Here is a 1,153,433-nt window from a genome sequence, read left to right as displayed (position 1 = left end):
TAAAAGCCAGTTTTATCAGAGAATGAATGAATTAATGAATATATGTATATGTATATATATATATATATATATATATATATATATATACATATATATGCAATTATTTCATTTGGTAACCATCATAACATTGTTAGGGTTTCTCTGACATCTTTAAATTTTTACTGCATATAATAAACATTTATTTATAAAAAGTACACTACTCACAGAGGTGTAGAGTTGTTAAATTTAATACAATTAATTTTTTATGTGTCCTATAAGAAATATATTAAAATTTACACAATTTTTTGTGAGCTAATTTTTTGTAGCCTAATGTGGTGTTTGGGTAAAGGGAGATAAGTCATAAAAATACGTTCGAAGACAAATGAAAATTAAACTTGGATCCCTTATTACAAATAATTTACTACACAAATAAAACACATCAACTGCTAGTTTTCTTTGATTTTTGCACACCCACTTGTATAATTTAACTTTTGTGTTCATTTGGAGAACAAAATTCCACCTGGACAAAAAAATGACATACCCGTTTACCCGAACATCACAGATTATTCTACTGCTGCAGACGCCACCGCAGCCGCCGCCGCCGCCGCCCCCACCACCACCACCACCGCCACCACCGCCATCACCACCACCACCGCCACCACCGCCGCCACCCCCGCCACCACCACCACCACCACCACCACCACCACCACCACCACCACCACCACCACCACCACCACTGCTACTGTATGCTTGAAGGTTACATTTATTTAAAAGTAGTGTTTTGAATAGTCACATTTAATGGAAGGTTCTTATCTTTTACGTCACTATAGTAGTAGTAATATAGCTTTAATATAATAGTAGCAGTATTTAGTTAAAAGACGTTTTCAACTGCAAAGATTTCACCGTCAAAATTCAACGCGGATGAGAATTTGCCGATAAATGTATCTAGAGTCCACTACTTGGAACTGGATTCTTTTTCGTACATAAAATCTGAGACAGGAATCTAAAGCCCCAGGAGAAATCTCTGCTAAAGATTTTATAGCTTTTGAGGGGAGTCTGTACATCGAATTTTGACAACAACAAAAAAACAAGGAAATTTTGGTTTTTATTTTTTTTCGGTAGTTTAATGTGTGTAAAATGATAATATGATTCTATTTCTTCTAATTTTCAGCTTTTAGCCCTATCTTCAGCAAAAATATTGTAATAATTCTTAAGGAAAAAAATGTTATCAATGAATTTTTTTTTTTTTTTTTTGGCCAACCGTTCAGTGGAATTTTAAATTTATTTATCCGGTTCTATACATAAAAATGTGTTACATAATTCCCTATTTTTTCTACATTTATATCTTTTATCGCTTCTGAGAAAAGTGCACCCAAAATTGAGGAATTTAACATTGCAAATATGGGACCTTTGACACCATTTTTCTACACTTTCTTATTTTTGTGACGTTTTCACAGAACGTATTGAATCCAGAAAGCTGAAATTAATGTACAATATCAATGTGATGGCATTTTACACAGTAGGTTTAAAAAATAAAGATTATTTCTATCTTCAACAAAAATTAAAAAAATAATTTGCAGTAATTCTTAATGCAAAAAATGTTATCGATGATTTTTTTTTTTTGCTAACCGCTCAGTGGAGTATATTCTTTTACACAAAAACATATTTTTTATTATGCACAGGCGAGTCAGTAAGCTACAAATTGAAGTAATAACTTATTTTTTTAATGAGACGCCTGAAACTATCACCACTAGATGACAGTAGGCTATTATCCAGGTTTCAAGTTGATCGATGTGCACGCAATCGAAATAGAGAAGCAGCAGTTGCAAGTTGGCGGCACTCTGCACTGGTTTACCATTGACGATCAGAGTTTCGTTGTGCGATTTTTCTGTACAAAGATTTGGCAGCAAAGGATATCATAAAGAAATTCTGCCCGTAGTTTATATGGTGAGCATTGCTACCTACAATTGGGTGCAAATGTTCTCTGAATGGTGATGGACAAGTATCGAACACTGAGTAGGTCGACCGGTGGAGATTGCCACGGAAACAAATGTGACACAGTTTGGGAACTTGATCCGAGCAGACAGGATTAATTGGACGATATGCCGGCCTGGATAGACACAGGTGATGAGCCAAGGTGCATCATTACCAGACCGAGACAAATAAGCGCCAATGCTCGGATCAAGTCACCAACAGTGCATTCCTGTAGACGTGCCCCCATTTTTCAACTGCTGCTTCTTTGTTTCGCTTTGCGCCCATCGATAATAACGCCATCTAGTTATGATAGCTTCAGGAGTCTCATTAAAAATGTAGATGATTACTTCTATTAGTAACTTAACGAATTTTCCTCAATTTTACGCTTTTAGCAACAATTTATTCATTTCTTTGGAGATAATTGTTTGTAAGCATATTCTATGCACAATCATATGCCAGGTGGAAGGGCAGTATGTAAAAATACGGACTGAGTCAAAATGCTGAAAACGTGTATATCCGTCCAATTTCTCGAGGTCTAACGTAGTTACTGCAAATCACAGCAGTTTCTCTTAAAGTTTTAAACCAACGTAAGATTTATCTTTCTTCCCCATTTCTTGGAGGTTCTGATATGTTATTCTTGTGTCACTATAGAAAATTTTCCGATTCATATTCAGCTTTAAGGAGTTAGGTACAGTTTACAGCCGTAAATTTTTGGAAATATTCAACTTTTTTTTTCCTCCATTACTGTATCTTGTACAAAAATTAAAATTGGTACGTGTAAAACACTGTCCTTCTGCTATATGAGAAAATATTTTTACGATTTAAAAAAATTATTTATATATCTTTTTCAAAATTCAAAATAGTGGTACTTTACTGTGCAGTCATGAAGCATTTTCCTCATAACTCATAAACTTGTTAACGGTTTCATGTCCTCTCTCTTTTATTTTATTGCTGAAACTCATGTTTACATTATCAAGCTCTTTCAATTACATTCCTTAATAAATAATATTTTTTTCATTTTGTGTTAGAAGAAAATATTGATATTTGACCACTTTTTAAAATGAATTTATTTTTTATCGGACAATCTATCAAAGGTAGAGAAATGATCTTGCATCATATTGAAGATATGACATGCATAAATATATACAAAACATTTCATCAAAGAATGTTGGATAGGTTTTGAGTTATGTGGGAAACGCTTCATCACTGCAGAATGAAATGAATTTTGAAAAAAAAATGTAAATAGCTTTTGTTAAATCGTAAAAATATTTCTTTCATATAGCAGAAGGATAGTGTTTTACACATACTAATTTTCATTATTGTACAAGATACAGTAATGGAGGAAAAAAAATGTTGAATATTTCCAAAATTTCACTTACTGTAAACTGTATCTAACCTCTTAAAAACTAGGTATTCAATTCCATTTTTCGGCATTGAAAGATATGATTACCTCAAATCTTCTTTAAATAATTCATGTTGTATTTATTATGTAATTCAATTGTACGCATTTATGACTATAACAGCAAACAGTACTCAGATCTTGCAATGTTCAAAGATTTTTTGGCAAATGAAGTACAATATAGCCCATTGAAAGCTTAGAATAAAGATTCGGACCGTACCATTCGTTCAGTGTTCATCTCCGGAAAGATCGTAAAAGCAAATATAAGACACTCCTCCATGACATCATCGTATGCTCGTACGACCGTGAAATCCTGCTGTCCTTTTTATGATAACTGTTTTCAAACTTTCCGATTTCATATTTCAGAAGCATATTGTCAAAAGTCTCTATATGCAAAACTCTATTTCTGAGATCTAATTCAATAATTCTTAAGTAAATGCTTTCAGATTATATTCTGAGTTTTGAATTCAGTTCAGCAACTAGATCCCTTTTCCTATTTGTAATCCTTATGTAGCGATGTTTCTGATTCATCTTTATTTCACTCCAATATAATTACTTTGTGCAGTTCTTGTAGCTGCATTTCGAAAGAGAATTCTGACATCTCACTTCTTATCAATACTTATACGAACAAAATCTAACTTATATTTTGCCGTATTCAAAAAGATAACATGCCAAACATATTTTTTATCAGCGGAGATTTGATCATGTGTAGACCTGCTGTAAAATTCTAAACCTCATTTTGTACCAGGGTACTGCTTCTCCACTTCATTCAACAAGTTAAATATATATATATATATATATATATATATATATATATATATATATATACTCCATATACTACAGCATAAAATAAGTTCCGTTATTCTATCAGGAATCGAGAACATTCACTCTCACTATATTTTACTAATAATATTTAATGTTGCTTCAATTTATTTATTTGAATATACAATTTCTTTAACCCTATTTTACCCGAAAGTACATTAGGGTTATAGTTATAGACTGATAGTTTATATTATTACAAGGAGAATTCATTTGACGTGGGTAACCCAGTCTTGCTGCTTGAAATTAACACATATCTGATACATTAATTTGAATTAATTAGAAATTCTTAAATATATTACATATAAAATTACAAAACTGTTTATAACAGCATGTTTTTCTGAACACATTGAATAACGGTTTGTCATATACTACATTACAAAAATGTAAATGGCCGACCAAAATAACTCTTCCGTTTTCGAATACTGGAAAATGAAACAAAACATGATACACAGTTTGCTGTTCCTCACAGATACGTAAGTAGCCATTTTCCTTACATAATTTAAATCGTTCTAAATAAGACCCAAATTTCCCATGACCCGATAAAAATTGCGTTAGTATAAAATCCGGTATAATTTTGTTGCTATTTAACCACCTCCCTGATTAACCCGGGTTAACTCGGGTTGCTAACTTGTGTCAAAATTTATTAACCCGAGTTAACTCGTTTGAGTGCCATTTTCGCTGCTAAGGATTATTATCCCTAATATATGTTTCCATTCTTTCATTAACCTTTTCCTCACTAGATGGCTACAGAAGTTAGTGATATTGCTATATCTGGTGGTGTTTTTTGTACTTCTTCCTTGCGAGTGGAATTCTATGCTCAAATAGCATTCACACACAGTAGTGAGTAAGTAGATGCTAGTTAGTTTTGGCGGTTTTTGTTTGTGTTTAGTGTTTTTTGTGCTGTTTTGTGTACAGATGGATCAAGTTAGTGATTCCGAAACTTTTGATCAGGAATTTATTCCTGTAGAAGATTAGGAAATGAAACATCGGTATCAGAAGACGAAGTGTTAGACCAACAAACAAATTCAGATCAGTTGATGTCGCGTCTTTTCGACAGTGGTTTGAATAGATGACATCTGGCTCCATTTCTACTGCACCTCCGAGGTCCCCATTCCCTGAAATTTTAACATTGTTTCTGATAACGATAATTCTCAATTTTTTAAATTATTCTTTGATAATGACCTCATCAACATTATAACTTATTCGAGGAGACGATTCGGCATGCTAATAAGTGTTCACAGAATGCTGAAAATAATTCGTGGCGGCCTACTACAGACTCTGAAATACGTGTACTTTCGGGCATAGTGATACTGCAGAACATTATTCACAAACCTGAAGAACAGATGTACTGGTACAAATATTCAATGACTGCTACACCATTCTTCCCAAAACGCTCTCATATACGTAGGAGATTTGTCGAATTGAAAAATTCCTGCACTTCGCCAACAATGAGGACTGTGACCCGGAAACCCACCCATATCTGAAATTGAATGAAGTCTGGTTTATTTTTCGGAATCTTGAAGACAAATACACTCCCGACAGAGATGTCACCATCGAAGAGAGCCTATTGATTTATAAGGGGCGACTAGGGTGGGTACAGTATAGTATATAATTAAAACGAGCCAGGTTTGGGATAAAGACACATATATGCTCTGCGAATCTAAGAGCGGGTACGTTTAGTCCAGTATAATTTACACTGGAAAAGGAACCATTCTTGATAACGACTACAAGGATATTCCAATGTCTAGCCAAGTAGTCATGACACTCATAAAGTCTTTACTTACTATTGTCTTACAACTGACAATTTTACACATCACCCAAGTTATCCAACATGCATTTCACACACTACAGACACTTACGGGGCTGTGAGAATGAGTAGGAAAGAGATGTCGCCAGGAATGAAGAGAACAAAGCTGAAGAAGGGTGAAATTGCAGCCTTCCCTTCCAGAGGGACAAGAACATTACCCTCAGGTTGACGGATAAAAAAGATGTGGTGCTTCTTAGCACAATACACAGCGCTGAGATGATCGTCATCAAGGATGATTTGAAGCCGAACAACTCAATGGGAGGAGTCGACAAGGTAGACCAGCACTAGCAGCTTATCCTGTCCCGCGAAATAGTGGAAAGCGATATTATAAAAATATCTTCTTTCATCTTCTCGAGTTGGCCCTGTGGAATTCCTACGTTTTGTATACGATATCTGAACGCAGAAAGACATCCTTGGACTATCGAATGGTGGTAATTCGTAAGATTTTCGAAAAATACACCCCGAATGTCCTATCACTCAAGGCAGGATGGCCAGGAAAATCGCCCAACCCACTTCGGCTTACAGGTAGACATTCTCCAGAAGTTATTCCACGAAATCTGAAGAAGAACAACCAATCAGACAGTGTTTCATGTGTAGTATTGCGAGAGACTCAAGATACAATCAAATTCGACACAAGAGCAGACACTACTGTCCGGAATGCAATGTGCCACTTTGAGTAATACCCTGCTTTCGAGTCTATCACACGACAAGCAACATTTAACTGGTATTGTACCTCATAAATTAATCCATAAAGAACATAAGTTGGTAAATAGTTCAGGAGAAAATCAAAGTGGGACAACTACCAGAGCTGGAATCAAGGTGCACGAGATAACTCGGGATAATAATTCAGGTATGAATGTATGTCTATTCCATAATGATTTTTAGGTATGTAAGAAAATTAGTGATGTACAGTGATTCTGCAATATTAAATGACCTCTATACGAAAATAAAAAAATATGACACTTTTTTCACAAAACTGGTAAAATATATAGTAAGGGAAGAGGTTAAGCGGGAGTCGACCCTAGGAAAAAAAGATTTCTCTCGTAACTGAACCCTTTGTACTGCATAGCCACTTATTGTTCCACCTATTCATTATGTGCTCATTTATGTTTCTTTTCACTAATGTTGCTTCAAAGTGAAATATCGATTTTTATAGATTCAGAAAAATTTTCGACGAAAAATGCTCGAATATCTATTTTCTTAACAGTTTTGGTACTGCTAGTTGAATATATCTTATGTCTATAACTTTAGTGTCATTGCAAATCGGAGGAAATGAAAAAATGTCGACAGACATGTGTATTTTCAGCAAGATTTCGTCTCTCTCAAACTGCCTTAAGATCGAACCCATGACTCTCGCAGCCTTCCGATTTGGCACCGCTGTCTATGTTGCCGTGTCATAATATTAAACATTGGCTTTTACTAAACCGAAGGTGAAGAAGTTACAAGACGTAGTCGTCCCTGAAAGCATCTGTTGAATGACATCATCGGCGACAGGTACTGGAACTGCATGTTTCGCTCGAGTGTCGTATGGATTGTTTGCTTTTCATCAGGACGAGTTTATTTTTGTGGACCGTTTCATTACTCGAAGTTACTGACCCGTTTCTTGTAGGCCTAACTAGGAAAACCATTACGTCAGAAATGGACGAAGGAGACAATATCCGATTACTTCGATAGAACCCTTTCGCAAATTAAAATTTAATCGTAGGCCTATGTTACGATTTGGTTCAATTTTTTCTTTCAACACGTAGGCTATTCGAGGAGAAAAATATATAGTATGTCCCCTTGAACTAAAATCTGGAAATTAAAAATGACTGTAATTTTAATGTAACCATAAAGTTATGTTATCCACTCTTTATTGGTTATGATTTTAATGAAGATGTAGTCACGTCAGATTACATAAAATTACATTCTGTAGTATAACATAAAAAAGAAGAAAAAGAGTGTAGACCCTTACTTACTTACTTACAAATGGCTTTTAAGGAACTCGCAGGTTCATTGCCGTCCTCACATAAGACCGCCATCGGTCCCTATCCTGTCTAAGATTAATCCAGTCTCTATCATCATATCCCACCTCCCTCAAATCCATTTTAATATTATCCTCCCATCTACGTCTCGGCCTCCGCAAAGGTCTTTTTGCCTCCGGCCTCCCAACTAACACTCTATATGCATTTCTGGATTCGCTCATACATGCTACTATTCCTTTGCAGTGATCGTGCCAGAGAATCAGTCCCATTCCGAGGCTTATTGTAAGGTTTCGTAACAGGCTGTTTTTTACGGTGATGGGTTGTTAGCCCTTCGTCCAACACCCAACCTGGAGGACCACCCCTTATCGGCTATCCACGACTGCTTATTCAATATATTCGCAGCTACCCTCCATATCTGGAGGTCGTCTCCTCTATCCGCAACCTGAGGACGCCATGCCGTGGTAATAGGGACCCACAATACATGGGAGTGTGGAAGACCCTATATACAAAAAATCCTGTATACGCTCGTAGAATATAATACAGAGTGCCCCCAAATTTGGTGCCCCATATAAAACCGGTATGCCTCACTGTCTCACTGCGCCTGGCTACTGCAGTCCGTTCATAAATAAAGTTGGCCTCACTGCGCTCCGTTTACGTACTGTTAGAGTTCGACAGTTGAGTTTTAACAATATTTGAGTTTGAAAGTATTGTGAATATCGTGGAAATGTTGTGGGAGAAATGGTGCTGTTTTCAATCGAACATCTAATTGATATTGTGGAATTTTACATAAAGACAGGCTCCATTAAGGAGACTAAAGAAATGTTTGAGGCGAAATATCCTGTCAAGATACCCAAACCAGTACAATTCAAGATCTGTATAAGAAATGAAGGACTACAGGATCCGTTGTGAATGTGAAGAAGAAAAAGCGTCCGACAGTGGAGCCCGGCTGTAGTCCACAGAATTTGTACGGATATAAGGAGAAGCCCCAAAAATCGATAAGGAGATTATCTCAGCAAATTGATCCCGCACAACATGCCATCCTGTGCTAAAAAGAGCTCAAATGGCAGTGAGACGCACCGGTTTTATGTGGGACACTCAGTATATAGCCAACAAGGTTTAAACTTTTTTTTTTTTTTTTAGGCAACCCAAATATCAGTCGAGACATGTGGGAGGTATTTAATGATTTTGCAGGTTGTGTAGCCTATAACAATTGATTCGAACAGAATTATCTAGAGTTGCACCTGGTGTTTTGTCATTTACCAGAAAGAGACAACTTAAAAAAAAGCTCTTAGACGGGAGCGTAGGAGAGATCTATTACCTGAACAAAAAACATTGAGTGATTTAAAATACAAGGAAACATTGACCGGTTCTTATATTATATGATTCCTATGAAGATGAAGATTTTGAAACTAGCGATGAGCGAGTTTTGGTGTTTGGAACAAGAAGAAATGTGGAGATTTTACTGAAATCAGGGACTTAGTATGTTGATGGTATCTTCAAAACCGCCCCAAACATATTTACACAAATTCTCATTATTTTAGGAGTGGTACCCACAAGGAATGAGGACCATAAAATTCCTTTCCCGTTTATTTACTCTAGAATATTTAAGGACGTTGGGTTCCTCGCCCTCCTTGGATCTCCCTCGTTCTTCCTGTATCTTCCTCGTTCTCCTCATATTTCCCTCATTCTCTTTGTATTTCCCTCGTTCTCCTTGTATTTCATTCATTCTCCTTGCATTTCCCTCGTTCTCCTTGTATTTCCCGTTTTCCTTTATCTACCTCATTATCCTCATATTTCCCTCGTTCTCCATGTATCTCCCTCGTTCTCCTTGTATCTCCCTCATTCTCCTTGTATCTCCCTCTTTCTCCTTGTATCTCCCTCTTTCTCCTTGTATCTCCCTCATTCTCCTCGTATTTCCCTCGTTCTTCTTGTATCTCCCTCGTTTTCCTTGTACCTCCCTCCTTCCACTTGTATTTTCTTCGTTCTTCTTTTACTTCCTTCGTTCTCTTGTATTTCCCTCGTTCTTCTTGTATTTCCCTCGTTCTTCTTGTATTTCCCTCGTTCTTCTTGTGTTTCTCTCGTTCTCCTTGCATTTCCCTCATTCTCCTTGTATTTCCCTCATTCTCCTTGTGTTTCTCTCGTTCTCCTTGTATTTCCCTCATTCTCCTTGTATTTCCCTCGTTCTTTTTGTATTTCCCTCGTTCTTCTTGTATTTCCCTCGTTCTTCTTGTGTTTCTCTCGTTCTCCTTGTATTTCCCTCATTCTCCTTGTATTTCCCTCATTCTCCTTGTATTTCCCTCGTTCTTCTTGTATTTCCCTCGTTCTTCTTGTATTTCCCTCGTTCTTCTAGTTCTCTTTGTATTTGCCTTGTCCTCTTTGTTGATTTACCTGTTGGTTTAGCGTTGATAGTTAATTTAAGTTTCACTCTCTACTAAGTGTTGTATTATTTCAGCCTGTTCTCTATTGCCATTGAAAATACTAGGCCTACATAAAGCACTCTGTACAATGTAGGTTCTGTCCGACTTCTCCTTCATTCTGGAAGTACTAAGAGCCTGCAGTTCACAAGTGTATACACACTTACAGCACACTTAACTTTCGACTTATTACGTCGTAAACCAGTCAATGCTAATTAGTAGCACTGTTACAATGAAACTCTCCATTGCAAGAGCTGAAGTTTCCTTTCACTGCAGAAAGTCGCTGGTGATTACAGTATATTCTTTAGCCTATCTCTTACAGCAACTCTTCCTTCTTATTTACGAATATTCCGTCAGGAGACATCTTGTAAAATTTATAATCACAAATTTTATTTAACGATTGTTCATTACAATGGCAATGTTTTTGATGAAATATGAATAGTAATTTCTGTCAAAATATTTAAAATTAAGCTAAAATTGAAGCTGGATTAGAAAGAAGGAATTTTGCAGAACACTTGGTATTGTGTAAATTATTATTTTTCTCGATAAGGTCATGGTAAGCTTTCACCCCCCTTTTCTTTTATGTCAAACATCTAAAAGGCATTATCTGACACAGTGAAGAAAAAGTTCAAGGCACAATTTAACACGGGAAGAAATCACAAACGCTTTTAAGATAGTTGCATTCACAAATCATAAATATGAAACAATATAATAATATATTTGTTACAACTCTTTACTGCTCAAAATAGTTGTAGGAAAGCAGAATATGCACTCTTTTGATGAGGAGGATAAGCCAAGATTGTTTGAAAAATACTTCAATACTGCTCTTTTTGCATATTTATCATTGTTGCATGCCATGTAAGATGCAGCACGTTCAATGGTTACTACGGAAACGCTACAACCAAAGAAATGTCTTTGTAGGATAATTCAAATAAGGCTGTAAACTGAGCATGAGTGTTATAATAACTGGTGTCAATGGTAATTTGGACATATGTGTATGTAATATATAAAACTAGTGGCTTGTGCAGAAATTGCTGCAAACTAAGTCCATAAAAAGTTCAAATAAAAATTGTTGAGATTTATTTTCAATGAAGAATACCAGACATTTTGATAGTTATTTGCTTCCATAATAGTGAAACATACTACCTCTGAATGTTTTTTTTTTTTTTTTTGCCAAATACTTTTCTTTGAACCTATCCGCCTTCAGTTCTTGAGTTTCAATGCGAAATCGCTAGTAACAATGTCAAGATGATCAGTGGGTTTTTCATGTGGGAGTAATGCATTAGCTATTTCGGGTCATTGCGGATTGCACGTGAAAGTTAAGAAAATGTAAGGTTTGTCACGCTTGAACAAAAGACTTAGCATCTTGGTATAGCTGCTGCATGTTTCGTGAACTACCCTGAAATGTAGAGGGCAGAATCACTTTTTCCACACTAAGAGATCTTGCTGAGGTGATCAAGAGACTACAAAATCTTGTAGGCCTCTTATTTTATCAATAAGTAATACCTTTTGGTCTTTTCTTATGAATTGTAATTTTTTGCGCTTCTTCCAGACAATACTGATCTATCAAATACTGCTGGATTAATTTGTGTAGTCCAGACCTGTGGAGTAACGGTCAGCGCGTCTGGCTGTGAAACCAGGTGGCCCGGGTTCGATTCCCGGTCGGGGCAAGTTACCTGGTTGAGGTTTTTTCCGGGGTTTTCCCTCAACCCAATACGAGCAAATGCTGGGTAACTTTCGGTGCTGGACCCCGGACTCATTTCACCGGCATTATCACCTTCATTTCATTCAGACGCTAAATAACCTAGATGTTGATACAGCGTCGTAAAATAACCCAATGAAATAAAATAAATTAATTTGTGTAACAATGAATGCTATTTCGTATATTTTCTGTAATATAGGCTGTTGTGAGGAATTTATTGCTGAGATGTGGAAAATGAGGCGAATGATATGTCAGAGTTGTAGAATCTTATATGCGCCCTAAATAAAATTGTCCATCGTAAATCGTTAACAGCTTCAGTGTTTCATTTATTGCTGGTTGCGGGAAATAAACTTACTCATCACGGTAGCAAGAAGTGAAATGGCATGCTATTTTCCCTACAACAAAATATGCTTGGCAGCGATCACAAATCTAATCAATTAAACCAAAGAAATATGAAATTAATTTTGATGCAGTTTAAAGACGCAGCTAAAATAGGAAGCATGACTCAATTACTACCAAGGAAAGTTAGAGAATCAGACATATAAATATCTATATCACACTGCCATTACATATATTAAAAGGACCCACGCCACTTGATTAATAATTGTAAAAGTATTTCATTTTTAATAACTATTGTTACCTTACGTAGGGGAGAGTCGGGTAGTATCGGACATCGGGTAGTATCGGACAGTGCGTTTCTTTCATCTACCACCATATTGTAGTACCTGAATGACATGGTTACGTTTCTCTATGCGACATCACAGAAACGTAACCATGTCAATCAGGTACTATCATCGTGTGGTAGATGGAAGGAACTCACTATCCGATATTACCCGATGTCCGATACTAACCGACTCTCCCCTAAGTTTTATAGTTTTCAGTAACATAAGTTTATATAGGCCTATAGCCGTTACTCAGTAAATTATAGAAATGAAGATCTAATATAAAATATTCTTTCTCTGTGTCTACTTACATAAAGCCCCAAAAGGTTTCACTTTCATATATCAGTATAGCATTATGTGTTGCATTAACTATAATAATATTTCATTTTAATGGTAATAATGTCATCAAACATTCTTAAGTTTTGTAGTTCTTAATATCCAATACACAGCTGTACTCGGAAAACTACAGATCAGAGAATCAGACCTGTAAATTATTTTTATACGTTATCAAAAGATTGCACAAATGAAGATCGACATATTGGCATTGTGATGAGAAAGAATCTGAGCCGTCTGAACTCTATGTCAGCAATCCTGTAGGTCATGGCCTTCGTGTAATAGCCTATTGTTTATTGTAGTGTGTGTTTTGTTTTATTCTGAAATGCAACACGGCCGACTTGATGCTCGCTTCGCTTAAGGAAGCGAACATCAAGTCGGCCGGGAATGCAATTAATTAGTTCTCAAAACTGACGAAATATGGATTATGGGAAAAAGGAAAATGATGTAGGAAAATTGACATTTCATTGAAAACTACTATTTTTCCGAAAAACTTTGTGTTCCAAGCTTCAAAATGAGGGGTCATTTATTAAAATCCGTTCAGCCGTTTTCCCGTAATTTTCATTACCAGTTCAAATTATATATATAGATAGGTATTTTAATTACAATTTGTGTTGCTTATCTGATATTTTGTTATCAATTGGTGTTCCCTTATTACAAAATGATTTATATGGAATACGATGTTTTTGGAAATCGTACAGATCAAGAAGTTCTGAGGGATCGTATATTAAGACTTTCTACAGAAAAAATATTATACTTAATTTTTATGAGTGAATCTTCAATTTCATTTAATTAGAGATAAGATATCAACGTTAAAGATTTAAATTGTTAGAAATTGTGGTTTGGGTTGTCACAAAAGTGTACGATTATGCAATTTTCATTGTTGTTGGATTTATTTTATTTTCAATCTCAGCTATATAATTTGATTTAATATTCAAATTAAATTTATTATAATTTTGAATTTTTAGTCCAACTGATCTGCTTACATTTTTAAAAGTAAACTTAAGTGTTCAGTTGCCATTTCACTGTGGTAATCGATACGCAATATTTGCATTTGGCTGACTTCTTGTTGATGGTTATTATATCGTACAGTTCTGACTTAGAACGCATTCTGAAAACTTTTGCTTGAACACTGAGAGAGAACAAATGTTCATACTCAGGATGACAATCGAATCAGGGATCACATGATTTGTAGTCACGAAGCCGTATGTTAAAGAATCTGTTTATTACACGAGGATTGTCACTTTTAATAGCATTGATAGATAACATCGTCTGTTGTTTATGCAACTAGCACAGCCTTAGTGTACCTAAGGTTGCATTGTAGCCTATTTTACGAATCAGAGCGCTGCAAAATAGCGCTTACAACCGGTTTAGATTCGACCGGTTAGAGAACATCCGTCAAGATCGGGCAACCATATGAATATTCGATTTTCAACTGATTACCCCTCACGTTTTGTAGGTAGGCAGAACACCAGGCGCACTTCATCATACATGAAACCGACATTTTCTGAGTACACAAACGGAGTAACAATTAAAGGAAAAATTTACTTTGTCTTATTAAAAAATATGTTTGCTTGATATACGTCTACAATTATTGATTGGACACTTTAATACACTTATCTTCATAACTAATACATAAATGAATAAAAATGGACACTAGTAACAACACAGGAAATAAGTGTAATGCAGAATATGAAATCTGGTGCGTAAAGAAACGCAAGCATAAAATAAATTACAATTACTTACTAAAGAGAAGAGAAAATAAGTATATAGGCCTACATTGTAGTGTAGGCCCTAATATTTACATTCGAAACTCAAAATGCATACCTTTAAAATTGTAGTTGTTAATATATAATGCCTTTTAATTACTCTAAAGAGTTGCATTATTATTTCATTAATAAATCATTTTTTAAGAAGATAGATTGTTATTAAGAAAAAGAAAAGTACTCTGACGCTCAAATGCTTGTACTTTTACGAAGCATGTTGTTGTCCTTGAAGGTACCCAACTGTAATAGGCCTACCTAGACTAGATGAATGAACCAATCAATGAATCTAGGAATGAATCAACTAATGAATCAATGAATTAATCAATCAATCAGTGAATCAATGAATTAATCAATCAATCCATACATGAATGAATCATAAATTGATGTACGAATGAATCAATGTGTCGATGAATTGATGAGTGGATGATTGATTGAATGTACTAAGAGAGGAAGAATTATCAATTGAATGGTAGGCCAACACGATGATAAACGCGTTCTTGTAAGGGCTCGTGTAACTCCTGCATGGTGAAATGTGGTCTGCCCTTGCCGTCCACCCACAAAGTATGAGAAACAACTGGAATATTCGATAAACCGACCCTGACTTGTAAGACACTCCGCGAGATGGGAGAGCTTTGCATACTGACTATAGCGCCAGGCGTTCAATAGCAATATATAATTTCTATTTCTCGAAACCGGTTGTGCACGACATTATAAATGCTACTAGAAAATGTACCTTATTCCATACTTCCATTTCGTATGCTATTGTAGACTGCAGCTTCACAGTTCTATAGGCTATAGCCTACCAGTATCCACTTTGTGTTGCAATTACCCTTTCACAACGATATTCTGCATTATTCATATGTTGGTAGTACTGGAGCATATTGCATAAATATTTTAATTGCTTTAGCGATTAATATTGTGATTGAAGTATTGAACTTACCCTCTTAACAACCGCCTTGTTGACCGGTTTCTTCACTTGCTGACCGCTAAGCTGGCGTTGGCAGCGACCCACGGCCCGCTTGCTGCCAGCGGCCTTCCTGTTCATGTTCTCGCACATCTTCGACATTCACACCTACCAACACAAGCACACAGAATCACAGTTGCGAATAATAGAAAGCAGTTCAGCATATTACAAAGGAATTCTGTTCGAAATTGTACTAGATATACAGATTTTCAGTTTTACTGATAAAGAAAATATACCGGTATAGTCTATCAGTCTTACTAATAAAAACTCTATATACAGACGTTTAACTGTCTTATACTTATACAATGAGTAGTTCATTTATAAGTCGTATGTAAATTCCTTACTAATAATCACTACATACGTCGTGTATAACAGTATAACTGTTACACAGCTACGTCATAGTTTCGTCATTACTTCGTTACGAAAGGTGATAGAATATCTGAGGTTCTCTACTGGATCCGGTAGAGAGCTCTAGTGTGGCGTGTTAAATATCGAAAGTACAACTGGCTTTAATCGATTACCACACTGCATTTTGGTCAAAGAGTACAAGCTACAGCAATATTATTCTAACAATTCCATGATCTTAGGTTTGTTCTTCTGTGGTTACAGGGTAAACATCATCATAAAATGACAGTCGATACGAACAGCTGTTGAAGGGGCGGCCATTTTTTTTCCCTATATACAACGCTTAAACAAGGGGTTTCGTGTATATAACTACTGCAAAGCAATTCCCATTGTATAGTTACAGCCTGTTTATACGTCCATAGCTTATTCACGGTTTATTAGTAACGTTTTCTGTCTCAACTCTGCATAAGTCTCGTATAAAAACTATACACGGTTTATTAGTAAGACTGTATATATATATATATATATATATATATATATATATATATATATCCCCCTCTTCGTAATTGAGCCATCATATAGCCAAATGGCTGGTCTCAAAATTGAGACGATTCAACAAGGCTCATGACAACAATCACCTCCTACATAATAGCCAAATTGGCTAGTCTCTTATATATGAGACAACTCATCCTGCCTAAGGTATTCCGTGGTTTTCCTAAGGCGTAAGAAAATGTCGGGATGAGCCCTATAAGAAATGGGCCACGGACCTATATGCCCTTCCCCATATATATCCCCCTTTATTATAAACGACGTATGCCCTAGTTCAGAACCTAAATTGTCTATTAAATATACGAGGTCACTCAATTAGTCGCAATTTGAAAGGACAGGGACCTCTCAAATTGCAGATTTAGATTTCACGGCGCTTCTTCCGACGGCCTTCACATGCTTTGTCATCGAACAACAGATGACAGCGTCTCGCCATCCTAACGGCAAACACCAGCCATCTCCTCCTCGCCCCGTTCCGTGATCACTTGATCAAATCTCAGTCCCCCTCGCGTATGTAGTACCTAAGAGGTTACGTCCAATTTCGGCTTCCCCTTAAAAATTTTCTAGAGCTCCTTCAGTGGAGCAGCGTAACCCGGAGTGAGACTAGTGGCCAACAGGCTTGGAGCTCACATACTTAGTTTTGTACAGCCCCCAACCCCTTGCAAGGACGCGTTTTGCGTACCTTTTAAATTTGTCCTCCCAATTCTCTTTCGATTTTTCGATATATATATATATATATATATATATATATATATATATATATATATATATATACACACACACACACATATAAATCAGTATTTTATTTTCACCAGTCTATGTGTAGTAGTGGCAAAAAAACCAGACCGACCCTTGTAGCTGATTTCAGAGCCTTGTTCACTCCAGAGCGCGATAGACTGGTATCCAAGAATTTCGTGGTTCGAATCCTGCCTGAGAAGAAACTTTTTTTTTTTTCCTTATTCAAATTTATTCCCAATACTTTTCGATGGCTGGTAAAATTCATGTTCTGGGAATAATAAGTTAATTAAATAGTAAAATATCACTGCAATCGAATAAATCTGAATAAGGAAAAAGTTTCCTTCCCAGGCAGGATTCGAACCACGAAAGTCTTGGTTACCAGTCTATCGTGTTCTGAGTGAACAAGGCTCTGAAATCAGCTAAAAGGGTCGGTTCGGTTTTTCTTTGCCACTACTGTACAACATTTCCTCCAGATTTAATACAAATTGGTTACGTATTTGCAATGGCAACACAATTACTTTTATTTTGGAGAAGCATCAGCATGAACAGAACTTAATGAAGATGCTGTGCTCCGTGAGGGTAGATTATTACTGATTAAGAAACATATTTCTCTTATTAAATATTTACAGACTAGTACGGCACATATGTTCCATTTTACGCACTTAAACGTGAGTTAAAATAAATAAACTGGAAAGGGTTATTAATTTTGGTATAAAATTGAATAGGGAAACAAATATGAAAGATTTATTATACGCTGACGATGTGGTAATATTGCAAAAACTGAAGAGGACCTGCAACTCTCCCTGTACCATTTAAATAATGTAAGTAAATTGTAAGATTTTAATATATAAACACAGAAGACGAAAATGAAAAAACTCAACATTAAGACACACATTTTCCTCCTGAAAATATACCTAAATATTTTATAATATTCTTACTCACGTTGGTCACATGTGAATATTTCATAGGTGCCATTTTCCACTCATGTCTCTTGAAACAATTTTTTTCATTCTCCAACACACTGAAACCAAAGTTCTGTAGCATTGTCATCGTAGAAATACTCACTATACGCGACACTATAATTATTGTCCAGATTGTTTGATGAAGTAGTTTTCTCCTCATACACGTCGAGCATTAGATGGCTTTCATCTGTGGGAAAGCCTAACTTCTTTGGTGTTTAATCTCCTTCAAGCTATTTCCTATAGTTTTCAGACGTTATTACGTTTGAGTCTTGTAGTTCTCGTACTCTTTTGCCACCAGATGAAGTGTTAGCAGCGGAACTGGCGACAATTTCTCAAAGAAAGTATCAGTAGGTGAGGAATTAGACAAGCCTAAATGTGCTTGCGCAGATGGTGTCTGTGGTGTTCTTGGTAAGTGGTAATGTCTTCTTCAACCCTAATTTCACATCAATTTTCGGCTAGAACGAGATCGTACTCAAATATGTTCTCCTGCAGAACGTCAGGATGTCAATTCTCTTACGTCATTAATTGTTAATCCATATAGATAGCCTTTAGAAACAATGCGAAGGATATGTCGAACTAATTGATCTTTCATGTTTTTATCGAGAGTTGTGACTTGTCATATTTTTTATTTTAGTATGTTATTTTACGACGCTTTATCAACACTTAGGTTAATTAGCGTCTGAATGAGATGGTGATAATGCCGGTGAAATGAGTCCGGGGTCCAGCACCGATAGTTATCCAGCATTTTCTCATATTGGGTTGAGGGAAAACCCCGGAAAAAACCTCAACTAGGTAACTTGCCCCAAACGGGAATCGAACCCGGGCCACCTGGCTTCGCGGTCAGGCTCGCTAACCGTTACTCCACAGGTGTGGACTGACTTGTCATATTTGTTCGATATCAATGAAAATTAAATTTCATTAATTTCATTCATTCAGTGCTCTGGCCAAGGGCAGGTCTTTCACTGCAAACTCAGCATTCTCCAATCGTTCCTATTTGCTGCATTCCTCTTTGTCTCCTCATATGATCCATATACCTTAATGTCGTCTATCATCTGTTACCTTCTTCTGCATCGAACTCTTTTCCCGTTCACCATTCCTTCCAGTACATCCTTAAGTAGGCAGTTTCTTCTCAGCCAGTGACCCAACCAATTTCTTTTCCTCCTCCTGATTTGTTTCAGCATCGTTCTTTCTTCACCCACTCTTTTCAACACAGCTTCATTTCTTATTCTGTCTATCCATTTCACACATTCCATTCTTTTCCATATCCACAAAAAAATTAAAATACAAAGTTTAATTAAGATTGGTTCAATGGAAGATGAGCAGTTTCATACATGCAGGCAGACACACGGAAAGAAAAACAGATAGACGGACAAAGTGGCAATAAAAATCTCTTAGAAAGATTGCGAACTCCCCTAAGACAAAAAAAAACGCAAATATTTTGATAGAGACAACCCCACAGGTCATCTAAGAAGGACCACAAGTGAAATCCACACTGTCGAGATCTCCCCCCCCCCCAAAAAAAAAAGTGTTAAAATCTCCCCGTGTTATGCCTTCATTCAGAGACGAAAGCAAACCCGAAACAAAGATAATTTTAGGCGTCTTTACTAACCTATAAAGTGTATATATGCCTACAGTAATTTGTACATCTACTAATATCACGCATTTCCAATCAAAGTACAATAAGCTGAAGATGGCATCTTATATTTCATGACCGAACAGAAAACTGTAACTCACATGTATTGTGTTGATGCCTTCTGTGAACGTAAAATATAAGTTGGAGCCACGAGATTCACTTACACAGAGATTACAAACACAGTCAAGTCAGATCTCATATAGTTCGAACTAGTAATAGTGATCGCAATTACTACTTTTCTTAAAGGTGTCGAGATCTCCCAGAATGACCCTACAGTTTGTTACGCCACACTGTCACACAATGTTACATGTTACAGCTTACCTACTGTAAGATAATATTATTCTAAAAAAAATTCTCAGACGCAGTACATTGTTAATTTAAGAGCAATATCTAGGTTGTTGTCCTTCATCTACCACGGAAGTCAACTTCTGTAAAATAGCACACGCCCATTAGTAAGTACTATAGCAGAGGGCAATTAACAAGTGTTTACATGCCACCACCCAACTCAGTGCAGGCTACAAGGGGTAAGCTGCTGACTTCCCTTAGGTAGCTACGGAATAACTTTCATGAAGTAACCTAACAGAAGATGAAAGATTACTGTAATCAACTAAGAGATATACTGTAAGTTAAATCAGAGTTAATACCACAGGCTAGTAAATACAATCACGAAGCTTTAGTTTGTGAGGGTACTAGAAACAATACACTGTGCAGGTACTATTTCGCATTGTCTATATTGAGGCGACAGTAGCGATCCTAGTGTTTAGTAACTATCTATGGATGCATATTTACTATGTATTGAGCTTCGTGACTGTATATACTAGACTGTGGTTAATACTCTGAAAAACACAGAAAAACGAGCGCGATACATCAACCGAATATAGGCGTACGCACAGAGATTAATCATATACAAACAATCTGGCGTCTTGAAGATGACCCGTATTATTTATCATACTTTTATGCATTTCGCAACAATTAATTTCTATTATTACATTGTGAATGATATATTCTCATTCTTTTTCTTCCAAGGCAATATTACAGCTCAGGATGGACGTTAGCCTCCATTCATCTTTAGAGCTTCCTCCACAACCTAGCAACCTTCATTCTTTTCCGCATTTCCCTACGAATTATAGTCTAACCTATTCTTGAAATAAATCTTTCCCTTCACTAAATACGAGGGGTGGGGGGTATTTTGGGAATTTGCCGTCACATAAAAATACAATCTGCTTTGTTCTCTTTGTATTCCCTTGTTATCCTTGCATTCCCACTATTCTCCTTGCATTCTCATTAAGTACGAATCGTACTTTGTCCCAGGAGGTTACAAGATTTAAGTGTTACTGGCGTTTTTACTGTAACGGATGAGTGCGTGCATGTAGCAAACTAAGTACTTCCGTCTGCTCACGAGAATCCTGTTTTCTCAAGTTGGGCAGAACAAAACATAGACCACTTTAACAATTACATTAATATTTACAATTCATATTATTTAAACCAGTGGTATTCAATCTATGACTAGGCATGTAAAAATGTTGACACATTCGTTTTATTATATTTGTTGATAATTATTGAATTTACATATTTTCTTTTACAATACTAACTCTTGTTTTTCCACGCTTAAATAACATTTTACACGATTTATTACTAATCATTACTATTACATCAATAACCACTGTAAGCATAATAATAATAATAATAATAATAATAATAATAATAATACTAATTTTACATAAAACATCAATCGTTAAAAAATTGTATTCTGGGAATACGCTAGCAAAAAGGTTTGAATATTTGATTTAAACTGATTTAAACTATGTACACTAGAATACGTTATTTTTAATATTTACACCATGATAAAGAAGGTAGGCCTACATTGATCAAACATTATGTACACTATTAAGTACTGTGCTGTGTATTGTAATAAAAGGTATTTTATTTCATTATACTATAGCCTACTTATTTGTAAATAGTGTATATAGTGTATAAAGGGGCTTTAGACATTGATTACTTTCAAAAGCCGATTGCCAGAAAAGCTGTTTTTCGTCTCTAGAATATATTTCTTCAAATATAACTTTTGTGGAATATGATTTTTATTTTTCATATAGGTATAAATTGTATTGTCCATTATGAAATACCATTTCTTTGATACAAATTGTCTTATTTAAAAATAAATTGTAATTGTTTAACTATTTGAATTACATGTAACTAAACAAATCTACATTTTGCTATTATCAGTATTGTTATTATTATTATTATTATTATTATTATTATTATTATTATTATTATTATTATTATTATTATTATTGTTTTTTGTGTTGCTGTTATTTATATTTCCTGTGCATTTTTATACTGGTTGAGTGGAAGAGAAGACCTTATGATCTTGACTCTGCCAGTGAAAATAAATGAAGAAATAATTTAAATTGTGGGAAACATCAGTTTTTAGCTAACTGACTCGGATAATATTCTTCTAATGTATGAAAACCACTGGATCGCATCCTATGGCTGCGTAAACTGCTCAATCAATATAGTCATCGACCGCCGGAATCAAAGAAGCCTCATTCTTGACCCCACTGTCCGTTTTGAGACGGATGACCAACAAGCCAATAACGTTAACGATGAAAAGAAGTCTATTTACAATCCATATATTCCTCACTTCAGTGAGAGATACAAAATGAATATTAATACATGGGAAGTGAAAGGACTTCTTTTTGGCGCCGGGGGAACTTCATTTAAGTTAACCAAAACCATTCTCCTTTCTCTTAAATTTTCTAATTTTGTCTAATGGTATTGAGAGATTCATTATCCATTTTACACAATCACTTGTATAATACTACGTAATTTTTTTTTTACTTCATTTCATTACTCTTCAATGTATTTTCATCTCAAATTGTACTTTATTTTAAAATTTATCATTGTTCCGTATTCTCTCCGCAATCATATTGTATTTTTCATTTAACCTCTGCTTTGTATTCTGGATCCTAGTGGTCAGCCGTAGATGTCCCAAATTGTGGAATTTGTGCCGCCAGGTGTCAGATAGTGCACACAGCTATTATCCCTAAAATACACGCATATACTGATAATTAGAGCCCAACTTTTGGTTACTGACCCACTGGAATCGGATTAGCTGTGTACAGAGTATACCAGGCTTCAGAATCAGTACATTCACCTTCTCATTAATATAATGAAGTATGAGATTATCTTGATAGCAGAGCTGCGCTTTCAGTGCGTTTCTTTATGCTAACTCTAACTGTTTCTCAGGTTGATTGAAACTATCACCTCTACGACAAATTGAATCGTATTATTATTTCATAAACAAGTCTCCACCCACCCTATCTCGCAATCAATTCATGTCTGCATATCAGAAAATAAGGTACTGGTGACTATTCAGAAAGAAATAAATTATTCCTAAGCGTTTGGAAGTTACTCGTAACTTACTGATAGAAAAGTTTGGAGTGAATGCTTCAGTTCTAATGGGGTAAATACCAGTTAGGATGTCATTCTGAAATGACAGTAGAAAAAGATATTTCATACACAAGCACTGGAAAACCCACGCAAAATGTAGTATTTCCTAAAGGAGACTCAAAACAGACCTTTTTTCTCTTCGAATTTATTTGCTGCTACACTGTTACTGTTCCATAAGGACTTGTGTAACATGATACTCTTAGCTAATATTTCGTTTCAAAAGGTAAAATAAAACCGTCATTTTTAGATATTTATAGGAGAGTATACTAAAAGAAAACTTCCTTGTGCAATAATATTGCGTAAATATCATTTACACCCTGCTATGAAAATGTTTTAACTTTCATAAGGGACATTATAGCAGATAAGGAAATAAGGGTTTCGCCATATGGAACAACAGATGTAACTGGGACATTCATAGGTCATATTTTCGCAGAACATTGCCGTATAATAATATGACGATCTAGACCTCTCTGATATTTCACATTTTCAGTTTGTACCAGTTTTTTTTTTAGGTTGAATGGAGTTTTCTGTATAGGCCTACAATCATTGTGCAATAAATGGGAAAAATTTTATTTAGAAACACTTTATAACATGATCGTCAAATGTAAATTACATAAAAACCAAAAATATACGGGTCTACTGCAATTTTATAGAGTTTCGTGTTTGTTTTAAATTTTAAGTTTTGGTTTTGTCATATAAATTTTTGGAGTTTTTTTGTTACAATAATACTCTATTGTATAGGCTTAGACAATATGTATGTCAAACATTTACTGAAATAATTGTTTGCAGTTATAAACAATTTAATTTATTGTGCCAACCGACTGTATCTCCATGTAAGACACACGAGAGAAACGTAAATATCTAGCACCACAGTCTAGTATATATAGTCACGAAGCTCAATATGTAGTAAATATGCATCCATAGTTAGTTGCTAACCACTAGGATCGCTATTATCGCCTCATTACAGACAATGCGGAATAGTACTGGCACAGTCTATTGTTCCTAGCACCCCCACAACTCAAGCTTCGTGACTGTATATACTAGACTGTGCTAGCACTCCTTTCCATAGCCTTTAGCGTGTAATAGTCACTGCATCCTAGCGGCTACACGCACATACGCAGTGATTGAGCAGGCATTGTCAGCCATAGGATACAATCCAACAGGCAGTGATGAAAACATTCATTGAACTACGTATTTTTCTCAATTGTAGTAGGTTGGTAGTCTCTATCTTGCTGTCACAGTGAGACGCCATCTCAGAAATACACTATTTAATTGGGCAAGCGGGATTAACGCACTATAGTAACAAATGGGTTACTCAAGGCCAGAGTTGTCATTTCAGTTTTTGCTTGGAGGGGGGGGAATATTTTTTAGGGAAGATCATATAGTGTAAATACATAGAGTCGAGTACTCCTTCCCTATTTTCTCTATTTCTCATATAGTAAACTGGGGTAAACTTGACTGCTGAGATAAACTTGACCATAAAAGAAAATTTTAAATCATGTTACCACATATATATTATTTTCATGTGTCGAAGTACATATGATATTTCCATGCAGATATTCTGCGTCATCATACGATGAAAGAGTAATGGAACAGAGAGAAATTCTCTCCGGCACCGGGATTTGAACCCGGGTTTTCAGCTCTACGTGCTGATGCTTTATCTACTAACGATGTACTTCGGTACATTAAAATAATAATATACTGTATATTTATCCACTAAGCCACACCGGATACCCATCCCGGTGTCGGACAGAATCGTCTCAGTTTAAGTTCCAACTCTTGGGTTCCCTCTAGTGGCCGCCCTCTGCACTACGTCATAGATGTATATGAACGTAGGACTGAAGTCCACACATGTGCTGAGGTGCACTCGTTATGAGTGACTAGTTGGCCGGGATAACGAGTGCACCTCAGCACATGTGTGGACTTCAGTCCTACGTTCATATACATCTATGACGTAGTGCAGAGGGCGGCCACTAGAGGGAACCCAAGAGTTGGAACTTAAACTGAGACGATTCTGTCCGACACCGGGATGGGTATCCGGTGTGGCTTAGTGGATAAAGCATCAGCACGTAGAGCTGAAAACCCGGGTTAAAATCCCGGTGCCGGAGACAATTTTTCTCTGTTCCATTACCCTTTCATCGTATGTTACCACATGCACTGAACATATTTTTAAAATCCATTATTTTTTCTCCATTCTTCAAGTATTTTTATTATCATTTTAAGTTACAAATAGGGCTGATGTAATGGTTTAATTTTTTAAGGTCAAGTTTACCCCACTTTACAGTTCATCTCGTTTCCACAAATAGGACTAGTTTTTAACTTCTTATCCTAATTATATGATAAGTAATTTAGCCTACATGCACTTGCTGTTAATATGACGTAGGTGGGAACAATTGAGCGCACACAATTTTATTGTTGAAGAAATTTTAATTTTATTAAAAAATATTGTACTTTTATTTACAATAGTTAAAAACTATTACTATATCTAAGGGTAACGCCTTGGTTTCGAGCATAGTCATTAAATAGCTCGCCTTTTATTTTTTAAACGATTATAAAAGTGGAATATTTTAATATTAAAAATAGTTTTTAATAGTAGTACTCAGTTATTATTATTATTATTTTTTTTTAATTTTTAACTCGAGGAATGGGCAATTGTCCCCACCGCCTCCCTGAATGACGCCTCTGCTATAAGGTAAGAATATTCAGGGTTGACTGAGGGATATGTACCTTCCACGTGAACGACCACAAATATCAGAAAATGCAGGCTCTAAATTTCTAAAATTTTATAAGGAAATGAACTCACAATTAGTAAAAAATTACAAGGTACCACAACAAGACTTATTAGAACTTAAATATCTGATAAAAGTATAAAAAAGGTTACTAATAATATTTTTTAGAATTTACTTTTTAATTTAAGTTAAATTTTCCATAATTTGAAAATTTTCACACATTATTTCATAACTCCACAACCATTAGAGATAGAATTCTGAAATTTTGTACACTTATTTAACATACATTTATGCAAAAGATTGACTACAATGATGCCCATTTCTTTGAAAACAGAAAAATTAGGTCACAAAACATTATGTAAATTTTAATATATTTTATATAGGACAAATAAAAAATTAATTGTATTAAAATAAACAACTCTACATGTCTGAGAGTAATCTACTTTTCAGAAATAAGTGTTTATTACATGCAGGAAAAATATTAAAGCTGTGCGGGAGACAATAACAATGTTATGGTTACCAAATGATGTAACTGCAGAAGTTTTTTGTTTTTTCATACTTTGATAAAACTGGTTTGAAAAATATTATTAGTAACCCTTTTTATACTTTTATCAGATATTTAAGTTCTAATAAGTCTTGAAGTATTTTGTAATTTTTGTCCAATTGTGAGTTCATTTTCTTAAAAAAAAAAATTTAGAAATTTAGAGCCTGCATTTTCTGATATTTGTGGTCGTTCATGTGCATATACCCAATATAAGGATCAATGTAGAGTATCCACCGCCCACTGAACGAATATTGGTTAAACGAGCGTTGAGCGACTTCCGCCGATTTTGGAATAGACACCGACGCACTTAGGTTAGGTTAGGTTAGGTTAGTTTAGGCTTTTATTATCCCGTCAAGATGAAGGTGAAAGCGACTGAGTGTGATTTTTTGTTTTCTATGTTGGCAGTTCTAAGTGCGGCAGAAGTCGCTCAACGCTCGTTTCACCCGAATATTTCACACTTTTATCACTGCCAATGTTGCGCTATAAACCAATTTTCGCAAATCTGATGTAAAAGACTGCCTACACAAGCAACAAGTTATACTAAGTGTTTAGGATTAGTGTAAAACTGGCCTATGTCTCATATAGTGGGCGGGACATAAGTACCTTATTTTTTAATCTTAAACTCGGGAAGAAGCAATTGTTCCCACCGCCTTCCTGAATAACGCCTCTGATAGAGAATATCAGGAGAATATTCAGGGGGACTGAGGGGTATATACTGTATCTTCCTTAATAAAAGAAATCGAAATAAAAAAAAGGAAAGAACGCTATAGGCTGTATATGTTCTTTCTGTCAAAGGTTCAAACTTACGAAGAACAAATTGAAATACAAGATCTAGAGGGGAAGGTGGAACCAATTTCTTAAAAAAGGAAGGGGCGGGAGGAGGGTAAAGGGTTCAACGAAATCTCCAACATCTCCCCCGCCCACGATATTTGGATACGCAACTGATGAAGGCTGCAATAATATTGGGAGTTCCAGTATTTAAATCCCTATTCCACTAAAGTTTTTCGTTGTTTTTTACATCCTTACTACGCAAATGCCGTTTGCAAACCCAGCTTTAAATGGCGGCTTGTCGCGAGGAATGATTTGTTTGAACAATTATACTCATCGCTATGTGTTGGAATGCGATGTAAACGAACCCTGCTGGCTTACCTGCTCGTTGGGCGCAGAGCACAGCTGTCGCGCGCGTCGCGTCGTCTCCCTCCCGCGCAACGCGTTACGCTGATGGGAAGTCATCCGTCATGTCTAGCGATCACCGGCCGGCCACAGACTGAACTCAGAACCGCTTCCACCTCGTTCACGTGGTCGTGTGCGTGGGGTTAGAGTGGACTGGGGGCGTCGCTCGAACCCAGACACGTGCATGTTGCCAAGCAACTCATTCTTTACACGAAATATACAGAAAGTATTGCGATTCCACGAAGACAATATTTTGATTGAAATACACTTTGCGAAATTCCTTAATACAGAAAGTAATTTTTGTCATGTCATATTCGTTTTCACTTACGGATTTTGTTAACATAGTAGGCAAACTAGATGCCAAAATTTTTGCTCCAAAAAGACATTTTTATCTTAATCTCTTATGAAGATACAGTAAGTTTGCAATGACGATTTATTCGACACTGGCTGTAAACATTGTACAGAAGTTAGCAACGAAACAGCATATCCAATTTTTCTCAAAATATACTAACTTTTCATAAGCCTATTATATATATATATATATATATATATATATATATATATATATATATATATTGCTTTGCCAGATCTTCTAATCGAAGACAAATATTAGTTATCTGTCCAATTTTCTAAACATAGGCCCTAATAACGTAGTTAATTTAAGTAATAATGTAGTTAAATTGTTACTTATGTCCCGCCCACTATAGGAGACATAGGCCAGTTTTACACTAATCCTAAACATTTAGTATAACTTGTTGCTTGTGTAGGCAGTCTTTTACATCAGATTTGGGAAAATTGGTTTATAGCGCAACATTGGCAGTGATAAAAGTGTGAAATATTCGGGTGAAACGAGCGTTGAGCGACTTCCGCACTTGAACTGCCAACATAGAAAACAAAAATCACACTCAATCGCTTTCACCTTCATCTTGACGGGAAAATAAAAGCCTAAACTAACCTAACCTAAGTGCATCGGTGTCTATTCCAAAATCGGCGGAAGTCGCTCAACGCTCGTTTAACCGTTTATTCGTTCAGTGGGCGGTGGATACTCTACATTGACCGTTAAATTACCCATAAGTGACCATTTTTGTAGATACGAGGTATCACTTCTTAGCCATCGATATGTGGCATATTTGCAAAATGTGTTTCTTTCAGAGCTACTATTTTTTAACTCAGGAAAATCTAAATACTCGTCGATGGCATGTATAATCTCGAGGCAGACTACTTTCGGTCCTTTCGAGTCCATTTGTAATACCAAAGTCTAGTATATACAGTCACGAAGCTCAATATGTAGTAAATATGCATCCATAGATAGTTGCTAACCACTAGGATCGCTAATATCGCCTCATTACAGACAATGCGAAATAGTACCGGCACAGTCTATTGTCCCTATATACTAGACTGTGGTAATACAGTGTTAATACCCGTTACTTCACAGCGGTGAATTTTATTAATGTCGTCCACCACTGGGGAGTAACGTTTAGCATGTCTGACCGTGAAACGAGCGGGTGTGGGTTCAAATTCTGATTGGGACAAGTTATCTGGTTGAGGTTTTTGCAGGGCTTTCCCTCAACCAAGCAAATGCTGGATAACGTTCGGCGCTGGACCCTGGACTTAATTCGCTGGCATTATCACCTTCATTTCACTCAGACGCTAGATAAGCTAACCATTGCAGTTGATAATCGTAAAATAAATCAATGTATTTTAATTCATTATGCACATTTATTAATATACATCTTGATTACACAACTTTTAACACTAGATCACTTTGGAAAATGTATTATATGTCTTTCACGTGTTAAATTTAATGTTATCTTGTTAACATGTTTCGACCTGCCATTGGCCATCATCAGAACTCGTTATTGCTGGTCTTGGTGCCTTTTGTTTTGTTTCCCGTGGGGGTGTGTTTGTGTAGTATAATGTGGAGTCAAAGAGCGTGTGTGTTCTGAAATTGACTTGTGTGTTGAGAATTTAATTTGGATGTGTTTTTGTGTGTTTGTATATTGCAATAGAACAATACGAAATATACAAACACACATCCAAATGAAATTTTCAACACACAACTCAATTTTTAGAACACACACACTCTTTGACTCCACATTACACTACACAAACACACCCCCACAGGAAAGAAAACAAAAGGCGCCAAGACCAGCAACAACCAGTTCTGATGATGGCCGATAGCAGGCCGAAACATGTTAACAAGATAACATAAAATTTAACACGTGAAAGACATATAATACGTTTTTCAAAATTTATTAATAATTTATTTCATCAAATAGTAATCTAAATTTTATATAGATACTTGTTGGACCTAAAATAAAAGTAAATCTGTGGAGGGAGAACTAATGGAGAGCCAAGAACTATCAGCCTACTGCTGGCCTCATGTACATATGCCTCAGAAGAGGTGACCGATCATCCAACCAGTAAGGGGATAGCGTATAGTTAGAAGGTCAACACAATTTATTGTCTCCCCTGTCCAGCCGTTTTAGCTGGCTTTCAATATACATAGGTTTTCGCTGCTATTTTTATGGTATCAGGCAGTCATCATCATCATTGCCATATTATTATTATTATTATTATTATTATTATTATTACAGTACCATACTTTATAGAGCCTAGTTGTCTCTGGAAGAGATGTGACTCATGTAGGCAAGAACCGGTTTATTTACCATCGTCTGTGCAGCGTCTGAGCGAGTGCCAACTGCCAAGCTTAGCAATTGTCATTCTACATAATCAAACTGTAGTTCTTCAAAATCTCCGAGAATAATGCCGTAGAATGTACAAGCGAAACAGGACGTAATAAAGCTTCTTTGTTTGTCCATGTGCCAAATAGCGAATGCGACAGGAAACGACGATTGCTGAAGTCAGCTGTAAGAGTTCTTTCTTCTTGCTAGCTACGCGAATTAAAGGGAGTTCAATTTGATCTTAGTGTCGGCTTCTACATTTATCTTAAAGTTATTATTAGATTACCTTTCGATTATACAGGTTTTTTTTATTAGTAACTGCAATTAAAATTGAATGAAAGGATTTTGTATAAAAAGTTCAGACGCGTCAAAACTTGTATGTACAGTAGTGGCAAAAAAAAAAAACCGGACCGAACCTTGTAGCTGATTTCAGACCTTTGTTCACTCCAGAGCACGATAGACTGATAACTAAGACTTTCGTGGTTCGAATCCTGCCTGGGAAGGAAACTTTTTTTTTGTTCCTTATTCAAATTTATTCCCAATACTTTTCGATTGCAGCGATATTTTACTACTTAATTAATTTATTCTTCCCAGAACATGATTTTACCAGCAATCGAAAAGTATTGGGAATAAATCTGAATAAGGAACAAAAAAAGTTTCCTTCCCTGGCAGGATCCGAACCATGAAAGTCTTAGTTACCAGTCTATCGTGCTCTGGAGTGAACAAGGCTCCGAAATCAGCTACAAGGGTCGGACCGGTTCTTCTTGCCACTACAGTACAATACAAAGGAATATTTTCATGAAAACGAAATATGTTTGTGACCATTGTTGGGCGAGATAGACGCCATTGAAGACATTTTCAAATGACGCACTACAGTTTTATAATGCTATTTGAAATAGCTTAATATTTTAATGCAATATTTCATTTGTTTCACATAGAAACACTAAGGTTATGATTACTAAAGTAACAAATTTATTGTTGATACAATTTGTTAATCCTAGTCTTATGAAAGCAGTACTATTGATGAAATCCACATACTGTATAAGACAAGATATTCTTAACAGAAAATTAGAAAATTGAGATTCTCATAATGATGATGATGATGATGATGATGTTGATGATGGTGATGGTGGTGGTGATGGAATTTGGTGGACGAAGACGTACACAATGTACTAAACAAGAGATATGCACATTTTTTAAATGAAAACAAGACAAAGGCCATGATCGTCGGAAGAAAAATAAAGAAAATGTGCAAATACTAAATGAGGCAGTAGAGCAAGTGGACAGCTTCAAATAGGTCTACTTGGGGTGTACTATAAACAGTAACATAAGCTGCTGCCAGGAAGTCAAAAGGTGGATAGCAATGGCAAAGGAAGCTTTTAATAGAAAAAGGAGTATCTTCTGCACACCTCTGGAAAAAGAACTAAGAAAGAGAGTAGTGAAGTGCTTTGTGTGAAGTGTGGCATTGTATGGGGCAGAAACATGGACATTACGACGAAGTGAAGAGAAGCGACTAGAAGCATTTCAAATGTGGATGTGGAGAAGTGTGGAACGTCCGTAATGGACAGACAAAATAAGCAATGAAAGTGTGCTAGAAAGAGTGTGCGAAGGAAGAATGATGCTGGAACTGATCAGGAAGAGAGAAAGGAATTGGTTTGGTCACTGACGGAAGGAACTGCCTACTGAAGGATGTAGTGGAAGGAATGGTGAACGGGAGAAGAGTTCTGGGCAGAAGATATGAGATGATAAACTACACTAAGATATATGCATCACATGCGGAGACAAAGAGGAAAGCAGAAAATAGGAAAGATTGGAGAATGCTGTTTTGCAGTGAAGAACCTGCCGTTTGTCAGAACACAGTATGTATGTATGTATGTATGTATGTATGTATGTATGTATGTATGTATGTATGTATGTAATGTATGTATATAGGCCTTTGTATCTTTTTTACTTTATGTCTCTCATATTAGGTCCATGTTCTCTGTTTGTATTACGACTGTAAACTCGAGGTGACTTTTCTGATGCCCATGACTCTTGAAAGCAGTGTCCTTGTACAAAATAGACACACTTCACTAAACAGCAGTTGAAGATGATATAAACATTTTCACTGCTATTAGCAATGTCACCCATCCGAAAGCAATCCATATGATGGATACAGAGTGTAAGATCCACTGTAAAGGCAATGATGGTTTCTACTACAGGGACATCATTTTATTTTTACTAACATTTCTAATATTAACCTGGATATACCTTTGGATCAACGGTTGAGAACCAGAAACACCGTTTGCTACCCCCTTCTACGACTGGAGTTCGATGATACTGGCGTGAAATACAAACAAATCACTTTACTAGATATAGGAGGGCAGAAAAGTAGTTTATCCATTTACGTAAACTAGGAAATATCGTGATATTGAGTCTGATAATTTTCATTAGGTTTTTCTTTATTCAAAATACAGTACAGTATTAACAATTAAGTGTTTTTACTCACGAATTGAGCTATCCATGAGGACGTATTCATTATGCAGTGTATATTATACTGTCTACAGCACACTAGCGTACAATATAGAGAATGAAGTAAAATTTAAGAATAATCATAATATGATATTTAAAAAAAATTTTTTAAATGTGTGGCCATTCATTTCGCTATACGCTTCAGTTTTTTTTTTGTGCATATTATCGCACTATAAACTATTGTACCTAATTCCAATTATCAGTTTCGTCCTTCGTACTAGTAACTCATGTTGAAATAATTCTGTACCTACTCTATAAAAAGTACCTTACGTATTATAAATTCAATCTTCACTTCTGCCCGATCCGAAAAGATAAAATTACTCAGAGATTGGATATTTGCCAACAATAATTGCTTCTGTGCTACAAACGGGAAGGTGAAATACATTAAAGGTGATATGTTTCAGTTGTATAAACACTAATAAATACAATAAGATTGTTAAAGACATGTTTCGGAGATGCTTCTCCTCTTCAGTGACTATTTACCACGACTGCAAAACGAAAACAATTGTAATTAATCTCATGTTTAATTATATTTAAAAAATTAATGACAAATGGAAAAATATAAGATATCTGAATTGTGATATTTTATAAAAGTCTTTCAATAACTAGAAAAGTTAAAAAATAATGGCATAATAAAATGAAAGACTCATCCAAGTCGCAATTTTGTCCATTCTTTTTTTATTAATTTATTTTTTAAATATGATCTGTGTAAACTTTTTATCATAAGAATGTACATACATCATAAGATGTTAACGCTTTTAAATGTTAGTTCTACTATCACATTTTTATTTAATTTCATTATACTTTTTTATAATCTCTTATATTATTTTTAATTACCATATGCATATATAGAAGACATAATAATATTGGTTATAAATTATTACACCATTATTTTTTAACTTTTCTAGTTATTGAAAGATTTTAAAAAAATATCACAATTCAGATATCTTATATTTTTCCATTTGTTATTAATTTTTGAAATATAATTTAACATGAGATTAATTACAATTGTTTTCGTTTTGCAGCCGTGGTAAATAGTCACTGAAAATGAAGAAGCATCTCCGAAACATGTCTGACTATAACTAATATCTTTAATAATCTTATTGTATTTATTAGTGTTCATACAACTGAAACATATCACCTTTAATGTATTTTATCAAATCTATGAACACTGTATTATTCACCTAACATGTGTGTTTTATCTTTAAATATAAACAGGAAGGTGATGAATTCTTAAAGAACATTGTCACAGGTGACGAAAGCTGGGTACACCACTTCGGTCCCGAAAACAAGAGGTCATCAATGCAGTTCCGCTACAAAGGATCACCTGCACCCAAAATGTTCAAGGCTGTGCCATCAGCAGGCAATCTCATGTTTACAGTCTTTTGGGATGTTCTAGGTGTGGTGCATATGGAATTCATGCCTAAAGGCACTACCATTAATTCTGTAAGGTATTGTGAAAAAACTGAAAACACGAATTCAAAGGATTCATCCAGATACAGAGCAGCCCTTCCTACAGCATAACAACGCTTGTCTGCACACCACTGCAATGACAACAGAACACATTCAGCATCTTGGTTTCACTGTTGTTGATCATCCTCCATTACTGGCGCCATCAGATTTTCATCCATTCCCAAAACTTAAAAAAACACCTGAAAGGACATCTCTGATTCTGACGATACAGTGCAGATAGAAGTGAGGCTGTGATTTCGTCATCAGAGTGAAACATTCTACAGTGACGGTATCAAGAAACTGGTCACCTGTTGGGAGAAGTGTATTCATCACCAGGGCGATTATGTGGAAAATATAACTACAGCTATGAACAGTAAGGTTGTAGCAAGTTACCAGTTTTGTTTCACTGAAATAACTATAGAACTTTTCACATAAAAAATTAGGAGGGTCATTTCATACAAAAAAAAAGTATGTTTTTGAACCATGATTTCTCAAAAGTTAAACATATTGAAGTAAGTTATTCTGTATATTCTAAATATGAATTTCACGCAATATTATACTTATATTTTTCATAGTTTGGCAGCAATCAGCATTTAAAATATTGGTTTAGCAAGGAACATGGCTTCATTCATTGAAGTTTTCTTACTATGTAAAAGAAGATGGAAAAGTGATTTCAATGCAATTCGGAAAAGGAGAGCCTAGTTATAAATGCCCTCAAAATGAAAAATATATTTTATTTTTTAAATAGTTACCCACAGTAAAACAATTTAAAAAAATATAGAACACAAAATGCAATTCATTTTTACAGACGAAAAAACATGTGTTTAATTCTTTAGGGTATATTGATTCCACTGTGAAAATTTTAGAATGTAGACTTAAATACCATGCTAGTTTTTAATAAAAATAACTCACCGGAACAAAGGAGCTCAGCAGGTAGGCTATCCCGTCGTACAGAATGTCGTCATTGCCGCGTGATGCTGTTTACAATGTTTCTCCTCTCTTGCCGCGACTTCTCCGTGCACTTACAGTAACTTCTTTGGGTACTTCACATGACGAAGAAAATGTTTTAATAGTTATTTTGTTCTCGCAAACTGGAACTACATAGTGAATGCTAGCCTACGTGTTCCCGGCACTGTCTTCAGCTTGAGTAACCAATCATTATTTAATATGTCAGCCTCATTTCCATGTTGTTCTTTCCCCGTAAACGAAATTTCAATACCAGGGATATTAGTTTTCGCCCATTCATACAGTTCTTTCGGGGTCGTAATTTGAGTACCCCGTAGGCTAGCGTGTGCAGCAAACCTCTTTACTGTTCCACCAACACCATGTCGCAGGGGCTCTTGCCGTGACTTGTTGCAAAAAATAAATGCCACTTACCTGTGACATGAAAGTCCGTCATGTGATAAGATATACTGACAAAATTCTTCCTGTTCTTATATTGCCCTGCTGCACCATCGCTGAAATTATATATATTTGTTCACATCCGATAGAACACACTGTTTTGATCTAAGGGCCGCAAATCTAGAAAACCCTATCTTTGAGCCTGGATGCCTGTTCTTAAATTCTTTGTAGAGTTCTTTTAGGTTAGCCAAAAGGAGCCGTTTTTGTTTTTTCACTCTTCTGTCACTCTCTTTCACAGGCTTTGTATCTTTAATTCCTGCTAAAATCGTCCTCTAAGTAGAAGTTGTGGACAAGTGTGACAGTTTCTTCAGGGATATGGCGTCGATATTTTCTGTAAGTACAGACATTATTCCTTTATGGTTTTATGTCAGTTTAGAGGTGCTAACTACATAAAGCGAAATGTCGAATTCTGACATTATTTTGTTTACGCTCCAGCTTTTGGGGAAACAGGTTAAAACCATATATTTTTCGTTCATTGAGTGCACATTAGAAAATTTCTCCTTAAATTGTGTGATCATTTCTTCGCCATCGTTACTTTTATTCCCTATATTAAATATTTTACTGTTTCGTTCATGGCACTGGCTTTTCTTGCTGTGTACGATTTGACGCATGACAACTTATATTTAGAAACAGGAAATTGTCCAAGGGGCGTTAATAATTGATTTAAATTGCTTATTGTGGCCTCCTCTTTAATTTCTGGTGAAACATACTCTTCACTAGATTTCGACGCAATATCAGTCCCCGGCATACATTCTTCTCTGCTCGATTTCCTCACATCACTTTGTTCACTACAGCCCGCAGATGCCATCTTTGATAATTTGATACAATACGAACTGCATATTGCATCACCTATCACTAAATTCGGTATTTTTTCTCTCATCCATTTGGTAACTTTTCTATTACCTGTCTTTCTCGTATGTCCTTGAATTCCGAAAGGATTACAACACCACAAATACCGAAAACGACTTTCAGATTTTGGCATTTTCAATCTACTGTGCACTGTTAAAGATTCACAGCTTTAAACAAAAGCTTCCAGACGTATATTGTCAGCTCCAGCTACGCGATCAAGGTCAGGGAGAGGACACGGGTTTGAGATTACTCATCGAGTTATGACGTCTCGTGACCGCCACACATATCAAGCGATTTTCAACCGCCAGAACAAAAATTAATAATTTTATTAATTTAATTACTCACACGTTTTTTGTGATTAGGTCATAAAACTTGGGAGATGGATTAAAAATAAGATTTTCTTCAATACGAATTAAATTCGCATGAATTTAAAATGTTGCATTCAAATATAAAACTATTTATTTTTTTCAATGAAGCATTTTTATGAGCATCCCTTAATATTATTCGAATTAGTCTTTAAGGGTGCTATTCATAGACATTTCGCAGCACGCGCTATAAGCGTACTAAGCTAGCCCCGGCTAACCACTGGTTACTTGTACAGAATTCAAATCATACCCTATCGCTAACACTTGTTTATGAATACAGCCCTAAGATATTAAAATATGGTTGTTCAGTTTACAATGACGTCTCTTTAGTTTCGATAACACTTCGTATAGTGTCTAGAATATTTCAAATTATGTATAACATGTAACTGCCACCCATTTGTCAGTTATCCGTATGACTAAAATATTAATGATATGGAGGTCATAGTTGGCAGTTTAATTTATTTTTATAATAACATTATTATATTAAAAGGACAAAAAAATTCATGACATCACTGGTATATTCTTAAAATTTTCTATGGAATGACCCAGGAGGCAGTGGCGTATACTGGTTAAAGGGTTTGGGCTACCGCTGACCCTATTATTACACAAAATATATGTAACAATTACTTTAATTTTAATTACTATGGTAAAACTAATAATACAAAATTATTACATTATGTCATATTATAAACTTTTTCTTTTGTAATTTCCTTGGGCTACCGCCGGTAGTCCCGGTAGCCCGCAAAATACGCCCTCCCAGGAGGCATTGCTTTTCAGCATGCCCTCGTATAAATCACGCAACTTCAAACATTATGAGTGTTAAGTTAAAAAAAATTCACAAATTGAAGACATTAGTAACTATCAAATGAACTCGAGTGTGCACAGACATTAATTAAGTGACTTCATTATTAATTATACTGCTGATATGTTTCTATACGTATTTTATAATTTTGAAATTTTTATTTTTCATTTTATTTAACATCCTTGGGACAAGTGCGCTTTAAAGGGCAAATATCGTACAATGTGGCATTACTAACAAGGTGAAGTCACTGTCATGTATTGCAATTAGTTTTTTGACAAGAATTTATTGTTAACAATTCATCAGCTTGTTTTTCACACAAAAGTAACAAAAAAACATTTTTAATCTCAATCTGAAGTGCATGTGACTTAACCTAAGCCAAATTTCCCTGGAAGTACAATCCAGATGTATTTTATTGCTAAAAGGTGTGCAGCATGTTTACTCGGTTGAGGAAAGATCTCCACTGCTCTGCAACCTGCTTAGGCTGTTTCAGTTTTCTGAATTTGTGCTTATTTCGGCCCTATTACTATTTAGAGCCTCTCAGGACGAATTTAAAGGGACCAGCGCATGCGTGGAGCTGCAGCCCTTTAAACTGACACTCAGCTGTCACTCTGACAGACTTTGTTCTTCATTCTACCTAATTTTACTTTTCATTCAGTTAATATTTCGCGCTGTTATGTAGGAGAAAAATGTATGTGGTAGACTGTAAAGGAAGAAAGGCTATCGATAATATATATTATATGTATGCTGTACTTTGATATTCGTTTTCTTGATTTTGAAATTTCCAACATTTTGTAACATTCAAAATGCTCTAATGAATGCAGTTTTTCTCCAATCTCAGTGAAATTTTACACAGAAGTCCACAAAAACATGTGAAGTAAACTGACACATATATTTTCTTCTGCTATTGAAAGTATTCAAATCACCATGTGTTGAGGCTGTGATAAGTTTTAAAGAATTGAAAAATTAAAACTAAACAGCTAAACATTTTTTTCTCAAAAAGCAATTGGAAAGAATATGAAAAGCATGTGTCATATTTTACATACTTGTATCAGGAATAAATTAAATACATATAAATTTAAAGAAAAATTATGTAAACTCTGAAAATTGGGACAATTATAATTCAGTATTTAAAAAAATAACAAAAATTAATTATAAGTAAACTAACTGAAATATCAAAGTGAAAATTTGTATATTTTATGACCACATTGTAAGAAATATGTGGTAACAGGTTCAGATTAGTTGGTGTAAAAATGTAGAAGTTAAAAATTTCATAGATCCATAGCCTTGAAAATGGCACTGTATAAACACAATAAATCACAGAATAAAATATAAACAATGTACATATTTCTTTCAAGTTATTTTATTGTTTCCCACTGGGTCACCTACAAAACGGGGGGAAGATATTCATAATACAACTGACCATGTGCAAAAAACATGAATATTTACTCTCTTGTTACTTGGCCTTGATGCTAAAAGCATGACATTTTTTTCAGGAGTAAAAATACTCCACTAGATTGAAAGGCCTCCATACACAACCAATACTACCTATAACCTAACCTTACCACAGAGAAGGAAATGGTGCCTCAGTAGGAAGAAAGACCATTACTTGTTGTTGGTGTTGTAATCATAAAGATAATGATGGTACACAACACACTCAAGTGCAGTGCAGTATCATAACTTGTTCTGTGTTAATAATATAGTACATTACAGTACAAAGATCATTCAAAGGTGTAATCACATAGACTAATTTTTGCATCATATTGCTCTGTAAATGGCAACAGATTCAAAAGTAATGCAGTGAACTGAGGTATCTTATCCAGCAGTGTAACCATAACCTATTTTTGACAAGATAAACATTATATCATTTCCGCCAAATTCTGAGTGTTGAACATGATATGCTTTTCATATAGACTATCAAGATGTGATGCTTGATCAAATAGGCCGTGCACTACACACATCTCTCCACACTCTGAAGCAAAAGTCAGAGTGGAGTGATGTAAAGGCACAATTCTGACGATGCAACAGACACAGGTAAGGCCGTATTAAAAATATCATCTTCTTGTGCTGACATCTGAAGATTATAGTGTAGTTCCATATGCAGAACTTTCATTTCAAAACTTCCCAGTCTAAATAACTACTATTTCAATTAAAGTAAATTTAAACAAAAAACACGTCAATTTAGATATTGAAGGGGAAATTTAAAATCTGTATTACCCTCTCAATTACTCACTTTCCCTTACAAATTTTAAACCACACCCCTACATTATGTTACTTCAATTTGAAAGAGTATTCAATTGTTTATACATCTCACTCATTTGCTCTCACATGTTTTGTTTTCTATCATCGCTTGGCAACCTGGATTGTTGTTATAGTTGATTACAGCTGAAGAGAATAAAACTACAAAAACTATTGAGCATTTGATGAAATAGTTGTGTTTGGGTATAAAATTATTTACAAATGGTGTATACCCTTCAAGAGAGAACAGATATCTTTATTAATTCAATTTAGGAAATTATCAAAATAAACTGTGTTTTCATCATACAACATAAGTGACAATAAAAACAATCCAGGTTGCCAGGCAACAATACAAAACAAAAGATTTGAGAAGAAATGAATGAGATGTAGGTATAAACAATTGAATAGTCTTTCAAATTTAAGTATCACATAATATAGGGGTGCCATTTGAAATTTCAAAGAGAGATGGAGGGTGAAAACTAAAATGCAGTTAACATGGTTTAAACTTCCCCCTCAATATCTAAATTGGCGTATTTTTTTTTTTTATAAATTAAATTTCTGGGAAGTTTTGAAATGAAAATCCACTATGATTGTAGTGAAGGAAGCATGTACAAACCTCAGCATTGCAATTTTTGCTCTTATTAAGCAGTGACCATCACATATGAACAGACAATTGCCGCCCTACCATATTATCTTGTCATGTCTATAGGTTAAGATCTCACCGTTTCGATATTTCCTTGGCATAACTTACTGTTGTCCAGTTAGTATGGCAATATTCTCCAGACTGGAAACTGTGTCTATTGCTGTGGTCACACCATAAAACAGTAAGTTTGTCAAAGTATATCTAACTAATAATACTAAAGTCTTTAAATATAAAGGTAAACAAATTAATAAAGGGGTAGGAAAAATAGGAAAAATGTATCTTCTATTACAGGAGAGAGATGATGGATTTCACTTCCTCTCATTATGTTCAACAAATTGGATTTCAATTATTTATTAATTCCAGCACCGAATTTGTGGCTCAAGCACTAGTGCACTGGTATTTCATCCACGCAATCTGGGTTCGATTCCCAGCCAAGTGATAGAATTTGTGGTGGACAAAACATACGTTGTAGAGTTTCTCTCGGGATACTCCCGTTTTCCTCTATCGCACTTTCATTTCATTTACTATCAATAATAGTCCAAAACAGGCTGAGGTGAAATCTCGGAAGTAATATCGGTTTTCAATGTTAATATAGGAAGGACTTGGGGTTCCGGATCCTGGGACAGGGCTGAGGCAGGAGAATCACTGCGTGTATAGAGCGCACAACGGGCCAAAGCAAGCCCAACTGTAAGGAACCATCCTGGGTCCAGTTTTTGAAAAGTCAAGTCAATATTAATTCCAGCAAATAAATGAAGATTTATTTCACTCTGTTAGATATTGAAGTACGTCTTGTCATGTTTTCATCTGAAGTAGTAGCATTGCACTATGTTTACTAAATTATCAGGGCTTGCCACATCTTGTACAAGCTTAAATGTTGGTTCATAAAGCAAGCACAAATTCAGACGAAATGGGTCATAGATCTCAATCTTTGAATGATAATGATGATGTCATATGTAAGCCTGATAATATAATTTTTGTGTAAAGTTATAATTTATTTTCTTCACTTCGAATTGTGTCAATGAAAAGAGAGTTCCTATGCATGATGCATTTCGAATACAAGTTTATTTTCTTTTTTGATTAATATGCCCACTAGAATAATAGAAAGCAATATTCCATGAATCTAAGGGATGTCGAGTAAAGGCTCCATGCTCAACTTTAAAACAGACCAGAACTTGTAAACCACTTAAAGACCAATTGAACTCTAAATAGAGAAAACATATTTACTTGACTGATACTGAAATTCAAGCAATTCTTTAAATTATCACTGTAGCAATTTTGGATGACTCATCCTCCACACCAACACCATTTTCATTGTGTACCTTATGTCGTATTTTCAGTTCAACCAAACGCAAAACATTAATTGGATTGATTGCTACTTCTCGAACCATTGTGCTTCGTCTCACTATATACACAGAAAACAAGACATGAGGCAACGGAACCTTCCAGTGTGTAACTGCGGAGTTTTACAAACAACTGTCACCACTGAAAGCAGAGGCATGTACGTGACCAACTGCATTCTGGTGCAATTCTGTTTGTTCAAACCCAGGGGTGTTCTTTGTTAGAGGTAAAGATGGCAAGCATAAAATATTGACATCGCTACTGCTACTAAAGCCAACTGTCTGGAAAGGTGAGAACCCTAACCTCCCACTACCCTGTGGGTCTCCAAGGCCTATAATAGTGATAACTTTATCTTTACCTTTACTATTATCATCTTCCCACCAAAAAGTTTTGTTCAATTATAGTATCAATATTCTCTGTTTTTATCTTTCGCACCACTACATACTCCCACCAATGTTAACTTGCAATGGAATGTCACTATAGACTATTGAGGTCTGCGAGTGCCAAAATTTTTAAGCTTGGCCTAGCCTGGTCCATTCACCTCTGAATTCAAATCCAACCTGAGCCCTAGATTGTTTTCAAGAGTATTACCCGAGCCAGACTGAAACTTCAAAGCACCCAAAGAGTCAGCTGAAGGCTAAAATTAAGAGATTAATATTCAGAAATAGGCTTTTGGCTATTCCACTATGTCTTGGAACTTAACATTTCCAATATTTCGGAACTACATACGGGTTTCATCATCAGGGTAAAAAGTCGCCTACTCTGCTGAACTTGCCACGTCTGGCTACTCCAAACAAATGAGTAACGATATCCTTAAGCAGAGAAACAAATACATCAACAAAATAATAAGTAAATCAATTTACTGTAATGTGAAAATGAGTACTCCTGGCCATTGCTGACCTATGTTGTCACTTATTATTAGGTTTGTTCCAGTTCGGTTTGGAATCGATTCTGAACTGCTTGCCCATGCGCAGTAGGTCATTGTGCATTCCAACAAGACTTGAACTGATACTGAACTTCCAGTCTCCTGTTCCAATGTGCTTTGAAGCTCATTTGGAATGAGTGAAATTGGTTCTCGAGTAAGAGCAGAATCTGGAAATTCTGCACTGCTGACGCACGTGTAGATGGCTTAATGTGAGATTGAGGTTAAAATGCTTCGAGACTGGGCAGGTTAAAATTAACAAATGGTCGATCATGAGTGAGTTAGAAGGTTCTAGTGATATATTTTATGAAGAATCAAGTTCGGAAGATGAATATAATTTTAATATGAGAAGAAGCTACGGAGGTTGTGAAAGAACAATTCAAGAAACTTTCCGACAACAAAAAATCCCGAACTAGTTCTGAGAACATACTCAATTGCGTCGAAAGATGTTCGGTAATAGTTCGTGACATGTTTTGAATTGCTTGCTGGAACAAATCTATGGTGTACTAATCAACTTAGATTTAGTGTAATGTATCATTAAATTAAACATGAAATATGAAGTTTGTATAATATATTATTTACTACATGGAGACATAGAACGAAGATTACCCAGTTCTTCTTTATTGGGGTGAAAAATTATTAATAAATTGTCTATTAAAAAGAAAATAAATGCTAATATGGCCCGAGAAAGACTGTGAAAATATTCAGTTCTTGTTCTACATCTTTTCCAGTTGTATTTCAGAAAATATCAATTTTATTTCAGATTTGTCATTTGTATTTCAGATTAGTCAATTCAATTTCAGATAGTACCAATTATATTTCAGAAAACATCAATTGTATTTCAGATTTGCCAATTCAATTTCAGATAGTATCATTTGTATTTCAGATTTGTCAATTTAATTTCAGATAGTATCATTTGTATTTCAGATTAGTCAATTCAATTTCAGATAGTATTAATTGTTTTTCAGAAAACATCAATTGTATTTCAGATAGTATCATTTGTATTTCAGATTAGTCAATTCAATTTCAGATAGTATCAATTGTATTTCAGAAAACATCAATTATTGTGTTTCAGATTTGTCAATTGTATTTCAGAAACTATCATTTGTATTTCAGAAGTTACGGTTGGCACCTTATTTTCCAATGTTAAATCCAATCGAGATCATTTGGTGTAAAGTGAAGACGTACATAAAAACCCATCTTGGAATTCCTGACGTCATAGCTCCTGGTGTTGTAGGCTAATTTACCTACTGTAGAGAGTAAAATTGATGAAGCAACACACAATATTGTTGGTGGTGATTGTGCTCGTGCAATACAACACAGTACAATTCATCAAGCTGCAGCTTTAGCTATGGTGAATATGCCTGTCGGAGGCTAAAATGCAATAAAATTTAGGATTTCTCAAGTAGGCCTACATTTGTTATTTTGTGAAATAAAAGTGACTGTAATCTTAAATGCATTGCTTATTTTCTGAAATACATCTGACAAATCTGAAATACATTTGATACCATCTGAAATACAACTGACAAATCTGAAATACATTTGATACCATCTGAAATACAATTGGCAAATCTGAAATACATTTGATACCATCTGAAATACAATTGATACTATCTGAAATTGAATTGACAAATCTGAAATACAATTGATAATTTCTGAAATTAAATTTACTAATCTGAAATACATTTGATAATTTCTGAAATATAACTGGAAAAGGTGTAATTGCCAGAGTCCAACTCAAATCCTTAAAAGATTCGAGCCTGAATATTACTCCAAAGGTTCTGCCCAAACTTTGGGCTTACACCCATAAGCTTGGCTGTGCCTGCCTGTGAAGACCTCTGCTATACACCAACTACTATATTGAATAAATAATCTCGTCAGTAATTTCTCAACACTTTATGCTGCAACTAGTCCACTTATATGACAATGGTATCTCTGGGTTCAATCCATTCTACAAATTAATGTTTGAGCTCATGATTTTCGCAGTCAGTATATTTGCCATATATAAGAAAATTCATTAAACTGTACTATTGTAGACACATCCCCCTGAACAGTATAAACACTTAATGTGCAAACCATATTTAATCACCATCGTCACCATTTCCATCTCTAATCCTCTCCCCTCATCATCATTGAGACCAGCTCGCACTATTAAAAATCCTAACAAAACTTGAGTTACTCAATAATTGACTGTAAATCGGCCCTAGAATTTATAACAAATTAAATACGCACATCTATGATATATACATTTTTTTCATACTGAAGCCCATATAGTAAAACTTGTTTAAATTAATCTACCTTTAATGTGATTACAATTTTACGAATCTTTAGGAAAACGAAGAATTCTCTGTCAAATATCATATACCAAGACTGCTTCCCTCCCCAGTCCCAATTTTAAATGGTCCACTCAGATATTAAAAATAAACATTTCATTTTCATTTAAATCACAAATGCCAATGTCCGTAACAGTGAGCTTATTCATAGAAAATAATATATGCTACTCAAAGACACAAAACTTAAGTAATATCATATTACATCTCACTAATTAAGGCAAAGATCTTGTAATAATTCAGAATGTGCAATGTGTAGTCATGATGATTTCATAGACGTCACTTATATAGTGACTAAGTCAAGCACACACAAGTAAAATCTGCTTCAAGAAGCTATACATATCCAAAAGAAGTCTGTTGCAAGATTAAAACTGATCTGAAGTATGTTAATTAAGAAGCTTTGTAATGTTTTAATCAATATATAATTTATAAATGAATACTCCACTTAAGATGAGTTGTGTATAGTTTACGCAGTTCTTTCTTCCTACTAGCACACAAAACATTAAGATTTTGTTGTGCCATACTTTGGATGTGTGCACAATAATTATGAGGTATTGAAAAAGACACCAGCCTGAGGTATCATCTAGTATTTCTAGCTTGTACACATTACAATTCATTTTTGGAACCACAACCAAGTGTTCTAACCACACTGGAATCTTCTGGTGTTAAAATGTTGGCATTTTTATTATTGTTATTATTATTTTGGAGGACTAAAAATGTTCAACTTGACCATCATTCAAACCAAGCAAAGTCGGAGAACAAGGCTTGCAACTGTGGCGGAGTGGGGAGGTTCTATTTCATGCTTATGTTAGTGCCTTTTGTTCCCTCCAAACAATTACAGGGATGTGACCACCTCTGGACGGCTTATATCATTCTTCTTCACGATATAAAGTTTTGATTTTAACGCGGATTTCAATAATCTTATAATTTCACGAACTGTAATATAGAACAATAATTTTTATAAATTATGCACAACTGTAATGTTTGTTTGGTGCTCAGTAATTATATAAAAATATACAAGCGACCCCGGCCACAGTTCAGGCATGCTCTCGCCAGATACCAAACAAAATTGATATATAATATATATATATACATAATTGTACATTTTAAATCATGTGAAAGTGCTTAATAATAGTTATTACTTGGATGCATAGCAATGTTTCTATTTTCATTCATGTTGCGGTACACAACACAGTTAATGGAAGCAGTGAATTTAAATTACCTATTTTGATTCCTCGATCAATCACATATGAAATATCATGTGCCATTCAACGTAGGTTTATCAGAAAATATGACCGTGCCTGACACAAACGCTGCCACAGGAAGGAATGTTAACAGTAACCAATCATATTGGTGAGTACCGGCTGCCAAAACACTAAATTACTCATTTTCTGATACACCCACCGACTTGCTGCTGAATGTCTTTCTCTGCTTTGTAAGCCAACAACATAAATGTCACACCGACGTCCTGCTTGTCTTATGAAACACACAACACAATAATTGGTCTTGGCCCTTTATTCAATTTCATTAATTTGCTTCCCTCTGCAAACCTTCTACTGCAATAATAGCATATAGCAATATCGTTTTTAAATCTAGAATATTAAAAAATAGTATTTTTCAAGAACCAACCCAAGTACACACAATAAATAGAATACATTACTACCTAGTTGGGATGATTCTTGAGACCGAAATACAAAAACCCTCACCATACAGTATACACACATACTGACTATATTACAATATGTACAAGGAGGAGGGCAGGAAACAGGTTCATGCTGTTTGCTACCTGAGCACTCAGAGCTGTGAACACCACGATCTGATGACTGAGATGAGCAAAATGGTGTCTGTACCATGGCGTATCAAGCCACAATGAGCAACACAACTTTTATTTACATTTTATCGCGCATGTGGAGGTAATCTGCTTTTAGGTATTACACCCAGTCATAGAACTTACATCAAGATTTCATTTCCTGGCAACTAACAGTCATTTCAATTAAAATAACTTCAAATTTACAATATTTATTTGGCAATATCAATGTAGATTCTCATAGTTCTTCGATAGTTGTAATGATGGAAGTGCCATTCTCTGCATATTTTATTATTAAAAATGCTCAATATACAATATTTAAATTTTGCAGATATTTGACACTCCTAAGTTACAAAAGAAAATGGAACATTTTGTGTTTAACAACACAAAGAGAGAACACGTAATATTAATTTTTAATATTAATACTGCACACAGTTTTTCTGAGCAAAATGATAACTCTATAAGTAAAAAATATAATCTGTATACCTGCAGCATTATGATACGCCAAGGTCAAACACTACAGTACCTACTTAAGAATGTTCACCAATTTCGAAAATGCAACAATTTTAATGCTCTCGATATAACCAACTGACTTAAAATACACAACATGCAGTATAAATAACTATACTAGCTCATTCCCGTCATAAGAGATAAAATTTAAGATGCCCAAAATCTGACTAAGTTATCACTTTTACTATTGTCAATGCCAAAATTGTATCAATCTATACATGGTGACATCAAATCCACAATAGCGCACAGTGTATAATAAAGGAATGCATTTCCTTCATGCAGGGACAGCACACATTCCTGCAGAAAGGTGAGTTTGATCCAGAGACCAGATACAAATGGCAGTGATTGGTGGCAAATTAAACAACTACTCAATATATTGACATGATGAAGAAATATGTAACTATCCTACACTTTACTGGGGAATGAAAACAGCCTGAATAGTTCATCCTTTGGCAACAACGGAGACATTAATTTCAAATTACCTGGCAATGCTCCTTCTCCAATATTAGCAATCAAGACAAGAGACGATTATATAAAAACACCCACGACACATCCACACTCGATTCTACACATCACAAGGAATTAACTTATGTTGACATATCGGACACCGTGTCTGTTAAGGCCTCTGTAAGTGAGATGAACAAAACAAGATTCAGTAACTAGTGTTTTCTATCCTACACCTAACCTAATCTAAAACTAAATCTAACCTAACCTATCTGGAGAACTCAAAGGCAACAGTATGTAGGAAATCTAAGATAATGATTTTTTATAAGCCAATTACATTAATAATTGAAGTTTCTCTAGAAATAAGATCTCATTTCATAGATGTAAAAATACACCACAGTGCTGTAACTGTTAGAAAGAGACTTTCACTTCTAGAGAAACAATGCAACATATTGACTTGATTGCTTTGCATTGCACTTGAATGAGTTAAGTTCCCAAAATGAGCTACCACGAGTGAGGGCACTGAAACATGAAGATGATGGACAGGGGAAAACATAGAAAAGGTGTACAACGCTTATGCATCACACACACGCGCACACAACATACACGCGCACACATGTGCTGCCTACAAACTTCTGCATTCATCATTGTACACATCTGTTACTAAAATAGGTGAAAGGATGGAAAACTAACGTATTATTGTGTAGGGAGACTCAGTCACAACAATGCCCATTTCTTCTTAAATATATCTATATATGTATACATATACATACATGTGACCAGTGCATCACACAGTAAGATGCAAATGTATAAAAAAAACTAATGTAATAGGAAACATTTACTTAAATTAACAATAATTAAAAAAAAAATATTTTGACATAGATGACTAAGTTGTTGAATATGAGATCGATGGAAGTCCTTCAAGAGCCACATCCTTTTAATTCATTCTAAAACTATTTTCCATAGTTACCGTCTTTACTCACATACAAATCCATCAGACAGGGGCATAGCAGGGCCAGACCACGGGTTCTTATCGTTATATAAAAGTATAGTTCATTGTATTTGCTAATTGTAGCATTGCTTTAAGTGTAGTAAAGATATAAAACGCAGCATGTACTTGTTTTACTGTAACACAAGAGACAAAATATATATACACATCACCATCACTATTACACACAGTTCTACAACATATTTCGAAATAAGCACAATTACATACAACAAAGTGGAATTCATTTTAAAAATATCCTAATATGATCCATCAGTCTATAAAGAATAAAATAAGCCTGAGATATATTTACACATTCCGAATCATTTCAACGTAATAGAAATAACTACATCACTATTATTCCTAAATTCCAGGTGTTCCGAATAGATCACAGATTTTACAGTACAATTATGTTCAAATTGCAAAAATAATATATTCAGAACAGGGCTCTCCATCCAAGCCTTGCTATGCCCTCGGTTCGTGCTCAGATGAGGCAAAGCTTAAAACTGTAAACCAATTTACTGATATATCAGTCCGAAATAATTCCATATTATCACAAAACGAAATAAAATAAAATACATTTCTGCTAGGTGACAGGAGGCAACTCGGAATCTCAGCATCACAGAACATACAGGTTTCAGTTCTTAATACCGCCTCTGCAACGCATGTAATTTGCTCCACAACTCATAAAACGACTAATACATAGTATTAGTAGTACGTTTTCTGATGCTATCCACGTCATCAGACTTAAAGACCAAGCGCCAATTGCTAGAAACCCAGCACCAATAGGATAAGTCCAGCTTGTCCAGTCATTTTCTGCATCCAGGCAGAAAATAGTTGTACACAGATCATGCAAATTTCACATTCCTTCTGATAATCACAGTGGGCTTGTATGTGTTAAAATGTTAATTCCACACATTGACCCTAGCTTCTATTTTCCCTTCTGACGTAATTTCAGTGAGCACTTTTCATTCTTTTTCCGTTATGTTTGTCCACTGAACCAGCAGCACTCAAAAGATTCTTACGTGAGAGCACTTTTCATTTATTGCTCTGTCTTTCCTATGCTGCTTGCACGCGCACGCACACACACATACACACACACCGTTATTCTTATAATTACTATGTACAAATGAAGAGAGAGAGGAGGCCAATGCGAGTTAGTATCTGTCTTTGCGATGGTAACCTAATAGGGAACATCTGCATTGTTTTCGATACATTTCCTTTGAAGAATCCACATTCCCCATGCTCCTATGGGACTAAATCGTTAGTGCGGTTAATTAGTTTGGAATCCCAAAACATGATGTTTTTTTGTGAGGTGGTAGACTCGGGTGAAATAGAAGCAACCCAACCATCGGACGAGAGTGACGACTGTACACTATAGCGTTTCACAATTGCAAACTAGGGTGAGGATAGCGTCACTCCCACTGGTGGGGCGAGGGAGGTAGTTCAGACGGGTGGGCAACTGTAGAGCTAAAAAAGAAACAAATCACAACATTACTTGCAATTCTCGTTTGTCAAACTCAAATTTCCATTTGTGAAATTAAAACCTGTTGTCAATACTGCCAAAAAAGCACCTCGATAATTTGCTAAAGCCAATAATCTTTATTAAACTTACTACTTAATATGAAATAGCAAAATCTTACAATTTCCTACTCTTGCACATTTAGCAGAGCACTTAGTAAAAGCACATACACGTAACTCATCATTTATTGAAAACAGGTTTATAACATTTCAGGTTCAGTGCAGTCAGCTCTCAATTTGACTCCAGTAACATCCCCCTTACTAATAATAGAGGAAGAAATTCTAATTTTCAATTACAAAAAAAGATTTTTAAAATATTAGAAATAGTCTCACTGAGGTAAGGAAATTAATTCATATTATTTTGAAATAAATGTACACGGAATGCTGAGAATTGAATGCACTTGAGTAAGCTATGAAAGTAGAGGAAGGTGTGGACTGTACCCTCAGCATTTCCGGAAGTCGCAACATGGTTTATAGCTTTATAGTAAGAGTAGTGGAGGTCTTCAGAGAGCCGAACCGCAGCCTGCGTCGTGGCTCTCCTGAGCCTGCAGCAGCCTTACCTGGCAAAGCTCTTGAATGCTGCGGACTGAGGGTTAATGCACAACGGGACTCTACTGGTATTCAGTTGTTCCGCAATGAACTTGTGCATTTCCTCTGCAAACACAACGACATCAGCACATTAGAATTGTACAAAAGCAATCTTCAGTCTGTTCTATTGCAGCAATCAATCTTCCTTTTTGTGTTGACAGTGGATGTGGGCAAGAATAAGAGAAATGAAGACTGATGCTGCATCATATAACCACATAATGGAAAAGATAAAAAATTATGGATATGCACAAAACAGGCAATTAACATTTAAACCCAGTAGCATTTAAATTGTCAAGAACCAGGTGGTGGTACTAGTATTCCCACTTGGATGTTTAAATTTGCGATTTTTTATCGACTGTAATATCGATATGAATTCTTAACCATTTGAAACTCCATTCCATCTAACATTCATATTTAAATACTTCCGGGCTTAAAGTGTTAAACTATTTATTTCATAGAGGAATATCTTCATGTTCAACCTATAAAAAAATACAAGTACTATCAATAAAATAGAAATTATAACTTCCATATTACGAATTTTATAAATCCAGCTTGAAAACAATACAAAAAAACATGAGCAAAGAATAAAATATAATTTCGATGTTGTTCGGGTAAAAGGGGGTTAAGTTTTTTTTTTTTTTTTTTTTTTTTTTTTTTTTTTTTTTTTTTTTTTTTTTTGTGAAACTGAGTTTCTTTCCCCCCAGTGAATTCACAAGATAAATTCTACAGTGGGTAAAAAGGGTTCAAAACGAAAATTGTAATACTGGGTTGGGTAAAAGAATCTATGTCACTTAACTCCTTTCACATGTTACGTTTTACTGAAGAAAGGGAAGTAAGTCAGATTATTTCTTTTCACTCACTGTATTTAAATTGACTTAAATCGTGTGATGTAGTAACAACCTTATCAAATAAGATTTTTTTTTTCCACAATTATATTTTATATTTCTTGTAGAAGAATTTCAAATATAAAGAAAAATTGTTTTGAGAGTGTGGGGATTTCAATTGAAAAACAGAAAATTTCCAATTTTTCCCTGTGAATGTTCACAACATTCCATTAATATATTCAGATACATGCAGATGACAAAAAAGAAACAAAGAAATAATAAGAACATGGTGGCAAAGTGCATGTCGGCATTAAAAATGATTTCCATTGATATATACCATAAGTTCTTGGTCCTAAGTATACACGCCTACATAGAATGTAATACTGGCCATGCTTTAATAGAGAGGAAAAAAGAAATTACATTCTAGTTTACCATCCACACGATTAGATTTATCTTGCTTGCTCTTATGGAAAAACCCATCCTTCCAAAATATTCCTGATGACTCAGGCACACTTCTTGGAGTAGGCTAATCTGATTTGTTATACAAAATGCATTACGAATGAAGAAAACAATGACGATAGAGACCGGAGTTAAAGGGCTGAGATATGTGAAGGGGTCAACTGCACTAGTCTACAAAAACATCTTGCATGCCTCTGCAGAATTAAAAAAAAAATCCTTTGCCTATACTTCGTTCCATAATGTCTGACAGGAGAAATAAATATTGTCGACAGAGGAGGGGAGAAGTATAATTGCTATTCAACCAATGACAGAGGTCACTCCACACCTGACTTGAAGTTGAAGCGTTCTATCTCTGACCAACTTTAAGACAAAAGTGGAATAAGACCTCTGCCATTGGTTGAACAGCAATTATACTTCTCTCCTCCTCTGCCGACAATGTTTACTTCTCCTGTCAGACATTATGGAATGAAGTATTGACAAGGTCAAGGTCATAATCGACGATAACCTCATAGGTCTTGCAATTGACCAGTTTTGATTCCAGTGCAATGCAAGACTCAGCAAATATTTAAAAATGACCTTGTTTATACAGCTTTCATAACTACATGTAACATTAAGAGTAGTCTATTGGCTTTCTTTCTTGGTTACAAATTTTTAAACTTGTATATTACTAATGATAATGTTAAATGAACAACTTAATAACTTCACTGTGTTAAATAATGAAACTATATGGTACTTTAATTAGTGATAAGTTTCAGCAGAACTTTACGCAGTTTTCAAACTTCTAGTGAAGTCGTTATGCTTTCTTCCTGTTTCTTCTTTCTAGGTATTTTGTTGGGAGAATTTGTGGTTAGACACATTACCAATTGCAAATACATCCCCACCTCTGGCCACACACTTTCCCACCAAGACACCAAGAAAAAGAAACTGGAAGAAAACACAAAACCTCATTAGAAGTTTAAAAATAGTGTAAAGTCCCGCCAAAACTAATCACTAAGTAAAATATCATAATAGTTTCATTATTTAACACAGTGAAGTAATAAAATTTGTTTATTTAACAAGCTTAACATTATCATTAATATTGATATGTTTATTAGTTTTTATCTCCGTCACTTATTCAGACTGCCTTGTGTAGTGAGAGGTCCATTTTTGTTATTTTTTAAATAAATAAATTAGAGATCATTAATACATGTCATAATATGGTTATTTCATTCTCCTACACCTACATTATTTCACTATAAATAATTATTTAAAGGTGCAAATGGATATAAATCATCAGTTTTATTGGTGGGGAGGAGGGGAAAGGGTTATGCTGCTAGTTTTTATAGGTTTTCGCCTAAAAATATATTCTTTCACAAATTACTTGTCAATTTCATGTTTTGTGTGTAAAAATTAAAGTTATACTATCATTTAGCGTGTTTTAATTTTTGTAAAAAATATTCTCTGATTTGCAGTAAGGATTCGAAGTTTGATTTTCATTTATCTCAAAACTCATTTTTATGACTTAACCCCCTTTACCCAAACACCATCGATTTATTCTTAATATATGTTCCTGCCACATTATGAAAACAGTTACTTTGAATTCCCGGATGCTCAATATTGTCCAGTCTATTTTTGTGCAATAACCTTCTTATGGGAATAGTACTCAAAGAACACTGAAATAGAAGCCGAATCATTGATCACACCTATGGTAAGCTAATCACCTAGCCAACCAGAAATAAATAGGATTCACAAATTACCAATGTTATTTAATGAAGAATGAAAGCATGAAATTATATGTTATGTGTGCAATGTATGGTATTTATAAAAGAATGTGCATGGCAAAATAGATTGGAGTTACCTTATGCAAAATGGAGCATATGATCCAGAGTGAGGTTAAGATTTCTCAAGTGGAACTATAAATGGAATTATTCAAATAGAGCACGTCAACCATAGAGAAGCGAGCCTTTTCAACTAGAATTATTTAATGGTATGGTAACTTACAAAAAGTGATGGACAATAATTATTTCATTATAATATCCGGAAATTTAAACATCATAATCGGAAGTCAATCAACAGAAAACATAACTGAAATTTGTGGAAAAACCAATAATCAAGTTAACACATGGTGAAATACTAAGATTTTCTAAAATGCAATATTCTAAGAATAATATGATTCTTTCTATCGACACTTTAAACATTCATGTAATATACGTGGATGTCATGAGAATATATATATTTTTTTCTGGGTGGTGGAAGCAGTTCTATTTGAAGACAGATTTTTTTGAGTACACAACATCTGATAACTATTTACTTGAATTCAAAGTAATCTTAAAATCAGGATCAGCGACATATAAAAACGTTTTATGGTCCTTCTTCTGAACAAAATTCTACAAGAAATTATATAACATTCGAAAATACGAAAAATAATATTGTTGTTGTTTTCTAATGCCAGGCGTTTGACAATAAAGTCATTTGACCTCTTGCACTCCAATATTTTTCAAAGATATTATCACGACCAGCCACTGAAGCACAGATTTTGAGGTGAAAAATAATATTGAAACCCAAAGTGCAGCAATTTAAGGAGAAGGTTCCAACATTAAATCTATAACAGAAAAAAGCAGTAAAGGAAGCACTTGGTTATAAATGTCAAAATCTCTATTAAAAGAGAAATGCACATGAACAAAGGATATTATAAGATGCAGCACATATAACAGTTAAAATCTACTTGAATTATTTAAACAAAATTCCGGAGGGGGAGGGAAAGGGAGGAGATCTGTCATAATATAAAACCAAAATTACTATAATTTCAGAAATTAAGAGTGGTAGCTATACATTGTATGAAATATTATGAACTGGTCCATTCAAAAAGGGGAAATAATGCAAGTTGGAACAGATGCTACACTCACTATATAGGAAATAGAACTACAGACTGTGTTAAAACACGTAACAAACAAAAAGTAGTAGCTCGAGATGGACTTTAAAATAGGTGGCCAGAAGAACCTAATATAAATGGAAGGAACATTATGCTTCTGACAAATTTAACCAAGACAATCTCTTTTTTTTATACAACGCTCTCTGAGAGACAGAAACTGGGTTCATAGAGGAAGATTATGTATAAATAATATTCGTGCAATATTAAAACTATTAGAGAAACACAAGGATTACAAGCAAGAGACTCGCAAAGCATTTATAGATTAGACCTACATATAAGCTTTCAACGAGAAGTGAATAACAACCTCTGAAAATATTTGTTTTATGGAGGAGGAGCCCAAAGGCTTGCACCTCAGCCTCAGGCTTATTGTGCTTACCACTCCTGTTGTGTGAATGATATTTGTCACTGAACAGCTGTGGTCTTGTACAAATGCAGTACATTGCATCGTGAACTTAATCTGGATTCTATGGTAATGATGATTATGACATGTGAAGAAATGATGGCGAAATAAGTCCGAGGTCCAACGCCGAAAGTTACCCAGCAATTCTGCTTCGATTGGTTTAGGGAAAAACCTCGGAAAACCCCTAACCAGGTAACTGTTCCAACCAAGATTGGAACTCAAGCCCACTCGTTTCACAATCAGACATCCTAACCAGTGGTGCCAAACGGGCCCGAGCCCACCCAATAATTATCATTATTATTTATGAAATTTATTTAGGCTAACTTAAAACTCAAGTGTTTGAGCCCACTCGATATATTCCACAGCAGTGAACTGAAAAAAATTATTACAAAAACGATGAATTCCAATACATTTGATTCAGGTAATACAGAATGTTTACTAGAAGTGTTCAAACTTATGCAGCAGAAAACCAGACTACAATACTGTATGTCACTGAACTACATATAGTATAAAACAATGGATTAAAGATAAAGAACTTTATTCTATAAAAATGTGCATATGTAATGGTCACCAAGTCGTAATATATAGTAATGAGATAATTTATATAAGAATTTATTTCAATTAAATAAGATACCAGTAGTACAAAACATGAAAATAAATATCTCTAAAGATGAAACAGTGCAAGATTCTAATACTAATTTATGTACTGCAGTACAGGTTCCATTCCAGGTTCTTGTAGGATGTCTTCATTTCTTTTACAATCCCATTTAGTGTAGCCTGTTGTTCGGCACATAAACTTTATTTCAGTGACCATAATATTCTATTTCTGTCACTTTTTCCTAAAGCAGCCGTGGCGAAAATGTGACTCACGAGCACATTGTGGCTCGCAATGATAGCTATGCCTTTCTCTTGCTTTATATCTCTCCCAACCCTACCCTCTCACTCACTGGAGTCAAACTCCATTCCATTTGTATTTGTCTCTGACCTGCGAGTGGCATATCGTCGCAATGTCTCTCTTGAAACCATGTACCTCTGCAAAATCGAAAGTTTCAAGTAGGATGGAAGGACGCATTTTTTTGCTGCCAATATGATGAGAATATTAAATGTATGATTTGTTTACAAGTATTGCGAGGAAAACGGTTGTATAACAGAAAAGGGCATTATACTACATGTTACTGATGAAACATTAAAAGGTTAAGTGTTGTTGTTGTTATTATTATTATTATTATTATTATTATTATTATTATTATTATTATCTCTGTAGTCGAGCCTGTAGATCTTCAATTTAAACTCACAGATTTACAATGTGATGTTAAGTGAAAGCTAGATATAAGGACTTAACAAATGTTGAACTTTTCAAATCTCTGCCAAAAAATAAATATCCGAAGCTTCGTTCTTTCGCTTGCTGTTTTGAAGCCATGTTCACTACAACTTACGTTCGTGAAAAATTATTTTCAACAATAAAAATAGTAAAAACCAAATTTAGATCACGACTGACAGAGAAATACCTTCGTGATCAACTACAACTGGCAGTAAGTGACATAATTCCTGATTTTGAAACTCTGTCACAGACACATTCTGAAGAAGTTAATTTTAGGTTGTGATAATGTGTCCTATGTTTTCTTGTTCATTTCTTTCTTCGTTACACGTACTAAACATTAGTTTGTAACCTTATACTGTATAAAATTATATTTAAGTGCTTGACGTAAGGAAAATGAAAATCCATTAATAGGTCAGACAATTGCTTCACTTCCCCTTCAGGTGTCCGCCTCCCTTCATAGGTGCTATGCACGTTGCAGATTGCACAGTGGCTTGGCACATGATCACATTTTCGCCACGGCTGTCCTAGAGTCCAAGCTTCACTGTCAAAGCAAAGGATGTTAATGTGGGCAAGAAAACTATTCGTCGATGCCTTGGAGAACAAGGTTTTCATTCATGACGACCTGATACAGAACCAGATCTGATCACACAGCACCGAACTGACCATGTTCAGTTTGCTCATCAGCACATCCAAGAGACAGTGTAGAAGTTGAGCAGTGTGTTGTTCTCTGACAAGTCCAGGTTCTTCCTGTAATCTTCAGATGATAAGGAAAAAGTCTCGAGACGATCTGAAGAGTGTTATGCATAGTGCACATTATCCACAAGGATGTCATTTGGCAGAGACTCTGTGATGGTGTGGGGCAACATCTCTGTAGATGCCCAAAAGGAATGTGTTTGTCGAGAATGACAGCCTCAACGTTTACTGCTATATCAATGAGATCAGCGAGAATCTCGTATATATTTATAATCAGCTGTAGCTCTAAGAAACGCCGTGCCCTTGCTTGTAATTGTGTTATGTAATAATGTTCAATAACTCAAATGCCACAGATGATGTTTTATAATATTTTTTAATGATTCTTTTTACATTTTGTTCTCACACATCTATTTCTTATAACAAAATTTTACAAGAACTGAAACTAATCCCCATTAAAAAAAAAAAAAAAAAGCAACACACAAAATGAATTGGATGTCCAGATCAAGATTATCAATATTAATGAAAAATATTCGAAATGGACGAAGAGAACAATGAAGACAAAGAAGAAACTGATGAATGAATTTTAAGACAAGAAAGGTCAACACTGGCCTATGTTCTTGAAAGCTTGATGATAATGATGAAGAAGACATAAGATTTAAAATTCTTGCCTATACTTGCTAAACTTACATTAAACATATCCTTCATTTTGCAATATTTTGTTAATGTGAGCGTGCACCTCTCACCTTTAACTTGTTGTACAGATGTAAGCTTCTTCTCCCAGAGGTCATCAAAGCTGTGGGGAGCAACAGGCTCGAAGTCAGCAGTGTACTGTCTCATGCCTCCTGTTGTGGTGTAGCAGCATTTGCACATGCATGAGTGATACCTCAACCTCCCTTCATCAAGGTATGGATGTGCCAAGGCATCCACCACTGTTATTCTCTTGTCCTACAACAAAAGTCAAGTATTACTTAATTTCTCCAATAACTTTAACCCACAAACACGTAAGATATTATATAAAAATAAAAAAATCCCTCAAATTCCATGAGGATTACGTGTCTCCTGCATGTGTAACATTTCATTTTATGAGTGTAGTCTGTAGTATTTACTGTAAATGCCTAATTAATTACAACCCTGATCTGGCAATCTACAAGAACAAAGAAAATGGGAATTAGGTGTTCTACAGCCAGATATTTCTAAATAATTGATTAAATGGCGATCTTACTCGTGTTAATTATGTAAGCATGTGTGGCTTACAGCTGTTTCGGTGTTACTTGATACCATCGTAAGAGCCTACTAGATCTCGGTACTATCTCAACTTCGCTGCCTGTTGTGTGGGTGCGTTCGTGTGATGAAGAGTTGTGTCAAATAGTGTGTGATTTCTGTTTATTGTTGCTTTTATACCAGATGTTCCTGATCAACATTAAAAGAAAAGCTAGAACTCATTCAAACGCTCCTCCACTTCTGTTATACAATATGAAATTTCCGAAATACAAGATGGAGAAGTGCTTTAGGATTACCAGAAAGAAATACACTGCTGCATACTGTGAATCGAGCTCAAAATAAATACAAATATCCAGTGCCAATGAACCTTCATGAATGTCGAATAATTCTACCGTATGACAGCACGCTTACAGGAAAAAGATTTTTGCAAGAAGATTGTGGTGTGGATGATCTCAACAGGTATTTAATATTTTACACTGAAGATGATGCCCTACACAACCTGGTAAGAAGCAGGACGATACATTCAAGAGCATTCCATCAACTTTTTATCAATTGTACACCATATAGGCCTATGGGGCAGTCATGGATTTTGTCTTCCCATTAATGTATGTCTTACGCAACAAAAAAGTTGAGGAAACGTACGTGTTTATATTTCAACATATAAAACAAATGGTTTTAGATATAGGCCTACAGTTGACTCCCTGGTATGTTTCAATAGATTTTCAACTAAGGGCCATTGAACACTGTTCGAAATGTGTTCCCCCAAACCACAGTAAAGGGGTGCTCGTTTCATTTCGGCCAAGCTATATGGCAACACTAGGGATGCCAGATGTATGGTTTTACCCGGAACAATACGGTTTTAGCTAGTTTTATTCTGCTTATGGTGCGAGTTTTGAACTGTACGCTAAATGTTCCATTTTCAAATTCCAAATCCCGTGCGTAGTACTTACATCACATTTGCAGTGTGGTTGGTGGTGGCGTAGTAGTATGTATGACAGTATTAAAAAAATTGGTCGTTTTATAGATTAAACTGGTGCACAAAAACCGAAAAATATTGTATTTGTAATGAAGTTCTTGCTAAGTTTTTCCCCAATTACGGCGATTGTTTTCAGTAATGGCTACAAAATGGAAGGATGAAAAAGAATAAAATAGGTCCTACTGCAAATGTTATAAAAAATGAACTTTTTGTATAATTCAACAACGATGAAAACTGAAGTGAATTTTACAAGAAGACTTTGTTATATAAATAAATAGTTAAATACGGCAGATTCAAGAAATATAGGTTAAATATAGGAATACATAAAATGAAAGAGTAGTTCACAATATAATTATATGACATAATAAATAATTACAATATATAATGTATAAATCATAATAAGATTGACTGTATTAATTAATATGTAATACATTGGTTGAGTAACTGACTGAGAAGAAACTGCCTACTGAAGGATGTACTGGAAGGAATGGTGAAAGAAACTATCAGATGATAGGCAACATTAAGATATATGGATCATATGCGGAGACTAAGTGGAAGGCAGAAAATAGGAAAGATTGGAGAATGCATTTGGGGAGGAAACTATGAATGAATGAATTCCCTTCTTATATACTCAATGTTTTTTCTAAGAAACCGAATGTGGAAGAAAGATGTGCTTTATTTCCCATCTCAAAATCTGGCAACCCTAGGCGACATGTAGTCAATCTGGTGTTTAGAGATTGATTTTATAAACGACGTAATAAAAACAGACATACGTAGATTGTTGAGTTTGCCTTTCATTCATTTATATAACTTACAAGATGCATTGGAAGATGTAGAAGAACGAAGTCACGAGAGTGCCCAGGACTTTATGACATACATGGAAATTACATAATATATATTAGAGGAAGCAGACCTCCAAGGTTCCACCAAACGTTCGGAATGTCTATGATCTTGTGCTGGACAGATCACAAAGGACAAACAACTTGGTTGAGGGTTGACATTCAAAATTTCACAAATTAATAGTGACACATCATGCATCTATTTGTAAATTTTTAAAACATTATTCAAAAAGACCAAAGAGATAATGAATTTTGCTGATCCAGCTGAATGGGGGCATACAAACATAAAATATCCTGTAAAGAAACGATATCTTATGAATCAAAGGCAAATTAAGAATATTGCTGATTAATATGAAGATTATTATGAAAACAATAATGTCGATATGCACCGTCAGGCAATGTTATAAAATTAAATTGTACAATGAAAAAGTCAAGGAGATGAACAAAGAACAAGTATAAGAGGACATGGTATCAGAAAGCTATTTAAAAAACGGATTTGTGTAGAATTTTTATTGTACAATAAATTAACCTCAAATCTTCTTTCAATATGTTTTATTTTATTTAAAATACAAGCCTGATGTTATTGCATGTGGACGGAAATGTGGCATACTGTATGTGTGAGAAAATAAAGTGGACAGATTTATCGCGAATGAGAAATAAAACAGCACATAAATAACAAGTGAACCAAATCTACGAGTGAACAAAACTAACTGAACCAATACGTTTTTGGACGGTATAAAGTGGACAAAACCATAGTGGACATAAACATTACGTGGACGATAGAAAACAGTGGACGAAATGTCAATGGATCTAGGGTCGGGACACCCTCTTGATTTTACCTCTAAACAACCATAAACAATGTGATCGAGTATCAGGGCACAATATCAAAGCATCCAAAGTGTGATCACATTAGCCACTATTGTAACATAATCGAAAAAAAGAAAAAATGCTGCAGTATTCAACAAGCATTGATTAGTGCATTCAAACTATAAGAGCCGTGTTTACTTTCTTTCACGAAAATCATTTCTGTGCTATGTAGATACCGTGTTTGGAAACACACAGCATTGTGTTAACAGGAAAATTATGTACGTTGAGTTATAATGGCTTTCACTACAGTAGTGTTTACTGAAAGGAAAAGTAAATCATTGCGTTATGAATGTAGCAGAAATACAAAGGTAAAGCCTATTACAAATGTTAATATGTACTAAGCAAATTTCATTAATTTATCATGGTATATAGAAGGCAGAAAGAAATTTCATTCATATAACTGATATGAAATCAAAACTCGGAAACGTTATAATAAGATAAAACTAATGTTAAACTATGATCCTATGCAACAAAAATATTTCCAGGACATGAAAGAAAACAGATTCATCATCAATATCAAAAGACTTTTCTTGGTGCATTGAATTAGTGAGTAACAAAGTCAAGTTGACTCAAAGATATCATATTAGTTAAGTACTTAATTTTATCTTCTAACAAATCAGCATCAGAAATATTGTCAATGTCGAGCAAAAACAGTAACAGTAAAACAAATTACATTGGAGAACAAAAATAGAAAATTTGGATTTCACAATCCAAGAACCATGCTATTTGATTCTAGTCGATGATGGTATAATATATGAATGTGCTATTTGGAAATAGTGATAGTAAAATGAAATACTGTATAGATGTTCTGTTCCATCTTTCGTAAAGAGAGAAAATCATTTCATAAATAACGTTGACGCTAATTCTATGCCAGAGTTACAGACACGGATTACAAGACCAGCTTGCTATCACCTAAGCTACAACAGTGGCTTAAATACTGTTGTTACATGTAATAAATACATTTACAAATCTGCATTTAGTATTTAGTGAATCTGTTGATTGTATTGTACAGCATTGTGTTGTACAGGCTTTCCAAATATATTCATACCAAATATAGGTTATTCGTCATCTCATGAAACCAAATGCATGAGTGCACCATAGCTCATAGTAAGAATCTTATGGTGGGGGTACGTGAGCTCACTAGCTACAAGTGGAAGCATAGCAAGGGAGGGAAGCTTCTCAGTCCGTTTTTCCTTCCCCTCACGAGTAAGTAAGTTTCACGAGATAACGAATGGCCTATATTAAGGTTTGGATTACTCCACAGGTTTGTTTTTAAGTAATGTCATCGATCTACATGCATTTTTTAAATTTGAAATAAACATAGCTATACAGTATATATATATCTTATCTAAAATACCAAATATGAGAGTAATGTCTAAAACATAATGACTTTTAAAGAATATCTTAATTTCTTGGGAAGGGTCATGATGCTTTTACGAACTACTCAACGATTTTGATTACTTCACTGTACCCAAATATTTTAAATAATAACAACGAGAAAGTTAAGGTTTGGTGTGTTTACACATATTTTATCTTGGAATCGTATATTTTTTTTAAGAAATTGCAGATGGGTAAACCTAATTTCTTGTGAATAAAATGTTTATTTTTCTGTAAGTCTCACTTTAAAGGAAAGAAAGTTTCAGTGATTTCAGACGAGTTCTAACTTTTGAATAAACCCATATACATTACATCTGGATAGCTCAGTTGGTAGAGCAATTGGTTACGGATTGGAAGGTCCTGGATTCAATCCCTGATGATGACAGGATTTTCCTGGCAGCCAAAACTTCCAAAATGATCCTGGAGTCCACTCAACCTTCTGTCATATTGAATACTAGGTTTCCCAGGGGTAAAAGACAGTTGGAGCATGGTACCAACCACACCACCTCATTCTAATTTCGAGGTCATGTAAATATGTATCTTTACTTCCATGTCTTTATGGTATATAAAGGGGATTGTTTTAGATATATTTTTTGATAACATAGGCGAATCCATGTATCTTGTTACTTACCGGATCGAAGACTAGCATCTGACACAGAAGATGCACGGCTTCGTGTGTTGCTTGTGATGACAATGTGTAGAGTGCAGTAAGAGAAGGAGGTTTAGGTGCCCGCCGTAGCATATGAGTTCGTGCTCCATCACATGCATAGCGCATGTCTTCCAGTGATGGTGTTCCCAGCAATTCTGTTATAAGTTCAAGCTGCAAAACAACAGATTCACAATTGTATTATCAATTTTTTAATTGGTTACGGCATTTAGCAACACTGTAACAACTATGGTATTATGTACTGAAATGAGACAACAACAATAATAATAATAATAATAATAATAATAATAATAATAATAATAATAATAATAATCATCATCATCCTTTCAAGTAATAGGCATAGTGGCTTGTTATGCTCTCCAACCATCTCTTGTGAGGTCTTACAATAAGTCTTTTCCCTCATGGTGTATAGTGCAGCAACTGTCTAGATATAATAATAATAATAATAATAATAATAATAATAATAATAATAATAATAATAATAATAATAATCACCATCATCATCATAGTGGTGATGAATAACAAAACACAAGACTTTACAATAATTCAAGTTGAGCTAAATTTGGGATGTGAAAACTGAGATTATGTAAATAATAATAATTTTTATTGGGTTATTTTACGACGCTATATCAACATCTAGGTTATATAATAATAATAATGATAATAATAATAATAATAATAATAATAATAATAATAATAATAATAATAATAATTTGATTACTTGGAGGTTGACACAAAGTCTATCAAAACTATTAGCTACTATCAACTATTAGGAGCTGTAAATAATGTAGAAATTGCAGATATGAAAAATATATTATCTGTAAAAACTTTTTGTAATTAAGTACTTGAAAGTTAAAACCTACAAAGCAAGAAACAGCAAGGTATGTTCTAGGTTCACAGAAATAACACCGCACATGCTATAAGTAAAATAAAATTTTTCAGTATAACTCGAAATCACTGAAATAATATCAATCACAAACTCGATAAGAAAATAGTCATTGCATCTTCCGGAGAAAAGTGACCTGCTTAGGTAGTATTGCTACTTTTATTGCACTATAGATTTGTGACAACGCAAGAAAAATCTTAAAATACAGGAGATGTGATAAGTACTTCTTTTTTATAATGCACTAGGTGGCATACAATATATTCTGTATTAATAGGCTACAAAATTAAATGCAATAAACAATAACACCTCTATACCACAGAGAACATCCGTATTTGAGGAGTCAGGCTATCATGAGGAAAGCATGGTTGATAAGAGAAGAGGCAATGCATCTTGGGAAAAGTAATTTTACACAAGTTATGTATGTGCAAGAACATACAGTATGTTATGCTGTACAAGTGATGATACCAGAAAAATCTATGCACTAACAAGCTTGAATAAAGAAAGCAGTGGCAAAGATAAGGTGTAAATACAAGGTAGGCTGAAAAGAAAATCTGCTTAGCTTATATATTTTTATACAGGAGGTTTCTCGACTTTTTTTATCAAAATTTTTTGTGACACAGACCCCACAAGAAGATGATGGCCACTCAATTTCACCCCCAAACACAATACAGGTATAACAATATAACTTATTTGTCTCAGAGCACCTTGTTAGCCAAGGATATTTCATATATCATAAAAATTGAAATTTTCTATTTTATCTTCCTCCATCCGCTATTTTAATATGCAAATGTAGTGTCGATCTCCTATATTTGTAAGCTCATTTTGTTTCACACACCCAAATTGAAAACGATTTCTCTTTTAATTCTGCAAATAATGACCTCAATGTTCTCTCAGTATGAGCAATTTTGCACAAAATTAGTATTAACACACACACATGCGCTTTTGATTAAAGTAAAACTCAACAATGCAGCGCATTCACAGAAGACGAACACAGTGCGGCGTATTATATCGCAGTTGAGGCTAGCCCAGCGTCCTGCTACTGAATCGAAGTGAATCGATACCCCCTTCTCCCCGGCCTTCCCTCAAGCTTGCAAGTGCTGCTGCCTGTGAGCGCAGTCGTTACACGTCGCTACGAGGCTTCTGACATGGGTAGGCTAAGCCTCAAAAGTCTGTTAAAGAGCTTCGCCACTAGAAAGGAAGATAGAAAGGAGAATGAAGTAAAGAGAGCTAAGAAATGAAAGAAAGAAAGAAAGAAAGAAATAGGAAGAAAGAATGAAATAGTGAAGTAAAAGGAAGGAAGGAAGAAATGAAAGAGAGGAAGAGAAAAATAATGAGAAATAATGAGAGAAAGAAAAGAAGAGAGAAATAAGAGGAAGAAAGAGAAAAATAAGAGAAAGAGAAAGAAAGGAAGAGAGAACTGAAGAGAAAAGTGACAGAAAGAGAAATGAAGAAAGGAAAGAAAGAAAAAAAGAAAGAAAGGAAGAAAGAAAGACTGATAGAAAGAAAAATAATGAAAGAAAGAAAGGGTTCAAGGATGAAAAATAGAAAAATAATGAAAGAAAGAAAGAGTTAAAGAATGTAAGATAGAAAAATAATGAAAGAAAGGAAAAAAGAAAGAGTTCAAGGATGAAAAATAGAAAAATAATGAAAGAAAGAAAGAGTTAAAGAATGAGAGATAGAGAAATAATGAAAGAAAGAGTTAAAGAATGAAAGACAGAAAAATAAATAAATAAATACATCTTGATTAAATAAATAAATAAATAAATAAAGAAGCAACGAGAAGTAAAACATTTAATAATTTCAAGATAGTATCGTGGGATGGTCTAAGCAACACAAAAGAGAACTACAGAAAAAACCTGCCAGTTATTTCTGAAACAATGAGGAAACTAGAATAATATGAAAAACTGGATGATTATGTTGTAAACTTCTTTCGGTTAATGCTAAATAAGTATTAAGCAGGACTTTAATAGAGATAACTTGAAAAGGACATACCACAAGAATGACAATAATTTTTACTTAAAATTACAAGAAGTTACGAATAACAAAAGGAAGTGATAACTTAATATTGAATGTTAAAGAAGACAAAGATGAACAACAAGAATGATAGATAAAATATTAACAACCGTTTCATCATTCAATACGTCAGAAGTTCTCAGTATCTTCTCAGAAACAAATATAACCAAGAGATCAATTAGAGTTAAATAGGGCACTGTACTGTACGAGATGACGCTAAAGGTTTCAAGGTCTATATTAAGTATTTCTTATTTATGAGGTGGAGGAACAATGTAGAGTCAATCCCTAACAGAAGCAAGAAGAAACTTCATGATAATTATAAGCATGCAAGTAAAGCCTGGTTCACAATAAACCGGGAACGAAAACGACAACGAGAACGTGAACGGAAATATTGTTAAAATAAATATATTTAATTATGAGCATTCGCAATTATTGTGAATGCTCATATTTAAATGCAATTATTTTAACAATATTTCCGTTCACGTTCCCGTTGTCGTTTCCGTTCCCGGTTTATTGTGAACCAGCCTTAACGATGGGCAGACCAAAATGCTACAGATGCTACATATGGAATTAACAACAATGAGAAGGAAGAAATCAGAGCATTCCTAGTAAGAGAGAGGGATTGAGAGTGGACTAAGCACATTCTCTGGAAATGATAATTAACTGCACAAGAAAGAAATAGACTTACTTGCTGAACTGGACTCTGCGCCTGGAAAAGGATTCGTCTTCCTAGCAACTCCCCAAATATACATCCTACGCTCCAGACGTCGACTGCAGCTGAGTAGTGCCGTGCTCCCATCAAGATCTCCGGTGCTCTGTAGTATTGTGTCACCACTTCCTGTGTCATGTGTTTCGTCTGATCCGGCTCCTCCACTCGTGCCAGGCCAAAGTCACAGATCTTCAAAACAGTTCAAACAAAACTACTTTTTCACAAGGGAATTGCAGTGTCAAATTTGGGGAAGGGGAAGAAATTGCATTTTCAAAAAAATACAAATTAAATACATATTCGTTATGTTAAGTGAAATTTCATTTTTTTCCCTCCTAATTGACAGTTCTCTCACGCAAACCTTCATGTAATATAGTCTACATATTTGCAGTTAGCAGGTATCAGGTATCCATCTGTTAGGTTGATCGAAAACTGCCAAAAACTGTCCCGGAGTAGACAGAAGTAGATGATAATCCGTTTCTTAAGCACTTGAATTGAGTGTGATGCTAGTATGACACGTTTATTAGTATGTGACGGTTCATTGGGTAATACAGCGAGAATTCAATATCATTTAGAATTAAAATATAGGGTTATCCGTTTGAGTATGGATAAAATAAAAACACCGTAAAACATTTACTACTCAACTTTATTTGTTGAAACTTTGTGCATACAACACTGAACGATGGGAAATTCCTCAGACCTCAACATGACCCCCATTGCGCACTCTGCACAACTAATAACGGTAATGCAATTCAGCCCAGGTCCGTTGTAACATAAGAGGGGTGATTTGTTGAAAAGCTTGAGTAATTTTTACTCTCAGATAATCAATATTCCTGGGTTTCTGTGAATAGACAATGTCTTTAAGAAAACCCCACGCGAAGAAGTCTGGAGGTGTTAGATCTGGGGAGTTTGGAGGCCAAGCCAAGAGATAGCTGCTTCTCGTACTGGGTTTCGCCTGAGACCTTCTGCATGTTTTTTTTAACACAGAATCTGTTTCTACGAATGTTCCAGATCCTAAAACATACTCACGTCGAAATTTCCTTTGAACTCTTTTAACACTCTCAAATTTGGCATACCAAAGAACATATTGTGCCCGCTGTTGATTTGTAGTAGCCATTTTAATCATCTACAATTTTCATTTTCAAGATTATGCATTGTTGATTGTCATATATGGAAATTCCCATCTTTTAATCATAATATAATCAGCAAGAAATTTGTTCTACTATCTTAATAGCTTTATAATAATAAATTAATATTATCCATACTCAAACGGATCAGACTATATTGATCTACGAAAGTTATGTAAAAGAAAACATTTTTAAAAATCTTGCAAGAGAAAATTTCATCGTATATTATCCTAGGGTGATCGTTCCATCATAACAAAAAATGCTTAAGTTAGACAAAATATATACAAGGCATGTGTTCTATATTTTTTTAACAGAGAAAAAAACTAATGACACAGAGCAATGACTAGAAAACTCTCCAAGGAAATCTTTGTAAGATTATCACAGCAAGCAAATGTTTCTAAATCAAATGCACGGAAGCAACAGGATAATAAAATTATTACGTTCCATTCTTCTAAAGTTGCGGTTGTTCACAAACTTACAAATATTCGTCAAGCGATTTTTGCAATACAGCAAACTGAAACGTCATGCAGTTTCCCACAATCCTTTCAAGAAGATTGACTGACATCTGCTTAAGACCGGGAGATTAACACTTCGATCGTCTCATGTAATGGTATTATTTGATTAATTAGAATAAATAATTAAAGTAAATACGTCAGAAAAGTAAGTTTTTAAAATTATAACTAACTACCAAGTGGTGCAGCGCTTTCCGGAAACACTGTTGAATCAACCTAACTGGTGGACAGCCGTTACATTAAATCTTAACCCATCCCAAACAGTCCAAAAGTATGCGAAAGTGTAGTGCTGTGGACAATAAAACTATCTTCCTTCTTGCGTCCCAATATCTGGAGTCCCTATCAGTCTAAATACAAAACACAAGAATCAAAACATTTCACTTCACCTCACTTAGGTTACGTCAGTGACCAATATTTTGTTTGTCTCAATTTTAATCTTTTTCGTCAAAGATCTCCATACGTATGCCTATATTTAGTTGCTTTTAAACTAATGCGAACTGAATTCTTGAAGATAAAGTGTATTAGGAAGATGATGTGTTTGTTTAACCCTTTCTGAACTGACAAAGCTTTCTTCCACATTACCCATACATTATAGGAAGATTTTTAAAATTAGTGTGAAAAAAAAAAACATTTATAAAACAACTGAATTTACTGATAACTTGAAAACAGCTCTACCTCTTTATTGAGATTTCACTACATTATACTACACTGTAATATGAAAAAGCACTGCTCAATTCTTTCCTACTTCCAAATTCGTAAAAATTCTGTGAGGTAAGGATAGTGAGTTAATTATGTTTTTCTCTTGTACTGCATCTGTTACAGCTGTGGAAACCATACAGGAAAGCCTTGGAAATGCACACGTTCTTGGAAAGTGTCCAAGTTTTGCTGCCACTGATGATATCCCTTTCCCAACATCGAAGTCTGGAAACTAAGATTTCACTCTGAACAGCAAAGTCTTAATATACAGGATGTATTTATTTTTAAATACATTCGGTACTACTAAATTACTACTGCATTGTACTCGCTTCTCAGTTTCAATACACTTGCAATGACGGTATTGAAGCGCATTCGCTACATACACGTTCAAATATTCATAATTAATTGTATATATATTGTATTAATCACACCAAAATTAATAATCCGTAAATTAGTACACAGTATTGATTAAGGACCGGTTAAACTTCAATTCTCCAGTTATAATTATACCGTATTTTAAGAATGTAAAATTATATAGCTGTAATAATAATAATAATAATTATTATTATTATTATTATTATTATTATTATTATTTCCATCACTTATATTAGGACTCAGATTCCTATGACAAGTTATATATTTATTTGGTCTCCTTTACAAACTTAAATTAAACACACTTCTAGCTTTTCTGAGCACAATGACACGGTTTTTTTTTTTTGGTCATATAAATTCATATTTTAGCATAGTCATATTTGACTAAAAATGGTAGAAAAGCCATACTTTTATTGAGATTATATTAGTTTTAACAGTATTTAGAGCAGAATTAAGATGGTTTGTGTCAATAATGGCAAGAGATTTTGTTTGCGTTTGGTTGTTTGAATTTTCTTCCCTTAGAAATATTTTGTGGTTAAATGAAATTAGAAGGTAACTGGATTCGCCAGCAGTATGTTGTCAAAACATAAAGACAAAATCTTTGTAAGAGGCTTCGTAAAACAATTTATAAATTCGTTAATCTTCGATGCTACGTAACCCATTAGTTTTTTTTACGAAATGTTTATTTGACCATTTTTCAGTATATTATAAATTATTCAATATGGTATTATTGTTTGGGGTGGAAGTACAAAAATTCTTCTTAGTCCGTTATATTTACTACAAAAACGAATAATTAACATTTGTTTGAAGAAACGTTTTGATTATTCAACTAAATTAATTTATTCTGAATTTAATGTATTTAATATTGAACAAATTTAGAAATATACCCTGTTAAAATTTTATCATAAAAATCGTAATAAGTTTAATATATTACAGGCACATAGTCATGACACAAGATGAAATAATAATTCAACATTAGTAAAAAATGTTTCACATCTGCTGGTCTAAAGCATAGCATTAATTTTGGCCCTCGGTTGTATAATTCTTTAGTTAAATTACGCCCAGAACTTCTAACATGTAACCCACTAACATATAACAAGAAAATTAGAAACGTGTTAATGTCTTCAATATGATTAAATCAATTTATAGCCTACGTGTATGAATTAATCAGCCTATATTATATTTGTATTCTATAATTTCGGAATATATATTTTTCATGAATTTTTCTACTTTATTCACGTACGATATTATTCTTCTCTATGTTAATATTATATTATATAATTTCATTGTAGCGGTAATTTTAATTTTAGTTCCTATTTTATTTTATTTTCTATATTCCTCTTATATTAATAATATATCTGAACTGCGACCGAACACGAGCGCTGCTCATTCAGTCCTCAAATTTTGTTAATATTATTGCATCCTCTTTTTATATTGATTGTATTATTTTATTTCTATTTCTATTGTTGTAATTATATTCTGTAGTCTGATGTATTATTCTGTATTATATGTTCTGTTCTATATTATTATACAAATTTGTACTTGACCATGTTAAAGCATCTTCCGATGCATTTTAAATTTGAAATAAACATTTGAGTACTCCTTTCCGTAAAAAATAAAGAATAGGAATATGTTGCTGGTTGATCTCACCTCCACCCTTCCAAACATGTGACACTAAAGAGATTCCAGTTACTCTGATGCCATGTAATAATTCATAAACCCCCAGTGACCTGTTAACATGGCTGTAAAATTGGTCACGCAGAGGTCAGACGTAGGACATTTTCCATCCCTCTTTTCCCCTTCCAAGTTTTATAGGCTGAACAGTCCGCTATGGCCAATACAACACTAGTTTCAAATACTTAGGATGTGAAGTCACTTACAAACACACAAGTGAAAGTAGAAAGAAACTTCCAATGTTCCAGCACATACAGTATGTGATACAATAAAATATAGAACACTGAAGGGTAAAAGACACTCAAATAAAGTTTTATAATGTAACAGCAGTACCAGTTCTGTTATACGGATCAGAGACCTGGACTTTCACAAGCAATGACAGAAAGAAATGGCAAACATCTGAAATGAAGTTTCTGAGATCGGTCAAGGGCTGCCTAGGCTAGATAGAAATAAGAATGACGACATAAGAAGCGAATTAAACGTGGTATCACTGAAAGAAAAGATTCGTAGTTTTAGAAAGCAGTGGATTGAACATCAAGAGAGAATGGATAGTAACTGAATTCCAAGACGAATATTAACATATAGACCAAAAGGAAAAAGTGTCCAAGGAAGACCAAGGAAACGATGGAAGGAGTCACTGTGAAGCAGGAATAGGCTTGAAGCCGGAATAGGCTTTAAGCCTAATCCCTGAAGTGAAGAATAAGAAGAAGAAGAAGAAGAAGAATACGAAGAAGAACATATAATGGCTAATAAAAAAATTCTTAAAGTAATTTTTGAGCAATATTTAATTTGTTTTGCGTTATATTTATAGGTACGGATCGTACTTTGTCTCAGGAGGCTACGAGGTTAATTATTACTGGAGTTTTTACTGTAACGGATGAGTGCATGCATGTAGCAAGCGAAGGAGGTACTTCTAGGTACTTCTGTCTGCTCACGCGAATCCTGTTTTCTCAAGTTGGGCAGAATACATTAATATTTACTATTTATATTATTTAAACCAGTGGTATTCAATCTATGGTACGCGTACACCCAGGGTATGAGGTGTTGTCTCAAGGAGTACGCATCCCACTCTAGACATGTAAAAATGCTGACACACTCGTTTTATTATAACTGTTGATAATTACTACAGTTTACACATTTTCTTTTACAATAGCAACTCTTCTTTTTCAATGCTTCAACAACATTTTACATTATTTATTACTACGCATAATTATTACTACTGCATCAATAACTACTATACCTATAATAATAATAATAATAATAATAATAATAATAATAATAATAATAATAATAATAATAGCAACAGTAGTAGTAATAATAATAATAATTATTTTTGCATATAACATCAATTTGTTATTTCTTATATAATTACAATGCAGTTTAGGAGGTAAAAAAAAATGTATTTTTGGGGTACGTTAGCAAACAAGTTTGAATACCACTGATTTACACTATGTACACTAGAATACGCTATTTTTTCAAATATTTACACTATGATAAAGAAAGTAGGCCTACATTGATGAAACATTATTTACACTATTTAACTAGGTACAGTGTAGTGTATTGTCATGAAAGGTATTTTATTTCATTATACTATAGCCTATTTATTTTGTAAATAGTGCATAATAGTGTAAAAAGGGGCTGAGACATTGACTACTTTCAAAAACCGATTGTCAAAAAGACTGTTTTTCGTCTCTAAAATACGATCTTTCTTCAAATATAACTCTTGTGGAATATGATTTTTATTTTTCATGTTATATCAATTGTCCTTCATTACGAAATATAATTTCTTTGATACAAATTGTCTTATTTAACACTAAATTACAATTGTTTAGCTCTTCGAATTACATGTAACTAAATACATCCATATTTTGATATTATTATTATTATTATTATTCCATATTTTGCTATTATTATTATTATTATTATTATTATTATTCCATTGTTTTTGTGTTGCAGTTATTCATATTTGCTGTGCATTTTTATACTGGTTAAGTGGAAAAGAAAGCCTTATGATCTTGACTCTGCCAGTGAAAATAAATGAATTAAATAAAGAAATAATTTAAATTGTAGGAAACATCATCGTAGTATCAATTTTTATCACTATAATGCATTGCAAACAGTCCAAGATGTTTAGTTCTGAATCATGAATAGAGAGCCAATTTCAGCACAAACAAGATGCTATGGCACGCGTCAAATATGACGTCACGTCAATATAGTCTATGAACAGCTAACCTAATCTTCGTACGCACTGGGACAAAATATGATCCCTACTTATAAGTTTTATATTATGTTTTGATATTTGTTAGACGTAATTCATGCATATTTCCAGAGTTTTTAGGTCATAGAAATCTGAGACCTACTTATTATTCTACATTAAATTCCTGGAATCACGAATTCAGTTTTACCGTACCTTAAGAACACAATTGCTGTTTACAAGCAAGTTGCCAGGCTTGATATCTCGATGTAGAATACGAGCAGAGTGCAGATATTTCAGACCTGTAAGAAAAAGATATTTAATAGATCAACATACATCTTAAATTTAAAAATGGCTTACAAAATGCATTACAACATAAAGGAGAGCATCAACAATAAAAGGTTATGCATACTATTAAATTTTGTATCATTACATTTTATTACTTCGAACCTTATTTATTTTATAATAGAAAATGCTTCAGTTGACAGTATAGGAGGCAAGACCTGTACTGTGACCTTATCATGTGCTGAGGCTATATCACAAATGGGTATGGAGGGGGAAGATAAGTTTTAGTCTGAGATGAATTTCCGTGTAGGTAAATATATAATATTAACCATCATGAAAAATTATCAACAGTAATCTCACTAGAGGTTTTGATTTATCTACAGAAAATCAAAACACGATTAGAAGAAAGTATATAAAGATTAAAAGAAATAAAGTACTCTAGCACAATCAAATATTGACTTACTAAAATTTTATTTCACTAATGTTAGTTTCACCAAAACGTTCGAACGAAGACGCCATTTTCAGTTGACTATCTATGTAATTTTGTTTAATGGCTGCTCTCTCTATTAAATATGCGATAAACAAATGACGGTCGCAAAGCATATGTTATAGTACCATAAAGAATTTGCAGTTTGAAATGTTGGCAAACAAAGAAACAAATGGTAAGGAGGTGATAAAAACAGAAGAAACTATATAAAGATTAGAAGAAATAAAGTACTCTAATACAATAAAATAGATATTAACTGACTTACTAAAATTCTGTTTCACTAATGTTACCTTCACCAAAACGTTTGAACGGAGCCGACATTTTCAGTCGACTATCTATGCGGGAAACAAATTACGATCGAAAAGCATGTTTTACAGTAGGCCTACCGTAAAGAATTTACAGTTTGAAATGTTGGCAAACAAAGAAACAAATGCTAGGGAACTGATAAAATTGTAGAGATAAACAACCATGATGGTTGAAACACGTCCTTTCGTTCCGTTTTATTGGTCAAAATTAGTATGACGTAGTAAAAGTGTAATAGTCTTCCTAAAAGCTTATTCTTTTTCCTTCCGCACAGCTCACATGCCAGATCTCGCTTCTTCATCTATACTTGCTGACATAATAGAAGCTGTCTGTGAAGCGAAAGCCAACACAATGTAGTCACGATAAGTTGGATGGTACAGAAATAAGTTTTTCTTTTTACTGGTTCGTGAGACTCTCATTACGTGGAGTCAGCATGATATCAGACACACAAATTAAAACAATGTCCATGTAATGTAGAAAAATAAACCAGTCAAAACAGAGAACTATAAGTTTTTAAGGGGAGAGGATGATATTTTCTAAAACTTTTTTCCTATTTGGTATAAAATATTAATTTTTTGTATGTAGAGAGCTCATAGCTGTGGCAACTCAACCAAATAAAAATATTTTGAAAAAATAAATAAATAAATATTTGGAGGCCCAAATTTGAATATATATATATATATATATATATATATATATATATATATATATATATATATATATATACCCAATGCAGGATTGTACTAAAACCGATATATGTAAACCATTTTTAAAGATAGATTCAAACAGTTTTTTGCAATGTATTTGCAAAAGCATGTTCTACAAACTGTCTGTAACAGAATTTTGATATTAGTCTCTACCTTTGTAAAATAAACAATACAAATTTAATAACAATTTTCTGATTTCCTTTCTTGCAAACAAACGCACGTATTTTTAAAATGAAATCAATTAACAAAATTCTGGTACAGAGAAAAGTTTCCTAATAGTCTAAAGAATGTGTGTTCTAAATTTCATGCATGTATCTTTAATAGTTCAGAAATTATATCCATTTTTGTCTGGCAATGTAGCCAAAAAAAAAAAAAAAAAGTTACTGGAAACCGATAAAAGCGGGCGTGTGATTTAAAAATCCATAGCGCAGGAAGTTTAAAAATGATGTCTCAACATCCTATAAGGGCACAAATACTCGCAAAATGTTATGCAATGCATTCCACACGTATCAAAGAGTATTTTAAAGAAAAATGTTTTTTTTAATTTAATTTACCGGAAACAACAATAAAAGGCCGAGTGATTTAAAAATCCATAACGCAGGAAGTTTAAAAATGGCGACTCAAGATACGATAAGGGCACAAATGCCCACAAAATGTTATGCTATGCATTCCACATATATCACAGAGTATTTTAAATATTTTTTTATTTTGAAATTTTACTCATTTTTCACCAAAAAATACCATCCTCTCCCCTTAAACAAGAAGCGGAAACTGATCTTAATATAACGCTACGCTGGATCTATAGATCAGAAGTTACGCTAGTTATTGCTAGAATGATAATACAGGTCAGTGATTCCCAATTAGTGTCAGCGAATCCTCGGGGGCTCAACTAACTCACCCAGGGGGTCCGTGGCTCTATACACAAGGAAAAATCTCATTAGTAATGTACAAACTTTTCTTATTTAATAAAAATGTTCATGTAGTCAGCTCAAATTTTACGTGGCTTTGCACAGTCGCCTACATGGCAGATATTTGGCCTACTTGAACACACTGAAAACTTTCTTCAATGTAATGGTGTGAATATACTTTTACGTTAAGTTTGAGGCAGAAATTAAAAAAATACAGTTCAGTAAGCCGAGGTGAAAGTAGTTTCCTCACTAATATCCCAACTCTAGCTCTGTAAACATTTCTGGAGCCCATGTCGAAGAAATGCTACCAGAAGCTAAACACGTCGCTCAACGCTTGCTTAATTTAGCGACTAACTTAAGAGATTATTCCCGTGACTTGTGTTAGTGTAATGAAAACATTTTTTAAAGATTGCACCAATCTGAGTAGAAGTTTTCCTGATAAAATGGTGTATATACTCGTATAAATAACGAACACAGAAATCGGCACGATGTTGATTCAGATGAGACTAAAAATAGGAATCTCGAGTTCAAAAACTTAACTTTTTCCACTACATACAATGATGTAAAAGTATATTCAACAGTTAAGTTCTCTTCTCCCCCCTTCCCTATTTTCCTTTTCAACCCTGCCACTCCTTACATTCAAGTTAAATAATTGTCACATAGCCTAATTTTCAACACGCACACACAGACGACAACAATAACGAGACTATCATTTTATACAGATTTTGTTTTTTAGTTGCAAATGTGTTTTAGATTTATACATGTTTAAGAACATAACACTTGTGAATTTGGGGGAAATTGATTTAACCGAAATTTTTCTTTGCACTTTCTCACTTTTTTTTTTAATTTAAAAGTCATATTGAGTTCAGATAAGTTTGTGAAATAATATCATATAAATCAGTTTTTATTTTCAGTCAATCACTTATCATGTTAAGATGGCAGAAATGAATTCTGTTACATCAGGATACAATATTAATATACGTCACTGTACACCTTTCATATTATGCCTCTCACCACGGCGAATAGACGGAGATTTCTTTTACATCCACTTCGCTATAGTCTTCCAATATATTGAACTTTGTAAAGAACAAGCCTTAGCCTTCAGTTTTACATAATAATTTTACAACTCAGGCACACTGCCTGCCTTTTTAATATATTGTGTAAATTATAATTATATCCACTGGAAGGTTTTCTATCTGAATGTTAATTTAATACCATGTACGCCATTTAACCACTTTAAGAAAAAGTATGCATGGTTAGACTATTTATTAGTGTTTTATAGATGTGTTTAAATAATATTTTTCACCATGTTAAAATGTTTGTTTGTTAGTAAACTATCACCTGAAGATGACTTGAAAGTAAGTCGAAAATATTCGTGACGTATATTAATATTGTATCCTGATGTAACAGAATTCATTTCTGCCATCTTAACATGATAAGTGATTAACTGAAAATAAAAACTGATTTAGATGATATTACTTTCTCACTTGTCTGTTTCCTCACCTGACGGATAGTGCGCAAGATAAAACAATGCAAATTGAAATACATACATTACATACATACATAATACATAGTGTTCTGCCCAAGGGCAGGTCTTTCACTGCAAATCCAGCATTCTCTATTTCCTGCCTTCCTCTTAGTCTCCGCATATCATCAATATATCTTAATGTTGTCTATCAACTGATATCTTCTTCTGCCACGAACTCTTCTCCCGTTCACCATTCCTTCCAGTGCATTCTTCAGTAGACAATTTCTTCTCAGGCAGTGACCCAACCAATTTCTTTTTCTCTTCCTGATCAGTTTCAGCATCATTCTTTCTTCATCCACTCTTTCTAGCACAGCTTCATTTCTTATTCCATTCTTCTCCATATCCACATTTCAAATCCTTCTAATCGTTTCTCTTCACTTCGTCGTAATGTCAAAGTTTCTGCTTCATACAATGCCACACTCCACACTTCATTAGTCTCTCTCCCTTAGTTATTTTTCCAGAGGTCCGCAGAAGATGCTCTTTTTTTCTATTAAAAGCTTCCTTTGCCATTTCTAACCTCCTTTTGACTTCCTGGCAGCAGCTCACGTTACTGCTTATAGTACACCCCACGTATTTGAAGCTGTCCACTTGCTCTCCTGCCTCATTTAGTATTCGCACGTTTACCTTCTTTGTTTTTATTCCGACAACATGATATGGGAGAATACGTGTAATAATAATAATAACAATAATAATAATAATAATAATAATAATAATAATAATAATAATAAAAGACCAAATAATTTAATAATTAAAATTCTCGGTATTTCGTTAAGTTTCAGTACTTGAAATGCAATGTGGCTCTCGGCAAATTACTATTTCTGACTTTCGGCTATCCTCTAATTTCTAGTACTACTGATCTAGAACGAATGGACAGTGACAGATTCCGGAAACGAATCTTCTACTAAGGAGCTGAGGGGAAGAGAGAGAGAGAGAGAGAGAGAGACTGCCCACAGAAAATATGAAGAGAGCAGTTTTAAATCCTTGAAGAAGGAGCAGTTTAATCTAACAAGACTGATGATGATGCCATCTTAGTTTTCCCACATCCACTAATATCTTCCATTCATAACGTGACATTCACTACACAGATGCGGAAACTTATACACATCAACTGCTGCTGTTTATTTTGAACTGCTTACACTCCGCAGAGGGAGGCCAAGAACTTTTCTTCTGGGAGCTGAGAGTTTATTGCTGTTGCACAGTATACTCTAACAAAGAGCTTAATATTAGCTACAGCCAGCGGCGTATCGGAAAATTTGGGTTCCCCGCAGTTACAAGGTCCCCAGTGCTTCTTTTCTGACGGAACGCGTTCCGGCACCTTTTTATAGTATTTTTCATCATGGAACAGAAATGTGTTAATAATTAAGGTTTTAACCTAATTTATCTTTGAACTCCGCTTAGGTTTTGGAAGTCTTTCAGTTCGACGACATGTAGGTTAAAAACGACAAAATTTCCGTGCATTGGACAGTAATCATCTCCCAGTCAGCTATAGACCTATGGTCTTACTAATAAAAACTCTATATAGCTACAGACGTTTAACTGTCTTATACAATGAGTAGCTCGTTTATAACTCGTGTGTAAATTCCTTACTAATAATCACTACATACGTCGTGTATAACAGTATAACTGTTACACAGCTACGTCATAGTTTCATCATTACTTCATTACGCGTGGGTTAGTTTATTACGAAAGGTAATAGAATATCTGAGGTTCTCTATTGCATCCGGTAGAGTGATCTAGTGTGCCGTGTTAAGTATCGATAGTACAAATGGCTCTGATCGATTACCACACTATCTTTTGATCAAATAATACAAGCTACAGCCATATTATTCTAATTATTCTGTGCTCTTTGGTTTGTTCTTCTGTGGTTACAAGACAACCATCATTATAAAATGACAGTTGATACGAACAGCTGTTAGAGGGGCGGCCATTTTTTCTCTATATACAACTCTTAAACAAGGGGTTTCGTGTATATAACTACTGCAAAGCCCCATTGTATAGTTACAGACTATTTATACATCAATAGCTTATGCATGGTTTATTAGTAACGTTTTCTGTTTCAACTCTACATAAGTCTCGTATAAAAACTATACACGGTTTATTAGTAAGACTGCTACAGTATATTCTACACAGAGTTCCATCACCTTCTTTTCCGGGAGGGGGGGGGGAAGCACTGGTCCTCCCTAAAAACAGCTTCTCCCGTACATTATGTAGACTAGTAACAATTTTAGAATAAAAAAGAGTAAGAAACGACAAAAATGGATCAAGTTAATAAATGCTAGAGCTCTGGCTTTCTAATGAAGAACCCTTACTCCTCCCGATTTACGGGGAGCTATTGCGACGCCATTGATTGCAGTTTCTTGCTCACGTGCGCTGCAGTTCCAGGGAGAAGAATGATGAACTAAACGATGGAATTCTGTCAAAATCTTGAAACCGACTGCTCAGTCAATAGTTTTTAACGGAAGTAAAAATTAAACACAAATTCTAAATACATTAATGGAAAGAATCAATCATCAAAGCCTGTAAAAGCATGCGTCAGGAAATCGCAACAACAAAGTTTCAGTGGCGTGTATCATTATAACAACAAACTTTATTAAAACACGAATGTGTACAACTTTCAGTCATTTTTATTTATTCTGGAGGTCTGACTCGGGTCCTCTTACAGTGAAGGTGGTTGTGAAGTACTGATGGAATGATAATGCTGAGAGGAAAGGGAGAAAAATTCCTCGCGCTCGCTTTGTCAGTCATAAATTCCTTCATAATCCAAACGGGAATCGAACTCGGGTCGGCATGGAGGAAAGAGCAGAGAGGCTACCCATTTCTTGTTGTTTATTTGTCCTCTTTTTACCTCCTCTTTCTGGTACCGACTTACACGCCAATACGGTGCATGGGAGGGTATATACTTGGACCAACAGTAGACAAGCACATATTGCAGGCTCATGTGGTCAGCATGGCAAAGAGCAATCGCTAACAGAACGAACAGCCACCCATCCTGTGAACGGAAGATAAATCTCTTTCACTGCCCATATCGTGAATTGAACTGCGGACTGTTTGGATGCAAAGTGAGCAGGCTATCCTCTAAGCGAAGGCAGTGTACGTATTATTATTATTATTATTATTATTATTATTACTATTATTATTATTATTATTATTATTATCATCATCATTATTACTACATTGGAGAAAAACGCAACAACAAATTTAGGACGGTAGAAGAATTAGACTATTATTGGTATGATAAACTCAGTTTCATGAAGTAGAAATCTTTTACACAGAACTAAAAAAAAAAAAAATAATAATATTTCAGGCACTGCTACTCAGTGCTTTGTTATATGGGACCGAAATGGACAGTGAAGATAGAGCAAGCCGTTAGTAGAAATGGACTTTTGGAAGAGGTCAGCGCAAATACTCACAGAAGATAAAATTCGAAATACTAGGATAATCTCTCAGATGATATAGCCTATATGGACGTTTAAAACGAATACCAGAGGACAGAATACCAAGCAAGATATTGAATTGGGTGGCGGTAGGGAAAACAGGAAAAAGTAGATCACGAGAATGCTGAATGGAGGGAAAGGGTCTATGTGAGGAAAATGCCATGGACAGAGGCCTCTTGCGGCAGAAATCGTTTTGTACTGAAGCACCATTGTAGGCCTATAGTAAAATATTCCTTTCTAAAATTTATGTTATTATTATTACTATTATTATTATTATTATTATTATTATTATTATTATCATTATTTACTACTACTACTACTACTACTACTACTACTACTACTACTACTACTACTACTACTACTACTATTTTATCATTATTATTTATTATTATTATTATTATTATTATTATTATTATTATTATTATTATTATTACTATATGCACGTATTGGCGCATTGTGGATTTTAACTAATCATGTGCTTCCGGCCTTACAAAATGTACGCTTGGCATGAAAATATCGTTGTAGGCTAAAATTTTCGTGACTATATGAGCGTAATTCAGTATATTTGCTAACCAGTATAGGCTATAATCCTAGCGCGCTGGTCTTCCATCCAGGTGATCCCCGGTCAGGTTTGGGTGGAATTTGTGATGGAAAAAACAGACGTTGCAGAGTTTTTCTCGGGGTATTCCCGCTTTCCTCTGTCATCCCAACAACACTCTCCACTTCCCTCTCATTTCATCTATCACCTGCAGGCCTAATAGTAAAAATGATGTTTAGGGGTAGTACGGGTTTCCGATACTGATTTAGATTCGAAGGCCTTGGGGCTCTGGGCTCGACAGTAGATGATGGGACCTTACCTGCAAGGTCATGGAAGGATGGCCCGCCTGTCAGAGTCAGATACACCAATACCACCCTGGGCCATCGATCGGACTTAGAAAATCATCGCATACAGGTCGTACAATATGCCTAAACGGCCCAAGTGCAAGGATTCATCCTGGATCCTGCTCTCGTGAAATTAACCAATAGCCTTCTCTTTCTTGGTGACGTACTTAGCCACGATACCGACATATTATGTAAGATGTCTTAGAAACATTCAAACGATCGACAAATGGTAGCCTAGAACTAGGTCTATAGGCTATAAGTTTAAAATTTCCAGTCGGGGACATTTTGTTTTATCAATAATTAATATTAGTTATTATTACGGCTCGGAAGTTGATGACCTAAAAATCGCAGAAAAATATTTCTTCTATTTCTGAAAATATGACATTAAAATATAAAAAAATGATCAAGATAATAATAATAATAATAATAATAATAATAATATATAATTTATTTCAAGAAATAGTCTGCCCAGGCATCCTGGGTTGCCAAAAACACAGAATAACACACATATAAGAATAGTAATGATTACAGTAAGATAGATGAGCGTCAGCAGTATCTGCCAATGAAAATGTTGTCCAGTGTTCTAAAGAAAAATCCTGGATAGGCCTATTCTGTAACTTGTGACAGTAGCCTATAAGGAATATTTTATAGATTACGGCAGTCGGAAAAGTTATGACGATGATATTTCACATAGGCCTATTCATTTTCCACCACTTATATGCGAAGACTAAGAGGACGGCGGATGATTGGAGAATGCTGAGTTTGCAGTGAAAGACCTGCCCTTGAGCAGAAAACTATGAATGAACTTGTGAAGTTCAAAGAAGTTTTTCTAGATATAAATATTGTCTAATAGGAGGAATTTTTCGTTTGAAACACTAAAAATGTGCATGTTATTTCATTTCAAAACTGTATTTAGTCAGTTACTTAGATTTAGAATTAAACGTTTAGCTACTTACTTAAGCATTAAATACGTGTAAATTAGGCAATCAATACTTGTGCCTTTGCGTTTGTGCTTAGTGTTTCTGTACCTATATATTTTATTTTTGCATTCGTATTACATTTGTGCTTCCATTTCCACTTCTTATTTATTTAATTTCTAAGCTTGTGTTTTTCATACCTGTATTTATTTTCTATTCCTGGTGATGTTGAAGAGAAGGCCTGATGGCCTTAACTTTAACTTCACTGGAATAAGTAAATAAAGAAGTTTTAGATTTGTTATATAATTTTCTTAGAGCGTTTTATTCGTTATAATAATCTATTATATGTAATATAATTATACAGTATAATATTATAAAGAATGAAAGCATCGTTTATTGAAGAGTCCACTGCAAGAATGATGGATGTCATTTGGAATACATTTTGCAGGAGAAGCAATTGAAAGTTTGAAATGCTTAGCGCTCAAAGCTTAACTGTGATTTTCCGATCATTACTGGACAATGACTATCAGTGTTAATCCCATATAACTCTCTATGTACATTTTATATGTCTTAAGCTATGCATTGACAATCTTGGTTCATTTTCGACAAGAAAGTGACATCCATCATTCTTGCAGTGGACTCTTCAATTGTATACAATTTATTGTGTCAATGGACTGTACAGATAAGGAATTAAAAAATGGGCCGAGTCTTGATAGAGTCCTCTCTATGTAGGCAACAAGCTTCGCAAGACTGTCCACAAGTAGCATACATTTGGGCGCTCTTGTTTACTGCATATGCGCAATGCATTGTATTAGGTGGCCCAAATTTTGTTTCTGGGTCTGTATCCGCATATATGATACACAATAGACACGAAGGTACGTCCCTTCCTGTCCATACCTTTGAGCAACAATCACTGTGATTATTACTATAACCAAGCTTTATTTATTACCAACACAATCCTACAGAGACCAGTCTGAGCGCCTCGTGATCCTATGCAAGGCGCTATTTTACAATCGATTTCTTGCAACCTTGCAAAGCTGACAAAGAGAACCGCACGCCGCTGCTTCACGGTCTGCCGGCAGAAGGTCGCATTTTGGAGTGTGCTCTGACGTCACGAGGGAGGCGCGGTGCACTGAACTCCCAGTCGTCAGTCATCGACCAAGACGTGCGCACTTATAAAGAAGCGCCTCGTTCGGACTGTCGCTCGTCAATAAGGTCGGAGTTCGATCTCCGGTAGAATCTGTGGAATTTTCTTATTCTGTCATTTAACTGCTTGCATACGATTGTTAGCTGTACTGCGTTTATCCTTGGGTGTAAATACGAGGCGTGGTCTGTGCCACAAGGGAACTGTCTGTTTGGTGTTGCACAATCCGTCCACGGATAGAACGGTTGATAAGTCCCAACCACGAGGAAAATATCACCATCAGTACAGTATTGATTTCTTTCCAGTTCCACTTAGGATTGCCACCTGTCACGGATTCGGTGGGATTAACCCGGAAAGACCTCGCTTGTTCCGTGTAGCACCGTAGTTACCCCCGGGATGTTATTTTGCTCGCGAGAATATATTTTTTTTTTACTCAACTGTAGAATACAGGTAAGCAAACTGTCCCAGCATTAGTAAACTTGCCGTGACAAGCCTCAAACCAAAGCAGAGGAGAAACAAGTGAAAATGAATAAAGGTGGCTATAGTTTACTTCGTACTTCGCTTTTACACCTTGCATATCTGTGACAGGTTGGGTTTGGTTAGTTTAGGCTTTTGTTATGCCTTGCATATACAATCAACTCCATATCTAGAGAAAGAGGGAAGTATTTTCCGTGGGAAAATTACTTCATAAACTTATCTGTACAGTTGGCCTTGATTTCTCTAAACGTTACGTTACGGTTTTTAGTTACCTGTATTCTAGAGCCCTTCCATTTTTTAAATGGACAGAAACAAGGAACTGTGAAACAGAACGTTCTTTGTTATAGAACTACAGTAAAACTCGTTAATCCGGACTAATTGGGGGGGGGGGGATAAGTTGACCCGTTTAACGAAAGTCCGGATAATCTAAAAGAACAGTACAAAGTGCATTAAAACACCGTTTATAGCAAAAAAACACGTTTATTATGGAGTATTTAAAAGGCATAGGGCTAAATACACTATACACTAATTAATGTATATAGTAAAATGTAAAATATTGTATAGATTAACAAAATTCCAGTAGGCTACTTTAATGCAAACTTGATAGATTTTATTTATTTTTAATATTACAGGTATATTATTGTAATTCCATAGTTCTAATGTACAAAAGTAAGTCTTAAAATAAGGTTCTTTAATTTTTCCGAACTTCTCTCTTTTTTTGCCTGTCCAGATTAAGCGTAGTCCGGATTAACGAGGTTCTACTGTATTAAAATCTTTCATTAAGCAAAACATTTGGCTTAACAACATAGACTCGCCATATATGCATTTGTGCAGAGGCACAGCAAAGACATGAGCCGGAGGGGATTTTTTAAAGAAATTTTTATTACTGCACAAACCACCACCGACATTACCGGGATGATGATGATGATGATGATTATTATTATTATTATTATTATTATTATTATTATTATTATTTCAAATATTAGATGGGACTAAATACCAGACTTCGGAAATAATAATAATAATAATAATAATAATAATAATAAACCGAGCGAATTGGCTCAGACGATAGCGTTTGACTTGCATTCGAGAGGTCCCCGGTTCAAACCCCATGGCCGGAAAATCTGACTGGAGTTTTTCATGGTTTCCCTCAGTTACAAAGACAAATGCCGGATTGGAAATTTACATACCACCTTGGTGGGTTAGTATACAGAATGAACCGTAAGTAATGCCATTAATTTCAAGGCGTTATTCTTTGAGTTACTTAAAACAAAAAAGTTTAATACAATTTTGCTCCTTTGTGCATCTTTTTCGAGAAAAAATTATTTTATATGAAACATTTCATAGCCTATTTTGGAAAGGCTATTGAATTAATTCCCAATATGCTCAGTCTTTTTAAGAGAGGAGTGTGTTATGATAATAAATGATTGAAAGCATTTTAGGTTTGTCGTTTAAATGTGCAGAAATGTGATCCAAACCAATGGAAATTTTCGTTCCGGAAAGGAATTTTAAAGTCTGCTTTGCTGTACAACACTGTAAAGCTGCCTGGACAGATGGAGCTCGCGTATGTAAGGAATGGGCGAGGCAACGAGACCGATTAGCACTTTAAAAAATTACAGTGGGAGGTAACTATTTCTAGCTGGCTGAAGTAAATATTTATAGTACGACAAAAGATATTTTTTAAATCATTAATTACATTTATATAATGTAAAGTAAGCTTTTCTTATTGGCTGTGTTCACCGAATATGTAACTAATGAAAATTAAGTAGAAGAGTTTGAAAATAAAATTGTTTGTGCATCAGCATTATAAACAGTCTTATCGTTAGTGGAAATCGTGCTTAATATGCCACATTATCGTACTAGTGTCGTAAAATATTACCATGACAACTAAAACGTCATGAATTCTATTAAGAAATCACAACTTGTATCGTAAAGTTAACATTATGAAACGATTTGCCAGTGCTGTAATATTTAATATATCAAATTTGTCATAGCAATCTCATGTTTCATAGTACATGATATCACACTACACATCATTACAAATCTAATATTATTTCTTTATTAACATTCTTTTATAATACTGTCGTACAAAAATTTGCGTATGAAACTCGTTTATAATATTATACAATTAGCCTATTGCATTCATTAAAGGTATGACATTCACTACGTTTATTTCATAACATTTACTCATGTAATAAAATACCGGTATTATACACTTGTTTCATAATATTACTATGTTAATTTTATTCATTACTTCAACGTGAAATAAACATATCGTATTTTTATTTTTTCCTTTTAAAGTTTTAAAATTTTGTTTTTATAACATGAAATATCATAATTACTGTTCACGATCTCTAGAATATTCCACTGAAATGGGAGCGTAGAAATATTTCTTAATCTTATCCATTTAGTCTGAAAGAAGTGTCTTATTTCCTCTGTTCTCTCAACGTTTAATTAAAATCAGGTTATAGAGCTTATTTTAAATTGTCCACGATTTTCTTTAACTTGAAACAAGCGGTGTTCATTCTCCGTTATCTAACACAGTTTAAACACAAAAATTAAACGATATAGCATGTGCTTTTTCTTACGAGTTTAAATGCAATATACTTGGCATGATGACCTTCAACAACCGAGGTGGAGGGGTTTGTTCAGAGCAACACAACTCCCAGCTGGTTGTAGGGCGCAACGTTGCAAGTTCTCTTAATTCGTGTATTTTAAAATGCACGTTTTTCTAACTATTCAAAATATAGCAAAATGGTATTTGACTTTTTGTTGCTCTTTACTCAAGGAATCATCCACCAGAATTATTGACATTACATACGGTTCACTCTCTATATACTGAGGAGGGATTAATTTTTAAAGTCTAGCGATACTGAGTACTTCACTGGCATATTTGGCCATGCCAAGAAATGTCAAGAAAACAGCTCGCAGGAGAACTCCCAACAATAACAACAACAAAGAAAAAGAAGTTCTAAGATACTGATGACGCTTAGAAGACAATTTTTCACATACTTTTACATTTCGCTGTAATTTATATATATATATATATATATATATATATATATATATATATATATATATATATATATATATATATATATATTTTAAATAACCATAGTCCAAAAGATGCCGGCCAATAGGCGTTCGGAGAATGCTACGGAATGATGATAGAATGGAACGATGTTAACGGAATTATGTTGATATGTAACATGGGGAAACGGGAGAACCCGAAAAAAACCCCAACTGCGATCTTGTCTGCCACGAGTGTCACTCTGGATATTTCAACACGAGGTCTAACCGGGAATGGAACCCAGACCGCCTGGGTGACAAGCTGAAGGTCTGGCCATTCAGCCACCGCAGGGTCTACAGTACGAATATTTATTGTAGACCTACATGTATATTCTGAACTTATTAGTATAGTATAGTATAGTATAGTATAGTGGTTGGTGGTTTATTGACTTTACTGGCTTTGAGCCAGAGGCCGTTTTAGGGTCTTATACGAGCAGGATGCCCTCTCCAACCAATGTACATAAATAATCATAAATATACTGTCATATCATACTGTATATGACACTATTTCTGGCATAAGTGCTAGTAGGTGAAGTTAGATTGGCTTTAATTTTGTTGTCTTTTGTATTTTTAGTAGGTAGTTATAATTTAATGATATTTTATGATTTTCAGATTTACATTTGAATATTTTTTTTTACATTTCCTTTATCAATAATTTGGTTTACTTCATGTTTGGCTGAAACCAATCGCACTCCTTTTGATTTTGCTTGTGAGTGCAGTGGTTGGTTTATTTATTTATTTTTTTATTTATTTTATATATTTTTTTTGTGTAGGCCTAATTTGTTAATTTGCGATGCTTAAGGAATGGTGAACGGGACAAGAGTTCGGGGTAAAAGATATCAGTTGATAGACAGCATGAAGGTATTATATGGGGAGATTAAGAGGGAAGCAAGAAATTGGGAAGAATGGGAAATGCTGGATTTGCAGTTAAAGACCTGCTCTTGGGCAGAACACTGTACATACATACATACATATACATACATGCATACTTTTTTTTTTTTAGATTTTTAAGTGTCCCCTTCCGGTGGCAGTAGCGTCTGAATGGTTATGGAGACTTTCATGGTGTAGTGTTATTTTATTGATCTGCCTCTCTGTTGCTGTCGTGTGTCCTCTCAGACAGTATTCAAATTTCCAACACGTGTTTGCGGTTTTGTTTGTGTGTATTAGTTTGGTGGTTGGGGCTGGTGGTAGTTGTAGAGGAGTTTCTCCAGTGTTGTTCTGTTGTTTGTGTTCGGTGGATTTGCGAAGATGTGTTGTGTATATACGCGATTTACTGCCGAATGTGTGTATTTCCTGTTTAGGTATATAGTATAGTATAGTATAGTATAGTATAAACACAGTTTTAGTAGTAATTAAGTTAACTAAACTCTTCGCATAGTCTAGCGATGAATTCTGGTGGTGACCAGAAAGAAAAATTTTCCACTCCCCAGGGGATACAAGGTGCCTCAATTATACAATATAGATTAGCTCATTTTAAGTTATTAGTGATAACATCAACTAAAAAATACTTTCTTACGAATTACGTGTCCCCTGTTTAAGTCACACCCGACTTAGATAAACCTAAACAATAGTGTCTATCGTCCATAGATAAGAGATCTCTATACCTTGAAAACTGCGTACCAACAAATTATACATACTAACTGGTATTTTACTTTTTAACTTAAAATGCTAAAGACCCATTACCGAGCCACGGAATTCATACAACATACCTAGGGCTCACGTTACGGAATGAGTACGGTTCGAGACCTCGTGGGGGAAGAAATGTTCTCATGACATTTCGGTCAGTGTATCGGACCGGACCGGTGGGAGATCAATATTTTAATATTCATACTGTTACTCCGATAAGTGACATTTACAATTCTTATTATTCGCATATGTGTATGTTGCATTTTCGCCAAATTCATCATTAATATATAACGTTTAATTAACAAATGTTTTCGCGGTATAAGTCTAGTCTATATTACGATACAAGGTTAAATCGAGGAAAAGTTTGAAAAACGAGCAGAGCGAGTTTTTAATTTCCGAGATTTTGTAATTCACTTCACAAACGTGTATTTTCTTGCACGATCATATTTTTTAAAATTGCAAATACAATAATTATATTTTGCATTAAAAATTTAGAGCAATATTATTCCAAAGCCTTCGCAAAACTATACTGTAATGGTAACTAAGTAAAAATAAGTGCACTGTAATGGGTCTATTTCAGTATAGTTTTATGTTATGAAGGATGGTTTACTTAGCAACAAGTTTCTGTGTGGAAATTCTAGCTTACAAACCTAACAACAATAACTGTAAATACAACAAAAAATACGAGTGTGCAAAAACGTTTAATTAAACATTACATATTAATGATCAATTTGATGGAAATGCAACATGCACGTAAGTGAATAATAAAAATGGGAGATAAAGCAGAGGAAAAAGAAGAAGCTTCTGGCTAATGAGATGGATTTTCTGAGAAGTAGAAGAAAGTGAATGGTTAGAATACCAAATATTACAGATGAAGTACAGAAACGACAGTTAATTTGGTATGCAAGCATACTTAAGATGAATGTATCAAGATGTCCTAAGAAGATTCTAGAGTGGTTAGAGAGAGAGACGGGAACGAAACAAGACATAATTGGAACGACATTAAGGAAGCCATGCAGCAAAGAGGACTTAAAGGAAGAAGGTTGCTTGGATAAAATGTATTGGCAATTGTGGGCGAAGATTGAATGATAGTTACAGCACTTCCACATTATTATTATTATTATTATTATTATTATTATTATTATTATTATTATTATTATTGTTGTTATATCGATCCACATTCTTATCTGGAAATAGTATATTATCGATTGTTATTCTAATATAGCGAACTTAATAAAATTAATTAAATTTTTATATATATTTCAATAATACGTAATGTCACTGCCTTCTTCAAACTTTTTTAGTATTCATTATAGTTTTTTACGCAATTTTTTCCCCTGGACCTTGTAGTGTTTAAATACCCGCCTGATGACATCTAAACAAACTTTGGTTCTCAATTATTATTCAAACAATTGCCATTGATAATTTCATTTATCGAACTGCTACTCAGAAGATTCATTAACTGGCGATACGTATAATGCATCTGTTCTATTATTATTATTATTATTATTATTATTATTATTATTATTATTATTATTATTATGTACCTAAATGAAAGTGTTAATCATTGCCACAAAAAATCGGTGCCCTGCAAATAGCATATCATTAATTCCTCATATTACATACTTTACATTCTTAGTAACTTTTACGCTTCTATTTACATAATCTTGCGTCAAATGAATCAATGTTCGTAACCACAGTCTACAGCAGAGGGACAACACTTCCAGCATCTTCCGAAAGAAGCGAGCATATTTAACATTAGGGACTATGCATTCTTTCCCGTCGGTTTATTGACCTGAAACTATTGAAAGATTATAGATGAAGTTGAATTTAATGAAGCGAAATGAGTCCGAGGTCCAATGCTGCATCAACCGTTACTCTAAAGCAGTGGTCGTCACTCGCTGAAATGGGGTAACGGGTAAGGAATGCATCGGAATATGCACCGTCATGCAGAAAGGAGAAGGAGAAAGCATACCCGCCAGCAACTACGGTTGCACGCTAGTGCATCTCTTATCCGCGGCTAAGAGAGACGCTAGCCCGAGGGTGCACTGTGCTGATGACCGCTGCTCTAAAGCAGTGGACTTATTGTGTCTTATCTCTCGTTTACTTAAGAATGAGTGTTAAAGTCCGAACGGCCACTTTCTTTGTAGATATCGTGACTCAGCTATGTGGTGCCATCTGTCGAATCAGCCATGTAGGCTCAACGACCGGATGAAATTCCGTTAGAGAATTACTTTGTTCTTGTACTACATAATTGACAAAATACTAATCTACTCTCACTGTTAGCTGAACCGTTCCGCAACCACTCTGAAAATTCTGAACTGATATTATACATCCTCAAACAGTGAAGTCCCTAACGGGTTTAGCAGCGAGCAATGCCACCGCTGTACAACAACATAGGCCCAACACAATCTTAACCTCGAAAGAAGATAAATTTCCAGTTCCTTACCGAATGAGGTGCCGCTAGATTTGTACAGTAAACAAGAAATGCTATCACTTGCGTCAAAGCGGAAAACTTATCACCGCAAATTAATCGAACTTTTTATCATATTCCGGCAACTCCTTGGCATTTGATCTACACAAGTTGGTGCAATGTTTTCCTTTACCTACAGTTATTCAACTAATCCATGATCACACTGTTCAAATCTTGACATACTCAGACTCCATTATATTGCAACGCTTTCGTTACATCCTATATACAAATTAGGAAAGCAACACTGGACGAAATAGGAACATGAATATATTATCGCTCACGATTAGATGACTAATCTCCCATGACGAACTGCGCAAACTTCCTAATAAGAGGTAAAAAAAAAAAAAAAAACAATTCACACACACACACACACTTTCAAATCATTTACAAAGTAGTAGCAGCTCTCTTGTTCCCGTTAAACAATTTATCACTTGAATATTAATGAAAAAAATATATAGAAAAGAAAGACAAGAATAAAAAATGAGGAAATACAGAAAGAAAGAAATTAGTGGTTATATCAAACAATAGTAATTAAGGTTCGGATAAAGTAGCTGTATCAGGATAGGCTGTATAGCTGTATAGAATAGGACCTTGACTTGCTTCAGAATAAGTAAACACTATCCCCTTCCACTAGCTAAAACCCTAGATCATATATACCCCAGATAGGTCGGCATTATAGGCTTTGGCGTTAACAACTTTTGTCAGGTTTACTACGCTGCCATCTAGTTGTTACATAAGAAGTCACGTCATAATTCACATTTGAATTGCATTAGCGACTGTACTGCCATCTCGTGTTCGTTTACGGCGGACGGGTGGCGATCCTGGCGGTTGTTCTCTTCAAAGTGCTGCCGATTTTAACATAGCGATGACCTGTTACATATATGATCTAGGCTAAAACTCTACCTGTTGGAAAGAGCGCTTCCCACTCCCTAGCTAAACCATCAGTGAATGAACAGTACAGCCGATAGGAACTGAATATACATCGTCACTACTGTCGGCTGTGGGACACGTGACAACTAATTAATGTTTGTAAACAAAACACAAGGACCAAGAATGCCTATCCTGATCCAGCTACTTTATCCAAACCTAATAATAATAATAATAATAATAATAATAATAATAATAATAATAATAGGTTTATTTTACGATGCTTTATCAACTGCGATGGTTATCTAGCGTCTGAGTGAAATGAGGGTGATAATGCCAACGTATGAGTCCAGGGTCCAGAGCCGAAAGTTACCCAGCATTTGATCTTAATGGGTTGAGGGGAAATCCAGGAAAAAACCTCAAACCAAGTAACTTGTACCAACCAGGGTTTGAATTCGGGCCAGCTTGTTTCACGGTCAGGCATGCTGTCCATTACTTTACAGCTGTGGATCAATAATAATAATAATAATAATAATAATAATAATAATAATAATAATAATAATATAAAATTTTATAAAATTGGTTACGTGATTTTAAAGAAATCAGTTTAATAATTAATTTGTAATTCAGTATTAAATTAGTAGTTGGACCAATGGATTAACCTTATTAAATCTGTCATAGGTAAAATGTGAAGAAGAAGAAGAAGAAGAAGACGAAAAGTAGGACTGAAAGCATAATGAGAAACAGCTGCTCATGTCAAAAATGCAGCATAGCAGAACAAGTGAGAACATAATTTATCCATTATATGTATACTTTAATTTTAATGTTAGTTCCCATTTTAGTGTCTATTTTAAGTGCCTATTTTGGATGTTTTAGTGCCTTTTCGCCTGCCTGTTTTTCACGTTTTAAGTCCGAGCTCTACTGAAGAACGCACATGTTGCATGTACAATAACGTGCTATTAAGAAGTGAATTTATTTGCATAAATAATACGTTGTAACTTCACTGTTATTGTTCTAACAGTTATTTTAAGATTCTGAGTAAGTTACTATGAAGCATCAACTCGCTTCACGGCAGTTTCTGTGAACAGTGTGAACTGGCAATGAGTCAAGCTATTTATTAGTAGCTGTCCATTATCAGCTGGCTCTAGTTTTCATATTATAATACGATTGCGTTACGCTACGCAACGACAATAGTGAAGGGCATGTGGAACAAAGAACGACGAGAACCTTAGGCCTTTAACACTTCAGAAGGTCGAGCGCATATTTGTAATGAAACCGGCCTTCATTTCAATACCGAGTGCTCGCACGAAGCACTCGAGCAGGGAAACACGCAGACCGTCTGTGTACTATCCCGGCAACCCTCCAGTACGCGACCTGAATTTATATAGCATTCGTCTAACAAATATTCCATCTTATCTTTCTTAAAATACATACTTGATAAAATTAACTCGCTAAACTTAATTATATCAGAGGAAAACACCCCTTCCAATTTATTCACTCATTTATTCATTTAGTGTTCTGCCCAAGGGCAGGTCTTTCACTGCAAACCCAGCTTTCTCCAGTCTTTCCTATTTTCTGCCTTCCTCTTTGTCCCCTCATATGATCCATATATCTTACTGTCGTCTATTATCTGATATCTTTTGCCCCGAACTCTTCTCCCGTTCACCATTCCTTCTAGTGCATCCTTCAGTAGGCAGTTTCTTCTCAGTCAGTGACCCAACCAATTCCTTTTCTTCTTCCTGATCAGTTTCAGCATCAATTGTTACTGCTAAATTTAAAGAAAGAGTTTTTAATTCCTCCCATAGTAGATTTTTTAGTTAAAGTGTGATCAGAGGTCAAATTTTGGAGAAAAAAAAAAGAATAAAAATTTACTTTATCCTAAACAATTATTTGGACTGGTCTGGGTAATTTCGTATAGGCTTATAATTTATTGGAATATTCTAATTATTGTAACTGTTTTTAATTATGCAACACGTTTCATATGTCAAACTACTTTTTCCTCATCCTCAATATTGCATAAAATATTAATATCAGGCATAAAAGGTTGTGATTTGGCGAGTTTTGTAGCTGAACGTTTGTTTCGTAAGTTAGCTGTACTTTCTATGACTTCAATGGCTGATTTTGTTGTGAATATTGAAAAATAACTTTAGTGTTGTGTGTTTTCGAAAATATTTACTTTGTCGCTCATTTTCTCGGAAGTTAAATATTCACAACATATGTACCGTTTTCTCAGGAACTAGGATAGCTAGAAGCATGAAATGTTTATAACTTACCTACAGTATCGTGTTGATTGATTGGCTCTAGTTTCAGGTCATATGGATAAAAACATTCCTGTGCATGAATAATAATGTAATTTTATTTTTCTTAAAAAAGTCGGTTACAAAAAAAATCAAAACTTATATTCACAAAGTACGTTTCCTAAACAGGAGCTCAGCAGTTTTCAGATAATAAAAAATAAGCAACAAAATATTCATAGAGATATCTATAAGCTTAATACTTTTTGTGATGAAGATGAAGGTAATGGCATTTAAACGTACCCATCACCTGCTGTCGAAACTTTTTATCGATGATACAGTTATTGGACATGTAAATCATTTTAACTACTTTCGATAAAACATGTCTTACACAAATCACGAGGATGTTACAGGAAAGTTACAAAAATATAAATACCTGTGTGGCATAATCAAAAGATATTTAAAAATGTGAATTGTAAAAAACTTTTAAAATTGTATAAGCTAATGGCAGTACCAAATATAAAAATTGGAGATTTATCCTTCGAAGGGGTGGAAAAATTCAAATATCTTGGAGCAACAGTAACAAATATAAAAGACACTCGGGAGGAAATTAAACTCAGAATAAATATGGGAAATGCGTGTTATTATTCGGTTGAGAGGCTTTTATCATCTAGTCTGCTGTCAAAAAATCTGAAAGTTAGAATTTATAAAACCGTTATATTACCGGTTGTTCTGTATGGTTGTGAAACTTGGACTCTCACTCTGAGAGAGGAAAATAGGTTAAGGGTGTTGAGAATAAGGTGCTTAGGAAAATATTTGGGGCTAAGCGGGATGAAGTTACAGGAGAATGGAGAAAGTTACACAACGCAGAACTGCACGCATTGTATTCTTCACCTGACATAATTAGGAACATTAAATCCAGACGTTTGAGATGGGCAGGGCATGTAGCACGTATGGGCGAAACCAGAAATGCATATAGAGTGTTAGTTGGGAAACCTGAGGGAAAAATACCTTTGGGGAGGCCTAGACGTAGATTTTTTTATTTTACTGGGTTATTTTACGACGCTGTATCAACATCTAGGTTATTTAGCGTCTGAATGAAATGAAGGTGATAATGCCGGTGAAATGAGTCCGGGGTCCAGAACCGAAAGTTACCCAGCATTTGCTCGTATTGGGTTGAGGGAAAACCCCGGAAAAAACCTCAACCAGGTAACTTGCCCCGACCGGGATTCGAACCCGGGCCACCTGGTTTCGCGGCCAGACGCCTGACTGTTACTCCACAGGTGTGGACGAGACGTAGATGAGAGGATAATATTAAAATGGATTTGAGGGAGGTGGGATATGATGATAGAGACTGGATTAATCTTGCACAGGATAGGGACCGATGGCGGACTTAAGTGAGGGGGCAGTGAACCTTCGGGTTCCTTAAAAGCCATTTGTAAGTAAGTAAGTAAGTAATGACAGTACCTGTAATATGACAGTGAAATTGAACGCTCGCTATCTGCAACACAGATGAAGAAGACTGAAAGCTCAGAGACAAGATTTTTGAAATCAATTAAGTTTAAGAGACCATATGAAGAATGAAGAAATTCGAGTTGAACTGGACATTTTTAATTTAAACGAACAAATACAGAGAAACATAGAGACAACAGTTAATATAAATGGTAGATACTCGCATGAAAATTACTTTTGAACTACAGAACTGCAGGAATAAACGTGTGACGACCGAAAAAACGTTGGAAATACCAAAATGCATGAAGGCGGAACAAAGAGGACTGGTTTAAACCTCGAAGTTAATGACGGTGATGACAGTACAGAACAAAGATTACAGTGCAAAATCAGAATATGCAATGAACAGAGTGTTTCTGTCATACTACTGTAGTTCTGAACACCTCATTCAGTATGTATGTATGTATGTATGTATGTATGTATGTATGTATGTATGTATGTATGTATGTATGTATGTATGTATGTATGTACTCTTCGTTCACTGATGTTTTAGCCAGTGGGAAGGGGTAGTAGCTGTCCAGGTTAAGCCGGTAAAGCGTATCGGCATACAACACGACACTTAGAAGAAAGCAAGCGAGGTTCCAACACGATATTTGAATAAGAGGCTACCTAGTTATATTAGTAGCAATATTCTTCCCTTATGAGCTGAAGCCAAGTTTCGTGTTAGGATTAGTTAAGTACCAGCTGTTATCACGTGGCGTTCTTGGGATTGTCATGAAATATTGATAATGATGATGAAAATTAACACTGTGTGTCATCAATTGGACGCGGTAAACCCACACATACACAGTAAGCTAAAATACATAAGTCAAAATGTATATAAATATTTGAAGGAGAGAGGAGGACAATGCCATGGCCTACTTACGAAAATCATAAAAAATAACTAAGTCAGAGATGCGACAACCCATAAAGGGATCTGAACAACCAGCCGGCTGCTGGCCTCACGTACACATGCCTCAGCAGAGGTGAACGATCATCCAAGCAGAACGGAGGTATCATGTGGTTAGCCATTGTAGCTGGCTCGCGGAACCGCATTTCGCCACTTCCCCACATTCATAATAATAAGACACAATATGATCAAAATATTAGGCCAACGATAGTGGAATAAAACTAGATATTATCACGTGGGGGGGGGGGGAGGGAATCAAAGGAATATGCTGAGACCGAACACCGTAACTTTTCGTAATCAAGCATTTTACCAATGAGCTATTGCACACTACAGCTATAACTGCTAGAAGCCTTTGCCGATGTCCTTTCCACATGTATGTGCAGTGAAAATAGTGGGCACCTGAAAACTTATTTGTTGCTAAATTCGTGTATTTTAAAGTTTCGTAAGTTATATCATTATCTAAATTAGAGATAGATAACGGCAAAACAGGGTTAGATTCGTTCTAAAGGCGTGGCAGGGGAAACAGGAGTGAAATAATGAAGGTAGTATGATGTAATATTTCTGTAAGTTACAGCTGTACTGCATGGCCGCTATGAAGACGGTTCTCAACAGATCAGTTTTTCTTTCAATGAGTGCACTTAAGGATTTATCGCGTCCAATTTGGTGACACAGAATGTTCATTTTCAACATCAGTATCAATATTAGTGATGGGCAAAATCGAATAATTTTAAGGATCGAATAATCTGTTCTCGAATAATATTAAAGAATCGAATAATTCATTCAAATAAAAGTTCTCGAATACTTTTATCATTCTAATAATAATGATTTGATTACCCACCGGCAGGTTCTCGTTTCTCGGTTCTCTTATCCAACATACAGGATGACAGCAATAACGATAGCAGTGACAGCAAGGTATTGTGCAACCACAGGAGTTTATATTTTGTTATTATTTTAATCATATGCTGTAGCTATGTGCAATCTCCGATAAAGATGTAGTATTCCTGCGTTGCGTAATTAAACGAAAGAAAGAAAGAGGAGAGAGAGAGAGAGAGAGAGAGAGAGAGAGAGAGAGAGAGGATCTGGAACAAGTCTTTATTGCACGCAACTACTCATGTTTGTAGGCGAGGTTAGCCGAATGTATACGATTGATGAGCAATCGGTGTTCTCCAGAACTTCCTTCTCTATACTGTTTCTTTCTGTTACTGTATCATTCTTCACTTATGCCTGGTTTCTGGGAAGACAGTTTCCTGTACAAACAGAGTTATCTATGATGTAACATGCTTATATGTTTAAAATGAGTTTCCGAAACAACAGTTATCGTTATCTTTAGAGTTATCTGTGTTTCAACTGGTAACTATACCTCGGCCTGTAGTTACCTGGCTGTTAGTACTGATTCGAACAAATACCGACATGCGGCGCTACTGCATTACTGTTTCGTGAACTATAATAACTGATATTAAATAATAATACAGACTGCAATAAATTAATTTACTATATTACTCGTATCTGTATAGTTTTAAAATTTGGCGTTTTATTTACGTAACTTACGGTAAATGTTTTACTTTCTATGACATATTGCGATAATAATGTGTGTTTATAAAGACAATTTCGAACATCTCAAGCTTAATTTTCGTCATCAACTTCAGATTTTATGTCGTCAGTCAAGGAATATTTTATTTTTGGGTGTTCAACCAATGCCAATGGCATTTCGGGCTCTGAAAAGTTCATTTGAATACATGAAAGCATTCATATGGGCGAATGTAAAATATTTTAACATGTTTATCAATATGGCTGCCATAGCCACCACAGCTGAATACGATTGCAGTTTTGGAGCTGAAGTTACATCTAGCTCTCTCTCCACTAGCATTATTTACCTCGATAATCACGCCAATACCAACAATCATTGTTTTTTTAATCATATTACGATTGAGTTGGAAGTGTACATGTGCGCTATCGTTTATCACACGGTTCTTTAATTTAAAAGTCTTGCACCTACTAGTACAGAGCTCACTGTATACCTATCAGCCATATTACTGCTGAAAACTTCTGCAAACAAAAGTAACTATAAATAACTACAAAATCACTAACAAAATACTAGTGGAGACATCTATGGACGACAATAGATACTGAACTTGAAGTTATCTCAACTGTTAGTACAAGCGCTGATAAATCTACATTTAACTTTCCGAAAACTCATTAAAGTTATCAGTGCAGTTACATTTATAAGAGCAGGTAAGTAACTAGAGTTAACTGACGTGTACCAGAAACCAGCCATTATAGTTGTTCACGATTCGAGATACCTATATCTCGAGAACTTACGAATAAGAATCGAATAATTCGTATTTTTTTATTCGAATACTCCTATCACTAATCAATATATTGATACACAGACTCCATGCATAGTAACTTACACTGTAACTACAGTAATCCCAGTACATAACTTATTGTTAGTAGCCTATTAGTTAAGAGAAGCGAGCCCTCAGACAAAGTGATTGAAGGCTGAATTTAGCGGAACTCCCTTGACGTGAAGTAAACATGAGAGGAAGACAACTCAAGCTATCACAACAACATCCCCATGTCCTAGGCAAGATCAGAAACCACGACCGCCAATTCTACTCGAAGTTAAAACCGGCGTTGCGTACGTCATTATACTCATGTAAGTGGGTTATATTCCCATAATAAATGTTACGCAATATCACATATATTACCCACAATTACTTTCAAAGACATTCTTTCTTGTTAAAAAAAATTCACAACCACCTCGTAATTGTGCAAAATTTTACGTAATCACTGCGGAAAAAAATAGACCAAATTAGAATTCTCTGCTTGCTTCATTTCCTATTGCACCAGAAAGTGAGACAAAGCAAGTCCGAATATAAAAGTGCAAAGTAGCAGTTCGCATTCTGGAACAGTACCTTAAACGAAAGAATGTCTGGAGAGAAATGAGAGTCAAATTTCATTTTTGTCCATTAGTCTATAGCGACGCATCCAAGTGAAGATGAAGTAAACGAAGTTCTTGAATGAATATGAAACGGAGTAGGTTCGCAAATGACTCTAGACAAGTAAACACTAAACAAATGTTGATCACAAGGATAACTATTACGAAAAGTAGATAGTCTCATTACAGTCATTCTTTTGTTTTTTGTAAGCAGATTACTTGACGAGGCTGTATGAACTAGTGGGTTATTTAGCGTCGATGGATTGATGATTGTGAGATGGTATTTGCCGAGATGATGCCGAGTATTCGCAGGGTGCGAATTAAGATTTCTGATGAGGAGGGGATAGAATCCTAGATATAGAATACCATATATAAAATTATTATTATCCTCATTCGATACAGCTCAACGCTTGGTCGCACTGAGTTGCTTGTCTTGCATCTTGACCATAATAATAATTATATCCATGAGCAGGCTGAAGATACGATGTGTAATTTCTAAGTTATTGATTGTTGTCAGCTTGCCGCTGATGACAATACAGTAGCCTACATAAATATTATTTTCTTTGCTTACTTTATAACATATACTCATATTAAAATAATTATATTTTGTGAGGGGGGGGGGTAAAGGTTATCCCTGGCAGGGATGTTAATATAAATTTATGAGGAAGATAACTTTCTAACGGGGGGGGGGGAATCTCCTCGATCCTCCCCGTTAATTCGCACCCTGAGTATTCGCCATGGGATTATCTGACATTCAGTTACAGAAAAAGTCGAAACAGGTTATCAACCCAAGTGGGAATCAAACCCATGCCTATGCGTAGCTCCGGATCAGCGATTTCTTTGGAACAGATGCAACAGTTACGTCTTTTTCATACCACTGTTATAAATAATGTAGGCATATATACGTTTAAAGAATTATTTACACAGGCAAACATTTAAATTTAAGGATTTATTTACACTCTAATCAATTTTCATTATAAAATATTCATACAATATATAATATACGTATAATTATGTCAGTATCATCATACATTTCATTATTACGTGTAATACGCCAATTGCATTTATCATAAATTGGGCCATAAATGTTCCGTAATGTTACGTTTACTTACAATGCCAAAAATGAAGGTGAAGCAAAATTCTTTCTCAACTTTGTAGACTCTTACAAAACATTCGTTCACAACTAAGCAGTTAGGCCTACTCCTATTTGGCGCCAAACTGCTTTGTAGGTTAGCCAACATGTTAATTTAAATATTCCCCGAATTAAAATTTTTATATTGACAGTTTTGTATTTCTCACGGCATTTGTTCACAATTACCCCCTGTTTACAATTACCCTCGTCTACCCTATTATTGTAGGCTACGTCATATCGATCCTTGGGTCTTCTCTATGCGCCTATTCTATTAAGTCCATTGTTCATAGACAAATATTGTTTACGGAGTGGTGCTCACACTTTCACAGACAACACCCCCCAGCATGGAGGACTAGGTATCAAAATTCACAAACGACGTGAGTAGGTGGCTTCAACATACACCTTATCACTGGGCAGGCCTACACAATTTGGTCGCCCCTTACAGATAGTATTAGTTCTTTTTCCCCGACTATGTACGGGAAATTTTATGATTATTAGTTCCTGTGTACAGTATGAGGTGCGTCATGAACAATGGTATCGTGGCAGTAACTTTTAAAAATAAAACTAGGTCAAACGAAGCATGCAGGATGAAAAGTAGGCTACACACAACTCTTACTGTATTTAGCGATAAATTGTAAGCCTACAGGTGTTTCAAATTTTTTAAAGCAATATCTTTCTACTTCTCATTTACGTATAAAATTTCCTTTTTCCTGAAATGCTATAACGCACATTCTATTCACACAAGGTGACTACACATTCTATATAATGAGCAGACAATTATTTCGATATAAGACTTGCTTAATACTTTCCCATAATTACCGTTACTTCACAACAGATGTGTAAAATGTCAACAATTCATGAGTAGGGAGTGGTCAGACCTTCGACCTGACACGCAGACAGTCCGGATTCGAGTTCCGGTCAGGTCTCGGATTCTTTACTCACACTTGTGATAGACAAGGTCGCAGTTGGGGTTTTTCTCGGGTTTTTCCCGTTTCCCCACGTTAGGCATCATCATTCCATGCGCTCTCCATTTCGTTACCATTCAATAGTATTCCCATAATACCGTCTGGCGACGTACGGAAGGGGATGGTCTAGAGATAAGTGGTGTTGCTCGCTCGAAACCTGGATACTCAGCGAACCTTAGCACAGTGAGCCGGTGTGGGTTGGGAATGAGCCTGACTGCAGTGCAGGCCTAAGCGTAATAGATATTCTAGGTCGTAGTGACCTCCCATACATACAATACAATATAATACAATGCATTTATATATAGGCCTATTACTATCTATTCTATAACACGGCTTTGTTTTTCTCAAGTTCGAAAGTCGATGCAATATTCCAACTCAGTTTCCTTGTTTATAAATCTCGTATTCTTTTATAAATGAGCAAGGTATAAAAATTTCAATCACTCTAAATAGCTACGCAGATGATACGTCGTTAAATAACCCAATAATAATAATAATAATAATAATAATAATAATAATAATAATAATAACTATTATTATTATTATTATTATTATTATTATTATTATTATTGTACAAAATGGAAACTTAAAAATTGGAGATTTATCCTTCGAAAAGGTGGAAAAATTCAAATATCTTGGAGAAACAGTAACAAATATAAATGACACTCGGGAGGAAATTAAACGCAGAATAAATATGGGAAATGCCTGTTATTATTTGGTTGAGAAGCTTTTGTTATCTAGTCTGCTGTCAAAAAATCTGAAAGTTAGAATTTATAAAATAGTTATATTACCGGTTGATCTGTGTGGTTATGAAACTTGGACTCTTACTTTGAGAGAGGAACAGAGATTAAGGGTGTTTGAGAATAAGGTTCATAGGAAAATATATGAGGCTAAGAGGGATGAAGTTACAGGAGAATGGAGAAAGTTACACAACGCAGAACTGCATGCATTGTATTCTTCACCTGACATATTTAGAACCATTAAATCCAGACGTTTGAGGTGGGCAGGGCATGTAGCACGTATGGGTGAGTCCAGAAATGCATATAGAGTGTTAGTTGGGAGACCAGAGGGAAAAAGGCCTTTGGGGAGGATAACATCAAAATGGATCTAGGGAGGTGGGATATGGTGATAAAAACTGGATTAATCTTGCACAGAATAGGGACTGATGGCGGGCTTATGTGAGGGCGACAATGAACCTACAGGTTCCTTAGAATTCATTTGTAAGTAATTATTATTATTATTATTATTATTATTATTATTTGGAACATGCGAAATTGGAAGTAAAGACACTTTCTTTCCTGATTTATGGTACAATTCAACAAATATGTGTAAATGAAAAGCCTAACTATATTAATAAAAGGCACAGAAGTTCATCAAGTTTATTAAATAGCAGTGACTTTACATTTATCCAACTCTGGATATGAAGTGACTGAACTTTCTCTTGAGGTGACTGAACTGCGAAAAAGTCGTATTACTGAAATTTGTGAAGTTTTTGGGCATGTTCCCAGACAGAAGACTGTGATCTTGCGTGTGGGGGTAAAAGCTGTCAACTTTTCCGAGGTCTCTGTGCAGTCTGGTACTTCTGGTGTTAACACTGAATTTTTCTATTTCGTGTTTTGTTAAGCTATGCCAAAACAAGTGAAATCACATTTCTTACGACAGTGGATTGTAAGTGATCCCAACTATATCACTGAGGGAAAAGTTATGTTATTTAAAACTGACTGTAAGCGTAGTCTATATTTTTAACAATCAGGCAATTTTTGCAACCCATTTCACAATTTAGGCAAAAAAAACTAAAAAAAAAACCTATTTCACCTATTCCAATAACCTAAAATAGACTTTTTAAAAACTTAAAAATCCGGTCCCTTCCATAACATAGCACAAGAACTGGGCCTAGTGTTGAACGATTTACTGAACTTTGTCTATGAGTATCATTTCGAACATTTGTTCTAATTTAAGGTAAGATTATACACTGTGATAGTATTTAATTACACGCTTAATCCCATAGTTCAATCATAAGATTGAAGAGTAGACCAGTTTGGGTATTTCACTGTGAAAACGGATCCCATTACGGCGGTTGAAGGACTCGTAGCAGGCCAGGAAATGGCCGGTACGTGCTGGCACTCGAGATTGGATACCTTATACTGCTATGATAAGATAACGTAACAAAATTGGACCCTTCGCTGCTTTTAACATGGAACGTATAAGTGAGCACCTACTCGGCATTTTGTTCTTTAATAAGGACGCACCGATGCAACTCACATCTTTTACTTCTTAGCGGCAGCAGGCCGATGTAACCCGCAACACAGCATTAAGAATACAAATAAAGTAACCGTTAATAAAGAAACATGCATAATGATATTTAATTTATTTCATACATATCATAGCCTAACCCATAAACATACAAACCCACACAATGACACTCTATCGCTGTAGAATAACAATTAGCATACCTGACCATGAAACGAGCGGGCCCGGACTCAAATCCTGGTTGAGACAAGTTAACTGACTGAGGTTTTTCTGGGTTTTCCCTCAACCCATTTAGAGCAAATGCTGGGTAACTTTCGGCGATGGACCCTGGACTCACTTCGCTGGTCACCTTAATTTCACTCACGTTACATAACCAGTGCAGTTGATAAAGCATCGTAAAATAAAATTAAAAACTATACAATCACACAACCACGAACCACATAAATGTTCCACGCAATTACAGAGATTCTACAAATTCCCAGCCACGTTTCAAGTATAAAATTTTACGTTACTTCTTGCGGGTAGTTTAATTTTACCGGAATTCTATAGTCTATATCTGCATTTTGAATGAAAAATCTGTAGTTAAGGCGATGCGCTACTGGAATTTCTAAAATCCACAAGGCCTAATCGGAGACTGAAAATGGGAAACTATTTTGCTTGACTTCCTCAAGGGCTGTGGTTACTAAGCAATTTTGAACACATTTCGAACGGTTATTTTTCTGAAGTGTTCGTTTTTTTATAATTTCGTAAAGAATAATTAGGCTATAAATATTTCTGACTATAAGCAGTAACATGAGCTGCTGCCAGGAAGTGAAAAGGAGGATAGCAATGGCAAAGAAAGCTTTTAATAGAAAAAAGAGCATCTTCTGCGGACCTCTGGAAAAGGAACAAAGAAAGAGACTAGTGAAGTGCTTTGTATGGAGTGTGGCATTGTATGGGGCAGAAATATGGACATTACGACGAAGTGAAGAGAAGCGAATAGAAGGATTTCAAATGTGGATATGGAGAAGAATGGAACGTGTGAAGTGGACAGATATAATAAGAAATGGAGCTGTGTTGGAAAGAGTGGGTGAAGAAAGAATGATGCTGAAACTGATCAGGAAGAGGAAAAGGAATTGGTTGGGTCACCGACTGAGGGAACTGCATACTGAAGGATGCACTGGAAGGAATGGTGAACGGGAGAAGAGTTCGGGGCACAAGAAGATATCAGATGATAGACGACATTAAGATATATGGATCATAAGAGGAGACAAAGAAGAAAGCAGAACACTAAATGAAAGAATGAAATATTTCTGACACAAACGTTTTGGAGACATAACAGTATCAAGATGGTTTCTGCTGTTGATTGTAACTTATTATAATAAATAGTATAATAATGGCGATCGTTATGTTAGGGGTGGCGATTAAGGATAGCAGCATAATCAGAAAACTCTAATGTACTTTTACAAATAAAATAAATCGCTTCTTTCACTACCATACGATGACGTAGAGATACATATGAGGTTATTAGATTTACTATATACGCCTTGTTACACGTTACGAACTTTGTATATACAGTAGGTCCTACTGTATTCTAGCTAGTGTTAAATTTAAATACCTATAATGTATATATAACTTTATTTAATATTTATATAAATGAAATTATTTTAAAATGGAACCAAATCTACACATCAGTAATCAAAATAACCAGTGCTCTAACATTAAATACCTTACTCTATGCCGATGATCAAGTCATAATTTCCAATTCAGAGGATAATTTACAAAGAGGATTGTATACATTAAATGAAATATTAAAAGATTTTGGGATGGAAATTTCAGCACAAAAATCAAAAGTAATGGCATTTTTAGGACAAGACCCAGTGAGAAGTAAGATAATACACAATAACCAATGCCTCGAACAAGTGCAAAATTTCAATTATCTGGGTTGTGAAATATCTTATCAAAATGAAAAAGATGTGAACAAGAAAATTACCAAATTTACACAAATTCTAGGAATAATAAACAATACATTAAAAGCTAAATTAGTACAAAAATCTACAAGAATAAAAATATATAATACACTAGCATTACCCACCCTTCTATACGGAAGCGAGATTTGGACATTAAAGAAAAAAGACATGAACAGAATCAAAGCAACGGAAATGAAATTTTTCAGGAGAACAGCAGGATATACTCTTTTAGACCGAAAAAGGAATGAAGAAATTTTAGAACAATTAGAAGTAGAGTCAGTAGAAGAAAAAATCACCAGATACAAATTCAATTGGCTAGATCATGTAAGAAGAATGGAAAATTCAAGAATCCCAAAAATTATGATGCAATATAAACCTAGAGGACATCGTCGACCAGGAAGACCGTTAAGAAGACTGCTAGATGGGGCCGAAACAGGTCTACAGAGGCCTAATTCGTGAAGGATGATGATGATGATGATGATGATAATGTATAGTAGTGGCAAAAAAACCGGACCGACACTTGTAGCTGATTTCAGAGCCTTGTTCACTCCAGAGCACGATAGACTGGTAACTAAGACTTTCGTGGTTCGAATCCTGCCTGGGAAGGAAACTATTTTTTGTTCCTTATTCAAATTTATTCCCAATACTTTTCGATTGCAGCGATATTTTACTACTTAATTAACTTATTATTCCCAGAACATGAATTTTACCAGCAATCGAAAAATATTGGGGATAAATTTGAATAAGGAACAAAAAAAGTTTCCTTCCCAGGCAGCATTCGAACCACGAAAGTCTGTTACCAGTCTATCGTGCTCTGGAGTGAACAAAGCTCTGAAATCAGCTACAAGGGTCGGTCCGGTTTTTTTGCCACTACTGTATACTGGCCTTCTATGCTCAAAATTGTGGGTTCGATCCCGGCCCAGCTCGATGGCATTTAAGTGTGTTTAAATGCGACAGGCTCATGTCAGCAGATTTACTGGCATGTAAAAGAACTCCTGCGGTACAAAATTCCGGCACACGGCGACGCTGATATAACCTCTGCACTTGCGAGCGTCGTTAAATAAATAATAATAATAATAATAATAATAATAATAATAATAATAATAATAATAATAATAATAAAATGTACACTGCCTTTCTTCGGAGAAGTTTACATCGTTGTTCGAGATCTCGTGGCAATATGGGGAAATTAGCCGAAATAAGATAGACATGAGCGAGCGAGTTGGCTTAGATAGACGGTAGCGTTTGAAACTCGTATTCAGGAGGTCCCGAGTTCAAACCTCGTGGCCGACCAATCTGACTGGGATTTCTCATGGTTTCCCCTCTGCTACAAAGGCAAATGCCGGATTGGAATTTACATGCCGTGATTGATTTACCTGAATCAACAATATCATAAGCATTAATCAAAATCTATAATCAGTCACATGAACACAAGCCATCTACAACACAGAATAGACACAGAAACTCAACAATAATGATAACGGCCCACTGATATACGCATAGATAGTAAATACGCGATATGACCACAGATGTTAAAGCGTGTATAAATAAACTTAAAAAAAATGACATTGAACTACTATTTTTTTAATTATTGTTTCCCGTTTCTGTACTTAATAGTTACGTAATTCGTATTATAATAAATGTTTATTTTACAACACCAATTTAAAATCATATTCTTGATTATTATTAACGTGGTTGAAGGCTTCGTGCATAATAAGAGAGGAACTAATGATCAGAAAAATATGACGTCACTGACTGATCTGCGATTGGTTGAAAGCCAGAGCCAATAGTACGCTATTAAATATAGTCCCGTAAATATTTCATCATAACTAACATTTTCACACATATTGGGTAAATTCAAATCAGTGCAATGCAATTAACCAGTTTTGCTAGATTAAAAGAAATCTAATGTATCTATACATTAATATGCATTTACTTGATTTTTTCCTGTTTACCACGCCCTGCGGCGTAGTGATACATTAGTATGGTTATTCGCTTGGATAGATATAATAAATCATTGCCTACGTTATTATATAAAAGCAATACAACACTAAAAAAAATAAGTGTGACTTTCGATTATTATACTATTACTGACACATGAACTTAATTTGGAAAGTAAACGTTAGCACAGACTAAATCAAGTAGCACAGTCTTGTCTGAATATACGAGTACATGGTAGCTACACGTTTACATTCAATATAGCTGCTTCTTCCTCTGGTGTAGTTTTCTTCGGCTGCGTTTTAAAGGACTCTTCCCCATGACCTTAAAAACGCTTGATTCTATAGTTTATAGTCTTCACATTTCGCTGGAGGGCATTTTACGATCGCATTTAATGGAAGGCCTGCCTTCCACATTCCAACGATTCGTCCGCGCGTTACTTCAGAAGAACAGGCATTGTATTTTATATAATTAATTTTCAATAATAATTAAACATGCTGAATGTTGTTACAATCACAGATCAACAAAGTCCTATCTATAATCTCTTTACATTTTGTTTCTCTCCATCTCGCCGGAGAATTCTAATAGACGACAGTATGCAGTACCAACAAATACGTACATCTGAAGACAAAACTAAGACACCAATTTTATTACATTATTTTAAATCTGCATGCCAATACTTACCTCGGAGAATCTGATAGAGGAAGACTTTGATATGGTCAGCAGAGAGATGCTGTGGTGACACGATGATCTTGTGGAGGTCACTCTGCAGGAGTTCCGTGATGACGTAACTGGAAGTTTCAGTTAAGGGCAAACATACAAGGAAATTGTTTGCATATTAGTTCAATGCTTGTTGAGTATTTTCATACGTTTTTAATAAATCGATTAAGATATGATTACTAATTCATGTCTGTTATCATTTTACTTCCATTTACCGCACTCCATTTTGGTAATTTGAAAAATTGCATTAATTAGCCTACATCGTTGTTGTTGCTATTTAGTCAACTGTCCGAAGACCAGGTCTGAACCTCACAAGTGATACCAACAAGTCACCACTTGTGTGTTAACTAAGTCAGGAGGTAATGGGGTAGAGTGGCCAGTTTCTTTCCCCCTCCATTGCATACATCGCCGACTAGCTACATATTACAATAATCAGACTTCACACGTATACAAACAATTATTCTTTCTTTGATACATATCGTCAAGTGAGATGTGCTACCTGATAACAGACGTACAAGCTTTGACAAAAAGTGACCGGCTGCCATTCGCTAAGTCCCCTTTGGAAGACTTAGGTTTACACTGAAGAAATTTCTTATGCACGACTCCGCTCTGGTTTTCCTTTGTTTTGTTTGTTTGTTGCTTTTTCTGTCTGTTTATAAGTCAAGTGTTATAAAGAGGGGGCGGATGTTGCTGGAAAGTAACATTCTTATTTTTCACATTAGGACGATGCCTATTAATATAGAAATCCTATGTTAATATCAACGTAAAAGAGTAATTTCTTATATTGCATTTTTTTTACATTTTTTAACTAACCGGTCATTTTTATTTTTCTTCGGCATTTTTTGGTCATTTTTAATACTTTGAAGAACTTTTAGATCATTTGGAATGCATTTTACTTTCTTCTTTACCGAATCAGTAGTAATTAACCAAATAGGTCAGTAGTAATTACCTACTGAATAAGTGAATAACAGTGAAGTTTGAGTTTAATAGTTTGGAACAGACTCTAAAATCCATTCCTCATTCCACTGAAGACTTCACTTCACATAACGGAAGTAATATAAAATGCTTGACAACAGCTTAGTTTAAGTGAGGACTTTGGCCGCTACTGTTCTTTTGTCGGTGTCTTTAGAATTTATGTTTGGAAGAGAGGAAACTTTCACCATGTCCTGGACAGGACGTTGTGTCCTCAACATGGTTCGGAAGGGATGTCTACTGTAGTAGACAGTATTTTTAACACAAAGATTGCAAGAATGCACGCTGCGCCCACAATTTCTTTTGTCATTCACACTCCCTCATCTGGAATATCTGGTAACAAAAGTGAAGCGCGGAATGAAGAGGAGGTGGAGAATGAAGGCACTGACATGGACCACCCCTGATTGAAATACATTGCAAACTCTCATTAAAATCTACAGTTTTCCCTTAAAACCTTCATTTTGTTGCATGCTCTTTTCTTTTATCTTAGCCAAATTCTAGGAAGTTGTCTCCTGTGTCCGAGATTTGGGCAGTCATTGAAACAAGGTGACTAATTTTTAAGAAGTTGTGGTGCGAGTACGGTGAATAATATTTAAATGTCATTTTCTTTTAATTATGTCATTTTTCCATTAGTTTAAGGGCATTTTAATTATCATTTTAAGCAGATTTTTAGGTAATCAACATCTGCCCCCCAGTTATGAATAATCTATAACGAAGATATATTAAAAGAGTAAATTAGGTGCAAAATAAATATCTTTTCCCCAGTCGTGAGAACCAGGCGCTGCCCGAAGTGAACTTGGACAAATTCACGCTATAGGAAAGCGGTCATTTTTTGTGTATAAAGCTGTACTTATCAGCCAGAACCTGAATCAGAAGTAAAATTACATTATTTTTTTCAAACTAAAAAAATATCTCATTCACAGACTAGCACAGGCAAATGATTCTAGTTGCCAAAATTAAATGATGTCTGCAGGCTGCGTAAAAAATTAAATTCTTCCACAAGTTTATGAGAAAAATTGAATTGGCACATACATCTCAGTGTTTTCAGTTTTCTTTCCACATTTTCTTTTTCAAAAATATTTCACTACAATTTCTATATATACATTAGAATACTAAAATTTACAAGGTACATTCATCAAATTTTTCCTGATATGTCTTAAAAATTGTGAATGGACAGCTTTAAAAGTTTATTAGATACAGAGCAAAATGTGTACTGCTGCATTTGTATGAGTTACACTTCTTGGTTACCTTAACACTGCCATTAGTCTGTAATCATTAATTTGTATTACTGCAAACTGTATAGGCCTAAACTTTTTTTGTTTCTGGCTAAGTGGAAGGGAAGGCCTGATGGCCTTAACTTCGCCAGAATAAATAAATAAATAAATAAATAAATAAATAAATAAATAAATATTATTACCAAACGCTTGCTTAAAATCAATATGCAACTCAAGTGAAGGCAAATTAAATTCATAAAACCTCTCTAAAATTAAACGTGGTGTAAAAGCGTGACGGGGGATTTTTAAATCCCGTTGATTGTGCGACTACGTCTTTATTTTCTGCGGTTATTACTTTATTAATTTTATATTATATGTAATTTTAATGAGGATGATGAATATTAAATTAAAGTACAGTTGTAGATTATTTATTGATACTATAATGGTCCCAGTTTCGATTTTTTAAAAGTCTATTAAGTTTCTATTATAACTCGCTCTATATACAACGGAACTTAAAGCATATTTATGATTACGACACTGTATTCATCCGTAACATTGTATTACATAATATTATATTCCACGGCTGGGTCGCAAAGTCTTTGTTTCTTTGTGGCAAATGAAGGATTTTGAAGTTTGTATGATTAAGCAGTTGAGTGGATCGAGCGGAGCAGAGCAGAGGCCGGGCACATGGTCATCGCCCGTGCGTCCGCCAAGGCCAGCCGCCGGCCTCTAGCCACCAGCAGGTTGGCGGCCGAGCCGAGCGCAGCACACTGCAGATGGCCTTGCATCGCATTCATTGTCTGCTCTTCTTCCACACGCGCGCGCACAAAGAACCCACAAAAATAGCGCGACAGCCGAGGGGAAGATCCAGACTTAGTGTTTGGACGAAAGGAGGTTCAACTCACACTGGAGAATTACATACATGTATACATTACTCTACATGACACAGTTAGCAAAAATTATAACTTACTAGTGAAAATCCGTCAAACATAATATTTATTTACACATATTTAAATGAAAGAGTAATCATCGATATTGTTTGAAGACTCTACCTAACGACAACTATTTTTTTTTCCTGAATGCGACCAGTTGAAAGTCAGCTGAGAAATGTTGTAAGCAGGTATGGTATGAGTATTATAGTAGGCAATGACAAAAACTACTGCTCATGTGTTTGAAACAACATTATAAGAGAATAGCGTAACGTTAAAAAAAAAAACATTTTAAACATATAATTGATTAAAGAAATCATAAAATTAATTAGAGCTGGCAATTACACACCGTACAACCTTTATCTTAAAGAATCATACAAATCGGCCCAGTAGGATTCTCAAACGAAGCATAACAAAATATGCCTCGTGTTTTTAAATTATGATTTTTAAATATGATAGCGAGGTGCTACACTATTACTACATCAGCTAATTGATTTATGAATAAAATGAACTTTATAGAACATGGAAGTGAATTATTAGAACGAATAAAAATGTCATTGCAACATAAAATGCAAAAATTAAAACATATTATGTAAATCTGATATATAAAAAAAAACGAAAGAAGATCCGAAGACATTTTTGTCCACATCCGAATTTAGAATAGAAGCATTCTGACTAAAAAAAAAGAAATGTTTATTCATCGATTAATACTTACATTTTCAAGGCAGATTTAGTAAAGTGGCGCACCCTACCCCCAAATCAAATTTTATCTGGAAATTAACTACACAAGACAATCACAGTTCACTTTCAATAAAACGCAAAAGAAAGAATAAAGCTTTTAATGCCTTGATGTATCTTTATCTATTGTTGTGGAAAGGCGTGGTTGGAGCTACTAGACTCGCTTCGAATAAAGTTACTGGACTTCGAACATTATCGAACATTACAACAGATTTGGGAAAAATATGTAAAGATGTAATTATCTTCAAATTTTAATTGTATATTTATTGTTCTATGTACTGCTATAGTCCCTTTAAAAAGATGCGCGTGAGAATACAGCTTTAAATGTAACTCTAGTCTATGCTATGACACTGATTATAAATAGTCCCCTCTCCAAACCATAATCCTGGGTGCGCCACTGATTTAATGTGACCGTAGTCGCCACATTTTCAGCAGATGGAATTATTGTGAACGGAAATACAGAATCGAATTCCATGAATAGTGCTCAGTATTGATATTATATCTTCATAAGTATAATGAGAGCGTGCCAAAAATTTGTTATTGGTTACAAGAATTCTCGTCCACTCTTGTGGAGTAACGGTTAGCATGTCTGGCCGTAAAACGAGAGGGCTCGAATTCGAATCCTGGTTGGAACAAGTTACCTGGTTGAGATTTTCCTCAACACACACTAAACTGTCATGGAGTATTCAAAACGATCTGAATATGCTTACCGTATTGAATATGATCCTCACGATCCCTGTTTTCACGCAATTTTCGAAACGTATTGAAAACGATTAGAATAAGGAAGCTGAAGTTCGGAAAGTAGTTATGGTGGTTAACATGTCCATTGACATGTTGGCATGTTGGTCATCCTGTAGACCTTGGCTATGAATTACTTGCGTTTTCTAAATGAGGCGTGTGAAAAGTTAATATTCTGGTTGTTAATATAAAGTTTGTTTCTGCAGCGAATTTGTGATGGTTTGACATCTGAAAACTGTTACAACCTCAACTATTGTGCATGATCAGCGATGATCGGCTTGAAATTAACCAATATAGATGAGCATGGAAATATAAAATATTAACACAGTCTAGTATATACAGTCACGAAGCTCAATACGTAGTAAATATGCATACATTAGATAGTTGCTCACCACTAGGTCGCTAATATCGCCTCATTACAGGCAATGCAAAATATTGCCGGCACAGTCTATTGTTTCTAGCATCCTCAAAACTCAAGCTTCGTGACTGTATATAGTAGACTGTGATATTAATGCAAAAAGTACGTGTGTGCCAATCGAGTGGATACAAGTAAAGCACAACTACGAATATCTTAATGCGCATAAGTGACTGTGGTTTGAGATTGGTATGCACATGATCCGCAGATTTTTCTGATCGTCAGGAAATGGTTCGATGACGATTTGATTTGCTGCAAGAACGCCCGACTTTAATCAGCAAGTAGTCAGAGAATTGAAGGTTTCGTTGCACGAACGGTAAAGTCAATGTGCGCATGCTCACGACTTGAAAACTGCTGCAAAAATAAATCTATAGAATAGTAATAATGGTTTGTAGGAAAATTCAAAATATTATTTGTATTGCTAACACGACTTCTAGATAAAATTGTGTTCGTTGTTTTTAAAACAGACTACAGTTCAAACTTAAAATAATGGTTCATGCACTTAGCGTATTGAAATCGTTTTAAATACGTTACGCGTTTTCATGAAACTCATTCCGAATTGAATACGATCCGATCCCATTGTTCAAGTGTATCCACCTTGAGACTCAGATCGTTTTGGATCCCCGTTTTCAGGAAGGTTTCAATGCAGTAAGCGTATTCAAATCGATTTGAATACTCCATGAAAACCTAGTAGTTGAGAGCAAATGCTGTGTAATAACTTTCGGCGCCAGACACTGGATTTATTTCACTGGCATTGTCACCTTCATCTCACTCATACTCTAGATAACCATGACAATTGATAATGTATCGTAAAACAAACAAAAAATCCGAAAATATGCATTCCTGTTGAAATACCAAATTCTAAGTTTTAGCGTCACAATATTTTTAAAGATACGGCAAACAGAGATTTACGGAGAACTAAAACTAATTTTGGGTGAACGAAAACCATTATTTACGGAAAATTGCTGTTAAAATGTTTTATCCGTAATTTGTACAACTGAAATTAAATACACAAAGCAAGTTTAATTTAAGACGTGTCATATATAAGGTTATTCAAAAGTAAATTTCAATTTTGAAATGGTAATAAGTTTGCCTCATTTTTAGATTCCACAAAAATAAAAACATCAATTTGTTCGTAAAGAAATGGGATTTTATTAAAACACGAATAAATTAAATATGACTACCACCGTGTTGTTCAAAAAGAAATAGTCTTTCTTCTATGCTATAAACGGCATTAGTAAGCACATTCCTAGGGATGTTTTCAATGACATTCGATATTCACTGTTTCATTTCCTCACGTGTAGTAGGTCTACTAAGAAATACTTTTTCTTTTAGATAACCCCATAACCAGTAGTCAGCTGAATTTATGTCTGGTGATCTAGAAGGCCAACTGTTCGGAATATACCTACTAATTATACGATCATCAAAAGTGTTGCGCAATAGTGTTTTTACATTATTGTGTATGTGAGATGGAGCACCGTCTTGCATGAAAACAACGTTTTTGATCTCATGATTCTGTGACGCTGGTATCGCAAAGTCTTGCAACATTTGAAAATATCGCTGCCCGGTTACCGTCACGTTTTTGTTTGTCCATTTTAAATTTCTTCATAGAAATACGGTCCTATTATGAAATGTGACATAGGCCTAAAACGACACCAGACAGTAACCTTGATACCATGTAATCTTTGCTGTATAACTGTGTTCGGATTACCGTCTGCCCATATCCTGCAATTATGAGTTCAATTCGAAATGTATATCATGTGTCCATTTCTCAATCCATGTAACGTTCGATATCTTCTCAATGCATATGCATATTGTCTACTGCATTTGTAATAGCACTAGCCAATTCGAATTCGTAAAGGTAAAACCATTGTAAAAATTATTAAAATAAATTACTCTCCTACAACTGCAGTCTGTATTCTGAACAATAATTATTGTTTATACAAGCGTTACAGCCTACAATAGCAACGAAACACTCATCGATAATAAAAAAAAGCCAAACTTTCTAAATAGTAATGGTACCTATATGAAACAAAACTGCTGATATGTACAGAAGTTACAGCAGTTTCAAAACGCGAACTTATTTTTGAGTAACCTTATATATTTATGCATCAAGAGCTGAACAAGTGTTTAAAAAGTCTACATCAACCTAACTGAGGATGACATTAACATATTCAACTGAAGTTCACACTCAGAACTAACGCTTTGTTAGTGACGTCACTTTTTGATAATATTCAGTATAATCCCACAATTGGCGTCGGACAACTTTACAGCTAGTACTTTTTAAGAAATGGGAATGTCATTAAATCGACCGATTTTTCTATTTTCATATATATTTTTTAATTTGTCATAACATTCACTGCCCAATGATACTGCACAAACTTTCATCTGTAGGCCTATATAACATTGCTTCATACAAAGAATGTCGGGATTTAGCCTCTGAATCGAGTAATTATGTTGAGACAAATTCCACCTTGTTGTCAGTCCACGACCGCTTTTCCAAAATAGCTTTTGCTTCATGCATTTATAATGTTCTAATGACCTTCGAATCGCTAAAAAAACATGCGGAGAAAATTCTGAATCTTTAATAATGACGACGCGAAACGTTGTGGCACATTCATCACAAGACAAGATATCTATAATTAACACACTCTGAACACATTCCTCCCACGTGTTAACACTGGTCTGTTACAAAGGCGATTGGATCTGATGTCGCTAAACTGACAGCTGCAGCTACATTGGAGAGCGGAGTGTGTAGTTGATGAGTGCGGTTTTTGCATGTATTACAAGAGAGTGTGACGTTAAAAGAATAGCAATCCTTTGTCGATAACTAAACTTAATCAACCTATGAGTATATCGATTTCTTTACCTAGTCTTCCAATCGGTCGATGATGGAGGTCTCCGCTCACGAATTTAATCTCTCCCTCACTCTCTATCCTTGTCGCAACCATAAACACCATCGTTTATTTCTAAGTTCCTTACACTTGTACACTTCTTGTCTAGCTATCCAAATGGGTGCCAAGTAAGCTGGGAAAGAAGTTTTCATACCAACATACTGCATGATTTATGCTCATTACTGCAAACTTACTAAAGGCTTTACAAATAACCAAAAATGTATTTAAAATAGACTTAAGGACTTTACTAATAGACGGTAGTATATTATACACACTATTTAAAGGATGTAATTGATATTTTGTTATTGAAGTGTGTTGTGTAAGTGAAGTGTGTTTCTGTCAGTGAAGCTTTGTAGTTTATAGTGGCAGTGCAAAGTATTTGAACAGTGAAATGTTTTTGAAGTGTTAGTGAAATCAGGATAGAATCAGTGAAATGTGTCGTAGTTCCAGTGCAGTGAGTGAGTTGTCAGTGAAATGAGTGTAGTGCTGAAAGGTATTTGTGCAGGTATGAACATATCATATTCCTGGGTTTCAGTTCGAACTTAGGTTAAGATACAAATTAGATTTACTTTAAATGTTGTTTTAAGTGATCGTTCTTCATTTAATTTAGAATGCTCCCTGTTATTGTTGTTATTATTATTATTATTATTATTATTATTATTATTATTATTAATTATTAGTATTATTATTATTAATTTATTATTAATTGCATTTTTTAATTGTGTTTATTATCAATTGTCATTATTGAGTGTAATTAGTTACCACTGCCACCGGGTATATACCCATTTGCAATGTGAATACATACATACATAAGCTTACATACATACATTTAATTGCACATCATACGAAGTTTAAAGTAAAGCATTGACCGACTGCAGAAAACGGATTAAGAAATAGTCACATTTATTAAATCGATTTTGGTGTGCCATTGTGCTCATCTGCACACATATTTTTTTTTTTATTTCTCCAAATATACTGTAAATATCCCGTTCATCCTCAATACTCGTAAAAACAAGCATAGGCGAAGTACGCATATGAAATGTTGGATCTTTTAATTAGAAAAAGAATATTCTTTTGAAGGCCTTAAATCGAAGGCAGGCCTAAAGCTTAAACGTGCGCATTCGAATGAGGCAGTAGAACAAGTGGACAGCTTCAAGTAGTTGGAGTATACAGTAGAGGAGACAAGACCTGTCCTGTGACCTAATCTTGTGCCATGGTTCTATTACCAATGGGTGTGGAGGGGAAAGATAGGTTTTAGTCTGAGACGATCTTCGGTGTCAATAGATTCGTTCAATATTAACAAACTCTGTTTCTGATAGCGCATTCTTTCCCTCTCGCACAGCTCACAAGCCAGGTTTCGCCTCCTAATATGTACTATAAGCAGTAATATGAGCTGCTGTCAGAAATCCAAAAGGAGCATCTTCTGCGGACCTCTAGAAAAAAGAACAATGGAATAGACTAGTGAAGTGCTTTGCAATATTTTAAACTAACTGTAGCTAAACAAGTACGAGGGGTAGTCATAACGTTTTAATTATCACCTCGAAAAAATGAAACTGCGACCATGAAACTTGGTGATGGTGTTAGTCCTTTTCTACATATTCACCCTTCAACGCGACACATTTTTCCCAACAATGGATGACTTGACGGAGGCCTTGGTTGTAGAAGTCTGTATTTTGGCTGTTCAGGAAACGTTCCACCTCAAAAATCACCTCGTCGTCATTCTGGAAATGCCTGCCACGCAATGGTTTCTTCATCCGAGGAAAGAGGAAGAAGTCACTGGGTGCCATATCAGGAGAATACGGGGGGTGAGGCAAAATTTGATAGCCTAAAGAAGCAGCATGTGTGACTGTGTCCTGTGCAGAATGAGCTGGGGCGTTGTCATGAAGCAAAAGGACCCCTTTGGACAGCTTCCCGCGACGCTTCGTCTTGATAGCCTCCCGTAACCTCGTCACGAGATTTCGGTAGTATGCTTCTGTGATGGTTTGCCCCTTCTGAGCATAATCTGTCAGCACCACACCTTGGATGTTCCAAAAACACTCAGCATCACCTTGCCCAATGATGGTTGGGTCTTCGCCTTTTGCCTCACCCCCCGTATTCTCCTGATATAGTATAGTACTGTTCTTCATTGATTCTTATATATCTATGTTCAAAAATGTTTTACTGTACTTTATTTTTCTATAAATAGAGGCTGATGGTTCATGTTCCTAAATTTTAGGTTATCTTTGATAAAAAAATTACATGGAATAATAATAGGCCTATAATCACTCCAAGTCCTAGATTATATCACATATTTTTGATAAAATATGTTATCATATTCTTTGATAGTGTAATACCCGCCTAAGACTCGCATGCGTCCCAGTCCGGCAGAGGAGAACGCACGTGTTGCAGGATACAGACAGGTGGCAGGTGTTTGGGCGACCCATGAAAACATATGTTGTGTGTCAGTGGGCCTACCAGACGAAGCACAGTTCCATCGGATTCTCATTTCTCTATTTCAAACAGCACGTGTAACAATTTACGTTACATAAGACGAGGTAATTCCGACCACAGTCTATGCAACGGCTACGGCACGCAAACTGTACGTTGCATCCCTGATCACATATTAGGCGTTCAGAGCCAAAGTGGATCAAGTCCATGAGATGTAGTTTTGAGATAATAGGACTTAAAGTTAACTTGCTCTAGTAGATTATCTAATTTCACTATTTTTATAGCAATAATTTTATTGCTCCATTCTGAAATTCTAGATTTATAAAATATAAACAATTGTGATGTTAACTGATGCAACGCTTTGGTGACTTGATCCACTATGGCTCAGAACATCGTGAACAAATAATCTGAGCGAAAAGTGGGTGTCACCTATCGGCGAATGCTTGGAATTAAGATTTGATCCATTACTGCTCGGGCAAGATCTAACTTCAGATATAATAAGAAAATAAATTAAACTCAATTTAAGAAAATCTGTGACTTGATACACTTTAGCTCTGAACGCCTCAAATATGAAATTAGCCATTCCCATGTTATGAAATGGCAACATATAAAAGAGAACAACCACTAGGATCACCACTGTCGAAAATGAATTTTTTTGGTAACGACAGCTAGATGAAAGTACTGCTGCAAGCTATTACTCCATGCAATTCCATTAGGGTTATAAAGTGACTTCTTTTGAGTAGCTAGATGGCAGCATAGTGATTGATAAAAGTTATGCATTAGACTGATCAATCTGTTATACAGAGTGTTCGGGTGAAAGTGTGACAAACTTTGAGATGTGATAGGTGGTGTCAAATGGAATAACCTTCGTTTATAAACCCATATCCGACGACGCTCCAGTACAAAGCTACATATCGTTGAAAGCAGCTAGTTTTTCCCACGACAGTTCCCATGACTCATCCCTTTTCTGTATTAAATGTCTGGAATTATAGCAACCTGTTGAACGTATCTCCATCTTTGGTTGCGTAATACTAAGGGGATTCAGTACTTTATTTAAATATTACTTATTATAGTTAGTTCTTACACATAGGCCTATCATTAGACTACGCTATAGTAAGTCCACACCTGTGGAGCAACGGTTAGCGCATCTGGCCGCGAAACCAGGTGGCCCGGGTTCGATTTCAGGTCGGAGCAAGTTACCTGGTTGAGGTTTTTTCCGGGTTTTCCCTCAACCCAATATGAGCAAATGCTGGGTAACTTTCGGTGCTAGAGTCAGGAACCATTTCACCGGCATCATCACCTGCATCTCATTCAGACGCTAAATAACATAAGATGTTAATAAAGCGTCGTAAAAAACCTACTAAAACGCTAAAGGAACGCAATAAGTATGTATCTTGGTGTAAACATTCATTCATTTGTCTACTGTACTACGTAGCTGTTAAACTATACGTTAGTTTTAAATGTTCCTTTTCTTTAGAAGTTGCAATGGGTCGTTTCAGAACTGCAGAACTTGCAATGTATGCAACGAGCTGGGTGGGCGCCATGTTGAGAACCGCCTTTAAACCACCACTGTGTCCACCGCTGTGGAGTAACGATTAGCATGTCTGGCCGGGAAACATACGAACTCGGGTTCAAATCCTGGTTGGGGTATTCTCCGGGGTTTCCCCTCAACCAATTAAAGCAGAAATGCTAGGTAACTTTCGATGTTGTACCACGGACTCATTTCGCTATAATTAATTCCCATATCACCATCATCCATACCATAGCCCGGGTTAAGCTCACGGTGCGGCATGTTGTACTGATTTACTTACTTACTTACTGGCTTTTAAGGAACCGGAGGTTCATTGCCGCCCTATCCTGAGCAAGACCAATCCAGTCTCTATCATCATATCCCACCTCTCTCAAATCCATTTTAATATTATCCTCCCATCTACGTCTCGGCCTCCCCAAAGGCCTTTTTCTCCTCCGGCCTTCCAACTAACACTCTATAGGCATTTCTGGATTCGCCCATTCGTGCTACATGCCCTGCCCATCTCAAACGTCTAGATTTAATGTTCCTAATTATGTCTGGTGAAGAATTACTTGTACTGATATAGAATTAAAAAATGGACCGAGTCTTGGCAGAGTCATCTATGTAGGCAACAAGCTTCGCAAGACTGTCCACAAGTAGCATACATTTAGGCGTTCTTGTTTACTGCACATGCGCAATGCGTTGTATGTGGAACTTAGTAAAATTAGGTGGCCTAAATTTTGTTTCTGTCTGTATAAGAGCGCGCCCGTTCGGCTCCTCAATCATTCAGAGAATAGGAGTGGTAAGCACAATAAGCCTCAGGCTGCAGTGTAAGCCTTCGGGTCCCTCCTTCGTACAAGAGAAAAACCACCACTGTACGTACATTAATTTTGTAAAGATGTACTAACATATAACCATTTGTAATTTGTGTAGTACATTTGTTACGTGAAAACATGTACGCACTTGAGCTGTAAATAAAGGAGAGATGAAAGTCACCTCAGCAAAACAGTACAGTGGAAGCTCTGAAGTTCGACAGAAATCAAGTTCTACATTCCTATAGTTCGACTGCTTACGTAGGAGAATTAGACACGCCCCTATACGGGCACTAAGAACTGGGTTTGCCATTTGAATGGGAATTGGTTCTGTGTCTTGTAGTAATACTTTTGTTAAGGGAAAACAGAATATATTATTGATTAGGGCACCCATATTTAATCACTGATTTTAAATTAATGAACTCTTCTTTTTATATTTGAGAATTGTGCCGTTTGTGAGACGGAACTGTCGAAATCCACTGTGGTACTAGAAGCGTTTACACAAGTCTCGGGGCGGGCAGGAAATGCAAGTACAGTATTGTATTCGTTGATGGATAACCAATAAGAATTTGTATTCATTTCACCTGCCACACCCACTACCCTCATTGGACTGAACTTTCAATTCTGCTTTGTCGAATTTAGGAGAGTCCACTGTACTTATTTCCTCGTTCCACGCATCTCACCCTGCAAACGAGAAAAAAAAACTAATTGAATAATAGTCATGGGTGAAACTGTTTTGAAGGTTGTGTAGCTTTGTACTGGAGTATCGGAAGATATGAGTTTATAAGTAAAAGTTGTTCCATTTGACACCACCTATCACACTTCAAAGTTTGTCACACACTTACCTGAACATTCTGTATGTGATCAGGGTTGTATGAAAGTAACGAAAGTGGGTTTGAATCTCGCAAAGCGCATGGAGTTTTGTTCATTATCATGTTCAGGTAACGAGTCACCATCGTGATGACTCACCATCGAGGAAATTCATAACGTATTCAAGTCTGAAGGAAAAAACAAATACATATGAATATATCTCCATAGGATTGTGTGAAATCTTCGATAACAATTATGAATACTGTACCATTCCTGCTTATCAATTAATCATTACATTAGAATATGATATATTAAATCTGAATACGTTTAGTTATCGCTGCCAAACAATTAAAAACGAGGTTATCATTATTTCAAGTCTACCTTTCAAATACACAAATAATTATAGCGCTAACGAAGTCCCATACAGACGCGTGAGGTATCACAAATTTCTCTCATTTTCGTGTATTCATGCTTCCTCCTTTCACGAGCAGCCAAGCATTGTGACAATACGAAAATATATTCCAACTGAAATATGACTTTTCAGCATTCCTAATGCCGAGAATGAAAGTCACTTGATTGTTAGGCACAAGACAATGGAAGAGGAAACAAAGCAAACAATTTTACACGTTACAAAAACAATTATTTACACTATGTTATGGCTAAGTGCAGACGTAAGCGCAGAAATGGATGTCTAAGATGAAGGTGAGAAAGGGCTACTGGACTTTGGAACAAACCATTGGCTAAAAACCTGAAATTATTCTCTTCTAAAACATCTGAACACGCGAGGAGCACGGAAGGCTACAACACAGAGATTGTCCATTACACTGGTCAACGAAAAAAAATATTTTTGTCTGGTATTGAAATTCATTCCTTCTTTCAATGTTCCATATTAACATGGGTTGGCCACCGGCGTAGCTCAGTCGGCTAAGGCGCTTGCCTGCCGATCCGGAGTTGCGTTCGGACGCGGGTTCGATTCCGGCTTGGGCTGATTACCTGGTTGGGTTTTTTCCTAGGTTTTTCCCAACCATAAGGCAAATGTCAGGTAATCTATGGCGAATCCTAGGCCTCATCTCGCTATCACCAATCCCATCGACGCTAAATAAACTCGTAGTTGATACAGCGTCGTTAAATAACCAACTAAAATAAAAAAACATGGGTTTTAACAGTCTGTTAGTACTAACAGTAGTTGAAGAAATGCTTCAACTTTTAAGTTTACAGTTAAAATGGAATAATATACTGTTATAATTTAACAAAGGTTGAAGAAACCGGACCTTAGCAAAATAAAATAAATTCGTGGCTTTTAAAAATCCTAAACATTAAATCTGTAACTATACTAAATTTATTCATAACGGAATGGCTAGTAGCTTACTCTTATCGACAACAAACAATGACAGTGCGTTGACTTACCTCGAGGACACTTCACTTTTCCTCTGACGACTGATTGTAATACGTAACTGGTTTTTACGGCATGAAGAGAGCATAAAAGTTTACAAACATCGGTTAATAGAAGACGAAGGAACTGAGTTACTAAATTCATCCATTACAATGGACTTCGACAGTTTCTCCTCTTTCCACGGAAGCCGATTGAAGGTGTTACAATACAGAAATAAATTCAATGCTGTAGAATGAAATAGGTTAAATCTAGTAACACCATAAAATAATTATGTAATTATGAAGAAAAAAGGGAATCCCTAAGATTGCGTGTAACATCTATACAAGAATTAGGGTAATGGAATTAAGATAAATAAATACAATTTGCTTTTAGATTTTTAGGTGTGTCGAATGAACGGAATGAAAAAAAGATAATATGTCAGTTCTCCAGTTGTATTAATACGAGTAATAAACTTAATATTACAGTAAAATGAAATGTATGCTTAGTATTAAGAAAACAATTAACTAATATACTGTGCATAAGTACATTAGAAAACCCCTTAATGTTAGTGTTATTTATTCATCTATATGTAATTAATGTCAACCTTGTATTAGTTTTCTATAGTTACACATGTATTCTGCAGGCGTATGTTTCACGTCCATGTCAAAGTACAACTGAATAACATACTGCAAACCTCCTCCCCCCTCACGGATTATAATAAACTCCTCCAAGTAGGTTATGTATAGGCCTATAGCTGAGCGTTCTCCCCTTGTATATAGGAACCGTCTCGTTCACATTGTTCAGTTTATCAGATATGACGTAAGAAGCTTTTCCATGGCAACCGAAATCGAATTTCCGTTCCACAAAATCCTTTCATTTTTTTCTATTAGTGTAAGTCGAATATAGAAGTTACGCATGAAAACAGTAGCATTTTTTTAAAATCTGGAATATTGTTAGCAAAACTACCATAACGCAGACAAAACTGACGCTTACAAAATTATTAATTACGATGAAAATACTGAAGAAATAATTTCGAAATCAGCATTACTCGTATTATGAACAATTTTGTGTACAGCAGTGGCAAAAAAAAACCAGATCTACGGAATAATCAAAGTCCCCGAAATGAGCCACTGCGCATGCCAAGCCCGCATTCACTAGATAGCGAGTAATCTATTGAAATTGTTGTAGTTTCGACTCCTGACATAGCCCATTTCGAAAGCCATTAGAAAATAAGCTGGTAAAATTCATGTTCTGGGAATAAATTTGAATAAGGAACAAAAAAAAAAAAAGTTTCCTTCCCAGGCAGGACCACGGAAGTCTTAGTTACCAGTCTATCGTGCTCTGGAGTGAACAAGGCTCTGAAATCAGCTACAAGAGTCGGTCCGGTTTTTTTTTTTTTTTTTGCCGCTACTGTACATACCCAATTGCTTTTAAAATGTTTTGAGAAACCCGTCGATTGTAATGTTTCTGTTTCTGTATTAGAAACCAAGACTGTGAAGTGGTAAGAGTCCCACAAGACTGGATAGATTGTATTGTAAACATATAAACGCAAATTACTTTCCACAATCAATTAAATTTATAACTTTTGGAACAATCTAAGGTTAGAAATTATTGTGTAACTATGGTTGGATGACAAGAAATGTTTTACAAGAGAAAAAAAAAATACTTCAATAAAAATATAATGCAATATTTTTACAAGATAACTGCAACGACATTGTAATACAGCAAATACAATTACACAAGAATTGTGTTATAGTAACGGACGTGCTCAGATTCTAAGCTACATATTCAGTACGCAAAATAATACTGAAGTGTAGGCCTATTACTGCATTATTTTAAAAATGTACGTTTATTTTGTACTACGTTGTACGGAAAACGCATATAAATAGCATCTCCACATTTTAACAAAGTTTTAAAGTCACTTTTTAAAGGATCCACAATATTACATCTGACAAAGCAACAGTTAGTTCCCGAGAAAACGTAATATATTATGTCATCGTCTCGCTATACACGCAACTGTGCAAGAGTTTCAAGTCAAAAAATGCCTTGAAATACATCAGAGATGGTCAGGCTATTTTCGGGGGGAGGGGAGTCGAATGTGAATGACCCATTAGTTCGTAATAAATTTTACAGTCATCATCATCATAATCATAAACTTTAATGTAGTAGGCCTAGTGCCCTGCTACGGTCTCCAACCATCGCTTGTGAGGTCCTCCAACGGATCTTTCTTCTCGTGGTATGTAGCAAAATATTCGTCTATGCGTTCCATTCTTTTCATATGTTGAAGTTAATATTCCCTGTACTCTTGAGTCTTCTGTGTTTTTGACTTTCGTAACCGGAAAAACTTGGTTAAGTATATCAATGCTTTATTATGATTTATTTTATTTGATATCATCACACTCTTCTAGGTAAGCCGGGCTATAGACTAAATATTTAGAGGAATTAACCTGTTCCAGTATGAAATTACTAATGAAAATCTTACTTTTTCTTTGGTAATTTATCCTTAAAGGCCACAATTTCAATTTTATATGGTAATATTTCCAAATTATAATTTTTTGCTATTAGATTAACCATACTGATTCTGTATAAAATCGCATACCGAATGTTGAAAAGGTGCCCTGAATTCCATCCCTGCAATTAAGACCAGTGTTGTCAGGTTCAGTAAAGGAATTTTTCCTCCAAATATTTAAAGAACATCCCCGATTTTGAAAACAAACTTCCCCTCTTAAAATGTAAAAAAAACTTTTATCACTACTCTTAAATTCTTTAAAAATGTTTTCGAAGGCAGAATTCTAAACCAAACAACTTCTGATGCCTAAACATGTAGGCCTACTGTTTAATAATAATAATATATTTTATTCCCCATATATAACAATATAATAGGTTTCTTTAAAGATAATGGCCTACCATAGCATTACATTCTTGAAAAATCATCAGTAGCATAAACATTATCATCTTCTAAAATATTCTTCACAAGGCGTCTAAAATTACGGACATTAGTACAATTTTTTATTCTTTACACAATTTATTCTAAAGTTTCACATCTAAGGAAATATTTCTTTTTTAAAGATTTCGATAACTTAAAGTTTTATATAATTTTAAAATAGTTTCTCTCCTCACTTTTCTCAATATAATTCGTTTAAAATATTTGGTTTTGTTGGGTTGGACCATATCAGAACAAAAATCATTATAGAAACTGAAATATTAGAACAAGTTCACCAGTTTAATGATCTGGGCTGCAATATTTCATATCAATCATCAAATGATTTAGAATCCAAATTAGCAAAGCTTTTTTTTTAACAATTTGTTACTATTTTTTTTATATATTGTCACTATCGATCAAAATTGCTACCGGCTCTGGAAGTAGCGCGTTTGCTTACTGATCCGGAGCTGTGCTCGGGCGTAGGTTCGATTCCCGCTTGGGCTGATTACCTGGTTGAGTTTTTCCGAGTTTTTCCCCAACCATAATGCGAATGTCAGACAATCTATGGCGAATTCTCGACCTCATCTCGCCATCACTAACTTTATCGACGCTAAATAACCTAAACGACATTTCATACAAGTTGAGAGGATGTGAAGGCATTTCTTTCCCCTTCTATTTGCCCTGAGTCCGTCAGTAACAGACCGGTAGCTGTTACATCTTATACCTGCATCCCCCCCCCCCAAGTTGTACACACAAGAAAATGAAATATTAAATAAAGTACATAAGTGGATATAAAATACAGTGACACAGATATTTGACAATTACATGTTTCAGTATATTTTAGTGTCGTTCTTACAATATTTTCAACTAATAATTAATTAAATTAAAGGATGTCAGTTTGTATTATTTATTTATTTATTTATGATGTCAGAGGAGAGTGACACAGTGCAGATTGCCCCATTGTGTATACTTAAGAGTAGCAACTAGCGGTGAAGAAAACATCTTCTGCTGTCAGTAGCTTTTTAAAGTGCCAGTTGATATAAACAGCAATAAAATTGCAATACAAACGCTTAGTATAGTTAATTGATGAACTAGTGGACTTACTCGTGTTAAATATTTAACACGATTAAGTCCACTAGTTCATCAATTAATTATATTCAAGTGTTAAAAGTGGTGTACGCAAGATTCAAAATGGCTTAGTATAGATTTTCGTATTATAGATTACCGGTAAACATTTTCGATAATAAGAATTTTCACTATGTTCAAAGTTTATTAGTCGAACGTTAGTAAGATAGTAGCATCTTCCCCTTCACGGATGGTGAGTAGAGGGGTAAGCCTATCAACCAAACTGAAATGAGGTTTAGTAGTTAATACAGCGTCGTTAAATAACTGAAAAAAATCAGTCTCATCGACCGCCACTACTCAGGAATAACATCTTCTGCGAGACTTAAGATCTTGTTTGAAATTCTACTAAATATTGTGCATAAGTTTGCTAGTCACACCCTGTTATTTGTTAACGAAAGCAAGACACTGCTGCCACTTGTTCGGCTACAGTAACAGACATCACAGGAAGGCGAAAGGAAATATGATAGAAATAAGATACAATTTTCTGTAAACGTTGCACATGAATGATACATAACAAACATTTCCAACCATCCACAAAAGCTCCCATTCCGGACAAGGTCCAGACAAGTAGGTCAGTGCAGTGTAGTGCGAAAATATCCGACCTCCAGAATACGAAACCTGCAGCGCTGTGCTGACTGTACTCTTCTGCAATACGATAACTGAGACAATGTCCATCAGCCGAACGACTCTGCACTCCAGGCACGTGCATGTATTGAACATTAATTCCCGCATCCGGGCACGTGACGTGATTAGGCAGTTCAGTAGCTCTTCGCTGACCCCGCCTCGACCAGGGACGGCTCCTCCCCCACTGCTCCGCCAGAACAATATGCCGGTCTTTCCCACGGCTCTCCACGGACATCCGAACAAAGAAAGTGAGAGGAGGTGATTAGATGATCGCGGCTAATATTCTGAGAGGCAGCAAGAGCAAATCACAAATCACAGTGGGCATATAACAGATTGGGCCAATGTGAACTGGCTACTAGCTAATAATGATGATGATGATGATGATGATGAAGACGAAAACAATAGATTTCCTTAGAGAAATGACGTTCTATAACCCGTTTCTTTCGTTCCCAAGCATCATCTGTACCTTCCTGGAGAGGTGAGGTCTCTTTAAATAAATTTTTTAAAGGGTGGGGACACAATGGGTTCTCTCTGATGCCTAAGTGCAACGGGCTCCCTCAAGGGGGCATATATACATTCATTCCATTTCCAAGCAGCGGAATACCTCAATGAAGGGTTCTGCCTGGGACAAAGCGATTGTAAAGCGTTCTGAGTGAAATATCCTCAACATGGCTGGATTCTATGGAGGATTTCGATCACAGAGCAATAACTACAGAAGTCTCGTTTTTAAACGAATTGACCTTTTTTTTTTTTTTCGGTCTCTTGTTCCACATCCCGAGAGAAGTGTAACAGGGACGCCAATGTCCTTTTTTTTTTTTTTAATTGTTGTCACAAAATATTCATTAATTTTATTAACCACAACAATAGAAAATTGTAAGTGTCAATATTGTTCTTGTATTGTGTGTATTATTTAAAAATTTTAACCTTAAGTAATATGAATTGTCCATCTATGCTATGCTATAAAAGGATGTGTGTAAATTATAAATTTACTTGTGTATGAAATATTTGTTTGTATGATTATGTCTGTATATTCCACATTGCTCTAGTATGTATCATAATATTTGTTGACTTATGGACGCTATATGTATTATTTCATGCCAAATTCTATGTTATTGTTATGTTCTGTATTTACAGATATCATTTTTTAATGTATTTCGTATAATTAAGCGCTTTCTTTATGATTGATGTAGACTTCTCATGTGTTTGTGTTGATAGTTGTAACTGTCGTAAAATTAAGTTTACATTTCTCATATTCATAACATCACAGAAAAAAAAATGTTAAAAATGTATTTATATTATATTATCTCAAATAAATAGAAAACTTTAACCCTAATATACTCATGTAAAATAGTGTTTTTATGTGGAAAAAAAAAAGTCCTGTTTTTATCAAATGGTGTCCACTTTCCTATTTGTCTTAAGAATAATGCGTCGGAATTTCTTTATCCCGAAACTTCTTAAAAACATTCGAATTCATTGGAAAAATATTATCGGTAGCGAGTTTTTCGATACCTCGGGCAGAGAGATAAAGTTTTTTATATTTTCTTCCAGGTGACAACGTAGGCTACTTCACACTTTCTTTCCCAAGATAGAAGTTCCAAAATTTTGAAAAACTTTTTCAACAATCCACATTTTGTTCTTTATTTCAAGTTCATTCATAGCCAACTTAAACTGTACACTAATGCCATTAAACAGATTAAAGAATATAGCCTACAATATTTATGGCAGTGAAGCAGCAGAATAACTGAGACTATTAAAAGAACAGATTTTCAACGAAACATCTGCTGTCCTGGAAATAAATAGGTAACCAACTGTTCGAAAATGGTGCCCTCAAAGAAACTGATTTTACCGAGGTCGTGAACATTTTTATGATACCTTCCTGGAATACCTGGGAATATGGACCAAATCGTTTGAAGAACTACAGAATTTTAAGCGGGCACTGTTAAATTATAGCTCTGCATCTTGGTGTAATGTTCAAAACTGTCCCCAAGTATTGTGAACATATACTTGAAGTGATAGAAGGATAGATGAGTTTCTGTTAAATGAAGTGAATTATGTAAGGAATATATAGGATTATTCAAAAGTAAGTTCCCATTTTGAAAATCTTTATTTTCTATACATAATATCAGCAGTTTGGTTTCATATAAGTAGTCTACCATTACTGTTTAGAAGGGTGTTTTCATTCATGATTTTTGTTTGAACTGATGAGTTGAATCAATTCTCTGGTCAAACTGTAAAAACCATGCTAATTGAAGAGTCCATTGCAAGAATGATGGATGTCATTTGGTATACATTTTTGTAGGAGAAGCAATTGAAAGTTTGACATGCTTAGCGCTCAAAGCTTAACTGTGATTTTCTGATCATTACTGGACAATGACTATTAGTGTTAATGCCATATAACTCTGTATGTACATTCTATATGTCTTAAGCTATGCGTTGACAGTCTTGGTTCATTTTCGACAAGAAAGTGACATCCATCATTCTTGCAGTGGACTCTTCAATTATTGGTTTTAATTTCAAAGACGTTTTTGCAAGAATTTCTCTACTTTATGCCAAAACTGTCGGAGGAAATTCAGTCTTTAAAAAGTATGACACGATTCTGATTATTATTTTAATCCTGAAGAATGTTAAAAGGTACTGTAAATAATCTAAGTTAAGCTTAATAGAACTAATATCGGTGTTTACTGTAGACTGATGTGAAATACAGGCATTATTACGAATATGTCTAAAATGTCAGCTTGCAGTAAGTGTCCAGTTTTTTAATTTTGTAAATGTGGCCACCTGGCCATCCTAAATTACTGCTCTCTGATTCACGCCTTTAACTGCGCACATTTCCACCTATCCAGAAAAAGGAAACGATAGAAATAAATATATCATCGTTTCCTTAGTGATAAAAAGTAAAACTACATGTCACATCAAACTTATTCTCTGTTTACAGTTTAGTGTTGTAGTTCATATAACTGGTACAATCACCCATTGCCATTTAACCTGCAATATAGCGAAGGCTGAATCATGTCTCTAAACCAATAACATACTTCTTTATTGTCGGCTGCACTGTCTTGACATACACCGAATTTTCTCTGTGCTAACGGTAGGTAGCAATCAATTATGACTTTTATACAAGCGTCTACTAATGACATGGACCACCAGCGTAGCTCAGAAGGTAGATATATTTTCCTACTGATCCGGGGCTGCGCTAGGGCGTGGATTCGATTCCCCCCTTTGACTGATGGCCCTGTTGAGTTTTTTCCGAGGTTTTCAAAACTGCAAGGAGAATATCAGCTAATCATATGACGAATCATCGGCCTCATTTCTCCAAATACCATTTCACTGTCACCAATTCTATCGACGCTCAGTAATGTAGTAAGTAACTGATACAGCGTCGTTAAATAAATGGCTAAAAAAACTTACGACGTGTACTCAGATGTCCTACGACAGTGATTCGCAACAGGGGGCCGCGGTACTCTAAGGGGCCAAACAAAACTGAACTGGAGGAGGGGTCACGAACAACAACAATAATAATTCAATCATTTAGTGTTCTCCCCAAGGGCAGGTCTTTCACTGCAAACCCAGCTTTCTCCAGTCTTTCCTATTTTCTGCCTTCCTCTTTGTTTCCTCATATCATCCATATATAATGTTTTCTATCCTATGATATCTTCTTCTATTTCGAACTCCTCTCCCGATCACCATTCCTTCCAGTGCATCCTTCAGTAGGCAGTTTCTTCTCAGCCAGTGATATATAACTACAATATTTTTGGACCCAACCAATTCCTCTTCCTCTTCCTGATCAGTTTCAGCATCGTTCTTTCTTCACCCACTTTTTCCAACACCCCTTCATTTCTTATTCTGTCTGTCCACTTCACCCGTTCCATTCTTCTCCATATCCACATTTCAAAATGCTTCTACTCGCTTCTCTTCACTTCGTCGTAATGTCAATGTTTCTGCCCCATGCAATGCCACACTCTATACAAAGCACTTCACTAGTCTCTTCCTTACTTCTTTTTCTAGAGGTCCGCAGAAGATGCTCCTTTTTTCTATTAATGCTTCCTTGGCCATTGCTATCCTCGTTTCGACTTCCTACCAGCAGCTCATGTTACTGCTTATAGTATAATAATAATAATAATAATAATAATAATAATAATAATAATAATAATATTTAAATTATGATTTATTTAACGACGCTCGTAACCGCAGACGTTACATCAGTGTCGCCGGTGTGCCGGAATTTTGTCCCGCAGGAGTTCTTTTACACGACAGTAAATCTACTGACATGAGCCTGTCGCATTTAAACACACTTAAATGCCATTGACCTGGGCCGGGATCGAACCCGCAACCTCGAGCATAGAAGGCCAGCTCAGTACAAAGTACGCTACCGAGGCCGATTAATAATAATAATAATAATAATAATAATAATAATAATAATAATAATAATAATAATAATAATATGTTGTTATTTCATTAAAACTTAAACATCCGACTATTTTGCGTTAAATAAAAACAGAATTGAATTAAATTAAGGGAAACGTCACACACATTAATGCTGTTAATTATCAGAATAATCCGTTTCTGAAGTTACTAAGCATCTAAGAATGCAGGATATTAACTTGAAAATTCGCTAATAAAGTTTCCTGTTACGCATTGTTCTTGTTGGCTGATTACGACAGCTGGGTTGAATGTGGGCATTCTGACTCACATGTTTGGGGTGGCATTATTTATACACAAGCTTACTATCACGCTTCCAGGATTACTGAACAATGAGCGAGTAACGAACACGACGCCTCACTTCATCTTTATTACGGGTTCATAGGCCTACTGCCTGCATTCCATCGCTATGTGGTTACGTGGTGTGCTGCGAAAATGAAGGCCAGTTAGTCATAGGATACTATGGTCTAAGCAAGTCATCATTAGGAAGGTTCGCAAATCAGGCCACGGAGGTACGTAGGCACGTGAATGTGTGGCTGGTTACTACCGAGATGTCAGCCATGTCGGAATCGTATAATGTCTCACTTCCGTCGCCCTCATCAGTCAAGTGCTGAAGACTCGGGCATTAACTCCGTGGTCATGGATGTACAACACACTCCTTGTTATACACCTAAAAATCAGCCACCATAGCGGTTACCATGCGAGAAGTCCGATAATCGATGTGTGGTTTTCCTTGAGCACTTTTGCTATCAGGTTACAGAGGGTCGCACTGAAAGTCATGAGCAACACATTGCTATAATTTCAATTGCAACAATGTAACAAAAACGATTATAAGATCATAATCTAAAGACTTTACACTATGTATTGACATATCGTAACGTCACATGTGACCACAGGCAATGTTTGCAAACTGGTCGACAACGATGGTTCGTTTCGACAGAGTGCTGTCATTAAATTCCTTGTTAAAGAAGAAAATTTGCTGCTGAAATTCACCTCAGACTTCAGCGTGCATACGGATGTGTGCGTGGGCGCCAGCAGTGTTTAGGAGATAGGTGAAACATTTCGAAGATGGGAACAAGATGAGCCTCGTAGCGGTCGCCCTCGAACTGCCTCCACGGAACGCAACAAGGAAAGAGTTGATGAGTTCTGGGATGCATTTTCGTTGAATTTCTTGAACCTGGACAGACCATAAATGCTGTCCGCTATATTCAGACAATTTTGAAGCTCCGTCGTGCAATGCGCGAGAAACGCCCTGGAAAGATCATCCTGTAAAACGATAACGCGTGGCCTCACACTGATCGTGTCACAGAGAAGAAAATCAGAACATTTGGGTGGGAAATTCTTCCGCAATCTCCCTACAGTCCCGATTTGGCACCCTCCGACTACCATCTTTTCGGTTCTGTAAAGGAGCAGCTGCGAGATTCAACGCTACGAGACGCTGGAGGCCATCCGGAAAGCAGTGCGTCAGTGTCTTCGGGAAGATGAAACGGACTTCTACAGCAAGGGAATTTTCAAACTTAGCGATCGGCGGGAAAAATGTGTGCAAAGAAATGGAGACTATGTTGAAAAGTGACAGAAAATTCTGTAGATTAAGATATTGTACCTGATTTTCTAAAAAAATTAAAATTAAAATTTACAACAATGGGTTGTTCATGACTTTCAGTATGACCCTAGTATTAGTAACATTATTTATTTTTTAATTTTACAGCATTAAGGTCACAGGGACTTCTCTTCTATCATACCACGTAGCCATAACACATACAAATACAAACTTACTTACAAATGGCTTTTAGAGAACCTGCAGGTTCATTGTCGCCTTCACATCAGCCCGCCATCGGTCTCTATCCTGAGCAAGATTAATTCAGTCACTATCATCATATCCACCTCCCTCAAACCAATTTTAATATTATACTCCCATCTACGTCTCGGCTTCCCCAAAGGTCTTTTCCCTCAGGTCTCCCAACTAACACTCCATATGCAATTCTGAATTCACTCATACGTGCTACTTGTCCTGCCCATCTCAAACGTCTGAATTTAATGTTCCTAATTATGTTAAGTGGAAAAAAACAATGTGTGCAGTTCTGCGTTGTGTAACTTTATCCATTCCCCTGTAATTTCATTCCTCTTATTGTTAGCCCCAAATATTTTCCTAAGCACCTTATTCTCGAACATCCTTAACCTCTGTTCCTCTCTCAAAGTGATAGTCCAAGTTTTACAACTATACAGAACAACCGGAAATATAAACTGTTTTATGAATTCTTCCAGTTTTTTTTGAAAGCAGACTAGATGCCAAAAGCTTCTCAACCGAATAATAGCAGGTACACAAATACAAACAGTAACAGTAAAAAGACATAATGTGAATAACATGAAAGTACAATGATCAACAGAATCAAAAGTGAATGCTATAAAGAGCACTTACAACACTAATACAAGGAAAAGAACCATTGGCAGATCTCAAAAGAAATGGACAGAAAACAAGACCGTAACAGACCACTCTAGCTATAATAATACAATAATAATAATTATACGTTAAGAGTAAAACTGACAACATGACTGTTATTAAACGTATTATGGCTTAAACATCTTAAGTTGTGCAACTCGGCAGGTGTTCAGCAAGCAATTCTATAAAGAAGAACGCGATTATTTCTTTAATGTACCTGAATTTTGATATTGTCCAACAGTCTCTGACATGGTGACATGGGCAGGGAAAAAATCCAGAGCCGTGGAAGCAGTATACTGAAGTACAACTGTAAGTACAAGTACTGGAGTACAAGACACGGAAAAAATAGAAGATGAACAAACAGTAGCTTATACAACAATTGAGATTTAACATTAAATTTACAGAAAACAAAATGTTTATCAATTTTAATCCTAAAAAATTTAATAAAAAAATTGAGGCATATATTATGTATTAAATAAAATTGAAATTACGAAGAAGAAGATAAAAGGAAAGGATGCTATGCAATACAAAGCTTAAATGCAGAGGTGCCAACCTTTCAAAAGGATTAATTATATCAGTAATCCCATAGTATAGTCATGTACAAACAACTAAAACTATAGATTGAAAAATGTTTTAAACTGGTACTCGAATGGAAGAACGAAAAAAGAAAAACCAAGAAAATCGTGTAAAATAGGAATCATTGAAGCAATTCAGGAAAGAGAACAAGAGGGTCAATGGATGGACGAGGTGACTTGGTTCTTAGGAATCGCAATAAGCAATGACGATAAAACCGACATATACGAGGGAGAGTCAAAAAGTAACCTTAATAATTGTTTTATTAATAACATAAAATTACAAAGGCAAAAAAGGTCTATTATCTTTCATTGGTCAAACAAATTGGAATGGAAAGAATAAATGAAATAGCTAGAATTGAATGAGAAAAAAAATGGATAAGAAAAAATGGTTTAGTTTTTTGAATAGTACTATCAATAAATAAAATAAAACATATATATTCAAAAGTTTTAAATACACTAGAATAATGGAAGATTTATATATGCTAGCTGCACATTGCAGATTGAAACGTGAAGTACATCTTAGCCAAGTGAGCAAAGACTAATTGTAACAACATACTAAAATGAGTTGAGTCTTGCACAAAACTAAACGCAAGTGCAAGATAAAACATCTTATAGTAAATAGTTAAGTTTAGAAACTATATTACAAATTGTATACCTATACGTAAATTATAAATTATGTAATGTAAGGCTTCAATGATTATATGTATGTATATTTTTCTTTCTTTTGTCTGTGAACTATAATAAATAGCCTATATATCATAATTGTTTTATTAATTGAATATGTACAACAGACTACAAACACTTCGTCACTTTTCAACATAGTCCCCAGTACGTTCAATGCAAGTGATCCTGTTATACTATGTTGAAAAATGATGAAGTGTTTGTAGTCTTATTGTACATATTCAATTAATAAAACAATTATTAAGGTTACTTTTTGATTCTCCCTCATACATATTATTATAAAGACAAAGAACGAACAAAAGGAAGAAATGGAACAAAGAATAGGAAGGAAAAGAAGAAATGAACGAAGAAATGAAAAGAAAAGGGACAGAACAAAAGAAACAATAAGGGTTGTGTGTTATTACGTGTAGGTATACTTCTGGGAATGTTGGATGGTTTTCAGACCACAAAAGTAAATTATAGATTATTGGCGTGCCGAGGTATGTATTACGGTGAAGGAGGAGGTCCTCAGATGTGAACCATCTTTCACAGAAAATACGACTGGCGAGAAAGTACTCTTTATAGGTGGGGCAGACTGACTTCAGGGGATTTCTCACTTAGAAATCTGAGAAAAGCCATGACACAATCTAGCCAGGAAAATCGAACAAACCTATCATGTGGTACCCGTTCTTGAACGATGTACGGGGCTTGAACCTACACTTTTTTACGCAAGAGAAAACTGACAAGGCTTTATATACGCCCTGACAGCCTTGGAAAACTCAGAAGGTTACCAGATAATTATACGTAGTTATAGTGATTCGTCGGATTCAACACGAAGTGTTATTTTGTAGTTCATTGTTATGAACTATGGCACACTACAACTATACAATGGAAAGGCTTCCTGTACCAGTGGGAGACATCAGGTTTTGTAATAGAGAGTAACGGTTCCGATATGATCCAACACATAAGTGCAAAGATTTGTATCTAGCACACAAACTGGAGAAATCCAATTAAAATACAATCGTTATCTTAAAATTTGTTCCTGCTAATATCATGCAACACAATAACTTTAATGGGTATATTGACAGGGTATTGTGGCATCAGAAAACACTTCACAGAATGAGACCCTATGGTGGAAAATCCCAAGTGGACTGGAAGAAGAGACCGTCCGACACGTCATTTATTGATGGGATTCAAACTAAAAAAAAAAATGCATAAATATCTCATTTATTTAAGTAGGTGGACACAGGAAAAATTAAAACCACAGGCATTAAATAGATTCGATATGTCATGAGATTTACACCAGGCAGAATGATTTTAACAGTGACCGAAGAAATGCTACCAGAAAGAAAACCATTAGGGCATCCAAAATCAAGATTCTTTAATAATATTGGCAGTGGTTTAAATTTTTTTAATTGCACAATTGGAAGACTTATAGTTCAAATAAATTTTAAAAAATGACATAACACTGTGAAGTCAGCAGCAAGAAACGCGTAGCTTGGAATGTTAGGGTGCTATTCATAGACATTTCGCAGCACGCGCTACGAGCGTACTAAGCTAGCCCCGGCTATCCACTGGTTACTAGTACAGAATTCAAATCATATCCTATCGCTAACACTGGTTTATGAATACGAAAAACGCTGATCATCCACCGGAAGCCCGCGCTAAAAATGTCTATGAATACGGCCCTTACCGTTTTATAATAATAATAATAATAACAATAATAATAATAATAATAATAATAATAATAATAGGAAAATATTTGGGGCTAAGAGGGATAAGGTTACAGGGGAATGGAGAAAGTTACACAACGCAGAGCTGCACGCATTGTATTCTTCACCTGACATAATTAGGAACATTAAATCCAGACGTTTGAGATGGACAGGGCATGTAGCATGTAAGTTATGGGCGAATCCAGAAATGCATATACAGTGTTAGTTGGTAGGCAGGAGGGAAAAGACCTTTGGGGAGGCCGAGACGTAGATGGGAAGATAATATTAAAATGGATTTGAGGGAGGTGGGATATGATGATAGAGACTGGATTAATCTTGCTCAGGATAGGGACCAATGGCGGGCTTATGTGAGGGCGGCAATGAACCTCCGGGTTCCTTAAAAGCCAGTAAGTAAGTAAAAGTAGTAATAATAATAATAATAATAATAATAATAATAATAATAATAATAATAATAATAAAAACCAAAACCAAGGACTACATTTTTAGGAAAACCCACCAGGTAATCATCTCCGGCGGGGATCGAAGCCACGCCCAAGCGCAGTTCCGGATCAGGAAGCAACCAACCCTCCCACCTGAGCTACGCCGGTGGTACAAGGACTACATGGTTTAGAAGTACAGTACTTAAATTTGGGAAAGGTACAGCAAAGCACATGAAGTTCAGGGGAGCAAGAGTTTCTATGCTAACGCTCCAAAAATTCAATGTGTGAAAGATGAATGAACAGTGTTTAGATTTCGAGAGCAAATCCTGCGCTGCATGTCCGTCTCGTCTGAATTATGCACGGGGTGCAGGAGGTGGGTCCCGGTACTCATTTAGTCTGAGCTGTTCTTGGAGTTATCACCACGCTCGCTTGCACGTTGTCTGTGCTGGCAACGCTAGTCGCACATCGACCCGTCACGTTGCCATGGCGACAGCATCTCTCCCTCTCCTTTTTTATTTCGTGGTCCGACCGGTCGCCTCACCCCCTCAATACTATAATTGTAGTATAGGGGGGCAAGCTGAGTAATTAGACGGGCCACGTGCAGTGAACTACACGCGTGTACCTATATACAACTGGAACTAACGTATCGGAATGCCGTTCAGAACACTTTCTCGCCCAAGAACAGCGCTCGCCGTACTTAAAAAATACAGCTATACTGCAAGCTTTAAACGTAGAATTACGAATGGGGCTTCATAGCACCGGTACAGTTATTTTATTACTAAGGACCGGATGTTGATGAAAAGTCATCATCTTATTTTTCAAATTAGAACGATGCCTATTAATATAGAAATTCCTCCTATGTTAACATCAACGTTTATTTTATTTTAGTTGGTTATTTAACGACGCTGTATCAACTGCTAGGTTATTTAGCGTCGATGAAATTGGTGATAGCGAGATGATATTTGGCGAGATGAGGCCGAGGATTCGCCTTAGATTACCTTGCATTCACATTTCTTATACTGCATTTTTTGACGTTAATATCAACTTAAAAAAGTAATTCCTTATACTGCATTTTTTACGCTTTTGAACTAATAGATCATTTTTATATTTTTTCGGCATTTTTGGTCATTTTTAATGCTTTGAAGAACTTTTCCATCATTTGGAATGCATTTTACTTTCTTCTTTACCGATAGGTCTATTAAATCATTTTCTAAGAAAATAGGTCAGTAGTAATTACCTACTGAATAAGTGAATAATGGTGAATTCCATCCCTCATTCCGCTGAAGGCTTCATTTCACACAACAGAAGTAATAGAAAATGCTTGACAGTAGCTTAGTTTAAGTGAGGACTTTGATCGCTACTGTTCTTTTGTCGGTACGAGGATGTCTTTAGAATTTATGTTTGGAAGGGGGAAAACTTTCACCATGTCCTGGATAGGAGGTTGTGTCCTTAACATGGTTCGGAAGAGATGTCTACTGTAGTAGAAAGTATTTTTTAACACAATGATTGCAAGAATGCACGCTGCGCCCACAATTTGTTTTGTCATTCACACTCCCTCATCTGGAAGATCTGGTAACAAAAGTGAAGCACGAGAAGAGGAGGAGACGAAGAATGAAAACACTGACATGGACCACCCTGATTGAAACACATTTTAGACCCTCATTAAAATCTATAGTTTTCCCTTAAAACTTTTATTTTGTTGCATATTCTTTTTCTTTATCTTAGCCAAATTCCAGGAAGTTTCCTCCTCTCTCCGAGATTTGCAGGGGGTCATTGAAACAAGGTGACTAATTTTTAAGACGTTCTGGTGCGAATACGGTGAATAACATTTAAATGTAATTTTCTATTAATTTTATGTCATTTTTCCATTAGTTTAAGGGCATTTTAATGATCATTTTAAGTAGATTTTTAGGTCATCAACATCCGCCCCCTATTTATTACTCATATCTCTGCCTCTGTGCAACGTCATAGTTCGCGGTGAGCGGAAAGAGAGAGTGAGAGAACAGAAGTTTGCAATGTTCTTTAATATTCTGACGCCCACGATCAAGATAAGCAACTTCAAATTTTCCGGTCACTCACCGGTACAGATATAACAAAAGAACTGTAAACGAAAGTCGAAAGTATTTTAGATTATACATTTATTTTGTTTCGTTATTCTTAATTACACTTTTTGCAGGTATCAGAATTGCTACTCGTCCCGATTTCGACTTTGTTGTTCCGCGTCCCGTCATGATGTCAATCGGACCTCCAATTGTACCGGTTTTCGGGACTTTTATAATTTAATTCACAAATTTACTATGGAAATAAGTTTATTGTTTCTGTGTTATTCTGACTGCTTCTACTTCGCTACCAAAGACAGATCTGTATTGGCCGGCTGCTGCATAGAAAGAGAAGAGTTACAGAAGATACCTGCCATTCAAGCAATGGCAAAAAATATGGAATTTCCAATGTCATCAGTAGACCTGGAATTTTAGAGTAATTGCCCGTTTTGTTCGTTAAACATTAATTTTTAAAAATTTAAATATGTCCACGTTTTGTAGAAAACCACGGAAGTTAGTGAAGTTTTATAGTAGGCTATTCTAAAACGCCTATATTTGTGTATTTAGTGCCTAAAGTGCCTATTTCCACATATTTAAATACATTTTAAAAATCTATACTAGAATTTACAAGAATAAAAGATACAACTCAACTATGCACATCCCTTGACATCTGTATTATGTTCATAGTTAAAAATGAACAATCAACATTTGAAATTATAAACATATGTTCTAAAGCTTCTCAATCTGTGAAATACAATAAACATAAAATTGTCAGGATTCAGAATTTCAGATAGTACGTTCTTTCTTTCTTAAGGCGTGTTTAAGTGAAGTTGAAAACATATGGAAATGCCTAATCAGAAACTATTAAAGAGTTTGCTTATACGACAGTGGCTCCCAGAACTCCAGGAAATGATTTTTGGCGGAAGTATCATATTCTGCCAACAAGGAAATAAGAAATTTAAGTTTAACTACGCCATTCTAACCTTTGGTTGTGTGAAGCGTTCCTTCTTCTGTCACAAACTGATATTGATTAACAAAAGACACAGCTTGACAATGGACAATTTGTAAAATATGACTGATATGTATTGCAAAGAAAGTTATGAATGAAAGTTGTAATTTTTCTAACGCTTAACTTTTATTCATAAAAAAAAATTGAGGGGCTATTATACCTACTATTTTAAGTGCCTATTTTATTATTTTACAAAGCTTTTTTTAGGTGCCTAAACATATATATTTTAATGGCTTAAATCCCAGGTCTTAGTCATCGGATACTGAAGAATGCAAGGTCCTCTACCAACAACTTAAGACCAAGAAAAATTAATTACATTTCCGTGGATCCCTGGACACTGTGGGATAGAAGGAAATAAGATCGCTGATTTTGTTGTCGAGAAAGGCTTCAAAATTGTACAGCTGAACAATAAACCAATATAATTTCAATAGTAAAGAGATTCATTTACAAGATCGTCACGAAGATCTCTGAATAACGACTCCTAGAAAGGACTTCAGGTAAAGATTGGAGGGAAGCCACTAGAAATACCCCGGATTCTTCGGGAAGTGGTTGGCATATATATATATATATATATATATATATATATATATATATATATATATATGCGCTCTGAACTATTTTCACATGACAGGAACTGTGTGCATTTGACGTTCAAGTTCGCCGAAGGGTTACAGAAGACCTAATCTGTTACTCGAAGACCAAAAACCCACCATTCTTCATGACAACGCATAATGCCATATTGTCCTTCATGTGGCCGTGTTACTTCAGCATTGACAGTGTTATATCATTTTCCATACTTTCCTGATAAGATTTTAAGTCACTTCAACTTTTTTATAGCCTAAGCTTTTACAAGACCTACTACCCTGCATTAGATTCAACTCAAAAGAAGATCTACTTTCAAGAAATGAGGCGGTCTGTGAACACTACTGATGGAACACTGACGAGGAAATTAGACTTATCTCTAAATTCTGGCGACGCATTGTTCAAATGGATGGGGACTATGCCATGGGGTTATAGAACTAAAATTACCCTATGTTTTTAAAACACAGTAATTATGTCAATTGTCAATAACTATCTCGTCACTCTAGTATTAGCCGCCCAAGTAAATCCTAATTTTTTTTTTTTAATTTACTATAGACCTATAAATAACGAATGAATTATCATTTGCAAAATTGACGACGATTCCTATGTTCAGAGCCGTGATTCTTTTTCATTAACGATAAGCGTAAGAAGTTGTTTACAAATTACGCAAGAAGCATCTGTACGTTTCTCATGGGGAAAGAAATTTTCTCATGAAATTTCGGCCAGTGTATGGAACCGGTGCCCACCCAGCAGCGTGATTAACTTGGGGAGCTACGATAGGTAGCGAAATCCGGTTGCGAATGCCAGCTATAACGGCTGGGGGGATCATTGTGCTAACCATACGATACCTCCATTCTGGTTGGATGATCGTCCACCTCTGCTTCGAAATGTGGGCGTGGGGCCAGTAGCCGGCTGCTCAGTCTAGGCCCTTCACGGGCTGTAGCGCCACGGATTATTATATCTGTACGTTTCATGCGAATTATAAACTATTTATGATTACATTTTAAATCAATATCTCGTGAATTTCAGCTAATTGTAAAATTTTTTAACCTCTTGAAAAAATAAATAAAAAAAAAACATTACAAATAGAATTTCTGTCGTCTGTGTCACTGAAGAATGTTGAATCTTTAGCGCTTCCCTGATTCAAACAGGAAGAAGATTTGATGCTATCATTACATCATAATTTCAGATCCAGCTTCCTTGTGGGGGGGGGGGGGGGGAATTATAATGGCACAGACTGAGTTTTTACTCTGCATTCCTATGGAGATAATTTCGCTAACCATGCTAATTTTTGTTGTAGCAAAGCAGTAGCTTATCGTCGCTTTATGAGAAGGAACGACCATATGAAGATAACAGGTCTAACCTACTCCTCGTACGACGTATTATCGCCGTCGCGTCGTGAGCAAAAGTGCGAGATTTAGGGCCTATGCCAAAATCGCGAGCAATAACTCATTGCTAAGATGATATGCTTATTTTTAATTGGTTTATTTTATGACAGTTTATCAACTGCTATGATTATCTAGCGTCTATGTGAGATGGTGATAATGTCAACGAAATAAGTCCAGGGTCCAGTGGAGAAAATGTACCCGTACTCCAGAGCGGTTATTCTTTCTATTTTCTACAAATTTACGCAAAATACAAACACAATAAATTATCACCAATAAACAAGGCCCTACCTGGTGATGTCAGAAAGACAAATAAGGGAAATTACGTATTGCATGACCTGTATCAAGTAAGTGATATCTTAAACTTAAAAGGAAAAGGAAAGGAAGCAGATGTCAGCAATGCGGTTAAAATGCATCTCAATGATGCTTGCAAGTCACGTTCACGGGTTGGAATTCTATCTAGTAGTTTGTTCGTCATTTTAGGTGTAGTATCTTTATTTCCGGAGTCCTACCATGTGCATTAATTCCAAAGCTGTACTTCCAGTAAACACTACTAGGGATATGAAAACTTTCAACTGACAGACATAGATGAATATGTATACACATACATATACGTATACAGATGGATCGATAGGTAGATGGACATGCGGCAGAAGCGATGTACGGACAAACGGCTATTGACAGAAACAGGTAGATGTATTGGTACATATGGCAGGATACGATAGATCAGAGAGACAGGCAGGCAGGGATGGACAGACAGACAGACAGACAGGATAGATAGATAGATAGATAGATAGATAGATAGATAGATAGATAGATAGATAGATAGACAGACAGACAGACAGACAGACAGACAGACAGACAGATAGATAGACAGATAGACAGACAGATAGACAGATAGATAGACAGACAGACAGATATAGATAGATAGATAGATAGATAGATAGATAGATAGATAGATAGATAGATAGATAGATAGATAGATAGATAGACAGATTAGGATAGATAGACAGACAGATTAGGATAGATAGACAGACAGATTAGGATAGATAGACAGATTAGATTAGATTAGATTAGGATAGATAGATAGATAGATAGATAGATAGATAGATAGATAGATAGATAGATAGATAGATAGATAGATAGATAGATAGATAGATAGATACCCATCGCCATAATCATCATCATCATGGATTAATTAGTCTTCTTAGACTTTTAACGTCTTCAAGGCTTTAAAAACTGGTCTCTCCTTTTCTGCCAGCGCCCTCCGTCTCTGTTCCCTACGTCTGTATTCGTATATTCGTTTTGGAATTATGTTATTGTCCAGCTCTTACCATGTTTACAAATATCCTCACCATGTCATTCTGAGCCTTTCCCTCTTTTTTTCTCGTTGGGGATTCCAATTCAACATAGTCATCTCATCAACTTCTGGTTTCCTTAACGTACGACGTTCATTTCCACTATTCTGTGCTTGATTTGTTGTCCTGTTTGAAGTTGGTTCTTCCCCTCATTTTCTCAATTGATAAGATTTCTGGCTATCTTTGTTAAATATTAGCCTCGGTTATCTATTTATGAAAGTCTGTGACTATCTACATATTACTTCGTATAATACGTCATTCCCCGCACCGAGAATGGGCTCCGGGATCCTTTGTGAAACAAAAAAAAAAATATATATATATATATATATATATATATATATATATATATATATATAAATTTGAATGCTTAGGCTACTATAACACTGTGAGGCATAACCAAATGCTAATGTTATTAGTAGTTAGACAATGAACAATGTAACGTGTATATCCACGCTGAATGACGCGATCTATTCCCGCTACGTGCATGAGGGCGCAGAATTTTCGTATGAAATTAGTTGTGCCGCGTGGCCTCTCTCAGTGATATCTCGGCATCGAGAGCAGCTACAGACCTGTGCATCCATTCGGTTTCATTTTGTAATTGCGAGTTCTGCAATAGTTATAATAGACGTACTATTACACTTTGAATGAACCACAGTGAAAAATTTGTTACGTGCTGGAACTAATTTCGGATTGTCGCTTCATAAAAAGAGAAAATACAATGCATGCCCTTAATTACTTTTCTTATTACAGCCACATGTTTTCCGTTTGTAAACTGGAACAAAAATAAAACATTGAAACCAACACAACTGTAGTTTAATTCGCAAAACTTCTTACTATGTTCCATTCAGTTCCATTTTCATCTTAAAATTTGTTTTGTGATCTGGATTTCGTTTGTCCTTTCCCATAATTCTTCGTTTGAGATTGTATCAGACCATTTGATATTTAGGACTTTCGGTATAGCGCTGGCCTTCTATGCCCGAGGTTGCGGGTTCGATCCCGGGCCAGGTCGATGGCATTTAAGTGTGCTTAAATGCGACAGACTCATGTCTGTAGATTTACTGGCCTGTATAAGAACTCCTGCGGGACAAAATTCCGACACACCGGCGACGCTGATATAACCTCGACAGTTGCGAGCGTCGTTGAGTAAAACATAACATTTTTAGGACTTTCCGGGAACATCTTTTTATAAAATATTGTAATTTGTTGTTTATTTCCAGAACTACTTTCCAGGTCTCACATCCATGCAGAAGAATACATTTTTAAATGCTATTGAAGGTTTTTAGCTTTGTTTTTAAGGAAGTGTTCTTTGTTTTCCATATTTTGTATTATTGGCCGAAGCAGGTTTTACTTCTTTATAGGTGTTTTATCATTCACATCCTCTAATGGTCGCCCATATTTATTTTGTTACCCAAATACATAAAGCTTTTTACATCCTGAAGTTTTTCTTTTTATTTTCTAGCTTAAATTGGATGCTGTTAGATTTTGTTGCTGATTTTGTTTTGTTTGTGTTTGTTACCATTCCCATTACTTCTTCTTAACTCAAATTATTTAATGATAACGTAATAATAATAATAATAATAATAATAATAATAATAATAATAATTGTTTAGGATTTTTGTATACAATACAGTAGTTATCCTTCATCCAAAGAAATTTTGCTCCTCTATAAATCTGTAACTTGGTGTAGCTATATTTCTTTTGACACCATCCATCCATCCATCCATTGTTCTCTTGGTTATCCTCTTTTCTTCTCCTCTCCGCAGCCCATCCGAGCGTCATCTTCGGCATTCTGCCATTTGTGGTCCTCTTCACGTGTCCAAACCATTTTAATCTTTTTTCAATATAACGTTCTTTTCTAGTTCCATAATAATTTCTCTTTTAATTTCTAATATTTTCCCTTCCTTGATTTATATTATTATTATTATTATTATTATTATTATTATTATTATTATTAACCTCTCAGTACGCTACGCTGGTTCCTTGATTGGTTGTAAAGTAAGTTTTGATTCACGAAATACAAGATCAATTTATCGTAACATATGGCTCTAAAATACTTACATATTATGAATATAAAAAATAATGCAGTTTTCGCCACTCACCAGGAACAGTTGATCACGCAACAACTGGATATAAATATTTGACGAAGGCTTGGTACTCGTTTTAATATATTTGAAGTACAAAATGTCGTAAAGTTAATTTTATATCACAGAGTGCAGTTTCACAAAAAGGACTTTGTCGACAGACTTTTTACTGTCCCCTGCTAATTGGTTGTCATAAGTAAATGTTTTCCTTACTATGACGGAAGTCTTGTATTCGCCTGTTAATAACCAATCACAACCCTCGATTAGAAAAATTGACAGGCTCCCTTAATGTACACGTAGATGGAGAGTTGCCACATCTTTCCCGACTTTCAAGAATCCCATTAGTTAGCACGAGAATATCATTGAATGTGGCAACTGTGAGCATGTGAATGGGAGGGACGGAATGGGATGGTCAGAGGTGTTGTGTAGAAAGTCGTAAATCTGTTAAGTGGGCGTTCAGAGGAGCCTCCGAACTGCACACTATGGTGTGAATATACTTTGCATCAGACACAGGGAATGCGATTTGGACTTCTGAATGAAGAAGAAAGTAGGTCTTGTTATGAGTATAAGGAATATCCATATTAGAAAGTCGGTTTTACAGGTCGTAATATGAAGTAATCAATAGGTGAAACGATTCTAATAATTAAACCTGACATAGTTATACAAAGTTTGTAACAAAGAACTGTCATCATCCTTATTACATCACATAATCATCATAGCAGAAGATGAAAATACAGAGTGAACCGTAAGTAGTGTCGTTAATTTCAGGAGAGTTGTTAATTGAGATATTTCAAACAAAATTTTCAATAAAATTTTGCTCGTTTTTACTTCCTTTCCGAGATAAAAATTGTTTTAGTCTGTATGAAATATTTCATAGCGTGTTCTGGGAAGGTCATTGATTTAATTCCCAAACTGGTCAGTCAATTTAAGAGAACAGTGTATTATGATAATAAATTATGGAAAGAATTTTAGTTTTGTCCTTTAAATGTGCAGAAATTTGAGCCAAATGTAACTTTTCGTTCTGCAAAGGAATTTTACAATGTTACATTTGTTGGCATCAAATTTCTGCACATTACTTACGGTTCATTCCGTCCGTCCGTCCGTCCGTCCATCCATCCATCCATCCATCCATCCATCCATCCATCCATCCATCCATCCATCCATCCATCCATCCATCCATCCATCCATCCATCCATCCATCCATCCATCCATCCATCCATCCATCCATCCATCCATCCATCCATCCATCCATCCATCCATCCATCCATCCATCCATCTATCTATCTATCTATCTATCTATCTATCTATCTATCTATCTATCTATCTATCTATCTATCTATCTATCAGGATGTATGGAAGTTTCTTTTAAGTACTCGTAAGGTTGAAGGGTCCATGCAAAATTTCTCTCTGTTCTGAATTGTCACCATAAAGCCAGATCACTTTGCCTTTCTCTTCGAGTCAGGTCGAGCAGTATCACTATACTGCTGAGGAAACACAAAACTGACCTCCCGAAGGAATGAGAGCCAAGCACGTTGCCTATAAATCTACCCACCGCTGTTCTGTAATATTCACACGTTATATCCGACTTCAAATTACGCATTTTATTTCCTGTATCAGTGAATAGTGTAATACTCTGCATTAAGATGCTGTGAGCGGGTCGTTCCTCGTGCATTCAACCTCATTTCACTTGAAATGTAAGCTGCTAAATTGAATTTCCCCTTCTGTTTTAGCATTGCTACTGCGGGGGAAGGACAGGAAGGAGCCCGTATAAAAACAGGAATGAGGTGAGCGTGGACATGCATGCGTTCAGCAGTGCGGGAACTGGTGCGGCAGTCATCTCACTTCACGCACCGAAAGACAGCGGGAATCTATCCAATAATAATAATAATAATAATAATAATAATAATAATAATAATAATAATATGCAAATCTAGTTTTCAGGTAAAGCTCTCTGTGAAGCAGACTTGAATAATTTCAAGGGAAAAGTTGCTCCGGGGCCGGGTATCGATCCCGGTACCTTTGTCTAAGCGCACCAATACTCTACCGACTGAGCTACCCAGGAACTTCACCCAACATTGTCTCAATTTTTCCCTTTATATTCACATACCTCCAATGGGCTGACAAGACGCCAGAAATCCACATCGAGTGCACGCAAACGCTGTGTGACTTGAAATTGTGGTTTTCTGTTAACGTACCTACAGTAACGTATATATTATGCAAATCTAGCTTTCAGGTAAAGCTCCCTGTGAAACAGACTTGAATAACTGAGACGGTGTCGTGTGAAGTTCCTGGGTAGCTCAGTCGGTAGAGCGTTGGTGCACTCAACCAAAGGTCCCGTATACAAATAGTAGACGTTACGTTCAACTTTACTTGTAATTTAAGGTTCTTTTTAAAAAATATAATGTAATTTCTAATTCTTGTAAAATTTCTTAATTTCTTTTACGGTCTAACAAGTGCATTCATCTATTTTTCCTAAAAAAATAAAAAAGTTAAGTATTTAACCTGGATAAGAATCAAACTTTAGCTATCACACAGAAAAGTGGAAATTGCTAAGGCATTGTACACTTTAAGTTTTGTTCTTTTTTCTGACTATGTTTCAAATTTTATTCAATACGCCAATTATTTGTTGGTAGCCTATTTAATTAGGTCTGTATGGAAATCTTTTCCGACTTAATATGTGACATCCTAAATAGTTTAATCGCCGTACTTGTTCTAATATTTTTATCCTTTAGTACTTTTTATTTCTTACAGGTTGTTGATCTGAAAAGGCTCAACTTTTGTTGTGCTTTATTTTATTCCTTCCTTTATGCCTTCGATGTAACAGTAAGAAACATTAAAACGTGATTGAAGTTTGACAACTGTTCTATTATTTCATTATTTATTACTATTTTATATCTCATTATGATTTTTACAACAAAAAGTCATTGTTTTGGTCTTCCTAATATATATTAGTAGTAATTAATAAGTTAATTTTTATACGAATATTTTACGCATTATGTAAAACGCGATGATCAGAGATTAGTTAGTGTCAGCGATCGCCATTAGTACTGACACACAGCAGTAAAGAGGAAAGCAATAAAACTTACCATAATAACTTATGTATTGTACTCGCCAAACTCAGACGACCCCAGCTCAGAGGAAAGAAGTCAAAGAAGTCACATCAACATGCTCTCGATGTTTATGTTATGCAGTTGGTCTCGTCCGATAACTGAACTGTTTTATAACAGCGTTGCCAAACATAGACGGCCTCAGTCCGAGTAGAGGGGTCAGCTTATCTTGCCTCAAGAGATAACTACTAACTTCTCTGTTAAAAAAAAAAACACCATACTTGTCTCAGCCCAGCGGCTGGGCTAATTCAGAGTCATAATGTGACAACGCTGCATAACTAACAGGCATGCACCGTATGATTTTGTTATGTTTTGGGTAAAGCACGAGTCAGCAGAGTGGTGTGAATGAGGTCGTCTAAGCTTGCGAGAACAATAAACTCCTAATAATGTATGTGTAAAGTTAGCATTAAACATTCATTTGATTAGTACATGAATTGCTTGATATTATTTATTAGCAGTTAATTCCCGATATTTCGTGGTCATCGCGTAGTTTATTCCCAGTCTTGACAGCGGAAATCTCACCATTAAAAAAAAAACGAGGGAATTATGCGAATAAATACTGCATTTTCTTTATGTGCTTATTAAACAGGGTAGGCGACAGTGAAAAATCAAGTTTGACTCGTCTATTGATTTGTTTCAAATCTGAAAGTTCATCATTTTAAGTTAAATAATTTTCAACCTTCCAAACAATTTCAATAATTATTACTCTTCCATTTTTTATGTCCTTCAAAGTCTAGTCTTGTTTATTATTGCGTACATATCGCTCCAAATAACAATTTTGGTACTACCATTCAGATATAGTGCGAACAATACCAACGTAACTACAGTATTTATAACACGTTAATCTCAAGAATGAAACTGATCAGAAAGAAAAAAAGGAATTGGTTGGATCACTGGTTGAAATGAAATTGCCTACTGAAGGATGCACTGGAAGGAATGGTGAACGGGAGAAGAGATCGGGGCAGAAGATGATATCAGATGACAGACAACATTAAGCTATATGGATCATATGAGGAGACTAAGAGGAAGGCAGAAAATAGGAAAGATTGGAAAATATTAGGTTTTGCAGTGAAAGACATGTCCTAAGGCAGAACACGTATGTATGTATGTATGTATGTATGTATGTATGTATGTATGTATGTATGTATGTAATCTCAACAAAGTAACTGTAACCGTTTATGTACTTAAGACTTAAGAGACACTCTACACTTTATGATACTAATACCTAATGCAGCTGAAGAAAATAAATTAACAAAAATAGCATTCTGTTAAAGCATCAAACACAGTACTATATTTATTTTCCTAGTAATATTCTGTATTTCACGTGCATCTGCTTCCACCATAAACACACACGTAATTTAATAATTAATATTAATTCGATAGTTAGGCGAAAACTTGTCACAAGCAGATACACATATGAGCAGGCGACAGGAACAAAAAATTTAGATCTCATTCATGACGCAAGCTTTCTAATTATATATTTTTACCCCTTTGGAAACAATAGATTATCTTATCGTGTTGCTATTTTTTTATAATAACCTCATTTGTAGTTTATTTTTAACTATACTTAAACTACAAACAGATATTTTTAATAAATCGTACGTCAATTCAAATATCAGATAAGTAATTTTAAATTTCATTGTTTATTTATTATTTTTTTTATCATTTCTTTACTCAACATCTCTAGAAACATGACGTGTTCCGCATTCCTAGAAATGTCTTTCGTGCGCAATCCAGAAGCAAAAGTTTTGTCGACTTATTTGAGTGCACATTTTAATTATTTCACTGTGCACTCAAATAAGTTGACAAAACTTTTGCTCCTGGATTGCGCACGAAATACATTTCTAAGAATGCGGAACACGTCATGTTTCTAGAGATGTTGAGTAAAGAAATGATAAAAAAAATAATAAATAAACAATGAAATTTAAAATTACTTATCTGATATTTGAATTGATGTACGATTTATTAAAAATATAATTTTAGTACCTAAAATACTAATAATAATAATAATAATAATAATAATAATAATAATAATAATAATAATAATAATAATACAAACCATAAGCATTCTGAACCTACAGAAAATGCCGAGTGTTTTAAGGCCAGAAACAGACAATGTGATTTTGTTTACCTACGCTAACCTCTTCCGTTACAATTATGCAGTGAATGTAAACAAAATCCGTCTAATAGTTCTTCAGAAATCCCTATATATAGTCGGCATATTACACACTACATTGTCGTGACCAGGTATTCTGTAAGATGTGTTATTTCCCGTGAAAATTTCGAATTGTTTAATTTTTTTTTTACATTATAATACTTTATCGTTATACGACATGTAACATGAGGAAGCAAATAGTACGAGATAAGCTGAAAACATGAACATTAGTTCAAGTACGGAACCTAATTCGATTTTATTACAGCATTAGGAACTCCACTTCATGTATAATGAGATATTAAGTGGACTGAGGAGTGCCAGTTAAAAAATGTGTGACGTCTAGACACATTGGACCGAGTCCACGGGGACTCCTCATGAATGCATAATTTTTGCGTCTTATATCAGTACGATTCGTGAACATATAGCAATGATGGTATGCAGGGCCTAATTTCCGGGAAAAGCGGGAAAACGGTGTTCCCTCATATACTTACGGTATTCCCTCATCTACTTATCTACTTACGGTGTACTAAGGTGTTCCCTCATCTACTTATCTACTTACGGTGTACTAAGGTGTTCCCTCATCTACTTATCTACTTACGGTGTACTAAGGTGTTCCCTCATCTACTTACGGTGTTCCCTCATCTACTTATCTACTTACGGTGTACTAAGGTGTTCCCTCATCTACTTATCTACTTACGGTGTACTAAGGTGTTCCCTCATCTACTTACGGTGTTCCCTCATCTATTAAGATTTTTCCCTGCTTATACATAAGCCTACTGGACAATAATATGTGCGGAATGAGCTCAGAGAAAGTTTCCACATTTTTATGGCTGCAAATTAAGCTTAGGATTTCATCAACTGTGTTAAAGAGTGGCCCATAAGACAGTTAACAAAAATGCATTATTATTGTAAAGACGTTTCATGTACAAACGTAAATCCACACAGATAACATTTATTACAAAAAAATTGTAATAATATGTTACTTACCAAGCTAGTACCTTAGAGAAAGTGTCCTTCTTTCCTTTCAATGCAAAGATGATATCTATTCAACGAAGAAACACAAATCGTGTCACAAATATTATGGGAGAGTGAGTTTTCGAATTCAGAGTGAATGCGTTGCTTCAAATGTCCACATCACAAATTGTCACTGAATCAACTCTATATTTTAGCATTCCCCACACTGAGAAGTCAATCGGAGTAAGATATGGCGAATGAGGAGGCTAATTAATAAAACCGTGATCATGTTTCCATCAATTGTGAAGTACAAAAACATGCTCTTCCGTAGATAACTTACTATTCACTTGTAAACTTGTTCACTAATCCAATTCCACAAGTTTTTTAATAGCTGCTAGACCTATTCACTAATAAGAACTTTACCGCAAATAGCTAGTGCTATAGTGAAGTAGCTAAATACATATTTTCATTAATTCTTTTAATTTTTCCATGTGGTATAACTGTCATCTCTACATGTAAACAAGGTGGAAAAAGCAGGACCTTCTAGGCAACGTGGTTTCCACATTTGAAGAGAAAAAAACAAATATCCATACTCTCGATGTGAAGTTCCTATTTGCTTCGAGTGTTTCAGGAAAATTTGAGTGAGGTGTTTGCACGAAGATGCTCTTTAATTAAAAGAAAAACAAACTGGAGTGTGAAAAGTATGTTATTTACACTGAACAGTAAACATTTTCCGTTACAGAAAATTGAACAATAATTGAAAAAATAATTCACTGACGTGTTGAAATATAAATATTAGCATTATATTCTGAATTCTTATTATTTTGACAATATAGGCTAAAAACATGATAATCGTTTAGTAAGTTTAAAAATGAAAACGTTGGGAAAAGCAGCAAGTCATTCATCTTTTTGTTATGTCTGTTGTTTGTAACTGTTTTAGACTATTTAAATTTCCAAACGACTTAAATTTACATATTATAATATTCTGTAGTAATGTATCAATAGTCGATATGCTGTAGATGTGTACATAATAAATTCTTAATTTATAAATAAATAAAATAAACAGAGTTCTCATAGACCCCTCCAAAGTAGTTACGTTACAATAACTGTCCAAAATACTTAGGGGTTAAGAATATAAACCCGACAAAATCAAAACTTAAATATACACACAGTATACTCTTCTGAAATATAGTTCATAAATTAGTATATTTTGGGGCATGTATGACAAACAAAAATGATACAATCGCAGAAGTGGAGAATAGGATATCGGTGACAAACACAATATATTACGCACTAATTTCCATATTAAAGAGTTAATAAGTATACAGACAGTCTAAAATGAAAATCTAAGTCGTTAAATAATAAGGCCTATCATATTAAACAGAGACGTGCAGGAATTATTATACGGCTGGCCGTTTTTGAAAGGAAGACAATGAGAAAAATATTGAGAGACATAAGAGTTGAAGGAGAAGAAACAAAGAGGAATTAATACAGATAGGCCTATAGGACATTAAGATGTTGTATCGTTTATAAAATTTAATGGCCTAAAACATGCTATAAGAACAGTATATCAAATCTGTTAACTGGGATCAAGAGAGGATTGGAAGAGGTCTGTAGAGGAGGCGAAGTTCCACACCGAAGAAGAAGAAGAAGAAGACGATAATTTATGGATGACAGTGAATGGAAAACATATTGAATTTTAGGGAAAATGTGAGTACACATAGGAAACTGCCCTAACATTGAATTCCAATAGGGCTGCAGGATCTTTCAACTGTGGAAAATCGGTGCTAGAGATACGCCAAAATAAACTATGAACTACAGCAACGTTTTTCAGCCGCCGGCGCGGCCCAATATCAATTATACCGGGCCGCGAGATATTATTCTGGAACTTGTTATTTTACGTTTGTAAGCATTTTCCAAGAATAGGCCTAAATATTTTTAGTGTAAATATTCTTTGGAGGAAAATATTCGTAGTTTTCCTGAAAATGAAATCGCAGATCCAGATCGTCTATGACAGGGATGTCAAGGAGCCTGTATTACGTGCTCATACTACAAGCTCAGTTATCAGCAAGATAAAGTACAATCATCGCTCTTATGGAAATGTTGTGCGGGTTCTTGAGAGCACGCAATGCAGGCGCTTTGACATTCCTAGTCCATGAACTATAAATTCTAAAATCTAACTAAATAACAACTGTATAGCAAATATCAGTAACTAAGTCACATATTTTTTAATGATCGGAATATATTTCTGAAATATTTTAACATTCAGGAAATGGAATAGCGCTGTTTATGACCGGTCATAAAAATTGCCTACAAGCCGATTACAGCAATGGACGGCGAATCCTCTATTCTCAAAACTGGACGAAATAACATCTGTGTTGCATATGTCAGTAACATTAACTAGGAAGTATAAACAAAATCTTTTCACTTATATTGAAGATTAAGGCAGTCTGTATCCGGTTCTCGATACTGAATAGTCATAGTGAATACTGTTTCTTCGCAATTTTCCATTATAGTGTGTGAGTGCTTGTTTCAAAACCCGAGTATCGTAACTGTAAAGGTATTTACGAGAAAATTTGTTGGGACAGGGCCCTCATATTATAGTAGAAGAATTTACCGGGCCGCCGTCTCTCAATTGTTGAGAACCACTGAACTATAGGGCAAGAGGGTTTCTAATTGTTCACTAATTGCCTAGCGGTATATTCGTAAAATGGAAGATTTAAGTTACACTGTAATGCTGTAGTTGTGTGCTGGAAGCCTTCGAGGGGGGAGAGTATTTCTGGACAAAGTCGAGGAGGTCCGCCACAGAGCGAGCAGCGGCGCAATCACGAGAATTAGCGTTTCGTTCGTATTGGTTTTCCCACCCGGTGAACTGAACTTTCACGGCCAGTGCAGACTGTGTATACAGAGCAGAACGATGATCACGGTGACTCGAGATGAAACAATGTCAATGGTTCCAAGTACTTAGTTCACGAATCTTGAAAGGAGCGTGAATAGATATTAGTTTATTGTGAATAAGCAATGGCAACGAGATGTTTGTGGCAATACTACAAGCATTTTATTCCAACGACGCTTTCAACTACAGAGGTTATTCGGCAATGAAATTCAACATGGGTGACAGATAAACCGCGAAAAATTCTTCCGGAGCTCTGTAGCGGAGGCAGGGTTCTAAAGAAGTATAATAAAATAGAAAAAAAGTAATTCTTGAAAAAAAAATTGATGGTTGGGCCCTCTTTTGAGTAACCGCTTCAAATGAACAATAGGCTATACATTTTAAAGTGGTAGGCTAGTGGGTTTTCGGAGTTCGTACTAATCATTTCATATGGTGAAATAAATTCATAGGCTAGGTCTCATGAATCGTAAACTGAAGGGTTCGGAGCCATAATGGGCCAAGCGCCATTTATTAAAAACTGGGAAAGTCAAGTGAATACCATAGTTTAATGGAGGTTGAAATACCATTTAGATGCTCTAAATTCTCTTTGGTGGAACAAACATATAACAAGAAACAGGAAACTGCAAATTTATAAAACAGTAATTCAAAGTATTCTTACCTATGGCGCAGAAGTATGGCTAATTTCTACAAGGGAACAAAATAAAATGTTGGCTACAGAAATTAATGTTTTAAGAAGATCAGCAGGGAAATCAAGAAAAGAAAGAGATAGATAAAAGAAATTATGAAAGTAGAGCAAGAACCAGACATTACTGACGTTATAGAGAAGAAAAGACTAGAATGGTATGGACATGTAAAGAGAATGACAGAGGAACGATACCATGACAAATTATGGAATGGATACCAACAGAAAGAAGGAAAAGAGGTCGTTCAGCAAAGACATGGATAGAAGGGGTACAGACTGCCATTACCAGGCTTCGAGACTTTGGACCCGATACAATAAGTTTACTGTGCATGCACTATAGGTTGTTAACTCGCTGCAAGTAGGTAGAGATGTGTTGAGGTAACAAAATTGCTATTTAGAGTAGAGTACGGTAGTATGGGGAAACACACACATATGTACATTCTGAAACTAAATATGCATTACACAATGATAATGTCAAAAGAATGTGAAAAGCATTTATTCTCCTGTCTTTCATAAGCATTTGTGTTTAATTATACACAGTGTTAATGGTGGAAATAAGCATGTAGCAATTTTAATTTTTTCATTTATCCTATTGGTCGTCTTTAGGAAGTGCAGTTACAGTACCGAATTGCAATGTACCTACTACAAGATACATTCTCAATGTCTCAAACGTAAATCTTTTTCGCTTATCTGCCAAAGTTTGTACTGTGGAAAGCTGCGCTCTACGTCGCATGACGTGATAGGACCAAAACGAGAAAACCTATGTAACATCATTGCAGTCTCTAAGAGACAGTCCTTTATTTTCGGGTGACTCTATGCCCACTAATTACTGTTTATGTTACACAATGTTCCATATCCGTCATTTTTACATAACATTGATTTCCACTTCTGTTTTACACGTTCAGTAACTGGTGTATTTGGTGTCTCATTAATTCTCTGCGTCATTTTCTAAATTAATTTGAGGGCTTCCGGTATCTCGTGCTCTGACTTTTCTAACCGTGTAATAGTTTCAGACACAGTTTGAAAATGGATTTGTATGAAAACCAAATTATTTGTCAGAACCTTCAAATCCAGAGCGTTTTTCTTTGCGTATTTGTTGTCATTCATTCTACAGTACCCCCACCTACTGTACGCTTTACCACTATATTCAGTACGCCGTTATGCGGATTTCCCGCTGAACTGCTCTATTGGGTCCGAAGTCTCGAAGCCTGGCCATTACTTCCAGGAATTTGACACCAGAGCAGTGAATGGATTGGGAGGATTGACGTTTGGTTTCCGGAAGACGGCGTCAGCAGTCATGAAACCGGAAGAAGAAGAAGAAGAAGAAGACGAAGAAGAAGAAGAAATACCATTTAGTTTTAATATGCCTACTTTATATTACTTGCTATATGTTTCATTGAATTATTGTAATCAATAATTTTAACTCTTATTTTCTCAGTTTTTAATATAATATATTATGGCGCTTGGCCCACTATGGCTCTGAACCCTTCAGTTATTTAGCCAAGCCAATGAATTTCGTTTTCTCAGAGAAAATACATTTTAATATTAAATGAACATAAATAAAATAAATGAATGAATTGATAAATAAAATAAACAAATGAATAGATAAATAAAATAAAGATAATGAATTAATTAAATAAATACATGTTTTATTTCCTGTCTCATTGAATAGCATTGTGATTTTATCTGTTTTGGTGGTATCTGAAAAGACGGCCACATTTGCATTTTTGGGGATATTTTTACGTGAACCCCACTCTACTTCCCTCCCGGAGAAGCCATGCTGAAGATCTTATAATAGTTCAAATTACATCGTTCTTGTCCGAGTCTGAACCTGCGAACCACAGATCCAAAGGGTAGTAGTATACCTGCTAGACCGCCGAGGAATTACTAGACAGACGTTTGTCTACTATATATTATTTTGATGTACCAAAGTACATATGATATTTACATGCAGATATTCTGCGTCATCATACGATGAAAGAGTAATGGAACGGAGAAAAATTCTCTCCGGCGCCGGGATTTCAACCCGGGTTTTCAGCTCTACGTGCTGATGCTTTATCCACTAAGCCACACCGGATACAACTCCGACGCCGGTTAGAATCGTCTCAGATTAAGCTCCAACTCTTGGGTTCCCTCTAGTGGCCGCCCTCTGCACTGACTGCGTCATAGATATCTATGAACGCAGGACCGAAGTCCACACGTGCTGAGGTGCACTCGATATGAGTGACTAGTTGGCCGGGATCCGACGAATAAGCGCCGTCTTAAATCACGAAGTGATTTACGCATATCATATATATTATTTTGATGTACCGAAGTACATATGATATTTCCATGCAGATATTCTGCGTCATCATACGAGTTGTATCCGGTGTGGCTTAGTGGATAAAGCATCAGCACGTAGAGCTGAAAACCCGGGTTCAAATCCCGGCGCCGGAGAGAATTTTTCTCCGTTCCATTACTCTTTCATCGTTTGTCTACTAGTTAATTAGCACGACTAACAGGATAAGTACAGAGCGACCAGGATATGAATACCGATTAAAGAAGTGCATTTCCCGCGCTCGACCTGCTGGCTACTGTCTACAAACTTTCTCTTACTATTACACATCCCGCAATCCTACATATAAGCAACTTTCAATATGCGACGTTAGTTCCAATCCGTAATTCATAGGTGATCGTCATGAAGCCGTTGTGTTACTGATTTTCCAATTCGTTTTAAAGATGCAAAACAAGGGTGTAATTTTTTTCTAATCGTATGAACGATTATATCGAATTACTAAATAGACTGAAGCTTGGGCTTCATGAAGCACTAAAGCAATATTCTAACATCCAGCGGCAGCCAAGATTTAATGAAGCCTTCGTGTACCACTGGCACGCATGGGTCATGAGGACACTCAAACTATTTCACTTCGGGCAACAGAACAGATTGCTGTGTTGTTTCATTCAGGATGATGTCTAGGAAGGTATTCAAGACTCTTTCAGCTTTAGTTCTGGTACGAATGAACGTCAGCGAGATATAACCAGAACAGCACTAACAAATATAAATCCTGTTCATTGGCGTTTACATTTACAAAACGAACGCAGAGATGAACTTATACTAGCATTGTAGTATAATAATAATAATAATAATAATAATAATAATAATAATAATAATAATAATAATAATAATAGCCTAATGTGTCCCTTCAAGGGCAAAGGCCTCCTGCTAGAGGGTAGCTCTGTTTCACTAACGCGGTGAGCAACTCCGCGCTAGGTTGTGTCTAGTGTTTCTTTGTCTGGTTGGAGTTGATCCACACATAAATGTGTCGTAGGATGGAATGAATGTACATGAAAAACACGTGTGGAGGAATGAACACACACAAAAGTGATGTGCATAAGAATTAAAGTACACTAACATAACACGCACGAGATGAACGTACACGAAAGTAACGAGTATGAGCATGAACGTACACGAAAGTAACGCGCGCGAGCATGAACTACACGAAAGTAATGCATGCTAGCATTAGCGTATATGAAAGTAACGCGCGCAAGCATGAACTACACGAAAGTAATGCATGCTAGCATTAGCGTATATGAAAGTAACGCGCGCAAGCATGAACTACACGAAAGTAATGCATGCTAGCATTAGCGTATATGAAAGTAACGCGCACGAGCATGAACGCACACGAAAGTCAAATGCGCGAGCATTAGCGTACACGAAAGTAACGCGCACAAGCATGAACGCACACGAAAGTCAAATGCGCGAGCATTAGCGTACACGAAAGTAACGTGCACAAGCATGAACGCACACGAAAGTCATATGCGCGAGCATTAGCGAACACGAAAGTAACGCGCACGAGCATGAACGCACACGAAAGTCAAATGCGCGAGCATTAGCGAACACGAAAGTAACGCGCACAAGCATGAACGCACACGAAAGTCAAATGCGCGAGCATTAGCGTACACGAAAGTAACGTGCACAAGCATGAACGCACACGAAAGTCAAATGCGCGAGCATTAGCGTACACGAAAGTAACGTGCACAAGCATGAACGCACACGAAAGTCAAATGCGCGAGCATTAGCGTACACGAAAGTAACGTGCACAAGCATGAACGCACACGAAAGTCAAATGCGCGAGCATTAGCGTACACGAAAGTAACGTGCACAAGCATCAACGCACACGAAAGTAAAGTGCACGAGCATGGACATACACGAAAGTAACGCGTATGGATGAATATATGTACGAACACTGCGCGCCCAAAGATGAACGTACACGAATATTACACTTACGACGATGTAAGTACACAACGTAACGCGCATGAGGATGAATGCACAGGAACATAGTACAAGCCACCCGCGTGGCTCAGTTGGTTAAGGCGCTTGCCTGCCGATCTGAAGTTGCGCTCGGGCGCGGATTCGATCCCCGCTTGGGCTGATTACCTGGTCGGGTTTTTTCCTAGGTTTTCCCCAACCGTGAGGTGAATGCCAGGTAATCTATGGCGAATCCTCGGCCTCACCTCGCCAAATACCATCTCGCTATCACCAATCTCATCGACGCTAAATAACCTCGTAGTTGATACAACCAACTTAAAAAACGTAGAATATACAGTAATGAACGCATGCGAACATAATATACATGGGAATGAACGAACACCAATGTAACGTACCGGTGATGAATGCAAACTACAGCTAACTTGTGCCTCTGTTGCTTACACCTAAGAATAAAGCATTTTAGTGTAGTCATATTTCGTTTTGTAACAAAGGCCGGCAACATTTTATATCCACTTCTCAGAATTCACAGTAACCTCTATTAACCGAACCTCTGTCAATTAAAAACCGGTTTAACCGAAAAGTGTAAGTCGTGTATCTGGGTTTTTACAAAGAAATTTAAAACTGAAACTATGCGCTGTATTTATTACGTACAAAATTTAGGCTACGTACAAACCCAGAAACAAAATTTGGGCCACCTAATTTTACTAAGTTCCATATATAACGCATTGCGCATGTGCAGTAAACAAGGGCGCCTAAATGTATGCTACTTGGGGACAGTGTGTGAAGCTTGTTGCCTACAAAGAGGAGGACTGCTACCGAGACTGTCCATTTTTTAATTCCGTACCTGTACAGCGATATTACATTCATGTTTAATTTCAACACTTTATGGGCAAGCTACTATAAGGGCAAAGTATTAGTGGAAGCAGTTCCGAAGACAAGTAGTGATCACTAAGAAGGCTAGAGGAATGCGTGTGAGCGCAACAAAACGTAGGTACTACTGTTTAAGTGACCTGGCTAAACTCGCTCCTAGCACTAAGCCTGAGTGACATTGCTGCCAGAAGATACGAACAGGAAACCCAAAAGAAAATGCCGCAATTTTGCTTAAAGGAATAGTGAAGAATCAACCGTCTATTTCGATTTGGTAATACTGTATCTATTGTACACATTGTATAAACTTTTTTAATGGTCTACACGTAAAGCTCTCATGTACGCAACTTATCGGTAAGTTTCTAACCTTTTAACTCTAAAATGGGACCGTAATACACAACGACAGTCATTTCCAACTGGCCAACCTGTGACGTCGGAGCGTGTTTCCCCTCTCGGAGCAGAGCTAGTAGAGCACATGAGGGAGGGTAATGTTGTGTCTCCGCTATTTATAAACATTTCCATCCCTTTCACTGCCACTTCCCCTACTTTGCTCTTTTACTTCTGCTTCCCCTCTGAGTTCGAGAGCTGAGATTGTGACGTCACATAGCTAGCAATTAGAAATGCCTGCACTATGCCGAGAACTATGAGCTATGTAATATGTTTAGAGACAGCTAGCAATGATTTGATTTTCACACTACAGCGGGAAATATGTTGCTACACAGTGGAGCCATCTCAGTATAGATGATTAAAACACAAATTTTATTATGCGATACGGAAGGCAGTTTGATATGAGCTGGTAGAAATAAAGTTATATAAATTTGAACAGTTGACCTTCTATAGGCTACAATTCGGATAGATTACCTGTGGGAACAGAAAATACAGGTGGTGGGGATAACTTTCGTTTATTTTATTTTAGGTTATTTTACGACGCTTTACCAACATCTTAGGTTATTTAGCGTCTGAATGAGATGGAGGTGATAATGCCGGTGAAATGAGTCCGGGGTTCAGCACCGAAAATTACCCAGCATTTGCTCATATTGGGTTGAGGGAAAACCGACAGGGAATTGAACCCGGGCCATCTGGTTTCGCGGCCAGACGCGCTAACCGTTACTACACAAGTGTGGACGATAACTTTCGTAACTATTAAAAAATCACTAGCCGATCGATGTCAGCTATGCTTTATTTCGAGCGTTACTCCATGCTAAAGGAAAGTATTTTCCATAGCTCGACAAAGCATTAGGCCTACATATTTCACGGGTCTTATTCGAAATTTTGCTTATCCGAAATGGGATCAGCTCCTTTTATTTCGGTTAACAGAGATTTCACTGTAGATCTATAGCCACTAACATTTTTTTTTTTTTCCACTTTTTTAAACCGTACGATCTGCCGAGGATAGGCCTACCTATTGCACAGCTTACTGAAATTCGGCTGAGTTCACGATTAAAGTCAATGCGTTCGTATTTCGAAGTATTCTTACAATGCTGCAGTAGCTACTCTTCACGTGAATGTTAATAAGTCCTGAAAAGTGCAGGGTGAATAGGGAGCCGTCTATTCCATATCCCCCGCCCTCAATCATGAGAACACCATATGTACATCCTGCACGTGGCTATTACGTCATCAAGACGGGCAGATGTCCTATCGACAACAAAACAGTTGGATTACTATTCATGGCCAACGCGATAGAAGGGGCGAAGTCCGCTAGAGTGCCGCGCGCAGTTTTAAATCCTTTCTTCCCTTTTAACTCCTCCCCCGCTCTACATCAGCTGACAGCGTCCATCAAACCAGGTCGCCAGCCCACGATAAACGCCGGGGACCTACTCAAATGGTGAGTTTCTTTCACAAAGCATTGTTTCTAAAAAAAAATATTCCAATCAAATTTCCCCGCTGCTGGGAACATATTTCGTCCCACTCCGTATTCAATTACATTATAACTTCGCTTGTGGTAATAATAATAGTAGCATGAAAATAGTAACATAAGAAAGGCAGGCCTTTGTTTAACACGGTGTTACTGAACTACCAGGAGCCGAACCCCTGTCCCCTTGGAAAGTTGTTTACCACTGAATGAACTTTTGAGCCCCACTCTTTGTGAAGCAACGATACGCTCAACATCCCTTTATTTTTCTATTTCGTTTAAACAGACTGTACAGTATAAACACATAGGTACTGGATTAACGAACTATTCAATCGTTGATATTTCCACTTACGCAACACTGACTGGCCTGCAAACGCTTCGATTTGTGATGAATTTTGTCGCAACACTGTTAATCCAAATATTAATAATTTAAGGTCGAGTTGTGTAAATAATCAATCCGACATCAGGCAATGAAATTAACCTACAGTTAAGCTGAATTTAGGCGTTTAGTTGCAGAATCATTTCGTTTTGATCTAAGATCAAATCTAACGTGTGATTTTTCTCAGTACAAAATATTTGAACGTAGTTCTGCAGAACAATATAATTCTTTATCAAAATAAACAGGAATAAATACTGTTCCTGCAAGTGATGTGGTGAGCAAAGATTATTTTAACTGTATATCGTCGTTGTTCCTGCAATAACTCCTATGTGCAAAATATAAAATTTTTCAGTAGGAAGAAAAAACACATTTATTCATCCTATGGAATCCGTACATAGGAGACTGTGAATGTTCACATTTTCGAAACAAAGAAATATAATTACATATAGGAAATTTCATTATTTGCTGTATCACTATTTAAGTTATTTAATAGAGTAAAAATCTGAAAATCGATAAATATGTCACGTAAGAGTTATTAACGACGATATTTAGAGAAAGATCTATAGTATATTAATATTTCACGTGTAAATTTATGCGAATTTATACGTTAAATTGTACACAGGTAATATTATTTCCAGATTTCACGTTTCTTTGTCTTTTCACAACACAACTTCAGACTTTCCCAACCTTGGAATCACATTCGTGGAAGTACAATCTACAGCAATTATTTGTTTCCTACTTTGTTTGGTGGCAAATTAATCTAATGTATTTCTTTATACGCTATAACTTATTTATGTTTGAGAACAATTTTAAACAACAGTTATCTCTCTTTATTACTACAATTTTTAAGTTGGTTTATTTTACGACGCTTTATAAACTATATACTATGGGTATTCAGCGTCTGAATGAAATGAAGGTGATAATGATAGCTAAATGAGTCTAGGGTCCAGAGCTGAAAGCTACCCAGCATATGCTATTAATGGGTTGAGGGAAAACCCTGGAAAAAACCTCAGCCAGGTAATTTGTCCCAACCAGGATTTGAACTCGGGTCCACTCGTTTCACAGTGAGACATGCTAACCGTTACTCCACAGCGGTAGATTTTTACAATTTGCTAAACGTATTCTCTCCTTACTGTATTCTTCTATAACTACATTTGGTTACGCGTGTTATTAGGCAGACAAATATGGAATATGTATTGCAAACCACTCGGTATAAACACGAGTTTTCCTCATATTTCGCGCTGTCATATGTATTTCTGTAATCTTAGAACAGCAATAAACCAAGTTCACGTAATTCAAGATCACTGTTATACAGCATAAATGGAGATAATCTAAGTTCATTTTCTGAAGATCAGAAGTGAACTCCAGTTTGCGACGTTAATGCAATAGGACCTATTAGTCCCGCTTCAGGAGAGGGCACGGACTGGGACTGTCCTCGCACGCAGGCTGCTCGGGTGGACCCATTGTACTACCCCAGATGGGAAGTGTGCATGCCCAAAGGCCCCCGCGCTGAAGATCATCCTGAGCGCCGCCCCCGAACTCCCCTACGATCTACATCAGGGATGTCAAAGCGCCTGTATTGTGTGCTCATACTACAAGCAATACAAATCTAATAAAGTTCAGTTAACAGCAAGATAAAGTGCAATCATCGTTCTTCAGAGCACGCAGTGCAGGCGTTTTGACATTCCTAATTTATACGATCCCTTTATCTTTCCATGTAGGCCTCACCGCGATCTCTCAGATCCCGGTCCCACGAGTTACCACGAGCCCAGTGGAGAGTCCACGGCTCATAGCACTACCACCAGCAACGAATGACCACATATCCATAGGGTCCAAGTTTAGCGGCGGGCCACAGCCGACTCTACATCGAAGCAAGAACCGGCCCTAAACCTACTGTATGCTTTTATTAAAAAATGTTTTTTACGCCAAGTTGTCTTACGTAATTTTTGCTGTAATGGCTTTTCATACAAAAGTTGTCTTATGTAATTTTTGCTGTAATGGCTTTTCATACAAACGATTGCGGCGGGCATTTAATAAAAGCTATGTAAAATAATCTACAAATTCGTCGTGCAGTTATAAACTTAAACGAGAAAGGGAAAAGTGCGTGGAATAACTGAATCATTCAGCCGAACAACATTGTAATAATCAACATATATGTTGAATATGAGTTAAAGACGGAACTGCGTTATGTCTGTCCTCCTGCGTGCCATGGGAAACTTTTTTTTTTTGCCTAAATAAAAAATTGGCACAATTAGTCTACCAGATATTTGAAATTATGTTTAGTAGAACAACGTTATAATTTTTACCATTTCTTTTTTGTTCGGGGGAATTATTCAGTTTAATTAGTCGCATATTCATGTAACAAAAATGGTTCATTCGCTGCTTTTTTTCTGCCTACTACTTATTTCTTGTTGCAAATATCGAATGCCCATCATTCTTTCATCTCATATATACAGAAAAATTGACGTCTCAAAACATATAACAGTCTACTTTGTTATTAGTTACTCGTTTTACGCGCTTCGTAACAATTCATGTTGTCAAAAGTCATTAGAAATTTTACGAGCTTTGTAAGAATTCATGTTGCCAGATGTCATTATACATTTTATGCGCTTCGTAACAATTCATGTTGCCAAATGTCACAAGTTTTACGCGCTTAATAGCAATTCGTGTTGCAAAATCTCATTATACACTTTACGCGCTTTGTAACAATTCATGTTGCCAAATGTCATACATTTTATGCACTTCGTAATAATTCATGTTGACAAATGTCACAAGTTTTACGCGCTTAATAGCAATTCGCGTTGCCAAATGTCATTATACACTTTACGCGCTTTGTAACAATTCATGTTGTCAAATGTCATTAGACATTCTACGCGCTTCATAACAATTCATGTTGCCAAATGTCATTATACATTTTATGCGCTACGTAACAATTCATGTTGGCAAATGTCACAAATTTTACGCGCTCAATAGCAATTCGTGTTGTCAAATGTCATTATACATTTTATGCGCTTCGTAACAATTCATGTTGCCAAATGTCACAAGTTTTACGCGCTTAATAGCAATTCGTGTTGCAAAATCTCATTATACACTTTACGCGCTTTGTAACAATTCCTGTTGCCAAATGTCATACATTTTATGCACTTCGTAACAATTCATGTTGACAAATGTCACAAGTTTTACGCGCTTAATAGCAATTCGTGTTGCCAAATGTCATTATACACTTTACGCGCTTTGTAACAATTCATGTTGTCAAATGTCATTAGACATTCTACGCGCTTCATAACAATTCATGTTGCCAAATGTCATTATACATTTTATGCGCTACGTAACAATTCATGTTGGCAAATGTCACAAATTTTACGCGCTTAATAGCAATTCGTGTTGTCAAATGTCATCATACACTTTACGCGCTTTGTAACAATTCATGTTGTCAAATGTCATTAGACATTTTATGCGCTTCGTAACAATTCATGTTGGCAAATGTCACAAATTTTACGCGCTTAATAGCAATTCGTGTTGTCAAATGTCATTATACACTTTACGCGCTTTGCAACAATTCATGTTGTCAAATGTCATTAGACATTTTATGCGCTTCGTAACAATTCATGTTGGCAAATGTCACACATTTTACGCGCTTAATAGCAATTCGTGTTGTCAAATGTCATTGTACACTTTACGCGCTTTGTAACATTCATGTTGTCAAATGTCATTAGACATTTGATGCGCTTCGTAAGAATTCATGTTGGCAAATGTCACAAATTTTACGCGCTTAATAGCAATTCGTGTTGTCAAATGTCATCATACACTTTACGCGCTTTGTAACAATTCATGTTGTCAAATGTCATTAGACATTTTACGCGCTTTGCAACAATTCATGTTGTCAAATGTCATTAGACATTTTATGCGCTTCGTAACAATTCATGTTGGCAAATGTCACACATTTTACGCGCTTAATAGCAATTCGTGTTGTCAAATGTCATTGTACACTTTACGCGCTTTGTAACATTCATGTTGTCAAATGTCATTAGACATTTGATGCGCTTCGTAAGAATTCATGTTGGCAAATGTCACAAATTTTACGCGCTTAATAGCAATTCGTGTTGTCAAATGTCACCATACACTTTACGCGCTTTGTAACAATTCATGTTGTCAAATGTCATTAGACATTTTATGCGCTTCGTACCAATTCATGTTGGCAAATGTCACAAATTTTACGCGCTTAATAGCAATTCGTGTTGTCAAATGTCATTATACACTTTACGCGCTTTGTAACAATTCATGTTGTCAAATGTCATTAGACATTTTACGCGCTTTTGTAACAATTCATGTTGTCAAATGTCATTAGACATTTTACGCGCTTTGTAACAATTCATGTTGTCAAATGTCATTAGACATTTTATGCGCTTCGTAACAATTCATGTTGGTAAATGTCACAAATTTTACGCGCTTAATAGTAATTCGTGTTGTCAAATGTCATTATACACTTTACGCGCTTTGTAACAATTCATGTTGTCAAATGTCATTAGACATTTTACGCGCTTCGTAACATTCATGTTGTCAAAGGTATTCCCGTTTGTAATTTATTTTCTGAACTGTCGTTAAAATATCGTGCTAGCTGGTCATAATTAAACTGTGCCCGCTGTAGACAAAGAACTTATTAAACCAAGGTATACCAAATTCGGTGTAAGGAAGGTCTAGACCACACGCTTCGCAATTCTTGTGGTCACACACTGTGCAGCAGTTATTACCACGTGACACACTGCAACGTGTCGACTTCGTCTTTCGATTCCTTGCAAGAGCATCAAGTTGATGACTCCTGGCCTTGGACCCTCCTGTGAAGTGACGAAGCACACTTCTCTGTTATTGATGAGGTCAATACTCAGAATTGTCTAATCTGGGGATCTTCGCCTCCAAATAAGATTTATGTAGTACCTCTGCATAGTGAAAGACACTGTTTTGTGCGATAACACGCTTTTATTTGAAGCGATAGGAGCCCAAGGGTTAAAGACGTGTTCAGGCGAACGTTACGGGAACTGTTATAGCAACGTGTGAGCCCAGCCTTACGGGAGAGAGATACTTTGAAGGCAATAATTGTTTTTAAATGTTCTTTAATAGAGCTGGCTGTTCATCAATTCTCTTCCGCATGCCCTGCAAGATGTTCACATTAAGTTTCATATAACAAAATGTGAACAGAGTGTATCATACTTTCAGCAAATAAACGTATTGGTAAGTCAGAAGCGAAAAACCAGTAAATGTTGAAATATTTTGTCTTTAAAATAATCTTTGATAATACAAAATACTATTATCAGGCAGTACATCTCCCTTGACGATATGTGTCAGAGGAAGAACAATTGTTTGTATACATCTGCAGTCTGATTAGTGGAATATGTAGCTAATCGGCGACATATTCAGTGGAGGGGAAAGGAACTGGCCACCCTACCCCATTATCTTCTGACCTAGTTGCCTCATAAATGGTGCCCTATTGGTACCACTTGTGGGGTTCAGACCTGTCTTCGGACAGTTGACTAAACAACATAAAATACATTACATAAAATTTAATACGCACTTATGACCTTGTCAGCTGCTGTGACGTCATTTTTAAAGCTATGGTGCACAGGATTTTTAAATGACACTAACCTTTGATTGCAATTTCAGGTAACTTCTTTTTTCAATTTCTTGCCCTTTAAAATACCCTTTGATATGTGAAAAATACATTACACAAAATGTAATGCGCATTTGTGGCATTATTATCTGTTGTGACGTCAATTTAAAGCTCTGCTGCACAGGGTTTTCAATTAGCCTAACACCAAATTTTGATTACAAAAAGTTATATCTTGGAAACGATTAATGCTACGTGCATGATATTTGGTAAACACATTCTTTCGAGTATTATGAAGCTTTTGTCTGGAACATAAATTTGTTATTTTGTTGCATTTGAAAAACATGCCTCCATATTTCTATAAAGTAGGCTACCTTTAAAATTCATTCTTAAAATATAATGTTTATCTTGTGCTCCAGACATTTTAAAGAACGTACTTTTAGGAGGGATGCTGAATCTATCTTTTAAAATGGCTGATACATATCCTTTTAAATGAATTACTGTATCCTGGTGCTTTTTTAATTTGTGCCCCAATTTTTTTAAAATTAATCTGGAATTTAAGTTGTTGGAGCATTGATATTCTACATGCAAAAAAATGAAAATTGTGCATCAATAAAATTATGAAAAAAAAAAAATGTCAAATATCAGTATCTCCTCCATTTTAAGCATTTCCTGGTCCATGTCTCGTTATAACCTGTTTCTCTTCATAACCTGTTTCTCTTCTCTAACATCTGAGAAATCCGTTTCTGAAGTTTTGCCCGTATTTATGTTACAACCTGTAGAATTGTCCAATAGTTATAATTTTACGGCAAGCAAATATCCCACTTTCAAAGCAGTGTGGAAATGTACAGCCTATTACTATTTTTATACAAATATAATTGAGTCGCTTAACCAATTTCTATATATTTTCGTGATTATAAGCTCTATTAAAAAAAATCTCACGAAGTCGTGACGAATAAGCAACTGGAAGTTTTATCATTTATTCCGATTACACCAGGCGTTCTGACAATTTTTTTCAACTAACAGCCAGAGAATTCCATTTTATGAAACCATCGCAAGTATACTGGAAATACACACACTATAAACTATTATTTAAGCGATTTCTACGAAGTAAGAACAGTTTCACTAACGTAACTCTTTAAGCGTAACATATTTAAAATTGTATCATCCATAACATGCGATACTTATGCGAGTGTAAGAGACCATTATGCATGGCAAACAGTCATACATCTTACCATTTGTGACTTTGGTGACAAGTAAATAATGCATCTAGTTGCATTCCGTCTCTTACATTTTATATAAGTTTACCTAACTCGGGTTATAAAAGGATACATTTCCTGGAAGAAATCGAGATGCGGTGGCTGCAGAATGTCTAACGCCGATAAAACCTGAAACAAGAAATAAGACACAAATGTAAAGACGTTAAAAACAAGGCGTCATTTTTAGAAAACTAATACTTGTAACAAACACCTCAAACATACATTATATGAAAATGTAAGATAACACTGGACAAGATAATGTGATTGGACATCTGATGATTGATTACCTGTGCAACACAATTCATCGTTAAGAAGTGAATGTCGGCTATTGACTATGAAACGATTCTTTGACACAAACACTGTAGACTACTTAACCTACTTCAAATGTTACAGTGATTCACTTTTATTAACTTTCTATAAACAATAGGAATACTATGTAATGATTATTGCAAAAGTGCTATCGAAATTTAACGAAAATGTCCGATTCCAGATTCTACGATTATGTTTTGTTTATATTTGCGTATCTACGATTCTGAATATGTGTAGTCATATCTTATATGAAAATACTTTTAACGTGAACTGAACTGTTTACATTCAATAGATCCTAGATTGGATTAGGTAAAACCCTAGACTGGATAGATTAGATAAAATCCTATATTGAACAGATTATATTAGATCCTAGATTGGACAGATCAGATTAGACCCTAGAATAGATTAGATTAGATATTAGATTGGACAGACTAGATTAGATCCTAGATTGGATAGACTAAATAGACAATTAACTAGACAGGCAGATAGGCAGGAGGCAAGCAGACAGATTGATAGGACAAACACAAATTAGACAAATAGGTTACTTTACTTCAGTGATGTCCACACCTGTGGAGTAACGGTCAGCGCGTCTGACCGCGAAACCAGGTGGCCCGGGTTCGAATCCCGGTTGGGGCAAGTTACCTGGTTGAGGTTTTTTCCCGGGGTTTTCCCTCAACCCAATACGAGCAAATGCTGGGTAACTTTCGGTGCTGGACCCTGGACTTATTTCACCGGCATTATTAACTTAATTTCATTCAGACGCTAAATAATCTGAGATGTTGATACAGCGTCGTAAAATAACCCAATAAAATAGCCAAAATAACCGTAACCGAACTGCGAAAAATTCGAACGAGATTTTGCAAATCCCTCTACATACCACAACTAGCAGAATATAATGTTCAAAAAGGTATAATAAACGTAACATAATGATTACATTCTTTCGCAGAATTTACAAAGGAAAAAAATAATTAATATTTTCTGCAGGACAACGCCACTGCAGATACTGTCAGTTATTCCACAACCGCAATTCGTATCACATTGTGAGTTGTAGCTTGTGGCCAGTGATGTCACCCGACTGAATCCGGAAGAATTTGTGGGGGAAAGCTTAAAAGCATAGCGCGTGAGAATAATCCTCATCCTAAAAAAAAAAAAAAAAAAAAAAACTTAAAATATCAGAGAGGGAACTCATTATTTCGAGCATCTACTGTAAATAACAGTTACGTACACTTAATCGCGAAAGCGGGTTACATTTACCGGCAAACTTCTCACTGCTATAGCAGAGAGCGACGGTGCGAGAAGTTCCAGTTCAGTGTCGGGCCGACTCAATAAACAGCTTTAGTCCGGGTCTTACTTCATACTCTAGAAGTGAAACCTAACCATTTTCCTATTACTACATATGCTAGTGGATTGTAGTTATTTTCTAGTTATCAGGTTGAATTTTCTTTTGTAAACTTGGTTCAAATTTCGGTACTGATAAATACAACTGACAGTTACTTTCTATTATGTTCACAGCGTCGTTTGTCTTTCAAGAAGCTGCCAACGTTAAGGAAATAAAAGTTACTAGCGAGAGTTATTTGAAATTTGAACGAAATTGGTAATATTTATATTAATAAATAATACAGGAATTATAAATAAACAGGGCATCCTACACATTTTGAAGTTTTTGCAGGGCTCCCACCGACTCAAGAAGAAAAAGTTAGAACATTTTAAAGGAAAAAGTACGACATTTCACAATATATGGGCAGTATTTCAATATAATAAGTATATTTATTTAAAGCCTCAAGGATCCCCTCCCCTACATACTGCGATTCAACCAGCACTATAAGAAACTATTTCACAATGAGTCTAATGCCATTAGAGGAAATATTAATATGGAATAACTTAAGTTTATTTAGTTGTTTATATATTAATGGAAATGAATTGCATGCGTGTCCCCGCCCTTTGTTTAATATAAAAGTAAAAAGTTATTTATTTATTTATTACTATGCAAATAATTATCGAAGTTAATTTCGTGAGTAATGTTCAGTTTAATTCTAAAAAATGTTAATTTTTAAATATTTACCTCAATATTTTTAGAATTTCAAGAACTAAAACAGTGTCACAAATTACAAGAAAAATATAATAACTTAAAATACATATAATGGACATCTATGGTAAAAACAAACAAGGAGTACAAAAACAGTTATTAGAGTTTATAGGAAGTCCAGCTGAAATTGGATTTTCAAATAGTTTTACTTTTTCTCTTTCCTCTCCAAAACTTCATTAATTTTATTTAATCTTTTAGTAGATATGACCATCATTTCTGAAGCTAGTGAAACTACAGCAAAATCTTTCCTCTTTAATGCCTTCTGCAGATTTTTCTTCACTACTCCTAGCAGGTTCTCAGCAGCTTTCTTCTCTGGTCTTGCTTCTTTTCATTATTATTCTTGATAAAAGTAAAATATAATTTTACTAGGATATGAAAACCCAGTAAAAACTAGGAAAATAAGGACAAATTACTAAAACGTAGGACAAAGCAGGACATTTTACACAAAAGTACGAAAAGTAGGAAAAGTGGGAGCCCTGTATTTGGTTTTTGAAGTTCGTTGTAATTATTTCACGTAGTCAAAATACATTTTTTGGTTAGGTCTCATGTATTTCATTATAAACTGTTTAGTCAAACCAATGAATTTCAAGTTGCCAGACAAAATACATTTTAATATTAGATAATCAATTAATCAATTAATCAAAAGTAAATAAATAATAATTATTGTTATAAGCACTATTGTTTCAGTACACAGCAATGTGATTTTACCTGCTTTGGTGATATCTGGTAACAGGTGGCAACATTAAAAAGACGGCCATATTAGTTTCTCTTAGGAACTAATCTCACGTGAACTCCAGTATAGTAACAGAGTACGTATTCCGTAATTTTGCTTTTAATACGACATGGGATTAACTATCACTTCTTGAGAATTAGATAAATAAAATAATTTTGCATTCAATCGCGTACTGACATGCTGAAAGTCACTAAAATTGTGAACAACTGTAAGTTTAAAGCTGTTGAAAATTCAAGTTTCACTGATGGCAAAGTGAATTAGTAACAATATAAAACTAACGGTCTATATTTCTATGTGTATGTGTTATTACTCTACTAGAATGTCAGTCTGAAACATGTAGAACTTCATGCAGTGCAGCCACCATATCGCTTGAACCAGACGAAAATGACAGCTTTCACCTGTATCTGGCATACTCAAATTGTTCCATTCAATAATCATGACTCAACTTATACCGGATACATCCTTAAGTCAGAATTTTTACTTCAAGTAAATTGAGGTTTTAAATTGCTTATTTTACAATGCTTCACTAACTGCTATGGTTAATCTCGTGTCTGAGTGAGAAAGTGATAATGTTAGCGAAATTAGTCCAGGGTCCAGCGCCGGAAGTTACCCAGCATTTACTCTTAATGGACCGAGATAAAAACTTGGAAAAAACCTCAACCAGGTAACTTTTCCCAAGCACGATTTGAACCCGCGTCTGCACGTTTTACGGTCAGACATGCTAACCGTTACTTCACAACGGCGGAGAAGTAAACTAATCTACTCCAAATATACCGTAATGAATTCCTTCTTGATTTTTTTGTAGTCTACAATTATTAATCCTCTCTAGGGAACCTCCTTTCTATGTGAAATTTTTGGTGAACGACGATTCTGGTGCAGGTTTTCTCGAGGTAGGTACTCCCGCTTCCCCGGTTACTACTCTACGTTTTTTACGTAACTTATAACTATCCTTGTCAGCTGTGCTGTAGGAACGGAAAGCTACTGTACAGCACTAAATTTCCCGGAAGACAAAGTTCAAGACACATTCTATGACGCAAGTTAGCTCTGAAGTTGAAACCAAAACCTGAGCTTAATTCGGTATTCCTTTATATTTACGGTACTACACAAGCAAGGAAATAATTATTTCTAGGAATTTTCACTATTATATTTACGACTGTCAACATTCCAGACTTTACCGGGAAATTCCGATTTTTACATTTGTTTCCCTTTTCCCGACATAACCGTGGGCTCATATCGCATGAATGTTTGTCCGTTGTCAATGTAATGTTCCGTGTTTTCTTAGTGAAGGAAATACATTATGTTGACCCCATAACATGGGAGACCTGCCATGTGCCCATGTCCGGCCGAAGAAGTCTAATCTTAAAAAAAGAACTAAAAGTACGCTACGTTATAATTTATAGCCTATAGAGAATGTTGACAAACTTTCTAGGTATAAAAACAAGTGTAATATTAGAGATGCACAAAACTAACTGCCGCTCTCACTCGCTGTATTCGTTACACTTGTCTTTCGAGTACATGGTGTGAGGGGTGATAATATTGGTGATTCTGAACAAAAAAGTTTATATGAAAAGAGCGTCAGTCTCACGTCCTTCATTAGCACTCACATGCGGACGCAACCAAAACGACATTGGGTTGTAGTAGGATAGATGAAACGTACCCTGGGCGTTGGATCGGTCGCGGTGGAGTCATTTCTTGGCCACCGAGGTCACCCAACCTTATTCCGTTGGATTACTGTGTGTGTGGGATTGGCTTAAGAGCGACGTCTACAAGCGCAAAGTGGAAACAAGGGAGGAATTTCTCGCTCGCACTTTATAGCCTATGCTTGTGCTCAAGTAAAGGAATGTCCGAATCATCTCAGATAAGCAACACAGCAGCTGTCTACAAGAGCTACAAACTGCTTTGAAGTTGACGGTGAACTTTTTGAACATGTTCTGTAAAGAAAAGTACACAATTAAACAGAACATAAAGTAACAATGTTTTAATTTACTATTATCTGCAATTTTCCCGTTCCTCATTGTTTCCATTAGTTTTCTCCGAAACCGTTAAGAAGAGGACATATGTTCTTATAAACGTTTTCGTTCAGAATTACCAATATTATCACCCCCCAAACCATGTACCTTTCCTCATAAATCACCTGTGTAACTTATTAAATAGGCCTACTGTAAGCATATGTATTATTATTTCATTAAGAAATAATTTCTAAGAAGGTACAATGTTAGTTTTAAGAAAGAATGCCGTTTTTAACACACAAACAAACAAGAAGTACTTTCAGGTTCCTGATGGATGTAGCATGTTGCTCTTGAAGATAAGGTAATCGTAATATCTGGAGGGCTGAATGACATGATCTGCCTTTTATCCCTAAACCGCAGCCATCCTCCAGCAAAAAGAGCGAAACAAATCGAACATTCGTTAAACCGATTAATAAGGCAGTCCGCGTGACGGAAGAGCTTTGCATATTGCCTACAGTGCCAGGCGCTCAGTATCATCAAGAATTGTATTATTCTCAATCGATTTTGCAAGATTCTAGTTACTACTGCAATATCAATAACAAACCCATTTCGTTCTTCACTAGTGTGTATGTCATAAATGTGATCTGATGTTTTTGTATCCCCCATTAGCAAAAATCCAACAGTCTTAAATTTGGTGACCTTGAAGGTCAGGGCAAAAATTCAACTTGATAGAATGTAACTTCGTAAGGAATCACTTTCGACCCATGCTTGTTTGAATTCACCTGTTATGCTAAACTCTTGACCCAGATATTTTCTCTTCATATTATACTATGGGTTATTGATATACAGGATGAACACGTAAATAATGCCATTTATTGCAGGGAGTTATTCTTTAAGATGTTTCAAACAAAACTGCTTAATACAATTTTGCTTGTTTTTGCTTCCTTTTCAAGACAAAATTGTTTATATGAAACATTTCATAGCGTGTTTTGAGACAGCCATTGATTTAAATCCCAATATGCTCAGTCAATTTAAGAGAGCAGTACATTATGCTAATAAATGATTGAAATAATTTTTAGTTTTGTCCTTTAAATGAATAGCAAATTTTATCTGAACAAATGTAACTTTTCATTCTGAAAAGTAATTTTAAACTGGACAACCATTGCACTGCTACCTCTCTTTCGGTGCCTTCTAATAGGGGAAGAAAGGTAACCCGTACGCAGAGTAATCTGCCCGCCGCGCGCTTCAGCCCTTACTGGCTTGAATATGCACCGTTGCCTTAGGCTTTTATCTATTTCAGAAACTTAAAAAAAAAAAAAAATCGCTGAAAGCAAATAAGTTACGGAATGAGGCACTAACAAGCAGTGCTGAAAAGTGGTTTGCAGACCAATACAAACAATTTTTTCAAGGGTTAGAGTTTCTTTATGGACGTTGTGCTAAGTGTACAGTGTTAAAAGGCGATGCGATACGTTGAATAAATGTAAATATGTTTTAGGATACAGTAACGTTTTACTTGTTAGGTTAATAACTTATCAATATCGCCTCGTATACGTCAGTATTTTGTTTTCGGTGTGTGTAAAATAAATACACAGGAATTCACAATGGATTGCAAACATTTCACTAAGTGAAACGTGCGAGTTTATTGACTGTTACAAGTTACAATTTATTATTGCAGAAGATATCCTTAAAGGTCGTTTTATGTGGCGTAGTTCTTAATCGTGAGTTTGTCGGGAGTCACGGATTCAAAAAATAAATACAACTGAATAATTATGAGTACGGTAAAGGTAATTCCTCTAGACTTCATGAAGGCGCACTGGAGGCATAGATGTAGACAGCCATCCTTTCACGACCTTGGCACTAGAATGATCGCATCTCTGTGCTCAGAGGAAAAGCTGCACAGTATTAAAAACAATAATATTTTTAAGAAATACCCAGAGAAAATTACTACATGGTACTATTACAATACGTCACAATCCAGATTAAATGCCATTACTCTTACGGTTTTACTAATAAACCGTATATAGTTTTATACGAGACTTATGCAGAGCTGAGATAGAAAACATGCATAAGCGATGGATGTATAAACAGCCTGTAACTATACAATGGGAATTGCTTTGCTGCAGTTATATACACGAAGCGTTGTATATAGAGAAAAAAATGGCCGCCCCTCTAACAGCTGTTCGTATCGACTGTCATTTTATGATGATGGCTGCCTTGTAACCACAGAAGAAGAAACCAAAGAGCATAGAATAATTAGAGTAATATTGCTATAGCTTGTACTCTTTGACCAAAATATAATGTGGTAATCGATCAGAGCCAGTTGTACTATCGATACTTAACACGGTACACTAGAGCGCTCTACCGAATTCAATAGAGAATCTCAGATATTCTATTACCTTTCGTAAAGAAGTAATGACGTAGTTGTGTAATAGTTATACTATTATACATGACGTATGTAGTGATATTAAGGAATTTACACACGACTTATAAAAGAGCTACTCATTGTATAAGTATAAGCCAGTTAAACGTCTGTATATAGAGTTTTTATTAGTAAAACCGTTAACGTATAAATAGGGATTTTATGTTAAAAAAACAGTAACATTTTTTCTTTAATTATTACTGAAACAATTACTTTGAAATTAACAGAAAATTATTTACATCATTAATTAAATTCATAATTCAATGTCATTCGACTGTGAGGGGTGACAGCACTGCCTCTTTGGTGACATGAAGACAGTTGTTGCGGGAAAGAGAAATGACCGTTGTCTGCTTGCGCTGCTTCCTGGAAGTAGTCCCTGAAACAGCGTACATCGTTGCCAGATACCAAACGTATGTATTGCTGAACGATAAAATATGTAGGAATGTTCATGTACATTTCATAATGAAGAAAATTTGTACTTTTTATTTGGAAGTCTTTTTTTTTTTTTTGCGAATTCTCCATAAAACTTTTTTTTAATATCGTAATTAAGAAGTAATTTCGTGAATTTATATCGATTTCGTGAAAATTCGAGGATATGTTTCACTTAATTTTGGATTTCCATTAAGGGATTTGCATTTTCCATGCATAAAATTGAGTTTTTTTTTTACATGTTTCGCGTATATCGTTAATACCAAAAAATCACACCCCTACGTATACTGTAAATGTCTTAAATTCCATGTGCATTTGTTCAACGAAGGTAACTAGTAAAAGCGAATATGAACAAAATTTGTCCAATTTTTAATCCAATGTAACACCAAAATTTATAAAACTTTATTATTTTAGAAATATCAACAAAAGTGCAAATACTCGAACTCACATTTTCATGCTTGAAGAAGCACAGCATCTTCAGCTCACGGAACACGCGTTTGGAAGACACCAGCGACTGGAAGACGTTGGGCAACTTCTTGAGCGCGACCCTGCGTCCATCACGTGGGTCTGTCACCGCCCTGCAGAGAAAAACCAAACACAAGATTAAAACCTGCATAATTAATTATAAATACTCTTTGTTTAATTGTTAATAGCCAGCAGAGGATGCTTTCGAGCCCTGCCTCGCCGACTTTACATTTGATCATCCTCTTTCAGAATAAAATATTATGCAAGATAATGCCAAGTGTGTTGAATTTTTTTAAGGAAAATTAATGCCAGCGATACTAGTCTGAAAATGAAGACGAAGAAGAAGCATGCATCAGCTTAAAGGAACCTGTTCTTCCGTTCCAATGCAGAAAGCACTTGTTGGGTTTCCCACTTTTCGTTCTTTTCTTGCTCTTTGGTTTCGCTGATTAGCCTACTTCCTCGCTCTTATGTCCCCATTTGCATATGCTTGAAATATCTGTTCTAGACATGATAGCTGTGTTCAACCCATTTCAGCCAGTAGAATCGGTTTCATAGTACATAAATTACATATTCACGAACTATTATGTCACCTTCGCCTATCCTATATAGGCTATACCAGCTTTTACAGTGATCTAACTAAGATATTCGAACAAATACACAAAAGAAAAGGCACAATTTTTACGTCATAGATTTAATATAACTACACTACAATGAAGTGGCCAGTAGGCTATTAATGTGTAGCCCCTACCATCTTCAGACGTCATTAAATATACCGTAGTATACAAGTACAGTAACTTATCCGTTATTAAGGGGTTACGTATAGCTTACAGAAGTAAAATTTTAGAAATATCTAACATTTTTTCCCTCTATTACTGTATTTTGTACAATAATGAAAATTAGTATGTGTAAAACACTGTCCTTTTGCTAAATGAAAAAAATATATATATTTTTACGATTAAAAAAATTATTTACATTTTTGTTTTCAAAATTCAGTTCACTGTACAGTGATGAAGCGCTTCCCACATAACTCATAAACTATCCAATATTCTGTGATGAAATTTTTTGTGTGCATTTATGCATGTCATATCTACAGTACGATGCAAGATCACTTCTTTACCCTTGATAGATTGCCTGATAAAAAAAAATAAATTCATTTAAAAATGGTCAAATATCAATATTTCATTCTAACCTAAAATTTAAAAATGTTATTTATTAAAGAATGTAGTCGATATTGTAAACATGAGTTTCAGCAATAAAATAAAAAAGAGAGAACATGAAAAATTTAAAAGGTTTATGAGTTATGAGGGAAACGTTTCATCACTGGACAGTGAACTACCACCATTTTGAATTTTGAAAAAAAAATATATATATATATATATATATATATATATATATATGCATGATTTTTTTTAATCGTGGACATATTTTTTACTTATAGCAGAAGAACAGTGTTTTACACATACAAATTTTCATTACTGTACAAGAGACAGTAATGGAGGAAAAAATGTTTAATATTTCCAAAAAATGTAATGCTGTAAGCTGTACCTAACCCCTTAAAATGCACGATTTCGAATAACTAACAATTCATAATAGTGCACAAAATGAATATTTATAATACGTATTTCGATTGCCGCATGATTTTCACATAATACTGCAATAGCTTCGTTAAGAGAACCCAATTCAAGGTCGTGTTTCCCTTTATTTTAATTCAAGAAACTCAACACAGGTGCGGCCACGGGATGTTAACTCAGACGGCAGGTGCGTTTGCCAGCTGACTCGGAATTACGCTCGGGCATGAATTCGATTCCCGATTGAGCTGATTAACTGGTGGGATTTTTTCCGAGATTTTTCCAACTGTAAGGCGAATGTCAGGTGATCTGACGAATTCTTGCCCTCATCTCGCCACTATCACAATTCCATGTACGCTGAATAACTCTAACTTAGTTGTTGATAAAGCATCGTTAAATAACAAACTTAAAAGAAACACACAGGTCTTGTAGCCTACTTGTGTTGGAAGTGTTGTTACTGAAACACCTGCTAATTTCTACACAGATCTACATTAATTTACGCTATTCTCAAATACTGCTATTGCAATTATGAGCAAAAAAAAATACTGACGTAAAACATATTGCTAAAGCTTAACTTTAAACACACGCAAGCACAACCACTCGTAGTCAGGCAAGAGGCCCGTTTGTCTGCTAATTCGGAGCTGCACTCGGATGTGAGTTCGATTCTCGCTCGGCCTGATTATCTGGTTGGGTTTTTTCCGAGGTTTTCCTCAACTGTAAGCCGGATGCAAGGTAATCCCACGGCAAATTATCGGCCTCATCTCATCAAATATATCTTGCTATCATGCTAACCTACTGATATAGCGTCATTAAATAGGCCTACGTAAAAAAAAACTTCGGCAGTTAATGCAGCTTTTCTGCTTAAAAACTATCGATCGTATGATGGTTTATGTTCACGACATCCAAATAAGAACTAGGAAATTCAATACAAAATAAACATTTAGATAATCATTATTCTCTTAAAGATCCTGTTACAGATATAACAGACATACCATCAGCAAAACGGTAAATTATTGTTTGTTTTCGTTTAATCAACTGTCCGAAGACAAGTCTGAACCCCACAAGTGATTCCAAGAAGGCACCACTTATGAGGCAACTAGTCCAGGGGATACATTGCATACATTGCCCACTAGCTACATATTACACTAATAAGACTTCAGATGCACACAAACAATTGTTCTTCTTCTGACACATATCATCAAGTGAGACGTAGTGCCTGATAATAGGTGTACATATCAGCCAGAACCTCAAACAGAGGACAGAAAATGATTGTAATTCAATAATTTTTCCATTTACTATCATCATCATCATTATTATTATTATTATTATTATTATTATTATTATTATTATTATTATTGCCTTACAGGATAGTACAAAAACAATATCGAAATTCATAAGCAAATGCAATTATGCCTATAATTAAAAATAAAAAATGAACATTATTTCAATTAATTTATCGTATTAGCAAGTGCAATTATGCCTATATTAAAAATTAAAAAATGGACATCATGTCGATGAATTTATCGTATTATCTGTGTTGAAGTAAAGAAAGTCAATATAAGACTTTATTTGGTGAAATATCAATATCTACTATAAACAATATTTTATATGGACCTATTGAGAATGTTCTTTCTACGTAATGGTGCATTACCGGTACCCACATAACACAGAAACCAAAAGAATATTTGGCTGAAAATGCTCGCAATTATTAAGTAGCCTATATACTAAAATAATTCAGAGTTCTCTTCTGTAAGGAAATCTGAGCTTTAAAAAGTACAAAATCATTACAAGTATAATATGTTTCCTTACAGAAGTAGATAAATATGCACAGAAAACACTTTCCCATCCAATTAAACGACAACTGTACATTCACAAGCTGTGGCATAATATATAGGTTATATAAAATATAGGCAAAGATGTAACTTTTGTGTACGTCTCAGGATTTTAAAAGCAAGATAGATTTGTAATATTATTCTCGGTTATTATTGCACCATAATAATATTATATCATAGTTATTAGAGCCAACTCCATAATGTAATATTACGTAACACACTTCATATAAAACACATTTATACCGTAGGCCTAGTTTTGAACTTGCTAGTATCATGCCACATTCCTGTGGTTGCTCGCACCTGGACAGATCGCCTTAATCCAGGACCTTGCCAATTCATCATGTAGGCCTAGCCATTGTTTGCATTTCGACCCAGGAAGGAATCTGATGCTGTTCCGGTGTTTGTATTAACCAGATAAGATAAGGTAAAGTGTTTTGCTTTGCTTCACAAAAAACTTGGTTTTAGGAAAAAAAAAATAATAACTGAAGTGAAACCGTTGTTGCGAGAAACTTGACGTAAACACGTCGTCTATTAAAATTATTCTTGGGGATAGTCACTATTTGACAACATGGTGTTTGAGCGAACTCGCCAGTCTTGTGTACGTCGTGCTCAGGCATGTGTAAACAATGGAAGGGGACACATTGAGCATCTTTTGTAAATGTTGAGAAGTTTACAAACATGTACTTGTGAAAAAAAAAAAACAAAAACAAAACAAGTATGACCATTTCCCCAATAAATAAGCATTTTCTGTCAAATTTTCATATAAGGAATTGCTCTTATTTCTTATCCAAGAGCAAGCGTTTTCCAAACATACTTATGACTCACCCTGTATATATAATATATATATTTTTTTTTATTACTTTAATAGATTTATTTCTACTCCCACAGTTATTGTCATAAAGCCTCCTCTTCCACTCAACCAGTATAAGAACAATAACAAATATAAAAATTACATACAGGAACAATATACAATTAATATTTACTTACTGGTTTTTAAGGAACCCGGAGGTTCATTGCCGCCCTCACATAAGCCCGCCATTGGTCCCTATCCTGAGCAAGATTAATCCAGTCTCTACCATCATATCCCACCTTCCTCAAATCCATTTTAATATTATCTTCCCATCTACGTCTTGGTCTCCCCAAAGGTATTTTTCCCTCCGGCTTCCCAACTAACACTCTATATGCATTTCTGGATTCGCCCATATGTGCTACATGCCCTGCCCATCTCAAACGTCTGGATTTAATGTTCCTAATTATGTCAGGTGAAAAATACAATGCGTGCAGTTCTGCGTTGTGTAACTTTCTCCATTCTCCTGTAACTTTATCCCTCTTAGCCCCAAATATTTTCCTAAGCACCTTATTATCAAACACCCTTAACCTATATTCCTCTCTCAGAGTGAGAGTCCAAGTTTCACAACCATAAAGAACAACCGGTACTGTTTTATAAATTCTAACTTTCAGATTTTTTGACAGCAGACTAGATGACAAAAGCTTCTCAACCGAATATTAACAGGCATTTCCCATATTTATTCTGTGTTTAATTTCCTCCCGAGTATCATTTATATTTGTTACTGTTGCTCCCAGGTATTTGAATTTTTACACCTCTTCAAAGGATAAATTTCCAACCTTTATATTTCCATTTCGTACAATCTTCTCGTCACGAGACATAATCATATATTTTGTCTTTTCGGAATTTACTTCCAAACCTATCATTTACTTGCTTCAAGTAAAATTCCCGTAATTTCCCTAATCATTTGTGGATTTTCTCCTAGGTGATAGTGCATCTCCTTCTTTTAGCCCACAGTGAATTGGAAACGCATCTAACAGAAACTGACCTAAGTTATACGAACTCTGCTGTACGTTTCACTGAGACCATTTTAATTAACCGAACTAGTTTCTTGGAAATACCAAATTCAATAAGAATATCATATAAAACTTCTCTCTTAACCGAGTCATATGCCTTTTTGAAATCTATGAATAACTGATGCACTGTACCCTTATACTCCTAATAATAATAATAATAATAATAATAATAATAATAATAATAATAATAATAATAATAATGATATCAATAATTTTATGCGGATTTTCAAAGTTGCCATTTTTAAATGTTCTTCTTAATCCAAAGGGGATCACAAGTATGTCTATTAAAGAAGGTAGTTCATGTCATTACAGGCGTACACTTCCCCGATGCATACCAACAACATAGTTTAATGTTAAAAACTGATCACAAAGAGAATGGAGATACCGTTTCCACATAGTACAGTGCAACAACATGCTGCATGGTTAACGTCACTCGCCATGCCGACGCAATGACGAACTTCCTGCGCGCGAGGGGGAGGCCGGACCTCAGAGCGTTGACACGACACGTAAATCCTAGTCAAAGAGCTGCCACAGTGAAACGCACTTCCCACGCGAACGGCATATTTCTGTACATTAACAGTTTAACACATAAACAATGTCGTATTTTTTAGTGCGCTGGAATGCGGTCTTAGCTTCGAACTCCACCACAGACATCGGTCCTATGTTGTCGGCTGACACTGAATAGGCCTATAAGAGGATTTCATGATCATGATCGCTTATTGTCACACTGAAAAACTCTTGACAGTGAGGCAGGGATTACTGTAAAAGACTTCGACATCCTGCTACAAACTTTCACTAAAAACTAAAATTATTGCGTAACAGCATATTTTCAAATCCGTATGTAGCTGAAAGTTTAAGGTTACGTTTCGGTCGTGAATGTCGGTAGGCTACTGTTTGAACTGCTGTCGACCCACTGTTAACTCTTAAATTGGCAAAACTTAATTTCTCACATTAGTTTATTAAACCGTGTCGGACTGTAAAGAAAACAACTATCGCAATGTCCATATTTTATGTGTTGTACAATATTATTTACTTACAAATGGCTTTTCAGGAACCAGAAGGTTCATTGCCGTCCTCACATAAGCCCGCCATCTGTCCCTATCCTGTGCAAGATTAATCCAGTCTCTATCATCATATCCCACCTCCCTCACATCCATTTTAATATTATCCTCCCATCTACGTCTCGGCCTCCCCAAAGGTCTTTTTCCCGCCGGTCTCCCAACTAACACTCTATATGCATTTCTGGATTCGCCCATACGTGCTACATGCCCTGCCCATCTCAAACGTCTGGATTTAATGTTCCTAATTATGTGAGGTGAAGAATACAATGCGTGCAGTTCTGCGTTGTGTAACTTTCTCCATTCTTCTGTAACTTCATCCCTCTTAGCCCCAAATATTTTCCTAAGCACCTTATTATCAAACACCCTTAACCTATATTCCTCTCTCAGAGTGAGAGTCCAAGTTTCACAACCATAAAGAACAACCGGTAATATAACTGTTTTATAAATTCTAACTTTCAAATTTTTTGACAGAAGACTAGATGACAAAAGCTTCTCAACCGAATAATAACACGCATTTCCCATAGCCTATATATTCTGCATTTAATTTCCTCCTGAGTGCCATTTATATTTGTTACTGTTGCTCCAAGATATTTGTATTTTTCCACCTCTTCGAAGGATAAATCTCCAATTTTTATATTTCCATTTCGTACAATATTCTGGTCACGAGACATAATTATATACTTTGTATTTTCGGGATTTACTTCCAAACCGATCGCTTTACTTGCTTCAAGTAAAATTTCCGTATTTTTCCTAATCGTTTGTGGATTTTCTCCTAACATATTTACGTCATCCGCATAGACAAGCAGCTGATGTAACCCGTTCAATTCCAAACCCTCTCTGTTATTCTAAACTTTCCTACTGGCATATTCTAAAGCGAAGTTAAAAAGTAACGGTGATAGTGCATCTCCCTGCTTTAGCCCGCAGTGAATTGGAAAAGCATCAGATAGAAACTGACCTATACTGACTCTGCTGTATGTTTCACTAAGACACATTTTAATTAATCGAACTAGTTTCTTGGGAATATCAAATTCAATAAGAATATCATATAATACTTCCCTCTTAACCGAATCATATGCCTTTTTGAAATCTATGAATAACTGATGTACTGTACCCTTATACTCCTATTTTTTCTCCATTATCTGTCCAATACAAAAAATCTGATCAATAGTCGAGCTATTACGCCTAAAACCACACTGATGATCCCCAATAATTTTATCTACGTACGGAGTTAATCTTCTCAAAAGAATATTGGACAAAATTTTGTACGTCAACAAAAGTGATATTCCTCGAAAGTTACCACAGTTGGTTTTGTCCCCCTTCTTAAAAATAGGTACAATTATGGACTCCTTCCATTGTTCTGGTACAATTTCCTTTTCCCAAATAGCAAGTACAAGTTTATAAATTTCGCTATATAATTCACTTCCACCCTCTTGTATTAATTCTGCTGGAATTTGATCGATACCTGGAGACTTGTACTTTTTCAGATTTTCTATCGCAATTTCGACTTCTGAAAGCGTGGGTTCAATACAATATTATAGTAGTGTTAAATTAATTTTCCTACCATTTTTTTTCTATTGCTGTATTAAAATTACAGGATATAGCCTATTAACCTGTTGTATCCTATACGATATTTTGCGAATTTAAGAGTTAAGCTGCGGATTCTAATAATTATGCAGTAACAATCATGCAAATATGCTCAAAAAGATTAGAAAAAAGTGCATTAAAAGATAAAATATACACACACTCAAGTAAGACACTTTCTCTTCGCTACATACCGTTTTTCGACGCATTTTTGTACGAGATGCAATCTGAAAATGCTGATGCACTTAGTGTAATTTCGTATTTCATATTTTAAACCATTCCTGCTAGCGGTATGGGAACAAAAAGTTTTTCACGGTTTGCAGAATGCAATTGTTGTTTAGTCAACTATCCGGAGACTGGTTTGAACCTCACAAGTGATATCGACATGGTACTATTTATGAGACAACTAGGCCAGGAGATAATGGGGTAGAGTGGTCAGTTTCTTTCCCCTTCCATTGCAAACATCGCTGATTAGTTGCATATTACTACTAATCAGACTTTTTAATGCCAAAAAATTATATTTCATAGTATTTTGGTAAAATTTGCAAATTTAATTAAAATCTTCACATTTTTTCACATTGTGCAAAATTCCTTCCTCCCATTCCTGTTAATATATCTGTAACTATCACTGAACAGGGCCTTCCAGATATTATAAAGAGACGAGATGAAAACCCGCGACACTCACTTCAACATTCTGGGATACCCAAGAATAAGTGAAATCGTGTAATTTCCCTTTAGTCATTGAACTAGTAGCGTCAATGAATTTGAGAAGCCAAAACAAAATAAGTAGTTCTTATTCCACCTTAGCTTACTGTTTCGAATCCAGTAAAAGTATTTTGAGTGTTGTCATGTCTACTTCTATACCTGTAAAATTAATGTTTTAAGCGGGCTTCAACAATCAATGTTGCTGTCTACTTAATTTCAACTCTTTTTGTAAATTTATGGGTTTTTCATCGTACAAAACAGTATTCACTCACAGCTCACACAAGGTCTAATCTTTAACCAGAAAATATAGAAAAGTTGCTTGTGTCGTATTGTAACCAATGTTGGATCCAGCCAATGCAAGAACTTTTTTTTCTCTCTTCAATGTAAAAAAATTTAGTTCCCTAATTCTTGTTCTCAGGTAAGGATTTTATGATGCTCGAAGACTGTTTAATGATGCATATTTGTAGTATTTTCTTTGATAGCATATTAAATATAGACTAAACTATTAACATCTAAATTTTTATTTTGTAAATAATGATATAAACTTGCTCCAAATGGTTTAGGAACGAAGATATTTGTGCTGAAATATTTCATATTTTCATATTTTTACGAAATAACTTTAATATTTATGCAAAATTTCTTCATATTCTTCCGGTTTACAGTTATTATTTAAAATATAAATCAATGAGGAACAAGGTCATCTTTCGAAAGATAGCAAAATTTTTTACGAGAAATTCTGTGTGCAAATAAGCCTTTTCTGTTTGAAGTAAATGAAATATTGGTTTCTTTATAGTCAGTTAGGCCTATATGTATGTATAGATTTACATTCTTGAAATAGACTGGGATGAATGTTTGCAAAATGACTATTGAAACGTAAATGTATAAAGTTAACGCCAGTATTAATCCTGCTGTCTTAATAATCTGAAGAGTTTAAACCTTGCTGTTAAAATACTTTTGATAAATAATTCTTTACAGTGCGCAAGAGTACTTGGATAATGATTTCATTTAAATATTTTTATCTCTATCGTAGCATATTGCAAAGTGATTTTGTTTTGTAGTATACTGTAGGCCTATTTGTTTTTACGTATTTTTATTGTGTACTCTTCTATTTGACTTAATCTATTGCAGTAGTATTGCTAAATGGCTATATTAAATGAAATTAAAATTAAATATGTTCTTCGCAATCGTCTAAGGCAGAGTTTCTTAAACTTTTTTTGAAGGAGGACCACTTTTTAAAGTCAGAACAGTTCCGCGGACCACCTTACTCTTGTTCCCTTCGAAAGCAAATTTATCATTTTCGTAGGATATTTTAATGCCAAAAGGCCTATATTTATATTTTAAAACTGAATTAAGGTTCGGTACTTTGGTCCTCTGTTATGAATTCGGGTGGTCCCTGGCTGGGTTACAGGCGCGGCGCTAGCTGTGCAGGGAAAAGATGTCGAGAAACACCACGTGTATAGTGCTTTAAATCCCCCTTTTGTTGCTGAGAGTAGAGTGGGAAGTTGATAGACGGGTAGGGTAATAAATTTCATAAAATGCAGTACTGGGAGAAAAAGTGAAATTCGATTGCCATGTGTCATTTCCAAACTCTGAGATTTTAAGCTATAGTGGATACGCAATTCGTTTGAATTTTATTTTTTCTTCTGTCTTTTTTAAAAGACTACAAGGACAGACCACGAGGACCACAGTTTGAGAAACACTGGTCTAAGGTACTCTGTACTCTGACGGTCAATATATTGGCTATGAGATCCAAAGTTCGCGGGTTCAACTCTGTCCGAGGGCGATAAAATCCGCAATTATTTCCTTCAAAATTGAATAGGTCCAGTATCGTAGAAATATGGCACGTCAAAGGACTCTGTCCCTGCACACAACGAGCCTATATCAGTCTCCTAAATGCGCATGGGTTTGTTCCACTATCCATTTACGATCAATACTGTGTGTCCCTGACAGAATTCAATATGAGTGTGGTCCACCACTGCGGAGTAACACAATGTTTGACGGCGAAACGAGCGGTCCCGGGTTCAAATACTGGTTGGGATAAGTTATCTGGTTGATGTTTTTCCCCCCATTAAGAGCAAATTCTGGGTAACTTTCGGCGCTGGACCCTGGACTCATTTCGCTGGCATAAACAGCGCTAGACAGCCAACCAGGGCCGTAACCAGCAGACAGCACTACGGATTTGTTCTGATCTTCCTAGGGTTGCAACTGAACTAGGTCTTCAGCTGAATGTTTTCTTTTTGACATTGGATATAATTTAATAAACATCTTAAATAAAATTATTAATTTAATATTTATCTACTAATTATTATTATTAGTCTAAAACAATAATGAAACCATGAATTTTGAACATTTTAAAAGATACTTAAAAGGATTGAAGTGAAACATAGTGAACCTAAAAATAGCCGTCATCTTCTGTTTGTCTCACTGTTTAAATGTTTCAGAAACTCGGTAATATTCAGACCCTTTGTCTCATTCTTCTCTAAATCCAACAACACCAATTCGCTTCAAGTTGACTTTTCATATTCCGTCGTGGTCTATCAATCCTGGTAAAGACTGAGTTCACTAAACAAACAAAACAAATATAGGCCTACTTTTACGTTACTATTTATTGCTTCTCGTCGGGACATTGTTACCTCTATAGTGCTAGTTTACTATTACTTTTCTCCCATTATATTGATAATAGTAACAGAAGTGATTGTTGCATGGGAAGATAGCGGAAGAATGGACTCTATCTGCCTTCCTACCTCTCTTGATCAGTCAATTTCTGCGTGTCTGAAAAAATCGCTCTTGACAAGTAGGCCTATATAAGGATAAATTACTATTGGACATGAATAACAGTGTCCACCAGTTCGATAACCGGCTTCTTCGTAAAGAGTTGTTCATTTTTCAATTTACTTTATACTTTCTATAGAAGTAAGAAATACTTGTAACAGTAGACAACCAATGCTTATAAATACACTGTCTTTCATAAATCAATTTTGTTTGAACAACGAATACGTTTGAATATGATTCTTTGCATCGAGTCTAAAGTGTTTCGTCAGATCGACTTTGATGACATCATCAATGCTTTCTCTGTGAAGAAGTGCGAAGGAAATGTTTATAATTCACAAGCAAGATGCATGTATTTTGATTCCAGTAATTTACTGTCCTCTGAATTGTAACATTTCATTTCAACTAAGCATGAGTTCTATACGAATAATTGCTCATAAACTGTTTGTGGGAGTTGGGGGCGGGAAATTTTAACACTGCCTAGGGGCGGCACTGTACCTAAACCCGGCCCTAGTTGTGATGTGTTATTTTAAAAATAAATTAAATTGAAAGACAAAAAAAAAAATCGACAATATAATGATCACTTAAATGTGCGTCTATTTCTAATATTAAGTTGAAAAAAACCACAGGTAAAAATTATTTAATGGAATGATACTTTATTTTAAACTTCACTTTATAAATTGTAACGTCAGGGGAAAATGACTGGAAAACAGGGAAATTTCAGGGAATTTTTAAAGTAGCTTTGAGTGGACGCCACGAATAATCAGCTACATACGGGCTATTCCATCTCAAATCGACCGAAATATAGAGGAAATTGACCTTGCAATTTTTAAATACAATGAAACTTTTTCTGTCCGTTGACAACTGTGGTACAATGCTTTGTGCAAAGTTTGAGGCATCAGAACTCCATAGTGTTTAAATTAAAAATATTTAAATTTATCGTATTTTCATAAAATTAGCAACTTTAAACTGTTGTGGCTCCGAAACCCTTTCACTCAATGATCAAAATCATGGTTTATTTTGATGCTGAGAAATTAAAGTTTATATTGACATGTAAACAGTTTTTCTTACTTTTTATGGAAATGGTGAAATTTAGATTTTTCTTCATTAAGACGCCTTTGCCCACGAAAAAATATATTTAAAATATACAGTTAGATTCCGCATTGAAAGTACAAATAAACACATATTTTTTACTGGTGCACCGTTGATAAGGAAATATTGAAAATATCAAATGAAGAAAATAAATAGTACGCGCGTGAACTAACCAGCTGACTGTAGGTAGTCGAGACAAGCAAGGCCAGGAGACAAACACGATATGTGTCGTCTAGCAGTCATGGTTGGGCTAGCTTTATCACAAGTTTTCATAAATACAGGAGTAAAGTGACGCCCAATGCTCGCTTATCTTCAGCTCTCGGCCAGTGTGTGGGGTACTGCGCCGTTCATGTCTAGGCGTGTGAAAATAATCTATTTAATACCCTCGAAACTTATTGCCGAGCCACTAAGCAAACAATGCCGAATCCCTCTTAATAATGCAAGGTTTTTTCTCAATATTTTTTACATTTTTACAAATGGGCAAAAAGCCTAAAAGTAAGTAAAATCTGATTTTCTGTCTCTGTATATAATAAAAATAAGTATTACTTCTTATCATAATCTACTAAATGTCAGCTTCAAAATGAGCTCCCGTTCAATGTTCTGCAGTAAATGGTTCCAGAGTTCTGAGCGCTGAAAGAGGCTTGTTTTTATAAAATACGCTAAATTTGTCGCTCAATAGTACGAAAACCGTTTGACTTTCGATAGTATATTTTTGAAAATGCACTCTCCTCAGCACCTTGTATAAATAGGGAAAAAATTAGAGTATTAAAAAAATGCGAGGTTTTTTACTGATCGATTTCATATGGAATAGCCCATATAGTAGTTCTTTAAAGGTTACGAGGATACAAAATGGTGTAATGAAAGTCTTGTGAATAGAAGAAGATAGCAGTAGTTGTTAGGAAAGCATGTCAACTTTGTTCAGTACATAATACAGTTAGTTAGTAGTGATGTGAACGGAACAGACTGTTATGGGGTACCTACTGTTTCATAAGCACTTTACGTACTCTTGTTTCGTTTGTGCTTCATTGACCTCCTCAGCGGCAAGCCCACGAAGCAGTAAATTTTAAATTCTGTTGGATGTTTAGAGTGGGCTGACTGGTTATTGGTGTTGCATTCCCCCCTCCGCCACTCCTCACCCTTTCAACCCGGGCAGCTTCAGCTCAACCTTCACTTTCATTCACAATGGCGCATGGTCGAGATAATGGTAATCGGCATAAGGCGATAGCTCTCACCGAAAGAGCAATTTATCCACTTCGAGAGTAGGGAGGGAGTGATATACAACTGAAACTGAACCGGGCACAGGCAGCGTTCAACTTTGAACAACGCAGACAGTGCCTGGAAACGTATCCATCAGAATAGTGCACATCGTTCATTGCAAACAGTATCTACTGTAGTATAATGCATATAGGCTATTCCATATGCAATTGAGCAGTAAAAAACCTCGCACTTGTTTTATACTCTAATTTTTTCCCTATTTATACAAGGTGCTGAGGAGAGTGCATTTTCAAAAAATATACTATCGAAAGTCAAACGGTTTTCGTATTGTTGAACGACAAATTTAGCGTATTTTATAAAAACAAGCCTCTTTCAGCGCTCTGAACTCTGGAACCATTTACTGCAGAACATTGAACGGGAGCTCATTTTGAAGCTGACATTTGGTAGGTTATGTTAAGAAGTAATCCTTATTTTTATAGCACACAGAGAGACAGATAATCTGATTTTACTTACTTTTGGGCTTTTTGACAATTTGTAAAAATATAAAAAAAATATTGAGAAAAAACCTTGCATTATTAAGAGGGATTCGGCATTGTTTGCTTAGTGGTATGGCAATAAGTTTCGAGGGTATTAAATAGATTATTTTCACACGCATGGACTTGAACGGCGCAGTACCCCACGCACTGGCCGAGAGCTGAAGATAAGCGAGCGTTGGGCGTCATTTTACTCCTGTGTTTATGAAAACTTGTGATAAAGCTAGCCCAGCTATGCGCTACTAGACGAAACATCACGTGTTTGTCTCCTGGCCTTGCTTGTCTCGGCTAGCTCCCGTCTCACAGCTGGTTAGTTCACGCGCCTACTATTTATTTTCTTTATTTGATATTTTCAATACTTTCTTATAAACATACCATCAGTAAAAAAATATGTGTTTATTTGTACTTTCAATGCGGAATCTAACTATATATTTAATTTATTTTTTTTTTCGGTGGCAAAGCCGTCTTAATGAGGAAAAATTTAAATTTCTCCATTTCCATAAAAAGTAAGAAAATCTGTTTATATGTCAATACAAACTTTAATTTCTCAGCATCAAAATAAACCATGATTTTGATCATTGGGTGAAAGGGTTTCGGAGCTACAACATTTTAAAGTTGTTACTTTTATGAAAATACGATACATTTAAATATTTTTAATTTAAACACTATGAAGTTCTAATGCCTCAAACTTTGCACAAAGCATTGTATCACAGTTCCTCTACGTACAAAAAAAAGTTTCATTGTATTTAGAAATTGTAAGGTCAATTTTCTCTATAACTTATTTCGGTCGATTTGAGATGGACTAGCTCATATCAATTCAGCTTTCCAGGTTGTCGCACATTTATATCGTATTGGCCACTTGTAGTGTGTTCATATTCTCGACACATTCATGTCTTTTAATTGTTTTATTTTGTAACGCTTTATCAACTGCGATGGCTATAGAGCCGTAACCAGAAGGGTTCCAAGGGTTGCTCTAAAATTTTTGTTAACCTCTTACATGTGTAATTTAACGCGCAGTACTAGGGAAAATTGAAAGAATATTCAGCGATAACCCAGAGCTTATATCATCTATTACTATAGCCTGTTAGAAGACTTATAGAAGAAATAGCAAGTTGTGACAGTCTATTCTCTAGTACAATTGGACATAAACGTATTACCTAAACAGATTACGATAGCAAAACGTTATTTGGATAAGTTTAAAGAGGAGAAAGCTCATATTTCTCTCTAAAAAAAAAAAAAAAACTAACATGAAAGCCGCTTTTCCTTCAGTTTACTATTTTCTACTTACATGCAGAATTTTTGGATGCAGTACAACATTCTGCGAAAACTCCTGTCCGAAGACAGATCCGAACCTCACAACAGGGTTGCCAGATTGTTTTCACTAAAATTCGCAATCATTTCTTTGAAAGTCGCCTTTTAGAGGAAAAAATTGCCCAGAATTTTAATTTCTATTTTCTACCTTAATGAGAGACACAAATCCTGTCATAATTCCCACAACAGATACATTGCGAAGATGTATAATACATATAACATCTGTTGATTTGTTAGTAATAATTCATGAAATTGTTACTTCTTCCTTATGACGCTTTATCAATTGTCATGGTTATCTATCGTCTGAGTGAGATGAAGGTGATAATGCCAGCAAAATGAGTCCAAGGTCCATGCCAAAAGCCACCCAGCATTTGCTCTTAATGGGTTGAGGGAAAACTCCGGAAAAATCTGAACTAGGTTAGGTAACTTGTCCCAACCACGATTTGAACCCGGGCCCGCTCGTTTCACGGTTAGGATGCTAACCGTTACTCCTCAGAGGTGGACGAGTCTGGTATGATCATCTACGAAATAATAGATATAGGCCTAAATGAAATTTTCTTCGCTCTGGTAAATTCCAGTTCTTCCATTGTTCAGTTCTACCAACTTGTTCAAAATAATACTAAGTATTGACTAATGTTGGCGAAAGCGAACAACCCTGACTTATTCTTCTTGTGAGATTTTTTTTTAATTACCAATTTGTTTTCTGTATAAATTCCACTACTGTTTGTATGGATGGATACTTACTTACAAATGGCTTTTAAGGAACCCGTAGGTTCACTGCCGCCCTCACATAAGCTCGTCATCGGTCCCTATCCTGTGCAAGATTAATTCCACCTCCCTCAAATCCATTTTAATATTATCCTCCCATCTACGTCTCGGCCTCCCCAAAGGTTGTATGGATGGATAACAATTATAAAAGCATACATAAATAAAATGAGTTAAGACTTAATATATACACACATATAGGCCTGCCTCATGTAACTTAGTTGAATATTTACTAGTGTTCAGTGCTGTAGTTGGACACAAATTTTAGGGGGTACTGTTGAAATCTCCTTGGTCAGACTAGATTCTGTATGGACTCTTACTGCACTACTTTTCCAAAGTTAGTTACTTCTTCGTCATACATCTGCCTCTGCAGATCTCCTTCCAGATCGCAGCCACAATTTCATATAAGGCAAGAAATTAAACGCCGACACTGGTGATCCAACACTTTTTAGAAACAAAAACCTAGGAACTCTTTTACTGGAAGAGTGCTTTTTTTCTTAGTGCAGATATCGTTCATTACAGCAACGCTCATTCACATTCTTTAGTTGGAATTGGAATAGAATCTATAACATGTAACTGAACTCAAGATTCACGAACGCACGAAAAGTAACAATATTTCCCTCCTCCAGCAAACTGTTAGCATTACACCTGAGCGAGTTTCAAAATTAGCGAATCAATGCAGCAGAATTCTTGAGGCGTCACATCATAAAATTAGTATTATGCGAAGGCATCTATGCAAGTTTTGAAATTAGCGAATCAGTGTAGCAGATTTCTTGAGGCGTTATGCAAGCTTGAAACTAACAAATCACACCTACTCCTGAAGTGGCAGACCATGGTTTTCGATAAAACAACGAATGGACAAGCATTTAAGTAAAGAATATGAGAAGCCAGCAGCTACTTTCATTCCAGATATCAAAATCAAAATGTTTTTCAAATAGCTAACATTCTCCATTTCAAAGTATATTAAGGACTATTTCAACATATTTAATATATTTTCGAATCTATATTTTATTCCGGTACGGTAACAGCGAGTTTTTATTTTAGACGGCACGGCGTACCGTCCCGTACAGCTGGCACCAGCGTTTTTGATGTGTGTCCTAGAGCATAGTCCCTAGTTTGTGAGCATGTTGCTAGTGCAGTTGAGAATGATACCACTTCCTATACACGTCACATCAGCCATTTGCCAAACACAGTTGTCAAAGTGACTACGGTAAAGGTAAGACACAATCACTTAATAGAGAGAGAAGAGAGAACAAGAGAAAATATGAGAACGAAGAGAAAGGAAATGCAGGAAGACGGGTACAGAAATGAAAGAAACCGAAAAAGAAGAAAAGGCAAAACACTGTATAGCGAGTGAAACCTGATTACGTAATATGTAACACACTTCCAAATTGCATCACACCTCCACTACTTTACAGGGAGATGTGAACAGATGACGTAGAAAACATATTTTAATGAACAAATACCCCTACTTGGGCTAAATTATGTACTGTAGAGATGCAGTGAATATTTGAAGGCAATTCGCATACATCAGCAATATGTTATGGTCAAAGAAACTAAATCACATTAGTTACATAACTATCGTTTTAAGGAATTCATTTTATTTCCAGTTGTAAACCTATTAATTCACAATAAAAATATTTTAAGAGTCAAGACAGGTTAGTACAAACTGGCTTTGAAACATAAACCTGCCGGCCTCGAGAGTCAAACCAAAAAGGAAACGTAAGAATCCGCACTTGACCCAGTGAACTCATTGACATAAGCAGATCAATGACTAGACGCTGAAAGGTGCGAACCATAAGGCTCCGGCCTGCTTCACCTCCGGGAGGGCGTCAGTCCGGAGTCGAACTTGGAGACACGACACCGTCCGCAGTTCCCAGTCACGACCCTCGATGCTTTCACCGTCATCACGACGACGCACGCCAGGAAAAAGTGCCGCTCGGTAACCCGGTAACCTACTTCTCACAGCCCACATCACAAAACAATACCGCACGTTTAACTCGAGCTCGCAGGCTTTGTTTCGCAGTTTATTTATTTAAGCTACAGATGCAATTCCGAGTCGATATGGGGAAATAGCAGTAATAGAGTAATTGTGGAATTATAATGGCAGAGGAAACTGAAGAACTCAGAGAAAGCCATCACCACAGCATGCCCTGAAGAAACTCCGGTTTCTCTTGCGCCGTTTCCATACTCCTCCAAATATCTATGTATTGTATTAATATTTTCCGGTTCTCCTTCTAATCATGTCCCATACTATATTTTCCGGTTCTCCTTCTAATCATGTCCCATACTATACTTTCTTCCGGGCTTAACATACAGGACCCATTGCACAAAACCACTCACTGTCCTCTTCCAGCGTTGAGCGCCAGGCGATAGAAGGCGGACACAAAGAGAGACATACTTAGCTGAGTTTTATAATTATGGCCATTCCAACTTTGATGATGACGATAATAATAATAAATTCTTCATTGCGAGAACAAAGATACATATTGTTTTTATATAATAATCACCCCCAGAAAGAGTAAGTTACATACTCGTGCTCAGGAGGCATTCCACACAATTTTAAGAAGTTTTATAAAATGACAGAATAAAAAGTAAAAAAAAAAAGAAGAAGAAAAAGAAAAACATAGATATCACAATAATTGGAACTTTAAATTTTCTTTTTTAACAGTATTTTCATTGATTTTTTTAAAATAAGGAGCATTAGCAAACTGTATGTTTGGGAATTTAGGTACACTATTATCTTGTTATCTTGGCTCTCTTATTTTCAAACCTTGTTTTCTAACGTGAAACTAACTAAACGTGTAGATGAATTAACAACAACTTCATGTAAAGCAGTGCTGATAATGTAAAGATATCCTCTTTGCAGGGCATGAAGGCGCATAAGGGGCATTGAGATAAGTCTCTCATGCTTTCCATGACCTCGGCATTAGAGTGAGGTGGTGTGGTAGGCATCACGCTTCGACCGTCTTTTACCTCCGGGAAGGACTTGGTACTCATTTTGACAAGAATTTGAGTGGTAATACAGTAAAGTAGAGCCTTATATTTTCTTACGTATATTGATGATGAAATGGTAATCTGTATACGTGAATTTCAATAACCGAAACGCTTTGAAGAGAAATCATCTTCTTCCTACAATAATCATGTAACTATCGAAATTTTCACAGGAAAGCCTGAGTTTCTCCATACACTTTTCTTGGCAAAATCTAAAAAATAGGTACATGACCAATTTAACTAAAATTTTATAATCACACTGTACTGTATAATAATCTCAATAGATATGTTTATCGATATATCGATGCTATCGATACGCTATAATACTGATATGTCATCGTTTTAGATTTATCAATAAAGGAAACAATTTTATAGTGATGCATTTCGAGTATATCAATAAGTGAGCCTATTCATGGCTTTATGAAAGACACACTGAGAAAATTTATCAAAATGCTAGCAAAACGAAACTTTTATTAGATAATGTTTACATCAACTCCATAATATCAACACTACGGTTTTATTTTAGTTGGTTATTTAACGACGCTGTATCAACTACTAGGTTATTTAGCGTCGATGAGTTTGGTGATAGCGAGACGATATTTGACGAGATGAGGCCGAGGATTCGCCACAGATTACCTTGCATTCACATTACGGTTGAGGAAAACTTCGAAAAAAAAAAAAACCAACCAGATAATCGGCTCAAGCGGGGATCGAACCCGCGCCCGAACGGAACTTCAGACCGGCAGGCAAGCGCCTTCAACACTACTTAATAAACGTCTCTATTCATGATCATTCGCATGAGAATATTGGCAAGTTTCGGATGTAGCTGCGAACTACGTGCAGAAAATATTTTGCCTGTTTCGAAAACACCTTTTCCTTAGGCACCGAGGATGCTGTAACTGCATGATACTTCAGAGTTAAAGGCACTGATACGGGAAAAGACTACCCTCTGTTTCCAACCATTTCAAAGGATTACTATTCCTTGGAAATGCTGGCTCATTTAAATAACGCTATAGTTGTGTTGACGAACTACTACTAACAACACGAACAGAATCGCAAACAATCGACTTCCTCTTCAAATTCTTAAGGCTAAAGCGGATAGTCATGAGCAGGGAACGGATTTATATGGACTAAAAATATATGAAATATGTAAATATATATGTAGTTATTTTTACCAAAATATGGAATTAAATATGGATTTTTACCAAAATATGGAATTAAATATGGACTTAAAATTATAAAAAAATGACTATGTACGTTAAATATTGGTACATTTTAATCAAACTAAACAAAAAATATAATGGACGTACCTTATCTTCCAATGTAGTTTCAACAAAACACAATTTTTATTGTCTGTTACCATAACAATAGGTTACAAACATTTCTTTCAAGTGCTGAAAAGTGAATCTTCTTCTATTGTCTCTGAGGATAGATTTATACTGACTAAAAGAGCGTTCGACGTCACAAGAAGTAACTGGTACATAATTCAATTTCACAATGTCTGCTGGGGATAAGTCCAAGTTAATCTTCACTGTTGATTCACCACTCATCACAGCAACAACCTTTTGTAGTTCTTCATATCCAGGGTTTTTTGAAAGTACAGTGTCCACCTTAGCTCTTACTGCATCTGCAACTTTACCTCTACCACGATTCAGTTGTTCCACAGTACTATTTATAATTTCAAAACTTTCAGATAGTGAAAGGTGCCTATTTTGGAGACTTTTGAGCGTTTTTATGATGCATGAAAATGTATGCTGAATGTGAGCTAAGTCATTCTTCACACTTATGTCACAGGTAACTGTTTTCGCAGTATCAATTGAGACTGCATCTTCAGAGTCCAATGCAAGGAGAACATTGTTAATAGAGTCTATATGTTCGGCATAATATTCAACTGCTTCTAGCCATGTACCCCATCTAGTTAAAATTGGCTTTGGTGGCAATGGAATTTCAGGGTACATTTCTTTCAACACGTTAACTCTACTGGGAGCTTTGAGAAATACTTTTTTCACTGATGAAATCAACAAATCTACTTTAGGGAAATTGTCTCTGACCACTTCTGCCACACGATGAAATGCATGCGCCACACAAGTAAAATGAGTCAATTTAGGATATACAACAGATAATGCTTGTCCAGCTTTGACCATATAAGGGGCAGCATCGCTAATAAAGAATAACACATTATCGTACATAATACCCTTTGGCCACAGGATACCCATAGCTTCGTTGAACAGTTTAACTATAGTTTTGTTATTGCACTTTTCTAGAACATCACAATGTAAAAGAATTCGTTCAGAATATTGTTCACTTAACAAACCGATAACTACATTACCAACAAGTCTACCTTCTTTGTCGGGAGTCTCATCAATGGAAACCCAAATTGAACTATCTTTAATTTCATCTCTTATCTTCTGTATTGTCTCATCGTAGATGGATGGAGCATACGTCTTCCTAAGTGTTGACTCATCCGGGATTGTATGTTGAGTATATTTTTCAAGGAATTCCCTGAAGACCTTATTCTTTAGTTTGTAGAGAGGAATATCAGCAGAGATGAGAGAACGGCACAGGTCCATGTTAAACTCAGATCTTACATTCGATGTTGTTGGTTGTGTTAAAAACAATTGTCTCTGCTTGGAATTTAGTTGTTTGTTGGCCTGATGTTTACTAGTTGTAATGTGTTGTTGCACCAGGAACTTTTGTGTAGATGATACTGCACACTGACACAAATTACAAAATAATATTTTATTGTCAGTTGATAAACCATCTTCTTTAAATTCTGAAATGTAACTTGTTAGTTTTGATTTTAAATTGACTGAATGACGTACTTTTGGCATATTTACCGTCTTTATAGTATGATTTACAAAACTGAACCTATGTGTACTCTGACTGGCATTTAACTGTTGAGCTGCACAACTGAAGTCTGTTAAAAATTTTAAATTAAATTAATACAGTTTTGTAACTTACTTTCCCATTGTTGATAGGACTGCTAATTTTCAAATAACTCTGATGTTAAAGGGATTACTGAACATGTGTTTAAATCTCTATTGTTGAAATGTATTTTTAAAAGTTAATGGAATTTTGTTTTGTTTTATTGTTAAACCTAATATAATATGGACTGTTTTATATGAAATATGGAAAATATATGGAAATTAACGAAAATATGTACTAAACTCTAAAATATGGAAAAATATGGAAAATAAAAGTAGGATTTTTCAACCCTACACATTGTGAAACATAAAGATAATGCAAAATATAAATTATATTAGCTTTATAAGTAAATATGTATTTACATATAAATCCTTTCCCTGGTCATGAGTAAACAACATGTCCAAAATGATATCATATTAATAGGCTATATCGATATTTCCCTCATGAAAATATTGATATTACATCGGTTTCCACATCGATAGGCATACTTCTAGATTGAACAATATAAATTAAAACATAGGATGTAATTTGTAGTATTTTAAATTTGATTAATGAATAATCAATAAAGGTATAATATAAGGTACTCAAAATAACTTTATTGCGTTCAAATAATGTAGTTTTAATTTTGTATGAAAAACGACCCATAGGCACCGCACGCAACGGTAGGTTGTCAGAATTAGCCACAATGCTTGTATTGTACTAAATTTACCCAAACAGAAATAACCAGCCCATTCTTGTTACCTGCATAGCTGAGACAAAGTAGTTCAAATTGACCATGTTGCATTGTCTGTGCCCATAATGGGCAGCTTAGTGGCCTTCACGCCCATCACGTCAAGCATCGATCGGAAGCCACACAAAGTAAGCCCCATTTCTTCAGACTTTTGCTTTCTCACGTACAGCTGTCGTCCAAGTATAGCTTAATGAAAGCTCTCCGAGCATCTGGCCTTCAAAATGATCTTATATTTGGGTTGAAGGATACGAGACACGCTTTGCTTTGCAATCATAGACAGTGCAGGCATCTTGACTCATGTACAGACCAAGCCAGAAATTAATCGTGAAACCATTCCATGCTGATTTATGATAGAATGAAGCTACGCTGACAGTAATGCCGCATGGATCATTTAAAGTTTTGAAGAATTACTATTTAAGATTGCATCAGGAATCACATCAGCTGTGAGAACTGATCATCCAAATTATAATAAATTTTGCCACAATTCGCAATTCGGAGTAGGTTGACAAATCTAACGTCCAATCTGCATAAACACCGCTAGTCCTATGATCATAGAAACATAAACATGTAACAGCAGCGAGAAAATACAGTAATACCAGAGGAAATCGTGTTTATAGCGATTTACAAAATATTGTTCGATATTCAATTTTCTCCTTAATAAGATGCGTAACCTAAAAAACAATTAAGAAGGAAAGAAGAAGAAGAGAATGAGTGCTGAAAATTAAAAAGAAAATAACTAAATAAATAAAGGGAAATAGTGATGTTAATTGAAATTCTTCTCAAATATAAGATTCCCTTACCACCAACAGAAGAAGGGTTGGAAATAAATTGTTGCAGGTTAAACTCCACAAACGTAATTCGAAGCAATTGGAAAAGTCAGAAGTCGCGTTATGAAAACATAAAGAAACGTGAAATATTGGAAAAACATAACCTACATCCCAATATATATATATATATATATATATATATATATATATATATATATATATATATATATAGGATGAACCGTAAGTAACGTCACTAATTCCAGGGAGTTATTCTTTGAGATATTCAAACAAAAACCTTTAATACAATTTTGCTAATTTTTGTTTCCTTTTCGAGATAAAAATTGTTTTATATGAAACATTTGACAGCGTGTTTTGGAAACGTTACTGATTTCATTTCAATATGTTCTCAGTCAATTTAAGACAGCAGTGTATTATGATAAATGAGTGAAAGAATTTTATTTTTGTCCTTTCAATGTCCAGAAATTTGATCCGAACAAATGTAACTTTTAGTTGTGCAAAGAGATTTTACAATGATACATTTCTTCGGATCAAATTTCTGCACATATAAAGGACAAAACTAAAATTCTTTCAATCATTTATTGTCATAATACACTGCTATCTTAAATTGACTGAGCATATTGGAAATATTGACTTTCACAAAACACGCCATGAAATGTTTAATATAAAACAATTCTTACCTCGAAAAGAAAGCAAAAACGAGCAAAACTATATCAAACTTTTTTGTCTGAAATATTTCAAAGAATAACCCTCTGAAATTAATTACATTACTTAGGTTCATCCTGTATAACAATATATTGTTACATTAAGCCCATAACTACAATATATTGTGAAATATTAACACATATTTAAACTTCACTCACCATTTTACTTGCGGGAACAGTATTTATTATTTTTATTTTGATAAAAAATTATTTTGCTTCTGCTGAACTAATTTCAGCAATCTTGAATAGAGAAAACTCGCCCGTTAGATCTGATCTTATAACCAGACGAAATGATCTTGTATTAGTATGTGTGTGTATGTGTAGGCATATATATATATGCAATGGTTAGCACGTCTGACCATGACACAGACGTGCCCGAGTTCAAATCCTGGCTGGGACAAGTTACTTGGTTGGGGTTTTTTCGGAGTTTTCCCTCAACCAATTGAAGCAGAATTGCTGGGTAACTTTTGGCGTTGGACCTCAGATTCATTTCGCCATCATTAATTCCACACAAGAATATATATAGTCGGCCTCGGTAGCATAGTTGGTATAGCGCTGGCTTTCTATGCTCGAGATTGCAGGTTCGATCCCGGCCGAGATCGATGGCATTTAAGTATGTTTGAATGCGACATGCTCATGTCAGTAGATTTAGTGGTATGTAAAAGAACTCCTGCGGGACAAAATTCCGGCACACCGGCGACGCTGATATAACCTCTGCAGTTGCGAGCGTCGTTAAGGGAAGACTCCACTGAAAATCATGAAAATTTTTCCAAATTTTTTTTAGCTATTTCACTTATTCAGAATTTATATTTTCATACCCCAAATGGATTCAGCTTAATTCTGATTACAAATACTCGTATGTTTACACTTTTTAAATTAAGGCTGGAAGGGGGCGTGGAATTTAAAGAGCTGTCAAAATTGTTTTTCATCGAAGAATTCTTTTTTAAAATTTCTGATTACAAATCTAGTAACTTTTTGTTGACTCCCTGAAGTTACTAGATGAATGTAGCGGAGGAGAATCTTAATTTACATAAATATTCATTTTATTTCCAAACCTATTTTTCTGTGTTCATTTTTGTTGATTCAACACCAACTTTCTTATGCCAAATATTAATCAATCTGGATGAAATTTTTACCGCAAGTATTTATGAGGTAGCTGCATGTTTCTATGCATTTATTTTGTGAGAAATGTTGCTAGTGTATTTTATTAATATTTTTCTTAAGAAAAATATTAATAAAATAAACTAGCAACATTAAGGAAAATATTAATAAACTAAACTAGCAGCATTTCTCACAAAATAAGTGCATAGAAACATGCAGCTACCTCATAAATACTTGCAGTAAAAATTTCATCCAGATTGATTAATATTTGGCATAAGAAAGTTGGTGTTGAATCAACAAAAATGAACACAGAAAAATATATTTAAAAATAAAATGAATATTTATGTAAATTAAGATTCTCCTCCGCTACATTCATCTAGTAACTTCAGGGAGGCAACAAAAAGTTACTAGATTTGTAATCAGAAATTTTAAAAAAGAATTCTTCGATGAAAAACAATTTTGACAGCTCTTTAAATTCCACGCCCTCTTCCAGCCTTAATTTAAAAAGTGTAAACATACGAGTATTTGTAATCAGAATTGAGCTGAATCCATTTGGGGTATGAAAATATAAATTCTGAATAAGTGAAATAGCTAAAAAAAAATTTGGAAAAATTTTCATGATTTTCAGTGGAGTCTTCCCTTAAATAAACCATAATTTACACACACACACACATAAACAAAAATCTAAGTTGAGCTTAAATGAAGATTAATTTCATTGCTAGATTTCAGATTAATTATTTACATAACTGTCCCTAAGTTTAATTACGGCTACTTGCTTAGTTGAACGTTCATGTGGTGCTCAGCCACGAAAATATCCAGGACACTAGTTTCCCATAGCTTTCTACACAGATTATAATGATGATGTTAATTATTATTAACAAATGATCCAATAATATTAGAGGAAACGTGAGTAAACCGAGAAAATAAATCCGTCACCTTTTTCATTCTCCGTAAGTTCCACTTGGATTTGTATAGATTTTAAATCGGATCTCCAACGTAGTGTCGAATCGTTTGCCTAGTAGCAAATATATGATGCAATTTGAAAGTTATCACTATGAAAATTTTATCACAGCTATATTCGGATATATAGGCTACATATGAAAACAACCCATTATTGCGATTAAGCACGCGCATGCACCATTAATGACGACTCGCTAAATGAAGAACCCAAATGAAACGAAATCGTATAGGACAGAACCATGCAACAATAAAATTATCGAAAGTAAAACTATTTTTAAAATTATTGTAGTCATGGATTAATTACTGATTTTTTTCGTTTATTTACAGTAAGCACTCTATTTTGAAATTTCGTGAATTCTACTTTCAAAATTTCCCTCTTTTTGCCAGGCATTTCCCTCCTCACAAGAAAAATTTCCCAACAGTAAAATTCATATCGATGCAAACTTGAAAATTCAAATTTTACATTGACACAGTTTTAACCTAACATGGCAAATTCAAATAATATTATGAGAGATTTGGTATAGATTCGTCAAAGACTACTCCGGTGAGAGTGAGGACTCGAAAGACGAAATGAAAATCTACTGTTCCGAGTGTCCTTTACATAACCGGAAGAGATATGCCTTTTCATCTCATCTCAATTACTGTAACATGAACTACACACACCCACTCTGTTGAATGTTCAAATAGAGATTCCTGCATAACAGAATTCTCAAAGTTCATAGACTTCATATTTAAATAATAGTAGGCCTAGTAATCGTAATCGTAATCGTAATCATCATCATCATCAGTAACACCAAGGCTTAGACTACTCATTTGGCCTGTTCTGTCTCCAAGATTTTGTGGATAAATTTATATTTCTAGCGTTTCGTGTGTCTTTCAATTGATACCACAAGTCTGCGATGAAAAAAAAAATGTTGCTCTCTTCTATGTATTTTTGTCTGCTGAAGCCAGAATTGACATAAAAATGGCACATCACGCACCATTTTTACATAAAAGTATATTTTATGTTTTATATTATTAAAATACTAGTGATTTTGCTGCATCCAGGGCTCTAATGTAAAATTTTGTACTAACCTATTGATGAGGATCAGAAACATAATAGTAGAAGGCCGTGTGATGTAGAAAGTGAAAGTCCTGAAGAGTTTACCAATCTGAACTCAATGATTTACTAAGAGATTTTGGATTACCCAAGGAAAAAGCTGAACTCTTACGCTCCAGATTAAAATAAATAAATTTGCTGACACCAGGAACATTTCTTCATCGGTACAGGAGTAGAGAAGAGGAATTTACGCCCTACTTTTCATAAGAATGTGCCTTAGTATACTGCAGTGATATTCCTGGTTTGATACAAAAGTTTAATGTTCAATACAAAGAGAATGAATGGAGACTTTTATCGATTCCTCCAAAAAGAAGTCTGAAGGCAGCTATGAGTGCTTTTGCACAGTGGCAACAAGTATGTTTCGTTACCTGTTGGTCTTTCGGTACACCTTAAAGAAACTTACGAGAATCTTGAAGTGGTTCTTACAAAGATAAAATATTATCACAAAGCCCATACCTGTGGAGTAACGGTTAGCGCGTCTGGCCGCGAAATCAGGTGGTCCGGGTTCGATGCTCGGTTGAGGCAAGTTACCTGGTTGAGGTTTTTTTCTGGGTTTACTCTCAATCCAACATAAGCAAATGCTGGGTAACTATCGGTGCTGGACTCCGGACTCATTTCACCAGCATTATCACCTTCATCTCATTCAGACGCTAAATAACCTAAGATGTTGATAAAGCGTTGTAAAATAACCTACTAAAAACACGATTCAGTCATAATCTCCACCGTAAATTGAGACGATCTTGAAAGACAAGAGAGTAAAGAAAATACATGGAGGCCTATGTAATTTAATCATAATCTTCCATTAGAATGAAATATAATATGCTTATTAATAAAATAATAACCAAAAAATAAATAAACAAATAAAGCCGTAGTCACGTAACCAATGGAAATGGGTTTAATTTCCGGCCGTTTAAGTGATTTGTCCCATCCGTAAGGGCATTACTGAGTCATGCCGACCATATGACAATCTCTGTATCGACTAATTGAAAATGACTAATTCTTGGAAAACGATGACGACTGTACATGACGCGACATAGAAGAGAATGAACCACCACTGCAACAGCAGTCACAGCGCCCACGTATATGAGGAGGAAGTCCCTGCAGTTAAAACAAAAGAACATAAACAGTATTTTATACTTCGTCGAGGACAATCGCCGGCTGTGTGTAAAACATGGAAAGTGGCCAAGGAAAAATGTTTATAGATAATACATACATATTTACAGCCGAACGTCTTTATAATCGGATTTCCACTCCAGAGACACTAGTTCAAGACCCGGTGAGTCCGAGCAGAGTGGAGAAAGACGGTATTTCAGCAGGATTTCGTAAATCTTCCTTCCACAGTGCACTGCGGGCGACATCCGCGAGTTACATAATTTTGGCGTATTGCTTCCAAAGAGGTGCATATGATGAAAATGAAAGTTCCCTCAACGTTCAAGCTCTACAATCCGTGAAATGCGTAATCATTGCTGATGGCATTTTATAAAGAAACACACTCATTACAGTTGAACATGATCGAGAAAGCAAGACTAACAGCGCCTGCAAAGCCGAAAACCCGCACGACAATGTTGTCTATGTCGAGTCGTTGACGTAAAGACTGCTTGTGAGTGTTTCGAGACTTTGGGAATGGTTAATTCTCGAATGTCAAGCAATTTTGAATCTCACAGTTGTTTATACTCACAAACCAGACTGAATTGTTGTCTGGTTTGGCAACTGTTATATATGTATAAACAATCAATTAGCCTATTTGAAACTTCATCTCTATCTTTCAATGTACAATAATCCGTTCCCCAATCTTTATTTAATTACTAGGCCCTTATTAAAAGGCTAGGAATGTTTCTCAGAAATGCAAATTTATTTGAGAATTGTTCATTGCCTATTTATATAACCATAGGTAATATATAATAGAACCAGAACATTTTGATAACTAAGATACTGGTTTGTTTTGTCTCAATTAAACATTTCTGAAGTTATTTATTTCAATTATGTATGTTATTCAAAGTTACGAAATCTTTCAACGCCGACCAAATGCTATTTCGAGAATTATGAGCAAGACTCGAAGCGCACGAGAGTTACGAGACGAGACTCGAAAGACAACTGCAACGAACATGGCGAGCGAGAGCGGCAGTTAGTTTTGTTCATCTCTAACTCTGATGGCCTTCGAGCAACTGGAAAGAAAACATATTCCAAGAAAAAGTATAGATGTTTTCTTATTTTTACACAGTTCTTTATTACGTGATCAGTGTTACAGGAATTTCATTCAACAACATACGAGAATTTTCGCTGAAAATACAACTTTCGTTTGAAAATATCTAAATAATACCTATCATTTTTATTTTAATTCAGTTGGTTATTTAACGACGCTGTATCAACTACTAGGTTATTTAGCGTCGATGAGATTGGTGATAGTGAGATGGTATTTGGCGAGATGAGGCCAAGGATTCGCCATAACGGACTGAGCCACGACGGTGGCTTAATACGTATCAACTGAAATAAATTTTATAAATCTGAAAGATACTGTTCCTAAGGTTAGTGATTATTGTGGTGGTGTTTGAAGTGATGGTAGCCTTAATAATGAAATGTGACAATTCTTATCTAGCATTAATTTATATATAATAATTAAGCATAAATCATTACTCGACATTTAGAATGTCTGGCTGTATCTACAGTTCTTCACAAAAGACTCACATTTCAGAAGGGGGAGAAAATACAAACTTCAGTTTGCTTACAATAAAAACACATTACTTGTATTCGAAATGCCACGGAGTTTGGTTATCTTGGGTAAGCGAATTACTCTTGTAACAATCGAATTCCATGATAAGCAGGTGTATGCAACATAAACAAGATACACTCATTAGGATGAATAGTCCAGTAGCTATGTACTGCTACTGGTAAGCTAATCCTGTCTGTGAGTCACCTGTTACTATTATGCAACTATACCTGCTAAACCTTCCCTATGTCTTTGACCCTTGCAATATCTGTTCTGGATGTAAGCACAATATTAGCGCTACTGCAATCAGAAACAATCAAACGACTCTTAATAAGTTTATTGACGACCAATCAATGTTACGTTCCCTAGGTTTCCTATTTATTGAATTTTACGAGCATTCAACGGTATCGGTACATTGCTATAAATGGTATTGACATTGCAGGCTGTAGAAGTTTTGCCAGTGCTGATATGAATTGCCAATACGTGTATTAATGGGCACCACCTCGTATTTACACCTCGGTAAACAACTTACAGTCAATACGTGGGACAAACGTGTCACAAGCAAACATTTTCATTCTGGGGCTATTTTAAGGAAAAGGTTTTTGTTCTGATATGTACAAGCTATTCAGCAACTATCGAGGAGCTGAAAGATCTTATTTCAGACGAACCATTACATTTAGTCCACAATATAAAAAATAATTTGTTACTTACTGAACACGTTGAACATATTCAACATTTAAACTGACCGAAACAGATTTACTAATACGTATGTGGTTTTATTTTGAAAAATTGTCATTTTAGAAACATTATGGCAATTTGAAAACGCAACTTCATTTTAAATAAACTTGTAGGTTTGTACTATTAATAGCATTCAATATATGAAAGGCATCGAAGAACAAAATTTGTCCCCAATCGGAGCAAAATCACCTGTTTCTCTTATATTTGCTTCATAGCATCCATGCTTCCTTGTCAAGAATCCTTAATTCTTTCGGGTTAAAACAACTCTTAGGTACTGAAGACGAAAAGAAAGTCAACCTGCAGTTTAGGAGCAAAGATTACAGGCGAAAGGCAACCTTCGCAATGAGAAATCACCCATTTAGAACATACTCCATGAGCAGCCATGTCCGTGTCCGTCACAAGTTACGATACTACAGGTAACTTACAAGTCTACGTGAAGGAAGCTTTGCCATGTATCCGTTTGATATTCAATTGAGAGAGTCAAGAGATGGGCTGAAGTTACAGCACTTTAAAGAAGGAAGGAAATGAAAATCCATAATGTTATAATGTAATGTAATAAAAAGACGACCACCAAACTCAATTCAACGCGCAACATAAGAGATACAGTACACTATTTATTATTTATAGGAGACTTTCGTAACATTCAGACCACTGCGTTGTGGAGCTAGAGCATGACAATAATGTAATAATTCGGTTGAAAATGTAAAATGATCAGGAAATGTATGTGTGAATGGGAAAAAACTGCTAATGAGCACATATCGAAAAATCCCTTCAAACGGCCCACATTAGATCTATACAGGAGATAAATAGACGAATACAAAAATTAGACACCCAAGCAGTATAAGGTTGCGAAACTAAAGTTTGAATAAAAGAATCGAGTAGTTCTCGGCCTTGGGCTTTGATTAGATAGTGCTCACTCAGCTAACGAAACGTGTTGAGTACATCACGTAATCTCACATGTCACGTCATAAAAGTAGGAATTCACTCAAGATGGCAACTGAACTACACACTCCAAGAACGAATAAGAAAAGCGTTTGATACTGTTAATCACAAAATGTTAATAGAAAAATTAAATGTGTTACTTAGGGAATAGAGTTAAAGCTTTAGAATTACTAAATATCTTATCTGACCGATAGAATTCATATGACAAAAAATGATTATTTTATTAGTGAATCCTGCAATATTAATACTGGTGTCCCTCGGGGTACAGTTCTTGGCCGTGTTTTGTTTCTGATATACATTAATGATTTATTAACAATTAATGTAGAAAACCATAAAGGTGTATTGTATTCATACGCAGATGCAGTATTACTGTTTTGGAGGAAATCTTGGCAAAATGCTTGTTTTTAAAGCAAATAATGGTTTAAAATTAATGAAAAGATGGTTTGATTCGAACACACTTCCCTTTAACTGCTAAAACTACAGTTATTCCTTTTTAATTAACAAATATTATAAATTGTCTAATTTCCACCTAAACATTAAACTGCACAATTCAGGTTGTTTCGCAGTTAGCTGTAATTCTCCAATTATAAATTAATCTTCTGAACTTAAAATATTTAGGGATCATAATTGATAAACATATGAAATGGGACAAACATATCAATTATCATTTCAACAAATTACGTAGAATTATATATTACTAGTGGCTTGTGCAGCAAATGCTGCTGCAAACTAAGTTCGTTAGACGTTCAAATAAAAATTTTTCAGATTTATTTTCAATGAAGAATACTTGTCTTTTTGATAGTTAGTTGCTTCCATAATAATGAAACATAGTCCCTCTCAATGGATTTTTTTTTACCAAATACTTTTTCTTGAAGCTATCCAACTTCAGTTTTTGAGTTTCAACGCGAAAACGCAAGTATCAATGTCAGGACGATACCAGTAGCTATTTCAGGTCAATGTGGATTGTAGGCAAAAGATAAAAAAATGTCAGGTTTGCTAAGCTTTCGAACAATAGCATTTTCGTATAGTTGCTGCATGTAGAACTTGAAATGTAGAGCGAAAAATCATTTTATCCTACTAAGAGATCTTGTTGAAATGATCTGGAGACTACAAAATTTTATAGGCCTCTTATTTTATCAGTAAGTAATACCTTTTTATCTTTCCTTAGGAACTGTAATTTTTGCGCTCTCTCGAGCCAATACTGAAGACAATGACACATATCAGTATCTACACTACACCGCCATTAAGTATATGAAAAAGACCCAACCCCACTGGTTTAATAAATATAAAAATATGTGATTTTTAATAACAATATTATTATCTTACTTAAGTTTTGTAGTTATATATAGCAGTCACTCAGTAAATTATAGAAATGAAGATCTAAATTATGATATTCTCTACATTTACTTACATAACCTCAAAACGTTTCACTTTCATGTCATCAATATAGCATCAATATTATGTACAATTAATGAAGAATAGACGCATCATGATATTAACTATAATAATATTTAATTTCTAATGGTAATAATGTCATCAAACCACCTCAATTTTCATAGATTTGAATATCCAATACACAGCTGTACTTAGAAAATTATACACTGCAGAATCAGTTTTTAATAACAAATTGAATTGAGCTCTAAATATGTCTGCAATCCTGCAGGTCATGGCCTTCGTGTAATAGCCTAATGTTTATTGTAGTGTGTGTTTTGTTCTGAAATTTAGTCAAGTCGGCCGTGATACAATAAAATTAGTTCTCAAAACTGACAACAGGTGGATTTTGGAAAATAGGAAAATTATGTAGGAAAATTGACATTTCACTGAAAACTACTACTTTTCCGAAAAACTTTGGATGCCAGGCATGAAAATGAGGGGTCACTCATTAAAATCCGTTCAGCCCTCTTCCCGCAATTTCCATTACCAGTTCAAATTATATATATATATATATATATATATATATATATATATATATAGATTTTGTTCAGTTGTGAAATTACTTACCAACAGACGTATTACGTACAGTTTACCTTGTTTTATTTCAGTCTTTAGCCCAATATGGAATATTAGGACGGGATACTACTTATGAAACTAACTTCATTCTACTACATTTATTACAGAGAAGAATAATTAAAATAGCCTATGTATAAAAAAAGATATTAATTATCCTATCTGGAAATTGTTTAAAGAATTCAAAGTCTTGAAAGTACATTAAATTAATATCAATATATTATTAAATGTTATACACAAAAACCACACAAATTTCAGATCATATAGTCACAAACACAAAACCGAAGGCATGGATACAATAAGTTTCTTTGAACCCAAGTATTTAACGAGCATTGCTTTCAATCACAGTAATAATATTGCTCTCGGTTTTGTAACAAATTAATTAAGAAATACCCTCTTCTATTTAACTCAAACAGTTTTAAATTTGAAAATGTACGTAAGCACATCATTACTTGTGTATATTAATTTCTAAGACATTATTTATTGTAATTTTATTATGTAGTGAATCCTCTCTTGAGCACGAGATTACTCTTTCAGGGGAATGATTTTTTTTTTTGTATATTTGTATTGTTTTACTGCTAGATTCACAACTGAAATAAAAAAGCAAATAAAATACAAACACTAATGTTTGTGGATGACCAAATGCCGATTGCAACCTCAGAAGATGCATTACAAATGGCTACATTCAAATTAAATAGCACTGCAAAAAGTATGATTCGCAATTCTCATAGTCAAAAATCAAATCCATGAGATTTTATGAAAGAATATAAGCAGAGTGAAAATTCAAATTGAAGGATTCATAATATAATAAGTATATGAATGTAACTACCTTCGCTATACTATCTGAAACTATGAGGGATGTTGATAGAAAATAGCAGAAACACAACCAGTTACATGGTGTTATTAAAAGAAACTTTGTCAAACAAATGCCAGTGACTACAAAGCTGACACAGCATAATAAAGTATCGAAATCTGCCCTTTTATATGGCTGCAAAAATTGGGTCTTAAGTAAAAAGAAGCCGCTCATATGAGATTCTTGAGATTTTTTACTGGTTCAGCAAGAAAAAAAGTATAATGAACATGGGTCCTAAAACCTTTTAACATAAATGTTACTCCTTTGATTGTACTTGAAGCTATGAGTTTCGTTACTTTAAAATTAAATGTTCATAGTTCAAACCATCTCCCTCTTTTTGTTTATTTTCTTTTAATTATCTTTCTGTAATGTAGCAATTATTTGTGTTACATTATGTTCCTTCATAACTTCGTAATAAATTATTGTTTATCAATTATTTAGCATTTTATTGTTTGTTATAGTGACTATTACACTTTTACTACGTCATACTACTTTTGACCAATAAAACTGTACCCGGAACAACATGTTTCAACCAATCATAACTGTTTATCCTACAATTTTTATCACTTTCCTAGCATTTGTTTCTGTGTTTGCCAACATTGTACCATAATTGTACCTTTTAAATGATTCATATTTATTTCATCATCCTTAATTAAAACTTTTCTATCATTTATCTCGTTTATATTATTTAAGTTATATTATAGCTTTTTCTGTGAGAGATTATGGATAATTACGTATCAAAGACTGTTTAATATATATTGATAATTGAAGTGGAATGCAACTATTTTAATAAAAATGAAACTGAATCAACAAAGCCTTCTTGACTAGTAATCGTCCATAGAGTTCAATGAAGATTGCATAGTTGGCACAACTGGTAACAAGAGAACAGATCATCATAATACACTACTGTCATCTAGCGGAATATTTATAATGATGAAATGGTACAAAAATACATTTGAAGACAGTTCAGTATTTTAGTATGTCAATTAATATTTTATAGTATTAGAGTACTTTATTTCTTCTAATCTTTATATACTTTCTTCTAATCGTGTAATAGTCAATTAAATTCCACTCGAGTTTTGATTTTCTCTAGATGAATCAAAATCTCTAGTGAGATTACTGTAGATAAATGCAGTAAATATTACAGTAGGCGTACAGTAGACTACTAAGACACACTATGTTGTAGCTACATTGTGTCTAGAAAATCACTAATCACTCAATTCGAGCAGGTGATCAAGTAATGGTGGAAAAATGTTGCAGTTGCAACTTAGTACCTCACATAACATTATACCGACTATCTTCGAAGAAACAAGGACTGTGAAAACTGCAATGTTCTAATGTGAATTTTTCATTCACTTCTTATACAGTAAACGGAAGAGTGAACAGGAAATGTGACATACCCGAAAAGAAACTATGAAAGTGTTCATATTAAAAGGTATGCTCTTGTTGCAAATACCAAGTTTACAGTCCTTGTTTTTAAAAGATATTAATTTTAGGACCCATGTTTATTAGATATTTTTATCTCCTCTCAAAATATTAGACCCTCATTTATAACACTCCGTATAGTAAGGAACAGGCAAAATAATTTTGCTCGTTTGGATGGGAAGAAACCAAAATGTCTCCTTGTATCAATGCAACACAAAGAAAACTGTAGATTTCACAGAAGCAGTGTGTTTTTCTGCACACCTGTGTGGTGGATGCTGGTCGAAGCAATAGCCTTGGGTTGCCACCTGCCCTCTTCTTTCTATCCTTCTTAAGAAGCTCTTGTTACATTTCAATGGTTTTGCCTATTGAGTATATCCCATTGTAACCTATTTTTCGGTCCCTCCATGAAGCAAAGGAAACGTAGAATTGTTCCGTAATAGAAGAAAGTGGAAGGTTTCACTGAGCTTTCTTAAAAATATACAGACGTGCTTGTTTGCCACTCACTAGACCTATGTGATATGTACAATGAAGTTCTGTTCAAGAAAATTAGCAGTCAAACCTATGGCATGATTGGAGACAGATGCATTTGTTCCGAGATTGCGTTCGAGGTATCAAGACAGAGAACGTGAAAGAGCCTACTGAAATCAACGAGCAGTGGTGTCAACTCAAATTTACGAAAAACCTCTATCCCTTTAAAAAAAACTCACCAAATATAGTACAAAACCCGATATATTTTCGTTCCTACATATATTTTTCACTTAAATATTTGTTTTGTGTGTAAAAACTAAAATTATGAAAAATAAGCGTTAAATTAAGACATATGCATATACGTCCCCCTCCTCAGAAAAAAGAAACATTAGCATGGATATAATTTCACTATTATCGTATCTGCTATAGGCCTACCATTTTAAGAAGAAAAAGTAAAAATAGACCTATATACAGAGTGATTCACGAGGAGTTATTGCCACTTACGAAGAGACATTTTGAGCAGAAATTGTCGTATAAACATTTTCAAGAGTTACAATAATTTGAAGGTGTTCGTAAAATACCTTTTTTCTTTAATTTTAACGGTAAAAGAATATTACAATTAACAGAGAATGAACTATTTAGAAGTATCCTTTCTTTAATTCGCTAATATTCAGAAGCTTAAAATTTGTTGTGAATTCCGTAGTTACTTAGTTCAGAAATGTTTTTCAATTTTTAACTAGAAAATTACATTTTTTGTTATGCACTTATAAAAACAATTATTGCTTCAAATCACGCCACTCTTGTAAACTCTTTAAGACGGTACATTAGAATGCAAAACTGAACTGTACAGAATCAAATTGCTAGATGTCGTGTGATTTATAACAAATGTTGTGATAAGTGCATATGAACAATGTAATTTTAGTTAAAAATTGAAAATGAAAAATTCTGTACAAAGGAACTAAGGAATTAACAACACATTCTTAGCTTGAGAATAATAGCCAGTTAAAGAAATTATACTTCTGAATAGTTCATTCTCTATTCGTAATATTCTCTTATCTTTCAAACTAAAGAAAAAAGGTATTTTACAAACAACTTCAAATTAGTGTAACTCTGAAAACACTGAGAGTACGACTCACGTTTAACATTTTTTCCTCAAAATGTCTTTGGAATAAGCTCCATAAGTGACGCTAACTCCTCGTGAATTATCCTGTATAATTTTCGGCCCAAAATCCGTAAATTTATGAAGAATGGGCGTTAAAATTTAAAAAATTCTATACCCCTTCTCAGAAAATCTAAAAATTGAAATGGATACAATTGAGTGTAATGATATGTGGTATATCATTTTGAAGAGGGAAAACCAAATGACAAACCGTATTTACTCGCGTAATAGACGAATTTGTTTCCATATTTCATTTATTAGAAATTCTGGGTGCGTATTATATGCGAGGAAAAAAATTAGGGGAAAAATATTACTTAACATCTTACATGATAATCAGAGCTGGTTTTGACATCAGATATTCAAGTAATGCTGAAAATGATCGATTGTACGACTTCAAGAGCGCCGATATATGGAAGTAATGTGATCAGTAATAATGTAATGTGCGTAACATGTGAAATGAATAAAAAAAATGTAGCAGAGTATAACTTAAAACTGAATAAAAAATAAAAAACTAGATATATTTTGTGAAGGTAACACTACAATTAGTATTACCTGATTCAGAAAATTAACTCTTTCTTTTAAAAAGTTAAACATGAGAAGTGCATCCAAAATTAGGATTGTGTATTACCACAGGTAGCGATTGAAAATGTAATGCGTATCTTATGCGGGGATTTTTTCCCTTACATATTACTGTCAAAAATTGGGGTGTGTACATTATGCGAGTATTACGCGAGTAAATACGGTATCAAAAAAATAACATTTTTCATTCATAATCCAATTCCGTTTCCCCTTAACAGCATATTGTATTACCTCAATTTCTGTCGGGTCATATTATTTCCTCTGTAAAATTTACTTGCTTGTTATTACGTCTTCATTAAAATAAATCACCGCTCCTTGAACTGGAGCGCAATTGTCGGATGTAACCGCACGGGTTTCCTCTCGTTACCGCCTTCTTCGCAGCACACCTCAAACTACTCCTCTCGGTGCGCAGACTTTACTTGGTAGAAATAAAATTGAAGAGTCCACTGCAAGAATGATGGATGTCATTTGGAATACATTTTCAGGAGAAGCAATTGAAAGTTTGAAATGCTTAGTGCTCAAAGCTTAACTGTGATTTTCCGATCATTACTGGAGAATGACTATTAGTGTTAAGGCCATATAACTCTCCATGTACATTCTATATGTCTTAAGCTATGCATTGACAGTCTTGGTTCATTTTCGACAAGAAAGTGACATCCATCATTCTTGCAGTGGACTCTTCAATTAGGAGTCCCCATTCACACAATAGTAAATTTGACGAGTCAAAAGTGTCACTACCCATATTTTTACAGGCCGCAGAACCGCTCACAGACAGTGAATATCACAGATATTCCATGGTAACACAGATTACGAAGGTCGAAATTATGTCTGCAGACAGATGAGGACGAAACAATTCATACAGTCCCATAGCCTTGAATTATGTTGTTGATGATGATGATGATGATGATGATGTGTGTGTTGGTGGTGATGGGAAAGAGTGACGATGTTACTACATATGTTCGTATTTGGTTATTAGCTCCGCCTCGGAAGCTGTAAAATGCGGGACGCGGGTGCTGTACTGAACGTAACTTTCAACAAGCTGAAGACCTCAGAGCGCTGAACCTGTAGCACAGCTGCCAGACACCCTGACGGGCAGGTGCTTCCTGCGAGCACCTGCAGATGCGAGACAAAGAACACGGGTACGTCAAGGCATGGAATTCAAGTCCGCGAGATATGGAGCAGAGCCCGGGCAGCAGGGAACCAGAGTACACGGAGAGACCTAACCTCGCTGCCGCTTTGTCCTACACAAATTTCACAGGGTAAGAAAAAGAAACTCCGTCTTCCCAAAACTCAGGTATGGCTCTACCTGGGTTTTAGTTCCAGTTTCGCTCTACTTTTAACATAACGTCTTGAGAGATGAAATTTACAAAGTTGAGCAAAAACACAAAGGCATACAAAAAAAATATTTTGTCACTTCAGACACATCCTGCAGACATCGGATTTCACGCTACTTCTTGTATATTTCAATGAGACGTCCTCCGCAGTCCAGTTTCCACCAGATCGCGGGATCACAAGCGCATGATACAAAGTCTTATTAAGAACGGCTTCGGATCATCTAGTAATACCACAACACAACTCTGTAACACAGTGTTCGGATGAGGCAGTGGCATACGCAGAATTTTTTGTCAAGGGGACTGGGGGAGGGGGGGTTATTATTAAAATTGTTTACAATTTACATTATCGGTATTTTATATTTTGTGTATTATTATTATATTATTATTATTATTATTATTATTATTATTATTATTATTATTATTATTATGGAACTAATACAAATTGGAGATTTATCCTTCGAAGAGGTGGAAAAATTCAAATATCTTGGAGCAACAGTAACAAACATAAATGACACTCGGGAGGAAATTAAACGCAGAATAAATAGGGGAAATGCATGTTATTATTCGGTTGAGAAGCTTTTGTCATCTAATCTTCTGTCAAAAAATCTGGAAGTTAGAATTTATAAAACAGTTATATTACCGGTTGTTCTGTATGGTTGTGAAACTTGGACTCTCACTTTGAGAGAGGAACAGATATTAAGGGTGTTTGAGAATAAGGTTCTTAGGAAAATATTTGGGGCTAAGAGGGATGAAGTTACAGGAGAATGGAGAAAATTACACAACACAGAGCTGCACGCATTGTATACTTCACCTGACATAATTAGGACCATAAAATCCAGACGTTTGAGATGGGCAGGACATGTAGCACGTATGGGCGAACCCAGAAATACATATAGAGTGTTAGTTGGGAGGCCGGAGGGCAAAAGACCTTTGGGGAGGCCGAGACGTAGATGGGAAGATAATATTAAAATGGATTTGAGGGAGGTAGGATATGATGGTAGAGACTGGATTAATCTTGCTCAGGATAGGGACCAATGGCGAGCTTATGTGAGGGCGGGAATGAACCTCCGGCTTCCTTAAAAGCCAGTAAGTAAGTAAGTATTATTATTACTTCCAAACCTCTTTACTTTAATACGAATTTGAGGGAGGTGGGATATGATGGTAGAGACTGGATTAATCTTGCTCCGGATAGGGGCAGCCGGCGGGCTTATGTGAGGGCAGCAATGAACCTCCGGGTTCCTTAAAAGCCAACATCTCCAGTACAGGAAAAGAGGAGAGTTTCCCGTATACGGTTTCTAAACATTCCAATTTTCCTAACTGCGTCGAATGAAAAAAGCATAAGAAAAGTACATAACCAACAAATATTAATTTCTACCATTACCAGTAACTAGGTAAGAAACTCAGAAAATACGTCATACAGAACAATAAGTCTCGGGGATCACTGCACCTTCTGAATATTAAGCCAACCTTCCTTGCATATGAAAACAATTTATGAACAATATTAGTTTTTTATTGTTACGCTATAATATTAATTTCGTGCTCACTCACATCATATATAGAAATTGCGATGATAAATTTATAACTTAAACGGAAATTAAAAATGCACTGATTCTGCTAAAGTGGGAGAAACCAAACTTGTTTGCTGAGCATGCGGTTGTTAAATATTCAGTATCCTTTTGTTTGCGTTTCCATGACAACGCGATCCTGCTATCGAATTTAACCGCTTCCTTTTTCGAACACTTCCGCGTATTTCTGTTCTCTTCTTTCAGTGCTCGATTCTCAAATACCTAGGTGGCATCGCACAAACTGCCTATTAGAGGTCTGCATGGGCTCAGGCCTTATACAAATATAAATCATTTTCTTTTCCGCGAATTATGAGAAACAAAGAGGAAGGCAGAAAATAGGAAAGATTGGAGAATGCTGGGTTTGCAGTGAAAGACCTGCCCGTGGGCAGAACACGAAATGGAATGAAATATACTGATTAAAATAATACGAAGATTTTACGAGTAATGCGTGCATGATTAGATGTCCACCCGACACTCATACAGAACAATAAACTACCGGTATCGTAAGTCATTGTTTAATTATTCAACTTCGTATTTTGCAACGATATTTGTCTCGTCTCTACTCTGCCATAGACACAAGCACTGATTATTTGGTTCACCTGAGAGACAAGGAGATTACTCTTTCTCATGCTCATACACAGTCTAGTATATAGTCACGAAGCTTGAGTTTATGAAGGTACTAAGAACAATAGACTGTTCAGGTACTATTTCGCATTGTCTGTAATGAGGCGATAGTAGCGATCCTAGTGGTTAGTAACTATCTATGGATGCTTATTTACTACGTATTGAGCTTCCTGACTGCATATACTAGACTGTGCTCATACTGGAGTGATCTCTCTCGCAGATGTTCCCGACCGGTCGAGACCCCTGGTTCTGCCTTATCTGCTAGTCTTCGGGTTTCGGGACGGGATCGGGTCTGGTTCAGATCGGGCCGGGCCTAAGAATTTCGGCCCGTGCAGACCTCTACTGCCTATCCTATAACTGAGACATCTAGTTCCATAAGGGCCTAAAGCACAAGATGACAATTTTTAGTTATTGTAATTTTTGCATGTTGTTTTTATCTAGTCTTCATTTTGTGAACCAATAATGTATGTGCTTTAATGTTTAGCTAAAATATAATAGTACATTATGCAACGAGCCTATAATGATAGTAATTAAGAAGCGAGTATGGATGTATAATTTTCATACGAGCTTCTTAATTACCATTATAGGCGAGTTTCATACGACTTTTTATGCTCGACCATATTTCTAACTTGAAATTATTCAGATGTATACATTTTATTTGTATCTGACAAGATCGGAAGTGACCTTGTTCTAGGTCGTGAATTGTGAGATGTACGCAGACGCGAAAGTATTGATTTTTTCCGAGGAACAATAATGTCACTGACCTTGATGTAATCCCGTTAAACTTGATATAACCTTGATTACTGAATTCGACATTGAAAAACGAGATGACAAATTGAATTTATTTGAATATTATTTACAATTAACGCTAATTATTATAGTAACAGAACATAACCTTCTGCGACAGTATTGGATTTCCAGCCTCCGTGACTTTTCGCTAATTCTCTTTCGATTGCATATCCGAGAATAATCGATACTTGCGGTTTTATAACGGTACAAAGCTGACTTGTCATTGGCTGAACACCTGTAAGCTGAGTTGTCATTGGCTGAACACCTGTACTTTAATGAGTAGGTGTTCTTTAATGACATGCATTAAAGGACTGCTACCAGGTGTATAATTACTACATTTCGGCATGGTCGAGCATAAAATAAATAACAATCACCTTCCTTGGAAACTTGTATGATATTGAGTTCTAGAAAGGCCCAAAGGACAATGTGTGCATTTAGAATCTCATTTGTCTCCAGCGCTGTCAACATAACCAGATATTTAGGCCTACCATGTTAATAAATTCTGCACTGAAAGGGAATACCATGCTAGTAGTACCTTAGTAAGACAAAATGGAGTTTATAGCATGTGTGTACGTATTCCTAAAAAAAAAAAAAAAAAAAAAAAAAAAAAAAAAAAAAAAAGGGGGAGAATGTAAGCAAGCGAAAAAAAAAACATTCGCAATAAGTTGGCCGACACCTGTCCTGGACAGAAAAAGAACAACGATCATGTCACTATTTCATGCCCTTACCGAGTCTGGAGTCTTTGACCAAATTATTCACACGTTTCTTGTACCTCGACATAAATTTTTGCCATGTGGTGCTGGCTCTGGACAGATAGAAAAAATTAAGAGAAAAACAGTTTCAGTGTTTAGCCCTGATGGTTGGTGTGAGGTGATTAAAAGGCTAGGATACATAATGTACGCCTTTCACTGTTATAAAAATATGTAAGGAGGACTTTAAAGACTTTGAAATTGTCACTGATTTGATCAACAAACTGAAGCTCTCAAAAAAGAAGCTCGAAAATACAATATAGGGCAATAACAATGATAAAGTTTTCTTCTTGTTATGAACATCAGTTCCACCGGTAAAATAATATTTTAATGTATATAAGTCGCCTTTAAGTAAATACTCTTTTTTTGTTATATTATTATTATTATTATTATTATTATTATTATTAAGTTCAAGTTTATACACGAGTACTATTTCTGTCGTTCACCGACTTACAAGCGCACGTATACACGAATAAATAGAATATGTAAACATTCAGTACCGAAGCCTGCGGAGAAAATGCTTCACTGTTGACTGAGCTGCTTTGACTCGCAGTACTTGCTCTCCGTAGCAAGTTATGACCGCCGTATCTTTTATTTGAAGTGACTAAACCCAGAGCTCTACTGATTAATTTCAACGGCATTCTTTCTTCACCCACTCTTTCAACATCCAAACTCAACGTGGACGGGACACTGCAGACAGATTTTGCCTGGAGCTCTCTATTAGGGACAATAGTTCTTCCTTGTGACGTACATCCATGATAAGAATTTTATTGCACTTTAAAATGCATCGCTTCCGAGTGGGTTAGAACCCAAGAAATTCGGATCTAATAGCTAGCTAGCATGATATCCACTAGACCACCGAAGAAGACGCAAATTTTGGGCAAAAGTCTAAAAGCCACACTCGAAAACTTGTAAGAATATTTCGAAAAACGAAAATATCGGTTTGTTTTGTTACTCATACTAGGTACAATCCAAGTTTCAAAGCTCTATAATAGAAGATGGTAATTTCAACTTGCGTAATAAGCTTCTAATCATGTGTTCTACCTGAAGATTTGGTAACGCTGGTTTCTTCCGTTAGATATCAATTCCAGATGGCCCCATTTTAACATTATTAAAGCATTTCATTTTGAAATGTGCAGAGTCATTTTTATTGCTTTCTGTGCTGCATACTTGGTTAATATTACTATGGAATTGTCATGTTTCGAGTTCGGATATGTCTCTAATTCAGTAGCACATTTGTTCTAACTTTGGTTTCCTTCTTCTCAGCCCCATTTCGCTCCTTCCACTTCCAATTTAATTAATTAAACCTGTACATTACGTTATATGACACACTGACAAAAAAAGTAAATGAACTGTGTTAACTCCTTTACACTTGTGATCATTGCAGTATATGTAATTGTGTATACAGTCAGATGGCGACACAAAGAACAATAATTTAACGAATTTTTCAGTTCAGCAAAAGAATTCACAGGCCTATTCCCCACCAATCACGCATGTATAAGGCTCAATGTTAACACATTTCATTCGTACGAACGCTGACATTACGAAAATTTCACTAAGAACGAAAAGGAAACATGTCTCTTCATCAAAATATGACCGACTGAAGAACTCTTGTTAATTTTTCTTTAACTCCGTAAATGCATATCGTAGCCTAATTCAATTAGCGGGCTATCCAACTCTGCCTTCCTAACGGCATTTCCAGCGTCCAAAACGCAGACCTTTTATCACAAAATAATGGAATCATACCAATCCAGCATTGGTATGAGTCTTTAGTGAGTTTCTGTGTTTTGTTAATGTGCTGAAAATGTGCCGTTAGAAGACAGATTTAAACTTTTGTATATATTGGACATTTAGTGTATTTTGCACTGCATTTTTTAATGAAGGACGGAGCCTTGCAAGTAATTTGGCCCACTGCGCGTCTTGTAGGCTATATGCGGTAATTGTCGAAGTCCTACAGGCGGCTTGGATGGCATTCATAAATCAATGTTGACAGATCCTACACTACTCCTTGTCTTGCGAGATTCTGAATGACCGCAATTTCAGTGTGCAGAGAGCATCCTTCGATAAAGCATGAAGAAGATGACCAGACGAAGTCCAATGCACAGAATAAATATTCCATCAGTACACCCTACACTTTCAGTATTCATTATTGTACTGCATAGGTTGAATGTTTAATTATTAAGTTGTATTGGTTCAGTTTAACGAAATTTCAATATAAGCCTAACGAAAATAACTTCACTGTCCCCAGAATTTTGTTATATCGATATTTCATTGTACTCAAAGATCAAAGTCGTCGATGATATTGGTTCAAAATTCTGAATAACATTCGTAGCTCTTGTAAGAAGACTGAAAAGTGTTGTTCAGAACAATTTTCTGAACTTGCCTCGAGCTGCTTGCACGTAATCAAATTTTCAAAAATGCAACGCTTCACAAGGTTTTTCAAGACTTGCCAATTTATACTTCACAAGTTTTATTGTCAAATCACTTACAATACTTTAAAAGTCTTTGTCTTGAAAGTAAATAACATTCTCTAATAGATTAAGAACTTGACAATTCTTTGAAGGAAATGGCCAATAGGGTTCGAAAATATTATGGCGCCAAGAACCACAAAAAAAAAAAAAAAAAAAAAAAAACACGGAGTGTCGGCCGAGAGGAAGTTGTTTGGTATTTGATTCAATTATATCAGTGGTCGTCAGCACTCGCTGAAATGTGCAAAGGATAAGCGGTGCCGTCCCGTGTGCACCGTCGTGCAGCAGGAAGAGGTAGAGAGTATACCCACTAGCAGCTACGAGTGCACCATGGTGCACTGTGTTTTCCGCGGGTAAGAGACGCTAGCCCCAGGGTGCTCTGTGCTGATGACCCCTGAATTATATGAATTAAACCCATGCTTGCACGCCGTGGGTTCTGTGCTATAAAAATAAAGGAAAGTACAGTAATGCATATGTGGATATTGCAAGGCAAATATCTCGAATAAGTACCAATACATGCACTTTTTTATGAAGATGTTAACCTATAACCTACGCGAATACTAATCGTGCCGTAAATACCGGGTGTGTACAAAGTTACTCCCGATTTACATTCATGCAGGCGTAACTCATCAACAAGAATTAGTATATTAGTAGGCTTATTCTTGTTATTATTTTGTGAAGCTTTGTTAAGGTTGAGTAGAATTACTGAGTCGTGGTTATGGTTTAGTTCGTTTCGGGTAACCATGATGTTGAAACAAATAAGTAAATAAATAATACTTCTTGCATTCAAAATCGAGCGTAACTTCCTACACACTCGGTATTGTATTTTAAAACAAAATGCAATCGTAATATTCTTGGTCTTTGAAAACAGTATAGTTAAGTAATATAAACTATATTGCTTTGTATAACCTTACTTCTCTAAACGATATTTAGGTAGGCCTAAATAGGTTACAGTGAACTCAAAGCATTTGTTTTAAATCTTGACAAGTCTTTATCAATACGAAACACTTTTTTAATTTTTTCAAAATTGATCAATCTTTGACAAGTCTGCTTGTAGCGATATTTCGCCAGTATCTTTATGGTGTATACTCAATTTAAATTGTACTAGGTTCTATTTTTTTATATACCTTAAACTCTTTTGTTTGAAACCTGCTTATAGACGTGGACAAATTATTAGACTAAAACGTTTTCTTTGAAACATAATATAATTCGTCATATCAACCATCAATATAATTCACAGAGTATCTATTGTTGTAAATATGATTGTTTACATCTTCTGGTATATATTTCCAATGGTTAAGTATATTTTTTCTGGCTATGTTGGTACTACTGGTGTTTTAATTATATACTGCAGAAGATATTCTCCCATGGCCTGCAAGAAGACCAGACATGAACGAAATTGAAAATCTATTATCTATACTGAAGAAGAAAGTGAACAAAAAGGGACTTACAACAAGACATGAACTCATTTAAGCACTGACTGATATCTGGCTAAATGATGCTGATATTCAAAGAAAGTGTCAAACTTTGGTTTCCAGCGTCCCTGACAAAATCAACGTGTTAATAAAGAATAAGGGAATGTTCACAAAATATTAGTAACCTCAAGACTCAATTTTCTGTTCATTATATCTGTGCAAAATACATTTTTGTTCATTATTTCTACCGATAAATACAGCTTTGTTGCACATATAATTAATTTAGTCTAATAATTTGTCCGCATCTGTAGGCCTATATATAATTTTTCATTTTAATTTTATTGTGAGCTATTCTGTGTCGCAAGGCAAACCCAAAATATTGGGTCAGACTAATAAATTAAATTAAATTTGAAGAAAAATTTCATCGTGTACAAGCAGCAAGAAATTCGTATCAAAACCGAGTAGAAAAATCTTACAAATCATTACGACAGAAATTAACTAAAAATAACTTTACTACAGCAAATATAATTACATTAACTTCAAAACAATGACGGATATCAGTTCACGTCTTAATGGCAAGCCGCAAGTTATTAAAACTCCTGTACGTTGTTGAATAATTATGGCGTACAGTATGCTCAATTTGTACACGAATTACGAGCCGGCCATGGCGTGCGCTGTTCAGTTCACGCTTCGCTGTATTTGCATCCGCTTTCTTCCCAGACTGTGAGGACGCGAACAGCGAGGTCCACGTAAGAACCCACCCGACCTCACGCAACACAGCGTGCAGAAACAACTGGGCGACGCACAGTATTATTTCATTGCCAACAGGTTTTCGCATCCTTCAGGTGGGACATAATAACTTTCTAATGCGCTCCTGGACTTCGTACACGTTTCTTTTCTTTAAGGAGAATGCTGACAAAAGAACCTTTCAAAATCATAGAATCAAAGCCACCCCTTCAAAAGTCGTGCATGGAAATTGTATAGAAAATCTTAAATGTATAAAAAAAATAGCTTTATAAGGCACAAAAACAGCTTCTAAAAACAGCGTAAAATCTGTACTTGAGTAGCTTTTTTTGTTGGACTACTGGAGCACACGTGTTTGAAACGGCTCTCCATGATAGGCTACTTCACATCAGATAGCCTACACCTGCAGACCAATTATAAACATTGTCTTCTATCTTCTCCATCGTCCAGCATTGCTACTAACAGACAGTGAAAACTGTGAAGCATTTGACTTACCTCCGTTAACAAGTAGTAAGCTATTACACAACGGAATATTTTCCGATAGCTATATTTAAAACCTACTTTTTGTCCCTGAGAATTTGTAATAGTTATTACTAGAGACGAGAATTTCACGCACTATAAAACCCCAAAATATGCATGCATTCATGCACTATCAAACTATGAAACATGCACGATCAAGCGAAATAGTACATTATGCAACGACCTATAATGCTAGTCATTAAGACGCGAGTATGTTTATGAAACGAGCGCAAGCGAGTTTCATAATTTTCATACGAGCGTCTTAATTACCATTATAGGCAAGTTTCATACGACTTTTTATGCTCGACCATATTTCTAACTCGAAATTATTCATAAGTATTCATGTTATTCTTATGTGACTGGGAAGCGAACTGACCTTGTGCAATCTCGTAAATTGTGAGATGTGCGCAGACGCGAAAGTATTGATTTTTTCCGGGCAACGAATGTCGATGACCTTGACATACTCTAGTAAGATAAACGTTAAACTTGATATAACCTTGAAATTGAATTCGACATTGAAAAACGAGATGACAAATTGAATTTATTTGAATATTATTTACAATTAACGCTAATTATTATAGTAACAGAACATAACCTTCTGCGACAGTATTGGATTTCCAGCCTGCGTGACGTTTTGCTAGTTGTCTTTCGATTGCATATCCGAGAATAATCGAAAACCTGAACTTTAATGAATAGGTGTACTTTAATGACATGCATTAATGGACTGCTACCAGGTGTATAATTACTACATTTCGGCATAATCGTGCATAAAATACATTAAAACATGCAGTTTCATTTTTGTTCCAAATTTCTTATTTCACTTCACTTTTTACTTCTTTCTTTCTTTCTTTCTTTTTTTGCACAGTTAACTAACAGAATTTCTAAATTGGTTTCTGTGAAGTTCCTGCGCTTGTCAGTCAATATATGTTTTTGTAGGCAAAGAATGACCCTTCTACATCGCAAGAAGTTATGGGTGCAAACTTGAATGAACCGTTTTCTGTTACTTGGTTTTTTTTTCTTTTTGAATCCTGATTCCTGAAGGTAAAATGAGAGTCATAAAAATCGAGAAACTGGGGTGTCCACTCAAAACCATTAAAACAGGGGTCGTCAGCACAGAGCACGCTGGGGCTAGTCTCGCTTACCCGCGGAAAACGCAGTGCACTAGGGTGCACTCCGTAGCTGCTATACTTTATTTTTTTTCATGGAGTGCAGTTTCATAGAAAGGACTTTGCCGACAGACCTTCTACTGCCCCCTACTAATTGGTTGTCATAAATAAATGTCTTCCTTACTATGACGGAAATCTTGTCTTCTCTTGTTAGTAACCAATCACAACCCTCGTTCAGAAGAATTGACAGGTGCCCGTCAAATCCACGTGGAGGCAGAGTTGCCGCATCGTTTCCGAATTCCAAGAATCCCGTCAGTTTCACTGCATAATTTCGAAGGTCATCAGGATTGTGACAACTGTGCAATGTTGGGATTAGGGGACAGGATGGAATTGTCAGAACTGTTGTGTAGAAAGTCATAAATCTGTAAATGGGTGTTCAAAGGAATCACCGAACTGCACTCCTTGAAATAAAATAAGGTATCTATCTCTCCCTGTTGCACGACAGTGCACACGGGACAGCACCGCGTACCCTTTGCACATTTCAGCGAGTGCTGACGACCACTTCATTAAAACATGCATTTAAACTGAATATAATGTATATTATATGCATTATTACGCTAAAAATTGCTTAAATATGCACGGAAAAAGTACACAAATCTGGAACCGGGAAGTAATGAAATGGATAAGTACTAAGTTTGAGCTATGTTCTATGTTCCTATAAAAACATGCATTTGCATGGAATTCTCGTCTCTAGTTATTACGTTTTCGTAACCCGCGCCATTGCTCGTCCTGCCTTGGACTAGTGCTACGGGGTGAGCGCTGGTTTGAATCTTCACGGAAGAAATTTTCTCATTAAATTTTGGCCAGTGTATGGACTCGGTGTCCATCCAGCATCGTTATGAATTTGGGCCACAATGAGTAGTGAAATCCAGTTTCGCAAAGCCAGCTATAACGTCTGGTGGGAATCATCGTGCTAACCACATGTTACCCTCGTAGGATGATCGTTTACCTCTGCTGAGACATGGGAACGTGGGGCCAGCAGTCAGCTGGCAGGCCTTGGCACTCTATAGATTGCTGAATAACGGACGTTTGTTTTTTTTAGCTACGTTTTCGTAAGTTATGTGTTTTTCACAGCATTACCTATGTAGCCTACACATTTCTCAACTTTATGTTGTGGAAAGTAACTTTAGGACAGCATTTCTCAAACTTTTTAAAATCATGATACTTTAAATTGCTTAGATTCCTTGTTAGCGACGTGTTTGAATCGACATGTTTGTAAAATTTACAGTATGCGACCTTTGACTTGCAGCGTACACGTGACAGCACAAGTCTTGGTATGTTCAAACGTGAATACACACTTTTTACCAGTGTATGTTACAAAAAAGCGGAACGAGAGGTAAAACATTACAGCTACAATTATTTACATTGGAAAATTTCGGTATTTCTGGCTTGTCCGTTCAAGTTAATACAGAAATTAATTCACAGAAGTCTTGAAAATGTTAATCTCTTTGGCCACGTCTTATCTATGTGAGTAAGGCTTTTCGTATATCGCAGCACCAAAAACTAATTCCAGGAATCGTTTATTACTGCCTGAAAACAGTTGTTTTTTATGTTTTTAATGTGGATCCACGTATGGCCAAACTTTTAAAAGAAAAACACACGCATCCATCACATAAAAATGGACTAATTTTTAATAAAACTGTGTTCTAACAAATATGTCCAATACACGTGTTTTAATGTGTTCGTTTTTCCCAGAAAATGTGTTTTATTCCTTTTCTGGAAGTTATCTTTATTTACCAACAGGGAATGGCGACCCCCAGTTTGAGAAACGCTGCCTTAGGAGATACATAAATAGCACGTACTCGTTATTGCATGATTTTAGTGGTAGGTCCAAAACTGCGGAAACACTCGTATGGGTAAACTGAAGACATGAACATCCTGGCCAACTGCGTTTAAGTAAATTAGTTTAGTATTATTTTAAATCTATAAGCCATTTGGCATCTTGTCAAACCTACATGCACGTGAGGGGAAGGAAAACGTGGACTGAGAAGCTTCCCTCTCTCGCTACGCTTCGACTTGCAAGCTAGCTAGCTCACTTATCCCCACCATAAGGTTCTTACTATGAGCTACGGTGCACAAATGCATTTGTTTCACGAGATAACGAATGACCTATACGTATATTTCTTTGAACACTGTATATTTTTTTAATTATTGTGCATTGTGTAATACTCAAAAATAATTTCTGCTAATGAAAAACAAACAGATTTAGATAATAATCATTTCTGGCTCTTCTTACACAGGTGTTTCATATGAAGTAATGTTGTTGTTCAAGCAACTATGCTGAAATTTCATCATAAAGCTTTCTTCCTTACTCTGATTTACCTCCCCTTTCATTCAAGTTACACAACACTGCGGATAGGAGAGGTAGATTATTTTGAGCGTATATTCCCAAAAATCTGGGCTCCTCTGGTCATAGGATTGGCATGAAGCAAGGTCACCGCAGAGACATCACAGGACAATCACAAGACAACAGACGGAAGATAATTTTTGTTTCCATTGTCCACGCCAGGGATTCGAACCTCGGACCGCTTGCTTGGTAAGCGCACACTATCCACATAGTCACAGTCAATCATAATTAAGGTAAATTATTAATAAACAATGACTATTAAATAACAACGTTCGTTTATTCGTTCAGGAGAAACAATCGTTTATAGGTATCCATTAATCCATTATTCTCGACGACAGTAGAGGGTTAGCACTGACAGTATTTTATTCGTTTTATTTTATGACTGTTTATCAACTGCTATGGTTATCTAGCGCCTGAATGAAATTGTGATAATGCCAGCGAAATTAATCCAGGGTCCAGCGTCGAAAGTTGCCCATTTTCTCTTAATGGACTAAGAGAAAACCCCGGAAAAAAACCTCAACCAGGTAACTTGTCCCAATCAAGTTTTGAACCCAGCTCCGCTCGTTTCACAGTCAGGTATGCTAACCGTTACTCTACAGCGGTGTAATCCGACAGGATATACATGAAGGAGTGACTTGATAATGAATGCACTTGATTCAAATAACTATCCTACAATAGTTCTGATTTTCATCTCTCAGTATCATTATAGGGGTTATAAGCTCTACAATACAACTCAACTCAATGAGGTTGAGCGATGTTTAACATGTAAGAGTTATGCAGCATGTAGTAATAATGTGTACAGAATAAATGTGGATGCAACGATGCTACTCTGAAATAACTGCCCTAATTAAAGTTATTTAACTTTCGTAATGTTCGTGCATTTTCCCTATCTCTCCGATAGAACAATAGAATCTGACGGAAACTGCAAATACCGTTTTCACATTGTGATTCATGGTGTGAACTGTGAATTGTTTCCAGGACACTGTAGCAAGCTCATGGTGAGGCGAACACATTTGGGATCCATTACATTTGTGCTTGTTTAAAACTACTACGAACACACGGAAAATATGTAGGTTAAGTAAATACTTTGTTAAAAGACCCTTTTAGTGATAAGAAACGGATGATACTGCGACAAAAGAACAATGGCAGTAAGAATGCTAGCAGTGATTCGAAGTCCGCAGACACTTACTTGCTTTGTCTGTCTCAGAGAGGAGCACATGAATTAAATCCAAATTCTCGTGCCCAGCAACCCTTAAATTGATCGGTGTTGTAAAAAATTAAGTGTAATGCACCAATATTTTACACAGAGTTCAAAGAACTTCAGTAAATTACTGCTTGAGTCATTGTTCATTTTCTACGAAGCCAACTTTTTTTATACGATTATTACATAGAGCTTATGGACATGGTAAAAATTTCTGCAGGTATAGAAGTTCCTTCTGTGAACGGAAGTGCCGTTCTCTATACACATTCCTCTTGAGGAGCGGCGTGGCTCGCACCCCATTAAACTTGGAGGGGGGGGGGCGGAGAAGGCACCAACGAACAAAAAAAGGTAGAGCTGAAATACACGAGACCGTGACAGTAGCCCAGGACACCAAACAAAGAGATACTCCGCGTCAGCGGCAGAGTATCTGACCTTCAGTTAACTAAATCGAAAAAAATACATACCACTAATCACTGTACTACCTGTGATTGAATCGGTCTGGTTGGCGCAGTTGCCCGAGATTGCGGATTCAATCCCTGGCCAGGTCGATGGCACTTAAGTGTGCTTAAATGCGACAAGCTCATGTCAGTAGATTTACTGGTATGTAAAAGAACTCCTGCGGGACAAAATTCCGGCAAACGCCGACGCTGATATAACCTCGGCAGTTGCGAGCGTCGTTAAATAAAACATAACATTTTTTAACCTCTGACTGAGGTTCTGGATGATATGTCCATTACGTATTATCAGGAAGTAGGCCTACATCTCACTTTACTGTATGTGTCAGAGGAAGAACGAAATTGTTGGTATATATCTTAAGTCTGATTAGATTACACACCGGTAATTAAAACCATAAAAACATAGCACTAAAATTTAGTTTACAGCGCTCAAACGCAAACAAGACGAAGACCATGGTTGTCGGAAGAAAAATAAAGAGTGCAAACTTGCGAATTCTAAATGAGGCAGTAGAGCAAGTGGACAGCTTCAAATAATTGGGATGTACGTACTATAAGCAGTAACATGAGCTGCAGCCAGGAGGATAGCAATGGCAAAGGAAGCTTTTAATAGAAAAAGAAGTATCTTCTGCGGACCTCTGGAAAAAGAACTAAGGAAGAGACTAGCGAAGTACTTTATGTGGAGTGTGGCTTTGTATGGGGCAGAAATATGGACATTATGATGAAGTGAAGAGGAGCGACTAGAACCATTTGAAATGTGGATATGGAGAAGAATAGAGAGTGTGAAATGGACACACAGAATAAGAAACGAAGCTGTGTTGGAAAGAATGAGTGAAGAAAGAATGATGCTGAAAGTGATCGGAAGAAGAAAAGAAATTGGTTGGGTCACTGGCTGAGAAGAAACTGCCTACTAAAGGACGCACTGGACGGAATGGTGAACGGGAGAAGGGTTCGGGGCAGAAAAAGATATCAAATGGTAGACGACATTAAGATAATTATATGGCTCATATGTAGAGACTAAGAGGAAGGCAGAAAATAGGAAATATTGGAGAATGCTGGGTTTGCAGTGAAAGACCTGCCCTTGGTATGTATGTATGTATGTATGCCTATGTAGTATGTATGTACGTACGTACGTATGTATGCCTATGTAGGCCTATGTATGTATGTATGTATATATGTATGTATGTATGTATCGCTCAAACAATGGAAACACAAAGCCCAAAACTTGTTTACTTCACTAAAACAAAAGAAACATAGAGATGAAACTTTTTACACCACTAGAGCGACAAACATGCAGCGCTGAAAACTCGTTTACATTACTCAAGCAACACAAACATAGCGCTGGAAACTTTATGTTACTGAAGAGACAGAAATCCAGGAGTTGGAAATTTGTTTACATCAACCTAAAGACACAAAACGCTAGAATCTTTTGTACAACAAACAAAATTCAGTATTTCTCTTCCGCCACGCTTATCTTTCTCTAATTCTACACGAAGAGTTGCAGGTTCCCTCCCTAGGATTCATGTAAATTCGTGAGTCGTGCGTGACTTGTACGCAAGAAGCGTCTCAACGAAGTGGTTCATATGTCCGGCACTTACGCAATTACCTTCGATGAAAAGGTTGACTTTCTCTCTTGTGTGTCTGTCATTTTATTCACAATTCTTGAAATAGCTTCCCAGCGATATTTTCACTCGACTACCTTGCACATCCTGATTACACAAGTAACTCTATTTGCGCATGTCTTATGCGTGACCTATTTCATACTGCTTACTTCAAAAAGCCAGAAGGAAATAAGTCCAGAATCTCTGTTTTGAGATATAGTGAAATTAATGTTCCACTTTGCATACAGCTTTATGACTTACTATTTTTAAATATCGAAATATGTATAACGCAACTATCCACCCCTGGAATTTCGGAATACCAACATCAAAAAACAAACATAAAATATTTATAATTACAGAATTATTAAGAATCAACCATAACCTGAAAATTCATCTGCGTAAAGATTATTATTTTTTGGCGAATTTTTCTCCTCTAATATTAACTGAAAATTCATATTTTGGCACCTACTTCCTTTTGCCATTTGACGAAAGACTTGTCACTGACCAGTAGGCCTAAAATATATGATCTAAAATTCTCATATTTATTTAGAGTTCTGTGACGTATGGGTCTAATAATGCGACTAAATAAAAATGTCGAATTAATTGAGGCTATCTTTCTCCAGGCCCCTGCCAGTTTCGTAGATTAAGCCTCGTTCACACTTTTCAAGTAACCTGAATTCAAGACGCAGTTCAGACATAAACAAGTTCTTCTGTTTTCAAGTAGGATAAAATGGCATCGATGGAAGTTGTGCAATTAGGAATTTGTATAGTAGCAAGCCAGGGAAATGAAGAATATATTGAAGAAATGGAAGACGCGTTGTTCCGTATGGGTTAGGAATTAGATTAGTAAGAGAAATACACGACCACTGACCATTACAAATAGAATAAGTGAAATCTTCACGCAGATTTAATAATTCTTCATGTAAATGTAATCAAAAAGAAGCAGCTGATTTATCATATGACGGATGGGTGGAGCGGAGAAAAATATCTCCGGCACCGGGACCCAAACCCGGGTTTTCAGCTCTACGTGCTAACCCGTTATCCACTAAGCTACACCGGATTCCAGTACCATAGTTTAAGTTTCCCTTTAGTGGCCAACCCTCATGCATTGTGTCACAGATACGTGTGACAGTGGCACAATGTCCAACACACTATGTGCAGAAGTGCACTCATTACGAGTGAGTAAGTGGTCGGGATCACAATAATATGATTTACCATCTTGAAGCTGTTACAGTTGCCAAATATATATATATATATATATACACCAGCCACAATGAACTACGCCAGTTTCGGCCAATAAATGTCATCCCTTCAAGCAACCTCTTCTTAATCCCTTCTATCTTCCTCACTTCTTCTCCCTCTAAAGTTTACTGCTTTTTTAGTTGTGTTTGATATCTCATGTGTCCACGTTAAAATCTCTGCTGTTCAATTCTTCAATGAACTCTTCCTTTCTTGGCAGCTTTCTTTGCATTTCTGTCACGAAACTTCGCAGTTGCTATAATCCACAGTCCACACCTGTGGAGTAACGTTCGCACTGAGTCTATACGCCTGGTCACATATCACATGGACAAGGCCTATAGAGCATGGCGTTGCCACCCGAAGTTCCGGTACTTTCTGACTCTACTAGTATATCAATTTGTATTTCTAAAGACCGAATAAATGGGATATATTTTCTTCTGTTATTTTATATACTTTAGAAAATACGCAAAAAACTTATTTACGTTAAATTACAAAGAGGGGAATCTCCGCTAAGAAGTCACCTACGTATATACATAATGGTATTTTCTTAACTCCGAACGCACTATACATAGGCCTAGCTAGTATCACATAGGAATGGTGGAATTTCGGAAGAGAAAACGGGATTACCCCCGAAAACCCACCACCAAACACCGTCTTTGTATACCATAAATTCCTCTTGAATCCACCGGGATTCGAACCCAGGTTACCAGTGTGGAAAGGCGACGCTCCTGTATAAATGTCTATTTACTAATTCCATTCCCCGCCTATATTATATATTATATGCCTTATAATATTCAAAACAAAAACTAGCACCACCGCGACAACCGCTTACTGAAATGTGCGACGATTCTATGGAAAGGAACTAGTAAATTACATTCACAGTTGGGCAAATGCTAAGCAATTTCCAGGTGAATAGTACTAGAGTTGATTTTGCCGTGATTATCGTCATCTTCGCGATCATCTAAAGGGATGCGATGGGCCTGCACTCTACTCTATTGTGTTTATTCATATGAGACCCTTGTGTCACACTTTTGAGCCAGTGTGTAACAGGAATGATATCGCCTGAGGGACATCTTCTGGCTTGCAAGTCTTGCCTGCTCAGTATCTCGTGTATTTGCAGTAATTTGTTCAGTTTTCAGGGTCCAACTTTAATAGTGTTCACAGTTCAGAATTAGATTGAAACAACGATAAAGAAATTAAACTTGTGATCTCTCTGAGTTGTCAATCGAGAATTCGATTAATTTCCTACTCAAAGAGACTTTCTAGCAACAAATGACGATGAAACCTTTTCCACTATCGTTGGAAATAAAAAAAAAATCCTGATTCATTAACATTAAAATTAAGGTAATATTATTCTCCTTGAATAAAAACCAGTACTGTAAAAACCATTCTTCGCGACAAAAACAGTTTCTCCGTCAAAGAAAAGACGCTATTAGAATTACTGCATCTTCCGATTCGAGCTTAAAATGGTGTTTCCTACGATCTTGTTGCGATTTTAGTTACATGCACAACCATGCATCCCCATGTTTTCTGAATTGCAATAGGCCTACATTTTAATGTAAAATGCATTAACATAATTATTGTGTCTAGTGTACATTTTCTGCTTTGGTTTTCTTGAAGAAAATTAAAGAAGTAAATTTAATGTTGAGCTAAGCTTGCAACTTAAGAGAATCTACAATTGAACCAGACTTTTCAAAACTGACAGCTGCAAGGTAATATCAACCATCACATTAATCATCTTATTGTAAGTCTAAAAACAATACATCCATTTTTCTCGGAAAAAGGTAATACAACGTAAAATATCTTCGAATTTATATATTTTTAGTTTTTATTCAAAAGCCAAAACTAAAAATTTAATATCACTACCAATTTATTACTTACTTATGGCTTTTAAGGAACCTGGAGGTTCAGTGCCGCCCTCACATAAGCCCGCCATCGGTCCCTATACTCAGCAAGATTAATCCAGTCCCTACCATCATATCCCAACTCCCTCAAATCCATTTTAATATTATCCTTCCATCTACGCCTCGGCCTCCCCAAAGGTCTTATTCCCTCCGGCCTCCCAACTAACACTATAACTTATATATTTCTGGATTCGCCCATACGTTCTACATGCCCTGTCCATCTCAAATGTCTGGATTTAATGTTCCTAATTATGTCAGGTGAAGAATACAACAATGCGTGCAGTTTCGCGTTGTGTAACTTTCTCCATTCTCCTGTAACTTCATCCCTCTTAGACCCAAATATTTTCCTAAGAACCTTATTCTCCAACACCCTTAATCTCTGTTCCTCTCTCAAGGTGAGAGTCCAAGTTTCACAACCATACAGAACAACCGGTAATATACAGTAACTGTTTTATAAATTCTAACTTTCAGATTTTTTGATAGCAGACTAGATGATAAAAGCTTCTCAACTGAACAATAACAGGCATTTCCCATATTTATTCTGCGTTTAATTTCCTCCCGAGTGTCATTTATATTTGTTACTGTTGCTTCAAGATATTTGAATTATTCCACCTCTTCGTAGGATAAATCTCCAATTTTTATAGTTCCATTTCGTACAATATTCTGCTCACGAGACATAATCATATACTTTGTCTTTTCGGGAATTACTTCCAAACCTATCGCTTTACTTGCTTCAAATAGAATTTCCGTGTTTTTCCTAATAGTTTGTGGATTTTCTCCTAACATATTCACATCATCCGTAGAGACAAGAAGCTGATGTAACCCGTTCAATTCCAAACCCTCTCTGTTATCCTGAACTTTCCTAATGGCATATTCTAGAGCGAAGTTAAAAAGTAAAGCTGATAGTGCATCTTCTTGCTTTAGCCCGCAGTGAATTGGAAAAGCATCAGATAGAAACTGGCCTATACGGACTCTACTGTAAGTTCCACTAAGACACATTTTAATTAATCGAACTAGTTTCTTGGGAATACCAAATTCAATAAGAATGTTATATAAAACCTCTCTCTTAACCAAGTCATATGCCTTTTTAGATCTATCTATAATTGATGTACTTGTACCCTTATACTCCCATTTTTCTCCAATATATGTTGAATACAAAAAATATGATCAACAGTCTATCTATTACGCCTAAAACCACACTAACCAATTTATTAAGGAAGTTTAATTCATACCTTAAGCAAATATTTGCGTAATGAGTAGAACATGTTTACGGGTCAAAATTATGCAAAACAGTTTACGGGGTCCGCTAAAATGAAGTATGAACTTTAAGGAGTCCCGATACTCAAAAGGTTGGGAACCACTGTCCCTACGAACAACCAAAGTTCAATTCGTAAATAGTACCATAACATTCGCAAAAAGCAAAACGGCTACGAGGCTGGGTTTTCTCAGACTGCCTTTATTTTCCTATTGCGAAGAACGACACAAAAGTGTCGTAAATGCACCTCCTAATTTATATATTATAAGTTTTACAGTTGAAACGAACTTTTGACTACGGTATTTGAACAGTTCAGTTTATACCTGCAGGCTTTGCCTCTTTGCCAAATGGCACAGTTGTAGCAGTGAATCAAACTTATATTAATTTTATTAATTTATTTATTATTACATATAGGTTAAGTACACAACTAGATGCCCATCAAAGCACCTTCTTCCCATAAATATAAATGAACCATTTAATTTAATTTAAAATTATTGATAGAAGCCGTTCCAGGGTGGTTGAAGCATGACCTTTGATGCGCTGTAGACGAAAGCGCGTCTACTCAGTAAGATTTCCACGTGCTACCGCTCACGTAACCTGCGCGAGATGACAAGGCCATGCTTCAACTACGGTGGAACGGCTAATAAGTAATGTAATAAGAATAACTTACAACAGCATCATTTATAAAATAGGAATATACAATTCATCAACAATAGAAATAAATCAAAACGAAAAAAACAGAAGAGAGATTTAACAAATAATAATCAGTATTGACAGAAAATCGAAATTTAATTATTTTTTTTTAATTATGATTTATTTAATGACGCTCGCGACTACCGAAGTTATATCAGCGTCGCCGGTGTGCCGGAATTTTGTCCCGCAGGAGTCCCTTCACATGCCAATAAATATATTGACATGAGTCTGTCGCATAAATATCATCGACCTGGGCAGGGATCGAACCCGCAACCTCGGGTACAGAATGCCAGCACTTTACCAACTGCACCACTCAGATCGACTCGAAATTTAATAAATCTATAATAAATTGTAGGACAAATCGAGGAAAAAATTGAGTTATTCTAGGAAAAAATAAAACTGAATGTGCTGTAACATGAATGACACATAATTTTTATAAATTTGGATTCTGAATAATTTGTCTGTATCGTAAAATAAATAAATTTCCTCACTCGTTGAATTGAAGTTGCTGAACATTTTAATTAATGGCGAGTGCATACGAAATACGTTTCTCGATCTCTGAATAATAAAAAGCAAATTTCTTCTAGATCTAACGTGAGGGATATAAAATGGAATCAGTTCCGAGTATTTCAGCGAAATCAATACTATTTTTTAATAGTTATCTTACAGAGAGAGAGAGAGAGAGAGAGAGAGAGAGAGAAATAACTCGTCCGGCCTTAATTAAGGATGACCACGAGGATCCGGAAATTAATAGGAAACAAATATAATCAATTAAATATGAATATTGTTATAAAAATAAAATATAATAATTAAGCACCATTATCAATTATAAAATAAAATCTGAGAAGTTGACTATAATCGAGGAAGTGATTTTTCTGTCACTAGGCCTACGTACGCAAACCCAAAATTGACCTTAATAATCTAGTTGGGAGATGGAATGGAACATAAAGAATTTATTCTCTTATATCAACTCAATAGAAAGAACGTCATTCTTGCAATGATGATTCCAAATTAATATAGAGGACTCCAACTCCCTTCTAATTAAGTAAAATATAAACAGAAGGTTGCGTTAATAATTTCGAAATGCAAATCTCAGTGATTTATAAGCACATTAATAACTGTTGTAATGTGCTGTTTCAAAGTTAAAATTGTCAAATTCTATACCTAAATATTTTTTTATTGAAACACATTCCAATTTTCTGTGATTAATAGAATAAGATGTGGAAATACATTCTTTTTTCCTGGATATGACGTTCCGTTCAAGCGCTAACATAACGAGTTCGTGGATGGAATGCACACCGAGCCTATTGAAATATAACAGCATTCCAAGAAATTTAATGGTAAACAAACAATGTTATCACTACGAGCACTGTGAGGCGGTGGGTTAAGCGTGTGAGTGATATCGATAGTGATTAAAAGACATGCCAAGTCGTTCGTGTATCGCAATGAGAGAAGAGGAGGGAGGAAGGAGTGAAATCAGCTGATTCTTCATGACCTGACCCACGCATTACAACTCGGGAACATAGTGGACGCAAAATATCTTCAAGCCTGGCTTACACCACAGGGAAAGAAGGCCGAGACAAGCAGAAATAAAACAACTGATGCTGTAGCGCGGATTATTATGCGAGCATGTTAAAACTGAAAACACTGACTACTCATCGCTATGTTGTTCCTCTAGTCTATTTCAATGAAGTAAATGAGTCGAAAGTGACAGCGAGCGGATGTTTTTAATTTCAGCAGCGCGAAGGATTTTTCATGCTGATAATGCCGTCACACCTGTCCCTTCCTCTCAAAAGTCCGCTTCCAGATCGAAATCGTTAACGTAACGTTCATTAGGGTCGGTGATATTCTGTGACCACTGTGTAAGTGTACAGCACGATTATTTAGTCCTGACAGTCGCCGGCAATGTGGGTCTTGGTCAGGCGAGTCCATTTAATTACGCTAAGGGGTGTTTGGGTTAGTCACTCGCTTGTCTTCGGAGCGATCGGTTGTCATGCGTGCGGTAGAGCGGTATGTTTTTAGTACAGTTAAGCTGTACTGCATTCCTTTACCGACCGCTCGCCCTTATCTCTACTCCGGAGCTCTCCCCACTACTCCTACCACTTCCCCTCTTTCGCGTAATCCTGAGAAAACGTGGTTATAGTAAAACTGTTCTGCTTCGATAAGACAACAGTAGACTCAAATTTCGATTATCTTCCCACATTCACCATGTAATTTTTATTTTCCTTCAATGCACTTCATCTGTAGCACTGAGCTACATCTGAAGCCATTTTCATCCCTCACACTGTTTTAATACATATAGGTCACTGGAAATAACCAAAGACTTACACCAACTGCAAGTAACGTCTACAAACATCTGACTTTAGAGAGAGAATCCAATCTGTTACTTATGACTACGTTCCTGATACTTCCAAAGGAGTAAAATCTACAGGTTCTGTGCCACAGATGCGTGATCTATGCCGCCATGCTTTGGGCTAGCGATACGGAATGAGCGCTGGTTCAAATCCACGTGGCGGGACAGCACTGTATGGGACCGGTGTTCACTCAGCACTGTAATGAATTTGGAAATCTACAGCACACATTAACCCAACCCTGTAGTGGTTGAATGATCGTTCACCTTTGCTGAGAGATGTGGAGGTGAGACCAGCAGTCCGCTGGTCGCCCTAGGTCCTCCATGGTCTGTCACGCCACGGATTTATTTTTATTAATATGTACGATGTGGACGTACTATGTACAATCCGTCTATATTTCTTCTGTGGACTAAAGCAAACATGTACAGTACGTAACTATTTTTACTCAGTTACTGTATCTCGAGGACTATACTAATTTTATTTGCTCACGGAAATATAAAAGCTGTTGACAGTTCATGTTTCGTTGTTTTGTTGCTTGTATGGTGTCATAGTTAAATTTCACCAACGCCAACTTGCAAGGATTCCAGCGGTTACATGCTCTAGGTCTAGGGAATGTCTGTTGTAGACAGTTATAGTATCCTAGGGAACGTGGTGTGGTGCATTAGTTTTCCGTTGCTCCGTCCGCATAATAATACCGAACTACTGAGAAATAGTATAATTACAAGGAGAACAGAAGTATTACGAGCAAACCTTTGCGAAAACAGAGTTCGTCCGCAAGATATTCTTCTTCCATCCGAAAGAATTGAACTAGTGACTTTTCAACGTGGAAAGTAGACGCTCTAGCGGTCTAGCCAGTCTACTATCGGTGGCCACGAGCGATCGTTTCTTTTCAATATTACGAAATTGCATGGTTTTACTGAGCAATGTTATAAGCAACAAATTCAGAAAAAATCGAATACATTTTTTACCGTAAGATATAAGATCCCACATTGCTAACCATGTTAATAAAAATCGAATAAATTAGCAATTAACTTCAAGGATAAGGAGAAACGTAGCAAACCACAGCATTCAATTTTGCTATGAATTTCATTCATTCACGTGGTAATGCTATGTCATGCACGTGATGTCACTTTCTCCTAGATTTCTCCTGCATATTCGCAAAGAATCTTAGGAAACTTCTGAGAACTCGATCTATCTAAATTATGTGTATCTAGGGAAGAAACAGGATAATTTTCTGTTTTAATCATCATCATTTGAAACGTCTATATACAGTATTTTCGAAGTCACAGACGTAGCTCGGGCAGTAGCTCGTTTACCTGCTTCTCTCGAGCATGAGTTCGTTTCTCACTTGGGCTGATTGCATGGTTGGGCCTTTTCCTAAGTTTTCTCCAACTGTAAGTTGAATTTCACGTAATCATATGACGAATCCACGGCCTCACCTTGCCAAATGCCATCTCGCTATCATAAATTTCATCGACGCTAATAACCTAGTAGTTTATGCAGCGTCATTAAACCTACTAAACAAAAAAGGTATTTTCAAAGACAGTAGGCCTACATATTAAGGCTGGTTCACAATAAACCGGAAACGGAAATGACAACGAGAACGGAAATATTGTTGAAATAAATGTATTTAAATGTGAGCATTCACAATTAACTATTGTGAATGCTCACATTTAAATGCATTTATTTTAACACTATTTCCGTTCTCGTTCTCGTTTCCGTTCCCGGTTTATTGTGAACTAGCCTTTACTGTACGTATGCGTCTTCTTAGCTCTGTGTATCTTTGGAAGGAATGCATATTACGTGGTAGTAGAGCGACAAAAAATGTCCGATTAGTACAAAAATGTACTACATTATTCCGAAAATACATGTTTACCTTACAGTAAAGACCTCGCTAATTTAGAACGGCCGAAGTATGGCCAGTGTTTCTGGATATAGATATTCAGACAGATTATTTAGTCCTGACAGCTCAGCGACGCGAAAGAGGGGAAGTAATAGAAGTAGTGGGGAGAGTTCCGGAGTAGAGATAAGGGCGAGCTATCGGTAAAGGAATGCAGTACAGCTTAACTGTACTGTAAACACAACGCTATACCGCATGCGTGACATCCGATCGCTTTGACTGCAGGCGACAGACTAACCTGAACATCCCTTGGCGTAACTTAACCAAGGCGCACATTGCCGGCGACTGTCAGGACTAAATAATCGTACTGTACTTTCCGTTATCGTCGGTAACTGTCTACCTCTTCCTCCCTGCATTTCTCACGCATTTGCTCAGTCCCTTCTTCACATCGCCAGGCTTCAAGGCTGACATGAAAGGTCGAGAGTTTGACGTGAAATGTCTATATTCGCACTATGTACTGGGAAAATGTGCAAGACTTCGAGTAAGATGAAGCTTCTAAAGCTGATTGTAGGGAACTAGGGAAGTAACATCGCTTACATTATTGCATCAACCGATAGATGGAAGTTTCCAAATGAAATGAGTATAAATTGAAATTATGAGGCCATACACTGATAAAATACACGTAACAGTCAGCCGTGCAAGTGCAAGTTAGAAGAATCCACTTAATTTATACAAGAAAGGCTGGATGCGTAAACTTAAACAAAAGTGGAAGAACTCATTTTACATCCATATGTGAAGGTTCAAATGCGTAACTAATTAGATTATAATATTTGTTTAATCTTTAAGTCCATCCTACTGTCGATCTGAGGATTGTGAATGTAAGTAGTACTGACTTCCGTATTGCAAAACCGTAACGCGAAAAGTGTCTTGCCCGGGCCTGCACTGAACACACAACAATAGTTGGCAGGTCGCCGGACTTGCGTCTCAGACATCACACGTAGAAAGGACAAGCACCTATAAGCATAGGCAGGCAACTGAAGAGAGAAGGAAAACACTGAAGACGCTACGATCTTTCGTGCCGAGATTTATATGGCCTTGAATCAGCTGTTCCACTACAAAGAATATGGCGAACACGATTGGAAAACAGTGACAATAATAATAATAATAATAATAATAATAATAATAATAATAATAATAATATGTTGCTGAGATAGGAAAAATATTTCATTTACTTTGGAGGCTGGAGAGGTCAAATAATTAATAAGTAGTACTTTTGTATGAATTTCTAATCAACTACCTGGTAAAAATGAAATGATCACTACCACATTTCCTTACACTCATGGCAAATAAATGTAGATTACGATGAAACTAAGACTAAAACCTGTGTATGTTTCTTTTTATCGTTATACTAGGAAATCCTTGATAAATGGCGCTCCCTCCAACTAATCGGTAACCACGTGTAGTGTAAATACGTTTAAGTAACGCGCTCTACTTACTACCAAAGTAATGGCTGCCGTTTGGGCAGACTAGAGAGATAAATTGTCGATTTTCTAATACCTGTTATCTGACAAATATGCCCTATAGATATGCGACAATCAAAGCTATGCTTTAACCCTTACGAACACCACGGTCGACTTAAATATAAAATGAAAATATGAAAACAATAGCACGAGCGAAAATCGGGAAGGATTTGAACCATGCTTTTGTATTTCCATTCTGAAGCAAATCCATACAACCAACTCCAGTACCACTCCTCGAAAATATGACAGAGGTTTCTGCAATGCGCCTTTGAAGCAGATCGCATTTCACAGCAATAAAGTGATTACAAAAGATGCCACTCTGAGGAATACAGAATACTTCTACATACTATTACCACACGAAGTCACGAAGCTTGAGTTGTTGAGGGTACTAGGAACAATAGACTGTGCCGATACTATTTCGCATTGTCTGTGATGAGGCGATAGTAGTGATCCTAGTGGTTAGCAACTATCTATGGATGCATATTCCCTACGTATTGAGCTTCGTATATACTAGACTGTGCTGCTACTGGCTATGTGCGTACATACATCGGTCAGTGTAACCACCGGTTAAAATTGCCACCTAGCCCCTGGTTAAGCAATTTTATGGTGCACAGACATCAGTTAGGACTTAAATAGGAGGTTATCCATGATAATTTCTAACCAGCCATATTCGAACGGTTAAATAAATAATCAGTGATTAGTGTTAAATCAAACGACAGCCAGATTGACGGCTAATTATTTCGAAGCCGACTTAATGTAGCCTATCTGGATTATATGGATCGGGATTATGCCTAACGCGAAGCTGTCTTAGTTGAAAGAGAGAATTCTTAAGAGAAATAAAATTAGGTGACAAAATTTCAAGACATTATTTTAGTTTATCGAAATCTGTCATGTAATTTCGTTTCAACAAATGGATCACTTAGAATATCCCATAAACAGTAGCAATTCTATTTCTCTGATGAACAGGCTGCTTACAATATTACGTCTTTATGCAAATGATATTTACTATATTTTACGTAGGAATACTGCACAGATGCATAGAACAATTTGCAGTACGAATCATGTAATTCACGATGTAAGCAATGCAATAACAATGCTTGGCTCAAGGTCTACGAATATCTCTTTTCTTACCTCAGGTTGAACAAAGAGAAGTTATAAATTAATTTACGTATTGCACAGTTACCTGAGGTAATTTGAATCCTAGATTGTACACACATTCGTATTAATCTCCTGGTTCTATATGCTCCATTATTTTCCTTCACAGACATTCCCTCTTCTTTTTTCTGTTAAAATATATAGAGCAAAACCTCGTTAATCCGGACTAATTGGGGGGATAAGCTGACCGGTTTAGCAAAAGTCCGGATTAACTGAGCTAACATAAAAGAACAGTAGAAAGTGCATTAAAACTCCGTTTATAGCCACAAATACGTTTATTATGGTGTATTTAAAGGACATAGGTCTAAATACACTATACAGTAGGCCTACAGTAAAATGAAAAGCAATACATACAATGCAGTACAATTTTTAATACTACAGGTGTAATATTGTAATTCCATAGTTTTAATGTATAAAAGTAAGTAAAAGTAATTTTTCCAAACATCGTTTTTTCGCCTGTCCGGCTTATCGAGGTCCGGATTAATGAAGTTTTACTGTATTTATGTAAAGAAGCCTTAATTAAGTATATCAACACTTCAGATTCACATTGGAATATAATCATTTTCGCTTTTTATTTTCCATTTTATAAGATTTTAATCTAACAGCACCGAAAAAAAATTCAAACTGGAAACATAGTAGAACTGAAAGGCAGATAAATGCAACACGAAAAAATTATTGCGTTCGTTGCGATGTAGAACAGAGTAACACAGACGTTTTTACACTTTGACCATTATCTTTGCAGAGGTATATCGATGTTTTCCTTTGTCACTTTGTAGAAAGAGTTTACCCTGGTTAAATGAGGTGTCAGCTAATTACGTGTAAATAAGTGGTGATTACAGATGGTACACCGAAATTACTAATGGTTGCTACGTTTTTACTGAGGTTGACGCACATCGCCACAGATGTAAAAACAAGTTCCTCTTAGTCCAACTACGGTTACACGGACATTTTGAGCTTATCCATATGTGGCTATCAAGCTTCATGCTAACTAAAACGCAATATGGAGACAAACAGCTTCAACGTTCGAGAGAAGATTGCACTGATTTATTAACACGAAACTAAAAGAAGACGTAAGAAATTCGTAACTGCGACAGATTCAAACGCAAAACCTTGTCTAATGCTATGCTTCAATTTTGCAAATCAAGTATTTCCGCTACACTCACACGCCATGCTTGAGATGTCAGCAGAAAATGTCATTCTTTCTCAACAAGTAGGACTAGAACTACTGTTGACTTAAATCGAAATAAGACATCAAGGGTGCTATGCATAGACATTTCGCTAGCCCGCGCTACGAGCGTGCTAAACTAGCCCCGGCTATCGACTGATTACTTGTACAGGATTCATATCATATCATATCGCTAACACTGGTTTATGAATACGAAAAACGTTAGTTCGCTGATCATCCACCGGAAGCCTGCGGTAAGAATGTCTATGAATACGGTCCCTAGGTGCCCGACATATCACTAAGGACTGTTTATAGAAATACGGTAACTATCATCTCGAGAGATACGTAATGTAGCATGTATTTTTATACACAAACCGGAATTATCAACAGAGAGACTTAAAGCACATTATGTGTTTTACTCTGTTCTTACAAGCAATACAAATTCCTATTAAAACTATTAATTTCTACTATAATTCTTCCTATTTTCACTCCATAGATTAAATTTCTGCCTATACCAGTCACCATAACTTATTTTTATTTTGTTCATTGTATGACGTTTTATCAACTGCTATGGTTATCTAGCGTCTGTGTGAAAAAGTGATAATGTCAGCGAAGGCGAAGTGAGTCCAGCGCAGAAAGTTACCCACCTTTGCTCTTAATGGGTTGAGGGAAAAGCCAAGAAAAAACCTTCAACCAAGTAACTTGTCCCGCCCAGAATTTCAACCCGGGCTCACTCGTCTTCATTTTTCCGAGGTCTCTCTTATGCAGACTGGCTCTTATGTTAGCGAATTTTCTATTCTATATAGTCTAAGTACAGTAATGGAAACTAAATTTTCAACTTTATTAACTATAATATTTTTGGTTCTACACTAATGACCAAGAGTGAAACGTTTCAGGGAATAGTGACATTAACAAAAAAAGAAAGTACGAAAAATAAAGTTATTTACACAGGTTGTATGCAAATTGATGTGAAGTATTTTGGTTACATATTCCTAACAAAAATAAATCGAAAAATTGTCATATAAGCGTGGTTCAGAAAATGCTTAATTTCAAAGTTAGGCTACATTATTGCTAACAAATAAGCTCATAGTACAAGTGATACTAAGCAACTTATAAAAAAATATTTATTACAAAAAATTGCTCAAAGTGACCTCTTCCTGCATCGATACATCCCCTGAGCCTGTATTCTATGCTTTGGCGTAGGCCTACTCTGTTGAAAACGTTTGGAGTGTTTCGTATTTGTTCAAATTCATTTAGAATCTTTCAGAATGTCAAGAATGGGAAGAGAAGTTGCATAAACTATGGACTTCAAATGTCCCCAGAGATAAAATCCATTGGATTTAAATCTGACGATCAGGCAGGCCATTCAACAGATCCCCCACGACCAATCCATCTTTGCGGAAAACGGCGATACAAATGACGACGAACACACAGACTAAAGTGAACTGGAGCTCCTTCATGCAGGTAACACATTTGACGGATAACGTCCAATGATAGGCTACATCATTCATTAAATGGTGCAATTCGTTTCTGAGAAACCGCCAATATCTGCTAGATGTAAGAAATAGGGACCAATAAAACGACAATAAAAGGAAAACAAATCTCATCTAAAGAAAAAGTTACAACATGAAAGCAATTTCAGTTGACTACTCTTCAAGAATCAATGTAAGGACAAACTCCTTACTAACTCTGAAACCAAGCATTTTAGGACCATGTTTATATGAAAGTTTTTCAACGTTTTGTTGTTGGGAATATGTCCTAAAATCTTACACCAATTTGTATACGCCAAATATAACTTGCGTGAAAAGTTGTACATTTTTGCACTAGTGCTGAAATACAGTGCGATGTAAGGGAAGGTATACGAGTAGAATATCCTTCGACCAACGCTAGACATGTACATTTTAAGCCTTTCTGGTGTGGTCGGCACCGGGCCACCGATGAGACAGCACAAGACAGCGCATGGCAATAGGAAAACATTAAGTTCCGTGGACTGAAGATAAATCTCTTCCCTTGTCCACATTGCAAATAATAGAACCACGGACCACTTGGATGGCAAGTGCAGATACAGAATGGCGGACATTTCATTTATTATCATGTAACAAAAAACACATTTTCTACCAGAATTTATTCCACTCACATAATGAAAACTTATCTTATTCTATTCAATGTGAACAGAATCTCTAGTAGGTTATAGTAGGTCATGGATCGATTTTTAACATTCATATAGGAAAGATTGGAGAATGCTGGGTTCGCAGTAAAAGACCTGCCCTTGGACAGAAAACTATTAATAAGTAATAGCACTCTATTTCAAAGGATAATGTAAAAGAGCTAACCATGAAGTGCGAGAGAAGTAATTTTATTGTTTTTTACTTGGTTATTTAACAACGCTGTATCTACTATTAAGTTATTTAGCGTCGATGGAATTGGCGATAGCGAGATGAGGGCGAGGATTCGCCATAGATTACCTGACATTCGCTTTACGGTTGGGGAAACCCTCGAAAAAAACTCAACTAGGTAATCGGCTCAAGCGGGAACCGAACCCACTTCCGAGCGCAACTATGTATGTATGTATGTACGTATGTATGTATGTATGTATGTATGTACTTACTCACACTGCAAATGGGTAAATACCCGGTGGCAGTGGTAACTAATTACACTCAATAATGATAATTGATAATAATAATAATAATAATTAATACTAAAATAATAAATAATAATAGTATAATAATATTAACAAGGAGCATCCTACATTAAATGAAGCACGATCATTTAAAATAAACCTAGATATTAATAGAACCATGCGACAAATCTAAATACCATAGAACAGCGTTTCTCAAATTTTTCTGAAGTAGGGACCACTTTTTTAAGTCAGAACAATTTCGCGGACCACCTTCCTCTTGTTCCCTTCGAAAGCAAATTTATCACTTATGTAGCATATTTTAATATCAATATACTTACATTTTAATGTAGGAATAATTAATTAAAATTAATTTAATTCAATTAATTTTATATTAGTATTAACTAATTAAGTTAATGTTAATAGAAGAAAATTTCTTATATCGTCATCTGCAAAAAGAGAAATAAAAAAATTGATGCAGAAACATGCCCGATTTTTAATAAGTAAAGATGCAATTTTGCATGTTCCATTATTGGTGTACGACGTATAGTACGTGACCATTTCAATGTGCAAACTATTAAGAAAGTCATAAATACATGAAAAGGTTCGGTACTTTGGTCCTGTTATGAATTCGGGTAGTCCCTAGCTGGGTTACAGGCACGGCGCCAGATAGCGAGAAACACCACGTGTATAGTGCTTTAAATTCCTCTTTTTTTGCAAAAGTAGAATGGGAAGTCGATAGACGGGTAGGGTAAATAAATTTCATAAAATGTCAGTACTGGGAGAAAAAGTGAAAGGCGATTGCCATGCGTCATTTACAAACTCTGAGATTTTCAGCTATAGTGTGATACGCAATTCGTTTGAATTTTATTTTTTTCTGTCTTTTTTGAAGGACCACAAGGGCAGACCTCGAAGACCTCAGGTGATCCGCGGACCATAGTTTGAGAAACGCTGCAATAGAAGAAGAACAAGTGTTAGTCTCCTGCAACTTAACGAAGGCATCGTGTAGGAACACCAGGTACAAGTAGTCCTCGGTGGTCTAGCGGTTACCGTGCCAGATGCTGGATCCGAAATTCGCGTTTCAATCCCAGTACAGGACGTTCGATTTTAAAATACGACAAAAACTTAGCATGACTTCCTAAAGGAGGAAAGTAAAGGCGTAGGTCCCGCATTGTAGATTTACAACACATAAAAGAACCTTGTCTCTCACAGAAGGCTACAGGCACAATTTGCTGGTCATTTCTAGCCCACGCTGTATAACCTCTGCAGATAAACTAGTAATACCATAACCACTACTACAAGGACAAAGTGGAGTCTCTAAAAGATAGATCTACGTAAATTCTAGAGAAACAAGAGGAAGAGAAAGTAGAAGAATGATCAGGAAGAACGGAAAAGACATAGAAGTGACGGATACATTTTTGTTGCAAATTCTTGCCAAACTTCAGAATTCTGAGTGTTACAATTATACGCGGTACGGCTTCTACATGTACCAATCAAGATTTCATTCAACACTACTTCATCATACTAAATGTATAAAATCTATACTGACGGTTACAAGAGTCAAGGTGCATCAGTTATATTTACAATTAACCTTGTAGCACAATTGGCTGGATACCATCTCGGTTATACATAGCTTCTAAAATAATTTCTAGTTCGACCTTGGTTAGCTACAAGCACGGCTTCCACTCTCCAATTAGTATATTTATATTTCTAAATATTCTGCCTGCTCTTCGCTAAGATCACCCTATCCGTATACTACATGCAAAAACATACTTCCAGATTCCAAAGAAAATATACGTTTCGGAATTTTTTTACAAGACGTGTGTCACTAGATGCTGTAAATCTCGTTGTCATGGTAACTCCAATAAAATGTTAATACTGATTTACAAGACGATTTGGACAAACAATATATGTGGGGTACTGACAATTTTCTCGTGTTAAATCCTAATAAATGCTGCATTAAGCCGTATTCTAGAAATATACTTAACGTACTCAATATTTGTAAGAAATTAATGGAAAAAAATACATAGAGTAGAACTATCTAAGGATTTGGGTATTTATTTCAATATAACTTATGTTTTAGAACGCACTTAAATCATGTGGAAAATGATGCATAAAATTAGGATTTATAATCAGAAACTCCAAAGATTTAAAAAATATAAATATTATAGGTACCCTATATTACGAAACTCTAGTTAAAAGTAAATTTCAGTATGCCTTTATAATACGATCATCTCAGTTCTAATCCTATCAAACGCAAATAGAATACAGAAACTATGTTTATGTTATCTGTATTATTAAAAAAAAAAGCATCACGTGTCGACTTATGAAAAAATAAATTTCACTTAGGTCTATTTTTTTAAATGTAATTATAAAACTTTAAAATCAATACAATTAAAAACTGCCAAATTTTACTCTACAAGACTGTTAATGGTATAATGAATAAGTATGATTATCTTAAATATTTTCAATTCAATGTAAAAAGAACATAATTACGGCATAGACTATAGTCCGAGTTAGCTTACTTCATACCCTAAGGGTGAAACCTAACCATTTTTCTCCCATTAATACATATGCTAGTGAATTGTAGTGATTTTCTAGTTTGCAGGTTGAATTTTCTTTTGTCAGCTTCGTTTCGAATTTCGATAGTGACAAATACTACAAATGGTAGTGATTTTGTAACTGGTATGTTGACAGCTGAGACAAATGTTGTCGATAGGCCTACTCGAGTTTCATGAAATTAAAATTGTACTAGATTTCTGAGCCGGTTACTGGAAGCTAATGAAATTTGAACATACAAATAATAATTAATTAATACCAGTATTAATATTAATAGATAATAATTATTTTGTGTGTTGCGTTGTGGTTATAATTCAACACTATAATCAGATAAGATAATCAGGTAAGTTTTCGGAGTTAGTAGCTAGGTACTAATAATTTCATGTCGTCAAACAAAATACATTTTTAGGTTAGGTCTCGTGAATCAATTTAGTCAAACCATTGAATTTCATATTACCAGACAAAGTACCTAACATATTGATCCCTTTCTCGTATAGTTTGCCTATGAAAATATGTTACAAATTATTGAATTATTTAGAATAACCTTCCAACATAAAGGTAAAGTACGGTAAGTAAATAAGTAATTCAGTACGTAAGATCGTGTGATATCTGGTAGCAATTGGCAATACTGACAAGACAGTAATATTTGCTGTTTAGGAATTGTTCTTATGTGACCCTAACTATACCTTCAGTTATTCCTATTCCTAGAACTGTTTTCTTCAAGAATTATCCATTGTTTTTATATGCAATACTTTCTATCGTTAGACTGTGATTCTCAATTAGATTTCAGTTTATCAATTAATAAAAATCATACAATTTTAACATAATTATATTTCCTTAGCTACTTAAATTATGAATAAGTGTAGGCTATTGCAGTTCATGTTGAACTAGTTTTAAAATAATTCTATATTATTATTGTACTGACAATTGACATTAATATTAACCGCAATCTTATATTCTAGAAACTATTATCTACTATTTTTTCTTTTTTTTGTCTCGCTGGCCTAGTTTTTCACTTATGTATTTTGTGTATGTACTGCATCAATGTAAGCCACTTGTATTGAGAACCTTCCTTCTGTTGGTACAGATGTGGAATTATACTGCATCTCTGCCTGTAAGTAACCATTAAATTTCAAGGGCTTATCTTGGTCGTGAGCGTCAGAGTATTAAGAGGCATTACACCTTTTGCTATCTCTCTTTCCTCTGGCCCACACAGTGACGTCACACAAAGGCAGATGTATAATAAAAGATCTGTAGTGAAGTTAAAATAAACAAACATGTTACTCAAGATATTCATTGAAGAGCACAGGCTTGACTATTTACCAGAAAACAAAGTCCCACTGAGACATATTTGCTCCACAATTACAGCGATAATGTCTTAAGTCTAAAGTGTTCAAATTCGTTACTTGGGATTAAAAAGATTGTCTATAAATATTTAGAATTTAATAACCTAGAATGAATGCAAAGACTTGTAGGACTTACATATCTTTACAAAAGAGATGTTTGTGGATCTGTAACCTTTTTCATCTGTTATTTAACGACGCTGTATCAACTATGAGATTATCTAGCCTCGTGAAATTCGTGACAGCGAGATAACACAGAGGATTTTCCATGGATTAGTTTACATTCGCTTTTCAGTTAGGGAAATCCCACTAAAAAAATACTCTTGGGTCATCAACTGAAAGGACGTTGTAACTCACGAAACCAGTTTATCTCCAAGCTTCCTCGCTGGCTTGAGGAACTTCATTAGACAACCCGACATTAGTGGGCACAGTAACTCCAAGACTATTTTACAAAAGTAACATTTTTAATATTCAAAAACAAAAACAAAAATAAAAGACTGCAACTTGAATGGTGCACATTATTAAGCTTAATATGGAACAATTAGTACTGACGATGTTTAGACATTTAATTAGAATGTAGGTCAATTGAGCATTTCAAAAGAAACTCAAATTTTTCATGTCAGAAATCAATTCCGGACTGTGGACTAGAAAGCACAAACTATAACAGTATGACCGACTGACCCATTTAAGACATAACACTCAAGGTTTATATCAACGGACATGTCAACGCTGTGCGTGACAGGTTACGACAAATTAGCACACAATAACGGATAACCAATTGTCATACAGTAGAATAATCTACTGTAAAATGTCGATTGAGGGACTTGGGTGAAAATATGTTTAATGCCTTAAACCTGTGAAATCCTTCTCATAGGCTATATCCCTGGCTTGATCAAGCGTTTCTTGCCTTTAAGGTATTCATTCATAGACTCTAAAAAAAAAAAAAAAAAAAAAAAAATTGGTAAATAACATTTTCGCCACATCTGGAAGCTCATTTCTTCTAGTTTTCAAATATATATATATATATATATATATATATATATATATATAACTTGTACCCATTACCTCAATAATTTCATAATTATATGGGCACTTACAATATAAGCGCACTCTACTTTCTATATACGTACCTTACGCCATCTTCGTGTCTCTTTTTCCCCATTTTACATTTTCCGACAGTTATTACCCTTCCGATGGACAAAAGTAGACTTCCCATTGGGTAAAAGACTTCATTGGGTACGAAATTGAAACTTAAACATGTGGCTATGTTGTAAACCAAAATGATTATTTTCAATCGATTATAATTATTTTATCTCATAAATATACATATATTTGTATACATATATTTTTTCTAAAGCGTTTATATAATGTGGCATATTTTTTTAATGGTTCAAGATAAAAAAATAATTTTGATATTAACATTCTCTATATGTACGTAGGGGATCATTTTCTCGAAAGGTTTACCCTGGGTCAATGTCTAATGGTCGGTCCAAAATTCTATTTTTTTTTTTTTAATTCTTTGGGCCCCCAAATCGATTTTCAAGTTTTAATTGTATAAATTGCTTAGTTTACACCCAAGAATCATGTCAACAAGGTTTGAAAGACATTAAGGGAAAAATGTGGATTTTTGTTCTAAGAGTCGATGAATACCTTGAACATTATTTATTAGCTCTCAGAATGTGTGAGAAAAAATTATACATGCAGTAAAACTTATGCAAGTTGACCACTTTTCGTTCCGGTCAAACCCATTCAACATATAAGTTAGAAGTGATCATGTTACAGGGTCTTTCCAATAACTTGTAAAGATTAATTATGCCACTCTACCCAAGGTATAAAACTTAGAAGGGCATAAATAATAATACATGAGCATTCTATATTCGTGAAACCGAAGTCAACAAGTGGGCCATCCTGCCTCAGCACTGACAGAGCCAGGTTCCATCCTCATACAATTATCTGATAAGACACACAAGACCCAAATCCCAAGCCCTTCATGTATCAGTATCAGACTTCACCCCAACCTATTTCTAACTACTGCAATTGATAGATAAAATGAGAAGATTGAGAATGTTGTAAGAAGAATGATGGAAACGAAAGTACATCGAAAAAAATCCTCTACAACATAGCTTTGTTCGTCATAAATTCCACCACGACCTGTCTGGGAATCGAACTTGAGCTGTCTGGAGACAGTGCTAGAGCCGCAGACGCACACATACATCTAGCCTATACTTCATATTTAACAACAGCGACCAAGTCGACGGTCCTGTATTACCCTGCTTCCCATCGTTGTATGTAAACTTCATTCAAAGTAGCGGTTGTTGGCAAATATTTACTAATTGCTTTTGGTATAATAAATAAGTCGTTTCTTGGCTCAGTCTCATAAACTGTCCATGTGATACCGACTATATCACGTCTTGTTCTAGTCCATATTCTAAACGTCAAAGTTTTAGTGCTGCTTCAAAGCATTTGGTGTAAATCTCTCCAGATCCATTCATTTTATAAGTTTTCAATTGGGGACAGTGCTCCGTTGATAATAAGGTTTTTTTTTTTTTTTTTTTTTTTTTTAAATTGTATCTTTTCCGTACACAGAACGCTGTTATGAAACAGAATTTACTTCGAGAAATGTAGAAAAATGACAAGCAAAATGCAGTCGTACTTCTTTGGCTTTCTGGCTTAGACCTACCGGATAAATCTGTAGCTTGTGCAGAAATACTTTCAAATCTTTCTGAAATATTTTGTGAGCTGACGCAACGCATGCGTCAAATTGATTCTAGGGCTTCTGTCGGTCGCTTTTATCACTCCTTCATTTCTTTGAATAGAGTTCTCCTGCATCTAATCGCTCCATTTTAGATAGCTTAAATTGATTTGTTGCTTAGAATTTTCAGTACTTCAGTACATGAGCGGTACCAAAGGCAGGCATGATTTAATAACCTACTTGGCTTCTAGTCGAGTTATACGTAGACCTACGGACGATAGAAACATTGAGGGGCGACGCCAATTTGAGACTTAAAATTCATTACTTCGTCTTCAATCTTCTTGCCTAAGCACTGAATTTCATGTGCTGAACACACCATGTTTGCAACTGAATTACTATTATCCTAGATCATTATGTAACAGATAGCTCATCCCTATGTTAAACTCGGCAGCATTTTGAAGAGAACAACCGCCAGGATCGCCACCCGTCCGTCGTAAACAAACATGAGATGGCAGTACAGTCGCTAATGCAATTCAAATGGGAATTATGACGTGACTCCTTATGTAACAACTAGATGGCAGCGTAGTAAACCTGACAAAAGTTGTTACCGTCAAAGTCTATAAAGCCGAGCAATCTGGGTATATATGGTCTAGGCTATTACTCAAAAAATGCATTCCCTGCAAGTGCTGCAGCATTGGTGACATATGAATTCATCCTACAATCCTTCAAAAAATTCTCCTTGACCTTACACATTTATGCAAATAGCGGTGCATTCAATTCAAATATTTTCCACTGAAAATTTGTCTCCTTTTGGCAACGCTGTTATGCTACAGAATTACCGGATTTTCTTACCAAAGTGATTTTTTCAGCGGCAAATTTCTGGTGATAAAATGTCATCTATTTCCAAACTTTTAAAAATGTTTCACGACAAATATTGCCTACTCTACAGTGCATGCCATTTTGACAACTGGACACTACCGACAAATGTAACGTTGGTTTAATGTAGTAGTGCAAATGTACACTAATCAGTACTTTCGTGAAAATCCTCTACATTTTAGTCTTAGAGGGGTGCAATTCTTGATTCCCTCAAGAACGTCTATGCTCCTCTTTTTATCTGGTACGGTACATCCTGCTGTGTTCTCCTTGAGAGTTTAATTTCATTGGCGACAAGTCCTCGTCCCTTGTCATTGATAAAAATGGGCCAAACCTCACTGCTGTGTGTCAACATAGGTCGAGTCTGTGACGCACTCAATTACGTAGGACAAAAATATCTGATCTCTAGGGCAAGTAGGGTATAGAGATGAAATGCTTTCACAGTTATTTAAACGACATTCTACACACGCCATATTCTCCATCACTAAAAGAACAGAAAATTACAGGGCAATAAATCAATATGTGTACACGTGCATTGGGAAAGACTTGGAAGCAAGTGTCAGACTGCAAATGCAGGTTTTTCACTGTTCTTTGCTATGCGAAGTCTACACTCCAATTGCTCAGGGACCTTTATACAAAGCATGGGAATAAAGAGATTAGATCGAATTGCAAATTATGAATAAGACAAAAACTTGGAGTTCATACTTTAATTACACAATTCATGGATACACGGAAAACCGGATTCAGCATTTGCTTCCAATGTCAGAAAGATACGAAGCAACATTCAAAACTCCAGATCAGACGGGAAATTAATCCGGGATATCCACTAACAAGATGACGTCGAAAAATTAACTTACGAGAAGATGATTTTATGGCGCAGACTTAGTGAAGTTTTGAAAAAAATTGCGTGAAATCAGACTGCCATTATATTTGATCCTAATAAACTTAGCTTGTTTAAAATTTTTTGTGCTGAGTAAGGGAATGTTTGACTATTGAATTAATCTAGAATGGTTATCTACTGCATTGTAAGCCATGGATTAATTTTTAAAATTTAAAGCTACTTTTCTGTAATTATTACATAACATTACATTCGTAGGTATACTTTTTTCATTTTCTTTAGTTCTGATGGTAACGCAATTTCAACCAGTTATCAGAAGACACTAAAGTAAAGCCATACTCTAATCACTGAATATTCGTAGTTCAAAAATTATTTTGTTCCATCTAGAAATATGAACACAAATCATAAACGTCTTGAGACATTAAAAAAATGTATTAATAAAAGCATCGCATATGTTTTAACAGCCATGAAAATTTCATAACCCTAAATTAAATAACCCCCTCCAAAGTGTAACTTTCGGGAGAGAGAAATCAAAATTACTACCTTACAGTGCAGTAGTTTAACAACCATTCCAAGTTAATTCCATAGCCAAAAATTTCCTTATTCAGCACAAAAAAATATATATATATATATATATATATATATATATATATATATATATATATATATATATATAAATCTATGATTATTAGGACCAAATCTATGGCAATCTGATATTACGCTGTTTTTTTTTTCTTATTGCATGTTGCATGTGTCCACCATCTTGTTCATATACAAGTAACAACATTTCTTCAATGCTGTATACGGAAACTTCGAGTTCGTGTTCTGGAATATGTGCCATAGTGTGTGCGATGGAATCTTTTAACTCATAAATTGCCATGGGTTTGCTCAAGAACACTATTTCCTTTATACAGCCCCAAAACCAATAATTTGCTGGGTTAATATCTGGCGATCTTGCAGGCCAAGTTACAGGAAAGTGTCTAGTGACAGACAATACGACCACCGAAACAATCAAACTCGTGATGGTAACACACAAAAAAACTCCATTTCTTGTGTAACATTAATAAGTAATAACCTAATGCCTGAATTTTTTATGGTTGCGTAGAAAATAAGAAAATGTAAGCAATTAAAAATTACCTCTCACTTTTGAAAAAACCGCACACTAACATGACAATAAAAGTAAACAATAGCCTACATTTGTAATACTGAAACGGAAACTTCACTCCAGTAGGCCTACTCCAAATATCAGTTATTTCCTTCCTGCATGTTTATACATAGGTGTGCGTAGCGTACGCTGTGCATTACTGGGTTACGCGTGTGAACATCATGTGGTCGGATGACATGCGCAACTAGAGCGTCGGCCTTGTCTGGCAATGAGTCAATCTCGATCGATTGCAAGAAGGAGCGACAGAACAATAACTGATACACTGTGACCTCGTGACGTGCGACAAAATTCCACATGAACAGCGCAAATACTTCCTCGTTAAACATATTACGCAGTATATTTCAAGGAAAAACCTTCCTTCAGATTCACACAGAACTGTAGTCAATGGCGTATCGGAAAATTTCTATTCCCGTTCTCGCTGTCATCTTTTGAAATCCCTTATATCATTAATTCATTAACATGCAAGACGCATCAAAGAGGACTCTTCTTCATACCAAGATCAATATGACAAGAAATTAAAAGATATTTCTACAATAAATTTAGGGTCCTTCTAATTGTCTTTGACTGACAGGACTGTTCATGCCTTAGCTTCCATGCAGACGGCCCGGGCTCGATCCCCGGTCAGATCGTGATGGAATTTGTGGTGGACAAAGCAGATTTGCAGAGGGATTTTCTAAGGATTCTCCCGTTGCCCTGTTTCATTCCACCTCCCTCTCATTTCATATAGGTTTATTTGTAAGGATCGTATTTATTTCAGTAATAGGGATACGAGCTAAATTTTCCACAATTACTTTCCTTATTATTGTACTCTTTTAAGTAGCTTACCTAATATAAGTTACCATATTTAAGCAAAACAAGCTCACAAAATAACGCGAAATTTGGACCACTGTGTGAAATATGACAATAATCATGAAATATACTCCCTATATTGCAAAAACTACGAAATATGCACCAAAATGTTATGTAATATTGTTTCAAAACATGTTTGTAACTTTTCTTTTAGTTAATTTGTCAAGCGCTTGATAAAGCCAATATTTCTGTATGTTCTCTGAGGATATTGTGTACACTTTCACTACCTCTGTGTGTCTTTTCTAAAGTATTGACTCAGATGGGAGTTTTGTGGTTTTGAGTTTTTCTATGAACTGCTTTAAAAAAAGGTGATCTACTTTATGTTTGTCTACTTGAACTTGAAGTGAATAGAATTTCTCCCTCCTCCTTCTTCAACAGTGTTACATGCTTACACTACTTTTTCCGTGTTACAATCTTCAACAAACCTTCGTTTGTGTTTGGCACAACTTATAAAATCTGTATGCCTATACTTCCCAATCTACTTCCAAATTCATCCCCAAAAGCATTTGCCCGTAATTAAAACATAATTAATTACAAAATTTATAAATAACATTCAATCATATCCGAATACTTCCAACCTTTAATTCTCTGTATCCAGTTGGATTTGACATACTGTACCTATTTATTCGTCGATCTTCTTATGATCAGATCATTAGGCTGCACTGAACCTGCATTCATTTCCCCATGACCTTGGTAACTGCTTAAATTTAATAATTATTCACATCTAACTCGGGCTATAATAGAATCTATTCATTCTCTCTTACAGATCGATGGCGTCATCGAAGGGCCAATTGGCTACTCTCCTGATCTGAGACAAATCATCGAAGAGGCAAATGACTATTACCGTTTCGATGATTAAAACCAAAGCGGCACACCTAAGAGCCAACTGGCCAGTCTCTTAACGAACTCATCCTCCCTAAGGTTTTTCCGTGGTTTTCCTATGGCATTAAACGAATGTCGGGATGAGCCCTAAAAGAAATGGGCCACTGACCTACATCCCCTCTTCTCCATAAAGACCCCGATATTCTCCTTTCGAAACATTAAGGAGCCAATTGGCTATTACCGTTTCGTTGCCTAGACTTCGACCACTTCACCTTTTGGTCAGCTCGTTGTGATTCCCCTCACTCCCCAATATGTTGTTGCTAATAAGTTACGTACATTTTCGGCTTTCTCTTTCGAAATTTTCTAGAGCTCTTCAGTGGAGCAGCGAAACACGACATGAGACAAGTGGCCAACAGGCTTGGAGCTCTCATATTCAGTTTTTCACAGCCCCAACTCCCTTGCAAGGACGTGTTTTCACGTACCTTTAAATTTTATTCTCCCATTTCCTTCCCTTCATTCGTCCATCAACTGTGTCCGGTTGTATATGAACTAAATGTAAGTGAACGTGGAGTATACTTCCGACACAATCCAAGCTACGTCGTGTTGCTGGCATGTTTTCAATAGCATTTTTAGGCAGTGACATTTTGCCTGTAGACACGACTCTAACTCAGACTCACTCTCACTGCGTGAGTTCGTTTACTCTGAACCTCAGCCAGGCACACGGGACAGAAGGTCGTAACTTCCAAGATTTACTGATATAATCCATAAATGACTTAAGGGTTGGTACAAGTTATCAGAGCTCAGGCAGAATGGCTTGCCTGTCAGCATCGTATTCACGAATACGTTATACGAGGTGCGTTTGAAAAAAGTCAAGGCCTGACACACAGATGGCATTGAAAATATCAACAATGCCGCCACTGTTAGCGGCCATTTTACATTAGTCCTAAGCACGAAAAATCATAATTTTCTGTTGCCTATATTCTGTGTAGTTTAATTTTGAAGTTGGTGCACCGAACAGATTGGCAAAAAATGAAAAACATCCAGCTTCGTGCTGTCGTTAAATATTTCGTGAAAAAGTCCAACAGAAATTAAAGCAGACATGGCTGCTACATTGGGACAATCCGCTCTAGCGTTTCCAACTGTGAAAAAATAGACGAGAGAGTGTGGAACACGACCCTCGCAGTGGATGTCCAGTAACGGCAACAAATGAAGAAATCGTAGAAAAAAATTCACGATATGATGTTGAATGTCAGTCGAATGAAAGTGCGGGAAATTACCGAGGTCATGCGTATCTCATCTTAATCGTCAACTGACTTGGGCATGTCCAAGGTCTCTGGGTTTCGTGTTTGTTAACAGCGGAACAAAAGCACGTCCAATGTCAAATTTCGAGGGATTGTCTGGCTCGATTCGAGAAAAATACATCCAATTTTTGAGGCGGTTTGTAACCACTGAAGAAACCTGGCTCCACTACTACAAGCCAGAGACAATACAGCCATCGAAACAAAGGATACACAGTGATTCTCCGCCTCCAATGAAAGCAATCAGCTGGGAAAGTCATGGCGTCCGTGTTCTGGGATCCTATGGGGATAATCATGATTGACTATCTAGCACGCGGTCATCAGCACAGTGCTCTCGGGCTAGCGTGTCTTACCCGCGGACAAGACGTTGCACTGGCCTGCTGGACGTTATGCTTCCTCCCTCTCCCTTTTGCACGACGGTGCATATTGCGATATACTTCTTACCCGTCTCAAACACTGATCTAGCAGTAGAACAATAACCAGAGAATATTATTCAAACCTCCTGCAGCAACTAAAAGGAAAAATTTGGGAGTAGGGACCGGGTATGGCCAAGAAGAAAGTGTTCTTTCATCACGACAATGTACCTGCTCACACGTATGCAATCGCGGTTGCTAAACTATACGAACTACGATTCCAATGGGCCACTGTATGCCTATATGTATGTGTTGGAAAGCTAGCCAATCAGACTGTTACAGCCAGGAAGGTAAGATATGAGTCAAGCTTTGGTATGCGCAGTAGACAACATCATCTCCTTTAGGGAGTAAATGCCTTCCCCTCTGCGCGTGTTGGTAAGACCTGATCCAAACATGGTATGCGCAGTAAAAGATGACATCGTCTCCTCTGCAGCGACTGACTAAAGGTAGTAAATGCCTTCTCCATTGCGCGTGGTGGGATTATACTTATATGTCTAATCTCTCCAGTTTTAAGCCCGGTCGAGGACTCTCTTTGCTCGAGGTAGGCTGTATTCCTCCAGATGGTATTGCATTTAAAGAAATAACTCTCGATACTTTTATTTATTTATTTGGAAATACGTATGTATGTACATGGTCTACGCATGTATACATTCACTACTCCTGACGTAGACTAAGGTAAGAATCAAAAGGATCATTAGAAGCGATTTCTAGAAATTTCGCCGTTTTGTGTCTTAACAGCTTCTATTAAAAGGCCTGTTCTGTTACCCAGTTAAATCAGTCATAGCTACTGAACATTAACCAAACATTCCGGGTATTTAAGACAGTCATTATAAGAACAGTTCTTCAGCAACATAGATCCCAGTGTAAATATGTGAAATATAAATTAATACATGAACATTGTTTTTGGAGCCCTCTATTCTGTAAACACGCACTTGTGAGGCAAGCACAACATTCATGGATCAATGTCCTGACCAAAGTCTTCCGACTCGCCCTGAACGGTCGGGCTGCAATCGACGCACACACCATAGCCGTGCATGTGGACCCGCACACGAGGAACGTTATGTATATCTCGACACTAGATGTGGCATGAAGGGAGGCTGATACTTCCAAAGTATTAAACTGTATAAGTGTAACAATTAAGCCCAATGATGATCGACAGCAATGTAGTGTATATTAAGATGCATGTCAAGGCAATCGGGACGAACTACACGCAACCACGAGGCAGATGCCTGCTGCTCCCGCTGCTGTTCGTCACATCAGCGGACGCCTCAAGGGTGAATTTCACAGTAGTATGGAGTACAAATTTACTCGAGTGTGTTTGAGACAATAAAAAATCTTCCTGTTCACTTGCACTTCATTACTCAATACTTATTAGTTACAAGTGACGTTTTCAAGGTTTCATTTCACCAAAGTATATAAGCAATAATACTAGTATAACCTGTTTGCATCTTGTATAGATACGCCTTCAGTGAATGATGGTGATGATTTTCAAGAATTGTTTGTATGTTATAGAGTACCTTAATTACTAATAACCATCTCGCGCCATAATGTTAAATCGAGACGCTAATTGTACCAATTTTTGGGAGTTTTACATTTTAATCCACTAAAGTAATTTTCCTGGTTTTATCACATGTAATCCATTTTAATATATACATATTTATAATGTTACAATGTCTTAAAAAACATATTGATAAAATTTTCGGAAGGAGAAAGGGGCAACGAGAATGTGGGCTTAAAGTGGGTGGAGATTTTTGAGCAGTGCAGTCTACTTGTTTTAGCAAAGGTGTCATGACCTTGGCTATAACACCGTCTGTTTTCTCTCATAATATGACTTTAAAGTCGTGTCGGAAACAAATGTTCCGTTCATTTTATCAAAACAGAACTTCTCATCAATACAAACATGAATATGATCTGTTTAGAATTTGTATACAAGTTGAAAAATGAGAAACAATTATTTGAATATGCTAGGATTAACAAGAAATTTAAATAGAAGCACTCTTAATGAATGTAATATTAATGTGTTTCCAAGTTCTTTGCAGTACCTGCTGTCTTCATAATTATTTTGGGGTGTATTGTACGAGTTTCATTTCAACCTTTCATTGTGTTACTAAAACTAGGTTAGTTGGATCATGTGAGTGTATATTATTTCACTAAGTTTTCCTGTACCAAAACATGAGTAGTAAAATTGTGTTTCGCGTAAAACAGTAGGTAACTATTAAAAAAATTAACTTGGAGCTTATGGATGGAGAATACCCAAATTTTGGTCCTACTTCTGAAAAATGAAAGGTGGCAACCCTGCTAGAACTAGTAATACTGAATAAATGATAATTCGAGTACAGACCGATTTTATTTAGTCCTGACAGCTCAGCGACGCGAAAGAGGGGAAGTAATAGGAGTAGTGGGGAGAAGTTCGGAGTAGAGATAAGGGCCAGCGGTCGGTAAAGGAATGCAATACAGCTTAACTGTACTGGAAACATACCGCTCTACCGCATGCGTGACATCCGATCGCTCCGAAGGCAAGCGAGTGACTAACCCAAACACCCCTTGGCGTAACTAAATGGACTCGCCTGACCCAGGCGCACATCTCCGGCGACTGTCAGGACTAAATAATCGTACTGTACTCATGGGGAAAGAAATTGTCTCTTAAAATCTCAACCAGTGTAAGGCACCTACCCTCTGCAAGATGGAAAGCGGATATATCTTCCCCCTCCCCTTTCTCTCTCTCCCTCCTCCAGCATGAGATGGCTACAGGCATAGTTATTACAAGTCATCTGTGAACAGTATTACTGATCACTGGTCTATTCTGCATTCACTGGCGTTTTACCCAGTGACGAGGGATAGTATCTGTCCAGGTTGGAGCAGCGAAGCGTATCGGCATACTACATTAGAAGAAAACAAACGCGGTTGTAACACGCTACGTCAAGAAGAGGCTTTAGTATTCTTCGTTTACGAGTTAAAACTAAGTTTCATGTTGGTATAAATTAAAGTATAAACACAGTCTAGTATATACAGTCACGAAGCTTGAGTTTATGAGGGTACTAGGAACAATAGACTGTGCAGGTACTATTTCGCATAGTCTGTAATGAGGCGATTGTAGCGATCCTAGTGGTTAGCAACTATCTATGGATGCATATTTACTACGTATTGAACTTCGTGACTGTATATAATAGACTGTGCTATAAATCACCTGATATAATGTGACATCCTGGAGTGTATGTCTCGAAATACTGATAGCGATAATGTAAATGAATTTTGTGTGTCATCAATTGGACGCGGTAAACCCATACATACACATGCAGCTGAAAATTTTCAAATAGTACATAAATATTTTAAGGAAGGAGAACAATCCATTATTCACTTGCAAGAATCGTAATTTTAACAGGAACTGTGAACCGCAAAACGAGTGTTTCGTCTATTCTCAACAAACGGAACAGCTCTCGTAACGTCTTCTCAGCTCAATTGCCAAATGTGAAAGAAAAACTAAAGCGAAATGTTTACCTGTAACAGAAATTATGTCACAATTTAATAATTCATCAATAGCTTCCGCTTTATTGCTGGTCGGAGCAATAGAACAAGCACAAGATCTAATGCTCAGGATGGAAAGTGGTCCATTTACGTACGGTCTCTTAACAATATATCATGTGCAAAACCGCTGAATACATGTTTTTAAACTTGTAAAACCACTTTAACGTAATAATGTCCTCTCTATATTGTTTTTTTATTGAAAATTCGGTTTTTACAAAGTGATCCACTTTTATGCCGGCCTGCGTATTTGTAGTAGTACAGACCGATATCTTGTCCATGACAATAATTCTAGGCTCTAGTACTCAAAAAAGAACGTCAGCAACGGGAATCCAACCAAATTGCCTGGCCGAAAAACGCAGAAGTTGACTCTAATAAACTACCATACTATGGGAGCATCTTAAAAACCTGTAAACAACGTTCGTAACAGTGTTACATTCTACGCACGCAACAAAAGATCAAAATGAGAGGCCACCTCATCACAAAATGAACAAATGAACCAACGGATCTCAATACAACACTCATCTATGACGTTGCCAAGCTTTCTGATGAATATATAATATCCTTCGTATAAAATCACAAAGTTTTATTTCTCATCTTCCCAACTGGTGGTCCAACAAAATTATGCATATTATCCTAATATCATCCCTAACGTAAGCGAGAAATCCATTAAGTAAATAATATGATAGACGCATCAGGTAGTTGTCACAAATATATTATTGCAGTAGTTTACACTGCTATAGACTAGAAGTCAGTTATACGAAAATAGCAGGTAATGTAAAGAAATTTTAAGAGAGTAAAAAGTTGCAGAGCAGAAGGAATACACGATTCTCTGTATTGTTTTTTTTTTTATTGTTTTTGAAGTCATGAGCATCAAAAGTGAAGCAACAGACAGCTATAAACTACAACAAAGATTTTTAAAAAATTCAAAGATTAGAACAAATAAAATTTAAAATAAAATACTCGTAGAAACAAAAAAAACTATATGAAAAATATTTAGGTATAGAGAAGAGTTGCAAAAATTTCTTAACATCATAAAACGGGTTTTCTATTAGCCAACGTTGAACAAGATGATTTTAAATCTGTTAAAATGTACAACGTGTGCCTGATGTGGCAATTTAGCGAATATAGCAACTTAAACAGAGCTAAAACAATAATACTTCGATTTGCTCAGTCTAATATATTTGATCCAGACAGATAATAATCAAGTCGTGTGCTGTAACTACTCACTTCAGATCTATTAATAAACTGTGAAAGTTTTTCTTAGAGCCTAATAAAGAGTTAAGCATGTACGTATAAATTTACAATAGTTAAACTTTTTTATGAATAAGAGTCTACAATGTACATCGTAAGGAAATCATGTCAGTATTCGTATAATTCTTTTTTAAAGAACCAGAACTTAATATATAACAATACGATTCCCTCAAATCCGAATACCAAAGCATAAGATATACTGTAAAAATATATAATATTAGTTTATGTTTCGGGTTTAAGGAGTTTAAAGTGTCTTAATAAATTAATTAATGTTGAGAGTTTCATACATGAAGAATTTATGTGGTATCCCCATGTCAATTTGGTGTCCAGTGTAATCCCTAATAGTTTTACTTGTGTTTAGTGTCCTCGACAGTGTCTATCCCTTAATGATGACAATATGCAGGTCGATGTGTAAAGCGATTAACTACATAATTGTGAAAAATGAGTTATCTAGCTACAAAGAAAGACAAAACATACAAAGAGGCCCGAAATTTTGAGTTACCTCAAAATACAATACGAAAACAATTCGCAACCCATCGATGATATGCGATATCCCTCTGTATGCACTGGTGCAGAAGTAACTTTGTAGCTAAATAACTTATTTTTCGCTTTCTTGGGGTTCTCTCTCATTACACACCCACCCAAGAATATATTCTGTGATTTGTTTAAATTTAGACAGAGATAGTTAGCCCGAAACTACTTCGCTGCTTCCACATTATGCTTCTTTTATTCTTCCGATTAGTTGATTTATGTTTTGAGTTGATGAATAAAGAGTCGCAATATATGAGAATAACACTGAATTAATACTTATATATTAATATATTACCAGGTAAGTAATTTGCCATGATCAAGAATAAGAATGGACCTAACACAAACCCCTGTGGAACACCATAATGTTAACAATTTTAGAATATGCATCATTGTAGAAAAAAAAACCCTTTAAGATTGTTCTGACACGCAAGAGTTTATGAACAATAATGCTCCGGTTCCAACAACGTATTACATTATGTCTTTTATTTTTTAATACACGCCACGCTTAACTCAGAATGTCTGTACTATCCCCTCCAATATAAAATCACGCCATAATTGAAATATTTTGATAACTTTAAGTACGTATGCCTTGTGTTTTAAACAAGCAAGATGGACGTGCAGAACTGCTGGTTTCGTTACGTGAATTGCCCAGTCAAACAAGTGATATGCAGTCAATTTAATCTGTAGAGATTAGTCTCCTGCCTTGTGACTGATACGTTTTATCGTTCATTATCCCCGACTGGTAATATTTCGAAGCGTTGCTGCCCTGATGGTTTTATTTCCTTCAGAGGCAGATTATTTTAAATTGTTCAGCGATTCTAACTTGCACATGGACAGCATGCTGACTTCAAATTTCATATTTATATTGATTTTCGAACACGTCAAAGTCGTCTTCACCATCAACAGTTTCAGATACATCAAATTGAAATATAGATGAAATCTTCTATTAAGTGCATGTTGCACAAATAATTTTTCTATGTTCGCGGAAAAATCCATTTTTCAATATACTTCATTTCCAAGAACTAGTTTTTGGCATAAAGATTATATGGACGAACATAGTCTCCCTATCTAGCAAATTTAGTTCAAATTAATGCTCACTATTCAATTTATCTAGAAAACATGCAAATGAAAATCAGAATTTTTTTACTAGAGAAATAAGGATGAAGATGGGCAGGGTATGTATGGGCGAATCCAGAAATGCATATAGAGTGTTATTTGGAGAGGCCGGAGGGAAAAATACCTTCGGGGAGGCTGAGACGTAGGTGGGAGGATAATATTAAAATGTATTTGAGGGAGGTGGGATATTATTGTAGAGACTGGATTAATCTTGCTCAGGATAGGACCGGTGGCGTGCTTATATGAGGGCAGCAACGAACCTCCGGGTTCCTTAAAAGCCGTAAGTAAGAAATAAGGATGGGTGTCTAAGCTTATCCTATAAATTGACTACTTATACAAAATCGACTGAAGAAAACAATACTGACGAATAGAAAAGCAGTGTTATTATTATACCAAAAAATTTAATTGAGACAAATTTATTTTAAAGTTCCACCCCGTGGTCTTAGGCACTCATTCTCAACTAGGGATCTGCGACCCTCTGGGAGGCGAAAGAGCACTTAGTGGGGGACCGCGAACAAAATAATAATAATAATAATAATAATAATAATATTATTATTATTATTATTATTATTATTATTAAAATTGTTCTATGGAAATTTAAACATCCGATTAATATATAAATATTTTACAGCGAATGTTCACAGAGAAATTATTTAACAGCTCATCCCTTCTACCAAACATTCTGAAAGTTCAATATCACTTACCAGGTACTTAGGTGAGGGGGTAAGACATGTTGGAATTTCCTAGTTTCGGAACAAATCTTTTCCAAGCTTCATTTTGTCGGTTTACAAACAAAACACATTAAGTCAAAAATATTACTTCTGAGAAAACGGCGTTTGACAAAACTGAATCCTCAAAATATTATTTTTAGTAAGTTATTTCTCTTTGTGTATTTCATTGTCCAATTCTAAGTTTATACACATACATTATGTACAGTGGTGGCAAAAAAACCGGACCGACCCTTGTAGCTGATTTCAGAGCCTTGTGCACTCCAGCCATGTATGGTGGGTCCCTATCACCACGGCATGGCGCGTCCTCAGGTTGCGGATAGAGGAGACGGCCTCCAGATATGGAGGGTAGCTGCGAATATATTGAATAAGCAGTCGTGGACAGCCGATAAGGGGTGGTCCTCCAGCTTGGGGGTTGGGCGAAGGGCTAACAACCCATCACCGTAAAAAACAGCTTGTTACGAATTCCTACAGTAAGCCTCGGAATAGGACTGATTCTCTGGCACGACCACAGCAAAGGAATAAGGTTTTGAGATTTGGCACTTGGAACGTAACTAGTCTTTATAGAACAGGAGGGGTAACATTAGTAGCAAAAGAACTAGCTAGATATAGAATAGACTTTGTGGGAGTACAAGAGGTTAGGTTAGATGGGAATGGCATATCACAAATAGGAGATTACTTGTTGTATTATGGGGAAGGAAACAATAATCACCAATTAGGAACAGGATTCTTTGTACATAAAAGAATAAAATCAGCAGTAAAAAAGGTCGAATTTATCAGTGACAGGTTATCATATTTAGTACTTAAGGGTAGATGGTGCGACATCATAGTTATAAATGCTCACGCCCCTACAGAAGAGAAAGACGACTATATAAAGGATAGCTTCTATGAGAAATTGGAACATACTTTTGATCAGTTCCCTAGGTATCACATGAAAATTTTATTGGGGGATTTCAACGCTAAAGTAGGACGGGAGGATATTTTTAGACCAACTATTGGAAAAGAGAGCCTACACGCTATTAGTAGTGACAATGGAGTTAGATTAGTCAACTTTGCCACATCGAAAAATTTAATTGTCAAAAGTACAACATTCCCCCATAAGGATATACATAAATATACTTGGACTTCTCCAGATGGATTGACACACAACCAAATAGATCACATCTTGATAGATAAACGGAGACATACTAGTATAGTAGATATTCGAACTTTCAGGGGTGCTGACTGTAATTCTGACCATTATTTGGTGATTGGAGAATTAAGAGAAAGATTATCAGTAGCCAAGCGAGTAGAGCAACAAGTTAATATTACTAAATTCAATATTTTGAAATTAAAGGACGAGGAAGCTAAGCAAAATTATCAGGTCGAAATTTCGAATAGGTTTGCCACTTTAGAAAGTTCCGACGAAGTTGAGAAAGAATTAGATGTTAATAGCGTGTGGGAAAATATCAGAGATAGTATCAAAATTGCAGCTGAGCAGAGCATAGGTTATTATGAAACTAAGAAAAAGAAACCGTGGTTTGATGAAGATTGTTGCATGGTAGTAGAAAGAAGGAAACAGGCAAAATTGAAATTCTTACAGGATCCAGTTGAGGAGAAGAGAGATAATTATTTCAATGAAAGACGGGAAGCAAGTCGTACACTTAGGAATAAAAAGAGAGGTTACTTGAAGGAAAAACTGAATGAGGTAGAAACAAATAGTAAGAATAAAAACATTCGAGATTTATATAAGGGTATAAAGGAATTTAAGAACGGATATCAGTCAAGGGTAAACGTGATCAAGGATGAGAATGGTGACTTGCTTGCAGACTCTCCATCAATCCTAAACAGATGGAAAAACTATTTTGCGCAACTACTAAATGTACATAGGCCAAATAGAAATGATCGGGACGATATTGAAATACAAACTGCTGAGCCATTTATACCCGAACCCACGCTTTCAGAAGTCGAAATTGCGATAGAAAATCTGAAAAAGTACAAGTCTCCAGGTATCGATCAAATTCCAGCAGAATTAATACAAGAGGGTGGAAGTGCATTATATAGCGAAATTTATAAACTTGTACTTGCTATTTGGGAAAAGGAAATTGTACCAGAACAATGGAAGGAGTCCATAATTGTACCTATTTTTAAAAAGGGGGACAAAACCAACTGTGGTAACTTTCGAGGAATATCACTTTTGTTGACGTCGTACAAAATTTTGTCCAATATTCTTTTGAGGAGATTAACTCCGTACGTAGATGAAATTATTGGGGATCATCAGTGCGGTTTTCGGCGTAATAGATCGACTATTGATCAGATTTTTTGTATTCGACAGATAATGGAGAAAAAATGGGAGTATAAGGGTACAGTACATCAGTTATTCATAGATTTCAAAAAGGCATATGATTCGGTTAAGAGGGAAGTATTATATGATATTCTTATTGAATTTGGTATTCCCAAGAAACTAGTTCGATTAATTAAAATGTGTCTCAGTGAAACATACAGCAGAGTCCGTATAGGTCAGTTTCTATCTGATCCTTTTCCAATTCACTGCGGGCTAAAGCAGGGAGATGCACTATCACCTTTACTTTTTAACTTCGCTTTAGAATATGCCATTAGGAAAGTTCAGGATAACAGGCAGGGTTTGGAATTGAACGGGCTACATCAGCTTCTTGTCTATGCAGATGACGTGAATATGTTAGGAGAAAATACACAAACGGTTAGGGAAAACACGGAAATTTTACTTGAAGCAAGTAAAGCGATCGGTTTGGAAGTAAATCCCGAAAAGACAAAGTATATGATTATGTCTCGTGACGGGAATATTGTACGAAATGGAAATATAAATATTGGAGATTTATCCTTCGAAGAGGTGGAAAAATTCAAATATCTTGGAGCAACAGTAACAAATATAAATGACACTCGGGAGGAAATTAAACGCAGAATAAATATGGGAAATGCGTGTTATTATTCGGTTGAGAAGCTCTTATCATCCAGTCTGCTTTCCAAAAATCTGAAAGTTAGAATTTATAAAACAGTTATATTACCGGTTCTTCTATATGGCTGTGAAACTTGGACTCTCACTCTGAGAGAGGAACATAGGTTAAGGGTGTTTGAGAATAAGGTGCTTAGGAAAATATTTGGGGCTAAGCGGGATGAAGTTACAGGAGAATGGAGAAAGTTACACAACACAGAACTGCACGCATTGTATTCTTCACCTGACATAATTAGGAACTTGAAATCCAGACGTTTGAGATGGGCAGGGCATGTAGCACGTATGGGCGAGTCCAGAAATGCATATAGAGTGTTAGTTGGGAGACCGGAGGGAAAAAGACCTTTAGGGAGGCCGAGACGTAGATGGGAGGATAATATTAAAATGGATTTGAGGGAGGTGGGGTATGATGATAGAGACTGGCTTAATCTTGCACAGGATAGGGACCGATGGCGGGCTTATGTGAGGGCGGCAATGAACCTTCGGGTTCCTTAAAAGCCATTTGTAAGTAAGTAAGTAAGTGCACTCCAGAGCATGATAGACTGGTAACTAAGACTTTCGTGGTTCGAATCCTGCATGAGAAGGAAACTTTTTTTTTCCTTATTTTAATTTATTCCCAATATTTTTCGATTGCTAGTAAAATTCATGTTCTGGGAATAATAAGTTAAGTAGTAAAATATCGCTGTAATCGAAAAGTATTGGGGATAAATTTGAATAAGGAACAAAAAAAAGTTTCCTTCCCAGGCAGAATTCGAACTACATCGTGCTCCGGAGTGAACAAGGCTCTGAAATCAGATACAAGGGTCGGTCCGGTTTTTTTGCCACTACTGTACATAATGTCTTTTTCTCTTAAGTGATATTTTTGACTTTATGTGTTTGCTTATAAACTGTCGTTTTATTAAAATGGATTGTACCACTACAGTTACAGCACATACTAGAGCGAAAGAATTTGCCAGTGAAAGTTATTTAATGTAGGCTATCCAAGACAAATATATTAATATGAAAATTTTGTAATGTGTGGCGGTAGATAGGTAAGGAGAAAGGTGATACACACATTGTTTCAAGAATAAAGAACATTTGAGAGTAAAAGACACAAACGTCAAATGAAGGTTCATTTCATCGCCATGAAAAGGCCAAACAAGAGAAGACAAAAAATACATTTTCTTCCATTTCAATTAAAAAAAAACAAGTTTCGTCGTGTGACTTATAAGAAAGTTACACAATAACTATAATTCGCGATTAAATTGAAAATACAATATTTTAATGCGATTTTTTCAACAGTAATCTCACTAGAGGATTTGATTTATCTAGAGAAAATCAAAACTCGAGTGGGATTTAATTGACTATTACACGATTAGAAGAAAGTATATAAAGATCAGAAGTAACGAAGTACTCCAATACAATAAAATATTAATTGGCTTACGAAAATACAACTGTCTTCAAATGCATTATTGTACCATCTCAACATTACGCTAGATGGCAGTAGTGTTTTATGATTATGTTTTCTTGTTATCAGTTGTGCCAACTATGGAATTTTCATTGAACTCTGTGGACGGTTACTAGTCAAGAAGGCTTTGTTGATTCAGTTTAATTTTTATTAAGACATTTGCATTCCACTTTAATCATCCGGATCCCAGTAATCAACGTCACTTGGCAAATGATTTTCAATAAATCTTAGTATTAAACAATCTCTGATATGTGACTATCCATAATATCATATAGCAGAAGCTATAACAAACATAACCTAAATAATATAAACAAGTGTTAGAAAAGTTTTAATTAGGGATATGAAATAAACAAGAAACGTTTTAATTAACAATGATGAAATAAAAAATAAACATGAATAATTTTAAAAGAAACAATTATTGAAAGTACAATTTTCAAATTTGAATGTTTTAGTGGTTGGTGGTTCAGTTGATGTTATATTGGACGCGTGCGTAAAAGAAGTGAACTCGTTGATGTACATGGTGTATCCCTCAACTTATTCAGGATTTCCGAATGGTGCTCTTCATGTATGACCAGTGATCATTATTAATTCTTGTTCTTGAATGTCAATGCGAGTCGTATTTGAAAGTGCTGTGCATCGACTGGAGTGGTTTGTAATTTTCTGTTTTTTGACGTCCAGACCAGTGCAGTTTGAAATGTTGGAAAACAAAGAAACAAATGCTAGGGTAGTGATAAAAATAAACAAATGCTAGGGACGCGATAAAATTAAACAAATGCTAGGGACGCGATAAAATTGTGCGATAAGCAGCCATGATTGGTTGTAATACGTCCTTTCGTACCATTTTATTGGTCAAAAGTAGTGTGACGTAATAAAAGTGTAATAATCAAAGTAAATTCGAAATTCTGTGGTCTCTAGCCATTGTCAAAATTTTGAATTCGCGCTATCTGTATGAAGTAGTTGCCAATCCCAGACTACGCTCTATCATACAAGTTCCCAGTCCCCACTTATATTTCATGCCATCTGTAACATTTGCCACTATTGAAATATCTATTTTGATAACGAAATCAATACGATGTCAGTCTTCAAGCAAGCACAGTCCTGGTCGTCGCGTGGTGTGTGCCATCCACCTTGCAAGTATTGTATAACCTGATGCAAAACGCAACTTGATTCCACTCACAAATAGTTCATAACAATAGCAGCACTATTTACGAGCAACAAGAAGCTGGCAGCCTATTGCGAGTCTCTCTCTCTCTCTCTCTCTCTCTCTCTCTCTCTCTCTTTCAGGAAAAACATGTCAGAATGCTGACTGAACTTTTCTCATTTCACTCGCAGCGTAACAGTTTCCTGAATGAAGCATGAAATGCTGCACACGAACCTATTTGTAGCCCACCACCAGTAATGAAAGAGCTCTAAATTTAGTGCACTATATTCATATCAAGTTTTGTCTATCATGTAACTACCGTCGCAACGGTAAAACCTCCAACTTATCTACGGCAATCAAGCCTCTACACCAGACATGTCAAGCTCGAGCTATGAGTTTGGGTATCGGCAGAGTTGCCAGATTGTTTTCAGAGAAATTCGCAATTATTTCTTTAAAAGTCGCATTTTAGAGAAAAAAATCGCTCAGAATTTTGAATTTCATATTATCTCCTATCTTGATGAGAGACAAATATCCTGTTATAGGCCTAATACCTACAACAGATACATTGCGAAGATATCAACCTATTATAACTTTTTTGTTTGAATAGGTATTGGAATTTTTGTTTTTGAGAGTTATGTTAGAACGAGGGGCTAAATGAGTGCAGAGATTTGGTGCATGTAACTACATTATGGTACAAGATACACGTGACGTCATCAATTTTTATTGGGTTATTTTTCGACGCTGTATCAACATCTAGGTTATTTAGCGTCTGAATGATATGAAGGTGAACTTATGTTGCAACTTGCACTGCACTTGATGTCTACGAAACACTCGGCCACATACGGCTCGGCGCACAACAGATCTGCAGTAGTTCCGCTGGGAGATGTTTCAACATCCATCCTACAGCCCGGATCTCGCTCACAGCGATTACCACCATCTTTTCTTACACCTCAAGAAATTCCTATCCGATCAGCATTTTCACAGTGACAGAAGTGCAGACGACTGTCACACATTGGTTCCGATCCCAGGCGGCAGACTTATACGGCACAGGGATACAAACGTTGATCCCATGCCATGACAAATGTCTCAATTCTTGTGAAGAATGTGTTTAAAAATTGCTCAACAATTGCTATATTTGTTCCAATAAATCTTTCCGTGAAATTGTGTTTTCTTTCCCTAAACTGCCCCAGGGAAACTTACTTCATGGACACGCCTCGTAACATACAAGTTTAGGCAAAGAAATGAGGCTTGAGTTCCGTGCAATAAGTTTATCGTATAATTGCCAAATTAAAACAACACTATGAATAGACTATATAATAATTGTCATAATAAGTTTGTTGTTACAAATAAGATTTGTAATATAGGCCCTATTTCATAATTTTGTTGCTCATGTCATTATAATTTTGTGTGATATAACTTTTTAAGAATAGATATTAATATTTTCATTTAGAATTTGTGGTAATTCTACAAAAACGCTTTACCACCGCCGCGTAGAGGAAGGAAATCCAGATGGAAATTTCTCAACAGTGGGTTTGGGGGCCTGGACCGTATCAGCAAGAAAGAAACTTTAGTGTCAGAAGAGATAATTAACAATCCATTCGCTCGTGACGTCTACGTGAACAGTAAAGCGGCGATACATCCATTCAGTACCTGGTACTATAACAGGTAAATAGTTCTAGGTTGTCCTGTGGAAAGTATTAGGTGCCGGAAAGTAAAACCACATGCTTAGTAGCCTACTCTATCCTATTCATAGTAGACTAATGCTAAAGAAAAAAATAGTAATTGTAAGGGAAAAACAATGTGTTCCCTTTGGTAAACTCTTTCTGTAAAATTAACGAATTTGCTACTGATTCTAAATGTACATTTTTGTTACAATAAATTTATTTATTTTATAACTGCATTTAAAATACTATAGTAAGATGGTAGAAAGTTTAATGGTCTTACTAATAAAAACTCTATATACAGACGTTTAACTCTCTTATAGTTATACAATGAGTAACTCATATATGCGTTGTGTGTAAATTCCTTACTAATAATCACTACATATGTCGCGTATAACATTACAACTGTTACACAACTACGTCATAGTTTCGTCATTACTTCGTTACGAAAGATAATACAATATCTGAGGTTCTCTATTGCATCCGGTAAAGCGCTCTAGTGTGGCGTGTTAAGTATCGATAGTACAACTGGCTCTAATCGATTACCATACTATATTTTGGTCAAAGGGTACAAGCTACAGTAATATTATTCTAATTATTCTGTGCTCTTTGGTTTGTTCTTCTTTGGTTACTAGGCAATCATTATCATAAAATGACAGTCCATATGAACAGCTGTTAGAGGGGAGGCCATTTTTTTCCCTATATACAACGCTTAAACAAGGGGTTTCGTGTATATAACTACTGCAAAGCAATTCCCATTGTATAGTTACAGGCTGTTTATACGTCCATCGCTTCTGCATGGTTTATTAGTAAAGTTTTCTGTCTCAACTCTGCATAAGTCTAGTATAAAAACTATACACGGTTTATTAGTAAGACTGTAAAAATATTACAAATTATTATTTTCGGTAATATCTAGCTAAACTCATTGCTTTGCTTGATACTTACAGCCTGTAATTATTTTCCACAGGAAGCGAATGCACTTGATATGTACAGTAGAAATTTTATTCCTCGTAGAACAAATACCGGTACCTCAACCTCGCATCACGTGTTTCTACGTGTCAATCATGACGCAGAACTTCTCGCTCGGTTTCAAGGACGACCCAAAGCTCATCTGACATGCTTGTTTATACTCAGAATTATACCAGGAAGAAACTACACTGTTAGTCTTATGAGGAAACGACTAAAGGCATTTGAATATTGCCAGAGATAGAGTAGCTTTCTGCCCTGAAGACGAGTACAGTATTATAGTATAACCTCGATTAATCCGTTCTGGAAATTATACTCGGCAAAAAAAGCGTGATTTTTCAAAGACATATACCGCACTTTTCTACTTTGTGAATCGTATCTACCATGATCGCGAAACTTCGCCGGTGTGTAAATTTCGTTCGTTTCTCTGACAAATTTAAATAACAACTTTCAACCTCTTTGGACATGATAAAAACTTCACTTCGCACTCCTTTCTCAGATTTTTTTAGTATTCAGTAAGCTTAGAATGGAAATAAGAAGAAAATTAGTTCTAGCAAAGTGCATTTGATAATATGGAATATCAGTTTTTTATCGATTAACAGTTAAAAATATCCCCTCTATTACAACTGATAACTGAGATCATGATATATCTGATTAAATGAAAAGCTGTATCAGGTCTCTGGGTTCAAATTCAATCCAAGGCGACATACTGTATTTTGAACGGAAATGAAAAGACAATGAAACTCCTTTGGAAAGGACGTAGACCTACAGCCAACATATCAAACAGCAAATAAACTTTTTGTTTCTGAATAAGTATTCAGATTTGGAAGTGATATAGCTCGAATATCAGAAAGAACATGTAAGTCTACTAGTTCTAAACTTTGAGTCGTATTGTTATATTCGAAGAAAATAAACAAGATATAAGAAGGCAAGGGATGGATGAGAATAACTTTTTACTGGTTCATTGCGTTAAGTTCACACAAAATAGCTCCATTGAATTCCTGCTTACACTACGTTCACCAATGAATTGGATATTAAGTAACGCTAGTCTACACAAACCTCGTGTGTGCGGTGGAAGCTGGACTGTCACACTTACCTGTAACAAAAGAAACGCAAGTTAATTACATTATAATATGGATCCTCAGTATGCGGTTGACATAGCCTAACACCAATAACAGTCATTGGTCCTTTCAGATTTTTCTGAGCTTATTTAACTGATACCCATCTGTAGTTAATGCACATCTCACATGTACGCCATGTAGGCCTACCCACATAGAAGACTGTGAGATCTACCTTAAGTTTCCACATGTTACCTTACAAAAAACCTGAAGAATGAAGTGAGAATATAAAAAAGGGTTTCACGTGCTGTGGAAGATCAACCTTCAGTTTCCACATGTTACCATTACAAAAATAATGAATAATGAAATGAAAATTAAAAATAAGAAAGTTTTACATGCTGTGGAATGTACAAAATGAATCAACAGTTTTATTTCCTCATCCTATGGAATCTACGACCGGGTATTACTGTTCAACATAGATCTGGGCAAGTCACTGAAGACTAGTGTTGCCAACTTTGGTAAATAAAATTACCGGCCATTTTATACACGCAAGTTTGAATGAATATACTGTATATAATATACAAAATACAGAATCTGCTATATATGAGCATAAACAATATAATAATAATAATAATAATAATAATAATAATAATAATAATAATAATACATTGAGAAAACTCTTGCTTCAGTTTTCCAAAATGTACTTTTTAATTTTGTATTTGGAGCTTGATATCACAGCCTTAAGAACTTTTTCTTCTGCTATAAAGTGATAAAATTATCCACACCTAAATTTAAGATTTTCCCCGGTAAAAAGTTACGCTTTTATTATTTCCACACTTTAAATGATTCCTCAACATTATTTCATGATAATGAATGCACTCTTCCCAAAAGAATTGCTGAAAGAATAGCAAACACATGTTAAACTATACCATTCTTATTTGTGGAGATTTCTCTGAAGCATCCTGATTTTGAAAATATTTACATTATTTTATAAAACTTGTCAAATGTGCATTTTTCACAAAGGAAGAATCCACGTCATTTAATAAGCACAGTTCATCATAGAGTATATCTTCATCTAGTTGCAACCTTAGATTTTGTCTAACACTTAAAATTTCTTCCACTTTTGATGTATAGTCATCAAATGTTTAGGCTGAAGAATACTTGAAAATCCCTATATTATCTTTAGCGGCTCTGAAATAAAGGTTAAAATGTCCCACGAAATAGACAAACATTTCTTTTAGCATATATGAGGAAAGCTGCTATTACAAGTTCTCAAACTCATTTAATAAAATTACCGGACACAAGTAGGCCCGGTAAGGGGTTGATACCGGCCAGCGGTCTTATTTTGAGATCCGCCAAAATTTCCGGCCGTGCCGGTGAAATACCGGCTATTAGTTGGCAACCCTACTGAAGGCTGACTTGCCTCCTGTTGCTCTGTACATTACTATCAATAGATTCAGTTCCGTGTACTGGTTGAAAATCAAAAACACCCATTCACGTGTCTTTTCATGATGAGTGCGGTTGGAAGCATATACAAAGCAGTATAATAAAAATGCTTGAATAATCTTGCAAAATGTTACTTTTAAGAAAATAACAGAACACAGTAATGTTCCTGGGTAGCTCAGCCGGTAGAGCATTCGTGCTCTAAGCGATAGGTCCCGGGATCGGTACCCGGCCCCGAAACAATTTTTCCCTTGAAATTATTCAAATCTGCTTTACAGGAAGTTATACCTGAAAACCAGATTTGCATAATATATACGTCACTGTAAGTACGTTAACAGAAAGTCGAATTTCAAGTCACACAGAGTTTGTGTGCATTCGAAGTTGGGTTTCTGGCGTCTTGTCAGCCTACTTGAGTTGTGTGGATATAAAAGGAAAAATTGAGACGGTGTCGGGTGTAGTTCCTGGGTAGCTCAGTTGGTAGAACATTCGTGCGCTAAGCGAAAGGTCCTGGGATCGATACCCGGCCCCGCAACAATTTTTCCCTCGAAAGAATTCAAATCTGCTCCACAGGGAGCTATACCTAAAAGCTAATGTTCATTTTCTATTATATTTTAGTGTTAGAAAATAGTTCATTGTTGACGTTATTTAAGCAATAGCCAGCCCTTAGTTTTCGAACGAATCGGACTTATTTCATTTTATGATACACGAATATTAATATAAGAACACATGCAGCTTTTTATTTTATTTTGACAAAAGTGTCCAAATTACTTAAAATATTACAGTGAAACCCAGATAATTCGGATTCCACTTTATATTATATTGTTAATTGTTACTGTTAATTACATAATATGTCTAAGAATAGTGTCATATATGTTCTCCTTAACATGGCAACAACCGAATTGGTAGAGCGGTTGCTGGATAGAGGAAGAGTGGAGTAAACGCAGCACAACAGTCCAGTGAACTTGAGATTTTCCCAAGTCTGCCTTAAACACATGATACGGTAGGTAAGCAAGGTAACCACTTCAGGATTACAACTTCTGATAACCAGCAATACTATTCTTACAAGTAACATGGCGATTCCAAGAACAGTAGCCTAAAAATGAAAACTGAAGCAAACCTCAACAATCTAGAGTAAAAGCCTAAATTTGTATCCTGTACAGCGCTGTTTTTTCACATAGAAGTGTTGCATATATATATATATATATATATATATATATTTCTCATAAAGGTATTATTCTGTTTAATATTATACAGGATGATTCACGATGAGTTACCGCCACTTACGGAGCTTATTTCTGAAGACATTATAAGCAAAAACCATTATATAAACATGGGTCATATTCTCAATATTTTCAGAGTTAACACTAATTTTAAGTTGTTAAAAGTACTTTTTTTTCTCTAGTTTTAAGGGTAAAAGAATGTTACAAAAATAGAGAATGAACTATTTAGAAGTATACTTTCTTTAATTGACTAGTATTCTGAAGCTAAAAATGTGTTCTTAATTCCTTAGTTGGTTTGTACAGAATTCTTTTTCCAATTTTAACTAAAAATTACATCATTCTTACACGCTTATCACAACAATAATTGTTACAGATCACACGACTTCTAGCAACTTGATTCTTTACAGTTCAATTTTGCATCCTAATGTAAAATCAAGAGTGTACAAGAATTATAACAACTGTTGTGATAAATGCGTAAGAAAAATGTAATTTTGTAGTTACAAATTGAAACAAAATTTCTGTATGAAGCAACTATGGCATTAACAACACATTTTTAGCTTCATAATACTATATTATTACGATGTACCGGAGTACATATGATATTTCCGTGCAGAAATTCTGCGTCATCGTATGATGAAAGATGAGTGGAACGGAGAAAAATTACCTCTGGCACCGGTTTTCAGCTCTACGTGGGATCCCGGCCTCTTGGTCACTCATAACGAGTGCACCTCTGCACATGTATGGACATTGTGCCACTGTCATACATCTATGACGCAGTGCTCAGGGTAGGCCACTAGAGGGAACTCAAGAGGTGGAACTTAAACTGAGAGGATTCAACCCGACAACGGGATGGGAATCCGGCGTGGCTTAGTGGATAGAGCGTCAGCACGTAGAGCTGAAAACCCGGGTTTAAATCCCGGTGTCGGAGAAAATTTTTTTTCCGTTCCACTCATCTTCCATAATACTAGCCAATTAAGGAAATTATACTTCTAAATAGCCCAGTCTCTAATTGTAATATTCTTTTACCCTTAAAACTAAAGAAAAAAAAAAGGTAGTATTTTTTACAACTTCAAATGTAACTTGAAAATATTGAGAATAGAACCCATGTTTATATGACAATTTTTGCTGACGTCTTCGAAAATGTGCTCCGTAAGTGGCGGTAACTCCTAGTGAATCACCCTGTACGTAAAGAATTTCTTAACATGGAGAATTTGCGACTTCCATGTTAACTTCATATTAACCGATTACGGGAAGGTTTTGAAGAAATAGCCTACTTCTTAGAGATTTTGACTATCTGCTACAACTTTCTGTTTTATGTTTAATAGATGTAAGTGAGATATTGTTATATTTGTTTCAAATCTTCAAATTAAATGTTCTGTGAAGTAAGAATGGGCATTATCTCACAGAGATAAATTTCTATATACCGTACTGAATAGGCACGTTTATGAACTTATGTCGAAATCTTCCTCCAAACTGCGAACACAAATCTAGAGCAGAAGAAAATAAGTCTTTTTTTTTTTAAAAGCTGCCTACCATAGTAATTGTAAGGATGTGAAAACTTATTTGGAATGATACAATAAGAAATAACAACGGGTAACACTTGGGAGTAACTGAGAAACGCCTACGCTACCACAAGAACATGCCGGGGGCTAGTAAATGTTTCACGAATCTTTTATTCAAGCTTTAATTCCCGAACCGTTGAGTTAGTATAAACAGATCATTTTTTTATTCGTCTACCTGCTGTGGAGATATATGTGCGCAAACTGAGGAGAGATTTCGACATGAGCGCATTGAAGTATCTCTTTGAGAAGCAGGATTGAATTCTAGGGAAGAACTAGCCGGTGAACATTGAACGTTTCTTTCATAAGTTCCCCTCCTCCACGTTGTATACAAAGTCTTCCTTTCTAAACGAAACTTTGTTAAGAATCAACTCCGTCACATCGTTCTGTATTCAACTCTATTACCGAGGACAAGGATAACCTCTCAAATAATATTTCATTTTAACAAATTATCCCTAGTGTTTCCTAGTGTGTTGTTCCAATCAGCTGAATGTAAGTCATTAAGGTATACTTATCTATCCTCGGGAGAAAAATTTAAATTTTTAACAAATTTTTTTTAAACACTTTTTTCCCTGATTGTCACAAAATTAAGAATTTTTAGACAAAATAAACCCCTCAATATTTCTGGGGGCAGGGGACAATTTTTCAAATCGGAAACTGAAATTTGATTTAGTCCTTGGCTCACACATTTTGTGTTAGAACAAAATTTCTTTCACTGTCTTACACCTAGAAGAACACAGAATAAGCTGTGAAAAGTTTTCCCCTATCTTATCCCAGTAAGGAAAAATGTCAATTTATTTTCTGAAAATTTCAAACACAAAAATAAAAATTTAACGTCATGGAGCTTTAAATTAACTGTCTTAGCAGCAGAGTGGGAAAGGAACTGACACCCTACCCACTGTCTCCTGGTCCAGTTGCTCCATTAAGTGGTGCCATGTTGGTATCACTTGTGAGGTTCAGACCTGTCTTCGGACAGTTTATTAACAACAACAACAAGCAGTAGGACATTTTACAGTTTGACACTTCGCTACATTAATCAGCTTCATTTTAGTGCCAGAATGATGAAAATATCTCAGTTCTAACATTAGTGGTCCACACCTGTGGAGTAACGGTTAGGGCGTCTGACCGCAAAACCAGGTGGCCCGGGTTCGAATCCCGGTTGGGGTAAGTTACGTGCCTGAGGGTTTTTCCGGGGTTTTCCCTCAACCCAATATGAGCAAATGCTGGATAACTTTCGGTGCTGGACCCGGACTCATTTCACCTGCATTATCACCTTCATCTTATTCAGACGCTAAATACCTAAGATGTTGATAAAGCGTCGTAAAATAACCTACTAAAATAAAAAAATACAAACATTAGTGTTGTTAGTGTTGTAAAATGCTGTAAAACCGAACATGGAGAAAAATCACCTACATTGTGGGGGTACGAAAAATCGTAAAACTAAACACACAGCTTCCTGACTATGAAAAATAAGTCAAACTCTACCGCCAAATTCGAATTGTTATTACACGAAAAATATATAAAACTAACAATATGACGAACTGACACTTGCAGAATTGCACTTCGGTTTAAAGAGGGTGTTTCCGGTCAATAAAAACTCAGCTAATTAATTAACCAAATATCATAGAGACAGAACTGATATATTTTTGAAAACTAGAAAGTTCAAGCTTTCAGATGATATGAAAATAAAACAAAATCAAATTTTTGAAGGAAAATTAAAAATTAAGGGTAGAGAAGTAGCTACCTTAACAGAAATTATTTCAAAATAACAGAAAAAGAAAATTTAGCTAGGTAAAACCCCTACTTTACTCGGGTAATACTGTTCCGAATGGCTTAGTCACGCAGTACCGTGCCAGGGTTCGATCACGATACAACTAGAGTATTCTACATGGACTCGCCGGGCTTGAACTCAACTCCCCTGAGTGGAAAGGCAGCTCCACCCATTCGGCTAACGGTGAGGGTTACATACCGATAACGTGGCCATATGACAGGTACAGTACGGGATCGACATTACGACACAAACGAGTGCGGAAATCGAACCCACGCTATTGAACAGACCCGTACACGTGTGATTAATGATGGGACATTGAGTACTGGAATCCGAGAACCACAGTATAGGCATTAGGTGACGTTTTGAAGTACGACAACATTCGTCTGTAACGAGGAACGTCAAAACTGCCGGCCCTCCATATCTAACATACTAGTGGATTCCAAATTTAGAACAAGCAATGGATTAAAATAAGGAAGAGAGCCAAGTTTAGAATGAGCGGCAGCCACGCGTGGGACAGGTGAGTGGACTCTACGCGTGTGCGGGATCTGAAAGGAAGCGACCCAGGCCTGATTTAAATCATTGCGCTCGCCTCGAGGATCAAACTTTCAACCGTCCGACTGCACTACGTCGAATATCGGTCAATTCTTCGAATAATAAAACGTGCCGAATCAAGTCGAACTGCTTTTCTGTAAGTTTTTAGGAGGTGCCTGTGTCACATTGACATAATGAAGGAATATTGATGCATTTGGATATTGCCGCCGCCAAAATCCGCTGTGTGTTTTAAAAAGATTTTGCAGGAGAAAGAAAAAACCACTGTCACTTTTAATTCCCTTCATTTTCGAAGTTATTTTCAGTATAATTTCAATCATTATAAGAAAAAGTAAAGTAAATGTGACAACGCTTTTTTCTTTCTCCTGTAGAATCTTTTTAAAAACACATAGGGGATTTTGAAGACATATTGTGTTGTTGGTGTAGGTAGGAAACAAAAGTGTCATGCAAAACTGTCAAATTAGAAAGACGTCGCCAAGAACAACACGAATAGGCTATTTTGCCCGTTCCGGCGGTGTAAGTGGAACAGCATCATCTACGGCAGACCATTCCAAGTGGGCAGCCCCCGGGATACCCCGTGCCTGCTCTGGGTTCGGAGGAGCTGTGCCGAGCCCCAGAGGGAAACAGCAAGTGAGTGGGAAAGAGACGGAATACCGATCGCTGAGAGGGTTGCACGCGTGCAAGGGGTAGAGTGAGCCAGTGAAGTTGTACATATATGGATGACACATTTTATGACACATAGGAAGAATTCAAGAATTACAACAATTCACTATTACAGAATAATACAACAAAATAAAATTGTCCTTTTTTCTCTAGTTAGGAAGACAATCTTTGATTTCTTTCCCTTTTAGCTATAACAGGAAAAATTGTTTGAGCAGAATGAATGCGTAACACTGGTTCCAACACAACATCGAACAAACATGACCTAGTTTTACTCTTATTCAGGTTCATGACTGAGAATATGTGTTCCAAAAGGTATGTACAGCCAAACATAACAATTAACTTGCATGTCAATGCGTGGACAAGCGGAAACTCTTTTTGTTACAAGTTCTTATAAAACGCAACGAGGCCGCCTGGAATATTGTAATATCTATCTTTCAAAATTGTGTGACATTGCAGCCTTATCAATTCTCTTTGGAATTTGACTGGAGCCTGCTCAACATTTACAGAAAAGGACGTCATAAAAATGTTCATAAAGTTCCTACACGCGGCGATAGATTGTTAACCTCACTACCCAATTATATCTGCACAGTCCTTGTAAAGCGGCCAGGTGAATTATTACTAGGGCTCAGATTTCTATGACCTAAAAACTACTGAAATATGCATTTACTTATGCCCTAAAAATACTAAAATATTACGTAAAACTTGGAAATGTGACGCAAAATAAATTAAATATTTTCCAAAAATTAGTTAGAAATCCTGCCATTCTATAAAATTGTTTTTTTTTATATTAACTCCTTACACTGGCCATAGGAAAATAGGAGTAAAAGAGGGTTGAAAAATGCCCAAAGTCTGTCCTTTGCGTGAATAATTATTTTATAGCTAAGTTAACAGAGTCACTGTCTGTTTATGAATTACTACCTGGCAACAGTGGAGTTCGAACAACGTCGCGTGTTTGGCAGGGCTGAAGGAGGTGAAGGGGAGACCGACAAGCAACAATCTGGCCTATTCCCAACATTATTGTGTCCTTTGTGTTTTGACAACTTGCTGCTGGCGTAACCAGTTACCTTCAAACTTCATTTAATCACAAAATATTTCTAAGGAAAGGAAATCTAAAATTAATAATCAAACGCAAAGAAAATCTTTTGTCGTTATTGACACAAAACGTGTGAATAATATTACGAGAACTGCTAAAATGATTACTTGTATTATGACCAGAAATGTTTTTTTGCCACTTTTGGTCAAATATGACTTCACGCTAAAATATGCATTTATAAAATAAAAACCATGTCGTGTTCAGAAAAGCTACAAATGTGTTTAATTTAACTTAGGTTTGTAAAAAGAGACCAGGATAAAAATATGACACGTCATAGAAATCCGAGCCATACTGTACTTATTACTGAAAAGCGAAGTCACAAGCAAATTAAAATCAACGTCTGAATTCCCCCTTCTTGGAAATTCAGTCGATTCCATCAAGAAATGAAATATGGTGTGACAAAAAGACATATTGCAAGACCAGGCTGACCTCTGCAGTGGCTGAATGGTCAGACCTTCGACCATTCACGCAGACGACCCGGGTTCGAGTCTCGATCAGGTCTGGGATGAAAAATCCATAGTGATACTTGTAGCGGACAAGGTCGCAGTTGAGGTTTTTGTCGGGGTTCTCTCGTTTTTCCGCATATTAAGTATCTACATCAGCGGTCATCAGAACAGTGCACTCTCGGGCAAGCGTCTCTTACCCGCGGACAAGACACTGCACTAGCGTGCTTTCGTGGCTGCTTGCGGGTATGCTGCCTCTCTATCCCTTGTGCATGACGGAGCATATTTCCTTACCTTCTATGCACTCTATCCATTTCAGCGAGTGCTGACGACCACTGATCTACATCATTCCGTCACTATATCTCCACTTCGACATAATTCCATAACATCCCCCAATCGCACGGAGGGTGCTGGCCTAGGGACAAAGGGGGTCGCCTGCTCGAAACCTGGGTACGCAGCGAACCAGTCAGTCGGTATGGGTTTTGGAATGCGCCTAGCTTGAGGGTTAGCGCAATATATCGTAACAGGTCGCAGTGCTGGACCACAGTGCCCCCTCCCGTAAATTCCATTCCATTCCAAGACCAGGCTGTTAGTACAAGGCAAAGAATGCGTTATACATACATTGCCACTGAAAGCAGCTTATTGAATGTTTACATACAATTTAGTAACTTTTTTTTTTCATTTAGAATGTGACAAAATCTCTGACGAGCACCAGACAGACAGACGTCTTGTTTTGTCTGTGTCCTGCAGAGATGGCGTCTCGCCAAAACAAAAAGACGTTATTGCCCAGTAGCTACGTGCAGTAGCATTAACTCCTGACATCAATACGATCTAGACATTTCATTTGAAAAGAGGCTACGTACTAAATAAATAATAAGGATATTCTGTGTTGGGATATAGCACTACCACATTCAATTTCAACCCCATCATCAGAGACAGAGACAGAGAGGTGTAACGTATGAGGGGGGGGGGGGGAATCGATTGACTGCAACACCAGACAAATGCATATGCATATATATTCCCACAAAACATTATAATACTAAATAGCGGTCCACGGTATTTAACAACGTAATGAATTGCGCATGTTGTGGAGAAAGATGATATTTTAAGTCACAGCTTATTCCAAAGCCTAGGAAAAATATGTATTTAATGCTTACCCACTTCACTTTACGTGATTCGGGTTCCGCATATTGCGGATATGATGGCAGGACTGTGACTCATTTACTTTACTTTATGCTCGATCATGCCGAAATGTAGTAATTATACACCTGGTAGCAGTCCTTTAATGCATGTCATTAAAGTACACCTATTCATTAAAGTTCAGGTTTTCGATTATTCTCGGATATGCAATCGAAAGACGAGGGAAACGTCACGGAGGCTGGAAATCCAATACTGTCGCAGAAGGTTATGTTCTGTTACTATAATAATTAGCGTTAATTGTAAATAATATTCAAATAAATTCAATTTGTCATCTCGTTTTTCAATTCTAAATCAATTTCCAGGTTATACATTCTCTGCATTACATCAAGGTCAATGACATTATTGTTCCTCGGAAAAAATCAATACTTTCGCGTCTGCGCACATCTCACAATTCAAGAGCTATGAACAAGGTCACTTCCGATCTTCTGTCAGATACAAAAAATGTATACTTCTGAATAATTTAAAGTTAGAAATATGGTCGAGCATAAAAAGTCGTATGAAACTTGCCTATAATGGTAATTAAGACGCTCGTATGAAAATTATGAAACTCGCTTGCGCTCGTTTCATAAACAGACATACTTGCGTCTTAATTACTATCATTATAGGCTCGTTGCATAATGTACTATTACACCATTCCGGCGGGCCACGCTGTAGCTACATGAAGTGTATCTGTGAAAAGTTATGTCGTATACTAGAGTGACATGTATTGGGCCTAGTGGCACGTTATGGTCTCCTGCCAACGCTTGAAAGGTCTGCCCAAGGATCTCTTGCCCATAGGATGGTAATTTAAAATTTGGCGTGAAATTCTAGAACGATGCATTCTGATGACATGTGATCTCCAGTTTTGTCTGTATTTCTGTAGGAATTCCGTAATCGGTTCAATCTGCAGTTCTTTCATAATGTCAAAATTTCTAATGTGATCCATTCTCGTGTATCCCACTGTACGACGCATAAATCTCATTTCTGCCGCCGTTAATCTTTGTGAATCAATATTATGAATCGTGCAAGCTTCACTACCAAAACAGAGTATAGGTCTGGCCAATGTTTTATAAATTCTGGTGCGCGTGTGTTCTTGTACTAAGGTTGGTTTGAATATCTGATTAACAGGGAACGGATTTATATGGACTAAAAATATATGAAATATGTAAATATATATGTAGTTATTTTTACCAAAATATGGAATTAAATATGGATTTTTACCAAAATATGGAATTAAATATGGACTTAAAATTATAAAAAAATGACTATGTACGTTAAATATTGGTACATTTTAATCAAACTAAACAAAAAATATAATGGACGTACCTTATCTTCCAATGTAGTTTCAACAAAACACAATTTTTATTGTCTGTTACCATAACAATAGGTTACAAACATTTCTTTCAAGTGCTGAAAAGTGAATCTTCTTCTATAGTCTCTGAGGATAGATTTATACTGACTAAAAGAGCGTTCGACGTCACAAGAAGTAACTGGTACATAATTCAATTTCACAATGTCTGCTGGGGATAAGTCCAAGTTAATCTTCACTGTTGATTCACCACTCATCACAGCAACAACCTTTTGTAGTTCTTCATATCCAGGGTTTTTTGAAAGTACAGTGTCCACCTTAGCTCTTACTGCATCTGCAACTTTACCTCTACCACGATTCAGTTGTTCCACAGTACTATTTATAATTTCAAAACTTTCAGATAGTGAAAGGTGCCTATTTTGGAGACTTTTGAGCGTTTTTATGATGCATGAAAATGTATGCTGAATGTGAGCTAAGTCATTCTTCACACTTATGTCACAGGTAACTGTTTTCGCAGTATCAATTGAGACTGCATCTTCAGAGTCCAATGCAAGGAGAACATTGTTAATAGAGTCTATATGTTCGGCATAATATTCAACTGCTTCTAGCCATGTACCCCATCTAGTTAAAATTGGCTTTGGTGGCAATGGAATTTCAGGGTACATTTCTTTCAACACGTTAACTCTACTGGGAGCTTTGAGAAATACTTTTTTCACTGATGAAATCAACAAATCTACTTTAGGGAAATTGTCTCTGACCACTTCTGCCACACGATGAAATGCATGCGCCACACAAGTAAAATGAGTCAATTTAGGATATACAACAGATAATGCTTGTCCAGCTTTGACCATATAAGGGGCAGCATCGCTAATAAAGAATAACACATTATCGTACATAATACCCTTTGGCCACAGGATACCCATAGCTTCGTTGAACAGTTTAACTATAGTTTTGTTATTGCACTTTTCTAGAACATCACAATGTAAAAGAATTCGTTCAGAATATTGTTCACTTAACAAACCGATAACTACATTACCAACAAGTCTACCTTCTTTGTCGGGAGTCTCATCAATGGAAACCCAAATTGAACTATCTTTAATTTCATCTCTTATCTTCTGTATTGTCTCATCGTAGATGGATGGAGCATACGTCTTCCTAAGTGTTGACTCATCCGGGATTGTATGTTGAGTATATTTTTCAAGGAATTCCCTGAAGACCTTATTCTTTAGTTTGTAGAGAGGAATATCAGCAGAGATGAGAGAACGGCACAGGTCGATGTTAAACTCAGATCTTACATTCGATGTTGTTGGTTGTGTTAAAAACAATTGTCTCTGCTTGGAATTTAGTTGTTTGTTGGCCTGATGTTTACTAGTTGTAATGTGTTGTTGCACCAGGAACTTTTGTGTAGATGATACTGCACACTGACACAAATTACAAAATAATATTTTATTGTCAGTTGATAAACCATCTTCTTTAAATTCTGAAATGTAACTTGTTAGTTTTGATTTTAAATTGACTGAATGACGTACTTTTGGCATATTTACCGTCTTTATAGTATGATTTACAAAACTGAACCTATGTGTACTCTGACTGGCATTTAACTGTTGAGCTGCACAACTGAAGTCTGTTAAAAATTTTAAATTAAATTAATACAGTTTTGTAACTTACTTTCCCATTGTTGATAGGACTGCTAATTTTCAAATAACTCTGATGTTAAAGGGATTACTGAACATGTGTTTAAATCTCTATTGTTGAAATGTATTTTTAAAAGTTAATGGAATTTTGTTTTGTTTTATTGTTAAACCTAATATAATATGGACTGTTTTATATGAAATATGGAAAATATATGGAAATTAACGAAAATATGTACTAAACTCTAAAATATGGAAAAATATGGAAAATAAAAGTAGGATTTTTCAACCCTACACATTGTGAAACATAAAGATAATGCAAAATATAAATTATATTAGCTTTATAAGTAAATATGTATTTACATATAAATCCTTTCCCTGCTGATTAATTATCCCCATTGCTCTGTTGAATTTAATAATTTTCTCATTCAAATCTTTTTCTTCTTCAGATACCGAGAAAAAAAAGCTTGGCACTAGGCGCCTAGAACTAAATAACCAACCTTCCAAATAGACAGTCGACAAACTATCTTACAGTTACCCCCATAGTTTATCAGAATGGGAAATTCCCCGATTTCCTCCTCCCTCCCTTCAATTCGAACACTAACTTAGAACTATAGCAGGCCTCAAGGAAGAGTGTGTCACTTGTCAACAATTATAAGTTACATGTGAAACTCGAGGCTATCTGTATAAAAAAACATATTTTCATGTTAATGGCGATAGGAAAATTTCCATTAGATCACACTAAAAAGCTAATAGTACTGTGAATGTTGTTAGCTAACGCCGCATCAGGATTGCGATCATAGGATTGTTCAGAGTTACAATCACGTAAGATGCAGGTGGAGTGTGTGAAATTTCTGTGGATTTTTCTCTTTGACAGTGCTAAAGTCAACAGGATACATGGCAGACGAGAACAGATATAGCTAACCACATGACAAAATGTGTCCTTCCTAAACAAAGAACAATGCTAACGGATATTACTTACTAAATTCAACTGTGTTTTTCAACCGCTATTGTGAGTCAAGTGCCCACAACATTGTCTTTAAAAACAAAGCCGCTATACGTGATTATGTTCAAAACGAAATATTTCGTCGGGACATAAAAAAAAGAAGTCCTACAACAAGAGTAAAATTAGCAATGCAATATAAATTTCTCAGTAAAGCGATTAGCTATGGGCTGTCTCTTTTATGAAACGAGTGCAAAAAGTGGTCACCATTCAACTCTTGATACTCGTTAAATATCCCAAGAATTGAAGAGACCATAACAACGAAGTCTCATCATGTTCAATACAGGCGAAAATTTTTAATGTATGAGTTTACACGGTACTGCTAATGTTCAAGTAAAAATTATTTTTATGGACATTCTACATATGAATTAAAACATACTATGAAAATATAAATGCAATGTGTCGGATAATTTACGCTTTGGACAGATAAAACGGCAGAAAGAAAATGTAGCTAAAGACAGACTCTCGTACCATGGATAATGGAAGCGTTGAACTATTGTTAATCCAAATATCAAACTTGTGTACCATCCCCTATATTGTCCACCGCTGTAGAGTAACGGTGAGCACGTCTGACAATGAAATCCTGGTTAGAACAAGTTACCTGGCTGAAGTTTTTTCCTCAACCTCGGACTCATTTCGCCATCATAATTACATTTTCCTCTTTCATCATCTCTGTTTCATTCTCAAGTTTCGGCTTGCTCCGATGTAGTCTGAGGGCCGTCGGCGAACTTGGATCCCGTGGATATGTGGTCATTCGTTGTTGGTGGTAGTGCTATGCACCGTTGGCTCTCTACTGCTGGGCTCGTGGTAATTCGTGGGACCGGGGATGAGGGACAGCAGTAAAGCGTACGCGGAAAAATAAAGGAGTAGAGAACATAAATTTCATTCAAGAGGTTGGAGGCAGTGAAGTACATAACTGATGCTTTCGCCGTATTCGATGGTTGCAATATTACAAATCATGATAAAAATTTAAAGACAAATTTATAACACCGTTATATCTGAACTCACGTCATCATTTTAATTTAATAATTTTCCTCAATAAACAATAAGGGGTCCTGGGACACAATCGTGAACATTGCACGAGAAAGCTGTATATGGCTAATCGTCTCCACTCAGCATCACCGAAGCTCGTAGCCTACATCTTACCCTGAAACTATATTTTTATAACACGAGATGATGGGAAAAGAGGCTGAGATGTAAAATGGTTGTAGAATCAAAGATGTAATGAAGGAAGCAGAAGTAGCTACTCGAATTGCGTCACATTTCAAATGAGGAACTGAAGACCATAGCCACTACATACCGCAAACAGATATGGAGTTGAAATGCTTCTTGAAATGTGTTTCGAAACAATAACAACAACAGATATCGTCCGTTACCTAGCAACTCAAAGATAAATGAGTAGAACATTTAAAGGAAAAGACATTTCAGACGCTCTACGAGTAGGCTAGTACTAATTTACACAGCGATTTGTTTAAAACTGTTATTTGCTGCGTATCGTAATAAGTTTTTCTTCTTTTTCTTCAAGGTTTAGGCCGTTCTGGATTCTTCCGAACTCAAGAGTTGAATTCATCTTCCAGTCTTGTAATAGATCTCCCAGGAAATTTAGTTTTTTTATTGGTTTTGAATTTAGAAGCACTTTAGGAAGTCTATATTCTTGCATTCTTAGTATAGACCTATGTTCGTACTAGTTTGTTTTATAATTATCTACTTTTTTCTGCAATTCTTCTCTAACTTTCGTATTTATTTTTGGTCCATTGTTGTTTAGTCAACTATCCGAACACAGGTCTGAACCTCACAAGTGATACTAACAAGACACCACTTATGAGGCAACGAAGCCAGGAGATAGGGTAAGGTGGCCAGTTCAAAATGTTAAATGTTATGTTTTATTTAATGACGTTCGCAACTGCAGAAGTTATACCAGCGTCGCCGGATGTGCCGGAATTTTGTCCCGCAGGAGTTCTTTTACATGCCAGTAAACCTACTAACATGAGCCTGTTACATTTAAGCACTCTTAAATGCCGTCGACCTGGCCCAGGATCGAACCCGCAACATTGGACATAGAAGGCCAGCGCTATACCAACTCGCCAACCAGGTCGACTGGCCAGTTCATTTCCCCCTCCATTGCATATATCACCGACTAGCTATATATTACACTAATCAGACTTCAGATATATACAAACAATAATTGTTCTTCCTCTGACATATACCGCCAAGTGAGATATACTGCCTGATAATAGATGTACATATCATCTCAAACAGAGGTAATTTTGGTCCATAAGAGTACGGGTACGTATATCCTGTTGAAGGTCTCAACAATTTCATTTCAGCTGTTTCTATTTTTCTTTCCCATCTGAGCTAAGCAGTTATAATTTTTGTTCAATAGGTTTATTAATCATCAATAGTTTACATTTTTATCCCACAAAGCCATTGTTTTAGATTTTGTATCTGATATTGTCAAATTATATATTTTTTTCCCTACTTTTTCAACTTTAGAGTTCTTTTATACCGTACAATAAAATTATCACAAGTCTGGTTTCGTTTCCCAGGTGCTGCTTCAAGTGTCTTGAAGCCCTCAGTGTGATTCATATCATAGCAGGGAGATGGTTTTCTGTACTTTGTCATCATGAGTGTATTCTGTAGCCTGCCAGTTAGTGACCATCTCCACAATACATTTATCTGATAACTCCTAAATCTCAGCAACATCCATATCCACTTCACAATGTTGCTACCTTCTGTTTCCCTGTACTCTGGAATTCTTTCGAATGTACAGTGATTTAGATGGCACAAAATATTCACAGGAACTCGTCTTTTCAATTTAGCATTCGCAAGAGAGACTTATTCTGGGTGTCAAGTTTGGCATACTCATGTTTCCGACATGCATAATTTTTATTTTCAGTAACGGCGTTCGATTCAACTAAACCACTACTATTATTTCAAAAGTCTGTTTCTTTCGCCGTAAGTACTACATATAGGCTACTAGAGTCAGTTATTTTAGTAGTTTATCATTTGTATATAGCAGAGAAATAAACTTTTAGAGGGAGAGAGAGAGAGAGAGAGAGAGAGAGAGAGAGGAAAAAAAGATAGACAGAAATAAAGAAAAACGGAAACGTAGGGGCGGACCAGATATTCCAGACTACTGTATTATTTTATGACTAAAATTCAACCCCAAACATTAATGTATTCTCATTATATCCTTGTCTATAGTGAGAAGCACGTAAGAGCAGTTCCTAAAAAGCTAATTTGGCCGTCTCTTCGGTGTTGCCAACTAATACCAGATATTACCAAAGAGAGTAAAATCACAATGGCATGTATAATAATAATAATAATAATAATAATATTATTGTTATTATTATTATTATTATTATTATTATACTATTAACAATAACGATGTCTTGCTTATTTACTACATCTCATCTTTATGTTGGGAGGTATTTTCTAAGTGGTTCAATAATTTGTGAAAGAGCAAGCCTATATTTTCCACCTGGACCTCTCGCACATTATATTGGAAATTAGTAGATTAATATGATCTAATATTAAAATGTATTTTGTTTGACAACATGAAATTCATTGCTTTGACTAAACAGTTTACGATTGACGAGACCTAACCTAAAAATGTATTTCGTTTCATCACGTGAATTGATTAGTACAAACTGCGAAAACCAAATGCCACATCAAAATGTATGTTTAAGAATACCGGTACTTACTTACTCCTAATAACTTTGCTATTTTAGTTATAATTGCTGTCTCCATGTATATTTTCCATCGATCACCCAAGTGCATGTATCACACCACATACTATATTTATTTACACTTATCACACTATAATCTTGAATTATAACCACAACACAACACATACAATAACTATTATGTATTAATATAATTCTGATATTAATTAATCATGTTCGAATTTCACGAGCTTCCAGTAATCGGCTCAGAAATCTAGAACAATTTGAATTGTCATAATTTCCACTACAGCAGCTGTTCCTGCTGCCAACATAACAGTTAGAAAATCACTACCAGTTGTAGTATTTATCAGTATCGAAATTCGAAACAAAGTTGGCAAATGAAAATTCAACCTTCCAACTAGAAAATCGCCATAATCCACTAGCATATGTACTAATGGGGGGAAAATGGTTAGGTTTCACCCTTAGAGTATTAAGTAAGCTGATCCGGACTATATATAGAGGTACGTCAACCAAGTAACTTTTTATAAATGAAAATAATGATACAATAACTTTTGAGAAATGAAAATAAAGATACTTTCTCATTTCTGAAATCGCTCTTCAAAACATGAAAATACATGTAAATGTCATATAATGAATACCCTTGCATCACATACATAATGGTGTATGCAATTTCTTTGCTCTTATGTTTCGTAAAGTTTTTATCGAAACCAAGAACAGTCGAATCCTCACAGATAATGGATAGTATTAATTCTTCACTTCTGTGATTCCAGTTACACCTGTCTGCCACAACTTGTTCAAAATAAATTTGAGCGATTTAATAAAAGACAGATGAAGGGTAGTTACGTCAGAACCAAAGACGTAACCATGGTTACTAGAGAAGTCGTAATATGTTCTGCATCTCAGCTTTATGGGATAGCACGTAAATCTCTGCACCCTCCGGCGTCGGGCGGTGCACGCCCTCGGAGAATCGATATCTACAGCCTAAATAGCTGCTGTGTAGCAGGGGACGAACCCGATATAAGAAGTACAATTAATCACTAAGATATTGATATAATTCTCTGTGACAGTGCAATTTCACCTTTAATTTGCTCACAGACCAATATCACATAGTAACAAAAAAATTCACGAAACATCGTTTACAATCTCCAAAAGTACAAGTCATGTTGACACATACTTAAACAAAGAATGCAGATGCATAACTTTACTATGATGCATATCTTTACGTAGAACTGTATGAAATATAGTAAGGAGAATACAAGGAGAACAGGGAGAATGAGGGGAATACAGGAAGACAAAAACAAGGACGATATGAAAAGACATGGAGAACAAGGAGAATAAAAGAACAGGGAGAATGAGGGGAATACAGGAAAAATACAAGGGCAATATAAGAAGACAAGGAGAACAAGGGGAATAAAAGGAGAGCAAACGGAACACAAAGAAGGCAGGGGAAACGCACGAAGAGCAAAGGAAACACAAGAATGGCAAGGGGCAACACAAGGAGGGCAAGGGAAAAACAAGCGAAAAAAAAACAAGGAGAATAAGAGAAACACGAGAACAAGGGAAATGCAAGGAGTGCAAGGGGAACACAAGGAAGGCAAGATATCAGGCATGAAAGTGGTGAAAGTTTTAGTTAGTTTAATTTGTACAAGGCAAGCTGATTTAAATGCTTCATTTCATAATCTTCGGATAAGAATTATAATTTGAGGTTCGATGTATAAAATTCATGAATTAGTAATTAGAAATTGAAGAGTGTGATCAAGTTATTCTTCCATGTCCTTTCTCAGTACTAAACACGTAGTCTAATAATATAATATAGGCCTAATATAATACAAACACATTACATAAATCATGTCTTGTAGCAAATTCGTATGACAGAGCTTCTGATTCAAGCAGCTACAATGATTAATCATTAATGGATGTTTTCCGGACCGATTGAACGGCGAACGAACCTAAAATAATTATTCATTCATTAATAGTGTTCTGTCCAAGGGCAGGTCTTTCACCGCAAACCCAGCTTTCTCCAATCTTCCCTATTTTCTGCCATTCTCTTAGTCTCCGCATAAGTTACATACATACATACATACATACATACATACATACATACATACATACATACATACATAATTGTTCTGCCTATGGGCAAGTCTTTCACTGCAAACCCAGCATTCCATAATCATCATTATTTCCCTATATCTTTTTGGAACAAAGAGCATCAGTGAAACTCTTCCATCAGATTCTATGAATTGTCGGTAGTTTCAACTCCCGCTATGTTTTTCTATGTTCAACGACCTCCTCCTCTATCATTTGTCCCAGATTTTTTTAGACGTCCTCTTTTCCGAGGCCCTTGGGAATTCCAGTCCAAGAGAGTATTCTCTATTGCACCGGTGGGTTTTCGGAGTGTCGCCAATTCATCTCCATTTCCTTCTTTTATGTGTGTATGCGCGTACGTGTGTATGTTGTTATGACTTATTTTTTTCTTTCAACAGGTTTTCGTTTGATAAGCATCTGGTCACCTTATACTGAGGATACACAGAAGTCAAATATTTGTAAAAACCCGAAATCCTTTTCTTTTTTTTTTTTTTCTATAACTTCCAATTTTTCGCTTGCATATAAAGGTGCTGACTTTACGTTTGTGTTAAAAATTCGTAATTTTGTCTTGTTGAATATTTTGCAAGTTTTCCAAATAGGATATAACATTTGGCTATCATTTCGATATACTACTACTCCAATTTACTTTCTCTAATCGGTTTTTAATATATTTCTCTTAGCCTTCATCTTAGTAACAATACCTCCTAAATAATATGCAACTCGACTTTCTCAGTCCCATTGGCGTCGGGAAGTTCGTACTTAGGATATTTTCGCACCAAGACGTACAAATAACTTCGAAAGCAGTCTTAAGGTGCACCTACACGGTTTAACTTTTCTTTCAACTTTTATGCATTCAAACAATGCACGCAAGAGTGAATGAAACATATTCAATTGAGCATGGCTTTTCAACTAAAAATGAGAGCGCATGCGGCAACTGATACCTACCCATCGTCGGTGGTTGTCTTGTGCGTATTTCGTTCAACAGCAGTATGTAGCAAGCAGCTGATTATTCTAGGTGGCCGTGAATAAACTGAAAATTGTTTTGTTTGATGATGGTGAATCTTTTAAGCTGAAAATGGTGGCAAGTATGATTAGCTTTATTGAAGATTATCGCAAATACGAGTGCCTATGGAGTGTCAACAACAATTTTGGAAATCAAGTAGGCCTAAGTATCGAGTTCATATTTAATATTTATTAATTATTATATATACGTAGTTAAGATGACATTCAATACGGCGCACCGTGTACACCAGGGCTAGGCACCAAGAGCAAATTTTACTCTCTCACGGGGAGCCATATGACTTCTCTTCAACCCCTTTCTTCCCCGCCGAACACCGCGCAGCGTTGATGCCGTTAAGGATGAATATTAACCCTCCTCGTTTAGAGTTTTGACTCGCTACAGATGCTCAGCCCTGGTGTAGACATAAAATCTGCATGCATCTTAATTGAACGTTCGTTTTCAACTTGATTCTTTCAATATTCTCCCCAGATTGCATGCGTAAACGCATGGAAAATTGAACGTGTAGATGCACCTTACGACCTTCAATACATTTCACTGATATTGGATCATCCTCAGCTCTTAGATTTCTGACGAACATAATTCGGACGAAAACGCAGTCAGTGCACAAATTACTATAGAGAAATAAAACTGCTTCTCTTTCTGTTTACATCAGGACCGAACTTCTTCGACATTAGGCCTACGCTAACATAGTCGCAAGTAGTACGATTTTGCACGCAACACTTCCAGGGAAATGAGCCAGATGGCAGGGAGTACTTTCACTATGACAATAGTTGAGCTGGTGTTCCTCTCTTTCAACGAGAAAGACAAATTAAGCAAGGGTTACTAAACATCCCTAATAGAGTACTATATTCAGCGTCGTATTGTTAGTTACACAATTAATTTCAAGACATGACGGAAGAAACTCACACTCTACTCGTCAGACACTTCACCCACCTTGGACGGGAATAGGATCCTGGTTAGGCTTGATTTTCTTCTAATTCTGGCTAACACGAACTGAGAGCGACGAAAGTTTTCCACGTAATGGCTGCTGTTCTGAGAAAATTAGCTATACTTACGGTGTCCTGGTAAAGAAAGGCGAAGGCGTACTTCAACATCGCTGTGTATTTCATATCTCTCTACAGACATCTTTCTCAGTCTAACCACGACTGCCTCTTCCACGGAATTTCCAACATGCTGGTAATACTATCACAGGGGACACCGGGGTAGCTCAGACGGCAGGTGTTTGCTTACTGATCCGGAATTACGCTCGGACGTGGGTTCGATTCCCAATTGAGCTGATTACCTGGTTGGTTTTATTCTCGGAGGTTTTCCCCAATCGTAAGGCAAATATCAAGTAAACTATTGCAAATTCTCGGCCTCATCTCGCTATCACAAATTCCATCGGCGTTTAAATAACAGCATTTGATGCAGAGTCGTTAAATAAAAGACTAAAATCACGTACGACTCCGATGTCCACTTTAGATATTGTAGTACTTAGTGAAGTAATGTAAGGAACTGATTTGCATGAACTCACACATGATGGCTAAAAGTCATTGTTTGAAACAATAATCAAAACATAGAGGATACTAAAAGCCACTGCTTCTTTGTATGACTGTTTAAAAAATAAATAAAAAGAAAATATTCTCAAGCTTCCAAAAGTACAATAAATCATGATAGTTAAGGGGACACTCAACTATATTTTGGAACATTTTTCCTATTTGATCCTATCTTTTTTTCAAATTTGGAGAAAAAGTTTAATATACACATAGAAAGGAACATGCAAAATCTCAGCTCATTAGATCCAATGCTTTTCAAAATAAGAAATATTTCAATTTTTAATCAATCATTAATATTGAAATATCACTTTTAATTATCATTTTTTTACTTTTTGGCTTTGTGCATTTGACTGTGACTTCTCAATGAATAGGGGAAGAATTCTGCGTATTGATTTAGTTCTGTCACGTAAATTAGTGTAGAAATTTAATTTTTCATTTCTAGGACACTTTTTCTCCAATTTTTAAGTTGAGTGTCCCCTTCACATAATCACAACAAACAACCAAAAATTATTGTAACAATTATGACGAAAAATAGATTCTCCAGTTGCAGCTGCTACAATTCCAAAGTCACGGCCACGGTGGTTCATCAATAACATAATCTATTTTCTACTTTATCAGTGGGCAAGCCTACGTTTCAACAGTAATGGTTCTTGAATGTTAGGATCGGCGTGATCAAAGACAGATATCCAGTGCTATTGGACAATGGAGAAGACGCCTACAAATGGTTGTGCGGGCAAATGGCGGTCACATAAGCATCATTTTTGATTTTGACTATTTGAAAGATCATTAATCATTATTAATTTTACCAACATTCAGTTTCTGCATTTTGAAGTAGTAAATTGTCTCCAAAAACCACATTTTTCGCATCATTGTGTATTGATCCATAAGATTTTAATTGAGCTTCAAAAAAACATAATAAAATGCCCTGCTCATCTTTAAAGTCTGCTCCTTCCAACAGAGTATTCATTATAAATTAATTCTATGTATTTCCGAAAATAGAGTATTTCTAATTTTTTGCAGCTTTTTTGGCCCATTGTGTATATAATTCAATAAAGAAATTAATTTAAAATATTCATTAATAATGAAACATAAATTATATTCAATTTATTTCCCTCTAAATCATTAATAAAACACAATTTCCTATAAATATGCTCACAATAACACCCAGTCGAGTGGATAAACTTGTCGTGCAATTATAGAAATCCTATAAATATAAATCCCTTATTACATTTTCTAGTTGAATGCGATAGGTGGGTCTATACGGAATTAGTGTTCTGATAATTTCGAGAAACACCAGTTCCACATCGTAGTGCAATTCGTGTACGAGTATTATACGTTACTTAACGATGAATTTCGTGAGTGAAGGACGCCGAAGGGGGTGAGAGACAACAGAACTGACCGAGGACAAGTTACTGGATATTTCTGACTCTGATGCAGAGCCCGTCAAAATCATTAGTATCAATCATTACGTAAGAGCACAGACATAATATATTAGTCTTGCAACAACTTAAAGTTATTCCAACAGAATTATGAATTGAAGTACTAGCGCGGTGTTACTCCACTCGGGTTCGACCCCCGGCCAGGTTGTGATGGAATTTATGGTGAACAAAGCACACGTTGCAGAGGATTCTTCTCGGAATACTCCCGTTTTTCTCTATCATTCCACCAACACTCTCCACCTCCCCCTCATTTCATCTATCATCGGCAATGGTAAAAATAGGCTGGGGGTGAAGTCTGGGAGTAATACGGGTTTCCGACGCTGTAGGCTATAGGAAGGGTCTGGTACTCCGGACCCCTGGAGATTATCAGGTTACTCGTGTGTTGTTGGGACGTGGCTCTATCAGGGACTGAGACAGGATGGCCCACCTTTCAGCGTAGGATTCACGAATACCAACCAGGCTATCTATCTGAATTAGACAGTAATAGCATACAGGGCGCACAATGAGCCAAAGTGTGTCAAAGTGTAGTAAAAGCCAAGTCCATATAAAATAATGAAAGCAGCTGACCACGAGAGGCGATTAAGGCTTCTTTATTTTGAATAATAAACTAGTCATCAGCAAACAGAAATACGTTTAAGTATCTTTTGTGGTATCTTCAATCCAAGGTCTACAAACTGTTTCCAGTTTTTCACTAGGTCATCAATATAAATATTAAAAAGAGTGGGTGATGTACTGCACCTTTATCGAACGCCCTGCTTGATAGATATTTTTTTAGATATCTTGTCGTTGCTCTTCATAGTTATTTTTGTTTGATAATAAAGGCTTTGTCCGTTATTACAAGTTATTTCACCTTTCCGACTATATTAATTGACAGAACACACGATTATAGTCGTCGGATAAACCTCACAGTTTGCACGCTCACTACTACATGTTCTTCAGAAACTTGACGATTGGGTTTGAATTTCCAGACGTAGCACTGCTGATTTTGTTTTCTTCAATGGAACAATCAATATTGAACGTCATTGTTCTGACATTTTGTAAAATTTCACTCGCCAACTAGAAGATAAAATCAAGCAGGCCTCGCATAGTTCGAACAATACAGCGCCATTGCACAAAACTCTATAAATTTTAACAGATTTTTGGGGAAGGTATCATCTTCCAAAAGTCTACCTGATACAATCAGATTTTTATGTAAGGAGAGCGGCATCCTATGGTGCACTAGCAACGATTCTGTCGGTAAACTGGTCTACAGTATACAACTGAAGAGTCCACTGCAAGAATGATGGATGTCACTTTCTTGTCGAAAATGAACCAAGACTGTCAATACATAGCTTAAGACATATAGATTGTACATAGAGAGTTATATGGCATTAACACTGATAGTCATTGTTCAGTAATGATCGGAAAATCACAGTTAAGCTTTGAGCGCTAAGCATTTTAAACTTTCAATTGCTTCTCCTGAAAAATGTATTCCAAATGACACCCATCATTCTTGCAGTGGACTCTTCAACTGCTTTCATATGGGTGAATAGTCCCCATCACTAGTAAAAAACAAATCTTTATGCTTAGTAAAATAAACAACATGTAGGAAGACAATCCAAGTTTAAAAAACCTGAACTCAGTCTGTAAGTTACGGTTAAAATGAAACAATTGAGGGTATGAGAATGACGGGAAATCGAAGTGTCTCACAGCTCCCACAGGAACTGACAGAACCGAACCCCCATCCCACTGGTGACAAGTCATCAGCTGACTGTAGAAAAACTCGGGTTCATATCTACGAACGACAATGTCACACAATAAAGCTAATTCGTCACGAGGTATGACGTCAGTGGTGACCGTACTGCAGCGAACTGACGCTTGTTGCCCCCGTTGCCATGGAAACGCATGAGGTATACTGTATATTAGTCAGTTGTAAAACATTAACCTTTCTTGTTCCGGCCTGCCTACTTGTCAGGAGTGAACAAATATGCACTGAACAGTGAACTGAACGTGACTGGCCTCAATTCGTCAATTGATTCACATCAACCGACATCGCATACCGCTGCTTGAACTGTCAGTCAACCAAACACGCATTCCTAACACTTACGTAATCTTAAAAATGCTATCAGACACAGATAAAAAGGTATAAAGTTCCAAATATAAGCAGAATGCGTGTTCCGCACTGGAAAAATTCGGTATCTTCGAAACAAGCATTCCTTATCACTAGAGGCAGGCAAAATATGAAATTTTATATTCTAAATGATTCCTGCTAGCGGTATGGAATCAAAGATTTTCATGGTTCACGATGTTTACAGATCTCGTATTTTCTTTCTGCCTCTGTGCAACATTACATATGCGGTGGGGAAGTGAAACGATGGGAGTAAAGTTGTATTGCGTTTTAATATGCTGACGCCCACGTTGTAAGATAAGCCACTCGAAATTTAACGGTCACTGACCGGCAGAGATATAATCCGAGATCTGTAGAATGCAATTAACGAAAAAATGTTCATCATATTTCATAGCATTTTGGTAAAATTTTCATATTTCAAAAAAAAAAAAAAAAAAAATCTTCCTATTTTTTTCTATATTTCCCCTTTCTCTTTTAATATTTCTGTAACCACCACAGCAGGTTATTCCAGATATTCTAGAGACAAGAGATGTTTTCCAGGGAATACTTGAAAAATTCAAACCACCCATTTCACCAATTCCGGAATTCCCAAGGGCATGTAAAATCTCCAAATTTCCCTTACAATCACTGAACTCGTAGCGTTAATGAATTTGAGAAGCCAAAACAAAGTAAGTATTCCACCGTTACTCATTCTTTCGAATCCGGTGAAAAATCTTTTTACTGTTGCCATGTCTACTTTTATATGTTTAAATTAATGTTTTAAGCGTGTTTCAACCACCAAGTTAACTTTCCACTTTTTACGAGCACGCTAGCCGACAGTGACGACGCCACATGCGGTATAGCAAAGTTTTGCTCATCCATTCGAAGCGAGGACGCAATATGGCAAAACAGCCTCCATTACAGCTTTCATTTAAGTATGGAGCAATGGTGTATATATACGAGTGTGTCTCCGTACTCGGAGAGACCTATGTAGACTCTAACAGTCACATCCTAAAAGATGTGTCCGCCGTAGTTGGTCAGAAACCATCAGCTGACTGAGTCACTCGAAGAACTCTGCGTAATAGAATCAGGTTCATATTAACTAAAACTGCGCAGAGTTCCGCTGTTAACAGACTTCGCCAGACAGACAATGATGAATCACTGCTGGGCAGAAAGCTCAATGAACTCTCAGTGCATATAGTCCTCCAGTACAAGTTAAAAATGTGTGAGTGCACGGCCTTACAACGCAAACTTATATGCAAACATGATAACATGGAACACAGCAACTATTCCTTTAAATGCAAACAATCACATTACGTTCAAGTAGAAACGGCAACGTAAAATTAGACGTTTAAAAACTCCAAGCTTTTTAGTTTAACTCTGCGTCAAAGCGAATAATAATTCCGCCATGATCAAGCCAGGAATGGCGAACTTTAATTTTTTAATTCCATTTATTCTGCTTCATACATCTTGTATCAGCACTGCTGTAACTTTGAGATGTGAAACAAATAAAACAAAATACTGTACAAAAACATTAGGTAGACTATTAGGTATATTTGTCTTCAATCCTCCTTCCTATAAGTCATGGTGGCCGGAAGGTCGCGGGTTCGTTCCCCGATAGGGTCATGGATTCTTCCATTGGCAGATATGTCGGGTCTCTGCACATACATCTTACATCATAATCATGTATAAAGTACAGTATAGTATAATATACTATACTCTCAGGACTCGGGAGGATATGTTGGACGTTTGTGCATATTTCGGCATTGTTGTTGTTTAGTCAACTGTCCGAAGACAGGTTTGAACGTCATAAGGAACACCAATAAGGCATCACTCATGAGGTAACTAGGCCAGGAGATAATGGGGTAGGGCGACCAGTTCCTTTCCCCCTCCAGTGCATACATCGCCGATTAGCTACATATTCCACTAATCAGACTTCAGATGCATACAAACAATTGTTCTTCCTCTGACACATATCGTCAAGGAGATGTACTGCCTGATAATATATATACAGATCAGAGGTAATTTCGGCATTAAGAATATATTTAGGCCTAATGCATATTTTAATTTTTTAATAGAGAAAACAGTTTTCTAGTTTTCTGAACTTCGGTAAAACATATACCGTCATTTCCCATAAATGGGTCTTGGAACACAACTATGGTCCATTCAAATTCCATAACGTAGTACCTCGTTTATCTATATTTTTGTTGTACTATAGTTTGAAATCAAGTCAAGTCACTGCAGCTATCTACGAACGGTCTATGTATGTAACTTCTACAATGTTCTTTGAATAGTTGTATCGCGGACCATAGTTGTGTTCCAGGACCATAGTTATGGGAAATGACGGTACTATAGTAAGTATTTACTTCAGCTGACGTGCGTTTTCACGACAAAATTTATTCAGAATTCCTTGATTAGACTTGGGGAATACGTATAAATCAATAAAATTGAGCGGAAAGCAATAATTTTCATTTTATCTAGTTAGTTTGCACTTATCACTTTACGGTATGTATTATTGGGTAGACTTCAATGTACGGTAGGCCTATATCCTAGCTGACAAGGGATGATTGTAGTTTGTGTATTTTTTTATGTTCCTTGTATTGAGAGAGTTGTGATGCATTAATGGGATGGTCTGCCATTTTGCTTTGTGAAAATTAAAAAAACAGTGTTTTCCGCTCTATTTCAGTAGTCTGTAAGTATTCAAGTCTAATCAAGGAATTCTGAATAAATTTTGTCGAGAAAACGTGTCTTCAGTTAAAATAAGGAATGATGGTATGAAGAAAATGAGGGAAATTAGCAAAGTGCTTCGAGGATACAATAGTGATGTGGACGTTAATCATATCATGTTCCAGATTATAGTTTTGTCCCCTCAGTTGATGCGCTGTAGAAGTAACTTTTTATGTGCACAAGTTTATTTTTACGAACAGGAAAAACAAGTTGAATCCTGGAAACATGGAAAAGGTGACTGTGTCACGAAGTTTCACACAGTAATGAAAGAAAATGTATTGTCTGTATCAAAATAGTTTTAATTAAATTCGCAATAGTCAATGCGAAGATGATTGAGAAATTAAAGACACTGTGTTTTTCGTTTAAGTTCAATAATTTGAATATTTCCCATTGTATGGCTAGTGTTTTGTTTTCTGTGGGATCCTATACTATGCTAAGTTTGTCGGCTCTTCAACTTTTACTGCATATATGTCATATTTCGTCACTTTAAGGGTTAGGTACAACTTACAGCAGTAAAATTTTGGAAATATTCAACATTTTTTCCTCCAGTACTGTATCTTGTACAATAATGAAAATTGGTATGTTTAAAACATTGTCTTTCTGCTATATGAAAAAAATATTTACTTCCCCCCCCCCCAAAATTCAGTTCACTGTGCAGTGACGAAGAGTTTCCCACATAACTCAAAAACTATCTAACATTCTGTGATGAAAATTTTTTTGTGTATTTATACATGTCATATCAACAATATGACGCAATTTGATAGATTGTCTGATAAAAAAATTAGTTCGTTTAAAAATGGTCAAATATCAATATTTTCTTCTAACACAAAATAAAAAAAATATATTATTTTTTAAGGAATGTGGTTGAAAGAGTATGATAATGTAAATATGAGTTTCAGCAATAAAATAAAAGAGAGATACCATGAAAAAGGTAACAGTTTATGATTTTCATTTTGTATGATTTTCCGATAAGCACGTTGTAATATAATAATATTGAATTGGGCTAACCGTCTATACTTATCTAGTTTATATTTTAATTAAACATTAACGTTTTCGGCACTTATGTGCCATTTTCAAATGCATGGAATTGCCTTATTACACGTTCAAATAGATACACCTTATGTGTGTGAAATATATGGTGTGTACCCTTGATGATCTGCCATCGTTTACAAAATAATATATAAATTAAATTAAAACACTTGCTAATAATTAAAATCTATACTAATTTGCATCTACAATAAAAGTCCCATTGTTTTATGTGACAAGATGGTTATCTTGAAGTTGTTATCACATGCAGTTCCTATATTTATTGAATGTTTTGAGTTGCACTATGTTGCACGTATTAAAATGTTAAAATTTGTTTGTTATATATATATATATATATATATATATATATATATATATATATAAAACACACCAAGGATTCATGTTGTTTCACTTACGCAAGTCGAAGCACTGTATCACGATGAAATGTTGCGTAATATCAGTTGCATTGATACTTGTTATTGTGTTCCTTCGGTTTGCCAAGGTTGGATGTTACAAATTCATCATTGTCACCTTACGATTGTCAATTAAGCCTTTTACACTGCGAACATAAAATGTTGTTGTTACGTGTGTGAATGTACTGGTGTTTAAATGCATTGATTGAAAATATTAACTTACTTACATTGGTTGGACGTGTTGTGTGCTCGACGTTAGTCAGGCTGTTACTGAGAATCGTTCAGTGCTCACAATAGTTCTTATTTTAATGAACGTTTGACGGAACCGGAAGTGATGTGGGGGTAGGGGGATGTGATGTAATATTATGGGATGATGTCCGATTTTCCGAGATTAATTTAAATAAATTGAATAGTGGGTTATTGGGATTAACTATTTGTTCGTTTAAAAGGTGTTTTCCTTTATGAGTTTATGAGTTATGGGGGAAACGCTTCATCACTGCACAGTGAACTGCCACCAGTCTTAATTTTGAAAATACATATATATATATATATATATATATATATATATATATATATATATATATATATTATATAAGTAATTTTTTTTAAATCATAAATTTTTTTTCACATTGCAGAAGGACAGTGTTTTACACATACAAATTTTCATTATCGTACAAGATGCAGTAATGGAGGAAAAAAATGTTGAATATTTCCAAAACTTTTACTGCCGTAAGCTGTACCTAACCCCTTAAAGTGCACATTTACATGCATATTTTTATAGTTAGATATATATTTCATGATGGAGACATGCAACAAATGTATAGCGACGTCAAAAAACAAAAAAGTACTACCAATTAATATTAAAATATTCCTCAAGGCCAGAAAGAGGATTTGCCATCAATTTAGTCTTAAGCGACCTCCTAAATACATATCTGAAAAGAAGATACCTTCATGTAAAACGGTAATCTAATATAAAGTTTAATGCAACCGTGTCAAACTGTTTTGAGTGATACTAAATTTATTCTTATTAGGATAAATATTATTTCTATCATGGGTGGAATAATCATGAAGGTAATTAGCGGTTGAATTTAAAAACTTTTTTCTTCATATAAAGAAGGCAGCTCAAAACATATAACGATGGCAAAGTAAGTATATCCAACTTGATAAAAACTGGTTTACAGTGTGATCTTAAATGAGCTTCACAAATGATCCTTACAGTTCTCTACTGCAAAATAAGAAGTTTAGTCAAGCTATGATTCTCCCATTATTATGACTTTGAATAAAAGCACGGTAAATCGTCAATAAAGAAAATGAATCAAGACTGTGGCTTAATAGTCTTAAAATAAATAGGCCTATATCTTTACTAATTTTATTGGCAATAGAATTTGTGTGTACGCTATCCTAAATCAGGATCAATATGAATGCCAAGAAACTTGAAAAATTTATTAAAATCACACCCTGGACCTGGATAGGGTTTTTTGTGCATATAATTCTCACTACCAGTAGGCTAATGTCTTACAATTAAGGAAGAAGTTCCCTACTGATACATATTAGAAGTACGACTGATTATCACGCTCGCGTATGGACCTATGATTATGAACCGCTGCTGAAAAGCAGATGGTCTGCAAATGTCTGACCGCTTTATTGTTGAACGAAGGATCGAACCCGCATCCCGACACCTCAGGCAGTTCATTCGTAAAGTATCAAATGCTACACGAAGCTCTTTTATTCGCAAGAGCAACATTTACTTTCATCGTTATTAGCCTACACAAAAGAACCTGCACATTATTTTAGATCTACTCCTTATATAAAAAAAACTCGTTCCATTATGAAGCTCTCATCTGTTCGGCACATATTCTTTGTCTGACAGTGGCGGTTCCTAACAGGTGGCAGACCCACATATGCATGTGTAGCAAAGTCTCTCGGTATATAACACACCCACAGCCGCCGACTTGACATAACGTTTTGGCATGCAATAACGTAACGATGAAGGGCTGCCATTATAACCTAATGGGAGATTAATAAAGGCCCATTCACAACGAAAATTAAACATAACCGTAACATAAGCACAGAAGTTTGCGCCCAGGCTACCAAATGGGATCATTCACATAAGCATTGACATAAACATTACCGTAAGATGTTAACATGAAAGTTTGCAAACTCCAAACTTTCATGCTTATGCTTACGTGATTTGCTGAAGTATACGACAGAATATGAAGAAATGGCGTCGTGTTATGTTTCCATGGTTACCAAGTATGTTTGCTGTTATGTTTATGTTCCCATTGTGAATGATGGTATGACTTCTTGATTTTACCGTAACGTTTATATTCTTAAGTTAACGCTTACGTTATGTTTAATTTTCATTGTAAATGAGCCTTAACAATAACATTAAAGGTTCATTCACAATGAAAACTAAACATAACGTAAGCGTTAACTTAAGAATATAAACGTTGCGGTAAAATCAAGAAGTCATACCATCATTCACGATGGGAACATAAACATAACAGCAAACATACTTGGTAACCATGGAAACATAACAACAATGCCATTTCCTCATATTCTGTCGTATACTTCAGCGTTCCACGATTGTGTTCTGTTTGCAAATCACGTAAGCATAAGCATGAAAGTTTGGAGTTTGCAAACTTTCATTTTAACGTCTTACGGTAATGTTTATGTCAATGCTTATGTGAATCATTATGAATGATCCCATTTGGTAGCCTGGGCGCAAATTTCTGTGTTTATGTTACGGTTATGTTTAATTTTCATTGTGAATGGGCCTTTAATCTTCCTCAACTTGGTGAGGTTGCCAAAGACAAAGAATGTTACTAAACAGTAACATTTAAGATGACATTAAAAATGTCTTACAAGAAATTTGTTTACAATAAACAAAAATCGTCCTCGGTAGCGTAGTTGGTATAGCGCTGGCCTTCTATGCTCGAAGTTGCGGGTTCGATCCCGGCCGAAGTCGATGGCATTTAAGTGTGTTTAAATGCGACAGGCTCATGTCCGTAGATTTACTGGCATGTAAAAGAACTCCTGCGGGACAAAATTCCGGCACACAGGCAACGCTGATATAACCTCTGCAGTTGCTAGCGTCGTTAAATAGACCATAATTTTAAAAAATTAAAAAAAAAATAAACATAAAATTTGATGTAGATAATATTTCACATAATGAAAATTTGCAGCAAAATAAAAATAAAAAAATACATATAAAAAATATGAGAGAATTCAACTGTAATTTGAATCGAAATACAAGTGTTGCCGTAAAATCTGCAGAGACCCCTTCAAAGCTATCATAGAAATTTCCTTAATCGTTGTTGTTGGGACTCCAAATTTATGACAGAATGAGACTAACTGTTTTCTTATGGTCCCTCTAGCGCCCACCATTAATCAGATAACTTCTATATCCCTGAGTTTATATGTTTTGTAATAAGGGATACTTGGTTCATAAACTGTCCTTTTCTCTAGATTAACCTCCTCGGGTTGATTCTGATGCATCTCGAATCTGATGGTCGGATCCAGAATATAACCTTTTGTCTGTCCAGGTTTAAATGTTATAATATCAATACGCCGATGACCTCCGGTATCCACTATTCCATGGACTTCTTCACAGGTAGTGTAAGCATTGGACTTAAGGCATGTTGCAATTACAGATCTGATCTTGTGATGTGTGCTGTTACGAAGAGTTTCGCCAAATGGACATGAACCCAAGACATGAGCCAAAGTTTCAACCTCACTGTGGCATCGCCTACAGTGGTTATTGTCTTGAGTTCTGCCTGGAACAGTGCGTACAGGCGCAACATTATCGGTAATCTTTAACGCCTCTCTCCACTCGGAGCTAGAAAGGCCTGTATGATGTCTGACCCAGCTGTTTGCGGGGGTGAAGTCTTCAAGCCTTGATATAAGCTGACCCCTTTACCTTTCTGTGGCAGTTGACACCATTTATTAAATTCTTCAAAGCGTAAAATTTTTCTGAGTTTCCTTGAGTCAATTAGACCTCTTTTGTTCTTAATGGTGTCTGGGGAGATCAAACTGTTATCCAGAGGTAACTTTCCGAGGTTAGTTTTCAGTTCGCTCTCTAAATATCTTGTGTTGGCAATATACTGATTATCATCAAAAGTTGACAGCTGAAAAGGGAAGCTTATCCTCACGAAGGCTACCTCTACCTGGCTGGGGATCAAACCCGGGCCACTTGGAAGAAAGACCAGAGCATTAGTGTTATGAGTGTTGTGACAAAGACGCTATAATACTAATAGGGCCTAGTAATATATTTTTTCCATTACACAGGTATAGTCTGAGCGTCCAATTAATATCCAGGCGGAAAGCTTTATGTTGGATGTACTTTTTTTGCACGCATCAATACTTTGTAATGTCAAGCGGTGTTGTCATATTTTCGTTGTAAAGATTATTACCGATTACAATTATTTTCATAGAGACATAAATATACATTGATTTCCACTACCACCACCATCCACAGTGAATAAATTTTAAGCTACTTTGAATTAAAATTAAAATTATTAACCTTTTTGTAGTCATCGAACAACTCCAGCTACGACAATGTTTTCTACTCAACGTGGCGTTTATATGAGAACGTCAATTACAATTGTTAACACATTATTTAGTATTTGTTTAACCTGACAGAGATAATGCCATCAGGCCTTCTTTCCCCCCCTACCAGGGGATTACAATAATTACAATATGAAGAATACAATTACAACTATAATTAATATCCCATTTACAATTACCATAAAAATCAAAGTACTAAAAGAATACCGAATTAATAAAAGCTAGGCAATTGTTATAGAAGTTAAGAACAAAGGAATTTTTCACTGACGTACAAATTAAATCTACGATAATGAAATTATATAGTGATGATCTGATGAAATTACAGGATACTGAAATAAGATAACTATTTACAAGAAGCCATGTCTGAACGAGTCTCAATTACTGAACAAGTGCCTAATAAGCTTGTGTTTGAATTCAATTTTATTTCGACAGTTCCTGATGTTAGCAGGTAGCGAATTTCAGAGTCTTGGCAGGGCTATTGTGAAAGAGGATGAGTATGAGGAGGTGCGAAGGGATGGTATTGTTAGTAATTGTTTCATGGCGAGTGTGTGTGTTCAGATTGCGGTGGGACGAAAGTTAAATGAAGCGAGACAATAGGTACGAAGGAATAGAATAGTTCAATATTCCGAAGAGAAGGAGAAGTGAATGTAAATTTCTTTTCTTATCTAGTTTAAGCCAACCTATTGCTTCCAGATTTGGGGTAATATGATCATATTTGCGAACATTGCTTACAAAACGTACACACAAATTATGAGCACGTTGAAGTTTCGTTTTGTTGTCGTTGGAAAGGTCTGTCAGTAAAATGTCGGCATAGTCAAAATAGGGAAATACAAACGTCTGCACAAGGGACATTTTAAACAAGAGGGGAGATGAACATTTATCCTTTTTGCACATGGATAATAGAATATACTTTTCTGCAGGTTTCTGTGATTTGCATGTCCGAGTTGAGATGATTAACCATGTGAATGCCAAAATTGTTTACTGAAGAACTGAAATGAATATGTATGCACTGTACTTACTTTAACGGGAGAAATGTTAAGTTGTTTTACAGCGTCGGTTTGCTGTTTGTGTCCTAATATAATCGCTTGTGTCTTTCCAGGATTGATTTTAAGATGTACTTTCTTTGTCCATGTCACAATCGAGTCAATGTCTTCGTTCAGTTTGTATACACTACGGCGTCGTTCACTCTGCCTAAACGGAAAGAAATGTAGCACTGAAGGTCGTCAGCATATAAGTGATAGTTACAAATGATGTAATATAATTGTCATATATTGTGAACAACAATGGTCCGAGTACCGATCCCTGTGGTATACCTGATGTTAAGTCAGGAAGAACTTCGGTTCCCGAATACAACACATTGGTAGATATTATGTTACCGCTTCTTGTGACTGGGGCGGCAATTCGGAAGGCCTAATCAATAAACAAGCTCTTATCTTATCTCTTCAAAAGAAAGCGCCCTCTTTAAATGAACGCTCGGACTATACACCGTGTGGATATTATAATTATACAACTTATCTAATACAATCAATAATATTTACAGTACAATATCACATTCAGGGTTACTCGAAACGTTCACTTTCAGTACCTCGAAACGACTTTGTAATTAGCATCTTTCCCCATACGGAGGAAGTTTCTAGACATAAGGCAACTCTCAATAAGTAGGTCTCTACATGCTAACAAATGAAAGTGCTGTTGCTCAGTTTCCACTAATATGTAATAGGTCAGGTGGAGTTCGCGGACCTCCGGAGGTCCACAAATCGCATTCTGAGGGTCCGTGAATATTCTGGATAGGGACATTTTTTCTTACTTCAGAAGGATTTTAATTTTATTTATGTGGAAATAATGTCAGAAGCGCAATGGTCTTTGTTGTTACAATTTATAAATTCGCTCGACTGTTGTTGACAGCCTTCAAGTGAAAGTTATTGAACGGTGTAAAACTGTAATGGAAATTCACAATCTCACCAAAAAGGAGGAAGATCAGCTTGCTGAGTTATCGTGTGATACTGTTTGGAGAAACATTTACAATGAATGTCCGTTTTTTTGTACTTTTTTTCGCTGAAAGTTCATGCAAAAAAAAAAATGGAAGTCTCAGAAAGAGCCTTGAAACACTTAATGGTTTTTATCACGACATACATGTGTAAACAGGCATTTTCTGCTATTTCCTGCATGAAAACTGTCAAAAGAAGCCGAGTAAATACGGTAGCAGATTTGACATCAGAAATAACTAACGTTAAGCCAATATAAAATACATTTTAAGGGGAAAAAACAGTTCCATCAGTCTCACTGAAGTTGGAAAACTCGTAAAATACACTTGATTTCTTTTTCAGTACATATATTGTACAAAAAATGTATTTTGAAGTATATACAAAGAATATATTGAAAGTACAGTACCAGTATTGTTTTGCTTCAAATATCAACTCTGTTGTAACATATTAATGACGGGCATCAATTTTTTTTTCTCGACAGTACAGAGTGGACAAAAAGTCTCGATCCATTTTTCAGTAAATGTTGGAATTTCTTTATTGTTTCAGACTAATCTATTACAGTAGTACGCTGAGTAGGTCTACTGAAGAACGGGTGGCTATTGTCGGTGCTCGATTGCGTGTTTTAACATATGCAAAAGTGCAACCGGAGTTTACACGTAAATTCCGAAAACCGGAACCAACACAAGGAAACATCCGACTTCTTGTCAATAAATTTCAGAGGACGAGAAATGTTGCCGATAAGCCACATTCTGGTAGACCTCCTACGCTCGAGCAGATTGCGAAACGTATTCGAGAAGCCATCGCAAGGAGGCCTCAAGTATCGAATCGTCGTTTAAGTAACCAGCTAGATATGCTAAGCTCAACTGTTTTTGGAGTCCACACCGAACAAGCAACTTATCACATTAAGGTGTTGCAGAAACTAGACGACAAGACCAAAAGTGAATGTATGACTTGGGTTCACAAAAACCATTGTTTATGGTCCTTTATTGTTCGCAGAAGCTACCATTACAAGTAACACTTACCTGAACATGCGGGAGTAATTTCTTGTGTCATAGTTACAGCAGGATGATATTATTGACACCGTTATCTTTCAGTAAGATGGAAAACCCCTCATTTTGCGTTAGTTGTGAGAACATACCTCAACCAACGCTTTCCCAACTAATGAATAGGTACAGGTTCAACACAAGTATGGCCATGGCCATCACGTTCACCTGATTTGACGTCCTTTGACTTTTTTGCTTGGAGATTATGAAGTCAGGGGTGTGCAAAATTGAAGTAAGAAATCTACAGAACCTGAAGAATCGAATTCCAGAAGCATCTGCGGCGAACTCTGGCGACATGCTTACAAACGTCTTTAGGGCTTCATTCAAACGTTGGACATAATGCTGTGAAATGGATGGCGGTCATGTTAAATTAGGATGAATTACATATGTACAGTAGTACAGTAGTAGCTGATTTCAGAGCCTTGTTCACTCCTGAGCACGATAGACTGGTAACTACGACTTTCGTGGTTCGAATCCTGCCTGGGAAGGAAACTTCTTTTGTTCCTTATTCAAATTTATTCCCAATACTTTTCCATTGCTGGTAAAATTCATGTTCTGGGAATAATAAGTTAATTAAGTAGTAAAATATCACTGCAGTCGAAAAGTACTGAGAATAAATTTGAATGAGGAACAAAAAAAAGTTTCCTTCCTACGCAGGATTCGAACCACGAAAGTCTTAGTTACCAGTCTATCGTGCTCTGGAGTGAACAAGGCTTTGAAATCAGCTACAAGGGTCGGTCCGGTTTTTTGCCATTACTGTACACGCCATAACAATAGCCCTATACACAGTTCATGTCCGAATAACCATTATGTAATTTAAATGAATCTAGATTTTGTTTACTCTGTATATTATCATTATTTATGTCTTAATTTTATTCAAATATGCAGTTAATATTGGTTCAATTTTAAAAAAATATAACAGAACTACTCATATTCACTTAATATCAATCCCAAAATCTAACCTAATCATTATTCCATTGACTATATTGAAAGGGATCGCGAAAATACTGATCTATGGAAGGGGGCCAGCAGTGCTGATAAGTTTAAGAACCACTGTGATAGGCCATTGTTACGCAACCATCAAACGCCACTGCAAAGCACTGACTCCTTCTTGCAAGATAGTGGGCAACAGGTGAGACCAACAGATCAACAGCAACCCTGAGGATACCACAGCCTGACCCGGCCGGTCAACAGCTGCTCTGTTCAGCTGCCGCGCCACATGTCTCCATTCGGTGTGTTATAAAACACAAAGCGAATGAGGATATAATGCAAAACGTACAAGAAACCAGACAGCATCACGAACACAGCTTGTGAGTCGAACGTCAATGTCTTTTATAATATCCAAGATTCTAAGGAGCAAGAGTAATTTGTTTAGGTAATTTAACCATCGACTACCAAGCTAAACAAAGTTGAATCTTTGTGCGAGCAGCTCTTACAAGAGAACTCCTTCACAAAAATCTAATGTAATTGCCTAGTTTACATTGCTCAATAGGAAAGTTTCTGAAGTAGCAGGTTTCAGGATGGAGAGGGTACTGGTGTAATGGTGTAATGAAAGACGTCATTAATTATACCTAAGGTTGTAAAGTACCCACACATATTACCACTTCTCATGTATCTGACTTTGTATTGGCTTATCTTATTTTCCTTTCAGTCTATATTATTAACTTTTCTACCTCTCTAGTTATTTTATAAGTTTTATTGCAATGATAAAGGAAGCTTTTAATAGGAAAAAGAGCATTTCCTACGGACCTTGGAAAAAGAGATAAGGAAAGAGACAATTGAATGCTTTGTGTGGAGTGTGATATTGCATGGAGCAGAAACATGGACATTACGACGAAGTGAAGGGAAGCTACTAGACGAGAAGCATTTGAAATGTGGTTATGGACAGAATGGAGCGTGTGAAATGGATAGACAGAAACATAAATGAAGCTGTGTTGGAAAGAGTGGGTCAAGAAAGAATGACGCTGAAACTGTTAAGGATGAGAAAAAGGAATTGACTGAGTCTCTGGCTAAGAAGAAACTGTCTAGTGAAGGATGCACTGGAAGGAATAGTGAACGGGAGAAGAGTTCAGGGCAGAAGAAGATATCAGATGATAGACAACAATACAATATATGCGTCGCATGCGGAAACTTAAGAGGAAGGCAGAAAATTATCAATTGAGCCGTTCAGAGCAAGAGTGGTGTAAGTCAAAAATGGGTAATGAGAGTTAAAGTAAACATTCTGTAAAATACAGCGCAAAGTAGCAATTAATATTCAATTTATTTAAACTATTAGTAGTTAGTGGATAGCAAGAAGGGCATATTAATTGCTACTTTGCGCTGTATTTTACAGAATGTTTACTTTAAACCTCATTACCCAACTTTGACTTACACCACTTTTGCTCTGAACGGCTCAATTAATTACTAATGACTGTTCGTCATTCGTCTGCTGAATGAACTTAGATGTCAAATTCGTCTTACCTTAAGTTGGATTCAATCTAGGTTCAAACGTCCTTTACCTTATTCTATCACTTAAGCTATTAGAATTACTTGGAAAACTAAGCGAAGAATGTTATATTCAAATGAAAATTATGAAGTGTTATATGACAGACGGGCTGCGGTATTAAGCTTTGTTCAATTTTCAGGCAATAGGAAGAAGAGTCAGCAAGTATACATAGTTTCTCCAACTAATCGGATTTCAAATAAATAAGAAAAGAGACTTACCACCTAAAAAAAGTGTGGCTTTTTCTTTGGAAACTGAGATTAATGGCAGTGGAAAGGGTGATATTTTTTGTTCATTTTATGAATATATGGTTCCGAATATTTGGTTTGCACACGATCATGGATTAATTTCTATCGAAAGTGTACATGTTTTGCAATCACAATATCTCATATTTTCGTAGATTTAACCTGATGTATTCTCCATTAATGACAAAATTATGGATAATGGAAAGTTTGCAAATTTCAAAATAAAACAAAGCACCTTACATAACCCAAATACTAAAAATCTTCTGTAGAATTAACCTGAAGTAGCGTATTCACTATTAATGACGCCAAATATGTTGACCACATTGAGCAATGTAAATAGGTACTGTAATTAGAGTAATTACCAAATCTAAATATAATGACGAGGTCCCAACAGCTAACTCCAAAGCATTTCAATATACAGTATTAACAATGAAAGCGTGACTTTGCATTGAGCACTCTCGTTAATGTTGCTTTAAACCTGGCCTCTTGTTTTTCGAAAATCCAAATTATGGGATTAATGAAATTCTAAATAATGACCTTCCAGTATAGAATACTAGTACTCAGACTTCCGTCATCATAAACTTCGGACCCATGAATCCATTACTGACCAAAGTTCACCAGTTCACCAGAATCTAAAGCCGTATACGGATCTAGATATTTTGGTACCAGTCCTAACAGTCATCATTTGTGTTTCGCAATAAATAACTTTACACCAACGGCCACCATCTACCGAAAATAAGTTTCCCTTCATTATCTCTTTTTTATTATTTTGTTTATTTTACGACGCTTTATTAACTGCAATGGTTATGTAGCAGCTGAGTGAGATGAAGGTAATGATGCCAGCAAAATGAGTCCAGGATCCAGCGCCGAAAGTTACTTAGCATTGGAGGGGTTCAGAGCCACAGTGGGCCAAGCGCCATTTATTAAAAACGGAGAGAGCAAGGGTTAAAGTTAAGTGAATACCATAATTTAATGAAGCTTGACATATCATTTAATTTTAATGAGCATACTTCATCTTACTTGCTATATGTTTTGTTAAATTATGGTAATCACTTAATTTTAACGCTTGTTTTCTCAGTTTTTAATAAATGGAGCTTGGCCCACTATGGTTCTGAACCCTTCATTTGTTCTTAATAGAGTGAGGGAAAACCCTCGGAAAAAAAAAACCTTAACCAGGTAACTTCTCACAACCAGGATTTGAACCCGGGGCCACTCGTTTCACGGTCACACATGCTAACCATTACTCCACAGCGGTGGAAATTATCTTTCTTCCTGGTGTTATCCAGACCAGAATGAAGTGGATTTTGATATAGAATTTTCGCTTTTCCCCACCCAACATCTGTTTTCTGACGTTATCAAATCAAACCGATATTAGTGATATATGATACTTACCGTTTTTTGCAGTACATGTGGATCCTTCAGCACAAACAAAATTACGTAAATTTCATTAGTAAATTTAACTAAGTTGGCACTGACTTAGTATTTACAATATTACTACTTCTCCATTTCTAAAAATGATTACAGATCGCAATCGCTATTCAAGACTGTGACAAAATTCATCGACAAACATTAGATCACAATTTTTTACATAAACTAAGTCTTTCTCATCACTAATAATGGGGGGAGGATAGTCACATAAAAATATAACCACCGCACCTTGCTTTCCCCTTGTTCGCCTCGTATTTCCACCGTTCTCCTTTCATTTCCCTTCTGCTTGACTTCCCTTCTTCTCCCTATCATCCCATTCTCGTGTTCTTTTGTCCTCCCCATCTTCTCCTCTTCTTTGTATTATACGTCTTTCTCAGAATAGATAATAATTTTGAAATGAACCGTCAAATAAAAATACAATCCTTCCCCTTATTTTCCTTATATTTCCCTTCTACTCGTTGTCTTCCCATTCTTCTCCTTGTCATCCCCTTCTTCTCGCCTTCTTGTTCTTGTCTCTTCTTCTCGTTTTCTTTCCTTGTAGTCTACGTCTTTCTCGGAACTAGATATTGGGGTAAAGGTGGTTCACAATAAACCGGGAACGGAAACGAGAACAAGAACGGAAATATTGTTAAGATAAATGTATCTAAAAGTGAGCATTCACAATAGTTAATTGTGAATGGTCACATTTAAATACATTTTACGGTCGACCATGCCGAAATGTAGTAATTATACACCTGGTAGCAGCCCTTTAATGGACCTCATTAAAATACACCTATTCATTAAAGTTCAGGTGTTCCACCAATCGGAAAAAAACCATTGTAGCAATATGAAAGCGCAAGTATCGATTATTCTCGGATATGCAATCGAAAGACAACTAGCGAAACGTCACGGAGGCTGGAAATCCAATACTGTCGCAGAAGGTTATGTTCTGTTACTATAATAATTAGCGCTAATTGTAAATAATATTCAAATAAATTCAATTTGTCATCTCGTTTTTCAATGTCTAAATGAATTTGAAGATTATATCACGATTAATGTTTAATTTACTCTCTAGATTATATCAAGGTCAATGACATTTGTTTCTCGGAAAAAATCAATACTTTCGCGTCTGCGCACATCTCACAATTTACGAGATATTGCACAAGGTCAGTTCCGCTCCCCAGTCAGATAAGAATAACATGAATACTTATGACTAATTTCAAATTAGAAATATGGTCGTATGAAACTTGCCTATAATCGTAATTAAGACGCTCGTATGAAAATTATGAAACTCGCTTGCGCTCGTTTCATAAACGTACTTGCGTCTTAATTACTACCATTATAGGCTCGTTGCATAATGTACTATTAACAATATTTCCGTTCTCGTTCTCGCCGTTTCCGTTCCCGGTTTATTGTGAACCAGCCTTAACTTGAAAGTAACCGTCACATAAAAGTGCTACCCCCTCTTCTTGTCGCCCCTTTGTATTCCTTTATATTGTTCTCCTTGCATTCTCCTTGTTCATCCCTGAGTAGTTCTACGTAAAGCTACGAACCTGTCAACAGGTGACAACACCCACACGTTGATTTTTTTATCAGGAATGTGCAGCGCATATTTAACCGATGTGTAGTGTTTAAGTATACTGATATTAAAATTATAGCAGCCATAAACTTTAAGATGATCAGTAAAGTAGATTTCAGAATACATCCATATTCGTGAAATTACTGTTTTGAGGTATTTAACTCGGACTCGCGAGTGGCACAGAAGCCAAAGTAAAATGTAAAGGGTCGAGCGTGATAGCCTGGGTCTGGTCAGCATCACGCTCACACGAAGGGTCAACCTGCAGGCAGCTGACCTTATATCGATGAGCGCACCTTTATCAAGACATTCCTATTTTTGTCGTAATTCCACAGTTTCTCAGTTGCTCTTATCGTCGGCGTGACTAGCACAAAACGCAACAGGAAACTACTGGGCCGCATCACGTCAGCAGTACCAAGCAGTCTGACACATCTGACGGACGACGTTGTATAGATACCTGCTATTGTAAAGCTTGCAGGACCGCGGTACTGTACTACTTGAAATAATACCAGTAGTAGTAGCATTCTGTTTAAGGGCACCAGGAGTAATTCTAGTACACTCTGTGGCTGAAACGTATCATATTTACAATTTAATATTTTCACTTTTATTAAAGATAGACCCCTGATACGTTTACTACCTATTAGACACACCTTTTTAATATAAAAATGTAGGAATGAACCCTCTCAGGGAATTTATGATTACCAGATTCACAAATTATGATAATAATAATAATAATAATAATAATAATAATAATAATAATAATCCGTGGCGCTACAGCCCGTGAAGGGCCTAGACCGACCAGCCGGCTGCTGGCCTCACGCCCACATGTCGAAGCAGAGGTGGACGATCATCCAACCAGAATGGATGTATCGTGTGGTTAGCACGATGATCTCCCCAGCCGTTATAGCTGGCATTCGCAACCGGATTTTGCTACCTATCGTAGCTCCCCAAGTGCATCACGATGCTGGGTGGGCACAGGTCCCATACACTGGCCGAAATTGCATGAGAAAATGTCTTCACCCATAAGGACTCGAGCCAGCGCGCATTCCGTAACGCGAGTCCTAGGCAGGATGCCTTAGACCGCGACGTCACGGCGCGGGACTACAAATTATGAAGTGCACAGAAAAAAATGTTTCGACATTATAGGTACAATTATCTCAGAAACCATTATTAAAATGGAGTTTTAAAGTTTGTAAGTCATTGTCCACACTTTATTCAACATAGCCGGTGAAGCCTTTCGTTACTTTTGTATTCAGATTAAACGTAAACAAATATAATTTACATATCAATCTTTAGTTAATTTTTTCATTCAATATTTTTCATTTAATAATTTTACAAAATACTGTAGTAAGTCTTCGCCGGTTGTATAGAGCTCCTTAAAATGTATATGCATGCAAAAATTCACCACCCTAGCTTTAATAGTTTCGGAGAAACACTATTGGTATGACCCCCTGACCTAAGGTATAGAGCAGAATGTTGAACAGTAATGCGAAATTTAGTATCACATTTTAAAATGAAACAATTATAGTCGCGTCGCTGTTATTTCCGGCGTGACTCCCCCTCTTTGCTTACGCCTTAGGAGTGAAGGCTCTATGAAGTCTAGGTAGGTAGTAACTTATCGTTCGTCATTTTTGTTCTTTCGTTGCCGAGCTACCAGACGAGGAATCTATTTGCCGCACCGTTAAACATTATCACGTAGTACCTCCTATGATAATAAATCAAATGTACTGTAATTGAGCAAATAATTGAACGGCAAATAACGTCCTCGTGTGCTTTCTGCGAACGCCAACGAAAGAGCAAAAATGGCGGGCGATTGTATTAAGTAGACTTTAATCGAGTCTTAGGAAATGCATAACGTCATCAGCAGCGAATAAAAAGACGCACACATTTAAATGTAGCCGACCTGTAACGTGATTGGCTGTCGGAAATTTTTATAGAATTTTTAAAAATGATATATTATTATTATTATTATTATTATTATTATTATTATTATTATTATTATTATTATTATTATTTCCCTCCCGACCCGCCATCAACTGCTCTTCGGACTCTCAGAGAGCCGCGGCCTCCCGGGTCAGAATCACTGATATAGGTTATCTATGACACGAAACCCATAGCTTTACGTATGATTGAAATTAACGATCACAGATGTCATCATGCCATCATACCAGTTAATAACATCAGGAAATGCGCAGCTGCAAAGTGACAGTGCATTGTCACACAGCACATAGCCTGTCTGAAGGTACGAGGGCAATGTTTCTATTACTTACATTTTGATTGACCATTTGTAACTAATGAGATAAAAAATTAACATGTATTTTTTAAATTATCATTCTTCATTTTGGATTTTTTAACTTTAAATTTAAGGACATTTCTTTATCACTTTTCAGCTATTTTTAGGTCATCAACATCCGCCCTATATCCATAAGCTACGGCTTCACATCCTCACTTATGATAATGTCCGTCCGCATACTGTTAACATTACAAAAGCGGTTATCCAATAGCTCGGTTGGGAGGTTATTCTACAACCATCCCATTCTCCTGATCTTACTCCATCAGATTTCCATCTTTTCTGCTCTTTATTCAAGAATCTCCAGAGAATTTTCTTCAATACCGAAGCTGTTCTTCAAAACTGGCTTGATGATTTCCACTCCATCCCACCGGATTTCTTGAGGCGTGGAATAGAAAAAACTGTCAGATCGTTGGAATTCAGTCACAAACCATGCAAGAGAATATAATTATCAATTATGCAAATCTAGCTTTTAGGCACAGCTTCCTGTGAACTGATTTCAATAATTTCAAGGGAAAAACTGTTCCGGGGCCGGATATCGAACCCGGGATCTTTGGCTAAGCGCACCAACGCTCTACCGACTGAGCTACCCAGAAACTCTACCAGACACCGACTCCATTTTTCCTTTTATATCCACATGCCTCAAAGAGGGCTGACAAACCGTCAAACATCCACATTGAGTGCACACAAACTCTGTAAACTTAAAGTGGTTTTCTGTTAACGAACAGTGACGTGTATAATGCAAATCTAGCCTTCAGGTATAGGTCCTTGTGAAATTGATTTGAATAAATTCCAAGGGAAAAATTCTGTGGTGTTCGGGTAAAGGGGTATAAGCCATTTTTTTGTCCAGGTGGAATTTTGTTCCCCAGATGAACACACAAGTTAAATTATACAAGTGGGTGTACAAAAATCAAAGAATACTAGCAGTTGATGTGTTTTATTTGTGTAGAAAAGTATTTGTAATAAGGGTTCCAAGTTTAATTTTCATTTATCTCCGAACTCATTTTATGACTTATCTCCCTTTACCCAAATACCACAGAATTGTTCGGTGGCCGGGTATCGAACCCGGGACCTTTATTCATATTATTAATTAGTTTATATATTTTGTTTATTGAAATAAATTATTTTGTATTCAATAAAAAACGCTACGAACGTACCATCTTAATATAAAACATTCTTATTTTTCATCCTATTAGTATTAGATTAAATTGCATTCGAGATGGGTACGTCTCTATGTAGGACGTCATCATTTCATCAGTCTAGTGACCTTCTGTGCGTCTCTGGATACCTAACACCGTTAACTTTGATCCGAGAGTTCAAGTGTCAACAACCTTGACAAAGAAGCTTTCAGAACTTTTACAATAATGCTAGGATCTGATTTCAATTTTCGTAATTCGAACACCAGGGATCGCCGCAGCGTCTCCTATCTACGTAAAGCAGGAAACTGTGACAAGGAAGCGGAGTAAATTTGCCGGTTGTCCTTTTTATTCACATTATCTTTAAAAAATACATCACCCTTATCCGAGCATGAACCCGCAACCTCGGAACCAATAACAATCATGGTACCAACTAGAGATCAGGGACAATCCCATTAGTACTATTCGAGATGTATTCGACTCATAACTTTTAGAGACTTGAATTGAATAAAATAATTCATCATCATCATCATCAACATACAAGGATTAAGCCATAGGCTCGTTCCGGTTTCATGAAAGCTAGAATTGTTAAAATTGTTCAGACCATCTTCTGTGTGGGCGTCCAATATTTCTCTTTCCATAAGGTCTATAATTTAACATCAGTTTTGGAAATCTTTCTACTGGCATTCTATCAATATGTTCTTTCCGGGCGTTCCTATATTTATCTATTCGATCAGTGAGTTTGAAAATATTTAATTCTTTTCTTATATCTTCATTTCGTTTTTTACCTAGTAGAGTGTATCCTGCTATATTTCTTAGAATTCTCATCTCTACTGCTTCCAATCTTTGTTCTTGTTTCTTAGTGATCGTCCAACATTCCGATCAATACATTAATATAGGAACAGCCATTACTTTTTAAAATTTCATTTTTGTTTCTTTCCTCGTATTTTTAAGGGTTATTTTAACAGTGCCACATATCAGATTAAATTTATTCATTTTGTCATTAATATCTTCACTTTTAATATAGGATAAGTTAAATAAAATAATTAAATCTGTTAATTTACATCACCATCATCGTTTACATATTAGATTGCTTCACAAATCTATCTTTGCCTTGGTCTCCCAATCCCTCTTCTAGATGGCTTATACTTTAACATTTCATAAAAAAAGTTATATTTTCTGACATTCTTTCTACATGTGACTTCAATTTTCCTTATATCTGTTAATATTTTGCTGCTACTGTTTGTTATATTTATTTCTGCTCCGATATCTTCATTCCTTATTTTGTCGTTCCTTGTGCGACCTTTAACTGCTCATAAGAATCTCATTTCTGCAGCCTCAATTTTGTTTATATCTTTTTACCAGAGATGTTGAAATCGTATTTTTGATCAATTTTTTGAGGTTATGTTCCACTGTCTTGGATGATCACTTGGTCATCTGAGTGCATTAAAATATTTAAATAAAATTTATTTTATAGGTTGATCTCTGGAGCTACTTCACCTTTCCATTTTTATCATAAAATAAATATAATGAGCGTAGGCCTACGTATCTACTTCAACTTTCCATTTTTTATCACATCATCAATACATAGCTATTAATGAGAGGGGGTAGAAGGCTGCATCCCTTCTTACACCTTGATGAGCTCATATTTTTGCTAATAAATTAATTTGGAAATTCGACTATAACCTTATGTTTTTGTGTAATATGTATCAGTAATGTTTGTATGGTATGATTGGAGAGCATGTGTTCTATTATGCAATCTCACTCGGCATTGTAGGTACAAGCGTCCGCAACATCCTGCATGTAGGGACGAGAACATATTAAAAGCGAACGCACCTAAAATATCTGCGTGCGGTTCACACAGTGTGCCTTGAACACTATTCTTGGTGACTTCAAGTTGGCAAGCATTATCTTTTTACCTACCTAACAAAAAGAAAATAGCGCAGCTTCGAACATCCACCAGAATTCTCAAGCTCCGTGCCTATCTTTCAGTAGGTGGAACACGTCGATCTGGCCTAAACTCGGTCAGTTACTGGGACCGCCGCCCGGTTCTTATGCAACTAGTCGGGAACAAAGAAGTTTGGGACAGGAATTCTCCAAACGCTTCCGTTTCTAACAACCTTACGGTTTTACTAATAAAATCTCTATATACAGATATTTAACTGTCTTATACAATGAGTAGCTCGTTTATAAGTGATGTGTAAATTCCTTACTAATAATCACTACGTACGTCGTGTATAACAGTATAACTGTTACATAGCTACGTCATAGTTTCGTCATTACTTCATTACGAAAGATAATAGAATATCTGAGGTTCTCTATTGCATCCGGTAGAGCGCTCTAGTGTGCCGTGCTAAGTATCGATAGTACAACTGGCTCTGATCGATTACCACACTATATTTTGGTCAAAGAGTACAAGCTACAGCAATATTATTCTAGGCCTATTTATTCTGTGCTCTTTGGTTTGTTCTTCTGTGGTAACAACGCAACCATCATCATAAAATGACAGTCGATACGAACAGCTGTTAGAGGTGCGGCCATTTTTTCTTTATATACAACGCTTAAACAAGGAGTTTCGTGTATATAACTACTGCAAAGGAATTCCCATTGCATAGTTACAGACTGTTTATACATCCATCACTAATGCATGGCTTAGTAGTAACATTTTCTGTCTCAACTCTGCGTAAGTCTCGTATAAAAACTATACACGGTTTATTAGTAAGACCGTTAGTCTATTACTGCTCCTTCCCTATCAAATTCTCAGAAGTTAAAGAAGTGCTGCAAAACAAATAAAGCCTTTCTTCATGCAATACGTCCGGTACTCAAACGCTGGAAGTGAGTGAAAGGGAGACAAAAACATCACTATCACTATTCTAAAGAAATTAAATATGCTACACTTAACAATACGATGCAGTTTGATGCTTTAAATTACATTTGGAATATCGTGATAGGTTTCTAGGTTATTTAACGACGTTATATAAAATACTGGGGTTGATGAATTGCTGATAGCGATGTGAGATGAGGCCGAAGATTCGCCATTAATTACCTGACATTCGCCTTACAGCTGGGAAAATCTCGGAGAAACATAACTAGGCTTAGCTCAAACATTTCGAATTCGCCTGTTTCAAAGCTGCAATTTCATTAAAAAAATTCTGAAAGTTTGCCTCATCCCAACTAAAACACATCAAGGGTATGCTGACTTGATATTACCGCTATAAAGACTTGAATGTAACCATTGTTTTAAGCTCCAATATTTCAAAACAACTTAATGTGATATAATTCAAATGATTACCTTATTAAAGTAACTTATTCTGTTACAATTCTTTAAGCATAACATTCGTCAGTCGCAAGCATGCGCTACGATCAATTTATGTGAAGTAGTCCACAAAACAAATCAGAAACAACAGACCTACTTCTTATTCAGACTCCTCAATATGAAACGAGCAAAGAAAATGCAGTTTTCTATAAATTATTCTTGTATCACTTTAATCTCGAAGTGTCAAGACACCGTTAATATTAACTTATTCTTTTATATAAATTTCATTACTTTACCAGGCAAAAAATAAACAAACAAATAAATATCGAAAAGGACAACAAAAAATCAGTACTTCACTGCACACGAAAGAGAGCCTACAAAAGAATGGGCATGCCAAAACTTTTCTTTCAACATATCCATCAAATTTTGCAAATCCATGTTTTCTGTCACTACTCTCGACATTGTGTATAGTGAGGGTTACACAAGAACAGTTCTTAAACAGCAAATATTGCTGTCTTGTCAGTGTTGCCAACTGTTACCAGATATCACACGATCCTACATACTAAATGACTTGTTTACTTACCGTACTTTATGTTGGAAGGTTATTCTAAATAATTCAATAATTTGTAAATATTTTCGTAGGCAAACTATACAGGAAAGGGATCAACATGTCAAGTATTTTGTCTGGCAATATGGAATTCATTGGTTTGACTAAACAACTGACTCACGAGACCTAACCTGAAAATGTATTTTGTTTAACACATGAAATTATTAGTACTAACTCCGAAAACTTACCTGACTATAGTCTTGAATTATAACCACAACGCAACACATAAAATAACTATTATGTATTAATATTAATAATGATATTAATTAATTATTATTATGTTCAAATTTCACTAGCTTCCAGTAACAGACTCAGAAATCTAGTACAATTTTAATTTCATGGAACTTCAGTATCGACAAATATTGTCAATATTTGTCTCAGCTGCCAACATACCAGTTACAAAATCACTACCATTTGTAGTAACTTATTTGTCAGTATCGAAATTTGAAACGAAGTTGGCAAAAGAAAATTCAACCTGCAAACTAGAAAATCACCACAATCCACTAGCATATGTAGTAATGGGGGAAAAATGGGTAGGTTTCACCCTTAGGGCATGAAGTAAGCTGACCAGGACTGCAGGAGCAGCAGCAGTAGTTGCAACAGTAATAATAAATATGAATAAAATATTAAAATATTATGTAATCGACCTTAATGCAAACAGACAATATTCACAAGTAAACAGAAAATACAAGTCGTCGGTATTAATAAAGAAGTTAAACTCTCCTAGAATCAAGAGTAGGTTTTCGTAACTATTTCAGCAGGAGTTGTTTTTCTTGTAGTCTTCACCGAAGTTCTTAACATCCGTATCCACAATGGGGATAACAATGAAGTGCAAAAGGCCTGTCTCACAAATAATGCTATAGTCGTCCGAGATTTTCCCCAACTAAATGGAAGAGTGTGAGCCCGAATTTACATTGAATACATCAGAGATCCATGTTTACACACGAATGTATCCATGTTTTGTATCATACCCAAACTGACGCAAAATTTGACGGTTTAAATAAATAGTACTTTGATAATAATCCATTACTTTAGGATAGTTTAAAATCACAGTGCACAATCACAGAAAAAAAAACCTTTCGACTACTTAAAAACATAATATCCAACTGATAAAAGTTAATTTGCAGAGACGATAATAATACAAACCTGTGTTAAAAATTAATCTTAATTACAGTACAGTACCTATAAATAATTCAATGACTTGTTACACAAAATTTATTACCGTGTATGCTCAGTGCAGTTAAATGGTTGATATTCCAGAAAGTTAACATTGCGTGGAGTCTATTTACAATGCCTACAGTACCTTCATAATCGTATTTGCATGTCATCAAACAAGCATTACGAACCCACACAACCGCGATTAGAAAGAGTTAACTTTTTGGTATTTAAATGAGTGGAAACTCCACACAACAGTGATCAAACAAGGAAGTAAAAGGTGAAACACCAAATTCCGAACTCGGAACAGCACAAAGGAATTGTACAAGAGCTTTCGTCCGGAACAAGACGGGCACGCTTTCTTAACCCGATGCGACGCCGTGTTTCAAACTCGCCAATGTATTATTTGGCAAGAACTAAAAATGTGAACAATGTAAGCGTCGACCTGTGTTGTTTATAACGAGCAAAAAGATTTCTCCACTGAGACAAGTGGGCGCTTCTCACGAACACTTTGAATGCAACTTGAATGTCATAACAAAAGAACAATTTTGGTTTGTTTTACTTGCAAAACAAATTATTTTGTGACTTTTTAGCCGGGATTGTACTTTTAGGATGACTATTACACTTTTACTACGTCATACTACTTTTGACCAATAAAACGGTACGAAAGGACGTCTTTCAACCAATCATGGCTGCTTATCGCACAATTTTATCGCGTCCCTAACATTTGTTTAATTTTATCGCGTCCCTAGCATTTGTTTATTTTTATCACTACCTTATTATTTGTTTCTTTGTTTACCAACATTTCAAACTACACTGGTCTGGACGTAAAAATAATAATAATAAAAAAAAAAGAAAATTACAAACCACTCCAGTCGATGCACAGAAGTTTCAAATATGACTCGCATTGGCATTCAAGAACAAGAATTAATAAAGATCACTGTTCATAGCTATGCATCTTCCCTGAAATCCTATTTACAAATAAACGAAGAGCACCATTCGGAAATCCTGAATAAGTTGTACATCAACGAGTTCCACTTCTTTTACGCACACGTATAATATAACAACTGAACCACCAACCACTAAAGCATTCAAATTTGAAAACTGTACTTTCAATAAATGTTCCTTTTAAAATTATTCATGTTTATTTTTTATTTCATCATCGTTAATTAAAACTTTTCTTGTTTATTTCATCATACCTAATTAAAACTTTTGTAACATTTGTTTATAATAGGTTATGTCATAGCTTCTGCTATATGATATTATGAATAGTTACGTATCAGAGATTGTTTAATACTAAGATTTATTTAAAATCATCTGTCAAGTGACGATGATTACTGGGATCCGGATAATTGAAGTGGAATGCAACTGTTTTAATAAAAATGAAACTGAATCAACAAAGCCTTCTTGACTAGTAACCGTCTACAGAGTTCAATGAAGATTCCATAGTTGGCACAACTGATAACAAGAAAACAGCTAAACATAACACACTACTGCCATCTAGCTTAATATTTGTAATTTAGAAATGGTACAATAATACATTAATTGAAGACAGTTGTATTTTCGTAAGTCAATTAATATGTTATAGTATTGGAGTACTTCGTTATTTCTAATCTTTATATACTTTCTTCTAATCGTGTAATAGTCAATTAAATCCCACTCGAGTTTTGATTTTCTCTAGGTAAATCAAAACCTCTAGTGAGATTACTGTGAATAAATCAGTGTGTTTGTTTCAAGGATTTTAAGAAAGAAAGAAAGAAAGAAGCAAGAAACACAACTGACCAGTGCATCAAACTTCCCTTGCTTGACCTTCAGACCATAAGCAGTTAGTGATACATACAAAAGAACCACTGAACCATTCCATAAAGACAGATTCCTCTCAAAATCACCACTCTTTTGTTTCAAAAAGTGCTGTTTTATATTCTTTTCAAGAAACTCGATTTCATACTACCTGCACTGTTCCCTCGCCTCAAGGGAAAACTCTTTCAACCCCCTTCTCTTTTTCTACCTGCGCGGATTAGATTTACAGTGCTGACAATTATATATATAAAAAAAAGAAGGTAGCCTATGGTTTTATTGTAAACCTAGATATCGAGGTTAGAGCTGTCATTTCAAAACTCTAGACACATTCCATATAGCCTATCCAGATATGAAGAATGAACAGTTATAGAGATCCACTGTAATGTGTGGGCCTACTTCAAATTGTTTTACTAATGCTAATTTTTACTCCATTTGTATTGTAGTTTTCGTCCAGGGAAAAACTCGTCTTTTATCAAAACACTAGTCTTTTATTCATCGACTTATAGTACTATCGTATATCACTATAGCTCAGCCTGAAGAATATTTTACATTATAAATTATACCCTATACTTACAAAAAGAGACATTTACAACAAGTTTTGTGACAGCTGTTTATTTAGTCTGTTCTAAAAGCTGGCTCAAGATACTATAGATAAACCTGGGAATCTCTGCAATATAGTGTACTACAACTGCCCCATATTGCGTACCTCCGACTATTTTAATGCTTTGTAAAGGTAAAAAAGTTGAAAGTGTTTCGTTTTCACCTTTGTACTTGAGCAGCCATCAAGCAAAATTGGGGAAAAAAAGAGACAAAAGGTAAATGGGAGAAAGGAAAAAAAGAATGAAAGAGAAAGAAAGATGAAAAAAAAATATGAGAAAAGGTCGTCATACTGTGCCTTGCAAGATTTTCATTACTGACATTAGTAGGCTACAAAATTAATGGAGTTGTGTTCTGTATTTCTATTTTTAATAGTTGAAATCAAAATCAGAAATAATGTTAAAAAATAGCGAAAAATATGTAAAAAAAAATATACTGAGAAAGTTGCGTGACTTTCTCATTTATATTTCGCTGAGGGATCACTCATTACCAACTATTTGTGTAACATTTACTGCTATTCTATTGTTGAACTACTGACATATACGTTACACACGTTTACCCAAACGAATCACGTTATTTCTTTCATGCTCTGCAGTAAGAAACTTTTTTTATTTAACACAAAATAAATTTTATCATTGCTCTTGTTACAAATGTGCCTTGTTATGAAATAGTTTACAGCTGTATTATAATTTTTTATAACGAAAACTCGGAATAATATGGAGTAAGTTTTCAGATTATGCTTATCTGCCTGAAGCATCGGAATCCTGTGTTACTAGAGGAAAAAGTATGAAACTTTTATGAATATATCCGGGGAAAAGGGGAAATTAAGTTACCGAAAACAGACAAAAACAAAACCCATTTAACAGCGAAACAGGAAATCATGTGTAAAATATTCCGAAAACTCTCAGTGATCCTACGATCACAGGATCACAGTAATTATTCTAATATTTGCGATTTGTAACTTCGGTGTAGGCCTACTGTTTGTATCTGATATTTCCAATTCTGTAAAGCATATGGAACTTACACATTCCGTTGGTCTTGATTAAAGAATGTTCCTCCTATTCTGTCACTTAGTAATGAAAGCATTTCACTCAGCAGTGATGCTACTAATTGTACAACAACGACGAAGTTCTAACAAATTCCTTAGGCACGTATGACGTAACTCGGTGACGAACTGATGAAGCATAAAAGTGACACTTCCAGTACCCTTCCACACATGAGTTGCCGTTTCCTCTTCGAACTTTTTCCAATTTCCAGGGACCCAGATTCGAGTCAACGAAGCATTTTCTCTCTGTTTCGTATATTGAGAAGGCACAAGCGCTCAGGAAAAAGACGCAATCGAGCATTTTTTGTTGTTGTATTTTTTGGAAATATGTTATTCACTTAACAAAAGAGTAATGTATAGGCCTACTATTTTTTACACGATCATTGTAGTTTAAATCCATATAGGCCTAAATAAATTTTATAATGGTTGGTTTTAATTTTATATAGTGCACAAGATTATAAAAACTATTTGAAAGCATTAACAACTGGCTGTGTGTAATCCTTTTGTAGAGCAATTTACTTATCGTATGTTGTCATAGGAATGTGTACACTCTTGCAGTAAATAAACTTTAGATAAATCATTAATGTTGTTAAAGTATTTTTGTTAAATACTGAATAATTTATTACATTAGCTGCAATATCACTGATGTGTGTCTGACTCTATCAATGTAGAAAAAGAGAAAAATTGTTTTGTTCCAATCACCTTTAATAACTGTAAGTTCCTGAAAAGACTCTTCAGACAATTACATCAACCATTTTAAAATCTTCATTTTTTTTTATAAATTTTGACCGGCCAGAGGCCGTTTACCAAAGTTATCTTTGTTTTTTGTTTTCGTTTCAATTGTTTCCTTTGTTTTACTTACATTAATACAAACACAACACCCATGTCCGAGGCAGGACTCGAACCCACAACCCTTCGGACCAAGCGATAGAGACATGCCGTGCCCCTAACGCTTGAGCCATCCGGGCCGGCTAAGTTCAACATCATCACTCACCATCTCTATTCATCTTTATAATATTCAATGTATATTATTTATTTTCAATAAATTTTTATCGTTTTGATAGCTACCACATCTTGTCGCAGAATATCATTTTTTTTTTAATTTCATTATGCAATTCTGAACATTAATTTACATTTTCTTTTTGTTCATTTGAATTGATTAGGATGCCGATATTTAAAATCCAAGATTTGGACAGTTATCATTTCGATATATGTACATTTAATTTCATTATTTATACCAAGCAAAGTTCGATTTTAACCGTATCGCTACAGTAGGACAACACAGGCAAAAGACGTCTTAGACGGGATTCGTACACACAAACTTGCCTAATACGTTTTACTTCCTCAGTATATAAAGTATAAAGTGCTTATTGTAAGATGCAGAAAATCTATTTTTGTTTCCAGCTTACGTAATATAGACTTACAGAAAATGTGTTTTATTGCATGCCTAATGCAGCCTTCTGTTCTGAACTACCAATCTTTTCGCAGTCATTTCTTCCAGGAAATACACACATTAATATACGAGGCGCATCCATTATTATTATTATTATTATTATTATTATTATTATTATTCCACAAATTTTTATTGCTTATACTGTACTGCATTTCAAAACTCCCTACCCGTTTTCCCACCTCCACTCGCCAGTCAAATAAACTAAAAGGTAAGGAAAGCAGGAAACCAACATAGAATCGAAATCTTCTACCTGAAAAAGGTCGGACAGTTCATGTGGCCAAGTCCAAACCAAAATAGAACTTTTATTCTACTGCATAAAGGACAAGTACCTGAGGTTTGACCGCAATGATTTACTACACTAAAACGTACAATTTCAGATAATCATTCCAATGGTCGTAAAATAATAAACATACATGCAAACAGTCATTAAAGGCGCTGCAGCTATAACGAAAAGCAATGCTCCTAATGTATATTTCCAAGACGACAAACGCTGAAACAGGTCTACGCGTTGGCAACATGGCCTCCCTCCCCTTGCAAGCATCATCGTGGCTGTACCTCCAGCCTCACAGTTCTACCCCATGGCAACAAAGAACCGTTCTCTTCCTTTCCCCTTCAAAACATCCCCTCGCCACACTGTTCCCACCATGTCTGCAATACAAAGCCTCTTGCTTCAGGGCTGTCTCAGATTTTTTCTCATGGTACTCTCTCCAAATTCCACGCATAAGAAAATTTATATATATGTTTTGTAGAGCAAATAACGGTCATGTATGTATGTATGTATCAGCTGAACTTCTGTAACTCGCAGTTTCGATACCTTGAGGTAATTTTAATTTCCCGGCGAAATCATATATAATTTACTTGGGATATTTTTTATCTCGAAGTTCTTAAGAATTTCGTTAAGAATTGCTAAAATCGTCGCCCTGAAAACCAAAGAAAGAATCTATGGACAATCTTCACTCCTTTTTGTTAAGCGGCATGGGTTTCTCGTAAGGCAAGTACAGTAAATAAAATATTTATAAACTTTATCACATAATATTTGTCATCAATAATAATGTTTTTTTTTTCATATTTTTCATAACTCGAATTTCGATAATTCGAAGCATTACCAGTTTCAGGAAGCACTTCGATATATCGAAGTTTGACTGTATGTATGCATGTTGCGAAAACAATCCGCTTTGTCTTCGTAGCAAAAATAGAATAAATGCACTGTAGTAGACAGAAATCATCATAATATCACAGTCTAGTATATACAGTCACGAAGCTTGAATTTATGAGGGTACTAGGAACAATAGACTGTGCAGGTACTATTTCACATTGTCTGTAATGCGGCGATAGTAGCGATACTAGTGGTTAGCAAATATCTATGGATGCACATTTACTACGTATTGAGTTTCGTGACTATATATACTAGACTGTGATAATTTTGTTATTTTCGTAACAACAGTCCTTGTTATGTCTGAGCATTGCCCAAAAGTGAATTACTTTGATATAATACTAAGATACTAATAAAATACCCTGAAATTATTAATCCTCAAACTGAGGGCAAAAAACCAGACATGACAAAATGAAATGCACACAAATGCACAAACGGTAAAGTTAACCCTTAGGAAATCGCATAGTTATTTCTAACATTAGTACTAGTGTTACTACACCCTAATTAATAATCAATGTTTTGAACTTAATATTTTCTTTATTATGTGATATCTATACATACATAGTTAAAATGACCAACTTGCAAGTAATTTTCAAGTTTCAAATGTAATATTATATTAAATTGGCAATACTTTGAAGTTTTATTGCAAATTACTTACAATACTTTAAAAGCCTTTGATACTCTCAAAAGTAAAAGAACATGTTATAATCGATCAAAGGCTTGGTAATTCTTTGAAGGAATTGATCAATGGCAGTCGAAAATATTATGGCATCAGGAACCACAAAAAACATGATGTCCTGGCCCAGGGAAGTTGTTTGCGACTTAAATCAATTATATTAATTAAAGCTCGCCTGTACGCCGTGGTTCTCTGGATGGCCACAATAAAATGAAGAAAAATAATATGTATGAGGAAACTGTAAGGAAGATACGTCGAGTTAAGTACAAAAATACTGTGTATGTAATTTTTTAATGAAGCAGATTCTAACCTATAACCTAGGCGAATACTAATCGAAAATATTTTGTTTTAAAACAATATGCAATCGTAATATTATTCGTTTTAGAATACTGTCCAGTTAAATAGTACAAATTAATATTGTTTTGCATAGTTTACTTACTTATGGCTTTTAAGGAACCCGCAGGTTCATTGCCGCCCTCATATAAGCCCACCATCGGTCCCTATCCTAAGCAAGTTCAATGCAGTCTCTACAATCACATCCCACCCAAGTCGAATCCATTTTAATATTATCCTCCCATCTACGTCTCGGCCTCCCCAAAGGTATTTTTCCCTCCAGGCCTCCCAACTAGCGCTCTATATACATTTCTGGATTCGTCCATACGTGCTACATACCCTGCACATCTCAAACGTCTGAATTTAATGTTTCTAAATATGTCAGATGAAGAATACAATGCGTGCAGTTCTGCGTGTTTGCATAGCCTAGCTATTTCTAAAAGCATTTACATATTTGTTTGTTTTTAGTGGGTTATTTTACGACACTATATCAACATCTCAGGTTATTTAGCGTCTGAATGAAATGAAGTTAGTTACCCAGCATTTGCGCATATTGGGTTGAGGGAATCCCCCGGAAAAAACCTCAACCAGGTAACTTATCCCGACCGGATTCGAACCCGGGTCACCTGGTCTCGCGGTCAGACGAGCTAACCGTTACTCGACAGTTGTGGTAAGTAGACTTACAGAGGTTACCATGAACTTGATGCACACGTTTTAAAATTTTGTCAAAACTTCAGAAATATGAAAAAGTCTTTGACAAATCTTTTTCAATATTGATCAATCTTGGACGCGTTTTCTTGTGAAATACAGATTTTGGGGGGGGGGGGACCTGGTCGTGTCTACAAGCAGTTTTATTACGCCATTTCTTCCTGAAGAGAGCTATGGACAAATTTAACCGACAATGACAAATTCTTGGTCACCTTTACCTTACGATCAACCGTCCGCTCTAACTACTGACTACAGATCACTTCATGGGTAATTCTATAATGAAGTCACAAGAGGAGTATGAGATACCTTATCAAATACCGCTGAGGGGTAGCAGTAACTTGATTAGCTTAAGAGTGATAGTCTTACTAATTCGAGTGACTCTGTTAATTAGCTCACGTCTTCTCAACAGTCTGTGACATGTGGTTCACGGAGCGACTTGAAGACAGGTTTCAACCACGTAGACTATTTCGGTTGCCTCTTCCATACTAATTTTATCACTGCTCTGTTATTACCATGTCATCTGTCGACTCTGAATATATAGGCCCTACTCTGGAATTTAGACTAGACATTTCTTCTTCTTCTTCTACTCATTGTATAGGCCTACGGCCTGTTCTTTCAAAAGATTAGGAGTCTTTCCATGTTTTTTTTGGTCTTCCAGGCAGCCTCCTTCTGCTGGTAGATTATCCCTTGCTATGCGTACAGTTCTGTCTGGTGTCATGCGAGATACGTGATGATTCCATTCCTTTCTTCTTCTATTTACCCAATCACCTATTGCTTGGATGTTTAGCTGCATTCTAATTTCTTCACTTCTTACTTTATCTCTTCTTGTTTTCTGCATAATTGTCCTTAATACACGCATTTCATGTTTCCGGAATCCTTTTAGTTTTTTAAGTATCCGCTCGTACTTCACAAGCATAGGTTGATATTGGGCGATAGATTCTTACCTTGGTTGCTTTATTTAACTATTTGTTGTTCCATATAACATCATTCATGCATCCTGCAATAGTTGCTGCTTTATTTGCTTGATGCATAACTTCATTTTGCAATGCCCCCCACGCAGTTATCTCAACACTCAGGTATTTTATTGACATTACCTGTTCTATTATTGTTCTCTCTATTTACAGTTTACATCTTAGGGGAAATTTGCTTATGGTTATTGTTTTTGTTAATGATATTTTCATGTTATACTTTATACATACTAGATAGAATCCATACAGTAATCTTTGTAGATCATCTTCCGTATTTGCCATCAGAACAACATCGTGTGGGTTGCTAGTCCCCCATCGGGCGCCTCCTTGGGTGGTGGACGAGGGAAAGCTCATCACATCTTGGATGTGAAGGGTATTGGGGAAATGAAATATCCAGGGCGAATCAAAACTAGCAGGGTGGACTAGCTCTTTAGCTGTGGTGAAGGCAATTGATCTAGGACAGTGATGTCAAAGCAAGCGCATTTTTCTGACCTTGACGTCGAGCGCGGGCATCAAGCGCTAAGTATGGAAAGAGGAAGGGTTGTGTGTTTGAATAAGCAGCCGGTTGAATTAATAAAACAGTGGTGCACAAACTTCAAGCGGAACGTGAAATTTTATGTCGTTATTTTTATATGGCTTCTTTCTGTTTGATATTATCTACTGTATATTGTCTGTAAAACAAAAGTACTAATATCAATTTCTTAATATCGCAGTTGTGTTTTAAACGTTAATAACATAATAAAGAGTTAAGAAGGAATATTCACTTAAATTCCATAGTAGTACAACTATACTGTACTAAATTGATCAAACACATTATTCATAAGGAAAGTGATATCCCTAAAAAAGGGGACTGAATATGACATAATAAGTTGGAATTGGTATTGATGGTACCTTTAGCCTTATAAAAGTAATCAATAAACTAATCAAAACAGTACAAAACAAAGTTACCTAGGTGCTGTATATGTTTTAAGTGTAACTAACATTCCATAACAAAACTCTCATCGCATTATGCTTTTAAGGTGATATTGGTGAGCAACTTCATATCATCAGAATATTAAATTATTTTCTCGAAATGTGCTGAAGCTATACACTACATAAGCACGTATCCTTTGCTTATGATGTAACAGTAGTTGCTTTGATAATTCATTTCCTTACAAACAATCTCCATGCGAATATTTTCAAAATTTTCAATACACTATCTTCAGTAATACGTTTTTACGGTAGGCCTACATTAGATTTACGAAAACATTCTGTAAGGCTACTAAATAAATAGGCATATATCTGAAAATTTCACTTTTCTATAAAGGAAGCTGAGAAAATATTTATTTTTAACAAAAATTTCAAACTTGTAAAAAATGAACATTACAATTAAAACTTACATTCTTATAATGCACTCATACTTCTCAGACAAATCTAAAGATTAAAATGGATACAGTTTTAATAAGTTCTCTTCCCTTTATCTATTGAATCAGTGCTGGCCATCCCTGAATATAGCTCGACCAAGGGGCATATATTACCTCTCTCGCCTGTCTCTTTCCTTTCCGCTGTAAAGCGCTCAGGCTCTCCTGAGCTCTAAAGCGCGCGCTTGCTCCTATGGGCATCAATTGACATGACTGGTCTAGGAGAAGGAAAACTCTGATGGAAAACCCACTGACAGCCGGTCTAGCAAGCCACTTAAGATGTATTCCGTGCAAGTTCAAAGTACCAGAAATATAGAGAGCTGACGAGTAATTTAATTTAAAAAATCTACCGCACTACTTACTTTAGAGTCTTTGAATTTCCATTTAAGATCGGAAAAACCTCGATTAGAAGATGGATGTGATTATGAGTTTTAAGGAGTCCGTGACACTCGAAAGTTTGGGCAACCCTGGCCTAGAAGTTAATATTGAAATATAGTACACCTTGAGATCAGTAAACATGTCCTCTCAGGTAAAATCCTCATTGACACTGCGTACTTTGTTACAGTCTGGTGAACAGTAACTCTGAAATCTATTCACTAAATCTTTGACTGAACGTAAACAAAATGAAGATCATAGGTTAACGACATCTGTGGTGCACGACTTACACAGATATCAACTCTCTTCATTTGAAATACCATGTGTTTAGCCAGTGCAAACCAGGCTCTTAACTTACATATTCTGATACAAAATCAACGAGATAATTGTCATTTTTACATTTTAGGTCGTAAAAAATACCGACTCTGATTGTAGGCTAAGTATTAAAGAATTAAATTGTTGTGCGATTTCTGCGTACCCAATATTTACGATCTAAATGACAACAGTATTACGCAAATAAAATTTCTCAGTTTAGGCCTACATTCTTATACTAGTAAGCTATTAACGGTCAGTATTGAATCCAGGGAATGATCATGGGGAAGAGGTAGGGTTGACATACGTCCGTATTTTGTACGGACAGCTTATATTTCAAGATCCGTGTCCGTATTATACAAGTAAAAAAATGACGAAATGTCCTTATTTTCTCGTTCGAGCTAGGAAAGGAGAGTAATAATAGTTTACACATTCTTATACAGATGGCATCTGCTACAAATTCACTTATAACAATAGCCACTGGTTTGTGCATATACGGAATTAAAACTTGGAGCGAGTCTTGATGGGAGTCCATCTGTATGTAGGCGACAATTTCTTCATTTATGTGTGACGAAACTTTTCTCTGTTTTTAAAGAGTAACAGCATCATTAAATGACACGAGATTGTTGAAGGTTGAGTTATGATCTACAATCAGTGGTATTCAATCTATGGTAAGCGTATCCCCAGTAGTACGCGGAGTATTTTCAAGGGGTACGGATCCCACCGACTAGGTATTCAAAAATGTTGACATTTATTTTATTATAGGCCTACTTGTTGATAATTTTTGCAGTTCTCGTATTTTCTTTTACAATTCAACTCTCTGTTTTTCCTTGCTTCAATATATTTTACATAATTCATTACTAGCCTATTATAATTGCATCAGTAACCACAAGCCTATAGCATGTATAAGAATTATTATTTAGCTATTTATTTAATTTTATAAACCGTACATTATTGCTTATATAATCAAAGCAGTTTAGGGGTACGAAAGTAAAAAAAAAAAAAAAAAAAAAAAAAAATGTATTTTGGGGGTACGCTAGCAAAAAAAAAATTGAATACCACTGATCTACATCATCGTCGTCTTCCTCGCACAACTGCTAAATGACTTCCGCAATTTCTGAGATCATCATGCCTTCAGCGGCAAATCTAATTTTTAGCAAATGGCGTGTCGTATTTCCCAGGGTTTAAAATACGATTATGTATGTGTAAAAAAATAATAAACTAAAACGTATATCCGATAAAGGACCTAAATTAACATCAAAAGTATAGGAATTTTGCCGGGACCTCAGAAAAAACCGGATGTGTGAAAAACGCAAAGTGCGAAACGTATAAAAGAAGTCTTACTGTATTAGTCTACTTTAAAAAAAAAACTACAATGAATTCACTGTCACTTAGTGTGTCTGTTTTATTTTGTCACTGTGACTAATAATTTCGACACCTGGAAGATTCTGCTAATCTTTGTCCTTGTCGAGCGAACATAGTGAGTACGCGAGGAACAAACGCTGATGTATAGTAAACTGAGAGCTGAACTGCCACAACTTGTTATAAAACAAAGAAGCGCACTTATCAAAATGGCAGAGGTTTATAAAGGGGAAATCCTGTTGGTCACAATTTAGTGCACATGAGTCACTTTCTCCCATCCCGTTTGCAAACATTTATACCTATTTACGGCACGGAGTCTTGAGCTATATGTTTCTAGAAACTAATATTTTGAAACAAGAACGTTTTCTCTCAAATATGCCTCATTCTGAAAATTTTTGAGGCGAAAATGGGACATAAATGAGGAATATGTTTAAATAATTGTAAAATAAAGGGAAAAAATGGGTCGTTAGAAGGTTACTATCACTTCTTTAACACCGGACACGTATTATTCGAAAGACGAGACGAACTTAATCCGCTACACATCCTACATTCCAGTACACGTTTTTGCTGCGTAACAGGATTTGTACAGTGCCACTTTTAAAAAACGAAACAGTCCACAAGCATATTGGAAACTAATGATCCGTTGCGAAACATGAGGTAGGCCTATACATTTCAGTAGTCTAATAATTTAAAGGACTTCGATTTCTATCCCCTAAAAGCTAGTATTGCAACACAGAACAGTAAACATTTCCTTTATCTCAGGTAGGATTCTCACTGTCAACCGGTTACTTTGTTACGGTCTAGTGACCAATGACCCTTAAATCTATGAATAATATTCACAGTTTTCAGTGAACGTAAACAGTAAGTACATGAAGTAGACTACACTATTCCCAGGTAACAAAATCTATGCTGTGCTGTTTACACAGATAACTTATTTCGTATGAAATAGACTACCATGTGCTAAAAATACTATTTTATAACTGCAAATCATTCTAATCAGGTGCTTATCTTACACAATTATTATACGCAATCAATGATAGACCTATATACTAATTGTATTATTACAAAATTTTTCATATCAACCGCCGTGGAGTAAAGGTTAACATGCCTGATCGTGAAACGAGTGGACCCAGGTTCAAATCCTGGCTGGGGCAAGTTACCTGGTTCAGGTTTTATCCGGAGTTTTCCCTCAACCCACTAAGAGCAAATGATGGGCAACTTTCGACGCTGGATCTTGGACTCATTTCACTGGCATTATCATCTTCATCTTATTCAGACGCTAGATAACCTTACCAGTTGAAAAAACGTGATTTAACAAATTAAAAAAATTCATAAAATCCGAGCCTTGGACTCATAAAATACTTAATAATTTTAAGGAAAAGTGGCGTGCTGTCAAGTTTTGTGCATTTCAGGTTTATTTAAACAGTTTTGGATCACTCAACCATTAAAAACAAGTTGCTCAGTTAATGAATATCAGCTGTTAAATATTAGGCCTATGTCGAAAACGCGACACATTGTAGAAGAGGTATCATTTATGAACGATACTTAATATCCCTCTTTCGATCTGACGTAGTGTCGTACATTAGTATGTAATTATGAGAAAATTAAAAGGGAAAAGTGTACAAGTACGATCCTACTTACTTACTGGCTTTTAAGGAACCCTGAGGTTCATTGCCGCCCTCACATAAGCCCGCCATTGGTCCCTATCCTGAGCAAGATTAATCCAGTCTATACCATCATATCCCACCTACCTCAAACCCATTTTAATATTATCTTCCCATCTACGTCTCGGCCTCCCCAAAGGTACAAGTACGATCCTACGCTTTAGAAAAATATCATATGTCAGGAGGGCACTACGAGCCAGTAGATCTATTACTTACTTATAAATGGCTTTTAAGGAATCCGTAGGTTCATTGCCGCCCTCCCATAGGCCCGCCATCGGTCCCTATCCTGTGCAAGATTAATCCAGTCTCTATCATCATTCCCACCTACCTCAAATCCATTTTAATATTATCCTCCCACCTACGTCTCGGCCTCCCCAAATGTCTTTTTCCCTCCGGTTTCCCAACCAACACTCTATATGCATTCCTGAATTCGCTCATACGTGCTACATGCCCTGCCCAACTCAAACGTCTGGATTTAATGTGTAGATCTATTACACTTTTTCTTTCATTTTTTTTATGTAGGAGAGACTGGAAGGCTTAAGGCCCATTCGCAATGAAAATTAAACATAAACACAAAAGTTTGCGGTCAGGTTACCAAGTGGGATTATTCACATAAACAATGACATTAACGTTACCGTTAGACGTTATTTAAAGTTTGCATACTGCAAACATTCATGTTTATGCTTACGTGATTTGCTTACGTAGAGCGCAGACGTACATAACAGAATATGACGAAATGACGTCGTTATGTTTCCATAGTTACCACGTATCTTTGCAGTTATGTTTATGTTCCCATCGTGAATGATGGTAGGCCTATGACTTTTTTGATTTTACGGTAGCGTTTACACTCTTAAGTTAACGCTTACGTTATGTTTAATTTTCATTGTGAATGGGCCTTTACACTGCAGCCTGAAGTTTATTGTGCATACTACTCCTGTTTTCTGAATTATACCTGTAGCAAAAATTGCCGTTAACCTAACCCGGGCTATGGTATGGATGATGGTGATATATGAACTAATGATGGCGAAGTGAGTCCGAGGTCCAACGCCGAAAGTTACCTAGCAATTCTGCTTCATTTGGTCGAGTTAAATCCGAAAAAAAAAAAAAAAAACCCAACCTGGCAACTTCTCCCAACCAGGATTTGAACCAGGACCCGCTAGTTTCATGGTCAGACATGCTAACCGTTACTCCTCAGCGGTGGACTTTTTCAGCTAGAGTCATCTTTAACTTACACCGGCTTACTGCACTGAGTTTCGCAGAGTGTCCAGATTTCGAGCAGGCCTCCCCATTTATCCCTGGACCTACTCTCCATGCGTCACCAGCCGGCGTTCGAGGAATGCTGTTGAATTACAACGAACTGGAGAAAGAACAGAATGATGTTTTTAAAATGAATCATCATCATCATCATTTCACGGTTTACGTTATGCGACCTTCTTTCAAGACATTGTATAGTTAAAAAACATCACTGCAGTTCGTAAAGCTGGAACGTCGAACAACCCGACACTATAGCAATGGTCTACTCTATATGACATTCGACCACACTGACTAGGCCTACTTGTTTGAAAAGTGTTCGGTTCAAACGTAGCTCTGTTACTGCCAGGACATGACAGGATGTCAAGGTCTCGGTCGAATTCCACCTATTCCTGGAGGTGTTTACAATGTGATTACCTGTAGACCACCCCTCTAAGCATAGACTAGTCTTACTTCTTAGGAGTCATGTCACTTCTAAAATACGGAAGTTACACCAGGTACACATGTTAAATGTTATGGTTTATTTAACGACGATCGCAACTGCAGAGGTTATGTCAGCGTCGCCGGATGTGCCGGAATTTTGTCCCGCAGGAGTTCTTTTACATGCCAGTAAATCTACTAACATAAGCCTGTCGCATTTAAGCACACTTAAATGCCATCGATCTGGCCCGGGATCGAACCCGCAACCTTGGGCGTAGAAGGCCAGCGCTATACCAACTTGCCAACCAGGTCGACGGTACACATGTAGTCACAAACCGAGGACATGTGCTGCAGGTGAACACCAATAATGACAAGAGCTCTATCGATTTAAAAAAATGTAATTGAATGTATAATATAGGCCTACTATCGCTCATATCGCCAGTTTCCAGATGTGCATTCGCTATTGTTTTCATTCAAGATACGTAGCTTCGCTGAACAGCGTTTTAAGGCAGTTAACAAGCAAACATTTACTGTTAACCTCCTCTATCTGCATTCACCAGCATCGGAAGATACACACAGGTAGCAATTTAACGGTCTAAATTATCAGCTAAAATGTGAATTTTTTTTTATCTGTTTTGCCTTCCTTGTAACACGGACTTACAGACCACTGCGGTAGTCATTTGTCTCTGAATCAACACTAGACATCTACATATTGCGAGCCTCTCTGGATGTGGGATTAGCACAACACAGAGACATCACAGGACAATTATAAGTCAACGGACAACCATACAGTCCCGTAGACGGAAGATATATTTGCTCTATGTGAAAATATACTTTATTAAAACTAATATAGGTTTAGAAATGTACATATTATTTAAAATTGACGTACCTAAATATTTACGGCATAAATAAAGAAAAGTTGGTAAACTTGTTTCATTAAAATATTTTCAATATTATGACGAGACGTCCACACCTGTGGAGTAACGGTCAGCGCGTCTGGCCGCGAAACCAGGTGGCCCGGGTTCGAATCCCGGTAGGGACAAGTTACCTGGTTGAGGTTTTTTTTCCGGGGTTTTCCCTCAGCCCAATACGAGCAAATACTGGGTAACTTTCGGTGCTGGACCCAGGACTAATTTCACCGGCATTATCACCTTGATATCATTCAGACGCTAAATAACCTAGATGTTGATACAGCGTCGTAAAATAACCCAATAAAATTTAAAAAATAAAATAATGTCGAGACATACCCAACTCGTTTCTTTAGTATTGACACCAGTTAAGAGTAGTTTATACCGAGATGAAATTTCAATTTTATAAACTATTCAAACTAGAAAACCTGAACATTTGTTCAATTATGTGGCATATAAAAAGTTTCTGTATAAAGTTTCATCTTATTTGGTTGAGAAATTTAAGAGTTATTAATATTTTTGTACATTTAAATGGCATTTTGGAAAAATCGCTACTCTTTCCACAAATTAAAAATTGTTTGTCTGAAATGTTGTCTACACACCTGTCAGACTCTCAGAAACAAAACTTTCTGCCAAAAGTTTCCATTTCATTGAATAAAAAAGTAAATAAAAATATTCAATGTAGTTAGAATTCATAAAAGAGTTATATTACAGGTTGTTCTGTATGGTTGTGAAACTTGGACTCTCACTTTGAGAGAGGAACATAGGTTAAAGGTGTTTGAAAATAAGATGCTTAGGAAAATATTTGGGGCTAAGGGGGATGAAGTTACAGGAGAATGGAGAAAGTTACACAACACAGAACTGCACGCATTGTATTCTTCACCTGACATAATTAGGAACACTAAATCCAGACGTTTGAGATGGGCAGGGCATGTAGCACGTATGAGCGAATCCAGAAATGCATATAACTTTGTATTAGTTGGGAGGCCGGAGGGAAAAAGACCTTTGGGGACACCGAGACGTAGACAGGAAGATAATATTAAAATGTATTTGAGGGAGTGGGATATGATGATAGAGACTGGATTAATCTTGCTCGGGATAGGGATCAATGGCGGGCTTATGTGAGGGCGGCAATGAACCTCCGGATTCCTTAAAAGCCAGTAACTAAGCAAGTAAGTTTAGTATAAAAAATTGTCAAAAAATTACAATTTATATAAAAATATAAAATATGAGCTCTTTTGTTAAATCTTGATAGCAAATGTAATTAAAGTATATACATTATGGAAAGTTTTTGGTCTAAATTAGAAATCGACAAAAACCCTAAGCCGAGAAAAATGAGTTTAAAAATATGGAATTATTATAGGCCCAGACGAAGGTAAACGCATGCACGAAAATTGGTGGACTATTTCAGATCTTACGTAATGTTTTAATTATTAAAACGGAAAACACACACTGTTGACCAAAAATGACAAAATTTTACCTCGATGTGGTTTTAAACAGCCAATAAAAGAACTGCATTAATTCAAAGTTACCCCTGTCCTATACTAAACATGCAACCTAACGTTTCCTACATAGGTTTTTAATTGGACATGTAATTAAGTTACACTTAGGCTATTCTGGCTCTACTGTATTTGTTTTATTTTCAGAGTTCTTGTAACGTACAGTAATGAAGTTATGTTTCCAGACCAGTTCTAAAAAGTGCCTAAAATAACTCGCTTCTCAATGAAATGATGTAGCCTTCATGATCACCGATACCGTCCTAGGGTGAACACCCTCTGCGTGAAGTCAATAACATCGGGGATTTGGGGGGGCAGAGAGGGGACGCAACGCACACCGAAAATAACACCAAGAGAAGTTACGTCTGCGGCGCAAAGAAAGAACACATCAAGAATACGATTCAAAAATGAGACCAGATGGCGTCCCTGTCTCGACCATCCACCCCGCACGCACGCACTCGCCCGCCCGCCCGCCTCCTTTCATCGATCCGGGGGCGAACAAGCGACGCCTCTCATCTGTACTACCCTGACGTCATACAGCTCCATCGACATCTTTAACCGCGTCACATAACCCTGCAGGGTAGCGTTACAGCAACAAACCGAGATATGTAATGCAATAACTGGAAAATTTGTTTACATAAATATTGTAATACATAATAGCTGACTTCCGTACATGGTCAATGCAAGTTACAGGTTTATTAAACACGAATGTTTCATCAAGTTTTTCGTTTAAGCAAATGTATACGATTTTAAAATTATGTTAATTTTGACCTCCAGTGAATTAATTCAACATGCTGCCTTCAGAAATAGAGATACTGTCTCTTAAGCAATGCTGGTTTTGGAGCAAAATTTTAGTTGGGGTGTGGTGTGACAAGAACTTAATCTAATCTTCAAAGTAAAGTGCATTACATTCTACGGTCTTCAGCCATCTTTCGGAGAAGTTTGTTATTCCGCGACGGTACCAGTTTGTTTTTGATGCAAAGAATTCGATGATACCCATTTCAACGTCTTCCAAGTTTTCGAAATTTCTTCCACTCAGGAAGTGGGCCATGGATCCAAAAAGACAGTAATCTGAAAGAGCAAGGTCAGGGCTATATACCGGATGTGGTAGCACTTCGATTCCTCTCAATTCCTAAGATTTATTCGGGTAGTATGGGGTTTCGCATTGTCCTGTTGCAAGATTAAAATTTTTTTTTTCTTTCGATTAAGTAATGCCGGGTACCTCTCTCTCAAAACTCCATGAACTCGTTCTAAAGGTTAAGAATAAAGATTCGCATCAACTGCACGAGCGTTTGGAACCGCGTTTGGAGCGTTTGGTCGAATCGATTTTGTGTAACAACATCGTCAGGCTGACGGGGATCAAATCATTGTTTTAAGGTGTCAGGGTTGCAGTAATATACTCATTTTTCACTTGTGATAATTCTCCTGATAAATCTATCAAATTATGGGATTAACAATAAGCTTTCGAAGCACCAAGTTCTTCTGACAACCTAAGATTGTGAAATTTCTTCCAAAAACTGCATGTATTCTCAATATTCCATAACTTAAGTCTTCCTGGATAATGTAAATCTTCAATGTATCACATTGTAAATCTTTCATGTCTCCTTCTGCATCATTGAAACGCTGCAACTACCGTTGTGCTATACGCTCACTAACGACATCTTCACCCTCGACTTCACAAATTTTTGAGCAGCGACAGCAGCTTTATAATCTCATTTCCAGTAGTGCTTTAGAAAGATTATAATCTCAAACTTCAACTCTATTTTATATTCTCTATATTAGCCTAGCAATTGACGAATTATTCTTTGTATTAGCCTAGCAACTGACGAATGTCACATGCTGACAATACGCAATAATTAACCATAGCGTCCTGTAAATTGCAGCCCAACTAAAAAAAACATTAACATCAAACTTAAAAAATGACATTCCTTATGAGACCAGCTAATACAACTTAAACCTATTCATCCGTCTCTCTCACCAAACTGTTGCTGTATCAGCGCTGTGTCCCTGTACTAGGATGTTATTCTTATGAACACGCGCTGTAGACTTCGAAAACCGACAAGACAGGGCACAGCGCACTTACTGTACTGCCACAGTCTAGTCTAGTATATACAGTCACGAAGCTTGAGTTGTTGAGGGTACTAGGAACAATAGACTGTGCCGGTACTATTTTACATTGTCTGTAATGAGGCGATAGTAGCGATCCTAGTGATTAGCAACTATCTATGGATGCATATTCCCTACGTATTGAGCTTCGTGACTGTATATACTAGACTGTGGTACTGGCTTGTATTCCATGACAAAGTAAACTAGGACGACATACAAAAATCGATATAAGAAGCATGTAGAAAGTTCACAATTTCATTAGTGTGACTGAAAATATTTACTGTTAGTACGTAATGAAGAGCATTTTGGCATTTTCAAGGTAGGCCTACATAACCCTATATGTACATCCTAATAAATGCACTTCAACCTTATCAAGAGAATCAGAAAATGCGCGAAGTAACGACCCCGCAAGCTGGTGATCGCACTCGTGCGTGACCAAGATTGGACTATCTTTTTCTTTCTCTTTCGGGGGCAGTGACACTGGCTGGTTGTACAGGCGGAAAACGGTTTGCCCGCATATCCAGCCGCTTGCTTCTTAAAAGCAGATGTATAAACCAAACCACCTGCAAGCCAGCCAGCAGCTGCACGCCTCTTTGTGCCCTGCTCGGATGCAGCACTTTTACTTTCTCGCACACGACTGTACACAGAGAAAGTATTAAGAAGCATAAACAATCAAATCCTGAGATCTTGGCAGCTACAAAGAAGTCTACTTCATTCATGTCGCTAGCGCAGAGTCTGAGATTTTTTTTTTTCGGTGAAAGAAACTGAATTACTTCGCAGGAAGTTGCTAAGAGGCAGTAGGTACTTGAGTTACTTCTTAGAATAAAGTCACACAGACAGCACCTGTTACTTACAGAGCATAATCAAGAAACATTTATAAGTTATTTCTCAAAATAAAATAAGGAGACAGAACTTCTGTTACTTTCCAGAGCAGAATCAAGAACACAACTTCTCATAATAGATTTGTAAAGGCAACATCTCGGAGCAGAGCCAACCAGTTACTTCTCAGAACAGAGCCAAGCAGGCAGTACGTAAGAGTTACTTTCTAAGAGCAGAGCCAAGCAGGCAATACCCACGAATTATTTCTAAGAGCAGAGCTAAGCAGGCAGTACGAGTTACTTTTCAGAATAGAACCAAGCAGACAGCACGTACGAATTACTTTTCAAGTGGGTAGCACCTCCGAACTGCTTTGCAGAGCAGAGATAATCAGGCAGCACGTAAGAGTTACTTCTCACAGCAGAGCCAAGCAGGCAATACTACGAGTTCTCAGAGCAGAACGAAGCAGGCAGCACGTACAAGTTACTTCCTAGACCAGATTCAAGCAGGCTGTACCAACAAGTTACTTTTCAGAGAAGATTCAAGCAGACTGCACCAACGAGTTACTTTTCAGAGCAGAACCAAGCAGGCAACATGTAAGGATTACTTCTCAGAGAAGAGCCAGGCAGGCAGCACGTAAGAGTTACTTTTCAGAGCAGAGCTAAGAACGCAGCACGTAAGAGTTACTTTTCAGAGCAGAGTCAAAGCAGGCAGTATGTAAGAGTTACTTTTCAGAGCAGAATCAAAGCAGGTAGTATGTAAGAGTTACTTTTCAGAGCAGAGCTAAGAAGGCAGCACGTAAGAGTTACTTCTCAGAGCAGAGTCAAAGCAGGCAGCACGTAAGAGTTACTTTTCAGAGCAGAGTCAAAGCAGGCAGTATGTAAGAGTTACTTTTCAGAGCAGAACCAAGCAAGAAAGACGTAATAGTTACTTTTCAGAGCAGAGTCAAAGCAGGCAGTATGTAAGAGTTACTTTTCAGAGCAGAGCTAAGAAAGGCAGCACGTAAGAGTTACTTTTCAGAGCAGAGTCAAAGCAGGCAGTATGTAAGAGTTACTTTTCAGAGCAGAACCAAGCAGGCAGCACGTAAGAGTTACTTTTCAGAGCAGAGTCAAAGCAGGCAGTATGTAAGAGTTACTTTTCAGAGCAGAATCAAAGCAGGCAGTATGTAAGAGTTACTTTTCAGAGCAGAACATGCAGGCAGCACGTAAGAGTTACTTTTCAGAGCAGAACCAAGCAGGCAGCACGTAAGAGTTACTTCTCAGACGAGATCCAAGCAGGCAGCACGTAAGGGTTACTTCTCAGAGCAGTCAGACAGCACGTACGAGTTACATTCCACAGAAGTCAAGTGGGTAGCATCTCCGAATTACTTCGCAGAGGACTGCTACGCAAGCAATATCTCAAGTTATTCCCAGAGTCAAGCACACAACACGTATTAGTTACTTTCCAAAGAAGTAGATGGAACCTCGAATTACTTTCCACAGTACTGTTCGCAGACAATTCCAAATTACTTCCATAGAGAGTCAATCAAGCGACATTTAAAATTTACTCCGCAGCAAAGATGAGTCAAGCATGTAGCACCTTCATCCAGGAACTAAAGCTGCGTGACTCACTTCATGTGATCGGAAAACCTTATGAACCGGTCTAACCCAATGCAATCACGTAACACGCGATGTACCGGCAATTATTCGCTTAACGTTTTTACTGACAACAGCTATGGAACAATGATGCAATAGCTTAGAAGGCAAATCGAAATATATTAGGAGAAATTCTACTTGTGGCCGCAATGATCTCACAGAATCTGTCGTTGATGTAACCCCATTCCCAGCCGCGTCTGTGGCTCAGTGCTATCGCGTCGGTCTTCCATCGAGACGGCTCGAGTTCGATCGCCGGCTAGGTCGTTATGGAATCTGTAGTAGATCAAGCACATGTTGCAGAGGGTTTCTCTCACGGTACTCCGTCTTATCATTCCACCAACTCACTCCACCTTCCCCTCACTTCATCTATCATCTGCAATAATAAAAAGTAGGTAGGGCTGAAGTCCGGAGGTAGCAGGGGTTTCTGATGCTGACATAACAGGGGTTACTCGTTTGCGGATGAGGCCTGGTTCTATCAGGACTGAGGCAGACTGGTACACCTGTCAGTATCGGGTTCACGAATGTCATCCAGCCATGTGTCGGACTTGCACAATTATCGCATATAGTATAGGACGCACAATGGGCCAAAGCATGCTTGAAGTGCAGGGACCAGGGCTCGAAAAGCCAAGCCAGGCAACAACTACTGCTTTCTCAAGTCTTTCTCTCCAACTATTTTTGGTTGCGAGAGTGGGGAGGACTTAATTACAATTCGTTTGCACTCTTTTAGTGTTTCATTGTTGTGACTGTCACAAAACTTAATCACACTGAATATTGGTAATGATGTTCGTGATGTATAGACTACATAACCGTAACGGTTTTACACAAAAGGTATTGCGGTTTAATTGCTAGCAGATCGTATATACAAAAAGCGGTGCAAGGAAAGCTTATTCCTAGCACTTCCATATTCCTGGTAATCTTATTTCACTGATACCCCATTGGAATGGAATGAAATTTCTGGAGGTGGCACAACACCCAGCACTGCGACCTTTCACGATCTACTGCGCTAACACTCAAGTTAGCCCAAACCCACACCGGCTGACTACACTAAGGTTCAGTGTGTACCCAGATTTCGAACAGGCAACCCCATTCGTTCCTAGGTCAAACCCCTCAGCGCGTCGTCAGTCAGCGTTCAGAGAATGCTATGGAATGACGACGAAATGGAGAAATGTTGACGGAATTGTATAGATGCCTTGTGAGAAAACGGGAGAACCCCAAGAAAAGCCTTGCAACCTTGTTCGCCACTATAGATTCTTCAATGAAAACCGATACCCCATTACTACCTTTCATAGTCTCACTGACTTTAAGCAGACTTTGTAGTATTAGGCCTTACAGTAAAAGAATCCCAGTAGTAAACGGAAACTGCAATCCATAAAATAGAACAAAGTTTGCATAGTTCAACTAATAACAATTACACCACTCATATTCTTACGAATTGAATTAAATTTCACTTCTGTACAACATGGCAAACTTATGAATATCATAAGGTGAAAATGATTTCTGGGAAACGCCTTAGTTAAAAGAACTCATTTCATATGAAGACAGTGCAATCGTATACTTTTAGTTTTGTAAACGCAGCCCTTTCGTGCAAAAGCACACCTGCTGCTTCCTTATAAGACTATTCGATATGTCGCAACCAAGTTTCGTAAACAACAAAGAAATTGCGTTCCTAAACTCATAGCCTACAATAAACAATTCGTGGCAACTGAAACCTGTTACAATGTGAAATCTGAACAGCTACGGCTACAACGCGCAGTAAAGTATGTATTACCAAACACGACACTAGCATGTGGTAGTGTTGCACACCTATCATATTACGAACACAATACTACATAGGCCTAACGTAACGACCCTCTATCAGACCGTTAAGGCCTTTTCCAATCGATCACAGGATGTTCCTATCTTTCCAATGCTGCTTGTCTTCCCAGAACTCAGCAGACTCGTAACTGATACGAAAATACAGATATGGAAAACAATCTTTATTTATCCTGTAGACATGGCTGCTCCAATTTTGTTGATATTGTATATCTATCATACACTATGTTCGGAATGTAGCCATATTGTTCTCTCTCTCTCTCTCTCTCTCGTACGGAGGAGGGACCCGAAGGCTTACACTACAGCCTGAGGCTTATTTTGCTTACCATTCCTATTCTGTGAATGATTGGGTAGCCGAACGGCCGCAATCTTGTACAAGTATAGCATGTCGCACGTGAATTTAACCCGGGTTACGGTATGGATGACGATATTATGTGAATTAATGATGGCGAAATAAGTCTGAGGTTATCCAGCAATTCTGCTTCAATTGGTTGAGCGAAAACCCCGGAAAAATATCCAACCAGGTATCATGTCTCAATCAGGATTTGAACCTGGGCCAGCTCGTTTCACAGTCAGACGTGCTGACCGTTACTCCACAGCGGTGGTCACAATCTTGTCTTACTGCTTTAGTTCTGTTAAATGGAACTGTTAGGACTATTTTGTTATTTGCAGCTTTGAGACCTGGAAATAGTAGGCCTATTTATTTATTTATTATTTTGCTAATAATTGTAACATAAAATATAATATAAACAGAAAAACTTTAGCTCGCCCATGAAAGAGTAGAACTCGTGCTCAGGGGCGGATTCCTGAATTGAAATTAATAATTATACAATACAATTTGTCTTATGTCTACTATGCAATTAGGCCTATAGTATATAAATTTAAATTTACAATGTTTCAACTTTTATAAAATCCATACATAACTAAACTATTATAAACATTGTTCTGCACACGTAGGCCTCTATGTACTAATAGTATTGCGCACTTACATATAAGGAATTATCATAAATATGTGACAGTACTGTACACATGCATATAAGAATATGACATTACAGTACAAACATGTGATGTTGCGTATCTACACTCTTACATATAATAATAATAATAATAATAATAATAATAATAATAATAATAATGATTTATTTAACCTGGCTGAGAGATTAAGTATAAATAAAGTATTAAATTTAATGAAAAATGAACTGATAATAGCTTCTGGTTTCAACAAAATGGAAGATTTTTATAGATACAATATTGTCAAAAATCTCCATTACTTGTAGGTGGGTCATTTGCAAAATTTGTATAACAAATGGACGTCAAATGAACGTCAAAATTAAAGTACTTTTCAGTGCATATTCTGCATGTATTAATATAGTGCAATGCCTCTGCCATAGTAATCAACCACTGTACACTCACCTTGCTTTACAGCACTGTTTTGGATGATGTAACAGACATGACATGGAGTAACAGATCTGACAGGTAACAGACTTGACAAAGCAAACAAGCATGTGCTAACCTAAAATTTTTTTGCTTAAAAATCTTCAAAATAGCAACTTAACTACTGGACACGTGTACTATTATGTCCTCTTGATCTTGACTTTATATGTTGTTATTTGTGGAAAACACAACACAAACAGATCTGACAGAGTAAAAATGCACGCTTAGACTAAAACATAAAGCAAGAGTATGACACAAAAACTCGCCAAATCAAAATGGGTGAACATAGCAATACAATCAAAATGGGTCTTTGTGCATCATCTTGTGGACATCTGTGGAATTTCTTTTTCAACTGTGTATCCATAGGAACAGAATGGTGCAACAGACTGACTGACTTACTGGACTAGAGTAATTATGTAATCATGTTTAACGAAATGTAAACTCAGACATAAATGAAGTTTTGATAATATCAAATGTTTCTTTAATTTTTTTCTCAATTACATTATTAAACAAACCTTTATCTGGACATAATCATGCTCCATTTTTAAAACTTAAGTAGTATGGACACGGCATTTTAGCTGTCACTATGAGAATTTTATTTTATTCTCGTGAAATATTTCACACGAAGGAAATAATTCTTGTGACGTTTACTACATTAGTATTGAAACTACTCACTGTTAGGAATTTATAACTCTATCGTTATAAATGCAATAATGGGAAGGGTAAGATTTTATGAACATCATTTGTTATACAAATTCTGCAAATGACCAAGGATGTTAAAATATTAGCATTAGAAGTGGTCTTAAAACAAACATCAGTATTTGCGCCTGTAGTTGCTGGTTACAAGGGAATTGCAGTAAAACATTTAGCATTCGAGGTTTCACGCCTCCTTCCTACTTGAGCAATCCACTATAGCTTTTGGACATACACTTAGCCTACATATTTACTCTGCTGTAACATCAATTTAACACCACGTTGTTGTGAAGATACGATTTTCACATGTCACAGTGATTATAAAACTTCTCACTATAAAGAAGGATGAGCTTACAAAGCCAAAATAATCAAGACTAAAAATTGTTGATTACCACATATTTAAAATCAATTTGGTCATTAAAATCAGAGTCTTACAAGACGCGTTTATAAAAAAGTCATTTGAAAAATTTCTATAACAAATGATGTCCATCAATTCTTACCCTTCCCATTATTGCATTTATAACGATAGAGTTATAAATTCCTAACAGTGAGTAGTTTCAATACTAATGTTGTAAACGTCACAAGAATTATTTCCTTCATGTGAAATATTTCACAAGAATAAAATAAAATTCTCATAGTGACAGCTAAAATGCCGTGTCCATACTACTTATGTTTTTAAAATGGAGCATGATTATGTCCTGATAAAGGTTTGTTTAATAATGTAATTGAGAAAAAAATAAATAAACATTTGATATTATCAAAACTTCTTCATTTATGTCTGAGTTTACATTTCGTTAAACATGATTACATAATTACTCTAGTCCAGCAAGTCAGTCAGGTCTGTTACACCATTCTGTTCCTATGGATACACAGTTGAAAAAGAAATCTCACAGATGAAACAGCACAAGCCAAGATGATGCACAAATACCCATTTTGATTGTATTGCTATGTTCACCCATTTTGATTTGGCGAGTTTGTGTGTCATACTCTTGCTTTATGTTTTAGTCTAAGCGTGCATTTTTACTCTGTCAGATCTGTTTGTGTTGCGTTTTCCACAAATAACAACATATAAAGTCAAGCTCAAGAGGACATAATAGTACACGTGTCCAGTAGTTAAGTTGCTATTTTGAAGATTTTTAAGCAAAAATATTTTAGGTTAGCACATGCTTGTTTGCTTTGTCAAGTCTGTTACCTGTCAGATCTGTTACTCCATGTCATGCCTGTTACATCATTCAAAACAGTACTGTAAAGCAAGGTGAGTGTACAGTGGCTGATTACTATGGCAGAGACATCGCACTATATTAATACATGCAGAATATGCACTAAATAAGTGCTAAATTAGTACTTTAATTTTGACGTTCTTAATCGTCCATTTGTTATACAAATTTTGCAAATGACCCAAAAAACCATGCTACAATGATGTGCTCGTACGTGCGGCACAAGCTAAGTAAAGCAGGAGTATCGAAGTACTCTTCGCGTCGACCTCTGAAATACAATGAATTTCAAAGTGCCAGATCATTCACACTTCAACAATGTTTAAGCAGTAATTGATAAAACAGCTAATTTATGGAGGTAGCCTAAGTGTTTAATGTCAATAAGCACCTTCTTTCAAACCACCTCATGTTCGCAAATTAACAATTATCTCACAAAATACTGTAGACCTATAGACTACAGCAGAAAGAACCTCTGTTCATGGATCTCTACGCTTCCAGTAATCTACTTCCCTCTCTGTCCTGATGTTAAGTGAGGCAGCTTACAATCAAAGTTTAGTACATGGCAGGAGAGTACGGCCTTTAAATAAACAACCCTTTGATCGAAATTTGCATGAAATTGTGTTAAATGCTGACGAAAGGAACGCCAGACGAGCTATAATCTTATTACACTACTTCTGTTATAATAGTATGTGATGTGTGCAAATGTACACACACATTTCAAGTCAAACCGCAGCACTTGCACTACCATTTTTAGTCGGCTATTTAACAACGTTGTATCAACTGCTAGGTTATTTAGCGTCGATGGAATTAGTGATAGCGAGACTGTATTCGGCGAGATTAGGCCGAGGATTCTAATATTCGTCCTACAATTGGAGGAAACCTCGGAAAAAAAACATAACCAGGTAATTAGCTCAAGCAGGAATTGAACCCACGCCCGACTACTCCTTGTTTATAACTGCCAAACGGCTAACCTCACGTTCATTCGCCCTGATTAACCTCCTGGGTCCTGGAGCATAGTATACTATACTTCATAAATGCATTTAATTTCCAATTTGCCACTATGTTATCGATCACTTCTTTTCTGTGTTTGTCAAGCTCCTGTCTTGGGAAGCACAAAAAGACCGATTCAATCATTCCAATGCGTGTTTGAACTATTTTTAAATGGAAATGGCGTCCAGCAACTCATAGCTAATGAACCATAGGACATGTTTTCGAAGTACATAGTAAACCTTATATATTATGGGTAAAAAATATGATAAGATGTATGTGCAGAGACCAGAAATACAGAACAATTTACCTGCGTTTGTACCCTAACTGTACCATGCAGAATTTTTTCAGCATTTTTCCTCATTTCAGTAACTTTTTTCGAAGTGTACAAGTATACTGAACTTAAAAAATTAAACAAAAAATGTCTCAGGACTCAGGAGTTTATAAACTGTACATTTCTTTAAGCCCTGAAGCTGTTGTATGATAAAGTTACCAACTTCAAGAGCATTTCGTTCCACTCAAACTGTTACATCGGCAACCGCTCACTGCCTGTTTGTTATTGTTTACTAATGTGTTCCTTACTCCCCGCAAAGGTTATTATACAAAGTAATTTCCAGCATTGGAAGAAGAGGATCGAGATTAGCAATCAGGTATTATCTTAACCTTAGAAGCGTGTCGCACATCGGTTAGATAATAAACAAATTACAATCAGCCAATCTTGCAAAGGAGATAAGCGAGTGTTTGTTTGCGGTACAGCCAACAGCAACTCTTTGATTTACTACTGACGTTAACCATTTAAGTGGGACGATTTATAGAATGACAGAACTCAACCAAGCACGAATTAGATTATACCTGAGCACTACAGCCCCAATGGGTCTTTTAATGGAGGTTCAACCACTGTTAAACAATTTCCGTCCTTTTCTACAACGATCTTGTAGCAAGCTTCAGAATTTTTGCAACGATGCCAGAAAAAGTTTTCCCATTTTTCGTGAATCGAGCAACACAAAAAGTCACTGTTGTCTCAACAGGACATTCAGAGGCATCCATACGCAGGAAAGTAAATTTGATTGGGAAATGTACGACAATCTTGCCAGGAACTTTCCTTCTGAGGGACAGGTATTGAATAGTCTTCAGGTATGAAAAGCAACAATAAAGTAGGCCTATTTACAAGAGGCAAGAAATCTCCGCTTAAGGTCGGTGATGAACTAATGAGTCAACTCCATTAACACGGGAACAAAGGTTTCTCTGGTCGTGGGCAAAACAGAGTACAAAACAAGTTGTTGGCAAAGTGCACACAAAAGGAACCGTGGATAGAAACAATCATATCAAAATATTTCACGGGCTTACCTTCCTTTCCCTAAAAACTCGTTACAAGTGAATACAAAGTTCGACAACAGACGGACGTTTCTTTCCGAAATCTCGAAATCATTTTTTCCAGTACTTTTTTTTATTCGTGTGTATAATAAATAGGTAATATTATGCGCAAATCTGCGATATCAGATTCCCTATTTCACTTCCTATCTGAAGGAAGCCATATTATCATTATCGCCCTTAACAGGACTTGAACTAGCGAACCTAGGATCGAACTGAAAGTTTGGTAACCAATAATGAAGAGATGACTACAATATTAATATAATTAGATGATAATTATTTCTCTGAAGAAAAAGTGTTTGGAGATATACGGTAAATATTTTATCGAGTAATAAATCAAAAAACAAACCGCGATATTTCAGTAATTCACTATGCTCGGTCATTTTTGCTTACAATCCTAAATCAACCATGTTATTACTCGAATACAATAATTATATTTCAAGTGCTTACCTTCCTTCCACCAAAAACTTCGTAATTAGTTAATCAAAGTTCGATATTAGGAATACTGAACACTGACGTTTCTTTTAGAAATCTCGAACCATTTTTTCCCAATATGTTTTCTATGCATTGAATAAATAACATGTTGCCTGTGTACCAGTTCACACAGCTAAGAAGCTCTTAAACCAATTCTGAAATTGAAATTTCTACAAAAGTGGATGTCCGAACCCAATACTAACGGGAATTTTGGTAACCGAAGCGTAGATATTTTAGTAAGATGCTTTCTCTACACGCTTTTCTAAGTTCTGGGCAACAACTTGTTTTGTACTTGGTTTTGCCCACTTTCAGAGAGACCTTTGTTCCTTGCTAATGGACTTGACTCATTCATCAGTCATCACCGACCTAAACCGGGGATTTCTTGCCTCTTGTACATTAATATTACTTTCCCAACCTAAGAACTACTCAACTGTTTCAACTTGGAAATTCTTCCCCACCCTATGAAGTAAGAATAAAAAACTGGACAATGGTTAAATACTAGTATTATAGAATAAAAAAAAATCCCTTTCGCTTAGGAATGTTGGTTCATTTTAGAAAAATGTTCAATATTATTTTCTTTCGGGAGGGGGAGGGGAGAAAGGTCTCTCGAGTTTAATCACACCGTTTTCCAAGAAATGAGTAATTTTATTGTAATACATTCGGCGAGAAGGCTAGATCATTTGTCCAAGTTCAGAGAAACACTGGTTTCTTGTTAATGAAGTTGACTCATAGACCTGAACGGGGATTTTCTTGCCATTGCACATGAATTCTCTCTTCCACACCTGAAGATAATGCTTCAAGAGCGATATCCCTTGTCATCATTAGTTGCAATAAAATCTGTACAATGGTTAACAGTAATGCTGTAAAATACTGAACTGTTTCGTTTCGCTAGGGAATATTCGGTTCATGTTAGAAAACTGTCAGGACTGAATGAGAGTCTGCAAAGCAAGTCACCATTCCCATCCCTGATCACGTTTACCCTTGCCTGATATCTGTTCTTAAATTCCTTTATACCCTTATATAAATCTCGAATGTTTTTATTCTTACTATTTGTTTCTACCTCATTCAGCTTTTCCTTCACGTAATCTCTCTTTTTATTCCTAAGTGTACGACTTGCTTTCCGTCTTTCATTGAAATAATTATCTCTTGTTTGCCTCAACTGGATCCTGTAAGAATTTCAGTTTTGCCTGTTTCCTTCTTTCTACTACCATGGATCAATCTTTTTCAAACCACGGTTTCTTTTTCTTAGTTTCATAATAACCTATGCTCTGCTCAGCTGTAATTTTGATATTATCTCGGATATTTTCCTATTAACATCTAACTCTTCCTCAACTTCATCGGAACTTGCTAAAGCGGCAAACCTACTTGAAATTTTGACTTCATAATTTTGCTTTGTTTCCTCGTCCTTTAATTTCGGAATATTGAATCTTCTAATATTAACTTGTTGCTCTACTCGCTTGGCTACTGATAGTCTTTCCCTTAGTTCTTCAATTAGCAAATAATGGTCAGAATTACAGTCTGCCCCACTGAAGGTTCGAATGTCTACTATATTTTAGTATGTCTTCGTTTATCTATAAAGATGTGATCTATCTGGTTGTGTGTCAATCCATCTGGAAAAGTCCAAGTATATTTATGTATATCCTTATGGGGGAATGTTGTACTTTAGACAATTAAATTTTTTAATGTGGCAAAGTTGACTAACCTAACTCCATTACCATTACTAGGTAGGTGTAGGCTCTCTTTTCCAATAGTCGGTTTAAAAATATCCTCCCGTCCTACTTTAGCGTTGAAATCCCCCAATGACATTTTCATGTGATATCTAGATAACTGGTCAAAAGTGTGTTCCAATCCCTCATAGAAGCTATCATTTATATGGTCGTCTTTCTCTTTTGTAGGGGCATTTGTAACTATGATATCGCACCATCTCTCCTTAAGTATTAAATACGATAACCTGTCACTGATAAATTCGATCCTTTTTTTCCTGCTGAGTTTATTCTTTTATGGATAAAGAATCCTGTTCCTAATTGATGATCATTGTTTCCTTCCTCATAATACAACAAGTAACTTCGTAGGCCTATTTGTGATATGCCGTTTCCATCTAACCTAACCTTCTGTACTCCCACAAAGTCCATTCCATATCTAGCTACTTCTTTTGCTACTGCGTAAGAAGAAAATGAAAAAGGAAATGGGGATAAAAAAACAATTAAGACGAGCACAAGTATGTCTTAAATTCTTGCAAGCATATCCTGAAAAGTGCAACCGTATTATAAATTTGTTATTAATAAAAACAAAGAGTTTTCACTTAAGACTGTATAATCTTGGACAAAAAGAAAAAAAAAATGACCGGCTACCACACGCCAAGTCCCCTTCGGAAGACTTCTGTTTGATTTAGTGAAAGCTTAGATTTAGCTACACGTGAACGAATTTCTTATACAGCGGCAGAGTTCCAACAATTTGTTGTCAATGTTTCAAATGACACTTGCCTTGAACCTATGGTCTAGCCCAGAGGTAACGTGGCTGCGTACAGTAATAAACGAGAGGTTACGAGTTCAACACTCCACTCTTCATCCCACCCCCATTTTTGTTTTTGTTTTCTGTCATGAACAATTTTATTGGGTTATTTTACGACGCTGTATCAACATCTAGGTTATTTAGCGTCTGAATGATATGAAGTTGATAATACCGGTGAAATGAGTCCGGGGTCCAGCACTGAAAGTTACCCAGCATTTGCTCGTATTGGGTTGAGGGAAAACCCCGGAAAAAACCTCAACCAGGTAACTTGCCCCGACCGGGATCCGAACCCGGGCCACCTGGTTTCGCAGCCAGACGCGCTGACCGTTACTCCACAGGTGTGGGTTATTTTTAACAAAGATAATAGGTCTATAAGAGGTAAATTAGGCGCAACATAAAAATGCTCTATTTTAATGCTTATAAATAAGACAGATATTTTCTCCTGTGAACCAGGCGTTATCCGAAGTTTAGACAAATTCGCGCTACAGGAGATCGGTCTATTTTCGTGTCTAAGACTGTACATTGCACCAAAGAAATTTGCGTAATGTTTTCTCCTGTCATTTCTATAAAAACAATGTACAAAATCAGATCATGAAATAGATTACGTCAACTTTATTGGGTACTTAGTCATCGAAAACTCATTCTAGAATATAGATGGTTTTCTTGGTGAAAATAATGTTTTAAAACAGTAAGTTTCAAAGGCCGTGTATTTTCGTCGTTAGAAAATAATTTACCGACAGAACTGGCTCAGTAGTAAAACTGGACTTGCATTAGGAATTTCCCAGATTTAAATCCCGGGGCCTGTAAATCTGATCGGTTTTTTTTATTTATACTGCCAGAGTTAGGGCCATAGGACCTTCTCTTACATTCCACTAGGTCACAAATACACAGTGTAAGACAGCGGTCATCAAAACACTGCACGCTCGGGCTAGCGTCTCTTACCCGCGAACAAGACACAGCCCTAGCGTGCAATCGTCGCTGCTGGCGGGTATGCTGTCTCTCTATCCCTTGTGCACGACGGAACAGAGTTCCATGCACTCTACCAATTTCAGCGAGTGCTCACGACCACCGATGCAAGATATTCAAGCAGTAAAAAAAAATAATAATAATAAATAAATAAACGAATAATGAAAAGAACAAAAATACTAATTATATTTCAAAATCATAACAAACTGAGATAATGCAAATTTTAAATTTTTAATGTCACATCTTAAATGTTACTGTTTGACATTCTTTGTCTTTGGCAACCTCACCAAGTTGAGAAAGATTAAAACTTAATATTACCACAATACAAGAAAGTAAAATACAGACCAACAGATTGGAATACAACACAACTCAATACAAATAGTCAATAGGGAATAAAACAGAATAATGGTGTCCTCGGTCATAAAATAACCAGGAATCTACTTATAAAACCTAAGATAAACAGTTCTCCATATACAGTATCTGTAGGTCATGTTATAGCAATAAATAATATGATCTACAGGAAGCCCTTTTCAAACGACAAGACTTCAATGTTCACTACACTTAAAACTGTGCTTTCAGATTAATTTAGTCGAGTCTCTGTCAAAACACCGAGTGCAGTTATCTTATAAAAAAATAACGCTGCCATACGCAAAGTCCCCTTCCGAAGACTTCGATTGATTTCGTGAGAACTTAGGTTTACAGACCGATTTAATCCTGACACCTCAGCAACGCGAAAGAGAGGAGTGTAATAGGAGTAGTGGGGAGAGTTCCGGAGTAGAGATAAGGGCGAGCGGTCGGTAAAGGAATGTAGTACAGCTTAACTCTACTGGAAACACAACGCTATACCGCATGCGTGACATCCGTTCGCTCAGACTGGAGGCAACAGACTAACCTGAACATGTCTTGGCGTAACTTAATGGACTCGCCTGACCAAGGAGCACATTACCGAGCACATTACCGGCGACTGTCAGGACTAAATAATCGTACTGTACACGTAAAAGAATTTCTTATGTACGACTCCGCCCTGTTTTTCCTTTGTTTTGTTTGGTGCTTTTTCTATCTGCTTATAGATTAAATGTTATAAATAATATATAATATCACCATGATGTTGGCTAGGCACCGGTCCCATACACCGGTCAAGATTTCAGAAGAAAATGAATTTCCTACTGAGGCCTCGAACCAGCGCGGGGCTCATATGCATCATAGATTGAAAAAATTGTGTACCCCAAAATTGTTCAAATTTTAAATATTTAAAAAAATAATATCCGGTTTCGTATTGAAAGAGTGGCGAATATTTATCCTTGCCCAACTGCAGATTAATAAAAACTGTACAAGACCTTAATTTAATTATTTTATGTTATTTTTATGCAATTAGGGCCTAGTCAATCTTGTTTCATGAAGTCTTGAACATTCTTGGTGTAGGCCTACTAACTTGCAAAACTTCCTTAATTTTACTGGCACTGTAACCATCTCTACTGGACTCAAATCTTTGCAAATTGCGGAACCAAAACTCCAAGAAATGGCATCTAATAACTTCAGGAATTAATGTTGGGAAATGTTTAATTAAAGTGCTTCAAAATAACTGCAAGGTGCCCAATTTATACAGCACTAATGCAATTAGAATGGCAGACTATATCGAAGCATTCAAATGAAGCCCGTCACACAGCAACTTTTGTCTCCCATAAACCTCAATCGACTCACCCGGCATCGAATCCCGGTCCCCTGATATGCTAGAGCTGGGCCGCGACAGTAGGCCTAATACAATGCCGAACAGCCACATCACTGACAGCAGGCAACAGTTGTGATGCCTCAGGAAAAGAAAACATAATTTCTACGTATACTAGTAGACAAATTTTATGTACAGACTACTAGTAGGCCTAAGTAGCGAGCTCAATTTCGTAAAACTGGAAAATAGACCCGGGATACACTAATAAAATTCATAAAATTCTTAATCTTAAAATTATTTTAAAATCAAACCACAATTTTAAAGACGAAAATGTTTCCCCCTAAATACTTATGAAATGATTATTAAACTATTTTCTTAAAATAAATGCCCCACTAATGCCATCGATAACGGATATCTACTGAGCCTCCAATTAATAGGCCTAACGTTTCTGTTTTTCTAAGTTGTACTACGTCGCTTGTAGACGATGGAATCGGTGATATCGAGATGGCATTTAGCGAGATGAGATCAAGGATTTGCCATAGATTATCTGACATTCGCCTTATGGTTGGGGAAAACTTCGTAATCAGTTCAAGTGGGAATCGAACTCAAGCCCGAACGCATTCCAATCAGCAGGAAAACTCGTCTGCCGCCTGAGCTACGCCGACGGATGTTAACAACGTTTGAGTTATACTCATGGATAAATACGTATTCATATTTAATGTTAGATATAAATATTTATTAGTAAGCCTACCTCATACAACGCCAAGATTTATGTATTTACAAATTGTCCAAGTATACACACAATAGAGAATAAATATGCTTATTCACGTACGCCTAATTATCTCCTCTCTTACAAGTATGCGTCTTATATTCGATTAGTAAAAACGTTTAACACAGTAGTACCTAGGCCTACAGTTTGAATATTTTATAAAATCGCGAATTGTAGAATTAATATTTTTGTTCCTCTTCATCGAACTCGGAACTTTTGATAGAAAGCTGTGTAGACACACGAATTTAACACTTTCTGAAAGAATTAGCACAATCGGCTGGAATTTATAGACTTTTATTAACGTTTAAACAAAATCGCATAGGTCTTCCAGGGCGTTGTAAATCTTTACTGTCTTATTCTCTATTATTGAAACACTGGATCCATCGTTGTGCTACACGCTCACTAATGACATCTCCACCTCGACTTCACATAATCTTCCAGTTTTAATAGAAAACTGTGTAGACACATGAATTTAACACTTTCTGAAAGAATTGGTGGAATCGGATGTGATTTATAGATTTCATTATAGTTTGAATATTTTTATAAAATCGCGAAGTGTAGAATTAATATTTTTGTCCCTCTTCATCGAACCCTGGAACTTAATACGCTATGAGGGGTAAGTGAATTATAATAGAATCGAGAAAATGTTTGGAAAAAAAAAACAAGATTATCGACTTTTTTATATTTCCGGGATTATGTTATACACTTCCCAAATAGCGTACACAATGATTGTAGTTTAAATTTAAATAAATTGTATGACGACAGTTTTTAATTTTACATATTTCACGAAACATTCGGAATAGCAAAATAAAGAAAACAATGAAAAAAAGGCTCCTAATTTTACTAATTTCATTACAATCCGGCGATAATTTTAATATATTTCGCAAGAGTCACAACCTCTTGCTCAGGATAGGGACCGATTTCAGGCTTATGTGAGGACGGCAATGAACCTCCGTGCTCCTTAAAAGCCGTAAGTAAGCAAGTAAGAGCCACAAACAGGGCCTTGCCTCTTTCCTGCACGAAAACAGAGATTTATTTATCTTGTATAAGGACTGGTATAAGTTTGTTTCTTACTTGTTTTTGTTTCATGCTGACCTTCAGCCATGCTTCCAGGAGTCGTGTTACCTGCGAATATCTGTTGAGTTTGTAATTCACGCAAGAATGAGAACGACAGTAGACATGGGACAAAGACCTTGAAGACATTGTGATGGTGGTGGTGCCTACAAAGTCGAAGGATCCAGGAATAAACCTAATCATATCCCACGTTTACTATAAGATTTCTACGGCAGATCAAGTAACAAACATCCTGTTTTCATTAAATATTACCGGTACGAAATATTTAAGAGGGAAATGAAAATATTTGAAACGACTACTGGATGAAGTTGAACCAGGCGTAATTCATAATGATGATATTGTGATGGTGTAATTTTATTTATGCCTGTTTTCAATATAATTGCTATGTGCTTTAATTCGACGCTAAGGGAGCTAAGAGTTGACACTTATTTTCACTTTATACTCCCAACAGAAAATTAAATCAACCGTAAGAAATGGTAACGAAAATAATGACTAGTTTAAAGACCACTTCCTTAATTTGAATACTTCTACTGTAGTCGTATCTAGCTTAGTGACACATTTGGCATCTCCACAATAAATTTTGCTTGTTGGATTTAATATGAGCCTTGACTATAGCAGGGAAGTGAAGTCAAGTTAGAAATGCACTTGTACCTGCAGTTCAGACGAGGATTTTATCTCTGATGGGATAAGTTGCACTGCAATATTTTATTTTATGACGCTTTCAGAGATAATTCTGCGTCGTAATTCAACGTGAGCAAGAAATGGCCGGCAAATTTTGCCCAGATTCCTCTATCGAAGACTGGATTCTTTTATCCTTCTTTCTCCCTCCTGAGGGAAACCATGATAAATATTTTATCGTCCTTCAAAATCCATCGCTCTAGCCCGGGTTTGAAACAGCGAACACTGAATCCAGCGACTAAGCATGGTAATCACTAGTTCACGGAAGACGACTTCTATGGTGGGAATCAAAATCTGTGCTAGGGTGGCTAAAGCTTTTTCATATGAAGTTCCTTTCAAATTGAAAACTTTGGGTTACTGACGCTATAAATCATCTGTTCTTTTTATATCTCATCATTTAACCTCACAGTTAACTTTGTCGCAAGATACCTCAAAAGCTTACTGTCACTATGTAAAGGAAATCTTTTGTTACAGTTCATCTAATATAAAAAGTTAACTTGGCAGTTGGTTACTAGACTATATAAAGATGTATTATATCTTTTAACGCACTAAAACCAATATCAAAAGAAGTTTTCCATTTAATATTTTAATGCTGAGAAAATATCGATCCGTTCCAGGAATTTTTAGAACAAAGACTTACATAACTTTTTCCGGGTTATTTCATATCAAAGAGAAAAGAAAATCCAATGAATCACTGCAAATATTCATGCTCACAAACTATAAACCAGATAACTCTGTAAAATTGAACGTCTTCGACTATAATCTATACCTGTACTTAACAGTCAATATACTAATCCTACAGGAATGAAATAGAAATATTTCTGTATATTAGCAACGAAATTACGATGTTGTTTTAGTAAACACATTTATCTATTTCTAGGGCACGCATTTCCAATGCTGGCTCTATAACGACACACGTAATGACTGTTGACTTAGGCCTAATACCTATAGCCTTAATGCCAACATAGGAAGTCCAACATGGAGTACAAGGCCACAAAGTGAAAAGAATCAAAGGAGAAAGATTCGATCCGGTGCGGTGGGTTAAACTTCTGCGTAGCTCAGTGGTTAGAGCACCCAGTGCGTAGAACTGGGGGTCCCGGGTTCGGTCCTCGGCGCCGGAGCGAATTTTTCTCTATTAGGCTAATAAAATATAGTTATAAGAGCAAAGTAGGGAGAGTGGCAGTGAAAGGGATAGAGATGTTTAAATAGCGGAGACACAGCATTACCCTCCCTCACGTGCTCTACTAGCTCTGCTCCGAGAGGAGAAACGCGGTCCGACGTCACAGGTTGGCCAGTTGGAAATGACTGCTCTGGGGGAATAATTGCAAAGGAGGAGTAATAGCTTACATGTACTAGTAGTGGACTCTGCGGGCTATATAAATCCAACCAAATGCCACGTAAAGATCCCTTAGTATTCCTTCTTGCTAACTAAAGTTTGAAGAGATCCAACTTAATTTTCCTCTCAAATATTGAATTTAAAGAATATCAGTTCACTAGTAAACAAACTACATGCCTTCAGCCTTGAGGCTCATGAGTAAATAGCCTCAGAAAAGCTTCTATTCACCATACGCTAATAAGCCGTAAGAAAATCTTAAATGTCTTGAAGTCTCACAACATAATATGTTGCCATTGTAGTTTTAAAAATCACAAATGTATATTATGGAAACGTTACAGTTAGATAATCAATAAAAATGGGAATATATTCATAATAATATAGCAATAAAATTATTGCTGTCTAAACATTAAACTTCTTCTAACAAATATATACGCAATTAATACAAATACAACTCAGAATAAAAAAACTAACTCTCAATTGCTCCAAAGTTATGTAGTGTAGTTATTTTCAAATAGAAATCAATTAATGTCATTACTACTTCAAATGATTTATGCTTAAAAGAGTAATATACCGGTATCGGCTAAAATAATAACAGCAGATCAGTAAATTAAATTACAAAGCATGCAACAGGCCTACTGAATTATGGTAGTGAAATCCGTCACAATAACGTGCAAGTACAGCTCATGCATTTTGTCAAGACACTCGCGATGCGCAGCAGGGGAACATTTCTGTCGAGAGGGTAGGAGTAGAAGGGAAGGTCGGGAGTGTGTCTACTGAGTTCAAGGCAAAGGCTAACCCATTCCCCTATAATTCTTAAGTAGACTCATCCGATCTCGTGTGCAGCTCTGTAGGAAGAGTGGGGGAATGTCTGGACATAATGCATGAGCTGTACCTAACAGATAATTTTGGGCCAACCTACTGCATATCGAGGGCATCATGTTAGAAGGGCGTATCAACAAAACTGCAACTTTACACTAGAGTAATTTAAATATAAGCTTAGAATAATTTTTCCAATCCTTGTCTATATAACAAGGTACGTTCTTTGATTCTTCCTCATGCCCATTTTAATTCTTAGGGCCGTATTCATAGACATTCTTAGCGCGGGCTTCTGGTGGATGATCAGCGAACTAACGTTTTCCGTATTCATAAACCAGTGTTAGCGATATGATATGAATCCTGTACAAATAACCACTCGATAGCCGTGGCTAGTTTAGCACGCTCGTAGCACGGGCTAGCGAAATGTCTATGAATAGCACTCTAAATGTTTGTTTTAAAACATAGGCCTAAATAGGTTCCACTAAAACATTTTAATAACGCTGCATTTATTTTGTTGGTACGCCCTTCTGATATGATACACTAGATAGCTATAGTTTAAATGAATCGATGTCCATACAAGATTTTTATTCAGGTAGCCTACATAATTAGACTGGAAACATGCCTGACATAAGGAGGGGAAGGGGAAGGGGGGAGAGGGAGAGAGAGAGCGAGAGAGAGAGAGAGATTTAGCAACGAGTTCCATGAAATTTATTGTTATCGAAGAACAAAATAAAAAAAAACTCATGAAATTTATTGTTACCGAAGAGCAAAATAAAACTGTAAACTAGCCTAGACATGCTATTTTCATACAATTTTATCATACTGAGTAATTCAAATAAGAGCAAAGAAGTGTTTTCACACCAAAAATAGAAAAATCAATGTGCGTGGTAAACAAATGCCTGTAGTTAAGAATCATAACGAGTTTCATGAATTTCAAATAAACAAAACCATAAATTACACGTTTTCTTACACAAGTTAAGCTGAACTACTGAATATGTATAGGCCTGTATGTATGTATGTATGAATGTAATATCCGAGTCAAATTCTCCACGACCATTTTCTTTCAGATTCCTTTCTATTAACAAATTCACAATAGGCTCACTGTATAGCCTACTCTTAAAAATCGACTCATTTCCCTTTCTACCTGTGGACAGCCAGCGAGTAAATGGCCCGAACCTCAGACAAAACAAGGATTAAATAAACTTGGGTCAAGCAAATTCTCCATTACCATTTTCTTATCAGGTCCCTATTCATAAATTTACAACCATTTCACAGCGTCTGAAGAGATTTGACCGATTTAGTGATGTTCTCTCTCTAGCTATGGACAGCTAAGAAGGTTTCGAACAACGAAACACTGTCCAAATCTCGGACGACCCGCCCAGCTCTTCTGTATTTAAAATAATATCCGTTATTCTCCATGGAACCTAATTACATTATTAATTACGTTTATGCCCAAAATAAGTTAATAAAGAATTTAAATGCATTACTTTTGAAATTATTTTATATCTGTACATTATATTTCAACTTTTTAATAAGGTATGAATGTTTAGTCCTTAGAACTGATCAAAGTATAAAAATTATAATAATTTATATTTACGATAATATACATTACTCAAAAAATTAGAATAGTTAACACTTGTATGTGTGTAGCCTATATACAGAGTGAAACGTAAGTAATTTATTAATGTCATTAATTTCAGGGCATTAGGTATTTGAGATATTCCAAACAAAAAAGTTTCATACAATTTTGCTCGTTTTTTCTTCCTTTTCGAAATAAACATTATTTTATATGAAACATTTCATAGTGTGTTTTGGGAAAGCAACATTAATTCCCAACGTCCTCAGTCAATTTAAGAGAGCAGTGAATTATCATCATAATAAATTATTGAAAGAATTTTAGTTTTGTCCTTAAAATGTGCAGAAATTTGATCCGAACAAATAATGTAACATCATAAAATTCCTCTGCAGAACAAAAAGTTACATTTGCTCGGACAAAATTTCTGCATATTTAAAGGACACAAGTAAAATTCTTCCAATAATGTATTATCATAATACACTGCTGCCTTAAATTGACTGAGCATATTGCAAATTAAATAAATGGCTTTCCCAAAACACGCTATGAAATATTTCATATTAAAAGATCTTTTATCTCGAAAAGGAAGCAAAAACTAGCAAAATTGTATTAAACTGTTTTTTTTTTTTTGTCCAATGACAGGGCCCTTACGACGACGATGCTCTTTCTTGATGTTTTTGTTATTCAGGCTTCATGAAGAGCCTTGTAATTTATCAGTTTCCTTGTTTCCTTTAACAATGATGAGATCAATCATGATTCAGTGGTTAACTGAAATATAAATTACCACCTTTTAATTGAGTAGAATATATTTGGGGATTTTACGCTTGGTGTAATTACATAGCAACATTATAATAGTTAATAAATTTTCATGTTCTCTTGTTTGTAAATGATAATTCTCGGTAATATCTCGAATGTTTTCAGAAATTGTAGGAATTTCAAGATCGTCGTGCATCTGTGTTTGTCTTGTGTATAAATCATAACCTCATATTATTCGAAATGCTTTATTTTGGACCACTTGTAAATGATGTAAGGTAGTATTCGGTGCAAATTCCCAAACTGGTGCTGCGTATGTCATTTGACTTCGAATATATAATTAGTTCATATAAAATTAACTTACATCGAAAACAGGCAGGGCCCTTAACTTGTCATTATTTTCCCCAACTCTACGAGTGTGATCATAGATGTCGCTAGTGCCGAGAAGCTCCGACCACTTAGTTCATCAGAGGCTATCCAGTGTGCACCACAGGCGGTGGATTCATATTACACTTATAATGAATGATTATGATAATGGAGACTGTTGGGATGTCACAGGGGAACCGGAGTATACAGTGAAAACCCCTGTGCTGCCTTGCCCACGGGCTTGCCCAACACAAGTTATAAATACGGATTTAACAATTCACTAAAAACATGTAGACTATACACGTAATATAATTATAATTGAAACTTGTAACTGGCCATGTGTACTAAATGTAGCCTACGTAGATACTGTCTTGTAAAAAAAAAAAGTGAAGTATTGATTATTTCTAACTGGATTAATTGTTTGATGGCATTAACCTTTAAACTTTTTATTTTATTTTTTATTATTTTAGTAGGTTATTTTAATTAACCTTTAAACAAAAAATTGTTATATTACGTACAGAAAAGAAAAGATCTTATTAATTGAACTGTACTACATAGTCCATTCTTTATAGAGAGGTAGGGAACTTATCTACTGAATTATTCTTTCCTAATAGAAGAGTTTCATCTCGTAACACAATCAGCCTAGGCTATATGTTATAGTTTGAACACCTAGTCAATTAATTTATTTGTGAATAATATAGCTAGTAATTTAATTTTAAAATACTTTGCATAATCTTAATAATCTGATTTAAAAATGTTCTTTATTGTCTTCGCGAATAAAGGTAAACCTAATTTAAAAAATAAATAAATTACACGAAATTATTAACATCAAGATATGCCTACAATTATTTTGAATTACTTAATTCAAATCTAATAAAATGTTGGCAAAGCATTAGTATATATTAGGGATGGGCGTAATGTACCCGCGCGCGCACTGCATTGTAAGTTTCTTTCAAATTCTTCATAGTTGCACTTCATTCTACTGAGCATGCCTTCCATTGTCATTCTTGCTTTAAAATATTAAAAAATATGTGCAATATTGTCAAATCCTTAGCGTACTGTATTTTGAAACCCACACGGTAATAGGCCTACACGTGCATTTGTTTAATGTATATTATATGCCTATCTTTGATGTTTTCATCATTGCTTTATTCTTACAGGCGTACCGATGACTTTTAAGATTTTCATATAGATCCATGCCTATGCAGTGTATCCTAATAACAGAAAAGCACTCTCATATTTTCATGACTGTGGAGATTAACAAAACGCTCTCGCCAAAGTAAGGGATGGCTAAATATGAAAATGTTTCACATCTTGTTCCAGAAAATGTAAGTAAGCTATATTAATAACTTAGGATTAAATGGATGAATATAGTAAAAATTGGTAATAAGCTTATAATGTTATAGTCATACAAAGTCCAGTCACTGCCGCTCGCTGTAAATTTACACTTCAAAATGGCGAATTTGAGAAACTAATAATGATATAGGCCTATTCAAATGAAATGTGAAGGTACACCATAACTTGCACTGTGGTTGTCGACATTAAATGTAAATACAAATATTTAAAGTAGTTTCAAAACTGCTGGATAATACGTTACTGATTAAAAAAAATAAGGTTCCTAGAACTTGTTTTGAAAACTTCTCAGAACAACAAAATGGTGGATAAACATATTATATTTAATTTTGAGCTTTATGACGAAGCAAAACTTACAGTACATGATTATACTTAAAATAAAATGGCATAAAAACATAAGCAATTTGTTATATCTGATTGGCTATGTATTGTATACTTTTAGTAGAGCCATCGATGTTGGTCAGTCGACAGACTCGCTGGACTGCTGATCCGGAGCTGCGTTCGGGCTTGGGTTGGACCCCCCTTTGGACTTTGGTTTCTTCGGAGGTTTTCCCCAGCCGTGGGACTGAAGCCGGATGGTCTATGGCGAGTCCTTGACATCAACCCCTTTGATTTGATTACCTGGTTGGGTTTTTCCGAGGTTTCCCCCACCGAAAAGGCAAATGCCGGGTAATATTTTGGCGAATCCTCGGACCTCATCTCATCTCACTACATCTCGCCAAAATGTAAAAAAATGTAAAAAAAAATGTAAAAAAATGTAAAAAAATTGTACAAAATTGTAAAAATTGTAGAAAATTACTAAATTGTAAAACTATAAAAATTTGTAAAAATTGTAATTGTAATATTGTAAAATGTTGACATGTTCCACATCTTAAAGCTTCATTGCTCATGTAAGATCTATGGAATAAAATAAATGAATGAATGAATGAATGAATATCAAACGAAAAATCAGAATCTTTAGATTGAGGTTATGTTCACACAAAATCAGTCTTGCAATATATGGTTCTAGCTACAATGGAAACAAAGAAACGTGCATTGTGGGTGTATCTTTTGTTACACGCGGGATCAACAAAATGTAAACAAACATGAATCAATAATCGTACAAACTAATAGCAGTAATACATAGCATAAACAATAATAAAACGTGAAATATTGTGCGAGGTCAGCTTTAAAAACATAATAATTTTTTCTATGTAGGTAATTATTTAAAAACTTATTCAATTCTGGGTGACAATTATGTAGATTAGCAAGCATGATATGTTGCACGAATAAAAACATTTTCCATGAGCTGTTGAGCTTATAATCTGTTTTAATACTTTGTCAGAAACAATGCAGACCTTTTTTTTAAATGTATTTAACAAACCGTTCGAACTACCAACTTCGAGATCAAACATAACGAAATGCCCTTTGTTCTGAGACTTTGTTTTGTTTTGTTTATGGTTCCCTAAAGATGATGTTAAACTAACGAGAAAATATTTGACAACAAATTTTGGTTACCTAGGCCTACTTAGCTTTTAATTCTTGCTGAATGTCTCATGCATGCTTTATTGCAGTAACGAACATGTTTAAAATTGGTAGGCTATAATTTATACTCTTAAGCGTTAGTGTTTCGTGTTACATGCTGCATAAATGCTGACAAATGAATAGCCGCCCAGAACAAGGTTGTAACCAGCAAATACGAAATTCTTCAGAAATGAGAAATTTCCGTGGTTTTAATATTTTAGAGCAAGAATGATAATCAGATCTCTGCTGATTTTAATACAAACTTTACCAACACTTTACAATATAATAAAAGTCGACTTATAAAAAAAATGCAGGTTACAAACCCTTTTCTGGGTGGGTATTAAACTATGCTGTGGGGTTGTAATGGCTAGTTTTCTTCTTACCAGACAACACCGAAAGCTCCATAACCGATCGGCCGGTCGGGTTGCACATCTTGGGTGTGAGAATGGGCCGGCGTCGCTGGTGTCTGATGTGGATGTTGCGGATGATAGTAGGGTTGAGCAGCCGCGAGGATGGCTTGCTGGTGTCCTCCCCCTCCGCCCCCGCCCTGCATGAGTGACATCGAGACAGACATGGACACCCTCGAGTGTCTGCTTGGACCGACAACAGCCATGAAGTGGCAGTGAACCTAGCGCAGCAGGCAACACCGACACCCAACCATTAAAACACAAGCACTTGCTGTTGTTCCTGAATTACACTCAAGTAAAGTCTGGGCGGTGGAGAGAGAGAACGCAGTGGTCACCAAAATGGCATTAGGCTTATGGTTGTTACCCCTATTGTGCTTTCTTCTTGAAGAAAGCTGTGGGCCAGAGTCGTCAGACATGCGTTCCTATCCTGGAGTTGTATCATCTCTTCATTGAAAATGTTCGAAAAATGGACGAATTATGCAGTTATCCGTTCGTCGTGATTTCCGTAGAATATAGTACTTTCAAGTTATGCTTATCTATACTTTTGCAACACTTTATCATTCCTCCACCTTTTTTTTCGTTGTCCGAACCATTTCCGTCGATAACACTAATTTCACTAGGCCACTTGCAATAAGAAAGCGTTACACACTTGACAGAACTTGGTTTTATTTCGAAAAGAATTTAAACTATATTAAAAGCAAGCTCTGGAATTTCAGGAAACCTAAGCATTGAACACTTTGTTCACTTCACTGTCTTCCTTCTTGAAATCATTGATATCTGCTTGCAGTGCAACACACGTTTCGATTTTAAGGCTGAGAGACTGACAAAAGATAATAAAATAAAAAGCAAGTTGTGTAATGTCCTGGGGAGTATATATCCATCACACACTTGTCAGTAAAATCACAACCAAAACACAATCAACACCACATAACCTCCCCACGCACAACGTCCCTCCAGACAAAGGGATACCGACGACTGCAGCTAACCCAAGGCTACTGAACAGCTGCACGAATTGATCACGTGACTTCCAGCAGCAGCACTTGCGCAGTGAAGAGTTGCCGATGAACCTTTGCGCGCCTATTTAAAATGTCTCCTGCATACAATAATTACTTACGAGCTTTTCAATATAGAATTTATTTTACATACACTGTGCAGGCAGTGCTGTTCTACTCAAAGATAGAACGATATATTTTATGATCATGGGCCTAATTTTTAATAGAATTGCATCGTGTTTTCGACAGTACAGTTCACAGTTTACAGAACATAAATTCATTCGTATGTTACAAAAACTTTTGTCTTCTGTACGATATTGCAAATGAAACTAAGACTTGAGTTTAAAATCAAACTCGAAGCTCTAAATCAATGCTTAAGAATGAGTCGGATTAATATTATTGCAATAAAAAATATTAAACTTGAATGTTGCTCCTGTAAGAAAAGTTTCCAAATAGTAATATAAATAAGTTAATATATAAATAAAATGCATAAAAATAAACAATAAATCATGGATAAATATAGTATTTCACTGATTCGTCTTATTGTCTGGACCAGATAACTAATGAGCTGAATCTTATAGATCCTTATCAATAGCTGAGGCAACATCAAATTACAACCTGATGCATGCCTCCCCCCCCCCCCACCTTCACATCCGCGTGATAGTAATTGACCAAGGCACTGTATTTCTCCCCCCTCACTCTTTCCACCTTTGCATTTGCATTTCACATCAGATATACAAATATCATGTTGCAAATACACGACTGAGATTTGATACAAATACTAATTGTTTTCAACTATGTCAGTGACGAACCAGAACAATTTATTTTACTACTGAAAATATTTTGTTTGTATTCAATACTAGCGACTTAACCATATGAGAAATATACGCGTGAAATATCAGAATTCTTACTCGAAAAATAATAGTATAGTGCCCAAAGTTTAAATAACACAAAATTGCAGTTTGCTCCAATGTTTTCATATTTTTCCGAAGGATAAAATGTGCCAAATAAAACACGGAGTTAGAGTGTTTCCGAGAATATTTACTTCACAGCAGTATTTTTTTTTTTTTTTTAAGTTCTGGGCCAATTGTTGTATAGAGGAATCCACGTTAAGAAAAAAAGCATTGGTTTTATGGGCCTTGCCTTATACATTGTACAAACTATGTGGTAGGTAGGCGTTTCCATGGCAACTGGTCATTTGATGGAATAGCCTCATATGCTCAATGCTTTTTTCTTAACTTGAAAGGTAGAACAGAGTGGCTATATCAGAAATGACAGATTTTCAACTACAATTCAATCCTTGATACGTTCAAAGAAGTATCTTTAGTCCAATCAGAAGCAGAAGGGGAAAAATTATTGTTCAGATAAAATCTTACATAATAATACTGTCTCCTTTCAATTGCAGTGATTTATTAGTTATGGCCACACTTATAATGACAGAATGTTTCTGAACAGAAATTTATCTATGAAAGAAGGTTTGAAATTAATAATTTGACATAGCTGTAACATAAAATATTGGTTTTATTGGTTGACAAATAACATGAAAGATGACAAAGTATGTGCTACATGTACGTCTATGATTGGTTCAATAATAATGCAGTATTATTAACCTAAATTAGAAGTACAGGCAAATTATTATTCAGGATCACATAAACTTAATAATGTACTACAAGCCAGAAGATCGCATATTCGATTCTAATGGAGTCATGGATTTTTCCCATTGATCTAATCTCTCTGACTGCACTATGGCCCTAGGATTCACTCAACCCTAACACAGCGTTTTTCAACTGGGACAATAATTACTGATGCAGTTTTCTCACATCATTTGGAATGATTGCAGAGTAGAGTTTTCATATCTTATTTTAGCTACTATAAACCAATTTTATTGTTTTATTTTTAAATTATGAACAGTATTGAGTATAAAAGTATTAAATTTAAGTCTAATTTATTGTCTCTCATTACACGGAAATTTAAGATTACTACATTACTTACAAGTTTACGAAATTTAATTTCTGCCATGCATGTGTAGTATTTGCATATCAAATGGATGGCTGTTGATTGGTTGCTAGCATCTCCAAATACAGTCGATTTAGAACTTCCTGAGCTCTGCTATTCTGGCAGTGTGGAGAGTTTCATTTCTGGAACATTTATAAGGTGGAATTTATTATTTCTGATGATGGTTGAAGATAATTAGCAGAGTTGAATATTAAAGTGGGCGAGAACTGAATAATAAGTTTTGTCTGGGATAGTTAATTTATATGTCATAAATTTCTGAAAGGGATATTTCAACTTTACTTTCCTTCTGAAAAAAGTCATATTAAGAATTTCATAATTTCTAAAAATTCTTTACAAGCTGTCGTGACGATCCAGTGGATAAAGTGCCGGACTCATAATCCTGTGGACCTGGGTTCGATCTCCGATGTACCACCAATTGAAGATTGTGATTCCAAAATGCGTTCAGTCCATTTTTATGAAAGGGCTGGGCTATTTTTTTTATCCACTGGTCTACGGACTGAGTGAGTTTTCAAGCAACATGCACATTAACACAAGCTTTGCATTGGCGTTGTTTAGGAAGATAACAAGCTTAAAATATGACAGAAGTCGCGAACGTAATCATATACACAGGGCTTTCATTTCAAAACTTCCCAGTCTAAATAACTAATTATTTAAATTGAATTCAATTTAAACAAAAAACACGTCAATTTAGATTTTGAGGGGGAAGTCTGAAACGAGGCTTAATTGCATTTTAGATTTTACTCCTCACCTTCAAGACTCCCCTACTTTGAAATTTCAAATGGCATTGCTATATTTTTATACTTAAATATGAAAGAGCATTCAATTGTTTATACACCTCATTCATTTGTTTTCGCATCTTTTGTTTTCTATCGTCGCCTGGCAACCTGGATTTTTTTTTTTTGGTTGATTAGAGCTGAAGAGAATAAAGTTACAAAAACTTATTGAGCATTTCATGTAATAGTTGTGTTTGTGTATTAAATTATTTTAAAATGGTGTATACCCTTCAAGAGAGAACAGAAATGATTCTTAATGATTAAATTTAGGAAATTACACAAAATAAGCCGTGTTTTCATCCTACAATCAATTGATAATAACAAAAACACAGGTTGCCAGGCGACGGTAGAAAACAAAAGATGCTAAAAAAAATTAATGAGGTGTATAAACAATTGAATGCTCTTTCATATTTAAGCATAAAAATATATGGGTAACATTTGAAATTTCAAAGTGGGGATGGCTGGGGTGGGGGGTGAAATTCAATTAAGTCTGGTTTCAGACTTCCCCCTTAATATCTAAAGTGTCGTGTTTTTTGTTTAAATTTTGAATTCAATTTAAATAATTAATTATTTAGATGGGAAAGTTTTGAAATGAAAGACCTGTATATGTATAAATAATAAAAAATGGCCAAATGAACTGGGCGAGTTTTGGATCACACTCTTCAGTTTATGACTTGTGTTGATAAGCTCACAATCCAGGTAACACAGGGGTTTTCTTTGGGAACTCCAGCTCCCAACAAATCTCCAGCATCATCTCATCTCATTGCAGGTGTAGTGTAGACCAACCTCCTAAAGTGCAGCCTTGGGAATGACTGTGATGGTAAATTATTCTAATGATACTTCATAAGGATGAATGATGAACAGTCAAGTACCTGCCATTAGTTAAAAAAAAAAAAAAAAAAAAAAAAAAAAAAAAAAAAAAAAAAAAAAAACAATATTTCGATTAAAGGAAGTTCGTAACTTTCTCTTTATTCCAGAGTGATTTAAAGGGTAAGGTAAACTGGTGAAAAGGTGTTCAGGACGTTATTCACAACAGAAAATAAAAAACGCACTTTGCCATTTTCACTATTAAGTTTTACTAACAGCGAAAATAATATTGTACATTTCTCTTACATTTCCGTACACAGAGTGGAGAATCATCTGTGTATGCTATGCGCCATTAGTGCTTACTCAATTTTTCGTGTAGTTTAACATTGGAAATGTTCACAGACCAGTTTAAACAATGCGGCCCTAGAGATTTAACCAAAATGTTTAGCAATAGAGAGTACTGTGGCATGCATTTTGTTTATAGGATGAGAAGGAAAGAATAATGGCATCGTCGATAATGGTTATTTGAAGCAGTACATCGAAGACTGAGGAAGAATGGTCATCCTAAGGTAGTAATTTCACCAGGTGAAACAAATTCTTGATACTGTAAATGAACAGTTTTGTACATTACATTCTTTTTCCAAAATTATCACTTCGACACGTGCTACATGAACAAGGTCTACATCATGGGGGCCTATGCCTTGTGTTAGAACTCACACCAAGAAACAAATGAAGTTTTTGGAAGTACTGGTGACAGTTCTCACACGAGACTGTTGAAGTTCCAGACTTCCTGAAACAAGTATTACAGACTGATAAGGTAGGATTCATTATAAGTCTACACAATTCGCATGTCTGGTCAGAGAAGCATTCTCATGCAATATGATCTTCCTCATTCCAGCACAAATGCAGTGTAAATGTTTAAGTAGTAATTATCAGTGGCATTTTACATGTGCTAGCTGACAAAACAGGAAGTGATATTAACCCATTATCTTTAGGTCACACTGTACACTACTGGAGGATACACACCAGCACAGTTGGTATCAATTGAAGGGCACATCAGCTCATTTCATATTTCCTGTACATCAGTGGTTGGGTCAACACTATCCTGGTCAATGGGTCAAAAGAGGGTGTCCTGCCTCTTGGGCGATGTACTCTCCTGATTTAATGCTAGAGCCTAGTGGATTTCTTCTTATGCAGCTAAATGAAAGAATCACACAGGTTACAGACAGAGATTACATCTTGGACAGTGCTTAAAGTGGCTTTAATGCAAGTAATATGAGCATAGGCGGAGAGAGAACCATTTCCTTGGGGGGGGGGGGCAAATCAAAACCATAGAATCCCCATGTAACAGGGTTATAGACGACATCATTTACTACTTTCCCCGTTATAGCTTGACTGTGGTACAGTATATCAGAATATGGTCATTTAATAAAGGTATTTTTGAGAGCATATTTCATCCGCGATGTTTCGGCCCGAGTTGTATAGGGCTTGAACTGTAGGTCTGAATTATTCATGAAGCTGCAGAAAACATCAGAGGAGAGACTAGGGTGCAGGCCTGTTCATCACTACTAGAGATTGCAATGAAACAATGCTTGCATAAGGGTGGACATTTTGAGCTTTTACTCTAACAGTGGGCTTAGAATGTCATTCTTTTCTAAATAGGCAATAATCTGTATCCAGTGCCTAACTAAAGAACATTAATTTTTACCAAAAAAATTGATCTGCATAATTGTAGTAAATACAATTAAAATTTTAGCGGTATTCGTATTTTCTTCTCCAAATGCTATGAACCTTCTTCTTGTTGGAGAGGAGGTGTAGGAAGGACTCCTAAATTATGTATCACTCTGCATTATTCATATGGGCTAATGTTAGGAAGTTTATGCTCTAAGAAGTCCTTTAATATGCATGTAACTATGCCCTTAAATTGTGAAAAATATATCCAAAATCATGTACTAAAAATTCGTAAAATGTAGCTTTGGATCAATGTGAACTTATATTTATTCTGCAGAAGTTCATGTGCTTGCCTTCATATCTAAAATAAGGAATGAGTAACAGTTTATAACCACTGCTTTTGAATGTTCTCCATGGCATATTTGTACCCTTTGTTTTCTCAAGATACTTTTATAACGAGACAAACCTTCTTCTGGTCACAGGATGTTTACTTGCACATACTTAAAGGACGATAATTGGTGCATAGAAAAGATCAAGTCTTTTTACATACCGGTATGTCGAAGAATTTTCCTTTGAGAATATCACATAGTTTGCAAACATGTTGATATCCAGGATTTCCTGAAATAACATGGGCTATTTCATCTTTTATTTGTCCTGCATTACCTACAGTTATTAACCTTACACTTGATATTGTAGTATCAAAAACATTTAATGAATGATTAGGGAGAAGATCTGCTGTCTCCAGTGATTTAATAGCCACGGATAGAGAGGAAAAATATACCAATATAAAATTTAAGATATCCTTCAAGTTCTTCATTTAAAAGAATATTTTGAGCTACTTCAATAGACACAACATTTTCTAACTGAATCCTAGATGCAGATGTCACAAATATTTTCTTCACTGTAGATGCTAACCTATCTACTCCACACTCCAATGGAAAGCGTGAAGAAGGTGTTAAATGTTGTTGTTGTTTCCTAATGACAATGAAGTCATTTGACCTCTTGCACTCAGTAGCATAGTTCTTAATTTGTTTTAAAACAAAGGAAACAGTAGCATCATTCATTATTTTCGAGGAATATATGATTAAAAACTGTCTGTAATGACGAAATATTCTGCGATATTGTTTAATTGTTACTGTTAGACGTTGATATATACACGATTTGCATTATTTAGGATAAAAAATCCGCAGCAAAGCAATTTTAGTGTTGTGCGTGCTATATTTAATGTAATGTGCTCCTCCATCCTCTAAGCCAAGCCAAAGATCATTACGACGTTAGAAGTGATTAATAGTAATTAATAAAATTTATTGTGATAAGGTAACTATCACTGTAAGCTGTACGAAAAGAGCTAAGGAGCTTTAAAGTTTTTCTTTTTTTGTATTTTCTCTAATTGGCAAATCATGAGTGAAGACAAATAACACCTTGGGAAGGGGGGGGGGAGATAGACATTAACAAAAAAAAAATTGTGATAGATCGAGGAGGGCAGATACGCATATGCTTATGGCGACAAAATTTCAAGAATGTTCTTGTTACTAGGACAATATTAAAATATGTTATAATAGGATATATTTATGAAAATATGATGTAGTTATTTAAGGTATACAAATATGCATTTATATACGCAATAAAATCCATCTAAAAGACTAGAAAATGTTTGATTTGCGCGGATAATTAATCAGCATATCAATAACAATCTTTCAAAATGCAAATGGATGAACTTCTTATCCTTATGCATGATATTAAGTTCATACAAAATTACAAAGTTTCACAAATACTGGTCGAAGTTGTAACAAAATGCAAAGACCTGAGTCTCATTATTACCATAACAAATTCCAACTTCCTGAGAATAAAATGTTATATTCCAAAGCTTAGCAATTGGCAGTCTTTTATTTCATACTTACAGAAGAAGGAATGTATAAAAATAAATTATGGTTTATTTAACGACGCTCGCAATTGCAGAGGTTATTTCAGCGTCACCGGTGTGCTGGAATTTTGTCGCGCAGGAGTTCTTTTAAATGCCAGTAAATCTACTGACATGAGTCTGTCGCATTTAAACACACTTAAATGCCTTTGACCTCGGCCGGGATTGAACCCGCAACCTCGAGCATAGAAGGACAGCGCTATACCAACTACGCTACCGAGGGCAACAGCAGGAATGTAGGGGATTGTAATATTTATTGAGCAACAAAAAAAATTGGAATTTTATCGGAATATAATGTTCTAAACGTGAAGTGTACAGTAATTTTATTCTTTCTTAAATCGTAGATTGGTTGGTTTCTAATGTTGAGAGGTTGATGATGATGATGATGATGAAGATGATGATGATGATGATGATGATGTCATTTCCTCTCTTGCACTCCCAATATTTAGCAGGTAGACTGGAAAATTGAGTAAAAGAATTTTTTTTTAATTTTGTAACATTATATATCTAAATTGCTTCACTTTAAAATTATCTTCTCTCTATATTTTCTCTTTGCATCAGAATCTGTTTTAGTTATCACCCTCTCTGAGTAATAACATACAGCAGCACAGATGATGATTGACCACGATGGTAGATGTTGATAATAATAGAAATAATAATAATAATAACAACAGTAGAAACAACAATAAACATATATTTTGTAGAATGTCAACTGTTGAAATACACTAGTCACTTGTATTTGTAACACAAGGAGTAATACAGATGGCATTTAGATACTGTATCTACATTCGGACATAGAAATGCACATATCATGTTATACAAAGTCATTTAATTGTATTTTGTAGTAGTTTGTAATGTGCCTAGCAAATTCCAATTACAAAATTGATATGCCCTCTCTGCATTCATCATTTGTATTTAAAATAAAAAAATATGTTTACATCACTTAAAACTATATTCAACATTAGTGAATTTGTTTTGTTTCGATTAAATATTCTCACTTTTTCCAACAATAATTCAATGCTCTGTACATATTCACTGACTATAAATCTTTTCAATGAAAATTAAATTCAGTCATTTTCCTTGGCATTTTTCTTCAATGCAAGCATTTGTTTCTATTATCTATTGCCACAGTGACGTTCGATATTATAACAACTTAGGATGCATACTTCAGCATGGTATAGGGTACACAAAACAATTCCATTAAAAGAAACAAGTGTGGTAATTCTTACGAATTTGGTGTCAGCTCAACAAATTAATATAACAATTTCAGTAATCTAAACTGAATTATAACAAGGATAAATATATTACAACATATAGGTATATAAGAATCAATTACAAAGGAGGTTTACCTGTGACACTAAAATCTCTGAATGTTTACTGTTGGTATATTCAGATAATGAAAACTCACGTCTTTGGGTAGTACTAAAATCTAATTGCCTGCATCATTGTCAGTTCTACAGACGTTACGAGAGTTCGAAACCTGTGTTGCTAGACACAGCATAACGTAGCTTATCACGTAAAGTACTTTTCTTTTGGTAATTGGGAAGTTTTAGAAGGTTGAAACACGTTGATGAAGTCGGTAATCTGTTCTGTGGGTCCTTTTTCCTGATTGTGAAGAACCCGCGTATTACACTTCCTGGAACAACAGAAAAGTGTTTGTAGAATCAGTTCTATCACATATAGTTGATTTGGCAGATCATTTAACTATCCTCAATGTTAATTGTAAGTAAATTTATGTTATCTGCTCCGTCTATAACTTATCTTTTTATTCCATCTTGAGTCTTGCGTACACTACTTTTAACACTTTATTACAGAAGATTGATAAATGGGCAACTTACTAGTGTTATATATTTAAGCATGTGGGCTTACCGTACACTACTTTTAACACTTTATTACAGAAGATTGATAAATGCGCAACTTACTAGTGTTATATATTTAAGCATGTGGGCTTACCGTACACTACTTTTAACACTTTATTACAGAAGATTGATAAATGCGCAACTTACTAGCATTATATATTTAAGCATGTGGGCTTACCGTACACTACTTTTAACACTTTATTACAGAAGATTGATAAATGCGCAACTTACTAGTGTTATATATTTAAGCATGTGGGCTTACCGTACACTACTTTTAACACTTTATTACAGAAGATTGATAAATGCGCAACTTACTAGTGTTATATATTTAAGCATGTAGGCTTACCGTACACTACTTTTAACACTTTATTACAGAAGATTGATAAATGTGCAACTTACTAGTGTTATATAGTTAAGCATGTGGGCTTACCGTACACTACTTTTAACACTTTATTACAGAAGATTGATAAATGCGCAACTTACTAGTGTTATATATTTAAGCATGTGGGCTTACCATACACTACTTTTAACACTTTATTACAGAAGATTGATAAATGCGCAACTTACTAGCATTATACATACTAGGTTCAAAAAGTTCCCGGAATTTGCTATTATCATAGAAACAACGTACCTTAAACACTATTCCACAGTATTCCCTTCAAAATAGTTGCCTTCCGCAACAACACACTTTTGCCAACGCGTGTAGAGTTCCTGGAAGCAGGCTGGAAGCCATTTTGTGAAACCCGTCTTAGTGCTCTCGTCGCGTTTGCGATAACCTCTTCAGCATTGAACCTCCGTCCTTTCAGATGACTTTTCAGACGGGGAAACAGGAAGTAATCAGGTGGTGAGAGATCAGGAGAGTATGGTGGGTGATCCAAAGCAGTTACGTTGTGCCTGGCAAGAAAATTCTTTACAATAATTGCGCGATGAGCAGGTGCATTGTCATGCATAAGGAACCAGTTGTTTTCTACCCACTTTTCTGGACGTTTCCTTCTCACTGCGTCCAGGAGGCGACGGAAGATTTCTACGTACAATGCTTTCGTTACAGTACGACCTTCTGGAATGAACTCATGGTGGATGAGACCCTGAGAGTCGAAGAAAACTTCCAACATAACTTTGCCTTTGGAAGTGTCCCTAGGACATTTTTGCTTCCGAGGAGATGTTTTCGATTTCCACTCAGATGACTGTCGTTTAGGGACTGGGTCGTACAAGTAGTACCAAGTTTCATCACCAGCAATAATTTTGTTTAAGAAATCACCATCTTCATCAGCCATACTGATCATGTCCCCAGCAAGAGTCATTCTTGTTTCTATCTGTTCTGCCGACAACATTTTCGGAACTAACTTCTGAGACACGTAATGCATGTTGAGATGCTTGTGAAGAACATTGTGTACACTTCCGACTGATATTCCGACCTTTGCTGCTATCTCTTTTATGGTTTTACGTCGGTCGTCCCTCACAACATTACGCACACGCTGAGCGATTGCTTCATTTGTTGCAGTTGTTGGTCGGCCGCTGCGTACGTCATCTTTGATGCTATCGCGGCCACCAGAAAAGCGTTTATGCCAGGCATACACTTGAGCCGCTTCGCCATATGCTTCTTCCAACAATCTTAATGTCTCTGCAGGAGTTTTGTGTATCAAAACACAGAACTTGATGTTTGTACGTTGCTCTGTGGACATAATTACAAAATGCGACGAACAAACAAAACACTATGATAAACAATTGCCTACAACTCAAAACCAACTATCGCCATTATCAACACACTTAAAGAAAATGACATCATGAATGTTACCAACAAAACAAATGTATAATATCCCTTGTTATATATTAATACGAAAAATGGTAGTAAAATTCCGGGAACTTTTTGAACCTAGTAGTATATTTAAGCATGTGGGCTTACCATACACTACTTTTAACACTTTATTACAGAAGATTGATAAATGCGCAACTTACTAGTGTTATATATTTAAGCATGTGGGCTTACCGTACACTACTTTTAACACTTTATTACAGAAGATTGATAAATGCGCAACTTACTAGCGTTATATATTTAAGCATGTGGGCTTACTGTACACTACTTTTAACACTTTATTACAGAAGATTGATAAATGCGCAACTTACTAGTGTTATATATTTAAGCATGTGGGCTTACCGTACACTACTTTTAACACTTTATTACAGAAGATAGATAAATGCGCAACTTACTAGCGTTATATATTTAAGCATGTGGGCTTACCGTACACCACTTTTAACACTTTATTACAGAAGATTGATAAATGGGCAACTTACTAGTGTTATATAGTTAAGCATGTGGGCTTACCGTACACTACTTTTAACACTTTATTACAGAAGATTGATAAATGGGCAACTTACTAGTGTTATATATTTAAGCATGTGGGCTTACCGTACACTACTTTTAACACTTTATTACAGAAGATTGATAAATGGGCAACTTACTAGTGTTATATAGTTAAGCATGTGGGCTTACCGTACACTACTTTTAACACTTTATTACAGAAGATTGATAAATGGGCAACTTACTAGTGTTATATACTTAAGCATGTGGGCTTACCATACACTACTTTTAACACTTTATTACAGAAGATTGATAAATGCGCAACTTACTAGTGTTATATATTTAAGCATGTAGGCTTACCGTACACTACTTTTAACACTTTATTACAGAAGATTGATAAATGGGCAACTTACTAGTGTTATATAGTTAAGCATGTGGGCTTACCGTACACTACTTTTAACACTTTATTACAGAAGATTGATAAATGCGCAACTTACTAGTGTTATATATTTAAGCATGTGGGCTTACCATACACTACTTTTAACACTTTATTACAGAAGATTGATAAATGCGCAACTTACTAGCGTTATATATTTAAGCATGTGGGCTTACCATACACTACTTTTAACACTTTATTACAGAAGATTGATAAATGCGCAACTTACTAGTGTTATATATTTAAGCATGTGGGCTTACCGTACACTACTTTTAACACTTTATTACAGAAGATTGATAAATGCGCAACTTACTAGCGTTATATATTTAAGCATGTGGGCTTACCGTACACTACTTTTAACACTTTATTACAGAAGATTGATAAATGGGCAACTTACTAGTGTTATATATTTAAGCATGTGGGCTTACCATACACTACTTTTAACACTTTATTACAGAAGATTGATAAATGCGCAACTTACTAGTGTTATATATTTAAGCATGTAGGCTTACCGTACACTACTTTTAATACTTTATTACAGAAGATTGATAAATGCGCAACTTACTAGTGTTATATATTCAAGCATGTGTGCCGAACAAATAACTAATGCTAACCATACATACAATACGGTAACATAAATACAGACATGGAAATCCTACACATCCAACCCAAAAACCAAAAACTCAACACACTAGAACAATATGAAATATACAGACATACTAAAACACACCCAAATCAAATTCTCAACACACAGATCAATTTCAGAACACATGCACTATTTGACTCCACATTACAACACACAAACACACCCTTACAACAGGCAGCGATATCAAGATGACACTATGATACAGTAAGCTCTGACTATGATGTATATACCAAAACAGCTGTAAGCCCATGTGCTTAAATATATAACACTAGTAAGTTGCCCATCTATCAATCTTCCATCTTTTTATTGTTTAATAACAAGTTAATACTCTTTATGCCATAACTGTGCAATGCTAAATAATAATAATAATAATAATAATAATAATAATAATAATAATAATAATAATAATAATAATAATAATAATAATTGTATATATTTTTTACCAAAAATGATTAATTTTGTTTACTTATATTTTAACCAAGAGACTTTGAGTACTTATTGTCTTTTGTCATGGTTTACAACTTAGTTGTTGGATGTTAAATCCTCAATGAATAGTATCGAGAACATTTTTTAAAACTTGTAATCTCATGGTAATGTCATATATACCAATACTTGTATGTTTAAAACTTGAAACTATTAGAAACCAGATATATTTAAGTGTGTTCAAAAATAACACTAACCTATATATTGGGCTGAAGATGCTGTAAAGGTGAAAACGTTTGTCTCCCTTCTCCTCCAATAGCATTGCAATTATTATGTCATAAAGTGTATTAATTTGTTATTAAACAATAAAAAGATAAGTTATAGCCGGAACAGGTAACATAAATTTATTTACAATTAACATAGTGACTTATCGCAATAATATATCAATAAAAAAAATTCCTCAATGTGTTAAAGGGTTGATTTTACTAGTCTTTTCACGTTATACCTCTTTAATAAATAAAATTATTTCCCCATCTAAATGAATATGAATGTACTGGTCCCCTTTCTTCCAGCATCAAGTTTAGAAACTGGATAAGAATGGCTAATGGCTCCATATTGTCCGTCAATTATTATTACTGTTCTTGAAATATTGACGAGTATGGAAAATGTTTTTTTTTTACTTGGTTATTTAACGACGCTGTATCAACTACGAGGTTATTTAACGTCAATGGAATTGGTGATATCGCGATGATACTTGGCGAGATGAGGCCGAGGATTCGCCTTAGATTACCTGACATTTGCCTTACGGTTGAAGAAAACCTCGGAAAAACCCAACCAGGTAATCAGCACAAGTGGGAATCGAACCCATACTCGAGCACAACTCCGGATCGGCAGGCAAGCACCTTAGCCGACTGAGCTACGTTGGTGGCGGAAATGGTTTTAGGTCTCACTTTTGATGAAGAAAAACATCAAATATCCCTCACTGTGGTAAGAGATGGTAATGTGCTTGTTGCATCCAATGCAACTCTGAAGATCAAGTATCACCAGCATAATACCCTTTCCCTTTCCTCAACAGATCTTAAGAAAGTGGATGAGCTGAGAGAAGTTGGTACATCCATTGGGAGCTGGTTCTCAAGAATGGATAGGGCACTCATATTCAGAGAGTAAAATCTGAAGTCCATGATCAGGGTAACAGGAACAAAGACTTCCAACAGTCATATATGGTAATGACAATCTTGCTGTATGAAGTTTGTAGTTAAGAGTAATGTTACAACACTACTTATAAAATTATTACGTAAGTTAAATGTTTTGCTAAAGTAAAGAATAGCTTCGAGTTTCAGTATATTTGGAAGTTATGTTCTTACCTATAGTATCACCAGTATCTTCATCATCTCCTACTTCAACACAGCGAATTGAAAATGGTGGTTCCAAATGAGCAAACCCCAACAGAGGAGGTTTCGAACAGCTCGTCACGAACTGAAACAAATAACTTTGTGGAATATGCACACAAAAAATATCTTATTCAAAACTAAACTCAAAACAGATTATTTCTACACGAAAAATTACAAATTTTATAAACGGTACAAGAGAATTTCAGTAGTTTTAGACATTTGGTTTCCATTTTCTAAGGAATCAATGCAGAATCTATAAAGATAACCATGTATGAGAGATAGTTACATAGGAATTAATCACTGGTATGGTCAGCATGTAGCCTATTTCATTTTTGAACATCAGAAGACAAACACATTCCACAGCACTGATATGTTTCGGAATGTATGTTGTGCCTGATATTACATCCCTCTGGAGTGGAAGTGGGAAACGGGACATGGACAAAAGAACAGGTACTTAATGATAGTTTACCACGGGTATTTATGTAAAAGACAATTTTTGTTCTGCAGTAGATGACTAAAATTAGAATTGTGTATGTACAGTAGTGACAAAAAAACCGGGCTGACCCTTGTAGCTGATTTCAGAGCCTTGTTCACAGTGACAGCACGATAGACTGGTAACTAAGACTTTCATGGTTCGAATCCTGCCTGTGAAGGAAACTTTTTTTTGTTCCTTATTCAAATTTATTCTCAATACTTTTCGATTGCAGCGATATTTTACTACTTAATTAACTTATTATTCCCAGAACATGAATTTTACCAGCTTATTTTCTAATGGCTTTCGAAATGGGCTACGTCAGCAGTCGAAACTACAACAATTTCAATAGATTACTCGCTATCTTGTGAATGCAGGCATGGCATGCGCAGTGACTCATTTCGGGGACTTTGATTATTCCCTCAGTCTGGTTCTTTTTTTTTTTTTTTGCCATTACTGTACATTTTATGAGTAACCTGGCACTCCATAAAAAAGAAGTTTTACAGAACATAAAAACGCCTTTTTTCGAATTTTGTGCATATTTTTTCATTATTCACAAAAATAAGATCCTAACACACAATGCTGGAATATTCTTCGTGATCACTGTTGTAAATGATATTGAGCAGGAACACAGTTCTGTCCAATTTTCTCCAAACAACAATGTGTAAACGTGGAAATGCAGTGTACTATTATGGAATTACAATGACTAAAATAGCTTTACTGAGTGCCATTTGAGCATTACTGAATCAGTGGATGCAAGACTCTCATGCTTTTACTGGTAATACAAATGAACAGGAAATGGTGATCAATTCATTATGGAGAAATCCATTGAAAAACAGATTCTAAAACATTTACAGAATAATTTAAATCATATTTTATTGTATTTTCTGCTTACACACATCATAAACACAATAAACACGTGGGTGGTTCAATTTGATGTGTACTTCATTCTTTCGTCCGATTAAAATTATATTTAGTCATAAATCTACGCAGTCTTAATCAATTACACAAGCTTTTGTTTTTCCATAGAGGGTAAAAAAAAAAACATGGAAGAAATCTGTATCTCGAAAACTGTTGCAAAAGTGATTATCATAGTTACTCAGTGCAGAAGGAACTGGTGGTGTTAATATTTATATCAGACTTCTAACACAGTTCTAGGGCAACTTTTGTCTTTTTGGTAGTCTTCGAGTGCTGCAAATCATTTAAAGATGGGCGCACTATATAGAGTGATTCAGTGAATATGTTACAAACTCTTAGGGATGATAGAGGAGACAATAATAATTATGAACAACTTTCATATAGGAACCTACATTCGAAAACGTTCTGTTTGGTAATTACAAATCTAGATATGTTAGTGTAACCAGCTAGAAACAAACCCAAGGCCATCCTTTTAAAGTTTTGTTGCAGATGACCGTGATGATGGGATTTTTCTCGTTGCTGAACTTTCAGATAGCCTGGAGATTCATTAGCCTATCAAATTAAGAAACCGGATCTTTCCCAGAGATAAAAAGCAGTTGGAGAGAGATGGCGACCCACCACCTAATTCTAGTGCTGAGGGCAAGAAAGCATGGGGCTCTATCTCCATGCCCCCCAAGTGCCTCCATGTAAAGGGGTACCTTTACCTTTTACATATTAAATGATTTCATTTATTCATGTATTTTGAATAATGGTTCAAGAAAATAATCTATAAATATAAATATCACTAGCAACATGATAAAATAACCACATTTTTTCACTTGTTATTTAACGACGCTATATCAACTATTAGGTTGGTGATTGCGAGATGATATTTGGCGAGATGAGGCCGAGGATTCACCTTAGATTATCTGATATTCGCCTTATGGTTTGAGAAAACTTCGGAAAAAACCCAACCAGGTAATCAGCCCAAGAGAGAATCGAACCCACGCCCAAGCACAACTCCGGATAGGCAGACAAGTCCCTATGCTGGTGGTTACCAAATTGTTGCAAAACGTCTAAAACATATGATGACAAATTACATTTTATCATATCAACACTGAAGTTCAGTTACTTCCTACCTGTGCAACTTGACTGCATTACGAATTACGTCATTATGTTAATTCTACAAATTAGGTGGCAACAGTTGGTACGTTTTTTGTTTAACACAGTGTAATCTGTGCTTTTCAGTGCAATTGATGATAGCGAGATAATATTTGGCGAGTAGGGTCTTAGTATTTGCTATGGTATTATTTGACATTCGTCTTATGGTTGGGGAAAATCTCTGAAAAAAATCTACCAGATAATCAGCCCACGTGGGATTCGAACCCATACCTGTGCTTGAGCATAGCCTCAGGCCTCAAATCCAACTCATTAACATCTGGGCAATACTAGTGGCTATTTTACACTCTTATTAGATTAAATTTCTCTTTTGAGAAGGTTAGGTTTGCTCTTTGTTCCTCTGTGCAGCAATCCTCTTAACAGCCTTAATATTAATTATTTTTTGCACGCAATCATTATATCTATGTCATCTATATGACACTGTTGCGTACATTTCTATGTACACAGAGAATCACTATCCACACATTAAGTATTCAGGTACAGCAATATTACATAAACATGATACATGCCATCATGTGGAGTGAAAAACCATACTGCCATTATCTATATTAATTACGTATTTGAGGTATTTTCCCAAACGACTTACCTTAAGAAACAGCCTTCGCTCCTCATCACTAAAATCCTTATCAAGGATGTCCCAGAGCCAGCACACAACACGGTGAGAATCATGGAAGCCTCCGTAGTAATGTGTGTGTCTACGTAAATCCCTGAGGTCCAGTGGCACATTATCTCCAGAAATTAACCGCTGCAACTAAATAATTCAATTCACATACAAGTGAAACTCTGATCAAGTTAACTGTTTATAAATTCGTCAAGCTGAAAATAGAGAACAGCTATGAATATACTTCTAATATGGATCTCTTCTATTGGTTTAATCTTCAAGAACTTTCAGACAAAAGTGTGTACATACATGGAGCAGTAACTAATGAGTGAGCCCTAAATTTTGAATAATTATTTGATAATCATGGAGTTCACTTACATTTAATACAAACAGTTAATATACACAGATGTAACGAAACTAAATATTAAGCTTTGCTTGCATTACCTCTATCATATGAATTAAAAAGCAATTTATTTCCAAAACACTGACTTGATATTCCGACATTACAAAATACTGGTACTGCACGATGTCCTTGGAACAAACAAGGTTTAAAGCTCGATAGATGAATAAATCCATGCAGTTGATGCGTGTTATCTTGAGTATACGTTTGTAAAACGATTAATTACTGAAAAGAATGGATAACAAAGATAAAAAGGTACTTATTACATTTCCACGAATCTTGTTCAAAAGCTGTTACAACTCGAAAAATGAAAGTGCACAATAATCATACAATCACGAAACACATACTTTTAATGAATTATAAGATGAAAAATAGAAAATGACATAAGAATCACACAATCATGAAACAATGATTTTTATCAAATTACAAAGTGACTAGAAATTGCACATCACATGACACAGTGTTCTTTAAGATCTCTCATAGGTATAGGCTCAACTCACACGGATCACAACTTTGCGATTATTTTGCAGTTTGTGTGTGGTTGTGCTGTCGGCGGACTTCTTTTTTGTGGTCGCTTGAAGTCCATATCAGCCACAGACAACAATACCGCAAGCTTGGTATTTGCCAAGAAAACGTCTATCGTTTCCAAGGATAAGGTGTAAAACCGTCTGTCGTTTCCAAGGATATGGTGTTGGTGGCTAGTGGTTGGGATGTGGTCGGCATGTCGCACGTGTGGGTTGCACTCGACCACCGACAGCGACAATTCTGCAGTTGTGCTGTGGGTGATACCAATGTCTCACAACCATAGACGTCGACAATGACTTCAGAGGCGGCTTTTCAGGTGAACCAAGTGAAGCACAACTTCACCATAGAATTTAAAAAAATTGAAAAATTCACTTTACTTCTACTATACTTCACAATACGATTATTTTATGACATTTATGTTTAATGTACATTCACAAATCACGCCGCACTGAAGAATTAACGAATATAGCGCGGTGAATCCACTTTTTGCATTGCGACTTTCTATTTCGCTTGCTATGGTTACCGTATCAACAAGACTCCGATACGTTTAAGTTCTGCGCCGGTGAAGTGAGCTCGATTTTCCTCCTGTTAGTGTTTCACTCAGCTAAGGTTACCATGGCAACAAGGCTACACTCCTCACCCCGCAACAACAGTTAGTATCGTGACTTTGGTCAGACGTGAAATAGTAGAAGAGACGAATTCACAACGTTCTGCCAATCAACGACAAAGGGATTAATCAGGGTAGCCACCTCTAACAATGAACATTACAGAAATTTAAAAGCGTAAAATTAATTTCGCCCATGGAAAAGTTATACTAAATGAATATATATGTAATTTTTTTAACTGTTTTGCTGAAGAAGCAAGCACGAGTCATGCGAAAAGTGGAAATATAATGTAAGAGGAATTGAAAAAAACATGGTTATGGTGTTAGCGTTGTAGGTACTACTTTAGCCTATATACAAAGTTAAATTTTTCCGCGGTTTCCTAAGCGAATGTGCATAAAGATCGCATTGTATGCATTGTAATTATTTTCTCCACTGTTCTTATTACATTAATTTATTAGGACTATTTTAAATAATAAAGACTAATATTTGTTCATAAAATCAGTGTGTTTTAGGGATTCGGGTTGTTTATTAACAAATTTGTCCGCAGAAAGAAGTTTTTCTTCCATGAATCGCATTAAGAACTATTTGCGTAGTTGCATGTCACAACAAAGACTTTCGTCAATCACAAATATTTCCATGCAGAAGCAAATTATTGTGCACAAATTATGAAAAAATCAGCCTTTCCACAACGATGTTACTGATAAATTCGCTGCTATGAACAGAAGGATTCAATTTGTCTTCAAAAATTGGTATGATTATTTATTACCATTAATTTATTATTATCATTATTATTATTATTATTATTATTATTATTATTATTATTATTATTATTATTATCGTCATCATCATCAATGTCATGTATTTTAAATATACCGGTATTTAATATACTTAAGCCTTTACATGATTTTTGTTATAACATTAGAAGTCGACCTAACACTGCTTCACGCACACGTCACGAGCCGCCACTGGAATTAGCATCATCTGTTTCCATGTAATTCAATACTAATTCCTGGCCAACCACAGCACAACCACACATAACTGCAAAATAATCGTAAAGTTGTCGGCCGTGTGAGTTGAGCCATAAATTCAATATAAAAATGGTACATCTTGATTACACAACTTTTAAAACTGTATCATTGAGAATATAATTTATGGTGATCACTGATTACTTTCACGTGTTAATTATTGTAAACTAGGTATTTATAAAATCAGTTCAATATTAACACATGGAAGAGAAAAAGTGGTCATTCCACATACAGTACATATTATTTTAAAGGAATTTAAAGGTATACAATCTACCATAAAACAACTTGTTTATTTATGCACTCACAACAAAAAATGGTACGAATACGATTTTAAATTTCATATTTTAGTATAACATGAATATCTTGAGATGTAGGAACAGGCTCAATTGGACCTAAATCTAAATAGTTCATGATGATGATGATGATGATGATGATGATGATGATGATGATGATTATTACGATATGATGATGATGGTGAATATCTTAATGTCTTAATAAATAAAATTATATGATCAAGTATTACGACGATTTGCATTATGAAGAGATTCCAAGTATTTTTAAGGGGTGGCAAGAAACAGTTTTTTATTAAACAATTTAAAGAAATCAACAAATGCATAAAGAACGAACAAATACTTTTGTTAGGTTGAACAATTACGTAAAAATGTTAACTTTAGTAAAAGCCATTCCATTAATAACACAGACTAAAGAGTGACAGAGGATTCATCATATCACTATAATTACGTGAAACATTTATGCTGTTCAAGATTAATATTGTGAGCATGGTTGCGACTGTAAGGATATTTGGGATTTGATAGAACATTTTGGTATTTCTTTTTCATTTCTGTCTTTATACTCCCCATAGTTTAATTTAACAAGGATGAGTCTTCTCGTTAATAAGGCCGCGTCTCAAAGCTCAAGTCAACTTCACACTAGTGACTAGCAACTAGCTGGCTAATAAACTACACACTAGAGAGTTTTGAACATATATGCTTGACTCACAGCCTTCATAGACTATTTTTTTAAAACTATGACATCACAGTGCAGCACTGAATTAAGAAGGCAGTGTCATAATGTACTTTCATTACGAGCTATGTGGAAAAGATAAGGCCCTAAAATATTACAATATTTAAAAAACGTAAAGAAGGTACTGGAGTACCAATGTCAATGTTGAAGGTTAACATACTGTTCTACATTTTACTTCCGAAGCATCTTCAGATTTCATAGTTCCAATTCCTGATGAGGCATCCATGTTTGTTTAGTGTACAAGTCATCAATCAAGCAAGAATTTTCGTTTACTAGCTACTACAGACTTGATTGCTATGCACTATGTAGCTTTGAATCATGACATCTGAGGTCACAGCCGGCTATTTAGTCAACTATCTACTTCACTTCAGCTGTAAATGTAGCTTTGAGACACTTCATGTTGCTTCCCCATTCCATGAGGCCTAGTCTCGAGGCAACAATGTAATTGAGAGTCGAAATGAAACGAACATCAATATGACGCCAACGAGTTGTTTGAAATTATTATAATGAATAATAAACAGGCCTAATATTGACGGCTCAATTCAAAAAGGAAACAACTAAAAATTTAAAGCTTTGAGAAACCTATATATATATATATATTTTTATATTTTTTTTCCTCTCTTTCATCGTTTGAGAAAAATGCATTTTAAAGATTTATGTTGCTTTGAAAAACCAAAAGATCATTGAAATCACTCCAAATTCTTTAATGATGTTTTATATATACTGTAAGTTTCAAATTAGAATGTGTTAATAGAATTTTCATAACAACATGAAGCTTTAAAATTCAGGTTTCACAAAACTTTAAATTTCCAATTGTTTTCGTGGGCCGTTGATATGTCATTACAAAGTTGAATTCATTTGGAAACTAATACTACAGTTAAGTACGTACTTTAGAATTAGACTATCTTAAATTAACTATTCCCCGCATTTATTAATTACCCCGCATTTGTGTACGAATAATAATCAATTAATTATGAAGTCACATTCATTTCTTCCCTCTTTATATTTTATGATGGTTGGCTGGATTCGAAACTACTTCGTTTTAAGCACATCATAATTTCAATCATTCAAGATCTATTGTAATTGATATGTCATCGTATTGACAGAAAGTGTGACCATATTTCTCGAATGTCAAGCACATAAACATTTCACGTTAAAATTAGTTTTCAAATTTAAATATACAGACTTCAACAATCGAGATACTTGTGGACATTTCAAAACTCAATGAGTACAGACCGCACCAGAAACTGAAAAAATATGCTATTAACTGCACACTTTTATTTCATTAGTCTACAGCAATGTGCTGCACATTTCTACAAGATAGTTTGCAGCAGAAACGTTCCAATGTACATATACAACAAAATAAAAGAGTTATGCTTACAAGAAGACACACACAGATTACTATATGCTGTTCCATAGAATTTCTGTAACCTCTTGTAACTTCTTTTGTAATCTGTGAAAATGCAAGTAAATAAATAATTCTCTTCCTAAGTAAGTCTATTCATGGCCGCAATAATACAATTTAAAAATACTGACAATGTCACAACTTTTCAAAGTGAATAGATAATCACTGTGCACTTACTTCAGGTGTCGAAAACAGAGAAAGCCATTCTGGATTGATGAGTGAACGAAAGCCTCTGATAAAGGCAGCAGTCTGGTCTTTAATTTGTGTATGCATTCGGAAGTGCGCCATCAGATGAATGTAGTTAATTCTGTTGAGAATCAAACACGGTTAGTAATAAACACTTAACACATACAGTCTTAGAAAAAAGTTTTGTCGCACATATACTTTATAAGCTCCAGAAAGGAGGCAGTGCGCATGAGCAGACATACAGCGAAAAAAACTAATTTTATTACCTCAATTAGTTCTTCTCTTGTGAACCAGGTCGCTCGTCCTCTGGTCATGCGCACTGCCTCCTTTCTGGGACTTATAAAGTATCTGTGCGACAAAACTTTTTTCTACACCTTCACTTTTAATAATAATAATAATTTATTTATACTGGCAGAGTTAAGACCATAGGGCCTTCTCTTATACTCTACCAGGTCACAAAGTGTACAAGCAGTGAAAATTTAACAAAAAGTTAAAGAACAGAATACTAACATATTACAAAAAAAAAAATAATAGTAATAGCTTAACAAAATCGACACTAAACAACATGAAAATAATACCATAATAGAAAAAAGAAAGTAAAATACATTGGAATATAGCAAAAGCAACTCATTTAGTACAAATGGTTAATATGGAAAACATAAGAAAGAATATAACAAAATGGAATGTAATAAAATAATACTAAAAAAGAAGAAAAGAAATACGAAAATTAAATAAAATTCACAATAAAAAGAGTATGATAATAAATTCATCTGGTGATCGAGAGAACAAAACGGGGAAAAGAAGGAAAAGAAATTTATATATTTTTACAAAACTATCGCAGAGAAAAGGGCTTATAATTGAAAGAAAACTGAATTGAGAAAGTGCAATTTTAGTTTATTTTTTGAAACTAGACAATGTCCGACAGTCTCTGACATGTTGTGGTAGAGAGTTCCAGAGATGAGCTGCAGAGACAGTGAAAGATAAAGAGTAGAAGGATGTTCTGTGTTTAGGAATGGAGTTGATAAGGTGTTGTGAGTGAGTATTTATTTTGTGATATGAGGACAATGTTGAAAACGAGAAGCTAAGTAGCTAGGGTTAGAGTCCTGAAGAATATTGAAGAGTAAATTGAGAGAGTGAATAGTTCTTCACTCTTTGAGGTGAAGGTGTAATATGGTCAGATCTATGGACACACGCATTATGAACACGCTGTAGTATGTCTGTGAGTCTCATGTTAAGGTCTCACTAGAGAAAATATTCTGACACTGCAAAAATCGATTTCGATATTTTCCACGGAAATGTACGTTTTCAAAGTATTAGTTTTTCACGTTGGTAACCAGGTTCGAATCCTGGTGGGTTCAAGAAGAAATTGTTTTGGACAAAAAAAAAAGTAGGCCTACTTGGTGGTAGGTTTTAGTGGGTTATTCCCGTTTCCCCTCTCGGTATTCCAACATTACTCCATTAATCACTATCATGTGGTATGATGTAGTTTTACCTCCCAGGTTGCACCAAGGATAAGGCCTAAGGCAGCAATATGAACTACAGCTCTTTGGCGCATCATTCATAGATGGAAACACTTGGGTGAATGATGCAAAGTCAAATATCTGCCACTCGATAAAAAAAACTATAAATGATAACATTCACAATATGATAAGGAACTGAATTGTTTCGAACATCAATAATAGGAAAACCTGTGTCATCTTCGTACATTACTTTTTTTTCTTCTCATGTAGCACTTACTTGTTCTCATTGGTGACAGGCACTGCCTTCCCTCCAGGTACAAGTTCGTGTGTGATTAGTCTTCCCAGGCAGTCCTCATCCACAGAGAACGTGAGATCCAAGTCTTGCACATCTCCTTCATGATGCTTTATGAACGTTAGACTTCGATACAGCTCTCGGTCAAGGGATGGCAGTTCATCCATAGAGCTGTACAAAGCCTGATGTTGTTGGCCCAGCAACTGACTCAAGAAGAATGACGCAAACGGAACATCGACAACGATACCCTGGAAAAAATGTCCAATATTGCATTCACAACTGATCTGATACAAACTCCCAGGATAATGTAATTCCTTTATATTGTGACAGCCACGTCGAGTCGATTACGCGTCTTGCAAAAGGGAGAGACGAGACGCGCGGAGAGAGAGAGGAAGGCCAGAGTCAGTGAGCACTGGAGGGGATGGACATAAGGGGAACGTCTGCCTACCTGAAAGGGTAGACGACGGCAGAGAGGGGGAAGTAAAGCAACTGCGACTGAGGGGAGAAATCCAGAGAAGTCTCAGGAAGTGCCATCCTCTCGGCATCTGTAGAAATTTCGAGCATCATACTTTCTGGAAACCATGGTTTAGTGATAAATAGGAGACGCGAAGAAGGAGCCAGCCAGTTGTTGTTGTTGTTGGTATTGGACAGCGAGTTCAGCTTGTGAATCAAGAGTGCCCAGGAGTCTAGGGTTCGACACGCGAGTGAACTTGAGCAGCGCCCAGGCGGAAGCAACGCAGTTGGAAGTCTGGAGTTCGAATGCAGTGGACTGTTTCTGGAAGTCTTGGGTTCGATATACTGTGAACTTGAGTGAATGAGCTAGAAGAACTAGCCAAGGCAACGAACTGTGAACTGAAACTGACAGTTTTGTTTCGTAAATAGTGCTTTGTGAACATTAGTTGAGATTAGCAGTACATTGTTGTTCTCGATAATCCAAGTAAATTGTCATTGTCGTCTGTGGAGTGCAATAACGAATACTGTGTTGCTGTGTGGAGTGAAATACCCATTGTTGACGGGAGTGTTAATATAGAAAGCCATTATTGTTGTGACAATAAAAGTTACATTATTGTTTGAATTAAAAGTTACAATATTTTAGGATATCTTATGGTGCCAAAGTTGAGGGCTTGTCTCCTGGGTAGAAGTGAGAATGATTTTTCAGAGAAAATTGACAGTTTTTTCTTTCAATGCCACACATATTGGCATGCAGCCATTTGCGCCTCTGCCTACTTTTTTGGCGATTCTGTTCGCAGTCAAACATACTGACCACTACTCCAAAGTGGTGGACGCATTTGATTACCTATGAAATACTCGTGCTTTTAATATTATAATAGAATACTGAGAAACATTTTCAAAACTTTATCTTTAAAAAACTGTAAGCCTAACTAACAATGTTTTGGATATTTTTAAAAGTAAAAATTAGTATATCTCTTCTTGAACACAAACAATTCAATTAACAAGTATTACAGCAAACAAGAGTCTCATATGCAGAGACAGATGAAGATAAGATTTTGAATGACAATAACAACAATGACAGCTATCACTGCACTGCCACAGTTGGTATAATTATTATTTATTCCATTTACACTTATTGGTACAGATCCCTCAAATTCAATTTGGGTCACTAATTTACAACATTTTTTGTTACGACACATCCAGAACTATAAAACACATGTCTCTTACAATACACACCAATATAACAACAACAATAATGACAATTATAACAACGACGACGACGACGACGAGGATGATGATGATGATGATGATGATGATAAAGAGTGATTTTGATTGCCTTTGAAATTATTCCTACTACAGGAAGGGAAATGAGTACCTAATAAATTAATATTTTTCGTGACTTGTTTATATGAATTTCAGGTTTTCTAACAACTACATTCACTAATGTCTTAATTTGCTGTTCACTTGTTAACTCTAGATTACCAATCATTCGTCTGACAACACAGGCAAATTTAAGGTGTTTCTGATTGCATGAAACCATGCCAGTTTTAATATCATCAGTCAACACAAAAAGGATGTCGCTGTGATGATTGTCGAAATTGACTGAATTTTTAGCAAGATATAATGCAGCATCGTTCGACATATGAGTAGGTAGTGCAAATTTACCACATTATTAACAAATCAAAATCCTGAATATGAACCGAAATATGAAATTTCACGCACTATTGATAGGATGATAAACAATTTGCCTATTTGTGCCACAATTTTGCGTAGAAATACTCTATACTTTTGTTGTCACTGCTCACAGACTTTCCTATACACAGGTCGTCTTTATCTCTTACTTCACACAAAAACAGATTTCTCTCTATTAGAGCCACAAAGTTTGAAACTGTACAACAACTACCAGATAGGGTACTATACTTTTGGCGATATTCTCTTGTATGAATTACAATTGCTATAAAGTGTACCAGTATTTTGTGGTGGAAAAACGTGAACATTACAACCAGAAAAGCTCCTTCTGCAGCAGACATGATTTACAAATTAAATAGATATGTATAATTATAATTATGGAATATTTATAAATCTTTACGTTGAAGTATTGCAATATTAAAACAAGAGAATATGTAGCTAAATGAACAAGATTACCAACAAAAACTCTGTAACAATGACTTACCTCATACACAGCTTTCCCAAGCATTCGCCCAACAAATTCGAAAAGTTGCAAATGATTATCTTGCATGTACGAAGTAGGTGAAGGATAAAGTCTTTCTTCACCTGTTACCCGAAATAAATTTAAAGAAGGATCAAATACTCTTTTTATTGTCTCTTCCAGGAATTCTGAAACAAAAGAAATTCTTGTAAACAAAGCTAGCCATAATGTCATATTTTAAGAATGTGTAATGAAATTTGCTTCCATTATTGTAATACTCGTGATTATTCTGAAATTATGTTCAATTAAAAGACCAAAATCCTGTAAACTTTCACATTAAAACAAATTCCATCTAATATGTTTAAATTTCTGTGTATTCTAAGATAAAGTAGTATAGGCTTACACTTTTTTACATCAATACATTGTCTTTGTCGTGTTATAATAATAATTCAGTAACAACAAGAAAGCCGAATTATGAATAAAAATGGTTTAAAATGTTTTCTATAAAAATATAACGCATATAATTAAGTTTTAACTGTACACGAATTCACCTTTAAAAACTCCGTCCTGATCAATTCCTGCCTCGTCTAGACCCTGTTCATTGATAAACCTTACTCTGATGACACCTTTCAGAGCTTGGGGAGGAAGAAGTGCAAGTTGTCTGTATCCATCCTCCACAATGCGGCACCTGTACAAAACATACACTGCCATTACTCACATGCTGGTAAATCTCACATTTCTTCACTGGCACTATAACAAATTGTTGGAAAGAATCAGTGATCACTGAAATGTAAGGTACTGTACAGTATTATATTATGTTTTTGCTGCAGCAAGAAAGAAAAGAGCAAAAGAAAGACAGTCGGATAATCCGCCATTTGGTTAATAAGGTGATGGATAATCGGGGCTCCACTGTACTATGAGATACCAGAAGGCCGAAGGGAAGCTGGTAAAAGCAGAGACAGCAACAGAACGTCAACGGTCAGTGAAGTAATAATGCAAAAAATAGTTCCACCACAAAAACTTGTAAAATTAAGTGTTGATAAAGGTAAACATTACTAATTTCAACAATGAGAGGTGATTAAAAGGAATACAGAAAGTGATTATTTATTTTATAGGGTTCTTTGTGCAGCTGCTCTCCTTCATCACTACCTTCCACTGTTCAACATTTGTAACTGCAATAAAGCATGCTGATGATAAGGGTCAAGAAGCAGCAGCTGTCTCTAAAGCAGAAAACAACATGACTGGATGAATGCTTACCTATGAATAGTAATAAGAGTTGACTGTGGCGAGACACAGGCCGACTCAGTGAGTCCTAGCACTGTCTTTTCGTTTGCCACATATCTGCGAAACAGTTGTACTCTCTCTTCATGAGGAATGATGTGTGGCATCTTCTGGAGAAGCACCTGTAACAAATACCACTGATATAAGGGATGGTTAGATGATATAGTGACAATAAGTATGCTGTAATAAGTACGATTAAGTACTGGAAGAAAACAATAGCCACAACCAATTTTTACAACACAAATTGTGCATTATTTGGAGAGAATTTAACTCTGTCAATTTGGTAACTGACAGTCAATTAACAAATCAACTGCAGTTGAGCGTACATTCTTGTTATTTTCAGAGAATTTACAGTGTCAATTTAGTAATCAGCAGTCAACCAACTGAACTGCATGACAAGACGATCAATCCCACTGTGAGACAAGACGATCAATCCCATTCTTGAAAAAGCTTGTGGGCTGTCTACTGAACCAGTTCTTTACCCAGTCACACATGTCTTCGTCTGAAGCAAAACGAAGTCCACGAATGTCTTTCTTAAACTCTCCAAAAATGTGAAAATCACATGGGGAGAGATCTGGGCTGTAGGGGGGGGGGGGGTGTTGAAGCGTTTCCCAACCACATCTCTGAATCGTATTCTTCACGGAGTTGGCAGTATGTGGGACAATATGATCTGTTGTGGTTCTTGTTAAAATGTTTGAATACTGTATGTCTTGGCAAGTTATTGCACAATCTGAGACAAAAAAGAGACAGAGAGAGAGAGAGGGAGTGAGGGGAATGGAGAAGAGAGAAAGGGAGGAAAAGGTGGGAGAGAGGGAGAGGGGAGAGACAGAGGAAGAGACAGGGGGAGAGGGTGGGGGAGAGCGAGAGGGGGAGAGGGGACTGAGAAGGGGAGAGAAGGAGGAGGGGGAGACAGGTGGGAAAGGGAATAGAGGTTGGGGAGGAGAGAGAGAGAGAGAGAGAGAGAGACTGGGTACCATATGCTAAGTCCCTTTTGGAAGACTCCAGTTGATACTGTGGCGCCATGCCAGGATGTTCTGGTTGCATCAGGGAATTGCGTGCGCATCTAGCAAGAAGGAGGTGCGGGGAAACTCGAACCCTTGACGCTAGCTGTGGTACGGAGCGAGGAGAGAAGGCTACGGTGACGGCGCGGAGCGGAGAGAGCAAGGGAAACATCTAGAAGCATATTTCTCTCGAAGGTTCTGAAAGCCACGCGAATCGAAGCTCCTGGAAAAGTTATAGTGTAATAAATAACACCGTAAGTGCCGACAGAAGAGTCAGTCAGTCTTCAAGTCTTGTCTTGGACAGCAGTGAGCAAGGGGGACCTGAGTTCGACGTGCAGTGAACTTGAGTGAGTGAGTGAGTCCGTAACTGTGACAGTGTCCACCAGGTGAGTGCGATGCAGTTCGGAAGACCTAAGTTCGACGTGCAGTGAACTTGAACAGTGAGCTAGAAGAACTAGCCAAGGCAAGCGAACTGTGAACAGAGAATTGACAGTTTTGTTCTACACATAGTGCTTTGTGAACATTAATTGAAATTAGGAGTACATTGTTGTTCTTCTCAATAACACACGTCGTGCATTGCCATTGTCGCTGTGTGGGGTCAATAACGACTACTGTGTTGCTGTGTTGAGTGGAATACCCATTGTTGTAGGGTGAATTATTAAGAATACAAGTCACATTGTTGTCGGGTGTGTGGTGGTTAAAGAGAATAAAAGTTACAATACCATGAGAGCTTAGGTTTACACGTGAACGAATTTCTCAGCTCTGTTTTTCCTTTCTTTTGTCTGTTGCTTTTCTGTCTGTTTATAGATCAAATGCTATAAATAATCTATAATAGAAATATATTCAAGGGGTAAATCTGCTGCAAAATTAACGTCTTTTCCCTAGTCGTATGAGGTAGGTGCTGCCTGAAGTGAACTTAGACAAATTCACACTACAGGAGATCAGTAATTTTTTAAGTCTAATGCAGTACATTTCCAGATCATTTGGTTTATTTTGTGTGGCCTGTAAAATTTTGTGTTTATCAGGAGAGAGTCAATTATTGATCCATAGGTTTGAAAATGAGACTTGACGGAAGGCACTAGATAACGATACCCTTTGCAAAGGCTTAGTTGCAAATGTATTGCTTGTTTTATAATTTTATCAACTTTCTCACTTCCACGCACACCACAGCAGCTAGGTAGCTAATGAAATATTACTTTTCTTTTAGAGTTGCCAGGTCTCCTGTCTCACGTATTTGATAATATTTTCTCCCATAATTTATTTATTTAAATGGTAAATATAAACAGTGCTATGATGCCATGAAAATTATTCTAATTGCATAATATTTTTAGGTGTAATCTACAATGACAAATTCTCATTAATTTTCAACCTGTTTGTTAAAAAAAATTTCAATTATAAAAGTTTCTGAATAAATACAAAGCAAGTGGTAAGTATTAACAGTACTATGACATTCATTTTCAATTACTTTTGCGTACAGTTATACTTATATAACATGCTCCTAAAGGTAAAACATGTCGACAATGTCTTCAAGGAACGATTTTGGCAATTATTTCCAAAATCTCCCATATTTTCAGTTTGAAAATCTGGCAACACTATTTTCTTTTGAAGATTCTTGAGTTCACTCAATTGTTTTTGTATAGGAATAATTCTATGTGCATAATAAGGTGATACATATTTGATTATATTAGAAATAGCCCCCATGGAATTAGTAAATATGCAAATAGATTTATCAGAAATTTGGGAAACATGCTCAGGAGCAGTGTCAATAGCCAGAAGTTCAGTATCATGACTAGAGGAAGATGAACATGGTATGGAACAACTTTCTTGATATTATGGAATGTAATATTCTGCTCCTAATATCCCATTATCAGGGTTTCGTGATTCATGTGTATAAATGGGAAGCTCAATTATGAAATACTTCACTCTCAGAACAACGTAACTTACCTGAGTTGTCTTCTTGCCCTTTTCAAGGTCACTGATGAAAGCCCCAACACGAAGGTCTTTAATGAGCCAATGATTGTCAACTGTGTAACTTCTTCTGCAGTCTCTTCGATATAAAACCATCAATAAAGTATGGGCTGATTGAAAAAGTGGGTTGGAATTTAAACTTTTTACATCTGCACAATAAAAACACAATATAATATTCAGTGATGAATATTTTAAAATGCTTAATTAATGATCACTTCTCTACCTACTAATATATAACATATACATACCAAATAAGTTTCCTAAAACGCCTTTGTAAAGAAACTGGTTCAGGAAACTGGACATATTTACATAATCCGTTAGCCGAAATGGCTTCTGTTGTTCATACATTTCCAAGTCATCTAGGATACTGAAAATGAAGGAATTATTATTATTACTATTACTACTACCATTATTTTTTTTTTACACATGAATAGTATAAGTACTGGATGAGCAGATTATCTGTGAAACATGAGCATGGCAGAACTCCAGCAGATTACCTTGGCCTTGACCAATATTTTGGGTGGAGAGGAGCCCTGCCTAAAGATATATCCTCCTGAGTCCTTAGATCTATTGTTTTATTTTTGAAGTTCAATATAATTCTACACTTCAAAAAAAAAAGTCACTGACATGAGGAAAATTGCTGTAAAAATTCTGCAGGTTAGTGTTAGGCCACAAATGCAGGTATATTATACTATACTCCGGGTCTCTGCACATACATCTTATATCATAATCATATTATTTGAAGTACTACTCTTAGGACTCAGGAGGATATATAGAGAGAGGTAAGTGGATACTAAACACATATATTTCAAAATCATTCTTAGACGTCCATTTTGCTAGTTTTGGCATTGTATATTAGTACTGTACATTATATTCCTATAAGCTTACTATCCGTAGTAACTTCAATATTACGAAAATTAGTATTATGATATAATGTTAGGGAGGATTTACGAAATTTTTATAGATGTATATAGTTGACGCTATCGATTTAGGTAGATGGATTTTATTAATCAGAACTCCAGAGCGAGTTACTCATAGCAGCAAGGTCGGTTGTTATCTTCATCGCAAGCTGGGATGGGTGAGACATAAGAGTAAACATACATTCCTGATTATCCTAGTGGACTCGGATGGACAGTCACCTCCAAAAACAATGCACATATAACCACTTTTATGGAACTACAGTAATCTGCGTTACGTAGTTGATAATGGGAGCATCTTAATAAATAAGGGTGCTATTCATAGACATTTCGCAGCACGCGCTACGAGAGTGCTAAGCTAGCCCCGGCTATCGACTTGTTACTTGTACAGAATTCAAATCATATCATATCGCTGACACTGGTTTATGAATACGAAAAACGCTGATCATCCACCAGAAACCCTCGCTAAAAATGTCTATAAATACGGTCCTTAAGGTTTAAATCAGTGTACGGCGGATGCGACAGGTGTACGAATTATTACGGTATAAAAAATTCATCTATCAAGCTCGACAACTGTCAGATTCAGACTGAAAAACACAAGAAACGAATCGACGGCTTTTCTCGTGACCTATTATCATTCCTTGTAAACACATGCTACGCGTGATTTAAATCATTAAATTACGCTCTCATATTCATCTGCTTCCATTAAGACTTTTGGAACATGAGGTTTCTTGCTTGGTTTATCGAATTACCACAGGTTATTAATTGAGAAAACTCGCTCCGGGGCCGGGTATCGAACTCTTGACTCCCAGTTACACGCACTAGGATCTCTAACCACTGAGCTATGCCGAGACTCAATCCACAGTATCGGATCGAATCTCGTAGATTATCGAATTACGTATTTCCTTATTTCAGCATACCTATTCTTTTGGTTATTTATTCAACGTGTCGATTCCTGTCACTTCCGCAACTTATTCTCGTACTTCATGAATGTTTGTTAGTAATGAAGACACAACTCATATCTATTTTTCACCTGTCGCTTCATGAAGTAATGAACATTTGCAAAAATTTCTTGGTTCTGGTTATCCAATGCTTTTTTCCTCTTAATTTAGAAAATGCAGGAGGCGAACGAAAGTCATTTACGGCACTCTCATGAATCGGACTGTACTGTGGTGTGTTTATTAATTAGTCTAATAATGGCGATACAAGAGGCGAGTGTGAACATATAAACAAGGACAGACAGCCTTATCGCAATTCATTCTTGCAATTCTCACAAAACATTGGCTCGCCTACTGGAAATGTCATTGAGGTCATCTGCCAAAATTGGTGCCTCCGACTATAACTCATGATGTGTTTGGGCCCACCCAATGTTTTCCAAAAGTTTGCGCCACTGATTCTGATAATGATTTCATGGATGTCCAAGTGGTTTCAAAATTCAATTGGACATTATGGTAAAAAAATTACATGCTCACCTCTTTAAAATATAACTACATCCTTTACAACAGAAATAATTAATAAGTGACAACACTACAATGAAGAAGTGAACACAATCAAATACATAGAACAAGAAAATGGTTACAACCCAAACATAATAGACAACATCATAAGGAAGACAAAACAAAAACTCAACAAACACAAAACACAACACAAACACAAGAACACAAAAAATACATCACACTAACATACGAAAACAAAAACACACACAAGATCGCATCCTCATTCAGAAAACAGAAATACAACATAGCATACAGAACAGAAAACACACTACAAAGACATCTCAACACACAAACACAAACAAATAAATACAACCACACAGGCGTATACAAATTCACATGCAATAGTTGCGACAATTTCCACATTGGACAGACAGGCAGATCATTCCAAACTCGATACAAAGAACACATTAAAGCAATAACCAGATGACACAATACATCTACATATACCGAACACATAACTAATGCTAACCACACATACAATAACATAAATACAGACATGGAAATCCTACACATACAACCCAAAAACCAAAAACTCAACACACTAGAACAATATGAAATATACAGACAGACTAAAACACACCCCAGTCAAATTCTCAACACACAGATCAATTTCAGAACACACACACTATTTGACACAACTCTTCATCACAACTCTGAAGATGGTGTGTATAGCACCGAAACAGCTGTAAGCCGCACATGCTGACATAATTAACACGAGTAAGATCGCCATTTAACCCTGCGTTACTCATGTTATAAATATTCTCACCATTGCTCAGGTGGGGTTTCACAAACCCCATTTTAAATAACCAATATATTTTTCCGCAAGTTTCAGAAATCAGATAAACGCAATTAAATGTACTATTCTTAGTTCACTTAAACAATTTCTTAAGTGAACTCTTCTGGATGTGATTGAAAAGTATACAGATGCACAGAGTACACACTATCTCCATCTCTTAGATTTTCGTTGAAATATACGCACCGGGGTTTACCACACCCCACCTGAGTAATGCAGGGTTAATCAATTAATTAATAATTATACATTTATTACACATCTATCATCAACATTTACTGTAAAAGCGCTTTCTTTGATACATGTACAATGCCATAAATTTTACTTACGTGACATAATGCGTCATACAATCACAGAAAAGTATTAGCATTTGAAATTCGGGAGCAGAGCATTTAGTGTTGACAGCCAACAGGTCGAGAAATGCTTTAAGGCCACAGTTGGGACCGAGACTGCTCAGAAACAGCCACAAGTTGTACAGAATCCTGTCCTGGTAGCACAGACCTGCACCGACAAATACATGCGATGTAGCATCGAACACTGTACCCAAGAGGAACCTTCCATTTCAATTTTACAATGTTCTAGAAATTATTAAGTACTAACTAGGAACCTGCTCAAAAGTTTGAAAAAGAAAATAACATACGCAAGAGATAATGCCATTATAGGAGTGCAAAGACTGCCTATGCAGAAAATGGTCACCCTACATCATTATCACCTCGAGTACTTGCCACATGAGAAATTAACAAATCATGGTACGGATCCCTTTGAATGACTCGACAAAAAAAGATCTAAAACTGGTGAAAATGGACATATATAAATGTTTAAATAAATACCTGTTTCCTCTAAAACCATATATTTTCACAGAATAATGTTTGTTTATTTAAATCATGATATCAAAGCAGCAAGTGATAAATGTTAAGAAGTATAAAGTATGTCACAAGACAGATAGGCCACTAAGTTTGTGACGAGATGTTAAGGGTAAACCTTGGTGAAAATTTGTCATTTTTGGTCAAAAAATCACATTTTTAGTTTTTAACATTAAACATTTTTATGGCAACTTTCATACACTTATGCCCCTTATTTCGGCAGCCATTTTTAAAAGACATATGTATGAGTTTATATTTATTTAAAATATCTGAAACTAATTTTTTTCCTGCTTTTGTTTTTTGCACATTTTGTTTTGCTTAAAATACTTTTCTCCTATAAAAATGATATATTTTTTTTGTGAAACTTATTCTTTAATATTGTGTGTAACCAAAACATACTATCAGAATTTTCTTTAAGTCTCCTGAATACAGAACAGAATATTATGCTTTTAAGTCTTGAGTTAATTAAAAAAAAAAATAAATTTAGAAATTGAGGTTAAGTTGATGACAAATTGTCATACTGACAAAATTGTATTTCTTGAAAATATAAATTATATTGGATAATGTGTAAAGAGTCACAAAGACTTTGTAATAAATGTTTTGTATTTCAAAGATTTTGAATTTAAATTTCACTAATAGCTGGCAGGTAAGCTATGGAAGGGAATCTCTCACTCCAAACAACATACCTGTGCCGACCCACTGAGTAATAAGTTTGTTATATTTAGAAGAGTGGAAAGGTAGGCAAGTTTAATATATTTCTTGTTTTTCTTTGTTGACCTCGTCCGTGAATGACAGAGTGAGATCACATTTTTTGGGAGAGAGGAAAATGGTACTGAGTTAAATGTAATAGTAAGTGTTCAGCATGTACAAGTCCTGAGGAATTTGTTCCAAGATTATTTTCATTGAGAAATAGGGCATGTGTAACATAAAGTGGACGCAAACTAGGAAGCTGCTTAGTTTGCATATACACAGACAGCATCTGTTCTCTATCATTGCTCACCTAGGTAAAGCGCACTTCCAGGGAAAATTACAGACTCCTTACATTTGCAATGTTCGTAAGCAGAATATGTATAACCGCTAACATGGTAACCACGAGACAAAAAAGACAACTATGCACTTTAAAGCACAGCTGATTTTATCGTATGCAACGTGCATGTTATTTAAACTTGAATATAATTTACGTCTGTGAGCACAAAGTCAATAATATATACAGGGTGAAAGTGAAATAATCCTGCAGAGTGAAAGGGACGATAGGGTACACTTAAATCAATAGAAAACCAATATTATGTTTTGTGATTAAATGCAAAGTTAATTAGAAAAATAAATTGGGAGTTTCAAGAGTCTGCAGCATCGCCACCTCTTTCTTCTCATAAGAGGCCAACAAACTCAGGTTTGTCTGCCTTAGTGAACTATCTCCCATCTCCCTTTCTGGCTACAATGTTGCAAGCTAGTCACATCGGTCAGTGGCTTCAAATTAGTGGTTATTAAATTTAATTTACACGAAAACCTTCCATGCTATTGAATACGATAGAGGGATAAATGATTCTTTATTAGATTTTCTATCGATATAGACAAAAATCACTATCCTACTCGCAATAGTTACCGGTTAAGGAAATGTTCAACATTTGGGAAAAAACATTTTTTTCTGAGATAACTATGAACTTTCCACTAATATGGTATTACACTTTTCTTGTTACATACAACATGAGCTATTTGTTCTGAAAATCTGCAGGATTATTTCACTTCTACCCTGTATACAATCAAAGTTACAAAATAAAACAAGCAGAAGACATAAAAGACGAGAAAATCTTAACAAAAAACACTAAATTACGGTACCTTAATGTTAAAAAACTCATTCATGTCATAAAAAGGCTTGTTTATCAACCAATGAGAGATATTTGTTAAAAGACCTTCTTTCCAAATTAAAAACATAAGAAGGAAATGCAGTTTTTAAAGATATAATAAAATTATGAATTATTGTTTTTAATAGCTTACATTTGGGTAGATCGAAAAGGTCACGGTTTCTGATATCATATAGAAGCACATCACTCCTGTGTGACAACACATGTAGATGTATTTAACAAAATTTAGAATTTGATAAATATACTGCGATGTTACATTATTTTTTCCATTCACAAGTAATGAAAGGTCTGCAGTGTGGTTTCATTGATGAATTTGTTACAATTCTAATCACACTCTTTTTTTTTTGTAACATAAAAACATTACAAATACGAGTACAGTACTATTACACTACAATACTAGGTCATAGGAAAGCATACTATTAAAATAATAAAAATAGGCAACTCTAATGTAACTTACTTCTTAGGTATAAATATTTTAAAATTTCGCGGGAGAAATATTACTCTTGAAATTTTTTTTGTAAACAATCAATAATAAATAAATATGTAACCTTCAAGAAGTATGGCTAAAACCTATCTAAATCTAATTCCCCTATCCCTAATACTTAATTTACTATTTAGTTCAGTCTCTATTTTCCCTACACATGCTATTCATTGTCGTTTCTATCTCTTCCTTGTTTTACTCATATGACATAAAATATTTTTCGTATTTTCTATCCCACCTGATACCACATTCCTTTCTTTCCTACTTCTTAGTTCTTACTCGCATGTATCATAGTTAATTCCTACTCGCTCACTTTACTTTTTACATCACTTCACTATTTCATTTACTACCTTTACACTACATTCTTACACTTTCCATTATTTATAACCTTATGCTCTTCACACTCTTTATCCCCCATTACACTCCATTCCTTTTCTTCTCAATATCCTTTGCCACTTGTTCACTTACACACCATTTTCTTAAATTGTAGGCTGGTTTTTCTTTGTTATAACACACTTGCTTTCCACTCCCTGTTTGCTTCTCATTATCTGTGCTTCCCTTTCTACTCGATCCATCTCTCTTTTCACTTTATCTTCTTTCCAGGCCTTCTCTTTACTCTTCACCTGCTGACCTATATTTAGTTTGCTTGATGTGCAGAAATTTCCACTGCCTCTTGCCCTCTCTAATCTTCATTCCCTTCTCCTCTTGCTCGGCTTTGGGGTGACATCATCAATGCTTTTCTAAGTCTCGAAAATGCTAATCCCCACTGTAAATTATTCAGTTGCTGATGGCAACATCTACCATGCTGGATGCCAGGATACAAGATAAGACAACAATGTGGCACAGGAACTGTGCTAGTGACCCGCATTAGAGATTTTTATACTCTCTTCAGGTCTTAGGTTTGAGGTTTGTGTTTGGTGTTGGAAGTCTGCTTGCCAGCCGAAGAAAGAGCAGTAGAAGAGGGTTGGAGATAATTGATTTTATATGTATTACATGTGCATATTATACTATTAGTATATGGTGACAATGTGTTCAGGATCACATGGCAGAAGATCAGATTTTTTCTTTATATAAATTTGTAAAAATAGTGGCTAGAATTATCTGTTTTGAGGGATGTGTAATTTTTTTTGTCAGTTTTGTCACTGCGATAAGTATTCGTGGCGGTCATTCAGCAGGTGGGAAACTGCGATATTTGGCTGATCCGGTGGTATTGTTTGAAACAGATTAGACGTGAAAGGTTTATTGATAGTTTTGTGTGTGTACTTTATGTTTTTGTGTTTTATGTATTGTGTGATGGGTTTGACTTTAGTGATTAAATATATATACTATTCTATTTTGTGTGTGTGTTGTGGTAGTTAAAATGCTTTGCGCTGAAGTCTACATTCTAGTGATTCCAATACTGTTAATATATTATGAGTTCGAAACTCTGGAGAACAGCTGGGATACATGTAAAATTGACGAACGGATAATCAATTTATATATCAATGCAGTTATATGTGGAACTCTCTACAGTTAATTCTCGATTTACCACGAAAATCGTCTGTAGCTGCATTTAGATTGGCAACAGGCCGTGACTGTTTGGCCAAGCGCCTGCATAGAATTGCAATATATCAGTCCTCTAACTGCCCATTGTGCAACTCCAATCAAGAAATGGATTCGGAACACCTCAAAATCTGTACTTCAGTGGCTGACCATGACAATATCTTTGAAAAATATTGGAGTGCAAGAGGTCAAATGACTTTATTGTCAAATTCCTAGCATTAGAAAACAACAACAACATATGTGGCCGGCATCCAGGCTTCGCTTGATTACCTGCAATATTATACAGGAATTTAATGGCTCATGTGATGGGCAATTTAATTTTGATGATGTGTCGGAGTAATTTCAATTTGTTGGATATGGTGATGCCAAGGTAAGTTATGTGGTTGGTGCATGGAATTAGGGAGTTTTTACAGCGAATGGGATAGCGGTCTCTCATAGGTTTTGGGGGATATCGTCTCTTTTTGATAAAATCATTGTTTGGGACTTCTCAGGAATGATCCTCATGGGCTATAAGTCCAGCCATGCGTTTAGGTTACGTAGGGTTTCATTCATTTAGCTGTTTGAATATCTTATGTCGTGTGCCGTAGCTGTTAAAATTATGTCAATGGAAATTTGTCCGATATGTACACCTTCGCAGGGTGGATTGGGGATATCTGAAACATATACTGTATTTACCTACGTAATGGACGCACCTCAATTTTTCGCGTTAAAATTAAAAAAAAATTCCCTGCGTAACAGACACATAGAGGAATGTGAATCTGTGACAAATTACAGCAGTGATGCTGAACCTGACAGTGAATGAGGTAAGACTAGTATTAATAATAACAATAAAGTGTCTGTATTCATTGTTACAAGTTATCTATCATCTGTTTATACAACTGCTGCTAACTATTGACTGTCATAAGTGCAACACAATCTATATATAAATTAGTCGCGACCCATATATCGTTACATATTCAATAGATAATTTCAGCATTCAAGCTGGTGCACCTTTAATACGCGTTTTTTTCTCCCCCCCCCCCTCACGTAAAGGATGCCCCCTAGTTTTTTGTCATCAAAACCGAATAAAAAAAAAAGTGCGCCTATTACGCGGGTAAATACGGTATATTCAAAAGAATTGGAGAGAGTACTGTTTCTTGTGGGACTCCACCTTCTATGTGAAATAATTGGGATAGGGAGCCATTTATTTTGATGCGGGAAGTTCTATTGTGAATGAAATCTGATCTCTAGTGGACTACAGGTGGAGGAAGGCCAATGTTGTGGAGTTTGTAACGTAGACCGTCATGCCGAGAGTCAAATGCTCTGGTTATGTTGATCGTCACCACATGTAGTAAAGATATTTTATATGGCCGGCTATTTGCGTTGAATTCGGATGAAAAAGAGACAGATATAGCGACAAAATAAACTTTAAGAAAACACTCAATAAAGGACTTAAACAAAATTGTAACTATTTGTTGAACTCCTTGTGGACTGTAACACACATACACACTTAACCTGTGAGGATATCCAATTTCAACTGCGTCAATGTTCCAAGAGCTGTTTGGTACAAAGAGCAGAGAAGTGCTACTTTTGTACATTCAGGACTTCCCAGCTTGCGATGGTGCTTGGCAGCATTTGTACGATTTGCTCTGTGATCCAGTGCCCTTCTCAGAATATTGCTGCTTCCTCCACTGGAGCCAGAACCAGAGCCTTCTGCTCCATTTTCAGCCATGTTCTCCACTAACTCCGCCAACGTCTGTCCAAGTAGCACTGTCACCACAGGACCACTCCATAACATATACAGCTGTGTCTTCACAAAAGGCATTGCCTCATGCAAACTGTAGTCCATACTCTGAGCAAACCATCCTAACACGGGATGCCAGTGTGTCAGATTTGATTGCTTCGTCACAACGTAATGCTGGCAACTTTCCAACAGTCTCGTCACAACAAACTGTAATGATACAAACAATGTAAAAACATTCTAAAAATTTCTTTCACTCCATAATTTATGCAAACATATACTGATAAAGTCTAATCTCATGCCACTTTTAATAAAAAGTGGAGGTAAAAAAAGTATCAGGTATGAAACTATCCCTTTGGCTACCAGAGAAGTAATACGACTAGCAGAAGCATAATGTAATTCCCATAATATATACAGTATATAATAAATATTTTAAGTAATTTAATGTTGTATGATTCATGGTTTAAATCGGATTTTAATATTTGCTACAACCAGTGAATGTCCTCCTGTTAATATTCTGTCTATAGTTTGATTTATTTTTTGATGCCATGAAAATAGAGATTTATTGTATGAAGTTCCTCTTTCTAAGAATATTGTGAAATTTATTACACGAATTTTAATAGCCAAATTCCCTACGACATTTTGAAATTTATTACACTTTAAGATTACTCTGAAATACTCTAGTGTAGAAAGAATAAAACAATAATATATTATGTAGAGTAAACTATAGGCCTACTTTACAGAAGTAGATCCGCACTCTTCCATGGACTCTAGCCAAATAATTTAACCTCTATTACAGTCTGACCAGTAGGAGCAATTGGTTTCTGCGCACTTTGAAACGTTTGTTGCCTGGATATAAGAAATTTAGCCTTTGTACAACAGATAATGTAGGTCTTCTTTGCAACCAAGTACTGTGTCAAGAAGCATAGTCCATCTAGTTCATCAGAGACTATTCAGCGTGCACCACAGGCAATGGGTCTACATAGTCTACATTGCACTCGTAATGGGTGGGGGTGGTGGTGGTGGTGGTGGTGGTGGTGGTGATGATGATGCAGAATTGTTGAAATGTCACAAGGAATCCAGAGTATGGTACCCAGAAAAAACCTATGTTGCTTGGATCACAGGTTTGCCCAACACAATTTACAAATTTAAGGTGGAGCGAGCTTTGAACCCAGGTCCTCTGGCTTACAAGTCGAGCATGCTAGCTCTGAGCCATCATGACAATAAACTAGAATAAATTATAATATATTAAATAAGCAGTCAAGTTTTCTAGATTAAGATGAATTGAATAATAATTGTATTTATATTTATTTATCTGTGCTATAGGATATAATCACAGTGTATGGTTGACATTAATGTGTTAATTGTTTGAATCTTAATTTATATGAGGGAATTGTATGTATATAAAACACCTAAATATTATAATACATTAATAAACCTTACTGTAAATCTAAAGATATGCTAATTTCTTCTTACCCTAACTAATAGATATGTTGACAGCAGATAACTGAGTGGACTCACTAATGTGAGAAATGATAATTTAATTGTCTTTGACATTTATTTTAACATAACTGGTTTTCATGTACATTTATTCAGTAATATATCACAATGCACACTCATAGAGTCGAGGCAAATAATGACTAATTAAGAGTCCTGCCAATGGACCAAAAAAAAATCCTCTAGTTCTCAATGTCTCATAATGTCATTACCAAAATACTTCTATGAAAGTATTTTATTAATAAAGACCTGACTAAGTTTATGTATACTTATATGAGAGTCACTGTAAAAGTTTTGAGATATGGGAAAGTGAAAGTAGGCTAGCTGAAAGAGATCATATTATGGGGTAGTCTCGTCTATTGTGTAAAAACATGTAGCACGTAGTCACATGTTTCTTTGCGTGCAACAATTTTCCATTGGTTTGGCTGGGCTACAATGAAAGACAAAAGGAGGAATGGTTACTCCGCAAGTGCAGTGACTGAGAAAAATGTCAACACTGTTAAAAAATGATCTGTGAGAACAACTGGTTAACCTTCAAGGATATTGAGGAAAACCTACAGATTAGTTCGCTATCTGTTCACCAACTTTTTCATGGGTGTTCTGTAATTTGACAAAGACTAAAAAATGCTCTCATGTTGAATGGCGAGAAGTAATGCTGAAAAGGTACTACAATAGAAACTATAGATGGAATTCTGACATCATCATAGGCGAGAAAACATGGATTTACAAGTTTTATCCAGAAACAAAGCAACACTCAACTGTGTGGATCTTCCCAGATGATGACAATCCACCCATAAAAGTTAAGCAGCCAAGATGTGGTGGAAAGAAAATACTGGCCACATTTTTAAAGCATTTGTAATTGTATTCTTAATATTGTAGTTGTAATCTCCTGGTAGAGGGGAAGAGAAGGTCTGATGGCCTTATTTCTACCAGGTTAAATAAATATATACTAATACCATACTATACTAAAGCAGACACGCAGTAATAGTTCCACTGAAGGAATAAAGGACACTATACATTGATATACAGTATACTAACGTTTTTCTCCCCAAAGTTTTCGGAAGATTTGAGGAAGATGGTCAAAAACAGGACAAAGTGGCATCCTCTGCATCACAACAATGCTTCAGTGCAAATGGCCAACATCACCATTGTCTTCTTGGATTCATTTAAAATAAAGTTGATGATTCATGATGCATACAATCCTGACTACTTTCTTTTCCCCATTATGAAGAATCGACAAAAGTAAATTAATGGATACTGAAAGACGTGAGTGCTTTAATTGTTGGTTTTTGGAAATGATGTGCTGCACAGAATGTGATCTACTATGAAAAGATACAGCACTGGGAATAAATGTAACATTTCTTCATATGCCCATGTCTCAAAACTTTCGAGAACATTACAAAATCCATACTGGTACTTCTGATTCATCTAAAGTTATAAACTATGGTTTTCATACTATTTGCTACTATGAATAGGTAAGCAAATGAGTCACCATCAACATTGTTTATAAATAAATATTTGACTTACTGTAAAGGTTGGAAAAGCCACATCCTTGAGAACATCCTCCTTCTGGAGATACGCAAGCTGAATAAGATTCGCCAGCAGACAAAGAGCGTAATTTCCTTCCAAAGTATTGAATACAATCCTCATATTCTGCTCTGAATTCAGGAGATCTAGACTCTTTGTAAATAAACTGTGACCTACAAGAATACTGATGCACTGTAAATACATCACATTAATTAAAATTATCATATAAATATTTTAAAAATTATAATATTATAAAATACCTAAAAACTATGCAAGAAGAAAGCTTTAAATAGGAGTAAAGAAGATAGTATTAGTATATCCTGCAGTTCTAAAGTGAAAGTTTGTGAAATTCGAAAATAATCATAAAAGTGGACGGAAATTCGGAAAGTAAAGATATTCCTTCAGAGTTATAAACAATTGTTCATATATACAATGAATTTGAAACGAAAACATTTTTAAGAAACAGCCCACGGAACAACATACATGCCCAGAAAAGGAAAACTGTCTTATGACCAACAGTAATGGTGCACAAGTAAACATCTATCAATACTGCTTCAGTGTCAAGACAGCCTGTAACAATGAATATACATAATTTATTCAAGGAAGGTATAGATGAAGCTATTTTATTATAGTGACACTGTCACCAGCAATTATCCTGTTTTAAAAACTTTTCTTCCCCAATGCCACCAGGTTGTCTTTTCGACATTTCTGGTCTTCTCTCCTGGCTGTGGCTTAATCGTAACCCACTTCTGAGGTTGGGGCACCTGGAAGGCGGAGTTACATTACCCCGATGATGTGATAGGATGATTATGATAATGTAGTGCAAGGAGAGGTCTTAAATCTAAACTTAACCTAAATTCCAGACCATGGACGAACACAGGAATAATCCCCCGTTAAGGAAAAATTCTTGTGCTCTAACCGGGAATCGAACCCGGGACCTCATGAACTATAGCCAGAAGCTCTGACCATGAGGCTGGTCCTGTTTTAAAAACTATAAACTGTGTTTTTTGTCTATATAAAAGAGGAGATATAGTCATTTGTGTCCTTTCTAGAAATATCACTAGCCATAAGAAGTAATTAATAAAAACAGGCAATTTGAAGTAAGGTTATTGTAATACACAGAGATGCTTAATGTATCACCTGTAAAGTTTGGTCGAAATCATATTAAATTGACTAAGATTTAGCAACTTCCTATAAAATTTACTCAATTTATTGAAACTTTAACATCTTTCTGCCAATTCTAGAAAATTGTTGTGTGTCCCACTAATTTTTTTATGTTTAAGAAAATAGATTGAGAAAATTAATATACAGTTTGCATTGCTAAAATAGTCTTAAAATACATTTTTAAAAAATGATAAATGCATCTTCAAAAGTTGTGTTAAGTTTTAGCAATAAGAAGGAAAACTATTAAGCTAAAATATTAGGTAAATAAGTAAAAATAAATTTATATGCGTAATTTTTTAACTTATACAGCACTGCAAGTGCCAATATATCAATTCAAACATCCCTCACGATCAACTTGGTCAATTTTTTTCATAATAAACATACATCACAATAGCCCTTCTAGCATATCACAATAACCCTAAAAAGTGTATCATAATACCCTTTCTCATTCACACACTAAGTAATTACTGTTAGACTGATCAACATTCACAGCTTTTCTTTAGAGAAAAATGAAGCTGACATAATTCCGAGTAAAAGGAAAATTTTAAAATTATTCTATCTTTATTCACTCAAGAGCAATAACAAAAGTAATCGAGCATCACGTCAAAGATTTTTCAACAAACAAAACTGTTTGTTTTTAAATGCATTTATGAGGCAAATCATTATTTTTTCAAACTTTGTTTAATACTGCTCCTTAAAGAGCATAAAATGTACTTCCATAATCACAGTTTTAAACATTCTTAAACTGATATTTTGGTACATTTCAAAGTCTGTATCAGATTACCCCGACTTTTTTACTATATCATATTAGCCCTACTTGACTATACTCGAACACCCTGTTAATCAGTTGCAGCAGCAAACCAGATGTTAATATCTGATTACGTTCAAACACAACTTAGCTGTCTGTAGCGGTGTGGTAAGGTGAATAGTTCATAGCATAAATACACGTCAAAAAAATGACTTTCATACACCATCGGCAAGTCTATCATGCTATCAAAAAGGAGTGTGTTATATGGCAGTAAAAATTTTTAATAGCCTCCATATCGATATAAAAAATGAAACTCAAAACATAAGATTATTTAGGGCCAAATTAAAGAAGTACCTAATTTCTCACGCCTTCTATTCTGTAGGTGAATTCATGACATTCAATAATGCTTCATGAAACTGATACTAAAACTTTGTGTTGTACTAGTAGACTATATTGTAAATCTCTTCTGTATATATTTCATCTAGACCATACATGGGCACAATTTTCGGTTACGTGAGGCACTCGATTTGAAATAGTTTGTTTACTAGGAGAGGAGACTGCAGAGTAGGATGGGAAATATAAACTGCTGTGACCTGCGTCACCTTATCGTAATCGCTAAGGCGGTCAGTGGCGAATTATTAGGAAAGTGCTTGGTTAACGTGAGACTCTCGAAAACTTTTATTCAATTTGGCAAATTAATTCGGCAGCTTTAATCATAAACCTCTTTACTGTTTCTCTGTCGCTGAATTGATTTAAATCACAGGCGAGAAATTGCGTAACTAGCCAATAATATTCCATCACGTTGTCTACGTTTATTTTCTTGAATATTCTGGCGTTTATCAATATTACTTAATAGATTTGCACGTTCTCGACCTAAAATAATTTCAGAAAATCATATTTCGTTTTCTACGCACATTTGATATTTTTTTTTATAAATTTCTTTTGGAAATAATACGTACAAACAACATTTAATTCCTCGTACCTTTTAATGCAGCGTGTTTAAGGTATACTTCGTATTTAGTATACTATGCAAATGTTAAGATCGTAAATTTTCTTCGGAATAGTACGAAAAAATAACATTTAATTTGTCTTTACCTTCTAATTCAGCATGTTCTTTATGACATAAGGAGTAATGTCGTTGTATATTAAATTTATTAATGCCTAATAGGATTTTCGAGCATAACATATATCATATGTTCTCCCCTTCTGAACAGCAAAAAAACTCTTCCTCCTATTTCTCATGAAATAATCGTTTTCTAACGCGTACACGCTGCTTTGATAATGCCATTATGCCACCACTGATATTGCTTATGAAACTGATATAGAACCTGCCCACGCCTAGGAGCTACATAAGGGAGGAAAGGGGTCTGTGAAGATGATGTCACTCAGAGCGATAAGCTCTGTGAAGGTCAGTGAGGCACAAGTTCTCAAGTGAGGCACGATGCCCAAGTATGATCTAGACTGCGACTTTAAATTAAGACTTTATAATAGTATTAAGTTTTTTGACTTGTTCCATATTCTAGCTGTGAAGCAATGTATGAATACCATGGAATGCAAATAAATACAATACAATACAATACAATACAATACAATACAATACACAACACGGGGAAATGTGTCTGAAAATTAAGCAAAAAAAAAAATACTAAAAATTACTGCATTTTTTGAAAATCTTTGCTATAAATATAACAAAATGGTGAAAAAGAATGGAAAATTACTGCAACCAAATACTGTATATGGACAATATTACAGTCACTAGCACATTACGAAAACTTTCTCTATTCTCAAGAATTATAACGAACAGAATGGGAGGAAGTGATATATTTCTCTTCAATAACTCTTTCACTTTTCATTTCTTACCTCAGGAGCTAAGCTCTGGAGATGCAATACAAGTGCAGGTACACTAAGGATGTGAATGAGGAACATCGTCATCAACTTTTCGGAAAACCCAGCAGAGACCAAAGGTCGCAGAGCTAATGTTAACACTGCCGAAATTGAAACGTGTTTTAATGTAATCTTGGCTCTTCCCAGTCCTCGAAGAAGTAAAGACTGCAATACACAAACACCAATCACTTATATTTAAACAAAGCTAAGGGAAATATTAAATATTAGCGTCTTTCATTCTTATTACCTTCAATGTGAGATAAAAACCCTTTGTGAAGAGATGTCCCATGATATTGGCACAAAGTTGATTGAGACCTGGCTTCAGCATTTCCATGTGTTTCGCTCGCAAGAGAACCCAAGTGTTGGTGGAAGTGAATATCACTAATGTATGCAAATAGAGGAGAATAGCACGCATGTCTGCTGGATACTCTGGTCGCAGATCGTCCAAATAGATGCAGCATTTCCACAAAATATCCTTCACGTGAGAAATCCAGGCCAATGCATGCTCCTTGCTCAGTGCAACTCCGATGTAACTCAGCTTCACGGAGTCAGACTCCAAGCTTGAGACAAGGTACCTGACAAAACATGAATTACATTCAAAGCATCAGTCAACAGCATTTATCCTTATAAAATACAACATAAGATTGTAAAGGCACAGAGTCGTCATTAACACATCCGATGAAACTATGAACACTTTTCCAGTACTCTATTAAGAAGCTGTATGGAAGTGTTGTGATTCACCACTATTTTCCATGATTGACCCGCTGTACTGCTTTATATAAACACTGGAAACCCCTCCCTAAACCCAATGTGTACTACTGAACCAAGTCTACATACCCATCAGTGGCGTAGCGTCAATGTTAGCTAAAAAGCTCAGCTTCCCCAGTTAATAATAATTTCATAATAAACCTGCAGTTTATGAACAAAATTATTTATTAATTTTAATAGAATTTATATTAATGCTTCAAATATTGTGATGCGGCAGTTCAAGATGATTCGTGATGCAGCAGTAAACAAGAAGCCTGCACACACTAGCTTCCAAGCAGACTGGTTTCTTTCACTCATTCTTCTGTGTAACCCACTCCGCAGGTTTTCCATCCCTTTCTAACTAAACTATCCTGGTCGCAAGGCTCGCAAGAAGCTAGCTTTGACATTGAAAATAATTTAGTTTCCGAGTTATCCCTTTCGTGAGTTGTGTTCAGCTGAAGTGTTAGTGTGCATTGTGGTTGATATAATAAATAATGAGTGAAATAACAGTTCCTGACACCAATTTACTTGAATTTTTAGGACAATTCTATTATCAAGACTGACTTACGAACAAAAGTGCGATTTAAAAAACAAACAACCGTGTCTATTTGTTAGAGATATGAAATCATATTTTACTACGTACCATTTGAGGTCATGCCTTTTTGGTGTTACTTACGAGGTTCCAACCAATCTTCAGACTGCTGATTTGACATTGACTACTATTTATTTTAAGACTATATTTTTGTAATACGTTTTCTCATATGTACATGAAAGACAACTTGAGTTAGCTTCCCCTGCTCAAAATTACATGCTACACCACTGATATTCATGCAAATTAATTCATCTCTAGTACTCTGTAAACAAGACATATAGGTTAACTACACCTTTCCCATACTACCTTTGATTTGTTCTTTTGGGCATATTCATCATTCTATAAAAGGGGCTAAAGTTCAGGATTGTAAGAAAATGATCTATTATCTAACTAAACTACAGAAAAAATGAGTTTACAGTGTATTCCTTACCATTGTGATATAAAGGGAAATGAAACAGCAGATTTTTTGGCTAAAAGGGCATTAAAATCTTACAACCATCTAATAACGGACTTCTATGTTATTCTGTGAAACAACTAATTAAAAGTAAATTCAGATCTACTCAAAGTCAACAAAATTCGGATGGAGCAAATTAGACTTACTTAGGCATAAATCACACTGTTAAACGAATCAGTTTTGGTGCTAGAATTCGATAGTTAGTAACAGTCAAAACCAGAATCAACAGCAACAGAACAAAAAGTCTTTATTATTTATTCTAAACCTCTGATTTAACTTTTAAAATAAAACTATGAATTATTTTCAAACAATGCAACTTAAAACAAAAAAAAAAAAATCTCTTATTAACAGGAAGTAAGAATGAGTAATACAGGAATTATTCCACATTTACCTGCAAAGTCTTTCAAAGCGCTCCTTGTCTCGTTCCTTTTGCCATACCAGTAGAAACCTGCATGCAACTTGGTAGACCTGGAGACAGGGCTTCAGCTCTGAACAGTCATTTGGAAATGCTGCATCAAATTCCTCCCTAAAAAAATTCGCATTACAGTCACAATTAGTGCTTCCTAGGGATGTTCATCACGTTATTTTCAATGGCATGTAGGAAAATATTTTGTGGCTCATAACAGAGATGGTTAAGAAGTCCTGGGAAAGCGAGGAATCTTAATGGAATGTTGTGATAAGTATGATGGCAGTGGTGGTACAGTGCACGAGAAATAAGACTGTGATTGATGTTTCCTGCTGCCTCACGACCGAGAGCACAGTGTTATCATACCTCCTCTTATTCGCTGTCGGTTTCAATTGAGTTTCATCTTTTGAAAAAGTATGTTTTGTTACTTTCATGGAGTTTCTTTTTGCAACCACTAATAACAGGGTGCGAAATTTGGTTGTAAATTTTAAGTTGTCATAATTCATAAAACAAGCCTTTTTATGAACATGTATGGACAGCAATATTTAAGTTGTTATAATTTTAATAAAAAGAAAACACTTTTTATGTCCTTTTATTTTTCTTTTTTCGGAATATGTATTATACGACTTTCTTGTGTTCAATTCTATTGTACCTGGTTTACATGTTTCGACCTATTATGGGTCATCCTCAGAACTGGTCATTGCTGGTCTTGGCGCCTCTTGTTTTGTTTCCTGTGAGGGTGTGTTTGTGTGGCGTAATGTGAAGTCAAAGAGTGTGTGTGTTCTGAAATTGAGTTGTGTGTTAAGAATTTCATTGGGGTGTGTTTTTGTGTGTCTGTATATTTCATATTGTTCTAGTGTGTTTAGTTTCTGGCTTTTCGGTTGGATGTGTAGTATTTCCATGTCTGTGTTGATGTCTCTGGGGTGTGGTTAGCATTTGTGATTGTTCTGCATATGTGGAGGTGTTTTTTTGTTATGGCTGCGATGTGTTCTTTGTAACGTGTTTGAAATGATCTGCCTGTCTGTCCTATGTAGAAGTTGTTGCAGGTGTTACATTTGAGTTTGTATACGCCTGTGTGGTTGTATTTGTTTGTTTGTGTGTTGAGATGTTTTTGTAGAGTGTTATTTGTCCTGTATGCGATCTTGTAATTTATATACTTAATATCTTTTTTTTTTTATCTTACTCCAGGCATTCTCAACCTGGTGCTCGCGACATTTGGTGCTCTCGTAATGAGATTAAAAAAGTGCTCACGAGCACGAACACTCCTGAGGTCCATTTTTCAGTTCAGACTTTGTTATATAAGCCAGAACAAAGTGTTACCATTCACTCATTATAATATCTTAGAGACCTGATAGGCCTTCCCGTATTTCATGGTACATAACACCTTTTAATTCAGTGTGGACTAAATCAGAAAAATCAATATTATTCAACAGAATAACACGGCTCCTTGTGCAGAGTTTCAATTGATAGATCTCCAGTCCTTAGCTCTGAAATATTTGTTTAAAAGGATAAATTCATAGCCTTTGGAGAGCAGAAGACATAAAAAGAAACCAAACATTGCAGAATGTTTATCTTAAATGTCTGGTTATGTTCGGGACCTACGCGAAACAACTTTCTCACTTATGAAATACCTCAAGAACAAAGCACGATCACGATTGGCTAATTCACAGCTGCAGGGCTGTTACGTGTAGCTACAAGCGACTTCTCTTTGGATATCACTGAAATTCTGAGTAACATTCACGTTCAAGGATATCATTATCCTGGTAAGTGTTTTAAAAATTAATTTGTTTGTTTATTTATTTTATTTATATTATATTCATATACGCCTACTAAACCTATTAGATTTCATGGTGCTCGCCCACTTACTATTACATGTGGGCGGTGCTCACAGTCTTTAAAAGGTTGAGAATCCCTGTCTTACTCAGTAATTTTCAGTTTCGTCAAGTTCATTAAATGCAAGTCTGGTATGTAAGATGCACTGGAAGGAATGGTGAACGGGAGAAGATTTCGGGGCAGAAGAAGATATCAGATGATAGACGATATTAAAATATGTATGGCTCATATATGTGGAGGAAGACAGAAAATAGGAAAGATTGGAGAAAGCTAGGTTTGCAATGAAAGACCTACCCTTGGGCAGAACACCATGAAAGAAATGAAATGAATTAATGTTTATTTTAATGGCATCAACTGTGGTCAGATGTGGGGAGATAGTAGTGACATCTGTGACTAACCTTATCACAATTCTCAGTCTTTTGTCACTTATCTATCCCCTCATCTAATCACTCTAACCTTGTCGCAGTTCTCGATCTCCTGACACTCAGCTATCCCCCTCATCTAACCCACTCTAACTTAGCCACAGTTCTCGGTCTCCTGACACTCAGCTATCCCCTCATCTAACCCACTCTAACTTAGTCACAGTTCTCGGTCTCCTGACACTCAGCTATCCCTTCATCTAAACCACTCTAACCTTGTCACAGTTCTCGACCTCCTTATTAATGCTGTAATTTTTACTCCACGTGTTTTTATATTTTTGGTTCTGGGAAAATACTCGTCTAAACAAAAGTCAAGTGTTTTTGTAAAAGACGAGTATTTCCCTGGACCAAAAGTACAAATTCGCAGATCTGACTACTGCAGCAGGTTCTTGCGCCTCTGGCGGTGAATAAAAGGGCTACTCTTGCGCACCTATTGGCAGTAGAAACAGGAACTAAGGAGCATACAAACATTTACTTAGATTAGACTTAAATTTATATACAGTAAGTCTTGTTAAATATCTATTTCTGTTTTTCGTCACTTGAGTCAGGATATGTATTAAAATAGCATGGGAATCCCCAATTCTCCAGTATACCGGTATGTCTTTAGTTAGTCAGTAGGCTATTTGTTTTTCAATATTAAAACAGTACCCTATTGTTGTTAATTTTTACTACGTGTAGGAAAAGCCTCGCACCAACTGCTACTGTTTACTGCACAATCTAGATGCAAAGTAAGTTACTGGTAGGCCTAACTTATGTTAGTTTTAGTTTCATGCAGTTCGGTTCAGCTTTAAATTGGAAATACGCGTATTTACCTGGGCCTCGTATTATTTTCTTTTTTTTTAACACATAACTTTACTGCAGAATCATATTGCATTTCTTTACCGGTAAGCTTGTCCAACAGGAAGTGAAGTTTTCCTATTACCTTCCTTCGGTTCTACTTGTACCTACTCGACAACATGTAACTTAGAAAACGGTGCTGCTATAATTTATAAAAATCTTTCGGTTACATACTTGTTGTACTAATTTTTTATGCATAATTACTTACAGAATATGCCTGGAAAATTTCTTTCTTGCAAGCCATCCTCTAATATGGGCCTGAATGATGGAGGCAGCCCTTTCTCTTTTCTTTTCATGTGCTCTTTCTTCTCTAGCTGCCTTAGTCTGCTCCAAAAAACTGCCTTTTGTTGATTCAGTCTTATTAAACATTTTAAACCAATCGGAACTAAATTTTCGCGTGGATAAACCACTGGAAGGAATATCATATACATTGACAGTCGCTGTCACATTATGAGAAGGTATTGAAATACATTTATCATTGCAATAATATTACAAGTTTTATACCATTAAACCAATGATGCAAATTTATCACTGAACTTTGATGATATGTAGGAATCAATAACAATGTAAACAGAAGTAAGATTAGAAATGACTACCTTCACCGGATTATTTTGACAACTTAACGTTTGCTCGCAAGAGAAACAATAGACTAGCATTCAATAACTCTGCCATCTGTAGAATTTTATCCGTACCAGAGACGCGCACAACTTGAGAAGTTGCTGCCATCTCTCCTGTTATATAAGAAGCGACGCTGACCATCAACATTGCCCGATTGCCTTTTAAATGGCAAGTATCGTGCCATGATCCTGAAAACACACATACCTTGGGCTCCAATTATGTACCTCGCGGATAATCATGCGTTTCTCTCCCTCTCTCTATATTATGAAGTAGTTATATAAAAGGCTTGGCCTTATTAAATTTAAATTTAAATGCTGGGAGTATAAAGACTGAAATTAAAATAAATATACAACTTTATTTTAAATCCAAACATCCATACAGTCACAACTAGACCGCAGAACTTCATGTAATTGCATGTTTTTATTAATTCGGCATACTGAAAAAGCAAAAGTGGATCTTTGCCGATCATGTTTCTGCGTTCGAATGAAGCCAACTTTATTTTGTATAAATGCGTATTTAGAGGGGTTTCCCTTTTAAATGCATATACTCTTTTATTTTTCATATTTAAATACATGTATTAAAATCTTGTCTTGTTTTGTCCGTGATAAAAATAAGAATAATTTCCAAGAAATATAAGAATTATGTGAGAATTAACTAGTTAACTGCCGTTGACATGAAATTGCTGCGACGACATGGATATGTCTCCCTAATGCAGGGCTGGGCAGCAAGAGCGGATTCTACTCTTTCACAGGGAGGCATATGATTTCTCTTCATCCCCTTTCTTCCCCGCCGAACACCGCGCAGCGTTGATTCTGTAACGGATGAATATTAAGTGTCCCCGTTTAGAGTCTGGATCCGCTCTCGATGCCCAGCCCTGCCCTAATGTATAAGCTGGGCCGTTCTCCACTTTAACATGACGTATTATCGACGTGCTTTCCTCATTAACCACCAAAAGCATTTGATTTCTCAACAATGGTCTTTCATTTCCTCCTCTTCAGTAGCAATCCAACATTTGACTGTCTTTTATTCTATTAGTCTCGCCGCTCCAATAATATTTTTCTCTGCATAGTGGCATGCATATTTTCATGTTTTTTAATGCATGAAGTTCCGTGGTCTTCATAACACTCACGAACAACAAACGTTTCACGCAATTATAGGGATTTGATAATATCCTGTCACTTTTTGTTTTGAAAATTTTTATGTATTTAAAAATCACTTACGGATGGACTATTTCATGTTTCGATACTTTTTAATGAATGTTAAAGAAATCATATGGAGGAATCTCATACATATAGATCTGCTCTACTAGTTTTAATGAATATTAAAGAAATCATATGGAAGAATCTCATACATACAGTAAATGTGCTCTACTAGTTTTAATGAATATTAAAGAAATCATATGGAGGAATCTCATACGTACATCTAGGCCTATTCTATTAGTTCACTCGTTAGTGTTCAGAATTGGTTTTAATTTTATAAACCTTTGATAGGCCACTTTTGTGACATCTGACATGTTTTCTAATGTCTAAGCTATTGTAACGGGTAATATCGCAAATTTGTAATAGTTATTAATAGATTTCGTTGAATTGCCACACGCAGCGTGCAATTAGGTTGCCGATGTACGGTAGTATAGAGGAGGTGAGCGACCGCCCGGTCTCCTAGTATAAGCAGTTCATGTTAAGAGTTGTGACCGGTCCAAATAGATAGAGCAGCTACAGCTAATGTATACCTATGTAAGCACTTGTTTTTGCATTACTGTGGTCGGAATAGTCAAAGCTTAACATTTGTTCAGTGCAGACAAGAATTCAATCAAACATACTACAATGAGATTGTTGCTGTTCCAAACAATTGCCTCTAGAATACCCTTACCCCCGCAGCCAGTCTTGACCCGTTGAAAAACGTGATTGGATGCTGTTAATTATTATTCAGAATATTATGGCAAAATAATGGAGGTAATTGATCCATTACATAGCACAGACATTTCCGCTGTTGTAGCTGTAAAATCATTGCCTTCTGAACAGCTATTGGAAGATATTCTTTTCATTGATTCTAATTTTAAAATCGTGTCCAAAAGCATCACCCTGTTAGAATCGTCTAAACTACAACTCTCAAAAGCCCTTAATATAGTGGATAAAGTATCACAAATCGTTATCCAAAATATCACTAATTTCAGAAAAAGTGAAATGTAAGTTGAGAAACATTATTACTAAAAATTCTGCTTATTCACAACTTCGTACTATAAATGATGTACTATCACGTCACGACAAGACGTGTGAAATTGGTGTGCTAAAAAGTAATTACTTCCCGTTCTTCAAATATGCACCTATTACATCGTGTGATGTTGAACGTGCATTTTCCCAAAATAAAAACTGTTTAAGTGACCATCGGAGAAGGTTACTTTGCAGTCGCTCAAAATGTACGTAACTCTTCACTGCAATACACATATTCAAGGATGATGTGAGTATATTACATTAAATTTTAAGAGTTAATATATCTCACTATAAAATAATTGTGTATTTACATGTTTAGACATTTCCTACTTCAATGATCATTCATTATATTTCTTGAATGCAGGATACAGGTTTTATTGTAACCGCAGTATACTGCTCAGTGTTTACATCAGAGGCATACTCCATCCGTTGCACGTCCCCTTCTCATACAGTCTATACCTCGAGCGTAGTAAACCTTACGATTCTCGTGGCATTTTCACGAAGTCTAGTTATTAATATTAACGTATATATTTCCAAGGATTATATCACCGCCATCTTAATCAGGATGGCGGTGATTATATCCATTGGAACGTACCGTCTTCACTCATGAGAACTATGAACCAACATTAGACATTCACAAACAGCAGGAGTCTCCGGTAATGGGATAAATTTGGCGTAGACAGGGATGTCGCTACGGGGGTGCGAAAGGATGCGCAAGCATCCCATAAAAATCGGAGCACCCCTTTTCGCAACCCAAAGGGCATTTAAAGCCGTGAATTGGGCAATTTATTAAAAAAAATACTATACATAAGTTATTTTGAAGAATAAAACAAACATATTCCTGTAAGAGTGTATAAAAAATAAATTTCATTAAACGCGAGAAATAAAAACTAGTCATTATTCAAACTACGTAACATTTGACATTTTACACGATTCACAGTTAAACGCAAATCAACGTTAATCTTGTTTTTATTCCACCACTATAAATAATGTTACATCTGCTAGAACGTCGTTAGCATTAATATGTACACCGGGGGCAGAGCAACTAGAGGCTTCAGTGACATCACTACAGAAGAGCCCACACACAACAGAATTGTTCGTTGCACTACAAACTGAAAACGTTGACCACTTACTTTGCAATGCAGTCGACTCGACAATGAACATTCCCAGATGTCAGACTCATTATTGGTAAGCCTATAGGTTATATTAATTATTTTTCAATATATTTAACATTTTTATTAAATGAAATTAACATGATTATAATCTACGTAAAAAACAAGACTATTTGTGAAGTTTCAGAAAGGTTGAATGAATTTGAATTTTTACATGACGTCATTATTATTGATAAGCTGTGCTACGAACTGAGCGTGTATCACGACAGTACTGTACCTATAAGGAAATCTTTCGTCATTGCGATAGTGCAGTATACAGTTGACTTCTAACATAGTGTGTTCTTACGATTTACCAGTTTAAATAATATTTTGTTCATAATAATAAGATATTAAATGATTTAGTTGTAAAAAGGCAAATTCTACAGTCTTTATAATGTCTACCTGGCAAAAACTACGCAGAAACAAAGAAAAGTAAGTGAAGATGAAGATGTTACGATAGAATTTTAAAGTGAAGCGAAAGTGATAGAGTGTGATGTACTCGCGCTGAGAGTGAAAAGGGCTTCCCTCTCGATATAGCTACAATAAATCAGTTTCCGATGGTCCTCAACAGTTCGCGTTAAATCTAAATGAATACCTAAAAAGAACATTTTGGAAGGAAGAGAAAACAAGTTTCCAATCTCAATGGTTTAAAACTTTCCCCTGGCTGGAAGTGTTTTCCAAGATGCTGCATTTTGTTTCGCGTGCCGTTTCTTTTCGACTGAGAATGGTCGTTGTTCGTCTCTAACAACGAAGGGCGGATATAAAAGCTGGAAAAAAGCACTTTCCGCCGACACAGGAATAAAAAAAACATGAAAATGTTGAATCACATAAGAAAATTTGTCCTGCATGGGAAGAATACGACGCATGAAAATAAGAGATCCACAAACATCAGTTGAGACCTTGATAAGCGAAACACAGCAATTAAGGTACGAGAAAATCGTATATATGTTGGACAAATAATAGAAATTTTCAGGTTTACTGCTGTACAAGAGTTCAGAGAGGCAACGATGAGATTCAAGATAGTTAAAACCGCGGAAATCGAACGTTATGAGAATGAACATGTCACTATTGACAACATTTTAAAATTTGTTAATTTTCTTCAGGAGTATAAATTGGCATTTCACGAAATTCACAAACTTTCCATAATTTCTATCGTAACACCAGCATCTAGTGCGGGATGTGAACGTGCATTTTCGGATTTACATCTCATCAAAACTTACTTGCGGAACAGAACGGGTGATGAACGTCTCAGCGATCTCGCTGTATACTAAGAGTTTATCATAAAACAATTAACACAATAATTAATTATAATTGTTTTATTATAAATATAACTGTTATAAAATCTTCGTAAGAAGTTCTGTTAGTTGACAAAATCTGGGTCTTCTCTCTTCCAGATGACTTACCTGTTTTTTTTCCCAGAACAATTGGTAGTTTCAACGATTTTTCGGCTTTCTTTCGATGTTGATGAAATTCTGGACTTCAGATCAGGCTTTATTTCATGTACTACATCTGAAACTTTATTTATTCAATGCATATGTTTTTTCACTGTTAATTTATTTGTCAACTAAGGTTCTGAAACTATAATTTTGTTTTTCTCGATTTTGAAGAAAATTGACTTGCCTGCTTTTTTCCCCCCTTACCCTTCAAATAGGGCTGTTATTTGTACTACATCATCACATTCAAAAGGGTTCTTTCTGTGTCCTGTGCTTAACAGAACTAATTCTATTATGAAAGACTGAACCAGCGCAAAGTACCAGGCTTTTAAATTATTTTAGAGGTAGATGGACATCGTTTGTTAAGCACATTTGCTACTTTGCCACATTGAATACTTAAAAAATTTTTTTTTTAATTTTTATATAGTTCTCAACTGCTGAGATTGTCATTTTTTGTAAACAAAAAAATAAAAAACTTTTTTTTCCAAAGCATGTTTCGATTCAGTTAACACTATCTTCAGACAGAGAAAAATTGCGAAAAAAAAATCCTTATTGGAGTTGATTTCAAGTAGAGACACTGTCTGTGTTTACAATAAAGGTCCATTAAATGATTTTAGTAAGGAGACTACATTTCCGGATGAGTTTACTTACAGGTGTCAACAAAATCCATTAAAAAAATAGGAAAAGTCTTTGTATACAGACGGATTAAGCCAAAAGAACTTTTTCAGCATCAATCCTGGAAACGTGTGCTTTGGTGAAACAAATTTTTAGAATAAAATTGTTGCAATATTACATTATTTTCTCTTTACGCTTCGTATAAACTAACAAGCAATGAAATTTAAGCATAAAGATTTTCTCGTCATGGTGAAAATGAAAATTTTTCTGAAGCACTTCATTTTATTTTCAGAATTCAAAGAGACACGTGAAAGGAGACAGATTTTAAGGGGTAACGGAATTGAACTTTTGGCGAAAAGTATGGTGTATTTTTTTTTTCCAATATATTATTTGGTTTTCCTCCTTTCAAATGGTATATCACATAGAATAAGACTACACTCAAATTTTATACTTTTTAAATTTACGATTTTCCGAGAAAAGTATTCAAGTTTTAATTTTAATTAAACTGATTTTTGGCGGAAAATTGCATTTTTTTACTTTTCTATTTTATTCTTTATTTTCCTCTTTAAAATAGTATATTACATGAAACTTCTGTATACTAAAATGATATCAACGTTAACTTTTCATTTTTCTGAAAGTATATGTATGCAAGTCTTACTTTAACACTTATTTTCCGTAATTTTAGTTTTTACATACAAAACGAAACTTTTCTCGGTTTCTGTTATATCATAGAAAGCTGAAATTTTCAGAAATTGTTCATCTGAATATTTCACATAAACTGAACAATGTTTTTGAAATTTGTTAAATTTTGGATAGGTTACAGGGAGGAAGAACTGAAAATCTATTTAAATAAATAAATAAATAAATAAATAAATAAATAAATAAATAAATAAATAAATAAATAAAAAGTAAATAAATAAATATACACTAATGGGGAAAAAAATATTCCACCGTTTAATCAACTGTCCGAAAACAGGTTTTTCCCTCATAAGTGACACCAATAAGGCATCAGTCATGAGGTAACTAAACCAGGAGATAATGGGGTTGAGTGGCTAGTTACTTTTCCCCTCCATTTTGTGCAGAGTGGGCGAAAAGTCCGTATATCCCGTCACCAATATAGATTTAAAAAAATGTTAAATGTTATGTTTTATTTAACGACGCTCGCAACTGCCGAGGTTATATCAGCATCGCTAGTGTGCCGGAATTTTATCCCGCAGGAGTTCTTTTACATGCCAGTAAATCTAATGTCATGAGCCTGTCGCATTTAAGCCCGCAACCTCGGGCATAGAAGGCCAGCGCTATACCAACTACGCCAACCAGACCGACTGGATTTACAATGATTTGATATGCCTGGTATGGATCCAAAACATCCACATAATATATTTCTCCATGGTCTTTGCACAGACGCATGCATCCCCAGATCCGTTTGCTCATTTTCCTTGGCTATGGTGTCACAGTGAGCTATCAGATTTGGATTTATAACGGCGCGAAGAAGCATGGAACTTGCTTCTTCGCCACTTCACAAAGAGAGATGGTAAAATGAAAGTTATTTTTTTCCGATGAATATGGTATTCGTCTAAGTTACTGTATAATGTTTCTTATCTAAGGAGAATATTCACATTTCTCTCAAAACCTACCTCACATTACGATTTCGGCGGGTGTAACAGATCAACTGACTGTGCCGTATTTTTTCGATGGCCAGTGAATCAGACTTGCCTCCACAAGATTAATGAATGTTTGGCTTCCTGAATTCCGGAGGAAATATATATTTGACACTGTGTGGCTTCAAGAGGACGGTTCACCAGCTCATTTGGGCGAGTGTGAAAATGTGCCGTAGCGAGCTTTTCGCATATCCTTAGGTGGATTCATTGGAGACCCGAGAACTCTGCTTCACGTTTGACTTTTTTGTGAATCATAAAACAGAATGTCCGCAAAAGGCTCTACGTTTCAAACGCTGAGTTGAAGAAAGCTGTGAATAATGTCTTCACGACTGTCTCACCACAAATGGTGTGGGAAATGAACAAACAGACCTGGAGACGTATCCATATATGTAGAGCAGCGGTGGCGAAAATGTAATCGTGCGCCGAGCCACTGTGTAACCTGCAACGTGCATAGCACCTATGGAGGGAGGCGGACACCCGAAGGGGAAGTGAAGCAACTGTCTGACTTATTAACGGATTTTCATTTGCCTTACGTCAAGCACTTAAACATAATTTTATACAGTACAAACTAATATTTAGTACTTGTAACGAAGAAAGAAATGAACAATAAATTAACAATATCACAACTTAAAATTAACTGTCTTCAGAATGTCTCTGCGACAAAGTTTCAAAATCAGGAATTATGTCACTTAACATCAGTCGTAGGTGATCACGAAGGTATTTGTCTGTCAGTCGTGATCTAAATTTGGTTTTTACTATTTTCATTGTTGAAAATAATTTTTCACAAATGTAAGTTGTAGAGAACATGGCTTCAACAGAGCAAGCGAAAGAACGAAGCTTCGGATATTTATTTTTTGGCAAAGATTTGAAAGTTCAACAATTGTCAAGTCCTTACATCTAGCTTCCATTTGACATCACATAGTAAATCAGTGAGTTCAAATTGAAGAGCTAACCGCATTATTCGTACATCTGTGAAAAAGGGTCGACGTACAGAGATGATGATGATGATGATGATGATGATGATGATGATGATAACAACAATAACACTTAACCTTTTAATGTTTCATCAGTAACATGTAGTATAATGCCGTTTTATGTTATACAACAGTTTTCCTCGTAATACTTGTGAACAAATCATACATTTAATATTCTCATCATATTGACAGCAAAAAAAAAAATGCGTCCTCCGATCCTACTTGGAACTTTCATACATGGTTTCGAGAGAGACATATGCCACTCGCAGGTCAGAGAAAAAAACAAATGGAACGGAGTTTGACTCCAGTGAGTGAGAGGGTGGGGGATGGCGGAGGTTAGAAGCAAGCGAAATGCACAGCTATCACTGCGAGCCACAATGTCTCGCGAGTCACGTTCTCACCACGGCTGATGTAGAGACAATGAAAAAGTACATGCGGATGTTTTGGATTCGTAATAGGCAAGACAAGCCATTTTAAATCTATATTGATGATAGGGGTATAAAATCTATATTGATAAGGGTATACGGTAGAGATGAACAACGATCGAGAAAGCGAGACTAACAGCGCTCGCAAAGCCGAAAACCCGCACGACAATGTTGTATTACGTCGCGTCCTTGACGTAAAGACTGGTTGTAAGTGTTCCGAGACTCGAGTTTGATCACTCCCGAAGTCCCGAAGTCAAGCAGCCTCGAATCCCCACAGTTGTTTATACCTGACTTAACTTTTATCTACTTTGGCAACTGTTATTTATGTATAAGCAATCAAGTAGCCTAGTTGAAACATCATGTCTACCTTTCAGTGTAAAATAAATCGTTCCCAAATCTTTATTTAATTACTAGGCCCTTATTAAAAGGCTAGGAATTTTCTTTTGATATGTTTAAGATCAAGTGAGCAATCTCAAGTAAAAAGATATTAATGTTATATTTTATGTTTCTTAGAAATGCAAATTTATTTGAGAACTGTTTTTTTTTTCGATTTATATAACCATAGGTAATATCATATAATAGAACCAAAACATTTTGAAAACTAAGATACTGTTATTTTTTGTCTTTTTGTCTCATTTAAACATTTATAATGTTATTTATCTCAATGATGTATGTTATTCAAAGTTACGAAATCTTTCCACTCCGACCAAATGCTATTTCGAGAATGATGAGCGAGACTCGAAGCGCACGAGAATGACGAGACTCGAAAGACGAATGCAACGAACACAGCGAGCGAAAGCGGTAGTTAGTTTTGATTATCTCTAGTATACGGACTTTTCGCCCACTCTGTACATAGCTGACCAGTAACATATTATATTAATCAGACTTCAGATGTACACAAACAATTTGTTCTCTCTCTAATACATATCGTCAAGTGAGCTGTATTTCCTGATAATAAAAATACATGTCAGCCAGAACCTCAATCAGAGAAATATTTCTTAGAAGGTAAATAAATGAAAGAAAAATTACAGTTTCAGCATAAAGTCAAGTTATGTGTTCATGAGCTGTGAAAGAATCAACTATCTAGCTTCAACAGTTTGAGAAAATGTTCCTTATTATGTAAAATACACTACTCCGTGTCCCCATATACCTCGCATAAAATAACAGAAAACCATACACATTTATCAGGGAAGCTGGCATATCCTTTAATTCACATTTAACAACGTGTTTTACTGTTACAGTTTTAATGTCCAAATAAAATGTTAATTAATAAATTAACTAAGCTGATCTTTTGTGTTCTTCAATGAAAAATGGTAGCCAAATAAAATATACATCTCATAACAGTAGTGCCACAATCTAAAGGCTTCATAATAATGAGCAAAGTAAATTTAATTACCAACCAAATCCAAGTAATTTTTGCCAGTACAGTTAAAATGAAAAGAAATAAGAAATATAACTTAGAAGAAAATGTCACTTACATTATCTTATACATTATGTACATTATTTTACAAACGTAACTTAGTAACACAGACCACAGACCTAACTGGACTTGTCTCTCAAGGAGTAATCGTAGGGCTGAGGGTTGAATTCTGTGAGGTACGGTGGTGGGGGATGAAACTGGTGAAGAAATGGTGAGAAATGATATGGAAAAGGTACAAGAAAGGACGGCAGTAATGAGGGTGCTGGTGGCGGTGGCGGGGGTGGTGGAGGGAAGAGATACGGATACCTCGACATGCATTGCTCTCGAGCTTGAAGATGGCAAAAGGAATAGCACAAGCAGTTGTATGGATACTGTATCGTGTTTGTGCTTATGTTTATGTTTGTTACAGCCGACGACAAATCTTCACAGTGCCTATCCAGCACGGGGGTGGGATTGCTCTCACTCGATTCCTGGGACACGAACGGAACGCATTCCTTGCTCTGCTCGTTGTTGTTGTTGTTGTTGTTGTTGTTGTTGGAATCTTCGGCAACTGGCGGAGATACAGAATTCGTACTCTCTCCCGAAGAAAACGAGTTCCTTTCGGAGCACTGTCGTTTCTTGGTTGAAACTGCAAGCAACACACACGTCGTATATCAAAATTACATTTATACTCGACCATGCCGAAATGTAGTAATTATACACCTGGTAGCAGCCCTTTAATGGACCTCATCAAAGTACACCTATTCATTAAAGTTCAGGTGTTCCACCAATCAGAAAATACCATTGTAGCAATATGAAAGCGCAAGTATCGATTATTCTCGAATATGCAATCGAAAGACAACAATAAATCAATAAATCACCTATATTTGAAATAAAGTCAATTCTGTTACAATAATAATTTCCGTTAATTGTAAATAATATTCAAATAAATTCAATTTTTCATCTCGTTTTTCAATGTCTAAATCAATTTCAAGGTTATATCAAGATTAATGTTTATTTTACTCTCTAGATTATATCAAGGTCAATGACATATTTGTTTCTCGGAAAAAATCAATACTTTCGCGTCTGCGCACATCTCACAATTTACGAGATATTGCACAAGGTCAGTTCCGCTCCCCAGTCAGATAAGAATAACATGAATACTTATCAATAATTTCAAGTTAGAAGTCGTATGAAACTTGCCTATAATGGTAATTAAGACGCTCGTATGAAAATTATGAAACTCGCTTGCTCTCGTTTCATAAACATACTCGCGTCTTAATTACTACCATTATAGGCTCGTTGCATAATGTACTATTATAATTCATGCTTTAAACTGCAGCTATTTTCGTTGAGATAATTATGGGACAGGTTAAAAGTCGAAGTTAAAAAAATATCTAAAAGAATAACTCCCTGAAATTAATGAATTACTAACGGTTCACCTTGCATACCAAATAATCTGTACGAACAAGTAGCCTATTTACAATGAAATTATTGTATTTCTTCTGAATGGTCCACTGCCAAGCAAATGACGTCAGAATAGTGTGACGTCTGTTCTTAACTGACGTCATATGCTGAAATTTTCGTAGCATTTTAATCATTTGATACTCGAGCATAAAAGTTTCAAGTTAAAAAGATTGCAAACCATTTAAATAAAATTTCTTAGATTTAATAATTAATTGTATACAATACCATCCATAATTCCACAGGATCCCATAATAACAAATCAAATGGAATTAAACCTAGACAGCATATTTACCACGAAACAGACCTACAACATCGCCTAATGTTTATCCGTTTGGGAATATGTATAAAAATATTACGCTAAGATAGGTAGGTCAACATAATAAAAATGTTACAACATACAGTATGACTTACAGGTTCAATTTTAGAATACATACCAACATGCATGTATGTAAGAGAAGTTGCCTACCTCTAAGGCATTACTTTACTATTACAGTTCGTATCTCTTAACAGATTCATATACGAGTAATTTAATAATGTCGCTTTTTTTACAGTCTTATAAAAATGTATAATACCTGAATTGTTGTTAGCTTACACCAGAGGTTCTCAAACTGTGAGGCTCTCCCTCTGGGTGGCCTGAAGGGTCGTAGGGAGGGCCAAAGAAAAATTTGTTTTTCTACTTCTTCCTGTCAAGGTTGAGTCATTTCTGTCTCATTCCGAGGCCAAATCAATCGTCCGATCTTGTCCTAGGTCGTCCCAGATTACGCTTTCCTACAGGATGATAAAGTATGCTTGACGTGGTACTTTTTTGGTAGATTATTCTACGACGCCATGTAAATATCTCAGGTTATTTAGCGTCTGAATGAAGTGAAGGTGATAATGCCGATGAAATAAGTCCGGGGTCCAGCACCGATAGTTACCCAGTATTTGTTCATAATGGCTTGAGGGAAAACCCCGGAAAAAACCTCAACCAGGTAACTTGCCCCGACCGAAATTCGAACCTGGGCCACCTGGTTTCGCGGCCAGACGCGCTAGTTATTTCTCTACAGGTGTGGACGACGTGGTAGTCAAAATACATAATTTATACTTGTTGTTGCCGTTGTCTTCGATGAAGTTCAATTTCCTTAATAGAATTGTTTACTTTTAATTTTATATAACAGTAAAATATTTTTAACCTCATTTGTTGTTTCTATACGCTATCTTGGGATCTTACTGTACTGTATTAAGAAAAATCCAGGGAGTAACCATTTGGAACAAGTGAATCAATAACAGAACAATGTCAACATCAATCTACAAAACGTATCAAGTCCCCCTTCCCCCAGTGTAACAAGTCACCCCGTTTTACGGTGTAAGTTTTTTGTTCCTCCTGATAAAATCATAAGAAAATGACTTAGGTGGAGTTGGGAAGAAAGATCTTCAATTATCTTCCTTTTCAGTGGTTTTCATTTTTGGATCGAATATGGACATATGAATGACAATGTTGGTACCGTCAACCGGGTATACTTTACACAAGGGGGGTAACTTTACACATTTCTAGAAAAAATGTTTAGAAGGCAGCACATTACAGACAATGTGTAGCAACTCCGTGGAACTGATCCTATGTGACAACAGCACATATGTGTAGTAGACTGAAGTATGTGCCATTATTAAAACTGTTATACACCATTTTTCTAGAAATGTGTAAAGTTACCCCCCTTGTGTAAAGTATACCCGGTTGACGGTAATGGACAAACAATTTCAACAGCATTAATAGTTCATGCTGCACAGAACGCCTTCAGCTAGCTCAGTTTTTTATACCATCACACAATGCAAACGTTGGGAGAATCTTCTCACATATTAGACCTAATATCCAATGGACTAAAGAGCGCAATAGGTTGTGTATTGATTTTGTAAAGAACATTCTTGCTGTTAAATTCAATTTTAAATAACTTGCATGTCAGTTGTCTTTTTATTACATTATAACTAGGGCCTGGTATTTATGGAGATCGCGATAATCACGACATAACAGATATACAATAGATTTTTACTAATCTTTACTAATAAAGTGATTCTGATTAATAATATGCGGATAAAACAATCGCGGCAAATAGCGAAATAGAATTCCAATAGCGAAATATGAACACATTCGCGAATTATTACCACAGTCTACTATATACAGTCGCGAAGCTTGAGGTGATTTTTTTGCAAATCTCGTGATAAAGCGCTCCAAGCGGTTAGCAACTAGAAACAATAGACTGTCCACGGTCGACTTTGGACTGTGTCGTATTTCCATCAAGTGCTAGCTCGTTGCGTATTTCACATTGATGCTTGTGAAATGTTCGTTATTGGTTGTAATGAAAATGTTAATGGCTAAAATACAATAATTGGAATAATAATATTTTACTAGAGACGTAGAAAAATTAAGTTTGTTTTAATGAAATTTATTGATCACGTTTTATTTTCAATTCTGGTGGGATGATTATTGTACTTTTTTTTCAAAGGATATGTTTTTAACTATAGCTGTCAATTTTGTTTTTATTTTTATTTGTTACTTTACTAGAGACGTAGAAAAAGTCTGTTACAATAAAATTTATTGATCACGTTTTATTTCCAATTCTGGTGTGATTATTATTGCTTAACCTCATCCCACTTTGTTAACTACGTAAGCCCACACTACAAGTACCGGTACATGTAAGTTACTCCATTAATTCATATTTCCATTATTATTGTTGTAAAGGGAAATGCAAATTAATATTTATTGGTTTCATAGTTAATTATCGCTATAATCTTGAATGAGTGAAGCGATTATAGTAAATTTCAGTTCGTTTTGCACAAACAAAAATAATATTAACCTATTTCTTGCAGGTATCTTCGAGTTTATGGTGGAATTTAATATACTTTATTAAAATAATAAATTAACTTTATGCATTTAATATTTCAATAATGGAAGGAAGGTATTAATTTTTCCAAAAGAACACGACAACGAAAGTGTAATATATTTTGTCGTCTGCTAGGAGAGAGATCTGCGATGATGAGGCGATAGTAGCGATCCTAGTGGTAGGCAACTACCCATGTTTGCATTTTTACTACATATTGAGCTTCGCGACTGTATATAGTAGACTGTGTTATTACTATTATGTCGTTTCATAGCGAATTTCATATTCCGAGTTTTTTCGGGTTATTTTTTTACTTGCATTTGTTATATATTCAAGTAGACTACATTACATGGTATTCCAGGTATTCTGATTACATTAGTGAACTCAAAAGATGGAGAATTCAACATTTCACTAATAATTTGAGGGCTGCAATTTTTTTTGTTGTTTTTAATGAATGTGCGTTAAATACAATCTCAATCCAACAAATATTGTCTATTGGATATACCGCACTTTTACCAGAATCCAACTAGCCTTTAATTTAATTATTTGAAAAGTAATATTCATACAGAGTTAATACTCCAATTCCAAAATAATTATATTTTCCAAAATTTCCATTAATCTCCGCCAAGAGTACAAATCAATCTCTAACAATCTCCGCCGACACCAATATTAAAAAACACAAATGATAAAATTAATCTCCATAAATACTTGCTCCTAATTATAACAAAAAGGAATCTCTTAAGTTTAAACATAATGTGGATGTGAACAACAACGTATTTATTACAAGACGTTGCTAGTACTGTTAATGCCTCATAGAAGTGACGCGCCTCCCTTATTCTTCACAGTTTCTAACACAGTAAGTACTCACCTAGTTCAGTTTGTTTCCGTTTTGTTTTGGAGAGGCCGTCATCTCTGAATCCCTTTGCAAAGGGATTGTTGTTTATTTTCAATTTTGTGACTTGCTCATTCTAAAGTAACAAAGAGAAAACAGTTTTATTGTTCATTATATTACAAACTTCTCGTATGAAGACACAAATTCACATTTCCCTTTCCTTGAGAATAACATAGTAAGTACACGCATCGAGGCGTGAAAGCAAGACCGAGGCATACACCATGCAATTACTTTAATTTCTCTCAAGAAAGTGTGCGTGACTAGATATTATTCCTTATTTCATCATCATCATCATCATCATCATCATCATCATCATCATCATCATACAGAATAAAGTTCTATTCTTCAACTTTCAAAATGTAAGTCTGTGGACTTAGGTTACCAGTGAAATCCAGCCGCTGTTCATTCTTACCCTATTCATTTTATTTTGCTTTCAGGCACAGAGTTTGTTCTTTTTCTTGCACACCTATAGATTTGTCACTAACGTAAAGACAGATAGGAAAATATAGAAGTTATAAAAAAAGTATCGAAATTGTAAAAAAAAAAAAAAAAAAAAAAAAAAAAAAAAAAAAAGAATATTGATACTGTAAAAAAGACGTAGAAATTGTAAAAAATTATAGAATGTGTAAACGTTATAGAAATTGTCAAAATACAGAAATACTAAAAAAAATATGGAAATTCTAAAAAGGTATAGAAATTGTAAAAAATATTGAAATTCTAAGAGAATTAGAAATTTATGAGATATTAGAAATTTATAAGATATTAGAAACTGAAAAGAATTAGACATTTACAAAATTGGAAATTAAAAAAATGGAAATAAACAAATTAGAAATAAAAAAAAATGGAAATTAAAGATACATTAGAAGTTCAAAAATGTCAGAAATTTAAAACGTCAGAAATTAAAAAAAAAACTGAAATTAAAAAAAATATTAGAAGTTAAAAAAATTATTAGAAATTTAAATAAATATATCAAACATTAAAATAGCCTAAGTGGAAATTAAAAAAGTGGTATAAAATTGGAGATGAAAAATACAAATTAAAAATTAAAAAAATAAAAATTAGAAAATTATAAATAAAAATTAAAAATTAAAGAACATTAGATTCAAGAAAATTATAGAATTAAAGAAACTTAGAAATTAAAAAAATTATAAAGTAAGATAGATTAGGAACTAGAAAGATAGAAATTAAAAATTAGAAATTAAAACAATTAGAAATTAATAAATTAGAAATAAAAAAAATTGGAAATTAAAAAATTACAAATGAAATATTAGATATTAAAAAAATGGAAATAAACGAAATAGAAAAATAAATGAAATAGAAAATTAGAAATAGAAAACATACATTTTAAAATTGGAAATTAAACAAATTTGAAAATGATAAAATTAGAAATAAAAAATCAGGAATTTAAAAAGATAGAAATTAAGAGAATTGCAATTAATAAAATATATACATTACAAAATGTATATATATATATATATATATATATATATATATATATATATTAAGTTAGAAATTTAAAAAGTGAGAAATTACTTGTCACAGTCAACGCCTCCTGCCCTTTGGGTCCAAGTAAAATACTCGTCTTTATTTATACGAACATTTATGGTAAATACTGTCAGCACTTCAATTCTCGCTTCTTATTGGATACTGTACGCTAACAGACGAGTGTTTTGTGCGTCACAGCGATCATGATTATAAGGTGTAGGGAAACGAAGAGTAAGGATTCTTTTCGGAGAAACTGTTTAATATCCTAATCCAGTATTTGTCGACTGAAACGTTTTTAGGGCAAATTACTGTTCATAATGTTAACAGAATGTACAAGTTTTAAAACTTCAGTTTTAAGCATTGGTATAAAATACAGTACCGCCACTAACATACAGTCAGTCGGCACGACGAAAACCATTTTTCGGTACATACCCAAAATAATAAAGAAATATAGGCCTAACTACCTAGAAGAGATGTTTTGCAGTATTGTATAATAAAAACTTAAAACGCGGATATAAAACTGTACCTGATATGCTGTAACAGCAATGAACTCTGTCTCTGGAAACACAAATGTAGCCGTCGGACTCCAAGAAAGAGTCATAATATCTGAAGTCTTCACCACATGGATGTGCGGATTGTATTTGTGCATTGATGTTAGGACAACCTGCAGGACAAGAAGAAATAAATGAATATCAGGAAAGAGTTTGCCAACATATCGAGCAATATTAATAACTGTAGACGCACGATTTAAAATATTATGTTAATATAAGGATTACGATAGTTTATACAATTTTATTGAAGCTAGTTCACCTATACCTAAGCATGTTTAAACAATTCGTATTGTAGTACCTACTGATATCAAAATAAAAAGTTCAATTTCATCATATTGCAGGAAAAATTTACGAGCTTTCAGTTGTCTTAACGAAAATTTAAACAGGTACGAAACAGTAAATACTGTATAAAGCATTTACATGTATTCGTTTTAAAAATTTGGCGTTAAACTTTGGATCTCTTAAGTAAAATATAGCGTTTAGAATTTACTTATATTTGTCAAACTCTGAAATATCTATATAGTATATTAGAACTCGACTAAAAACTTTAGAAGATTTCATTATATTATTTCTAGAGAACTGATTTCTAGTTCCGTACCTATTTTGTTTGCTACATCCTAGACGTACTATGTTATTCAGATATCTCTAAGTTTCATATACACAGGATTTCCATATTAAAATTCTATAGAATGTAAAACGCCTAAATAAACCATAAACTCTTATGAATGCCTAAAAATTATGTTTGTGCCTGATAAGTGTCTTTTAAGTATTTTGTGTAATTTAAAATAAAAATACCAGTACTAAAATGCAAAAATGCCTAAAAAACTACAAAAATGCAATTTAAAATTAAAAAAAAAAATCTTTTACAGTCAAACACTGTTCTGGCAAGTTTGCTCGATATTGGTCTCAGATGGGGAGGGAAGAGATCATACCTAATTTCCTGGAACAGAAGTTCGTTTGGAAAAGTCTATCCTAGCATAAAAGAGTAGTAAGTTAGGTTGTTCGGATTAGGCGATAGCATACACGTTAGTTTTCATAGTTCAGTACTACTCATTGTCAGCACATAAATTCCATCTAAAATTAAATATTTATTAAAATTAAAATTATTAATTCTTAATTTTATATAAACTCCTAAAAGTCCTAAATTGGATTTTATAAAGTTATAAATCGTTCTTTGTCTGCACCTGGTAATCCATTCGCTAATTATTGCTGAAATGATGTTTACAAAATATATTCTTTTGAAGTTTCTTTCTCAATTTTCATTTTTATTCATGAAAACTACGAAATATACTTGTGTGTTTTAATTGATCTTTCCGATGTAAATAAACAGAAAATACAGTCAAAGGGGATCATCTCTCAGAACCTTTTTCATCACTTTTTCTCGAGTTTTTCTGATGAAATATCTCGCTATCTTCACGCGGTTCTTAAGAGAATAAGCTTTGGTTTGGTTTTGGCGTGAATTTCTGTTGCGAGTAATGGATTTCTGACTACGGAATGTTCCACAAATTCCAATCCACTTTGTTCACTGATACAGGACTAGATAATTCTAATTACATTTCTTACTATAGCGAAATCAAAGCTAAATAAAGTCCAAAAATTATATAAACAATACATTTTACATTAGTGAAGAGCGGAAGAAGGAGGAGACAGAAAATGAAGGCACTGACATGGACTACTCCTGATTGAAACACATTGTGAACCCTCATTAAAATCTATAGTTTTCCCTTAAAACTTTTATTTTGTTGCATGCTCTTTTCCTTTATCTTAGTCAAATTCCAGGAAATTGTCTTCTCTCTCCGACATTTGCAGGGCAGTTATTGAAACAAGGTGACTAATTTTAAGAAGTTGTGGTGCCAGTACGGTGAATAATATTTAAGGGTGGTATTCATAGACATTTCCCAGCACGCGCTACGAGCGTACTAAGCTAGCCCCGGCTATCCACTGGTTACTAGTACAGAATTCAAATCATATCCTATCGCTAACACTGGTTTATGAATATGAAAAACGCTGATCATCCACCGGAAGCCCGCGCTAAAAATGTCTATGAATACGGCCCTGTATATCATTTTCTTTTAATTTCACGTCATTTTTATATTATTTTAAGAACATTTTATTGACAATTTTAAGTAGATTTTTAGGTCATCAACATCCGACTCCTACTAATAATATTATTGGTATAATGAAAACTGTAATACCGATCGGGCTTTGTAACATTAGATGCAGTTCCGATTTTAGCCACCAGTAGCAACAACATCGCTTGTAATTTTATTTCAATAGTCTCTCCATCGTGTGCATTAAGTTGGACGTCTTCAAGTGTATTTGCCTATGCCCAGAAGTATCCAAGGTAACACCCGAAAACCAAAGTTCTGGTTTGTTAAGGTATTCATTTAAAAATATATGACGGGAAGTTCATAGGCTCGTGGTCAATTTCTTTTAGGGTTCATCGCGACATCTATCTTAGTGCTTTAGGAAAATCACGGAAAACACATGCAATATGAATTGTCTGTTTAGGAGACTAGCCAGAAATATGGTACGATCGACTATGAGAGCATAATGTGCGGAAGGGTGGGTGTTCTAACCAAACTTGGTACACAATAGTAAGCAAGAACTGGTAATGATAATAGTGATAAAGCTGTAATAATTTCAAGGAAAAATTGTTCCGGGGCCGGGTATCGATCCCGGGACCCTTCACTTAGCGCACGAATGCTCTCCCGACTGAGCTACCCCAGGACGGTGTCGTGTATAGTTCCTGGGGTAGCTCAGTCGGGAGAGCATTCGTGCGCTAAGCGAGATCGATATCCGGCCCCGGAACAATTTTTCCTTGAAATTATTCAAACCTGCTTTACAGAGAGCTACTACCTGAAAGCCAGATTTGTATAAAGCTGTAATAGCTACGCTCATACAAATACTGTAGCGGAATTCGTTCAGATTTTATATTTAATGACAGAGCACTTATAAAATTTCCAGTGCTCAATCATTTCTTGTTCATTATAATCTCTTACCTGACCATTGCGGTTTAGCGGGTTGTTGGTGAGCTTGGCGCACTTCATCTTGATGGGCTCCCGCATCCAGTGGGCCCCCGTTGCAGGGGAGTCCTGGTGGATGAATAGCCTCGTATTCGCCGGGAGCTGCGGCTCTGCCTTGCCTGCTGGTTTCCATTCTGACCCCACGAATTTGTAACGAGAGTTAGACGAGAGACACACCTCCATAAGAATGAAGTAGCGGGCATCGGGTTCCAGACCTGTCACTTGCACAGTAAGTACGGGAAACATGTTCCTGCAATAAAACGCTCAGCTCAGTTCTTCTGAAGTTACATAATAGGTACGTACAGTCTTAGAAAAAAGTTTTGTCACACAGATACTTTACAAGTTCCAGAAAGAAGGCAATGCGCATGATCAGAGGACGAGCGATTTGGTTCACAAGAGAACGCGTAGTTGAGGTAATAAAATTAGTTTTGTTTCGTTGTATGTCTGATCATGCTCACTTCCTCTTTTCTGGGACTTGTAAAGTATCTGTGCTAAAAAAACTTTTTTCTAAAGCTGTACGTATAATATGGTACTCGCCACGTGCAGACTAGCAGGCAAGCCCCGTCCTTCTCTACGTCATCCCTTGTACAGTCTTAGAAAAAAGTTTTGTCGCACATATACTTTGTAAGTTCCAGAAAGGAGGCAGTGCGTACCGTCTCCTTTCTGGAACTTATAACTTATCTGTGACAAAACTTTTTTCTAAGACTGTATACAGTATGAAAGCTTACGTGTCACGGACATGCATTTAAAACGGAGGAAAACTTCACTTTACAAACGTGTATTGTACAATATTTTTTGCACGATCATATTTTTAAAATTGCAAATGTAATACATTTTGCATTGAAAATTTAGAGCAATATTATTCAAAAGCTTTCGCAAAACTGCACTGTAATGGTAACTAAGTAACAATAAGTGCACTGTACTGGGTCCATTTCAGTAGTGTTTTATGTTATGAAGAATGGTTTCCCCAGCAACAAGTTTCTGTGTGGGAATTCTAACTTTCAAGGCCTAACAACAATAGCTCTAAACACAGAAAAAGAACACGATCGTGCAAAAATTATTCTTTCACTAGGCCTATTCTTTTCTTTCCTGCCACTGACGTAGCTTTGGTGGTAGGAAGCTGGATTGTGCTCCGAGGCTGAGATTGAATGTGGTTTCGAATTCCGTTTGGGCGGATTATGTTCCTTCATGGTTTCTTCCAACTGTGGGAGAACGTCAAGTAATCCCATGGCAAATTCTTGGACTCATCTCGTTGAAATACCATAGCCCCATTACCAATTCTACCGACGCTAAATAACCGCGCAAATACAGGGTCATTAAGAATAACGTGACCAGAATTTCTGAAGCTCAAAACGGGACACTTTATAATTACAACTTCACAGGAAACTCCTCTCCTAGTAATGCAACATTCCGTACAGTAGATGGAAATTTAATTATTTAATTTTAAAATAATGTTAACATAATGTAGATATTAACTGTTTAAGATTAAACCACACAAACAGAACAAAATTACATTATAAAACAAAACACACATTACAGCCTATTCGTTAGCATGTCTCACCGTGAAACGAGCGGGCCCGGGTTCAAATCCTTGTTAGCAGAAGTTACTTGGTTGAGGTCTTTTCTTGGAGTTTTCCCTCAACCCATTAAGAGCAAATACTGAGTAACTTTCGGCGCTGGACCCTGGGCTCATTTCGCTAGCATTATCACCTTCATTTCACTCAGATGCTAGATAAACATTGTGGATGTGCCCCAAGGTATAACTACACTGTAGAGCTTTCTCTATTGATCTATGATCTTGGAAATATTTTAGAAATATTGAAATGCGTTATAAAATCGTCGAGAAGGAAGTTAGTAAAAATGTATTGTCTAGCACAGTGGTTCCCAAAGTGGGGACGCGAGATGATGTACAAAAGAAGACAAAAACGTCTTATTAACATATATTTATTTTATATTTAGAAACATGAACATAAGAATAAAGAAATATTTCAATAGCTATAAAGTAAAAATAATAACAACAATAATAATAATAATAATAATAATAATAATAATAATAATAATAATAATAATAATAATAATAATGCGATAAATGTTCTGTTTTCAGAAAGTAGCATCTCAAATCTGGACTCCGCAGTCCATATACACAATGGTATTTTCAAGTTCAAAGAAATTTCTCGCTTTTGTTTTGATGGTAATTATAGGCAAGAAACTTATTTTGCGTAAATAGGAAGTTTCGAATATTATTAAAAAATTAAGAATTAGGTACGTACTCTTGCAAGGTCGAGATATTCTTGCATTCTTTTCATACACAACTGGTCTACACTCCAAGAAAAAAAGAGTCTAATTTAAACATTCTATCAATAGATGCGTATTAATGAGTTTTTCCTGAATATTTTCTAGAATTTCAGTCAGTTGAACGTAACTGTCTAAAAACGGATTCACTATCCATCTGAGACTGTCGTAATTGTTTCGACGTCATTCAACAAATGAATGTAACAAGTGTGTATCAAAATCTTTATATAAACTAAAAAACTGAAAACTCATAATGAAAATAAGCCCACTGCATAGCTGCATACACCACTTCAGGACTATAAAATTTGCACATACATAAATTAAAAAATTGCACTGCTAAATTGGCAATGATACCGAAATATTAAAATTTAGAACGAATTTTCCTTAAAAATAAAACTACTTTCATGATATTCTACTGGCATGTTCACAAAGTCCATTCAGTAAGATAGAATCTTAATTTAGAATTTAAAATAATTTTAATTTTAAGAAACACACGACATTTGAAGGTCCGTTAATACTGTGTTTTATTTATTAGATCATCTTCCATACTCTAGTGCTCTGGTTTTCCATCTAGATGACCCCGGTTAGATCGTAATGGGATTTATGGTGGATAAATCAGATGTTGTAGGGTTTTTCTCGGGATACTCCAGTTTCCCTCTGCCATTTCACCAACACATTCCATCTCTCATTTCATTTACTATCTCCAATAATTAATAATAGGCGGGGGTGAAGCCTTTGGACTTTTACTGTTTCAGTCTTACTAATAAACCGTTTATAGTTTTTATACGAGACTTATGTACAGATGGGGCAGAAAACGTTACTATACTTTTTTTTAAGATGGGACATGATAGGAGCAGCGTTGCGATCGGAAAAACAACTGAACGTCACATAGTGTGGTAGGCCCGTTGCTATGGCAACAATGGTTGACTGACCAAACTTACAGTTCCCACGTGGCGAATGCTTAGTAGCTCTCTTGGCGACATTTATTTTGCACACATTGTTAGGATTGGTACGTTTCGTCTTTGATTCTCTGTCGATTTTTGTATCTTTTTTTTAACTTCACGTCAATTATCAATGAATGTGTTAATGTCGGCCATCTTAACGTCAATAACTAGCTTCCATATATAGGCTTCCATCAGCTGGCAGCGTGGTAATCCATATTGGCAACACAGCGCTGCAGTTCCAAGTTCGGCGGCTTAACTGTCATGTCCCATCTTAAAAAAAAACAGCTATAATAAACCATGCATAAGCGATGGATGTATAAACAGTCTGTAACTATACATGCGAATTGCTTTGCAGTAGTTATATACACGAAATCCCCTGTTTAAGCGTTGTATATAGAGGAAAAAAAGGCCGTGTTTGTATTGATTGTCATTTTATCATGACGGTACCCTTGTAACTACAGAAGAACAAACCAAACAGAAAAGAATAATTAGAATAATATTGCTGTAGCTTGTACTCTTTAACCAAAATATAGCGTGATAATCGATCAGGAACAGTTGTACTATCGATACTTAGCGCGGTACATTAGAGCGCTCTATCGGATACAATAGAGAACCTCAGATATTCTGTTACCTTTCGTAATGAAGTAATGATGAAACTATGACGTAGCTGTGTAACAGTTGTACTGTTATACACGACGTATGTAGTGATTATTAGTAAGGAATTTACACAAGACTTGTAAAAGAGTTAATCATTGTGTAAGTATAAGATAGTTAAACGTCTGTATAAGAGGGTGTGTATAATAAGTAGGTGAGAAGCGAAAGAGCTATGGTAGGTTCAGTTTTTACTACAAGACTCTACTGTATATCTATTTAGCTATCTCTAAGCATTCAGTTAAAATTTAAGCCGGATAATTCCTCATTGAAGAAATGCGCAATGTGCTCTTCTAGCATCCGTAACGGTTGACTGGCTGAATTCTTTCTGCCTAGTCCTTTTAAATTAAAGTCTCGCTTTTCACACGGTGGTGACTTGACACTGGTGTGACAAAGTTCTAAATCTGTAAAGCTGCTCAATCATGTAAGTGTAGTATTTTAAGTTATTTGTATACATAGACCCTGTACTCGCCATAGCAAATAACAACAAACGACTGGCGCCATCGACAGACACCCTGTCAACATGCACTGCAACTTGTCACTTGAGTGATGGCGCCACTGTTTGTTTAACATGGCAGGTCAGGCGCGTAGAGATAAGTAGAGTACATATTTAGCTTGGTAATAAGGTGGAATTTGAACAAAACGTTTTGTTATTGCAAAACAATGTTGGTTTTCCTAGGATCTATCTTGTATACATTTCGATGCAGCAATTTTCAAACTACGATATTTTTTGTCCAGAAAAACACAAAATGGAAAAATACCTTTTAGACGAAGATACTGTACCATTTGATGCAAATTTAATAATAATAATAATAATAATAATAATAATAATAATAATAATAATAATAATAGCAATAATAATACTATTATTATTAACAAATGAGTAACAAGGTGATATTTGTCTCATAGTAACGACTCATATTTAGATAAACGAATGGCTTGGATTAGACTTCAATAAACACAATCTTAAAGTATGTAAAATAAAGTCAGTCTGACATAACAATTTTCATTAGTGAATGACATACAAGATATAAATCAATAAGTTAATTTTTACTAAAAGTTAATAAAGTTGAATGAAGGGAAAACATCAAGTCGTGATTCACTTCAAAACTGGCTTTGTCAGAAAAATTACTTACCTCATAGAATTATAGTCTAACAATTACCGATATATTTTTTTCTTAAAATAAAAGTTTAGGACCTAAAGTGACACATGTGAAAAATTAACGTAATAAACCTTTCGTTTCGAATTTAATGGAAGAACTAGCTTAAGTTATCGCACCATCTATTATTCTGCTAAATACTCCTTCCCGGAGAAAGTTACGCTTTGAATTTACTGTCGGCCGAATTTCAACACTGCAACTGGTTCAAAACTACAACAAAGGATAATTCTATCTGCTCACATATGTTATACATTTGTTATTTAAATAAATACATACATACATAAACAAATAAATAAGCAAATAACTAAATAAATAAACACAAATAAATAAATAAATAATTAAGCGAATAAGTAAATAAAAAATAATTAATTACATAATTAAATACCTAAGTAAAATAAATAAATAATTAACACATAAATAAGTAAATAAATAAGAAATAAATAAGTTAATAAATTATTAGGTAAATAAAATAAGTACATAAAATGAGTAAATGAATAAATAAATAAACACATAAATAGGTCAATGAATAAATAAGTAAATAGATAAATACATAAATAAATAAATAAATAAATAAGCAAATAAATATTTATTTATAAATAAATAAATAATTATACAAATAAGTAAATAATTAACTAAATAAAATAAGTACACAAAATAAGTAAATAAACAATAAAATAAGTAAACAAATAACTAAATAAGTAAATAAATAGAAAACGCACCTCAGTTAGCTATACAATTTTTGTAAAATGAAATCATTCAAGAATCTGACAACACTATTAAAATAGCATGATCTCTACTTCGATAGTTGCGTGTTGAATTCCTGTCGGAAGCCATGGTCGTCAATTTTTTATAATTTGCAGAACATGTTAAGGCCTTAATCTCATATAAAATGAGTGCTCTCTCTGAAATTATTAATCTCTCGCTTCATTCTAGAGATGACAATGTTACACGGTTTGTAGTTTGTCTTTACCACAGTCGCCTTATTTACTTGCCGTAGCTAACTCGAATAAAAATAATATTGTGATTATGAAGATTTCGATATTTTGATGGAAACCGAGTAACTCGTTATTTTATACTGACAGAGGAAGATGTGCTGTAGGCTACGTACATGAAGTCTAAGTATTCTTAAATCGAAGCGTAAAATTTGTTTCGGATTTTCGTCTCTCAGTTTGTGTACAGTAATTAATTCTAACATGTTAGAAGTTTTATATTAATACTTACAGGAAGTAAGAAAGAGAAATGCCAGAATTTAACGGGAACGCAATTATAATTTACAAGTCCTTAGAGGACAAAATTGCTCAAAATTGACACAAGCCTATATATTTCAGGTCAGTTATAATTTTATCAAAATTTTACATTAATTAGTTATGGATAAATCAATATAGGTCGAAATTATTAAAGTGTAACAATGATTGCTACGGTACGTGTTAAAATATGCTTCAAATGGAGAACTTCAGACTTAAGTTCAGAGCGTAGAAAATTATCTACATAAATTATTTACATCAAGTGAATGTAAAGCCAGTCATTGAAGAGTCACAAGACGTGGTGTAAATACCAGGACTTGTTAGTGAACTTTAATATCGGTACATTCAATATGGAAGTCCTATCTCAAATGCATGTAAAATGTCAACCACGTAACTATTTAAATATTTATAATGAGAAAGTATGTGTAATCGTAAAAATCTCTCAATTCTATACAACATTACTGAAATAGAAACAGACTTAGGCCTACTAGTAAATAAACAGAAAGTAGCCTAATAAGATATTTAAACAAGAGATTAGAAATTATTCCAAGACACCTAAAACTGTCATATGTAAGAGCAGATAATATGCATAAAGTATAATTCTCGAACTGTTAAATAAATATAGACAAAATATAATGGGAACAAAAGAACTATATACAAACATAGTGTTGTGTCCAAGGGCAGGTCTTTCACTGCAAACCTAGCATTCTCCTAGCTTTCCAGTTTTAACAAAAAATGTCCTTATTAAAAAACCAAAATCACGTCAAAAGAATCCTACCAAATAATAGGTCTACTTCAGTGATAATGAGAAGTTAAAGTTAGTGGCTTCGAGTCAGTTCCGAGGATTATAAAAATCATGACAGAGTGACCTGAACATGTAAAAAATAGCTCAAAGTTGTACACATTTGTGTTTAGCAAAGACTTATAGATGAGTAGGCAACCGCTGTCTGTATCTAGCTGAAAACTGCATTCCAGCCAATAAAGAGACAGAAGCTCCGGGACGTATGATATCTCCTACAGCCAGGATTCACCGCGTAAATTACACGACATATATTTTACGCAAATTACATGTAATTTACATCGTATAGGAAAGTAATTTTACACGATTTTCTACGTGGTGTAAAACTATTTCTATGGGATTAAATTAATAAACAACAATCACAGAAATGAAAATAATCGAGTGATGAAATGTAGGGCCTAACTTACATATGTGTAATATGAATTATAAGGATTTTTTAAAGATGAACGTGTCTTCTAAGGTAACAGTGGTTAATTGTCATAACTACCAATACTAAAATCACTCTGTAACAAAATAACATTTTAAAATTCCATTTCAGAACAAAACGAAAAGTTACATTTGTTCAGATCAAATTTTTGCATATTTAAATGACAAAACTGAAATTCTTTCAATAATTTATTATCATAATACACTGCTCTCTTAAATTGACTAAGCATATTGGGTGTTAAATCAATGGCTTTCCCAAAACACGCTACGAAATGTTTCATATAAAACAATTTCTATCTCGAAAAGGAAACAAAAAAGAGCTAATGTGCATTTCACTTTTTTTGTTTGAAAGACGAGTACCTCAAAGAATAATCGCCTGAAATGACATTAGGCCTACTTACGGTTCACTCTGTATAAAAGGGAGATGATTTTGAAACTATTCGAATAAATATTAAATTTAGGGCTTTGGATATAGGCTATCTCAATATTTATGCATATTATAAACATTTCTTCTGGCGTACATACGCCATTCAACAATATTATTCATTTAACATCTAATATTTATATATATATATATATATATATATATATATATATTCCACTATAGATACTCATATAGCCTATTATTATTATTATTATTATTATTATTATTATTATTATTATTATTATTATTATTAGGGTCTATTATTATTAGGGTCTATTATTATTATCATTATTATTATTATTATTATTATTATTATTATTATTATTATTATTATTATTAGGGTCTACTATTATTATTATGATTATGATTATTATTATTATTATTATTATTATTAGTGTGTATTTTATTCAATTGTCAGTTTCTGGTTTAATTACGTCAATTCTACTCGCTTGTAATTTAATAGCAATATGTATTCCAATGTGTTTATTATTGTTTTATCGAATACATTTTATTGAATTATCGGCTTCTGATTTCATGCATTTGATTCTACGTAACATTAATATGTATTCCACTGTGTTTATTTTTATTTTATTAGGTAATTGTTTTATTTAACTGCCTCTTTTGATATCATTATGTAAATTGTATCTGTATGTAATTACTTAAATCCGATTCAGTGTATGTTCAACTATGTAAGCAAGTTTTAATCCTGGTTGAGTGTAAGAGAAGGCCCTACGGCCTTAACTCTGCGAGGTTAAATAAAGCCATTATTATTATTATTATTATTATTATTATTATTATTGAAAGGGTTACATCAGGTGATTGTCTATGCGGATGACGTGAATATGTTAGGAGAAAATCCACAAACGATTAGGCAAAACACGGGAATTTTACTGGAAGCAAGTAAAGAGATAGGTTTGGAGGTAAATTCCGAAAAGACAAAGTATATGAATATGTCTCCTGACGGGAATATTGTAGGCCTACGAAATGGAAATATAAAAATTGGAAATTTATCCTTTGAAGAGGTGGAGGTGGAAAAGTTCAAATATCTTGGAGCAACAGTAACAAATATAAATGATACTCGGGAGGAAATTAAACACAGAATAAATATGGGAAATGCCTGTTATTATTCGGTTGAGAAGCTTTTATCATCCAGTCTGCTGTCAAAAAATCTGGAAGTTAGAATGTATAGAACAGTTACATTACCGGTTGTTCTTTATGGTTGTGAAACTTGGACTCTCACTTTGAGAGAGGGACATGGGTTAAGGGTGTTTGAGAATAAGGTGCTTAGGAAAATATTTGGGGCTAAGAGGGATGAATTTACAGGAGAATGGAGAAAGTTACACAACACAGAACTGCACGCATTGTATTCTTCACCTGACATAATTAGGAACATTAAATCCAGACGTTAGAGATGGGCAGGGCATGTAGCACGTATGGGCGAATCCAGAAATGCATATAGAGTGTTAGTTGGGAGGCCGGAGGGAAAAAGACCTTTAGGGAGGGCGAGACGTAGATGGGAAGATAATATTAAAATGTATTTGAAGGAGGTGGGATATGATGATAGAGAATGGATTAATCTTGCTCAGGATAGGGACCAATGGCGGGCTTATGTGAGGGTGGCAATGAACCTCCGGGTTCCTTAAAAGCCAGTAAGTAAGTATTATTATTATTATTATTATTATTATTATTATTATTATTATTATTATTATTCCTCTTACGTAAAGTAATTTGTTTCCCAGATTTTTCCAATTGATTTTTTAAATATTTCTAATATTTTCGAGTTATGACCTAAAACGTGAGCCTGTATCAATTGACTTGGCCATTTAAATATGGACAGAACTTTACCACCTTAGGTAAGTTTGTAGCTCATTTTCCTGTAACTTAAATTTTCGAATAACTTTTCTCTCATAACTTCCACTTTTCTTTTAAGATAAATTGATGTAATTTTGCATAAAATTTATTTCAAACAGGAGAACAAATCCTGCCTTTAGCACAGTTTCATCATTTCAAGTTCTTTTCTCATTAATAATTTTATGCAAAAAAAAAAAAAATTACAATTCATGAAAAATAAATTCATAAAAAATATTTATATATTTAATTGAAAAGGGCAGAATTTGTTAACACCTTCATTATGAATAAAATAAAGGGAAAGCATTAAAAATGATTCGGACTAAAGTTACCCAAAATGAGCAAGAGCTCATGCTCGAGTACAGTCCAGTAGAGCAAAAGTTAGGACTTAGCGTACATAAATTTTACACAGCCATCAATAACTAGATAATTATAACAAGAATATTAGAATAATAGTGACGAAAAAGACAAAAAAAATAGAAATAAAAATATTAAAAATTGTACAAGATATCAGAGAAACGTCAACCTGGTTGGCAAGTTGGTATAGCGCTGGCCTTCTATGCCCAAGCTTGCGGGTTCGATCCCGGGCCAGGTCGATGGCATTTAAGTGTGCTTAAATGCGACAGGCTCATGTCAGTAGATTTACTGGCATGTAAAAGAACTCCTGCGGGACAAAATTCCGGCACATCCGGCGACTCTGATATAACCTCTGCAGTTGCGAGCGTCGTTAAATAAAACATAACATTTAACATTTATCAGAGAAACCAACTTTCCCTATACAAATTTCATCTCTATTAAAAAGAATACATGTAATTATACTTAACTATAAAAGATTTTTTGAATTCTAAAAAGTGTTTATTAATGTAGAAGTATTGTCTATTGGCTATATCAAATTCCAGCTGAAAATTAATTCAGAATATGTACAAATTAAATTTTGAATTTTAGGGGAATATACATTGTAAAGGAGTCGGAACAATATCAGAAGAAATGAAATGTACCGAGGATGCTACCTTCAAAGATATCCAAGACAAGCACTGAAAGATCAACCAAGAGGACGAAGAGACGTGGGACGACCTCGCAGATGGACAGATCAATTTATTGTTAGCTTCAGAACAGGTCTAAAGGCCTAAACCTTGTCAGGCAGAAGAAGAAGAAGAAGAAGAATTGAAGGGTTCAGAACCATAGTGGGCCAAGCGCCATTTATTAAAAATGGAAAAAAACAAGAGTTAAAATTAAGTAATTACCATAATTTAACGAAACATATAGCAAGTAAGATAAAGTATGCACATTGAAATTAAATGATATGTCAATCTTCATTAAATTGTGGTATTTACTTAACTTTAACCCTTGCTTTCTCAGTTTTTAATAAATGGCGCTTGGCCCGCTATGGCTCTGAACCCTTCAATTAAATATTATATACTAGCGAAAGTGTACATACCCCCTTAAATCTAATCAGCTTACTAAACCCCATTGTTATTTTTGTAAAAAGGAATATAAAATGCCATGTTGGGTCAAGTTCAGCAAGATTTTTTAGTGTTTCGTATCTTCTTTTTCAAAACTTGGCAACTCTAAATAAGAATGAAGTTCAAATGTCGAATAATTTTTTTATATATATGTCATTACCCGCTATGAATTTTATACTGTATTTCAAAAATCCATGAAAATACAAACAGTTTAGTTGTTAAAACCTCCCGGATGAGTTTAAATTGGCAGGACTGGGCTGGCGACAACCGCATCATATTATTCCCCACACTTTAAAACCTTTTTCACAGTATACTTCGCTGAAGCTCTTGTTCTCGGTACTAGCCTGCAAGAACAATGCACTTAAAAGCATCCTGGGTCAAAACATGGCATTCGTTTCAAATCTACAGGCGCCACCGCGTCCATACAAGGAAACAGCCGGTGGTCACACACTTGAGACTTTCACTTGACAAGTGTTGCTAAAAATAACTGCCGCCGTCTCCGTTTGTGTTCGTCCACTAGCCGACACAACAGATTACTGTCAATAGTTGCACTTCCGTGCCAGAGCATCACGAGTACATTAAGCGTGTTATATTGTAACTGAACATTGGACCCGACAAAACCAAACAGGAAGGTTAGAAGCAGCAGAAATGAGCTCTTACGAGCGGCTGCAGACAGTGCCGTTTTAAAGCAAGGGCGAACCCGGCGACTCTGGGACCATAAAGGAGTCTCAAAATGACAACAACAACAATAATAAATATAGGGTCAAATCAAATATTAATTTTTGGAATAAAACTTTATTCATTGAAAATAACAGTACTGTTTGTTGCTGCATCTTTGTCCTCCCTGCTTCGACAATATTTAACTACCACCTCTGTCGCTATGTCTCGGCTAAAGTACCCCTATATTAGTGTTTCTCAAACTTTTTCCACCGTGGAACTCTTTTTTTTTTTTTTAACTTATAGTGCAACCTCGAATTGAAACTGTGTTAACACTACACATACATTTTCAAAATCTTAAATTTTCAATTTTATTGAAATCACAGTTTTGTTATAATCAGTAGGTAGGGCCTACTATGAAAATTTATGAAGAACTTAAACAAATAAAAAACAACCATTTTCATCACATAACATTTATTACACATTTTTATTAATACAGTAGAGTTTCGATTATCCGGACTATACGGGCCGAGGATAATACGGAGGATAAGAGGGCTATGTGGTTTTTGATCCTGTAATAATCTTAAAGGGACAAAGGTCGGATGTAGAAAGACGTTACTCACGTATACATAATAAACGAGTTTTTATTCACAATACAGTACAATATGCAATTGATTTTTAAAACTTTGTTATTGTTCAGTAGGCCTACTGATCCTCTTTCACTGTCTCCGTCCCTCGTGAATGGAATTCTCTACCTCAGAAGATTAGGGGCTGCCAGACAATAACTACTTTCAAGACAAAGCTAAACAGTTTCTTACTGACGTAGCTAGACAAATTGAAGTTGTAATTATAATCATAATCGAGTTTAATGATTTAATTATATTTAGGTATGATTATTATTATTAATGTTGTTATTAGTACATAATTATTTCATTGGATTGTTGGGAAGGTAAAAGAATTGTTATGTATTGTATTAATTATGTTTTGCTTCTTAGCAATATAGTAATTTTGTATTTTTGTATCGCACTGGTTGAGTGGAAGAGAAGGCCGAATGGCCTTAACTCTGCCAGTTAAAATAAACCATTATTATTATTATTATTATTATTATTATTATTATTATTATTATTATCATTATCATTATTATTATTATTATTATTACACTATTGTTATTAAAAAAAGCGATCCGAATGACAAGGAAGGCCGGATAATCGAAGTCCGGATAATCGGGACCTTACTGTTTTTGATAATAAACATGTAAAAGCTAGTATTACAATAATTCTGTTCAGTGAGATGAATGTCTTTGTTTTTCACGTCTACATATTTCTTTTAATATCTGTTTTATGGCGGAAAGTTGTAGTCTCATTTCTGTTTCTTCATTTAATTTGTTCCGGTGTTTTGTTTTGGTCAAACATACACAGAAAATCGAGTGATAAATGATAATATTATGGTTCGTTTTAGATGTTTAATAGTAACGATAATAATAATAATAATAATAATAATATATTGAAAGAGAATGTACTATTAAAAGGGTTCCTATAAAATTATAAATTTAATTAACTCTTATACTATAAGCCTATATGTACACATATGATTAATTAGTGTATCAGAAATACAAGATCTCATTAGCGACTTGTGAATTTTCTAATAAGAATTCTGGAAGCTGCATGCATTTTTTTATTTCTACTTTTTCAGTAATATAATTCATAAACATATTCAGGATTTCGCAATAGTATAGTGATTCGGAGGTTGCAGGTCACATTACCGATGGGGTCAGTGGATTTTTTCTAATTTTCATAATCTTCCGGCTATGTTGGTCTTCAGCTTGACTCAACCTTTAAAGGAGTATTAGAGAATTTTCTTGAAGTAGGAATTCCATATTGAAACCGAAAAGCAGATTTGTTACCGTTCATAAAACTTCTGATTAGACCTATTCTACGAAAGAGTTTTCGATATTTTTTTTAATTTTTCGTAAGTAACTGTGAATATGTTCGTTAAGTTGTTTTTCATTAGTTCAATTAATTCGTTTTTTACTGTTTCATTAATAAAGCAGAGAAATACGATGATGAGACTTATTGTCAGCAGTTAACAGAAATATCCTATATTCGAGATTATAAAGAAAAACTTTTTTCTGTGCAGCCAAGGAAATGGAATTTGAATGAATATTAAATTACGTAGGGTAATTAAAAATGTAACAGTAGTTTGCTAGTAATGTAAATATTGCACTAGCGTATTTTAAGGAACATTAAATTTGTTAATTATGTATTCCATAAGGAATATCAAACCACTTTATGAATTTTGAAAAGTTTCACGTAGGTTCCACAAAAAACCACAGATAGTTAGCCTATAATCAATTGATCAAGGGAAGCTAAACCAAAAAGGAATTTCAACAGTATGACGGTTATATTGGTGATTACAAATGTACTCTCCTGACCTGTTTCGAAGGGTTTTTCCTTATTTTCGTTTACTCTTGCTTATATTTGTATTGTAACGTCGGATTATGCACAGAATAGCTGAAATAATCTCTTTGTTTATATAACATGTCAATATTTAAAATGTAACATAATAAATTTCACGTCCTTTATTAACGAGTGTAACTGTTAAAATTTACCAAATATGGAAAAGAATGAAAATATTTCACTCTCAAATACTTGATGGAAATAATTTCGACACCACTATTCATCATAAAAATTTAGCTCTTAAATGAACAACTTTGCCTTAGTTTTAAACCTAAATTCCATTCGTGGTTGATTTAAACGAAATCTAAAAGAATGAGTCATAAACTTTCTTATCAGAGTAAGTCCGGATTAGATGTCCATAGTTCTTCAATGCCATAGGATTCGAAGAATTGTAAAAAAAAGAGAGAGAGTCCGTTTAACGTGTTAAATGAGGTTGCAGAAGGTAAACCATAACACATGTTTATAATGAAAAATAAATCCATTTAGTATGAGAAATTATGACACATTAAAAAACATTTCACTAGCCATCTCTCCCTACGTGTCAGGGAGAGATGGCCATATGATACAAGAATAAATGGCCACACAGTTTCCATAGTTAATAAGTAGGCCTATATATAACAGTGCGTTACACCGGGGATAGAACAACTAGAGGCTTCAGTGACGTCACTACAGAAGAACCCACAGACAGCAGAATTGTTCGTTGCACTACAAACTGAAAACGTTGACCATCTACTTTCACTGATCCAGCTGCGCTCTCACAATACAATAACGCCTGTTCAGAAAATGTTTTGCAGCTGAATGGTACCGTATACCTGCTAGTGCGGGAGGAGGGGGTGGTCGGACATTAAAAGTAACCATCTCCAAGCTTCTAGATGTTCTGTCCACAGTATACTATGCGTAGTTGTTTAATGCATTTACAGATATAAACAATTATAAACTAAGTTCTTCAAACAATTTTTCACTAATATCAAGCTCTTGTAGTAATTAAAATCGAGACATTTTTGGGGACAGAAATTTCTGTACAACAATATTAACAGGAGGCCCAATAACATTGGTAAAATGATAAATAATTGAAATGTGTTGTCTTAATGACAATAATGACATTTATTCTGCGCAGGCCTGCTAATGTTCTGAACAGAAAGTTTTACCATATTCTGTCTTGAAAACACTTGAATTTTGTGTTTCCAGCTGTATTTTCTAAAATAAAATTCCATCTGCATGGTAACAATTAATGTGTGCAGAAATATTTCAGCTTCTAAACAGTGCTGTATTCATCCGCGCATCCGATTAGAATAAAATACGGCCTGCGGGCCAGATGTAGTCCTCTGAGAACTTCTATGCGGCCGAGACTGGATTCCAAATCCGAGAATTTCTTTCAAATGGGGGGGGGGGGAGGGAATTCATACTCATTTGTTAGTGGCCGGTGGCCAGAGATTAATCAATATGTAAACAATCCACGAAAATTGAATTAACATGGTTGAGAGTAACCAATTAATTGTAGGTACTGACTGCTGAAATTTATGACTTGGATATTTTCAGTATCTATTCAGTTTAATGTCGATTGTAAAACCGGACATTCAGCTTGAATTAACTGAGTTGCATTGTAACATTCAATTGAAACAATAATTGTTTCTCAACGTACCAAACTTGACATCTACAAGACACTACTGATCGAAATCAAGATTTCCAAATTTGACATTTCATGCTCAGAAGGTTATCAGCATCTTTGAATTTTTATATAAATATGTGAGCAAAGGTTTTCTACTCAAAAACTAAAAAAAAAAAAAAAATATCGCAGTGTTAAAAAACAGAATGGCCGATTGCCATTTAGCTTCTCTGATAAGTCACCTCGTCACACTTGCAACCAAACTGTGGAAAGATCTTGCGTCAGAAGGCAAAAAGAAGTCAGCGCCGAAACGTGGATTTTTAGGTTATGTTTGATTCATATGTCGGATTTTATGCTTATTTTGATGTTAGTACTCCAGAATTGTAGAGATGGATAGTTATGTATTTTTTCGATATTCAAAGAAAGTAAATCAAAGCTATATGTGAAGACGAACATATATATCTGACCATATCTCAAAATAAAGATTTTGGGCTTGGTTCCTTCCGAATTCTGAGGTCAGAGCTGTTGAAAGTACATTTACATTCCTACTCATCACACACTTCATCAGTAGGCCTAATAATAGACAAATAGGGCTTAATATTAGAATGGCTTTGCAAAATGTACCATTGCAGCATTTCAATAAACTATGTTGGCCCGCCTTCTTTTGACCGTTCCCATAAACGTTTCCCATCATTGACTTAGAAGGATCATTGACCTCTTGCTTACAATAACAATATGCGTTATTTACAACATTCCTCAATATTTATCGTAGTCTTAAATTAGTAAATGTTATCAAGGCGGTCCCTTTTGCATTCTAATGTTAACATACTGAAATATAGACTTTGATTTGAAATCTGTGTGACCATGGCTTGTCTTGTCACTAACGGAGTGAATCAGAGAGAGAATGATTTACATCCAGAAAATGTTTAGCTGATAAATTAGCGTCGAATATTATGTGATATGCAGATCCATAACCAGAATGGAGAGATCGGCACATGTTTGTGTGCCTAGACATTATCAACCATGAATGAACGAGATAGTCATACTGTAAATCCTGTCAGTTATTACTCATCGTCACCCTCCTCCTCCTGACTAGAGATGGGATAAACTGTTCTTTTTAAGAAACAGTTTCGACTTTAACTGTTTTATGAACGAAGCTGTTCCAAAATAACAGTTTCAAAGAAACAGTTTCATAAGAATATGTTTACAACATCGTGCCAACTGTTTCAAGTGTTCCAACTGTTTCAACTTCTCATCTGCTTCAGGAACATGTTTCAAAACACTTGAGTCGTCTTTAAATCAGCTGTTCAGTATATTATGACGAAGAAAGTCATTTTTCGTGGGTTACTGTTAAAGAGTACAGTAAATAACTACAATTCAAAATGAATCGATTTTAGCAAAAATAACGCACATAACCCCTAGGAGAGTTTAAAAACGGTAAGACATTAGCCGATAATATTTTTCGCGGTATATTAATAATTATTAATAATTAACCATAATTAGGAACATTAAACCCAGACGTTTGAGATGGGCAGGGCATGTAGCACGTATGGGCGAATCCAGAAATGCATATAGAGTGTTAGTTGGGCGGCCGAAGGGAAAAAGACCTTTGGGAAGGCCGAGACGTAGATGGGAGGATAATATTAAAATGGATTTGAGGGAGGTGGGATATGATGATAGAGACTGGATTAATCTTGCTCAGGATAGGGACCAATGGCGGGCTTATGTGAGGGCGGCAATGAACCTCCGGGTTCCTTAAAAGCCAGTAAGTAAGTAAGTAAGTATTAATAATTAACACTAAGTTTGGGCACCATGAACATATTCTCCGTAAATGGCCGGCTAATAATAATTAATAGAATATTTATTAGAGAATTTGATTCGTACAATTAAATTGAGCGGGCCTACATAGGCCGTGTGGAACTGATATTATATCTACTTTCGATTGGAAGTCGATGATAGCGCTACACGTGATCTTTGTAGATAGCAAAGAACAGGGAAGCTGTTTAGAAATTGAACAGTTTATCCCTTGGAACCATGTAGAACGTTGAAGTGATAACTGGAGCAGTGTAACTCTTGGAACAGTTGGAACAGGTTATTTCACGAAACTGTTTCGATACGAAACTACAGTTTCTTAGATCTTACTAATTTCCCTTGCGGTGATAATTCAAAATTTCCATGGAATTCGTGAGGTGTCCATTCCATATGTTTCTGCAGTCATCTATGTGATCCCGGAGTGGTGGTATTTATAATTATTCCAATATATATGCATTCCTTTCTTTATCCAGTCTGGTAGCTATATCCTATGTATATAGATTCTATGTAATTTACGTTCACAAACATTTGTAAATCTGAACACAAGCCTTCATTTATCTGTAGTAATGTCACAGTCTACTATATACAGTCGCGAAGCTTGAGGTGATTTTTTTGCAAATCTCGTGATAAAGCGCTCCAAGCGGTTTAGCAACTAGAAACAATAGACTGTCCACGGTCGACTTTGGACTGTGTCGTATTTCCATCGAGTGCTAGCTCGTTGCGTATTTCACAGTGATGCTTGTGAAATGTTCGTTATTGGTTGTAATGAAAATGTTAATGGCTAAAATACAATAATTGGAATAATAATATTTTACTAGAGACGTAGAAAAATTAAGTTTGTTTTAATGAAATTTATTGATCACGTTTTATTTTTAATTCTGGTGGGATTATTATTGCTTAGGCCTACTTTTTTTTTCAAAGGATATGTTTTTAATTATAGCTGTTAATTTTGTTGTTATTTTTATTTGTTACTTTACTAGAGACGTAGAAAAAGTCTGTTACAATAAAATTTATTGATCACGTTTTATTTCCAATTCTGGTGTGATTATTATTGCTTAACCTCATCCCACTTTGTTAGTTACGTAAGCCCACACTACAAGTACCGGTACACGTAAGTTACTCGATTAATTCATATTTACATTATTATTGTTGTAAAGGGAAATGCAAATTAATATTTATTAATTTAATAGTTAATTATCGCTATAATCTTGAATGAGTGAAGCGATTATAGTAAATTTCAGTTCGTTTTGCACAAACAAAAATAATATTAACCTATTTCTTGCAGGTATCTTCGAGTTTATGGTGGAATTTAATATACTTCGTTAAAATAATAAATTAACTTTACGCACTTAATATTTCAATAATGGAAGCAAGGTGTTAATTTTTCCAAAAGAACACGACAACGAAAGTGTAACATATTTTGTCGTCTACTAGGAGAGAGATCTGCGATGATGAGGCGATAGTAGCGATCCTAGTGGTGGGCAACTACCCATGTTTGCATTTTTACTACATATTGAGCTTCGCGGCTGTATATAGTAGACTGTGGTAATGTCACGAGAGGTCTGAGATCTGCCGATAAATCCACGAGCGACCTCGAGTGACATTTATTAGGACTATTTCGTGAATAAAATAAAAATTTAAATAATATATCCCTAAAATTCGATCACGAAATGTTAATAATTGTATATTAACGAATACTTAACCTATTCAGACATTGTGAAGTTGAAATACTCGTAGATGAATATCGATTATTGCAATAAAGAAATTCGATGTTATTATTAAGTAATGCCAATTGCGAAAATCGAAATACAGGTTTAAAATTGTTAATTACATGTACTGCACTTTTCTCTTATTATTATAACAAATACATTTTCATTATCTGCTGAAATCATAATTTAATTTAACAGTAACAGTGGGGACAGCTATATACCAATGCTTATGTATTCACAGCGAGACATGTTGCTACACAGTGAAGCCATCTCTGTATAGATAGACCTAATTAAAACACGAATTTTATTACGCCATACGAAAGGCAGTTTGGTCAAAGACATTATTACTATGCAAGGTCTTTGAGTTTGATATGCGATGATATTACATAAATTTGAACGTCTATTAATTGTTTAATTTCAATACAAATGTTATAGGCTACAATTTTATAGGTTACGTTAGGCCTCCTGTGGAAGCAGGACCAATGTCAGCTGTGCCTTGTTTCGACCGTTACAATGAGTGCTACACGAAAGCATTTTTTGTAGCTCGACAAACGCATTCTCGCTACAGTGTGTAACGGAACTAAAGCTGCATCTACACAGTTCAATATTCCAATCGCGTATGCGTGCAATCTGGGAAGAATAGAATCAAGTTTAAAAGGTACCTTCAATTAAGATGCATAAAGATTTTGTGTCTACATGGTGCGCCGTTTTGAACGTCGTCTTCACTGCGTAAATATATTAATTAATATTAAATATCAATCTTGCATTCATTGCTTTAAAGTTGAAAGAAAAGTTTAACTGTGTAGTTGCATCTTACGGGGAAACAGTTGGCGACAACGACTAAACAAAAGAACGACCATGCGATAAATTGATAGCGATAAATCAAGCTGCAGAAATTATCGCAAAGTCTGACTGTGATTGGTTGGAATTCAAAATTTCATTACACTTCATTGGTCGAAAATGGAATGACGTCATATAAACGAAATAGTCTATGTAATATAAATTATATCATACTGTATATGTCGACTCAATTTATAAACTTACACGCAAGTTTCATTTACAAATGTAATATAGCTTATGTTATTACGGTAGAGCCCGGAATTTTAGATGCTAAAAGTTAATATTGTTCCTCGGTATAGTTTTATAAAATAGAAGCCATGCCCCCACTTCTTTGACACGTCATTCTTGTCATTCAGTATTTTCATTTTGGTACCGTTAAAGGTCTCTAAGCCTCTTAACTACCTCTTACAAATTAGCGTACGGTTTGTAAGATTCATTACCAAGTCCTTGTGACTGTTGTCTATTATTACATATCGGACTCCTGTGAACTAGGTTTAAAACCCTCCTCACGGAAACCACATCTATTCATCTACACTAAATGTCATTCTTAACTTATTAAGCCTTATCAGACAGCGGATTTTGGGTTCCGATACGTGTAGCTACGTCAGTTACAGGGAGGTCATTGAACTCATTCCTGCACTCCTTCCGTAAAGGCTGGTTCTCAATAAACCGGGAACGGAAACGACAACGAGAACGAAAACGGAAATAATGTTAAAATAAATGGGAGCATTCACAATTAACTATTGTGAATGCTCATATTTAAATACATTTATTTTAACATTTATTTCCGTTCTCGATCTCGTTGTCGTTTTCATTCCCGGTTTATTGTGAATCAGCCTTAAGTTTTGTTGCTGTGTAGGGACGAAAATTCGCTGTCTTGATATCATATTGTACTCTATTTCACAAAATTTGTCAACTTAAACATAAGATTTCATTTCATTCATCCATGTAATCTAAGTTAGATATTCTACTTATTTAAACGAACCTTTAAAGCATAATCTGGATAGCATTAAGTAAATATATTATAACCTATATTTTTTAAACAAATTACTTGCTCAACAGACTTGTCATAAATAATCCTACAGATTTTACTATGAATCTGTGATTTCTCTTCAAATATCATTATTTTACATTTTTTCTACAGATAATTCCATGTTATAGAAAACTAGATAGATGTCAGTTATTTAGTAAAATTATAGGATAAACTAACAAATACGGACGGGGACGTTAACCCTTGTGCTATTCGACAGGAGTAGGCTATGCGCCGGCACCGGGTTTTTCCTTCTCCCTTCCACGTCATCATCCTCACTCATTCCCTACACTACACTTACACGAACACTTACACTCACCTTAGCACACTACATAACTCTCCACACAGATACGCATCATGCCTAGCGTGGTACACACATACACACATGTGTAAACAATGACACAAGAACGTACTGGAAAATGACTCGTTTGACTGCCAGAAGCAATCGTATAATACTCTTAGTTTATAACAGCCCTGGACATAAAGGGAAAGGGAAAGGAGATACCTGCTCCCATGTCCTTTTCGCTTCACCGCTTTAGAAACGAATACATAGTAAAGCACTGTGCATCAGTGGTGGATTTTAGGTGACCAGCGAGAGCCGAAAGCTGTGATACATGTCCATTTGATAGAGTTAATATCATTAACATTTATAATTTTTAAATATCAATTTATTTCTAAATATAAAAATGATGTTAGAAATGAATTGACTACTGACTAGACTATGATATGACTGACTAGGTTTGTCATTTTGTGCAAAATTAATAACAATTTAATAAATTGTATATGTCTAAATGAAGTCAAATATTTTCCTAAGCTATTTCAGCTGGGTTTCTATTTGACATTATTTGCAGCTTTAAAACGTTATAGTAGGCCTAACTATGAACCGGGCTGTATGAGCACGTACGGAAGTTCGTCTAGCTTCACAAAATATATAACAAAACATAAACTATAGAAATATGCTATTCTTATTGCTTCAAACTTCACTCACCGTCCCAACTTAGTGATGATCATTTCCGTATTGACTTCATGAAACTGCCGCCAGAGATCACTGTCCTCCAGAGACATGTGGACATCTCGCAGCGGCTCTGTACTCCTATTGCCCCATTGAGTGTTCTGTAGCGCATCTATGTTGATATAATCTGGAACATATGTTTAATTCACGTAACATCAGGGTCTACTATCAAAGATATCGGAATGTCTGGAGGAAAGGTAAACCACAATCTTACACCATCTCAAGGGAACGAATCCCAGATTCTGAAAGCAGGATGGAATTTAATTTTCGGAAGGGGGCACTATGACCCATCACTGTTACGATCTATTGCGCTACCCCTCAAGCAGCTAGGCGCATTTCCAAACACTCCGGCTGACTACACTAAGGTTCGCTGAGTACCCAAGTTTCGAGCAGGTAACCCCCCTCGACCGTAGGCCAACCCCATCCGTGCGTCACCAGCCGGCCGGCGGTCGGAATGCTATGGATGACGAAATGAATAAATGGTGACGGAATGATATGCCTAATACAGAGGAAAACAAGCCGCAAATACGATATAATCTTTTAACTGGACTGCTACTGATCCACATATCGATGGCTGAGAACCAGACTGTTCTAAGTACAACTTTTTATAAGAAAGAAATCTGTGTTTCATTGTGTTCCAGTTCTTGTCTGCTCATATGAATCGGACAAAATTGTAAATATTCCTCTCCGTAAGGTTGCTATGAAGCTATTCCAAATTGTTTCATGAAGCTTTGAATGTCAGGACTTAAAATAACTCTCCTGGAAAAAAAAAATAGTAAAATCGACTTGGAACAGTCTGGTTCTGGGCCATCGATATGACTAACATATCGAGTCAGAATGGAGAAAAGGTGAATTATAGAATCGAAATCAAACTGCCAAAATCCTCGTCCTACGAAAAAAGTAACATCACAATAATTTAAGATAGTTTATTAGCATTAGAGCCCGGATTTATAAAATGTAATACATGTGAAAATGAGCTTCTTTTAAAATTACGACATGGTGTAACATTTGACATGCATACAAACGTCCTGTATTTCGAGTGAATATATTGTTCGTTCACATTATTCAGTTTCTACAAGAAAATTCATGCATTATAAGCCTACTGATAGTACAGGGACATCATTTTATTTTTATTAACATTTTTAATATTAACCTGGCTATACCCTTGGATTAACGATTAAGAACCGGAAATACTATTTGCTAACCCCTTTCCACGACTGGAGTTCGATGATACTGGCGTAAAATACAAACAAATCACTTTACTATGTACAGGAGGGAAGAAAATTAGTTCATCCATTTACGTAAACTATGAAATATCGCGATTTGAGTTTGATAATTTTCATTAGGTTTTTCTTTAATCAAAATACAGTACTGTATTAACAATAAGTTTTTTACTCACGAATTGAGCTATCCATTCGGACGTATTCATTATGCAGTGTATATTAGGATACTCTCTACAGCACATTAGCGTACAATATACCTAGAGAATGAAGTTAAATTGAAAAATAATCATAATATGGATATTTAAACACAATTTTGAAAATGGTGGCCGTTCATTTCGATACAGGCTTCAGTTCTTTTTTGCATATTATCGCACAATAGACTATTGTACCTAATTCTAATTACCAGTTTTGTCCTTCGTACTAGTAACTCATGTTGAAATAATTCTGTACTTGCTCTATAAAAAAATACCTTACATATTTAAATTCAGTCTTCACTTCTGCCCGATCCGAAAAGATAAAATTACTCAGACATGCTATCTACTGTCCGTTCAAGTGGTTTTGTCGCAGGGTCGTAGAAAGGGGAAAATCACGTGACAATTAATTAACGAGGCTCTTTCATTTAAGTTATTTTAAACAGTTGTATAATATTACGTAGACGTCCAATTCCTAACAGAAATTAATGTTTTCAGAAAAGAACTAAGACAGCCCAGCTACTAGCCTTTACAGAGGGGAAGCAAAAGCGGTTGGGGAAGCCGGGATGCGACGTAGGCAAACGGACGACAGTACCTGTGCGAGAATATGATTAAATATTGGTAGTTCTTTCGTCACAGGTAAACGCGAACATATTTCTGGAACATACTATACTCCCTATTTCAGTACCGTTTGTGTTTACTATGACCGTAAGGCGACTTTGACTTTATACGCTTGGTTCTATGTGGAGAACGGTTGGAAGTTTACTAGTAGAGAGGGTGCGAGTGAAATACATTCAAAAACTCAGGTACAATAAAAATTGAAGTAAAAATAAAATGATGTCCCTGTATAATACCACACCGCACGTACTATTAAACCTTTGCATTACCTCCAAATTTCAGCGTGGAGTCTCGTCAAGGACAGGATTATTTTACGTACCGTAAATCTACGACACAGGCCTCACAGACTTACTTTCCTCCTTGAGGAAGCCACGCTAAGAATTTTATAGTCCCTTAAAACCATCGCCCTCGACCGGAACTGAATCTGCGAACCTCGTACAATTCTCTGCTAGTGTAATTACTCATATACTCCTAATTATTGTATTTTATAGGGGATATTTCAGTGATTTTTGTACACTTTGCTCGCATATTTCTGTACTTCTTCTGCGTACATGTTCGAGTTCCATCTGCCCTTAATACATAATAAACGATGTTTTAATGGAAATACATATTGAAAGAATCGCAAGGATATAAACAAAATTTATAACTTTTGACCAATTTTATTTTTAAAGAAGTGATTCAAGAGCCATGATTTCAAAGTACCTAATCATTGTGTTCGATCACATGAAAATGTGTTTGTTACAGGTGGTGTAAATACACATGAATGCGAGGACGCATTTCACGGTAAACTGCCTCCACTGAGGATGATGGTTTAGCACCGGAACTCTAGCAGATTTCGTTGGTTTGATGTAGTGATAATAACGGTCATTAGAATGTCATCAACCACAGCACGAGTGATCTGCAGTCACAGGGTTGAGTCAACCGACGGTCGTAAAGCCTACTTGTCAAGTTATGGTTTTTGAGTCTGGACAAGCAGACTTTCTTGCTTTCCTAATCGCGACTCTCTAGACAGAGGTGGCAGCATGACGTTTTAAATACTTTTTAACCCCTGAGAAAGAATCTCCAAATACTTGACAAGGGAAGTTTATAGTGAAGAGAGATCACAGCCTTTAGAAGGAACTTGTTTAGTCGTTTATTTAACGACTTTGTATCAACTAATAAGTTACTTATGGTCAACTGAATTGGTGATAGCGAGATGAGGCCGAGGATTCGCCATAGGATTAACCGACATTCGCTTTACAGTTTCAGTAAATCTCAGAAGAAATTCAACCAGGTAATCAGCCCAAGCGGCAATCTAACCCACGTCCAAGTGTACCTCTGGAAGAGCAGGCATTACCACTATTATAGTCCGGATCAGCTTAATTTCCTAATGGTGAAACCTAATCATTTTTCCCCCATTACTACATATGCTAGTGGATTGTGGTGATTTCCTAGTTTGCAAGTTGAATTTTCTTTTGCCAACTTGTTTCGAAATTCGATACTGAGAAATACTACAAATGGTAGTGATTTTCTGTTATATTGGCAGCAGGACCAGCTGTTGTCGGAGTGCAAGTTCTGAAAATTCAAATTGTTCTAGGTTTGTGAGCCGATTACTGGAAGCTAATGAAATTCTAACATACTAATAATTACTCGTAATTAATGTCAGTATTATATTAATACATAATAGTTATTTTATGTGTTAGGTTGTGGTTACAATTCAAAATTATAGTCAGCTAAGTGTAAATAAATATAGCATACGGTTGGTAAATGCACTTGGGTGATGGATAGAAAATGCGCGCGGAGACAGCAGTAATTAGAATAGCAAAATTATTAGGACTAAGTATTCTTAAGCATATATTTCAAAGTGGCATTCCGTTTTCCGAGTTTGTACTAATCATTTCACGTGATCAAACAAAATACATTTTTAGGTTAGGTCTCGTGAATCGTAAACTGCTTAGTCAAAGCAATGAATTTCAAGTTGTCAGACAAAATACATTTTAATATTAGATCATATTAATCTATTAATTTCCAACATAATGTACGAGAGGTCGAGGTGGAATATATAGGCTACTCTTTCACAAATTATTGAACCATTTAGAAAAAACATCACAACATAAAGATGAGATGCAGTAAATAAATAAGCAAGACATCGTTATTGTTAATAGTATATTATTATTATTATTATTATTATTATTATTATTATTATTATTATTATACATAGCATTGTGATTTTATCCTCTTTGATGATATCTGTTATTAGTTGGCAACACTGAAGAGAGGGCCAAATTATCCTTTTAGGAACTACTCTTAAGTGATCCTCACTATACAGTTTTTTTTTCCGCAGTTTTGACCTGATTTATCTGTTTTGCGAAGGGTCTAATGATGCTTTTGCCAGTTGGCGACGCAGTAATAATTTGAGAACCTTTTTCTTCTTGCAGCATTTAGATCGTTTCTCATCATTTTAACGCGGTATGAATTCTAATACAGTCTACGAATAAGTTACTCCACGCCCATGATTACTCGTACTTGTGTATTTGAAGCATGTAAAACCTTACTAAATCATATTATTGTGATGTACCCAAGTACGTATGATATTTCCGTGCAGGAATTCTGCATTACCATATGATCATATGATCAATAATATGATATGCGTAAATAATCACTTAGTGATTTAAGACGGCGCTCAATCCGTCTGATCCCGGCCACTTAGTCACTTGCAATGAGTGAACCTCTGCACATTAGTGTGTTGAACATTGTGCCACTGTCACACATAGATCTGTGTCACAGTGCACGAGGGTTGGCCACTAAAGGGAAACTAGGAGGTGGAACTTAAACTGAGGATTCAATCCGGCATCGGAACTGGAATCCGATGTGGCTTAGTGGATAAACTGTCAGCACGTAGAGCTGAAACCCGAATTCGAGTCCCGGTGCCGGAGAGAATTTTTCTCCGCTCCACCCATCTTTCATGAGTTACTAAATCAGTTTGTGACAGTTATGCCTATTCTTATTCCACCTCTTAATGTTCTAAAATTGCCCAACTTCACTATTATCATCTTTTGACTTCAAGAAACTTTTGCCCGAAGAAAGTTTAATTTTAAATAGCTACAGTTTTATATTTTTAAATTTCTGTTCTGAAGCAAACATTGTACAATTTTTCTTAACTAAAGATAAAGAAGAACATCGTAGAGCCGATTTTGAGTAAGACGTTATGTTATTCTTTTTCATGAGGGCTTCGAATAAATATTTTAAAGTAAAGATATTAATGTCTCAGGTACATGATTCTCAGCTGAACTGACTGGTGCACAATGAACATGACGAAGTGCTTCCATTAAACAAATTTAAGGAGTACTTTATGCATGCAAAGTGTATGAAATATCACATTTTTGCTAACAAAAATAATTAAGATCTCAAAAAATGCTTCTTACAGCACCAGACTAATTTTTCATATTTTTCGATAATGAGAATAAAATAATAAAAATGAAGATAATGCAGCCTTAAGATCTCCATCATGCAAAATTAATCTTACAATAAATAAATAAAGTTACGACTGATTTTTAGCTTCAAAAGGGTGCCATGAATATTGCAACATAACTTAGTTAATTTTGTATTCTAATATTATTGACAAGACAATGATTTCGACCTGTTGTAGTACAAGTATATCGGAACAAATTTAGAATGTACCCAATATTTAAATAGTCACCACCACCAGCTATCAGCTACAATAATTTATCATTCAATTCTATTCCCATTGCTGTAAAATTCATGAACCACCATTAGCATATTACTCTACACATCCAAAAAAAAAAAGCAGCCATATTTCCACCATGTAGCAAATTCACCACGTGAAGACAGAACCAGATTATACATTATCTGTAAGTCATTGAAGCCACTCGCTTATTTAGAATATATTATTTTATTACAGTCAATCCATTGCAAACTGTTTCCCTCTAGTTAGTTGGTCATCCCTGTTTTACTTTCTGCATCCTGTAGGGGAGAAAAACAAACAATGTTCCAACACAATGGCGTTGCGTACAGCCTAACATTAAGCAGTATTGTATCAATATTCGTGTACTGAGGTCACATTATTCATAATAAAGACAAGTCCACAGAGCCAGCCAACCATTTCTAAGTGCACAGAATTATCACAAGACGTGCACATTTCCTGTACGACACTGTTATTTGCAGGTGAAAAGAGAATATGATCTCACCGGTCATTTAAACCTAAATAAAATAGGTATATGTACATTTGTTTTGTAGTGTTCCATGTTTCTTCCTTTATTTCCTGTCATGCTCTAATTTCTTTTTTTCAATTCATCTCCTGCTTTACTCCCATCCTCTCATCTCATGATTTATTTCGCGTTATCAGCTAATGGGTTTTGAACTACTGCAATGAAGTCTAAAATATCCGTTAAGAAATCATGCATCCAAGAAATAGCCTACATTTTCCTACTCCTCCTACAAAACAGCATTTCGATATACTCAAACGTTTTACATTAAAATCCTGAAAAATAGGCCTACATCTCCACATCATTATCATCCTTCAACAACGTCTTCAAATAAAGAAAAGTATAATGAAAGAAATGACTCCAAGTTCGACATGTATGTTGGCATTTTTATATTAAGCCAACTGCCATTTTACAAGGACCGCACTCAGTTCAGTGACTTGGTGGCAGGGATTCCATAGTAATATGCACTGTTGCTCGAACTTGGAGTCAGGCCACAAAGGGAAAAACATTGGAGGAGAGGGATTCGATCCTGTGCTGTGGATTGAGCTTAAGCGTAGCTCAATGGTTAGAGCGCTTGGTACGTAGAACCAAGGACCTGGGTTCGATCCCCGGCACTGGAGCAAATTTTCCTCCTTTAATATTAATTGTTACCGTTACAGACATATTCTGTAGGACCAAAAACATTAATCTTTATGTAGAATCTTCTAGCAATAGTGCATATTACTGTGGAATCCCGGCCACCAAGTCACTCAACTGAGTGCGGTCCTTGTAAAATGGCAGTTGGATTAATCTAAAAATGTCAACATACACGTCGAACTTGGAGACAGGCCACAAAGGGAAAAACATTGGAGGAGAGAGATTCGATCCGGTTCTGTGGATTGAACTTCGGCGTAGCTCAATGGTTAGAGCGCTTGGTACGTAGAACCAAGGACCTGGGTTCGATCCCCGGCGCCGAAGCGAATTTTCCTCCCCTAATATTAATTAATAATTAACAAACAATTGTATTATTAAGGATAATTACAGACTATTTTTAAAATGGAGATGCAAGTTATGCACGTAAAATTGGTTTCTCCGATATCTTGTAAATAAGCCTACAATTTTGAACATTTTAAAATAATTTCTTCTCTATTTTGTTCATAATGAATGTGTTAAAAATCCTACTCTTATCAGTTGAATATTAGTCTATTCATTCATAGAGTTCTGCCCAAGGGCAAGTCTTTCACTACAATTCCACGTATTTTAATGTTGCTTATCATCTGATATCTTCTTCTGCCCCGAACTTTTCTTAAGTTCACCATTTGTTTCAGTGCATCCTTCAGTAGACAGTTTATTCTTAGCCAGTAGCCCTGCCAATTTTTTAGAAATACTTTTGTATATTTTTTTGCTATAAATTGTGATTTTTTTTACACAAGGTTTATTAAGAAAAAATAACTTTAAATGATAAAACAGTGCTAAAGGCAGAGTTTGTTCTCCAGTATGAAATACATTTGCAAGCAAAATTTATATATATATATATATATATATATATATATATATATATATATATATATATATATATATATATATATATATATATATAGTAGTGAAAGTGAGAGAGCCCTGCAGATTTTTGTAGCGAATAGCTCATGTTGTATGTAACAAAAAAAAACTGTAATACCATATAGGTGGAAAGTACATAGTTTTTTCTCAGAAAAAAAAATGTTAGGCCTATTTCCCAAATGTTCACCATCCTTTTATTGATAACTATTGCGAATTGGATCGTGATTTTTGTCCATATCGATAGAAAATATAATAAATAAGCATTTATCCCTCTTCGTATTTCAATATGACGCCAATGAGTTGTATGAAATTGTAATGAATAATATTATCATTACGAGAATTGAATTCATAAAGAAACTAATAACACAGTTAAATTCTTCAGAATGTTATGTTTTTATTTAACGACGCTCGCAACTGCAGAGGTTATATCAGCGTCGCCGGATGTGCCGGAATTTTATCCCGCAGGAGTTATTTTACATGCCAGTAAATCTACTGACATGAGCCTGTCGCATTTAAGCACACTTAAATGCCATCGACCTGACCCGGGATCGAACCCGCAACCTTGGGCATAGAAGGCAGCGCTATACCAACTCGCCAACCAGGTCGACAAATTCTTCAGAATTAGACTGTATTAAATTAACTATTAATTACTCCACACATTTATTAATCACCTCCCCCCCCATTTGTGTACTACTAATAGCTTAATGGATCCTTTATGTTGTCGCATTCGTTTCCCTTTTTGTTTAACAAGGAGTGTGGTCAGATTTCTCGAATGTCAAGCGCATTAATGTTTCGCGTTAAAACCGAACACAAGAAAGCTATGACTGTTGGTCTTATATGACTAGTTAATTGATCAATTAACACTTACGTTCAAGAATTGAACCTTTCGGTCTGTTATTTCCCTACTGTTCCAAGGACTTTGAACTCGCATTACATATTCACAAGTCTACCTGGCCATGCGGTCAGTGTAACTAAGGCCATCAATTAAGTCGATAAAAGACAAACACAACATAAGAAAAGGAAGAAAGGTAAACTTCTAATTTCTTGTCGGGAATCGAACCCAGATCCAATGGATTTGTAACATTAAGTTCCAACACTTAATCTGCAGCAAAGGGCGTGAATAATCTCGATATTAACTGCCAATAAAAATTAAAAGATATAATAATGTAGGCCTATATTTCGTTGTCTACAAAATACATTTAATACCTTTTGAACATTTTGATCTACGGGCTAATAAAGAAAGTTTGACAATAAGTGCTGCTTACCAAGTTACATTGCATGTAGACTACAGCATGAATGTATGTGTGAGAAATAACGAAGTAACCTTTATAGATCTTGAAATATTACTGCCTCTTAAACAATTATTGTACAAAATATTCAGTTTGAAAAGATGTCACTAAATTCACAGGATGGGTGCAGGCACTCTTTTATAGGAATTAAATCGCAATGTAAAATGGGAATTTCTGTTTCATAAACTGGTTACATTTTATTTTGTGATCAATAATAATAATAATAATAATAATAATAATAATAATAATAATAATAATAATAATAATAATAATTATAGTGATCACCGAGACGTAGCTCAGGCGGTAGCGTTTGCCTGCTGATACGGAGTTGCGCTCAGGTGTGGGTTCGATTCCCGCATGGACTGATTACCTCGTTGGGTTTTTTTCCGTAATTTTCTCCAACCGTGCAACAAATGTCAGGTAATCTATGGCGAATCCTCGGACTCATCTCGTCAAATACCATCTCAATATCACCAATTCCATCGACGCTAATAACCCAATAGTTAATACAACGTCGTTAAATAACTACGAATAGCCTAATAATAATAATAATAATAATAATAATAATAATAATAATAATAAAACTAATCTTCTCGTGGGCCATTTGCAGTCCGCTGGTCTTAGATCAGGAAAACTCGTCATCACTCATCACTTTCAGCACTACAGCGTCTGCTATACTCTTTTAGAGAAACTGAAGGCCAAAGCGACGAGAATTAAACGCAACCCGACAGTAAGAATTAACTCGCTTCACTGCACATAGAAATATTCTCGGAATAATCCACGTTTGGGTATGTGACTAGCGTATTCCCTTCCCAACCAAGCGGTCCAAGGTGGGCACTGTAATAATTTTTTTACCTGGTTTTTTAACGACGCTGTATCAACAACGAGGTTATTTAGCGTCGATGGAATTGGTGATAGCGAGATGATATTTGGCGAGATGAGGCCGAGGATTCGCCATAGATTACCTGACATTTGCTGCCTTGCGGTTTGGAAAAACCTCGGAAAAAACCCAACCAGGTAATCAGCCCAAGCGAGAATCGAACCCGCGCCCGAGCACAAGTCCTGATAGGCAGGCAAGCGCCTTAGCCGACTGAGCTACGCCGATGGCCGAAGAAATTTATCTTCCGTCCACGGGGCTATAGGTGTTTGTCCGTTATCCTGTGATGGCTCTGCTGTAGCCCTGCGTCATGCCGATCCTATAAGCAGGGAGGCCAGCATTTGTGGGATGTCTAGTGTGCGGCCAAGAGAATCTCCCTCCCTGACCCGCAATGGTGTGATGTCGGATAAAAAGGGAGTTTAATCAGAGTTAGACAGACAGACAGACAGACAGACAGATATAAAAACGTTAATTTATAGAATGTAAAATAATCCTAAATGTTTGACAGCAGACGCCTTAAAAATGATATTGAATATATCCTATTTCTGTCCGCATGCTTGCCCACCCGTTTGTCCATCCATCTTAGGAAACTTAATTAATAATAGCTTAGTTTATCAAATCGAAGCTCTCATATTATTTTCCGATCTGTAAGGGATTCTGATAATTATACTGACATTTATCTAGGTTCAGCTGAAGTGTCCGGTGACATTGCTTAGCGAGATGACAATTGACTTAAATGAATAATATTGATAAGTATATTTATTCCTCAATGGGTAGATTACTAATAGGCTAAATGTAACTAATAAATATTCTTGAATAAAGTATAAAAGAGAAACACTGAAGAAATTCAGAGTAGGCCTATTACACATTTTAAACAAAAATTAAGAAAAGGTTCTACTCGTATAGGTTGAAAGATAACACTAAAAGTGCGATTGCGTAAACTTAAATAATACTACAGATGTGATTGATCCCATTACCCCATGACACTACAACTCCGAAAGAGCCTCGGCCACGCCTTTTTTGGGATTTTCAAAGTGATTTTAGACAGACATAGCGGAATTTCCGTGATATCGAGTCAGCATGACGTCGGAACTCTCCACTCTATGGCTTCCACGCAATAACTGCGGCAGAGATGTGAATAGAGTATCTAAAATTATTTTCATTAGTTTAAATAAGTTGTAAGTTACAAAGAGTCCTCTGATGTACTGGTTACAGTGCTTAGATTATAGATTTTCTTGTTTAAACATAGGTGAATACAAAAGAAATCCTTAGCATGAAACCTAGATTTCTCAGAAAATGAAATGAAATAGAAGGTCCTTTGTCCTAGATCTATGGCACATAAAAGGGTGCTCATCTTAACGATAGAAATTTAGACAAAACTTCCCTGCCTTTTTCGACCACGTAAAAGATGGACTTTTCCACTAAAAACGTGATGTTCAGGGGCAGATATTTATGGAGATTAATTTTACAGTTTGTGTTTTTTTAATATTGGTGTCGGCGGAGATTGTTGGAGATTGATTTATATTCTTGACTGAGATTAATGGAAATTTGGGAAAATACAATTATTTTGGAATTGGAGTATTAACTCAGTATGAATATTACTTTCCAAATAATTAGCATGAAAGATTCGTTGGATTCTAGTAAAGGTGCGGTGTGGCCAATAGACAATATTTGTTGAATTGAAACTGTATTTAGCACACATTCATATAAAAAAAAAAAAAAAAAAAAAAAACTTACAGCCCTCAAAGTAACACTTTCAAATTATTAGTGAAATGTTGAATTCTCCATCTTCTGAGTTCACTAACGTAATCAGAACACCTGGAATACCATGTAATGTAGTCTATTTGGATATGTAACAAATCCAAGTGAAAAAGAAATCCGAAAAAACTCAGAATATGAAATTCGCTATGAAACGACGCGTAGTAATAATTTGCGAACGTGTTCATATTTCGCTATTAGAACTCCATTTTGCGATTTGTCGCGATGCTTTCATCCGCATATTATTAATCAGAATCACTTAAGTTAATTAGAAAAAATTAATAAAAATCTATTGTACATCTGTTTTGTCGTGATTTTCGCGATCTCCATAAATATCCGGCCCTGGTGATGTCTTATAGGCCTTCCTATGAAGTTAAAAGTTGTGCTTATACCACATCACGGGAGTCGCATAATATATATTTCTTTAAACAAATGAATTATGATAATCTCGACTATACATAGGGCCTATTATAATGTTCTTTGAAACACTTAATTTTGCAAATTGTTACACATCTAGGCTATTCTACTCTGATTCGACACAATTGACACTAACACATGGCATTAATATATTTTTAAATAATTCTGAGATCTAATTTACCCAAATGTCAAATGAAAATGAATCTCTCAATAGTGAGTTTCAAATTTGGACTAAGAGTCGCTCATCTCATGAAAACACACTTTAATTTCTCATCGACAATCTGTTGTACGAAACGAATTTCATCCTACACTCCTCTCTAGTATGGTAAGAATAAAATGTCGCTAAATTTTTTAGTGGAATCAGAAGAAATTAACATTTCAAATACTTTCCATAGCGTGGTGCGAGCTCTGGATCAACTTTGGTAATTTCTCCTAGACTAGTCGAGAACAACCACAAGAATTTCAGGCGTAAGTTAAGTGGAAACAATCCTTCAAACATGTGAAAAACTGCAAGAGAAATGTTAAAGCAGTTCTTACAAATCACAATCAATGACAAACTCGGCGAGACAGTGTATTTTTCCGTCTGAAAATTGGCAATTTATCGTGACATACTCATTAAAGACCAACACGCAGTAAAGTACGAAATTAGGAATTGAAGTGTACAGAAAGCATCTAAAGAAAACACCATAATAATCAGAAAATTGGGGAAAGTGGAGGCAATATTCAGCTATCATAGAAAGTCAACGTCCGATTTACAATAAACACCTTAGCATTAAGTTGAACTCAGTTCATTCAGCCAAGTCACAGGTCGAGCAACTAAAACAGATGGCGCCAACCACGGAACCAAAATCTTACGAAATCGCTTTCACACATCGAACCGCAACATTTCTCATAACTTCAGACATGTAGGCCTATGTAATATAACAGTATTTCATGAGAGCGGATAGATCTATAAAATAGATTTATATATACATTTTTTAACTTTCTCACTAAACATATAGATTAAGCAACAAGTCAATAATACTTCATAACAGTGGTAAAGGAAAACAGTTAACGTAACATAATTCCAGTATTAAATAATATAAATATACACGTATTTAAAAAAATGTTACCTTAAAATGACAAAACAGTATTTCAAGAAGTTAGATCTTAAAAAATTATGATTAAAGTTCAATTTAACAATGTTTGAAATAGTTAAGTGTGTATAATACATGTGAAAACTGTATGTCTACAATGTGATGGTAATATTATACGAAACATATTCGCACAAAATAACAATATTTGTTATTTTAATACATTTGTAAAACTTCTATCATTATGGGAATCATTTAGGCCAAATAGAACAGTAAGACCGTGACTTTTTGAGGTCTGAATAACTTTTTTAAGTAAAAAAATATTAAAAGTTCATTGAAACTATACTAGGCCACACATTAGTGAGGTCAATGAAGACAGCATTACTTTAACTGCAAAACGAGCATACGAAAATATTCAAATCTCTATAAAAAGCAACACAAAATATTTAAATTTTATCTAATTGTGTATAAATATAGTTGCAAATTCACACAACACACTCTTCACTGAAAATCAGGACATTGACGAATATTGAATAAATGTGGCTCATTTCACCGGTATACAATACATGCATGAAGTGAGAAATATGTATAAATCACGAACTTACCCGATTCCTCCCGCATGCTGTGCATACGACCGACGTCTTCACTCAACTGTCCCTAACAACCCCCGATTGCCCTTCTAGACCTGCAGCAAATCCCTTTACACCAATGAGGGAGGGGGAGGCGGGATCACGATCGCGAAAACAAAACAAAAAATTCAGCCACGTGACGATATTTCCGTGTGCTTGATTGGTGAGTGGTGCTCTTCAGTGTCACTGCTGCCTGTTATCTTGGACCCGATACATTTCGTCACCGGACAAACAGCGAGTAGAGGCAACTTGTCGCTGTTGGGAACCTGTGGTTTTCGACAAATGGTCCGGAATGGTCAACAGCGCTGTTATTATACAATAACAATCACAATATATTAGCGTTATTTCCGCTTTCAATCTAAAAAATTGACAATTTCATTGTAAGAAGATAAGCGTTATAAGATGTTATAACTTATAACGTATGAAATGTTAGTTCCGGTCAAGGAAAGCACATTTAAAGTTTACGTATATTGAACCTGCGGTCGAAGGTCCGAATCCTTGTGATGGTTTTCGTTGAATTAGGATGAGGTCAGGCGCAGTGCTGACCTTATGTCACGGGAGTCACACCGCGCCTTTGTTCGTTCAATGCCGGTAAAATGAATGTGTAGTCTAATTACGATAAATCCCAATTGGAAAATGAAAAACTCTCGGTCTGGTTGTTAGCATAAACATAATAATTATGGTACATCAGAAGTATAACATGAAAAATAAAGATAGTCTATTCTGTGTCAACTTGGACGTACATTGGAATAAGATAGTGAATCATCTGAGGTTTTTTTAACGACAAAGACTATTTTGTCCACTTTTTCCTTTTTTTCAGAAGTTCCACTCATATCATACTTCAATTCCACAAAGTTGGGCTTATAACTAGAGCCCGCATGTTTGGCAAAATGCCTTTTTTTATTGGGTGGAAGTAAATCACTATTTGCATAGATATAAATGTGACTTGGAGTAAATAAAAGTGATAGGGCCAATTTTTATTTGGTCTATTTTGCCTTTTTAAGGTGTTTCTTACTATGCCCTTTTTCATTTTAAAGCAATATTTCTTGTTTATTTGCAATTTTCTAATTAAATGTAATGTAATGTGTATGAAATTTAAATATTTGAAACAATAACTAACTTTACTAACAATAGTAAATAAGAGTAATTTATTTCGGTGCTTAATCTGCTAATAATCGTGCTTTAACAGTATTGGTGTAATATGAATAATGATCGACAATCCACAGTTACAAACTAATAATAGTATTGTCATATCTTCACGATATCAACAATCAGCTTTATACGAGTAATTTTAAATATTAAGCTCGTTCTCATAGAAGTTGTCACGTAGCATTTCCAATTGTTTGCTTTCATATTCTCAAATCTTACGGTTAAATTTTGTGCTACACGCGTTTATTATTGTACTGTAGGAGAAAGAAATTTGAGTGAGGAACAGTCAGTTATTGTTGGGTGACAGAAGGTATAAGATTGGTTAGCTAGAATGCCTAAATTCAGTAAACCATTACAAAGTAAACTTCATGCTTACATTAGTAAATTTGGTCCCCATGTGTTTTCAACCGATAGAACAATTTTGTTATGTAGCCTAAGGTTTGTGAAAAGACAGTTAATCATGAAAAAAAGTATTTTATAAGTCAACATGTGTCACCTGCGAAGTAAATATGTGAATTATGTTGATATAATTTAAATTTATTACTAAAATATAATATGCCTTTTGGAAATTTATAATGCCTTTTTCAAAGATTATTATGCCTTTTTAAAAGTTTTTATTGCCTTTTTGCCTTCCTATTTTAACTGTTATAAATGCGTAAACATTCGGGCTCCAGTTATAACATGTCATATCTCCTCTTACGCGTGTGTATAAAATACAGTGTTGTCAATTTAGCGGTTTTCCCATAACGGTGTAGGCCTATCTCTGTGTTAATTTAGGGCAGGAGTCAAACTTTTTGAGACAGCACCGTCCTTCACATGTCACATTTCTATCGGTGATTCTTTAGTATAGTTTCTTCAGTATTCATTCTGTGCCTAATCTCTTGATCTGTTAAATTTTGTGTACGAGTTTGGAAACTCTTGCACTGCGTCTCAAATAATCCATTTCCACACCCAATATTCTGTTCTTGTAATGTTCAGTCGTTATCCATGGTTTACTTTACTTCAATATATCAAAGCAGATCCAACAACATTTTACAAAGACATATTTTTTCAAATGAGTTTATCCTACTAAGCTTAGCCTATACAGTAGTTAGTTTAGACGCGATAAAAATTTTTCCTGCTCTGTTTAATTCGGATTTTTATGTTTTATTTTCCAGTGCCTTTTGTTTTAGGCCTATTCGTAATTGTTATTAGGTATTTTCTCGTTACCTAATTTATTACAACTCCTTCCAATATTTCTTGGCTGTTTAAATAAATCGATACCGTATTTAAAATTAGTAAAAATATAAAAAGGTTTTGGTAGATTATAATGTCTCTATGTAGGCCTAGAGGCATATTAGCCTACTTATCAAGCATCTAAAAGTACAATGAAAGCAAAACGTTCAAGAGGAACAATATAACTTCATCGACAATCGCCCGCGAGTTCGTATTGTAGGCCTACAGTCCGGTTTTGAAATTGCTTGTATTTATTTTATTTTATTGGGTTATTTTACGACGCTGTATCAACATCTAGGTTATTTAGCGTCTGAATGATATGAAGGTGATAATGCCGGTGAAATGAGTCCGGGGTCCAGCACCGAAAGTTACCCAGCATTTGCTCGTATTGGGTTGAGGAAAAACCCCGGAAAAACCTCAACCAGGTAACTTGCCCCGACCGGGATTCGAACCTGGGCCACCTGGTTTCAAGGCCAGACGCGCTGACCGTTACTCCATAGGTATGGACAATTGCTTGTAAAAAGGAAGGAATTCAGAGTGTTCATTTGAGATTTCTATAGAGACGCAGGCCTAGATGTTTTTAATTGGTTATTTTACGACGCTTTATCAACTGCTGTGGTCATCTAACGTCTGAATGAATGAAGGTGATAATGACGGCGAAATAAGTCCAGGATATAGGGCCGAAAGTTACCCAGCATTTGCTCTTAATAGGATGAGGAAAAACTTCAGCCAGGTAGGCCTAACTTGTCCCGACCAGGATTTTAACTCAGGCCCACTCGTTTCACGATCAGACATACGAACCGTTACTCCTTAGATATGTTTTAAGATCTATTTTTATGGAGAAATATTCAATTTAAAGCGTAATTCTGTAGGTAATGACTAATTTTACATAAAACAGAACATATTTTGCTCTATTTGTGGAACGGCTACTTTTATGTTAATGTAGTAAATTATTTGATATAAACAAATATCTTCAATCTGTGTCGTTGTTTGAAGAAGTTTCAACTACAAGATTAAATGCGTAAATACTAAATAATAAATCATTTCTGGACAAAAATTTCTCAAGAGACACAGGCTACTAAACTTGTCTATACCATTTTATTCATTCCATGTAAGATGAAAATTGAAGTAAGATGCAATTTTATATTTTTAAATAAAAATGATTTATTTTTAATAAATTTGATGTCACAGGGTGATTCACGAGGATTTACCGCCACTTACGGAGCTTATTTCCAAAGACATTCTGAGCAAAAGATGTCACATAAACATGTGTCCTAATTTCAATATTTTCAGATTTACACTCATTTGAAATTGTTAGTAAAATTCCTTTTTTTTTTTTTTTTTTTTTCTTTAGTTTTAAGAGTAAAAGAATATTACAAATAGAGAATGAACCATTCAGAAGTATCATTTCTTTAATTGGCTAGTGTCCTGAAGCTAAAAATATGTTCTTAATTGCTTTGTACAGATTTTGTTTTTCAATTTTTAACCAAAAATTACACCTTTCTTACGCACTTATCACAATAATTATTACAAATCATACGACTTTAGGAACTTGATTATTTACTGTTTAATTATTCAACCTAATGTACAGTGTTACAGAATTTGTAAGAGTGGCGTGATTTGTAACAATTGTTGTGACAAGGGCGAAAGAAAAATATAATCATTGATTAAAGTTCTCGTTAACACTTTGTTAAAAACATAAAATTTACTTTGTCATACGTTAAAAGTGTTAAAATTGTTAAAAAGGCATTTACCTTCGACAGACGGCCCGTTTCGACGCTAATATAGAAACAGATATGGAAATTTTACACATCACACCAAAAAGTTCACAGTTAAACATCCTAGAACAGTACGAAATATATAAGAATACAATAGCACACCCACAATATATACTTAACACACAACTACAGTTCAATACGCACACATTATTTGACGTCATAATACATCATAACATACAAACAGCCAACCTCCACCATAGGAGCAACACACCCCCACCCCCTACCATCGACAACTGCACATCGCAGAGTCAAGATCACCAGTGATTCAAGAGACACTGAAGACGACGACACATAGCGTCGAAACGGGCCGTCTGTCGAAGGTAAATGCCTTTTTAACAATTTTAACACTTTTAACGTATGGCAAAGTAAAAATATAATTTTGTAGTTAAACATCGATAACAAAATCTTACTAAGCAACTGTGAAATTCACAACACATTTTTAGCTTCAGAATAATAGCTAATTAAATAAATGATACTCCCGAATAGTTAATTGTTTATGTGTAATATTCTTTTACTTTTAAAACTCAAGAATAATGGCATTTTACAAACAACTTCAAATTAGAGTAACTTTGAAAATATTGAGAATAGAACCCATGTTTATATGACATTTTTGCTCAAAATGTTTTTGAAAATATGCTCCGTAACTGCCGGTAACTCGTCGTGAATCACTCTGTTTAAGTTACTATCTACATAATTCCCAAATGGTGAACACGTAGATATGAACATACTGAAAAAGTTTTAAATCTGACAAAAATCCTGTAGATGAACAAACTGCATGCCAGAAACCACCAGCAACCATTTTTTTTCGGTACAGTAGGCCTATCATTTAATACTGTAACCCATGCTATTTTTGCGGAAAACTAGAAATAGCTACTTTTTGTGAGCTATCGTATTATTTTTCTTTACAGAAACGAGAAAAGAAAGAAACTATTATGTTTGTTCATTAAATAAGCGAGTCCCCTTTTCTCTACGGCCTAGCTTCCAGCAGCATAGGCTGTAAAACACTACAAACGCTTGTGAGTCATTTCCGTCATTTTAATTCCAGGTTTCATAGCTCGCACCCTTTTTTTCAGTTTATGGATGTATTAATGAAAGTTCAGACTGTTACGTATACAAAAAGTAACTCAGCCAATAAACATTACGATTTAGAAATTGGATAAAACAAAAGAGTGAACGGTTGGAGAGTTAAATTAGGCCTGTATTGTTCAACAGATATAAAATATACATCAATTATTTTGTGACAGTAATATCAAAAATTAACTTTAATAAGCTTCAAGCTTGAGTTATATGTACCTCTGATTTAAGTTCTGGCTGATATGTATATCTATTATCAGGCAGTAGGCCTACATCTCACTTGATGACATGTGTCAGAGGAAGAACAATTGTTTGTATCCATCTGAAGTCTGATTAGTGGAATATGTAGCTAATCGGCGAAGTATGCATTGGAGGGGGAAAGGAACTGGTCACCCTCCCCCATTATCTCCTGGCCTAGTTGTCTCATGAGTAATGTCTTATTGGTGTTACTTATGAGGTTCAAACCTGTCTTCGGACAGTTGACTAAACAACAACAAGCTTAGGCCTATATGAAAATATTGTGAAAACATACTTTGGTTGGCTGGAGTTCATTTTATCAAGTTGCTGAGTGACCTAGTCATAGGCCTATATCAGCGTTGTCAGACACAGCCTAAACGGAGCGGAGCGCTCCACTATAACTCGTTGCGAGCTCCGGTGCTTCCACAGACATAAGCAAGTTCACGCTCCGACTGGACGTCTCTAGCACCACAACCGGTTTCGGAGCTTACAACTCTGACACTACTGGCCTATATGGTTGCACGTAATTTTATAGGCCTACATGTATTTCATGTGTGCATGGTATTTTATGCATGGTCGAACTTGAAAGCACGTTTATAGCTAATCCCAACAATTGATTTTCTTCTGTGGTCCAATTAGACTCTACTCTCTTTCCTCCCCTTTTTCCTCTTGGTCAAACTGAAAGACCCCGCTTGATGGTTTCCTCAAGCTGAAAATACACCCGTTGTAATTTAACTCATCTCAACTCTACAGTATGTCGTGTGAAATATAAACATAAATGAATCGAATCGATTAACTACGTATAGGCCTACAGTATGAAGGACTTTTATATTTCCCTTCCATACACACACACTCACTCACACACACACACGTACGCACGAAGGCAGACGCAATCCTTAAGGAATTAAGGCTGGTCCACAATAAATCGGGAAAGGAAACTACAACGAGAACGAGAACGGAAATAATGTTAAAACAAATGCATTTCAGCGTGAGCATTCATAATTAACGAGAAGCTTGCCGGAGCCCGGCAACGGGAACGTGAAAGTTAATTGTTTTTTTTATTTTAGTAGGTTATTTTACGACGCTTTATCAACATCTAAGGTTATTTAGGGTCTGAATGAGATGAAGGTGATAATGCCGGTGAAATGAGTCCGGGGTCCAGCACCGAGAGTTACCCAGCATTTGCTCATATTGGGTTGAGGGAAAACCCCGGGAAAAACCTCAACCAGGTAACTTGCCCCGACCGGGAATCGAACCCGGGCCACCTGGTTTCGCGGCCAGACGAGCTAACCGTTACTCCACAGGTGTGGACAAGTTAATTGTGAATGCTCACATTTAAATACATTTATTTTAGCAATATTTCCGTTCTCATTTCTGTTCCCGGTTTATTGTGGACCAGCCTTCAGGCCAACTCCGGTATATATTTTTAAAAAATGTTCAAACAGTCAAGCAGAACAGTTTATAATACAGACGGTTGCTGGAAAAGTTAGGAAACATCGACAACTTACCTAACAAAAAATACCCCTGTGTTGACTGACAAGCAAACATTCTCACGGGGGGGCAGATAAAAAAGTTATTTCTTTTTCTTCCGGCATGTTAATGTCAAAACAAGTGCTTATATAAATTTTGGCCACTTGAACGCAATTACGAGCCCCCCCCCCCAGAATGCAAGTTTCTCTGTGACCGTTTACAGTAAGAAAACATAAATTTATGGAAGGATTTGTTGGAAGAGATAAGTTACAGCAATTGTTGAGCTATTTTTCAATGTATTTTTCACTAGAAATGAGACATTTGTCATACCGTGGGATCAACTTTTATATTCCTGTGTCGTAGAAGTCTGTCACCTGGGATCGGAATCAGTGTGTGACAGCCATCTGCACTTCTCTGTTGACCCCCACGATAAGCTATGAGAAATGTCTTAATTCAGATGGGAAATATGTTGGAAAATAGCGCAACAATTTCCGTATCTGTTCCAGTATATTTTTGCATGGAATTGTGTTTTCTTTCTGTAAACGGAACCAAGGAAACTTACATCCTGGGGGGCCCTCGTATTTGCACTCGATTGGCCAAAAGTTTTATAGGCTAAGCACTTGTTTTGACATTAATAACATGGTGAAAGAAGAAAAGTTACTTTTTTACCTGCCCCCATGAGAATGTTTACTTGTGAGTGGTCAGATCTTCAGCCTGTCGCGCAGGCAGCCCGGGTTCACCTCCATAGCATTTGTTTTTATCACCTCCCTAGCACTTGTTTGTTTTTATCACTTCCCTAATATTTGTTTCTTTTTTTGCCAACATTGTACTTTCAATAATTGTACCTTTTAAAATTATTCATGTTTATTTCATCATCTTTAATGAAAACTTTTCTACCATTTATTTCGTTTATATTATTTACGTTATGTTATAGCTTAGGCAAGGTTCACATGTTACAAAGATCAGCATTTAGAGGACTGAAAATGCTGTACTTTTATGCTTACAGAGTGACAGTGGTTCATCGATTACAGCAAGAGGATCCAGCCACTTGCATGAATTTTTGTGAGTATGTTCCAATCTAGTCATGATAGTACTGATAGTACTGTCCCCATTTTCTTTAACGATAGGCCTACAGTCAACTCACAACATTATGTCCGAGATATAGGCTACAGTGTTTTTTTTCCTTGCAATATTGACAGGAGATGAAAAACAGTATGCTTACTTCTAACAGGATAACTCCACTGCACATACAGCCGCTATATTATTAGAAGCATTAGAAAAAGCGTTTGATGATCGCGTAATTAGGCCTAATCACGGACGTTCGCCAGCTCGTTCGTCGGATTTAAATGTTTGTAATTTTTATCTGTGGGAGAATTTAAAACAGAAAGTGTATGTAAATAATCCACGCACTCTTGAAAAGCTGGAAAATGAAAACAGTGAGTGCTGAGTGAAATTACAAATAGAGAGTTGCAAAGGTATTTCATAATTTTCTGCACCGATGTGATTCTTGTATCCAGAAAAATGGATAGCCTATAATTTTCAAAATATGCATTGATAAAAGGTAAGATCAACAACGTTTTCTAGAGAAACTAGCAGTGAGGAAGTTCCGGCGATTTCGGAAGTGAAAATCGTTGAATTTATAAGGGACTTCTTGTGAAGATGTACTTGATCGTATATGCAAAAGTCTGAACTAACCAAACCTAATCTGTCACAGATTCGTATATGCAAATTGTATAAGCGGAAAACTAGCACTAGTTTAGTTCATTTTCTTATTACCTCTTTCAGTGCATTATTCTTATAGGTCATTTGTTATCTCGTGAAACCAAATGGCTGCGTGCCCCGTAGCTTATATAGAAAGAATCTTATGGTGGAGGTAAGTGAGCTCGCTAGGATACAAGTAGAAAAGTAGTGAAGAAGAGAAGCTTCTCTGTCCACTTTCTTTTTCCCCTGACGCGTAGGTAGGTTTCACGAGACAATGAATGACCTATACTTACGAGATTATAGGCTTAAATCACCATCATTCACCGCAGATTCTTATTTTTTTCGTGCGAGAGAGAGGTCGCATTTCACCACTAAACATGAGTGCTATGACCGCTTATAATGCCGGTGAATTGTTTATGCCGCGAACTGTACTTAAAACTGTTTCACTCACTTGTAGATGTTAAATTTTGACACTCTATAACATGTTAGTAATTAACAAGTTAGAAAACTTGAAGTTCGCACATATGTTAATAAAGGCCTATAAATGTGAAACTAGTCAATAATGGAAAAAAAAATACATCAGTATTTCACAATTGTAATGGAGGATGCACAAAAAATAGGTGATATTAAAAAGCACAGACAATCGTGGTCGGAAGTATCGTCCTTGAGTAGCAATATCTGTAGCCGAAACAATGGTGTGAACACAATAAAAATAACACAGTGAAAAAATTGATAAAACACTTCAGGTCTTGAATCACTAAATCGTCCTCCGTGTTGCCGTGCTAGCAGTTGGATCCGCGGTTCGGAAGTTCAAATCCGGCCGAGAGTCCACCGCTATGGAGTAAAGGATAGTCTATATGACTGTGGAATGAGCGGGCCCTTTGTGATAAATAATTTTTCTGAAAGAAAGAGGAAAAGGTTGCCATACTCTACATACAAAAAAGAAATGGTTATGTTCTCCATGTCCTAGGCCTAGGCATTAGTAACACAAAGAGCTTATGAGATGCTCCAACTGATTATCATGGATCCATGTCTGCAATTATAGGCATCTGAAGAATGGTTCGAAGACATACTGATATCGCATAAATAGTAGCGCCATTCTTGGCTTCTAAATCCAATGCCCAATACTCGTCACGACTAGTTTATATTTTCAAGCATTTTTTCTTCTTCCACAACTATTCTTTTGTGCAGTTTTGAAAGAAAGCCAGCTTTCTGTAAGCAGTTGATATTTGATTGCATTACATCCCTACAGTTTTTGCAATAAAATGGAGGGCATATAAAGATCTTCATATCTTTTGTGTCTCTGCCACACTTCATGAGACTTTAGCAATCAGTTCTTTCAATAATAATTTGTCTTTGGGACATAAATAATACCCAAATCTAAAAGCAGCAATCTTCTTGTGCAATGGCTGACAAAAATTACAACTATACATTTCTTAGATGAAAGGTCTGTGGATGGGCAGGGCATTGATAAGAACAATTTTCCTATTCTGTATCCCGATTTTTGCATCGAGAGCATTTATTTGTTGTGAAAATGATTCTTGAGTTCATCCATGCCTTACTGTTACTCTCATACAGCGGTATAAGTGAAAGTAAACTTGAAATTAGGTATATTGACGTAGGTACAGGAAGTACAGAGTATCTGTCTTAAGCCGTTCATTTTTGCTTAGGCAGTCCAAATAACAGCCGAAACATGTGGGAAGTATGTAATGGTTTCGTAGGCGGAATCAGGGGTGGGTATAACGCTCACATATCATCACGTGAATGTTACGAATTTTAATCTTCGTATGATAATAATTTTATAATTTAATCTGTTATATTAATTATTTATTTTCTTTTTCCTTTCCAACGTTTATTTCAATATTGGATAATGTTTTATCGAGTCATTTTCTCTCCTTATAGTTCCCATAAAATCGTTTTCTTAATACATAAGTTATATCCAGTAGTTCAAATTAATTAATTTATTTATTTTGTTTCATTCGGAATAAGCAATGTATCTTTAAAGAAGAGATAGCTCAGAATTTTAACAGAATTTATTAATTTATTTCAATATATTTTGAATATGTCACTCCTAGTGATATTGTCATATTAACATCAACCTATGTATACCAAGAAAAAAGTTGTATTCAGATTGTGACAGACCATATGGTCTAAGACATACGAGAACGATAACAACCCGCATGGAGTTGGACGATATCGACGTAGTTTGCTTGTTGGAACATCTTATATTTAATTCTTCTCTCGCTATCTTTCACATTTACTATTACGAGCTTCAAATATTCAAACCGTGAACGGTCACCGACGCGCGAAGGTAGAATTCCAATTTTTATTACTATTGCTGTGAAACCATTTTATTGTAATATTTAATAAAATTAAAAACATATATGATGTTATTCAACGAACTATTCTTAGTAAAAAGTGTGTCCGATTTTCAATGGATGTGGAGAAACAGCTGTTTGAATGTTACGTATAACAAACCTTACAAATGGTATGAAGGCACGACAAACGACTACTACGTACAAAGGAATAGTACGTATCGTTCTTCTCGTTTCGTCTGAGGGAGGGGAAAACACTGTTAATAATGGATGTAGAAAAACAACTGTTTGTAGTTTCCTTAGCTACAAGGATGGCATATTCCTCCAGAATGACGGAGCCTCTGTACATTTTAGTCGTCAGGTGATGCGTCACCTATATCTTACATTTCTCCAAAGTTGAATCAGCCGCAATGATTATGTGCATTGGTCACCAATGTCCCCAGACTTTACTCCTGTCTATTTTTGTCTTTAGGAGTGGGTGAAAGACTAAGTGTACGAAACAAAGTAAACAAAAGGGACGAATTCATGTTCGATTTATGAAAGAGCTGAAAAGTGCACTGGACTGTAGAACTGTATTGATATCATGTAAATGAGCAATAAATATAATTATAATTCGTTTGGTTTTTTTTTTTGCCAGTTATAAAGTTTGTTATATATAATATAACATTCAAATAGATGTACCGGTATCTTCACACTCATTGAAAATTGAACAAATGTTTATATGAACATTTTTACTCAGAATAGGCCATACTACTGTCGCCTAAATATTTACTATTCCTGCTCAATCACCTGTATAATAAGCAATGTGAATTTTGTATTATTACTAATGTCAGTAACAGTCATCAAAAAAGTTACCAAATACAGAATCATGTAGGCCTAAAGAAAAATATCTCAATCTTCTTCATACAAAATACAGGGACATCATTTTATTTTTACTAACATTTTTAATATTAACCTGGCTATACCTTTAGAGAACCGGAAACACAGTTTGCTATCCCCTTCCACGACTGGACTTCGATGATACGGGCGTAAAACACAAACAGATCATTCTACTAGGTATAGGAGGGAAGAAAAATAGTTCATCCATTTACGTAAACTAGGAAATATCGAGATTTTGAGTTCGATAATTTTCATTAGGTTTTCGTTTAATCAAAATACAGTACTGTATTAAGAATAGGTGTTTTTACTCACGAACTGAGTTATCCATGAAATTCATTATGCAGTGTATATTATACTGTCTACATCACATTAGCGTACAATATAGAGAAAAAAATTAAATTGAAAATTAATCATAATATGAATATTTAAACACATTTTTTAAAATGGTGGCCGTTCATTTCGATACAGGCTTCAGTTCTTTTGTGCATATTATCGCACTATAGACTATAGCATCTAATTCCAATTGCCAGTTTCATCTTTGGTACTAGTAACTCATGTTGAAATAATTCTGTACCTACTCTATAAAAGAGTACCTTACGTACTGTAAATTCAAACTTCACTTCTGCCCGATCCGCACAGATAAAATTACTCAGACATGCTATCTACTGTCCGTCCAAGTGGTTATGCCGCAGGATCGTATAAAGGGGGGGAAATCACGTGGCAGTTAATTACTTAACGAGGTTCTTATTTAAGTTATTTTAAACAGTTGTATAATATTACGTAAATGTCCAATTCCTAACAGAAATTAATGTTTTCAGAAAAGAGCTAAGACAGCTTTTATAGAGGGGCGAACAGAAGCAGGTGGGGGAAATCGGGATGCGACGTAGGCAAACGGACAGTACCTGTGCGAAAATATGATTCAATATTGAAAGCTCTTTCATCACTGGAAAACGCGAACATATTTCTGGAACGTACTATACTCACTAACTCAGTACTGCGTACTATATGCGGCCTTGGTTCTGTGTGGACAGTTTGAACTTCATTAGTAGAAGGGGTGGGAATGAAGTACATTAAAAACTTAGGTACAATAAAAATTGAAGTAAAAATAAAATGATGTCTCTGTACATTACTTAGAAGTCAATTTAATTATAATTTATTTGGCTAATGCCGCCACGGTGGTCTAGTGGCTAGAGCACTGGACTTACAATCTTGTGAATCCCAGTTCGATCCCTGATTTATAACTTGTGTTGGGAAGCCCGCCGTCCAGGCAACACAGGAGTTTTCTCCGGGAGCTCCGGTTCCCCTGTGGCGTCATCCCATCTCATCTCAAGTGTAGCGTAGACCAGCCTCCTATGGCACACTCTGTCACAAATTGGTCTACATAACTGGTTTCATACGAGTGAATGACGAAGTCAAGTATCTGCCATTAGTAAAAAAAAAAAAAAAACAGCTCTTCCTACAGGATAAAAGCAGTCGGTGCTTCATGCTGACTTTCTTCTAGTATCGAGGTTAAGAAAGCATGGGAATCCTAACTCCCTGTCTCTTGTAAACAGCTTGCATGTACACGGACACCAGGAAATACAGACCTGCTCTAGAGCGCTTTCGGTTATACGCTAAGTTATTCAGTTCAATTTGACAATAAGATTCCAACTAAAAGCGAATCCGATGCGGTGGACCGAGAATACCGGATTGGGTCTATACTCTTTACATTTGAGGAATGTATGCGTTCAGATTCCCAGTAATGCAATCAAATTAATTAAACTTGCGTTGTGTGGCCGCTTTAGAGAAGCTCGTTCCCACCTACGAGATAGATAGACATGGATGAAGATCAAGTAGCTCAAAACGAGAGCATATGGCACAAGGAGGAAGAATGCGCGTCCGCGTCACCCGAAGCCCAAGGCCGATATTAACCGATACTTTCTACAATTGTTGAGGAGATGCGTTTTGTTAACGTGATATATTCGAGCGTGGCCAGTACCAACAAAGAAAGAAATTCCTTTAGTAACCCATTCATTTCACAGGGGCGCGATGATAAGTAAGGCAGTAAAAAACACTTCGGACAGATCGTACTCGAATTAAACAGCAGAAAAAAAAAAACATGTAATTTTGTGCAGAATTTCTCATTATAGGATTGACAATTCTTCATGAATGTTAGAGGTGGCATTATTGGAAAAGGTTTTAGCGGAGATTCTCATCATGACTGTTACTACAGAAGTTCACAAGAGTCTGCAATGAGTTCAGTTTAATTAACTAATAATCGTAGCCTACTACTGCAGCAAAGTTCTAAATGTTGTAGTCTAATAAACGCACAATCTGCTCACTATTATACTATCTCGGTGACGTGGCAGAGCCACAGGCGTAGCTCAGAGGATAGCGCGTTTACCTGCTGATCCGGACTTACGCTCGGGCGTGGGTTCGATTCCATTTTGAGTTGATTGCTTGGTTGGGTTTTTTCCGAACGTAAGGCGAGTGTCAGGTAATCTATGGCGAATCCTCGGCCTCATCTCGCCAAATACTATCTCGCTCTCCCATCGACGCTAAATAACCTAGTAGTTGATACAGCATCGTTAAATAACAAAGTTAAAAAAGTGACAATGGCAGCGACGAAGTTTTTAATTTTGGGTTAAAATTGCGATGGGCAACGATCTTGTGCGAAATAAATCAATCACTCAATCGAAGCTATGAATCAATATTCCTTGACGTATAGGCCTACAGTAGATATTAATGTATTAGTTGTGCGAGTGTTAGTAAATGTACCGGTACATTATTTGTTTGTCCAAAGATTGGTAGAAGGAAGCAAGTTGTTTCTTTGAGTGAGATTACTAGCTTCACCCCTCATCGTCACTTGTAAATCATACCGATACGTACCGCCATAAAAATATGGTTATTAAAAACCAAAGTCTCAAATTTTTCATCACATAAACAATTCAGTCTTTGCATAAGAGTATCATGACATGATGAAGTTATGTGCTGTTCGCTTTGTCCATCATAAATAAGCCTACAACTCCTAACCCGAGAAAAATCCTTTGCAACGTTTGGATTTTTCTCGGGGTACACCCGTTTCCCTTTTTCATTCCACCAACACTCTCCATCTTCCCCTCATAGCTATCTTCTTAGTTAAAATAGGCTTCGGTGAAATTCTAATGCTGATAAATAGGCTTGTAATGTTGGGGGTCGATAGGGTGCATTACGATGGTTTCTAGTTGACTATCTGTTCACCAGTCAGTACTCTAGCATGAGTAAACAGTGTACCTGATGAATAGTAATGCCGAAGGTTAAAGGTTCTCAGGTGCATATTATTGCAGCGGAATTTGGTGAGTGTTTTGAAGTGAATGACGGGAACATTATATGTAAATTATGTAATATAAACATACGAGGTGACAAGCGATATTATAAACAGAGACATTGCAGCATTAGAAAAGAAAGGAGGAAACTCAAACCCACGAATAATTCTATGGTAATAATTCTTCTGAACGTAACGAAAGGTACGTAAAAATAATCTTTATAATCCTATGTAGCGTATATTCACTTTTAGAGCTATCCAGATTTGTTTATCTATTACAGAAAACGTAATTTCTCTTAATTTATTAGTACATATTTATTGGCATATTTTGCACTATTTAAGGACGTATTTGCATTCGTCTTTAGTAGTTTTTACCGCATCAATTCCGGGTCCTAATCATTACCATCATCATTACCACCACCAAATACTAGTAACGCCCTCCCGCAGCATGCTCACGGACCGGTGGCTACTGGTCGTCTTGTCCTGGCGCCTCGAAGCTGGCTGTGGCGCCACGCGGCAATCGGGTGTTCCCAGCTGTGACACTTCACACAGGATGTAGGAGTGGCGTAATGACGGCTTTCGGACCTCACAAAGGAATCTGTTACCCTAAAATTCCCATAAAATGGACTTCGTCGTGTCTGCATTGCAATATATTATACTTCAATGGTAATTCATAGTTAACGAAGTTCATGAAGTAAGTCGGTAAGAGCAATAAGAGTGATAATGAGCAGCTTGGTACGGCTAGAGTACTGCCTGTTGCCTGTCCATGACATAAACCCGACATTGCAGGGTCGGGTTCCCTCGATTTATACTCCAGGTCGCTTGGAGACTTTAGGTAACCAAACGCAGGACTGTACTCATAGTTATGACTGCTTCCCAACTGCTGAGGTTGCATTTGGATGACGCTTAAAAGTAGGCGTTCACTACATCGTTTCGCACCCATCGGACGAATCGCACGGATCGGAAAAAGACAATCTTCGCTGTAATTGTTATGTAACCGCGTTCATTACATCGTATCGCAGGCATCGGCTATCGGTAAATTCGTCCACGTTTCTCAGATGAGCAACTTTTCCGATGCGTGCGATCATGGCCTTCTTTAATAAATCAAGTTTAATTGCTCAATTGTTACTATTATGTTGTGCCATGTTCAGCGTCGCGCCAAAATGGCAGACGGAAAACTTATTTCGCTTGTAGAACACTGCGAAGAATTATATAATTTGAGGCATCCTCATTACAGTAATCAAATCGTTTCTTAGATAGGCCTATATATTATGTAACCAATATCTCTTTCATTTCTTTCTCTTCAATTAAAAAGCATGAAACAATTACAAATTTTTATTCGCTAACACTCATGATTATTAGACCTAACCTCAAAACTCCTCTGTTTTCAGGAATGTCAATATCATAGCTGATAGGGAATCCGATGAGACGATGAGGTAGAGCCGTTACAGTGAACGCACTCCACTTAAAATATCCGTCGCGTGCGATTCGTCCGAGGAATGCGATACGATGTAGTGAACGCTTACCTTAATTCTCCTTTGAAGTTTAGGTCTCGGATGGGTTGGTTCACAACTGTATTCAGGTCATTTAACATTGCAAAAAGTTGGCCCCGAAGTGGTTTTCTCATTTTCGAGAAGTCATATTCAGATGGATTTATGTCCGTACAGAAGGCTGGCTGAGTGAGTAGAGAAGCAGCACACCAGACTCCAATAGCTGTAGTCGGTTCTGGCGAATTTTTAGGCGCAGTTTCCTAGGGCTATGTCTGCACATGTCATCCGTCTGTATTTTTCCAAAACATTGGCAACAGTTATCTCTGTAGTGAAAATTTCAGTCTTCTAGTGTGTTGATTGTCTTCTGTAGCAATGTGACCTTCACAGACACGTCGAGATCGTTGGGAAATGGTAGGCCTACTAGCTTATAGTCTACTGTAGAGTCACCACACACTTCTTTCGAAGCAATTCATAGGGCTAAATTTCCGGCGGCATACATCCACGTAAAGTTCCTATTTCAACGAATAATCTTTGATCTCAGACTGTGACGTGGCCTGACTGATTTTCGTCGTCCATTTCAATCACTTACACGAAAAAAGTTTTTACGCAATTTAATTGAACTTCCACAGATTCGTTCGGAATAATTCTCACTATTAACGCTATAAATAACAACCACGCATATCCATGAATATGGGAGCGCATGCGCAGTGTGCATTACTTCTGGGATCACCCTTGTAGCCTAATTACATATTATTAACATTATAGGCACTATCAGCTGAAACTGATACTCTGCATAGTAAACAATAGGCCTATCTTCATTAAGATGAGAAAAAATTCCACCCTACTCCGAAATAATTTTTTCTTCAATGTTTTGAGTGGGCGTGGAAAGGCCAGATTGACAGATTTTGCTTGGCTCCCTCTATCAGAGACAAGGTTCTTTAACGTGACGTAAACATACGGGATGCACAGCTTTCCTCCGGTAGAAAGCATGGCTTAAGGATTTTAACGTCCATCGTCAGGCTTAAGTCCGTGAACCTTGGACCCAACGGCCAACATAATCATTTAACCGTCAAATCACTAAGGATGACAAGTTAACTGATAAAATAATAGTGGATCGTAGTTTAAATTTAAATAAATACAATTTATGGAGATAATTCGACGCTAATATTTTTCGTCAACCACTAACAATAACAAACGAACTACATTGATAGTTCCATGGTGCCCAAAGCTATATACTATATGCGATAGTTTTTTTTACCAATAAATTCAATTACTTTATTCCAACATGGTGAAAAGTTTGAGAAGAAATTCTAGCAAACAAACGTTTACATCAGTGTTCGGCATTTCTTGACTCCCAAGTCAACCCCTTAAAACGCAAGCAGGGCGGAGGGGTAAGGCATGATCTCCCTTCCCTTAGCTATCACTTGTTCATTCAACGATAAGCAATTTGGGTAACCTCCCCCTTCTACCTTCACCTTTGCTGTGTATTGCAGACTGCATTTTATATGACGTAATCTTTGCCGATCACTGGTTTATACCAAGCACATAAGCTTAACATTGAACTGTCGTTAATTGTAACAATTATTGTACTATTAATTATTACGAGTATTAAAGTGAATTCGCAATAAAATGTATAGTGTAGTGTATAATTTTCAAATAGGCACAAATAAATCGATTATATTTGGATAAAGGGAGACAAGTCATAAAAATGAACTTTAAGTTCAAAGAAAATTACTTAACTTCGGACCCTTATTGCAAATAATTTTCTACACAAATAGCCAAAAGTGGCTGGTGTCACCTACCGGTGAATGCTTGGAATTAAGACTTGATCCATTACTGCTCGGAGAAGATCCAACTTCAGATAATAATCAGAAAATGAATTAAACTGAATTTATGAAAATTTGTGACTTGAGAACTGGCTGTGTATAACCATTCTATAGGCCAATTTACTTATCATACGTTGCTGTAGAAATGTGTACAGTACACTTTTGTGGTAGCCTATATAAAGTTCAGATAAATCATTAATTTAGTCTGAGTATTTCGTTAAAAGATTTAATAATTTATTACATTAACTGCATCACGGCTGATATCATAATTACTGATAATGGACAATTATGATGAAATACGCGAAAGGGGTGGAAAGAGACTCTAGTGGGACTTCACCGGAACCATAACACTTGCAACATCACACAAATTAATTACGATATAACTTATACAGGGACATCATTTTATTTTTACTTCAATTTTTATTGTACCTGAGTTTTTGAATGTACTTCACTCCCACCCCTTCTACTAATGAAGTTCAACCGTCCTCCACGTAGATCCAAGACCGCATATACAGTCATAATAGCCTTACGGTCATAGTAAACAGTACGTTCCAAAAATATGTTCGCGTTTTCCAGTGACGAAAGAGCTTTCAATATTAAATCATTTTCGCACAGGTACTGTCGTCCGTTTGCCTACGTCGTATTCCGGTTTCCCCCACCAGCTTTTATTCGCCAGCTAGTGGCTGGGCTGACTTAGCTCTTTTCTGAGAACATTAATTTCTGTTAGGAATTTGACGTCTACGTAATATTATACAACTGTTTAAAGTAACTTAAATAGAAGGGCCTCGTTAATAATTAACTGTCACGTGATTTTCTCCCTTTCTACGACCCTACGACATAACTACTTGAACGGACAGTAGATAGTACAGTATGTCTGAGTAATTTTATCTTTTCGGATCGGGCAGAAGTGAAGATTGAATTTACAGTACGTAAGGTATTCTTTTATAAAGTAGGTACAAAATTATTTCAACATGAGTTACTAGTACGAAAGACGAAACTGGTAATTGGGATTAGGTACAATACCCATAATCTATAGTGCGATAATATGCACATTAGAACTGAAGCCTGTATCGAAATGAACGGCCACCACTTACAAAAATGTATTTAAATATCCATATTATGATTATTTTTCAATTTAACTTCATTCTCTTTATTGTACGCTAATGTGCTGTAGACAGTATAATATACACTGCATAATGAATACATCCACATGGGCAGCTCAGTTTGTGAGTAAAAACACTCATTGTTAATACTGTAATACTGTACTGTACTTTGATTAAACAAAAACCTAGTGAAAATTATCAAACTCAAAATCGTGATATTTCCTAGTTTACGTAAATGGATGAACTACCTTTCTTCCCTCCTATATCTAGTAAAGTGATTTGTTTGTATATTACGCCAGTATCATCGAACTCCAGTCGTGGAAGGGGTAGCAAACGGCGTTGATCCAGAGGTATAGCCAAGTTAATATTAAAAATGTTAGTAAAAATAAAATGATGTCCCTGTACAAAAGCGCGACAGTTCGGACTTCAAAAAACATTCCCAGTAGGCTATAGGAGCGGTAAGACACAATAAGTCCAGTAGAGGATGCTAGCCTTCGGCGCCTTCCTCCGTACCAAAGGGAAAAAATGTCCTTTACTATACTATAATAACCAGGCGCAATATCAGTCCTAATGCTAAAATAACACCCTCAACACACTGAGAAAAGGTCATCTGTTATAGTGCCGTCCACATAAAATAACACAGCCTAAATTAGATTTAAAATATAGCATATAAAACAAAGTAACAATCTCAGCAAAGGAATAGTGGTATGGCACAATAAGCCCATTCGAGGCTACGGTACTAGCGTTTGGATCTCTTCTCCGAAAAAAATATCATTTCCATAATTACTTAAGTACACAATATCATTAGTCTGTTACCTCTAGTGTAAAGAGTCCCACATACGCAGAGACTTACTGAGGGCTTATCTTGCAACCTAACCTCCGGAAGTTATGTCTGAATTTGATTATTCCATACACGCTCAGACTTACCGTCTAGACTTATAATTCACAAATAATTCGTAAGAGGTCGTTGAAATTAATAATTCCCCGTGGAGAAATGCGATCACTCAAGAAACATTATCCCTTCGTGGTTCTACGTTCATAGAATAAATTTGGTGACAATATTTTTTCAAATATGTACTTTCATAGCTTGCCGCCATTTCGCTACAACGAAACAATGATAAAATATCGATCACATGCTCGCAGTATCAAATGCTTCTCGGTTTACTTTTTCTCCCGCTTAATTTTTAGAGCTCTACAGCCGGAAAAATTCAAGCAGCCGCTGAAAACTGGAGACTTATCTCAAGACCGAAAGTCTTGATACTTTTCGCGCTTACACGAGGAGATTTGCCTGTGGATTGTACAGCTGTCAAAAGAAAAAGTGGCCGCTCTCCTGAAACAAAGTTCCCTTCGGGTATCTTCGCTACAATTCGGAGACAGGCGATGTTACATGTTTTTGGACCACGTTGCCTGATATCTACAGTTATAATTGAAGTATTCTGTGTGTGTTATCGATAGCATAATGGTAGCGTTTAGGCCTCTTATTCATGAGGTCCTGCGTTCGACTACAACCACGTGCTTTTTATGTTCTTTTTTGTTCTGTTTTTGAGAGAGACAAACTATACATAATGGCTCCTTTCTCTTTTACGAATATTTTAGTAATTAACATCAGGTTCATTAATATATTATGCCATGACTTCATCATTATGATATTTTTTGGCTGCAAATGGAAAGAAAAAAGATTTTATTCTCAATAAAAATATCTTTCGTTGCATAAACAAAACAAATTTACTGGCGTCAGCTTAAAACATTCAAACAATTAAGCGTTCAAAAAACAAAACAAAAAGCCACAATTCAATATTTAGTCTATCTTCCTCTTATCTCGATCATCTTGCAGTCGAGTGGGTATGGAATTGACTAGTCTTTGCAAATAGCGACTGTTTTTAGACATGATATTCCAGGCATTCTGAACACATATACATAAGTGTTCTGTCCATGGGCAGGTCTTTCATTGCAAACCCAGTAATCTCCAATCTTTCCTATTTTCTGCCTTCCTCTTAGTCTCCGCATATGATCCACATATCCTAATGTCGTCTATTATTCTTTTCAACCAGAGACCCAACCAGTTACTTTTTATCTTTCTAATCAGTTTCAGCATCATTCTTTCTTCACTCACTTTTTCAAACACAATTTTATTTCTTATTCTATCTGTCCACTTCACACGCACCGTTCTTCTCCACATCCACATTTCAAATGCTTCAATTCGTTTCTCTTCATTTCGTCGTAATGCCATGTTCCTTCCCCCATACAATGCCACACTCCACACAAAGCACTTCACTAGTCTCTTCCTTAGTTCTTTTTCCAGAGGTCCGCAGAAGATCCTTCTTCTTCTATTTAAAGCTTCCTTTGTTCATGTTTGCAGTTTTTCTTGGGAAGGATAGGCCTAAATGCGGTAACATCCCGTTGCTTTCCGCACACCACTATCTCTTTCGCATCTTATTAAATTCCAGGGGGCCCAAGCGTGGAGATGAGGAGAGTGGATTTGACTAATTGGGCCCTCCGGACTTCACCGAAAGTCACGGCAAGGGTTAAATATTAATTCTATCAGGATGTTTGACCCTATCAGAGATCGGGAAATCTCAATTAGCCTTTGCCCTCCGCATCCCGGACTAGCTTCTACGAATCATCAGAAAATCTTAGAGTGTGATTGGGCCAATTTTTCCGAAAATGTTTCCACACTTTTGCCCTCGTAGCTCATTGGACGAACGTCGGAATTTAGATGTCAACGTCTCAGGTTCAATTCCTCGTTACTTCTTTTCATTTTGTTGTGGTTCAAGATAGTATAATGTAATAATACAAAAAGAAAAACTAATAGCAGTATTATGCAACTGGATTTTTCCAAACCTAATATTAAATTTATGTTATTTATATCGCTAAAGAACGATTACAATATAAATAACTTGAATATTATTTATACAGTATCACTAAAGAACGATAACACAATGTAAATGATAAATATCGGTTTGTTTAATTAATATAAGATATTATATAATACGTATTTAATTATCTAAATAAAATAACCTATTTTACAAAGAAAGATGTTTATTTGTGTTATAATAATTACCTACATAAAATACAGATTATTTATATTGCGAAAGAACAATAACAATGTAAATAACTTGAATATTATTTTATAATGCTAATGAAGGAAAACAATATAAATGATAACTTGAATATTATTTATATCGCTAAAGAACGATAACAATATAAAAAACGTGAATATTATTCATATCGGAATTTCACAGATTTATTACAGATGTATTTAAGAAATTGTAGAAGAATAGTAATTAGTAACAGTGTCCTATTTATTCTTCTTGGAGCCAAATTTGTAACTTTTAAAAGTGTGGTTACTATGTTGAAGTGTATGTGTTGTAACGGATGCTTGATTTGTTATGTATGTGAGTCAGTTATGGGATGCTTGATGTCGCAATGTCGTAATTATAGTTTGGTTGTGTTTGTGTGATTATTGTGTATTAATTTATGATGTATGGTACGGAAAGCTGCATATTTGTGTTATAGAAGTGTTACGTATGTGTGTTGTTAATGTTTTTGTATGTTTCAAATTGATAACTGATATTTGTTTTGCAATCGGAATGCCTAATTTACGGATTGTTTATGTTTTGTTTACATCGCGTAAGCTAATTTAATTTTCTTTTCCATTTCTCTTTATGCCCATCTTTTTTGTGTATAAAACTATAGCCCTAACATACATATGTAAAATAGGGCTAACCCCCATTGGAGATACAATAATAATAATTATTATTCATATCGTTATAAAACGATAACAGAATACAAATGATGACTTGAATTTTATTCATATCTCTAAAGAACGATAACAAAATATAAATAACGTGATATCCATAAATAACGATAACAGGATATAAATGATAATTTGAATATCATTTACATCGCTAAAGAACGATTAAAAAATAAAATGAAAACTTGAAGAAGGCGCGAACCCAGAACCTTTGAATCATTAAACAAGCACTCTACCGCTGGTCTGCGAGGAGCAGATATGGAACACTTTCATAGTTCGGGAACTGCTTGTACAAGCACATGCATCGTGTAACATCGCCGCGACCCGAAGTGGACTTTGAAAATATTCGCTGTTCACGAGTGCGGCCACTTTTTTTTTTTTGACAGCTGTACATACAGGTTTACCTGCGTGTGGGCCTAAGATGAATTTACACTGAATGGAACAACTGAACTCCCACTAAACGAATTATGATGCAACTTACTAGTCAGTTATTTTGCACAAGCTACAATCAATTATAATTTAATTGTTCCTTACAAAGCTTTTATTTTCCTGATAAAAAAGTGAAAATGAAAGAAGAACTCGACTGATATCCGAGTCGGGCACAGGGCGATAATTAGAAATCTTAGGTCTACATCTTAATTTTGCAACTTTCAGATTTTAATATATCCGTATCTGTATGCCAATGGACTGGGCTAAATTTAGGAATGCAATATTAGTGAAATGATAATTCTAACCTGAACAGTAAATATCAACTTTATTCTATTGCTAAATAAAATGAAAGCTCGATAGGTTAGATTTACAGTAGGCCTATATCCTTTCCACTTACATTGATGTATTTATGGAAGAAGCAAACAATATTAACATCCCCATCTCAATTGATCTGTGATTAATGTTAATGAATGTGCAGTGACCTATTGTCGATTTGTGGGAATTAATAGCTGAAGTACAAATTTTCCCATACATTTACATAACTAACGACTGGTGGAACGTTTATTGATAACAGAAAATAATGTCCCGAGCAAATGTGTTACAATTATCAAAATTAGATGTTGGTAATAACAGTACTAAGAAGTCTTACTTTTTTTTATTCATCGAAACAGCTATTACTCTAAATGAACTTCAGTTCTTCATCTTCCACACTGTCTTGTATACGGATCGCCTGGCAATCACAAAATTAATCACGATGTAGGACACACGTTGCAATCATGACGTTCACATTATATTTATATATTGCAGTTATTCCATGATTACAAATGATCATTGTAACTTTATGTTTACCGACAGAATGATTAATGTATAAATAGCAAATTATATAAAATAATATTAACTGCTGTAATACGAATGCACTGCATTACGCACAGTGAAAAACGCGTGAATTTACAAGGTTATATTGCGTTTGTAATGCAATCTTTGGACTTCAACTGTTCATGTTAAAATTAATAAGCTGCATCTACACGGTTCAATTTTCTATTTGCGTACACATGCAACCCTGGGAACAATACTGAAAGAATCAAGTTGAAAACGCACGTACAATTAAGATGCATGCAGATTTTGTCTAGTCTGCATAGTGCGCCAAGTTGAACGTCATCTTCACTACACATATATATTAATTAATAAAATAATATATTAAATATCAATTTAATATTTAGGCCTACTTGATTCTCAAAATTGTGGTTGAACCTCCATGTGCATAAGCCCTCGCATTTGCGACAATCTTCAATAAAGCTAATCGTACTTGCCATCTTCAGCTTGAAAGATTCACCATCACCGATCAAAACAATTTTCAGTTTATTCACGGCCATCTAAAACAATCAGCTGCTCGCTATATGCTACTGTTGAAGGAAATAACACACAAGATATCCACTGGCGATGGGTAGCTTTCAATTGCTGCATGCGCTCTCATTTAAGAAATAACATTAGTAAGTTTAACAGAATCTCCTTTAAATATACCGTAAATTGGGTGAATAGGGACGAATTTTTGCTATTTTTTTATATCTTTGTGTCTGTGTTCATAGAGTAAATATGAGTATTTATTTGTTCACTCTATCACAAAAAATAAAAAATAAATGTAATTATTCGTCCCTATTCACCCCATTTTACGGTATCTAATTTATTGTTCATTGTTTTATTTTATTTTAGTTGGTTATTTAACGACGCTGTATCAACTACTAGGTTATTTAGCGTCGATGAGATTGGTGATAGCGAGATGATATTTGGCGAGATGAGGCCGAGGATTCGCCAGAGATTACCTTGTATTGTTCATTGTAAGAAGCCCTAAACGCAGCGCGATTTTTTTATGGCAAAAGAAACTTCGTCTTACATCTCTCACCTGACCCCCAATAAATCGAAAGGCTTATCAAATTATCATCAGGGCCACCCATGGGGAGGAGGGGAGTCAGTTGGGGGGGGGGAGAGTCCAACCCAGTTTTTAGTTGCTTTAATATATTTTTAGGGAGAGGAAAAAAGGTCTTAGTACTGCATTTAAATAATTATAGAATTTCAATATTCATTAAAATATTAACGAGAGGCAAAGGCCCTGACATGTTTGCGGGATGAGGGCCACAGTACCTATGGAGATTATAGGTTAATATAATAGTAATTTATAGTATAAGGGATTAAAATTAAAACCGAGGGTGATAATTTCCATGAGCACATAAAATCTGTTTACTCTCGTGTGCTAGATATTATTTTATTCATTACTGATATTTAATTTTAAATTGTAGGCTTCCTTTGTAACATGTTGTCATGGAGAGTGATTTAAAAAAATTTTAATTCACTTATGTGAATAAAGCCATTGTTTAGGTTGCTAAGGACGGTGAAAGAAAGATCAGTTTCAGATAACAGTTGTGAATAAAATACTTATAATGATACATATTAATAATCCGTGGCTCTACAGCCTGCGAAGGGCCTAGACCGACCAGCTGGCTGCTGGCCTCACACCCACATGCCGAAGCAGAGGTGGACGATCATCCAACCAGAATGGAGGTATCGTGTGATTAGCACAATGATCCTCCCCAGCCATTATAACTGGCATTTGCAACCGGATTTCGCTACCTATCGTAGCTCCCCAAGTGCATCACGATACTGGGTGGGCACCAGTCCCATACACTGGCCGAAATTTCATGAGAAAATTTCTTCCCCCATGAGGACTCTAACCAGCTCGGGACAATGATACATATTAGTAATGTATAAACCATCAGGAGACATGCTATACAAAAAAATAAGTTCTATTCTTATTGTTTAATTACTTCTACCCGACAACAATGAGTTTACTTCTTCCCCTTTTCTATTTGTAAGTCTGGATACAGTGAAAGATGACAAGGAGTTGATGGAAGCAGCTCAAACAGAGAATAAGTATCACTGGGACTATCTATCTAGTGATGAGTAAAATAAAATTGCTCACTTCTTTTCTTAGATATTTCAGGAGACTGGCCAAATTCTGACTTCGTATGCGTCCCCCTTTTTCACTTTGCAAATCTGGCAACTCTATCATTGAGATTCCTTGTAATGATCGAATCCTTAGCATAGTATGAATGGGGAAGTTCTCTACTTATTTCACATGTTCATTTCTTAACTTATATCTCTTTTCATGAGGCTTAGTTCATGGAGAGCACGGTTTTTTAGCTCACGAGTCATTCATGCTTAAGCAATGATGCTTAGTTGTAATGTTAAGACTCAGTTGCTGTTATGGCAAATTAAATATTACATGAGACAAGACAAAAAAGAATTGTAGTGACGAAGATGAGACATATGAACTAAGTTGCATGGAAAGCATTATAGAAAAACATGTTTTATAAATGTCTTTACATTCAAGTTGTCAGTTCAAATACTGCAAATGGAACTTACAGCCAAAATCGACCGACCAGTACTTTTCTACAATCAAGTCCCAAGTTTTGTATATTTGTATTCGTGTTGCTTTTAATTATAGTTCTTACTTTTATGTATATTAAAGATGTAATTAATTATTAGTTTGAAAATGTGACATGTCCCATATCATGTATATGATCAGTGGATGCAATAAATGATTATGATTAAATAAATATTTTGCATAATGTTTCTATCACGTTTGCGACTGATTTAAGAGTACTCTAATGTTTTAATTAATAATAAATCACTTTAAGCAACTGATGTCTATCAATGCTGTTCCCAGAGATGCGTGTTTTATCTTCAGGCCTGAGTTTTGCAGAATGTATGTCATAGAACATTTTGCACAGCAGAGCAGGGATACAAGTGCTACTGAATAGTGTGATGTTGCAATTTTTTCTACAAACAAAGTCGATTTTCCATTAAATAATAAATTACGCAAAATGCAAAGGAAAATTTTGTTTCATTTATCTCAAGGATTTACTCTGTGACATTACTGTCACTGAACACCTTCCAGAAGCAAAATCCTAAAAATTGTATTTGTAAGTTACCACTTCTAACAATGAACCAAACTGATTCAATGCAGGACGATTGAAAATACCAAAATGTATAACATTCTTCACATGTGAAACATCAGCAAAGACAGAAAAAAACCAATGACACTGTTGTATAAAACACGAACCCTTTGTCATACGAAATCTGTTCTTGAATAGTCAGCTTCGAAATAAGCATATCTCTTACATTGCACTACTTAGGGCACAAGGTGAATTATCTCACACTTGCACAATGAAATACTTAATTACATAATTACAGTGGGAGTGCATGTTATTCAAAACGGACAATGCAAATTGGCTATAAACTTCCAGGACACTATGTTTCTCTTTTGTTTCTATAACAGGGGCGCACTCAGGATTTTGTTTGGGGGAGGGGGGGCTTGAGATAATGTACTGTACTTGTAATGTTAGTTACCTTCAGAGAACATAATGTATAGCTAAATTTAATTTAAATTATTAATTTCATTTGTTACAAATATTTTCTTACATTTACAAACACAAATATAATATATGTACTATGGAATAAAGGATACTAACTTACAAAATATGAGGCTATTGAAAAATTTTAGTAGGTCTGCTCGCCTGCTACTCATTCTAAAGTACAGTACTTAAATCTTATATTCAAAGTATGTCAAACTTTAAAAAATTTGGTTATACAGAAAGTCACATATATTTAAAGTACAAAATCAAGCCTTCTTGCGCCCTCACAGTCACAGTATATTGCTGCCACACTGAAAGCAGATACTGTTAGAACTTTGTCTGGTCTTAATATAGCAATCATGGATGAAAAAGAACACATTAAATATTTTGGTGTTACTTTTAATGATGAAGTGATTTTAAATGAAAAATCAATTATAAGTAAATTAAATAATAGCATATCAAAACTTGTACACTCGATATTTCTTAAGCGGGATAAGAAAATTAATAGGCCTATGTTAAATCAGTACATCTGGTACAGTCTAAAATATCCACTTCAATATGCCCCTCTATCCAGACTTAGGCGGTGTTTCTTAGAAGATGTTGATAAGCTCATTAAAAGTGCTATTAAAGAAATAATTGGCTTACCATCAAACAGTCCAGAAAGCATGCTACACTGCTCTAGAAAAGTTTGTGGTTTGGGAATAATGAGAACTTCGTGGGAAGCTTCACTTCACCATATCAACATTTATAATTGGTTAGACTCCACTGTTGACCCATTATTGAAATCAATAAGAAATTTCGAACAGGAAATCAACGGCAGTTTAACACATTACTGAAACGAACAAGAAATTTCAAACAGGTAGGAGCTAAGATCCCTGTCACCGTCACTGCAACGAGAATAAAAAAACTCCCTCATGTTCTGGTTTCTATCCAAAAGGGGAGCTATTAAGAAATAATAGACACCACATGATAAGAAGCAGCATTGATAAATGCCTTAAAAATTTGAAATCTATGACGAAGTACCGTGTATATCAACCGAAGATTCCAACAAACGAGCTGATATCACTGCAATCGACAGAAAGATGAACATTGGCTTTGTTATCAACCCAACAGTATGTTTTAAAAAAAAGTGACGCATAGAGCAAAGTAGTAGATCGTGAAAAGAGAGGCATTATGAACCTTGCTTCAGATAAAGAAAAAATTAAATTATGGTTTATTTAACAGCACATTAAATATTTTGGCGTTACTCGCAACTGCAGAGGTTATATCAGCATCGCCGGTGTGCCGAAATTTTGTCTCGCAGGAGTTCCTTTACATGCCAACAAATCTACTGACATGAGCCTGTCGCATTTAAGCACACTTAAGTTCCATCGACCTGGACCGGGATCGAACCCACAACCTCGGGCATAGAAGGCCAGCGCTATACCAACTACACTACCAATGGTGACTGCTTCAAAGAAAAATACAACATAACTGAAAATCGCTGGGATGTGATTGGATTATTGTTTGGAGCATGTGAAACTATTTCAAAATTTTGTCCAAGATTTCATATCAATACATCAATTCTCCAGGATCTATCTATACAAATTTTAAATTGCTTTGTTCATTTTAAATCACCTTTTATACAGTTTTTTAAATTAATAAATATGTAATTCAGTTAAAGGTACGGCTGCTAAAAAGCAAAGAAAAAATAAATAAAACTTAACTATGTATATAGGAATATTGTTTTTTGTATATAAACAATGAATGAATTATGTGGCTGTAACCAAATGGTACCCCTTGTTACAAGGCAGCTATCCGTTTCTGGATTTTCTCTCTCTTGTAGATAATAATGTCTAGAAAGAAATTATCTATTGATTTAAGAGACCTTCCCTGTAATAAACTCTGAGACAAACGATGGACACAAAATAATAACAGGTTCAATACAAGGTAATTATTTTTCTTGTAGGTTTAGACCGAATCAACACTAATATTTATTTTATCCAGATTACATAAATATACAGTTTTCATCCAGTCACAGCAAGTTTGAACACTTCAATATCTCTGTCAAACAACTTTTGTAGTTATGTTAATGTGGAGAATCCTGAAAACAGTTAAACACTTTTAAATGTCCAGGATTTTAATGCCAAATTTAAATAAATAAAGGCCACTCATATAATTCTGAAGTTAACTATAATTCTCTTTATATTTTTATGGAAGAAAACACCGCCTCAATGACTCTGTTGGCAAAATTTTGAGTTGTTATAATGCATATGAATTTACTATTGAATTATTCATAACGCTATACTGGAGAATTAGCACGGTCACTTTGAACCGTGCCGTTACGTTTAGCACCAAATTTAAGTAAATACACAATGTCACCAACATAAGAACGTGACGTTGGTGTGTGGCGTAGTTGGAGGGGAGAAATTTTTTCTCTCTCTGTCTACCTCCTTCGTTCTGAACATTATTGAGAGATAGCACCACTGTTAGCGACAATGTGTATTTGCGTAAATATTGCGAGTAAATTATGACGAGTGCCTTAGATGAGAGGCTCGGGACAGAAACAGTTTTGCTGTAGCGCATGCGCGGACCTCTCATGCAGTGGGAGCGTGATCCTTACTTGAATTTATTTTTGCGTGTACTTGCAGATTAAATGATTGAGATCCCTTCTTGCTCCGGTTACAGGCCTTGCATTTACGAAGGTTATGTTATGTTAGGTTAGCTTAGCTTAGATTAGCTTAGCTTAGGTTAGATTAGCTTAGGTTAGGTTAAATTAGCTTTGGTTAGGTTAGATTAGTTTTGGTTAGGTTAGCTTAGCTTTGGTTAGGTTAGGTTAGGTTAGGTTAGCTTTGGTTAGGTTAGCTTAGGTTAGGTTAGCTTAGGTTAGGTTAAATTAGCTTTGGTTAGGTTAGATTAGTTTTGGTTAGGTTAGCTTAGCTTTGGTTAGGTTAGGTTAGGTTAGGTTAGCTTTGGTTAGGTTAGGTTAGCTTTGGTTAGGTTAGGTTAGGTTAGCTTGATTTGGTTCGTCCATGTAGTAGTTAAAATTATATAATATGACAGTTTTTGATTCGTAATATTGTTAAAAAATAATAGGCCTATAATGAAAGCGGTGAATAATTTCATGGTCCTTAAATTTTTTTTTTCGTAAAAGGCTAGGTATTTTTCTATAGGCCAGAAATAAAACAGCAACGCCGTCATAATTACGTACTTTACGCTTTGGCGAACATTAACCGGAAATTTACTTTCCATCATTTTAATTGTATTCCGTGAAACACATCTTTTTTCCTGTTAATTTCCTTGTGATAACCTAGTTTATTATCTTATTACATCTTCATTTTCATTTAATGCATTCAAAAAACCGCCGTTGTACTACATAAAACCTTGAACTTGACTAATGGAGTGAATTCTTTAAGAATATAGTCGCGAATTTGACTACCACCATTTCGATTATATTTTGTTTGATATGGCTCGGTACGGCCCGGTGACTAGTGGCCAGCGAGTAGAGTCGACTATCGATATTGGTCTGCCGTGCGTATTATCCAGTTGTTCCATTCATAATTTTATTTAATGTAGTATTCCTGTAGTATGTAATATAATGTATACTGTTTGTAATAATGCACACATTGCTCCATTGACCAGCTATATTTTACACACAGTTGCGAAGTATGGTTTAGATTTAATAATAAATATTACTCGTCAATAAGTGCCTGGGATGAATTAATGATCTGAGCTGGTTTCAAAGCATTTATTTGTTGTGGTCACAACAGTTCCAACACAGATATTTTTATTTAGGTCCAGAAAAGTTGGCTTTTTGTATCACGTATACACAGAAAATCAGAATCAAATTGACATCTTCCCAAATAAATGTTAATTTACTGAGGACATTCATATTAAACATTTAGATCCGTAATTCTACGTGCACTAAACAAAGAAATCAGTTCAAGAAAGTTGCACATATATCCTCCTCTATACAGGTCTCTATATGAACAGTGTAAATATTTTCTAAGATAGTTTCCATCCACTCAAGACCAATCTTTCAGAGCCCAACAACATAGGATCACGTTGGTGCAATAAACAAATCAAGAAACATGATCAACGAAATAATAATTTGTTACCAAATGGTGCAAAACATTTCTCAAACAAGAATATTTACAGTAACATATCACCTACCATATCTAAACTATTTACCAAATATTCTGATGCAGTGTACCACACCTTATTGTATAAAGTCACATACAAGCATTTTGATGTTGAAAATAATTTATGCGAAAGTAATTTAAGATTTTAGATTTTCATAGAGATTGTTCATTAAAAACGCTTTGGCGTATTCCATCATGTGATGAAACTTAACAGCTCCAATATTTCAGAACTGAAGACAAGTCTCTGATGATGGAACCTCTATGCACTTCCGAAACATTGAAGATGTTAAAGTCCCAGCACAAGGTGGAATATTCAGAAGTGTATTTGTGAACAAAATAATGATTATGCATAAAAAAGAAGGGGGGGGACATAAACCTATATACCATTACTATGATTAAGTGAAATTTAATTAAAATTATTTGAGCCAATTTTGACTATGGTAATATTAATTTTAAAGGAGTTTTATAAATGCATCTTCTTTGCGGAGGACCTGAAATATCCATTATGAATGAAATAATTTTAATATTATATCCAGGAACTGTCTCTGAGAAAGAGAAAGTGACAGACAGACAAAGAGGAGACGAGCAGCTTTTTGAAAAATATTGAGTTGATGCAGAAGTTCATAGCCTTTTTTTGCAATGACAAATTTTTATTTTACATAAACAGACGAGAAATTAATCAGTAATACATTCTCCTACATTATCTACGACTCTCTCTCTCTCTCTTTCCGGTGTAGTTTTCTGATTCCACATCTTAAGAAATCTGCTGCTTTGGAGTTAAAGAAGTCGTCAGGCCAAGTCTGTAAAGCATCTTCGTTATCATAGGAGTTCTCTTGAAGATTGTTGGACAGAGAACAGAAAAGGTGAAAATCTGAGTGCACAAGATCGGGAGAATATAGGGGAAGCTCCTGGATAGCAGTTTCCGTGATGTTAGTAAAGTATAGGCATGGATTATCGAATTGCAGCATCACTTGATGCAGTCTTCCCGGTCGTTTTTCTTCAACTGCAGCCGCAAGGAGTCTGAGTTGGGAATAAATGTCAGCAGTTATACCTAGTTACATTCCTGGGAAGCAATTCGTAGTACACAACACCTTTTTTTATCCCACCAGACGCATAATATCATCTTCTGTGGATGGACACTAACTTTCGTGCAGCGCTTTCTCCAATAGCATTCTCCCCATACATGGCACAAATGTTTCGAGCCGCCTCCAATGCCTTTGCTCTTCTATAAAACTCAAACAGAAGAATATGTCGGAAGTGTTTCTTTTTTTTCCACTTGACACTCCATTTTTTATCCCACAAATAGCACGAACTTGCTTCAAATCCGCAAAATTTCGTGGCGTATTTACAAGCGCAACATTCCAAATGACAAACTATATACCATTTCCTAACAATGCAGTGTTGTGTGGTGAGAACAAAAATACTATGAACTTATGCATCAATTTAATACATAATCGGATTTGAATAATGAAAACATTAATTTCCACCAAAATCTTGAATACTAATCTTTCCAGCATCACCAGTATATCAAACAGCAATCCAAATTCCTGGAAACAGTCAAAACATTTAACATAATAATGTATCAAATGTGAAATTAATGCATTATCTCAGTTTTTCCTTTTAATACTTCATAGCACTTAATATTTTAGGAGAAAAATTCATAGCAGCAATGGAAGGATGTTTTAGAAGCAAGTAATTATGAAATTCGAAAGGGCAAAAACTAAAAGTACCGGTATCCATCAATTTTCCAAACCTGCTTTTATATGAAATGTTCAACATGTGCTTTGTGTCCTTTCCAGTATCCAGTCGCTTCGTTAGAGAGCCTTGAACAACCAATGATGAATAATTTTAAAACATTCAATATTTAAAATGCTAATTATACATTTGGTTTATCAACATGGCGGTCCCTTTCAATTAACATGAAGGTTTTCCAGCTTTGAGGTTGGAGGTGCTTGACTCTTGTTGGAGTCACGTGGTGCCTGTGATAGTCGAGCACACGCCTTCTTGTGCATGAACCAGTGCAAACGCTGGCATTCACGGTCACAGTACTGCACTGCCTTGCACTTCGAGCATTTCTTGGGTGCTCCTTCCTCGCCACAGGTAGAGCAATATGGAGTGGAGGTGTCAGCAAAACCTCTCTGGCCATTAATAGCTGCAGAAATAATACTGAGCGCCTGTGGAGAATCCTGCTGCGCCAGACTTGTTACCATCTGTCTAAACACAGTGCATTCACGATAAGGGAACTCTCTTACACACTCCCTCAGGAAGCTCTCTTGGAACTCAGGAGTGCTCCCATCCCCGCTCCGCCCACACTTCAGCATTTTTCTAGCAAACAACTCCATTGGATCTGACTTCCTCTCCTCTCCTTCCTTCTTCTCTTCCTCGCCAGCTTTATTTGCCTCTTTCTTCTTCTCCTGCTGGGCAGCTACTTGTCTCTTCCGACAGCGTGCTACTTCTGCTACGACAAATGCTAAATAGTGAAACTTGAATGCCATCACTTCATTTGTTTCTATACCTCGCTTCATTTCTCGCTCACTCATTAGTTCAAGTATTTTTTGTACTTTATCCAAGTTCTCTCCTAGTAATGGAGCCTTCTGCAGGTTAAGAGCAACTCGAACAGGGTGAACATTCACCTGTTAAAGATAAAATGATCATCACTTTAAACAGATATCAAAACAGGAAATGAAATGGTACTGAAATGCACTTTCCTGACATTTGAACCAGCTTTTAATATAAACATGCACTAAAAAATACGATCACTTTTCCTAAATTTCAGTTACTACTTTTCATTCACTCATTTGGACGCAATTTCTGTTCGCAGTGATTACTTTAGATTGTAGAGATATTAATTCCGAATTATACAGTGTGTTCACAGAAAACCTCCATGATTATAAATATGTGTATCATCACTGTTGGTAGTCATATTTACATGAAAACGATGACACCGCAAAGAGCAACTAAAAAATTTTATAGTGCATACCTCACAAACACTCAATGTGCACCACATGCGTCACATAGTAACATCAAGGTGATATTTCCACTCACGCCACATGCGATCCAACATGTCTACTGGGATGGACTCAATGCCAATGGAGATATGATGTCGCAGCTCTTGCATATTCTAAGGCCGTGGAAGTACATAGATGATATATTTTATGTAGCCCCATAAAAAGTTCCACACACTGAAGTTGGGGGACCTCGATGGCTCTTGCAGTCTTGGTCTCCAGCATGCCCAATCCACCTTCCTGTTAGTTGTTTATTAAGATCGTTATGAACATTTGCTACAATATAAAAATAACAGAAAACTGGCAAACCCAAAAGAACGAAACATATATTAACAGCTTCGATCACTTCTACTGCCATCTATTGTTTTGTCGGCAATTACTCATACCACAGTATTCAAAACAGGAATTCTTTGAGTCGTCCTTTCTTATGACACTAGTATAAAGTTAATAATGTACACCATTACGAAATTATACCCGTTTGTAATCACGGAAGGTTTCTGTGGACATACTGTATAATATTGGCATTGTTCTGTACTCTGTAGGTATCATGAGATGAGGAAAAGGGCTAATTTATAATGTATATTAAAACATGAAGTCTTCTTGTTGCTCGTCTAATCTGTCCAACTCGCTTCAAACAAAATGGGAAGTATTTTCCTGCCATGAAGACCTCATATTCTGTTCCATGTACTGGTGGTCCCAGATTTCCATTACACAGATGAAGATAGACATTAATGCCTAAGACTATTGAATGAGTAAGCAAAGCTTCCCTGAAATTCCTTGAAGAGAGTGGTGCAAATAAAGAGAAAGAAAAAGACAGAGAGAAAGAGAGAGAGAAAAAAAAGCAACCAGATAACTTTACGTGAAATCTGATCCACTCTGGCCAATCTGTTAGAGTAACTTACAAAATTCTAATTCTATCTCATTATATGATAAGTAGACCTCGGATTTTTAGGCTCGAATATGATAGGTTGCAACAATTTTATGTAAAAAATCCCTAAACGAGAAACTCTCAAGTGACGATATTGCCTAAAACTAGATGCATTAAAGAATGTATGTTTCAGCCTACGTTAAACGAGTCTAAAAATCCGAGATCTAGTGACAAATGCTTCTATTCTATTTTAATTTACAATCTTAAACATGAACGTTATACTGTTCTTAGTTCCTCACCTGCATTACGAACTTGTGCAAAGGTGCTACGAGAATAGGTGGAAGCTTTGGTTCTGCCTCCAGACCTTGTGGTATGGTGTAATAATCTATGTCTGACTTTGGAATATGATTGTTTATCACTGCAACACAAGCGTGGTTTCCTGAAAATAAAACGAAAAACATAAATAAACGTTCCAAGCACTAATCCAGGCCAATTCTAAAATATTATTTTAAAGAAAAACCTGTATCATATATAATCCATTTAGGTATTAATATTTCAGTCACTCTATTCTACTTCTCTATACATAAAGTACATCGATTACGAAAAATTCTATTTACAAGATTCAGTGTATGTTGGAACTAAATAAACACATTTTATTTGTTTCCTTGAAGAGGAGCCAGACCACTAGGTTTAAACCGTTACAAAGATGATGATGATGTCGACTAATGATTCAAACATAGTGAGTGGCTCAGTCGATTAAAGCGCTTGCCTGCCAGTCTGAAGTTGTGCTCGGGCGCAGATTTAATCCCCACTTGGGCTGATTACCTGGTTGGGTTTTTTCCGAGGTTTTCCCCAACCATAAGGTGAATGCCAGGTAATCTATGGCGAATCGTCGGCCTCACCTTGTCAAATACCATCTCGCTATCACCAAACTCATCGACACTAAATAACGTAGTAGTTGATATAGTATCGTTAAATAACCAGCTAAAAAATAAAAAAGAATGCAGTGACACTGTGGTAAAATCTTGTAGTCATGGTTGGTTATTTAATGATGCTCTATTAACTACTATGTTATTTAGCAGCAAGATAGCACGATGTTATTTTGGCGATGAGGCCCAGGATTCGTCAGAGATTGGCCGACATTCAATGTACAGTTGGGGAAAACCTCGGAAAAAAACCAACCAGATGATCAGCCCAAACGGGAATCGAACACACGTCCGAGCATAGCCTCGGACCAGCAGGCAAGTGCTACCACCTGACCTATGCTGGTGACTTGTAGGCATGGTAACTCAAATAGTAACTAGTTATTTTAACTCTGTATTTAACACCTATATTTAATTTGCTAGTGCTGTAAGCTAGCAATGAATTTTGTGAAACTGTTTATTTAGGTAATAATTTATTTACTGCACAGAAGTGGAAAGAAAAAGTAAAAAATATTATACAGGACTCAACTCACCGGTCCTGTGAAGCATGCAAAAGGAATGTATCAACTCTTTCTCAAAAGGTACTTCAAACCACGCTCCTATTTGACAGTTTCCAAACTGATAACGTCCAGAATACAAGCATCATAAAAAGAGTGACTCATCACTATACCTGTTTTATGGCCAGACAAGTTGGACCGATACACAACATGCAACGAATCTGAATCACATTCAATACACGAATGATAAAATTTCGTTGTAGCCTATATCATATGCACAATTAACCAAATACAAGCCACGTCTGTGACTCAGCGCTAGCACATGCTGGTTCGATCCCCAGCTAGGTCGTGATGGAATTTGTGGTGGAAAAACTAGACATTTTAGAGAATTTTTCTTGGGATACTCCTGTTTAACTCTTTCATTCCACCAACGTACTCTATTTCTCCCTCAATTCATCTATCATCTACATAGTTAAAAATAGGCTAGGATGAAGGTCTAGTTCACTCAGACACTGTAGAGATTTATGATATAATAAAAATCTCAATTGCAATATCGCTTCAGATATATTCGTAAATTTCCTGAAGCTCGAATTTTCAGCAAGTCCGTGACATATAAGTTTAATTGAGGTAATATTATGTATAGAAATATTACTGTGTCTAAAATCAAGACTTTTCATACATGATATTATATACGTTGAATGGCTTACAACAATTCTTCTCTGATATTCCCCTCCTGCCAATGCCGGTAAGCAAAGTCCTGTACAGTATGTATATTCATGAAATAATAGCCAGATTGCAACTTTCCCTATCAATAATTTGCCAATCTTTGAGGACTGAATAATTTGGCTTTACTATACTTTGTCTTATGTAATTAATTTCCGTCCAAACAGAGGATTATCCTAATTGATGATTAAGAAGCGAGTGTTCTCCTTTTTTTTTTTTCAAATTTCTGACGTTTTTGCATCTTCTTCAAACTGTCATTTCCTAGCAAGTATCATGTTTCGATTTTGATCTTATTAGATGGAAAGAATTTCTCCCTAATTCCTTGTACATCATTTCACGTGCTATTTGCAGTCTCGAAAAAAAAAAAAAATTGTGCAATTAAAAATACATTTAAATTATTTCTAGGCTTCATGACAATGCTTTCAGCTACAGTGGTCATATTTAATATTGGTGTAACACTGAGGTGATAATAAAAAAGGCTCTTAACAACTCTTCATATTACTTTACTCTTCACTGGAAAATTTATAACTGATGAACAATTTCCCATGTATATAACCGGAAATAAACAAGACAAGTGAATTACAAGTCATTTATGGAATCTCACCCACAAAAGCTGCCATCTGCGATGCAGTACGTCCCACAGAATTTGTTGCTTGACTTTTTGCTCCTGCCATAAGCAAAAGATGACACAATTCGGCATTTCCAGAGAGAGCTGCAAAATGTAGTGCTGTGTATGCATGTTCATGCTTTCCTGAGTTTACATCTGCGCCCTGAAAGACACAGTTATATAAGTTAACTTTATACATACCAGGGTCATCCCCAAAAGTTTTGACTCCTATTTTTTCTCCAAAAACTATTTATTGAAATGAAGACACATAGTACTTTTGAAAGCATTTTCGCGTACTTTGTATTCAACACATTCGCCATTGTGCTGCACACTTTTCCACTATCTATGAACCAGTTTCAGTGCCTTCATGGAAAATGTATAGTCTTGGAAATAAACCCATTGATGCACCATTCAGATCTTCGTCCTTGTTCTTGTTCATTGTAGTGCTTCTAGGATCCGTAACCTGTGACTGACAAAATGATTTTCTCCTATTCCTCATTGTGCTGCAAGAGTTCTTCACAGATGCATCTCCCGTTAGCCTCGTAAATCCAAGTTAAGTTATAAGGTAGGTCTAACTTACTATTCATATTGGAATTTTCTGATAAATCGATTCTTAGTATTCGTAATAATACACTGTTAATTTCTGTCTATATGATTTATTTGTGTGAACAATAAATTAACCAAGTAACACATCACATTATATGATTTGTTTAATATACTTGTACTTACAAATGGCTTTTAGAGAATCTGGAGGTTCATTGCCGCCCATAAGCCCACCATTGGTCCTTATCCTGAGCAAGATTAATCCAGTCCCTACCATCATATCCATTTTAATATTATCCTCTCCAATGGTCTTTTCTCCTCAGGTCTCCCAATTAACATTCTATATGCATTTCTGGATTCACCCATACGTGCTACATGTCTTTATGTTTGGGTTTCGTAACAAGCTTTTCTTTCTTTCTTTTTTTTTTTTTTACAGTGATGGGTTGTTAGCCCTTCGCCCAATCTCCAAGCTGGAAGACCACCCCTTATCTGCTGTCTGTGACTGCTTATTCAATATATTCGCAGCTACCCTCCATGGTAATTCTAAAGGAAGAGCACTCCACAACTTCCGAACTATTTCTTTTTCCACAAACGATTTTATGCTCGATTTTCGACACATAATACAAAAAAAATTTCGGAAACACATTAATATCGACTGTAACCTGATAGGACCTATAAAAACCGTAACTAATCCAAGCTAAACTAAACTAAGATAAGCGAAACTAACCAACAAACATAACATTACGCTATTCACGTAAAACTTCAAAAATCTAAAAAATGTAAAACTATAGTCCGCAAACACAAAATGTAACCATACTAACCGATGACGTCAATCTTATGACATCACCCCATTCCCCAATCTAGCCAACATATATTCTCATAAACATACTACTGAATCTGATATCCTATACTTAGTCATATAGACCCCCAATCTTTTACCACCTTGCAAGATTATGTGAATTGTGATACCAGAGTGTAGGTGAGAGCCTTAAGTCAATGTCTTAACATATTTACCACTAATACTGATGATGTTTCTAACTTCAATGAAGTGAAATTAATTAGGCTGTAACACTCCATATACTATACAGTACATAACTACTGGACGTGTTTCTTTTGAAAAGTACGTAAAGTACCGGTACCGTAATAGTCTCCTCTAATAAATCTAGAAGAAATTGTGTTCTGGCAATAATGACTTTGGTTCTCATACATTGTACATGTCAGACATATAAATTATAGTCCCTAAATTATTATCAAATACCACAATTGTTTTAAATTCCACATACTTATGACACTTACCTGATCCAAGAGCATTTGTACGATTTCTTTATTCCCTTTATATGATGCATGTTGAAGGGGTGTCATTCCATTTTCATCGTAAATATCTACTTTTAATTTATGTTGTAAAAGAATATTTTTTAATCCATTTACATCATTGTTTGCAATTTTTGAAAAAATATCCTTCTCGACTTCACCCATATCGTCGTTTGCAGGAGCCATATTTCTATTCAGCTCGTATCGTTCATCAGCAGATGTAGAGCGACTAGCAGTAAAGACAGCAGAATAAGGAATGATCAGGGCTACCAACATGTATAGACAAAATATTCCCACATTCAAGAAATTTCGGTCATTCGGCACTCCAAAGACTTTGTCTGGTCACATTTCGCTTCCAGGCTTTCGCTGTAACTATTAGTAAAATTTTAACGTAATATGAGATTCATCCTAGATAATCCTTGGATCGAAGTTAAATTCCAAGTTTCCTCTTTTGTTCCCTTTTCTCCAAATTCCTAACTGCCACCATGCTTCACCCATCCATTCTTCCCTGAAATTAACTCTCATGTATGCTTCTTGTCCCCATGATTTTAATTTTCCTGTAATCAACTAATGATTTAATTTGCTTAAATTAATGTATGGTTCATGTCTAGTTATCTCACTGCTCCTCTCATACATAGACACTGCAATAATGTGTTAATAATCTGTACCTATCAGGTGTGATTCACACCATAGTTTTATTTTCTATTATACAGAATACATTATATTATTACAAAAATAAGTAATCTTCTGAACGCATTACAGAATACGCATGTTAGCTTTTGTACATTATTCAGACTAATATACATATATTATGTTACTGTTGCAGAATATCCAAGCTCAAAAATGCACTGCTATAATATAAAAAAGATTTAAAAATATTTTTCGCACTCATATTTCAATCATTCAATTATTATTTTAGGTAAATATACAACATGCCACATATAGCACTGTTAATTTTGTTAAATGACATAATGCTTAACAAAAAGCCAAAACTTTAGAAGAGTTATACAGTAATGAATTCTTCAGTGATAAAATGAAGTACAGGCAGTTCCTGTGCAGACCGGTCCCAGGTAGTAATATGTTTCGTCAGCTTAATGATAGTGCAGAAAGCCCGTCCTGAAGAAGCTAAGCAGTAAAGAGTGGAGTGGGACCAGTCTGCATAGGGAAGCGTGTATGGACTTGTCCATATGCTGGCGTACTACCACTTGCTGCCCACCAACAGATTTTGTTAGGTAGAGGCTGAAGTGGGACCGGTTTGCATAGGAACATTCTGTATATGTACGTTTATGAAGATATGCCGAATTTTTGAAACTACAACAAGCTACACGAGCTTAACCCAGAAAAAGTTGGAGAAAAAGAATTACTGTAATTTTCAGTAAGTTTTTTTTTGTACTTCCAATTAGTATACGATATATACCAATATTATAAAGCCACTGGCATTCACAGCCTTCTCCTTAAATAATTAAATTTTATTTAAGTTAAAAATATTAATACACGGTATCAACTCTTTTCAGTAGTGTTACTTTCAGCATGTATAATATTCAAAATGTAAGTTATCATACAAATTCTTTTCTCTCTTTCTAAATCATCTTCAGCTGAAACGAGACGAAGCTGATTCAGAACTTCGCGCAGTTTTGCATCAATTCCTGAGCACTTTATTACAAGCTTTCCTTTCTGGTTGTTAGCTATGAGGGACCACACGATGGATGACACAATTGTCTTCTCCTCCACAGTTCCTTGACCAAGCTTCTGATGTATGACTTGTAGAAATTCTCCTGGAAACAGAGTTATGATGAGATTCACTGAAATGCTCATGCCTATATTTACACAAAATTCAGTATGAAGAGGAAAGAAAAGTTGAGGCGAAAAAGAATATTCCATTTGATTCAAATTAATTGTAACATAGTTTCTGCAGCCAATCAAGTGTATATCACATACACAAAAATAAATACAAAAGTACCTGATGATAATAATCGTGGCCGATTTAGATTGTGAAAGGAAATGTTACGCAGCACACATAATGCAGCCATTCTATTTTTTGATGAGGAACTTGATGACAGAAGTATAAGCAGGTCTAACGAATCTGTAATCTAAGAAAATTAATTATCAGTTCCATAAACATAAGGTTACACCAAACTAGATAGAAAAATAAACAAATATTCTTAAGGAATAAAACAATAAACCACTTTCGGCTTGCATAAATGTGGTTTGTTGCTAATGGTCATGGAATTGGAGGATCTCCATTTTCCTTCTGGACTCACAGTAACACCCAATTGGATATCAAAGAATTTTTCGACTTTTCTGTAGACCTAAATATTTTCAGTAGTGTATAATGCCAATATTATTTTGGTTTCTATTTTATTTTAAATTGTATTTGAGCCAACCACAAGGTGAATGTCAGGTAATCTATGGCGAATCCTCGGCCTCATCTCGCCAAATACCATCTCGTTATCACCAACCCTACCAATGCTAAATAAGTCAGTAGTTGATACAACTGAAAAAAAAAGATACAAGCAGTATTACCTTTGGTATTGACTGTTGTCCTTCAGGAAAAAACGTGAAAGTGGAAAGAAAATTAAGCCACATTAATTCCACCACATCCCAATGCTTCTGTTTCTTTGTTAACGTTGGATGGAGCTTATGAAGACAATGAAACAAATTCGTCTGAAAAAGAAAAAAAAAGCAAAGATACATATGTACACATTCATTTCTTCATAATGCAGGTAGGTGAAAAATTCATTAAATTTTAAAATTCTACTTAAATGGGATCATATGTCCATATGAATTTGCAATCTTGAAACTACTCTGGCATGTTTCATTTTATGAATGTTACGCACAAATTAATACAAAATAAAAAGTTACTAACAACTGAAGAGACAAAATACATTAAAGTGGTGTGTGTATATAAATCCACATAGACATTGAACTTCTCTGTTCACAAAAAGCAGTGCAATGCAAATTGCACACTTTGTTTCTGAATACTTATGTAGCAACTAGTACTAACTACATACTCCACAAAAATTTATATCAAATTAATTATGTAAAGATTTTATGTAAGGACTCCTGACGAACTACATTGAAATGTGATTCCATTTGTCATGTATTTTTAGGGCGCGTATAGGAAAGGTATAATGTAACAAGCAATGTAATACGAATTTATACAGATGATGTACGAGCACACAGCAAATGCAGCCACTAATCGTTGAATCCACTCAGCCTGGGTGAATATTTGAAATAAATAGCCATTTATTATAAAAACAAATGCTTCTACTTCTGTGCTGACATATTTACTCACGAAGTACAAATGTAAGCAATAAAGACGTCATCATTTGTGGAAAACGCGAATGTATAACAAAAGAAGGGATTCAGACATGATGCTGGATTTGAACTTTCAGCAAATAGGTGGATAATACAAAAATTGTATGTGATGTCACCTATAAATTTTGATTGTTTAATAGTATTTACTGGACCAAAAATAGTGAATACGCCAAAAACATCTGAAATTTCAATTTTTATATATATATATATATATATATATATATATATATATATATATATATATATATATATATATATATATATACTAATAGTGGGTTCTTGACTGCTCGTCATTCACTACAGCATGGCTCGAATACTCATGTTTTTAGCTGTGGTAGATTAATGTTTATTTAACACAAATAATAAATAAAACAATAGAAAAATTACCTAAATATTTTCTTTTAAGGTTTCAATAATTTCCAAATACACTTCTAAAATAATAATGAAAGCAGACTGTTTTGATATTCTAAAAGACCGTTCACAAATAGGGTTCCGTCTCACACAAATTCACATTAAAAGACATCCAAACATACCATACAGGGCAAGGACGAGTAACTTTGTTTTCACAAGAAAATCCGATAGCTGACAGATCAACTTGTACCATTTGATGAACATTATGTGTGAAGATTACAGTACCATGCAAATGAAGAATTCCCATTACATTACATGTTATGATACATGTTACATTACTCGTGTCTATATGCACCTTCGGATGGCAAACTATATATAAAGTTTTTGATATGAAGCAATTTTATGATAGAAATAACTTCATTCTGATATTTAGTTCATTATTACTGAAAATATCTAAATTGCTGCAAAGTATAGCTGTGCAACACTACCTATACAAGGTGGAAGTGAAATAACCTTGCAGATTGAAAGGGACAATAGGGTACACTTAAATGAATAGAAAACCTATATTACGTTTTGTGATTAAATGCACGGTTAATTAGAGAATTAAGTTGGTAGTTTCAGCAGTCTGGCAACATAGCTGCTAATATACTGCTCTTTCTTCTCGTAATACAGATGTAATAGGTCAAAGAATTCAATCCGTCTCCCTCTCTGACTACAACGTTGTAATTTGTTCGCATCGTTCAATGGCTTGAAATTAGTAGTTTTTAAATTAAATTTGCACGAAAACCGTCCATGCTATGGAAATACGACAGAGGAATAAATGATTCTTTATTAGATTTTCTATAGATATCCACAAAATATCACGATCCTACTCGCACATAGTTATCAAATAAGAGGGTGTTAAACATTTGAGAAAGAAACATTTTTATCTGAGAAAACTATGGACTTTTCACCAATATGGTATTACACTTTTTTTGTTACACACAACATGAGCTATTTGCTCTGAAAATCTGCAGGGTTAATTCACTTCCACCCTGTACATTTTTTATAACATTAACATGTACCAGTGTTCTTATATTTGAGGATAGATGTTTGAGGTATACATGCAACTTATGACTAACTCAATTAATAAATATTTATTCAATAAAGAACATTACTTACTTTAGCAAAAATATTCCTGCATTCTGGAGAGTGACATGCATTTGTAAGAACTTGAAACGTCAATTTCAGAACTTCAGTTTCATGCACACGATTTATTAACTCCATTTCTTTTTGTACAAGGTTCACCAGAACATGCAGCAATGACAAGGAGCTTGGCGTCTTTCTTAGGCCTACACCGAGCACAGTTGTTGTCATTATGAGTGACAGAGAAGCTGAAACAATAAGAAATAAGCCTTACAGCCACAAACTTACCAATCTATCATTATTATTCTTTTACTTATAAATATTAAATTAAATATAATTATATGTAATTGACGAATCCAGAATTACTAATAGAACAACTGTCTTCAGAAATAAAATTCAGTCTGTATACAGTATATTGTGCACTCCAAAGATTTACGAACATGGAATATTAAGTTTAAGATTTTTATGAAACTAACAAACTCAAAAGTAGACTTTCGAGTATTCCACAGTGTCTCGGAATATGAAAATGTGACAGAGGATTTGAGGAAATCCCTATGATTGCGTGTAACACCTATGCAGAAGTTAGGGTACAGTAATGGAATTAGGATAAATAAGTGAACATTTCATTATTTAAATACTTTATCCTACGTGTTCTGTTACTGCCCTTCCCAAACACTGATCTTTCTTTCTGCAGCTCCAAAAAATCTTCCATTCTTTTCGTTGTGTCTGTAATACAAAAAAACCTACAATACTTAATAGTCTTCCTTATCATTAGAATTTACTATTTCTGCCATACTCTGAACAATTTGTAATAGTACTAGTTATACTTACGAACAATTTTGTAAAGGAAACACGAAAATGTATTTACGTTGTTATGGAAATAAATAACAATAGAATTGGGAATTGCATTCTTTGGTTGGTACAAATTTCTTTGGAAAAAGTGATTGGGAATACTGGATTGGAAAAGAAAGAGCTGGAAATTCCAAACGATTGGGAATACAATTTTTTTTGGGAAAAAAATGTCCTTGGTGAAAAAAGTTTGGGAAAAGTGTATTGTAATGATTGCTAGCATGACTCTCTTCAGAAGAGAAGTAAAATTTGGGGCACATAAAATTATTCTCTATCTTTTAAAGGAAACCAGGCTAACAATTATTATCATCCTTAAAATCCACAGTCCCAAGAATCTCTAGACTACTATTAACAGAGATATAAGGAGAACAAATGATAAAGCTTCCTTGAATATAAATTAAGCACTCATTTACCAACATTCATTCTGAAGTAGAATTAGGATAGGAAGAGTTGATTTCACGAAAAATTCTGTTCGATCAACCATATACCAAAATGACGTTCCTATAATATTTACCTGAATGAGAGGAATTTGTGAAAGTGGATAACAATTTCAATACATCTTTCAACAGGTTTGGCAATAAACAGCACCAAACCCAAAGTTTATGCACCAGATCTGCCAAACCTATTTCAGCTGCAGCCTGCTTTACTGCAGTATCACCATGAAGGAAGTTAGTCAGTATTGCAAACAAAATACCGACATCTTTCAATACAGGACACACCTAGAGAGCGGAAAAATGTACAAAGATTACTTAAGTAACCAAATAAAATAAATAACTAAATAAATAAATAAACAAACAAACAAAACAAATCAATACTTACTTACAAATGTCTTTTAGAGAACCCGGAGGTTCATTGCTGCCCTCACATATGCCCACCATCGGTCTTTATACTAAACAAAATTAATTCAGTCCCAACCATCATATACCACCTCCCTCAAATCCACTTTAACATTATCCTCACATCTACGTCTCGGCCCCTCCAAAGGTCTTTTTTCCTCCAGCCTCCCAACTAACACTCTATATGCATTCCTGGGTTCGCCTGTATGTGTTACAGGCCCTGCCCATCTCAAACATTTGGATTTAATATTTCTAAATATGTTAGGTGAAGAATACAATGCGTGCAGTTCTGCATTGTGCAACTTTCTCCATTCTCCTGTAACTTCATCCCTCTTAGCCTCAAATATTTTCCCCAAGCACCTTATTCTCAAATACTCTTAACCTCTGTTCCTCTCTCAAAGTGAGAGTACAAGTTTTACAATCATACGGAACAACCGGTAATATAACTGTTTTATAAATTCTAACTTTCAGTTTTTTTGAGAGAAGAATGGATGACAAAAGCTTCTCAATCGAATAATAACAGGCATTTCCCATATTTATTCTACATTTCATTTCTTCCCGAGTGTAATTTATATTTGTTACTGTTGCTCCAAGATATTTGAATTTTTCCACCTTTTCAAACAATAAATTTCTAATTTTTATTTTCCCAGTTCGTACTATGTTCTGGTCACAAGACATAATCATAACAAAACATATGAATAAATAATAACTAAATGAATGAATGAATGAATATAAATAAATACAATAAGTAAACAAATAAATAAACAAACAAATAGTACATTTAGGCAGAGCTGTTGCAGCTGAAATAGTACAAAGTAAGCCACTTCACCTTCTGTCCAAAATTCTAAATGAAGTATCTTTATATTATGTTCATGCATATGGTTCCTACAATCAGTACATGAAGGGATTGTTGGTACAGAACTGGTGTTTACAGTAATGAAGCCTGGTTTCGTCTTAGTGGGTATGTTAACAGCCAAAACAATTCAATTAGGAAAATCTGCATATCCTCCATGAGATTTCCTTACGTGATGAGAAAATCGGGGTACAGTGTGTAGTATGTGCATGTAAAATTTATCAGGCCAATGTTTTTCTAGAGCACCATAAATTCTGAACAATATGTTAACAACATACTGACTCCATTCTTTCAGGAAGAGAAAACGTATGCCTACATATGCAGGATGGTGCGACTATACATATTGCAAATATCTTAATGAATTAAGTCTTGACATTCTTCGATGATCATGCTATTAATCTAGGATTGTAGCTAGCCTGATTTAAATCTTGTTACCTATATCTATTTATGAAGGTATTAAATATTATGTATAATTCTTCAACTACTGATTTTATAATAATTAAGAATAATAAAGTTGAGGATACTAAAGATGAGAGTGATGGACAATGTGTATGTAATATTCTAGAGCTAAAATCATTCTTAAAATCTTTAAAAAATTATAATTAAACCCGATTTCACACCAGAATTCCAATAAATAACCGAAATAATAAGTATAAATGTAATCCATCTCCATCAGATCATAAACTGCACCTTCATTGAAAGAGACAGTGTATGCAAAGAATGAGCATATGCTAAATAAAACGAAAAACAATATTCATACAGAAGTTACCAACATCACAGAACAATATTTTCGAATCATATGAGTAGAATCCGGATGTTTAGGCATTTATTTTGGTTAAAATAGGCAGGCATATAGGCAGTAAAAATAGTAAAAATAGGCAGTGAAATAGGCATTTATTATTCATGGAAACGGACAAAAATAGACAAATACTTGATAAACTATCCCATACGTACTCACTTTCCTTGGTTACATTCACAAAAAGATGCCTTTTTAAGTTGTCAACTGTCATAGTGAGCTGCCTGTCAGAGAGAATGTTTTTCATGATAGAAAAAGATTTTTTTACTTTTACTGAAGTGATTGGAACAAACTTAAAACAACTTATTTCAGAAGGACTGTCTCTACTTTCTCTCAGAGATCGGAAAAAACCGACTGTGTATTGTCTCAAAAAGAGGGGTGTGAGAAGGGATTAGAGACTTCAAAGTACACATGACTTGTGCATGCAAGCAACAACAGTAACGGGACATGGACACTTACTTTTAATACTTTCCTCATCCCCTTTCTTTCGCTGATAAACTCCGAAGTGACCTGAGCACTGAGGGTTATACTGTTCAAACATCTTTGTTAAGTGACATAAAAGATGAAATCGGTAGGGGAGAAAAGTTTACGACTTCTTGGAAACATATGTATTGCTGGAGAATAAGATTCTCAGCAAATAATTGTGTGAAGTGAATATATATTTTTAATTTGTACAACCATTTTTTTATATAATCTATATGCGGTTTATTTTAAATGCATTAAAAACATAGAAAATGTACAATAACGACGTAAAAAGCTAAAAAAAAAAGGCATTTGACCTTAAAATGGGCAACAGGAGCTAAAGAGGCAAAAAAGGCAAAATAAAAATTGGGCCTATCGTCCCCAAATGTGTGGAAACATGTTCATCTCTAATAGAGCTTTCATACATACACTCAGTTTAAAAAAGGCATTTTACCTAACATCCGGGCTCTAGACATGAGACATGCATCTTAAAAGACGGACAGTATTTCGAGACTATTTTAAATAAGATAAGTAAGTACAGATTTTTGTATCTGCTTAATTGTAAAATGGTACAACTTCCATCACCAAAGCTGTGACGAATTCAGCAGAAAATCTCCTTCTACCTCAGACACCCATTGTAAAGCAGTATAATAAATGCCTTCATCAGGAAAAACATGTGCAATTCCTTACTAATACATCAGAAATGTGACCCATGGCAATGCTTATGTATGAAGTCCACTTACCCTCTTCTTGTCACTCACTCGTTGCAAATTGTCAGCAGACTCGAGACTTAGTTTTATGTGTAACTCTTTAAGTTGTAATAGTAATGTTTCAAGCAGACCTTTACTAAGGGCAACTCTCTTCGCTGCTGCAGATACTGCCAAAAGGCTAGACAGAGCACGCATCACCGAACTTCTACCTTTAGTTCTCTTGCTAATGCTATATACTTCATACAAATGTACAAGTAAATTACACAACTCTTCACCAACAACACGGTTCACTGTTGTAGGGGAAATGGAATCCGCCACATGTACTGAGTCTAGCTTTCCCTTACACACTTTTGATGATGTAGGATAATTTAAACACTTATTTCTTTTCTTTCCTGTATTTTCAAAAAGGTCACACTTTGTTTCACTAGCAGATGACTTCTCCTGAGATAAAACACACTCCAGAGACTGGGATTCACTTTCACTTGAATTTTTACTGACTGTAACTATTTTGTTTTCATCTGAATCAACGAGATATCCGTTGTCTAGTAGATGTTTCAAAGAACGAGACACATCTAGCACCGATTCCGTATCAATCTCATGGGCAAGAAGAGAAGTCAAGCAATTGAGACCTGAGAAACACAAATTCGTTGACACGTCATTCTGAACAGCTGTCTTGAGCATAGAAAAGAATGATGAAGGTCCACAGTGATACAGTGCATCTCGCACTGCTTCGAAACCTCGCCTGCGAGACAGGATTGCAGAGAACAGTTTGAATAACTCCACCCATAAGAGCATCAGCTGAGTGAAATGTGTTGCTGCAACAAACAAAACAATACAATAAAACATAATATAATAACATTGCATAAGTCTATCGAAGGCATTCTCTCTCTAATTGCTTCTTGAGCTGAAATTTATTTTGGTAACGAACCATCAATAAGTGTAGTGTTATTTGTATGACAATAAATGGGAAGAGAAATAATTAAAAGATACGCGAAAAAGCGTTCTTGCAAGGAAAATTGGGCTGGGGCTGAGAAGGAGTAACTATGGATGCTCCAAGCCTGTAGGCTAGTTGTCTAATTCTGATTTTCGCTATGAAAGTAGACAAATTACAGCTTAAGGAACTACAGTCGAACCTCGGTACAAAAAAAAAAAAAAAACCTGATAAAATTATAAACTCTGTTGCAACAATAAATTTTAGTGATCCCAGCATTTCTTATATTTTAAATATGTTTTATCCATTATTACAACGACGGTAAAATTTTGGAGAGATTCCAATGGAACAATAAAAAATATTACAATATAGTCATGTTCAATATTTCACTTTTGACGTTTAGTTTTGCGCTTTTGAAGATGTTTTCCAGTTATTTCATCTACCCTTTTTCATACTTTTGTTGAATGTTTCACTTTTAATTTAGTATTGCGCTCTTGAATATGTTTTCCAGTTATTTCGTCTATCGTCCTTCATACTTTTGTTGACTGATATTAGCAGTCTGTGGAAGGTGTTACAATAGAACTCTATCTGCTTCAAGAGCACGTGATCCTTAACAGGATTTGCCTTTATGGTTTCAGCCACTGTCACCTTTCACATTCGAGAGTTAAGAGTTTGCTAATGATGACAGGTGTAACACGAAAACAAATCAGTTTGGAGACTGAATTAGCTGCATTTAGTGATTTAGAAAGGGGACTGACGAAGACTGAAATGGCTGATAAGTATGAGGTTGCGCAGTCAACACTCACAACACTCATAGAAAAACGCAAGGAAATGGAGAGCAGTTCTGCAAGTGGTAAAATTAAACCTGAACGTAAGCATTTAAAAACTGTGACAGCAGAAGACATTGACATTCCTACTTTGAAGTGGTTTAATGTCTCTAGTATACCAAAGGAACACCTGATTGTGCTCGAAGCAATAAAAACATGTTTACTGCTGTAAACTTCAAAACTAAAAAAAAAGAGTAAAATTACTGAGACTGAAAGCAGAGTATCAAATGGTGAGTAAATGTTATTTCATAGTATGTAATATTATTTTATACCTTCTTATTTACACTATTTTCTTTTCCAAAACATAAATTTGTTGTAAAATTTGATAACCCTCAATACAACAATAACTCTGATATAAAGATACAATTTTCCAAGTTCACTGAAAATTGTTGTATCGAGGTTCGACTGTATTCATTCTTTCCCTCATGATGAACAGGCGAAGGTTATGGTCCAGGATTAGGATGGTTATGGGTTAACCTGGCTACTAGAAACAGCGCAGCAAGCCTAAATTTAATTAAATCAAGATGTAAAAATATTACTAGACAAAATGATTTTAGTAGTAGCAATGAAATGCGCTCCCTAATATTTTTTAATGAATATAAAAACATATGGAGTTGGAGTACATATATAGATAATATGAAAATGAAAGAAAGATTTGGACTAGCCTGGTTCAGACTGGGGATTTGGAGATTAAGAAATAATAGAGGTAATATACCTCAAGGTACGTGTCCATTATATGGACATAGGGAAGATGACATTCATATTGTTTCTCACTGTCAATATACAAAAGAAATACGAATGAAATTCATAAATTAAAAGTTCCTACAAATGAATAAAGAAATACCTATAAGAAAACTTATGAATAATACTAATAACATAAAGTTACAAAGGCAAATAGGTCTATAACTTTTTTTGGTCAAAAAAATTAGAATGGAAAGAATAAATGAAATAGCTAGAACTGAATGAGAAAAAAAAATTGGATAAGAAAAAAAGGTTTAGTTTTTTAATAGTACTATCAATAAATAAAATAAAACATATATATTCAAACGTTTTAAATATACTGGAATAATGGAAGATTTATATGTGATAGCTGCACATTGCAGATTAAAACGTGAAGTACATCTTAGCCAAGTGAGCAAAGACTAATTGTAACATATTAAAATGAGTTGAGTCTTGCACAAAACTAGCCGCAAGTGCAAGAGAAAACATCTTATATTAAATAGTTCAGTTAAGAAATTATATTAAAAATTATTATTAAAAAAAAAATATATATATATATATATATATATATATATATATATATTGATGGTGAAATCATTGCAATAAGTGAATGTCTCAGGAATCTTCTATGCCACATCAATAAATTTAGGAATGCAGTTATATTGTCAGACTCCAAAGCAGCTATTCTAGCAATAGCCTCTAAACACACACCTTCATCTCAAACAGCAGAAATAACTAAAATGCTCTCTCAATTAATATCACTCAATAAAAGAATTGTATTCCAATGGATACCATCCCATTGTGGAATCCTGGGAAACGAGAATGCGGATGCTTTAGCAAAGAAGGGCAGCAATGCTACTTACAGACCTGTTACTAAATCTACGTATTACTCTGTGAAGAGATTTATTAAATCTACATACTTAGACTTCAACAAACAAAATTTGATAACACAATCCCAAGGGAAAAAATGGAACTCTCTGCATCAAAATCCACAGTTAATTCCCGATTTACCACGAAAATCGTCTGTAGCTGCATTTAGATTGGCAACAGGCCATGATTGTTTGGCCAAACACCTGCATAGAATTGGAATATATCAGTCCCCTAACTGCCCATTGTGCAACTCAAACCAAGAAATGGATTCGGAACACCTCAAAATCTGTGCTTCATTGGCTGGTCATGATAATATCTTTGAAAAATATTGGAGTGCAAGAGGTCAAATGACTTTATTGTCACATGCCTGGCATTAGAAAACAACAACATATATATATATATATATAAATTATGTAATGTAAGACTTCAATGATTATATATGTATGTATTTTTTTTTGTCTGTGAACTAGATAATAAATATATCATATCATACAGGACACACATCTTAGTTAAACTGAAATGTTATTCACTCCTTTTCATTTGGCACATCGAATTGGGGGAAGATACAGTAGCATCGAATGATATTATTAGGACACTACAAGCATACAAGCATTACATGAAAGCAGATACTCACAATCTGTAAGGGTACAGAGGAGTGCTAGCAGAGAATGCACACAGTCATGCGTATGGAGAAGTGAGGTGTGGCAGTCTTCATCAAATGCCACACACTTAGAAAGAACACAGCACACTGCAGTCCACATTTCAATCAGATCCACACGAAGCAGCACTTTATCTGTAGCTTTATTCAATTCAGTATTTTCTTGAGGGTCATCAGTAACCAGACAGCTGAAAATAATAATAATAATAATAATAATAATAATAATAATAATACTTACTTACAAATGACTTTTAAGGAACCCGGAGGTTCATTGCCGTCCTTACATAACCCTGCCATCGGTCCCTATCCTGAGTAAAATTAATCCAGTCCCTAGCAACATATTCCACCTCCCTCAAATCCATTTTAATATTATTCTCTCATCTAAGTCTTTGCCTCCCCAAAGATTTTTTTCCCTCAGATCTTCCAACTAACACTCTATATGCATTTACCCGTAAGTGCTACATGCCCTGCCCATCTCAAATGTCTGGATTTTATGTTTATTGAATGAATTATGTTAAGTGAAGAATACAATTCGTGTAGTTCTGCGTTGTGTAGGTTTCTCTAGTCTCCTGTAACTTCATCCCTCTTAGCATCAAATATTTTCCTAAGCATCTTATTCTCAAACACCCTTAACCTCTGTTCCTTTCTCTTTCTACAAATAATAGTTTGGATTAAAATATGTAATCTACAGAGTGAAACCTCCATTAAAGACAATGATGACTCCTCAGAACTTTGTTGCCCTGTTCTTTACTATGATCAATGAATAAGATATTTGGATTTACTCGTTCATGGTTATAAGAATAAAACATAACTTACTGGTCCCAAAACCACTACAAGTAATGATTTTATTCCTGACTTCAAAACAACCTACGTTTCAAAACATTACTAAGAAGAATGTATTCCTCTCTATTTTTCTACAGCTTTTCAATTTAAATAATGCTGATATAAGCAATGTGAGCTGATATTAGTGTTTACTTAAAAACTACATTTATTATTATATGAATACACTTAGATTAATTAAAATGTACCTGAATAATAATCGCACCAAACCACATTTATTGATGTGATGAAGTGCATCAGTAGAATCAAGAGCAAGTAGATTCACCATTAGCCAACAGACAGCTTTCACAAGGCTTGGCGTGGTCTTCACAAGTGGTTCTAATTGTAAACTGTGGCCAGTCAAACTCTCCGCAAAATCTGAAGATTCTGTTGTTCAACAAAAAATATACATTTACATATAATAAACACTAATTACAAACATACAATGAAAAATCGTGTATATAATTTGATCAATGCTATTAACAAGGGGAATCACTCCACGAAAATCTGTGGTGGCAAGATTGAGATTACTTACAAGCCAATGCCTCAATAAACATCTACACAAAACTGGTATTGTAGAATTTCCTATATGCCCTTTCTGTAATCTCAATAAAGATACGGATCAAGATCATCTTCTTCACTGTCCAACTTTTATTCAGTTTTCCAGTCTTCCTACTAAATACTGCAGTCCAACACAGCAAATGACATCATCATTAAATGTTCAACATTAGATACCAACGAACCAAACAACCAACATACTAAAAATGTTGGCAGAACAATGAACCTCGGGTTCTCTAAAAGTCATTTGTAAATAAGTATAAAAATAAAATACCGTATTTTTAACTCCCCTCCCAAATCAAGTGATTATATAAAGTTCGTGCCTGAAGACCCTCCCTCAAATTCGGAAGTAAAAACAGACAGAAAAAAAGGAGGTTTTACAGTTCAGTAAATACGGTAGTAAGTAAAACATTAATTTTTTAACAATTTGTATTAAACATGAAATTTGTATTAAACTACATGAAAACTAAAATGTAAAGAATGAAAAGAATTGAAGAGGTCAGTGGAAAAAGGGGGGCTATCCCACATTTTGGAAAAAAAGTGAGTCAGTAGCATATTATGGAAGACAGAACAGTCTTATATTACTTTATTGCACAAACGATATGTGGGAATAGCTCCATTTTGTAATATAAAGTAATTAATAGTTATGTTGTTTCTGCTGAAGAAACTTCTTAGTGGAATAAGGGAGCTATCCCTACTAGCATTGAAAGCTTGAATGTCTGCTATTCTTTTTGACCAATATGAGACCAGGTGACATCATATTGAGTCAAGATGACTGACATGAACCATTTAGTAAAATAAAAGCTGTTCCTTGTAAAGAAGTCTACATGAAAGGTAGAATAAATGCTGAAGAAACAAGAAGGCACCACACTTCATTTTACGTATGAACATTATGCCAAGTCATCACATAACATTGACAAGAAAATTAATAAAAATACATTTCTGTTTTTATATGGAATATCACTTAGCAAGTAAGAATATTATTAGAGTACTGAAGAATGTGTGAGTAAGTTATGTAAGAGAAACAAAAGTAGTTCTGGAGATGAAGTAGATTTTAGAAAAGCATCTGTTTTGAGGTTCAAAGGTGGACATACATAAAGTGGATGTAGATACACATAGAGTGACAGAGATACCTATGAGAGAAAGGAAAACCATCTAAGTTGAAACTTTCAATAGAGCCTAAGTATCCTCACGGAAGACTCATCAAGGCTGCGAAACTTAAGAATATTTTGTCACTTTTTAAGTATATACCAGTTGTATATTAAGGACTGCATTTGGATCTGAAGTCATACAACAACTTTAGTGGGGAAAATGTAGAAGATATTGATGAACATGATCTGGTATAGGATTTATGGAAATTGAAATGTAATACCTTTCTATGTATATTGCTTTTTATTAGTTCTTTTCCATAAAAACTTTTCAACATTTGCATAGAGTTGCTTTAATAAATGAGGAATAATGTGTTTCAATTGGTTTTGATTTCAGTGAATTCAAAGATAAGTTAGAAAAATTCTACTAGAACTTTAAATATCTCAAAATTGTTTACATGAGGGATAGCTCCTTTTTTCTACAAACCCCTTCAATTATTGCAGCATAGAATGGTATTAAGATAACTGAAGATTGCACATTCGGACTGTAAATAAAGTAATATCAAGCACATGAAATAAAAAAATTAGAACAATATAGTACCTAACCTAAACCATAAGAAAGTGTGAAACAAGATCTCAATCTATGTAACACAGTCTAATATATAAATACCTACTGTAATAATATCTACGAACCTTGATGGCCATTAGAAGAATTGCTGTCAATATTCCTGTTATAGTCCAATGCAAATTCTGCCTCAGTCCTACTGCCATGTCCGTAAACTTTATTTGCATCAACAGTACTGCCCACATTTAGACGTGATAACAATAAGGCTACTTCTCTATAGAAGTTACTTTGGGAAAGAAGTGACAGAACTGCCTCAACACCGGTCTGTGGTACCTAAAAAATAAAAATATCTCAATATAATATGACCTACACCTAGAATATATTACAGAATGAACAAAAATGTTTGCTATTTTGCTCAAAAACAGATTTTGACCCAATAACATAATAAACATATTTCTTATATTCTGAATCCAATGTTAAAGTTATTTTTTGCCAATTCCTGCTATCTGTCACTCAAAAATAATACTTAAAAATATGATTTATTTTCCAAAACCTTCTGTTTTTTGTTTTTCAGGCCAAAACATATTATTTTGTATTTTAAATTAGAAATCGTTGCTAAACTATGAAGTATTCTAATACATTTAGTCATAGAATGGTATAAAATATCTGTAAGATAAGAATAAATTCATTTTTAAAATTGGTTCGTATATTTCAAAGCCAGCAATTTTTCTCCTTCGTGTAAAAATAACTCCACATATGATCCATACATCTTAATGTTGTCTGATATCTTTTTCTACCCGAAATTTTTTTCCTTTCACCATTTCTTCAGTAGATAGTTTCTTCTTAGCCAGTGATCCAGTCAATTTCTTTTTCTCTTCCTGATCAGTTTCAGCATTATTCTTTCTTCACCCACTTTTTCTAGCACAGTTTCATTTATTCTGTCTGTCCATTTCACATGCCCCATTCGTCTTCTTATCCACATTTCAAATGCTTCTAATCGCTTCTCTTCACTTTTCATAACGTCCTTGTTTCTGCCTCCATATAATGCCATACTCCACACAAAGTACTATACTAGTCTCTCTCTTAGTTGCTTAGTTGTTTTTCCAGAGGTCCGCAGAAGATGCTCCTTTTTCTATTAAAAGCTTCCTTTGCCATTGCTATCCTCCTTTTGACTTCCTGACAGCAACTCATATATAGTATATCCTAAATATTTGAAGCTGTCCACTTGTTCTACTGTCTCATTTCGAATTCCCACATTTACCTTGTTTATTTTTTCTGATAACCGTGGTCTTTGTCTTGTTTGCATTTATCTTCATCTCATACTGCTCACAGCTGTCATTTTTTTCTAGAAGCATATCCCTTAGTATCATCTCTTCTACTAACAACGTCATATAATCAGCAAAACTTATACATTTTATTCTTATTCCTCCTACTTCCACTCCTTCACATTACATTTCTTTTTTCTTATCATCTACTGACTTATCTGTTAATCCATCCGTCTTTGTACAGCCTTTACTTCTAATTTATTGGGAGTAATTTCTGAGTTATCCATTTACAAAAGTGAATTTAATGAATTGGTATTATGTGCTTTTATAATTTTTTTTTTTCAATTGCCTGTATGAATAACGAAACACTGCAATGCAAGGAAAACATTTAAAACAATTAAAAATGAACTGCCAGATTTATATTATATGCATTATTGATAACAGATACTAGTTCTAGTGACTGGATTATTTCTACCGGTAAACTAGAATTGTGATAAAAGTGAATTATCTCACCTCTATAGAATTAAGTGAAGCATGACATAGATTCAGTGTAGCACTTTCTCCAGAAGCTAGCACACTGTGACTGCTCAAATTGCTCAGCAGAAGTGCAGCTTGTTCCCTTACAATGGATGCCTCTTCATGGTCCAATAAGAAACTGTAAACATCACACAATGTCTTGTCAGAATAACTCATTTACATTAGAACAGTCACTCAAACACCACAAATCTGTGTAACCTAAGACCACCACCACAGAAACTTGTTCATTTCGTAATGTTGTGAGGATGTGATTGTTCTGATATTTACATCTGCAATTATTTAAAAAAATCAAATGGTGGGCACAAGAGAGATCTAATGAATTTAAGTGTTATTACATGAAAACTATCACACATTACCAAGATTGAAAAATATAATATTTTTTTATTTCTATTTATGGCTATCATAGCACCAGGACCTTGCAACTGAAACAATGGATTCCATAACCTTACATTCTGAAATTTAATGCAACAGTAATCGATATTTCACACACCACTTTTTAAAATCTCTGCTTGTTTTAATACAATACTACTTACAAAGTATAAAAGAAACATTTTAAGTTCAAATCATATTTGATATACCAGTACTGTAAGACCTAAAATAATTTCAATGACATTATTTTTATGCAAATCTAGTCTTTCAGGTGAAGCCCCCTGCAAAGCAGATTTGAATAATTTCAAGGGAAAAATTGTTCCGGGGCCGGGTATCGATCCCGGGACCTCTGGTTGAACGTACCAGCGCTCTCCCAACTGAGCTACCCTGGAACTCCACCCGACACCGTCTCAACTTTTCCCTTTATATCCACACAACTTGCGAGGGCTACGAAACGCCAGAGACCCACATCGAGTGCACATAAACTCTGTGTGACTTGGAATTGTGGTTTTCTGTTAACGTACACAGTGACGTATATATTATGCAAATCTAGTCTTTCAGGTGAAGCTCCCTGTAAAGCAGATTTGAATAATTTCAAGGGAAAAATTGTTCCGGGGCCAGGTATCGATCCCGGGACCTCTGGTTGAATGTACCAGAGCTCTCCCAACTGAGCTACCCGGGAACTATTATTATTATTATTATTATTTTTTATTTTTGGAAAAGTAATTCTATGGCTGAACAATTTTATTACTTATAAAATGTTTAATGCAGCACCTATTTAAAGTTGCTAATAGAAACTCTCAACAACAAATGTAGCCAGAATATGTGCAAGAATCTTAGGAACATTCCTACTACATATTAAGTATTTCTTTCTTTACCTTAGACCTGCTCCCCACGCACCACCAGCTATAGAAGAGAGCCCAGAAAGAAGCTGACCACAGCCCTGAAGGGAACAGCTGAAACCGGCCACTAACTGAAGAGCAGCAGAACGAACAACTGGATCACGGCTCAACCATAATGGTGGCAGCCATGACAGATTAGCTCTTCCTGTTGTGTAAGTTTCTGCTCCTAGAGCACATAACCATATGAACTCCCAGCCCTGAAATAAAACAATTTACAATCAAAATCGCGGACTACAAAAAATTTAACGAGAAAAATTCGAGAATGTTTTATGGATGTCATGTCAAACTGGAGAAAGAATATACATGAAAATAAGTTTCGCCCAAATGTTGATCTTAAACTTGTTTTTAGATTCTCTTTAAAAAGTGTACAGGTAAATCAGTATGTTTTTAGGTATAATCTGAAGTTAATTAATGTGTAATGCTTAATTTTACTGAATTTGAAAAGTTTCAAAGTAATTTTTAATATTACTGCAGTTATTTTAAATATACAGGGTGAGTTTTAAGTCCACCGACAAACTTCAGGGGGTTTTTCCTGACTGAAAATGGAGCACAAAAGTTCATATCACTTTGTGTCTGGAAATGCATAGTTTCCATGGTAAATAGCACTGGTGACATTCTTTTATAACTTGCAGTGTGCGTTTTGTGTGTTGCAGATAGTATGATTTAAGCAACACAGAAGCACAATGGTCCGGTATTCATTCCAGGAACAAGACGAGATGGTGTTCGTGTGTGTGATGTGGGTGGTGCTGTCTATCAGGGTTCGTGGCTCAGTACATTCGTGCTGCCTCTCAACCGTTTTCACCTGCTTGGGCACACATGAACACCATCTCGGCTTGTTCTTGGAATAAATACCGGACCAGTGTGCTTCTACATTGCTTAAATCACACTATCTGCAACACACAAAACGCACACTGCAAGTGATGAGAGAATGTCGTCAGTGTCATCTACCGTAGAAACTATGCATTTCTGGACACAAGGTGCTCCATTTTCAGTCAGGAATCACCCCCTGAAGTTTGTCGGTGGACTTTAAACTCACCCTTTAATAATCAAACTAAGCCAAAATTAGTTGAAGAGAGTCTTAGCTGTTAAATGTTCGACACCAGGGCCGCTAATAAACGGGGATAGACACCACTTGGGTTAGAGAAGCCCATACTCATAAAGCTTACTTTGCATGAAGGAAGAATTGTGTTAAATCACATATTATTGAAATAGTAGGTTAGATTCTGTCTAAAGTAGCTTACTTCTTACGACTCCTACGATCATGATTCGGGAAAGTATTGAAGAAATTAGGAGTTCAGAAGCAAGGAAAAAAAAGGTAATCTGATCCCTAATCATTACACAAATGTGATATTCACCTTCTAGGATGCACCATCGACAATGCTATAGTCATGAAGAAGTCTACAGTTTGAAGCAATACCTACATGAGGAAACTTGACTTACTGATAACAAATCAAGTATCAACAATTACTTGTTTTGTTTAAGAGATGTAACAGGGCCTCCGTGCTCATCATATTAATTTATTCTAAATTCTATGTGAATCAGCCCTACACCATGTAAGACTTGAAACACTCGAGCTGAAATTCCACTTATTTCGCAGAACATGTTATGGAAAGTGATAAACAGTGGAGCCTAATGGAGCTCATCTAATTGGCATTACCTTAAAAAAGTGAGCATGTAGCAGTGTTCTCCTTTGTTGTTTGCTTTAATGTAAATATTGTACTGAATTCTTACTTTGTAACTAATAACTGAAGGGGTCACCAGCAAAAGGTGCTATCTAACAAAATCTAAATGTGGTGCTTCCATATCAGCTATAATTTCCATCCGATTTTTTCGTCTTGTGTGCAAAATTCTTCGGAAAGGATTAACCGAAACAACATGCGAATCTGCTGTTCAGATTGAATTATATTTATAGCAGGATCGGAAGTGGAAGTTCACAAATTCAGAATTTGTTAGATAGCATCTTTTACTGGTGACCTCTTCAATTGTAAATTGTCCAATAGTTTCTGCCACACACATTATAAAAGTCTATCACTACACATTTGGTGGTAGTCCATTGTTTTAGGAGTAAGTGTTAGTTTGAGAGACGCAGTGTAAAGGTAAGCAAAGATAGCCTAGTACAAGCAGAGTGCAATAAAAATCCTGTCCACCACAGTGGAGTAATGTTTAGCATGTCTGATCGTGAAATCAGTGGGCCTAGATTCAAATCCTGGTTGGAACAAGTTATTTGGTTGCGATTTTTTCCGGTATTTTCCCTCAGTCCATTAAGAGCAAATACTGGGTAACTTTCGGTGCTGGATCCTGGACTCATTTCGCCAGCATTATCACCTTCATCTCACTCAGTCGTTAGATAATCATAGCACTTGATAAAGCGTCGTAAAATAACCAATTTAAAAATCCTATTTACACACAAGATATTAATAAGTCAGTATTTTTTGGGATGATAAGACAGGTGGAAGTAAACTTTTGTCACCACACGATTATACACTACGCATACACCTCCTCACCTGTTATCTCAACCATTTCTGAGAAAAAAAACAAACACCTCACAGCAACAAGGATACTACATAGTGAAACACCTTCATAAATTTGTCTGATGTGCTGTTGTGTATCTCAGGCAACAAGGGGTTCATGCATATTCACTGTATGGTAAGTAATGCTGAGACTGTAACATCCTCACAATATATTACCTTATTCGATGTGCTGTTCTGCATCTCACATAGCAGATGGTTCATGCACAATACCGCACTCCTTGTGATGCTGAGTCCCATGAATGAAGCTAGACTAGCTCCACCCTTTCCACAATGAAATGCAGTTACGAGTTCAGTGAGAGAGGAGATCAGTTCACTCCATAATCGATGGACATTGAAATCTGTACAATTACTCCAATTCTGTGAACTTGTAAGTTGAGTCAAACACGACAGCATCCAGTCCAGAAAGGCTGAAACATGTTAGTTTGATATAGTTTCACTAAAATTAAATATTAAAATAAGATTTTACCTTGATTGGTTCGTTGCTAATGCTCGCTGCATTTGTCATAAGGCATCACAGAATGATAAAGGTAGGCACTAACTTAGAGGAACGGATTTGCTTGGAGCATTCGAATTTTTATTCTTTGCACTATTTTAAATTGAGCACTGCCCACTTCGTTGTCTGTCAGCATGACCAGATTCCGTCCAGAATTCTAGTGAGAGAATAATTTCCAAGAACGAAATTAAGAAAGCCATGGCAATCAATTGCAAGGCCTTCAATTGCGGTAATATTGACGGCATAAATGAAATGAAGACGTGAAGCTTACTTTGTTATTTCTTATTCCAAAGCTAATGCAATTAAAAACACATCCCCCTCAAATCTACTCATTTTTGCAGTGTAGGCTTTCACGGCCGGAGTCTATAGATGTAGATTCATTTTCCGGGCTGAGAGGCCGTGGTCTATTAGTTGGTTTTATACCAGACGTTTCGTCTGCAACTGCGGCAGACATCTTCAGTGGAGTGGTATCCGAGGTCGCAAGACTCTTCTCGGCGTACCTGAGGCAACTGATCCTGTGTCTGGTTGTGCGGGCGTATTTATAGTGCGGCTCGCGGGCCGAGGCCTGTTGTCGCTGCGGTCCGCACCGCTTTGTTCGCTGCTCCCGTTCTGGGTTCCGTCCTTTTGTTGTAGTGGCTTCTTATCTGTTCTGTTTAGGACCGGATACCAACACTTGTTTAGCTTTACGCCTTCTTCCTTGCGATTAAAGTTGTTATGTTTATAACATAACAACAACTTTATATGTTTATAACATAACAACAACTTTAATCGCAAGGAAGAAGGCGTAAAGCTAAACAAGTGTTGGTATCCGGTCCTAAACAGAACAGATAAGAAGCCACTACAACAAAAGGACGGAACCCAGAACGGGAGCAGCGAACAAAGCGGCGTGGACCGCAGCGACAACAGGCCTCGGCCCGCGAGCCGCACTATAAATACGCCCGCACAACCAGACACAGGATCAGTTGCCTCAGGTACGCCGAGAAGAGTCTTGCGACCTCGGATACCACTCCACTGAAGATGTCTGCCGCAGTTGCAGACGAAACGTCTGGTATAAAACCAACTAATAGACCACGGCCTCTCAGCCCGGAAAATGAATCTACATCTACTCATTTTATTTCCAGGTTTAGTCTAAAACACTACAAGGAAGTAATGTTCCCGCTCTATTGATAAATAACACTATTAGATGATTTTTTTACTTGGTTATTTAACGACGCTGTATCAACTACGAGGTTACTTAGCATTGATGGGATTGGTGATAGCGAGATGGTATTTGGCGAGATGAGGCCGAGGATTCGCCATAGATTACCTGACATTTGCCTTACGGTTGGGGAAAACCTCGGAAAAAACCCAACCGGTAATCAGACCAAGCGGGAATCGAACCCGCACTCGAACGCAACTCCAGATCGGCAGCAAGCTCCTTAACCGACAGAGCTACATCGATGGCTTATTAGATGATCAATTCGGAAATGCAGACAAGTGAGCAATATTATAAAAAAATCCGAATGCGCCAAAAGAATCCATTCTGATAAGTGAGTGTCTACCTTAAATCAGACTCTTAACCTTTAAAGCAGAACAGTGGAGTATTGCATCTTTAGCATTATAGATTCAGTTGTGTTTATGAAAAACCAAGCAGTTGTAGCCTGTGTTCAGCCAGAGAAGAGCAAGAGTAAATATTCATATCTGGAATGAATGAATGATGGTGTTTCAGCGTTTATTGCTGGTATTGTTGGTAATTTCCTATACTACTTTTTCTCGCACAGCTGTCATTATGAGACGTTTCACAGTACAGAATGATAATATTTCTTTGGAGTAGTCTTAAGAATATATATACTTCTGTTTGCAAATTGACTTTTATTATTCCATACCCCACAATGTGATGGAATCCATCGTAAATTAGCTTTCTGAAGGTTTTATTGTTTTATAACTTGAAAGTTTAACATATCGTCGCCTGAATGCAAGAACTAGGTAACTTGATTTTTCATATTTTGTGACATTGCCTATTTACTTATTTATTGCACTAAGGAATATGTCTCGTTTTCTTTTACCTATTTGTTATATTGAAAAATAGATGTTGCTGGTATCGTTCGATCAGTTACCTAGATCTGGATTACATTTTGTGCGATTTTTGCTATGCTATAAAAGAGGTAACTAAAAACAGCAAATTTCGAGTTACCTAGTTCTTGCATTCAGGCGACGATATGTTTTGCTATTTATATGTTGCCGATTTAGGGTCACTGGATGTTAATACTCTCAGAAAGGTACTTAAGTGATAAGAGAGCTGCATTAGAGTGGATTTGATACCTTTCAACTCTGCATAAAAATGAGTTAAATCTGATTCGCGAAGAATGGGAGTTATACCTGAAAGCTAGATTTGCTCAGCGAGATTTACTCTCAAATCTGAGAACAGTCCTCACTGTACTTACCCAAATTATAGAAGTGCTGTGTGTCACTGAAGGTAAGGTTCTCTGTTATGGCACGAATGATATGGATCCAAGACTCTGATTTATGTTCACTATTCTTGTTTACATGCCGTGACTTTTTTTCACGTGCTGCACATTCCTGCACTAACTTAAGCAGTTCCCGACACATCTCCTTTGACATGCCACTAGCATTTTCTGATCCACCAGGCATATCTGCTAATTTCAGCAGTAGGCTGGGTAAAGGTTGTGTTGCATCTTTGAGTATAGTAGTGATCCAACAAATCTGTTTAGCAGTATCTGAAAAGTAACAGATAATTACTGCTATTACTATACCAAATTTTGTGATAAAATCTGAAATGGTGTGGATGTGTAACATGAATCCCATGTCATAGATAGCTTCACACAAAAACTACCATATATTCTCACACAAGTGTCCTGCAAGTCTATGAAAATGCGGCAGCCTATAATGTTCAAATAAGGAAAATATAATCAGATCTTACCAATGACTGGAAGGTTCTAACAACTTCAAGACTGTTAAAACTTGCAGAAGTGGCAGAAATGGGTGTGCAAAATCCAACAGCTGAAGTACATGCAGAGTCAAATCTGAATCTAAAATTAACATTCACTATAAAAAAAGATTAAATAGGCTATATTAGATGTGAATGCTTTATATCTAGAAATAAGACCAACCTTGCTCTGAATCACTGCAAGCATTGAAGTAAAGTCGTAGAAATTGTAATATGGAAATAAGCAATTGTTGATCTTCTGGACAAGAAGGGGGAACTTCCAGAAATCTTTTGAAGCTATCCGCCCATGGAAAATCATGCCAACACTTAGAAGAAACCATGCTGTTCACTTCTCCTCTCACCAATATTTGCAATGCAAGATACCTGGGCAAAACAAATAAAAGCCTTCTTCTGTAATCACATTCACAGTTATCTTGCATAGTACAATTAACTTTCGATTACTGATTGGAGCTGATATCACTACAAGTATAGTGGAGGACAGCAGTAAGAGACAGCACAATAATAACAAAGATTTGTATTTCTTCTGTTCGTAATTAGATCTTGGACAATCTATAATAATGTACAGTATTCACAAAAAAACAAAAGAAAAAAGATAGTAGCTCGTAAGTTTTTACAATAATAAATGCTAATCACAAAGTGTAAGTGGTAAGTAAAAATGGGTGTCTATTAAGTAAGGAAATTTCCTCAGTTTTATGTAAGAGTCCCAGGAGGAAACAGAAACCCAGTCCAATTGAATATACTGTAGAACCTCGATAATTAGAATGCACTATCAAATGTGCATACAATATAAACCGGATCAGCTTACTTAATACCCTAAGAGTGAAACCTAACCATTTTCCCCCTATTACTACATACGCTAGTGGATTATAGCAATTTTCTAGATGTCAGGTTGAATTTTCTTTTACCAACTTTATTTCGAATTTCGAGTACTGACAAATGCGACAACTAACAGTTATGTTGGTAGCAATAATTTTAATTTGCAGTAGAAGAAATCTGATGAAATGAAAGTAACTAGGCTTGTGAAATTTGAACGTAATTAATAATTAATTAGTAATACCAGTATTAATATTAATATCAATACATAATTCAGTTGTGTTGCGTTGTGATTCCAATTCAATACTATATTCAGGTAAGTGTAATTAAATAAGATATGATATAACTTATAGACCTAGCCCTACTTGGTATGAAACATGCAAGTGGCTAAAGGACAGAAAAAACACACACACATGCATATGAACTTGAAAAAGGACTAGATCTTCAAATTGAGAATATCGTAAATTATACTTACAACCATGCAAAATAGAGGCAAAAGAAATAACCAAATCCGAAACCAAAATATCAGTACAGAAGCATCACACACATTTAATGGCTATTGCCAGTACTGGTTCTGTATATCTATGATCTAATGGAGTTATATGGATTTAACTTTTCACAAATAAAGAACGTATGCATACAAAAAAAGAAATAGTAATACTTACCCTGTTAAACTATTAAGGGGCTTCTTCACTGCACTGTGTGTGGTAGCATTTTGTACATCATAGAAACATAACTTAGCTCGGTGAGAAACAGCCGTTGCTTTCAAACAATCCAGATCCTCCTGTGAAAGTTTCAGCTCATTCGCAAATTCATATGACTGCTCTTCACTGGATGGTACTGAAGACCATTCCAGAACAACATCCAATCCACCAAACCATTCAACACTCCAACAAAGTCGAAGAAAGGAACAACAGTCTTCATACTTCTGTAGTTCTCCTGGAAGAAAGAAGGAGTAAAAGTGTAAAATGCAAGAAACATGCTAAATAAAATGGAATTACTAAAACTGGAATCCTTGGTATGCTTCATACTCCAAATAATACTTAAGAAAGTTCATAAGGCGGAAAAGAGCAGAGGGAATATTGGTGAATTCTGTGATTGTAATGAAGTCCTTGGGTAGAAAACTATAACTAGAAAAAGAAGTTTTACTGTATATTCTTACTTCATAATATGCGATGTACTTACTTTTGGGTGAATGCTCTGTATGAGGACTGCTACGCCAATGTGTGTGACACACAATAGGAAGCCTCATGTTCCGAGCAACCAGATCAGGTAGGGACAGACAATGCCATGGCAAACTGCTGTCAGCTGGTTCGGGAACAGACAGTATGTAGTCACTGTACAACAGCAAACACAGCAGCATTGAGGAGTCCGGTCGCAGACTTCTGTCTCCATTGTAGAGGTACACCGCTGCAATATGAAACAGTAAGATGTAATAATTAGAAATACAGATCAATGTAGACCAGGTTCGCAATGATTGCTTAGATATGCAAGATTCCACATAAAACAATAACGCAAAATCAACAAGTTTCTTAGTTTAAACGTTTGGGATATATCATACAAGCTTTAACAGTTTTTATGCTCGACCATGCCGAAATGTAGTAATTATACACCTGGTAGCAGTCCTTTAATGCATGTCATTAAAGTACACCTATTCATTAAAGTTCAGGTTTTCGATTATTCTCGGATATGCAATCGAAAGAAAACTATCGAAAGGTCATGGAGGCTGGAAATCCAATACTGTTGCAGAAGGTTATGTTCTGTTACTATAATAATTAGTGTTAATTGTAAATAATATTCAAATAAATTCAATTTGTCATCTCGTTTTTCAATGTCGAATTAAATTTCAAAGTTATATCAAGACTAATGTTTATCTTACTCTCTAGATTATATCAAGGTCGTCGACATTCGTTTCCTGGAAAAAATCAATACTTTCGCGTCTGCGCACATCTCACAATTCATGAGGTAGGCTATTGCACTCACTCACATAACAATAACATGAATACTTATGAATAATTTCAAGTTAGAAATATAATCGCACATAAAAAGTCGTATGAAACTTGCCTATAATGGTAATTAAGACGCTCGTATGAAAATTATGAAACTTGCTTGCGCTCGTTTCATAAACATCCTCGCGACTTAATTACTACCATTATAGGCTTGTTGCATAATGTACTATAATTTAATCATATAGGCACAAAAATTTGTTAGACTAAATTACTGGGAATGCAATTATAAGTTCCTATTTATCATAATGCATGCACACACACACACTGCAGTACCTTGGTCATAAAAATTAAATGTGTATAAAATAAATATTGAACTTACCTCTTAGAATGTATGACAAGAGACCAGCATGATGGGACATATCCTGTCGAAGTTTTGGATTATGCTGAACTAAAATTCTTAATATATGAATGCAAGGGATCACAGCATCTGGATACATTTTGAAATCTTTTTTCACCTACAACAATGAAATTACCGATTTTATTGTAATATGACTTCTGGATAGCAGAATGTACATATTTTTTCTTTTACATTTACATAACATACATACATTCTGCTGCGTTAGCACACTATGTGCTCATTACAAAGGGTACATGCCTGATGAGAATATTACTTAATTATAATAATAAATAGTAGAAAGTAACAGGATGCTACTGCATTTATCTTTCCTAAGAAAAGTTGCAAAACATGACATGATAAATCTTTTCATGGTGAAAGGTTCCAGACATAAACTATCTCCCATTTCGATGTCTGGGAGGAGATAATGGGAAAAAGACACATATAGGCGATATTAAGATAAGCTTATATGAATCGTATGCAGAGACTAAGAGAAAGACAGTAAATATGGAAGATTAGAGAATGCTGGGTTTGCAGTAAAGGATCTCCCTTGGGCAGACAACTATATATGTATAGTGCGTATACTAACTGGCTCTGCAGTGAACCAAGTGGCAGTATTCGACCCAGCAGCAATGTAAAGTTTGTATTGTGTAGCGCCTGGTTTGAACATGTAGGACTATTACAGATCCTCTCTCGCTCCCTCCCACTCTCTATCATTCAATGCAGCCAAGGTCATTGACTCTACCTGCACGATACCAACACAACTCCTTGAGTCGCCGCATTCTGCTTGCCACTTCTCCTGCGGAGCCAGTTAGTATACACATTGTATTAATAAATACAGAGTACACATATATGTATTTTTACCAGAGAATGATGCAATGTATCAAGGATTAAATTGACTCCGTCTAGCTGAAAGAATACGTCGTGCAGATTAATATCTTCCAGCATCACACTGATTTGAGTTAGTGCTGCCCTCCTAACAACGGGTTCTATTACTTTGGATTGTAACAGTTCCACCACCTGAGACAGACTGCTGACCTGAAACATCACGACAGCGTAACTAATTACACAGTGGGCAGTTAATTATTTGAAGGAAATTTGTATCAGATGAATATGTGAGAGTTGGCCGCAGGAACATTTGATAAGCTTTTGTAATTGTGAAGTGTTTACTAACTTACTTAAGACTTAGTGATGTTGGCAAATAAACTAATGGACTCAGTAACACACCATTTTTTTTACGAAGTTACCTTGCACTTATTTATGCGTGGTGACCATCTTTACACCATATATTTTGTCTGAAGAAGGTAATCATCACTGAGAGTTTCAAATAATGTATCATTATTCATTACTTTATGAGTATCACAAATGCCACTGTCACCATCACTAGCACTATCATCATCATTAACATTCTAACATGAATCTATGCTAGAAGATGACTTATTTCAGCTTGAATGCAGCTGTCCAAAAGCTTCTTTAAAAACCTTCCTCACTGTCTTCTTCCTTTCAGTTAATAATTTATCATTTGGTTTCGAATTCAAGTAGCCATCAAGTAGCTGTAACTGATTTGTAACTCCACTCATATTGGAAAACTGTGTAAGATATTTCAAGGCATTAATGGGACCCAATTCACTTCAATGGAATTAAACATGTCACTACAGCCATCCTCTAATAGATCAGTCGAACGCCAAGTTCGTGAAGTGAAGAACTTGTTGAGGCTCGTTATTGAGTCTTGGGAAGTTCGATTATCAATATTCTTGTTGAGATAACACACTACCACGAATGTCAATGGATCTACACCATCAAAACTGCTTATGAGAAGGAAACTACGCATAGCCTTGGATTAAATCAAACCAAAAGATTTCTATAATATGTCTGTTGTGAGGCACTCTTTTAATTCGGAGACTATGTTTACTCAAGAACATTCGACAGGAATCCTAACCCCTCACTCTGGAAAATGGCATTAGTGAAACCTTTACCTAAATCTAACACACCTTCTACAGTAAACCAATACAGACCGATATCAATTCTTCCCACTCTTTCAAAAGCATTAGAACATATTGTACATGGACAACTTATGAACTATCTCGACGAACACAAACTCCTTGATGACTATCAATCGGATTTTAGATATGGACACAGCACTTCTACAGCCCTACTTAAAGTGACTGAGAACATCCGTGAAGCTATGGATAGGGGTGAAGTAACGGCACTAACTCTTCTCGATTTCAGCAATGCCTTTGGTTCTGTTGATATCGACTTGCTTCTTGCAAAGATGAAGGCTTTGCACCTGTCAGACAATACCTTGAGCTGGATGGACTCCTACCTACGTGACCGCCAACAGTGTGTTTCACTTGATAATCAATTCTCCCAATGGAGATGCACAAAGGCGGGAGTGCCGCAGGGCTCCGTATTAGGACCACTACTTTTCTCTATCTACATTAATGACGTATCAAAGAACTTACAGTATTGCCGATATCACCTCTATGCCGACGACCTACAACTTTACATACATTCCAGACCCAATACGATCAATGAATCGATTGACAAGTTAAATTGTGACCTAGCCACTGTCTCCACTTGGGCGGCCAATTTCGGACTCGCACTTAATCCAAGTAAGACTCAAGCCATAATTATTGGACATAAGCGTTTAGTTAACTCCCTTAATAACAGTAATCTTTCAGTTGTTACCCTTAACAACACGCTAATCCCTTATTCATCTGTCGTAAAAAATCTTGGCTTCTTTTTTGATAATAATCTAAGTTGGAATTTTCAAGTTAAAGAAACGATAAAAAAAATCTGTTCCTCCATTCACTGTTTGAGTCGCTTGAGAAACTTCTTGCCCCAGCAACTAAAACTTACCCTAGTGCAAACCCTAGTAACGCCGCACTTCGATTATTGTGACGTTTTGTTAAGTGACCTAAGTTCTGAATTGTCAGTCAAGTTACAGCGAGCTCAGAATATGTGCGTCAGATACGTGTGCAACATCCGACGGTATGATCACATATCACCGTCCTTCGCAAGTCTCTCGTGGCTCCGACTTAAAGAACGTAGAACTTTACACTCTTTGTCTTTACTCTTTCGAATTCTGCACACTTCAACACCAAATTACCTTTCGTCTCGTTTCTCTTATCTATACTCTAACCACGACGTAAATACCAGATCACTTATCTGTGGCACGCTAAGTATACCTCTTCATAGAACATCTTGTTATTCATCATCTTTTACAATATCCACCTCGCGTCAATGGAATTCCTTGTCACAAAGTATTAGGGGCTGCAAGACAATAAACACCTTTAAGAACAGCTTAAAAGATAACCTTATTAGCATTTCACTCCAATCATACTGATTTAAACTATCACTGACTACAATGTTACTTTTTTCTTTAGAAATCATCCTGATTGTGCTGTATTTTAATTGTCTCGTAATAATCTCTTTCTATTATCTAATATCATTTGAAATATATTAACATTCTATGTATTTTAGCTTAATTCTGCTACACAGTTTATTTCAGTGTTTAATTAATAGTTCATAGTATTTTGTTGTTTAATTTGTAAATAACTTTTGTATACATGTAACTCTCATCTATATCAAATTGTTGGATTCTTTGTAAGTTCATGCAAATGTATATACACTTTTTGCTGGTTGAGTGCAAGAGGAGGCCTTACGGCCTTAACTCTGCCAGCTAAAATAAATCATTATTATTATTATTATTATTACATGGGAAACTGCAGTGATTTCTAAATGTATGGGAAACTATCTCTATGAAGTTATACTACAAAATGGTAATATTGAAAAACAGTATGTTGATCAGTTACTGAAACGTGTATGAACCATTTGAGAAGGGAGGAGTGTTACATCTCTGATCTGAGTATGTATCTCTGAGTTATGATATTCTGCCTTCTTTAGTTCGGATAAATGAGGAGGGCTACGGATTTTCATCTTTTTACCTGATAGAAATTCTTCTGCACTCTGTTAACACCAAGATCAATGGGATGATCCAGCAGACATACAGAGTTTAGTAAAACACCTCGCAGAGATGAGAAATCAGGAAGTTTTTCAAATGCTCTCTCCTCTCTGGTAAGGATCCACGTCAATCTTAATAATGCTTCCTCTCTCGTCAGAGCATCACTACAGAACAGTAGACGAAGATTCCCTTTCATTACCTGAATTGTTCAGAAAGGGAAAGGAATTTAAATTCTCTAACGAAATAAAACTTCTTACATTTAATGAGTTAAATAATATACAAAGATAGAATTATACTGCGAGTAAAATGTATTGGTTTATATTAACAAATAAAAAAATTTGCTCCAAGACTATCACAACTGAAAGATATATGTACGATACAACTCAATATAACTGCATATGTTGAGAAGAGGAAATATTACGATGTACTGAATTTACTTGCATAATAGACGCCATCACATAATGTATGCACCTCAATTTTTGACAGTAATAAGTCAGGGGAGGGGGGAAATCTCTGCATAATGTATACATTACATTTTCAATTACTACCAGTGGCAATATACAATCGTTATATTGGATGTACTTCTCATGTTTAAATTTTTAAAATAAAGAGTTAATTTATTATTATTGGTTATTTTTAAAATGCAAAAAATGGATTGTGATTGGTTCTTTTTAATAGTTTAAAAACTTTCAACGTGCTATGAGCAGCATTAATGTCTATTGTTATTTGTTGTAGTGTTGCTTGTTTCAGTTGTTTTCTGTGGTTATTATTGTGTTGCTTTATAGTGAATCCCAATAAGTGTAAATATACAAGTTACTCGGCAAATTTAAGCTAAAATTAATTAAATTTGCAGAAGTTCATGGAAATAGGACCACGATTCGAGAGTTTACAGTTTCTGAGTGTGTCCAATATATCAATGCTCTCGAAGTCCTACAATGGATCCTTTTCAATATTATTTTAATGTTCGATGTCGAAACCAGCTATGATTATCACTTGGGATGTCAGGTAGTTACGATTTTTTCGCCTAATTTTATTTTTTCGCATATAGTATCTATGCACGGTAGATTTTTAATCCAAAAATCATAGAAAAAGTGGGTCTATTACGTGAGTAAATATAGTACATAAGTAAGGGAATAAAATCGTAAGTCTAGTCCCTTTGTCTCTCTTATTCTCTCCCTCCCTTTCTCTCTCTCTCACTCACTCATTCACTCTCACAAGTATTGGTTCAAGTGTTTGTACTGTACCTCTATTCTGGGTAAATGAATAGATTGACTAGTTTCTGGATCAAATATTTTTATTACAGCTCGCCCGAAAGCAGTGGTTTTATCAGCATAACACTGCAGCAAAGGCAGTTCTGGAATTAACTGCTCCAGGAACTGTCGCCATACAGAGTCAGAAAGAAGAAATTTCCCTTTCAGGAGATGAATTAATATCTCTTCTGCATACTGCCTTATCTGGCAACATATAAAATACATTCATTTTCACATGTCCGAAATCGAACTAATTTTCATATACTGCATATGTGAATCACTCAGTTCATAATCATATATATGTGAATCACTCAGTATACTAATGTTAAAGATAAGAAAAAAATACAAAGCCTTTTAATTTTTAGCACCAACCTTCTTATCCAAACTACTAGCTCCGTGGCAAATAATTTCTTTCAGAACTGCTGAATTGTACAAGAAATTCAACTGTCTGGAGGTATCTACTGATAAACGTGGCTGTTCACGAACTCCGAGTATCGACACAACATAGCTATGGCAGCAACTGTACATTTCAAGTCTGATAGTAGGTTCGACATGAGACAGTAATTTCAGGATTACTTCAGTTACAACTTTCCAGTCATCTTCATTAAGTGATAACCTGAAAAGTGAAAACAAGACTACTAATAATGTAAATCTAAAACTGAGAAAATGCAATAAGAAAGAATTACATTTAATTCAATGAAACTCTATATTATATTGTAGTAACATGTACATACTGTACATTTTTATTGTTAAGTATTATTGTATTGTATAATCTATCTATAATATACAAAAATCTTGGGTGCAGAAACGAACTCATATTTCTGTGCCATTAAGTTGACTATGTGACAGGGTGTACAACAACCAATCACTGGTGCAAAGTTTATTTCCGAAAATAATAAAAAAATTACGTGTTGCAGTTGTTGTGTGTCTAGTTTCTGGCATGTTAGCTCCATATGACTTATGGGAGCCCTGCACAAAGAGAATTTAGGAAATTTCGACGTGCTTTACTGGGATGCTAGAAACAAAATCGTATAGAACACACAACGAACTACTGCAAAACAGCAACATCAATATGAGCATCATAATGAATATCTAAATTGTTTAATCATATTTTACATTTCTTCAGTATAATTCCAAATGGACATAGCTGTGTTTTTTCTGCTTTGACAGCTCCTTCATTTCATTTCTTAATTTTTCAGTTTCATCACTTTCAACTTTTCGTTCTGCATAGGAATTTTAAATGTTACATTTGTTCGGATCAAATTTCTGCACATTTAAAGGACGAAACTGAAATTCTTTCAATAATTTATCTGTAGTAATGTCACGAGAGGTCTGAGATTTATTAGGACTATTTCGTGAATAAAATAAAAATTTAAATAATATATCCCTAAAATTCGATCACAAAATGTTAATAATTGTATATTAACGAATACTTAACCTATTCAGACATTGTGAAGTTGAAATACTCGTAGATGAATATCGATTATTGCAATAAAGAAATTCGATGATATTATTAAGTAATGCCAATTGCGAAAAGCGAAATACAGGTTTAACAATGTTAATTACATGTACTGCACTTTTCTCTTATTATTATAACAAATACATTTTCATTATCTGCTGAAATCATAATTTAATTTAACAGTAACAGTGGGGACAGCTATATACCAATGCTTATGTATTCACAGCGAGACATGTTGCTACACAGTGAAGTCATCTCTGTATAGATAGGCCTAATTAAAACACGAATTTTATTACGCCATACGAAAGGCAGTTTGATCAAAGACATTATTACTATGCAAGGTCTTTGAGTTTGATATGCGATGATGTTACATAAATTTGAACGTCTATTAATTGTTTAATTTCAATACAAATGTTATAGGCTACAATTTTATAGGTTACGTTAGGCCTACCTGTGGAAGCAGGACCAATGTCAGCTGTGCCTTATTTCGACCGTTATTTACAATGAGTGCTACACGAAAGCATTTTTTATAGCTCGACAAACGCATTCTCGCTGTAGTGTGTAACGGAACTAACGCTGCATCTACACAGTTCAATATTGCAATCACGTATGCGTGCAATCTGGGAAGAATATTGAAAGAATCAAATTTAAACGGTACGTTCAATTAAGATGCATAAAGATTTTGTGCCTACATGGTGCGCTGTTTTGAATGTGGTCTTCACTGCGTAAATATATTAATTAATATTAAATATCAATCTTGCATTCATTGCTTTAAAGTTGAAAGAAAAGTTTAACCGTGTAGTTGCATCTTAATGTATGTATGCATCAATTTACGGGGAAACAGTTGGCGACAACGACTAAACAAAAGAAGGACCATGCGATAAATTGATAGCAATAAATCTAGCTGCAGAAATTATCGCAAAGTCTGACTGTGATTGGTTGGAATTCAAAATTTCAATACACTTCATTGGTCGAAAATGGAATGACGTCATATAAACGAAATAGTCATCATAATTAAATTGACTAAGCATATTGGGAATTCAATCAATGACATTCCCAAAACAATTTATGAAATGTTTCATATAAAACTATTTTTATCTCGAAGAGGAAGCAAAAACGAGCAAAATTGTATTAAAATTTTGTTTGAAATATCTCAAAGAATAACCCTTGAAATTAATGGCATTACTTACGGTTCACCCTATACCTTACACATTGGTAACAGCAACATTCATGTAAGCTCCTCAGCTCATTTCATGATGTATGAAGTTCAAATATTAACATTATAAGTCACTTTTCCATTCAACTCTTTGTCATGAAACATTTTACGAAACAACCCAAATCACGCAAGTGAAGTGGGTAAGCATTAGATACAAACATTTTAAGAAACAGAGGACTTGATAAACGTAATACATACTTACTGATGTAGTTTACTGACAGCTACTTCCACACTCAACTTTACAACATTCAAATTCCCATGAAATGGAAGGCTTGGTAACGACTCATTTAAAACGACGAAAGTTTCTTTTTCAAGCTTGTCATAATTCTTCAAAAATCTGACTGCAGATTTCATTGACGAATAAATAGTCATAGCATTCTCAAAATTTTCAATGAAGTCTTTTTCGGAAGGACTCTGAAATAACTGAAAAAAGCAAAGGAATTTGTTTTTCATTAATACATCTCATATACTATTTTAAAGAATCAGGCAAAATAAAGAAATCTATTCTGAATACAAAAGATAAATTATATGTACACAAGAACTCTTCTTGAGGTAAATATTTCTGTGACATTTAGCCACTTAATTACTGTAACCATTAGTTTCAGTATCAATCAATAGTAAATGTTGCAAGTAACGTCAGAAGAGTGTTGAATTATTTCAAGATAGGAAATAATGAGATAAGTACACGGTGTTAAATAGATTAATACGTACAATAATTAACCGAAGATGTAGGCAATTACAATTTATGAAAATGGCTGACTGAAGTGTTTATAATAACTCATTAAGTTTACAACTTCTTTACTGCATTAATATTTTAGGAAATTACCTGGCTGACTAGTTTCGAAGTGTTATCCTTCACTTTCCAAAGCCTAGTGAAGGTCAACCTGTTACATGTACTGATCCGTCATATGTTATTATAACAAATGAAACATTTCTTTTGAGACAGACACAGCCACTAAAAGTTATCGTAAGTTCATATTTAACAATGCTATTGACTCGACAACAAACATACTAACACAAAATGCACTTGCGTGTATACACAAGGGAAGGTTATATTTTCAAACACATTATTACTATAGTATCTAACGAAGTTCTCGATATATGAATAGTTAGCATTCATATATAACGTCTGCAGATCTGACAAGTTATCATGGACTGGATAACTATATACATACAGAAAAAAAAGTGATGTTCACTAATGAAATAAGCTGTGATTTTTCAAAATTTCGACTATCAGTTCAAAGTATTAGTAGGCTAGTAGTATTATTATTTTATTAGCTTACTGTTTATTTATCTATTTCTTTTTAAGTAAAGATGACATAAATTTAACTTAGAGCATTAAGAGTGAATATCTATTAGGATGAGTTACAATTTTAACAAGTTTCCGTAGTTCTTGTTCTCAATATTTCCTACTACATACAGTGTCTAAGGCAGTATTTCTGAAATTTCATTTTCCAAAGGTCACTCACTCAAGGAAATGCTAGTATATACTTAATGTATAACAGAAATGTTACAGTGACAAAGAATCAGTTTTTCTCCCCTAAGCACTTCCACTGCAGATATTATAATATTTTTTTAATAAGCTCATAAATGTTCAATACCATATTTACTTGCGACATTTGTTATTTTCTGTAACATTCTTTCTATAAAGAAAAAAACCTGGTGAGAGACAAATGTGTGTTGATTTTCACAAGATAGAGAGAAGTTTATGTTTTAAACAAGAAAATGAATGCAATTTTTAATTTAAATTTTCTTTAATTTGATACCCTTATCTTCTAAAATTACTTTTTGTCGCTGTGATCGTCATCATTCCAATAATCAACAAAATCAATGCTGCCTTGCCACATTAATGGTTCTCTGACCCACCCAGGACATTCTGGCTATTCCAATCTTTTCAATCAAACAATTCAACAAACAAATAATTTCAATTGATAACTTTTGAACAATTTCACTTGAAGTCAAGTTTGTGCGGTCAGAAGGTCATTCATTCAGTATAAACTTGTCAGATATGATCTTTGAAAAATATGTTGATAGAAATGTCCTGAGTTCACGATATGGAAGTCAGACTGTCAGGACTCATAGCTGACGTGGCATTCAATACTCCAGTGTCTACTGGTTGTAAAAGCAGTCAAGCTTAAAAATCAAAATTTGAAACTTTAACTCTGAAGATCTACTGGGTTAAATTATGTGAGGGAGAAATTTAAGGGATTAAATACGTTAGTTCAATTAATTTGAAAACATCGTCAAATAAAAAAATACATATAAATAGTAAGGTAATATTGTAAAAGTCTTTCATAAAGTAAATAATACAAATAAATTACAGTAACACAATACCTTAACATATTGCACAATGTCTTTATGCAAAGTTGGAAAAAACGTAATAACAGAAAAATCCGTCAAACTTCGAGTCAGAGCACTTTTCAACTTCCGATTTAAAATACTGTCTCCAACAGAAAAAGGTATAGTAACCATCAACAAATTATGTGTTAATGCCAATAATTGGAGGTAAGTTAGCCGACTAGCTCCATTATTCACACCAGCAGACCTGTAGGAATAAAAATAGTTATCTTTTACAAACCCTTTTATGTGGAAAGCTTGAGCAAGGTATAAAACTGTCAAGCTAGTTATACTAAGAATTAAATTACTTTTTCACCGAAACAAAGTTTCTTGGATGTTATTTCATAAAGTCTCAGTTTTACTGATTTACATGTGTGCATGCCACATAAGCCATAGTTGGTAGTAAGACACAATTACAATGGTACATTCACTTAACCTTTTGGCTTCTATCATTAACTTTAGTCGACAGTATCTGTACCGTTCAAAAAATCGAAACTTGACTTTAATAGCTGTACACATGCATTAAAATGGTATATATGACATTAAGGGTGGTATTCATAGACATTTCGCAGCATGTGCTACGAGCGTACTAAGCTAGCCCCGGCTATCCACTGGTTACTTGTACAGAATTCAAATCATATCCTATCGCTAACACTGGTTTAGGAATACGAAAAACGCTGATCATCCACCGGAAGCCCATGCTAAAATATCTATGAATACGGCCCTTTAAAGTATACTCAGCTATATCTGAAACAGATTTACTTGAGGTAAAACTTTTCCCTCCTTTTATTCTATCAGCATGGAAGTAGCGCTAATTCATGAGTATTAACAGAGAGAAAGATATTCATATCTAATGAACTAACATGAGCTAAATATAGACTGAAAGAGAAACAGGAAGAGAGGAAAAAGAAACCAATATACATAAAAATTAATAAAAACCTGCAGCTTATTCACATAGGTTTGACTTAAGTGCCAAGAATAAAGAAACAAAATAATCAAATAATCCTTTCTTCAGTAATATGACTTGTAATAAATCTTGGCAATTCTTGCGACAACGAATTCAGTAAGTACCTGAGTTCATCAAGTATTCCCCCCACCACCATCAAGACTTGTTTCAGGTGATCTGCAGCCTCCTGTGCTACAGGGTCAGATGAGAACCAAAAACTAGGCTTCATACACATTGCAAGCAATGTGACGAGCTCTGCACCCAGCAGTGAACAAAGATTCACATTATTCTGTCTATTAGACTTGAAGTGGGGCAGAGAATGGAACAAACACAGCACACAGTACTGCGGCAGACTGAGCTGCTGCAGTTGCAGAAGCACCGAATCTTCCGTGTCTTCACTTGAGAAGTCCCCTTCACTAGATACCTGAAAACACATGAATTAAAAATCCATGTTACACAGTATCAATTGTACAAATATAGAGAAAATCTTATTTGCAGTTTGCACGAAGTTACAGTCAAATAAGTTATCCTTTATTTAAGAGGTCCGAAAGCATTTCATCAAATTTAAATTGATTAAAACGTGTGGCCCATCATGCACCACAGGAGATTGTCTGGAAATTTTGTTTAGTGAATATGATTTCTATTCACAAACTATTATCCATCAATGCTTAATCAATGATTTAATAACTCAATTTTTTCTCCTTTTGATTTTATACTATTACTTTCATCTAAGCCCTCACAAGTTTTAGAGCTACCTCTGCAGAAAATGAATATCTTTTCAATAGGTGAACAAATGGAGTTGATTCCTCGGACTTTTATTTATAGAAAGTATTTCATTAAGCAATCATTTCTAAGGTTTGAAAAATGTTAATGTAGTTAATAGTGTCTGCCTGCAGTGCTGCAAATAGTTTGAATATCTTTCCGAAAATTGTATAGACATGTTTGCAAGTGAACGATCAGGCTTTCAAGTAATGTTTATCAACTTTCAATTGTTCGTGTAATGTATCTGTAAGATTCATATACAGCTCTGATGTATTTGTAGAATGTATCTGACCCAACTTACTCCAATCCAACAAAAGTAATCTTGTAAGTGGAAAATAAAAAACTTATGAATTCCACTTAGAAAATAAGTTGTAGATGTTGTGTATATTTTTGGGAAACGAGAATCAGATGTAGTATAGTACATTTTAGCTGTATTATTTACTTGTACACACTATATTTGTGCAAATATTTCTCACAATTTTAGTATTCTGAAATAAAATATTTCATTTTTATAGAAAACTGTTCGTGATTAGAAAAATTGAAACATGTATGAATTATTTAAGATAAAATGTAGTTAAAATCAGTGACTTTCACTCAAAACCCTGATAACTTCAATTTTTCTTTTTATATGATATTGATCAACTACAGTAGTTAATGTTTAGAAATTACATGCTGCAGGCTCCTTTCAGACTTCAAATGCTAAGAATGAGATCAATTATTATTACAATGTCATAAAAGTATCCAATGTATTACTGGTAGGCTACTGTGAGAAAAAAATAAATCTAAACTTACATTTTGTTGATACTCTTGATATTCTGTTGAATCTTGGATATTCTCTGCACTATTCGTTTTGAAATGGTCTGGATAAGTTTGTTCAGTTTCTGAAGCAGCTGAAGATTGACGCGATGTACAAACAGAATTTGAAAAGTTGGAATCAATTTTTTTACAAGTCTGCAAAATAATAATAATAATAATAATAATAATAATAATAATAATAATAATAATAATAATGTATATATAATACAGTCAAATCTCTGTATAACGATTATCACTATAACAATAAACCTTTCTATTGCGATTGAAAATACAGTTCCCGGCATAAGATGTATTCCTTCAATGTAAAAATTCTTCCAATATAATGATATCCTCTATTGCACTATTGAACGATACACTTTAATGGTTCCCAGTGTAGTATTTTCTCTCTCTACCATGATAATACCAGGTAAAATGAAATGTTTGTCACTAGGCGATACAGTAAAGTACATCATCTTACTTGATGGGGAATTTCAGTTTAATTGATCACTGTGCATTTACTTTGGTCATTCTTTCTTCTTCTGGACCTGATGGGACAAGTCACTTCAATACTATAACTTCTGGAGAGGCAATAACAGTGTGTGAATCACTTCAACAGTTCCTACCTAGTGTTAGTGTTGTTCCAGAAGACTACAATGTTTAGTGTATTTGGATTTAATATTTGAGAATGAGAATATTCTGCTAAAGGTAACAAAGAACATGTGTTACAACACAGATTTCTAAATTAGTTTCCAGTGCAATTTATTAATTAACTGTTTTCAAGACACTTAATAAAATTTTGGTGTTAAGTACGCAGTAATTCCACCTTATCCACATAACCTGTATCTGTGGCTACTTTTTTCTTAAGTACTTCAGCACCTACCATCTTGATATGAAGAATTTTATAGAAAATATAGAATTCAATCGTACCCTGCATTCATAGAATACGATAACATCAATTACCAATACTGTCCTTAGTGGTATTACCCCCATTATTTACTACATGCTACAGTACAACCCACCAAAGGGATATTTATAGGCTTTACTATTATCTGCGATTTCGTATATCCATGGGAGATTACTGTACATGAATTTTGTCAATTAATTTAAAGAAAAAATCTATAATATACAACAGTACGGTTCAGCATATTATTTCAAGCAGTACTGAATCTATTTAAGGAAAATGCTAGTCACTTTCTTACCTCCTGTTTAAGATTGGCAATACCAGGATCACTGTAATAGCGAATTCTGGCTCTTAAAGCTGTTGACAGTTTCCACAAACAATTAAGTACTGCCTCAGATACTCTTTTATCGCTGTCAAGTAAATCAAGAAATACCTACAAAAAGAAAAGTATACAATCTTTCAGTCAAAATCTATACTTCAATCTACTTTCAACATATTAGTTACGAATTAAATAAATTAATCCTTTTCAGAATGTGTAACTCAGTGCTTTTAAAACATCCAAAATCAAATGGTTCTAAAATTATGGGGAAGTGCTCAATTTATTAAATATCTGCATTCATAGGCATAATGTGGAGAGGGAGCAGGACAGGAATAAGTGATCTCCCACTTGTGTATTTTTTTTGCAACGTTTTCACTTTAATGGTTACAATTATTTTCCACAATCACATTCATTACTCCACTTATTATTTCCACAACACTTCCATTTTCTGATCCAATGGTAGATTAAAAAAATGTATGTAACAGTGATGCATTAACTTTTACAGACGATTTATATTAATCACATCATAATTTAGAATAAAATCATCCACAATTATTCGAAATATAGAACGAAATTCGGTGCACAATAAAAGAATTTTCCCACAAAACATACAAAAGAAAAATTGTGCGCTAAACATGCTATTAGTATTTGCACTGCAGTTTTTTTTTCCTGTCCTGATTTAAATTCACTGATTCCTTGAGGGCTACATTTAATGCAGACAAATACGCACCGACTTTATATATGCATACAATCATGACATTAAACAAGGCATGATGCACACCTGAGCTTTACAGAGATGCAGAACGGTTAAGGGGAAAGTTACACTGAGGGTTGCATAGTGACTACAGAGTGAGTCGCAAATCACCAAATGGAATCCATGGTCTAGTGGTTACTATGCTTGTCTTCGCAACACACAGTATTGTAGTTCCAGTAACAGCCAAGAACAATGGACTTATAGAGGAAAAAATCCCAAATGTGTCAATAAAGCATGCACTACGTTTACTACATTTAAACCCTGATCACATAATATATCAGACTGGCCATTTCCATGTTATGAAATGCAACATATAAAAGAGAACAACCACTAGGATCTCCATTATCGAAAAAGAATTTTTTGTTAACGACCACTAGATGGAGGTACAGCTGCCAGCTATTACTCCATGCAATTCCATCAGGGTTATAACGTGACTACTTTTGCAGTTACTAGATGGCAGCATAGAGAAACTGATAAAAGTTGTCTTGAAAGTGCATTAGGCTGATCAATCTGTTATATGTGACCAGGGATTTAAGGGAGTTTTTTCTGTGTCCAAGTCCGCCAATATTCTATTTTCAACCCTTGATATAGTCACCACAATAACTGTGGAGGCTTGTGGTAGAGATGAAAAATCTCACAGACAAAATTGAAAACAGTTACAAATTAAATCAAGTTAAATGAATGAGAGATGTGCTGTCACTAGCTTGGCACTGGAAACCAACCAGCATCTAAATTCATGGACGTTACATTACGCTAAATTATTTATTTCAATATGTTTTATTCTTTTCTCTTCCTCCTCTCAATTATTTCGTCATTCTTCTACTTTCAGACTATCTAAAAGTTTTCAGTCCATAAGCATAGTATGAAAATTAAACAATATCAAAATGACAAATTCTCATTACATATTTTATGTAAAACGAAACAACTTAGTTCCTCGCCTTATCAGTTACAAGTGGTGCTGTAACAGTAGCCTATAGAAAATAACAAACATAAATTATATTAATAAAGATGAAAAACTAGTTCCTCACCTTCAAAATTGCAGGCCTCTGTAAAAATACTTCTGCAGGAAAATCCTGCAACATAACATCTGTGAAAAATTGGCAGGTGTGGAGAACAAGTGGCAGATCCGTTGTGTTGGTGAGAGACTCCTCCACAGCCAACAACACATGACGATCCGTTGCCACAAGTGGTTGCCAAGGGAGGATCAGAAAATGGAAGCAACTTTCTTCTGTTGAGCCAGCTCTCTCATCTTCGCCAGTAAAGTAGCCATGACAGAGTTGATGAGGAACTTCAGTTGGACTTAAAAAACAATTAAATAGCACAGAACTAGTGTGTATCCTCATACTATGAATGAGATTACAAATTAACAATCATTCAGTTATAATGCTGTATGGGTCAATAGATTTGTAGGCATAAGGATGTTTTTGTTCTGCCTTTTTAAACACGAATTTAAATAATGCAGTATAGGTCAAATCTTCCTGAAAACTTCTATCAGGTAAAACACGAGGTTTGTCACTGCCTTGAGTGTCTCGTATGACAGCTCATGGGGTGCAGATCTAATTTGAAGTTCAACTACGAAATAATTAAGAAAAATCGGTGTAATAAACATGACACTTCATTTTACATTTTGTATGCATTGCAACAGTTTAGCTCTTTGTCATATTATCAATGGCATTTCTGCTTGTAATTACTTTCTTGAACTATCATTTATAATGCAAATAATGGGATAAAACTTCACTTTCTGCACTGCACACAAGACTTCATTGTAATCCCAAAAAGAAAACTGTATTTTTTTTAGTGGGATTATTTTACAATGCTGTATCAACATCTAGGTTATTTAGCATCTGAATGAAATGATGGTGATAATGCAAATGAAATGAGTCCGGGGTCCAACACTGATAATTACTCAACATTTGTTCATATTGGATTGAGGGAAAACACCGGAAAGAACCTCAACCAGGTAACTTGTCCCGACCGGGATTCGAACCCGGGCCACCTGGTTTCGCAGTCAGACGCACTAACCATTATTCCACAGGAGTGGACTATGGCAGCAGCAGCAGCAGCAGCAGCAGCAGCAGCAGCAGTAGTAGTAGTAGTAGTAGTAGTAGTAATAGTAGTAGTAGTAGTAGTAGTAGCAGTAGTAGCAGCAGTTTCAGTAGTAGCAGCAGTTTCAGTAGTAGCAGCAGCAGTAATAGCAGCAGCAGTAGTAGTAGCAGCAGCAGGAGCAGTAGGAGTAATAGTAAATTTCAATAGACATACCTTGATTGCAAATCATTCGACACTTTTTGTCCTTGAACTTCACCCTCTAGAGGAGTGGCTGTTGTTCCCACACTTCTTTGGGTAGGTTCACTTTCATCTGCCCAGTAGATATTCTCTTGTTCTTGTTGTATCTCAGTGAGCCCTGACTTTACATTGACTGAATTGAACGAATTTAAAATTTCATCAATTAAATTAAGAAGGTTAGGTTCCACTTTTGTACGAATTTCATAAAGTTTTGTTCGTCCTCCACAAGTCCTTATTTGTTCACATATCTTTCCGTCCACATCAGCCTAGCGAAGCAAAGAACCAATAACATTTGGTCAACATTTAAACTGATAAGGTTTACACGTAAAGAGTATACTTTTCCATCATACTGATAGTTCTTAATAAGTTTCGCTGGTGAAAAATATTTAAGAGTGTGAGCATTACACACGTTCACATTAAATAATACAGTTGTCTGTCTGCTAACATCTCCAGATAAGATCAAACGGTACTTTCCTTGACACTGCCAGTCTGACAATGTTGAATTTAATTTCTGAGGTGAGGATAAACGAAGAATTAAATTTATTGTCTATGATGATGGCATGAAAGAAAGAACAATGACTAGCAAAGTTTAATTTTCATAAAGGTAAGAATTACTAAAATTGTTCTATTTAGAGTATTCTCTACTTGCTCTCCTTATCTTCATACTTGTTAATTGGGAATAAGATGACCCAAAGCACCTCGAAACATATTATAGTAAGAGTTTTTAATTCTTCACTCTTTTCCATATAAAATAAATACTTACTTTATAAATAGCCATTCTTTTATAACTCACACCTCTGAGTAAAAAAATTAAAATGCATAGGCTATTTGTACGTACATTTTTTTAATTTTAATAATATAAATTATTTTCCCCTTCATTCGTGCATATTACTATTGTTGTCTCTATATTCAAACAATAATTTATTAATAATCATGTAAAATTAAATTATTTATGTTACTTGCCATATTCATTAAATATCTAGTCTATGGCACAACTGTTAGAGCAAAGACATGTTTTAAATCCTAAAAAATAATTTTATTCGAAACCAAATTAATGAATAAAGTCTAGATATTAAACTATTTTGTAGGAGAAAATGAAATCGTATTTAGTCCAAAATAGTAACAGTGTTTGGCCAAAATACTAATAAATGCAAAGAAGAGAATTTAAAATTCTGTCACATTTGTTATACTCTCATAAATGAAAACAGCGGTAATATAAAAAGAACATTTTATTACGAAAATTTGCAGATACGTAAATAAATCTTTAAGTTAAGTTTCAGCTTTCAAATAATTCTTTGGAGAAAAAAACCGCGCGCAAACACACACACCCTCCCCTCCCCACCCCCCGTGCGCGCGAGAATTACTTTAATATAAAAGCTGTACATATTTATTCTAGTCTAGCAATAGAAGTGTTAAATCAGCTCATGTCCAAACCTTTTTCCAAACTATATACCTACTTTGTAAGATTTCCACAGCATATAAACACAGAATATTAACTTCCCATGCTATCTGTAAGATTGCACTATTAAAGCTTGAATAAAAGATTATCTAAAAACATGAGATGTCTCCAGTCTTAAGTAGATAGTGCTCGCTCAACTGGGAAAGTGTGTGAAGTGCACAAATTCATCTCACATGTCACGTGACAACATAGGCATTCACAAATGATAACTCAACTACTCTCCCTAAGTATGATACTGTTTCTTAAAGCAACATTCCAAATAAGTTTTCATACCCTTATAATTAATATGGGGAGCTTTTTCATCTGCTGTAGAATTGTAATTTTGCACTTACACAGTTTGAGGAAAGATTTTGACATGAGATCATTATGAATTCCCTTGTGTCATGGCTAGAAATGACATCAGTCGTCTATATAAGACTATAATTTAGCAGTCTTAAAGGATTAATATAAAAATCTTCAGTTTCAAATCGTATTTTAGGTACTTCACCTTCAACAACCGCAGGATAAGATTTAATACTTTCTCTTTTTCAGGTGGATTATCAAAATTGAACCAGTCAAATAGTTTCACAACCAAATCATTATGATTTGAAAGTTCTTTCTCACAAATAAATCCACAATCCAGTTTGGAAAGAATATTGTTCAAAGCTCGAACTCTAATTTCTTCTAATTTGTGTCCTGTAACAGAAAGAACAAATTGTTGTAGATTAGTTCAGTTGCAATATTACTTCACCTAGGCCCTACCGGTTCTTTATGCATAATATAGGTAGGTCTTACTGTATTACACAGCATGGAAGTAAAGGGTTTCAGAAGATTGCATTCTGGTGAAATTATGTAAAACACATATTTACGTGAAGTTCCTTCGTCATAACAGAGAAAAATCTACTAGACATAACCTTTATATTGTAAATTCCAACATTTGTTTCATTGTGCATTTAGTCACTAACCTCTATTCTACAGAAATTTAAGTTATATGAAACTACTGGATAAGTCATCTTTCAGATTAAGTTAGTCGGTAAACGTCGAACTAAGCTTTAAACTACAGGTACTAAATGATCTGCTGCAATCTAACCTGACATATTACTTCATGTCTACATGCTTAAAAAATTAACTGCATGGCTAATGGATGTAAGACACAAATGATTACCTACAAATGTCAATCGCTAGTTACTGTGTAATGGACTACTCCTGTACCAGAATGGTTTGCTATATGATGGTATGAGCAAATCTATATCTAAGGCCACAGTAATGTGAGATGTTAATTATTTTAACTTTAGTATGATCGCTTAATAAACTTTACATTACTTTGTCGCAATCTGCTCTTTTTAATATTTTAAGATAACTGTTGTCAGTGAGATATCCGTATAACTTACTGAAATTTTTCCAAATAATCCCCTCAACTAACCCACTAACCTGGTCACATACCTCGACTTAATGTAACTTAGCTATCCCCTCATTTAACCCATCTAACCTATAAAGAACGTATGTGACAAGGTTAGTGGGTTAGTTCAAGGGATTATTTAAGTGATATGATATCATACATTTTCATCGTATCTTTAAAATCACCCAGATTTCCTCAAAAGGAGAGAAATACAATAAAGAAAAATTATATACTTTACTACCGATATTATAACAGAGTACTATTAAAATTAAATACACACCTAATTTTTGTATATGTAGGCCTATTGATGACATGACAGAACTAATTACTGATTCATTCGTTGTCAAAATGACATTAGACTAGAATAAATAAAGTGAATGATATTGCTTCAAAATTACAAAAACTGTCAACTTTTCACATCAATCTGCATCGCATCCACTGTCAATACACATCGACAATACAAAGTCAGCCTCAATTTCTGGTATTCCCAATTACACAAACTCTTCCGTTAATTTCACATATTTTTACTACATGTCATATCATACATTTCACTAATTAAACGTACAAAACATATGCCCACGGACGGAACCGCCATTCTTTATATTGATACATTGATACCAATTCCCACATCAGTGTTGCCAACACACAAATTATATCCCCGTCAGTCTATAATACTTGGAAATCCATCAGAATCCGTCAAAAATTAAAAAAAAAACTACAGTAGCCTGCAAAATAATCCGAACAACGTAATTACTTATGCAAAAACACTCAAACGGGATAAAAAAAAAGGATCTAAGACATACCTCAGTAATCTATGTGGCCTCCCTTGTTCCTAATAACAGCTCTGAGACGATTTGGCATGGATTCCACTAATTTCCCACAAATATTATTCATTTCTTCATCGCGAAACCATACACCAATGAGGGCAGAAATCATCTTCTCCTTTGTAGAACAATCCATTTTTTGCATTCTTCTTTTGCAAATTGACCACAAGTTCTCAATGGGGTTGATGTCGGGTGAGTTGCCTGGCCAGGGGAGTACCTGAATATTCTTCTTGTTGAAGAATTCTGTAGTTTTTTGAGACATATGGCATGGTGCCAGGTCTTGTAGGAACACACCTCTGCCATCCGGAAATGATTTTTGCAGCTGGGGTACGATTGTGGTTTCCAATAAGTGAATATAGTTGTCAGAATTCATCATCCCCTTGATAGGTATTAATGCTCCAGGCCCTCATGTGTAAAACAACCCCAAAACATTACTTTAGGGGGGTATTTGGGTGCTTGTTGGAGATGAGCTGCTGTTACTTTTTCGGATCCTTTCCGTACGTAAGAAACACGGTGGCCGTGGATCTCGAAATGAGACTCATCGGAAAAAAGTACGTACATTCTTCCAGTCATTCACTGTCCAGTGTTGATGTAATTTTGCCCACATTAAGCGTTTTTTGCACATAACAGGGGTTAGCAGTTGCTTCTTAATAGGCTTATGAGCCCTTCGTCCAGCTTCCAAAGGCCTACGCCGCACTGTTGTGACGTGAATATTCGCCCCAGTGGTAGCCATTAACTCGCGGGTTAAGTCGACAGCAGTTAGTCTAGGATTTAATTTACTTTTCCTGACAATTAAACGATCATCTGCAGGTGAAGTCTTCCTTTTCCGGCCACAGTTTCCTTTTTTCTGGGGTGTGATGGATCCAGTCTCCCTGTATCATTTTATGATCGAATTAACAGTAGCCAAACCGATGTGACATTCTGCAGCAATTTGCCTCTGTGTCATAGAAGAATGCTCTGCTAATGTTATAATTTTAGACCGTTTTCGTGGAGTTGTATCCATTTGTGAATACGACAGAATGTACACAGGATTGCAGTATTAAGTCTTCAACACAACTGAAATGCTTATAAGTACAAAACGACAGGCAAAATGTCACATATTATAAAAAAAATAATAACGACAGACCTTCAACAATGAAATTACACATACTACAGATGTCAATTAAAGTGGTATGAGCAGCTGTGAGGCCAACAATGATAGAAAATGTAAAAATATGTCGTGTTCGGATTAATTTGCACGCTACTATATATTAAGACTCACTCATATCTATGTACAAATAAAAAGAAAATGTTAACACAATTTACCCATCTTGATTAAAATAATAATAATTCGTAAACCTCTGACTTGAACGAGGAAACCTGAAACAGGGGATTCCTTAACATCATACGGCACAGACAGGGCTGTTCAAAGAAAAAGTATAATCTTCCAAAAATTAAAAATGATAGCAACTAAATCATAATTTCTGCCAGAAAATCCGTCATCCGTCAAAGCCATTCTTTTCCTGTCTGCTACGTTGAAATTCCGTGTTTTGACGGAATCTGCTTGAAAAAAAAAACACACGCACACATAAAGATTATTAGGCTTATTTACACAATCTATATGCACAGTGCTTTAACAATTACATAATGGCATTAATAATATTAACATATGTAATAAAGGATTACAATCAGAAACACAAGAAGGAAATAATAATAAACACTCTCTTACACTTTTCTCTTGCATGAATAAACTATTGCAACAAAATCGTACTTCTGTCAATCTGAAATCAATGAATATTTTCTATTGGAACAAAACTATTTTAAACTCAATAACTATGTTGTTGTTTTCCGAGTTTATGAGGTTTCATTCGCAAAACCCGTTCAATGTTTGGAACAAATGAATTAGCCATGTTCAATCTCAAAATATAATTTAGGTTTTCGTCTGACATACAGCTTCTCAGGTGGATTCATCTTCAAAGTTCGCCATCCTACTGCAGAGTCAACCACTGCACTGACAGTGAGTGATATACAGTATGCATGTGTCACAGCTCTCAAGAGAAATGCTCTCAGAATCACATAATGTGCCGAGCCCTGTGTTAAACAATGGTCATTAATAATCAGATTTTCAGCACGTTCCTTAGTATAATCCATGGGTGATTAAGAGGCTGCACTGACCAGGACAAGATTGTGGTGGGCTGTCATCATTTTTAAATCTTATCTTTCATCTATTCACGTTGCTGTAGACAATTTATTACCTCTACAAACTGACACTAATTTTCGATAAATATTAACATAATTCTCACCTCTTGCAAGCAAAAATTTGATAATTGCATGCTGTTCTTTGTGCGAAAACACCATACATGTAAAGACTTATTGGATACTTATCGGTACAGACTTACCTCAGGGAGATATGTCTGAATTACATGGTTGTCCATATGTGCTCAGACTTATTTCCTAGACTTGCAGTTCACAAAGAAGTTTACATCGTTGAAATCAATGATTTCCCATGGAGGAATGTGATCACTCAAGAAATACTACTCCTCGGTTTTATGTTCATAAAAATGTGTAAAAATAGTTTCCCAAATCTGTATTTTCATAGTTTGCCGCCATTTCAGTACAGAAAACTGCTTAAAACGAAACAATGGCGAAATTACGACCACATGCTTGTAGTATCGTTTGTTTCTATATTTAGTTCTTCTCCTGCTTAATTTGGAAAGCACTACAGTCAGAATAATTCAAACAGTCGCTGAAACCTGGAGACTTACCTCATGGTCAAAGGTCTTAATACTTTTCGCCCATACCGGAACACAAGGAGATTTGTCTATTGATTTAGATTTGTAGAGATGAGGAGATTTTCCTGTGGATTTAGGTTTGTAAAGACTTACCTTCAAGCAAGTCTCTGTGTGTATGAGGCTCTTTATAGTCAGTATAGAAAACATGCTAAAGTAATTTTTTTTCTCACTTTTAAACGCACACATTCCCGGTGCTGAGATTTGTAATCAGTTTATTACAAAGTCAACTTCATCTCTCAGGGCCGTATTCATAGACATTCTTAGTGCGGGCTTCTGGTGGATGATCAGCGAACTAACGTTTTACGTATTCATAAACCAGTGTTAGTGATATGATATGAATCCTGTACAAGTAACCAGTTGATAGCCGGGGCTAGTTTAGCACACTCGTAGCGCGGGCTAGCGAAATGTCTATGAATAGCACCCTATGAGACCGAAGGCAGGCCATTGTACAGTCATAGTGAAAATGTATGAGTTACTTTTGGGGGTATAGTCGAATGTCATATATGCTACAAGCTTGCAGTGACATAGGAGGATGCCAGATAATTGAGAGACCAGATTACTAAGGGCTGGATTAGTGAGAGTCTAGTTTAATCACATAATTTGACCTAAATGTCTATAAAATAATAATTTAATGATTACTGTATAATTTGTTGATTTTAACTTAATTTCTAGTGAATTAGTTATTTTAGGTTATGATTAAAATGACCCAGATATAGTGGTGGGTAAAACAAAATGCTATTATTTACTGATTAAATATTTTATTTAATAACATAAAATAAATACATCACAACATTTTACATTATATGTTAAAATGAATATACAAATCTACAAAATAAAATCTTTTACTGCATTATGTCGTATATAAAGCATTTAAAAATTGTACCCAAAGTTTCAAATTATTACATTTGCTGTTCAGAATATCTTTCCTTTTAGTTTGTCTCTGTCTTCCTCATCTCGCTTCTTCTTTAGTTCATCCAGCTGCTTCAGTTCCTTCTGGACAGCAGTAAGCAATGATTGGTCAAGCTCCATGACTCTTGTGAAGTCTTCACGAGCTTCACGGGGGTTCCAAGCCCCGACATGTGCCTTTGCTCTCCTGAACAGTGCTTTAACATTGTCTGTAACATGGGTAACAAATAAAACCAATATAAGAATATGAAACAAATTATTGTGTTGATGTCTTATATTAATAAAAAATCAAATTACCAACAAGTAAGAAGATAAATCCATTACAAAATAAAATCACGAACCAATAAAGAAAATATTTTCTTAAAACAATAAAAATAAAGTGCCTGAATAAAGTTCAATTTTTACTTTTCATTAGAGAAAGTATTAAGCTGCTGCAAAAAACTGAATTAGAGATTTTCACGGAAGAATTAGTTTTGTGAATACTGTCTGTCTTGGTAGAGAGATTTCTTTTAAATTACTGGTTGAATTTTGCTCAGATTCAATATCTATCAAACAATTTATCTGGGAATAATGCACATGGAATATAATAATTTTCAGTAAAGAAAATTTGAAATCAAATACACACAACAGCATCAATTTCAAGAACTAAGGCCCTTCTTCGGGAGAATGTTTAATTCGATTCTCCGTTTTAAAATCTACTTGCTTATGTAGATTCGTTTCAATATCTTGTAAACTGAGGGCAGGGTAGCTAACTGAATGAACCTATGCAATCTTGCGTAGTTGTGGAACTCAGCAAACATCACTGAAGATGATCCTCAAAGTGAGTGTGAGTCCATCCAGGATGTGCACAAAAGTATAAATGCACTTTGAAGATAAAACTTTTAAGTGTGTGTGAATCCATTCTAAATTAATATGCATATAGTTATTTTATGTAATTTATGAAAAATTAATTCTAAGTGTCTACTGAAACTGCACAATTTATAAGTGAAGTCAAATGTCTTAATTTAAGAGTTATAGAGAATGCATTTTGTGTGTAATCCATAAAATGGTTGTTCATTGTTCACCATGTTATTTGGGTGAATATTAAATTATTTAAGTAAGACTTTCAAATAATAATTAAAGGATATAAACTATAAATGTTAGTGTAATTCGCAACATGGAGGAACTGAATTGTTTCAATAATATGTAAAATGTATAAAGAGCAAGTATTAGTCACTTTGACAACACTCACTTTTTAAGTGTGTAAAATTTTAAAAACATATTAAAATGCATATGTTCATTGATTGTGACTATTGTATAGGCTGTCTCATAGAGAAATAAGGGAACATCTTCCTTAATGAACCTGACAGTAACCAAACAGCACTGGATTCTGAATTCATTTATCGAGGTGTACACCATCTTTTGTTACTAATAACTTGCAACTACAATGAGCCATATAAATCACATATACTTCGTTGTACAGTGTCTCTCAATCAGTCTTTTCATAGAAATAAGCACAGAACGAGTTACTTCAAACTTGACTGGAGAGACAGTGGGTCAACTGGTACCTGGGTGAGAGGTATGTGTAGTTTTGGCAACATTCCAGTCTAGTTAAAAAATTTTTGTCTGAAAACAGGTCTGATTTCAGAAATATATATAGACTCTATATTTTTCTTTTTTAACATTTACTGCTCTAAGTAACACTTCGTCTTATTTGGCATGACTTCTTAAGAATTTAGAGCAATACCACTGCAGTTTATTTCCAGTAAATTATCATTAAAAAGAGGAACATAAGGTAACTGTCAAGGATGAAATACTTGGGAAATTTGTCCAATGGCAGAGCCCTTAACTTGTCAACTAGGTCCCATATCTATAATGTTTAATAACTCACCAGGTTCACTTTTAAGAACCGTAGAACAGTGCTCTATTACTTTGTAATACTCCTTTTCATACAACTTGCATTGTGCGAAATTTAGCAGAAGTGGTAATTTTTGTTTCTCCAATGCTATCCATTCTTCGTCACCAGGTTTCTCCCTGAAAGCCAAGTTCAGTATTACGGACGTCAGTCAAATGAAGCCCTAAACGTATTTAAAATTCTGACACATTTGAAACAAGGATAGGCACACTTAATAACAGTAGACAGTTATCAAAATCCATACTTCACATGAAAATACATCAATGCAAGCAGTTCCTCTGTCTAGTAACATGTTGCCATTCAAATATTGCATAAAAGAGAGGTGGGATGAGAGGGGTGAAGAACAGAAAGGCGAGAGGAGAGGAAAGGAAGGAGGAAGATAAAGATATTTTATGTTTACACCAACATGTTATTGAAAAAGTGGATTTTGATATGCCATCTGTCCATAAATTTTTTTCCTAAGTTAATGAATACTGTTTATATATCCCAATACAAGGAAGTTGCACAATTAGCCTAAAGTTGCGGTGTTTGCCTATGGGACCACCACAGGTAGGAAAACAAAGCTTCCATTACAGTTATTGGATTAATGTCGGGAAAAATATTTTCCCACTGTTGTATGGCATGGGAAAAGGGAAATAAATATGAAAATCGGGATTTCCTGCTAAAATCGGAAAAGTTGGCAACCCTATGTGTTATGAAATTGGTTCAGGTCCTTATGAGGAAGGAATTTTCTCATGCAATTTCGGACAGTGTATAGATACCAAAATCTGGTTTCGAAATCATGTTAACCACACATTGCTCCCATACTGGTTGGATGATCTTTCACCTCTGCTGAGGCATGTGGATGTGAAGCAAGCAAACAGCTCTTCAGTCTTGGCAGTTAATGGGCTGGAATATATCAGTCCCCTAATTGCCCATTGTGCAACTCAAACCAAGAAATGGACTCGGAACACCTCAAAATCTGTGCTTCAGTGGTTGGCCATGATAATATCTTTGAAAAATATTGGAGTGCAAGAGGTCAAATGACTTTATTGTCAAACGCCTGGCATTAGAAAACAACAACATTTTTACTACTGTATTTGTCGTTAGTGGGAAGGAAAACAAAACATTTTTACTAATTTCTGTTAAAAGCTGAGTAAACTCCAGGGCCATTATTGCAGGTGGAAGGATTAGATCAATGGAGAAAACCCACGACCCTATGAGAATCGAATTTGCAACTTTTGGCTTGCAGCATTACGGCTGGTTTGTGATGTTACCATGAGCCCTCTATTCCTCATATAATGAGAATATACGTAAACAAAATTGTTCTGATATCTACATTGTATACACAAGTGTAGTCGTAAATAAAAAAGTACCAGAGTGTGTCGAGAAAAGTTTATTATTATTATTATTATTATTATTATTATTATTATTATTATTACTACTTATTAAGTTATTAGTAATGCCGCTGTTATTATACATACTACTAACTCATACTTATGAAACACAAAGTTAAGTAAGAAAATCATTATTTTAAAAAGTAAAAATAAAAAATCAGGGCACTTCCTGGTTGCAGAAAAAAGTACCGGGCATGATTACAACCCTGATTGTATATGAAAAAAGTATCCATGTGAATCTTGTATAACTTACATAAGCATGAGCTGTTCCAACATTCCGATTGCTTGGGCATACTTGTCAGAAGCAGCTTTATATTCTTTGTTGCGAAAAAGAACATTTCCATTTGCGTGAAGACTGGGAATAGCATTCAGTTTCTCTTCTTCATTCATCTGCCATGATTCCTTTTCATAGTCTTCTGGTGCTGCTACCTTTATCAACTCTGCAGGAAATAGAAAGAGAACATACATAAGAAAAGTGACAGGGAATTTAAGGAAATACTAATGATTACGTGAAACATTTATACCCGAATTGTTGTACTGTACTGTATTTCACAGCAGAACCTTGTTTACCCGAACTAAAAGAGGCAGAGTCATTTCAGAAAACATATTTTTTTTCGGATAGGGGCAGTAATCCATTGGTATTATTTTCGGTAGTGCACTAACAACTGCTTTATACTTATAGCATTACAGAAGTAGAACACACGTGAAATCAGTTGTCATTTCTCATTCAGATGTATCTGGATCCACAATTCTTGGAATAGGAGGTAGTTGAAACGAAAGGTATGTAAACAAAGAATAACTTTCACTTGATGAGACCAACATACACTTGCAGGCCACTACTGGTCACAAAACAAGTGAACTGAGGGTGTGGAAAGCATTCCTTAAAGGTATTCACTCTTATTTTTAGTCTTGCAGTAATGCGAGAACAAGAAAGTAGAAGCCGTTTCACGGTGGTTGAAGCATGACCTTGGATGCACTATGGACGAAAATTTGTCTACTCTGTAAGATTTCCACGTGCTACAGCCTACATAACCTCCGCGAGATAACTAGGCCATGCTTCAACTATGGTGAAACGGCTATATTTTAGGCAGTACAGTTTAAAAAGCAAAGAACATGTTATGTTCCAAAATATATAGTACCGGCATGTATTATTATTCCACCGTTTTGGTTAAGTGAGGTTTTACTATATTTGATATTCATGTACACACATAACCTACATACAGTACGCAATATTTTCAAGACTATTGTGTGGAAAAGATTGAGGCACACTGAATAGAGAACAGAGCGAGATGGACCATGTGGAAAACCCTTACACTTCTGTTTCCATGGTATCATGAATGATGTCATCATCTTACAAGAAAATGGGACAATTTTACTTGTACAAGGTTTTGTTTAAATATTTCACGTTAAAAGGCACTGAATATTATATTGGCCCGAATCTATACTATCCCAAGTTCTCAGATGCTTTTTAATGTTATTTCATTTAACTGTCAGATTAGAAGTAGGTTAATTGATTAACTAGGGTTAAAAGTAGTGTTAAAGAATCCTGAAGCATTTTAAAAGTGTTAGAAATCAGTTTCTCATAATTATGTTTTGAAGAAGAAATTACTCGGAAAAAAAAAAAAAAAAAAGGAAGCCGACGATGATGAAGATTGTGAATGATAACCAAAAGAGAATTTTGCTAAAGAATGATATTGAAAATAACTTCAAATTTTTTCGAAGTGTAGGTCGTATTATATTGATATACCATAATTTTATTTTTCCATATTTTGTCATGTATTAATGTATTAATATTTTTAACTATCTGCATTGCCATATGTAGGCCTATTTCTATTAGTAGTAAAAATTAATGTTGAGCAAGCAGCGTGAATCGGCTTGTACAGTTCACAAGTCCTTTGACACAAAAAATAACTGATCTCCTTTAGCGTGAATTTGTCGAAGTCTACTTCTGGTAGTGCCTGGTTTACACAACTAGGGAAAGGATATTTGTTTTGCACCTAATTTACCACTTGAATATATCTTTGTTATAGATTAGTTATTATACTTGATCTATAAACAGACACAAAAAGCAACAAATGAAACAAAGGAAAAATAGAGCAAAGTCATGCATAAGAAATTTCTTCATATTTAAACCTAAGCTCTCATGGAATCAACCAAAGTGCAACCAGTCTTTTTTTTTTTTTGGTCTACGAAATGAGCTCAGCTGCGATTATAATATGAGTAGGCCTGAAGGAGATGAGTAAAAAGTTTCATTTTGGTGCTGAGAGAAATAACTGGTACAATATGTCCTTGAAGACAAGATTCTTTTACATGCTGCGAATCCACAAAAGAGGACTTCCAGATTTATTATACGTTCAAATGCTATTGACCATCATCCTTAAAAAGTCATTGCTCTGAACCTGGATCTGAACTTGCAACATCAGGTCTAACAGTAAGCATTCATTCGACCGCTGAGGACTATTGTGAAACAAATAGCAAAGTCTACAACTAGAAAAAAAAATAGTTAAATACCTAAAATGAACTCCAGGTCACAAGGTTGCTTAATCAGCTGATTGAGGTCGTCATAACCAATGCCTTCATTCTGAAGCGTAACACCACAACAATGTGAACGATGTTGTTTCTCTTTCGGTTTTCCAGCTTCGCGCCACGTTTTGGAAATAAATGGATACCCAGATACTAACTGAAACAAATGCATACATATTTATAATGTGAAGGACATACTGAAATAAACGACAATATATGGATAACATGAAATTATTTGTTATGCTTGCACAGTAATGACATATGGAATTTTCATATGGGGGTCAACTAAGTTAATGAATTAAATGATATATACGTATTATATTTTGAAATTCAGTCAAGACTTATCTGTGGCAAACATTGTGATTTATTCAACAAACGATTTAGTTTAGGAGAAATGCAGTACCGGTACACAGACAAATTCTGTGATCAGAGATACTGGAAACATCTAAATTGGTCAAAATTTTGTAATGTTTTTTCTTCTTTTTGTAGATCTCTATAGCTACTTCCTTTTTCTTCGCCTAATGAAAGAATATGGAAGTCATTGATGCTTTGCAGTTCAATAAAAATAATTAAAGTATTGCCTATATACCGACATAGGTACTTTTGAAGTATAAATACATAAAGATGGTAGGCCTAATCTCTGCACTTAATGATTATAAAATGTTTTGTAAAGTACTCACGCTCTTGTCAACTGTAAAAGAAGCGACCTCATGCAGTGCCATCATCTGCACTATTGTCTCCCACACCTCGAGGCTGAACTTCTTGCCCAGTACGAGCTCCATTGGCTTGCCTAATTTTCGACTGTCATCAATAATTGTTCTCTCTTCATCACATTTTATCGTTTGAAAATGAAAAAATACCTGAAAAATAAAATATCTGACATAGTAATTCTTCAGAAGAATTCTTCTTCCACTTCCGCACTTTCCACCACCGCAATAATAAATCAGGTGATGAGAGTAGGGAGGGCTTATGTTGTCACCTCGAGAGGTCAAGGGGAAACGTTATCAATGATGTAATGAAAGATAATTATGGATAGTAAGAGGAAAGTATTAACATTGGCGGTAAAGTCTGGTGAGAATAATGGCGTGCAGTCGGTGTCATATAGGATTGCTTAATTTCACTGAAGTAAACGAATCAGCATACGTGAACCTAAATTTTTAGATTCTCCAGTAATTCTCCTTCGGCAAAGTGGATTACGGAATCGTGTGCTGGATTTTTATTTTAGTTGGTTATTTAACGACGCTGTATCAACTACCAGGTTATTTAGCGTCAATGAGATTGGTGATAGTGAGATGATATTTGGCGAGCTGAGGCCGAGGATTCGCCATAGATTACCTTGGATTCACATTATGGTTGGGGAAAACCTCGGAAAAAACCCAACCAGGTAATCAGCCCAAGCGGGGATCGAACCCGCGCCCGAACGCAACTTCAGGCCGGCAAGCAAGCGCCCTAACCGACTGAGCCACACCAGTGGCTTGTGCTGGATTTGAATGGCGAAGTTTGTGTTCGTGATTTGTCAAGTTAAGTTCGAATAGGGACGAAATCTCATGGAAAGGGAGGACGTTTCACATTAATAAGGTGAAAGCAGAAAGCTAAACCTCACGGAGAACAGTAATAATAATCCGTGGCGCTACAGCCACGTGAAGGGCCTAGACCGACCAGCCGGCTGCTGGCCTCACGCACGCATGCCGAAGCAGAGGTGGACGATCATCCAACCAGAATGGCGGTATCATGTGGTTAGCACGATGATCCTCCCAGCCGTTATAGCTGGCTTTCAGAATCGGATTTCGCTACCTATCGTAGCTCCCCAAGTGCATCACGATGCTGGGTGGGCACCGGTCTCATACACTTGCCGAAATTTCATGAGAAAATTTCTTCCCCCATGAGGACTCGAACCAGCGCGCATTACGTAACGCGAGTCCTAGGCAGGATGCCCTAGACCACGACGCCACGGCACGGGATCACGGGCAACAATAATGAAATAAACAATTGTCTCTCCATTGGTTCACTTCTTCTAAAGAATTACACCATTCCAATTAATAGGCCTGCTTATGAGATTTTAATCTTTTTCAATGTTTTGTTACTGTCAAAATCTGGCAATTGTACTCCAGAGTTCTTACAATCAAATCTTTGTACACAAAGTTTTTGGTTAGCCTAAATAGTTTAGTGTTATTGGTAGTTCAAGCGAAAATAGTTACTGTACACTGTACTTCACAGTCTCTACCTACTGGCGACAATCAAAAGGAATTTTATTTGGATTATTTTAATTGATGTAGACCTAAATATCACTCTTTCGAACATTGGACCTGCCTTCATCATCAGACAAGGACCAGTCAACTGGGCTAAATCAAGTTGTAACCACCTAAAGGAGATTGTCTCTGGTAATATTTACTTTAGCGATACCGTACTTGTCTCTTGTTTATAGAATTAATTGAACAAGTGGTGAAAGACATAATAAGTAACGGCGTATGTGGACGTTGTGAACAGTCAGTAAAAGTAAACAGAAACTTCCGTAGAGTGAGGGGTAGTCTAAAGCATAGCTGGATGGACATCACACAAGAAGAAGTAGAGAAATAGTGGATATGAACGCGCTAAAGTAAATAATTAGGCTACGGTGTTTCCCTCTTTGCCTGATGAAGATACATCCAGTATTCGAAGCTTTCATATAAAGAGCAATAAAAACAATCTAAACAAAACCCTTCTTGATAACAGACCATATTCGGATGGAGAATAACAGACTAATGAGAGATATTGGAAAGGTTAGCCTACCAACAATAGGGAGAAGAAGGGAAGGCCATAAGTTACATGTTGTTTAAGTCAACTGTGATACCAACAATGCACCACTTATGGGGCAAATAAACCTGGAGATAATGGGATAGGGTGGTCCGTTCCTTTCCTCTCGCCATTGCATACATCGCCGACTAGCTACATATTACATTAATCAGACTTGAGATGTACACAAAGAATGGAGGAAATTGGTAACCAAAGTAACTATGCTGTTTATTTCATACTATAGTTTCAGCTAACTTGCTGTTAAGTTTGTCTTTTCTACCTTACCTTAGTTCCCGAAACAAACGACACCGATTTACTTCCTGCGTGTAGTATGTTTTTCGTAATTAAAGGAGCGTTTGATTTAGCTTCCATGTTGAATTTATACGCTTATCTTCTCAGTGGAACACTAAAATCTCAATTCCTGCTTTCTCATCTTTATTTATCAGATATATCTATACTTTTCTTGCCCGAAACGTCTGTACACTTCTTATACAAATTGTTTCTTCATTAAAAGATCTTCCTTGTTACGTTGTCACAAACATACGCATGCAATCTACATTTAATTTATAATTTTATTTCTCCCTCAAAATATTTAAAATGTTTTTAAAATGGGATAAATTTGGAAAGGTCATATTGACGATTTGACACTTTTGACCACATAAAAGTCACCTCTGACAAGTGAACAGTGTCGCCAATTCGATTTTTAAAAACTCGCTATGAAACAATGCATACATTGCTAAATTGTTATATTATCAACGTAAAATGAGATTATTTCGCCGCAGTGTGTGCCAAAAATACCCGCATTGGCTAAATTCTTATATCAATAATGCAAATTTCATAAATTTTATCCGCTAAACTACCACCGAAAAACGCCAGATCTAGCGGGAAAACAGCTAAATTGGCGACACTGCAATTGAACAGAGGAATATCACTCAGGGGCGCCAAGTTAGTGTCAATAAAGTTACTAGATGGTACTTCAAAACCTACTATTATATATTAAAAAATTCCCTAGATTTATTAAGACAATCAAGGATATAATTTTGTAATTTTTTTTCCTACACTTGAATGATATCTGGGTGAGCGCGGACGATTTTAAAGTGTTATCATAACCAAATCCGTACAGTGTTGAAAGCAGGAGACAATGGTTCAGGACTTAAGGGTTCAGTGCTACTTGAGATGATGGGTGATGAGTGGTTCCCTGAATCATACTTATTTCCACCTGATAAAAGCGTCTTCGTCAAAACTAAGACAAATCATGTCAGCATTCTACATCTGCAAAACAAATTAGACTATATTATGGTAATGATAGTGACGGTGATCATGGTGTTCTTGATTATTTATTTATTTATTTAGCAGGTGGTTGTGTTTTCACATTTTCCTATGCCCATTTTGCTATCAATTTACCCTCATTCTCGAGTTGTTTCTGTCCTGCTCGCAGTCTACCTCTGTCAATAATAATAATAATAATAATAATAATAATAATAATAATAATAATAATAATAATAATAGTAATAATAATAATAATAATAATAACTGAAGTCAATTAAACATGACGCTCGCAGCATTTTTTCGTCATGTTCCAATAAAATAATTACTCGCATACTGACTTATAAATTATAGTAATTTGAATGTAAAATGCGTACCTGTTATTCGTAAAAGGCAAACTGCGAAAGTATCGAACTGCTGGCAAAATCTTATTACAGATAGGCTACTGGTATTTCTTCGACGGACGCAGCCTTGTAGGAAGTCCTTTTCTTTATGAAGATTGAGCATACTCAATGCATATAGTTGTTCACAGTCCATAATTAATAGCAACCAAGTCTTTGCCCTTCTAAAAGTGCTGAAAGATAGTTCAACATAACATGGAGTATTTATTATAAGCAGGATGTCAATTGCTTGGGCCACTGTTGGAAAGAAATCTTTGCGGTGTTCAAGAAGATCAATAATCATTTTTTTTGTCACAAACTCAAATAGACCACAACCCTTACCAGGACTCTATCTTGCACCTACATTTTCAATGCTGTAGAATTTTTCCACCTTTATAATACTGTATGTTTAGATAAACAGGATTGAGCAATATTCATGTTGGTTGAGTGTAACTCCAATAAGCTGTACTGGCAATGAAACAGACGCTCAATAATTAGCCAAATAAGGCTCCAATTATCAACCGTTAAGGAGTTACAGCTGATTGGATCCTATATCTGATTGGTTTTGAGCAGAACCAAGAATTATTCACTTCAAATACTCAGAAATATTAATTCAAAATACTGTATTAATCATAAGATAAACATACCTCAGTTTCGAAGCAGATTTTCAAATATCCCTCCTTCCACTTCAATGTACTTGGCCGCACGGATGTAAATGGCGCGCGTAGCGTTCCGTACCTCGGCACAGCTGTCCCTGATGAGCGCAGCAACGTGCGTAATAGGGCAGACCTATCTTCTCCTTCTCCTCTTACTTCACGTCACAGCGCAACCCTCTGTTTAGTTTATGTTTCAATGCTAGTATTATGATGCAAGAAACTCCAAAGCCTGATTCACAATATGACATTTGGATTTTTACGAATAACTTTCAAACTAATGATAAATAGAATAACTCTTCTCGGGTTCTCAGCCAGGTGAGTTGGAGATTAGCTTCCAAGCTTTCGACGGCTAGCTCTGCCATCTTCTTCAGGGGGAAAGCCTCAAGTCATAATGATAAATAATCGGATCTATGTTCATATGACATTTTATGATCGAACAAGCTTATAGAATTGATTCCTAAAGTGCGGGTCATTAATTGTGAATCACTCTGTATATATAGACACGATTTATTTCTTCTGCATCATGCTGAATATATTAATGGCCGGTACTTGACTGTTTGTCATTCACCCATATGAAGCCAATTACGTATAAACCAATTTACCGACAGAGTCGATGCCCAGGATGCTCGTCTACACTACACCCGCGATGAGATGATTATGGAGATTTGTTGGGATGCCACAGGGGAACCGGAGCTCTAGGAAGAAAATCCCTGTTACCTGGACGACGAGCTTACCCAACACAAGTTATAAATCTGGGGTAGACAGGGGCTCGAACCCGGATCCGCAAGTTTATAAGTCCAGCGCTCTAGCCACTATACTTAGAATATGTTAGAAACACAATCAAAATCGTTTCTCATACGCAGAATATATTTCACTGTTTATAATTAAAGAACTTCCAACTGGTCAGTATCCGAAAATTTGACATTTTAACGTGTATGAATTATTAAATAAATAAGATAGTCTGAAGTAAAGAATTTGAAATGGGTTTAATGAGCTTCAAGTATGTTAAAAGTTTCAAGATCACCAAAGTACCTTCTAAATACAATGTATGATGCTCTGAGTGTTTATCAAAGAAGTTTAGCGTAGTAACACAGGCTAGTATATACAGTCACGAAGCTTGAGTTGTGAGGGTACTAGGAGCAATAGACTGTGCCGGTACTATTTCGCATTGTCTGTATTAGTGATCCTAGTGGTTAGCAACTATCTATGGATGCATATTTACTACGCATTGAGCTTCGTGTCTGTATATACTAGACTGTGTAGTAGCCTATTTGGGAAAATGGTTTAATTTGGATTATACTCTCCTTTTAAGCATTTATTTATTTATTTTAAATTATAAGGAAGAAATGATATTTAGAGGCCTCATAAAAATGACGTGAAGAAAATGGACTGACTGCGACGATTTATAGCTAGTACCGGTATGGTGAATATAAAGTACTTCAAATTTTTCTACTGAGAACTAGGCCGAACTGGGCTCTAATAATAAAGGGCGTACCGACAGATCAAATATGATTTTTTAAGTAAATCCAGCCCTTCAAATTAGCTTAAAATCGTCAGCTCTGTTGTATCCATTTCTAAGAGCAACGCTGTGGTTGAATGCATGTTTGAAATAATAACTTCTGAACAGAAGAACGAAATACTCAAGGTGTCATCCTCTATGGTCTATTGGTTACCATATCAGCCTTTGGATCAGGGGCTCGCGAGTTCAAATCCCACCGAGGACCATTTTAAAGGGCAACAAAATCCTTAGTATGGCCTCTTCCTCAGGATTCAGCTAGATATAAACGGTGGACAGCAGGGCAATAAATTGGCAAAGCGTCAGTGATCATATGTCTGTATTTTGCGGCGAGCGGTTTCTTAGCGGCACCTCTATATCGCTCACGTCTATCATAATCACGATACTCAGATAAACATTTGAAACCATGGAAAGATGAAGATAAGCAACAAAGCTCTGCCATTTGTCGCCCACGGCTTGTATCATAACCGAAGACTTCGAATTAAAGCTGTGCGTTCCGTCTTATATTTATGGCAAGTAAAAGAACTCTATTCCTGATACAGGGCTTCATGCAATATCTATCGGTCATTTCTCGTTCATGCAGAGTTTCGACGCTGAATAATCTCTGCAGTTGAAAGTATCTCTAAATAAACCACCACCATCACCATTACAACACTGGAATTGGAGAATTGTTACCATCCAAATGACATTACTTTTAATACGAAGGCAAGTAAATAAGTGTTCGCACTCTCTTTTTATAATTTATTACAACAACAGAAAACTTACAATCATCTCAATTTTGAACATAGTCCCTTGCTTTTTCAATGCATTTGGTCTATCGTTACACAAGCTTCCAGATGTCCTCAGAAAAAAAAAAAAAGGTTTCGGCTGTGCAGCAAGCCACGTATGCATCGCTTCCTTCACTGCTCATTAAGGCATCTTCAAGTGAACCAAAAAGATGGAAATTTGACGGGGCGAGATCGGAACTGTATGCAAGATGCTCCAACACCTCGAAATCCAGTTTTTCAATAGTTTGAGCAGTTTAGACGGCAATATGTGAACGCACTTTGTCATGCTATAAAGAACTCCTTGGTTCGAATTGCAGGCTTCAGCTCATTGCTCAACATCTCATTGTAATGTGCATTGTTTATTGTTGAGCCCTTCTCAAAATAATGTTACAGTATTGGCTCTTGTGAATCCTAGAAGAGTGTGAGCATCATTTTTCCTGCGGAGGTTTGACTTTTGAATTTCTTTTTGACTGGAGATTCGGTGTGTTTCCATTCCATGCTTTGGCACTTGCTTTCAGGTTGAACGTGATGGATCTAGGTTTCATCTGCAGTGACTAGCCTATTCATTCCAAAAAAAAAAAAAAAGCTTCACCTCTGTTAGCACGGAGGTCCAGTAAGTGTTCGCAGATGGACACACGATTGTGCTTGTGCTCTTCAGTGAACTATTTTGAAACCCATCTTGCACAGACATTATGAAAGTCAAGTCTGTTATGAATTATGCCAATTAATCATGCTTCTGAATTTCTTCACCGACAGTCACTCTTCGGTTCGTCTGAATCATAGCACGGACTTGCTCACTGGTGGATATGGATGGACGTTCTGCGCTTTCCTCGTCCTTCACGCTTGTCCGACCATTTTTGAACTTGTCAATCCAGTCGTACACACTTCGTCATGGTAAAACATTGTGCGGAAGGTCTTCGATAGACTTCGGCTCCTCGTATACTTTCAGACGACAAAACAACGGATCATTGCACGCTGTTGTTCTTTGGTGCTAATGGAGAGAGGTGCAGCCATGTATACTGTGCAACAGCGCAACACCAACTGGAGTGATAACGGTAAAAAATACAGTCACTGTACACAAGCCGAGACAAAGGCATCTGGAATTATTTAATTCCATAAACTATTTCTCATATATTCCAATTAAATCTTTAACAGAAAAAAAAATGTATAGTTAACTTACATAAGATTAAAACAAAAGTGTGCATACTTATTGACTTACCCTCGTATATGGGGTGTTGCAAAAATAAATAAATAAATAAATAAATAAATAAATAAATAAATAAATAAATAAATAAATAAATAAATAAATAAATACACAAATAATTATACAAATACACAACCAAATAAATAAATAAATAAATAAATAGATAAATAAATAAATAAATAAATAAATACACAAATAAATAAATAAATTAATACAAAATAAATAAATAAATAAATAAATACAAAATAAATAAATAAATAAATAAATAAATAAATAAATAAATAAATAAATAAATAAATAAATAAATAAATAAATAAATAAATAAATAAATAAATAAGAAGTAACTGAAAGTAACCAGAGCAAAACCAAAATCTTTGTATGACCATCCTTACACAACCACATGACGTCGGTTATTATTAACTATGTATCAGAGTGCTGCAGAACAGAACTTACAACCGGTTAATATTCGACCTGTTGCAGATCAGCCGGCGAGGTTGGACATTCGTTCGAATATCCGGCTTTGAAGTGATTGCGCCTGGCTAGACAGAACCACAGATATAGAGCACAGAATACCAACCGCATTTTCCATACAGGAACTCTGATTAACTACACAAATGGAGTAATTGAAGGAAATTTACTTTTCCTAATTAAAAAAAGGGTTAGCTTGAAATTCATAGGAAAATATTTGGGGCTAAGAGAGATGAAGTTACAGGAGAATGGAGAAAGTTACATAACGCAGATGCACGCATTGTATTCTTCACCTGACATAATTAGGAACATTAAATCCAGACGTTTGAGATGGGCAGGACCAATCATCGATGCTGTGTTGGTCTACAAAGACGCAGGTCTGTACACGGGTACAGTACTGCATGCGGGCATGAAAATCCGGAGCCGTTAACTCTTGCAGCACCTGCATCCAGTAGGAGCGGACAGCAAGTTCCTTAACCATGTGGCTTCCAGATGCAATTCCTTGGATGTGCGCTGGAAACTGTTCTTCGGTAATTTCAGCACCTTGACCATAACACGCCCGAAATTGTCTTTATTCCTTGTGCTGCGGGGTCTGCTGGAACATTCTTCATTACGATTGGTCACAGATCCTGTTTGCAGAAACATTTTCACCCAAGACAGGATCGTATTATTAGTATAGAATAAGTACTACAGTTTCGTTTTTATTGTATTTTGTTTTATTGTTTTTGTTAACATGTTTGCAGGTCATGTCTGATTGATAACAGTTTGTTACAGTAACATTTGTGTAAATAAATTAAATGTTCTGGTTATTAGTGAAGGTAGTACCTATGTAACATAATCCACAACACATTGGCACGGTATGTAGTTAATTTTCATTTATAATGTAACGGAAATATCAATGTTAAAATTTCTGATTTTTTTTTTATGTTTGTGTGATTTGATTATAGAAGCCACACAATGTATTCGTAACTCTGAGACATTTAAGTTGTTACCAGAAAAAAATACAATTCAATTTATCCCATTCACAGATGGCTCTTAGGCAAAATTGTAGTTTTACAATCCTAATCTATAAAATAAAAATTATTAAGTATACAGACATAAAAAGGGGGAAACCATATTTACTAGCAAACTGATATGCTCTTTGTACAACTTATTGCTCCCTTTACAGCTCAGCGAGGAATTTCTCTGTTCTCGAAACCTCACTCGTGGGAGACTTGACAGTTATTCCATTTACATTTCCAAGTCAAATCTCATCACAGACAACAATCTATGTAACAACATATTTTATATTACGATTTTTAATTAAATTTTTAGACATATACCATAACAAAAGTACATTTTTACATTGTTACATGTTAGCACACAATGATCAACAGTACATTTAAGTTCCAATTATGAACAAATACACGAATGTATTTGAAAAGTAGTACATACATTCCCTGTCTAGTTTTCATTGTTTCCCCACTTCCTTATTGAATACATGCAGTGGTCTCAACTGGTGCTTTATATAAATATATCTGTTATACGTCAAAAATGGGTCGAGTATGCTTTTAACGACTGCTATAAACATAACACAGTATCATATTAATGTTTTGTTCTCTGCACATATACAAAAGCTACAGCTACTTTCTACAGTAACATCTTGGTCCCCACTGCATAAAATTTGTGGTATGAAGACCGTTGAAGACTGCCATATCTACATATGTATTGCACTATGTGTCACAGTAATACCTGGCTATATGACGTACATTATAGCCATTCTTTTGGTTATCACATGTTGTATAGAAGTAAATTACTTTGTAATACCAGCATAGTTTACACATTTCATCTAGTTCTAAGTGCTGATACACAAACTTCCGGATTTTAATTTTGATTTATTGTGTAAAATATATTAAGTCCAGTATTATATATGATACAAATTGTTTTATGGGCGTGTAACATCATGTATTTTTTTATATTTACAATTTATGGTACAGGAAGCGCATTCATTTGTTGCCAACTTCTATGTTAGGTGTTAGGACTGACATTAAGTTCGAAAACTGCCAATGGCTGTAATGACATTTTTCGAGTTTTCATATGAAAATAAATTAAAATAAAATACTGTATATATATTTGACATAATGGGCTATGTAAGTGAACTATACATTTACGCTCCTTTAATGACACTATTATTTAAGAATAACAATACTAATTTTACAAGTGTATATCTTTATGCACATAAGTTCAAATTTAAAGGTGACATTACAACTTTGCTCCACAAATATAAACTTTAGTAACACTTTACTGTTCCTATTTTTATTACGTAAATGAATAACATTTGGAAATTTATTCCAATGTACAATTGGAAGCACATTAAACATGTTACAATTCTTCATATGTTACCATACTAGTGTTATGAGTTTAGTATATTTATGTGATATTGCGCTTTTTTCTGTAAATATGCGCATAAGATTGAAAGGTACTGCTAAACCTGTTCTAACGTACCTAATAACAAATTAAAGTATATTGTACGCATTTAATATGGAAGCATTTCGTTTACAGTTGAAGCATATAAAAATTGCAGAAATCGTTAAAAAATATCATGTGAAAAAATTGTTTTTATATCCGGGACTATAAAATGTTTGTCATTTGCCTAGTATTTTCCAATTGTTACGGATTGTTGAAATCATGTTTACCTTATAAGCTATCTACTGTAATTTTAAACTAAAGGTTGTTTCATATGGATAAATAAAATTTAAATGTAGTTCTCAGAAATTATTGTTTTTACTTTTAAAGTTCTAAATTTTTATGTAGTTTATACACAGTTTTTTATCTTCTATAGTATATTATATAGTCCGTGTCTGATTTATTTATTATAACTAAGAAAGTACGGCTAATTTATATCATATTAAATCTAATTTTCATATAGTCTATATACAACGAAGTATGTTCTATTTATATACATATCGGATTGAATAGGAATTTCTAATAGTAATTATTAGATTATTTCTCTGTTTTTTGTCTCAACAAACATTCCATCTAGATTTTAACAAACAAATTCATTCTGAATCAAGAGATCATGTGAAAGCAATAAGAAAAACGTGTTAAGTGTGAACAAATGTAAACATATATTAATAGTCATTTCTCAGACTACACTGTTATAAAAAGTAATCAGCTGAATCTGACCAAATAATTCTAATTTAAGTACAATAATATTAAGACATTATTCTTAATCATATATTCAGGAGATCTCTTCCAAATGACAAAGTACTTCTGTAATTGAATCCATATTTAATATTTAAATTACTTAATTCAAAAATATAAATTTATAACTTAGATATAAAGTTCATAACATTAATAATAGGAAAGAAATCCAGAGAATATCACACTGGTGCTTATTTAAAGCTCACTCAGCGTATTCCCCCCCCCCCTTCACACAGCATTCATATCTCAGCACATTTTCAAATTTTAAGTACCGTATCTTAATATATTTTTATAGGATCAATTGCTTCTGCTCTTAAATAATGGTATCTACATGCTTTTAAAGCATTCATTTTGTAAGAGAAATAACCAATCATTTTGGTAGGCCTAACACTACTTATAGACTACAAATAGCTAATTGTCTATACACAATAAATGTTACAGTACCTTGTAGCAATTCTGTTTTAGTCTGTCTTCTGACATTTCTAAACATTGTTACAGTATGACACTAAATAGATAAAAGATGAGACACATTAGATAAAATTAAGTGGCGGTTGTATGAGTATCAGTCGTAACTGTCAACGATCCATTATGGCAACAAAGAAATGTGTCCAAGAATTCCTTATTTATATTTTACATAATAAAATAATAGGGACTACTCACTTTGCTATTGATAAGTATTTCATTATTTCTATATTTCCATTCACAGAATCATTCATCCAGTAAATATTACATTCAATAATTAGCAACACAGCTCATATTTCGTAAAATGATGTATAATTTTCCAATTTATGTTTTCATAACCTTAACTGAATAGTAGCTGTATCTATTGACATCCTTTCATTTAAAAATAATAATTTCTTTTTCATAAATATTTATTAGTCCAGTTAACTCCAAAATACGTTTTTCGGAAGAGAAGAAACATCCACGTACAGGAGGTAGCTAGAATACAAATAATATGCTATTTTAAATTGTTATTTAAGTTAGAGATACAAATTTAGTTTAATAAAGAGGAAAAAAAAAAAAAAAAAAAATAGGTGAGTGAGCGAATAAATAAATAAATAAATAAATAAATAAATAAATAAATAAATGAGTGAGTGAATAAATAAATAAATAAATAAATAAATAAATAAATAAATAAATAAATAAATAAATAAATAAATAAATAAATAAGAGCACAAGAAAAAAATTCATCCATGATCATGTTCTATTTATGTATACAACCTACGTATAATTTCATTGTTATGTGTATACAATTTGTACAATATTACCTTGCAATAAAAATTATTACAAATCATGCACAGAAACTAATGTAAGAAAGGCTCATGTCCACAATGACAGAGTCCAACCTGTGTGTAGTCGTAAAATTTGAAGAGTGTACACAAGTACTCTGTCAGCCCAATGTAGTAGTACAATTTTCAGGTGGTTTATTGTATGGAGTGAATTATAGTGAGATACTTACGGGATTCACTATTCACCTGTTCACCATTTTGTTGCTGTTGTGGTGTTTGGTGTCATGTGTGAGTGATTTATGAAGAATGTTACGATAAAGAATCCCGTCATCTGAGAAGTTTGTTTTGTATTACGATTTTAGTTAAGGTTAGGAAATAATGTCGTTTATTTCCATAAGGACGAAATAATATCCATGATTAAAAGCACAATTGCCGGAGAATTGTGGTAACAGACAAAATGGATACGAAAATTCGTGAGAATTATCTTTTCACAATATCCGAATTTTCGGAAAAAAATTATATATATATATATATATATATATATATATATATATATATATATATATATATATATATATATATATGCTTTATATTCCGAAGTTACATAGTGTTAAAAGTTGTGTAATCAAGATGTCGGCCTATATATCCGAATTTTGTTGTATTTTTTTAAATTTCATAAATAGGCCTAGTTATTCAGAAAGCAGTGCACTGAATGGGTGCAGGAAATTCTGACTCAGAACACAAAGAGAAAGGCGTGGACTCAGATAAAAAATTTGCGAAATTGTTTGTCATGTTGTGTTTGGTAACGAAACTAGGATTTATTACACAAACTCTCAGTAAAAGTAACAATTAATGCGAAGGCGCCTAATTATTTCGCAGGCAAAACTGTTCTGCCAAAAAGAAAAGACCAATGTTTTCTGAGACAAAATGGAGAGTTGCCTATTAGTTTCCTGGAACGCGGAACCAAATTGGATAAATCGCAATATAGCGAACGCCAGTAGGGGAAGTTATCCCCACATGAAATCTGTATTCGACACAACACTCGCCTATCACGTAGAGTGTCTGATGAGCTAGTAGGGGAAAAGTGGAAGGGGTCGTGGACGGAGCTTCTATGTTCGCTATATTGCGATTTTCCCTCCAAATTAAAGCTGATACATTTGTTAGATTCTGAGGCTACAGAGACGTAATATTCAGAAATAAAGATACGAAATGTTATTCTCTAGGGTTCTGATTAGAAAGATAACGGGCAACCGCACACCAGATTCAAACTGTTCAACTGATATGAGTTTGGTTAGGACATATCGCACCATCAGGTGGTAGTCGCTTGGCGGAAAATCGGAGCTGTAGGGTGCTACCACCTGTTCCTACACGTAAAACAGTGGCTTGTAGCTCAGAATTTTTAAGATGTTAAGGAAAGAAACGATAGGGGTATCTATGTAAAATACTCAATTCACTTGCGAAGGACTATACCAACTTTTATGCAGGTGAAAGCTTAAAAAAATAGCTTGTAATAAATCACTTGCATATATTATGGTTTATTTTTGCTGATCGAACGTTAATTCCAGACGAGGTTCTCATTTTGGCTTTGTATCTTTCGTTCGTTTATTTAAAGGCGGACGCTGGACTTACGTCATTCATCCAAGCGTTCCCATCTGGTGGGCGAAGCGCCGAAACTGCAGTCCTTTTAGCCGCCATTAGGCGTTGTCCTTGATACACAATGAGAGACGAACTACATAGCACCGCATAATTAATGGGGCAATGGTGGAATACCTTTAGGGGAAAAGGGAGTATCCTGCGAAAAACTACTACCAACCGAAGTCTTTGTCCACCACAAATTCCAGTTGGACCAGCCGGAATTCGAACCCGGGTTAATTATATATGTTATTATTTGGTGAAACTAATTAAAATAATAAATATGAGATACCTCAACTTAATCTTATTTCTCCTTTTCGCTATTTTCAGGAAAACTAAAGATCTGATTATAGTTTAAATATTTCCTTTTGTCTTCCTTACCTTCTGTGCCGACTTTCTTCAGACGTTGTCAGCTACGGGAGCTGACGTTAGTCGCACTTGTACTGGATCTGTCTGTACACCATTCATGGCGGCCATTTGCTGATCTCTCCAGGGTGTGGTCAGAAATCTGAGCCTCTGTATAAAATGCACATTATTATTATTATTATTATTATTATTATTATTATTATTATTATTATTATTATTTTCAGAGTTTCTCTATCAGCATCTGGGTAAGGACCTTTCATCTGCATGCTAAGAAGTTGACCGAATCTCTCTACTGATCAAATGTTTCCGAGAGATGTGTTTTAAATTTATCCGCCAAGTTTGAGGAGGAAGATAATGAAGTGATAAAGGACAATAGATAAATAAAATGTTGGTAGATTAAGTAGAAGTGTTTTTACTCATTGCAAATTCTACGTTCAACAGCATAAAGCATCGCCGTGTAATTTTTTTTTATGTGAACTTGAATGAATTGCATCCAGTAGACTACCTCATTACAATCTATAAAATTTCCCTAAATTATCTTCTAATTAACTTATATTTACTAATAAAATAGTATCTTTCAGTCATGTTTATTCACTTCGATTATGTAATGTGAACTTTACATCACTGATAAAAATGTTGTAAACGCAGTCATTATGCAACTAGTTAGGTAATGATACTGCTACTACCTAACTGGTTGCGTACACATTAAACTAGATACGTAAAATGGAATAAAATAAACATTAATTCTAAACATTTCTACATTTTTCTTGGAACACTAATCACCGAATTCTTTATATTACACTTCATATCTTAGGAGGGATTTCGATGGTACTCCAAAGTTTGCAGCATTTTAAATATTTGAGCCCTCGTTTGAACCCATTTTAAAAAGTTTGTTTATTTCTCCTAGTACTGCTGTTCTCCTGGATTCGTCCATATGTGATACATGCCCTGCCCATCTCAAACGTCTCTATTTAATGTTCCTAATTATGCCAGGTGAAGGATACAATGCGTGCAGTTCTGCGTTGTGTAACTTCTCCATTCTCCTGTAACTTCATCCCTCTTAGCCCCAAATATTTTCCTAAGCATCTTATTCTCAAACCCCTTAACCTATGTTCCTTTCTCAAAGTGACAGTTCAAGTTTCACAACCATACAGAACAACCGGTAATGTAACTGTTTTATAATTTCTAACTTTCAGTTTAATAAAGTACTCTAATACAATAAAATATTAATTGGCTTATTAAAATATGTACTAAACTGCCTTGAAAATGTATTACTGTACCATCTCATCATTACAAATATTCCGCTATATGGCTGTAGTGCGTTATGATCTCTTGTTACCAGTTGTGTCAATTATACAATCTTCATTGAACTCTATGGGCGATTACTAGTTAAGAAGGCTTTGTTGATTCAATTTCATTTTTATTAAAACAGTTGCATTCCACTTCAATTATCAATATATATATATATATATATATATAACAATCTCTGATACGTGATTACCTATCCATAATCTCAGAGTAGAAGCTATAATATAACGTAAATAAAGTACACAAGATAAATGATAGAAATGTTGTAATTAAGGATGATGAAATAAACATGAATCATTTAAAAAGGAACAATTATTGAAAGTACAATGTTGGCAAACGAAGAAACAGATGCTAAAATGGTGATAAAAGCAAAAATGCTAGGAAGGTGATAAAAATTTTAGGGAGATGATAAAAATTATAGGACAAGCAGCTATGATTGGCTGAAACACGTCGTTCCGTGCCGTTTTATTGGTCAAAAGCAGTATGATGTAGTAAAAGTATAATAGTCAAGCCAATACATTATTTCACACCAGTGGCGGCTGATTGACTGAGGCAAGTGAGGCCGGGCCTCAGTCACTTGGCTTAACTGAAATCAAATTTTATGTTTTTATATAATGTATTAGTTATTTGAATGAAGCATCGCTGTAGAAGCATTTTAAAACTTTGTGATGTATATAGACCTGTTTTGCAGTAAAATTTACTCCTGAGGCCAGAATCGCTCGTGCCGGGTCTGGCTTGTGCTGTTTTGCAGTAAAATTTGTTCCTGAGGCCAGAATCGTTCGTGCCGGGTCTATCTTCTGAATTTTCGCGGGGTTTGAGCTTGCGCTTAAAACGTTGTAGCCGAGGCACAATTCGTCTGGCCTCGTGGCCTGGTCAGGTTTCACTCCTCACATCCATGGGCCGGCCTCAAGGGTAGAGTGGGGTGGGAATAGCAATGGTGACTTGTCTTCCTAAACAGGTCATAAATAACACAAATTCCAGCTCTTTGGCAGATAGAGACCCACACTATTCCCTCCCCTTATGTCTCAGTTTATGACTTAAGCGAGGGTGTTGTACTATTGTACCTCGTAGTACAGTAGTGAATCTGGGCCAATGTTGTTATGTATTTCGGGAAAATATAAACAGAAACAAATGCGAAAAATAATGCTGGTGTAGTTAATTCATTATTACAGTGTCCTTTTTTCAAGAAGAAATAATATTGAAAGAAAGGAAGTTTTAAATAAAGAGAGAGTCTACCGAGATACCTACGACATCGCTGATAATTTTTCTGACATAATCTTAAAACGCGAGTTTCTATTGCATCCTGGTATGGGCAACATAAATGGTTAAGTGGTAATGTGGTGCAAAATAAACTTCTCTGTTGGCCTTGTTCGTTGCTGTCAAGGGAAAAAAATAAAAAGAACAGAAAGGAGGGGATTTTCAACACATAATGTGGGTTGCTTCATCACACTGAAACAATCACTGAAACTCACAGCATAACAGCTTATTTGGTGAGTGACATTATTTTTCATCAATAGTAGGCTAATAATAATAATAATAATAATAATAATAATAATAATAATAATAATTACTAATAATAATACAGTAATCATGATATTAATAATATAACAATAATTAATATCATAAATAAACATTTCCTATCGGAGGCACTTAAACTAGTTGCATCTGGCCTCACCGAGGATTTCGATCACCGGCCGCTACTGTTTCACACATCGAAAGTAATAAAATGTAGAAATAATCGAGTCTACAATGAGATAGTAAAACGACAAACGAAAAACACTATATAAACTCATATCAAATAGCCTATGAGGAAAAGATAAATACATACAATTGTCTCGTTTCTATCCGATCTCATTTTAAAAATTAAACTATATTGTCATAAAATGCACGTGATTCACAAATGTCTGTTTTTTCTCGATTCTTGTCTCAGCTGATGTCAACCTCGTCGTTTAACTTGCTACACTCGTAAGCACAGGAGGTGTTGGGATCGCAGTCCGTTTCGGAACTACACCGTAAATCTGACGTGCAGTATAGCTCACTGGTTCCACAGGTCTGACGCACACGCTGTTGTAACACATTTCAGCGCGAACAGCAGCGTTCAACTGCAGCAGCAGCAGCAGTGCCAGCAGTATGTGATCTGCGCGCATGTTGAAAGATAGCTGTCATTTGTGGAGGAAAACTTTATATAGCGCCTCTAACGACGCTATAATATAGTTATGATCCCTGGCGACTTAAATGCTAAGTATCTAACTGGAAATGTGGAATATCCAGCTCAGTGGACTTACTCGTTAGTATAATTATTTTAAAATGCGACTGACAACGGATATGTTATGACGCCCGGGTACCCTCTTATATGTTTGAAAATGTTGCGATACTTCGACCTCTAAAAGAACGACTCTGAGATCTCTTCAGATAAAATACTCACCTCGAGATTTTCATGGAAATTCACGACTTCAGCATCCATATTACAAGAGAAATTGACTTAGGACATCTCGTATATCTAGTGGACAGATTTGATTCAGTGTCTACTTGTTCGCGATTCGAGATATGGTACATCTCGAGACTTACACAAATCGAATAATTCGTATTTTTTATTCGAATACTCCCATCACTAAGATTTAGGATAAATACTTATAATCACATCATTTAAAACTAGATGATTCCACATAGTGTAAATATGTTTTCATTATTCAGAAATTTAGGGAAAAAGAAGAAAAAAAAAAAACGAATACTTAACATGTGCCAATATCGTTGGTTCAACATTGGCAGTGATGATCGGCCTTGCATGCGCTGCGGATTTGTAATTTCTTACAGGCAACTATAAAAATATACACACGATAGTCTGCGCGATAAATTGTTTTAGTATCCCATAAACGACAGTTGCACGGTTATTAGCACACCTGAAGCTCGTATAAAATGAATTATGTAAGTAGCTACTTTACTGGTCAACAATTTCTACCTTAGACATATCACAAAGGACATTGAACAACAGGTACTGTACAATAATTAACTCGTGATCAATGCCACACAACCCTTAGCTTACAGCTAACGTAAGCAAGATGTTATGCAAATCTGGCTTTCAGGTAGTAGCTCCCTGTAAAGCAGGTTTGAATAATTTTCAAGGAAAAAATTGTTCCGGGGCCGGGTATCGATCCCGGGACCCTTCGCTTAGCGCACGAATGCTCTCCCGACTGAGCTACTTCAGGACCTATACACGACACTGTCACAATTTTTCCTTTATATCCACACAATCAAATGGGTTGACAAGACGCCAGAACCCAACTTTGAGTGCACACAAATTCTGTGTGACTTAAATTGTGGCTTCCTGTTAACGTACCTCCAGTAACGAAATATATTATGCAAATCTGGCTTTCAGGTAGTAGCTCCCTGTAAAGCAGGTTTAAATAATTTTCAAGGAAAAATTGTTCCGGGGCCGGGTATCGATCCCGGGACCCTTCGCTTAGCGCACGAATGCTCTCCCGACTGAGCTACCCCAGGAACTAAACACGACACCGTCAAAATTTTTCATTTATATTCAGATTTGCATAGGGGTGGAGTGAGACCGGTCTGCGTAGGGAAGCGTGGACGGACGCCGACGTACGATCGCTCGCCTCCCGACAGCAGATTTTGTTAGATGGGATCGGTCTGCATAGGAATCCTCTGCACTACCTGATAATAGATGTATCAGCCACAATCCGAATTCTAACAGATTTCTTTATATTGCAAGGTTGCGAGAATTGAGCGTATCTTTACATTGATTCCTTCACTTCGCCATCTTCTTTAAATATTTATAAGCTGCACATAGCCCCCGGTTGGCTTTAATAAAACTAGGTAGAAGTGGAAATTATCTCATCCCATATAAGGCGCAGGTAACGTTCTTCATTTCGTCTCTAACGCAATGCGGAGTGAATTAAAGAATAAATAATTAAATTGGCGTAAAATTACGAGGAGATACCAACCTTAAAGTTTCTCCTCCTATTTCCCTCTTTCTTTCATTCATCTGTTTCAACTCAATTACGGAGTTAATTAATACTTTATTGTTATTCGTATTCTAATTATTTCCTGGCAGAGCACGTTTATACAGCTTTCTTAACTCTCCGTGTGACCTTGTTTACCTGCTTTTGATTTATGCTTCATTGAAGTTGTTTAATTTACGTCTTCTTTTATAATAAAATAGAATCGATATTATTTAGGTTGGTCTAATATCAGACGTGTAACAACTGTAACGGCTATTAAGAGTTTCGTATTTAAAAAGGTCACTCAGACATAAGAAGCTACAAAGAATAGAAAACTATGAAATAAAATCCACATTTGATACAATATTGTACAGTACACACACAGCAAAATCAAAGGAACATTGAAATATACCTATGCGATATTACACTGTCCTACACACACCATAGTTGCTAGTGTAGACGCAACGACTTCCTTGACGTTTTACTTGCACATGTAAAACGTAAGAGCATGTTGTGGACTGTAAAAATGTGCAGTTTTCAGAATTGAATGAAGACTGAACGCTGAGCTATGTGGACGCTCCACAACTCCAACGATTTACTCGATGGCTTGCGTGTGCAAGCTGGCGAGGTGTTCTGCTTCTCGGCGGCTGAGCATGTTGCAGCCGGCCACACTCGTACGTTAACCTCGCTACTTAAAACGTGTATAAAATCGTCGTCCTCCCTCGGCTAAGCAGACGTTGTATCGGAAAAACACATTCTGATTGACACGATTAAGTTCGGTCACTGTAATGTTCCTGATTTCATTTGGTCTACCGGTATATACGATATTTAACCTCTCAATAATTAAAATGCTCAATTTAAGAACAATGAAGAGTAGACAAAGTGCGTTCAACTCGTAAAAAATCGAATCGATTATTCGTCTTGCGCTAAGAGCACACCAAACTCCACTTTCCTATCATGAAGAGGAATTTCTTGTACATGATGTGGATTTTCAGAATAACAATAGCGAGTTTTGATTGTTTACACGGCCAGCATGGTGGAACACGAGCTGTGAGTCGATCAAATCTTAAGTCACTGATGAAAAAAAACCCGCAGATTTTGTCTACCCTTCATTGTCTTTAAATTGAGTACTTAAATATATTGCTAGGTTAAATGTCGTATACAGGGTGTTAAAAAGTATCCAATATTTTAGGAGGTGCTAGTATGCATCAGAACAAGAAAAAATGCCTAATAAACATGGGTCCTACAACACATACTTTCCGAGATCTGAACACTTGCTCATAGGAGGTGCTCAATGTGACGTCCATTCATGACAATGCATTTCTCTGCCCTTCGGCGTAAGGAATCACGCACTCTTTGAAATTAACCTCGTTCTTGATAACCAAAAGTCTAGGAGAATTAGATTTGAAGAACGAGCAGGCCAAGGTGTGGGGCCTCCCCAGTCAATCCAGCGGTCCTGAATGTCAGCGCCAGGTGTTCACGTTCATTGCGGAAAAATGTGCTGGTGCGCCATCATGCATGAACCACGTCTGTAGTCTTTACTGACATGGCACATACTCCAGCAAGGTAGGCAATACGTTAATAAGAAAGTCCTGATAACGAACCCCAGTTAATCTCTGTGGTAGCACGTATAGCCCTTAATCTATCGTCAAGAACGCCTGCCCATACGTTGATTGAGAATCGGTGCTGATGCCTTATTTCTTCAAGTGCATGGGAATTTTCATCAGCCCACACATGCTGATTACGAAAATTCACAACACCATCTCTGTTGAACCCTGCTCATATCCGCAATCAAACTTATTTTTTCAGTATACCTTGTGACGTATCAGTATTCCATGTCCTGCTGTATTGTAGGGCAGAAAAATGCATTGCCATAAATGCACGTCACATTGAGTACCTCCTATGAACAAGTGTTCAGATCTCAGAAAGTATGTGTTGTAGAATCCATGTTTATTAGAAATTTTTTCTTGTTTTGATGCATACTATCACCTCCTAAAATATTGGATACTTATTTTTAACACCCTGTATATCGGTAAAACAAATGAAATAAGAAACAATACGGTGACCGAACTTTTATGGGCACTGATTTATAGGCATTAAACGATATTACGCGCCTATTTTGCTCCTAGCGCATGCTCGTAGATGAACTATGTTAAACATTAAACGCGTTTCGTCATTTGTTTGCTTGTTAGCAAGCATGTCACTAAACAGTCATATCACACGTTCCTTCCAGGTACTGTTTATTATCTTAGTCGTATAATATGCTTACGTCCGCTACACTGTCAACACAAAATGTCAGGGAATTTCGTATTGACAATTGGCAAAGTAATCTGCAGAGCATCTTGCATTACGACAGCGTTACCCAGTAGAAACGAAGTAGAAATGTTAAGAATTACCGTAAATCTACATTTGAACAACCAAATTTGAATAACAATTATCAGACCATTGTCGTTGTCTTCTTATTGCCTTAATTTCCTTCATTATTATTAATACCACCACCATCCGTTTGTAAAGTAAAATAAAACGGTATTTTTATTTATTTAACAGATCTATAACAAATTCGCCGTTATTAGCGTGGGAGAAATTAGTGACAATGAAATGGTATTTTGACGAAATGACTTCGAGACTTCACCATGATGTTACCTGACATTCGCCTTAAATTTAGGAAAAACCTCGGAGAATTCCCAACCAGGTAATCAGCTCAAGCGGGATTCGAACCCATACCTGAAAGTATCCCCGGAGCACGAGTTCCACTCGTTAACACTTAGACCATACCAGTCACCGGAAAAGAATAGAGAGAAGTAGGCCTATAGAGTGATCCGTATTTGCGCTACGGGACTACAGAAACATTGCCTCTTATAGTAAGTATGTCGTACGCGCCAAAGTACAAGGGAATTTGTCGAACGTTGCACGCGTGCAGTTCACCTCAGTCTACTACAATGAGCTACCGCAGGGACTACTTACTCGTGTGTGCTATTGTGTTTTTCTAATTGTTTTAGAACGCCGAAGAAAGTACTCACTCCTGCATAGTGTAGTGCAGGCTATTGTGTTTTTTCCCTATGAAGGAATTACTCATTCCCGCGTAGTGTAATGCAAGTTATTTTTTACTCGGAGGAGGGTCAGTAGACAAGCATCGCAACGTGCAACGTTCTTATATTGGGTGATTTTGAAGTCCTTAGGACCGTTTTTGAAGCAAGTGATTCACTGTACCGTGCCATCTTATCGATTCGACTATGGCATCCAGTTCTGATGGAGTCCGCGTGAGCAACGCCCCTTCATCTCCCCGTTAATATGTCGACTTCTCAGATAGATGGCATCTGTTCGCAATTCACGTGTTTTCGTTCTGCTGCATTCTTTGACCCGAAGACCACCCCACCGCAGATTCCGCGATTCTCTAAGACGCCATCTATCCGAGGGAGCTACACTCCCTGTCTATCGTAGTCCACTGTAGAAGCCCCTACGGCTCCTTGGGATGACACCTTTAGGCGAATCCTGTCACTATCTTCTAGTCGACCTGAAGCTATTAAAATTATACCTGAACTGAAACTAATGAAGGCGAAATGAGTCTGAGGTCCATATGCAAGCTATTGAGTTTTTATGTATGGTTCCGAAACGTGAACCTTAATGCAAAGGAACAGGAAAGGAATAGAATCAAAAGAAATGTGATTCTTGAGACCTGTAATGAAGTTAAGTACATAAATCATTATTCAGGAGAGATGTAGACTGGACATTTCCCACTGCTAATAGTGAAATAGGATATCACAACGTTTCGGATCAGTCAAACAGATTTTGTTGTTTGTAAGGCTCCCAAAGATTAGCAACATCTTCTCATTCAATTTATTTAATCATCTGAAGAAGAAAATGATTGTTTTCCATTGAATAGGTGTGAGAGTAAATAATAATTCACACAGTACCTGCAAGCAGGTGCCGGGCGTAGTAGCGATCTTGTAGATGGCCACGCCTGGAATCATTGCAATACTGGAGCCCGCGATGAACCAGCCCAGCACATTTGCCCAAACGGGGTACACGTACTCATCGTAGGTGAGCGGCTCGTAGCCCACCAGCCCGTACACGATGATGAACTGTAACGACATGCTGCTCTAGAGGAATCTTCCCTATCTTCTATAAAATAACGACGAAGATAACGACCGTTGCAGTTATACTTACCATTATAAATGCAGGAGCTAAGAATCGCCAGCAAACGCGCCAGTAGATTCCGGGAGAAAAACCGACCATGTCACGGATGTCATCACAAAACCTTTGAGTACCTGTGAAACATAGCAAGATATTCTAAAACTGAATAATAAAAATTAAAATATGCATAAAATCGTCTCAAATTTCTAATGGAGGGGGGGGGGGCTCGAGGAAATTATTATTCTTTGTAAGAGAAACTTAACCACTTCTTTCTTCTATACCAGGGTTGAGACGATATCAGCTCCCAATCATGGTAGAAGAGCTCGACCTTGATCACAAGCGCATAGCGCATCCACTACATAGCGTCGTAACGTAGACATCAGGTATGTACATGCACATGCAGCGAATAAAGGCAGCAATTATTACAATAACTTGCGTTACTAAATTTCTGGCTATGTAATAGGGCTAATTATTCAGTTATTTAATATACATGTACATATATAAACAAACCGCAAAGGGAAGGGTTTTTTAGGAACAAAAAGAGAAATAGGAAAAGTTAATTGTATGTAAACCATTTTCTTCTTAAAAGCAATTATTTATTATGTAAATACTTCACTTCATTGTTTAGTAGAAACTAATAGGGTCTACCTGCTCGACGTGTGTGATCTCTAAGCACTTTTGAGTATTTGTTGAAAAAATAATAATGACAATACTGATTGAAATAGAGTATATTAATTGTGTGTTGTGAAAATGTAGTCCTTACTCTCCAGTCGTGATTATGTAATGAGATTTTTTAGAGCTATTTGTGAGATGCACGTAACGCGAAAAAACAAATTGATTAAATTGATTGAGAGCCATCGTAATTTTTGGGGTCAATCATTTAAGGGGATATGTATGATTTTTAAAACTTCCACAATTTTCGGCCAAAATTTGTGAAATTTAAACTATATAAAGAGGTCTGTAATAATATCATCTGTACAAAATTTGGTGCAATTAGGTCTAATAGTTTTGAAATCATATTTTTAAGTATATTTTATATTGACGTTACTAAAAAAGCTCCTTGCATCAAAGTTTTCAAAATGTTTAGTTCATATTTGCTCAAAATCCTGAAAATAGTTATTGCAATAAAAGTGAATTAGCTTTTTGAGCTTAATAATAGTATAAGTTAAAGTGCAATCAAAGATAAAATATTATTTCTAAATTAAAGAAACACGTAGTCTAATAAAAGTAAATATCCAGAAAAAAGCAACAAAAACATCAACAATACATTTAAAATAAAGAAATATAAGGAATATAGATACAATCTACTGACCCAAATGTAAATTAATTTACTTTCGATGTCAATTCCGAAATCAATTAATTTCTCTCTTCTTCTGAATAATGCCTATATATTTTTTTTTTCATGTTGCTTCTCATAATGTCGGTTTATGTTGCTTTTTTGCAAATGATGCATTTTTTACACAACACTGGACTTCATCACCATGTTCGAAGCATAAATATTGTATCTTTCACTCTTCCTTGAAAGCTTTAAGCGCTTCCGTTCCGTCATGATGCGCTGTGTTCTAAGATCTCTACATCCTTCACCAATGTTTACAGGTAAAAGAGCTCCGCGCGCGCGCAGCGGGCATAAAAGAGCTCTCGCTCGAAAGTACTGTTCTATACTAAAGTTTACAATGTTCGGGAGACAAAGTAAACTCGACTCCACCGCAGTACTAAAGGGCCACTAAACATGTTTTTTTTTTACTTGGTTATTTAATGACGCTGTATTAATTACGAGGTTATTTAGCGCCGATGGGATTGGTGATAGCGAGATGAGGCCGAGAACTCGCCATAGATTACCTGACATTTGCCTTATGGTTGGGGAACACCTCGGAAAATATCCAACCAGGTAATCAGCCCAAGTGGGAATCGAACTCGCGCCCGAATGCAACTTCGGATCGGCAGGTAAGCACCTTAGCCGACTGAGCTACGCTGGTGGCCTACTAAACATGTTAGCCAAATACAAGAAGCGTTACTATAATTCTGAGAATATTTGTAGGATACTAACAGTAAGCAATACGCTTTAAGTACATTTGAATATGAAACTTATTTTTGTTTTCAGCTAAGTTAGACACGAATACATGAACTACTTGAATAACACACTCAAGTATGGAAAAACGTAGTAGTCTATTCTGCAGCCCTGAGAAGAATAGGAATATTCGAAGTTCAAAGTTTGTTTGGCATCTCAATATCATCAGTATAATAAAAATGAGAGTATTAAGGAAGACTTGGCTATCATTTAACGATAATAGTGTTGAAAACTGAGAAAACAAGAACTGGTTATTCTCACCAAAATGTGATTTTATTCACATGTTCACTCGAGATATGTTTTGCTACATTATCTGAAAGAAACATTGCCAGTTTTTCTTCAACAGACACCATTTTGCACAAGCTATTCCAGTGAATTTCTCTGGTCTCTCTCTCATTATGTTAACGTTTTACACCTGGAATTAGCTCGAAATCATAGTAGAAGAGGTTGACTTTCATCACAAACGTATAGAACTTGCATAACACAGTGTCCCAATGTAAACATCAGAGATGTATAATCTTAGACACAAAAAATGACAGATTGTCATACTCTTTGTAATACTCATGAGTTATGACGGTTATTGTTCAATCGTAATATTTGAGAGATTTGAACTGAAGAAAAAATGAACCATAGATATACGAGTAGAAGTGAGGTCACCGATGCATGATGTATGGGGACTCACCAATCTCAAATGCTGGAGGAGAGAAACGAAGGGGGCATTGTGAGTTGCATCATTAAAGTTTTGGTTTCTCTGAACCGACGCATGAGAGATGCGATGTCCGCCTCGCACAAATCCGGACTACAGAACAGATAGTGAGTGGTTTCTATGGTTTCTATAACTGCGAGAAACCACTCACTATCTCTCATGTAGTCCGGATTTGTGCGAGGCGGACCTCGCACCTCGCACGTCGCATGCGTCAGTTCAGAAAAACCAAGGCTATAGAAACCACTCACTATCTCTCATGTAGTCCGGATTTGTGCGAGGCGGACCTCGCACGTCGCATGCGTCAGTTCAGAAAAACCAAGGCTATAGAAACCACTCACTATCTCTCATGTAGTCCGGATTTGTGCGAGGCGGACCTCGCACGTCGCATGCGTCAGTTCAGAAAAACCAAGGCTATAGAAACCACTCACTATCTCTCATGTAGTCCGGATTTGTGCGAGGCGGACCTCGCACCTCGCACGTCGCATGCGTCAGTTCAGAAAAATCAAGGCTATAGAAACCACTCACTATCTCTCATGTAGTCCGGATTTGTGCGAGGCGGACCTCGCACCTCGCACGTCGCATGCGTCAGTTCAGAAAAACCAAGGCTATAGAAACCACTCACTATCTCTCATGTAGTCAGGATTTGTGCGAGGCGGGCCTCGCATCTCGCATGCGTCGGTTCAGAAAAACCAAGGCTATAGAAACCACTCACTATCTCTCATGTAGTCCGGATTTGTGCGGGGCGGGCCTCGCATCTCGCATGCGTCGGTTCAGAAAAACCAAGGCTTTACATGTTCATTGCGACAGTTGACTCTATGAATTTGAATTAACCATTTTTGGCTTATGTCTCAGTTCCATCTTTCAAATAATTTTTTTTAACATGAGGAATCTGTCTTTGAATTATCTGGGAGGGCGGAGGCTAGACCCCTCTATTAATTTTATTGGAGGGCAACGCCCCTGACTTTATAAGTTTAAAGGGAAAATGTGTCTTTTCCCTCCCAAAGCACATAAATAATATTACTTAGCCAAAATGAATAATTGTTTAAATCCTTATCATTAAGTAAAAATTTCATTATTGCTAACTTACCCGTCGGATATAAATAAAATTTTTATTTCTAATCAACAAATTATTTCACATGTGAAGTAATGAGCTATTTCTAACAGCTGCGAACAGTTTGATAATGTCACTAGGATAAGATGAAACAGTTTTTATGCTCGACCATGCCGAAATGTAGTAATTATACACCTGGTAGCAGTCCTTTAATGCATGTCATTAAAGTACACCTATTCATTGAAGTTCAGGTTTTCGATTATTCTCGGATATGCAATCGAAAGACGAGGGAAACGTCACGGAGGCTGGAAATCCAATACTGTCGCAGAAGGTTATGTTCTGTTACTATAATAATTAGCGTTAATTGTAAATAATATTCAAATAAATTCAATTTGTCACCTCGTTTTTCAATTCTAAATCAATTTTCAGGTTATACATTCTCTGTATTACATCAAGGTCAATGACATTATTGTTCCTCGGAAAAAATCAATACTTTCGCGTCTGTGCACATCTCACAATTCAAGAGCTATGAACAAGGTCACTTCCGATCTTCTGTCAGATACAAATAAAATGTATACTTCTGAATAATTTAAAGTTAGAAATATGGTCGAGCATAAAAAGTAGTATGAAACTTGCCTATAATGGTAATTAAGACGCTCGTATGAAAATTATGAAACTCGCTTGCGCTCGTTTCATAAACAAACATACTTGCGTCTTTATTACTATTATTATATGGCTCGTTACATAATGTACTATTATATTATGGGCTGTTCATAGGCTGACCATATTTCCTCCAGACAAAAACAAGACATTGGGATAGGCATTTCTCACACGTCTAGAATGTCTTATTATTATTGAACACACATACTTTAACAAGTGACACGATGGACGTACAGAGACAGGGCATAGCACCTTACCATATATCCAAGACACGGCGATAGTCTCGAACAGAACAGCAAATAACATGGAGTAGCCAGCAGCATAACGGTCCAGAAGGTGGAAGAAGTAGAAACCGCCCTGAAACAGAGCAATTATCAGCATTGATCATTCTTTTGATGCGATTTCATTCAACGAGGATTTATATATTTTTTTCATATTTTTTAGTCTTGAGGGCCTATTGCAAGTATGGTATTACGTTGTGCGTTTCTTAGGAATAAAATATTATTTTTAAATAATATTAATTAAAAATATTGAGCTGAATACATAAATAAGCGTGACTGGGGATTCACAGAATCCAAACGATTACATGAATACGTTTTTATTGTAGTTTTTATCATCAGCAATCTTTCTTTCGTTTGCAACACTCAGCCTTTATGCTGATCTTGACTGCGTTATGCCCACGTCAAAAAATAATTTCTAGTCTCCTTCCTTCCATATAAAAATAAACTCTCCCATTTTACTTGACTCCCCTTCATTTGGTCTATATAAACTCGTCCAGTATCGTCATAATTTCTTTGAAAGTATCCGGTTATATGTAGATAACGCTAGTTATTAATTAGATAATGCTCGACTCAGTCACAAATTGATTACGTAACTCAACAACTAGCAGTATGCGTACGCTTCGGCATGTGCAGAATGTATGTATGTGTGTACATAGGCTATATATGTATGTGAAGTAAGGGGTTGTCGGACAGTGACTTCATTTAGGTCAAAATTACATAAATTCTTGCTTCACAGTTTCATTGTTGTTTAGTCAACTGTCCGAAGACAGATCTGAACCTCACGAGAGATATCAACAAGAACCACTTATGAGGAACTAGGTCAGGAGATAATGGGGTAGGGTGGCATTATTACTGATTAATATTTGTTACTTATAATGAAACTAACATCTTACATTCTTACCATTCATTTCTTTAAATGGAATACAAAACCTCTAATGGCTAAATCCCATTACATTAATATTATTGTCATTAGATCGTTATGTTTTATATTTACACTTAGATTGCAGTAAACTACAATTAAATTAATTTTCATCATTCAAGAAACTAACTCAATTATAATTCTGTAATGTGTATACCTCGGATATACCTCTGATTGAGGTTCTGGTGATATGTATATCTATTATCAGGCAGTACATCTCACTATACGATGTGTCAAGAGAAAAATTATTGTTTGTATGCATCTGAAATCTGGCCAGTGTAATACGTAAATCGGTGATGTATGAAATGGCGAACGAAAGGAACTGGTTACTCTACCTCATTGTCTCCTGGCCTAATTGCCTCATAAGTGGTGCCTTGTTGGTACAGTAGAGGAGGCAAGACCTGTCCTGTGACCTTACCATGTACCGTGGTTGTATGGGTATGGAGGGGGGGAAGTTAAGGTTTTAGTCTGAGATGGACTTCCGTGTCTGTAGATTCGTATAATATTGTGGTGCCGTGCTGGAAGATTCTGGTTGCCTCGGGAGTGTGCGCGCGCATCCAGCGAGAAGAAAGGCGCGGGGAAACGGAAACTCAAGCTTCGGTAGGAGCTGTAGGGCGATACGGAGTAAGGGGAAAAAACTACGGGACGGCGCGGAGCGGAGAGAGCAGGGGAAACATCGAGAAGCGGATCTCTCTCGAAGATTCTGTAAGCCACGCGAATCGAAGATTCCGGAAGTTACGGCGTAATAAACAAAAGCGCGAGTGAGTCTTCGGAAGTTAGTCTTCAGTCAGCCTTCAAGTCTTGGACAGCAGCGGGCAAGGTGGACCTGAGTTCGACGTGCAGTGAACTTATGTCCGTAACTGTGGCAGCAGTGCGACGCGTCCGGAAGACCTAGTTCGATGTGCAGTTAACTTGAACAGTGAGCTAGAAGAACTAGCCAAGGCAAGCGAACTGTGAACTGAAATTTTGTTCTGCATTGTGAACATTAATTGAAATTAGGAGTACATTGTTGTTCTTCTCAATAATGCACATGTATTGTCACTGTGGAGTTCAATAACGACTATTGTGTTGCTGTGTTGAGTGGAACACCCGTTGTTGTAGGGTTAATTATTAAGAATAAAAGTCACATTGTTGACGAATGTGTGGTGGTAAAAGTAGAAATAACATGAAATGAACTCTCTTTCTGAAAGCTCATTCTTTCCCTTCTCACACAGCTCACATGCCAGGTCTCGCCTCCTCATCTATATCACTTGTGACATTTAGACGTGTCTTCGGACAGTTGGCTAAAAACAATATATTATGTATATTGCATATATATCATTAGGTTGAATTGTATCATATTATTTCATAAATTATTACTTTTCCATATAGGCTTCATCTCAAATAAAGTAATTACACATTAGTCGTTAAAATTTAACTCAAGATTACATGGAATGGCGTACCTGTGAACAAGAGGCAAGTCCGACCATGAAATAGAGTGTGAAGAGGCAGGCCACGAAGATCTCCCGGTTCTTTCCCACTATTGGATATTCGTCGCTCAGAGCTGTTATGATCGCTTCCGAACCACCAAACTGGAACAGTAAAGCAAAGATGCTCGAAATGAGAAAAGATTAGGAAGTAAGCTGTGGCTACTTGAAGAGCCGTAGCTTGACCAAAAGCATTCTATATTCGTTTTTTAAAAGATGGGACATGACATTATCGCTGCGTTCGTAAAAACAACTGAATGTCACATAGCGTGGTAGGCCTGTTGCTATAGTAATAACGGTTGAGTTGTCAAAGTTACCGTTTCCAAATAGTGATTGCTCAATAGCTCTCTTAGCGACATATATTATGCCACACATTATTAACATTGATATGTTTCGTCTTTCATTGTCGGCCGATTTTTGTATTTTTTTTACCTTCACGTAGATTGTCAAAGAACGTTTTAACGTCAGCCATCCAACGTAATTGCTAGCTCTCATCAGCTGAGAGCGTGGTAGTCCATATTGGCAACATAGCGCTGTAGTTTCAAGCTCTGCCGCTTAACTGTCATGTGACATGACTCATGTCCCATCTTAAAATAAACAGGTACAGTCAAAATGACCGGTGTTGGAACTCAAACTACGATCTGGTGTCGTCACAAGAGCCTAAGACTGCCCCTACATATTTGACTGCACCCCTGGAATTATTGCGGCTTCGCTGTAACTGTTTCATAATTTTTTATATTTTTCACCAGACCCGACATCGCAAGAAACTGCCAACATCGAGAGAATGGTTTCTTATCTATGCAGAATCAGACATCTTAAATTCACCAATCTTAGAGGTATTAGTCCTAGCTTATGTAGTTTAACATCGAACATTGGCTCGATGTAAGAGCCCGTGTAGGTGGACGGAATTAATAGGCAAAAAGAAAGTAAAGTACAGTAAAACTTTGTTAATCGGACCCGATAAGCCGGACTTCGCTTAATCCGGACAGACAAAAAAAACCAATAAGTTTGGAAAAATTAAAACCTGTTTTTTAAGGCTTACTTTCATACATTAGAACTATGGAATAGTATTAAAAATAAAAAAAATCCATCAATCTGCATTAAAGTAATTAAATTATACAAACAAATATTGTTATCGATTACATAAACAAGGGTTTCAAGTATATACGCTTTATTGTACTGTATAGTGTATTTAGGCCTATGCCCTCTAAATTCATCATAATTAACGTGTTTTGTTGCTATAAACGGGGTTTTAATGTAATTTCTACCGTTCTTTTAGATTATTTCAGTTAATCCGGACTTTAGTTAAACCGATCAATTTAGGCTATCTCCCAATTAGTCCGGATTAACAAGATTTTACTGTACCTAGAGAAAGGGAATTCAAAAATAAAATCAGGTCCCAGATTGAATATTACATTATGGGCTAATAAACTATTCATTGTATGAAAAGTTCATGTTAAACATTATGTAGCACATTGAGCACTTAAAAAAATATATTCTTTGCAAAATTATGCTTAGTTACATGATTTTACATACTATTTACTTGGGTAAAATGCATACATATGTTGCTATTCGGGAGGCATAACTTCCAGTGTCCTGCAGGACGGAGAATGCGAGCACAAAATAGACAGTAGGCCTACGAGTATAAGCCGATGATAGTCCAGCTTACAGGCTGTACAAAACAGTTCACTGAAAGATTTAATATGACAGTCTAAATATGCTTGAATCCAATGTTCGGAGCGAGTCGATTGCCCTTAACTTATTATAAAATTATTTTATTTTCCATCGCCAAAAACTATATAAATATCAGTTTCAAACAATTCTGATCAAGTTTCACGAGACTAATCTGTTACAAAAGAAACGTGTAGGCCTTTCCATGTTTTGTTTAAAGCGATTGTCTTTATTACCATATTATCAGCACGTTAACACACAATGAACTTATTTGATAATTAATAGAAGAAATGCATACACATTTCATAGTATTATAAATTACATATATGCAAGTGATCTATTTTACCGACCGAGCTGTCGAGACCCAGCGTGAGCAGCATCATGAAGAAGATGAGCGCCCAGAAGATGGAGCCGGGCATAGTGGCGATGGCGGCGGGATAAACGATGAAGACGAGTCCGGGGCCCTCCGTGGCCACCTCCTGGATAGGGTGTCCCGATGTGTACGCCATGTAGCCCAGCACCGAGAAAATGACGAACCCTGCCACGAAGCTTGTGCACGAGTTGATGACGCTCGTTAACAGCGCGTCCCTGTGGTAAGGCAAGACAGAGGACTGAAAATATTCAATAACTGGATCGGTTAATTGAGGAACTACGCATGTTCTTAGCTATATGTTTTGAAAAAAAACTGTCTGCAGCTTATAAATATTGGATGTACGTTCTTATGTATTTAAGGTGAATTTTTCATAAGAATTGCAATATTTTTTTTAACATTTTAAAGATACTTTTAATAATTATAATTGAGAGCGCCAGGGTGCCCTAAATTTTGTGGACATGTGTTGTTTCACAAATATTCGAAATATTTTGAGTAAAAAATTATATTTTGTATTTTTTTGTATGTAAGTTCATGAGAACAAGAACTATTTAAGTACAAATGCAGTATATAATGTATTTTGTTCTTTATAGTATACAAAGAAAAGAAAAATCCTAGAAAGTTTCGAAGTGAAAAGACTAATATCTTGTTGAAGTCTCACACTACAGCGTATCAGGTGCCTTATCTGTTACGACTAGGCCAGAAAAATATATCTTCCTAAAATATGATTTCACCCTCTTCAGAGAGATACTGTTACTTAAAACAAGGAATACATGTCTACTTTCTCCTACACACATGCTAATATATGTACTGATGTGAGAAATACAATAAATTCGTTTTGACTAAAAATGGACTTGTGTGGTTTCTCAAATAACCGATTCAATTGTAAACCACTATAGAAAGATAATAATAGTCACGACGCTGTTATTCCCGGTGTGACTCCTCCGCTTTGCTTACGTCTTAGGAAATGAAGGCTCTATAAAGTCTAGGTAGGTAGTATCGTTCGCCATTTTTGTTCTTTCGTTGCCGAGCTACCAGACGAGGAATCTATTTGCCACACCGTTAAACATTATCATGTCATAGCTCCTATGATAATAAATCAAATGCACTGTAAGTCAGCAAATAATTGAGCGGCAAATGACGTCCTGGTGTGCTTTCTGCGAACGCCAATGAAAGAGCTAAAATGGCGGTCGATATATTAAGTATTTATCGAGCCTTAGGAAATGCATGACGTCTTCATCAGCGAATCACAAAACGCACACGTTTAAATGTAGCCGACCTGCAACGTGATTGGCTGCCGGAAATTAGAGCGACGGGACTATAGGAATAAGCTTCCCCTCCTGCACAGGGTGACCACAGTTATACTTTATCTGGGCTGTCCCGCTTTGAATATTGTATAGATTCCTTCAGAAGGTAAAGTCAACCAGCTACGTGTTGAAAGAGGAGCTTGAGTGGAGTTGGTTAATGCATATTATGCCTATATATTTTTCTTGTATTCGCTAAGGTTTAGTAAATATCAGACATCGCCAAGGACATAATAAAATCACTTTATTTGAGCCAGAAAAGATTTAGCTTTGTCTGAATTAGTTGTGCATACTAGATCTGTTCTATTAGATTATATGCCTCTGCATCCTACATACGCGGCAGCTAATGTGGTACCTACCAAATAAACGACTCTCCAGCTCGGTATGTTAGTGGTTAGACCAATATTTTCCAGCACGATGGATTGGAAGGAAAGTCATCATGGACAGCACGGATCCCTGATTTAACTCCATTGGAAGTGGAGTACAGTTACACGATAGGAAAGAGACCAGCTTGTGCAAAAGATTTATGCAGCTGCAACAATAGTCTATTAGATAGTGCAGGCTGTGTGACAACTTGCAACATACAGTTCAACGGCCGAATGTATATGACAAATTTCTGCAGTTTTTTTTCTGCCGATAGAACCAGAAAAAAACTGCCTGCCTTCTATATGCCTTCGGGATGAGAGGAATGGGAATACTGCTAGCTGCAACCAGCGCTCTGTGTTTGTACGTTCCACGTGCTTCACTAGAAACGTGAAAATTCGGTTATTTTCTTGCGACAGCAATGACCTATACATCCCCTATTTGTGAACTTATTTATAACAATTATTATTGGAATACGACCGACATTGTTATTACAGCATCCCTACTAATCCGAGCTAAGGGGGAAATTCTTATTGCATTTTATAGTTCATATTATAATGCTTGTTTTGTCCGAAAGAAAACAGTTCTACCTTGCTACTGATTCTCTGCACATGCTTAGAAATAATATTAAATCGATGGTCAGTATTGTATGTAACATAATGAAGTGGCTGTGAATTTTTTTATAACTGAGTGTCAATGTTTAATTGCCAATCGTTAAAATGGAAACTATAAAATGGTTATTGCGTATATCCTTTTTTTCCGGTCGTACTCACAAAGACCAGTTGAACATCAGAGAACAATGGATTGACGAAGATGATAATATCTACTTTCTCATTACAAGTTTTACGCATTTCGTAACAATTCAGATTCTTATCATACTGCGAACTGGTGTTTATAGATTAATTTTTTAGTTATCATATAGAAGACATACGTAATTGAAATCATTTACCGTGAAGCAAAATAGGACGATACATTTTATATTCTAATTACTTACAAACGACACCCTTTACTACCGCAAAAATTAAGGTATTTTACTTAGTTTATAATTTACACGGTTTAACTGGACAATGTGAGCAATAATGATATTGGAACGGTCATTTCGTAACTCCTAATTGCTTCTGTTGAAATGCAGTATTGGAAGCGGACAACGGGGGGGGGGCGGACAATTACTTTCATTTGTGATATTTGTGATATATTTAATTCATTGACTGTTCTTTCACGCACGCTATTACTTATCATCATCGCTAGTTTCTGCAATTCTATAGTTTTCAATATTTTATATGATAATTAACATTAATTGTTTCGGTATCATTTTTCAGAGGCTGAGTGGAATTAAAATACATACAAAATGATTTTAATGTAAATTAAAAAATAAACTATGTTAGAAGTGAAATACTTGATAATTCAGGCATCAACTAGCCTTATCGTGCACTCGGAAGGTATTCGTATCTACAATAATTATCAGAGTCACTTACTTGTAAACATTGTTGTGGTACTTGTTGTAAGATGCGTAAGCCAGAAGAACGCCAAAGCCGGGACCAAGGGAGAAAAACACCTGCGTGGCTGCATCTACCCACACCTACAAAGATAATAAATTATGGACTCATTTTTCAAATCTGTTGAGTATGGTTTCAAGAAAATGATTGCTTCAACAATGAGGTAATAATAATAATAATAATAATAATAATAATAATAATAATAACAACAATAATAGTAACAACAATAATAATAATTTATTTTTATTTTTATTTTATTTACTAATATTTAATGTGCTGTATAAAGGCTCATTCACAATGAAAATTAAACATAATGTAAGCGTTAACTTAAGAATATAAACGTTACGGTAAAATCAAGATCATTCACGATGGGAACATAAACATAACCGCAAACATACTTGATAACCATGGAAACATAACAACGACGCCATTTCCTCATATTCTGTCGTATACTTCAGCGCTCTACGATTGTGTTCTGTCTGCAAATCACGTAAGCATAAGCATAAAAGTTTGCAAACTTTCATGTTAACATCTTACGGTAATGTTTGTGTCTATGCTTATGTGAATCATTGCGAATGATCCCATTTGGTAGCCTGGGCGCAAACTTTTGTGTTTATGTTACGGTTATGTTTAATTTTCATTGTGAATGGGTCTTAAAGGCTCATACACAATGAAAATTAAACATAACGTAAGCGTTAACTTAAAAATGTAAACGTTACGGTAAAATCAAGAACATTCACGATGGGAACATAAACATAATCACAAAGATACTTGGTAACCTTGGAAACATAACAACGACGTCATTTCCTCATATTCTGTCGTATACTTCAGCGCTCCACGATTGTGTTCTGTTTCTAATCACCAGGGAACGGATTTATATGGACTAAAAATATATGAAATATGTAAATATATATGTAGTTATTTTTACCAAAATATGGAATTAAATATGGATTTTTACCAAAATATGGAATTAAATATGGACTTAAAATTATAAAAAAATGACTATGTACGTTAAATATTGGTACATTTTAATCAAACTAAACAAAAAATATAATGGACGTACCTTATCTTCCAATGTAGTTTCAACAAAACACAATTTTTATTGTCTGTTACCATAACAATAGGTTACAAACATTTCTTTCAAGTGCTGAAAAGTGAATCTTCTTCTATTGTCTCTGAGGATAGATTTATACTGACTAAAAGAGCGTTCGACGTCACAAGAAGTAACTGGTACATAATTCAATTTCACAATGTCTGCTGGGGATAAGTCCAAGTTAATCTTCACTGTTGATTCACCACTCATCACAGCAACAACCTTTTGTAGTTCTTCATATCCAGGGTTTTTTGAAAGTACAGTGTCCACCTTAGCTCTTACTGCATCTGCAACTTTACCTCTACCACGATTCAGTTGTTCCACAGTACTATTTATAATTTCAAAACTTTCAGATAGTGAAAGGTGCCTATTTTGGAGACTTTTGAGCGTTTTTATGATGCATGAAAATGTATGCTGAATGTGAGCTAAGTCATTCTTCACACTTATGTCACAGGTAACTGTTTTCGCAGTATCAATTGAGACTGCATCTTCAGAGTCCAATGCAAGGAGAACATTGTTAATAGAGTCTATATGTTCGGCATAATATTCAACTGCTTCTAGCCATGTACCCCATCTAGTTAAAATTGGCTTTGGTGGCAATGGAATTTCAGGGTACATTTCTTTCAACACGTTAACTCTACTGGGAGCTTTGAGAAATACTTTTTTCACTGATGAAATCAACAAATCTACTTTAGGGAAATTGTCTCTGACCACTTCTGCCACACGATGAAATGCATGCGCCACACAAGTAAAATGAGTCAATTTAGGATATACAACAGATAATGCTTGTCCAGCTTTGACCATATAAGGGGCAGCATCACTAATAAAGAATAACACATTATCGTACATAATACCCTTTGGCCACAGGATACCCATAGCTTCGTTGAACAGTTTAACTATAGTTTTGTTATTGCACTTTTCTAGAACATCACAATGTAAAAGAATTCGTTCAGAATATTGTTCACTTAACAAACCGATAACTACATTACCAACAAGTCTACCTTCTTTGTCGGGAGTCTCATCAATGGAAACCCAAATTGAACTATCTTTAATTTCATCTCTTATCTTCTGTATTGTCTCATCGTAGATGGATGGAGCATACGTCTTCCTAAGTGTTGACTCATCCGGGATTGTATGTTGAGTATATTTTTCAAGGAATTCCCTGAAGACCTTATTCTTTAGTTTGTAGAGAGGAATATCAGCAGAGATGAGAGAACGGCACAGGTCGATGTTAAACTCAGATCTTACATTCGATGTTGTTGGTTGTGTTAAAAACAATTGTCTCTGCTTGGAATTTAGTTGTTTGTTGGCCTGATGTTTACTAGTTGTAATGTGTTGTTGCACCAGGAACTTTTGTGTAGATGATACTGCACACTGACACAAATTACAAAATAATATTTTATTGTCAGTTGATAAACCATCTTCTTTAAATTCTGAAATGTAACTTGTTAGTTTTGATTTTAAATTGACTGAATGACGTACTTTTGGCATTTTTACCGTCTTTATAGTATGATTTACAAAACTGAACCTATGTGTACTCTGACTGGCATTTAACTGTTGAGCTGCACAACTGAAGTCTGTTAAAAATTTTAAATTAAATTAATACAGTTTTGTAACTTACTTTCCCATTGTTGATAGGACTGCTAATTTTCAAATAACTCTGATGTTAAAGGGATTACTGAACATGTGTTTAAATCTCTATTGTTGAAATGTATTTTTAAAAGTTAATGGAATTTTGTTTTGTTTTATTGTTAAACCTAATATAATATGGACTGTTTTATATGAAATATGGAAAATATATGGAAATTAACGAAAATATGTACTAAACTCTAAAATATGGAAAAATATGGAAAATAAAAGTAGGATTTTTCAACCCTACACATTGTGAAACATAAAGATAATGCAAAATATAAATTATATTAGCTTTATAAGTAAATATGTATTTACATATAAATCCTTTCCCTGCTAATCACGTAAGCATGAAAGTTTGGAGTTTGCAAACTTTCATGTTAACGTCTAATGGTAATGTTTATGTCAATGTTTATGTGAATCATTGTGAATGATCCCATTTGATAACCTGGCCGCAAACTTCTGTGTTTATGTTACGGTTATGTTTAATTTTCATTGTGAATGGGCCTTAACAGCCAGAGGCCAATAACAGTTCAGCACATGACAATTTCATAGGAAGAACATTAATAATGACAGAAATTACAATAAAAGTAGATAGAAATAATTAAAATAATGACAATTGAAAATAATTGTAGTTGAAAATGAAATAATGGGAGGAATGAATATAATACAAATAATATAAAAGATAACGACAATAATATTATAATACATATCTAAACAAAATACATAAATTAAAACCGACATAAAACTCCAGAAGTATATATTACACATTAAATGGATCCAAGTTAAATTCATGCAAATTTGCATATTTTATACATCTGCAGATCGGAGAGAGAGACTTAGAATTTCTATTGTAAAAAAATTATGAAATCTTAAACCTTTAGCAGAAATACGAAGACTGATATTGCTTAGGAAGGATTCACAGTCAATATCATCCTTAATTACTTTACAAAAAAATAAATAATCAAGATCTTGACGTCTGGAAATTAAGCTACAGCAATTGAAATATTTTCAGTTAATTTTATATTTATAATCATCAGAATTAGGTAAAAATCTATAAGAACACAAGGAAATAAATTTTCTTTGAATATTCTTCAATTTAGCCGGCTCAGTGAAAGTAATGGAGTTCCATACAACAGATGCATATTCAAACTTGGATCTGACCAACGTATAGGGTAATAATAATAATAATAATAATAATAATAATAATAATAATAATAATAATAATAATAATAATAATAATAATAATAATAATAATAGCAACAGTAACAAATATAAATGATACCCGGGAGGAAATTAAAGACAAAATAAATATGGAAAATGCCTGTTATTATTCGGTTGAGAAGCTTTTGTCATCCAGTCTGCTGTCAAAAAATCTGAAAGAATTTATAAAACAGTTATATTACCGGTTGTTCTTTATGGTTGTGAAACTTGGACTCTCACTTTAAGAAAGGGACATAGGTTAAGGGTGTTTGAGAATAAGGTGCTTAGGAAAATATTTGGTCCTAAGAGGGATGAAGTTACAGGAGAATAAAGAAACTTAACACAACACAGAACTGCACGTATTGTATTCTTCACCTGACATAATTAGGAACACTAAATCCAGACGTTTGAGATGGGCAGGGCATGTAGCACGTATGGACGAATCCAGAAATGCATGTAGAGTGTTAGCTGGGAAGCCGGAGGGAAAAAGACCTTTAGAGAAGCCGAGACGTAGATGGGAAGATAATATTAAAATGGATTTGAGGGAGGTGGGATATGATGATAGAGAATGGATTAATCTCGCTCAGGATAGGGACCAATGGCGGGCTTATGTAGGGCGACAATGAACCTCCGGGTTCTTTAAAAGCCAGTAAGTAAGTAAGTAAGTAAGTAAGTAAGTAAGTAAGTAAGTAAGTAAGTAAGTAAGTAAGTAAGTAAGTAAGTAATAATAATAATAATAATAATAATAATAATAATAATAATACAGATAATAATGTGTGCGACAATGCAGAGAGGGTCAGGGCCTATCAGCCGATTGTTGGCCTCATGTTCATATCTCAGCAGAGGTGAATGATCATCCAACCAGCACGATGTAACATGTGATAAGCATGATGATTACCTCTCCCCCAGCCGTTATAGCTAGCTCGCGGAACTAACTATTTTACGGGAGTTGCGTTTGATAGTAGTTTAAAAAAAAAGTTAGGTAGGCTACTAATTCTGTATAGTCTATGCACCCCACACAACTTACTTTGATAGTCCCCTAAGAAAGGCAGAATTTAAATAATAAATTACTGATCTTATACCGGGTGAAGATATTGTCGAGGAACCGCAACGCGGCGGCCCGGTTCTAGGTTGAGCCGCTTGCAGATTCCGGTTAAGCAGAGAGCTTGCTATTGGTAATACGCAGCGCATACCGGTAACTCGACATACGAGTATTACTAAATTATGTAGGCTAAGTACGTAGTTAAAATATCATTTACTCAAAAAAATTAAAAAAGGAAATATTGTGACTAGGCCTATCTGTTTTTTTTTTGTCGCACCTATTTAAGGAGTCACGCTGCAGTTACCATTGAAAAAATCGAGACATTCTTCCGGATGTTGTTTTTCATTTCTTCCAGAATACTTGGATTCTCTTTGTACACTTTATTTTTCTGTATTCTCCATAGAGATAAAAGAACAAGGGGTTAGGTCGGGGGAACGACCAAGTGAAAGAAAAATCCATATATCCTGGAAGAACTGAACAAAAGCATCCTGGAGAACATCGCTTCCATTTATCGAAGGGAATTTCAATGATGGTGCGCCATTTCTTAAACAAACACGAATAAATGTTTGAAACAAGAAGATAGACAATTCCAGTACCTTCTTTCTTAATGTGGGTGGGTGAGTAAATGATGTTTTAACTGCTTGTGATATTTTATATTAATAGATTGTGATGAGTAGATTTACCGATACTGCACTGTGTATCACCAATATCAAGCTGTCTGCGTAACCGGACTATGAGAGCGGTTCGGCCGAGTTCCGGGTTCCCGTGTTACAGTTTTTCTATATTCTATTCACCCACTATATGAATTAATGAATGAACTAATTAATTAATTAATGGGATTTAAAAAGGGTACGTCAGCTACTATGGCTATTTGCGTCCTACCCACCATATCAATGGCCATTCATTTACGCGTGTAATAAAAACAAGAACAAAATCGTCACTGCCCTGTTCTTAATCATCATGATCATAATCATAATAATTTTCATAATCATAACCATCATCATTATCATTGTCATCGTCATTATCGTCATCGACATTGTCGATTTATGTAATTCAATTTATCTGACGCTCTCGGATTTCAGTCCTGTCGTGACAATCGCTTTTTGAGAATATTGAATTGTCTTAGTGAGGCTCTTTTACGAAGGAAAATGAAGTCGGGGTCCCGTGTTACAGATTTATTGTAACTTACTTACAATAACTCTGTCCCTGAATATTAGCAAAATCACAGATCAATTCATTGTCGTTTCGCAATCAAATGTTTGTACTGCATCCGTTCTTATGTTCATTTTCATGATCTTCACTACCATCATCATCATCATCATCATCATCTTCTTCTTCTTCTTTGTTTTAAACATCCCCCCCTTAAATAGCAGATAGAAACAAAAGTAAAAACCATTCTCGGAGTAGACGCTAAGAAGTGGGAAAAAGGGAAGGAGAAAAAAAAAAAGAATGAAGAAAGTAGGAACGGACCCAAATGTGAGTGGCTGCTCTGTATTCATTTCACTCGCAAGACTCAGTGATCTGCGACATCAAGTGGTCCATTTGCAGGTAATATCGTGCTAACGCGACCGGCGAATTATTCCGCCAGCCCAGATTGATCGCTTCGAGGTCAGAGCTGCAACATGGAGTTTCCATTTCTGGGAGAGACTCGCCACGTGACTGGACTCCGGCATCAAGCAACGCCACATTTTCATATCCTAATGTATAGATACAAAGACAAAGGCAAATGTATTCCCTTTACACACCATGAGGGCGATTGAGGGGCATGCTTTCATGACCTCGGCACTAGAATGAGGTGGTGTGGAACCACGCTCCGATCGCCTTTTATCGCAGGGAAAAACTCGGTACCCCAATTTAACAGGAGGCTAAGTGAACCTCGGGGCTTTTCTATACGTTCCATAGGAAATAACTTTACTTCATACCAGGATCAATGGATGTGAAAAATGGAAAAAAATAATCTGATATATAAGCAATTAGGTTAGTTCCAATTTTAATTACAATAATTAAAGTGTCTGTATTATTGTTACCGCTACAGTTAAAGCATGTTCAGTAATTTAGCAACAGGTTACTGTGTGGTGCGAAATTTACTCAATTTGAAAGACAAAACCCCTATTCTTGACGTGTCAACTTTTCATTCACTTCAGAATCACCAATGATACACAGAAAGTGTATGTGCATGTCAGACGCATGTAATATGACTAGTGTTATTTCGCATTCATGCAGAAGAGACCAGCGAACAATGTTTCAATTGTTACTTACTTACTGGCTTGAAAGGAGCCCGGAGGTTCATTGCCGCCCTCGCATAAGCCCGCCATCGGTCCCTATCCTGAGCAAGATTAATCAAGTCTCTATCATCATATCCCACCTCCCTCAAATCCATTTTAATATTATCTTCCCATCTACGTCTCGACCTCCCTCCGGCGCGGCGTCCCAACTAACACTCTATATGCGTTTCTGGATTCGCCCATACGTGCTACATGCCCTGCCCATCTCAAACGTCTGGATTTAATGTTCGTAATTATGTCGGGTGAAGAATACAATGCGTGCAGTTCTGTGTTGTGTAACTTTCTTCATTCTCCTCTAACTTCATCCCTCTTAGCCTCAAATATTTTCCTAAGCACCTTATTGTGAAACACCCTTAACCTATGTTCCGCTCTCAAAGTGAGAGTCCAAGTTTCACAACCATAAAGAACAACTGGTAATAACTGTTTTATAAATTCTAACTTTCAGATTTTTTGACAACAGATTGAATGATGAAATTGTTAAACAACAGAAAGGTCTGGACCATCCAGTTACATCCCCGATTTGTCATCAGGTGACTTCCATTGGTTGAACCGTTAAAGAAAGTTCTATACGCGCATAGATTCCGCACAGATGATGAAGTCAAGCGCGAAGTGCTGAAATGATTCAAGGAATAGCCAAGGTCCAAGGTCCATGCTGACCACCAGATCATGGAGGCACTCAACAAATCGTTTAAAACAGTATATTTTGTAATAATATTCCTTTACGTCTGTAACTCACCTCTGCCTTGGTTATAGCTGAGAAGTTTGGACTGAGGTAGTAGCGAATTCCTTCGGCAGATCCGGGCAGTGTTACTCCCCGCACTAGAAGGATGAGTAGCACCGCGTAAGGGAATAGCGCCGTGAACCACACAACCTGCACAACATAAGGGCCATAGTCAGTCTTTTAGTAGAACAAAAATAATACATTCCGCTACTCAAAGTAGCTACCCAAATTCATAAAAATGTCGACGATCACTCGCACATGCCTGTTGTAGGTCTTACTACCATTGCCTATAGGGGAGAGGACGATTCTCTGGACACACACATCAGATATTATGGACATATTAGGACCTCCCCTAGCTTGGGGTCAGCAGAACGTAGGAGCCTCCACTGACACCCACAGGCTAGCATATTAACAAGGAACATCAATCAACGCCCGAGGCGGGATTGGAATTCACGAAACTTCGGACCGCAGCGCCTAAGGGGAACACATCTTAGACCCCGTAGATACCCGTCCCGGCATCGATTCCATACACTGATCGAAATTTTTACGGACAATTTCTTTGACCATGAAGACTCGAACTGGGACTTATTCCATTACATGCAGTTACGGCGCGGGACTTACATTTACACAAATTACATTTTTAATAAATAGTGCAAAGTGATTCTAACATTTATAAATATATCTTTGCGAACGATTTCACCTTTCCAAAATTTTAGTACTGATAATTGGACCTTTAATATTTTTCGACTAACCGGGCTTTTATTGCTTTCAAATTGTCAAAGTTTTTCACGAATTGAAAAAAGGTCAATTCTAAGTTACTCATGTCTGAGTAACCTTTTTCAATGGTAGGCCTACTCATTTTTAATTTTGTGTTCAAAGGCCCAGTGAAAGCGACTATAGACATGGCTGTGTGCAAGCTGTTACGGTTCCTTCTTAATTTATTCAGACGTTATGTAATAAATTATTATTTTTCAATAAAATAAATTAAATAATTTATAAAATAAGTTATATAATATTAATATTATTAATTATGACCCAAATTGCATTATTAATTCTAGAATCCGCAGTAGCCATTATTCAATCATATGTATTTGCAGTATTAAGTACCCTATATTCTAGAGAAGTAAATTAATGACAAAACACGGAAACGTAACCTAACTTTGAATTTTTGAGATGCACTTCTGTGATAATTAAATATTTCGTTTCACATCATTGTATGTCGAGTAAAATTTCGATTAACATCATTGCATCTCGAGTTGCATCGTAATTATATAGACACGATAATCTTCTTTACGGGAACACAAAATAATAAAATAAAAACATGACAAAAATATTGCTCTGCTGTCCTTGTTCCTGTATATCGTGATGAGTTTGGTTTGTGATGTTTGTAGGTACCTCCTATCAGAATATTTTTGTTTTCTCTACCATTCTCTTCTCGTCACTGCTCCGTTATTGTCACATCATAGTCTCATAGCATGTTTCATCGCCAAGGCGTGCTATGCTTGGAGTGTGTTAGGAAAGCAGACAATTACCTTTATAATGCATATTATCAGAATACAAGGTGGGTCAAAAGTCGCTTTACCCAATATTATTTCTTAGATTTCCTACTTGTACACATATACATATGTCATAACTTAAATAAACGAATAGCTGGTGTAAAAAGTGGTGGGTTGACAACCATGTTCGTGCGCCAACTGTTTTTACGATGTCATGTCTTGTTATTACTGTTGTTGTTTTGTGTTGGGTTGCTCCTCTATGCAATAACTGCTAATTTCTTGCAATGAATCGCAAATTAACCACAGAACAATGTGCTTTTGTGCTACAACGTTGGTGGAAGCACAGTAAGTATATAGCAGTGGTGATACCAGACTTTGAGACAAGATGTGTAGTCAAATGTAAATTGAATGTAATTAAATGTAAGAAAGTGTTTGGAGAAAGCGACTTTTAACCCATCCTGTATTTAAGAGTAATTTCTCCGTTACACACAAGTCCCATGGTTTAACAGTTACCCTATTTTCGTCTAGACTGAAGGGAGAATGATTCGATTTCGGCCGAGAGGGATAGATTTGTAAGCAGCAATGGATCCTAACTGTGGCTTTCAGACCGATTTATTTAGTCCTGACAGCTCGACGACGCAAAGGAGGGGAAGTAATAGGAGTAGTGGGGTGAGCTCCGGAGCAGAGATAAGGGCGAGCTATCAGTAAAGGAATGTAGTACAGCTTAACTATACCGCTCTACCGCACGCATGACATCCGATCGCTCTGAAGGCAAGCGACTGACTAACCCAAACACCCCTTGGCGTAACTAAATGGACTAGCCTGACCCAGGCGCACATTGTCGGCGACTGTCAGGACTAAATAATCGTCCTGTAATTTATACTTCGTGCTGACGACTTGGAGGACTGTAATCAAGGAATTTCTGAAGGAATTAAGAGTTTCATGTCAAAAACTTTTCAAAATTTAAAAAAAGGTGGTTACAAACATAAACACAGTGGGTTAGAGCGCAAATCTAGCGAGAAAAAATTGGTAATAACTTTTCTATATTCTAACAGATTTGTAAGAAACAGTTTACAGAGCTTACAAATAGCATATAGTTTTGCGTACAAACTCTGATTATGTTTGTATAAGAGGAACTACCCATTTACAGGGATGCATTTTGAAAAAAATGAACAAGTTCTGTCCTCTATAATAAATATTTGAGAAAATCTGTACAGAAATTAGAGATAGCATACAATTGTAATCAGAACTTTTATACAAAAATATATACTAACTTATCTGTAACTTCTGTACAAAGTTTCATAAATATCTGTTATGTAGGAGCGACGTTATTAATTCTGTCTAAATGTAGGGTAGTTTCTTTTACAGAAACGTAATAAGAGTTTATACACAAATATAATATGCTACCTGTAATTCCTGTACAAACTATCGTATAAATTTTATGTAGTAGAGAAGTTATTAATTTTGTCTAAATGAACCCTCTGTAAAATGTGTACTGGGTACCGGTAGTTCCTCTTATGCAAACATAATCCGAATTTGTATACAAAAAATACACGCTACCTGTAACTCCTGTAAGTTTGTACATAAAAATATATGCTACCTGTAACTCCCGTAAAAAATTCCATAAGAGCCTGTTGTTGTTGTTGTTGTTGTTGTCTAACACTAATCCCTAGAAAGGATTTGTTCCTCTTACACAAACCTAAGCAGAGTTGTATACACAAAAAAAATATGCTACTTGTAACTCCTATATACAATTTCATAAAAATCTGTTCGATAGAGGAAAAGTTATTAATTTTGTCCAGCACGATTTGCTTTTTGACACACTGTGCTTCGGCCAGTTGCTTTGTTAAACGATAGGATGGAGATCGAGGTCGAAAACTGTTTACACGTTTGTGGAAATCCCGAGAAAAACTCTCACAACTTTGCCCATCATGAATACAACTCTGCCATCGTTGAGATTTGAATTCGGGTTCGCAGTCGCTATAAGACAGCGCGGTGCCAACTTGAATATTGTTTGTTTATTTTTATCCCGTAACGAAGAATAATTTAAACTTTCTTCACAACTGCGTTAGTTTCGTATGCTAATAAAAGACTACGCTAAACTGAAGTTTACATACATATAAGACTTACCTTGCCAGACGTGGAGATTCCCTTCCAGAGGCTGAAGTAACAGATGAAGTAGACGGCGAGCAGACAGAGGGCCATGTCCCACTTGATGGAGCCCAGGTCGTGTAGTCCAGAACTGCGGTGCAGTTCCAGGATGGCTCGACTGAAAGCATCAAATACTGAGACTTCCCTAACGCGCGGGGCCCAGACCGAGTCTGTACACACATTTTTTTTAACTTCTGAGTAGCAAGAAAAAATATTAGATGTCAATTTTTTTCAACATACACGTAGATACAGCGTAAGTATCAGTCTTGCAGTCCACCGACAGGAGTTATTTTTCAGTATGGGGTAAGGGAAAGGACAATCGAGCCAAGTGGTGGACTAAGACGCATTTCCGAATGGATTGCAAATAAATAGCGTTACCATCCTTTCTCCTACTCTGTGGAAGAAATCATTCACCACACTTTCAATTAAAGTGCGAGTGCAGTAAGAAATCTGATAATGAAATTTAGTAGACAAAGTAAGGCGCGTAGTCCAAGAGAAAGATGCGAGTGCATATTTTTGGAGTGATTTTGTTGAAACAGACTACACGTTGGTTTCTAGATAAAATCACTCCGCAAGGTATACACAGGATGTAAACGATATAAACCCCCAAAAATAATGCCGACGATAGAGCATAAATTATTGAACAAACAAGTGTAATAAAATTTTTCTGTAACTTTTGTAGTTTCCTTACACAAAAAAAGTTATTTGTGGGTCTAATGTTTTTGAAAATGATAGCAGACTGCCATTATTTACTTCGGTCTGCCACGTATATTGCAATTGTGGTGATATTCTTATTTAAAAATCAGAGTATTCTGTTGTTACTCTATTGTGGTGTTGTTAGCGTGTGTTGGACGGAAGGTTATTGACAGCGATGTTCACATTTACTCGAACATTACATATTAGACTACTATCAATCCTAAAAATATGATATTTGAGGAATTAAAAATGAAAATAGAAGAAAAAACTAAATTTCACTACACATCATGTTTATTAGACCTAGATGTACAGTCTATATAATTTTAATAATAATAATAATAATAATAATAATAATAATAATAATAATAATAATAATAATGATTTATTTAACCTGGCAGAGTTAAGGCCATACGGCCTTCTCTTACACTCAACCAGGAGTAAAAACTGCGTTACAAAAACACTACAAATTTACAAAGTACACTACAATTTTACACACAAAACTGAACATGATAATAATAATAATAATAAAATGTAAACAACAAGTAAGAAGAAATCAACATAATATATAACATAGAGAAAGAAAGAAAAAAGCATAATAAAATGTGAACAGCAGGTCAAAAATACATGAGGCATGCAAAGTATAAAAAAATAAGACAATTTTTGTTAATAATAATAATAATAATAATAATAATAATAATAATAATAATAATAATAGTAAATAAGAATAGTAATAATAATAACAATAATAATAACAATAATAATAACAATAATAATAATAATAATAACAGGCCTAATAGTAATAATAATACTGATAGTAGCAATAAAATAGTGCAGTACAAAGCATACAATGAATACATTATTTTTAAGTACACACAGTAAGGAAAATTATGATTATATACAGCTCAACTTATCACATTAGAGATATACCTTTATCGGAAAATATGAAAACAAAAATATAAAATAAGTTAAATATCACTAGAACATTAAAAAAAATGTGAATACGTGGAAACATGCAATACAACACTTGTCATAATAGTAAGTTAGTTTGGCAACTCATCATAAGATAATTTTCTAACTTGGATTTGAAACCATTAGCCGAGACTGGATGTTCATGCTCGAGTCAGAGTTGTCTGCATAAATCACATGATAAACTTTTTACGTAAATAATAAGTAAATGAATAAATGAACAAGTTGCATATTCTACTACGTGGTTGAATACGCTGTTTTTTTAATTATCGAGTCACTGAATGTACATTTCGCACAGTTTTTACAAAGCCAAGTTCACCACACTTGCTATGTAAAGATGTACGACTTGTATTTAATTTTTATTTTGAATACAGGATATTACTAACTTCGAAATCACTGATTATAAACTCTTATTGAACGCTTCGAAAGTATGCCGTGAACTGAAGAAGTTTATGTCATTTCATCATTAAACAATTTCTACACTATCACATCACAATATGATCACGAATAATCTAGAAGTGTGTAGTAAGAGTCAAAGGTGCCGCCTCTAGGAAAGTATCCACAGAGAGTATTCAAAAGAACAACATATTTTGTGTTTTTTTCTTTTAAAATCGGCCTCTGTTAAGTTGACTTCTTCGGTCAGCAGTTAAAGGAAAATAAATGAAGTAGGATTTATGCACAAGACACTATCCATTACCACAATGACATAAGGAGTTCGGCAAAAATATTTACCGATAAAAGACGCAGGTGGAAACCTTGGGAAAAACAATGACAAAATGATAAAAACTGTCGGCAGCCTTTGGTGACTAGTAAACTCTGGAATCTGTATCGGTGCGACGAGTAAGTAAGCAACACGTTGAGACAGAGAACTAACTCAGAACGAAATGTAGCCTACTGATTAAGCTTAATGTATATCGCTGCGTATTGTGTTCAAATACAGGGACATCATTTTATTTTTACTTCAATTTTTATTGTACCTAAGTTTATTAATGTACTTCACTCCCACCCCCTCTACTAGTAAATTTCCAATGCAGTCAAAATCGCCTTACGGTCATAGTAAACATTACTGAGTTAGTGAATATAGTACGTTTCAAAAATATGTTCGCGTTTTCCAGTAACGAAAGAGTTTTCAATATTGAATCATATTTTCGCACAGGCACTGTCGTTCGTTTGCCTGCGTCGCATCCAGGTTTCCCCCCACCCGCTTCTGCTCGCCCCTCTGTAAAGGCTAGTGGGTAGGCTGTCTTAGCTCTTTTCTGAAAACATTAATTTCTGTTAGGAATTGGACGTCTACGTAATATTATACAACTGTTTAAAATAACTTAAATAAAAGGGGCTCGTTAAGCAATTAACTGTCACGTGATTTCCCCTCTTTCTACAATCCTGCGACAAAACCACTTGGATGGACAGTAGATTGCAGTCTGAGTAATTTTATCTATTCGGATCGGGCAGAAGTGAAGATTGAATTTACAGTACGTAAGGTACTTTTTATAGAGTAGGTATAGAATTATTTCAACATGAGTTACTAGTACGAAGGACGAAACTGGTAATTGGAATTAGGTACAATAGTCTATAGTGCGATAATATGCACAAAATAACTGAAGTCTGTATCGAAATAAATGGCCACCATTTTCAAAAATGTGTTTAAATATCCATATTATGATTATTTTTCAATTTAACTTCATTCTCTATACTGTATGCTAATGTGCTGTAGACAGTATAATATATACTGCATATGAATACGTTCATATGGATAGCTCAGTTCGTGAGTAAAAGCATTTATTGTTAGTATTGTACTGTATTTTGATTAAACAAAAACCTAATGAAAATTATCAAAATCAAAATCGCGATATTTCCTAGTTTACGTAAATGGATGAACTACTTTTCTTCTCTCCTATACCTAGTAAAGCGATTTGTTTGTATTTTACGCCAGTATCATCGAACTCCAGTCGTGGAAGGGGGTAGCAAACGGTGTTTCCGGTTCTCAACCGTTAATCCAAAGGTATAGCCAGGTTAATTTAATATTGGAAATGTTGGTAAAAATAAAATGATGTCCCTGTACAAGTAGTATTGTTGAAGGCGGCCTATTAGTTGAGTCTCTAGCTAAGACTAGACTACAAAGCACAGCCTCTCTAGTGAATCACTTACTTGAAGTACTCGGAGGCCGCGGACGTGAATTTGGTCTGGTTGCCGTTGACGTTGCTGACCAACACCTCGTCCAGTGGATGTCCGACCACGTCGCTGCTCGCATTCCCGTCTCGATGCGAGTCGACGCCCATGTCGAACTGCAAAGCAATTCACCAACATACAGAAACCTGAGAGGAGGTCCAGCGGCTGCTGACACCTTCAAGGTGGATACCGATTTTGATATCCGACTAACTCAGTAAGATACACGGTGGAAACACTGAACTTGGGGAGGGTATTTTTCGAATATCTTACGATCTCCTACCATCCTCACCTCAAAATATTATCAACAGTAATCTCACTAGAGGTTTTGAATTATCTAGAGAAAATCAAAATTCGAGTGGAATTTCATTGACTATTACAGACCGATTATTTAGTCCTGACAGCTCTGCGACGCAAAAGAGCGGAAGTAATAGGAGTAGTGGGGAGAGCTCCGGAGTAGAGATAAGTGCGAGCGGTCGGTAAAGGAATGTAGTACAGCTTAACTGTACTAGAAACATACCACTCTACCGCACGCATAACAACCGATCGCTCCGAAGGCAAGCGAGTGACTAACCCAAACACCCCTTGGCGTAACCAAATGGACTCGCCTGATCAAGGCGCACATTGCCGGCGACTGTCAGGACTAAATAATCGTACTATATAAAGGTTAGAAGAAATAAAGTACTCTAATACAATAACATATTAATTAACTTACTAAAATTCTATTTCACTAATGTTAACTTCACCGAAATGTTTGAACGAAGCCGCCATTTTCAGTTGACTATCTATACGTTAAACAAATGACGATCGCAAAACTTGTTTTGTAGTACCGTAAAGAATTTGCAGTTTGAAATGTTGGCAAACAAAGGAACAAATGGTAGGGAGGTGATAAAAACAGAAGAAAGTATATGAAGATTAGAAGAAATAAAGTACTCTAATACAATAAAATAGATATTAATTGACTTACTAAAATTCTATTTCACTAATGTTACCTTCATCAAAACGTTTGAACGGAGCCGCCATTTTCAGTCGACTATCTATGCGGGAAATAAATGACGATCGCAAAACATGTTTTATAATACCATAAAGAATTTGCAGTTTGGAATATTGGCAAACAAAAAAACAAATGCTAGGGAAGTGATAAAAATGAGCAAATGCTAGGGAAGCGATAAAATAAACAAATGCTAGCGAAGTGATAAAATCATGCGATAAGCAGTTATGATTGGTTGAAAGACGTCCTTTCGTACCGTTTTATTGGTCAAAAGTAGTATGACGTGGTAAAAGTGTAATAGCCACCATAACATACTTGGTCCTCTATAAGTCGCCGCGGTAGCCATATGTCGACGAAACACTCAATCAATAGCAAGCAAGGAGGTTCCGCGTGCGGACAACAAAAATTTCATTCAATGAAATCAATCACCTTCATACGAGAGTCTGAAAATTCCCTCCATGAGAGTCCAGACATAATTGGCACATCATGAGCATGTTCTGGGACATTCTTTGAAGTTCAGCTGGTGTAATCCTAGCCAAAGTAGCTGAAGTACTGCCTTTTAATTCTTCAATTGTATGAGGATTATTTTCCTACACTTTCTCCTTCAATGTTCCTCACAGATAAAATCGCACGGATTTAAATCAGGCTTTTCGCAGGCCACAATCTTAAACTAATCATGTTATCACCGAACACGTACTCAGCTCTTCATTCTGATCTTGGGGTTCTGCATCCAAATACAATCACCGAGAAAGCCTCAAGTGTCATAACTCATAAGTAAGATTCGGATAAAGTAGCTATATCAGGATAGGTTGTAGAGTTATATAGGACAGAGCCTTGACTTGCTTCAGAATAAGTAAACACTACCCCCTTTTACTAGCTAAAACTCTATCTCCTGAGAAGAGCGCTCCCCACCCCCTAGTTAAAACATCAGTGAATGAACAGTACAGCCGATAAGAACTGAATATACGTCGTCACTACTGACGACTTTGGGACACGCAACAACTAATTAATGTCTGTAAACAAAACGCATGGACCAAGGAAGCTTATCCTGATACAGCTACTTTACCAGAACCTTACTCATAAGACTGTAGTGCTGTAAGGTGACTTGAAACTCACCGGCCGGCAGAGCGGAGTGTTCCAGGAGTTGTCGCACGTCGTCCAGGGCAGCAGGTTGGTAAATGAAGCAAAGAAGTACCGCAGAGCCCAGGCGATGATGACGTTGTAGTAGAAGTCCACGTAGAAGGCGATCAACACCACAGCATAGCCGATACCTGCACACGAGGAGGATAAGTTGTAATAGTGTGAACCTGATAAAATACTGCACTCTCCAGGTCTGATATTTGTAGCCTTGTCGATTATACGGGTAAGAGGGCAGCACGGACGGTTGGGAATAGCATATCACAAACATGTGGTGTCAAAGAAAAACACGAGGTCAAATTCGATGTTGGCAGAGTTGAATTTGTGGTGGACAAAGCCATGATTTTGAGCTTTCCTCGGAGTTCTCCCGTCTTTCCTTCGTCATTGCACCAACTCTCTTCACAATTCTCCTCTCATTATCACCTCTGTCTAAAAAATAGACCGACACTCTGGTTTGTGTGACGCAGAATCGATCGTCCGCCATAGTAGGCGTTCTTTGCAATTTAGCCAACAATTTGTAAATGGCAGTAGTGGTGGATTCTGGAGAAATCATTCTGCATAAGAGGGCCCCCATCCTCTCCAGATTGTTGCTTTCCTGTCGGAGGTAAGACGATTAATGTAAATCTGTCAGGTATGGTACAGTACCACCAGAGGAGGAGAATGCGTGATGTGGGGAATGGAGGAGTCACCTTAGGTAAAATAACTGGCACGCTACTCAGTATTATACATCATGGATGAACAAAAAGCCTATTTGTGCTGAAGTGCTTACGAATATCCAATGTTCCGCCCGATAAACACTTCTATTTTCACGCAATAAAATTCCTCAGAGTCCAAAAAATTATATGAAATGCTATAGAAAAAGAGGAGAACGTAGAATGAAAAAGATCACGAGATGAAGCGTGAAACTGCGGTACATAGTAATAAAATTCGAGTCAGATGCTTTGCTTCTCACTCTAATAATAATAATAATAATAATAATAATAATAATAATAATAATAATAACAATAACAATAACAACTATAATAATAGCAATACTAAATTCGAGTCACATGCTTTGCTTCTCTAATAATAATAATAATAATAATAATAATAATTATGATTATGTCTCGTGACCAGAATATTGTACGAAATGAAACTATAAAAATTGAAGATTTATCCTTCGAAGAGGTGGAAAAATTAAAATATCTTGGACCAACAGTAACAAATATAAATGACACTCGGGAGGAAATTAAACGCAAAATAAATATAGGAAATGCCTGTTATTATTCGGTTGAGAAGCTTTTGTCATCTAGTCTGCTGTCAAAAAATCTGAAAGTTAGAATTTATAAAACAGTTATATTACTGGTTGTTCTGTATGGTTGTGAAACTTGGACTCTCACTTTGAGAGAGGAACAGAGACTAAGGGTGATTGAGAATAAGATTCTTAGAAAAATATTTGGGGCTAAGAGGGATGAAGTTACAGGAGAATGGAGAAAGTTACACAACGCAGAGCTGCACGCATTGTATTCTTCATCTGACATAATTAGGAACATTAAATGCAGACGTTTGAGATGGGCAGGGCATGTAGCGCGTATGGGCTTATCCAGAAATGCATATAGAGTGTTAGATGGGAGGCCGGAGGGAAAAAGACCTTTGGGGAGGCCGAGACGTAGATGGGAAGATAATATAAAAATGGATTTGAGGGAGGTGGGATATGATGGTAGAGACTGGATTAATCTTGCTGAGGATAGGGACCAATGGCGGGCTTATGTGAGGGCGGCAATGAACCTCCGGGTTCCTTAAAAGCCAGTAAGTAAGTAAGTAATAACAATAATAATAATAATAATAATAACTATAATAATAATAATAATAATAATAATAATAATAATAATAATAATATTGATACCAAAAATAGGCCTAATAATAATAATAATAATAATAATAATAATAATAATAATAATAACAATAATAATATACTTACTTACAAATGACTTTTAAGGAACCCGAAGGTTCATTGCCGCCCTCACATAAGCCCGCCATCGGTTCCTATCCTGTGCAAGATTAATCCACTCTCTATCATCATATCCCATCTCCCTCAAATCCATTTTAATATTTTCTCCCATCTACGTCTCGGCCTCCCCAAATGTCTTTCTCCCTCCGACCTCCCAACTAACACTCTATATGCATTTCTGGATTCGCCTATACGTGCTACAAGCCCTGCCCATCTCAATAATAATAATAATAATAATAATAATAATAATAATAATAATAATAATAATAATACAATAAACGTTGATATGAAAAAGAACTTAATGAAAAACGATGAGCATCTCATTTCCAGTAGGAATGTGCGTCTATGTTTTGTTTCATGTTTTTCATGGCCATTTACATCAACTATTACTACCTTCATGAAACCGAAATGCTATCTTGAAACAAACTTGAATTATTCGTAATGACGACTTAGTCTAGAGAGTTTCTGTCCTGCTTTATCGACAAGAAACAGTTACCACGCGGAACTGGGGGACCAAATTCGCTGTCCGCTGTGTTCTTAAACGCTAATTCTGTAGTTAAACTTGAAGATCTAACCTTTAATAAGAGTCCTTAGGTTTATGGATGAAGCTCAGGTGGAATAAGGATTTTCTTACGGCTTAAACCCCAGCCAGCAGCAGTGAGCCAACCCAATTATACGGAGTCCAGTACTTCCCTCTCCGACAGAGATGAAGCGTGGCGTAATCCGGAAGCTGCTGTCGGACCGGAAACGTTCGCCATTTTCCACGTTCTGAGGACGAAGAAAAGAGCCACGAGTGCTGCGGGGTCGTGGTGTGGGGTAAAGTGCTCCTTCAAAGAAAGCAGGACGGAAGGCGTTTAAGGGTAGGAGAGGCATTTGTTCAAAAGGAGGAAGAGGGGGATCGCAGGGAGTATCAGGGACGTACTACCCCTTGCACGACGTCAGCATCATGTGCAGAATTTTCTTAAACTGCTGCAAGTCTTCTGAGAAGAGAGACGACTTGAGTTCCTGTATAGTCTGGATCACGACTCACTCTGAATGGAGGAACATGTTACGTTTTAAAATTCCACCATAGATCGCTTCTCGCTGATATAGCCTAATCTATTAAGGCTCACATCATTCCACCTCCAATTGGGCAGCTCTTTCACTGCAATCCTCCAATCTTTCCTATTTTCTGCCTTTCTCTTAGTCTCTGCATATGACCTACTTATCTTAATGTCGTCTATCATCTGATGATTTCTTCTGTTCCGAACTATTTTTCCGTTCACCATTCCTTCCAGTACATCCTTCAGTGAGCAGTTTCTCCTCAGCCAGTGATCTAACCAATTTCTTTTCCTCTTCCTGATAAGTTTCAGCAGCATTCTTTCTTCACTCTTTCCAAAACAGCTTCATTTCTTATTTTGTCTGTCCATTTCACACCTCCATTCTTCTCCATATCCACATTTCAAATGCTTCTAATCGCTTCTCTTCACTTCGTCTTAATATCCATGTTTCTGTCCCATACAATGCCACACTCCACACAAAGCACTTCACCAGTCTCTTTCTTAGTTATTTTTCCAGAGATCCGCAAAGATGCTCCTTTTTCTATTAAAAGCTTCCTTTGCTATTACCATCCTCCTTTTGACTTCCTGGCTGCAGCTCATGTTACTGCTTGTAGTACATCCTAAGTATTTGAAGCTGTCCACTTACCCTACTGCCTCATTTAGAATTCGCAAGTTTACCTTCTTTATTTTTCTTCCGATAATCATGATCTTCGTCTTGTTTGCATTTATCTTCATTCCATATTATTATTATTATTATTATTATTATTATTATCATCATCATCATTATTACTGTTATTATTACTATCATCATTATAATTATCATCATCATCATTATTATTATCATTATCATTACCAGCACAAATATCAAAAGTAATGGCATTTTTAGGACAAGACCCAGTCAGAAATAAGATAATACACAATAACCAGTGCCTCGAACAAGTGCAAAATTTCAATTATCTGGGTTGTGAAATATCTTATCAAAATGAAAAAGATGTGAACAAGAAAATTACCAAATTTACACAAATTCTAGGAATAATAAACAATACATTAAAAGCTAAATTAGTACAAAAATCTACAAGAATAAAAATATATAATACACTAGCATTACCCTCCCTTTTATACGGAAGCGAGATTTGGACATTAAAGAAAAAAGACATGAACAGAATCAAAGCAACGGAAATGAAATTTTTCAGGACAGCAGGATATACTCTTTTAGACCGAAAAAGGAATGAAGAAATTTTAGAACAATTAGAAGTAGAGTCAGTAGAAGAAAAAATCAGCAGATACAAATTCAATTGGCTAGATCATGTAAGAAGAATGGAAAATTCAAGAATCCCAAAAATTATGATGCAATATAAACCTAGAGGACATCGTCGACCAGGAAGACCTTTAAGTAGACTGCTAGATGGGGCCGAAACAGGTCTAGAGAGGCCTAATTCGTGAAAGATGATGATGATGATGATCATTATCATTACTATTATCATTATCATTTTGATTATTATAATTTTGATTATTATTATTATTATTATTATTATTGTTATTATTATTATTATAGTTGTGTGTGATCTGATAGTCTTAGCGTGTATGGACAATCACTCAATTCAGACATGCCTTCCGGAAGCAAGTCCATACAGATAAATCTCCTATAAGTGTTTGTGTGTGTGTGTGTGAGGTCATTACATCCCATTACTGAATTGGTACATGAGCGAAGTTCTTATTAAATGCTATCATAATCTTGTTTCGCATCTAGGTTGTGCGCAAATTGAAATCAATCGTATGGCAGACAGCACTAATATATAAAATAAACATTCGCCTTCGTTAGTGGTGTTCTGCTGCCACATTTATTTTAACAGTACGGGGTACAAGGAAAGAGGGTTCTCTGCCTTGACCAAGTTTCGTCCTCGGCAGAGTTCGAAGTGACGAACTTCGGATTCAGAGGTAAGCATGATGATCTGTACAATCGAGAAGAAGCCAAATCCTCCAGTGCATAACTGTAATTCTTCCTCTACAATTTTGTTGTACGGCAGCCAAATAATTTCGGATGCGGACGGATAGCGCCGGCGTTCATGTAGCACACGCATCAATGCCTGTTGCCATCGATAGGGAATCCGTCAGACATTCATTCGGATTGTTGCATTAACTCGGAATAAATATTATTGGACTGAAAGAAACATGTTAAAATAAAATTGTAGAGCCGGTATGTAAAACAGAACGAGTCGGCGGGCCTCAGTCCGTATTGATCAGCAAAGCTAAGCAACATGTGCAGATAATCAGCTTAAACGCTGCGATTACCGGCACAGCACGCTGTGATTGTAACCTATCTTCTGAAATTAATTTGTATACAGAAGCAGATCCCCCTGATAAGCCTGCGTCACGTTGAAAAGGCAATCACGTGGTTATTTTTAGCTTGTTTAATAGCTCAGTCGCAGCTCAATCAAGTGGTTGGCTTCAATTCCACTAACAAGATCGTAAGATTTGTCGTATGCAAAGCTCCTAGTAAGTCTGATTATCCTGAAACTCTCACTTTTATTTTTTTATAATACGGAACGTAATGAGGCAGTATTGGCCTATTATACCCAAATACAATTTCGAGATTTTCGCAAAATTAAATCCCCCCTCCCCCCCTAGTATATCTGTTAACCAAAAAAGGGGACTTCGGCATATCGATGGTGTTGAACAGCAAACTCGCATGTCAAAATATTAAATTTTATAGAACAAAAAAAAAACTTAATATATTGATAAAGAACAAATGTCTTACATATGAGGGTATTGGAATACTTGAAATGTTGTATCCATGCCTGAAAAAAAAATTATGGTTTATTTAACTACGCCCGCAACTGCAGAGGTTATATCAGCGTCGCCGGTGTGCCAGAATTTTGTCCTCCAGGAGTTCTTTTACATGCCAGTAAATCTACTGAGATGAGCCTGTCGCATTTAAACTCGCTTAAATGCCATCAACCTGGGCCGAGATCGAACCCGCAACCTCGAGCATAGAAGGCCAGCGCTATACCAACTACGCTACCGAGGCCGATTCCATGCCTGAATATAAGATGTTTTTGCAGAAGATTCGGGAATACTTTTTTTAAGGAATAAAGTGAAATATCTCTCTCTCTTTATTTTTTAAATACATACGAGGTTGCTGTTCAATACTATCGATATATCCTATGTGCTGTGTAATGTAGGCTATATCGTCTCCTGAACTACTGACAGTAAATTTAGCCACCGGCGTAGCTCAGGCGGTAGAGCATTTTCCTGCTGATCCGGAGTTGCGCTCGGGCGTGAGTTCGATTCCAGCTGGGGGTTATTACCTACTTGGGTTTTTTTCTGAGGTTTTCTCCACCGTAAGGCGAATGTCAGGTACCATCTATGGCGAATTCTCAGCCTTATTTCGCCAAATATCATCTCGCTATCACCAATTACATTAACGCTAAATAACCTAGTAGTTGATACAGCGTCGTTAAATAACCAAGTTAAAATGAAAAGAAAAGAACATCAGTTTATTTGGAAATAATACTTATGGCCGGTTTCACCAAGCTCCTTTAAATCAACACAAACGGGTCGTTTAATTTTGACGAGAGCTTTAAAAGTTGACTTTCACCATGCCTCGTTTCTGTAAAATTAACGTGCATTTACTAACGTGGAGATTTCGTACTTGAATCTTGCATGTTATGTTTCTCATACGACCATGACTTCGAAATCGCGAATTTCATTTGTTACATATGATCACGGCCGACTTTGTTTTGCTTGGTATGAGGAAACAAGGATAGGTAAACGGGTAAAAGAGAGTAATTTCAAGAACATCTAAAAGTTCTTAGTTCTTGATATTCTTCCTAAATAGAGCATGCTGTCATGCCGTAATTAAAAACAAAAGACAGATGGAATAACGTTAAAAAAGAAGAGATTTGGGTAACATATGAAAAAGTATTAAATAGTTTTTCAAATGTAAATAGGAGAAATGTAGATGGTAGGCCTAACCTCAAAAGTAAATCCAAGAAGAAATTAGTGGACGATAAGATGGACAGTTTAGACTTTGATGCCACAATTATATACATAGCATTCTCAGCATTTGTTCTTAGGCCTAACTTTAGAACGGGAAATCGCCTCTTCCATAAATTGCATACTACTTTTAGACTGTATTTCATGCATATTTTTGTAGGTACCCTATAGCAATTCTGTCCTAGCAGGATTCAGGAGAGGTGTCATTAAATTGGATTTTAAGGGGTATTCATTGTCTTCTAAAAGTAAACTTCTTTGCACACTTCCCATTTTAAAAGGCATCTTCCTCTTACATCTTTGAAATGTTATGCTATCGTGTACTGACTCTGACCATCTATTTACAATGTCGCTAAAACTAGCACTGAGATTGTTATGATGATTTCGGAAGTGAACATTACACAGCAGAGTGCTATACTCGGCTTTACAGTCCAGAAGATGTGGTAGAGCTCCATGACTTCTTGACATCGGCACTGTAACAAGGCGGTTTGGTCAGCACCATTCTTCGACAGTCTTTTTATTCCCGAGGAATATCTGAATGTAGCTCACGACTGTTCCTGTAATTTTACGAGACAACTCTCACTACCACCAAGGATTGAACCCGGGACGTTCCAATCCATAGCCAATTGTCTACCAACTACATCTGTGATCAATACCAATCAGATTGTAGGAAGAATTATCATTCATTTATAATCTTTTTCAGTGCAAATTATTTGGTCAGGTATGAAGCACAAATTAAACACTGCGGTAGACTATTAGGATCTTGGTAGTTCTAGGGTTTTAAGTTAAAGTTAGCGTGAAATTGCACGTTTCAGCCAATAGCAAGAGAGCAGTGACGCGGTAATTGAGGATACAAGAACGAATCGAAATACTGGATAAATCTATAATCGCATTATGCGGCGTGTTCTCCGCTCTTAGTGGTATCTGGTCGACTACTCTCCACGATCGATTCTCTCAATCGACATTGTCACTTGAGACAGAGGAGTAAAACTAGTAGTAGTGGTAGTAGCAGTGTCTTATTTAACGACAATTCAACTGCACAGGTTACTTATCGTCAAAATTAAACCTAGTAGTCGATGCAGCGTCTTTAAATAATCGACTATTCAACGACGATTTCCGCTGCACAAATCAGCTTTGTCGAGAAATGTATGTAATATTTTGTTTGGAGACTTCATAGCAGAGACAGGGTTGTTTTACGTGCCATAAATCTACGACACGGGACCACATCTTTACTTTATTCCCGAAAGAAGCTAACTAAGGATTTTATCACCCTTCAAAGTCCATCGTCCATGACTGAGTTTCAAACTACGAACCTCGAATCACAATGGTGACATAGAAACATCAGAACAACTAGGATAGGCCTAATACCATCTTGGTAAAATGGAATCAAGTACAGATAAGAAATTGTCATTGTTGATCCCTCTTTGACGAATTTAAACGTGTCTCTAATTGGTTACTGAGTTCGAAACACCAAGACATTGAGGCAAAAGACGAAATGGAGTCTTTTATACAGATTTATATGTTAATTTATGTTGCCTTACCTATATAGATATTTAAAATGAATTTTCTTTAGTACAGAATTCTTTTCTAGCTAATTGCCAGAATTCATTAGGCCTACTAATGTATAGCCAGGGAAACAAAATGGCCGTGATTTTTAACTGTAACTGTTATTTAACGGTACAGTTGTCGGCATGCATATGAAGCACAATAATTCAATTAAAATTAATCGTAATATTGTGATATTCAAGGACATGTATCACAATCAAGATTTAAAATATTGAGAAGGTACACTGTCTAAATGCTTGTTGATCGAAATATATATATTAGGGGCCATATTCATAGACATTCTTAGCGCGAGCTTCCGGTGGATAATCAGCGAACTAACGTTTTTCGTATTCATAAACCAGTGTTAGCGATATGATATGATATGAATCCTGTACAAGTAACCAGTCGATAGCCGGGGCTAGTTTAGCATGCTCGTAGCGCGGGCTAGCGAAATGTCTATGCATAGCACCCTAGGTATTTATATCAACCAACTTCAACGTTATATTAATGCATTACATATCTCCTTGACAACTGAATGGTAGCACGTTAGCCTATCAAGGAAATGTCCTGTTTTCGATACTCGGCCGTGACTATTATTATTATTATTATTATTATTATTATTATTATTATTATTATTATTATTGCAATTTGAATCTGCGTTACTCTGAACTTTATGTTTCTTGAACACATTTTGAGAAAATTATGTAACCCTGAAAAGGGCTTTTCTGGGTGACCATTCAATATGAACGCCGATGACCTGAGTTGTCAGCGACTTTTTGTAGTTGAGTGGGAAGGGTTACTAATTTTAATATTCGCAAGTGCATATTATAAGATTAAAACATTTAGGGGTGCTATTCATAGACATTTCGCAGCACGCGCTACGAGCGTACTAAGCTAGCCCCGGCTATCGACTGGTTACTTGTACAGAATTCAAATCATATCCTATCGCTAACACTGGTTTATGAATACGAAAAACGCTGATCATCCACCGGAAACCCGCGCTAAAAATGTCTATGAATACGGCCCTTATACTCGTATATACCAGAACAATAATTATTTATAATTTCCTCTGTAATTTATAACTAGCGTTATCACTATGTGTTATACTCTAATTTTATTAATGAAGGGCGGGAATACAGATAAAATAACCTATTTAAAACGTTTGAGTTAAATAAAATCGTCAAAAATTCAATAATAATTTACAGCGTGTAACTAAAATTTGCTTTCTTTAAATAAAACCCATAGTTTATTTCGCTGGATTATTGCATAACGTTAATATTATAAAAACGTTAACGGTGGAATACCAAATAAAATGAATTAAAATGAAATGTGTATAAAAAGTTGATAAAATTTAATCACTGACATTTTTAAAATACTTTCTGTAACTTTATGAACGAACGACAAAATATAACTAATTAAAATGTTTTATCCCCATGGGATCTGAACATTGGAAATGTACGAGGGAAAAATCTATCAACTCCTTTCTTGGCCAATACACCACGAGGTGCAGACAGAATCATTTGATAAGAAAAGTTCTGTCAGTTATTAGCATAGATTAAAGTAAAATTGAAATTGTAACTTCAAAGTTACTTTGTCTTTATTTGATTGTATTATAATTGGAGTATTTATTTTTCTTCTTGATTACACAACTTTTAACACTATATCACTTCGGAATATATACTGTATTTACTTTCACGTGTTAAAATTAGGTACCTTGTTGTTGACTAGTTTCAACCGTTGTAGGTTATCTTCAGAACTGGTTGTTATCCTCTGAAAAAACCAACTAGCTCAAACGGAAATCGAACCCACGTCAAGGGGTAGCTCTGCATCAGTGGACAACCGCGCTACCGCCTGTGGCAATGTGCCGAATTTAGTAATGGTGCAAGGAAAATATACGATGTAAACAACAACTAATGCAGCTTTTTATCATAGCATGAGTCAAGGTCCCAGATTATTAAACAAATTTTATTCTAATATTATTTTAACCACGAATCGTCTCCAAATTAATAAAAAAAAATAGTATTGGATTTATAGTTCGGGTTTAAACATATTAAACACTTTTGAATCTGTATTCACTCTCAATTTAAATTTTTATTTTTATCTGTAATGGAATCCCCTCCTGAGCACGAGTCTTACTCATTCAGAAGTGGGCTAGTTTATCTTTTATTGTATTAACTTGTATCCATTTCAAACTTACTAGAGTCGACGGCAATTCGGAAGGCGGTGGTCTGCTAGCGTTTGCGTCGAGAGGGACAGCTAGAGAAGGCAAGGCAGCGTACAGCATTGCCACATCGTACTTCACGAGCACATGCAATACAAATAGTGCAGGAGAGAATTTAAATTATCAAAAGACAATAATGACCTTGGCCTTTGATTACTGTAAGCATGACACCAAACAAACCATCTTTCCTTCACTAACAATATTCTTTGCACGTTTCTCAATCCCACACCACATGCGCAGTTGCAGTCAGCATCAAGATGGCCGGCAGCGTTCTGCTCATCAACGTTTTTAAAATAATTATATACCTTAAACAATATTTTCCGCGCCTGCCTGTGCAATACTTGTCTTTTTACAGTCTCTTCTTCAATTTATTTATCTTACACATACACAGTAAATGTTAGTTTTACTTATTCAATGTATTGAAACATTCAGACGTGAACAAAGGAACTCTGGAAGTACTTATTATAGACTGATTCTGATTGGTTCTACTGTACAAGTTAGTGACGTCACATACCAGAAATGCTACGGCGCATGTAGCAGCTGACCGCCTTCCGAAATGCAGTCTAGTCTAGCAGTAAAATAAAAAAAAGCATAAAACAAGGACAAAATTTTGTGTGCATTCTTTAGATGAACTATATTGTACTGAAGAAAATAACTCCCCCCCCCTTTTTTTTACTTTAACTCGTTTCTCTTCACTGTCGTGATGCCAACAAAATTCAAGCGTCACGTTCCTAGGATGCAGTTTTCGGTTAGACAACTTACACGATATTATTGTTTCTTTTGTAGTTTGATTCCTTCACACGATATAGAAATATTTCCATTTTTTTGTTTTTCTTCTTTTTATGGAAATATAACTACGTTTGCATGTTAAAAATTTCATATAGGTTGGCTCAATTCAGGGAGTAACAATTAAAAAAATTGTTTTCCTTATATGATACGAATGATATTTTAGACCAGGCCTGCACATGGTTTGCGCTCTCCGAGCCGGCTCACAGCTCATGAGCGGAATGCAGATATTAGCTGCGCTCTGCATAAGGGTGAACTGCAAGAAGGAGTGATCTCGTACAAACTATACACAAAAGGAAGTACTATTACGAGTGTTTATGAAATGAATTCCCGTTCAGTGTTTTCACAACTATCTTGGACTATTATTAATTAATAAAGAAATATTTATTTTACAGAAATAATAGAAATTCTATAGCTACTTAAATGTACAATATCATTTTGTTATATTTTTATTTATCAGTACATCAAAACGAGGTTTTATGCTGTTGGCAGCCGGAAGGAACAGTAGCCTACTGATCGTAATGAAACATCAGTTACAGATGTTCGACGTCTGCCTTTATTAAAGTTGATTATAGAAAACAGTTGCTCACAAATATAAATGTTGAACCAAACATAGCAATCATTTTCACAGCCATCCTGTGTAGTCGTGGATATTATTGCTAATGTTTAGTCTTGTAAAACTCAACCAGGCTAGTAGTATTATTCAAACGATCTTTAGCTCTTAGGCCACATTGAAGATCAATAAGTTCGAGCTGTAAATCGTTAATGTTAAATGTTACGTTCCGTCTTTTAGATTCCTCCATACTGTACTGTAGCAGTAGGTAAGCAACGTGAAACAGTTATTGAGAATAGGCCTACACACTGCACTCCACTAGATAACTGAGTGATCGTTTCCCTCTCCTCTACCTATAGCAAGTTTATGTCATTCTGACGTATCTTCCTCGCCGTTTCGGCGAGCGGTAAATACTGCTCTCCCGCTCTGAAGGAGCGCGCGCGCTCGTTGAGAACTGTTTGTGCAGGTATGTTTTAGACTATGAAGAAAAATTCGGACATAACACAGACTGATGGCATATGACAATTTTTGAAAGACAACAGGAGTGACTTGTCTACCTTTGAAGAGTGGCACGAGACGACCCCAGCAAGTGATGGCTCCCTTTCGGTTGAACTGGCCCAGCGCCAACTCCATGTAGAAGAGCGGGATGCCGCCCACCACCAGCATGATGCAATACGGCACCAGGAACGCTCCTGCACACATTACGAATATCTGTTACAATTAATAATTTCACCACATGTAAGTTGCACTACGACATCATGAAATCTATAGTTCAGGCATTTCCAACTGCTGGCTCTGTGAAGTCACATGTCTCTGCTCTCGAGCTCCTTGAGAGAGGGAGCGTATGTAAAAAGGCATTGTAAGGGAAGTGGCAGTAGAAGGGATGGGGTTGTTTAAATAACGGAGACACAATTTTACCCTCCCTCACTTGCTCCTCAAGCTCTGCTCACAGAGGGGAAACACGCTCCGACGTCACAGCTTGGTCAGTTGAAATGACTGCTATAGTTAATAAAAAAAATGATGTCTCGATGTTGATAAATTCTTTCTCCTATATCTTACAAATTTCCAACCATTCAGTTCTTCCATCATGTTGCGAAAGACATTACTGTTATAGTTTATTTTCTTTAAATATTATTCAAAATACAATACAGTCGGCCTGGTTGGCGGAGTTTATATAGCCCTGGCCAGGTCAATGGCATTTAAGTGTGCTTAAATGCGACAGGCTCATGTCAGTAGACTTACTGGCATGTAAAAGAACTCCTGCGGGACAAAATTCCGGCACACCGGCGACGCTGATATAACCTCGGCAGTTGCGAGCGTCGTTAAATAAAACATAACATTAACAAAATACAATACATAATTTATTACACTCAGAGAAGAAAATGAACTTTTCTTTCGTGGGCTGCACACAATTAACACTTTTTGTAGCTCCGGAATTAGAAACGGACTTCACTTACAAATTATACGAATTAAATAGATATATCATGTGCTTAATTCTGTAGAAATTAACATACATTACTTGCAAATCAAGCTATCAGGTATAACTCCCTGTAAAGTTGATTTGAATAATTTCGAGTGAAAAATTGTTTTCTGAACTAACAGAAAACTACAATTTAAGCCACACAGAGTTAGTGTGCACTCGAAGTTGGTTGCTTGACGGTTGTCAGCCCACTTTGAGGTCTGTGGATATAGAGGGAAAAACTGGATCGGTGTCTGGTAGAGTTCCCGGGCAGCTCAATTGATAGAGCTCCCCGGGACAATTTTTCTCTCAAAATTATTCATAAATTACTTGTACATTTATTGCAATAATTTACAATATTATTTATGTATTCACGAAAATCTGTAGACAAAAATGGCAAAGTTCAAATACATAAGATCTTTGGCCAGCCATGGGCACTCTGTGGTCCCACCAGGTTGTCGCTAAGGATCATGATTATCGGTCCAGCGCTCTAGCCACTGAACTAACAGTGACTATTGGAGAAAAAAATGTAAATTTTGTTAAAGAGCTGAGTGTAAAATTCAATTCTTGTATATCGAAATTTATTGAAACTTCTACAGAGTGAGTCAGCCACTGTTAGACCGGCGTCAGCGGAAAGTCTTATGCATAATAACTGCTGCGCCATAGCAGTGATCAGGCCTCTTGCTCGCGTACATTTCGTGTTTAGTTACGTAAACACGTGCAGTGAGGGTGCAGCTATATACCGTACATTTAGAGTGCAGTAGTGTGTCCATTATGAAATATAGCCTCGAACAACGAGTGTTTATTTACGACAACTTTGTGAAATACGAATCTTGGAGAACAGTTGTAACAAACTTCTGACAGTAATTCCCTGATTCGCCAGAGTCTTCTAAAGCAAAGAAAGAAATTTCGTACAACTGGATCAGTATTGGATAAGAAACGAACATGTGTGAAGAGTGTTTTCAATGAGGAGATGTTAGATAAAATTGGACACCGACTAGAGAGAAGTCCTACGACATCATCCCGCCGTGTAGCTCAGCAGGTAGGAGTGTCATAGTCTTCAGTGATAAGAGGTAGGAAACAAAATTAAAACTTTACAAAATTCGTATAGTTCAGAAGTTAACGAAACCCGATTATCAGAGCAGACTTAGATTTTGCATGTGGTTCCAACAGTCAGTGTATAATGGACTACTTGACTCCACCTTAATTTTTATAGCGACGGAGCATGGTTCCACCTCAATGGATACGTGAAAACTCAAAATAATCGTTACTGGGACAGTGAAAATCCACACCGTTTTCACGAACAATCATTACATGAAAATCGAAATAATTTTGAATTGTATTCTCATAGTTATGAAACAAAAGGTACGAACACTGTTACAGTATTTAATCATAGTAGTAATTTAGGCCCAAGAATATATAACAAATTTATATTTAAATATCCTAATCTTGTCAATTCTAATAGTTCTAGTATTAAATTTAAAAAGTTATGTATGGATTTATAAAAATTGAAAAATTGTAAATTTAAATTTATATACTATAATTGCATAGTAGACATAAGACAAATTGTATTGTTTACTTATTAATTTCAATTCAGGAATCCGCCCCTGAGCACGAGTTCTCCTCTTTCAGGGTCAAGCTAATTTTTTTTCTATATATAATATATGTTATGTTATAATTATTAGCAAAATAATAAATAAATGAATAAATAATACAAATTCGAGCCTTTTCAGAGAACGAAGTGCTGTGAGTTGCTGAATATCTCTTCAGATGTGCAGCCTGCCAGAAATCACAAGAACGTCATTTCGAACGTGAATTGTGAATTCGGTAAGTACCTCATTACGCAATACTAACCGCAAAAGCGCGGAACGAATCCTCCGCATATGGTAGCGTCGTTACGTATGAATCAGCCGCCGTGAGTGCGGTTATAGTCCGCGTCACCGTTTTTAGCGTGTGAAATAAGTAATGGGAACGTTAAGTACAAGTGTTTTACCTATGACACAGTCAGTCTGACAACTGCGTTTGGCAAATGGCTGGTGTGAGATGTATAGGAAGTGGTACCATTCTCAGCTGCACTAGCAACATGCTCACAAACTGGGCATTATATTCTAGGACACACGCCAAAAACGCTGGCACTAGCTATAGGAGTCTAGTCCTGGCTGGTTCATCTTGTGTATCACTCAGTTCCTAAATGTTTTCAATTACTAATTTATGGTTTAAAATTAATTATTATAACTGGCTTACGAAATCGGTTTTCTCGCCCATATTCTTGACGATAGTAGGTGGGTGCTGATCACATGGACTGGTCAAAATTTCACTGCAAAATTTCTTCCTCATGAGGACTCGAACCAGCGCTCATTCCATACGCCTATCGCTAGAGCATGGTATGGAGCTACGGCACGAGATACTACTTTATACTGTTATAGACTATAAATAACGACAATGACGTAAGGCGAGTTGTAATGTGAAATTCCAGACAAAGCGAGATTGATATGTAATTAATTCCAACCTTTGCCGTCCGTCAAAACTGTGTGACATCATTTCCTTTTGCTGTGTAAATACTGTGGCTTGTTGAATACTGTGTGTTAGGTGTCCAACAGACCGTAACTCAAGATTTAAAAGCGTAAACTAAATTTGGAATGAATAAAGCTGAGTTCTGGACGTCATTCCCATCTCTATCACCGACCAGAATGCCAATCCGGATGATGTTTGAATATATCCCGAATTCAGAAGAGCTATTTGTCGGTGCATTAGACGTATTATTTAGCTTTCAAAATAGGTCTTAGGGTGCGTAAGTACTAGAGATGAACAAATACATCATTGAAATAAATAACATTATAGATGTTTAATTTATGCAAAAATACAAAAAAAAAACAGTATCACAGTTATCAAAATGTTCCGGTTCTATTATCAGATATTACCTATGGTTATATAATAGAAAGAAAATCTCAAATAAATTTGCATTGTTAAGAAACATGAAACATAACGTTAAATAAAACGTTAGTATTTCTTTTACTTGAGATTGTACACTTGATCTCAAACAACGAAAAAAAAAGTCCTAGCCTTTTAATAAGGACCTAGTAATTAAATAAAAATTGGGAACGGATTATTATACATTGATAGGTAGAGGTGTTTCAAATAGGCTACTTGATTGTTTATACATATATAACAGTTGCCAAAACATAAAAGTTCAGTCTGGTATAAACAACTGTGACAATTCAAGGCTGCTTGACGTTCGAGAGTTGACTATTCCTGATGTCTTCAACATTCGTTACAAGCAGTCAAAGACGCAGTCAGTATTATTGTGCGGGTTTCAGTGTTTGCGGACGCTGTTAGTCTTGATTTTTCGATCGTTGTTCAACTCTAGTAAGTACAATCTTGTACATTCGCTTTGCTCCCTTTTTGAGTGAACTTGCTGAATTTTGAGGCCAAACAATTACTACTACTACTACTACTACTACTACTACTACTACTACTACTACTACTACTACTACTACTACTACTACTACTACTACTACTACTACTACTACTACTACTACTACTACTACAACAACATATCTTACTATCATCAGGTGAACAACAACTTTGTGAATCTAATAGAGATATCTCGTATGTGACACAAAATATTATAATAATTGTTTTCAAGAAAATGTTTCATTTCTATTGTAATGACAGCTAGGAAGTCCATATCGTAATTCCGATGTTGAACTTAGACTGTAACGCAACCGAATGCATAGCAGCACGAGACGTCAACATTTAACGAAGAATAATAAGAAAAAAAATAAACGTGTCATACACTTTTGTTAGCATAATTATTTAATAACAGATGAGTTTACTCTTTTGGAACCATGCATAATAGGCTATTAACATTAAGTAAATAATCTATACTAATAATAAATCTGAAGTGAAATTTTTCTGGTAATTTTCGATTTTCCAAAAATAATTGGTCCTAACATATATAATTAATCACCCTGAAACCGAAAATCGCATTTTTGAAATTTTTGTTTGTATGTCTGTCTGTATGTTTGTTACCTTTTCACGCGATAATGGCTTAACCGATTTATATGAAAATTGGAATATAAATTAAGTTCGTTGTAACTTAGATTTTAGGCTATATGGCATTGAAAATACTTTATTTAAAAGGAGGGTTATAAGGGGGCCTGAATTAAATAAATCGAAATATCTCGCTTATTATTGATTTTTGTGAAAAATGTTACATAACAAAAATTTCTTTAAAAATGATTTCCGATAAGTTTTATTCTTTACCAAATTTTGATAGGACTGATATTTAATGAGATAAATGAGTTTTAAAATTAAAATAACGCCATCCAACACGGTGCAATGAATTAAGAACAAATGACTTCGTCTATAAGGGGCCTTGGACAACAACAGTCGAAACAGGGGCCTTGGACATCAACAATCGTAAGCTATTAAACATAGCCTACAGGGAATGTTTCTGTATTTGTATGAAATAATATGAGAAGCTAAATTAACCGATTTGTATAATTAATTATTATTTCACCATTGGAAAGTGTAGTTTCTCTAGATGGACATAATGCTATAATGTTATTACAGTAACGTCTGAGTAAATCGAGGACAGATAAGATTAAAATAGCTTCTTATGCACAGAAAATTTGATAGGCTATTTTGTACTTTCGTTTTCTGTATTTCTTAAAATAATATTTATGTACACTCATTTTAATCTCAGAGAATTAACGAACAACGAGAGTGTATTGATTTATATGCAGTAATAGTACGTTAGCTTAGCAATCCATTATTTTATAATTCAAATTTTAACTATGCTCAATTGAATCGTGTTAAAATAAATAAAATATACATGCAATAAATGCAATGCAAAAAAAAAAAAATGGGTAATGAGCGAAGCAGATTATCTTGCGCTGTTGTAAAAGTTGTTCCCTGGATCAAACGTCCTATTTTAATTATGTAATTACTTTATATTTATTTCTAACAGGTGCAGCGGAGCGCACGGGTACGGCTAGTACAATAATAACAGAATAGCTCACTTTGTTCGGAACCTAAAATATTAATATAAATTAACAATGTTCTTCAAACTATTCATGACTCTACATAGCTCTACAGAATGCCACTATGCGTTGTTTATGTGAACATATACTGTGTATCGTCTGTAGCGAGCGGGAGCAGGGCGAGGCGCGGGTGACATCTACTCCTCGCTGTACTCAACTGAAATCTACTGATTTGGTACGAACTTCCTACCTATGGTCATGAGTCCCTACATAAAAAATAGAAAAGTAACAGTTGGAACAGACGTTAAGCAAATTTTGTTTATTTGGGTAACCAAACCACAGCCTCCTATATTTTGTTTCCCTTAAATAATGATCCAAAAAAGAAAATAAATATGTTTAGATCGCTTTCAACGAGATGGTCATGGCCTTCATAGAATATTTTATGCAAAAAATATATACAGGGACATCATTTTATTTTTACTTCAATTTTTATTGCACCTGAGTTTTTGCATACACTTCACTCCCACCCCTTCTACTAATGAAGTTCAACCGTCTTCCACACAGATCCAAGACCGCCTTACGGTCATAGTAAACGGTACGTTCCAAAAATATGTTCGCATTTTCCAGTGACGAAAGAGCTTTCAATATTGAATCATTTTCGCACAGGTACTGTCGTCCATTTGCCTACGTCGTATTCCGGTTTCCCCACCAGCTTTTATTCGCCAGCTAGTGGCTGGGCTGTCGTCTTAGCTCTTTTGTGAGAACATTAATTTCTGTTAGGAATTGGACGTCTACGTAATATTATACAACTGTTTAAAATAACTTAAGTAAAAAAGCCTCGTTAAGTAATTAACTGTCACGTGATTTCCTCCTTTTTACGACCCTACGACATAACCAGTTGGATGGACAGTAGATAGTATGTCTGAATAATTTTATCTTTTCGGATCGGGCAGAAGTGAAGATCGAATTTACAGTACGTAAGGTACTCTTTATAGAGTAGGTACAGAGTTATTTCAACATGAGTTACTAGTTACAAAGGACGAAACTGGTAATAGGGATTAGGTACAATAGTCTATAGTGCGATAATATGCACATTAGAACTGAAGCCTGTATCTAAATGAATGGCCACCATTTTTTAAAATATGTCTAAATATCCATATTTATTTCTTTTTCAATTTAACTTCATTCTCTATATTGAACTCTAATGTACTGTAGGCACTATAATATACACTACATAATGAATACCTCCACATAGACAGCTCAGTTCGTGAGTAAAAATACTCACTGTTAATACTACACTGTATTTTGATTGAACAAGAACCTAATGAAAATGATCAAAAGCACGATATTTCCTAGTTTACGTAAATGAATGAACTACTTTTCTTCCCTCCTATACTTAGTAAAGTGATTTGTTTGTATATTACGCCAGTATCATCGAACTCCAGTCATGGAAGGGAGAAGCAAACGGCGTTGATCCAAAGGTATAGCCAGGTTAATATTAAAAATGTTAGTAAAAATAAAATGATGTCCCTGTACATTATGCAAAGCAATTGAATTTGACTACCTCTGAGATCTTGAGATCTGTTAGTCAGCATGCTGGCTTTGAGATCTGGAAATAGAGGGTTCGAATCCCGACTCGGCTCTCGGTAAATTTTCCTTGAAGGCCGCTCCCTGACGGGTCGGTAGAGCATCGGTACATCAACTCGGTATGAGCTCTGCATGTCGCAGCCATATATTTGAATTGGCAGCCTCACACGGGTCGGCGCGGCGCGGCGCAGTACAGATACAACATGTTTTCGGCATGCAGCCTTGCTGCACATTTCTCACTCGGCAAGCTGCATTTACCGAGTCAAGTTATGAATATTTCTATTTGTGATAAAGAACATTTTGCCATTATGTCAATGGAAATACGGTTAGTTCTTGTGGAAGAGAAATATCCGTGTCTTTACATTTTCAAATTGGCGGAATATTCACGAAAAGACATAACAGAAAAGGCGTGGGAAGAAGTTAGCCAAACTCTTGAAATGTCCTCTTTGTCATTCTGTACATTGACAGGAATTTTTCATCATCTAGTGTCAATTCTCGTGCAGCTACAAACAACCTACAGTTGATATTCCTTTCAATGTACGGATGTATACCAGTATCGTTTCCTTTTCCTTCGTAACTTTAAATATACATAGAACGCAATATCTTCTTCATCACTAGACGACATGTCCTTTAGAAGGTTCAATAACTACTGAGAATTTAGAAAATGTGTAATGGAGTGATGCAGAGAAAAACACATGTATGCCGCAGACATGACGTACCGTCAGGGAGTCCAGTGCGATACAACATCGTTCAAACACAGACCCGAAGAGAGAGCACGAAGAAGGAATGTTCGCTGTGTGTCTAGAGTCTGGAAATTTATCTGAATGCGAGTATGTCGGGTTATTATTCAGTCAGTCTTCAAAGTATAAAATACAATGTATCAGGACTGTCGCTGGGCAGAAACCTGAATACGAGTTTTAACTATAAGTATGTGTATGTGTTGGGCCGTCTATTTGCTTATCAAGTAGTAATATAGTGTTAATTACTGTATAACATTTTTATTATGATTAACGTTTTCAGCATTAAATGCCATCTTCAGATCATTCATTTCACTCATTGGAACATGCTAAATACATGGAACAACATAACTTATAGTGAGTAAAAGTATACAGTGTAGACACAAATATGGATTAAATTATTCAATATAGTAAAACAATTATTTTTTATTTAATCTATCATAACTGATTTAGCTTCATTCACTTGTGTTGCAGTAAAACTCAGCATGGTGAACCTGAGGCATGACATCCTTTCATTCTGAAGAATTTATATTAAGAAGCTTGTAGTCACGCCGATGTAGTTTAACTTTAAACTTTAAATAATTTATATTTTAACTTCAGCTATTGTACTTAATTGATAATCATTATTCCAAACCAATTCATATACTGGTATGTTAATTATGTGTGCATTTTTTTACTCACTATAAGTTATGTTGTTCCATGTATTTAGCATGTTTCAATGAGTGGAATGAATGATCTGAAGATGGCATTTAATGCTGAAAACGTTAATCATAATAAAAATGTTGTACAGTAATTAACACTATATTATTACTTGATAAGCAAATAGACGGCCCAACACATACACATACTTATAGTTATCCCTGCTTATCGGTCAAATACTTTCATCATTATGAAAATACAAGTTTTAACGTCACATTGTTGACATGTAGCGCCATCAGTTAGCACAACCAGAAAGCACTAGAAAGCTGTTAGAGAGTTGAAAGTGAATTTTAAAAAATAGCTATTGCATTAAACCTAAATAATGATGATTTGGTTTATTCTTCAACTTCATTCCATCATTGCTCTATTACTGACGTACAGTATCTTCATCTCTTAGCATCTGTGGATTAAAGAGGTCGTTAAATGAAACAAATGCCTGCCGCAGAGATTTTGTGGTTGGGAAGACGAAGTTTCGGTAGTAATGGTAGAAATATAAATGAAAAGACAATTGTAGCACATCACAAATTATTGTTCAATTCTCTCTTTTTATGTATGTGCGTTGAAGCATTTTATTAAGATGGCAGAAGCATCAAATCCAATAATAAGAAAGGAAAAGCTTTTACTACGCTCGCGACCTCCATTTCTCCGCCTCAAGTCAAAGAGCTCAATTATGGAGCAATTTGTCTCATTCGTCGTCTGTCTGATGGAGAACAATGGTGCAGCAGGGACAGGGTGTTCCGGCGCGCGGAGCCGCAGGTGGTGGGGTGCCTCCGCCACAATTAGCACAGCCTGCACTCCAAATCATCCTAACCTCAACCTTCAAACATACAGTAATTCCGTACATACATCTTCTCCTCCTCCTCGCTTTTATAACTCTCTTGCTAATTTTTCTCGTACTTTCCTCCAATTTCTTATTCTCATCCTCTTCCTTCTGATTTTGTCTTATTTTCTCTTCCTTCTCCTCATGTTCCTATTCTTTATTGTCCTTACATTTCTTCTTTTTCTTCCCATTTTATATTTGTTTTGTTTTGACTTTATTCTTCTCCTTTTCGTATTCTCCCCATTTCTTACCCTTAATTTCCACCTCATTCTCATTTTCTCTGCTACTGTCTCATATCCTCTTGATATTATTTCCTTCCTTTTCCTTGTCCTAAATTTGCCCATCCTCCTAATTTTCCTCTTCTACCGTCTCATTTTTTCCTCCACGTTCTCATTTTCTTTCCCTTCCTGCTTTTTAATTTCTTCCTCCTAATTTTCCTCTTCTACCGTCTCATTTCTTTCTCTCCATTTTCATTTTCTTTCTCTTGCTTCTCTTCAATTATCTCCTCATTTTTTCTGCCACCGTCTCATTTCTTTCTTTCATTCTTATTGTCTTTCTCTTCTCTTTCCTAATCAATTCTTATTTCTTATTCAAACATTTCCATCGTTTTCATTACTATTCGTTGTCTGATTATAGACTTTCCTGTCTGTCACTAGTTCTGTGAAAATATTTAAAATGAATATCTGACCATGACGATGATATTCTGGTGTTTCTTAGCGATGTACACTGAACAACGTGAAGATGATTAACAAAAAGGCAAAGGGAATTACATCTGTATGATATTTGGCAATCAATCAATCAATCAATCAATCAATCAACCAACCAATCAATCAACCAATCGACTAGTAACTCAGCCAACCAATCAGTCATTTATTTAATCAGCAAATAAGTTAGCCTGCCAATCAGTCAGCTATCCAGCCTGCCAATCAGTTAGTCAGACTGCCGATCAGTCAGTTAGCCAGCCTGCCAATCAGCCAGTCAGCCAGCCTGTCAATCATTCAATCAGTCATTCAGCCAGTCGACCAATCAGTCAGTCAGTCAGTCAGTCAACTACTCAGCCAGTCAGCCAATCAGTCAGTCAGCCAGCCAGTCAACTAATCAGTCAGTCAACCAATCAGTCAGTCAACCACTCAGTCAGTCAATCAACCAATCAGTCAGGCAATCAGTCAGTCAATCAATCAGTACCAATGAGTCAGTCAGCCAATGAGTCAGTCAACCAATCAGTCAGTCAGTCTCAACAAATCGAACAGCCAATCAGTCAGTCAGTCAATCAGTCAGCCAACCAATCTGTCAGTCAGCCAGTCAACCAATCAGTCAGCCAATTAGTCAATCAATCAGTACCAATGAGTCAGTCAGTCAGTCAACCAATCGAACAGCCAATCAGTCAGCCAACCAATCTGTCAGTCAGCCAGTCAACCAATCAGTCAGTCAGCCAGCCAACCAGTCAATCAATCAATCAATCAATCAATCAATCAATCAATCAATCAATCAATCAGTCAGTCAGCCAATCATTCAACCAGCGAGTCAGCCAGTCAATTAGTCAGTCAATTTGTCGTCAGCCAGTCAGAAAATTATTAATTATGATAGCTAGACGATCAATTAATATATCAATCGGTTAAAAAGTAAAATTTTCGTCAAGTGTAACCAAGTTTTAATCTCCAACAGATTAAGCCTAGGTTCATAGTGGGCAAAGAGATATAGGCGAAGTTTTCTTCGACTTATTAGGTTTCACCCGCCGGTATCACTATGTATCATACTACCAGTCACCGCGAGTTTATGAACAAATGCTTTGAAATGGCCCTAAAATACTCACAGAACCAGCACATTCGTCTAAAATAATAAACGTTTCAGAAAGTCGTGTCACCCGGTAGGAAGGTACAAATCACTGATTGGAACTTCAGCTCTAATCAGATTAGCAGAACAATTCAGGTCATATGTCGAACTAAATTATCGCGGAGGAGCGGGTATTTTGATCAGAAAAGTAAGCCCGCGTCTCTCGAGGACCGCTTCCATTTAAGCAATCCACGAAATCCTTCAAATTGCACAAGAAGGGGATTACGGAACATGAGCCTGCTCAACAAGTTGCCATGGGGACGGACCTGTTGCTCGCGAATCGCCCCGGATTCCCAAGTCTCACGTTTCCCTGAGTGGCTTCTTGCCTCGTGTGTGACACTTCGCATTGCCCATGACTTCAGGGCGAGAGGATTCCGTGAATACATGCTGTCTGTCACATCTTCTCTTGTTTTTATTGCATTGCTCGGAATCTGGGCCTAGAGTTTCCTCCGTGACACATTGACGGGCTGACGATTCTGTAACTTTTCGAGCGACTTAGTTCTTTTTAGGGGAAAATGTTTATTATAGGGTATGAACAAATAAAAAATTGTTCGAAATCTGTAGCGATCTGATTTCAGACATGTTTTCTAATTCTTCATACACCGCAACAACTATTTTCCATGTAAGATAAAAACAAGTATGTAAGTAGAGTAGCGGTGACCAAAGCGGGTGTCGTGATTACATCGTGTAATCACAGACATTCAAACGGGTACGAGGAGTTTCCTATATGTTGCTGTGCGTTTCATTCACGTACTGAAGGCAAGCAGTGGCGGTATCATGTCGCTTTACAAATTCTGTCTCTACAAGCAGTAAGAGGTGGTTTCGTAAAGAATGAGAAGGAGAACTTTTTTGTTGTTATGTCGGACAAAATTTAATATGTTTACTTTGCTCAAGGGTTCAATTAGGAGTATATAGAAACATTAATTGCCACGCTGAATAATGTATTATTATTATTATTATTATTATTATTATTATTATTATTATTATGACTGACCACTAAGTATGTGAATCTATAATTCTTCTGTACGTGCTTAATATTGATATTTTTTAGATCTTCTCCCTAGAAGGATAAATGATTAGGTTTTATCTCAATTTTAATATTCTTAATCTTTAGATGAGGTTAACTATTTATTAGTTATTCATTTAATAGTAATATTGTAGAAAAACTGATTCAATATTATGCGCCAACAAACTGTTAAACGCCAGGAGCGTCTTAAATCATAGCCAGGAAGAGAAAGATGACATAAATAAATGTAAGAAAATCAGCTATCTAATGGGGGTTTGAAATATCTCGTGTTCTAAAGCTTTTTAATAGAACAGAATTTCTCAAAAGAATAATGATTAAAATAGCTTAAATAACCTGTCCATAAGAAGTTTCAATTTTGAAAAACTACGAATTTCTCGACCAAGTATCAAGAGAAGAATTTAGAAAATTCCTGATTTTATTCAAGAGGAAGATTAAAAAAAGAAGCAAGAAAAATCGTATATTATTCACTAGCTCTTGATGACAGCAGTGACATTACTGATACAGCAAAGCTTGAGATTTTTATCCGCGGGATTGATCAACTGTTAGTACAGGAACCACCACTGGTTGTAGTTTTCATGCCAAGTACCTTTCCTCCGTCTCCTTACTTCGTAGGCTCTCTGTCGCATGTAATCACTGCAGCTCGAGTTTTGGACACCGCTGAACAAGAGGAAAGTAGCCTAATACGGGGTGATCTTTAATATGGGATGCCTCAGAATCTCAGATGTTTGGCGCTGATATCGTTTGGAAACTTAACAAACCACAAGGGCACAGGCGACAGCATTTTCTGTGTAGGTCACCAAATTCCTGTGTAAAGAAGTGACTCAGTGAGTCGAAGAAAGAAGTTGGGATATCGAACATTTTTGTTGGTAGTTACGTGTGTATACAAATACAAGAAGGCAATTTTTGTTTTTAACAAATTTATGCTCAAGTGATAGTATGAAAATCACGCCATCTGACGCTACTTTGTTCTTGGCCGAACTTCATTCTAAACAGTAACTGGAAGCTTTAGTAATCCAACATGGCCAGTCCCCTATTATGGTTAGGGCTGAGAGCCTAATATGGGATATCCCATGTTAGGGAATATACATTACTACTTTAGTTAGCCTATATGCCTATTAAATGCAAATAGAACTTTCATATCTGCATGATTTCAATTTTAATTTTCATCCTCACCCGAATATATAAAAAACAGAGAGAAACAAAAAGTGAGCTACTAAAATGTTGAGAATAAACCACTGTAATCGGTAGGAATTTGATCCTGTGACTTATTCTGAGTACCAACCGATCACAATCATTAAGGACATTGTTTAGTGTAATAATTGAAATTGTTGTAGTTATATGCATATTTACATTAGAAATTCCACCTCATATTAGGAACCTCTACCAATCATTCAATCAGTCATTCAGCCAGTCAATCAATCTGTCAGACAGACAGTCAACCAATCAGTCAGTCATCCAGTCAACCAATCAGTCATTCAGTCAGTCAGTCAGTCAACCCAGTCAGTCAATCAACCAGTCAGTCAGCCAACCAACGGATCAGTCAGTCAGCCAGTTAACCAATCTGTCAGCCAGTCAGTCAGCCAACCAATCAGTCAGTCAGCCAATGAGTCAGTCAACCAATCAGTCAATCAGTCAGCCACTCAATCAATTAATTAATCAATCAGTCAGTCAGCCAGTTAATCAGGCAGTCAGTCAGTCAAACAGTCAGCCAATCAGTCAGCCAGCCAGCCAGTCAGTCAGCCAGCCAGGTAATCAGTCAGTCAGTCAATCAGGCAGACAGGCAGTCAGTGAGGCATATTAAGAACCTCTAGCACTCTATGTTAGGCAGTAACTCTATATTAGAAAACCAATTTTGATCTTTCCTAAAATCGAGTTTGTAGCTGAAAGTAGTAGGCTATAATGCATTAGATGCATGACAGCCTACAAAGTAAGGAAAGATCCATCTTGAGTCTTGGGTACACTACTTTTAACACTTCACTTCAATCTTCTGTAAAGGAAAGAGTTGGAGATTCAATTTATATCTGTGGATACAAATATTTGTCATTCTCGACTGTATTAAAGAAACAAAAAAGGTACCCCATATTAGGCTACTTTCCTCTACAGAAATGTTGTAAGTGTACTATGCATCTTTGCCGCCAGTCGCATAATCGTTTGTAACGATAAGCAATATCATTCCGTATTCAATGTCTCAGTTATATTTGCACCGAAAAGAGATATTATAATCAGAAGATTAGAGTCACAATCTATATGCCTGTCTCTTCTTAACAACGCACCATTACTTTCTTCCTCTTGTAGATCATTTCTGCACTATTGAAAATATTGTTTTACACCCACAAAAATGAGCGTAACATAATATGAAATACTGCTCTCATTCTTTACAGGGATGAGGCAACAAAAGTCCACAAACCGACAAAACTAGCCCTGCATTCTGCGCGGCGGGTGTTGTCATTAGGAATAAAATCATTTATATTCAGAATGACAATGGTAAACATTTCTCACCCCTAACCTCTCTGTAAGACGGGAACACACATTGATTTTCCCCTTTGATTAGAACATCCATGTTCCCCCACATTATGCCTTCACGGTCGATCGAGCCATGTTTTATTAGTCATACCTTAGCAAATGGCTATCTCCTGAATTGAGAGAACTCATCCTGCCTGTAGTTTTCTGCGGTTTTCGTAAGACACTAAGACAAATGTCGGTTCGAGTCTTGAAAGAAGTGGATACGGACCTATATGCTCTTCCACATAAACTTCAACATTTTACAAATTAAAGTCTTCACAGATCGGAACTTTGGTTTTCTCATGTCGCTTTAGAAACTTCTGGGCGAGCGTACTCGATCGTCACTCACCCAGTGCAAAGGATCTCTTATCTAGCTAGGATAGCGACGCCCTGCTGCTGTTCAATAGTGCTGCTAATCGTGCTGCGGCATTCCTCCCTTCATGTCTTACAAGCAAACATTCTCATGGAGGCAGATAAAGTTAATTTTTTTTCTTCCACCATGTTAATATCAATACAAGTGCTTAAATCTATAAATTTTGACCACTCGAGCGCAATTACGAAGACCGTTAGGAAAGTAAGTTTCCTTGGGATCGTTTACAGAAAGAAAACACAATTTCATGGAAAATTGTATTGGAACAGATACAGCAATTGTTGAGATAGAAAGTTCGCAAGCCACGAAAACCGATTGTTGTAGAAGTTACATTCGAGAACGTGTAATCTAATAAATAAAAAGGGGCAAGTGAGCCGTGGAGAGTCAGTTTTAGTTGAGCCAGTCAGTTTGTGAATCAGCAGCGAGTGAGCAAGGAAGCCAGCCTTCGAGACCGGGGGTTCAACGTGCAGTGAACTTGAGTAACTGTGGCAGCGTCCAGGCGGAAGCAACGCGTCCGGAAGTCTTGCGTTCGACGTGCAGTGAACTTTCTGGGCCTCCCCAACACTCGGACTCCAGACTTTTTCCTTACGTCCGTCCCCTCCACTCTGCGCGGGCCGCGGTCTTCTTTCCCCTCGCCGCGCCGCGCCCGGCGCCAACCGGAGCTCGAGCCTCGTCTCCCGCGCCTCCCTCTCTGCCGACGCGTGCGTAGACTCCCGAGACAACGAGAATCTTCTAGCGCGGTTGCCACATTATTTTGTGTGAAACATATCATAGCGTGTTTTTGGAAAGTCATTGATTTAATTCTCAATAAGCTCAGTATATTTAAAAGAGCAATGTATTATAATAATAAATGATTGAAAGAATTTTAGTTCTATTATTTAAATGTGCAGAAATTTCATCCGAACAAATATAATATTCTAAAGTTCCTTTTCAGAACGAAAAGTTGCATTTATTCGAATCAAATTTCTGCACATTTAAAGGACAAAATTACAATTTTTTTCAATCATTCATTATCGTAATACACTGCTGTCTTAAATTCACTGAGCTTATTGAGAATTAGATCAATGACTTTCCAAAAACACGCTAATGACATGTTTCACACAGAATAACTTTTATATCGAAAAGGAAGCAAAAACGAAAAAAAAAAAAAACTGTATTCAACTTTTTTTGTTTCAAATATCTCAAAGAATAATCAATGACTTTCCCAAAATACGCTATGAAATGTTTCATATAAAACAATTTTTATCCCGAAAAGGAAGCAAACACGATCAAGATTGTATTAAAATTGTTTGTTTTAAATATCTCAAAGAATAACCCCCTGAAATTAATGACATTACTTACGCTCACTCTCTCTCTCTCTATATATATACATGTATTACATATATGTGTGTATATATATATATATATATATACACACACACACATATATGTAATACATGTATCTTTCCATAGTTATAAGCAGAGACCGGAAGTTTAGGCATTATGAATCATTAAAATAGGCAGGCAAAAAGGCATCATAAATAGCTAAATAGGCAGGCAAAAGGCATTATAAATAGCTAAAATACGCAATAACAGGCAATTACAAAAACCTTGCACTAGACCCTCAACCTTGCACTTTCCACAAAGGGATTTCAGCAGCAAGAAAAGCTTTACATAAGTCGAATGCAAATTGAGATTTTCATTTCGATGTTGCAATTACTGTTGAAAGCAAAGAAATCTTCTTTCCAGTAGCCTTGGAAAGTGCATTTTTGTGTTTGGTTGTACTGATATGTTGCGATATGAAATATTTAGCTAGCTACAACAATGTCGCAATGAAAACTGAAAGAAAAATAACCGGTAAAAATAACGTTAGACCCGCACTCATTGTTGCCTTGTCAAATAAACACAATCGATAATTAAAACACTTACTGCTATCCTAGATCATATAACTTATACCCTAGATAGATAGGCCTTATACTTATAGGTTTTGACGTTAACAACTTTTGTCAGGTTTACTACGCTGACATCTAGTTGTTACATAAGGAGTCACGTCATAATTCCCATTTGAATTGTATTAGCGACTGTACTGCCATCTCGTATTCGTTTACGGCGGACGGGTGGCGATCCTAGCGGTTGTTCTCTTCAAAGTGCTGCCGATTTTAACATAGCGATGACCTATCTGTTACATATATGATCTAGGCTGCTATACATTTTTGCACGGCAACACTCATTGTTGTAAAGAGAATATGAACTGACTGAAAGACAATAATATACATTCGGTGAAGTCACTTTCATTGTAGCGGTTATAGAAATAAATTAAAATATACCTATAGGAAATTTTTAATAATAAATTAATAAACGATATATAATCAAATAAAGGCACAAAAAAGCATTTATTTTGTAAATTAGGCATTTATATTTAAAAAGGAAGAAAAGGGCAACATAAAACTGTGAATTTTCAATCACAAAGGTATAATTCGTACAGATTTACTTTCAAAATGAAGATAGATTTAACACATTTAAAAAGGCATTCTGCCAAAGTTCCGGGCTCTGGTTATAAGGTACCGTATATATGTGTGCTACATCTAACGTATGCAATATACGTCATGGTGTTTATGAAGCCTACATTATGCAATAACTAGTCGTCAGCATAGTTCTATAGCACTATTTGCGATGCATTTGCTCGTTACCGAGCATACATACATAAGTTTAAAAAACAACACAAATTTTTTTACATGAATTGTTCATGAAAAATAAAAGAGAAGAGAAATTACTTCCGAGTTTTTTTCCAGCACACTTGAGAGCCTGGCACTATCCATCAAGGACCCGGGAGGCGCATTGTTGCGGACATGGCGCCCCATGTTGCGTTCCGCCCGCAGACTGCCTGATTGATGGGGCAGCGCTCATTTCAAGATCGATGGTCTACGAGGCGTTTTAAACCAGTCAGCGCCTTGAATGCAGTATGTCGGTCCGGAGAATCGAGGTTGCCCGAAAGAGTCATTTAAAATATTATGTAAATAAAAAAAACATTTATATGGATTGCATTAAACAAAATTCATAGGATTTTATATGAAAGATTTAACATACCAGATAAGTAAAAGTCATAAATATTATATTTCGTTTTTATCAACTTCAGAAAGTGAGAACACCAGAGCAAAAAAAAAAAAAAAAAAAAAAAAAACTACTACCGTTTTCATAAAATGACATCAATACAGTAAGTACAAATTTGGGAAACTGTAAACTTATCTCACTCTTTTAGTTTATGGAATTGCTGACATACCAGAGAAACAGAAGTTATGGAACAAAATAGGCCTATTATGAGATGCAGAGCTGTGGTTCTCCTTCAGTCCTTACCGCCTGATATTTTTCGAATTATGAAAGCAATGCTCAGGAATTGCACGATTAAGATCGCATGGTTCTATACTAATTTTATCCAAAATTAACTAGCCTATGTAAAAATGCGTCCCGCACCTTGGCGTCGTGGTCTAAGGCATCCTGCTAAGGACTCGCGTTACGGAATGTGCGCTGGTTCGAGTCCTCATGGGGGAAAAATTTGTCTCATGAAATTTCGGTCAGTGTATGGGACCGGTGCCCATCCAGCATCGTGATGCACTTGGGGAGCTACAATAGGTATCGAAAAACCAGTTTCGCAAACCAGCTATAACGGCTGGGGGGGGGGATAATCGGCTAACCACACGATACCTCCATTCTGGTTGGATGATCGTCCACCTCTGCTTCGGCATGTGAATGTGATGCCAGCAGCCGACTGGTCGGTCATGGTCCTTCATGGGTTGTCGTGCCTTGGATTATTATTATTATTATTATTATTATTATTATTATTATTATTATTATTATTTAAAATGCAATACACGTACTCAATTGCAGTTTGCTCAAAATCAGCTCCGAAAATATGCCTTTCATGATATCATCCCTCCTCTGGCAAACTAGCGAAAGTGTAAATTGTTAATTTTTCGGGAGTTAAAACAAAATAGAGATTGTCCATGTAAAATTCATTGTTATACTTATATGGTCAGTTTTATGCGTTAAAAAAAACTAATTTATCAACATGTTCAAGAGTAGTTTTGGTTTGTCAGAGGGTAAATCTTATGACAGTAGTACAGTAGGCCTATATACCTTCAGTGTAGATTCGCTAATTTGTCACTTTCGCTAGTTTGCCAAAGGAGGGACGATATTTATGTATCTTACGTAAGATTATACAACAAATGAAATGGTACAGGCAAGAAAGACACTGCTCTCCAAAAAATCAATTAGACAAAACACAGTAGGCTAATTCCACTATAAATATTTGTACAAAATTTGTATGGGGTATATATTCAATAAAGAAATAAAGAAAAAATAATATTATCAATAATGAAACACACAAATTGCATTACAGTTATTTCATCCTAAGCCATATCACAACCAGTTCCTTAAAAATCTAAATCACAATAACACTCAACCGAGAGAATACACAAATGTTTTACGCAATTACATGGATCATATGAATCTCCTGTTACTTTTGATTTTTTTTAATTACTTGATATTTCTAACTATTGCATTATTCCTCGTGTTTGTTTGTGTTAAATTATTAACAGCAGTATAGTCTCCAAGACCTTCTAACTTACCTACCTGGGAAGAATACCTAACAAATATTGAATCACGATTCTGTTCCGTTGCTAAGCAAGTGACGTTGAGAGTAGTGTGACTAACTCATTGCCGTTGCTACGAAAGTGACGTCAGATATTGCAATTACTGTAACATTTTATCCATTTAACCCTCGAGCACAAACATTTCACAATGAAAACTGATTGTGTAAGCCGACTGTCAAAAATAAAAGTAGGCCTAAGCTTACCTAGTTCGGAATAGAATGTTATAACTTCACATATTTATATAATTTTGAGGTTTTATTAATCATAATTTCTACAGCTATATTGTTAACTATTTACCCATTAATTTCATATTGCACGAGGCCAGGATTATGACCGCCAATTAAATACGAGTATACGTAAATATCTTATTTAGTACCGGTAATAGATATTATTTTCTTCTTATTTATTTATTATTTATTTAGTTATTTATTTATTTACTAATTTATTTATTTATTAACCTACTGGGGAAATAATCTTATTCACTGTCACGCTCGGTTTTCATTTCCTTTAGATAAATTCACTGGCTCATTTGACTCAAGATAATCTCAGAATTTACACAATACCTTATCTTTACCCGTACATAATGCAATAAATGTCGTTATAACGAACGGCAGTGTAACAAAATTTTCAGTATTACAAAGATATTTTCTGTCCGCTGTCTTTTTCCCATATAATTTAATGTTAAAGTGCGGTATTTAAATTTATCGAATTCCGTTTTTACAAAAAATAAAATAAAATAAAATAAAAAATAACAAAATAAAAATTTCGCACCCTTGCAGAAACAAAAATGAAAATTTAACGAAAAGTTTTCAAAATTCAGGTGTCCCAAATTTTGTTTCTGATTCAGTACAATTCGTTAGCAAGTGGGGAACTATTTTATATTATTATAATGATATTATTTTAAGTGCATAGTGACCACGTGAGCATTAAATATCTACGTAATGTAGTATGTCTACTATGATACATTATCTAAATTTTGTATTAGTTTTTAGTTTTTTCATGCAGCTGTTGAAGGGAACAGTTTCCTTCTGCCAATTACAGCTCATTAATCTCTCAACACGGTTTCTCAAACAAAATGGTACCTCTTGTCCTACAAAGTTGTTCATAAAACTTGAATTTTTCCCTTTCTTCATACCTATCTTTAATTTTTTTCTTTTCAAATGCAATGCAAATTCAGCTTCTTATTATATTTTAAAATATTTTCCAGACATACAAGCAAAATATACCAAATTCACGGCATAAGTAGACATAAATGAACAAGGATGTATTTCTTCTTCTTCTTCTTCTTAAAAAAAGTAACATATTTCGATATAACAAAATTTCACTATAACGAAGTAATTTCATAGATGCCTAGGATTTATTTATACTGGTATTTTACTGCAAACGCTTCGATACTACATAGTGTTTTCGGGGAAGATCTGAAGTTGTTTAATTTTTCTATGCTAGATTGCATCCGTTGTTATTTCGTGATATTGAAATTGGTTAGCAGAAGAAGTGGCGTAAGGGACTCCCGACCAATTCCGAAATGTAGTCTCATTTATTTATTTATTTATTTATTTATTTATTTATTTATTTATTTATTTATTTATTTATTTCTGGAGGAGTTTATTGCTAAGGTTGCAGGAAGTGGGACTTTTCCAAGGAGGTGTTTGCGACCCACACTTAATGTCGGTGGCCCTGCACCGTCTTTTCTGCGCCACCTCGCCTCGGTCGCAGTCCGGCACTGCAGCGCCGCGGGACCCGCGTGGTTCCGACACCTTGGCTGTTCCTTTGTCTCTGTGCGCATCTTAGCGGGTGTAAAGCAATTCCAAGAGAAAAGATAATGGACTTTCCAGTCTGCTGGAATCTTACAGCCCGTGGCGAGCAAGGAGCAGGCGTTCCCGAGCGTTCTCAAGTTGTTCATTCAGAATTAGGACACAAACTTCATGTAATCGATCAGACGACTTCGCTGAATTATGAATTCAAGAGATTGTCCCGTAGATGGGACAAATGACTTTACAAAAAAAAAATCCCGCTCATTCATGATGAATACAAGAAATTACAATAATTAAATTTCCCAGAAACATTAGGAAAAAAATACGGGGCACTCATCATGATTTTAAATTGAGCTTTGGTATATATTTTCCATCGTGCTTATCCATGTTGTCTTTGAACAGATTAAAACAATACAATTAAATTAATTAAATAATAATAATAATAATAATAATAATAATAATAATAATAATAATAATAATAATAATAATAATAATCCGTGGCTCTACAGCCCGTGAGGGCCCAGACCGACCAGCCGGCTGCTGGCCTCACGCCCACATGCCGAAGCGGAGGTGGACGATCATCCAACCAGAATGGAGGTATCGTGTGGTTAGCACGATGATCCACCCCAGCCGTTATAGCTGGCATTTGCAACAGGATTTCGCTACCTATCGTTGCTCCCCAAGTGCATCATGATGCTGGGTGGGCACCGGTCCCATACACTGGCCGAAATTTCATGAGAAAATTTCTTCCCCATGAGGACTCGAACCAGCGCGCATTCCGTAGCGCGAGCCCTAGGCAGGATGCCTTAGACGGCGACGCCACGGCGCGGGACAATGAATTAAATACTATTATTAAAAATAAAGTACATACATACATACATACATCTGTCCAGGGCAGGTCTTTCACTGCATACTCAGCATTCTCCAATATTTTCTATTTTCTGCCTTCCTCACAGGATCGTCTTTGTTTGGAAAACTATTATTAGGGAGACAAAGTTATAGGCTACTGAAAGGACCATAGTGCCATAGAAGAAAAAGAAGAAGAAGAAGATGATGATGATGATGATGATGACGATGATGATGATGACGATGATGATGAGCAATATACCTAGCCTTTAAAACGAGTCATTGGTTAGAAGACATTTTAGCTCACTTCATATAGGAACATCCTTCTTCACCTCTACTTTCAGATTGACTGACTGATGATGTAAAGTATAGAGATTTCTTTATGTGACCGTTGGTAGCTATTGCAGCGAACTCCACGTAACAGTGGAACAGTACCACCTCTAATCCGATACGCATATTCTTTGTGTCGACCAGTACGCAAGCTAGATGCCCATCAAAGCATCTTCTTCACATAAATGAATGAATAATTTAACTTATTGATAATGATTTACATGTGCGGCAGTTATAATGTAAGAATATGTAGCTCACTATCGTTAGAAATAAAATAAAATGAAAACATAAAGAAATGATATGGGAGGTGTGATAGTAGAAGGAAGACGAATAAAGTCTGTAAGATTTGTTGATGATATGGCGTTGTTAGCAGAAGAGGAGATGATACTAAGGGACGCTACTGAAGCTAAATGATAGCTGTGAGCAGTATGACATGAAGATAATGCAAACAAGACGAAGACCATAGTCATAAGAAGAAAAACAAAGAAGATAAAATAAAGACGATAAATGTGCGAATATTAAATGATTGAGTAGAGCAAGTGGACAGCTTCAAATACGTGGGGTATACTAAAAGCAGTAACATGAGCTGCTCCCAGGAAGTCAAAAGAAGGGTAGCAATGACCAAGGAAGCATGTAATAGAAAAAGGAGCATCTTCTGCGGGTCTTTGAAAAAAGAACTAAGGAAGAGACTAGTGAAATGCTTTGTGTGGAGTAGGCTATGACATATGGGACAGAAACATGGACATTACGACGAAGTGAAGAGAAGACACTAGAAGCATTTGAAATGTGGATATGGAGAAGGATGGAGCGTGTGAAATGGACAGAGAGAATAAGAAATGTAGCTGTGCTGGAAAGAGTGGGTGAAGAAAAAATGATGCTGTATTTGATCAGGAAGAGAAAACGGAATTGGTTGTGTCACTGGCTGAGAAAAAACTGTCTACTGAAGGATGCACTGGAAGGCATGGTGAACAGAAGAGTTCGGGGTAGAAGAATATATGAGATGATAGACGACATTAAGATATATGGATCATATGGGGAGATTAAGAGGAAGGAAGAAAATAGGAAAGACTGGAGAATGCTGGGTTTGCAGTGAAAGACCTGCCCGTGGGCAGAACATTATATATGTATGTATCCATGTATGTTATGTATGTATGTATGTATGTATGTATGTATGTATGTATGTATGTATGTATGTATGTATGTATGTATGTATGTATGTATAAGGAATGATGTGGCTTATAAGCTGTCTTAGGATTCGAGACAACTTAAGAATGAAGTGAAGTTCCAGTGCAACGGAGTACAGATGGAGTGAGTTGGCGCATTGAGTTTTGTTTACCTGTGCGTTAGTGTACAATCCTGTTCGTGATTACAGGTACAGTATTTTTTCGCCTCTCTCTACGAAACTAACTCAGGCCATCATAGTGCATTTTCAATTCATAGTGAACAGTTTTTTTCGAACTAGTTGCAAACTGTATGTACATACATGCTTGTTCTTTGTAACGCTAACGCCTTCAACGTCGTCGAGGGACATGAAAACTTGTGAGGTATGTATCCTACTTCATTTTCCACCGTCACTAGATTGTATTATTAACAGTGAAATATAACGCAGCATATTGACGTCATTGTTTACATTCACAGTATGTCTGCTACTATGTTCAAGAACTCTACAGTATAGTCAAGTTGTGCTCAAATTGGTTGCTAAAATGTCCCGGATCCTAGACCTCCTTATAAGTTATAATGAATCAGAATTGACAAAAAAATAATAAAAAATTTAATAAATCTACAACAAATTGTGAGGTGTCTTAATTTCTAGCAGGACAAAAACAATGAAAGAATTGAGATATTCCATGAAAAAATTAAGCTGAATGTAGGCCTATTATGACATGAATGACACGGATAATTTTTTTAAACATAAATTTGGCTTCTGAATAACTCTTCTGTGCCGGAAAATAGACGACCAATACTCCTGTATTCTCTTAGTGATTTACCCGAGTAATTTTAACCGCAATGTTTCCATTCATTCTTATTATGATCGTTTATGCATTATTTTGTTTATCTAATCATTAGGGTTCGGCAGCGATTGTCTACCACGGAGTTTTCGAGTAACTGTTTCACAGAGCTGTATGACGTAACACTCTTAAAATAGGGGTCGTTACAATCAGTAAAACATTCTGGGACTCCATAAATTTACAAAAGCGATTACTAAGTGCCTAACTGTTACGAGAGAGCAAAGTTGCCAGATTTTAGATCTACCAAAGGGGACATTCTTTTTCCATTATATACAGTACCCGGTTCCTACATTTTGTCTTAAAGAAAGAGTGATATGAATATGGGCAGAGTTGACATTTTCATGACTGTAAAAAAAAAAGTAGGCCTATAAAAATTATCACTTTATGCGCATTTGAAAAGTAATATAATCTCAAAATTTCAATTTGAATAAAAAACATATTGTAGATACAAGTTTCTGGTACAAAACAATATTTATCTGGCTGTAAGTTACATCGTGTTTCTCTGGCGTCTTTCTGAAGGGCTTGTGGCAATAATACTCGTATGTTATGCAAAATTATTAAGTTAATGACGTAACAGTAGTTCTGTCTCATAGATTTCCCCAGCTGTATATTATGAATTTCAAAGCACAAATTCCAAAAGATGGCATCACATGTGACAAAAAATATTTAAATTTCAATGTTTATTAATTGATTACAATGACACACAATTTATTGATACCTAAATTCATATTCATTTTGTACCTTAGCATATTACTGCTCCAAACCTATCATTTAACATATAGTATACATTTTCAGAGCTTATATAAATATTTATCACTTAGCATTTTCAACAAGATTTTTTTTTTCCATTCTCTGTGCCATGCATTTCTGATGTACGTCTCTTTTTAAATGTTTAGAAATATCACATTCACCACTGAATTGGCTGTCACAAACCTTATACTTGCCAAAATATTCTTTTTTTCCCAATGTACAAACCTAGATTGTTGAGAAAATTAATCTAAATTTAATGTCATTATTTAGGCCTAGAAGAAAATAGTTAGGGTACTAGGTAATGAAAAAATTATACAAGTGATCTTAATTTTCTCAAAGAGGAACTTTTTGCGTTCCGCCTCGAATCGAAGCGGAACTCGGGACTTTTATGTGAAAATCGAGTTATCTGGCAACCTTGCGAGAGAGTGGAACAACTTAAAACTCTTCTGAACAATGCTGGAAAGTCTAGATAGGTCCTAATAATAATATTAATAAGAATAATACATAATAATAGATAATAAATAATAATAACAATAATAATAATAATAATAATAATAATAATAATAATAATAATAATAATAATATATTTTGTTGGATTCCGAGTGTGACTCCAAATCCAACAGAGCAAACAAGGTTTACCGAACAGGAAACTGCATGTATATTAAGATAAGAGAAATAAAGAGCGAAAGACAATTATAAAACTATATAGACTTAATCAAGAAGCGCTACATGAAACACAGAAGCGAGTGTGACGATGACAGGCAAGCGCCTGGAAACCTCATTACCAGATAATGGTGTGTGCGAGCGATTACCAGCTACATGAAACTACCTTCGTCCATATTTAGATTTATACATTTGAGACCATTCTGCCTATAGAACGTGTCCTGAAAGCTCTTGATTTCAGCGAGTTCTACACGAAATAACTCGAAACACGTTCGGTAGATTTTTACGAAACTTGATACTGGTCAGTTTCATTGACAAAATTAAACTCAAAATCCAAAATATCAGGTGTGGGATATTCGAGTCTTTGCACCGCGTTACACGTACGGAAATATTAAACGTCTCTCAGCTACATATCGGCGGTATTATCCGTAAAAGGAAAATAATTGAAACCCATCTGTTGAATCCATTGCCAAGTGCTATTTTTCAGTCCAGCTCTTGGTAACAGATTCAACAGATATAGTAAATTTTTACATTTTTCTGCGTTTCGTGATAATACAGACGATACGTAACTCTGAAAATGTGGATTTTTCTCATCTCCAATATGACGCAGAAGCCCACAAATCTCACTCACACTGAATATCGTGGAACTCTCAAATAAAACTTTTACATATTACATTAGAAGTTTTTAAAATTATTAATATCAAACATAATTTTAAACACTCGGGAGCCGCCAGCATAGCTCAGTCGTCTAAGTCGCTTGTCTGCCAATCCGGAGTTGTACTCGGGTTGAATACATGGTTGTGTTTTTTTTCTTCGAGATTTCCCCAACCGTAAGGCGAATGCCAGGTAATCTATGACGAATCCTCGGCCTTATCTCACCAAATACCATCTCGCTATCACTAATTCCATCGACGCTAAATAACTCCGCACTTAATACAGGGTCATTAAATAACGAAGTAAAAACACTCAGGTACAGAATAAATAGAATTAAATAAGAAATTTAAATGTTACGGATATGGTAACTTACAGCTTTATTAGTTTGCATGTTATATTCTATAAACACCTGATGAATTCGAATTTTTCATATCACTAATACGAGTAAAGTCTGGTCCACTAGAAATCGGGAACGGAAACGACAACGAGAACAAGAACGGAGATGGTACACGCCGCCATGTTTCAGTCTATAACTCAGAGCTCTCTACTGGAAGAGATACGAAACTTGCGTCACTGAAAGCAGAAATTCATTGAATACAATGTAGGCATATTATCACTAATATTTTTAACTATATTCATAGCGACAAAAAAAATAAGAGGTATTACTTTTCACCACGCCTTCCTATATTAAAGTCATCCGTTAAAATGATATAATCACATAAAAATTTTTTAAAACATGATATAAAACTATAGGCCTATTAAGTTTAGATAAAAATCAGCGACGAAGCTCTTAAGAGGCTTTTGAGGCTTATCCTATCCAAAAAATGTAGTTATTATTTCTAGTAACAGTAGATCTATAAGTTCGTAATAGTAATGTGTCGTGACATTTGGTTGCACTCCGACCCTTCCATATATTAAGTTCACTGTGGTCAGTCATTCCATCATTCCAGTATGCAGAGTTCAGTGCGAGGCTTGTGGCCAGAAGCCTCTAAAAGCATGACTGCGACCATGACTCGCAAGCTTGAGAAAGGACATCTCCTCACTAAACGAGGCTAGCCTTCCGTCACAATAACACCTCGCGCTATATTGGTGTTTTCTCAAGCGCTGCGTTGTTGAGTTTAGTTTAATCAAAATTGCATGCATGTGTACGTGTGTGTGCATGTGTGTTACATATTAATTTTGTGTAAATGGTCCATTCTGAAGTCATTATTTGTCCAATTATAAGAGAAACCGTTTTCAAGTTGGATGTATGAAACAAAATGTGCTTACAAAGATAGGTGATCGACACCACCACATTTATATATTAAAATAGCGCATGGAGGAAGACAATTTCAATTTCCTTGATATAAAAACATCCTTGGCTAACAGGATGTTCTGAGAAAAATCAGTTATATTGTTTAGCCTATATTCTGTTTTGGGGTTGAAAATGAATGGTCATCATCTTCTTGTGGGGGTCTGTGTTACAAAAAATTGATAGAAAACCCCATAAAGATCTACTCTATAAAAAGATACAAGCTAAGTAGATTTTTTTTTCAGACTACCTAGTATTTACACCTTAGCTTAGCCACTGATAAAAGTGTACCGAAGTTGTCATCTGGATTTATTATATAATAATGCGGTAATGACTATTGTTATTGAAAGTCACATTTACACAATCACATTAAAAGTTAAATTTTTCAGATCTCCAGAAAAATTAATTCAAACTCGAGATACTCATACTATCAATAAGTTTCCGGACTGCCCTGAATGTAGGCTACACAGGACTTAGGAAACTGAAAACTTATGTAGACGCAGAGAAACGCCTTGAATCTATACTAACAACATCACTTGAAAGGCATAGAAGAAAACTAGCCATAAGGCGTATATGGAGAGAAATTATCTAAAACCAGGGAAACGCCTAGAATCTATACTAATGACATGACTTGAAAGGCAGAGAAGAAAACTAGCCATAAGGCGTATATGAAGAGATTCCAGGAAAAATCGCAATAGGTCCTACACATGTTTGCACAAATTCACGTATAGAAGCTCAGTTCTTAAGATAATTCGACGCTGTTTGATAGACCGATTCAACAGACATGGAAGCAATGATCTTCAGTGACACGCGCATGCATGTTTAAATAAGAGTGCAGTTCACAAATGTATTGATTACATCATGTATGTTTACAATAAATTATAGCAATACTATGAATGTGTTCTCTCCTAATTAAAATTCAGAAAAACAGGAGTGGAACTGGTAATGTATTTCCCTTTAGTCTAATTCCAATATACAAAATATCATAATTATTATGACTGAAATGAGATTATATCTATTGAGCTTCGCTTCAACGAGTTCTTCATGCAAATCCGCAAAGTCCAGTCTGAATTCATTCGCTACTATAGTTCTCACTCCGCTATACTACTGCATACAGGATTTTTGTAAAAAAAAAAGCATAATTGCAATTAAAATTAAATGAGGGGATTTGGGACAAAAAGCTCAGATACGTCAAACTTTGTATTTAGAAAAAAATAATTTCATGGAAAAAAAATATATAAATATATATGTTTGCGGGTTATTACGTCATCGAAAACTTTTAAATGAGGTTTTTAAAATGTAATATAAGTTACTGACGTCAGTATAATGGGCTGAGTGTTTGTGTATAAACTAACTTCTACTAACTAACAACTTGGTTATCTCTTAAAGCAGCGATTTAAGACTTTTTTTTTCTGGAAAAGAAAGACAATCATGAATTATATATTTTCTAAATTATAGACATCAGCTCAAAGAATTTGAGTGACCACAGGGGTCCTGAATACAAAAAACATGTTCAATATAATGTGATGTGATACATTAAAGAAAAAGAAAGTTAATTGTTGAAGGCAAATATAAGTGGATTAATTGAAATTGAGATGATGATGATGATGATTATCAATTATTTCCGAGTTAACTGGTGATTGAATCCTGATTTTCAGAAACCCCACATGTCAATTTGAGTACATTTTTCAAGAGGCACAAAGAAATGTTTATCTTAAAAGTCGTTTGGTATTTTGATTAGACTATTTTTTTTATTAAAGTTTAGTAATAAGTTCTAGTCTTTGACGTAGATGGAATTTTATTTTTTCTTTAGTATTTTCTGGAAAAATCTGAACTGCCTGGACATGTGAGGTTTCTGCAATTCACGACTAGTAACAATAATTTTATTCCTTTAAAATAATGTTTAAGTGAAAAAGAGGGAGAAGGAATTTTTTTTCTTAAGAGAGATTTAAGTGTATATATTTTTTTAAGTAGGTTATTTTACGACGCTTAGTCTATTTAGCGTCTGAATGAGATGAAGGTGATAATGCCGGTGAAACGAGTCCGGGGTCCAGCACCGAAAGTTACCCAGCATTTGCTCATACTGGGTTGAGGGAAAACCCCGGAAAAAACCTCAACCAGGTAACTTGCCCTGACCAGGAATTGAACCCGGGCCACCTGGTTTCGCGGCCAGACGTGCTAGCCGTTACTCCACAGGTGTGGACTTTAAGTGTATATTTAAGACAATCTTCCAATCTTTAGATCCTTAGTTTACTTTTTTTCTATTATGTTATTTTCATGTTGTTTAGTGTCGATTTGGTTATGCTATTATTTTTTTGTAATATGTTAGTGTTCTGTTATTTCACTTTTTGTTAAATTTTCACTCCTTGTATACTTTGTGACTGGTAGAATGTAAGAGATAGCCCTATGGTCTTATCTCTGTCAGTATGAATAAATGAATGAATAAATGAATGAATGAATGAGTAAATAAATAATAATAATAATAATAATAATAATAATAATAATAATTATTATTATTATTATTATTATTATTATTAGGACAATAAATTGAAAAAATATACAAATATACAAAAATGCAAAACTGTGTAAATAGCATATTTAATTCTTAAAATTCCTTTAATCCCATAAGAAACAAAGAAAATCAGACTAATTTTTTTTTCCAGTTATGGAAAATTCCACGTGCCCTGAATTTGTGGTGTTCCTGCAATTTCCTGCAATTCACTGTAGCCTAACTTATGGTCGCTTTGAAATGTTCACCGAGCACTGGACGTGCGGGATTTCCTCACCACTTGGAAGGTCTAGGTATGAATATTATAACATTTACAACCATATGAAAAACCGAATTTGAGAAAAAATGTGACTTGTGAGGTTTCTGCTATTCACGATTCAATTAAGTTGTGGTGTTCATCATTGGTGGAAACAATTGCAAATCATCAGTGAAAAGATAAAAGTGACAACATGAAATTGACAACATTAACGGTGATAGATGGATCTGATTGGTTGAAATTCAAAGTATTCTTATACTCCATTAGTGAATTGTTACATCACAGAAAGTTCTCAAAAACCGGTAACTTTGAACATAATATTATATTACATGAATATTAAGTAGGCTACTACCAGCAATAAACATTACTGGATTGTTCTCCGAACCCTTCACAGCTTGCCGTTCCACTGCAGGCAGACACACAAACCGTATTTCAGAACATATTTGGACTGAGACATGATTAAAACGTGAAAATCTCATCACGGAGTTCTTTCTCTGCGTGCGACTGGCTACTGATAATTGCGAATTGATGAAGTCGCTCTTTGAGACGCGTGTTGACTCGACTGTCATTAGTGTAGTCATCTTCACGAGGTGTGTCCCTCTTAATTGGTGTTTAGTGCGCAATATTCAGCGACCTAACCGGTTTAACGACACCCTCTTGATAGCTCATTGAAGCTGATATCCCCTGTTTAATTACAGGGCAGGGCTCTTCAATAGCAAGCGGTCCGGTGCGAAAGAAACCGAGGAGACCTTCAGTTCTGCAGAATTGTAAACAGCTCAGTGGTAGCGGTAGTCCAGGAGACAGCGGTAGGCCTATATGTCCGACAGGAATGAAGAAGTATACATACATTTCTACTATAAAGACTGGGTGTACGATTATAACCTTGTTTTAACGCAGAGCTACATCATTCTCTTCATTAGATATGAGGGTAACTTGCGAATTGACAGTCACATGGGACTAGAACCCCACACCCTCCTTGGTCTCCTTGTATTCCACCGTTCTCCTTGTATTCTCCTTTTCTCCTTGTATTCTCCCTGTTCTCCTTGAATTCTCCCTGTTCTCCTTGAATTCTCCCTGTTCTCATTCTATTCCCCATGTTCTCCTTGTATTCCCCCTGTTCTCAATGTATTCCCCTTGTTCTCCTTGCATTCCTTTTTCACCTTGTATATCCCTGTTCTCCTTATATTCCCCCTGTTCACATTGTATTCCCTCTGTTCTCCTTGTATTTAATTTACCCTGTTCTCCTTGTATTCCCCCTGTTCTCAATGTATTCCCCTTGTTCTCCTTGCATTCCTTTTTCACCTTGTATTCCCCTGTTCTCCTTATATTCCCCCTGTTCACATTGTATTCCCTCTGTTCTCCTTGTATTTAATTTACCTTGTTCTCCTTGTATACCCCATGTTCTCCTTGTATTCCCCATGTTCTCCTTGTATTCCCCATGTTCTCCTTGTATTCCCCATGTTCTCATTGTATTCCCCTTGTTCTCCTTGCATTCCTTTTTCACTTTGTATTCCCCTGTTCACATTGTATTCCCTCTGTTCGCCTTGTATTTAATTTACTTTGTTCTCCTTGTATTCCCTATGTTCTCATTGTATTACCCTTGTTCTCCTTGCATTCCTTTTTCGCCTTGTATTCCCCTGTTCTCCTTATATTCCCCCTGTTCACCTTGTATTTCCTCCGTTCTCCTTGTATTTAATTTATCCTGTTATCCTTGTATTCTCTCTGAACTCCTTGTATTCCACTGTTCTTCTTTTATTTTCCCTGTTTTCTTTGTAATCCTCATGTTCTCATTGTATTCCCCTTGTTCTCCTTGTATTCCTTTTTTTCCTTTGTATTCCCCTGTTCTCCTTATATTCCCCTGTTCATCTTGTATTCCCCCTATTCTCCTCGTATTCCCCTCGTTCTCCTTTATTCCCCTTGTTCTCCCTGATCTTCTTGTTCTCCTTGTATTTTCCTATTCCCTTTTATTCCCTCCGCTCTTCTTTATTCTCCATACTCTCCTTGTGTTTTCCCTGTTCTCCTTGTAATCCCCCTGCTCTCATTGCATTCCCCTTCTTCTTCTTGCAATCCCCTTCTTCTCCTTGCAATCCCCTTTTCCTCCTTGCATTCGCAATGTTATTCTTGCATTCGCATTGTTATCATTGCATTCCCCCTCGTTCTCTTTGCATTCTTTTAGTATTCCTCTTGTTCTCTCTGTATTCCCACCCACTTGTAGTTGTACATGCAGAATAGTAAAGCTATTCATCTGTCAATTATTTATTATCTTGTGTTATCTTATTTATCATAAACACATTATTAAAGCGTAACTTTACTAATGCATATTCAATTTGTGTCATAATCGTTCAAGAAATATGTAATGCGCAAAAGGAGCTAAACTTGAAAACAAAAGACTATAGTAGATGTAGTGACGGTAGTAGAGGAGGTGGTGATAGCGACGTTGTTTAGGATGACGATGATGACGCCGACATAGGTGTTGGTGATCATAATGACAATAATGATTATGACGTCATTGACGGCGGTTTTGATCACTTTTTCCATCACCAAGGCATGCGGAGGCACATTTCTGCTACTTACCGCCTCCGTTCTTGTAGCAGAGGTAGGGGAAGCGCCACACGTTGGCCAGGTCGACGGCGAACCCGATCACGGACAGCAGGAAGTCCACCTTCTTGCCCCACGTCTCCCTGTCGTCCCCGTCCCCCGGCAGGGAGCCCCCGCGAGGGGTCGGGGTTCGTGCCTTAGTGGCGTTGGGAGCCATTGTGGTGAGTCGGCTCTAGCCCTGGCGAAACGGCAAGCCCGGATCCTGGCTCTCCTGCCTGGAACAGAACAACGTTACAGTTCAGTAATTAGTACTCGACTTTGACGTAACGTCTATGTTCGACCTACACCAAGAGAAAAAAATTAAAGGATTTTATGAAACGAAAATTCGACTTCGGTTGTCATGGAAATCTTTATGTTCTATCCGATAAACCAGGCCTGGACCTTAGTAAATCAATTGAGGTACTGCAGATGATCCCTTAACTACCCACTTCACATGCTCCGACAGAGACAGTTATGTATCGGACTGATACGAGTAGACATGAAGGCAAGTATTGCTGAGTGACGGATTGTATAAGGCATGCATCATAGCTTTCGGCTCTCGCTGGTCGCCTAAAATCCACCACAATGTTCGTTTCTAAATCAGTGAAGCGGAAAGGACATGGACGGAGGGCTACGGTAAACTCAACAATGAGACGAGTTCATATACATAAGAGGAGTTCGCTTATCGAAAGACAGGTAAAATAAATAAAGAAAATGAAGAAACATAGAAGAATGGAAGATAAGAGAGGAAGGAATAAAAGAAGAAAAGGAATAAAATACAGAATGCAGCAAGGAAAAAACAGCAAAGTGATTTATTTCACATTTACATTTCTTCTCAGACATGAAGAGAAAATGTCGTAATTGGAAATAACGCAGAGATCTATCTCGTATATCGTGCCTTTTTTATTATCCCCTCCTCAAGTACAGTTTCTTAACAAAATGATATTCGTAACAGACAATCCTCGTGTCCAAAGTTAGGTGAAATAACGATTCGTTTCATTGCCGCCTGGAAACTCCTTGAATATATAAAGTTCACTTGGAGAAGCATCAAACAGCCGATATTCTTCCACAGATTAAGTTTAAGTTGTGTTGCATTCCAGCTGATTTCCCCCAGCACGTCTGTTGCAGACATCAGATATAAGTTCCCCTTTTATAAACCGCTGCAGGACGCACATTTATTTCCCTCCTGTCTCGTGTGTTTCGAACAAAGCAGAGCCTGTGATTACACTTAGAGAATTGAATAAAACCAAATACACGAAACACAGGTGGTGCATATCGAGCAGTGTATTGGATTGTATTTCTTCCTGCCAAACAATGAATCCTAGTATGGGAGTATTTTGTCTCACACTCCACAATACTTGCAAATTATTTCTTCGAATTCCTTATAAATTATACTTTAATCTATGGAATATCAATGAAAATAACTGGAATATTAAGGGGATGCGCTACTGAATTTCCTAATTTCTACCTTTTAAGAGATAATGTATTGAAATTTTAACAGCGTATTATGATCATGATTATGAATTAATCAGGAAAATTTCAATGATCTAAGTCAAGAAATAACTCCTTTAAAAATAAAATTTGAAAATAACACGTTTATTTTTGGAAACCGTTTTTTGGAATCTAAAACAAGAGTTTTCTATGTTTTTATAGTGCATATTATAGCTGAAACACAGGTTGTGGTAATGGAGCATTGGAATTTAGCATATGAAGAGTAAAATAAAAAAAAAACATGACATTTCTTCAAAAACTGTCATTTTTCAGTAGCGCATCCCCTTAATGAAGTATTAATCGATTGTTTTTTAAATACTAGGCCTATATATTTGAGATAATACACAGGTCACACTTAGGTCTTGAAGGAAAGTCTGGAAGCATTTCCATATTGATGAACATGTATCGAAAAGAGATTAACTTTAGATCCAACGAATTTTATTAATAAGATGCATTTTGAAAAATCGAAAGTTACATAGCTTTACCGTGTTGCATCTCTTTACATAGAACTACGTGTGGATGCGATCACCTGACGACAGGTGCATAGTTTTACTATGCTGTATGTCATTACGTAGAACTATAATCGGTACAATATAATGTGAGGTATTAAGTTGAAACTTCAATATTTTTCCCCCATTACTTAATCACCTGCTTAAATGTTGTGTTTTTCTAGACATTGAGTTCGCTTCACTGCTGGCAACACTTCCTCGAATACACGCATATTATAGAAATCACAATACTCGTAGTTAGACATTTTGTAACTATTAGATGGCACAATTTGAGATATTTATCAGGCGAGGCAAGGTACTCGAATTAATTTCTACAATTTTATTCAGATGCTATATTGTGTCTATTTTACATCAAGATGATAACGTTACATAATATATTGTGGAAATATAATTACAGCAGCATATTATTTCTTTATGTAGCAAATTGTGTATGAAGTTACTGTTTTCATCATATCACATCCTTGTGTTGCCCTTGTTATTCTTGTGTTACCCTTATTATCCTTTTTTCCCCTTGTTATCCTTATGTTTCCCTGTTCCCTTTGTCTACCCATTATTTTTGTATCCCCCTGTTCTCCTTATCTCTGCCTTGTTCTCCTTACCTTTGCCTTATCCTCCTTGTATTCCCGCCATTTTTATTTAATTTTTTTCGCACCACCCACACGTAGAACTCAAAATATTATATGGTGAGTTACCAAAGACCAAACACGGCTGGCACTTCAATGCTACCAGCCTTGAACCTAAAACACTAATGTTACTAAAAAGTTATTTAAATATAAATAAATATGTATAACTTTTTAGTAACATTCGTGTTTTAGATTCAAGGTTGGTAACATTAAAGTGTCAGCCATCTTTGATCTTTGGTACTTCACTATATAATATTTTGACTTATACGTGTGAGTGGTGCGAAAAAAAATTAAACAAGGATGGCGGTAAGATAAGGAGGACAAGACGAAAACAAGAAGCACAGGAAAATACAAAGGTAATTAGGAACAAGAAGAAACCAAGGATAACAAGGGGAACATAATAACAAGAGTAACACAATAATAACAAAGGAAAACAAGGGTAATAGAAAGACAACAAGGGGAACACAAGGACAACAAGTAGAACTGAAGGATAACAAGGAAAACAGAAGGATAACGAGGGAAACACAAGGATAACAAGGGCAAGAAAAATTTCAGTTGAAAATATAATATTGTTACCGCTTTCGTTCACAAGTAAGAATTATTCTTTGTCATTAGCTTTCACATTCAATTTTCCCAACGTTTCATGACGCTGAAAATTTAAAAAAAAATTCAACTAATCTTACTCGATAAAAATGTTACTGCGATTACAGTCTGATACCGGAGATATAAAAATCGGTATATTATCACTTCGTGAATAAGTTTGGCTGGCAAAAGTAATATCGTCTACTGCTTGTGTCTAAGTTTCTACCTAGATCTCACCTATTTAACACTTCTCATTAAATTTCATAATATTTTTGTATTTAATCCTACTACTTACATAGGTCCACAATTTAACACTATTTGCTATACTGTTCATTATATGCATATATGTTGTACAGTAGCAATCGTTAGCCACCGGCGTGGCTCAGTCGGTTAAGGCGGTCTGAAGTTGCGTTCGGGCGCGGGTTCGATCCCCGCTTGGGCTGATTACCTGGTTGGGTTTTTTCCGAGGTTTTCCCCAACCGTAATGTGAATGCAAGGTAATTTATGGCGAATCCTCGGCCTCATCTCGCCAAATATCATCTCGCTATCACCAATCTCATCGACGCTAAATAACCTAGTAGTTGATACAGCGTCGTTAAATAACCAACTAAAATAAAAAAAAAGCAATCGTTAGATTTAAAGTGGTCATACTTAGACCTAACTCTACGTCCACTAATATCACCCAGCGCTCGAAATATATCGTTAGATGTGTAGTACTTTGCGGATTCTAAATGTATAACTCGTAAACGAACAATCATCCCGATGATTAAGCTAACTTCGATTTACCATACAATAATTCATGTTTACCTCACCACAATGTAAGTCACGACTAAACCCAAGCACTGGCTTAGAGCTTGTGAGATGATGTAAAATGGGGCGTAGGCCCTACCTAAACAAATGGCGAATGTATACATGGCACCTGATTTGTACGATAGAACACAGTTCTCAAACATGCGTCGATATGCATTACATTTTGCTAACTCAAGTATTATTTTTCTTCTTTCCTACCTCTCCACGGCCGCAGCGAGGAGTTGGCGAACTTGTGGCTAATGTTACGGCATAAAGGAAATCAATCTCACATAACATGAAACGACAGTATACGTAGATTACAAAAAAAAAAGTACTTGGCGAGAGCACATGAAGTGCCAAACCGACCAGCCGGCTGCTGACCTCACGTTCACATGCCTGAGCAGAAGTGAACGATCATCCAATCAGATGATTTTCCCTTAATTGCTACAAGTTAGTTCCCGTAACCGACAAATTACCAATCATACAGAATACTGAAACTTCACTGGACTAACAGAGTTACAACATTATGGTATACCAGTAGTATCTGACTGCAATTTCCATCTTAAACAGTATTCATTATTTTTTACTCATTATGGTCAATTTATTATATTTTATACTTCAAAATTTCAAATAAAACTCTGTTATATTTAATGGCTGAAATATTCGTTATCGCTTTAGGATGCCATTGTATCCGAATGAGGAACTAAAGGAAAGGATAGTCCTTGTTAAAGTTCTAAAAATGAGAAGTAGAAGCTAGCACACAGGCAATGTTTGTTGCCAGGGGAGTCATTTTGCCATGTCACCGCCCTACACCTAGTCTCTTGGGTGCATTGTCTTTGTTCTTAATTTAGAAGTCCTGGCACTGATTTATTGTGTGATTTTGTGAGTAAAACCGGAAATGGAACTGACTTAAAGGGCAGCGCCCATTATGAAATACTTGTACGTCTCAACATTTCCATCACATCTAATACAAATTTTCGCCCAATAGTATGAAATACTAGAAACAATTACAATATATAGGTAACTGGACCGTTTGATTTTGTGCAGACATAACGAGGAAGGGATGATACGAGTGAAAAACAATGGGTGGATTTGTGACTTGAGATGTCACAGAGAAAGTCTTTAACGGTCACCAGATTTAACGTGACCGGCGAGGTTACCAACGAACATCCCATCGGGTCTAGCGAATTTCTTCCCTGCGTTATCTTTTCTGATCCATAGCAGTTAGCGTTGAAGAAATGAGTTATGTCTATATATATCATCAAAATATTTTAGCTTCAGTTTGTCTTTCTGTTGTAATAAAATTACTATTAAATATCTTTGCAAACAGAACGATTACAAGCCTTGAGATTATTTCCCGCTGAACACACCTTATTTTGTTGGCGGATTTAAAACATTTACTAATTCACTCACATAAAAAATAAATAATATTGATTTATGCTCCACCATGCCGAAATGTAGTAATTATACACCTGGTAGCAGCCCTTTAATGGACCTCATTAAAGTACACCTATTCATTAAAGTTCAGGTGTTCCACCAATCAGAAAACACCATTGTAGCAATATGAAAGCGCAAGTATCGATTATTCTCGGATATGCAATCGAAAGACAACTAGCGAAACATCACGGAGGCTGGAAATCCAATACTGTCGCAGAAGGTTATGTTCTGTTACTATAATAATTAGCGTTAATTGTAAATAATATTCAAATAACTTCAATTTGTCATCCCGATTTTCAATGTCTAAATCAATTTCAAAGTTATATCAAGATTAATGTTTATTTTACTCTCTAGATCATATCAAGGTCAATGACATTTGTTTCTCGGAAAAAATCAATACTTTCGCGTCTGCGCACATCTCACAATTTACGAGGTATTGCACAAGGTCAGTTCCGCTCCTCAGTCAGATAAGAATAACATGAATACTTATGAATAATTTCAAGTTAGAAATATGGTCGAGTATAAAAAGTCGTATGAAACTTGCCTATAATGGTAATTAAGGCGCTCGTATGAAAATTATGAAACTCGCTTGCGCTCGTTTCATAAACATACTCGCGTCTTAATTACTACCATTATAGGCTCGTTGCATAATGTACTATTACTGTATATATATATATATATATATATATATATATATATATATATATATATATATATATATATATATATATATATATATATATTACAAAAGAATGCAATCTGTGGTTTTGTAAACGAAATTAACCAAAAATAACTTTTTTTTTAACCAGATCTCACCTGCTGCGGTGTTGTATGTTATCTGAGATGAATATCACTACACGATATCACACACACACATCTAACCCAAAGCTCAATGGACACAAGTTATATACACACCACACATTCCAATAGCGTCATACCGAGCGCTCCGCGATCTCTGCAAAATAAAAGAAATCCGACCTAATTGCCGCTCCTTCCAAATACAGGGACCACCCACCGCCTGCATTTCCGAGTCAGCACACGTGGTCCAGCATTGTCAGCTGTGACACGTTTTGTATTCTCGGCTATTGATGTGGACGTTTTAAATAGTAGATGGTGAAGTTTTGTGTTGAAAAGTATTCACTATAGCATTCCGGAATTACTTACTAGCAGGGAAAGGATTTATATGTAAATACATATTTACTTATAAAGCTAATATAATTTATATTTTGCATTATCTTTATGTTTCACAATGTGTAGGGTTGAAAAATCCTACTTTTATTTTCCATATTTTTCCATATTTTAGAGTTTAGTACATATTTTCGTTAATTTCCATATATTTTCCATATTTCATATAAAACAGTCCATATTATATTAGGTTTAACAATAAAACAAAACAAAATTCCATTAACTTTTAAAAATACATTTCAACAATAGAGATTTAAACACATGTTCAGTAATCCCTTTAACATCAGAGTTATTTGAAAATTAGCAGTCCTATCAACAATGGGAAAGTAAGTTACAAAACTGTATTAATTTAATTTAAAATTTTTAACAGACTTCAGTTGTGCAGCTCAACAGTTAAATGCCAGTCAGAGTACACATAGGTTCAGTTTTGTAAATCATACTATAAAGACGGTAAATATGCCAAAAGTACGTCATTCAGTCAATTTAAAATCAAAACTAACAAGTTACATTTCAGAATTTAAAGAAGATGGTTTATCAACTGACAATAAAATATTATTTTGTAATTTGTGTCAGTGTGCAGTATCATCTACACAAAAGTTCCTGGTGCAACAACACATTACAACTAGTAAACATCAGGCCAACAAACAACTAAATTCCAAGCAGAGACAATTGTTTTTAACACAACCAACAACATCGAATGTAAGATCTGAGTTTAACATCGACCTGTGCCGTTCTCTCATCTCTGCTGATATTCCTCTCTACAAACTAAAGAATAAGGTCTTCAGGGAATTCCTTGAAAAATATACTCAACATACAATCCCGGATGAGTCAACACTTAGGAAGACGTATGCTCCATCCATCTACGATGAGACAATACAGAAGATAAGAGATGAAATTAAAGATAGTTCAATTTGGGTTTCCATTGATGAGACTCCCGACAAAGAAGGTAGACTTGTTGGTAATGTAGTTATCGGTTTGTTAAGTGAACAATATTCTGAACGAATTCTTTTACATTGTGATGTTCTAGAAAAGTGCAATAACAAAACTATAGTTAAACTGTTCAACGAAGCTATGGGTATCCTGTGGCCAAAGGGTATTATGTACGATAATGTGTTATTCTTTATTAGCGATGCTGCCCCTTATATGGTCAAAGCTGGACAAGCATTATCTGTTGTATATCCTAAATTGACTCATTTTACTTGTGTGGCGCATGCATTTCATCGTGTGGCAGAAGTGGTCAGAGACAATTTCCCTAAAGTAGATTTGTTGATTTCATCAGTGAAAAAAGTATTTCTCAAAGCTCCCAGTAGAGTTAACGTGTTGAAAGAAATGTACCCTGAAATTCCATTGCCACCAAAGCCAATTTTAACTAGATGGGGTACATGGCTAGAAGCAGTTGAATATTATGCCGAACATATAGACTCTATTAACAATGTTCTCCTTGCATTGGACTCTGAAGATGCAGTCTCAATTGATACTGCGAAAACAGTTACCTGTGACATAAGTGTGAAGAATGACTTAGCTCACATTCAGCATACATTTTCATGCATCATAAAAACGCTCAAAAGTCTCCAAAATAGGCACCTTTCACTATCTGAAAGTTTCGAAATTATAAATAGTACTGTGGAACAACTGAATCGTGGTAGAGGTAAAGTTGCAGATGCAGTAAGAGCTAAGGTGGACACTGTACTTTCAAAAAACCCTGGATATGAAGAACTACAAAAGGTTGTTGCTGTGATGAGTGGTGAATCAACAGTGAAGATTAACTTGGACTTATCCCCAGCAGACATTGTGAAATTGAATTATGTACCAGTTACTTCTTGTGACGTCGAACGCTCTTTTAGTCAGTATAAATCTATCCTCAGAGACAATAGAAGAAGATTCACTTTTCAGCACTTGAAAGAAATGTTTGTAACCTATTGTTATGGTAACAGACAATAAAAATTGTGTTTTGTTGAAACTACATTGGAAGATAAGGTACGTCCATTATATTTTTTGTTTAGTTTGATTAAAATGTACCAATATTTAACGTACATAGTCATTTTTTTATAATTTTAAGTCCATATTTAATTCCATATTTTGGTAAAAATCCATATTTAATTCCATATTTTGGTAAAAATAACTACATATATATTTACATATTTCATATATTTTTAGTCCATATAAATCCGTTCCCTGCTTACTAGATACAAAATGCTGGAGATAACTAAATTGCAGTTGTTAGCTCCGAAACATTGGAGTGATTAAATTTAAAGTAGGCCTGATAGTTATGAAACGCTAGACGTAAAGAGACATATTACATTTATAAATTAATAGTTCCACAATTCCGGAGCGACTGTGTTTCAATAGCTTTCCGAAATGTTCGATAGTAAATACTTGAATTATCACTTCCAATACTGTGGAGGGATTAAATTCAAATTAATGGATCCTGAACGTTAAAGATATTAAATTTCAATTACTACTTTTTCCAAACATTGCAAAGAATAAGTTTCAGTTACTAATTCCCAAATGTTAGAGAGAATGAATTTCAATTACTGATTCTTCGACACGTTGGAGCGTTAAATTTCACTTTCCAATTCCGAAGCGTTGGAGAGATTACATTTCAATTATTAGTTTCAAAACATTAGAAAGATTCAAATTAAATTATTAGTTTCGGAACGTTGGAGAGATTGAATTTCAGTTACTAGTTCCGAAACATGAAAGAGATTAAATTTCAATTACCAGTTCCGAAACCGAGAGCTTCAATTTCAATTACCAGTACCGAAACAGAGAGATTCAATTTCAATTAGGCCTACCAGTTCCTAAACGGAAAAATTCAACTTCAATTACCAGTTCCGAAACGGAGAGATTCAATTTCAATTATCAGTTCCGAAACGAAGATATTCAATTTCAATTAACAGTTCCGAAACGGAGAGATTCAATTTCAATTACCAATTCCAAAACGGAGAGATTCAGTTTCAATTACCAATTCCGAAACGGAGGTATTCAATTTCAATTCCTAGTTACGAATCGGAGAGATTCAATTTCAATTAGTAGTTCCGAAACGGAGGGATTCAATTTCAATTACTAGTGCCGAAACGGAGAGATTCAATTTCAGTTACTAGTTCCGAAACTGAGAGATTCAATTTCAATTAGTCTATTAGTTCCGAAACGGAGAGACTCAATTTCAGTTAGTCTACTAGTTCCGAAACGGAGAGATTCAATTTCAATTAGTCTATTAGTTCCGAAACTGAGAGATTCAATTTCAATTAGTCTATTAGTTCCGAAACGGAGAGATTCAATTTCAATTAGTCTACTAGTTCCGAAACGGAGAGATTCAATTTCAATTACTAGTTCTGAAACGGAGAGATTCAATTTCAATTATTAGTGCCGAAAAGGAGAGATTCAATTTCAATTAGTCTACTAGTTCCGAAACGAAGAGATTTAATTTCAATTATTAGTACCGAAGCGGAGAGATTCAATTTCAATTATTAGTTCCGAAGCGGAGAGATTCAATTTCAATTAGTAGTTTCGAAACGGAGAGATTCAATTTCAATTATTAGTTCCGAAACGGAGAGATTCAATTTCAATTAGTCTACTAGTTCCGAAACGGAAAGATTCAATTTCAATTAGTCTACTAGTTCCGAAACGGAGATATTCAATTTCAATTACTAGTTCTGAAACGGAGAGATTCAATTTCAATTATTAGTTCCGGAACGAAGAGATTCAATTTCAATTAGTCTACTAGTTCCGAAACGGAGAGATTAAATTTCAATTATTTTACTAGTTCCGAAACTGAGAGATTCAATTTCAATTACTAGTTCTGAAACGAAGAGATTCAATTTCAATTACTAGTTCTGAAACGAAGAGATTCAATTTCAATTATTAGTTCCGAAACGGAGGGATTCAATTTCGATTAGTCTACTACTTCCGAAACGGAGAGATTCAATTTCAATTATTCTACTAGTTCCGAAACGGAGAGATTCAATTTCAATTGCTAGTTCCGAAAGAATAGAGAGATAAATTGGTACCAACATGGTAAGTTGCCATGCAAACCTAAAGTAATATAATATTTCAGGGAATAGTTGCAGAAATGAAGTCATTCCTCTTTCATTCTCTGTCAAGTTGAGGGAGGAGTTAGAACACGTAGGCCCTACTTTCTGTTTTCAGACATTCTGTAGTCGGTTAGTTTTCAGTATATTATATATATATATATATATATATATATATATATATATATATATATATATATATGCAAGGAGACAATTATGAATTATGCAATGTAGCCACTATTCAACAGTATTCATGAATTTAATTCATGTAACTGTTCTAATTATTTCATTGTATTTTAATAATGTTTTAAGAATTTAATTCATGAACACTGTTGAATAGTGACCACATTGCATAATTAATATCAAAATATGACTAATGAAGATACGTGAGCCAATCTATATTACGATTTTCGACTTAAAATAGAGTTGTTAAACAAGAAAATTTGGTTTAACGAGATTTGTCTAAAATAATAATTGAAATCTAAATATGTAAACATAAAACGAAATAAAGATTCCAAAAGTTCTCAACGCACTTAAAAAAATTGCTAAAAATGTGGTTCCAAAATGAAATCAGAGCCATGGCATTCAGAAAGAAGATCTAAATTTACAACTATACAATTGTCATTTGAGGATAATCAATAGTATACACCCAGTAAAATGGCAGCTTATCCAGAAAGAAATTTTCCAACGTCTGTAAAAAAGTAAGATTTTAATACGTTAAGTTCGAAAAGAAAATTCAGAATTCAAATCAAACAAAAATCAAAGATCAAAATAATAATAAAAAAACAAATAAATATTTTCTAAGAAAACATAATTTCCATGACATAATTTTAAACTTGTCGAACGTTACATTAGATCACAATGAAACTAATCTGTTAAAGAATGGACAAAAATACAATTTAGACGATGACAACAAAATTAAATCATTTCAACAACTCATTAGAGATTCTGAAATTGCTTTACAGAAACTTAACGAAGTTCAAAAGAGAATAGTTAGACACAAAATAGCAAACAAAATTAACAAACTACAATAAAATAATAATAATAATAATAATAATAATAATAATAATAATAATAATAATAATAATAATAATAATAATAATAATAATAATAATAACCCATCCACTAGAAATATAAATAAGCAAATGGTGAAGAATATCCGAAACAAAAAAAAGCGTTCATACAACTTTTTTAATGATTTTCTTGTATTTTAATAATATTTTTAAAGTATGCAAGTAGTGGTTTTCCTAAGGCACAAAGAAATATATCGGGATGAACCCCAAAATAAATGGACTACGGATCTAGGCCAACATACAGTATTTCCACCCTCCTCAAGTAAATTTGGACTTTTTTTTTTAATTAAATCCTCATGAAAATCGGAGTCTTGGTTTTCACTCATCGTCTTGCTTACTTAAAGGCTAGCTTATTCGAGTGTCATTCGCACAGCGCAAGGGTTCGGATCCCTTCTCTTGCGAGAATTGCAGCACCCTTCCCCCACTCGCTCTGCACAAGTTTTTAATATCTTCGACGATTCTGCCTTGCTAACGTTCCATTGTGCTTCCGATACCCCCCCCCCTCATGCGGTAGCTATAAGGATACGACAGTTCTGGCTTTCTATTTCAAAATTCTCTAATTTTTTTTTTTATTTACATGCTATTTTACAACCTGTGTTTTGCCATAGGCATATCACAAGATATTTACATTAGTGGTGACTACAATTTGATTGTTTAGCGTCTATTCTTGATGTGTGCGGAAGATGTTGCTGATGAAGTTTGTGACGGCGACAGTGTTGATGTGGAACTTCAGTATCTGGGGCAGCGTTTGGGTTGTTAGAACACGAGGCCGGTCTCTTGAGTACAAGGAGCATTCTGTCAGAAGGTGTCTTGCTGTCTGAGGTGACTTTTCTGGGCAGTTACATAGGGGAGATGGTGCCTTGTTGATCCTGTATTTTTTATTTTATTGGGTTATTTTACGACGCTGTATCAACATCTAGGTTATTTAGCGTCTGAATGATATGAAGGTGATAATGCCGGTGAGATGAGTCCGGGGTCCAGCACCGAAAGTTACCCAGCATTTGCTCGTATTGGATTGAGGGAAAACCCCGGAAAAAACCTCAACCAGGTAACTTGCCCCGACCGGGATTCGAACCCGGGCCACCTGGTTTCGCAGCCAGACGCGCTGACCGTTACTCCACAGGTGTGGACTGTTGATCCTGTAAAGATATGTACGGAAACAACCGTGGTTGGTCAGGAATTGGGTGATAATGTAATTAGGCCATAGGGATAGAGAGAGCCTGTGGTGGATAGAGGGGATAAACTGTTTGGTGTGATGTGCTATCTCGGAGTTGATGTAAGTTGCATTCCAAATGTTTATGTAGTAATTTTCCAGAAGTTGCTTAGCTCGAGACATAGGGATGGAGTTGTAGGCTGTAGTACTTTTATAACTGGCAGCTATCTTTGCTTGGTAGTCGGCTCGTTCATTACCTCAGATTCCTGTATGTCCTCTGACCCAGTTTAGTGAGATATGAGTTGACTTCTTGAGAGTGATAATTTTCTTTCTTATGTAGACTGCTATTGGTAGTGTAGTTCTTTTGTTTGCGATGGCTAAGAGTGCTGCTTGCGAGTCTACATGTATTGCATATGAGATTTTATCTTTACTTTGCTGTTGAATCCAGTCTACTGCCATTTGGATGCCTAGAAGTTCTGCTTGGAATACCGAGCATTCATTGTCCAGTCTACGTGCCTCGGTGTAGATCTCCATTGAATTTTCTTCTGCGACCATGCCAGCTCCGACTTGTTTTTCAGTTTTTGACCCGTCCGTGAAGATCTGTATATTGGATGGGATGACTGTACCACTGTTGCCTATTGTTACGCTGTTGTCTTTCGGATGGATTCCTCCATATCTTGTTGGTAGTTCAGTCTTCTTGAGTTTGAGCAGAACTGCATTGGTGGGTAAGCTTCTTCTAACCGCTTTCATATCTTGCTCTATTGGCATTGTCCCTGCTATTGCTTGCATTACTACTTTAAACACAGTTTTGTAGGGTTTGATCGAAAACATTAGGAATGCTCTTTGGATCTGCGTTAGTTTGATGGAGGCTCTTCTGGATATTGTTTGGCACCAGGCCTCCGCAGCATAAGAGATGACTGGAAAGATGGCGTGATTATACATGGTGAGAAAGTGGTAGTACGATATGCCCCAGGATGCTTTGGAACATCGGATTAAGTTATTTCGAAGCTTTTGCATTTTGTTTTCTAGAAATTGAGCGTGAGGAAACCAATCCATCTTACAGTCGATCATAACTCCCAAGTATTTCATTTTTGAAACAACGGTTATACCCCACTTAATGACTGTCGGGTGGGTACTGTACTCTGTCCTTTTTCGATTGTACATTGGCATAAATGCTGTTTTGTCCTGCGCTATTTCCAATTTTTGTGTTTTACACCTCTCCTCTATATTTTGTAGAGCAGTTTGGAGAGTGTCGAGGATGTGTGAGTGAGAGTAACCTTTGAGCATGATCATTATGTCATCCGCGTACACTATTATATCCAGGTCTGGTATGTTAGAAAGCTGCTCAATTAGGCTACTGATTATAATATTCCATAGGGTGGGACCAGCAACCGATCCTTGGGGACATCCTTTGGTGACTTGTTTGGAGATGGTTACGTTGGCTAGTTTGTAGGAGGCGGTACGATTTCGAAGGAAATCTTGGATGATGCGAAAAATATTCGGAGGACACTCAAGGAGGCCTGGATGCCAGGCGTTATCGAATGCTCCAGCGATGTCTAGTGTGAGGAGGCAGGATTTTAGCCCTTGCTGTCTGTTGTGGTGGACATAATCCGTGACGGCTTTTATGGTTCTCTAATGTTCCTTTAACACAGCGGTCATCAACTCAGAGCACCCTGGGGCTGGCGTCTCTTACCCGCGGAGAACACACTGCACTATGGTGCAATCGTAGCTGCTAGTGGGTATGCTCTCTACCTCTTCCTGCTGCACGACGGGGCACACGGGACGGCTCCGCTTACCCTTTATCCATTTCAGCGAGTGTTGACGACCACTGCTTTAACAGAAACGGCAAAAATCGGATTGGAACTAGTGGCCAACGGGCATGAAAGTCACACAGACACTTCAGCTCAGCCTCTATTTCCTTTCCAAGGGCGAGTTTTCGTGTACCTTTTAATGTTTCTCCTCCATCCATCCACTCACTCACTCACTCACTCACTCAGATCAAGGAAAAATGTGATTTTCTTCCACTAAACAGTGACCATACAAATTACTGTGTATCAAACATGAACTAGTGAAACATCCTAAAAATATGTCACTGCGAGTTTCAACTTCAATATATTTTACGGTTATAACATGTTTACCAACATCATTTTCGTGATTATTTTGTAATTTAGATCGATTCCCAGTTATAATGGTTTCCACGCGTTACACTACAATATAAACAACGCTCGTTCATTCTGCTCACGTGCGATTGCAAATAACCATATTTCGCAGGCCGATAATGAACTAGTTAGCTCAAAACTTAGTTTCGGGTCGTTCCTGATTATTCTGTGATGTTATTACCTCTATTACGGACCGTCCAGCAACGGGAGCGATGGAGCAAGTCCACGGAACACGGCTTATGTTCATCAAGTTCAACAACATTGGCGTCGCTTTTAGACGAGTGATTATTTCCCTCCAGACACTTCAATTATAACGCGTAGTTGGCGCGCTACAAAAACCTAACAGCGCATTTTACAGCTGTGAAACGATCTCCTCAACGTGTTCCTGTGGTCAGCAGGTTTTCATTAGTTGAATTCAGCTGCAGCTGAAGCTCGTATTCCTGATTTTTGTGCTATGTCTGCTACGCGTGTGAGTAATCTTCCTGAGTTTTGGAATTCCGCTCTACTATGTCAGTGATTCGTGAAATTGCCGTGGCGACAGTATTATGTTTATTTTTTGCTAATTTACTATAAAATAAAGACATTTTACTTTCAATCTCCACTAATCCAAATCAGTTTGTTTCAATGCGAACGACATTAGATTTATATCGATGTTTTTTTGTGCTTGACTAATTTGCGGATTGCGTTCGATAACTAGCCTATAAGAAGAACGCCTCGCATTTCATTTCGCAAGCTTCCTTTTCGGAATAGTCGTGAAAAGGAGCTGGTAAATGGATAGAAAATTCTGAAGCCAAGTCGAATCAAACCCTTGCACTTCTAAAAGTACGTAAGTACACCGTGTCCACACCAAAAGTATACAAAAATAATAGCTTATAATTTCACAACCGTATATTATTTATTTCTTAAGATAAAGCTCAATCAATATGATCAAGCTTGATATGTTGGTGAACACCTGGCGAGAGGCTGAGTGTAAATAAATTGCATACCGATATAGGTTAATGCTTGAATACTTATTTTACTCCTTGGATGTTTTCGTGTTCTGCCACGACCCCACGAGTGGCGCTCAGAGCAAGAACCAGAAGTCGTCAGAAATGGATTTCGCGCTTCTATCTTAACTTGGATAAGGTTTATTAAATACATTTCTGCTGCATTGTATAAAGTAACTGAAAAACATTTTATTTCCACTAGTACAGTTCAACATGAGCACCATTTTGAGCTCGACAGGTACCAAAACGACAAAACTGTACTGCCAAGTATAAAGATTGTATGAAAATGAAGAAACATACCTTCAACATAATATGTAACAAAACACATCATTATCTATTAAGTATGTGCCAATTAGCATAAACTCAGTAAACTTTAATCCTGTATATACGAAGTGAAAAGAAACATATTTATAACTAATTTATTACAAAAGAAATAATATTAATAAATGAACCTTGAAAACCAATGAAGTGAGAGTATGCATCTACAAATTATAAGTAGTTCTGACGTAAAGCAGGCATTCGGAATCTTCAACAAAACTGCAACATTTATGGGATCACAAAACAGCTGTTTACAATGAACTTGAAAATCAACGGAGTAACTTTATTGATATATCAGGCTAGGTCCAACAATTTGACTAGAATTCTGATACACCACAAACTACAAGTAAGACTATAAAAATGTAGTTTATACAATATTTAATATTTAGAAGAATTGTCAATCATTTTGTCATTAATAACAACCTTAAAAATTGCCAAAGACTGCAGCCATATTTTCATTTATTGTCTTGTTTTTATCGCCAACACGCACTTAGTTTATAATATATCAACAATATTAACGTTTGGTACGACCGCGAACATAATAATTCCATCGACACATACTTATAATGTAACATTAATTAACATTGAAAATCGGCATTAGCACAAACACGTGTTCTGGAGAGTAGACCTCCGTTTGAAGTTAATTACAGTGTTGCCGACGTATGGCTCCGGCTTGTAACTGAAGAAGGCTCTGCAACATTAAAACCAGATTGCCAAATCTCGGCTTACCAAAGTCAAAGTCTCAGAAGTGTAGTCTATGAATAAGACTTTCAACAAAGTTAAACTTTGCTACGAAAGTCGACTTCGCGAAGTGTTCATCCACAGTCTCGTTTGTGAATACGACCCTTAGACAATAATTCTGTGTATTATAAACCCGGTGTTTTAAAGTGCTAACAACGGCAAGCGGAGCGCCTCTGCTGCGTGTCTGCTACTTGATTCACCCCTTGCATTTTATGCAGCCATCCCCTTTCAGTAACGACGTTACGCTGAGAGAGCCTATACATATAATTGCCTCTCTCCCGAGTCAATTTAGTCTGTGAACGCGGCGCCCCGTCAAAGAGGCCGCAACCGCCGCCTTATTCACCTTTCATCCAATTACGCGCGGGAGCAGCGGTCACTTTTAACAATATCGCCGCACTCCACGCCGCTGTGATTCACTGATCTACAACGCGATCTCAACATTCTGCGACCCTCAGTTGAATGTAAGGGGCCCTTCACTCCTCGACTCCGTCCTTTATCTCCCTTTACTTCGTCCTTGACAATCATTTTATGTATTAGGCCTACCTACTTCATAGGAAGCTTCTTCTGTTTATTTAAATAACCATTTTATTACCTAAATATACGAAAAAAAAAGTGACATCAAGATGATATACATGCATTTCGCAACAATTGAATTCCAATATTGCAAATAATGTTATTCTGTATGTTTTTTAACAGTAAATTAAAGGGTCGATTTCTAAAACACGGACGAAATCGTGGTTCCAAACCTCGGCTTTTGAACCGCTATCGAGGTCTGAATCCTTATGCGATTTCTAAAACGAAGTCGAGACGCGGCTTGAGAAGAAACCGAGGTTCGTGGGTTTTATATATGGCAACGCAGCTTAGAATCGATTTTTATTCTTGTAAACAGTCGATATTGGAAAGGAATGAACATCGGGATTAATATTTATATTGAATTGCACAAAGTCACATTCTTTTGTTCCCAGCTAATGTATTATATTTACAAATTTACAGAATATATGTGTGTTTAAAATACTAGTATTACTTATTATTTAATAGGGAACGGATTTTTGGATACCAGAATGATATTGCCCAAATAATTAGCATAAATTGAGCGTTTATATTGTAGTTTATCATTTGTTCATAACTACTACCAACATTAACTACCTGAAAACCCGGTTCTAAGGAATTAATAACCTAAATATTAACTTGATTACAATTTCAATTGAAACTAAAATGTAGTATAGTTCTATTTTCACATATACTAGGCTAGTACTACGTGGAAAGCCCCAGTAGCATAAAACTTAAAAATAACAAGATAAAATCACGTTGGCTTTATATTTTTATAGGCCCATATCAATTTCGAGTATTAAATAAAATGTCCAAAATTACTGTAAAAACTAAGAATTAAGTTATATAGTCGTATGGGCATAAATTTATAATTAATATAAAGTATTATATCTTACTTCCCTGAAATCAACAAGAAGGTGTAAAAAAATTGCCAACCCGCCGCCTCTTGCACTTCGTTGCAGATTATTATTTAGCGTTCTTGCTCAATTTTGTGTTGATTCGTTGTTATATAGTTACAAAGGATTATCTCTGTCACTCATCACTCTAATCTGGTGATTTAATAACGTAGAGACAAATTTTCATTTGATAATATCCGGCTGATCTACTATCTCCATCTTGTATACATGAAGCCATGGTTTTAAACCTACCCCAGCCGTGGTCTCTGCTTCAGACCATGGTTTCGAGCCATGGCTCAGAAAAATGAAAAAGATCTCGTTTTATAAATAAAACCGGAGTTTAAAGACATGGCCGGAGTCTAGACCGCGTTTTAGAAATCGGCCCAAAAGGTTTATGGTGAAATGCATCAATCTAGATTAAAAACGCAGTAATCATAGGTTACGAAACCACGGTTAAATAGTAACCGTGTTTAAAATGTAATTTCTGTGCACCATTCATAATCATCGGTTACTTAAATATGCTTAGTTGACACCTCATTTAGCCATGGTGAAGTCTGTGATGGTACACTGTTTCTACAAAATGACTAAAGGAAACCATCCATATCTCTGCAAAGATAATAGTCAACGTCTAAAAACGACTGCACTTACCTATCGTCTATTTTCGCGTTGCATTTGTTTGTCTTTGGAAGCTGTTATACTGGTGAAAGACTACAGTACTAATCGCGATTAGCACTTATCGCGATCAGGTCCGATCGCAATTACCGAAAATGTGGTGACGCACTAGGTCACGCTTGGTCCCGTCTGTCTACAGCTGCATTACCATAGAGGAAAAATTTTTCTCTATGTACATACTTATGCAGTAGATGCAGTGATTATTGACTTTTCACGCTCATTCGATGTAGTCCCACACGATATATTGTTGGTTAAACTACAATCAACGGGGATTGACTTCAGAGTACTCCAGTGGATCAAGGAATTTTTAACTTGTCGCACTCAGAGAGTACGGGTATTGGAAGAATTATCGAACCCAATTGAAATTACTTCCGGAGTCCCACAGGGGAGTGTCTTGGGGCCTCTTGTAAATGATCTGCCAGTTAATATCTTGTCTAGGGTTCGCTTATTCGCGGATGATTGTATGGTATATAGGGAAATAAAAAGTTATGAAGATACTACTCTTCTTCAGTCTGACCTAAATAGAATAAACGATTGGGCAATAGCCAACAAAATGAAAATAAATTCTCTAAAGAGCAAAGCCATCAGCTTTACAAGGAAAAGAAATAAAATAGTCGCATGTATACGTTAGGGGGTGAAACCATTCCGGAAGTTAACAAATGTAAATACCTCGGAATAACATTCAGCAGTGATCTCGGCTGGGGGGAACACGTTACGGACACAGCGGGAAACGCATGGAGAGCGTTACACTTTGTGATGAGGGTACTAAGGCTCTGATAAATCTAAAGAGATTGCATATAAATCACTAGTACGTCCAGTAATGGAATATGGTGCTGCATGTTGGGATCCTTACAGATTAGAACATATTAAGACACTGGAAAGGATTCAAAAACGGGATCTCAAGTGTTGTCGGAAAAATTCACCATTAAAATGGGACACACTCAAGGACAGGAGAACGCGAATTCGATTATGCGCACTGTTCAAAACATACAGAGGTGAGCCTGCCTGGAGAGAAATAAAAAATCGGTTGCAACCGCCAAATTACTCTTCAAGGAACGACCACTCATATAAATTGAGGGAAAGAAGACAGAGGACGGACACTGGAAAGTTTTCTTTTCTCAATCGTACTATCAGGGACTGGAATGCTTTAGCTGCAGACTTACTAAAGGCTTTACCAACAACCTAAAACGTATTTAAAAATAGGCTTAAGAACTTTACTAATAGACGGTAATCATACACAGTATGTAAAGGATGTAAATGATATTTTGTTATTGAAGTGTTGTATCAGTGAAGAATTATGTTGTGTCAGTGAAGTGTGTTGTGTCAGTGAAACGTGTTCCTGTCAGGGAAGCTTTATAGTTTATAGTGGCAGTGCAAAGTATTTGAACAGTGAAATGTTTTTGAAGTGTTAGTGAAATCAGGATAGAATCAGTGAAATGTGTCGTAGTTCCAGTGCAGTGAGTGAGTTGACAGCGAAATGAGTGTAATGTGGAAAGGTACTTGTGCAGATATGAACATATCATACTCGTGGGTTTTAGTTCAAACTTAGATTTAAGATACAAATTAGATTTATTTTAAATGTTATTTTAAGTGAACGTGCTTCATTTAATTTATGATGTTCCCTATTATTATTATTATTATTATTATTATTATTATTATTATTATTATTATTATTATATTGTTTTACAATAGAAATTCTAAATCTCTCTCTCCGGTCTGCAGATGCATAAAATATGCTAATTTGCATGGCTCAGGCTTGGATCCATTTAATGTGTAGTATATATTTTGAAGTTTTATATCAGTTTTCATTTACATCTTTTGTTTAAATATGTATTTTAATATTATTCTCGCTCATTATGCTATGTAGTTTAGTCATCCATTTTATCCCATCCATTCATTGTCATTATTGTCGTTGTATTATAATCTTGTATATCTTTGTAATATTATTTTATATGATTCCATTCTTCATTTATGATTCCATTATCTGATTTGTAATTATCATTTTAATTAATTGCCATTAATTTAATTATTTCTTTGTACTTTTATTGTAAATTATTGCTAATGTTTTTTTACATTGTTTGTGCTGAACTGTAATTGGTCTCTGGCTGTTGTACAGCACATTAAATATAAGTAATAAATAAATAAATTATTATTATTATTATTATTATTATTAATTATTGTTAGTATTAATTATTTGTTTTAATTATTGATATTATTAACTGTATTTTTAATTAATAAGTTTATTATTGTCATTATTGAGTGTAATTAGTTACCACTGCCACCGGGTATATACCCATTGCAGTGTGAATACATACATACATACATACATACATACATACATACATACATACATACATACATACATACATACATACATACATACATACATACATACATACATACATACATACATACATACATACATACATACATACATGTTTGTTTACCTCCTGGACAACACCTAAAGTTCATACTTTCTTTTGATGTTTGTTCACTGTTTTATTCCTTTTTATTTTGTTGTTTCTTGCAGCTTGATATGGGAATTTATTTGTTAAAATTGTTATACGCTTTACAATGTAAACTGATACAATTTATATCATTACTATTTATATTATTTTGAAAAGAGATTTTATAACCTATAAAATTTATATCATGCCAAAAATTTATATTATTTTGTAATAAAACATATTTTTAAAATCAACCCTAACCTCAACTATAGCGTCGTAATGGAGACTGAAATTGAAAATCTGAAAAAGAAACCAGTTACAGTTTGTAATCCATTATTTATTGAAATGAAACATCTTTCAGCAGCCTTTTATTGCTCTCTATATACATGAAATACGAATAATTCGTCTGTCATTTGTTAATATATTTCTTTTTACTTTTCTCACATCTGCATTAAATTTCTCCACTACATCTAATAGTAGCCAAATTCATTTTCTAGCCATTCATTTTCGTTTCTATTTCATATAATACAATGGAAGGGGTAACAAAATTCCACAGCAGAAGCTATCACAACTTCCTAAATAATATAAGCCAAGGTGATTCGAAACCAAAGATTACTACAATGTTACTTTCGTCCACTGGGCCGTGCCTCAGCGCGAGTATCTTGTTCTGGAAACAGGATTTAGCTCCTGATCGCGATCGGGACGGTGATACACTACAAACCCGATCGCGATTAGATCGATAATCGCGATTAGTGGCTGTAGTCTGTCACCAGTATTATGTTTGCGGGTCGCATTTCTTTGTTTTTCAGAGTTGTTAGGTTAAAATAGTTCAAAATGGAAAATGAAATGCAAAAATGATTCTATCTCAATGTGAGTTTGAATTATTCATAGACTTTATTAGTAGATTGAAATATATTATATATAGAAAAGATGAGATATCAATAAAAATGATGATTAGTAGGAACGTGTGTACAATCCAAAGCCCCAATTATACCAAGGAACTGTGCAATATCCTAAGATCCGTCCATAACCTCTATCTCAATGTGAGTTTGAATTATTCATAGACTTAATTAGTAGATTGAAATATATTATATATAGAAAAGATGAGATATCAATAAAAATGATGAAGATTAGTAGGAACGTGTGTACAATCCAAAGCCCCAATTATACCAAGGAACTGTGCAATATCCTAAGATCCGTCCATAACCTCTCTTCGCTCAGACAGCGACGTAGAAAGATACTTAGTGTTCCCTCTTAAAATACTGAACATATCAGTTACATATAGTCGTAATATTAGCAGCCGAGTCATAGGGAAAATATAGCTGTTTCTGAGTTATTCTAAGTGATCCATTTGCTGCAGCACAAATGACACGGTCGATTTTGATAAACGAAATTTTCTGTCGCCTAATTCCTCGTAAGAATTCTCTCTTCTCACTAATGAAACTTCACGGACACCATAATCCCTATCCAAATAATCCAAGTACAATAATAATCGTCTTCGAAATAATCAGCTGTGAATCTGGCCGCCATTTTGTTTTACTAGGCCAACTAGTCATCGGTTATCTCCTTTAACCGCTCACATATGATCGATTAGAGATCATCGTGGTTAATATACTGTTTTAAGTCCTAACCAAGGTCGATGCACCGTAAAAATGATTAGTCAGGGATTAGGTGCAATTTTAACTGGTGGTTAAAATAACAGACGTTGATACACGTGACCATTACACAAGTGAAATAACTTAACATGCACCCAAAAAAAAAAAAAAAAACTATAATCTCACATATTGAGGTGACTCGGATGGTATATAACGTTTGATACTTGCATTAGGGAGGTACCGGGTTCAAACCCCATGGCTGGCCAATCTGATTGGTGTTTTTTTTATAGTTTCCTCTCAGTCACAAAAACGAATGCCGCGTATCAAGAACATTTAATCTTTAACCTTTAGTTGGTGTTGCATTTTCCTATCTTTTAACTGGTGTTGGCCGTATGCTGTACCTCTCGCGGTAAACATATCTATTATTAAATTTTGAACACTCTAAATAACTTCAGAAGGCTGAAAAACTGTTTTTTCAAACACCTTAATGTCTTTAAAGTCATTTATAGAAGTATTACACACCACATTAATGACTAAAAGTCATTTACAGTAGTATTACACACCTTATTATGGGTTTATTAGTCTTTTACATTTTTCACACAACTTTTGCACACCTTTTTTGCACACTGTAGGCATATTGGCTTCTGGCAACACAAACACAGGAAAAATGTCTTTCTTTTCAATTTTGGAGGGCAGAGGTAGCAAGTTTTCTTGACCTCCAGACGCTCTGCAGTAGAATTTTCACTGGCACTTGACCCAGAATCCTGTCGTTTCCTCTTAAAAGAAATTACGTGCTCCATGCAGGAACGGAATTCTGACGAAAGGCTTCTTGACATTTCTAATCTTCTGGTGATATGCGGTATGACCAAAGGATCGACCAGCTTTTTCATGAAGTCAAAACGTGTCAGCTTTTCGTTCTTTTTGTGGCTCTGATGCAGTATATAAGCGTTCACGGTGCTTATGTCCAGTAACATATAAAAGACAGCCATAGGCCATCTATTTGTGGCCGATTTGAACTGTATATGGAACATTTCTTATCTATGCTGTCCACTCCTCCTTTTGTCAAATTATATAAAGAAATTATCTCTGGTTTGTTGTTTGTAGTGTCGGTTTCCACACTATGATGCATTGATGAGACTAGTATAACTGCTTTGCCTTTCTTAGGAACATGTGAAAGTAAAGTGATGTCATCCTGGAAGGCGTATATGTCACTACCTACTAGCCTTGATGTATTAGGCAAGAACGAGTTCGGGATTTCCTTTTTGTTCTTTTTTAGAGTTCCGACGTATGTCATACCTCTTTTCTGTAATTCTTCTATTAACTGAATTGAGGAGAACCAATTGTCTGCCGTTACGTTTCTATTAGATTGTTCAATTGGCTTGGCCAGTCTAATTACGGCTTGGGTGGGTATGGCCAGATTTTTCTCTTCCGGACTTAGAGTGTCTCCATCTGAGCCTTTTCCAGTGTACAGGTAGGCATTGTAAAAATAACTAGTTCTTGCATCCGTCATGCACATTACTTTCAGACCATACCTTGCAGGCTTTTTAGGCATGTACACTCTGAACTTGCATCGTCCTCTGAACGGTATAAGCATTTCATCGACTGTTACATAAGCACCTGGATCGTATGATTGCTGACAATTTTCAACAAACAATGAGAACAGTCTTGAAATTGCTGCCGATCGATCAGTCTTCTGTCTTTCTTGTCGCGTTTCTGTATTGTCAAATCGAAGGCAACTTAGGACAGTAAGGAACCGTTTCATTGACATAGTAGCGCGGAAAATATCGCGACCAGATCCATCTGTAGAAAACAGGCTTAGTACACTTTCATGAGATGACTTGAAAATTGAAGTGTAAATGATGATGCCCAAAAATGCTTTCATTTCCATATAGTCCATAGCCTCCCATTCAGCACGCCTTTCAGCGATACCAACTCGTGCTTTCTCGAACTTCAAGTTTGTCATTTCAAGAATTTCTCCAATAATTACATCGGTAAATAATAATTTCCACACATCATACGGTTCAGGACTTTCACCAAGATCCCTTGCTGGACCACGTATGATCGGCAATTTCACCACCATATTGTGCCTCCTCGTTCTTACATTTGTAGGTGGAGGTTCCTTACACCACTTGAAACCGTTCTTTCCATAAAAGAACCTTCCACCTACAGGGCCACTATCAGGGGAGTCTGCTTCGTCCTCTTGCTCGTCCTCATCGTCTACCTCTTGCTCCGTGTCAGAATCGTGATCTGACTCCTGCACGTAATCTGAATCACCCCCACTGTCCTCCACGGGTTCGCTGTCATTCATAGCGTCAACTGTTTCGTTGATAAATTCTTCAAACCTGTAGTCATCAGCCATCATTGACGAGGGTAGAGGTTATCCCGCCATTTCCTACAATACGATATTCGTAAAATATAGGCCTATGCATTGTAAACGAATATTTCATAAACATCATAGAATAAAATTACATTAACAGAATACTTACGTAAGTAGTGTTGGCGGTATCGGATACCTCGCGATGAAAAAAATTATTCTTTATACACAACTGAACCACTGTCGCATATGTAGCACTGAGCACTATTAGATAAAGGCTGGCTGAGAAGGTATATGGAGGCACAGCAATAATGGTGATTCATAGCGTCTGCTAGACAAGTTTAAACTTGTCTGCGAGGTATGTTATACCGGCCACACCAACTAAAGGTTAAATTGGAAAACTACATTTCTCACACTAATTTATTAAACCGTGTCGGACTGTAAAGAAAACAACTATCACAATGTCCATATTTTGTATGTTATAGACCTACAATATTATAGTATTGTGAAATTTTAATTTTCCTACCAATTTTTTTCTATTGTTCTATTAAAATTATAACATATAGCCTATTATGTCTGTTGTATCCTATAGGATATTTTGCGAATTTAAGGGTTAAAGGTGTATTAATTTACCCAAGGATCTTGCATACGCGATATCATCATAGATGTCGTAGCGTGAATAAATGCATATAGCCTATAAAGGTAAAATCTTATTTCCTGTATTACAAAAAAAAATGTTCTTCATAATAGAAATGTGAAGTACTTGACCTTCTTCATTAAGCATAGCCTATGGTTTAAACTGATGTATATCATTAATAAATGTTGTACAAATTCACATAAAATTAAATAGCTATAAATTATAACTTATATTGACGTAGTTTTATTTTATAGGTGAACAGGAGAAACGTTCGGGGCAGAAGGTGATATCGGATGATAGACAAAATTAAGATATATGGATCGTATGTCATATGCGAAGGCTAAGAGAAAGGCGGAAAAGAAAGAAGATTGGAGAATGCTAGGTTTGCAGTGAAAGACCTGCCCTTGGGCAGAAAACTATGAATTAATGAATATGGAAATTGACAGTCGAAATGATATAACTGTTTTTGATTTTTTTTTTTTATCTGCAAACGTCTATATCCGACCTACATTAATAGAAGAGATAAAATAATTTTGTCGAGCTATTTGTTACACTGACGTCATTAGACTTCGGTCGCCTTGCATGTGCTTACATCATATGCGATAAATTCAGGAGTGTGAGCGAGTCCATTCCTACACTTAAGGGGACTCAGCATACATTTATATGCGTATTCTACTTAGAAAAGCTTATTACTCGTATGATCTGTGAGAATTTGCAATATATTAAAAAAAAAAGTAATGTTATTCAGTTGCACTTTGACATGTAAGTTATGCGTAACCATAAAAAGTTCATTCATTTACCTACTTACAGTTTTTACCTACGTACAGCATTTATTTATTTACTTATTTACTTATTGATTGATTGATTGATTTAAAAACACACGCGCACTAGAATTTATGAAACATTGGCCAGACCTATACTCTGTTTTGGTAGTGAAGCTTGGACGATTCGTAATATTGATTCACAAAGATTAACGACGGCAGGAATGAGATTTATGCGTCGTACAGCGGGATACACGAGAATGGATCACATTAGGAATTTTGACATTATGAAAGAACTGCAGATTGAACCGATTACGGAATATCTACAGAAATATAGTCAAAACTGGAGATCACATGTCATCAGAATGCCTCGTTCTAGAATTCCACGCCAAATTTTAAATTACCATCCTGTGGAAAAGAGATCCTTGGGAAGACCGTTCAAGCGTTGGCAAGAGACCGTAACGGGCCACTAGGACCAATAAATTCAAGGATGATGATGTTGATTTATTTGCATATTTATTAACCTATTTATTTACTTACCTATTTATTTATTATTACATAGATATATTCTAGGGAATTGTATTAACGTTGTATCAGATTCACTTTTTATAATGAATTAACAACTCTTAAATACCTATTTCCCGCATGATCAACTTTTTAACTTTTTAATGTCCATAATATTTCTTGACTTTCATGCTCTACCTAAACATGATACTTGCCGATTGCAGGGAATTACTCCGCATGTTTTATATCTAAGTAGGTAAACATTGACTTTTCCCTATATCGACGGAGCAGTGTAGTGCATTATATTATTATTATTATTATTATTATTATTATTATTATTATTATTATTATTATTATTATTATTATTATTATTATTGAATTATCGACTATTATCCATGGCTTATTTCATGTAGGCCTAAATATTAGTACATTATGCAACGAGCCTATAATGGTAGTAATTAAGTAGCGAGTATGTTTATGAAACGAGCGCAAGCGAGTTTCATAATTTTCATACGAGCGTCTTAATTACCATTATAGTCAAGTTTCATACGACTTTTTATGCTGACCATATTTCTAACTTGAAATTATTCACAAGTATTCATTTTATTCTTATGTGACTGAAGAGCGGAAGTGACCTTGTGCATAGCTCGTAAATTGTGAGATGTGCGCAGACGCGAAAGTATTGATTTTTTCCGAGGAACAGATGTCCACATTGACCTTTATAAAATCTAGAGAGTAAACTAAATATTAATATTGATATAACTTTGAAATTAAATTAGATATTGAAAAACGAGATGACAAATTGAATTTATTTGAATATTATTTACAATTAACGCTAATTATTATAGTAACAGAACATAACCTTCTACGACAGTATTGGATTTCCAGCCTCCGTGACTTTTCGCTAATTGTCTTTCGATTGCATATCCGAGAATAATCGATACTTGTGGTTTTATAATGGTACAATCAGTACAATGGAGATTTCTCATTGGCTGAACAACTGAATTATAATGAATAGGTGTACTTTAATCAGGTGCATTAAAGGGCTACTACCAGGTGTATAATTACTATATTTCGGCATGGTCGAGCATAAAGTTTATTATAAAACAATCTCCTGAATTTACACAGATGACGAACTCGTAGAAATGTTTTATGCTTACATATGTACCAAAATATTGTAACAATAGCCTAAGATCTGAAAATATGAAAGCAAATAATTGAAAATGCTACATGACAACTTCTATGAGAACGGGCTTTAGAAGAAGAAAATCACATAAATAGAAGTTGTTCGATCCATCCTCTGAACAAATAAATAAATAAATATATATATATATATATATATATATATATATATATTGATGTATTTGGTTTAATAAATGCAGTAATTTCTTTCGTAACGTCTTCCCACAGTTTATCCAGGTCATTCTTATGCTCTTTTTTTTTTTTTTCAATATATAATCAAGAAGTGGAAATCTTGCATGCATACAAGCAACAAGTCCATCTGCGTCTACATTAATTTTAAATTCACTTGGAAAACCATTATTGTAAATACAATGTAATATTAAAATCACGCCACTGAATACAACTGAGCAAATTTAGTGAGCGAGTGAACAGACAGCTGGCTTCAAATATGCGCAGCATGAAATGTCCGATCGTGTCTAACAGCGAACGAAATTTGAGGAGACATCACCGTTTTGGTCGAGACCGTTCGGGACGGTCCGTGGTTGACCGGTACAAATGTCCGATGCAGTATGCTGCAGCCTCATAAAAGCCGTTACGCCGTGGTTGAAGCTAGGTTTACAAGAAAAAAAACGATATTTTTATTAAATCATCCACATTTCCCCATTAATTATGGACTGCAGAATGTATTTAATAAATGAATACCATACTATTCAATTATTATACATGTAATATTATACTCGTACGTGTGATATACTGTAGATGTCGATATAGACAAAAATCACGATCCTACTCGCAATAGTTACCGAATAAGAGGGTGTTAAACATTTAAGGAAAAACTTTATTTTTCATAGAAAACTATGAACTTTCCACCAACACGGTATTAACTTTTGTGCGAGATCGTGCGTATTTGCTTGGTTTCCGCACAAAACCAATCCGTCTAAAATTCCACATTCAGTATTCCCAACCTAACACACATAACAATTTCCCTCTTCTTACCGCTTAAGTGACATATTGATTTTACTGCTTTAGGCTTTTAACATATTATTTTTAGAGACGTCCAATATAGTAATAATTATAAATTGCAAACTTACCACTGCAATTTCACCTAAATTGCACTATTAATTATTGTTTTTAAATATTTGCAAAAATTAAGTAAACTCTACAACTCCACTAAAGTTACTGCATTCGTGATGCAAGTAACATTAAGGAAGCCGTGAAAAAGTCAACAAAATTCCAGACTCATAGACTGGGAGGAAAAAAAAAAAGAGACGTATATCACGGCCTGCTGGAGTATAGTAAACACAGAAAACATTTTAAAGCAACAATGTTGAAGATAGATATTTTTGTTTTGCAAATTTGCCGCCATTAAACAGAAACCAAGATGGAGATTTCATTGCAACTAATTAGAAATTCCTCTTTCAGGTATGTAATAAACGATCTTCGCACAAAATAATGTACGATACATGAGCGGTATGTTTTCTTCCAATTCTCGGAAATTAAAAAAGCTCAACTACGTTTCGCTTTTTCAAACTTTTCCTCGAACATGAAAACTCCAATATAACGCTCTTGTAACGCATATTACTATTTTGTTACATACAACATGAGTTATTCGCTCTGGAAATCTGCAGGGTTACTTCACTTCCACTCTGTATACCAGTGATGTCAACTGATGCCCATAGGACAAGCGCGCGCTTTAGAGCCCAGGAGAGCCTGAGCGCTTTACAGCAGAAAGGAAAGAGACAGACGAAAGAGGTAGTATATGCCGCTTGGTCGAGCTATATACAGGGATGGCCAGCACTGATTCAATGGATAAAGGGAAGAGAACTTATTAAAACTGTATCCATGTTAATTTTTCAGATTTGTCTGAGAAGTATAAGTGCATTATAAGAATGTAAGTTTTAATTTTAATATTCATTTTTCACAAGTTTGCTTTTTTTATTCAAAGGGAATATTTTCTCAACTTTTTTTTTTTACAGAAAAGTGAAATTTTCAGATATGTTTGTTTAGTAGCCTTACAGGTACTAAAACAATGTTTTAGTAAATCTAATATATCGTAAATACGTATTACTGAAGATCGTGTATTAAAATGTTTGAAAATATTCGCATGGAAAATGAATTAACAAAGCGAATACTGTTACATCACAAACAAAAGATATGTGCCTATGTGTTGGTAAAACGTCAGCTCTATAGCTTCAGCAGATTTCGAGATAATTTAATATTCTGATAACAGAAAGTTGCGCACCAATATCACCTAAAAGCATAATGCGATAAGCGTTTTATTATGTAATATTAGTTACAGTTAAAACATATACCTAGACAACTTGCTTTGTACTATAATATTGTTTTGATTACTTTTATAAGGCTAAAGATACCATCAATATCAATTTCAACTTATCATGTCATATTCAGTGTCTTTCTTTGGAATAACACTTTCTTTATGAATGGTGTATTTAATTCACTTAGTACAGTATAGCTGTAGTTGTTATGGAATTTGTGTGAATATTCCTTCTTTACTCTTTATTATGTTATTAACGTTTAAAACACAACTGCAATATTAGGCTAAGAAATAGGTGTTAGTACTTTTGTTTTACAGACAATATAGAAAATAACAAACAGAAAGAAGCCATATAAAAATAACGACATAAAATTTCACGTTCCGTTTGACGTTTGTGCACCTCTGTTTTCTTAATCCAACAGGCTGCTTATTCCTCCTAGCATACCTAGCGCTTAATGCCCGCGCACGACGTCAAGGTCAGAAAAATGCGCTTGCTTTGACATCACTGCTGTAGGTATACTGTATGTATTAGATTCAGTGATAATTACAGTGTACAATAAAAATTATAAAAATAGTTAAGGTAGAAAAGATGACAATACTCAGATAAAACCTGTCCCAAGAGCACAAATTCCACTTCGCTTCACTATGATTTTGGAACACGGGGTCTAAGATTAGGGTAAGAATTGAAGTAGAGAATAAAAAGTGATAAGCTGTGCACAGTTTCACCATCCGTTATTAACATACAAACCAGGCCGAAGTAGGCTATTTAGCGAACGGATTGCCGCGCCCACATAAATGATATTGACGCGAGTGGTGAAGTATGTGACGCGGTCGCGACGAGAGGGTGGACAGGTGTCATATGGTCGTGATGGGGCTCGGTCGAGTGGCGCGAAAGTGGATGGAGCCGTGACCACTCAACAACAACTGATTGAACGTTGTCACGGCGACAAGAAAAACGTCATCAAGTCCATCGTAATAAAGGAACACAATGAAACAGAGCGAGCCTGTTCATACTCCACGTCACAAAACGAGAGGCCGCCCCTGCCTGCACTTTTATATGCACCACTCAAACAGCTTTAAAATGTTACACGACCCTGACATCGTATTCCTGTCTTCATTCTCACAAAGATACACCAATGTGTGGTACCAAGTTTTTCAGTGTTTAGTTTCTTCTACAGGTCTTGTAGTAGTCGTCTTCTCTTCCCTTTCTTCTGTGTTCCGAGGATAGGCTATCTTGTTTGTTTCCGGTACCTAACTTTCTCGATTTCGTCTTCCAACTTCTTTTAATGTTTAGAATTTCCTCAGAAGCTTGTTGTCCACCATTTGCAACAAATATTTTATTTTACTTTTTTGTTATCCAAAGTTTGAAAGTCTATTTTATCTTAACGTATTAGGTTGTAGTTATTACAAAATTAGATACAGGCTTTATAAGCAATAAACAATAGGAAAATCATAATACAAGGATTGGCTTACAGTTAAAGACTGCATAGATGCAGAAATATTTAAATAATAGTAAAGGAATAACAGAAGAAATTATTTCCAGTTAAAGATAAATTAAATAATTTAGAAACAATATATTGTCGGTTTCTTGGTAAAAGTGACCAAGTCCAAAATGCAAAATTGTTGGGAAAAGGCATTTAAAGGTTTAATGAACCATCCAAAAATAACTTTATTTCTTTAGATGTTAGTAATAAGTTATTTTGAAGGTAAATGTGCTATATTATTAGTTTTTATTACAAAATTATGTCTTAAATTTTGATAATGTTTGGAATCCTTGAAATGTGACTTGGTCACTTTTACCAAGAAATCGACGATATACAGTATATATGTATATATGTATATATATATATATTTACTGGCTTTTAAGGAACCCGGAGGTTCATTGCCGCCCTCACATAAGCACGCCATTGATCCCTATCCTGAGCAAGATTAATCCATTCTCTATCATCATATCCCACCTCCCTTAAATCCATTTTAATATTATCTTCCCATCGACGTCTCGGCCTCCCCCAAAGGTCTTTCTCCCTCCGGCCTCCCAACTAACACTCTATATGCATTTCTGGATTCGCCCATACGTGCTACATGCCCTGCCCATCTCAAAAGTCTGGATTTAATGTTCCTAATTATGTCAGGTGAAGAATACAATGCGTGCAGTTCTGTGTTTAACTTTCTCCGGTCTCCTGTAACTTCATTCCTCTTAGCTCCAAATATTTTCCTAAGCACCATATTCTCAAACACCCGTAACCTATGTTCCTCTCTCAAAGTGAGAGTCCAAGTTGCACAACCATAAAGGACAACCGGTAATATAATTGTTTTATAAATTCTAACTTTCAGATTTTTTGACAGCAGACTGGATGATAAAAGCTTCTCAACCGAATAATAACACGCATTTTCCATATTTATTCTGTGTTTAATTTCCTCCTGAGTATCATTTATATTTGTTATTGTTGCTCCAAGATATTTGAACTTCTCCACCTCTTCAAAAGATAAATTTCCAATTCTTATATTTCCATTTCGTACAATATTCTCGTCACGAGACATAATCATATATTTTGTCTTTTCGGGATTTACTTCCAAACCTATCTCTTTGCTACATATATTTACTTTCGAGTGATAGAAATTGGAAAATAAAGGTATTTTGATGTTACAAACATTTATTCGAGATTTTCACAGAAACTCAGGTCTTTAGTAGCCCTGATATCGAAGGGGCAGTTTGGGGCATAATATCTCTATGTACAGTAGTGGCAAAAAAAAAAAAACGGACCGACCCTTGTAGCTGATTTCAGAGCCCTGTTCACAGTGACAGCACGATAGACTAGTAACTAAGACTTTTGTGGTTCGAATCCTGCCTGGGAAGGAAACTTTTTTTGTCCTTATTCAAATTTATTCCCAATACTTTTCGACTGCAGCGATATTTTACTACTTAATTAACTAATTATTCCCAGAACATGAATTTAAGAGCTTATTTTCTAATGGATTTCGAAATGGGCTACGTCAGCAGTCGAAACTACAACAATTTCAATAGATTACTCGCTATGTTGTGAATGCGGGCGTGGCATGCGCAGTGGCTCATTTCGGGGACTTCGATTATTCCGTCGGTCCGGTTTTTTTGCCACTACTGTACAGTCATATTTGAGTATCGTACAGCGATTTATCCTAATCGTTCAATTTTGTTCATATTCAGTACTCACAAGTCAATTTACCTCAAAATGTGCACATCGAAAACAGTAATTCTATGGTTCAAGGCAAAAGGTGATATGTAAAGTTTTGGTGGAAATGAGATTTTGCTATATGTTGTGCATTCTGATGTATCTTTATTGTAGCAAAAGTCGGTTTATTTATATTATTTTTCTCTCTAATCGGTGCTTATGGAACATGATGTTACGATTTTATGCACTCGTTCAAAATTTAAATTCTCTCTCCAAAAAGCTACAAAAATAACATAACTTATCACATTTCGCTTGAGGCCACAGAATTTTAGTAAACAAAAGCCTTTATTTTAAATGAATATTACACTTTTATCCACAAACGATTAGGGGAAACGCGGAAATTCTAGTTGAACCAAGTAAAGCGATAGGGTTGGAAGTAAATCCTGAAAAGGCTAAGTATACGATTATGTCTCGTGACCGGAATATTGTACGAAATGGAACTATAAAAATTGGAGATTTATCTTTCGAAGAGGTGGAAAAATTCAAATATCTTGGAGCAACAGTAACAAATATAAATAACACTCGGGAAGAAATTAAACGCAGAATAAATATGGGAAATGCGTGTTATTATTCGGTTGAGAAGCTTTTGTCATCTAGTCTTCTGTCAAAAAATCTGAAAGTTAGAATTTATAAAATAGTTATATTACCGGCAGTTCTGTATGGTTGTGAAACTTGGACTCTCACTTTGAGAGAGGAACAGAGACTACGGGTGTTTGAGAATAAGGTTCTTAGGAAAATATTTGGGGCTAAGAGGGATGAAGTTACAGGAGAATTGAGAAAGTTACACAACGGAGAGCTTCACGCATTGTATTGTTCACCTGACATAATTAGGAACATAAAATCCAGACGTTTGAGATGAGCAGGACATGTAGCACGTATGGGCGAATCCAAAAATACATATAGAGTGTTAGTTGGGAGGCCGGAGGGAAAAAGACCTTTGGGGAGGCCGAGACGTAGGTGGGAAGATAATATTATAATGGATTTGAGGGAGGTGGGATATGATGGTAGAGACTGGATTAATCTTGCTCAGGATAGGGACCAATGGCGTGCTTATGTGAGGGCGGCAATGAACCTCCGGGTTCCTTAAAAGCCAGTAAGTAAGTATTACACTTTTACTACGTCATACTAGAGATGAACCCGAGGATTCGCCATAGATTACCTGACATTCGCTTTACGGTTGGCGAAAACGTCAGATAAAACCCACCCATGTAATCAATCCAAGCGGGAATCGAACACGCACCCGAACGCAACTCTGGATCGTGAGATAAGAGATTCAGCCGACTGAGCTATGCCGGTGGCCCCTTATTCTTCATCTCCTATTCTATTTACCTCGTTATTTACCTTCTTCATATATTCTAATTATTCTTCTAGTTATATCTTTCTTATCTTTTCTTTCCTTTATACTCTTACGGTCTTGCAAATAAACCGTGTATAGGTTATATAAGAGACTTGTGCAGAGTTGAGACAGAAAACGTTACTAACAAACCATGCATAAGCGATGGATGTATAAACATCCTGTAACTATACAATGGGAATTGCTTTGCAGTAGTTATATACACAAAACCCGTATTTAAGCGTTGTATATAGAGAAAAAATGGCCGCCCCTCTAACAGCTGTTCGTATCGACTGTCATTTTATGATGATGGTTGCCTTGTAACCACAGAAGAACAAACCAAAGGGCACAGAATAATATTGCTGCAGCTTGTACTCTTTGACCAAAATATAATGTGATAATCGATCAGAGCCAGTTGTACTATCGATACGTAACACGGCACACTAAAGCGCTCTACCGGATGCAATAGAGAAACTCAGATATTCTATTACGGTACCTTTCGTAATGAAGTAACGACGAAACTATGACGTAGCTGTGTAACAGTTATACTGTTATACGCGACAGTAAGGAATTTACACACAACTTATAAGCGAGCTACTCATTGTATACTGTAAGTATAAGACAGTTAAACGTTTGTATAGAGTTTTTATTAGTAAAACCATTAGTTTACATGTCCTTCTCATCTTCATTTTCTCATTGTCCACCATATTATCTTTCTCACCATTAAGCTATTTCTTCTCCTCTTTCTCACAATTCTCTGTGCAACTGTCAATTATTTTTCTCTCTTCATCTCTCCTCTGTCATGTTTTTCATGTTTCAACTTCTTTATTTTATCCTTACCTTTCATTTCCTTTCTCCCATCTTTCTCTTCCACCTCTTCCTCTCTCTCTCTCGTTGCTTTTATTGTTCTTTATCTTTGCCTTCTCATTTTCGTTTTTATTAATTCCTTTCCTTTGTCATATTTCTGTATCATTTTTCCTCCCTTACATTTTTCTTTCTCCAATCATTTCACATTCTTATTCCTAGCAATATAAAGCGGGGGGGGCGGTATTTTGTGCCCATCTCTTCCGAAATTTATATTTTAAATATGTAATTGATATATTAAAAATGTGAAAATGTCTTACTGTGTTATTGTTTAATCGTTTTCACCGATAGTTTTACTAAAATACATAAATATGTGAAGGTGGAAAAAAATATCCCCTCTTTATTGAAGTAATAGTTCGAAAATATACAATGGCATTTCAATTTTTCTCTTTTATTATAGTACATACTATTTGCTGATTAAAAATATTACTTTTTTTCAAAATTAAACATTTTTGTAGTAAAACTGTGGCCTGTTCAATATGTGAGGATGGGTGTGAAGAAAGCGATGCGTAACATTTTCCAGACTTATGTTAGAGGAACTGTTCGAAAATATACAATGACATTTCAATTTTTATCTTTTATTACAGTACCTACATACTATTTGCTGATTACAATTTTATTGTCAAAAAATTATTCAAAATTAAACATTTTTGTAGAGGTGACAAAATACCCCCGCCCTCCCCCATGCTGGTACTGCAGGTTATTTAAAATAGCTTGGTATTGCTAGGATTATGTTCTATTCCTTAATTTCCTTCCGTTATTTCTCTAACAAACTATTTTTATTAGTATCCCTTCACTGCTCGAAGGAAAGGCGTCAGTTCTCGTCCGTTATTTTCTTGATCATATCTGGTGTATTTGCACGGCTTAACTTTTCTTTCAGCTTCACGTATGCAAACAATGTGCACGAAACGCATTCAGAATACTAATTTAAAATGGAAATAAGCAATCTATCGCAACATCATATTATGAACCAGAATGTTCCACAACAGTAGCTATAAAAGCTCGAATTCAACCGTCCGTAACCACTCACGGTTCGAATCTCTGAATCTCGTAACAGCAAACGTGAAAACAGTGAGAGAAGAATTAAATATAAGATGTCTCAGCAAGCAAATTACGTCGACATCGTCCAACTCCATGAGGGTTGTTATCGATCTCGTATGTCTTAGACTATATGGTTTGTCACAGTTTGATTCCTACTTTTTTCTTGGTCTAAACAGGTTTTGACGTTCTCATGGTAATGTCACTAGGCATGACATATTCAAAATATATTGAAATGAATTAATTAATTAAAATTAGTGTCAAAATTCTGCGGTGTCTAATCTTTAAAGATACGTTGCTTATTCCGAATGAAACAAAACAATTAAATTAATTTGAAGGATTGGATATAACTTGCGTACTAAGAAACCCATGTCTAGGAACTATAAGAAAAGCAAATTACTCGATAAAACATTATCCAATAGTGGAATAAATGTTGCTCAGGAGAATGAAAATAAATACCTAATTAACATAACAGATTGACAGTACTTGTTCAATATCAAATTATCATACAGAGTGCGTCAGAAAGAACGGATGGATTTCACACGGCAAGAAAATTGTAAGAATTCATCAAATCAAAAATTTATTGTTATCAATAGACTCACCAAAACATGCAGTTTATTTTATGGAATACAACATTAGCCATATGATGTTCTTGGCTTTCAATACAGGCATCGAGGTGTTTTCTGAAGTTCGCCATCACTTTCACAGTCATAGCTGGTGGGATTTCCGCGATTTATTCACGAATCGCCGTCTTCAGTTCGTCCACATGTGATCGGTGTTTACAAACTTACGCCTTCAAATGGTCCCAAAGAAAGAAGTCGCAGGGCGCGAGATTTTACCGTAGCTTCGGACAATCTCAGTGCAATAGCATGTTTGCGGGATGATCTTTGAGTGTCTCTCCACATTTGCAGGAGTACACGCGCTCCGTGTTCGTCCAGGTGATTTCTTCTTTAATGTTGAACCTGTGATACGAAATGAAGCCACCCACCGGAAAATTGTATTCAGAGTTGGAATCCTAGCATGACATCCGATGTCGAAATGAGTCCTGAGTGGCAATCATAGACTCTTCAATTCTTCAAAAATGTCTCTACAATGAAAGCACATTGTACACCAGACCAACACTATGTTCTCAACTGAAACTGCATTCTCTGACTGACCCAACAGTCGTGGTCCCCCTCACTCTATCCCTCCCCTCGCTGCTTATCGATAGTTTGAAATCCATCCGTTCTTTCTGACGCACCCTTTACAAAGACTAAAATTCGTAACATTCACGCGTTGATGACAGTGAACGTTTTACCCACCCCTGTTTCCGCTTACGAAACTATTAAACACCTCTCACATATCTCGACTGTTATCTGGGCTACTTAAGCAAAAATGAACAGCTTAAGTCAGATACCGTGTGTATATTATATTATGCAGAGTGTTAAAAAAAAGTATTCAATATTTTAGGAGGTGCTAGTATGCATCAAAACAAGAAAAAAAGTCTAATAAACATGGGTCCTACAACACATACTTTCTGAGATCTGAACACTTGTTCATAGGAGGTACTTAATGTGACGTCCATTCATGGCAATGTATTCCTCTGCCCTTCGGCGTAAGGAATCACGCACTCTTTGATAACCAAGGGTGGTAGGTATTCATAGATATTTCGCAGCACGCGCTACGAGCGTTCTAAGCTAGCCCCGGCTATCCACTGGTTACTGGTACAGAATTCAAATCATAACCTATCGCTAACACTGGTTTATGGATACGAAAAACGCTGATAATCCACCGAAAGCCTGCACTAAAAATGTCTATGAATACGGCCCCAAAAGTCTAGAGGATCTATATTTGAGGAACGAGCAGCTAAAGTGTGGGGCCTCCCCAATCAATCCAGCGGTTCTGAAATGTCAGCGTCTGGTGTTCACACTCATTGCGGAAAAAGTGTGCTGGTGTGCCAACATACATGAACGACATCTGTAGTCTTTTCTGACATGGCATATACTCCAGCAAAGTAGGCAATATGTTAATAAGAAAGTCCTGATAACAAGCCCCAGTTAATCTCTGTGGTACCACATATATGACCCTTAATCTATCACCAAGAACTCCTGCCCATACGTTGTTTGAGAATAGGTGCTGATGCCTTTTTTCTTCAACTGCAAGGAATTTTCACCAGCCCACAAATGCTGATTACGAAAATTCACAACACCATCTCTGCTGAACCCCGCTCATATCCGCAACCAAATTTTTCTTTTCAGTATTCCTTGCGACGTATCGGTATTCCATGCCAGGGGTGTCAACTACGGTATGATTATCTTGTAGTCTGCTGTATTGCAGGGCAGAAAAATTCATTGCCATAAATGGACGTCACATTGAGCACCACCTATGAACAAGTGTTCAGATCTTAGCAAGTATGTGTTGTAGGACCCATGTTTATTAGAAATTTTTTCTTGTTTTGATCCATACTCTCACCTCCTAAAATATTGGATACTTTTTTAACCCCCCTGTATATATGCTGATAATATTTAAACTATATTCTTTTACTTATCGTACATCTGACTCTTTACTGTACAATCTTTCCAGGCCTTGAGCTATATAACCTTGAAAATGGGACGATTGAAAAGTCCAAAATTTGCTACACAACCCAACAATTTGTGAAAGCCTGAACTCCTATATTGCACAAACATTATTTTAGGAAGGATAATTCACTTATCAACGACATGTTTCTAATACTCGCACATTTTCAAAACAAATAATCTAAATTACTACAGAACTTGACTAGTATAGTGGGCACTAACTCGCAATTCGCTTTGTAATCCATCGTTACTCCTGGCCCTCATTTCACAGACACTCGGAATGCTATTATCATACTGACAGATATGGTTGAGTTAAAATTTCCTCGCCTCGCCCAGAGACTGAACCCGCGTTCCACTGACTGAGGTGAACTCGATTTGCTTGATGCTTTGCACTTGCTTTGGTCCCGCCTCCACATTCCACTGGAGCTGAATGAGCACCTGTTGAATGGAATTCCTTTCTTCAACAGCTTGTGACGTCATGTTTTCCAATAATGATTAATTCAGATTCTTCAACATTCACAAGGTTCAAATTCCTCTCCTATGCTCCAATGGACTTGCCCAAACACTGATCAGATACAAGCCTTCCACGAGTTCTCCACATAAACTGCGATATCTTCATTCTTTCACAATGAAGTGTGGACCCATATTTTGGTTCTTTACTCATCGTCACCCAATAATCACAAACTCAGAACTATGGAAGATAACAAATCAGAAAGAAATCACAATAGAAATCAAAAGACGAAAGTGGAATTGGATAGGGCACACAATCAGGGAAGAAGATGGAGCAGTAGAAAGAATGGCTTTGGATTGGAACCCCCAGGGTAGTAGAACAAGAGGAAGGCCAAAAAATACATGGAAGAGAACAGTTTTGAAGTAAATTGCTAGGGAAGGGAAAACATGGAGCGAAGTGAAGAAGTTGGCTACAAATAGAGTCCGATGGAGGCACTTTGTGAATGCCCTATGCTCCTCATGAGGAGGTACAGGAGTTTGATTGATTTGATTGAGTCATCGTCACACTTTGTATGGAAACCCAAATTTAGTTAAGGTAGAATATTGCTATCTTTATTAAGATATCGTGAAATATGGCGATACAAAGTTGTTCGCAGAAATTCCTATTGTGACAGTCTTTTCTACGTAGTCTCACAAGCAAACATTCTGATGGAGCAGATAAAAAGTTTTTTTCCTCCACTATGTTAATAATGTCAGAAGAAGTGCTTATACAAATTTTGGCTGTCCAGAAAGTGATTTTTTCTGGGGCCGTTTACAGAAAAAAAACATAATTGGGTGGAAAGATTTATGAAACAGATACAGAAATTATTGCGCTATTTGTCAACATATCCCCTACTGGAATTGAGGCATTTGTCATATCATGGGATCAATTTTTCTATCTTTGTGTCGTAGAAGTCAGTCGCCGTCTGCACCTATCTGTCGATCCCATGATATTGCAAATATCGCAATGTGGAATATGTTGAAAAATAGCTCAACAATTGCTGTGTCTGTTCCATTAAATTTTACTGTGAAATTGTGTTTTCTTTCATTTAACGGCCTCTGGCGAACTTATTTTTTTTACGGCCCGGTCGAATGACCAAAATTTGTATAAGCACTTCTTTTGACATTATTAACATGGTGAAAGAAAAAAGTTTATCTTTTGTATCTGCCTCCAGCAGAATGTTTTCTAGCCAGTGTAGATGTGCGATTCTTGTTGTATCATCCTCTCTCTTATCAGTCCCTCAATGCAGTAATCAGTCTTGTCTAATTTGGCACAAATGGAAAGTTCCTTAATAATACAAGAACGGTGTAAGCTTGGACTGCCGTCTCGGTGTACTCTTTCTAAAAATTCAACGAAAAGATTTAACCATTTTTAATCTGACTTAAATTTTGGTGATATTTATAATATCTTAACAACATATGAAATATGTTAAGTTAGAAAGAAATAATAAAGCATGCAAGTAGAAATGTTCGCAAGCAGATAGCTAGATAGGTACGTGATTCTATGGAATAGGAAGATATTCCTATACTGGTTAACGATGCACGATCATGCCTGAGCGACATATACAATAAGGGAGCTCCACATTTTATTTCTGTACCTAACATTTATTGTCAGCCAGTACATCTCATTTCACGATATATTTCAGGGATAGAACTATTGTTTGTATACATCTGAAGACTGATTAGTATAGTCTAATATTTTACTAATCAGGGATGTATACCGTGGAAGAGAAAAGGAACTGGACACCCTAACCTTTATCTCCCGGCTTAGTTGCCTCATGAGTGGTACCTTATCGGGGTCACTTATGAGGCTCCAACCAGTCTTCGGACTGTTGACTAAACATACCTCACAGGCCTAATGGGAAATTATTTCGTCGAAGCAGATCGGATCCATGGTATTCTTACAGCGAAACGTTCCAGAGAATGAAAGCAGTAGAGAATCTCTGTATATTGGCATCTAAGTCTGTGTCACAGAAGTAGCTTGCTTCAAAAGTCAGGATAACTTTGATTATATAAGCAATTATCAATAAACAGTCAGAAAGTTACTTAAGTAGGCTACTTCTACTTTAAATCCCATTTGTATTAAATTAAAAAGAGTTCCATTTAAATAATGAAGTCCCAGAATGTTTTAACATTTATTTGTTACATTTCAATAGGATTAAATAAATGGTGAGCAAAGAAATAATTACTAGTGAATTGGTCAAGAGGATTTTACTAGAAGACTGAGAGAATACGACTACTTAAAGTCAATACGTGGATTATGACACTTCCGCAACCCGCATTACAGGTACAAGCAAAGACTCAGTACGCAGATCGCGTTCCAACTCGCAAGCTATCACCATTCTTGGAGATATCTTAGAAGAGGATGAGAGATGCTGAGGATTTAGGTGTGTGTGCGTATATAAATGTGTGAGAGTTATTAGAGGAACTTTCCGTTTGTAGTAGTAATGGACAGCACAAAAACCTTACATGGCAGAAGTGTAGTGTCTGTCCTTGGCACGAGAACCACACTTTATTCAAGAAAGAAAAAGAAGAGAAAACAAACGAGAAAAAGGGGCGAAGAATGAATGATAAGAAAGAGAAAGTAGGTATACAGCAAATTGAGAAGGGAACAAATATACAGGTAAGAAGAAAGAAATTGGGAGACGGAAGAAAGAAGAAATGTATAGCAGGAAAAAAAGTAGTAATAAAGATGATATGGAATTAGGAAAGACAGAAAAGAAAGGAAAGACGAGAAAGATGAGATCCAATTACAGGAAAGCGAAAGAAAACATAAGAAAAAGAGGATAGGGAAGGAAAAAGAAAAAAATATAAAAAAAATGAGGAACGGGAGTAAGAGAGTAAGGAGAGGAAAAATAGAAAAATGAAAAAGGGAAGCATGATACAAAAGGAAAAAAAAAGAAAAATGAAAAAGTGGAAAGGGAACTAAGAGAAGAAGAGAAGGAAAAAGTATAAGAATAAAAAAGAAATAGGAAAGGTATGAGAGAAAGAGAAGAGAAAAGAAGAATATAAAATAAGAAAAGCGAACTAAGAGAAGAAGAGAAAGAAAAATACAAAAATTAGAAAATTAAATAGAAAAGTATGAGAGAAAGAGAAGGAAAAATAAAAAATAAAAAAGGGAACTAAGAGAAGAAGAGAAGGAAAAACTATAAAAATAAGAAAATGACATGGAAAAGTATGAGAGAAAGAGAAGGAAAAATAAAAAATAAAAAAGGGAACTAAGAGAAGAAGAGAAGGAAAAACAATAAAAATAAGAAAATGGAATGGAAAAGTACGAGAGAAAGAGAAGAAAAATGATAAATAAAAAAGGAAACTAAGAGACGAAGAGAAGGAAAAACTATAAAAATAAAAAAATGAAATAGAAAAGCATGAGAGAAAAAGAAAAAATATATAAATATGTCAAGAGGGAACTAAGAGAATAAGAGAAAGAAAAACTACAAAAATTAAAAAGAAATAGGAAAGGTACGAGAGAAAGAGAAGGGAAAAGAAAAATATAAAAATGAGAAAGGTGACTAAGAGTAGAAGAGAAAGAAAAACTGTAACAATAAGAAAATGAAATGGAAAAGTATAAGAGAAAGAGGAGGAAAAATAAAAAATAAAAAAGAGAAGAAGAGAAGGAAAACTATAAAAATAAGAAAATGAAATGGAAAAGTATGAGAGAAAGGGAAGGAAAAATAAAAAAGTAAAAAAGGGAACTAAGAGTAGAAGAGAAAGAAAAATTATAAAAATAAAAAAAGTGAAATAGAAAAGTATGAGCGATAGAGAAGAAAAAAATATAAAAAGGGAACTAAGAGAAGAAGAGAAGGAAAAATATAAAAATAAGAACATGGGAAAGGAATTATGAAAATAAGAATGAAATAAATAAATAAAAGTAAGAACGAAGAAAAAAGTAAAGGGAGAAAGCAAGAAAGAAGAAAGAAAAATGTGAAGGGAAGAAAAAAAAAAGACTGCAGTATGAGACAAGTAATTAACGTAAGAACGAAACCTAATTTTTCATTCTTAGACATCAAACGTCAAATTAGATGACTCGCCCAAATGTCGGCAAGACGATCTGACAGGACGAAAGATATCCCGGCCATTTTGTCACAACCCGGAACTACAAGGAGTTGTGATCAGCTTACACCTCTCTGTATTCGTCTGGCAGAACGCCACGGTTCTGATCCAGTCTGGCTGAGGTAACTCCATCGCTCTGTATGTTGGGACGCAGCCCCACGGCTCCTCTCTCGTGTGAATTCGACCAGAGAGAAAGACGGACTAAGCATCGATGAAATGACAAGCAGGCTGTACTGAAATATATTACAGCGATCTGACAGTTTTCATTACAAGTCAGCTTTACATCGTTGAATTTTTACTCCATATTGCTTTATACCGAATATATTATTATACAGCAATCACCACACATTCACATACACACTTCCAATGTTTTGACGGGCCTGCAGTAGTTCGAATGTTTTTGCAGTGACAGATTATACGAGTACAATACAATCTTGCAGACAAGTGACTCAAAGCGCGATGCAATAGCTCGGCATATAAAACTTTACAAATCCATCATCAGCCATCACAAGGGACCGGATTTTTATGCAATATCAAGGTGTGAAATATGTACATATTTATGTAAGAAAAATAAGCTTAATATGTACCAAAATGTGTAAAATCATGAAAATATTTCATGTCAATGTGTGGCAGGTATAGAATAGGTAAGACTCTCCAGTTGTGATTTCATAGAGCACCCGACTTTTTTACCGCATACTTGACACATTGCAATTTTTCCATTTGTAGTGAAACCTTCGTCCATCGCAATCCATGATTTTATTTTTGTCGTTAGGATTGAAGGTACAGGGGCCATTTTAGTTAGTTAAAAGCAGTAGATAAACTCACTTGCATTTTATACTGTAAGTACTAAAACTAGAGAAGTGAGTGAAATGAATGACACAACAGTACTGCAAGCACTGTTTCGCTTTACTGGATTAGGATAAAATAAGATGAGATGTGGGACACATGCATTTTAGCTGCTCCCTGTAAGAAACTAAGTACCTACTAAAACCTCAAACTATAGGCATTTACAAACTGTTGTTTGCCTGGAACTAAGGACGTTATGTTTCGTGCCGAAATATATCTTTTCTTGGGTATGTAAAAAGGCTTTTTAAATCTGTGTGTTTCAAACTGTAAACTTCCCTAACAGAAGTTTTTTTTTTCCTTTTAGTGAAGTAAAAATGAATAAACCTTCTAAATATGTAGATTTATGTAATATCAATCCATAATATGTAATGTGGGGTAAATATGTAAAAATATATAGTATCAAATTTTAATATATTAATGGTAATTACAAGATTCGCAAAGATTTGTTATTTATATACGGTTAGGATGAAAGGAATATAATATGTAATTACATAAAAATCCGGTCCCTAGTCATCACTGTTACCACAACCATCATCATCGTCGTCCACACCGCTTTGGTTGGCAAAGCGCTGACTTACGAGAGCGAACCCGTTTCAAATCTCGGAGACGGAGCTGTATTTGTGACAGGTAAAGTCAACATTCTGAGAGTTTTTGTCTGAGTTCTTCCGTTTTTTCCACTAGTCATTCCACCAATACACTCTACATATCACCTTTCATCATCATCTCCGCCTAGAAAAAAGAGTACAATCTGTGTTTTCGTGACGCCGAATCGATAGTTGCCATAGTGATATTTCCCGTGAAATACCAAAAAATCTATTTAAGTGTTTTAGTTTGTTTCTCATTCTCGTAAACGTTTGCAAGGAAGGTAACAAATATTTTCATAATGTAATGGTGTTCCAGTGTTGAAATATGCATTGCTTCAGTATTGTGATGGAAACTATTTTATTTGCCCATCTTGAATCTTGCGTACACTACTTTTAACACTTAAATACAAATGATTGATAAAATGGCAAACTTACTAGTGTTAATTATATAAGCACGTGTGGCTTACAGCTGTTTCGGTGTACAGTGTACTCGTAGTAACCATAATCAGAAACGTATTCAGGATGCGGGCAGGGTGGAATTAAAATAACTGTACAGATTTTAAAAGATTATTCCTTTAATAGAGTACAACAAAATATTCTAATATCATATGTTAATCTCAAATTAATACTTTTCTCAGAAAAAAATAATCTTCCCCTAAATGTTAACACTGTTTTACTCGGTAAATATTATCCGTACGATTCTGATCATTAAAGAAACTGATAAGGAATTACTTATTCCTTTGAGTTTTTTAATAAAATGGACGGTTTTCTTGAAAATAGTCGAATTTTGTCAAATGTTATCTTTTTTTTTTATTTTCGCGCTGAAAATATACCGTTTCATAAAAATTTTATCTCAGTATCTTAGTTGTAAGTATACTTTTATATAATTGGTAGAAATAAAGGCCTTCTTTGCCTAGGTGTGTATGATAAATAACACTCCTACACATCAGCATGTCGTTACATTTATTAAGTATTTCTGTACAGTGAAACTATAGGAATATAAAAATGGCTATCGCCATCCTTTACGAAAGCTCCTACGTGCCTTACTGCGGCATCGTCAGAAATTCTCGCAGCTTTTGTGGCCCACATATGGCTTCCTACGTGCGTGGGTTCAAAGAACACTAAATGAAATTACCTGAAATGCTGACGGACGCTTGCCAAAGGGTGAAATAAACTTTTTAATTCACTTCAGTATTCAAAGCCGCGAGTTTGTAAGGTCGGAGATGAATGAATACTGTAGTTGCCAGACCCATTGTCGGATGCACGAGCAGTGACGTGGGTTGCGTTGAGCAGGAGAACGCCGGTGAATGGACGGAACACGAGCCGCTGTTAAGCACCGTTCTCGCCGCGTCTATGACAAGTGCTAGAGCGCTGGTCTTCCATTCAGGCGGTCCGGGTTCGGAGTTGTGACGGAATTTATGATGGACAAGGCAGACGTTGCAGTGCTTTTCTCGGGGTACTCCTTTTTCCCTCTTTCATCCCACTAACACTCTCCATCCCCCCCTCATTTAATATACAGAGTGAGTAAGGAGGAAAGTACATGGTTTGAGGGGGGATAATATTGGTGATTCTGAACATAAAAGTTTATATGAACATATATCCTGTTGTTAAGGTTTCATGGAAAACTAATGGAAACAATGAGGAACGGGAAAAATGCAGGTAATAGTAAATTAAAACTTGTTACCTTGTGTTCTGTTTAATTGTGTACTTTTCTTTACAAGAACATGTTCAAAAAGTCCACCGTCAACTTCAGTGCACTTTGCAGCTCTTACAGACAGCTGCTGTGTTGCTGATCTGAACTGATTCGGACATTCCTTTACTTGAGCACAAGCATGTAAAATGCGAGCGAGAAGTTTCTCCCTTGTTTCCACTTTGCGCTTGTAGACTTCACTCTTAAGCCAATCCCACACACAGTAATCCAATGGAGTAAGGTCGGGTGACCTAGGTGGCCAAGAAATTAGGCCTACTCCATTGCGACCGATCAAACTCCCAGGATACGTTTTATTGATCCTACTACAATCTAATGTCGTTTTGGTTGCGTCCGCATGCGAGTGCTGATGAAGACATGAGACTGACGCCCGTGATTTTCAAACAGCTGTAGCCTATGTCAGGTACTGTTAAGAACAGGGCATACGTTCACATAAACGTTTTTGTTCAGAATCACCAGTATTATCACCCCTCACACCATGTACCTTTACTCCTGACTCATCCTGTATCATCTGCAATAGTAAAAATGGCTGGGGTGAAGTCTTTGCGGTAGCATGGGTTTCCGATGCAGATATAGGAAGAACTTGGGGCTCCGAACCCCTGGGCCTTATCAGGCTACTCGTGTACGGATGAGTCCTAACTCTATTAGAGGTCTGAGACAGAATGACCCACCTGTCAATATCGGATTCAAGAATGCCACCAACGCCATCTGTCGAACCAAAATCGCATACATGAGGCGTACAATAGAAGGTTTAATTACCTGTAAAGGCTGGCTCACAATAAACCGGGAACGAGAATGGAAATATTGTTAAAATAAAGTATTAAATGTAAGCATTCACAATAGTTAATTGGAAATTCTTACATTTAAATACATTTATTTTAACATTATTTCCACTCTCGTTCTCGTTGTCGTTTCCGTTCCCGGTTTATTGCGGACCAGCCTTAAATGTTAACCCTTTCAGACTTGAATTTATACATTAGTATTGTCCACACCTGTAGAGTAACGGTCAGCGCATCTGGCTGCGAAACCAGGTGGCCCGGGTTCGAATCCCGGTCGAGGCAAGTTACCTGGTTGAGGTTTTTTCCGAGGTTTTCCCTCAACCCAATACGAGCAAATGCTGGGTAACTTTCGGTGCTGGACCCCGGACTCATTTCACTGGCATTATCACCTTCATATCATTCAGATGCTAAATAACCTAGATGTTGATATAGCGTCCTAAAATAACCCAATACATTAGTATTAAACAAAATTGAGAAGAAAAACTGGTCACATAATCATTCTGGGGATCCAAAATTCCCAAATCAAGTCTTCACAGAAAATCAAAATTTGGGGACAATTTTGACCCCTGGGGCCCCAAAATTTAAGATTTTATTTTTAATTCAGGTAGGCTAATTAACGAAAAGCTTGCCGGAGCCCGGAAACGGAAACGTGAGAGTTGGCCAAGTTTTAACTTCGCCGTTCTCGTTTCCGATCGCAGCCTACTAGATTCTTTCTAGTATCATAAAGCTATTTTGTCGTATATTTTGTAGCAGGTGGCCGTGATATAATTTCTTCTTCATTTATCGTTTCTAACTAACCGAGGAATTCAGTGGAATCGCCTTCAACATCTGCTACGTGGATACGTGACAGACTGACGCATGCGATTGATTTCTTAAATATTCCGTGTCATAAATTTTGAAGTTGGTTAACCTATGTTTATAGTGGCTAACTTGTACTCATGAGAGAACGCCATTGGTCAATTATACACAAATACGAGTAACATCAAAATGCGTAATATTGACTTTACATAATGTTGTTATTGACTTACATTTCGATATGCATAGTCGTTTCCGTTCTCGGTTTATTGTGAATCAAACATTTTAAGGTGAAAGACCTTCTCTTTCCGTTCTCGTTCTGGTTGTTGTTCCTGGTTCATTGTGGACCAGCCTTAACACTGATCATTTGTGAATGGAGTCTCTTTGATATGGTAAATAGGGTCCTGGTTGGTTCTTTCGGCTATTATTTCAATATTGTCTAGCAAACGTTTCGGAGGTTTTGTTAATCACTTTCTTTATGGTTCAAAAAGAAACTCGTAATCAGACACCGTCAATTAACGACTGCATTAATTCCGAGGAGATCGGCTGTGAATATTCTTTTGCCCCGTTTTAAGATTTTTCATATTTCATTTCATATGGACAAGCAATCTGTGCGCTTTTCATTAAAAAATCTGTCCCTTTCTTGTAGGTTTTCCTGCGTCTCAGGCCGCTGCTTTGAGTTTGATTGGATCTGCGTCCGTTGCTTCGTCACTGCTGTTATTTGCTTCGCAGCAGATTCAATACACGCAAAGTTTTCGCTTTCAAATTCTAGATTGAGGCTTGATCATATTTCCTGATTGGTTCCCTTCCCCTAATCACATGTTAATATCCGGCAGGAGACCTGCTAACGAGCTGGTGGCAGGACGCGCATCCAGGCCTTTCTCTGTTCAGAACACAGGATGAAGGACCAGGAAAGTCTTGCTTCATCTTTAAGGACTCTTACAGAGATCGGCAATAAACTTAGTCTCTTTGAAATTATTCAGATAAAACTTTGAACAAAATTGAAAATTAAAACTATCTTAAAAGTAAGATCAAGCGATCGATTCATTGTCAAATGAAAGTTATGAATTATGTAATCTATGATATGATTATATAACAATTAAATAGGAAACTGGCATAATTTTTATATAAAAAAATCGAATATTTCTCAGAGGGCACCTAACTCATAATTTTTGCCAACACAAACAAATGTTCTGGGAATCGAAACACGGTCTCGTGGATAAAAATCTGCCACCTAACAGACTGATATATGTCTGACATAGACTGACAAATTAACTGGTTGATTCGTCTATTTATTTACCGACGTATTGAGGCATTGATTAACAAAAGTATCTGCACAGCTTTGAGTTCCATAAAATTCGAGTTTTCCATCTTTTCCGACCAGGTTTCAACCCACGAATCTCGAATCCAAGGAGTAGCATGGTAACCACTAGATCACCGTGGACTATTGTCTGTCTGTGTGTAAAGAAATAATGCTGAAGAAGGCAATGCGTGTGAAATCTAAAACTTCTTCAGGTACAGTTTTAGCATGGCACCTAACATTGCTCTCTCTTAATACAATTTTGCATACACCAAGACAGCAAAGGTAGCCTACTTAAATGTAACACTGTAAATTGTTTTATTTAACAACGCTCATAACTACCGAGGTTAGGCCTATATCAGCGTCGCCGGTGCCGGAATTTTATTCCGCAGGAATTCATTTACATGCCAGTAAATCTACTGACATGAGCCTGTCGCATTTGAGCACACTTAAATGTCCTCGACCTCGGACGGGATCGAATCCGCAACCTCGGGCACAGAAGACCAGCATTGCACCGACAGCGCCACCCAGGCCAACAGCAAACATCTTTTAAGTCCATAAATAATTGTATTAATTTTAATGAAATTTATTCTGAATAACTAAAAGCAAGCATTCCTACCCTATCATCCCCATTGTGATACATAAAGAACTCTTTAACGGACCTTTTAAACAATACATTCGTCAAGCTGATAATGGAAGAACGGTGGAATGAGAATGACAGTAGAAATCGAAGAGAAATACTCGAAAAAAATCTGTCTTACAACTGCTTTAATTACATATAATGAATTTCTTATCTGTCGTGAATCAAAGACATCGTAGACCAAACAACCAAATAATGAGTCCGTCACATAACCTCTACATAGAAGCCATTATCAAGACTGCAGGACGGCATTCAAAGAACCCGTAAGGGACGGTTAAAAGCAATAGTTTGAGTTAGAATAGTCTAATGTAACGTGAGGTATTAAGTTGCAACTTCAAAAAATGTTCCCCCTCATTTTATCATCTGTTTAAATTTAGTGATTTTCTGGCTGTTACGTTCACTTTACTGCAGGCAACTCTTCTTCGAACACATGCATGTTAAGTATCATGACAGTCATGTGTATAAACGCGGCCTTATACAGAGTGTAAAAAAAGTTCATTTACAATGTCTCAGGGATGATAGCGGAGGTAAAAACAAACATCTTTATGCGACAAAAACCTCTGCGACTTGTCATTCCGGCGCTACGAGTTAATAGAAGAGAGTGTGTTCAGACTATGTTACCTGAATGCAGCGATGTGAAAAAAATGTTGTTCAGATATGTGAGTCAAACTGTCTTCCGTTTAACCGAATGCGCAATTGATTTCTGCGCACTATGGACTGTCTGTTAGGCTGCGATAAAAATGTCAGGAGATTTTCGAATAATCGCTGCAGCTTCAACAATGCGAGCAACCAGCTCTTCTGTCACATTTATCGCGATCTTGTAAACCACACATTTCATATCCCCCCGCAAAAAGAAATGCATTAGGGTTAGATCGGGCGATTGAGGTGTCAAATGTTAAATGTTATGTTTTATTTAACGACGCTCGCAACTGCAGAGGTTATATCAGCGTCGCCGGATGTGCCGGAATTTTGTCCCGCAGGAGTTCTTTTACATGCCAGTAAATCTACTGACATGAGCCTGTCGCATTTAAGCACACTTAAATGCCATCGACCTGGCCCGGGATCGAAACCGCAACCTTGGGCATAGAAGGCCAGCGCTATACCAATTCGCCAACCAGGTCGACGATTGAGGTGTCCATGATACTGTTAGCAGAATGCAAATTTCCCTTTCTTCGCAATCTACTCACTGCGTTTGTAACACGATTCGTCTTACAGCGTGATGCAGACAAAACAGTCCAAACAGAACTGACTGGTAAGTGGTTTGACGGAAGCCAAGCGACATCTACTGGAAAAATGGAGCGTCTGCCAGATTTTTGTCACATAAAAAAGATGTTTGTTTATACCTCCTCTAACATCTCTAAAACATCGTAAACTGACTTTTTGACACTCTGTATGTAGATACCCTTCTATAGACGAGTAGAGAAGAGGATCAGCAAAGAAAAACCGTCCTTGCTGCAATATATGCAATCATATTATTGAAATGGTACTCTACTGTACAGCTGGCACCAGCGTTTTTGGCGTGTGTCCTAGATATATAATGCCCAGTTTGTGAGCATGTTGCTAGTGCAGCTGAGAATGGTACCACTTCCTATACACGTCACATCAGCCATTTGGCAAACACAGTTGTCAGACTGACTGCGGAAAATGTAAAACACTCGTACTTAACGTTCCTGTTACTTATTTCACACGCCAAAAACTGTGACGCTTACTGTATTAAAAATTCGCGATAGCAACGTCTGCAGGAGTTTTTACTCTAAGCACAGCATTTTTTTTATTAATTATTATTTTTCTTGTATTTTAACATTGACATGTCTGCATAACATAGGGAAGAGCCGATTTAAATGCATTTCTAAGAAACCCCAAATAAGATTGAAATTTGAGTCCCTTTATTTTGATATGCCACAGGATTGCATCTAACTGTGGCTATCTGTCTCTTCTCGTTACTGCAACAACACTACCAGTTCCCAGGTAAATAGATATCTTAGACGGATACAACACTGTCATTTTGTGACGACCTGATGACTAATAAACACAGGCAGTGTTATGAAAGACGTGTCTACGGCGGGGCCACAGAGGTTGGGTTTGTATCACATTTCCCAAAGCTCGACGTGGAACGGATATACGTATAGAACTCACGACAAAGAGCCGCGTCCATGTCATAACGCCTCATAATCCGCAAAAGTTGTGATGTTACAGAATGATTTTGGCCAGGTTTTCCCCTAGGATTTAGTTTTCCTACCAATTATACTCCATTAATATAGGCCTATAAATACGTAATATGAAGAGTTCGCGGGAAAAACGATGAATGTCACATTTCTGTTAAGGATTAGATAATGATCTAATTGAGTCTATAACTGCAAGATGTAGTGCTGTTTCTATAGAAAATAAAGGAAAGGATTATTGTATTCGTGGTGATAATTCTCCTTTTTACCATTTTTCATAAGAACAACATTAAATTTCGCAGTGATCCATTGAATTAGATAATGACATCAACCTTAAGAAAACTGACATTCATCGTCTTTCCCGCGAACTCTTCATATGTAAATGGCTTGAAATTTTACATGGTTTTAAACTTAGACTAAGCACTTAAAGTCCCACGTGGCAATTATACTGCACAGACATTTTACTACACAAGTGGAAATATTGCTCATAATGTACATCTCCCTCCTTATTTAATAAGGGATACTTCGAGATTCAAATTAACAAATGAATTATTCCCTCAATAATTACATGTTTTTTGTTCAAAATAAATAAAAAGCATAGGTCCTATTCATTCATGAAAATATTAATGGGGAACACAAACCTGTTCTATATACAGGATGTTTCAGTAAAAGCGTGCAAAAATTATAAAGGACACAGGGGACGCTCTACAGACGTTGATAAATCTTAGTCAATAATATGATTTCAACAAACTTTTACATGTGATACATTAAGCACAATAGCCTATCACAATAGCCTTACTTCATTGGTCTGTGTGATATGGCCAGATTTATAGCACTGTATCAGAATAGCCTTATAGTTATATCACGATAGCCCATACAAAAGGATATGATGATACATTGGTTTTGTTTTAATTTTTCTTTCATAAATAATAAATTTAACTCCAATTTCTTCATATATGTCTACAGTTGCATATGAATTATTTTTTTTAATTTGCATATGTTTTTATACAAAAATTACAACAAAAGATTGATTTTTGTATCATAATAGTCCTATTTGACCATATCTTAAATTTTTATTATGTATTCTGAGATTCTATCATATTTTCCACTAAAAGGGAAATTTTAATTGCACGACTAAAATATTTTAAACTCAAATCGTTGAATATGTTTATACATTAATCTTTCTAACTTGTTATACAAATAAATTTTACATGTCCTGGATTTCAGATAATTCTTACCCTCAAAGATCTGTCAATTCTAGTGGTATCGGAGAAAAAAAAACAATGTATATTATAATGGAGTGAACGTCACCTGCACTTGTGAAACAAAGAATGTCGCTTACCCGCTCTGGGTCAATGACATTCTCTTATAAGTTGTGACATTACCCGATCCCTACTAGAGTCTTGTACAGCCCGATCGCAAAGTCGTGGCAGTTGCGAGAAAGACGAATTGGCATCCACTTACATGGACTCGCCCAAGAGTCATGCTGGAGGGGAAGGATGTTTGAACAGTACGCTCTATGAGTAAGCAGTCGCCCGCACACACAGAATCCCCCACCCCGAAGTCTCGCGCATGTTGGTGCCACGAGTTTGCGATCGGGCTCTACCCTGTTAACGCCTGTTTAGCTTCGCAATTCGAAACGACTGAGTGAAGCCAATCACGGCAAAATTGGTCTTAATGTACACGTAGATGACCTCATATGGTATATACATTATTGTTGTTGTGAGTTGAACACGTAATAGAAATAGTTGAAAACTACTTTTAATAATAGGCCTATACGTAGACTATTCAATACTGAATTCTCATGATTTTTTTTATTATTTTATTTACACAATTATGTAGTCATAATTTAAATTATATGTTGAATTGTTAACGTAACTTCTGAACTATTGCATAACAATGGTATCTTTCAGTTTATTTCCTGTTTTGACCTGTCATAGACCTACAAATTGATAGAAGTTTTTAGTTTTATCCGGAAAAGAATTTGTCGCGTAAAGAACAATACGCTGCTATAAAATTTTGCTCGTCTTAAAAAATCATGTGCTGAGACACATGAAACGTTACAGCATGCTTGTAGGTAATCTATTCTGTTCAACGGTACTGTTCGTTTGTGGTACAAAATGTCCAAAGATGGAGATGACAAAAAAAAAACCACTAGTCTTGGGGTTCCAACTACAGCGCCTTACGGATGCAACAGCTGCTGAAATTGTGAAGGAAGACAGACGAATAATATTAAGAAAGCTGTCGCAGATACTGAACATTTCAAAACATGTCGTCCACATAATGTCAACAGACTTGACGTGTTTGGACACTGACTTCCCAAGATGGCTTACTCCCAAACTCCCAAAGTTCCTTACAAAATTCTTTAGAGCTCAAAAGGATGTCAGAGTAGGAAGATGAAGGGTTTCTTTCGAAGATAATTACAGATGAGACTTGGATGCATCGCTTTAGCCCTTATACGCTACGGTTTGTTTACGGCGATCATTGCCGGACGCACATCGTCGGCGATTATAAACGCTGGCGATGATCGTCAGGAAGTGGTTTCTTTGTCAGCGTATATCGCTGTCAATTCTTATTTGTTTTGTTGCCATAACTCGATTCAATATTTCTACATGGCCTTCTCTAAATATCGATTATTGAACACGTATGTGGCGATGTGCGTCCTGAATTTGCTTCAGAAGCAACCTCCAGCAACAATCGCCAACGATGTTCGTAAACAAACCGCAGTTTTAGAGCTTGCAACAAAGCTCGTGGGATGCACTTTCAATCTTCAATGAAGACTACGATGTCGATTCTGAATAAATGGCTCCCAGCAAGTCTTTAAAAACTGGCAGAAACGCTGGGACAAGTGCACTGATCATTGATTATAGGATTCTAATGTATTAAATATTGCATATCATTACTATAAAGACGTCGGTTTTCCAGTTATTATTGGGGTCTGGAAGTTCATGTTCAAGCAAAACTAAATATTCTTAAAAATATAACAATTTTCCCATACGGAGCAACAAATCAATCATGTTTCCTTAATATCAGGAATTTTAAATTAGTATACACGTGTATTTCTTAGAAACTGAAGCAAAATTTGTTGAAATCGTCGACAAATGTTCCTGACCAAGACTAGGCTGAAGTTTTAAAACTTTAAATGAAGAAACTGCGTCTGTTATTCAATATCCCTTTTATTGCGAGAACTTCTTTCCACGCCACACTAAGTTATAAGAATCTACCTAAATGACACTATCGAAATTCGAGATCCTCAAGATTATTTCTCGATATGTCTCCCTGGAGATTGAAGTGGCAGGAATGTTGTGCTCTTCCAGTATTGGGCTTAAGAAAACATCTCTGCCACATTACGTGTTACAGTTGTTCCAGTTTACTGGAGATACCAACAGAAAAACAATAAAATTGTGAATGTGTCAGCGAAGGTCAGTGCTCAGCGTGCATCATACAGATGCGATCGCTTCACACTCTGATTACCCTGGAATTCGAGGCCGCCATTAGTCATTCATATTTATCACAGCGCCGAGGCTCTTTCCGCATATCTCCGCTTTTTCTTTCTTAGCAAAGATGATAGTTATAATAATAGTAATGACGAAGGTAGCAGTACTACTAACAATAGTAGCAGTAATAAAATTAACAACAGCTGCAATGACAGCAATACAAAAGCTATGAATTTATAGTAGCCGTAGCAGTAACAATATTAAAAACAGTAGTAGCCGTAGCATTAACAATAGTAATAGTAATAATAATAATAATAATGTGAGTGTTATTAGTTACAACAATGTAATTTATTCGCCACAACAATAATTCCTTTCTACAATTCGCCTTAAACGCTCTCGTCAACAATTGGATCTTCACTCAACAAAGTATTCGTTATAGCACTCCACCGACGACAATGACAGTTTACTTGGATTATTACGCACAACAATGAACTGTTAATCTTAACTAATATTTACAAAGCACTATTTACAAATCAGAACTACCAGTTCTCAGTTCACAGTTCTTCTATCTCAGTCACTCGAGTTCACAGTATCTCGAACCACAGACCTTCAGAGACAGTTCACTGTACTCGAACTCGGGTCCCTCCAACTGCGGTCCACTGCACTCGAACTCAGGTCCCTCCAACTGCGGTCCACTGCACTCGAACTCAGGCCTTCGGATGCTGACGCAGATGCGGACGCACACTCGAGTCGAACTCTGGCTTGCTTGCTCTGGCTTACTCACTGACGGAATAACTGAAAACTCTTAAACTGCTGTCGTTCCTTCGCGACCGTAATTTATAACTACAGCGACGTAGCCTCGAAGGTTCCACCCGTCTCTAGAGATGGCATTCCAGAGAAATCCAGGGCCCTCTCCTCTCTACCAGCACCAGATGCGCGCGCAAACTCGTCGCGTGACGTAATACACCCTCTCTCTTCTCTCCACCGCGCGACGTCACTCAATGTTCCGTGGAGCCTGTGCGATCTGCTTTCATGCGGGACGCTGGTCGTGAGTTCGAATCTCACGTCGCTGTCACAATAATAATAATAATAATAATAATAATAATAATAATAATAATAATAATAGTAATAAAATAATAATAGTAGTAGTAGTCGTATCGGTAACAATAGTAATAATAGTAGTAGCCGTAGCAGTAATAAAGTAATAATAGTAGTAGTCGTATCGGTAGCAATAGTAATAACAGTAGTAGCCGTAGCAGTAACAATAGTAATAAAGTAATAATAGTAGTAGTCGTATCGGTAACAATAGTAGCCGTAGCAGTAACAATAGTAATAGAGTAATAATAGTAGTAGTCGTATCGGTAACAATAGTAATAAAAGTAGTAGCCGTAACAGTAACGATAGTAATAAAGTAATAATAGTAGTAGTCGTATCGGTAGCAATAGTAATAAAAGTAGTAGCCGTAGCAGTAACAATAGTAATAAAGTAATAATAGTAGTAGTCGTATCGGTAACAATAGTAATAAAAGTAGTAGCCGTAACAGTAACGATAGTAATAAAGTAATAATAGTAGTAGCCGTAACATTAACGATAGTAATAAAGTAATAATAGTAGTAGTCGTATCGGTAGCAATAGTAATAAAAGTAGTAGCCGTAGCAGTAACAATAGTAATAAAGTAATAATAGTAGTAGTCGTATCGGTAACAATAGTAGCCGTAGCAGTAACAATAGTAATAGAGTAATAATAGTAGTAGTCGTATCGGTAACAATAGTAATAAAAGTAGTAGCCGTAGCAGTAACAATAGTAATAAAGTAATAATAGTAGTAGTCGTATCGGTAGCAATAGTAATAACAGTAGTAGCCGTAGCAGTAACAATAGTAATAGAGTAATAATAGTAGTAGTCGTATCGGTAACAATAGTAATAAAAGTAGTAGCCGTAACAGTAACGATAGTAATAAAGTAATAATAGTAGTAGTCGTATCGGTAGCAATAGTAATAAAAGTAGTAGCCGTAGCAGTAACAATAGTAATAAAGTAATAATAGTAGTAGTCGTATCGGTAACAATAGTAATAAAAGTAGTAGCCGTAACAGTAACGATAGTAATAAAATAATAATAGTAGTAGCCGTAACATTAACGATAGTAATAAAGTAATAATAGTAGTAGTCGTATCGGTAGCAATAGTAATAAAAGTAGTAGCCGTAGCAGTAACAATAGTAATAAAGTATAATAGTAGTAGTCGTATCGGTAACAATAGTAGCCGTAGCAGTAACAATAGTAATAGAGTAATAATAGTAGTAGTCGTATCGGTAACAATAGTAATAAAAGTAGTAGCCGTAGCAGTAACAATAGTAATAAAGTAATAATAGTAGTAGTCGTATCGGTAACAATAGTAGCCGTAGCAGTAACAATAGTAATAGAGTAATAATAGTAGTAGTCGTATCGGTAGCAATAGTAATAACAGTAGTAGTTGTAGCAGTAACAATAGTAATAAAGTAATAATAATAATAGTAGTCGTATCGGTAGCAATAGTCATGACAGTAGTAGCCGTAGCAGTAACAATAGTAATAAAGTAATAATAGTAGTAGTATCGGTAACAATAGTAATAACAGTAGTAACCGTAGCAGTAAAAATAGTAATAAAATAATAATAGTGGTAGTAGTCGTATCGGTAACAATAGTAATAACAATAGTAGTCGTAGCAGTAACAATAGTAATAAAGTAATAATAGTAATAGTCGTATCGGTAGCAATAGTAATAACAGTAGTAGCTGTAGCAGTAACAATAGTAATAAAGTAATAATAGTAGTAGTAGTAGTCGTATCGGTAGCAATAGTAATAATAGTAGTAGCCGTAGCAGTAATAAAGTAATAATAGTAGTAGTCGCATCGGTAGCAATAGTGATAACAGTAGTAACCGTAGCAGTAATAAAGTAATAATAGTAGTAGTATCGGTAGCAATAGTAATAAGAGTAGATAGCCGTAGCAGTAACAATAGTAATAAAGTAATAATAGTAGTAGTATCGGTAGCATTAGTAATAACATTAGATAGCCGTAGCAGTAACAATAGTAAAAAGGTAATAATAGTAGTAGTCGTATCGGTAGCAATAGTAATAACAGTAGATAGCCGTAGCAGTAACAATAGTAATAAAGTAATAATAGTAGTAGTCGTATAGGTAACAATAGTAATAAAAGTAGTAGTCGTAGCAGTAACGATAGTAATGAACTAGCAGTAGTAGTCATACCATAGAAATAACAATAGTACTCGTAGCAGTATCTCAACTGATTGAATTGTTTATACTTTTAAAGTGAATTAATTTACTTTTTATATATTACAATTGTTATAGCTCGACTGATGATTGTAAACGAAGTTAATCATTTTGCTATCCATATATAATGTGTATTTTTATACAGTCACCAGTGTAGCTCAGTCGACAGATTTGCTTGCCTCCTTGGGTTAGATTCCCGCTTGGGCTAATTAACTGGTCCGGTTTTTTTCGAGGTTTTCTCCAAACGTTAGACAAGTGTTATATGGCGAATCCTTCGCATTATTATTGTTATTATTATTATTATTATTATTATTATTATTATTATTATTATCATCATCATCATCATTTATAGAAGGTTTGATTAATTACTTTAAGAATATGCGAGTCTATGTTCCATTCCTCTGGCTACTCATACTTGTTTCATTTCAACAGTAAAAGTGGTATTAAGCTTTTAATCAAGAGTTAACTTGTAGCAAATACGGGAATGGTCGTCTATTCTTATCGCCTCGTATATTACCCTCGAAGCAATAACTGAATGCGATACAATGCAAACCGCTCGGAATGTTTTACATTTTGGTTCAATCTAGATACAAACGTTATCATGAAATAGTATTACTTCAGCACCCCGAGGAGATAAAGTTTCCGGAAAACAAACTTCATGTAACTCTCGAGGGCTGAAGGACACAGGACACGTTTAAAGTTGTTCAACATGTCATGGCAGGAAAGAAATAGGAAGGATTCTGAGAGAACTGGAGGGCTTCTTTCATATACTAAAAGGAGCCATTATACAGGGACATCATTTTATTTTTACTAACATTTCTAATATTAACCTGACTACACCTTTGGATCAACGGTTTAGAACCGGAAACACCGTTTGCTACCTCCTTCCACGACTGGATTTCGATGATACTGGCGTAAAATGCAAACAAATCACTTTACTAGATATAGGAGGGAAGAAAAGTAGTTCATCCATTTACGTAAACTAGGAAATATCACGCTTTTGAGTTTGATAATTTTCATTAGGTTTTTGTTTAATCAAAATATAGTACAGTATTAACAATAAGTGTTTCTACACATGAACTGAGCTATCCATTCGGACGTGTTCATTATGCAATGTATATTATACTGTCTGCAGCACATTAGCGTACACTATATAGAATGAAATTAAACTGAAAAATAATCATAACATGGATATTTAAACACATTTTTTAAATGTTGACCGTTCATTTCGATACAGGCTTCAGTTCTAATGTGCATATTATCTGACTATAAACTACTGTACCTAATTCCAATTACCAGTTTCGTCCTTCGTACCAGTAACTCATGTTGAAATAATTCTGTACCTGCTCTATAAAAGACTACCTTACGTACTGTAAATTCAATCTTCACTTCTGCCCGATCCGAAAAGATAAAATTACTCAGACATGCTATCTACTGTCCGTCCAAGTGGTTATGTCGCAAGGTCGTAGAAATGGGGGGAAATCACGTGGCAGTTAATTACTTAACGAGGCCCTTCTATTTAAGTTATTTTAAACAGTTATATAATATTACGTAGACGTCCAATTCCTAACAGAAATTAATGTTTTCAGAAAAGAGCTAAGACAGCCTAGCCACTGGCCTTTACAGAGAGGCGAATACAAACTGATGGGGGAAACTGGGATGCGACATAGGGAAATGGACGACAGTACCTGTGCGAAAATGATTCAATATTGAAAGCTCTTTTGTCACTGGAAAACGCGAACATATTTCTGGAACGTCCTGTTTACTATGACCGTAAGGTTACTATGACTGTATATGCGGTCTTGGATCTGTGTGGAGGACGGTTGAACTTCATTAGTAGAAGGGGTGGGAGTGAAGTACATTCAAAACCTCAGGTACAATAAAAATTGAAGTAAAAATAAAATTATGTCCCTGTACAAATTCGAATGGTAAAGAAATATGCTCTTTAACATAACGTTTAGCATGCATAATCGTGAAACAAGGGACCTGGGTTCAAATCCTGGTTGAGATGAGTTACTTGGTTGAGGTTTTTTCCAGAATTCTCCCTCAACCCATTAAGAGCAAATGCTGTGTAACTTACGGCGCTGGACCCCGGACTCATTTCGCTGGCATTATCACTTTCATCTCATTCAGATGCTAGATAACCACAGTAGTTGATAAAGCGTCTTAAAATAACCAATTAAAATATTTAACAGGAATCACGTGGATAACACGTCTCTAATTCTGGCAAGATAGCTACCGTCGTTACCATGGCAACAAGCTACTCTCGCATAGTAATAGATGTTTAAGCTTTTGTCAAACCTCAACTCTCTCGGGACTTACTAACTTATAAGCTGTGCGTGTCCCGAAACATTGGCCCGTTAATAAACTAACTGTCCATAATCAGCCACACTGTTCAACATCTACTTCAGGATTTAGCGAAGAACTGTTTTCAGAACATGGAAGGGGTGATAGGAGGAAGAAGAATAAAGTGCTTAAGATTGGCTAATGATATGGCGTTGTTAGCAGAAGAGATGATACTAAGGGATATGTTTCTGAAGCTAAACAACAGTTGTGAGCAGTATGAGATGAAGATAAATGCAGACAAGACGGAGACCACGGTTTTCATAAGAAAAATTAAGATAAAGGTGCGAATTCCAAATAAGGCAGTAGAGCAAGTGAACAGCTTCAAGTACTAGTGGTGTACAATTTATACTGGATGTTCATTTCAAAGTGTGTCATGACGTCACTGTTGTTGGGTCACCGATTTGAAGAGAGTTTCAGCTTATATGTCAGAGAAGTTGCCTATTATTTAAGGCGTTCTTCAATCTGAACTTGAGATCGTGTACGGTATAACTTAACGTCGTAGCAACAGATGGCGGTCTGTACGGTCTGTGTGCTACCATAACCTCTTTCGAACTGTGTTTTGCGCCGACAAGTCGTACGCAGGGTATTTGTTATCATCGGTTGCGTACGGTAACATTCCACAACACAAATCAAATGCTCCGTGTCCATGTTGACAGTCGAAGTTAATGTCAACAAATACGTAAGTAATCGTCTTAACCTCTCCCCATATCCCGACAGTACGTATTTCCAAACAGTTCACATTACTGCCACTACCGGCGTTACAGTACGTATCGGTACGTACTCTTCAGAATGAACGCCGTACTTGCTAGGCAACTTCTCTGCCTCATAGGTTATACACCTCTGCGGAAGTGTAGGAATATTGAATTCTCTAGGCTCATCGGCTAGCCACATGACGGCATACAGCGAGCCATGACACACTTTGAACTGAACACCCAGTAGTATCGTGAGCTGCTGTCAAGAAGTCAAAAGGAGGTTAGCAATTCCAAAGGAAGTTTTTAATAGAAAAAGCAGTTTTCTCTGCGGATAAAGAACTATATGAATTTGGGAACAGAAATCACAATATTTATACATCAAACTTATTAGATTTAGACGTTTTATAGGAATAATAGCCTACACAAAGTAAGGAAAGTTACATTAATAATATGTTATAAAGTAATAGAAGTACCCCGCTACTACCTATATAGAAGTGAAAACTGACACTAAGACATAAAAACGACTGAAATGAAATTTCTCAGACATGTAGTAGGATATTCACTGCCTGATCATAAACTACTAATAATAATTATAGAAATAAGAAAGGAATTGAGTGTCCAGAGTATTACAGGAATATGACCAGATTCACATCTATAAAAAAAGAGGACACAAAGTTTCAAAAAGGAGGACATTGTTCGAAAAAAAGAGGACAGAAAATATGTACTTAGATTTAGGCTTAGGGCTATATTATACTTCAAATTACGTCATTAAAAATATTTACAGTATAGATTTCGGCTTATACCATGCTTAAAAGTAAGTTAATATGTATTTTATTACAAAATAATTACGAAAAAACTTAATAATAATGATTTTACAGTTAGCTGCATACGAAAGTCAAGGGAACTATAATTATTAAAGAGAAAAGAAAATATCTATTTATATTTATATTCGCACCTCGATCTCTCGATTTACTAGTTACTTGTGAGCAACGACCATAACAAGGAGGAGCAAAGAGAGTTATGATCATTGGCAAACAATATATTCCGTCGATGCTGCTGCCACCTACCGGCAGGTTACTTGAAAAAGGCATCAAATCAGATAAGTTCAAAATATCAGGCATACAAGTTACGAAAAGGAGGAATGTTTTTATTTTAAAAAAATCCGCCCGGAAACCGGACAAAGGTCTAAAAAGGAGGACATGTCCGGACAAAAGAGGGCGTCTGATCACCCTAATTATAGGCAAAACTACAGAAAACCGACAGAATTGGACTGAATATTTACAGCGTATGCCAGATACTAGGATAACTAAAACAGCACACAAATATGAACTTACAGGAGACGAACATAAGGAGGTCCATGGAAGAGGTAGAGAGAGCAGATTGAAGGAGCCGGAACATGTTTATTGGACCTAATCCTTGAAGTAGATGATGATGATGATGAAATAGGGAAGCAATTAGTCATGGCTTTGTGTGGAGTGTGGCACTGTGTGGCAGAAACATGGACATTACGAAGAAGTGGAGAGAAACGACTGGAATCATTTGAAATGTGGATATGGAGAAAAATGAAGCGTACAGACAAGACAACAAATGAAGCTGTGCTAGAAAGAATGCGTAAACAAAAAATAATGCTGAAAATAACGTAAGTTGTAGCGAACATGGCTTCAACAGAGCAAGCGAAAAAACGAAGCTTCAGATATTTATTTTTTGGCAACAATGAAAATAGTAAAAACCAAATTTAGATCACGACTGACAGACAAATACCTCCGTGATCAACTACGATTTGAAAAGTTCAACATTTGTCAAGTCCTTACATATAGCTTTCATTTATCATCAGATTGTAAATCTGTGAGTTTAAATTGAAGATCTAACGGCTTTATTCTTACATCTGCTGAAAAAGGATCGATGTACAGAGATAATAATAATAATAATAATAATAATAATAATAATAATAATAATAATAATAATAATAATAATAATAATAATGTGACATAATTTCTGATTTTGAAACTGTTGCAGAGACATTCTGAAGACAATTAATAGGTTGTGATAATGTGTCCAATGTTTTTTGTTCATTTCTTTCTTCGTTACACGTACTAAACATTAGTTTGTAACCTTATACTGTATAAAATTATATTTCAGTGTTTGACTAAGGAAAATGAAATCCGTTAATAAGTCAGACAGTTGCTGCACTTCCCCTTCGGGTGTCCGCCTCCCTTTGTCATAGCATTGGACCAATTTTTGTATCCTTGTGTCGTAGAAATCAGCCGCCTGGGATCAAACCAGCAGTTGACAAAGTCTCAATTCCAGTAGGGGATAAGTTGACAAATAGCGCAATAATTGATGTATCTGTTTCTATAAATCTTTCCATTTAATTGTGCTTTTTTCTGTAAACGGCCTCAGGCAAAATCACTTTCTGGACGGTCTCGTAATTGCGGTCGAGTGGTCAAAATTTGTATAAGCACTTCTTTTGACATTATTAACATCGTGGAAGAAAACAATTTAACTTTTTTATCTGGCCCCATTAGAATGTTTGCTTGTAAATCGTGGGTTCTGGAAGAAGCGCAATGTGGTTGTAGCGTCAGCTCCGAAATTGTAGAAAATTTCTCTCAGTTCAAGTTATCAACATTACCTCTCGACTTCCCCGTGATGCAAACATCACGTTACAAAAAAAATAAGCTCGGCAACATAATGCTGATCCCTGAATGAGGATCGACTGCGGACTATGTAATAATAATAATAATAATAATAATAATAATAATAATAGTAATAATAATAATGACATTATTTAACCTGGCAGAGTTAAGGCCGTAAGGCCTTCTCTTACACTCAACCAGGATTAAAACTTGCTTACACAGTTGAACATAAAACTAGATCAGAATTAAGTAATTACAAACTGATACATAATGAGATCAAAAGAGGTAGTTACATAAAATTTACCTCATAAAATAAAAATAAACATAGTGAAATACATATTAATTTGTTAGAATCAAATACGAATCACATAAAAACAGAAGCCGATAATTCAATAAAAAAAAAGAAAAATGTACACAATAAAAATAAAACTAAACACATTAGTATACATATTAGTATTAGATTACAATTAAATAGGATTTACATAATTAAACCAGAAACCGACAATTGAATAAAGTGTACACAAAAAGTAGATTAATAATAAAAAAACAACAACACAGTGGAATACATATTGGCATTAAGTGATAAATAAACTCGATTTAGATAATAAAAATAAGAAACAAAAAAAAATAAATATAAACACAGTGGAACACATTTGCAACACGTTAGGTCTGGCAACTCATCATAAGATATTTTTCTAATTTACATTTAAAGGAAATTAAAGTTCGGCAGCCCTTGACTTCGGGCGGCAGAGAATTCCAGTGACGAGAAGTAGCAACAGTGGAAGACGAAGAATAAAGAGATGATGTGTGCAGTGGTATTTCTAGCGTGTTATCATATTGTGACCGAGTATTTAAGTTATGATACCGAGAAAGACTGTGGAATCGGACAGATAAGTACCGCATTTGAATAAAAATACGACTTAAACTTGTCGCTGTTCTAAACACGCCAGCCAATCAATAAATAGAAAACATATATAATACAAATTTAAAATGTGGTAAACAATTATATAAAATAGAATCTCGTTATCTTGATTAAATTTTATTCGGATAAATTCGCGAAATCTCCATCGTCAGTACTAGCCATTTCACCATTGCAGTTAACACGTTCCTTCTTCACTAAACGTTTTTTTTTAATTACGAAGAAGCATATTCGTAATCATTTAACGAATAGTGGATAAAACTTAATACTGGAGATATACGATTTGCTGTGTGGGTGAGGGAGCCTTCAGACACGGCTAGCAAGATCTTAGGATCAACTCACTAGACGTAAACAGGCAAATGGGGAAAAAATAAATGTTGAACATTGAGAATGCAATAAGAAACGCATCGCATTCTTGATAAATAACTCATTCTATTCGAGCTCAAATGGTATCATTTTATTGATATCGATTGTGGAGGGAAGTTGACTGGGAATTTTTTTGCCTTTGCAATATTTTTTACATTCTGTCATGAATACTTGGCGCTAAATCTGATATTATATGAGCAGTTCAGAGCAAAAGTGATGTAAGTCAAAATTGGGTAATGAGGTTTAAAGTAAAAATTCTGTAAAATACAGCGCAAAGTAGCAGTTAATATGTCCTTCGTGCTATTCACCGACTACTAATAGTTTAAATAAATTGAATATTAATTGCTACTTTGCGCTATATTTTACAGAATGTTTACTTTAACCCTCATTACCCATTTTTTACTTACACCACTTCTGCTGTGAACGGCTCATATGGAGATTTCTAATACTGATCGGTTCTCTGTGTCTTAAATGGCGGATAAAATTCCGAAAATATATTAGGCTATACGTTTAGTCTGTGCCTCAATTCGATTCTCGTTATTTCGTAACCGCGTATGGTAACTCTTGTTCTATGATTGTTTGAATTATTTATTTTGAAGCAAAGTTGAACTTAAAAGCTTGGATCTATCTACTATCTAACGTCATTGTTCTTGCAATAACTCCTATGTGAGAATTTATCGATTTTCAGATTTTTGCTGTATTAAATAACTTAACCAGCAAATAAAATCTTCTATATGCAATTATATTTTTTTCTTTTGGAAATGTAAGAATTGACAATGTTCTATGTACCACTGCCACAGGATTAATAAAAGTGTTTTTTCTTCCTACTGAAAAATGTTATATTTTGCACATAGAAGTTATTGCAGGAACAACGACGTAATTTTACTTCGTTATAATTACGTTTAGGTGACGTACTGAAATGGTCTTACTTAATGCCACAGTTCATAGCTTTATATTATTAATATGTAAAGCGCCCAATGGCAAAAGTCCATATGACTCTAGACTAGACAAAGTTGAGTTCATAGCTTTATGTTATGTCGTAATGTGAAAGAGCCCTCAGGGATCTGTATTCAAGTTGGCGTAATGTGTTTAAAAATCTCAAGAGTAACTACAAGTTCGCTTGGGCTTCAAGATTCGTACACGGTATCCAGAGTGTAACATCGACACTGTAGCTAACAAAGCGACTTTTATCGGCAAAAAAACAATAAGCAATAAATGGAAGTAGAACAACCAGTAGCCTGCAGCTGCTACAGTATACCAGTGACCGAAGTCTCCTGAACTCCCTGCTACACTCACCTGAATGAGACTATTGAGAATGAGAGTCCACACTGACGTAGAAATGAGTGCCACGTGACAACACGACACACCAGTTCCTCGAAATTGAACAATGAGTGCGTATTCCCTCGGACTCCAGTACTGCACTATGCACTGTAGCGAGCGTGCAGTCCGTCCAACTGTGTCAAGCTTTCACTATCGTTTAAGGGACAAGGCCAGGGAACCGGTACAGCGACCTGTAGCTGTAGCTGAATGAACATCTCTACGTAGGTATCAAACTGTGGTCCGTCCTGGTAAAACGTATTTCAATGAGGATATTCTTGGTATAATAATAACTTTACTGAAAACTTGTGAAGAAATAAGCAAATTTATTTTTCTGTTTAAAAAAACTGTATATTTCTTCATAAGTTTTAAATAAAATAATATGCAACAATTTCTTTGAGCGTTGTAATCTATACTCATTCGAGCGGAAAGGGTTAATTGTTTACATCGTGCTCTTCATTTCTAATTATTCTGCCTTAATGCTCTCATTAAATTTGTCTTTTTATCCAACACTGTACATCAGCCATGGCGAAAATGCGACTCACGAGCACATTGTGGCTCGTAATGATAGCTGTGCATTTCTTACCTCCCACAACCCCCACCCTCTCACTCACTGGAGTCAAACTCCGTTCCATTTGTATTTGTCTCTGACCTGCGAGTAGCGTATCGTCGCAATGTCTCTCTCGAAGCCATGCAGCCAATATGATGAGAATATTAAATGTATGATTTATTCACAAGTATTACGAGGAAAACGGTTGTATAACATAAAACGGCATTATACTACATGTTACTGATGAAACATTATAAGGTTGTGTTATTATTATTATTATTATTATTATTATTATTATTATTATTATTATTATTATTATTATCATCATCATCATCATCATCATCATCATCATCATTATCATCTCTGTACGAATAATGCGGTTAGATCTTCAATTTAAACTCACAGATTTACAATGTCATGTTAAATGAAAACTAGACGTAAGGACTAGACAAATGTTGAACTTTTCAAATCTTTGCCAAAAAATAAATATCCGAAGCTTCGTTCTTTCGCTTGTTCGCTACAACTTACGTTTGTGAAAAATCATTTTCAACAATGAAAATAGTATAAACCAAATTCAGATCACGACTGACAGACAAATACCTTGTGGTCAACTACGACTGGCAGTAAGTGACATAATTCCTAATTTTGAAACTCTGTCGCAGAGACATTCTGAAGACAGTTAATAGGTTGTGATAATGTGTCCTATGTTTTCTTATTAATTTCTTTCTTCGTTACACGTACTAAACATTAGTTTGTAACCTTGTACTGTATAAAATTATATTTAAGCGCTTGACGGAAGGAAAATGAAAATCCGTTAATAAGTCAGACAGTTGCTTCACTTCCCCTTCGGGTGTCCGCCTCCCTCCATAGGTGCTATGCACTTTGCAGGTTACACAGTGGCTCGGCGCACGATAACATTTTCGACACGGCTTCTGAATATCCTGATACATATCTTAAGAATTTTATATTCTCGACCTACTGTATGTTTTCTTTCCGTTTACTTTTCTTAAAACCAGATTTCACATCTACAAAATATCTGTAAATGCTGGAATGCCATTACTTCTTCATTCATAGCTTTCTGCCCAAGACATGTCTTACACTGTAAACCCGACATTCATCAATCTTTCCTATTTTCCGCTTTCCTCTTATTGTTAGTCTCCTCATATGGTTAATTTATCTTAATGTTGTCCATCATTGATATTTTCTTCTGCCCGAACTTTTCTAACGTTGACCATTCCTTTCAGTGCGTCCTTCAGTAGGGTGCGAATTAACGGGGTAATGGGGAGGATTTCCCCTCTGTTGGAAAGTTATCCTTCTCTCATAAATTCACATTAACAACCCTGTCCACACCTGTGGAGTAACAGCGAGTCTGGCCGTGATATCAAGTGATCCAGGTTCGATTCCCGGTTGAGGCAATTTACCTGGTTGAGGTTTTTTTCCGGGGTTTTCCCTCAACACAATATGAGCTAATGCTGGGTAACTATCGGTGCTGGACCCCGGACTCATTTCACCGGCATTATCACCTTCACCTCATTCAGACGCTAAATAATCTAAGATGTTGTAAAGCGTCGTAAAATAACCTACTAAAAAAACATCCCTGCCAGAGATAAATTCTATCCCCCTCACAAAATATAGTTCTTTTCATACAAGTATACTTTATAAAGTATAAAGTAAGCAAAGAAAATTATATTGATGTATTATCATCACCGGCAAGCTGATAACAATCAGTAACTTAGGAATTACACATCTTATCTTAAGCCTGCTCATGAATATTAATAATTATTATTATGATCAAGATGCAAGACAAGCAACTCAGTGCGACCAAGCGCTGAGCCGTATCGAATGAGGTAGAGGTCGCCTCTGTTGTCATCAGTTTGTGTGTATCAAGGATATCGTATTCTCTATCTAGTATCCTATGCCCCCCCCCATCAGAAATGTTAATTCTCACCCTGTCCTTCAGTAAGCAGTTTTTTCTTAGCCAGTGAGTTTGGACTTCGATTTAGTATCGAGCACGATAACTACTAAACCACCCGAGTACGACAATTATTATTCCGTTACATACAAAATGCAAGAATTTTGGCCTACTTGAATGTCATTGCACTTTAGGAGATTAGCGAAGGCAATTAGGGCAATTCCTGCTATGAGAGATGATAAAAAATGAAGCATTAAAGCCTGCTGTCACCTCCCCCTCACATCCTGCAGCGGCGAGAAGATTCCTTCAAAGCAAGCTGAGGAAGCAGAGTGTAATATTTTGATAACCGAATTTCCTTTTCAAGCCGGAAACAAGAGAAATCCAAGAAAAAAATATTTGAATTCGTAACGATTTATTTTATGACATCTTTCAAATGAGAGAGCTAATTCAGACACTACGATACAGTGACAAGGTGGTAACTAAGGAAGCCTTTTTGAGGAGTAAGAGTTCAGGGAAAACTGAAGGTACGTAGGGGAAGGAATAGAAACATCTTGAATGGCTACTTTGTTCACAATACGCCTTACGAGATCTGCCGGGGATGGAACACAAAATGTGTGATTTTGAGAAAATTTTTTCTTTCCGTTTCACCGGTAACTAATACTCAATAGCCGGAAATAGATCATTCCAAAGTGATTTGTCTATATATTCGTGTGTAGAATACTGCATGTGGAGACTCATTAATAGAGTCCGAATGTTTAGGTATTTATAACAGTTAAAATAGGCAGGCAAAAAAGGTAATAAAAACGTAAAAAAGGCACAATAATCTTTGAAAAAGGCATAATATATTTAGCAATAAATTTAAATTTTATCAACATAACTCACATATTTACTTCGTAGGTGACATGTTCGCTTATAAAATACATTTTTTTTTTTCGTGATTAACTGTCTTTTCACAAACCTTACATAACAAAACTGTTCCATCGGTTGAAAACAACTGGGAACCAAATTCACTAACGTAAGCATGAAGTTTACTGATTGTTGGTACCGTGAAGATATGATAATATTGGACTGTCGATCATTATTCATATTACACCAATAGTAGTCCATTAAATAACGATTATTAGCCGATTAAGCATCGAAATAAATCACTTTTATTTACTATTGTTAGTAAAGTTAGTCATTGTTTCAAATATTTAAATTTCATAAGCATTACATTACAATTAATTAGACAATTCCAAATAAACAAGAAATATTGCTTTAAAATGACAAAAACAGCATTTATTAGTAAGAAACACCTCACAGATGACGGAAGGAACCATGAAGAAATGAAAGAATGTTTGAAGAAAGGAAAATATGTTATATCCACTCTCAATCAAGTATTATGGGATAATAAAACCAGAATTGAAACTAAACATAAAATTTATAAATAAATTGTGAGAAGTACAACTTATATGGGGAAGAAACTTGGCAATTGCAAAACGCATTCAAAAATAAATTTTTAGCCTTAGAAATGGATTATTGGATACGATTAGCAGGCATTTCAAGAAGAGATAAAATTAGAAACGACATAATCAGAGAGAAAAAGCAAGTTAAGAATGATATTGTAGAGGACATTTTCACAAAACAATATGTTATGGGCATATGATGCGAATGAATACGGAAAGATTACCGAGGTTGGCATATGATTGGACCCCATCAAGAAGAAGAAAGAGAGGAAGACCTATGAGAACGTGGAAAAAGGGCATTCTGGAAGCTATGGAAAGAAGAAAATTAGGAGAAGACCTATGGAGAGATAGAGGGGGGGGTGTTATCTTGCAGTGCGATACATTTATCAGTGACTGTAAATTAATATTTGGCTGTCAGAACATGTCAAAAGGCATTGTAAACTTACTAATATATAACATCTTAAAAAGGCAAAATAGGCAAAATAAAAATTGGCCCTAACACTTTGACTTACTCCAAATCACATTTATATCTATGCAAATAATAATTTACTTCCACCCAGTGAAAAAGGCATTTTGCCAAACATCCGGGCTCTACAGTGATTAAAAATGAATATCCACTTGTACCACAATCATTTAATATGTCTATAATATTGATATGCAACCACACGCAATCGCCATCGTTAATGTATTGGATATTGCTCTAAAAAAGGGACAACTATGTCTGAGTTTACTATGATCCGCCCATTTCTGGTCTAGAGTATAGTCGCGGCAAATAGTAACTATTTGAGAATGTAAACACGCCGCAGCGTGTCCCCTGCAGGCCAACCTCACGGGAAGTTAAGAGCATATGACCTTGCGCGACTGCTTATATTCTTCAACTATCCCTTGCCGCCACTTTATTAAGGAATTTCATTTATATTTCACTTAGATTAAAGAAGCTGGTGAATGGGATGCTAAGGGACATAAATTATCGCTTCGAAGAGTGACAGTTTCCGTCCCTGATCGTGACTTAGAGCTAGAGAATGTATTTTCTCCATTTATATCCTTTATCTTCTCATGCAGTGGCGATTCCTCCATGATCCTACAGTTTAATTTCGTGCCTCAGGATAGAAAATATTTTAATTACAGATTTGGATTTTTAATGCGTCCCGAAGTAATAATTTCCTTTGAGCTTCCACTTTCTGTCGTGAGTTGTCGCCACTGCACAGCTCAGAAATAATTTCCGAGGAACCAACGAAATATATTACAGCAAACGGTTTTGTCTAGCAGTGAAGTTAGGGAACGGGAGAGTGCGGAGGGCGGGGTATGGCTTGAGTTTAACCGCGTTTGAGGATATGACCGCGTATCCTAATACTAATAACCCGTCTTTTTGGGTGATGGAGACCCTCTCAGAGATTACAATAAGAATTTTCAAGTACCCTTGTAGCCTTCTTAAATGCAGTTCAGTGGTCATTTTAAAAGAATAGAATAAACGAAATAATTAATAATTTAAAATGATATAATATAAAAAATAAAACGAATAAAAAACAAAATTACATAAAGATAAATAAAATAAGCTATAATAAATACAAGAATTAACAGGACTTTCAGATGACAGGGCATCCGAAAGAATATCTGAAGTTGTATTTGATCATTTGGAAGAATTTAACTGTAGCAAGAAATTAATTGCGCAAACGTACGACGGAGCATCGGTAAATATTGGGCAGTACAATAGCTTATGAACCATCTTCGCAACTAAAAAGGGGAGGAGAATCTAACTTCACTACAAATAAATTGCCAGTTCCATAATGGTGAGTCAAACACTAACAAAGGCCTACTTGTATTGATTTTGCATGCTCTATTATTATTATTATTATTATTATTATTATTATTATTATTATTATTATTAATATTAGTTTCTGTCTTGGTCATCAGTCGGCAATCTCATATCCTACATATAAAAAATATCACGAGACGCCACTGTTCTCGTGTAAGCGTCCGATGACGTGCTTATTCCATCTCACGGAAATTTACATCGTTTGTCCGTCTAAGAAATAATTACTTCCAAAGAAATGTCTAAGCTTATATGAAGCCCCTTTTCGAACTGCAGCAACACAGGAGTTGCAGAGGAACAGAACAACATCTGAATAACACACACAGAGTACTGATTATTCTCCCTATCTTAAATTAAAAACAATTTAATAGTTCTACATTTTATTTCTGACAAACACGGGAACTTTATTTTCATTCTAACAATTAAAGGAACGGGCTTAGTGGTTTATCAGACGGCTTGTTTGTTTCAATACAGATCGCCTACACCGCATTCATTCGTACACGTTTGAAATGAGTGCATGTGCCGTGTAGAAAACGAGCTGGAATTGTGTGGCAATAACGTGCACCGTACCAGCTTTACTTTCTGACTTTGTTCCGGGATAAAAACAGATGCTATAGGAACTCTGATAAAAACAAACTTCTTCCTCGGAGTACGAACTCATTTCACAGAGCGAAGTTGAAATGCTTCATTTTAATATGGCTTTACAGCTGTTGTTAATTGTAGTGCATGAGCCCACATCATGACGTTACCTCCGATATTCTGGAAATGACAATGAAAACGAATTTATAGAGAACTGACCTATTATTGTGGGCATACTCTAACCACAGGGCCCTGCAAGTACAGCCTTTCGGGGCGGGGAGTCACGGGCTCATGCGATCCTGTAAACCTGACGTGTCGAAATTCATTTGAAAGAAAACAAAATAAGACGCTATACAGGGTGGAAGTGAGATAACCCCGCAGATTTACAGAGCGAATAGCTCATGTTGTATGTAACATATTGGTAGAATCTACATAGTTTTCTCAGAAAAAAATGTCCCCCCCCCCCAAATGTTTAACATCCTCTTATTCGGTAAAAATTGCGAGTAGGATCATGATTTTTGTCCATATCGATAGAAAATCTAATAAAGAATAATTTATACCTCTGGCGTATTTCAATAGCGCGGAATTCAATTAAAATAAACCACTAATTTCAAGCCACTGAACGATGAGAATAGATTGGAGGTAGGAGGTAGAGAGACAGACCTGAATTCGTTGACCTCTATAAAAAATGAGTGCGTTATTTATGGCAGTACAAATTTTCAATAGCCTTCCTACGAACATAAAAAAATCAAGCTCAAAACATAAGATTATTTAGCGCCAAATTAAAGAAGTACCTAATTTCTCACGCCTATAGGTGAATTTATGACATTCAACAACGCTTCATCAATATATTTCTGTCTTGTATTAGGCCTAAGTATTGCTACTAAATCTTTGTGTTGTACTAGTAGACTATATTGTAAAATTCTTCTGTATACCTATATTTCAACAGACTTACTATAATTATTTCTTTATAGTACTATTAAGATTTTTTTACATATTCCATATTCTAGCTGTGAAGTGATGTATGAATACCATGGAATGTAAATAAATACAATACAATAATTCCAACAACTCATTTCTATCTCCAAGAAGAGTTGTTCATACTTTGTTTATTTCATTACAGGAAGGAAAATGTTACATTAATTTTAATGTCAATGGAGCAAGACATGTTCTAATTTACAACGACATTGAACGAGAAATAATTTGTTGTTAGAAAGTTATTGAGGTGAAAATCAATCATATTCTCGTTTCTCGATTGTAAACTCTGCGAGAAAGTAAATTTAATTTTTTACCGTTGCTGCAATTTTATCCTGAAGATTGAACACTGTTAAAGTTGGACTTTGAACACTGGAAGATACAGAATTTAAAAAGCTAAAATGTCAAATAGGTAGGTAAGACATGCAAGCTAAGAGAACCTTCAGGTGATCGTTTGTTAAATTCTGTGTCTCTAGAGTCCGAGATAAACAAAAAATATTCCAACAAGCTGAGAAAAATTAGATGACATTATAAAGTTGAATAAATTAAAATGCCCTTTGAAAACATGCCACAGACCACACATTAGGAACTGCATATCTCGGGTATTTTCATGATCTTCAAATGATGCAGACCTTAACAGAATATGATAAGGAAATGGCAATATCCTATTTAAATCATCAAGGTTACCAGGTAATATCTATATTGCTCGACGACCGCGGCTCCATTGGCATAAAACAATGTGATGCTGGGTAGTATTTCTATCAGTTATCGCGCAACCAAATTTATGGAATGGCGAGTTATGGCGACACTGTGGCAATAAATGAACTGCAATCAGGAACAGCGCACATCTATATATTATTGATGGGGCAACAATCAGGGGATAAATGGAGCCATCATTTGCCAAATTAACATGGGAAATTACTCGCATAACTCTCCAGAGAGGAAATATTTTGTCGTTGCTTTATGCGTTCACAGAACCTACCAAATATCCTCTCAACTGTCTTACTAACGACTCAATTTACACAAACTTGCACCTGATTTCTCGAATATATAGTGGCTCTCATGCTTCTAATTACATTCTGGATTCGTGGATTGAAGTTCGGACTAAGGTGCTGGAGTTCTGAGGACGACAACAGCTGTATTTATTTTCTTCATTTAGTCAGTTATTAAATCTTAATTATTTTCAAAGTGTCCTCCTACTTTATTTAATATTATATCAAGTATTTCAGATTACCAAGATCAAAATTAATGTAGAACATAGAGAGATCCAGCATGAGTATTTTGATATTGAGAGCCAATGTTCGGAGATGCAAACTTAGATTTAGATTTTATTTATTTATTTATTTAACCTGGTAGAGATAAGGCCGTCAGGCCTTCTCTGCCCCTCTACCAGGGGATTACAACTATAACATGAACAATAAGATTACAATTAATATTAAATTTACAATTACAATTACAATAAAAATTAAAGTACGAAAAGAATACCTGATTAATGAAAGCTAGACATTTTATCATAGAAGTTAAGAACAAAGAATATATTTGTATTTACTAAATTACAAATTAAACCTACAATAACAAATTCTATAGTGATGAAATTACCGGATATTGAGATATTTTGTGGTAGATTAAAAGAACTATTTACAAGAAACCATGTCTGAACGAGTCTCAATTACTGACCAAGTGCCTAGTAAGTTTGCGTTTGAATTGAATTTTATTTCGACAGTCCCTGATGCTAGCAGGTAACGAATTCCAGAGTCTTGGCAGGGCTATTGTGAAAGAGGATGAGTATGAGGAGGTGCGATGGGATGGTATTGTTAGTATTGTTTCATGGCGAGAGCGTGTGTTCAGATTGTGGTGGGAAGAAAGGTAAGTGAAGCGAGACGACAGGTACGAAGGAATAGAAGAGTTCAAGATTTCGAAGAGAAAGAGAAGTGAATGTAAATTTCTTTTCTTATCTAGTTTAAGCCAACCTATTGCTTCCAGGGATGGGGTAATATGATCATATTTACGAACATTGCTTACAAAACGTACACACAAATTATGAGCACGTTGAAGTTTCATTTTGTTGTCGCTGGAAAGGTCAGTCAGTAAAATGTCAGCATAGTCAAAATGGGGAAATACAAGGGTCTGCACAAGGGACTTTTTTAAGCAAGAGGGAAGATGAACATTTATCCTTTTTAGCACATGAATAATAGAATATACTTTTCTGCAGGTTTCTGTGATTTGCATGTCCCAGTTGAGATTATTATCCATGTGAATGCCAAGATTTTTTACCGAAGAACTGAAAGGGATATGCACTGTACTTACTTTAACGGGGGAAATGTCGAGGTGCTTTACAGCGTCGGTTTGCCGTTTGTGTCCTAATATGATTGCTTGTGTCTTTCCAGGATTGATATTAAGATGGACTTAATGCTCCACGAGATCTGAATTCCCAAGTGAATATTATAATAAATACGCGGAAAATTTAAGCCGCTTTATTTTAAAAATACTTAATAGCTCAGCAACTTTTAGAAGTGGTGTCCATAGATCTCGATTCATACAAAGACATAAGAAATTTCGCAGCTGTCTCTTTCATGTCCCCTGTGTCTGTTGTACAACGAGACAGGATTCAGACAACTAATTCTTCATCAGTTTGCACTGAACTTTCGTAAATTAAGCATTTGAAGTGTCGCCAAAGAAAAAAGTCCAGGGATGTGAGGTCTGGTGATCGTGGTGGCCAAAGAATGGTGATCTCGTCCAATTCAGCGTTGAGGGAATGTGATTTCCAAGTGACGGTGGACGTAAACATGGAAGATAGCAGGTACTCCTCGTGTTGCAGCCACATCTTCTGGCGGACAATACAAGGTACGTTTTCTAATAGGTCTGAAACCGCACTTGAACATTGTCCCTGATTACTGTGGGAATATAACAGGAGATAGTATATTGTTTTGTTCTATATTAGAACTTCGACACAGCAAGTCTGCTTGCCATTCAGTCACTACTCAAAACTTTTAGCGTTTAATTTATACTTTAAGCTGGTTTCTCCGATCACTGGTTCTATATCTCAAAATACGGGATGTTGGATCCCTCTAAAATCTTTATAGGCTCATTTAGGCCCCGTTTAGTAAGTAACTGTCACTGTCACGTGATTTTCCCCGTTTCGATGACCTTGTGACATAATCTCTCGGACGGACAGAAATTACTACAGTATAATAACTACTAAGATAAACTCTCTTTTACTTTACAGTAATTTTTTTACTAAGGTAAAGGTGTCTAATATATTTTACCATTCTAATTTTACTTCAGTTAAATGCTAAGGTTTTTTTCACTCAACTTCATAGCTGGGCAAAATTAATTACTAGTGCACGATATTTAGATAAAGGGAACAAAATTATTTAAAAAAAGTCTTCAGAATCAGGTGACAATGATTAAGTTATTGCGGAATATAGAAAACAAAGAACATTTAGGCCAAGAACAGAGTTTGATATAGGCCTATTTGAAAATACTTATGAATTAAATGAACGTTTCAGGTCACGTTTCCAGCAATTTCAAATGGTAGTAGAAAACATTGCTCCATATCTTCACCATGAACAATAACCATGGCCTTCTATCATGTTTACATGTCATCCTACTAGATGGTCTGTTCGTAAGTATTGTCAAGTAGGTTATGGTTTACTAAAGTAAAAATTGCTTCCAGGTTAAATTGTCTACTTTAAAATGATCAGAGAAAAAATGACCACAAACAAAAATGTCCAGAGCAAAATGTCCAAGGGAAAAAGTCCAATAAAAATGCCCACAACAAAATGTCCAGTAGAAAAAATGTCCACTAGCAAGATGTCTACATACAAAAATGCCCACAACAAAATGTCCAGTATAAAAAAATCCGCATTCAAAAATGCCCAGAAAAAGTCCGCAATTGGAAAAAAAAAAATCCATAATTTTTTTTTTTTTTACAGAAGCAGTAACCAGGAGAAAGACTACAATGTTTTATTGAGATTGCTAAGCAACGTACCAAATTTTAAATCAATGATGGCTGAAATTATACGTTAAAAAACATTCTAGTACACAATGGCTTTTCGTATCACTTTCATTCAAGGAGCAAAAATGGTGATAAATTATATTGGAGATGTCTGGAAAGAAGCAGCTGTGATGCGAGATGTGTGACCAATGCTGATATGGATAACTTACGTGTAGATAAACCAAGTGGACATTTAATTTTATGGACATTTACAGTATATACCGGTAAGTGGACATTTAATTTTATGGACATTTATGTAAGTGGGCATTGTATTTGTGGACATTTAATTTTTATGGACATTTTGCTAGTGGACATTTCTGTTTGCGGACGTTTTGAAATGGACATTTTAACCTCCAACCTAAAAATTTTACTAAGATAGAACAATTTCATGAAACATGAAAATGAAAGGAAAAATCTAAATTTACTATAGTAAGCTACTAGAATTTTTAATATACTTTTATAACTGGCCCCTGACGTATTAGAATAATCGGAAGATACGATAATCATAGACACAGTCCAAACGTCAACTCGAGTGAATTGTTGCAATCCCTTCTCTTGCAACCTGCTTGTAACGGTCCTTACTCGTCAAGTGTAAGTGCCGGTTAGTGGTGCTCAGGTGGTAAGGTGGCATCGAGCGACAAAGTACAGCACAATGAAACTAGACTCAAGCCTGCAGCCCACTTGAGCGGAAACAAGAAGTTCTTCAACCGCGCTTGTAACGCGAAATTATGCGCAGCTCGACAACTTGTAGTCTTAATACAGCTCACGCTGTGATATTTACTGTTCGGCTGTGAAGGGCACACTGAAAAAGTTTTATAAACATCATCTTCAATCCATTATGCGGAATGATCTAAAAGGTCACCGAAATGGAATTAAATGTGTGAAAAAATTAATTCAATTTATCATTCTCAACTTAATGTACATCAGAGTAAAGGTATTGTAGTCCACAGCTATGGAGTAACAGCATGTCTGAGCCCGGCCTCATATCCTGGTTGGGACAAGTTACCTGGTTGAGATTTTTTAGGTTGAGGTTCTTTGCAAAAAATATTGATCTGATAGGAGATCCTGAAATCATGGCACAGTACACGTTGAGTTTCGGGCTGTTACACCCATGTTCAAGAACAAATAAAATTGTGGGTTTTCACTTCCCCTGACTCTACAGATATGTCGATATATTATATTGCCAGACTCATGGAAAACTGCTTCATCGTATTGTATTGTATTTATTAACATTCCATGGTATTCACACATTGTTTCACAGCTAGAATATGGAACAAGTCAAAAAACTTAATACTATTATAAAGTCTCAATTTATAGTCACAGTCTAGTTGAAATATATATAGAAAAGGTTACAATATAGTCTACTAGTACAACACAAAGTTTTAGTATCAATTTCATGAAGCGTTGTTGAAAGTCATGACTTCACATACATAATAAAAGGCGTGACAAATGAGGTACTTCTTTAATTTGGCCCTAAATAATCTTATGTTTTGAGTTACATTTTTATACCGATAAGGGAGGCTATTAAACATTTTTACTGCCATATAAACGCACTTCTTTTTGATAGCACCAAGGATTTGCCGATGAAGTATGAAAGTCATTTTTGACGCGTATTTATGCTATGAACTGTTGAATGATTGTCGCGACGCTGATATTCCCGGCGTGATTCCTCCTCTTTGCTTAAGTCTTAGGAAGTGAAGGCTCTATAAAGTCTAGGTAGATAGTATCGTTCGCCATTTTTGTTCTTTCATTGCCGAGCTACCATACGAGGAATCTATTTGCCACACTGTTAAACATTATCATGTCGTAGCTCCTATGATAATAAATCAAACGCACTGTAATTGAGCAAATAATTGAGCGGCAAATAACGTCTTCGTGTGCTTTCTGCGAACGCCAACGAAAGAGCCAAAATGGTGGGCGATTATATTATTTATCGAGCCTTAGGAAATGAATAACGTCTTCCTCAGCGAATCACAAGACGCACACGTTTAAATGTAGCCGATCTGCAACGCGATTGGCTGCCGGAAATTAGAGCGACGGGACTATAGTTACAAAGTTTTCACGATTACATACGAGGAAGATTATTAATAAAAAAATATACTGACAAGCCGTGGGCATTATTTGTAGTTTTTTTTTAAATAGTCCTACACGATTCCATACATTTGGCACCTACTATTATTCTAATTACTCTTTTTTTGTAGTAGGAATATACTATTACTATCTGTGGAATCAGAGAAGAAAACAGGGCTGTGAAATTCACTGTCACTTATCACATGCAACGTTTCCAGTAATAACAATGTCAATGACGGAAACAATGCACAGTACGAAACAATAAAGGATATAAAAATTGGACAGCTAGAAAAACTTTAGCAATAAACAATTTTTTCTACAAAAATCATTTCTGAGGTTGTAATTTTTATTGATAATAATTATGCCGAAAAGTCAAACACTATTACCAGTTTTCGATTGGGCGCATGATTATGTAAACAACAAATACAACAATAATTATTGACAAGCACATGCAAGTAACACGGATCTACTTCCTGCGAGAGAAAGATATATCTTCACTTTCCTACCGGGATTATAAGTAATGTTTAACATGTCCCCCCTGTATTCTGTAGGTCAGGGGTTCGATCCCAAGCGCCACTATCCCGACTTGTGTTTTTCATAGCTTCCCAAGGGTCTCCAGAAGGACGCTGGGCCAGTACTAATAACAAGGGCCACGACCCGCTACATTTCCAATCATACAAACATTCGTAACATGATTTCGTATGTCATATTCTCAAATTTCGCGACAGGCCGGTGATCTGTAGGAGAAGTATCTTAATTGGCTGAATTTTCTCCCCTCTATCGAGAGGAAAACGCATTAGAAGTAACTGCTGAAAAGCGGAGACGCCTAACAAAGAAATTGAGAACTTGTACCGGAGGTACGTCCGCAACGTAGAAAACATTTTGTCATCAGAGGGCACGTAAATGAAACAACTATTTAAACAGCCTCTGTTCATCGCTCCCGCCACCTCCGTATTCTCGGCACTGCTGAGTGACTCATTTTGTTCGACGTTTTGCATTTTTTTTTTTCCACATCCGAAACTCATAGGGTTTTTAATATTTTCGTTGTGTGTGTTTCTTAATTTTGAAAAGAAATCCAAATTTTTATCATCTTCCAAATTTTCACTATAGTATCCTTGACCGTTAACTATTTTTTTCCATTTTATTTTGTTCAAATACCTTGGAGCAACAGTAATAAATGAGCCGTTCAGAGCAGAAGTGGTGTAAGTCAAAATTGAGTAATGAGGTTTAAAGTAAAAATTGGGTAAAATACAGCAAAAAGTAGCAATTAATATGTCCTTCGTGCTATCCACAGACTACTAATAGTTTAAATAAATTGAATATTAATTGCTACTTTGCACTGTATTTTACAGAATGTTTACTTTAACCCTCATTACCCATTTTTGACTTACACCACTTCTGCTCTGAACGGCTCAAATATAAATGGCACTCGAGTGGAAATTAAACGCAGAATAAATATGGGAAATGCCTGCTATTATTCGGTCCAGAAGCTTTTGTCATCTAGTATTCTCTAAAAAAAAAAAAAAAAAGCTGAAAGTTAGGGTTTATAAAACAGTTACATTCCCGGTTGTTCTGTATGGTTGTGAAACTTGAACTCTCACTTTGAGAGAGGAACAGGAGTTAAGGTTGTTCGAGAATAAGATGCTTAGGAAAATATTTGGGGCTAAGAGGGATGAAGTTACAGGAGAATGGAGAAAGTTACACAGTGCAGAACTGCATGCATTATATTCTATACCTGACATAATTAGGAATATTAAATCCAGACGATTGAAATGGGTAGGGCATGTAGCACGTATGGGTAAATCCAAAAATGCTTATAGTGTGTTACTCGGGAGAGGGCAAAAGACCTTTAGAGAGGCCGAGACACGTAGATGGGAGGATAATATTAAAATGGATTTGAGGATGGTGGGATATGATGGTAGAGAATGGATTAATCTTGTTCAGGATAGGGATCGATAGCTGGCTTATGTGAGGGCGGCAATGAACCTCCGGGTTCTCTAAAAGTCATTTGTGAGTGAGTGTGAGATCAGTTCATAACGAATCGTTTGTGTTAAAGCGCACGTGTAGCTCCTCCGGTTGCTGGAATGGCGCGAAACAGCAATTTTCACCTCGCGTTCGAGCCTTTGTGATAAATTATTGGAGACTAATGGTAGAAGTGAGTACATTTAATGAAGATAAATATTGCAACCCAAGTTACGTAGATTATGAAAAGGCCGTACTGGCTTCTAAAGCAAAGATACAAGAATCGTAAAGCGAAATTAGATTTGTAAGTTCTGTGAAAGTATAAAGACGGTAAAAAGAGCGTAATAAAATGAGAGTAGTGATCTTCAAGAAGTGTATTTTATAGGTGAATTAAGTAAGCAAAAATCTGGATGATTTAAAGATTTTCGAACTCAATGTAACAGTAATACTTTTTCTGTTACCACAGTCAGAAGTCCCAAAATGGACTCAAATTCTTAACAACCCAAGTTCTATCCGGTAACTGACATGTTGCTGTATCGCTTTCCTTACCGTTTAGCCAAGCAGATAAATGAATTCATATCTGCCACTCAGCACGGAGGTGTGGAAATATTTCCGCGCGCGTGATGAAGTACTCTCGACACGCACGTCGCTGGATCTGATAGGAGCCGCATTCAGCTATAAAACTGACAGCGCACGCACTGGCGTAAGCCCGACGCAAAGTAAAGACACCAACAGTAGAACAATATCTCTGCCATCAACTGGCAGCTGCGAAGTCCTGCATCGTGTGTACAAAGAAATTGATAATTTTATGTTCATTGTCCCTTTCCAACTGAAGAGAGTATTCAGTGAGGAGAGATACTGAAAGTAGGGTAATGCCGTGATACCCCTAATTCCGTGATACGTTTTTTTTTCATCGACTATCACGGGATTGGGGATCTTGCTATGAAGTTCACCGATGTCTCAAAAGTAGCTGAAAGATGCACTCTTTCGAGAAAGATGTCGGCGCTATGGTCGAACGGCAAAGCTTTGACTGACATTCAGTTTTAAAAAAGTATCATGGGGTTAGGGGTATCACGGCATTAGGCAACTTTACTCTACAAAACAATGCTGGGGTGACAAAGGCAGGGGAAACAAACTACTTGGAGGAAACTGCCCGAAAACCTGTTTACCGGTAGTAAATCCCACAGCAACTGCCGATATTGCACATCGATCCTCCTCACCTGAAGATTCGCAGGTTAGCTGATTGACTAGCTGACTCACTGACAGTCTAGTTGACTCGCCAACTCGTTAGCCGACTCCCCGAATTGCTAATTGCTTCCCTGACTTTCTAACCGAATCCCTAGCCGACTCACTAATTTCCTAGCCAACTCACCGACTTCCTAGTTGACTCACTGACTTTCTAGCTGACTAACCTATTTCCTAGCTGATTCATGGACTTTAGCTCGCTTCGACTGACTGACTTGTTAGCTGACTCGCTGACTTCCTTACTTTTTCGCATAGTTTCTAGATCACTCACTTTCTAGTTAACTCCCTGACTTTCCAACTGACTCACCGACTTTCCAGCTGACTCACCAACTTATTAGCTGGTCTGACTCGCTGACTTGCTAGCCGATTTGCTGACTTTCTTGCTTATTCGCTTATTTTCTAGTTTACTCACTTTCTAGCTGACTCCCTGACTTTCTACCTGACTCACCATCTTCTCAGATGACTCACCCTTCCCAGATGACTCACCGACTTCTCCGCTAACTTATCGACTTCCCAGCTGACTCACCGACTTATTAGTCGGCTCCGACTCGCTGACTTCCTTGCTTATTCGCTTAGTTTCTAGCTGACTCACTTTATAGCTAATCCACTGACTTTCCAACCGACTCACTAATTTTCTAGATGACTCACTGACCAATCGGCCGACTGACATGTTGGCTGTTCATTTGACTAACTGGCTAACTAGCTGACTGAATGGATAGTTAACCGACTGACTGACGGGCTAACTGAACGACCGGCTACACGTCCGACCGACCGACCGACCGACCGACCGAAGCAATAACACACGAAGTCCTATTAAGTTTGTTTGTTACAGAATATTATTTCAAGTGTTCGAATCGTACCCCGCCTGAAAATATTTAACCTCAATATATATTTTTTCTGAATCCACGTTAATACTTCTTAAAAATTAATTACTCGCTACGAATTTAAAACTAAAATTATAAACTATATTCTGTTTCTTTTGTGTAGCTACTTGTATTGATTTCAATTCATATCCAAGGCAATCTAATACAAGCAGTATTGCACAATAACAATTATTAATATAACAATAATTACATGAAATTATTTCATATCCTAGCAACGTATTCAAGTTCAGGAGTAAACGGATGTCTTCAGTTCAAGCTCAGCTTGTCTAGCGTGGATCGTGAAAACTGTGCTGCACATAATGGGTTAGTATGCGTACAGAGTCAGTTAATTAATGGAATTACATTAATTTCTAAGAAAGAAAGCTATGTACCAATTTGTAAATACATTTCTCTGGCTTCGATACAGAGCGACACAACCAACCAAGGAATGAAGAGTTCTGGTAGCTCAGGTTGGGAGCTCGCAGGCAGCTTGCCACGTGCGTCGTCTTGGCTGGAGTTGACTAAGCTTACTTCAGAGGTGAGTGAGTGCTGAGATTGATATTCTGAAGGTCAGGTTACCTGGTTTGCAATACTCGGGCCTTACACGAACAATTCCTTATTCAGCCGTTCCAAAATCTCCAAATAATATTCTCCAATGACAGTCAGAGTATGTGGGAAAATTCTAGGCAGGTAATACTTGTACTGTCGTAGAAGTATATTAGCATTGCCTTGAGTTTCAATTTCTGAAGATGATCTGTTTCTTCATTTGTAATGAGATTTTCAACTTCCACCCGGCACGTCGATGTTTCGCTTCAGGGTCGAAATAATAGCACCACGTTTTATTGCCTGTCATGAATATTTCAAGAATTTTTATAAGTTTCGATGATATCTCAATTTTTTCAACACGATTGAGGAGCAAATCGTGCACAGATAGTCCTACTCCCTTTCACTGCAATCTTGAACTGGAATCATGTTTATCCGCACCGAAATAATATACCACTACTCTCCAGTTACGCAACACTCAACTTCCATCCTTCCAATTATTTTACTGATTAATTATCCGCTTCCGGCTGAAGCTGGACGTCCTGATGCTCATCATCTTTACTATATCCATAGCATTCCTTGAAACTTTTAAATATGCAGAGAATTTGAGTACCGGATAAATATTTGTCAAAGGCATTTTTACCCATTTCCACGCAGAACTTAATTTTATTTCATAACATTTAACATTATTAACAAATAAATAAATATGGGAAATGCTTGCTATTATTTGGTTGAGAAGATTCTGCTTTCAAGAAAACACTAGGGGCCGTATTCATAGACATTTTTAGCGCGGGTTTCCGGTGGATGATCAGCGTTTTTCGTATTCATAAACCAGTGTTAGCGATAGGATATGATTTGAATTCTCTACTAGTAACCAGTGGATAGCCGGGGCTAGCTCAGTACGCTCGTAGCGCGTGCTGCGAAATGTCTATGAATACGGGCCTAAAAGTTAAAATTTATAGAACAGTTGTATTACCGGTTGTTGTGTATGGTTGTGAAACTTCGACTTTCACTTTGTATATGTATATGAAATTCATTTAATATTTTGTATATAATATAGAGCCATATGGTTTTACTTTTCATAGGAGTTTTGTTTTTTCCATTTTCAGCGCTATGAAATCATTACATACTTTAATTGTTGATGGGATTAACGTCTCAACTCTCATTATAAAGGAACTCTAGAGTCTAGATATTGCAGATAATGTCGGATTTATTATTTCATAGATCCAATTTATTTTATTTGAGTATATAATATACCTAAATATATTAAAATTATATGTGTTATATTTCCGCTGTGTCGACTGCTAGCTGGTGTGATGTCAGCGCCAACTCTAGGGAAAAAGCAAAATCTCACGCTCAAACTAGTTTGAAGGGCATTGAAATTATTAGTCATGCTACATCAAAGGTACAGACGTGAAGTATCCATACTTATAATTTCCTATACGCCGATCCATCCTAATTAGTTTTTATACATTTCAGTGGCTTATGTGCATTGCAGCATTTCTCGAAAGAAATCACCCATGTCGTCTCTTTATATAGGCAATTCCAACAATAATGATGAGGTATTAATTAATAAATTAATAATGCATTTTGATGCTTACTTATTTCAATAACATATCTTTATAATAGGGAGTCATGTTAAAAACAATTGCTGTAGATCTGTGATTTCAGTATCAGATAGATTTGGAAAAGATTTTTAACGTGTAAAAACTTAAGGAAATAGACAATTTTAATTTAATAAAAATGTATTATTCGTACACAAATGTGAGTGATTGATAAATGAGGGAAGTAGGGCCTATTTACTTACAAATGATTTTTTAATTTACTCCTCGTTACAGATTATTCATAACCCTTGACCTATAAACAGACATAAAAAGTAACAAACAAAAAAAAAGGAGAAACAGAGCTGAGTCGTGCATAAGAAATTCGTTCACGTGTAAATCTGAGCTCTCACGGAATCAACCGAAATCTTCCGAAGGGGACTCACTGGATGGTAGCCGGTCATTTTTTTTTTTGTCTAAGACTTTACATACTTCACATTCGTGTATAACACTACTATGTCATTGCAAGTCGCTGTGAGTACATGAAGATCTCGAAACTGCATAAAATAATTGCCATCAGTATTAGCAGTACTATAACTGTGAAAACAGGAGTTCGCAGTCCATCAGGGAGTGTGATTTATCACACAAGGCAGTTATGAAGTTCCTGATTAGTGTCGCGTTTTAATTTTTCATCCGCTCGCTATATCAGAATCGATCATCAGAGGTTGTTTTAACAGATGCGCGTACAGCACGGACAGTTCGGCACTTCCATTTCATTGTGTGTTTTTATTTGAAGCATACAGTCAGCTTCTTTGACAGAAATGTTGAGAGCGCTTTTTCAATACAAAAGGCTCGACAGAGAACAGATGCAACAGATGGAGATGTTCACTATCTGACAGTCGTTCCAACCATGTCCTCACTTCATTAATATTTTTTTTTATAAAACTTTCTTTGGTTTTGGTACTCTTACATCATAAGAGTCGGTACCACTATAGTTATTTTTCACATAATTATTTTCACACACCATTTTCTTTTCATTTAAGTCACTATTTTTTCGCTTAACGGAGACGAGGTCCAAATATGTAAAATGCCCATACTGAAATGTTCGGATACGTGTTGGTCCAGAACTGTTAGTCCACGATTAAAAGGCCCACTTCATAATAAATTTTCTAAGTTAAAATATGGAAAGTTCAGGATAACAGAGGAGGTTTGGAATTGAAAGCGTTACATCAGCTTCTTGTCTATACGGATGATGTGAATATGTCAGGAGAAAATCCACAAATTGTTAGAGAAAAGACGGAAATTTTACTTGAAGCAAGTAAAGAGATAGGTTTGGAAGTAAATCCCGAAGAGACAAAGTATATGATTATGTGTAGTGACCAGAACATTGTACGAAATGGAAATATAATAGTTGGACCTTTATCCTTCGAAGAGGTGAAAAAATCCAAATATCTTGGAGCAACAGTAACAAATATAAATAACACTCGGGAGGAAATTAAACTCACAATAAATATTATAATTTATATTATTATTTTAATAGCCAATATTATATTATTATTATTATTATTATTATTATTATTATTATTATAAATTCAAAGGACTTATGTTATATAGATTCTACGAAAAAAGCTGTATAAATTGTCAAATATTTTATCAGAATTTATAAGTGATTTCCTTTTGGTGTAACCCAGAAAACGAAAGTTCATCATATTTACGTGCATATGAAATGGTTCCATTTATGATTTTCTTTCAAATGATAAAGTATATACGTAAGTATATTATTTAAAACATGACAAAACAACTGAATTGTTGTGAAACGCATAAAATATATGATGAGAAAGTTTGTGTTAACTTTTGGGCAGCCATTTTATTTATAAAATCGTATGAACTTTTTCTATGTTCTATCTCACATTTCGCTACTGTTAACAAACTCATAATTTATTGGTAAACACGACATGAAATCTTGCACAAAACTTTTAAATCTAAGGATTCTCGCAAACGTCGAAACGATCGGCAAAAGTTACTACAGCCTTGCACACTTTATTCAAGATTAGGCGGCGTTTACAGTACAAGAGTTACTGGTTGTTCCTCAGCCTCACAAGAGAACTGTCAGAAGTCCCCTGAAGCAGTCTGATATTCACAAAGCAAAATCAAATCAACGTCCTGCATTCAGTAGAACTGCATCGCTTATCACTACATCATCTTCTTCTACTACTTCGTCTGTAGCTGTGTGGCACATTCAGTTAATTCGTAAATTCTACTGTGAAAACAATACGAATATTTCTATCTAGGTTTACAGGGCTAAAACTTTTTTTTTGTCACATCTCATTGAAAGTTATCAAATAGTCTTAATTTTTGTGTTGCAGTTATTTCACAATACAATTTGGCAATAAAACAATTTTTTGGCATTTATCCATCCTAGTCGTCTGTGTCCCGCGCCGAGCTGCGAATTCTAATGCGTCATGCATTGCTTCGTATAGCTGAATTTTGTAGTAAGGTTTTTCCGTTATACGTCACCCGATTGTCTACATTTCCTTTTAGTCCTCGTCGACAAAAGCAGTAGGCTTATATGTCTGCCCAGTGGAGTCTAGGGATTAGCCGTTAAAATTGTACGAATTTTTAATGCATAAAATTAATAAAGTAATTTCAAAACCAGTAGGTTTCTTGCCTACACATAAATATCTAACAACATAAGAGGAAATCTAAGTGGGATAAAACCACTAAATCAAAATTCAGTGGTGATAACATGAAATTGTACGAAAGTTCCTGATCTACACCTTTCATGTCCCGGACTAAATATCCCATCTATTATCACAATTTGAACAATTTAAAATCTCTTAGGAAGTGCAATACAGAGTAGAAAATTTTGATTTACCGTATCGCCATATTTATATTTTCATTACAGAATTTCAGAATTAAATGATCGAGAATATGAATTTTTCTAGAAGTATGATCTGATTATTATTATTATTATTATTATTATTATTATTATTATTATTATTATTATTATTATTATTAAATTCTCCTATAACTAACGGAATTACCTCATGCGAATACCGCGTGTTTTTATGTATTCACAAATTTATTTTTCTACGATAGTGCGTAAAGTTGCATTTTACTCAAGCACTGTTATGATTGTGTAAAGTGAGTCTTTAAAACACCTGTACTTGAAAAAATAAGTAATCACTTTAGCCATTGCTATTCATTTTACGCACTGCCAAAGAAAATGTAATATTCAATGTACAAACTTCATTCAGAAAGACATTAATGCATTGCCTCGACGTTTCATTACTTAAACATTACACGTAACACAAATAAGTAATAAATTTAACATTCATATCTACATTTTAGTCCCCATTATCCGAAGTTACATACAGTACCGGTACTTTGTAACAAGATTTATCATTCAATTGTTCCACCGCTTTGTTGACTATATGGTCGGTTTAGACGGCCATGAAACAGTAAACGTGAATAAAATAGGCTGCCATTCCATGGATACTTATTAATGGTTCTCAGTTTAGATGGCCATGATATTGTTATCCTATATCCTCTCCAACTTGAAATATTTATTTAATGTAAATTTGTGCTATCGTAGAAGAAACATTGTATGACACGCATTCATAAAGTTATCCTTTTAGTCCTCGTGCCAAAAAGAGAACTATTAAGAACTTGTCTCAAATAACTATTATAAACTGATTAAGAACACTTCGCGGGCTCAGGATGACAAGGTCCTATCTTATACCTATTTTTAGCAAAATTGAGATTTTTGTTGCATTGAATTCTGCTACTTCACAGCTATCTACCATATAAATTATATGTTGATATCGCAATTATTTTGCGTGATAAAGTTAGTTTGAAAAGGTTCTTATCTGCATTGATTGTATTAACAACCAAACTTTTAAAATGCTCTGCTGTAAAATTTACTAAACACTAGATAGGACCTTGTCATTCTGAACCCTAGACTTATTTCCTATCAAAAATAGTTTCTGATTCTTTATCACGATGTTCACTATTTTTCTTAAAAGTAACCAGCATTTCTCAGGTTTCTTGCACCTGACAGGATCATGTATATTGATGGGTATTAATGTCGATAAAACTGCTGCAATTCCAAACATGAGATGAAACATCTTTCACATTTCAGAGATATATTTTCTCATGATGCACAACCATAATGCTTAAAAATAAATTACTTCCTATGGATTAAAAATTGAAAAGTTATGAACCGTTTTCTGTTGCTTTCGTGCAATCCTATTGATTTTACGCTTCGTATCCATGACAATGCACATCTATAGGTACAATAATTATAACAATTACACGAAACAAAGACTTCGTATCTTAGCAACGTACGTATTTAAGTCCAGGAGTAGATGCATGTCTTCATATTCACGATCAACTTCTCCAGCTTGAACTGTGAAAACTGTCTAGAAAAATAACAATTTACTCATACTGATGAGAATAAGTAACGAGATTTAATTAAATTCGAAGAAACATAGTCGGCCCTGTTATCACAGCACGCAGACAATTCGTCATGGAGTACTGATTGGATCCAATGTCACTGAAATGTCTTTCTTTCAGTGGTAAGTGCTGATAACTTTAGTTCTGGAAATAAAACAGTCGCTGGGAGAAATCTTTGGAGAATATCGAGGGCATCATGCCAGAAGGGCGTATCAACAAATATGCAAGTTTACATTACAGCGATTTAAATATAACCTAGAATAATTTTTCCTATCCTTGATTACATAGCAGGATACTTACTTTGATTCTTCCTCATGCCTATAATAATTCTCAAACGCTTGTTTTCAAACATATATAAGTTCAATTAAAATATTTCAACAACACTGCATTTGTTGATATGTGCTTCTGGTATGTTACCCTCAATATGGTGACTGAGTAATTGCAGAGATTTGTTTTCAGCCAGCAACTACTATGTAACTGTAGGGCTAACTCTGTCATGAATTTGGGGAGCTACAGTGAGTAGAGAAATCCGGCTTTGTAAGCAGTCTACAACGGCTGGAGGAATCATCACGTTAAACTGTCAATAAGGCAGGCACATTGGCTACTGATTCGGAGTTCTGCTCGGGCTTGGATTCGATTTCTGCTTGAGCTTATTTACCCGATTGGGTTTTTCCGAAATTTTCCCCAACTATAAGGCGAATGTCAGGTAATCAATGGCGAATCTTCGGCCTCATCTCGTCAAATATCATATCACTATCAACAATTCCATCTACGCTAAGTAACCTAGTACTTGACACAGCGTCATTAAAGAACCCAGTAAGAAGAAATCATTACTGCAACTACTAGTCTACCATTACTACTACAACTAATACTTTCACTACTGCTACCTACTACCACTACTGGTTTAGATTGTATGAGTGTGGCGCGGGATATTATTCAACGGTTTACATCAGCTGCTTGTCTATGCGGATAACGTGAATATGTTAGGAGAAAATTCACAAACGATTAGGGAAAACACGAAAGTTTTACTTGAAGCAAGTAAAGCGATAAGTTTGGAAGTAAATCCCGAAAAGACTAAGTATATGATTATGTCTCGTGACCAGAATATTGTACGAAATGGAAACATAAAAATTGGAGATTTACCCTTCGAAGAGGTGGAAAAATTCAAATACCGGTATCTTGGAGCAACAGTAACAAACATAAATGACAATCGGGAGGAGTGAAATGCCTGTTATTATTCGATTGAGACGCTTTGATCATCTAGTCTGCTGTCAAAAAATCTGAAAGTTAGACTTTATAAAACAGTTATATTACCGGTTGCTCTGTACGGTTGTGAAACTTGGACTCAACTTTGACAGAGGAACAGATATTAAGGGTATTTGAGAATAAGGTTCTTAGGAAAATATTTGGGACTAAGAGGGATGAAGTTACAGGAGAATGGAGAAAGTTACACAACGCAAAACTGCACGCATTGTTTTCTTCACCTGATATAATTAGGAACATTAAATTGAGACGTTTGAAATGGGCAGTGCATGTAGCACGTATGGGCGAATCCAGAAATGTATAGAGAGTGTTAGTTGGGAGACCGGAGGGAAAAAGACCTTTGGGGAGGCCGGGACGTAGATGGGAGCATAATATTAAAATGGGTTTGAGGAAGGAAGGTGAGATATGATAGAGAGTGGATTAATCTTGCACAGGATAGGGACCGATGGCGGGCTTATGTGAGAGCGGCAATGAACCTGCAGGTTCCTTAAAAGCCATTTGTAAGTAAGTAAATTTTAATAATAATAATAATAATAATAATAATAATAATAATGATAAATAATATATTTTATGAAATGAAACATTTCTTGCACCTGACTGGATCATGTATACTGACAGGTGTTACGTCGATAACACTGCTGCAATTACAAACTTGAGATGAAACGTTTTTGTCATTGCAGATATATATTTTCTTATGATGCATGCTCATAATGCTTAAAAATAAATTACTCCCCGGTGATTAAAAATTTAAAAGTTATGAGCCGTTTTCTGTTGCTTTCGTGCAATTCTATTGATTTTACGCTTCGTATCCAAGACAATGCACATCTATAGGTACAATAATTATAACAATTACACGAAACAAAGGCTTCGTATCTTAGCAACGTACGTATTTAAGTTCAGGAGTATATGCATGTCTTCATCTTCACGATCAACTTCTCCAGCTTGAACTGTGAAAACTGTCTAGAAAAATAACAACTTACTCATACTGATGAGAATAAGTAACGAGATTTAATTAAATTCGAAGAAACAAAGCAGGCTCTGTTGTCACAGCACGCAGACAATTCGTCATGGAGTACTGATTGGATCCAATGTCACTGAAATGTCTTTCTTTCAGTGGTAAGTGCTGATAACTTTAGTTCTGGAAATAAAACAGTCGCTGGGAGAAATCTTTCGAGAATATCGAGGGCATCATGCCAGAAGGGCGTATCAACAAAACTGAAAGTTTACATTACAGCCATTTAAATAAAGCCTAGAATAATTTTTCCTATCCTTGGTTACATAACACGGTACTTACTTTGATTCTTGCTCAGGCCTATTGTAATTCTCAAACGTTTGTTTTCAAACATAAATAAGTTCAATTAAAATATTTCAATAACGTTGTATTTGTTGATATGCCCTTCTGGTATGTTGCCCTCAATATGATAACTTAGTAATTGCAGAGATTTGTTTTCAGCCAGCAACTACTATGTAACTGTAGGCCTAACTCTGTCATGAATTTGGGGAGCTACAGTGAGTAGAGAAATCCGGTTTTGTGAGCCGTCTACAACGGCTGGAGGGATCACCACGCTAAACTGTCAATAAGGCAGGCGCATTTGCTACTGATCCGGAGTTCCGCTCGGGCTTGGATTCGATTTCTGCTTGAGCTTATTATCTGAGCGGGTTTTTCCGACGTTTTCCCCAAATATAAGGCGAATGTCAGGTAATCAATGGCGAATCCTCGGCCTCATCTCGTCAAATATCATATCACTATCAACAATTCCATCTACGCTAAGTAACCTAGTACTTGACACAGCGTCATTAAAGAATCCATTAAAAAGAAATCATTACTGCCACGACTAGTCTACCATTACTACTACAACTAATACTTTCACTACTGCTACCTACTACCACTACTGGTTTAGATTGTATGAGTGTGGCGCGGGATATTATTCAACGGTTTACATCAGCTGCTTGTCTATGCGGATGACGTGAATATGTTAGGAGAAAATCCACAAACGATTAGGGAAAACACGGAAATTTTACTTAAAGCAAGTAAATAGATAGGTTTGGAAGTAAATCCCGAAAAGACAAAGTATATAATTATGTCTCGTGGCCGGAATATTGTACGAAATGGAAATATAAAAACTGGAGATTTATCCTTTGAAGAAGTGGAAAAATTCAAATACCGGTATCTTGGAGAAACAGTAACAAATATAAATGATACTCGGGAGAAGTGAAATGTCTGTTATTATTCGGCTGAGAAGCTTTTGTCATCTAGTCTGCTGTTAAAAAATCTGAAAGTTAGAATTTATAAAAAGATATATTACCGGTTGTTCTGTATGGTTGTGAAACTTGGACTCTAACTTTGAAAGAGGAACAATGATTAAGGATATTTGAGAACAAGGTTCTTAGGAAAATATTTGGAACTAAGAGAGATGAAGTTACAGGAGAATGGAGAAAGTTACACAACGCAGAACTGCACGCATTGCATTCTTCACCTGATATAATTAGGAACATTAAATTGAGATGTTTGAAATGGGCAGTGCATGTAGCACGTATGGGCGAATCCAGAAATGCATATAGAGTGTTAGTTGGGAGACCGGAGGGAAAAAGACCTTTGGGGAGGCCGGGACGTAGATGGGAGCATAATATTAAAATGGATTTGAGGAAGGTGGGATATGATGATAGAGAGTGGATTAATCTTTCACAGGATAGGGACCGATGGCGGGCTTATGTGAGGGCGGCAATGAACCTTCGGGTTCCTTAAAAGCCATTTGTAAGTAAGTAAATAATAATAATAATAATAATAATAATAATAATAATAATAATAATAATAATAATGATAAATAATATATTTTATGAAAAGAAAAATTTCTTGGACCTGACTGGATCATGTATACTGACGGGTGTTACGTCGATAACACTGCTGCAATTCCAAACTTGAGATGAAACATTTTTCTCATTGCAGATATATATATTTTCTTATGATGCATGCTCATAATGCTTAGAAATAAATTACTCCCCGTTGATGAAAAATTAAAACGTAATGAACCGTTTCCTGTTGCTTTTGTGCAATTCTATTGATTTTACGCTTCGTATCCAAGACGATGCACGTTTATAGGTGCAATAATTATAACATTTGCTACTAAAACAATTGCACGGAACAAAGGTTTCGTATCTTAGCAACGTACGTATTTAAGTTCAGGAGTAGATGCATGTCTTCATCTTCACGATCAACTTCTCGAGCGTGAACTGTGAAAACTGTCTAGAAAAATAACAACTTACTCATACTGATGAGAATAAATAGTGAGATTTAATTAATTTCGAAGAAACGAAGTCGGCTCTGTTGTTACAGACAGTTCGTCATAGAGTACTGGTTGCATCCAATGTCACTGAAATATCTTTTCTTGAGTGGTAAGTGCTGAAAACTTTAGTTCTGGAAATAAAATATTCGTTGGGAGAAATCTCTGGATAATATCGAAGGCATCATGCGGAAAGAGCGCATCAACAAAACTGCAAATTTACATTACAGCCATTTAAATATAACCTATAATAATTTTTCCTATCCTTGATTACATAACAGGGTACTTACTTTGATTCTTCCTCATGCCTATTGCAATTCTCAAACGTTTGTTTCCAAATATAAATATGTTTCATTAAAATTTTTGAATAACGCTGCATTTGTTGATATGCCCTTCTGGTATGTTGCCCTCAATATGATAACTTAGTAATTGCAGAGATTTGTTTTCGGCCAGCAACTACAATGCAGCTGTAACTCTGTCATGAATTTGGGGAGTGACAGTGAGTAGTTTTGTGAGCCGTTTACAATGGCTGCAGGGATCACCACGCTAAACTGTCAATAAGGTAGGCGCATTTGCTGCTGATCCGAAGTTCTGCTCGGGCGTGGATTCGATTTGTGCTTGAACTTATTACCTGATTGGGTTTTTTCAGATGTTTTCTCTAACTATAAGGCGAATGTCAGGTAATCAATGGAGACTCCTCAGCCTCATCTCGTCAAATATCATATCACTATCAACAATTCCATCTACGTTAAGTAACCTAGTACTTGACACAGCGTCATTAAAGAACCCGGTAAGAAGAAATCATTACTGCCACTACTAGTCTACCATTACTACTACAACTACTACTTTTACTACTGCTACCTACTACCACTACTGGTTTAGATTGTATGAGTGTGGCGCGGGATATTATTCAACGGTTTACATCAGCTGCTTGTCTATGCGGATGACATGAATATGTTAGGAGAAAATCCACAAACGATTAGGAAAAACACGGAAATTTTACTTGAAGCAAGTAAAGAGATAGGTTTGGAAGTAAATCCCGAAAAGACAAAGTATATGATTATGTCTCGTGGCCAGAATATTGTACGAAATGGAAATATAAAAACTGGAGATTTATCCTTCGAAGAGGTGGAAAAATTCAAATACCGGTATCTTGGAGCAACAGTAACAAATATAAATGACACTCGGGAGGAGTGAAATGCCTGTTATTATTCGGTTGAGAAGCTTTTGTCATCTAGTCTGCTGTCAAAAATCTGAAAGTTAGAATTTATAAAACAGATATATAACCGGTTGTTCTGTATGGTTGTGAAACTTGGACTCTTAACTTTGGGAGAGGAACAAAGATTAAGGATATTTGAGAATGAGGTTCGTAGGAAAATATTTGGGACTAAGAGGGATGACGTTACAGGAGAATGGAGAAAGTTACACAACGCAGAACTGCACGCATTGCATTCTTCACCTGATATAATTAGGAACATTAAATTGAGACGTTTGAAATGGGCAGTGCATGTAGCACGTATGGGCGAATCCAGAAATGCATATAGAGTGTTAGTTGGGAGACCGGAGGGAACAAGACCTTTGGGGAGGCCGGGACGTAGATGGGAGCATAATATTAAAATGGATTTGAGGAAGGTGGGATATGATGATAGAGAGTGGATTAATCTTGCACAGGATAGAGACCGATGGAGGGCTTATGTGAGAGCGGCAATGAACCTGCAGGTTCCTTAAAAGCCATTTGTAAGTAAGTAAGTAAGTAAGTGGCGCGGGATATTAAATTACACCTTTAGTGTTCCACACATTGAAAATGATTGAAAAACGCTGAACTAGGGCTCATTCATCCAAAAATCGGAAATATACTGCAATCATGTAACATCCTAATGGAAAGAATGGAGCACAATGATCTAACTGCAACACATCCCTTGTACTCCGAACCGTAAAGAGCCGACTGGTGAAGTAGTTTCTATATTCACCTCTATAATGCAGCATCTATTTGAGTAAGCCTTTGTGCATTGAATAAAGTGGAATTTTAGCTTCACTGTTGTATGTTTACCTCAAATATTTTGAAAAGTGCACTTATACCCCTTGTGTTTCAGACTTCTCAATTGAGCATTTATATGTTTCCAAGACAGTACAGTGGAGTAACGGCTTGCATGCCTGACCGTGAAATGAGTGGACCTGAGTTCGAATCCTGTTTGGAACAAGTTACCTGGTTGAGGTTTTTCCGGGGTTTTTCCTCAAGCCATTAAGAGCAAACTTTCGACGCTGGACCCTGGAGTCATTTCGCTGGCATTATCACTTTTTCATTTAGACGCTAGATAACCATCGCAGTTGATAGTGTCGAAAAATAACCAACTAAAAAAAGAGCGTGCATTGATATTCGCTGTTATGGTCTTTTTTTTTTTTTTTTTACAGAATTCCACGACCGCTAAGTTTAAGTAAGATTTTCAAACTTATTTAACAACGAATGCAACCTGTTGCCGGAACGCCACATCGCAGCAAATACAGCCTCGCTGACTCACCTGTTGACACTCAGTGATCCAATATTCCGTCTTGCAATTTACCGTTATCCTGCTTCTATGGAGAAATTGCAAAAACAGTCACAAAAGTATTGCAATCATATTTGCATTTCCGATTCCTTAGCTACTTTGTCAAGTTAGTTAAGAATATATTATTCATTTTTATTTTATTCAGAGACCAAGATTAGATGTTTCTTGAATATAGTTTAAGTAGGAATCAATTTCATAACAAACGAGGACGAACATCTATTAGACATTAAATATTTTAATACTAGACTATTCAAATTGAAGTATGTAAACCAAGAAACAAAGTGAACTATAATAAAACTATACAACATCCCGGTATTTTAACTATTTTATATCAAAAGAAAGTGAATCATCAACTAATAAACAGTACAGATTAAATATGTTAAAATAACATCCGGCTATCCTTGCTTAGAATATAAAAAAGTGGAAGAAATAAAAAAGTAGTTACAGCTTTCTGTATAGCGGTACTTAGTTAATATAAAATATAATTTTTACGAAATGCGGATGAAATTACAAGAGACAGACTATGAAAATTTCTGAAAATCGTCAAACAAAATAAAAAATAAGAATAAAGGACCTGTGTAAAAGGTGTGGAAATCAACTTAATGTCAACAAATTAAACAGCTCCAAGATAGGCACAAGTTTGTAATGATTACTGTTATGGTTAATTGGTTATTTTGATTTTGATGATTATGATTACGAGCAAAATTTAGATATATGTCGTAGTAGTCATAGTAGTGATATTAAAAATGACTGCGATTGATTTAATTACAGGGATAAAACGCTACTAAGTTCCATTATTTCCTTAATTTAAGTATATGTTTTAAACCTAACTAGTGCAGTTATTTATACAGACTAGATTTTCAGAAACTCTGTGTACGAATACCATCTCGTCTTAGGAGTATATTTTGAAAAAAAGGATGTATTGAATAAATAATAAACATTTGTGCTGAAAGCCATTTACTGTACATCCGAGTGTGATTGTTGCAACCCAAGGTTTACCGGGGGTTATGTACAACATGAGGATTGCAAAGATCTTTTCAACGCTAGTATTATGTATTATATTTACACTATCATAAATTGTAAAACAGAAAAAATAATACAGTATAATAAAATCGTTTTAACTTTCCTACGTTCATCAGAGTAATTCCTCTATAATTTTCACAGCTTTTCCTACTCCTTTTAAAAATATTATTTTAACTAGACCTTGTTTCAATGATTTGGGTGTTTCACATTTTTGCCAGCACATATTCATTGGATAGGTTAGTCGTAGTTTAAGGGTTTGGCCACCATATTTCGAAAGTTCTCTCGAGATCTAATCTAATCCTAGTGATTTTCTGTTTTTTGTTATTTTAAGTGCAGTTCGTCTATCGTGATTGGACCTATTTCCTTATTTCCATAATTTATTTTAAGTTCATTTGTTTATTTTTCATTGTACCATAGTTTTTTGTAATGTTCTATCCAGTGATCATATTTAATCATATTCAGTCTAGCCATATATTTTTCTGGTTCATTAATATGTTTCAATATTTTATAAGCAATTGTTTGTCTACCATAGATGTCATCTTCTATATTAGATATGAACTTGTCCCAAGATTGCTCATGAGCATGTCGTACTATGCTTTTAGCAATATTTCTTTTTTCCTTATATTCGTTGTATGATGCTTCTGTTTTGTTTTGTAAATAAATATAAAATTTTTGTTTGTTTTTTATTGATTCTTCTATTTTTATTCCATATCCTAATGCCTCTTCTATTTCTTATTCTTTTCGTTTTACCTAATACCTCCTAAGCTGTTTGTAATACAGATTTTACAATTGAGCCGTTCAGAGCAGAAGTGGTGTAAGTCAAAATTGGGTCATGAGGTTTAAAGTGAAAATTCTGTAAAATACAGCGCAACGTAGCAATTAATATGTCCTCCTTGTTATCCACTGACTATTAATAGTTTAAATAAATTGAATATTAATTGCTACTTTGGGCTGTATTTTACAGAATGCTTACTTTAACCCTCATTACCCATGTTTCACTTACACCACTTCTGCTATTAACGGCTCAAATGTCTCCCATTCTAGGTTAATGTCATCAGTTGGTCTCTTCCAGATATTTTGGGAGTCTCGTTTGATATAAATTTTTTATACTATCTTCCTGGAGTAAATATATTTTGAAATCACTCTTTATTCTTTCTTCTTTTTGTGGTTTTTATTTTTTCCATCTTGTTAGAAGGAAGATCTTTGCTATAAGCTAAGTAGTGATCTGAATATATATCACTTCTTCTGTGTATCCGAACATATTGTGTAAGTGCATGTAATCTTTTATTTATAATTACATAATCAATCAGTGATTTTTGTCCCCCTGTCAGACCAAGTATATTTGTGAATATCTTTCTTTCTAAAGTAGATGTTAGTAATTTTTAAAATTATTAAATGTATCAAACTGTCTTAATTCATTTCCATTATTATTTATAACATTATCACCATAAGTTCCAACCACTTTAGAAATGGGAGAATTCCCAACTCTGGCATTTAAATCTCTACTTATTATTACATGGTCACTTTTAGTATATTTACTCAATTCTTTCTGCAATGATTCGTAGAATTCCTGTGTTTCTTCAAGTCTTCCTTCTTCTGGAGCATATACTCCGAACATCTATAGTAAATTCGTTAGGTAAATCCCTGCTTTGCGTATTTGTTGCATAAACAACCATTTTGTACACTACCATTACAAACAGTCTTTAATGTTGCTCAAAATCGTTCATAAAATGACATTTTATGGCACGCATAAATAAACTTGGTGTAGTAACAATTACGGTACATCGTTAACTAGTTTGTATTCATAACAATGTTATACTACGAATAAGCATATGATACAGTCCCACACATTCAACTTTGGGAATATTTAGAAAGAGCCGGTATTTCAAAAGGTTTAATTAGAGCAATTCAAAATTTATTTAGAAATCCTTCGCAAAAATTATAATTAAAAAATTATCAACAGTAATCTCACTAGAGGTTTTGATTTATCTAGAGAAAATCAAAACTCGAGTGGGATTTAATTGACTATTACACGATTAGAAGAAAGTAGGCTATATAAAGATTAGAAGTAACAAAGTGTACAATAAAATATTAATTGGCTTACGGAAATACAACTGTCTTCAAATGTATTATTGTACCATCTCAACATTACGCTAGATGGCAGTAGTGTTTTATGATGATGCTTTCTTGTTACCGGTATCAGTTGTGCCAACTATGGCATCATCATTGAACTCTGTGGCCTGTTACTAGTCAAGAAGGTTTTGTTGATTCAGTTTCATTTTTATTAAGACAGTTGCATTCCACTTCAATTATCCGAATCCCAGTAATCAACGTCACTTGATAGATGATTTTCAATAAATCTTAATATTAAACAATCTCTGATACGTGACTATCCATAATATCATATAGCAGAAGCTATAAAATAACCTAACTAATATACACAAGTGTTAGAAAAGTTTTATTTAACGACGATGACATAAAAAATAAACATGAATAATTTTAAAAGGAATAATTATTGAATGTACAATTTTCAAATTTGAATGTGGTTGGTGGTTCAATTGATGTTATATTGTACGTGTGCATAATAGAAGTGGAACTCGTTGATTTAGGCCTACATGGTGTATTCAACTTATTCAGGATTTCCGAATGAATAATTTTAAAAGGAATAATTATTGAATGTACAATTTTTAAATTTGAATGTGGTTGGTGGTTCAATTGATGTTATATTGAACGTGTGCGTAATAGAAGTGGAACTCGTTGATTTAGGCCTACATGGTGTATTCAACTTATTCAGGATTTCCGAATGGTGCTCTTCATTTATTTGTAAATCGGATTTCAGAAGATGCATAGGTATGATCAGTGATTTTGATTAATTCTTGTTCTTGAATGCCAATGCGAGTCATATTTGAAACTGCTGTGCATCGACTGGAGTGGTTTGTAATTATATATATATATATATATAGGCCTATATATTTTTTTTTGACGTCCAGACCAGCGCAGTTTCAAATGTTGGCAAACAAAGAAACAAATGCTAGGGACGCGATAAAATTAAACAAATGCTAGGGACGCGATAAAATTGTCCGATAAGCAGCCATGATTGGTTGAAATACGCCCTTTCGTACCGTTTTATTGGTCAAAAGTAGTATGACGTAGTAAGAGTGTCATAGTCAACATAATTTCATACTACTAAAGGTTTACGTCAGGGATGCTGTCTACCTCCAACACTATTTAAAATGGGATCCGGAATTTTCGTCACCGATTTTTCGTTACCCGTTGATTTCGTCACATATTACATTTTATCACTGCAACATTTTGCCACCGATTCACTTTTGTCACCACCATGTTTTGTCACCAAATCACTTTTGTCATCACCATATTTTATAACCAATTTAATTTCTTCATTATTATTTGCCTCCACAATTTCCCCCTCCCTTCGTGTTGCTTCCCTTGATGATACGTAGGCTACATAAAATGATATGTATTCAAATACAGGGACTATCCGAAGAATATCTTGTAGAAGAAAACACCGAACTTAGAAGCCAGTTTAATTCCTTGGTTGCATTGGCCTTTGTACCAGAGAATGATGTTGTTCACGCCTTCGATATTCTCCAAGAAAATGTAATGGATGAGCTAACCCCAATCTTCGATTACTTTTAATTATGTCATGAGTCTTAGACGTGGCAGAGGTAGGCAGCAGCCCATGTTCCCTCCAAATACATGGAATTGTTACATTCGTACCAGGGAAAACCTGCTCAGAACAACAAATACTTGCGAAGCGTGGCATAGACGTCTCAGTACTTTAATGGCCAAAGCACATCCCTCCTTTTACCATGTCCTTCAGCTGCTACAGGACTTTGAGAAATTAGCAGGTCAGTCTCTACCCAGAAAAAAGAAGAAATACACGTCCTTAGATAACAGAATTGCACGAATTGTTGATAAGTGTGAAGCATATAGAACAGAAAATAACATCCTTGATTACCTACGTACCATAGGTTACAACTACAGTGGAAATTTTGGTTGAAACTCCATAAAAACAGGATGAATGTATGCAACTTCAAAATCCATGTTAATACATAGCAGTAAATGGTTTTGGACTCATAATAAAAACAGCCTAAATGTAATTTTCTGTATTATCAGTATCCAAAAAATGACAAAATGTATATGATGACGAAATATCTTTGGTGACAAAATCTCCTCAGTGACAAAAAACATGACAAAATATATTTGATGACCAAAAACTAATGACGAAAAATAGATGACAGACAATAACGGTCACGAAATTTCCGGTTACAAAATGCCCTAGATCCGTTTAAAATTTACTTAGAAGAAGCGTTAAATGTATGGAAAAAGAATTATAGAAGAATGGCAGTTTGGTTGGTGACAAACATATAACTTCATAATTTTCAGACGACCAAATTATAATAGCTGAAGATTATGATGATACAGATTATATGAGCAGGAAACTCATTGAAGAATATGAAAAGTCTGGACTGAAGTTTAATTTTGAAAAATGTAACTATATGGTTATAGGGCAAGATAAACAAAATTTGATAATTGAAAACAATGGGGTTATTAAATATAGTAACATATTTAGGTGCTACATTCACGGATGATGGAACAAATTGCATATAAATTGAAGAATGTCCAAAGAAAGAAAAATGTACAATATCAAATTTTAATCAGATATTATGGAATAAAAAAAATCACAAAAGATACTAAACGTAAAATTTATAAATCAACTGTTAGAAGCACAACTTTGTATAGTATAGGACCTTGGCAATTAAAAATATAAAAAAAAATAAAATAAAATAAGTTTTGGCGTTGGAAACAGACTACTGGAGAAGATCAGCAAGAATTTTAAGAAGAGATAGAATAAGGAATGATGTAATAAGAGAGAAAATGGAAGTTAAGAACAACATTGTAGAGTATATACAATATCAACAAGACAACTAATACGGTACGGGCACGTGATGCGAATAAATGACAACATGGAAAAAGGACATTCTGGAAGCGATGGAGAGAAGATAGTTATGAGGACAATGGACAATGATTACAGTACGAGAAATTTACTGATTTGGCTGTCAGAAGTATATATGTTGTAAATTGACTGAATAGAATAATAATACTATAATACTAATTGAAACAAAGAATTTTCAAAAGGAAATAAATGTGGTATTAATCAGCAACGAAATCTTACTTCTGAATATTAAAATTAAACGTAAAAATGAAAATGCAAAATTCAAAGAAGTGACTATTGTTCTGATATAAATGATAAAATAAAACTACCCACCGAATTAAATGTGAAATTTAATCAACAGAATTGTTCCAACAGACGTGATAAAACCACTGATTCTGAAATCTCTTTAATTTTCTTATTCTCCAATCATCTAATAAATTTCTTATGCCTTCATTTATAGATTCCACGAGATTTCTTTCTGAGAGATTAAACATAACTCCGTTTTATAAGCTTCTTACAAAATATCTCCTGGTAAATTGACTTCCATATTTAGCAACTGTGTCAATATATTCAACAAACCAAACAATGAACTCACGAGTATATTGCAGGAGAGTATGAAACTCGTTTATAATGTTACACAGTTCTTCCATTCCTAAACATTAACTCATGCGAGAAAACAAGCTTATTTCCTACAAATAACGTTCTATTCATTTGCTTCTGATTTGCTAGGCAACGAATAATTTGTTCGTTTCTGTTGCTGGTATTGTGAAACAATTAATTTAAGAGACATTTAATTATTGCATATTATCTATTTGCGGTATGTAGTGTTTATTACTTCAGCTTTTCATTGGCCATATGCAACGATACAATCGTAATTCGAGTGCTACTACGTTTCTTTTGAAAAAAAAAATCATGAATGTAAAATCAGCAGCTGAAGAAATATGTGAAGTGAAAAACAAAGAAGTGGTTAGTAGTAGGATGGCAACAAACTGATTTAAGCGATTCAGTGATCGAGATTTAAGCCTTGAAAATAAACCTTTCTCAGGAAGACCATCTGTTCTTGAAAGGTTATATCCACCAAACTGAAGTTAATTGTTAGCAAGTCTTGCCGAATGAATAAACTATAGGCCTAATGAAAAGAATGCGGTTTTCAAAAATAGTAAATAATAATTTATTTCGCTACTTGAATGTTCATCAATATGTTAGACATCTGTAACCTTTATTTTAGAAGAATTAAATATACTCTTTTTTGTAGTTCAGTTGGCAATTTTAATTAAAAAATATTCTTGCCTTTAATAAAATGCTTACTTGCTTCATAACCTCAGTATCAAACGTCTAATAATAGTGTTTTGGGTTAGCAGTGCGTACCTGTACTAATTTCCCACACATTTATGAGAAAGGCATAAAACGATAGTCAATTATCACACTCTTCAATTGTAGTTTTAATGTTCTAATAATTTTGTTAAAATTAATTTAGTAATTTAGTCTATTGCATTAAACAAAACACTTAAAGATGAAAATATACTTTGTTTTACAATAACTTCAGTCTCCTGAAACACAATTAGAACTGTTCACTGGTTTGAAACTGATAAAGTGTTACGTAGTTATTGTTGATAATTACAAGGTCTAGATATAGCTGGCTATAGCGGTTTGTTAAAACATACCTGCTTTACTGAAACAACGTGCATGTTACTGGAATACATAACACACTGTAGGCTATGTCTTGTAACTCGCTATTGCACCGGCAGATTAGAGCTGGGGACGGAGCGAGTAGATCCGTTGAGTTACTCGGTTCTATCGGTTTATGTGCTTGGCAGCGGAGCACCGAAGTTACTCGGTTAACCGTAGCCGTTACCGGTCAGTTCAAACAAAGTTCACGTGTTTTACTTAATTCTAGCAGACAACATAGGTACTGTTGTATTTAAATATGTTCTGCTGCAGGACAAATTATTTCCTTATTCCCAAGGCGGGCTGAAAGGCCTCTAGCATTGAAGAGGAGTCCATCCTATTATATGACCTGTCAAGTGGGCTTAATGAACACTGACAGTCTGAACATATTACTGTCAATAATAATAATAATAATAATAATAATAATAATAATAATAATAATAATAATAGGAGAAAAGCCACAAAAATGGTATTTATTTCTACGAATTATGTTACCTAATTACTTTAATTTATCAATAATATAACTCTTCGCCAAAGAGAACATGGTTGTATTGAAGGCTAGTAATGTTATAAAATAAATAAACATTATGTTCTTCAGTTTAAGATTCCACGTTTTATTGATTATTATTTTATCCACTTTCCGTAATAGTAAATAATTCTGTGTGTTATTTTTAAGTGTTTTAGGCAGCGCTTCATGGAGCCCATTTCTTTCTATCTTCTTTTTTAATTAGCTGCATCGTTTAACGTTTACATCACATGTTACTTTATTAGCTGTTAGTATCATAAATTATTTTATCAATTTTATTTCGGCTGTCATATATAACAACACTGAAAGTTAAAAAGGCCTTTCACACAAAATAACTCCGCAAATAGTTGTAATCACGCAAATGAAATTTGCAACCGCCATTTTTCAATGAAAAGTAGCACTTTTTTCTTCTCAATTGGCAAAGCGAAAGCGCTTTACTACAACGCTTTTAAAACACGCTTGGTTCCACTTTCAAAGTACGTTCTAAAATCGACTCAATCTATCTAAATTTTAAATCTGCCGCCACAAATTTATACTCGGTACTGTATTCGGTTCAACCGAGTAATGACGTCACAGTAACTGCTCCGAACCGAACCGCTCCGTCCCCAGCCCTACGGCAGATCTTCCACCACTCTAGAGTTAGTAAAATATAAATACCTATTTTGCATGCTACATAGTATCCATTACTGTTCTTGTCTTTGAAACGGTCTCTTCTTGGGTGGCGATAAGTGCCGATGAAATTTCAGTGTTGAAGATACAAAAATGATACAAAAATACATTTTAGAATGAAGATAATGTAAACTCGCAAAATATTATTAATTTAAGGCCCGGTTGCAGAAACACCGATTAAATATGATTGGCGATCAAGGAAGGCTTGATTGGCCATCAGTTCTATTTCTGTTGCAGAAAGAACAATCAGTATTTGATCGGAGATCAGTCTTCCATCAGATTTGATCAACAGATTTTTGCTGGTTAAGTGACTGATCACTGATCAAGTATTTATGTTGTTCTCTTTATAGTGCAGTTATTGCAATTTATAAATAGTAAATAGTTACAGCATAATAATATTGTTTTCGACATAATGGATTCTTCTAATGAAGAAATTTTAGAATGAAGGAAATATTAAGAAGAAGGCATTTCCGTGATAGACATGAATTGTTTTTATGTATAATGACCACGCTTCGAGACTTGGGACCCGATACAATAAGTTTACTGTGCATGTACTATAGGTTGTTGACTCACTGCAGGTAGTGAAAGGTAGAGATGTGTTGAGGTAACAACGTTGCTATTTAGAGTAGAGTACGGTAGTATGGGAAAACACACACATATGGACCTTCTGAAAGTAAATATACATTACACAATGACAATGTCAAATAATGTGAAAATCATTTGTGTTTAATTATACACAGTGTTAATGGTGGAAATAAACATGTAGCAATTTTAATTTCTTAATTTATCCTATTGGTCGTCTTTAGGAAGTGCAGTTACAGTACCGAATTGCAATGTACTACAAGATACATTTTCAGTGTCTCGAACGTAAATCTTTTTAGGTTATCTGCCAAACACAGTTTGTACTGTGAAAAGCTGCGCTCTACGTCGCATGACGTGATAGCAGCAAAATGAAGAAACCTAACATCATTGCAGTCTCTAAGAGACAGTCTTTTATTCTCGGGTGACTCTTGTCCACTAATTTGCTTCTTATATTACACAATGTTCCATATCCGTTATTTTTACATAAAATTGATTTCCACTTCTGTTTTACATGTTCAGTACCCAGTGTACTTGGTGTCTCATTAATTCTGTGGCCATTTCCTCATTTAATTTAAGGGCTTCTGGCATCTCTTGCTCTGATTTTTCTAACCGTGCCATAGTTTCAGACACAGTTTTAAAATAGGTTTGTATGAAAATCAAATTATTCGTCAGAACCTTCAAATCCAGAGCGTTTTCCTTTGCGTATTTTTTGGCATTCATTCTACAGTACCCCCACCCACTGTATGCTTTACCACTATACTCAGAACGCCGTTATGCGGATTTCCCACTGAACTGCTCTATCGGGTCCGAAGTTTCGAAGCCTGATAATGACACAGAATTTGAGCAAAGATTTAGGCTAAGTAAGGATTCGTGTGTTTTGTTACTTTCAAAAATTGAAACAAATATATGCAGAGAGACAAGTCGAAACCTACCACTTTCTCCTATGAACCAAGTTCTAATAACGCTAAGATTTTATGCTGTTGGAATTTTTCAGGCAGTCTTGGCTGATCTTGTTAGGGTCCACAAATCAACTATTTGCTGAATAGTGAGGAATGTTACGCATTTCTTTCTCAAATCAGCAATTAGTAAATCGAGACAAGTTGATTGGAGATTCACGTTTGTGCAACGCAATGAACAATCAAATAAATCAGGCATCAACTGATTGGTGATCAGGGACTAATTTGATTTGCATTTCTGCAACCGGGCCTAAAGTTATATTAATAAAACTTTAATAAAGTGATAGGAAGGAAACTTCATTAAGAATTAGCTCTGATCAAGAATGTATCCTGTTATAATTCCACTGCTAACTCGCAGCGATTAGCAGAGATAGGCCTAAGCAGTTGTCTATTATGCACATGGATATGTTGGACGTTTGCCTGGTCACCAAAACATCGATATGCGGGATTTGTCTTGTTTCTTCCCATTTTAACCAGCACACTACACATCGGGATTTAACGAATACAGCCTGATTGAAATTTGATGTATGCACGCACAACGTAACAAGACAACAGAATGTAATTCACCGCAGTTCACCCCACTACAAGCCTAAGTGAATGACGAGCAGTCGGTCAAAAGCGTTACTTTTACCATGTGAAAGCAATGGCTTCAGGAACTGTTGAAAACATTTAAGTTAGTAACAGTTTTCGTGCTTTATTCACTTTAAATAGTTTTACGTGTATTATTCCCAGGGCCGGGTATTTATGGAGATCGCGAAAATCACGACATAATAGATATACAATACATTTTTACTGATCTTTGCGAAATAAGCTATTCTGATTGATGCAGATAAAACAATGGCGGCATATCACGAAATAGAGTTCTAATAGCGAAATATGAACACATTCGCGAATTATTACTATTGCGTCGTTTTATAGAAGAATTTCACATTCTGAGTTTTTTTCAGATTTTTTTTTTCACTTGAATTTTTATTATAGGCCCTACTGTATATCCAAGTAGGCTACATTACATGTTATTCCAGGTGTTATGATTACATTAGTGAACTCAAAAGACGAAGAATTCTGCATTTCACTAATAACTTAAAAGTGTTAATTTGAGGACTGCAAGTTTTGTTTTCGTTTTTAATGAAAATGTGTTAAATACAGTCTCAATCCAAAAAATACTATCTATTGGCCACACTGCATCTTTACCAGAATCCAACGAACCTTTAATGTTAATTATTTGGAAAGTAATATTCATACTGAGGTAATACTCCATTTCCAAAATTTCCATTAATCTCCAACAAGAGTACAAATCAATCTCCAACAATCTCCGCCGACACCAATATTAAAAAACACAAATAATAAAATTAATCTTCATAAATATTGCCGCTGATTATTCCGTACACCTGTGTTCTATCTATACTGGTAAAGTTGTCCTATACTGACGTCACACTGGTTTTTTTAATTATGGTAATCTAGCGTCTGAGTGAGATGAAGGTGATAATACCAGCGCGAAATGAGTGCAGGGTCCAGCGCCGAAAGTTATCAAGCATTTGTTATTAGTAGGTTGAGGGAAAACTTCAGAGAAAACCTCAACCAGATAAATTTTCCAACCAGGATTTGAACCCGGACCCGCTCGTTTCACGATCAGACATGCTAACCGTTACTCCACAGTGTTGGAGCACACAGGTATTAAGAATATGCAGTTTTAATATGAAATGTCGAATGAATAGTGGACAGAACAAGATGCATTTATAGGACCTACCACTCTATTCAACAGTATCTCAATGTAATCGATAATCAAATTATTTTGTTAAGATTGCCCATTTTCCTCATTGCTTGAATAATATTAGGCCTATTATTGATATTTCCCTGGACCAACAAACTCATTACTCTTGAACCAAATAAAGCAGTTAAATATTCATTTAGAGCAAAATATACTCATTCAGGAATTATATCGATAGTTTCATTAATCGAATCGCGCTATTTCCGTTAATCTTTTTCTCGGCTTTGTGGATATACAGAATGAACCGTAAGTAATGTCATTAATTCCGGGGGTTATTCTTTGAGATATTTCAAACAAAAATTTCAATACAGTTTTGTTCGTTTTTGCTTCCTTTTCGAGAAAAGAATTATTTTATATGAAACATTTCATAGCGTATTTTTGGAAAGCCATCGATTTAAATACCAATATGCTCAGTCAATTTAAGAGAGAAATGTATCATGATAATAACTGACTGAAAGAGTTTTAGTTTTGTCCTTTAAATGTGCAGAAATTTGATCCGAACAAATGTAAATTTTCGTTCTGAAAATTAATTTTAAAATGTTATATTTGTTCGGATCAAATTTCTGTACACTTAAAGGACAAAACTAAAATTATTTAAACCAATTATTATAATAATATACTACTCTCTCAAACTTACTGAGTAGATTCGAAATTAAATCGAAGTATTTCTCAAAACACGCTAGGAAGTGTTTCATATAAAACAATTGTTATATCGAAAAAAAAGGAGAAACGAGCAAAACTATTAAACTTTCGTGTTTGAAATGTCTTAAAGAGTAACCCGCTGAAATTAATGACACTACACGGGGGTGGGTCCTCTAATTCTTATGTTCCTAGTGGACTTTACCCGTATTTTTAATAGTGATACGGTTGTTGTATGTTAGATGAAGAATTTTTAAGTAAGGTACACGAACAAAATCTCTCTGAAAGTATCTATATGAAGTGAGTAACATTGAGGTTTAATTCTACCACCACATCTGCACATCGTTAAAAATACTGTATTTTACTCCTCCAAAGTTTTCAAAACAGAACTGCTTACTTACAACTTTTAAGGAATCCGGAGGTTCATTGCCACCCTCACATAAGCCCGCCATCGTTACCTATACTGTGCAAGATTAATCCAGTCTCTACCAACATATCCAACCTCCCTTAAATCCATTTAATATTTTTCTTCCATCTACGTCTCGGCCTCCCCAAATCCGGCGTCCCAACTAACAAAATTTTTTACACGTCTTGATTACACAACTTTTAACACTATATAACTTCGGAATATGTATTATATGTCTTTCTCGTGTTAAATTTTACGTATTTGTGTATTAGATGATTGGTCTTGTCGTCATTGTACATCTTGATTACACAACTTTTAACACGATATAACTTCGGAATATGTATTATATGTCTTTCTCGTGTTAAATTTTACGTATTTGTGTATTAGATGATTGGTCTTGTCGTCATTGTACATCTTGATTACACAACTTTTAACACGATATAACTTCGGAATATGTATTATATGTCTTTCTCGTGTTAAATTTTACGTATTTGTGTATTAGATGATTGGTCTTGTCGTCATTGTACATCTTGATTACACAACTTTTAACACGATATAACTTCGGAATATGTATTATATGTCTTTCTCGTGTTAAATTTTACGTATTTGTGTATTATATGATTCGTCTTGTCGTCATTGTACGTCTTGATTACACAACTTTTAACACTATATTATTATACAAATTTAAATGACATGAATATATATTTTGCCTGTAAATGTATATACGAAGAACAGAGAGATTGAGAGAGAGAAAAAAAAACAAAGAGAAAGTAGGAATTGTATTTTGTATATTATTTATTTGAGCCGTTCAGAGCAAAAGTGGTGCAAGTCAAAATTGACGTACACCACTTCTGCTCTGAACGGCTCATATAATACATATTCCGAAAAAAATGTTTGTACTGCAGTTCTGCTTTTTTTTTAACAACTACAGTAAAAAAATGAAAACATGATCGATTTAGGGAAAATCAAGAGCAAGAATTTTATTCCTCTAATTCGTTAATATATGGCGCAATATTTACGTACATCTCACGGCTATTTTTGTTCAAAAAATTTCTTTAATATATCATGTTGTTGTGTTCACAGCAAACTTCGTTAACTAAGGATAATGATCATTTTCGAGTTCACGGGCTATGATTCTTACTCAGGAGACCTGGTGTTTTATCTGCGACTGCTAGTTACCAATATACCTATTAATAATTACAGGTACATCAATGTACCGTAAAATAAAGCTGCAATCCGTAATACCGTTATGAAGTCAATGTCAAATTACTATACCGGGTCCACACCTGTGGAGTAACGGTCAGCGCGTCTGGCCGCGAAACCAGATGGCCCGGGTTCGAATCCCGATCGGGGCAAGTTACCTGGTTGAGGTTTTTTCCGGGGTTTTCCCTCAACCCAATACGAGCAAATGCTGGGTAACTTTTGGTGCTCGACCCCGGACTCATTTCACCGGCATTATCACCTTCATTTCATTCAGACGCTAAATAACCTAGATGTTGATACAGCGTCGTAAAATAATCCAATAAAATAAATAAATAAAAACTATACCGCTGTATACGTACATCAACGAAATACCAGCATAATGCAGGAAATTCCATCTAAGGTGAATGAAGTTTAATTAACTTAAGCAATGTTTCCAACCATTCGTTTAGTGCTTATTTTTACATGGCAAAGGTGACCCTTTTGACAAACTCTTCCGTCATTCGCTTATGCCTGCAGCGGGTGAACTGAGGTGAAGTACGTTCTGTCGTGTTACTTACTGCGTACGTGGAGCATGCATACATCAACCTTCAGTCAGACTGTATTCCTTCAATTCCACCGTGTGGTGTTTTGGTTAAAATGAGACGAGACAAGAGAAATCCCGCATACCGATGTTTTGATTACTAGGCAACATCCAACACATCCATTTTTTAAGAAATAACTGCATACTTTCTCCCTATCGCTGTAACTTGCGCAGTGCCATAGTAAGATGATATAGGCCTAGTGTTAACCAGAACTAATTGTCAATAAAGTTTGTTTCCTCTTATCAATTTATAAAGTCTTCTTAATAACAACAAATCAAATAATTTTGTCTTATTTAGCCCTCAGTCTTTACCTGCAAAAAATATCGATTTCCGACTATTTCACGGGTAAAACCGAACGTTTTTAATCGTTACGATTATGTAAGGGTAAAGGTTTATTTGAAACAGGTATGCATTATGTCCAAACTTAAAATATTTCGGTATTCCATTATCTGCCTGCTATATCTTCTGGACGATTGACTTGATAGCTAAATACCACTTATACTTATTGCAGTGCTCTCTAATTGACTAATATTACTAACTGTACTTTATCCTGTCAGTAATTCATGTAGGGTAAAGGTTGGTAATATTGTGGTACGAGTAGTATTGTGATAGTTCTTTTTGAGAATTTATTACAATTTTACTGAGCAAGAGGAAGATCGGTTTTTTGCGTCAATGTATTAAGGGAATGTTCGTGGACAAGTTTCTGCAAAAAAACCGGTCCTTCTCTAGCTCAGTAAAATTGTAATAAATTCTCAAAAAGAACTATCACAATATTGTCAACCGTTATCCTACATCCTTAATATTCTAAAGTTTTGTCGATTAAAAGGCATAGTTTTTTTTTTCAGAAAACAATTGAAGGGTGTGGTCCCAAAACTCGCTCACTCCATTAAGCCATTTTTATGATTTACAGTACATTAAATATGATTATGTTTGGGAACTCTATCATTATATTTCAAGCTTCTTTTCTTCAACAAAACAACGCCAATCCTTGTATAAAAGTTTGTGTTTTTGTGCATGTCACTTGAAAACTCGCTCAGTCCGTAGACCGGTGGACAAATAGCTATTTATGGCACTTGTGAGGTAAGTGCATCTTTATTGAGGCTGACGCCTCGTGCTTAAATTACACGAGCGCAATAAATATCATGCTCACAAGTACCATACGTAATTTTATCCATGACCATAACGAAAAATTCTGTTTTATAAAAGAATATACAAAATGTCAGAAAAATTTACACCTAAGTAGCGTTTGTGCTCATTTACAGTTAAGAAAGGAGGGAAAAAATATCATCAGATAGGTTAGAATGATATGAATGCCATATACCGCGAGAAAAATAATAGTACGGATTTATTGGCATAGATATCTAAACCAATCAACAGCCATCGGTTGAGATAACTTGAAATTTCCATTATCACTCCCATACAAATGATTTCTCAATATCTGAACCGATCCTTTGAGGGCACTAATGGCTATTTCCTTCACAATGCTGTGTGTTAGCCCCAGGTTTTTACATTTGTTGGCAGAGAAGGAGGGTATGGTACCTCGTGCTCCCACCATCAGACCTATTACATCAATGTGGGACAGGCTATATTTATCTTTATAGAACGGGATTGTTGGTTCATAGATCCGTTTCTTTTCACTATCCACCTCATGCGGTTGATCTGCATGTGTCTCAAATCTGATGGTGGGATCGAGAATGTATGCCGAGTTGTTCTTAATGGCAATGATATCAATTCGCCGAACACTTCCTTGTGTGGCTAGTCCCTGCACCTCTTGATGAACTGTAAACCCTACTTCCTTCAGTGCCTCGGCCAGCATAGAACGGACAGCATGGTGACGGATGTTGCGAAGGGTCTCACTATAGGGGCAGAAGCCAAGGATATGGGGAAGAGTTTCAATCTCGCTGAGACAGCGCCTGCAGCGGGTACCATCCCGACTTCTACCCGGTACAGCTCGGACCGGAGCGACATAGCCTACCATTTTAAGGGCATCTATCCATTCCGAGAGGGTTAGACCTTTGTGATTTCTTATCCAGCTGTTTTCTGGGGGAATTCTTTGTTAAGAATCACTCCTTTACCCTTTTGTTGCAATGTACACCATTTTCAAATTCTTTTTCTCTTAAAGCGTCTCTAACTTTTCGAGAGTCCACAAAATTTTCACGATTATTTAAAAAAGAATTGACAGGAGTTAATTTAAGGCTATTTAATCATGCTTTACTCTCCTCAATAAGGTTCCTAGTGGAATTAATGTAAGGATCATTAGTTTTGTGTAATACCCGTAAGCCGTTAATATGTTGTAGCGTGAATTCCCAGCGTACCCTAAAAAGACCAAGACCTTTATATTTACGATGTGAAGAATGGTAGCTAAGGCGTTGGATAAATAACAAATTATAATTAATTATATAATTTTAATATATATATTTTCATTTTAAACGTGTATTTTCGTCTTTTTGAAGTTTCAGGGATTATTTAGAAGTGTTCACGGGACTAATGTGATTGAAATAATTTCACATTTTACTTCTGTAAATTTAAGAGGAATATTAAAACGTAATTAATCGTCGTGTCTGTTTAGCTCAGTTGACTAAGGTGTGATGTTATAAAATATTATAAAATCCTATAAACCCAACTTCGCAGATTCCCAAAAAGTAAATTATTACAATATTTTCAATTGGTCAGTGACAGGTTTATTTTTTGGTGCTCGGAGTTCTTTACCAAAATTTACATATAATTTTTTAAAAAATTATCAATATCATCTTATGAAATTCAAAAAAATCATCTCGCAAATCCTTAAAGATTACCTGCAGATTATACAGTTTCATTTATACCATTCAGAAGGCCTTAATTAAGGATATGTTAATTTTAAATAAAATCTTTTATTTATAAGTACAATTTTATAATCATCTTCTAAGATTTTATTTTATAATTGATAATCAGTGATGCTTAATTATTACATTTTAGTTTTATAACAATATTCATATTTAATTGATTATATATGTTTGCTATTAATTTCCGGATCCTCGCGGTCATCCTTAATTAAGGCCGGAGGAGTTATTTCTCTCTCTCTCTATGGATGCAATGCACTTAGTAGATAGAGAAAAGAGAAGGAGATTGAGTGTACGTATATTTAAGAAATGGTAATAAAGAAGTAAAGGTAGTGACATCTAGTAACTAATATATTAACTTCTTGAGTAATAGTTCAATGGAAAAGTATATGTGTGTGACCGGGTACTAGAAAATACTAATGAAATGTGAGATAAAGTTGAAACTGTGAGGTAAAGTTTTTATCTCACTAGTGGAATAAAGTAATGTTGAATGAAAGCCTACTTTACAAACGTAAAAGTATTTAGTAAAGGCATGTTTTTCGTTATGGTCATGGATAAAAAAAAATAGCCCAATCCTTTCATAAAAATGGACAATGCGTTCTGAGATCACACTCTTCAGTGTCTCTGATGAACCAGAAAGTTTTGTAGCTGTAAAAGTCTGGTGTGCCCAATATCAGGAAAACGTTTTGGGTTATTTTCGAGTAGGTTAAGTCATTTTTTGTCCGTTTCTAATGAAATGGTCGTTATTTCTCAAGCAAAAATTTCATGAATTAATAGAATCGTGAATATTTAATATAAAAAAGTCCGTTCAACAATAATTACGAGAAAAGACTGTTCACAGACAAACAGGTGGACGGACAGACGTTATACCAAAACCTTTTTTTTTTAGTACCAGGTGTTTAAAAATAAACCTCTGTGACAATCTCGAAGGCGATTATTGTCTATTGTCAAACACGAAATAAAAAGATACTCTATAATAATAATTACAGGGTAACGCTACAGATCTAGTATTTTAGTGGTATAATTACAAAAAAAAAAAAAGTATTTGTGTCTAGATCCCTCAAAAACTATAAACATACATTATAAAAATACATGTATTTTTTTCAGTCACGAACCTGTTGAAACACAATTTAAAGTCGCATTTGCTCCATATGTACGTGAAGCAGTAACATACAAGCCATTAAAAACACGATTAAAACCACATAGTTCACTTTTCGATTACTTTAAAAGCGAGTTTACTTTGAAACTTACTTTAGATGAAATAGTATGGAACTATTTAAAAACACGATGAAAACGCATATCGATGATTAAGAAGTAATGCCTTGTATCTACAAAAATGGTCATTTAGTTCAATAATTGCATTATTATTTGGATTCACTACATTATTTTTATGTTCACAAAATTAGACAGTTAACTAATATTTTGTCATCGAGTAGAAGATCTTGCGCAAAGTAGAAACATATAAAAAGTGTGTCTATTTTGAGAGAAATTAATTTTTCAAACAGTTTTCTGATTCATCTGCAAGTTCACAGATACGAAGTATTACTTCTTAGCCATCGATATTTTATTGAAGATTACGTGAAATAACTTAAAAGTTCACTTTGTAAGCTTATTTGAAAACTATATGAAAAATGTACCACGAAAATTATTTAATATAGCTACTTGTGTCCTACAATGTTCGAACATAGAAAGACAACCAAAACACTACAAACTTCGTCTTATTTCATATGAAAAACTAATCACAAGATCGTTAAGCGGTTAAAACATGAAGTGGTGAGAATGGAGGACAGCGAATATGTTTATAACAAGATGGAACAAACACGACAGGCCTCCTACTGAAGAGCGAACATCGGCGAATATCGAACTGGGCCATACTCGACAAACTTGAACCGAACATAGCACTTGTAATGCGCGACGCTAACAGCTGCTACGATTACAATGCTGACTACGCTATCAATGAGGTTAAATACGAGGAGTTAGCTTTGTAAACTTGTTTGAAGTGTTGTAGCATCACAGACACTACCCACGAAAAAAATACGATTAAACACAACTTTGTTGTTACCTAATATGAGGGTAAACTTATTTATAATTTAGGCGGTGAAATATCTCAGCAATAATTTTAAAACACGGTTAAAAGGTTTTCGCATTTTTTCGCCATTACGAGTAACTTACTCTGAAACTTACTTGAAATTTAATTGGAAAAGTACGACAGAAACTATTTAAACAATAGCTTAAAACGCAGAGTTTATTTTCGACGACATGAAATATGAGGAATTTGCTTTGCAAATTTGTTAAAAAGCAGGTTTTCTTAGAGGACCTCCAAATACGAGAAGTTTAATTTGTAACTTAACTGTGCATGTAATCAGGTGGAAAATTTAACGGAAACCATTAAATAGCCTACAGGATTAAAAACAGATTTTTCAACCAACGACTTTGAATACAAAGAGTTCGCTTTGAAAACTTCAGAACTTAAGTAACGGTTAGCGCGTCTGTCCGCGAAACCAGGTGGCCCGGGTTCGATTCCCAGTTGGGGCAAGTTACCTGGTTGAGGTTATTTCCAGGGCTTTCTTTCAACCCATTATGAGCAAGTGCTGGGTAACTATCGGTGCTGGACCCCGGACTCATTTCACCGGCATTATCATCTTCATCTCATTCAGACGCTAAATAACCTAAGATGTTGATAAAGCGTCGTAAAATAATCTACTAAAAAAAGTTAAGAGGTAACATACAGGGTGTTTCAAAATAACGCATACGAGTAACTGCAATTAAAATTGAATGAGGGGATTTTAAACAAAAAGTTCGACACGTCATATTTTGTATTTGGGAAGGAATAATTTTATCGAAACAAAATATTTTTGCGATTATTGTTGTGCGAGCTATGACGTCATCAATAACTTTATTTATGTTGATTATTTAACAAAGTAGTATCAACTACAAGGTTCTTTAGCGTCAATGGGATTGGTGATAACGAGATTGTAATAATTGTCGATATGAGACTGAGGAATCGCCATATTATCTGACATTCGTCTTAAGGACGGAAAAACCTCGGAAAAAAACCAACCACGGAAATCAAACCCACGCCCGAGCGCATCTCCAGGTCGGCAGGCAAGCCCCCCAGCCGACTAACAAGGAAGCATTCTCATTTCTGAATAGAAGGTTTGTCGTGTCTGAACTTTTTCTCTCAGATCTCCTCATTTAATTTTAATTATCGGTATTGCAATTATGCGGTACTTTTGAAACATCTTATATGTATAAACTGTAGAGCATTCTGAATTTAGAAAATACCATTGGATATACAGAGCGGACCGTAAGTAATGTCATTAATTTCAAGAGGTTATTCTTTGAGATATACTTACTTACTGGCTTTTAAGGAACCCGGAGGTTCATTGCCGCCCTCACATAAGCCCGCCATTGGTCCCTATCCTGAGCAAGATTAATCCAGTCTCTACCATCATATCCCACCTCTCTCAAATCCATTTTAATATTATCTTCCCATCTACGTCTCTGCTTCCCCAAGGGTCTTTTTCCCTCCGGCCTCCCAACTAACACTCTATATGCATTTCTGGATTCGCCCATTCGTGCTACATGCCCTGCCCTGCCCATCTCAAACGTCTGGAAGTGAAGAATAAAATGCGAGCAGTTCTGTGTTGTGTAACTTTCTCCATTTTCCTGTAACTTCATCCCTCTTATCCCCAAATATTTTCCTAAGCACCTTATTCTCAAACACCCTGAACCTATGTTCCTCTCTCAAAATGAGAGTCCAAGTTTCACAACCATAAAGAACAACCGGTAATATAACTATTTTATAAATTCTAACTTTCAGATTTTTTTTTGCAGCAGATAATAGATTATGAATTTTAGTTTTATCCTTTAACTCTGCAGAAATTTTATCCGAACAACTGTAACATTTTAAACTTTCTTTGTGGAATGAAAAGTTACAGTTCGGAAGAAATTTCTGCACATTTAAAGAACAAAACTAAAATTCTTTCAATCATTTATTATTGACTGAGCATATTCGGAATTAAATTAATGGCTTTCCCAAAACACACTATGAAATATTTCTTATAAAACAATTTTTATTTCGTTAAGAAATCAAAAACGATTAAAATTTTATTAAACTTTTTTTGTTTCGAATATCTCAATGGATAACCCCCTGAAATTAATGACATTACTTACGGATCAACCTGTAGGCCTATAGGCGTCCTCATAGCGAACATGTTCCCTCTTTATAATACAATTCAATTTGATGTTTATATTTACGTATTTTCTAACGTTTTTATTTTTATTTTATTGGGTTATTTTACGATGCTGTATCAACATCTAGGTTATTTAACGTCTGAATGAAATGAAGGTGATAATGCCGGTGAAATGAGTCCTGGGTCCAGTATCGAAAGTTACCCAGCATTTGCTCGTGTTGTGTTGAGGGAAAGCCCCGGAAAAAACCTCAACCAGGTAACTTTCCCCGACCGGGATTCGAACCCGGGCCACCTGGTTTCGCAGCCAGATGCGCTGACCGTTACTCCACAGGTGTGGACTTTTCTAACGTACGGCATCTATATAAAATAACAGAATTAAATCTATTCCAGTTATTCGGTTATTAGAAATTTAATAAACTGATATATGTATATTTATAAACAATATAAAGCGTTTATATTTGAAGCAATGTTTAGATACATTATTTAGATTTACTTCTGTTATTTTTAGAAAATACGTAAACAACTTATTTTAGTTACGTTACGAAGAAGGGTGAAGTCCGCTAAGACGACGTCTGTATGCCCAATGGTATTTCCTGAACTCCGAACGCTATACTATCGGTACTATCGCACTGCTTTCATTGTTGGCGATTTTAAACACAGACAGTTTATTTAGAAATCCTATTTAAAAATCAGATCTAGAGATACCACAGAAACAGTACATGGTTTATTAAAAATTAACATAGATTTTTGTTGTCGGTAACCTGACATATTAAAAAAATATTTTTGGCTCTTAGATGAAGTGTGGAAAAGAATAAGTGTGTTTACCTGGTAACTAGAGGTGGCATGACGCGGGCAGCAGGCAGCAGCAGGGGGAGTGCAGTCGCCACAGCGTGACCAGCAGGATGAAGCTTGAGTCGCTCTGCCCCATGCGCCCGCCAGCAGCAAGTGGTGGTGCGCCCGGCCCGGTCAAAAAGCCACCAGTCGCCCGCCAGCCCTGCGCACTCGCACGCTCGCCAATAGAATCTTAGTAGCGCGAGGATTTTTATCCCCCTTGACGTACCGGCGCGCACGCGGATCAGGTCGCTTACAAGTCACGCTGCGTAGCAAAGCTTTAAATTCATATCGGGGGGAGGCCCGTCTATTTCGAGCATTAAGCCATTTCACACTTCTTTGGAATATTCCTTTCTTTTAGATTAAATGGGTTGGACACGTGACCAGAGCACTGCATACTTACTTACAACTGGCTTTTAAGGAACCCGAAGGTTCATTGCCGCCCTTACATAAGCCCGCCATCGGTCCCTATCCTGTGCAACATTAATCCAGTCTCTATCATCATATCCCACCTCCCTCAAATCCATTTTAATATTATCCTCCCATCTACGTCTCGGCCTCCCTAAAGATCTTTTTCCCTCCGGTCTCCCAACTAACACTCTATATGCATTTCTGGGTTCACCCATACGTGTTACATGCCCTGCCCATCTCAAACGTCTGGATTTAATGTTCCTAATTATGTCAGGTGAAGAATACAATGCATGCAGTTCTGCGTTGTGTAACTTTCTCCATTCTCCTGTAACTTCATCCCTCTCAGCCCCAAATATTTTCCTAAGCACCTTATTGTCAAACACCATTAACCTATGTTCCTCTCTCAGAGTGAGAGTCCAGGTTTCACAACCATACAGAAGAACCGGTAATATAACTGTTTTATGGCGCGTCCTCAGGTTGCGGATAGAGGAGACGGCCTCCAGATATGGAGGGTAGCTGCGAATATATTGAATAAGCAGTCGTGGACAGCCGATAAGGGGTGGTCCTCCAGCTTGGGGGTTGGGCGAAGGGCTAACAACCCATCACCATAAAAAACAGCTTGTTACGAATCCCTACAATAAGCTTAGAAAAGTTCAGGATAACAGGCAGGGTTTGGAATTGAACGGGTTACATCAGCTTCTTGACTATGCGGATGACGTGAATATGTTAGGAGAAAATACACAAACGATTAGGGAAAACACGGAAATTTTACTTGAAGCAAGTAAACCGATCGGTTTGGAAGTAAATCCCGAAAAGACAAAGTATATGATTATGTCTCGTGACCAGAATATTGTACGAAATGGAAATATAAAAATTGGAGATTTATTCTTCGAAGAGGTGGAAAAATTCAAATATCTTGGAGCAATAGTAACAAATATAAATGACACTCGGGAGGAAATTAAACGCAGAATAAATATGGGAAATGCGTGTTATTATTCGGTTGACCAGAGCACTGCAAGCAAAGAAAATCAAGATACTTCTGAAAGAAGGGCCTTCTAAGAAAGACAGTGAGGAAGACCGCAGGTCATCTAAATACAATTTAGTCGCCTCGGTAGCTCAATTGAAAAAACTTGGGCTTACGATGACTACGGGCCAGGGTTCGGATCCCGGTGAGGACACAATCGTAAGGCCCGTAACACACTTGAAGAGTTTTCGCTAGCGAGAAATGTGTTGCGAGAAAGAGGCGAAGAGCCTCCTCCACACACTTGGCGAGTTCTCGCTATCACAGATCACACCTCACTATGATCATCTATGCACTGCCTTCATGCAGAAAGCATTTTTCTGATTATAGTAATGACTCGTTGGGAGAAATATTATAGGTTATGTATTTACGTATATTGTCGTACTTAAATATATAACCTGTAAGTATATAGTCGTACTCTACAAATTACGTACGAACGCTATGTTGAATCTGAGTATTCAGATGATGAGGAAATGGAGTTACATTAACATATTTTGTTAATGAAAAGAAAAAGTAGGCCTAAAATTAAAGCCAGAAATATCTGAAAATCACATTGTATCTTAAGAAAATAAGGGCGAGTTTTGGACACTGGTTTCGATTTGAATGATGATACGTTTAGGCATTATTTCAGGTTGAATGGACCACAGTTTTTTGCCATTCATGATATGATAGAGGATTCTTTGCTATGTTCTGATTAAAATTATGTAAACTGTTAAGACATATAGATACACTATTTCAAATGTTTAATTAATACTATTAAATCTCATCTAAATAAAATATAGCCCTATTTATTTTCAGATAATCTGATATTTGTCTCCAGATTTCTTCTTTAAGTTTCGTATTTTTATAGTTTTCATCCCGTGTATCATATAAATAGGCCTACGGGTGACATCGTACAAGTTCGATAAGTTTCTGACTACAATTATCAGCCATCTTTCCTCATTTTCAAATAAAAACAATACAATTCATCGCCACCTGTGATATCTTTTTCTACATTCAATCGTCATAAAGAGTATAAATGTCAAACATCTTTGATAAATGTGTCAAGAAAATTCGCTGAGCTACCGATTCAAGCGAGAAACTCGCGCGAGGTTTTTGCCCCGAACTATAATCTCTTCCAGTGTGTGGACGTTCATTTGAATTCATGTTATCAATTTTTTTATTTTCTCGCAACACATTTCTCGCTGGTGAAAACTCTGCAAGTGTGTTACGGGCCTAAACTATTAATAGTGGGCAAAGCCAAGATTCCTGAGGGTTTTTCTCGAGGTTCCCCGTTTTTCTCCATATTAGGCATCTATGTTTTTTTTTTCGTCAACATTTCTCCATTCCGCCATCATTCCATTCCCCGATCGCCGGCTGGCTACGCATGGAGGGAGCTGGTCTAGCAACGAGGGAGATTGCCTGCTCGAAACCTAAGTACGCAACGAACCTTAGTGTAGTCAGCCGTGTGGGTTTGGGAATGCGCCTAGCTTGAGGGTTAGCGCAATAGATCGTAGCAGGTCGCAGTGCTGAGCCATAGTGCCCCCTGCCGTAAATCCCATTCCCTTCCATTGTAAGAGTGTTAACACTACTTCTTGCAGCTCATTGTCCCACAGCCCCTATTTGACTCGACCATCCCGCACAGAAAGATAGATCCCATCTGTTCGATAACTGATGCAGTAGATAACCGAGTACACGACACAGGCGTACAGTACGAGGGAATAGCAGTCGCTAGCTTAGGTGGCTTTGTTTGTACGGAAGAGGGGGTGGAAGGGGTCTTGTTAAGAGGTTAGGTACAGCTTACAGCAAGCAACATTTTTTTAATATTCAACATTTTTTACCTCCATTACTGTATCTTGTGCAATAATGAAAATTAATATGTTTAAAACACTATCCTTCTGTTATATAAAAAAAATATTTTTTACGACTAAAAAAAATATTTATATATATTTTTTTTAATTCAGTTCACTGAGCAGTGATGTCATATCTACAATATGATGTAAGATCACTTCTCTATCTTTGATAGATTGTCTGATAAAAAATAAATTCATTTTAAAATGGTCAAATATCAATATTTTCTTCTAACACAAAATAAAAAAATTATTTATTAAAGAATGTAGTTGAAAGAGCATGATATTGTGAATATGAGTTTCAGCAATAAAATAAAAGAGAGAGAATATGAAGAGTCCAGGGGAAAAAGGGGGGATGTCCACTTTTAAACAATTTTCAGGAAATCAATTTTAAAGTTTCAAACTCTATCATTCCGAAAATAATACTGACTAATACCTCCATTTTATTTTGTGATATTTAATATTATATATTCTACCAGTATACAACGTGTGATGCACAACACTGGAGTATATTATGACTTCAATAATTAAAAATCTGTTTTGATGTAACCTCGTACAGGGGAAAAATGGGGCCCTGGCAACTAAAAAAGTGAATAAAGAGGGTCCTACTCCTATAATGGCATTAATAATACCGTAGAAAAAGAGCAAAATATTAGTTAACTATAAAATCAATAGACAAAATTAAATATAAAATTAGCACTTCATAACACTGAGTAATTGGTTCTCTTTCAGTTTGTTTCTGTTCATGCACAGCTACTTTTAGTGAATTATGAGTAGAATTTTTGAGCGTTTGTTCCACATAACACCTTTAGCTCTTTCAAATTCTGCCACTTCTCTTGTGATATCGGCAATTTTCCTAAAATAATACAGTATAATATTATATTAATAATATAATAAATTAATAAGAAGGCCTACTTAAAATTGATTTTGTAAAAATATAATCCTACCTTGATATGCAGCCACCGGCGTAGCTCTGTCGCTAAAGCCTTGGTTTTTCTGAACCGACGCATAGGAAGTGCGTGGTGCGAGGCCTGTCTCGCACCTCGCACGTCGCATGCGTCGGTTCAGAAAAACCAAGGCTTTAGACGCTTGCCTGCCAATCCGGATTTGCGCTCGGGAGCGGGTTCGATTCCCACTTAAGCTGATTGCCTGGTTGGCTTTTTTCCGAGGTTTTCTCCAATTGTAAGGCAAATATCAGGTAATCTATGGCGAATCCTCGACCTCATATGCCAAATATCATCTCACTATCACCAATTCCATCGACGCTAAATAACTTCGTAGTTGATACAGCGTCGTTAAATAACCAAGTAAATAAAACTTCATATGCTCTGTTTGGATACAAGAATTCTAAGTGCAGGTCGAATCACAGAAGAGTACCAGGCACCGTTGTAAATATCCCTATTAACCATATTCTTGGATGCTTCTCTTCTATTCGCAGTTCCCTCATTGGCCTTGATTGGAATGGACATTCCTTCAGGTAAAATTATTCCAAGAATGTAGGCCTAGTCCAATCTCGAATCATGGGATTATCGACTTCATTAACTTGAAATGATGGGGCTTGGTTCTGGCACATCTGATTATATTATTCCAGTGTCAGGAATTTCAGTTTTTGATATTGTGTTTACAAGTCCCATATTCTTGTCGCATTCCATGTAAGAAGGTCCCCGAATAGGGAATGTGACATGGATTGAACTGAACCTCTTTTCCTCATGCACCATGTAATGGAGATATCTCACTACTGTATAATTCTTGTTTTGACCACTACAGCAGTCACAGAACAGTTCTAGGTGGCGAACATTAGAAGATAATTCAAATTCGCAATAGTGAACCAAGAATGAAATTACTTCATTAGCAACATTTTTTCCAGTTTTTTTTCTGTGTAAGTGTAGAAAACTGGTTTAGAATCAGGCAATTGGTGCACATTAAATGAATAAAAAGATAATTGGTGCTTATAATATGAGATGTTTGGTGTTGGCAGTTTCTTCTGGTAGTCCATCACTAAACTCTCAACTTCTTCTGATTTCCTGCACCTGTTTTTAGATTTAGTCTTACGCTGATAAAATATTTGTGCCTTTGCAAGATGTTCTTTCTTTTGAACTTCTAAATGCTGTATTTCCTGTTCAATCTCATTCTTCCTGGTTGTATTTCTTATGGACAAGCTTTAACAGCTCAGTACTTTATCCTTTTAACTTGACTGCAAATTCATCGCAAGTACTGCACATGTCACATCTTGGGTACCCAAATGATATGTTGAACTCAGTGGAGAATAGTTCTATAAGATTCGTAAGTCTCAGAATGTTCATTATAGGCCTACAATCTCTTTACATTGAGGGTTTCACGAAGATAAATTTTAGAAGTTTTCTCCATTGAGTAATGACTTGAACGATCTTTGAAAGATTTAATATGCTCAATGACTTTGTCATGTGTACCTGTGGATAGTTTGTGAGGACGATTTCCATATTCTCTCCTGCCATCAGTTGGTGCTAATCCAGAAAATTTCAAAGAACGCTGAATTGTTTGTAGTCTCTTCTTCGTTATTCCATGGAGAGATAAGAAGGCTTTCTGACACACAACAAAATCACCAATTCTTCCGTCTTCAGCATCATCTACATTCTTCCTGCTCCTTCTTCGTGATATTAGTTGAACAGTGATGAGGCCAGCAAGGTGAGAACTTTGTGCATTCCAATCAGCCAATGCATTAAAGTCATGTATTATTTTCTGAATATCAAAGACTTGTAGTTTTTCAAAATATTTGTTTCTGCAATAACATTCTTTACCAGCTTCAAAACTTTGGGTTCTTATCTTTTTGAAAGCATCATTAACACGTCCAAACCTCTTACCCTTTTTTGTATTGGTACAAAGAGATTCTGATACCGTACAGAGTCACACATGTTTGCACTTCAGTTGCTCTAATAAAACTAACACGAATAATAATAATTCCTTTGTTGAGGCTAAATTTATTAGTGATTATTGTGAACAATGAATGAATTGTGATTTCAAACGCTATAATATTCAATCCAATAGCAAGGAAAAATGAAAAACTGATTGTATGACCCCCTTCTTTCACTGTTCGACATGGAAATACCCCCTTCTTTCCCTGTACAAGGAATATTTAACCAGCAGTTATTCGGTAACTGAGAACTTTCTTCCCCTTTTCTAAGTGTAGAATGAATACACTTCATATAAAGTACATAAGCGAATGGAAATCTGAATTTTGCCTGAAAGTGGACATCCCCCCTTTTTCCCCTGGACTCTTCATATGAAAAAGTTAACAAGTTTATCGGTTATGAGGGAAATGCTTCATCAGTGCACAGAAAATTGCCACTATTTTGAATTTTGAAAAAAAAAAAAAAAAAAAAAAAAAAAAAAAATTTTAATCGTAAAAATATGTTTTTCATATAGCAGAAGAACATTGTACAAGATACAATAATGGAGGGAAAAAATGTTGAATATTTCCAGAAATTTTACTGCTGAAAGCTGTATCTAACCCCTTAAGTGAATAGGGCAGCCGTCGGCAAATTTGTACTCACGATGACATCACTGGACGCAAGCCGCAATACATAAGATGTAATATCAATCAAGGAGTATAGAGCACTCCGTTCGGATCCCAGTGGCGGACTCTCAACACATGCATCTGACGCAGACTACACAATATTGATTTATAGATGGACAAATTATATTTTATTTCACCTTTATTTTTACTGTGCTACAACAACCTAGGAAAATAAGTCACAAATTGCCATTCTTAATAAAACTACTAGTCACGATCTTTGTTTAGTTATTACAAATTTTCGTTTAGAAAACAAGTGTTACGAAATACACTGAATATACAGAGTGTAAGGGGTATAAGTGCCATTATTTTAACTGATGATTATTCATGTCATAAGGAAGAAAAATGTCCTCACAATTTTCTTCTAATTCCATATTTAACTAATTATTAAAGTTTACAATATTAGATCTTTTGCAACGTTGCTGGATGAGGAGGAGGGGGTTTACGAGTACACAGTACAACTCAAGCGGGTACAGACATACCGGTGTAAAACAGATGCTGTGTTCTAATGAAGGGGCGGACAGAGCAATTGTTGTTTACAAAAAACGAGCAGCAAATACAAACTTTCAATCTCATTAATAGAAAATTATGTTAAATTTACATTTAACAATATTGCTCCTTACGTCTAAAAAATAATCAATAATGGTTTACTGCACAAAATCACACGAACTTTTTCTCTAAAGCAATATTTTAGTCTCTCCCGCTTCCGTAAAGCAGTATCATTTTTAAAGAAATTTCTCGTTGTGTGATTTGCGAAACAGGATAAGAGACTCCCAGTTTCTAATAATCGTTGAGAAACTGCTACGAAAGTTCGCCGATTAGGTAATCTTATTTGCGGAAAACGTTGACGGTGCATCCTTATTGCCGCACTTGAATTACGAAGACTTTATCCAGAAATTAATAACGGTATCATGATATTCCTGAATTGTGAATGACATTGTAAGTTGTTTATCGAATAGGCCTACCTGCACTGAACTGCTATCCGCTAGGCAGAAGACCTGAACGCAGCTGCTCTGTACGTCTGTGTAGACTGCTGTCAGCAGCATGAATCCTGCTAAACACGTTGCCACGTCTCTCACGAAAGAATATTAACAAATTACGCATGAATTATTTAATTTCACGAAAACGTAATAGAACACACAAATATTTAAACTAATATTAACTCTTTGCTAGCTATACCTTCTGATGTACTGTAATAAATTGTTTTCGTAATTTTACTCGCGATATAAGCATTATAACGCAAATAAAATAACGAAAGAAATATTTTTTCTGGAAAAACTATAAAGTTTTGACCCTAAGTTGTATGGACATTTTTTGATCCTGTAGAACCGTCCCCGACGACTGTGAAAAGGACGGCACTTATACCCCTTACACCCTGTAGAGCCGAACATAGAAGCTGTGTAAGGTAGTGGCAAGCGACCTATGATAGGACTACACATATTTTCTATGGAGAGTATTTTAAATAAATCTAAGCCAGTCTGGTGTGTTATATAGGTACAATGGCAACGTTTTATGTCCTCACTTATTTCCAGCTCTCTTAATAACATGTTAGGCCTACTTCACCTAGTAGACTTTTTTAAAGTCGTTTTTCGAGTCCCGTATGTGAGTACTACAGATACAAGTTGCTTTATGTCCAGATTCATTACTCCTATATATTTTCTTCATGCTTGGAATAACTCCTCTCCTTTTGTATTTCCATTAAGTGCAAAGACATCGAGCAAATACTCTTATACAGAGAGATCCTTCGTAACTCCGCGAGTGAACATTACCAATTCTACTGTATCAATATGTGTTTTCACCTAAAGTAAAGCGAGAGATTAGACCATTGTTTATGCATCTTTGATTTTATTTTTCGTTCAGCTATACGACGTTTCATACAAGTTGAGAGGATGCGAAGGCATTTCTTTCCCTTCTACTTGCCCTGAGTCCGTCAGTGACAGACCGGTAGCTGTTACCTCTTATACCTGCACCCTCTAAACTGAACACAGTAGAAAATAAAATATTAACTAAAGTAAGTTAGTGAATATAAAATACAGTGAGACAGATGTTTGACAATTACATGTTTCAGTATAGTTTAATGTCGTTCTTACAATATTTTCAACTAATAATTAATTAAATTAAGGAATGTTAGTTTGTATTATGAAATCAGGAGGGAGTGACACATTGCAAATTGTCCCATTGTGTATGCTGTAGAGTAGCAACTAGCGATGAAGAAAACATTTATCTTCTGCTGTCAGTAGCTTTTTAATGTGCCAGTTAATATAAACAGCAATAAAATGAAATATAAACGCTTAGTATAGACTTTCGAAATATATATTACCGGTAAACACTTTCATTAATAAAATTTGTCACTATATTGAAAGTGAACTAGTCGAACGTTAGTAAGATGGACAGTAGCATCTTCCCCTTCACTGATGGTAGAGAGTGTGAGGAGAGGGGAAAGGCCTATTAACCAAACTGAAATGGGGAGTAGTGTTTCAATATCCCTTATCTCCTTTGTATTATTCGTGTGGATAATTTCATACTGCTAAAATCATCAGAGTATTCGGGACAAATAATGTTAGCAACTTCATTCAGACATGTTTTAATGAACTGTCCTTCACTTCAATGATTTTGCGATTCCCAAAGCAATAACATAACTTGCATTGAGTCCCCTTTGATTCATAGCTTGTTTCATGATATTTTGGTATCGGAAATATTATTTGAATTTAGTTTTTCTATGTTTTAATTGCTTCGCCCTGTCCAGCTCTACGAAAAGAAAATTATGTTTGTACTTATTTTCTGCTGTATACATTTCCGTTTACAATTACATGCTTACCTATTATTTCGTGATAATCTTATGACGTTTCGTAATATCGCTAGAAGTTTGATTTATAAGTATGTATTAGAATAGAACACAAGAGGCATCAACATTGTCACCATATGCACAACAAATACTGTTCCTCCCATTCTTCCTTAAACACACGTTGAAGGTTTTAAAGCAATCTAAATTTTATCAGGTAACCCGCCCACGATAGATGCCTGTGTACTGAAGTTGTAGGGGAGTTGGATGGAAGGGAGGGGGTGAAGCAAAGACAGCTTACTGCGCTACCCCTGCGACGTCACTATTGCTAGTGATCACGATGACATTTTTAGCCGATCCTTGGAATAGGGCTATCAGAAGCTGGGCAGTGTTATTATATAATTACGTGCACACAACATTAACTGGTAAAGAGCGCCACGTTCTAAAATTATCCATTATACGAATCTACTGACACGGAAGTTCATCTCAGACTAAAACCTAACTTCAACCTCCATACCCATTGGTGATATAGCCACGGCCAAGAGGACTATAGTCCTCTTTGCCACGGCCTAGACCTACATCATATGGTAAGGTCACAGGACAGGTCTTGCCTCCTCTGTATACTTAGATTTTCAGGACAATGGAAGATTGCACTACTCTCCACCGATGTCGTAATATGATAAAATACAATGATTAAATGTCAAGTTAATACAAAGATAAAACCATAGGTACGGAGAAATATACAGGAAAATATCGGAAAGATAGGGAAAAAGTGAAGTGTTTCAAAATGGAAAGAGGGGGGTCTGTTTGGAACTGACCAGTGTTCTATTTCCTGTTCGTTTGATTTTATAAATAAATAGTAATCATCCAAGATGGGGATATAGCCTATATGACGTTAATACTGCACAAGAGAAGTGCTATTTGTTAAGTTAACTGATACACTAGATAACCGAATACACGACACAAAATTGTCGGTGGTGTTTTTTTTTAATTGAGCGCCAAATGATACAGTTATGGGTATAAATTCAAGAAGAATTTTAATCACAATATAATTGAAATTAGTTATGATGTTGTGTTTATACAAAAGCATCTACAGATATGGCAAACCGGGTTATTCTGGGAAATTGATCGGGATTTAGGCGCGATATTCCATAATGAAAACCTATTTATGTATACATTCATGCATTATACATACATTCCATACACTTTATATTCATATATGAGGACTTCCCCTTCTTCACTGAATAATCATGACTGTAGGTAGATATCTATTATTCGAGAAAAATTCGTTCCGGCACCGGGAATCGAATCCAGGACCTCTCAGCTTTGTGCGCTGAGCGCTCTTTCCATCTGAACTATGCCGGTGCCGGCCGAACTCTCCTCCTTTGTATCATCAATAGCCTAATACTCGCATTTTAGACATGTGTCATGTATGATTTTATGGCCATTTTCGATAACACTTTTTGAATCACTGTTAGGTTAGAATATTACGGGTACATTCCATACTTTACAAATTAATTACATTTGCACTGATATGTAATTAAGTTTACGTTTTTATTTTAGTAGGTTATTTTACGACGCTTTATCAACATTTTAGGTTATTTAGCGTCTGAATGAGATGGTGATAATGCCGGTGAAATGAGTCCGGGGTCCAACACCGAAAGTTACCCAGAATTTGCTCATATTGGGTTGAGGGAAAACCCCGGAAAAAACCTCAACCAGGTAACTTGCCCCGACCGGGAATCAAACCCGGGCCAGCTGGTTTCGCGGCTAGACGCGCTAACCATTACTCCACAGGTGTGGACAAGTTTCTGTTTCATCGATACGTAATTAAGTTGGTATGTAATTAATTAGGTTGCCATATTAGGTACACTTTAAATAAAACACACGCACGCACGCACGCACACACACAAAAAATAATTGGTACAATAGGAATTCAAAATTGGGATTGTGTGCGCTTAAAATTTTAATAGCCGATAAATGAATGAGGCGTTTTGTGATATGTACTCACCGGCTGTACAATTATTATTACATTATGAGTGATGCAATTATGAGAACAAAACTGTATAGTGAGAATCAAAGGACCAAGGGAAGTACTCTGATAAAGCCAATGTACACGTTGTGACGTTCTGGAGATATAAATGGGAGGAATTAAAACTTTGTTAATGGTGACTTGAATGCACGATTACATTATTACATTATGAGTGATGCAATTATGAGAACAAAACTGTGTAGTGAGACTCAAAGGACGAAGGGAAGTACTCTGATAAAGCCAATGTACACGTTGTGACGCTCTGGAGATATAAATGGGAGGAATTAAAACTTTGTTAATGGTGACTTGAATGCACGATAAGAAAGAAAAGACTATGTCTCTACATTTACAACACTAAAACAGCAACAAAAGTGATATATCATTAGACTTAGTTGGTGCTATTACTCTCCAAGAGCAGAAACTCAGAACGAAGAAATACACGTTTATGTGATATCTATGAACCCACAATTCCCTATTTTCTAAAAAAAAAAAATACCATTTTGAGTCCATGAAAGTAGCGGGATTAATGATCTGTGCGAGAGTTAATGATCTGTGCGAGAGGCACCATCACAAAAAAAAAACATCCTTCCGCAAACAATCCCAATTTAGATGCCAAATTTGTCAAAGATATTGGATTATATGCATTAAAAGGTTCACTAAGAATACTTAAAAATCATTCATATTCCTTACGTTATTGTCATTCTGTTTTGCTATATTATTTTCTGAATTTTCTCCGTCAGTGTATTTAAATGTTTAGTGTTTCAGTCCTTTATTGTTTGTTTACGAAAAATGTTGAACATTAATAATAGCTTGTTAATTGATATTAATACTGTCGAATACACTGTTAATTCCGTATTATTTCCACTTGGTTGAATTTATGAGATTCTACTCTTGACCATTACTGTTCAATCACAACAGTTGAAAAACTTAAACTGAACTGAAAAAATGTGAATCCTCGAGAAAGAAGTGGAGTCATTATTGCATCATGTGTTTCATCTATCTCAAACACAGAAGAAAATAAAATGAAGGCTTATGTCTTAGTTTATCTTTCAAACAAATTAATTATTTTTTAACATGAGGTATCTCTCTTCGAATTTTTTTCAAGGCCCCCCCCCCTACTAATTTTATTGGGGAGTCGGCACCACTGGCTCTATAAGTTGAGGAGGCAGAAAATGCCTTGCCTCCCCTAAAGTCTGTGCCTATGCTACAACTGCATCCATCATTAGGCAGTTTCTTTTTAACCAGTGACTCAGCCTATTTCTTTCCCTCTTCCTGATCAGTTTTAGCACAATTCTTTCTTTATTTACTCTTTCTGACTCAGCTTCATTTCTTACTTTGTCCATCTCACACGTTCGTAGCAAGTTTCCTTTGATATAATACTAAATCAAAAAGAGGCCATTGGGGAAACAAATTTAAAAAATACAGTCAGCTCTGGACATAGTAAACTCGGTTATAGTGACCATTCGGCTATAGTGAACCTAAATCGTTGGTCCCAACCCGCATACATTAAAAAGTAATTTAATATTTCTGTTTATAGTGAACCTTTGCTTCGGTTAGTGAACCTAAAACTATAACTTCCCCCAGAAAATGTAATTTTAAAATAGCCAAAATGGTAATTTAGGAAACCCTTTCTCCTATAAACTTCCAAGAATATGATGAAGACAGAGAGAGTGGAATGGAGAAAAATTCTCTCCGACACCGGGATTTGAACCCGGGTTTTCAGCTCTACATGCTGACGCTCTATCCACTAAGCCACACCGGATTCCCATTCCGATGCCGGAAAGAATCCTCTCAGTTTCAGTTCCATCTCTTAGGTTCCCTGTAGTGGCCAACCCTCATGCACTGCATCACAGATGTGTGACAGTGGTACAATGTACATACAGTGTGCAGAGGTGCACTCTTATGAGTGAATAAGCGGCCGGGATCTGACTGAATAAGCGCAGTCTTTTAAATCACATTAAGTGATTACTTTTCGCAGACCATATATCATGATGTACCGAACTACATATATTTCCATGCAGAAATCCTGCGTCGTCATATGATGGAGAGAATTTTTCTCCGTTCCACTCTCTCTTCATCCTGTGATGAAGCAGAATTTCTGCATGGAAATATCATATGTAGTTCGGTACATCGTAATATATTCCAAGAATATGTTTAGAACAAAATCTCAAACTTTCTACTCCGTAAGTGCATTGAAAGACAAAGGATTTGTTCAGCTTCCTGGACAGCTTGAAACATGTTAAAGGGAATAGTGTATGCAGTGAGGGGTAAAGGAAGAATTAGTTCTGACTCCTTAAAAGAGATTATTAGAAGAATAGCAAGAGAAAGTGTTTTCTTTTGTAGAAGGGAGTAGAGTGATGACCAAAGGGTAAATACGAGGAGGATTACAGTATACAGTTATGGTCCTCAACCCTTCCTCCCGCATCTTTGTAAAAGTGAATAGGAGAAATTCCAAGGCCGAGTACACAGTAGCATACCTCTAGTGGGAAAAGGTGCGAAATCGGTCAGTGTCTACTACCTACATGATCAGATTAGAAAAGTTTCGAACTGTGAACATCAGGATGTCAAAGTGTAAAGTGTTTAAGTTGAAAGATACAGCGAACATTAGTACTGATATTGAACGTGGTCTGTCCCTAACCGGCATTAGTACTGTATGTATAGCAACGTCAGTAGTATAAAAACAGACACTTCGGTTTTAGTGAATGAAATATGCTGATCTGCAGAGGTTCACTATAACCGGAGTTGACTGTATTGTTGTATTTTGTTCTGTAATAGCAAAGAGTCTAAATACAGTTACAGCAAACTTTTAAAAAAAATTTGCAGATTAAAAAGTTAGGAAAAACAGTGAGACAGACAGCCTTCCTTGTAGTCTAAGAGAAACTGGGTCCAGAGACAGTACAAAAAAGTATGATCACACAGTTTATAAGAAAATCATGAAAGTGGTTATTTTTTGGACGCCATTATAAATATCAAAAGTGGATCCAAACCACCACTGTAATGATGTGTGACATTAAGGCCCATAACACACTACAGTAAGAAGTATGTAATGTGTGTGATGAGCTATGGAAAATGCTTTCCTTTAGCAAGGAGTAACGCTCGAAATAAGGCATAGCTGACACTGGTTGGCTAGCGATTTTTTGAAAACATAGCTATCCCCACCACCTGTATTTCATGCTCCCACAGGTAACCTAACATAATTGTAGCCTATAAAATTTATGTTACGTGAATGAAATTGAACAATAGAAAGTCAGATGTTCAAATTTATGTAACTTAATTTTTATCAGCTCTTATCAAACGCAAAGACCTTTATAATATTATATACAAGGTCTCAAGGTCTTTCATTAAACTGCCTTCCTTATAATGTAATAAAATTCGTGTTTTTATTATCTATACAGAGATTGCTCCACTGTGTAGCAAACATATTTCTCGCTATAGTCTGAAGACATTAGGCTAAGCTGTGTCCACACATTACATAGTTCATAGCTCTCGCTGTAGTGTGTTAGGGCCTCATAGTCGGTTTCTTACAGATCAAGAAATGGACTGGCTTTTATTAAAAGATGTATAACAAATCAAAATTAAATGTTTGATATTGTAAATATTCTATGTAATAAAGATAATGAGTACAACAATTACAGTCTTTTATTCATTAATTTACAAACTCGGGTTTTCAATTATTTGATCATAGCCAGACTATGAACACTTCCTTTACAATCTGTCCTGAGAACGAACTACATTGATGACTGAATTAACAATGTCATTACCAACTTTCTGCACGAAACATAATATGTCAACGAGTATCAAAGCAAACAGTAATGATTCTGGTTTGAATTAAATGTGTTGTAATCTCCTAGCAAAACAATGCAAATACATAATCTTTCAAAAAGCTGCTCAGTGCACTTGCATACAGTGTAATATCTAAATGTAATATGCATCACAATTCCTCAAATTTTGAATACACAAAAGTTATGTTAACCCATTTTTTTTACAATATAGAAACAATTTGAATTAGTGCAATACACTTTTTTTTCTATGACGGAAATACTTCCCTCACATCTTTCACCAAAACAGCATCATAAATTTCAGCAGCTACAACTTTCACATGTAATTTATCAATATGGAAATAATTTTACACACAGCAGAATGACCAACTCATGGCATACATGCTTCCCTGCTGATTGTTCTATTATTAAATATATGCAGAAAGTCGTAAACATTTTCTAAAAAAAAGTCCTCGAGTTACAGATATATGTATATTAAACTCTGAGAAAATCTCAAAATATTTCTTTACATAAACATTTTAACGCGTTTAAGACAGTATACACATTTCTGTCAAGCTGATATAAAGTAACAATCAGCTACATACAAAGATTTTAAAAGGAGGTAACGAATACTGCCTCTTGCAATATGAAATGCCACAAATCTTCACAATGAATTTCCACATCAAAATTAATACAAAATTTCTAACATCACTCGATTTTCATTCTTGTCTCAAAACATTACATCATGAGATAAGAAAAAACACAATGTCAACTTTTCATTTACAGACAAGCATCGAAGTTTCATGATGCGTATGTGTAACACTACAGCATTTTAATAGCACCTGATTTGTATTATAAAAGTAAGTTTGTTTCGCCTTATATTTAAAAAACTTAAAAATGTATATAAAGTAGCTGATGTAAGACAGTGAATTGATGTTAACCAAAACAGTAGACAATGTGCATTGTTTCACAACAAAAGAAATAAGGAAAGTCTTATTAAGCTGGAAAGGTTCATGTGACTGGAGAGAGGAAGAGAAAGAGAGAAAGCGTGAGAAGAAAATGGCACATTGTTTTCATGTGATGCATTAATCAGGGCTTCATAGAGATTAACCAGTTAATGGAAATATCGTATATTGCAAACACTCAAATAAATGCTCTCAACATAAGTTAAATACACTTCAGATCTTAATGATATATAGTTTATTATGTCCCTATTCAACAAATGAACTCTTATTTTCAACTAGGCATATTTATAGCCTATGGAATAAAATCCACAAGAAACGAGAACAGATTCCTTAATTTTTGTTCTTTGGATATAGCCGTAGTTGCTTGTCTTGACAATTACTAATCTGCAATGAAATGATTCATGAACGATTAAATTGTAGGACTGACAGGCAAGCAAATCGCAAGTCCAACAAGATGAAGAGATGTCCTATTGTCATTTATTGAGAAAAACGTTTCAAATGAGTATTTCAACTACTCTGCTACAATTCAGTGATTAACAGAGGCATGTTTTTAACGTTTTTCAACTATATATAGAAGAACGTCACTGTCTGGAATGTTGCCTAACACAAAAAAATGATCGTACATATAGCAAGGAACCTGAAATTTAATAATACCGGTACTCATATTTTATTACACTCTGTATAAAGAAATCTCATGTCAATTTCTACCAATGATTCAACTTTCAAGAAGTTGATTACTAAAATTACCATAGAAATTATTAATTGTACATTTAGCACTTATCAGATCTAATACATTACCTCTGTAACAGAATAAGTAACGTCGAAAATGCGACCATTCTTATTTTGAAAGAAACACAATCAAAAACATAGAATAAAGAGTTGAGCAGTTTTCCACCATGAGGTGTTTTGTATGCAGGGTGTTTAGCATATAGAGCTGGATTAGGATCGAAGTCGCAGGTTAAAGTGCTGCAGTTTTTTTACAGCGTAATCACAAATGATAAAGTAGATTAGTTTAAGTATTCCATTTCATAAAGAGTGTTTCACATACGCTAACAAAGTCATCACACTGAAGTTCAAAGACAATTTCAATAAAGATTCTCTTGTGGCAAAGTTCCAACTAGCACAACTGTCCATAAAGTCGTGAATATATTTTGTGAGGCAGAAAATGTTCTAGAAAAGAAGCCTAGATGTCACGGTGGAGTCTCATTGAAATGTGTTCAGATAACACTGCCTATTCCTTAGAGAACTTTCTAGAAACTGCTTCGGTGTCTTTTGCAACAAACATGATATTCTTATGGTTCTGTAAATGCAACTACAATATTATTAAAGATAAGATTGTATAAAATTAATGTGTTGCAAGAACTATAATCCGGTGATGATCCTATATGATTCTGAGGTCCATAATGAAGAAATTGGTCCTGTTTTCTAATACGGCTTGTTTTGATCTCGATGTAAAAAAAAAAAAAAACAGCCAGCAGCAAACCACTGAACTTTTCATCCTGTACAGTCAACATGATGTATGATCATATGTGTAAAAAAATAAAATGTAAACTGTGTTATAGTTTAAACTCAATTTTGTGTATGTGTGTGTGTGTGTATATGAACAAAAAAATTCTCAAAGGCATTTAACCCACTTAAACACAATGGATTAGTACAAAATTCCAACAAAAAATAAATGTGAACCAACTTACTTCACCTATCCATATCCATACAGTATGTCTCACTTTCCACACGTGTAACAGTCTTGTTGGTATTACAATCAGTCTTACTGAATTCTCCAAATCTCAGTTCAATTGGTGAACTGAAATGAAATTCTTAATGAAATAAATGGTTTTGTTGGATCTCTATGCAACACCAGAAAATAATGTTTTGAAATTTTGTGAACAAAGCACAAAGACAATTTTCCTTTCGTGATAAGTGTCATGCAAAATTTTTTCTGGGATGTACACAACACTAAATGTTTTAACAAAATTTCAATGAACATGTTTCAATAATCTAAACAGTGACACCTATAAAGAAATCAACAAGAGAAATTTCATGCTCTGTAATGACTAAAGGACTGTATCAAAACATCTTATTTTGGTTTTTTTAATACGAATATGTGACTAGTTGCAGGAAATGGGACCTAAAGTCGGATTTTTCATTTTTTTTTTTTTTTTTTTTTTTTTTTTTTTTTTTTTTTTTTGGTGGTTTCAAAAAGAGGACGAAATACTGAGCATTTAAAAAATTCATGGTTCTAGGTGCTATAGTTTTTAATATATCACTTATTGAATGTTATTACATTATGTACTTTTCCAGAAAAATGCAAATTAAAGTTTTCATTTGTTTTCTTAGCAACTAAAAGAAATATTTAGATATTTAAGAAGCACTGTGTAAAATTACGTCCTAGTTTAGTATGTACAAAAGCCTACAAGATGTCAAAACATAGAAATGCAGTTTTTACACTGCAAATTCGTTCTTTTGTTCTCCTGTAAAATTTCCTTTCACGACTTTAGGTCCCTTTTCGCGCAACAGGTCACATATACATCCAAAAGAAGGATATGACTGCTATTACAAATGACAGACTGCGACAATGAGCCAGTTCGCATGTGCATTTTCACACATGTCCTCTGAATAATCATCTTCTCTCCATGTACATCTGGATCCAACCTACCTACCATTAAATTTTATAAAACACCAGACAGAAATAATTATATCTGAGTTTAACTATGAACTTCACGAAAATGTGGAAACTGAGAAATCTTTAAGTTAGGCCTTAAATGGAAGTAATATATTTTCATACATAATATATGAAGAGAAATATAATTTTAGGCACCAGATGTTCGGTCCTGCTTCATTTATAAGCGAATATCTGTTGTAAGTCACTAGATTATGCATAACCTTATAAATTAATTGACATTACAATGCTAACAAATGAGATATGGACTAGATTTAGATATATGCCACGCAATTCAAAAGAACTACAAAATTCTTAAACCTGCAATCTGATTAATATCCAATGAACATTTCTGTAATTAGTTTACTCAACTATTAATAATTATGATTATATCCCAGCAGTCAATTAACTATCAAATAACTTAGCTCTCAATTACGTTTTTTTCAAAGGAAAGAAATTGTGGCTTGTCTTTCTTAAGACTTTTCGTTGTTGTGATACAGTATGAAAAACGTAACACTTTTATAAGGCCGGAACTGATTTCGAAATGTGCTTTCACACTCATTTAAAGTATCCGTGTGTAACACTTAAATTATACCAGTTTTATTATTAATATGGATAGTACAACTGACGGCAATTTCCACTTTTCTGTGAAGTTCTCTGACTGCTTAATAAAGTGAAGTTAGTTTTCACACAATTCTTGTACACAATTACAATTTCACAATAAACTATAACGTTACAGTTTGAAAGTTTATCAAAACTAAACTTAATTCGAAAATAAGAAAAGTTCTCATTGTTTTAATGCTTTAAAAGTCATAGGGAGATATCTTGTGGGCATTGAAAATAAAAATGGGGGAAGAAAGGGAAAAGAGAATAAGGAAGAAAATGAACAAACTGCTTGCACCTAACTTGAAAAGATTTCTACTAACGAACACAATGAAAACGAAATAACTAATAACTACGTATATACTCAAACAATTTTTTCCAGGACATAATCTCAAATCAAACGTACCACAAGAACATGAGGTATGATATTGTAAATTTGACATTTATAAACGTAACTCATAATCAAGCATACAAAATATCTTACAATAACAATATAATTCAAAACTTATCACCTACAGATTAGCAATCTCTCTCTTCGAAGAACTTTCCTCCATATATCTTCTCATTGTACATATAATTGTTTATAAAAAATAATACAACCACAAACATGGTGGAGTACAGATAATTGTCAAATTTAAGTAGCAAAATAACTAAACTGATTGTAAATCAGTGCTGCTCTTAGTATGAAACATACATTAACAGCATATCAGGTAAATACTGTCTAAGCCATAATGCCTTCTGTGATTAAAATTTTAACTTATACAAAGTAATTTAAAATACTGATTTATTCATGTACATAATAGAATTCTTGTACCCTTCTTCAAACTTTACAACGTAAGCTCCCAAAAAGTGAAACTTCAACATTAAATATATTATCTCAACACTTAAAGTTATTATTTGGGGGTAAAGAAGAGCTTAGACTTCTGGTAAATTTTCAGAGAGCATTACGGTATTATATCTTTATATTAAGTTGTACACTTGGATACAAACAAATAACAGAGCGTCTTTAAAGATTTGATGAATTCACCTGCAACTTTTATGGGTCACACGCCAATGTTTGAAAAATCCTAACACAGTTATAAAACCAATTAATACACTGACATAAAATTTGAGCAATCTAAGAACTTATGTACACAACTTGCATTTAATATTGATGTACTTCAGATTTAAATATTTCCTGTACTGTGATAACTGATAAAACTGATCATTCACATCAAAGTTAAAATACAGATTGTTCGTAGTCAGAAATTACAACCAAGGAACATATAATTTCTTTTGTATACTGTAAAATGGGGTGAATAGGCACGCAGGGGGTGAATAGGGACGAAGTTTTATTATTTTTTATTTCTTTGTGTCAAAGATTAAATACATATAATACTAATAAGAGTGTTTATATTTTCATTTATAATGAGTGAACAAATTAACATTTACTCTTTGACACAAAGAAATAAAATATAATAAAACGTAGTCCCTATTTACCCCCTGGGTTCCTATTCACCCTCTTTTACAGTAGTGTACTTAATGGTCAACAACAATAAACAGATAGCAAATATCTGTTTAAATTAGCAACAAAATTACGTATACATACTGTCCCAATTTATAGTCTGTCAAAATTTTTCACCAGCCATCACCATAAGCCTGTTTCAACAGTCTTCTTCTGCCAAATCCCTGAGAGTTGTCACAACAAGAGTGACGAAATAAATAACAACTTAGTAAGGCAGCTCCACATTAAAAGTGCCCTACCAAGAAGTCTGTACTTCAAAGAGCAGCCTGTCAAAATTAACTCTGGCTGCCTAAAGAAAAAAAAAATCCCAAAGTGTATAATAGCCTTCATAACAGGAAAATGAACTCTGGGATCAATAACTCACTCATTTGATTGGAGGAATGAAAACATTTGAACCTGAATAAAGAAATTATGCAGCTGTAAGTAAACTGTAGTTTGTTATGAAGCCTTTATTTAACAGTAAGACTGATGATGAATATTTTGCAACTATATAATTAATATCACCATTTCAAATTTAATTATTCAGTTGCCGCTGGAATAAATGTATGTGATCACGTAGGGAAAAACAGAGCATAGTGAGAAGACAAAACTGGGTTCAGAAGTGAGACAAAATTATGATTTTGGGTTTCCATGTAATATAGTGTTGTATTTAGAAAGTTCCTCAAAATGTGTTGTACCTTATACAACATTAATACACTGAAAAACAAATCTAGTACAAAATACAAGTAGGTATATAATCCAACTTCATCTGCCAATGAGGAACAGTAAAGATATTTTTTTTTTTTTCTGGCTGTCCATGTGGCTTGTGTAGGGAGCAATTACTTCCTGATTTTTAAACAACTTTGAACAGATGAAATATGATCCAGAGACAAGAGATCTAGTTTGGAGCAGGGAATGCTTGTGAATGAAAAGCTTAACAGTGTTGCCAAAAGAGAATCAACTGAAAGATAATTTGAACAATGTATCACTTTCCTTGCTGGAGTATTTGCTTGTAAGCAATTATACACCTGATCCTAGCTAGTGACTAAAGTGTGAAGATAAGCACAGATTACTTTGGGGGGGGGGGGAACATTACTGCTAAGGTTGCAGTTGCCATTAGACATGTGTACAAAGCCAAACACCTCCAATAAGTCTGGACAGAAACCGCTCGATATAGCATGAATTCCATCAATGGTTTGATCTTACAATGTTTCAGCATATAATACCTCTCTTTCAAAGCAATAATAATCCCTTCATTATTTTTATTTAGATCAACCTTCACATGTCTTAGATTTTGCTTCAATGGCAAATAGAATTAGCAAATGAAGACGACTGAATTTGCGTTATCAAGTTTAGTGGAAAAGCTCATCACATTTCTTTTAATTCGAGAGAAAGTAAGAAAAAACCAGAAACATTATAGACTTCGTGATTTGTACACGATTCGGAAAAAGAGATATATTGATGAATCACAATTTTCCATGGCAAAATAAGAGAGAAGTAAACATATAAATGTGTCTTCAGGGGAAAAAAACATATATAGTAAGAGATTTGATAAAGAATATAGATTGTTCAGAAAATTCTGATAGGTACCCAACTAGTATTAAGTAAGATAACGTACAATCTTCAGGTTACAAAAATTATAATAAAAAATAAAAATAATAATAAATAATATATTATTTTGACATCATCAATATCATAGGCCTACAGAAATAATATGATTTTTTTTCAGTAAATAAAGCTTTATATGTGAAAAAGTGCTATTAATTTCTTAGTAAAGAAAAAAAAAAATGCAATTTTTTCCCACAAACAGTTTTACATTTACAGAACTTTAAAACCATCAAAAGGAAAATCAGAAATAGTCGAAGAGTTTACTCTAGCTGATAGTGTAAATCATATAATAAAATGAAGGAAAAACTGATGATTTCATCAATTAATCAAGGAGCAGATGGAGAATAAAACCATTTTTCGAATTTTTGATGACATTATTACAAGTGCGACAAAAGAACAAAAAACTGACGAGTTTCACCTCACATTAGAGAATCTAAAATACTTAGGAAAATCGGGCAATCTTTGGTTCAACAAATCCTTATTCACAGTGTCTAACTAACTGGTATCCTGTAGTACTTCAGCTGTGATTTCTCCCTTTCTAATTCAAGTACCATATTTACTTGCACAAATATTCCTCTACTTTCAAACACCGGGAATGGCAAAAAGACATAACACGCTTTGTTTATTTTGCAAAATGTTTTGGAAAGTAAGTTGGCTTATTCATCAGTAAATATGACAGTTTCACAGTACTTCATACGACTAAATAACCTTGTACTTTAAACAAACTAGGTACTTCGTGACTTGTAATGATAGAATAACTTCTGTATAGATGCACATACAGCTCAATATGTACAAGTCAGGAACTTGCACCATTTGCACACACATATTTCACCATTTTTCTTCATCCAGATTCATGTTGCACGTGTGTTCTCATCATCAAACTTTTTAAGTTTGGCTGGTGGAGGACCATCATCTGAGTAAGTACTGCTTGTTTCTGAACTTTCTGCATCTCTTACAAGCTCTTTGTACTTCTTCTCCAACCACTTGTCCTAAAAAAATTGTAATCATATGAATTATAATTCCATTTCCATATTATTAAATCATCCTTACCTTTAAGTTTACTGCTGGGGTAACGAATTCTATCTTTCTGGGGCCTATTCCACAAAGGTATGGTATTGAATGTTACAAGTAAATTCTCTAGTACTTACTTACTGGCTTTTAAGGAACCCGGAGGTTCATTGCCGCCCTCACATAAGCCCGCCATTGGTCCCTATCCTGAGCAAGATTAATCCAGTCTCTATCATCATATCCCACCTCTCTCAAATCCATTTTAATATTACCTTCCCATCGGCTTATTTGAAGATTTCGTAACAAGCTGTTTCTTACGGTGATGGGTTGTTACCCCTTCGCCCAACCCCCAAGCTGTAGGACTACTCCTCATTGGCTGTCCGCAACTGCTTATTCAATATATTCACAGCTACCCTCCATATCTGGAGACTGTCTTCTCTAACCGCAACCTGAGGACGCGCCATGCCGTGGTGATAGGGACCCACAATACATAGAAATTCTCTAGTAAGTAGTAAAAATACTAGAGTTTCTGTTCCACAAAAGACTTTCCTACGCAAGTACTTTACCACTCCATACTTACAAATTACCAATTAAGTTTCATGATTGTGTTGCATGAAAGTACAGCAGAATCCCTCTTAACCGGCACCAAAGGGACCAGGCTATTTCCAGATACGAGATTTTGCAGGAAAATCGAATAAATACTGGTAATACAAAAAAGTTCGTATTTCATGGTGCCAAATGTTGAACTGCAGCTAGGTGAAGCTTATTTCTCTATTACTTGCTCATAAATGAATAAACATAAAAACTGCGCGAATTTTCTTTATTAAAATACAACACACACAACAAATATTATACTAATTTTAGGTTCGAATATTCGCTGAAAACGAAAGTTCGTGCGAAGTTCCTAATGTGGCAACACTGACGCCCGAACATAACTAAATAAACATAAAAATTGTGTGGATTTTCTTTATTAAAACACATCACACAACACAAATAATAATACACTAATTTTAGGTTCGAATATTCACTGAAAACGAAAGTTCGTGCGAAGTTCCTAATGTGGCAACACTGACGCCCGAACATAACTAAATAAACATAAAAACTGTGTGGATTTTCTTTTTTAAAACAAATCATACAGCACAAATAATAATATACTAATTTTAGGTTCGAATATTCACTGAAAATGAAAGTTCGTGCGAACTTCCTAATATGGCAACACTGACGGCCCGGACATAACTAAATAAACATAAAAACTATGTGGATTTTCTTTATTAAAACACAATACAAATAATACACTAATTTTAGGTTCGAATATTCACTTAAAACGAACATTTGTGAAAAGTTCTCAATGTGGCAACACTGTTGGCCTGAACATAACTAAGCAAACATGAAAACTGTGTGTGTTTTCTTTAATAAAACTCATTACACAACACGAATAACACACAAATTTTAGGTTCGAATATTCACTGAAAATAAAAGTTCATGCGAACTTCCTAATTGGCAACACTGACGACCCAATCTGTGGCAATATGGCAGAAAACTTTTTTTTTTTTGGCCTAGTCAAAAGTGCCGTTGTTTTGGTACTGCCGGTTATTTGGGTGCCGATTATGAGGGATTTTACTGTAATAGTATTTGTAACTTACTAGTGAACTGTCAAGCATTCTCTACCAATGAAAGGCAACTAATACATGTACTAATGCGATTTAAATATATTTCATAATATTAAGATATATTTTGATAAATATGTGCTATAGAATATCCTTTCTTGCTTCTATTTCCATCAAAAGAAACAATTTCATCTCCTCCGAGCCATTTAAATAATTTTGCAGTATTTATAATTTCGTAACAATTAAGTTTGGGGATGAAGTGTAGCTAGGGTACAATATACTGATTAAGTGAAACTCAAGAACAGTTTTTATTTCTCGTCTGAAAGATACAAAAACAATTCACAACAAAACCGTTGCCAAGGAGAGCTGAATTTCCATAGCCCACTCCATTGTATCATGAACATAGACGTAGGCCAGTTGTGACTGCAGAACTCAAGAGCCCTACAGAAGATCGCTTATTAGTGACATCTGTTGGCTAATATGGGGAACCATCAAGGAGTATTATGCAGGGATTGTGGAAGAACATGATGATAATAACAAGAAAGTAAACTGTTCATTATTAAAGAAGTAAACTAAAATAAATAACATTGCAAGATTACGAAATTCATAGAATCTACGAATCTTTGCTGTATAACCTGCCTTAAAATACATTATGATTAAAGAGACAAACATAATCTAATTCGACGAATGAAATACGAAGATAACCAGCTGCTTCATGTTATGACGTACTATATTTATTGATATGACATCACTAGTAGCGATTCATTGGTAATGTACATCACATTTTAATTCTTTCATGGAAAAGAAAAATGCAACTCCATATTTTACATCTTTCATCAGTAAGTTGTAATGTACAACACCATACCTTTGTGGAATAGGATCCTGGATCCTTATCTCATAAATGGAATTCCACTTTGCCAGACTAGTGGAGTACAGAGAAGTCTCAGTTGAATGTACCTGAAGACATTAGAACCCAACAACAATAATTTTAAATATAGATTCACTCACTTGCAACCAGCTATGGCAAAGAACTTCGTCAATTGCAATCCTCTTCTTTGGATTCACTCTTAACATTTTTTTAATCAAATCAATAGCGTCAGGTGTTATTCCTTGCCAATATTTCGAAGGGAACGAGTATGCTCCTCTCATTATTTGTTCATTGAGTGGCAAAGTCACATAATCAGCAGAGAATGGAGGATAGCCACCCAAACTGTAAAAATATATTACAAGCATAAAGTTCTGAAACAAACCATCAACATGTAAACAAATATGTTATTTTATTACGTATAGGGTGAGTCGGAGTAATTTGGGTATAAAAATAGCCTTTATGAGGTTTAGAGACCCATAGCTTGTTACCATGACACAATTTTTCAGTTTTTTATATGTTACCACTATGACCCTCTACAATTATTCTATTACATTTTCAGGTATGATGACCTTTTCTTGCCGTAATAATAACCTTAAGTTTAACTGTACCCAATTTACCTCATGGCTGAGGATATTTGGGTATAATGTGTATTACTGCTAAGGGTGCGATTTTTTTGGTATTAATGATAAACAAGAAATGTGTTAAAAAGTTAATTTTATGCGAGGGAAATGCACATCCCTTAATGAAAATCCAAAAATTAAGTGGAATATAAACGTGAATTTTAGCGAAATTGATAGAAATCCACGAAATTACTTCACAAGCACGACATTTTGAACAAAAAACAGGTTTTCTGAAGAATTCACACGAAAAATAAAACGTGAAAATTTCCTTCGTCATAAAATATACATGAACATTTCTAAAGATTTGATTGTTAAACATACTTGCATGTGACATGTGGCAACAATGTACGCATAGTTTCACGGACTACTTTCAGAGAGCAGCACAAGCAGACAACAGTTATTTCTCTTTCCCACAACTTCCTTCATGACATTAAGAAGGCAGTGCCATAACCCCTTCATAGTCAAATGAAATTTAATTAATAATGCAAACAGTTTTCTGTGAGTTTCAAAGGGATTGTTTCAGTAATTTTAAAAATATGTTATATTATAATTTTTGAGCTTCTTTAGAATACAAAATATGCGCGAAATTGCTTGTTTTTTTTTTCTTAAGTAATATTCATCACCGAAATCAGGGTAAAATAATCACCATAAGATCACATCCCTAATTATGCTTTAAAAAGTCCTCATAAACACGAATTAACCCAACCATAGTTTAATGTACGTAGCATAGGATAAAATGTACAGGTTAGGTAGGTATTTAAAAAGCTTTAATTGAAAAGATAAAAAAATGCCAGTCAGTCAAAACTTGATAAGGCTTATTTTATAAATTTAAAATATCTTCCATTAAAATCAGGGACAGAAAACATTTCCGATAATTATTTGTCCTTCATCAATTCATAATGTATGTATATAGCATTCATTACCTATGGTTGGTTTAAAAATGTCTTCCTCGCCAATTTTTGCATTTAAATCACCTAAAATTATTTTCATATCATATTTGCGAAGTGTTTGGTAGAGCTTATTCATCTCATCGTAAAATACATCCTTTTCTATATCCTCTTTCTTACTGTGTGGGACATGAGCACTGACCAGTGGTATATTAAACCATTTAGCTCGAATACGTATATGTAATAAACATGTATAATATAAAAATTGAATAATTAAGATATCTGAGGAAAAAAATGTCATAATAAATAAATAATATATATAAATAAATATAGGGGGAAAGGAACTGGCCACCCTACACCATTATCTCCTGGCCTAGTTGCCTCATAAGTGGTGCTTTCTTAGTATCACTTGTGAGGTTCAGACCTGTCTTCGGACAGTTTACTAAACAACAATAAATGTATGTAGTACATTTATATTAAACATTAAAATTCTAGTTACTTCTATTGGTTAAACACATTTGACAACTTAAAAAGAATCCTTAAGTGCTCCCAGCTCTCTGTGTTCTGTTAAACTGATTCCAAGCCAAACGAAAATTATCTTTGATTCAAATGTTATTTATATGTTAGTTCTGAGTTGTGCGTAATTTAAATCCCCTTCAGTTATGCACAACTCAGGTTTTATTGTAATTTTCTAATCTTTTTATGTACTATTCCCTTTCAAGATAAGAAAGGCAGAGGACATGCAGATGAGTGATCCACATCATGGTGCAGCTGCTGTTCACTTGTCATCTGAATGCCGAATGGTCTCACTTGTCACAGACGTTTCGTATGTAAGAACAGAATGCACGAAAATTTAAAGTAAACCTGTGAACTTACCAAATGTACAATATTACACCCAAACTCCAGATGTCGACTTTATTTGTGTATGAACCCATGCCTTTTGTTTCTAGCACTTCCGGGGCCACATACAGTGGTGTGCCACAGTACGTCTTCAATATGCTCTGAGAATTTACGAATTTAGAAAGTCCAAAATCTGATACTTTAACAAGAGTTTCACGTCTTTCAGTTGCAAGCAAGATGTTTTCTGGCTGAAAAGAGAGAATGACAATGCGTACAGAAATACTGCATAGTCAACAAATTGTAAGAAAAACATATTTCTGTGTTGTTTGGGTAAAGGGAGATAAGTCATAAAAATGAGTTCGGAGATAAATGAAAATTAAACTTGGAACCCTTATTACAAATAATTTTCTACACAAATAAAACACATCAACTGCTAGTATTTTTTTTATTTTTGCACACCCACTTGTATAATTTAACTTGTGTGTTCATCTGGGGAACAAAATTCCACCTGGACAAAAAAATGACATACCTCTTTACCCAAACACCACAGATTTATTATAAATGCCATATTTACTCGCCTAATTTCCTCCTTTCTTCTCAAAATTCGGAGACGAAAAATTAGGATGAGAGGGAATTACGAGAGAACTACAAAATATCGAGAATAATCTGCTTGTAATTAAACAACAAATAATTCATGTGCTAATCAATTCAATGTTCAATACTAAATAGCTACTCAACCATTCCATAAAATAAGGGAATTTTACCTAAAAAATGTTAAGGAACAACCTGTGTATGAGTAGTCAAATTGTAGCTCGTAACTAATAATAATAATAATAATAATAATAATAATAATAATAATAATAATAATATATCACATAATATTTTGAGGTTTCAGCACTTTAAAATAGTTTATGCTCGACCATGCCGAAATGTAGTAATTATACACCTCGTAGCAGTCCTTTAATGCATGTTATTAAAGTACACCTACTCATTAAAGTACAGGTATTCAGCCAATGACAAGTCAGCTTACAGGTGTTCAGCCAATGACAAGTCAGCTTCGTACCGTTATAAAATCGCAAGTATCGATTATTCTCGGATATGCAATCGAAAGAGAATTAGCGAAAAGTCACGGAGGCTGGAAATCCAATACTGTCGCAGAAGGTTATGTTCTGTTATTACAATAATTAGAGTTAATTGTAAATAATATTCAAATAAATTCAATTTGTCATCTCGTTTTTCAATTCTAAATCAATTTTCAGGTTATACCAGAGTAATGTTCATCTTATCTGTGCCAAGGTCAATGAAATTCGACCTCGGAAAAAATCAATACTTTCGCGTCTGCGCACATCTCACAATTCAGGTCAGTTCGCACATAACCATAACCATAACCATAATTTTGCGCTCGTTTCATAAACAATCATACTTGCGTCTTAATTACTACCATTATAGGCTCGTTGCATAATGTACTATTATATCATCGCTGTGCCTGCGAAAGTAGCTATATGCACTTTTTAGAATAATGAACTACATGCATTTATTAGAGCAGAATGGTCTCTAAAATAGTTCCTAAAAATTGAAAGTTGATATATTTGCAATCTTAATAAAGCAATAAAGAAAATAACAGTCGATGATACGTCAATGTCATATAACTAACTGTTTCTAAAATTATCACATGATGTCAATATAGTTGTGTACTATATGCGATTTAAAGAGATCAGCTGCTTCCATATTGTCAGCACCTAAAGTTGTTAATAAGAGGGGTCATTTACTATTTAAACAGCTCTAACATAAGTAAGTTTTATTAAAATGCAAAGAGGAAAATAAATTCAGAATAGAACTTTTCATTTTTTGTCTCGTCCATAACACTGCAAGAAACTTTATTTAGTTATTTTGTTACGTGAATATATAGTTTAAGGATCTTGAAAATGATTTCTAATTTTTTAAACTCCATTTCTTCATAAAGATGTTTTTCCAATTTTCGTCCCACCCATAATAAAGTCTAAAAATATTATTTCAAATACTAATAAAATGTAAAATGTTTAAACATGCATTATGTAGATTAATATGCATCATTTGAAGAATTCAAACGTGAAAGGTTACATCGTGTTAAAGTAATATAGCAATTAAGTTAGTAAAAAACTCAGTAAAAATATCCCACCCATAACATGGAATGGCTGTACTAATATAAATATGCAAAAACAATTTCAGTAATTATGGATAATTTTGAGCATTTCTTTGTACTGCTGTATGTCAGCTCTAATGCCTTTAGACCAGTGGTCGTCAGCACTCGCTGAAATGTGCAATGGGTACGCGGTGCCGTCCAGTGTGCACGGTCGTGCAACAGGGAGAGATAGAGAGCACACCCGCTAGCAGCTACGAGAGCACTATAGTGCACTGCGTTTTCAGCGGGTAAGAGAGGCTAGCCCCAGCGTGCTCTGTGCTGATGACCCCTGATTTAGACTGACCCTGACTAATCTCACATTATTTAAATTATTTAAACTTAGTGTGTAAAATAATCATACCAAAATGAATTTGTTAATTATGTAAAGAAAATAAATGTTGAGAACTTTTGCAAGAGAAAAAAATTTTTACGCAGATTTGATGAAAGAACAAAGGAAGGAATTCCTGGAAGTTGGAGCTACAGATGGGAGTGAACAATTTGAGGAAGAAATTGAAGAAATATCTGTGGCAGAGGTAAAATTAACTTTATCTAAGATGGAAAATGGTAAAGCTCCAGGACGTGGTGGTATAAATGTGGAACTCTTAAAGAATGCTCCAGATGTGCTAACTGAAGTTCTGGTCGAATTATTTAATAAATGTTGAAAGGCGAAAACCCCCCTGAAGAATGGAAAAAATCAATCATAACATCGGTATACAAGAAAGGGAACCGACGAGAATGTAGCAATTACAGAGGTATTAGTGTAATCTGCACCATGGCAAGATTATATGCAAAAGTCATTAAGAAAAGAATAGAAGGAGAATATACAGACTTAGAAGAACAAAATGGCTTTAGACCTGGGCATTGATGGGATATTCACGTTGAAACAATTGATGGATAAGAAGGTAGAGAGGGACAGAGAGGTCCATTTTACATTTATAGATCTGCAGAAAGCGTATGATACTGTACCTTTAGGTAAACTTTGGGAAACTTTGGAAGCAATGAACATAAAGAAAACCTATATAAGGGCGGTTAAAAAATTATATTGTGGATGTAGTAGTGTTGTAAAGGTAGGAAGCCACTTATCAGAAGACTTCGCAGTTACAAAAGGCCTACGCCAAGGATGCTCACTTGCTCCAACTCTTTTCAAGATTTATCTCTAAGCAATTTTGGAACAGTGGAGGAAGAAATGTGGTCAGATGGGTGTACCAGTCGGGGAAGATACTTTATATAGCCTACATTTCGCTGATGATCAAGTGCTGATAGCGGCAGATGAAGAAGATTCCAGCTATATGTTTCGTAAATTGAGTGAGGCTTATAAGGAAGGGGGCCTATCAATTAATTTCAAGAAAACAAAATACATGGTTGTGGGTAGTCGCAGCAAGGTAAATTTAGATACTGGGGATACACAAATAGAAAACTCTGAGTCATTCAAATATTTGGGTGTTACCCTCAACAGTCAGGCCAAAAGTGATGAAGATATGAATAATAAGATTGGTCAAGGAAAGCGGGCCATAAGACAATTAAATACACTCCTGTGGAATGACAAGGTAACAAGGAAAACCAAGACAAGTATATATAAAACTATAATAGAAAGTATATGTACCTATGGCTCTGAAACTTGGGAAATGAGAGACAGGATGAAGAAGAAATTGTTGGCTTTAGAAATGGATTACTGGCGCCGTAGTTGTCAAATTTCGAGGATGGACCACATTAGGAATCAGGATGTCCGTAATATAATGCAAGTATCAGGAGATATCTTACAATCAGTGGAAACTAAACGCCTGATATGGTATGGGCATCTCCAGAGAATGTCAGCCGACCGCTGGCCTAATAAGGTCAACTGGACTCCCCCGGAAAAAAAGAGAAGAGGAAGGCCAATGAAAAAATGGAGCAAGGAGGTTCAGGAGGATATGGTCTGCAGGGGTCTACAAATGGGCGATTGGCAAAACCGGAGTACCTGGAAGTTGAGAAGCGGGAGACGGCGACAGTCGTAAAATTACTCGCAATGCATACATACAAATAAATGTACAGTAGAATCCTAATATCTGGCAATGATGGGACAAAAGCTGGATAACTAATTTTTCCGGCTAATTGGAAAATAATTTTATAGATTATTTAAAACATACTGGTACACTCATGAAGAGGTGTCGCCATCTTACAAATTCTGTTTTCAAATCTACCTACATCACTAACTTGCTATCTCAGAAGCTTTAGGGACTAAGGCCATGAATTAGTTATTCTGCTATTTGTCAAGCGGACAAGAAAATTGCATATTCATTATCTCGTGAAACCTACCTGCACATCAGGGAAAGAAGAAATTAGACTGGTAAGCTTCCTTTCCTCGCTATGCTTCTACTTATAGCTAGCTAGATCACTTACTCCCACAATAAAGTTCTTACTCTAAACTATGGTTCAAACATGCATTTGGTTTCACGAGATAACAAATGGACTATACTCACGTAATAGCTGTTAGTGCACCCAAAAGTGTCATATAACATCAGCATTTTGTAATAAAGTTACACTGAAGATATATATTTACACATCTATATAACATATAACAGAAATCTGTGGAGCGAACATAGATTCTTGTCTGCTTTAAAAATGGCGGCTTCTGACCTCACTTCCAGATATGCAGTTAGGGATCTAGATGGCTGTTTCTTTGTTTCATTTGTGCACACATCAATAATACTACCATCTAATGGTGATAGCTTCAGGCGCCTTATTAAAAATGTAGGTCACTAGTTCAATAGTAACTTATTTACTGACTCTTCATCGTATTTTCAGTTTTTTTTTTATTCAAAAGGGCCGTTGTTTTGAAATTGTCGGTTATTTGGGTGCTAGGTACGAGGAATTCCACTGTACATGTATTTTACAGTTTACTACTTTCAACAGACAACAAATTCAGATCAACTTCCTTGTTGTCAGAGGAATCGTAAACTTTTTAAGGGATAAATAAATACCTTGGGTTTCCCATGCTTATTTTTTCAATACTTGGTATCGTCACAAAAGATGACGTCAAAGGGAAAAGAAACATCCAATAAGGAGAAATTAATATTCTGAAGAATGTGTCCTAAAAATCTTGGTGGGAAATTACGCGAGTAAATACAGTAAAATTACAACAGCATTCAAAGAAGGAGATATTTTTGCATTCAGAGACTCATTTGGAATTTTATGGCAGAGTGATTTGTTGCTGGTGCCTAACTTACTACAGTCGCGACGCTGTTATTCCCGGCGTGACTCCTCCTCTTTGCTTATGTCTTAGGAAGTCGAGGCTCTATAAAGTCTAGGTAAGTAGTATCGTTCGCCATTTTTGTTCTTTCGTTGCCGAGCTACCAGACGAGGGATCTATTTGCCACACCATTAAACATTATCACGTCGTAGCTCCTATGATAATAAATCAAAGACACTGTAATTCAGCAAATAATTGAACGGCAAATAACGTCGTGTGCTTTCTGCGAATGCCAACGAAAGAGCCAAAATGGCGGGCGATTATATTAAGTATTTATCCAGCCTTAGGAAATGCATAATTTCTTCATCAGCGAATCACAAGACGCATACGTTTAAATGTAGCTGACCTGCAATCTGTTGGCTGCCGGAAATTAGAGAGACGGGACTATAGTTCTTATTAGGCACAATCCAAGAATTTCTGATTAATAAGATGGTAGTTACAGTGGGTATAGATCAACTCTTTTAAAATCCTACATTTTTCACTTACCTTCAAATCCCTGTGAGTGATTTTATTATCATGAAGATATTTTACAGCCTTAATTATTTGATAGAAAAGTAATTTTGCTTCATTTTCATTGAGCTGCTGTGAAACTTGTATGCGATCAAACAGCTCACCACCTTCCATGAGCTCCAAAATAATATAAAGAGCATCAGGAGTGTCCACAATATCCTCCACATTAATGATGCAGGGCTGCAAAACAATGTGAATAGTTAGCACTGCAAACAAACTACAAGCTTCTCCAATTGATCGGTCTGATACAGTTTATTTTTAGAGTAAATCTCAATAGATAGATAATACCCAAATTTATTAAAATATGACATATAACACAGACTCTCATATGCACAGACTGTTGTTAGAAAATGGCACTGTCTAAAGCACAGAAAGCTTTTTGAGTGCTAAATTTTGCAATCCATTATTCTGTAGTGACTATGCAACAGTAATTTTCAGAACGAATTTTAACGAAATACACTTCTGGGAAGCTCTATCAGACACTGGTCCGAGAAATTTCAAAGAGGTGTAAAGATAAAAGCATTGGACAATCACGTATTTCCAATGAAACAGACGAGGCTATTCAAGAGCGTACCAAAATAAAAAAATAATCTAAGAAAATTAGTTCATGGAGCAAGTAAGCAATTGCAAGTTCCTCAAACAACAGTATGATATGTCTTACGTACGAGGTTAAAAATGAAGCCATACAAACTGCAGTTACTGCAAAAAAATGATGAAAACTTACTAAGAAAATCTAGGCCTATAGTACAACTTCCTCCGAAAGAAAAATAAATCTGTGGGTCCCATATTGCTTATTTGCAGTATGTAAAAGATCCTAACAAATTCATTACCATATTTACCCGCATAATAGACGCAGTTTTTTTTTTCTATTTTTATAAAAAAAAAACTAGTATGCGTCCTTCATGCAAAGAAAAATTTTAGTGGGGGGGGGGGGAAGAAACACGTATTAAAGGTGAGTCAGTTCGAATATTGAAATAATCGATAGAATACGTAATGATATATGGACCGCAACTAATTTATATATAGATTGTGTCGCACTTAAAGATGATTGATAATTAGCAGCAGTTGTATAAACAGATGATAACTTGTAACAATGAATACAACCACAATAAGACACGACACTTTATTGTTATTATTAACACTAGCCTCATTCACTATCAAGTTCAGCATCACTGCTATCATTTATCACAGATTCACATTCTTCTATGCCTATAATATGAGGGCATTTTTTTTAACGCGAAAAATTGGGTGTGTCCATTATGCAGGGGCGTCCATTACACAGGTAAATACGGTAATTAAATATGTTAGCACACCTACAACAGTAGCCTTTCAATTGCCCACGTACTGTTCCTAACATGTGTCTAGTGACTAATGTCAGTGATATCTGGCAGGAAATGTAGGGAATAATAATGTGAGAAGGAAAATTTACTAAATTGAAAGATTTTTCCCACTATATTTCTCCGAAAAACTTTCCACTTTACTAAATTTCTGCTTTGTTCACTGCCTTCCTTACATCTTCAAAAGCTGCAAATATATTGCTCATTCAGTACACTCACTGTCATTAGCCACCAGCTTATCAAAACTTAAGTCGTAAGCCATCTAACCTTTGTTGACTTTTCATCATTAAAGAATTAATCATCTTCAATTAGTGATTTTTTAATAATTAAGAATAATAGACAGCATACTAATACTGTACCTCTATAATGAAGTACAAAGTGAATGAAAAGAAATGCTACTGCATTTCAAGGAAACAAGTTGGCTGCAAGCCCCTACATGCTCTCCAGTTTTACGGCTTTGTTTACCCTCATAATAGATCTCATTTCCGCATTTTTATTTGAAATATTTTCACACACACAAAAAAAATATCTTTGTGGAGAATTCCATCACAAATATGACGATTTTTCTTGTGCCAGATAGAACAATATACAGATTTATAAAAAAAGTTAATGACACAGGAGCCCAGGAACAATTTTTCCCTTGAAATTATTCAAATCTGCTTTACAGGGAGCTTTACCTGAAAGACAAGATTTGCATAATATATACGTCAGTGTGCATGTTAACAGAAAACCACAATTCCAAGTCACACAGAGATTGTGTGCACTCGATGTGGGTCTCTGTCGTTTCGTCAGCCCACGCGAGTTATGTGGATATAAAGGGAAAAGTTGAGACGGTGTTGGGTGGAGTTCCCGGGTAGCTCAGTTGGTAGAGCACTGGTACATTTAACCAGAGGTCCCGGGATCTATACCCGGCCCCGGAACAATTTTTCCCTTGAAATTATTCACATCCATTATTATTCTCATTACTGTTATGATCATCATAACAATTATTGTTACGTGTCATTTCTATTTTAATGATAAACTTACATGGTTAAGAGCTTTAAGAATATGCACTTCATTCATTATCTTGTTTGGATCATTTCTATTGCGTTCAGCAGTAGCACCAAAATGTTTCTTTTGTATTACTTTCATAGCATATTTGTGACAAGTTCCCTGTAAAATTAAAATTGGAAGTAAGTGTTAATTTCATATATACATGCAAGTTTCTGTTTCAAAGAAAAAGCTTACTGTAAACTGTATTTACAAAATAACACATCGGGATCGTTAATCTATTACTGTAAAAGAATAGGTCCAAGAATAAATTCCAAACTACATTCACTGGTTACCTCCTTCCAAAATCCAAACACAGAGAATGAGCGTTATTTGAAACCAAGGTGTAAATTTAACTGTAGGAAACTTAGTAAACTACGTCAAACACTGATTAAATTATAGAAAGAAATTCTCATTCTCTTTTCAACAAACATGCACTACATATTTAATTTTTCAACTACTTTTCCTGAAAATGGATGAAGAAGTACCGAATCTCAAATACTACACAGTTTACATCATAAATAATAGGTTTGTTCACACAGCAGTTTCCAACAGTTTGCAACTGTCGGAAACTGTGTATGAACAAACCTAATATTACACAGCAGATGGTGTATTCATGGAAAAGAACTGTGCCTAATCCTCGTTTCTAATTTTACTGACAAAAAACTTTATTTCTCTAAAAACATCATCACTTAAAACATTACAAAAACAAGTTTGATATATCATCTGTTTGAAATACAGTGAAACCTCCGTTAACCGTATCTCTGTCAACCGAAAACTGGTTTAACTGAATTTTTATAAAAGAATTTAAAGTTATGAAATACAAAAATGTACATGATGTAGGCCATAGAGTACACTCTCCTGTATATACTTTTAATTAAACACTGTATGAACAAAGTGTAAGGGCAAAGTAAAAGTGCAGGTTAGAGGAATGAGTGCGAGGGCAACAACACGTCATATTGTTTACGGGGGCCAACCAACCCAACTCTAGCACTATGCAGGTGCAACACTGCTGCCAGAAAAAGATGCAAACAAAAAGACTCAAAAGAAAATTTCGGACTTTTTCTTCAAGACATAGCAAAGAATCAATGTTGTTGTTGTTTTCTAATGCCAGACGTTTGACAATAAAGTCATTTGACCTCTTGCACTCCAATATTTTTCAAAGATATTATCATGACCAGCCAATGAAGCACAGATTTTGAGGTGTTCCGAATCCATTTCTTGGTTTGAGTTGCACAATGGGCAGTTAGGGGACTGATATATTCCAATTCTATGCAGGTGTTTAGTCAAACAATCAAGGCCTGTTGCCAATCTAAATGCAGCTACAGACGATTTTCGTGGTAAATCGGGAATTAACTGTGGATTTTTATGCAGAGAGTTCCATTTTTTCCCTTGGGATTGTGTTATCACATTTTGTTTGTTGAAGTCTAAGTATGTAGATTTAATAAATCTCTTCACAGAGTAATACGTAGATTTAGTAACAGGTCTGTAAGTAGCAGTGCTGCTCTTCTTTGCTAAGTATCCGCATTCTTGTTTCCCAGGATTCCACAATGGGATGGTATCCATTGGAATACAATTCTTTTATTGAGTGATATTAATTGAGAGAGCATTTTAGTTATTTCTGCTGTTTGAGATGAAGGTGTGTGTTTAGAGACGATTGATAGAATAGCTGCTTTGGAGTCTGACAATATAACTGCATTCCTAAATTTATTGATGTGGCATAGAAGATTCCTGAGACATTCACTTATTGCAATGATTTCACCATAAAAACTTGTTGTTCTATATCCAAGTGATCTATAAAGTGAGAAGAGACAGCACGTAACACCTGCACCGGCACCTTGTTCTCTGGAGATCAAGGATCCGTCGGTGTATAAATGAAGCCAGTTTTGTGGAGGGTACCTAATATTAATTGTCTCTAAAGACAATTGTTTCAGTATTTCAATGTTTACTTCTGATTTCAGTATTTCTTCTGTTAAATTTAGATTATATTCTATATTTAACAGAGTTAAAGGGTTTGGTTTAATTTGTAAGTTTTCTTTTAAATTCGGGATATTGATTTTCTGTTTTAATTCTTGAACAATGGATATGAAACTTTTTTGAGTTTTCATTTACAGAGGGAACTGTATGAATGCCAATTGTTTCCTGGTAATCTGATAAGTTTTTCATATTGAATCAGTGCTTTTTCTTCTATTGATGCTGTTAATATTAGTGAGGAATCTCATAGAATCTATTGGAGTTGTTTTGATTCTACCAGTAATGAGTCTGAGAGCTTGGTTTTGAACATATTCTATGTCGTTTATGAAAGGTGAAGTAATTAAAATTTCTCCGCAGTATGTCAGCACTGGCTGTATAAACATTTTATATGTAGTGTTCAAAGTATTCCTAGAGCATCCCCATTTCTTTCCTGCTAGTCTTTTTAGAAGGGAGAATCTTTTACGAGCTTTTTCAGAAATGTATTTCAAATGGTTGCTCCATGTTAACTTACTATCGAAAATAACTCCAAGATATTTAGATTCACAAGTCCTAGGAAGGTGTTGGCCATTGTATTGGATATTGAATTCTCTTTATTTTTTACCGAGTGAAAATATTTGGTAGTTACTTTTGCTTAAATTAAGTGTCATCAAATTTGATGCATTCCATTCATGTAGTTGATTTAGAGCTTTAATAGCAGAATTTTGAATTTTGTCTCTATGTCTGTAAGATCCGGAAGTCCACAAAACTATATCATCTGCAAATAGTGCTGTTTTCATGTTTGATTCTTCTAATAGGGAGGGCAAGTCATTTATATAAGTATTGAATAAAGTTGTGCTGAGGACAGCGCCCTGAGGTAGACCTTGATCTGTTTGTCTGTAACTAGAAAGTGAGTTATTGAATTTAGTGGCAATGAATCTTTGACTAAGGAATTCTGATATCCATCTGAACATATTGCTGGAGATACCTAATTTCTGGAGTTTTAGTAATAATTTATTTCTCCAAACAGTCATATGCTAACTGAAAGTCAATAAATATTGCCAAGGTATCTTCTTTCTTGTTAAAACTGTCTTTCATTTCTTGGTCGAGGCGTATGACTTGTTCATTGGTAGAGTGTAGTTGTCGAAAGCCGGCTTGTCTTGGTGATAAAAGATTTTGGGATTCTAAATACCAAGTTAATCTGTTGGAGATCATGGACTCCATGGTTTTTGCTATCATGCTTAATAGTGCTATTGGTCGATAACTATTAACATCATGAGCAGGTTTCCCTTTTTTGTGAATTGGTACAATGATTGCTTTTTTCCAAGCTGCAGGAATTGAGGTGTTCCATGATAAATTGAAAATGGATAAAAGTACAGACTTGGCTTTTTCCCCCAGATGTTTAAAAAATTCGGAATGAATGTTGTCGGGGCCCGGAGATTTCTTGGTTTTTAAATTTTGTATAGCTAGAGTTAATTCTTTGCAAGTAAAATTTAGATGAAATATTTCAGGTTTTGTACTAGTAATATTGTTTTTATTATTTTTATGTAATTCTCTTTTGATAAATTTGTCAGTTTTTTTGATATTGGGATGTAATCTGTGAGAATTTGAGTAGTGTTTATTAAATGCGTTTGCTATATCTCTACTATCTGTTAGTGTTTTGTTATTATGAATAATAGGTTGGCTAGTATTTTCCTGTGTATTGGAAATATTCTTCAGAAATTTATATGTTTTAGCGCTATCGGTTCTGTAATTAATATTTTCAATAAATTTATTGAAACTGTTCTTTTTTGCTGTTATGATTGCTTTTTTAAGAATGGCAGTCTTCTTCTTCCAATCTTGAGTATCTTCTGGTGTTTTGCTATGTTCTGCTTTGGTTCTTGCTTTATCTCTATCTTGTTTCAATAAATTCAGGTTTTCTGTCCAGAATGGGGTGTATTTTTTTGGTTTCCCTCGTGGAATGTGCTTTTTTGCAATTTTAAGAAGAGATTCACAGAAATATTTGTTCAATCTATCTGAGTTTGTATTTTCCATTAGTGGTGTGTTGAGCTTGAGGTGTTCGTCGAGTTCTGTTGTAAATAGTTTCCAATTCGCTTTCTTAAAGTTCCATGTTATTTTGTTATTGTAGGGTTCTTTTCTTCCGTTTTGGTGGAGATGGATAGAAGCAATGATGACTCTATGGCCAGATCCAGGGTCTTCAATTATTTTTTTCTTGGTTTCGTGATGGATATCTGATGTTACTAGTAATAAGTCTGGATTTGTACCAGAACCAGAGTAATGAATGAAAGTAGGGGGATCTTCTTTTCTGTAGACAAGTTCTGCGGTTGTAGTATTTAGGAGGTCCATGATCATTTTTCCAGGTTGGTTTACATTATCGTAGCCCCAAAGTTGGGAGTGGGTGTTAAAGTCACCAATTATGATAATTTTAGATTGTATATCAAACAAAGTTAGATCAAGGGGATTATTAGGTGGGTGTAGATTTTGAAATGTTGTTGATTTTTCCATAATTCAATTTTTATTAGTTCTAATTTGTCTTGATTATCCATTTCTTTTATGATTTGAAAATTTGTAATTAATTTCTTTGATGTACCTGCGAGAATTCCGCTACTGATCTGTCTACCTTTGGGTAACAGTTTCATATTAAAACCTTTAAAATTAAAATATTTTAATTGGTCAGCATTAAGGTTTGCTTCTTGAATAAGGAAGATATCTATATTATTATCTGAGAGTATATTAGCTAGTTCAGTCTTCTTGGCTGATGTTATACCACCAGCATTCCATTGTAAGATGTTTAGTTGATTCTGTACCATTAAGGTAGTCCCTGCCCGGAGATCCGATTGGGGGACTATTTTACCCCTGGATAATTTTACCTTAATGGTACTCATTTCATACTGGAGCAGTTAAATGGCAAGTTGTAGCCGATTTAAGTGAACACCATATTTTAACGTTTTGGTGGCTACTTCATTCACACACAACCCCCAGAATGTCTGGAGGACCACACCTGCTGTTGGTTGACGGATCCATTGGACCTAGCTGGGAGATCTTGTTGATCACCAGCTTTCCCTCCTTAAGCCACTGGAGGACGATTTTAGTGCCATAGCAGGTCAGCACTAGGAACAGAAAAGTAGAAAGGAAAGGGAAATGAACCCCTAGGCCTAATGCCGTCGGGATCGAAGAAAGTAAGAGTTCAGTCAGAGGACTGGATAGGAAAGGGTAAAGAGGGAATTAGGTATTGGATAGAGGAAAATTATACCAAATTCAGTCATTAACTCATCAAGCTGACCAGTGCTAATGGATGAGTAGCCCCTCCCTTTAGTTCAGCTCGTAAAATTATGCTTACTAACAGTTGCATCACGGGAAGGTTGGGATGGGACATTGGGTATTTGTCCAGGTTGGTTCCTTAAAGCCTTCAATGGGAAGGATTAATGGCTCTCCCCCCTGTATCCGACAGATACCCTTTTGCAGTCAAACGAATCAATGTTTAGACTTGATAATACTGTATCTACCTTAGCTAGCCTATGCCTTACCAACTTTTTTTTAATACACGTGATGATTTCATATACACAACTTAAATGACTTTAACTCTAAAAGGGTACAGCTACATTTATTATCCGAAACTTTTATCTCAAATGGGGTCAATCCCCATATTTTGGTTAACTGAGGTTTTACTACAGTTTATATTCAAATTGTGAGAGAATTTCACCTTTTCAAAAACGAGATACACTTTCCCACACGCTCCAGCTCCTAGCACTCTGGTCACAATATACTTTGAATTTATCTGTTCAGGAAAGCCTCCATTGTCGTCTGAAGCATCCACATACACATATACTAGAAAGATATAGAATTTGCATGTGACACAGTAGTTCAGTACAAACAGACAACAATTAACAATAAAGCAGGTCAGAAATTTGTAATTGGAATATGTATTATATATCTTTCTCGTGTCAAATTCTATTTAATTGGTTTATTTTGCAATGCTTTATCAGCTGTAATGGTTATCTAGCATCTGAATGAAATGAAGGTGATAATGCCAACGAAATAAGCCCAAGGTCCAGTGCTGAAAGTTACCAAGCATTTGCTATTAATGGGTTGAGGGAAAAACCTGGAAAAAATCTCAACCAGGTAACTTGCATCAACCAGGATTTGAACCTGGGCCCGCAGTTTTGCAGTTCAACATGCAGACCACTATTTCACCGGTGGACTCAGGAATGATAAAAAAATGTTGTATGCAAATGAAAGAGATGTCAATGCTTCTAGTCTTTTTTTTTTGCGGGGGGGGGGGGGGAGACTTCCGCCCGAACTACACAGTACAGCTAGTTTGTAACAAAGAAGTAAAATGAATTCAAAAGATACACACAAATCAACACATTTGAAGCAGCTTTAAAATCTCATTATAATATCTGTGACCTGTGGCACAAGTAAAGATTTGGAAGCCCATACAGAGGAAACCATCCTCCTTACAGAAATATACATCCACCATCCATTCCATTTATTTACATATGTTTTTGTTCTCATTTTATAAGACATAATAATATTTAATGCTAAGCAACATAACAAAGGTTCAGAACAATACGATCGTAACTAGCAGTGGCAATAGTGGTAATTACCATAGTATTCTTTTCAACTGTAGACTTTTTTTGTGCAAATGGTTCTATTGGTTTACATGAATCACTACAGAAAATTTTCACTTTTACATCATCTGTAGCTGCCGAAAATGTTCTCCTAGTGTGGCTTCATGAAGAGAGAGGAAAATAGAATATCAAAATGGGAAATGCATCAGTAACATTTTCAGCTGCTAACGGGATTAACCAACTCGTTTTGTTATGTTCTAAAATAGTGTTATGTAAGTTCACAAAATGATTTATTTCTCTGAACTATTGCAGTCTGTTACACGTGTTGTGACATGCTATTAAATACAATGCACAACAAAAACTGAAGTAAAGTATGAAAACAATGAAATATAACAAACTACAGTTTAAAAATTGGGAAGAAGGGAATAGCAGGCACAAATATCATTACTAAATACAGGAGAACAGAGCGGTAAAGAAACAAGAAAAAGATGAGAGATAATACCATTTCCATAAACACTCCAAAATAATACATACCTTTGAAATGTACAGAAGCCAATGAAATCAGATCATAGTTTTTTAGAATCCGTTTATCTCCCTTTCCAATCTTTTCATTGTTCACAAATGTCCCATTAAAGCTATGATCTTCTAAGTACACTTCTGATGTTGAGTCTGATTTTACAATTTTGCAGTGCAACTTGCTGATTGTCTGTAATACGTCGTCTTTCACATGTGATCGTGAGATTCGAATGGTGCAGTCCTGAGCACGCCCAAGAGAATATTCGTTATCAGAAAGGTCTGTAAGAATTAAGATAGAAGTAAACATCACAGCGAAACAGATATGCTAATGTGGACAGTTAAATACAGAGATACTTATTAATAAGTTGCCCCAGTATTTCAGCCGCCATTGTTTCTGTTGTTGGAAGGAGTGGTAACATTTGCCAGTTTATGGGTGATGATGATATGATAAGCTGTGCATCATACATTACGAGTGTATAACATTACCAACGTGACACAAGTGAGATGTCATCTCTGTAGTTATGCAATATTGAATGGCAGCATGGTTTGCTATAATTTTGAGCTGGGTATATTTATTTACAACTGTTGTGTGAAGTATAGAAGCTATGAAAAGTGTAAAGGAAGTTCGAAAACAAGGAAAATTCATTAAACACAATAAGGGATGTGTACCGTAATAACCAAATCCTGGATGTTTGGTAAAATGCCTTTCATTACCGGGTTAACATATACCCAAATTATATAGATTTAAATAAGAAGGCCTATTTAAGTTAGTTACGAGCAAGAGGAAGAATTTCCAGCAAATGTGATACACTCTATTTTGACACATTATACACACTAATAAGTTGTGATAAAGTAGCTATCTCCATAGGCGCCTACTTGTAAAATTTATTGGAGGTACTCACTCAGAAAAAGAAAACCACATTCAAGTTTAATATAATTTATGCTGAAACTGTTAAAAGTCCTTCTTCATTACATCAAACGATATTGTTAATTGGTAAACATAAACATTCTGTTCATAACCTGATTAATCAATAATTATTTCATTATTAACAACACTACCATTTTTCATGAGGATTAATAAAATCTGGACATGCTGTACCACAGAAGGGTGGCCCTTCGGCGAATTACGTTTTCACAGTAAATGTCTGCGAATTTCATTTCTAGTGATGAACTCATTTGCTATTTCATCCAAATCTAAATGCAAAGCTTCTTCTCTGTGAGAATGAATGACAGCTACATCATTCATTTGCTGTTGACCCATGGTAGATCTAGTGTAGGATTTAAGTCTATGGAGAGATGAGAATGATCACTCAGCAGTAGAGGCAGACACTGGTATTGTAAGAATTAGTTCAGGAACTTAACAAGTTCTGGTAGCATGTCACGAAGAAAAGTTTCTTTCCGAAGGAGATCAACAACAGTCTGAATATCTGTGATGTGCAGTTTTTATCTTGCAATATCTAATATCATGTCCCTGTGTAAAAGTAGTCTCTCCTTGTCCAAATCACCTCTATAAAATGAGAGAATTTCTTCCAGTTCCTTATCACTGTCATTCAAACCACCAATTATAAAATTCTTAATCTTAACAAGAAAACCTGCAATAAAAGTGGCAGTGTAATCATCCAAACAGTTCACAATATTGTCAACAACTTCGTAAAACTCTTTACGATACAAATTGTCATGAGATAATAGTTGTGGGAACTCGGAAGTCTATATATAAATAATATTGGGTGTGCTTGTCACCCCCAGTAATTATTTTGGGGGTGTTCAAAATGCAAAGCATCCCCAAAGTCGACGCCTATGGCTATCTCTAATTATGATAGATTCTTTCGCAGCAGAAGGCTCATAGAACGTTAATGTGAACAGTTCAACTTCGGTTTCCATCACAGGAGAGGAATGACAGAATCTAATGTCAGCAATTCAACATAAAGTTTTGATGATAACATACCCTGGCTTGAAACAATTCTAAACTGTACATATACATTTACTGTAAAGCAATACCAAATATTTTCACTCGGTAAAAAAGAAAGAGAATTCAATATCCAATACAATGGCCAACACCTTCCTAGGACTTATGAATCCAAATATCTTGGAGTTATTTTCGATAGTAAGTTAACATGGAGCAACCATTTGAAATACATTTCTGAAAAAGCTCGTAAAAGATTCTCCCTTCTAAAAAGACTAGCAGGAAAGAAATGGGGATGCTCTAGGAATACTTTGAACACTACATACAAAATGTTTATACAGCCAGTGCTGACATACTGCGGAGAAATTTTAATTACTTCACCTTTCATAAACGACATAGAATATGTTCAAAACCAAGCTCTCAGACTCATTACTGGTGGAATCAAAACAACTCCAATAGATTCTATGAGATTCCTCACTAATATTAACAGCATCAAAATGACAATAGAAGAAAAAGCACTGATTCAATATGAAAAACTTATCAGATTACCAGGAAACAATTGGCATTCATACAGTCCTCTCCATAGATTGAAAACTCAAAAAAGTTTCATATCCATTGTTCAAGAATTAAAACAGAAAATCAATATCCCGAATTTGAAAGAAAACTTACAAATTAAACTAAACCCTTTAACTCTATTAAATATAGAATATAATCTAAATTTAACAGAAGAAATACTGAAATCAGAAGTAAACACTGAAATACTGAAACAATTGTCTTTAGAGGCATTTAATATTAGGTACCCTCCACAAAACTGGCTTCATTTATACACCGACGGATCCTTGATCTCCAGAGAACAAGGTGCTGGTGCAGGTGTTACGTGCTGTCTCTTCTCACTTTATAGATCACTTGGATATGGAACAACAAGTTTTGATGGTGAAATCATTGCAATAAGTGAATGTCTCAGGAACCTTCTATGCCACATCATTAAATTTAGGAATGCAGTTATATTGTCAGACTCCAAAGCAGCTATTCTATCAATCGTCTCTAAACACACACCTTCATCTCAAACAGCAGAAATAACTAAAATGCTCTCTCAATTAATATCACTCAATAAAAGAATTGTATTCCAATGGATACCATCCCATTGTGGAATCCTGGGAAACGAGAATGCGGATGCTTTAGCAAAGAAAGGCAGCACTGCTACTTACAGACCTGTTACTAAATCTACGTATTACCCTAGATCATATATACTAACAGATAGCTCTTTTATATAGGCTTTAGGGTTTGCAGTCGAGGCCGGCTTGATGTAGTTCAAGAATCGTCAACAGATGGCACAATGACCAACACCATCACGAGACACGAACTCTGAACCGGTCTGGTCGGTCTAAATCGATTATTTCTTGCTTACGAGATAAGCAACGGTATGTACTGTCGACAATTGATGACCATGGATAAATATTATTGGCCTATATGACCTAGGCAAGTTAGGAACGAGGGAGTTCTAATTATAGTTGTCACGTGGGCGAAGCGGAGAGATAAGATAAAGTACGCCTTTGTATTGAATAGAATACAATGCAGAGTCTCGCGCAAAGGCAATCTACCTAGAATTTTTAGACCATGTTATAAAGTTATTGGTGGGCTAAATTATGATTAGTTATCTCTTCTGTTTTTATATATTTGTCGTGAATATTATTTATATTATCAACTGAGTGTATAACATAATTTATCCGTTAATTGATATTTCACTAATGATAAATCCAAAGAACAATGGGAAATAAGGGACTAAACACTGAAAAATAAATAAAATAAGAGAATTTGACGTTCATAATTATAATGTTGTCAGAGTTTTGTTATACTTTACTTTGAATTATTTTAATTTGCACCACAAAAACTTATGAAAATTAATGTTAACATTACCTATTTAGTTATGATAGTAGTATATTGGAAAATTTGTGCATATAGCCTGATTACAATATATAAGTAATCCTATCCTAACCTAACCAATGGTAGTCTCAACGAGCACAGACTCGTGCTCGTTGGGTAGTCTTGTTTATTTCAGACATGTTCGTATAATTATACAAAAACAAGAATAATCTAGTTTGCAGCCTGTGATATTGTCTCGTTTACAGTATTATATAATATACATATTACGATATTTACTAGGTACTTTAACAATATATAGTTAATAATATTATAAAATATACAGGCCTAATCCATTACCAAGAAATAGCCCTTCCCTCACATGTTCAATACTGTTTACCTCAAAAGGCCTTCAAACCTTAAAAACTATTAGAAACTGGATTAAAATAGTCATGTTGATGTAGGCCTACAACATTACACTTTTTGTCACTACTCCTGATCCCATTCTAACAGTTTCAGGTTTTGTAATTTGTAACAATACTAACAATACTGATGGGTCATTCCATAGTCACACACGTAACATTTTCGAAGTAACTATGATCTTCACAGGATATTTAATTAGGAGTTCATGAAAGACACATCGCTGTTTTTTAACGTAAGCATTCCAAAATATAAACAGAAAATCATAATGAAAAGGAATAATTAATAATGTAAAAAATATTAAATATTATATGATGTGACACATGAACATTTTCTTGCCACTTAATTTATTACCAAAATGGAAAATGTTCATATTATTGTGCCAAATGTCATAAATGCATTTAGTTGTTTTTGAAACAATTAAGACATTTGTGAAGTACATGTAACTGCTAAATCGCATACTTTAATAAAAATAATAGTGCCATTAACAAATAAAATATTACAAATTATATTGTGACACACGAACATTTCTGTCAAGTTGATTACTAATCTTTTCAAATGCATATAGAGATTTACCGTATACACTGTGCCTACAGTTCTTATTATACAAAGCAACACTTGATTACACTAAAGTGTCCACACCTGTGGAGTAACGGTCAGCGCGTCTGACTGCGAAACCAGGTGGCCCGGGTTCGAATCCCGGTCGGGGCAAGTTACCTGGTTGAGGTTTTTTCCGGGGTTTTCCCTCAACCCAATACGAGCAAATGCTGGGTAACTTTCGGTGCTGGACCCCGGACTCATTTCACCGGCATTATCACCTTCATATCATTCAGACGCTAAATAATTTAGATGTTGATACAGCGTCGTAAAATAACCCAATAAAAAAAATTACACTAAAGTACACTTTCAGATTTAAAATATCCACGGTTGTTTACAACTATATGTGGTGATATCTCCTGTGTAATGTCACGTAACAAATACATCAATATAGGCTATCCACTTTTTCTGCCATTTGTAGTACTTCCCTTTTTTTCCCTCTGCTTATCTGACGTCTTTTTTTAAATTGATTATTTAACGATGTTGTATCAACTACTAGGTTATTTAGCCTCGATGGAATTGATGATAGTGAAATGATATTTGGCGAGATGAGGTTGAGGATTCGCCATAGATTACATGACATTCGCCTTACAATTGGGGAAAACCTCGGAAAAAACCTCAACCAGGTAACTTGCCCCAATCAGGATTTGAACCCGGGCCCACTCATTTCACGGTCAGATGTGCCTATCATTACTCCACAGCAGTGGACCGAACATGGGTTATGTACATTAATTCTTTTGACTTTCGGTTAGCTTTCTTAAGAATACGCATAAAGAAATGTAGTGTTTTCCAGGCTATCCTTGTAATATTAGTGACTTATTTCAACCAGTTTGTTACTAAAATATATACAGTACCTAAGTGTTTACTTGTGACACTGGTGATCCATTTAATTGGTATATGAGACGAATTTAATTTTGTGTTTTACAGAAGGATACATATTGATTTACTTTTGCTCACATTGATTTTAATTTTATTTGTTGTAGTCCAGTTTTCAATAACGTCAAGCTAGTTTTGCAAGGTGGTGATATAAGATTTATCACTAATTTTTTCTGTATATTATACAGTCATCCACGAATAACCTTGCCTGAGAAGTGACATTTCTATTCAAATCCTACATTAATTTTCAGTAAATATTTTGCACCGAGAAGCTATTATACATTTAATTTTACTTCTGAGACCAGTGAAATATATGCCAATTTTATTAGAAAGGTGCATGTATAATTATCCAATAGCATGATATTATCTGCAACAAAAACTAAAGGGCATGAAAGAAAAGAAGAAAACATTAATGCTGTGGTTCTTAGAGCTCCATTAGAGTTACACTTTCATTGTCCACTGAAAGTTGTATTTCTCTATTGAAGTATAAAAGAGAAACTCTCATAAATTATGTCAGAAACAAAGAAAGGCACCACCCAAATATGTGGGATAATTAATTTAATAGTGTTATTACCGGGACTTGAAAAAAGCAATCATATGTAATGGGTGGGGAAAAAAATACTTTTTAATCGCGCTTCTATAGTTCGACAATGCTGACTATTCAGAGTTTTGCCTGACAGGTGAGCTACCATAAATTCCTTGAAGTCCTAGTTATTACTGAAGCCAAATGTGTCTCTCTTGTCAAGAGTCCATTTTATTTATACTTGTTAAGACATCATTCATAGACTAGTTACCGCTTTCAGTTTTGATACTACATACACTGAAATTAATCTATTATTATTCGTCCTATTTATACATTTATATTGAATGATTTGGTCTACCTTCATAACACATCTCATCAACAATACTCGATAAGAGTTGAATTAGCTTCCATGCTGCGTTGTATTTATTTTGTCATGTTCCTATAGCAGGAATATTAAATAGGAGTTCCTTAAAACAGATTTATATTCACTCCTATGCCTTTATATAGAATACCAGTACATATACTGTATTTCTTAAGATTTGGTTACTTTATAAACAGTATGTTAGTGCAAGAACTCTTTTTTTCATATTTAATAATTCTGGCATGTATCAATAAATATGCTTGAGACCTCTGTCTCTCTGAATTACTCTTTACTAACTGGAAACATATTCCAAATTTATATTTTAAAAAAGTATTAAAATATCCTCACAATTTAGAGCATAACAATTCCCGAAATAATCATCCTACATTAAATTATTAAGATAAAAATGATTCAATCTATCGCTTGTAACAATACCTTTATGGTCCTAATAAATTAAGAAATAATTTACATCCAACAGATTTATTTTAAAATGGCCTGCAGTTATTATTTTGAATTTTATTGTACCTTAATAAATTGAGTTAAGGTACAATAAAATTTCATCAAGTTTCAAACAAAGTAATTAACTCGAAAAACTTATTGATGCAACTTAATTTCATATTCTATACCACTAACACCAAAAAAAAGTGTCCTATTGTTCATACTGATTCAAGATGAATAGTTTCTTAGTGTTTGTCCATTCCACTTTTTTTATTGTCCTTCCCATTTCTATTTCTCTCATTTTTAGTAGGTACTTCACATGTAGTATATGTTTTATTTTAATACATATAATGACCATGAAGATATTTGGATATGTCTTACAAAATTCTTGCTGAAGACCATTGTGGTAATATTCTGCCGCATCTGTAGTTTGTACATTTGGAAATTTTCGTGCTTCAGCCCAGAATTCAGGCGGGGGGAGGGGAGGTTGATGTGCCAATGTAGTTTTCCAGAATATAATAATATTCAAAACATTCTCTAATAGGAGGGGCCTCTGATATTAGCTCTGCAAAAAATCTGATATCGGTACTTCTGTTGCTGGTAAATAAGAAAGAACGAAATATAAAAATTTTTAACCACTTTCGAATTTCAGGTGCTTTGTGTCTCAGCTGCTGGTTTGATATACTGTTTGTTTCCTTTAATTTTCCAGAGCAAAAACTGTCCTAAGCGAAATTTACACTCTGTGATTTTAACACTGGGAACATTTATTTTGGCAGCATTGTGTGATGCTATTTCATAATATAACAAGAGCTTTGAAATGATTAACTGTTAACTACTTACCTGGGTGAAGCGGTTCCTGTGATTTCTGAAGTGAAAACCGTTCAATTTATAAGGCATTTTTTTGTGGAGATGCATTTGATTGTATTTGCAAGGTGTAAAAGTGCCTAAACTAACTGACCCCAGTGCTGTCATGGAGGCCACACGAGGCCATATATCGTATGGAACCTACAATTTTTTTTTAATTAATCGTATGGGGAAATGAAAATTTTGTCTGTAAGGAGCCATACGGCATATGGGTGCCTAAGTTTTGTACGTGGAGATCTATACAGATCTTAGATCATCCCTTCCTGTTCCTCCTGTACCTACTGCCTATTTTGTTTGATGTTCATAAACAAAAATTATCCACCTCTTCAGCACCGGAATCCAGAATTATATAAAATAATGGTTGAAAAACAAGAAGTGCTGCAAATATACACTCCAAGATTCATCGAGACAAGTGTGCATCTATGGTGGTGCTACATGGTGTATTCTTTAAATCAAACTTGTACAATTAAATTGTAAAGCAAAACAATTTCTTTACTTCTTCTTTAATATTAAAAAAAATAATTAAATGACAATTGGAGAAATAGAGAGAGGGGAGTAAAATATATTTCAAGGGAGAAAACAAGGGGTGGGGTGTATGGCCAAGAAAAAAATTACCATGACAGCACTGACCAAACCTAACCTGTTACAGACTCATGTATGTAAGGTGAATAAGCTGAGTATGAAGGAAACTACCTCAGCGCTAATTTAACTCTTATAGATGAACTATATAAAGAACTTCAAGTGTCAATATTGTCTCAAAGGTTTCTGTGTAACAAACTTCATTTAGAAATGCCCATCTGCGATTATGTTAACTGTAGAAGAAGGAAGAAATATTGTCGTCATATGAAGTTACTCAAATTTCCAATTAAGGACAAGGAAAGGCTACAAAAGTTATTTTTGATTTCACCCTTATAAATTGAACGATTTTCACTTCAGAAATCACCGTAACTACCTCAGCACTAGTTTCAGTAATTTAAGGACCAGTATAAAGTAAATTTGATTAAAGTGAGAAAGAAATTCGTAAGGGAGGCGGTCAGGAGGGATTGAGGTTGTCTACTAATTCGTTGCAAACAACTATTATAGGCTATTTCATTTGACTAACGATGATTTGTAGAGATCAAAATACCTACAGTAGGGTAAAGAATCTAAATCAGTACGTTTGAGAAGGGATATGAAAGTGTTAGGAAAATAACAGAATTACCGTATATTGCAATTAACTCTGCATTGGCAGAGAAACCGCACAGGGTATCGTAAATCTGCTGAAAATTAGATAATTGTGTAAAAAAATGCATTCAGAGCGAATTTTCCAGCCTGATAATATCTCGCCCACGTTATGGACATAATTCAATACCGTAAGACTGATATGAAACGAATACTAGAACAATTTGTTAACCAAAGACGATGTTCAGTAGTTATTTAACAACATACAGAGCAAATAAAAACACAAACGCATATTCTAGCAATAGTTCAGATGAAAAGAAAATGATTAGTACGACCGCTTATTCGTAAAAAGAACACTGCCAGTTGTGTAGCCTACATGAAGCAATATATCAGGTCTACGTTATGAACACGTTGAATTTAATGTGGACGAGAAACGTACAGTTATTATTTATCTGCTTCCATATCGCATCATATAATACACCTGTAAAATGAAAACATATAGGCCTAGAAAAGAGGAAACATGTTTGGGGGGGGGGGGGAGAGTTGTAATTCTTCCCCTTTCGGATAAATTTCAGAAGAGGGATACCTGCTTTTCCTTCATATTAAAAAATTGTAATCTTGTTCACACAAAATAAATTAGTGCCTTTTCGTGAGCATCATGATGTGCATTCAACAAACGCAGACAAATCTACTCTTTTTAGTATTTTGTGATAATTGTTGCTAGGGAGGTATTGTATACTGAAAATTAAAAACAATTAGATTTCGTACATCAAATGATGACAGATTATATATTGAACGCAAACAACATTATATCAGCCATGTACCAAAATGTCATATATGTGTGTTGATGAATTTGGGTAAAACAAGCTTCTGTATACTACAATTTAGCGACACATCAAAGCCTTATCGTAACATAACCTCACATTACAATGAGAAAGAAATTTGGAGGTGGCATGACGTAAAAAAGTCATCCCACAGTCGTATTACTCTATGTACTGTTCAGGTACTCTGCCATCTAGTGTTTGTTATTGCAAACTCATTTCTCGACACTAGCGACGCATAGCGTCCGTTATTTTCCAGTTGCGTCTAAATTTAATATAAGCTTGGTCAATCTGTTTTATATATGATCTAGGGTATTACTCTGTGAAGAGATTTATTAAATCTACATACTTAGACTTGAACAAACAAAACTTGATAACTCAATCCCAAGGGAAAAAATGGAACTCTCTGCATAAAAATCCACAGTTAATTCCCGATTTACCACGAAAATCGTCTGTAGCTGCATTTAGATTGGCAACAGGCTATGATTGTTTGGCCAAACACCTGCATAGAATTGGAATATATCAGTCCCCTAACTGCCCATTGTGCAACTCAAACCAAGAAATGGATTCGGAACACCTCAAAATCTGTGCTTCAGTGGCTGGTCATGATAATATCTTTGAAAAATATTTGAGTGCAAGAGGTCAAATGACTTTATTGTCAAACACCTGACATTAGAAAACAACAACAACATTTACTGTAATCAGTTACTATTCTTGCATGTGTAATATTATTGTGTTTTTTTGGTAACTAAGGATGCCTGGGCAGACGATTTCTTGGAAATAAATTATATGAAATCCAGTGATTACTGGTTTTTCGTAAACTTTACGAATAATTCATTGCCTAAAAAAAATTCCACTCTATGTAGATCAAATAATGGTGTTCTAAACCCGTACATACATAATGGTTTTTATACACTGCCATCTAAAATAAACATGAATTTTCTATAGAAATGTTTCTTAGAACACACATACTAAGTCATGCCAGTATTTTCAAACAACTTATTTAGCATAGTAAATAAGTAACATTTCCGTTACAGCCTACAAATGATAATTTATTCTGGCAATTCCTTGCAGTTCGAACTTCACTGCATCCTAATTTACAACTTAGAACTACCTCCATTCTTGATGATCTCTCAGTCAGCATTCAGACCTTTCTCTCCCCCCCACCCCACCTTGGAAAGACTGACGGATCGGTTTCATGCATAGTTCTCCTGGGATCCAGCATTTAGAATTTAGTGACTGAGTACTCAATCCACACAACGTGGGTAACAATCATATCGACCCCCAACCCCCAGAAAGATTTATGAATCTGGGCTTTGTGCATAGTCCACTTGGAAATTAAGTATTAAGGATGATGCTATTAGCAACTGATGTGCTCAGTCGTCAGCATGAAGGTATAGGCCCTAAGTCATGCCCACTCCGCACCCCCAATCTGACAGCTATTACAAACCCTTCCTAAGCTTTGATAATCCAAACCCTCAAAATAAGATATCAATGTTTTCCTTCCAGGGAAAGGCCAAATATACAACAGCCAATATAAATAGCCAATTGGCTCGGTCTCCTAAACTGAGACCATTAATCCTAGGCCTATATGATAGTATTCAGGTGATTTCCGTGAGTTGTGAAGGCAATCTTGGACCAATCATCGATAGCTCCCAATACCACACACGAGACTGACGTCTGATTTGCGTTTCGTTATGGGTTATATGGATTAAATGAGAGGATAACTAAGTGACGTGAGGTCGAGGTATGTGAAAAGGTTATCTGGGCGATGTGAAGCCAAAGAATGTGAATTCAGTAATGTAAGTGCGTTTTCTTTCCTGTGTGTAGTGTGGAGAGATACCGAAGTTTCACCCAATGTCGGAAAGAGCCCTAAAGGAAATGGGACACAGACCTACTTACTCTCCTACTGTTTCTGATTTTCAAATTCTGGCATTTACTTAACTTCGACTGACAATGGAGACTTGGCTTTAGTGTTGTTTCTGCCCTTCCTCTGGCATCTGGTCGACTGCAGTGGTAGGACGCGGCTATAGTTATTATATGTCCTTAATGTCCTGCGGATCATTGAGTTTGATTGACTTTCTCTACCCGTTATTTTATACCACTGCGTTACGTCTATTTTTCAGCGTGTTTCTTTGTAAAATATTATCAAGTCCTTTGACTAGAACGGCGTGCACGAAGTGATACAGGTTTTTTTTAGGCTCAAAGTTTAACATAAAAGTTAGTACAACATCCAAAAACACTCGCAAAGTTCGGTGTGCTTTTTAGATTACTACGTATTTCCTTACCATTATTGCCATTCACTTCAACTTAGAAGTAAATTGTAAGTAGGCCTAGGCCTTGGCATATATTTAAATATAATTACAACATGATGATAATTAAATTTATGAATTGAACATGTGTAAATATTACTTAATATGCAACAATAAACAGGGGAAAAATGGCTGTTAAGACTAAATTAACATTACCTAAGGACATAAACTTTTCCTTCATTGCATACAATTTTCCCCACACATATGGACTTCCATTTTCTTGACTGTAAATTTCTTCTCTCGCGTTTTGTGTATCTGGTAAATTTTGACTAAACATTATAACACGTTTGCAAATCGCTCCATTCAAAATCAAAAATATTTCTACATGCACCTATAGCCTTCACTTTCAACCATTAACGTACCTTCAGTGATGGTAACTCTTTTTGGCAATATTTCCCTTTTCCTTCAATGTAAATTCCCTTATGGAGCGTAAATTTCTCTTCAACAGAACATAAAATAATTTAAATTATCTAGTTAACCGACGTCGATCACCAATTTTAGAATCTGTCCCGAGTTGGCGGTAACATAGACAAATAAAGAGACTAGTACTAGACCGCTATTATTGTGAAGGTACGGTCATATTTCGCTACTTTTGCAGCGCTGCAGTACAAAAAACTGCACAACTCTTGTACTGCGACGTGTGAACATAGGTTCAACCCTGAGAGGATAAAACCCGAAAAGTAGAGGCTGCCAAACCTGCTGCTCGCCACTTCCTCATGCTGCGCGCAGCTTAAAGGTACGGTCACACGTCGCTACTTTTGCAGCGCTACTTTTATACTGCAGCTGCAAAAGTTGCATGTCGTGTTCACACGTAAGCCAAAAGTAGCGCGCTGCACGCTACTTTTCGTGCTGCAAAAGTTGCAACTGGAGGTTGCGAGTCTGTTCACACGGAAGGCGCTACTTTTGCAGCCGCATTCATGCTGCAGGTTCCCATCTCCGTGTTGACTTCTCAATATACATTTTATGGTTATGTTCTCATTATTAAGAAATTCATGCGAAAGCTTCCTTATCTATTATTTGCTTTGGTCAATGTAGAGTATCCACCGCCCACTGAGTGTTAAGCGACTTCCGCCGATTTTGGAATAGACACCGACGAGGTTAGGTTAGGTTAGTTTAGGCTTTTATTATCCCGTCAAGATGAATGTGAAAGCGATTGAGTGTGATTTTTTGTTTTCTATGTTGGCAGTTCAAGTGCAATTCCTATAGTGGGCGGGACATAAGTAACATTCACCTTTGCTTTTCTGTCGTATCTAGTATTCAGAAATTGACATTTTTTTACTATAAAGCTTTTAAAAACGCCTATATACTTAAATGATAACCAACAGTATATTCACGTAATCAATGTTGGCAACCCTCCTGTTTGGAACTACGCTACGGAAAATTTAAAAAAATGAATTATATCGTCAGCAATTATGCTCAGACTGTGTTGTGTATTTAATAACTGTTACAAATAATTTATTTTCATCACATTTAACATTACAATATATCCAAACAGTAAAAGTATCATTGGCATATTTGGGTGGTAACACTGATTGCAACCGCAGCAAAAGTTTCAACAAAACCGATATCAAAAATGCTGCGGTTGCAACCCTGAGAACCCTGTTCACACGTCGCTACTTTTAAGTTGCACGCAGCATGGAAAAGTAGCGGGCAGCAGGTTCGGCAGCCGCTACTTTTCGGGTTGCACCGTTGTTCACACGTCGCAGTACGAGAGTTGCGCAGTTTTTTGTACTGCATTGCTGCAAAAGTAGCGACGTGTGACCGTACCTTAAAAGTAGCGACGTGTGAATAGTGATTCCTCCCCCCATGTTATAGCTGGCTTTTGAAACCGGATTTCGCTATCGCTGCTCCCCAAGTACATCACGATGCTGGGTAGGCACCAGTCCCATACACTGGGCGAAATTTCATGAGAAAACTTCTTCCACCATAAGGATTCGAACTAGCGCGCATTCCGTAATGCAAGTCATAGACAGGATGCCTTAGATCTCCCTATAATATTGAATTTATTAGCAAGAGAATCATGGATGTATCACCACAAGATGCGCAGGTGTATGCATTGTGCAAACACTGTGGTGCATGCTTCAACACACGAATTTTAACACTGAAATCCGTCACACCAATATTGTCTCAATGCAAGACGAAGCATAACAATATTTTAGATTATCGATATAATAATAGTGTTATAAATGTGCTTATGTTCCACGTAGGTAGGAAACATACCCATTCCTCCTAATGAGTGGTGCTTCTTCGTATACCTACTCCTCAGAGCCATATTACTACCTAACAAAAGACACATTTATCCCTCGATATCAGTGGCTTATACTGTGAATATGAAATAAATCAGAACAAGGATAAATGGCAAATTTGTGAAGAGCTGAAAATAATTGGACTTCTAAATAAAATGCAAACAGAATACACTTCTACCACTACATATCCAGTTAGACTTCATGGAAAACTTTGTTGAAGCAATTACTAAAAATATGAATGAATTTCAATATCTAAGAAATAAATTTTCGAGGTTGAGTAAAGGAAAATTAAAAGAGGGCATTTTTATTTGTTCTCAAATCCGCATAGTCATGGGAGGATCCTTTGTTCGAGGAAAAAAAAAAAATTCACCAAAACAGAAAAAGTAGTGGCAATTCAATGGCGTATTGTGACTTTTGAACTATGGCATGCATCATTCTTCATAGTATCTGCTGGCAATATGTGTGTTTCGTGTGCCTAGGTATATTGTGTTTAAATAAACGCAAATTACTTTTTAAAATGTACCTATGATCAGGGACTAGTTTAAATATTACCAATAATATTTTATTTTATGAAATTGGAATTTTAATACATTAAAAAAATAAATTAATTAAAATACAAAAAAAAAAAAAAAAAAAAAATGACACATCAATGTCAAAACTAAACTATAATCCTAGTTTAACTAATGAAGGGCCATATTCATAGACATTTTTAGCTGGGCTTCCGGTGGATGATCAGCGTTTTTCGTATTCATAAACCAGTGTTAGCAATAGGATATGATTAGAATTCTGTACTAGTAACCAGTGGATAGCCGGGGCTAGCTTAGTACACTCGTAGCACGTGCTGCGAAATGTCTATGAATAGCACCCTAAATAATTAAACTCACCTACTGTTTGAAGCAAAATTCCACCCTCGTTTCCTCCCCCCTCCCCCCAGAACTCCTCTGTGACTCTATCAAAGAAAGTTGGGTTCACTTTCATTTCTAAGAGTAGATCCTTTTCCACCAACATTATTGCTAATGCAGAAAGACGTTCTTCCCCTTGAGAATTCTGCTGGAATCTTTTATGCATTTCAACACTGAAAATTAATGCACTGTGGAGTTCTTGTACACCGTTTTGAAGACCATTTGAAACTAAGAACTGGTAAATTTCTCCCAAACTCTTTCTCTTGAAATAGTCTGAATTGTAAAGGCTCCGAAGTTCAGCTTGCAGTATTACAAAATCAAAACATTTGCCGTATATTTTCTCTAATTATAAAAATTGTTGTTCCGGAAATTTTTGTGAAAATATTAAGAATTTAGAACAATCCAGGAGCTCCAAAAATTATACAGCCTTCTATATTCATCCCCTACAGCAGTGGTTGGGAAAGAATACATCATATAAAATTCAGCCCGAAATACACAGTAAAGAGACAGTACGAGTGAGAATATACCCAAACTGCTTAGCATTGAATGAACAAGGGGAGGGAGATCATGCCTTACCCCTCCACCCCATTTCTTATATTAAGGGGTTTATTCACGAATCACACAATGCTGACCACTGCTCTACAGCCAGCACACTGCCGATCTTTCGTCTTTTCTTTGGTAGCTCACATGATTGTTGAGTTTTTTCCCAAATTTTTCCAAAATCATTTTGTGTTTAGAGAGCAAAGTTTCTTTCAAGTTATGAATTTCTCTAGAGCAATATGTAATGCCATCTAAACACTTTTACTGCAGAATATTGCAAACTACTTCTGTGAAAGAATAAGGGTCTTCAAATAAATTCAGAAAAAAATTGAAGTGAAAGTCACGCAACTTAGACAAATATCAGTTTGCTTCATTTATAACCATACTCTCTCAGTCACAATGGGATTCTAAGATGACCTCAAATAATTCAAGTTGATCACAATACTGAGCAACAGTTTGTACCAATCGACTGGAATAGTTCCACCTCATAGGAACAAGTTGGGAAAATTGTTTACGAAGAAATTTATCCAGCAAATTAGTCCTCTTTGTTGTTGTTTTCTAATGCCAGGCGTTTGACCTCTTGCACTCCAATATTTTTCAAAGATATTATCATGGTCAGCCACTGAAGCACAGATTTTGAGGGGTTCCAAATCCATTTCTTGGTTTGAGTTGCACAATGGGCAGTTAGGGGACTGATATATTCCAATTCTATGCAGGTGTTTGGCCAAACAGTCATGGCCTGTTGCCAATCTAAATGCAGCTACAGACGATTTTCGTGGTAAATCGGGAATTAACTGTGGATTATGATGCAGAGTTCCATTTTTCCCTTGAGACTGTATTATCAAATTTTGTTGTTGAAGTCTAAGTATGTAGATTTAATAAATCTTTTCACAGAGTAATATGTAGATTTAGTAACAGGTCTGTAAGTAGCAGTGCTGCCCTTCTTTGCTAAAGCATCTGCATTCTCGTTTCCCAGGATTCCATAATGGGATGGTATCCATTGGAATACAATTCTTTTATTGAGTGATATTAATTGAGAGAGCATTTTAGTTATTTCTGCTGTTTGAGATGAAGGTGTGTGTTTAGAGACGATTGATAGAATAGCTGCTTTGGAGTCTGACAATATAACTGCAAGTCCTCTTTGTTGAAGAGCTAAAAAGATGTCGCAAGACCACCAATTGTAACAAAAAATATATGGCAAGCATAAATGCAAGAAACTGACTGAGATAACACTAGATTCATCTTGTGTGCATAACAATATATAAAAATTGCCACGGGAATACTTTTTCCTTCACCCTCGCCTGGATTCCGCTGAGTTGATCTGACATAATAAGTTCACCACCAACCAACCTAGGCAACACTTAACATTTTTGTCAAAAACACTGATGTGAATTGTATGATATATGTTTGTTACTTCTCATATCACTGTCCTATAATAAATAAAATAATTTACTACAGTTAACATGTCTTTCATTTCACAACAAACTACAACTTCAAACCTCTTGCTGTCCAACATGGATCCACCTAAATAAAGGCCAGTGGGTATGTCATCAACACAGCCTAGCCCATCTTTTTTCTTCTTCCAACCCTTTCATATATGACAATTTTTCAGAAGGAAAAAATGAGAGAGGAACAAACTTAATATTTCTGGAAAGAACACAGGGACAGCATTAAAACAACAAAAATTCTTTTATTTCTCCCTTTGATGTTACTTGGAATAAAAGCTTACTTATAGAGCACATATTAATTTATAAACAATTTTAAGTATAATTATACCATGCCGATCCAAATATTTTTAACTTGCTCCACCATCTGCAAAATTATTAATACCAGATTAATGATGACATCATTTAGCAAATCCTTCTCCTAATTTTAATTGTAATTTACAGTAACATCCCATGTCCAATATAGAAACATAAAACTCAAGCTTAGGCCATCCGTCCACGAGGCATAGCTTCGTTGATTCTTCTTAGATGCGGCATTCTTTGTTTGAGGTTTTTATGCAGCAGCTAATGATATTCAATGAGAATCTGTACATAGGGCTGCAGTGTCACGCTTTCGTCACTGTATACTAGCTGCATGCAGCTTGGTGTAGCATACCGGTACCGTATGCACAGCCAACTGAGTTTTATTTCTTTAGGCCACAGCCTAGCCTGCATGCATGTTTCTTTTGTTTTTCAGCAGTAAACAAAATGCCTGATTCCTCGCATTTTGTTCAAGTTTTCGGTAGATTTTCTTACCTGTACAACCATTAAATTTGAAGATTATACAAGGAGAGATGTTACGGAAAGAGTTTGAGTTAAGTAGCAACGGAAATTAAATTGACAAGTAAATAAAAATCTCAATTAGAGTTCCAGAGTTTTTGTTTTCTTATAGCAACACCTTCATTAAATTGTCTGAAAATTAACACTCTCACACATTGTGATTGAAAATTAATATTTATTCAGACTGACACATAAGATTTTAGCAATAATCTTGTCGTCAGTGTGAAGGATACAAAGTTCAGTTAAACAGGATATAGAAATTTCGGATGCCTAAAAATTTTTATGTGGAGCCTCAATTTTTTTTATTGAGTTCAACATTTTAAAGACTTCCTGATTTATTTTATGTCACTACAACTAATAGGTATGTTAACAAAAGCAGTCATGGGAAAAAGTTCTAATGTACTTTTTAGATTAATATTGTTATATTTCTTGCGCATCTCAAGATAATACAGTCGCTATATCACTTCAGTGAAAAACACATAGCGTCTCTGAGAGAGAGTGTTTGCATTGCATAGATACTTGATAATGTTTAATATATTTCAGTAAATATATCTTTATTTGGGCTCGAATGATTTTCTCATTGCATGTGTGGGCAAAATATGCTGGCTCCTAAAAAGAAAAAGAGGGGAGGGGAGATGGCTGGCTCTTGAAAGTTTCGAGTTTTGTTTATCTCTGTAGTTAACAGTTACAATAATATTACACTGCCATGGCAAAGCAACATCTGGCTTCAGAAAGCACGGTATGCGGCAAAACAAACGACACTGAAATTATTGCTCATCCACCATCCATGTTTCCTTAGCAACGAAGTATTTATTTATTGTATATAATAGTTTGACATATTTCGAATTCAATGTTGTGTTCATTTCTGCAATAATTATGGTTCTCACAACAGAGGAGAAGGTATTTATCATCAGCATTAATTCCAGTCATATGGAGTGAGGCATTAGAATGAGCTGAGCTTGCGCCACATTAAAGAGCAGTACCAGAAGCAATTTAACAATACGGCACCAAATAACACAAAAATATTAGCTATTGTTGAGAAGTTCCGTCATATGGGATCAGTCTTACAGTAGCGTGCAAATTAATCCGAACACGACATATTTTTACATTTTCTGTCATTGTTGGCCTCACAGCTGCTCATACCGCTTTAATTGATATCTGTAGTACGCGTAATTCCATTGTTGAAGGTCTGTCATTACTTTTTTTTAAAATATGTGACATTTTGCCTGTCATTTTGTACTTATAAGCATTTCAGTTGTGTTGAAGACTTAATACTGCAATCCTGTGTACATTCTGTCATCTTCACAAATGGATACAACTCCACGAAAACGGTCTAAAATTATAACATTAGCAGAGCATTGTTCTATGACACAGAGGCAAATTGCTGCAGAATGTCACATCGGTTTGGCTACTGTTAATTCGATCATAAAACGATACAGGGAGACTGGATCCATCACACCCCAGAAAAAAGGAAACTGTGGCAGGAAAAGGAAGACTTCACCTGCAGATGATCGTTTAATTGTCGGAAAAAGTAAATTAAATCCTAGACTAACTGCTGTCGACTTAACCCGCAAGTTAATGGCTACCACTGGGGCGAATATTCACGTCACAACAGTGCGGCGTAGGCTTTTGGAAGCTGGACGAAGGGCTCGTAAGCCTATTAAGAAGCAACTGCTAACCCTTGTTATGTGCAAAAAACGCTTAATGTGGGCAAAATTACATCAACACTGGATAGTGAATGACTGGAAGAATGTACTTTTTTCCGATGAGTCTCATTTCCTCATTTCGAGGTCCACGGCCACCATGTTTCTTACGTACGGAAAGGATCCGAAAAAGTAACAGCAGGTCATCTCCAACAAGCACCCAAATAGCCCCCTAAAGTAATGTTTTGGGGTTGTTTTACACATGAAGGGCCTGGAGCATTAATACCTATCAAGGGAATGATGAATTCTGACAAATATATTCACTTATTGGAAACCAGAATCGTACCCCAGCTGCAAAAATAATTTCTGGATGGCAGAGGTGTGTTCCAACAAGACCTGGCACCATGCCATACGTCTCGAAAAACTACAGAATTCTTCAACAAGAAGAATATTCAGGTACTCCCCTGGCCAGGCAACTCACCCGACATCAACCCCATTGAGAACTTGTGGTCAATTTGCAAAAGAAGAATGCAAAAAATGGATTGTTCTACAAAGGAGAAGATGATTTCTGCCCTCATTGGTGTATGGTTTCGTGATGAAGAAATGAAGAATATTTGTGGGAAATTAGTGGAATCCATGCCAAATCGTCTCAGAGCTGTTATTAGGAACAAGGGAGGCCACATAGATTACTGAGGTATGTCTTAGATCCTTTTTTTTTTATCCCGTTTGAGTGTTTTTGCGCAAGTAATTACGTTGTTCGGATTAATTTGCATGCTACTGTATGTCGTCTTGCATGTTATAATGACTATGTATGTATGTATGTATGTATGTATGTTTGTAATTTCAGTACTCTGTATGACCGGAAATAATGCTCGACAATAAACACCTTCTCCTCTGTTGTGAGAACCATAATTGCAGCACTAACCCAGACACTGAATATACAACATGTCGAACTATCATATAAAATATAAATACTTGGTTCCTGAGGAAACATGGACAGCAGATGAGCGACAATTTCAGTGTTGTTTGTATTGCTGCTTACTGTAATTAGCCAAGTAATCGCGCTGGCAATGTCTGATGGACATATATGTTTTCTGGCTTAATAGGTACAGCTTCAGTAGTTTGAAGAAGTTAACTCTGCTCTCTATGTACGGACAGATTCCGAATGTGGCAGTAAGTATACAACATCAAATCTTCATTGCTCAACATCTTGTCGCCAGATAAAAGCAGTTTGCTGTATGTTTCATGTGCAGAAACACGGGTGTAAATGTTTCATGGCTACATGTAGTAAGCATGACGTTATGCTTATACATCTATGAAACTATGCCTCATGCACGGATGACCTTAGTTTCAAATGTATTGAAAGAAAAACTGGAAAGAAGGAATAAAGAAAAGAAGGACTATAAAAAATGTTAAACTTAATTTTAACATGTTGTGCGCCCATTAATAAGTAAGCCTGTGACAGAGAGTTTGAGTGAGCTGGGAATCTTCACTTCATTTAATTGTCTTAACTTACAAGCTATATACAAATATGTGAAGACACAAATGTAATCAGTCTTATCTCGTGATAAGTTAGCATCTTGTCTTTCAGGCCTAGAAGTCTGAACTCTGACTTCAGAACAAAACATTGCTCACAGCATATTTTGTCTATTACACATACAACACACCTCACGAAATGTTTCAGTTCAAACACAGAACAAGCATTCTGGATCACAGTGTCTATGAATGTGATGTGAAATGTACATATTCTATTTTTAGCTGCAAAGTAATGTGCAGGTACTTAAACCCGCATGGACGTAAAGGTCAGACCGACAGCTAACGTCAAGTGAAAAAAATGCACCAATTTTCCACTTGACGGAAAACCACTATTCACCATAGGAGGCAGTATAATACACATTACACAGATTTATACAGGACACTACAATATTTTCCCCTCTCTGGTTTAATGTGAGACTTAGTTCAGTGTTGTGGAATGGATTTTCTTCTGAACTCTAACAATATAACTGCCAGAAGAAATTACATTCCTCTGCACTGATACTCTCTCACATCCTTACTGTTGTTAAATATACACATATTTACGAAAATGGGAGATAAATGGCATATGATATTACACAAGACACTGATATTTTAACAGTAATCGTTGCTCTTCAAAATAAAATAGCTGTTACATAAATGTGATAAACACTATGACGAACTTCTCACTCTCCAAGAAATTATATTACAATTGAATAACGATCTGCAAAAAGAAATGTATCAACAAAACTTATTCTTGTACATTCATTCTGTACTTAAGATTCACTTTTGTTTCCAGTATGTCTATTTGACTGAGTTTAAAAGTGTGTTATTATATTTAATCGAAATATACAATACTACTATTTTATTTCTCAGTTCCAATATTGTGCAAGTCAATTCATTTCTGCTGAATGATATCCAATGACAGGTACTTACAAACGCATTTAGAGTCTATATTTTTATTCGAAAAGAAGCAAGTATCTCCAAATGATCAGCATTAAAAGCAAAACATAAATGTATATCTATTTTTATGTACAGTTTACATTCAATTATGAAAGCAGCTTCTACCATATGCCATTTAAACCACAGTTCTTAATGTTATTTTATACTGTACAATGTTGTAACACTCTCTAAGAAAGGTAACCACAATACACAAGTAATGTAAGGCATTATTTGAACTTTCATTTTCTTTACAATTGCGAAAAGATTATTTACTTCATATAAAAAGCTTGTATGCTCTATTTATATTTTGAAAATTTTGCTTAAATATTCAAATGAGGAAAATTGTCAGAATTTCTAATTACTTTTCGGGACTGACAGGTACAGCAAGACATACAATGAACATTTTAACTTTACAAAAACGTTTACGTGAGATTTCAATGTCTTGATAATGTGTAGTCAGTATATGATGCCACTAAGATGTCTTATTATCAAGCACAGAACAGACTTCTGGAACACATTTCTAAGTCTTGGACTTCGCTCTTCTGAGTTCCAGTCACACAGATCCTCAAAAGCAGATGTGCTCACATGCTTGCGAACGTAATAATATTGAAATGCTTAGTGGCCAGTTATAGTTTCATTTAAAGAGTAAAATAGTTAATATGGCTTTTGTAGCTTGTATACTTTATATACCGTACTAAAAGATATAATACTTCAGTCAAACCACAATTTAAACTCTAAAGAGAACTGCATTGAGTATGAAAAATTTGGTGGCAAGTAAACACCAACTTATAATTTTCATTAGAACATTTGGTATTTTAGGTTTATAAAAGGTATTGCAGTTATTACAACTTAGACAATTCACTCGTTCACACCTGTACGTGTAATTCATATTTACGTAACTTTTACAAACTTAAGATTTTGAAAAAATAAATTTTCCTTTAATTTTATATTGCATAATGTCCTCCAGAATTAATTCAAGTACAAGAAACCACTTACAATACTTTCAATTGTGCACAAGTGTATTCTTGAAATATAATTTTATACTTCTGCAGAGTAATACCGTAGAAATTAAATCAATCCATCCGAGTAAAATATGATGAACTACAGACAGTTAATCATATCTGTGAAACAACAATTTGATTGAAGACAAGTTAAACATGTCGTAATTATTTTTAATTTCATGATGAAAATGCAATTCACTAACTCTTCAAGATTGTTCCTACAATACGTACTTATGATACAGGTATAGTTAATGAAGATGAAGTGATGTGATGTATTAGAAGTTCTTGCCACACCTCTGTACAATAATCTTTCCCAAAATAATATAAATGCCTTGAATATTTTAATTGATGTGCTATTAGCACCACATTGTGATAGGAGATTAAAATTCCTATTTAACTTCAGTATGAAAATCTATACCACCTCCCTCTCACCCACTCAATACACAGAAACATTCTGAAGCAATAAAAAAAAACACAAACAACAAAACATCACTGATGCACAGACGTGCGCACTCACTCACACACGCACACACGCAGTCTAATAAATAAGGTATGTGTTTCACTTAAAATGTTGGATTTTGGTCTCATGTACTCTTTCTTTAAAAATGAAAGAGAACTGTTAAATCTACTTGTACTACAATATGTTTTCACTCCTTTTCACACTCTTAACTACGAAATGCAAGAACACTAGTGGCAAGAATCTGCTTTGCATGTTTAGCCTATGTATAAAAGTAATGTCGGAGTGCAGCTTGCCTTCCAATATTGAAAAGCAATGAAAACATGTGCCTATCGTTACAAATACAGTTTGCTCATAGAGTAAACTGCCCTTAAATTAACAATATTAAGCGAGATACTGCAGTTCAATTAGCCAGTACTTTGGAATTGTCTTTTCTTAATTTAATAATTACAGTCTCAATTTATTTACTCTATTCACCGTGAAATGCATAGCCTCAAACAGCCTTACTTCAGTATATCACTAACTACTTAAGCCATGAGATTCTCTCTCTGATCCCTCGAAGAATGGGCATCTTCTGCATAGAGGTGAGTTGGCTGGCCATTTGCTGCAAGTCAAATAAACAAAGTCTGTCAATACATAACTTATTCAACTGCATTATATACAGATCTATAAGACTAGAGCAATGGTTCCCAAACTTTATTAAAGTGCGACCCACTTTCGGACGAGACATTTGTTGGTGACCTCTCAATATCGTACTGGTTCTTAACCCCATTCGAAAAATACAAATTTATTATTTCTTAAACTTAAGCTCCTAGTTCACATTTAAATTTGGCTCATCTATCTTACTGTAATCATTACTATTCTTATATGTGTGTTATTCTGAGTTTTTGGCAACCCAGGATGCCTGGGCAGACTATTTCTTGAAATAAATTATATATATATATATATATATATATATATATATATATATATATATATATATATATATATATAAAAGATAACTTTGTGAATACCGGTACCACCAAATTTCTAATGTACCAGTATCTGCAAGACCAAAAATTGAAATATGAAAACTTATTTTTCAATTCTCTTAGGCTTATTAGACTGATCTTCCTTGTATCTTTCGAACACTTTGAATAATAGTTCGCAAGGTCAAGATGTTAACATAATAACAGCCATATTATAAAATCGACGGATTTATAAGTGAACTTTCTTTCTGATCGACATCACTTGACGAAAAGAAATTTAATTTATTCAAGTGTATTAAAGAACTCTTGGAAAATAATTTACTATGTATGATACGACAGATACTAAGTTTGATTTGCGGAAATGCAATTAAGTTTGCTCAATTTAAAACAACAGCTTCTTGAGTATTTTCCGGATAAAATTCAAAACAATTAGGCCTATGACAATCACAGATGGATAACGAATCTGTGTTTAGACAATTGCGTTCAACTGGCTGAAATTAAAATATATATACTGTATATCTTGAGGAAAGACTCGTTGAAATATGTACATATTGATGGACTGTTGAAACTATACTTTTTTCACAGAGTGCAGATCAGTTTTGGATCAAAAGAATGCAAGAATACCTCGAGCTTACAAAAGGAGTTCTTAAATTTTTTATATAATTTTCAAACTCGTATTTATGCAAAATAAGTTTCTAGTCTATGATTGCCATTACAACAAAAGGGAGAAATCTTCTTGGAATTGAAAATGAAATCAGTGTATATATTGAATACAGGGTTCGGATTTGAGAAGCTACTTTCTCAAAATCTGGCACATTTATCGTATTAGATAGACCCTTTTTTTTTTTTAACAACTACTAAAATAATTTTTATTTTATTTATATGTTGAACGTTATGTACGAAAATGTATGTTATTAAGGCGCTTTTTGTTTCATTTTGCAAACCATTTCACGACCTCTCAGCTCTTTATACAATCCCTCACAGGGTCAAAACCCACACTTTGGGAACTACTGGACTAGAGGCAGCATAAGTCCTGCTTGCAATTACTACAGTGTACTGTCAAATATAACTGTTACATATATCACAAAAAAATTGCTGGTAATTCTTAGCCACATGATATCAATTTCTACAAGAGGAAGTTCATGTAAAGCAAAAAATACACGACTGAAATAATGGATAACACACTCCGCATATCAGGCAATTAGTTATCAGTACGGCTATGAAGAGGGAGCAGTTAAAGCCCCTACAACTGACGTAAGCAGTGTTACAGACTGTATGCTGCTTACGTCAAGTTGGAGAGGAAATTCACCCCATTCCACCTGCTGCAGCTATACTCGGTACCATCACTAGCTTTAACTGCTCCCTTTTCATAGCCCTAGTTATCAGGCTGTAGTTATGTCACTAACTTTATCTTATTTGGGAGGAGAATTAATGTCGTGTCAACATGTTCTTTGAATATATTAAATATCTGTATTGCAATGTTTAAAAAATAGAGATCTTAATGGAAGCACACATTTAAAACCCCCGATGTGTGATTTTCAACATGCTATCTGTAACAAAATCTGAGGCATAAAGTAGTTTACTGTATTTGCGAGCAATAGGACTAGATTTGTTCCCATAAAATGGAGAATGAAGTTAGTGAAATGATGATAATTGACTTAAGGATCAAAATACGTTTTACAATGTTGCTGAATGAGGAAAAATAGTGTAATTAATTAGAAATAAAGCAGGAAAATGTTGGAAAGAAAATAGTCGTCATCCATCATCACTACCATGACCATAATCAGCAATGAACCCAATGATTCACTGCAACTTCAATGGATTACCTCTTAAATTTAATAATCTTTCTTGGGTGATGTCATTCCGATTTCTTTAAAATATGAATTAATTATTATATGGACATGAAAGTCGGCAAATTTGAGAACAAGAAAAGAATCGTTTAGAAGCCACAGAAATGTGGATCTGGCACAGAATGTTAAGAATCAGCAGGAGAGATAAAGTGCCAAATATTGAAGTTTTAAAAATAGTAAACGAAAATAGAACATTATTAGGAAATTAGAGAAAAGAAAAATAAAATTCATTGTTCATATAACTAGACATAACATTTTTAGTTAATATCTTGGAAGGAAAAATAATTAGTAAAAAAGGAAGAGGAAAATCGAGACGAAAATACATCAAAGACATGTACAGTGGAATGAATTGCAACCAATGACACGAAGAATTTAAAACAGCAGAGGAAAGAGAAATATGGTCGAACTGACAAGGAAAAGCCTTTGGCAGTGAATGATTGATCTCACAAATATCAGTTCATTACAGTTACACAACTCAACGCGACCAGTTCATGACAGATATGACCTCGCATTAAATAAAAAAAATAAAAAAAACAACAACAACAACAACAACAACAACAATAATAATAATAATAATAATAATAATAATAATAATAATAATAATAATAATAATAATTTACTTTTAAATAGTGATAAAAATTTTGAAAAGTATTACATTTTAATTGATCCACTGAATTACACCAATCAAATACATTTGTCATGTAAGAATATTCCCACAACTTAATTTCAAATTTAATAATATAAATAATTTTATTACAGTGCTCAATTTCAACTGAAGATGAGGTTGCAATTACCTCAAAACATGTAAAGCAACTAAAGATTAACTGTATTTTAACTGAATTTGTCCAGACAACAAACTGTATATTTTTAATGATTAATGTGTATTTAGATGTGAACACTGTATAAATTTTATCTTATTTGTCTACCTCTAAACAATGTGCATTATGCAAGAAATTCGTTTGCCAATGTGCTATCTACTCCGAAGGGTATGTAAGTATAGAGAAAATGACAAAAGGAAAGTGGAGGAAGAAAATATTGCGATTATTGCGTCCTTTCAAGAGATCCTGGGATTTCTGAATATCTATGAAAGCACAAGCTAGTGGGTCTCTTGCGTCCTTCTGGGATGTGCAGTATGCATTTCCACTGCGGATATGATTATAATAATGAAGAATAAGAGAAGGATTAATTATTTGGTATTAAAATAAGTAAAGGGTATGTAAGTATAGAGAAAATGACAAAAGGAAAGTGGAGGAAGAAAATATTGCGATTATTGCGTCCTTTCAAGAGATCCTGGGATTTCTGAATATCTATGAAAGCACAAACTAGTGGGTCTCTTGCGTCCTTCTGGGATGTGCAGTATGCATTTCCACTGCGGATATGATTATAATAATGAAGAATAAGAGAAGGGTGAATTATTTGGTATTAAAGTAAGGAATAAACTTTAAACAAATAACAGGCAAGAATCTGTGAGATTGCAGTTATGTAAAGAAATAGAGGATCTAGAGAGAAAAGGAAGATATGATTTTAATGTACCGCAAAGTAAAATGTCTGGACTTCACAAATAAGAACTGGATATCAATGTGGTTGATAGAAGACGAAATCGGAAATGAAATAACAGACAAACAAGGAATATTGAACACATGGACGAAATATGTAGAACAGCTATATGAAACAGGGAATCGTCCAGATGACTTAGCTATAGAAGACGAAGTAGCACTATTAGAAGACCAAAAACGATTTTCTATTCTGAAAGAAGTAGTAGAACTAGCACTTTGGGAAATCAAGAATGGGAAAGCAACAGAGTTGATGGAATCCCCATTGAACTAGTGAAATGCTTGGATGAAGACAAGAAGGAAATTCTGTCATTATGTGATGAAATATATGAGAAAGACGAATGGCCTGAAGATTTTACGGAGGCAGTGTTGCTGCCAATACCGAAGAAAAATAACAATTTATATAAGTGCTGATAATATAATTTATATTGTATTAAAGTGCAAGCCTACTTGATTTTAGTGAAAAGCAAAAAACAACAGAAGATTTATTTAAGTGCCGGTAATATCATTTATCCTTGCAGTTTTACATTGTATTGCAGAGCTAAAGCCTACTGATTTTAGTGAAAGACTGACAATAATAAACAATTTGTTTAATTTGTGATAGTATAGTACTGTCTTACAGTTTTATATTAGGTTTACATTGTATTGCAGTGTACTTTATTTTAGTGAATAAGCTTGTCTGTATGAGTAAGTAATTTCGGAAACTGAAAACAACATTTTTCGGTCATTGTTATCAATCGGTTAATGTTATCAGATTAGCAGAATTCCAAAGTGATCATAATAAGTGGGCTGCCCTTTACAGTATTTGTGGATCTGGAAAAGGCGTTCAACAGAGTAGACTAGAATAAACTGATGGACATCCTGAAGAAAATTTGTATGGACTGGGAAGAGAAGTGGTTGTTCAGTAATCTTTATATGAAACAACGGGTCAAAGTGAGGATAGGAGAAGAAATGTCAAGAGGGAAGTGAACTAGGGAGAGAAGTACGACTAGGATGCCCTTTATCACATACCCTGTTCAACATCTACTTGGAGGATTTAGTGAAGAACTGTTTTCAGAACATGGGAGAGGTGATAGTAGCAGGAAGAAGAATAAAGTGTGTAAGATTTATTGATATGGTGTTGTTAGCAGAAGAGATGATATTAAGAGATATGTTACTGGAGCTAAATGAAGCTGTGAGCAGTATGGGATGAAGATAAATGCACACAAGATGAAGACCATGGTTATCAGAAGAATAATGAAGAAGGTCAACATACGAATTCGAAATGAGGCAGCAGAACTGGTGGACAGCTTCAAATACTTGGGGTGTACTATTAGCAGTAACATAAGCTGCTGCCAGGAAGTCAAAAGGAGGATAGTAATGGCAAATGACTTTCTCAAAGATGTTGAGCAAAACAGCTCTATAAAATCTCAAAATTGATTTTTTTTAGCATTAAAATAATCTCTCAACTTCATATTATATAAAATACATTTCATCATAGGAGACTGCTTCTGATTTAAAGTGTAATTTCGAGCAATGTTTATTTGAAACAAACTTTAAAAACTCTCAATTGTCAACAAGACACACCATTAGTGACACAACTACAATGCCATCTTTCCATGCTGAAGGCTGTCGAGTTCAAATAAAATTTGCAATGAACTAAGACATGAGTGATAGTTTTCTTTTTCGGGGTATTTTCATTTCTCAGCTATTATTCCATCAATTTCCAGTTATCATCACCCCTCAATGAGGTAGACCTACCAGCCAGTACTCTACCACATCGTCTGTGGTTTGGGGGTGGGAGAAGAAAAAAAAAAGAACTTGGGTATTCGAAACTCTCGTAAACATTACTTATCTCGAAAGAATAAGTGTAAATGATATCAGAAGAAAGAGGAGAACAGCTATGAAAGACTACTCAGTTCAATATTCTGTACTCCTGTAATTTTAATTATAAATAAATTAATAATTTGAATTCAAACTGAAAAAAAAATTTACGTCAGTTAGGTTATTTATAACTGGAACATATTGGTTTACCATTAATCAAGACAAAAGAGCAGAAAGTAACTGTTGTTATAGTGATTAAAGTTAAAATTCATACTATAGAGGATCAATGACAGTAGAGATTGTAACATTAATTACTATAATATGCAATTATGCGAAAATAAATCTTAATAGCTAAAATGACAAATGAAACATACAACAGGACTTCAAAGTGAGCATGCACTGAGATTACAAACTATTGATATGCATATGCATATTATCAAAACTTGAGATGTTAGTTCAAGAAATATATTAGTGGTCTGTGTTAACTACAATGTGATTTTGTCTAGTAAGTTATGTTAAAACGATATCTCGTAGTCAGAAATCAATCTAAGGAAGCTCTCCAGGAATACGATTATAAAACTAAACAATGGATAAGTTAGTAGTTTCGTCTATCATACTAAGAATGTGAGTCAGTGTCTCAACTGTTAACTACAAATTTATGGTTGATCCTTTCAAAGTAAAATTAATAAGCAACACTGGGTTCAAAATCTTAGAATACTACATTCAATTATCAAAATTAGTATCTCGTATGAGATGCAAAGAAATCCAACTACAATCTGATACAATGCCTACGTCACTACCAACAAAAAATGCAAATAAAATTCGTTTAACTTAACTAACCTATAATATCTGGAGTAGCCATCTTAAAGTGAACTTTTAATTCAGTTCCCTCAGCTGTAAGTAAACAAAAGTAAGAAGCAAAATGTGTCTAGTGTGACATGCGAACAGTACAAGCCCCTGATGCTTCAGCATGCATTCGCTTCAAGAGGGAAGCAAAAACATGCAACACAATGAAAAACATTTAAAATTAAATCTCTCATATTTGACTGGAAAGTTTCTGCATTGACAAGAACTTAAATTTGCATGTTTATAATACTGAAAGTTAAATAATTATTTTAAAACTAGTTGATATGACAGGCAAAGTATTATTCCAGATACAACATAATTATGTATCTCGTACATTCCATTTTGTAACAGCAGAAATATGTAACAATTTTATTCAAAAGCATGAGAAATATTTAACAGAGGTTTATAACAATGTCACACTAATCGAATGACTAAGTTTATCAGGGGCGTATTTTGCGGGCTACCGGCGGTAGCCCAAGGAAATTACAAAAGAAAAAGTTTATAATATAACATAATGTAATAATTTTGTATTATTAGTTTTACCATAGTAATTAAAATTAAAGTAATTGTTAGATATATTTTGTGTAATAATAGGGTCAGCGGTAGCCCAAAACCTTTAACCAGTATACGCCACTGAAGTTTATATAGAGAAAAGAGCAAGTTATTTATGATACACATATCACAACATACTGTACCGGTATCATTATTACTAGGGCAAGGATTTTGATGCATTTGCATTTTTTTTTTTTTTTTTTTATGAGGGCTATACATTGCTCAGTTATAAAAGCGTTTTAGTGGAAAAGGATCTTATCCAGGCAACTTTGCTGTTGCATTTATTTGCATTTTTTGTCGATTTTGCGGATATTGCATTTTTTGTGGATTTTATAGCATATTAGTGCTTATTTCAACCATTGTTACGTACTATTTTTATGTGTTTTTGCGAGGAAATGTGCATTTCTGAAAGGCAATTTACTTTTCTTGTTTTTACCAGTACGAAAATTGACTTGGTTCTCCATTTTATGAAACGAGTAAGGAGTTCTGCATCCCCCACTTTGCAACTGCATAGAAGCATTATGTTTCACAGTATGGGAAAAAAGTGTTCAGCACAGATGGTGAAATATTGTATTGCAAAATATGCGACGTCAGAATTGGAGTTGAAAAAAAGTTTTCTGTGGATCAACACGTGAATAGAGAGAAGCATAAAAGAGGTCTACAACGAATTCAAGACGAAAAACAAGTGATTCAACAAATGCTAGTTGGTCAAGTATGTCCTTCGGTTTCCCCCCCCCCTTCTTTTTTTTTTGCAAAACTCTGTGAAGCTTTAATTTCTGCTGATTTTCCACTGACAAAAGTGAATAATCTGAAGTTCCGTGAGTTCCTAGAAAAACATACTGGAAAAGCTATACCCGATTGTTCAACACTAAGAAAAAATTATGTGCTGGAAATGCTACGAGAAAAAAAAAACAATACAGGAGATTACGGAAATATGGATGAAACTATAGATTCACAAGCACGACGCTATGTGGCTAACATTGTGGTAGGCACAATGGAAGAAAATGTTTCAGGTGTAATTTTCGTAATAAATTGTGAACAACTAGAAAAAGTGAATTTTTCAGCAATTAGTAAAGTGTTTGATAAATCTTTCAGTTTATTATACCCCAGTGAAAGTCAACATGACAATGTTCCTGTTCCTGACCGACGCTGCACTATACTTGGCAAAAGCTGCTACTTCTCTGCGAGCTCTTTACTAAAAAATGGTACATGTAACATGTCTAGAGCACGCTTTACGATGAGTGGCAGAGGAAGTTCGGAATCAGTTTCCTGAATTCGACCAGCTTATACAGTAGGATGTGTGAAGATCTTCCTGAAGGCATTTCTCGAGTGTCACATTTCAAGTCTGTAGCTCCTGAAGTTCCTTTTCCACCTTCTCCAGTTTTAACAAAGTGGGGGACTTGGTTGAAGCATTCAACTACTACAGCGAGCACGTAACTATGGTGAAAAACATCATCGACATGTTTGACAGCAGCAATGCAGCATCCATTAAACTTGCACAGGAACTTCTCTCTAACAAGGAATTGACAGGTCAACTTATTTATATAAAATCAAATTTTGGAATCCTATTTGGTGTTGTAACTCATTTAGAGAAAAGTATTGCATTTTTTATTTTTAATGCATTTTTTCGAATTTTTAATGCATTACTGCATTGTTTATAATGCATTTTCTTGTATTTTATTGTGCATTAAAATCCTTGCCCTAATTATTACAGTAAAAGATAGAAAAATTCTCAAACGAGGTTATGATATGTATAATGTAAATGTTTTATCCACCTTCAAATTTCCTATTAATGAAATTTCATTATTTCATTTTCCACATTTGATCTCAAAATTTGACGTTTTATTAGATTTATCAATTCCTCTGGAGATAGAGGCGACAGAATTTTGTTTGTAAATTTACATTAGTGTTAAATTTACATTAGTGTTATGATAACTAAGTCTCTGTAAACAAATTAGAAAGGGATAAAATATTTTTAATTTTCTGTCATAATTTTTGCATCATTGTAAATAAAAATATTTCTAATGTCGAGGAAAGTATTAGCTATACAGCTTCGGCATTGGGTCTTGTAAAATATTTAGTTAATATGTACAATAAATGTATTATATTGATGAACATAATTCAGACTAACAATAATTTAATAAACTTAATTGCCATCAGCAAATAATAATTTGTAAAGGCCTGTCTAGACTTTGGTGAACAAACGTCAATTTTTATCTATTGAAATGGAGTGACCCTCTCACTGAACTCAACCATTTTGATTGGATACTTTTGTAGAAGCCAGCTGTATGGGCTGATATTGAAAAAAAAAAGTTTTAAATGGTTTAATGAGAAGAATATTTGCAAATTGAATGAAAGTAGTCTGATCAGGTTGTGAAATTAAAATCTTTTGCCAGAGAAAGCGAAACAAATACAGAATTTACCAATGTAATCTTCATCTTACGATGTTTGGATGAATTTACCAGTTCATTAGCTAGTAAGGAGACAATGTTCCTCAAAAGTTGTCTCAGAAGAACAGTATTCTGAGCTTTTAAAAATTGCAAAATTGAACGCTCACTGCACTGAAGACAGGAGCAGATTAAGTTTGGCATCAATAAGGGCAATTCTTGATACTCAATACAATATGTCAAACATTAATTGTAGTGAATTTTATAAAATTATTACAAGTAGCAAAATATCGAAGTATCTAGATTTTGTAAAATCTTCTGAAAAGTATGCTTGGTATAAAAAAAATCTAAAGTTAAAGTATGTGAAATTCTTAACAAAGTGTCAAAAATCAAAATACATAAACGTTTCATAACAAAAGTGTGAATTGTACATCAAGTTCTAAAGTAGTCTATTGAAATACTGACGTGTATTGTATTGACATTGTACCATCATTAATAAAGTGCAACTCATAATAACTTAACCTTGCACCTCTGTCCCGGTTTTATGGAAAATAATTATGGCAACCCTTTACATGACAAAGTATGTGCTGTATAATAGACCTACCAATTATTTAAAATCTTACGCAAGCTTCAGAAATTTTATTGAAATAAAAATATATATCATATTTTAAAATCAAAAGTTCAAACATTTGATCAGAGTATTTATCAACTGTGTAAGCTTACAAGGTAAAACTTGATACACGTTACACAATCAACCTAATTTCTTATTTTTAAGAAAATGTCGGATTACAACTTACCTGCAATAGTAGTTTCCGCTTGAAGTTTGTCTCTTATAATGTAAAGTGCAGTAAACAGGAAGAAGAAACCTCCGATCACTTCAACAAAACATGTCATGAATAGAGAATACTGTAAGCTGTGGAATTCAACAGCTGGCTCATATGTTAGTTCCGATGTTATAGTGGAAGTGTTTAAAGACAGGGAGGTATTGGACTCGAGACTTGAAGAACTCGATGATAGGACGACTTTGAGTGCTTCTGAGATCTGCAAGAGAGAAAGAATATTTTACCGTAATAAAAAGTGAATGTACAGTACAGGCCTACTAAAACAATTATTGCACAGCATGAAACATTTTTTTATATACATTGTCGTGGTTCCTGAAATAACTCCTATGTGCAAAATATACAATTTTTCAGTAGGAAGGAAAAACACATTTATTCATTTTATGGCAGTGGTACATAGGAGATTGTGAATTCTTACATTTTCGAAAGACTGCTAATGGCTTCATTGCCAAATGCAAGGCACTAGACAACAACATTTTCGAAAGAAAGAAATATAATTACATATAGAAGATTTTATTATTTGCCGTATTACTATTTAAGTTATTTAATAGAGCAAAAAACTGAAAATCGATGAATATGTCACATAGAAGACATTGCAGGAAGAATGACGATATATGATCCAGTAAGACCTTTGTGTAATTACGATAGTCTAGCAAAGCTGACTGAGGAATTCTGAATCCTTTTCTAACACTAGTTTCACATAATTTTAAAAGTTACTATATATTCGTACATACAAGGTGGAAGGGAACCTATTACATTAATTCAAAGAGATAATAGATAAAGTCAATTCGAACAAGTTTTGTCAAAAAAGTTTTTTGATACGTCCTATAGTTTTGAGAATATGAAATGTAACGTGTTGCAACACTGCAGTTCTCCTTGAGATCATTACTCTCCAGTGGGGGTGAGTGTAACACTAATCATTCACTCCGCAAGACTTGTGGGAGGGGGGGGGTGGAACCTCTCATCAAATACGTTTCGATCAAATTTTACTGTACATTAACACTTAACACACTACTTAACATTACTATAAACTTAACTTATTTTCCAAATTAATTTATTTTTAATTTTTTCAAAGATAATTTAAATGGAGACAGTTACAGAATGTGTATTCATAATAAAGTTATTTTGAGTATACATCAATGTAGAGGAATCTCTAATGGAAATAGTTTTGTTTTATAAAAATGTGCATTCTTTACTATTTTGTAATTACGTAAAAAGCAAAGAAATCAACAGATACTATGAATATTAAAAACCAAATAATTTGCGTAATTAATTCACTGAATACTTCACGTTTTGATCTACATTAATTTGGTCGAAACATATCTGACGAGATGTTTTTGTTTACATTCTCCTCTCGCAAGTCTTGCAGAGTGGATGATTAGAGTTACACTCACCCCCACTGTGGAGCAATGACCTCAAGGAGAACTGCAGAGTTCCTACATGTTACAATTCGTATTCTCAAAACTATAGGACGTATAAAAAAAACTTATTTGACAAAACTTGTTCGCACTGACTTGATCTATTACTTCTGTGAATTAATGTAATAATTTCCCTTAAACCCTGTATTTTCCAGAAATTGAAGTTATTACCGGTACCATTTACATTTTGAAGTTTACAAATAACTGATACATGAAATCAAAATTAATGCTTATTACTATCTCTCTCACTATAGATAACAGTTACAAGAATTAAAAAAATAGATCAAATTAAGGTTAGTAAAATGGTGTAGTTAAGATCTACATTAATATGTACAAATGCTATTACTGGTAATTATAATATTTAATTTAATTTATTGCATACTCAAGTGTTAATACAGTACTGGCATCCACAGAGCTAGGACTTTACGAATAATATTATTGTTACTGAGTACATACTCGTTCATAGGATAACACTTGTCTATAAGACATTCTTTTAGCTTCTTATCTATAGTAGTTTTACACTAATTGTTTATGTAATTGGGTAGTTTATAACAAGAGTTACTGTACTGCTGCAGTTGGTTCATGTACAAATGTAGATTATGAGAAATGATACCGGTACGCAAGTCTGCTTTCAATCTGGTATCACGGCTGCATAATTTTATGACTGTTAAGTACTGGTAACTACGAATATTCTCTCTGCCTTATGATGTTTTTGAATATGTATAGGCCTTAATAAATAGATGGTTAAAATTTTAAGTTTTCTGTAAACTTTCCGACATTAATCCGTCTGAGCCCAGTGATATATCTAACTGATCTCTTTTGTAAAATTAATCATTTATTGGTATACATACATTTTTCCACATCATTCGCACTAACTTCCACCACGAATAAGATCCTTATGTGTATTCTTATGCAAGTAGGCCTAGGAATCATATTGAAGAAGACTGAGTTCATCAACTGGTACAAGCTTTAAGAATTTTCATTTAAGTAGGAAAACTTGTTAAAAAAAAAGACACATTATAAAACATCTGAACTACACTATCTCGAAAAACAAATTAAAGAAGGTGAAATCTTTAAGAAGAAATTCCAAAAATCTTACCACTCCAACTAAATACGGACTTCCAGCATCTCCAAATGCATGCGATATAAGTATCTGGAATGCTTCTGCTGTGGATCTTCTTGTTGGAATAACAACATACTGCAAAAACAAAGAGTGAAGTAAGGATTCAATATATGTCTTATGCGACCTTATCTTTACACGAATTCTATTTTAATATGTAAAATAATCTTACAGAATTAATTTCAAGCAAGTATAATTTTTTATTAAATTAATTTTCAATTTCTTTTTTATTTCTGACTTGGTAGAAATAGATAGTTTTACTGGAACTTTTCTTTGTGTGATGAGACGGGTGAAAGGACCCAGAAAAAGGGCACATCAGAGTAAATATACGAGTGTAACAGAAAAAAAAAATTCGTTAATAATACCCAAATTCATAAAATAGGTGATGCAGAGATGCCATCCTTTCATATAGCTTATCAGTAACCCATAGTGCATGTGCCCCCCCCCCCATTCTGGCATACAGGCCTAATTATACGTTATTTGTCACATGTTATGCAAAAGAAAATGCTTTGTGGCATATTCTGCATGTAGCAGCTGCTTTTCTGTAAATTTCTTGAGGCACACTTAATTAGAAATGATACCAGTATTTATGTGTTAAATGTAGGCCTGAATTCTGTCTGATTTTTTTTATCGCAGCACTTAAGACTCTTTCTATAGGAGAGTCACTATGAGACACACATAGTACTAGAAACACAACTTTACATTATGCTTTATAAGCTTACTTTATTTGTCCACGTTCATTTTCTGAGTTCTAAAATTTGCAATGTTAACGAAATTTGCATCTTTTCTAGATCTATTTATAATGTATACAGGAAAAGTATACCATTGGTAAACTGCAAATTCCCCTTCAAGTTCGTCATGTGCACCTTCATTAATCTAATTTGGAAATGAGACAAGTGGCCAACAGGTTTGGAGCTCACATAGATACTTCCTCTCAGCCTTGCAAGGACGCGTTTTTATGTACCTTTTAAATGTTTCTCCTCCTATTTCCACCATTCATTCATTCATTCATTCATTCATTCATTCATTCATCGAAATGTTTACACTTTCTTTATCACCAGATATAGGAAAAACTAGTAAAAGTTGTGTAATTTAAGGTCTCAGTTCTTACCAGTAAAATATCTCCTACAGGAACAAATGGTATATTGCCAGATAACATAGCAATGAAAAGAATTGTATAGAAGCCAGGCTCGTTATACTGAACCACTACTAAAGTGACTGCTAGGCACACACCACAAACTATCATGCCAACACAGGAGGACACTGGATCTATGCGAGGATAGCGTGACTTTAGGAAGTAGGATATGGAGGCAGAGGCTATGATGCCAAGGATTCCGGTCACTACCATTATTGCTCCAACCTTAGTTGAACATCTGGAACAAAGAAAATTGTATTCGGTGAATGCTTACCAAGAGCATGTCTGCTACGATAGACCAGTTGAGGTTAAGGAAGATCTCACCGAAGAATATGAGTGTATAGCATACATTGCTGTTTATACTGGCAAAGAGGGCAGCAGTGAACAGCAGGGGAGCACTGACGAGGAGGCCGATTGCACAGATCAATGGATCTATGCGGGGGTAGCGAGATCTTAACCTCTGTGCCATTATCGAGCCCAGTGGAACACCAAGGAGTCCTGATACCATGGCAATGATGCCGAATTTGTACGTCACGCTGTAAATGTAATATTAACACTTATTATCTAGCAGTAGATGTGGGAAAGCGTATTCAAACAAAATATACTGTTTTATCTACATCTACAGTAAAATGCTAGATTTTATACTACTGTACATTCGTCTCGAACAATTCACTTCTTTCTTTAACAATACTTTGAACAATACTCTAGTCTAGTAAAGATCTTTCAATGTCAGTGATATGATAGAATGTTTATAAACTGATTTTGTATAAGAGATGTTGTATGAAGTCAATGGTGGCGTTTTTAAAATATCCTTTTTTTTTTTTTTTTTTTCCAAATAAAATGAAATAAAAAATTCAGGACAACAGAAATTATGTACTTGAAATTACACAGAATAAATACACATCACAAAAACTTTGGAAAAATTTAAATTTCTAGTGTTTTCTTGATTATACCCATGTCGGTACTTAAAGATTTTTTTTACATACCTTGCAATAAGTTAATACTTACAAAATTTACAACTCAATGTATTCAGTAATTTTAATAGTTCGATTAAATAAATCCATTAAAAAGTTGAAAACTGTAAATTTTTCCAAACTTTTTGTGATGTATATAAATATAGACCTATCTATTACATTAAAAACGAGATAACAATAACAATGCTACAGCAGAAATGATCTTTGTTGTTCTAAATTCTCTTTGTTTGACAAATGAACTAACATATCTAACACTTCACACAAATTTACTTTACTTCTTTGCTTACCGAATGAGGGTCAATTCAAATATCATGGGCATATAAATGATTTGCCATTCTAAAATTCCAATAGATTATATATATATATATATATATATATTTTCAAGAGTCTCCACTGAACTGTACCATATCATCTCCACTGCACGTGGTTAATGTAGCTACTTAAACAGCTCTACTTAAAGACGAATTGAAAATGGAACCATCATATCAGCCATATTAGAAAAAGTTGGGATTAAAATTAATTATTATTTAAAAAAATATATTATTTTTACCAGCACAGCACAGTATGAAATTTTTTATTACTTCAACATAATAGATTATTGCATAATTGAAAGTATACTGAGTCCTAATTTACGTTATGAGACATAAAATTAAGTGTATATGAGCCACTGAACAACATGGTCCATGAATTACAGTTATTAATTATTTTTATGAATTATTTAGGCCTTTATGGTGACTAATCAGAATTAGGTCATAAAACATACATTGAGTTAAACTCAAACAGTATTAAAAACACATAGGAATACAATTAAAATTCATTAACTAAACATATTTCGATAAGTGCTATCCCATCATCAACAGCATTGCGAAAATACCAAAAACATATGTTCTAATGTAAATGCAGAAATTTATAAAGATAAATTAGATAATCAGAACAACCTAAATGAAAAAGCTCCATTAGATAAGAATATTCTCATTAAATTACATACTGGTACACAAAATGACCACAATATGCGTATACAACTCCGAGCTTACGCACACTCAGTCAATGTGTTGGCAACACGTACCAGGAGGATGCATTAGCATGAACAACAGCTGAATCAGTCTCGTAAGTACTCCAATATTACGATCTCCATTTTCACTTAGTTTATATCTATTATAACATCAATACAACACTGTACACCACATTTATTAAATATTTTCAAGAAACAATTAAAGTCATTTTTTCATTACATCAGATATTTTTCGTATTTTCAGAATGCTACTGATGATGAGATAGCACTTCTTGAAACATGTTTAGCGAATGAATTTTAATTGTATTGCTGTGTGTTTTTAATACTGTTTCATTTTAACTTAATGTATATTTTATGATTTAAAGAAAAACACTGTTGTATTTAATGACTAATAAACACAACTATGTCAACTATCAGAAGTAGGCTTTTCGGTATTCCACCATGTTCTGTAACTTGACATTTCCAACGTTTCAGAACTATTTACAGTTCCATCATCAGGGCAGATAGATAAGACCAGAGAGGTCGCCTACTCTGTTAGGTTCGCTATCCCTGGCTGATCCGGATGACTGCCAGTGGAAAACCTAAAAGCCTAAGTCTGAGTTAATTACTTAATTCAGAGTTCTCCCCCCTCCCAATGGCAGGGTGCTTAACTTGCTGTTATTTATCCCGACTCTTTGAGCATGATTCTTAAACGTCACTAGTGCTGAGAAGCACGGACCATTTAGTTTATCAGAGACCATCCAAAATGCACCACCAACAGTGGCTCTATGTTACACTTGTAATGAATGACGATTATAATGGAGAATTGTTGGGACGTCACAGAGGAACTGGAGTACCCAAGAAAACCCCTGTATTACCTGGATCAAGTTATAAATTCAGAGTGGCAACAACGGGATTCGAACCCAGGCCCCACGGCTTATAAGCCCAGCATGGCTCTCATATTCAGTTTTAATTTTTGCATATACGACAATGTGTTACTTAATATAATAAAAAAATATGCTATTACAATTTATTATTGAATTCAATATTCCGTTAAAATTACACAGAAAAAGAACTTTATTATTCCACTACAATAGTACGTCACTTACTATTCTTCCTGAATATTTAACGTTACTTTGGTCAATGACGCCAAACCAAGAAGTGGTAACACTCTGTGACCGGTTCTTTCACGAATAGTATAAACAAGTCTCTGTGCAAATAACGTTACTGAAATGTACAGAAAAATAAAGTAAGGCAAACACAAACTTACTCGTTCTGATTAATATTCTCGTTTCCCTCTTGCAATCGAAGACCCTGGTACACAAAAGTCGGGCCCCACCAGGCCAAAGCTCCCGCAACAAAGGACACACATGTGAACCCAGCCGTTGACAACATGAAGCTTTTACTGTAAAAAATAAAGCAAGCATTTCAATAATCAAGTTCCAAGCCTTTTCTCCCTCTATCATCATTGTCATCATCATTGTTTTCATTACGTCTGTCTTATTAAACATTTTGCGAACTTGATAGACTATTATTTCCTATAAGGCTCAAAGATTAGTTATTTATGATGAAAGGGTTAAAAATTACATTTTATTTTGTGAACAGACATGTTTGCAAAACGAGACAACTGGTGGAGTGAAGCTAACCTTACAAACAAAATAAAATCATTTTTAAAGTGTGTGTCAAACTATTCTTTAGACAACCGTTCGTTTGTGCTGATATAGACAATTGAGGCATTCAGAGCTAAAGTGGATCAAGTCCATGAGACGCAGTTTTGAGATAACAGGACTTATTGCTCTAGTGGATTATCTAATTTGACTAGCAATAATTTTATTGTTCCATTCTCAAATTCTAATTTATAAAATATAAACAATTGTGGTGTTAACTGATGCAACACTTTGGTGACTTGATCCACTATGGCTCAGAACATCGTGAACAAATAATCTGAGCCAAAAGTGACTGGTGTCACCTACCGGAGAATGCTTGGAATTAAGACTTGATCCATTACTGCTCGGAAAAGATCCAACTTCAGAAAATGAATTAAACTCAATTTATGAAAACTTGTGACTTGATTCACTTTAGCTCTGAATGCCTCATTGTCAAGACTTCTCCACTACCGTTCCCCCCACCCCCACCCAACTGCAATAGTGAAACTCTTAACACATTACAACCAAACAGTTGTATTTTATAGCTCAGTGGTAGAACATTAGACTGCAGGTCAAGGGGTCTTCGGTTCAAATCCAGGAGTCCCATAATTGTTTTACAATTAAATATGCGAGTAATTCTTAATTGTTTGATACAGTTACCAATAAAATAGATGATGAAGCAATTCATTTAACTTGTGTACATTTCTTAATAAAAAAACAGCCATTTTTAAAAGGAGGCCTGCAATACTTGTTTGAACTGCTTTATTAATTGGTTGTGATTGCTGTCATGTGACATTTGATGGAAAACAACATACAATCGATGCAAACAGCAGAAAATCAGTATTTGAAGTACTTTTTACATGCTACCGTATGATAGTCAATTTTTAATACACTTTCCCATCGTCGAAAGGTCTACTTTTAGAAATGGCTGTCTAAAAATATAGACGATTATAAGATTAGCAGATTATTATTATTATTATTATACGAGTAAGATCGTTTTTAAATGGACAATATAAATAATCAGTGGGGGATCTTAAAATGTTGCGGCCCTAGGCCAACTATGCTTGAAAACCTCACCTCCTCACCTACCAAATCATGCACGATCAATATTTGGTTTCATGCATGCTTCATTAAAATTATTATGAAGGTGCTTTATCATAATTCGTAACTTTAAAAAGATGCGAGTGAAAAAAGAATGTGTTACTTACTCTCAAATAAATATAGTAAATTTCTATTGAATCAGCAATAATAAATTATTTTAGATGAAAAGAAGAAAAGAGAAAAGAAAGTTTAATTAATTCCACTGGAATTGAATAATTTTAAAACTCTAATTTTTAATAGGATACTATCATCAATATTACAAATTTGTAATGGGTGCTTCTTTTTGTAAGTTTACACAGAGTGCTTTCACGGCAGCAAATTCTTTGATAGCATCTTCGAAGTAGACCTGTTTTACAAATATAATTAAATTTGTAAAGTTGTAGAGTCTCAGATCTGTAAAAGAGTTTCTCATATAGTTCTTCATTCTTTCCAAAATATTGAACTACTCCTAACAAGATGCATTAAGAGGTTGTCATACACAGGAAAATTCTTTTCGTTCCAATTAAACTGTGAAAATGTTCCACAGTTTCGGAACTTGCCTTATGCTACGGTCACGTTGCCCCCCATTTTCTGCCAGTACTCATGGCCCTGGATGGCCTAGCGATTAATCTGCCACTGAAAACAATTTTATTAGCGAACTATACGACGCTCATTACCAAACATGGCTGTTAATTCTTAATAAAACAAAATACACGGTAATGGACTCTGAGCAGATGTGTACTCTGTATTTAATTAGCAAGAAAATATGAAAATAATTTTATACTCTTCTACACACAACTTGAGATTCAAAGAAAGACAGCACGAACATCATAAATAGCTTACAAACTAGCATGTTCGCCAGCAACACGTGGGTTCAATTCTCGAGTCAAGTGGACAAAATCACTTGTGGATCATTCGACATACGTCTGCTTCCCTACCTGATCATATACTAGGAAGGAAAAGAAGAAGAAGAAGAAGAAAAAAACATGGTTTAGGTTTGAGGTTAAGAAGGTTGTTTCATCACAGGGAATGCAAACGTAACTGAATGGCTGGCGAATATTCAGATAATAATGAGATTAACTTACTTTTTACAAAGTGCTTTAAGATCGTTGCTCCATGCAGTTGGGCTCAAATGGGATCCTTCATTTTTTCCCCTGACTGGATCTTGCATGAGGAAAAGGATCAAGAGTACTGCAATGCCACCCATAATGGGTGTCACACGCAAGCCCCACCTCCAGTTTTCTGTTAAGGTCGCTGTTTCAGAACCGACGATGTAACCCAGGCCACTGAAAACGAATTGAATTACTTTGTATGCAATTGAGTACAAGATGACATAACAAACAGGCTATAATAATAATGATAATGATGATGATAATGATGATAATAATAATAATAATAATAATAATAATAATAATAATTACAGTCTGACTTGCCTAATTCGAAGTCGTGAATAATTCGAACTTTTCGCGCGGCCCTTGAAATTTCTATACAACGCAATGTTAAAAAATCGTCTGTAATTCGAAATATATATATATTTATAATTCTAAGTGAAATTCAGTTGCGAAATTACGAAAATAAGCCCGCAATATATCGCGAGCAGAATGTTATCCTGTTAACAGATGAAGAAGAAAGGCCAGAACATCCCGAGAAACTATTGCTTACAATCGCCCAGGCCATGGATCACTCCAGGAATTAAGTTGCTATGTTGAAGGACAACAAAATGTCAGTGAAACAATTTTCCAATCGCTCAATATACTCGAAGAATTTTCAGGAAGGGCGAGAGTGGTATAATTCTGCAGAATGAAGGGGGCAATAGAATACATTAAAATAAATTTAAAAAACCTATTATACGTTTTAGAATTAAGTGCATGGTTAATTAGCATTTAGGCTGAAAGTCTTCATAGTTTAACAACAGCGCATCCCTGGCTCACGTACGAATACATACACGAACTCGGCTCTGAATACCAGCATTCCGTCTCTTTGTCACTGCAGTAGGATTGCCAGACTTCCTACTGGCAGAAAATAACCATATGTGTTAACCTTTTTACTTGATTTGCAAGAAAACCATCCATTTTATTTGAAATCTGCACATCTCTTCACGTGTCTGTAGTGACACGTCGTCCAGGACTGGCAACGTAAACTGTACGAAGTGAAGATGTCCTGCATCTTTTAGTCTTGCGAGCAGCTGAAGTGGGACCAGCAGCTCGTCTCCGAAGATTCCGCCCCAAAAATTTATTGAAAATCTCTGTTGAAATCTAATCCGATTAATGACGTTAGGGTTTTTTCTGACCATGTGTGGATATTACGAAAATTAAAATCACCATCGCGAGTGAAAGATGATTAATTAGTAACCAACACCTTACGAGAAAAAAAAATATCATTTCCATACTTATAAGATCCAAGAGCAGAACAGCTCTCCGTGGATAATCCGCTTCTTCGAGATGCTGGACACTTTGGAAGAGATATGGGTATAAATACTGTTTACGCTGAGTAAGATGCACACTCCAATAAGAAGTACTTACTTGTCTTGCCAAGCTTCTTACTTACGGTGGGTCTCTCTTCAACGATTCTCAGAATTTATTCTTGTAGTCATAATAGTTCTGCAGCATCACGTTGCGGTCTACAACCTTCGATATGGGGACGAAGAGATTCTGCATCCCGGAATCTTTAATGCACAGCAACGAACGTTGGTCTATCTGGATCCGACGATTTGGAAAACTTTGCCGATCGAGCTTCTTGCCACATTTGCAGATTATTATGTTACTCCGTATATTAAATGAACATTTGCTAATTCAGCAGTAGCGAATCCTTCCATTACGTCAGATTTTGTTGGGTGAGCTTCCTGCAAGGTTAACAACTCTTAAAAGAGTCAGGATTTGGTGCTGAAGAACATGTGATCGAAAGACGGGTGTATGGTCGTTGACAGGCGTTTCATAATTCGACCATTTATAAAACATCTCATCGTAAAATACACATTTATGGAAAAACTACTAGGACAAGGAAAACGTAAATAGGGCGTTGTATTACACGCATTCTTCTTAGATGAAAGAAGTCCAATGCAAACTCCTACTGAATAAGCAACCACTGTTCCGTCACATATAAAACTACTTCTATTTCTGTTGCACACTCTTATGACGTAAAGGATGACGCGCAAAGTGTAGGTGGTCGGAGGTTATCCGTAAATCTGACACTGAAGTAGCCTTGTTATTATACTCTACTATAGGAGCTTGCTTGCGGGTGTGCTCTTACCTTCCCACAGGTATTGCAAAGTAGAAGAGTGCAAGCATCTTTGACCTCATGTCTTTGACATAGAGATCACTGATGATAGTAGGCGCGATAGTGGAGTAGCTTGCTTCACCAATTCCAACGAGAGCTCGCAGAGTCAGGAACCAGCCATACGTCTGAAATGAAATACATGGGATTAACGTCACTCAACTACGACATTATTATTTCAACACAAATAATTCATTGCAAATGTCATTTTCTTCGTGTTCCAAAAGTCTTGGTGTAAACTGATATGTGAAACTTTCTTTACTATCTATGCAAGAAACCAAACCTTCTAGACCTCCAAAAAACATCATTATTTTCAGAGGTTTCGCTTCTATCACGTTCCCTAAAAAGAGTTCAAATGAGCCGAAAAATTTAGTACCATCATTATTTTAAAACATATACGTACAGCTCGATTCAACGATCTTGGCCCTTGTCCTTGATTGTTTGGCTAGTGAGCGATCTGTGTGTTGCGGCATAAGAAATAAATTTAATCAGAAAGGTACATAGGAGGGAAAGAGGAAAGAGAAAGAATTAAAATAATATCTATGCTTCCTTAACTGTTCAATACAATATGTAGGTCTACTTCATCATAAGAGAGAGTAAGAAAAATTGAAATCTATTTGCTGGATCAAGATAGGACATGAGAGAATTCAGAAGGCTACCTACTGCAACCTGGGGAAGAGTAATTTTAATTCATCAAGAGACTTACGAGCGAAGTATCTTCTTCGAACTCACCTCCATGAAAGAGCCAATTAGGGTTGTCAGACTCCAGAGAAATACACCCAGTGCCATGATCACCCTCCGACTGTAGCGGTCACCAAGGTAGCCGAACAGTGGTGCAAACACCATGTAGCTGATGACGAAAGCCGTCTGCAGGAGACCACCCAAATCATCGCCGATTTTAAATTCACTTTTTACATCATTCAGTATTCCTGAAAAGAAATAACAACAATGAACAATAATGCTAAAAAGAAGTGATCAGAATTTGATTGCTTTTATTAGATGTTTTAACACAGGAAAGTTAAGTTATGTTTAAACAAGTTACGTTATTAATGCATAATTACCATTCTGTTAAAACAGCGGGTAGTTAGAGAAACTGCGTGTTTACATAGTACTGCGTGATCAACAAAGAGCAAAGCTTGAAATTACCATGTTTTTGTAGAAAAGTGTCACCAGTACTGAATATACGCTTACTAACCTCATAAAAATCTACAAGCTTTATGTAAAGTACATTCAATATTCACGCTAAAATTACTGAATTCTAGTATTTCAATCAAAACTAATATTCTTTCCCACGAATGCAATAATTTCTTTGAAATTTTACATAGAATGAAACATTTTCGGCATTAGGGCGTTCTTAACTCGTATTATTCTATGTAACAAGATTGGTAAAAATTGGTACAATAAATTGAAGAGCTTTCTCCCAAAACGAGTTAAGTCAATAATAATAATAATAATAATAATAATAATAATAATAATAATAATAATAATAATAAAGTCTTTTTGCTGTATTCCCAGTATTCTTTGCAATCGTCAGAGATCTGCTGTATGTTTTCCCTTCGAAACTCATCTCCATGACGTAAATATAATGGCAGAAATATGACTATTTCATGTAAAACAAAGTTAAGCCCATAGCTCGATTTCCATCGAAACACGTTAAGTCTTTCCCGCATTTGTGCAGGGAACAGAAGTATTTTGCACCTTCACATTTGTCCAGGAAACAGAAGTCCTTCGTGCATGCGCATTTGTTCAGGAAACGCCTGAGTATGAAAATGGCCGCTGCCAGCCAAGACATGGAGAACGTTGGAGGTTTTCATAGTGACAAGTCGGAGGTTATAAGTAGGGCTCGAAAGTTGACGACAAATCACAGAAAAATTACCTATAAAATGACCTTAAATTTCTGAAAATACGACGTTAAAATTAAAATACAAAGAAAAAAAATAATATAATTCCAGTCGACCTGGTTGGCGAGTTGGTATAGTGCTGGCCTTCTATGCCCAAGGTTGCGGGTTCGATCCCGGACCAGATCGAGGGCATTTAAGTGTGCTTAAATGCGACAGGCTCATGTCAGTAGATTTACTGGCATGTAAAAGAACTCCTGCGGGACAAAATTCCGGCACATCCGGCGACGCTGATATAACCTCTGCAGTTGCGTTAAATAAAACATAACATTAATATAATTCCATATGTGGAAAATACATTCTCACTAAACTTAGTCACTAACTGTCGCAAAAAACTTTCTCTGCTTTGTTTTTCTTTCGGTATTTTTACATCTTCACTTCTGTGGTACAATACGTTGACTGCGGCCACTGCGGCTGCAGTATTTGGTCTGTTGCGTTGAATGGAGGGAAGTACGCGTATGTAACACAAGTGAACAGGAGTCAAGGCAGATGCAAAGGAAAATTCTTGTAAGACGAAATCGAATTGCGTAAGCGTTCTCGAATATAGGCTACGCCGTAAAAAAAAAATGTCCGTTCATAAGCAGAAAAGGGCAAAAATGCAACAAAAAGTAGAAAAATTTCCTAAGAAATGACCAATAGACAATAAAAGACCGAAAAATGCAAAGTAAAAGTACACTATATTAGTTCGTGTTGAATTGAAACGAGTTTGTACTGTATTCTGCATTGTCTGTGATGTCTCAGAAAAAGATATTTCATCAACTTCCGAGTCCTAGTTATAAGTAAAATAAACACTGGCGATTCGAATTATCTGCTGGAAGATATGCAGGAGACAGCAAGCGAGTACATGGTGAGTCAAAGTGCCATGATTACATGATTTCGCGTACTGATAGATGCTAGACGTTTCGCCCTATTATTGTCAGATGTTCGCCGTTGACCGTAGGGCAGTAGGTAGCATTTTGTTGCATCCATATCGAGGTGTATGATGAGAATTTTGTATAAATGTAAGGCATAAATTTACAAACAAAAATATGTTTTGTACTGTTTCTGGGATTTTGGTCGATACCAAGATCACAACGAAATTGAAACGTGCGAATATCACATCTGAACAGGACATAGAAAACAGAAATTTAAGATGAAAGCTAAATCCCGCAATATTTTGTTTGGAATCTATTTATGTCACAAGAGCAGGTCAAGGAATGGTCTTAATTACTCTCAATCCCACGTGCGAATTTCCGAGATGCGAGATATCACAAGGCTCTTGACAAGGGAACATTAAGTACGAGACTTAGCTCTTATGTAGGTTAAAAGACGCATCGGGTATTGTGACTTGTACTGAACACGTTCTAGTACTCCAAGTTCGTCAATTTGAACAAAATCAATTTATCCACCTGACAATATTTGGGGGCACGGGTATTAAAATAGCAATGCGCAAACTTCCATAAATTTAACTGAGCCTGAGTCATGTAATACAAATTTATTGAGCTCTCTTACACAAAATCTGTATTGTATTATGTTATATTCATAGCAATGTAGTAATTTTCTATCATACTGGTTGAGTGGAAGAGAAGGCCGAATGGCCTTAACTCGGCCAGTTAAAATAAACCATTATTATTATTATTATTATTATTATTATTATTATTATTATTATTATTATTATTATTAAAATATAAAATTAGACCTATATAATTCATTTATTTTTTTTAACTGGCTATTTTACGTCGCTTTATCAACAGCTATTGTTATCTAGCGTCCGAATGAGATAAAAGTAGTAATGCCAGCGAAATGAGTCCAGGGTCCAGCGCCGGAAGTTACCCAGCATTTGCTCTTAATGAGTTGAGGGAAAATCCAGGAAAAACCTCAACCAGGTAACTTGTCCCAACCAGGACTTGAACCACTGCCCGCTCGTTTCACGGTCAGACATGTTAACTGTTACTCCACAGCGGTGGACTTTAATTTGTAATTAGCTCATTCCCGAAAAAGCCGAAGCTTGAGTTTGGGAATTTTCTTGGAAACGCTGAAGTAAAATTATTCAGGGTGAACCGTAACTAATGTCGGTAATTTCAGGGGGTTATTCCATGAGGTATTTCAAACAAGAAAGTTTAATACAATTTTGCTCGTTATTGCTTTCTTTTCGAGATAAAAATTGTTTTACACAAAACATTTCATAGCAGGTTTAGGGAAAGCTATTGATTTAATTTCCAATATGTTCAATCAGTTTAAGAGAGCAGTGTGTTATGATAACAAGTGATTGAAAGAATTTTAGTTTTGTCCTTTAAATGTGCAAAAAATTGATCCGAAGAAATGTAACATTTTAAAATTCCTTTACAGAACGAAAAGTTACATTTGTTCGGGTGAAATTTCTGTACATTTAAAGGACAAAACTAAAATTATTTCAGCAACTTATTATCTCTTAAATTGACTGAGCATATTGGGAATTAAATCAATAGCTTTCCCTAAACACGCTATAAAATGTTTCGTGTAAAACAATTTTTATCTTGAAAAGAAAGCAAAAACGAGCTAAATTGTATTAAATAATTTTGTTTGAAATACCTCAAGTAATAACCTCCTGAAATTAATGACATTACTTAGGTATGGTTTATCCTATATATAACAAGCACATTACTATATAAAATGAAATACGATTAATATTAACATAAAAATGCTGGAAATATTCTTAAGAGTCAATTTTGCTGTTAAATAAAAGTTTGCCAAAATAATTTGTACACTTCCTTCTTAAATACAAAATTATTCATTAATATGTACTAGGTGAGAATTGTATAGTCCTGGCCCGAAATTAGAGCAATACCTCAGACCAGATTCGGTATTACAGTTTGGTATCTTGCAAGCAGTGAAATGGAGCATTACCAACGGGATTGACTCATGTATTCACAGCTACTCTCAATCTGCCTTACAAACCATTGACGATAAATACAACTTGCATTCCATAGCCGTCGAAATTAGATCCTTACTACTTAAATTTGAAGGTCGTATTTGCTTAATGTGGGTGCGCGGCCACACAGGTACTGAAGGAAACGAAAGAGCGGATACATTAGCGAAGCAAGCAGCCTCAACCAACTCAGAATATAAATATTCCACCTGTCCTATTTCATACATTAAGCAGAAGATCAAGCACACAACTACACTCAAGTGGAATACATACTGGAACTCTAGTGTGACCAAGAAATTATTCTTTCTCAATGTACAAGACAGACTATGTTGCAGTCAGTTCTCAACCGACTTCTTTTTCACTCAATTTATGACCGGCCATGGAAAATTCGGTTCCTACTTTGAAAGATTTAGGATTAAAAGTGCAGAAGAATCTCTGTGCATATGCAAAGAGAACAGACTGTTGAACATTTGATTTTTCACTGTCCAGTGTTCGAAAGGAAAAGACACTTTTTAAGATATCATATCTCGGACTGCAATTTAAATAACTGCACACCCCTTTACTATTTTCTTAGGAAAAAATGTTGTTACAAACAATTCACAGAGTTTATACACCACATCCACGCAAGACTGTAGCTATTAATTGTATGTAAATTAATGATGATATAAAATCCTAACGCACTATCTAAAACAAGGTGTCTCTCTTTTGGAACATAATAATAGCAATAACAACAATAACTATGTTTATATTATAGATTTTACTATTGTTCAGTATTTGATGACAGGTATATAGTTTGTAACCATAAGTAATTTTGTTTTTATTTTTTTTTTTACTATCGCAAACCAACTATATAATAGGTGTTTTATTTGTAACTAAGCAAATTCTGTGCATTATCTCATTACTATTGCTTAGAATTATGTATAAAATCACGTCCACACCTGCGGAGTAACGGTCAGCGCGTCTGGCCGCGAAACCAGGTGGCCCAGGTTCGAATCCCGGTCGGGGCAGGTTACCAGGTTGAGGTTTTTTCCGGGGTTTTCCCTCAACCCAATACCAGCAAATGCTGGGTAACTTTCGGTGCTGGACCCCGGACTCATTTCACCGGCATTATCACCTTCATTACATTCAGACGCTAAATAACCTAGATGTTGATACAGCGTCGTAAAATAATCCAATAAAATAAAAATATGAAATCACAAACTAATGTAATAATCTTGCAATTTTTCTACACCTTCGATTATAATTTCTAATTTTATTTCATTTTGTTTTAACTGAAAGTAATTATTGCATAACGTATTTAGTATTGTTTACTGTCTCTTAATTAGTGTATTTATATTGTAACTATGACTCAGACCTACTATTAATTCTTTAAAATTGTGTATTATCACTACATAATACATGTAACAAACTACAACCCTAATATACCAAAGGTAAAATAGGATATTTGGATAATAATAATAATAATAATAATAATAATAATAATAATAATAATAATAATAATAATAATAATAATATTACAGTTTGGTTCAATTAGTGGGAGAAAAATAGCATATCTTCTTGTAGAATAAGTATATTTCGATGAGTATTAAGTTTTATATATTTTTTTTAGGTAATATGTTAATAATATAATATATGAGCAGTCTCGTTTCAAAGACGGACAAGTCATTTCTATTATTTGTCAGTAGAGCCATAATTTGTTTTATTATAATACCTTCTAGTATAAGGTGTGAAAATTTGTGTGTGTCATATTGGTAACTTTATTAACAAAATAATTCTGGTCTCCACTTTAAAATATTGGTTTATAGCACTTTAAATCATACTTGAAAATTACATTATCCACTTTTGAAACTAAGATTACCTTTTGTCCGTTTTTGAAACAGCAAAGATGCAAGTGTCCATTTTTTTTAACACAACCCGGAATCAGGATAATGATGAGAGAAATTCTATGGAAGTTACGATTTTATTCTAAAACTAATATTTAACTGGAAAACTTAGAAAAATTAAATTTAGAACGTTATTTCTATTCTATTCTTAAAATAATATCACTTTCACTTTTTAGTTCTTATTTTACCGCAATTCATTTAAACGGTCTTCAAAGAAGCACATACATTATGAGTGTTTACATTTTTATTAGATCTCTGTGTTACAGTACTATATTACTAAAAAAGAAAGGGGTTTTCCTTCCCTCACTTCCGAAGTGTTTATTTAGTAACTTCTGAAAATCGCAAGTTTCTGTGGCTTTACTTTGACACCTATTTTAATCGGTGAATGATTAATTTTCAATCGCTTTCTTTAGCAAGTTTCCATTGTTCAGAATTAAATTTACGTTTTCTAGTCAGTTCAGGAGTAGCCCCCCCCCCCCAAGTATTAAGCTCCATGTTGAACTCAAGGTGCTCCAAAATTCTTATATTTCAATAACATTTCGAAATAAAAGGGAATATAATCACTAAAATATACAAACTCGTCAAAATATAAACATTAACTGGTCGCCATGACAGTTTTAAGCCATTTCCAGCAATCTGATTGGCTGAAATGGTCATGTTCGCATTTGACACAAACTATGTATGGAGGTGTCCGATTATGAAAGTACATAGCAACATACCGGTACTTCAACGTTCACAAAAGCATGTAAATTACCTTTTCTGAAATAAACGGAACATAGATTTGGAAAGAACGCGAAAAATACTACGTATAAGAACCGATCCTTAACTAAATTTCGATATAAATGGCGTATGTCCGTCTTGCATATCAGGCTCCTCATATATACCGTAACATATATAATAATTATAATTACATAATTTTACCAAAACTTGAAAGTGATAGTAGCTATGAAGCTCTGGAAAGCTTTAATAAGAATTATTATAGTGAGGTATTTTGTATAGTTTTGGAGTATAGATAAAAATAAATTTGTAAAATTAAAAACTTAAATACTTCAGATATCGATACTTTGAAAATATTAAACCAAAAACATGTACCAAAGATATAGTAAAATAAATGCTCATGAATCATAACATGAGTCAGCATATGAATCTCATGCATATGCTTAAGCCTTTAATTTCCGATATACGAGTACTTAAATGACGTTTGATGACATTAATAAATTCAATGTGTGTGTGTGTGTGTGTTTTTTTTTTTTCATACGAAGGAGGGACACGGAGGTTTGCAGGTTTATTGTGCTTACCGTTCCTATAATAAGAATAATTTAATTTTTGAGGTCCGAACAACATAGATATTGTGACTCAGATGTAAGTACAATCTATCTTTTCTACTTGCAAGTCTTTACGATTCTGATGGAGTCTCACTTCAGTGCCCTGAACCTTTTCCCGCCAAAAGCGTAGACGCCTCCTTAGACTAATGCTATCTGTATGCCGCACTATTTTGGGTGAATGCTATTGAAATTATTAATAGGCTACTGAAGTGGAAAGTACGCCTAATAGTAGAGAAATGAACGAAATTCTCAAAATTTTCGCGACTTTTGAATAACCCTATATTATAATTTAATTGAGACGGTGCCGGGTGAAGTTCCTGGGTAGCTCAGTCGGTAGAGCGTTGGTGCGTTCAGCCAAAGATCCCGGAATCAATACCCGGCCCCGGAACAATTTTTCCCTTTAAGTTATTCACGTTTGCTTCATGGGGAGCTTTACCTGAACGCTAGATTTGCATAACCCTATATTTTATTCATATAGGGCTATAGTATTTTCGTTTCCATTTGTCATTAACGGATAGGAAAAGGATAAGAAGTGAAGAGTTAAGAGATAATGGAAGGAAGAACATTCGTTTTAACTTGGAAACAGCAGGAAATGAGATTCATTGATTCTTAAGACTAACGTCACATAAATCGAGGAATTTCAATGATGTGGGTGAGAAGCTTCCTACAAGTTACTTGAATCCCCTTTAACGTAATGCCGGTTTAACAGGATGCAGTTGCATACTGTAGTTCTTGGACGATTAAATATTTCTCAGGATGTCAAAAAAAATCTGTACCTTCGAAAGTACCGCACTCGCATTACGAGAAGTCAGTGTATGTAGGAGGGCCAGGGGAAATAACGCATGATGTAGCATTGTGACCAACAGAATTTCTGTTTCACAAACATCTGCCCACTGTTCAGTAAACGTAGCTCTCGTTTTTGAAGTACGCGTTTTTTGTGATGTAATGATGATGTGCTTGTTTCAATATACAATGTCAAAGTGATTTAATAACATTTTTCTGTTTGTGTTAATATTGGGTATCCATAAATTCACTGTCCATTTTATTAAAATGGGTGAAAGATGGCATTTCTGTACCTGGATTTTTTATTACAAATATACGCAAAAGGCTAAAAAGATAGGCGCTTTTCAGGCACAAACATAGTTTCTAGGCATTTATAAGTCATTGGGCGTTTTAGGTCTTAAAGAATTTTAATAGAGAGATCCTGTATAGGCCTACATGAAACGTAGAGATATTTTAATAACATACTTCTGGTACGTAACAAACAAATAAGCAAGGAATTAGAAATCCGTTCCCTAGTTATATTTTCACAGATGTAATGGGTCTGCTTATTTAATTCATCACACAATCTGTCGAACTTTCCAATCGATGCTCATAGTGTGACAGATTGTTTCGTTGAGTTAACGATGACTCTTTAGTTTAGAAACGACTTTATGGAATGACTAAGAGAGAGATATGTATAGCTAACATTAATATGTGACTTGTCATTCATTAGTACTGGGTCAACCTGTAAACCGAGAACTCTATGAACATGTGGCAGACTGTAAAGAGTTTCGGAAAAAAAAAATATATATTTAAAATGAAATGACTAAATTTAAATAGAAACAAAAGAATCTGGTCAACATAATATCAGTTACCGAAGTTAATAAAATAAATCCCATCCACCCTGACATAACACATTATTTACTATAATTGTATACCGACCATAGGCTTGGCTTTTCGAGGACTGGAGCCGAGGCGGATCTTTGCCCCTGGACTTACTTACATTGGTCCATAGTGTGCCCTAAATATGCGATAATTGTTCAAGTCCGACAGGTGGCCTGAGTGGCATTCGTGAATTCGATGCTGATAGGTGGGCCATCCTAATTCAGCCTTGACAGCCAAGACCATCCTCAAGCAAGCACCTGGTAAGCTTCAGAAATCGAGCCCCAAGCCCTTTCTAGGCCTATATCAGCACAAAGATCCGTACTACCTCCAAAACCACTCCAACCTGTTTTAACTACTGCAGATGATAAAGAGTCCACACCTGTGGAGTAACGGTCAGCGCGTCTGGCCGCGAAACCAGGTGGCCGGGGTTCGAATCCCAGCCGGGGCAAGTTACCTGGTTGAGGTTTTTTCCGGGGTTTTCCCTCAACCCAATACGAGCAAATGCTGGGTAACTTTCGGTGCTGGACCCTGGACTCATTTCACCGGCATTATCACCTTCATTTCATTCAGACGCTAAATAACCTGAGATGTTGATACAGCGTCGTAAAATAACCCAATAAAAAATAATGCAGATGAAAGAAGGGGGGAAGTGGAATGTGTTAGTGGAATATAGAGGGAAACGGGAGTACTCCGAGAAAAATACTTTGCAACGGCCTTGTTCACCGCAAATTCCAGGCTTGGAATCGAACCCGGGCCACCTGAATGGAAGAACAGTGTGTTAGCGCTTGAGCCACTAGAGATTGCGACCAGAGGCAATCAATTGATAGCGACTTATACATGCATTACGATAATTTTATTTAAAATTTGATTATTATATTTATTATTAAATTAAAATAAAACTCCGCAGCCTGAAATAGTAGCCTACTCTTATTTTGTTATATCGTGAAAATCTCGATTATAGACTCTTAAATAAATATACATTACACTGTTTTTATAACAATTAATGTTAGTATATATATATGCCAATTTGTTAAAAATAATACAAATTAACTGATTACATTAAATAAATTCCTAAATAACAACTGTAAAAACAATGGCGTTAATAAAATGCCGGGGTATTGTCAACACCCCGCGCGACTACTTACGTTACAAGGAGCACGATTTCCGAAGGGTTAATGTACTCGTATCAGTGGCGTGTGGTGATAAATAATCCTGGTGGTGCACAAATATTTATTATGATTATCATATTATTATTACACCCTATTATTATTATTATTATTATTATTCTTATTATTATTATTAGGCCTATTATTATTATTATTATTATTGGTACTAACTACGACATAACTATTAATATATGTTATATAGGTATAGATTTACATAATTTTGTTAGTCAAAAAATTGCAGTTAATCAGTTTCCTATGTAGGTCCAGTAATAGCAAAGTAAAGTGTTCAATTTCTATGCAGCATACCATAAATAATATTGTTTTCGCTATATTACGTTTTTTAACACAGTTCACATGTTCACAAGCATTCGATACGTGTCGTCTCATCAGCCTTAACTGCTAAAAGTCAGCAGCATTCTTTATTTCTTTGAAATCTCATCATGACATACATCCAAAATGGCTTCAAGGATTTCGTGCTGTATAGTGTTTGATATGCTTTTAAACACTGTTCCTCTTTCCAAATGTTCCTTAAGAGTGCGTCTAATTCAGAACTAAAATTGACGAGGCCAAGAAAAATACTAGCGTTTAAAGATGAGCTTCCGTCTTCGTGACTTCTTAAAGCCAACTCAGAAGCTCCACAAAACCGCACGCACTTATCTGTTCTTGGTAACTTTATCATTGTGAAGTTCGACAGTCTCATTGAATCCAATTGTGTCTGTATGTTTGTTTGACCCAAAATTGCTAATTTAACATTATTGTTGAGTGTGCAGCTGAAGAATCGTGCTTTTATTTCTTTCATTCATGTGCTTCAAATCAATCATACCTACAGAACGATAATCAAAATTATTTAGTTACTACGCACAGTTCTAAATTCAAACAGAAAAATAAATAAAATTCATAACACGTAGCCTACTTGTTTTTTTCAATGAACGTTCGCCGCCGAACAATAGGCAAGGAAAACAAAGTACAGCGTCTTTTATATTGCAGCCACATAACTTATTGTATTTTTCGTAAGTCCGAATGTTGAATTTTCTTGTCACTTCTCTATTACTATTCTTCGTCACTTATAATTTTAATTCCTGTGTACGTCTACCCATCTTCTTTATTTTTATCTTTTCGTGTAAAGTTCTTACAGAAAATTACATATTTAAAAGATTTTGCACACTATTCATTGCAATATTTATGATAGAACGGGCCAACAGCTACTGCAGACAGCTTGAGAACACATCTGAAAGTGCTCCTAACCCCTCCTACGCATACTGTACTGGCTCCGTACCAAGCTCCAAAGCCTGCCAGTGAAACAGTACTACTGCGCATGCTCGAATGGAACAGTGTGCCGCAAGTGTCGAGCGGTAAACGTAAGTCCCAGGCGTCAACAAGACCAGTACACGTGCAGTGTTACAGTATTTTTACATAGTATTATAATAAAGAATTATGTCGCTCACATAGTCTATTGCAGCTCATTGATATAACTTTAAAAACATGTGTTATCTGAAGAGGTGGTCCACTGCTCCTGTGCTCCTTAAGAGAAATCGCCACTGACTCGTATACTTTTTAAGCTTTCTAAATTAACATTTTCACAGAAACATTGTCAATAACATTTCATGTGAAACACAACGCGTTATGGTCGCCTGCTAAAAACAAGTCTTTAGAACAATCAGTCTTAGAATCTGATGAGCATCAATGCATTTAAAGACGCTATATCATCTACAAGGCTATTTAACGTCGATGGGATTGATTATAGATATAGTACTGGCGTGATGAGACTGAAAATACGCCATGTCATCACCCGACATTTGCCTAATTGAGGAAAACTTCGGAAGAAAAACCAAACAAGGAAATTAGCCCAAACGGCAATCGAACCTATATCCGAGTGCAGGTTCGATGCATTTCACCAACGACTTTAACAATGGTTTCGATGAATTCCGATGAATTTCCTCATGACTTAAAAAGGTGGCCAATGTAATAACTGTGCTGGAAGAACATTCGTACGGCAAGAATACATGCAGCACTTTAATATTAATTGGTTTAATGTTAAAATAATGCATATTATGCTATATGAATGTAGTAGTCGTCAATCCATATTCCATTTGCTGGAAATTCACATCAAACTGGGTCTTCCAAATACACATGGCAGCCTTTGTTAATTCGCTAGTCCTTTCGCCACTTCGCCCAAACCGTAAAAATTGTTCAAAGAAAGTTGTGTCTACAGTAAGGATATGCGCCTCCCACTATTATATTTTATTTCTAATGAGTTTCTGTTAAAGGTTGAATCTTGAGAAATCGACTTCTGCGAAAGTTTAATATTTCATTCTAAGAACGAAAATGACCATGGATCGCAGTTCCAGAATTATGACGTACGTGTAAGTCCGATGTCCACGTAGATGTTTCAATGAATCTGAGCGTCGAGGATGGCACAATCCTGAGACACTGTCTCCACCTTCTTGTTCTTAGAGTGGCTCTACAACACCATCGATGTTCTGTTTTTTTTCATTTAACCTACACTACTCTCTCACATGGGGGACGTCCCTGACCGTATGGTTAGCACAATGCAGGATCATTGCGGAAACATAACTATATATATAATTTGAACTGGTAATGGAAATTACGGGAAAACGGCTGAACGGATTTTAATAAATGACCCCTCATTTTGAACCTTGAACCCAAAGTTCTTCAGAAAAAATAGTAGTTTTCAGTGAAATGTCAATTTTCCTACATCATTTTCCTGTTTTCCAAAATCCATCTGTCATCAGTTTTGAGAACTACGAGTAATAGCTTTTCAGAATAAGACAGATACTAAAACAATATCATGGAGGCCATGACTCCAGATATGCCAACAGATTCTCTGACATAATGCCAATAGGTCGATCTTCATTTGTTTCTATATTGGTTACTAACAAATGTGCTAACAACTTCAAAACTTCTTACGATGTTATATTATCATAAATAAAATTTACAGATCTGAATTTATGTGGTGTAATTTTCTTAGTACAGCTATGTAATGTGTGTAAGTTATTAAAAACTACAAAAACTCAAAGAAGGTTTGTTGAAATATTTCCATTACAAATGAAATGTTACAATTATTTGTATGGTGTATTCTGTCACTGATACACATTGATGCTATTATTGATGATATGAAAATGAAACCTTTTGAGGTTATGTAAGTAAACTTAGAGAAATTCTTACATTAGATCTTCATTTCTATAATTTTCTGAGTAAAGGCTATACATACATATGTTACTAAAGGCTACAAATCTTACGTAAGACATACATATTATTAGAAATGAAATACTTTTATAGTTATAAATCAAGTGGTGTGAGTCTTTTTCAGATATTAATGGCAGTGCGTTGTAGATATGTATGTGTGATTCGCTAATTATCCTATGTAGAGGCATTATTAATTAATTGAGTCATGCTTCTTATTCTGCGTCTTTAAACTGTATCAAATTTATATTCCTTTGATTTAATCGGTCAGATTCGTGAACGCTACCAAGTAATTACATCATTTTACTGTAGGCCTACGAAAAACAGCAGAACATTTCATTTCTTGCTGACATGACGAGTTAGTTTATTTCCCACAACTAAAAACGAATAAAAAGCTGAAACAGTTAATGATTTTCGATTAATGACTTTATTTACGGTTTATATTATACGATTCTACAACTCTGCTATAGCATCCGCCTCATTTTCAGCATCTCAACAATGGATTCCCCGCAACAGCCTGTAATGTTGAAAATACGGTATGTGGGAAAATATATACATAGGCCTAACTTACAACTCTGATCTTCAGCGAGTACTCATTACGAGATTACGGCCAATAAATACGTCATTGATTGAATATTATTATGCTAGCGTTTTAACGTGGCCAAAATGATATACAGCATTTACTGGTATCTAATACACTCCAAAATGTCATATTCTTGCCAACAATCTGCAATGACCTGAAAGAGCTACTACTCCACTCCCACATGAAAAAACCGTTGATCGTCTTGATATTGATAGGCCTATTTGCATTTCCGCATTGAAACTCAAAGAAATGAAGATGGATATGTCCAAGAAAAGCATTTAGCATAAAATCAATTCTGAGGGAAGTTAAAAAAAAGATACATTTGACAAGGTTAAACTTCATTGAGTTATTACCTTTCTTTCAATGTTATATATTTCGCGGAGTATGTTTCATTATTATGGAAGCAAAGAACTTTCAAAATATCTGATATTCTGTCTGGAAAATAAATCTGAAAAATCTGTATTTAAACTTCTAATGAACTTAGTCTGCAGCATTTGCTGCACAAGCCACTAGTATCAATATAATTCTGCAATGCTTGAGAAAAGTGGCATAAGTTAGTTTTCACAAAATTTTTTTATTAATTTATTGACAACTTACGGAACATCTGCTCGCTTGAGAAAAGAGACATAAGTATTTCTCCCATTAGAATAATTCGTACAGAAGAAAATTAAACCGACATAAACCATGTGAAGACAGTTTTTTCCTTCTCCAGTAAAATTAACATTTTTGACTTGTGTCACTTTTCCCGAGCACTACAGAATTACGAAGGGGTGAGAATGAGATAGTCCAAAGCCACACTTTTATTAAAAACGGCTTTTTATGCGAGTTCATTTCTTACACATATGGGAAAACTACTAGTAAAATATTATAAAATTCACTCAACAAATAAAATAAATATGCGCTGAAGAAATGATGACAACGCACCTAATAGCATTGGATTTTAAACTTTCAATACGTTCTCCTGTAAAATTTTGCTTTTGTAGCTTAGGACTGTACCATTCTCACACCTTCATATATTAATAAAACAATTAAAAATCACCAGCAATGGAGGAAATACATCCAATCTACACTCTTCTGAAAATTTGTCGGTGCTGAAATGAATCCGAACATACAAACTAAAGATATACGTAGCCTATATATGCGAACGAATTACGGAACTTCATGGCATCACAACGTGGCATGAAATAGAATTTAAAATCTGCGAAACTATCCGCACATGATGAATGGAACGCGTGAACTTTTAACAGTTGCGTCCAGTAAGTCAAATTGAGCTGAAATTTGATACTATAATTCAATTAACACACATCATAATCTGAACTGACAAATTAGGCTACTGATAATAATTTATGTCGGTACTGAAACTATTGCTACTGGTGACTTCAACACTTGATGAAAAAAGCAGAACATAGGAAGTCAAGGTGACCATCACTTCTACGGGACAAAAATTAGCCGTGCGCATTCGTGAGTGGAGGTATTTACATAAGCTCGTTCTGTGACGTAGAACATCACGCCACTCTTCATTATCCGCAAGTAGAGTGATAGGAGCTTATCTCGATGGTCTGCTTCGAAAGTCGGAACATACAAGGTGTCGGTAGAAGCAAGCTGACTGAGGTCCCTCGAGCAAACTTTCACTTATTGAACAATTATTTATTAAATCACACAGTTCTCTGTTTACATATTTAGTGACCTTTCGTTATCCAGTGACGTAACAACAGTAACATGAGACTTTTACTACAAAGATCGCAGATAAAAAAAATAGGTAAAATACTGTACATTCTAACTTCAATTTATTCTGAACTTACCTAGCTTTGCGACTACCGGCTACATACAATTTCTTTTCATCTATTTTAATAGGACTATATTATCCAATGGAAAATAACTGCGGATCCTAACTTCTTTACGTTCCAGAACTGATGTCAAGACTGACTAGTAAAAGCAAGAAGGCATAGTAGGCCTAAGAATTGAAGTAGGAAACACGAGAGATACGGGTCGGAAGATCCATTGCTAAGAGCTATTCTCCAGAACTGGACCCTTGTACAGACATCCAATGTTTCGTAGTTGCATGTCGGCTCCATCATTAGAGAAGGCAGGGAAAGGGGAACGAGGAAACCTATCTGTTGGATCCGTTACCATAAGCTATTCTCCAGAACTGGACCCTTGTACAGACATACAATATTTCGGAATACATGTCGACTTCATCATCAGGAAATACAGGGAAAGGGGAACGGGGAAACCTATCTGTTGGATCCGTTACCAAAAGCTATTCTCCAGAACTGGACCCTTGTACAGATATTCAATGTTTCGGAACTATATGCCGGCTCCATCATTAGAAAAGGGGAACGGAGAAACCCATTGGATCCGTTACCAAGAGCTATTCTCCAGGACTGGACTCTTGTACAGATATCCAATGTTTCGGAACTATATGCCGGCTCCATCATTAGAAAAGGGGAACGGAGAAACCTATCTGTTGGATCCGTTACCAAGAGCTATTCTCCAGAACTGAACAATAGAACTTCGCTTAATTATAGAAGATTAGCGCATCTATACGTTTTAATTGACATGCATGTCCAATCCTAGACAACAGTTCTTGGTAACAGATCTAACCTAAGTTGCACCGTTCCCCTTTCCCTACCTTTCCTGACGATGGAGCCGACAGGTAAGCTCCGAAACGTTGAATGTCTTCAGATGTAGGACACGATCCAAATACCCAAAAATAAAAGTTGGAAGGTAAGTGGAGTACAAATAATAGAAGAAGAATAATTAGAAATGGGAGTAATAAACGAAGAGAAGAAGTGGAAAAAGAAGTTTAAGGAGAAGGCTGAAAGTAGAAAAGTTGGAAGAAAAGACAGCGAGAGAAACGTAAGAGGAGGAAGAGAAGTAGAAACAGAGTAAGGAACGAAATAAAAGAGGAATAAACGAAGAGGAAGAGATATAGAAAGAGTAGCAGGAAGATGGAGAAGTGCTGTATTAGTAGAAAAGAGAAGATTTGAAATAGGAGTCAGATGAACAGTAGAAATAGTTGCAAAAACAGGAAGAACAGTAAAGATCGAGGAAGACTCCGTGCTAGTTCAGTTCGAAGAGCACAGGCTTGTGGTAACTGAGGACCCGGGTTCAAATCCTGGTGGACAAAGCCAGATCCCTGGGGAGTTTTCTCGGGCTCCTAACGTTTACTTCCATCACTCCATAGTCACACTTCATTTCAACATTTATCATGATTATTTAAATAGTATCTACTCAAAATGGTGCAGCTGGATATAATATTGTGACTGAGGAGACTTAGTAAACCTAAACACTCGAGGGGGGGGGTGAAAGGATGGAATTCATCGGACCTTGAGGCTATATGGTTCATATAGCTCAGTCAAGATATCTACCTACAAGAAAGCAGCCATTCGGACTCAAACAACCATTCCACGTTAAAGGAGCGGTAAAGCACAATAAGTCTCACGCTGCGGTGCTAGCCTTCGGGCCCTTCCTCTGTATAAAGGAACAAAAAGGTAGAGGAAGAAGATAAGAACCAGGAACGGAAATATGCAGGCCAGAAAGAGGTTGGGTAGTATAAATAGGAGTACCACGAAGAGAAAAATTAGAAATAGAAATACAATAGGTAAACGAGTAGGAAGAGTAAAGAAAGGAGAATAAAGAGGGAGAAGAATAAGTAAATTTTATTTTCAGTTTTTTCTAGACCTATAACTACTATTTTTACATGATATCGAGCACTGTTATTGTCAGTAGGCTATAGGACATTCTTAACCTCTATATTATTCCCACAAACAACAGATTTATTTCATTAACTCCGGTCAAACGTCCAAGGTATTGTAACGGGATATAACTTTCTCCGGAGAAATAAAAATTAAAACTGTAGTAAGAATGCTAAGATTGAAGAGCTTCTACAAAACGGCTGAACCGAAATAAATTAAATTCGGTACTAGGAGTACCATGTAGTACATTACTTACTTATGGCTTTTAAGGAACTCGGAGGTTCATTGCAAATATAATAACCATGTACAGTATATTAGTATTTAAAACAATTTGAGGTCACTTCTTTTGTTAGCAGAAATGTTATATAATACAAAAATATAAATAATTATAGTAGGTACAAATTTCGTCAATAAAACTGTAAGAACAACTTGGTAGAGAGACAGATTCTTATTTACTGAATTTCACACACACGGAAACTGAACTTTGTTTTATTTTAGTGATCACCGAGTCTATACTTTTTAACTGACATAGTATGTACAGTAGTGACAAAAAAAAAACCGGACCGACCCTTGTAGCTGATTTCAGAACCTTGTTCACTCCAGAACACGATAGATTGGTAACTAAGACTTTCGTGGTTCGAATCCTGCCTGGGAAGGAAACATGTTTTTGTTCCTTATCCAAATTTATTCCCAATACTTTTCGATTGCAGCGATATTTTACTACTTAATTAACTTATTTCCAAAACATGAATTTTACCAGCAATCAAAAAGTATTGGGAATAAATTTGAATAAGGAACAAAAAAAAAAAAGTGTCCTTCTCTGGCAGGATTCGAACCACGAAAGTCTTAGTTACCGGTCTATCGTGTTCTGGAGTGAACAAGGCTCTGAAATCAGCTACAAGAGTCGGTCCGTTTTTTTTGTCACTACTGTACATATCGCATCAATATGGCTATTGAGTTATATACAGATAAATAATATCTTACCAGTTTTATCAATCTCGGCAGGTTTTTATCATAATTCAACACAAAGAGACACATATATACACAGAGTGTATTGGTTTAAAGTTCAGAATGTAAAAGACGTTTTACGTGACACATTCCACGTTTAACACTTAGTAACTTCCTAACCATAACACAATGGATATAAATAACGAATATGAAGTTCATTTTTGTAATGAAGAAAACGTTAAAAAGTACCATCAGGATTAAAAAAAAACATTTTTTACTTTATTTACATGTCAGGGGCATTACTTTAAGTAAACGATAAAAGAAAATGGACCATAAAATCTAATCGAGCCTCATGAAGTTTAAAAATATTATAGTATTTTCGTAACAATATTAAATAATACACAAAAATTTGCGAGTTCTCCAGCAATTAATTTGTTACTGTGTTCGAAGTGTCCTCACTGACTTTTTTGTATTTTTGTATTGTGTAAGTTTATATGAAGAACCGGGTATTTATGGAGATCGCGAAAATCACGACATAGGCCTAATGGATATACAAAAGAATTTTACTAATCTTTACGAATTAAGTGATTCTTCTTAATATGCGGATAAAACAATCGCGACAAATCGCGAAAGAGAGTTCTAATAGCGAATTTCATATTCTGAGTTTTTTTTCAGATTTTTTTGCACTTGAATTTGTTATATACCGTAGCCTATCCAAGTAGGCTACATTACATGGTATTCCAGGTATTCTGATTACATTAGTGAACTCAAAAGACGGACAATTCAACATTTCACTAATAATTTGAAAGTGTCAATTTGAGGGCTGCAAGTTTTTTTTTTTAATGAATGTGTGTTAAATACAGTCTCAATCCAACAAATATTGTCTATTGGCCATACCGCACCTTTACCAGAATCCAACGAACCTTTAATGTTATTTGGAAAGTAATATTCATACTGAGTTAATACTCCAATTCCAAAATAACTGTATTTTTCAAAATTTCCATTAATCTCCACCAAGAGTACAAATCAATCTCCAACAATCTCCGCCGACACCAATATTAAAAAAACACAAATGATAAAATTAATCTCCATAAATACCTGCCCCTGCTTATATGTCTGAATCAATAGTGTGATTACAAGAATGGCATTAAAATGAATTGTGTGAATTACTGTCAATATGTGAAATTACAAACAAAGATTAGGCCTATAACCAAAAAATCACAAATAACGTTGTCTAGTGTAGATTATTACAGATTCTGGAATTTCGATCATGAAATACACGGTAGTTGGTGGAATTAGCGCATGTAAACACAATAAAATCTAGCTTTTCTGGCGCAATGTTTTTAGCAGCTATTCTCTCTTGGATATGGATGAGTATGTCGATTTACACCAATAATGAATGAGTCTAGGAACGTCCTTCAGTTCCTAAATAGACTATTAAATCCTAACATCCGTACAAGGGGATATTTATCTTCATATATAATATCTAAAATTAAAAAACATCTGGGATGACTACGGAATGAAAGGTCTCGGATTGAAACCCGAGTGGCGGCGTAATTATTCAGTATTTTTTAAGTTTATTTATTTATACACGATTTAATACCTGTGATCATATCGCGTGTTTAGGACCTGTGCGTATACCAGGAGGCCGTTGTTATTATTGTTGAATTCTTGTTTCTATTGTGTGTTGTAATTGAAGGGTTCAGAACCATAGTGGGTCAAGCACCATTTACTAAAACCGTAGAAAACAGGGGTTAAAATGAAGTTATTACCATAATTCAATGGAAACATATAGCAAGTAATATAAAGTATACACATTAAAACTACTGTAAATTATATTTCAATCTTCATTAAACTATGGTATTCACTTAACTTTAACCCTTGCTTTCTCCGTTTTTAATAAATGGCGCTTAGCCCACTGAACCCACCAATTATTATTCTCGTTATCAAAACTTCCAGAACGGCCCCGGAGTCCAGAGCCCACTCAGCCTCCTGTCAAAAGGAATACCGAGTCTTTCCTGGGGGTAAAAGCGGTCGAAGCATGGTGCCGACAACACCACTTCACTTTAATAAAATTCTAGAAAACATGACTGTATCAGTGCCTCCGTACCCCTCCCTCATGCTCCTTCACGGCACATGAGAAATATAATATAATATTATATATATATATATATATATATATGTATATTTTTTTTGTACGTAGGAGAGGTCCGAAGGTTAACTCCGCACCTTCAAATGGACTTATTAGTTCTACACCTTACAATCCCTTTACTTAGGAATGATTGCTGAAGTCCGAACGTCCGTTTTCTTTATGAATATCGTGACTCCGGTATGTGATGCCATCTTTCGATTCAGCCATGTAAGTTTAAGAGTCCGGTGGAGTCCCATTAGAGTTCCCTTTCACCCCCATGGAAATGTGTACTACGCTTTCTCAGTTGGATGCCAACTGTAAGCCAGTCACAATAAATCACGTCATACAGTTTTGGGTAAAGACTATATAAGTGATGTTAATGATAATGAATATTGAATTGAAGAGAGACAGTGAAATTATGGATGGAAAGACGGAAACTGGATAACTCCAAGGAAAGCTTGACTTCCTCCACCACAAATATAACTCGGCATAAATCGGAATTTGAAACCGGGTCCACTGTTATCGTAAGTCAGTTCTCTGCCGACTGAGCTACCAAGGCGTCAAGGAGAGATCTTTAACTTTAAAACATAACTGTAATAGTAACACAAAGCCACCGGCGTAGCTTGTCGGCAGAGGCGTTTGTCTGCTGATCCGGAGCTGCGCTCGGGCGTGCGTTCGTTCCCCGCTTGGGCTGATTACCTGGTTGTGTTTCCCCCCCCCCCTCCCCGAGGTTTTACCCAACCGTAAGGCGAATGTCAGGTAGTCTACGGTCAATCCTCGGCCTCATCTCGCCAAATACCATCTCGCTCTCACCAATTCCATCGACGCTAAATAACCCAGTAGTTAATACGTGTCGTTAAATAACTAAAAAATAGTGATCCATTTCTAATATTCAATACGATTATTTATGCACGACTTGAAGCAGGGTTTAAGCCACAGTCGCATTTTGCTACTCGACTTCTAAAAATGCAACAAACTTTGAATGTAAATGTGCAAAAATGCGACAACCACATTGGACTTCAGAAACGAAGATGGTATCGTAATAGAGAAAATGAAATCAGAGATGTGTATGAACTAATCTGAATTTAAACGAAATGCTAATGGCATGGGCAATGTTCAGAAATGGATTTCAAAGATTGGTACAATTCATGTGAGTTAAGTGAACAATTTCTTCTAATAGATTTATATATTGTTCCATCGCAGACTGTAAATTGTGAGCTAGGTTTTAATTGCATGAATCTTGTAAAAACTGGAATTAGAAACCGCCTTTCAGTAAAAAGAGTTAGCACTCTGCTAACAATAAATCTTGAAGGTCTGCTCGTAAAGAATTTCAATGTTTAAAGTGTCCATAGAATAACACATTTTAAAGTGATATAAATTCAGCAGTAATTGATTTTAAACATACCTACGACTAATGATTTACTTACATAAGTATATCTAGAGTGTGGTAAGATGGATTGAAAGTAAAACAACTCCAAGAAACAAATTACATAACTTTTTGTTTCTGCATACTTTATTAATTTTATCTTTCTGCACAATTATTTATAATATTGCACAAGCTTTTCACAATTTGCACAAATATAATTTTTTATTTGTGCATTTCTACGACAATTATTTATTTTCTAGCTTAAATCCTGACTTGAAGCAATGCGGTAGAAAGAGATCAGCATTATAAATGAAAATACTCAGAAGAGGCAAAGCACCGGAGATCTTCTGTGGTCTCTTCAGGAGAGAAGTCTTCAAATGATGGAATGACTCCATTTTTAATTAGCCTATAAAAATATATCACTTGGGTCGTGTAGGAATCCGTGTTTAAACACCATAAGAGTACTTACCAGTTACCATATGTTCTTTGAGATTTTTGATTCATAGAAATGTAAGTGCTCAACTTGGACACGGTACACCTACAGAGTTCACTAACCACAGTTCATAGAAGTTTAATTGTGAAAGATTTACAACATGAATTATACGAAGATCGAAGTTAGTAACATTATTTATGTATTCAGCTGCTATCATAGGCGTGACCATATTCAAATTACTTATTAACGACTGGCATTTGAAATTTTAATGTCTTAAAAAATCAAATTCGAAGAACCTCAGTCCTAAGTGGTACATTTTATATTCTAGTAGTTGTTACATAAACTATTTCTGCATAACCATTATCTATCAAGGGGATGTGGTGCGACTGCAACATCAGGGTATATTCAAGTATAACCAACGGCTACTCAGAAATAGAGTACAAGTTTAGATTTTTTTCGTTTTCCTTTTGAGATACACGGAAAAAAAAAGTATCTTGATGCGATAATGGGAGGTGGTTTACATATCCCGAGTTCGAAGAAGTGATCTGTAAAATCATGAACGCAGGCAAAACGTGAGCCAACATAAGTTGAAAAAGACTACTATAATGCGAGCTTGTTATTTTTAACAAGTTTTCGAGATCACAATCAAGAACATATGATTATGAACAGTAAAGGCTGGTTCACAATAAACCGGAAACGGAAACGAGAACGAGGACGAGAACGGAAATATTGTTAAAATAAATGTATTTAAATGTGAGCATTCACAATTAACTATTGTGAATGCTCACATTAAAATAAGTTTATTTTACCAATATTTCCGTTCTCGTTCTAGTTGTTTTCGTTCCAGGTTTATTGTGAACCAGCCTTTAGAGGATGAACACCACATTTTCCTCAAAATTACACCCACCTACAAGAGTAAGCACTAGGTCTACTTCTAAATAATTCTTACTGTCCTTTTGTATAAAGAGAAAGGTAAATAGTTTTGTGACGCGCAGTCCACAGAGGGTTAAAGACGACCAGCCTACTGCTCAGCAGAGGTGAACGATCATCCAAACAGTATGGGAGTACGTGTAGTAAACACGATGGTCCCTCCCAGCCGATATAGCTGGCTTTTGAAACCGATTTCGCTACTCACTATAAGCGTCTCAAATTCATTGCCTTGCTGGTGAACATCGGCCTCATACAATGGCCTAAATTTCATGAGGACCCGAACGAACGTTCACTCCGTATCGCTAGTCTGAGGCATGACGAGTCAGACCACGCGGCTATGACACGAATCAATACTGCAGGATATTCTTTTCAATCAGTTTAAATTTTATAGTACGGTAAAAGACGCGACGACACAACAGAAGAGGCTAGGCGGGGGAGGGGAAGACATGAAACTAGAGACAAAAATGAGCGTCACGAAGATGAGACCAAATGAGACGTACTTCCTCATTACACGTTTTATGAGTTTCATAACAATTCACTCCCTTTTCCATGATGCCAATGATATTATCGTTTACAGTTAATTTTCTTAATTCATTCATTCATAGTGTTCTGCCCAAGTGCAGGTCTTTCACTGCAAACCCAGCATTCCCCAATATTTTATATTTTTGCCTTCCTCTTTGTCTCTTCATATGACTCATATATCTTAATGTCGTCTATCATCTGATATCTTCTTCTGTCCCAAACTCTTCTCCCGTTCACCATTCCTTCCAGTGCAACCTTAAGAAGGCAGTTTCTTCTCAACCAGTGACCCAGCCAATTCCTTATACTCTTTCTGATCAGTTTTAGCATCATTTCTCCTTCATCCACTCTTTCCAACACAGTTTCGTTTCTTATTCTGTCTGTCCATTTCACACGCTTCATTCTTCTCCATATCCACATTTCAAATGCTTCTAGTCGCTTCTCTTCACTTCGTCGTAATGACCATGTTTCTGCCCCATACAATGCTACACTCCACACAAAGCACTTCACTAGTCTCTTCCTAAGTTATTTTTTCAGAAGTCCGCAGCAGATGCTCCTTTTTTTTATTAAAAGCTTCCTTTGCCATTGCTAATCTCCTTTTGACTTCTTGGCAGCAGCTCATGTTACATCCCAAGTATTTGAAGCTGTCCACTTGCTCTACTGCCTCATTTAGAATTCGCAAGTTTACCTTCTTTACTTTTGTTCCTATAATTTTCTTAAGACAAACCTAAATTAAATATTTTAATATGCACTCAAATAATGTGATTTTTTCGGACTAAGGTTTACACGCAAAAGATATTCTCAATACTGAGACATTTCATTTCATCTACCTACAGTATAAATTGGGCGATTTAAATAGGTATGAGCAATTAATATACAACAGATTTCCGTAATGTAGCTATAATAATGTAATAATTTCTAAAATTATTTTTCTATATATGAAAATCGGAACGTAAAAATAACTTTAGTAAGTTGTTTAACAATGCACTATGAACTACTAGGTTTTTTAATGCCAATGGAATTGGCGATAGCGAGACGGTATTTTTGGCGAGATGAGAATATAGACGTTACAAGTCAGAATTTTTTTTTTCCAAAAGCAATTACGTGAGGTAGAAATACTTCCCAAATCGTAATAGTACATTCTTGCACGCAGAACCTCAACGCGTCACTTTTCAGAAGGTGTTGGGGATGAGTGGACCATGGGACATACAAACAACCCCGCAGAGGTTATTTAAGTGTCGATGTAATTTGGGGGTGATTGTGTCTTGCAATCAGAAAGGAATGCCACGCAACCTCCCTGAAACAACTGTTTTACTAGTCGTTAAGTAAATGTAGGCCCTACTAAAAAGTGCGAACACCATAGCAAGACAATTCTTAATTCGTCTCATTTGTAGGCCAAGGCGGCGACGTGATGAAGCAACGACAGCATAAGAATAATAGTTAAAGCACTCGGAAAAATTTTACTGTCTACTTAAATCTACCATGTTGGACAAGTTTTTAGATTCTCTTGTCTTTATTACTTTTATATCATTGTTTTTATTTTATATGTTCAATTTCTTTCAAGCTGGATTTATACCATACCACGACGACCACCACGACCATCACCATCACCATCACCATCACCACCACCACTTTAGAAAAATAACAGTACTAACCGAGACTGAATCATTTTCTTAGGAAGATTATGATATTAAGAGAGTGTTTTGCTGAAATTGATTTTTTTTTCAATAACGGTACTTCACTACAACATTCGTACAAGCGTTCCCATCTAGTAGTGACGCGCCGAAGCTGTAGTTCTTTTTACCGCCGCTTTTAGCGTTGCCTTCGATACACCATCGAAGGCGAACTACACAGCACCGCACGATTATGGTGGAATGCCAGTAGAGAAATTGGAGTACCCGCAAAAACCTACCACCAAGCATCGTCTTTGTCCACTACAAAAATGGTTAGTCCCTACAATCTGTTGAAATCTGATTTTTCTGGTGTGGTGGAAAAGATAGCAAGTTTTCCTGTAGATTTACTAGCGCAGCAATAATGATGGACGGTTATATGATTTACAGGTACATTTTATTTTTCACATTCCATTTTCAAATTAAAATATATTGAAAAACGTTCAGCTTTCTTCTATATTATATTTCCATCAGCTGAGACAGCTCCGTAATATATAAATAATAAAGCAGGTCTTGAGTTCTTATAAGATGTGGTTTATTACTTCTTCATATTTTATCGGTTTGTATTACACTAGAGCTATTCTACAATTGGGTGATATTTTAGTCGTAATATAATAATAATAATAATAATAATAATAATAATAATAATAATAATAATAATAATAATAATAATATCTCCTTGTCACAATCAATAAATATAATATCTACACTCGTGTGTGTGTGTGTGTGTGTAAACACATTGTTTACTTAATACTTTTGCCTGCTGAGAAAAAATACTGTGCCAGTAACAGCATGAGATACAGCTACGATAAATCGGACTGGATTCAGACAACCGCAAGTGACAGACTCTCGACTCGGCTTTAAATATAGATACTGTATTAGTTACTTCATAGTCGGGATGCTGTTCGCCACTCGTTTCCTCGAGAATACTTAGCAGAGCACAGGCCTATTGAATGCATGAACAAGAGACCAAGAATTTTGCCACAAAACCATTCCTTTCTCGACCCACTGCGACATCCCAAGTTCTATCCCCAACGCAGAACTTTCCTTCCACAAGCAGGATCCTCATCTGCACTGAACTGATAAGCCTTTCTGAATACTTCCAGGGGTTATTATTCACTCAACCCTTCACCACAGAGCCAGTCAATAACAGCACAGCATACGCCTCCAATGCGTTACCGAACTCTGGGATTGAAAGGAAAGGTTTAGTCATCATGCAAGAAGCGGACAACGGACAGACGTCACGGACCGACGCAATGAGTGAATTCTTTGTCTCGACAACATCCCGGATCCAATGAAACCAAAACGCCCACTTTACATAGAAACAAATCTTAAGGATTACAATTAGAAAAAGTCCGTATGCACACAAAATCGAGGAGTTTTATCAACAGTAATCTCAATAGAAATTTTAATTTATCTAGAGAAAATCAAAACTCGAGTGGGATTTAATTGACTATTACACGATTAGAAGAAAGTATATAAAGATTAGAAGAAATAAGGTACTCTAATACAATAAAATATTGACTTATTCAGATTCTATTTCACCAATATTAGCTTCACCAATACATTTCAACGGAGCCGCCATTTTCAGTCGACTATCTATGCAGGAAGCAAATGAAGATCGCGAAGCATGTTTTCTAGTACCGTAAAGAATTTGCAGTTTGAAATGTTGGCAATCAAAGAAACAAATGCTAGGGAAGTGATAACAATAAACCAATGTTAGAGAAGTGATAAAATGTAGCGATAAACAGTCATGACTGGTTGAAAAACGTCCTTTCTTACCGTTTTATTGGTCAAAAGCAGTATGACGTAGTAAAAGTGTAATAGTCAATGTAACTTTCGGTTTTTCACATCACGCACAAGACACCCTTACCTTCAATACTCATTTGATAGAAGACGTCATGAGAGTTCCAGCGATCGGAAAAATTCCTTGCCTCCTCTTGCCAACGAATTAACGCATTCTTTGTAATTATACCACAGTGTAGTATATACAGTCACGAAGCTCAAAACGTAGGGAATATGCATCCATAGATAGTTGCTAACCACTAGGATCGCTACTATCGCCACATCACAAACAATGCGAAATATTACCGGCACAGCCTATCGTTTCTAGTACCCTCACAACTCAAACTTCGTGACTGTACGAGTACATACTAGACTGTGGTTATACCATCCAATAAACTTGCTGGGCAGTAAAAGAATCGCGAACATAAGCTTTAGCTTTTTCGGGAGTGAGCCATAATAAATACCTGCTATCACTATTAACTCCTTTATTCTTTCATGTTTTCGTCATTCAACAATGTTAACAATTGAAATACCCGCGTTGGAAAATAATGGCATGCGGTACCACCTCAGGAGTTGCACGGCAGGAAAATCAGGGAATGTTGCCAACTTCATTTCGAATAACCGCGCAACGGTATTTTTTACTTGTATATTTTGGAAAAAAAAGTGCGCTGAGTATTCGAGAAAATACGGTGATAATAATAATAATAATAATAATAATAATAATAATAATAATATTTTTTGCCTTCAGAATTTTATTCTAAGGTTATTTAGGAATTCGCTTGTAACATTTATAAGTACACATAAAAGAAACTTAATGCAGAACTTACACAAAAAGATCACCAGACCCTAATACGAGTACAAGAACAGGAGTTACACTGCAGGGATTTCTTCTCCATAGAAAAATTGCCTTCGCTTTGGTTAAGGAAGTCCATCTATCGTCTCCCTCGTGTACCTACCACGTAATTACGGTGAAGAGATTGTCTCAAATAATAATAGTAATAATAGTAATAATAATAATAATAATAATAATAATAATAATAATAATAATATTTTGTTATACTTCATACAATAGGAAAGGAGAAGAAAAATTAAGCTCACTGAAACTTGTTATAACGTAATTCAGCTTTCGACTGTATTTTTAGTACCAGCTTGCCAACAGTTGTGTTCAACAAGGTGAAGGATGCAGAATGTAGGCCCTAACTATTCTGGTGCCCGTGAAGACCGTAGCAAAGCATATTTTTATCCTAACATCGAGGGCAACTGTCAGGCGTACGAAACAAACGACTATACAATACAACGCGTTAATGCAATTCCCTTGCTAAGAACCAATGTTTCAGAGTGTGAGAACACAACCGAACGTTGTTACTAACAAGGTTGTAAGCTTAATAGAGCTTATCATCTCTTCCGCAGGAGTTATAAAGCAAGCCAGCGTGCCTACCCAAGGGCAGAATTAGCACCTTTCACAAGCCTGGTGGGAAGCAACTCCTGAATCAGAGTCATCTGCCATTATTCAAAGAAAGCCCGGCCTCCTGTCATTGTTCACGGGCATTTAGGAATCAGAGCTCTTGATCCCTCCTTAATCCGCGACATACATAATGAGGCACGCAACTCGACTGACCCCCACAATGCAGAGCAGAAGTGTTCATTCATACCTGTTTAATCCATGATAGGGTTGCCTCCACGGATGGCAATGTTAATAAATTCTATGAGAACAAAGCGACTACTGTTTCGAGCAGTGGTTCCCAGGCTATTTGTGATGTAACACAAGGCTATGAGCCTAATATTATGGGAATATTGCATCCCAGCTCACCAGAAAGCACGTGGCACCACAACAAAACGTTTTGTAGTTACTCTTATATTAAATTAAAGAGCAATACACGATTAAAAGTTTCAATACTGTTTTATGCTAGCGGCTAGTGCAGTGACTTTGTACGCTGCAGACTAGTGTCGTGCACAACCGGTTACGAAAAACAGAAATTATATATTGCTATTGAACGCCTGGCATCGTAGTCAGTATGCAAAGCTCTTCCGTCTCGCGGACTCTCAGGTTCGGTTTATCGAATATTCGAATTGTTTCTCACTTTTTGTCGGTGGACGGCAAAGGCAGACCACACTGAGCCATGCAGGAGTTACAGGAGCCTTGCAAGGACTCGATTATCATCGTGTTGACCTACTATTAATTGATAATTCTTCCTTTCTCAGTACAATCAATCAATCAATCAATCAATCATACATCGATCCATCCACCATCCATTCATTCATCAATTGACTCATTAATTCATTCATACATCAATTCATTGATTAATTTATGTATGGATTGATTGATTCATTGATTGATTAATTCATCCAGTCCAGGTATTACAATTTAATACCTTCAAGAACAACAACATGCTTCGTGAAAATACAAACATTTGAGCTTCAGAGTATTTTTCTTTTTGTTAATAACATTCTATCTTCTTAAAAAACGATTTACTAATGAAATAATGCACTCTTTAGAGTAATAATTAAATGCCGTTATATATTAACTACTGTTTTAGAGGTATGCATTTTGAGTTTAAAATGTAGGCCTAAATATTACACTAGAATGTAGGCCTAAGTACTTATTTGCTCTTCTTTTTAGTAAGTAATTGTAATTTATTTTATTCTTGCATTTCTTTACACACCAGATTTAATATTCTACATTACAATTATTTCCTTTGTTGTTACCAGTGTCCATGTGTTCATTTACATGTTAGTTATGAAGATAAGTGTAATGAAGTGTCCAATCAATAATTGTAAATCTATATCAAGCAAAAACACATTTTTTAGTAAGACAAAGTAAATTTTCTTCAATTGTTACTCCGTTTGTGTACCCAGAAAATATCGGTTTCATGTATGATGAAGTGCGCCTGGTGTTCTGTCTAGCTTGCAAAACATGAGGGGTAACTGGTTGAAAATTTAATATTCGGTCGGATGCCTGACCTTGACGGATGTTCTCTAACCGGTCGAATCTAAACCGGTTATAAGCGTTATTTTGCAACTCTTTACTGCAGATCCAGGTTTAAATTCCGACGTGTTTTAAGTTTTCAGATAATCAAATTCATGACTCTGCCTCCATTATCACCGGTGTACTGGCTTAATTTTATGATACAAGTTTTTAATGAAATGCGCATTATGATTCCATTCTCCCATACACTTGTACATAAATAAGTAATTAGGAAAAGTGAATTTTCGATATAATTAATATCTTCTAATGTCAATATTGATGTTAGATAAAATTAAAAGAGAGGTCAAAGTCGACGAGCACGTATAACTTCACGTCTCTACGGCAACATTGTGCCATTTTTCTCGTGAGGAAGAATCAACATTCGCGGCGAGTACGTAGGACTAACATCCCTACTGCCTTTGATGAAGACAGTCTGTGGGAGTTTTAATCTCCTGCCATCCCGTGGGCCTTCATGGGCTGTAATAGGGATGACTGACATGGTTTCTTAAGAAAGATTTTAGAATTGTATGATCGTCATATTACTTAAGACATAGAGGAAAATAAACAAACGAACAAACAAACAAATAAATAAATAAATAAATAAATAAATATGAGTGAGTGAATAAGTAGTTCTGGTAACATTATGCAACTAAAATTACACCATATATATAAAACCATTTCGTTTAGTAGGCTATATACAGAATACAGAAAATCAAAATATATTAATTTTCACGTATGTTTTCAGTAACGAACACTTCCCAAAAGCGCACATCTCAATTTCCGGTAGCTGTACCTTATTAAGAAGCTCCATTGTATATGTTTTTGAATACACAATGAAGCCTTAACGACGGTCATAGACAGACGTAACAATAACTCCTGTACGAAAGCCGCTCATCAATTCTGTCTAATCGACCTCCGAATAACTAGAATTATAAACCAACATTACAAGTGTACTGGTAGGACTACTGACACTAGTATGCCGGTAGCTTTAGTTGCCTGCAGAATATGATGTGGAGATCGAGAGGCGAGACCTGGTATGCGAGTTACGCGAGAGAGAAAAGGATAGAAGATCAGAAACAAAGTCCATTTCGGTTTGCTTAATAACAGACTAATCTACCAACGCGGAAATTCAATTCAGGCTAAACCTTATTCTCCCCTTCCATACCAAGTGGTGATATAGTAGTCCTGCGCATGATTAGATAGTTTCCGGAGAAGTTTCGCGCGCTTTCAATCTGAGATCTCCGGTTAGGCTACATCCGATTGATATCGCAACTACTTTCCTATGGATAAGACAGCAGGTTGTGTATGTGCTGTGGCGCAGATGCACACTTTCCGCTGAGTATTTCTTTAATCGCATCATATAGTGATTAGAATCAGAATATTTTTAATAAGTGTGTAATGTTTTGTTTATTCTCTGATTTCTTTCGCTGCCTCTCTCTCTCTCTCTCTCTCTCTCTTTGCTTGAAGTGCTATTTTAGTCAACAGATTTTCTCTACACTTGAAATTCATAGGATTTGTGAAAGAGCCTATTTTTTAGGTAGGTTATTTTACGACGCTGTATCAACATCTCAGGTTATTTAGCGTCTGTATGAGATGAAGGTAATAATACCGGTGAAATGTGACCGGAGTCCAGCACCGAAAGTTACAAGAGCGTGCTAGTTTCATGTTACTGTTCAAATTAATGTAATTAAATTCAATTATTGCGAAATCTACAGCAAAAGTAAAGTTTTTCAGTAGCTAATGTAAACAATTTTATAGTTCTCTTATAGGCATTCGCGTCCACACCTGTGGAGTAACGGTCAGCGCGTCTGGCCGCGAAACCAGGTGGCCCGGGTTCGAATCCCGGTCGGGGCAAATTACCTGGAGGTTTTTCCCGGGGTTTTCCCTCAACTCAATACGAGCAAATGCTGGGTAACTTTCGGTGCTGGACCCCGGACTCATTTCACCGGCATTATCACCTTCATATCATTCAGACGCTAAATAACCTAGATGTTGATACAGCGTCGTAAAATAACCAAATAAATTAAAAAAAAAATATATATATATATATATATATATATATATATATATATATATATATATAGACATTCGTTTATTCACAAATAGTTACTGCCAATTAGTCTAAACGATTGAGTTTAACGTAAAACATATTAAATGGAATTTCAGAAACGTGTGGTATGAATGTGTTAAGGTTTACTGTTTAAAATAATTTATTCAGGTTCTTCGTTACCTTCAACTCTGGAAAACACTTTTACATAATATTCATGATTATGTTCTATTACAACATTATAAAGTAAATCCATGGCGCTGCAGCCCATGAAGAGCCAAGACCGACCAGCCGACTGCTGGTCTCACGTCCACATGTCGAAGCAGAGATGGACGATCATCCAACCAGAATGGAGGTATCGTGTGGTTAGCCGATTATCCCCCCCCCCCAGCCGTTATAGCTGGTTTACGAAACCGGAATTTCGCTACCTATTGTAGCTCCCCAAGTGCATCACGATGCTGGGTGGGCACCGGACCCATACACTGGCCGAAATTTCATGAGAAAATTTCTTCCCTCACGAGGACTCGAACCAGCGCGCATTCCGTAACGCGGGTCCTAGGCAGGATGCCACAGACTGCGACGCCACGGCGCGGGACATTACAACATAGTATAATATTAATAACTATACCGTAACATGATAATACCGGAAAAGTGCACAAGATTTAAAATACCGATAATGTGAATTGTAAATAATTTTAGTAATAACCACCCCTTGACAAAATTCTGCTACTTTAAACGCAATGACAGAATTTCATGTGTCGGATACTCGTTTCAGTGCCATTTTATCCCCACTGACAACTACAGCCAGTCCCGCCGGCCGGTCGTCCTTGAGAACTCCGTCCTTCGATTGTCGCTTCCCTCCGAATCTCCGCAACCCTCCACATACTCCTACCACCTACGGTAATACCGGAGATCACCGGAGGAGAGCTTTATTCGTAATCTCCGATTCCTCAGCTAGTTCTAGTTCGCTCCGCTGAGAGCACTATGATATAGCCAATATAGCCATTGAGTGTGATAAGTAGATAAAGCACAGGACAGGTCTTGCTTCTCCTACTATAACAGGTTCAATTTTTACTACAAAACTAAAGGTTTGTTTTTGAGCATGTTAAGCAAACTAATTCTTGCAGACTTTCCTTTAAGAATAGTGTAGCGTGTTCTACAGGCCACGAACGATCATGCACCCGAACTTGTCCTTGTGAGTAAAGCAAGACTATCTCTCTAGGAACACACAAGACAAACTCAAAACAAGGAACATACGCCCATCTTACAAGATGAGAGTAACGCAGTCTTCGCTGGTCGAGGAATGTAATGAAATTGGTCGTAGGCTACATCTTCATGCAATGATGCAACGACAGTGAGCGTGATTCATGCAGTTACAACTCTGAACTCGGTATCAGCAATTACCCTGAGTTCACCTTTGCATTTAAATCACAAAATTAAGGTCACAAACTTTACTGTAACAGTGCAATTGATTGCAACAACCTTACAAGGTCTCCGTACTCAAGGCCGTCTGTTCCTTGTGACATGCAACATTGATTAGTAGTCTTGTGCTTAACACTTCATTTCCTGCTAAACGAAATATTTCAGCATCTTTTTTCGTTTCATATTCATTAAATCAAAACGTGTTAATAATTAATGAATCTAAAAAAACCGTTCTCTCTTCCTACATATTTTAAACCGGTTATTTAATGACGTTGTATCAACTACTAGTTATTTAGCGTTGATGGAATTGGTGACAACTCGATGGTATATGGCTAGGTGAATCTGAGATTTCGCTATGGGATTACCTGACACTCGGCATGCAATTATGAAAAAATGCAACCAGGTTATCAACCCCTTTGGGATTTGAACCTGTATTCAAGCGCGGTCTCTGAACACTAGTTCTGGTTGCTAAACCGGAGGTTTTCACACATATTAGGCAGCAATTAAAATAACCATTGTTGTAAGTAAAGTCAAATTACTGACGATATTCTTCCTGATCTTTCACTATGGCTAGGCTGACCATAATTCTTTGACACAAAAACGAGACGGGAAAGCGACGAGTTATGGTCTTAAATAATAATAATAATAATAATAATAATAATAATAATAATAATAATAATAATAATAATAATAATAATAATAATAAAAAGTTTTGTCTGATAAAAACAAACATTAAACATGATCAAATAATCCAATTGCATTAAGTAAGAATATTAATAAAATTCCGTTTCATCCATACTTTACAATTACATACGTTGAAGGATTAATTATTTTAATTTGAACTTACAAAATCTTGACAGAAAAAAACACATAAAACTTCACCTTGATGTAGCGGAAGGGGCTGCATTTCACCACGGTCATACCATAAGTATTTTCCAGATCATCTTGCTTTACGTAACAAATGGCCTTTCAGTACTTTGTCATAAAATCTATCACACTCGATATCACAATTTTGTCTTACAGTTAGCATAGCTCTCATTGCTTCAACGCTTAATGGGAATTTCTCCTTCAATCATATAATATTAATAACATATAAAATATTCTTTCAACGGAAACTTACTTCCTGGCAGAGAAAGAATAAACTCTAGTACATTAAAAATCTGAAAATCTTGGTATTTTCCATTCATTAAAAAAATGTGTACGAATCCATCAGATAAAGCAATAGTAATTTTAGGTTATGATCGACCAATATTTAAGCTTATTTTAATTTAAAAATATTTTATGAGAAACGGGACAAAAGTGAAAATTGTTACTAAAACGACGAGATGGCCGGGACATAGAACAATAACGATGCTGTCCCGTTCAAAACGGTACGTATGGTCAGCCTAACTATGGCAAAGTAACAACATCCCGACTAAAGGAGTTCTCAATTTACTCTTATCCCCAATCGAAGGATCTACGTTACGCAAGAACAAAATACATCAGACTCAACAGCTGATGCGATGCGAAGCTCGCCCTAACCATAAAACACATGATGCAGTAATCCGAGTTTAAAAACTGGCATTATTTGCCGCAAGTAAATCGATCTATGACTGCAAATAAAAATAGTTTTGGAAAACTGGTAATCTGTTTTATTTGAAACTATTTATATGTAATAAAAATTATATAAGCAAGTCGTTGGAGCCGGTTTTGAGAAATTACAGTTTGTGCAATTATTGGCATAAAAGATAAAAACAATTTCACATCGTTACTGGAGTAAACATTAACATATGGTATATTGCACTGTGTTCCAAGAGTTTATTTACTGGTGCTTTAACTTTTAATGATCCTATTAAGTAGGCTACTAATGTGGGGCTGTAAGAACGTCAACTATCGTTAATGATCCAGCTAAGTGTCCTCTAATTTATAAGACTGACTAAATCGTCTAATAATTAAAGCTCTACCCTACTATATAGTACGCTGCAAGATACAAGCTTCCGAAAATCGAAAGTAAAGCTTGGATTCCTTCTATTTCAAGGTTAGCTAGGGAACAAGCTAGCATTTGAGCACGAGATAAAAGGACCAGGGCGATTCATATTACACTTCCTTTCCGTTTCCCTTCCATTCCATTCCATATCCGTAATTTATAGTCTCTAAAGAGTTTAAAGTCCCGCGCCGTAGCGTTGTGGTCTAAGGCATCCTGCCTAGGAGCCGCGTTACGGAATGCGCGCTGGTTCGAGTCCTCACGGGGGAAGAAATTTTCTCATGAAATTTCGGCCAGTGTATGTGACCGGTGCCCACCCTGCATCGTGATGCACTTGGAGAGCTACGATAGGTAGCGAAATTCGGTTACGAAAGCCAGCTATAACGCCTGGGAGGATCATCGTGTTAACCACACGATACCTCCATCCTTATTGGATGATCGTCCACCTCTGTTTCGGCATGTGGACGTGAAGCCAGCAGCCGGCTGGTCGGTCATGGTCCTTCATGGGCTGTCGTGCCTCGGATTATTATTAAAGAGTTTAAAATTGATTGGGTAACTGACGTATACTGAATGTAAATGGTGTATATAGGCCCTACACATTTAAAACACTAGAAACTGTAACTTATGGATATGAAATGGAAAGAAAATATTACGTATAACGTGACTCAGTCCTTACAGTAAACATCATTTTTTTTTCATTTCATTTATTGTATTTCATAGATCTTACATTACCATTGAAGCTTTCAGATGTGGAAAAAGTAAAAATTTTACAAGATTACAATTTCTTGGCGAGATGAAGTGAGGTAAGGTCATGACATGTATATTTACGAAACAATTTTGAGGTTAGCCTATTTGCACACTTTCAGTACAGACGGTCAGCTACGAGCAGACGATGTATAGCCTACAACCAACGGCGAAAAAAAAAACTATGTGCCCGAAAACAGTTTGCTATTTTTCAGTGCTACACTGCAGGATTACCCAGATCTAATCTGACAGAAATGAACGACAATATCGAATTGTTTTATACGGGTTTAAGCAGTTTAAACTATTGAAATATATGTTACGTACTTTTCACATTCAAATGGACATTTACGCTAATGCCATCTCTCTGAAAAAACTTATAATTAACCTATAATCTGTGGCTTGCTCGAAATACAGTTGAATGGATGATGGAACGATAATCAACATTCCGTTAAATATAACTTAAGCAACGCTCTACAATTTAGTGTTCAACCAACTTCAAAGGTTCGTTACCGAACGGTAGAATAACTTATTTATTGTCTTGTTTTCTTGCAATTCACAATCAGTCCACACCTGTGGAGTAACGGTCAGCACGTCTGGCCGCGAAACCAGGTGGCCCGGGTTCGAATCCCGGTCGGGGCAAGTTACCTGGTTGAGGTTTTTTCCGGGGTTTTCCCTCAACCCAATACGAGCAAATGCTGGGTAACTTTCGGTGCTGGACCCCGGACTCATTTCACCGGCATTATCACCTTCATATCATTCAGACGCTAAATAACCTAGATGTTGATACAGCGTCGTAAAATAACCCAATAAAAAAAATTCACAATCAGCATTCACATGCCAACTTCTCGAATTAATTTAACTGTAGATCTTGAATATGAACAAAATTTGCCAAGTACCGGCACCATAGAAGAAAAACCTATATGGACGGACAGAAGGTATTAAAACATTTTTTTCGGTATCAGATTCAATATTTTGGTAAAAATATTCTCTTTTCACTTATTATGAAAATCGAGAGAGATAAAAGAACCGTTAACCTGACAACGGCTGAACAGCAGGTTCTTGAGAAATTTCAGTAATTCATGAAAAAGTTGAATGTTAGTAAAATTCGAACCGTTTATCACAATTTTATGAACACAAATGATGCATTTCAATAAAATTCTATTTCTTATTACATGAAGTTTACACAGGAAATATAACAGCAGTTTATCACACATACAATTGCGTCACCAAACGCTTCGTAACAGTTACTAAAACATTATTGTTCACCGGTACTTCGAAGTATTTCAGTGCAGTGTTTTTTTTTCTTAATTTTATCACGTCCTGGCAACAGTCAATTAAGCAACGCCAATACAAAGACACAGCGAAGTTAATCTTATTAGAGAAATAAATTCGGTGGCCGCGATAAACGCAACAGTTAAGGAGTAGCAATGACACTGCCCGGTCATGGTTCAAATCTCACCTACGTGTAAATAATGTTTTTTGTCAATGCGAAGTCTGTGGAAACCTAGTGTCGTGCTGACTTTACGTTCTACGAGTCCCACTACGGATGGATTACAGCAGGCGTCTCAAGGCCAACGCATAAAAGTTGTCCCAGAGAGCGAGAATAGATGACATAGTCAGCTGAAGAGATAAGCGCAATACCCGAAGATAGCCGATCGCTGATTAATGTTACAAGCATGAGCGAGCTAAGTTGTAACTGTCGCGGGAGAAATGCTACAAAGCTGCACTTTTGAGTTGTACTGTCACAATAGACGTTGTTTTCGGAAGGAATTTCTTAAGTAGTTTGCAATAATAATAATAATAATAATAATAATAATAATAATAATAATAATACATTTATTTTCTAATTATATACTATCAATGAGTAAAAAGAAGACATCTGAAGCATGAAGAACCATACATGTTACGTAATTATTTAAGCATAAGGAACTGACCACCTTACTCCATTATTTCCTGGCCTAGTTGACTCATAAGTGGTGCCTTGTTGGTATCACTTGTGAGGTTCAGACCTGTCTTCGGACAGTTGACCAAACAATAACAATATTTCATTTCTAGTAAAGGTTTTTGGTATCGCTCTTTTTTTAAGTTTATACTATATTTAATAAAATAAAATTCAATTAAATAATAATAAAATTACAATTAAACTTGTTGGTTGTTAAAGTAAGTATTCTTACGTTACTCTAATATGAATATATTAATTACAATAATAGTTAAATAATATATTTCGTAATGTTTTCAATAATTAAAAATAACCTAAACATCTTAGAAATTCACAAGCAATTTTTTTAAATTAGAACTATTCAAATCTTAAATCTGGTCTGAAATTCTTTTGTTAAGTCCTTGAGTATTTCATTATATTTGTTACACTGGTCTTGATTCAAATCAGGTAATAATTTTAGATTAATAAAGTGGTAACAGTTACCCACTGAAACTTGCGTCTCCCACAATTTCGCTTCCTCTATGAAAGCTTTTATTTCTTCATACATTTGCGGTAATAAGAACATTCTTTCCTCGGAGATGGACACAATGACTGACTGTTACATCACAGTCTACTATATACAGTCACGAAGCTCAATATGTAGTAAAAATGCAAACATGGGTAGTTGCCCACCACTAGGATCGCTACTATCGCCTCATCATCGCAGATCTCTCTCCTAGCAGACGATAAAATATGTTACACTTTCGTTGTCTTGTTCTTTTGGAAAAAGTAACACCTTCCTTCCATTATTGAAATATTAAATGCATGAAGTTATACTTGTTTTTACGAAAGATGGGACATGACAGTTAAGTGGCCGAGCTTGGAAACTACAGTGCTATGTTGCCAATATGGACTACCACGCTGCCAGCTGATGGAAGCTAGCAATTGACGTTAAGATGGCTGACTTTAAAACATTCATTGACAATTGACGCGAAGGTAAGAAAACAATACAAATATCGACAGAGAATCAAAGACGAAACGTACCAATGCTAACATTGTGTGCACAATAAATGTCGCCAAGAGAGCTATTAAGCACTCGCCATGTGGGAATGGTAAGTTTGGTAACTCAACCGTTGTTACCATAGCAACAGGCCTACCACGCTACGTGACATTCAGTTGTTTTTCCGATCGCAACGCTCCTGTCATGTCCCATCTTTCAAAAAAACAAGTATAATTTATTATTTTAATGAAGTGTATTAAATTCCACCATAAACTCGAAGATACCTGCAAGAAATAGGTTAATATTATTTTGGTTTGTGCAAAACGAACTGAAATTTACTATAATCGCTTCACTCATTCAAGATTATAGCGATAATGAACTATGAAACCAATAAATGTTAATTTGCATTTCCCTTTACAACAATAATAATGGAAATATGAATTAATGGAGTAACTTACGTGTACCGGTACTTGTAGTGTAGGCTTACGTAGTTAACAAAGTGGGATGAGGTTAAGCAATAATAATCACACCAGAATTGGAAATAAAACGTGATCAATAAATTTTATTGTAACAGACTTTTTCTACGTCTCTAGTAAAGTAACAAATAAAAATAACAAAATTAACAGCTATAATTAAAAACACATCCTTTGAAAAAAAAAAAAGTAGGCCTAAGCAATAATAATCCCACCAGAATTGAAAATAAAACGTGATCAATAAATTTAATTAAAACAAACTTAATTTTTCTACGTCTCTAGTAAAATATTATTATTCCAATTATTGTATTTTAGCCATTAACATTTTCATTACAACCAATAACGAACATTTCACAAGCAGCAATGTCAAATACGCAACGAGATAGCTCTCGATGGAAATACGACACAGTCCAAAGTCGACCGTGGACAGTCTATTGTTTCTAGTTGCTAACCGCTTGGAGCGCTTTATCACGAGATTTGCAAAAAAAACACCTCAAGCTTCGCGACTATGTATAGTAGACTGTGGTTACATCGTAGCGGTTGCAGATGTCTATTCAAACGTCGCGGTCAATGACGTCATCCGGAGATACACGAACTACTCCTGCATCTTGTTCCACTCTTAAATTGAAAAAGGGAAAGAGGAGGAAGTGCTCTAAGAAGGCCCTATTGAGACGTCTGGATTACAGGTAGAGAAGGCGTGATAGACTTCCGCACACTTAGATCACTAACACGGATCCAATATGTTACTTCTAAAATTGAATTGTCACGTGGGCGAGCAACGTGTAAGTTATGTCCGACGTCCTCTTAACCATTGAACAGAAATATTTTACATGTTATAAACCTACAACACGACGTTTCAGTTTCAATAATCTTCCTAAGAAAGTTATGCTAAGAATTCTTATGGTTCGCCCGCGAGTGTCGGATCCAATAGTTACCATGTCAAAGCCAGACCACCGTCTGTAGGTCAGATTTGAACACCTTAAATACAATCTTATGGAAAAGCACGATAAGGAAATAAACACCTAGAAAAATAATAAAAGATTATAATGATGACGATGATGATGATGCTATGGTAAGCAGAAGTAGCCTAACCTTCCCCGAAGATTGACGGGGTAATTCCAACACCTTCACTGCAGCCAAATATATGCACAGAACCGAATTCTGCAATCACATTAGCAGAATACATATTGCATGTAATGTTTGTTAAGGAAAAAGTAAACTGCGGGAACATTCTGTCAACTTTGTTATGCAAAGCGCAATCAGACAAATGAAGTATGCACGGGTTTGAAACGTCGCGGAAAATGTAGAGTTAACGATTACCTAACCCCTGCGGTAGTTGAGTGGTCAGACCTCCGGCCTGTCATGCAGGCGAGTCCCGGTCAGGTCTGGGTATTTTTCATTGAAAAATCCATAGTGACACTTGTGGCGGACAAGGTTTCAGGGTTCCCCTCCCCCCTTTTTCGACATATTAGACATCTACATCATTCCGCCACCACTTCTCCATTTCGTCATCATTCCACAGCATTCCCCGATCGCCGGCAGGCGACATACAGAGGGGACTGGTCTAGGGATGGGGGGGGGGGGGGGTTGTCTGCTCGAAATCTGGGTACGCAGCGAACCTTAGTGTAGTCAGTCGGTATGGGTTTTGGAATGCGCCTAGCTTGAGGGTTAGCGCAATATATCGTAACAGGTCGCAGTGCTGGATCATAGTGCCTCTCTCCCGTAAATTCCATTCCATTCCAAACTATTACCTAGAACATTAAAAAAATTGCACCACCACGATCTGACTCTCATCCCGGAAAGATCCTGTTCTCAATTTCACAGGAGGCTCAGTGAACCCTGGGGCCGTTCTGATAACCAAAAAAATAACGCGACTACCAGGGATCTTTCAGTCAGTTGCTCTACCACCTGAGCTACTCGACAGCCTCGTTTTACGCCCTAATTTCTGCACAGAGCACATTTTGGGCGATACTTCACGATAGAGCTGGGGTATCGCAGATGTTCGGAAGATATGTAAGAAGTGATGGTGAGGAATTGGGAAGAAGGCTGGTTGTAATTTTTTGTAGTTGAGCAGTGACGGACTTGGTTTCGTTGCGCTCCCCCCCCCCCCGTGGCGGATTAAAACATTACATCCCCTTTAGCTCCCCCCTCCACTTAGCCTCAGGTTATCATGGCATTTCATTGTTAAGAAACTGACACAATGTAGAGGGCTGTATTATTTATTTTATACATAAGTATTGTTTTAATACAAAAGATTAAATGCGTAATGCTTCTATAAATAATATAGCATATTACACAATTTTTTACAAAAGTTAAAGAAATTATTTAAAAAATGTATTGTAATTTTACGAAAGTTTCTAAAAGTTCTTTACTCTGAACTTTGATGCTGCAAATGAATCGATAATCAGATTAAAATCTGTCTTCCGCGCTGTGTCGGTTTGAATGCTCAATAGAAAGTCCGATGAGTCGCTCCTGTGACATTGTTCCCCTAATCAGTGTTGCCAAGTTAGCGGTTTTGTAGCTAAATCTGGTGTTTTCAGGACTATGGTCAGCTACAGAATTTTACAGTCAGCGGCTAGCTGTTTATTTGGCGTTTTTTTTTAAGATTCCGGCAGAGGGAGACGATATTTTTAAGTTTTTTTTTTTTCTGTAAAGATGTTATAATTGTTTTTATATGTACTTACGGACAAAAATATTAGTTAATCATAAACCAGAGATTAATATGGTATTATCACAATTTTTCATTGTGCGAATATAAAATATCAATGTTTTATTTATGTTAACTCGATTTGGTACAACCATGTCCATTTCCTGCCTCATCCATTGTTGTCGTACAAATAAGGTATGGCACATTCGTAAACTCTCGTCTAATCATGTATGCATTGTTTTTGTAAATGAATTGATATGTTTAATCATAAATAGTAGATAATGAACTGAATTATTATTTTCATTTATGATAACTTATATTATGATTCATTCATTCATTCATAGTGTTCTGTCCATGGGCAGATCTTTCACTACAAACCCAGCATTCTCCAGCTTTCCTACTTTCTGCCTTCTTCTTTGTCTCCTCATATCTTAATGTCGTCTTATATTATATATTATTTAATTTACCATTACGCATTGTAGTTTATGCACCACAGACATACTTAAAAAACTTAAAACCAGACTCATTGTTGGCAGGCACGTCTCCAGCTCAGTGTGAAATCAGATTTCGAACCGACTGGTGTGATTGTGATTGTTTCCGGTTCAGTATATTTTCTTGATCTATTTCATTCAATTTTGAAGAAATATACCGCGTAAAACTCCATACTTACAAAAGTTTATAGTTGTGTGAAAAACATACTGTGTTGAAAGACTGGGTGGAAGAAGTTGCCGGTGATAGTTGGAAAACTCTATATAAATGGTGTAAGGTGATATTGAATGCAAAATATTCAGTTTTAATTGTCCATACGATTTTGCATAGAACATAGAGCCTACGAAGTGATACACACTTTCCACAATTTAGTCTACATTTCTATAAAATGCTCCAGTTCTTAAAACTGTATAGTTTGTATTTCAAATTTGCAAGTGATGTGTTAAGAAAAATCTTGAGTTTTCAACTACAGTTTAGCGGTTTTTTTTAAGCTTGTGCAGCGGTAAATGGAATTCTGAGTTGGCAACACTGCCTAAGGTAGTTCTTAATTAACTTCAGTTTTAAGAATGATCTCTCAGCCGTCGCGCTCGTCTCGGGCAATGTGGTAAATAAAATGTAAGCTGTACAAATATTGGGGAAACTGGCAAACAAAGTTGAATTTTGACATATAATGGCTTTATTTATTTATTTATTTATTCTGGTGTAGTTAAGGCCATCAGGCCTTCTCTTCCACAACACCAGGCTTTAGCCAGTTGTCTGATATTTATGGCGTGTTTTATTTCCGTTCTCAGAATTGAACGGAAGCTAACCATTTGTTGAGGGAAAGAATCCATCAGATACCTATTATATTGGCACTTACACATTTTGATGAGCGGTAAAGCTCACCGTCAGTAACTCTGTCTAAAATTTTGGGACTCAAAACGTTCTCTCGTTCGGGAAATTATGTCTATCACTTTAAAATAAACTTCAACTTTGAACTTCTTTTCACTATCTTCGATCCTTTCATTTTGGCTAAGTTCGTCAAAGTGTTTTTTTACACTACGGAGTTTTGTTTTTTGAAAATTGGGTTCTATTCCCCATTAAAGTGCAAGTTCTGTACTTGAGTCCTTAATTCCTTCAAAATGATCCCTTAACTGTCTTAGCTCCTCGTAAACATTGTTGATATAGGTATCGGCGTCTTTTATATCAATAGACTTCTTTAGACATATCTCCGCCGCTGGGCTGGAGAGACTTGACAAACCACGAAAAACCTAATATAGAATAGCCATCTATTGGAATCGAATCCCGGATCTCCGAAATTCAAGCCAAAAGCCACCGTGCTCGATCATTACATATAAAGTTTATCGAAAGTAACTGAGCGCTTTCCTGATGTCTGAAATATTTCGAAATCCGCCCAGTTAATAAGATAACGAATTTTAGCAAAACTATTTTCTAGAAGGACCTCCTAATCTCTTTGACAGAGATACTTTGTGATACTTATGGTTAATGTGTTAGGCGCTATGTCAGTTTGTAGATCTTAGACCGTAGCGAGTGATGTTTATGAAATTTACAGTGCTCAATCATTACTCGACTAACTTGTACATAACTTCTATCAGTATCTGCCTTCAGCTCAAGTGGCTTGTCAAACATGAAGCCCTTAGTATGTGATAGAGGATATGTTGCAATGCTGACTAGCATGGCGAGGAGCTTCATCACGAAATGATAATAAGGAGCTGTTGATGGACAACTGACAGGGGAAGCCGGACGTCTCCACGGAAATATCATTTTACATCCACCTCCGTTCACCGAAAATTTCGTTCAACTTGCAAGGAACTGAACGCCAGCCTCTGGTGCGGAAAGCCTGATGTTCTAGCCGTTAGGATAACTGTGCGCTACGGTTAAAATAATCTCACAGAAGCCAAGTTTACTCCAAAGTTCACGTTGCATGTAACAATAAGCACCAAAAGCGAAATTAATATTCTTTGAGCTTACAGCATATTAGTTGGTTAAATGTATTTGATTATACTTACACGAGGATAAGTGAAAAAATTAATGGACGTTTAAAAAGTCGAATGCTTTAATAAAATTTAAATGAATAAATTATATGTCATTTCTCTATCATAAAGTCTCCTAACTCTTGTAGAATGCAATTCGTCCACGCTTAATGAGCTTTTGGATTCAGTCTTGGAAGCATCATGTTCTTTCAACAGCCCCGACGATCTCATCTGAATGTAACTTCTCTCTTCCCAATTCTACTTTTAATGGACAAAAAAGATAGAAGCCAATTAGCGTTAAGTCGAGTTTATAAGACAGATGGTCCAGGAACTTACAACCAACATAATGGATATGCTGGCTTAGTTAGCTGTACGGGGTCAGACATGTTTGGGAATAAAATCACACCTTCCGAAAGTTTTAAGACTTGAGTTTCAATTTTGGTTCCAACAACTGTCACTCTTACACCTTTAGGTATGAATCAGGAAATTGAAATCAAACACCTAGAAGCTCCTATTATTATTTTATACAGTTATTACTTTATTTTTCCATTAACACTAATATCTAGGTAATCGTCATTGTCTCAATGTAACCCGTACTGTGCTGATCATATTCATATGTATTAATTCTTTTTTTTTAATTTAATATTTCGCTGGCTCAGTATTACAAGGTTCTATATCTATATCAGAAATATTACTACATACACATTTAGCCAGCGACTTTTATACTAGAATGTATTTTCCTGTTTGTGATTATGTATTCAATCTCTCTTTTTTATTATATTTATTTTTTATTATTATTAGTTTTACGTTAATACTGATTGTGTATATGTATTCAATCTCTCTTTTTTATATTATGTTTATTATTATTATTTTTTAAGGTAATATTTGTATACCGGTATATATTTTTCTGTATGTGATTCGATCCTGGTTGAGAGGAAGAGAAGGCCTGATGGCCTTAACTCTGCCAGGGAAAATAAAAACAATTAGGCATGAAATAAAACAATAAAGCAATATTAAACATTGCATATCTAAAAAAAAAGTATTGTCATCAACTTTCCTGCAGGATGACTGAATCTTGATTTTATTCTTTTGTTTGGGCGTACTGTATTTGCTGTTAGCGATGACGAATGATGTCACGTCTGTGGTTACACTGCTAGCGCCATCCATCCAGACGGCCCGGATTCGATCCCCGGTCAGTTCTGGATGGAATTTGTGATGGACAAAACAGACGTTGCAGGGGGTTTTTCCGGGTACTCCCGTTTCCCCTCTTTCATTTCACCAAGACTCTCCACTTTCCTCTCACTTCATCTGTAAAAATAGGTGGGATGATGTCGGAAGATAGTGTGGGTTTCCGTAGGTTCTAAGAGCTTGAGGTTCTGGGCTCGTCAGTAGATGATGAGGCCTTACGTGCATAGCCCAGAAAGGATGGCCCGTCTGACAGCGTCGGATTCACGAATGCCACCCGGGCCAAACGTCAGACTTAGAAAATCATCGCACATAGGCTCTACGTCGTACAATGGGCCTAAAAGGCATAAGTGCAAGGATCCATCCCGGATCCAGATCTCGTGAAATTAATCACTCAATAAATCCAATCAACTATGTCGCTTACTCTCTGTTTTACAGTAAAGAATCTATGTCTCCTGAATAGACCTAGTAACGAACGAAATCTCGTAAGTATAATGACGTTCCAAATGTTTTAGTGAAATTTATAGATGTTCCAATTTACATCTCGTTAACTAAAAAGTATCTTCAATTTTTATTTTCTTCGTAGATAGATATTTTAATTATAAGAGTATTTTCCACGCATATGTTTGTACTTCTACAAGAAAATGACATTTTTCTCTATGGAAATAGCTATTGGGAGAAAAGTCGTCACCATGTTAATATTCGATCCTTATATAGGCCTACACATGTAAATTTAGCGATCCTAGTATTTCCTCCTCCTTTAATGCGTGGGACCGCTAACGTCTTGTGACGTAAAAAGGCTACTTTCATTATATCCGTGACAGAAATAGAAGTTTCAACGAGAGATCTCAGCACGGTTCTACTGCAGTAGCAGAGAATAAAGAAAATTACTGGCATTGTATCTATTCTATTACAGTGTCCATTTCAACAAACTTTAATGAAGATTTGAGTATTTGTTTCTTGCATTCATATCTCCGGACTCTACTACCTGTAATCATAGGCTCTTTCAGTTAGCCTACTATGTAAGTACACCTGATTGTTATTACTTCCTTCAAAATAATTATGTTTATATAAAGTGACGATACCATGTCAAATACCCAAATATGAGAATTGCTTTAATTGTTCATGTGAAGGTTTTCGAAAACTGTCGTGGAAAATTCTGAATTACGTATGTAATACGAATTGACGCAAGGAAGAACATTGAATCTCAACATAGGCTATTATCCATTATTCCTCTCTCCCACAGACACAATGGGTGGGAAGCATTAAGAATTTCTCAAGTAAAAAAAGTAGCTAATGAAAATTCTCCGTACGAACTGCTTAGGTCTACAGTAAGCACAGAGTTCAGCTGTTGTATAAAGAAACATTCAATATGTAAACAGACGTAGTAAGTGTTAATTTAACGCTCAAATATTGGACTCAGCTTTATTGTCGTGGTAATACTGAAACGTTCAATTTACAGTTCTTGAAACCATGTCCTTGGAACGCAAGTCTAGGCAATTGAAAAGCCAATTAAATAATTTTAATTAATTACCGATTGAATTACCGTGAGAATATGATTCCACCACATTCTCACACACAAACGCATACATAAGCACATCTCGCTTTGAATACGGCAGAAATATGTTCAATGGATCTAAGATATGTGTTTACATTGAAATCAGGACACAATAACTTCAAGATAATTATTTCTTAATTCGATATTATGTACAGTTTCAGAAAAAAAAAAAATGGTCTGGGTCTTGATGTGAGTCCACCTGTATGTAGGCAACAAGTTTCGCGCGGCTGTCCACAAGTAGCATATCTATATAAAGACGCTCTTCACTGCATATGCGTAATGTGCTGTATCTGGAGCTTAGTACGAGTAAAATTAGGCGGGCCATTTTTTTTTTTTTTTATGGAAATGTACAGTGTATAGTTGGTTTATGGTTTCCAATTACGAGAATAAACTCATTTTCTCCTCTTTGCTGGACTTAGCGAGTGATAACTAATTTAAGTTTGCGAACCTAATGCGTTGCGTTCTTTTTTACCAGATGCTTCCATGATCGTCACTGTGGGAGACCAATTATCAAGAGTTAAAAAGTAACTAATAGTGAGCCTAAAAATAGGATTTTTGTTTTTATTAATCATCGTTTGTGAACTCAGATCTTTTAAATTCCGTAAATCTGTACTACATGGTGCTAATAACTTTCAATGGGAACCTAACATAAAATTGTTTCAGTCTAAAAGAATCATTGCTATCGATCGTGTTTCAACACACAACATTTGTATCCAGAAGAAAAACTGTAGCTACTAGACCACTGCCTGTGAGAACGACGTATACAGCCAATGCCAGCGTTTTTGGCGCGTGTCCTTGAGTAAAAAGCCAGTCAGTGAGCACTTGTTGCCAGTGCAGCTGAGAACGGTACCACTCAACATGTCACATCAGTAATCTGCCAATCACAACTGTCAGACTTATTGTCCACTGATTGCGTCAAAGGCAAGACTCTCGTAGTCTGCGTTTCTGGGGTGTGTTCTTGAGTACACTGTCCAGTCAGGGCATCTGTTGCCACTTTTGCTGGCGGATCAAGGTCACGTACAAATGTACAAACCACGCACAAGTCACGGAACTGAAAACTGTGAACTGAAGCACTGCTAATTCCGGCTGTCCCAGCTGACTTTAGTTGAGGAGATTGGGGCAAGCACACTGACAAATGCAGTTCATTGCTTGACCTTGAGCAGCCAGTTCGAAAATGCACAGATAATAGAGCAGATATCCGGAACCTTTTCTGGAGGCTTAGCGAGAGGTTACAAATTCTGTCTCCACCCAGACTCGAACTTGTGTAGTATGGAGAACGTAAATAATGTAAAACGATATTGTATTTATTGTATCGCTTTCGGTACTGTCTCTAATAAAACTGTTTTATAAAAAAATGTTACATATGAAACCGCCGTCAGACTGAATAGCGAGCGCTTGAGATCCTCTAAAGGACCTTGAGATCAAGTTAAGTAGAGGTAAGCAAAGACGAGCAGTCTGCGAGTAAAACGAACAATTTTATTACGTAAAAGAAATAACGCGCATCTCTTATCTAATCAGAATGCTGTAGATAAGATATGTTTTCCTAGCCTCAATCTGCAATGAGTCAGAAAACGCGACCGACTTCTCGCTAGTACGAAGCACATTCCTGAAATCGGCATCCGCATTCTGTTACGCAGGTGTGACCAGATGATCGCTAGCAGCAAAGACGAGTGTTGTCCTTCCTGGCAGTTTCTGTCACTTCAGCAAGTTCTTACTGTGTCAAAACACGTTCTACAGATCTTAATCGGTGAGAATTCGCTGACAGTCACTGCCTACTGAAACTGCATTATTCTTCATACCTATTTATTAGGTATTCCACTTTCTAAAACTGCTTTTATTTATTGCTGTTATCTCCATACTTCACTGTTATTTATAACTGTAGTACTACATCCATTGTAAGTGCAGAAACATGACTATAATGCTTTTCACGCGACTTAGTTCATGCGTCTCATCATCTTCGTGCCAATAATATTTTGTCTGAGAACATGTAATATATTACTAACAGCGGCTGAGTCTTAACATTACAACTAGGCAACGTTGCTTAAGCACGAATGGCTCGTCGACCTCCAGGAACTAAGTTGCATGAAAAGTGGTGTAAGTGAGAAGAATGGAACCGTAAAATGTACAATCTAAGAAATGAAGCTGTGCTAGAAAAAGAGTGAAGAAATAATAATGCTGAAAATGATCAGAGAGAGACTAAGAAATTGGCTGAGTCACTGTCTAAGAAGAAACTGTCTACTGAAGGATGTACTGGAAGGAATTGGAAATGGAATGAAATTGGAATGGAATTTAACTGAGGGGGGCACGGATGGCCCAGCACTGCGACCTATTGAGATCTATTGCGCTAACCCTCGATATGGAATGAGTTGTATGCCACAGATCCCCTACGCGCACCGCCTTAACCACATGACTCTCTTAACGACCGGTCCCTACAGCCGACAGAATCCATATACCATTCTAGCTTCAGGAAATTCCAAGGCCCCCTTGTCGGTCCGAGGCGAAACTCCTCCCCCGAGTAGGTCTGGTCCGAGGCGAAAGTCCTCCCCCGAGTAGGTCCGACTCGGTGCCATTGCAGAGGTCATCCAACATCGCTGAACTACATTCCACGGAGGTCGGTCGAGAGAGTCAGCAGCTTCGGGAGGCCGCCGGTAGAGTGATCTGAAAAACCAGAAATGGGATAAGGGAAGGATGATGGGGGAGGAAAGAAAGTGGCGAAGATGAGTGGGGTTCCAATCGCCTGATAAAGTTACCTGATATTTATCCATAGGCGTGGAAAAACCTCACCCAGGCAAATCGTCCTGACCGGGAATCGAACCCGGAACCGTTGGGTTCGGAGTTAGACTCGCTAACCCCTAAGCCACAACTGTGGACAAGGAAAGGGGAACGGGAAAAAAGTTCGGGGCAAAAGAAGATATCAGGTGATATACAACATTAAGGTCTACTGATCATAAGCGGAGGCTATGAGGAAAGCGGAAACGAGGGAAGATTGGAGAATGCTGGGTTTGCAGTGAAGAACTTGCCACTGGGCAGAAAACATGAAAGATATGAATACATGCATTGTATATACACTTTGAGTTTTTATGTTTATGTATTTATTTTATTTTAGTTGGTTATTTAACTACTAGGTTATTTAGCGTCGATGAGATTGGTGATAGCGAGATGATATTTGACGAGATTAGGCCGAGGATTCGCCATAGATTACCTTCCATTCACATTACAGTTGGGGAAAACCTCGGAAAAAACCCAACCAGGCAATCAGTCCAAGCGGGGATCGAACCCGCGCCCGAACGCAACTTCAGACCGGCAGGCAAGCGCCTTAACCGACTGAGCCACGCCGGTGGCTTGTATGTATGTATGTATGTATGTACAGCATGTATGTATGTATGTATGTATGTATGTATGTATGTATGTGTGTGTGTGTGTATGTATGTGACTGTAACTGATAAATATGTAAATAAAGTTGAACAATATTTCTGAATTGAGGTTTTAGAGCCCGGTACTTTTAATTCAGTACTACTATCTCTACTTGAACCAGAGGGTTAAAAACTACTCAAATACTAATTAGATATGAGACGAAAATCTTGTGACAGCACCAGCACGACATCAGATTTCCACATGAGACAACACAGAACATTGCACTAACAATAAATAAATACCCATGCTTCTAAAGGAATTCCGACTTAACGCAAGCAGTCATTAGGTAAAAGTAAAGCTGCACTTATATTTCGTATAAGGTGATTATTTGCTCAATAAAATATGTAAAAAGTAATGGTGTCGACACTTCGTCTTTCATTACAGTTTACCGGTCCTGTATTTCTTTATTAGTAAGCCTACCATCCATTCGTCTACACTTGACTTTTGCTTCTTTATTTCTTCCTCCTGGCATCCACTCCATCATCATATTCAAAATTGTGTGTTTTTTCATACTTCTAACGTGGCTGTATCAAGTTAGATTACAATAATAAACACATAAATGATGAACAGCCGTGTGCAATTTAAACTAAAACAAGTCCACGTGTCACTTATAACATGTTACTAATCAATTTCAGCAAATAAATAAGCCCTATAAAAATTCGGATTTGCCACAAATTAATGTTTACTTGCGACGTGGAGAGCTACAGTCTGAATAGCGAGAAGCTCAGTCACAGTTTTTCTCCAGGCAGTCCCGGAGGATTACGGCACACTCGACAGTGAGATTTTCATTGTTGCCATAGAGCTCTTAGTAAAGTTTCTCTTCCAATACTACGGCTGCTATACAATTATTTTCATTCCACCACTGCTTCATTTACCATCGTAACATCATCAAACTTGAGGATTCTACTTTATTAGGAATTATAAAAGAGAATTACATCACGTGAATTAGTGCCTCATGTATGAATAATTAGTGCCTCGTCTGCAGACTAGGTGCACCGTCAGAACAGCTTAGAGTCCGCAAGAGCGTCGGCTTTCCACACTGGTAATTCGGTGGGTCCAAGTGAAATTTGTGGTGGACATAGCCCGTGCTTGGTGGTAGGTTTTCGCGGGATCCTCCCATTTCCTCTACTTGAATTCCACCATTTCTCCATCAGTCGACATCATCATGCGAACTATATACTACCGCCTCTCATAATACACCGAGGGTAACGTTTACGGCCGGCGGCAGAAAGAACTACAGCTTTGGCGCGTCGCTCATAGATATGCACGATTGAGCGAATGACGCAAAATCGGGCTACGGGACCAAAAAAAAAATCTCACTCCTGTGAACAGCCGGATTCCTTGGTTACCTTATAAACATGCGGGAAGGGCACTGCTTAAGGTCGTAGTCTCGATGTGAGGAAAATTCCCTGCTGCAGTGTGACATTTGTTACTTTTGTAGAAGAGGGGAGTGGATCACTCATTGTATCTCTAACTCTCTGCTCAGCATCGAAAAGCGTTTATTAATCTTAAATACTGGATTACTAACATATTGGGAAACAAAGAGCATATTATTCATTGTCAAATTCTGAGCATTACATACATTCGCACATGAACGTCTTGAGAAAATTCATACTGGTATATGAACTTTATTAAAATTATCAATCAAAATGCAGATCCAACGTCTTTCTATCATTAATATACAATATAGGGTAAAAGTTGGTAATATTGTGATACTAATAATTTTATGATAGTACTTTCTGAGAATTTTTTATAATTTTACTGAGCGAGAGAAGGACCGATTTTGTGCAGAAACTTGCCCATGAACATTCCCTTAATATGTTCACGCAAAAAACCGATCTTCCTCTCGCTCAGTAAAATTGTAAAAGATTCTCAAAAAGAAATATCATAATATTATTAGTATCACAATATTACCAACCTTTACCTTAATTATCTATACTGCAGAAGAAAAAAAATAGCCTTACAAAATTGAGTTTGTTTAATAAGATGTAACAGTAATAATTTAATTTATTAGTCTGACCCAATATTTTGGGTTTGCCTTACGATACAGAATAGCTCTCAATAAAATTAAAAATTATATAAGCAGATTTCAAACAAAAGAGATTAAGACATACAAAAAAATAGAACCTAGTACAACTTAAATTGAGTGTACATCATGAAGATGCTGGCGAAATCTCGCTACAGAAAATTGTATGATGGTGGTGACGATGGCATGTTGAAGATCTCTCTTCAGCTTGTATTATGTCCTAAAATGTATATATTTACAAATTCACTTCTAAGCAAAAGCTATGACAGAAAAAAAGTTATCTTTGGTTAAAATAAGAAGTGGCTAAGCAGAGAGGGATATAGGGTAAAGGTTGGTAATATTGTGATACTAATCATATTATGACAATTCTTTTTGAGAATTTTTTACAATTTTACTGAGCGAGAGAAGGACCGGTTTTTTTTGCAGAAACTTGTCCACAAACATTCCCTTAACAGAAGGTCAGCGCTATACCAACTCTGCCACCCGGGCGACTCCATGTATGGAGTTCCAATGGTTTGGTTCTAATGAAAGTAATCCTCTGAAGACAGCAACATGTTATCAAAAGGAGCCTATACATTAAAAAACAATCAACAGGAAATAAAACAGCAATAACTTCTACTTTACAACATAAACGCAAAACATCTCACAACTAACAGTTTTAAATCTTGCAACAATTTAGACAGCTGAGACTTTAATTAAAAAATAACAGGCATTACTAGTCAGTTGTCTGGCCCTGAAATTGAAGTGGCAAAGGTGGCAACCCTGGATTGCACCCTTTGACCTTGTCGTCTCCAGTCTTCTGTGGATTTAAAACCAACACCAGAGTGTCACAATCTGCAGATTTTTTCTGGTTTATGGCCAGTGATGATTTGAGTTTATTTTCCCGCAACGGGGAGGGGATAAATGAAACACAGGGTGGGAAAAAATGGACTGAGTTATCAAATCACTGAATACTGTCCAATTAAATGCATCAATGCTGTCTCGTTAAAATATATTCCTTTACAGTTTATACATTCTTTTTCGATATTTTATATTACATCCATTTTCAAAATATACAATTGTGCTATCAAAAACTATGCAATTATTTTCAGGAAATGTATCTAATATGCAGATGATCCTCCGTATGACTGTTTCATCAGAATACTTGTGTATCGTCCGTAGACCATACCTATAATATTCTCTTCTGCAAAGTATGGTCTTATAAAACTACTTCACACATGAAATTAAAAATCTTTAGCCTGTCGGTTCGTCAATTTTTCTCTGTATCAATGTTGTGAAACGATTTTAACAAACGGTCAGAAAACTGACGTGTATTAAACTGATGTGCTTCAAGCAAAATTTGTTGAAACCGTTAAGTAAAATAACATCTTGTATTATACAAATCTGGCTTTCACGTATAGCTCCCTGCAAAGCTGAATAATGCACAGCATGGAACAATTTTTCCCTTGAAATTATTCAAGTCAGCTTTACAGGGAGCTATACCTGAAAGCCAGATTTATATAATACGCGTCACAGTTTGTTAACAGTACACCAAAAATTTAAGTCACACAGCAAGGTGTGCACTCAATGCTGGGTCTTTGACGTCTTGTCATCCCACTTGAGGTATGTGGACATAGAGGAAATAATTGAGTGTGCGTCTGGTAGAGTTCTTGGGTAGCTCAATCAGTAGAGCGTTGGCGCGCTCAGTCAAAGGTCCCGGGTTCAATACCCGGCTCCGGAGCAGTTTTTATCTTGAAATTATTCAACATCTTGTATTGTTAAAGTCAATATTTGCTTTTTTTTAAACCAGAGATATCTTTATCTATGGAACCATTTTTCAGGTTGATCTACGTATGAACAAAAAAAATAAATAATTTTCAATCCCGATTTTAAGTTTAGCTCCGAAAAGGATTTTACTCTCCCTTCCCGGTCACGCACTGAAATTGCACAATTTGTCACCGCTAAGGGTAAAACAAAAATACAAGATGGGGGACGAGTGGAAGTGTCGGGAATAGAACCAGTGTCCGCTGGACTAATAGCCGGAAATGCTGTCACTTGAGTCACAGCAGAGCTGTAACGTCAATATTGCGGACATAACCACAGAGCAACAAGTGTCACCAAATTCTGCTCAGCTCTAGTTAAGATCGCAACTTAAGTTTACAACTCAACATTCCGAAAGAGTTCCTCGTCGACCTTGACATTGGCCCCGTGACTGCAACTTTTCTCCTAAATGGAGCCGAACAGACACTCGCACGCACTAACGTGACCATAAAAAATATAGCACAGTATATACAACATATCTTCGTAGCGCATGTCATCTTTATTTTGCGACTTCACACTCAAGATTATTATTAGAGACCTCTCAGAAGTAGCCATTAAGCATTGAACATGTGGCCGCAAAGATTGGAGTTTGCTACATCTACACCCACTTCTAGCATCAGGTTAAATTCCATAGCACATATTAACACTATAAAACAATGAAGGCTCTTCACTAAGCTTAGTGACTAGCTCGGTTGATCAGGCGATTGGTAACTTTTGGTCTTTGAGAAAATTCTCAACGAAAAGCAGAGTCTAATAACTGAATACAGTAATGAATTCTCCCGAAACATACAGATCTGGGAGACATACTGCCCTGCTCATTTCATTCACTTCACATTACGCCACAAACAAATTAAAAAAAATATATAATACATCGTCAGAGTTAATTTCAAGCATATTAACATTTTCAATAAAGCATTATTGGAATTTTTTGCTAAAATTATTACATTTCGTGTGCAATATTTTCGTAATATGACTAGTAGATACTGAAGATGAAAAAAAAAAATCAGTTCAACAGCTTGAGAGAAATCCCTGTACACAGATGCATGGATATATAAGAATATCCAGACATGCTACATGCTCAAAGCCACATTTTTGGTATCGGTGATGCTGAAAAGTGTTATTTCCGAAAGTATCTCGAATTTTTTTTTCAACATCACAATAGCTATTTTTTGTAATGAGAAAGTAAATGTATATAGAAAAAAATTAAACTGTCGTACCGCATGCCTATGTACGGGGTTTCTCTTAAGAAAACTATGGGTTTAATTATTACCAACTGAAATGTGAATAAAAACGGTAATTTCAAAGGAGAACAAATTAATAGGTCATGTAAATATTACAAACAATCTAAATTTATGATTCGAAGGAAGATTTAATAAGTTTAACTTTGATCTGTCAAAGTAAATAAGGAGACATTCTAATGCATTATTATAGATGTACATAATAATAATAATAATAATAATAATAATAATAATAATAATAAAGGTCAGTAATAACATCATTGTGGAAAGAGAATACATCAATTTAAATATGTCCCCACGCATGCCGGAAACCTATTTCCATCAACACAATGCAGAATATACGTGTATCGTAATAAGCGACAACTAAACGGGCTACCTCGCTAGTTTCTTCCTTGCATTTGCATAAAGAGATTTTTTTTTCATGTAATGACTCATTCGCATTACGCATTATATCTTGTAAATATCCTGGAAGTCAGTGCGAATGTGATGGATTATGAAGCAGTGTCGCAATCTATTCCATGTTGATGTTTGTAAATAACTTCGTTAGTCGATATGTGAAGTAATGGATTATAAAGCTGTGACACAATCAATTCCATGTTATTGTTTGTCAACATGCAGAATTTGCTTGTAAATACAGAATTTTGTAACGAGCTTATGTAACTCTTTTCTGATAATGTGAAATTATTATTTTCCCAGGAAATCACTCCACAATTTCAATGTAATTCACAATCACTCATACAGATACACCAGTAACAGACCTTTGTGATCCCGTAAGGGGATATTCATAAAGGATTTTCTGTAGGGTGTGCCAGTCGCCTCCTAACGCTTATATCTAACGTAAATTACTACTGCACCGTCTACATTCCTAGGTGGTCAAATTACAAAGTGGGATTCCTATTCGGAACCAGAAAGCCTTGAAACCAGTAACATCCGCGGTTTCCTGTGGTTGGCGCCTAAGCTACAGTGATCGTGGTGTGTCCCTCCTCAATTCTGTATTAAGTTCCAGATTTTAAGGATCTAAAATAATTCATATTCGTTTTTTTTTAGATATATTTTAGGATTCTATACATTTTTTAGAATATATTTGAAGAAATTCGCATGTTTCATAAAAGATAGCAAAGTTTACATCTCATAGAACATCACATCTCCAAACAAATAATTATAATTTTTATCTTTATCTTCACGGAAACGTCTTCATACTTATTACCAGACAGCGGATTTTCGGTCCCGATCCTGAACGTTGGTATACGTCAGCTGCAGAGTGTCATTGCACTCAATGCTACGCTCTCTCCGTACGCCAAGGGACGCGATGTCTTGTCGCTGTGTTGGGACCGAAAATCCGCTGTCTGCTTATTACAACATTTGAAACCTCCAATCATATATTTTTCACGGTACGAAAAACTTGCTTCTATCACAGACTTCATACCAATGTGTTACTAGTTCTTGAGTGACACTGGCAGAATTTTGATATTAAGTACCAAGCCAAATAATTATTTCACAGCTCTTTTCTTCGAAAAATGGAAAAGCATACAATAATACTGAAAAACGCCAATTAAAATATTAAAACATAAGCCAAAACTAAGTCACTTTAGCCTCTTATGTTGTCCACAACAACTTGAAATGTAAAGTGAGACTGAAATACACATTCTCAATATGCAAATAGAAGAATCCGTGCATGATACGTGTAAACTTACGGAATTGCAAATAAAACAGAAATCAACATTAACATGATACGTTCTTAACAGTATGGACGAACTCGACGAACAAGTCATTGTGGAGTAAGTCCTCATTTGTAATGAACGCTTTATATCAAAGCTGACATCATAATTACAGGATTGACTGTTCTTAAAATGTGGGTACGAAAACACGAAAGGTTAGAAAAAAATGTACAATGCACGGTAATGCTATCGTGGTGTACGAGGTTGAATTCTCCGATAAGATAAATGGGATGTAACGGTAATTTCGCACTTCCGGGTAGTTCAGTGCCAGAGCATAGGCTTGTCATTTCACTAACTCTAGTTCGATTCCGTCACTGGGTTGAAATTTCTGTACATTTGAAACAAAATGTGTCGCATGATAACATGAGAAAGAGTGTTGATATTCATTCACTTATTTATAGTAGTGTTCTGCCCGAGAATAGACAGGTCTTTCACTGTAAACCGAGCACTCTCTAATCTTTCCTATTTTCCGTCTTCCTCTTAGTCTTCGCATATGATCCATACGTCCGGAATCTTACCGTGAAACGACTCATCGTGACATTATGCAAATCTAGCTTTTAGGTAAAGCTTCCTGTGAAGCAGACTTGAATAATTTCAAGGGAAAAATTGTTCCGGGGCCGGGTAACGATCCCAGGAAATTTGGATAAGCGAATCCACAATTTCAAGTCACACAATGTTTGTGTACATTCGATGTGGGTTTCTGGCGTCTTGTCAGCTCACTCGAGGTATGTGCATATAAAGGGAAAAATTGAGACGGTGTCGGGTGAATTCCTGGGTAGCTCAGTCGGTAGAGCGTTGGTGCGCACAACAAAAGGTCCCGGGATCGATACCCGGTCCTTAAGATTAAAAAAAATATTCATCGTGCCATGTTTACCCGTTGCTTTCCGCACACCACTCTCTCTTCGGCATCTTAAAGGATCCCAGGGGGCCCCAGCATGGAGGTGAGAAGAGGGATGACTAAAAAGGCCCTCCAGACTTCACCAAAATTCACCGCAAATATTAGATCTATCAGGGTTTTTGACCCGATCAGAGACCGGAAAATTGCAATTAGCCTTTGCCCCCCCCCGTGTTGATATTATAGGCCTACGGTGCTCATTTCATTATTTGGCAGCAATGCATCAATTAAAAGAGTAACTCCGTATACCTTTCTAATTTATATAGTTTACAAATTTTAAAACACTGGTTAAATTACATATGATTGTTCGAAGAGAAGTATGGATTTAATGTGACTATTACACTTTTACTACGTCACACTACTTTTGACCGACAAAACGGTACGAAAGGACGTCTTTCAACCAATCATGGCTGCTTATCGCACAATTTTATCGCGTCCCTAGCATTTGTTTAATTTTATCGCGTCCCTAGTATTTGTTTATTTTTATCACTACCCTAGCATTTGTTTCTTTGTTTGCCAACATTTCAAACTGCATTGGTCTGCCCGTCAAAAAAAAAAAAAAAAAAAACAGAACATTACAAACCACTCCAGTCGATACACAGCACTTTCAAATATGACTCGCATAGGCATTCAAGAACAAGAATTAGTAAAGATCATTGGTCATATATGACGAGCACATTCGGAAATCCTGAATAAGTTGAGGCATACACCTTGTACATCAACGAGTTCACTTCTTTTACGCACATGTCCAATATAACATCAACTGAACCACCAACTACTGAAACATTCAAATTTGAAAAATGTACTTTCAATAATTGTTTCTTTTAAAATTATTCATGTTTATTTTTTATTTCATCATCGTTAATTAAAATGTTTCTTGTTTATTTCATCATCCCTAATTAAAACTTTTCTAACACTTGTTTATATTATTTAGGTTATGTTTGTTATAGCTTCTGCTATATGATATTATGGATAGTCACGTATCAGAGATTGTTTAATACTAAGATTTATTGAAAATCATCTGTCAAGTGACGTTGATTACTGGGATCCGGATGATTGAAGTGGAATGCAAATGTTTTAATAAAAATGAAACTGAATCAACAAAGCCTTCTTGACTAGTAACCGTCCACAGAGTTCAATGAAGATTCCAGTGTTGGCATAACTGATAACAAGAAAACATATTCATAAAACACTACTGCCATCTAGCGTAATGTTGAGATGGTACAATAATACATTTGAAGACAGTTGTATTTTCGTAAGCCAATTAATATTTTATTTTATTGTATATTGCTGGTAAAATTCATGTTCTGGGAATAAGTTAATTAAGTAGTAAAATATCGCTGCAATCGAAAAGTATTGGGAATAAATTTGAATAAGGAAAAAAAAAAGTTTCCTTCCCAGGTAGGATTCGAACCACGAAAGTCTTAGTTACCAATCTATCGTGCTCTGGAGTGAACAAGGCTCTGAAATCAGCTACAAGAGTCGGTCCGGTTTTTTTGCCACTACTGTACAATATTTAGTAAACAACTTGCATCAAATCTAGAGTGCTGGAGATGGTGCATTTTTCAAATAAATACCATGCCTTACCAATCGCAACGACACCTATTACCAAATGGTTTTAATAATGGATTATTTTAGATTCAACTTGTAGTATACTATTATTATGAGTGCAGGAGTCATTTTAGTACCATTTTTTATTTATACGTATTAGTGTGTTATTGAATGCGAAGACAAAAAAGGAAACTCTACGATGTATTACATCTGTTTAACATTTTAACGGTAACTGCTTTATATTCATAGCAGCGATGTTAGAATGGTTGTCCCCAAAGATTCCAAGAAAAATGTGATTACTTTAGCGTGGAAAAGCAGGTGCACTTGCTAACTGTGCTGCAAACATCATTTGAGTACATCCCCTTAAAAGTCCGAACACGTTGGATGAAAGCTGCGTGTAGATCCTATTTCTGTGACTTTTTATTAACTTAATGTTATTATAAAAAGGTCACAGTGTGTGTCAATGGCAGTAACTTACTTCATGGGAATGAAAGGCGTGAAATATATTGTAACTTAGCCACGGTCTGCACAGACTCGAAACGAGAAGGCATCTGTTCCACCCACACGATAACTTATCAACCGGAATGTACGTACTGTACTTCAAGAGCAAACCAAGACGACAAGCAGAAGATGGATGTCGACTTGAGCAAGATGAAGACAGGTCAACAGGGGTCATTTAGTTGGTCCCATCCTGCTTAGCTAAGCCACACGATGCCTGGTGAGAAGCCCAGCCTGCCTGCATCCGTCATCAGCCACGAGGAATTCATTTATCACATGGAACTCCTGCCTTATTTAATTACGAGCATCTCAAGTGGGATATCCTCTAACGTAGGGCTTGACACACTCAACTTGAATTGATGAAATATTTCTGGTTTCAAATCTTAACAGACTTCACAGGGAGCTAATTAACATAGTTTGAGACACTACTCTCTATCAGTGTTCAACAGCACAGTCGTCGCGAGTGAGTGAAATGCACAGATGCCAGGATAGTAACAAACTGGCAATACAACTACAGTAAGATCTTTCAACTACAGTGCCACTCTATAGACTAAGAGACAAAGTCTTCAAATTCAGCTAGGCTCACTAAAATTAAAACCGGTTTTAAAGTGTTAATTCAACTTTCAAATACTGAATTACATTTTCTGAGATTTTGTCATGAAATTATTATCGGACTTCATAGGTCAACAGAAGTTTTAAATGCCGAATAGAATAATTGAAGGGTTCATAATCATAGTGGGCCAAGGACCATTTACTGAAGACGTAGAAAAAAGTGTTAAAATTAAGTTATTACCATAATTCAATGGAAACACGTAGCACGTAATATAAAGTATACACATTAAAACTAAATGGTATGTCAATCTTCACTAAACCACAGTCTAGTATACACAGTCACGAAGCTTGAGTTGTGAGGGTGCTAGGAACAATAGATTGTGCCGGTACTATTTCGCATTGTCTGTAATGAGACGATATTAGCGATCCTAGTGGTTAGCAGCTATCTATGGATGCATATTTACTACATATTGAGCTTCGTGACTGTATATAGGCCTGCTAGACTGTGATTAAACTATGGTATTCACTTAACTTTAACCCTTGCTTTCTCCATTTTTAATAAATGGTGCTTGGCCCACTATGACTCTGAACCCTTCAATTTTTGCGATTAATTACTGTCCAAGTCATCGTAATCACAGGTTCCTTTGAAAAAAAAACAGTCCTTTCTGGGACTTGCAAAGTATCTGTGCGACAAAACGTTTTTCTAAGACTGTACATATCAGCCAAAACCTCAATCAGGGGTATCTCTATTTTTTAATTGATTATTTTACGACACTGTATCAACATCTCAGGTTATTTAGCGTCTGAATGAAATGAAGGTGATAATGCCGGTGAAATGAGTCCGAGGTCCAGCACCGAAAGTTACCCAGCATTTGCTCGTATTGGGTTGAGGGAAAACCCCGGAAAAAAACCTCAAACAGGTAACTTTCCCCGACCAGAATTCGAACCCGGGTCACCTGGTTTCGCGGTCAGACGCGCTAACCGTTAATCCAAAGGTGTGGACCGGTATCTCTATTAATGTATATCGAATATAGACGTTCATGAAAACTTTATATTCTTGCGGTTATCATTAATAAACATTAGTATAACAACGTACCGAAACACAATCATTGCTCAAAAGGAATTTAGTTTGCACTGAACTGTCAACAGACTGTACTGCAATTTGTTTGTAGCAGTAAAGCAAGTCTCTTAATAAATTAATGCCCTTCCCTCTATTACACATCATCCTATACAAATATTGAGTCATTTTCAATACACTTCCAACTCAATTTATTTATTTATTTAATAATTAATTACTGTTCTAGTTTATTCGAGGTTTAATCCGTGGACTCTCTGTACGTCTAGTTTTCACGAGTTTTACTTTATATTTATATGTGGAGCATATGAAAATTAAATCGTGTGTTACTGAGTAGTCATATCGGATATTAACATTACGTATTTACAAGAAATAATCTACTTCCACAATTTCAAGTGATGTAGATTTATGTATTGCTTATAAAGTAGTAAAATATTATTCTATACAAGGACATTTATTTGTAACACGTAAATTACCACTCCACATTAATGTGGAATAAACCCCTAGTTGTTACAGAACAGACTACAGCACACCCCACTCCTGCTTTATCTTCACTCAACACTCCGCAGGGGTATTCCCGGACCAGGGCAAGGGAAACTAGAAGGGCGCCAAATCCTATCACAAAGGGTCTCTACATTCTAGAAGGTGTGCTAACCAGCAGGCAATGCTGCTAGAATCGATATGCACGCACGGAGAACGGACGACGACGACGATGATGTTTGTATGCATCTGAAATCTGATTAGTGTACTATGTTACTAGTCAGCGATGTATGCAATGGAGGAGGAAAGGAACTGGTCACACTACCCTATTGTCTTCTCTTTAATTGCTTCATGAGTGATTACATTGGTGTTACTTATGAGGTTCAAACCTGTCTTCGGGCAGTTGACTGAATAATAATAATAATAATAAATTATTATTATTATTATTATTATTATTATTATTATTATTTTCGAGGGCGATCCCAGGACTAATGCACACTGCGTATACACTCCCATATCCATGGTTATGTGTGGTTGTTATTTATTGCGTTAATAGTGAGAGTTATTCTGAACGATCCTGTACAAGTTCAATTAAATTACTTACAAACTTTGTGTATAAGAGAATGAAAGGGACAAGAAAATCAGTCAGGTCGCGTCACTGTCTGAGATCAAAGATCATTCCTTGAAATAGAAACTTTACGTGGACGTACGCCACAGGAAATTAATGAATTGCTTCGAGGAAAGTGTGTGGTGACTACAGTAGAAAATAATAACCTTTTCCCGATGGTCTTGATGTGTCTGTGAAGATCATATTGCTACAGAAGACAACCAACGCACTGGAAGAATGAAATCATCACCGGACTTCACTACAGAGATCAGTTTTGCCAATGTTTCGGAAGATGACATGTGCAGACATAGCCCGTAGGAAACTGCGCCCAAAAATTCGCCAGAACCGACTACAGCTATTAGAGTCTGGTGTGCTGCTTCTCTGCGATAATGCAAGACCGCAAATCGTCGAGCCAGTGAATGCCGTATGATCGATTGCAAGTGGGAAGAACTCCCGCAGCCAGCCACAGTCCAGACATGAATTCATCTGACTATGATCTTTTCCTGAAGATGAAAACTCCACTTAGCAGGCAACTTTTGTGCAATGTTAAATGACCTGAATACATCGATGATCCAACGCATCCGAGACCTAAACTTCGAAGGAGAATTAAGCGGTATCCAAAAGTTAACACAGCGTAGGAAAGCAGTCATAACACTCCAAGAGGACTATTTTGAACAATGTAAGTGAATAATTGAAAAAATAAAATGCGTGGCAATGAAGTAAGTTTGTACATTACTTCTGGGATCACCTTCGTATATACAAATCATAACAGCTGATTAATCTTTCTATACCATTCGATCAGAGCTTCATGCCTTAGAAAGCTGCAGAACACACAAAATAAAGACCTTTACACTGCAGTGAGTAAATGGGTTATATGAAGACAGGGTGTAGCCTACTAACGGCAAGTGGATCCCTTGACTATACAGAAAGAAGGTTTATATTAAACTCGTTGCAATTATTACGGTAAGGAAATATAACGGAACTACAACGTGTAATATGCATTTTGAAACAGTCATGATTCTTCATGAACCACTCTTGAGGAAGTTGGATATAACCCGAAGTAAAACTTCGATACACAATCGATGAAGTCAAAATTGTAAGAAATAGTAGTGATGCCTACCATGAAATAATTACTGCAACAACTTGATTTTATATGTGAGATAATTACACAGGATCCAAAAGAGAAATATTACGTTTATAGAAGGCTGTGACAGTAGTTAAAGTGAGTAAAATAACCTAAGACAGATACATTCGTGAACCCGTACTAATTTAATCTGGTCGGTATATCATCTCGCCTTTTATGCGAGGAGCTTCATAATCAAAGTGAAATGCAGAGTGCAATTAGTTCACATTTCTACATTAATCGTAATGACGTGTTCCTAGTCGCAAACAATGAAGACGTTGGTGAGAAAAACTTTTAAGAGAGTCTGTTTCTACTTAAAAAATACACCTGCAGGTAAGCAAAGTAGTGTCAGAATCCCGGAGAATAATAGAACAGTGTCACGCGCTATCTTTCTTATTGCAATATTGACAATAACAAACACCACCTCAAGTGCATAAATTATTGTTGAAGTCGAGTGCTTTGAGGTATGGTGCGGCTTTATAATAAATTCGCACAGAAGGACAATTCAGTTTTATACTTCACTTCCATTTTAAAATCGTCCCGTTTCTCTGTCGACGAACCAAGCATTAACAACAGAGCTTGCAGAAATCCGAATCCCGGCAGGGAAGTGTTGTCTTAAGCCGTGGTCCTGCGCCATGTTAATCACATGCTCCGAGAGTCGCGCAAATTCTGAATGATTTTTTCTAAAATAATAATTTTTTAACTTTGGGTACATGTTCTCGTAAAGTTCTATAGCTACTGTTATTAAATTTTCCACAACTCATCAACAACTAAACACCACATTATTAAAAAGCAAAGAAAAAAGTCAATGTCGTCAAATAGCAGAGCCAAAAAATGAGTTCGTGGAAAATTGAAATTATAAGAATGTAGAATGTTTTATTCGCTGACTGCATGATTATGTATATACACATACATACTGTACATACATATATACATACATACACACATGTAGACCTACAGCACATACAGATTTATACATACGTATATAAACACTGAACTTCGCTAATTTTGTTTTTTTACATACTCGAAACTACCATAAGTAACGTAATTCCATATATTTCCTTGCGCTTTGTAAACACATGTACCAATTTTGCAGAAAAAATAAAAAGAGAAACTTATAGGCCTAACCAACGGTGGGGTCTAGAGGTAGCGAACGACACTCGTACTCCCAGCTGCATTTAGCAGTGGGTACCAATCTCGCCGGGACTATTCCTTGGTTTGGGTTTTATAAGTTTCCCCCAACTACAAGGCTAATATTAGGTAATTCCATGGCGAGTCATAGATTTATCTCACAAAACACTATAGCGCTATTATAAGTTACACCTTAGCTGATAATGCGTAATTAAATAACCGATTTATATACATTTTAGTTGGAGATAAATTTACAAACGCATGAAAACTAGATATTGTTTTAACAACCGGATTACCTTTCGAATGGCTGAACAATTATTGCCAAAGCAAATTCTGAATTATCATTGGTGAGGAGAAACAGATGTGAAGATTATTTTGAAAGCGTTATAGGTAAGTAAGGTTAATCCATGATGTACAGGGTGTTTCCGGGCTAGTGTTACAAACTTTCAGGGGTGATGGGGAAGGGCACATGTATCAATTTGAGATAAGGAACCCTGGTCCGGAAATGACCGAGTCGAAAGTTACAAGTAAAAACAGTTGTGTGGAAATGAAATAATTTTATTCCTCTGTACACCTTATTTATGTACATTTATCTGTACATCTTACACATACTGTATTCATCTGACGTTGTTTATGTTGTCTTACTTACTTACTTACTTACTGGCTTTTAAGGAACCCGGAGGTTCATTGCCGCCCTCACATAAGCCCGCCATCGATCCCTATCCTGAGCAAGATTAATCCAGTCTCTACCATCATATCCTACCTCCCTCAAATCCGTTTTAATATTATCTTCCCATCTACGTCTCGGCCTCCCCAAAGGTCTTTTTCCCGCCGGCCTCCCAACTAACACTCTATATGCATTTCTGGATTCGCCCATACGTGCTATATGCCCTGCCCATCTCAAACGTCTGGATTTAATGTTCCTAATTATGTCAGGTGAAGAACACAATGCGTGCAGCTCTGCGTTGTGTAACTTTCTCCATTCTTCTGTAACTTCATTCCTCTTCGCCCCAAATATTTTCCTAAGGACCTTATTCTCAAACACCCTTAATCTCTGTTCCTCTCTCAAAGTGAGAGTCCAAGTTTCACAACCATACAGAACAACCGGTAATATAACTGTTTTATAAATTCTAACTTTCAGATTTTTTGACAGCAGACTAGATGACAAAAGCTTCTCAACCGAATAATAACAGGCATTCTTATTGTTAGGTTTCGTAACAAGCTGTTTTTTTACGGTGATGGGTTGTTAGCCCTTCGACCAACCCCCAAGCTGGAGGACCACCCCTTATCGGCTGTCCACGACGGCTTATTCAATATATTCGCAGCTACCCTCTATATCTGGAGGCCTTCTCCTCTATCCGCAACCCGAGGACGCGCCATGTTTACGTTGTCTACCTACAGTAATCAGTTCAGTGCGCTGTATGAGGGATGGGGACAGGAAACTAAAACAATGCAGATAGCGTAATGTGTAACGGACATGGTCGGTCCTGATATGCACATCTGTAGACAGCAGTGTATGTGTACAAGTTACAGTGTTCAGTCGATCAGTCCTAGTGAAATGGAGGAGTACACGAGAGCGGAATATACAGACACGATTTTCGAATACGAATGAGCCAATGGGAACAGTAGACAAGCTCACAGATTGCATCGGGTCAAGTACTGACGAAGGAGACATCCGGCCCATACCACCTTTCCACGATTGTTCCAAAGGTTAAGGGAAGGAGGGCACGTGGTGCCAAATTACAATTCCATTTTCACACAACTATTTTTGCTTATAACTTTCGACTCGGTCATTTCCGGACCAAGGTTTCTGATCTCAAATTGACACATGTGCCCTTCGCCATCATCCCTGAAAGTTTGTAACACCAGCCCGGAAACATCCTGTATAACGATAGACTTATTATTATTATTATTATTATTATTATTATTACTGTTAAATTTTCTCTCTTATGCAAATCTGTTAATGGAACTTATTTAGAAATTAGAGCGAAATTAAGAAACGTATTGATGCCTCAAACTTTTATGAATGTTCTATCGCCTTAATTAAAGGAGAGATGAATGAATACGTCACCACGCGCTTTCTAAACTGTTAACATACCGCTCTAATTATGAATTCAAGCTGCACGGACAATGTGCTGTGGGTGTCATCAGGGCTGACCATAGAAAACACGGAGCCCAAGCTTCTGATGAGTTGAACCTTCGACACTGTTTGTCTGTGCAGCTGGGGACAGATTTTCTGGAGTACGTCAGTTTACCCTTACACTCCCACTATAGCTTTGTTGTATCATGGTCGGATCAGTTTCCATTGACTGGTAACTCAAACATCGTTCAACAACGACACACCCACACGACAGTTCACAAGTGAGGGATTCACAACATCTCAGCTTCCACTTGACATACCTCAATGAGTGCGCACACAAAGAGAGCAGATCGCCTTTTGTTCGCAGACGGGCGGCACAGAGTGAGTATACAAAGGGCATAACTAATATGCGTAAATAAAGGTAAATCTGCCAGTTGCGTTTTACAATTTCCCTTTCAAAGGCGAGGGAAATTTGATAAACAGGAAATAAATCGATATAAAAGAGGCTATGGATATCATAATTAAATTAACCAAGAGCAAATTAAGTTTTTTTTTTAACGGGAGCAATACAGGGAACACTTTACGACGTTTCATTTTTTAGTTGGTTATTTAACGACGCAATATCAACTATTAGGTTACTTAGCGTCGATGAAATTGATGATAGCGAGATGGTATTTGGCGAGATAAGGCCGAGGATTCGTCATAGATTACCTGTCATTCGCCTTACTGTTGGGGAAAACCTAGGAAAAAGTCCAACTAGGTACTCAGCCCAAGTGGGAATCGAACCCACGCCCGAGCGTAGCTCCGAATCAGAAAGAAAGCGCCTCTACCGACTGAGCTACGTCGGTGGCCATTTACAAGTTAATGAACAATATTGAAGTAGCTACATCAAGGAATATTACAACAGTTCAAGTGCCATGTGACTGCAAGATTGGAAAAACATCTAAGCGCATTAAAGCAAATCGACCATGTAAGCTTTCAGGGAGTCAAGTGAGTGGACAGAGAATGTTCGTGCCTGGATATCCTTTGTGGATCAAACAAATCAGAAAGAAGGAAAAACCCTCCGAAGGACATTACTATACTGATCTTGAACCTGTAAAGGATCAGACTGCGATTGTGTTATGCGTCCTCATAGGACACTGTGCCCTTCGTCAACACACACAAATGACGCGATCACCTATTACGTAATTCAATTCACCTTACCTTTTTTTCTGTATTTAATTGTATTTGAGTTTCTATTAGATTAGTTGATGGTGTTGTTAATTTAATTTGTATACGGCACACTGATTTAAAGGCTTTAATTCCTTATTCCTCGGTCTCAAATTCGGGGGAAAAATACAACAGGAAAGTGTTGTAATTGACCTTATGAAAATTATCAAGTTTTCAAGGTTACTTTATTAACTCCGCTCTGTTTATACTGAAGAGGTAGCCAAAACGGATCCACTGAATGACTGAGTTGGTTATCATAGCCTTTAACATATGCTCGTATGATACTAATTACAAGTGGGGTAAGAAAATCACATGCACACATAGGCCAATGATAAAGACCCAATATGATATTTATAAATTATGGCGTGGCCGAGAAATGGAGAGTAAATTTTGCCTGGTTTTCAGGCACAAAGTTCTTTTACGTGCCATAATATACAATACGAGATCTCAGCTTTGCTTCTTCTCGGAAGGAAGCCATTCTATTTGTTTTTATGGTCCTTAAAATACATCGCCCTCGTCCGGGTCTGAACACAAGATCATCGTATATAGAGTAGCACGATAACTACGGTAAACTCTACACCATGAGGACGACTGTGGATAAATTAGATCGAAGTGTTCTCTCTATCTAGACAGTCCTTAGTTCTATTTATAAGTTGTAATAGAATGGAAAAGTGGAAATACTCGTGACTTGGTCAATGGCAACGCACCAATATTCACAGTCGGGATATTCCTCTGATTCGACATCCGCTAAACCAGTCTGTGAGAAACGCATGAACATACAGAGTGTTAACTAATATGAGGGAAATCTTTGGGGAATGAACAGAGGACCTAAAAACAAGCAAAAAAAAAAAAGTGAGTTCATGTAAATATACAGTCAATTTCGCTTTGTTTTATAATAACAGATACTTTTTAGTTCAGACATATTTAGTGCAACTTTATTTTTACGAAGTCCACGCATAATAGTGCTCAAATTGGCTACAATGAGTTCTAATACATATTTTTAAGCGCCTCAGCATGGACTGCCTTACTTTCTCCTATATTCCAGATTCGGTTGTATTTCTGACATCCTTCTTCAACACGCCGGAGAATAATTTATTTCGATGTTCTCAACAGGTCTTGAACATACAATTGCTTTAAATGCTCCCGTAAGTAAAAATCCAACGGACTGAAGTTGGGGGAACGAGCAGGCCAGGATATTGGTCCCCCACGACCTATTCATTTATTAAGGAGTCGCCGACTTAAAATCATTCCAACAACAAGAGAAAAATATTGCGGTGCAAGTTTCCGCTATTTCTTGTTTACAGTTGCCAGGTGGCAAAAATAAGTATAACTTTTTTTTTACAAGACTTACTAATTTAATAAACAAGACCCACTACCGTAAGAACTAAACCATAAGAAATAAAAAGTGACTGTAATTAAAAAGCAAAACGAAATTATTATATACAGTATTTACATCAACTTTTTTACTTGTTTTTGGTCCTCTATCAATTCTCTAAAGATTTCCCACATATTAGTTAAAACCCTGTTACTTACTTACTTACAAATGGCTTTTAAGGAACCCGCAGGTTCATTGCCGCCCTCACATAAGCCCGCCATCGGTCCCTATGGTTGGGCGAAGGGCTAACAACCCATCACCGTAAAAAAACAGCTTGTTACGAATCCCTACAATTCGCCAATAAAGTTGTTAATATCAAGTCTATTAACAGCGCAACGGGCAAACGAATACATTTTAAGGCTAAATTAAAACGTTCTCTATCACGTATTCTAATAAAAGGATCATCATTAACAAACTTCATTGGACCGTGATAGAATTTACGCTGAAGAAAAGTGTGAAGACATGCTTTCTCGAGCTGCAACTATTCCGTTATTTTAATTAAAAACTTTATTGTTCACACTATCGATGGAAACACTAATTAATGCGAGTTTTTCGAATAATAATAATAATAATAATAATAATAATAATAATAATAATAATAATAATCATGATTAGTGAATATAAAGACAAACTATATCATTCTAATGTGGCATTCTAGTTTGTCATCAATTATTGGACACAATAGACCACATAAGAACTGGATGTAGGTCTATGTACAAATTTGACGAACACAAGAAAACTTTCATCGACACACTTTGCAAATGTCACACTGGGAACTAAGCTCAGACTTCTGAATGAAGAAAGTAGATCCCGAAAAGATTCAAAAGAAGATAATACAAAGTACATTCGCCTCTTAATAAAATACAGACATACATACATAAACTTCCGTCTGTAGAAGTGATTCCTACAATATTTAAAACATCAACTTGGCTTATTAGCAAAAACTTGGAGAAGTAGGTACTTAAAAATTCGATCTTATTCCCCGAGAAATTATTCCCAAAGCACAACAATAATAAATACTCTCGAAACTTGCCGAATTCACCAACTTGTCTAATGACTCTAGTTCAGAAAGCTAGATGAAAGTCTTCCAAAAACAGTGGATGATGATGTGATTTTTATATAATCTAAATATGTACAAATATACTGTGTATGTGTGTATATATGTCAATGGTTCAACTCGTTTCCCGGCCGTTAACACGCGCATCTGATATGCCTGCGTTCATGAATTCATGATCCAGTCACGCCACGTCATACTATGTTCACGGTCAGATCAGAAACGTAGTTAGTTATCTTATAGAGTAGCTGATTTCCAGATTTCTTCTGATTTGACAACTCTCTTTTAAAGTGGAAGAGTGCAAATTCAAATGCAAATGTGTGACGGTTAATGTAGCCTATATACCACCCCACAAGTTCACAGAATTTTTATGCATGAAGTTAAATATAAGAAAATTGCAAGAATATTGCGTGTCAATAACAGTTTCATCTAAAAAAAGTCGGGAATGTGTCAATGCAGACGGACACTACTTTGAACAACTCCTATAACACAGGTTTAATATTCATTATGAAATAAAATACAGCTGTGTACATACTATTATTAACCAAAGTTACACAAGAAAACTATACAAGGAAAGTTACGAATCGATAATAACGCAGTCTACGCCGGCCATGGAAGCATATCTGACACACGCGTTTCCAGCCGGGAGCCCAACTGATCGCTCTGTATAAATGTGTTGGGAAATGTTTTCTCTGCGTTATTTTGTCGTCACTCCATTTTCCCACTACGTAAATCTGTCTTCGTATAGAAAACAATGTTAAACTACAGCATTGTATTAAATTTTCAAGCGACTATCTCCATAAGATCTTTATGTCTGAACGTTCTACCAGACATGTACGCACAGGACACCCTTGCAGTTGATTCCAACGCCCGGGCCCCATTCAGTACCAAGTCTGTGCACCTGGAGACGACTTTTATTTCTGCATGCTACGTTGTATAAGACGTCTTTGTTGTTGTTTAGTCAACTGTTCGAAGACAGGTCTGGACCCCACAGGTGATACCAAGAAGGCATTACTCATGAGGCAACCAGGCCAGGAGATAATAGGGTAGGATGGTCAGTTCTCTCCACTGCATATATCGCTGACTAGCTACATATTACATTAATCACACTTCAGATGTATACAAGCAATTGTTCTTCTTCTGACACATAGGCCTACCGTCAAGTGGGATGTACTGCCTACTAATACATAGATGTACACATCAGCCAGAATCCCAATTACACAGGTGGAAGAAGTCTTTATTGCTGTAAAATTCTTTGTATCAGTTCTTTCAAAGGAATTTTCCCACCATTTGGTAATACAAGAGTCATTACGCAGAATACGACCATCCGGGTTAGACCTATATTTAGTTTCGAATTTCGAAGAAGTCCCTTTGATACCATCAACATTGCTTCGGTAACAGAACAGGAATTCAAACCGATATGGTCGAACTTGAACTCTATAATGACCCTGGCTTCTGAGAAGTTCTGCCTGAGCTCCAATAAAACTAATATGTTCCGTGTGAGAACAGTATATTACGATACAAGGTTGAGAAGTGCTTTATACAAAATCGAGGAAAAGTTTGAAAAACGAGCAGAGCGAGTTCTTCAATTTCCGAGATTTTGTAATGCACTTCACAAACGTATGTTGTACAACATGTTTTGCACTATCATATTTTTAAAATTGCAAATACAATATATTTTACATTGAAAATTTAGAGCAATATTATTACTTATATTATTATTTTGGTTTTTGAAGAATTAAAATATAAACGTCTGAATGACCAAAATATCAGAATAAGTGTTGATATAAAATTGGATCTCCCCTGGCTGCAAATATAATTACTGGACATCTACTATTAACTTTATTAGGAAATACAGGACCATTTCCCCAAACCTTCGCAAAACTGCACTGTAATGGTAACTAAGTAACAATAAGTGCACTGTACTGGGTCCATTTCAGTAGTGTTTTATGTTACGAAGAATAATTTCACTAGCAACAAGTTTGTGTATGGGAATTCTAACTTTCAAGGCCTAATACAAATAGTTGTAAATACAACAAAAAACACGATCGTGCAAAAAAGGATATTACGCGTTCATTTCACCGATAACGAGCCGGAAGTAAATGGTATTTCGAACTTATCTGCAAAATTTACCACTTTATGTACTTTTAACTATAAATTATGATTAAATCTAGTAAAGAATAGTGCTGCCCCGATAAAAGAACGACAATATGACTTCATAAGAACAAAACTCACTATTGTCAGAGCGGAAAATGGATTGGACTGTTAAAATGTATTGCAACCATGTAAACAAGCAATAAACGTAATCCATTGCCATGCCATTTGTCTTTCCTTCTTGTCACAGACTTGTTATGAGTAACACTCAAACAGCTGTATCTCCACAATCATTCAAAACTGGACGTAAGTTTATACGAACTTCCCTACTCAGAATAGTCCATACTACTACCCTTATAACATTTACTATTCCTTCTGAATCACCCTGTATGTGTATTTCAATAAAAGGCTAGGAAAATAGCTCAGCAAAGCAGTAAATTTACGCATTGGAAGAAGCGAGTTCCATCCCTAGCAAACGCGAACAGGGTTTTCCCCTAGAACGGCCCTGTAAGTCTCAGCCTCTTAGCTAATCAGTATCGCGATGCTAAATGGCGACCGGGGCGTTATGATAACTCACATCCTCCTAATGCCGATGCTAAGGAAGTGCGAGAGACCTACTTCCCTGCACCAAAATACAGGGAACTTTACCTTACTACTCGCGTTCTCTAAGCCTCGACAATAAGTTCCTACTTACTTACTTACTGGCTTTTAAGGAACCCGGAGGTTCATTGCCGCCCTCACATAAGCTCGCCATTAGTCCCTATCCTGAGCAAGATTAATCCATTCTCTATCATCATATCCCACCTCCCTCAAATCCATTTTAATATTATCTTCCCATCTACTTCTCGGCCTTCCCAAAGGTCTTTTTCCCTCTGGCCTCCCAACTAACACTCTATATGCATTTCTGGATTCGCCCATACGTGCTACTTGCCCAGCCCATCTCAAACGTCTGGATTTAATGCTCCTAATTATGTCAGGTGAAGGATACAATGCGTGCAGCTCTGCGTTGTGTAACTTTCTTCATTCTCCTGTAACTTCATCCCTCTTAGCCCCAAATATTTTCCTAAGAACCTTATTCTCAAAAACCCTCAATCTCTGTTCCTCTCTCAAAGTGAGAGGCCACGTTTCACAGCCATACAGAACAACAGGTAATATAACTGTTTTATAAATTCTATAGAGGAGACGGCCTCCAGATATGGAGGGTAGCTGCGAATATATTGAATAAGCAGCCGTGGACAGCCGATAAGGGGTGATCCTCCAGCTTGGGGGTTGGGCGAAGAGCTAACAACCCATCACCGTAAAAAACAGCTTGTTACGAAACCTAACAATAAGCCTCGGAATGGGACTGATTCTCTGGCACGACCACAGCAAAGGAATAAGGTTTTGAGATTTGGTACATGGAACAATAAGTTCCTACCTCTACTAAAAAGCAGAACTTTGATTCAAAAAGAAGAGTACCAAAAATGATTTTAATTCGCAGTCATATATCCATGCACACGCAGGAATTATTCTCATCTGTTGTAAGCAACCAAAATATGCCGTTTTCAATGTATAATTGCGAAGAAATATCTTATTACATTGAGTGTGTGTCAGACGGATGTCTTGACCTAGCAATTTATTTTTACATCTGATACACAAATGTACTGTACATTCCAATAGAACACATTTACAGATTAAGTAATTATCTTCCCCGTTATGTCCATTTGAACATTGCAATGAAGATTAAAATGTAATTGCACCAGAGGTCAGGAATTTCGCTCTTGAATCATACATACATGATTCTGTCTCAAATACTTTTAAACCGGATTATTACATATGCAGAAGAGGGTACTGGAGAATTCAGACTAGATTTGTAAGAGGAAAGTCAACTACTGATCCAATATTTAATCTGAGAAAGATATAATCTATTAACAATTTGGGAATACAATAAGACAATATAACTTCTTTCTATTGTGAGAACTAAAATCTGAAGTTCTCTTCATGAAACTGGCATTCCTGATCAACTGATACGATCAATAAAGCTATGCTATGATGCATTAAAATTCGTGGTTAAATTTACTGGTACCATATCGGATTCTTTCTAGAAAGGTGTTGGAGTAAGAGACGTAGATAACCCGTAGACGCAGGATTATACTGGGTGTTCAGTTCAAAGTGTGTCATGGCTCGCTGTATGCCGTCATGTGGCTAGCCGATGAACCTAAAGAATTCAATCTTCCTACACTTCCGCAAAGGTGTATTACCTAGGAGGCAGAGAAGTTGCCTAGCAAGTACGGCGTTCATTCTGAAGAGTACGTACCGATGCGTACGATAACGCCGGTAGTGGCAGGAATGTGAACTGTTTGGAAATACGTACTGTCGGGATATGGGGAGAGGGTTAAGACGATTACTTACGTATTTGTTGACATTAACTTCGACGGTCAACATGAACACGGAGTATTTGATTTGTGTTGTGGAATGTTACCGTACGCAACCGATGATAACAAATACTCTGCGTACGATTTGCCAGCGCAAAACACAGTTCGAAAGAGGTTATGGTAGCACACAGACCGTACAGACCGCCATCTGTTGCTACGACGTTCAAGTTATACCGTACACGTTCTCAAGTTCAGATTGAAGAACGCCTTGAATAATAGGCAACTTCTCTGACATATAAGCTGAAACTCGCTTCAAATCGGTGACTCAACAGTGACGTCATGACACACTTTGAAATGAACACCCAGTATTACTCGACCGAGGCGAGTGGAGTCGCGGGCGTAATATGAACTATCGCGATGACGCTATACGAACGTAGGAGCAGTACAAGTGGCGCTCCGGGCTGCAGGACTCCACTGGCCTCAATCGAGTAATACCACAGTCTACTATATACAGTCGCGAAGCTTGAGGTGATTTTTTGCAAATCTCGTGATAAAGCGCTTCAAGCGGTTAGCAACTAGAAACAATAGACTGTCCACGGTCGACTTTGGACTGTGTCGTATTTCCATCGAGTGCTAGCTCGTTGCGTATTTCACATTGATGCTTGTGAAATGTTCGTTATTGGTTGTAATGAAAATTTTAATGGCTAAAATACAATAATTGGAATAATAATATTTTACTAGAGACGTAGAAAAATTAAGTTTGTTTTAATGAAATTTATTGATCACGTTTTATTTTCAATTCTGGTGGGATTATTATTGCTTAGGCCTACTTTTTTTTTTTTCAAAGGATATGTTTTTAATTATAGCTGTTAATTTTGTTGCTATTTTTATTTTTTACTTTACAAGAGACGTAGAAAAAGTCTGTTACAATAAAATTTATTGATCACGTTTTATTTCCAATTCTGGCGTAATTATTATTGCTTAACCTCATCCCACGTAAGCCTACACTACAAGTACCGGTACTCGTGAGTTACTCCATTAATTCATATTTCCATTATTATTGTTGTAAAGGGAAATGCAAATTAATATTTATTGGTTTCATAGTTAATTATCGCTATAATCTTGAATGATTGAAGCGATTATAGTAAATTTCAGTTCGTTTTGCACAAACAAAAATAATATTAACCTATTTCTTGCAGGTATCTTCGAGTTTATGGTGGAATTTAATATACTTCATTAAAATAATAAATTAACTTTATGCATTTAAGGGAGGTGTTAATTTTTCCAAAAGAACACCACGAAAGTGTAACATATTTTGTCGTCTACTAGGAGAGAGATCTGCGAAGATGAGGCGATAGTAGCGATCCTAGTGGTGGGCAACTACCCATATTTGCATTTTTACTACATATTGAGCTTCGCGACTGTATATAGTAGACTGTGATAATACCTAGGACTAAAAAAATTCAATGTTTTGGTATAGCATGTTGATGACTTGATTCTGAGTGTCAGTAAAAACGAAGATGTATTAGAAATATGTTTTAGAGTATTGAAATCTGAAACTGATTCAACGTGTTTAGAAGTTAATTGTGGAAAAAATCTAAATATATAATGCTTCCGCGTAGTAATCATATTATGATTCCGTTCTGAAATGATAGGCTAATGTTGAGTTTGAACAACTGTCCGAATTAACTTATTTGCTGCAAGATCACAAGTCAAAGTCAAATGGAGACTAGTAACTAACTTGAAACAGTATCTAATTCCAATAAATGCTTTTTATCCTCTATAAAACTTTCAAGTCCAAAATATGATCTAGCATTACTGTTTTATGTTATGATTAAAATACTTAGACACATCAAGCGTTTATGCACCCTCAGTTGCGCACTTTATATAGGCCTGCGCTTGAAGCGTCTGCGAGAAGTCTCTTCGATTAGAGAAACAGAGATCGCTGCAGTCTCGCAGGTGTGTAGAAACATCAATTTTATTGGCGCGAAGTAAGATATGTGGGCGAATAAACGGTCCTTCCTTATTCAAGAGCAGAATTACTTTTTATGTCTGAACTTCCAACATTTGTTTTCCTCCGTAAAAAGCTATGCATACAATATCTTTTAACCTTAAAAATACATCGCGCGAATCTCGGATCGACTGAGAAGCTTTTTAACAAATAGTACAAGCCAAATATAGAACTTAAGCATTTTTTCTTTAATTTCGGCTATGACAGTTTCGGTTCCAAGATGGAATGAAGGATAAGGTTAAATTCCTCGTAACTGCGGCTTTATCAAAACAGCATGCCAAATAAAACCTACGCATGCCTTAGGTAATGGCTCCAGAAGATCCTAACCAAAAGGGAGATATGAGGGAGAATCAATAAGTTTCCTGAATGCTCTGAATATAAGCAACACAAAGGACATAGGAACGGAGAAGTTATCTAGAACCAGGGAAACGCCTGGTATCTATACTAAAAGCATTATTTAAAAAGAGAAGACGACTAACCATAAGGCTACATAGACATTTCAGGAAAAATCGCAAGAGAGCCGTGACATGTTTACACATAACCACGTGTAGAAGTTCAGTTCTTAAAAACAATTTGACGCTGTTTGTTAGATTGGCTCAACAGTTATGGAAGCAATGATCTTCTGTGACTCGGGCATGTATGCATTTAACGGTACAATAAATAATACAAGTGCAGTTCGGAAATATACTGATTGCACCTGTAACGCCAAATCTTACCTTAAACCAATGTTCTATATGCAGTTGTGTTACTGTTATTTGGAATCCTTACCTGCAACAACAAGAAAACAACACAATTAGAACTTACCATGTTCAATATTCAAAACCGATGTACAGATACGGAAATAAAATTTGGAGCTCCCTTATTGTGCAAGTTTCGCTTACAACACACTGCGCATGTGCAGTAAACAAGAGTTATTGTATATATGCTACTTGTGGACAATCACGCGAAATTGTTGCCTACATACAGGTGGACTTCGATCAAAACTCGCTCCAGATTTTAATCACGTATCTGTAGCCTACATGTATGCTTACATCCACTCACTCAAGAGTAACTGTATTTTGCCATTCTAGGCTACGTTAAGGCGTGGATTTAAATCCCGATTGAGTTGATTTTTCCGAGCTTTTCTCTTAAACTCTAAGGGGAATATCACATAATCTCGATCTCATCTCGCCAAATTACCATTCCACTACCACCAATTCCAACGAAGTTAGCTAACCTAGCAATTGATACAGCTCGTTAAATAACCGATAAGACCGATTAAATATTTTTCAACGAACACTTGCATCAGGTAATTGTTGTCTGTAAGTATATGTGGACCGGGTTTAATTATAGACTACAACAGGGAGAATCTAATGGTTATACTTCCTCTTACTGCATTCTCAGCGCACTGACCAATAAAATACTATTAATGTACTTTCTTTTCCTGCACATGCCGCACTTCGTCCTTTGAGTAGGGCTATCAAGCATCCTACACCAGAATAAGAGGCAAGATTATTTGTAATCATATTTCAAAACCTTAACGTACGCGTATTTCCATTTTATATAACTAGAGCCCGGATTTCTATGCAGATGCATGTTTTTATATAAGCTGGTTTTGTAATATTCGTTTTATGACGTATCATTTCTAAATAACTGCACCTTTTTCGTGCATATTTGCATGCTTTGAGCCTTTTTTAATTAAATTCACGCATAATGCATATTTTGAAGATTTTATTTCAATGGCACATATTTGGACTTTTATATTGCATATGATGTCCTTTTTTCTGGCTTTAGTGCATATATTATATTAACTTGCATAATAGCGCTTTTCATGAATGTTGCTTCGTAGAATCTGATATTTTCACGTTATTAGTCTACTGAGAAAAAAATAAAAGAGAGCTACTGCTAATATCGTTTCGTGGCATCCTACCTGACAACTAGTCTTTGGACTATACTTTCCCTTTGTTACACTGAAATTTCCAACACCAACTCTCGCTAGTCACAAACCTGAGGTCAAAATATTGAAAGAAAGGATGGCAGAAGCAACCTGTTTGCAAACTGCAATTTAGTATATATTAATGCTGAAACTGATCAGAAGAGAAAAAGAAATTGGCTGAGAAGAAACTGTTTACTGAAGGATGCACTGAAAGGAATGGTGACCGGAAGAAGATTTCGGGACAGAAGAAGATATCAAATAATAGACGACATTAAGATATGTAGATCATATGTGGAGACTAAGAGGAAGGCAGAAAATAGGAAAGACTGGAGAGTGCTGGGTTTGTGAAAGACCTGCCTTGGGCAGAACATAATGAATGAATTGTGAAATGTTGTTATGGCTCCTGTTACAACTGCAAGATGAGATCTTGTGTCTAAATAAATGGAGGAAAAGAAATTTCTAAAGACGGATGGTTATGCGGTTTATTGTGATAGCTGTAATTAAAACTCAAATACTTGTGTATTTTGGGGTGCATGGCAGCGTCGCGGTTAAGGATTAATGCTGTAAAGTCGGAAAGTCGCGGGTTAGATTCCAGATGGTGTCATGATCATGCGAAAGGCTTACAATTCGACCTCACTTTGTCCGAAATTTCTTCGCTTAAGTATGCACCTGTCACTTCTTGTGACGTATAAAGATCATTTTCTGTGTTTAAGAACGTGCTGTCAGGTAAACGCATGAGTTTAAGTGAAGAAAATTTGGAGAAATTAGTTGTATTACATCGTTTTTTGGCGCTGAACCATGGACTCATTTCGCTGGCATTATCACCATCTCACTCAGGCTTTAGATAACCACAGCAGGTGATAAAGCGTCGTAAAATAGATCACGATTAAAAATGAAAGTATAAATCTGCAGGTATTAGCAGAGTAATAAAAATGACAAGATTTCGTTGGACAGGTCATGTAAAAAGAGAATGAGGTTCCAGGCGAGTCATGGAAAGCAGACCGGAAGGAAGAAGAGTACTGGACGGCCCAAATTTGGATGGCTGACGTAACGGACGATCTGAAGAGCCTTTGAATCAAGAATTGATAGCCACGGATAGAGTCCTAGAGGAAAGTGTTCAAGGAAGCCGAGGTCCGTACTAGGCTGTAGGCGTACATATTATTATTATTATTATTATTATTATTATTATTATTATTATTATTATTATTTTCCACATCTTCAATATGTTCATATTTTGATATAGACCAAACTGTTTCTTACAATACACAGTAAAATAAAACTTGTTAAACATAACTTTGCCTACGTCTGTCCATTTCGAGTCATTTCAGAAAACATCCCTTCAGAAAATGTACATGAAGCTGGTATACTTCCACAGGACTTACTATAAAAAGTGGCAAATGACTCAAATTCTCGAGAAGTGGCACCCATAAAAACCGTCAACCATTTTATCATTACTGTTTACAAATTGAAAGAATCTCTGACAATGCAACAGCTTACTCAAACAGTTTAGGTACTTACCTTTATTATAAGACTCAGATTTCAATGCCAATACGAAACTACTTACAGCATAAAAATGAGTTGACATTTATTAGTTGGATCCAACATTTTCATTCATAGAAACATACTTAAATAAAAGAAAAACAAATTGACAGGCGCACTGTTTTTGTATGCTGTAAAACTTAACGTAGAAGGGTTGCTGACGAACAGTGCGCGCAACAAGAACGAGGCGAATACAGGAGGAACAAGGGAAAGACAAGGAGAACAAGGGGAGGACAATGAGAAGGGGAGGACAAAGAGAACAAAGGAAAGATATGGAAAACAAGGGGAAGACATGGAAAACAAGACAGAACAAGCAAAACAAGAGGAGGACAAGGAGATGATATAGAGAACATGGGGCGGTGAAGGAGAACAAGGGGAAGACATGGAGAACAAGGGGAATACCTACAAAGACAATACGGGGAATAGAAGGAGAACATGGGGAATATACAAGGAAAGCAAGGCGAAATACAAGGAGAATAAGAGGTTGCATTTTATATGACAGTCAATTCCCAAGTTACCTCCCATACCTAGTGAGGATAAATGCGTAGTTCTACGTCAAAAATGGAACCATTCCTCAAGGAACTTTCTAGCAGTTTCGAGAAATGTGGAACATATTATTAATTAATGAATTTACAATCTCTGAAAACGCATGTTTCACATTACAAGACAATCGGTGTCTCGTGAACGACTTGCACGGACAGGCTACTGCTTTTAAATATCAGACTGAGCCACCGACGTGGTCTACGAGTTAAGGCTGATTCACAATAAACAGGGAACGTAAACGAGAACGAGAACGGAAATGTTAAAATAGATGTATTTAACAATATTTTCATTTTAGTTCTCGTTGTCGTTTCCGTTCCCGGTTCATTGTGAATCAGCCTTTAGCAAGCGAAACCTATGGTCCGAGGCTCCTGTCGGAAACAGGTTCGAATTTCGCTTGGGCTGATTACCTTGTTTGCATTTTCAGAGATTTTTCCTAATTTTAAGACGAATGTGGGTTAACTTCATGAATCCTCGGATCTAACACGCCAAAACACCATTTCGCTAGGTATGCGTACTTGATGTCACTCATTTAAAAAATACATGCCTATCTCTGGATTTTTTTTTTAAATTTTAGTAGGTTATTTTACGACGCTTTATCAACATCTTAGGTTACTTAGCGTCTGAATGAGATGAAGGTGATAATGCTGGTAAAATGAGTCCGGGGTCCAGCACCGAACGTTACCCAGCATTTGCTCATATTGGATTGAGGGGAAAATCCCAGAAAAAAACCTCAACCAGGTAACTTGCTCCGACAGTGAATCGAACCCGGGCCACATGGTTTCGCGGCCAGACGCGATAACCGTTACTCCACAAGTGTGGACATCGCTGGAAATCTGACATACTTGACAACCCTGTCTATACTCCAGGAGTGATCTCACAAGTCAGCTACAATCGTCAATAACATTAATTTAGCTGTAAGTACAACTGTGAGCTCACCTACCACCAATGCAGCGCCACTCCTAAAGGGACCCGCATGTGGAACTAATAAGGAATATGATTTCATGCATTCATAAACACGTACGCAGTGCTGCTGCACCAGTTTCTCACTGACACCCCTGACTTTATTACAGCTAGCCCCCGTGCCAGTGAATTGCTGGCGTCATGCGTCATGTCAAGTAACGGGGCGAAAGTTCAACTGAATCCTTCACAGCCGAGGTTTTAAAATAAAGCCGTGATGAAAAGTACTCATCATCTCACAACAGCTAATGAGGGAGAGTCTGGATACAACGCGGCAATCAAGAATTGGCCAGCACGTTCATGAGGCTGGTCTGGGGAAAGGAGGCGAAGTCTATTCTGAAAACTTCGGGTGCGATAATACTGTAGTGGCAGGCGAGAAAAATGCTTTGTGACTTTTCTTACTGCAACAGAGGGTGATGGATAATGATTCTTACAAAAGGAGCCATTTTGCATTTCTACCAGCTGTTTATGAATTGAACGGGTTACATCAGCTTCTTTTCTATGCGGATGACGTGAATATGTTAAGGAGAAAATCCACAAACTATTACGGAAAACACGGAAATTTTACTTGAAGCAAGTAAAGCGATAGGTTTGGAAGTAAACTCCGAAAAGACGAAGTATATGATTATGTCTCGTGACCAGAATATTCTACGAAGTGGAAATATAAAAATTGGAGATTTATCCTTCGAAGAAATGGAAAAATTCAAATATCTTGGAGCAATAATAACAAATATAAATGACATTCGGGAGGATATTAAACACAGAATAAATATGGGAAATGCCTGTTAATATTCGGTTGATAAGCTTTTGTCATCTAGTCTGCTGTCAAAAATCTGAAAGTTAGAATTTACAAAACAATTACATTACCGATTGTTCTGTATGGTTGTGAAACTTGGACTCTCACTTTGAGAGAGGAACAGAGATTATGGGTGTTTGAGAATAAGGTTCTCAGGAAAATATTTGAGGCTAAAAGAGATGCAGCTACAGGAGAATGGAGAAAGTTACACAACGCAGAACTACACACATTGTATTTTTCACCTGACATAATTAGAAACATTAAATTCAGACGTTTGAGATGGGCAGGGCATGTAACATGTATGGGCGAATCCAGAAATTCATATGGAGTGTTTGTTGGGAGGCCGGATGGAAAAAGACCTTTGGGGAGGCCGAGACGTAGATGGGAGGATAATATTAAAACTGATTTGAAGGAGGTGGGATATGATGATAGAGACTGGATTAATCTTGCACAGGATAGGGACCGATGGCGGGCTGATGTGAGGGCGGCAATGAACGTGCGGGTTCCTTAAAAGCCATTTTAAGTAAGTACCGTACCAGCTGTCTATTATAATGATTGTTTTAAACGTTGATTACATTTTCGTAGCAACTGGATACACTAAATGGTCGCAGAAGATGTGATGGCATTGTGCAATGTGGAGGAGAATAAAATAATAATAATAATAATAATAATAATAATAATGATAATAATAATAATAATAATAATAATAATAATAATAACATATGGGCTGCAATATTGGTCTTTTGTTTGTACTGAACAGTTATAATAATTATTGTAATGCCTAGTAAACCTATAGACTCAATCGTAACAAGAGTACAGGCCATTTGGTATCTCGTGAAACCTAGATGCGCGTTAGGAGAAGAAGAAAGTGGGGTGTGATGTTCCCTCCCTCGCTACGATTCTAGTTGTAGGAAGCGACCTCGCTTACCTCTACCATAAGTTTCTTACTATATGCTACGGTGCACACAAGCATTTGATTTCACGAGATATCGAATGACCTATAACGATATCCATCTCAAACAGCAGGTGGTAGGGTAGTTGCAAACACTTTCAATGGCGTTAAATAAACCATCGGAAAGGAACCATGCTATCTTGTTCCAGAATTGCCACATTCCCTATTTTTGCGGGATTTCCCGAAATTTGGAGAATCTGTTACAACTTTCCGCTTCCCTATGTAAGATACTATCAATTTCCCTCTTCGAGTTGAAAAACTTTGTGAAAGTTAAATTTCAGTTTTAATTTTGCACGTTTGGTAACATCATGCTACTTATCGATTGTAACATTGTAAGTCAATTCCTTGAAAGCTACGAGTAGTCACTGGATTATGATCACCTGCTCATTAATCGATACTCGATAATGAAGTCCTGAGAAGGGGAAAATCCAGAATTTCACGTTGACTGAAAATATGTCTTTGCCGTGTCTCTGCATTTGTATTGTGTGGTCCAAGTAATAAATAGCAAATCCAGAGCAATCGGTGCTTTAATTATGCTGTCTAAATATTTAGGCAAGCGAACTGATGATGAGGATTCTCTATTAAAAACAAACAGTTTATTTACAGAGATGGAAAGATGTGTTGTTGAAGATGTTGGCTTGTGGCCACGCGGAATAACCCCACTGAAGCTCAGAATGAACCACAAATGGTCAAACAGTGGAACAGATGAGTCTAATGGCATTAGAATTGCAATTTGTGCCAATTCAGAACTGGACTGTCATGATTTTTATATGTTGCAAAAATGGTGCGTCACTGTTAAGAGATCTTCAGAGAAATATAAACAATTAAACTGGGGTAAATTTTAAAATATTCTTTCTTTATGAAACTCAGCATTAAGTTTCACAAGATTTTTTCAGCTAATAGGACATTCATTTTATGAATAACCTTATTTAGTTTAATAAAGAGTATGATAAATTAAAAATATCTAAAATACCGGTTTCTCAAATGTTTGTTAAAAATAGAGAATTTTCCAAATTTTTATAGAACACATCTGGCAACCCTATCTTCTCTTATTTGTCCGTCCTTTAATCCAGAACTATTATTAAGAATTTCCGGACTTCCATCGCCTTAATATTTTTGAGCACATTCATTCCTTTTTTATTTAATTTAACGACGCTGTAACAACTACTAGATTTTTTGCGTCGATGAAATTGATGATAGCGAGATGGTATATGGCGAGATAAAGTCGAGGATTCACCATAGTTTATCTAATATTTCTCGTACGGTTGGGGAATCGGAAAAAACCAACGAGCTTAAATTCTTTCTAGCTCGTTGGAAAAAAATCAACCAGGTAATAAGTCCAAGCCAGAACCGAATCCCTGTCAAAGACGCCTGCCGAATGAGCTACGCCGGTGACTCGCACTTTCATTCGAATTTATATTTGAAGGTACCATGGGATTTCTTATAAAACACATTTCACCTTCTAAATCCATATGAATGGTCCAGGGGGAAAAACACGTTTAGGCACATTTTGCAAATTTTTCGGGAGAGCGATTACAGACTTGCAAAATGACAGTTCCTTCCCTTGTAAGCCCTTCCTTAATATGTTTATAATGTGGAACAAAGCCAGTTTCCCCTTGTATAATTAGGGGTTCTTGAAGATCTCAGTTTTAACTGCCAGATTCAATTAAAATATAAAAATTACTAAATTTGGACCAAACATGTTTTCCCCTGGATCCTTCATATGCATAATCTACATTCATAAAATGATCGATGTTCAATAACATTTTAAACTGAATGCACAGTATAATTTTGTGCAAACAAGCAAAGACATAGGCTACCGGCATTATCTCAGACGGTACTGAGTTGGACTCCAGGGCTGATATTGCGCTTTACATGATTACCTGGTTGGGTTATTTCCAAGACTTTCCCAAACTGTAAGGGGGAATGTTAGTAATATGGAAAATCCTCGGACTCTTCTTGCCAAAATATATAATCCTCGTTACGATTTCCATTGAAAGAAACAATAAACTAATAAAGCAATGACATATGGACAGACAAGTTAATGGTTGAACAGATAGGTAGATAGGTAGGTAGGCACAACAATAGTAATAGTAGATAGGCAGATATACATAAATACATCGTAGATAGGATGCAATAGGTAGAATACAAGTTTCAAGAATGGTGGGAGACAGCTAGATGTGATGTAACTGCCAACAGGTGTATCTGAAGTCTGGCAGTTTTTTTTTTTTTTTTTACCAATGGCCAACTTGCCCTATATGATGGTTCAAGTGTTTCGATCAACAACGCAGGCAATGCTACTATCAGCTTGATATTTTAACCGGTCTGGGAATAAATTTAGAACGCAGTCGAGACATTCTAGGGTACACATTACTTCAAAGGAGCGATGGTGTCAAGTGTGGCCGAAAGCCAAATGCACTACGCCACGCCACTACTATGGCAACCAAAATATTATCTCACCGTTTGTTCTGCAAAACGGAGGTTTTAAAGTTTACTGTATGTATTTCTGCTTTTCATTCAACTTCACACTACACTTACGCTTCCTTTGCGGTTGTTGTCCCTTTCTGGAACTGAATCAAATATTTCTGCGAATTTGTAGTCATCTTGTACGGAATGATTCCGGTGCTAAAATAGCAATGTTTATCTGTATGCTGATGACGTACCTACGCAACAGATTCACCTAAGTCTGCGAGGAGGACCTCTGAACTTTAACAGTTTGTCACTCTATGAATGCTGCAGCTCACTGCGATGTAATTAACTGTGCAATTTATAACTTGCAACTCCGTTATTTTAAAAATATATAACAATTTTAATTACAGGAATAATATAAGCGAATCGGTGACTCTGTGATGTAATACTGTGACTAGCGTACAAATGACATCGGTTTGAGGCGTACAGTACTATTATTTAGTCCTGACAGTCGCCGGCAATGTGCGCCTGGGTCAGGCGAGTCCATCTAGTTACGCCAAGGGGTGTTTGGGTTAGTCAGTCGCTTGTCTTCAGAGCGATTGTATGTCATGCGTGGGGTAAAGCGGTATGTTTTTAGTACAGTTAAGCTGTACTGCATTCCTTTACTGACAGCTCGCCCTTATCTCTACTCCGGAGCTCTCCCCACTACTCATATTACTTCCCCTCTTTTGCGTCGTCGAGCTGTCAGGACTAAACAATCGGTCTGTAAAACACTTTCGGAGAGGGTGAAAGGGCAGTGTAGTCGGAACTTCACCGGAACCTAAGCTTATATGACTAAATCGACAGATGGCACCACCGCATAACTGAGTCATGATATCTACCAAAAAAAAAACTGACCGTTCGAACTTCAACAAACGTCCATAAGTAAAGAATTGTAAGGTACATTAAGCCCATTCGGGCTGTGGTGCAAGTCTTCGAGCCCCACCTCCGTATAAAAATAAAATATGTTGCCTAAGCCAATTCTCCTGCTGGAATGGTGCAAGGAATTAAATTTCTATACTCTCTTTAATTAAATTAAGCATAACCTACAACAGGTCTGCAGAGGGAAGGACTAGTAAGGAGAGGGTTTCGTTGAGGCGTTGTTCAATGTTCTGTCTCCTCCTCCATTCAAATAGTATTGACAGTGTAGCTCAATTCCAAACACATCCAATCCAATTTATTCATTATTTTAATTAATTATATTTAGCTCAAACCTTTCCCTTATCAATCAACTTCTCTTATCGCTATGCGTAAAATGATAATGTTTAAAGTTTAATTTATTAAATCTCGATTAAATGTTATCTTCATATTGTTCATTTCCTTCATATCTAGGAGATAAGCAGATGGAAAGTGAATCGTATGCCAATCATTGTTAACATTTAATATGGAAACATTCGCCTCGACTACTTCGTAGTAATAATCTACTACGATATCAATTTGAACGGTGTCGCATATACCCTACGTCCTGCATACCGAAATGCTCTTTACGAAACTAAAAACAAATTACACCTCATAATTCCATTTCAGCGCAAAATCCATATAAAGTTCAAATCGAAGTGCTGGTGACGGCTAAAAGAGCAAGTAGTAGATCTACTGCTGCGCAAATAATTTGGGTTAGTTGTTATGACAAGGACAAGATGTCAGATTTTTAAGCGATATTGAACACGTTGATAGCTCTGGTCGCTGTGGTTTCTGATTTCACAAGAATCTTGGCCATGTCAGCACCGCTGTTTAAAATTCATACCAGTATTCCAATACTCGTACAGATGGCAACGCCAAGATCTAAAATACCCAGAGCCTTATCCACGAAACCACTTCCTCGGTCTTTTCCTCCTTCATTTAGAATAAAGTTTCAAAATGTGCCCTGACCATTAAGATCACATAATATGTTTCTCCATGCATTACCGGTACTTTAAAATACGAGTAAAAGCAACTTATACTTATCCACAAATGATAAACATATGATTAGGTTATGCACGCTCTTAGAATAATCCACGAGATCTTATTATCTAGATAGATCAGAATTTACACAATACAACAATCGAGTCTGATTAGTACATACCGGATATTTATGCTGAAATAGCCTATATATTCACAAAAAACTGTTAAAATATGCATCATAAATATTTAATTACAATTAATATGATTGCAGTAGAGACATTTTATGACAAATATTATTTTTTTTTTCGGAGGAGGGTACGCAGGCAAGCACCGCAGCCTTAATATTAATCTTACTCACTCCCGTTTCGAAAATAACAAAGCCATTTTGCGATTCTTCCCTGTGCACGAGATTAGTAACACACTCATATATTACAGGAACAAATTTACGTACTGCAGTGTCAACAAATGATACATTTCAATAACGATTACAGTAAAAACAAAGTCCATTTTTAATAAATCACAGTTTTAAATTGTACAGTAGCGGCAAAAAACCGGACCGACCATTGTAGCTGATTTCAGAGCCTTGTTCACTCCAGAGCACGATAGACTGGTAACTAAGACTTTCGTGGTTCGAATTCTGCCTGGGAAGGAAACTTTTTTTTGTTCCTTATTCAAATTTATTCCCAATACTTTTCGATTACAGTGATATTTTACTACTTAATTAACTTATTGTTCCCAGAACATGAATTTTACCAGCTTATTTTCTAATGGCTTTCGAAATGGGCTACGTCAGCAGTCGAAACTACAACAATTTCAATAGATTACTCGCTATCTTGTGAATGCGGGCGTGGCATGCGTAGTGGCTCATTTCGGGGACTCTGATTATTCGTCGGTCTGGTTTCTTTTTTTGCCACTACTGTACATCAGTAAGGACAAGGTTGGATTAATCTAGTTTCTATTCTAGGCTGAACTATGAAAGCGTCTCCCTCCATCTCGAGCGCACGCACAAACACACATCTTTTATAGAAACGAATAGAATTAATTTTCATAAGAAAGTGCTGAAGGCATTAGTACATTAATCTATAGTTTGTATATAACAATAATTATGATGACGATATATTTTTATTCATTAATTCACAGTGTTCTACACACGGTCTTTCACTGTAAATTCGCATTCTCCAATCTTCCCTATTATCTGCCTTCCTCTTAGTCTCCGCATATACTGTAATACATGCATATACCTTAATTTTGTCTGTCATCTGATATCTTGTTCTCTCCTGTTCACCATTCCTTCCAGTACATCCTTCAGTAGGCAGTTTCTTCTCGGCCAGTGACCCAGCCAATTTCCTTTTCTCTTCCTGATCAGTTTCAGCATTATTTTTTCATCCTCTCTTTCTAGCACAGCTTCATTTCTTATTCTGTTTGTCCATTTCACACGCTCCATTCTTCTTCATATCCACATTTCAAATGCTTCCAGTGGTTTCTCTTCACTTCGTCGTAATGTCCACGTTTCTGCTCCATACAATGCCACAACCCAAACAAAGCATTTTACTAGTCTCTTCCCAAGTTCTTTTTCCATAGGTCTGCAGAAGACGCTCCTTTTTCTATTGAAAGGTTCCTTTGCCATTGCTATCCTCCTTTTGACTTCCTGGCAGCAGCTCATGTTACTACTAAAAACTTGCAATACAAAGTATTTGAAGCTGTCCACTTGTTCCACTGCCTCATTTCGAATTCGTATGCTTGATGAATATGATGATAATGATGATGATGATGATGATGATAATGATGATGATAATAATAATAGTAATAATAATAATTAATGTATTTATTCTGGTGCTGTTAAGGCCACCAGACCTTATCTTCCACGTCACCAGAAATATGTATACATACAGCGAAAAAACAAATTAATAACGTTAATTCAAACAAAACAAGAATGTTTACAATTGCATAGCAAACCAAATAAAAATAATATCGTAGTATGCTGGATTTAATTAAATTGTTCACAGACATGAACTGAAAGCAATCAATTTATGGTAAATATTTATGCATTTGTAATTTCAAATAGATGATAGTCACGAAGTTCTATAATTGCAGTTACATACCGAAGTCTTCAGTTAATTAACAAAAGTGAAATTGACTGCAACTAAGCCTTAGGGCATTGTATGTAAAAATAATTGTGAAGTAATGGATGGAGACATTTCAAGAAATTGGTCCCAAACAATTTTATATTCGTAAACAAAAATCTGTTCTCAGCGTTATGAATAATTTATGTGCTGTTTTAGGAACAATATACCGACTCATCCCGAAGTTAACTGCTTTTTTTTCATCCACTCTACGCTTTTATGTTCTACAGAAAATAACACGTCGGCATTTATGATGTGTTTTGAAACAAAGGAAATGTTTATACAAGTTAATTCACTGAACAACTGTAGGGTATACTCCAACTTTTAAGACATGCTTCACGTCGTGGAACTCAACAGCCTGAATTTCAACGGGTCGGAGCAATTAAAACGAATTGCTGAATAATGTTCTATAAACCAGTGATTTTAAAAAGGGGATATAGCCCGCTGTAAGAGTCTTAGACTAGCTTCAGTGTCAGTCAATCAGGCTGCTAGAGTCTGGGATAGGACATTATGATTCTAGGGACATTTGTAATATCCTAAACCAGTACGGCACTTTTAAGTCAAGCAAGAATCGTTTTCAATACCATGGCAGTGAACAACAGGAATGACAGAAAATTGTTGCATCTATAGCTGGACACCTGCGTTTGATATCACCGAGGCTCGTATGCAATCCTGTGCTATATTTATTATGAGATGAAATGAGGGGGTAAAGATAGATAAAGTTGAGTGTGTTGGTGTAATAAATTTGTAAAGTTAGGGAGAAAGGAGAAATCTGGGAAAAACATATTCTCATATCTTCCCCACGTATGAGGGAGAGTCAGTAAGTTACAAATTGAAACAGCGACCTACATTTTTTAATGATGCGTCTGAAGCTATCACCGCCAGAAGGCAGTAGCACTATTATCGATGAGAGCACAAGTGAAACAAAAAAACAGCAGTCGCAAAATATTATCATTCACAGTTTTACAAATGCATCATTCTTGTATCAGGATTCATTTTTAGTCTAATTTTAAGATATTCACCATTCTTGATTCAGGGTTTGGTTTTGAATCTGGAGGTAAGAGATTTTATTTTATTTTTCGCTTTCTTAAAAAACCGCAATAAATACTAGAATAAATTGAATTTACGAATCTTATATAGACAGGAAAAGTGCCGGTCCGGGGGCTGAAAAGCTCTGTTCTAGAGAACAGCAAGCAGGAATCGTGATCCGAGGCTGCGCTCGGGTGTGTGTTCGAATCCCGGTTAGGTTAACTGGGTAGGGGTTTTCCTCAGGTCTTCCTCAACTTCAAGGCAAATAACGGGTAATTACATAGCTAATCCTTAGGCTCATCTCGCCATAATATCATCTTGTTATCACTGATAGGCCTACCACCGAAGCTAGGTGATTTTGCAATTGATACAGGGTTGTTATACTAGTATAACCGATAAAAAAATCAGATGGCAGACAACAATGCTCTAAGCGAAATTCTAACCGCTGTGGGGCAACGGTTAGCATGTGCGATCGTGAAACGAGCGGGTCCGGATTCAAATCCTGGTTGGGTTTTTTTCCTGGGCTTTCCTCAACCGACTGAAGCAGAATTTATGGGTAACTTTCGGCGTTGGACCTTGGACTCATTTCGCCATCATTAATTCACATATCATCATCCATACCATAGTCCGGGTCAAGTTCACGGTGCGGCGTGTGTTCTTGTATAAGAGTGCGGCCGTTCGGCTACCCAATCATTCACAGAATAGGAGTGGTATGCACAATAAGCCTCAGGCTGCAGTGTAAGCCTTCGGGTCCCTCCTCCGAACAAGAGAAAAAAACTCATAGCGGTGATAGCTTCAGGAGTCTCATAAAAAATGTAGATCGCTACCGTACTTCAATTTGTAGCTTACCGACTCTTCCTCGCATACGCCAAATCATAAAAATTCTAGCATATTTAAAAGACTACTGACTTATGGAGTAATAAATTTCTTGAATTACATATCGCTATCAAATATTCCATTTAAGTAGACGCTCCCACCTGAAGAAAGATTCATTTCATTAAAATGAAAATTTAATACAATTAGACCTACATATTACTTCAAACTCTCAAACATAGTTTCTCAACACAACCTTACGCATCACATTTATTCATCAGAAAATATTCGATAAAGATTAGTAAGAAGGAGTATAAAAAACAATAGAAGCGGAGGAGCAACGGCAGAAGTAATAGCAGCGGTAGTAATAGGAACAAAATTTACCTATAAGATTGTTTCGGTTGTTTAGTCAACTGTCCGAAAACACGTCGAAACCTCATAAGTGACAATAATGCATCACCCATGAGGCAACTACGCCAGGAGATAATGGAGTAGGGTGGTCAGTCCCTTTCCCCTTCTATTGCATAGATCGCTGACTAGCAAAAAGATAAGCGTCGGTAGAATTTGTGATAGCAAGATGGTATTTTTGCGTAGATGAGAAAAAGGATTCGCCATGGATTAAGTGACATTCGGCTTACAGTTGGCGTAAACTAAAAAAAAACCAAAGCAACCAGCCCAAGAGGAACTAGACTATAACCTACGCCCAGAAGCAGCCTAGGCTCAGGAGATTACCTCTGACGTATACCGGAAACCATTCTATGCTAGCAGTTTTGAATAAATTCATGAATAGATCTACTGCAAATTGAAACTGCATATAAAAAACTCTCTCCTAAAGTTCGACGCGTAGCAGACAGTTTTTAAAAATTTCATTATCGGAAATTTTCACCGCGTAAGAATCAGACAAATTTGCATCGTCTTCTCAGGAATCGATCTAAGAATGTAATGCATCAGAGATCTGTTGCCAGACTGGAAGACAAGCAGTGCAATAGCCCAACCAGGATTCAAACCAGATCTCCTCGTTTTGCATCGTTAAGTCCGGATATTAGGCAGCCGACCATCGCTGTGAACAATACCGACATGAGTTTCAAGGTTCTCTTCGAGGCAACGACCCTTTCCAGTCATTTACTTTGTAGAGATCTCAAATTAAGGAATATTCTACTGCTATTATGATTTTGAAATATAACAGGAAGCCTATCCCTGAAATGGTGGTCTCACGGCATTACACTTATCTGAATTATTATTTCCCCGATAAGACTGAACGAAGAAAAAAATAATCTTACACATACAAATACATACCAGTCACACTTTAAGGATGTAGAAATTGTTGCACTTTCTCAGTCTCTCTTGTAGACATTTTTATTTCATTTTCATGTTGTGTATTTAAGTGAATAAGCTTTATGTCCATTACATTTAGTTTAAATTTAACCGTTTGAAAGGGTGTTAAACATCCCTAAACTGTTCGGTTTGTCATACAAAATTTGATAACGGCAAAAAGCTGTCCGACCAGTAGCGCACAAAAAAGCGGCAGAATGTGCTGCCCTGTATGTGTACGTACTGCGCATGCGCTACACTGATTCTATAATTCTACACTATAGATACAACACCAGTTGTATCAGATGGAATATGTGATCAATGTTTTTAATTTTTCGTATACTAACGCTCGTTCTTATTTAATTCTAAGCCGGCAACATACTGCATCAGACATTCTGTCTCTGACAGGACGGTTTTATCTCAGACCATTCGATGTGACTGTGATTACACGATTCTTACGAGACTGCAGCATACTGCATCAGACATTCTGTCTCGTACAGGACGGTTTTATCTCAGACCATTCGATGTGACGGTGATTACACGATTCTTACGAGACTGCAGCATACTGCATCAGACATTCTGTCTCGTACAGGACGGTTTTATCTCAGACCATTCGATGTGACTGTGATCACATGATTCTTATGAGGCTACAGCATTCTGCATCGGACATTCGTACGCTGCAGCCTATAACAATGCATGTAATCGTCACATCGGACGGTCCGAGACAAAACTGTCCAGTTCGAGACAGAATGTCCGATGCAGTATGCTGCGACGCGGCGGCCTAACGTTCACTGACGTTACCAGAGCTCAAGATATACCGCGAGATGGAAGTAATCGCAGTAAAAATATTTATTTTATTTGAATTTGTGTAAAATTAAGTACACGTTTCTACTTAAACCGTAGAATTCATAAACTGACATACCTTCCTTTGGGGTAAAAAAAAAAACCTGCATTGTGTGCAATCCAAAAAATTTGAGTTTACTTTACGTGGTTGATCAGTAATTATATGATAATTAATACTAATTAATTAAAATACTAACTTTGTAATCCGTCTAATATTCATTTGACTGTCTTCAAAAACTTCAATTGTCTTTGCTGCTGTTGAATAATAATCTAAAATAACTCACGCTGTACCTGCAACTATTTCAAAACGAGACTTCGAAATTCGGTCATCAAAACTCACCGTTTTTATTAAGTAGAAAATGAATTTTTATGTCACTATATTAACTTGCTGGTATTAGCTTTGAAAAAAATTTTACTTCTTGACAATGTTTACATTTCTTTATCCTTATATGTTACTTTAGAGCTATAAACTGAAACTTCAGTAAACAAATAAAAAAAAAAGTAAATACAAAGAAGAAAGCTTCAAAGTTTAGTGTATCAGAGATCAAGAGGAGACAAGAGACAGGCTCATATTGCGGTAAATAAGCAAAAAAAGAAACTAGTCTATGTTTAGACGGGGCGAAAGCAGAACGAGGGGAAGGGCTGTAGAAACGAAAAATGCAGGAAAGGGGCGCGACAGACTCGGGCAGATGGCAAAGAACGTCTGGATACGTCAACGGCACTATACAGAGCTTCCGTCACTATGTTACAACTTCTGAGGTCGGTAAAAAGTGATGTCAGAAAAGCAATAAAGCTCTACGATTACAAACCTATATCCGGTAATACTCCGCTTATGAGTTCAAAGGCACAACAGTGTAATTTCATTACAGTGCCGTGTAATTAAGCAATCCTCTTACGTGCATTAATTTCGGAAATATCTAATACACTTGAAATTTATTGCTCTAAGTCTATGGCAGGTACATGAAACTCACCATTGACCTATAAGATCTCTTGCCTTCCGGTATCGGTCGCACACTGCAGTTTTTGATAGAGCTGGACAATGCTGAAGATGCTCTCTATTCATGATTTTCTGTTTACTGCAGAGGGGACATTCAGGGCTGAGCAATATTCCGATGCGATGGAGGTAATGTACCAGGAAATCATATACCGTAAAAAGGTTTCCCCGTAACATGCCATGAAGGCACTTGGGGGCATGGAGGCAGAGCCTTTTACACCCGGGAAAGACCCGGTACTCAATTTTATAGAAGGCTGAGTGAACTTCTGGGCAGTTCTGAAAGTTTGGCAACGAGAAAAAATCCTGTCACCACCTGGGATCGAATCCAGGACCTTCCGGTCCGTAGCCAGCTGCTCTATCAACTGAGCTACTCGACCGTACCGTATTTAAGCGAAAGGTGCAACCGCAGCTTTCCCAGGCCAATCTCAGACGTTGTAGATGTATGCACTCCATGGTTTGGAAGAAGTTCTCACTTGTCAGTAATTTAATTTTATAAACTTCCTTTATTAAAAGCCTGCCAATACTGACAGAATGTACTAGATACGTATTTATAAACGTGTAACAGATATAAATAAGAAACAAGTAATTTGAAAAAAAAAAATTGATATTGTTTGCTTTCACCTCTTTCTTGATGTAGGCTACAGTTGGTAGTATTGTACGGCGATTCCTGTGAAGAAACTGAGGTCATCATTTCCTCTTTTTTGCCATAGTACCAACTTCTTTGTTACTATAAATTTGACAATGTCCCGGAATTCACCGAAAAGCCACAGTTTCGTTCAGAATAACAGCTGCCTTAAATCGACTATGGCTCCAATTCAGATGTTGTAATGCTATTTTGATGGGCTGAATTTCTTTATCGTAGACTGTTACGAGTTGTCCAACTGGCACATATTATGAAGCGAAAAGCTTACTTTTTCTCCTCCTACACTTATGTGAATCCATCTGGGATCCATCAATGAATATTCTTAGCCAGCTTTCCTCGGGATATTTGATATTTACAGTTTCTAGAGCTAATATACAACCTGAAATGTATACGCTAACGCTATCCAATGAATAGGGGACATGTGTTAATTTTATTTTCCTTCGAAAACTGTTCTCTTGGCTCGAAGGATATAATCTCATAAGAAATATTTGAAGACTTACGAGAATTTTTCTCTTTCCTTATTAAAATGCAAATAAATTACGATGAACATTTTAAACCGTCAGATGATTCGAAACCCATTTCAATGCTGTCACGTTAGTACACCCTATACTAAACATTTATCCGATTCAGGCGAGATAAAAAAATGTTTGAACTTCGTGTTTACAATCCTGCCATTTTCTTGTTCGTCTATCGTTGTACTCATTTACTATGACATCTATTCCTAGCGAAAAAGACGAAATCTCATGTCTAATAAATTCTCCAAATGCAGAAACATATTGCTCCCTGTGCTTAGGACACATTTTACAACTAATAATACTCTTACTATATATTATAAACTAATAATGCTGACTGTCTCAACGTATCCTATAATCGCAGTTCTCATAATTTCTCTGGTCAGCGCCGTTCAGAAAAGTAAGTCTAACAGTGACTTGGCTTGATTTGGCCTGTTTTTTTCAGACCAGACTTAGAATGGATCCTTGCACTTGGGCTTAAAAATTTACCCATTATGCACCTAATCGATGACTGTCCGACATGTGGCCTGAGTGGCATTCGTGAATCCGATTCTAACAGGTGGGACATCCTTCCTCAGATCTGCCTGTCTCTGCAATGTCTGCTTGTCGACCACAAATTCCACTACGATCAGGCTGGGGATCTAACCTAGGTCACCTGAAGTCTGTCATTAGGAGAATATGCAATGTTAAGCGTTTCAGAGGAGCCTATACCGGTGTTTAACTTGTAAATTTGAACCCGAAACGTTTTTTTTTTTACGAAGTAGTTACCGTAAAGGAATATACTAGTTACATACAGTATTATTGAATTGCGCTTTCCTCATTCCTTAAACAACCCTTTTGGTTTTGCAAATCAAGTTTTCAGGTATAACTCCCTGTAAAGCTGATTTGAATAATTTCGAAGAAAAAATTGTTCCGGGGCCGGTATCGGGTATCAGTTCCTTTTGGGTTTGGATACAATAATAGTAAACAATAGAAACCATCGAACAATAAAAACACAGTGAGCACAACCTAGACCCCGGTAAATTAGAATTCAAGATCTAGTCGAACGTGCTTGCATAAACCTTAATATATGCACTGTGACGTCACATTCGTATCCAGATGTCTCACAAGAATGACTAAAAATCTGTGGATTAATATAATTATTATTTGCAGTACAGACGTATTTTGATTAAATCCCGCACTCTTTACTTTACTGCTATTTAAGAGTCGTAGAATCAATCTGTTTTGAAGTACAGTGCATGTTCTCCATTATTTTTACTTGGAAATTACATCCAGATTTATCACGTAATAATGATTAATCTCGTACAGAAGAAGGTAATATAATTTACACTAGGTTCTTGAAATGCAACGTCTAGTTTGGATGAGGCCTTGCAGCGTCGTAATATCGACTGTCGCCATCTTCTCTTAAATTCCTGTGTCGCTCGGATGCTATCAAAGACAATTATGATTACTGACTGAAGTTCCTCTGCTTCGTAGCCAAGTTTTCTCATGCGTGCAGGTAGAATTGCTTAACTAATGGTAATTATTATGTCTTCCAACTCGCAGACCAAAAGGGACGTTACCGGACATGGATTCACATTCTCATATTACTTCTTTTAATATACTTCACCAATCCTACACATTTACAATACATCGAAGTGCCGAAAACAGCCTATAGATATAGGCGTTCCACCATTAAAAAATCTTCTTGAAAAGATACTGCTAGGTTTGTAGACTAATGGTCAGTTTCAGCTGGTCTGCCAGTTATTTGGAAACCTACAATATTAGCTCGGTGAACAAAGTAATATGTTAAACAAATATGAAATTGAAATTAAAATTATTTGTATATGCAGTAGAGCGTCTCGTAAAGAAAGTGCAGGTAACATGTGAGAGAGGACGAGCAGTACGATAAACACGAGGGATGCACAAGGTTTTAGTTACAACGTTTATGGCGGAGTATTAATTGAAATTATATTTTCTCAAAACAAAAGAACACAAATTGAATAACTTTATCATACACACATTTTAACAAACAAGCAACTATAATGTTGAAATAATTCAATATAACAAATCAAATTTTGTTACTTATTTGAAATTACTTTCAAGCAGCATTTTTTACGGTCACAAATTTCAATCTCTGTATGACTAACATAATATCACCGTCTTCTGTGGCCGAATTAACAAAACTACAGTATATTGATCTGAAGTGACAACACTTTTTCCTAAACATAATAATATTAATAATTATCCCTTCTCAAAGTTCAATTTATTCACGTACAGTACAGAAGACGGTGATATTATGTTAGTCATACAGAGAATGAAATTCATGACGGTAAAAATACTGCTTGAAAACAACATCATATAGACTAAGTAGCAAAATTTGATTTGTTATATTGAATTATTTCAACATTAAAATTCCTTGTTTGTTAAAATGTGTATATGATAATGTTATGCAATTCGTGTTCTTTTATTTTGTGATTTTTTTTTTTTGGAAAATATATCAATTAATGTTAATTAATATAATTAATTGTAACTAAAACCTTGTGCATCCCTCGTGTTTATCGTTCGGCTCTTCCCCCCACACGTTACCTGCACTTTGTTTACGTTTTCACTGTGCCTAAACGAGACGCTCTACTGTAATGATAACGTAGAAAAATTCAAAACTATAAGGGGCTACCAAAATCACAGCCGAACTAATTGAACGGATTTACAGTCGCTACAGACGCATTGTAACAGGCAAATTGATATCCATTTTCTAAACGGGATTGAAACTCGCTTTTGTGTTTCCAAGATATGTAGAAAGTCAGTTATAAACATAAAATTATTGTTCTGAAAGTTAATTTCTGCTATTTTTCTGTGCATGACATCTGACAACCCAACAGACTATTTTTACGTAGAAACAACTACGTACCATTTATCAGAACCAATACTAAAGGTCAGATAAAAAAGCAGATTATGCTGTTAAGGTAAACATAAATTGAAGCTTCCTAGACACATATTTCTTTCTTTTGTAATGAAGCAGATGTTTCCATGGAATCGCGTCGACTCACTGACGAAGGTGAGGAGTTGTCAATCACATTTTTTTTTCCTTTTCTTACGATTACGCAACTTGAATTGTGGATATGGCGGTAAGGTTTCCATCAGAAGTAGGTCGTTTTCCAGTTGAAAGTTAGAAACAAGAAAAATGTTTCCAGTTCCCATCAAAATACACATTCATATAATTTTCTTTGTCTCAGAACAATGGCTAGTAAACAGAAACGGAACAGGGCACACAGAGAAGGGGGAAAACGAAAGAAAAGAATTAATTTCACAGAGATGCAATGTTTACGATAAGTTTTAATATAATGGATAAGCTAGAAATAATAAGGTACTCGACACTCCCAGTAGAATGGTGTCGTAACTCGAAAATTGCGATTTGTAAAGTTATGCTATTTCCTAGTAAAATAATGCTCTGAAAATGTTCTAATAAAAAGGTACCATAATCTTTGATAATTTACCATTTTGTTATTAGAATTTCATGCTTTCAATTATATAATTTATTTCAAGAAATAGTCTGCCCAGGCATCCTGGGTTGCCAAAAACACAGAATAACACACATATAAGAATAGTAATGATGACAGTAAGATAGATGAGCCAAATTTAAATATGAACTAGGAGCTTAAGTTTAAGAAATAATAAATTTGTACATATATTTGTAACAATCACACACTAACGAATAGAAAAGGAGGGGGGGGGGTATTATGATATTCCGTATAAATGATTTTTCAGAATTGCCACAGACCCTTTAATGGTTGAAGTAATTATTTTTGGAATGATGTCATGGATTCCAAATGTTTTGATAGTGTTTACAGTTGATCGTGGGATGGTGCCCCTCGCTCCGATCATTAAACCATGTACTTCCCAGGTGCCTTCCATCTGATATTTTTCTCGAAAATACGGAATAGTAGGCTCATAAATTTGTTGTTTTTCTTTGTTGACCTCGGATGGTTGGGTCTGGCTCATCTCAAATCTAACGTTGAAAATAATTTACGAAAGTAATATGTGATTTTCGACATACGACAGTAGGCTATTTTACTAGGAGTGCGATATATATAGGTAATCGGTGACTGATGCAGTGAACCGAGTTAAGGACTTTAGAAAACATTTTAGCCAATATGTTAGAAGAGAAGATACTAAAGTATAGGCCAAAAGAAAGAAAATATATTACAACAAAACAATGGCCAGAAGTCGGAAAATGCTACGGAGTCTAAGCAATGAAAAATATTGATATGAATGGTTTTCGAATTACGACGTTTTTGTTTTAGTCACAACTTCAAATACGGACACGGTAATCTGTAAAGTTTGAATTTTCAAGCGATATGAACATATTTGTGGATTTCTTACAGAAGACAGACTATAATACATTATTAAATAACTAAACCACGACTCTCTAATAATCTTCATTTCTTAGACGTGAAATCAGTGGGAAGTTCAGCAGCAAACGGAGTCAGTAGATACTCAACCTAAAAACTCTCTTTGTAATGACGTACACGGTATCGATACAAGCACGAATTGAAATTCCGAAGGCACTGTCCGTCAATTGCCATAAAGTACCTCTAATAACCTTCATTATTAACAATATATCGAGAATTGGCGGCATGAAAGGATTTTTTCCGTCAATCTACACAATTAATTGTATTACAGAGGAATGTGCAAGGCCTGCTCGTAGTCCCCACCTGCAACTCTGCATTTCCGAATCTCACGTTATTTCTTCAGGCATATCGACTTCTAACCTGGCCTGGTATAATGAACTATTGCAGCGCAGTTCTGATATTGCATTGATCGTATGGCCACAAGTTCTGTTCCAGCCGAGTGTGTTGGTATTGTAGGCCTACTACAGTACTTGAAAGCTCGGAGGTCGCACCTAGACCTGGCACATGTCTAGTGCAGTGACGACTAACTCGTGCTCTCTGTGCAGGAGCACTCTTCGTTGCATACGAGCAGTACATGCGAAAGCAGATTATCCCAATATTTGCGATGCCAACGTTGCTATTTTTTAGTGCAGACAATGTTTCGTAAGAGCAGTTGAGTTGGTCACCACGGGCCATATTCATAGACATTCTTAGCGCGGGCTTCCGGTAGATGATCAGCGAACTAACGTTTTTCGTATTCATAAACCAGTGTTAGCGATGTGATATGATATGAATCCTGTACAAGTAACCAGTCGATAGCCGGGGCTAGTTTAGCACGCTCGTAGCGCGGGCTAGCGAAATGTCTATGCATAGCACCCCACTAGTCTAGTATGCAAGTTTAAAATTGCACGGAAGGACAACAGTCAAAATATTAAGGAAAAAGAATGCAAATAACGGCCCTGTGCGACTTCAGCGCAAAAATTTATATCATTTTTTTTTGTAAAGGTAGGCTATATGAATTTCACGTATAGGCTACTTCCTGAATGAGCTAAGATATCAAGTATGAAAAAATCACTACGGCAGCTTAAACAAACGGACGGAGAAACATACAAACCAAATTGTACCACTCCTCAGTTATCAGGGTTGCTGAAAATGCGTACATCCGCTAATATTTAAACCAATTTTAATATCACAATGCAGTCTCTGTACTTCATACAATAAACCAGTGGAATATCTCAAGTGTTTCTTATCACTTTGTTATATTGTTTTTTTACTTGGTTATTTAACGACGCTGTATCAACCACTAGGTTATTTAGCATCGATGAGAGTGGTGATAGCGAGATGGTATTTGTCGAGATGAGGCCGAGGATTCGCCATACATTACCTGATATTCGCCTTACGATTGGGGAGAACCTCCGGAAAGAAACAACCAGGTAATCAGCCCAAGCGTGAATCGAATCCGCGCCTAAGCGCAACTCCGGATCGGCAGACAAGCGTCTTAGTCGATTGAGTTACGCCAGTGGCTATTATATTGTAAACAGTAATTATTTCAGTCTTACATTTAGCATGAAATTCAGGAATTTATTTACGGTCAATAGCCACGTTACAGCAGATGATGATGACCACAAATAGTCCTATCCAATTTCTAAGATTAGGTCATTTCGCTCCTGCCTTCTCTGTTGTAAGAATTATAAACAAACATAAGACAATTCTTTCGGGAATTGAACCCGGTAGGCAAGTTAGATTCATAAAAATACAATCCCTCTCATCCTTGTTTTCCTCATGTTCCTTTTGCTCCCTTGCATTTTCCTTGTTCTCCTTGCCCCCCCCCCCCCAATTCTTATATTTCTCTCGTTCTCCTTGCATTCCCCTCTTTCGCCATGTACTTCTCTCGTTCTCGTTGCATTTCTCGCGTTCTCATTGTATTCCCATCGTTCGCATTGTATTCTACCTCGTTTTCATTACACTCCCACCCCTTCTCATTGCAAGTCTTTATAATGAGTATAAGGATAATGATGAAATTACACAGTACTTACACGCTTTGGGACAAGCTATTTCAAGACATTTATTCTGATATACTACGTATGTACTTAAATTAAATAAAGTTAGTACACTTTTATATCATTTGTAATTTATTTGTATTTTATCAGAATTTCATAAAATATACAAATTACTTTAACTTCAGCTTGGGACGTACAGGCGTTTGGGACTAAAAAATTGGGACAAAAAAAAAAGAAAGACACTAAGCATCTCTGGGACAAAACAATTGGAACGAAAGTTACTGGTACCATTTGCTTGCTTGGGACAAATCGTCGTACATTCATTTTATTCAAATATGAATACCACCACACAAATTAAACTGTGCTCCAAGAACATATCGATTAGTACAGTAAAGGATTCAGAGCTGAAACTGGCAGATGTAATTAAGAGACTGACTGACATATGGAGGAAATGAAACATTAATTGTGTGTTGTACCCCATCTGCTGAATGATGTGATATGCAGTGTCGATAAAACTTATTCCAGTATTTCCTTTCCTGTATATTGCGCATATTGCTATTTGCTTCTCTCTCTCTTAATTGGTTTGGGTTTTCAGCTCGAGTGCCTGATCGGATATGAAGCGCTTATTACAAAGATAGATGCAGGCCTATTATATTATGTTGCATAGCTGCCTTACTATAAAAAATCTTTTACTCAAGAACTTCATACTCTTGTGCTTCAGCCACTCTCAGTAATGTACTAATCTGCACAGGGAAATGCAACAAAGCAAAAATAGGCTATCTCAGAACTTCTACCAGAACTTCAGAATAGGAAGCCACGTCTGACGCTTTCGACCTGCAGCGCTATGTGCCCCTAGGCACTGTCACACCTAAGTCACTCTGGGGACTCGATAATGATAACACACTGCATTCTGGACCTACTTTTATTACCATGACTACTTAAGCAGGCCCTATAATATCGCACCTTATTTATGGCAGCACTAACCAAGCGAACATTTCCGAGTTTGCAAAGTGGTTCAGATCCGACAATTCCTCGGGGCCACAACACAGCAGATTGGATTTTGAAAATACGAGTTGCTATATTCCATTCACAATGTTATACCGGACTTGTACAGTAACTGTACGACACCCTACGGCACGCTGCAGGTAACGTATATTCCATTAATGCCGTCAAGTTTTGAAGTTGTGTTTACACTCACTATTTCACTTTCCTCCCACTGCTATGCTCTACAGGTAGGCTATGCAAGACTTCAAAGATAGCCATTCCTATAAGCAGTGGCGTGTTGCTGCACCTTTGAAATGTTGGCATACATCGCAGACGAGTTCTAATTTGTGCTGATGGTGCAGCCACTGAAAACCTGAATACACAATACAGGTGAGTCAAGACACACGTGCACAGTAGGGGTGAGTATAGAAGACCTAGTACCGCTGTGAGTACGATTAGAGAACGAGACGGCATTAATGGAATCCAATGTACAGAGTTAAAATATACCTGCAGAAATTCGGAAGAAGAAAAAAAAAACAAGAATTTGAATGTCAAATTTTGATGTAATAACCTTGTGTTGTTTGTATGCAATTTTAACACATTCAAGAACTTCTAGAAAGTATTTTCATATACGTTCTATTCATTGCCTTTCAGTTGCTAGGCAACGGACGATGTGTTTTTATCTGTTGTTGGTATTGTTTTGAAAAATATTTCAAGAAATGTTTTTTTATGTTGTTAACTCTATAGCATCTACAATATTAGTGTTTTATGGTTGTGCTAATTGATGGAGTTATTTGTCAACAATGTGAAGCTGAAACTTTTAATTAGGTTACTCCCCAACAACAGTCCTGATAATACATTGTATTTTATAATTTTTTAATCACACTCACATTCATATAAATTTCCAGACTCTATACACCCAGACAATTTTCCATCACGAAAAATTCACAGAGAGCCGAGCCCGGGAATCGAACCCGGGACATCCAGATTTGGAAGCCAGCATGCTGACCAACAGAACGCGGAGGCAGTCGAAGAAATATTTAAATGCAAATCTATTTGCTTCTCATTGGAAATTTGCGACTATAACATCGCAATTAGAGTATTTTGAGTTTAAAAAGAGGGAGGGAGGGTACGAGAGGAATGAGTGTAATATATCAGGGTTTAAGAAATACTGTATGTGAATTGGAAGATAAAGGAGTGGTCAGTAACAGAAGGCAAGAAATTGACTTAAGCGATTCAATGATGGATTCATGAGCCTGGAAGATAAGCTTGGCTCAGGAAAGCCACCCATTCTATGAAATCCACCAAACTGGAAGGGCAGCCACTCGCCAGTAGCAGTATGTTATTTGTCAGAAAGTCTGCATTTCTAAAGCCACAGTCTGTCGCCACCTCCACAAATTCAGGGTTATGCTAGGTGACGACGACTGGATCCGTATGAATTGACCGAAGCTCAGTTATAGGAAAAAAAAAACTACTGAGAGGGCCTAATATTAATTATAATTTATTTGAGTTGATATTCACCTCCATCATCGTCGTTTTATTACAACAAAGTGCTGAACTTCTTATTCATTATTTCCCTTTCAACGTGGATATTATGCATACTGTTGATGTGGTGAGCACTGTGTAACAAACTAGGGCATAAGAGAAAAAGGAGCTTTCAGTAATTAAACAAGAAAGATAAACGTTCAACTTCTTCTGCCAAGAGCACCGCTGCTGTGCTGAGTGCTCAGACCTTCAACCTGTTACTCAGGTGGTCCGGGTTTGAGTCCTGGTCAGATCTGGGATTTTTCAGCGACATTTATGGCCGACAAGGTCGCAGTTGAAGTTTTTCTCGGGGTTCTCCCATTTCCCCACGTAGGCATCTACATCATTCCATCACCATTTCTCCTTTTCGTCATAATTTCATAGCAATCCCCGAACGCCGGCTGGCGACACATGAAGAGGACATGCCTATGGGACGAGTGCGGTTATCTGCTCGAAACTAGGATACGCAGCGAATCTTATTGTAGTCAGTCGGTGTGGGTTTGGGAATGCGCCTAGGTTAGCGCAGGGCTGGGCACATTACGTGATTCTGAGAAATGAGCGCTGTTTACTTTGAAGAGCAATTCTCTCGAGCGGTGTGACGCTTGCATACTGTATGTCACTCGTCATTCCAGTGGTTGACTCTGCAGTAGGATGGCGAACTTTGAAGGTGCACCCGCCTGAGAAGCTGTATGTTAGACGAAAACCTAAATTATATTTTGAGATTGAACATGGCTAATTCATATGTTCGAAACATTGAACGACTTCTGCAAATGAAACTACTTCATAAGTCTCGGAAAACAAGCACCTATTTATTTTGTACTGAGTTTCAAGAAGTTTTGTTTCAATATAAAATATTTATTGATTTCAGATCGATAGAAGTAAGATTTTGTTACAATAGTTTGTTCATGCAAAAGAAAAGTGTAAGATAATGTTTATTAATAATTTTCTTCTTGTGTTTCTGTTTGAAATCCTTTATTACATATGTTTGTATTATTAATACCATTATGTAACTGTTAAAGCACTGTGCATATAGATTGTGTAAATAAGCCTAATGATTTTGTGTGTGCGTGTGTGTATGTGTGTAGAGCGAAATTAATTAAATTAAATTAATAAGAGTGTTATAAAGTCTGTACTGTACAATGGATTGATGTAATATCCTTATAAACTATTATGTACTGACAGATTGAATGAATAGAACAACAGTAGCTCTTGTTATATTAATGCAGGGAAGGTAGCTGCAATGCGAGTCCGCCACTGCGTGAGCGTTCTGCTCAGGCTTGAAATTCAAGAGCCTTGCGGAGCGAGAGCAGCTCTGGCCGGCTATATGGAGCCGCTCTCATGCCCGGCACTGGGTTAGCGCAATAGATATTAAAGCTCGCAGTACTGGGTCGTAGTGCCTCCTCCCAAAATTCCATTCCATTCCTTCGCCAAGAAATGAATCTGGGCAGGTCTATCAAGGACACGCTACCAATGAATCTATGTATAAGAAAATGTCTGAAATTAAAATATGAAAGAACATGAAACCTGCTGATATAAAATTAAATTTGTAACACTGTCAAACAATATGAATACAAAGAACGAAAGACAATGCTTTAATTTAAATGCAGGCAAACGACCATAAAAATTATATTATTAGTATAGAATAGACTCATTCTCTGTGCAACCCTTAAATTCTTTAAAAGATGAACTTGTAACATGGCTATGGAGAAGAGTAGCGGAATGGTAACGATGGAAACTGAAGTAGAAATGAACCTGACAGACGCTTTATCCATATTTATCTGCCGTGGTTTAATCCTGTGGTTATGCAACTATTAAATCATGTTCAAACTGCAAGGTAAGTTATAATCATGGTATATGAAGTTAATAAATTTATGCTTTATTTGGTGGAAGGTAGACCTGGGCGTAGAAGTGAATTTAAAGTATATGGGTACTTAAACAATGGCTGAGCTCTCAGTGTTTGGTTTCACACGACATTTTAACTCTCTGCTTAAATATGTACACACTGATATCCGGTGGAACACTCCAGAGCGCCCAAAACGTAGGGAATTTCCGGACCGCATCATACAGTTAGCTGTATGTTAGATTCCATTCCTATAGACTACACATACAATGACAGTACCAAGTAAATAATTTTACATGGTCAGTGGTTATCACAATATGAAGTTTATATCACAAGCATCATTAGTATGCCCCGGATTCTAGGTTGAAAATCATATGTTTCCTAAATTTCTTATTTTGAAATTTAAATTTGATTTCTACATTTCAAGTTCTGATAACAAAAATATGGAAAATGTGACAGAATCAATAAAAAGCAATTAGACGGTTAGGACCTAAAAAATTCTGATTCACCCATTTCACTTGTTTATAGAAAAAAAAACGAGAGAATTCATAGCATAGTTCTCAAATATAATCTATAGACCTACTTTTTTATTTTTGTAAATAATAGTTTATTATTAATTTAAAAATTATATATCGGAATCACGCACTATAGGCCTACTTTATTTTTATCTTTGTAAATAATCGTTTATTACGAATTTTTAAAAATTATATAATTAAAGCAATAGTCTGTATACGAGCCGTTCAGAGCAAAAGTGGTGTAAGTCAAAATTGAGTAATGAGGTTTAAAGTAAAAATTCTGTAAAATACAGCGCAAAGTAGCAATTAATATGTCCTTCTTGCTATCCACTGACTACTAATAGTTTAAATAAATTGAACATTAATTGCTATTTTGCGCTGTATTTTACAGAATGTTTACTTTAACCCTTAATAACCATTTTTGACTTACACCACTTCTGCTCTGAATGGCTCATATAATCATCATGGTCAAAGTTAGGAATACCAATCGTATGTGTGAAGTTATATTATGTTGTTTTTGCGGTCCTTTAAGAAAAGTAAGAAAGAAACTAATGAAGTGCTTTGTTTAAAATGGCATTATATGGGCAAAACATGGACATTACGCCGAAGTGAAGTTGAACATTTGTAACATTTGAAACGTGATATGGAGAAGAATGGAGCGTGCGAAATGGACAGAAAAAAATTAAGCTATGCTAAAAAGAGTAAATTAAATGAAGAAAGAATAATACTGAAACCGAGCAGGAAGAGAAAAAGAAAATTGTAGGGTCACTGGCAAAGATGAAACTGCCTACTAAATTAAAAATATTCAGATAGACAACATTAACATTATTAGATCATATGCGGAGACTACGAGAAAGGCGGAAAAGCGGGAAGCTTAGAGAATGCTGTGTTTGCAGAGAAGAACCTGCCCTTCGGCAGAAAACTATGGCGGGTCCGGGTTGAAAATTCTGGTTGAGACAAGTTATCTGGTTAGTGTTTTTCCGGTTTTCCCTCAACCCAATAAGAGCAAATGCGCTAGATCCTGGACACATTTCGCTGGCATTGTCACCATCTCTTTCAGATGCTAGATAACCATAACAGTTGACAAAGCGTCGTAAAATAAACCAATAATAATAATAATAATAATAATAATAATAATAATAATAATAATGAAGAAGAAGAAGACTATGAATGAATGATTTAAACCCATGAAGGAAGAGATTCCTTTCCGACCTACATAATCATCTCAGCGGAAGAGATAAAATTTAGGCCACCGGCTTAGTCCAGGCAGTAGCGCGTTTGCCTGCTGATCCGGAGCTGCGGTTGGGCGTGCATTCGAATACAGCTGATTACCTTGGTTCTGTTTCTTCCAAGGTTTTTTGCCAACTGTAAGGCGGATGTCAGGTAATCCATGACAACACTTCGGCCTAATCTCGCCAAATATCTCGCTATTATTAGTCCCATCGAAGCTAAATAACCTAGTAGTTGATAAAGCGGCGTTAAATACCGACAAAAATAATTCTGTATACAACAATTAACATAGGCTCACCTTAGAAAAAAATATTACTTTTGATACGAACATTAACTTTTCGGTTTTCAGATTATTGTAAAAAAAAAAAAAACGCGCGCACGCACGCACACACACTAATAAAATTATGTCGTTTTGGACTAAATCCCAATAAATGTATGTTGATTTCAAATAAATATGCACTAATTTTTACTATATTACTACATTTCATGTACATCACACTCGAAAAGTCGCCGTAGACCCTTATAGGTGGCATGTACAAAATCGTTCTGAAAATAGAGCTCCATGCTTTATGACGTCGACACTGAAATGAGATGGTCTGCTCCAAGGAAAATTCAGAATTTTCTTTAGTTTGTTCTACACCACGCTCCGACCCCGTTGTACTCCAAGGAAAAGCCAGGGCTGCAAGAAAAATCCCGGCACCATCAGAGAATGAATTCAGGACCTTTCAGTCCGTAGCCAGTTACTCTACCAAGTGGGCTGCGAGGCCGCCATTTTCTCTTTGTATTTCGTGTAACTTAAAAAAGAACTATCTCCTAAATGTTTTTCCTTGTACCTGCAAGTCGTGATTAAAAGAGAGATAATAGCTCAGTAAGTGCCTATACATATTTAATGAGAACCAAATGGGTCAGACTCAAATCTTAAAAGTTGACGATGACGGGAATGATAATGATGGCAAAAGACGGCATGTCCTTCAACGCTCGGTCAGAAATTAATCCAATACCTCCTCTTTTTCTTCCTCAGTCTTTTAGCTTGATTCCAGAACAGAGGTTCTACTCCTTAAAATAATCTGTTAATATGGCGAAAACGACAGCAGATTAGCAGTGATGTAAAGGAATATGGATACAGTCGTCCAAACCTGTGCACTGTGGAGTAACTAGCGCGTCTGGCCGCGAAACCAGCTGGCACGGGTTCGATTCCCGGGTCGGGGCAAGTTACTTGGTTGATGTTTTTTTCTGTGGTTGTCTTTCAATACAATATGAGCAAATGCTGGATAACTATCGGTGCTGGACTGCGGACTCATTTCACCGGCATTACCACCTTCATCTCATTCAGACGCTAAATAACCGAAGATGTTGATAAAGCGTCGTAAAATAACCTACTAAAAATGGGTACAATACTGTATAATCGTAACAGACAAGCATGCAAACATTATGACACAACTCTATTGAAGTTAGTTCAATAACTGCTTATTCATCTACTTTATACGTTTTCACTATGCAGGTTTTTCCTGTCTATTTTCAGATTTCAATCCGAAACGTTTCCAGTATTCTTCATTTTGTCCTCTTTTTCAGAAGTGTACGCAAAGGCGTCGCCCATGTAATCTTATACCTTAATTTCCTTATGTCCTACGTTTATACATCTGCGCACGACAACCGAACGGCTAGATCGTCGGATTTCTACACTGGTAACTCGAATTCTAATTCCGGTGGGTCCACGTGCAATTTGTGGTGAGCAAAGACGGTGTTCGGTGGTACGTTTTCGCAGGATACTACCGTTTCTCCTACAGACATTCCACCATTGCTTCATTAATCATCATAACGGTGCGCTGTACACCACCTTCCGTGGTGCACCTGTGACCATGTTATGTGGCAAATAATCTATAATTGCGGCATGTTCCTGCTAATGGGGGAAACTGAAGTCAGTTAACACCCGCCAATAGCAAAAAAATCATCTTGCAATTACTGTTGTATTTAGTAAGTACGTACAAAATTCTCTATAGATGTTTTATTATTAGGTACTATATTACTGGAGGGGGGCCACTATGACTCGGTAAATCTACTGCGCTTATTCTCCATCTAGGCGCTTTCCCAATCCACACCAGGTGATTACATTAAGGTTCTCTGTATCCGGTTTCGAGGAGGCATCCCCCCCCCCCCCCAGTCTGTATACCAGTCCTCTCCGTGAGTAGTCATCCGGCGATCAGGGAGTAACGAAACGGAAATCGGAGTGATGTTGGTGCCTAACGAGGGGAAACGGGGTAACTCCGAGGAAAATCTCAAATGTAACTTCGTAAAATGCAAGTCTCACTATAGTTTCCATGAACGATAAATGAAACCCTGACCAGGACTTCTTTAAATGAATAGGCCTACATCATAGTGCCGTATACAGTGCACTAAGTGAATGACTCCGTTTCTATCACTCCTTCAACATGACCAAATAACAGCAAATTTCTGCAAATAGTTCACGTTTCAACCACAGTATGATAATCACGACCTGTGTAGCAATTCTGTGGTAGGATGGATTATTCTCCTGTCGCATTTCTGTTTTGAAAGGCATAGTTGGTGCAAGAATCGTTTAAGATAACTGTGCAAATTGTTTCCGTGAAAGTTATTTCTTCCTAAATACAGCTGGAAATCATTGTTTCCACGGCTGGATTTATGTTCAACAACGTAGGAACAGGAAATTCTATGATGAACGTAAATCGACTAAGGTCTTCCACACATTAACAAACTCGTATCTCCCAATACTACTCTTCTTTAGTAACAAATCCCAAGACAGCGGCAATGATTCCGTTACAGCCGAAGTCTGAAGGACGACCGTCTCTTTGATCCGCATTTAAAATAACTGCTTTCTCCCATTATGAAAACTATTGGTATTATTCAATGTATATATTTAGGTATGAATACTTTAAAGAACAACAGCGTAAAAGTGTTATCCTTGACACGAAAGTAGTTCTGACGTCAAAGTTGTCTGCTGTTACAACCCGCATCATCATCAGAAAGGACGCTGTGTCACTTCTCGTTTGCAATAAATTATCTTAGAAAACTGTTAAGTTTTTTTAGTTATTTAACGACGCTGTATCAACTACTAGGTTATTTAACGTCATGGAATTGGTGATAGCGAGATGACATTCGGTGAGATGACGCCGAGAATTCGCCACAGATTACCTGACAATCGCCTTACTGTTGGGATAACATCGAAAATAAACCAGCACAAGAGGGAATCGAATATACGCCCAAGCGCAGCTCCGAATCAGCAAGCAAGCGCTCCTACCAACTGAGCTATGTCGGTGGCTTGCAAGTTTTGTGTAACATAAAACTTTTTTAAATCTCCACATTTGGGTAATGTATATAGGGTAAAGGTTGGTAAGTTGTGATACGAGTAATATTGTGATAATTCTTTTTGAGAATTTATTACAATTTTACTGAGCGAGAGAAGGACTGGTTTTGTGCAGAAACTTGTCCACGAACATTCTCTTAATACGTTGACGCAAAAAACCGATCTTCCTCTAGCTCAGTAAAATTGTAATAAATTCTCAAAAAGAACTATGACAATATTACCAACCTTTACCCTAGGCTTAATTCTCATCAGTGTCCAAAACATCTCAATAGGAATAACGCGTCAAAAATTGTAAATTAATTCACTGTCATAGATGCCACTCTAAGTAAACAATGTTAGATGAATCTGTTTTACCTTGATTCTTTTTTTGAAATGAGAGGAAATAGAATTATCCCGCAAAATCTCTCTGATGTACCGTCTTTGGTTCTCCAACATTCCACTTGGACTCGCCAGGATTTGAAGAACAGTCTCTAGTGAAAAGGTCACAATATAGTCATTCGCCCCTAGCAATTTTTTCATTATTAAATGAAGGAAATGAAATATACATTCGTCATGAAAAATATTTAATGTCCACGTAAATGATACAGAACAGGTTTGCTCAGTCTGATGCAAGTGGGTACTAAATATGGAAACATACATTCGGGATGTTATCCATTGATAGTTCCGCCGATTTCATAGCCTATCTTATGTCACAACTATATCCAGAGTGTTTTTTGTCTTCTCACTGACGAATCCAAAGAGAACTTCCAGGAATTTGACAAAGCAGAAGACTTATATGATGTTCGACAGTCTTAGACAATAGAATATTCTACAGTTCGTGCGAAGAAATGAGATTAAAATATGCCAGTAAAATATTACAATCGCCTGCAATTTCTAAAGTTACATTTTGAGAACTTATTGGCTTGGCAAGTTAAATCTCAGACTGTCCCAAAACACTGTCTGATTTAATGAACAATCATACAACGGTGCATGTAGTAAGAGGAGGAAACACCTCTAAAGTCGCTCAGAGGCTTGCTAGTATCAAACTCGTTCGATGTCGAACAAGATGTTACAAAAACCTGAGACGGCACAGCATTCTCTCACATTCGCACAAGAAATTACTGAACGAGACATACTTATCCACAACATTTAAAGAGCTAAATCATTTGTACCTTGTCAACTGAATGTGTCGACATGCAATTGTTCAGGAGCACGTTCCACTTGGCAGTCACACGCCAGAGGTGTGTAACTTTGCTCACAGGTTTATAAAAAGAACAATTTGCATTCGGATTACACCTTTACATAAACAATACTTAACATTAAGAATATGTGCTATATCAGTTTTTCCATGACATACCTATGAGGCTTACGTAAGATTAAGTCAGCGTTCTTTCAAAGCTATATATAAAGTAAGGCATATCTCACCTACAACGCCGCCGTGCGGTTTTTGATAAATAATGGCAAGTTTACGTAACAGTATTGTGAACTATATTTGAAGAAGATAGTAGTTTGTTTCAACGAAATGGGTTTAGTAGGCCTAAATTACAAGAAACTCAAGGAAGATGGATTTGTGTTAGATTTTTGATGGATGAAAAAGCTATATTGCAGATGTTTTACGAGTACTTCTCACTCCACCAATAATTACTTCATATCATGTTATTGATTCAGAGCTGCCTACTCGTAACGACGTATTTGTTGGACGTTTCATAGAACTCATTTGAGCTGAATGTATACATGCATTATGTTACAGATTAAAATAACCTGTTATGTTAGCAGTTAGACAAAGTTTCTGGTACTCTTGAAACGGTGAAACCATCACGAGAAACTGCCTCTGCATGGCATTCGGGACTAACACGAATAATGAAGCAAGAAAAAAGCAAGTTTAAATGAAACTGAGAATGTTACAACACAATCACAGAAATACTATTTCGCTGTGGAATTGCACTTGGTAGGATTCGAAATAAACTCAACTGGGAGAGACAACATAACTGTTGTTTCCTGGTTTGCTACACACACCTATGCCAGTGAATATGAAAACACTAGTCTCTTCTTCTCTATTGGCCATTCTGGAATGTATTTGTTAGTCACGACTGTTTTTTTTCCAAATGAATTGAAATATGATTGTAAAGTAGCACGCCCATTTTAAGTACCATACATCCTCCTATTAATGAACACTCCTTTACAGAACAAAAGAACTCAAATTACTCTCTCTCCGTTAAAAGAAGATAATGAAAATTATTCTCTATCCTCTTCTGCTGATATGTTTTCCATATTCAATAAGCCGAGATGTAAAGAGTCCAGACTCATTGGATCGATTTCTAAAACACGGACGAAATCGTGGTTCCAAACCTCGGCTTTTAAACCGCGATCGAGGTCTGAATCCTTATGCGATTTCTAAAACGAAGTCGAGACGCGGCTTGAGAAGAAACCGAGGTTCGTGAGTTTTATATATGGCAACGCAGCTAAGAATCGACTTTTATTCTTGTAAACAGTCGATATTAGAAAGAAATGAACATCGGGATTAATATTTTTATTGAATTCCAGTGAATCACATTATTTTGTTCTCAGCTAAGGTATTGTTATATTTGCTAATTTACAGAATATATGTGCGTTTAAAACACTACCATTAATTATAGGGAACTGATTTTTAAGTACAAGAATTATATTTCCTAAATAATTAGCATAATTCGAACGTTTATGTTGTAGTTTATCATTTGTTCATAGCTACTGCCAACATTAACTACCTGAAAAGCCGGGTCTAACGAATCAATAACCTAAATATTAACTGGATTAAAGTTGCAATTGAAACTAAAATATTATATGGTTCTATTTTCACATATAATAGGCCTACTACGTGGAAAGCCCCAGTAGCATAAAACTTAAAATAAGAATACAAAATCACGTTTGCTTCATACATATTCTTGTAGGCCCACATTATATTCGAGTATTAAATAAAATGTCCAGAACTACTGTAAAAATTAAGAATTAAGTTGCATCGTCTTCTAGACATAAAGGTGTAATTAGTATAAAATATTAGGCCTATATCTTACTTCCCTCAAAGCAACAAGAAGGTGTAAAAAAACTTGTCAAGCTGGCGCCTCTTGCATTTCGTTGCAGATTATTATTTAGCGTTCTTGCTAAGTTTTGCGTTGATTTCTTCGAAAATCGAAATATTCGCCAGAAATTATCGTCGTTATATAGTTACAAAGGATTATTCCTGCCTCTCATCACTCTAATCCGAGATTTAATATTTGTAATCACAAATTTTCCTTTCATAGTCATCCACCTGATCTACTTCCTCCATCTTGTATACATGAAGCCGTTGTTTTAAACCTGCCCCAGCCGTGGTGTCTGCTTCAGATCATGGTTTCGAGCCATGGCTCAGAAAAATGGAAAAGACCTCGTTTTATAAATCCAAACGCGGTTTAAAGCCATGGCCGTGGTCTAGACCTCGTTTTAGAAATCGACCCATTAAGTTTGTGCTTTTGTTTCGTTTTCCAAAGTATATTTAAAATTATAGCTAAATAGACTAATATTTATGAAGATATTTCTCATATGTTCAAAAATAATGAATGAATTATCTCCGTGACAGAACGCTGCAACAGTGCTAGCGACAAGAGAATGCGTCACAGTGAAGGTCATGGTTCACGTGAATCTGAGAGGAACCCAAGACGACACGAGTTGCACTCTCGCGTGTTCTTAATTATAATTTTTGCAACTGATCCTAATGTCCTCTTCCTTCTGGAAGAGACTTTGTTTTAAAACCATGGGTAGATATGTAAATATCCAAAACAACAGACATTGCAGCTCCAAAAAACAAAAAGAGGGAGCGTAATTTTGACTTCTTTTTTTCCCTAATAGAATTCTGCAACAAGATATATACAGTAGTCTACATTATTCTATGGACGAACTTAATAAATATAATGTTCGACGATAGAACTATTAGCAGTAATGGGTGGCTTACTCAATCCCTTAACCCAAGTCTCAGTAACTTTTTTCTGTACGTAACTTTAAAAGATGACATGTTTGAAAGTAATCCACATACTCCACTGTACTTCGTTCTTACGAAATATACGATTCTCTCCCTATTCCTAGGGCTAATGAATATTTACACATGCACAATCAAATCCCCACAGTTATATTCTTCTTGAGAGTGAAATGGTGGAGCATGCTACGATGAAAGAAGATTCAAACCTTTGACAATATAAATTACAGCTTAAAAATTCTTAAATTTATAAACGAAAGAATTTTGTCACATACTTAGCGAACAACAAATAGCTTTCAAAGGCCTTTAAATAATAATAACAACAATAAAAATCGCAATAACTACAGATCTACAGACCAATCTAATGCGCCCAACAAATGACATTCTTTATGATCCAAAACTACGTCAATTGAGGTCCCTGGCAATTTGATTGAATTCGCGCCAAGGTGAACCAGTCAACGACATTAGTTCGCTTGTTGACAGATGCATTGTGTAGTACTACAATGAGTATGTTGGAGCCAATCCCGACACACATACCACTCACACAATACGCAGCAGGACGCAGATCCAATATGTATGAAGTACACAGGTTCGACGATTTTATTGTACAGGAAACTGTTGCGTAAGACTGCAACTAAAGAATTGAAATTCGAATCAGGTTTAAGTCTGGAATACATCATTCGTTCGTGTAGAAAGGTAAATGGCCCGGGTCTTCTTATAACGAAAATCACTGCCACCGACTTCCAAGGTTTGGGCAATTAATCCCATAAGAAGAACTGTAACAATCTTTTTGGCCCATCGTGTTTAACCACCTTACCGACGTTTTTGGCAGGCCTTGCAAGTTAAACTTACAACACACGTGCGGTAGGTAAATAAATGAATAACACCTATCGACAAATACGAATAATAACAAATGAATGACACCTATCGACAAATAACAAACGGCAAACATACACATTTAAATTAAAAATGATTAATAATAATAATAATAATAATAATAATAATAATAATAATAATAATAATAATATTTTTTTACTAAGATCGGCCAAAAAAATAGTGTGCAATACATGTGTGTTAAGTGTATTACAGAAACTCGGAAATTGAAGTCTCGTCTTTTCAAACTTTTCCTCGTAAATCTCACTTACCACACATGTATCGCAATATACTATTTCCGCAAATTATGTGGTCGTATTATACCAAGCCGTCGCAAGATTCTGGTAACAGTGTAAAGTAGGAATGTGAAAACGCCTTTATTACGTGCTCATACTACAAGCAATACAAATCCAACAGGGCTCACTTTTTAGCAAGATAAAATACAATCTTCGCTCTTAATAGTAATATACGTTACAAGAGCGGTATGTTGAAGTTTTCATGTTCGAGGAAAAGTTTGAAAAAGCGAAACGTAGTTGAGCTTTTTTAATTTCCGAGAATTGAAAGAAAACATACCGCTCGTGTATCGTACATTATTTTGTGCGAACATCGTTTATTACATACCTGAAAGAGGAATTTCTAATTAGTTGCAATGAAATCTCCATCTTGGTTTCTGTTCAATGACGGCAAATTTGCAAAACAAAAATATCTATCTTCAACATTGTTGCTGTAAAATGTTTTCTGTGTTTACTATAGGCCTACTCCAGCAGGCCGTGATATACGTCTGTCTCCCCCCCCCCCCAGTCTATAAATGCGAACTTAAAACAAACGGTAAGGTTATGTAATGATTTATTTTTCATTTTAATATTTTAACAATATCATTTATATAACATATTGCAGTAATAACATCGGCATCTGGAATCTTGTTGATTTTTTCACAGCTTCCTTAATGTTACTTGCATCACGAATGCAATAACTTTAGTGGAGTTGTAGAGCTTACTTAATTATTGTTTTTAAATATTTGCAAAAATTAACAGTGCAATTTAGGTGAAATTACAGTGGTAAGTTTCCAATTTATAATTATTTACTATATTCAACGTCTCTAAAAATAATGTTAAAAGCCTAACGCAGTAAAATCAATATGTCACTTAAGCGGTAAGAAGAGGGAAAATGTTATGTGTGTTTGGTTGGGAATACTGAATGTGGAATTTTACACTTTCCGCGGATTGGTTTTGTACGGAAACCAAGCAAATACGCACGATCTCACAAAAAAAAAAATTTGCGAGTTCCTGATAGCACGCAATACAGGTGTTTCCACATGCCTGGAGTATAGCAACGATGACCAGAAATCATGAATACACTCACCCCTTAAAATCTCCCTTTCATCAGGTAATTTCCTCCATTACAGACATACAATTTAATTAGTGATATTTCCTTGTTACTGGCACACACTGATGATGGAATTCACGTGGCAGAAAATGTATGTTGTCATATTAATTTTATCTTTCACTCTTATTAGTACAGAAGAAGCACTATGTAATGTTTGAAGAATAAATGACAAAAGTGTAATATGTTGGCATTATTTCTGCCACGATTAGAATTTTTAAGTGTTATCTTGTGAGAAAAATTGGGACATTATGTTTCTTTGTAATTAATGGGAGACTGATATTTACGACTTTCCGATTTTTCCGTCATAATGTTCTTTGCAAATCAATAAAGCGGTCTTCTTTTCGCTTTTTGTACTGAAAGATTAACTTTCTGGAACTATCTCACGTGCGTGCTACTTGAAGGCTGTTTTTGCTGTCTGAAACCTTTCGAGCCATTAAGCAGCAGTGCACTATCAGAATAGATACAAAGAAATTTCGACATGAGTAAAACCTCCTAGTCAGAGCTTAATGACACGTGCGGTTGAGGCAGGTGATGCCAAATTCCCTCCGTTTCTACTGCACTTCTTTTATTTCAGGTTTAGAATCACACACGTTCTTACAGACAAAAAAGTGTATGTTCATCTTTCATTCTAAAAGCATGTCTGTCGTTTTAAAGCTCAGAAAGAAATGATATTTTGTTGTCGGAAAAGGGCTGTCTGGGAACAATTCATGATAATGTGCCTAAAAAAAAGTTACAGGAGATTAATCCAATCCTTATAATTGCGTGAAACGTTCATGCTGTTCGTGATTGTTATTGTAAGCATGGTTGAATATGTAAGGATGTTTGAGATTTGATAATAAAATTTGATATTTCTTTTCATTTCTGTTTTCATACTCCGTTGCACTTAAGTTTAACAAGGCGGAGCCTTCTTGTTAACTATTTCATATTAACTTTTTCTTTCAAAGAAACCAAGTCCCGAGATAACAATGCATCGTCGAAATGATTCACACATCGATATGACATTAATGAGTTGCTAAATTAATCATTTTTGTCTTCATACTTCTCACATTTATTAACAACTTCATTTTTGTACGAACGTTTCTTTATTAGGAATATTTCATTATACAATGGTTCTCCTTCAGCCCAAACCAATCTGCTGTCGCCAAAAGTCCCTGTCCACAGCATCATCATAATAGTCATTTTCTCTGCATGCTCCGTCGAACCCCATTCAACTAACATTCTAATGGTCTATCTCTTCTTCTTGTCTCTTCCACCGTACCTTCCATGGTATTCTGTTCTCAGTGATCCGTTTTAAATGTCCATATCAACTCAAACGTTTTCCTTCTATTGTCTCTAAAATATTTCCGTCTACCTGCATAATTTCTATGATCCTATTATTTCGGATTTTATCTTTTCTTGATATTTTTGCTGACCTCCAAAAATCCATTTCCACCACCATTAATCTCTCGGCTTGTAGTCTGTTGTTCATGTTTCTGCTCCGTACAATAAAATGGTTTGTAGTAGTGCCTTAAATATTGTTTTTTTAGTGCGGTGTAAAATAATTCTACCCCATAAAATTAAATTTAGCATTGCAATAATTTTCCTATCATCAATCAATCTTCTTTCAATTTCTAAATTTATCGTTGCGTTTTTCTCCAAAATTGAACCGAAATATTTAAAACTTTCAACCATTTTTATTAAATTAAAATTAAATTTAACATTTCGTTAAAATTTCACATATCAAAAAACGTTTCACGTGAATTTCCTTCAAATACTTCTGACACTGAAATCATAGCTCTACAGCAACTATTTTAACACGCCCCCTTGTACAGTGTTCTCATTTTACAAGGAAACTAAATTACAGCGGAACCCCGACTTACACTTTTCAATCGATTACTTCATACACAGCAACAGTCACACACACACACGTTGCGATACAATATTCTCAGAAGCAACCAACTGCTGTGTTGTTTTATAGAACTGACTTATCCACGCTGCAGTAGAGAGAGCAGGAAGTTGGCCGGCGGGGAATTGATGCGAGGTTTCCTTGTAAAATGAGAGCACTGTATAAAGATATGTCACTGCAATAAAAGAGCATTAAAATTCATTATTCATTTACTACTAATGTGTCATCGTTATTGTTGGAATTATCTATAATGGAGACGACATCCGGCGGAAGATTGGGTGAATGCTTTCATGAAATACTACGATGCACATAACCTCTTAAAATACAAAAACAAATTAGAATGGATAAACTAACAACCACAGGTTGCGCAATAATTTGATCAATGTTGAATGAATGAAGAAATTGAGCTCTTTAACTAACGAATGCATTGCGTGTGATATCGACGCAGTTCCCACAAGGGGCAATGCTGCAATTTTTGTTACAATTTTTCTCGAGTTGATACGCAGGAAAACGTTGAAAGCTTTTAAGGCTGGACCCACCTCGCCATTAGGCAAAAGCGAACGATGCGTAGTACGCAGTTTGGACAGTTACAACCAACCATTTTAATGGGCTGGAGGGAAAAACACCCCTATCCATAGAAAGTGATACAACTGAGACACTTTCACTAATGAATCAAATTTAAATTATGTGATAATTATGCAAATCTGGCTTTCAGGTAGTAGCTCCCTGTAAAGCAGGTTTGAATAATTTCAAGGAAAAATTGTTGCGGTGCCGGGTATCGATCCCGGGATCCTTCGCTTAGCGCACGAATGCTCCAGGAACTATATACGACACCGTCACAATTTTTCCTTTGAGTTGTGTGGATATAAAGGAAAAATATGTATATATAATTCATTTCCAAGAAATAGTCTGCCCAGGCATCCTGGGTTGCCAAAAACACAGAATAACACACATATAAGAATAGTGACGATTACAGTAAAATAGATGAGTCAATTGAAATGTGAACCAGGAGCTTAAATTTAAGAAATAAATTTGCACATATATTTGTAACAATCACACACTAATGAATAGAAAATTGTTTCGCATTTTTAGAAGCAGCTGAAGAAAAAAAAAAAAGACCGTGGTTTTTTGAATGGAATATTTCGCACTCTTCGGTGGAATTCAAGATAACACAAAGACATACAAGAATTCTGAAGAAGGCGAGGTCTGTCCTAAAATGCGATAAAATTTCATTTGTTGACTCTTACTGCTGCATTTCAGGCAGAAGAGTATAGTGGCATTATCAATTGAGGAAGTTGAAGGCATTTCGATAGGATAAAGAAATAATACAAACAACGGAAGTCGAGTTGTGTCTCTTGGTTGACAAAAGGAATATGTACTTTCCAAAAAGCCTCAAGTTCGAGCCTGTGGCTGTGGAGAAACGAATTCTCGTTTCGCTAGAATTTATATACAAAACGGGCCATACAACCTTCTATAAACGGAATGCCGGGTTTTATTCAGGGGATAAAGGCAGTTTGGTGTGATACTGACCACAAAGCATTCCAGTAACGACGTTCAGAAAACGTGGGAATTCAATCTCTATAGTGCCAGTTCGTGACAATGCCGACTATATTTAAATTTAAAAAAATCGCGAAATCTTTAAGATTACGCAGCTCGTCCTGCACAAAGAATGTACGACGTCGTAACGGCTTGTTTACTTACAAACGCAGCTGAGTCACTGTTGTAGCGGAACATACCTCCACGAAAAACATGCACGAAGTTCAAGTATGTCATCAGATGCACAAGTATATAGGTACTCAAGCCTTACGGCAATTTTAAGATTTTACTATCGTAAAAGCACGCTTCTGCTTCCTCATTCTATATCGTATGACCAACGATAAGGGCAAATAATCTCATCTTTATTTTTTAGAAGTCACATTAGTTATAGCCTTATTTAATATAAAAAAATTATACATCTTGATTACACAACTTTTAACACTGTATCACTTCGGAATATGTATGATAAGAACTTTCTTGTGTTAAATTTTAACGTAGGCTACCTTGTTAACATGTTAACATGGAAGATGACCGAATATAGGTCGAAACATGTTAACAAGGTACGTTAAAATTTAACACAAGAAAGTTCTTATCATACATATTCCGAAATAAAAAAATTAGTGTACGAAGGTAATATAGGCCTATACTTTCACATTGTCCTTTTTATGTGTTTCGCAGCAAATCAGTTTTTTTAGCAATGCTGCGAATGACATTACCGTCCACAATAGAATTTATAAAACAGTTACATTACTGGTTGTTCTTTATGGTTGTGAAACTGGACTCTCACTTTGAGAGAGGAACATAGGTTAAGGGCGTTTGAGAATAAGGTGCTTAGGAAAATATTTGGGGCTAAGAGGGATGAAGTTACAGGAGAATGGAGAAAGCTACACAACAAAGAACTGCACGCATTGTATTCTTCACCTGACATAATTAGGAACATTAAATCCAGACGTTTGAGATGGGTAGGACATGCAGCACGTATGGGCGAATCCAGAAAATCAAATACTTGCTATATCACGATTGTTTTCACTGTAAGCCTTTCCACTTGAAGGACTTTGTGGTGGGAAGCATTTTTTAATCTACTCATTGTCTGGCAACATTCTACACTGGATCGCCTCGAAACTTCAACATTTCCTCCACAAACACAGATATAATATTTCTTGAAATTCTTTAAACAAAATACGTTACCCAGCAAGTTTTACGTGCCATTTTTAACGACGGCAAATTCTCTAGGGCAAACATCCATGTCGTAGGCGAATTGAGAACCTACGACTCTGGCTTCCAGGCAGCACAAAAGTTGCAGTACATCGTATTATTACCAGTGAAACATAACATTTCAAGAGACCATCTTGTGGTCCTTATCAAGTTCCAGCAGCATGCGAGTTCAAATATAACGTTTTATCAGCACAAGAGTTATCAATACTTTGTGAACTAAACATGACAAATACCTCGGCCATTGACACTACAACTATTACTATAATGCAAAAGATTGCAAAAGTATCACTTTCAGCAGCAACAGAATGATTTACAGGCAGTGATGAACGATTTTTCTCCATTTCCTTAAATAAATAATTCACTAGTTAACCGAAAAATCACTTGCAACAGCGTAGTGCCATCTAACGGAAAGAATGTTAAAGATGCGAGAGCTAACAATCTGTTAAACTGCAGTGCTGAGAGACTGTAGGAGTGCCGGTCCCTTAGGTCTGACTCGCACCGTACTACCCCTAGATATTGACATGGAAGACAAATGACTTGCAACTTTGTCTAGAGCACACTCAATTAGAACATGGTTCTATGATACGAGCCATCCAAGATCACTTTCCTTCCGAAGAAGTCATGCTAAGGATTTGATTGAATTCGGCCGGTTTTCAATCCACGAAACTCACAAGCAAACATTCTCATGGGAACAGATAACAAAGTTATTTTTTTCCTCCACCATGTTAATAATGACAAAACGAGAGTATTTATACAAATTTTAGCCACTCGAGCGCAATTACGAGAGCCTCTCCCCCACCCCCCAGGAAGTAAGTTTCCCTGGTGCAGTTTACAGAAAGGAAACAATATCATAGAAGCAATTATTGGAACGGATAGAACGGATACAGATATTCTTGAACTGTTTTTCAACATATTCTCCACCGGAAATGAGACATTTGTCATAACGTGGGATCAACTTTCGTATCCCTGTGTTGTAGAAGTCTGCCGCCCGGGATCGGAACCAGTGTGTGACAGCCATCTGCACTTCTCTGTTGATCCTACAGTATGAGAAATGTCTCAGTTCGGGTGGGGAATATGTTGGAAAATAGTTCAACAGTTGCTGTATCTGTTTCAATAAATGTTCAATGAAACTGTGTTTTCTTTCTGTAAACGGCTCCAATGAAATTTACTTTCTGAGGAGCACTCGTAATTGAGGGCCTGGGTGCAAGAAGGGCATTTTAGAGGATGTGCCCTTTTTTAGTAAAACCCTTTGTGTTCTCTGATCTGTTACGCATATGATCACCAAGTTGTAGTTCAATACTGTGATCATAGAGGTCAGGAGTACCCAAAAAGTAAAGGCGTGCATAGATCACATTTATTACGGTTTGAATTTTCAACATCAATTTTCTCAAAACTTGCATTTGAAAGAAGTGCCTTTCTTGCGCCCAACCCCTCAATTGCGCTCGAGTGGCGAAAATTTATATAAGCACTTGTTTTGAAATTATTAAAACGGTGGAAGAAAAACAATTAACTTTTTACCTGCCGCCATGAGAATGTTTGCTTGTCAGCTCCAAGACGGAACGCAGAAATCAACAAACACAACAATGATTAGATTTGTAAGTACAGAAATTCCTTCTATTTTCCATAAGAAGCAATAATTTAAACAAGTATTATTCAGAATGGACTTCAATTCTTTGAATATGCAGAAATGGGGTAACTATCAGTGTCTTGCAATGTTCGAACACGAGAGAGGCAACCAAGATATTAAAAAATTCGTATTATTCCATATAAAAAAAACTAATTGTAAGATCAGAGGATAGCGAATATTTTTATAATAAGACCGAACAAACATGACAGGCCTCCTTTTGTAGAGGGAACATCGGCGAATATCGAATTTCGCTATACTCGACAAACTTGACATGACGCCTGTAATGCACGATGCTAGTAGACTGTATTTTATCGTTCAGGAAAGTCAGACATAAATCACTAGTAGGCCTACGCGCAAGATGGGTATATTAATATATAATTACATATAATAATAATAATAATTATTATTATTATTATTATTAGTATTATTGTTACTAATGGTCTAAGTAGTGAAAATCTTCAATAACACCGGCGGCGCTGATATAACTTCGACAGTTGCAAGCGTCGTTAAATAAACCATGATTTAATTTTTTTAAGAAGCTCGTCGCCTCTTTCAATACGCGGTAAAGGCTTAAAACATACGAGTTTTCCGATAAGCTATAATAATTGCCGTCAATAAAATTTCCATAATTTTATCCATTCCGTATAGCGAGGTCGCACTGAAGGTCTGCACATCATTACAGCCTAAATACCATGACGACGTGAGGAGGCTCCCACGCTCTAACCTGGCACTAGAACGAAGTACAGTTGCAAGGCGCTCAGAACAGGGAAGCATCTCAGAATCCGTGCTATAAGTTATGGGAACGAGAAAAACAAAATGTTCCGATCTTCCAGATGCTAATGCATTGCACTACCGGAGCTACGCACTGGAATATAACAAACTTCTACGATATTATAAGTGTGAAAATTCTCTTTTGTATGTAGTAGACCTATAGGAAAGCAAATAGTAAATATAATGCCTGAAAATGACGCAAAAATGATCTTCAGTTTTTCAGTCGCTCGACATCACGCCGAAGGTGAAGTCGCGATCTAAAAACGCTACAGTATAAAATTACTTAACAGTAAAAACAATGTAATAAAACAATAGGCTACTGTATGTGATAACAGCCTCAACCCTGACTGAGCCAGGAACGAGCAGCCGGATAAGCTCCAGGGCCTGGAGTCCCAAACCATTTCTATGTCTGCATCAGAAACCCGTATAAACGCTGGTTCACAATAAACCGGGAACGGAAACGACAACGAGAACGGAAATATAATTAAATAAATGTATTTAAATGTGAGCATTCACAATTAATTTTCACGTTCCCGTTCCCGGGCTCCGGAAAGCTTCTCATTAATTCTGAATGCTCACATTTAAATATATTTTAACAATATTTCCGTTCTCGTTCCCTGTTTATTGTGGACGAGTCTTTATTCCTAAGGCTCCACTCCAGCCTATTTTTCACTTGTTGTAGGACAGATGAAATTAATGAGAGATGGAGAGTGTTGGTGGAATGATAGAGGGAAACGGGAGTACTAACGTCTAAATCTGCAATGTCCTACTTCCATCACGACATGGTCGAGATCGAACTCGAGCCGCCTGAATGGAAGATCAGTGCTAGCGGTTGAATCATAGACATGGCCGAAAATGGGCTAATATTCTACGCCTATAATCTAGGTGTTGTTTAGTCAACTGTCCGAAGACAGGTTTGAACCTCTCAAGTGATACCAATAAGGCACCACTTATGCAGCAACTAGCCAGGGGATAATGGGGTAGAGTGGCCAGTTCCTTTTCCCCCTTCATTACATATATCGCCGATTAGCTACATATTACACTAATCAGACTTCAGATGCATACAAACAATAAAATTGTTCTTCCTCTTGACACACATCGTCAAGTGAGATGCATTGGCTGATAATAGAAGTTATAGCCTACACAATTCAGGCTATAATAGGATTATTTCCCTCTAGAATCATTTTCACTGTGGTTGCACCATTGTCGGTAGTGAATTTCCAGACAGGACGGCAAAAGGTAAAGACAGCAATCCTCCAACAAACGAAGTAGTCTTGCAACTCCCACACAGTCTCATCTGGCGGGAAGAATTCCTCCGCATGCGAAGACCGGTCTATGTAACATATAATCGGTGATTACTGTATATGGCTGGGAATGAAGCCCAGGTGCAAGCCACCGCCTCGGCTCCAATCATCAAAGAAAATAAAAAACAAAATTACACCGCTATGCCCGGTGTACACTTTAATCACGTTTAATTTCAGCCGTCCTCTACTATCAGAGGAAACACAACAGAAAGGATAGTCAAACTTCAACTATCTCTAAATGAATAAGAAAGAATGTACTTATCTTTATTATTTCAAGAAATTTTATTTCTCTTCTTTGCGAAACACTAAAATTTCAAGCTGCAGAAGGCATATCAAATCAAATCCCAACTCTATCACATGCAGAAGAAGACGTCAACAATAATTTGAAGAACAAATCACGCCATTCGTCATGACCATGAGATTCATGAGAAGAGGTACACTTTTTCCTTAACTTCAACCGCAACCACAATCTGTGGTTTTCTGTACTGCAGCGTCAGAATCCGACCTATTAGCGGGAAGAACTAGAACAGTTTTAATAAATTATGTCACAGGTTTGGGTGGCTGTACTCAACTGTCGATTATGTCAAGCTCATAACACAAATCAACATTTTCTTTCGGTTCGAAAAATGTCCGTTTCTAGAGTCTAGTGGTCTTCAATCTTTTGTGTTCATTCTGGTCACTGTTTATTGTACTAATGTACGGAACATCATGTTTTCATATTCGCATTACTGGTATATAATAATAATAATAATAATAATAATAATAATAATAATAATAATAATAATAATAATAATAATAATAATAAAATTAGTATTTGTTTATGGGCGCCAAAATTAAAATAAAGGTCCGCAGAATATTATTCAACGACATTTATAAACTTGAAAAGATGTTCGAAAATCGGTGAAATAATACAATGGTGGAATTGAGGTAATACTCTAAGGAAAGGAGGTAATACTCTTCAACTAGAATGTCTACTGAAAAGTTCACAGGAACTGTGAGGAGATTAAATCCCAATCTTTGGTTTATAAAGGTATTGTAAGACTAAGAACGTAAGGCAATGTAGGCACAGATAATAACTAACAATAAAGCGAAAGTAAAGTTCACACAACTGCCGAGAATTATGCCTATATCCCAGTCTTTGACTCAGCAAATTACGATGACATTAAAATTTAAGGCAACATAAACACATAATATAATTGATTATAAAGCAGAAGCAATAAAAGCGTCTGGAAGAAGAAAGTATTGCCTTTTGCATTTCATTTTTATGAACAGAAAGTCGTGTAAACTAGGACGGTAATTAAAGTGAAAGCATTGAACAATACAATAATTATAGTATTATTTACAACATACGGCTAAGACAACGGCTGAAGGTCGCGTTCGATTCCTAGCAATGTCGTGAGAAAACATTCCTCCTAATATTGCGATTTGTTCTGTCATTCGCATTCTACCTTTTCTATATATGTTCGTCTTTGAATAGACGTTCTAATTCAAATTAACGATATATAATCAAACATTAGGCACATTTTAAAGGAAACGAATTATTAGAATTCCAAATTAAATTAAAAGTAAAAGGATTTGTGTGTTTACAGATACATGCACGTGGAGTTTGGTGATATTCACCCAAAGTTTGTGTCAACTGTATGGACGATGGACTTATGTAGGTACATATTTTTACGTAACTGACCAGAAGTACCTGTAACTGTCACAAGAATACGAGTATTATGATCGAGTGCCGAGTTGTATGTTTAGAATGTAAATTGAGATTACGTTAAATCCGAAGTGCACAGTAGTTAGGCAAGTGTCAAACAATAATAGTAAAGTTTACTTAAAGTGTACGACTGACTAAGTTCACTTTAATATTATACACTGCACCGTCGATATAGGAGAAAGTCAATGTTCACCTACTCAAATAAGTCTATAACACGCGGGGCAAGTCTCCTGCAATCGGTAAGCATTATGGTTAGATAGAGCCAAGACCAGACTATGTAGTCTGATAGTCTGGTCTCGGTAGAGCATGAAAGTCGAGGAATATTTTGGACAGGAAAGCATCGATCAAATGGGAATGAATTTAAATGCTGTTAATTTATTATAAAAAGTCAATCTCATACAAGGTTAATACATCTATATACCTATAAGATACAGGAATAAATAAATAAATAAATAAATAAATAAATAAATAAATACATAGATAGCTAAATAAATAAGCAAGCCAACAAATAAATAAATAAATAACTAAATAAATAAATATTAAATAATATTGAGACGTGAACGTTTTGTGATATGATGCCTTATCGGTAAACGGGAGCTGAATAATTATCGTCACAACAACAGACCAAGTTGTATTGTTTTCTGCTTTCCTCAGACTCAAACGCATTCTACTAAATCGGCGGAGCAGTGTATTTCCTCTTCACTGCATATGAACTAGAACGAAAAAAAGCTAATACTCGTAGCTACCTCCAGATATGGTTGACCTTTCTGAATTCTGCTAGTACATCGATAATTATATGGTGACTGTGGAAGGACAGGTATTTTGTGTTGCGTGAGGAATTCGCTTACCAAGAGCGATCGATGTGCTGGGGTATTGTCATGATGAACCAAATTCTGTCCTGGCCAAAAATTTATTCTTTTCGGCGAACTGCATCAAGACGACGTCGAAGAATTGGAACATAGTCTCCTTACTGACAGCTCGACCCTCAGGAATAAACTCGAAACTTACGAGACCCTGGATGTCGAAGAGAACTTCAAGCATTACTTTCCCCTTTAATCGGTCGGCACACTGAGTCTATACTCCTGGAGAGTAGGCAACATACCACACGGACCAGGCAGAGAAGTTGCCTACAGAGCATGGCGTTGCCACCCGAAGTTCTGGAACTTTCTGACTACTAGCATAAAACTACATTCTATATAATAACTGAATAACTAGTATCGAAGTACCGCACTCACAGGTGACTATTTTAAAAAACGTAAATTAATGATGTATGATAAGAGATGATAATGAACACGTCTGCACTTTACGGAGACAGACCGATGAATCTGTTGACGTACTTGAACAACTGTGAGGTGGAGTATGCACTACTCCAGCTATATAGGCGCATTCCCAACCAACAGCAGCTGATTACGGTAAGGCTCGCCGAGTGTCCAGTTTCGAACAGGTAACCCCGCTCGTCCCTAGATCAGATCCTTCTATGGGCCGCGATCAGTAATGGTACAGAATGACGATGAAATAAATATAGGATGGAATGGTGCTCATGCCTAAAGGAAGATCACAGAAAAAACCAGAATTGCAACCTTGTCAGTCATAAATAACAAAGGATTTTCCAATGAAAAATCCCAGGTTTCACTGGGACTCGAACCCAGACCATCTGTGTAACAAGCGATCGACTAGACCAAACAGTCACTGTAAGTTAGTAATTCAACACAACAATGACAAAAAAGTATAGATAGACTGAATAGATTAATTCTAATCTGAGAGAGATTTCGTTAATTGCATTTACAAGCATCCTTATCTGTGTTCACGTGTTTGATAATATGAAGCTTCAGTTTTGTTTGAAGAAAATAATATTATCAAAGAGATAACGATGTTTTCATTTCTAGATACTTATTATTAAATACAACGTAACTCATTCTTGCACAATAATAAAAGTATGAATAATAATGCGCATTTCGAAATTTCTAAATACAAATAAAATTGGAATTCATAAAGACTTCAAGCTATAATCAAGACTTTCAATTGACGCATTAAGTCTGGTAAATTTAACCCTTAAATTGACAATGTATCCTATAAGCTATATGCTACAATTTTAATAGAACAATAGAAAAAAATTGGTAGAAAAATTAAAATTTCACAATACTATAATATTGTACAACATATAAAATATGGGTATTGCGATAGTTGCTTTCTTTACAGTCCGACAAGGTTTAATAAACTAGTGTGAGAAATGAAGTTTTGCCAATTTAAGGGAGTTCGTCATTATGGGCCGTATTCATAGACATTTTTAGCGCAGGCTTTCGGTGGATTATCAGCGTTTTTCGTATCCATAAACCAGTATTAGCGATAGGTTATGATTTGAATTCTGTACTAGTAACCAGTGGATAGCCGGGGCTAGCTTAGTACGCTCGTAGCGCTTGCTGCGAAATGTCTATGAATAGCACCCTATGTGTTTTATTTCAGGAATAATGGTAGAAAACTGATCTTCCGTTGACGGAAATGAGTGTTTGTCTATTGTCTTGTGATTGTTCTCCGATGTCTCTGCCATGGCCATGCATCTTGTCGATCTCATGACCAGGAGGCCAGCATTTGTGTGATGTCTATATACGATCAAATGAATATCCCTCCTCTACTTGCAGCGATGTGTAAGTAGTAGTATAGTAAAAGAAAAGATCAAGCAGATAAAAGGGAAACATTAGATAATTGTATTGTTAAAAGGCAATTGGTCTTAAGATATACAAAATAACAATACTTGATATTCATAGCTTTATAATCTTGCACATTCCATATTGTAACAAGAAACTGCAGCCTACGTATAACAATGCTTTCTAAAGCAAATGTTTAAACAACTTACAACTATCAACTATTATATCAAATTAAACGAATACTAGTTATTAGTGACGTTTGAAGTCTGAAAACTACTATGACCAAATTAACTTAATTGGTATAATCAAGAGCAACAGATAGTTCAAAATATGAACAACAGATGGCGACGAGTGTCTAATTATTACAGTAACTGTATTAGTACAGTGCGGCCAACTCTATACTACAGTTATTACATCTCCAATGAATCCTTCTCGAGTGCCTAAATGGGCCTATTACATGAAAGTAGTTGTCGGATGTATCGTTCTTTTGACATGGCATAACGCAGTACGAAATTTCACTAATATGGAGCACTAAAATTCCACAAAATATGGGTTGAATATGATCAATTCTTTTAAGCTTTTATATTTAAATGAATCCAAGTACTGCATGTGTATCATGTAAGTTAATAGAAACGGATTCAGAGGAACACAAATACCATCTCATAAGTTATCTTTCCTTTTTGAAAATCAACCTAAAAATGCAACTAAAGTTGTAATAGAGTTTAATTATAACAATATTAGCCGATGATATGCCCGACTTCGGATTAATAGCATGTTTAAATTGTAATTCTCACCAATATTGGTATTTATAATCCACATCGTCGTTGTTCCTGCAATAACTCCTATGTGCAAAATATAATTTCTTTTCAGTAGGAAGAAAAAACACATTTATTCATCCTATGGCAGCCGTACATAGGAGACTGTGAATTCTTACATTTTCGAAACAAAGAAATATAATTACACATAGGAGATTTTATTATTTGCTATATCACTATTTCAGTTATTTAATAGAGCAAACATCTGAAAATGGATAAATATGTCACATAGGATTTTGCAGGAACACCGACGACACGTTTTTCTAATCCTTTAAATTTCTATTTTCAAGGTGAATGAAAAACACCTGTCTACTTTATCAGCATGACTGGAGAATATATAGGCTACAACAAAACAGGTAACGCTTAAAAGCCTGTCAGTCACACACATATCGCAACCAAATGCTGTAATCTAATTCCTTGATAGCATGCTCACGAAGTGTAAGCTCATTAACAGACATCTTTTAAAATGTAACCTTATTCACAAAATTTTAAATACGCGTAGGCCTATAGGACCAACTGAAAACATTGACAATGATTATTATTATTATTATTATTATTATTATTATTATTATTATTATTATTGGGACACACGGTAGCGTATGGCTAAGGCGTTACGCTACAAGACCAAAGGTTGCGGGTTCGATTTCTGACCAGGATCACAGTTTTTCCAAATGATCTAATCTATCCGGTTGCACTATGACCCTGGAGGCCACTCAGCCTATGGCAGAAAGAGTACCAGAGAGTTTTCCTTGTGGCCAGAGACGGTAAGCACCCAGAATGATATACCTACTGCTACTGATATCGATTGTTGTCTTAACCTCCCGCTAGCCTGTAGATCTCCATTGTTTATAATAGGGGTAACTTTATTATTATTATTGTTATTATTATTATTATTATTATTATTATTATTATTATTATTATTATTAATCGCCATTATAATCCGCTTAGCAAAAGATGAAAATAAATAAACAAAGAAACAAAATTATTCCTTTTGGAATAGTGGTATCTTCTTCCATTCCAATTTCAGAGTTAATGTTCGATTCCGCTATACAATCATTAATATTATAGACATAATTAATTAAGGCTATGTCAGTTTAGAAACAATACTTACTTACTTACAAATGGCTTTTAAGGAACCCGAAGGTTCATTGCCGCCCTCACATAAGCCCGCCATCGGTCCCTATCCTGTGCAAGATTAAGCCAGTCTCTATCATCATATCCCACCTCCCTCAAATCCATTTTAATATTATCTTCCCATCTACGTCTCGGCCTCCCCAAAGATCTTTTTCCCTCCGGTCTCCCAACTAACACTCTATATGCATTTCTTGATTCGCCCATACGTGCTACATGCCCTGCCCATCTCAAACGTCTGGATTTCAAGTTCCTAACAGTTTAGAAACAATATTATTCAAAACAATACGAAAGAATTCAAAGTCTCCAAGTTTTACAAAACTTATAATCCTTCAGTAAACCTACTGACTTTATATACTATTTATAAACCTGAATTAATCTCCAAAATTAATATTTTAAATAAACAATTTTCTGAAATAAAAACATAATAATTTTAATTATATAATAGCAACTACAAGATTACTATTTACACAAATAAATCATCCATTAGCAATAGGATACCATAAAATAATTTAAAATAGATTTTCACTACTAGTAACATTAAGCAGGCCTATGGACATTACGCGGCAAGAATGTGAGAGTCAAAAACCAACATAAATTTCCATATTTCCTTAATTACCGTACTAGCCGAAGTATAAAACGCTCCCTTGTACAAGACGAAGTCCAAGAATTAAACACATTAACTGGCAAAACAAATTAAAACAATTATTAGTGGTGACGGTGATGCTGCTGATATAATTAATAATAATAATAATAATAATAATAATAATAATAATAATAATATTATTATTATTATTATAACCAGCATTAGAACTCGTGATCCGTGTAGTTTCAAATACAGATTCATGTGAGCGTTTCATTGGACGTCCATGTGAGCGTTTATAGTTTATACAGTATAATACAAGCTGAATAATTCACTAGCATAACCTTTCGAAAGTCCACAAATTCAGTAACAAAGAACTTGGAACAAAACAAATGGAATGCACGTGGATGTACCTTCTTTATAAAAGACGCACCCTCAATATTGGAAGCATATTTTAAGGGCAAAAAAATATGTGCAGGCACATAATATTTATCAGATTCTGTAGACAATAGCAGCAGTGGTACTGGTACCGTATTTCATTCACAGAAAGAGGAGTTCAAATCGCATGGAGTCCATCATATAATCTCAATTGAACAAATAGTGTTGAAATAATGTTTATTGAAGGGATTTATTCTCTTTGATATGCCCTCAATAAGCCAATACTTCATTATCTAAGCATAATCGTTTCATGAAGGGCCTACATTTAACAGGAAGAGCATAATCTATGACAGAAAAGGTATCATATCTAACCAGCTACTTGACCTGAATAGCTTACCAAAAATTAGGAAATAACAAGATAAAAGTTTTAAGTTTTAAAAGCGCGACCTACTTTTCATGTGTACAAACTGAGGTACGTCGATATATGTGTATGCACTGTAGTCTAGTCTCCGCTTTACAGAATACCACATAATTACAACGTTTACCATTCTGTTTTGAACTAAGCTAAAGAGGCACTTCGAATTACAGCCTGTCTGAAGATTTTCCAATTTTCAAAGCAGCTAATGACGCTTGGAGGCCGCGCCACACATCATTCTATACCTATATTTATCTCGTCCCCGTCCCACTCTCGAATTCTTGGCGTAAAGAGACAGACGGAGAGGGAAGGCGGAACCCCTCGATGACCGCTGTGAGGCAACATTCACCCGCGGACGAGCCCGCCGATCCTATTGGCTTAGACGGCGATCATACGATGACGTAGACACATCAGCTCAGGTGTATAATGAGTTGGTAGGTCGGTTACTCGAGAATGTTGACTGACGTAGCAAGGTAGATAAGCAGATAGTGGGGCCACAACCGTCTCCACCTCCACGTAGCAGTTTCACGAAACACGAATAATGTAAGGAACTAACTAGTGGAAGCGTTCCCGCTTCAGTTATTTTACTTATGAAAATGTAAATTGAACTAAATTCTGTATAAGTTGTTATAACAAATTACACACAATACGATACTCTTTACACCTGGGCTCACGTGGTTCGACTCTGGACACAGGAGCTGAGACTAATCTCTCAAATTGGTCTTGTAGTCCCTTTTTCTTTTAATTTCATGTTTTTCTCATGTTGTCATACACTATGACCTTGCTCCATGCACAACAAGGAGAATTCTCAATATTAGTGAATGTCTCAACGACGGAACGGAGCAAACGACCCATAACTTGAAAGCAAATGGTAATGACTCTGATTAATTTTATTATACGAGGATGTACCTACTGTTTTCTCTATTCTGCCTTCACAAGTCCAACGACAGTGTAAGTTGATTTTGTGACAATGAGGTCAGGGTTCAATTCCTAGCATATCCTAACACGACCATTGTGGACAAGTAACTACGGAACAAGTCTCTTTTGACGAGGGGTTTGTTTTCCCAGTCATATTTTTACTGTTATACATTCTAAATCTAAGTCTCTAAATAATCTGTACTGTTTAAAATTTTAAAATAGCCGTCTGCCACCGAAGATGAGTCGAACTATCTGGGCAAATATTTTTATATAAAACAAAAACTTTTCTTAAACTGTCGGTCGAAGTGTTCAAGTTCTGTGCCTTTAAGCTAGACCTTATCCTGACTTCCACGTTTACCGGATCTGACAGAGCTGAATTTCCGCTTATATGAGAAAACTTACCTAAAAAAAAGCACAAAATGAATTTTGTTCTTAATTTTCGCAGTATTACAGAATCAAGAACGTTCATCACAGGATATGTTGAATCTCGCAAAGTTAAATCGTTGCCAAGTCATTTAAATCTTTCACCATAATTAATGTCGATGATTTTGGACATCTCCTCTCATGTACTATAAAATGAATAAAATTTAACACTGTTAATACTATTCTAGTAACGGTTATACTTATAAACTACATTTTGAGGTACAAAGACGTCAAAGGTATGCAGTACCTTAATGAAGCACATGTGAGCAATAGCTGTTTAACAAAATACGCTTGTTTTGATTTCACTTATCAAATGAAAAACCTTAAGATATTATTTTATCCTGTATGTATGACGTGAAAGGGAATTGGCATGCAGCAGGTATCAACCAGGATTTTTAAATCTGTTATTTAACGATCGACTAAGCTGTTATCTATAACGTAAGTTGCTTCGGTAATTACTACAATAGGTCTATGAATATTGTTATTATGTAACTTATTCTGTAGTTAATCAATTTCATAATATGCTATTCCACTGCGTTATGTTTGTATGTCTCGAAATGCCCAACTGTCTTTCCTTCGCACGTTTTCTGGTTGTCATATACTGCAGTTTTCTGTTCGGCTTCTATTCGAAGTACGAGTTTAAAAGTACAGTATGTATGTTCTTAAGTCCCCTGACCATGTAATCAGCTTGCCGCACGGTAAAGTGATGGTGGGGCTGCCACCTTACGGCTTCCAATCCTGAAGTTTGAGTCGGGATTCTCTCTTCTAGAGAAATTAGGCCTACCTTCATTATGGCTACCGAACATTCTCCGTAGGTTCCTTGTTCGTCCTTAATCCTGGGAAGGACTCTCCACATATAACCCCTGAAGAGATGGTGTCCCAATATTTTAAAACCCCCAGGAACTGGGCTCCTTGTTGGTCCTAGGATCCTTATTATAGTAGCTATTCGGACCACTCCACCATATTATATTATTTTACGCAGATTCTAGTTATGAAACGATCGCTCCAAGTTTGCTTATCAAGTCAATCGATATAATACTTCGGTTTACCAACTACGAATACCATCAAAGTAAGGACCTCCTGCGGGACAAAATTCCGGCACATCCGGCGACGCTGATATAACCTATGCAATTGCGAGCGTCGTTAAATAAAACATAACATTTAAGTAAGGACCTCCCATATTTAATAAATACATAGTACTTACATATCTAGGTTGTTCGCAAGAATGGAAACACAAGAATCTTCAAAATACTTGCATTACATTTAAATGCATTTTAATAATTCAACAACACGAAATGAGTCTTTTTAAATGCGTTCTCTTTACTGTAATTCAAATAGTCTCTCTAGATTGAGAGCTGAGACATTGGATGATCTTTTTCTGATTGGCTGGAACCAACTATCGTGATTCATTCATTCACAGTGTTCTGCCCATGGACAGGTCTTTCACTGCAAACTCAGCATTCTCCAATCTTTCCTATTTTCTGCCTTCCTCTTTGTCTCCTCATATGATCCATACATCTTAATGTCGTCTATCATATATCTTCTTCTGCCTCGAACTCTTCTCCCGTTCACCATTCCTTTCAGTGCATTCTCCAGAAGGCAGTTTCTTCTCAACCAATTCCTTTTTCTCTTTCTGATCACTTTCAGCATCATTCTTTCTTCATCCACTCTTTCCAACACAGCTTCGTTTCTTATTCTGTCTGTCCACTTCACACCTCCATCCTTCTCCATATCCACATTTCAAATGCTTCTAGTCGCTTCTCTTCACTTCGTCGTAATGTCCATGTTTTTGCTACATACATACATACACACATACATACATACATACATACGGCTGCGATCCAAAAATGAAAATGAAATATAACAGCCACAATAAAAAATATTTTAGTACAATTCAATCAATGCGGAAAATATCCTATTCTCATATCTCGCTTTAACCTGTGTGGCGAATTGGTTTATGGAGCCCTGATCACTTGCATGCGAAGTGGTAGGCCTATACGACAGTATAGTAAGATATTTTAATGGCTACAAGGCAATGGGCAAAGGGATTAGCGTCAACAAGCCACCTGTAGCCTAGATCCTTTTTCTGCGGAGTATGAAGTACTCACATGACATGTCCTACATATGCTGACGAAGTTAGGTCCATTAGCGTAGCACAGCTGCAGCAACATTTCGTTATCTACGTGCGTGTTCATGTCAGAGTAAACGTCTTGTTTCACAACTTGCGATACGTCACAAAGTGCTTTTTTTGCTTAGTTTTAACAGAGATTCTCAACCGACGTTAAGAGTTAGCGACACGATACGAGACGATTGGTCTGTTTAATTGAAATTTGAAAATCAAGTACTCATAGGAATCCTAACGTAGATCTAACAATATCCTATTATACCAATCGTGTGCGACTTTCCACTACAGAATGTCAACAATCGTGCCACATTCCCTATGCAAATGTGAAAGTCCTTTGACCCAACATTCTTAAAATTTGCTTCGTAAAACTCAAATAGTCATAAAAATTAATAGAATAATTAAAATAAATAAAAAGCAACGAAATAAATTAACGCCCGGAGTGAGAAGATATTTTATTTTTTATTCTTACGAACATGAAATATAAATGAGGTAAGCCTACTACCTACATATTATGTTATTTATCGTACTTAAGGTAGTCAGTGTCACATTTTTTTACAGTATTCCTGTATATATATCTAAAACTACACTACGACTGCCATATTTAAAAAGTGAAAATCCGGGACACTTTATCTTCATCTTTAAAATGTGCGAAATTAAGAAGGGGTAAAAAATGCATTAACTTCCTTGCATTGGCAACGGAATCACTCGGCCCTAGTTACGTACAAGAAAAGTTAAATAATTTTCAATCAAAATTATTTACTACTAAACAAACTTATATGTAACATGCAATACAAAATGCTATATTTCTACCTCGCAATTTTCTGTTTTATAGATATTTTTGAACATTTTCCTATGTTTCGTATCCCGTATAATAACGAGCTAATTCTTGGTAATCTAATAATGAGCATTGCTAACAAGAAAATTACGTTTTTTTTTAAATTTTTTACTTGGTTATTTAATGACGCTGAATCAAGCATCAACTACTACGTTATTTAACGTCGATGGGATTGGTGATAGCGAGTATTTGGCGAGATGAGGCCGAGCATTAACCATAGATTACCTGACATTTGCCTTACGCTTGGGGAAAACCTCGGAAAAAACCCAACCAGGTAATCAGTCCAAGCGGGACCGAACCCACGCCCGAGCGAAACTCGGGATCGGGAGGCAAGCGCCTCAGCCAACTGAGCTATGCCGGCGATGTCTTGACACTGTTGTGGACAAGCGGTTCCAAAATTACCAAGGAATTTAGTGAAAGACAGTTATTGTTATAAATCAAATTCTGGAACACGAGACAGATGGAAACAAAGAGTAATATCGACAATAATAACCATACCTAGACTTCAAATAACGCTTTGTCCCTGACATATCAATGAAAATAGATGTTTCATTCAATATGAACCTAGTTGGATCATGAACCTAAAACCAATGTCGTGTGTATTCATTAAGTTCTACTCTTAACCCTTTTGATCTACCTTAACCATAAACTCAAGAGAATAAAATCATGTTAAAAGAACGGAAACGCTAATTCTTTTCTTTTCTTTCTTATTCGCTGAAAACCGGGAAATTTATGCATCCCAAAAATTATTTTCGAGACGCCGGGACTGAGATTTCGTTTCCGGTACGGTTCCGGAAAATCCAGGACATATTATGGCAATCCTAAATTACATTCTGCTGCAGAAATAAAATTTTAAGAGCGATTAATAACTGCCGAAAGTCAGATAATTATTACAGAGTATAAGAAATTAACTCAATGTTCACTATAGAAGAATAATGACCAATCATATATACTACAAGGAATGGAAAAGTTATAAATATCAAAATTTAGTTTTCCACTACATACAGCAACAAGCAGTAGAAATAGTGGAATTAAAATGAAGCCAGAAAAGACAAATGACAAAAAGTCTGGAGAAGGAAAAATGAGGATAAATAGAAGAAGAAGGACGCCGATGAGGGAAGAGCAACAGCAAATAAATGCAATTTACTTTCTACACAAGACACATTACACAATGATCATTATCTCATGAATATTGAATATGTATTCCCTTATTATGGACTTCAGACAAAAAACTGCAATAAAAAAGAAATTTCCTTGAAGGACTCGCACAGTGTGAGGAAAATTTTAATGAATGTCTGGCTCAGTACCAGAGTAACTGAAGGCGCTGTTAAGATACTGTATGTAACATTTGTGGTGCAGTGAGCTGGAAGCCCTTATCTACTGTAGATTGGTTGATTTCACTAGGGCTGGATCCTAGAACTTAGGTCGTTTAGGCCCATTGTACGCCCTCATGCGATGATTGTCTTAAGTTCGATGGATGGCACAAGTGGCATTCTTGTTTTCGACGCTGACAGGTGGGTCATACTTCCTGAGCCCTGTACCCGGAACCCCAAGTGCTTAAAACCTAAATCAGCAATGGAAACCCGTATTACCACCACCAGGCATCACCTCAGCCTATTTCTACTATCTGAGATGATAGATGAAATAAGGGGAAGTGGAAAGTTTTGATGGAATGAAAGGGGGAAAGGGGAGTATCTCGAGAGAACTCTCTGCAACATTATTTTGTCTACCACAAATTCCACCCAAACCTGACCGGGAATCGAACCCGGACCGCCTGGATGAAAGGTCAGCGAGCTACTCGGCTCATATAATAGTATCTAAAAGACCTGCATATCATAGAATAAATTTCTCTACGCAGAAACGTATGTATTCTATCCTAGAATATGACATAATTATCGTGAAATATGTAACATTTAAATCTATGTCATGACCCAATATGCCACGCCAACAGTCGTAAAATGGGTCAGACTTGTCGCAAACGCGACCGCTCGTCGCATGAAACACGTATACTGTTAGCAGTGAGGAGTAGGTTCAATAACTTCGTAATATGCACGCAACTCCTATGTCGTTTTTATAATCAATCTAGATCTCGCTTAATATTCAATGAAGTATAAAGGTATAACCTAATGAGATTCACAAACTCTGATAGATTGTAGAGGAGACGAAAACTGACAAATTATCATCAGATTACATACAGCCTACAGTGTACCATCTTCGGCCTGAAAACAACACTTTATCAAGTGACAGAGTGATGAAAATAAGCCAAATCAATTTCTCGCAGTGCTGTAAGTTGCGTGCTTTCTATTTTCAATGTTTCATTGTTCTTTTGCTGTATCACAAAGACTATTAGAAGTAGGGATCATAGTGATGCCAAAATAAGATGCATCGTTATGCCTGCATTCATATCGGTGATAGTCATTTTCAGCAGTTTTCATAATACATGTACGGGATTATGAAATGTAAAACATAATGCACTGGACTTATAAAACTATGAGTATGTTGCATTCAGCTAATGTAAAACATTTACTAGCTATTGTGATTAGTGCAACTTTATGAAATGAAAAATAACGTTTTGATACACATATAGGTATTACCACAGTCTAGTATATACGGTCACGAAGCTTGAGTTGTGAGGGTGCTAGGAACAATAGACTGTGCCGGTACTATTTCGCATTGTCTGTAATGAGGCGATAATAGCGATCCTAGTGGTTAGCAACTATCTATGGATGGATGCATATTTACTACGTGATTACTTCGTGATTGCAGCGATATTTTACTACTTAATTAACTTATTATTCCCAGAACATGAATTTTACCAGTAATCGAAAAGTATTGAGAATAAATTTAAATAAGGAACAAAAAAAAGTTTCCTTCCCAGGCAGGATTCGAACCACGAAAGTCTTAGTTACTAGTCTATCGTGCTCTGCAGTGAACAAGGCTCTGAAATCAGCTACAAGGGTCGGTCCGGTTTATTTTGCCACTACTGTAATACTGTGTAGCGACAGCGACTAACTACTCATGCTCATAAAAAATAACCAGTAAAGAATTCCAAAATTTAGGCGATACTTCCTTTCACGATGAAGTTAAAACATCCACATTTCCCATTTTATCCCCTCCCCACTCCCCCCCCCCAACTACAAACTATACGAGAACGCCAGGACACAGAGTAAGGAGGGGAGAGAAATAAGATATCCACTAGGCAGCTGAACTATTAAGTTCTATAATATTTATTACACAAGATTTCATCCACAAGTGGTAACGTTTAGCACATCAAGCATATGCCAAATACATTAACTTCCGCAAATGGATTAAATCCAATTATCCTTGAGTGTAATATAAAAGCTCGTCCAACACCTCTTAATAAAGCGTTATAATAAATATTACAATAATTTAATATTAAATATTTAACATAATTAGCTTCATATGAGTGAATGACGTAAGTCAAGTACCCGTCATTATTAAAAAAATTAACATACAAATTTACTATTTTATATTCATGTTAGCCTTCTGTTACTACAAACGAGCGGATGAAATTTCACAAGCCACTCGTCGCTACGGTAAAGGTAAAGATAACCCCTTAAGACGCCATGAAGGTGCATCGGGGGCATACAGATGGAGCTCATGCTTTCATGACCTCGTCATTAGAATGAGGTGATGTACCGACACCACGTTCGGACTGTCTCTTTATTTTTAGTCGATTATTTAACGCCGCTGTATCAACTACCACGTTATTTAGCGTCGATGGAACTAGTGACAGCGAGATGGTATTTGGCGAGATGAGATCGCGGATCCGCCATAGATTAACTAACATTCGCCTTATGGTTGGGGAAAAAACCTCCGGGGGGAAAAAACCAACAAAGTAATCAGCCAAAACAGGAAAACGTGCCTGCCGTCTGAACGCGTAGTTGGACTGCCTTCTACTCCCGGGAAAGATCTGGTACTCAATTTGACAGGAAGCTGACAATGAGTAAACCCTGGGGTCGTTCTGAAAGTTTTGATAACTAAATAACTCCTGTTACCACCTGGAACTTTCCAATCCGTTGCCAGTTAGTGTACCAACTAAGGTACCCGCACGTACAAAAGCAGTACGGCTGGTTGAAATTCCCGTAAAAATTTATGTATGTATGTATTTATTTACACTGCAAGTGGGCAAGCACCCGGTGGCAGTGGTATATACAATATTAACAATACACAATAAAATGATAAGCAATACACAATAAAATTTACAATACACAATACAATTTTACAACACATATACAAGTTTATACACAATACAATAAGAATACACAATACAATAAGAATACACAATACAATTTAACACAATAATAATAAAACATAAATAAAATACCTAATTTTACAATACAACCTACATAATTAATGTGTAGATCCTACATAAGTTTCAATAGTCTTTCATTTTACTCTCATCTCATTCCCTGTAGTGGCACTATGACGCATTTCACTGACACTTTAGCACACATTTCACTGACACTATAGAACACATTTCATTCACGCTATAGAACACATTTCATTGACGCTATAAATTATCACTGATCGGAACTGTTCACTGCACTGTAAAACCATAACTTCACTGACTCACCTCGCTTCACTGATACAACAGTTCAAATAAGTCAAATAATTACATCCTTATGCATACTTATAAACAGAACTACATTTAAACTAAACATTTCTAGTCTAAGGCCCTCTTACACGCTATTTTTAAATAATTTACAATCCCAACCAAGGAAGTAAACTCGTCAGGCTAGATAAATACATGTCACCTTAAAAAATTAAATGTTGAATGTCACCTTAATTTTAATTTGCACCTTATACACAACTTTTTAAATTATTCTTGAATCTCCTTAAGGAAGGACAGCCCTCAAAGACCGCTGCAGGTAGGTCATTCCAATCATTTATAGTTCTATTTAAAAATGAGAATTTACCTACATCCGTTTTCTGTTTCCTACATTTGATTTTAAAATCATGATCGTTCCTACCATAGTACGTTATATTTTTTACGTATCAGTTAAGACAGGCATACATTAATTCATTTATTATTATTATTATTATTATTATTATTATTATTATTATTATTATTGAGATAAACTTTCCATATTTAGATTGCACAGAAAAGGTATACTGGTATTGTAATAATTCAAATAAATAAAGGATCTGATTTACTTTATATAAAAGTAAATGCAAGTCATTAAATTTGCAGAGATTCGTCTAAAAGTTGTTTGTAAACTACATTGTATTCACTTGTTACTTTTATAAAGACCTACAGACCTACGAAAATTATACAGAGTGTTTCCGGGCTAGTGTTACAAACTTTCAGGGATGATGGGGAAGGGCACATGTATCAATTTGAGATAAGGAATCCTGGTCCGGAATTGACCGAGTCGAAAGTTATAAGCAAAAAATAGTTGTGCGGAAATAAAATAATATTATTCCTTTGTACATCTTATTTATGTGTATTTATCTGTATATCTTACACATACTGTATTCATCTGAAGTTGTTTACGTTGTCTACTTACAGTATTCCATTCAGTGCGCTGTCTGAGGGGTGGGGACAGGAAACTACACTAAAGCAATGCAGATAGCGTAATGTGTAATGGACATGGTCGGTCCTGATATGCACGTCTGTAGACAGCAGTGTATATGTACAAGTTGCAGTGTCCAGTCGATCAGTCCTAGTGAAATGGAGTAGTACACGAGAGTGGAATATGCAGATCTGATTTTTGAATACAGTAGACAAGCTCAGAGATTGTATGGGCCAAGTACCCACATAGGAGACATCCGGCCCATACCATCTTTCCACGATTGTTTCTAAGGTTAAGAGAAGGAGGGCACGTGGTGCGAAATCACAATTTCATTTCCACACAACTATTTTTGCTTATAACTTTCGACTCAGTCATTTCCGGACCAGGGTTCCTTATCTCAAATTGATACATGTGCCCTTCCCCATCATCCCTGAAAGTTTGTAACACCAGCCCGGAAACACTCTGTTGCTTGAATTGAGAAATTTTAAGTTGGTATAGCAAATAGTTTTCACCTTTTAAATAACCGCAACATAAGGAAACTGAATTGTTAGGAATGCGCAAAACCACTGCCGTCGGCACAGCAGTGGCAAAACCTACCCTTTGAGAATGTGCGATCTTCATGACACCGAGTGGTTAGACATCGGCACTGTAGGATCGCATTCCTTCCAGGCATCAACTTCGGTCTTCCGACTATTCACTACATTGTAATATATGGACGCTATATACTGTGATGAGGTGCAAATGGTTATACAACTCTCAACAAACTGGCACGAAACTGCTGTAGCACGTCAGATACTCTTCTAAACCATACAACTATTCTGAGCTACTATACAATAAACATGAGCAAATTTAACAATTCCGTGGGCGACATAAATATACCGTGTATTGCGTCAGGAAGAGAAATGGATAAGGAACGAATTTATTCTTTAATTACAGTATATGGGTATTGGTAGACTCGAATTTGTACGATTACAGACATTACGGTGAAGAGTTTACGAGCACCAGATTTGTTCCGCATCACAAATCCACTACACACTCTTCTCTCTATTCACTTTACCAGAATCATGGTATTTATAATAGTCCTATGTAGTACCGAGCTTACAGACGCGTATCACAAAACAGAAAGGAAATAATATGTAATCCACAATATCTATTACACAAAAGAAACATGACGCAGGAAGGACTGATAAATGTAGTAAACAGACCTGCCAATGACGATAAGATACACGAAACTAAACAAATATCTACAAAAATACGCCAGGCATTGTGTTCGTTATCGTTACAAATTATTATAGCTAATACGCACGTAAGAAAGTAGCGTAAGACTCGTACGACAATGCGGAGGGGATTATAAAGAACTAAGAAATGAAATACGAACTATTAATTCTATCGGGGATTAAATATGAGCATCGTGAAGGCAACATTTCTTTTAAATTTCCATTTCATTTATTGCACTTCATAGATTATACCTGTGAGATGTTGAAAAGTAAAAGCACAAAAGTGTACAATACATAGCAAACAGATTAATTCGATTTACAAGCATAAACAATTCATCAGATGAGTGGAATGTATGAGTATGCAGTATATGTTTTACAATTTTCACCAAAAATTGAACTCCTTTATCTTGTTAGAATGATTTTATCATCTATAGTCTTTCCTTTTTTTTTTTTATATTCTCAGAGACATCTAAATTAAGTCATATAATACGTATCCTATTAATGAGGTAAGGTTTCATTTGCTGGGTTATACACAAAAGTCATTAAAAAAAAAAAAAAAAACGTAAAAGATATGCTCTTACACGCCATGAAGGTCTAGGGTATGCTCTTACACGTCATGAAGGTTCTAGATATGTTTCTATGCTTCCGTGAAGGTCCAAGGTGTACTCTTATATGCCGTGAAGGTCAAAGGTGTGCTCTTACACGCCGTGAAGGTCCAAGGTGTGCTCTTACACGTCGTGAAGGTCCAAGGTGTGCTCTTACACGCCGTGAAGATGCAAGGTGTGCTCTTACACGCCGTGAAAGTCCAAGGTATGCTCTTACACGCCGTGAAGATCCAAGGTGTGCATTTGCTCGTGTAGAAGTAATTCTGAATGCAATAATCCTCAACATAGGGGATATATTGGGCAGGTAATTTATTTTATCTTCATTTTGTGCAAGAAACAAATTAAAGAACGTTAGAATCCATTTTGGGTTCATTGTCACAATTTGTGGTGAATTATTTGTTAAACATTATTGTATTTCATGTGCATCATTCCCGCATAAAATTGACTCGTAGATTAGTATGAAAAATTTCCGTCCAATATTTAGGAGAAATCGCTATATATTGACAGGTAGACTAAATAAATGCCCAAAACCCCTTTTCCGGCATAAAGGATGCTAAAATAAAAACGCGAAAATATCGAAATCGGCTTTTGCAGCTTCAAAATATATTCTGAGAGTCGGGAAGCTTTCGAGAAATAATAAATAACTGCTATTATCTGCTATTCGACCAGAATCGTATTTCTACTATGTTCACTAAGCTGTAGGCCTATTGGTTAGTAGGCAGAGATATTTATTTAGTGACCTGTTTGCTCCTCAGGTAGCTCAGTGGCATAGCACAGGCTCATCTCACCGAAAACTTAAGATTTGATCCTTGCCGTTACTAGAGATATTTCTGATGGACAAGATCGGAGGATCAGATTCTTATCAGGGGTTATACAGTACAAATCTCATTCCACTAACAAACTCTCTATTAACTTTATTCTCACCTCATTTCAAAACAATTACATAACAAATATGGCAAATGATGGTGTAAAAATCTCTTTATAATTGACTGACATGCAACTATGGATATTACTCAACAGCATAGACTAGAGAATGTCGCGGATGCTTAGGGCGAGATCCCATTCCTCAGCTAGTGTTGATCTTTTAATTTTGTGTTTCATAGGGAACTGCCTGGTTTACTTTCATACATCTTCGAGACCGGAAATCCATTCAATCATCTCATCACTTTCCCAAGGAAAGTAGTAGATGCAACAGATGTCAACATGAAAAAAAGTCCACACCTGTGGGGTAACGGTTAGCGCGTCTCGCCGCGAAACCAGGTGGCCCGGGTTCGATTCCCGGTCGAGGCAAGTTACCTGGTTGAGGTTTTTCCGGGGTTTTTCTTCAAACCAATATAAGCAAATGCTGGGGTAACTATCGGTGATGGACTCAGGACTGATTTCAACGGCATTATCACCTTTATCTCATTCAGACGCTAAATAACCTAAAATGTTGATAAAGAGTCGTAAAATAACCTAAAAAAACATGAAAAAGGGCTTTGCTTTACCCCCTCCAAGATAAAAAAAGTCTATGGCAAACCGATGAGATAATCTGGCATTACTGGAGTAATGATGGCATGAGAACGGACAGAACAACCAAAATATTCTAAGGAAACCTACTCCGCGGCCATCTTGAAGAATAATATCTGTAAAAAAGTAATACAATAAAATACAGTAAGATAAAAAATGAAATCGAACATATTATTTCGAGCTAAGTTTTGTGAAATTTCTTATTCTGATTCTGTATTTTATCTTCTATACAAGAAGGTTCAATGGAAATTTAATCAACAAGATAGCCACATACTGAAGCTGCTGGCTGACTGCTCCCAGTCTGTGTGACCTTCACGATGATCCACTACGCCCTCATTGCCATCATTTTTAAGTAGAGGTCTCGGTGGGCGTTGCCCTCAGGATGCTCCCGATATTTGCATACGGAGCCTCTTAATGAGGTTCGCAGGGAACCTGCTGGATATTGGATTCGCGCCCACAGTAACTAACTTAAATTTATTAAACTAGAAATGTCGTGGGATTCTACCACAACGTTCTAAGACGAACTATCAAGAAACAAAATCTTTTCTGTCAGATTTTCTATGCATTATGTGTCGTACACATCAATAAACGTGTATGTAAACGAACTGCAACAAACCATATTATTGTAAAAATTGAATCGTTTACTTCAATCTAATTTTCATCAACGAATAACACCACAATAATAATAATAATAATAATAATAATAATAATAATAATAATAATAATAATAATAATAATAATAATATCCGAGATATGCTATGAATACGAGGCTGAATGGAGATCGGCCACAATGATGCTAATGACCATCACAAGAAAATGGGGAACTCCGAGGAAAATCCCTCCTGTGACCTAGTCCGCCACAAGTTCACTATGGATTTTCCAGGCACCACCGGAGCTCGAAACCCGAACGCCTGTGTGTCAATCTTAGATGATTTAGGCTTAGCAGTCACCATGAGACAATAAGAGTAATCAATGCATATTGCAACATCTGTCTGTCTCTGTCGGTTTTTCATTTCATTCCAGCTCAGATGGCTAGTCCCATATTAAGTCCCTCTTCTCTACCGAAGGATTCTAAGGCCTAGTCCACTCCTGCATACAAGTGCCCACAAACACATACACGAACGTAGAAAAATGTTTGCAGACATCACACCCCAAGTATTTGAAGCTGACCACTGGTTCCACTGCTTCATTTCGAATTCACACGTTTACATTCTTTATTTTTCTTCCGATAACCATGGTCTTTGCCTTGTTTGCATTATCTTTATCCCATACTGCTGACAGCTGTCATTTAGCTCCAGGAGCATATCTCTTAGTATCTCACCTTTTCTGCTAACAACGCCTTATCAGCAAATGCACTTTATTTTTTTCCTCCTATCATCCCTCACACGTTCTGAAAACAGTTCTTCACTAAATCCTCCAAGTAGATGTTGAACAGGGTAAGTGATAAAGGACATCCTTGTCTTACTCCTCTCCCTATTTCCCTTCCCTCTGACATTTCTTCTCTTATCCTGAATGACTCGTTCCATATAAAATTATTGAATAGTCCCCTCTCTTTCCAATCCACACCAATTTTCTTCAGGATCCTCGTAAAATTTATTCCAATCCACTCTGTCAAAAGTCTTTTCCACGTGCAGAAATACAACATAGCCCTATACTCCTTTATTTTTCTCTAGGTATCTTTCGCCGATTGTTCGCAGTAGTCCAATTGCGTCTCTCGTACCTTTTCCTTTCATGAAGCATTATTAATAAAACAATTAAGAATGTGGGATGTACCAACATCATTGTCACAGATTGAGGACTTGCATTGTAATCCATGCTTGTGGGATGTATAGAATGAAGACTGCATTTCTCAATACAGCCCTATAATTTAATTTTAAGTCTTTTAGTATATTTCGGCATATTCAGGGGCAGCTTGGAGAAATTTACATGTCCAATAAATTCTTTTATTTTTCTTGAACGACAAAATATAGCATATAACCAGCACTAATGTCCCTAACTATTTCACTCAGGGACATGTTTGCGATAATGTTTGTAGTTGTGGGTACGCTTTCAAGATTGTGCAAATGTTTGTGATGCACTACGAACTTCCCAGAAACAAGCAGTGCATTTGTTCGCAGACAATTGTTTATAGAACAGTTTTGGACAACTGTTCAAGAACATCTGTGTATTTAAAAGAGGTTATTAGAAGAATAGGAAGTTTTTTCTTTTGTAAAAGGGAGTAGAGAGATGACCAATGGGTAAATACAAGAAGGATTACTGTATAATGGTCCTCAACCCTTTCTCCCGCATCTTTGTAAAAGTGAACCAGGGGAAAGTCCAAGGCCGAGTACATAGTAGCAAACCTCTAGTGGGAAGAGGTGCGAAATCGGTCAGTGCCTACTACCTACATGGCCAGATTAGATTCAAATTTCGAACTGTGAACATCAGGATGTCGAAGCGTAAAGTGTTTAAGTTTGAAGATTAAGCGAACTTTAGTACCGATATGGAACGTGGTCTGACCCAAACGGGCATTAATACTGTATGTACAGCAACGTCAGTAGTATAAAAACAGACACTTCGATTTTAGTGAACCTCGGATATAGTGAACGAAATATGCTGGTCCGCAGAGGTTCACTATATCCGAAGTTGACTGTAGTTGGCGGGACCCACTACACTAGGATGTTTTGTAAGATTCTGGTGAGAAGTATACAGCCTAAACCTATATCTGCGATTCCTCAGCTGCAAATCCAAGCACTGATTCCTTTCACCTCAACCCTTCCTGCAAGACGATTGAACGCACGATGGTCGCAGTGCAGAAGGATTTCCGTCCTCCCGTCCTTGAAAAAAATTGTAGAAATTAAATCGTTCACGCAAATTAATTAACCTGCAAGCCTATATACTAAAGAGCTTAATGCATAGGCCTGAAGCCGTTCTAATACTGCCTTCCCTTCGGACACACAAGTCCGGTTTCGTGCCAACATCGCGTTATAACTAGTGAGAGATTTCTGGCTAACTCTGGCAAGGATAATAAATAACATCAAATTAGTAGCCTCAGGCCATGGCTGTTGTGCTGCGATCTTACTTGTTGTACTCTCATTTTTAAACTGTAAATAGACTCTGGATCTTATTCTGAGCCTCGCAACCCACACCACTCCATTGGGGATAGACTTTGCAACGCAATACTTTGTACAAGCAGTGACACACAAAAACAAACGTACAATTAAACTTCTGCCATCGTTTATTTCTTAGAGATGCATTGGTTAGGGTCAGTGCAGTTCCACCTCCTGCACGTGCAATGTACTCGCCCTTGAAGCGAAACGTGATGAAAACCTCGTGACGCGAACGAGACCCAGCTCCGGCGAAAAGTAAAGAGTGCAGTACTTGTTGCGCATACTTCGTCGTTACACATGATGAAACTATCGGTTATTTTTGGGAAATGTTCGAAAGACTGGCTACGTGTCTTTCAAATGAGAGCCATCTCCATCTGCTTTGAACTCAGGACGTTCTACGTATGTGAATGATAACAGACTTATTACCTGATTTCGAAGTAATGTACTAATGACTATCGGACAATAGGCCTACATTTTCAATCGAAAGAAACAATGAGTAAGAAATAATCTCATCGTACCTATCTTAATTGCCTCAGTAATATTTATACTCTGTTATTTAACGACGCTGTCATTTACTAGGTTATTTAGTGTCGATGAAATTGGTGATACATACGTGGTATTTGGAGATGGGGCCAAGGAATCGCAATGGATTACTTGACACTTGCCTTATAGTTAGGGAAAACCTCGAAAAAACCCAACCAGGTAATCAGTCCAAGCGGGGATCGAACCCACGCCCGAGCGCAGCCCTGGATCAGCAGACAAACGCTCTATAACCTGAGCCACATCAGTGGTTTAAAAAGGGGCATTTAATAAATATGTCTGTTATGAATCTACCGAATTACAACATAGGCCTATTTGCAGTAGGCCTATATAACTTGATCGAAGTGATTTAATTTGTTCTCGTTAGGAGTCAGATAGGAGAAGGTCAAATATTTAATTGCAAAATTACTATAGAACGAGGTTCACAACGTCAGTACTCGTTGCCAGTGTTGCTAACTTAGCTATTCTGTAGCAAGATCTAATTTTTTCGTTAAACCGAAGAATTACGTACAGCAGTTTTCCAACTGTGCCGTTACGAAGATATCCAAGTACACAATGTTGCCAACATATGGACATGACGTTTACTTGTAATGTTGTTACCAGGAGAAATTTGTTCTCTCTCTCTCTCTCTCGTTCTCAACATTACAGTAGACTTCTGAGAGGTAGCATCACTATTAGCGACAAGGTTAGGTAGGGATTCATGAAGATATAAGTTAATAGCGTAAATTAGACGCGCTGACAGTGATGTTAGGTAGGGTTTTATGAGGGGAGATTATTAGTGTCAATTAGACGCACTGTCAGTGATAAGTTTAGGTGGAGTCTGATGAGGAGATACATTAATGTCAATTTTATGCATTGTCGATTTCAACGATATTTCCTGAACCACGTCATATTTCTCCTTCATTTCGCTGTGATAATGTGTTATATCTTCGAAAACGTGCATTTTCATTCCCTTTTAATGCATTAAAAAACCGCTGTTATATTCCGTAAATCTTGCACTTGACTAAGGGAGTGAATTGTTAAAGGATACAATCACGAATTTTACTAGCAACATTTCGATTATTTTGTTGCACATAGCTCGGTACGGCCCGGTCACTAATGGTAAACGTAGTAGACGCTGCTGTGCGGTCCGCATTATCCAGTTGTTGCAGTTTTTTTAAGGTACCGATACGGTATATATTTAGCTACTACAATTTCTATATTTCATATTAGAAACATAGTGTATAGCTATATTTTCCGACTAATTTATCTAATAACGTTAATCTGTTTAGCATTATTAGTATGGAGTTTAGCTACATTCAAAATTATGATTTGCTATTTTTGCAATGAGAGTTTTGGCAACACTGCTCGTTACAGTACCACGTAGAACATAAGCTTGGAGTGGCCATAGAATTCAGATTTGGAAAATTATTTTTTATTGATTTATTTTACAACAATTTATCAACTGCGATCTAGCGTCTGAGTGAAATGAAGGTGATAATGCCAGTGAAAAATGAGTCCAGGGTCCAGACGCTGAAAGTAACCTAGTATAAAATGAAAGTAGATCGATTGTTCGTTAATATCTGAATAGATCAGAACTTCAATATACGAAAGTTAATGCAATATACTCGTACGATACTACAATTCAGAATTTCATTACACTCCATACGTAAATACGAGTCGAATTTCGATCGTGCTCGTAACCAGGAGCTTCTCTCGTGTCGCAGGGGAGTGACACTTATCAGGAGAACAGTCATTACGAGAAAGTAACATCGAAACACCGACCTACAAATGTTTTTATTCATCATGCAATACTTACGTAAGTACGGCCACTCAAGCAATTGAAGACAGTAAAAAAGTGTGTTCTTTTCTTTTGCGCAGTTGAAGGGGGCAAGGTCATACAACATCCGATCAAATTATCTAGTCATGGGAAACGACAGAGTAAAAAATCTCGTCATCTATCTTAGCTTAATATGCTGAAAATAAATAACAGGAAATATTAAAGCCAGTACTCCCCTAACTTCAAACAATGGTGGAAACTGCTGAGAATACTCAAAATAACTGCAGTGCCCGACGCCAAACGACATGAACGTGACAACTTTGCACGTGAGCCAGCAGCAAGAGTTATTGTCAAACCAAGACCCTCTGTTAATAGCACACAAGACCAGCAGTCACTGGTTTGCACCTCGTAACGATGTAAGACAGCTGGTCAAGTGCAAGAGCACTGATATAAGTTTCAAAATGTATTTTATAAACAGGATTCGCGCCAGAAGTTGATATGTAAACAAGACGTAAATACGCAGTTTGGCCGAAAAACACGTACGCGCAGTCGTAAAGAGAATTGCAAGGACAGAATGAGATGTTTTTATGCGTTCATTTACTTCTGCTTCCATTTCTTTCTTTTCATTCCTCTGTCGACTCATCCATCCATTAGACTATCGATCTATCGATCCCTCCGTCCATCGTTCGATCGATCCATATATCGATCCTTTGCCTTTCTCAATTTTTCTGGTTTATCTCATACTTTATACTGTCTTACCTTATTTCTATCTCCTTATCCTACATTCTTCCAATTTTTTTTATCGCCTTTTACAACTTTTTCCTCCATAATATCCCAATTCTTTCGTTGCCGTTTCCTTTGTTTTACTTTTCTCCTATCTTCTATTGTGTGTTTATTCTCTTTTTCCTTGCTTCCTGCCTTTTTACTTTCTTTTCTCTCCTCTTCGGATTCCTTAATTTTTCCCATCTTCTTCTTCTTTACATTTCGTCTTGTTTCCTTTCCTTCTTTTTCTTTCTTTTCTAAATTTTCTTTTTTTTTTTTTCATCTTTCAGTCCTGCTTCATTTCCCTACTCTTTCCTTCTTCCTCTCTTCCAGTCTCTTTCGTTTTCCTACACAACACTGACATTGAATTCAAATTACAAACTGATATGAGACTGTAGTCCGAATATCATCACAACCACCACCATTATTCGTACCCGTCTTCGTGTTCCGGATTATGGGGGTCAAGTGTGAGATATCAATCTCCAGTTTTCTCGATCATTCTACACATTCCTCCTTCATTACTTCCATTCACGGCTCTTCCTTCCACATCCTGTTTCATCCGATCTTTTCATCTTGTCCTAGGTCTTCCGAGTGATCTCTGTCCACTAACATTTAAATGTCACTGTCTTCTTTGATAATATTTCATCACCCATCCTTATAACATGTCCAAACCACCTAATTATGTTATCTCTCAGTTTACCTTGCAATTTTTCAATTCTCAAAATTTTTATTATTTCTTGATTCATTATTCTATCTCTTCTTGTTATTTTTAATATGCTGCAGAGAAATTTCATCTCTGTTGTCCGAGTTCTGCTTCTCTCTTTATCATTGTCCATGTTTCTGAAGCGTATGTAAAAACTTGATTTAAATCATGACACACATAATTTTCTTGCACTTTACGAGTCAATAACATACCTTTACTAGATGGTAACATTTAGAACTAGTATAGCCCTATATACTGTAAGTCTTCCTCTATTAATTTTGTTCCACTTTCAGTCTTCATTCACTTCACATCCTAAACAATTAAACAATTTATACTTCTAAATATTTCCCATTTAATATAATTTTAGTTATTCGATGTAGGTTTCTTGATATCTTCAGTAGGCCCCTACTACGTACATTACTTTCTTCTTTCTACCATCCGAATATGGCAAAACATAACAGAAATTACTTAGGCCTGTGTGATTTATCTCAGTGTGACAACCATTCAATGAGGTTTTAAGTTATAACGACTGTAGCTGGTGAATGTGCAACTATTTAGGACAAACGTACACTTCTTTCTCTCTGGAGGAGGAGCAGGAGAAATGAATTATGAACGGTGAACCGGACACTCAGGCCTCAAGCAATTAAATACTCGCCAACATTACTCACGAAATTACACCTACATATTATGTTTCGTAGACAAAATCACTAAGCCCTCCAGTATACTGATGTAACGGTACATGGCTGGTGTGCCTACTGTAGTGTACAAAAAAAAGCTTATTTTCAGTAAAATATATCGTCTCTAGTTACTAAGAGAATGGAAAATGTTATACAAGATGAGTCAAAAGTCTTCTTCTTCTTCCCTTTTACAGTTTTGGATGAGTTGCCAGTTATGCGACTAAAATTAGTCCTTCAATCTGCGGTAGGGTCTTTCTAAATCCCTCCTCCTTTGCCGTTGCTAATGTAGTGCTTTTAAAGGTAAGAGTTCCTCTGGCATTCTTAGAACATGTTGGTTCCAATTCAATTGATAATTTTGAATGTCATGTGTCATTCATTCAACTTCCCACTGAGTGCGGAGATCTTAAATAATGAACAATAACAATTTATAGATGAGAAGTACGAACCAATACAAGGAAAAAATTTCTACTAAACACCGGTCCACAAATGAACCGTTCTTGAGATAACACGCATTTTATGTTAAGATACATCTCTATGAGAGTACTACTTCCGAAAAGATCAGCAAGTTCTTTGCAAAAGATACTCATATTAAACAAGACAGTTAGGGCCATATTCATAGACATTCTTAGCGAGGACGTCCGGTGGATGATGAGCGAACTAACGTTTTTCGTATTCATAAACCAGTGTTAGCGATATGATATCATATTAATCCTGTATAAGTAACCAGTCGATAGCCGGGGCTAGTTTAGCACGCTCGTAGCGCGGGCTTGCGAAATGTCTATGAATAGCACCCTCAATGTTTAGGTTTTGGCTTCAACACTGCAGAAGTTTTATTAAACATAAGACATTGATTAAGACTATTGTACTTCATCAGCAAAGCCTTAAGGCCCGCTCTCACTTAACCGAACCCAATCGAAACGAAAAGTCTGCTGCCGCTCACATCTTGTGGAATCGAGCCGAAGAGTATTTTTCTGTTTTGTCATACAAAAGAGGATAATTCTGCACGAGATTTATTTTTTCTTCGTTCATATTAAATTGTGATTTTTGTGAATGTACTATTTCAGCAGTAACTTTCAATATAAACAAATTAAGCCGCCAAGAATGGATGTGGTTCATTTGTTTTTTTTTTTTTCAACAAGGCTTCACGAGAACTTACGATCGTACCCGAAACAAGAAATTCTGTTCCGGCAGTGGAATAAATATTCTAGCTCCTGAATTCTGTTCTGTTCGATTCGATTCGACGCGCCGCGCCGCTTTCTGCTATCTTACATTTAAATACATTGTGAAGAGAAATTCTGTTCGATTCGATTCCGCTAAGTGGGAGCGAGCCTTTACACTGAGGGAAATCGCCGAACATGTGCAAAGCCCAACATTCTTGTTCTGATATGTCAGAAATTTTAAGTGGCTGGAAATGTTGAGGAAAAGCTCAATGTCAACTACAGTGGTTAAAGATCGCTATCTATTGATGAGGGCTCGAAGGTACCCCTTAAGAAAAATAGGAAACTGCACGGACAGCTATAATGGAAGTCCCGGAAAGTGTGTTTCCACACATACGATACGAAATCGCCTATGCTCGAGATAACCTTGGCGAGCACGAGCGTTCAACCCACCTCAGCGGGATGAAGGTGCAGGTGGGCCTTTGGAGAATTAACGCCATGTTTTTTTTTTACTACGAAGTGTTTATCTCAATGTATAATAATCACCGCTGTCGTATATGGAGAGTCTCGACAGATAGCCCTCATGTTCAGTAAGAGGGACCCTCTTAGAGGGTGGTTCAATCATGTCCTGGGTCGCTATCATCCACGGCCGCAGGTCAGTCCTTGTACCTGTCCGTGGGATGATTGATTGCATCATAGTATCTACAGACCATCCTAGAACCTACTGTTGAACTCTTCCACCAACATTCGTGCTAATAGTCAATAACGCTCGACCCCATCGAGGTCGTGTTATTCAAGACTACACCAGGAAGGTTGGAATTGCTAGAATGGTATGGCCCTCGAACTCACTAACACGAGCCTTATTGGGTATCCTTGGGAAGCTGTAAGGCGCGGGCGATGCCTCCCAGGTACAGCGAGAGAGCTCAAAGACTCTACAATTCACGACTGGAACAGATAACCAAGAATACTTTGATAATCCCTAGAACTTGTATCCTCCTCGGCAAACTAAGACTTATAGATAGTTTTTCGAGGAGGAAAAAAGCTTCTTTTATAGTAAGAGGGAGTGATAAGTTACTAAATTCAAAAGTACCAATTTAAAACATAGAATCATTACGCATAAAAGATACATTAGTTTTGTTAAATATTTTTGTTCAGGTTCCTTTCAATACATTTTCTGTTCAAACAGCGCTTACATTCTTATAAATTTGAGATAAATGCTTCAATATTAGCAAAAAGTCAGTAGTTCGAAACTGTTTTCAATTATGTAGGCCTATAATAATTATGTGGCATCGACATGCTATGGGAACAGGAATATTTATAAAAGGAACAAAATTATTCGCATAGTGACACCATTTCTGGAAAACGATTCCATGAGAATAAATGCAGAAGTGGAAGGAATGCTCGTCTATTGACATCTACTAAGATACTGTGCCGGGGGGGGGGGGGAGAACAAGCTATTCGTGCCCCACATTAGATCTTTTTGTACCTGCAACCAATACCTCCTTCCCCGCAGGCGTCAGAATATCATTCCCGTCTTTTGTCAATATTGATACGACGTAAGATAGCTATTTAACATTGTCGCAAAAGGTTAGATATGAAGTTGAACGGATACTGTTGTATAAATATGCATTTTACGTGTATACCCGACGATTTTCATTTCTTGTTCTGCCTTCTATATTGATGAATTCGTTCAACCCTTTCCAAAATGTCGCTCAATTTGATAGTTTTGAATAATCGAATTATTCTATAGTTTTATTCGATAGCGTTTATTATAGCGCAAACTCCCAAGTGTGAACAGTGGCGGTCACTGGTCAAAAACAACCGTTCCTATTACTTTGGCCATTCCAACTTCTGAGAAAAAATGGACAAACACTGCATTTACAAGTAACAAGATTCCATAACCACACGGTTAGAATGTCAACAATTGCAAAACAAAAGACACAATTAATTCTCGTTTAAAAGAAATAAGAGTCCCCTTTCCTTTACGTGAAATGAACTCGGTACACTGGATTTGCAGTCTGGTGTATCATGAGTTATGCAGAACGACTTCAAATTCAATTCATATGTAGCCTACAACTGAAGTCTTACAAGTTTGGGTGAAAGTGCTGCGACATACAAAGAGTCCTTCTGGAAAGCTTCTCGAAGAACTAATGAACACTAAAAACAAACACGTGTTCTTAAGAAATCCGGCCTCAGATAACTAAAGAGACTATATATTTCGGCGACACGAGAAAGCTGCAACTTTCTATTTATCTTTCCTTTACATAACGTCAAAAAATCGGAGTACTCAAAGAAAACCTGCAAAGTACAGAAAAGAACCACAATTAAGTCCGTAAACTTTCAAATACAAGCAGCATGTTATTTTATTATCTGAACTGTTTATTATATTTAACAAAGGTCCCCATGTTGACATTCTTTTTTTGCTAACGCCGCGCATATTGGGATGTAGCAATTTGCGCTCCTGCGCACTTTTTTGGCGATTATGATGAAGAATCCTGTTCTGAGGTAGGGGCACCAATTAGGTCGAATTCTGTTCGCTCCGTAGGATAGGATGACATGACTATGGAAATAGGCAGAATGAGAAGGATGTTGTTTAGACAACTGTCCGAAGACAGGTTTGAACGTCATAAGTAACACCAATAAGGCATCATTCATGAGGCAACTAGGCCAGGAGATAATGGGGTAGGGTGGCCAGTTCCTTTCCTCCTCCAATGCATACATCGCCGATTTGCTATTATTCCACTAATCAGACTTCAGATGCATACAAACAATTGTTCTTCCTCTGACACATATCGTCAAGTGAGATGTACTGCCTGATAGACATACATATCAGCCAGAACCTCAGTCAGAGGGATGAAGAAGGTAATAATAACGGCGTCCTGCGCTCAAAGTTACCCAGAATTTCCTCTTAATTGGCTGATGGAAAACTTCGGAAAAAACCTCATCAGGCAACCTGTCTCAACCAGGATTCAATTCCGGACCCACTAGTTTCGCAGTTAGACACGTTGAGGACTACACAAAAGCAGTGCACGATTAAAGTATATGAATTCAAGATTGAAATTATGAACACAACTAATAAAATAACTTTCAACTGATTAAGAAAGTTTGGCCATTTAAAGTAAAATACAAACAGCCCTGAAGAGTTTTACTAACCAGGATATTGAATTCCATGCGATTCTTTGCTTTCGTTCAAATAGGCTACTGGATTTGAACAATTTTGGTATACTGACTGGATCCGAGCCAGATTCCTGGGAGACTTACTTTTCTAGGACTAAGGGCCGTATTCAAGAACGTCACTCCAACTTCACTTCGTCTTGACTTCCTCAAGCCAGAAGTTAGGTAATATAAAGTAAAGCGCCGGATCCATATTCAGAGAGAATACTTACATTTACCTTGACAAAGTCAAATGTAAGTAAAAAGCAAGTGAACTTGATGTTCCACTCGCCATATAATGACGTAGTACTTCCAGTCCATAGCTGCTCAAAACGAGAAGCGCAGCTACATTTCGTTTCAAACCTACAAAAAAACCGTCAATTGAAAGGAGGGAACCGTAGATGAAGGTGTAGACTTACATCAAAGAACTTTCTTAAATATGAAGACATGGCGGAAAATAAATCCGGCATCGTTTAGTTACGGCAAAGAACAAATAACACGAAATTTAGTGCACAAAAAATATAAGTAATATTGATAATATTAATTACAGGAGAACTGAATTAGAATTTTAAACTTATGTTGAGTAAAGTAGGCCTATATTAATGTAAGATTATATAAATATTTACAGATTAATCATATATTCCTTCTTCATTGATTTTCAGATGGAAATAATAATAATAATAATAATAATAATAATAATAATAATAATAATAATAATAATAATAATTTAAAGTTAATGTTTAAGTGTTTTAATTATGTAACTACTGTACTATTTCATCACGCGGCCACATATGGGAAGTCAAGCTGTGTATTTCTGTTAAATATAGGTCTAAATTCAACTATCGGCAGTGAGAACACAAATTTAGTCAATGAAACTGCAAACAATGAATATATTATTTTGTAATGTCTCATTTGATAAAATGTTTTTTTTTCTAGAATTCATTATCAATTCTAAGAACTATTGTGACCTTAACAATGCATACATTACTTTAGAATGAATACGAACCTGACCAGTGAAAAATTCTTTTTCTTACAAAATGGCTTGTGTGGTCGCAAAAATTGCAATTAATTCTTTACAACTGTAAGTGTGATATATCGAAAATTACTAATTATCAACAATCGATGAGACATTTAGAGCTAGAGACTAATTACAATATACATGGTCTGTGACTAATTCATGTGGCAGTACAGTACATGTTCAAGGTAAAAAATTAGTGCCAACAGCTTAATGACAACGAAATGGCGCGAGGGATAATGTTACGGTCACAGAGCAGCTGTTTGCTCAGTTGCTCCACCAGTTGTGTGAATTAATATAATAATTGTCACATGCAGTTTCGAGCAAAATTACGGTAACTTGTCACAATGTAACTGTGTAGTATGCTTTTATTCCTCCTACGACATTTCAGCACTTGTCATAATGTCAACACACAATAGTATTAGCCTATATTCAGCTTTCAAGAAGATTGAATTAGTAAAGGGTAAAGGTTACACGGCTTTTGCTTGGAAAGCTAGTGCAAAATAAAATTTAAGCAGATATACTAAATACATTAGATTAATTGTTTTTGAAAACACTATAGAAATACTAACTTCAACTTGCATCACAGCCTAACATGTCTTTGTGTAATTCCTCAGAAATGTTAAATTGGGTTTTAAAATATGTCATTAAATACAGTATATCAAACTACTGTATATTTTTTAAGCTAAAAACCTGCAACACTGAACTATACCAATAGTTTATCTATGTACAACGTTCATATTTGTGTGCAAATTGTAATTCCATTATAATATGAAATAGTAATATGCGTTACAAGAGCGGTATGTTGAAGTTTACATGTTCGAGGAAAAGTTTGAAAAAGCGAAACGTAGTTGAGCTTTTTTAATTTCCAAGAATTGAAATAAAACATACCGTTCGTGTATCGTACATTATTTTGTGCGAAGATCGTTTATTACATACCTGAAAGAGGAATTTCTAATTAGTTGCAATGAAATCTCCATCTTGGTTTCTGTTCAATGACGGCAAATTTGCAAAACAAAAATATCTATCTTCAACATTGTTGCTTTAAAATGTTTTCTGTGTTTACTATACTCCAGCAGGCCGTGATATACGTCTGTATTTTTTTTTCCCCCAGTCTATGAGTCTGGAATCTTGTTGATTTTTTCACGGCTTCCTTAATGTTACTTGCATCACGAATGCAGTAACTTTAGTGGAGTTGTAGAGTTTACTTAATTTTTGCAAATATTTAAAACAACAATTAACAGTGCAATTTAGATGAAATTGCAGTGGTAAGTTTCCAATTTATAATTATTACTATATTGAACGTCTCTAAAAATAATATGTTAAAAGTCTAAAGCAGTAAAATCAATATGTCACTTAAGCGGTAAGAAGAGGGAAATTGTTATGTGTGTTAGGTTGGGAATACTGAATGTGGAATTTTAGACTTTCTGCGGATTGGTTTGTGCGGAAACCAATCAAATACGCACGATCTCGCACAAAATAAATTTCAACACGTTTAGCAGATTAATTTTAATCATCAATAATTTATTGTCTAGTGCTCTAAGCGGTTTTTTTCGAATACATCGATTGCGCTTGTTGGTTACAGGGTACCTAGACTACTGCTTTCTTTTGCATAGATTGCATAAAATGATCCATCAGAGATTATTCTCTTTCAAAAATTGGTCATTGAAAAGCTATTGGAATAGCTGAATCAATCGTTCGTTTTGTCTATTAATAATGCGTATGGATCTTGTAGAAGCCTTAATCATAAAAAGAAACTTTCGCAAATGACGGAAAAGATTTCATGCGAAAAGTTTAGTGTCTGTAGTTATCAAATGTTTTCCAGTGATTCGTCTTCCAATGTAGTTCGCAGTCTCTCGTAGCTTTAGACGGCCACCCCGGCCGATATTGTGAAATTGGTTTATTTAAAGAGCTTAAACGAAACAGACACAATATTTATATGGATTAATCCCTCTCCTTTGATTTTACAACAAATTTCGACAGTTTCACTTGCATTTGTTAATAATGACGCAAAAACAATTTATTTTCTATTTTCAATCACACATTTTCTGCACAACATTTAAAGTTTCTTATTGCTGTAAGAAAACATGCTCGTGTTACTACGTTGACAGAGCACATTCGGGTAGCCTAATAACAAACGCGTAAATAAAATTATACGAGGTTAACAGACATTAAACGTTAAAAAAATGTAAGTTTATGTGTAATGAATTAGTGACTTTAGAATCAGCCCAATTGTAATAATTGTTTGGAGAACATTACATGACTTTGCTTGCCTCCAAGACCAAAGAATGGTATCGCCGCCAAATTGGAGTAGCAGAAAAATGGATGATTATCGAAAATACTAGAATATATCTATTATTTTGAAGATAAACTGTGTAATTATTTTTTTTGCTTAATTTGCTGTTGAATAAATGCAATGTTTAAATCTCAAATTCTAGCATTAGCATTTGACATAATTCTTCTTTCTTCCCTCTTTTCCATCTTACGCCACAGAGTAGGGAAGGGAGACAAACATATTAAAAAAAAAAAGGCAGAAATGTAAACATTTTAGACTATTTATCTTCAAACAAAACATTTAAATGTTTTGACATAATACGAATAATTCTATGGTGCGCGATAAAAGGGCGTAAGTCATAAATTGTAAGTCTTCAACAGAGCAAAAGCTAAGTTTGAAATGAGGTCCAATATCATTACGATGGGCTGGAAATCTGACGCGCTACATCGTAACGAAGGAGAATGCCCATATTACCTCTATACCACCTGAACAAGTAGGCCTACTTGCTTACTTTTTACCGCACACTACAGAATTTATGTAAAACAATAACTGAGAAGTTCTCCGGAACAAGAACTTACCTATAAAATCTTGAATTTGAGATAAACGGCATAAAACATTTTTAAATCTGAAACAACAGTTTTGCGCAGAACGACATTCAAATGCTTCTAGAGCACGTTTAGTTTACTGGAGGGAAATAATATTTTGTCAGGAGGGAGATGTGTTATTAAAGATTCATTACTGGGGGGGGGGGGAACGACGTAACGTACGTTCAGTTGTTATTTTACGGAACACCTCAATAGTATTCAACTTCTTTCAAAATGCAATCTAAAGATAATAAACCTAAAAAAAAACTATTTTAACTCAAGTTCCTATCTTGTGGCGATTATATATGAAATATAAGAACCAGCGGAATATCCTTATGATGTGGTTATCTCGGTGTAAGCCACTACTTTGGGCAATACAGGAAAACATGAACAATAGGTACACATTCCCAATCCTTGTGGAAGGAGATAGATATCGACTTTCCTCACTGGGAAACGAACTCTTAACAGCTGCACTGGTAGCCACAACGAACACTATGTCACAGTGGGAGGATAGATGAAACTTGTTATAGGGAAACAGCTTAACTTAAGAAGAGAAAATTGATTTGTTTCATTTGAACAGACTTTTGCGTACGCTGTATGCATATCTGTACAGTAAGTGACAAGTATAATTGACGCACTTTCACGGTCCATCGTACGGTTCTTTCTTTGAAACTGTCTTCATTTTACGTGTCCTTCAATGTATCGGCCTTGCTCGTGATTCACTGAACCCTTCTCGTAATTCTTTCGATTCCGGGTCCACAGTTCTTTCTGTCTTGGACAGTCGTCCACAAATATCAATTCTAAAGTTACAGAATCTAACAATTTTCATTGTTCTTCGAAAACGGTGTGTTATACAGGAAGAATCTAAAGACCAAGAACGTTCAATGTTGAGAGACTACCCCGGGAAAATTATTGGTTTCTTTCTCAGCTCAATGTGGACTACGAACAATAACTATCGAATGGTGTAAATGGGAAAATATTGCAATTCATTTTATTTCGTTGCTGGGAAAGAGTAAGCTCTGCTACTGCACGACATTAACAATAAAGTACTATGAGTAGGGGCCGTGGATAGAGATGCGACATTGCTTTCAAATGTTCGAATGGAATGGAATTTACGGGAGGGGGGCACTATGGCCCAGCACTACATGTTACGATCTCTTGCGCTAACCCTCAATCTAAGCGCATTCCCAAGCCTACACCGGGTAACTAAACTAAGATTCGACGCGTACCCAGGTTTTGAACAGGCAACCCCCCTCGTCTCTAGACTAGCCCCCTCCGTATGTCCCCAGCCGATCGGGGGAAAGCTATGAAATGATAACGAAATGAAGAATTGGTGACATGATGATGTAGATGTCTAATATGGGGAAAAACGAGAGAACCCCGAGAAAACCCCAACTGCGACCTTGTCCGCCACAAGTGTCAATGAAAAATCTCATACCTGACCGAAACTCGAACCCTGGCCGCCTGCATGATAGGCCGGAGGTCTGACCACTCAGCCACTGCGGGGGTCTTTAAAATGTTACTCGCATTACTCCAGCTCTGGGCATAGAAGTGAAAGGAACGCAGAAACCCCTACCCATGTCATTTTCGCTTACACTGACTTATAAACAAACACAAGTAAGGCTCTGTGCATCCGTGGTGGATTTTAGGCGACTGGCGAGAGCCGAAAGTTCGTGAAAGCGATAATGCCCGCTTGACACAATCCGTCACTGATCTTCCTGTCTGCTCTGATCACACCAAAACATTACTGTCTCAGCCGGGGAAGGTGGAGCGGGGAGTTAAAGGGTGGTCTGCATGACTCATTCGAGTTACTAGCGCCCAGATCTGCATTACGCATATTGTATTCAATTGTTTGTAATTATCGTACGTACACTAAATGATGCATCATCACTGAAGATATTACGACATATTTTTTTCGTATTACAGTTATGAACAGTTAAACAATTCTCTGGAATTTTCGTTTCAGTGGTTTTTTCAAGAGTTAACGTGTAGTTAAATACAAGTTGTTTGTATGTTAATATCTTCTCGTATTTTCTGGTTTTTATCATTCGGACAATTATTTCTATTTACTGAAGTGTAATTCTAACTCTTCCAGAAACATACTAAGTGTAAGAATATTTCAGTGTAGGCTACCTAAAAGAAATTACAGCGGAAGCAATACTCAACAAAATAGAATACGAAAGCTTACACATAATGTAGCTAACTTAATTTGTGAAATAAATTAAACTGACCTTTTGAGCTGTAATGAGAGAATTCGCTTATGTTTTAATATAATAAAATAGCTCTAACGCTGAATGTCATGTTATGTATAATTTTGCGAATTTACCGTTGATTTTCAACGGACAGTGCTAATATGAATTTAAATTCTGTCGGTATTGCGACTTTTGGACAGTTTCAATGGAGATAAAATCCGGCGTCATTGGGTAAATGCAAATGAGAGTGACGTCCCGACCACGTGGCCTCACAGCCACCGGTAATTACGCAAGCCGTGATGGAGAAAACGCTGACGTCATATAGTTCACATGTGCCAAGTACGCTGCGAGACACGAGGTCTGCGCTGTGAATGACGCACTCGAGACTGACGGAGCTTTCTTCCAATAATTACTACTGTATTTCTCGTATTATAGTGACCTTGCAGCGTCGGCTACTGTCCGGGCTAAATAAATATATGTCCTCCGCTGTAAAACATGCGTAACAGTTACAAATCTAGCAGGCCTGGGTTCGCTTACCGGTAGAGTACCGAGATTTCTTCCTCTTTCACGGAATTGAATGTGTATGTCTTCTGTTATCTTATGAGTAGGGCTGAAGAAAAGTATTGATATCAGGGTAATAAATAATTTCTATATACATTGTTTACAAAATGCGTCACGTTGCCGGGTGTGTCTACTGTCTGAAGGAGCATAGAGAGACAGATAGAGTGAACATCCGACTCTCAATAGTAGACCTGCTTAAGGGGATGCGCTACTGAAAAATGACAGTTTTTGAAGAAATTTCATGTTTTTTTTTATTTTACTCTAAAAATATTTTACATACAAGCCATGCAAATATAATATATGTGAAATAAATCAAATTCTGATTTTTTGAGTTCCAAAAAAAACGAAATTTTGAACATTACCCTTGCTTCATATGCTAAATTCCAATGCTCCATTACCACAACCTGTGTTTCAGCTATAATATGCACTATAAAAAAAACATAGAAAACTCTTGTTTTAGATTCCAAAAAACGGTTTCCAAAAATAAACGTGTTATTTTCATATTTTATTTTTTTAAAAGAGTTATTTCTTGACTTAGAGCATTGAAATTTTCCTGATTAATTCATAATCATGATCATAATATGCTGTTAAAATTTCAATACATTATCTCTTAAAATGTAGAAATTAGACCATTCAGTAGCGCATCCCCTTAAGTGACGTGAGGTTGTATCAAAATGCCGAAACAAAAATCTAACAAAGAATAAATAGGAGACTGGATTCAGAACATGGGGAAAATGTGTTTGACTTAATTGATAATGATTTTTTTTGTAAACTAATATTTGTTCAGAGTTAATTAATTTGAAACATAAGTAATCCTGTAAATGTAAATTCTATTATGAGTTCATTCATAAGGAGCGGACTGTACAAGCAGCCGCTACATTAACTAGTCGTACGAGCGCACAAGTATTTTGTAAACAGAGCTCTACGCACGATTCAGTGTAACCTATAACCAATACTTTTTTTCGAGATGATCTTGTGCCGTGGCGACAACATAATGAGGGGAGTCTCGATATTTGTGAATGTTACAAAAGTAAGAATATGGCCAAAGTGTCCAATTATTAAAGGTAATTTATAAGTTTATGTTATGGAAATCTGCGTTAGAGCCTATAAAACTTCAATAAGTTTCTATTACTAGATTTCTAATGAACTAGCTACAATGCGTGTATTATAAGTATGTTACGTCACATTTGTGAAGTGTTGCGATTTATGAAAAAATCTGACTAAAGCCACTTCATCTCCCTTAACGTCTAACTTTATATTAATTTGGGGCTAACATGTAGTTTATGAAGATTATACCAACTTCCTCTGACGAAGATTTTTCTGGCCACCACTATACCATCATCATGGTTCTTTAAAAGGCAAGAAAAAGATGGCTTCAGCAGTTTCAACTGTCTAGCCTCAAGCTTTTACAGTTAAAACTGCTGATGCCATATTTTTCTTGGCTTTCTAATACAAGCCGTTCAGAGCAGAAGTGGTGTAAGTCAAAAATGAGTAATGAGGGTTAAAGTAAACATTCTGTAAAATACAGCGCAAAGTAGCAATTAATATTCAATTTATTTAAACTATTAGTCAGTGGATAGCAAGAAAGCCATATTAATTGCTACTTTGCGCTGTATTTCACAGAATTTTTACTTTAAACCTCATTACCCAATTTTGACTTGCACCACTTTTGCTCTGAACGACTCATATGTACTTATATTAAATACCTCCTCCCAGCAGGTCCTCTACAGATAGATTTATAATACATTGTTTTTTACCATTCGCTAGGTCTTCATTCATTGACTTTTACCTCTTTTGTTTCTGAATTGCGTTCGCGTAGTTATGGGTTGTGTGTCTTAGCTCTTGGTTTGTTTGAGCAATATCTCTCATGGAGGGGTACTATGTCTGCCATCGACCATCGTATCGTGGACGGAACATAACGGCAGTACAACTTGCCCATATATTGATTTTATTTTAATAATCTTTATTAAACAGAAATGTGTATAACTTTCGGACAATTTTTTTAAATTCTGGAGGCCTAGCTCGGCTCGGGAACTCACAAGTGTGAGGGTGACTGTGAACTATTAATGGAATGACGACGATTATGATGAGGGGAAACGAGAGAACCCCAAGAAAAATCCCTCCTCGCGCCCGCTTTGACCACCAAAATTCCTTAATGACCCATACGGAGATCGAACCCGGGTCGCCACGGTGGAAGGCAGAGAGGCTAACAATTCGACCACAGGCGAGGACTATTCATTTTATTTTATAGACACTGGACAGAGAAGTGGTGAAATGGTCGAATAATGGTGGATGAAACGAAAGTAGCCTGAAGAATTCTGCCCGACACCGTCTTTGCCAATCACAAATTCCAACTGAACTTGCTGAAGTATGTACTTGGACATTCATCGTAGAAAACTGATGCTTTAACCGTCCGATTAATTGTGCGCATTTACATGCTGTTATTTTGAGTTTTAATTTTAAAATATATCATTATTTATGGATATTTAAATTTCATTTTTGAAATGGAGGTTTGTAGCCTACAATGATTCCCAAAGTTTCATTTCTATTTTTTCCAGAATTCCGGAATATAACAACGTAAGTAACTCCACAACTTCATGTAATAGTACTTTGGTTTCTTTATATCGTCGTTGTCCCTGCAATAACTCCTATGTGACATATTTATGAATTTTCAGATTTTCGCTTTATTAAATAACTTAAATAGTGATACAGCAAATAATAAAATCTCCTATATGTAATTATATTTCTTTCTTTCGAAAATGTAAGAATTCACGATCTCCTATGTACGGCTGCCATAGAATGAATAAATGTGTTTTCTCTTCCTACTGAAAAATTTTATATTTTGCACATAGGAGTTATTGCAGGAACAACAACTATATACTCTTTCGTGTATGTGCGCAAAAGAGATTGTGTGTGTACGCGCTCGAATATTTATAACTTTTTGTACGTCGGTATTATAAGTTAGCCTATATCTTATATGTCAAATAAGAGCACTTCATAATTAAATTAATGCAACACAGTGTGTGGTTCGCTCCACTCCAAGCGACATAAATCCTGCCTTCACGCATAAAAAATTTGCAATTCATTGACATCTGCTCGCCAACATCTACCCAGAGGTCGTTGCTATGACGCGGCCAAAGAACAACGCCATACCTACCGTATGGAACAAATTCAAACGAGTAGTTAATATAATCTACGTGAAACAGGGGCTGAACACTGCAACACACATTTCTCTGCTGCTATGAAACAAACGTAATTGTTAATTCAGTCTCTGGTTCTATTGCCAGCCAAGATAAGAGATTATGTACGTGGTTATGCCTTTCAAATCATTCGAAGACCTTGAACCGTGTTGACACATACTCAGACATCGAGCAACTCCTGAATATTCACAAATCTTGCACAATCTCTATTCCGGTACGCACGCAAATTGCTATGAGGACCAACATCTTAAAATAAGACATTACTACGACCACATCATATTAATGGATGGCTGCATGCTTATTTCGTGCATCTGACAACCCTGCTGTGCCAAATGTTATTGTGAAACGCGACGCTGCATGTAACTCGACTGGGTCAAGTTCAAAATGCAGAATGGTTGTACAAGCAAGATAATTCTAATTATCGTTCAGATACCGTACAAGTAAGCAGGGCTCGAAATGGACATCTTCACGAACCGGAATGCAGTTATTTTCGTGAATACGGTGGTGTTGATGATGACGGAATTAATGATCAGTAGGATGACGCCGAGTACCACAAAATAGCCTATTTATATACGCATCAATTAATATAAAAGTTTCGGACACGTCTTCGGAAATTTTCACCCTTTTATCACATTTACTCAGGCGGAAACCACGAAGGAGTCACTTCATTCAGATGGAGGAAAAACAATTCTTAATAAAATGCACACATCTCTAATAATTTATTTCGACACGTCTCGTATTACTGGAGAACGGGAATGATTTCCGGCCTACACTTATGACTAGAGCTGTTTTTTTTACGGTGATGGGTTGTTAGCCCTTTGCCCAACCTCCAACCTGGAGGACCACCCCTTATCGGCTGTCTACGACTGCTTATTCAATATATTCGCAGCTACCAGTCTCCTCTATCCGCAACCTGAGGACGCGCCATGCCGTGGTGATAGGACCCACAATACATAACCTACAAATTAACATATTTTGGAGAGCATATAATATATTAGAACAATGATCTTGTTGAAAAAAAACTGAAAACACTGAGACATAAATGCCAATTTTCCTCAAAATTTTTACCAGTCCGTAGATATAATTTAATTTCGGTAACTAGAATTATTTTCTATGCTAATCTGGAAGTGAGCTATGATTTTAATTTGAAGAAATACATTAATTACATTATATTTTCAAATTTATGTGAATATGTTAACTGATGGATCGACATCAAGAGTTAACGATTATGAATTACTTTGTTACAGGGTGAATTGGAGATAGTAATTATCAAAATTCCTAGATATTAAAACAAAGCAAAAATAATAAATTTAAAAAATGACCACCATTAAAGCAACATCTGCTTGCATATGTATAAAACTTCGATCGGACCACTTTCATGCTAATGAACCATTGAATGGACTTAAAAAAAAAAGGTTAGAGAATTACAATATAGGAAATGAGTCATACATAGATCGAACAACAAGCTATGCAAAGTGAAATCACAGATGCATTAAGTGCTGAAAGATTTTGCGCAACCAGAAATTGGTTACATTTTTAATGGCTAAGAGGATGGAAACAATACCTTAGTATTAAAAGGAAATTCTCAAATAACAGCACAGAAAATAATTTATTGGACGTCTTATAAACAGAGTCCGCCATAATAGTCTCAGTGGCCTATCATTAATAATATTGCAAACAAGACGAAGACCATGGTTGTCGGAAGAAAAATAAAGACAAACGTGCGAATTATAAATGAGGCAATAGCGCAACTGGACAGCTTCAAATACTTGGGGTGTACTGTAAGCAGTAACATGAGCTGCAGCCAGGAAATCAAAAGGAGGATAGCTATGGCAAATGAAGCTTTCAATAGAAAAAGGAGCATCTTCTGCGGACCTCTGGAAAAAGAACTAAGGAAGAGACTAGTGAAGTAGGTACTTGTTTTGGAGTGTGGCATTGTATGGAGCAGAAACATGGACATTACGATGAAGTGAAGAGAAGCGACTAGAAGCATTTGAAATGTGGCTATGGAAAATGATGGAGTGTATGAAATGGACAGAGAGATAAGAAATGAAATTATGCAAGAAAGAGTGGATGAGGGAAGAATGATACTGAAACTGATCTGTAAGAGGAGAAGGAATTGACTGGGCTATTGACTGAGAAGAAACAGCCTACTAAAGGATGAACTGGAAGAAATGGTGAACGGGAAAAAGAGTTCGGGGTAGAAGAAGATATCAGATGATAGTCATTAAGATATATGAATCATATGCGGAGACTGAGAAGAAGGCAGAAAATAGGAAATATTGGAGAATGCTGGGGCTGTAGTGAAAGACTTGCCATTTGGTAGAACACTATGTATGTGTTTATCATCATCGTCATCATCATCATCATCATCATCGTTCTTGCAGGTATTAGGCCTAGTGGCCTGTTACGGTCTCCGTCCATCTTTTCAGGGGGCGTCCCGAAGATCGTCTTCCATATGGTATATAGCGGAGAATTTATCTTGGGAGTCTGGAACGGTCCATCCTATTGACATGGTTAAGCCATTTTTGTCTATAGTGGTTGAGATGTTCATAAATAGGTGTAATTTCCAATTCTTTTGTAAGTAGTTCATTCCTTTTGTGGTCAAGCAAGCTGTAGCCGGCAGTCCTCCTTAGAAATCTCATTTCCGCAGTTGATAGGCATTAAACATCTGAGTTTCGGACAGTCCAGGCCTCACTACCATACATGAGGACAGGTCTTGCTAGAACTTTAAATGCTTTTAACCTGATATATTTTTGGGGTTTCGTGGTTGTGAAAACCTGGTTGATGGTTCTTAAGGCTCCATTAAAATGTTGAATATTTTCAGATATATCAGTAACAGGTAAATATGTCAAATTATAACCTAAATATTTAAATGAGTTTACCTGTTCTAATGTATGGGTTCCAATGCAAATTTTACTCCTAACTGGCCATTTACCTTGGAACGCCATAATTTTTTTTTTTGGAGAAATTTTCATATTGAAATTTTGTGCTATTATATTCACATGATATATTGAGTATTGCAGCTCGTCTTCATCTGCATATAATAATGTATCTAGAGTACAATTTCGGGAGAGCGGGATGTTTCCATGAATTGTTAGTCGCCAATGTCTGATGATGGAGTTTATGCATGTGTTTATTATTATTAATATTATTATTATTATTATTATTATTATTATTATTATTATTATTACTTGGACAAAGTTATTAGTCTAAATTAAAAACTTTCACAAGAATAGAAATGTTTGCTGAGTAGATATATTAGGATGCTATGAACCCAAAATGTTTGAGATGGGTGGGTGGCTAAGTTGAGTGGAATTTCTCGAAAGTGGTTGTTATAATTCACATTTTATGCCCTGTCATGCCTGAAAGGGGGGGGGGCTATCTGACGCAGCGAAGTGTGAGTCATGTAAATACATTTCTAAAAGATTGCTGCTGTTCGTGACTGAATAAATAGAGATAAAAGTCCTCCCTGCAGTATCAACACAGCACCCAGACGGCGCGGCGTGGTGGTATACATTACCAGACTTTATAGGGCTTCCACTAGGGTGCAACCCCATACACCTCTTGAGATTTGCTTCAAAGCATGGTATTAACTTTAACATATTTAAAAAGGGGGGAGGGTAGAAATTTCACAATAACCACACTAAACAAGTGAACGTTGAAAACCGTGGCTACAGTCCTAAAATCATAAAGGAACACTACCATTATTAGGTTTGTTACAGCACGGTTCAGAATCGATTCTGAACTGCCTGCTCATGCGCATTGGCTCAATGTGCGTTCCAACAAGACTTGAACTGATTTACAACCGATTCTAAACTCCCAGTTTCCTGTTACAACGTGCTTTGCAACTTGTTCGGAACGAGCAAAGTTGGAATAGCAAAATAATTGAATAGTAATATTACTAAAAGGTGAGAGAAAGTGGTTTGACGTCGCCGAAATCTTTATTCGTTGTTTAACGATACTTTTAAATTCGATTTGATTAAATCAAGTAACATTCTTGAGCTGGGGTGGAATTACACAAATATTAGTTCTTTTAAATGTTTTACTGCATTAAATGCTTCCTTCTGGATATAAGTTATTCAGCATTTATGAATTTTGATACAGGCGATAAATAACAAGTAAATTTCGTTGCAGCTCTCTTATTCAAGGATAATGTTCCTTCACGATCGGATATTTAATTTTATACAGTGCGTTCTCGGCCGGACCGTTATAACATAACCTAAATAATATAAACAAGTGTTAGAAAAGTTTTAATTAGGAATGATGAAATAAACAGAAAAACATTTTATTCAAGGATAATGTTCCTTCACGATCGGATATTTAATTTTATACAGTGCGTTCTCGGCCGGACCGTTATAACATAACCTAAATAATATAAACAAGTGTTAGAAAAGTTTTAATTAGGAATGATGAAATAAACAGAAAAACATTTAATTAAGGATGATGAAATAAAAAATAAACATGAATAATTTTAAAATAAACAATTATTGAAAGTACAATTTTCAAATTTGAATGTTTTAGTGGCCCGGCCGACCAACGAACGCACTGTATTAAATAACGCTGAATCAACTGCGACAGCGAGACGAGTCCGTCCATTCGCAAAAGAATTACCTGACATTCACGTTGCAGCAAATAAAAACCTCGGGGGGGGGGGGTACCAAGCGGTTAATATGTCTAAGTGAGATTTGAGTTCTCGCCCGGGCGCAGCTTCTAAGCACGAGTCCCGCTCGCTAACACCTGGCTCGTCATGTAAATCTACAATACACTCCGGAACAGTCAATATTAGCATATGCATGTGAAAACTATATACTGACAGTGAATGTGTATTCAAGTCGTAAATAATTGAAACACAGATCCTGCAAAAGTCCATTTATAATAATTCCAAGTGTAGTTATGTAGGCTACATTTACATGGATAAATACGAAGAACTGATCACATGATCAGCAAAATATTATCAACAGCCAACGGTTTTGAAGATATGGGAGCGATGAGGGGATGTGGAAGATCAAGACTTGTTTTTGTAAAATAGCACTGACAATTTTAGAATAAATAAAATATTTTCGCACCACCTTAAGGTGCTTATCTGTAAAAACAGAGTTATCAATATCATATCAACAAGATGTCATAATATTTATTTAAGGATTTTTTTGCGTTTTCATCTATTTCGAAGGAATACATATGTTCACGATTTTTGTATGCGCCCAGAGCCACCTCGTCCATTCGCCGAACTGTCATTATTAGATGCAACAGTAGAAGTTAGGAAGACGATGAGCAGAAATTGGATGACTGAATTTCAAAATATATTCAGTAGAAAGTCGTGAAAGTTAGACTTCATTAATGGCTGTAGTGTCGAAGAAGAGGGGGAAAAAAAATCTATGATACGGAACCCCCAACTTTGTATTCCAAAGGAAGCCATGTTTGGAGTTTCTAACGCACTTAAAATGCATTATTTTCTGCATATAAAATATATTTTGTTTTGCTTGTATTATACGTAGCATTTGTTATCTGTTTAAAACAATGAACCAACTCTCCATTCCATTTAAACACAATATGAAGGTGATTTATTTCCCTTACGTCATAGTAAAACTTTATCTAATCTACTTCAGTACTTACACCTATATTTTATAATATTACAACCTACAACTTGCTGAATTTCCACGTATGTGTAGAAATCACTGGACATGGATATTTTATTATATTAACTAATAGCAGGTATTTGAAACGTATAACAGTAAATAATTATATATTAAGGACGACCGAGAATTATTAACACAACAATCAAACCCTCAATGCTTCAGAAACACACAAATATCAAAATTGATAATCTTTCAACGGCTAATGCTTTCGGATAGCAGCGAGGCTAGGCCAAACAATTAATATAAGACATAATGGGTGCTATTCATAGACATTTCGCTAGTCCGCTCTACGAGCGTGCTAAACTAGCCCCGGCTATCGACTGACTACTTGTACAGGATTCATATATCATATCGCTAACACTGGTTTATGAATACGAAAAAAGTTAGTTCGCTGATCATCCACCAGAGGCCCGCGCTAAGAATGTCTATGAATATGGCCCAATAAGATTAATGGTCAATGAAATTAACATTCTAAGAACGGCTAGATTTACAAAATTACGATAAAGAATAATATGGATATTCAACAATTGGAAACGGAATCAAATATTAAATAGACCTACAGACTCAATAGGCATATTCTTCATACACACAGAATATGCATACCTCGACAGCTTCTGAATTAACGACCAAGGCTTAACATTTTTGAGGAGGCCCAAGTGCTGGCAAGAGACATAACAGTCCACTACATCTAACATGTGCAAGGAGGATAATTATAATGGATATAGTGATTATGGCGAAAATGTATTGCCCTCGGCTGGGTTTCAGCCTACGAACCTCGGACCCAATGAACATCCACTCGATTTTTGGTCGAAGTAAAAGTAAGTACAAGTATCCCACATATTAATAAGGGTCGTTCTCGTCGATCCGTGGTTGCTTTGGTCTCAGTCTATGGCTGGAACACTCGTGGGAAACTGGCAGCAGCTTAACAAGGATACTTGGCCCTGGACGTCCAGAGCAGAGGAATGCAGACACCAAGTGAATGGCCACCCCTTGCCTAAAAGCGTCGTCATCAGTCTATTGTTGCAATTGAGCCAGAGGCTGCTATTTGAACAGCTGTCCACATTAATCACAGCATTACAACCCTCCTCTGCGTGTGGGGCTCTTTTTATCACGATAAACTGAGGATTAGAGCTCCAAGGGTTACTTTCATGCCCATGAGATAGTGAAGCCCTTCCCACACAATGAATGCATGCAGGAACAACTGAGAGTTTACACAAAAATCCACAATCAATAAAGTCAACAGCATTATTACACAGCAACTCAAAAACTATTTTTTTTTGAAGGTGTGAATGATTTCTGAAATTAAACAAAAATTGCATGTTGAACAAATAGCATGACAGAAAAATATGACGAAATAAAACGAACATAGTTGGGAGGAATTCTCAATTAATTTAAATATAAAATAATGGTCTTGTCAATTTGTTTACAGGAGAATGGAGAAAGTTACACAACGCAGAACTACACGCATTGTATTCTTCACCGGATATAATTAGGAACATTAAATTCAGACGTTTGAGATGGACAGGGCATGTAGCACGTATAAGCGAATCCAGAAATGCATAGGCTATAGTGTGTTAGAAGGGAGACCGGAGGGAAAAAAACCTTTGGGGAGGCCGAGACGTAGATGGAAGGATAATATTAAAATGGATTTGAGGGAGGGAGGATATGATGATAGAGACTGGATTAATCTTGCACAGGATAGGGACCGATGGCGGGCTTATGTGAGAGCGGCAATGAACCTGCGGGTTCCTTAAAAGCCATTTGTAAGTAAGTCAATGTGTTTATATGTTACTATACCATGGCCCTTAAGAAAAAAAATATGAAAGACGATTACAGATAGCAGAGATGACATTCATGAGACGTCTGTAGGGAAACAAGGCGATAAAAATTAAGAAACAATATTAAATGTTGTCTTAATAGAATAATAATTACACGTAGGAAGAAATTAAAGAGCCAGGAGGCTACTAAAATAGCTAAAACATTATTAGAAATGAGGTGAACGAGTATATAAAAATAACAGCACCATTTCACTTGCAAAATAATCTCGTTTGAAGTTACGATACCGGTACTTGCTTTCAACTGTTTCAATTCTACTGCTTTGACAGAAATGTGAAAGTAATCCCCCATCACAAGCAATGGATATCCTAAGAGTGACAAGTTAAGGCTCCCACCTGAACAGGCAATCGGCTTTAATGGCATGGTAGGGGTGTCATTTTCACGAGTCCCCCACAAGGAAATACTCCAGATAAGTCTACTCATTTCTATTAGAGGCCAGAGTGCGGCTGGAAGGCGGCGATACGCCTTAACCGCGAAGCTACCACGCGACTCAGACTGCTTTGGTAATTTTTCAATATACAGGGTGAATAAAAAATCTAGAACCATATAAATATCTTCCATATGCGTCATTTTAGATTATTATAGGTGTTACCAGTATATGTAACAGCAAATGCTCTACCAGTGACACATTCGATTCTAGCCCTCAGTTATCTCAAAAGCCGCCATTTTGAATGCAACTTCGAAATTTTAAATGGAAAGGGGGTCGTGTAGGTACTCAAAAGCATGTGAAATTTACTGAGAAAAACAATGGTGCAATCCGTTTTGAGATATCTCTAATCGTTTTCACGTTATTTAAAGATAACTGTCACAATCACACAAACATTAGTTACTGCATCTACAGATATTTTGTAACATGGTACAGTACTAAGGAGGCTTTGGAAAAGGTATTTTTATGCAATTATGGTAATTAACTTTTCCTGCTTTACTGTTTGGTTAACCTGTGACAGTTTCAATGCATTGTTGTGATTATTTGAAGCTTTCCTGTAACAAATTTCTTGATTTTCGTGATGGCATTATCAAAAGAGGAAAGAATTGATATTACTCTTCATTCTGGTAGGTTAAGTCACAGAAATGTTGCAGCAGACTGAACGAACAGTCCTCTGGACATTGGATTGGTCGGCATGGACCAGTATAATGGCCGGCCAGGTCTCCAGATTTAATACCCCTTGATTTTTTTCTTTTGAGGTTACATAAAGAGCTTGGTAGGATGAAGAGAAAACTGAGAATGTGGAACATTTAAAGAAACATATCATTGAAGCCTGTGCTAAAGTCACCCTGGAAATGCTACAAAATGTTCTATCCACTTTCTCAATTTTCTCTTCTTCCAACAGACTTTTGATTCACTCTGTATATTAATCAAAGTTCTTCAAGCCATTTTGGTGTGAATTTTTAATTTCGTTCTCACAAATGTTAACCTATTCCTCAAAACAACGGTTTTGTCTATGCAGCCACGAATTGGATTCCTTCAGTACTCTAATGAATGTAATAGATTATATGCCAGCACCTGAGAAGACTTACAGGAGAATGGAGAAAGTTACACAACGCAGAACTGCACGCTTTGTATTCTTCACCTGACATAATTAGGAACATTAAATCCAGATGTTTGAGATGAGCAGGGCATGTAGCACGTATAGGCGAATCCAGAAATGCATATAGAGTGTTAGTTGGGAGGTCGGAGGGAAAAAGAGCTTTAGGGAGGCCGAGATATAGATGGGAGAATAATATAAAAATAGATTTGAGGGAGGTGGGATATGATGGTAGAGACTGGATTAATCTTCCTCAGGATAGGGACCGATGGCGGGCTTATGTGAGGGCGGCAATGTGAGAAGACTTACAACATTATATGCTGAATTATGTACGAAGCCTAAAAGAGAGTCTATTGCCTGAAGAACTAAATGGCGTCCATGTTTTAATTTTACTTTAACAGTTTGTTACATAAATACATTCCATTCTATTGGAAAATTTCTCTATAAATCTCAAGTGTTAACGTTTAAACGATTTCAAATGTCACAACTTTCAATTACTCTCATGTATTATAAGCAGGGAACGGATTTATATGGACTAAAAATATATGAAATATGTAAATATATATGTAGTTATTTTTACCAAAATATGGAATTAAATATGGATTTTTACCAAAATATGGAATTAAATATGGACTTAAAATTATAAAAAAATGACTATGTACGTTAAATATTGGTACATTTTAATCAAACTAAACAAAAAATATAATGGACGTACCTTATCTTCCAATGTAGTTTCAACAAAACACAATTTTTATTGTCCGTTACCATAACAATAGGTTACAAACATTTCTTTCAAGTGCTGAAAAGTGAATCTTCTTCTATTGTCTCTGAGGATAGATTTATACTGACTAAAAGAGCGTTCGACGTCACAAGAAGTAACTGGTACATAATTCAATTTCACAATGTCTGCTGGGGATAAGTCCAAGTTAATCTTCACTGTTGATTCACCACTCATCACAGCAACAACCTTTTGTAGTTCTTCATATCCAGGGTTTTTTGAAAGTACAGTGTCCACCTTAGCTCTTACTGCATCTGCAACTTTACCTCTACCACGATTCAGTTGTTCCACAGTACTATTTATAATTTCAAAACTTTCAGATAGTGAAAGGTGCCTATTTTGGAGACTTTTGAGCGTTTTTATGATGCATGAAAATGTATGCTGAATGTGAGCTAAGTCATTCTTCACACTTATGTCACAGGTAACTGTTTTCGCAGTATCAATTGAGACTGCATCTTCAGAGTCCAATGCAAGGAGAACATTGTTAATAGAGTCTATATGTTCGGCATAATATTCAACTGCTTCTAGCCATGTACCCCATCTAGTTAAAATTGGCTTTGGTGGCAATGGAATTTCAGGGTACATTTCTTTCAACACGTTAACTCTACTGGGAGCTTTGAGAAATACTTTTTTCACTGATGAAATCAACAAATCTACTTTAGGGAAATTGTCTCTGACCACTTCTGCCACACGATGAAATGCATGTGCCACACAAGTAAAATGAGTCAATTTAGGATATACAACAGATAATGCTTGTCCAGCTTTGACCATATAAGGGGCAGCATCGCTAATAAAGAATAACACATTATCGTACATAATACCCTTTGGCCACAGGATACCCATAGCTTCGTTGAACAGTTTAACTATAGTTTTGTTATTGCACTTTTCTAGAACATCACAATGTAAAAGAATTCGTTCAGAATATTGTTCACTTAACAAACCGATAACTACATTACCAACAAGTCTACCTTCTTTGTCGGGAGTCTCATCAATGGAAACCCAAATTGAACTATCTTTAATTTCATCTCTTATCTTCTGTATTGTCTCATCGTAGATGGATGGAGCATACGTCTTCCTAAGTGTTGACTCATCCGGGATTGTATGTTGAGTATATTTTTCAAGGAATTCCCTGAAGACCTTATTCTTTAGTTTGTAGAGAGGAATATCAGCAGAGATGAGAGAACGGCACAGGTCGATGTTAAACTCAGATCTTACATTCGATGTTGTTGGTTGTGTTGAAAACAATTGTCTCTGCTTGGAATTTAGTTGTTTGTTGGCCTGATGTTTACTAGTTGTAATGTGTTGTTGCACCAGGAACTTTTGTGTAGATGATAATGCACACTGACACAAATTACAAAATAATATTTTATTGTCAGTTGATAAACCATCTTCTTTAAATTCTGAAATGTAACTTGTTAGTTTTGATTTTAAATTGACTGAATGACGTACTTTTGGCATATTTACCGTCTTTATAGTATGATTTACAAAACTGAACCTATGTGTACTCTGACTGGCATTTAACTGTTGAGCTGCACAACTGAAGTCTGTTAAAAATTTTAAATTAAATTAATACAGTTTTGTAACTTACTTTCCCATTGTTGATAGGACTGCTAATTTTCAAATAACTCTGATGTTAAAGGGATTACTGAACATGTGTTTAAATCTCTATTGTTGAAATGTATTTTTAAAAGTTAATGGAATTTTGTTTTGTTTTATTGTTAAACCTAATATAATATGGACTGTTTTATATGAAATATGGAAAATATATGGAAATTAACGAAAATATGTACTAAACTCTAAAATATGGAAAAATATGGAAAATAAAAGTAGGATTTTTCAACCCTACACATTGTGAAACATAAAGATAATGCAAAATATAAATTATATTAGCTTTATAAGTAAATATGTATTTACATATAAATCCTTTCCCTGATTATAAGTCTTCAAACTTGATTCGAAACGAAATCTGGGCAGATCAAGAAAAAGCTCTGATCGAATATCAGAGATGAATGTAACATTTCTAACATTTTACGTTATTATTATTATTATTATTATTATTATTATTATTATTATTATTAAATTCGTATATAGTGCTTTTAAGTTTTTAAAGAAAAATTATGCACTGTATCGAAATTCACCGTCACGTAGAATATTGTCATACAGTTTCGCGAATAAACCTATTGTTGTGTTGGTTTGAATGGGTAACTTTCGTTTTGGTTTACATATGGAGAGTATGAGTCTGTGATAAGAGAAGTAATTAATGGACATGCAATATATTTTCTCTTCATATGAACCGACATCCCGAAATTTGTCCGAGATCACAACAATTTTTCACTATGGTCCACTTAAACTATATCTTACGTGTCTAACTTATTGCAACTTTAAACTAGCGATAACAAATGAAACAGGTTTATAGTTGCACTCAATGCCGTGATAATACTGAGCGAGTCCGCGCGGCACGGCTAATTTCATACGCAACTTCGGCATTCTAATGCCACAGCAAAGGAAAGTGGCATCATTGGGCGTGATCATGGAGTCATGGCCTAGCTACTAATAACATTAGCACTCTGCTGTGGTCCATAGTGTTGTTACAGTAAGCATTTGAAATAGTCATTTTTTGTTTCATCACTGATCCCAGAACGAGAGCCTATACTGGATGCGGGGAAAAACGTATTCCACGTCGAGAACACAATTTACCAATCTACATATTTATATTTCGTTTCCAAAAAAGATACAGTGAAGTTTTGACGTAAATTTTATAGAACACACATTAATTATAAGTACTTCGTTATTAAAAATAGTTCAAAACGAAATTGTTATCGATGGGACCAACAGTAAAGATGAATACAAGTCTCTTTCTTCTGGCCAGTTTAATGAACATACCGTAAATCAACTCTGTGACTTCATTCCGATCTCGACAGTTTCTGAAAAATGTCTCATCTTTACAAATTCCTGTCTACTCATGTCCTTCAGCCATGACATCCGCTTCCTGCCGATTCGTCATCAGACGAGGGCAGCCCGTAAATGAAAATAGTTGATCGCAATGGCAAATCCTCTCCTGAAATATCCAATCTTTGTGCAGTTTTTCAAATATTCATGAAAATGAATGCACATCAAAATAAACCCTTTACGAATGATGAGCCATCTTTCAAAACTATAGTGTTATTTGTTTGGTGCCGTCCTTTACCACATCTGACTAGTACTGCTCTGGAGATCAAACACGCTCTGCATACGAATTAAAAAAAATGACAATGGACGTAAAGAATCCCCGGAAATTTGTGGTTGCAGGTCTGTGGTGTATGATTTGTGGTCTGAGGATGGCACCCACATTACTTACGGGACTCTGGCTAAATAACAATGGCAGGAAAGAAACCCTAATTCCATTGTATTGCATTTAGGGATCTAATCTCTAGAAATTACTTTCGGCTGTAGCAACATGTAATAAGTACCACATAAAAATCTTCACAGCTTAGCATAAAAGTGATCTAAGTCTAGAAAAATGTTTTGCGTAACCAAAGAAAAATAGGCACAAATTAAATCTGTGTTCTTTCTGCATTTATACAATTCCATCAACTAGAAATAATGCAGTTCTTACTGCAGATGCTTCAATAATGTCATTCATACTTCCGATTTGAAACTAATAAAATGTGAATAAAGCAGATTTACTTTAGAAAACATTTTTTTACCTCTCAATTATTATTATTATTATTATTATTATTATTATTATTATTATTATTATTATTATTATTATTATTATTCTGGTTTCAGGCTGTCTAGGGACCACGTGAAGCAACCCACTGTTTTTATTTTCGTTTCTTCTTTCCACTGCCTTTCTGACTTTCCAATAGTTCATCATGTCACTGTGTTTTTTCTTTCTCCCTTTTGTCCAGGTGTTATTTTTCTTCCTTTCCTTCACCTGGAAACCTTTCAATTTATATGAAGAGTCCACTGCAAGAATGATGGATGTCATTTGGAACACATTTCTCAGGAGAAGCAATTGAAAGTTTGAAATGCTTAGCGCTCAAAGCTTAACTGTGATTTTCCGATCATTACTGGACAATGACTATCAGTGTTAATACCATATAACTCTCTATGTACATTCTGTATGTCTTAAGCTATGCTTTGACAGTCTTGGTTCATTTTCGACAAAAAAGTGACATCTATCATTCTTGCAGTGGACTCTTCATATATTAATCTTATAAGCCTCGTTCTATCATTATTTCTTCTGTTATCCCCATTTAGTTTACGTATTTTCTTATCTCTTGAAGCCATTGATATTATTATTATTATTATTATTATTATTATTATTATTATTATTATTATTATTACTTAGGCTGTTATCCTCATGGTGAACTCTTGCAAAATACTCGTTACCACCGTGTTAGGAGCAAAATTGCGGTCTCCCTCTCTCAAAAGTTTTTGAAGTATTCCAAGAAGTTCATTGTATTGGAGATAACGTGAACACAAGAAGAGTGGACATCATTGATCTTGACTGGAAAAAGAACTTGGGTTTCATAACTGATCCCACTGTCCGCTTTGAATCAGATCCCGAAAAGTCTCACGAGGTAGACAGTGAAAAACAGAAGATCTACTTTGTTTGAAGACGGGTCTATGTCATCGGATTAATGAATGGTAGTCGTGGAACTATTACCAAGAATGTTATAAATTTCTGTAAATCCTTTTCCATTAGCCAACACTTAGGTCACGAAGTGGGTCTTCTTGTTTTGAGAGACTGTATTCAAATTTTGCGAAACCGTTTATATGGTAGACTATAATGTAATAGGGAAAAATCACACCTATAAATTTTCTTATGTATAGCCTATAACCATTTTAAATTCTATTTAATGCAGGCCCTATTGAATGTCTACTTTCCTGATTTAAAAAAAAAAAAAGGTTTATTGTAATACTTGCGTATAATTTGCACAAACGTTTTTCAATTGAAGTTGTTTGGTATTCTTTGTCTCATGGCAATCTGTAATGACAGAAAGTTAAATTAAAATATCATCCCCCAGTTTCAAAATCCGAGGATCCTGTTTCGATTCTCAGCAGAGAAGAAGACATGCAACACTGTTACCACTTGTTTTGCATATTTTTCCACATTATCGTTACTGTTCTCCAACTAGGAGATTAACCGTGAAAGGAATGTGCTTACTATTGCGTCATCTATTGGAGCGAAGTAGATAGATAATATTACCGTTATAACGGCAGTTTAAAAATATGCGCTCTTCTGCATATATTATTTCCTGTATGGAGGGATTAAAAGACCGTGATCTAATTTTGTAACTAGAGTAGTATAAATATGTGTGTATCAGTGTTATCGTTTGTGCTTTGAGAGTTAGCCAATGGAGATGCGTGTACCCACGTGTGTGACCTTATGGCATCTTATGACATCAATATTCATTCACAGCATTACCTCGCTGCGTCTCATTCCCCTGAGACTTTCTCCCGGTTGGAGTACAGTACTGTAGACGCGTTTACTTTGTACGGATTCCCAAACGCCTTAAAAAAATTGAATTTCGTCTGACTTGAGAGTATCGTTATCTGGACTAAAAATCGCTTAGGCTATATTATCATATTTCTTGATATTCCCTCAGCCATTTTCACGTGACTGATACTGTAACTTTTATTCTGGAAGTATCATCACTCGTACAGTTTGGTTTTGAGTTGCCATTTCTTTCTCTTCCTTATACCCACCTGGGCAAGGTTTTTGCTTTCTGGATCGTCAGTTACTTGCGATACGTTCGTCTATGAGCATTTTCATTCGACTTATTCCATGGAACTCGCGGGTTTTAGCTGCCCAGAACAATAAGAGCCATTCGCGCGTAAGCGACGTTGCCTAGTTATAATGTTAAGACTCAGTCGCTGTCAGTTATGGTAAATTAAATATTACATACATCCAGACAAAATATTGTAGTCACGAAGAAGATGTGACGTATGAATTAAGTCGCGTGAAAAGCATTATAGTGAGACAAGTTAAAAGGGAACGTGAAGAAATGTAAACGAAATCAGTCTATACTTTCATCGGTAAAGACTACCTTATAAAGCCTTTAATCTTCATTCAAAGAGCTTTGATAGATGGTATTACTTTTCTGCTCGTAACACTAATCCAGCACTCCTTTCGAGACACTTTACCTTGAAATACTTGACTCCACACCTTCCTCAATGTACTGGACCACCTTGCACCTTCGGAGCATCAGATTTTGGATTTTGATTTGACGTACAATAAACCAACTGTCACGACCTGTAAGAGACTGTAAACGCCCTTTCCACAGCCATTTTCCCACTTCTTTTGTTACGCCAACACTATAAACTACGGACTGGCTGGTCTACCAATGATCTTGGAACTCTCGTGCAATGACCTGCACTGATTGTGTAATTTCACAATCAACTTCCGTTCAACTTCATTCCTCTCCATCCATTTGTGTATCTTTTGATTAGCTATTCTCCATATATCGCAAGTGACTGACACGACAGGAAAAGAATCTTGTTTAGTTAGAAATGTGGGAGAGACACAAAAAGGGTAAGCCGACGTTGGCCGCTGCTATGCAACAATTGACAAGAATTTGTGGGTTTAGGAGTACTTTCTGGTTCCGTGAATGAAGCAGATTGTAATATTCTACACAAATTTTCGATTTATGTATCTTTCACGCGCGATTTTTGTATAGGCTACCGTATATCAAAAAATAAACACGGTGTTTATCAACAGTAATCTCACTAGAGGTTTTGATTTATCTAGAGAAAATCAAAACTCGAGTGGGATTTAATTGACTGTTACACGATTAGAAGAAAGTACATAAAGATTAGAAGTAACAAAGTACTTCAATACAATAAAATATTAATTGGCTTACGAAAACACAACTGTCTTCAAATGTATTATTGTACCATTTCAACATTACGTAGATGGCAGTAGTGCTTTATGATTATGTTTTCTTGTTATCAGTTGTGCCAACTATGGAATCTTCATTGAACGCTGTGGACGGTTACTAGTCAAGAAGGCTTTGTTGATTCAGTTTCATTTTTATTAAAACATTTGCATTCCACTTCAATCATCCGGGTCCCAGTAATCAACGTCACTTGACAGATGATTTTCAATAAATCTTAGTATTAAACAATCTCTGATACGTAACTATCCATAATATCATATAGCAGAAGCTATAACAAACATAACCTAAATAATATAAACAAGTGTTAGAAAAGTTTTAATTAACGATGATGAAATAAAAAATAAACATGAATAATTTTAAAACAAACAATTATTGAAAGTACAATTTTCAAATTTGAATGTTTTAGTGGTTGGTGGTTCAGTTGATGTTATATTGGACGTGTGCGTAAAAGAAGTGAACTCGTTTATGTACTGTACATGGTGTATCCCTCAACTTATTCAGGATTTCCGAAGGGTGCTCTTCTTATATGACCAGTGATCTTTATTAATTCTTGTTCTTGAATGCCAATGCGAGTCATATTTGAAAGTGCTGTGCATCGACCGGAGTGGTTTTTAATTTTCTGTTTTTTTGACGTTCAGACCAGTGCAGTTTGAAATGTTGACAAACAAAGAAACAAATGCTAGGGTAGTGATAAAAATAAACAAATGCTAGGGACGCGATAAAATTAAACAAATGCTAGGGACGCGATAAAATTGTGCGATAAGCAGCCATGATTGGTTGAAAGACGTCCTTTCGTACCGTTTTATTGGTCAATAGTAGTGTGACGAAGTAAAAGTGTAATAGTCATTATAATACAGCCGAATATAACTTCAGAACACTTTCATCGCGAGTCAGGAAGATGATACATACCGGAAGTACTTTCTCATAAGTCTTCGACTCATTTCGTTATAAATCAGTTCTCTTGTCGTGTTTCGATTAGGTCTAATATTACGTTTATAGCTTATTTTCTTTAAACAATATTATTCAAAATACGATATAGTTTCGCTTTTTGAATTGCTGACAAAAGTACCGGTAAAGACATTTATACAGGGACATCATTTTATTTTTACTTCAATTTTTATTGTACCCGAGTTTTTGAATGTACTTCACACCCACCCCCTCTACTAGTAAACTTCCAATCGTTCTCCACACAGAATCGAGGCCGCGTATGCAGTACTGAGTTAGTGAGTATAGTGCGTTTCAAAAATATGTTCGCGTTTTCCAATGACGAAAGAACTTTCAATATTGAATCATATTTTCGCAAAGGTACTGTCATCCGTTTGCCTATGTCGCATCCCGATTTCCCCCCCCCCCTGCTTCTACTTGCCCCTCTGTAAAGTCTAGTAGCTGGGCTGTCTTAGCTCTTTTCTGAAAACATTAATTTCTGTTAGGAATTGGACGTCTACGTAATATTACACAACTGTTTAAAATAACTTAAATAAAAGGGGCTCGTTAAGTAATTAACTATCACGTGATTTCCCCCCTTTTCTACGACCCTGCGACAAAACCACTTGAACGGACAGTAGATAGCATTTCTGAGTAATTTTATCTTTTCGGATCGGGCAGAAGTGAAGATAAATTTACAGTACGTAAGGTACTCTTTTATATAGTAGGTATAGAATTATTTGAACATGAGTTACTCGTACGAAGGACGAAACTGGTAATTGGAATTAGGTGCAATAGTCTGTAGTGCGATAATATGCACAAAAGAACTGAAGCCTGTATCGAATTGAACGGCCACCATTTTCAAAAATGTGTTTAAATATCCATATTATGATTATTTTTCAATTTAACTTCATTCTCTATATTGTACGCTAATGTGCTGTAACACTACAATATACACTGCATAATGAATACGCCCGAATGGATAGCTCAATTCGTGAGTAAAAACACTAAGTGTTAATACAGTACTGTATTTTGATTAAACAAAAACCTAATGAAAATTATCGAACTCAAAATTGCGATATTTCCTAGTTTACATAAATGGATGAACTACTTTTCTTCCCTCATATAGGGCCTACCTAGCAAAGTGATTTGTATTTTACGCCAGTATCATCGAACTCCAGTCCTGGAAGGGGGAGCAAGTGGTGTTTCCGGTTCTAAACCTTTAATCCGAAGATATAGCCAGGTTAATAAAAATGTTAGTAAAAATAAAATGATGTCCCTGTGCTTCGTACAGCTTAAATTGATAACGCTATTTACATAAAACAATTGTACGTACACTGCGTTCAGTTCAAATACTGAATGAGTGGATTATTTCTTTACCACTAAACAGCAATTTCGACTGACGGCTGATGCGCTTCTAGTCGCCGGTTATGGAGAGTCCATGTTATCGGTGATTAAATTTCACGATTCTCGAAATATTAAGGTAAAATATTACTAATTACAAGTAATTTGAACGTCGTTTACTTATTAACCCAAATTAATGTTTACTACAAATTTTTATATTTAATTTGCATAATTTCCGAACAAATTTATACTGAACAAAGATTCATCCAGTAGTTTAAGAGAAATCTGCAAACGAATGTTTCTACATAAATTCCAAAATAAATGTTTGCAGCTTCATAACACTTTCTCTTTATGCTTCGTATAATGAGAAAGTAAAAAAAGCAGCACTGTGCGAATACTTTCTGCAGTCCTTGTAATATAGGCCCTACACAATAAAAACTGTAACGTAAATCTTAAAACGTTATATAACTTATATTAGTGTATTAGGCACTTTGTTGTATATAAAGAAAAAGTAAATATTGCATGTTAATAATTTTAGATACAGTCATTATAAACAAGATAAGATATATAATTAGCCCTAGATATCTACTTTTTTCATTATCGAAGTAGTAACATATCACACGACGAGATTAAGATTAATAGCTTGATACGAACAAGTAACGTGGTTACTTGCACAATTTAAATTTGCATATCAATATTTTTTCTATATTTTTAATAAATGAATTTTAAAATATTTTTGTCAATTATTATTACTATAATAAGTAAAAGGTAGGCCTACAACCAACCCCAATACAAGTCAAATCCGTCCAAAGTGTGGAGGGAGCTTAAAGCTCCATATTTACAGGCAATCGGCATTAATGGCAGTAGGGATATTCGTCCTACGTGCCCACCGCCTTTACCCCTAAAATAAATGTCCCTAGTACTCATTCCTATTAGAGGCTGAGTAAACCCCAGGGTCATAGTGCGGCCGGAAGATTAGATCAATGGAAAAACTCCATGACCACATGGGGAATCGAACCCGCGACCTTCTGCTTTGTAGAGTTACCCCTTTACCGCAACGCTACCACGCACTCTCACTGTAGTAGCGAGATTTAAAAAAACATATGCAAGGTATTACTCGACCAAGGTCAGTGGAGTCCTGCAGCCCGGAGCCATGGCGCTACTGCTCCTGCGTTCGTAATACCGCATCGCGATAGTTCACATTACGCCCGCGGCTCCACTCGCCTTGGTTGAGTAATAATACCAGTCCTCATCTTAATTACTGTAGTGCAACTATTTTTTTAACAATCCATAAATTTGAAAAGATGGCGAGGTGTCGTGGTATCTTAGCATCATGAATGCATTCTATTAGGGAATGAGCGCTGGTTCGAGTCCTCATCGTGAAAGAAATTTTCGGTGTCCATCTAGCATCGTGATGATTTGGGCAGCTACGCTAGGCAGCGAAATCCAGTCACCAGTTTACGCTGAGGGAGGAAGAGATCACTGTGCTGACCACACGTTACTTCCGTGTCGGATGATCGTTCACCTCTCCTGAGACATGTGAACGTGAGCACAACAGCCGGCCTTGGTCCTTTATGGGTTCCCGCACCACAGATTACTCATTGAGAAAATGACTTTTGGAATATCGGGTGTAAAATCAGAAAGAACATCATTTATACTGCTTCAGAAGCATAGCAGAAGAGGGTTTATGAGACAGTAGAAATGAGTACTTCAGCCTCAAACGATCCACTTTATTACATTACATAGAAGGAGGTATTGTCCCGAACCTTTAATCAGTTTCAAGAGACGATTCGTAATTTCTTTTGGTGGTAGCATACGTATTCTTTGCTCTGGGTACTTGATATAAATCTATTTTTGAAACAGCGAATCGTATTCATGACTTATATGCCAGTTTGTCTCTTATAGCCCTGGCGGCTCACACTTGTAGGGGGGCGTTTTTTGGGGTGAAGTATAATATTATTACGCACATCACAATTCTCAAGCCATCATTAAGTAATGATAAATGGTGATTAAATATACACAGTAAATAAAGAGCTCGTAAAACTACAGTACTACATTACGTACTGGTAGTCATCAGACTTTTAACAACAAAATACAGATACGTTATGTTTATTATTTCTCATAATAAGCCTATATTTGAATGTAAAATAATAATAAAAACTGTATTTAAAAGGGTTGTGCTAAAATTTACAAAAGAAGTCTCATAGGCATATGCGCAAAAAAAAAAAAAAAAAAAAAAAAAAAAAAAAAAAAAAAAAAAAAACACGTATGAGAAACGTTCCCGTTTCGATACTATTTTGTTCCATTAATCAATCTTGATGTAAAAGAGGATATATTTATGTATAAAAATAGTAGGCCCCATGTAGAGATTGATTGTTTACATTACTATGGTCAAGGTCACAAATTTCAGTCAAGCATTTACACGCAACAAAACAGCAACAAAACCTGGTAAAATTGTTTGCCCCTTTATTACGAAACCTCAAAAACAATACGTACCTTTGATGCTATTCTTTTTAATGACTAAGATTTTCGGCAATTAGGTAGAAAACATACTGACCAACGTTTTCTACAGAATTACCAGATTTTCAAATCAAATACCAGAATTTTTCTCCAATAATCCGTATCTACATGTTGACTACATATAGTCAGCATGTAACACGTCTGACACGGTCAAGTTGGGAGTTACCTGAAAAACAGAACGCGTTTGGGTCGGATATCGACATATCGTTTGGGAATGTAGTGAATAAGCAGTCGCGGACAGCCGATGAGGGGTGGTCCTCCAGCTTGGGGTTGGGCGAAGGGCTAACAACCTACCACCGTAAAAAAAAACAGCTTGTTACGAAACCTTCAAATAAGCCAATGGCGGGCTTATGTGAGGGCGGCAATGAACCTCCGGGTTCCTTAAAAGCCAGTACGTAAGTAAGTTACCACATTTCGACAGTGTTTTGTCAGGCCTGTTGGTGACAAAGACATTATAGTAAATAGATTGTGTTTGGACTGCCATTGTTACCCTCATGTGAAGTCCGTGATGCTTTTGCCATGCTGGTATCAATCGCACTAATCACTGACTTTTTTATTTTTATATATTACGTATTTAACAACTACATCACCGAAGATTCGTCATTTCCACAGACATATGGACAGGTGAACTTTGTGAAAATACCTGTACTACCAAAACCAATGTTCCAGAGTCTTTCCACAAACATTTCAATGAACAATTTTATAGTCCGCACTCGAACGTACACACTATGGTACACGTGATTCTATCGGTGCAACATAGAATTAATTCAATTAAGAAGAATTTTTCGCAGCTATCACGTAATACTGAGAAACGAAAACAAAATCTATTACAAAAGTATAAAGCATACAGAGAATAAAACCTGTCCCTATTACAGTATTTAAAAAACGTTTGTTACCATACTAGCTCACGAAGGGACGAAACTGACGGAATGACGAAAGTCATTTTGAAGTAGGTCTACCTACTTGAAGTGTAAATATAGCAATATTTTCAATCATACCAGGGTTATTCTCTCTCCTGGCAGTCCCAAGTCTGCATGAAATGAGAAGGAAAATGTTGCTGTAAGAGACCGTTAAGGTGGTCAGTTCCTTTCCCTTTATAGCTACTACATAAATTGTTTTCACGTTAAATTAAAATGATATCACAACTTTTTAGCTACGACAATTCTCGTAACTATGAAACTTATAATTTACTCTACAGACAATCCTACTTAATTTATAGTTATTATATTTGGTATGTATCTCTAATTTGTCAGCCGCGAATAAGCGTGTTAGATCTGTAGTCGAAAGACTGGAGTTCGATCGGCGAGGTCAGTTATTTTCGCTCGGAGATACCATGTGTCTGTCATTCACTCCATAGAAATACTCCACGAATCTCGCGTGAGTATAATTTACCCAATTATAGTCACTATCATTTTACCGGTATCGGCCATAAAAAACGGATGCAGTTGAAAACATGGTAAAAATATATTAATTTGAACAAGTTGCAGTCCTATTTGCTGATTTTAGACTTAGCCTATATTAAAACAACGGTATTCGCAGTTGTAATTTATTTATTTGGTTGCAATGAGTTACAATGCTCAATGACAGCATTGACCTTTTGTCTATTTCCGTAATTACTGTCTGGTTTTGGATTTTGGATAAATTAACTTCCGGATGTTCCCAATATTATAAGCTAATCCACAACTTTCAAACAGATAAATGTTGTAAACAGAAGAATGAAATAGGCCTAAATATTATTTTTTAATTTTCCTGTAATTTTTTTGGTAGAGAAGTAAAACAGAATTTTCTTATATGTCTATACAGTAAATATACTAGCATGTAGCCTATTTACCATCAATGGACAATTACTAAATCCTAATAGATATTTCCCATTGGGAATTTCTGAACAAGAATTCGCTATCAGGATCGACATTATGAACTAATGCATAGAAAACAAATTAATGCTAGTGCCGGTACTTCATATAGTCTCATATAAGATAAGAGTATTACTTTGACCAAGATCTTGTACACGTTTAAAATATACAGTGAATAATTGACATCATTTTACCACCACAGACTTCAAAATTTTCTTCTATTCAGGGAGTAAATATAGCCATATTTATGACTAAACTGAGAGTAGCGTAAAGCTTGGAAAATATAATTCATATTTCCAAGCAGTTCTGTAATTGAACAGCATATGTCATTGGAGTAAAATATGCACGTGACCTAAAAAGTTCATAACCTATAACGCAATGAAATAAAAAATAAGTCGAAAAGCTTACCTGCAATTGTAAATCTGTCCATATAGTTGATAAGGTTGACAAAGCACAATATTATTATGGTCAACCACTCCCCCATGGAGATACCGCAACCACACCTCCCTCTTCTTCCACCGGTACCATCTGTGATAGATGTCAATGAAGGAACAGTTGTATCAAGACTATCGCAATCTTCACCACCTGACATTAACTGCTGGTGAGAATTGTTCGAAGGAATATTTGTTGGATCCATTTTTAAATTTTCAAATGACTGCCTACGTAACTTTTCTGCTGGCATAGATGAAACACACTTCAAACACCATACACAACGAAGACTACAACAACACTAACATTAAAACCACGAAACCCTCCATGGTTCGTTTTTTGTCAGATGCTAATTGTTCCACGAACCACCAGACTGCGTCATTTCACTTTTATTCCGGTTCCGGTAGTATGGTGATACATGGCTCTTTATAACTCTACGTCAAGGCACATTCATAGACATAAAATGGCTCTAATCAGTCTAATCTCACATACATTTTATAATATATTTACTTTGGTAATTTCTAAACCTTTTATACACATAAAATCACCTGATATGTTTCTTTATCATACTCACCTATAAGACATTTAATGCGTTTTCATGGTAACTTGTAGTTCCAACAATGAATATGAGAGCCATCTCTCAGCAGTATTCATTGGAGAATTTCAACTCGAACTACAGTTTGCCATCTAGTGGCAACTAGTTGAAACATAATCGTTCTCGCGACGATCTCTCGAATTCGCAACCGCGAAATTTGAACTTTAATAGTAGGTTAGGTTGTTTTACGACGCTTTATCAGCATCTTATGTTATTTAGCGTCTGAATGATATGAAGGTGATAATGCCGGTGAAATGAGTCCGGGTTCCAGCACCGAAAGTTATCCAGCATTTGCTCATATTGGGTTGAGGAAAAACCCCGGAAAAAAACCTTAACCAGGTAACTTGCCCCGACCGGGAATCGAACCCGGGTCACCTGGTTTCGCTGGTTTCGCGGCCAGACGCGCTAACCGTTAACTTTAATAGTGAAATCTGCTTAATTTATTGTGTTTCTCTGTTTGTGTGTTTTTCTTCATACAAGATAACAGTGTTTTTTAACATTGTTTTTAGTGATATATTACACTATAACAGTTTTCTGTGTCTGAACATTTTTTCACAATGTCGACCTTAAACCAAACGTATTTTAAACAAAAATGTGAAGAATAGGATTTATCTTTCTCACTTCCAAGTAATCTTTTAAACCAATTGGATCAAAATAGGCTACATTTGTTTGAACGGATCTTAATTAATAAAGTAGACACTGACAGTGATATTAGTTTAGCAATTATAGACAGTATAATGTTCCAGTATGAAACTCTAAAATGAAAATGCCGCAGTTAGTCGATGTTTTTCAATTGCTAAGTATAATTAGTAAAACCGTCCACTCTGAAATTCGTTCTGTTGAAATTAGTAATTCGTTTGAAATTCTAAGATCTTCGGAATTAATGGAATGTACAGATATCGATCAACTTTTTTACAAATGAACCAAAAATAAGAGGGCCCACTCCTATTATTATGCAATACAACAAACATGTTAAAGAGCTAATGAAAGTTATTACGTCAAAATTTCTTGAAAAAACAACAGCTGAGTATTTACCTGAGAACAGCGTCCAGCAACGTGTACAAATTGTGGCGGGACACAGCCTGCTAGCTATAAAGATTGTCCTAAAATCAAGAGCTACATTCTACGTAAAAAAGCAAGATGGTCTGTTAATACAGGTAGAACTCTACAATTAAGTCTACATTTTACAACCGGAATCATTTCCTAGATTACGGCCTACTAATTCTCAAATTCCTGGCTTTGAACGTTCAGATAAGACAATCAAGCAAACAAGTAATTATGAAGATATTAAAGACATCCTTAGGTCCTTCAGCACAGACAAATTCAGAAATAAATGCACAAGGTTTAAAACTTTAATTGCTAAAATTAGAACTCAGTCTGATACAATTACTGTGGAGGAATAATTGATTTAGTGAGTAGTCTGATTAAAAATGACAGTGAACACCTTCAATATTATTTAATTTAATGTCAATTAAATTTATACAGAATATTTGCTATTTTCAGATCATATACAACGATATGATGTTGACATAGCATTAGTTTGTGAGACGCGCCTTTCGCAATATTTTAATTGGCATAGCCCAGGATATCGTGTATACCACCACGCCGGGACCCACACAAGGTTTTGGTGGTACAGCCATTGTAATTAAATCTAACATTCGTACCTCCACAAGTGGAGCATCTATAGTGAGGGTCACATAAGAACAGTTCCTAAACAGAAAATATTGCCGTCTTGTCAGTGTTGCCAACTGTTCCCAGATATTACACGATCCTTCTTACTAAATGACATATATTTACCGTACTTTATGTTGGAAGGTTATTCTAAATAATTCAATAATTTGTAACATTTTCGAAGACAAACTATACGAGAAAGGGATCAGCATGTCAAGTATTTTGTTTGGCAGTACGAAATTCATTGGCTTGACTAACAATTGACTCACGAGACCTAACCTGAAAATGTATTTTGCTTGACCACATGAAATTATTAGTACTAACTCCGAAAACTTACCTCATTATATTCTTGAATTATAACCACAATGCAACACATAAAATAACTATTATGTATTAATATTAATACTGATATTAATTATTAGTATGTTCAAATTTCACTAGTTTCCAGTAACCGGCTCAGAAATCTAGTACAATTTCAATTTCATGGAACTCCAGTACCGACAAATGGTGTCTATATTTGTATCAGCTGCTAGTTACAAAATCACTACCATTTGTAGTATTTGTCAGTATCGAAATTCGAAACGAAGTTGGCAAAAGAAAATTCAACCTGCAAACTAGAAAATCACTACAATCCACTAGCATATGTAGTAATGGGGGAAAAATGGTTAGGTTTCATCCTTAGGGTATGAAGTAAGCTGACCCGGACTATACAAGCTACCGCTATCACAACTACAATAAATAAACATGAATATTTATTGCTGCCATTTATCAGCCTGCAAGCAAAAAACTACTGGCCCAAGATTTAGATGTAATCACAAGATTAAAATCATCCTTCCTTTTTGGGGGGCGATTGCAATGCAAAATACCATCAATGGAAAACAACAGTAATTACATCTAACGGAAGAGTTTTGCTGCGGCACGCCGAACAAAATCATTGTGAAATATCGGAACCAGATACACTCATTCATTTCCCCACCAATCTACAATATTTATTGACATTAATAATTTTTTCTGCATTCTAATATCATACCCATAAAAGAAATGCTAGAAGGAAGTGATGTAGGGAGAGGAGGACAACAAAGATGTCCTTTATCACCTATCCTGTTCAACGTCTGTTTGGAAGATTTAGTGAAGAACTTTTTTCAGAACATGAGAGGAGTGTTAGTACGAGGAAGAAGAATAAAGTGTATAAGATTTGCTGATGTTATGGCATTATTAGAAGAAGAGGAGATGATGCTAAGGGATATGCTACTGGAGCTAATGGCAGCTATGAGCGGTATGAAACGAAGATAAATGCCAACAAGACGAGGATCATGGTCATAGGAAGAAAAGTAGAGAAGGTAAACTTGTGAATTCTAAATGAGGCAGTAGAGCAAGTGAACAGTTTCAAATACTCAGGGTGTACTATAAGTAGTAACATCAGCTGCTCCCAAGAAGTTAAAAGGAGAATAGCAATGATAAAGGAAGCTTTTAATAGGAAAAGGAGCGTTTTCTGTGGACCTCTGAAGAAGAAGCTAAGAAAGAGGCTAATGAAGTGCTTTGTGTGGAACATAGCATTGTATGGGGGCAGAAACATGGATAAGAGAAGAGAAACGAATAGAAGCATTTGAAATGTGGATATGGAGAAGAATGGAGCGTGTGAAATGGACAGACAGAATAAGAAATGAAAGAGTGGGTGAAGAAAGAATGATGCTGAAACGATCAGGAAGAGGAAAAGAAATTTTGGTTGGGTCACTGACTGAGAAGAAACTGCCTACTGAAGGATGCACTGGAAGGAATGATGAACGGAGAAAAGTTCGGAGTAGAGGAAGATGTCAGATGATAGACGACATTAAGATGTATGGATCATATGCGGAGACTAAGAGGACGGCAGAAAATAGGAAAGATTGGAGATTGCTGGGTTTGCAGTGAAAGACCTGCCCTTGGGCAGAACACTATGTGTGTTTATGTAAGTAATGTATCATGTAATCAAATCCAGTTTTTACTCGTACATAGTTCCGAGAACTACTTACTCTGGAGATCATATGAGAGTAGGTCATTGAAAAAAAAAACCAAAGGAGAATATTAAATAGCAAATATCATCTTGAACACGCGGGGATAAAACTTCAGTTACGACTCTGTAAGGTAAATGGAAAGTTCAGAGTAAGATTTAATCCTCGAGAACTATGCATGCATCTGTGTAACGAACAGCTGTGTCGTATAACGTATGAATATGTTATACTACTCGTCACATGCTCCCATCGTGTCATTGGAATCAATCCACGAATTTCATTAATACATTGTATACCTTGTATTTACCTTACTTTACGTCCTGTTCCCTTCCTCTCCATTTTTTTCCTTTCTTCTCCTCCTGTCTTACCTTTATTTTCTATTCTCCCATTATATGAAGTACCAGTGTAAGGAGAAAGTAGGTATTTTAATGGTATAAAAATTACTTCTAAGATATTCACGGAAATACACGTTTTAATCATCATAGATAGGTCTCCTGTGCAGCGATTACTCCTAAATTGAAAGAATCTTGCTTATTCTCGGTATTCATGAATCAACTTAACCAGGAATAATGTATACGAAATACAGTATAATTATGTTATTAAAAACGACAGTGTAATCAGTTTCTAGAGCAATATCCGTGAATAACGTCTGTAAGGGTAAAATTAAGATTAATTAATTTTTGGTTTGAGAGAGATACGAGTAGCCTATATTGAGTTTTATTGGAATGGGAACATTTTAACATTTCTCTCAGTTCAAATGCTGTCCCGTTTCTTTTGAAAAAAAAAAATGTACGAGCTGAAGAAATAAAGTGAAAGGTGTGGGTGGTCAGTGGTGGCATCAAACTCATTTAAGCGACTGAATGATGAAGCCTTGAAGATAAATCTCGCTTAGGAAGACCAGCTATTTTGGAGAATGAGGCTATATCCACCAAACTATAATACAGCCACTCCTCCGTAGCAGTGAATTGTGACCAAGATTTAACATTACCACCTTCACAAATTTAGATTGTGTCTAAAAAGCGACGATTAGATCCGCATGCGTTAATCGAATGACAGATATACTTAGATTCCTACCCATTCATTCGAGTTTCTTTTCTGACCAGTGCTACCAATTGTACGACGATTTCTACCGTAGAATACCCGATTTTCGTATTTACCAAAACTACTAGACCAGTAATCTACAAGACAGCAACTCTAATTCGTTGTCACACAAACACAAGTAGTGCTCTATTTTTAGAAATGAAGATAATAATGAAAGAGGAATTGTGAAGTGAGTTGATTCAATGACAAGGGAAAACGGGAGAATCCCGAGAAGAACGTCACAAACTTGTCTTTGTCCACCACAAATACTACATACAATTGTTAGTTGCCATGGCTACCTGAAGCCCAGAATTTGTCTACTCCTGACTTTTACAACAAGTAAAACGCGTCTAGATACTTTAAACCTAATTGAAGTTTAGAATTGACAAATATATATATATATATATATATATACACATATATATATATATATATATATATATATATATATATATATATATATATATAAATTTCAGCACAAACTTGCGTGTTTTATGAGTCTACTCGTTACAATCACTGTAAACATTTTAAATGTTCCAAATGAAACATTCTGATAAAATACATTTTCTTCTTTCCTAATGACGTGCTTGCTACCAAATCCTTCTATTCGAGCACTCATTTCCAACTGCCTAGCTTTGTTTTGTTTTCATATGTTCACTGAACAGCAGACTTTAACTAAATAGAGCTCGATGATGTCACGCTATACTCCATACATATCTACACTGTTGCGGGTTCTTGGAGACCAAACGCAGGACTCTACTCATGAGTAAAGTTGAAGTTGTGCGCTCCAACCGTTGGGTAGAAGAGAGCCGATTGATAAGTACAGCAAGTGCATTATATCAATTTTCTTATTGCCTCACACAAAGATTATTGCAACTGTTTAAAACACAGTAGGCCTAATTTAGTTCCTTATATTTGTAAAAATTCAAGATCTAAGAAGAAAAAGGTGTAAAACTACTAGAGGATTAAAATTTAGTGTAAATTCAGGCCCAAGACATTACAACAAGGTCATACAAAAATTGTCACCTGATAATATTAATATTAATTGTTTTAAGATGAAAATAAAATTCATCTTTCGGACCAATCCAACAGAAATTTGTCTCTAACGTCTTTTTAAATCTTAAATTGTAGTTCACAACAATTATCTTATTTTTTCTTCTTCTTTTTTGACATTACAGTATGTTCTATAGATTTTTCTTTCTACTGTATCTCCGAGCACAAGCTACGTTAATTCGGAAGATACTATTACTTGTCTTTTTTTGCTGTTACTGTTAAGTAATATTATTCAAATTAAGTTAGATTAGTTATAAGTTAGAAATTCATTTATGTTATTTATTTAAGTTTAGCCTCTTGTATAACTGTGTCCTTATGTTCTATAACAATGTCTTTTGCATAATAATATATTTGCATTTGTAAATTAATTTTTAATTTATAATAATATGAATATTATTAAATATTAAATTCATTCATAGTTTTCTGCAAAACTCAGCGTTCTCTAATCTTCCATATTTTCTGCCTTCCCCTTATCTTCACATACGATCGATATATCTTAATATCGTCTATCATCTGATATCTTCTTTTGCCCCGAACGTTTCTCCCGTTCATCATTTCTTCCAGTGCATCCTTCAGTAGGCAGTTTTTTTCAATCAATTCCTTTTTCTCTTTGTGATCAGTTTCGGCTTTATTCTTTTTCCATCCAATTTTTCTAGCACAGCTTCATTTCTTATTCTGTTTTTCATACATCATACCATGTTTACAGTTTTTCTTAAGAAAGGTAAATGCGGTAGCTTCTCGATGCTTTCCGCACATCACTCTCTCTTTCGCATCGTAAAACATCCCTGGGGGCCCCAGCGTGGAGGTCAGTTGAGTGGGTATGGCTGATTAGGCCCTCCGGACTTCATCGAAATTCACCGTAAGGATTAAATACCAATTCTATCAAAGTTTTGACCCGATCAGAGACCGGGAAATCCCAACATTAAATTAATGGGCATATATAAACATCTAGAGTAGTTTATTTCAGGCGTTTTTAGAAACATCCCCACGAGCAGCAAACATCGACCGGATCGTTCAATCCGGCCGCTTGTACGTGACGTCCTCTCGGAGATGACATTAGCCACGTCTACGGCTGCCATATGGATGCAACACGCCAAGGATAATTTATGGGATTTGTTATCGCACGAGGCACGTGCCTTGCGAAAATGAGATGACGTTCATCTAAAGCTGAAGGCACTGCACTGTGGGATACCTCATCTGGTCTTTTTGCCATACGTTCAGTGACAGATTAATCACTATGCCAAACTAGGCCACGTAACGTGACTGTAGGGTAAGGCCAGTTTCAAAATTCCAATAAATTTTCCCAGTTGAAGTTATCATTAATGTAACGGTAACAAATTATCTTGTGTATGACAAACTCTAATGCATCGAAGGCATGACAAACTTCCTGGCTTGGAATTTTGTAGCAAATTCTAAATTCGTACTACATTCGTACAACACGGCATTGACTTCGAAGATGTTATTAAAGTCTTTGGTGCCTTGACAGCACGCCGAGGCGACTAAAAAAGAAGAGGCGTGTATTGCAAATTTAGTAATATAAAATGGAATTGGGATTTTTAAATTATGATACATTTTCTGTAAGATTAAGTAAACTTACTTTTTTTTTTAGACGTCTAGTGTAGCCTACGATCTCAAAAATCTCAATCCCTTATCCGCAATGCTGTGTATTTTTTTAGTAGGTTATTTTACGACGCCTTATCAACATCTGAGGTCATTTAGCGTCTGAATGAGATGAAGGTGATAATGCCGGTGAAATGAGTCCGGGGTCCAGCACCGAAAGTTACCCAGTATTTGCTCATATTGGGTTGAGGGAAAATCCCGGAAAAAAACTCAACCAGGTAACTTGTCCCAACCGGGAATCGAACCCGGGCCACCTGGTATCGCGGCCAGACGCGCTAACCGTTACTCAACAGGTATGGACACAATGCTGTGTAAGTCGGTGAAAAGAGGAGGTCAAACGCAGGAAGAAAGATGGATTATTATTATTATTATTATTATTATTATTATTATTATTATTATTATTATTATGATTATTATTATTATTATTATTATTATGATTATTATTATTATTATTATTATTATTATTATTATTATTATTATTATTATTATTATTATTATTATTATTAGATTTGAAATCTCAGCCACTCAAGCATCTGAAGTGAACGAAGAGAAAAAGAAAACTTACGACCACACGATTCAATATCTATCAACGAAATACAACATTGAAAAAATCATAGTAACCGGTCTCTTCTTCGGAGCGAGAGGCACCATTCCGAAAAACTGTGTAAAGTGGAGAGAAAAATACAAGCTGAAGAGAGATCTTCAAGATGCCATCGTCACCACCATAATAAAATTTTCTCTAGCGACATTTCGCCAGCATCTTTATGGTGTACACTCAATTTAAATTGTACTAGGTTCTATTTTTTTCTTATGTCTCAATCTCTTTTATTTGAAACCTGCTTATATAATTTTTCAATTTAAATTTTATTGTGAGCTATTCGGTGTCGTAAGGCAAACCCAAAATATTTGGTCAGAGTATTAAATATATTATTATTATTATTATTATTATTATTATTATTATTATTATTATTATTATTATTATTATTATTATGCGATCCTGACCTCTAGAGTGTAACTAATTGTTGTTTCAAGCGATGTACAGGAATGGACAAGTTATTTCTATTAGAAATCCTAAAAACTGCATCGTCCAAACAAAGTTGTGAGCGCAACTTACAATGCAGGAAGGAATTAATTAATTCCTCCATCTTCTTATTTTCTTACTTTTACAGATCCTTTGTACAACCACCGAGGCCTGTGCATAGCGAAATTAGATATAAAGTTGCCGCTAGATGTGAGATTAGTTACGAATCTACCGCTAGATGTCAAGCATTGTCTAAGTTTCTAATTAGTTATGCATTATATGAATCGTTAATTATTGCAGAAACCCCACGTGTTCATTTGAGTAAATTTTTCAGGAAGCACAAAAAACTGATTATCTTCAAAAGCGATGGGTATTTTGAAGCGACTTTTTTTTTTTTTTTTTTTTTTTTTTTTTTTTTTTTTTAAATTCTAGTGTTTGACATACATGAACTTAATATTTTTCTTAGTACTTTCTGGGAAAAACAATTCTGAATTGCCTGGACATGTGGGGTTTCTGCAATTCACGACAATAATTTTATTTCTTTAAAACAATTTTCAGGTAAAGAAGACGGAAAAGGACAATATTTTGTCTTATAAATAACTTTAATGTACAATATATTTAAGCCAAGAAATTGTAAAAAAAAAGTACACAAACAAACTTACTTACAAATGGCTTTAAAGGAACCCGGAGGTTCATTGCCGCTCTCACATAAGCCCGCCATCGGTCCCTATCCTGTGCAAGATTAATCCAGTCTCTATCATCATAGCCCACTTCCCTCAAATCCATTTATTGTAAGGTTTCGTAACAAGCTGTTTTTACTGTGATGGGCTGTTAGCCCTCCGCCCAACCCCCAAGCTGGAGGACCACTCCTTATCGGCTGTCCACGACTGCTTATTCAATATATTCGCAGCTACCCTCCATATCTGGAGGCGGTCTTCTCTGTCCGCAACCTGAGGACGCGACATGCCGTGCAAATATATATAAATGCAAAATTATGTGAATAGCATATTTAATTCTTCAAATTCCTTTAATTATGTAAAAAAAATAAAGAAAAGCAAAGTCAATTTTTTATTAGGTTTCTAAGAAATTTCACATGTCCTGGATTTGTGGTGTTCCTGCAATTTCCTGTGGTTTGTCTCTCCATTACTGCAACCACTTTCTGATTGATTTCTGGAGCTGTACACTCTTCTGAAGTCAACAAATGAATTTACAGCACGCTGTTCACTTTTGGACGCTTCCTTCGCTTTTTTCCTTTATTAAGAGCAACAATGTCAGATATGCCAATCACACCTACCAATGGAAACTCTGTCCAACTTTCATTTGAACTAACCAAAATATGTCTTAAAAGTCGATAAAGAAAATGTCAACATTTGCTTTTCAGTTCATAATATTTTTTTTTTTTTCAAAACCGCGAGCAGTTGTGAACATTCTGTATATTGATAGTGACGTATTTTCGGGCATCCCATGTACTACTTTATAGGCCTATTACAAAACGTTGATATGCAGAACATTGTGTCTGTCCCAAATTGATAGTGTGTGCTTATACATGAAATACGTAATAGACAAGAAGATTACAATAATGTATGTGCCGTTGCCATCTGTAAAGCGGATTATCGCTAATCCACATTTGTCTTGTATGGGCCTTCTGACGAACGAGATTCCTCTTTCAGTCGTGCGACGTTCGCCAGGGTGGTGGTCACATCGGGATAACGATACCACAAGGTAAATACTCTTCAAGCGGTATATAATTGTGCAACATCATTTTTTCACTTTATTGCATTTGGATCTACTATGTGATATAGTCAACAACTTGTGTGTGAAGTATTTTTCTATGAACATAAATTTAAAGAACTAGACTCAGCTCTCAAGAGACACACGGTTCGTCAGAATTTCGTAAGTGCAGGAAATTTCTAGCTCTAAAACTTCTCTACAAATTTGTCGACTTAAAAATTAAAGTGGCACGAAATTATACTTCAAGTAAATAATTTTTTGAGAATATAGGCTTAAACAATACTTATAATTAAAGTGCACTATTATGAATGAAAACACATAGGACAATAGATTTTGAATAAAATGGAAGTTTGTTATCCTAATGATTTCACACGAAATACCGTGAAGTTGAGAAAAAAGTTTGAAATTACACACAAATATTTTCTGAGCAATGCTATTCCTCATTAAGTATTCGAACGTAAACCTTGATTTAGCAATTCAAGACGAAAACTGCATATAAAAATAAAATTAAGTCGATAGCGAAACAAAAGTGATTTTCTATATTTAAGATACTTAAGAGAGAGAGAGAGCAGCCATTAAACAAAATATATCATCAAACATTTTAAATTTAAATTTATTTTCAAGTTTTACAATAATCTTCCTTTATATTTTATATAAATTAAAAACAAGCGACACGTTCATTACAAGCTTTTACATACAATCTTAATTTTTATTTTAGACTACCTAAAACTTCACATCATTCCGTCAAACTAGACATGAAATGTAGCTGATTCGCTAAAATTGGTGTAAATCTTAATATAAATGTTGCATTTGAGATAGCTATTTGAATGCAATTCTGAAATCATCTCGTCAACAAACTTCATAACTTCAGTCAAAAGCTTAAAAATTGTTTCAGTTAACCAAAAACTAAGAAAGATACACAAGTCGGTATTTTAAGTGACAAGCATAAAGTGGGTCTGTTTGAAAGTTATCTTCGTTGAAGATACTTCTGCGTCTAGCGAGCTTAGTTTGCTGCAACCGAGCGATATGGCTCGTGCATGGGATTCGTATTCGGAAGGACCGTGGTTCGATTCCCGGTCCGACCAACCTAACTGTGGTTTTTCCGTAATTTTCCACAGGTTGGAATTTTCATTGCCACGTTCCATTTCCCTTTCTCTTCTGTGTAGAAAAAGAATTTAGATTTCATATCATTCATCTTCTTCATCTCATTCCATAAACATATTTAGATCAAGAAGTATGTCTCCGTCCGCTTACGGGGGGGGGGGTCCTCTCTGCAACCGTTTCTGAATTCCGAGTCTTCCGCAATAACTCTGCCAGGATTCATTCCTCAAGAGCGCTTCGACACTTTGAAAGGGCCGTTGAATGGAGCCTGTGCTGCTTGGTCACCTCGGCGGTATGAATTTGGTGGGGGGGAGGGTAGGGGATCCCACATTGGGTGAGTGGGTGAGGAGTCGCATGCTGCCAGTGGTCTGGTACACCACATTCACTCCATAAATTCGGAGTGCACAATTGGCCTCAGGATGGTCGACGTGCAAAGGGCCGTCCCTAATCCGCCCTTAGCCACCTAGTTTGCTGTAGCATCTTCAGCAGAAACGAGTCAATATGAGTGGACTCAACTTTGTCATTATCAAATGGACAGAAAACTAGACCCATCAGAAGATTCCTAAACAAATTGATATTTTGAACATCTGACATATCGTTTGTTCGAGATTCAAATTAAGCAGGACTATTCCTTAGTATTATTTAAATTTCGTAAAGTGCTACTGACAATGCACACGAGACTTAACCTCATTAAATATTAAAAGAAATAACTTAAAATGTTGCATGTCATGTGAAATAGAGTTACAAATGTTACATTAAAGAGAAGCAAGAAATACAATGCTTGTAGGATAAAGGACATAATTCATTTCTTATTTTGTTATAGACGTAAAAACCGCTTTAAGTGTTTTACTGAAAATGTTCGTTTAGAAGAGAAAATTCTTTGTGACATACCGACTCTCTGTTTCCTAGATCTACAATTTTTGGAGCATGTTAATATATCATAGTCGTAATAGTTCAGTTATTTTTAAATATATCGAAAAATAATTCTGATTTATATTCATTTTTCTAGGTGGAAAAAAAAATAATTTTTTGAACGACAAATATTTGTTTGAGCTCTAATACAAAAATAACGTACATATTAAAATTATACTGTAACGTTTTACTGTAGTGTCTTCTGACAATAAGTGGTTGAAATATCATTACCATCAGAACTATAGAAAATTTTGTTTCAAGGGTTTTAGATTTGGAATGTAATTCTGTACATCACATCTAATCCTTATTGCAGAACTTTATCTGGATACATACTATTTGTAATATTTCATGTGGTAGTTTCTTATGTTAAGGAATGGAGATCAAAATAATTGTCAGTGCCGATTACGAGTATTTTATATACATAAGTCGCAATGTTGTGCAATTTTATCAGGGAAGTTACAAGTTACATGCTGTTGATAGTATGAAGATGATAGCTTTATAGCGATACGCATACTCTGCAAGAAAATTTACTAGTATAAAATAGATTTTAACAAAATCCAATAGTTAAAATACTTCTTTGATTGCTATAAAGTTGAATTGTTATCTTTTAAAATATCTAACTATTCAAACACGCGAAGCCTCGTTGTTGTGCTATTAAATTTTGTTACTTGAAGAAAGTGGTTCATAAACTTTTTATCTCATTAATCAGGCATACGCTGAAGAAGTTCTGAAAAGACGTGTAGTTTTCAAACGGTGGAAGCACTATAACAACGAAAAAACGAATATGAAGGATGAGCTTCATTCCAAAATGTCTACCTCAGCATTGTGTGTAAAAGCAAGTAGCGCACATAAGTTTCGATTGAATATTTTTGCCACAGAATTGCCCTTCAACTTTATGTTGTTTAGGAAAGAGGGCTCATGAGAAATTCCGATTTTTCAAATAGAAAAATAATAATGGAGGTGATAAAATATACCTATAACTCTTTTCTTACTCTTTCTGTTAAGGACTAATTTACTTTCACTTTTTGTATTTTACGTATTTCATATCTGAGTAAGTCATGGCCGCTTACCTACTATGTCATGGTATCTGTCAGCTCTTGTGCCCATTCTTACTTTATCTCCTAAACGTCAGGTTTGACCTTAGTGTAGTGGAAGTAATTCATTCGAGTAGATCTTTTAAGATCAAATGAATAAAATGCACGAATGTACGTATTTTATTTTGTTCTCAAGTTTGCTACACTCGGCCTGAGACCGCATTTTGGTCAATCAGCGACACAAGGGAAAATGGTTGTTACGGTGTAAGAAAAAAAAAAACAATGTCTGAAATCATATTGCCATAGTTTTGTTCCTTATGACTGTAGCTTTTTGAAATTTTTAATGCCGAATAAGGAACCTATTGACTGTTGAACTGACCTATAATTATTATTATACAGGATGTCTAAAAAATACGGGGCATAATTTCAGGTATGTATTTCCCACATGCAGACAATCAAAATAGTTCATTACAACATGTGTCCGGAAATGCTTTATTTCCGAGTTATGGCCTTCACAACATTGAAATTCACCGGAACGTTTTTCTTTCCGCAGGTCGTTGCCGTCAAAGGAGATATTAAGAGGGCACTCTGACAGTTCATTCCGAGGCGAAGGTTACATTCAGTGTTGTGTAGGCGTTAGACTGTGCTACATGTATTCAAATCAAGAGCTGGCAGAGATACACTTCATGTACGGTAAGGCGGACGGCAATGCTGCGCTGGCTCGTCGTTTGTACCAGGAAAGGTACCCACAGCGACAATGTCCAGATCGGAAGACATTTGTACGTCTCCATTACCGTCTGTGCGAGTATGGAAAATTTAACTCTCCTGGTTTGGAAAGGGGACGACCAAGATCTACAACTCCAGAAGTACAGGAGGAGATTCTGGAGACTGTGAATATGACTCCTTCTATCAGCACACGAAGGGTAGCGTTGCAAGTCAATGTTCCTCATACGACTGTCTGGAGACTGTTGAAAGAGTATCAATTGTATCCTTATCATTTGCAACGTGTACAGGCCCTGTCACCAGCAGATTACCCTGCACGAGTTAGGTTCTATCAGTGGTTCTTGCAGCAGTGTGGTGTATATCCGAACTTTCCTGCCTTAGTATTATTTACAGATGAAGCACAGTTCACACGAGATGGCATAACAAATTTCCACAATCAGCATGTATGGGAGTATGAAAACCCACGTGCAACTGTTCCATCTCATCACCAGGTGCGGTTCTCCCTCAACATGTGGGCCGGTATCATTGGTGATCGATTAGTTGGACCCCAAGTACTTGTAAACAGACTTACGGGGCAGGCGTACACAAACTTCCTGGAAAACACCATATCTCATGTTTTAGAAGACACTCCACTGATCAATCGTCAACACATTCACTTCTTGCATGATGGCGCTCTTGCACACTTCAGTCGTACGGCTCGCCGGTACTTGGATCGAAGGTTTCCTGATCGATGGATAGGTAGAGGTGGCCCAATTGCTTGGCCTCCACGCTCACCTGATCTGAACCCTCTCGATTTCTACTTGTGGGGCCATTTAAAATCATTGGTTTATTCGTCTCCGGTGCCTGATTTGGAATCCCTTCGGAAACGAATTGTGGCATGTTCTGAGGACATACGCAATACTCCTGGAGTTTGGGATCGTGTTCGCAGGTCAATGAGACATCGATGTGAGGTCTGTATTCAAGCAGGAGGTGGATATTTTGAACATCTTCTGTAATGACAACGACCTGCGGAAAGAAAAACGTTCCGGTGAATTTCAATGTTGTGAAGGCCATAACTCGGAAATGAAGCATTTCCGGACACATGTTGTAATGAACTATTTTGATTGTCTACATGTGGGAAATACATACCTGAAATTATGCCCCGTATTTTTAAACACCCTGTATAACTGTATTAGAAGCTAGAAATTAATTTTTAAAATTTAAAAGTATTCTTTCAGATTAGAATTACTTCACTTTACATTGGTGTATTTTATTAATTTTCTATAGTTCTGATGGTAACTATATTTCAACCATTTATTATCAGATAATACTACAGCAAACAATACAGTATCATTTTAATATAGACCTATCCGTTATTTTTCTATCAGAGCTCAAATAAATATTTGTAGCCTAGTTCAAAAAAAATACTTTTATGCTCGACCATGCCGAAATGTAGTAATTATACACCTGGTAGCAGTCCTTTAATGCATGTCATTAAAGTACACCTACTCATTAAAGTACAGGTCTTCAGCCAATCACAAGTCAGCTTTGTACCGTTATATCGATTATTCTCGGATATGCAATCGACAGACAATTAGCGAAAAGTCACGGAGGCTGGAAATCCAATACTGTCGCAGAAGGTTATGTTCTGTTACTATAAATTAGCGTTAATTGTAAATAATATTCAAATAAATTCAATTTGTCATCTTGTTTTTCAATTCTAAATCAATTTCCAGGTTATATCAGACTAATGTTCATTCTTATTCTGTGCCAAGGTCAATGACATTCGGCCTCGGAAAAAATCAATACTTTCGCGTCTGCGCACATGTCACAATTCAGGTCAGTTCGCACATAACCATAAAAAGACCTAATTTTTAATACTTTCAAGTTAGAAATATGGTCGAGCATAAAAAGTAGTATGAAACTTGCCTATAATGGTAATTAAGACGCTCGTATGAAAATTATGAAACTCGCTTGCGCTTGTTTCATAAACAATCATACTTGCGTCTTAATTACTATCATTATAGGTTCGTTGCATAATGTACTATTTCCATCTAGAAAAATGAACATAAATCATAAAATGTTCGAGATATTTTAAAATAACTGCATAATTACGACGTATTAACGTGCTCTGAAAATTCCATAACACTAAATTAAACAAATTTCTGAAAAAATTACCAGTGGAATTATTATAAAAAATGCTATTAGCATATATAAATTAATTTTTAGTTTACAATACAATAGATAACAACAATTCTAGGTTCATTCAATAGCCAAAAGTTCACTTAATGATCACAACAAATTTTTGAAAGGTACAATCATTAGGACCAATTCTATAGTAATCTGAGTTGAGGCAACTGTATTGTATTTCTTTAAAATAACTTTTAAAATGTCGTTTTTCGTTTTAATTAAAAAAGATAATGATTTTTTGTAGAAACCGTCAATTTTCGCGAAAATTTGCTACAAATTGTCATAAATCAGATACATTTGTTATCAAACCTACACATATGCTTCTTGATGCATCTCTCAATCACATTTCTCGTTTATCCGTAATAACAAAAATTGGTCTACGGATATGACAACAGTCGTTTATAAATAGAATAAAATGGACCATGTGCTTAGGGTTCAGTTCTATCGATAGAAACGAAATTCACCGTGTGTCTACAAATCTTTTGAAACGATGTGATATGTGCATTAGAGAGGATGGTCGGCAGTTCCAACACTTATATGGTAAGTCAGTAAATTGCATTTGTAACAAAAAGCGAAACCCGTTTCCAGGCGTACATCCATTAGAATCAGCAGACATTGAATTCTTGTGAAACTGTGGAAGTAGAAATGGGAGCCAATTCCGCATTTACCTTCACAAAAGTAACTGAATTCCTAGATATCTTATGATCGAGGAAACTACTACAAACCCTGATAAGGTTAGCCGGCATGGGGATTTGAACTTGAACCTCACGAATGCAAGTCCAGCATTTCTCCATTGAGCTATCTCGCTAGATAAATCTTTATTTGCGATTGGTAAAACAAAAAACTATTCTACTGTGTTCATCTTCAAGTTCAGACTGAAGTAATTAGAACTCATATTTTTCTAGGAAACAGTGGCGGCTGAAGCCACTTTGTTTCAGCAGTGCCAGGACATTCAAATTAGAAACGAAAAGTAACAATAATGTGAATATTTTATAATAATAATAATAATAATAATAATAATACACCTAGTAATTAAATTATATAATAAATTCACGGAACTTTGAAGTTTTCTAAACTGTGTTGGCAGCTGGCTCAATGACAAAGATTATAATATGTACAGCTATACAGCAGCACACATGAGTGGGCGAACGGCATTGTTATCTCTGACACGGAGCGGTAGTTCAAATCGATTTCTTCCTTCGTTATTTAACGACGCTGTATAAACTGCTAGATTATTTATCGTCGATGAAATTGGTGATAGCGAGATGGTATTTGGCGAGCTGAGACCGAGGATTCGCCATCGATTTCCTGACATTCTCCTTACGGTTGGGGAAAACCTCGAAAAAACCCCAACCAGGTAATCAGCCCAAATGGGAATCGAACTCGCGCACAAGCGCAACTCCGGAACGGTAAACAAGCGCCTTAGCGACTGAGCTACGCCTGTGACTAGTTCAAATTGATGTTCTGCTCGAAACAATCCGAGGAAAACTCGTATATATATATATATATATATATTTTTTTTATAAAATTTGTGATCTTATAGCGCTCTGAAGGTATAGTTGAAAATAAGATATAATTACATTTTATTTAGGCAGTGCCATGGCACGAGAGCACTATTCCTAAAGCCGCTCTCACTAGGGAGTATTCCACTCATTCTCTTATTATGCCTCTGGACTCACGGAAATGTAAATTATTTCAAGAAATGTCTTTTGAATTTATTGCATGCCACTGTTGTTCCGTTCTGTCCTGCAGAGCCACAAGATGCACGGAGAACTGCAACCACCCAGAGGTCCACCACGGATAGAGGCGGCTGTGATACCCATACACGGCGAGAAGGGCGAGATGGAATCCTTACTACACAATGACAAAGGAGAACTGGAGTCACTGCTTCACAACCAGCAAGAGGCACGATATTACAATAACCTTCCGGAGGTGGCCGTCAACTTCACCGTTCCTCCATCCTCACCAATGGCGCCGCCACCACAGTACGAAGAACACGAATGGCAGCCGACGCTGAGCAAGGAGAGGCACCAAGTGAACAAGGCCAACTGGTTCGGCATCTTCTTGGCCTTCATGTCGGGCGCCTTCTTCACGCTCAGCTCCGCCGCCGTGAAGGCGCTCAAGAGCATGGACCCCATGGAACTGCTGGTGCTGCGCTCGCTCCTGCAGGTCTTCGCTATGCTACCCATCGCGCTGCGGCGCGGCGAGAACCTCTTCGGGCCCAAAGGCCAACGAGGACTCCTCCAACTGCAGGTAGTCAACCATGCTTAGTTTCCTCAAGCTCCTGTTTCCACTGACGCTATATTCTTACACTTTTGAAGTTCATATGTACACTACAAGCTTCTTCCGGTTTGATTTACAAAATTTTACAGGATTTTAAGTCATCAGCATCTACAGCTCATGCATTTTGTCAAGACATTCGCGATGTGCAGTACGGGAACAACGTTTCTGTAGAGGGGGTAGGAGTAGAAAGGAAGGTCGGGCGTGTGTCTACCGAGTTCAAGGCAAAGAGTAACCCATTCCCCTATAATTCGTAAATAGACTCATCCGATCTCGTGCGCAGCTCAGTAGGAAAGTGGGGGAATGTCTTGACAAAATGCATGAGCTGTACACCAGCGTTTCCCTTCTTCAGTATACGGACCACTAGCAATCCTAGAAGTCAGCTTCGTGGGCAGCAATGAAAAACTACCAAGATTACTAATATTATTTTAATTAATACATTCAGTGTTCTGTCCAAAGGCAGTCTTTCACTGCAAACCCAACTTTCTCCAAATTGCAATTATTCTATTATTATTATTATTATTATTATTATTATTATTATTATTATTATTCTCGTACAATTTCAGATGAATCGACTAATTTATTTTTAAGTAAATAAGAAATCATAGTATGTGGAAGTTCATGACTGTTTGGCTCAATGACTTATGATGATCTGCAGAATTTTTTAAGTTTTTGAAGTGGTTTTCGTACTTTCACGTACAAGTACTTCCATTAACAACTATTTTTTAAATTACCATTTACCATCATATACAAATTACCTATTCTTTCTCCTCTGTATAGGCCTAATTCATTTCTCCTCACTAGGTATGGGGAGATAAATAAGGAATTTAGCCTACTGTCATAGAAAAAAAAAAACAGAAAAATGCAACCCCCTCTCGCCTCCTCGCTGTCTTGCGCTTGTTCTCCTTGTGTTTCGCTTATTATCCTTGTATTCCCCTTGTCCTCCTTGTCCTTTTTTTTTCTTCCGCTTATTATACTTGTATTCTCCCTGTTTTTATTGTATTTTCCTCATTCTCCTTGTCTTTCTCTTGTATTTCTTATCCTCCGCTTGTCTTCCTTGTCTTCCACTTGTTTTCCTTGTCTTCCGCTTGTTCTTTTTATCTTCCGCTTGTTTTCCCCTTATCTACTTGCATTTCTCTTGTCCTCTTTATTTTCTCTTGATCTTCTTGTCTTCCCCTTGTTCCCTTTGTATTCCTCTTGTTCTCCTTGTCCTTCTGTTTTCCACTTGTCCTTTTTATCTTCCGTTTATTATCCTAGTATTCCCGTTGTTCTCACTGTCTTCTCCTTGTATTCCCCTTGTCCTCCTTATATTCCCTTTGTTAGTGTTATCGTCCCCTTGTTCTTCTTGCAGTCCCAGTTCCTTGTAATCTATTACTATTCTTTTCCTTGTATTTCCCTTGTCCTCCTTATATTCCCCTTGGTCTTGTTATCGTCCCCTTGTTCTTCTTGTAGTCCCATTTCCTTGTAACCTATTACTCTTGTTTTCCTTGTATTCTCTTCTTATCCTTATCGTTCCCGTGTTCTCCGCATCCAGACGTTATTCTAGATTATGGTATCCAACTTACAATTAGTAAAGCTATGCACTATGCACCTGTAGATTTTTCGTACAGCTACCACTATTTATTTTACAAGATAACTGTGATCATACAACTGTCACTATTATTGTTGTTCAGTATAGGCCTACATGTAGTGACACAACAGCCACTATTCATTATTCGTGATACCTGCGTCCATAGAACAGCCACTGTTGCATAGGATAGTATTGTGAGCATGCTATTTCTTGTGCAGGGTATCGTCGGCGGCTCTACGTTAGTGCTGCTGTTCTTCACGTTCCGACGCCTGCCGCTGGGAGACGCCACCACTATCATCTTCAGCTCCCCCGTCTTCGTCATGATAATGTCGTTCCTGTTCCTGCGTGAGCCCTGCGGCTTCTTCCGCACTTTGATCGTGTTCCTCTTGCTCACCGGAGTCGTGCTCATCTCTAAGCCGCCATTCATCTTCCAGGTACGTCATATCAAACTCTTTCTGTTTCCAATGCTCATAATGTCTTAAAAAGTTACTGCACTGTTACACAGCTAAGGTCGAAAATTAATGAGCAAGTGCAAATACTGTTCCAACATTACGTCTAAGTACCGCAAAATATTACACAATGAACTACAGTATTTTTCTTTCACACTGCGGCCAGCGCACGGCGGCTAGCATGCCGGCCGCAGCAGCTCGGACTGCCGCCGAAAAGTTATAACATCCCCGTATCTGAGACTCCCGCCGCCCTCGGTTAAGATTTGCGCATGTTTGTGTCAACAGCAGGTTGTATGAGTGAACAGCAGTCCCACTGAAGTCATTGTCTAGTTTGTTTTGTTCCTGTTCCATGCGTAGCCTATATGAAACCATTGTCTAATTTATTTCTTTCCTATTCCATGCGTATAAATATACGAGTTTAAGTTACGAGTGTTATCAGTTTGTTTCATTCCTGTTCCATGCGTATATGAAACCATTGTCTAGTTTATTTCGTTCCTATTCCATGCGTATAAATATACGAGTTTAAGTTACGAGTGTTATCAGTTTGTTTCATTCCTATTCCATGCGTATAAATATACGAGTTTAAGTTACGAGTGTTATCAGTTTGTTTCATTCCTGTTCCATGCGTATGTGAAGCCATTGTCTAGTTTGTTTCGTTTCTGTTTCATGCGTATAAATGTACGAATTAAAAAAAAAAACTACAAATAATGCCCATGGCTTGTCAGTATATTTTTTCATTAATAATTAATAATTATTATAATCTTCATCATTTATGTAATCGTGAAAACTTTGTAATTCAACAGTTCATGGCATAAAAACGCGACAAAAATGACTTTCATACTCCATCGGCAAGTCTATCGTGCTATCAAAAAGGAGTGCGTTATATGGCAATAAAAATTTTAATGGCCTCCCTAGGGATATAAAAATGACAGTCAAAACATGAGATTATTTAGGGCCAAATTAAAGAAGTACATAATTTCTCACGCCTTCTATTCTGTAGGTGAATTCATGACATTCAACAGCGCTTCATTTATATTTCTGTGTTGTATTAAGTATTGATACTAAAACTTTGTGTTGTACTAGTAGGCTGTATTGTAAAACTCTTCTGTATATATTTCAACTAGAATGTGACTATAAATTAATACTTTATAGTACTATTAAGATTTCTTTTTTTCGTTTGACATGTTCCATATTCAAGCTGTGAAGCGATGTACGAATACCATGGAATGTAAATAAATACAATACAATGCAACCGATCTTTGCCGAAATCAGACGTATATACATGTTACCAAATCGCTCGGCTACAGTCACAGCTGGCAGTTTGCTTTCCCTAAGAACTGTCAGTACCAGTACTATACATTTGTCTTCATTTCGATTTGTACATCTCGCACGACCTGAACCTCGTCTTTTGGTATAATCTTGTGACTCTCTAAATTGTTTTATTTCAACATGGATTATGCTCTTAAGCATACTCATTACTTGCGATGTAACGTACGTACACTGCGTCCATCAACGTTACAGGCTACAGATCCAGCCACATGTTCGGGCCAAAATATTTAGAAAATAAGATGTCACTACCCTATTTACCCTCGAAAATCCACCGAACACAACACAAACAACAAGATAGAAAAGAAACGATAGTCTGCAAGAAAGACTTTCTGCGCCTAAACGGAATATTGGGTAACAATAAATTTTTTATACCTACCTCTTCATGGCAATAAAAATACAATGTGTTATTTTCATAAAAAAAGTAATAAAAATATTTGATATATATAATATTATCAGATATAAAGGTGTCTGGGATATTTTAGGTACCCGAGATTTTTTGTTCTTGAGTCTAATAATAATAATAATAATAATAATAATAATAATAATAATAATAATAATAATAATAATAATAAATAGCACAGTTCAAATACCTATTGAGTTTCTAGATAAATAAGAAGCAAGGCTAGATGTGCGATACTGAATCCAACAAGCTTTGCTATGGCAGCATTTTTAAAATACGACCCCATCTTACTAACAAGTAAGCCTACCTATCTAGTAGATTAGTGTAATGTTACAACACTGGTCGATTTTGCTTTAAGAAATGGAAACGGATTCTTTAAAAGCTGACATCATTGGCGTTCAGAGGTAAATGCGTATAGAATGGCAATTATTTTTAAATATAAGTCAGAAAAATAGCGTATCTAGGATATATGCTTAAGAATAAAAAAATCTGACTCAACACATTATAAGAAGTAAAATTTGAGGAGAGACTAGGAGTTGGTCGGCGGCATATGTCTTAGCTGTGCATTATAGTTGGCATTGGACCTATATACTCGTACTAGCAGAGAAACTAAGAGCATTCCGGATCGCTAAGAATGTCACGTTTTAGTCAATGTCATCGCCAACATCTACTAATAAATATTTTGAATATAGCAATAGAAGAAGAATGTATTTAAACATTCAGATTTAGAAAATGCCGTGGTGGAGGAGAGAAAAAAAAGTTGTCGACGCTAGTAGCGATAACATTGTACGAATAGAGGAGGTGGATGCATTCGGCAATGAAGAGAAATTTTCTTCATCCTTCCACCGCTACAAATCACAGTCTGATTATCTGATAGCCTATATTGCAAACTGTCATTCGTGAAAGCTAAATGACTGCAACAAAATTGCCCAAGCAACACCTGATCCATGTCCACGACGGCGAAACTGTGGGAAATCAGCGAATTAATGTGTTTCACATACAGCAATACCGAGACAGTTTTCATCTGATTCAGGCTGATAAACTTAATTCCCAAAGGAGCACGTTGCACTCGCTACTGATATTTTGTAGTGGTCTTTTTTGTAGTTTTCTTTTTACTTATTGTTATTGCAAACATTCAGCTTATTTTTTCGGTTTGGAGAATCTTTTCGTCCGCTTCTTATTACTTTTTTTGACTGGGTTAATTCTTAGTTCCATGAAGAGTGATAATTTCCGGTAGGCCCTAATTTTCTCCAGGAAGGAGAATGAAACAGTGGGAGAAAATGAAGTTAATAACGGATAGGATTATTATGGTACGGCAATTCTTTGCACACAAATTTAAACTATGTTATTATTGTTATTATTATTCGTGTCACACATACATGCATCTAATGGCTACGCTACATGTTACTAAGGATTGGTAATTGTTTTACTAGTTTTAAAGTTAAAAAGCAGTAAAATAATAGCATTATATGTACTTCAAGTTTAATACAACTTAATTGCTGTGAAACTCACTGTATTTAGACTGATCTAGTTATAGCCGAAGAGAAGGGATTCTTTAATTTTTAATTAACTTTACAACAAGTGGATTAAACAGAAATAAAATACTTTGATCCGTAACAGGTACAGTATCTAATCTAGTCTTTCTTTCACCATCCTTAGCAAAATTCATACCAGTGAATTAACTTTTTTATGCTCGACCATGCCGAAATGTAGTAATTATACACCTGGTAGTAGCCCTTTAATGGACCTCATTAAAGTACACCTATTCATTAAAGTTCAGGTGTTCCACCAATCAGAAAATACCATTGTAGCAATATGAAAGCGCAAGTATCGATTATTCTCGGATATGCAATCGAAAGACAACTAGCTGTTATTATCTGTTCTGTTACTATAATAATTAGCGTTAATTGTAAATAATATTCAAATAAATTCAATTTGTCATCTCGTTTTTCAATGTCTAATTCAATTTCAAGGTTATATCAAGATTAATGTTTATTTTACTCTCTAGATTATATCTAGGTCAATGTCGACATTTGTTTCTCGGAAAAAATCAATATTTTTGCGTCTGCGCACAACTCACAATTTACGAGGTATTGCACAAGGTCAGTTCCGCTCCTTAGTCAGATAAGAATAACATGAATACTTATGAATAATTTCAAGAAATATGGTCGAGCATAAAAAGTCGTATGTAACTTGACTATAATGGTAATTAAGACGTTCGTATGAAAATTATGAAACTCGCTTGCGCTCGTTTCATAAACATACTCGCGCCTTAATTACTACCATTATAGGCTCGTTGCATAATGTACTATTAAATCACTCTCTCCGTGACAACCAATACATTAGCAACAATAAAATCTAGACATTAATTAATGTATAACTTCTTCACAAACAACACATTACAAAGAAAATAATATCTACAATTTAAAATTAATTGTACGTATTAGTAATGAAATTTAGATACCGGTAACGAATAAAATAATGTTATAATAGCACAAAAAAGTAGACAGATTTTATGCGCTCTGCTTCACATCGGGCGCTAAACTCTCCATTCGTGCATAAAATGTAATTTTACTCTCGTACACTACAAATAATTTAGTATTAAATACAACAGAAAAATCTCGAAGATAAATTTGGAGCCCTGGGAGGAAAGTCTCCTTCTCAGATCACCCTATGAATTCATGACTTGTCATTATCAAGCTTAAACTGTAAAGTTATCAATTTTGAGACGAGTGGTGTGACTCTCCAAACTCAGCTGTCCATTAATTCCGGAGCACTGCACTCCATGGTAGCTCGGTTGGGAGAGCATTGGTTTACGATGACTGCGAATACGGTTTCGAATTCCTGTCATGGCGGACTCGTATTTGTGGTGGACAAATACAAGTTCCAATAGTTCTCTTAGGATTCTCTCGTTTCCCCTGTCATTGCACCGTCACTCTCCATTTCAAAATTCATTATCATCATTTAAATAGTAAGTATTCACCCAAAACGGTGTGGCGTGATGTACAGTAGTGGCAAAAAAACCGGACCGACCCTTGTAGCTGATTTCAGAGCTTTGTTCACTCCAGAGCACGATAGACTGGTACTCTGCTCCAACCACGAGAAAGTCTCCGCCGGATGAGACGAAGGGGGGTAATGCTGTGAATGAATGTTGATGTCATAAGATGTCATAAGGTCACACACGTGGGTACTCTTATCTCTATTGGCTAGCTCTCACAGCACAAACCATAACATTGATACAGACATATTGATACTACCCTAGTTACAAAATTCGATCACAGTTAATCTCCTGGTCTTTTAATCTCTTCATACAGGAAATAACATATGCAGGAGAGCGCATGGTTTTTAAACTGGCGTTATAACGGTAATATTATTTATCTACTTCGTTCCAATAGATGAGGCAATAGTAAGCACATTCCTTTGACGGTTGATCTCCTGGTTGGAGAACAGTAACTAAGACTTTCGTGGTTCGAATCCTGCCTGGGAAGAAAACTTTTTTTTTGTTTCTTATTCAAATTTATTCCCAATACTTTTCGATTACAGCGATATTTTACTACTCAATTAACTTATTATTCCCAGAACATGAATTTTACCAGCAATCGAAAAGTATTGGGAATAAATTTGAATAAGGAACAAAAAAAGTTTCCTTCCCACGCAGGATTCGAACCACGAAAGTCTTAGTTACCAGTATATCGTGTTCTGGAGTGAACAAAGCTTTGAAATCAGCTAAAAGGGTCGGTCCGGTTTTTTTTTTTTTTTTTTTTTTGCCACTGCTGTACACCACCTCATTCCCGACTATCGATGCTCGGTACTCCTGTTTAGGAATCCAGCACGCTGACCCATTCGGTTTGTAGTTACATGCTCTACTGCTATTCCTGACACAATGCGCGAATTCTTGTTAAATACATCCGGTCTTGGTGTTTATCTGATCGAATTGATTGCAGGCAGTTGTCCATCAATCGCAAGAACACGCAGTGCGTTGTGTTGCGTGGGAGCTGTCACACAGTTGCGTGCGCAGCCTTGTGTTCGGCGCGGCGCCTTGGAAACCAAATTACATAAGCTGCCACTGCCAATTATCTGAAATGTGAACACTGAGTTGTTGGGCTGCATGTATATTATAGAGAAGATAAACCCACGCTTATGTGTTCCTTGGTAGCTTCCGAAGAACCGTCGATTTTAATGACACTAAACAATCCCTCACCGTGTAATGACAAAAGGGTGTGTAGGCGTACGAGGAGAGAGAACATTAGGGCAGTTTAAAATAGGACTCTAAAATTGTCTTGGAAATAAGTAATTTTTATATTTTTCCTAAGTAAAAATGAAATATCTTTCCTTCTTAGTACATGTCTTCAATTATTTATGATTAAGAGATGACACGATACCTACAGAGATTTGTGGAGACCATGACTATCGTGGCACTTACGATAATTTATTTTCACAACATTTTTACTTATACTGTAGATACTACTGCATCATGAGGTCTTACTTGGTAGATTCATCTCCAACTGAAAGTAGAAAGTGTAGATTTACGATGAAATGGCCACTGTTAGAATTTTACTTTAGACGTTAAAGACCTAACGTTCTAAATGTGCTAAATATTTTTTTTTTCAAATTTCATTTTATTCAATCTAAGGGAGGAACATCAATATGGGAAAATCATACTAAATTGTCTTTGTCGTAGCTCAACTGTAAGTGACTCAATCGTGCGCCAAAAGACGGTGTTGTAGGTATCTCAACATGTACTTCGCAGTGTGTTTTTCATCAATATCTCAGAAAGTTATTTTTTTGGCACTTAGCACATTTAAAGTATTAGGTCCTCAATTCATCTATGGAAAGTAATTTTTATACCACAAATATTGTTTCCCATAAGATTCACAGCTTCACATTCAGTGACGATTTCAGAACTTCCTTCCGGTTAAGGGAAATTAAACCACAGGTAGGGAAATGATGATGATTATCATTGTTGTTGTTATTATTATTATTATTATTATTATTATTATTATTATTATTAGTAGTAGTAGTAGTAGTAGTAGTAGTAGTAGTAGTAGTAGTAGTAGTAGTATAGGCATCCGACAAGGAAAACTTTGTGCGCAGAAACCAGCGGGCTTCACTGTCTCGCGCAGATGACGTATGCTCCCGTTCCCAGCTTGCTCTCAAAGCTACTCTAGGGGGGGGTAAGAGGGGCATAGCATGCGCGCTGCGAGGAGTCCGAGCTGAGTTTTGCTTGTAGGATGGATATCTATAGTAGCAGTATCATTACCCAGAAGCCTTCTATTCTTTCTTGGATTTTCGTGGTTCCCCAAGTCCCTCCAGACGAATGCTGGAATAATACCAATAAAATTTCAAAGATCACGAACCGACTCCTTTCCCATCTCCTCATTATCGCTTCATCATCACTTCTCATCTAACATCCTATCATCTCCCCGCGACAGGCTTATCACCTGTCCCATGGAGTTGCGCACTGGATGAAGCTGTGCCCGATGGGTATGATGGTAAACCACTGTAATATGGGAAACACCGTCAAAATTATTCCTTCGTTTTATGTTGTTTCATATTGCGTGTTCTGACATAAAATGTATCGGAACCTTTAAGTGGGCACAAATTCGGAAAAAATCACAGTTCGCATTTTTGTAATGGCTGGTTCACAATAAACCGGGAACGGAAACAACAACGAGAACGAGAATGGAAATAAGTTTATTTTAACATTATTTCCGTTCTCGTTCTAGTTGTTCCCGTTTCCGGTTTATTGTGAACCAGCCTTAATAGCCTACTCTACGGACATCGTGCTTCTTGGCGCGAACGCACCGATAAAATCCGCAACATATCATTGTTCCTCAGCTGCAGCGGGCCGATGCAACACGCAACATAGCATAACGGATATAAATAAGATAAATTTTAATAATGCAACATGCAGAGGCCTAATGATTTTTTATTTATTTCATACACACCATAAACTACAAATATCCAAACTCATACAACCACCAACCACTTCACTGAAATGGTTCACTCAATTAAAGGGATTTTACGAATCCTTTTGTTCCAGATTAAATTTTTATATTAATCTTGCTTCAAATATACAGAGCAAGGACGGTCAAGTATGCAAATTTTTATCGATATTTTCTTCTTTCTTCAATTACGATTAATTTCGGAACACTTAATGACTATGCACAATATTCATTCAGAGAATGATCAACAGAAATAATATAATCGATTAATTTTCAGGAGTTTTTATTGTTTTATAATGAAATGTGCGCTGCAAAGTATGTTGTTGAAAACCTCTTCCCACAACTAAGAGTTCGAAATTCCGAGGTACGACTGAAGTGGCTTCTGAAGATTCTTGCATGCAGGCTACTTCACCTTTATCGTGACTGATGCCCATTCATTAAAAGTTACGTTCCAACATGAAACCTTTGCCTTCTTTGTATGGTTACCTTTCAGGATATAAGTCAAAATGTATTGCTTTTTAAAGATTGCAGTGCTGGTAAAACCCAGGATTTCTCAGAAAGATTGTATGTCACAGTGCACTTCCACGCCAATTTCATGGCAATGTGAATGAGTTATCTATAGGCGCTTTTTAATTTTTCTCGAAAAGTAAAGTTATCTCTATGAGTATTACAGATGTAGAAGCCCACAGTGTAGCTGGAGGTTAAATCTCCCACCTTGCAGACAATCGGCATTAATGGCAGTAGAGATGTCAATTCTGCTTACATGCTACTTTTATCCCGAAGCTAAACTCCCTGGTACCGTCATTTCCTATAACTATGATCCTGGAACACAACTGTAGTCCAGGATACAACCATTCAAATTTTGTACTCCATAACGTAGAACCTTGTTTTTCTATATTTTTGCTGTACTGTAGTTTGAAGTCAAGTCACTGCAGCTATCTACGAACAGTCTATGTTACTTCTGCAATGTTTTTGGATGATTGTATCGTGGACTATAGTTGTGTTCTAGGACCATAGTTATGGGAAATGACGGTACTCATTTCTGTTAGAGGCTGAATTGACCTTATTAGGACTACATTTATCTGAAAACTGAATATAAAAACAACCGACATTTTTTACAACTTAATTATCATATTATTCAAATGCTATTCTGGCGTACTGCATTATCTAGCAAATTATAACACATGATTCTCATATTTAATAATGTTCTCTAGATACGGGCAATTTGGCGTAAAGCTACGATTTAAAACATAAGAAAACTGCAACCCAAGAAATATACATTTTGGTAACCACAGCCATTGTTAAAATATGCGCTGTCAAGAGAAGAAATCAGAATTCACAGGAACGTCATTGTTTGTAGTTAAATTAGCACACAAGACTATCCCAGTCATCTTCTTCCTCATTGTTTCACCGTTACAAAGGTGTTATTATCTCTGAGTTATTAGTTAACTTGTAACACGTCGTGACTACTTGACTAACTTCAGTTCCGGAATCAATCTGATTTTTGAAGGGGGTTATGTAACCGATATACACACTACACACCCAAATATATTATGGAAAATGAAATTTAAAATGAATGTCACGAAGCTGACACATACTTCAATACATTTTTTACACATTTCGCAACAATTCAATTCCGTTATCATGTTTCGAATGGTATTACCATTTATATTACATTTTTTAAAAATCATTATTCAAAAGATATATATATATATATATATATATATACCTGCAGGGTTTATCAAAATTAATAGCGAAAACTGAAACGGTTGAAAGTATACGGTAATAGAAGCAAAAATGTTCCTGTAAGCATGGGTCCGCAAACGAGCCGTTTGCGAGATAATTGAGGATATTTGGTTTCAAGCCGCCACTGACTTCATTCGTTGTAAACATCATATGCTTTACTCATTGCGCACAAGAAGCGGTCCGTGACGTGCTCTTGTTTACAAAAATGAACATTGCTGAGAGGTGGAACACCTCCTTTAAAAGGTAAGAGTATACAGTAAATTGTAACATGTAGCGTGCTGAAGTATTGTATTCCTTGTTAAGGTACGCCATGAGTGAAATTTGAGCCAAATTAGTTGGGGAAGTAAACGAAAAGTCTACATTTCAAATAAATTTGTAATAACTCGGACGATACTTCATAATAAAGTCAGTGGCGGCTATTTGGTCACTTGTTAAAGGAGGTGTTCCATCTCTCGGCAATATTCAGTTTTGTGAACAATAGCACATCGCGGACCGCTTCGTACGCGCAACGAGTAAAGCAAATGATGTTTACAACGAAGTCAGTGGCGGCTTGGAACAAAACATTCGAAATTATCTCACCATGTTTAGTGGAACTTTTTTGCTTCTATTATCGTGTACTTTCAATCGTTTCAGTTTTTGCTATTAATTAAGATACACTCTGTAGATTCACCAAAATAAATTCTCTTGGACTGTGTCAAACGCTTTTATTCTTAGTGTCTAATTTTTAGGTTGGGTAGGGATAAAATGAATACAACCGTAGGCGGGATGAAATTTTTGGCATGCGGGTATTCAGTGAAGTAGTATACATCAACAACTTGCCTATGAATTGCTCTGGCACTAATATCACCATCGTATTTGCATTTAACTTCTGTGAAAATGTAATTTATAAATTACATTTTACAAAAAAAAAAAAAAAAAGTGCTTTAAAGCTATCCATGCACAACAACTTTTTACAACACTATTTGTAGCTTTAGAATGAGCCTATGTTTACAGTTAAGAAACTTATGTGTCGATAATTTAAAAAAGCTGCGTAGTAATTAATGTTACATAAAGAGCATCAGTTAATGTCACGTAATTTTCTCAGAGTAACGAGTTAAATGGGTGGCAGTCATTCACGTTTGCCTTCGACTACTACTCAGCTCCCCTACCGAAATCTCGGAGCATTCAGAATTGTGGGAAAACTTGACGAAGTGAGACACGAAAATTGTGTCAGGTACTGTCTTAGAAAAAAGTCTTGTCGCACATATGCTTTACGTTCCATATAGAAGGCAGTGCGCATGATCAGACATACAATGAAACAAAACTAATTTTATTACCTCAACTAGTTCTTCTCTTGTGACCCAGATCGCACGTCTTCTAATTATGCGCACTGCCTCCTTTCTGAAACTTATAAAGTATCTGTGCAACAAAACTTTTTTCTAAGACTGTATTTGTACCTCGTGCGGGGTGAAGGTATACAACATCCGGAACCGGACTTCCATTAATTTACCTTCGTCAACAATGTAATTCTCGTTGTTATTGAAACATTTATGTTTTAAGCTTAAGATGAGGTCATAAGTTTACATATTTAATCTACGCTAACATTTATATTGCAACCCACTAACCAGAAACATTTTCACTATGTATTGAATTATTTATAATTAAACTTAGTTTTATGTTAACTAGAATTTGAGGCAAGAGAAACATTTAATATTTCCCTTTCCGCTAAGCTTACTGTGTAAACCGTTTACCAGTTTTAGTTCTTAAATATTCAGTTATAAGAAAATTAAATTTAAATTAAAAAAACTGCCGAATTCACAACACGAAATCACAAGTACATGCCTACACGTAACTGAATATGGGAACGTGCACTATCCCAAACCTCAGTGGTCTTGTATATTTCCGGCACTTCGATATTCTATTCAGCCACCTACTTTCAGAAAAAAATACAAAATGGTCGAAAACTCCCACTCCACCTGACCTGCATGATAATTGAATCGGTGATATTCGTATGCCATTGGCGGATGTATTTCAAAGTGCGATCACGACGGGAGACAGCTTGTGAACCCGAGGGAAACCATAACACGCGGAAATTACCAACCATTCCAAGAGTGCAAGATAGCGAGGTGAATAAGAGAGTTTTCAGTGTGGAGGAGAGACCTGTGGCTTCAGTGTGGGTCCACCAGCGCGGCACATGCATGAAAGTGGCGATTAAAATACTATCGCTCGCTCTCTACAGCTTCATGCAATCTGTTACAACACTGAGTAGTTGACAAAGCTACCGTTGAGTGAAAGAAAAATTAAAGACAGGAAGGAAACTTGTACTTCTACTGCTAATCCAGACATGCAGAGATCAGTGAAATCCTTGCGCCATTATGTAGGTGTGCTTGTTCGTCGCTTTACCTACCTGTTCTACCAACATGCAGCGGTCGGAGTTTTTACTATAAATATTCAGTGGTGTATTCATTACACTATCACACTATGATTTAATTTGTACATTTTTAATTTTTATATTTATAATGTTACACGAATATAACAGTACGGTCAGTTATATAACTTATCTGAAATCAATGTAATTATCGAAGTAAAAACGTTACTTTATTATTATTACTAGTCGTACCCGTGCGCTCCGCTGCACCCGTTATAAATAAATATAAAGTAATTACATGATTAAAATAGGACATTTGATCCAGGGAACATTCGTGTTTGATAGAAGGATAAATCGTTTAAAATGTTACTTAATTTAAATTGCATCCAAATAATTAAAATGCAATCATTTTGGTCCAGAGACACTCATTTGGTGCAATGACAATTCCTTTAACATGTTTCTTAATTTTTATTACATGCAACCATAGTTTAATGAAGATTGACATCATTTAGATTTAATGTGTATATTTTATTTTACTTGTTATAGGTTTCCATTGAATTATGGTAATAACTTAATTTTAACCCTTGTTTTCTACGTATTCAGTAAATGACGCTTGGCCCACTATGGTTCTGAACCCTTCAAGTAACTTAAATTATATTATATAATATTGCATATTATATTATATTATATTATATTATATTATATTATATTATATTATATTATATTATATTATTTTATATTATATTAGGCCTATATTATATTATATCAGAAGTTACTGTAATAGCATTATAGCATTATATCCATCTAGAGAAACTACACTTTCCAATGGTGAAATAATAATTAATTACACAAATCGGTTAATTTAGCTTCCGATATTACTTCATACAAACACAGAAACATTCTCTGTAGGCTATCTTTCATAGCTTTCGATTGTTGCTGTCCAAGGCCCCTTATAGACGAAGTCATTTGTTTTTTAATTCATTACACGGCCTTAGATGGCAGTTATTTTAATTTTAAAACTCATTTATCTCATTAAATATCAGTCCTATCAAAAATTTTCAAGGAATAAAACTTATCGCAAATTATTTTTAAAGAAACTTTTGTTATGTAATATTTTTCACAAAATCAATAATAAGCGAGATATTTCGATTTATTTAATTCAGGCCCCCTTATAACCCCCATTTTAAATAATGTATTTTGAATGCCATATAGCCTAAAATCTAAGTTACAACGAACTTAATTTATATTCCAATTTTCATATAAATCGGTTCAGCCATTATGGCATGAAAAGGTAACAAACATACAGACAGACAGACAGAGAGACATACAAACAAAAATTTCAAAAAAGCGATTTTCGGTTTCAGGATGGTTAATTACATATGTTAGGACCAATTATTTTTGGAAAATCGAAAATTACCAGAAAAATTTCGGCTACAGATTTATTATTAGTATAGATTATTATTATTATTACTAGTCGTACCCGTGCGCTCCGGTGCACCCGTTAGAAATAAATATAAAGTAATTACATAATTAAAATAGGACATTTGATCCAGGGAACATTCGTGTTTGATAGAAGGATAAATCGTTTATTATGTTACTTAAATTGTATTAAAAAAATTAAAATGCGATCATTTTGATCCAGAGATCACTCATTTGGTCATAAAAATTATTTTAGGAAATAAAGAAAACGAATGCCTATCAAGTTTTCTGTGCACAAGAAGCTATTTTAATCTTACCTGTCCTCGGTTCACTCAGAAGTTACTGTAATAACATTATAGCATTATGTCCATCTAGAGGAACTACACTTTCCAATGGTGAAATAATAATTAATTATACAAATCGGTTAATTTAGCTTCCGATATTACTTCATACAAACACACAAACATTCTCTGTAGACAATCTTTCATAGCTTTCGATTGTTGTCCAAGGCCCCTTACAGACGAAGTCATTTGTTTTTTTATGTCATTACACGGCCTTAGATGGCAATTATTTTAATTTTAAAACTCATTTATCTCATTAAATATCAGTTCTATCAAAATTTTACAAAGAATAAAACTGATCGGAAATGATTTTTAAAGAAACTGTTGTTATGTAACATTTTTCACAAAAATCAATATTAAGCGAGATATTTCGATTTATTTAATTCAGGCCCTCTTATAACCCCCCCTTTTAAATAATGTATTTTGAATGCCATATAGCCTAAAATCTAAGTTACAACGAACTTAATTTATATTCCAATTTTCATCGAAATCCGTTCAGCCATTATTGCGTGAAAAGGTAACAAACATACAGTCAGATAGACAGACAGACAAACATACAAACAAAAATAAAAAAAAAAGCGATTTTCGGTTTTAGGATGGTTAATTATATATGTTAGGACCAATTATTTTTGGAAAATCGAAAATTACCAGAAAAATTTCTGCTACAGATTTATTATTAATATAGATTATTATTATTATTATTATTATTATTATTATTATTATTATTATTATTAATGTTATTATTATGAAACATAAATTGACTAAGAATTAATTCATAACTGTGTTTTAGAATATGTTTTGTTAAATCATAAGACAAGCGAAACATTTCTCAGTTATAAACATAATGTAAATTAGAGCTGATTGCCTTAGTCTTTGTTATTCTACAAACTCTCACCTACAATCTTGTAGAACAACTAACACTCGAAATCTACCGTCGGTAACCATTCATGGTTAGAATATCTGAAGCTCGTAACACCAAAAGTGAAAGATAGCGAGAGAAGGATTACATATAAGGTGTTCCAGCAAGCAAACTACGTTGACATCCATATACATGGGGGTTGTTATCGATCTCGTATGTCTTAGAACATATGATCTGTCTACAGTCTGAATACAACTTTGTTTTTTGTCTACCCAGATTTTGACGTTCTCATGGTGGTGTCACTAGGCATGACATATTTAAAATACATTGAAACAGATTCATAAATTTTGTTACAATTCTACGCTGTATGTTCTTTAAAGATACGTTGGTTATTCCGAATGAAACAAAAAGTTTAATAAGTTAATTTGAAGGGTTGGGTGTAACTTGCGTATTAAGAAAATTATGTTATAGGGACTATAAGAAGAGCAAATGACTCGATAAAAATTATCCAAGATTGGAATAAACTTTGGAAAAGAGAAAGAACATAATTAAATAAGTAACATAACAGATTCACAGCACGTGTTTAACATAAAATTATCATACACAGACTAAAATTCGTTAACATTCGCGTGATAATGTCAGTGAACGTTATACCCACTTGATTCCGCTTATTAAACTATTAAATACCTCCCACAAGTCTTGACTGTTATTTGGGCTGCCTAAGCAAAAATGAACGGCTTAAGTCAGACACCACATACATACATACATGCATGCATACATACATACATACATACATACATACACATACATACACACATACTGTACATACTAAACAAGGCGCACTTTAATTTTCACAAACAAACAAAAAAAGTACTTATCTTCCCACTCATTAAACTTTGATGGGATACGTGAACTCATTTTTTAAAGTACGCCATTGACTAGTCTGTTATTGCTTTTAGGCACTCTGACAGTCCTCACCCTTTCACTTGTCGTAACGTACTGCGTGTATCCTAGGAGCGCAAGATCGTATTCTGCATTCCTGCCCTAATCGAATTTGTTTTTTGGACGGAAAGTAACTCTCTTTACCATATCAGCCTACTGACTGGTTACTCGTGAACAGCGTCGTGAACTTCCATCACAATTAGCAACATCCCATCTTGTTTTATGAGTCGCTGAGCACTTGGAGAACAAAGTGCTTACTGTAAAACTGATCTTGTGTTGCAGACGTTCGCGCAGGAGTACGACCTGTTCGGCTACCTGTGCGCGCTGGGAGCCACGCTCTTCACGGCGCTCAACATCGTGGTCATGCGCAAGTGCAAGGAAGTGCACTTCTCGGTGGTGGTGCTGCAGTTGTCGCTGTGGTCGCTGCTCGTGTCGTCGACGGTGCTGGCCACCGCTGGACGCAAGCACCACGAGAAGCTGCTGTCGGCGCCGCACGGGCCCTACGAGTGGGGCCTGGCCGTGCTCGTCAGCGTGCTGGGGCTCACGGGCCAGGTGCTGGTGGCCAAGGCGCTGGGCATGGAGGGCGCGGGCCGCGTGGCCGTCACGCGCTCCCTCGACATCGTGCTCGCCTTCGTGCTGCAGGTGTTCGCGTTCGGCGAGGTGCCCGACCTGCTCAGCATCTCGGGCGCGCTGCTCGTGCTGCTCTGCGTCATGGGCATGGGCATGGAGGAGCAGATCCTCTACCTGGCCAGTCTCGTGCCCTGAACACTGCGCGTACTTTCACAATTGTAGGAAAAATATTTGTCTGGAGGGATTTTACTCCAAAACGTCACCAAATAAGATTTATTTAAAGTGAACCGCTAACAGCTATCGGTACTGTAGCCGTTCCTCTAATTTCAAACGACGTTCTCTTTTATCTCGCCACTCATATGATTCTGTTACTCTTTTCTCTATGGCTTCCGTCACATCTTCATTCCAGTCTCTTATATAATTGTTCTTCTTTATCCATCCTTTGGATTCAATTTCTCTTAGAAATAATAATAATAATAATAATAATAATAATAATAATAATAATAATAATAATAATAATAGTAAACAAGTTAAAGTACAACTGTTCAAATTGTTTCATTTAAGATTAAACATGATCAACGTTGCAGACATTCCGTCATGTTTCAAGAAATCTCGGCTAGAAATGTATGTGGTATGGTACAGCACAAATAAAATCAACAGACTAAAGCATATGTCTATAACAATAACAATAAATAAATTAAAGTGTCAATCCCAAACATCTCCTTTAAACTCAACATTAGTTTTCTCAAGATATTCCATTTTTCGTTGACTTTTATTACATCTCTCATTAGGTTTACTCTTTTATTTTTTACCATCTTGGTTTCATTTCTTTATTATTTCCGGTCATTTTGTTATTCCATGCTCCTTACATATTCATAGTGATTTTAATACGAATATGTAATTGAAAATAATCTACCTATACAAGAAATCTTTGATACTCTAGCTTAAAATATATAATGCAATATTCAGAAGAGCGAACAGTTACCCGAACGGCTAGTGTATCGACTATTCACACCGAAATCCCGACGAATTTTTTATGGGTATAAAGAGCATTTGAGATAAATTTTCGCGACGTTTTACCAACTGCTTCTTTGGCGCAACGAAGATACACATCCCATCATGCAGAAAGGGAAATGTTAAAAACGACACAATTCTGTACATTAAACGAATAGTGGGCGTTTGATGCAAATAATCAAAAACAAATATACGCGCTATTGCAAAAAAGAAACATTTCAGTAATAATATTGTTATATAGCGACATCCATAATACTGTATTTAGATCCTTTCATCATGTACTTAGTTCTTGCAGTTGAACTAAACAAGTTTGCGCTCTTCTAGCCTCTTTGCTTTCTTTACTTTCTTCCGTACCAGAAAGAAAAGTCAGGTACATTACCAATACTAACTTGATCAGCACAAGTTTCTCCCTAAATACCGAGGTTCCATTTATCATATTTGTGGTTAATATTTCTTTATAAATCCTACTGTGATCTATTTGTTTACTCAGAATTTTCATCGAAAATTGTTGTTGTTGTTATTATTATTATTATTATTATTATTATTATTATTATTATTATCATCATCATTTCTATTTTTTCATCGCTCATTAAGATGGAAAGTTTGTTCTATCACCAAATAATTGATTAGTGAAAGTTGTTTCACTGTCAATATTCCGACGTTTCGACTTACATTAGGTTCATGGACTTCATTGTTAAATAATCATACTGATGTCCATTCGGCGAACATGTTTAATTCAGTTTTCTTTAACTTGGACTGTTAATTCATTAAAACTCAAAATATATCATGTTATTTTATTTTGTTCATTTTTATTCTATCAATTACATTATAGCCTATCTATCGAGACTACTCGCTCATTTCACTTCAGCCGCCTATAATCATCATACAGTAATTCTTTTCTTTTAACTTCTCTGTTCAGTCTTCCATTAATGAATTTCAGTTGTTTTGGTGTATCATCATTTAAGTTAGCATGCTCAGAATTCCTAAACTCTCTGGTGAAGTAGTCTTATTTCTTCCTTTGTTTTCCGAATTCTGAGTTAAAATAGAAGACGTAATTTTATTGTGAAATGTGATGTTCAGTGTAGGGACAATATTGCAGGTAATCGCTTCCACAACGTGATTAGAATACAGCCTGCAAGGAGCACGCTGATCCTCCTACGAAATGGAAATGAGTTTGGAATCTTGCTCAATGACGACTTGTGTGACAGCGGCACTCACATTTGCTTGGAAGAGTGACATCTTGACGTTTAAGCCTTGGTTTTTCTGAACCGACGCATGCGACGTGCGAGGTGCGAGGCCCACCTCGCACAAATCCGGACTAGACGAGAGATAGTGAGTGGTTTCTGTAACTGCGAGATGCAAGGTATGCGCACTTCGCAGTTATAGAAACCACTCACTATCTCTCGTGTAGTCTGGTTTTGTGCGAGGCCGACCTCTCACCTCGCACGTCGCATGCGTCGGTTCAGAAAAACCAAGGCTTTAAACCTAATCCAGCTTTCTGCGAGGGCTTTGACACTTCCATCATGTCAATAATGTCAATTTGTAGTAGTAATTTCATTTTTATGTATCACAGAGTTCAAGAAAAGCGCATTATACGAAATTGTGCGTGGATGACTACGAAGAAATGTGTCCTTTGTCAAAAAGGAAACTGTACCCGTATTCAAAGATTACGACAAAAATACTTTGTATTATTGTTGTGATGAATAAATTGTAATAAAATACAATTTTTACTGGAGAATATGAGCTATGAGTATATATTTATCTGTGTTTGTATCATTATTATAACTCGGTTGCAGCTCACCTTTCCAGAATCCTATTTATTATCATTGCCATATGGTGACGTTCCTGAATTTTTATTATCCATTCTGTTTTCGCCATTCTAAAAAGGTACTGTGTATATTTTAGTTATAGCCTACTGGATTTGTTCCTGTCATCTTATGGAAGAATCTGATTATCATAAGAGTGTCAGTTCGTCTTTAGAGGATTTCAAATTTAGATATCAAAAATGTTTAAAAATTATGTTCTATGACACAATGAGTTCTTAATTCTTAATCCTAAAAAAAAATTCCATTATTTCATCACTGCTCCATTTGTTGCAATTCTTTCCATCAATATGTATGAAAAGTGAACCATCTACACTTCCAGCTGCTCTCGCTTGCTGTGTTCGTTGCACTTTTCTTTCGAGTCTTGCTCATCATCCTCGCAATAGCATTTGGTCGACGTGGAAAAATTTTGTAACTTTCAATAACATACATAATTGAAATAAATAGCATTAGAGATGTTTAATTGATACAAAAAGACAAACGAAAACGTATCACAGTTATCAAAATGTTCTGGTTCTACTATCAGGTATTACCTATGGTTATACAGGGTGGGGCATGGGAACCAAGTGTTTTTGGAATGGCTTGTACTCGGTCATTATGAAAGGGAGAGACGTGCGACATGTGACATTCCATTCCGTGGCTCATAGCATTTCACCTGCAGTCGGCATCATGGAGCAGTGGACGCATGTTTGCGTATGACTATTTTGTTAGAAATGGCGAGTCGGTGAGCTCGATACGGCGTGAGTTTTGCTACAGATTCAGTATTAATCGCAATGATTCTGTTCCCGTGCGTGACACAATCTTATGTTGGGTTAAAAAATCTAAAAAAAAAAGGCGCAATACTGAAGAATAAATCGCCCGGCCCCCAACACAGAGTGCGTACTCCAGAAAATTTTCAGTCAGATAAGCGATACTGCGCAGCCCAGGCCGCTCTGCTCGAAGACATTCAGCTGCTCTTGGAATCAGCAATCGTACGGTAAGACGGATTTTGCATGGCGATTTACATTTACACCCATACAAGATAGGTGGTTTCAGCAAGATGGGGCCACGGCGCATATCTTCAGAGCGTCAATGGGAGTTCTTTGCCTCCTGCTTTCCAATCGTCTCATTTCCAGATTTGGTGATGTTCCATGGCTCCCTCGGTCCCCTGACTTGTCCACGTGATTTTTTTCTATGTGGGTACCTAAAGGCACGTGTTTACGAGGATAAGCCCCGAATATTAGATGAATTAAAGGACACAGTACGTCAGCATATCACCCAAATCAACAGAGATCCCCTGGAAAGAATAGAGGTAAATTTTCGTCAGCGCCTTAAACAATGCGTCAACACAGACGGACATCACATGCCAGATGTAATTTTCTGCTCGTAATTGAAATGGTATGTTCTCACAAACGTTATTCTACCAATAAAATGTGTTGAAAACAAAAACTAACTATTTTATGATTATTTTAAAAACACTTGGTTCCTATGCCCCACCCTGTATAAATAAATAAAAATCTCAAATAAATTTGAATTTCTAAGAAACATAAAACGCAGAGTTAAATAAAGCGTTTTTTACTTGAATTTGTATATTTACTTGATCTCAAACATACAAAAAAATCCTAATCTTTTAATAAGGGCCTAGTAATTAAATAAAGATTGGGGAACGGATTACTACACTGAAAAGTAGAGATGATGTTTCAAATAGCCTACTTGATTGTTTATATATAACAGTTGTCAAAACAGATAAAAGTTCAGTCTGGTATAAACAACTTTGACGATTCAAGGCTGCTTGACGTTCGAGAGTTGGTCACTCCCGAAGTCTAGATGTTTTGAACGTTCGCTTACAAGCAGTCAACGACAGGCAATACCGTCGTGCGGATTTTCGGCTCTGCGGTCGCTGTTAGTCTTGCATTCTCGCTCGTTCATCTCTAATGTCAATCTAGGTCAAATGGAAGTAAAATAATTTAGATTCTCAAGCAAATTTACAGATAATTTAAAGTTGTATATAACTTTGTAAAATAATGAATTCATTAACAAATACTACTAAACTTTATTTTACATCTCATGAACTTGCCCCCTTTGCTCTAATTTCATTTTTTTCTTTCTCTCTCCTCTATCTGCCCATTACTACGTGTCTCTGTCATTTATTTTCATATTAATTAATTATATATTTTCCGTAGCTATTACGTTCTCCGTACATCGTACATAAGGTTATGTCTATTTCCATATACAGTATCCTGATTCTGAAACGGAATAAAGTTTTACTGTTGGAAAGCGGTGATATGGTAACAACTACTTAAATGTGCATAAATATTTCTTTGGAAAAAGTCGCAATACTTTAAAGGTAGGATAAGTCACGTGTCCGATCTCAAAACCGCACGAACTCGAGGTCGTGAAACGAAATTCGTGTGACCTTGACGTTAAAGTAATTGAAATGTAAGAAAATTATACAGATATTAGTTATTACGAGTGCACGATGGTACCAACAAAAGTAAACGCTGGAGTGATGTGTTGCTGACTGTTTTTATGCTCCGACCTGGATCAGAGTTGTGAGACTTGAAACGAAAATCTACTTTTTAAAATAATTTTTGAGGTGGTAGACGGAACCAAAAGACATATTAAGGTAGGAAACCAAGGGTTGGAAATGCGTAATTACTACACTAAGGGCGCAAGTTACATAACATTGATCACTGTACAAATAGGCAACTTCCTTGATACAGTAAAACCTTGCTAAAACGTACCCTCTACAAAAAGAAAACCTGCACAAAGAAAAAATAAATTTGGGAACGGAATGATTTCCTATGTAAAATAATACTATAAAACGGCAAACTGCCTAACGCGAAAACGAAATCATTTTTGGGCACCATTTAGGTAAAAAACCTGACTAAACCGGATAATTTTAAGCGTGACTGTTGCTAAATTCTATCAAACCATTTTTAATTTTGCGATAATACTGTACGAAGTATGGCATAATTTTTTGTGTCACTATATATGCAATGATCTGAAAGACTTTCGATATTCTTTGTTAATGCGTTGGGGGTGAAGTCAATTGAGATTCTGCAGATTTCCCCTTAACTCCCCAATCCACCTTCTCCGGCTGAGACGAATACACAGGAAAGTAAGTATTGCTCAGTGACGGATTGTGTAACGAACTTTAGGCTCTCGTTGGACGCCTGAAATCCTTCACTGGCTTCTGTGTGTTTGTGTTTATAAAGCAGTGTAAGCGAAAAGGACATGGGCGGGGGTTTCTGAGTTTCGTTTCGCTTCCCTTTTGTGCCCAGGGCTGACATAGTTTGAGGAAATTCAGTACGCTTTCGGGGGTGAGAGTGAAAGGACACTCTAGTGGGACTTCATCGGAACCTTAAGGCTACATGGCTGTAACGACAGGTTGCACCACATAGCTGAGTCACGATATCTGCAAAGAAAGCGGCAGTTAGGACTCTGTAATAGTCACTGCTAGATACAGGAATTGTAAAAGAAATAAAAATTATTTTCACACATGGCTTGTTCGGAAGTGTATCTAAACGTGGTTTTATTATGTAACAATAGGCTGTATACTGTATATACATTTGAGGCAGAACTGCTGATCATCATGTCCAGATGTTAAGATCTTTTAGACGAGGAAGAGAAGAACATCTTCCAGCACTCAATTACAGCTTCATCCGCTTCCTTGGCTCCTGCTGCGAGCGGCCTTGAGTCGCACTTGATTGATATGTGGGAGCAATTATGAACTGGAATTAACTCACAAGGTCTTAAACGAATATAAAGCGCACGCTCATTAGCACCTCCAGGTGAGATGCGTCTTCCTTTATTTCCAATTATTTTCTCTCCTTGGTATGAGATAGATGAAAAACATATTCAGAATAAAATGTGTAATACGTAGGCAAATAATGTTATGGAAGAAATTAAAAATGTATTGTGAAAATAAAACTGTTGTGCGATATTAGATAAATTAAAAAGTGTAATCAGTACTGCACAATTATAGTTAATTATTCATCCTCCATTTCTTCTACCAGAAATTCACCCTTTCTGTGTTATCATCTAGGGAATCGTGTAGGACTATTTTCAAAAAACCTACAAATAATGCCCATGGCTTGTCAGTATATCTTTTCATTAATAATCTTCCTCGTATGTAATCGTGAAAATTTTGTAACTAATTCAACAGTTCATAGCATAAATAGCCGTAAAAAAAACTTTCATACTCCATCGGCAAGTCTATCGTGCTATCAAAAAGGAGTGCGTTATATGGCAGTAAACATTTTTAATAGCCTCCCTATCGATATAAAAAATGAAACTCAAAACATAAAACTATTTAGGGCCAAATTAAAGAAGTACCTAATTTCTCACTCCTTCTATTCTGTAGGTGAATTCATGACATTCAATAACACTTCATGAAATTGATACTAAAACTTTGTGTTGTACTAGTAGACTGTATTGTAAATCTCGTCTGCATATATTGCATCTAGACTGTGGCTATAAATTAAGATTTTATAATAGTATTTAAGTTTTTTGACTTGTTCCATATTCTAGCTGTAAGTAATGTATGAATACCATGGAATGTTAATAAATACAATACAATACAATCATAATCACTCTAGTTTAATGTAAATTTAGGCCTATCACAGGCAACGTAAAAACGCGAGAAAGTAATTACTAGACAGTGGGACTTTGGGCTCTAAAAAGTGGTATTTTAGGCGTCTAACATAGATTTTTAAACTGCTCTATTTGGACTCTATACAATATAAAAGAGGCGGTAGCTAAGTATTTACTAAATAATTACACTAATATAGGCCTAATTTATCATATTTATTTAATAAACAATGAAAGGATTAAAAATAAATTTGCACACATTTTATATATTGTACGAGTAGGCTCACCAACATATGCATACACAAAATGAAGACACACTTGTCTTTAAAGTTACAGTATTTTTCATTTATCAATCACACTTCCAAAGTTCGCTTCACAGTAGCTGGTAACATTTTTTTTTTTTTTTAATTATGCATCGAGAAGTTACAGCGTTTGTCACTCAGAATTAATTTATAGGCCGAAAAAGAGCGTACTACATCCACTGAAGAAACGGAACAATATTTTAGATTTTGAACGAGGCAAACTGATGATTCAATTTGAGCTTCGTTATTATTTTCCATTATAATATTAGTGACAGTGAATAAAGTCTTCATTCCGGTGCTTTCCGCAGCGCCACGTCCAAATTGTTTTCCATTTCTAATTTTAGGATTGAATAAAAACGAGTGGAATGTAGGTACTTGCGTACTTTGTCGCTTATTGCTGGACTTCCCGACTGTGGGAAAAGGAATGGCTCATCTGTCGTGGGATGTAAGCAATACAGACTGTTACGAAAAACAGTAGATAGTTATTAAAAATTATGCAAAAGAATTAAAAATAGTTACAAAAATTAAAAAAAAAATTAATAAAAAAATTAAAACTTAAAAATAAGCAAAAACCTCGAAATAAACTTTTCAGAAACTATAAAATCCTTTATTTATGCATATAAATTTATCTAGCTAGCTAGTGAGTACAAATTAAAATTATAAAACAAAAATGTTTCTAAGCTTGTGTACGGTGTAGTCTTAGCCAATAATAGAACATAAAATTTACAAGAACAGTTTAAAATACAGTAAGTAACTTAATTCAAACCAATAAATAACATACAAGAGCAAAAAAAAAAGAGAGAAAAAGTACATATAATATAAATTGACAATCAAACAGAAGCAAGAATAAAAACATAAATATAGTCGACAGAAATAAAAGGTAAAAAATACACACATTTGTTAATATTATAATGAATAATTTTATAAATTTCTGTTTTAAAAGCTTCAATTTAAAAACATTTCAAATTTGGAAAATGGTTTGTAATTTTATTATAAAGTCTTGGGCCGAAACTAACACCATGTTTAAGAGCTGCATTTGTATGATATTTAGGCTCAATTAATGGGAAAGTAGATTTTATCTTCGGGTATGATATTCATGCAGATTAGATTTATCTTTTATTTGCTTTCTATGGTAGTAAGTTAGTAAACTATATTTATAAATTTCTTCAATAGTTAATACTTTGAAATCTGTATAAATTAAATTTGTTGGGTAATCCATATTTTTGGTTAGACAAATATCCATAAAAAAACCTAAATAGGACCTATTAATCTGAAGTCTATATATATATATATATATATATATATATATATCAAGGGAAAGAAATAGGTTTCTGCCTAAATTCCGCTATCTAGTAATTACAGATAATAAATGAGGAAAGCTTGTAAACTTACACAAATGGCATAGCACATTCTACTGATCACCAAATACTCTTTTACTCCGAATTTTAATTTCAATGTACGATTATTAATACATTAGCCCTCCCTGAGAGGAGAGGCACGGGCTGGGGACCGTACTCGCATTTAGGCCTCTTGGATGGGCTCACTGTAGTAATCGGGATATAAAGCCCCCCGCGCTACAGATTTCCCTATGGGCCGCTACCAAACTCCCCTACAGCCTGAGGAATCTCAGGAGAAGACCTCTGTACCCGCCATGTTTCCTGAAGTCCTCAGAAAACGGTAGAAATGTCTGTCGAGAATACTAATGAAGGTTTCTGTTCCTATGATTTTAGGGGATGTTCTGATCTGATTATTCTGTAAGCTTTCCTTGCTACAACACTGCACGCTGATTGGGAATGAAATCTTCTCTTCGGTTTGAAGTTCAAATAGCGACACTAACCTCATACCATTACAAGAGTGTTACAAAATACTTACAGCGGTCGTCTCCATTTTGTACAGGAATATTTTATTAAGATTAAGATGATTCTATGATGACACTCTTCAGTGCTCTGCTTAGGTTATATAATTATACTTGCGACATAATTACTGCAGTGACGAACGTACAACTTTTCATCTACTTTAATTTTAATTACAACCTTATTTATAGTCTATTACCGCACATATCATGACACGTCTCACGAAAGAAGACGTCAATCTGGACAGGGGTCTCACGTACTATGTTTTCTTGCTGAGTTCACTTTCATTCGTTCACGCACATAAATTATACCATGAGATTATTCCAATTATTCCATTAAAATAGTTTATAATCAAGCAACGTTATATATATTTTTAATAATAAGAAGAAAAACTGTATTGAGAAAGTATGGAGAATAGGAATACAGTATGATTTGTACACATTTTCTTATACATATTATCAAATACCCTCTCTCTAACAATTTGTTAAGAGAATTCGGTTATATTTCTTCAAACCTGTAGAATCTTACATTATAATGTAGGCCTACTTTTCTCTTCGTACTTGAACTGATGTAAAACAGCAGGCCATGAAGTGTGCGATCTCGTGGTATGTGCAATAAGTTACTTCAGAGCACAAGACGTGTGATTTTTTCTCTCTCTCAATGAGGGCGGGAGGGGAACATCCCTGTGCACCGCGACTTGAGGTCTATTGTGCGCCCCTGGAATGAGTTGCAAGCCCACCGACCCCACCTACGCCGAACCGACCTAACCACTAACATCCTGACGACCAGTCCCGCCATCCTTCCAAATCTATGTACCATTCCACCCCAACAGCCCCTCACAATCTCCTTCAAATGGTCTGAGGTGTAAGCCCCCTCTTCCGTCGGGAGGGAAGTGGGTTCCGCTGCTGGCCAGCTACCATGCTTGAGAGAGAGAGAGAGAGAGAGAGACAGACAGAGAGAGAGTGAGAGAGAGAGAGAGAGAGAGATCAGTACTTATAAGTTTATGATTGCACAAATCTTACCAAAGTAATCCTTCAAAAATTGTATAGCATTGCACAATATAGGCCTAATTATTCTTATATTGGATTTCAATATTGAAATGTTAATCAAGAAAACTGATTAGAAAACGGAAATTTTTAAAACATTATGTATCTGTCTGTACTCATAACATGTTTTCTTTTTATTCTATAGTATCATAGAAATTTTTAGATAAAAGTGCACTTGTAATTCAGACATTCCTCAGAAATAAAATTGAGTATTATTATGTTTAATACTTGAAAAAAAAAAAAAAGAAAATAGAATACAATGAAATGAAAGAGTAGGCCTACCTTTATTTATGTAATACGAAAGAAACATTGAGACCCCTGAGAAATATTACACAATACAAGCAACGTGTCAACGATGCAATTGAAAGTTAGGAGAAGAATTAACTAAAGCGATGAGAAAGTGCAATGTCGATTGCTACAAAGAAGAAAGACTAGGCTGCCAGTATAGCGGTAGACATTACGTGTCCTCGATATCATTCCCTCCTACAGGAGGTATGATGCAATTTAACTTCTTTAGATTGTATATGACACGAGGAACTACAGATCAATTCTTTGTTATTAGACAAATGGAAAAGATCTATGAATAGGACATAGATCTACATAGATTTTAAACAAGTGGTTGATAGTGTCAGTATATCCTCTCTCTACTGCGTGTTCAGTTCAAAGTGTGTCGTGGCTCGCTGTATGCCGTCATGTGGCTAGCCGATGAGCCTAGAGAATTCAATCTTCCTACACTTCAGCAGAGGGGTACTACCTATGTGCCAGAGAAGTTTCCTAGCAAGTACGGCGTTCATTCTGAAGAGTACTTACCGGTACGTACGGTAACGCCTGTAGTGGCAGGAATGTGAATTGTTTGGAAACACGTACTGAGGCGAGTTTTTTCCTTACTGTCGGAATATGGGGAGAGGGTTAAGACGACTACTTACGTATTTGTTGACATTAACTACGACGGTCAACATGGACACGGAGCATTTGATTTCTACTGCGGAATGTTGCCGTACGCAACCGATGAGAACAAATACCCTGCGTACGACTTGCCCGCGCAAAACACAGTTCGAAAGAGGTTATGGTAGCACACAGACTTTACAGATTGCCATCTGTTGCTACGACGTTCAAGTTATACCATACACGTTTTCAAGTTCAGATTGAACGTCTTGATTAATAGGCAACTTCTCTGACAAAAGCTGAAACTCGCTTCAAATCGCGGACTCACAACAGTGACGTCATGACACACTTTGAAATGAACACCCAGTATAGTACGCTAGAAGACCTTTGTATTCCAGCGAAACTTATCAAATTTGTAAAAGTTACCATGGACAACTCTATGACACATGTTAAAATTGGGAATAAGTTGAGTAAACCTTTCGTATTTAATTCAGGCGTTAAACAGGAAGGTGGTTTGTCAACAATACTCTTTAATCTTGCAATACACAAAGCTATTGATACAATAATTGACCAGAAAGGTACAATATTTACAACGGCAAGACAAATCTGTGCATATGCTGACGACGTAGCGATAATTTCTGGATACCTCCTTACATTTAAACAGTTCTTTTCAGAAATAACTGCTAAAATGATGGGACTCATTGTGAACCAAAATAAAACCAAATACAAATTGAAATTGGACTGCTCGTCTCGTCGCGATCTTGTGCCTCTTGTGCCTTCCCGTTCCGTTCCATTGTCGTGTAATGTTCAATCCAGCCTCATTTTATCCCATTCCGTCGTCGCGTTGCATCCCGTTCAGTTGTGTTCCTTTCCGTCGTCGTGTAGCGTTTTATACAGTTACGTTCTGCCGTCGAGTAGCATCCCATCCAGTTCCGTTTCTTTCCGTCATTGTATAACGTCCCATACAGTTCCGTTCCTCTCTCGTGTATCGTCCCATTCATTTGCGTTCATTGCCGTGTAGCGTCCCATCCAGTTCTGTTTCATTTTTTTCGTTGTGTAGCGCCACATCCAGTTTCATTCCACTGTCGTGAAGCGTCCCATCCAGTTCCGTTCCATCGTGTGTAGCGTTCCATCTAGATCCGTTCCGTCGTCATGTATCGTCTCATCCAGTTTCGTTCCGCCGTCGGGTAGCGTCACATCTAGTTTCTTTCCGTTGTCGTGTAGTGTCCCATCCATTTCTGTTTCGTTTTTTTTTTTTTTCGTTGTGTAGAGTCACATCCAGTTCCGTTTCGCTATCGTGAAGCGTCCCATACAGTTCCGTTGTCGTGAAGGTCTCATCCGGTTCCGTTCCGTCATCGTGTAGCATTCCATCCAGTTCCTTTCCGTCAACGTGTAGCGTCCCATTCAGTTCCGTTCCGCCAACGTGTAGCGTCCCATCTAGTTCCGTTCCGTCAACGTGTAGCGTTCAAATCAAGTTTCGTTCCGTCAATGTGTAGCGTTCCATCCAGATCCGTTCAGTCGTCCTGTAACGTCCCATCCAATTCCGTTCCTTTGTCGGGTAGCGTCTCATCTAGTTTCGTTTCGTCGTCGTGTAGCGTTCCATCAAGATCTGTTCAGTCGTCTTGTAACGTCCCATCCAATTCTGTTCCTTTGTCGGGTAGCGTCTCATCTAGTTTCCTTCCGTCAATGTGTAGCGTTCCATCCAGATCCGTTCAGTCGTCCTGTAACGTCCCATCCAGTTCCGTTCCTTTGTCGGGGAGCGTCTCATCTAGTTTCTTTTCTTCGTCGTGTAGCGTTCCATCCAGTTACGTTCCGTCATCGTGTAGCATTAATCCAGTTCCGTTTCGCCCTCGTGTAGCGTTCCAACTGATTCCTGTACGTCTCATTTCTTTCCAGTGCCTCTCCTCTGCTCTCCTCTCCTATCCTCTTTCCTCCTCTTCTAACCATGTACCACCATTTCCTTCCTCTCCTTATCTTTCAAGTGTTCTGATTGTAAGCACTCACATAGAATATACCGGTACCTAAATCCCTTGAAATAAGTTTTATCCTTGAAAACCCGGCCAAACAGTGAAATGCGAGATCGCGAATTCTATCTGTATCACGATAAAATCTGGCTCATTATCGTTATGTGTTCATTATAAATTCCGCTCCATGGTTCAAATATCTCATGAACCATTATCCTTAACATGCGAAATCAAAAGTCGAATACGAGCCATCATGCTTCTTCTCTGTTTCTAAACTTTATCTCTAACACCAGCTGGAGTGTGTGGTTTAATTAACATATCACAAAGCAGGTCACACACGGTAAGCAGCTAATTTATTCCATCAGTTACACATTGCCTGCAGATCATCAGGCGCAGATAATGCAGGCATTCGGTTTGGCATTGGATGAGGTTTCTCAGGCAGAAATCGTGCGATATTTATACCACAACCTTGCAACACCACGTGTCTATACTGTTCTCAAATAAAACGCACAAAATGTTTGTGGAAATAGTCGTCATTATTTCTGTGTTGTAATTAGTTAATTAGCGGTTACGAACAATGACATCGGACAAAATGGTGAGAATGTTACAGAAATGAGATAAATGTGTCGTAACGTCGCGCGGCGTGAAGCTGTTAAAAGCTATTGTCCTTGGGGATTAATTTCAGTTCGCGAATTGATTTATTTCAAAGCAATTTTTGATCCAATCTGCAGTATAAATAAACACGATAATTTCTAGGAAACCCGTTATTTCGAATCGCATCCCTAATAACAAAGATGGTTCAAGTCCTCAAGAGGAAGTATTTCGGCCAATATATGGGACCAGTGCCCACCCAGCTTCGTGATACATATGGGGAACTACGATATGTAGCTGACGACACCGATACCCCCATTTTAGTTGGATGATCGTTTACCTCTGTTTAGGCTTGTGGACGTGAGGCCAGCAGCCGGCTGGTCGGTCATGGCCCTTAATGGGCTGTCGCGCCTCGGATTTATTTTTATTTCTTATTAATAATAAAGACGTGGTTTCAGGTATTGTATACTTGTCTGTGTGCCCACCGGTGAACAGCGAGTCTCTCTAAACTTTGAGTAAATTTATCCGGAAATGATGTGCATGAAATACAGTATAATAATTTTTAGTAAAAATTAATAGGTCTTTATTTTGCACCAAAAAACACAAAATGGTAAACAAATGGAAAGGTAGAACTATCATTTTTTCCCCTTAAAATTTGTTTCTTACATAAGCTGAAGAAATACTGAAATGAGCTGCGCAGTAGGCTAAATTCACAATTCCTTATCTGGCGGTGATGGGTTGCTAGCCCTTCTCCCAACGCCCAAGCTGGAGGACTACTTCTTATCGGCTGTCCGTGACTGCTTATGCAATACATTCGCAGCTATCCTCCATATCTGGAGGCCGTTTCCTCTATCCGCAATCTGAGGACGCGCCATGCCGTGGTGATAGGGACCCACAATACATGGAAAATGTCTTATTACTGTGCTTATACGAGTATATAAATCATTTTGTGTGTAATCCAGAAAAGGGAATAAATCTTATTTGGGTGCATATAAATAGCTATGTAGACCTAAGTATTTCAAATAATAAGTTAGTTTAAGAAAATAATTACACACAGTAAATAATTTCGAAATTGATGCTACAAAAATGCATGAAATACATGAGAAGTATGTGTAAACTTCTCCATACTAATTTTTAAACTTATTTTCCTGTATTGTAAGATCAGATTTCTGGTGTAATCTATAATAACTGTTGTATACTTGTTCGTACACAGGCGTTAAAATATGTGACCTACAGTTTTCTGTTCATGTAAGCGAACTTTCTTACCATGGGATAAATCAGAACCAAAGATATAACAAACTGACAAATTTTGAAATAATTTCGCTAGTTCTCAATAGGTGATACTTTTATTGAGACGGGTAAAAAGTGTTGGAGAAAATGATGACGTGGACTAAGTATAAATTATTCTCATAATTGACAATATCAGCGGTTTCCTGCTAAACCTAGTGCTTTTTACAATCATTAGATGGGAATGAAATTTTGAATTCTATTATGTAGCCTATTATTGGAAACAATGACTGTCATCTTCGCCATCTATTCATAGAAATAATAACTAATGAAGCCATACATACATGAACAAATTATCGATCACTATCGATTAGTAGGGGTCAGGTATCTTTGAACATCAGTGTACATAAATTTAAATTGTAAGTAGAAAGTAGCTTGATGATTCAAGTGGTAGCGATAATTTTACTGTCTCATAGTATCATTTAGGCCTACTGTTATAATGGGTTTGTCTTGTTACTAAACGGGTTATTTAGCTTTTCTCAAAGAGTTGTAGTCGAAAGTTAGCTGTACAGAATTTGGAACACTGTTTAAAAATAACCTATGACAGCATATCCAGAATCATTATTGTAATAATGTGATATATTACGAATAAAGTCAGCTTCATGAATACGTATGCGGAGCTAGTTTGACTGGACTAGAAGCACAGCAAGGAAAGCTTAGGAAATACTGTATTTCCTATGTCTGTGGGATAGTTATGACAAAGGAAAATATAAGGTGCAATGTGATGCATTAGGGAAAGAGAGAGTAACTCATAGCAGGAAAATGTAACGTTAAGTATACTCCATTAGTAGATTCCGGGAAGGTTCTCTTGCCATCACTTCACATAAAATTACTCTTAATGAAGAACTTCGTTAAGACACTGGATATGAAGGAAATCTTCTTTGCTGTATGAAAGATGTAGCCTATTTCTCAACTCTCACGAGCTAAGCTAAAGGAAGGGATTTTCTTCCAATTTCACATAATAAAGCTTTTAAAACATAGAAGTGTTTAAATCTACAATAAGTTAACAAGTATTGACTAGCAGCTTGAATATCTATGGATCAATGGTATGCTTTGGGAGGGGGGGGTTTAGAAACGTATAAACTTACGAATCCCCTTCGCTACCTATCGTAGCTCTCCAAATTCATCATGATTCTGGAGTACTCTTCCCTCATGAGGACTCGAACTAGTGCTAGTTTCGTGACTCGAGTCCAGACAAGACTACTACGGCGCGGTACAACTTCAGTAAAGCCTTGGTTTTTCTCAACCGACGCATGCGACGTGCGAGGTGCGAGGCCTGCCGCGCACAAATCCGAACTACACGAGAGATAGTGAGTGGTTTCTATGGCTGCGAGGTACGCAGATTTGTGCGCGGCGGACCTCGCACATCGCACGTCGCATGCGTCGGTTCAGAAAAACCAAGACTTTAAGGGCCATATTCATAGACATTCTTAGCGCAGGCTTCCGGTGGATGATCAGCGAACTAACGTTTTTCGTATTCATAAACCAGTGTTAGCGATATGATATGAATCCTGTACAAGTAATCAGTCGATAGCCGGGGCTAGTTTAGCACGCTCGTAGCGATGTTTAAATCGAATATCGAGCATGTTTCATGAAATTAATTTCCTTCATTCAACTTGGACATTTTTTATAAGGACTTATGTGTAGTAAGTGCCAGAAGGAAGAAGAACATTTTCATCAACACATGGTCTTAAAGGGAAAACTTTATCATGGTTATTATTTAGCTTCTCAAAGAGGAGAGCAAACTGGATTACTTGAGAACACTTTTGAAAGATAGACATTTATACGAATTTAGAAGGCAATAAAATTAATATAGGCCTAGGAATTGAATTCAATTAACATTGTTCTCATTATTGTAACAATAATTGCTGTACAATTAGATACAGGGTAGTGTTTTACAGGTACTGGTATTGACATTTTGTTAATGTGTTAAATTTGACTTAACAGAAAACGTGTACATGTTATAATTTTTCGATTCAGTGCATTCATTTCCTAAGGAAACGACCATTTTTCTTAGGAAATGTGACAATATTTTAAATATTTCATGCTTTCACAGTATTACGTGTTCCTAGTTTACTTCTACAATGATGTAACAGTATATTATTTTAACCGTGTCTATGGCAGAGCGCTAATGCACTGATATTTCATTCAGACGGGTTTACGTATCCGTGCTGGAATCCCTGGTGGACAAAGCAGTCATTACAGAGAGTTTTACTCGGGGTACTTCCGTTTCTCAATTCTATTCCACCAACAATCTCCACTCTTCCTTATTTTTTCTAAGTTTAACTTATAATCTGCAATAGTAGAGCTAGTAACTTATAGAGGTATTCTGTGCCTATTCAATCTCCTTGCAGCAAAGCAACCACAGTGTGAGGCTACGCAGCTTTTCTTGTGCCAAAGTTACGAAACTACGGGAACTCTATATCACTCCATTTGCGCCTTTGTAGCTTTTACATTTTAATTTGTACAGATAAAGCCGCTGCTGACAAAATAGACTTCGTGTAACGAGATCTTTCACTACTGGATAGATAATTGTACTGTTAATGTGAACGCAATGGAAATGACAAACATATAACATTTCATAATTACCCTACTTTGGGTCAGTCGGTTATCTAACGACACTGTATTAATCATTATTATTTAGCGTGGATGGTATTTGGTAAGATGAGGCCGACTATTCGCTGTATGATTGCTTCCTAGCTAGTCCCGCGCCTTAGCGTTGCTATTATTACACTATCAAATATAGTACCTGTATATGTCAAAGACCTTTTATAAAATACACATTATAAAATATATGACAGTGTAATGGGCTTTCTTTTTATAAAAGTTTCTTTGATAAAAGATCTTTTATGAAATGTAAGTGTTTCTTGTTATCTTTTATAAAAGATCTGCCTAGCTTGAAACCAATATGGCGGAACGTAAATTTTTTGGACTATTATTACGACCAAAATGCCGATAATAGGAATATGAAGAAAATGAAATGTTATAAAACACAAAACATGGCCTACAAAAACAGAAATAAAAGATGAGAAATGTACATAAAAATAGCAAAGACTGTAACTGTAACTGCTGTACAAGATGCACAAGTCTGGACAAACTGAAATTTATCTTCATTCTCAAATAATTTATGTCACTTTTCAAGTCCTCGCATTGTAGGGCCTAGACTTTTTTTTTTTTAGTATGTTTTGTTGGATACCTTTATCTTCACGTCTTGCAATCCATGGTTTAACCCACAGGCGTTTCGTTTTGTTTTGTTTTTTGTTTTTTTTTTTTTTCAGCAATATGCATATAGTAATATTTTGAACTACCGTTTTCAAGTTGTATGTATGAAACAAAATCAGCTTACAAAGATATGAGATCGACACTACATTTACATAATATTAAAATAGCGGACGGCGGAAGACATAAAATTTCAATTTTCATGGTATAAGAAATATCCTTCGATAACAGGGAGCTCTGAGACAAATAAGTTATATTGTTATACCTGTATTCTGTTTGAAGTGAAAATAGCGGTCATCCTTCTTCTTGTGGAGTCTATGTCACAAAAATATTGATAGAAAAGCCGAGAAACATCTGCTGAATAGAAATATATAAGGTAAGCAGATTTTTTCGGCCTACCCGGTATTTACGGCGGCCGGGTAGCTCAGTTGGTAGAGCAGCTGGCTACGGACTGCAAAGTCCGGGGTTCGATCCCAGATGGTGACAGGATTTTTTCTCGTTGCCAAACTTTCAGAACGGCCCCGAGGTTCACTCAGCCTCCTATAAAATTGAGTACCGGGTCCTTCCCGGGGGTAAAAGGCGGTCAGAGCATGGTGCCGACCACACCACCTCATTCCAGTGCCGAGGTCATGGAAAGCATGGGGCTCTACCTCCATGCCCCCCAAGTGCCTTCATGGCATGTTACGGGGATACCTTTTTTTTTTACCTTTTACCCGGTATTTACACCTTAGCTTCGCCACTGATATTTATCTGCTTATTATGTGTCTTCGGCAGAAGTTATATTGCTTCATAAGGTGATCGCATTATCATCAAATGACGAAGGAAAGGGATTTAAGAGAATGAAACTTCAATCAGAAATAAGAAGCCAGTAACTTACGCTTTTCTACTGCTAGCTTGTTTTGTTTTAAGTAATCGTAAAACGCGAAAGTATTTACCTGCTCATTACAGCGATAAACAATAACAAAGGGAAATGACCTTCACTGCGTAGTTGAGCCGGAAGCCATGGTGCAGCACGTAACGCTAAGAAGCATGACCGTCTGTCTCAGTTACATATTATTATAATATTAATAGAAATGCGTTTTTTGTCAGACACAAGGGGAAACTGCACATCTGGACTACCAATTAATTAAGAATGCGGGAACTTCAATAAGGAGGAATATGACTCAGTGCTAAGATAATTAATTTTAGTTAAATTATAGAGCTATTCAGAGTCAAGGCTGGTTCACAATAAACCGGGAACGGAAATGACAACGAGAACGAGAACGGAAATATTGTTAAAATAAATGTATTGAAAAGACTTTTACTGGATTCGAAAGAATAAGCAAAGTCGGAATAGAAGCTACTT

At 35.9% G+C, this 1,153,433-nt stretch overlaps 11 protein-coding genes across 19 annotated transcripts in view; 1 reads left to right on the top strand and 10 right to left on the bottom strand.

The window, feature by feature from the left end:
- Window positions 1-15,894, bottom strand: part of Sarm (sterile alpha and armadillo motif) — a 406,159-nt gene extending 390,265 nt beyond the window's left edge. The window contains exon 1 of the mRNA XM_069847647.1: window positions 15,763-15,894. Within this exon, the coding sequence (XP_069703748.1) occupies window positions 15,763-15,888 (126 nt within the window). The 5' untranslated portion in view covers window positions 15,889-15,894. The remainder of the gene's footprint in view (window positions 1-15,762) is intronic.
- Window positions 15,895-50,457: 34,563 nt separating this feature from the next.
- On the bottom strand, window positions 50,458-379,526 carry nmo (serine/threonine-protein kinase nemo). 2 transcript variants are annotated; one of them, XM_069847645.1, is made up of 10 exons: window positions 378,521-379,526; window positions 180,235-180,364; window positions 171,935-171,990; window positions 109,624-109,730; window positions 74,248-74,333; window positions 67,439-67,648; window positions 63,816-64,004; window positions 58,648-58,849; window positions 51,269-51,362; window positions 50,458-50,657 (listed from the first exon to the last, which is right to left on the bottom strand). In XM_069847645.1, the coding sequence occupies exons 1-10, from the start codon at window positions 378,748-378,750 to the stop codon at window positions 50,603-50,605; spliced, it is 1,359 nt and encodes a 452-aa protein (XP_069703746.1). In that variant the 5' UTR covers window positions 378,751-379,526; the 3' UTR covers window positions 50,458-50,602. The 2 variants fall into 2 exon arrangements, 1 of the variants encoding a protein (XP_069703746.1); XR_011336158.1 differs by having other exon boundaries at window positions 50,519-50,657; window positions 51,150-51,362.
- A 7,874-nt stretch (window positions 379,527-387,400) lies between these two features.
- LOC138715115 (ubiquitin-protein ligase E3B) lies at window positions 387,401-433,162 on the bottom strand. Of its 2 annotated transcripts, XM_069847644.1 has the most exons (18): window positions 432,984-433,108; window positions 432,688-432,888; window positions 429,376-429,510; window positions 427,439-427,766; window positions 427,168-427,356; window positions 423,396-423,587; window positions 420,146-420,581; window positions 414,233-414,404; window positions 410,949-411,067; window positions 410,677-410,849; window positions 407,708-407,853; window positions 407,002-407,138; window positions 406,475-406,638; window positions 403,834-404,096; window positions 402,088-402,217; window positions 396,913-397,077; window positions 393,752-393,863; window positions 388,041-388,360 (listed from the first exon to the last, which is right to left on the bottom strand). In XM_069847644.1, the coding sequence occupies exons 2-18, from the start codon at window positions 432,846-432,848 to the stop codon at window positions 388,188-388,190; spliced, it is 3,195 nt and encodes a 1,064-aa protein (XP_069703745.1). In that variant the 5' UTR covers window positions 432,849-432,888; window positions 432,984-433,108; the 3' UTR covers window positions 388,041-388,187. The 2 variants fall into 2 exon arrangements, with proteins under 2 accessions (XP_069703744.1, XP_069703745.1); XM_069847643.1 differs by having other exon boundaries at window positions 387,401-388,360; window positions 432,688-433,162.
- Window positions 433,163-442,543: 9,381 nt separating this feature from the next.
- Window positions 442,544-516,613, bottom strand: LOC138715114 (T-box transcription factor TBX6-like). Of its 2 annotated transcripts, XM_069847641.1 has the most exons (7): window positions 514,360-516,613; window positions 513,783-513,863; window positions 475,588-475,738; window positions 453,215-453,488; window positions 450,188-450,325; window positions 448,153-448,252; window positions 442,544-443,614 (listed from the first exon to the last, which is right to left on the bottom strand). In XM_069847641.1, exons 3-7 carry the CDS (start codon window positions 475,662-475,664, stop codon window positions 443,106-443,108), a joined length of 1,098 nt encoding a protein of 365 aa, XP_069703742.1. In that variant the 5' UTR covers window positions 475,665-475,738; window positions 513,783-513,863; window positions 514,360-516,613; the 3' UTR covers window positions 442,544-443,105. The 2 variants fall into 2 exon arrangements, with proteins under 2 accessions (XP_069703742.1, XP_069703741.1); XM_069847640.1 differs by lacking the exons at window positions 513,783-513,863; window positions 514,360-516,613 and adding an exon at window positions 489,407-489,497.
- A 2,862-nt stretch (window positions 516,614-519,475) lies between these two features.
- On the bottom strand, window positions 519,476-530,389 carry LOC138715113 (ankyrin repeat and MYND domain-containing protein 2). Of its 2 annotated transcripts, XR_011336157.1 has the most exons (5): window positions 530,126-530,389; window positions 528,284-528,449; window positions 525,836-525,975; window positions 523,417-524,296; window positions 519,476-523,210 (listed from the first exon to the last, which is right to left on the bottom strand). XR_011336157.1 is itself a non-coding variant. In XM_069847639.1 (4 exons), the coding sequence occupies exons 1-4, from the start codon at window positions 530,324-530,326 to the stop codon at window positions 523,574-523,576; spliced, it is 1,230 nt and encodes a 409-aa protein (XP_069703740.1). In that variant the 5' UTR covers window positions 530,327-530,389; the 3' UTR covers window positions 519,476-523,573. The 2 variants fall into 2 exon arrangements, 1 of the variants encoding a protein (XP_069703740.1); XM_069847639.1 differs by having other exon boundaries at window positions 519,476-524,296.
- Window positions 530,390-530,809: 420 nt separating this feature from the next.
- Window positions 530,810-579,087, bottom strand: ana3 (anastral spindle 3). Of its 2 annotated transcripts, XM_069847637.1 has the most exons (30): window positions 578,780-579,087; window positions 577,609-577,796; window positions 575,639-575,928; window positions 574,408-574,678; window positions 572,605-572,739; window positions 571,403-571,561; window positions 569,974-570,272; window positions 568,900-569,110; window positions 566,768-566,988; window positions 564,263-564,506; window positions 563,885-564,094; window positions 562,624-562,839; window positions 559,541-559,714; window positions 558,662-558,797; window positions 557,519-557,743; window positions 556,999-557,272; window positions 555,684-555,883; window positions 554,997-555,290; window positions 552,237-552,487; window positions 549,526-549,746; window positions 548,255-548,396; window positions 546,605-546,809; window positions 544,475-544,652; window positions 543,423-543,634; window positions 539,474-540,255; window positions 536,298-536,502; window positions 534,971-535,182; window positions 532,664-532,804; window positions 532,101-532,230; window positions 530,810-531,915 (listed from the first exon to the last, which is right to left on the bottom strand). In XM_069847637.1, exons 1-30 carry the CDS (start codon window positions 578,811-578,813, stop codon window positions 531,641-531,643), a joined length of 6,735 nt encoding a protein of 2,244 aa, XP_069703738.1. In that variant the 5' UTR covers window positions 578,814-579,087; the 3' UTR covers window positions 530,810-531,640. The 2 variants fall into 2 exon arrangements, with proteins under 2 accessions (XP_069703738.1, XP_069703739.1); XM_069847638.1 differs by lacking the exon at window positions 530,810-531,915 and having other exon boundaries at window positions 532,111-532,223.
- Window positions 579,088-582,832: 3,745 nt separating this feature from the next.
- On the bottom strand, window positions 582,833-592,087 carry LOC138715110 (AH receptor-interacting protein). The gene is made up of 6 exons (XM_069847636.1): window positions 591,851-592,087; window positions 589,474-589,653; window positions 588,782-588,950; window positions 586,524-586,710; window positions 584,871-585,013; window positions 582,833-583,209 (listed from the first exon to the last, which is right to left on the bottom strand). The coding sequence occupies exons 1-6, from the start codon at window positions 591,935-591,937 to the stop codon at window positions 583,007-583,009; spliced, it is 969 nt and encodes a 322-aa protein (XP_069703737.1). The 5' UTR covers window positions 591,938-592,087; the 3' UTR covers window positions 582,833-583,006.
- A 7,980-nt stretch (window positions 592,088-600,067) lies between these two features.
- On the bottom strand, window positions 600,068-812,182 carry DAT (Sodium-dependent dopamine transporter). 2 transcript variants are annotated; one of them, XM_069847634.1, is made up of 15 exons: window positions 812,071-812,182; window positions 689,973-690,211; window positions 656,247-656,381; window positions 643,541-643,695; window positions 641,416-641,552; window positions 637,585-637,723; window positions 633,974-634,108; window positions 625,965-626,068; window positions 622,803-623,040; window positions 620,758-620,886; window positions 618,373-618,472; window positions 613,664-613,764; window positions 613,411-613,578; window positions 604,248-604,382; window positions 600,068-601,944 (listed from the first exon to the last, which is right to left on the bottom strand). In XM_069847634.1, the coding sequence occupies exons 2-14, from the start codon at window positions 690,151-690,153 to the stop codon at window positions 604,266-604,268; spliced, it is 1,839 nt and encodes a 612-aa protein (XP_069703735.1). In that variant the 5' UTR covers window positions 690,154-690,211; window positions 812,071-812,182; the 3' UTR covers window positions 600,068-601,944; window positions 604,248-604,265. The 2 variants fall into 2 exon arrangements, with proteins under 2 accessions (XP_069703735.1, XP_069703736.1); XM_069847635.1 differs by lacking the exon at window positions 812,071-812,182 and adding an exon at window positions 758,192-758,329.
- A 22,127-nt stretch (window positions 812,183-834,309) lies between these two features.
- lok (ovarian-specific serine/threonine-protein kinase loki) lies at window positions 834,310-868,393 on the bottom strand. The gene is made up of 8 exons (XM_069847633.1): window positions 868,200-868,393; window positions 855,926-856,186; window positions 854,524-854,648; window positions 848,868-848,993; window positions 846,481-846,684; window positions 840,641-840,852; window positions 838,398-838,599; window positions 834,310-835,763 (listed from the first exon to the last, which is right to left on the bottom strand). The coding sequence occupies exons 1-8, from the start codon at window positions 868,318-868,320 to the stop codon at window positions 835,626-835,628; spliced, it is 1,389 nt and encodes a 462-aa protein (XP_069703734.1). The 5' UTR covers window positions 868,321-868,393; the 3' UTR covers window positions 834,310-835,625.
- Window positions 868,394-873,401: 5,008 nt separating this feature from the next.
- spin (Protein spinster) lies at window positions 873,402-1,096,983 on the bottom strand. 2 transcript variants are annotated; one of them, XM_069847631.1, is made up of 10 exons: window positions 1,096,614-1,096,983; window positions 902,718-902,914; window positions 901,962-902,113; window positions 899,798-899,998; window positions 897,257-897,391; window positions 894,296-894,557; window positions 892,866-892,964; window positions 890,307-890,550; window positions 886,565-886,618; window positions 873,402-880,154 (listed from the first exon to the last, which is right to left on the bottom strand). In XM_069847631.1, exons 1-10 carry the CDS (start codon window positions 1,096,885-1,096,887, stop codon window positions 880,078-880,080), a joined length of 1,695 nt encoding a protein of 564 aa, XP_069703732.1. In that variant the 5' UTR covers window positions 1,096,888-1,096,983; the 3' UTR covers window positions 873,402-880,077. The 2 variants fall into 2 exon arrangements, with proteins under 2 accessions (XP_069703732.1, XP_069703733.1); XM_069847632.1 differs by lacking the exon at window positions 886,565-886,618 and having other exon boundaries at window positions 1,096,614-1,096,981.
- A 10,328-nt stretch (window positions 1,096,984-1,107,311) lies between these two features.
- On the top strand, window positions 1,107,312-1,136,284 carry LOC138715106 (solute carrier family 35 member G1-like). Of its 2 annotated transcripts, none has more exons than XM_069847628.1 (4): window positions 1,107,312-1,107,387; window positions 1,115,088-1,115,588; window positions 1,117,404-1,117,619; window positions 1,133,245-1,136,284. In XM_069847628.1, exons 2-4 carry the CDS (start codon window positions 1,115,097-1,115,099, stop codon window positions 1,133,725-1,133,727), a joined length of 1,191 nt encoding a protein of 396 aa, XP_069703729.1. In that variant the 5' UTR covers window positions 1,107,312-1,107,387; window positions 1,115,088-1,115,096; the 3' UTR covers window positions 1,133,728-1,136,284. The 2 variants fall into 2 exon arrangements, with proteins under 2 accessions (XP_069703729.1, XP_069703730.1); XM_069847629.1 differs by lacking the exon at window positions 1,107,312-1,107,387 and adding an exon at window positions 1,107,448-1,107,558.
- Window positions 1,136,285-1,153,433: the final 17,149 nt, after the last annotated feature.

The sequence above is a fragment of the Periplaneta americana genome, chromosome 15 (assembly GCF_040183065.1).
Source record: "Periplaneta americana isolate PAMFEO1 chromosome 15, P.americana_PAMFEO1_priV1, whole genome shotgun sequence".
Taxonomy (NCBI): domain Eukaryota; kingdom Metazoa; phylum Arthropoda; class Insecta; order Blattodea; family Blattidae; genus Periplaneta; species Periplaneta americana.
The sequence above is the reverse complement of the archived record's forward strand: the minus strand, read 5'-3'. Positions and strand labels throughout refer to the sequence as shown.

What these genes read in the sequence shown, in the direction of transcription:
- LOC138715113 (XM_069847639.1), bottom strand. Translation starts at nt 530,326, where the DNA reads ATGGCTCCTGCAAACGACGATATGGGTGAAGTCGAGAAGGATATTTTT. An exon ending in GCAGATGGCAGCTTTTGTGG is followed by an intron (nt 525,976 to 528,283) that starts GTGAGATTCCAT and finishes TTTTATTTTCAG; the next exon opens with GAAACCACGCTTGTGTTGCA. An exon ending in TGCACAAGTTCGTAATGCAG is followed by an intron (nt 524,297 to 525,835) that starts GTGAGGAACTAA and finishes TATCTTTAACAG; the next exon opens with GTGAATGTTCACCCTGTTCG.
- ana3 (XM_069847637.1), bottom strand. Translation starts at nt 578,813, where the DNA reads ATGTCATCAATAGGCCTACATATACAAAAATTAG. An exon ending in ATACATTGCATCATTCTCTG is followed by an intron (nt 558,798 to 559,540) that starts GTAAAAATACAT and finishes TCATTGTTGTAG; the next exon opens with GTGAAAAAAGATTTCAAAAT. An exon ending in TTCTTCTAATGGCCATCAAG is followed by an intron (nt 544,653 to 546,604) that starts GTTCGTAGATAT and finishes GTTGAACAACAG; the next exon opens with AATCTTCAGATTTTGCGGAG.
- DAT (XM_069847634.1), bottom strand. Translation starts at nt 690,153, where the DNA reads ATGGCTCCCAACGCCACTAAGGCACGAACCCCGACCCCTCGCGGGGGC. An exon ending in TCTCGTGCCACTCTTCAAAG is followed by an intron (nt 643,696 to 656,246) that starts GTAGACAAGTCA and finishes CCTCGTGTGCAG; the next exon opens with GTATCGGCTATGCTGTGGTG. An exon ending in CGCCGTGTCTTGGATATATG is followed by an intron (nt 613,765 to 618,372) that starts GTAAGGTGCTAT and finishes TATGTTTCACAG; the next exon opens with GTACTCAAAGGTTTTGTGAT.
- LOC138715110 (XM_069847636.1), bottom strand. Translation starts at nt 591,937, where the DNA reads ATGGAAGCTAAATCAAACGCTCCTTTAATTACGAAAAACATACTACAC. An exon ending in TGACCTGGAGTTCATTTTAG is followed by an intron (nt 586,711 to 588,781) that starts GTATTTAACTAT and finishes TATTTCCTGCAG; the next exon opens with AGTTGATAAAGGTAGCAGCA. An exon ending in GGTTCTTAAAAGTGAACCTG is followed by an intron (nt 583,210 to 584,870) that starts GTGAGTTATTAA and finishes CCCATGTTACAG; the next exon opens with ACAATGTTAAAGCACTGTTC.
- LOC138715106 (XM_069847628.1), top strand. Translation starts at nt 1,115,097, where the DNA reads ATGCACGGAGAACTGCAACCACCCAGAGGTCCACCACGGATAGAGGCG. An exon ending in GAGGACTCCTCCAACTGCAG is followed by an intron (nt 1,115,589 to 1,117,403) that starts GTAGTCAACCAT and finishes TTTCTTGTGCAG; the next exon opens with GGTATCGTCGGCGGCTCTAC. An exon ending in AGCCGCCATTCATCTTCCAG is followed by an intron (nt 1,117,620 to 1,133,244) that starts GTACGTCATATC and finishes CTTGTGTTGCAG; the next exon opens with ACGTTCGCGCAGGAGTACGA.
- lok (XM_069847633.1), bottom strand. Translation starts at nt 868,320, where the DNA reads ATGTTTAGTCAAAATTTACCAGATACACAAAACGCGAGAGAAGAAATT. An exon ending in GGAAAAGTTTATGTCCTTAG is followed by an intron (nt 856,187 to 868,199) that starts GTAATGTTAATT and finishes TAATTCTTACAG; the next exon opens with ACCTTTCTGATAACGAATAT. An exon ending in TTTGCCATAGCTGGTTGCAA is followed by an intron (nt 835,764 to 838,397) that starts GTGAGTGAATCT and finishes CAATTTTTTTAG; the next exon opens with GACAAGTGGTTGGAGAAGAA.
- spin (XM_069847631.1), bottom strand. Translation starts at nt 1,096,887, where the DNA reads ATGCCAGCAGAAAAGTTACGTAGGCAGTCATTTGAAAATTTAAAAATG. An exon ending in GGACAGATTTACAATTGCAG is followed by an intron (nt 902,915 to 1,096,613) that starts GTAAGCTTTTCG and finishes ATTTCTTTTCAG; the next exon opens with GAATACTGAATGATGTAAAA. An exon ending in TCGTAGCAGACATGCTCTTG is followed by an intron (nt 892,965 to 894,295) that starts GTAAGCATTCAC and finishes TTGTTTTTGCAG; the next exon opens with TATGTTGTTATTCCAACAAG.
- LOC138715114 (XM_069847640.1), bottom strand. Translation starts at nt 489,431, where the DNA reads ATGCACAGCATGCGGGAGGAATCGG. An exon ending in CAGCATGCGGGAGGAATCGG is followed by an intron (nt 475,739 to 489,406) that starts GTAAGTTCGTGA and finishes CATATGTTCCAG; the next exon opens with ATTATATCAACATAGATGCG. An exon ending in CGCTAAACCGCAATGGTCAG is followed by an intron (nt 450,326 to 453,214) that starts GTAAGAGATTAT and finishes CTTGTCCTGCAG; the next exon opens with GTTGTCCTAACATCAATGCA.
- nmo (XM_069847645.1), bottom strand. Translation starts at nt 378,750, where the DNA reads ATGGCTGTTGTCGGTCCAAGCAGACACTCGAGGGTGTCCATGTCTGTC. An exon ending in GCTTCTTCAAGCATGAAAAT is followed by an intron (nt 171,991 to 180,234) that starts GTGAGTTCGAGT and finishes TTCTTGTTTCAG; the next exon opens with GTTTTATCGGCGTTAGACAT. An exon ending in GCATTCAAGAGCTTTGCCAG is followed by an intron (nt 50,658 to 51,268) that starts GTAAGGCTGCTG and finishes TTTCTTTTTTAG; the next exon opens with CTCTACAGTTGCCCACCCGT.
- LOC138715115 (XM_069847643.1), bottom strand. Translation starts at nt 432,848, where the DNA reads ATGTTTAATAAGACTGAATCAACAAAAGGCAGTTTTTTGGAGCAGACT. An exon ending in TCAGGACGGAGTTTTTAAAG is followed by an intron (nt 406,639 to 407,001) that starts GTGAATTCGTGT and finishes CTTTTGTTTCAG; the next exon opens with AATTCCTGGAAGAGACAATA. An exon ending in CTCTGTTTTCGACACCTGAA is followed by an intron (nt 397,078 to 402,087) that starts GTAAGTGCACAG and finishes TGAATTATTTAG; the next exon opens with TTGCAGCGGTTAATTTCTGG.